Source organism: Capra hircus, chromosome 9 (genome assembly GCF_001704415.2).
Source record: "Capra hircus breed San Clemente chromosome 9, ASM170441v1, whole genome shotgun sequence".
NCBI classification, from domain to species: Eukaryota; Metazoa; Chordata; class Mammalia; order Artiodactyla; family Bovidae; genus Capra; species Capra hircus.
In genome coordinates, this window is record NC_030816.1 from 9,645,711 (window position 1) to 10,710,423 (window position 1,064,713).

General features: G+C 40.3%; 5 protein-coding genes, 1 non-coding gene and 1 pseudogene across 14 annotated transcripts; 3 read left to right on the forward strand and 4 right to left on the reverse strand.

Moving 5' to 3' along the window:
* TRNAA-UGC lies at positions 304,515-304,587 on the forward strand. The gene has a single exon. It is a non-coding gene; the product is annotated as a tRNA-Ala (tRNA).
* On the reverse strand, positions 432,318-592,047 carry UBE3D (ubiquitin protein ligase E3D). 3 transcript variants are annotated; one of them, XM_018052927.1, is made up of 11 exons: positions 591,866-591,979; positions 589,496-589,566; positions 578,865-579,061; positions 575,329-575,419; positions 563,604-563,835; positions 558,323-558,392; positions 550,026-550,095; positions 548,625-548,733; positions 543,843-544,006; positions 497,981-498,119; positions 432,318-432,880 (listed from the first exon to the last, which is right to left on the reverse strand). In XM_018052927.1, exons 3-11 carry the CDS (start codon positions 579,034-579,036, stop codon positions 432,860-432,862), a joined length of 1,068 nt encoding a protein of 355 aa, XP_017908416.1. In that variant the 5' UTR covers positions 579,037-579,061; positions 589,496-589,566; positions 591,866-591,979; the 3' UTR covers positions 432,318-432,859. The 3 variants fall into 3 exon arrangements, with proteins under 3 accessions (XP_017908416.1, XP_017908415.1, XP_017908417.1); XM_018052926.1 differs by lacking the exon at positions 589,496-589,566 and having other exon boundaries at positions 591,866-592,047; XM_018052928.1 differs by lacking the exon at positions 589,496-589,566 and having other exon boundaries at positions 591,904-592,015.
* Positions 596,788-711,189, forward strand: DOPEY1 (dopey family member 1). Of its 6 annotated transcripts, none has more exons than XM_018052920.1 (39): positions 596,788-596,898; positions 624,700-624,890; positions 627,989-628,170; positions 639,529-639,699; positions 643,244-643,433; positions 648,505-648,603; positions 653,688-653,787; positions 654,541-654,650; positions 655,579-655,687; positions 657,047-657,167; positions 659,601-659,720; positions 662,651-662,765; positions 663,135-663,164; positions 663,451-663,684; positions 668,772-669,393; positions 670,055-670,329; positions 671,371-671,523; positions 673,458-673,558; positions 675,277-675,536; positions 677,040-679,029; positions 680,148-680,259; positions 680,367-680,549; positions 682,416-682,541; positions 690,257-690,391; positions 692,050-692,105; positions 693,245-693,349; positions 697,118-697,184; positions 697,337-697,481; positions 697,865-697,944; positions 699,435-699,544; positions 700,019-700,168; positions 700,301-700,362; positions 701,807-701,959; positions 703,030-703,166; positions 704,249-704,304; positions 705,223-705,387; positions 707,933-708,062; positions 708,806-708,865; positions 710,578-711,189. In XM_018052920.1, the coding sequence occupies exons 2-39, from the start codon at positions 624,753-624,755 to the stop codon at positions 710,881-710,883; spliced, it is 7,458 nt and encodes a 2,485-aa protein (XP_017908409.1). In that variant the 5' UTR covers positions 596,788-596,898; positions 624,700-624,752; the 3' UTR covers positions 710,884-711,189. The 6 variants fall into 6 exon arrangements, with proteins under 6 accessions (XP_017908409.1, XP_017908412.1, XP_017908410.1 ...); XM_018052919.1 differs by lacking the exon at positions 596,788-596,898 and adding an exon at positions 613,034-613,178 and having other exon boundaries at positions 710,578-710,883; XM_018052923.1 differs by lacking the exon at positions 708,806-708,865 and having other exon boundaries at positions 705,223-705,269.
* LOC102176689 lies at positions 636,230-637,027 on the reverse strand (annotated as a pseudogene).
* On the reverse strand, positions 711,629-739,091 carry PGM3 (phosphoglucomutase 3). Its single transcript, XM_018052925.1, has 13 exons — positions 738,985-739,091; positions 737,292-737,497; positions 735,757-735,941; positions 734,328-734,395; positions 728,637-728,770; positions 727,095-727,290; positions 725,537-725,694; positions 724,116-724,199; positions 716,987-717,085; positions 715,300-715,413; positions 714,142-714,264; positions 713,140-713,313; positions 711,629-712,078 (listed from the first exon to the last, which is right to left on the reverse strand). Exons 2-13 carry the CDS (start codon positions 737,493-737,495, stop codon positions 711,989-711,991), a joined length of 1,629 nt encoding a protein of 542 aa, XP_017908414.1. The 5' UTR covers positions 737,496-737,497; positions 738,985-739,091; the 3' UTR covers positions 711,629-711,988.
* Positions 739,150-744,606, forward strand: RWDD2A (RWD domain containing 2A). 2 transcript variants are annotated; one of them, XM_018052930.1, is made up of 3 exons: positions 739,150-739,212; positions 740,266-740,483; positions 741,518-744,606. In XM_018052930.1, exons 2-3 carry the CDS (start codon positions 740,283-740,285, stop codon positions 742,193-742,195), a joined length of 879 nt encoding a protein of 292 aa, XP_017908419.1. In that variant the 5' UTR covers positions 739,150-739,212; positions 740,266-740,282; the 3' UTR covers positions 742,196-744,606. The 2 variants fall into 2 exon arrangements, with proteins under 2 accessions (XP_017908419.1, XP_017908418.1); XM_018052929.1 differs by having other exon boundaries at positions 739,170-739,258.
* ME1 (malic enzyme 1) lies at positions 754,798-959,637 on the reverse strand. The gene is made up of 14 exons (XM_018052931.1): positions 959,322-959,637; positions 930,761-930,894; positions 922,287-922,436; positions 869,466-869,541; positions 866,349-866,510; positions 846,856-846,959; positions 796,215-796,324; positions 786,182-786,279; positions 784,331-784,444; positions 772,595-772,700; positions 770,772-770,914; positions 767,311-767,484; positions 761,259-761,357; positions 754,798-756,433 (listed from the first exon to the last, which is right to left on the reverse strand). Exons 1-14 carry the CDS (start codon positions 959,397-959,399, stop codon positions 756,266-756,268), a joined length of 1,716 nt encoding a protein of 571 aa, XP_017908420.1. The 5' UTR covers positions 959,400-959,637; the 3' UTR covers positions 754,798-756,265.

Genomic DNA, 1,064,713 nt, shown 5'->3' on the forward strand with positions numbered 1-1,064,713 from the left:
GATGACCAGTATTTCATCTCTCCTTGGCCAACCTTTTCTCTAGCAGGATGTAATCAATACTCAAACAGGAAAAGGAATACATCAAGGCTGTATATTGTCACCCTGCTTATTTAACTTATATGCAGAGTACATCATGAGAAATGCTGGGCTGGAAGAAACATAGCTGGAATCAAGATTGCCGGGAGAAATATCAATAAACTTAGATATGCAGATGACACCACCCTTATGGCAGAAAGTGAAGAGGAACTAAAAAGCCTCTTGATGAAAGTGAAAGAGGAGAGTGAAAAAGTTGGCTTAAAGCTCAACATTCAGAAAACGAAGATCATGGCATCTGGTCCCATCACTTCATGGGGAATAGATGGGAAACAGTGGAAATAGTTTCAGACTTTATTTTTTTGGGCTCAAAATCACTGCAGATGGTGACTGCAGCCATGAAATTAAAAGACGCCTACTCCTTGGAAGGAAAGTTATGACCAACCTAGACAGCATATTAAAAAGCAGAGACATTACTTTGCCAACAAAGGTCCGTCTAGTCAAGGCTGTTGTTTTTCCAGTGGTCATGAATGGATGTGAGAGTTGGACTGTGAAGAAAGCTGAGCGCCGAAGAATTGATGCTTGTGAACTGTGGTGTTGGAGAAGACTCTTGAGGGTCCCTTGGACTGCAAGGAGATCCAACCAGTCCATTCTGAAGGAGATCAGCCCTGGGATTTCTTTGGAAGGAATGATGCTAAAGCTGAAACTCCAGTACTTTGGCCACCTCATGGGAAGAGTTCACTCATTGGAAAAAACTCTGATGCTGGGAGGGATTGGGGGCAGGAGGAGAAGGGCATGCATGACAGAGGATGAGATGCCTGGATGGCATCACTGACTCGATGGACATGAGTCTGAGTGAACTCCAGGAGTTGGTGATGGACAGGGAGGCCTGGCATGCTGCAATTCATGGGGTCGCAAAGAGTCGGATAGGACTTAGCGACTTAACTGAACTGAACTGTGGTCCATATAATCAGTTTGGTTAGTTTTCTGTGATTGTGGTTTTCATTTTGCCTGCCCTCTGATGGATAAGGATAGAGGCTTATGGAAGCTTCATGGTGGGAGAGACTGATTTGGGCAGGGGACTGGGTCTTGTTCTGATGGGTGGGGCCATGCTCAGTAAATCTCTAATCCAATTTTCTGTTATGGGTGGAGCTGTGTTCCCTCCCTTTTGTTTGGTCTGAGGCCAAACTGTCAACACATACTTCCACCAGAGACTCCTGGACACTCATAGGGAAGTCTGCGTCAGTCTCTTGTGGGGTCACTGCTCCTTTCTCTTGGGTCCTGGTGCACACAAGGTTTTGTTTGTGCCCTCCAAGAGTCTGTTTCTGCAGTCCTGTGGAAGTCCTGTAATCAAATCCTACTGGCTTCCCAGGTCAAATTCCCTGGGGGTTCTCAGTCCCTTTGCTGGATCCCCAGGTCGACTTCCCTGGTGGCTCAGATGGTAAAGCATCTGTCTACTATGCGGGAGGCCCAGGTTCGATCCCTGGGTTGGGAAGATCCCTTGGAGAAGGAAATGGCAATCCACTCTAGTACTATTGCCTGGAAAATCCCATGGACAGAGGAGCCTGGAAGGCTACAGTCCATGGGGCTGCAAAGAGTCGGACAGGACTGAGCGGCTTCACTTTCACATTCAGGTTGGGAAATCTGCTGTGGGTCCTAGAACTTTCAGTTCTAGAAAATTCAGTGTGCAAATTTCTTTGGTATACTTGTCTGCAGTTTGTGGGTTCTCTGCTCAGCAGCTCTATGGTGAGTAATTCTGCATGACCCAGGTCTACTGCAGCCAGAGCCCCTGTCTACGTGGCAGGCTATTGCTGACCCGTGCCTCTGCAGAAGACACTTAAACACTCAAAGGCAGGTCTGGCTCAGTCTCTGTTGGGGCTACAGAGCTCCAAAGAATAGCAAAGAGAGATAAGAAAGCCCTCCTCAGTGATCAATGCAAAGAAATAGAGGAAAACAATAGAATGGGAAAGACTAGAGACCTCTTCAAGAAAATTAGATACCAAGGGAATATTTCATGTAAAGATGGGCACAATAAAGGACAGTTATGGTATGGACCTAAGAGAAGCAGAAAATATTAAGAGGTGGCAAAAATATGCAGAAGAACTATACAAAAAAGATCTTAATGACCCAGATAACCATGATGGTGTGATCATTCACCTAGAGCCAGATATCCTGGAGCATGAAATCAAGTGGGCCTTAGAAAGCATCACTACAAACAAAGCTAGTGGAGGTGTAGGAATTCCAGCTGAGCTATTTTAAATCCTGAAAGATGATGCTGTTAATGCATTGCACTCAATATGCAAGCAAATTTGGAAAACTCAGCAGTGGCCACAGGACTGGAAAAGGTCAGTTTTCATTTCAATCCCCAATAAAGGTAATGCCAAAGAATATTCAAACTATCATACAATTGTACTCATTTCACAGGCTAGCAAAGTAAAACTCAAAATCCTTCAAGGATGGCTTCAACAGTACATGAACTGAGAACTTCCAGATGTTTAAGCTGGATTTAGAAAAGGCAGAGGAACCAGACATCAAATTTCCAACATCCATTGGATTATAGAAAAAGCAAGGGAATTCCAGAAAAAAATATCTACTTCTGTTTCATTGACTACGCTAAAGCCTTTGACTATATAGATCACAACGAACTGTGGAAAATTCTTAAAGAGATGGGAATACTGGACCAGTGTATCTGTCTCCTGAGAATACTGTATGCAGGTCAAGAAGCCACCATTAGAACCAGACATGGAACAATGGACTGGTTCAAAATTAGAAAAGGAGTACATCAAGGCTATGTATTGCCATTATGCTTATTCAACTTCTATGCAGAGTACATCATGAGAAATGCCAGGGTGGATTACTCATAAGCTGGAATCAAGATTGCTGGGAGGAATATCAACAACCTCAGATATGTAGATGATACCACTCTAATGGTAGAAAGTGAAGAGAAATTAAACAGCCTCTTGATGAGGGTGAAAGAGAAGAGTGAAAAAACTGGCTTAAAACTCAGCATTGAAACAACTTAGATCTTGGCATCTGGTCCCACTGCTTCATGGCAAATAGACTGGGAAAAAGTGGAAACTGTGACAGATTTTATTTTCTTGGTCTCAAAAATCACTGCGGACAGTAACTGCAGCCATGAAATTAAAAGATGCTTGCTCCTTGGATGACAAGCTATGAGAAACCTAGATACCATATTAAAAAGCAGAGACATCAGTTTGCCACAAAGGTCCATATAGTCAAAGCTATTGTTTTTCCAGGAGTCATGTAGAGATGTGAGAGTTGGACCATGAAGAAGGCTAAGCACTGAACAACTGATGCTTTTAAACTATGGTGCTGGAGAAGACTCTTGAGAGTCCCTTGGACTGCAAGGAGATCAAAGCACTCAACCCTAAAGGAAATCAGCCCTGACTATTCATTGAAGGAACTGATGCTGAAGCTCAAATACTTTGGCCACCTGATGCGAAGAGCTGATTCATTCGAAAAGACCCTGATACAGGGAAAGAGTGAAGGCAGGAGGAGAAGAAGGTGACAGAGGATGAGATTGTTGGATGGCATCACCGACTCAATGAGCATGAGTCTGCACGAACTCTGGGAGGTAGTGAGGGACAGGGATGCTTGGTGTGCTGGAGCTCACGGGGTCCCAAAGAGGCGGACACCACTTAGTGACTGAACAACAACAATAACAAAGAAATAACCATTGTTTGTGACTCTATGTATTGGCTTTAAAAAAAACTTTCTGGAATAAATGTTTTATGTTTTGAAATTATGTTTTTGGAACATAGGCATCAGTGTAACTCTGTTGAAGAGCTGGCAGACCGCCAATATGGAACATTAGTATTTATATTTGATTCACATAGCAGTTTCCAAAGAGCCCACAGTGCTTTAACATATGTTAGATTATTTATCCTCATCATTCCTAGCGAAGTAGATATTAAAGTTCTTCGTGTCTACTTTATTGAGACTAAGTCTTATGCTTCTTGTACTTCTCCAGAAAAGTATGTCTAGTTATTAAAATATCTTTTACACATTTTGATTAATCATCCTGAGAAAACAATTAATTTCTATGCCAAGATTATCCATGTAGTTTATGCTATAAAATGGCAGATATACCTACCACCTTCTCTCAAATATCTCTGACTAATAGCCTACCCCAGCAATATTGCTAAAGAACACATTTTTGACACCTGGGACAGTCTATCCCCTAAGTGCCTTACTTAATTTTGTTCAAGGTATTCATTAATTACCTGAAGAAATATTTATTAAGGTCTTTCATTATATAAGAATTAGTCTTTGTACTGCAAAATAAAGCATGAATCTGAAACTGAATTTAATCTAGCAGTGTTTATAGTCTCATGGGAGAGACATCTCCTTTATGTCTGCAGTACTGGTTGGAAATGGAAAAGAGACGAGAAGGAAAGATGAAACACCATGGAAGTTTAGATGATCAAGTCCTTATTACAGCTTCAGACTTTAATCAGAAGTCAAACTTGAAACTTCCTTCCTCCCTAATCCATCCAAGCACCTACATCTGAATCAGGAGAATTTGGGGGATACAAGTAATAGAAGATATGACTGAAAATGTTCTAACAGTAAGAGGATCCCCCAGTTCATATAACAAGAAGTCTTGGGGTAAGAAGGCTCCATAAATGTTAATTCAGTGGCCCAGCAGTATCACCGGCATCTCTCTATCTTATCACTGCATCTTTCTCAGCACAACTTTAGGCACACCCTTCTGATCCTAGATGACAGAAGCAGCTTTAGGCACTGTTTCTTTTCATACCAATGTCTGAAGGTAGAACAGAGATTCAATCTCTCTCTCGTGTTTCTTTTTAAAAACTAATAACTTCCCTGGTGGCTCAGACAGTAAAGCACCTGCGGGAGACCCGGGTTGGATCCCTGGGTCAGGAAGATCCTCTGGAGAAGGAAATGGCAACCCACTCCGGGAAAATCCCACAGATGGAGGAGCGTGGTAGGCTACAGTCCATGGGGTTGCAGAGTCGGGCATGACTGAGGGACTTCTCTTTCACTTTTCACTTTTAACTTTCATGTAAGCTCCCTCCCATTAGGCTTTCTCTCACATCTCACTGGTCAGAACTAGGCTGTAGACTCTTTCCACACCAATCACTGGCAGTGATTAAAGAATTACTATGATTAGCTTAAAGTGAAAATCTCTCAGTCGTGTCTGACTCTTTGTGACCTCATGAACTATACAGTCCATGAAATTCTCTAGGCCAGAATACTAGAGTGGGTAGCCTTTCCCTTCTCCAGGATCTTCCCAACTCAGGGGTTGAACTCAGATGTCCCACATTGCAGGCAGATTCTTTACCAGGTGAGTCAAAAGGAAAGACCAAGAATACTGGAGGGGGTAGCCTATCCATTCTTCAGGGGATCTTCCTGACCCAGGAATTGGACTGGGGTCTCCTGTATTGCAGGCGGATTCTTTACCAATTGAACTAATCTAGATTCCTTTTCCCTAAGAATATTGTTATGCAGCAAAAGGTGAATAACTAAACAATTTTAGGTCTCTCCTAGCCAGAAAGAATTGGGTGAGGGAAAGTTTGGGGTAGGTCACCAAAAAAATGTCTCTTACACTATCTGTAAGCTTGCTGTTTCTCCTAACTTCCCTATTTTGTTTCTTGGTGCCACCAACCTCCCTCTTACTTAAAGGATTCAAAACCCTAAACTGATTTTTTGATAAGACTCTTTTCTATTGTCCTTGTATCTTGAGAGTCCCTTGGAATGCAAGGAGTTCCAACCAGTCAATCCTAAAGGAAACCAACCTTGAGTATTCATTGGAAGGACTGATGCTGAAGCTGAAGCTCCAATACTTTGGCCACCTGATGTGAAGAGTCAACTCATTGGAAAAGCCTGGATGCTGGGAAAGACTGAAGGTATAAGGGGAAGGGGGCACCAAAGGATGAGATGGTTAGAGAACATCACTGACTCAAGAATTTGAGGAAACTCTGGGAGACAGTAGAGGACAGAGGACTTGGTGTTACAGGGTCTAAAAGAATCAGACATGATTCAGTGATTGAACAACAACAATATATCTTATTACCAAGCATCATAAAGATTAATGCCTATGTCTTAAAAATATTTGTGTGAAGGTCCAGTTCTGAATATCAAGTACCTGGAATGCTGTAAAAATCTCTCAACTAGGGAGAAGCAGATGAATACATCATTACCCAAACTAGAATGTTTTTGAGATTGAAATACTATGCTATTAATGATTCAGTTCAGTTCAGTCACTCAGTCGTGTCCAACTCTTTGCGACCCCATGAATCGCAGCACGCCAGGCCTCCCTGTCCATCACCATCTCCCGGAGTTCACTCAGACTCACGTCCATCGAGTCCGTGATGCCATCCAGCCATCTCATCCACTGACATCCTCTTCTTCTGCCCCCAATCCCTCCCAGCATCAGAGTCTTTTCCAATGAGTCAACTCTCCGCATGAGGTGGCCAAAGTACTGGAGCTTCAGCTTTAGCATCATTCCTTCCGAAGAAATCCCAGGGTTGATCTCCTTCAGAATGGACTGGTTGGATCTCCTTGCAGTCCAAGGGACTCTCAAGAGTCTTCTCCAACGCCACAGTTCAAAAGCATCAATCCTACGGCACTCAGCCTTCTTCACAGTCCAACTCTCAAATCCATACATGGCTACTGGAAAAACCATAGCCTTGACTAGATGGACCTTAGCCAGCAAAGCAATGTCTCTGCTTTTGAATATGCTATCTAGGTTGGTCATAACTTTTCTTCCAAGGAGTAAGCGTCTTTTAATTTCATGGCTGCAATCACCATCTGCAGTGATTTTGGAGCCCCAAAAAATAAAGTCTGACACTGTTTCTACTGTTTCCCCATCTATTTCCCATGAAGTGATGGGATCAGATGCCAAAAAAAATAGGTGTCAACTACAGTCAACCCAACACATATTCATCCAGTCCCAACTCAATGTTTTTGAGAACCATTTTTTTTTAACATTACCCATCTTGGATTAGCACATTGTTTCGTATGTGCCAGTTTCTCCAGTTCAAGCTTATCTTGCCACAATATTACTCTTTCTGGAGCCCAGCCACCAGCATGCCTGTGCAAAGACTTTCAATAGCTTCCCTGTACACATGGCATTAAACACAAACTGCCTACTGTAGGATTTACGGATTTCCCGTAACACAGTCTCAAATTAAACTTTACTGGCTTGTCTCTCATTATTTCCCAAACTATAAACAAACCGTCAGCTGTATACTACCCTTCGACCGAAACAAGGTACCTAGAGTTCGATTGCGCCCGTGCTCTCCCAGCCTCCGTTTGCTTGCTAATGTGGATTCTTCCATTTGTAATGCCTTTCCCTTCCATGCCAGCATGCTACTCATCACTTCACACAGTAGCAAATGTATCTCCTCTTTAATGAATCAGGCGTGAGTTTCTGTTCTTCTGTTTGGACATCTTTTATGGTTATGGTTATGGCGATCATGTCTTCTGAACCAGGTTCAGACTTGTGACCTGTCATGGATTCCGACAATGGGATGGACCCCAAACTGATTGTATTGGACCTTTTATTACAGTTGAATTTGTTGATTTTCTTACTATATCACAGGCTCTGCCGTGGGAGAAAATGGGTCTTACATTGGACTGGCACATTATTTTACATGTACCAGCTTCTTCATAAATATGTTTATAGAAATTTCCCTATAAATTAACTAGGACCACACAGCTATCTCATCTCTCTAACTGACTTGAAAAATCTATTATAACATGAAAATAATAACAGTTTTATCTGTTGGAGTGATGAGAACTGTGTAGATAGGAGACAGGAGACAGGAGCAGGCCAGACTTTTTCTGTATACATTTTTATCCTTTGCTATTTGAGTTAGTTACATGATTTCCCATTAAAACTTAATTTAAAAGCTTAAAATTCTAATTGGCAAATGTGCCTTCTTAATAAGGGGTTTACATTTAATTTTTCTTCTTAAATACATTTTCGTTAGTAGTCCAGTGTTCGTGGGAATTTTGCACATAGAATTGATCAGAGTTGGCATTATCATCAGCAGACATAGTGGAAAAGAGAAACTGATTATTAAATAGTCAGTTATAGATGATCAAGATAGAAGGATACACTAGGAAATATAAAATCAAAGACTTCAAATATGGAGATTTTCTTGCAAACATTCCTAAGGGAACTTAGGATGGAGCCACAATACCCACCACTGAATCATCAGACGGCCGCCAGCCCCAACAGTGCAGCTTGAGGAAACTCAGGATGAGAGAACAGGATACTGGCCCCTACAGTTGAGGTGCACATCAAAGGAACGATTTCAGTGAACCCAGACTCTTGCCTTGCATCTTCCCATTTATAGAAAAACACTACATTCCTTGGCTTGAGATATCTGGTTTTCTTTTATGAACGGTAAACTTCTGTTCCAACTGTCTGGCTTTGCTGTGAAAACTGGCGTTCCCTCCTTCCTCTTCGGAACAGTTTTCTCAGTTAACCGAGATGCTGTGTCCTGGGCTTCAGTCCTCAGATTTGTCCACCTGATAAAACACAACCCTCAGCTTTCAGGTTGTGCATTTTTGTTTCAGTTGACGGGGGCACCACTGGTGGTGTCAAAAGACACCAAGAGCTCCCATTTCATTTGCTCTCCTTCCACACTGTGCTCATGAGAGTTTATGAATCTTGTAGATCTCATTCATTCACTTTAACCACATTAAGGTTTCCCATTAATGAATAAACCACAATCTGTCCATAGCCCTACTGATGGACCACAAGCTTGTTTCTTCTGCCTCCTGTTGTAACAATGTTACAGTGAACCAGTCTATATACGTTGCCTTGGGCACACGTGAATCCGCCCCTGGGATGGAAGGCCAAGTGCGTGGGTCACAGTGAAAATAGAGTACAAGTGTCGATATTCACTATCACTTCTTTGCAGGTCTTTCAGGGACCTACAGAGATAAATATGTTCACTTATACTGGGTGGTCCTGGGAAGGTAGGAAGGCTCTTCTTTCCCACTGTATCTTGAGAGGTTATAGACTCGAATATGTCAAATGCACACCCCACAGCCTTCTACTGACCTTGCAAGAGTCAAGGTTGTTCCCATGCAGTCTGCCATCTGCCCACATCTGGCTTCACTGCCCCACCTTAACACTCCAGAGATGGCTTTCACACCTTTTTTGAAAAAGAAAAAAATATGATGGGAGTAGACCCCAGAGTTTTTGGTGCTCTAGCTGGTTAAAGGAAGCATAGTCAAGCAAGGGACAGATCAAATATATTGGAAGTGTGCCACTGTCCTCCTTTGTGACCATGGAAAAGTCGCTTTGCCTTTCTGTGGCTCCTTTTCCTCATTTATGAAATTAAAGCACTCTTATTCCTCTTCTTACCAATTAAAAAAATAAAATACCTAAACACATTAACTAAATACACTCAGTATTTTTAACCCTTATTTAGAACTGAGAGAATAGTCACTGTTTACATACTGACTTCAACCATCAAATGTTGCTTTTGCCAACACAAAAGTCTCAGGTAACTGTGATTTTGTATGAGAATAAACATATTGCTGTCACTAACTTGAGCAGTCTTGCAAAGACTTTCTGTTTTATTCATTTATGTTAATCTTCAAATCTTTCTTAGGAAATAGTTTCTGTCATATATATATATATATATATATATATATTCACATTCCTAGTAAGGATTAAAGTTGTGATAACTTTATATACCGGACAAAGAATTTTACGGACTAAGATTTCCTAACCTGCAAATGCTTATTTTAAACAAGCAAATCATTACACATTTTTGATTCTTAAAAAAATCACTGAGAGGGTTTCTTTAAATTTCATTAGATTTTTAAAGTCATTGTTGATCACGGCATACAATATTTCTAGCCACAGTTCTCAGAAGATTCAATATCCATGAATGTCTTAAAGGTAAAATTGGTCATTTAATGCTATTTTTCCAAGGTCCAAATAAAACTTTCAATAGGTTGAGACCAACTTCCTTTGTTTAGAAACTGAGTAACTGCCAGCCTCAAGGAGGTAACCCCTACATCATTTTGGTTGCCAACACTTCACACAAATTAGCTTATCAGATCATAGTTGAGATCAGGGTCCTTCCAGAAATGGGACTATGAAAAGAGGTCCATAACCCCAGAAATTATTTCACTACAGCAATTCAGATTGGAGTGTTGCCAGAAGGTATTCAGCAGGTGGAGGGCAGCATGTTGGAGGCTGAGCCCATGAGGAGGGGGATGGAGACTTTAAGGAAAAGAGATGATGTTAAAGATAAACTTCACCTGCTTTTGAATGCTGTCGCTTCTGAGAAAAGAAGACTGGAGCCTTACAGGGTATCTCACAGCCCAAGCTCTGCATAATCTAAGCAAGTTATAGACCTTCTTTAAAAACCACTGATAAAATCTGGGAGTATAACTCAGTCATGCTAACTATTCGCTTTCAAACCTGTGTGTGTGTTTGTATGTGTGTTAGTTGCTCAGTCACGTCTGACTCTTTGTGACCCCACAAACTGTAGCCCACCAGCCTCCTCTGTCCATGGAGTTCTCAAGGCAAGAATACTGGAGTGGGTAACCATTCCCTCCTCCAGGGGATCTTCCCGACCCAGGGACTGAAACCAGGTCTCCTGCATTGCAGACAGAGTCTCCACCATCTGAGCCAGCAGGAAAGCCTGTGAGTTCCTAGAAGAATAATCTGAACAAGAGGTTGAGAGATAATAAGGATCCTGAAGGAGAGACAATGGTAACTTATACTTTATCTTTTTAAATTGCAAATACCATTTCTGTTTGAACCATAACTTTTTATAAAATTGGAAAATAAATCATAACTTTGGGGGCTATGTTCACAGGGTCATATAACAGGTCTTTGTTTAATGTGACTTGGGAATTGAGAAGCTAAAATTTAACTCTTTGAGGGTGTGAAGGAAGATTTTCCCCCCGCCCTTCCATCTAATTCATGGAGATTCTGTGGTCTGGAGTTTTTTAAAAAGCAAATAAATTTAAGTCACATTCTGATCTATTAGAGCCTTACCTAGGAAGAGGTCTTGAATTCTACTCAGCATCTTTCTCTGCATTTATTAAACTCAGAGGTGCCCTAAAATATTAATAACATTTCTGTGTTGCAAGTCCAAGTCCAAGACAAGACTGCAAATTAGTGCCCTTTGTTCTTATACCCTGTTAACACCTAAATACTGCACAGACTTATTGATATACAGGACCGCGGGCTACTCTCACAGGACTGCAGCGCTGAGTCAGTTTTTCTACTGCTGAGTTGAATTCCAGTTTGCAACAGAGTACATCTTTGACTCTCAAGGATTTAACATTCTTAGCTTCAAGCATTACCAGTAACCCCGAAGGTCCCTGAAAATATAACAATTTACATTTCACTAAGATTAGAATAATTTTTAAATTGAAGGATAGCTGATTTACAGTGTTGTGTTAATCTCTGCTATGCAGCAAAAGTGATTCAGTTATACACACATATCCAATTTTCTTATTCTTTTCCATTATGATTTATCACAGAATACTGACTATAGTTCTCTGTGCTATACAGTAGGACCTTGCTGTTTATTCATTCTATGTATAAAAGCTTATACCTGCTAACCTCACCTTCCCAGCCCATCCCTCTCCAGCCCCCTCCCCTGTGACAACCACAAGTCTGTTTTCTATGTCTGTGAGTGTATTTCTATTTTGCAAATAGGTTCAATTTGTATCATACTTTAGATTCCACATGTAAGTGATATCACTAAGATTATAATGTGAAAGCACATGCTTGTGGCTGATACTGGGTGAGCTCAAAACTACCCAAAGACTGTGGTTTCCCACTCACTGTCACACTCTGAGAACACATCTACATTGACCGGAAACTATTTGGTGTCGGGTACATATGAGCTTAAACCAGGGAACACGACTGGGACTAGAGTGACCCGAAGTCATTCTCCCCTCTTTCAGGTCCTCTCCTTCCCGCTTTGCCACCTCTCTCGCTGCCTCTAAGCATAGCAGGAAGGCATCTAGTAAGGGAAATCTGACAAACCAGCTAGTGATTTTGCTTTACCTCCTAAGGGACATTCGCACTTGAGCAAGGACAAGTAAAAAGAGCAATGTTTACCTGAAGAAAACAATTCCTAGTGGATTAGAATTTCAAACCAGCTTCAACTAAGTTATGGGAATTATTTCACTGCAAATGGTAATACGGAAGGTGAAAAAGTTTCTCGTGGCCATGACGGCCTTACAAAGTGCTTGAAATTTTTCTATTAAATAAGTATTTCTTGCTAAAAATGCGTAGGTCTTTTAGGTCAGTGATTTCGATATGTTTGATGTGCAAACATGATTGTATATCACACTCTCCTACGGATTTCTTAAAAAATATGGAGATTCTGTGTTCCATTTTGGACCCAGAAATCTATTTTGTTCATGAGATTTTCCAAAGGTTTGTAAGAACCATCTTGTGGCTTTGTTGAATCTTCTCTGTTGTATGTTCGTCTCATATTTTATTTATTTCTGTTCTCATATTCACTTTTTCCTTCATTCTGCTTTCTTTGGCTTTATTTTGCTATTTCTTTTCTAATTTCTTGGGATGGTTGTTTGGTTAATTAATTTTCAGCCATTCCTTTTTTAAATAGTATTGGTTGTAAACTATACATTTCCCTCTAAGTTTGACCTTTGATATATTCTGCAAGTATTAAAATGTAGTGTTTTCAAGATTATCCAATTAAAAATATTTCCTAATGCCCAGATTTTTTGTCTGTTCAATTTATAAACATGTATTTCTTCATTATCAGACATGTAGAAACAATATTGCTTTCCTTTACACTTTTACTGGAAGCAATAGCATTGTGGTCTAAGAAAACATGCTATATGAACTCAGTCCTTTGAAATTCATTGAAATTTGCTCTCTAATGTCCACAGACTGTTTTTTATCTAATTTTGGTATACATTTTAAAAGTTCTTGGGACTTATCTGGTCACCCAGTGGTTGACTCCAAGCTCCCAATGCAGGGCAGGGACCAGTCCCTAGTCAGAGAACTAGCTCCCACTTGCTGCAACTGAGTTCATGCACTACGATTAAAGATCATGCACGCTACAACTAAGACCCCGTGCAGTCAAGTAAAAATTTAATTAATTAAAAAGTAATAATTCTTGGAATTCCCTGGTGGTCCAGTGGTTAAGAATCCGCCTACTGATGCAAGAGACAAGGATTCAATCCCTGGTCTGGGAGGATTCCACCTGGTGCAGAGCATCTAGGTTTGTGTGTCACAGCTGCTGAGCCCGTGCTCTCCAGCCCAAGAGCCATAAACACAGAACCGAGAGCCCGTTCTCCAAAAGAGAAGCCCTAGCTCACTGCACTTAGAGAAAGCTGTCACACAGCAACAAAGACCCAGCACAACCAAAAATATATAAATTAACCAATTAAAAAAAGAAATATAGACTTTAAAAGATCTCAACATATTAAAAGACAATTTTTGTCTACTAATTTTAACATCTGCCATTTCTAGTTTGTTCCTACTATTTGCTAGTTTCACTCACATTGCATTGCTTTACTTTCTTGTGTTCTTTGTTATTTTTTACTGTGAACTACACACTTTTTTTTTTCCCTGGAAAATCATCTGTGTAAAGTTTTTAAAGCCTACAATAAAATAGTTCTTTAGTGAGCTCTTTTTTTTTTTTTTTTGCTTTTGCCATGTGTCTTTATCAGCTCGGCACTGGTCTAAACTAAATCTGGGCTTGCACATTCTTGGGTTATTCAAGTGACATGATTTTGGGCTACAAATCTGCAGGAAAGTCAGCTTGTAGTTGTAAACCCTCAGGGATGTGTTCCCCTCCTGTCCTTCACCATTCCCTTTGCAGCCTCTTATGGTGGTGGTGATGGTGAGTCAGGTTGACTTCAAGTTACTGTTCCTCTTAAGTTACAGCTTTTTGGTGGTGGTGGTTTAGTTGCTAAGTCAAGTCTGACTACTGCGCCCCCATGGACTGCAGCTGCCAGGTTCCTCTATCCATGGGATTCTTCAGGCAAGAATATTGGAGTGGGTTGCCATTTTCTTCTCCAGGGGACCTCCCCAAGCCAGGAATCGAACCCAGGTCTCCTGCACTGCAGGCAGATTCTTTGCAGACAGAGCTACGAGGGAAGCCTCACAGCTTTTTGGGGTCCCAGTGCAATGAGGACCAATCTCCTATTAAATATCCCAACTTGGATGGATCCTAGGGATTTCTGCCCCCCTATAGAGCTGGCTTAATAAAAATAGAAGCTCATTTTTGCAAACCCTCTATGACTTTAAACAGCTTCCCTTCGTTTCCATTTCTAGGTTGTATCTTTACTACCTTGTCAGCTCCTAAGGGATCTTAAGAAAACTAAAAATAATATTAAAAATTTTGAATTTGCTTTTCAGTGTGAAAAATGATCTGAATAACCTAACCTGTCATATGACTCCAAACAAAAGTCATCATCTCCATTTGTTCAGCCTGGCCTTTCTACAGAGCAGAGGACATGGCTGTCAGCAGGTCCGCATCATGACAAGAACACAAAAAAGTGACCCTCTCCTGAGCTCAGTCTGAAGCACATCCTACGAATAGACTCTGATGGCCTCACCATAGCTGGGAGATAAGGCATCGGACCAGGGACAGAACCTACTGCCAGAAGGAAAGATGGGGAGCTGGGGAGAATGAAACAATAGCATCCACTGTGCAAACACATTCCCAGGTGGCCCTACTGGTAAAGAACCTGCCTGCCAGTGCAAGAGAATAAGAGACAAGGGTTAGATCCCTGGGTTGGGAAGATCCCCTGCAGGAAGGCATGGAAACCCATTCCAGTATTCTTACCTGGAGAATCCCATGGACAAGGAGCCTGGTGGGCTACAGTCCTTGGGGTCACAGAGAGTTGGACACGACTAAAGCAATTTAGCATGCACACATATGCAAATACTAATTCTTTTACGGTCACCACGGCTTTCACTCTGTTTTACCTGATGAAAACAATATCTCAGGGAGACTAAGCAACTTTTTCAAATTCATTTGAGTTGAGCTAGAGTTTGAGTTGGGCTGAGGCCAACTGCAACCCTGGGCATCTGACTCCTTACTCCCTGATCTTAACCACTGCACCCTCCCACCAGGCTCTCATCCTTTAACTGGCCACCATCCTGTTGGTCAGAAGTCTCATGTCCTGAGCCCCGTTCTATTAGAGACACAGCCTTAGCAGACATGCGGGGACAGAGTCCAGGGAGGGGAGGGCATCAGAGGAGCCTCACCACATTTTGCAAGCTTCCTCCTCCTTTCAGGATGGGCCTGCGGTCCTACTGCCTCTTGGGAAGGTAAGTAAATGTAATTTAAATAAAGCTAAGCTTTTTGTACTGCTCTGCATTCACCCTATGCCCAATCTTGATATACCATCACATCCCCCTCTCCAAAAAGGTACAAGCCCAACTCCAAAGAGCATTGAAAGAATTATAGGCATTCCTGAGGTTTCAAGGGGCAGAAACAACTTACAGGGGGCGTGCAGCACATACATCACAGCAGGGATGCTGAAAGGAGCCTTGCGATCTCTCTCTCTCTCCCCGCCCTCCTCCAAAGTTTGCATAGAAAGTCTCCAGCTTCTCAGGCAAGCTGCTCCAATCTTTTAGCTACCAGCTATATCAAGTTCAAATTCATCTTCCTGATGTCTCTATCTACATACCTTTAGTGTCCTCCCTGATCCTGAATCTCCCTTCCCAGACAGCTTAAGCCCATTGTCACATAGAACTTTATTCTCCACTTTTTCTTTTTTTAATTTTTTGACGTGGACCACTTTTCAAGACTTTTATTGAATCTGTTAAAATCTTGCTTTTTAAAAAAATGCTTTGGGGTTTTTTGGCCTCAAGGCACGTGGGATCTTAGCCACTCAATCAGGGATCGAACCTGCACCCCTGCATTGGAAGGTAAAGTCTTAATTGCTGGACCACCAGGAATGTCCCGACTTGTTTGTCTTTAAAAACCTTTTTCTTGGAACAGTTCAGTACACTGAGCCATTCAGTAAAGACTTAGCAGTCAAAGAAATTGACCAAGGATGGAAAGAGAGGGTGGAGAGAAGGGAAGCTTGCACATACTTTTAACTTTAAAGTTTCTTTTCTGCTTTCTTCCAAGTTGTCAGTGTACTTAATATAGGGTTCTCAGGAGCAGAAGATGAACCTAAACAATACTTAGCTTGAGGTGAGAGCAAAGCTTAAAAGAATCTACAGCAAATGATCTGTCTTATGAGAAAAGACATTTTCTCTTCAGACACTGAAAACACTTCTTATTTCAATGTGTTGGGTAGGATGGAATTATTCTTTGTCCTTCAGTGTCTTTGTTTGTTCCCAGAGATAATGTCCCTGTAAAACACTGTGGCTAATCTAATATTGCATGCTTTCTTAAACCCTGGATCCTTTACGACCAGCTGCCATGTAAGGTGATTCAGGATCTGTGTACAAATAATTTCAACAGAAGGTCTGCTGATGATACAATGACTTGCAGACACACGGAGTTTAAGTCAACTGCCTTCCAGCAATAAATCAAATGCTCTGATAACTGGCCTGGCAGTTTTTCATCTTGAATTTCCATTTTACTCACCAGAAATATCTTTTGGGGAAAGCTTTTAAGTGCTTTTGAAATGAAAGCAAACCAAATTGGTTCTTTTGCCCCAAAAACCCAGACTTTGCTTATTTTTTTAAAAGAAATTGGTTGGATTAATTTGAAAATTTGTCTTGATGTTTGTGTTTTTTGCTATTTTTATCACCTATGTTAATCCCTTAAGATAAACATAAAGCCACAAAATGAGGTTAACAAGCTACCACCACAAGAAAGCACAAAACAAGAGAGACTTGTACAGATAAAATCAGATTTCACCCCGTGCTCCAGCCTCTCAAGCACTCACACTCAATCTCTATGGCTATCCTTCTCCTTTCCTTATACCACTAACCATGGCTCACATTATTAGAACACACACACACACACACCCACACACCCACACCCACACACACCCCTATATCTCAAATAGCATGCCTTACTTTCCCTGGCAGTATTGGACTTCATTGGTCCAGTAAGACTAAATGCTATGACTCTGCACTCCTAATTCAGGGGACCCCAGTTTGATCCCTGGTCAGGGAATTAGATCCCACACACTGCATCTAAGAGTTTGCATGCCACAAAGAAAGACCCCATGTGCTGAAACTCACACACACACACAAAAATGATCCCACATACCCCAACAAAGATCAAAGATGCCAAGTGCCTCAACTAACAGCCAGTACAAATACATAAAAAAAATTTTTAATTTTATAAAAAATTGGCAATCTTCTTCTTCTTAATCACACATAAAATAGTTATGTGTTTTATAACTGACAGTGTCATATATTCAGTGAAACATGGTGCTGAACTGTACCTAATGACAAGATATTCATGCAGAGTTTAGGGGAATCTGTTAGTGTAGTTTAGTTAAAAATACAAAGATTAAGTGATCAAATGATAGAAATTGAGAACCTGGAATGGGGGAAAGGCATTTCCTAAACATTAATGAAATCAGAGTTATAATTCAAACAGTAATATTTATTGAGCACTTTCTATCTACGAGGCACTATTCTTGGTGTCGTGGACATAGCAGTGAACAAAGTAGCCTTTGTGGGCCTTACATCATAGAAAGGGAAACAGATACTATATTCTAAAAAATGTATAATGTGAGAGGATAATAAATGGTATGGGAAAACAACACAAAGCAGTCAGAAATAAGGTAGGGGAGGGAGTGGAGGGAGACCGCTATTTAATTAAATTTAAGTTAATTTAACTATAGTTGATTTGCAATATTGCATTCGTTTCAGATCAGCTTCAGATTTTTCTATTATAGGTTATTACAAAACATTGAATATAGTTCCCTGTGCTATACAGTAGGTTCTTGTTATTTATTTTATATATAGCAGTGTGTATCTGTTAATCCCATACTCCTAATTTACACCCCCTACACATTTCCCCTTTGGTAACCATGAATTTGTTGTCTCTGTTCATGGGTCTGTTTCTGTTTTGAAAGTATGTTGATTTGTATTTTTTTTTAGGCTCCACATATAACTGCTATCATATAATAATTGTTTCTGTCTTACTTCACTTAGTATGATCATCTCTAGGTCTGTCCATACTGCTGAAAATGGCATTATTTCATTCCTTCTTATGGCTGAGTAATATTCCACTGTCTACGTAGATCACATCTTCTTCCTCCACTCATCTTCTGATAACGGGAGAGCCCTATTTCAGGAATGGTCAGGGTGGTCTTCTTTCAAGAGGTGACACGCACTAAGAGAAGGAAGCAAGGATGTCAGTTATGTGCCTCCTGGGAATAGAACATTCTGGAAAAGGAGGACACATGCTGGGAATTTTGAGGACAGATGAGAGGCTAGTCTGCTGTAATCAGTAAGCATGCCTGGGAGTTCTAGGAGGTGAGGCCAGAGGTTTAATAGGGGTCCCATTACCTAGGACCTTAGAGGTCAGTATAAGGATTTGGCTTTTATCCTGAGTCATGTGACAGGCTGTTAAGAGTTTTAACCAAAGAGTGTTATGGCTCAGGTGTGGGTCTGTGAGCTGCTGTGTGTCGGGCAGGGGACTGGAGGAGAGGAGTTGGCCAGGACGAGCCCATAAAGCACAGTAAGTGGGTCACTGTGGTAATCCAGGTGAGAGGCGGTAGTCGCTGAGAACAGGGTTCCAGCAGTGGGGGGGCTAGCATTCTGGACACATTTCAATCGTGGATCTGCCAGGATTCCCTAACAAATCAGATATAAAATGTGGAAGAAAGCAATCAAGGAGGAAGGCAAGATTTTTGACCTAAGTGGCTAGTAGAATGGAGCTGCTGATCGACTAAGATGGGGAGGATTGTGGAGAAATTGTTTGGAGGAGAGAAAAACCAAGAGTTCATCTTGGACATATTGAACTAGGGCTACCTACTAACATGTAAGAGGAGATGGTGAGAAGTGAGGGAAAAGGAAAGACAGAAATGTAAATAAGGAGACTTCAACATACACATGGAATTTTAGGATGTATGAAGTCTCCTAGGCTCCAGAGTAAAGGTATGGTTGGGAGAGCTGGGAAGAAAGACAGAATGCTGGGGCAATCCCATGAGAAGAATCAGGGAGATGAGGATGAACCAGCTGAGCAAAGGAGGAAGAACAGTCAGGAGACAGGCTGGGAACCAAGACAAAAAAGCACCCAAGACTCCAAAGGAAGGGAGGGTTTCATACGAAGGCAGTAACAACTTTGTGAAATTCTGAAGAGGCGAGTAAGATATGGGCTGAGTAAGATATTGTACCTGGAAGCTAGACCATCATTAGTGACCTTTCCAGAAGATGATTCAGTGGAATATGAGGACAAAATTCTGGTTTGAAAGAGTTAAAGACAGACTGGGTGGAGAAATGAAAATGAAGATGGAAACCAGCAATTATAAACTACTCTTTAAAGGGATGCAGACATGGGAATGTCAGCTGGGAAAGGATATGGGAACCATGAGAGGTTTTGTGATGTGTGTGTGTGTGTGTGTGTGTATTTAAATAGGAGATACTGCATATTTATACTCAGTAAAGAAGGGTAATCAGTCTCCGTTCTTAGGTTCTTTTCCCTACTCTCTAAATGAATTACTTAATGCAACTGGGGAAGAAGGATACAATTGATATCAAAACTTAACATCCTTTCTGAGTTAAAATCTGAAATGAATATTGTTTATACCTCTATTACTGACTTTCTTACATCTCCCAAAGGGATCTAAAGAAACCAATTTTTTCAAATATCCTGATCTGCTTTGTTTCTAAATAAGAAATGTATGTGGAGAAAATGGCATTTTTTTCTTCCACTTTTAATTAGAAATACAAAGTCAAAGAGTGTTTTGTGCAAGAAAGATTCACCTATTTCCATATTAAATCATATTAACAACAGAAGAATAAGTTCTTATTCTAAAACAGAAATAATCCCATCACTATGCTCCCCTTTTTCAGTGTCAGAGCTGACAGATAAGCTAGTCTCATTAGAAACAGGTAAGAGTCTCCAGACATCTGTTATATATAGTTAGACGGCTGACAGGAACCCTAAACCATGGACTCTATTTATTGCAGAAGAGCCAGAGCAGATTAATGAAGATTCTCATCCAGTGGTTCACGGCCCTGGCTGTACCTTTGACTGACCAATGCCCAAGACCCCCTCCTCCCCTTCCCAGGGATTCGGAGTCTTTTCAGTCTGAGTTGGCAAACCAGACCTGGGTATGTATTAAAACAGCCTCAAGTGATTAGAATGTGGGGTGGGAGTTAAGAACAGCTGCCTAGAATGGAAGCTTTTCACCTGGAGGAGAAAAACAAACAAACAAAAAAATCACAGCTGATGATGATGAAAAGGCTTGAAGTCTGATCTGATCTCAAAAACAGAACATGGGAAGTAACCACTCCACTCCACCTGGAGAGATCTCCTCCCACCACAGAGAGCACCTCCTGTCATTTTGCTTGAGTGGCAGCTCCAGGCGTTGCCCAGTCAACTTGGGACGGGGTGACTTGCCTCTGTAGGTAGGATGTCTCTTCCCCCTCGAGTGACTGGGGTGACTGTTGAAAGTCTCAGAGCAGCCAGACCACATAGGTTTTTCTTTGTTCTTTTTACTGCATTTGACAGCAGGGTACTAGGAAAAGCTTAGCAGTCACAAAGCTTATTTTAGGTGTTTGTTAAGAGGGAGAGCACATCTGAGAATAAGAAAACACAAAGAGAATAAGAATGAGAAACACGAAACTCAGCTGAAGTCAGATCTCCAGGGGCAAACTCGGCTTCAAATGCCCACATAACTTAGGGAACAGCAGAGTTTTTGCTTGTATTTCTGGATAATTATGTCTGTTTTCTGTTTTGCTGATGATAGGAACAGACTAGGTTTTTTCCTCTGGAAAGAACAGAATACCACAATGAAGATCCTGGACTAAAGGCAGCCTTTCATCCTTTTATTCTCCCCCAGAAATTTGACTTGTAGGACAAAATACCAAAGAAAAAACTCATCAAAACAAAAACAAAGACCAGAGTTTAAAAAACAAAAATGCACCCTCAACTTCACTACCATGACTTAACAGTTTTTTCTGCTACTTGATTTGTTTTTTATACTTGCAAATACATTAATAGAAGTGAAACTATAGAAGAGACGCGTTATGGTCTTTCATCTACCATCCGTGTGTTTCCAGCTGCATTTCAGATGCACAGAGTTGGATTGATACCATCAATCATCTTCGGCTGCCTTGGGGAACATCACCTTCATCAATTAATCCATGGTCCCTCCTTATGAAGTTTAGATTCTTGATTAGTTCCCTTCCTTTCAGATCCTGTGCTTTGCTCCACCACAGACACCCAGGCTTGTACATTTAAAGTGTTTCCTTCCAATATAGATTCTCTGCCTCTATTAATGTGCATATCTATCCCTGAATAAAATACACCATTTACTGGAAGTGTGTTTTAACATTTATATTAATGGTATCGAGCTATACATCACATTCAGCTTTTGAAAAAGTCACTCAACATTATGTCTTAGAGAATTCTGCACATTAATATACTTAGTTTTTATTTCTTTTGATTGCTGAATAGTACTCCATTGTTTACTTATATCCTATTGTAGTCTTTTTCAATAAAATGATCATAATTTTCATTTCAGTGACTATAGTATAGAGTCCAACATATTGATTCATCAATTTAAATTTAAGTATGTTCCTACTATTGCTTATTTAGGTCTTTTGAAGTGTTGTAATTAGTCTGTATGTGCTTCCCTGATAGCTCAGTGGTAAAGAATCTGCCTGCAATGCAGGAAATGTGGGTTTGATCCCTGGGTCAGGAAGATCCCATGGAGAAGGAAGTGGCAGCCCACTCCAGTATTCTTGCCTGGGAAATTCCATGACCAGAGGAGCCTGATGGGCTACAGTCCTTGGGGTCGCAAAGAGCTGGACATGACTTAGTGACTAAATAACAATGACAACAAATTAGTCTTGTATAAGAACATGGAATTAGACATAAATTTGTTTTCTAGGGCTGGCATAGCAAAGTACCACAAAGTGGGTAGCTTAAGCAACAACGATTAGCCTTCTTGCAGTTGTTGAGGCTAGAAGTCTAAGATCAAGGTGCTGGCAGGGTTGATTTCTCCTGCAGTTTCTCTTTGGCATGCAGACGGGCATCTTCCATCTCTGTCTTCACATGGTTCCCTCTGTGTCATGTCTGTGTCCAAATTTCCTCTTATAGGGACCTCACTCTTACTGGGTTAGGGACCACCCAAAAGTCTTAATTTTAACTTAATCACCTCTTTAAAGACTACCTCCAAATAGAGTTAATTCTGAGGTTCTGGAGGTTAGGATTTCAACATATGAATTTTGGGAAGACATAATTTATCTCAGAACTAACTACATAACCATGCATTTTATAACTAACTATATGTGGTGCTGGAGAAGACACTTGAGAGTCCCTTGGACTGCAAGGAGATCCAACCAGTCAATCCTAAAGGAAATCTGTCCTGAATATTCATTGGAAGGACTGATGTTGAAGCTGAAGCTCCAATAGTTTGGCCACCTGATGCAAAGAACTGACTCACTGGAAAAGACCCTGATGCTGGGCAAGATTGAAGGCCAGAGCAGAAGAGGGAGGGGTGACAGAGGATGAGATGGTTGGATGGCATCACTGACACAATGGACATGAGTTTGAGCAAGTTCTGGGAGATGGTGAAGGACAGGGAAGCCTGGTGTGCTGCAGTCCATGGGGTCACAAAGAGTCGGACATGACTAAGTGATTGAACAACAACCATAGACCATATATTCATGTCCCTAGGTGTGTATGTAATTAATATATGTATATGTACATAATGTTTTTCTAATTTTCTAGATAACATTTAATAAGAATACCTAGGCGTCGGATGACTGAATCAAAAGATATAAACACTTTATATATCTTGATATTTGTTGCTAAACTGCTCTCCAAATATATATGACTATGTATAATGCCAATTTCTCTAGGTATGTGCCAGTTTTACCAAGTGTTAAGCTTTGGGGGCAGAATTTAAATTAACTTTTCCTTTTTCAACAAGTATAAAATTAACATTTTTTTTTTCTTAGTTGTCTTTGTAGCAGTAACATCTGATCCCTGCCAGTGGGTACCCAATCAGGATTATACCTTAGACATCAAAAACACAACAATAGACACTTTACAAAGTGGAAATGCATCATCATAGCTGTATATATGTCCTTAGAAAGCATGAGGTAACTTTGATGGTTTCTGGTTCTATTAGTCTGGGGTCTCCAGAGACACTGAACCAATGATATACACCATTTAAAGCACACAACTCAGTGTTCAAAGGACTGTACTTTCCTAATTTATTGACATTTCCCCCCTAAATGAGCAAAACTATGGTAACTGAATGCACCGAAAAGTTTAGATTTACTTGCACATGCCTACTGAGGAAAAATTTCTATGTATATTTATACATAGGAAATCCAAAGAAAACTGCTACAATTTTGTTAGGGTGAAGCTGTTTCTAACTCTAAGCAGCATTTTGGTTTTAGGTATACAGAGAGAAGAAGAAATGTAGGTAACCTGAGAAACGACCTTTGTGAAAGTCGTGGACCCGTTACTTCAACTTGAAACCATCTTTCACTGTTATTCACACACTACTTACCAAGATGAGTTCACAATTCAGAGCAACTTAATTCCTTCCCTCCACCCCCTAGTTACAACTTTAGAAATCACCATGGAAATATAACCTTTAAGATCTAACAAACACATCTCAAAAGCACTTTTCCTCCTCCTTGTCTCTTTGAAAGTGTCAAGAAACATCGTACCAAACTCTACTGCCAGTACTGGAGGTCAGAGGAGGCGCTGAACAGCAACGCAGTGATTTAAGCTATTCTTTGGGAAAGTGATTACTTCTTTCCTTCCAGACTTTTTACCCTCCAGAGGACCAGTTCCATCAGGTGACTGCAAACTAACAGACATTTGGTGGAACTTGAACAATAGATTCTAAGCAGCTCTTCTTTAGGGAAAAACAAAACCCCGCAAATACCCAGTACCCCTCCATCTAAAATAATATAATGGGAAGACTCAGCCTATTGAATACTTATTATTCATACGCATCAGTTACGTTGTGTGTGTGTGTGTTAGTCACTCAGTCATGTTGGACTCTTTGTGATCCCATGGACTATAGCCTGCCAGGCTCCTCTGTCCCAGCCTCTCCAGGCAAGGATATTGGAGTGGGTAGCCAAGGCAGAGCCAACAGGGAAGCCCATAAATTAAGTTAGAAGTAGATAAATAGACCAATGAAACAGAATAGAGAGCCCATAGATGGGCTCTTGATAAATGATGTGCTGGAGTCAGCTTCCGCCAGCTCCAGAGATATGATTTTTCAATCACTGGAAGCCTGAAATTAACAGTCGGTTCCAGGAGGTCTGTTCTGTAGATTCCATCCAAAGCAAATGGTTGACTTCTCATCTAAAATCTTTACTTTTACCATCCACTAGCTTCTGAGAAGGCAGAAAGCTTACCTCATATTTACTCATATCATGTATCAATGAATGGATCAGAGAATGAATGAGCATATGAATTGCCTTTAAGCTTATAGGACTTAGAAATAATTTTTGCCTTCTAGGATTTTATTGGCTTGGTTTTAGGGTTCAAAATGTTTCACAACATAAATCTTCCACTTTAAGGCTTTGGCCTGAAGCAAACGTTTAAGAGTAGCTTGATTAAAAGGTATGAGATTAATACTGGATAACTGTGAGATGGAGTAAGTTTATTTTCTGCTTATACTCTGCTTAACTGCTGCAACCTACTGATTGTGATGCGGTTATGGGAGCACACCCTCAGATGCTTCGCTGGAGGTAAGAGGGCAGAGAGACAGGAGACGTCATGGCTTTTGTATTTCTACCCTATTGGTGGTGAGGGATCTACTTTTAGCACACACCCCACCTACAAAGACACTCTTTCAACCCAAAGGTGTTTCAAAACTTCTTCCAATTCCAAAGGACAGCAAAGACTACAGAACAAAGAGTGATGGAATAAACTCCGTCCAGAGAGAGGTCATACGTAAAGTGCAGCTTCCTGCAAACAGAAAGAAAAGTCCTTACTGGTAACAGGCATTTTTTTTTTTTTTTTAAGAGAGAGAAAGAAATCCTTAGCAATACAGTTGAGGTAGTTGGTACTTAGAAAAGAGCACATGTGCATAAGTAAAGAGGGAAGCTTAGTTCCTAAAGATGAAAATGTATATATCCCAGTGTGGATCTAACAAATGCCCTGAAGGAGGGCACAGCTGGAGAGACATGGAACCCAGGCTGCTCCCAGGCACAGATCATCCCTGGTCTCACCCGGTCTCTGTGAGAAGCAATGAGACATTTACAGCAAATGTCCCTGGCTTTCATTTGAGGTTCATTGTTAGATTAACAATTTAATGAAATATACGGTACTTTACATAACACGAGGGGGTTCAATTTCAATTAATCCTGTAAAAAGTCCAGAGTGAGCAAAATTCCGTGCCACAGATCAAAGGCTTTTACCTAGAGTCCCAGGGATAGATTTGCCAGGATCTCTGGATCAAGACTAAAGATCTTTGCAAAGTTTCACATCTACATGTGAATTAGGTAAGGTAAGCAGTCTATAGTATTTTTTAGACTTTCAAAGAGATCTTGACTATAAAAAAAGGTAAAGTATCAGTATTTTGGATAAAAAGCTGAACCGAGCAGGTCATACATTATTTGTCTAGTCAGGATTCTATTGCGCAGAGCAAGAAAACCGGGTAAACAGCCTTCATTCAAAAATATGCATTTACAGGCTTGTTGCCTTTTGAATTTCCTACACATTACACTATTTCCATGGGGAAGAAAATAAGACAGAATGAAGTATGAACATATTTTCCAAAATCATTAGACTCAAAAAATGTTGAAAAATTGTTCATCAGGTATGATTTTTTTCTTTACAATTTAATCCATTTCTTGTTCAAGAACAAAATCAGCTGTTCTGCACGTTCAGATTCCATCTGTAAATACTGACCTAAATACCAGCCAAAAGGAAGGCAACAGTAGGGACAAGGCACGTTAGTGACCTCCGGGTCTACTGCCTCTTTGCAGTTAGGTTCTGGGCACCAACCCTGTTGTGCATTTTCAAAGCTGCGCAAGGGTCACAACTGCCACACTCCTGAATGTGAAGTCCATGAGTGTGAATAGTGCAATGAGTTGCCCCTGCATGAGAAGTAAAAGGAAAGGTAAGAGGTCAAAAGAACAAGGGACAGTCCTCACTGAAGACAAGCGTGCTTCACACAAAGCTGTTGGAATCTTAGACTTAACACCATTTCCCTTGCACACTTGGGGAAAATACTAACACAGAGAAAAGTTCTGCAAAAAAGAGAGAATAGAGAGGACAGAGGATGTGAGACTGTGTGTGAAGGACAGTGACAAGAAGAAAAAAAGTATGAAAAAGCTTAAGCTTGCTCAGGGAAGCAGAGAACCCTTGTAGCAAACACAGTTCCCTCCTCCTGTGATAATACAAGGTAATATTTGGCCAATATCATGATTAGAAATTAATTTATGCATTATGTATTTAGGGTGATCTATTTTTAGTATATGCTCCTATGGCCTCTAAGTGAGGTGTTCTATGTGTGTGGTGAGGGTTAGACAAAGAGGCGCTGAAGGCTTTTGTCAGGTCAGATGCTGCCTAAAATGCCACTGGAGTGGGAGAAACAAAAGAGGTTTGCTGTTAGAAGCACACGGTCACTCATTCATCTCTGGAGCTGGGTGCTGCGGATACAGTGTGGAGTGTGTGGTAGAGGGTCCCGGCCCTTGGGCAGACGATGTTAACATTGAGTGAAGGGGCTGTTGGGGCACATGTTCTTTAAAATAACTAAGAGTAATGGGTTAATTCTCTGTGTCAAGTTGGCTGGGTTATGATGCCAAAATATTTGGCCAAACGCTGTTCCGGATGCTTTTGTGAGGGTGTTTCTAGTAAGATTTACATTTAAATGGATGGACTTTGAATGAAGCAGATCTTCTTACAAAATGGGTAAAGTTCTTCCAATCAGCTGAAGGCCTGAGTAGAAGAAAAGGCTGATGTTTCCTGAACAAGAAGGAATTCTGCAGCAGACGGTAGATTTGAACAGCAGCATAAGCTCTCCTCAGGGTCCCTAGGCCCTGCCAGCCCACCCTGCAGATTTCTGAGTTGCTACCATCCATAACTGCATAAGCCAATTCTTTAAAATCTCATAGATATATATATGAATGAATATCTGATATAGACACACACACATACTTTATTGGTTCTATTTCTCTGGAGAATTCCAACGAATACAGTAAAGTATAAAAAGCTAAACTAAAATATAGCAGGTATGAGGTTACACTTTTTATCTTATGCAAGAGACATTACGTAGTTTCAATCAAATCTTCTAACAGGAAAAACCAGATTATTCTTTGGTTGCCACTCTCAGGGTTCAACAGGGAGACTTCCAAAAAGCTGCTTTCTGCCAAGGGTGCTGAGATAGTAAGAGCAGATGATCCGCCTGCCAAGATGAAGTACTTTAGGAGGTTCGGGCATCTCTTAGGGGAACAGTTGTTTAGCACATGGCCTTGAAAACAAGGAGTTTTCCTGTCACAGATTGTTTTATTATTTGTTAAAAGATCAATATCTATTTCTTTAGAGACAGAATAAGATTTTCGAATCTGGAAGCCTAGTAACTCTGGAACCTGTAGAATCATGGGCTGACCTTTACATGGAGGCGCACCTGTGGTATAGCCCTTCAATTTAATGTGACTTGAAAAAGTATACACAGGCGCCCACACTCACATTTTTCCATTTGGCTATCAAAAGTGTGGTACAACCAAGGCAACGTACAGATTCAATGCAATCCTTATCAAAACACCAACAGCATTTTTCACAGAACTGGAACAAATAACTTTAAATTTTCTATGGATACACAAAAGACCCCAAGCAGACAAATCAATCTTGAGAAAGAGGAGCAAAGCTGGAGGAGTCACCCTCCTTGTTGTCAGGCTACACTACAAAGCTGCAGCCATCGAAACAATGTGTGGGTGCCCTCGTGTGCACATCATGTCCAGCTCTTTTTTTAAGCCAGGGACTGTAGCCTGCCAGGTTCCTCTGTCCATGGAATTTTCCAGGCAAGAATATTGCAGTGGGTTGCCATCTCCTACTCTAGGGGATCTTCTCGAGCCAGGGATCAAACTCACATCTCCTGGGTCCTGCATTGGTGGGCACATTCTTTACCACTGCACCAGCTGGGAAGCCCCCTCGAAACAGTATGGAACAGACGCACAGATCAAGGGAACATGATGGAGACCCCAGAAACAAACTCATGACTTGTGGTCAGTTAATCTACAACAAAGGAGGCAAGAATATACATTGGAGGGAAGGTAATCTCTTCAATAAATGGTGCCAGGAAAACAAGACAGTTACAACTGCTACATGTAAAAGAATAAAATGAAAAATCCTCTAACACCATATTCAAAAATAAACTCAGAATAGATTAAAGAGCTAAATGTGAGGCCAGCTACTATAAAACTCCTAGATAAAAATACAGGCAGAACACACAAATTGCAGCAATATTATTTTTGGACCTGTTTCCTAAAGCAAAGGAAATAAAAGCAAAGATAAACAAATGAAACCTAATTAAACTTAAAAGCTTTTGCACAGCAAAGGAAACATTAGTGAAATGAAAAGACAAACTTTTGAATGGGAGAAAATATTTGCAAATGGTATGATTGATAAGGGATTAATATCTAACATATATAAACAGTTCATAAAACTGAACATCAGAAAAACAAACAACCCAATTGAAAAAATGGGCAGAAGAACTGAATAGACATTTTTCCAAAGAGGAATACAGACGACCAACAGGCACATGAAAAGATGCTCAGTACTGCTAATCACCAGGGAAATGCAAATCAAAACCATAAGGAGATTACCACCTCACACCTGTCAGAATCTCTGTCATCCAAAAGAAGGAAAATAATAGATGCTGGCGGGGATGCAGAGAAAAGGGAATCCTTGCACACTACTGATGGGAATGTAAATTGGGGCAGCTACTGTGGGAAACAGTATGGAAGTTTCTCAAAAAAACTAAAAATTGAACTACCATGTGACAAAGCTTTTCCACTCTTGGGTATATATCTGCAAAAAAAATGAAAACACTAAAAGATACATGCATCCCAGTGTTCATAGCAGCATTACTTAACAATGCCAAGATACGGAAGCAATCTAATGGACATCAGCAGATGAATGAGCAAAAGAGGTGTGCCGTATATATGCATATATATATAAAATACACACACATATGCATATACACACATATGTATCCCTGTACAAGGATATATTGTACAACATGGAGAATTTACATGTAGCCAATATTTTATAATAATTATAAATGGAGTATAAGCTTTAAAAATTGTGAATTGCTATATTGTACAGCTGTAACAAATAGTACTGGGTAGCAACTATACTTTGATAAAAATAAATATGCTTAAAGTGCAGTAGACATACAATAACAACAAAAATTATACCAGTGAAGGGTTTCTTAGTTCCCAGTTTAGATGAAAACAATATTGTAAATTAAAATAATATTTTGATATATTCTTTGTTTTTGTTTTCTCTGATACCGCTGTAATTTAGGGTGAGTGGATGATTAGGGAGATTTTACTTTTTGTGAATTGCCATGGAATATTAACCAAGCTTTTGTCTAAGTCCCTAAATTATGGAGTTTACCTGGCAGCATTCTCAATCTGGGGCTTCCTCAGTAGCTGAGCAGTAAAGAATCTGGATGCAATGCAGGAGCCGCAAGAGATGTGAGAGTTCAGTCCCTGGGTCAGGAAGATCCCCTGGAGAAGGGCATGGCAGCCCACTCCAGTATTCTTGCCTGGAGAATCCCATGGACAGAGGAGCCTGGCAGGCTACAGTCCATGGGGTCACAAAGAGCTGGACACGACTGAAGCCACTTAGCACTCATGCACACCTTCTCAATTTATGCTGCTGATGGTGTTTACAATTTGAAGGGGGTCTAAACATTACAAAACAATGATGGCTCCTAATCTTCAGTTATCTTTTTTTTTAAAATCCTGTTGGCCTAGCTACAAGGAAAACCCTTGCTTATAAATCAGTCTTTCCATTTAAAATAAATCCCCCTCAGTACTGGATGTGAAGTGATGGACAGCAAGAGCTCTTGGCTGCTGCCAGCTAAGCCACGTTGCGTGATATTCCTACAGGTGCCATCCTGCTCCTCCACGACAGGACCCCTTAGGGCTCAGCTGCTCCTGGGTCTGGTTTCCTTCCGTCATTCCCTGCCTGTTCCTCACTCTGCTCTGTTTCAGGGAGGTGAGGGTGGGGTGCGATCTTTGCAGATTATATTTCAAAGACCTCTGGGTCACATGGTCTCTGTCTGGGTTTAGTCAGTGAGGGCACTGGTGGGCAGGGGTAAGAGGAACTGGGGGCCATTTCCCCTTCATCCTCTGTACCTCAAGTTGCCGAAGCACAAACTTCAGCATTGTAATCTTCCCATTTTTCATAAATCTTCTCTATTTTTTCCCACTTCTGCATTATGGTCGTGTTCTCTGAAACACTCAGTACCAGAGAAGAGCTAAGGTAATACATTCTTTATATTAAAAAGTAATAAATGAATAAAACAGAAAAAAGGAACCTGCAAAACATAACCCGCACAAAGAATATAATTTACTGACAAAATTTTTACATTTAATACCTTTTGTTTGCAAACCATAAAGTGTCCTTAAGAATCTTGGAGATGGCTGGAGGTAACAATCACAATTATTTCTGAATCTTCTTACCAAAGTGTATCTATTGGGAACTACCATAAAGCCAACAGAGTTTAATCTCTATTTGTGAAAAAAAAAAAAATCTTCCAATAATAAAAATCACCTTTTTCCTGTGAAAGACTAAGAAAAGATGTCACTTATGTTTAGTTTATAGCATTGCCATGAATTCCAGAGAAGACATTGACCATATTAAGCAAATCAATTATTCTCTGAAAGATCAAATGCTTCTCTATATCCCAAATGATGGAACCAGTCACAGACCATGCTCTTGTATCAACCACAAACTTCCCTCTTTTCCTTCCTAAAGATGTATAGGCCTCCCAAATTTCCTGTTTTCTCTTGGATTGTAAGCTTACTTAACAGGGTATTTATCACTGGGTCACTGTTTTTCTTTCCCTCCTTGGCTATTTCTGGTTCAATTTTTTAAGCTCTTTGGAACTCTAAAGTTCCCATAGGAAATAACTATTGATCTCTTGTTAAAGCGTGAAGGTGACTCTCAAGCACCTTTTCTGAGAACTTTTAAGAAACACTACATGGGAAAGTAAGGTCACAAGCCCCAGCTTAAATAGAAAAGCAAACAAGCAGTGGAGCACATCTCAACACAAATCATTAGGGATATCAACTTAGACCATGGAAAGAACAGTTCAACCGCCACGAGTTCTACTTTTAGCTTTTACATGTCCAAAGCATGGATATTTAGTCCCTGAGCCTATGAGTCAGTACTGAAGAGTTTGAGGTGTACTCTTCATTAGCATATTTTTCTATGATATCCTACTGATCTAGAAGGATTCCTATGCATTCTAAAATGCCCATGACCCTCCAGATCTGCTCTGCCTCAGATACACTAAGTTGAGGTGTTATTTTCTGTCAAAAGATGACCACACCACTCACCATTACCTGTTTTCCTTTATGCAGAGATGGTGTGATTCTCCCCTATGCTGTGAGGTCTAAGTCTGAAGCTTCTCCTTTTTTTTAAGATTTCCAATTCAGAACTTAGGAAAAGATAACCACTTTCTGGTATTTTTGATTATAAGCAATAAAAAAGGAAAGACCAGCCTTCATTACAGGTCTGATGAAAACTGCAGATGTTTACTCATAGGATTTCCCCAGGCACTAGAAAAGGAAAAAGAAATTCAATCTATCCAATGAACCTAAATGAGTATCAATGCCCATAAAATAAGGAATTTGGACTTTAGACCACCTAAGATGTTCTAAAGAATGTGAGCAAAAGGAGAAGAGGGCATCAGAGGATGGCATCACCGATGCAATGGACATGAACTTGGGCAAACTGTGGGAGATGGTGAGGGACAGGGAGGCCTGGCTCACTGCAGTCCATGGGGTCGCGAAGAGTTGGACATGAGTGGGTGACTGAACAACACCAAGGTGTTCTACCAGCTCTGAAATACTGTGACTGTGGCTGCGTGATTTCTTCATAGTGTCTGATCCTGTGATGAGGCAGTCCTTAATGATCCTCTGTTTGTCATCTCATTTGGAAAATACAATTACAAATCATATCTTCGCAGGAAATTTCATTATTCATCTTTTTTCTACTTTGTAACAAAAAGCCATTGATGCCACAGAGGTTCTCTGGGGACTTTATGAACATCCCTCAATGTCCTGTGGCTTTTGCCAGGGCGTAGAATTGTTGAACCAAAGAAGTGGTTCAGCCTTCTGCTTTTTTCAGTGAGGATGTAGGAAGATGTAGAATACTTTTGCTCTCACAGACACTACAAGAAAAGACCTGGACAAAATAAAACCATACTTTTCTATGAGGCTAGTGGAGAACGCTGGCAGCAAGACAATTGGATAAACTACCTTCCAGAAAGAGATGAACCCATCGTAGGTCAACAGAGAATGGCAGCGGCTTCTTTACTTGAATTCAGGGTTCAGGTGAGCTGCCAGAGATGGAAAGACCTTGCCCAGGGATAAGGGGAAGAGTCAGCCCTTCTTTGGATGACTGACTGGGGGACATAATTGAGGGTCTCAGTTCCAGGAATCTATTCACCCAGTCTTTCCCCCAATAGAGAAAGAAACAGTGGGCGAGGGGCTGGTGACCAAAGGGCAACCACATGGGTCCTGGGCATTTTCACTGTGATTGGACTACAAGGTCAAGGTGAATCTAATATGTCTGGAAATGAAGTAACCCCTCTCAAGATCATAAAGCCTCCAATGTCCTTTATTCACAATGTTTGGAACTCTCTGTGTCTCTCTCTCTGTTCCCTGCTTCCCTCCCTCTCTTTTTCTCAATATATGATAAAAATAAAAATTTAGATACAACTATCGATGAAAAATGTGGGGAAGCAGGAATGTGATAATCAAGAGAAAATTTAGATGACATAGAAACAGACCCAGAGATAGCTGCTGAAATTAGTAGACAGGAACTTTAAAACAATTATTATACATTATCAAGGAATTTATAAGAAAATGTATATTATGAGTAAAGAAATAGAATTTTCTATGAAAAATAGGAACAACATGAAATAGCCAAATGGAAACTTTAAAGCTTCAAACTGTGATATCAGAAGTTGACATTTATTAGATGGGCAAATAGCAGATTGGATACTGCAGAGAAAGGGATGAGTGCACTTTGAACAAGTCAATAAAAATGACTGAAGCTGAAATAAAAAGAAAAGAATGTTTTGAAATCAACAGAACATCTGAAACTGTGAGATGATATCAAATAGTCAAATATAACTGGAGACCCAGTAGGAGACAAAGTGGGTCAGGAAAAAATTTTGAAGTAGGTTTTTCCTAGTGACAAGGTGTCCGTTTCAAATGCTCTCTGCCCTCCACCTACCCCAGGGCAGGAACTGGTGTCGGTCTGTGGGCAGGGCTGTCAGTCTGAAGCATGGCTGGTCCTGAATTACAATAACTAAGTCAGAGTGAGCTTGCTCTAAGACTCAAGGTGTAGTAACCGCCAAATCCAAGGAAGACCACAAGCCAGTAAGTCCCACACAGTTATAACAACTGCATAGTTCTATTTTTAGTCCAAACATACTAAAACACAAATTTTGAATCTCCAGGGAAGTGGGGTTAAGGGGGAGGATGCAAGCTAAAACATAAACATTTCATTTACTTAGTTTATAAACAATTCGTTTCTTTGCTCTCCGTGCTGTAAAATACAAAACTGAAACTACAGAAGGGAAAGGAGCAGTGATACAGCAAGTAAATCTGGAAATGCTCCTTTTCGTAACTTATTCTGCCAAACCTTAATACGTAATGAGATGAAATCAACTAGATATGGAGAGGCTGTTAAGAAGCAGAAATTCATCAGTGAAGTGCATGGATGGATGTGGTTTCCTGGGGTTACACTTAGACATTACCACTAGGTCAGCCAAGAACATTAAAAACAGTGGTGAGAAGCTCCTATTGTTAGAAACTTCACATACAGTGGGGGGTGTTATATCTATGCTGGCAGGAGTGGAAGGGAAGCAGTTACTCTTGGGAAGCTACTGTAGCATCTCCTACTGGCCCTGTGTCAAACACTCAGATGAAAAAAAGGCTACAGGAAAGAGGAAAACAGCAAATGTGTTTCCTTCCTATATAACTAGAATGAAACTAAGTGGGAAAATTCATCCTCCATTCCATACTTCACACTTCTTAGCTTGTCAATCTTTAATGACCCCTGGGCATTCTGGCCTCCCTTTCCTACGTTTCTGACATTTTCTGATTATAACTTGTGTCACTCTATAAATGTTAGCTATTATTTTGAGATAAGTACTCTTGTTTGATGGAAGAATGACTGAAAGAAACCTGGTGATATTAACTGACCTGACCAGCAATTTTAGGTGATTTTTGGACATAACATTTTCTTGGGTAAAAGGGTATAAGAATCAGAAAAAAAAAAAAAGTAGCTTTGTAGATTATTGAGGATGGTGATGAGTCACAAAGCCTTGGAGACTATGTAATCCTCCTGGTGCACCACTTTAGAATGAAAATGGTAGAGGAAAAGTATGAGTGAGGGTGGAGAAAGGGGTTGGAGAGAGGGTGAGTGTGGAGGATAGGGACGCTGACTCTAGTTCCCCTCCTCAGTGAAAAAAACTGAGCTGTCTTTAGGGGAATGAATGGATGCAACTAAATGACTACAGTTCTGTGCAGAAAAGAGGACGGAGGAAATTAACAAGGAAAAAAAAAAAAACCCACTGGTTAAACTCTAGGAGTTCCTCCTGAGCAAGTTTCATGTAAGGTTATTTTCAGCTTGTTTGAATAATAGCTGCCTGATTCTCATTCTGAAAGGCTTCTAAGACTATGTTTCATCACTTTCCCTTCTGGACTCTAAGGCTCTCTAAAGAAACAGTCTTCACTTTTTGAAAAGCTGCATTGAAAGTGTTCCTTTTACTTTCAAGCTGAGATGAGAAGGAATGGAAAGGATTAGGATTCCTTCCCTTCTCCCACCCTGTCCCTTATCCTGGTATCAGCATCACCACCTTGAATTCTGCAGTGAGCAGCATATATCCACATCAGAGTCCTATCATTATCAGAGCTCCACTGTGAAACTTAAAATTCTGTCCTAATGAGAGAATGTAAGACGGGGAATTCGATATTTGGCCAGAGGGCAGTTCAGAAGGTCAATTGTCTCTTTTTGGTGTTGGAGACGACTCTTGAGAGACCCTTGGGCTACAAGGAGATTAAACCAGTCAATCCTAAGGGAAATCAATCCGGAATATTCATTGGAAGGATAGATGCTGGCGCTGAAACTCCAATACTTTGGCCACCTGATGGGAAGAGTAGACTCATTAGAAAAGACTCTGATGCTGCAAAAGATTGAAGGCAGGAGAAGGGGATGACAGGGGACAGATGGTTGGATGGCATCACTGACTCAACGGACACGAGTTTGAGCAAGCTCTGGGAAACGGTAAAGGACAGGCAAGCCTGGCGTGCTGCAGTCCATGGGGGCGCAAAGAGTTGGACACAACTGAGAGACTGAACAACTTGGAACATCAATAATCCTGAAAGGGTTAATTAACTTCCACAGGATCACACTTGACTTAAAATACTGCTTAACTCTCAAAATAAGATTGAATTAAGCTTTAAGGAGTCATTAACTCCATTTAGGCAGCAACTATTTTTTGTTTAAAACATGTAAACATGAGGCCCAACACTGTCATTACCCACCAAAGAAGTGTTAGGTACACGTTAAATTGCAAGAATTGGTAGAAAAATTGGGAAAGAACAACAAAAGTCTTTGAGGATTTGCTTCCTTTTTAGGCAAATTATTAATGGCTAAGGGAAAGTAAAATGATTTGAGAAGAGAAGCTTGCTGTGCCCTAACCGCTGCTGGAGTCAACTCATTCCAACATTTCACTTGATACCTCATTTGATACCCAGGCATGAAAACAAAGGGCTCCAACACTTCAGAAATAGACTTTTAAGTTGTCATCTAAGACACAGGTCCAGGCAAAAGTGATTGAGTGCATACATAACCTCGAGGAACAAATTTCCAGCTAGGTTTCATACAACCGATGTCAACATCCTCTTTGATGGCTCACAGACACTGACTCTAGATCTCCTCCTCAGTGAAAAGACTGGGCTATCCTTGGGAAGGAAGGAGTAACTGCTCCTGTCAGTTTAATAATCTGTCTCCTTCTCTAGACTGTGAGCACTTCCTGGGCAGGGACCAGGTGTTTTCCTTTTGTATCCACAGGACCCAGCGCAGAGTCTACCCTCTGGTAGGTAAGTGCTCAGTAAAAATTAGCCAAACAGATAATAATGGGGAGGCAACCACCATCCTGCCATGTTTGATGATGGTGCCCTGAGACTCCTTGGGCCCCAAACCTTTCGTTATCAATCTTTTCTTTGGATTAAAACATTAATGGCACTCTCCTGAGACACAAAAGCCGACTTGAACAAATGCAGAGTTTCCCCTGTTCTTGAATAGAATGACTCAACATTATAAAGACGTCAGCTCTCTTCAACATTAACTGATACATTTACAATCTCAATAAAATACCAGCCAGCTTTTTTATGGAGTTAGACAGGCTGATACTAAAGTTCATATGGAAAACAAACATGCAAGGATAAGCAGGAAAACACTGCAAAATGTGAGGGGGATCTAGCCCTACCTAAAACATACTATATTGTAAAGTTTCCGTGATTGAAACATTGTGGTGCATGATTAGACAAAGAGACCAAAGGAAAAGAATAAAAACAGACCCAAAGGCATAAGGAAATTTAGTACAAGAGTGGATCTGGAATCACTGGTGTAAAGATCAACATTTTAGGAAAATGGTAGTCCTTTAGCAAAAGAAAAAATTAGATCCATACCTCACTAGGGACACAGAATAAACTCCAAAAAGATCATGAATCTTAATATAATACATGAAACCACAGAAGTATTAGGGGGGAAATGGGTGAATTCTTCTATAATCTCCATGCTGAAAAAGGCTTTCAAACTATGATTCAAAATTTAGAGGTGATAAAACAAAATACAGGCATATGTTACTGCACTTCACAGATAGTTGTTTTTTTTTTTTTATTGTTTTACAAACTGAAGGGTCTGTGACAGCTCCACATGGTGCTGGTCTCTCAGTGCCATCTTTCCACCAGCATCTGCTCACTTCATGTCTCTGTGCCACATTTTGGTATCTTCAGTTCAGTTCAGTTCAGTTCAGTCGCTCAGTTGTGTCCGAGTCTTTGCAACCCAATGAATCGCAGCACGCCAGGCCTCCCTGTCTGTCACCAACTCCCGGAGTTCACTCAGACTCACGTCCATCGAGTCAGTGATGCCATCCAGCCATCTCATCCTGGGTTGTCCCCTTCTCCTCCTGCCCCCAATCCCTCCCAGCATCAGAGTCTTTTCCAATGAGTCAACTCTTTGCATGAGGTGGCCAAAGTACTGGAGTTTCAGCTTTAGCATCATTCCTTCCAAAGAAATCCCAGGGCTGATCTCCTTCAGAATGGACTGGTTGGATCTCCTTGCAGTCCAAGGGACTCTCGAGTCTTCTCCAACACCACAGTTCAAAAGCATCAATTCTTCGGTGCTCAGCTTTCTTCACAGTCCAACTCTCACCTCCATACATGACCACTGGAAAAACCATAGCCTTGACTAGACAGACCTTTGTTGGCGAAGTAATGTCCCTGCTTTTCAATATGCTATCTTACCATATTTCGAATTTTTCATTATTTGTTATGGTGATCTGAGATCGGCAGCCTTTGATGATATTATTGTGATTGCTTTCAGGTGCCAGGAACCATGCCACATGAGCTAATGAACCCAATCAACACTTTCTCTGTGTGTTCTGTGTTCTCAGGGCTCCACTGATCAGAGATTCCCATCTCTCACTCTCCTCAGGTTTCTCTGTTCTCTGAGACACAACAATATTGAAACTAGGCCAATTAATAACCCTAAAAGGACCTCTAAGTGTTCAAGTGAGGGGAAGAGTCTACTGACACATCAAGCTTAATTGCTTTTTTATTTAAAACACTGCCCCAACCTTCAGCAACCACCACCCCAATGACCAGTCAGCAGCCATCAATGCTGAGGCAAGACTTGCCACCAGCAAAATGATGGTGACTTGCTGAAGGCTTAGATGATGGTCAACTCTTTTTTAAGCAACAAAAGAGTTTCTACTAATAAAAATTGAAATAAAAAAATTGCATGGCAATCACCACTACTTAAAAGGCAACTAACAAACTAGGAGAACACATTTGCAATATATATCCCCAACAAAAAGCTAAAATATACAAGAACTCTTAGAAACTGAGGGACAAAGGACCAAAGCCCAAAGGAAAAATGGCAAAAAAAAAAGATATGAGTAGAAAATTCACAGAAATATATAGAAATGGCCCTTAAATATGTGGCCCTCAAACATATATAAAGATGCTTAAACTCACTCATAGCTAAAGAAATGCAAATTAAAGCAAATCTGAGTTACCATTTCTCATCTATCAGATTGGAGAAAAGTCTAAAAGTATGACGACACATGCTTTTGGTCAGGCTCTGAAGAAATTGGCATTCTCTAACATGGCTAAGAACGCAAACTGGAACAGATCTTCTGGATGGGGAATTTGGCAAAATGTAACAAAGCATAACACACTTACCCATATATATATTAAAAGTGGGTCTGAATAAACTACGGCATCTCCACACAGTGAAGTAGCAAGCAACCGTGTGAAGAATAAGGACAATCACTGTGAACTGACACAGACTGTCTTCTAGGATATATTGCTAAGTACAAGAAGCAAAGCCCAAAAGATAATCTACAGTGTGTTATCTTCCTTAAGAAATGGAGGGAAATAAGAAAGTACACATAAAGAAATACTGGAAGAACAAACCAGAAACATGAACGGGGGTGCTTATCCACAGTGTCTAAGTGGAAAGAATGGGGAAACTATAACCTTTTTGTGTATTTCTAATTTTTAGAACCTCGAGGTTTCATACAACTAAAAACAAAGTCAACCAGGACATCAGAGGAGCCCAGAACGGAGTTCAAAGAGGGGTAACAGCATTCCCAGTGAATAATAGAACCACAGTGAAGGAGTTGGGAAAGAAAATGACTAGCCTAAGGAACTCTGGAAAACAATAATTTATTATGTATATATAGTTAAAATAAAAAAGGACCCAAATACCATCCTCTATGAAATTTGGTTTTCACAGAGGTAGGTTAGTATACCTGAAACAAAGTTTATGCATGGTTAATGTAAATCTTGATTTCTCACAGAGACAGGAGTTAAAATAAGAATGAGGAAGCTGTCTAAGGTGTCAGATAAGAATCAAAAAAATTAGTTTAGACTTCCCTGGTGGCTCAGACAGTAAAGCGTCTATCTACAATGCGGGAGACCCGGGTTCAATCCCTGGGTTGGGAAGATCCCCTGGAGAAGGAAATGGCAATCCATTCCAGGACTATTGCCTGGAAAATCCCACGGACAGAGGAGCCTGGTAGGCTACAGCCCATGGGGTCGCAAAGAGTTGGACACGACTGAGCGACTTCATTTCACTTCACTTCACTTCATAGCTATATAGCTAAAGATATATAGGCAGGTCTAGAAGTAATGACATCTAGATCTTGGTTTCTAAACATCACCCAAATAAAAGAAGTCAGGGCTTTGGGGGAAAACTGATTTCAAAGCTAAGGTAGGGATATTATGAGCACCAAAAAGTAAGGAAGTACATTTTTTAAAAAAGTAGAGGCTATGTTAAAAGCACAGAGGCACCTTCCTGAGGGAGCTCGATTATTTACTGAAAAATAAATAGTAATAATAGTAATGGATTATAGTCTATGGAATAAATAAATTGTCTATTAGTCCATATTGATATAAGTAAATACTTTAATAAATAAATAAATGGGGGAAAAGGGGCCACTCTTCTTCACAGTAAAATTTTGATAATACGAAAGTATCAATGAAATGGGAATAGCTAACAATAATTGACAGATACTACAGAAATAACTGCTGTAGGCAAGAATCACTGCTGGATGCTAATTTTAGCAGGGAAAACTAAGACGTGCAGCAGGATATTTGCAGTCTCAAAGTATCTCCCTTGTATATACTTGGGCTTCCCAGGCAGCGCAGTGGTAAAGAATTTGCTGGACAATGCAGGAAACACAAAAGACTTTGATTCCGGGGTTGGGAATGTCCCCTGGAGAAGGGAATGGCAACATACTCCAGTATTCTTGCCTGGGAAATTCCATGAACAGAGGAGCCTGATGGGCTACATTCCATGGGGTCGCAAAGAGTCGGACACAACTGAGCTGTACACATGCATTATCTATGTATACTTATTAACTGCAAAGGGAATAATAACAAAGTTGGGGCTTCCCTGGTGGTTCAGGGGTAACTAGTCGACCTGCCAATGCAGGAGACAAGGGTTCAACCCCTGGGTCAGGAAGATTTCCTGCAGAAGGGAATGGCAACCCACTCCAGTATTCTTGCCAGGATTATCCCCTAGACAGAGGAGCCTGATGGGCTACAGTCTGTGGGGTCTCAAAAGAGTCAGACACGACTGGGTGACTAAACAACAACCGTCTGCAAACTTAAAATTGCTTTAACCATAATCTCAGGAATCCCTAAAATGCTGGATTCTGAAGAAGTACAAGACTGCAGAGGCTCAGTTTCTCTGCTTGTGTCAACCCTCACCTCCCAACCTCCCTTTCCTCTGTCACTTTCTAGAAACCATGAAACCCACCAAAGAAACATCAAGTGTCATTTCCTTAATTTGAAGATTACAGAGGAGAAATTCAAAGTTGAAAACCATTTAAGTTCAAGAAAGACACATAAATAAACAGCCAAATGTAGACATCAGAAAAAAGTGCCATGCTTGGAAGAGCTGGATATCTTGTTCAGCAAAAATCCCTTCTTCCCAAATTTTCCTTCACAACAAATAAGGCTCCTCGTTCCTAAACTGTGGGGTGCCCTGTCCTGCAGTTTTCAACCCACAGCTGTGTAGCAGGCCTCTCTCAACCATCCCACTGTGTTTTCTCCTAGAGATTGTCCAGACTTCCCAGAAGAAGAGCAGTGGTTCTAAGAACCTGGAGAGCTCAGTCATAAATGTCAATGAAAATACTAAAGTACTACCAAAAAGAACTCCGCAATTTTTAAAGAAAAATTATTTATTTCAACTGAAGGCTAATTACCTTACAATATTGTAGTGGTTTTTGCCATACACTGACATGAATCAGCCATGGGTGTACATATGTTCCCCATCCTGTAACCCCCTGCCCATCCCATCCCTCAGGGTCATCCCAGTGCACCAGCCCTGAGCACCCTGTCTCATGCATCAGACCTGGACCGGCGATCTGTTTCACATATGGGCGATCTGTTTCATGTATGATACTATACATGTTCCGATGCCATTCTCTCAAATCATCCCACCTCCGCCTTCTCCCAGAGTCCAAAAGACTGTTGTTTATATCTGTGTCTCTTTTGCTGTCTCGCATATAGGGTTATTGTTACCATCTTTCTAAATTCGATATATAGTATACTGTATTGGTGTTTTTCTTTCTGACTTACTTCAGTCATTTCTGTAGGGCAATATTTAAGATTTAGCATATGTCAGTCAAACTGCTTCCATATTTTTTAGACCATTCAGCTGAAAATCCTGAGAAATGAGAAAACATGGGATTTTGTCACCGACTCTGGATAACTGACTTATAGATGATATTCTGCCAAACATACCTGTAGGTGTGACATAAATCTGGACTTGGAAAAATATTTTTTTAATTTTAGAGCTTGTCTTTGCTGTGGTCTTAATTGTGGAGGAGGTAGGCAGAAACATTAGGTTGGTCCAATTGAGTTTGAATCAGGGCAGATAAACTCTTTCTGAAACAGAACTTATTAACTTTCCCACTTTTCAAAGGTGTTGATTTCTTCCTGAATTTTAAGTTTGAAGATTATACCATTAGAAAATTGCTATCCTTAATGCCCTACCTTAGTATAAAACAGATGTAAGGTAGTTTATGCACTTAAATATTGCACAATAAAATTTTTCTGAGGATAAAGAAATCAGAGCAAAGTTGATAGGAAGGAAAAAAAAAAACTCAGGAGAGTTAGTTCACAGAGATGTGTGTCTCAAGATTCTGCACAGGAGTAAGGGAACCACACAGTAAGTACCAGACTCCTCAGTGGGAGCCTCAGCTAGAAGTGGAGTATAGTTAGCGATGGAATTCATGATGTCCATAACCAGAGGACACAGAGAAAATACTTAACAAGTGGGATAGCTCAAGCCCCAGTTGACCTGATGTTCCCTTTAATAGAAATGCAGTGTGGCCATACGGTGATGCATGTTAGACTTATTATGGTGATCATTTAACAATATACATGAATACTGAATCATTTTACTATATACCTGAAACTGGTATTAGGTTGGCCATAAAGTTTGTTCAGGTTTTTCTGTAAGATATTATGAAAAATCTGAATGAACTTTTTCTCCAATCCAATAGAATGTGTGTGTGTGTGTGCGTGTGTGTGCACATGCACCTGCCCAGACACTCACACATATCTAACTCTTTGGGCCCCACAAACTGTAGCCTGCTAGGCTCCTCTGTCTGTGGGATTATTTTAGGCAAGAATTCTGGAGTGGGTTGTCATTTCCTCTTTCAGGGGATCTTCCTGACCCAGGGATCAAACCTGATCCTGGCTCAGGGATCAAATCCTCCTGCGTTGGCAGGTGGGTTCTTTACCACTGAACCACCTGGGAAGCCCACCCAATATAATGTTATATGCCACGTATAGTTCAATTGTAAAGGATCATAAAATACTTTTAAAATGTAGTGCAATATCTCAGTAAGTAGAATTCTGCCATTAAGAAATGCTGTTCTGTTGACTTTGTCACCTTAAGATTAAATTACCTGAGTCCACATTCAGAGAAAGGTTCCTGTGTAAATCAAACGCTCTGCTTAGAAGAAAAGCATAGTTCATTATTTATGTTTGTTTCTTATGGTTTAAAACAGAAGCTTGGTGGGAACTTCAAATTTAAATCTTTGACTTTTTTGGTGATGATTTTTAGTTGAAAGTAGGAGAAAATCTTCCGAACATGTCTTATTTTCTCTTTTATATCTCATACATGAATACTCGGATTTCTGGAGAGTTTATTTCTTGGCAAGATTTTCTTTAAACTGAATCCCAGGACTGAGAACATTTTGGCCTGGCAACACTAGAATGTTATAAAATTGGGAAAGATGAGTTCCATGAAAAACCTTCTGATTAAGAACTAAATAAGTGCATAGTCTGTTATTCCCAGGGATGGCTTCTACAACAGATCCTCAAAGAGAAATCAGCAGAGGAGAAAGGGCTGCATACAAGTGGAAATTTTGCAAAGTAACATGAGGAGACACATTTATCCCTCACATTATTTCATTCTTGGGAAAGGTTGAAAAAAGTACTGAGGATAGTGAGGATCAATTCTAATCTCCCCTTGACTTCTAGAATCCTGTTTTTTAAACTGAAGTATACCTATATGCAGGTCAGGAAGCAACAGTTAGAACTGGACATGGAACAACAGACTGATTCCAAATAGGAAAAGGAGTACGTCAAGGCTGTATATTGTCACCCTGCTTATTTAACTTATATGCAGAGTACATCATGAGAAATGCTGGGCTGGAAGAAGCACAAGCTGGAATCAAGATTGCCGGGAGAAAGATAGATCACCTCAGATATACAGATGACACCACCCTTATGGCAGAAAGTGAAGAGGAACTAAAAAGCCTCTTGATGAAAGTGAAAGAGGAGAGTGAAAAAGTTGGCTTAAAGCTCAACATTCAGAAAATGAAAATCATGGCATCTGGTCCCATCACTTCATGGGAAATAGATGGGGAAACAGTGGAAACAGTGTCAGACTTTATTTTTGGGGGCTCCAAAATCACTGCAGATGGTGACTGCAGCCATGAAATTAAAAGACGCTTACTCCTTGGAAGGAAAGTTATGACCAACCTAGATAGCATATTGAAAAGCGGAGACATTACTTTGCCAACAAAGTTCCGTCTAGTCAAGGCTATGTTTTTTCCAGTGGTCATGTATGGATGTGAGAGTTGGACTGTGAAGAAGTCTGAGCGTCAAAGAATTGATGCTTTTGAACTGTGGTGTTGGAGAAGACTCTTGAGAGTCCCTTGGACTGCAAGGAGATCCAACCAGCCCATTTTAAAGGAGATCAGCCCTGGGTGTTTTTGGAAAGTGAAAGTGAAGTCGCTCAGTCGTGTCCGACTTTGCAACCCCATGGAATGTAGCCTACCAGGCTCCTCCCTCCATGGGATTCTCCAGGCAAGAGTACTGGAGTGGGTTGCTATTTTCTTCTCCAGGGGATCTTCCTCACCCAGGTGAAGGAATGAAGCTAAAGCTAAAACTCCAGTACTTTGGCCACCTCATGTGAAGAGTTGACTCATTGGAAAAGACTCTGATGCTGGGAGGGATTGGGGTCAAGAGGAAAAGGGGACGACAGAGGACGAGATGGCTGGATGGCATCACTGACTCGGTGGACGTGAGTTTGAGTGAACTCCTGGAGTTGGTGATGGACAAGGAGGCCTGGCGTGCTGAGATTCATGGGGTTGCAAAGAGTCGGACACGACTGAGCGATTGAACTGAATTGATAGTTGATTTACAATGTTGTGTTAATTTCAAGTGTACAGCAAAGTGATATACTCTTTTTCAGATTTTCTTCCACTTTAGGTTTATTACAGGATATCAAATATAGTTTCCTGTGCTATACAGTAGGTCCTTGTTGTTTGTCTACTTTATGTATAGTAATGTATATTTGTTAATCCCAAACTCCTAATTTATCCCTCTCCACTCCCTTTGGTCACCATAAGTTAGTTTTCATTGAAACCCCTTTCAGGGGAAATTGATTACCATCATACTGAGAGGTTTGAGAAATTTGCTTTCCCTAAGTGCCTCTGTCCCCAACCATAAAAGGGGACTTTCCAGATTTTTCTAAATGAAAACTCAGGAGCACAACAATCATTTCCACATTCTACAGTCTGTACTTACCATTAACTCTCCCTTCATAAGTAACTATAAAGTGTAAGTGACGTTTGGACCTTGAGCAACTAATGCAAGTGCAATTAAGGAATCTTTGTTTAACTTGTATGTTAATTTTTATCCAGGTGGCACAGTGGTAAAGAATCTGCCTGCCAACGCAGGAGATGCGAGAGATGGGGATTCAATCCCTGGGTCAGAAGAATCCTCTGAAGGAGGAAATGGCAACCCACTCCAGTATTCTTGCCTGGAGAATCCCAGGGACAGAGGAGCCTGGCAGGCTGCAGTCCATGAGGTCACAGAGTTGGATACAACTAGCATGCAGGGGGATTTAATTGACAACCTTTTAAAGTTGTTAGCTTATGTCCTGGGGCCACTAATAAAGCTTGACCAAGAGGAAGGAACAAGGTTGGGAAAGGGTGTGAAACAGTCAGAGGAAGAGAAAAATTTAGAAGAGAGAATCAGAAAAAGAAGACAAAGAGAAAGAAAAAAGGTAGGCAAGCCATACATTCCCTGTGGTGTGAAGGTAATATATGATATTGAGAAGACTCCAGAACAAATTTTTCTATAAAGAGAAAAATAGGAGTGACAATGTCTGGGATAACAATAAATTTACTCTAGAAAGAGATTTTTTAACTTGACTCCCTAGGCTCTCAAAGGTCTCCTTGTATATGTCATGGGGAGCCAATGACTCCCTGAGAATTGTGTGTAAAAGTATGGTGTATGTGCACCTATGGTTGTGTGATGGTCGATGGTTATATCAGTATCTCAAAGAATTCTTCTACTAAAGGAAGTTAAAACCAGTGCACAAAAAAGGAATTTCCTTGAGATTTAACCTTGATCACAACCTGAAGTTTCTGGTTCACTTAACCATGGAAGGATTCATTATTCTCTTCCTGTGCAAGTTAATCCATGAATCTTAGATCTGGAAGAAAAATTGAAAAGTTATGTGGCCCATTTCTCTGCCTTCAGAAAGGATTAAAGTCTGTAATAAGGGGAAATAGATCCATTTTTCAAACTCTGTGGAGCAGATTTCCAACTTTTTTGTAGGAGCCAATGCTCCTATGTTCACATTTCTCACCGTAAGGAAGTTCTTCTTTCTGTCAAGCCTAACTCCCTCATGTTGTAAAATAATTTGTTCTCTTATGTTTAATAGGGGCTTCCCTGGTAGCTCAGTATTTTTGGATACTATTGTTAAATTCACCTTCAGCTTTCTCTCCCTCGGTACTTTTGATCTTTCCTCATGAGGCATTCTCAAATTCATTATTTATCTTCATGGCTTTTCCCTGAACCCATTCCAATTCTTCATGCTTGTCTATAAATTCAAAAGTGGATGCACTGAAAAGAGATTGAGAAAAACCTCAGTTGATTGGTAAACTTCCTTCTGATCTCTATAGCTGCTATGTAATAATAAGTTGCCATAAAATAATGATTATAGCATTATCCTCTGAGGGTGAAATTATACAATCAGTACAAAATGACTCAGATTCAGACAGTCTTTAGTGGGGGAAAATTCCAGAATCAACAGGACAGTCACTTTAAAGGAAAGATGGCATCACTCAGAAGAGAGGCTGTTTGGCCACAAAAGCTTGAAAAACAAGAATCACAGAGTCACGTCTTGGCAGTGCCCACCCGAACAGTGTCCAGGGAGGAGGGAGTGGGCCAGATCAGTCTGTTAACTAAGTCCTGCTGACTTCCTCCTGTTGAGAGGAGCTCCTGCAATAGCTCTGAGGCCTGTGTCACTACACACTGGAATCACTTACCAATGTGATGCCATGTCACTTGCCTACAGGGAGGACCTCAGCATGACCAGTGACCAGCAGAGACTGCTCACATTCTTAGAAGCTCTGATTCTGATATTAAATTTTATTTCCCTCATATTTGCCAAACTCTGAATCTGGTGTCAGATAATGATGTGCTTATATTTTTTCAGTTTCCTGAAAGAGCTGTATGTTGCAAATTCATTTTTATTAACCTTGCTTTATTCTACAATAAAATATAAGCACTCTTATCTGGAAGTTTAAATCTTGATGCTTTTGAACTGTGGTGTTGGAGAAGACTCTAAAGAGTCCATTGGACTGCAGGGAGATCAAACCTGTCAATCCTAAAGGAAATCAGTCCTGAATATTCGTTGGAAGCACTGCTGAAGCTGGAGCTCCACCTTTGGCCACCTGATGGGAAGAATTGACTCACTGGAAAAGACGCCAATGCTGGGAAAGATTGAAGGCAGGAAGAGAGGAAGACAATAGAGGATGAGATGGTTGGATGGCATCACTGACTTGATGGACATGAGTTTGAGCAAGTTCCAGGAGTTGGTGATGAACAGGGAAGCCTGGAATGCTACAGTCCATGGGATGGCAAAGAGTTGGACACGAATGAGCAACTGAACTGATACTGATACTTAAATCTTGAAGAGAAGATAAATATGGAGTCTGTCGGTTACTATGCCAATGTTTACTTGACTAAAGGAAACGTTTTTAGTTCAGCATTATCTCCCTAGCACTGGTGGCTCAGATGGTAAAGAGTCCGCCAGCAATGCGGGAGACCTGGGATCGATCCTTGGGTTGGGAAGATCCCATGGAGGAGGGCATGGTAGCCCACTCCAGTATTCTTGCCTGAAGAATTCCCCATGGACAAAGGAGCCTGATGGACTACAGTCCATGGGGTTACAAAGGGCTGGACACAACTCAGCAACTAAGCACAGCATATATTCCTGGCACTGGAAAGTATAGATGATTAATAAATATATTATTAGCTTCTAACAAAGTGTCCAACCAAAGAAAATCTTCACTGGTAGCCCTTAACTCACTGGGTCTAAAAACTGAAAAGGACCATACTACTAGAATACATCATATCCATCTGAACAAAGTCACTTTGGATGAAATACCATAAACCATATAGGAAACCTAAAAGGATTCACCAGAATGTTGTAAGCAGATGAATCATTAAGAAGTTCATGAGACATGGAGGAAGGTCCAAGATACAAGTCAGCACTATTCTCCTGCCCTGCTTATTAAAAGAGTCCGTTAACAAATAGGAAAGTGTTAGTTGCTTAGCTGTATCTGACTCTTTGTGACCCCTTGGACTGTAGTCTGGCAGACTCCTCTGTCCATGGGATTCTCCAGACAAGAATACTGGAGTGAGTAGCCATTCCCTTCTCCAGGAGATCTTCCCAATACAGGGATCAAACCCGGGTCTCCTGCATTGCAGAAGTATTCTTTACTGTTTGAGCCATAAGGAAAGCCTTTGATTAACATAATTGATAGCATTTCTCTTAACCCAGAGTCTCATGGATTCCATTTGCAATAATAATTTGAAGAAATTTGCCACATATGCATTCATAGCAATGCATATACATTCAATCAATGACATCTTTAGTATAGCCAATAGAGAAGAACGGTCTTCCTCTATATGACAGAATTATTTTCAGTAATAACTATGACATGAAACTAATAATGTCCATAAAAGAAAAGCAGACTATAAGTTTTTTCTTTATTGACCTTAATAGACATAATTCTACCAGAAATGAACAGATGAATAAATAAATAAATCGCAAAAACTAGAAAGGGAAAAATTAACGGCTTAACTTTCTCAACATGCTCAAGATACATTTTGGAAAAGAAAGGAAAAAAATACCAGTGTTGGTTTATCACAGTCAAGGGGCATTAACAGCAAAGGTTTTTTTTGAGCTTTAGCTCCTAAAAGCTTATTAAAACTATAAGCACAAAAACTCCAAGCGGTCACATAAAATGGCAGAATTAAACTGACTCAAGTTCTTTTTCATTGTATTTACAACTATGACTTAACATCTACAGTTTAAACACAGTAATATGTAAAGATACAAACTACAGCAGGAGGGAGCTGCAGTGACTCGGAATTATTTCAGACTAATGCTTGGAACAATTGCATGTGGCCAACTCACCTAGGTCAGGGGCAAATTCACATCTGTCATTCTGTATGCTGACTTCCAATGAATACAATGCTTACTGAAGAATACTGTTTTAAAAGGAGCTAATTCAAAGTGTGTGTGCACGTGTGTGTACACATTATGTATATATGTGCACATGTGTTCAGTCAGGTTGACTCTTTACAACCCTATGGACTGTAGCCCACCAGGTTTCTCTGTCCATGAAATTCTCCATCCAGGCAAGAATACTGGAGAGGGTTGCCATTTCCTTCTCCAGGGGATCTTCCCAACTCTATATATACATACTTCAAATAATATATATATAATATGTATATATATATATTAAATAATATTAAAGTACACATACTTTAATTATGATTACTTTAATATACTTTTATATGACTATATATTTAAATAATATATATGTATATCATGCATATATATGTATTATTTAAATAATATATCTGTAAATATTATTTAAGCATAATAGTAACTGCTGTACTTGTTTCAATCTTAAACTAACAAAAGATTTTATCAGGAAGGTGTGTTTTTCTACTGAGGGTGTTTAGACTTGCAGGCTCACAAGTGATAGTAAATATCAGACCAACTTTCAAAAGGATTTGTTATTGTTTTCATCCTACCTATACACAATGCACCCCTTATGCCTATATCTGGGGTAGACTGACCCACTGACCCAACTTTGATATGCTGCTTCTTCTAATTCGAGGAAGTTGAATTGCAGTCTTGATGGATTCATGTTCTTCCTGTAATCTTAAACATTCCCTCTACTTATTTTTTCCGCCCCCCCACAGATGTCTACTGCACAAACTTGCCTTACTCAGGACCTACACACATCCCTTTGTTAGCAGAGTTCTCAGAACGGAGCCTGAATCCTTGAGCTTGGATGGCCATCTCAGCAGGACATCACGTTTAGTGTCCTGTGTCCATTCCATCCACTCTCTCTCCCCCAAGGTAGTGTCAGCGGCTCACTCCCCAAAGGTATCTTACTTCTTTCATGATATTGTTGAACCTAAGATGCAAAGGCTCAAGCCTTCACTGTACCTGCTTGCTCTTGACGTTGTACACACTCCTTCCAAAAAATTAGATGGGGCTCAAGTGTACTCTTATTGCCTCTTCTACCCTAAGGACCTGTCATATTTCTATGATATTTTAGCATTGTTTCCTCTCCTTAAATTTGTCTATATACCTCTTATTGCATTTATGAGAAATCATTAAGTATGGTCCTTAGTCATGACATAAAGGCCCACCTTTCCTCCCTGCTGTTCTCAGGCCATATCTTTGCCTTTATGAAAATGTACTCCCCTGAGCCTAGGTTCTGATGTATTCTGGCTGGGAAAAAAAAGAAAAAAACCCTCAAAACTTTCTGTGTCTATCTGTTGCCTGAATCTCTTTCCAAGTAAAAGTACTTAGCAGCAAAAATAAAGTTATCTGGCTGTGGAATGTTAACCCTCTCCAAGTCCATGCAAGCTCACATTTACTGATTTACTGTAAATTGTTTGTACAATTTGTTTTATGTATACAATTTATCATATAAACATGTTAATTGAACTTCAAATGTGGAAGAAACGATTCTAGGTACTGGGGATACAGGATGAACACAGCAGGAAGTTGTTTCTGGCCTCAAGGAGCTTACGATCTGTAAGTGACTAGAGCTGACATCACATTACTTCTAGAACTACCCACCTCCTGAAGTGACTTCAAGGAGCACATCTGCAAAACCTCTCATAAAAACTGCTGTTGGCAAAGGCTTCCTGCTTTACAATACTCAGTTCAGTACATTTGGGTAGAATACACAGCTGCTGGAGGCAATATTCCATAATGAGTAAGATCTCAGACTGGGCCTTCCCAGGTGGCTCAGCGGTAAAGAATCCACTTGCAAATGAGGAGATGCAGGTTCGAGGAGGAAATGGCAAGCTGCTCCCATATTCTTGCCTGGGAAATCCCATGGACAGAGGAGCCTGGCAGGCTACAGTCCATGGGGTTGCAGGGTTGGACACGACTGAGCGTGTAAAACCCAAGGGCTCAGACTACAGATTCAAGAGGCCCTGGATCAAAGCCAGGCCTCCTTATGGGGCAGTGGTGAACACTGACAATCCACTTGACTTCCCTGTGCCTCATTTTCCTCAGTGGCAAAGGGGATAAAAATAGTCCTAAGTAACTCATGGAGTTATTGTGCAGACTAAAAGAGACGTGAAGGGCTGAGAGCAGCATTTGTGTGTTTGTCGCTCAGTCGTGTCCGACTCTTTGCGACCCCATGGACTGTAGCCTGCCAGGCTCCTCTGTCCGTGGAAATTCTCCAGGCAAGAATACTGGAGTGGGTTTCCATACTCTTCACCAGAGGATCTTCCCAACCCAGGGATCAAACCTTGGTCTCCTGCATTGCCAACAGATTCTTTATCACTTGAGCTATAGGGAAGTCCTGTGAACAGCATTTTGCACACAGTAAATAATAAGTAAAGGTTAGCCATTTTTGTTATCATTTACTTCTTTTGTTATTATTTTCTACTACAAATGTTTAAATGGAAGTCCCATTATATGATGATTAGAAACAAAAGACCTTTGAATCTTTAAAATTCAGAATCAATGTAATGATACTTCAAGGTTGAAGAACTTTGTTTAGAAATGTATCCTTCAGAATCTCATCAGGAAAACAAAAACTACACAATATATTACAAGTAGAAGGAACTGACTGCAAAGGTATGGGCAGGATTAGAGGAGGGAAAAGGAAGAAGAGGGCTATCTGGAGACCACGAAGCTCCTGGCGCCCACCAGCTTGCACCTGCTACCTTGATGCCACCACCTCTTGCATTCCTACAGACTAACAACAAAACATCAGAAAGAGAAATTAAGTATATAATCCCATTTACCATTGCAACAAAAAGAATAAAATACCTAGGAGTAAACCCAGCTAAAGAGGCAAAAGACCTGTACTCAGAAAACTATACGATACTGATGAAAGAAATCAAAGATGACACAAACAGATGGAGAGATATACCATGTTCTTGGACTGGAAGAATCAATACTGTAAAAATAACTGTACTACTCAAAACAATCTACAGATTCAGTGCAACTCATATCAAATTACCAATGGCATCTTCCACAGAATTGGAGCAAAAAATTGTACAGTTTGTATGGAAATACTGCTGATATTAAAACCACCACTGCCAACAACTGGCACTCCCAGCCATGATGTTGGTGCCAAAGGCAGAAGTCTCTCTCTTGCTCCCTTCTGATCTCCCACCAGTGCCTCCTATTGGCAGAACCTGTAGGGAAGCCATGTAGCAAGGGAGCCTGGGAAATGTAGTTTGCAGACAGCCAGCCCCAGCAGTACAGAGCAGGGCAGAGATGGGCAGGTATGGAACTGAGACCATAGGTAAAAAACACAGAAAACAAAACACACTCAACTCTATTATTAAATTAGAACTGGAGAGTCATCAGGATATTTAATTCAAATTGGAAGATAAAAATGGAAATGTTCCTTTTCCTGACCATCTTTGGTTGCTTTGATAGTTGATTTTGTTAAGAGTTAAGCTTCATGTTTATCCTGGCACAAACACTACCATGGAATCTACTAGAAGTTTCTGCAGACCATTTTTTTTAAAAGAGGGTTTAAAAAGTGTTTTAAAGTGAAAAGATTCTAATATTTGGAGTTGAATTTTAAAATGCCACTCTATCTGTCCTACTAATCAATGCCACACGATCTCTGTTTTGGCCTTGAGCCCTGAAGAAATGTGGGTATTCTCGTACTTATCTGGGTCACCAAAGAAGGTGTGGAAGCTTCTGAATAGCTTCCCCAGAAAACAAAAGCCATGCCAAGAAAATGATAATGGGTAATGATTATCACCCAAAAGATACAGAAAGCAGCCTTTGGAAAGCATGACCAGGTGGCGAGGCAGTGCAGTTAGGAAAGACAGAAAGTCATGGACTTTTCCTAGCCAGCTCTAAATAATTTTTTTGTACTCAAAAGGCACTAAGAAATAATGTAAGGAGAACATTTATTCAGATGTCTAACAGCTACAAGACACATCAATGTTGTTACCTGATATTAGATCTGAAGTGGCTACTTTTAGTTGGAATCTGAGTTCATGAAACTAAGAAACAGAGTTAATCCTTAACAGGAAAGCAGAAAGAGAGTCACAAATATAGAGGACAAACTTGCGGTCACCGAGTGGGGAAGGGAGGGGTGGGATGAATCGGGAGAGTGAGACTGATGTACAGGCGCTATTGATACTGTACATAAAATACATAACTAATGAGAACCTACTGCAATAGCACAGGCACCTACCTCAGCATTCTGTGGTGACCTAAATGAGAAGCAAATCCAAAAAGAGGGGCTGCAGTCCACGGGGTCGCTGACAGTTGGACACGACTCAGTGACTTCACTTTCACTTTTCACTTTCATGCATTGGAGAAGGAAATGGCAACCCACTCCAGTGTTCTTGCCTGGAGAATCCCAGGGACGGGGGAGCCTGGTGGGCTGCCGTCTATGGGGCTGCACAGAGTCAGACACGACTGGAGCGACTTAGCAGCAGCAGCAGCAGCATGGCTGATTCACTTTGCTGTACAGCAGAAACTAACACAACATTGTCAAGCAACTATACTCCAATAATGTTTTTTGAAAAAAGTTCAGAAATTCCCCAAATCTGATTAGTGATAGGCAGCCAAAGGGGGTCTATATTATCATGCTGAAGCTGTATCCTATATTCAAAATCAGCTTTGTCACAAAATTTTTGTAGTTTCGTTTGAGCACATATAACATGATTTCATTTTTACAACTACAGCTTGTCATTCAGTTGATAGAACAACATGGTTATTAATTGTGTACACTGAACCACCTCCAAGAACATTCCTAGTCTATAAATGTCTTGATTTAGTATGAATATCATTTGTTCTACAACACTATGTTCCACCAATATTTATATTTTTCTTATCACTGCAAAAAAAAAAAAAACCCACCAAACCTTTCAATGTTCAAAAAACAAACAAAAAAAAACCAAACCCTTAATAGGGCTAGTTATTTTCCCATGAGGAATACTATCCAATGGTTCAGGTGCCACTGGATATAACAGGATATAGACAAGGATACAGGAACATGAGCTAAAAAGGAGTTAGTAAGCACCTAAGCAGAAGCAGGTGGCCATTGCTGTGGTGGGGACACAAATTTATTTGAGGGACATTATGGTGCAGCCTTTATGAAATCTCCACTCTTACTTCCCTAAAAAAATAAAACCTGCTACCCCTCTTCTCAACCACCCAATACTTTAGAGTGGGCCACAGTATGTGAGGTTTACATATTAATTGAAGAAACCCAGGGGGTGGTTTATGTCAGGAATGCTGAAAGAGAAAAGTAATAGAACAGGGGTGGAAAGTTTTACTTACAAATTATACCTAAAGAGCAGATCATCGAATACATATTTATATATGTATTTATTTTATACCTCTTTAAACATTTTATTGTATATCCTTACATACTTTCCATATGCAAAATATACATTGACAGAAACTGTCATACAACACATCTTTTTATATTACAGTGTATTATGAATAACTTATGCAAACAAAGATTATTTTTAGTGAGTGTGCATTCCAAGTATTTCATATATTATTTTAAAGGCAACATGATGTTCCAGAAAGAACACAGGCTCTGGCATCACTCAGATGGGAACATAAATATGTCTTTTCATTTCTCTGAACCTTAGGGATAATATATGTAAAATCACTCAGCACAGAACAGACTTTCAGTAAAAGGTAGCATTCACCTTCAATTGTGTATACACACACATCAAGTGCACAACTGGTCATTATGACTCAACAGTTGACTTTGTGAATATAAACAATGCAGACTTATCAGTGGGGCATGAAGTTTCCCCTGCACACAGCACCAGGGACAGTATTTACATGTGTTTGTACAGCTGGCCTGCGGAGCTGCTGGCCTGTTGTTGGAGTGGAAGCCGGCTGAGCGCTGATCTTCCTCTGGGGAATCGTCAGCAGCACCAGACACAGCAGAGAGGTTGCAGGAGGAAATTCTGTCCTTGGGCTACTGGAATTTTATAATTCCTGATCAAACTGATGACTTGAAAGATCTGGTCCAAATTAACTACATTTCAGGAAAAAAATAAAGCTCAGAGCTAGCACCAGGGGATGGGAAGACCACGGCAAATGGAGCTAGAAAACCTCATCTGGCCTCAACTCGGCCACCGGCTCTCACTTCTTTCTTATGTGAAAAGCCCCTGAAACTGAGTCTCTAGGGCAGGCTTCTCAGAGGAGGTGAGACCTGAGCTGAGACTTGAGAGACAAGAGGGAGCCAGTGCAGAATGATCTGAGGAAAGAGCTGTCAGGAAGAGGAAAGAGAATTGCAAAGGTCCTGAGACAGGTGCAAGCTCTGAGTGTCCAGGGAACAACAGAAGGCCAGTGGAACTCAGGCATAGTGAACAACGCAGGGTGCAACCTGACCTCAGATCAAGAACCATGCAGGCGCCTTGGGTTTTATTCAGTAATCCATGATTTTATTCAATACTAGAGGGCTCGAAGTACAGGGAGGACATGCCAGAGTAAGAGTTTAAAAGATTGTTCTGGTTGCTGTTCAGGGAATAATGTAGGGAACAAGAGAGGAAGCAAGATGATAGTTACTGCAGAGATGCTGGAGGCTTAGGATCATGGGGCAGTGACAGCAGAGAAGGGGACAAATGCTGCTTGTATCCTGCATAGGGTTGATAGAGAGGATACATAAGAACTGGACGTAAGAGATGATGGACAGCTGCTCAAACACAGCCTCAGGGCAGGCAGGAAGTTGTGTTTAACCAAAGCTGGAATTTCCTCAGGTGAATATGTTGGAGGGAAAGCAGGAACATTTGTAAGGGTCATTTTTTTTTAAAGGTAGCCTAGACTCTTCAGAGAGAACTGAGGATACAGGTAGGTGGGTGCTGGACAGGGAAAAGGCAACAGTCAGTGAATTGAAGGTCTCTGTTACCAGTCCTTACAGTGAGAGTGTTAGAATAATGACCAGCTTTAGAACCCTTGGTAAATTAGTCACTAAGTTTTCAAAGCCTCAATTTCCTGATCTGGGAAAATAAGAGTAATAACGTCCACATTACAGAGCTATGATTGGAATTCAATCCATTCATGTGTATGAAGCATTCAGTACGGTACCTGGTACCTAATAGGTGCTCAGTATACATGCGTGCATGCTAAGTCACTTCAGTCATGTATGACTCTTTGCAACTCTATGGACTATAGCCTGGCAGGTTCCTCCCCCCATGGGATTCTTCAGGCAAGAATACTACAATGGGTTGCCATGCCCTCCTCCAGGGGATCTTCCCAACCCAGGGATCAAACCTGCATCTCTTATGTCTCCTGAATTGGCAGGTGGGTTCTTTACTGCTAGCGCCACCTGGTAAGCTCAGTATAGAAGTTGTCTAAAGTGAAGTCGCTCAGTCGTGTCCAACTATTTGTGACCCCATGGACTGTAGCCCGCCAGGCTCCTCTGTCCATGGGATTCTCCAGGCAAGAATACTGGAGTGGGTTGCCATTTCCTTCTCCAGGGGATCTTCCCAACCCAGGGATCAAACCTGGGTCTCCTGCATTGCAGGCAGATGCTTTATCCTCTGAACCACCAGGGAAGCCCCTCCTTCTTTCAAATTCTCTGGCCCTCAGTTCCCTGGATTAACTGCAATACCTACGGAAGTTACAAGGCAATTGTGCCTTTGAGTCAGCTCTCCACTGTTCTGGGGATTGGGTGAAGGTAAAGAATTTTAAACACACGGAACAATCATCACATTTTAGTCTTCAGAACATCTCTGACCCCAATGAGTTCCGCTGAGTAAAGTTTTAGTCAGTTGAAATATTACACTGCGAATCATTTTAACATTTTACTTTAAAGAAATAAGGCAACCCCTAGATTTAGATCCCCAAAGTGCCATAAACCAGTAGACCCTGCATGTCTGTATCTGTGACCTCACATTGCTCTCCTCTGACTGGTTTTCCCAGGGCAATGCCCCACATCTGACTTGGAACTCTGTTCTCTCAGGACTGGCCTCGAGCAGGTCAGTCATTTCCAGAGCCTGCATTAACCTTTCAGACACCACTGAGTGGATTAATGTTTTGATGTACTAAATGGTACTCCAGCGGTCCATTCAGATAGGATGCAGCCTTTAAGGAGAAATTGCACTAAAAACTTCGTTGTTGCTTAGGGAAAAAATAAAGAGCCCTACCATTTGCATTTGTCTATAAAAACATTTCTCTGAGGACTTCATGATGCATAGAATGCCATAATGATTCTGGTTTCAAGAGACAGGAGTAAAACTTGCATAATGGTCTGAAGAGGTATCTAAGGGATGTGCTGTACCATGCGCTCTAACAGGATGATTTGTAATGATGCTTTTCTAAACTGCCAAGATTTGGCCGTATTTTACCAACATAAATATGAAAAGATAGACATGTCCAGTAATCTAAAGATCACTCCAAGTAATTCCTCCAAGTAATTGATGATGTATTTTCAAAAGCTGACTCATTGGATCACTTCACATGTGCCGGGCATATTCTGAGTGCTTTATATGGTTTAATTATTTTCTCTTAACAACAATGTCATGGTCCTACTAGGTATCATTCCTGTGTTACAGATAAGCACACAGATCCATAGACAGGTTAAGTGACTGACTGCTACAGCTGGAATGTAGTATCCTGAGCTCTTAATCATGCACTGTAGGGCTTCCCAAGTGGTCCCCAGGGGTAAAGAATCCGCCTGCCAATGTAAGGGACACAGGCTCGATCCCTGGGCTGGGAAGATCCCACATGCCTCGGGGCAACTAAGCCCGTGCACCACAACTACTGAGCCCCCACTCGAGTCTGCGAGCCACAGCCACTGAGCCTGTGCCCCGCAATAAGAGAAAACATCGTGGTGATAAGCCCACACACCGCGACCAGAGTAGCCGCTACTCTCAGCAACTGGAGAATGTCTGCACGCAGCAATAAAGACCCGGCACCGCCAAAACTAAATGTTTAAAAACATGCACTGTAACCATGCTTTTCAAACATGTATGGTTATGCTTCACCATAGGAAGTAATTTTATTATCAATTTCTCTTTTTTGAAGTGGAGTTGAGATATTTGTTTCAGGTGCCCAACATAGCGATTCGATATTTATATACATTACAAAGTGATCACCACAGTAAGTCTAGTTACCATCCGTCGCTACACAAAGATATTGCACTATTATTGACTATGTTCCCTGTGCTGTGCATTACATCCCCCTGACTTGTCTGTTTCATAACTGAAAGTCTGCACTTCTTAATCTTCTTCACCTATTCAACTCAGTCCAGTGCCCCTCTCCCATCAGGCAACCACCAGTTCATTCTCGGTATCTACGACTGTTTGTTTTGTCTGGTCCTTTCTTTTGTTTTTTTTTTCAGATTCCACATACAAGTGTGATCATATGGTGTTTTTCTCTCTCTCTCTCTGACTTATCTCACTCAGTATGGTACTCTCAAGGTCCACCCATGTCTTTGCAAATGGCAAGATTTCATTCTTTTTTATGGCCTAGTTGTGTGTGTGTGTAAACACACACTACATGTTAAAGTAATTATTAATAGGTACTGATAGTAATCTATTGCCTTTTCATTATCGTTTCCTGAAAATCATTTTATGTCTTTCCAATCTATATGCCTTTTCTTATTCTGCTTCTCCTTGACTTTAAAACAATCATTCATTTATGCAGTTGGTTCTGGTTATCTTTGCCTGTGCTGGGCCTTCATTGCTGCACACGGGCTTTCTCTAGTCGTGGCAAGCAGGGACCACCCTTTGTTGTAGTGTGTAGGCTTCTCACTGCAGTGGCTTTCCTTGCTGTGGAGCACGGGCTCTAGGGCACTCGGGCTTCAGGGGTCGTGGCAGGCAGGCTCAGTAGTTGCTGAGCATGGGCTCTGGAGCCTGGGCAAAGCAGCTGTGGTTCAAGGGCTTAGTTGCCCCAAGGCATGTGGGATCTCCCTGGACCAGCAATCAAACCCACGTCCCCTGCCTTACAAAGTGGATTCTTTCCCACTGGACCACCAGGGAAGCCCTCTGGTTGATTTTAGGTTTTCTCTGTTTCTTTCTTCTTCTCTTTTTTCTTTTCCACTGTGGTTTGATGACTTTCTTTCATTGTTTATGTTTCTTCTCTTTATTTTTTGTGTATCTGTGTGTATGTGTATATATATATATATATATATATATATATATTTAAGTTGAGGTACTTAAGTTCAAGCATATCTTAAAATCATTATGTTTTTACTGTCCTCCCACATTTTACATTTTTGACATTATATTCTATATCTTTTTTGTATCACTTAACTATTTTAGATAGATGATTTTACTAATTTTGTCTTTTAGTCTTCATACTAACATTTTAGTTGGTTTATTCACTACCTTTACTATATGTTTGCCTTTACCAATGAGATTTTTTTCCCCTCATAATATTCTTGTTTCTGCTGCTGCTGCTGCTAAGTCGCTTCAGTCGTGTCCGACTCTGTGCGACCCCAAAGACGGCAGACCACCAGGCTCCCCCATCGCTGGGATTCTCCAGGCAAGAACACTGGAGTGGGCTGCCATTTCCTTCTCCAATGCAGGAAAGTGAAAAGTCAAAGTGAAGTCGCTCAGTCGTGTCCGACTCCTAGCGACCCCATGGACTGCAGCCTACCAGGCTCCTCCGTCCATGGGATTTTCCAGGCAAGAGTACTGGAGTGGGGTGCCATTGCTTTAGTTATGTTTTATTTTTCCCCTGTTTAAAGAAGTCCCTTTATCATTTCTTGTAAGGCCAGTTTAGTAGTGATGAACTCCTTTAGCTTTTGCTTGTCCTGGAAACTCTCTCTCACTCAGCTCTGAATGATAACTTTGCCAGGTAGAGTATACTTGGTAATAACGTTGTTTTTTTTTTTTTCTCTCTCTCTCTCTCTCAGCACTTTGAATATAGCCTGCCAGTCCCTTCTGACTTGTAAAATTTCTGCTGAAAAATCAGCTGATAGTATTCTGGAGGTTCCCTTGTATGTAACTGGGCTTCCCTGGTGGCTCAGATGGTAAAGAATCCTCCTGCAATGTGGAAGACCTGGGTTCAATCCCTGGGTCAGGAAGATCCCCTGGAGAGGGAACAGCAACCCACTGCAGTATTCTCGCCTGGAGAATTCCATGAACAGAGGAGCCTGGCAGGCTATACAGTCCATCCTGTTGCAAAGAGTCAGACATGACAAAGTAGCTTTCACTCTTCATGTAACTAGTTGCTTTTCTCTTGCTGCTTTTAAGATTCTTCATCTTTGGATCTAACGTTTTAGCTATAGGGTGTTTGGTGTGATTCCATTCTGGTTCCTCTTGTTTGGGACTCTCTGTGCTTCTTGGACTTGGATGTCTGTTTCTTTTGCTAGGTTAGGAAAGTTTTCCACCATTATTTCTTCAAATAGATTTTCTGTCCCTTTCTGTCTCTCTTCTGGGATGCTTGTAGTGCAAAATGCTAGTGTGCTTGATGTTGTCCTAGATAGGCCCTTAAGCTATCCTCATTTTTAAAACTTCTTTGTCTGCTGTCCTGATCAGGAGATTTCCACTACCCTGTCTTTCAGATTGCTCACCTGTTCTGCTGTATCCTCTAACCCACTATGGGCTCCTTTAGTGTATTTTTCATTTCTGTTAATGTATTATTCAGTGCTAGTTGGCTCTTCTTAATATTTTCTATCTTTCTGTTGCTATTCTCCCTGAGTTCATCTGTTCTTCCTCTTGAGTTCAGCGAGCATTTTTATACCTGGTATTTTGAACATTTTATCTAGGAAATTGCTTGTCTCCCTTTTGTTGAGATCTTTTTCAAGGGTGTTGTCTTGTCCTTTCATGTGGGAGGTATTTCAAATGGCCTCATGTAGATGGTGCCCCGGGCGTGAGTGGCCAGTGGTGCAGTCCCCTCTGGTCTCTGGAGACAGGTGCTCCAGGGGTGTCCCTTGTGTGGGCTGCACGTGCCCTCTTGTTGTGATTCTGTGGAGATTGCTACAGATGTGCTGGTTGGCAGAGCTGGTCCCCGACCCAGCTGAGAGGACTAGCTGTGGCTACTGATGGATATATTGGTGTGCAGGGCTAGTCGCCAGGAGTGGGAGTGGCTTTGGAGAGGCACCGGTGCCAGCTGGGGCCATCTGCTGGCTGGGGTAGGCAAGAGCTGCTTTGGAGGAGCAGGGCAGGTGAGTTGGGTGGGGCTGATCTCAGGGGGAATGCCTGGGTGGTGTGCACGGTGTTAGCCAGGTTGCTAGAAGGTGACAGAAAGGTGCTTGCCAGTGCTAGACCAGCTAGGTGAAAAGAATGAAAGAAAAATAGCGCCTGCCAGCACCTCCATTCCTGGGGAAAGCTCCATCAGACCCGGCCACTCTGGCACACACCCTGAAATTAGTCAGTGACTCTCCTCCTCGTATGACCTGGACACTGAGTCAAGTCACTGCCTCTGTGCTGGGACCCTGAGCAAGTGTGTTTGTGCATGAGCCTTTCAAGAGCAGAATTTTGGCTTCCCACAGCCTTCCCTCTTTTCCAGACAAACTCCATGCTGGGTCTCAAAGTCAGATGGGATGGGGGTTCATCTTCCTGTTTCAGGTTCTCTGGGAGCTTGGGAGCCCAACATGGGGCTCAGAGCCCTTGCTCCTTAAGGGACGCTTGTAGCTGTGATCCCTCCCACTTGTGGGTCACCGCACCAGGGGTGTGTCTTCCGACTAGACTACATCTCTGTCCTTCCTACTTGTCTTGCTACTGTCCTTTATTTCTGTAGTTGTGGAAAATCTGTTCTGCTTGTCTTCAGGTTGTTCTTAGAGATAGCTTTTCTGTAAGTATTGTGTGTGTCCATGGGAGGAGAGGAGCTAAGAGTCTTCCTATTCTGCCAGGCTGAACCTCAACAAGCACTAGGAAGTAACTTTACATTGTAAACCAGTAGAAAGAGTACCTACCCCAACAATGGGGATCACCTCTCAGTATTTTCCCTTTTTATTTTATTTCAGTCTGCTTTTAATAAATGCTGGTTGAGACTCAGTGAATTTATTTTATGACTCAGTAATAGGTTGTGCCCTCAGTTTTCCAAACACTCCACTAATTATGCTGCTTCATAAACGGAGGAGCCTGGGATTCATAAAGGATCTACACTGGAATAGAAAGAAGGCTGTCGTTGGCTTCTCCCTCATTTCCTGGGCATCCTTCAATCCCCACCCGTGCTCGCTTAAACAAACAGCAGGGAAAGGTCAAGGAGAAAAGGAAGAATTGATCTGCTGAAATGCCCTAATTTCTCTTCAGTTGTTTTCTTTCTTCCATTATACCAACCAAATTATGGTTGGACTATTTTAATAGAGAATAAAAAACATCATTCAAAAACCCAATTCCCCTGAACCTTAGAATAATGGCCTCTTTTTTTTCTTTAAACTAATGAAACATGCAAACTGTTGTCAGGGCCATTAATAGTCTCAATTTTTAATCTCTGAGATGATGGAACATTAAGGTTTCCATGGCAGCAGCTTCCAACCGTTGGGGGATCCCAGGCTTTCAGCTATGTGACAATTAGGGTAAAGCATTGCTGAGACTTCTCAGTGTCTCTGTGTCTTCATTATGCAGGATTCAGTATTTTTAAAAACACTGATTACCATGATGTATTAGATTAAGGAGCTTGGCATGTTGGTACCTATCCTGGGAAAAGACAGTTATTTCTTACAGCCTATCACCATGAACTGCCTGACGCACTTGGAGGGATGATCTAGATGTGATCATTATCTTTGGTGTTTGGCTTATAAATTAATAAATGTCTTGGTGAATTCAATTATACACAGTTTGTGTTCCAGGAATCTAATAATTTTGGATGAGGACGAAAATCTAAGAACAAGACCATCTCTAGTGTCCATATGTCAAAAGGCAGCAGTAAGCATGTGAAGCCTAGCTATTTGATGGAAGTTAACAAGATTTTTGGATTAAGTGTAGCCCAAGGAAGAGAGACAGACACCAAGAGAGCAGCAAAACCAAATCTGAATATTTGAGTTACAATCAGCTGCTTGCTTTTTATTTTTAAAATTATTTTAATTGGAGGCTAATTACTTTATAATATTGCACTGGTTTTTGCCACACATTGACATGAATCAGCTGTGGGTGTACGTGTGTCCCCCATCCTGAAGCACCCTCCCTATCCCATCCCTCTAGATTGCCCCAGTGCACCGGCTTTGAGTGCCCTGCATCGAACGTGGGCTGGTCATCTATTTCACATATGGTAATATACATGTTTCAATGCTATTCTCTCAAATCATCCCACCCTCACCTTCTCCCACAGAGTCCAAAAGTCTGTTCTTTACATCTGTGTCTCTTTTGCTGTCTTGCGTATAGGGTTGTCGCTATCATCTTTCTAAATTCCGTATATATATACTTTATTGGTATTTTTCTTTCTGACTTACTTCACTCTATAAATAGGCTCCAGTTTCATCCACCTCATTAGAACTAATTCAAATGCATTCTTTTTAATAACTGCGTAATGTTCCATTGTGTATACATACCACAGCTTTCTTTTCCATTCTTCTGCCAGTGGACATCTAGGTTGCTTCCATGTCCTGGCTATTATAAACAGTGCTGTGATGAACATTGGGGTACATGTGTCTCTTTCAATTCTGGTTTCCTCGGTGTGTATGCCCAGCAGTGGGATTGCTGGTCGTATGGCAGTTCTATTTCTAGTTTTTTAAGGAATCTCCACACTCTTCTCCATAGTGGCTGTACTAGTTTCCATTCCCACCAACAATATAAAAGGGTTCCCTTTTCTCTGCACCCTCTCCAGCATTTATTGTTTGTAGACTTTTTGATAGCAGTCATTCTAACTGGCATGAGATGGTACCTCATTGTGGTTTTGATTTGCATTTCTCTGATAAATGAGTGATGGTGAGCATCTTTTCGTGTTGTTAGCCATCTGTATGTCTTCTTTGGAGGAATATCTGTTTACTTCTTTGGCCCAGTTTTTGATTGGGTCGTTTATTTTTTGGGAATTGAGCTGCATGAGCTGCTTGTATATTTTTGAGAGTAATTCTTTGTCAGTTGCTTCATTTGCTATTATTTTCTCCCATTCTGAAGGCTGTCTTTTCACCTTGCTTATAGTTTCCTTTGTTGCACAAAAGCTTTTAAGTTTAATTAGGTCCCATTTGTTTATTTTTGCTTTTATTTCCATTACTCTGGGAGATGGGACATATTCTCATGCCACTGATCATATGATCACAGTAATAGAGCTAGTTCCACCTTCATTAATTTGAAGGGCACAGTTGAAGTTACTTTTATAAAAAAAAAAAAGGTGGGGGTGGGAAGAAGGAAGACAAATAGAAGGCAGGGGGCAGGTTGGATTACTCCTATCTTTCAAATATGAGAAAATGTACCAGGAACTCAAATGTTGCTTATATAAATTATAAAAGTCACACACAATACCCTATGAGGTAAGCTATCAATGGTTCCATTTTATTAATGAGGTGACAGAAGCTCAATGAGACTGTGACAAAATCAATGCTTTGTTAACCAAGCCTATTTCTGTTTTCTCTTGGTCATATACACTCAGAGATAGATTATACTTCTTACCTGCCTTGCAATTATAATTGAGACCACACAAGTAAGTTCTGGCCAGGGGAATTAAGGCAGAAATAATAGTTCTCTCCTCCTATTGTTTTTCTGGATGTTGGTGCTTAAAATGACCTTGTGAGCCACATGTTGAAGGTGGAGATGCAACCGTCATTCTGGTTCTCTAAACGGCTATGTGGACTAGATCTCCCTGAAGACCACATTGGAATGTGATGAGAACAATAATGTACTTTCAGTGCTTTAAGTCATTGAGATTTTCATGTTGGGATTCTTACTGAAAATCAACAGAGGTGTCAATTATCCTAATACAGAAATCAATACCTTGATGCAGGGTGCTACTGTAATACAAACCTAAAATATATGGATTATATATATGGAATACATATATATATATAATACATATATATATATAAAATGGAAACTAATATCAGATGTCAGAGGGATGGAAACTGATGTTATACTGTGGGAAAAACATTTGGGGAAATTTTGTAGTAACATGGAAGACAAACCACGTGCCCACTGAAGTGGCCTTGCTGGAGAAACTGGTTGAAAAAAAAGAATGGATTAGTGTATGCTGGTGACCTTGGCTGAGTTTGGCATGGCAGAAAAGAAAAAGATGTACATAGGAGAGAATTGGACAGTTTCTAGAAATTTGGTCAATGGTGAAAAAGTCAACTGCCTCTACAACAACCCATTTTAAGATTTGAGAATTTAAGAATAAAAGTGTCTTTGAACCAAAGAGACCACTAAAACTTCATCTCACAACAAAGTCACATTAAGAATATGACCTTCCCTCTTGAGATTAACAGCTTCAAAAATTCATCATTTAGGTGCAGGAGATGAGTTTGGGGAAGGATAAAGGGGAAGCCAAGAAATAATATAAATTTGGGGATCATACCAACTAAAGAATCTGTCATGAGCTTACTGGAATGTGGAATGACTGAAGGATAATGGATCAGGAGCTGATTAAGTTTCTAAGGGAATTTTATTACCAAAGAAACCATGAACATACACGCATAAAATCTCTGACTTTTTGTGACTTAAAATAATCCTTGGACATTTAATCATCCAAATGCAGGGAATGCTATAACTTCTAATAGAGGGTACCAAATGCCCCTTTCAGATGTGGATAAGGGAGAGAAAGAAAAAGGGAGAATCCCTTAGGAAATGGATCCAGAGGCCATGGACTTCCTCCCAAAGAGCAAAGTAAAGTTCAGTCACAGGATAACGAGGGACCTCTTCTATTGCCAGGACAGAAAGACTTCATAACGCCAGCCCCAGGGGATTCCATCACTGCTCTGCATCAGTAACTGCTAAGTCGTCTTCATCCCCTTTTCAGAATAAGTGTTTCTTGTGGCCACCCTCCCCCTGCCCCACCACTGTATGGTGTCTTTAGTGTCAAAAGTCACCCCAGACCACCACACCAGCCTGAGGTCCTAGACTTTAGGTGGATGCAGTGGCTGGATGGGACTCTGGACCGTGTACCCTTGGGGGAGTGTGTAAGTGTGACCCAAGTTTAGGAGGAAGAGTAAATAGATATTGGTGATCAAATGGGGCATTAAGGCAAAGACAACGCCATGTGTTCACTAAACGTATTTCCTTCTCTTCCTGGGCACGCAGTCCAGCCTCCCTCAATCAATCGGGTCATTCAGCTGAGTTCCAACTAAAGGAATATGGACAGAAATTGATGTATGTACCACATCCAGGCCTTGCCCATAAAATCTATAGCATGATTTGCTACTTTCTCTCTCCCCCACCATTGCTACTTGGATGTCAACAACTAGAATACACTTTATAGAGTTCCACACTAAAGATGGAAAATACTTTATCAACCTGGGTCCTTGAAGGAAAGAATGGAGAAGAGTATCCCCTACTCCGTTTTTCTCCAACACACAGTGGACCACGCAAGAATTTTTATGGCAGCCTTATTTATAATCCTGCCAAACTGGAAGCAACAAAGATGTTCTTTAATGAGTAAATAGGTAAATAAACTGTGCTATCCCAACACAGTGGAATACCATTCAGCAATAAAAAATTATGAGCTATCAAACCATGCAAAGGCATGGATGAATATCAAGTGTATATTGCTAAGTGAAGCCAGTCGGAAAAGGTCAGTCTCTACCATTCCATTTATGACCTTCTGAAACAGGCAGAACTACAGAGATGGTAAACAGATCACCGGCTTCCAGAGGTTCAAGAAGGGATAGGTTGGGAAAGGATTAAATAGGTGAAGCATAGGAGACTTTTTTAGGGCAATGAAACTATTCTGTATGATACTGTAAAGACACCTGTATTTGTGAAAACCCACAGAATCTTATTACAAAGAGTGAGCCTTATCATATGCAAATTAAAAGAAATAATTTAAGAGGTCAGAGGGTCACAGGATGGAATGCAGACTGTGAGTAAAAGAATCTAACTACGTGCTTCAGTGGGAAAGAATCCGCCTGCCAGTCCAGGAGACGCAGGAGATGTGGGTTTGATCTCAGAGTCAGGAAGATACTCTCGAGTAGAAAATGACAACCCACCCCAGAATTCTTGCCTGGAAAATTCCATGGACAGAGGAGCCTGGCAGGCTACAGTCCATGGGGTCGTAAAGAGTCAGACATGACTTGAACATGCATGCACACACACACGTTACAAATCTATGAAGTCACCGAAGGGGAAAAAGTCACTTACTTGTGTAATATTAAAAATAAGGGTAAAGGCAGAAGGAACTGTACCAGAGCACTGTTCTACAGTTGATAAAGCTGTTTTCCCCAGGAATACAGGCAAATAATTCCAAAATCAGTGTATAAGGAACTGAATAACTAAGCAAAAGGATAGCAGATGCTGGGAGCCAGGTATCTCACTGTTGGAGTGTGAGGTTATAGGTAAGCAAGAGGAGGAGTCTACAATGTACTAAAGTTGGAGACATCAGCTGAACTTATGTTTAACATATAAGGTCAAGATGCAGTTAGTGACATACAGAAATATTTATGGATATGTGAATACACATGAATTAGTATACACGCATATATTCCCTTGCTCTGTTAGCCAAGAATGCCTGGATCCAACAGTACTCCAGCAGCAATAGAAAAAATGGGTGCCCAGATCTCGGTTTCTAATAGTTTTCTCCAATGAAACAAACCAAGATGGAGAAATGGCTCATTCCAGGTCTGGGGTGGGAAATACGCAGGACAAGCCTGGAGTATCTTGTAGTGCTTATAGTCAGAAAATGTTAAAACAAAACAAAAACAACCACTACCACCAAAAAACCCTTAAAAAAGAAAGACCAAACCTGCAGTGATGGGATGATGTTAAGAAGACAGGTGTCAACAAAAAGAGCTCCCAATGGTCAAAGCTGAAACAATTTAAATAACAAAATAAAGCACTGAATTATATTACAAAGTATGAAATAAATGTTCATGAGTCCATATGATTATAAATAAGTGACTGAATTAATAACAAATGGGGGAGAAGAGACAAATCTCCCACGCAGAATTACAAATACTCCATGTAGACACTTCATCCTCAAAGAAGGTCAGCCTAGCTCCTGATCCCTTCTTTATAGGGACTTCCTTATGAAGAGAGCAATATGGAAAGGGAAAAATGAGTAACTATAGGGGAGAAACCTTACAAACACTACCTGAGCCTAGAGGTCAGCGTTAACATCAGCAGTATTGAGTTATGTTGATAGCATACATTTTTCATACAATGCGATGAAAATGGCAATTCACTTCCACGCCTTCCTCAAAGCTCGTAACACCAGCCTAATCATAAAGAAAACATCGGACAGATCCATTTGTAGGGCCATTCTATAAAATAGTTGACCAGTATTCCCCCAAACCATTAAGGTCATCAAAAACAAGGAAAGTCTGAAACACTAACACAGTTAAAAAAGGGCCTTAGTAGATCTGATCAGTAAATGTATTATGGTATCCTGCATGGGGGGTTCTGAGGTGGTGCTAGTGGTAAATAATCCTCCTGCCAGTGTAGGAGATGTGGGTTGGATGCCTGGGTCGAGAAGATGCCTGGAGGAGGAAACGGCAACCCACCCCAGTATTCTTGCCTGGTAAATCCCATGGACAGCGGAACCCAACAGTACACAGGGCTACAAAGTGTCCCACACGACTGAGCAAACAGCAGCACACGACACATCCTGCATGGGATCTTGGTACAGAAAAAGGGCAGTCATTAGATAAAAACTAAGGACAGAGGATGAGATGGCTGGATGGCATCACCGCTCGATGGACGTGAGCTTGAGTGAACTCCGGGAGTTGGTGATGGACAAGGAGGTCTGGCCTGCTGCAATTCATTGGGTCGCAAAGAGTTGGACACAACTGAGCGACTGAACTGAACTGAAGGACATCTGAATAAAATATTGACTTCAATGAAGAATAATGTATCAGGTTCATTAACTGCATTAAATGTACCATACTAATTTAAGATGTTAAAGTGAAAGTGAAGTCGCTCAGTCGTGTCCGACTCTTTGCGACTCCATGGACTGTAGCCTATCAGGCTTCTCCATCCACGGGATTGTCCAGGCAAGAGTGCTGGAGTGGATTGCCATTTCCTTCTCCAGAATAACAGGGGAAACTATTTTTGGATGTATAGGGATTATCATCTTTGCAACTTTTTGTAAATCTATATTCTAAAATTGTAAGTTTATTTTTTAATTTTGAAAAGTTAAAGAAGTGCAATATATTAAGATCTTTACTCTTGTTAATTTTTTTTAATTAAAAAAAATAGAAAAGTCTTTCTCAAGCTAGAATTGAAAGATTGGATCAGAGAGTTTATAAGTTTACTTCCAGGATTTTGTGATTCCATGACATGAATCTATCAAGAAATTTATCTCAAGCAAAAAACCCTAAGAATATTAGCAGGAGGGAGTGGGAGGGAGATTCAAGAGGGAGGGGATATATGTATACTTAAACCTGATTCATGTTGCTGTACAGCAGAAACTAACACAACATTGCAAAACAATTATTCTACAGTTAAAAATTCTTCTCAAAAATTTAACTTTACTCTAGTTACAAAACTATATATATATTTATGGAACAAAAGTAAAATAAAGTATAAACAAAACAAAACAAAAAAAGAATATTGGGATTAACAAAGGTCTAATTTATCAATAAGCAGCCCAGTAATCTTACTATTATTTCAATTCAGTGCCTATCTAGATAATAACTGGATAAGAAAAGAAATAAAAAAATCTCAGTTAATATTTTTTTTTCCTTGATAATACTCAATCTTCAGTGTTGGTCAACTCTTTCCTCACATAATCACCACAAGAGCAAAATATCTTTTCGAATGTAGAATGCTTACCGAGAATGAATGAGCACAGCATGGGAAGGGGTGGTTATTTTTAAGCGGGCCCATTATATTCCTCTTGAGAGCAGTGGTGTACATATTCAAGCACATTCATCAGACATGGGGCTGATGATGGAAGAATGTAACAGAGGCACTGCCGCGCCTCCCCATCAGGAAGCTTGATAATCAGCGGTGGGCTAGCCCTTTGGGAGCACCAAGTATGGAGAAGGGAAAGGAAAACAGCTTCCTATTTCTTCTCTGAAATGTGAGCGACCACTCTTGAAGGCTGTACTGTAGGTAATGAATGGAAAAGATCTGCAGGTGGTAATTATTACAAAGGTTCTCAGATGGTGGTTGTGAGGGGCTGGCTGATCTGCAGCAGGAAGCCACACTGGATGAAAGTCTGTTGAGTAGTTGTATCTGACGCAAAATATGTCATCTATTTAATCAAATGAACAGCCCTAGAGCTCAGCCGTGACTAACTTGCGAACAAGGGTCTACTGAGTAATGGGGGTGGGAGGGCTCAGTGAGTTAGTATTTGTAACCCTTCAGTTTCTGGCAGAAAAGGGAAGGTGCATTGTTTTCTTTTGGTTTTGATTTCTTTTTTTTAAAAAGAAATTGGTAGCAAATATAAACATCTTTTTCTTAAAACTTTTAAATTAAGAGATTTACGAAAAGCTAAAAAGATACTGAGATGAAATCAGAAGAACCTTGTTTGACTTATGCAATCACATTATTAAAATTCCAGGGACTTCCCTGGGAGTCCAGTGGTTAAGGATCTGCGCTTCCACTGCAGGGAGCATGGGTTTGATCCCTTGTTGGGGAGATCCCACATGAGTGGTGCAGTCAAAAAATAAATAAAAAATAAAAGTTCAAACAAGCACTGCAATTTTATAGAATATTCGTATGTTCCTACGTTATATTCTGCTCTTGGACATTATAAGAAGAAAGTAAAACAAGGCCCCACTGCTGTGCAGTAACTTAACCACAAGCTAACAGCCAAGCCAGCGCATGTTAAGAAGATGTGGAAAACTAAAGAACTCAGCTGTTCAGACACAGCAGGACAACAGGAGGTCAGAGATGGGCTAACTAGAAGGAAGGCCAGCAAAGAATAATTAAAAGTCTGATTTCTAAAATATGTTTATAGACATGAATTAGTATCGTTTGTGAATATTGTGAGTAAAGAGAATTATGTAGTAAAGAACACCGTTAGCAGTGAAGTACATGCAGCTCTGCCAAAATGACTCCCTTCTCTGGAAAGGCATACCAGTAAGTCCACAGTTAGAAAGAACATGATTTTAGAAGCAACCCATTTCAAACTTCCCAAATCCAAAAGACAGTCACAATGTCCCTTCATTGTCTTCTCTGGGTTCCTGTCTTCAGCACTACCCAGGGATGGGCACCCCAAAATCTATCTCCCCCTCAATCTTCCCAGAGAAACTCGGCTTTTCCCAGCTACTGCTCATGGTCATCGAAGCCGTGGGAAGGCATCCCTGGATCCATCCTGGGAGAGCAAGTGTAGGGTGTAGATTCTTCATTGTTTAGAGTGAGTATTGACAGACAAAGCAGACCTTGTTTTTGCCAATATCCATCACTTCTCAAGGCATGACCTGAGGCATTATTTTTCTAAAAAATCTCACCACTGATAATGAGGAGGGGGGAGAATAAAAGGAACATTACACTCTATTATGTAGGTTAGTGATGCTAAGGTACTTGAAAGTGGTGGATTCCTCAAATAGGTTTTTTATGTATCCTTTTTAAACTGTTACACTTAACACTACCTCCTTACTTAATAAAGAAAAGATTTGTTTTCCTACAGAATCAGATAAGTTATTTTCAGGTTCAACTCTATCTGAATTATCAAAACACTTCATCAAGGGAGTTCCAATTAGGATATCACAAAGACCATCTTTTCATAAGTCTCTTTTGAGTTATTGCCACCTTCTCACCTGCCTGCTCTCGGTAATATTTTTCTCTCTCCAGTAAACACGTCACATTTTAGTCTTAAGCTAGAAATGTTTTAACAAATGGCATTGTTTTGAGAGAATAATGAAATGATTTTTTAAAGATTCTCCCTCATGCAAATAATATACCCAATTACCACTTTCATCCTACTCTAATGAATCAAATGACAAACTCTCACAAAGCAAGAAAAAGTCTAAGTCCTAAATGAACACTTGGTTCTTCTTGGCAGCTCAGGGAAAGACCATGATTATGGCCTGGAAATGCTCAGGAACCAGATGCATTTTTTTTTTTAAGGGACTTTTCTAGGAGCAGTCCTCTCTTTAAACACAAATCATGCTGCTGTTGCTGCTGCTGCTGCGTGCCTGCGTGAGTGCGTGGCAGGGGGCAGAGGGGACGAGGGGGAGAGCTTTGCATCCTCTCTCTCAAAGACCTGATTCATTTCATTCCAGAGCCACTTTATTTCTGCTCAGCCCAGAGCAACAAGGTAAATGCACAATACCACCATAATGTGCTTTCTATAACAGAATTACTCCTTCGTTCACCACTTACTGGCATATTATTAAATTTTTCTATTAAAGATATATATTTGAATTTTACTCTTTTTTTTTTTTGCATTGTTGTTCTTGAGGTTATACAGAGAAATATTGAGGTTTTCTTTCACCTCCATAGGCAAAGATTTAAAATAACAAGTATGTTTAATTTTGTGAAATTTGATGAGGGTTAAAGGAAGTACAGGCAGGCAGACCTCAGACAGGTGGTGGGTTCAGTTCCAGACAACTGCAATAAAGCACGAATTTTTTGGTTCCCCAGTACATAGAAAAGTTACATTTACGCTGTTCTATAGTCTATTTAGTGTTCAATAGTATTATGTCTAAAAAGATGTACCTACCTTAATTTAAAAATATTTTATTGCCCCCCCCAAAAAATACTAACCATCATCTGAGCCTTCCGTGAGTTGTAGTAGTAACATCAAAGATCACTGATCACCATAATAAACATGATTATATATAGAAGAAGTTTGAGATATTGTGAGAATTACCGAAGCATGACACAGAGACAGGAAGTGAGCAAATGCTATTGGAGAAATGGCCCCAGTAGACTTGCTTGATGCAGGATTGCTATAAACCTTCAACTTGTAAAATAAAATAAAATAAAAATGCAGCATCTGCAAAGGTCTGCCCCTACCTCTTCAGGCAAATCTCATACCTAAAGGCATTTAAGTAAATTCATTATTCACATTCATTCAAAAAATATTTATGCCTGGCACTATTTTAGAGAAATAAAGCTGGGTAAGGTATAATGCTTGCCTCCACTCTCAAGAAACTTACCAGCTGGCAAAAAAAAGGCATGATATAATATAATTTGGTAGATGACATTAGTAGGTACAGACAAATCTCCCGTAATTGCAAAGTTTGACAGGCACACTGCATCCTGTGTGTCATGGCTGCTGGGCTAACTGGTTGCCAGGCTGTGCTGATGACAAGTTATTCAAGCTCTTAGTGTATGACTTCACATATAAGCTTAGCATATGGCAGCTCAATGGACTGGGTTAATGAATGGATGGAGGTTGATGTTCCTATTAGAGGTTGTTATTCATAAAAACAATGTCTGTTGAGCCTGGCAAAATAAAACTTATGCTTACACATACTCCTTAGCCTAAGAGGTAAATTGTTTTTAATGTTCTGAGAGTTCCTAATGAGGACAGTTCAGTTTAGAAGGAAAGAGTCATCACATTAGGTTAAAAAGTACATAGCATTCCTCGGCCTTGATGGTTATGATGCTCACAGATGTGCCTAATGAGTTTAGAGCAGCAAGAGACAGAAAGCTATTGGTCTTGCCAAGGACTAGCTACAGCCCTACAGTTCTCTGTAAGGGAAGGAGGGAAGAATAATCACTGCTTTTTAAATTTGTGCTTCTGAATCATCTGGTTTTTTATTTTTTTTAATGAATATACTTTTATGTACTGAATTGTGTGAAAGATTCATATGCTGAAGCCATAACCACCAATACCTCAGAATATGGCTGAATTTGGAGATAGGACCTCTAAAGAGGTGATTAAGTTAAAATAAGCCCCCACACTATTACCAAACTAGACAGCATAATAAAAAGCAGAGACATTACTTTGCCAACAAAGGTCTGTCTAGTCAAAGCTATGGTTTTTCCAGTAGTCGTGTATGGATGTGAGAGTTGGACCATAAAGAAGGCTGAGCACTGAAGAATTGATGCTTCGAAATTGTGGTGTTGGAGAAAACTCTTGAGAGTCCCTGGACTGAAAGGAGATCTAACCAGTCCATCCTAAAGGAAATCAGTCCTGAATATTCACTGGAAGGACCGATGCTAAAGCTGAAACTCCAATACTTTGGCCACTTGGTGGGAAAAGCTAACTCATTGGAAAAGACCCTGATGCTGGGAAAGATTGAAGGAGGAAAAGGGGATGACAGAGGATGAGATGGTTGGATGGCATCACTGACTCGATGGACATGAGTTTGAGCAAGCTCGGGGAGTTGGTGATGGACAGGGAAGCCTGGCGTGCTGCGGTCCTTGTGGTCGCAAAGAATCGGACATGACTGAGCGACTGAGTTGAACTGAAGGCCCCACATGGAGGGTCCTACTCAGTCAGACTGTGTGGTCTTATCAGAAAAAATTAGGACATACTGAGAGACATGAGGGGCTCAGGAGTATGGAGGGAGGACCCTGTGGAGAGTGAGCAAAAGTGCAGCCATCTACATGTCAAGGAGAGAGGCCTCAAAAGAAGCCAAACCTGCCAGCACCATCACCTTGGACTTCTAAACCCCATAATGACTAGAATAGACCATTTCTGTTGTTCAAGTCACATAGTCTGAAGTATTTTGCAGCCTGAGTCAACTAACACAAGTCCCCAGTCACCCCCACCCACCCTCCCAACCAATAGAAAATACTGATTTAATTGGGGCTGGGCAGGCACAAATCTGAATTTTTAAAAAGCACACATGTGAATCTGATGCCAGGACTCCTAGGATGACACCTTGAAAAACACAGCTACTAAGAACTATCCATGTTTTGCCAGCGGGGTCACCTTCCTGCTGAATATCTTCACCTGTCTTCTGCATGGGATTCAACCACTGCTGCCTCTGCTTTGGTTGGCAGAGGTCTGGGACCAAAGATGTCTGCTCATACTGGACTCCAGTCATCACACAAATGGAGAAGAGGGAGGGAACAGGACGCCTACCTAGGCCCCCGTCTATTAAAACAGGCATCCTCTGAAGCTGTGACTCTGGAATTCAAGTCTCATTTATGCATTCATGGATGTTTCAAAGTTATTTCTATGTGGCTGTGCTTCTGAGTCAGGAAAGGGGCAAGGCACAACCTTTAAAAGAATGATATAGCCCGAGGACATGACATAAACTGATTAGAAATGACTTGGTCCAAGATGGCAGACTAGTTGACTTCCACTGGGTCTTGAACCTCAATATATGCTCATTGAAACATATCAACAACCTAAATGGCACACCCACAGGCACCTTGACAGTTCCCAGGCCCATCATAAAGGTCACAAAGTGGCAGTGGCCGAATTCCTGGAAATCCCACCCTTCTCCCATAAGAGCTGGAATACTCCTCCCACTAAGCCCATGAAATTACTCACCCCTATAAAAACTGACAATGCCCAAACCCTGGTGCCTCTCTTGCCTTCTGAGATGGCCAACGCTCTGCGTATAGAATGTGTTTCCTCTCTGAATAAACCTTCCTTTACTTTACTGTGGCTCCCTCTTGAATCCTCTCCTGTGTGAAGCCAAGAACCCACACTTGGCAGCCATCCCAGGGACATAACCTGGGATGTGACCATCTTCTCACACCCCACTCTATTTCCAGCAATTTTTCTCTTGGGTCTCCTTTCAGTTCTAACTCAGGGTGGTAGTCAAGTTTATCAAGCACTCCTGGAAAAAAAAAATTACTTCCATTATCTGAGAAGTTCCCGTGGAAACAGTTCTTTTATATATCGGGGTTTTCAGCATCTGACACTAATGATGTAAACTTGTTCCAGGGCACCAGGCCACTCAGTAACAGAGTGAACCCTCCAGAAAAATTGCAAGGTTGGCAAAGTCTATCTCCAAGGTTTTATCTTCTTCTATGTTTCACATTATCTCAGTGAGGCCACTAATCCTTGCCTCAGACCTAGGCAGCTCCTCGACGTTCCATTTACTTCATTTGGAGGAAGTTCTCCTAACATTCATTTACTCATATCATTCATTCAACAAATCCTTATTGAGTTTCCTCTTTGTAGCTGTTAGACACTGAAATAAGTGGTGGGTATACTATGATAGTTTCTGCTTTTAAAGAGATTATAGTCATGGGCAGGGGCAGGGAGGAAAGTCATCAAATATCATTATATCCTCCTACCAAAGAGGATATAAGGACACACGGATAAAAAGGAGCCAGGGTGGAAACAGGGCCTGTGAGGCTGCAGCCCAGAGATCTGACCAAAGGAATTTTCTCAGAGGAAGGAAAAAAGCTCCTTTCCAGGCTCACGCAAAGGCAGATGTGACGAGATTCACTTGTGAGCTGCAGCAGAGTGTGTGGTAAACAGCTGTGGAAGGTGGATGCTGACGGGGAGGTCAGATCCAGACTGTGCAGGAGTCTGGGAATGGAGCTGGGGTTCGCGTAGTTCTCATGCCATTAAATCATCTGTTTAATGGGAAAAAAAGATCAGTGCGCTGAATGGACGCCGATGTAATAAATAACAGCCATAGCAGACTTGCCGGCCATGTACATGTCCAATTCTTACTGCAGGTGGTGGTAGAACCAGGCTTGTTGATATGGCTATTGTTTAGCACAAAAGCAGTATACGAAACTAGCCCCAGAGCATGATAGGTTTTTCTTTCTTTAGCTGTGAGACTCTAAATCCACAGTAGACTATTTTTTAAAATTATATCAGATGTCCCAAGGATGATACCACTTTATCTATCATCCAAATGAAACATTACTTTTCAACCGAATTTAGCAACTGGAAGATTTTTATGTAAAGTACTTAGGGATGCAATCTACCTGAAATAGCAATTGTGAAAGTGAATATGTTCTATGGAGGGCTTTTCTGAGCCAGCCTTTTATAGAAGGCACGTCTGGACATGTCCCGCTTATCTTCCCCTGGAAGAGGAAAATAATGTCTAATCCTGGAATCACAACAGTTTCAGGACTGACTACATCAACTCTTTTCTTCTGGAAAGCAGACCCGTACACTTCCACACAAACAGCAGCCAGTTAGCGGCCACAAATGCTAACTGGTAAATTAACTCAGAGTGGGTGAGACAGACTACTAAAATTTTGACTCTCCTGCTAAATTTAGTCAAGGAAGATCCATCTATGCCAATTTCAAATGGTTTCCAGGAGCTGCTTGATCACACAGTTCAGCCAGAGACTGAAGGCTAAAATAGAAAATGGAAATATAGTTATTTCCTACATCTAAATGTGCTTCTAATTAAAGTGCCGAAACACGCCCCTACTTTACAGAAGCAATAAATAGTTCTTTTCTGCTGTCCAAGGTTTAGGATATTTTGTGATGAATTCACTCTTGCTGGCTGGCTCTTTCTTTGACTCAGTCACAGAGATCCAGATGAGCTGGGGCTGCAGAACGAACAGGAAATGCAGAGCCACCAACATGTCAGTGGGAAATACCAGCCATACTTTTTTTTTCTTCCATGAATTTCAGTTCAATATTAAAATGTATCAGGTAAAAATCTGTTCAGTGTATTAAGTTATTTCCTTCTTATTTCTCCCTCTAGCACCGGTTCCGTTCCAAAGGCTGCTTTATCACTATAACTGGTAGTTTCTTTTCACAAATACATTTCTTGCATGCTTCAATTACTGCCAGCATAAATAATAATGTTAGAAATATGTGATTACACAGGTGTGACCTTGATTTGGAGATTCTGAAAATGATATTTGCATTATTCTATTTTAGATACAACTACTACATACAGTGTGTTTTCAGCTGTTCTGTATATCACCAGAATTAAACAGCCTATGGCTTTGGAATCAGGACCCTGAAATAAATGTGTACTTTTGCCCCTGAGTGTCTACGTAACCTTGACAGAGACATTTACTGTGTCTTGGCTCAGTTCCTCTATCTGTAAAACAAGGACCAAAATATTGACTTTACTAATAAGGCTATGGTTCAGATTAGTTATCCTAGCTTTGCAAAACTGCTTGCAAAAAAAGTCATCAGGCTGCAAAAATCACAGTAAGCAAAGGATATACTTATTCTGCACATGCTTACACATACTACCCTTTCACATTCAAATCATTCATTTCCTTCTCCCACATTTCAGAGCCTCTTGGGTGAGAAAATGAACTAATGGTAGATATCACCAGGCACTCCTTCTGAAATAAGCTCATGAAATGTGAAGCAATACATAATTTACTACCTAGTGCCACTGTATACGTGCACACTCAGTCATGTCTGACTCTCTGACCCCATGGACTGTAGCCTGCCAGGCTCCTCTATCCATGGGATTTCCCTAGCAAGAATACTAGAGGGAGTTTTCATTTCCTCCTCCAGGGGATCTTAGTCCAGGGATCAGACCCACATCTCTTGCACTGGCGGGCAGTTTCTTACCGCCACTGTGCCACCTGGGAAGCCCTTAATACCTAGTATAAAGTTTTAATTAGATTCTGATACTCATAGCCTTTTTTTTTTTTTAAAGAGTACACTGAATTTTTCACTAACAATTTTATTCTCATTTTTATATTATGTCAATACTGTCATCTTTGTCATCATCATAAATGTCTACTGAATGTCAATAAACTAGTTGCCAGGGGCTTCCCAGGTGGCGCTAGTGGTTCAGTTCAGTTCAGTTCAGTTCAGTTCAGTTGCTTAGTCGTGTCCGACTCTTTGCGATCCCATGAATCGCAGCACGCCAGGCCTCCCTGTCCGTCACCAACTCCTGGAGTGCACTCAGACTCACGTCCATTGAGTCCGTGATGCCATCCAGCCATCTCATCCTCTGTCGTCCCCTTCTTCTCCTGTCCCCAATCCCTCCCAGCATGAAAGTCTTTTCCAGTGAGTCAACTCTTCGCGTAAGGTGGCCAAAGTACTGGAGTTTCAGCTTTAGCATCATTCTTTCCAAAGAAATCTCCTTCAGAATGGACTGGTTGGATCTCCTTGCAGTCCAAGTGACTCTCAAGAGTCTTCTCCAACACCACAGTTCAAAAATATCAATTCTTTGGCGTTCAGCTTTCTTCACAGTCTGACTCTCACATCCATACATGACCATAGGAAAAACCATAGCCTTGACTAGACGGACCTTTGCTGGCAAAGTAATGTCTCTGCTTTTCAATATGCTATCTAGGTTGCTCATAACTTTTCTTCCAAGGATAACCATCTTTTAATTTCATGGCTGCAGTCACCATCTGCAGTGATTTTGGAGCCGAGAAAAATGAAGTCTGACACTGTTTCCCCATCTACTTCCCATGAAGTGATGGGACCAGATGCCATGATCTTCGTTTTCTGAATGTTGAGCTTTAAGCCAACTTTTTCACTCTCCTCTTTCACTTTCATCAAGAGGCTTTTAGTTCCTCTTCACTTTCTGCCATAAGGGTGGTGTCATCTGCATATCTGAGGCTATTGATATTTCTCCCGGCAATCTTGATTCTAGCTTGTGCTTCTTCCAGCCCAGCGTTTGTCATGATGTACTCTGCATAGAAGTTCAATAAGCAGGATGACAATATACAGCCTTGACGTATTCCTTTTCCTATTTGGAACCAGTCTGTTGTTTCATGTCCAGTTCTAACTGTTGCTGAAGAACCCAACTGTCAATGCAGGAGACGTAAGAGACTCAGGTCTGATCCCTGGGTTAGGAAGATCCTCTGGAGGTGGGCACAACAACCCACTCCAGTGTTCCTGCCTGGAGAATCGCATGGACAGAGGAGCCTGGCGGGCAATCCATAGGATCACACAGAGCTGGAGACAACTAAAGCAACTGAGCACACATGCCCACAAACTAGGTGCCAGACGCCGTGCTAAGCTTTTTCACGTGGACTGTCTCATTTAACTCTCACAATTCATCGAGTATTGTCACTGTTATTCCCATTTTACTGATAAGGCAGCTGAGGTTTATAGAGCTCAAATAATTTGAAGTCACATGACTTGGAAGTGCTGTAACTAGAGTTCCGACTTGGTTTGAAATGACCCCAGAAGCTCAGGTTTTAATCACCTTGCTATATCCCCATCCTGCTAATCTTCATGACTAAATTACTCAGCAGCCAAAAGTGGTGTTAAAATTTAATGCAATTACAGAAAGGAAGAGGATGTCAAGTAGCTGATACTGCAGATGTAGAAAATGTTCCCAAATTAAAGCAGCTTTTTAATTAAAAGATTCAAATAAACCTATACAGTAAAAAGAGGAAAATCAACCCTGGGAGAGAATCCAGCTGATTCTTCCAATTGAGTAGTAGCAGTACGAATATACTTTTATATAAAGTATGTCCAACATATTACTTTTTCAACATATTACTTTTCTCCCCTAAATTATTTAAAAATATAATTAAGGCTTTTAAATAAGATTTAAATCTGTAAAGGGTGTTTAAAAAGATATTACATTAAATTGAACATTAAAGTAGATGAATTCTAAGTTTCCTTCTATCTCAAAAGTTCAATAATTCTCTGAATGATCCATGAAAATATAAATGAATTAAACATAACTTCTCTATGTATATATGATATAATATTACTTTCACATTTCTCATGGAGCTCTTTGAAGTTTTTTCACTTCCCATTAGCCTCCTACAATCACTCAGAATTTCTTCCTCTCATTAGGTAACTTTCATTCATTGTCAGATGAACAGATAACTTGTCATCAACACCAGTTTTGATACAAAGAGGGCTCTGTAACTGAAATTGTCTGGAAAGCATTTATTTATTGACTATAAATCATTTTTTAAATTATATTGGCAGATTTCTAAATAGTTCTACTTAGAAGTTGTTTTCAGAATTAAAATTATTTTGAAAATAAAAATGACATGTATATTTAAAAATAAAATCTTAAAACATCTTTATATTGAATATTTCTGATTATTACAACTAATGTAAGCAGAATAATGAGTATATCTTTTCAAATACTACATTGTTAGTATTTTTCTTTAAAAATTCAATATCGCATAACTTCTTTGCCATGAAATTGCCTGGAATTCTTCAAGATGCACAAAATTTATTCACAGTTTATGTATTTGAAAATTTTCACATTTTCAATTGACTGTCAATTTTAACAGTTTTCACAATTGTCTAATTTTACGATTCCTTAAAGTTTCCCTTGAGTTAGATGCTGCAACATTTTAGTCTTCCTCAGTTTTATTCCGTTCTGGCAGAAGAGTATAAATTCATTGTTAGTAGACTATTCTCCATGGACCTCACACATTATTGCATGACTTCAGATTGACTGTTTTGTTCTAGACTGTCTTTTAAAGTATGCTTATAGAGCAAACAGTCTGGGAAGAGAGAAAGAATGCCTCCTCTAGAGCAAGGGACATGCTGGTGTACAGTCTCAGAAGATAAAGATAGTTTTTCCCTCTGGAGCAAAGTTCAGGCCTACTTACTGCCCCCTTATAAAAGAATCAGGTCCCTTGAGGTCAAGACTTCTCTCCTGTAACACAGCTCACTGCCTGTGAGGTATCAGCTGGTGCTCTGTGCATCAGATAAGGTAAATGGGACTCAAGAAGTCAATGCTAAAAATGCTGATTCTCTGGCTACGACTATCCCTGCATGTGCTAAACTGTCCTTTATCTCTAACCCAGGAGTCTCATGTCTTTTAACACCATCCATGAAACTCTGGAAGGCTAACATATGAGCTTGAAAATAAGGTCACAATTCTTCCCAGCTTCTGTGATGAGAACGGCATATTGACAGAGGCATGACTTTGTGCAAGAGAAAAAGGGAGGACCTTTTGGGACAATTAAAGGCCTTTGAAGGAAGTCCACAATATTGATAGTGAATCAGTTCAGTTCACTCAGTCATGTCCAACTCCCTGTGATCCCATGAACTGCAGCACATCAGGTGTCCCTGTCCATCACTAACACCCAGAGTTTACCCAAACTCATGTCCATTGAGTCAGTGATGCCATCTAACCATCTCATCCTCTGTTGTCCCATTCTCCTCCTGCCCTCAGTCTTTCCCAACATCAGGATTTTTTCAAATGAGTTAGCTCTTCGTGTTAGGTGGCCAAAGTATTGGAGTTTCAGCTTCAACATCAGTCCTTCCAATGAACACCCAGGACTGATCTCCTTTCAGATGGACTGGTTGGATCTCCTTGCAGTCCAAGGGACTCTCAAGAGTCTTCTCCAACACCACAGTTCAAAAGCATCAATGCTTCAGTGCTCAGCTTCCTTCACAGTCCAACTCTCACATCCATACATGACCACAGGAAAAATCATAGTCTTGACTAGAGAGACCTTTGTTGACAAAGTAATGTCTCTGCTTTTTAATATGCTGTCTAGGTTGGTCATAACTTTCCTTCCAAGGAGCAAGCGTCTTTCAATTTCATGGCTGCACTCACCATCTGCAGTGATTTTGGAGCCCAGAAAAATAAAGTCTGACACTGTTTCCCCATCTATTTCTCATGAAGTGATGGGACTAGATGCCATGATCTTTGTTTTCTGAATGTTGAGCTTTAAGCCAACTTTTTCACTCTCCTCTTTCACTTTCATCAAGAGGCTCTTTAGTTCTTCTTCACTTTCTGCCATAAGGGTGGTGTCATCTGCCTATCTGAGGTTTTTGATATTTCTCCTGGCAATCTTGATTCCAGCCTGTGCTTCCTCCAGCCCAGTGTTTCTCATGATGTACTCTGCATATAAGTTACATAAGCAGGATGACAATATACAGCCTTGATGTACCCCTTTTCCTATTTGGAACCAGTTTGTTGTTCCACGTCCAGTTCTAACTGTTGCTTCCTGACCTGCATACAGATTTCTCAAGAGACAGGTCAGGTGGTCTGGTATTCCCATCTCCTTCAGAATTTTCCACAGTTTATTGTGACCCACACAGTCAAAGGCTTTGACATAGTCAATAAAGCAGAAATAGATGTTTTTCTGAAACTCTCTTGCTTTTTCCATGATCCAGTGGATGTTGGCAATTTGATCCCTGGTTCCTCTGCCTTTTCTAAAACCAACTTGAATATCTGGAAGTTCACAGTTCATGTATTACTGAAGCCTGGCTTGGAGAATTTTGAGCATTACTTTACTAGCGTGTGAGATGAGTGCAATTGTGCGGTAGTTTGAACATTCTTTGGCATTGCCTTTCTTTGGGATTAGAATGAAAACTAACCTTTTTCAGTCCTGTGGCCACTGCTGAATTTTCCAAGTTTGCTGACATATTGAGTGTAACACTTTCAAAGCATCATCTTTTAGGATTTGAAATAGCTCAACTGGAATTCCATCACCTCCACTAGCTTTGTTTGTAGTGATAGTGAATATGTGACTGAGTTGATTGGTCAACTAGGCAATGAATGGGCCACTGGTTTACTGCCTGTAAATGAGACAGAAGTGAGGTGGTGGTTGTAGATGAATACTGGGAAATCAGTTCAAAGACAGTTGCCTGAAAGCTGCCAGCGGTTGCTAACTCTGTCCAGGGTGGGCTTTTTTTGCTTTTTTTTTTAAACCAGTTGGGATGTTGACCTTAAATCCTCTATATTGTGAATAAAAGTATTACAACTCATGATGGATATGAAAAAGTTTCCATCCCAATAGTTACAGAGATGAGCCTCTATATGGAGTGAAAGCAGGCAAATTTGCAACCAGTGGGGCAGAAACTGGACTGATTGTTAGTTCTCTGCCTGGGTCATCTGGAAGATGAGGGTGGTGGATACCCTACAATTGTTAAGGAAGAATGGCCACAGCAGGGACATCTTATTTCTGAGGCCCCCTTTTAACCTACTCAGCTATATTTAAATACATTCAGAGATGATAAGAGAAGGTTTCAGAGTTTTTGCAGTGAGCTTTGGCTGCAATGGGGAACCTTAAACCCTCTTGGAGAGATTTTCCTGGAAGAGACAAACTCAGCGGAAACCATAACTGAATCACTATTATTCAGGCTCTCATGGCCCAGGTGGGGTCTCTGATGCTGATGCTGATGAAGGTGAATCAATGGAGAATGAGAAACTAACCATGGGATTCTAGATATTTTCTTAGTGTTAGCCCCTCTTACCTGGAAAGCTCCCCTAGTCCTTATGTTAAAACTGGCAAAAACTTAAGAGGTGTAATCATATGATGGGAGAGCAATTGATCCAGGTTAAAGTGGAGTTCTTTCTAAACAAGTATTGTGTAAGTCAAGCACAAGTCACCAAAGGGTACAAAAACCCCACAGCACTAGCCAAAAATCAGTATGGCTGGTGGCTGCTAAATAAAAATGTCCTCAAGGCCAGTGTCACCTTGTCAGTCAATCTGGGGAGGGAAAGACTTTGTGACACCTGGGCAACCTTGGGCCAATTCATTGAACTACTATTTCTTCTACCTCTGAATATACAGTAAGAATTGAGGTGTTATATACATGTACTTGGTGGCTCAGTGGTCAACCTGCAATGCAGGAGCCCCAGGGGATGTGGGTTCAATCTCTGGGTTGGGAAGATCCCCTGGAGAAAGGCATGGCAACCCACTCCAGTATTGGGTTGCCTGGAGAATTCCATGGACAGAGGAGCCTGGCAGTCCATAGGGTTGCGAAGAGCTGGACACAACTGAAGAGACTTGGCAAGCACTCATGCATGGATGTACTTTCCTATCCATTAATGCCAGAAGGAAGTCTCCCAACTGGGAAGTGCTCTAAGAAAGAAGTGATAAAGGGATCTGTAAATAGGTCCTCAAATCATCTCCTCAGCCCTTCCTAGGTGGTTCAACAGATAACATATAGTATCCCAGAAGGAAAAAGGGAAACCACAGCCTTGAAGCCCTGATTTAGAGGTAGGAGGGGTAGCAAGAGATGCAATATCTCAATGTATTGCACTTTCTGGGCAGTAAAAGAGGCTAATGAGAGCTTGAGATGTACTGAATTCAATTGTTCCCAAAGCCCTTGTGTTGTGACTCTAACTGAAATCACTGTAGAAAACCCAACATGCAACAATGGACTGGATCAAAATTGGAAAAGGAGTACATCAAGGCTGGATATTGTTACCTGCTTATTTAACCTATATATAGAGTCCATCATGCGAAATGCTGGGCTGGATGACTCACAAGCTGGAATCAAGACTGCCTGGAGAAGTTATCAACAACCTCAGATATGCAGATGGTATCACTCTAATGGAAGAAAGCTAAGAGGAACTAAAGAAGCCTCTTGATAAGAGTGAAAGAGGGGAGTGAAAAAGCTGGCTTAAAACTCAACATTCAAAACTCTAAGATCATGGCACCCAGTTCCATTACCTCATGGCACATAGAAGGGGAAAAATGGAAACAGTGACAGACTTTATTTTCATGGGCTCCAAAATCATTGTGGGCAGTGACTCCAGTCACAAAATTAAAAGATGCTTTACACTTGGGAAACAAGCTATGACAAAGCTAGACAGCATATTAAAAAGCAGAGACATCACTTTGCCAACAAAGGTCCATCTAGTCAAAGCTATAGTCAAACCTATGGTTTTTGCAGTAGTCATGTGTGGATAAGGGGGTTGGACCATAAAAAACGTTGAGCACTGAAGAACTGATGCTTCACAACTGTGGTGCTGGAGAAGACTCTTGAGAGTCCCTTGGACTACAAGGAAATCAAACCAGTTAATCATAAAGGAAATCAACCCTGAATATTCACTGGAAGGACTGATGCTGAAGCTGAAGCTCCAATACTTGGACCACCTGATGTAAAGAGCTGACTCATTGGATAAGAGCCTAATGTTGGGAAAGATTGAATGCTGGAGGAGAAGGGGACAACAGAGGATGAGATGATTGGGTGGCATCACCAACTCAATGAATATAAATTTGAGCAAATTTTGGGAGATAGTAAAGCATGGCATGATGCGGTTCATGGGGTCACAGAATCAGACACAACTTAGCAACTGAACAACAACTGTACAAAAGCATGGCACTTGGTATGATGTCTTGGACACTGGCACCCTATGACCAAAACCGATTCACATTCATAGAGCAAAGGCTCTAACATGCAGTTGCACTATTCCCAAGGACTTAGATTTCCCTACCATTTGTCCCCAGTTGGTGAGTCAGGGTTATTAAGAATGCCTCTATGCTCTGACATTCAAAGCTTTTACTATGTAGGTGATAACTTTTGGTTAATAAATGAGAAGATGCAGTTTCAGTTATTCTAGCTGCAGTGTTATCACACTTCAGCCAACAGGGTGGCTGATAAACTGTGATGAAATTCAGAGTCTGCTTTCTTAATAAAGTTTCTCGGGACTATGTAGGTGGAATCACAAGGTTCATCCCTTCAGCAGTCAAGGATGGCCACATACCACCAAAATGAAGGGTGTGCTCAGTTGTGTCAGAATCTGTGTGACCCCATGGACTGTAGCCCACCAGGCTCCTCTGTCCCTGGAATTTTCCAGGCAAGAATACTGGAGCAGGTTGCCATGTCCTCCCCCAGGCTATCTTCCCAACTCAGGGATCAAACCCACATCTCATGTCTCCTGCATTGGCAGGCTGGTTCTTTACCACTAGTGCAACGTGGGAAGCAACCAAAAAGAAGATCAACTTCTAATTTGGTGTTGGAAACAGTATGCACCTCACTTGTGCGTTCTGCTTGGTATTTATATCAGCTAACTAACAGATTAGTATTCTGTGAGTGGGAGGTCCAAATCAACAAGGGGCATTGGAAGCAGTCCAGTAAGCTGTGGCAGGCTGTCAATGTTTGTGGTCCCACAGCACTAGTAACTCTTTTGAGCTACCAGTCTCTGGAATGGATGACTTTCTCAATTGAAGCCTCTGGTAAGGAGAGACAGTCACCACCCAAAGGTGCCCCCTGTAGTTCTAAGTATGATTGTCACATGGAAATGAAATATTCAAGAATGTATCTATCATGACCTGAGTGACACCTCAGTTTCACATGAAAGAAAATTACAGCTGTCTCTCTGGGAAAAACTTTATCCCCTCATTCTAACACCTGAAGAAAGTGCTGGCTCATTGGATTCTCAGTTCACAGAGGTTCACTTAAGTGAAGTGAAGTGAAATCGCTCAGTCATGTCCAACTCTTTGTGACCCCATGGACTGTAGCTTACCAAGCTCCTCTGTCCATGAGACTTTCCAGGCAATAGTACTGAAGTGGATTGCCATTTCCGTCTCCAGAGGATCTTCCCAACCCAGGGATCAAACCCGGGTCTCCCGCATTATAGACAGACGCTTTACTGTCTGAGCCACCAGGGAAGTCACTTAAGTGACTTAAGTGCCTGAGCCCAATTCACTAATGGCATGGATAGGCTGAAATCTAGTAGTGTCTGCCGGGCTGCATAGCTTCTCAACCTCAACAGCTGCTATGCAAACACAAAAGGGACACAGTTGCTCCACTAGCAGATAGAACGCAAGGCTATTCTCATAACTTGAGGCAACATCTCTTTTGATGAACTTTCTTCTATTTTTACTAATGCTTGGGCTATTGCCAATGGCCTGGCTATTTGGTCTACCACTTGGAGAAAAAAAAAAATGCTTGATCAAAGACAGCTCTGTATTTTCCACCCCTGTTGAATAGGGTCACTACCATTTATTGAATGATCCATCCTTTCTCCACTGAATTGAATCCCTACTCATAAAACATTAAATTTTGTTGTACCCTGAGATTTCAAAATATTTGTCTCTCCCTACATTTACATTGATTCTGTTCAGTTCAGTCACTCAGTCGTGTCTGACTCCCTGGAATCCCATGAACTGCAGCACACCAGGCCTCCCTGTCCATCACCAACTTCCCAGAGTTCACCCAAACGCATGTCCATTGAATTGATGATACCATCTAACCATCTCATTCTCTGTCATCCCCTTCTCCTCCTGCCCCCAATCCCTCCCAGCATCAGAGTCTTTTCCAATGAGTCAACTCTTCGCATGAGGTGGCCAAAGTACTGGAGTTTCAGCTTTAGCATCATGCCTTCCAAAGAAATCCCAGGGCTGATCTCCTTCAGAATGGACTGCTTGGAGCTCCTTGCAGTCCAAGGGACTCTCAAGAGTCTTCTCCAACACCACAGTTCAAAAGCATCAATTCTTCGGTGCTCAGCCTTCTTCACAGTTCAACTCTCACATCCATACATGACTACTGGAAAAACCATAGCCTTGACTAGACAGACCTTTGTTGACAAAGTAATGTCTCTGCTTTTTAATATGCTGTCTAGGTTGGTCATAACTTTTTTTCCAAGGAGCAAGCGTCTTTTAATTTCATGGCTGCAATCACCATCTGCAGTGATTTGGGAGCCCCCAAAAATAAAGTCTGACACTGTTTCCCCGTTTCCCCATCTATTTCCCATGGAGTGATGGGACCAGATGCCATGAACTTACATTGATTATTGTATGCTGAATGCCTGGTAAGGAAATTTCCCCACCATTTTTTGTTTCATATATTTTCCTGGCTATTTCTGAGGTATTTATTTTTTTGTCTGTACTTCAAGATGGTTTTATCTAATGCCTAGAAAATTTTGTTACTGGAATTTCATTACATATTAATTTCAGAGAATTGAGATGTTAAATATTTTTTCCATTTGTTCAAAACTTCTTTGTATGTCTTTTAATATGGTTATAGTGTATACATAGTTTTCTCTGTATATCATGGGGTTTCCTTATCCAACTTTTGCCAGATTTTAAGTGTCCTTCATGTATATGTGTCCTTCATGTTCATCTGTATGACTATTGCAAGTGAAATACTTCCCCCTGTTTCCATTTCTAGGTCTTTATTGCAAGAATGAGGAAAACATTTTTTTTTTTGGTCCAGCTACCTTATCAAATATCCTTATTAATATTAATAGTAACTTATGTTTTTTGATTTTTCAGTGTTGAACACAATCTACAAAATGTCTACTTATCTCTTCCAACACTGAGGTTTCTGTCATTTTCTTATTGTATTACAGTTGCTGCTACTTCAAAATGTATTGAATAGCAATAATGAAAACAAGAATCTTTATTTAGAGATTAACACAGTGTTAAGAGCATGGTCTCTAGAGCACAGCTGTCTAACTCTGAATCATAAGTTCACTACTTGCTGTTTTTGTGTTCCTGGGCAAGTTATTTAATCTCTCTATGCCTCAGTTCTCCCATCTTTAACATGGGGAATATAATAATATCTGTCACGTATGATTTTGAAAAATATTATATGTAAAGTACCTAAAACCATCCTCACAGAGAGTAAGCACTACAAAACTGCTAGCTATTTTCTTCTTGACTTAATTGAAAGTTTTAGTGTTTTGCTGTTTAGAGTGGGTTGTGCTATAGGAATATGGTAAAACTTAGTGGTACTTTTTTTTTTAATTTTTATTTTTACTTTATTTTACAATACGGTATTGGTTTTGCCATACATTGACATGAATCCACCACGGGTGCACATGAGTTCCCAAACATGAACCCCCCTCCCATCTCCCTCCCCACATCATCCCTCTGGGTCATCCCCGTGCACCAGCCCCAAGCATCCAGTATCCTGCATCGGACATAGACTGGCGATTTGTTTCTTACATGATAGTATACATGTTTCAATGCCATTCTCCCAAATCATCCCACCCTCGCCCTCTCCCTCTGAGTCCAAAATTCCGCTCTACACATCTGTGTCTCTTTTGCTGTCTCGCATACAGGGTCATCATTGCCATCTTTCTAAATTCCATATATATGTGTTAGTATACTGTATTGGTGTTTTTCTTTCTGGCTTACTTCACTCTGTATAATCGGCTCCAGTTTCATCCATCTCATTAAAACTGATTCAAATGTATTCTTTTTAACGGCTGAGTAATACTCCATTGTGTATATGTACCACAGCTTTCTTATCCATTCATCTGCTGATGGACATCTAGGATGTTTCCATGTCCTGGCTATTATAAACAGTGCTGCGATGAACATTGGGGTACATGTGTCTCTTTCTATTCTGGTTTCCTCAGTGTGTATGCCCAGCAGTGGGATTGCTGGGTCATAAGGCAGTTCTATTTCCAGTTTTTTAAGGAATCTCCACACTGTTCTCCATAGTGGCTGTACTAGTTTGCATTCCCACCAACAGTGTAAGAGGGTTCCCTTTTCTCCACACCCTCTCCAGCATTTATTGCTTGCAGACTTTTGGATCACAGCCATTCTGACTGGTATGAAGTGGTACCTCATTGCGGTCTTGATTTGCATTTCTCTAATAATGAGTGATGTTGAGCATCTTTTCGTGTGTTTGTTAGCCATCTGTATGTCTTCTTTGGAGAAATGTCTATTTAGTTCTTTGGCTCATTTTTTGATTGGGTCATTTATTTTTCTGGACTTAAGCTACATAAGTTGCTTATATATTTTTGAGATTAGTTGTTTGTCAGTTGCTTCATTTGCTATTATTTTCTCCCATTCAGAAGGCTGTCTTTTCACCTTGCTTATATTTTCCTTTGTTGTGCAGAAGCTTTTAATTTAGTAGTACATTTAAGTAGTTTCCTTTCTAGTTTGAGTTATTAGGAAAAACTGCTATATTTTATTAAATGCCTTTTAGCATCTATTTGCAGGAGACACGAGATGTGGGTTCAATCCCTGAGTCAGGACGATCCCTTGAAGGAGGAAATGGCAACCTACTCCAGTATTCTTGTCTGGAGGATTCCATGGACAGAGGGGCCTGGCAGGCTACAGTCATGGGGTCGCATAGAGCAGGACACGACTGAGCATGCACACATACAACATACAATCACATGCTTTTTTCTTCTTAGATTTCTTGATATCACAATAGATTATACTGATACTGAATCACATTCGAATTTCTGAGTGGCCTCTTAATAATAATGTATTATTCTTTTGATATATTCTATTTGCCAATATTTTATTTAATAAATGAGTTTTGGTGTATATCAGGTAATATATTGGTAATTGATAAAATTTTGTCATTAAGTTTGTGAGGTTTAGAAAATAAATTGAGAAGACGTCTACCTTCTTCTATAGCTTGAAATAGTTAAAATAACCTGGAATAAACTTTTCTTTAAAGGTTAGATAAAACTTGGCAGAGAACCCCTCTGGCCTTGGTGTCTGTCTGAATGGTACATCTTTATTCACCTTTTCAATCTTGTCTTTGGTAATTGGTCTCTTCAAGGATCTTACATCTTCTTCAGGTCAAATCTGGTATTTCATCTTTTGCTAGAAAATCATCCATCTGCTCTAGGTCTCCAAATTTGTCAAAATAGACGTGCAATCTTTATAATTCTTCTTAATCTCTTCCACATTTGTACTGTATCGCATTCTTAAACATTTGTATTTTGCTCTCTCACTTATAATCAGGCTTTTCTGGTTTATTGCTATTTTCTAAAAACCATCTTCTTGGGCTTACTTTTTTCTTTTTCTGCAGAGTTTTGTTTTTTACTAAAGTAAATCTAGTCTAGCTTTAACAATTTCTTGTATTTTCCTTTGGTTTACTTTGGTATTCCTTTTCTAATTTCTTAAGATCAATTCTTAGTTCCCCTATTTTCTGTTGTTTCTTCAATATTGAGGGCATGTAAACTATTGATTTTCTCCTGAGTGCAGCTTTTGCTGCGTTTCATAGTTTTGGGGATGAAGTATTCTTATTTTCTTGCTTCCTGGATAGCATGTAATTCCTTTTTCATTTTCTCACTGATCCAACATAATATTTCTAAAGGTATATCTTTAAGTTATCAGAATTTGTTTAATCTATCATTTATTTCAAATATGATAGATTTACAATCAGAATACATGATCCATAAAAAACTGACAAGACCATTTAAAAAGTTAACATTTTTTGTGGTCAAATTCATGATCAGTTTTTGTGAAAGTTCTAGAACATATAAAAATGATTTATTTCCTTCTTGAGGAATATACAAGCCTATTTACACCTATAACATAAAACGTGTTAATTATAGAATTCAATTCCTCTATGTCTTTACTATTTAAGCTTTCTTAACCAGAATTGTTAAATTCAGGAGAGGTATACTGGAGTTGCATACATTTATATGAATGAATGAATGTTAATTGCTGCATTCAGATACACACATGTGAAACAGCAAGGATTACTTGTGTAGTGATGATAGGATGCACTGTATAGTGAGTATCAGAAAGCCCAGTAAATGCTGACTTAGTGGAAACAGAGATCTTTCACTTATGTAAGAAAAGGTTGTAGGTAGCTAGGTCTAGGAAACTCAAGTGTATGGAAACTCAAGGATGCCATGAAAAAAAAAGCAGGGCCCTTCCTTTTCTGCTCTATCATCCTTAATAATGGCAGCTGCAGTTCTGGGGTGGCACCTGCGTTTCAGGCAACAGTCAGGAGAAAACAGAAGTGGTAGCCCCAAGGGATTTCAACATGTATGTCTCACTGGCCAGAACGAGTTCCATGGGCTCCTCTAGTTAAAATGGAGTCTGAAAAAAATTAGCTTTTTGTTTTAGAGCTTTCAAAATGGAAGAAGGTAAGTGAAAAGAAATTGGAATGGGTGTAGGAGTCAACTAACAGTATCTGCCACACACGAAAACTGTTAATGCATATATTCAGAACCCAAAGTTTTAGCATTTGCTGCCTCTTTCTTCAATGCTGTCCCAACAACATTCCTTCATCTCTTCTAGATATACCTCTCTTTATTTAAAAAACAACTTGCAAGAGATATAGACTATCTAGTCTAGGATTTTCTCCTCTGATGATCGGCAGGATTGGAAAGGGAAGAGCAATGGATAAGAGGTGGACGTCATTTTAGAAAAGGAAATAGAAATTTAATTTTCTATTGAAGGAATTCTCTAAAATCTGTGTTCTATATTAAGTATGGGCTCAATACTTAAACTAGAAATGAATATGATACTGCAAATTTGGCTATGCAGAAACGGGTTATGGTTCCCTTTCTCCAAAACAAGTTAACTCTAGGGAAAGCTTTAAATTTACGCCTTTTCTATTTAAATTCTTAATCCATGGAGAGTTGTTTCATGTATGATGTGTATAGAGATTAATTTTCATATCTTTTCCATGTAGATAACAAACTCTTTCAGCCATAACTATTGAATAATAACTCCTCTCCCAAGTGATTTTCCATGCCACCTCTATCAAATATCCAAATTGTATATATGCATGGATCTTCTGTTGAATTCTGTATTCTATTTCATCAATTTATCACTCCTGTGTGAAACACATCTCAATTATAGTAGCTCCAAAAGCCTGTATACCTGGGAGAGAAACTCCTTCGTGTTTTTATGTTTTAAGGAAGTATTTTGATTATGTTTGGACCTTTACTGAGTTATACAAAGAATCCTTTGGGGATTTTGACTATAGTCACATTAAAATATTGCTGGGATAAATATAAATAACCTCAGATATGCAGATGACACCACCCTTATGGCAGAAAGTGAAGAAGCACAAAAGAGCCTCTTGATGAAAGTGAAAGAGGAGAGTGAAAAAGTTGGCTTAAAGCTCAACATTCAGAAAATGAAGATCATGGCATCCGGTCCCATCACTTCATGGGAAATAGATGGGGAAACAGTGGAAACAGTGTCAGACTTTATTTTTTTGGGCTCCAAAATCACTGCAGATGGTGACTGCAGCCATGAAATTAAGAGACGCCTACTCCTTGGAAGAAAAGTTATGACCAACCTAGACAGCATATTCAAAAGCAGAGACATTACTTTGCCAACAAAGGCCCGTCTAGTCAAGGCTATGATTTTTCCAGTGGTCATGTATGGATGTGAGAGTTGGACCATAAAGAAAGCTGAGCACAGAAGAATTGATGCTTTTGAACTGTGGTGTTGGAGAAGACTCTTGAGAGTCTCCTGGACTGCAAGGAGATCCAACCAGTCCATCCTAAAGGAGATCAATCCTCAGAGTTCATTGGTAGGACTGATTTTGAAGCTGAAACTCCAATACTTTGGCCACCTGATGTGAAGAGCTGACTCATTTGAAAAGACCCTGATACTGGGAAAGATTGAGGGCAGGAGGAGAAGGGGACAACAGAGAATGAGATGGCTGGACGGCATCACCGACTCAATGGACAAGGGTTTGGGTGAACTCCGGGAGTTGGTGATGGACAGGGAGGCCTGGCGTGCTGCAGTTCATGGGGTCACAAAGAGTTGGACATGACTGAGCCACTGAACATTAAATCTATAGATCTTTGCAGGAAGAATTAAGGTCTTTATGACATCCTTCCATGATGAACATGGTATACTTCTCTGCTACTAATCTTTCAAAATATTCTTCAAAAATGTTATAGTTTCCCATATGTAAGTTTTGCATATCTAGTGGCAGATTTATTTCATAAGTATTATACTTCATATTTTCAATCATGTAAAATAGTATCTTTCATAGTTAATTGTTATTCTGTTTGGTTTTGGTTAATAGAATATAATAAAATTTGTATTGATCTCATCTTCAGCTGCCTTGTTCAACTCACCTATTATAATTTGTTTACTCAATTTAGGGGAATTCTAAGTAGATAATCATTATCGGAAAGTGATAGTGTTTTTCTTATCCTTATGACTTTCAATTCATTCCTTACAACTTTTAATTTATTCCTTCTCTTACAGAACTAGGTAGAAATCCTATACAATACTGAATAGAAGTGGCGATGTCTTATTGGAATAAAAAGTTTAAAATTTAAGAGGAACACTTAGATGAACATCTTCCTAGCCTTATGGTAGAGAGTGATTTCCTAAGCTATCACAAAACACTTAATAGGAAAGAAAAGATTAAAAAATTGGTATAATTTATAATTAAGAACTCCTATGAATCAATAATAAAAATATATAAATAAATGAACATCGTGCAAAATATCTGAATAAGCATTTTACAGAATAGAAAACATGCATCGCTAAAAAGCATATGAAGTGAAGCTCAATTAATCAGGAATTATAAAAAATGGCAGGATTTACATTCATTCAATGGGCAAAAACTAAAAACCAAGTATTTCAGAGATTGTAGAGCAATAGGCTCTCATACATTGCTGATAGGATATAACTCAGAATAATCACTTTGGAAAACTATTTACCATTATTTCATACAGTTGAATATTTGCATACTCAATACACCAGCAATTCCACTCCTAGGTATTTGCCCAAGAGAAGTTTAGCAAATGTGTACCAGAAAACAATCAGCAGCACTGTTAACGATAGCACAAATCTGGACACAACCCAGATGCCCATGATAGAAGTTTCAAAACACTGCAACATTAATTATTAGAGAAATATCAAATATCAGTGAAGATTCAAGAACCAAGCTACATGTGGCACACGTGCTGTGTGCTGTGCTTAGTTGCTCAGTGATGTCTGACTCTTTGCAACCTCATGGACTGCAGCCCACCAGGCTCCTCTGTCCCTGGGATTCTCCAGGCAAGAATACTGGAGAATGCCCTCCTCCAGGTGATCATCCCAACCCAGAGATCGAGCCCAGGTCTCCTGCATTGTAGGCAGATTCTTTACCGACTTCTTCATGAGGGAAGCATACGTAACACATAGATGAATCATCCAGGAATCTTACTGTGATAATGATGAGTGAAAGAAGCAACTCCCAGAAGACACACATATTATGATATTCTTTTTATAAAAAATCAAAAGGAAGCAAAACTAAACAAACAAAAAAAATTTTAGGGTAAGATAGGCATGTAATACGGAGAAGGCAATGGCACCCCACTCCAGTACTCTTGCCTGGAAAATCCCATGGACGGAGGAGCCTGGTAGGCTGCAGTCCATGCGGTCGCTAAGAGTCAGACACGACTGAGCAACTTCCCTTTCACTTTTCACTTTCATGCATTGGAGAAGGAAATGGCAACCCACTCCAGTGTTCCTGCCTGGAGAATCCCAGAGATGGTGAAGCCTGGTGGGCTGCTGTCTATGGGGTCGCACAGAGTCGGACACGACTGAAGCGACTTAGCAGCAGCAGCAGCAGCAGGCATGTAATAACAGGCAGGGTAAGGATAAACATAAAATTCAAAATAATGGCCACTCGAATAGCAGAGCAAAAAAGGGAATAAGCAAGATCACATAGATGTACATTAGATTCCAGTTCTTAAATTGGGCAGTGTGTTCATATAATTTCATATTTTTAATAAATATATATAGTAAAATAAATGAAAGCCTTGAATAAGCAATGATGGTAGTATATCATGAATCAAAGATTATGTAGTCCTATTTGTACCCTGAGGTAAAAATAAATGATAATAATTATAACAGAAACAACAAACAAACAAAAAATTAATTCCATTTATAAAGTCCATCAGGTCAAAATAATGGGAAATTTAAATTCAAGTATTTGGACAATTCCCCAGTGCTCTGCAAAGGTCCTGGAGTCTTATCAAGAACAAAAGCGATGGGAAGGCCCCTCCGCTCTCACAGCCACTACAGTTATTACTGAGATTCCCATTGCCCAAGCTGTCTCCATGTTGCTCTTTTATCTTTATGACATGCTTTGTAGTTTATAACCAATTGTTTATTTCACCCTGTAACACAATCCTTCCTAGAGGCAAGGTAGTACAAAGGTTTTACTACTTTCTCAGAATTGAGCAGGAGAAAAAAAATTTACAGAAAAAAATGAACAAATATCTCAAAAATTACTCCATACACCACTAAAAAGAGAAAGCATTCTCTACTATATTTACTCATCTGTGAGACATACTTTAGTAAGGCTACACTTTCTCTCATTTCAGATTTTCCAGGTCAGATGTACTGCATTCTTCTGAATAAATTTAGAAGATTCCCACTTGTTATACCGCTAAACATTTGCTTTGCCTCTAAGCCCAAACTCTTTGGTGACTGAACTTAGGGAAAATTTTAATTACAATTTTCTGTGTTATTTTGTTTACTTCCAGAACCAGAAGCTGTTGCAGTAAATGAGGAAATGAGTAAAGGCATAGAAAACAAATTAAGAAAACTGGCTTATCGAGTAGGGAAAGGGCCCTCTGGCAAGCTTTTTTCATTCCTTTTTGTTCCTATTTATCTAAACATAGAGTTTACTAGCATGATATTGCTAAATGAAGTGGCTGAGTCTAGTTCAAGTTTATTACTAATATTACCATTCATTAATAAGAAATTTATAAGTCCAATAAGTATTTCCTAATATTTGCATGATCCAAACTGTGACCTACATTACAGCTATTTAACAAAGGCTGATCTTGGGTCAACTTGCTAAAAATCAACACTGTGCTTGCTTTCCCTTATAATGGAACTTCATTGTCTTGCCCTGACATGTTTTTCCTACAGGGATTAATGAGCTCTTCTATTTTTGTCTTTTCCATGTTTAACTTGCAAAGAGCGGAAAAAAAAAAAAGTACACATAAGTCGATACATTTGAGTGTCGGGTAGAGAGGAGCTGCTGAGAAGAGGAAAAAGGGCTGGGCGCTGAGAATTAAATTCTCAGGTCAGCTGTGGAAAGATAAAGGTCTAAGGCACAAGAACAGAACTGTCCCGCTAAGGGAGGAAGAGGGAGAGAAAACAGGCAGACATCTGCGGTGTGTGTGTGTTTGTGTGTGTGCTCAGTCGCTCAGTCTTGTCCAGCTCTTTCCAACCCCATGGACTGTATGTAGCCCACCAGGATCCTCTGTCCAAGCGATTTTCCAGGCAAGAATACTGGAGTGGGTTGCCATTTCCTTCTCCAGTTCCGTTATATAGTGCTGCCCATTCCCTAATCCAAAGTCTTCTTTGACTTTAAAGTCTGCACTCTCTAAAGCTCACTCTTCTACCTCTTCTCCAGGGCCTTCAACTCTTTTCTAGGTATTAATTCCAACTTCTTCATCTACTAAATTTAGCTTTTCCCCGAATATGCTGTCTCCTCTGTAGCCCCAAATGGCTGCTTTTCGCACTTCTGTCCTGTGTGGTACTACAGGCTGGAGACAGAACGGATGTCTCTGTTCCCCATGGCTGCTTCTAGAAATACTTTTTCTTCCTTCCTTCCATAAACCCACAGATTAATGAATCACAGCCCATCAGACTGTACCCTGGGGTCCCGTCCTCCAGTGGTACAGCGGGCGATGCTGTGGTCACCATCAGCCTTTGGATCCCTCTCTCTCACTCGTCTTGCACACCACGATTACTTCTGTCATTATTCTTAATGATTTCAATATTCAGGTCAATATCCACTCAACACCTTGGCCTCTTATTCACTGACCTCCTTAATCTCCAACAATGTATTTTTTTCTCTCCACTGCAGCAACTGAATCCTAAGGTTTTAGAAACTTTCATTAACAATTACTCACTGCATCACTTCCAAAATCTTCACAGCCTACCCTCTCCCTACCAATTTATGTTTTTCCAGATCATGTATTTTAGAATCCCAACTCCAAAGATGTTTGGATTTCAAGTCCACTGGCACAATTTTAAAAATCCTTTTATTCCCCTTATGTTCTCATTTCTCTCATCTTGGATTCCATAAATCATCACTAATCACTCCATTACACATATTCTCAACTCTTCCCCTCATCTCTTTCTCTGGCATTCTTTCCCGGAAGAGGGGAAAAAAAATAATAATCAAGGCCTGGTAAACCCCAGTCCACAACAGCTCTGCATCTGCTCTCTAACAGACGGACTTGGCTGCAGCAAGATACACACTCATTACTAAAATATTTCTCAATTCATGATTCAGATCACATACACAGAAGGGATATTTCTCTGGTGGTAAAAATATTCTGTATCTTGGTCAAATTGATGGCTACGGAGACATACAAATGTATCAAAATTCACTGAACTCTAACACTAAAAATCCATGCATTTCACTGTATATAAACTATGCTTCCATTAAAAAATGACTTGATTAAAATTATGTGGAAGGAAATAACTTCTAAGCAAATCTATCCACACTAACTAGAAGTTTGGGGGTCAGTTATTATGCTGAGTTCTGTTGAGAAATTCTTCTTTCCTATTTTTTAATTACTCTAATAAAAGAAATCAGAAAACACTGATCTCTTCGAACATGTTCAAAGCCATTTTTAGGTCAAATGAGCTCATGATTGAAAATATGGGAAAAGATAATATTAACTTTTAATTCACCACAAATATTGAAGTGATATATATATACATATATATATACACATGTATGTAAAGCGATATAAATATCACTTCAAATATTGAAGTATTGAAGTGATATTTATATATGCATGTAAACCCCATGAACAGTATGAAAAGGCAAAATGATAGAATACTGAGAGAGGAACTCCCCAGGTCAGTAGGTGCCCAATATGCTACTGGAGATCAGTGGAGAAATAACTCCAGAAAGAATGAAGGGATGGAGCCAAAGCAAAAACAATACCCAGTTGTGGATGTGACTGGTGACAGAAACAAGATCTGATGCTATAAAGAGCAATATTGCATAGGAACCTGGAATGTTAGGTCCATGAATCAAGGTGAATTGGAAGTGGTCAAATGAGATGGCAAGAGTGAACATCTACATTCTATGAATCAGCAAACTAAAATGGACTGGAATGGGTGAATTTAACTCAGATGATCATTATATCCACTACAGTAGGCAGGAATCCCTCAAAAGAAATGGAGTAGCCATCATGGTCAACAAAAGAGTCCAAAATGCAGTATTTGGATGCAATCTCAAAAACAACAGAATGATCTCTGCTCATTTCCAAGGGAAACCATTCAATAGCACAGTAATCCAAGTCTATGACCCAACCAGTAGTGCTGAAGAAGCTGAAGTTGAATGGTTTTATGAAGATCTACAAGACCTTTTAGAACTAACACCCAAAAAAGGTGCCCTTTTCATTATAGGGGCTGGAACGCAAAAGTAGGAAGTCAAGAAACACCTGGAGTAACAGGCAAATTTGGCCTTGGAGTACGGAATGAAGCAGGGCAAAGGCTAATAGAGTTTTGTCAAGAGAATGCACTGGTCATAGCAAACACCCTCTTCCAACAACACAAGAGAAGACTCTACACATGGACATCACCAGATGGTTAACACTGAAATCAGATTGATTATATTCTTTGCAGCCAAAGATGGAGAAGCTCTATACCGTCAGCAAAAACAAGACCAGGAGCTGACTGTGGCTCAGATCATGAACACCTTATTGCCAATTTCACACTGAAATGGAAGAAAGTAGGGAAAACCACTAGACCATTCAGGTATGACCTAAATCAAATTTCTTATGATTATACAGTGGAAGTGAGAAATAGATTTAAGGGACTAGATCTGATAGATAGAGTGCCTGATGAACTATGGATGGAAGTTCGTGACACTGTACAGGAGACAGGGATCAACACCATCTCCATGGAAAAGAAATGCAAAAAAGCAAAATGGCTGTCTGGGGAGGCCTTACAAATAGCTGTGAAAAGAAGAGAAGTGAAAAGCAAAGGAGAAAAGGAAAGATATAAGCATCTGAATGCAGAGTTCCAAAGAATAGCAAGGAGAGATAAGAAAGCCTGCCTTAGCAATCAATGCAAAGAAATAGAGGAAACCAACAGAATGGGAAAGACTAGAGATCTCTTCAAGAAAATTAGAGATACCAAGGGAACATTTCATGCAAAGATGGGCTCGATAAAGGACAGAAATGGTCTGGACCTAACGGAAGCAGAAGATATTAAGAATAGGTGGCAAGAATACACAGAGGAACTGTACAAAAAAGATGTTCATGACTCAGATAAACCATGATGGTGTGATCACTCACCTAGAGCCAGACATCCTGGAATGTGAAGTCAAGTGGGCCTTAGAAAGCATCATTATGAATAAAGCTAGTGGAGGTGGTGGAATTCCAGTTGAGCTAATTCAAATCCTGGAAGATGATGCTGTGAAAGTGCTGCATTCAATATGCCAGCAAATTTGGAAAACTCAGCAGTGGCCACAGGACTGGAAAAGGTCAGTTTTCATCCCAATCCCAAAGAAAGGCAATGTCAAAGAATACTCAAACTACCACACAAATGCACTCATCTCACATGCTAGTAAAGTCATGCTCAAAATTCTCCAAGCCAGGCTTCAGCAATACATGAACCATGAAATTCCAGATGTTTAAGCTGGTTTTAGAAAAGGCAGAGGAACCAGAGATCAAATTGCCAACATCCACTGGATCATCAAGAAAGCAAGAGAGTTCCAGAAAAACATCTATTTCTGCTTTATTGACTATGCCAAAGCCTTTGACTGTGTGGATCACAATAAACTGTGGAAAATTCTGAAAGAGATGGGAATACCAGACCACCTGACCTGCCTCTTGAGAAACGTATATGCAGGTTAGGAAGCAACAGTTAGAACTGGACATGGAATAACCAACTGGCTCCAAATAGGAAAAGGAGTACATCAAGGCTCTATATTGTCACCCTGCTTATTTAATTTATATACAGAATACATCATGAGAAACCCTGGGCTAGAAGAAGCACAAGCTGGAATCAAGATTGCCGGGAGAAATATCAGTAACCTCAGATATGCAGATGACACCACCCTTATGGCAGAAAGTGAAGAGGAACTCAAAAGCCTCTTGATGAAAGTGAAAGAGGAGAGTGAGAAAGTTGACTTACAGCTCAACATTCAGAAAACGAAGATCATGGCATCTGGTCCCATCACTTCTTGGGAAATAGATGGGGAAGGAGTGTCAGATTTTATTTTGGGGGGGCTCCAAAATCACTGCAGATGGTGACTGCAGCCATGAAATTAAAAGATGTTTACTCCTTGGAAAGAAAGTTATGACCAACCTAGACAGCATATTAAAAAGCAGAGACATTACTTTCCCTACAAGGTCCGTCTAGTCAAGGCTATGGTTTTGCCAGTGGTCATGTATGGATGTGAGAGTTGGACTGTGAGGAAAGCTGAGCACTGAAGCATTGATGCTTTTGAACTGTGATGTTGGAGAAGACTCTTGAGAGTCCCTTGGACTGCAAGGAGATCCAAACAGTCCACTCTAAAGGAAATCAGTCCTGACTATTCATTGGAAGGACTGATGCTGAAGCTGAAACTCCAGTACTTTGGCCATCTGAAGGGAAGAGCTGAGTCATTGGTAAAGACCCTGATGCTGGGAAAGAATGAAGGTGGGAGAAGTGGACGACAGAGGATGAGATGGCAGGATGGCATCACTGACTCAATGGACATGAGTTTGAGTAAGCTCTGGGAGTTGGTGATGGACAGGGAAGCCCAGTCCATGGGGTCACAAAGAGTCAGACCCGACTGAGCAATTAAACTGAACTGATGCAGTCTTTGTATTCTTGGTTTGAGAAAATTGGAAAAAAAATATTCCATGTAAAAATTAACTCAATCAATTCCTCGAGTATATTCCTATGCTGACATCAAATAGAAACCATCTGATACCTGGACTTGGTGTCCTGGATGAGCTTTAGGTAATAATATGACTTTGTTAAGGGCTTCTTAAATCATAAAAGAACTACTGTACTGTTAAGTATATTTTACTACATTTCTTTTCAATGTAACTATTGCTCTCTTTATAGTACAAAAGGCAACTTTTTTAACTAAAAAAAAAGACTCCATTAACCAGAATATTCTGTTTTTCAGGAATTTTGGATAAAGAAAAAAGATAGCCTAATAGAATGTTAAAAATATAAACACTATTATTAATGGCAGCTTACTGAGGCTGCGAAATGAAAGCAGTATCTATCTTTACTAAGAGCTTCAGCTGGAAACTTTGTGCCTTGAGCTGTGATCCTAGCAGCTATCTCTTGCCGAGCAAGCTTTCTGCATGAGAGCCTGCCTCCAAGTGAGCCATCAGAGTGGTTCAGGAACTGGTGGTGATGAATCACCCACCATTGACCATCTTCTAAAAGATCCCCATTGGAACTATTTGTAGGACTCTAGCGACTTTGCCTTCTTTGTCTCTCAGCTGCCCTTCCCTTCAAGTGACTTTTCCCCAAATTCAGGTCCCTGCTCATATTTAATGGGCCACAGGTGAGTTCATGACTGTCTTTGAAATTAAGGGAAAATATCACTTGGTGATAGAATTCCATTATTTCTTCTGTGTATGCAGATAGCACTGCCCAGAACAGCTATGGGTTAATCAATCTGCCATGTATGTGACCAGTCTCCTTTTCATCCTGGAGCCTGTGGAAGCATCTGATACTTCACACGCCCAAAGCAAAGTATGTGTGCATAGGGTCAGCCACCTGGGAGACAGACTTGATGCCTCGCCCTTCATGGGAATCCTTTCTTCCTGATTCCGGGAAGAGTCTCTTGTGGATTTCCAAATGTCCTAATGTAGTGCGCCACCGTGTCTGCCCTCTTCTAAACCACCCCTCGAAATAATCTCTTTTCTTCCTGTCACGTCCTGATTTCAATCAAGGTCCTAGTGCCTGAGCATAATTAACTAAGTAAATCCTTGTAATGTAGAATGATTGTTAGGCTCAGACTTCACAGAACTTCTTATGAAAACTGAACCCTCGTTAGTAGGACCTTGTGCTAAGGTACATATCCCTTAGCACAAGCCACTTGTTCTATGCCTATTTTGGAGCCCATCTAATGAGTTGTCCCAGTTTTGACCCCATTCTGTTGACTCACCAAGAGTAAGGTTCAGTGACAAAAGCCCATTTAGAAACTTGCCAATACATATTACAAGGGATTCAGAGTTGGTGTCTGGGTGGAAAATGGGTGGTTTAAAGACATTTTAATTTGTTTGCATGATATTGTTGTTGAGTTCTAGATAAATAGGGACACACTGTCTGTCTGCATTGGTTCAGCCTTCTACCTTTTAAAATATCAAAAACTTCGTATTTATAAAGTCACTTCCCTTATTTATAAAGGTCCTTCAAGGACTTCCTATTTTCCCCAGACCCTGTCCCAGCCCCCTCCCCAAACTCCCTAGGGTCCAGCAATTCAAAGGTTAATGCCAAGGCTGTCACAGTAGGGAGATTCAGAGGCCTTGCTCCAGCCCTAGGATGGGTGTCTGTTCTAACTGGTCTGTGCCTACAGGGTACCAGTTTATCATAATGTCAGCTGATATGATCTTATATCCTTTTTTTCCCATGCTGCAAATATAGAATCAGGTCTGAGTTAGCTATATCAATGGCCAACTAATAATTTAAAATACAGGAAATCACATAAAATGCTTTTCCAGTTTACTTTGGAACACATCTTGTGATTTCCAGCAAGTTCAAAGTCTTAATTATACCTTTATACTCATAACAAAAGTAATAATACAAACTAAGTTATTATTTCCCAAATATTCAAGATAACCAGCATCCAAAGAAAGGGGAGAGGAAAAAAAAGTATTGGGCATTTTTCTAGGCCTGGCTTTCTTATGTCATTAAATTCTCATGAAATCCCTCCAAGTATCACTCTTCCCATTGTACAGATGGCAACTGAATGCTCAAAGTCATATCATGACACAGATCTCAGCACTAGAAAAGATGATCTACTTCATGTTCTCCAAAAAATAAAAATAAAATAAAAGTGAGAAATAATGCGTGTGTCCATTTTATTTTAGGAAACTTAGATTGAGAAAGGTTAAGTAGCTTGCTTAGGACTACACACTAATAGGGAACAGATATTAGGGGAGAACTGAGGTTTTCAAATTCCGCATCTTGGGAATATGATCTTTGCAGTATCAAAATTGTACTACTTGAAAAATATATTCTTCTCAGACTGTCTGCCCTACTTTAAGACACCTCTTGGCTGCAGCAGGGCTCCTGTGTTCTTCCTCCTACTCTCCATCACCTTGGCATCAGTCCCCACACCAGAGCTCATCAGAGCCTTATTGTATGTGTCCATTTCAGAGACTGCCCACCCCGCAGGATGGCGGATCCACACACACACACCCTTTCCTTCACTTCAGCAGGATTTTAATTAGCTGGGATGTTAGAAGATCTCAGAATCTTGCCTTTCATCTTAAAATAAGGTATCATCTTTTGTTGCGCACAGCCTCCCCAGGGCACAGTAGAGACTTTAGTATTTGCAGCTCTGAACGAGGAAGCCTGTTTTCACTAGTATGCAAACTCTCATTCTTCCCCTTTTCTGGGTAAACAAATTAACCTAATCATGAAAGGACATGCTAAGAAGAGAAGGTGGAGGTGGATAAAGAGTTGAGAAGGGATAGAGGCAAAGAGAAAGGCTCCAAACAGAAGAAAGAATGGATACTTCTTTCAGAAGCAAACTACTTCTGGCTGCATAATAAACCACCCACTGTTAGACTATTTAACTCTGTCCAGTCTCCAGGGCTCCCATCCAAATTAATTTCTCTCTCTCCTTCTATCGTCAGTCTTCCCCTCTCTAGCTACCCATCTCCATCCACCCTCTTTCAAAGACTGCTAGGTGCTGCAGCATCAATATCTTTCTTCTTGGCTGGCTTGGGTTCTTAGGACCAATCTCTCTTTCACAGAAGCAGCTCATCCAGGGACTCTGGGAGCGAGAACTAATTGGCAAGGGCCATCCTCATTACCACTGAGAAAGCCCCAAACAAATGAAAATGCCAAGCTTGTTTTAAAATAAAAAGCTGTTCCTGTAACTGTTTGTTCCACAATTACCACGTTATGCAGCTTTGGCAATGAATCTCCCTACTTCTATTTTTCTCTATAAAATCTGCTCTTTAGGAAGCAGTTACACATGTTATGATTTAGTAAATACAATTTGTCTGAGATGCAAACCAGTTATGTAGCTAGCATCCCCCAAAAAGAAGCATCTAGAATATTAACTCCAAAGGGGACATAATTGAGATTATCCCGCCAACCTTGGCTTTTTTAGGAGAGAAACTGAGGCACCAAAGGACTGAAGGACTCTCCCTGTTGCATGACACAGTTCAGTTGCTGAGTCATGTTCGACTCTTTGTGACCCTATGGTCTGCAGCAAGCCAGGCTTCCCTGTCCATCACCAATTCCTGGAGCTTGCTCAGACTTACATCCATCGAGTTGGTAATGCCATCCAACCATCTCATCCTCTGTCGTCCCCTCCTCCTCCTGCCTTCAATCTTTCCCAGCATCAGGGTCTTTTCCAATGAGTCAGTTCTTCACATCAAGTGGCCAAAGTTAGTTACTGGTGATACAAAGAGTAGAAATCTGATGTGCACTCTGGTTCAGTGATCTGATCTCTCTCATTGTAAAATCTGAAGATAGATAAAGTCAGAAAAAGTTTAATATTTAGAACAATGTGAAGCAGTCTTACATTTAAAATAAGCTCACAATTATAAATATGTGACCACTTTTCAAATTCTGCTTTTCTTTCCCTTTCACCACACAGGCTTTGTATTAAGAAATAAAAGCTATTTTTCATGTAAATTTAGCAAACATTGAAAAGGAAATGTGCTGCCTCAGAAATCACATACAAAGTGTTCTAGTCAAGTCTGCGTGTCCGGAGTTATCCATTTTTCTCTTATCTTGCCATTTTTTCTCTTCCATTACTATGGATAATTGTGTGTTGGCTAAATTAAAAAAAAAAAAAAAAACTTATGACAACTTTTAAAAGATGTTTTTACAGTTTCCCCAAAATATCCATTGGCACTTAACCATGGCCCTAAACATACGCTACTTAATTCTCTTCATTCCAGACTTGAACTTGGCTGTAACCAGATACTCTCTTACTTCTGCCCGGTTCACATTTCACCCCCTTAGATTTCACTGACTTTTTTGTGCCACATACTTCCTAAATGTGAGTGCTCCCCAAGGCTGCACTCTTAACCCCTCTGGACAACAGAAATTTCATTTTGTTTCTTAGCTTTGCCTCTTTGAAAATAAATCATCATCTTCATATATTCCTCTTCCCCAAATTCCGTTCTTCATAATTACCCATGATTCCTTCTCCTTTTTCACATATATGGTTAGTTAGTTATATAATCTGAACACTCTGCCTTCCATTTAATTTCAATTTAAGTCACCTTAAACATTTACTGCCCCATAGTTTGTATAAAAAAACTGTGCTAAGCTCTAAGTGGCATAAAAAATGAGCAAGTTATATTCTTTCCACAAGTAGTTCATTGTCAAGCAGGCATGTCCTCTCCAAAAAGGTAAACTGGAGTTGATGAAGTGTCTCTAGATATATTATGAGAATAAGTGAATGAGTGTATATAGGCCTTAGTGTATAACTCCTGATAGTACACAACGTTTAATATTATTGACAAGTCATTTCTTCGATCCTCTCCAGTCCTAAAACACTATAACAAAAATATAGAGAATACAAGGCTAAATGTGTTAAGAGCAATAGGAAACCTGGCAGACACCATTTTAAACTCGTGAGTAAACATCACTAGTGAGACTTCATTTACCTCTTGATATGATGCATTGAGAAGGGCACATCACTTTTGTGATATTCTTGCCATAAATATATAACCTCAATCAAATCAGGAGAAAACAACAGAAAAAAGCAAAAAACAATTCTATAAAATAACCACTCAAAGTCTTCAAAGGCATCAAGTCATGAAAAACAAAGACTGGCGAGCTATGCCTGGCTGCAGAAAATTAAAGAAGCATTCCAGATGAAGACCCGATAAAGGACATTGGTGGGACAATTGTTGGAATCTAAGTAAAGTCTGTAGATTAGTTAATGGTATTGGGTCAGTGCTAATATCAGTGCTCTGATATCGTTATCATTATGCTCTGGCTATTTAAGTTATGATGTGGGGAAGGTGGGTGAACAGCGAACAAAATTCTCTGCACTATTTTTGCAACTTTGGTGCGAGTCTGAAGTGATTTCAAAATGAAAGGCTTTTGCCTAAAAAAACAGGAGCAATAGAAAATACAGACGTAAGATAAAGGATAGAATTCTTCCTCAATTTATGGGTCAACAGGAGGGGAAGCAGATAGCAGAAGGATTCTGGAAGACAGAAACATCTGAGCTGAGATTTGAGACCACTGATTCAGGGGAATAATACTCTAGGCAATGAAGAGTAGAAAAAACCACCACCAAAAAAAAAAAACAAACCCAAAAAGCAAGGCATATATCGGATAGAAATAATCACGCTCCTTCAGAATTCAGTGAGAAGGAAATAGTGCAACAACTGCTGCCAAACTAGAACGTTCTTGTGTCTCTGTGGTCAGCTGAATAATGTGCCTCCTTGCAAAAATGGTCATATGTCAGTCCCCAGACCTGTGACTATGTTACGACACATGGCAGAAAAGACTTTGCACATGTGATCAGGTAAAGATCTTGAGATGAGAGGTGAACCTGGATTAGCCAGGTGGGCTCAGTATAATCACAAGGGGCCTTACAAGGAGGAGGCAAGAAGACTAAGGCAGGAGGAGGAGTTGGGACAAAGGAAGCAGAGGTTGGAGTGAGACGCTTTGAAGATGGAGGAAGAGGCCATGAGCCCGCGAGGGCAGATGGCCTCTTGAAACTGGAAAAGACAAGAAACAGAGTCTCCCCTGATTCTTCCAGAAGGAATGTAGCCCTCCAGCATCTTTATTTTAGATTCCTGACGTCTAGAACTGCACGAAAATAAATCTCTGCTGGTTTAGCCACTAAGCCTGTGCACATCTGTCAAAGTGGCAGTAGGAAACCAAGAGCGTCTCTATCGCCTTACTTTGGGCCATTCCAGTTTCCTCTCCATCTCAGCTCCCATTATGGTCCCCTACTTGTTTCCATGCTTCTGTCCTCCATTCTCCCCTTCCATAAAATGTCAGATTTATTTTTTTTTCAAGCCCTGGATTGATTATGTCATTCCTCAGAGGAAGCACTCAAGGATCCCTCTACCTTCTAAAAACACACCCATACTGACTATCCTGGCATTCATGAATTGGGCCCCAACATACATTTTCAACCTTGTATTTCTCTGCAACATGAAGTTTTCACACCAGCAAGCAGATTTAGTCACAGTCTCCAGAGCTCTCCTCCTATGCAGAATGCCAGGTTTGAAGGTCCAAGTGATATTTCCATTCTCCATAACCTAGCCCACATTGACTTCTCACCCATTGAACTTCTACAGTCTTTATTGACTGTATCTTGAGACCCTCATGCCATCAGTTCTTAGTGTCCAGACCTGATGCAAAAGGCCCCCAGCACCCATAAACGACCTCAATGCCTAAGAACTGAAACAAGGAAAAATCCCAGTGAATGGGATTGATTGCCATTTGAAGACATGATTTAGGATTTTATAAATATGTGCAAATCTGGGAGGCAGATTTAGCAAAGAGTCAAGTCAATGAAGGTGTATAAAAGAGAATTCTGGAAGCAAGACTCAAGCTGACAAAAAATAATGTTCCAGACAATGTGCTCTATATGTTGATGTGGGTCTGTGGTCATGTTTTCCAGGTTCAAATCCTGGATCTATTGCTTGGCAGTTTTATTGCCACTGCTGAGACCACTACTGGTTAAAATGACTGACTGTCCTTGCTCAGGATGTTATCATAAGCAAACCTTCTAATTAGAGAATTCGGTTTCACACATAGGTCTTCCTACCAAGACAAACTTTACTAGCATGAACAATGGTTCCCATTGTAAATTTCTAAATCAGAATTCAGGTTCATCATACATCAGTCTCCTGTGAATCTATTAATAGTTATTAAGTCAGTCATTTAGCCTAAGTCTGAAAAAAACGTAAATCAGGTGAAGGAGCTAAAGCAATTTGCTGTACTGCTCTGACCAACGATAATAACTTTGTTCGATTTGCATCCAAGTTGTTTAGGCTGGTTGTCTGTAAGGATCAAAGGCACCAGATTATTGCTCAACTTTTAACTGGAATTTGCACAGATAGCCTCCTGGTGCACCTGGCATTGTCCCTGGAAGTGCTGGGCAGCGGCTCCACGGAAAACAATAACAGCTGCAAAGCTTAAATCATTTTATGTTTTAGTAAGATGACAACAACACGATACGCAAGCAGCAGGCGGGAAATTCCTTCTGCACAGTGCTTATTGAAAAGGCAGAATAGCAAAGAACCGCGCAATACAGTTGTGCGCTTTAAACAGCGGAGACAGAAGCCTCAGAAGAACTTGGTGATTCCCAGTTTCACAGCATTGCCAAGAGTACGCTACCTTAGCACATACCTTGAATCCCCTAAATCTTGTGCCTAAATGGAATGGAAGAGAATTAAGAAGCACTTTAGTCTGTCGATGGTTCCCTTCCCATTAACAGTCATGTTAATTGATGTGCTTCCCATTAACAGTCATGTTAATTAATGTGCCTATGAATACATCTTGATGGAACCCCTCTATTCCTTTCACTGAAGTTCTCTCTTTGGTAAATGATGATAGAATCACAGAAAATCCCCAAACAAAACACACGTACCTAGTAAAAAAAAAAAACCAAACCTCAGGAAGAGGGAACCATGCCATGGTTATTTACATAATTCTCCTTACACTATAAGTAGTATGCCTCTGCAAATTAGTCTAACCAATCCTGAAATCAAACTCATAAAAACTGTCTTTAGATGGGAGGCTACTCAATTCAGAAACCTCTCAGATTTCTAGAAATTCAGAGACAGTGGAGGTTAACAAATGTGACAAGCTCTGTGTCTGACCTTTAAATGGTTTTGATGAAGAAAAGGGCACTTGACTTGAGTAGGAGAAAGAAGTGTTCACTTTCATCAAGATATTTGGCAAGCTCTGGGCAAGCTCCTGTCAGAGGGCCTCCACTCCTGGATTTAAAAGCAAAGGTTTCTGTTTAAATCCAAAAACCCCAGGCCACAGTGATACCTCTCCACAAATCAGCTAGATCCTTCCAAAAACCCCATCTAAAACTCTCTGAACAAACAGACTGTTATTTACTTGCTTAAAAATCACCAACAGATTCCCATGATCAGGATTCTAACATGGAATCCTAACACTTTCTTGGTGTGAGGTCTTTCTTCCTTTAACCTTTTGACTCTCCCCTCTTCTTTTTTAAAAAGCTTTCCTTAATAACATTTTTCCAATTATAAGGACTTTCCTGGTGGCTCAGATAGTGAATCTGCCTGCAATGTGGGAGACCTGGGATCAATCCCTGGGTTGGGAGAGAAGGGACTGGCTACCCAGTCCAGTATTCTTGCCTGGAGAATCCAATGGAAAGAGGAGCCTGGTGGGCTACAGGTCATGAAGTCACAGAGAGTGATTACCACTTTCACTTTCCAATTATAAAAGTAATATGTGGTTATTACGTGTGCATGCTCAATCACTCAGTTATGTCCGACTCTGCAACCACAAGGACTGTAGGCCACCAGGCTCCTCTATCTTTGGGATTTTGTTGGCAAGAATATAGGAATGGGTTGCCATTTCCCTCTCCAGAGGATCTTCCTGAGCCAGGGATCAAAACTCATGTCTCTTGCATTGACAGGCGGATTCTTTACCATTGAGTCACCAGGGAAGCATGTGGCTGCTGTAGACACTATGATATATAAAGAAGTATAAATATTAAAATAAAAATCAACAACCAAAAATAACCATTATTATTCATGTTTCATTTTATTTTCTCACAGTTGCTTTTTACTTTGTGATTACATATTCTTCCCAGGCCCTTCTCTTTCTCCTTTTGTTCTTTTCTATATTAGACCTTTATTCTAAGTATATTTTCATGAACATTTTCACCCCCACTACTTAGGAATTCATTAGAAGAGGATCATAATAGAACCATTTTAGGCTATAATTTATTAAAGCTGCAAGAGAATAATATATATTTTTTATGTTAGCCAACATTTCCTACTGTTTTCTTATCTTTCCTCTTCTCCCATTTATGCAAGAACATCTATTGCCTGGCAATATAGTTGTTAGATCAAAATCCGGGGCGGGGGGGGGAAAGCCAACTTCTTGACTTTTGAGTTTCAAACACCCCGATCTATGAGGACCTCATTACATAAGCTTATACCATAAAGTCTGAATCTAGAAAATTAGTAGGACAACCAACCTCTCTTGGTTTGCCCAAGACTATTCTGGTTTTAAAAATGAGTCTCATGTCCTAAGAATACCTTCCAGTCCCAGGCAAATCAGACAGCTGGTCACCCTAGCAAAAGCCAGTTTTATTGCCTCTTATTTAGCTACATATTTCATAGCACTGGAGTGAAAGAGTCTTGGGAGCAAGAGTCCCTGAAGCAGGACCCTGTGACTTCCCAACAGTCAAGCCCTAGAAGGGTTGATAGGATGGCAGGGGGGTTAGGGAATTTGAGAGGAGAACCTGTCTTCTCTTTGTTCATTCATCATGACCAGAAAGCAGCCCATGGGCCAAGACATAGAGGGCTGCAACATTCTGATTGTTTGTACTTTTTTCCCTTGAGAAATAGGAAATGAGAAAGTTAGGAAGTATGAAGAGAACTACAGAGAAAGTGACAGCTGAGGGAAACGGGAGAGGGCGCTGAGCAGGAACAGTAACCACAGCACAGCTAGTATCCCTGATGAAGGCAGGCAACCAGGCCAGTCAACACAACAATACAACAGCCTCCACCAGCGGCTAATGAGAAGGCCCTTGAAATGACTGGTCATGGGTACCCCGGAGCACAGTTGAAAAACCACTCATCTAGTTGCACCCATGCATTTTACAGATAATGAGACAGAGTCCCAGAGGAATGCAAACACACTCAAGATCATTCAGCAGTAGATTCGGAAATCAACATTCTAAATTCTTCATGGTCATTAATTATCTGAAATAATATAACCATTCTACAACCTATTTATGAGTATAAAGAGAAATATTTTCAAAGTGTCAGGAACTACGTAGGGTCTTAACTCTTTCAGTCAAGGTCAGTTCAGTTCAGTCACTCAGTCATGTCTGACTCTTTGCGACCCCATGGACTGCAGCATGCCAGGCCTCCCTGTCCATTACCAATTCCCGGAGTTTACTCAAACTCATGTCCATTGAGTCGGTGATGCCATCCAACCATCTCATCCTCCGTCATCCCCCTCTCCTCCTGCCTTCAAACTTTCCCAGCATTGGAGTCTTTTCAAATGAGTCAGTTAGCATCAGGTAGCCAAAGTACTGGAGTGTCAGCTTCAGCATCAGTCTTTCCAATGAATATTCAGGACTGATTTCCTTTAGGATGGACTGGTTGGATCTCCTTGCAGTCCAAGGGACTCTCAGGAGTCTTCTCCAACACCACAGTTCAAAAGCATCAACTCTTCGGCGCTCAGCTTTCTTTACGGTCCAACTCTCACATCCATACATGACCACTGGAAAAACCACAGCTTTGACTAGACAGACCTTTGTTGGCAAAGTGATGTCTTTGCTTTTTAATAAGCTGTCTAGGTTGGTCATAACTTTTCTTCCAAGGAGCAAGCATCTTTTAATTTCATGGCTGCAGCCACTATCTGCAGTGATTTTGGAGCCCCCAAAAATAAAGTCTGCCACTGTTTCTATTGTTTCCCCATCTATTTGCCATGAAGTGATGGGACCAGATGCCATGATCTTTGTTTCTGAATGTTGAGTTTTACGCCAATGTTTCACTCTCATCTTTCACTTTCATCAAGAGGCTCTTTAGTTTTTCTTTTCTTTCTGCCATAAGGGTGGTGTCATCGCATAGCTGAGGTTATTGACATTTCTCCCAGCAATCTTGATTCCAGCTTGTGCTCCATCCAGTCTGGCATTTTGCATGACGTACTCTGCATATAAGTTAAATAAGCAGGGTGACAATATACAGCCTTGCTATACTCCTTTCCCAATTATGAACCAGTCTGTTTTTCCATATCCAGTGCTAACTGTTGCTTCTTAACCTGCATACAGATTTCTCAGGAGGCAGATCAGGTGGTCTGGTATTCCCATCTCTTGAAGAATTTTCCACAGGTTTTTGTGATCCACACAGTCAAATGCTTTAGCATAATCAATAAAGCAAAACTAGATGTTTTTCTGGAACTCTCTTGCTTTTCCCAAGATGATCCAATGATCCAGTGGATGTTGGCAATTTGATCTCTGGTTCCTCTACCTTTTCTAAATTCAGCTTGAACATCTGGGAGTTCATTGTTCATGTACTGTTGAAGCCTGGCTTGGAGAATTTTGAGCATTACTTTGCAAGCGTGTGAGACATTCGTTGGCATTACCTTTCTTTGGAATTGGAATGAAAACTGACCTTTTCCACTACTGTGGCCACTGCTGATTTTTCCAAATTTACTAGTATATTGAGTGCAGCACTTTCACAGCATCATCTTTCAGGATTTGAAAGAGCTCAACTGGAATTTCATCACCTCTACTAGCTTTGTTCATAGTGATGCTTCCTAAGGCCCACTTGACTTCACATTCCAAGATGTCTGGCTCTAGGTGGGTGATCACACCCTTGTGTTTATCTGGGTCATGAAGATCTTTGTGTAGTTCTTCTATGTATTTTTGCCACCTCTTTTTAATATCTTTTGCTTCTGTTAGGTCCATACCGTTTCTGTCCTTGTTTGTGCCCATCTTTGCATGAAATGTTCCTTTGGTATCTCTAATTTGGTATCTCATGATGGATGCCTGCAAACAAAATGGGCTGCATTTAGAGGACAGAAGCGCTGAGCTTGGGGACTCACTGACTTTGTAGTAAGCAGAAAGAAATCTAGCCTTGCTTCTAGGGAAGACAGTACCCAATAGCTCAAGACTGCTTGCTGCAACCACAAGTCTGATATATGGGCTAGTAAAGAGTAGAAAGGGCCTTGCATTCTTGGTGTACCTGGCAAGAATGTGCAGGGACACTAGGAACTCATGACAGACTGGCCCTCCCAGTTCAGTTCAGTTCAGTCGCTCAGTCATGCCCAACTCTTTGCGACCCCATGAATCGCAGCATGCCAGGCCTCCCTGTTCACCACCATCTCCCGGAGTTCACTCAGACTCATGTCCATTGAGTCCGTGATGCCATCCAGCCATCTCATCCTCTGTCGTCCCCTTCTCCTCCTGCCCCCAATCCCTCCCAGCATCAGAGTCTTTTCCAATGAGTCAACTCTTCGCGTGAGGTGGCCAAAGTACTGGAGTTTCAGCTTCAGCATCATTCCCTCCAAAGAAATCCCAGGGTTGATCTCCTTCCCAGTAGCTATCCTTTAAACCAGAGGGAAGAACTTCTCTCGTGGTCCAGTGCCTAGGACACCACGCTCCCAATGCAGGGGGCCCAGGTCCCTGGTCAGGGAACTAGATTCCATGTGCCACAACTAAAGATTCTGTGTGCCTCAGTGAAGACTGAAGATTCTCTGTGCCACAACTAAGACTGGCACAGCCAAATAAATAGATATTAAAAAAAATAAACCAGATGGAGAAACAAACTGAATTAGTTATATGACATCATACTGCCCATCAGTTTTCCCAGTCCTTCAATGCCTGAGATGTGATTCCCCACATTATAGGAAATAAAATGTTTTCCAAACACTGCAGTAGTTTCTAAACACTTTATGCACTTCTGTAACCACTTATTCTATGTATCAATGTCAAAGTATGGTTGTTACATGAGTGATATTACACAGGCACCAAACAGAACAAAAGCAAGCTATGTACAAGTACCACGCCATCTCACCAGCTGCTAAAGTCTACTGAGAACCCACACTCATGCTTAACTTAGAGTACAGGAAGCTGAACACCAAGAATTTGCTGGAGTACATAAAAAATGGACAGCATATACTGAGGGATGAGGCAGACATGTGAATATCTGTTAGTGATCACAGTCCTGGTCTGTTTGATGTAATTCAATCGGAACTCAGCCCAGAAAATAGTTTTATGACTCTCCCCAAATCCAGCTATTATTCTCCCCATTTTCAAATGAATGTGAGGAAACCTGTTTGCATAGAAATGAGCTTGTTTGGGAGGCCAAGGTAAAGTATTGCTTTCAACTGAAAGGAATTTTCTAGGGAGCAGCTGTTTGAGAAAGGTCAAAGAATTCTTTCAATTAAAAGAAAAAGGAAAAATAATTTTAGAGGATGTTTTTATAGTCTTGAAGAAGTATTATGAGTGACTAAAGCTCTGGGGACAACACGGTGGCACTTAAGATGCTTCTTTTACATATTGTCAATGGAGTCTGTCTCTCCAGGAGGTAAGATATAATTGACAGTGTGAAAAATTTCCCAAAGAAATTATGTGATTTTCGCTCTCATTTGGGAGAGACACTAAGGCTCATGTATGGCTCACAGCCACTCAATCAGCTGCTTGCAATCCCAGAAAATCTCAAGGAGAAAGTTCTTGCTTACTTTTCTCTCATCCTGTAAAGGAAAATTATTTTATAATTTGTTTCTTGGGAGTTACGCTCAACAGCGTTTTCCTCGTGGCCTTAGAACATCCCAATGAGAAAGGCACAAATGACTTGGCCTGGTGAGTGGAGTAAACAAGGTACGAAAATGAAGTGCTGTGAGAATTCACCAAGTTGTGTGGGAGAATGATATCTGAACCCTGATCTGCCAAGCTATGTTAATTTCAATTATCTGGACAATCATCTCCTGTCTCTCCTTCATAGACCTGGAACCACTTAGTCAGTAGAGAGAGAGCCAAGAAGTAAAGTATGTCTCAAATCATCATTATACCCTTGCCACCAACCCATCATCAGTCCTAAAATTAAAAAAAAAAATCAGTGACATTGGGGTGCATGTATCCTTTTGAATTTTGAATGGATAAAGAAGATGTGGTGCATATATGCAATAAAATGTTACTCGGCCATTAGAAAGAATGAAATAATGCCACCTGAGGCAACATGTGTGGACCTGGAGATTATCATACTAAGTGAAGTAAGTCGGACAGGGAAACACAAACATCATATGATAATGCTTATATGCAGAATCTGAAGACAATATTGTTGTTTAGCCACTAAGCTGTGTCCAGCATTTTTGTGACACTATGGATGACGGTAGCCTGCCAGTCTCCTCTGTCAAAGAGATTTCCCAGGCAAGAATACTGGAGCGAGTTGCCATTTACTTCCCCAGGGGATCTTCCCAACTGAAGGACTGAATTTATGTCTCCTGCAGGTGAATTCATTATCAGTGAGCCAGCTGAGAAGCCCCTCAAAATGATACAAACAAACATATTTAAGAAACAGACTCACTGACTTAGAGAATAAACTTATGGTTACTAGGGGGAAGGGTACGGGGGATAGATTGGGAGTTTGAGATTGACATGTACACACTGCTATACTTAGGACAGATAATCAACAAAGACCTACTGCATAGCACAGGGACCTCTACAGAATACTTTCCCTTCTCCAGGGAATCTTCCCAACCCAGGGATTGAACATGGGTCTCCTGCACTGCAGGCAGATTCTTTTTTTTTTTTTAATTGAAGGATAATTGCTTTACAGAACTCTGTTGTTTTCTGTCAAACCTCAACATGAATCAGCCATAGGTATACATGAATTCCCCTTTCTCCTGAACCCATCTCCCATCTTCCTCCCCATCCCACCCCTCCAGGTTGACATAGAGCCCGTTTGAGTTTCCTGAGCCAAACAGCAAATTCCCCTCAGCCATTTATTCTACACATGGTAGTGCAAATTTCAGTGTTACTCTTTCCATACATCTCAACCTCTCTTCCCCTTTCTCCATGTCCAAAAGTTTATTTTCTATGTCTGTTTCTCCACTGCTGCCCTGTGAATAAATTCTTCAGTACCATTTTTCTAGATTCTGAATATATACATTAGAATATGATATTTATCTTTCTGACTCACTTCACTCTGTATAATAGTCTAGGATCATCCACCTCATTAGAATGGACTCAAAGGTGTTCCTTTTTGTGGCTGAGTAATATTCCATTGTGTATATGTACCAAAACTTCTTTATTGATTCATCTGTTGATGGACATCTAGGTTGCTTCCATGTTCTAACTATTGTAAATAGTGCTGTAATGAACAATGGGATACATGTGTCTTTTTCAATTTTGGTTTCATCAGTGTACATGCCTAGGAGTGGGATTGCTGGGTCATATGGTGGTTTTATTTTTGGTTTTTTAAGGAATCTCCATACCGTCTTCCATACTGACTGTATCAATTTACATTCCCACCAACAGTGCAAGAGCATTCCCTTTTATACTCACCCTCTTCAGTACTTATTGTCTGTAGACTTTTTGATGATGGCCATTCTGACCAGTGTGAGGTGATATCTCATTGTAGTCCTGATGTGCATTTCTCTAATAATGAGCAATGTTGAGCATCTTTTCATGTTTGTTAGCCAGCATATGTCTTTGGAGAAATGTCTGTTTAGGTCTTTTTCCCACTTTTTGATGGGGTTGTTTGTTTCTCTGGTATTGAGTTGTATGAGCTGCTTGTATATTTTGGAAACGAATCCTTTGTCAGTTGTTTCATTTACTATTGTTTTCTCCCATTCTGCAGGTTCTCTTTTCACCTTGCTTATCGTTTCCTTTGCTGTGCAAAAGTTTTTGAGTTTAATCAGGTCCGACTTGTTTAATTTTTTTTTAATTTCCATTACTCTAGGAGGTGGGTCATAGAGGATCTTGCTTTATGTAATCGAGTATTCTGCCTATGTTTTCCTTTAAGAGTTTTATCGTTTCTGGTCATACATTTAGGTCTTTAATCCATTATGAGTTTATCTTTGTGTATGGTGTTAGAAAGTGTTCTAATTTCATTCTTTTACACGTAGCTGTCCAGTTTTCCCAGAACCATTATTGAAGAGGCTGTCTTTGCCCCATTGTATATTCTTGCCTCCTTTGTCAAAAATAAGGTACCCATAGGTGCATGGGCTTATTTCTGGGTTTTCTATATTGTTCTATTGGTCTATATCTCTGTTTTTGTGCCAGTACCATACTATCTTGATGACTATAACTTTGTAGTATAATCTGAAGTCAGGAAGGTTGGTTCCTGCAGCTCCGTTCTTCTTTCTCAAGACTGCTTTGTCCATTAAGGGTCTTTTGTGTTTCCATATGAATTGTGAATTTTTTTGTTCTAGTTCTATGAAAAATGTCATTGGTAATTTGATAGGGTTAACATTGAATATGTGGATTGCATTTGGTAATATAGTCATTTTCACAATATTGATTCTTCCTACCCAGGAACATGGAATATCTCTCCATCTGTTTATGTTGTCTTTGATTTTTTTCATTAGTGTCTTTTAATTTTCTGTGTACAGTTCTCCTTAGGTAAGTTCATTCCTAGATATTTAATTCTTTTTGTTGCAATGGTTAATGGGATTGATTCCTCAATTTCTCTTTCTGGATTTTCATTGTTAGTATCTAGAAATGCAAGTGATTTCTGTGTATTGATTTTGTATCTTGCACCTCTGGTAAATTCACTGGTTAGCTCTAGATTTTCTGATACTATCTTTAGGGTTTTCTATGTACAGTATTATGTCATCTGCAAACAGTGAGAGCTTTACTTCTTTTCTGATCTGGATTCCTTTGATTTCTTTTCTTCTCTGATTGCCACAGTTAGGACTTCCAGAACTATGTTGAATAACAGTGGGGAAAGTGGACACACTTGTATTGTTCCTGATCTTAGGGGGAATGCTTTCACTTTTTCACCACAAGCAAATTTGGAAAACTCAGCAGTGGCCACAGGACTGGAAAAGGTCAGTTTTCATTCCAACCCCAAAGAAAGGCAATGCCAAAGAACGCTCAAACTACCGCACAATTGCACTCATCTCACACACTAGTAAAGTAATGCTCAAAATTCTGCAAGCCAGGCTTCAGCAATATGGGAACCGTGAACTTCCTGATTTTCAAGCTGGATTTAGAAAAGGCAGAGGAACCAGAGATCAAATTGCCAACATCTGCTGGATCATCAAAAAAGCAAGAGAGTTTCAGAAAAACATATATTTCTGCTTTATTGACTATGCCAAAGCCTTTGACTGTGTGGATCACAAGAAACTGTGGAAAATTCTGAAAGAGACGGGAATACCAGACCACCTGACCTGCCTCTTGAGAAATCTGTATGCAGGTCAGGAAGCAACAGTTAGAACTGGACATGGAACAACAGATTGGTTCCAAATAGGAAAAGGAGTACATCAAGGCTGTATATTATCACCCTGCTTATTTAACTTATATGCAGAGTACATCATGAGAAATGCTGGGCTGGAAGAAGCACAAGCTGGAATCAAGATTGCCAGGAGAAATATCAATAACTTCAGATATGCAGAGGACACGACCCTTATGGCAGAAAGTGAAGAGGAGCTAAAAAGCCTCTTGATGAAAGTGAAAGTGGGGAGTGAAAAAATTGGCTTAAAGCTCAACATTCAGAAAATGAAGATCATGGCATCTGGCCCCATCACTTCATGGGAAATAGATGGGGAAACAGTGGAAACAGTGTCAGACTTTATTTTGGGGGGCTCCAAAATCACTGCAGATGGTGACTGCAGCCATGAAATTAAAAGATGTTTACTCCTTGGAAGAAAAGTTATGACCAACCTAGATAGTATATTTAAAAGCAGAGACATTACTTTGCCAACAAAGGTCCGTCTAGTCAAGGTTATGGTTTTTCCACTGGTCATGTATGGATGTGAGAATTGGACAGTGAAGAAAGCTGAGTGCCGAAGAATTGATGCTTTTGAACTGTGGTGTTGGAGAAGACTCCTGAGAATCCCTTGGACTGCAAGGAGATCCAACCAGTTCATTCTAAAGAAGATCAGCCCTGGGTGTACTTTGGAGGGAATGATGCTGAAGCTGAAACTCCAGTACTTTGGCCACCTCATGCAAAGAGTTAACTCATTGGAAGACTCTGATGCTGGGAGGGATTGGGGGCAGGAGGAGAAGGGGACGACCGAGGATGAGATGGCTGGATGGCATCACTGACTCGATGGATGTGAGTCTGAGTGAACTCCGGGAGTTGGTGATGGACAGGGAGGCCTGGCATGCTGCGATTCATGGGGTTGCTAAGAGTCGGACACGACTGAGTGGCTGAACTGATTTAATCATAAGCGGGTGTTCAATTTTGTCAAAAGCTTTTTTTGCATCTATTGAGATGATCATATGGTTTTTATCTTTTGTTAATATGGTGTATCACATTGATTTGCATATATTGAAGAATCCCTGCATCCCTAGAATAAACCCAAATCGATCATTTTGTATGAGCTTTTTGATGTGTTGCTGAATTCTGTTTGCTAAAATTTTGTTGAGGATTTTTGCATCTATGTTCATCAGTGATATTGGCCTGTAGTTTTCTTTTTTGTGTTGTCTTTGGTTTTGGTATCAGGGTGATGGTGGCCTTGTAGAATGAGTTTGGAAGTGTTCCTTCCTCTGCAATTTTTCAAAAGAGTTTTAGAAGGATAGGCATTAGTTCCTTTCTAAATGTTTGATAGAATTCTGTGAAGCTGTCTGGTCATGAGCTTTTGTTTTTTGGGAGATTTTTGATCACAGCTTCAATTTCAGTGCTTGTAACTGGGTTGTTCATAATTTCTGTTTCTTCCTGGTTCAGTCTTGGAAGATTGAACTTTTCTAAGAATCTGTCCATTTCTTCCAGGTTATCTATTTTATTGCCATATAGTTGTTCATAATAGTCTCTTATAATCCTTTTTATTTCTGCATTGTCTGTTGTAACCTCTTCTTCATTTCTAATTTTGTTGATTTGATTCTTCTTTTTTTCTTGATGTGTCTGGCCAAAGGTTTGTCAATTTTATCTTCTCAAAGAACCAGCTTTTAGTTTTATTAATCTTTACTTTTCCTTTAATTCTTTATAATTTATTTCTGCTCATATCTTTAATATTTTCCTTTTAATAATGTTGGGGGTTTTTTTGTTCTTTTTCCAGTTGTTTTAGGTGTAAAGTTATGTTGTCTATTCATTGTGCTCCTCATTTCCTGAGGTAGGATTCTATTGCTACAAATGTCCCTCTTAGAATGCTTTTGCTGCATCCCATAGGTTTTGAGTTGTTGTGTTTTCATTATCATTTGTTTCTAGAAGTTTTTTTATTTCCCTTTTGATTTCTTCAGTAACCAGCTGGTTATTTAGAAATGTATTGTTTAATCTCTATGTGTTTGTGTTTCTTACAGGGTTTTTTTTTTCTTCTTGTAATTGATATCTAGTCTCATAGCACTGTGGTCAGAGAAGATGCTTGATATGATTTCAATATTCTTAAATTTACTGAGGTTTGACTTGTGACCCAAGATGTGGTCCATCCTGTAGAATGTTCCGTGTGCACTTGAGAAGATATTCTTCTGCATTTGGATGGACTGTCCTGAAGACATTGATGAGATCCATCTCATCTAGTACATCATTTAAGATGTGTTCCCTTATTAATTTTTTCTTTTGATGATCTGTCCATTGGTGTGAGTGGGGTGTTAAAGTCTCCTACTATTATTGTGTTACTGTCAATTTCTCCTTTTATGTCTGTTAGTGTTTCTAATGTATTGAGGTGCTCCTATGTCGGGTGCATAGATATTTACAATTGTTATGTCTTCCTTTGGATTGATCCCTTGATCATTATATCCTGTCCTTCCTTATCTCTTGTAATCTTCTTTACTTTAAGGTCTATTTTGTCTGATATGAGGATTGCTACTCCAGCTTTCTTTTGTTTTCCATTTTCATGGAATAATTTTTCCATCCTCTCACTTTCAATCTATACATGTCTTTAGGTCTGAAGTGGGTTTCTTGTAGACAGCATACATATGGGTCTTGTTTTTATATCCATTCAGCCAGTCTGTGTCCTTTAGTGAAAGTGAGTGAAGTTGCTCAGTCGTGTCCAACTCTTTGCGACCCCGTGGACTGTAGCCCACCAGGCTCCTCTGTCCATGGGATTTTGCAGGCAAGAGGACTGGAGTGGATTGCCATTTCCTTCTCCAGGGGATCTTCCCAACCCAGGGATCAAACCCGGGTCTCCTGCATTGTAGACAGACGCTTTACTGTCTGAGCCACCAGGGATAGTTGGAGCATTTAATCCATTTACATTTAAAGTAATTATTGATATATATGTTCCTATTGCCATTTCTTAATTGTTTGGGGTTGAATTTGTAGATCTTTTTTCTTCTCTTATATTTCTTGACTATATAAGTCCCTTTAATATTTGTTGTAAAGCTGACTTGGTGGTACTGAATTCACTTAACTTTTGCTTGTCTGAAAAGCTTTTTATTTCTCCATCATTTCTGAATGAGATCCTTCCTGTGTACAGTACTCTTGGTTGTAGATTTTTCTCTTTCAGTATTTCAAATATATCCTGCCATTCCCTTCTAGCCTGCAGAGTTTCTGCTGAAAGATCAGCTGTTAAACATATGGGGTTTCCCTTGTATGCTACTTGTTGCTTTTCCCTTGCTGCTTTTAATTTTCTTTCTTTGTGTTTAGTCTTTGTTAGTTTGATTAGTATGTGTCTTGGCATGTTTTTCCTTGGGTTTATCCTGTATGGGACTCTTTAAGCCTCTTGGATTTGACTATTTCCTTTTCCACGTTGGAGAAATTTTCAGCTATAATCTCTTAAAAATTTTTTATTATACCCTTTCTTTTTCTCTTCTGCTGCTGCTGCTGCTGCTAAGTGGCTTCGGTCATGTCCGACTCTGTGCAACCCCATAGACGGCAGCCCGCCTGGGTCCTCTGTCCCTGGGATTCTCCAGGAAGAATATTGGAGTGGGTTGCCATTTCCTTCTCCACTTCTTCTGGGACCCCTATAATTTGAATGTTGGTGCATTTGATATTGTTCCAGAGGTCTCTGAGACTATTCTCAGTTCTTTTCCAGAGGTCTCTGAGACTATTCTCAGTTCTTTTCATTCTTTTTACTTTATTCTGCTCTTCAGAAGTTATTCCCACCATTTTATCTTCCAGCTCACTGGTTCATTTTTCTGTTTCAGATATTGTGTTAATGATTCCTTACAGAGTATTTTTAATTTCAGCAATTATGTTCTTTGTCTCTCCATGTTTTTTAATTCTTCTCAGTTCAGTTCAGTTGCTCAGTTGTGTCCGACTGTTTGTGACTCCATGAATTGCAGCATGCCAGGCCTCCCTGTCCATCACCAACTCCCAGAGTTCACTCAGACTCATGTCAATCGAGTCAGTGATGCCATCCAGCCATCTCATCCTCGGTCGTCCCTTTCTCCTCCTGCCCCCAATCCCTCCCAGCATCAGAGTCTTTTCCAATGAGTCAACTCTTTGCATGAGGTGGCCAAAGTACTGGAGTTTCAGCTTCAGCCTCATTCCTTCCAAAGAACACCCAGGGCTAATCTTCTTTAGAATGAACTGGTTGGATCTCCTTGCAGTCCAAGGGACTCTCAAGAGTCTTCTCCAACACCATAGTTCAAAAGCATCAATTCTTCGGCGCTCAGCTTTCTTCACAGTCCAACTCTCACATCCATACATGACCACTGGAAAGATCATAGCCTTGACTAGACCGACCTTTGTTGGCAAAGTAATGTCTCTGCTTTTGAATATGCTATCTAGGTTGCTCATAACTTTCCTTCCAAGGAATAAGCATTTTTTAATTTCATGGCTGCAGTCACCATCTGCAGTTATTTTGGAGCCCCCCCAAAATAAAGTCTGACATTGTTTCCACTGTTTCCCCATCTATTTCCCATGAAGTGATGGGACCAGATGCCATGATCTTTGTTTTCTGAATGTTGAGCTTTAAGACAACTTTTTTACTCTCTTCTTTCACTTTCATCAAGAGGCTCTTTAGTTCCTCTTCACTTTCTGCCATAAGGGTGGTGTCATCTGCATATATGAGATTATTGATATTTCTCCTGGCAATCTTGATTCCAGCTTGTGCTTCTTCCAGCTCGACGTTTCTCATGATGTACTTTGCATATAACTTAAATAAACAGGGTGACAATATAGAGCCTTGACATACTCCTTTTCCTATTTGGAACCAATCTGTTGTTCCATGTCCAGTTCTAACTGTTGCTTCTTGACCTGCATATAGGTTTCTCAAGAGGCAGGTCAGGTGGTCTGGTATTCCCATCTCTTGAAGAATTTTCCACAGGTCTTTGTTAATTGATTCTTGCATTTTCTCCATTTTGTTTTCAAGGTTTTTGATCATCTTTACTATCATTATTCTGAATTCTTTTTCAGGTAGTTTACCTATTTCCTCTTCATTTATTTGAAGATCTGTGTTTCTTGTTTGTTCCTTTATTTGTGTAGTATTTCTCTGCCTTTTTTTTTTTTTTTTTTTACCTTATTGTGTTTGAGATCTCCTTTTCCCAGGTTTCAAGGCTGAATTCTTTCTTCCTTTTGGTTTCTGCCCTCCTAAAATTTGTCCACTGATTTGGGTGAGATTTGTGCTGGGTTTGTTGTTTGTTTGTTTTTCCTCTGATAGGCAAGGCTGAGTGAGGTGGTAATCCTGTCTGCTGATGATTGTGTTTGTATTTTTGTTTTGTTTGTTGTGAAAAGATGAGGGTCCCTGCATAGGGTGCTACTGGTGGTTGGGTGATCCTGGGTCTTATATTCAAGTGGTTTCCTTTGTGGGAGTTCTCACTATCTGATACACCCTAGGGTTAGTTCTCTGGTAGTCTAGGGTCTTGGAGTCAGTGCTCCCACTCTTAAGGCTCAGGGCTTGATCTCTGGTCAGGAACGAAGATTCCACAAGTGGTTTGTTATGGCATTGAAAGTGAAAAGTGAAGTCGCTCAGTCGTGTCCGACTCTTTGTGACCCCATGGACTGTAGCTTAACAGGCTCCTCTGTCCATGGGATTTTCCAGGCAATAGTACTGGAGTGGGGTGCCATTGCCTTCTCCAGGGGATCTTCCCAACCCAGGGATTGAACCCAGGTCTCCCGCATTGTAGACAAACGCTTTACCGTCTGAGCCACCAGGGAAGTCAAACAAATATGCAAATACGGGAACCAAAGATGAACCCCAGGCAAATGGCAGTTATAAAATCAAACAAATAATAATTAAAATAATGGAATATACATGTATACATATACACACATAAGCAAAGTCAAAATAGTCCAACTAAAATAGAGTAGATTGACCTGGCAAACAAAGGAAATCAAGAATTATATTTACCAGTCAAGAACAAAACTAACTAAAGCGCAAGCTGGAAAACAAAACTAAAGCAAGGTTCCAACTGAGGAATAAAGCAATGAAAGAAAAAAAACTAACATATATTGAGAGGAAAGGAAAGAAAGAAAAGCAGAACAGATATGCAAAGTTAGATGTAGATAAAGAAGATTTATATACATTAAATATTAACTGCAAGGGGAAAAGAATAATAGGAAAAGCAAATAAAAGAATAAATGTGGAAAAAATAATAATAGGTTTAAAAAATTAAAATCGTTTTTTTAAAAAAAGGAAAACTCCACAGAACTGCACAAGCCCAATGTTGAGGCAGAGGTTTATATAAAAACAATAAAAAAATGTGACTGAGGGGGAAAAAAAAAAACCTCAAAAGCTTAATTAGATTTCATAGTGCCAATAAAATTGACAACTACTACAGAGGTGGGGATGGGGAAGAAAAAAAGAAAAAGAAAAAAATCCAAAAGAATCTACAGAACAAGTCAAAACATATGAATAATAAATATTTTTCTTGAGTCACTGTCGTCAGAGTCCTTTCCCTCGCTGGGAGTCACAGTCCACCTCACCTCCCTAGGATGCCCTCCAACACTGATCTCTGGACCTGTTATGGGGGCAGCTCAGATTCTAATCTGGTCCTACTTCTGTGTGTTCTTGCCTCCAATGACCACAGCTATCAGAACTAGTGTGTTTTCTTTTGTGGGAGCTCTCAATGTCCTTTTTTATATTCCATAGACACAGAATCTACCTAGTTGATCATGTGGATTTAATCTGCAGCTTGTACTTGCAGGTGGGAAGGTTTGGGGTCTTCTTCCTTAGCCACATTGCCTCGGGGTTTCAATTATGGTTTTATTTCCACCTCTAAATGTGGGTCATTCACTGGGGTTTAGCTTCAAAAGTTGCCCTGGAGGACTTGGGTTTGCCTCTATGAGGGCCAGGTGTGAAGGTGGTGCAACTGCTTGGGTCTCAGGGGTTCTGGCAGCACCAGGTACTCAGGGGGTGTTGGCAGTTAGGTTAGCAGGAAATACAGTGCTCTAGAAGGGTATGGCAACCAGTAATGGCCAATATGCTCCAGTATTCTTGCCTGGAGAACTTCCCTGACAGAGAAGCCTGGCAGGCCACAGTCTACAGGGTCGCAAAGAGCTGTACACAACCGAAGTGACCCTGTGTAAATAGACGCAAGACTTTTTTTGCCTGTGGCAGTTCTGCCCCAGTGACAGTTGAGCATGAAGTTGGTGCAGCTGCTTGACTTGCAGGGACCCATGTGGTGCCAAGTGTGCAGGGACACAGACTGCCTCCACCGCAGGAGTTATGGCCCTCTCAGAGTCTTTTTCCGCACCTCTTGTAGCTGGCAATCAGAAGGCCTCTGCGACCAGTCTTTCTCTGTAGCTCCAACTTTTCAGGCACTTGGAGGGCTCCCTCGCCTGGAGTCCTTCTCTATTGTTTGGCAGGTCAGGCACATAGACGGGACCCCCTGGCTGGGGTCCTACTCTGTAGATTGGCGCATCAGGCACTTAAAGGGGCACCCTGAGTGGGGTCCTACTCTGTAGTTCAGTGCATCAGGCATTTGATGGGTCATTGTCTCCATTGTTCAGGTGTGGAGAGAGAGAGGATGTGGTGATGGCTCCACCCCCCACGCATGACTCAGCAGTATCGCCTTGCTTCCATGGCTGCCTGGCTTTCCTCCACAGGCATTTCCCACTACAATCTCCTCCCTCACATCCCCTCGATCCGTCTCTCTGCAGTCCACAGCAGCCCTCACCTTGGGATTACTCCAGAATCCCTAAACTCCAGTTCCCAGCTTCTGCACCTTCCAGGGGACCTGCGTCCCTGTCCAGGGTATGTAGAGCTGCAACAAGGACTGTCTGATTCTCATTCCGGTTAGGCTGCCACAGATCAGCTGTTTCACTCTCAGCCTTAAATGTTTCTCCTCTGACTCAGACAGTTGCCCCGATGTGGGGATCGGACCCCTGCTTCAGTGCCCCCACTGGTCAAGGGGAGGTCCCGCCCTACTAACACTCCTGTTTTCCCCCCTAGTTCCTTCGTCCTCGCAAGTTTTGCATGGTCCTATATATTCTTTTCCACTGGCCAGGTGCTCCTGTCTGCTCTCAGCTTGTGTTCTGCAAGCACTTCTGTGTCTGAAGGTGTATTCCTGATGTATCCATGGAGAGAAATGTACTCTACGTCCACCTACTCCCTTGCCATCTTTAAGTCTGCAGGCAGATTATTTATCATCTGAGCCATCAGGGAAGCCCAAATACATGTATATGTATAACTGAATCACTTTGCTGCACACCTGAAACTAACAGCATTTTAATCAGTTATACTGTAATATAAATAAAACAAAAAAGAAAAAAAAAATTTAAAAAGGGATAGGCACCATGTGAGGCATTTTCACACAATGTATCATTTTATTCCTATAATAGCCCTAGGGGATGGCATTTAATTTCTGTCCTACAGTTGAAAAACCAAAAGAACCTACCATACTTCATGAACTCGTCCGTATTGTTCAGTCAGAAAAGCTGAAAGGGAACTACTAATTTCAGAATGCATATTTGCACTTCTCAGTTTAGAACTGGTTTTTATATTAAATTACATATAGCACCAGAAGTGAGACTGTAATCGTATTAGTATGGATGAGTTCTAAAGATCTTAACTAGCCCTGGTCAATTGCAGAGGATGGTGATATTTCAGTGCCTGTGGCAGCCATAACAAATTATCACCAATTTGAGGAGCCTAAAACCACAGACACTAGTTCCAAAGCAGTTCTGGAGGCCAGAAGTCTGAAATCATGGTGCCAGAAGGGCTGCACTCTTCTGAAGGTCTGGGAGAGGACCCTTCCCTGCCTCTTCCAGGAAGTGCTAGTGGCTCCAGGTGTTCCTTGTCTTGTGGTTGCATCGCTCTCATCTCTGCTGCCATCTTCACACAGCCTTCTGCTCTTTGTCTGTGCCTTCTTTTCCATCTCTTATAAGGATATTTTTCACTGACCTAGGTAGTCCAAGATGATCTCATCACAAGATCCTTAATAAGGTCACCATCAGGTTCTATGGGCTAGGACATGGACATATCTTTTGGAGATCTATCATTCAACCCACTACACAGAGGGTTAGACAACATAATTTAAAAGTCTCCTGTTTTTGGATTAATAGTATTTACAAATAACTAACAAAAACAATCTAAAAATGCAATAAGTCATGTAAACAAAAACTCCCTGAGGACAAAGATTTGTGTTTCTTGTTTTGATTTTCACTGCCTTGTACATACTATGTGCTCAATAAACAAAGCTGAGTGAAGTTACTCACAGATCATATATCAATGTGTGGTGGGGTGGGGATCATTATAGAAAAGGAAGCATTTGAGCTAGCCTTCATTGATGAATTGTTTATCGCTTCTGAACAAAGCAATGAAGCAAGCAAGACAGGATTCTCAATTCTCAGTGCCCAGACTAAGAGACTAACTAGAAAGGACCAGGACAGGTGGAGAAATTGGCTTGGCTGTAAAGTTTGTCCCCAAGAGATGATGCCAGAAGTCAAGATTTTAAAGTCCAGAGAGGCATGGCGGAAATCAGCCTTGTTTTTACTCCTGTGGGTCAACTGTAGTATGATTCTTTCAAGTGAAAGTACCAAGATAAGTTAGGAGTGATACTGTATACAGGTTAATTTTTGCAGATTTAGACTGCAACCAGAGGTTGTGAGAGCCCTTTAGAGAAGAACCTCTCAAGAATTAGGAAGCATCAAGATCTCAGTCATGAGGACTGGCACCCAGGGCTAGGATACATTCATAACCTGGTAATAACTACAGTGCTATAAAGAAATGCATGTGGAGTCCCAATTTTGCATACTGGAGAAATACAGTACGATTTAAGAAAACTCTGTGCCTTAGTGGGCATGCATACCTACAAGTTACCACAATATACCACTCAGGTGGGGTTATATTATTTTACAGCCTGTCCTGCCCAGGATCTTAACTTAGGCTGTGAATGAGCTGAGCCCTCAGAAGATGGCCCTTCATGTCTCCTGGAAGTAGATGGCAGTCAGAGAGAACACAGAATAAAATGCACAGAACCAGGGAAAAACAAAACTTGTTTGAAAAGTGGTAGAAAAAAAAAAAAAGAAAAGTGGTAGATACCGCATGGCCAGTAGTTTGGAAAACGAAATCATAAAGTCCAGCAGGGGTCCAGTTGTGGACAGGGAAATGAGAACTAACATTTACTTATATATTTCAAGTCATTTAATTTCATTGCAACCTTTGAGACTTCCCTCAGAGGATAAGAAACTAAAGATTAGTTGGGTTAGGTAACTTGTTAGGGTTAATCAATGGAGCAGATGTGATTCCAGTTGACTTCAAAGAACAAACACTTTCCATGGAATGTGAGACTAGACCTGCATTTTCCCTTCATAAAGTGAAAAAGACCCCTAGATAATACAACGAACAGTACAATACTGGACTTGTATATGCTTTGATATATAAAAGTCAAATGATATACAAATATCAGTATGTTCTGATAACTGCAAAGATCCCAGTACAAGAAGATAAGTCCTGCACATGGATGATAAAAACAGGGAGTAATATACAAAGTTATATTGGCTGAAGTCAATACTGTACTTGTCCCAGAGGTCCAAGTGATATATTTAAGCACATAGACTTTAACTTAAAAAAAAAAAATTACTGTAATGGACTTAGGAGATAACATGGAAGAAAAGATGAGACACTTAAAAGGACTCAAGACATTTAAGCCTCATTCTTGTCTTGAAAAAATTGCAGTTTGATTTTATTCCCTCTTAGAGAGTTGGACTGTGAAGAAGGCTGAGTGCCGAAGAATTGATGTTTTTGAACTGTGGTGTTGGAGAAGACTCTTGAGAGTCCCTTGGACTGCAAGGAGATCCAACCAGTCCATTCTGAAGGAGATCAGCCCTGGGATTTCTTTGGAGGGAATGAGGCTAAAGCTGAAACTCCAGTACTTTGGCCACCTCAGGCGAAGAGTTGACTCATTGGAAAAGACTCTGATGCTGGGAGGGATTGGGGGCAGGAGGAGAAGGGGACAACTGAGGATGAGATGGCTGGATGGCATCACGGACTCGATGGACATGAGTCTGAGTGAACTCCGGGAGTTGGTGATGGACAGGGAGGCCTGGCATGCTGCGATTCATGAGGTCGCAAAGAGTCGGACACGACTGAGTGACTGAACTGAACAAACAGAGAAAGACTTTAAAATATCAGAGAATTCAACATTTTAAATTTCAAATTGCATGAGCATCATTTATTAATTCTCCTGCTTATCAAAATGGTTTTATGATCTATGAATGACATAGAGATGGTAGAATTTTCAAATAAAAGTTGCCGTATCAATTGAAAATACTCAAAGTACCTTCATCTATTGAAATAAAGCATAGCAGTGAGGTGTTCTATAGTACAGAAATGTGGATTTTCATTTAAAAATTGAAACCTGCTTTTATAGCTTTATTTTTCTAATGTCAGCTGTAGAGAGAGAAAGATGGCAGCTGGTAAGCAGCTTGCAGTTCAGTTGATTCATATATTTTAATCATTAACATACAGAATTATCACAGAGCCTGAAATATGAATATCAAACACCATTTTCCAGACTCCAAGGAGAAATCTCACTGAGTGAAGCACAAAAATGGACCTGATCTAGAAGAGCAAAGTCCAATAAGAAGCAAGAAGATGCTGGTTGGAAGGATGGGTACTGGAGTCAGACTTTCCTGAGTTTGAATTTCAGTTCTGATACTTATTAGTGTGTCTTCAATTTCCCTAAGTCTTATATTCCCTTATCTGTAAATTGAGGACAGTTACCCCTATCCCAGAGAGTTGCTTTAATAGATCAGGACTATTGGTGGTAGTAGATTTCACATTCCATTGCAGGGGGAGTGGGTTCAATCCGTGGTGGGGGAGCTAGGATCCCACATGCCTCATGGCCAAAAAACCAGAACATAAAAAACAAAAACAATATTACAACAAATTCAATAAGGACTTTAAAAATGGTCCATCTTAAAAAAGACCTTTAAAATAATAATAAGATATCATTATACACAAAATGCTTAGTAAAGTGCTGGGTCATTTTAAGAGACTAATAATAGGCACTGTTATGGTTACATGAGGTTTTTTCTCTCTCTTTCATTGTCTTTCTGTCTTTGGAGAGGCAGGGTATTTGCAGAAGTTGCCAATCACACTCTTACTGGATACCTGCAAGCAGGTTTTCTTTGTTCTAAAGCAATCAATACAACATCCTCTATCCCATGCATCAGTAACTTTCTCTTTTTTTCATTTGTTTTATAAACTAAAACTTCAAGTGACTCATTGTAGCTGGGAGTAAAAATTAGCAGGTACATAGGTTGCACCTGGGATGTATTGACCACAGGAAGAAGGAGCAAACAAGATGGCAAGTGCCGTAGGAATGGTAGATTCTGGAGGTTCTTCATGCATCAGATTTGACAGGAGCACAACCAGGGATGGATTCAAATTAACAGGAGTAATTTCTCTCCACATATCACAGAGTAATGCAGGAGAAGCAGGGACCGGTTCTTCACCAGCCCAGCAGATCCACAGTAGGCAAATGATAAGCAGATGTGCAGGTCACAGGCCCTCCTATAGCCAAGGAGATGCCTCCGAGTCACGGCTGAATGGTGAGGGGAGCCAAGGGAAGCCTCCACTGGTGTTTGAATGAAACTACCACGCCTGTTTGTAATCTCCTTACTCAAAGAATGCAGAGAAAGAATGAGCCGACGTCCATACAGGAATCTTCAAGATATATATATATAAGCACTGCCCAATCGAAAAATGAGCTGAAGATTTGGACATTTCACCAAAGAAGATATACAGACTGAAAATAAGTACTTGAAAAGATGCTCAACATCACATGTCATTAGGGAAATGAAAACGAAAACAAATGAAATACACTACAGAGCTCTGAGAATGGCTAAAATAAAAAAAAAAATGTAAACCAACAATACTAACAGCTGGTGAGGACTGGATCAAGGAGCATTCATTCATTGCTGGTGGGAATTCAAAAATGTTACAGGCACTTTGGAGTTTGACAGTTTCTTACAAAGCTAAATATCATCTTACCATACAGTATGGCAATCACACTTCTAGGTGTCCTAGGTAATCATATTCCCAACTGATTTGAGAACTTATGTCTACATGTAAACCTGTATGTGAATGATAGCAGCTTTATTCAAATTGCCAAAAACTGGACGCAATCATGATATCCTTCAATAGGTAAATGGATAAATTGTGGCACAATTATTCAGTGGAATATTATTCAGTGATACAAAAAATAAGCTATCAAGCCATTCAAAGGCATAGAACGTCTTAAGTGCGTATTGCTAAGTCAAAGAAGCCATTCTGAAGAGGCTATATACTAAATTATTGCATTTATATGACAATAATTATAGAAATTATAAACAGATTAGCAGTTGTCAAGAATTCAAGGGCTTGGGAAAGGGTTGAATAGATGAAGCACAGGGAATTTTTAATGTAGTAGAAGTAATCGATATAATATTGTAGAAGTAATCTATATAAAACTGTAATGGTGGATATGTGATATGTGACCTCATGCATTTTACAGTGCAAAGAGTGGACCTTAGAATACACAATTTAAAAAACCTTTTAGAAGGTTATGGGATCCCTGGATGAAACTTAGACTGTGACAAAAGAATCTAACTGCATTACAAATTTATGAAAAACCTCATTGAAGGGAGTAGGGGAAAATATGCTGGCTAAGTAACTTTGAAAATGAATGGTTTCTGTGAGACTAAAGGCGAAGGAACTAGCTGATAAAACTGCTTCCCATGACAGTTCTGGTGAACAATTCTGAAACCACTAGAATGTCAACCAAAATTGAACAATTAAGTAAATGCATTAAGCAAATTAAGTAAAAGCAGGTGGTGGGCCTCAGGTATTTCACTGTTGGAATAAGAGATTATAGATAAATAAGGGGAGAAGTCTAGAATGATTCAAGATGTAAGAGATTAAAATCAAAGTCATCAGTACAAACTCATGTCTAGATTAATATAGATATGCATGAATACATAGTTATACATATCTAGTTTTAGATACAGATATGAATGGGTTAGTACACACCCATGCATTTCATTGTTCTCTCAGTTGAGAGGGCCTAGAAGCAATAACACCTCAATAATGACAGCCTAGTGCTAAATCTTGTTTTCTCTCACCATTTTTGAGAAATGACTGATTACAGGACTGAGACAAGAAATAAACAAAATGAGTTTGCAGTATTTTGCGCTGCCAGAAAGTAAAGAACTGCTCATCCATTCCCCTACCCGCCACCCCCTCACACACACAATAATAGAGGAATGTCAAAAAGACACAGGAGCCAAGTGGAAGAACTCCCAATGGTGGAAAATTTGAGCAACAAAATAAGTAAAGTAGTACTGAATTATAACCCAAAGTATAAAATAGTTATGAGTCCTACTGATGGAAATAAGTGATGGACTGATTGGGTGAATGAATAATGAATGGAGGAGAACAAATTTCCCACACAGAAGAATTCCGTGTAATCTACAAAAATGCTCCTCCCTCCAAGAGGGGCAGTGCAACCCCCCACTCCTTAAGTGTGGGCTGTGCACAGTGATGTCCTTCTGAAGAGGGCATTTTGGAAAGGGGAAGGAGAAGAATTTCAGTGGAAAAATTTGACAGACGTTACCTCAGCCAAGTTATCAAGGTTAATATCAATAGGGACAAGCCATGATGATAGTATGTGTCCTTGACACATTATAATCAGAATGGCACTTCCTCTGTGAAACCCCTAAACCCAGTCTAATCATATGAAATGTATCAGACAAATCTCAACTGAGGGACATTCTACAAAATATCTGACCAGAACTCTTCAAATCTGCCAAAACCATCAAAAACCTTAAGAAAGTCTGAGAAGCTGGTACGGCCAACTAAAGAGTCTAAGGAGACACAAAGTTAACTATATGTGGTACCCTGGACAGGGTCCTGCCTTGAGCTAGACATTTAACCCCTTCTACATTTCTGATCTTTGGAGTCTGGCTTCAGGGAACCTTCCATATTCCACAAAACACCCAACCCTTATGCCTCAGGCTCTGTGGGCTGCAACTCTGGGGAACTCTACACTTTGCACTCTCTGCCTGGGATCTGGAGAAACAAAGTTCATCTGGTTGCATCATCCTGACTCCACTGCACGCACCAAACACTCTGGTCCAGAGTTTACTACACTCAGCCCCTTCTATTTGTCAAATCAGAGCTTGGAGTATTCCTAATTTCCAAGACAAGTTCGCTATTTCCTCTTCTATCTGCTTCTTTTTTTTTTAAGTTGGTTTTTACATAGAAGTGAGGCGAGATCTTTATTCTAACATCTTTAACCAGCAAGTCCAGTATTACTGTAATTTCAGAGAAGAGTAAGCATTAAAGAGAAGTTAACTGCAATGCTCAGCACTCTTTCCCCTCCTTTCCATGATCTTGTATTACTTTCACATTTTAAGGCCAAGTAAACTGCAATGGTATTTTGTGGCACCTTTTTGAACTTTAAGGCAGTCATAAAAATAACAGACATTATAGTATAACAGCAACTGCTGAAACATAAGAAAAAAATCAATCCCTGTTCCCTGTAATATTTTGTCAAACTTCTGTGAACAGCAAGAAACTTTAACAGACTGATATGTGATTTTGTCAAGATTTTACCTAGACTTTGAAGATTTTGTACCAATATTTCTCATATTTAAGTGTTTGTGTTGCTTCAAATAGTACTTTTCCATTTATTTGTTTATATCTACTATGTGCGAGGTATTAAGCTTCAGAAATCAGTGAAATCTGACTTTCAAATTTTTGTTGGAAAGAGCACACAAGCTTGATATCACCATCAAATTTCACCCCCAAATTGTTTTTATTTTACATTTATAGGAATTATCTACTAAAGATGCTTTGGAAAATAAAAACAGGAATCAAGGTAATTTTAAAAAAAAGGTATATAGGGTTAAGTTTCAAATATCTCAATCCTCTGTAAAAAAGATTCAGTTGGATTTTCCTATATTTTTCTACCTATCCCCAAATCTTCTATCGCCTTAAATAAGTAAGACAGTCCTGTGTTAGCCCCTCACAATATTTGGACAGCTAATACTGTCGCTAGAGCGCTGGGTACAGGAACCTCCGGAGGTGAAGGGAGAGCGTGTCCTGTGTAGACAGCGCGAGGCCTCACACTCTCCTTGGGGGAGGACAGAACACCCAGCAGAGCAGCTTTTACTAGTGCCCTTGTCTTGGTCTCTGTGTTCCTTCTCCTTCTATACTAGAATCTCATTTTAAATACTTTTCAACTTCAGAGGGAGTCTTATTTTAGCAGTATTTTTCTTTAAGATTTCCATTGATCTATACTAGGTCACAGTATGTACGGCCAAACAGTCAGGAAAATGCCAGGATCTGGAGGCAGATGATCTGAGTTCAAGCCCCAGAGCCATCCCTTCCCAACGGGTACCTGCAAGGGGAGCCTCTCACCTGTGTGCCTTGCTCTCCCCTTGCTTCAGGGGAACAGGAAGGTAATAGCATGGACCTCACAGAGTGAAAGGATCCACGTGAGTTAATATCAAGTCCTTGGCATCTGATAAACTTCCAATGAAAGTTAAGATATCGCAATTCTATTACAGGTGTTTCTCCTCAACTGTCTTATACTTTCAATATATAAGCATCCCAAATTTTACCATTTTATCTTCTTCTAAATAGTTTTAATGTTTCCTTATTTATTGTTTTGTGGTACTGTACTCCTTTATACTATCCTTTCAAAGTTTTAGGGGTTTTTTCTGAGTTGAGTTTTCTTAGTTTTCTTTTTTGTTCATTTAAAAACCTTCATCCATATCATTTATCTTATTTCTTTTCATGGTTGCATTTATTCCTGAGCCTTTAGCATTTTTTTCCTTTTATATTTTTGCCTCTCTCCTTTTTGAACTCTTTTAATTTCCAAGCTTCTGGGGGTCCTAACTTGTTTTTAACTATATTTTGTTTAGTCATTTATAGTGCAATTTTTAAACTATTCTTTTATCTTTTGTAAAATTTTTATTGGAGTATAGTTGCTTTACAATGTTGCATTAGTTTCTGCTGTACAACAAAGTGAATCAGCTACACGTATACATATAAACGCTCTTGTTTGGATTTCCCTCTCATTTAGGTCACCACAGAGCCCTGGAGCAGAATTCCCTGGTGCTATCCAGTAGGTTCTCATTGGTTATCTGTTTTATACGTGGTATCAAGAGTTTAGGGCCTTCCCTGGTGGCTCAGTGGTAAAGAATCTGCCTGCCAATGCAGGAGACATGGGTTTAGTCCCTAACCCAGGAAGATCCCACATTTCGAGGAGCAGCTAGGCCATGTGCCACAACTACTGAGTTTGTGCTCTAGAGCCTGGGAGCTGCAACTGTTGAGCCCACACGCCGCAGCTACTGAAACCCGTGTGCCCTAGAACCCGTGCTCAGCAGAAAGAAAGGCTACTGCGGTGAGGAGCCCACACCCTCACCTAGAGAGCAGCCCCTCCTCTCTGCAACTAGCGAAAAGCCCGTGCAGCAACAAAGACCCAGCAAAGCCAAAATAAATAAAATTACAAAAAATAACCTTGGGGGAGAAAAGAGTGTACGTATGTTAACCCCAATCTCCCAATTCATCCCACCCCCACTTTCCTCCTTGATATCCATACATACATTCTCTACTTCTGTGTCCCTATTTCTGCTTTGTATTAAGATCATCTATACCAATTTTTTTCAGACTCCGTATATATGCATTAGTATGTGATATTTGATATTTGTTTTTTTTTTCTTTCTGACTTCCTTCATTCTATATAACAGTTTCTAGATCAACCCTTTATTTTATTTTATTCTTTCTATTCTTAACCCTTTAGTCTCAATTTCTGCCCTTCTCAACCTTCTGCCTCTGTGAGCCCATCAGTCCCTAATGCTTTCAGTATATGATGTGGGTTCTATAACTTCAATTGTTAGTTTCACACAGGCCCAGGAACATAGGGTAGGGAGGGTCATGGAGCAGACACCCATTAGTGGGAATGATTGGTACTTATTTCCTTTCAGCCATCCCCCAGCTGTCCCTGGGGCTCTCATTAATTGGAGCTCAAGTTCCCTTCAATGCTGTTAAAAAAAAAAAAGTGTACAGTGGGTACTTTGGGAGACCCACAGGCTTAAAATCCTCCCTAGGACCATAATAAATTTTATAGAAATGGTCCATTTAGATTGATGGATACAGATAATTCTATTTCCTCTAATTTAAAAATTACTTTTATTATTATAAAGGGAATAGATACTCAAGAGATTTTTGGAAGATTCAGAGTATATTAAAAAACAATGACAACAAATTATCCACAATCCCACTGACCAAAGATTCTCACCTTTATACATCAATGCATTTCCTTCCTCAAGACTTTCCTGGGGGGTATATGTGTATGTACACATATTTATATTTTTCCTTTATAATTATAGATATATTTGGTAGCTCAGCTGTTAAAAAATCTGCCCTCAATGCAGGAGACCCTGGTTCGATTTCTGGGACAGGAAGATCCCTGGAGAAGGGATAGGCTACTCACAGCAGTATTCTTGGGCTTCCCTGGTGGCTCAGACAGTAAAGAATCTGCCTGCAATGTGGGAGACCTGGGTTCGATCCCTAGGTTGGGAAGATCCCCTGGAGGAGGGCATGGCAACCCACTCCAGGATTCTGGCCTGGAGAATCCCCATGGACAGAGGGGCCTGGCAGGCTATAGTCCACGAGGTCACAAAGAGTTGGATGTGACTAAGCACACATATGTGTAATAATGTAGTCTTCATTTTTCCACAATCAAGATATGATTATTTTCCAAAAAATCATTTTAATGGCTCCTACATGTCACCAAATAGACACTATATTTAAGCATGCCTCCAAGTTCGTGTTTCTTCATACATGACAAGTCTCTTTATGAGAAGCTAAGTACCCTTAGCCCATAATCTGTCACATGTACAATACAGGGGAAGTAGCCTACATGCCTTTTTCAGAGCCAGATCACATACCGTTTGACTCTAGAAAATTAGAAACTAGATTCTCTTGGATCTCTGGACTTGGGATCATAAACTTGAGTGGTCACAAGGAACCAGCAGGTGCCATAAATACATCTCCTGGTCTGGGCATAGTGGCAACAACTGGGAGTTAAAAGCACTGTGGCCTAAAATCTAGCTCTGGTCTTCTTGTTTTTTTTTCAAGAGAAGCTAGAAATCCAAAATTTTAAACATATATTATCTGATTGTGTAGAAGTGACAGCTGATGGAAAGTTTACACCGGTGTAGGTCAATGCTGTACAAGCAAAACCAAACTGAGAGCTCAGCTGAGTCTCTGAGCCACAAGCCTGAGGCCTCTGCACAAGCTGGGTTCTCACATCTGTGTGTACATGTGCTCAGTTCTGTCTCTCTTTGCAACCCCATAGACTGTAGCCCACTAGGCTTCTCCTGTCCATGGAGTTTTCCACAGGCAAGAAAATTGGAGTGGGTTGCCATTTCCTTAACCAGGGGATCTTCCTGACTCAGGGATCACACCTGAGTCTCCTGAGTCTCCTGCACTGGTACGTGGGTTCTTTACCACTAGCGCTACCTGGGAAGGTCCTACTCCAGGGGGATCTTCCCAAGCCAGGGATCGAACTCACATCTCTAATGTCTCTCCTGCATTGCAGGCAGATTCTTTACCCTCTGAGCCACCAGGGAAGCCTTGGATTCTTTGGAAGGAGCCAAATTAAGGATTGGAAAGTTGGATAGTTTTTAAATCACAAAATCTGACTGAGATTCAGTGCACACTGATAATTTTAGTCTCATCCAAACATCTATTTCAATAAGACATGTACAAAGGATGGTTTCCACCCTTACTGAACAGAGCCAGGAACACATCTATGCATACACACACACACACACACACACACACACACACACACACACACACACATATATACATACATATATATATCCATGTGGTGAGCCCAAGAGCATTTATGAGTATGTGACCCACATTTGCCTTGGAAAAAAAAGTTTATATTAAGGGCATTGGGGGTAGGAGGAGAGGGTCTCCTTTCTTTTGTTCTAATATCAGTGCAAACTGCTACTTCTGACACAGGTGATAAGTAAGGAAATGGTGGCTTTCAGAGAGGTCTGAGTTTGCCTAAAGATATGACTGCATAGCTCCTTAGAAGAACAGTTGGAGGGGAAGAGTTTCAGAGGAATCACGGGATACAGGAGAGATGCTATGAACATTCCCATATACTTTCTCCAGCCCTGGTCAGCACAGCTTTGGGACTATGTCAAAATTCTACTAATTCCAACTGGCAAGAGGGCCTCGCTATGATTCAGGGCCTAGATAAGACAGAGTCATGGAGAAGTAAAAATGGTTTACACAGTGGTTTCTTCAAGGAAGCTGAAGCATGTAAAACTCAGACTTGGTAGGGGTAGGAGTCAACATTTATTCATGCAACAAGTTTTAATCAAGTGCTTATAAAATGTCAGACCCTTCACTAAGCATAAGAATTCAGCTGAGCGTTACAGATGTGCCTGTGTGCTCAGGCGCTCAGCCCTGTCTCACTCTGATCCCATGGACTGTAGCCTCCAAGGCTCTTCTGTCCATGGGATTACCCTGGCAAGAATACTGGAGTACGTTGCAACATTTCCTCCTCCAGAGTATCTTCCTGACCCAGGGATCAAACCCAAGTCTCCTGAGTCTTTACCACTGAACCACCTGGAATATTATAGATGCAATTGCTCATAATCGGGAGATGGAGGAAGCAGAGAAGCAAGCAGGCAATTATAACTGAGTGTAATAATGCTACAATAGGGACAGCACAAAGTGTGATCAAAATACGTGGAAAAACACCTAACCCAAACTGGATCGTCTCGGAAGGATCACCTGAAGGACATGTAGAGTTAGTTTGGATCGTGTGCATTTGAGTGGAGGGAGTAGAAAACTGCTCCATACAAAGGGAAATGCACATGAAAATACTCAGACATCAAAGAGAGCGTGATGCCCGAAAAAAAAGCTGCAGAAATGGCCGGCTGAAGAACTGAGTTCCAGGGGTCAAGCAATGAGACGTGAGATATCTAAGGAAATCCAATATGGTTGGGCACATGGCGAGGGATCTTGGTAATAGTTAAGGATTTAAGTGAGTGTTCAAACACAGCTATTCTCTGACTAGTGGAAGTGCCGGGAGAGGGGCTCTACCTCCAGAAGAGGGAAAGGACTAGAACTTGGCAGAATACCAAGAGCCACCCAGGTGGGCTTGAGCTGGGGATGGTGAGGAGGCATTGAGGCAAAAGTTCTGTTGTGTGAATTGATCAGAACAGCTATTGAGGGCTCGCTACAAGTACAGGATTCAACAGGGCCAGGATATGACAGGGACAAGAGTGATTCGACTAACTCCCACCCCACTAGTCCAAGGGACTGCATAATTAGGATTAGTTCATGGCTGAGCTTTCAGGGAGGATAGGGCCTGATTGGAAAACATTAATTAGTGGCGCTCCTGTGGGGAAGAAACAAGAATTAACAAGTGAGTTGCTAATCTATAAATGTCCTCCCCTCTGAGGCCTTAGTTGAACTTGCTTTTAAAATATTTTTAATAAATTTAGAGTCTCAGATTCTAGAAGAGGACCTCTTTGAAATTAGTTACACTTTAACAAGGCCCATATACACTGTGTAAGTGATACTTCAGAAATTCTATTATGGAAAAATATTAGTTCAGCTAAGGCATTATGGGAAATAAAATCTCCTTGCGGCAAGAGACCTTAAATAAACAGACAAAAAGGCACACACGAAACCAACAAATAATTTCAGGCCTCACTTCTTCGTGATGAAACAGGAGGTTTTTCAGCACTTCCATTACACATTCATTAATTAGAAGTACATCAGTAGCTGAGAATTGAAGTGAGCTTATACAAGACAGATGGTGTAAGCCCAATAGCATGAACTCCTGCTACAGAAATAAAAATGTATCTTTGTAAACACATTAAGCATTAATCCCAAACTGCACAAACCAGCAATACAATGTGGAACTTTTTTATGTAAGCCAAGTAAGACAGTGAAATCAGGATTCACCTCTTCTCTAAACAAAAATGAAAAAGTGAATCGTGTGCCAGAGGCTGTTCTTTTTTGTATACATATGCTCAGAGAGTATTTTTAGAAGCTATCTGTGAACAAATATGTGATGTCATCATACTCTCACCCTTAATGAAGATTTAAATGGAAATATTTAATAGCATCTGTAAAACATCATTATCTCATTGCATTCCTTCAGTGATACCATTAGGTAAGTATTATTTAAAGCTTAGGGAAGATACGTAAATTGTCCAAGATGATGGAGCGACAACCCATGTCCAGATCTTATAACTAAATACAATATTATTTTCAGACTACATACTGATATATTCTTTTCTAATTATTTATTTTTGGCTGTGCACAGGCTCTCTCTGGTCGCAGGGAGCAGGGGCTGCTGTCTGCTTGTGGTGCATGGGCTTCTCATCGTCATGGCTCCCCTTATAGTGGAGCACAGACTCTAGGCACCCGGGCTTCAGCAGTTGCAGCTCGTGGGCTTTAGAGTGTGAGCTCAGTAATTCTGACGCACAGAGTTAGCTGCCCTGAGCCATGTGGCGTCTCCCTGGACCAGGAAATGAACCCATGTCCCCTGCATTGGCAAGCGGATTCTTAACCACCAGACCCCAGGGAAGTCCTGATGTATTCTCTTTTCTAGAGTGAGTAGGAATTTTGATTCCAAAGAACTGTTTCCTTTCTTTTTTTCTTTCTAAAAATTTTCACCTTTGGTCTTTATTTTTTCAAATTCAAACATTAGACCACAAGATCTCTTCCTCCAGCTATACACTAATGTGCTCATTTGACTCTGGAGCAAACATGCAATACAAGTCAACCGTGCTATAGGCACTGGGTAGGGACCAATAAACAGGACACCTGCCCCTTTTGTTAATGTTAGAAGAATGTATTAAGGGAATTCGCCAGTGGTCCAGTGGTTAGGACTAGTTCTTCCACTGCAAGGGGCACGAGCTTCACTCCGGTCAGGGAATTAAGACCCTGCATGCTGCGCGGCGTGGGCAACAAGAAAAGAGAATGGACTGAAATGAATATGCACTGTCACATGATATGCCTCCAAAAACTTGCCATGCAGTGATGAGGATGAATTAATTCAAGTAACACAACCAGTTATCCCTGCCCAACAGGTAGGATCTGGGAACATCAAAGTGAGTCAGCACAGCAGGTCAGAACTTGTCTTGGTCACATGTGTCAACAGGATGGCAGAATATTATGCAGAACTGTGAAACGGATAAGCAGAATATTTGACTGAGTCACGCTGCCACATTAAAAGGATGTGGAGAAGCAAACTAGGCATTTTTTAGCAAAACAGATGAGCAGAAATAAGGCAAAAGCTGATAGAACTGCAAGGAGAAATAACTGAACTATTACCACTATTGTAGTCGGAGGTGTCAACACCCTTCTATCAGTAACGGACAAGTCCAGCAGGCAGGAAATGAGTAAGGACATAGTTGAAATCAATAGCATCTAACTGACTAGATATAATTGACAACTGTAGAATACACCATCCAACACCAGCAGGATATATACTCTTCTCAAGCTCGCATGGGACACTCACTAAGATGGACCACATTCTGAGCCATAAGACACATCTTAACAAATTAAAAGAACAAAAATCAAACAGTGTATGTATGCTCTTAGACAGCAATGGAATTAAACTAGAAATCAATAACAAAAAGACAACTGAAAAATCCCTGAATACTTAGAGATCATACAACACATTTTAAAATCTCAAAATAAATTCAAGAAAAATGTTTAAAGTAAATAAAAATGCTGCTGCTGTTTAGTTGCTTTAGTCACATATTACTCTTTGAGACCCCATGGTCTATAGCCCTCCAGGCTCCTCTGTACAAAGAATTTTCGAGGCAAGAAAACTGGAGTGGGCTGCCATTCCTTCTCCAGGGATACTTATACATAAATGTAACAAAATTTGCATAAGATCAATATCAGGAAAACTACAAAATTCTGAAGAAAGAAGAAATAAATAAATGGAAAAATATTCCATGTTCATGAACAGAAAGACTCAATATTGTGAAGATGTCAATTTCTCCCAACTTTATCTACGGATTCAATATAATCCTAATCAAAATCCCAGAGAGTTATTTTGTGGATGTTAACAAACTGATTCTAAAGTTTATAAGCAGCAAAAGAGTTAGAATAGCCAACAAAATATTGAAGATGAACAGAATCAGAGGACTGCCATTACCTAAAATCAAAACTGACTGTAAACCTATAGTAATCATGATAGTACAGTATTGGTAAATAGAAAAATCAGTGGAACAGAGTAGAGAGCCCAGGGGGAAAAAAAACCCTACAAAACACACTCAATTGATCTTTGACAAAGGAGCAAAAGCAATTCAATGGAGAAAGAAGTCTTTTCAACAAATGATGCTGGACCAACTGGACTTCCATGTGCAAAAAGAAAAATTAATCTATACACACAAACTTTACACCCTTAAGAAAAATTAATTCAAAATGTACTGTAGACCTAAATGCAAAATGTAAAACTATAAAACTTCTAGCAGATAACAGAGGAGAAAATCCTTATGACCTTCAGTTTGGTAACTTTTTAGATATAATACCAAAGGCATGGGCTTCCCTAGTGGCTCAGCAGTCAAGAATCCACCTGCAATGCAGAAGATGCAGGGGGTCCCAGGTTCAATCACTGGGTTGAGAAGATCCCCTAGATTCGAGCATGACAGCCCACTCCAGTATTCTTGCCTGGAGAATCCCACGGACAGAGGAGCCTGGCAGGCGATGGTCCATAGGGTCACATAGGGTCACAAAGAGCTGGACCTGACTGGAGCAACTGAGCATGCACGCACCAAAGGCATGATCCACGAAAGAAAGTAAAACTTAGCTGGACTTCTATAAAACTGTTCTCTGAAAGGAAACAAGGGACAGACTGGGAGAATACCATGGCAAAGACATTTCTAATAAAGGACTGTTATTCAGTGTGTACAAAAAACTTTAAAAATTCAACAATAAGAAAATTAGCAACCTTATTTTTTAAATAGGCAAAAGATATGAACATATACCTTACCAACAGATAGCAAATATAAGCACATGAAAAGATGCTCAAAATCATGCATCATTAGGTAATTTCAAATTAAAGCAACAATGAGATACATCTATTAGAATGGCTAAAATTCAGAACACATACCAAACGCTGACAAGAAAATGGAGCAACGAGTACTCTCTCATTCACTGCTGATGGGAATGCAAAACGGAAGAGCCACTTTGGAGAACAATTTGAAGTTTCTTACAAAACTAAACATACTCTTCCAATATGATCCAAAAATTGCACTCCTTGGTATTTACTCAAATGAGTTGAAAACATACCTACACACAAAAACCTGCACATGGATGTTTATAGCAACTTTACACTAACTGCCAAAATGTGGAGCAACCAAGACATCCTTTAGTAGGTAAATGGGTCAACGGTGGTACCCCCATACAATGGTATATAGTTCAGCTGTAAAAAAAAAAAAAAGGCATAAAATGAGGTATCAAGTCATGATGAAACTTGGAGGAACCCTAAATGCATAATACTAAGATTCCCCTGGAGAAGGAAATGGCAACACATTCTTGCCTGGGAAATTCCATGAACAGAGCAGCTTGGCAGGCTATATCTCCATGGGGTCGCCAAAGAGTCTGACAGGGACTAAACAACAAGTGAAAGAAGTCAATCTGAGAGGGCGGCATACCTGTAGGACTCTTTAACTATATGAGATTCTAGAAGAGGCAAAAACCGTGCGGACAGTAAAAAGATCAGTAGTTGCCAGCGATAATCAGGGAAGTGAAAATAAATACATTGAGCACAAAGGACCTCTAGGGCAGTACCTATCCTGTTTAATACTATAGTGGTATATCCAGGTCTCTATACATTTGTTGAGACCTACAGAATATACAATACCAAGAATAAACCCTAATGTTCAATGTTCAATGGACTTCAGGTGATTAGGATATTTCAATGTTGGTTCATGGATTGTAGCTATGGTACCACTTTGGTGGAGGATGGTTAGGGAGGCTAAATGTATGTGAAGGGAAAATTCTGTGAACCCTCTACTTAATTTTACTGTGACTCTAAAACTCTCTTAAAAATAAAAGCTATTAAATGAGAGAGAGAAAGATGAATAAAGTGAAAGGTCCTGGAGGATTCCCTGACACGCAACACACAGTTACAGCTTTAGTATACAGTTCATCTCCTACCTGCAGAGGCAGAGAGTTGGGGAAGAGATGTCAAGGAACACTGACCAGACCCTAAGTGAAATGATACGAAAAGACACTATCAGAAAGAGCAGTAGATTTGGAGCCAGGAGGCTTAGTCTAGCACTACTTATCTGTGACCTTGCTGAGTCACTGAGTTTTGGTTTTCCTTGTCCCTTATAAGGATCATTATGAGGATCAAGTGGGTTAGCAGGCGTGAGGAAAGTCCTCAAAAATACAAATTGTCATTCTTACGGAAGACTGAAACCATAAACAGATACAGTGGAAACCTGGGTGAAACAACCCAAATGTGCCAGGAAAAGAGGCTGAAATGCTCAGATTGCAGGATAGGATATTGGGAGCAGGTCAATAACAAGTAGCTCTGATGAGTGATTGCTTATGGAGAAGTTGGAAACAGAAGAAGTCAATAGTGACCTGAGGATTTCTTACTGGCAATACAAGAATAATAACAACAACACGGGGTATCCCTCAGACACAGGACAAGTTAGGAGGGGAAAAGAGTTTTTCATGGAAGGCAGTTAAGTCTTCAAACAGGAACATCCACTGAGTAATGAAAATTGTGCAACAGAGACTCAGAAGAGAGACTGAGGCCAGAGGCACAGAGGCGGGAGCCACCTGCTTCCAGCTGATGGGTGAAGACACAATCCTCGGGGAAAACTGGAGGCAGGAGACAGAGAGGACAGCAGAGGGCTGGGAACGAACGCCCTGATGGCCAACTCTGCCTAAAGGGCTCCATCTCCAAGAGAGCTCGTGGGCTATAAAATGAAGTCACTGGATATCCATGCCTCCAAGCGCTGCCCTTGGAATCCTCCTCCAATTCAAACCTGAGCTAATTAATCAAAGGAGACAGAAACTTCCAAAGATTTATTCTTTTCTCCACGCTATTCTCCAAAGTCTTCACTGAATTGTTTAATAAGCCTGTTTGGGACTTTTACTAGCTGTCACCTCCATATGCATCTGCCAAGGAAAGTCTTCCAGTGTGTGGTAGCTAACAAGCCTGACGCTGTAGTGGGTATTGAAATAGGGCTCATGGACGTGACAGTTGGTGATAATTGCTCTGGAACTCTTATAGGCTAACATCCCAAGGCTTTTAAAATTTTTCTTAGCTATTTTTCTTTTGAAGTCCTGGACCACTGGCCTCATTAGCTCCAAGGCTCTCACCACCGTGTGGGCACCATGCCTTTTCCTCCACTGTCACAGCTAACGATAGCTTTGTCTCCTCTGTGATCCAATTGTGTCTTAGGCTTCCTGTCACGGCTACATGCACAATCACAGTCCTTTACATTTCGAGGACAAGGAAGATTCCAAAATCTGGCCATTCAGAGAGAAGTCTGGATTTTCTTTCATCACTGATCCTTGTTCCTTACAACTTCAATGATTCATAGTCTTTCTTTGAGCTACCATGGCTGTGGGGTTTGGTTTGGTCTTTTGGACCCTTGGCCAGAGCAAACAAACTAAGCAATGCCTCTCATGCATGTGCTTCTCCCCATGTGGCCAGGCTCGCGTCTCAGCGTCAGCCGCCCTGTGCCTTCTGAGAGGAGATGGCCACGGGACCGGGATGCTCAGAGAGATTGGAATCAAGCACCCCTGAAACCCAAGAAGGCCATCAACATGGGGCCTTAGTTCAGTGTAGGTCCAAGTGTATCAAGTTGGGAAACATGCTCCCATCCCTGGAAATAAACACCAGTTCTCCAGCAACACCCCTAATTGTGCATGTTGTATGCTCAGTTGGTCAGTCATGTTCGACTCTTCAAGACCTGTTGGACTGTAGCTCACCAGGCTTTTATCCATGGGATTTTTCAGGCAAGAACAATGGAATGGGTTGCCATTTCTTGCTCCAGAGGATATTTCCGACTCAGGGACTGAACCCACATCTCCTGCATTGCAGGTGGATTCTTTACCTGCTGAGCCATTCATTGTGGAATCCACTTCCTGTCAACTCAAAAGAGATCCTAAAAGGGGCCAAAAAGCATCATGTAAAATATGACCTTTAAGTGACTCAGAGATCTTTTTCACTTTTCAAGCATCAGCTCACTATCCTAGCACATTTAATAATTTCCTGCATAAACAGCTGTAGGAGGCATTTCACAAAGTTAATCAAACACACGTGGTACCTAACCTCTAGGCCTTTATAATTTAAAGATGATGATGCCAGTGAAGTTGAAGGAACTAATTCAGGACATAAAGAGAACTGAATGAATTTACAACCACACAACTGGGGCTTCCCACTTGGCACAGTGGCAAAGAATCTGTCGCAATGCAGGAGCTGGAGGAGACTCAGGTTTGAACCCTGGGTGGGGAAGACACCCTAGAGAAGGGAATGGCTACCCATTCCAGTAGTCTTGCCTGGAAAATTCCATGGATAGAGGAGCCTTGTGAACTCCAGTCCATGGGGTCACCAAGAGTCAGCCACAACTGAGAATGCACAACCACACACATGCTAGATGAACTACAAAAGTCCATATGACATCCCTTACATGCAGAATCTAAAAAGAAATTACACAGATAGAATTATTTATGAAACAGAGACTCACAGACTTAGAGCACAAATTTATGGTTGCGGAGAGAAGGATGGGGGGAGGGATAGTTAGGGAGTTAGGGATGGGCATGTACACACTGCTTTATTTAAAATGGATAACCAACAAGGACTTACTGTATAACACAGGGAACCCTTCTCAATGCTATATGGCAGCCTGGATGGGAGAGAAGTTTGGGGAGAATGGATACATGTATATGTATGGCTGAGTCACTTCACTGTTCACCTGAAACTATCACAGTATTGTTAATCACCTATACCCCAATAGAAAATAAAAAGTGTAATTTAAAAAAGTTCCTTAAGACTATCATTTTTCTTTTAAATCCTGTATATTCACTAGCTAAGCCAACAAAAGTGGTTAACAGACAATGCATTCCTGTCCGGCTCTGTAACGCAAGCTCCCCAGAAGGCAGGCCCCCCCCTTCCTTAACTCAAGCCTGGGTCTTTGCTGACTCAGTGCTGGTCTGTTCTGATGTTTTCAACCAGGGATCCTTCCTGTCTTCTCCAGACCCTCTTCCCACAATCATCTGCCCACAGAGGACAAGGCCCAGCTTTTCCCACCTTATTCCCAATCACGCTGTTTCAGACAGGTAATTAATGACTGGGCATAGTCAGTAAAATTAATGAAACGGCTGGATTCACTTATTCACAAGCCCCCAAGGATCCAAGAACCGTATTTTGACAGGGCAAGTTTGAATAACTTGGCCAAGGAAGTTAAGAAATGCATTAGACCCAGGGTCTGACCAAGAGTTTAAGAGCCCAGGGTAAAACTTTTCTTACAGCTGTGTAGGAAAGCAGAGTTCCGTTTTCTGTAACAGTCATCAGCTCTGTTGTGAAGATGTCAGTCCCATCAAAGTGGCAAACAGGGTAGTGTCTGAAGCCACTACGAGCAAGCAGCGGGGTCAGGCAAAGGGATCCACATGGGACCAAAGCATCAGGAGGCCCCTGTCATCACCGGTTCACAGTTAGCCCTGACTGGCAGGAATGCACACACAGTAAAGTCTGTGGCTAGTCTGGGACCTTCAGCAGGGTTCAGCCCTAGTCCTGCCCTTGGAGCCATACCAACCCCTCAGGCGCTGCAACTGAGCAAAATGCAAGTCCCTGCTCTTTCTGGGACCTCTGTGCAGAACCCACCATCTCTCTTCTACCCTGCTTTTTTGCAGCTTCTCAAAGACCCAGTCCTCTCTAAGCTGTAGACCTCCCACACACCTTGCGAATCAGTGGGTTTTGGCTTTCCAAAAATCCAAAAGTTGTGTGTCTTGCAGGAAACTTTGGCTTTTGGTCCAGAAGTAGAAACCATCCTGAAGATAAGAAGGCAAAATAGTTCTGGCTACTTGCTTAAAATGGAGAGGGAAAAATACAGAAGGAAGAATTATCTTGCCAAAGAGGTGACCGTGGGTGTCACAGATACAAAGAGCAAGGGTCTACCTTTGCGGAAGGCCTAGAGATGGGGCAGAGAAATGATTTTAAGATGAGGCTTCAGGTATATAAATTTACATGTGCTCTTCAAGAATATATAATTTGCAAGTTAGGGAAAACCTGCACAAATTATTTTTAACTGACATAAAATTTCACTGAAGATGGTCCAGGAATGCAGCTAAAACCATATTTCTTACTATGTGGTAGATTTCCTAGTGATGACAATAACCATGACAATTACAATGAAAACACAGGATGGCATGAACGCCTAAAATTTTTCTGACATTCAAGTACATATATTTTTTAAGTTTGCCTGGAGGGATTTGGAGATCAAGTTAGTCCTCCTTAATTTCCCCTCACCTTACTCCTCATGCCTAATTGGAACGTGCATGGAGACTGACATTAGTTTGCCTGATTGAGTGAAATCAGACACGTTGAACTTTCAGGTCCAGTAATTAATACCTTGTCAGATAGGAAGACAGTGGTGCACTCAAGGGGAAAAGCCCAGGAGTAATTACACAGTGGCCAGGTTAGGGCTCAGTAAGTGACACTGACTTATTGGCCCTGAGCTTCTGACATTACCTGTCAAGATTGATTTATAACAGAAATGACTCATCTCCCCTTCTCATTCTCAGATCAAGTGTGTGTCCTCCACTCAGGGAAGTCTAACTTTCTTTGGCAGATGGATGGAGTCAAAAGTCTAATTAACATGATGATAAATCACATGGAAGCCATTGCCTATTACCTGATTCTCAGATAAGCCATTCCACATCTTAAACTGTCATTTGCCTAGTCCCCATGCCTTTATAGAGGATTAGTACAAAGACTGCCCTGAACTAAATTAGAATATTTCTGGAAGGTGGGGGGGGAAACAGTGTTACCTGTAAACAGAACACTGGAAAAAATGGAGGAAGAAAGGAAGCATATATTGAGCATCTTTAAGATACAACAAAGCTCTTTCTTTTATCAGCTATGTGTGTTTTTCACAAGTCTGCATAAGTTAGGCCACCAAATATAATCTGCCTTTGACAGAATTACCCAGAATGAGAGTATCCAAGGCCTAGCCAAAAGGGGGTGATTAGCCAAACATCTGGGAGTCTGTGGGGACCCCCTGCCACAGGTAAGCAAGAAACTGAAATCCAGTAAATGCTGCAAAGAAGGAAAAAAACAAGGTTTATATGGCTAATCTATGCATCCTTGTTTTACTATGTCCTAGCTGGCAGACCTAAGATCAAATCTTAACCTCTCTAAGCCTCCATTTCCTCACCTCAAAAACAGAATTAAATGGAATAATGTGAAGATCAAAAAGACAAAAACCCAATTAAAAATGGGCAAAGGTTTTGAATACACATTTCTACAAAGAAGATATGCAATCGGCCAACAAGCACATAGAAAGATGCTCAACAACATTAAACACTGAGGAAATGCAAATCAAAAATCACAGCGAGATATTACTTGATACACACTAAGATGACTATAACATAAAAGTCAGACAGCTACAGTGTTTCTAAGAACGTGTAGAAATGGGAAGCTCCATCCAATGCTAGTGAGAATGTAAAATGATCCAAACACCGTGGAAAAGTCTGCAGTTCCTCAAAGGGGTAAAAATAGTTACCACATAACCCAGCAATCCCACTCCTTGATATACAACAAAAAGAAATGAAAATATGTGTGTGTGTGTGTATATGTGCTCAGTCACTCAGTCATGTCTGACTCTTTGGGACCCCATGAAAATATATGCCCACTCAAAAATAAGTACCTAAATATTCATACTTGTTAAGAAGTAGAAATAACCCAGATGTCCATCAATTAATGAATCAGTTCAGTTGCTCAGTCGTGTCCGACTCTTTGCGACCCCATGAATCGCAGCACACCAGGCCTCCCTGTCCATCACCAACTCCCAGAGTTTACCCAAACTCATGTCCATTGAGTCGGTGATGCCATCCAGCCATCTCATCCTCTGTCGTCCCCTTCTCCCCCTGCCCTCAATCTTTCCCAGCATCAGGGTCTTTTCAAATGAGTCAGCTCTTCACATCAGCTGGCCAAAGTATTGGAGTTTCAGCTTCAACATCATTCCTTCCAATGAACACCCAGGGCTGATCTCCTTCAGAATGGACTGGTTGGATCTCCTTGCAGTCCAAGGGACTCAAGAGTCTTCTCCAACACCACACTTCAAAAGCATCAATTCTTCAGCACTCAGCTTTCTTTATAGACCAACTCTCACATCCATACATGACCACTGGAAAAACCATAGCCTTGACTAGACGGACCTTTTTTGGCAAAGTAATGTCTCTGCTTTTTAATATGCTATCAAGGTTGGTCATAGTTTTCCTTTCAAGGAGTAAGTGTCTTTTAATTTCATGGCTGCAATCACCAGCTGCAGTGATTTTGGAGCCCCCCAAAATAAAGTCTGACACTGTTTCTATTGTTTCCCCATCTATTTGCCATGAAGTGATGGGACTGGATGCCATGATCTTCGTTTTCTGAATGTTGAGCTTTAAGCCAACTTTTTCACTCTCCTCTTTCACTTTCATCAAGAGGCTCTTTAGTTCTTCTTTGCTTTCTGGTATAAGGGTGGTGTGATCTGTATACCTGAGGTTATTGATATTTCTCCCGTCAATCTTGATTCCAGCTTGTGCTTCTTCTAGCCCAGCATTAATTAATTAATTAATAGATAAGACAAAAAATGTAGTCTATTCTTATAGTAAGATAGTATTAAGCAAAAATTTTTTTAAATCAATAAATAAATGGCATAATGTGTGTAAAATTTCAACTACAGTGCTAGATAGATAATGGTTGCTTAGAAGCCAAGAAGTCACCCAACTACGAAGTTAAGTGGTTTAAAAACTAAAAGACATTTTTCATTCTATTTTCTAGGGCCAAAGAGATTTATACCTTATATAACATTAAGACTACTTTCATTTTTCAAAAATTTAATTATACATCCTCAACCTTTATAAATTTCATGAAATCAGTGGTTACAAAATACATTGCGTTAAATAATACTTTATTTCCTGGTATTTTAAACAGGATTCGTGACTTTTTACTGTGCTTTCTGCATGGTGTTTCATTTTTATTATTTTTTTAAGAGGTAAAGAAGTCAGAACTTTATATAACAAAGTTGAGCTTATAAAAAACAGCTTAGTCTTCACAGGATGAGACTTAATCCAATTTTCTCCAGGTAGCATCCCATCAGTAAATCACTTCCCAGAACAAAATGCAGAAACAATGGAATAGAGCGCTATCACTGACTTGAATTTCTGAAATACTCTCTTGAGTCAGTCAAGATCTCAGAAGCATCCCTCAGTGAAAACAGTAATTTCCCTGATCATGGAGCTACTGAGTTTCAGAATATTTGTACAGTCTAAAGGATGAAAAGTAACTATCAAAACCAAAGAACCTAAACCCGGGTTAGGGTACCGATGATAACTGCCCGACAGTGGAGGCAATAAATCTCTCAATTCTTTTATCTGGTCTCAAAAGCCTAAAATGGAGGTAGGGGAAGGTTTGGGTCTGCTAGGATTACCTTTCTATTTGCATGAAAACCTAAATCTCTACCCTGTTCATAGCTTCTCAGGGGTTTTCACATCTCCAACAGGCAGGACATTTAGGGTGGGGTAATGAGGGGATGAAGAACAGGAAGAATACAGGAGGGTTACTCTGAGGTCCTAGGCTCCTTAGAAGCAGAGAATTTGGAATGACTCTTCAAAAGAGGATGTGTTTAGAGTTGTGTTAGCCCACTGTTTCTGAATAGAATCTAAAACACCAGGGATTTAGTGTTGGTGCAGGATTTTCCAGGTAAGCTAGAAGGGAATAACCCAGGTAGACCATTGGGCTTACACTCGGCCAGGTGACTGTCACCATAGCCACTGTCCTCGGGGCTGTCACCATGTGACCAGAAAGTACAGTTTCCAGGTGCTCAGCGTGTACACCAGGAGGCCATGCCCTCCAAATCTCCCAGCTGCAGCGTGATGAGGACCCCGGCCTCCAAGGCCAGGAGGGCAATTACATTTGGCAATGGTCCCCAAGGTAAGAACTGGAGAGGGACTGGCAGTCCATTCATGGAGAATCCCATGGACAGAGGAGCCTGGCGGGCTATAGTCTGTGGGGTTGCAAAGAGTCGGATACGACTGAGTGACTAACACATCTAAGGTAAGAACAGAGGCAAACATCTGCCTGAAGTACAGAATTCAGTTTCCCCTGTCCTACAAGTGAAGAGAAAGGTTTTAGGGGTGACTTAATTTTAGTGTCTCACTTCTCTTTCACAAACGTCCTTCTTTGCTCATGCTGCGGGATCCCCAAAATACACATTTACAGTCAGCAGCTCTGGAGTCTCCCCTTGGTTCTCTCTCTACACTTTTTCCTATACATTTTAAAAAGTCATTTAACTAATAAGCTGTGGCTCAGTTTCCACATCTGCCATCAGGGTACATCATTTCATTGACATTTATGAGAAAAAGATGTCTAATCTAGAAATGTTATTAAAATTAGTTTTCAAATTCTACTTTGCATCTGTAATCAACCAGTTAATCTAAAATGATCTCATTAATTTAAAAAATCAACATAATATTATGCTATTCTATAATTTAAAGCACTTTAAAATACACGTATGATATGAATACTTCACACATATGACATGACTATCATGCGTATATGATACATGGACATGTGTACACATGTACCCAGTGTAAACTCAGCCTAGGTTTCAAAAAAAGAATGCAAAGATCAGGGTGATCTGCTGGTGTTTTACTCAGAAAGTCTGCTGCTGAAAGCTGCAACTTAAGCCACCCATATCTCAGTTAATAACCAACACTACTAATTAGCTTAGTCAATATCAGCAATTGGTTTTCAATGATAAAAACAGTGGCCTCATGGGTTTCCCTGGTGGTCCAGTGGTTAAGATTCTGTCCTGTGATGCAGCAAACACCAGTTTGATCACTGATCCAGGAAGATCCCACATGTGGCCCGTGTGCCACAACAGCTGAGCCCAAGCTCTAGAGCTGGAGCGCTGCAGCTGCTGAACCCATGAGCTGCAACTACCAACGCATTCGCGTCCAGAGCCCGTGCTCCACAACAAAAGCAGCCACCTCAGTGAGAAAGCTGCACACCGCAATGGAGAGTAGCCCCCGCTTGCCACAACCAGAGAAAGCCCTGCAGCAGCAAAGACCCACCACAGCCAAAAAAGAAATAAATCTTAAGAAAACAAAAAGAAAAGACAGTGGCCTCATGAATAGCATGATAACATTTTAGAAAGGACTCTTATTGACTAAATTAAATGTGATTAAATTAAAGGTAGTCTAGGTACGGACTGGTTTAAGATATTTTAGAGATACTCAACTCCTTTGCATGAATAGGGTATAAAATCCAGTGAGGCCTAAGTGTTCATCTTCAAGGACAGCACCCAACTAAATGTTGAATAGTTTTGTGTTGGTTGGCCATTGGTTTAGGATGAAGTTTAGTTGCCTGATAATATTGTTGTATATGCTATATTGTGCTGGCTTTCTAATTAACATTTAATAAATGTTAGCATTTAATAAATGTCTTTATTATGGCTGAATTTGATCCAAAATCAGTTCTTCTGGGCATATACCCACAAGCTGAACTGCTGAATCATATAGTAACTCTAGTTTTAATTTTTTAAGGAGCCACCTTACTGCTTTCCATAGTTTGCTGTGTCTCTTGCCTCAGGCCCTTCCTCTGCAGCCCCTAATCACCATCCTCTTTCTACCTCACTCTCTCTCCCTGCATAACAGCAGAAGTCTCCAAACCCATCTTCTGTTCCCATTGAGATTAGGACTGCCAGCATTGTGTGCGTCTGTGTGCTCTAAGTTACTTTATTCACATCCAACTCTTTGCAACCCTATGCCCTGTAGCCCTCCAGGCCCTCTGTCCACGGGATTCTCCAAGCAAGAATGCTGGAGTGGGTTGCCATGCCCTCCTCCAGGAGATCTTCCCGACCCAGGGGTCGACCCCGCGGTTCTTCGGTCTCCTGCATTCGCAAGCACGTTCTTTCCCACTAGCACTACCTGGGAAGCCCCACTGCCAGCTTTATTTTCTTTTGCAGTTCCAGTGCCATTTCTCTGCTGGAAACAGCAACAAACTTCAGTGGCCCTATTAATTACCTGCCAAATGAAGCACTAACTCTGATCAGATCCTCAAGGGTAGTCAAAATACATGTTCCATCCATGCTCCTAGGAGGTCGTGTTCAAGTATGACCTTTCTTCTTTCACTGCCTATGTGCTCTGCCTTCCTGGCCATATTTGCTCCACCTGCTGAAACATCCTCACCCCCTAGGAATGATTTTACTTGGCACTTGAACTAAACAGTTAAAACTTCTACCAAATCTAAATTTATCAGACTAGGATTCATCTTTGTATAAGAAACTTTCTCTACACTCATCATTTCATATGCAGCGTCTTTTCCACCACACTGAAAACCTTAAGGTCAGGGAAGGGGTCGGTTTTATTTGTTGCAAAACCCCCAGTGTTTTACACTGTGGGGCATTTGATAAACAGAGAAGAATAGATTGTTGTTTCCTAAGTATGAATTCTCTTTTGAAATTTCAAAGCTTTTAGAATTGAATCAGGTTTATAAATGAGCCCTCTGGAAAATAAAAAATAAAAAAAATAAATGAGCCCTCTGGAGATCCTCTGAGGGCTCTTTATTTAGGGCCTAAATTACCAAGTTTTGACTGACTATATTGATCAGACCAAAGAGACAATAGCTAAATATCTGCTTCCCTTGAGCAATACAGACTCAGTCATCACTGGATTTCATATTGGGCTTTCTGCAATTAGTTCTTTTTCCCTTAATGATGATCATTGTCTTCCAAATGCTCTGTGCTCAGAAGTAAATTATGATTACCTAATATTCCAAGAGTCTCATGGAAATAGATTTGAGGAATATTATTCAGTAGGCAGAGTATTATTATCTCGGTGAGAAGTTTATAACTTATCTTCTTTTTAATTGGTTTGTTATATTATTCTTTTCCTGCTCTATTGGACAGAGTACAATAAAAAGAACCATGACTTTTGCCAGGGAAAGACAACATAAAAATAAGTTAAAGTAGGAGACAACACGACATGCATGGTGCAATTTTAAACTAAAATGATAATACATAATAAAACTCAAAATGAGTTGCAGCTGGGGTTTAAAAACTTCATTATATCATTGAAGAGAAAATTGAGTAATAAACAATCCTCCCCCCGCCAACAAATCAATGCACATATGCAAATAAAATTAACCCACACTATAAAAGGCTAAAAAGAAATCCATAAAATGTGCAGTAAGCTGCCATTTTCCCAGAATGATTGGAGGAGAAATTCAGAGGAGGGCAACTCCTGTTGAGCTTGGGGAGGGAGGGCTAGGAGAGAAGGATGATGTGAGCAAGCTAGGGAGACGAAGGCAGAGGCAAAGACAGGAAGTGAGACCAAAATGAGCAACTGGGAGAAACCTGCAAACCTGCAAGAGACTGGATGGAAGATGAGAACAAAGGTAGTTCAGAGAACACAGTGAGGAGAGAGGTTCGGGCTACAGCGTCAGAGCACGTAGCTCTTTGGTCTGGGAATTCTGGGTTTCTCTGATGGCACCTCACACATCATAACAGGCCAGAAGAAGCACCCTAAAGGAGCCAAACCAGGCTGTACAGACCTATTACTTCATATTTGACTGTAAACTCCTTGAAGCCAGAATATGTCCATGACTGATGTTCATATACACCACAAACGTGCAAGCATCTGCACACTATAAGGCACTTGTTGCATGTTTAAGACATGAATATGTGAAGCACTACAATACTCCCGAGGTCAATGGAGTCACTGAATTATTAATTCAGATTACTCTGTGATCTATAACTTAGGTCTTATATATTCCAACTTGCTTGGGATAGTGCCCGCTAACACCTGCTGTCCCCACAGAGTACTTCCTTTCATTCTCAAAAATGTCCAGGTTTGGAAGGTAAATTTGATGGTTCTAGTTATGACATAGTCTGAAAGTTGATTTCCAGAATTCCCTGCCAACTTGTCTACTGGCATTATCTCTTTCTGATCAACACAAAAAATGGACCATGAAAGTTAACATTGCAAGCACTGTGACTCTGGACTACAGGTAAATGAACTTAGTTACTGTTATTCTGACATTAGCACTGTTTTCAGAGAAATAATTTTCTAAACTTAATGAATAGGTATAGCTACCTAGTGATTTCTATAATTAATTTTCTCCAGTTTGAATACGTAATGGACATGTTACTACCATCACCTTCTGGGATATAAGTAAAGTAAATCATTAAGTATGGAGCCACAGGGACTTCCCTTGCGGCTCAGCTGGTAAAGAATCCATCCGCAATGTGGGAGACCTGGTTCGATCCCTGGGTTGGGAAGATCCCCTGCAGAAGGGACAGGCTACCCGCTCCAGTACTCTGGCCTGGAGAATTCCATGGACTGTACAGTCCATGGGGTCACAAAGAGTCAGACACGACTGAGTGACTTTCAGTTTCACGGAGCCACCAACATATTCCCTTTGTTTCTGTGTGTACACATATGTATATTCTTGGAAGGAGAAACACATTTTGATGATCCTGGAAACTTAAGAGACTTCGTATCATGGTTGTTTTATTCGGCAATGATGGTATGAATAGCAATCATGTGTGTATATATAACAACTTAATCACTCACTGTACTGTACACTTGAAAGTAACATGACATTGTAAATCAGCTGAACTTCAATAAAAAATAAAAAAAAGATAAATAAGGGGTAATTTTTATGGTTTTAAAAACTTTGTAAAATTGCCTTTAAAAGCATCTTATTCTGCCATGTAATTTGTAAGAATTAGGAAAAAATTATCTCTCTGGATGGATCAAGTGGGAAAAAGGACCTGCTTCCCCCAGTGGCATGGGGGTGCTGCATTACAGGCTAGATTTCACCAGTAGCTCACTCCTACAAAGAGAGCGGTGGCCCTGACTATAATGCTAATTTTCCCCATTTTGCAAAACAGATACAGTCACATAAAGGCTGCCTGTGAAGTAAATCTCCATATTGTACATCCAACTTCTTTTCACCAAAACATTTTAAAGGTGTCCATGTGAGAGAGAGAAAAAAAAGAGCCAGCATCAGAGGAAAAAAAAAAAGCCAGCATCGTAAGGTGTGTATGTATGCAGAAATGGGTGTGGGGATTCCACTTTACAATGCAGAAAAGTCATAGAAATCTTCAAGTTTAAAGAAATGTAACAAACATTCGATAAGATCTTAAATCTACAATTCAAATGAGCAAAAACCTATGAATTAAAAATAGCGAGCATGCTTTGATTTTCAGGATTTCCTGCCAAAGACCGAAAGAGAATAGCCCAAACTGAGCTTAAAAGTCTCTGGTTTTTAATTAAACCTCTAAAATACTAGAAAGTGCAAACATGCTGTTCTCTTCTATGAATCTCAGATCTAGCTTCTCAGCAGTTGCTGAAGGAAGGCGCTTAAAACCACCACCATCATCGTCATGATAAATGCTAGTTGATTGTAAGACTAAAGAGAAAACAAATCCATGTGAGACTGTGATTTAGAATGCAGCAGAAAGGAGTGAAGGAAAGAGACACAGCACATTGCCTATGGGCCACACAACAGTCCCAGATGTAACTGAGCTGAACGATTACCAAAAATCCATGGCTGAGGAGACCGTAAAACTCTAAGATCAAGTCTTTGTAAAGTATAGCAAATTGCTTGCCTGATTTACAACCTACGTAGGAGTCCATTTCTGTGCATCCAATGCCTGGGTAAGGAGACATCCTGGTAGCTTTCCATTTTCCCTCACGCTGTAATTGCAACATAAAAATAAAACTGCCAGACGGGCTTCAGCATAGATGTTGTAGCTGGGATGGTGCTGTGTCAACGGTATTTTTATATGTTCTGAATGAATCTGTCTGCTCTTTATTTTCACTGTCACAATGTCCTCCAAATCTAAATAAATGTCTAAAAATGGTGTTTTATCAGAAGACTCGCAGTTTCCTAGAATAAGAGAAAACCATTCCAGATCTTGATGCACCATTTTTACTGACTGGAAAACCAAATAATATCGCTGCACGTTTTTTTTTGAGCAACTGATTCCAGAGAACACAGCCCTTTAAGAGACGTTACTGGATGGATTAGAAAGAAATCACAACACTAATTGTTCTTATTATAGGGTTTTCTTTTGGTATCAGACTTCTCTATGTATATTCAACCTGAGAATTATTTACTCAACAGTATTTTTAATGGATATGTGAAAGTCGCTCAGGTGTGTCTGACTCTTTGCAACCCCATGGACTATACAGTTCATGGAACTCGTTCATGGAACTCAGAATACTGGAATAGGTAGCCTTTCCCTTCTCCAGGGGATCTTCCCAACCCAAGGATTGAAACCAGGTCTCCCGCACTGCAGCCCTTTAATGGATTTAAGGAAAAATAAATAGGCAGATTGTTTATACTAGTAAGCCCCAATCATTGCTCATTAGTTAGTTAGTTAGTTCAGTCGCTCAGTCGTGTCCGACTCTTGGCGACCTCATGAATCGCAGCACGCCAGGCCTCCCTGTCCATCACCAACTCCCGGAGTTCAAGATTCTTTTAACTTAGGTAGAGGGGGGTTGTTCATTTTAAAAATTGAAGCATAGTTGTTACAAAGTTGTGTTAATTTCAGCTGTACAGCAAAGTGATCCAGTTACCCAAGGCTCTTTTAACATGTTAATATAGCTTACAGTTGATATTTACACTTTGTAGATGCCATTTTCTTTGGTGTCTCTTCAATGTGGTACTTTGAGACCTTACAACACATTGAAATGTCACTTTCGTTCCCCAACTCCACCTCTCCCATTCTTTGAACAGCCACTAAAACTAAAACCTATAGATTCATGTGTCTTTTCCCCCAAACCATTTCAGTTCAATTAAAGCTTCAAGTCAAAACTAAGCTCCCAGTTCTTCAGGCCACACAATGGCTCAGCACCCAATTCCAGTGCTGGCTCTGTTCCTTGCGATGTTCCAGACACACTCTCAGTGGCTTGGACCTGTTCCCATAGTGGCTGAAAAGCGCATGTCCTCAGAAACACTGGTACCAACAACTAGAGGCAATCAAGAGTGCCTTTCAGAAAATGAGAAAGAGAAGTTGTAACACAAAAAATAAAATACTAAAATAAATGTCACTGGGAAACCTATCATCTCTGCGAGAAGGCTTGGGCACAGAGTGGGGCCAACAAGTAGAAAGGGAACAGGAGTCAGGCAAACACTGTTCTGTGCTCAGAACCTGTGAGTGAAGCCTGCTACTGCTCACACAGACTGGGTCTAGAGCAGCACAGCCACATGTCAGCTAGCAGACCCACTGAAGGGAGACACCTGCCTAACAAAGGAGACTGCTAACACAAAAATCAAACAAAAATAACTATTTATGAAACATAATGTTGGCTTCCATCTTTGGGCTCAGGCTGTACACCTTGTCAGGATGAACGTGCAAAACCAAAATGTCACTCGCTGAGCTCAGAATTGATGTTTGAAGCTGAATTCTCATTAACAAAATAATAATAAAGTGGATGTGTTCAGTTGCTCATTACACCAAAAACTCTTTAAGGAGGGTAACTAGGTGCTCATGATTACAACCGGGTATGCTGGTCGAATGAATGAAGGCATGAAACACCTTTTCCAAAACCTAGGGTGATTGACACATGACGGCCAAAAGGGAAAACTGGCAATAAAATGCCACCATTCACAGAGTGCATACTCTGAAATAATGCTGTACTAAATGTTCAACGGGCTTCTCAGGTGGCAAAGGGGTAAAGAATCCACCTGATAATGCAGGAGATACAGGTTCAATCCCTGGGTCAGGAAGATTCCCTGGAGCGGAAATGGTAACCCATTCCAATATTCTTGCCTGGGAAATGCCATGGACAGAGGAGCCTGGTGGGCTACAGTCCCTGGTGTCACCAAGAGTCGGACATGACTGAGCACTCACACACGCAAAGGTTCAACACAAGAGTTCATGGAATCCCCACGACAACTCTGTGTGGTAGCACCGTGGCCAGCCCTGTTTTTTCAGGTAAGATCATTAAGGCTCAAAGAAGTTAATTACCTGCCCATTTTATATCATCAGTAAGGGCAGAGCCATGACGACTGAGGTCTGTCAGGTGGCAGAGCCTGAGCCACACGCCTCACAAAAGCTTCAAAACGTAGAAACGAACCTCCTCCCTCAGAAAGAAATCGTACGAGGATGCTTAGAAAACTCTGGATGTTTGCATGTCATCATTAAATTGTTATTTAATTGGAGGCAAATCCCTGAGTATAAGTACAGATACACAGATACATGTAGGTTTACTTGTAATCACAGCTGTCAGTTTCAACAGTGAATGGGTGGGAAGCAAAGCTGAGGAGGACAGAGGTCTTGCTAGAGGGTGGTCCTGGTCAAGAAGTGATGGCAAATGACACAGACTCCTTAGTGTTGACCCAATCCTCCTTTTCCCCCACAACGCAGTGAAGTATGACATAGCACAGAAACACCAAGCTGGGGGCCAATTCAATTGGGTCCAAATCTGTGCAATTTAAGGCCAGTTTTTTTAGCTCTCCCAATCTTAACTTCTTCATGTTTGAAACAATGAAAATAATCATAGTACTTTCCTCAAAGAGTTGTAAATGAAAGAATCCTATAAATAAAGTTCCTTGCACAGTCCTAGTACATAGGCACTCAAAAGAAGGAGTACTGATAGCAAGAAAGGCTATGAATACAATCACCGAGTAAAAGCAAGAAGATATGTTTTCCTATACCTACTCCCTCAAAAGCAAATGCTCACATCATAAAAGCTCAATCCGAGGAATGGTTCTTGACGTGCTGAAATCTTGCATTAGGGCTCTCGGAGACTCTACTACAACCACCAGAAGCAGAAGGGCAAGGAAACAGTGAAAGGTTCCTGCAATAATAATGTCATTGATGCTGATGGAGAGTTAAGGCACTTATTAGGTGTTCCTTTGGAAGATGTTAGGAAAGATTATTAAGAATAACAACAGCAATGAAGGATGACCAGAGTCACTATCTTCTCTGAGCAACAGCTCCAGGCACTTCCTGAGCCTATTAGAAAGGCTGAGACAGCCAGGTCAACAGAGGGTCAATTTGTATCCAGAAGCCAATAAGTAGATAATAAAATAAATATATGGTTTATGTTTGCTATCATGTTCTGGGGTTTCTCAGTAAATGTGGTTTATTAGTACAAGGATAAACAATCTTTAAGGAAACCGAGGTTTATTGACAAACTGTGTACAACTTACAAAAGGATCCCAGGAGAAAATGTTCATCTCCTCTCCTGATCCATGGGTTTGTGTGATGGTTTTGTTTGTTTGCTTTTTAACTAGGAATGCTCTTTTAGTGAATAACGTGTCACTTGTTATCTCAAAGTCACATGCTTTACAAGCAATCTGTTCTCTTTCTTTTGTTAGTCTCTTAATCTCATCTCTTATTGTGGTGACTCTGGCATTGAACTGTATCAGAAACTGTTCTTTGTCCGAGCATCATGGGTTCAGCTCAGTTCGGTTCAATGGCTCAGTCGTGTCTGACTCTTTGCGGCCCCATGGACCACAGCACGCCAGGCCTCCCTGTCTATCACCAACTCCCAGAGGTTACTCACTCATGTCCACTGAGTCAGTGATGCCATCTAACCATCTCATCCTGGTCCCCTTCTCCTCCTGCCCTCAATCTTTCCCAGCATCAGGGTCTTTTCAAATGAGTCAGCTCTTCGCATCAAGTGGCCAAAGTATTGGAGTTTCAGCTTCAGCATCAGTCCTTCCAATGAATATTCAGGACTGATTTCCTTTAGGATGGACTAGTTGGATCTCCTTACTGTCCAAGGGACTCTCAAGAGTCTTCTCCAACACCACAGACTTAAATTGAAGAAAGTAGGGAAAACCACTAGACCATTCAGGTATGACTTAAATCAGATCCCCTATCATTATACAGTGGAAGTGACAAATAGATTCAAGGGATTAGATCTGATAAACAGAGTGCCTGAAGAATTATGAATGGAGGAGGTTCGTGACACTGTACAGGAGGCAGAGATCAAGACCATCCCCAAGAAAAAGAAATACAAAAAGGCAAAATGGTTGTCTGAGGAGGTCTGACAAATAGCTATGAAAAGAAGAGAAGCGAAAAGCAAAGGGGAAAAGGAAAGATACACCCATCTGAATGCAGAGTTCCAAAGAACAGCAAGGAGAGATAAGAAAGCCTTCCTCAGTGATCAATGCAAAGAAATTGAGGAAAACAATAAAATGGGAAAAACTAGAGATCTCCAAGAAAATTAGAGATACCAAGGGAACATTTCATTCAAAAATGGCACAATAAAGGACAGAATTGGTATGGACTTAACAGAAGAAGAAGATATTAAGAAGAGGTGGCAAGAATATACCAAAGAACTATGCAAAAAAGATCTTCACAACCCAGATAATCACGATGGTGTGATCACTCACCTAGAGCCAGACATCCTGGAATGCGAAGTCAAGTGGGCCTTAGGAAGCCTCACTACGAACAAAGCCAGTGGAGGTGATGGAATTCCAGTTGAGCTATTTCAAATCCTAAAAGAACATCACAGGAGGTGAGCTTAACTCCACTTCAAAATGATTGCTCTGGACAGCCCAAGACATGAAACACAACTAGAAGCATATCTGATGTCACTAACCTTTGAGAAATGCAAGAACTTTATAGATGCAGTGTTAGAAAGCACTTGCACTGAAGTTAAAGCTGTACAAACAGGGAGACAAAATCTTTTGTAAGGAGAAGAGAAATACCTAACATTTACTATGTGCCAGGTGTCATTCTGTTTAATCCAACTAGGTTTGTAATGAAATTCTGATAGAATTCGTATTTTCTAGCATATAAGTGAATAGGTAGAATTCGCTTTTGACATGTTACATAAAAGGGCTTACCCGTTGGCTCAAGAGGTAAAGAAACTGCCTGCAAAGCAAAAGACGCAGGTTTGATCCCTGGGTCAGGAAGATCCCCTGGAGCGGGAAATAACAACCCACACCAGTATTCTTGCTTGGAAAATCCCACTGATAGAGGAGGGCTACAGTCCATGGGGTCATGAAGAGTCAGACACAACTGAGCACATATACACACACACAACCTTAGAGACAGGGTACCTCATACTATTCATTAGGCATAATTGAAGTAGAAATTCTACAATGAGAATGCAATGAGAAACACTGTGTAAACTGACTTTTTGAAGTATATCTTTCCCCCAGTTCACATATTTGATTCCCATTCATTTTCATGAACATAACTTGCTTATTTAGCAGCTGAACGATTTCACCAGCATCTGTGTAAAACTGGCTGCTTAAGGAAAAAGTGCCCACAATGAAAAAAGTGAGGCAGCTGCTAACGACTGCCTGGATAATAAAGTCCAAAGGCATTACAGTTAACTAAATATAAGGTTGTTTTTTTTTTTTTAAGAAATTACCTAGGAAAATAATGTTGAGGTCAAGCCATATGTATCATTGACTGCTTTCCCCCTCAAAATCCAGTGCTCCCACCCATACAAAGTGTCGAGCTAAAGGTAAAGAATGTGTCTTATTCCCCAGCGCTGTTCACAGCATGAATCAACCACACAAAATGTACTTGGCAGGTACTTGCCCAATTGAAATGAATTTTCCTTTGCTTCCTAAATACTGTCCAGACTTTCACACATCTGGGCCTCAGCTCACATGGATCTCTCTGCCTGGAACATCTCCTCACACAATCAGCCCAATTCTTTAATTCCTAAAATCCCAGCCAGTTCTTAAAGACCCTATGAAATGCTAGGAAGTTCCTGTGAATGCTCAGAGATCGATCGGTTTAGTCTCTGAATTCCATCATAGTCTTAAAACCTATTGAAGACCTCAAAGGGGTTTTGTATAAATGAATTATATCTATCGATATTAACCATACTAGAAATTAGAACTGAAATAACTTCTAAAAATTTTGCTAATTCATTAAACATAATAAACTTATTACATATTGGCATAATACACTTCTGAAAAATAAAATTGTTTTCCCCTCAGATTATGAATAAACTAGCTTTGTTTTACATTTTGCAAATCTCTTTAATGTCTGGTTTAATAGGAGATGGACGGCTGGATTCTTACATCTGCTTACAATAATACATTATCTTGATGGAAACATTTGAAGGAAAAAAAAAGCTTCACGTGACATGTAGTTGGGAAAGGGAGCAGAACTTTGGCAGCCTTTTTGGATATTATGGATATCATTTTTTGATACCACACCAAAACTCTACAAGTCATCTTTCTTAAATGTTAGTTGAGATGTGGAATCTGAAGTTACATTAACAAACTTCATATTCTTACATTATTGTTCTATTTTGCACTTTGAATGAATCTTCTTACTCATGGAAGATTTTTTTTAACATTATGTATTGGTTATTTGGAAAATACTGATTCATTGAGTTATACAGATCTTCCAAATGTTGTATTTCATTACATGGTATTTTTAAAAATCACATTAATATCCCTTTCAATTTCATCATGAAAGCTTTAAAATATTGATAAGCTGTCAAGCTCATCGTAGAAAATAAACTTTTCCAAAATTCCAATTTTCACTTGAAAGCTTAAGTTTTGTCATTGGCAACAAATACTGTCAGTTGTTTTCTTTGAATCGATAAGCTTGCTTAATTCATTTTGAAAAAGTGGCTGCCAAATACCCATGTCTGAATAATCAGTGTAGCTGTCAATCATTCCTTCTAGTAAAACTGCTGTGCCACAGGAAAAGCAACTGACTTAGCTTACAACAAAAACAATTGCTTTTCCTCAAGATGACCACTGCAGTTCAGTATTCCATAGAAACTCCCATTTCATCATATAGGATATGAAAAGCACCTGGATTCAAGAATGAAGACTTCATACAATTAACCATTTTTACTGCCTATTCAAGGATGGTCTTAAAACTAGCATTTTGTTTCACTGTGTGTGGCAGTCCAGTTAAGGAATACAGTGACCTCTGGCATGGTCGGGAGCTCTGTCTTGAGTTCTACTAAGGCGCCAGTGGTTTTATCCACTATTGCTTTTGTTCCATCAACTGGTCAAAATGGAAATACGGTGAAAGAGGCAAAGAACACTTGATATTATTTTGAAAGAGTTTTAACCACACAAATCTCCTGAAAGAGTCTTGGGGAACCCCGGGAGCCTGTGGCCACATTTTAAAAAACACTGTGATAGAGCAAAACGGACTTCAATAACTGGCTTTATGCAAGTCACTTAACCTCACCTGTAAATTGAGGATAATAAATCCCGGCACACTGAGTTATCGTGAGAATGATATACTGTACTATATGTAAAGCACCCTATGGTGCCTGTCACACAGTCATCACTGTATTAAGTCTATTCTCCTTTCAGGTCCCTGGTACATACTTTGTCCTCCCTAATACTTACTATGACTACATTTAGATAATGGCTTAACAAAATGCCATCTTTTATTTACCTATTAGATTGTGAACTCCTTACTGGTCCCTACTCACATTTTCTACCCTATATAGTGGGTAATTGGCCCTGTTGAGAATCTGATGTACTGGTAAGGCCTCTCTATCCCCAACCCCCACCCCCCGCAAATGTACATAGACACACATGCACAATACTGCATACAACTGCAAACTTGAAGACCCTTTGAAGTGGGTCTATGGTTCCCCTAAAGAATAGTTTTCTAAAGCTGATCCTTGAAACGTCTGCTTCAAAATCAACCTATAACATTATTAAAATAATGATCTTAGGCCCCTCCCAGAGCTACAAAATCTGCATCTCTGGTAGTCAAGCTAAGAATTTGCATTTTAATCTTAAGATGTTTCCTATAGCCTTTCTGGTTGGCTCTCTAAGGGAATCCATGAGGTTTGGAACAGGAAACCCTACTCCACAGTGTCTACTACATACTCAGTAAATACAAATTAATCTAAGTATACTCTGGATGTCAATGAAATGGCTAGACGATCACAAAAATTTAGAAAAATGTACTTAATCCTCACTGATCAACACAATTACTTGGGAATTGTTTTGTTTTAAAAGAAAAAAACAAACTTTTGCTCAGGCATGGAGTGGGGTCAGAGCATTTATAGTTGTTTAAAGAGTTTCCTCCCGTGATTCTGACCATCATACCAGGTGTATGAATCACTTTAACCCTCAGAATGAGAGAAAATAATTGCAAACAAAGCAACTGACAAAGGATTAATCACCAAAATATACAAGCAGCTCATGCAGCTCAATATCAGAAAAACAAATAACCCAACCAAAAATGAGTGGAAACCTAAACAGACATTTCTCCAAAGAAGACATACAGATGGTCAACAAGCACATGAAAAGAAGCTCAACATCACTCATTATTAAAGAAACGCAAATCAAAACTGCAATGAGGTACCACCTTGTATCAGTCAGGATGGCCACCATCAAAAAAAATCTACAAATAGTAAATGATGGAGAGAAAGTAGAGAAAAGGAACCCTCTTGCAGTGTTGGCAGACTGTAAATTGATACAGCCACTAAGGAGAACAGTAGGAAATTTCCTTAAAAAAAAAAAAAAAAAAAAAACTAGAAATAAAACTATTACTATGGCCCAGCAAGGGGCTTCCCTGGTGGCTCAGACAATAAAGAATCTGCCTGCAATGTGGGAGACCTGGGTTCCATCTCTGGGTCGGGAAGATCCCCTGGAGGAGGAAATGGCAACCCACTTCAGTATTCTTGCCTGGAAAACCCCATAAACAGAGAAACCTGTGAAGTATAGTCCACGGGCCACAAACAGTTGGACATGACTGAGCAACTAACACATGCGCACACACACACACACACCCATACCAACAATCCCACAAATGGGCATAGATGCTGAGAGAACCATAACTGAAACAAACATATTACCTCAATATTCACTGCAGCACTATTTACAATAGCCAGGACGTGGAAGCAACCTAGATGTCAATCAACAGATGAATGGACAAAGATGCTGTGGTACATATATACAATGGAACATTACTCAGCCATAAAAAGGAATTAATTTGAGTCAATTGAACTGAGGTGCAGGAACCTAGAGCCTACTGTACAGAATGAAGTTCAGTAAGAGAAAAACAAATATTGTATATTAACACATACATACGGGATCTAGAAAAACTGTAGTGATGAACCTGTTTGCACAGCAAGAATAGAAACATACGTGTAGAGAACGGATTTGTGGACACAGTGGGGTAAGAAGAGGTTGGAACAAATTGAGAAAGCAGCACTGAAATATATCCATGACCAGGGTAAAATCGACAGCCAGGGAGAAGTTGCTATATCACACAGGGAGTCCAGCCCAGGGCTCTGTGACGACCTAGAGGAAACGGATAGGGGTCGGTGGGAGGAAGGTTCAGGAGGGACAGGATATATGTATACTTATGGCTGACTCACGCTGTTGTATGGCAGAAACCTACACAACACTGTAAAGCAATTATCCTCCAATTAAAAGTAACTTTTAAAAATATATTTTTAAAAACAATCGCTTCATCCTCCTCTGAATATACAAAGTTTGCTTTGCTAGAAAACACAAGAGATATCTACAGGTTTATTTGATCTAGGAGTTAAATGTTTAATAAATCCAAGTCTCAATTTCCTTGTCAAAATTCTTTCTTTGCATTTGTAAATCATAAGGTCACTCTAGAGTAGTAGTACTCAAACTTTTTTGCACATTGCAACAACCTGGTGAGCTTGTAAGTCTCCAGACCAGACCCCAATCCATTAAACCACAATCTCTAGGGATGGATGCTGGCATCAGTATTTATTTAAAACTCCTTGAATTAGCCTGTGCAGCCAAGTTTGAAAACTATTGCTCTAGAATTTACAATCAGAGCCAGAAGGAATCAAAACGTGTTTCTCTCACCTCCTCCCACCAACCCTGGCCATAAGTCCTTCTTTCTGTTATTTTGGATATAAAACAGAAAAAAAGGGAGTTCAAGATTAGGAAAAGTGAGGGGAGGTAAAGCTAGGCAAAAGATGAACCACTACTAATATTTACTACTTCGTGAATGCATGTACACAGATTTTTTTTCTGATGTAAGATTATATTGCAATGCCTCTTTATGTGCAAATACATTAAGCATGGTTCTTTAAAGCAAGGGCTACCCACCTATCACAATGTCCAAAGTCCAAAACACTGTCAATACCAAATGGTAATGAGGATGTAGAGTAACAGAACCTTCTCTTATTTCTGGTGGGAATGCAAAATGGTCACTTTTGAAGACAGTCTCTTACAAAACAAGTATGCTGCTGCTGCTGCTGCTGCTGCTGCTAAGTCGCTTCAGTCGTGTCCGACTCTGCGACCCCATGGACTGTAGCCCACCAGGCTCCCCCGTCCCTGGGATTCTCCAGGCAAGAACACTGGAGTGGGTTGCCATTTCCTTCTCCAATGCATGAAAGTGAAAAGTGAAAGTGAAGTTGCTCAGTCGTGCCCGACTCTTCTCAATCCCATGGACTGCAGCCTACCAGGCTCCTCCGTCCATGGGATATTCCAGGCAAGAGTACTGGAGTGGGGTGCCATTGCCTTTTCTGACAAAACAAGTATAGTCTCACACAAATCTGTAGAGCATGATTCCAACTATATGACATTCTGGAAAAGAAAAAAACTATGGGTAAAATAAAAATAACACACCACCAAGAACAGATCCTAATGTACATCATCAACTTTGGAGGGAAATAATGTTTAAATGTAGATTCATTAATTGTAACAAATGTACCATGGTGGTGTGGATTGTCTATAGAAGAGAAAGTTATACATGTGTGGGGACAGAAAGTATATGGGAACTCTGTTTCTTTGTGCTTTCTGTTCAGTTTTTCTGTGAATCTGGAATCATTCTTAAAAAAGAAATCAATTTTTTTAAAAGAGTAAGAGCATTATTTTATTTAAACATAGTTCAATTATCAAAATCAAGGTCTTGGGATTCTCCTGATGGTCCAATGGTGAAGAATCTGCCCTCCATTGCAGGGGGACGTGGGTTCGATCCCTGATTGAAGAACTAAGATCCACATGCTGCAGGGCAACTAAGCCCATACACTGCAACTACTAAAGTCTATGTACCACAACCTAAGAGCCCACCCCCTGCAACAACAACAAAAAAAATTCTGCAAGCCACAACTAAGACCTCACGCAACCAAAAACAAATATTTTTTAAATTTTTTTTAAAAAACAAGATCTTATTCACACAAATCTATTATTAATCTACAGAATTTAGTCAAATTTCACTAATTATTCTACTAATGTCCTTGATAGCAAAAGAAAAAATGTTTTTTTCCCATTCAGGATCATACATTACATTAAGCTGTCATGTATCTTTATCTGCTTATAGTTGTTCAGTCTTTCTTTGCCCTCCATGACCTTGGCATTCAAGAAGTATACTGGCCCTGAATGTAGTTTGCCTGGTGTTTCCTCGTGATTAGATTTAAGTTATGCATTTTTTTGAGAAATGTTATGTTCTTCTCAGCACATGGTGATGAGAAGCACATGACATAAATATGTCTCATTATTAGTGATGTTCACTTTGGTCACCTAGTTGAAGGGGCTCCTGTCAGTGTAAATAGATTTTTCTCTTTGTAATTAATAAATATCTTCTAGGGACTACTTTGAGACAACATAAATATCCTGTTTCTCATCAAATTTACACTCACTAGTTTGGGGTTTCTTTCTTGATTCTTGCCTGAAAATATTATTACTGTGGTAGTTGACAAATGATGATGTGTCTACTTTTTAATGCCTTTTAAGTTTTCTCTTTTCTTTCAGCAACATCAAATATTTCTGTTATTCTGGGAGTGATACAATATTAACAAAGCAGTGGCATTGCTTAATTGCATTCTCAGAGCTGATCAGATTCTAATCAGTCTAATTGGGTTGGTGTCATTCAGTACATTCTGGGCCTTCTCTAATAAAGCTGCCATCAAACAGATATCTGGGAAATTCCTGGTTGGAACGGCTCTTCTGAGTTCACTAAAGATTTTCAACTGCTGTTTGACAGAATTAAGAACTTTGTGAACTTCCTGAATTTTCCTGAGTTTCAAAGTCCTTATCTTGGAAAAATAGTGAATTCCTGAGGTCCTTGAAGTGGTAATTGGCCCCCAGAAAGTCTTTAGTCACAGCTGTCATTTCTGAGGTTCAATTTATTATACCTTTGCAGACACTACCTTTAAAACAAAACAAAAAACTGAAAGTTGGTGGCAACCCTGCATAGAGTGAATTAATTTATTGGTGCCATTTTTCCAACAGCAATTGCTCAATTCCTGTCTCTGTGTCAACTTTGGCAATTCCTACAATATTTCAAACTTTTTCGTCATTATTACATTTGTTGTGATGTGTGATCTTGTGTGATCTTTGATATTACTATTGTAGTTATTTTGGGGCATCACAAACTATACACATGTAAGACGGTGAACTCACTCAATAAACATGTGCGTTCTGACTGTGCCACTGTTCCCTTGTTTCCCTTCCTCTCCTTGGGCCTCCCTATTCCCCGAGACACAATACTGAAATCAGGCCAATTAATAATCCTATAATGACCACTAAGTTCTCAAGTGAAGGGAAGATCACATGTCTCGCCCTTTAAATCAAAAGCGAGAAATGATTAAGCTTAATGAGGAAGGCGAAATGAAAGCTGAGATACGCAGAAAGTTAACTCTCCTGCACCAAAAAGTTAGCCAAATAGTGAGCTTCTTGGAGGAAATGAGACATGCTGCTCCAGTGAACACATGAGTGATAAGAAAGTAAAAGAGCCTTATTGCTATAATGGAGGAAACTTTAGTGAATTGAATAGAGAATCAAACCAGCCACAGCAGTCCCTTAAGCCAAAGCCTATTCTGGGCTTCCAACACAAGATGGTGGAGCAGAAGGATGTGCGCGAATCTCCTCCTGTGAGAGCACCAAAATCGCAACTCGCTATTCAAGAACCATTGACAAGAGGACACTGAAACCTATCAAAAAAAATTACCCTCACAGCCAAAGAAGACGCTGCAATGAGATGGCAGGAAGGGGCACAATCATGATCAAATCAAATCCCATACCTGCCAGGTAGGCAACCCACAGACTGCAGAACAATCATACCAAAGGAGTTCTCCCACTATTGTGATGGTTCTGAACCTCATGTCAGGCTTCCCAGCCTGGGGATCTGACAAATGGATGGGGAATCCCCAGGGAATCTGACCTTGAAGGCCAGCAAGATTTGATTATAGGACTTCCACAGGACTGGGAGAAACAGAGATCCTACTGTTGGAGGGCACAAACAAAATCTTGCGTGCACCAAGACCCAGGGGAAAGGAGCAGTGATCCTACAGGAGCCTGAACCAGACCTAACTGCTAGTGTTGGAGGGTTTCCTGTGGAGGTAAGGGTTGGAAGGGGCTCGCCACAGGGATGCAGCCACTGGGAGCAGCAATCCTGGAAGGTACCCCTTGGTGTAAGCCCTTTTGGAGGTCACCATTTACCCTACAACAGAGCCCACAGACCCCAGGGCTGGGTCATCTCAGGCCAAACAACTAACAGGGAGGGAGCACAACCCCACCCATCAGCAAGTAATTGGATTAAACCTTTACTGATCAAGGCCCTGCCCACCAGAACAAGAATCAGTTTTTCCCCCTAGGCCCTCCCTTCAGGAACCTTACACAAGACCCTTAGCCTCATCTACCAGAGGGCAGACAGAAGCAGCAAGAAGAACCACAATCCCACAGTGGCTAGGACAAAAACCACATTATAGAAATTTAATCAGGATGAAAAAGCAGAGGGTTTATTTTCCAGATGAAGGGACAACATAAAACCCCAGAAAAAAACGACTAAGTGAAGTGGAGATAGGCCACCTTCCAGAAAAAGAATTCAGAACAATGATAGTGAAGAGCCAGGATCTCAAAAAAAGAATGGAGAAGATGCAAGAAATGCTTCTCAAAGACCTAGATGAACTAAAGAACAGAGATGAAACAATACACTAGAGGCAATCCATAGCAGAATAACTGATAGAAGAATGGATGTGACCTACAGGAAAGAGTGGTGTAAATCACTGCTTCAGAACAGAATATAGAAAAAGTAGAATAAAAAAATTGAGGACAGCTTAAGAGACTTTGGGACAACATCAAATGCACTTACATTCAAATTGTAGGGGTCCCAGAAGGAAAAGAGAGAAAGGACCAGAGAAAATGTTTGAAGACATAATTGCTGAAAACTTCCCTAACATGGTAAAAAAACAAACAAACAAAAAAATAGTCAACCAAGTCCAGGAAGCATGGAGAATCCCAGGTAGGAAAACTCAAGGAGGAACACAGCAGGATACATAGTAATCAAACTGACAAGAATTAAAGACAAAGGTGAAATATTAAAAGCAACAAGAAAATGACAAATAACATGCAAGGGAACTCTCATAAGGTTATCAGCTAATTTCTCAACAGAAACTCTATAAGCCAGATCTTTACACATTTAAAGTGATGAAAGGGAAGAACCTCCAACTGAGAATACTATGTTCAGCAAGAGTTTCATTTAGATTTAATGGAGAAAGCAAAAGCTTTCTAGACAAGCAAAAGTTAAGAGAACTCAGTACTACCAACCCAGCTTTACAACAAATGCTAAAGAAACTTCTCTAGGCAGGAAACACAAAAGAAGGAAAAGACCTACGCAAAATTAACCCAAAACGATTTTTAAAATGGCAATAGGATAATACATATTGATAACTACCTTAAATATAAATGGATTAAATGCACCAGTGAAAAGACATAGACTGGCTGGGTGGATGAAAACATATGTGTATGCACTTCCACTTATCACATCACTCTACTTAATCCCCCAAATTGCATACAATTATTTTATATTGTTTGGTTAATCATGTTTCCATTATGGCTTGCAACTGTAATTATCTTTTTTGTCTAGGTATTGACTGTGAAAACTGAAAAACATCTTCTACTACTGTCATTATATAACTACTATTTGCTTATTACCATTGTATCATGATTGGTCAACAGAAAATAACAGAATTCTACTTCACCAAAGCTACCATTTAATTGAAAAACCTGTAATCATTTTGTAAAATCCAAATGCATATCAGAATTATTTTGGAATTCTTTGAAAAAAAAAAAAAACAAATGCCCAGGTATTGCTTTTTTTCTCCAAAGTTTCAGTTGTGTTTCTGATGAACAGCCATGATTAAAAACAAGAGAAACAACTGGACTATGTGGTGATCTTTTACTTTTATCTACTTTGTTTCACTTTTTCTATTTCATAATCAGTGCTCCCCTCCATATGTCTTCCATTTTCTCCATCTTTTTTATTTTTATTTTCATTTTTTTAATGTTCTTTCTCAAGTCTTTGGACTTCCCTGGTGGCTCAGTGGTAAAGAATCCATCTGCAATGTTGGAAATGAGGACTCAGTCCTTTGGTTGGGAATATCTCCTGGAGAAGGAAATGGCAACCCCCTCCAACATTCTTGCCTTGAAAATCCTATGGACAGAGGAGCCTGGTGGGCTATAGTCCATGGGGTCACGGAGAGTGGGACACGACTTAGCAACTAAACCCCTACCATCACTACCACTGAAGCCTCTATCAAGCGTAGTAGAAAACCCTTTGTATAAAAACATACATATATAGTGCGTATATCATATTTTAGAATACTTATGAATTTTTGCCTAGCTAAACAACTTATGATTTTTAAGTATGATTCCACTTGTTTGACTTAGTAGGAACAGAATGCTAGATTTCTAATTAAAAAAATAGATACGCAACAAGCCACAAAGTTTTATTGTATAATACAGGGAATTATAGTCAATATCTTATAATTACCTAAATCTAAAATAATATGAAAAATACTCTATGTGTGTGGTGGTGGTGGTTTAGTTGCTAAGTCGTGTCCAACTCTTGTGAACCCATGGACTGTAGCCTGCCAGGCTCCTCTGTCCATGGGATTCTCCAGGCAAGGATATTGGAGTGGGTTGCCATTTCTTTCTCCAGGGGATCTTCCTGACCCAGGAATCAAACCCAGGTCTTCTGCACTGATGGAAGATTCTTTAAGTATAACTAAATCACCTTGCTGTGCACCTGAAATATTGTTTAAGTCAACAATACATTTATATATATATACACACACACAGGGGAAAAAAGCCTAATCTAGAGCAAGGTACTAACTTTCTTCAGTTCTATAAAGGCAGAGAGAGGTGACAAAGCTGTCAGAGAAATATTTAAACCTAGCAGAGGTTTTCATGAGTTTAAAGAGATGCCTAACATAAGGTTTCATAATGTAAAAGTGCCAGGTGAAACAGCAAGTACTGACACAAAAACTTCAGCAAGTTATTCACAAAATCTAGCTAAAATAGTTGACAAAGATGGCTACTCTAAACAGATTTTTCAGTGTAGACAAGATAGCCTTACATTGGAAGAAAATGTCATCTCAGATTTTCACAGCTAGAGAGGAGAAGTCAATGCTTGGCTTCAAACCTTCAAAACACAGTCTGACTCTATTTTTAGGGGTTAATGCAGCTAACTTTAGGTTGAACCCGATGCTCATTTACCATTCAAAAAAATCCCAGGGTCCTTAAGAATTGTGCTAAATCTACTTCACCTGTGCTTCATAAATGGAACAAAATCTGGATGACAACACATATGTTTACAACATGGTTTACTGAATATTTCAAACCCACTGTTGATACCTACTGTTCAGAAAAAAAGATTCCTTTCAAAATGACTATTTGTTGCCAATGTACCTGGCCAAACAAGAGCTCTGATGGTGATGTACAGTGAGATTCATGTTGTTTTCATGCCTGCTAAAACAATATCCATTCCATAATCCATCGACCAAAGAGTCATTTTAACTTTCAAGTATTATTTAAGAAATGCATTTGCTAAGGTGACAGCTGCCATAAACAGTGATTTCTCTGATGTATTTGGGCAAAGCAAAGTCACCATTTTAGGTGTCATGAGAAGATGAGATGGAGAAGACAACGGCACCCCACTCCAGTACTCTTGCCTGGAAAATCCCATGGACGGAGGAGCCTGGTGGGCTGCAGTCCATGGGGTCACAAAGAGTCAGACACGACTGAGCAACTTCACTTTGACTTTTCACTTTCATGCATTGGAGAAGGAAATGGCAAGCCACTCCAGTATTTTTGCCTAGAGAATCCCAGGGACAGGGGAGCCTGGTGGGCTGCCGTCTATGGGGTCGCACAGAGTCGGACACGACTGAAGCGACTTAGCAGCAGCAGCAGCAAGAAGATGAGAAGAGGCCAAAATATCAATATTAACAGGAGTTTGGAAGAAATTAATTCTGACCCTCATTAATGACTTTGAGGGGTTCAAGACTGCAGCGGAGGAAGTAATTGCAGCTGTGGTAGAAAGAGCAAGAGAACGAGAAGTAGAGGCTGAAGATGTGACTGAGTTGTCACAGTCTCATGATAAAACTTCAATGGACGAAGAATTGCTTCTTATGGATGAGTAAAGAAAGTAGCTTCATGAGCTGGAATCTCCTCCTGGTGAGATGTGGTGATTGCTGAAATGACAATAAAAGATTCAGAATATGATACAGACTTGGTTAGAGCAGCAGCAGGGTTTGAGAGGACTGATTCCAATTCTGAAAGAAACTATTGTGCATAAAATACTCTCTAAAGCACTGCATGCGACAGAGAAACATTTCATAATAGGAAGAGTCTGTCGGAGTGACAAACTTCATTGTTGTCTTATTTTAAGAAATTGCCACAGCCACTCCAACCATCAGCAGCCACCACCCTGATGATCGTCCAGCAGTGATCAACACTGAGGAAAGGCCCTACACCAGCAATAAGATTACAGTTCATTTGAAAGCTCAGATAGTAGTTAGCATTTTTCTTAAGCAGTGTTTTCAAATTAAGATATGTACATTGTTTTTTTTAAAGAGATAATGCTATTGATCACTTAAAAAAATATAGCATAGCATCAACATAACTCTTCTATGTACCAGGAAACCAGAATATTTGTGTGATTCACTTTATTGCCATATTCATTTAACTGCAGTGGTCTGGAACGGAAGCTGCCCTATTTCCAAGACTGACTCTTGTTTTTTAGTTCCAGGATTTCCATTTGCTTCTCTTTAATCATATCTATTTTCCTGCTAATATTTACTACATTTTAATTCAATTCATTGAATTCAGTGAATGTTCATTGGAAGGACAGATGCTCAAGCTGAAACTCCAATACTTTGGCTACCTGATGCAAAGAACCGACTCACTGGAAAAGACCCTGATGCTGGGAAAGATTGAAGGTGGGAGGAGAAGGGGACGACAGAGGATGAGATGGTTGGATGGCATCACCAACTCAATGGATATGAGTTTGAGTAAACTCTGGGAGTTGGTGATGGACAGGGAAGCCTGGCGTGCTGCAGTCCATGGGGTCGCAAAGAGTCAGACACGACTGAGAGACTGAACTGAACTGAATTCATTGAATGAGCATATTCATTATATACTTTAACATTGGTTTAACTGGCTTGTTTAAAATCCTTTTCTCAGAACAGGGATCAATTTTTCTTGTTTCTTCATATGTAAAGTACTTCTGGATTATATCTTGAACACTGCTAGTGATATACTATACAGATTTTGGACTCTGTTACGTTCCTTTGAAGAGTACCGATTTTGTTGTTAGTTGAAGTCAAACTGAAAACTGTTTCTTCTATGGCAAGCAGCAGCTCAGATCTCAATTCAATTCCTTTAACCATAATTGAACTATTTGGAATCCACCCCATATATACATGGTCTTAGACCAGCCAGGAACTTGGGCAGAGTTTATGCACAGAATTTTGGGTTCCTCTTCTCTGGCTCTCTTCTACCTAAAATTTCTTATTCACTTTCCTCTGGCTATAGTTTCTCTGAACTTTGCCCTCTACATGTTTTAACAAGTAAGATTATATGAGATACTTTTTTTTGTTGTTTATAGGTTCTCCCACAAAGCTGGCTGGAAACTGTTCTCAGGCAAAATGCAAGATATCACATGAAGTTATATTTTTTCTCCCAGAGTCATCTCCTCTCTCACTGAATTCAGCAGTTGAGATATTGAATTCCTTATCAAAAAACTGTTGCATTTAATTTTGTCTCCTTTCCATTCATTTATTCATCCCTTCATTTGATTAACACTTTGTATAAGGCACTATTTTGAGTGTTGTCATGGAATCAAAAAAGAAGCATAGCCCTCACGTTTGAAAAGTTTGAAATCTAATTGGAAAGGTGAGACATAAACTCATTAAAGCTACATTGCCTGTAAGATTGCACGTGATGTAGTATCAAATGAATGTTATAAATGAGAACTCTTTTACTCAAAATGTTGTATATGGATTAGCAGCACTAGTAACCCCTGGGAGCTTTTCAGAAATTCAGAATCTTAGGCTCCACATGCAAATCAAAATTTGTGTGTTTACAAGATTCCCACATGAATCCTAAAAGCATTTGAGTTTGAGAAGCACTATTCTGGAAATTCAGAGGAAGAGACACTTTGCAGGAAGTTTTGGGAAGGTTTTATACAGACTATGAGATTTCAGGCTCTGGATGATTTGAGAAGCCAGAAAACAGAATTTTAGGTGGTCTCATCACTTCATGGCAAATAGATCGGGAAACAGTGGCTGACTTTTTTTGGAGGCCTCCAAAATCACTGCAGATGGTGATTGCAGCCATGAAATTAAAAGACGCTTACTCCTTGGAAGGAAAGTTATCACCAACCTAGACAGCATATTAAAAAGCAGAGACATTACTTTGCCAACAAAGGTCTATCTAGTCAAGTCTATGGTTTTTCCAGTATTCATGTATGGATGTGAGAGTTGGACTATAAAGAAAGCTGAGCGCCGACGTGGTGTTGGGGAAAACTCTTGAGAGTCCCTTGGACTGAAAGGAGATCCAACCAGTCCATCCTAAAGGAAATCATTCCTGGGTGTTCATTGGAAGGACTGATGTTGAAGCTGAAACTCCAATACTTTGGCCACTGATGTGAAGAGCTGACTCACTTGAGAAGACCCTATTGCTGGGAAAGATTAAGGGCAGGAGGACAAGGGGACAACAGAGGATGAGTTGGTTGGATGGCATCACCAACTCAATGGACATGAGTTTGGGTAGACTTCGGCAGTTGGTGATGGACAGGGAGGGCTGGCATGCTGCGGTTCATGGGGTCACAAAGAGTCAGACATGACTGAGCAACTGAACTGAACTGAACAGGAACGCAATGGGAATTACAGATGCTTCTGGAAAAAAAAAAAGTTGAAGCTTGTATTAACTAGACTACTTTCTTTTGCAAATTAGAGGAAATCTGGCCCAAAGAAACTTATAAAATAGGGGCATCTATCATCTCACATTACTAGAAGTCTGAACATAGGTCAGTTCTAGGATGGGTAATTCAGTAGTTCAACAACAGTTTCCAAAATTGACAATCTGAATAGGCTTTAATGTATCACATAAATTGAATCAGTAATTAAACACAGTACTTTCACAATAGGAAGCACTAGATCCGTATGGGTTCAATAGTGAATTCTACTGAACATTGAAGAAAGATATTATACCAACACTTGGAGTCTATTTCAGAAGATAGAAATAGGGGCTTCCCTGGTAATCCAGTGGGTAAGACTGTGCACTTCTGAAGCAGGGGGCATGGAAGCCAGGGAATGGAGATCCCACATACTGTGCAGTGAGGCAAAAAATAAAAATGGAGGGTAGAAACAGGGGGAATACTTCCTCAGACATTCTATGAGGTCAGCATTACTCAAAGATATTACAAGAAAATAAGAAACCACAGTAGCAAACCGAATTCAACAATGTATGAAAAGAATTTTATACTATGACCAAGTAGGATTTATCCCAACTATGTGAGGCTGATTCAATGCTTGAAAATCAATTAATGTAATCTGTTCAATGCTTGAAAATCAATTAATGTGATCTATCATATCAACCAGCTAAACAAGAAAAAAAATTACATGATTATATCAATAGAATCAAAAAGCATGACAGAATCCAACACACATTCATCATAAAACCTCTTAGTAAACTATGACTAGAGGGTAACATCTTCATCTTGATGAAGAATACCTACAAGAAAACCTATGACCAACATCATGTTTAACAGTAAGAAACTCAAAGCATTCTCACTAAAATCAGGTACAAGGCAAGAAGTAGCCCTCTCACAACTCCTTCCAACATCATACTGGAAGTCCTAGCTATGTGATAAGACGAGAAAAGCAAATACAAGGTATACACACTAGAAAGAAATTATAGCATCTGTGCAGGTGACATGATTTAGAAAATCTGAAAGACTCAGTAACAACAAACTCTAGAATTATTAATTAGCAAGGTCACAGGATGTGAGCTTACTATACAAAAGTCAATTGCTTTCCTATATACCATAAAGAAGGCTGAGCACCAAAGAACTAATGCTATTGAACTGTGGTGTTGGAGAAGACTCTTGAGTCCCATGGACTGCAAGGAGATCAAATCAGTCAATCCTAAAGGAAATCAATCCTGAATATTCATTGGTGGGACTGATGCTGAGGCTGAAGCTCTAATCCTTTGGCCACCTGATGCAAAGTGCTGACTCACTGGAAAAGACCCTGATGCTGAGGAAGACTGAAGGCAGGAGGAGAAAGGGATGACAGGATGGGATGGTTGGATGGCATCACTGACTCAATGGACATGAGTCTGAGCAAGCTCCGGGAGAAGGCGAAGGACAGGGAAGCCTGGTGGACACAACTGAGCAACTGAACAACCACAATATACCAAAAATGAACAAATGGAATTTGAAATTAAAAACATAATGCCATTTATATTGCCAACTCTCAAAATGAAATATTTCACTATAAATGTAACAAAATGTGTATAAAATCTATTAAAAATACTATATAACTCCAATGAATACCTAAGTAAATGGAATGATATCCCATGTTCATGAATAGGAATACAATATTATTAAAATGTCATTTCCTACCAATTCAGACTTAGATCCATGTAACCCCAATCAAAATCCCAACAAGGTATTTTGTAGATACTGACCAACTGATTCTAACGTTCGCATGGAAAAGCAAAAGATCTAGAAAAGCTAACACAATAGTGAAGGAGAACGAAGTAGCAGGACCAACTACCCAACTCTAACACTTACTGTAAAGCTACAGTAATCGAGACTTTATGGTACTGGGAACAGAACAGATAAGGCAGATCAATGGGGACAGCAGAGAGAACTGAGAAACAGATTCGTTCTCAACTGATCTTTGACAAAGGAGTAAAGGCAAGACAAGGGAGCAAAGACAGTCTTTTTCAACAAATGGTGCTGGAACAACTAAACATCCACATGTAAAAAAAAAAATGAATCTAGATAGAAACTTTGAAAAGTGAAGTGAAAGTTGCTCAGTCTTGTCAGACTCTTTGTGACCCCATGGACAATACAGTCCATGGAATTCTCTAGGCCAGAATACTGGAGTGGGTAGCCTTTCCCATCTCCCAACTAGAGATCAAACCAAGGTCTCCCACATTGCAGGTGGTTCTTTACCAGCTGAGCCACGAGAGAAGCCCAAGAATACTGGAGTAGGTAGCCTATCCCTTCTCCAGCGGATCTTCCTGACCCAGGAATTAAACTGGGGTCTCCTGCATTGCAGGCAGATTCTTTATCAACTGAGCTATGAGGGAAGCTCAGACAGACACTTTACACCTCCCACAAAATTAACACAAAATGGATCACAGATCTAAATGTAAAATGTAAAACTATAAAACTTAGAAGATAACATAGGAGAAAATCTAGATGACCTTAAATATGGAAATGAATTTTTGATATAATGCCAAAAGCACAATCCATGAAAGAGAGAATCTATAAGTTGGACTTCAAGACAATGGAAAGACTGGGAGAAAATATTTGTAAAAGGCCAATCTGATATGCAGACAACACCATCCTTATGGCAGAAAGTGAAGAGGAACTAAAAAGCCTCTTGATGAAAGTGAAAGAAGAGAGTGAAAAAGTTGGTTTAAAGCTCAACATTCAGAAAACCAAGATCATGGCTTCTGGTCCCATCACTTCATGGGAAATAGATGGGGAAACAGTGTCACACTTTATTTTTTTGGGCTGCAAAATCACTGCAGATGGTGATTGCAGCCACAAAATTAAAAGACACTTACTCCTTGGAAGGAAAGTTATGACCAACCTAGATAGCATATTCAAAAGCAGAGACATTACTTTGCTGAATAAGGTCCGTCTAGTCAAGGCTATGGTTTTTCCAGTGGTCATGTATGGATGTGAGCGTTGGACTGTGAGGAAGGGTGATCGCCGAAGGATCGATGCTTTTGAACTGTGGTGTTGGAGAAGACTCTTGAGAGTCCCTTGGACTGCAAGGAGATCCAACCAGTCCATTCTAAAGGAGATCAGTTTTAGGTATTCATTGGAAGGACTGATGCTAAAGCTGAAACTCCAATATTTTGGCCACCTCATGCGAAGAGTTGACTCATTGGAAAAGACCCTGATGCTGGGAGGGATTGGGGGCAGGAGGGGAAGGGGATGACAGAGAATGAGATGGTTAGATGGCATCACCAACTCAATGGACATGGGTTTGCGTAGACTCCGGGAGTTGGTGATGGCATGCTGCGCTTCATGGGGTCACAAAGAGTTGGACACAACTGAGCGACTGAACTGAACTGAATCTGATAACAGCCTCTTATCTAAAACACACAAAGAGCCCTTAACATGCAACAATAAAAACAAAACAAACAGATTTTTAAAAATAGACCAAAACCCTTAACATACACTTTGCCAAAGATATACACATGGCAAATACACATATTTTAAAATGCTCCCTTATACACTATTAAATGGTGATAATTTTTTAAGGCTTATAATCTCCTCTCAGATTTGGATATTAGTAAAAAGGTTCTAGAATACATCTCTTGACCTTTAAATGTAAGTTCTTATTCTAGTTCAACTTGTGTATCAGAAAACAATGTATGTGAAACATCACGTATATATGATAAATTAGCATTCATGAGGAAGACAATGTGTGTGATTGCATGTTAAAAACTCAAGCTAGCGTCATTGAATATACAGGTATTCAGTAGACTTGAATGACTACAAAAAGAATGCTCCCTATCATGTATCAGGAATTTGCAAATTAAGTACAATAGCACTGTGACATCACTACATGTCTATTAGCGAGGGGGAAAACAAATTCCTTCTCAGAAGCCCTTGGTAGGTTTTCCTTCATTGGTCAGAGCTTTGTCCCATGCACACATTTAAGCCAATTACCTCGGAAAGCGAATGACACCATTATAATTGGCTTAGAGCAATCTAGAGTTACCTCCTTGTTTGGGAAGAGCCCAGCCATTCTTGAAGGAAATGCTCCTAGGAGGAGGGTGAGCAGAAATCAGGGTTCTATTTTCAAAGAAAGGAAAGGCTGTCGATCAGTAAAGTGTCTGCCACCTTCCAACTTTCCGTCCTGTTGAGCCCTCCTCTGTAATCAGCTTTATTTGAAGAAAAGAGTACTTTAAGAATATACTACAGCCAATAATCATGAATAAACATATAGAAAAATTAAGAACATGATTCATGGTACTGCTCATCTGATCCATAAGAAACCCCACATCTTAAAAAACTTTCTTGATTTTACTTTCAAATATGCCATCATTATAAAAACCCTAAAGTATGCCAAATTAATAAGTTTAAAATCCAGGTCCTTTTTCACTGGTTTGCAATTTCTTTTCTGATGCAGAGAATAACACTTAGGATTTATTGAGTGACATCTGGTTAATTAAACGTCTATTTCCTCCTCCCTGTTAAAGGGATCATAACACAGAAAGACAACATTGGGGGAATAATTAAAGTGCAACCAAAGAGTAGGGCTAACCTTGTAACTCACTGTAATTAAAAATAAAAGGAGAGCAATATGCTGAGAGAATTGCCTGCTTTTATCCAGACACCTGTCTGTACATTTGAAACCTTATTCTGGAAGTCTCCATGTTGCTTTTCTCCTTTTTTGAGAAAGTGCAACTAAAAATTGCACTTTGCACAGACAGCTCTTTGGCAAACCTTTGAACATTTAGCTTTCAGGAAAACTCACCCCTTAAAAGACCAGAAGGTAGCTTCTACCTACCTCTACACAGGCACAGTGACCCCACGCGTCACGAGTGAAGGAGAAATACTGGGGGTCAACCTGGAAAGGGCAATGACCCCACGCCTAAAACCCTTCAAACAGCTCTGAGCAAGGTTGCAGGTGACGGCATAAAAGTGACCTCTTGCGAGAATAAACTAACAGGAAAAACTAACAGGAAAGGCTAAGGTAAATCTCCTCCATACGTTAATTACCACATACATTGTGTGTTTTCTTTTTTTTTGGCTGTGCTGGGTCTTTGTTGCGGCACAAGGCTTTCTCTAGATGCAGCACATGGAGGCTTCTCTAGCTCAGGCACGTGGGCTCTAGAATTCATGGGCTCAGTAGCTAAGGCACACAGGCTTAGTTGCCTGGAAGCAGGTGAGATCTTACTTCTGCAAACAGGGATTGAACCCAAATCCCCTGCATTGGAAGGCGGATCCTCAGCCACTGAAGCGCTGACTTAGAGAAGTCCTTGTTCTCTATTTCCAAGGGAAGAAATTACCCTTCTTATATTTCCAAAAAGCCTATAGTCCAAATGTTGGAGGAAATATATCCTAAATATACATCCCCAAAACTTTGTCTTAGAGAAAAGGGAAATGTAATTTTAAAGGGATTAGCAATCTCACGCCTTCAACCCCAATCAGAGGCTGTCAGAGCTCTGCTGCAAAATGGAGTGTAGGTCCACAGCTCAACACGGTATATTTGAGTCTTGATTCTGCCATTTTCTAAACATGTGGTACTAACCATATCACTTACCCTCTCGCAGAATCTTTTCCCTCATCACGACAATGACAATTATGCTAATTGGGCATAACTATTTCTTGTTGATATTAAATGAGAAAACAAGACAAATGCTTGCCACCTAGTAATGACATTTATTATTATTTCCTTCCATTTAGTCAAGACTGTGACATAGTGTTAGGGGCTCAAATGTGTCTCCCCCAAATTCATATGTTGAATTTCCAACCCCAAATACCCCAGAATGTAATCATTTTTGGAGATAAGACCTTCAAAGAAGGAATTATGGTTAAATAAGGACTTCCCTGGTGGCTCAGACGGTAAAGTGTCTGCCTACAAGGTGAGAGACCTGGGTTCGATCCCTGGGTCGGGAAGATCCTCTGGAGAAGGAAATGGCAACCCACTCCAGTACTCTTGCCTGGACAATCCCGTGGACGGAGGAGCCTGGTAATCTACAATCCACGGGGTCACAAAGAGTCGGACATGACTGAGGAACTCAATGTTTCACTTTCAGGGTCATGTAGTATGACCAATCCCAGATGGCTGGTGCTTTATAAGAAGAAAGCAGGAATGGAAATACACAGAGAAAAACCATCTGAAGACATAGTAAGAAGATGGCCATCTGTAAGGGTCTAGGATGTAGCAACCCTGATAACACCTTGATCTTGGGCTTCTAGCCTGCAAAACAGAAAAATCAACTTCTGCTATTTAAGCCACCCATTCCATGGTATTTTTATTATGGCAGCAATAGCAAGCCAATATACAGACTAAGAAAAAAAACTCAATCCCACCTCCCATTACCAAAAAAAAAAAAAAAAAACCCAAATTTTTTCTTTAATACATCCTAAGTAATGGAAAAAAACAAACAAACCCTGAGAGTTATAGACATCTGTGTCATTGTTTTGTTTTGTAAGTAAACTGAGTTTAGCAATGGCCTGGAAATAAGGAAGCAGGCTCTAGTCTGATTCCTTCAACAAGTGCCCAGGGTTTGTAGACCGGCACTTAACTTCTCTGGACCAGAGTTTCCTAAAAAAACACTGGATGAGATAATCCAGACCATAGACTGAGTGTATATGTCATTCACTGACAACACGGTGATTTATAGACATCTTTGGAAGAAAAGAAAGTTCAACTCATTAAGACAGCCTCAACTCAAAGACTGTTGTTTCTGCCCGTGACTGTGTTTAAACTTCACTTCTCCAAATATTATCTCTTCTTCAAAGTTCATGTCATACTACGCCCATGAAGGCTTCCTCAGTCCTGCCAGCTCAGGGCTCTGCCTTCTGCCTGTGAGCTCCCATGGTGCACTGCTCTCGTTTCTCTAGCGTCATCAAGCTCAGCTTAGAATCGCTGTTTCTTCTCTCTGTGCCTTGCCTCCCCCTCACTCATTCCCCAAAGAAGAGTGATATGCCACTCTCGACTGGTTTCTATTATGTACTTATTGCTCCTTGAATGCAAGAAGTAGGTTTACTTCTGATATGGCTCACAGCACCCAGCACAGCACCCTTCACACGGTGTATACATAATCAATAATGGCTGAGTGGAGCTGGATTAAAATAAAAGCTTATTTTAATGAAAATGCTTCCTATGAGGAGGATTCATTGTTTTATTAATAAGCTGCTGTGTCATTAAAATATGTTAATTGATCATATATACCTTAAGGCTAAAACTATAACAGAATAACATATATTGGGACAAGAAGATGCAAAGTCTATATGACATTATATATTAATGAAATATTTAAAAGAATCATTTTTTTTTCAGCATTTTCAAGAACAATTTTGCTTAACTCTTACATTTCTCCTGTTTGGTGACTCCAGTTGAAACATTTGTGCAAATATTTTTGTAAAAGGTAAATCATTATTAAACATCATAGTTTGGAAGTACTTAGTATTAATGTAATACAGAACATCATTTTCTTGACCTGGAATCATAAAACCAAGATTTCACTACTGAGGATAAAGGGATAAATCTATTTTTGTACTTAGCCAACCTGACATTTATGGCACATCAAAAAACAATATTTTATAACTTTTTTAAAAACAAAAATTAACCACACCTTGTAAAAGATTCAGATTTTAATATCTGAAAAGGGCACATTTGGTATTTTTATTTTTGTAATGTTACTATGCTTCCCAAGGTGATGACTACAAGATTAGTAATAGTCACATAATCACTCAGCCTGAGAATTGCACTAGCTTTATCTGGTCAGTCAGTGCTTGGCTATCCATACCTCTGTAGCCAGTGAACCTGCTTATTCCCAAAATCCTCCATCTTAAGGAACAGGATAAGTTTCAATAGTGTGTCAAATGTTTCAAGAATATACCACAAACAAAATAATCTTTCTAAAAAGTCTTTCTAAATTTCCCTACATGATCCCCTAGGTTCCTCCCTTTAATCCATTTCATCTATCGTATCTGATTTTACTTACTCCATCCCAAGCAGTTTCCTTATCAAAGCCTCTCCATAGGCATGTCTGGGTTTCCAAGTACCCCTTCATTATAAACACCATGAAGTGACAAAAACCTGGCAGTAAAATCATCCCCAGCAGAAATTAATATTGCCTACCTAAGCAGAGGGACTGATTCATTGGAAAATACCCTGATGCTGGGGAAGATTAAAGGCAGGAGGAGAAGGGGACAACAGAGGATGAGATGGTTGGATGGCATCACCGACTCAATGGACATGAGTCTCCGACTCCAGGAGATGGTGAAGGACAGGGAAGCCTGGCATGCTGCAGTCCAGGGGGTTGCAAAGAGTCGGACATGACTGAGCGACTGAACTGAAGCAGAGGGACACAGAATACACTGGAGCTATCTCTAAGACCCCTTTTGAAAGTATGTTGTCACTTGTAATTTCCTAACACATTTAACCAATCTGGGAATAGCTTGACTTGGATGAAATGGTTGTTAATTTCAACAAAAATCAGTGAGTCACTTTTTTTATAAGAGTTTTGTGGAGTTATCTCATACTGTCATAGTCTCACCTCATACTCCATACTGTATTGATACATTTATTTTGAATTTCAGAGGTCTTCTTTGGTCTTTTCTTGTGTTTGTTAATATTAGTCCTCATTCTCTCTGCAATAAAAGTAGTTTCACATTTTGCCTCTAGCAGTTACAGCACCCAGAGCAAAGTTCACACTGGAAAACATGATCAATTCTTCCAAGAGCACTGTAGGCCTTCCCAGAAGTCTTGTCATTATTTTAGCTACTTCCATCTAACGATATGGGAAATTTTTATAATATGTTGCATTAGCATTTTTCAAAAAAAAATCCCAAGCTCATTTTACTCCAGAAAGACATTAAGCTGTTTCTGCATTCAAACAACTCTTAATGCAAAAGTTCAGTATACCCCAAACTTAACTCATTTTACAGTTTAATTCCCTAAATGTCACTCACCTGTTTTTGTTACTCCCAAAAGGTAAAATTTCTTTTGTGCAACTTTAGAAAATATTCTTTTATAAAAAAAAAATCTTTTTTTGGCAACCAAGTAATAGGTATAGCTAAAGCTTCCCAAGGAGTTTCTACTGTATACGAAAATGAGATTTGTACATCTGCAGTCTGAGTTTGGATTCTGGCTTAACTACATTATTATAACTCGAGACTTCTGTATTACTGTTGTTGTTATTCAACTTTTTCTGGGACATTCAGATATACAATTAAAATATATGTGATGGAAGAATCAAATCCATAAGCAGTTGTTGGAGAATGATGATCTAAAAAAGGAAAATAGGTATAGTCTTTTCAGGAAGACAAGGTGGGTTGGGGCAAGTTCCTGTCTTTTAAAATTACAGTTGATCCACACCAGGTCAGGGGCACTAACCCTATACGAAAATGAGATTTGTACATCTGCAGTCTGAGTTTGGATTCTGGCTTAACTACATTATTATAACTCGAGACTTCTGTATTACTGTTGTTGTTATTCAACTTTTTCTGGGACATTCAGATATACAATTAAAATATATGTGATGGAAGAATCAAATCCATAAGCAGTTGTTGGAGAATGATGATCTAAAAAAGGAAAATAGGTATAGTCTTTTCAGGAAGACAAGGTGGGTTGGGGCAAGTTCCTGTCTTTTAAAATTACAGTTGATCCACACCAGGTCAGGGGCACTAACCCTCTGAGAAGTCAAAAAATCCACGAATAACACACAGTCAGTGCTCCATATTGCTGGTTCGACATTCTTGGATTCAGTCAACCGTCGACTGTATAGTACTGTAGTATTTACTACTGAAAAAAATCTGAGTACTGGACTCATGAAGTTCAAATCCCTATTGTTCAAGGCTCAACTGTAGGGTATTTTAAAAGATGTTAGATATTAGGGGATTCTAGAATCCATTTCACTAATGATGATAAGTACAATCGGCTAGATAGTTTAGACAATCAAACCAAACTAGGGGTATGGCTACTGTACACATACTAATGTACACATCACTGGATATGGGAAAAGCTGGAAGTTCAAGGACAAATGGATGGGCAATTCCCAAGTTCACAGTGAAGTTCAAGGAAAGTTCAAAAGTAATCAGCAATGCCAACTACAAAAACATGCATCTGATAGAAATGAGCTGTGGTGGAAAATTTAAGAGACAGTGGTCATCTCAGGTGGGGATTAAACCTAAATACATTATGAAGACCAACAGCCTAAATTAAGCTAAATTCCATTGGGACCGCCCTAGCTCAGGCCCTCTCTATCAGTTCCTCTGCAAAATGCTTTTCAGTTTTTACTGTGTTCTGATGACACTCCACTCCATTGCGCTTCTCCGAGGATATTTTCAGGGATGTGCCAACAGCAGGGGGGCAGGAATGGCCCATTGAGGCACAGGCACTAAGGTGAGCAAATCTACTGAAAGTAAAACAATAAAACTAACTAAAATTGAGTCTACTTTTTAATATCCCTATGAGTCAGTGGGTCAAAGCAATGTCAGTGACAAACTACTTCTCTCACCACAAAAACAAAACAAAACAAAAATACCTTTTCTCACTCTAAGTTCTATACAATTGCTGTGATTACTGCTGAGTTTCAGTGTTATCTACATGAGCTTCAAATTAGCACATTTATATTGTTTATCCTTTAATAAACATTTGTTACATGGAAGTTAATTCAGACAATCCCCAGTTATACAGTCAATACACTAAATGTGTTTATCACATAAGTAAATTTGTAATGATTCAATACTGTTCAAGCTCACTTCAGGAGCAGTTTATGTCCTCAGCTCCTCCGGTACTACACCTTCTCACATTTAAATACAAGCCGTTATTTCTTTGCATAATATTGAAACCATGAACAAGCCATCATGGTCTTGTCTTTTGAACTAAAATGCTTGTTCCAGAGTTAATGATTGGGAAATGTGAAGATGTAGAAACAAAGAAAAGCTATTGGGCTGGGGGACTCGTAACAGTTTAGACTATAATTCTGCCACCTAGCAGAATCACTTCCTAACTAGGAAGTTACCCGAAAGAAAAAGGTCTGACACACATTCCTAAGTTGTTTTCTACAGGAAGCAGACCCCCTCTAGATGAAAACTGATGGCCACAAGAACACAGACCTTAGACTAGCTGAAACCAGAAGGCTGATGATGCCTGAAACTTCACCTTGGTGCCAACCAATCCGAGAACTGTCCACAAGCTGATCACACCCTGCTCTTCGAACACCATGAAACCCCTCACTCCCTCCCTCCAGAGTGCGTCACACAGTTTTGAAGGCATCAGCCCACTATGGCCCCCTTTGCCTGGCAAAGAAGTAAAACCTACTCTATTCTACTTCACCCAAAACTCTCTCTGTTTCTATTCGGCACCGGTGAACAGAGGCCAAGTTTTGGCAGCAATATTGTGGGACTGAAAAACAACCACACAAACCGAAACCATGCAAAACAATCTTCATAATCAGTGAGGGAAAGTATGATTCTTCTGTGACTTTAAACTTTATGACTGGAATGTTTAAAAGATCTTATTATGGGCTATGAATGAAGAATAGTAAAATCGATACTTAGTAAGCTGCAATTAGTCAAGGCTATGGTTTTTCCAGTGGTCATGTATGGATGTGAGAGTTGGACTGTGAAGAAAGCTGAGTGCCAAATAATTGATGCTTTTGAACTGTGGTGTTGGAGAAGACTCTTGAGAGTCCCTTGGACTGCGAGGAGATCCAACCAGTCCTTTCTAAAGGAGATTGGTCCTGGCTGTTCTTTGGAAGGAATGATGCTGAAGCTGAAACTCCAATACTTTGGCCACCTCATGCGAAGAGTTGACTCATTGGAAAAGACCCTGATGCTGGGAGGGATTGGGGGCAGGAGGAGAAGGGAACAACAGAGGATGAGATGGCTGGATGGCATCACCGATGGACGTGAGTTTGAGTGAACTCAGGGAGATGGTGATGGACAGAGAGGCCTGGTGTGCTGCAGTTCATGGGGTCACAAGGAGTCGGACACGACTGAGTGACTGAACTGAACTGAACTGAAGCTGCAATTTAAAATAGTGGAAACAGCATGAATTAAAAGGTGCTTTATTTCTTTGTTTAAAAGTATCAAAATGGTATAGATGAACTTATTTGTAAAGCAGAAATATAATCATGGATGTAGAGAACAAATTTATGATTACCAAGAAGGGAAAGGGAGCGGGATTGATTGGGAGATTGGGATTAACACATATACACTACTGTGTATGAAATAGATAACTAATAAGAACCTACTCTGTAGCACAGGGGACACTACTCTGTGGTGACCTAAATAGGAAAGAAATCCAAAGGAGAGGGGACATATGTATACCTATAGCCAATTCACTTTGCTGCATAGTAGAAATTAATATAACATTGGAAAGCAAGTATATGCCAATAAAAATTTTTTTAAGTATCAAAAGTACTTTAAACGGCACTGGGATTCTTGTCCTAGCACTGATGATCTGAAATGAGCATTTCTGTCTATGCCTTGACAAACTGTTATACTCCTTCCTAAGTTTGGATGAGCTTCCAACATTTTTTCCTTTGCTTTTTTCAGTGTCATGAAATATCTCCAAGAGTTCCTTTAATGTGGAGTTTTTAACTGGTGCCACTTCCTCTGGGGAATCTTTATATTTTTCATCACAGCCACTTGCCTCATTAATGTCAGGAAATTCACCTTCACTGAGTTTCTCTGGCTGCGTATCTAGAGTCTTAAATGATGCAGCGTCAACATTTGCATTGTCAGCTGTTTCTTCTATGATCTCTGTTCAGGTTAGATCTGGATTTCACATCCAGCGTTATTTTCATTTCTTCGCAGCGCTTTCATCTTTGCCAGCCAATTTCCCCTTTGATTATCCGTTTTTGTAACTGTCATGTGGATTATCACTGGACAACAAGGACACAACACAACCACACATTTCACTGTCTGTGCATGGGCTGACATTCACAGTGATGAATTACCAAAGACCTTTAAAAAAGCATCACAACTGGTCACTGACCGTGATCTGTACTTATTATTTATACTGTGACTTGTGGACTGAAGAGACCACAGTGTAGGTCTGTACTTCATGCAATTCATCATAGTTAATATACTAAACTAGTAACTGAAGTTTGAACCCCATCATTGAAGGGCTGGTGTATTTAACTAAGTTATGGTAACTGATATTTGTCTCCATGGGGACTGTACAAAGCAAGAACTGCCTACAGGAGATTCTCAAAGATATTATAGTGATTATAAAGAGAAACAGAACCTGTTACTTGAATTTTGTTATTCTGTGTTTTATAACTATGACTGCTTCTAGCTCCTGAACTAGCCATGTGTGTTTGGAACATACTGTTCCAATTTCAAGGACTGCATGCTTAGGTCCACTTGGAAAACCCTCATTCCTGTTTAAGAGTTAACTCAAAGCTCAACTGTTTTAGGTATTTTTCACAGAACTAGAATAATTTAAAAATCTGTATGGAAACAGAAAAGACCCCCAATATCCATATCCAAAACAATCTTGGGGAAGAAGAACACAGCTGGAGGAATCATGCACCCTGACTTCAGACTATACAACAAAGCCACAATCATCAAAACAGCATGGTACTGGCACAAAAACAGACACACAGATCAAGAGAAAAGAATAGAGAGTCCAGACATAAAACCAAAAACTTACGGTTAACTAATCTATGACAAAGGAGACAAGAATATACAATGGGGAAAAGATAGGCTTTTCAATAAGTGATACTGCATAAGCTAGACAGGTACATGTAAAAAAATGAAATTAGAACATTCTCTAACACCATACACAAAAATAAAATGGATTAAGAACTTAAATCTAAGACTGGATATTACTAAACTCTTAAGAGGAAAGCACACACAGGGCACTCCTTGACATAAATTGTAGTAATGTGCGTGTGCGTGTGCGTGTGTGTATTGATCCGTCTATGGTAAAGGGAAGCAAAAGCAAAAATGAACACATAGGACTTAAATAAAAGCTTTTGCACAGCAAAGGAAACCACTGACGAAAAGACAACCTAGTAAATGGGGGGTAATACTTGAAAATAATATGACCAATAAGGGATTAGTATCCAAAGTATATAAACAGTTCATACATCACAATATAAAAGAAAACTGATTTTAAAATGGTCAGAAGACACATACAGATGGCAACAGGCACATGAGAAGATGTTCAATATCACAAATCAGAGAGATGCAAATCAAAATTATAATGAAGTATCACCTCACACCTGTCAGAATGGCTATCATCAAAAAGATAACAAACAAAAAATGTTGGCAAGGATGGAGAGAAAAGGGGACCAGTATACACTGTTGGTGGAAATGTAAATTGGTACAGCCACTATGGAAAACATTTTGGAGGTTCCTCAAAAAACTAAAAATAGAGCTACCATATGATCCAGCAATTCCACTCCTGGGTATATATCCAAATAAAAACACTAATTCAAAAAGGTTTTACATGTACCCCAATGTTCGCAGCAGCATTATTTACAATAGCCAAGAAATGCAAACAACGTAAGTGCCCAACAAACAAACGGATAAAGAAGGTGTGGTATACACACAATGGTATTCTACTCAATCATAAAAAAGGATGAAATTCTGTCATTTGCAACAACACAGATGGACCCGGAGGGTGCTATGCTTAGTGAAATAATTCATGCAGAAAAAGACAAACACTCTATGCTATCATTTAAATGTGGCATCTAGGGCGTCCCTGGTGCTCAGTGGGAAAGAATCCACCTGCCAGTGCAGGAGACGTGGGTTCAATCTGTGGTCCAGAAGATTCCACGTGCCACAGAGCAACTAAATCCATGCACCGGAACTAGTGAGCCTGTGCTCTGGAGACCAAGAGCTGCAACTACTGGCGCCCACCCATCTCAGAGCTCGTGCTCTGCAACAAGAGAAGCCACTGCAATGAAAAGTCCATGCATCAAAAGTGGAGAGGAGCCCCCACTTGCCACAACTAGAGAAAAGCCCTCACCGCAACGAAGACCCAGCACAGTCAAAGATAAATAAATAAAATTATAGAATAAACAAATGTAGAATCAAAAAAAAAAAACCAAAACAGGCCTATAACAAAATGCAACCACTCACAGATGCAGAGAACAAACCGGTGGTTACCAGTAGGGAGAAGGAATGGGGGGAAGGGCAAAATAGCAGGAGGAGATTAAAAAGTTCAAACCACCGAGTTTAAACAAGCAAGCTACAAGGATATATTATACAGCACAGGTAATAGAGCTAAGCTTTTATAACACTTTTAAAACGGATATAATCCATAAAACTTTTGAATCATAAAAAAGGACACATAGTTTATGTTCAAGATAAAGAAGGGCAAATAGTTCAGGTAACTAATTAGGGTGGGAAAGCCAAGGGTAAATACCAATACAGAATGACACAAACAACAGAAACTCAAATCCCACAACTTTGGATGAAAGCAAAACCAAGGACTTAATTTACGTCACTTCCTCTCTAACAGGGAACTCGAGGCTGACATCATCACAGCTTTAAGTTCAGGGGGAGAAAGCATCACAGGAACCAGGAAAGGAAGGAACAGATTCATGGTCAGGTTTGGGTCATGTGGCTACCCTTGCCCCAGCAGTCAGGAGCACTGCCCTCCAAGACTCATAGGCTGAGGGAAGGAAGGTAGAGGAAATCAGTCGTTGTTACCAGCAGAAGGAAAGACAGATGGCTGGCAGACACAAAGAATAAATGCCACCTCAAACAGGTCCCAGAACTGAGGACTGGACATTTAGAAAGCAAGAATCAGGTGAGAGAAGCAGATGTGTGGGTCTGGACCCCAGGAAGGTTCTGAAAGCCAGCCTCATCCGCCTGGCATTGCTTCACCACCACACCGCTTGCAAGGGGAGCTTGGCAGCGCCAGGCACCCATCATCTCAGTCTGTCTTTCCTTAGATGATTAGATTTATCACCCAGCAGTAAGATGACAGGTTAAATTAATGATTCTCGAGCATTTCCATCGAAATATCCCCAGTATCCATGCCAAGTGAGCATTCTGGAATCTGGGCTGGGAGGTTCATAGTATATTTCAGAGCAGTCTGCTGCAAAATTAAAACTTTGTTTGAAGTTCCATGCTTTTTCTTAAAGAAATACAATATTGTAAAGTAATTAGCCTCCAAAAAAAATTAAAAAAAAAATAAAATAAAGGAAGAAAAAAAAAAGAAATGTTTGTTAACTTTGAATGTTATTCCATAGACTATCCATGTAATTTTTAAATGTTTTCAATGACTGACCTCTGAAAATTTCCTCAAAAAAACAAACCAAATCAATACTCGTAAATGACATACATACCATTTCATTCACTTTTGCACATGGCTACTTACCCTCCACTGTGTATGATCCTGTTCAATAAGCATTCGATTAAGTAGGTCTCACAATCCCTTCCCAACTCTGTTATTATCAGGTAACTGTTTCTGGCACTGGTCCTTATCTATTAAAACTCCATTAACAATAAATTTTAATGATAATTACCATCTATTGAGAAGCTACTCCATTCAGAGTAGTTTTATGTATTTTCTCATTCGCTCCTCTCAGTAATGCTGAAAAGCAAATATTAGTATCCCCAAACACATGATGGTAGTGAAAGTCACAGGTCACTACACAGTCATATACCAGGACAGCGACCCAGAGGTCTCTGGCTCTAAAACGTCTTTTCCACCATGTTTCCCTTCCTCTCCTCCTATAGTGCTTCTTTATGCTTCAGGAAGGTTAACCTCAGTCATGAAACAATCCACAAATGCAGGCAGAAAACAAGATAACTAATATCACTGTCCTACACCCGTGAAGCGGAGTCCTAGGTTCTCTTATCAACTCCATCTGCAGCTAATGGCAGGGGGAGCTTTGGAAAAGTCACCTTACCTGAACCTGTACATCTATAAAATGAGAGTGGGACTTGATTGCTATTGCAGTCCTTTCCAACTCCAACATGCTATCATTTCCGCAACAGATCCTCAAGACTCACTCATATGATTTAGTGTCATATGGCTATTGAAAACATCATGCCTTTCAAAGGGACAAGAAAGGTCCAGTTATAAACACACTCTCAAAGGCAGAATCAGGTGACTGCAAACCCCAAACTCAGCTTCTGAGAATGTAATAATAATGATAATTATTATTAATCAACTGTATTATTATTAATCAACTGTAGTGGATTGCCATTTCCTTCTCCAGGGGATCTTCCAGATCCAGGGGTCAAACTCATGTCTCCTGAATTGGCAGGCAGCTTCTTCACTACTGAGCCACTTGGAAAGCCCTGATGATGACTGCTACTGATTTACTGCTAAGTATGTGCAAGTAACTGTTCTGATGTAACTTATGATCTCATTCAACCTTCAGAACAACCCTATAAAGTAAGTCCCATTATTATTCCCATTTTACAGGTGAAGAAATTGAGGCCCAGCAAGTTTAAGTAACTGTCCAATTTCAAATATATAATTTATGACAAGTCTACAAGTAAACTCAGCTATTCAGACTCTGTGATCTGACTCCAGGTTATCTTGAAAGACTGTATCCTTCGACCAGGCTGCTCTGGTCATGAAATATTCACTTGAAAAGCTTCTTGGAAAAGAAAGTAAGATCTCATCACTAATGCTGTACCACCGATAGAACTGAAAATTCAGAGGGCTTTATCCTGCCAGCAGATGTGAACCAGAGTTACGACAGGGTTGTTAACAGCCATCTGGCTTTGCTAGCCTTATCAGAATCGGTGGAGATGGCAGTGGTCAGGTCTATGAGGAAGACTGTTTTAGTAGGAAGGAGTTGGTTGGGACCAGGTGGCAAATACCTTGCACAGGAGTCCCTGCGTGGCAGCCATTTAAAAGCTGAAGGTAAGACAAATCATTCTTATCAATCAGCACCAGTTTGACATGGACAGTCACTGGCATTCAAGTTTAAGCAGAAAACATTAAGCTTACTTAATGTTCACTCTCTCGTATCTCCCCAAATTAGCTTAGCAGACAGATTTTGTGTGTTTTTTGTTTTTGTGGGACAGTGTCCCTCCTTTGGGACTAGTGCTCCATGAACATATTTGGAAAATTCAGCTCAATGGAAGACAGCAAGTTTTGGCCAATGGTTCAAAAAGAACTAGGGCAATACAGAGCTCCTAATGCTATTTATGTGAGGACACTGCTGTCCCAGGCAATTGGAGCACAAAAGAGGAGGTGCCTTCATACTACATCACTCATACTAGGGGAGAACAGAAACCCCTTCACCAAGATGTAAAAATAATCACTACCTTTAATTCCCTGTAAGACACTCTGATAAGTACTTTTTATTTTTTAAATTTGAGCATCTATATCATTTATAGGTGTTTGAAAGATAATTTTTGGAAGGAGAACACTTGCTGGTAAGCCATACAGCGTCAAGAAGACTCTTTTTTTAAGTAGAATTAATTAAAATTTGGAGGAAAGGAAACAGAAACTGCTATCAGGTCATGTCCTTAACATGTCCTGCTTAAAGGAATTGTTTCAAACATTCAGCCCAAGAAAGGAACCTGCTATTTTAAATTATTTTTTCTTTAGTAATTCCAGATTTCAATTCAAACATGTAACTCCCTTTCACAACTGAGTTCTTGAAGAACCTCTGTCAAGAAGGAAATCTTGGTTAGATAAGTGAACCTTGGATATTTATAGTCCTTAGAGGAAACAGGTTACAAATAAAAAGAGGGAAAATGAAAGACGGTTCCTTTAAGAAATGAACAAAGAAGAAAGACAGGTTCCCAACGACAAGCAGCAAACTGAAGGAAATAGCTAGCTTCAGAATGTTAATACCATTACTGCAAATTAGTTTTAATATGAGTAATTAATCAACTTTTGTCACTTTTTGTGATATATTCTGTGTGAGGTCCGTCCTTCGCTGTACTCCTTCAAGTTTAAAAGCCTCAGGCTTTTAGAACTCGACTTATGACATTGGCAAGGCCCTTTTTATAGACTAATGAACATGCCAAGAATATCAAGCCAACAAAATGGTACCATTTTTTCAGTTTTAAAGAACTTTTCCGTGCCCACTTTAGGCCCCTTTTACTCTCCGGCCCTTTCTCCTCAGATCCTACTCAGCTCACTGGAGGGACCAGCTTGTCTTTTTTTAAATTGATACATGGTTGATTTACAAGGCTGTGTTAATTTCAATTGTATAGCAAAGTGAATCAGTTACATATATACATATGTCCACTCTCTAGATTCTTTTCCCATTACAGAGTACTGAGTTGACTTCCCTGCGCTTCAGTTCAGTTGCTCAGTCGTGTCCAACTCTTTGTGACCCCATGAATCACAGCATGCCAGGCCTCCCTGTCCATCACCAACTCCTGGAGTTCACTCAGACTCACGTCCATCGAGTCAGTGATGCCATCCAGCCATCTCATCCTGTCACCCCCTTCTCCTCCTGCCCCCAATCCCTCCCAGCATCAGAGTCTTTTCCAATGAGTCAACTCTTCACATGAGGTGGCCAGAGTATTGGAGTTTCAGCTTCACCATCAGTCCCTCCAATGAACACCCAGGACTGATCTCCTTTAGGATGGACTGGTTGGATCTCCTTGCAGTTCAAGGGACTCTCAAGAGTCTTCTCCAACACCACAGTTCAAAAGCATCAATTCTTTGGCACTCAGCTTTCTTCACGGTCCAACTCTCACATCCATACATGACCACTGGAAAAACCATAGCCTTGACTAGACGGACCTTTGTTGGCAAAGTAATGTCTCTGCTTTTTAATATGCTATCTAGGTTGGTCATAACTTTCCTTCCAAGGAATAGGAGTCTTTTAATTTCATGGCTGCAATCACTATCTGCAGCGATTTTGGAGCCCCCCAAAATAAAGTCTGACACTGTTTCCCCACTGTTTCCCCATCTATTTCTCATGAAGTGATGGGACCAGATGCCATGATCTTCGTTTTCTGAATGTTGAGCTTTAAGCCGACTTTTTCACTCTCCGCTTTCACTTTCATCAAGAGGCTTTTTAGTTCCTCTTCACTTTCTGCCATAAGGGTGGTGTCATCTGCATATCTGAGATTATTGATCTTTTCCCCAGCAGTCTTGATTCCAGCTTGTGCTTCTTCCAGTCCAGCGTTTCTCATGATGTACTCTACATAGAAGTTAAATAAGCAGGGTGACAATATACAGCCTTGACGTACTCCTTTTCCTATGTGGAAGTAGTCTCATATGATTTAGTGTCATATGGCTATTGAAAACATCATGCCTTTTAAAGGGACAAGAAAGGTCCAGTTATAAACACACTCTCAAAGGCAGTATCAGGTGACTGCAAACCCCAAACTCAGCTTCTGAGAATGTAATAATAATGATAATTATTAATCAACCGTAGTATTATTAATCAACTGTAGTGGATTGCCATTTCCTTCTCCAGGGGATCTTCCAGATCCAGGGGTCAAACTCATGTCTCCTGAATTGGCAGGCAGCTTCTTCACTACTGAGCCACTTGGAAAGCCCTGATGATGACTGCTACTGATTTACTGCTAACCAGGGGGAAGGTTTCTTAAATTTGATTAACCAGTATTTCCTTTATATATGTAACTGTGCTCATTATGGAAATTAAGAAAAAGAGGAAGGAGTAAAAATATCATCACTCATGGTATACCAGAATTAACATTAAGTTGTTTCTCCAGGTCCTTTTTCTCCTATAACTTGTGTTTCACTATCATGCTTCCATGGAGAATAAGCATCATCAAATAAACTGTGTGTTAGTTGCTCTGTGGTGTCTGACTCTTTGTGACCCCATGGACTGTAGCCCACCACGCTCCCCTGTCCCTGGGATTCTCTAGGCAAGAATACTGGAGTGGGTAGCCATTCCCTTCTCCAATGGATCTTCCCGACCAATGGATTGAACCTGGGTCTCCTGCATGCAAGCAGATTCTTTATCTTCTGAGACACCAGGGAAGCCCACTGAGGCCAGGGAAGCATTGTTGAGACCATAAGTGAATTCTGAACAAATGTATTTACTGTGCCAGGCTCCCCTGTCCTGTGACACCTCACACATAGTGGGAGCCACTGGGTCACCCCACTAGTGTGGAGACAGGACTTGGGGCCCCAGGTGGGGCACAGCTTTGATTTTTCTCACCATCAAGCAGAGCAGACAGAAAAGATGAGGTATACTTATCAGAAAAGCTGAAGCGAGACTATTAGCCCTCTCTTCTCTGCTCTCCAACTCCATTGCTGCTTCTTCGCCCACACTCAGTCTTGCTCCCCTTTCCCAGGGTTCTCCCATCGGCAGTGAATGTCCTCCACCCCCGTGAAGGACACTCAGGGCCACAGGCTGCTTCAAAGCCAACCATCAATTAGCCTAACCTCTGCCCTTGTGGTTGGTGCAGGCGGGTCTCCACGGCCACTTGAGTCATTTGGGAAGCTCTGTACAAATGAATCCTAGAATGCTTCCTTCCTTCACAGTAATCTCAGAGATTTATCTGTCACCAAGAGGAAAACATAAACCTTTCTGCTACTGCTTTCTACTCCCAGTGTAGCTGCCTTTACCACACTTCTCAGAAAGTGAACTCTGAGTGAAAACTAAAATTTCAGTCTTAACGTAGACTTTAACATCGAATGATTTTAAATTCAAGAGACTAAGTTAAAATTGAACTGTGCAAACACGAACAAGCAGAATGTGAAAGGAGAAACTAAACAGTGAATAAGTATGGGAACATGGGTCCCACCTCATTAATCTCAAGAACGCCAAACAAAGCATAAATGCTTTATCTATCTAGAAGATATTTTTTTTATTGTGTATTTCACACCAGCCCTGGCTAGGATGGGGAAGACCTGCTGGGCGTGTGTGTGTGTGTGTGTGTGTCTGTGTGTGTGTGTGTCTGTGTGTGTGTGTGTGTCTGTGTGTGTGTGTCTGTGTGTGTGTGTCTGTGTGTGTCTGTGTGTGCCTGTGTGTGTGTCTGTGTGTGCCTGTGTGTGTCTGTGTGTGTGTGTGTGTCTGTGTGTGTCTGTGTGTGTCTGTGTGTGTGTGTCTGTGTGTCTGTGTGTGTGTCTGTGTCTGTGTGTGCCTGTGTGCCTGTGTGTGTCTGTGTGTGTGTGTCTGTGTATGTGTGTGCCTGTGTCTGTGTGTGTGTGTGTCTGTCTGTGTGTGTGTGTGTCTGTGTGTGTGTCTGTGTGTGTGTGTCTGTGTGTGTGTGTGTCTGTGTGTGTGTGTTACTGGTAGGAGGAGTTTGATAAAATCAATTTCCAAAATACAAATTTGGGAACTTGTCTTCAGAGTAGAAACTACACACACACCATCAGTTTCAGGATAGCACACAATGGTGGGCCAAGAAGATGTGACATCAACTGTCCCTTCAAATAGAGCCACGGGCGGTCTGATGCTGGCCTATAACTGTTTTGTTGCTGTTTAGTCACTAACTGTCCCCTGGAGAAGGAAATGGAAACCCATCCCAGTATTCTTGCCTGGAGAATCACATGGACAGAGGAGCCTGACAGGCTACAGTCCACGGGGTCGCAAGAGTCGGACATGTCTGAAGTCACGTAGCACGTTTACACAAATAAAAACATGCATATTTGATCCCCCAAAAAGTGGAAACTACACACAATCTGACCCACTGATTTCACTTGTGAACCTAAGGATAGTATGTATGAAGATTTATACCCTCACAGTTGATAACAAAAACTGGAAACATATTCAGCAACAAAGCAGTTATAAGATACTACGGTCACTCAGCAGAATGTTCTATAGCCATTAACAGGATGTGAAGGAAGGTTTGCCAAGAGGGAAGAAAGCTAGTTCCAAAGTAATACACACAATGTAAAGCTATTTTTGTGAAAAAATACTTTCGTGGAAACACAAACATCTAGAAAAGGGTCTGAAGAGTCACCAGCGTTTATCTCAGAGTGAGGTGGGATGGAATCAAGGCAGCAGGGCCACATGGAATGACAGGTGAGCGGCTGGGACACGCGTGGTGCACATTGTAATTCCCCTACTGCGAGAATTGTGGCCACTTGCTTACAAACTCCTTATCTGCAAAATAGGGGTCATGCTACTTATTAAGGCTTGGGAAAGGATTAAATGAGATGGTGCTAGCAAAGTACAAAGTATAATACCTGATACAAATAGATACTGATAGAATTATAAAATTTTTATGTATAATTTTCAATTTTCTCTGATGAATATGTATTCCTTCTCTAATCAAACAGGCACTGCAGCAAACTGTAAACAAATACAGAATTCTAATTAATGATATCCATGCTTAATTACTCAGGAGGGTAGCGTACTGATATCAATGTATTCTAAAATGCATCAAAAATGAGGTGGATTGATGGTGGGTATACAGATATTTATTGTGAAATTCTTTCAACTTTGTTATGTTTGAAAGTTTTTATAATAAAAATGTGAAGAAAAGGATGCTTCATCTTAAATGTACTATCCTCTTATTTACATAAGTAAAATACTCGTTTTAACAAAGCATATAATAAAGATATATACAAATAATAAGTATCTCCCCAACATACTCCTCACCAATTCCATCCTCCTCTCAGATACTTTTGGTATCCTTCCACATCTTTATGCTCATAAATTTAAAGGAAGCTTTTTATAGGATCACACTGCTCACATTACTTGGCAATCTGTGCTCTGTACACTTAAAAAAGTAACTTTTAGGGGATTTAATAGACAGCATAAGGAGTATGATCAGCAGTGCTGTAATAACTTTGTATGCGGACAGATGGTTACTAGACTTATCATTGTGATCATTTCATAACGTCTGAAAATGTCAATCGCTATGTAGCACACCTGAAACTAATATATGTCAACATATTTCAGATGAAAAGCAACTTCTGCTTAAAAAATGAGGTCCACCTCTTACTAATGGACTTGTAAGTCACAAATTTTTTTATAGATAAGATAGCAGTGAGAATATGGCTTCCTCACCTATTGGATTTTTATTATTGCTTAAGATTTAAGAAGACTTTATAGCAAGATACTTGGTTTTAAAATTGCATGCTTTTATGTTAAAATACAACACAACTGGGTATCTGAGTCCCACCATCCAGGGAGGACTCTCTACCTACCTTCTTGCTCAGATTGCGAGCCCACTCACCTTGTCCCATATGTGGTGGGGGCATCACCACTGTTATAGCCGAGGCCATTTCCTGGAGCCATTCACTTCTCCAGTCCAAGTTAGGAAAACTTAGCTGAGATTCACATGCCTCTGAATATGCATAAGCATACTTCCTATTCACATTGGCACACACAATGTGAAGAAAAACAAATAAGAGTAATAAACCTGCATCAATGTAATTTGAATAATGAATTGTTACATTCACCCCACAGAAGCAGAATGAACCCTACTCAGAATTTTCTTGTGATGTCAAGACTGATGATTACATATAAGACCAAGAGGATTGTAAGGAAACATGGTAAAGGGACTGCAACTTTCCCAAATTTAATTATTTTACATTGTCCTTAAGTTGATAATCTGTGGAGGATGAAACTGGACAAAATTAAAGGACCTTTTGTCCAAAATAATAGCTGCAGAGCCTTTGTTATTTAATCAGATGCTCAATCTAGATGTGAGATGAACAGACATTAGAAACATGTACATTAGAAATGCATAAAGAAAAAAAGAAAGCAAAAGATAGCCTTATTCTTTAAGGCATGAATACTTCACCAAAATCACCAAAAATACAGATGAATCTGCCTGAAAATACTGTAAGAGAATCAGCTTTCGATGATTCATGAAAAGAATCTATTGAGGTTTTGATTGGAATTGCAACTGGAGAAGACACGGTATCTGCAATAATGAATCTCCTTATTCATGAATGCAGTTAATCTCTTCATTCAGGTCTTCATTTAATGCCTCATTTATAGTTTTCATTATATATTAAAGATATACTAGTTTATACTTCTCCAAATAGACTTTGTATATCTTTTATTAGATTAATTCCTGAGCACTTGATATTTTCTTACATTTGCCAGATATTTTCTAGGTATTTGTTGCTGGTGTAAAGAAATACAGTTGGCTTTTATACAATAATCTTATACCCATCCATCTTGTTCAACTCTCTTATTATTCCTAATAAATTGTTTTTACACTCTTTTTGGTTTTCTACACAAAATGAACAGACTTCCCTGGGGGCTCAGGTCGCCCAGTGGTAAAGAACCCACCTGCCATTGAAGAAGATTCTGGAGACGGGGTTTCAATCGCTGGGTGAGAAAGATCCCCTGGAAAAGGAAATGGCAACCCACTCCAGTATTCTTACCTGGGAAATCCCATGGACAGAGCAGCCTGGCGAACTACAGTCCATGGGGTCACAAGAGTTGGACACAACTTAGTGACTAAACCACCCTCACCACAAAAAAATGATCCCATCTGCTAATAAGACATTTTTATGAAAAACAAAAATTTAGCCACAAAAAGGAGCATAAATGAGTTTCATAAGATATCCCTGAAAAAAAAAATTCAAACACTTGTTGCTAATCTAGGCATTAAATAATTTTATCCCTCATGTCTCTTTTGAATTTTGAACCATTTCACGTATAATATTTTGTTTCAAAAACAATACAAAATTTAAGGTAGTTTAAATGTGACTAAAGAGCTAGGCAAGTCATAGGCCCTCTGGGCCTCAGTTTCCCACGTGCCAAGTGCCTTTAACTGGATTAAATCCAAAGTTGCTGATCCAAGGCCCTTGAGTTAAATCTAACTTGCAGACACGTTATGTTAGGCCCTCAGTGTGGGTTTTTGGGTTTATCTAGATGCCAACATTAAAGAAACAGGTTTCAGTTACAAGTTTAGGCTTCTAACTTTCTCATAAAATCTGGCCACCACAGAACTGAACGTGGGCACCCTCCCCACAGACCAGGCGGGGCCCCCGCAGTCTGCTAGCGCCTCATCCAGTGGGCTTTGGTCGTTCCGTGTCACGTGTTCTTGCAGCCATCTGACTTTTCACCTCCTTGAGGACAGGTACTTGGCCCCTCCCTGACATGGCATTATCATTATATATGGTCTGAGAAACCATCTACACAAAATGTGTGTCTGTATGTTTCAGATAGCTGATAAGCCAGATACCATCTAAGGGAACAGCGGCCAACTGGTAAATGTTTTTTTTTTAAGAGGAAAATTATTAATGACTCTATTAATAAAGTGTATAGTGAGCTGGAAAACTTATCTTACAATTCAGATTTGTTTTTTAAAAAATGGGCCTATTATTTTATCTATAATTGATCTTGCTCTTGAGAATCATCCATTATTAAGCTGCAGGGAGGGAACAAGTTGTTTGGTCACATTCAGTAATCTTGATCCAGCAGTTTAATACGTGTCCACAAGGAACTCAGATTTGGCTTATGTAAGTCAGTAAAATAAAGAGTCTTTCAGCACCCTTTCCTTCTCTGCCACCTTCTCCAGAATGGTGTCTGGGCATGTGGGCAAAGGAGTATAGACAGCTCGGTAACCATGTGGCCTTGCTCAGGGAGCAAGACCTGGCCCCCTGTCCATGTATTTGACTATGAGCTGTTTGTAGAGGCTGCTAAGGTGAGGTTGGTCTGGTCTTGCCTCCCCTGACCTTCTGTTCTCTGTGGCTCATGTTAAGAATTGGCAGTGTTTGGGACTGGCATTCTCACAATCTGTTCCTTCTCAGTTGGGCCAAAGCTCTCAGATTTTTCCGTCGGAAAAAGTCCCACCTCAGCTCTCACAACCTTATCACCCTCAAGTCTGGCCATGATTCCCATCAGTCACCCATCCAAGGGTCACTCCACAGCCAGGAATGATTCAATCCCCCTTGAAAGGCAGTCTTCCTCTTGATGACTCTCCAGCCAGATTCTTGCTACTTTGAGATTCCTCCACACACAGGGGAACTGGGGACTCAGTGAACCTAAACGCAAAGGTCTCCCTGGGCTGGGACGGCCAGTCTTGCTTTGACATGGGTGCTTAGCATGTTACTGGATGGGTAGTTGTTTCTAAACCTTTGCAGTAAGAGAGATAGGAAAAATAAAATTTTAAAGATAAAATAGATCATGATTCTATACTGGTCTCTTCAATTTAATTCTGGTCTATACATTGTACTTAATCTCACCAGTCTGATAACTGCATTCTTTTTTTCCCAGACTGAAAAATTCATTTCTGAATAACACCACACTATATACACAATATACACACATAAGACTCGGGATAAAAATACCAAAGTTACCACCAACAATATGCTTATTGAAAATGGTTTTGAAATTTCAGCTCTGTCCTTAGGATATATCCTAATAGGATGTGATCAAACTACAGAGTTTTACAGTTACATGAATTAGTTCTTTTATGCCACCAACTGCATAAACAGGTTCATTTGCTTCCAATTTTTGATAATGCTTTTGTAATATTTTTAAAATTATGTAGAATATCCACATGGTTCCAAATCCAAATATAAACCAAGTTTACAAACTAAATTTCAATCAAATAAGTCTAGTTTCTTCCCCCGTCATCTCCACTCTGCTTCTTCCCACCCCTTGCTGCCTTTAGCTTTTTGCCTTCCAATTTTTAATACAGTATATTTGTAGTTCCCCAAAAGTTCTTTTTATTTTTTATTTTTTATTTTTTTTTAAATTTTAAAATCTTTAATTCTTACATGCATTCCCAAACATGAACCCCCCTCCCACCTCCCTCCCCATAACGTCTCTCTGGGTCATCCCCATGTACCAGCTCCAAGCATGCTGTATCCTGCATCAGACATAGACTGGCGATTCAATTCTTACATGATAGTATACATGTTAGAATGTCATTCTCCCAAATCATCTCACCCTCTCCCTCTCCCTCTGAGTCCAAGGGGGCATGCCATTTTATGTACTTTAGACTGAACATTTTAAACACATTTGTACATAGAATTTTCAGTCCAAAAGTCACTCTACAGATTACACAGTCAAGCCCCGAATACTGAAGAAGAGGAAACTAGAGGTGTGGAAATTTCAAACCATTTGCCAATGACATTCAGCTGACTGCTAGAGCTGGGACTCAAATTTCCACCTCTTGGCTCTCTACCCCGTGTACTTTACTCTCAGTAAATAGCTATAATCAGTGGCTTCTTCATAAGTTGAAATAATAATTTGAAGCAAAACTTAGAGAAGCATGAACATCTAGATACAACCCTTCAATTCATTTTATTCTCTCGGTTTTTATTTGGCTCAACTCAAATTCCACATTTAATAAATATGAGCAGATCAATCCACCCTCAGAGTTGGCACCTTCCAAACATGTGACTGACAAGTTCTTTGTGCTTTAGCAACTGCATTAGTTAGCAAAGTCCCTGCACACTTTCTTCTGCTTCTTTCTTTTTGATCAAAAAACTGTTGATAATCCTGATTCTTCCCTACCTAGTCCTAATCACTCCATTCTTGCTATCCTGGGGAGGAATTGGCAGTTCTGTTCTGCATTACCTGGTAGCCTCTGTGAGAGGGGATCAGTCAGATGGAGAAGCCCTGTGATTGCTGTCATACTCCTAGAAAATCTGGTCTCGGTCTTTGCTAGTTTAGAGTACAGGGTGGTAAACACTGCCACCTCTTTTTATATTGTTTATGAACTATGAATGATTTTAACGTTTTAAAACACTTGTAAAAATAGAAGTACTGGGTTGGCCAAAAAGTTTGTTTGAGCCTTTCCAAGATGTTACCAAAACACCCAAAAGAACTTTTTGGCCAACCCAATATTTGTTGTTGTTCAGTGACTAAGTCATTCTGGCTCTTTGCACCTTCATGGACTGCAGCACACCAGGCTTCCTTATCCTTCACTGTCTCCTGGAATTTGCTCAAACTCATGCCCACTGAGTCGGTGATGCCAATATTTGTTGGAACCCCACCATGCTCATTCACTTACAGATTGTCTAGGCTCTTTTGCCCTCTGACAGTAGAATTAAGTAGTGGCAGTGAAGACCTATGACCTGCAAAGCCTAAAATATTTACAAATGCTTTGCCAATCCTTGCTTTAGAAGATTCTTCCTTTGTCCCTTCTATTACTTCATAAATTACACACCATCAATTCTCCTGGCTGAGTCACTCTCAGAAATGACTTTTAAAAGCTAAGTTTAATAATGGCCATATCCCTTGTTCTTACCCATTAAAACGTCATCCATCTTCCTATCAGTGTACTTATATTAATTTAACAAACATCAGTTGAGCACTTAATTTGTGTTCATTGTGTACCTAAGGATCCCAGGTTTCCTTATTCTGCCCAGGAAGTGTATTCCTCATAATCCCTTTGTTACCACCTGTCAGAAGACCACAATTTCGGGTCTGGGTCCCACCTGCTGTTCTTCCAAATAGACGGGGCCTGAGTGGACCACCCACAGCTATACTCCCCACTACACGTGTTTATAGATTTCATGACTAATAACTGCAAACTCATCAATGCTTTCTGAAAACTGAAAGAAAATGTTCTTTTCTCTTGTTATACCCAAATCAAACCACCCAAACTGAAACTGCCTAGTTACCTTCTGGTATTCTTCAAGTATGATAGCTTTTAGTCCCTTTAATTATAACCCATTTCCTCAAAGACACGTCCAAGTATCACATTGCCTGTGTCAAATGTGTTGCCTGGATTAGTCAGCCTTCTCTCTAATGAAGATCTTAGTCCGTGGGTCTTTATTGTCTTTTCCCATAATCTGCTTTCCCTCTGTCCACCAGGTATGTTTTAATAACTTTAATCTAAAAGGCAAGGGACTAGACTGCTTTATCCTATGTGTATGTAGAGATCAGTGTCAGATACCCCTTCATCCTACCCATCTATATAAATGTAAATCTTCAGGCACTCTCTAAGACAAAACATTCGTCCCTACACTTTCCAAAAACAGGCAAAGTTTTGCCCAAGAAGATGACTTGTTGTAGGAGCAGAGTAAAAGGCCAGTATGTCCCAAAGTTATATGTTAATTTTTATCCTGAAAGCAAAACTTTTTACAGTATCTAAAAGGGTAGGACTTCCCTGGTGGCTCAGATGGTAAAAGCATCTGCCTACAATGCGGGAGACCTGGGTTCAATCCCTGGGTTGGGAAGATCCCCTGGATGAAGGAAATGGCAACCCATTCCAGTATTCTTGCCTGGAAAATTCCATGGACAGAGGAGCCTGGCAGGCTACAGTCCATGGGGTCGCAAAGAGTCAGACACGACTGAGCGACTTCACTTCATTTTTTTTTAAAGAAGAATCTTAAGTCTATTTTCTCTGGACACAGTACTTTATAGCTAGGTTTCCACTGATGTTTGAACTTGGGTCTCCCGCATTGCAGGCGGATCCTTCACAGACAGAGCCACCAGGGAAGCTCACTGATATTTAATGTGTAGATAATTATCAGAAGACTTTTTTAATAGAAAAGCCACAAGATATACAAAGTAGAAGACAGGTTTTTATGCTTCAGTAAAATATAAGTATTTACTACAATTCAACTGAGTCTGACAGCAACTTTCAGCACCTTCTCAGTGAGAACCTAGCATAGATCCTTAACTATGCAAAGGTTGTCAACTTTAACATATAAAGATTTGCCTGGGGAATTTGTTTAAAAATACAGATTTATTGAAAATCAAAACCACAATGAGGCATCACCTTACACTAGTCAGAATGGCCATATCATAAAAAAGTCAGTAAATAACAAATGCTGAAGAGGATATGAAGAAAAAGGAGCCTTTTACACTGCTGGAGAGAATGTAAATTGGTGCAGCCACTATGGAGAAGAATATGAGGATTCCTCAAAAAACTAAAAATTGAGTTACTGTATAATCCAACAATCCCATTCCTGGGCATATATTCAGAGAAAACATAGGTTGAAAAAGATACATGCACCCCAGTCTTCATGGTGGCACTATTTATAATAGCCAAGACACTGAAGCAACCTAAGTGTCCATCAACAGAGAATGGATAAAGAAGACATACACACATACAATGGAATATTACTCAGTATACACACACACACACACACAAACACAAACACACACACACACTCTCACACAATGGAATATTACTTGGCCATTAAAAGGAATGAAATAATGTCATTCGCTGCAACATGGATGGCACTAGAGAATATCATACTAAGTGAAATCAGGGAGAGAAAGACAAATATTATATGACATCACTTATATGTGGAATGTAAAAAATAATACAAATGGATCCATGTGCAAAACAGAAGCAGAGTCACAAACAGAAAACAAACTTATGGTTACAGCAGGGGCAAGGGGCGGGGGTAAATTAGGAGTATGAGGTTAACAGATACAGGCTACTATACATGAAATAGATAAGTAATAAGAATTCACTGTATAGCACAGGAAACTATATTCAGTATCTTGTACTAACCTATAATGGAAAATAATCTGAAAGATATATAACAGAGTCACTTTGTTGTACACTTGAAACTAATGCAATATTGTAAATCAACTGAACTTAAATTCAAAAAAATACAGATTTCTTGTTCTGACAGAGATTCCAATTCATTAGCTTCAAAGGGGGCCCAGTAATCAGTTTTAGTAATAGCTCTGACCTCCCATCCCCGAAGGCACACAAACACATGCATAAACAAATGCACACATGCCATCTACGCTGGCACCAGCACTACCACCTGAACACACCAGGATATTCTGACACTGATTAAGACTGATCTGGTCTTTCAGATACATTGAAACAAAGGGATTGCTTCTTTAGTTTCACTGAGCCCGTCTTAAACTGTGCCTCCAACATTCATTAACAAGAGAAAAGATGAGCTCATCCTAAAATGTCTCTTTCATGAAAATCAGGCTTCAGCCGGGCCACAGTATCATAAGGAGAAGCAGCCTGATCTTTAAGCACCAGTATCAGAGAACAATTTTCTTCCTCTCTACATTAAGTATTCTGAAAACTGGAACTCCTCAGATTTTTCTTACAAACGTAGAGCAACCACTTTGCGTCTTGCTTCCAATGTCGTGGAGTATCAATACCAATCTCTACTCCCTTCAAAATCTCTGTTCTCCTTTAAAAATGTGCAAGCAAACATACAGCTAGACTTTGCCCCTCCATGATTCAGGATCCATGGGGAAATTCAGATGGTCCAAGGCAGCACTCTCCAACAGAACTTTCTATGATGACGTTCTGTATCTGCGCTAATATGATAGCCATTAGCCACATGTAGCGACTGAGTTCTTAAACGTTACTAGTGTAAATGAAGACAATTTTTAATTTTACTTCATCAATTTAAATTTAAAGGTCACATATGGCTAAGTGGCTACTTTACCAAACAGTTTGTATCTAAGGTCATTCAGTCAACATAAATAAAGTTATAATACAGGTTATAATGATTGATTTACAGGTTGTAATTATATTCATTCCCTCTTGGAAGCTCCTAGGGTCAAATCTGGTTTTTACTCATTTTTTTAAAAAATTATTTATTTTTAATTGAAGGATAACTGCTTTACAATATTGTGTTGGTTTTTAACTTTCTTAGAGCAACCACCACTTTCAAGATTCCATCAAGTAAAAACTCAAAAGCCACCTTGTCAAATCAGTCAAATCACCAAAGCACATGAATGGTTTATAAAATCAAACGGAGCAAAACAGAAAGCACCATGCACTCAACTGCCCTTCTAATCTCCCTTCTCAGGAAACCTCTTTTACCTCCAGCAGTCTTCTATCACTTACCTCCTATTTCTAAGTAATGGTGCTTATTGTTGTTGTTCGGTCACCCAGTCATGTCTGACTCTTCGTGACCCCATGGACTGCAGCACGCCAGGTCTCTCCATCCCTCACCATCTCCCAAAGTTTGCCCAAGTTCGTGTCCATTGCATCAGTGATGCCATCCAGCCATCTCATCCTCTGACACCCTTAGTTCAAAACACTGACTTCCTATAGTGATTGGCAGGGTTTCTAGCTGTCTTTAAATGCCCATCTTGCTTCCTCACTTTCCTAATAGTTATATCACAATTTTGAAATTCCTATTTCATGTTCTCATTATTATAACATAATAATCAAGAAGTGCATAAATATAACCCACCGCTAAGCCATGACATACACCATGATTGCATTTCCTCTCTGGTGCTCTCTGTTTACCCCTGGAAGTTACTGCCGCCTCCTCTTTCTCTTCTTCATTTTCTTGCTTTTATTTGAAACTAGGCTAAAAGTTCATATATCCTCCAACAACTCTAAATGTGTCTTGTGAATCTTTCAAACAGTCAAACCTGGCAGATGAACCAGGAAGCACACCCAGGGACTCTTTATTCCACACACCCACACACCCACCCCCCCATTTCAATCTAGTCAGTTCATTCTCTGGGCCGGCTTTATAGCTAGAGCCCTGGGAATTTGCTTTGCTTCTCTCCTGGATCACATTTCAGGATGTTTTCTCAATCTTTTTCTTCATTGACTGGATCATGCCCTTCAGCAGCTGGTCAGGAGAAAAGTTACATAGGTAGTGAATTGTTGGTGTGTGGCTTTGTATGTCTGTGCTGTGCTTAGCCACTCAGTCTGACTCTTTGTGACCCCATGGATGGTAGCCCACCAGGCTCCTCTGTCCACAGGGATTCTCCAGGCAAGAATACTGGATTGGGTAGCCTATCCCTTCGCCAGGGGATCTTCCCAACCCAAGGGTCGAACCCAGGTCTCCTGCATTGCGGGCGGATTCTTTACTGTCTGAGCCACCAGGTAAGCCCAAGAATACTGGAGTGGGTAATCTATCCCTTCTCCAGGGGATCTTCCCGACCCAGGGACTGAACCTGGGTCTCCTGCATTGCAGGTGAATTCTTTACCATCTGAACCATCAGGGAAGCCCTTGTGTGTCTGAAATAACTTTATTCTATCCTCATACTGGCATGGTAACATAATTGGGTCAAGAACTGGCACAGCAGCTTGGATGGGAGGGGAGTCTGGGGGAGAATGAATACATGTACGTGTATCGCTGTCCACCTGAAACAATCACAACACTGTTAATTAGCTGTACTTCAATATAAAATGAAAAGTTAAAAATAAAAGGTATTGGCAAAGAAAATGAATATGCTAGTATGGAGGAAATCATTTCTCCCAGAATTTTGAAGATTTCCTTCTAGATTGCAGTATTGTTGAGAGAGCTGGTACCACTCTGATTCAGAATCCTTTATACATGTCTATTTTTTCCTCTCTGGAAGCTTTAAAAATTATTCCTTGGAAGCTGCTATATAACTCAGGGAGTTCAACCTGGTACTCTGTGACAACCTGGCTGGGGGTGGGCAGGGGGGAAGTGGGGTGCAGGAGAGAGGTTCAAGAGGTAGGGGAACATAGGTATACTTATGGCTGATTCACGTTGTTGTAGGGTAGAAATCAACACAACATTGTAAAGCAATTATCCTTCAATTAAAAATAAATTTTTAAAAGTTATCTCTGTTCCTGTTATCCTGAAACTTCAAAATGATGTGCTCAGTAAGAGGATATTTTTTACTCATTCTGCATGGTACATGATGTACCCTTTTAATCTGAAGACCCACATCCAAGGAGAATTTCTCATATATTTACTTTGAAAATGTCCTATCACTTTGTTTCCTTTTTATAAAACTCTTATTATTAGAATACTGGACCTTCTATACTACGCCTCTGTCTTAGCTTTTTTCCCTTATTGTCCACTTTTCATTTTTTTCCACAAGCTTGGCTTTTTAATTGTGGTAAAAGTCACATAATATAGTATATACATAAAGTAGATAACTAATGAAAACCTACTGTCCATTTATTAATTATTTTTTCCTGGGTACTTTCCTTATCTTCCAAATTATGATGAGCATTTTTAATTTCAAGTATCATTTTAAATTTCAAACTGCTCTTTGCCCAGATAGTACTTGTTTTATAGCTCTGCATTTTTATTTCATTAACAATACTAACTGGAGTTAAATCGTAGGCTTTTCTCATCCTCAATTCCTTGCATTACCTCTGTTAGCTCTAAATTTTTTTCTTTTTTTGATGGGGAGGGATTTTTCATATTTGAGGCTTTCCTATTAATAAATGCCTGATCACTTGTGCGTATTTGAGAACAAGGCATTACAATGCTGATTGAAGCCCTGCTATATGGGCGAGCCTTGACAGCTAGTGAACCTCATTGTTAGGGCAATCAAGAGGGGATCCACCTCTTTCATTGAGACGCCCACAAAATCTTTACTTCTGACTTCCTAGGAGAGGAATCTTTCAGTCGTCTCTTTGGGATAGGAATCTGGTGGCTGGTACTCTCAGGTTAGGCCATCAAAAGGCAATAGCAGCCTCCCTATTAGATGTGCAGTTACTTATATTTCCACTGTCTTTCATCCAAAACAAAATCACAGCCCTCCTCTGTGCTTGGTACCTACAACTCCTAAAATCATAACTGAAATTTCTCCAAGAAATGGATCTCTCAAACTCCTACTAGGATATAGGAGGGGTAGTCATATAACTTCTCAGAGTGAAGGTAGGGGTTGGAGTCCAGCTGCTCCTTAAATAAGCAGACCTCCTGTATACAGCCTTCTGATTCTCCCCAACCTGGCACTTCCAATGTCCAAGAATTCCTGGAATTTGGCAGGGTGGATCAACTAGCTTCTCAATGGTAACCTCACCCAACTCCACACCCACCCCTCCCTCAGATCCGACCTCCTTTAATTTGCTGAAGGGAAAGTGGGTGTGTGAATGTTCAACCATCTACATATATTCCAGTTTGGAGTTTCAGGTATTTCCTGACTGGATCAAAGGTAAAGGTAAACCCCTGTAACTTTGCTGTTGCCATTATTGTTCTTGTTTGGTAGTGACTTTTGAGAGAAGAATTATTCAGAGATGTTTTTACTTTTAGTTTCCATCTTATAACTAAGAGCATGAGTAGTCTTGTCAATATAGGAAAGATTCTTGTTTATTGTTTAAAGAGAAGATAGAAAGTTGTTCTCTAATTAGAAAAATCCTGCCATATTTATATTTCTTCATATTCTCAGCATGAGTTCTCATCTAAATGATTGCCTTCATTACATGCCTAATACATAAAAAGTAAAAAAAAAAAAAAAAAGCTATGGCAAGAAATCAAGAAAGTTCCTTTTGTCTCCGCCAGTTCTTTTAACAATTTGGACTTTAAATAATATCTCCATTAGGTAAGAGAGAGGCACCAAGACAACACATGTGTGTGCATGCTAAGTCGCTTCATTCGTGACTCTGTGCCACCCTATGTGTTGCAGGAGGAAGCCAACCCTGACTCCATGTTGGAAATGGTTTCTCTGACATGCTTTTTCATTGCTTTTGTTATTATAATCAAACCTAATGGCTTGCCTGGAGGACCCTGCTCCTCTGTTGTTTTTCAGTTGCTCAGGCGTGTCCGACTCTTTGAGACCCCGTGGACCTCAGAACACCAGGCTTCCCTGTCCTTCACCATCTCCCAGAGCTTGCTCAAACTCATGTCCATCGAGCTGGTGATGCCATCCAACCATCTAGTCCTCTGTTGTCCCTTTCTCCTCCTGCCTTCAATCTTTCCCAGCAACAGGGTCCTTCCTAACGAGTCAGCTCTTCTCATAAGGTGGCCGAAGTATTGGAGCTTCAGCATCAGTCCTTCCAATGAATATTCAGGATTGATTTCCTTTAGGATTGACTGGTTTGATCTCCTGACCCTCTGCTTGATTATAAACTAAAGTGCCTTTGTTCAGCTCCGGGAGAGATAGCTTGTCCCTGCCTCCCTGTGAATAAAAGAGAGCAATACACCCCTTCCAAAGGCTGGCCGTTCCCTCAGAGATGTTTTACAAGACTGAAGACCCTTTCACTTGACTTCCCCACTGCTTCTCCCTCTCTATTCTGCCTTTTGACTTTAGCTCCTCATTGCTTCTTTCTCTCTGATCTATAAAAGAACCTGGCATCCAGACCCTAATAAGATGGTTATTTTGAGGCGCTAGCCTGCCATCTTCTCAGTCAGCTGCTTTCTGAATAAAGTCTCTTTCCTTGCCTCAATACCTCGTCTCTCAGATTCATTGTCCTGTCATGCAGCGAGCTGAGCGAGCTTAGACTCAGTAACATATGGACTGTAGCCCACCAGGTTCCTCTGTCCATGGGATTCTCCAGGCAAGACTACTGGAGTCGGTGGGCATGCCCTCCTCCAGGGGATCTTCCTGACCCAAGGAGCAAACCCACATTGCTGACGTCTCCTACATTGGCAGGCATGTTCTTTGCAACCAGTGTCACCTGGGAAGCTGAGATAACACGTACATCCAAAGTTTTTAAGGAGATTATGCCAAGAGAAGCTAATACCTGCATATAACAATGGGGGCTTTGAACCCAAAGTTTTGTTTTTGAAACACCAAGGAGAAAAAGGAAAATAATGAGGAAATAAAAACAGGATTTAGCAAGAGAGATAGGAACCAAACTTTGCCCAATTGTCTATTTCACAGTATTTTCGATGCTATAGTCAAGGAACAGAAGCACAGCCATCTTCCCCTGATAAGAAAAAGCCTATCGGACACAAAAGACTCTCCCTCGTACCTTGCCGCCACCATGCTTCAAACTGCACTCTGGATCACATCTCTCCTCATTTGGCTGCCATTCACCAGGACCCCCTCCCACTTCCTTCATCTGAAAAATCTCCCACTTTGTGAGTCCTGTTGAGAGGCTGAGCTCTCTCCTACTATCCGGACTCAGCCCATCAGTGCCTCACTCTCCTGAGCTAAGGGCACTGGCATTGGACCGAATCAGGTGCACCTGCTGCAGCTGCGATGTGCTGGGGCCAGGATCATGGAGAGAGGGGACGTCGTTCCTGCAGCGGTGGTTGCGGCGGCAAGATCAGGCTCCCTGGCCGCAGAGGCGGTGAGTGGAGCTCTGGGCCAGCAGGGTCCACTCAGGAATCACAGTGCGGCCCCTCACACTCTGCAGCTGTGCTGTCAGGACGCCATGGCCTTGGGGCCCAAGCCAGACTTGCAGCCGTTCTCTCTACGACCCACGATCCATCTGATAAATGTCCTTTCTGCTCAAGTCAGCTGGAACTGAGACTGACATATGCAGGTTTCATATTTTGATGGTTGAAATAACTGAAAACTGAAGGTACAAATCTTGATCTACGAAATGACAACAAATCCTACAGGCAGGTGGGTAGTGCCATCTATATTAACACTATAGACAGGTAGATGTCTCTTTTGGTATCATGAGTTTATCAGTTTGACTCCTTTAAGCCTGTGTTTTCAGAGCTCTACTCCAAGAAAAATAAACAAAATTGCTAATATTCTTCTAATCTTGCAGATTTCAGGGACCAGACTTAAGGTTCTTGTTGGGATACATGAGAATCAAACTTAGCAAGCTAGCTAGCCTTCCTCATCATCATAACCACCTAGACCTAGTCCTCAGACACCAGTGTACTTAAGGACTTCCTCTGGGTCTGTACACCTGCCTTCAAAATGCACACTCAGGCCAGAGGGAGAGGGAGAGTGCACATATACTCATGGAGGTGGTTAATAGCTGTGGGAATCATATCTGAGCTCTTTTTTAATCAAGCAAAGCTAATGACAGCCAGTGCCTTTTTAAAGCAGTGTCCAGGTGGTGGTTTCAGGTATCATTACTATAAATAAAGGAAGCATAAGTTTCAAAAAATCAGAGGTTAAATTCCTGAGAGCGTTTTATTTTCTACTCGGGATTTTAAATAAGCAACCCAGAAAAGGAGAGAGGCAAAGGAGACATTTTTCTCAAAAATAAACAAATAGCTATTTTACAGAAATTTAAATAAAATACTGAGAATTAACTCAATGCAGCAAACACTTCCGGAGGGAGGAGGGCAATGACACTGATGATACCCCATTAGGAGCTGAAGAAATCTAGAGATGAATAGGGCTTTGGCCCCTCTTTACCTCAGACTGAGCATCTGGGTGAGAGTCAGTGGGTAAATCGAAGGGAGATGTGAAAATAAGAAGATACGGAAGTATGATAAAGGCAGCATGTTATCAATTAATGGAGGGGTAGCAGGAAAGATACTTTGTTTTCAATCGTCTCTCTCTCATTCCCACTCAAGCGTGCCACCCTGGGGCTCTTCACACAGTGAGGCTGAGGTGAGCATGGCCGCAGGGGATAGGGGAATCTGTCTAGAATAAAGGCACAGCCCCGCCATGATTTTTTTTCCCCCAAGGGTTCACAGTCGATGCGAAAATGTCCAGCTTTCAATTACAACAACCAGACACGAAAGAGAAAGCATTTTCCCAGAAATCTCAAAGATGGGCTTTGAAATAACTGTCGGCCCAGCACAGAGGACTAGACTGTAGAGTTTGAACTGCCAACAGAGGAGGGAGGTGGTCGGAAAGGGCAGGGATTCAAGGAAAGCCCAGCCTGAGGCTCGAGAAGGAAATTTAGAGAAGGAAGAGAGTCAAGATGTTTCTGTCCCAGGCACCCGAGGGCTGAAAGCCTGGGGTGGGGAGGGAGGATTCGGGAACAGGTAGGTTGAGAATTCCAGAATGCAGGAGACCCGAGCCCCGCTTCCTTCAGGAACCCTTGGAGGAGACCTCCTCACCGCGCGAGCTGGGCTGTCCTGGGAAGCAGGGAAGAGTTGGGAACAACTTGAGTTTAAACTGAAAGAGGCTGAGAGAAACCCCCTCAAGCACAAAGTGGAAGCAATTCAAAAAGACCTTTGCAGTCCTTTCAGAGGAGCATGAAGGCCTCTGAGAAGAAACAACACTCTCCTCTCCTGGGCATGTGAGGAGAGCCCTGAACCTGAGGATGCTGTGTGGTGTGGGAACGGGACCCCCAGCAGAGGCTGCCAGGCCAGGAGACTGTGGGGTCACCAAGGAGCCCTGGTGAGGGCAGGGCTGAGAGAGAAGATGGCGGAAAGAGAGCAACGCCAGCCACAGGCAACGCCAGCCACAGGCACCTCCAGAGCAGACACAGTGAGACTTCACGGAACGCCAACCAGGCACACCTACCTGCCTGCCCGCACCGTGAGCTCCCCGAATCCTTCAGCCACGTGGCCGCCCAAGCTCCTTCCTGGCTGCAGGGAGAGAGAAGGGAGAAGCTTATGCATCTACACCAACCCTGAGACGGGTCATGCACCCTGACTGAATTTCAGTCCCGATTTAATTAGTGACTGGGGATACCTGAAGTGGTGAAATCAAGTGTTTTCTATAGGTGATTGGTGGCTAATGAGTTCGTCAGATTGATTTCTGGGAAACCACTGCTATTTCTACATAGAGGCTGTGTGTACTCAGGTACGAAGGTACATACCAAATGCAGTGGGGAAATTGAAGGAGGAAGATATTGTCTTAAGGTGGGGGTCAGAGCAGGCGTAGACCAGTATTTTTGACAGGGCTTTTTAAAAACTGTGCCTCGGTGAATTTATGGACTTCTGACAAGCAGAAGTGAGGTGGTGCCACTGCCGATGGCAGAAAGAGGTGGATCAAAGCCTAGGAAATGGGAGGAGGTGGGAAATGTTCAGGGGGAAAAAAATGATGGTCCAATTTGGCAGGAACCTAATTTCCCTTTGAAAATTCCACACACGCTCTGCCAGAGCCCTGTGCTTTGCGCCTCAGTGACGGGAAGCATTTTATAAACATCTCCGGTAGGAAATATACTCTCAGCTGAGTGATGTCTGGAAACATACGCCCATTCCTTAGAAGCCCTGTTGCCACTGTCTGCTTCCTGTCCCTTCTTACAAATGTAGTAAACAGACTTGCCACCAAATGACGCCTCTAGTGGGAAATCCTTAGGGTTACCAGCCCTAACCCACAGAGAAGGGGTCTTCCATCCATTTTTCATCCTCTCATCAGATGCTAGGAAAGCTTTCTTTCACCTTTCTGTCTTACAGCCTTGGATGGAGGCATGGCTGCTCTAAGGAAGGTGATGGTTCACGGGTTGTGAGGTGGGTCAAGGCGTTTTTATCCTGACAAATCTCCAAAGGTGATCCAGCCTTCCTTTTTATACTCTCCTTGCCTCGCACTCCTTTACAGAAATTTAGAACATCCTCTGGTACCTATTTGGTATTAATAACCACTTGGTGAATGAATGAATGAGTTGACAGGCACACCCACCTATTTTTCGAACTGTAGTGTGTAATGAGGTCAGCAAGAGGACTTGTTGAAATACAGATTGTAAGGACTTTCCTGGAGGTCAAGTGGCTAAGACTCCCTGGTCCCAAAGCAGGGGTCCAGGGTTTGATCCCTAGTCAGGGAACTAGCTCCCACATGCTGCAACTAAGAGTTGGCATGCCTCAACAGAGATGGAAGATCCTACCATCCATGTACCAACTAAGACCTGACACAGCCAAATAAGTAAGTAAATAAAACCAGATTGTTGGGTCCACCTCAAGAGTTTGATTCAGGGAGCCTGGAATAGGGGCTGAGAACAACCCACTTCCCCCTGCTCCCCACCCCTGCCGGGTGATACTTCTGCAGTTGGTGGGAAAAGCGGGTATGCTTTGAGAACTGCTGGTCTAGAGCAACATAGAAATCCCCAGAATACTTCTACCACAACCCAGCACTTATTGGTACCTTTAAATGTTTTGATTGCCATCTTCCTGGAAGCTTCAGAAAAAGTTGTGTCCCTCTGTTTTCTTACATAAGTTATCAGAGCAACTTAACTGCATAAATTATATGCAGTTGGAAACAGTTTCTGGAAGATATGGAATTTTGCTTAAGAATTCCAGGAATTAGAGACTTCTGAATAAAATGTGAATTATCTTTTTCCACCCAAGGGTTGATGTTTTAATGATGCAATAAAATAAAAAAGCCATAGGGCTTCTATCATTTTAGCTTGGATTAGCCTTCTTTAATTTCACAACAAAGCAAAAATCAAGCCGCCTCTTCTGGAGTGATTGGCAACTGTATAAAGAAGAATGTTTCTGTCTGTTACCTGGAGGAGAATCCATTTTGAGAATCTGAAACTACTCTATTATCTTTTTATCCCGACAGATAAAAACAAAGCAAAACTGTTTTCACATTATGTCAGGTCCCACAAGGGGCCTGGTTTTTGACTAGTTTTTGACAAGGGGCCTGGTTTTTGACCAGGCCCTGTAGCATGTCTAGAATTGCTCAAGTAAGAAAATCTTCTGTTTTTTTTTTTTTTTTTAAAGGAGGTGTTCTTTTTTTAAAACTTCTAAACACTAAAGTTTAATATTCACATTTAGGCCATTGGTTTCCTTGGGAAGATTATTCTTGAACTTTCCTAATCCATATTTCCAATTCTATTAGTTATTTATAGAGTCAAAGACACCCAAATTCTGAATTACTGTAAATAAAAAGGATATATTTTATAATTGTGCATATCGTGTTTGCCATGTGGATTCTCACTGCTCAGAAATTTAAATGATCAAACACCCTTGTTCCTGCAAGCTTCCTGAGAGCTATTAATTCCAATTACACCTATCTAAATATATATTACAGAATTCAGATAAACAATATTTGATCTACAAAGTCATGCCTTTTTCTCTCTTGGAGCCAGACTGCAGATGAAATTTCCAGTAATATGTCTGACAGCTCTAAACAACACAGCTCCTCAAATTTATCTGCAAGTCTGATTTTGATATAGTCCTACAGTCAACAAAAATGAGGCTTATAAGGGCAGAAAGTATCATTTATCTGCAGAAGTGTTCACTGATCTGGCCTTTTTATTAAAAGTCTTTTATTTAGGTTAACGTGATTTCTTCCAGACTGAGACCTCAGCTTCAGATTTCTTTTCCTTGCTGTATTTTATAAGACACGCAAAACTGAATACTCTTGTATGTAATAATTATTATTTGTAATTGCACGTTGCATTTTGCATGCTGATTGCTCCCTGCTGCTCCAGTGTTCCATGAGTATGTGTAATTTTACCTGATACTTTAATTATACATTAGGGAATTTTCCGTTTATTTGCCAATGGGTTACTTTATCAAAATACAGGCAGGCATAGATATCAGAGGCCTTCATAGCAACAGCAAAAACAAAGCTTGATTAAATTACTTTTAGGAAACAAAAACTCACCCTGTTTTCACGTAATTTGGTAGAAATTCACCAGGCAGAGGTGGGCAGAGGTCAGGAGAGGGGACAGACACAGAGTTCACCCTCATCAGCACAGATGAGGGGGAAGATAAGGAAGATGCTGGCAAATGAGTAACAGGAACAAGAAGGGCACAATATAGTTGTCGGTTTGGGAAGCAAGGGTGTAGGGTGAGTGTGATGGCCAGGGAGGCAAGCTACCGCGCAGGTACCAGGTGAGCATGCGAGGGCGCTTGGCAGACAGCGGGGGAGGGGAGGAAGAGGCTGCGAAATTGGTATATCAAGCAGAAAGCAAGACAATCAAGGTTAGATTCAGGGACTGGCAGCCAAGGCTACAAATGTAAAACTGACGGAGATGCAAGAAACTGAAGATGGATACAGAACAATCGTTTTGACTCTCCTAATGAGCCCTAATTAACAGCTCTGGCTGAAAACCTCCCACGACAGAACACAACCACCTCAAGAGCAGCTTGAAGAAACTGTCAGGATGCAGAGCAGCTGGTGGCTGAGTGCAGGCTTGAGCCTCCTTTAGCCAGTCGTCTTTTATTGCATGGGTAAATGATCAAAGGTGTGCATCTGAATCACAAACAAGCAAACAAGAATGTGAAAAAAGGGAAAAAGTGCCAACTGTATTTATGTTACTAGCAGCAGCCTTCCTTAGGGAGGGGTCCAATGAGCATTTCAGGAGATCCCATTACTAAGTGTTTAGAACCATCTCTGCATAAAATTTTGAATTCCTCAGGCAAACAACCAGGCTAGATGTAGAAAAGCCCACCAGCTGCCCTGTAAGTCAATTTTACCTGGTCTTCAGAAATGAATGAATGTTGAATCCAGGCCTTAAGTTAGTGACCCTCACCTGGGTGGCATATTAGACTAATAGAGGAAAATGCTGGTTTAAATTCTGGATTCTGATTTAAATTCTGATAAATACTGAACATGAGCATCAGTGTTTCTTAGAAACCCCCCTGGTGAATATAAGGGTTGGGAGCCACTGCTACGTGGAAGAGACCTCAGTGAGAAAAAGACAACCCTAAGTGCCACAACATTAAAGTATGTTCTAGAAGGTGGCCGGGATTGCCCAGGACCTCATGCAACTTTTGCTTTTATTTCTTTGTATAAAACAATGCATATGTTAACTTTAGCCAATATCAAGAACATGGCTCCCCTCCTGAGGTCACTATGACTCTTTAAATATCTCAGGAAAAAGAAATATGGGAACTTGTTGCTTAGTCATACTTTGTGAATATATTTGATCAGTTTCCTTGCTTTTTAGGCTACAATTGATGTATGCTATTGTACTTCTGTTCATTATGAATTGTATAGCTTAATTTATCCCATCAGTTTCTGAGAATGTATCCAATGATTTGATGTAAAGAAAGGGGAGAAAGGTCTATATTTCTAATAGAGATTTGTAGCAGTGGGATGTGTTAACCAAGACAATTCATGTTAAGAAATAAAGAAATCATTTCATACCTAGAAAGAAATAGACATTACATCAGAAGAATGTTTGATAAAAAGTAACATTGGGAGATAGAGATAACACAAACTTTTCCAGACTCAAGAAAGTCATTTTGAACCAAAACTAGAGCAACCAAATGATGTAGTGATCCCACTCCTGGGTATATATCCAGGAAAAATGAAAACTCCTATTTGAAAAGGTACATGTACCCCCGTGTTCATAGCAGCACTATTTACAACAGCCAAGACATGCAAACAAGCTGCTCATCAGCAGGTGATTGGTTTAAAAGATGTGCCTTAAATACAATGGACTATTATTCAGCCATAAAAAGGAGTGAAATATTACAATCTTCAGCAACATGGATGGGCTTGAGAACATTATACTAAGTAAAGTTGGGAAGAGAAAGAAAAATACATGTCATCATTTATACATGGAATCTAAAAACTAATACAAATGGATCTATATATAAAATATGAACAGACTCAGACACAGGAAACAAACCTATGATTACAAAAGAAGAGAGGAAGGCAGGGTAGGGATAAGTTAGGATATGGAATTTACAGATACAAACTACTACACATGAAACAGACAAGCAATAAGGATTTACTGTATATCATGTACACCCGTGGTGGATTCATGTCACTGTATGGCAAAACCAATACAGTATTGTGAAGTAAAATTTTTAAAAAAAGGATTTACTGTATAGCACAGGGAACTATATTCAATATCTTATAATAACCTAGAATGGAAAATAATCTGAAAAAAATATATATATGGAAAACTGAGTCACTTTGTTATTTACCTGAAAATAACATTGTAAATCAACTGTTTTAATTTTTTTTAAGTCTTTTTGACATAGCAACAAAAAATTAGAAAATGTTGGTTAATGATAAAACACAAGTTTATAAATATGGCTAGAAACTAACTTTCAGATCATATATGCTTATTAATTGGTTGATAAACACTAGCCATGACCTACAAATTTAAACAGAAATATTAATAAGAGTCCTGTCAAGTTACACCATATGCATATGAGGAGAGTAGTAGCATAATGTTATAGGAAAATTAATCATTTTGATTTCTGAGTTAAATTGTCTCTGGTTCCCAAGGCTACATACCAAAGGGTAACAGTATTCAAATTCTAAAGTATAAAACCTTCCATCTAGTAAAAATATTCTTCATGGAAACACAATTGATACTGTACTCTGAGCACGGAGCTCCACGTTCAGCTTATTCTTGGCCCCGTCAAGCCCTCATTTACGGGCCTTAAACCAGATTTTCCTTCCATTTCTCCCCTCTTGTAAGACTGAATTCTCTCCTATGAGGTTCTTTATTTTTATAAATTCCACCACATCCCTCTAGAATCATAAGAAGGAAATAATGTCCATTTAATCTGGGACACCCTGCTACCCAAGACACTAAAACAATTTTATTAATTATTATTTGGCAACAAGACAGGGATGCTACTTAAAAAGAAAAGTGCTGAATAGCAGGCAGTAGAAATCTTATTTCAAGCATCTCAGTAAGAAAATCCACACTGCAATTTTAATGAAATCGGTGTAAAATGACTTGTGCAGAAAACAAGGGAGGATGAAAAGGAAGGGAACAACCACGTGTCAGACGGTGTGCGAGCCAGTTATGTACACCAGCCAATTTAATCCACACCATAAGAGTGGTTACTATCTCCTTTGCACAGATGAGGAAACTGATGCTTAGAGAAATTAAGCAATTTGCCCAAGTTCCTACATTTGGTAAGTGGCAGAGCTGGAATTTGAATCCAGGAATATCTCGCCTCCAAAGTCTATGCCCTTCTTTCCCTCAAACAAGGTGCCTCCTGGGAATCATATTTTGAAATCTACTTTTGAGCTTAAAATCTAGCGACAATATGGGCAACATAACCAACATTTTATAAAGCTATAAATGAAGTATAACCTTTAAAATCTATTTTAAAGAATCAGTCTATTGTATACTGGTAACTTATGTAATACTGTACATAAAGTGGAAGTCGCTCAGTCGTGTCCAACTCTTTGCGACCCTATGGACTATACAGTCCATGGAATTCTCCAGGCCAGAATACTGGAGTGGGTAGCCTTTCCCTTCTCCAGGGCATCATCCCAACGCAGGGATCGAAACTATACTTTAATAAAGACTTTTTAATTTAAAAAACCTGCTGTGCTTAGTTGCTTGGTCATGTTTGCAACCCCATGGACTATAACCCACCAGGCTCCCCTGTCCATGGTGATTCTCCAGGCAAGAATACTGGAGTGGGTTGCCCTGCCCTCCTCCAGGAGATTTTCCCAAGACAGGGATCAAACCTGGGTCTCCTGCATTGCAGGTGGATTCTTTACTGTCTGAGGCACCTAGTGAAATTGAAATATGAGCAATATGTTTTATCTACAATTAAGAAAAATGATAAAATTATTAAAGAAACACTTCACAACAATTATCCTGCCTCCTGGCATTCATATGCTAAACATATTTCATCTAATATTAAAGTAAATAAATGAGAGAGAAAATCCGGTGGGGATCCAACCTGGATATCTGTTGAAATTATCAAATATTTGTTACCAACTGCAGTAGTCACAATAAAGAGATTTTAATTTTGTCCACATAAAAAAATGAAATAATGCCATTTGCAGTGACGTGGATGAACCTAGACATTGTCATGTGAGTGAAATAAGTCAGATGAAAGACAAATAGTTTATGATATCATCTATATGTGGAATGTAAAGAAATGATACAAATGAACCTATTTGCAAAATTGAAACTGAACCACAGAAGTAGAAAAGAAACTTGAGGCTACCAGGGGGGAAAGGGATAAGGAAGGATAAATTGGTAGATTGAGACTGACATATACACACTGCTATAACTAATAAAACCTACTGTCTATCACAGGGAGCTCTGCTCAGCACTCTGTAAAATCTATATGGCTCTCTCAGCATGCTCAGTTGCGTACAGCTCTTGGGACTCCAGGGACTGTAGCCCACCAGCCTCCTCTGTCTGCAGGACAGACAGAAAATCCACGGGATTTTTCAGGCAAGAAAAGTAGACTGGGTTGCCGTGTCCTCCTCCAGGGGACCTTCCCACCCCAGGGATCAAACCTATGCCTCCTGCATCTCCTGTGGATTCTTGACCACTGAGCCAGTCTAGATGGGAATAGAATCTAAAAAAGAGTGGATATATATGGATGTTTGACTCATTTTTCTGTAAAGCAGAAATTAATACAACACTGTAAATCAACTGTACTCCAATTTAAAAAATTAATAAAAATTTTTTTTTGCCCGCCAAATCAGCCTGGTCTATGTATTACTATAATATATCATCAATCGTATTACTTCAACATGAGTGCACTTTCAGAAGACTACTTATAGGATAGCCCTAGATAAGAAACCAAGGCAATTCTCCAACAGCATTTCTCGGATGGAACAAGTCTGACCAGTAATGATGAGAAAAAGCCCCAGTGACATTATGTCACTAAAAGTCTAAGAAATGTAGAGGGCCTCCCAGGATAATCTGAGGACATAATCTGCATGAGACAGAAAGGCCCCCTGGAGAATATCTGGAGTTCATACAGAAATATCAATCTTTGCTCAAAAAGCAAGAGTCAGGAGTCTGATGCTGGGAGGGATTGGGGGCAGGAAGAGAAGGGGATGACAGAGGATGAGATGGCTGGATGGCATCACCGACTTGATGGACATGAGTTTGGGTGAACTCCGGGTGTTGGTGATGGACAGGGAGGCCTGGCGTGCTGCGGTTCACGGGCTTGCAAAGAGTCGGACATGATTGAGTGACTGAATTGAACTGAACTGATTAGATACCCTAGCTAAGATGTTGAAGAAATTATTTACATGGTTCCAAAGTTAGAAGGAGATGTTTGGACTGGAGACATAAATTTAGAAATCACACATAATTTTTAAATCCTTGGATGAAGGCCAACCTGGGCAGAAAAAAAAAAAAAAAGAGGACTAGGCTTGCATGGTTACAATCTTTGTGGATTGGAAAGAGGAGGAGGATCTAGGGGGAAAAAAAGAACAAAATAAATGGCGAGGCAGAGAAAAGCCAAAAGAAGATGTTTCCCTAACCACGTGAAGAAAATGCTTTAAGAAAGGTGTATGAACATATGTCAAATGCTACCACAAGTTTAACTAAGATGACTCTTTCATTTTTAATAATGTTTTTTAAAATATACTTATTTATTTATTTGGCTGCTCTGAGTCTTAGTTGTGGCACACAGGATCTTCAGTCCTCACTGTGGCATGTGGGATCTTCAGTTGTGCCATGCTAACTCTTAGTTGCAGCAGGCAGGATCTAGTTCCCTGACCAGGGATCAAACCCGGCCCCCTGCATTGGGAGCATGGAGTCTTAGCCACTGGCCCACCAGGGAAGTGTCTGAGATAACTCATATTCTCTCCTCAAGCTTGTTCCTTCCCAAGTATTTGTTGGCTCAGTAAATGGCATCAGTGAAAGTGAACATCGCTCAGCTGCGTCCGATTCTTTGTGACCCCATGAACTACACAGTCCATGGAATTCTCCAGGCTAAAATACTGGAGTGGGTAGCCTTTCCCTTCTGCAGGGGATCTTCCCAACCCAGGGATCGAACCCAGGTCCCCCGCATTGCAAGTGGGCTCTTCACCAGCTGAGACACAAGGGAAGCCCAAGAATGCTGGAGTCAACGTTTAGTCAAACAGTCAGACTAAAACACTTATTTTATTGGAATTATTCTTGATGTTTCTCTTTCTCTCACCCTCCCCATCCAATCCACAGCAAATATTATTGACTTTAATTTCACATTGCATGCCAAATTTGATCACCTCTATTTCTGCAATTCTAGTTCACGCCACAACTGTCTCTCCCCTGGCCCCTATAATTAGGAATCCCTACAATGATGAGTTCTTTGCACATCCAATTACACAAAAGTGTTTTCAAATGAGACAGGTATATTTTGTCTCAGTATTCAAGGCCAAGAGCATCTGAAGATAAAGGAGCAAAACCAAAGACCTAACATATCAAAGTCACTCAAAAAATATTTGAAAAATAATAAGCATTATAAATTAAAGAAGGAATTCTCAGGGAAAGATTAGAATATCATACTCTCTATAAAAACCTTGAAACACTTCTCAAAATTACTCAGCCATAAAAAGGAAAGAAATTGTGCCATCTGCAGAGATGTGAATGACCTAGAGACTGGCATACAGAGGGAACTAAGTCACACAGAGAAAGACACATATGATAATTACTTATATGTTGAATCCAGAAAAATGGTACAGATGAACCTGTTTGCAAAGCAGCAAGAGAGACACAGACATAGAGAACAAAGGTATGGACACCAAGATGGGGGAGGGTGATGGGATGAATTAAGAAACTGGGATTGACACATATGAACTACTGTGTATAAAAATATGAAGTGGTGCTAATGGTAAGGAGTTCGCCTGCCAATGCAGGAGACACAAGAGACCCAGGTTTGATCCCTGGTTGAGGAAGATGCCCTGGAGTAAGAAATGGCAACCCATGCCAGTATTCTTTCCTGGAAATTCCATGGACAGAGGAGCCTGGCAGGCTACTTTCCATGGGGTCTCAAAAAATAGGACACAACTGAGCAACTAAACACACACATGTATGAAATAGATAACTTGATGACCTAAATGGGAAGGAAATCCAAAAAAGAGGAGATCTATGTATACGTAAGGCTGATTCACTTTGCTGTACAGCAGAAAGTAACACCATATTATAAAGCAATTATAGTCCAATGATTTTTTTTTAATCATTCAAATAAGGTATAAACTGAAGGGCTTTTAGGGCAGATTAGTGGTGAAAGGCAGAGAACAACTATCCCCAAGACAGACCAGGCTGTACATCAAAGAAGGGCAAGAAAAACAACAGTCAGCCCATATGAGACAAGGCAAGGCCACAGGTGGTCAGAGAAATTAAGGAAGCATCCAATTTTTATTCTGATCTGGTTTCAGCCTCCTAAGATATAAACACTTCCCTGGCAGAGCATAACATATGGAATTTGGAAGATAAAACCTTAATTTTTTTTCCTTAAAAAAATTTTTTTTTCAATGTAAAAATCACTTGACATTGAAATGTCAGGGTTTTTATTTACATGGATATGAATTTGAATAAGTACGTTAGTGCTCTATTGCTCTGTAACAGATTACCACAGATTTAGTTGCTTAAAACAGCTTATCTTTATTACCTTACAGTGCTGTAGGTTATTCATCCAGGACAGGTCTCATCAGCTGAAACCCAGGGGTCAGCAGGCTGTTTTCCTTCCTGGAGGCTCTAGGGCAGAATCGGTTTTGTTGACTCTTCTGGCTTCTAGAGGCTGCCGGCAGTCTTTGGCTCACGGCCCCTTCTTCCATTTTCAAAGCCAGCAACAGCCCATCCTTCTGACCCTTTTCCTGTGATCACATCTCTGGAAAGGGTCTCTGATTTTAAGGACTCACGTGATTGGACTGGGCTCACCTCCCCATTTCTAGGTGCTTATGCATAATCATACCTTCAAAAGTGTCTTTTGCCATGTAAGGTCACATTGTCATAGGTTCCTGGAATCAGGAATGGACCTCCTTGGGGAGCCATTATTCCACCTCCCATGGTAAAGAAAACCAGATCTTCATCAGAATGAGCTAAGTGCACAGCTGTCTTCAAGTCATCCAGACGTCATCAGAGGCCCATGCCTTCTCCCCAAAGTGATGAGGAATTTTCCTCTCCCCTTGTAATTCATAAGTCCCAATGACCTTCAGGCTGTGTTCTTTAATTTACTATAGGACCTGGTGCCTTCTTCCACTGAATAAAAATCCACTCAGTGTATCACCTGATATATTTGTTGCTCCTTGGACTCAATTAAAATACTGTACTTAAGAACTTGTATTCTGTGCTTTTGTTTATCTATATATACAACTGCTACATCAGACACTCTCCCAGAAGCAAGCGCTGTATATTTGACTTTCTTCAGATGATTTCCACACAACACCATGGAGACAGAGGATTTTATTGATGCTTTTTTTTTTAATTTAACAAGCACATGGTAAAACAAGGATATACTTTATAGACAGAAAACAACAGAGAAGTGGGTTTCTTTTTCTTTGGTTAAGCACTCATCAAATTAGGTGAAGTTGAAGAAAAGAACTTTTCAAAGCAAGTCACTAAAAAGGTCCTTTAAAAATCATTTTTGGCATGTCTAAAATACAATTTTCCACACACATGCTTTGTCAGAAATCCACTCACTTGCTATTTAAAATGATGTACTCCATTGATGAACACCTTTAGTTATTTAGGGTTTCCCCGGTGGCCCAGTGGTAAAGAACCCACCTGCCAATGCAGGATGTGCAAAGCTCGATCCCTCGGTTGGGAAGATCCTCTGGAGTATAAAACGGCAACTTGCTCCAATATTCTTGCCTGGAAATTTTTATGGACAGAGGAGCCTGGCAGCTGCAGTCCATGGGGTCACAAAGAGTCTGACACGACTGAGCACGCACACACACACACACACACACACACACACACACACTTCTCTACTCAACAGAGGCAGATCATAGGATATTGGAGCTGGAAGGAAACTTTGAAGTCAAGCTTCACCATTTTACAGATGAGGCTGAGGCTCCATAAGGTGAAGAGGATGAAAGTATGAGAATCGCATTGGTTTTATGGGTTGGGCTGCCTGTAAACATGATTCAGAATCCGGACTGAGAAGGAAAATATACTCCCAGGCTTCCAACTGACAACACTCTTTTTTTTTCTCTTAGTTGTTTTATCCTTGGAGTAGAGCTGAATTGGAATTCTGGTATACGGGTTGCATTCATTTCTGGTATATAACAAAATGGCTCGGCTATACCTACGTGTATCCTTTTTCATATGCTTTTCCATTGTGGTTTATTACAGGATACCAAATATTTCCCTGGACTATATAGTAGGACCTGTTGTTTATCCATTTGCACCTGCTAATCCCAAACTTCCAGTCCATCTCTCCCAGCCCCTCAGTCCCCCTTGGCAACCACAAGTTCTATGCTCTTGCGTTTGAGTCTGCTTCTGTTTCTTGGATGAGTTCATTTGTGCCAACTGACAACACTCTTTGTCCACAGCTTAACCATGAGAATGGAGGCTGGCCACAAGCCAGTGAAGCAAAAGGCAGAGGAGCAAGGGGGTATCACTCACACTGGTGGGGTGAGCACACTGACAATAAAGGGGGGCCCATACAAGGTCCTGAGGCAAATATAGTTCATCACTGTTTCCCTCGAAGAGTCTGAGCTTTAGTTAAACCTTTTCAACCATGGCTTGCTGGATTTTTAATAACTAGGCAAGTTGATAATCTTTCTTCTGAGCATTTTATCTCTGGTGCTAAAACAGATCAGCCTACTACGTCATTGTGCATTTTCACCTGAATATGGAAACACGCAGGAGCAAAGAGCAAACCTCCCACAGCTGCATTACCCACCTCTAGTTCTCCCTCCACCCTTTTCTCACACATGTGGCAGCTGCGAAGATGCCAGGCAGTGTTCTCAGTCATGATTTGCTCACCCCATGCATGCTGAGGCTCTGAAACCTCTGTTCTTACCCATTCTCCTGCCTCAGATCTATATCTGAAGATAATAGGAAAATAAGAAAATACAAGGGCTCATTAGACAAACACAACATCCTATCACATGTAGTGATGAAAGTTTAATTCAGATTTGTGCATGTTTGCTAAGTCACTTGGGTCATGTTCAACTTTGTGTGATGCTACAGACTGTAGCTCTCCCGGCTCTTCTATCTATGGGATTCTCCAGTCAAGAATATTGGAGTGCATTGCAATGCCCTCCTCCAGGGCACCTTCCCGACCAGAGAGTGAACCCACGTCTCTTACAGCTCCTCCATCAGCAGGCGGTTTCTTTACCACTAGCGCCACCTTTATTCCAGGCAAAAGTTTCACACAGAATTTGCTCCTTTGTTTTCACCTTCCCACTAACCCCAATCATAGGCAAAAGCAGCAGAATGGATTTTCCCCTCAGTTTTACTGAGATATAATCGAGAAATAAAATTGTAAGATATCTAAAGTACATAAGGTGATACTTATGTATCACTTATGTATCACCTTATACCCAATACACACACACACACACACACACACACACACACACACACACTCTGTGAAAGGATTCCTTCCATCCAGGTAATTAACACACCCATCACCTCCCACATTCACCCTTTTTCTTTCTTGATAAGAACATAGAAGTATTAGTCTCTTAGTAAATGTCAATCATACAATACAGTGTTATCAATTACAGTCACATTTTATATATTAGGTCCTCAGCCCTTAGATATCTCATAACTTTAAGAGTTTATACCCTTTTACCCACCTCTCCCTATTCCCCCCAACAGCCATCCAGTGGCAACTACTTTTCTACTCTGTATGCATGGGTTTGATTTCTTTTAAGATTCTACATATACGTAATACCATGCATGATTTGTCTCTGTCTGGCTTATTTCATTCAGCATAATGTGCTCCAGGTTCATTCATTTTGTTGAAAATGACAGGATCTCCTTTTTTTTTTTTTTTTTTTTTTGAAGCCTGAATAATATTCTTCTCTGTGTGTTTGCATGTGTGTATCACATCTTTGGATCCATTCATCTACTGACAGATAATTAGGTTATTTCCACATCTTAGCTATTGTGAATAAAGCTGCAATCAACATGGGACTACAGATATCTTATAGAGAAAATAATATGGGGTTGGGGGGATATATACACATAAGGGATGGCTGGATCTGTTTTTATTTCTTGAGGAACATTTGTACCATTTTCCATAGTGGAAAACATTTCCCACCAACATTATACAAGGCTTCCCTTTTCTCCATATCCTTGCCAAAATTGTTATCGCTTATCTTTTTTTAAAGAACTTCTTTTTAAAAAATCAAATTTTATTTATTTTTAGGCTGTGCAGTACCTGGGGACTTAGTTCTCTGACCAGGAATTGAACCTGTGTCCCCTACATTGGAAGCACGGATTCCCAACCACTGAACCACCAGGGGAGTCTCTCTTGTTTTTGTTTTTTTTTATAATAACTATCCTAACAGTTGTGGGGTGATATCTCATTGTAGATTTGATTTGCATTTCCCTCTTGATTAGTAATGATGAGCACCTTTTATGTATCTATTGACTATATGCATGTCTTCTTTGAAAAAATTTCTGTTCAGGTCCTTTGCTCATTTTAAATTGTGTGTGTGCATGTTTGTGTGTGTGTGTATGTGGGTTTTTTGTTTTTTGTTTGTGGGTTTCAGGCTGGGGTTGGTTTTCTTCATTTGTTTTTTGGATTTTTAAGTTTTTATTGTTGCTGTTGAATTGTATGAGTTCCTTGGTGTATATTTTAGATATTAACCCCTTACTGGATACATACTTTGCAGATTATTTTCTTCTATTCCATGGGTTTCATTTTGTTGATGGTTTCCTTTACAGAGTGAAAGCTTTATAGTTTGATGTAGGCTCAATTGCTTATTTTTATTTTTGTTGCCTCTGCTTTGGGGATCAAATGCAAAAAAAAAAATCATTGCCAAAACCAATGTTGAGGAGCTTACTCATGTTTTCTTCTAGGTGATCCGTGGTTTCCAATTTCACATTCAAGATTTCAGCCCATCTGGAGTTGATTTGTGTGCACGGTAGTGGTCCAGTTTCATTCCTTTGCATCTGGCTGTTTTCCTAATGTCATTTATTGAAGAGACGGTTGATTCCCCACTGTATATTTGGGCTCCTTCATTGTAAATGCACTGGCCATATACGTGTGGGCTTATTTCTGGGCTCCCTATTCTGTCCCATTGATCTACGTGCTTGTTTTTATTGCAACATTATACTCTTGTGATAACTAGAGCTCTGTAATACAGTTTGAAATCAGGAAATGCCATGCCTCTAGCTTTGTTTTTCTTTCTCAAGGTGACCTTGGCTATTGTAAGGGTTTTTTTTAAATCTATTTTTAATTGGAGGATAATTACTTTACAATGTTGTTAGTTCCTGGTTGTTTTTCTCTTGCTAGAGTTCTCACTATGTCTTTAATTCTTGGTATTTTAATTATAATGTGTCTCACTATGGGTCTCTTTTGATATATCCTATTTGATACTGTCTGGGCTTCCTGGGTCTGGACTGGATGTCCATTTCTTTCCCTGTACTAGGAAAGTTTTCAGCCACTATTTCTTTGAATAAGCCTTCTGCCTATATTTCTCTTCCCCTTTTGGGACCCCTGTAATGCACAGTGGTCCATTGGATGCTGTCCTATAAGTCTCATAAGCTGTCTTCACTGTTCATCATTATTTTTCCTTTTTGTTCCTCTAACTGGATGAATTCCATGTCCCTTTGATTTCTCTGATCCTTTCTTCTGTTTCATCTCTTCTGCTGTTGAGCTCCCCTATTGAATTTTTTCAGTTATTACATTCTTCAGTTCTGCGTTTTGTCTGGTACTTTATATGCTCTATATCTCTGTTGAAACTCTCAATTTGTTTATGAATTGCTTCCCTGACTTAAGTGAGCATCCTTATGGCCATTATTTTGAACTCCCATCAGTTAAATCACTTATCTCCATTTCATTAAGATCTGTTTCTGTTCTTTTGTTTGGGACATACCCATTTCTTCATTTTCCTTGATGATCCATCTTCTGTGCATTAGATAAAATGGCCACCTCTCCCAGCCTCGACAGAGTGATTTCACATACGAAATGCCCTTTATCCTCCAGCCCCACCCTAGCTCTTGGTGGTCTCTCACTTGTCTGTGTCTCCTCTTTTGTTGTTAGTGGGTTCCAGCCGTTGAGGGTACGCCAAAACCCAACAACATCTTAAAGGTGAGGGTCACATTCAGTGTCTAGACACAGGTTGACTGGATGCGTATCCTCAGGAAGCAGCTGAGAAAGTGTGCAGTTAAGCCCGTTCCAGGGAGAAGCTGGGAGATGGGCTTTTTTACCTCTTCTCTCTGTGTTAGGCTTCTGTACATAGTCATGAAGGAGGGATGCTCTTGCACTTATTTGTAACTGCTTCTTTGATTGCTACAGTCCTGTGGGACCATGAATGCAAGCCCAATTGCGGTCAGAACCTGCAATCCAGGGACTCATCCCTTAGGCAACAGAGCAAAAGCTGGGGATACAGGCATGCGTACAAGCTCTTTCCAGCGAGAAACTGAAGACACACAAAGCAGTCTACAGTGAGATAGTAGAGAAGAAACCATCACTTTCCCTGGTCTCCAAGGAAGGTCGCTGGCAGCCCTTAGACAGGGGCTAAATTAGAAGTCTGATCCTCAGACAGCAGTTTCAAAGTACGTGGATGGACCCCTTTCAGGGAAACACTGGGAGATGGTTGGTCTTGCCTGCTCCCTCAGTGTGGGGAGTCCTGGGAAACAGACAGCAAGTGCTTGTGCCCTATAAACAGCTGGTCCTGCAGACACAAGGACTCTTTGGCTTTCAGGGCTCAATGCTATGGGGGCCTGAATCTCAGATGGGAGTCTTAAAGGTTGGGATGCTAAGCGTGGGTTCCAAACGTCAATTATCAGGGAGAAGCTGGGAGCCGGGAGCAACCCCCACATTGTATGGTGCTGTGCCAAGGGTGTGGTTTATGGCAAGAGCGTGTTCCAGCTTTTCCTACTCATCTTGATGTGGGTATTTTCTCATTTTCCCATTGTGTAGGAGTCACTAGTTAGTTTCCGGATTTCTTTCAGATGTAATTGCTCTGTGTGTGGCCGTAAATGTCTGGCTGTCAGTGTGTCCGTGGGAGGAGAGGTGTTCAAGAGTCTCCTACATCAACATCTGGGTCAAACCTCTCTCTCCTCCAGAAAGTTTTTTTTTTTTTTAGTTCCCTAAGAATCTCTTTATTTCCTGGATCCTTCTTGCAATCAAAGACTTTAGAAAGTTTGAAAGAGCTGACAGTCGAGTTGGGAGAAAGGGCAAAAGAAATCCATACACAGGGCATACTCATATTACAGACTGGCTTATGAGAAGTGAGCTTTGCTAATAAATGCTTCCTGCTGCTCCTGCTGTATCTTAGGCTCTGTGACAGGTGCTGAAATACAGAGGCGAAGACACAGATCTGGTCCACAGAGCTTTGAGTCTAGTGATAATTGAATAAAACTAAATCTTCTCATGGAAAGTAATGGTCTGGATTAAAGACTGAAACAAACTTTATCACCCGGTTTGGACTGGAGGTCAAGACAAACATTACCATCTGAGGTTAACCACAGTTTACACATGTGCATATATCTGTAGGATTAAAAGGTTTTCTTGGGGCTTTCCTGGTGGTCCAGGGGCTAAGACTCTGAGCCTCCAATGCAGGGGGACTGGGTTTGATCCCTGGTCAGGGAACTAGATCCCACACGCTGTAACTAAAGATCCTGCCGGCTATAACTAAGATTCCACATGACGAAATGAAAGTAGACGATTCCGAATGCAGCACCTAAGACCCAGTGCAACCAAGTTTAAAAAAGTAAGTTTCCTTTTCCACTTTTTTTGCCCCTATTATAGATGGGCTAAAAATGTCTTTATACTCTGAATAATTTCCTGAACCTAAGGCAATACCAGAAATATAGTTAATATTCAATGAATCTTTGATGCATGAAAATAACCACAAAAAATGTTCTAAGATTTATTTTTTGTATTTCATCCAGGAAGGTCCAGAATCCTTTAAAACAATAAAGCTGACATACGATCGACAAAGCCAAAATGAAGGTATGTCAAAGAACTCATGCTGGAAAGGGCAGGTAGATGCTCTGGTCACTCTAGCTTTGATTAAATAGAGAGAATCAAGTGGTAGACAAGCCAAGGGAAGAAACAGAAGGTCTGTGGCCCCATCCCCAGTGTCTGGCTGCTTACTGAGGCCACTCTGTGTCACTTCCTACCTGCCAAGGTTCTGGACCTCTCTCTTCTAAGCCCTTGGCATCATCCTGATCCCCTGGAAGTTATTTATCACTCACTGAGTTCGTCTAGTCTACCTCAGGCCCAAACATCCTTCTCAGACTTCTCCTTACTGGCATGAACTTCCTTCCACTGGGAAAGGAGGCTGAAATCATAAAAAGGAATAGGGAAGAGAAAAGAAGCCCTCACAAAATAGAACAAAGGAATAGTTTTAAAGGTAGAAGTAACACAATGTGCTCTCATACAAGGGATGTGTTGTGGGAGACAGACTTCCACGCAGGGTGCAAGCAGTCAAGGACAAGAACTTTGGAGATTCGCTCTGATAAGCAACTCTGCAGTTTGCCAAGTGGGCTAATTTGGATTTATTAATCTGAGACTTAGCATTCATAGATGAATAATACCACTTACCCTCATGACAGTCTGTGGCCACTAAATAAGTTAATACATTTAATATCTGGCACACACATTTGCAGGGCTTGCCTGGTGACTCAGTGGTAAAAAATCCACCTGCCAATGCAGAAAACACAGGTTTGATCCCTGGGTCGCGAAATTCCCTGGAGGAGGAAATGGCAACCCACTCCAGTGGGCTGAAAGTTCCATGGACAGAGGAGACTGGTGGGCTACAGTCCATGGGGTCTCAAAAGAGTCAGATATGACTTAGTGACTAAACAACAACAACATACATTAGCAGAGATGTGAATGGACCTAGAGAGCATCATATCGGGTGGAATAAGTCAAACACTGAAAAACAAATACCATATATTAATGCATATATGTGGGATCTAGAAAAATGGTACAGAGGAACCTATGTGCAAAGCAGAAATAGGGACACAGATGTAGAGAACAAGCATACAGACACAGTGGTGGAGGGGGAGGGGGAGTGGGATGTATTGGGAGATTGGGATTGGCATATATACACGATTGATACTATGCATAACATATATAACCGATGAGAAGCTACTATATAGCACAGGGAACTCTACTCAGTGCTCTGTAGTGACCTAAATGGGGAAATGCAAAGAGGAGGTGATATGTGTAGACATATGGCTGATTCACTTTGATGTATAGCAGAAACTAACACAACGTCTTAAAGCAACTATACTCCAACTTAAAAAAAAAAATCTGGCACTCAGCATGTTCTCAAAGTTGGCTAATATCATGATAATAATGTTCCTTGGTCCTTGACCCTTTCATAAGTGTACAGACAAATGTAAAAGATCCTAAAGCTTGCATTTATAATCACAAAGTTACTGCCATTTTTCTTCCCAAGGGACAAAAAAAAAAAAATGTATTAGAATATAGGAAAGGAGCCTGCTTTACCCTCTGTATTCACAATGACACATATTTCTTCCTGGAGGGAGTGAGTTTGACAGACTGTGATGTACAGTTGTTAGCAGAAAGGCAAAACAACCTTGCAGTAAATCAGTTTTCAATTTGCATTTCTGGAAAATTGGGAACATGCTTTAAAATTTTCTGCAATTATTTGCTCATGAGGATGTGATTCCAGGGACCCCCTTCCCTCAGTGACAGCAACTCCCTCAGACAGAACGAGTAGGCCTGGTCTTCATGTTGTACGTGGGGCTCTGGAGCCGCGGCTTCCAGGCTCTAGCTGGGGAAGGGGGAGTGGGAGGGGGAATGCCTCCAGTGGAGCCATTCCGGTCACATTAAAAAAAATCCTACCTGTGGCTCCTTCCAGCAGCAACCTGCTTCTGCCCTCACACCATCTCCCCTTCTCAGTTCAAGCTCCTGGGCAATGACGATGAAACTAAAATGGGACTGGGAAAGAATTTGATGTCATGGATGGGGCATCATCAAACATGGTTAGGTTTTAAACTTTTCGAAAGTTGATCCCAAAGTCAGCAACAAGACCAGAGGATGAGTTCCTAGGAAAGGTGACTCACTGGGCAGAGCAGAGAAGTCTTGAATGGGAGCCGAGAAGCCTTGGATGGTTAGAGTGCCAGGGAGAGGATTCACGAATTAAAAAAAAGAGAGAAGACAAATCCTGCTCAGAAAAGCCAGGCCACAAGAAAGCACCAAGAACCAAGAAAGACTGAGAGACAGGGACTTCCCTGGTGTCCAGTGGCTGGGACTGCAGGCTCGAAGGCAAGAGGCCCAGGTGTGATCCTTGGTCAGGGAACTAGATCCCACATGCCACAACAAAGACCCAGTACAGCCAAATAAATAAATAAATGAGTGAATAAACAGTAGGGGGAAAAAAAAAGATTGAGTAACAGATGGAGTATCTAAGATTCTAGCATAGACAGTGTGCCCAGAAAGTCAACTTCAGGAAAATGCGACTGGGGGACATAAATGAGACCTCTGGGGCCCAGTTGCCAGACAGTTTTAACCTGGAACCAAATAGAGAAGGGAGCTTGCTTATTCAGTAAGCATAATCACTGGAGAGAGCAGTACATCAGGCCCTGTAGACTGGATTATTGGTTGGCTACCCTGTATCCATTCCTTCCTTCATCCGTCCTAACAAAATCTCAGTTTCTTTCTCTGGATTTTTTCTTCCCCTACAAAGTCTTGAGAAGGCTGACCCCATCTCCAGGTCCTAGGGTGAGTCTTAGCTGTCTAAAAGTAATCCCATCCTCCTTTCCAGAGGTTGGAAAATTGTCCTTTGACCCGTTGAGACTATGGACAGGCTTCTTGGAGCTTCTGCTAAAGCTCTGCCCAATCTTCTAGAAGACATTCTGGACATTCCTCAAAGACTGTTCTGTGTGATGAAAGGTCCAGAACGGCTGCCAGCCTGGGAATGAAGTCAGTCCACTCAGGGGTGAAGAGCTGAAGAAATACATAGGGAGCAAGGGCCGTGGAATGAGGTCCCTCAGAAGTCATTTTGCGTAAGATTTCCAGTTTCACAAGTCCATCAAATCCTTATGGCTGAAGCCAGTTTGATTTCTCTGCTTATGTTATGGGTGATGGAACACCTTAGAAAAAAAGAAAGAGGGACATCCCTGGTGGTCCAGTGGTTAAGACTCTGTACTTACAATGCAGGGTGTACAGGTTCAGTCCCTGACTGGGGAACTAAGATCCCACATGCCTCAGGCCATGGCCAAAAAAAAAAAAGAAGAAGAAGGAGGAGGAAGAATTAGATATAAGTATTAGAAAAACTATTGTAGGTTTGGGAGAATGGCATTGAAACATGTATATTAGGATATGTGAAATGAATCGCCAGTCCAGGTTCAATGCATGATATAGGATGCTCGGGGCTGGTACACTGGGATGAGCCAGAAAGATCGTATGGGGAGGGAGGTGGGAGGGGGGTTCAGGATGGGGAACACATATACACCCATGGTGGATTCATGTCAATGTATGGCAAAACCAATACAATATTGTAAAGTCAAAACAAAACAAAACAAAACAAAGTTCCTCTAAAAAAATTAAAAGCCTCTTTTCAAAAAAAGAAAAACTATTGTAATTTGCAATACATCAGTATTCCATCCCAGGTCCAGCTGACTTTGGAAGCCTGTCTGCCCACTCTTATCTCACACAGCCTTTCCATTGATGAACAGAGACGAGCACACTCTTCATTGCCTGCCTCGGTAGGGTGTGCCTTGGACCTCCACACCAGCTAGAAAAACAGCTTTTGCTTGAGAGACAAAGGGCTCCACATAAGAGCAAGGGAAAGAGCAGTAATCCTGGAACTCAATCTTGAAAGAAAAAGCCAAGATCCTGTGGAGGCAGGAGAGGCAGAAACTGCTGGCTTCCCTTCTGTTCTCTGGCTTCCCTGGGTCATGTTTCACCACGGTACAAATCCAAGCAGGAAGGGTAAAGAAACTGCTTGTAACTCCTGTTCTCGAGGCCTTAACAGAAACAAGTCGATGGAGAAAATAAAATGCTACCGGTGGAGTCAAACTGGTAGAGAAACTGACTGAGTACACTTTGGTATAAGAGCAAGGAAAGTTACACCCTTAACTTCATCTGTTTCTATTTTCCTACCCTTTAAGGTAAGTGAAATAAGGCATACACTTACCCCCTGTAAGTCATGGAAATTCAGTATGAACATGCCTTTTTAGGCACTATGTACTTTTACCTTGGAAAATGGCTTATTAACTTCCTAGATAACTTGATTAACACAGAACACTTTGACAATCCAACAGAACACTCTAAGATGGAGTTAATGGCTTCACTGATAGCTCAGTTGGTAAAGAATCCACCAGCCAAATACAGCAGATGTGAGTTCAATCCCTGGTTGGGAAGATTCCTTAGAGAAGGAAATGGCAACCCACTCCAATACTCTTGCCTGGAAAATTCCATGGACAGAGAGGAGCCTGGCAGGCTACTGTCCATGGGGTCGCAAAAGAGTTGGACATGACTTAGTGACTCAACAACACCATGATGGAGTTAGCATAAAAAATACAGTTACCTGATACAGTAATAGGTGGAAGAGGTGAGATCATCTATTCTAGAATAGATTCTCTCCCTGTCCAGCTCAGAAGGGGACCTCCTACCCCCAGAGCAATGGGAGACAGATTCTGATTCTTCCAGGTCCTGATGGGGAGGTGGAGACAAGGGAGGGCACTCTGCCCCTCCCATGAGGGAGCTCCCATCACTTCCCAGTAACAAAAGGTCTGCATGCCACCACGTGGCCCAGGATTCTCCATCGAAGTCTGTAACAACAGGGAAGGGAAGTCACAGGAGAAATAGTATCAGACACCACAATTCCCTCATCTGGAAATACCCAAACCTGGTTATTCTCATCCATCTTTTTCCCCCCTGGTCTTAGTTTCCCAAAAAGGGAATGACTGAACCCATGGGCTCAGCAGTGAAAGCCTATAGTCCTAACTATTGGGTCACCAGGGAACTCTCCCTCCTTGATCCTCCTAATTTGCATTTGTGCTCAACAGTTATCTGATCTCACTGTAAACTTGTGATAACAAACCTAACATGGGTGTGATGCTGCCCGGCAATCGTGGTATATATTCCCTATGCAATTCACTTTCTCACTCTTCCAGTTACTCCCTTTTCTCTCCTTAGGCCTCAAACATTTCCTTCCCTCTTCATTCTCAACTAATGGCTTTGCATCTTACTTCAGTGGAAAAACAGATGTAAACAGAAGAGAATCCCATATCTTCCTAAGATCAAATTTACCAACTTTTCATATATACCAGGTGGGTCTTAGGAAGCACTACTACAAACAAAGCTAGTGGAGGTGATGGAATTCCAGCTGAGTTATTTCAAATCCTAAAAGATGATGCTGTGAAAGTGCTGCACTCAATATGCCAGCAAATTTGGAAAACTTGGCAGTGACCACAGGACTGGAAATGGTCAGTTTTCATTCCAATCCCAAAGAAAGGCAATGCAAAGAATGTACAGATTACTGTACAATTGCACTCATTTCAAATGCCAGCAAGATTATGCTCAAAATCCTTCAAGGTGGGCTTCAGCAGTATGTAAACTGAGAACATCCAGATGTTCAAGCTAGATTTAGGAAAGGCAGAGGAACCAGGGATCAAATTACCAACATACACTGGATCATAGAAAAAGCAAGGGAATTCCAAAAAACACCTACTTCTGTTTCACTGACTATGCTAAAGCCTTTGACTGTGTGGATCACAACAAACTGTAATATTCTTAATGAGATGGGAATATCAGACCACATTACCTGCCTCCTGAGAAACCTGTATGCAGGACAAGAAGCAAGAGAACTAGACATGGAATAACAGACTGGTTCAAAATTGGGAAAGGAGTATGTCAAAGCTGTATTGTCACCCTCTTTATGTAACTTATATGCAGAATGCATCATGCAAAATGCTGGGCTGGATAAGCTGGAATCCAGATTGCTGAGGGAAATATCAACAACTTGAGATATGCACATAATACCACTTTAACGGCAGAAAGTGGAGAGGATCTAAAAAGCCTCTTGGTGAAGGTGAAAGAAGAGAGTGAAAAAACTGGCTTAAAACTCAACATTCAAAAAACAAAGATCATGGCACCTGGTCCTATCACTTCATGGCAAACAGATGGGGAAAATGTGGAGACAGCGTCAGATTTCATTTTCTTGTACACTTTCAAAATCAATGCAGATGGTGACTGTAGCTACAAAATTAAAAGATGCTTACTCCTTGGAAGAATAGCTATGACAAACCTAGACAGTGTATTAAAAAGCAGAGACATCACTTTGTTGACAAAAGTCCATATAGTCAAAGCTATGGTTTTTCCAGTAGTCACGTATGGATGTGAGAGTTGGACAATAAAGAAGGCTGAGTGCCGAAGAATTGATGCTTTCGAACTGTGGTGTTGGAGAAGACTCTTTAGAGTCCCTTGGACTGCAAGGAGATCACACCAGTCAATCCTAAAGGAAATCAACCCTGAATATTTATTGGAAGGCCTGATGCTGAAGCTCCAACACTTGGGCCACGTGATCGGAAGAGCTGACTCATTGGAAAAGACCCTGATACCTGGAAAGATTGAGGGCAAGGGGAGAAGGGGACAACAGATGATGAGATGGTCGGATGGCATCACCGACTCAATGGACATGAGTTGAGCAAACTCGGAGATAGTGAAGGACAGGGAAGCCTGCTGCGCTGCAGTTCATGGGGTCACAAAGAGCCGGACACGACTTAGTGCCTGAACAACAACATGTTCTGCATGTGTGCTAAATTGCTTCAGTCGTGTCTGACTCTGTGCAACCCTGTGGACTGGAGCCTGCCAGCCTCCTACGCCCATGGGATTCTCTAGGCAAGAATACTGGGGTGGGTTGCAATTTCCTCCTCCAGAGGATCTTCCTGATCTGTGTCTCTTACGTCTCCTGCATTGCAGGCAGATTCTTTACCGCTCTATCGGGGAAGCTTCATATAACAACCATGCTTGTCGCCAGCTGGAATGACTGCTATCAAAGTCTACAAACAATTAATGCTGGAGAGGGTGCAGAGAAAAGGAAACCCTCTTACACTGTTGGTGGGAAAGCAAACTAGTACAGCCACTATGGAGAACAGTGTGGAGATTCCTTAAAAAACTGGAAATAGAACTGCCTTACGACCCAGCAATCTGACTGCTGGGCATACACACTGAGGAAACCAGAATTGAAAGACACGTGTACCCCAGTGTTCATCACAGCACTATTTATAATAGCCAGGACACAGAAGCAACCTAGATGTCCACCGGCAGACGAATGGATAAGAAAGCTGCGGTACATATACACAATGGAATATTACTCAACCATTAAAAAGAATGCATTTGAGTCAGTTCTAATGAGGTGGATGAAACTGGAGCCTATTATACAGTGAAATAAGTCAGAAAGAAAAATACCAATACAGTATATTAATGCATATATATAGAATTTAGAAAGATGGCAATGATACTATATGTGAGACAGAAAAGAGACACAGATGTATAGAACAGACTTTTGGACTCTGTGGGAGAAGGAAAGAGTGAGATGATTTGAGAGAAAGTATTGAAACATGTATATTATCATATGTGAAATAGATCACCACTCCAAGTTCAATGCATGAAACCGGGCACTCAAAGCCGGTGCACTGGGACACCCCTGAGGGATGGGATGGGGAGGGAGGTGGGGAGGGTTCAGGATGGGGACACATGTACACCCGTGGCAGATTCATGTCAATGTATGGCAAAAACCACTACAATACTGTAAAGTAGTTAACTTCTAATTAAAATAAATTAATTAATTTTAAATAAAAACCAGGCTTACACTTATCTAGCCAAACCCTCCCCTTGTACACAGAATCTCAGCCCCTCTCATCTGCTCTTAATTATGCAAGAACCTCAAGGGGTTGGTGAGACTCCTGAAAATACATGCAAAATGTCTTTTATATAAGCTTTTTGGGGGGCCTGAGGAAACAGCCATAAGTTTCATAAAAATCTCAACTGAAACCTTTAGGTCCACCATTCTAAAAGCTAGTAACTGCCAACATTTGGAAAAGGCAATGACATCCCACTCCAGTACTCTTGCCTGGAAAATCCCAGGGATGGGGGAGACTGGGGGGCTGCCGTCTATGGGGTCACACAGAGTCGGACACGACTGAAGTGACTTAGCAGCAGCAGCAGCAGCCAACATTTACTGAGCCTTTGGTATGTGCCTAGTATTAGCATGAATGGGTTAAATTAATGTTGCAATCTTTAAATTAATCTCAATGCAATCTTCTGATTAAAATATTACTGAGATACCTATATCACAGGTGAGCAAACTGATGCTCAGAGAGTTTAGATAAACTGTTCAAAGCTGTACAGTTCCAGTTGTAGGGCTGGAATTCTAGGCCAGACAGGAGCTAAAGCCCATCACACTAGGAGAACTGGCCACCAAGGGATAAAGGATTTAGGGTTATTTATTCCCATCCCTCATCTTATCTTCAGAAAACATACAAATACAAACGTACAAACAAGATGCTATTTTACCATCAAAATTATTCTAATAAAACACAAGGCTAGAGAGAGGTAAATGGCTTTACCTCTTAAGTAATTTAAATGATATATTGCTTTCTACATTGTTCATCATTTTTAATGAACTATTATGAGATATTATGCAAATTAAGAGTTACCAGCCTTCTGTAAATAACAAATATCTCAAATATTTAATCAGTGATTTATAATTGCTCAAATGATCAAAGAAGGTAATTCTGTATATTTAGACAATAAAAAAAATTGTTCAGTTTACATTCTTAAATGACAAAATGTAAGTCACAACAATACATCCTTACTTGTTACATCTTGGCCAGTATTTATCCTCACTTTATGTCTGCAGGTCAAGGGACAGGTGCTCAGGACATTCAACTGCCCTGCCTTGAAGCTTGTCTTTCCTGGTTCTCAATAAAGAATACCAGATAATCTTCTGAAAATAAGACTGCCAAGATGTAGCCATCTTTCCATTGCTTCACACTGCCTAGTCTTCATTTCTTGTTTTGTAGAAGTCAAGAGCAACAAATCCAACTATTTGGAACAGATAGAAACATTTTCTTGAGTTTCTACAATCTGTCACAATACACAGACAAAGTCTTTGAGAACTCTTGTCTTGCCTTGTAGTAGGTTCATTCCAAGTTATAACATAAAATGATGAGAGAGAGATTTACCACAGGAAACCAATCAACTGAGAAACCTTGACTCTTAACCTGCGCCTCTTGGCAGACAGGTTTCTGTATCCAGGAAATATCTCATCAAGGATCCCTAGGTGCCCTTCAGTCTCTAGGCGCCACTTACACCAATACATTTGGAACCTGCCAAATCTACCCCCAAATGCTGCAGATCTCCCAGTAAGTTCCTTTACAGCCCATGCTCCACCTATGGTGAGCTTTGCCCTTCTGCAAAACCATTCTGCTGATGCTGGATTTGTTGCTTTCTCTGCCTGGTACACCTTTCCCTTCCTCTTCCTCCTCCTTGATTTGGCCAATTCTTCTTCCTTCAAGTATCACCTTAGAGATGCTTTCCTTGAGCATCCCTGCCCCAACTCTGGGAGGGTTCCCCTAGCGGTTCCTCTGTTTCCTCTTGTGGTTCCCCTAGTCCCCTGTTTTCTCTTATCTTAGCAACAAACTGTTGTTATGGCCTATTGTCTGTCCCCTTGCTGGACTCTACCATCCCTGGAACAGAGAACTGTTTCTGCTTTGTGAAAATATTCATCTTTTATTGTAACCCAGTGCCTGGATTAGAACAGTTGTCAAATAAAAATTACTTGTTGAAGGAATGAATGACTGTCCTCGTTTATCACTATCCTCTGTTTAGGGCTACATGCCTGTAGATGCATGCAGGAAAGTGGTATATAGAAGCGAGTAGGACAACGACACAGATAAATAGAGAGAGAACAAAAGCCTTACCCACCCTCCAGATTCATCAGACAAAAACTGCCCTCCAAGGTAATTCCCTGGGAGTCCAGTGGTTAGAACTTGGTGCTTTCACTGAGAGAGCTGGGGCTTGATCTCTGCTCAGGAAAGATCCCAAAGGTGCACTGTGCAGCCAAAAGCACAAAACCAAAACACTGTCCTCCAAAAGTATTCACTTCCCTCACTAGTCTTTACAATAGCCCTCTTCACTTCTCATCAGTTTATTTTTTTTGCTATATCTCTTCTACTGCCAACTCCTGATCATTCTTACAACTTGCCTTTCTCTCTATGTCTACTAATGACCACTTTCATCAGATTCAAATTGTCTTTTTACTTGGATGTTAAAACAGCACAGAAATAATTTTGCAAATAAATGTGGTATACAATACATAACACACACTAATTTGTGCCTTACAATACTATGATAAGGTATGTTTTCCAGTGTGTAGCCAGAGGACATATCCCTTCATACCTGGCTCTGATGTCCAGTGGGGCTTACATTCATGGGTTCAACAGGATGGTAGTGAACAAAAGACTAGTTCTGAACGGGTTATCATCCCAGGGCTCAGCACAGAGAAAGCAGACAGAAACACCCATCTCCCTGTCTTCCCCTGAAAGAGATATATTTGCATACTTTAAAAGCTGCAATCTGAGGTTCCGTCTTCCGATCAGCCTAAAGCCACTTGTTGACTGAGATTCTCCCAATCAGGGCACTGACAGGTCTTGGAGCACCCTTAACTACTGGGAGCTGTTAAAAGTGAAAGAGCCTGCTTGGCGATCACAAAGGTCTGAGAGAGAACCAAGAGCTCAGACAGGGTTGAATAGTAAGATTCATTTCCTACATAATACCACTACTTCAAAACTGGGAGAAGTGGTTGTTTTACCTAATGCTAGAAACCAGCACAGAGAATCAAGAAAAATGAAGAAACAAAGGAATATATTCCAAACGAGAGAATAAGACAAACTTAAAAAGAAAGAAAAAGCTAATGAAGATTTAGCTGATAGAACTTAAGATAATGATCACAAACATTGCTGAGATCAGGAAAGTAGTGCATGAATAAAATAAGAACTTCAAAAAAGGGATAGAAAGTATTTAAAAGTACCAAACAGACACATAGAATTAATTACAATAACTGAACTTAAAACTTTAGAAGGGAGAGTCAATAGTAGACAAGCTGAAATGAGAAAAGGATCAGTAAACTTTAAGAGAGGGCAATGGAATTCATCCAATTAATGGAGCAAAAAGAAGAAAGATAAAGCATGAAGACAGCTTAAAGGACTTATAGGACAATACCAAGGAAACCAATAATTGCACTACAGTGATCCAAAGAGGAGCAAAAGAAAGGGGCAGAAAATTTGCTGAAACAATTAATGGCTGAAAACTTCCCTAATCTTGGGAGAGATCTGAAAAAAAAAAAAAAAAGAAAACAACAATAACAACAACAACTTTACACCTCAAGCAACCAGAAAAAGAAAAACAAACTAAGCCTAAAGTTAGCAGAAGGAAGGAAATAACAAAAGTCAGAGCAGAAATCAATAAAATATAGAGATTGAAAAACAGTATAGAAGATCAATGAAACTAAGAGCTTCTTTTTAAAAGATAAAATAGACAAACCTTTATCTGGACTTACCAAGACAAAAGAAAGAAGATGCAAATAAATCAAAAGAGAAATAAGAAAAGAAACATTATAACCAGTACCACAGAAATACAAAGGATCATAAGAAACTACTATGAGCAATTACACACCAAAAAATTAGGCACCCTAGAAAGAATGGATAAATTTCTAGAAATATGCAAACTACCGAGAATGAACCATGAAGAAATAGAAAATCTGAACAGACTGACTACTATTAAGGAGATTCAATCAGTCATCAGAAACCTGCAGACAAAAGCCTAGTACAGGTGGCTTCAAAGGTGAATTCTATCAAACATTCAAAGAATTAATACTTATTCATCTTAGACTATTCCCCAAAATTGCGAAGGAAGGAAGACTTCAGAAGTCATTCTACAAGGCCAGCATTACCCTGATGCCAAATCCAAAGATCACAAAGAAGAGAAAATTACAGGCCAATATCCCTGATGAACACAGATGTAAAAATCCTTAACAAATATGAGCAAACTGAATTCAATGATACATTAAAGGGATTGAGATATTAGCAAACTGAATTCAATGATGCATTAAAGGGATTGAGAAATGGCATATTTCCTGCCATATCCATAAGCAAGGATGTCACAGCCATCACTGATTCTGGCCATCCAAATGTAAATACCCCAAAGGGCACCCAGTAAAGAGAATAATACCTGCTAACCACAGCCATCAGGCTGCAGCCACTCCCTACAGAGTGCGGAGGGGATATGAAAAATGCAGGACACTGGGCCCATATGGCTGAGATACATATGCAAGGAATGATTTCAGTGAGCCCAGACTCTTGTACCTTCCCATATATAAAAAGTACTAAATCCCTTAACTTGCAATATCTGGTTTTCCTTAATTAACCATAATCTTTTGAGGTTCAGACTATCTGCCCTTTGTTATAAACCTCTAGATACCCTGATTCCTTCCCCTGCCTCCTCAGAGCAGTTCTCTCAGGGTTACTCGAGATGCTGTCTCCTGGGCCTAAAGTCCTAAAAATTCCCACCAAATAAAATAAAACTCTCAACTTGTAGGTTGTGACTTTTTTAAGCCAACAGTTTCATATACCACAGTGAAGTATGATTTATCTAAGGGATGAAAGGATGGATCAATATTCTCAGATAAATCAATGTGATATACAACATTAACAAACTGAAGAATAAAACTATATAATCATCTCAATAGATACAGAAAAAGCATTTGACAAAATTCAACATCCATGTATGCTTAAAAACTTCTCAATAAAGTAAATACAGAGGAAACGTACTTCAACCTAATAAAGGCTACATATGACAAGTCCATAGCTAACGTTATACTCAATACTGAAAAGCTAAAAGCTTTTCTTCTGTAAGGTCAGAAATAAGATAAGATGCCCACTCTCATCACTTTTATCCAACACAGGATTGGAAGTCCCAGCCAAATAAATTTGTCAAGAAAAAGAAATAAAACACATTAGAATCAGAAAGGAAAAAAGTAAAACTGTTTCCATTTGCAGATGGCATGATATTATGTATGGAAAACTCAAAATACTCCATCAGAAAACTGTGAAAGTAAGCAAATTTGGTAAAGTTGCCAGATATAATATCAATAGACAAAAAACAGTTGTGTGTCACTAACAAGGATCTATTGTCTAGCTCATGGCAGTCTGCTCAATGTTATGTGGCAGCCTGGATGGGAGGAGAGTTTGGGGGAGAACGGATCCATGTATCATGTACATGTATGGCTGAATCCCTTCACTGTTCACATGAAACTATTACAACATTCTTTGTCAATTGGCTATACCCAATGCAAAATTATAAGTTTTAAAAAATCAGCTGTGTATCAATACACTAATAATGAACTCTCAGAGATTAAGAAAACAATCCCATTTACAACTGCATCAAAAAGAACAGAGTATCTACAAATAAATTCAATCAAGGAGGTAAAAGATCACACACTGAAAAGCATAAGACACTGATTAAAAGAACTGAAGAAGAACCAAATAAATTGTAAGATATTCCATGCTCATGGCTTGGAATAATTCGTATTATATCTAAATATCCATATTATTAAAGAAATTTATAGATTCAATGCAATTTCTATCAAAATTCCAATGGTATTTTTCCAGAATTAAAACAATCCTACAATTCATATAAAATCACAAAAGACCTCAAATGGCCAAAGTAATCTTGAGAAAGAATGACAAAGCTGCAAAAATCACATTTCCTGATTTTAAAATATATTACAAAGCTATAGTAATCAATACAGTATGATACTGGCATAAAAACAGACAAATAGATTAATGGAATAGAACAGAAAGCCAGAAATCAGCCCATACACACATGGTAAATTAATTTATAATGAAAGTCTCAAGAATGTACTGGGAAAAGGGCTATCTCTTCAACAAATTGTTATGGAAGAACTGGAGAGCCACATGCTACTAGACCACTATGCCTAAAAATTAACTCAAAATGGATTAAACTTATACGTAAGACCTGAAATCATAAAACTCTTGCAAGGAAACAGGCTTTAAGTTCCTTGACATCTGTCCTGGCAATGATTTTTTTGGATTTGACTCTAAAAGCAAAGACAGCAAAAGCAAAAATAAACATATAAGAACACATCAAACAAAAAAGTCACACAGTAAAGGAAATCATCAATAAAATGAAAAGGTAACCTTCCAAGTGGGAGAAAATATTTCCAAATTATGTATCAGATAAGAGGTTGATATTCAAAATGTACAAAGAACTCATATAATTCAATAGCAAAGACAAATAATCCACTTTTTAAAGTGGGAAGATGATCTAAATAGACATTTCTCAAAAGAAAGCATACACATGGCCAACAAGTACATGAAAAGATGCTCAGTATCACTAATCATTAGTGAAATGCAAATCAAGACCACAAAGAGAAATCACCTCACATCTGTTAGAATGCCCATCATCAAAAAGTCAGATGCTGGAGGGGGTGTGGAGAAAAGGAAACCCTTTTGCCTTATTGCTGGGAATGTAAATTAATACAACCACTATGGAGAACAGTATAGAATTTTCTTAAAAAACTAAAAACAGAACTACCATGTGACCCAATAATCCCATTACTGGGCATATAGCCAGAGAAAATTATAATTCAAAAGACACATGCACTCCAGTGTTCATTGCAGCAATATTTACAACAGCCAGGATATGGAAACAACCTAAATGTCCGTCAACAAAGAAATGGATAAAGAAGTTGTGGTACATGTGGAATATTAAGCACATGGTGGAATATTACTCAGCCATGGAAAGGAATGAAACTGGGTCATTTGTAGAGACGTGGGTGGACCTATAGAGTGTCATACAGGGTGAAGTTAGAAAAACAAATATGGTATATTAATGCACATGTGTGGAATCTAGAAAAATGGTATAAACTTTATTTGCAAAGAAGGAATAGAGATATAGATGTAGAGAAAAAAATGTACGGACACTAAAAGGGAAAAAGGGGCGGTGGTGGGAGGAATTGGGAGACTGGGATTGACATATAGACACTGCTGCTGCCGCCGCTGCTGCTGCTAAGTCATGCCGGTCGTGTCCGACTCTGTGCGACCACACAGACGGCAGCCCACCAGGCTCCCCTGACCCTGAGATTCTCCAGGCAAGAACACTGGAGTGGGTTGCCATTTCCTTCTCCAATGCATGAAAGCGAAAAGCGAAAGTGAAGTCGCTCAGTTGTGTTTGACTCTTAGCGACCCCATGGACTGCAGCATACCAGGCTCCTCCATCCATGGGAGTTTCCAGGCGAGAGTACTGGAGTGGGTCGCCAGTGCCTTCTCCACATATATACACTACTACATATAAAATAGATAACTAATGAGAACCTACCATATAGCACAGGGAACTCCATTCATGCTCTGTGGTGACCTACCTGGAAACGAAATCCAAAAAAAGAAGGGATGTGTATATATGGAAAGCTGATTCACTTTGCTGTAAGAAATTAACACAACATTGTAAAGCAACTATACTCCAATCAAAGTTATTTTAATAAAAGAAAAACTAACTTAAAAAGGTATATTTACCCTCACCTTCACTGCAGCATTATTCACAATAGGGCTATGTGTTCATCCATGGATAAATAGATAAAGTGTGTTCAGTTCAGTTCAGTCACTCAGTCGTGTCCGACTCTTTTCAACCCCATGAATTGCGGCACGCCAGGCCTCCCTGTCCATCACCAACTCCCGGAGTTCACCCAAACTCATGTTCATCGAGTCGGTGATGCCATCCAGCCATCTCATCCTCTGTTGTCCCCTTCTCCTCCTGCCCCCAATCCCTCCCAGCATCAGAGTTTTTTTTCCAATGAGTCAACTCTGTGCATGAGGTGGCCAGAGTATTGGAGTTTCAGCTTTAGCATCAGTCCTTCCAATGAACATCCAGAACTGATCTCCTTTAGAATGGACTGGTTGGATATCCTTGCAGTCCAAAGGGACTCTCAAGAGTCTTCTCCAACACCACAGTTCAAAAGCATCAATTCTTCGGTGCTCAACTTTCTTCACAGTCCAACTCTCACATCCATACATGACCACTGGAGAAACCATCACCTTGACTAGACGGACCTTTGTTGGCAAAGTAATATCTCTGCTTTTTAATATGCTATCTAGGTTGGTCATAACTTTCCTTCCAAGGAGTAAGTGTCTTTTAATCTCATGGCTGCACTCACCATCTGCAGTGATTTTGGAGCCCCCCAAAAATAAAGTCAGATACTGTTTCCACTGTTTCCCCATCTATTTGCCATGAAGTGATGGGACTGGATGCCATGATCTTCGTTTTCTGAATGTTGAGCTTTAAGCCAACTTTTTCACTCTCCTCTTTCACTTTCATCAAGAGGCTTTTTAGTTCCTCTTCACTTTCTGCCGTAAGGGTGGTGTCATCTGCATATATGAGGTTATTGATATTTCTCCTGGAAATTTTGATAAAGTGTGTTATGTATACACAAAATGGAATATTATTCAGCCATAAATGAGGAAATCTTGCTATTTTTGACAACATGGATGGACCCTGTGAGGGCAATATGTTAAGTAAGTCAGAAAAAGCAAATACCATATACCTCAAGCATATGTGAAACTTTAAGAAATAAAAAATAGAACTCATAGATACAGAGAACAGATTTGTGGTTGAGGGGGTAAAGGGGTGCAAAATGGGTGAAGAAGGGTCTTAAGAAGGCACCGACTTCCAGTCAGAAAACATGTAACTCCCGGAGATTTAACGACCAGCCTGGTGATTACAGTTAATAGTGCTGTATCACATATTTGAAAGCTGCTGAAAGTTTTCAACACAAGAAACAAAAAAATTTGTAACCATGTGTGGTAATGCAGGTTAACTGGGTTTATTGTGGTGATCTTTCGCAATATTACATATACCAAATCATTACTTTGTACACCTGAAAGAATACAATGTTATGTCAATTAAAAAATAATAAAAATGTCTCAATATGAACAAATATAACTAATTTCTATTTTACCTCCTCTGCATTTTGAACACAATCTTGAAATAACTGGGCAACGGGCAGATTTAAAGCTTCAGGTTTTTTCTCTCAGGTCCTTTCTACAGCCTTGCTGGGGCTGGCGACTCCTGCATAAGTTCTGGAAAAACTATGGAGGAGGCGGCGGCAGCAGCTTCCAGCCTCACAGATCCTGCCCAGCTGGGCTGATTTCAGGCTAATCTGACTCTCCGCCCCTGCCTCGCCCCAACAAGCCTGAGATTTGCTGGAATTTTCCAACCAAAGCCCACTGAACCAGGTCATCCGGCCCCTCATCGGGCCCTAGAGTGTGCCGTCTGTGCTAACTTGCAGGCTCCATGGCCAAACAACTGCGGGGAAATTCCAAAGTCAAAACCAAACCAAAAACCAGCAGGAGGCAAAGCCAAATCTCCAGATTTTCCAACCACAGATCCTGGGCAGTGGCATCCTTTTGGCCACTGGCCAAGCACACTAAAATAAGTTAAAAAAAATTTTTTTAAAACAACAATCAGTTAAGTTCAGTTCAGTCACTCAGTCGTGTCCGACTCTTTGAGACCCCATGAATTGCAGCATGCCAGGCCTCCCAGTCCATCACCAACTCCTGGAGTTCACTCAGATTCACGTCCATCGAGTCAGTGACGCCATCCAGCCATCTCATCCTCTGTCGTCCCCTTCTCCTCCTGCCCCCAATCCCTCCCAGCATCAGAGTCTTTTCCAATGAGTCAACTCTTCGCATGAGGTGGCCAAAGTACTGGAGTTTCAGCTTTAGCATCATTCCTTCCAAAGAACACCCAGGACTGATCTCCTTTAAAATGGACTGGTTGGATCTCCTTGCAGTCCAAAGGGACTCTCAAGAGTCTTCTCCCAACACCACAGTTCTAAAGCATCAATTCTTTGGCGCTCAGCTTTCTCCACAGTCCAACTCTCACATCCATACATGACCACTGGAAAAACCATCGCCTTGACTAGACGGACCTTTGTTGGCAAAGTAATATCTCTGCTTTTTAATATGCTATCTAGGTTGGTCATAACTTTTCTTCCAAGGAGTAAGCGTCTTTTAATTTCATGGCTGCAATAATACATATTTATTAAGTCCCTACAATGTCTAGGAACTGGTTTATGAACTGTGCTACGAACTTGAAACATGGCAGTGAACAAACGAGAGTCTTCACCTCCTGGATTTTACATTCTAGCAGTGAGACAGCAGGCAGGGAAATCAACAAAGTAGTTGTAATATAATTTCCTTTAAGAGAACTAAAGAGGGCAATGGTATAGAGCAAGATGAGGGTCAGGAAAGACCTCTTTGAGAAGGTGTTGTGGAGCAGAGATCTGAATGGGGTGAGGTTATGATTGTAGCCAGCTGAGGGAACAGCAGCAGCTGCAAATGCTTTGAGTCCTAGATATCCTTGGCAGGCTTGAGGAGCAACAAGGAGATCAAAGTGGGGGTGCAGCGGGGAGGGTGGCAGACAATGGGGTTGGAGAGGTAGCCAGAGAGGACTTGCAACCCCTCACCTCTGAAACACCTGGGGAGCTTTAAAATCTCACAGAGGGACTTCCTCAGTGGTCTAAATGGCTAACACTGCAGGCTTCCAATGCAGAGTAGTTTGATCCCTGGTCCAGGAACTAGATCCCTCATGCCGAAATTAAAAAAAAAAAAAAGAGAGAGATACCACATACTGCAACGAAGATTGAAGATCCTGAGTGCCACAACTAAGACTTGGCACAGCCACATAAATGAATAAGAAAAAAAAAAAAAAAAACCCTCACAGATTCTAGGTCCTGACCCCAGAGATCTGAGCTTGTTGATTTGTGGTGGTACCCAATCAACAGTGATTTGTCAATACTCCCCAGGTGATTCTAATGTGCAGACTTGCTTTAGAACTGCTGATGTGGGGCCTCATACCAAGTGTGATGGGAAGGTGTATTAGATTTGAACAAGGGAGGGGAATAATCTGATTTACATTTTTAAATAATCATTCTGGCTGCTGGGTGGCACAAGAAAGCAAGTAAGGGAACAAGAGCAGAAAGAGGGAATATTAATTAGGAGGCAATTTAACAGTCCTGGCGAAAAAGATTTTGATGATGAGGGTGGTGGAGGTGAACATGTTGAGAAGTGGTCAAATCTGTGATATGAATGTAACACTGACCAGATTTGCTGGTGAATTGCATGTGGGATACGAAACACTTTAAACAATGGCTCAGAAAAGTTCTGGGCCTGAGGAATCAAACGTTAGTGAAGCAGAGTCCATCAGTGAGGGGATGGAAAGAAAGGAGTAAGTTTGGGGGAGAAATCAGGAGTCTGTGTAAAAATAATTCTAAAAACAGTGTTATCAACACTTTTCTGCATCATTGCCTTCTTTTTTACTTAGCTTTCTGTGGCCCCATCGTGACTCCCACCCTGTCTGAACTACAGATTGTCTCATCTCTTTTGTGAATCCAAAGCTCACAATGTTTCCCTACAAACTTTCCTGCACTGATGGTGGGAATGCCAATTGGTGCAGCCAGTGTGGAGCAACACGGAAGTTCCTTAAAAAAACAAAAACAGAGCTACCATATGATCCAGCAGGCTTCCCAGGTGGCTCTGGTGGTGAAAACCTGCCTGCCAATGCAGGAGACGTAAGAGATGGAGGTTCAGTCCCTGGGCTGGAAAGAGCCCCTGGAGGAGGGCACGGCAACCCACTCCAGTACTTTTGCCTGGAGAATTCCATGGACAGAGAAGCCTGGCAGGATAAGGTCTGTAGGGTCCCAAAGAGTGGGACACTACTGAAGTGGCTTAGCATGCACAAATGAACCAGCAATCGCACTCTTGGACATATATCTGGACAAAACTCTAATTGAAAAGACACATGTACCTCAGTGATCATAACTGCACGATTTACAGTAGCCAAGACATGAAAGCAACCTAAGTGCCCACCAACAGATGAGTTGATAAGGAAGATGTGGTGTATATACAATGGAATATGACTTAGCTACACAAGAGAGTGCAATAAAGCCATCTGCAGCAACATAGACAGTCCCAGAAATGATCATACTAAGTGAAGTCAGAAAGAGAAAGACAAACACCATATGACATCACTTATATGTGGAATCTATAATGTGACACAAACTTGTTTATGAAACAGAAACAGATTCACAGACGTATAGAACAAACTTATGGTTACAAAGGGGAAAAGGGGTGGGGAGGGATAAATTAGGAGTCTGGGGTTTGCAGATACAAACTACTATATAGAAAATAGATAAAGAACAAGGTCCTACTATATGGCACAGGGAACTATATTCAATATCCTGTAATAAACCATAATGGAAAATATACGAAAAAGAATATGTATAGTGATGTATAACTGAATCACTTGCTCTACACAAGAAATAACACAATATTGGAGGAAAACCAACTATACCTCAGTTAATAATAAAAAGTTTCCCTACAGTAATATATCATTATAAAATAATGTACCTATACAGATATTCTAAAGATCTGAGAAAAGGCACATCTGGCTACGGCTACAACTACTAGAAAAGAAATTACAAGCATATCCACAAGGTCAGTTTCTCTCTCCTGGGTGCAAGCTGGCATTTAAAATTTGGTTTAGTCAAGTTTCTGAGAAGGAGTGGGCCCTGAAGCTTTTAAGGGTCAGGCTAACTGAATTTGAAGAGGTATCCAATCTTCTCTATTAACATTCTTGCATATAAAATGATTGCATGACTTAGATTTTGCAAAAATTTGATGCATTTCTTTACATATATATTATAAACAAGGCTCATTAGATGTTCCTTTCATTTAAAAAAAAATGTTAAATATCCCCATTTTTTAAAGAGAAGATTTGAACTTCTGACCCCACTTCTCATTTTAACATGAGGCTTTCAGATTTCTAAAAAGCAATATTGAATGTTTAAATTTTTCTGGTGGCTGATTTCCATTCTGGAATTAATTTGGCCTATCTATTTGAAAATCTTCTTCTCTCTGCAAAACATTTTAGAATAACTTTCCTTTCCTTAACTTCAAAATGGCACTAGATTACAACAACTTTAAAGAGAAAATGGTTTATACCTTTATCAAATTTTTATAAAATGGTTTAAAATTGAAAAATAAAAGAAAGACTTTAAAGAAAATTTTGCAAAATAATAACACATAAAGACAATGAAGATTTAAATCATTTTAAAGATATATAACAGGACAACTAGCCTGTAAATATAATTTTTCATGTTCCAAAGATGGTACAAATCAAACCTTCGCAGGCTTCCCAGGTGGTGGTAGTGGTAAAGAATCCCCCTGCTAATGCAGGAGACCCAAGAGATGCAGATTCAATCCCTGGACTAAGAAGATCCCTTGGAGGAGGAAATGGCAACTCATTTCACTATTCTTGCCTGGAAAATTCCATGGGACAGAGGAGCCTGGCAGGCTACAGTCCATGGGGTTGCAAAGAGTCGGACATGACTGAGCAACTGAGCACATACTTGAGCACAAACCTTCTTAGTTAAACAATAAAAAATAGAGGTATCGTGAGCAATAATTGGACTAAATTATTTCAGAATAAAGCTAGAGCCCACCATTCTGAATTTTTAACTTACTGGAAAAGTGTAGGGGGGGGAAATAAATGAAGTGTCATAACAATGCTAGTGATAAAAGTTTGCTTTTATATACCAAAATATTGATGAAATATTTCACTGGAAGGACTGATGCTGAAGCTGAAGCTCCAATACTTTGGCCACCTGATGTGAAGAGTCGATTCATTGGAAAAGACCTTGATGCTGGGAAAGACTGAGGGCAGGAGAAAGGGGTGACAGAGGATGAGACGGTTGGATGGCATCACTGACTCAATGAACATAAGCAAACTCTAGGAGATGGTGAAGTACAGGGGAGCCTGGTGTGTTGCAGTTCATGGGGTCACAGAGTTGGACAAGACTTAGTGACTGAATAACAGCAATAACATTGATGAAAGAAAGAAGTTCATATATTTAAAAAGTATTGTATGTATGTAATGGGGAAAAAAGAAAACAAGGTCTGCCTTAGAAAAACGGATTCAGATATGAGGAAGCTGGGGCTACAAATAAATCTTCAAGAAAGGAGAAAGTCAAAGAGGAACATATAAGCTCTTCTTGACTCAGGAAAGAAAAAGATCAGAAATGTATTTTTCCTTTGGTGTGAGTGAGTTTCTGAACAGTGTTTTCCTTGCCAGAAAAATTGAAAGCACAGGAAAAAGCATTTCAAAGTGACAAAAAATTTCCCAGGAATGTTACAGAGTAGACTGATCATATATATATATATATATATATATATATATATATATATATATCAATTTTCTTGAAGACAAGAATTCATCTTGTGCTAATAAATTTACTGCTTTATTTTTCTGCTAAATTCCTTTCCCTTTGATTGTTTCAATGCTTTTGAAGCATTGCTCAATTACATAAGTTGCAAAAGCAATTGTTAATGTGAAAAATTAATGATGTTTATAAAATTATGTTGCTATACACTTGAGACAAGCTCAATTTTTTATAAAAATGTAACAGCTTACTAAACTTTTCTTATAAATACATTTATTCAAAACACATAAAGGTCTAATTTATCTTAATGGTGTTAAGGCAATATTAACTTGATTGTTTACATAATACTAATTTGAACAGAAGAGTTTTTTTTCTGTTACATTTTAATTAAAAAATTATTTTCCCAGTTTTATTGACATTTAATTGACATGTACATTGTATTAGTGCTCCTCTGTCCATGGAATTCTTCAGGCAAGAATACTGGAGTGGGTAGCCATTCCCTTCTTCAGGGGATCTTCCCGACCCAGGGATTGAACCCAGGCCCCTGCATTGCAGGCAGATTCTTTATCATCTGAGCTGCCAGGGAAGCCCAGTTTAAGGTATATCACGTAACAATTTGATGTATGTATATATTGTGAAATGATTAGCACAATAAGTTTAGTTGGCCATCACCTCAAAGTTACAAAAAATTTTTTTTGTGATGAGAATTTTTAAGATTTACTCACTCAGCAGCTTTCAAATTTACCATACAGTATTGTAAACTATAGTCACCATGCTGTGTGTTACATCCTCTGTGATCTCTGTTATAAGGGCACTAATCCCATTGGTGAGGGTCTTACCCTCATGACCTAATCAATGCTTCAAATCCCCACCTCCTAATAGCATTACACACTTGGGATCAGGTTTTCAACATATGAGTTTTGGGGGAACACAAACATTCAGATCATAGCAATGCTAGAATTTACAGAAGTCTGAGACTCAGAATAGAGGAGTCTAGGGAAGAAGTCAGAATAACTTTGTGGTTTTTGAGAAACTGATTCTGGCCAGTTGAATTAGGGTAAAATAGTTTTTCTGGAAAACTGAAGAGATTTATTTTGAAATTTTCCTAATGTAATTCACCTGTATGTATATGACTAGCAACCAGAAACAAAGGTCTGATGTCTAGCAGAGTTCTAGGAATTGGATTTTTATCAGAGAAATCTTAACCAAAGAGAAAAATATTTTTAAATAGTGGGTACAGTAAAGACTGCCCAGAAAAATACGGACAAAAAGGCTAAGGATACAGCGCTTGAAGACCACATAAGAAGGGGAGATTAGATGAACAAACTATAAAAATGTACTGGAGTCATCAAAGAAGTAGTCCGCCCAAAGAAAATTATGATCTGAAACCCTGGAACCCAAAGAAAGAATCCAAAGAAGGAATGATTTCAACCTAGAGGGGAAGAATGGTGTGATGTTTAATTTTATGTAAACTCCACTAGGCTAAATAACGCCTAGATAACTGGTAAAACATTATTTCTGGATTTGTCTGTGAGGGTATTTCCAGCAATGAGTAGTATTTGAAATGGTAGGCTGAGGAAAGGAGACAGCTCTCCAAGGCAGGAGGACATCATTCAACCCACTGAGGGTCTGACCGGAACAAAGAGCTCTTTGCTTAAATTCCATATCCTCCTGCCCTCAGACCTAGGGAGGGAGTCCTGGTTTTCAGGCCTTCTGATGTGCTGAATCACACCACAGAGTTCCTAGTTCCCCAGAGGGCTGTCTGCAGACCTGGGCCTTCTCAACCTCTGTAATTGCAGAACCCAATTCCTATAATAAATGTTATATAACATATATATATATATATATATATATATATATATGTTGTTGTTATTGTTGTTTCTTACTCGCTAAGTCATGTCTGACTCTTTGAAACCCCATGGACTACAGCTCACCAAGGCTCCTCTGTCTATGGGATTTCCGGAACAAGAATACTGGAGTGGGTTGCCATTTCCTTCTCCAGGGGATCTTCCTGATCCAGAAATCAAAGACACCCTGGGTCTCTTTCATTGGCAGGTGAATTCTTTACCACTGAGCCACCAGGGAAGCATGTATACACACACACATACATATATATATGCACATGATATATAATCATTATATAAATATAAACATACATATAATATTAATGAGTTGGCCAAAAAGTTCACTCAGGTTTATTCAATCTTATGGAAAAACTCCAACTTTTTGGCCAACCCTATAAATACACATTTATTAATATACATGCATTAGTTTTGTTTCTCTAGAGAACTCTGACCAATGCAAGAAGCCTTCTGAGAGGGACAAAATGGTGGCTTGCTGGAGAAGTCTGTGAATCTCTCCAAATCATCACACAAAACAGAGGAACAGAAAAAAAGGGCTGGCAGAGGACAAAGACGGAGAGAGAGAGAGAACATGTATGAAAAAGAATCCTGCAGAGCCCAACAGGGGTGGGGGCAGGTCTCCCCCCCACCCCACCCCTCCAACCAGCAAACCCTCCACCCACCCCAGCAGCCTGGCCCTGCAGGGTAAAGTGTTTTTAGGGAAGCTTCCTGAACTGAGGAACTGGAGCTCCCACTAGGGAATCACACCCAGAGGAAGACTCACACTCCAAGTGGGACTCCACACAACATGCAGGGACTCCTCGGGCTCTCGTTGGGAGCATGCGCAGCAGGGAGAGGAGGGCGGGGCAGGGAGAGGGAGGCGGGGCAGGGAGAGGGAGGCGGGGCAGGGAGAGGGAGGCGGGGCAGGGAGAGGGAGGCGGGGCAGGGAGAGGGAGGCGGGGCAGGGAGAGGGAGGCGGGGCAGGGAGAGGGAGGCGGGGCGGGAGGCGGGGCAGGAAGCGGGTGTTTCAGGCAATCGCCAGCAAGGCTCTCACAGCCCTCAAGTAAAGCTTCCAGATGGACAAAGCGACAGCCTGAGAGAACCCGCTGGGAACACAGCCCAAGCGCAGATTCAGGACGGAGACACCTGCAGGCGGCTCCAGAGAGGCCACAGGTTTTAGTGCTAAGCAACAGCCCTGAGGCTAGGAGAGCTTTCTTGGCCCTCTCCCATCTCTTCCAAAGGAACTCCTAAAGCTACAGGAACACTCAGCCCATCTTTGCCTTGGGTAACGCAGAGGATGGGGTCGGAGTCCCATGTAACTATAAGAGAAAAGAAAGAATGGCCTAAGTCATATACTGGGGCAATTAATACATCCTAGGGAAAATACATGGTCCTAAAGCAACTGATGACTGTCATCTAACCTTTCAAGATGAAATAAAGTAAGAAAATGGGAGAAGCTTTGAAGGGAAAGCAGAACACTTATAATGGTGTACTGAAAACACAGAAGGAGATGAACACAGAGTTGGCAGTGCACCTAGGCTACCGAACAAAAGGGAAAGGGCAGGGAAGTGGCAGAGAGGGACACTGAAGGCAAATGTCACAGGCATCACTGTTTACAAGCCGGTTCTCACTTCAAGAACAAACTCAGCCAAGTTCCCTAGCTCATGAGAACCAGGTGACTCCATCTTGGTTCTGCCTTTTCCTGTCCCCACCTACAATGTACACAGACCCTCTGCATCATCCCTTAGGTGTTCCTTTTTAAAAAATATTTGCTTATTTATTTTATTTAATTAATTCATTAATTTGGCTGCACCAGTCTTAGTTGCGCCATGTGGGATCTACTCCCCTAACCAGGGATCCAACTCAGGACCCTTGCTTTGGGAGCGTGGCGCCCTAGCCACCAGACCACCATCAAAGTTCCAGCTGTTCCTTCCTGCTTCATATACTCTAACATTCTCTGCGCACATGATTGATATTACTGCTTTCACTAGCAAAGCTCACCAGCTCCATGCTCTACAAAGAGTGAAAAGTCTTAACCTTGACACCCTTGTTGTTTCCTCAATATCCTCCACCCACCCCACCCCAAGCAATAATTCAGACTCCGGCTACAGAAGTGACACTTGGCGATTGACAATCTCTCTTGGCGAATGCTCATAGGATAAACAGAATAAATGTGACCTGGATAGTGTCAATGGGAAGATGCTATGGGCTGTAAAACTCTCATGTATGTTGCATTGACCTTAAGGAAGTGATCATTGGAATAACTGAAGTCCAAATATCACCTGTATCACAAACAGCCGTATTGAACCACTTGTCCTTTCATGGCAATGACAATCAGAGAGAATGGCATTATAAAGGTATGCCAGTGACTCCAGAGGAAGCATTCTCCTCCCACTGTCCCCCAAAGTCTCCCCTTTTTTTCTGACCATAGTACAGTCTCCCAGCAGCCTGAACTTCACAAGGCAGAAGACTCCATCGCCAAAATGAGGTACCATGTTAAAAAGGCTAAGAGAAGTCACCAGGATGAATGGCTCTTGTTAAGAAGGAAACATTTCTGGTTTTGTCAAGTCGATGGTAGAAATCTTAATTGTCTATCCATCCCTCTCTGCCCTGTCCTTATTTTAAATGTTTCACTCTGAATTTTCCCCCGAGTTAGGGATATTAAAACCACCTTGACACCTAGAAAGCTATGATGATTTAGTTAGCACATAAATCTGAATTTAATATCTAAACCAAGAGTGTCGAAAGCCTGACAGATTTTATTCTAAAGATGACAGCACGTCCTCCCAAACAGCTCCCTGCCATCGCGTAGATGAAAGCCTGACCTCTGAGGATTAAAGTTGGCAATGATGAGCTTCCAACTCTGTTCATAAAAGTCTAAGTAAAGTTCCGGTAACATGATCCAACACTGATGAAATGAAGTGACATTTCTGATCACATCACAAGCTAGGTAGGACCATTCAAGGTATCCTGTATGCAGTACAGGATGTACAGGTGGCAGATGTAATGTATAAGCAAGGAGAAACCCAATTCAGTGGAGTTTAAAAAAAAAAAAACAACCTAAATCCAAACCAGACGAAGGCTCAGTTAGTGGAGGTGGGAGCCAAGTGCAATCAGGATGGTCTAAAATAGTTCATTTCTACATAAACAAATGTTGATGTGTGAGCATGTCAGTGCTATTTCTATAGTAATATCCTAATAGCTTGGTCACCTCCTGGGGAAATTATTTCTCCCTCTGCTCCAGCTGGTGGTATGTGAAACCAATCTCTTCCAAAATAAAGCACTGAGGACAGCACAAAATGTAAGCACAGAGAGAAGAAATGTGTCCCATGCCTACTTCCTGATCCTAAGGAAGAAAGGGAAAAAATGAGCTTGTTTTCTGCAGCAACTTTTGTCACTGATCTGAACAAAAGATTGGGGAAAAGTCTCCATTCTTCCTTTTTCTGTTGTTGGTGAATTTCAGAAAAGGACAAATATTGCCAACAAGAACAGAGAACAGAGAGCCGTAATAGATGAATGATGAACAATGCCTTGTTTTTCCGCTCTTGGTCTCCTTTTTGGGTCAGAGCTTGAGATGTTTTTGCTTATTCAGAAGCTATGCTTTGTAAATTGCAGTAATTATTTTTAAGAAGAATAGCTTCTTAACCTAATATAAACTAATACAAACATTATTAATAACTATGATATCTCCCATTGTTGCTTAAATTAACTGAAGTTCATTTTGGGTCCTTCAGTTTCATGCAATCAAAATTCTGCAGGTGAAAAACCAGGGGAATGCCACTCTACCCAAAGACTGTTTATTTTGTGTTTCAATTTAATTAAAGCCAATTCCTGTTTTCAGCTGCCCTGAGACACCTAGACTTTTTGGAATAATCTTACTGTCTGGTACCTCAGGGGAGCCCAGAGAGAGTGCAGGGCTGCGGATTGAGGTGGGACACTGGTTTCTTTTCAATCAGAATTTGGAAATGCTTCCCACTTTTCCAATGATCTGATGGATGAGAAGATGTCTAATGGATCTTGTCTAGGCTCTAAGGTTATAGCAGCTGAGACATGAGTCTTTGATATAAATGATTCAGTCAATATGAGGTATAAATCTAAGCTCTGCATCAGATGGAGTGACTACAAACCGCAAGCATCAAAAAAATGCAGAAAGAATTCCTTGCTAATTACCTGGAAAATGAAAGCGTAGTCTTTATCAAGGGCAGGAAAGAATTGGTTCTGCCTGGGAGAGACAGAGGAGGAGGAAATGAAGGGACCTCTTCAGCCAACACACTGCACTTTTATTTTTGTCCTAAACAGAATACACATGAATATATTACCAGTGTGGAAGCAAGCCAGCAATGCCATTATTCACAGGAGTGTAGAAAGTGTGTGAAAATGTTGAGTCACTCAGGAAACTCAGGTTAGTATGATTACAAATACCTCTTCCCTCCCCCAACATCAGAGCATGAGCATCTTTGCAGGAATTATCAAGCCACAGAAATACAGTCCTGACATCAAGGACAGCCTATAAGAATGGACTCGAAACAAGATTCATAGGAAAGAATCCGTGGCAATACAGTTTAGCCTGTTACCAAGTAGAAAGCTGGACGAGCACCTTCTTGCACTTAAGCCTTGAGACAAGAAATTCAAACTGAACAGATTTTATAAAATCCCTAAATGAAAGCTTTTATCCCTTTCCTTGGGAAAAGCAAAGAAATAAGCCATTGACTTTTTTTTTTCATTCCTAACTCAGCCAGCCTCTAAAATGCAGTGCAATGCAGGATTTTTAACCCACCATCCTTTGCACAAATACAGATTTCCATAAAATCAATTAATCTTCGGAGCTGAAGGGGTCTTGGAGGTCAACACCCCCCACTCCCTGCAACACTCCCACAGCCAGGGGTTTATTCAGCCTGTGTTCAAAAACCTCCACATGGGGAGCTTACCACTGTTTCAGGCAGCCCCTTCCACTGATGAAGAGTGATAGTTATTAGAATGTTCTAATATTGGGCTGAAACCTGCCTCCTGGTAATTTCCACCCACTGGTCCTCGTTTTGTCCTCTGAAGCATTTCAGAGTCTAACTCCCTCATTATCACCATGACAACTCTTCAAATATTTGAAGGCAATGAGAACCTGGGTGAAGACCCAGGCTGTACATCCTTGGTTATCACACCTCTTCATTTAGAGATAAACCCTTCACTCCCCCAAGACACCAAGCTTTACTATATCTTACTTGGTGAGTGTCTGTGTTAAAATACACTGACCAGAATGTGATACAGTATCATATTTGTGCCCCAGTGCAAAGCTTTCTGCCCTCTTCCATGAACATACACTTTTCAACATGAGAATAAATATTTTGCTCAATCACTCTTCCTAGTAATGCCTAGGGATACCTAGTAATACCAGAAGCATAGGTGGTTGGACTCAACACGGATGTCCCCAGAACAGAAGTTTTTCACAGCAGACATTACATTATAAGATTTATCTCAGTTTAGTTCTATACAGGGTTTCAAGCACTCATGATACAGAAAGCTTTATGCTAGGGGATATGGAAAATATAAGACATTTACAAAAAATAGGGGAAAAAATCAGAAAAAAAAAGGCACAAATAAGTTATGAAACAATACAGAAAGAGAAAAGTACCCTAAAATGTATGTAGAAGATTATTAGAGATAAAGGAGGAGGAGGGAATTCCCTGGTGGCCCAGTGGTTAGGACTCAATGCTTTCACTGCTGCGGTCCGGGCTCCATCCTTGGTTGGGGAAATAAGGTCCAACAAGTCATGCTGCTCGGCCCAAAAACAGAAGAAAAATCCATGTCCAAGGAGGTAGGATTTGACAGGCTCTTGAAGGATAGGAGGGGTGTGTCAAGTGACATAGTGGGAAAGAATCTGCCTGCCAATGCAGGAGATTCAAGAGAGGCAGGTTCAATTCCTGGGTCAGGATGATCCCTGAAGGAGGAGATGGCAACCCAATCCAGCATTCTTGTCTGTAAAATCCCATGGACAGAGCAGCCTGATGGGCTACAGTCCATGGGGACACAGAGAGTCAGACACAACTGAGCTACTGAGGAAGGCATGGCACAAGGGACAGCTGAGAGTTAGATAAACAGAGAAACGTGTCAGGAGAGTGAGGGATTCCAGACAGAACCGACACTTGAGGCTGTGTGAGGCAAAAAGGGAAGAAATGGTATGTAAAGCTTCAGAATCTATTTGAAGAAGTTGGATGTATCTGAACAAACTGATTATCCTAATTATATTAACTTGACCAATCACCTAGTCATGGCTGAGGACTTTTTTGACTCAGGGTGGGACTCTGTAAGACATTCATTTCCATACTTTTAACACAGTCAAGTAAAATTTGGCCACACAAAAACAATTAGAATGGCTATCAAGAAAAAGATGAGAGATAACAGATGCAGGTGAGGGTGTGGAGAAAGGGAGCCCTTCTGCAGTATTGGTGGAAATGCAAATTGTGCAGCCCTTATAGAAAACAGAATACAGGCTCCTCAAAAAACAAAAAGTAGAGGCACCATCCAATCCAAACATCCTGCCTCTGGGAATATAGCCAAAGGGAACAGAAAGAATACATTAAAAAAGAAAATGAACCCTCATGTTCATAGGAGCCTCATTTACAATAGCCAGGACATGGAAGCAACTTAAATGTCCACCCATATTCACTTCCCTGTTGGTCAGTGGTAAAGAATATGCCTACTAATGCAGGAGATGTGGGTTCAATCCCTGGGTCAGGAAGATCCCCTGGAGAAGGAAATGGAAGCCCCCTCCAGTATTCTTACTTAGGAAATCCCATGGACAGAGGAGCCTGGTGGGCTACAGTCCATGGGGTGGCAGAGTCAGACACAACTTAGCTTTTGAGCACGCATGTACATATATATACATATGTGTGTATATATACATAATGTATACATATGTGTGTGTGTGTGTGTATATATATACATATATGTACACAAAAAAGAGGAAATTCTGCCATTTGCAACCACAGAGAATCTGGAATAACAGGCAAGTTTGGCACTGGAGTGAAAAATGACGTACAGCAAAGGCTGACAGAGTTTTGCCAAGAGAATGCACTGGTTATAACAAACACCCTCTTCCAACAACGCAAGAGACAACTCTGCACGTGGCCATCACCAGATGGTCAATACCGAAATCAGACTGATTATATTCCGAAGCCGAAGATGGAGAAGTTCTACATAGTAAGGCAAAACAAGACTGGGAGTTGACTGTGGCTTAGATTGTGAACTCCTTACTGAAAACCTCATACTTAAATTGAAGAACATAGGGGAAACAACTAGACCATTGATTTAGATATGACCTAAATCAGATCCCTTATGATTATACAGTGGAAGTGACAAATAGATTTAAGGGATTAGATCTGATAGAGTGCCCGAAGAACTATGGACAGAGGCTCGTAACACTGTACATGAGGCAGTGATCAAAACCATCCCCAAGAAAAAGAATTGCAAAAAGGCAAAATGGTCATCTGAGGAAGCCTCACAAATAGCTATGAAAAGAAAAGATGTGAAAGGTAAAGGAGAAAAGGAAAGATATATCCATCAGAATACAGAGTTCCAAAGGATAGCAAGGACAGATAAGAAAGTGAAAGTGAAGTCACTCAGTCGTGTCCGACTCTTTGCAACCCCATGGACTATAGCCTATCAGGCTCATCCATCCATGGGCTTTTCCAGGTAAGAGTGCTGGAGTGGACTGCCATTTCCTTCTCCAGGGGATCTTCCTGACCCAGGGATCAAACCCCAGTCTCCCGCATTGCCGGCAGACACTTAACCCTCCCAAGTGATTAATGCAAAGAAACAGAGGGAAACAATAGAAAGGGAAAGATGAGAGATCTCATCAAGAAAATTAGAGATACCAGGGAACATTTCATGCAAATATGGACACAATAAAGGACAGAAATGGCATGGACCTTAGAGAAGAAGAGATACTAGAAAAGCAGAAGAGATTAAGAAGAGGTGGCAAGAATACACAGAAGAACTAACTATACAAAAAAGATCTTATTGATCCAGATAATCACGATGTGTGATCACTCACCTAGAGCCAGACATCCTGGAGTGTGAAGTCAAGTGGGCCTTGGGAAGCATCACTATGAACAAGCTAGTGGAGGTGATGGAATTCCAGCTGAGCTGTTTCAAATCCTGAAAGATGATGCTGTGAAAGCATTGCACTCAATATGCCAGCAAATTTGGAAAACTCAGCAGTGGTCACAGGACTGGAAACAGTCAGTTTTCATTCCAATCCCAAAGAAAGGCAAGGCCAAAGAAGGTTCAAACTTCCACACAATTGCACTCACCTCACATGCTAGCAAAGTAACGCTCAAAATTCTCCAAGCAAGGCTTCAACAGAATGTGAACTAAGAAGTTCCAGATGTTCAAGCTGGATTTAGAAAAGGCAGAGAAACCACAGGTCAAATTGCCAACATCCACTGAATCATAGAAAAAGCAAGAGAATTCCACAAAAACATCTACTTCTGCTTCATTGATTATGCCAACTCCTTTGGCTGTGTTGATCACAACAAACTGTAGAAAATTCTTCAAGAGATGCGATTCCAGACCATCTTACCTCCCTCTTGAGAAATCTGTATGCAGGTCAAGAAGCAACAATTAGAACTGGATTAGAACATGGAACAACAGATTGGTTCCAAATAGGAAAAGGAGTACGTCAAGGCTGTATATTGTCACCGTGCTTATTTAACTTATATGCAGAGTACATCATGTGAACTGCCGGGATGGAAGAGGCACAAGCTGGAATTAAGATTGCAGACAAAATTATCAATAACCTCAGATATGCAGATGACACTACCCTTATGGCAGAAACGAAGAAGAATTAGAGTCTCTTGATGAAAGTGAAAGAGGGGAGTGAAAAACCTGGCTTAAAACTCAACATTCAAAAAAACAAAAATCATGGCATCTAGTCCCATCACTTCATAGCAAATAGATGGGAAAACAATGGAAACAGTGACAGACTTTTCTTGGGCTCCAAAATCACTGCAGATGATGACTGCAGCCATGAAATTAAAAGATGCTTGCTCCTTGGAAGAAAAACTATGACCAACCTAGATAGCATATTAAAAAGCAGAGCCATTACTTTGCCAACAAAGGTCCATATAGTCAAAGCTATGGTTTTTCCAGTAGTCATGTATGGATGTGAGAGCTGGACCATAAAGAAAGCTGAGTGCTGAAGAACAGATACTTTTGAACTGTGGTATTGGAGAAGACTCTTGAGAGTCCCTTGGACTGAAAGGAGATCAAATCAGTCAGTCATAAAGGAAATCAGTCCTGAATATTCATTGGAAGGACTGAAGGTGAAACTGAAGCTCCAGTCCTTTGGCCACCTGATGCAAAGAGCTGACTCACTAGAAAAGACCCTGATGCTGGGAAGACTGAAGGCAGGAGGAGAAGGGGATGACAGAGGATGAGATGGTGGGATGGCATCACCAATTTGATGGACACGAGTTTGAGCAAGCTCTGGGAGTTGGTGATGGAAAGGAAAGCCTGGTGCGCTGCAGTCCATGGAGTCACAAAGAGTTGGACATGACTGAGTGACTGGACTGAACTGGATGGACCTTGAGGGCATCATGGTAAATGAAATTTTAGACAGGGAAAGGCAAATACTACGTGATATCTCTTATATGTAGAATCTAAAGACAAAACTCATAGAAAAAGAGATCAGATTTGTGATCACAAGCAGCAGATGAGGGGTGCAGGAATTGGAAGAATGTATCAAATGATACTGAGCATCCTCTCACTCAAACACCTGAAAACCCCTCTGACCAACAGGATTTGGAAGGTTGAGTAACCAAAATAGGACTTCCCTGGTGGCTCAGCAGTAAAGAATCCGCCTGCAATGCAGGAGCTGCAGGAGATGCGGGTTGGATCCCTGGGTTGGGAAGATCCCCTGGAGGAGGGCATGGCAACCCACTCTAGTATTCTTGCCGGGAGAATCCCATGGACAGAGGAGCCTGGCGGGCCACAGTCCATAGCGTTGCAAAGAGTCAGACATGACTGAAGGGACTTTAAACAGCACAGTAACCAAAATAAGGGAACACAGTTAGGAAACAGTGAAGCTAAGAGCTGAATTTCCGATGAGTTGAAAAGTTGCTGGCTCCATCACTAGACCACAGAGTTCTGTGACCAGCAGGGGCTGTTTGTGTGTGTGTGTGTGTGTGTGTGTGTGTGTGTGTGTGTGTTCTGCACTATTGTCATGTGAAGAGACTGTGTGTGTACAGGGCTCTGTACACATGTGATGCTGTGTGTGTGTTCTTAACCTAAGTATGGTGAGACTGTGGGCCAAGGCCGCTGCTCACCAGTCAGGCCCCCTCCCCTGAGCTCTTCCCCCACCCGAGAACATCCCAGGTTTGCAGAGCCAGCAAGAAATCCTGGAGCAGCCTTTAAAGCCTTTGACTGTGTAGATCACAATAAACTGTGGACAATTCTGAAAGAGATGGGAATACCAGACCACCTGACCTGCCTCTTGAGAAACCTATATGCAGGTCAGGAAGCAACAGTTAGAACTGGACATGGAACAACAGACTGGTTCCAAATAGGAAAAGGAGTACATCAAGGCTGTATACTGTCACCCTGCTTATTTAACTTCTATGCAGAGTACATCATGAGAAATGCTGGGCTGGAAGAAGCACAAGCTGGAATCAAGATTGCCGGGAGAAATATCAATAGCCTCAGATATGCAGATGACACCACCCTTATGGCAGAAAGTGAAGAGGAACTAAAGAGCCTCTTGATGAAAGTGAAAGAGGAGAGTGAAAAAGTTGGCTTAAAGCTCAACATTCAGAAAACGAAGATCATGGCATTTGGTCCCATCACTTCATGGGAAATAGATGGGGAAACAGTACCAGACTTTATGTTTTTGGGCTCCAGAATCACTGCAGATGGTGACTGAAGCCATGCAGTTAAAAGATGCTTACTCCTTGGAAGAAAAGTTATGACCAACCTAGATAGCATATTCAAAAGCAGAGGCATTACTTTGCCATCAAAGGTCCGTCTAGTCAAGGCTATGGTTTTTCCTGTGGTGATGTATGGATGTGAGAGTTGGACTGTGAAGAAAGCTGAGTGCTGAAGAATTGATGCCTTTGAACCGTGGTGTTGGAGAAGACGCTTGAGAGTCCCTTGGACAGCAAGGAGATCCAGCCAGTCTAAAGGAGATCAGTCCTGGGATTTCTTTGGAGGGAATGAGGCTAAAGCTGAAACTCCAGTACTTTGGCCACCTCATGCGAAGAGTTGACTCATTGGAAAAGACTCTGATGCTGGGAGGGATTGGGGGCAGGAGGAGAAGGGGATGACAGAGGATGAGATGGCTGGATGGCATCACCAACTCGATGGACGTGAGTTTGAGTGAACTCCGGAAGTTGGTGATGGACAGGGAGGCCTGGCGTGCTGCAATTCACAGGGTCGCAAAGAGTTGGACACGACTGAGAGACTGAACTGAAGTGAACTGATCAAATGATACAAACTTCTAGCTAAAAGATAAATACTAGGGATGCAATGTACAACAAGGTGACTGAAGCTAACACTGCTGTGTGATGTATATGAAAGTTGTTAAGAGAGTAAATCCTAAGAGTTCCCATCACAAGGGAAAATATTTTTTTTCTTTTTTGTCTTCCTTTTTCTTCTTATAGCTTTAGGAGGTGATAGATGTTAACTAAACTTACTGTAGTAATCACTTCACCATACATGTAAGTCAAACCATTATGCTGTATCCCTTAAATGTATACAATGATATATATATCATTATAGCTCAAAAAACTAGAACAAGAACAACTAGAGGTATAGTAAATATGAATATTATGCAAACACAATAACAGTTAACATACTTTAATTCATACTACTCATATGCAGGCACTATACCAAGTGCTTTACATGAATGAACTCATTTAATACTTACAATGTCCATATGAAGCAGGAACTGCTATTTTCTTCTTTTCATAGAAGAAAACTGAGGCACAGAGAAGTTAAGGAACTTTCCCAAGGTCACACATCTAGTGAGTGGGAGAGTTCAGATGAGAACTTAAAATCTGGCTCCAGAGTGAATTTGCCACAGCAGGCTGCTTCTCACATTAAACGTGCAGTTACTTATTCTAACAACCTGTTTATAACCTTACTTACTCAGGCTTTTTAAAAACTGTTTTTAGCCTACTGGATGAGTTCAACTTCTGGGGTTTATATCTATCTGTTCATCTTCCGGAACTCTTATGCTATTCTGGATACTGATTAAGGGGCTCATTTAACACACTGAATCCCAAGATCTCTGAATCACCATGGAGAACAAGCCGTTCCTCTATGGCTAACAAGAGGAAAACTTGCTGGTGGTAAAAATAAACCTATAGATCACGCACAGTTCCCCTCATCCCTTCTCTAGAGGAGCGTCCGTAATTAAGGGAGGCTAATCTCTGGAAGCTGCCACTCCCGCCCCACTCCCAGGATGGCTCAGAGCTGAACGACTCTAGACAGACAAAAATGTAACCTGCTGAGAAAATCTCCAGGAAAGAAAATTCCACAGCCAGCCCCAAGGTAACAAATCCCATGGCTTGACCCCTTGGAGTCATGCCTATTCATCAAATGAGAACGTTTATTTACAGACTTGCAATGAAATGGCTTTGTCCTGATTTCTTCCGGGGCCCTCAGGTCCCTGCATACCTGCTTTGTTCCCCAGCAGCTGGCGCCGGCTTATTCCACAATCCTTTAATTGGGTTGTGAACCTGTTTTGTGGTCCCTGACTCCTCTGCCACCGAGGAAACTTGCTGAAGTTAGCAGACTCAGCTGAGGAGACTTAAAGGAAGCTAAAGTGAAGTGAACTGAAAGTTGTTCAGTCGTGTCTGACTCTTTGCGACCCCATGGACTGTACAGTCCATGGAATTCTCCAGGCCAGAATACTGGAGTGGGTTGCCATGCCCTCCTCCAGGGATCGAACCAAGGTCCCCTGCAATGCAGGCGAATTCTTTACCAGCTGAGCCACCAGGGAAGCCCCACAGGAAGCTGGTCCTGCTGAAAAGTGATGTTCTCTCTGACCGAAAACCTGGGCAGACATACAGACAGATCCACGGTTGCATCAACCCAGGAGGTTTGCCCTCACTTTAAATCCTCCACCTTCCTCATTATGTCAGCTGAACTGTCTGCTCGGACTGATTCATATTTTGGGGGGCTCACTTGACTTTTCAGGTCCTCTAAAACTTACAGGAAGGAGCTACACTGGGTAAGAGAGCCCCAAAATCTGAGTGGCAAGAGGCTTCCAGACTCTTGAGGTGAACACTCTTGCGCACATCCGCAGGTCACAGAGCTGGGCCCTCCACCTCCTCCTACCAGCAAGGTCGGGGCAGAGGACACAATCATTCCCTCCTTTCATCTCATACTAATGAGACAGGAGGGAAGGGGGTGGGGCATAAGCTTTAAGAAACCTGATATAGCCATTGAGGACATGACACAAACTGGTGGGCACCTACTAGGTCCAAGATGGCGGAAGATTCAATTTCCTGTAGACCTTGAGCCTCACTATACACTCACTATAATATTTTAGGATATGTTAAATGACACACTCACAGATGCCACGACAGTTCTGCGGATGAGCATAAAAGGCCAAAAAAGTGGGTGGTGGGCCAGTTCCTAGAGAACTTCGTCCCTTCCCCAAATACTGGGAACGATCCTCCTACTCAGCCTATGAGATTACCTAGCTCATAAAGACTAACCACCTCATATTTTGGGACCACTCTTGCCTTTTGGGATGGACTGAATCCTGTCTGTGGAGTGTGTATCTCTCTCAATAAATCTACTACCTGCCTATCACTTTGCCTCTGCTCAATCCCTTCTGTGCTGAGACATAAAGAACCTGATCTTCTGTAAGTCCTGAGACCGGGTGTGTAATTTTAATTAAAAGAGAGTAGGTTTGAGTCCTAGCCTGCAGGCTCAAATTCCAATCTGAGTTTGGGCTGGATTCAATCCCATCTGAGGTGTAACTTGTTGCGGGCCCCAATCTGAGGTATGACTTGGTGCAGGTCTCAGTCTGAGGTGTGCGGTTTCAGCTGTCAATTTCACTTCCATCCGCAGGTCCTCCTGGTATTGCTGGATCTGGGAGACGACTATTCCAACATGAATGACTCCGCTCAGAACAGGAGAGTCTCAAATCACCAGCCTCTCCCAACTCCAATGAACCCCTGGCTGGTGGTCAATTCACAAGGTAGAAGGGTTCTTTCACTCCTCTATGCTCAATTCATTTATTTGACAGACATTTATCAAGCATCTACCAGTTGCCTCAGACACTGCACCAAGTGCTTGGGGGCACAAGGATGAGTAAGGCCTGACCCATACCTGCAGGTGAGATAGACCAATTATAAACCGAATTACTGAGTCAGAGTGTCATAAGCCCTACATTTTCAGTAATGTACTCACAGGCCATGGGGAGGCACAGCAAGAAGTAAATAACTGCCTGGAGAAGTTGCAGGATGTGACATTTCAGCTGAGCCTTGAGAATGGAGGGGAGCATGCGTGAAAGACCAGGGGAATCAAATACCAAAGAAATACTTTGAACAAGACACGAAGATATAAAACTGGATATCATACGAGAAAAGAGAGAGTGAACTTACTATGATGAGAGAGTGGACCTACTAGGGCTGATGGGGGAGGGGAGACCAGAGAGAATAACTTGAAAGATAGGTTGTGGCTGCTCTGAGGGCTTTACCAAGGAATTTGGTTCATTCAGCGGGCTTTGGGAAACAACAGAGCCAGGAGTTTGTCTCTGCATTTTGGAAAAATCCCTCTGATACAGACCTAAGTACTGGCAGTAGAGTAAATAGAAGCTCATTCTAACAATCCAGAGGTCCTTCTCTTGTCATCTGTATCTACGCATGGGGAGGAGGGCTTCCTTGATGGCTCAGATGGTAAAGAATCTGCCTGCAATGTGGGAGACAAGGGTTCAATCCCTGGGTCAGGAAGATCCCCCAGAGAAGGGAATGGGTACACACTCCAGTATTCTTGCTTGGAGAATTCCATGAACTGAGAAGGCTGGTGGGTTACAATCCATGGGGTCACAAAGAGTTGGATGCGACTGAGCGACTCACACACACACACACGCACACACACACACACACACAGGGAAGAGGTTGTGGGGAGGACACGACAGCTGCTGTCAGAGACTGGAAGGTGTGTCCTGAGGAGAAGGGCTCGGGCCCCTTCTCTAAAGCCACTGAGTGGGATGAAGCTCCATGTGCGAGTGAGATTTCACCTTGATGGTTTGGCAGTGAGGGTGCAAGGTGAGTACAAGTGGTGCCAGGCTGCGGAATTAGAGGGGATGGTTGTTCTAGTTCATGTTTCTCTTAAATCCACTTAGAATCACATACAAGTACCTACAAAAGGATTCCTCTAAGGACTGCCCTATACAAACCCACTGCTGTGTGTGAAAAATACACTGTGTTTTTAACTTTTTTGGCTAAGTGACAACATGGAGATTGGTGGCTAATATAAAAACTGCTGAATATTACTCAATGTACACTGCACGCAAGAAGGAGCCAGCAAAGCAAATATTTACTAAACCCCTTTTGAATGCCAGCGCCAAGGCCACAGCACAGTTCAGCTTTGATTTTGAAGGCTCTTGTTCTAGCCTGCCAGAGTTGCTACCTTTATTGATCATGGGGCTCCATGCCAGACTTCATACTAGCTGGCTTGCTAAATAAATCTTAATCTGCACAAACACCACATGAAGAAAGTATTTCTCTTCCTATTTTGTAGATATTGAAATAGAAGCCCAGAGGGTAAATAACTTACCCAAATCCCAGTGCTGGAGGGTGGCAGGGGTGGGATGGAATCTGAAACCCGGTTATCTCCCCCTTCCCACATCTTTCCACGATGGCACCACCTTGGGGAGGTCAGGTGAGCTCTGAGTGGTGCTCTGACCCAGAACATGGAAGTTGATGTTGCAGCTGTGGAAGACAACAGATACATGGGGTGGCTCTGAGCAGCAATATTTTTTAATCTGCTTTTTCTGTGTGAAGCTGCTTTCATTTCAGGATTTTTCCAACTATCTTTCAGGATAGAAAGAGGAATGGGTTATAGAACCTAAGAGGCCAAAGAGACTCACCTTCTGGCTCTGCCTGTAGAGCCTTTGTTTTTTCCTTAAGCCTTTATTGAATTTGTTACAATCTTGCTTCTGTTTTATGTTTTGGTTTTGTTTTTATTTTTGGCCCCTTGGCCTGTGGGGTCTTAGCTCTACAACCAAGGACTGAACGTGCACCCCTTGCTTTGGAAGGTGAAATCATAACCACTGGACTCCCAGGGAAGTCCCTAGACCATCTTTCCTGGGGAGTATAACCCAGATCAGCATCCACCCAAAGTATGTTTAGGGAAATAAGGCTCCTAGAAAGTATTTTTTTTTTCAAAATGTAAAAAGCTTGCTGGTGTGCATGCTAAGTCACTTCAGTCATGTCTGACTCTTTGTGACCCCATGGACTGTAGCCCGCCAGGCTCCTTTGTCCTTGGGATTCTCTAGGCAAGAATACTAGAATGGGTTGCCATTCCCTTCTCCAGGGGATCTCCAGACCCAGGGATGGAACCCTCGTCTCCTGCATTGCAGCTGTATTCTTTAATTGCAGCTGTATTCTTTACCACTAGCGCCACCCGGGAAGCCCAAAAAGCTTGTGTAATGCAACAGTGCAAAAACTCACTTGACCACAGAGCATTTTTTCCTTGCAATACCTGGCACCCCGCAGAACTGACAGTTCCCAGAACACAGCGTGATGTGGGTTAAAAAGCAATATCCTCCAAGACAAGCCCAGTACAGAAGTGTGCCTCTTGGGTGATGATTCCACCAGAGCCTCCTGCTGTGGATGTGAAGAGCTAGAAAGTCGCCATGTTCTGATGTCTTATCTGGGGAATCATGAACAGCTTTGAGCCTCAGTTTCTCATCTGTGAAATGGAAGCAACATAAGGTTGTCTCACGGATGAATGAGATAATTGATTATTGGGTTTATAACTGCCTGACACATAATAAGACTCAAAGAATGCTAGCTATTACCTTTATTTTTATTTTTTTTATGGAGAATTTTATTTTATTTTATTTTTAAATCTTTAATTCTTACATGCGTTCCCAAACATGAACCCCCCTCCCACCTCCCTCCCCATAACATCTCTCTGGGTCATCCCCATGCACCAGCTCCAAGCATGCTGTATCCTGCATCAGACATAGACTGGCGATTCAATTCTTACATGATAGTATACATGGTAGAATGTCATTCTCCCAAATCATCCCACCCTCTCCCTCTCCCTCTCCCTCTGAGTCCAAAAGTCAATGATACACATCTGTGTCTCTTTCCCTGTCTTGCATACAGGGTCATCATTGCCATCTTCCTAAATTCCATATATATGTGTTAGTATACTGTATTGGTGTTTTTCTTTCTGGCTTACTTCACTCTGTATAATCGGCTCCAGTTTCATCCATCTCATCAGAACTGATTCAAATGAATTCTTTTTAACGGCTGAGTAATACTCCATTGTGTATATGTACCACAGCTTTCTTATCCATTCATCTGCTGATGGACATCTAGGTTGTTTCCATGTCCTAGCTATTATAAACAGTGCTGCAATGAACATTGGGGTACATGTGTCTCTTTCAATTCTGGTTTCCTCGGTGTGTATGCCCAGCAGTGGGATTGCTGGGTCATAAGGTGGTTCTATTTGCAATTTTTTAAGGAATCTCCACACTGTTCTCCATAGTGGCTGTACTAGTTTGCATTCCCACCAACAGTGTAGGAGGGTTCCCTTTTCTCCACACCCTCTCCAGCATTTATTGCTTGCAGATTTTTGGATGGCAGCCATTCTGACTGGTGTGAAGTGGTACCTCATTGTGGTTTTGATTTGCATTTCTCTAATAATGAGTGATGTTGAGCATCTTTTCATGTGTTTGTTAGCCATCCGTATGTCTTCTTTGGAGAAATGTCTATTTAGTTCTTTGGCCCATTTTTTGATTGGGTCGTTTATTTTTCTGGAATTGAGCTGCAGAAGTTGTTTGTATATTTTTGAGATTAGTTGTTTGAATAGGCAAAGCAATCTTGAGAAAGAAGAATGGAACTGGAGGAATCAACTTGCCTGACTTCAGGCTCTACTACAAAGCCACAGTCATCAAGACAGTATGGTACTGGCACAAAGACAGACATATAGATCAATGGAACAAAATAGAAAGCCCAGAGATAAATCCACACACATATGGACACCTTATCTTTGACAAAGGAGGCAAGAACATACAATGGAGTAAAGACAATCTCTTTAACAAGTGGTGCTGGGAAAACTGGTCAACCACTTGTAAAAGAATGAAACTAGATCACTTTCTAACACCCCACACAAAAATAAACTCAAAATGGATTAAAGATCTAAATGTAAGACCAGAAACTATAAAACTCCTAGAGGAGAACATAGGCAAAACACTCTCAGACATAAATCACAGCAGGATCCTCTATGATCCACCTCCCAGAATTCTGGAAATAAAAGCAAAAATAAACAAATGGGATCTAATTAAAATTAAAAGCTTCTGCACAACAAAGGAAAATATAAGCAAGGTGAAAAGACAGCCTTCTGAATGGGAGAAAATAATAGCAAATGAAGCAACTGACAAACAACTAATCTCAAAAATATACAAACAACTTCTGCAGCTCAATTCCAGAAAAATAGCTATTACCTTTAAAAAATCGTATTAAATGCTGAAGGTAGAATTACATGAGACTTGTGAAAACATTTACCCAATAACACTATGTAAATATCAGTGATTAGTTACTGTTTTTATAGGACGCTTCCTGGTCTCTGTAAAGTGCCACAGTTTCGGGTATAGTTTTCTTGGAGCACTAAAGTACCCAGTTGTTGGAGACTGATCACTCAGCTTGTTAAGGCTTCGTTATTCATGCAGCCCTGACCTGCAATGGAAAGAGACAAAAGCCCTCCTCTTCCCCCGCTATAAATGGAAATTATTTTTCAAGAGGTCACTTCCTTTTGGAGCACTTGGGCGTATCCAGAAAAGAACTTTTCTGAATACAGTCCTGCTAATTATTATCTTAGCACTTGAGAAAATATACACAAAGACATTATAAAATGTAATCATATTGAGATATCAGAAAACTTCCAAGAATATTGATTATTTATTTATAATCAATAAAGTATAAGAAAACTAAGAATATTAATGCAGATCATAAGAAAGTTTTAATATAGTAGTCCTCAAGGATCTTTAGAATATTTTGCTCAGGTGATCAGTTTCTAGCTATACATTAGAACTTCAAATATCCATGGGAAAAGGCCCTGGGAAATTATCCACTGTGTGAAGATTCCACTCTGGGTCAGGCTTGGCCTTCTGGAAGCAGCAGTGAACACTCTCTTCTTATACACAGGCACTGATGAACAACTTTCCCATGTGAGCAGGACCTTTGTGAATGTTTCCTTTCCCGTGGGTCCTGTTTCCTGTCTGGACTCTCAGAGGAAGCAGGTGACACCCTCAGCTTAAAGGTGGCAGGTTGGGGCCCAGCAGGGTGGGATCCAGGCACCTAGAGTTTAGCATCCTTTCCAAAGGGGTTACTGCCTCCCGAGGTGCACACAGTGTGCTGAGAAACTGTCCTAAGACACTGTGGGCACTTGATATAAGTGCAGCAGCCAGCATCCAGACAGTCCATAGCCTAGCCCTCCGGCAGGTTCATTTGCAGAACATGAACTCAGAAAAGGGATCCCTGCTCACATCTGCCTGCTCCTTGATCTCTTCTCTCATCTCCTGTCCTGTCCACCCCTGTTCCACCTTCCTTACCCTCCTTCCCCCAAAGAAAATACCTTACCCATGAAACCTTTCCAGTTCCTAAGGCAGTTCCACAGCTGCCCTGACACATGAGGAGAGAGGAGTCTGTGTTGGAATCTCACTCAGGACTCCCTGGCATGTGCCGTTGGACGAAGCTGACTAAGGTCTCTGAGACCCATGAAAGTCGGCTAAGAGTACTACCTTGTAGAACTGTTGGGAAGATTAAATGTTCTAACATATTAGAGACTTTTCCACTGGGACTGGCATGGAGAAAGTACTCATTTAGCTGCTGTATTAAGTCCCTCTAAGTTAGGGACTAATTGTACCATTTTATATAAGAGGAAACTACGGCATAAAGGGAAGATGGAGTTGCCTGAGGCCATTCAGTTAATAAGAAACAGAACCTTAAATCCAAAGCACTTTTTACCAACTCAAGATACATATTTCTTAGTAACACAGATAATGATTCCATGATATCGGCTTTATTTTTCGGGATCTGGTAGCTAAGAACTGACATGATTCCCACCATCCCATGCTGCCCAGGAAACTATGGTCCACTTTGAACAATTCATAGTTTTATACAATATGTACATATGTAACATATATGTATGTATGTATATTAAACTATAATCTTTTTGTCTAAGAAAATTGTAGGTGGGTTAGGGATAAAAAATCTGCAGTGACATTCAGGGACATTCAAGAACAAAGCACAGACAATTCAATAAAGGTAGAGGAGAGAGAAAATAAATTCAGCCTCCATGTGATTCTAACTTTGCTGCACCATTGCTGAGTCAGGCTTTTCATTTCTTCAAAGAAATGCTTGCAGTACCTCTTATATTTCACAAGCCAGCTTGTGCTCAGTGTTTCATAAATTCAAAATAAGAATACAAAATAAGAATACTTTTTTTAAAAGATGCAAGAACACACAATAGTACTGAATAGTGCTGAGAAAGCACCATCATTTGCTAAAATATATTTGATGTATAACTTTTCTGAATACAGTCTGGCTAGTTTTTTTCTTAGCACTTGAGAAAATACACAGAAACAAAGACATTATCAAATATAATCATACTGAGAAATCAGAAAACGTTCAAGAAGCTAAGCAAAACACTCATAATATTTTATTACAACTTGCTTACAAACTAGATAGACAACTGCTTTCAGGTTAAAATCAGCCCTTTTAAAATGCATTAATTGATACTGGACCCGTTTGTAAACTCCTAAAATGAAGAAGTTGGGGGAGAGTTACAAGTAGTTTCTTGGATACCCTAGAATATTCCCTTGAATTCTCAAACCTGGGTATCCTTATATTCTGACTTCCCAGAAATGCCCAGGTCTTAATGCCTTGTTGCTGTAAGGAAAGGAAGGGCTTGGAAATCCAAAGGCATCCTTGTGGAATCACTGTATAAGTGACTCACTCAAAGTACATAGGATTTTATTTCCTATAATCAATATATTTTACTGTCTAGCATTAAGTATACCTTCTTTAAAAAAAATAAGACTTTATTTTTAGGTTCACAGCAAAATTGAGCAGAAAATGCAGAGATTTTCTTATATACCTTCTGCTTTCACATATGAATAGCCTCCCCACTGATCAACATCCCCCCTGAGAGTGGTAGATTATTTACAATGGATAAACCTACACTGACAAGTCACAATCACCCAAAGTCAATAGTTTGCACTATAGTTCACTCTAGGACTTGTACGTTCTATGGGTTTGGACAAACATATGTATGTATGTGTATATGTATATGTATATGTATATGTATATGTATATGTATCCACCCTCACAGCATCATACAGAATATTTCCATTGCCTTTTGAAGTTCTCTGTGCTCTGCCTATTGATCCTTATCCTGCCTACCCCCCACCTCCAACCCCTGGCAACAACTGATTTTTCAGTGTCTTCACGGTTTTGCCTTTCTCAGAACATCGTGTAGTTGGAACAATGCGGTACATAGCCATTTCAGATTGGCCTCTTTCACTCCAGAATTCTGGCCTGGAGAATTCCAAGGACTGTATAGTCTATGGGGTCGCAAAGAGTAGGACACGACTGAGCCGCTCAGTCATGTCCGACTCTTTGTGATCCCATGGACTATACAGTTCGTGGAATTCTCCAGGCCAGAATTCTGGAGTGGGTAGCCGTTCCCTTCTCCAGGGGATCTTCCCAACCCAGGGATCGAACCCAGGTCTCCTGCATTGCGGGCAGATTCTTTACCAGCTGAGCCACCAGGGAAGCCCGCTTCTTTCACTTAGTAATATACATTTAAGTTTCCTCCATGTATTTTCATGAATTAATAGCTCATTTCTTTTTAGCATCAAATAATATTCCATTGTTTGGATTTCAAGGTATCACCGTTTATCCATTCACCTACTGAAGGATAATAATATAATTCTAATCACAAACAGTGCAAATAATATGGAAATAGGATGGAATATATAAACTCTCAGAGTTTTAGAGGCTAAGAGCTAAATCATATTAAACTAGAAAACTACAAAGAGATAGGTTTAAATCTTGGCTCTGTTACTTATGAGCTATGTGTTTTTGCACAAAACATTTATCTTCCATGAGCCTTTGTTTCTTCAATTATAAGGATAATAATACATACCTCTAAAGTGCCATGAGGAAAGGGTAAAATGCAATGCATAAAGACTCACAGCGAGATATACAACAAGATGCATGTAAATGTAACTGATGGTTGAATCTGAATCTGAATAGAATCTGAATCTGAATTGATTCTGAAGCCAGATGTGTCCAGTTCTTGAAGGCAACGACATGTGGCTTCCAATTTCCTCACAGCCCTCATGCCACCCCCTATCCCTGGAGTCACATTCGGAGAATGAGGGTTTTCTTTTCTTTTTTTTTTTTAATTTTTATTTTTACTTTATTTTACTTTACAATACTGTATTGGTTTTGCCATACATTGACATGAATCCACCACGGGTGTGGTTTTCAATTCATCTGACTGATCTTCCCTTTAGAAGATCTCAAAATTTTCAGACATAACTTCATTCTCAGAAAGCAAAGAACCACACATTTTCTTTGAAAGGACCAGTTTCCAAACATAAAGGGGTTTAGTTATTTTGTACTAAGGAAGACAAGCTTTATTAAACTGAAATCTTATGTTGAAGCATAGTCTCTCAGTAAAATTTGGGTGTAACATGATGATGAAGGCTTGTGAGTTTGGGACGAGATAGGGTCTGGCCTCCAGCCAGTTTGTCTTCTCTCCAATGACCAACCTGCTCCATATTCCCCTAAATCCCCTCAGATAACTCCCAGAAATCCCTAGGTTTGTTTTAAAACTTGTGTTCTTAAAGAGACACACAAGCCTTTCCATTCTATGGTAGGAGAGCTGCCAGGAATATTTTGCCACAGCACTCATGACTGTGACCTTGTTCTTTCATCAGCCAGATGAAAACACATTAAAATCCTGGGAAATTCAGGACATTAAAAACCAATACGATCCCCGTCTATTGAGAAGTCACAACCAAACAGAGATCTGCCCCCTTATTTTATTTCAAGTTCTTGTGATCTTTAATACTGTCTTGGGTCAGTTAATTTAAAAAGGCTCAAGGTGGGATTTATTTTAATCTGACTTGGTAGCCCATCCTTAGTATTGGTTTGGTGGTGAGTGACATAAATGGAGATCACATAGGGTATTTCTGATGTGGGCATAAGAGAGAAAAAGTGGATGGGAATGTAAGTTGGTACTCTCACTATGGAAAACAGTGTGATGTTCCTAAAAACAAACAAACAAACAAACAAAAAACCAAACTGAAAACAGAGTTGTCATATGATGCAGTAATCCCACTCCTGGGGGGGTGGGGAAACTATAAAAGATAGAGGAATCTTATCTTCGAAAAGATACAGGCATCCACTATGTTCATAGCAGTGCTATTCAGAAGAGCCACAACATCAGTTCATGCTCAGTTGTGTCTGATTCTGCGACCCCATGAACCGCAGCACGCCAGGCCTCCCTGTCCATCACCAACCCCCAGAGTTCACTCAAACTCATGTCCATTGCGTCGGTGATGCCATCCAGCCATCTCATCCTCTGTCGTCCCCTTCTCCTCCCGCCCTCAATCTTTCCCAGCATCAGAGTCTTTTCAAATGAGTCAGTTCTTCGCATCAGGTGGCCAAAGTATCAGAGCTTTAGCTTCAACATCAGCCCTTCCAATGAATATTAAGGACTGATTTCCTTTAGGACTGACTGGCTTGATCTCCTTGCAGTCCAGAGGACTCTCAAGAGTCTTCTCCAACATCACAGTTCAAAAGCATCAATTCTTTAGCACTCAGCTTTCTTTATAGTCCAACTCTCACATCCATGCATGACTACTGGAAGCACCCTAAATGGCCACTGGCAGATGAATGGATAAAGAAGGAGTGAAATAATGCCATTTGCAGCAACATGGATGGAACCAGAGACTATCATACTGAGTGAAGTAAATAACACAGAGAAAGACAAATATACGGTATCACTTATATGTGGAATCAAAACTATGACAGAAACAAACTTATCTATGAAACAGAAACAGACTCTCAGACATAGAGAACAGAGTTGTGGTTTTCACAACTCTGGGGGAGGGGTGAATTGGGAGTTTAAGGTTAGCAGATACAAATTATTACATATAGAATGGATTTAAAAAATAAGGTCCTATTGTATAGCACAGGGAACCATATTCAACACCCTATGATAAAATATAATGAAAAAGAATATTAAAAAATACTGTATTTATGTATAGCTGAGTCATTTTGCTGTATAGCAGAAATTAACACAAGATTGTAAATTGACTATACTTCAATTTTAAAAAAAAAGAGAGAGCAAAACTGCCAGATTCAAAATTTTGTAGGTTTAAATTCATCTAATGGCTAGCACCTAGCTGCAGACCTCTTCCAGAAGACTGATTCAATTCTTTTCGATCTATTTGGAGCCAAGCAGGCACAGTGACATGAGTGTATTACAGACGAGGCCTTGCCCTGGGGTTAAGTTTACTTCAATCTCCCAAACGGAAGGAATAAAGAAAGTACTATGCTTTAATTTGGGGGCTATTTATACACCTTCATAATTACAGATGTGAAATCAATGTCTTTTGTAAAAAAAAAAGTTCAAGCTGAAACTACAGTTTTAAGAATCTGGAGAATAGCTTTCCAGGAGCTATTTGTATTTCTCTTCAGATTGACTATCTTTACTTACAGAAATGTGCTCCACACTGATTAATCTAAGATTATGACATTTCAGGAAAGAGAAATACCCTTGGTTGGAAGCAGACAGAATATATCTGCACAAATCCTCTGTAGCCCCCCAAATTTTCCCCAGCTTGACACATAATAGCCAAACCCTTTTAACTATTGAGTAAAAGTGACTACACAGCATTTGTCAATATAAGCTCTTCTTTTAAATAATACATATTACTATTTTCAGTCATAAGTTCATTTCCATGCAAACCCTATTTATAAAAGGCAAGTGTTAATAACACACAGGCTGCAGTATTTAATACACAGAATGCTATCCATTAATAGAGCTTGCTTCACTCTCTCCTAAAATGGGCCTTTTCAAATCAGTGAGTGGCTCTAATCTAATAAATGAGATCAGTCTGAATTTTTTACACTCTACTCTCTCTTTTTGCTCTTTTCCATCTTATCTTGAACTAAAGAGATTTATTTAATCCTAGACTTTGTATTTGCTCTTGGAGAGACACAAGAAAAATTTCCTGAAAGAATCATGTTTTCCTAGTTATGAACTGGAGAGAAACAGGATGTGCAGTGTTGTGAGACACCGAGCAGGCTAACTTGGAAACAGAACCTGCTGCTCAACCTTATGGCAGAAGCTTAGGATGTGCCAATATTCTGGTCTGAACGAGTGGCTGAGTTTCATAAATATCCACACTGTTGTGTGATTAACCACAGAAAAAAGAAACTGTGAGTCACAGAAATGTGAGCAAATTAAAACAAACAAATAAACGAAAACCCCCCCAAAAATAACAAAGCTGTGATTCAGTGCCATAGGCAGGGATAAAATGCTGTGCTGTTGCCGGCCACAAATAACACTCCAGCATTTGCTGAAAAGTGTAGGAATTCACAGGATAGCACTTGGATTCAAGAAGAAAGACTTGCATCAGACTACCTTTCCTTCTCTTGTGTCTTATTGAAAAGGAAGAAAAGTTGCTTGTTTTTTAAATGGACCTATAACAGTGTTAGCAAGAAAGGAATCAAACAGAAGAACAGAGAGGCTGAAGGAAACAGCAGGAAAGAAAGCAAATATGGCCAAATGAACAAAGAAGACAAAGTAGGGAAAACAACATGTAAAACCAGTGCTCAGTAAAAACTTCAAGATAGGTCAACTAATGAGCCGAGGAGAAACTCTGTGGGGTTCCTGGGGACAAATCCTTCCTGTGTCTGCCCAATCCCCCAGTCACCCACCCATCCCCACCCACTGCCTGCACACCTTGTAGGAAATGGACTTCATTCAGTCTCCTTGGCTGACACTGTCTGCTTCATATTCACTTAGTCCTCCTAAATGAACAATGCAAAAAAATACAGGAAAACAATAAAAGGGGAAAGACTAAAGATCTCTTCAAGAGAATTAGAGATACCAAGGGACATTTCATGCAAAGATGGGCGCAATAAAGAACAGAAATGGTATGGACCTTACAGAAACAGAAAATATTAAGAAGAAGTGGCAAGAATACACAGAAGAACTATACAAAAAAGATCTTCGTGACCCAGATGACCTAGAGCCAGACATCCTGGAGAACAAAGTCAAATGGGCCTTAGGAAGCATCATTAGGGACAAAGCTAGTGGAGGTGACAGAATCCCAGCTGAGCTACTTCAAATCCTAAAAGATTGTCAACTACAAATTGGCTCTTGAGAAGAACATTGCCAGTGAATGAACAACAAAGGTATTTGCCATCTGTCTCCATGGTGTTTGAACCCCATGTTGTTGACCTTCAACAACCTCTGAGGGAATTCAGGGTGGAGTGAGGCACTCTCTTCACCAGGGAATCTGGTGGGACAGGTCTTTAGATAGTTGAATGTTTTCAGGAACAGATTTTATGATCTCAATCCTTGCATCTCCTCATATCTAGACAGCACTAAATCCATTCAGAAGATATTAAGAAAAGGTGGCAAGAATACACAGTAGAGCTATACAAAAAAAAAGTCTCAATGACCTAGATAAAGACTATGTTGTGGTCACTCACCTAGAGCCAGACATTCTGAGTATGAAGTCAAGTGGGCCTTAGGAAGCATCACTATGAATAAAGGTAAAAGAGGTGATGAGATTCCAGTTGAGCTATTTCAAATCCTGAAAGATGATGCTGTGAAAGTGCTGCACTCAATACACCAGCAAATTTGGAAAACTCAGCAGTGGTCACAAGACTGGAAACAGTCAGTTTTCATTCCAGTCCCAAAGAAAGGCAATGCCAAAGAAGGTTCAATCTACCACACAATTGCACTCATCTCACACGCTAGCAAAGTAGTGCTCAAAATTTTCCAAGCGAGGCCTCAACAGTATGTGAACTAAGAACTTCCAGATGTTCAAGCTGGATTTAGAAAAGGCAGAGGAACCAGACATCAAATTGCCAACATCCGTTGGATCATAGAAAAAGCAAAGGAGTTTCAGAAAAACATCTATTTCTGCTTCATGGACTATGCCAAAGCCTTTGACTGTGTGGATCACAGCAAAATGTGGAAAATTCCTGAAGAAGTGGAAATACCAGACCACTTTACCTGCCTCTTGAGAAATCTGTATGCAGGTCAAGAAGCAATAGTTAGAACCAGACATGGAATGATGGACTGATTCCAAATTGGAAAAGAAATATGTCAAGGCTGTATATTGTCACTATGCTTATTTAACTTATATGCAGAGTACATCATGAGAAATGCCAGGCTGGAAGAGGCACAAGCTGGAATCAAGATTGCTGAGAGAAATATCAATGACCTCATATATGCAGATGACACCACCCTTATGGCAGAAAGTGAAGATGAACTAAGGAGCCTCTTGATGAAAGTGAAAGAGAAGAGTGAAAAAGTTGGCTTAAAACTCAACATTCAAAAAAATGAAGATCATGGCATCCGGTCCCATCACATCACGGCAAATAGATGGGGAAACATAGGAAATAGTGACAGACTTTATTTTCTTGGACTCCAAAATCACTGCATATGGTGACTGCAGCCATGAAATTAAAAGATGCTTACTCCTTGGAAGAAAAACTATGACCAACCTAGACAGCATATTAAAAAGCAGAGACATTACTTTGCCAACAAAGGTTGATATAGTCAAAGCAATGGTTTTTCCTGCGGTCGTGTATGGATGTGAGAGTTGGAATGTAAAGGAAGCTGAGCGCCGAAGAATTGATGCTTTTGAACTGTGGTGTTGGAGAAGACTCTTGAGAGTCCTTTGGACTGCAAGAAGTTCAAACCTTTCAATCCTAAAGGAAATCAGACCTGAATATTTATTGAAAGGATTGATGCTGAAGCTGAAGCTCCAATCCTTTGGCTATCTGATGTGAAGAACTGACTCACTGTCAAAGACCCTGGTGCCAAGAAGACTAAAGTCAGGAGGAGAAGGGGATGACAGAGCATGAGATGGTTGGATGGCACCACCAACTCAATGGACACAAATTTGCGAAAGGTCCGGGTGTTGGTTATGGACAGGGAAGCCTCGTGTGCTGCAGTCCAAGAGGAGATCACAAAGAGTCAGACACAACTGAGTGACTGAACTGAACTGAACTGAATTCAGTCTCTTCATGGTGACATCAGATCCTCATGACTAGCAAAAAACCTTTTGTAAACTGAGTGCTTAATGGTACTGAATTCCCCCTTTACTAAAACCTTATATATTGACCTTCTCCTGCTACCACTTTGGAGCAGTCTCTCAAAGCCATCTGAGGTGCTACCTCCCAAGCTGCAGTCCTCACTTGGCCCCAAATAAAATTTAACTTGCAACTCTCAAGCTGTACATCTTTTTAGTCAACATGATGATGCTATTAATTTGCATGACTCGCAAAGAGTCGGACACGACTGAGTGACTGAACTGAACTCAGTATACCAGCAAATTTGGAAAACTCAGCAGCGGCCACAGGACTGGAAAAAGTCAGTTTTCATTCCAATCCCAAATAAAGGGAAAGCCAAAGAGTTTTTAAACTACTTCACAATTGCACTCATTTCACATGTTAGCAAGGTCATGCTCAAAATCCTCCAAGCTAGTCTTCAATGGTACGTGAACCAAGAACTTCCCGATGTACAAGCTGGATTTAGAAAAGGCAGAGGAACCAGAGATCAAATTGCCAACATTTTCTAGATCATAGAAAAAGCAAGAGAATTCCATAAAAACATCTACTTCTGCTTCATTGACTGTGCTAAAGCCTTTGACTGTGTGCCTCACAACATATTGTGGAAAATTCTTAAAGAGATGGAAATACCAGACCACCTTACCTGCCTGCTGAGAAACCTGTATGCAGGTCGAGAAGCAACAGTTAGAACCAGACATGGAACAATGGACTGGTTCCAAATTGGGAAAGGAGTGCGTCAATGCTGTATATTGCCACCCTGCTTATTTAACTTCTATGCGGAGTGCATCATGCAAAATGCCAGGCTGGATGGATCGCAAGCTGGAATCAGGATTGCCAGGAGAAATATCAGTAACTTCAGATATGCAGATGACACCACTCTTATGGCAGAAAAGGAAGAGTATCTAAAGAGGCTCTTGATGAAGGTGAAAGAGGAGAGTGAAAAAACTGACTTAAAACTCAACATTCAAAAAATGAAGATCATGGCTCCAGTCCCATCACTTCATGGCACATAGATGGGGAAACAATGGAAACAGTGGCAGCCTTTATTTTCTTGGGCTCCCAAATCACTGCAGATGGTGGTGACTGCTGCTGCTGCTGCTAAGTCACTTAAGTCGTGTCCGACTCTGTGCAACCCCATAGACGGCAGCCCACCAGGCTCCCCCATCCCTTGGATTCTCCAGGCAAGAACACTGGAGTGGGTTGCCATTTCCTTCTCCAATGCATGAAAGTGAAAAGTGAAAGTGAAGTCACTCAGTTGTGCCTGACCCTCAGTGACCCCATGGACTGCAGCCTACCAGGCTCCTCCATCCACACAACCATGAAATTGAAAGACACTTGCTCCTTGGGAGAAAAGTTATGACAAACCTAGACAGTGCATTAAGAAGCAGAGGCATCATTTTGCCAACAAAGTTTCCATGGAGTCAAAGCTATGGTTTGTCCAGTAGTCATGTATGGATATGAAAGTTGGACCATAAAGAAAACTGAGTGCTGAAGAACTGATGCTTTTGAATTGTGGTGTTGGAGAAGACTCTTGAGAGTCCCTTGGATGGCAGGGAGATCAAACAAGTCAATCCTAAAGGAAATCAACCCAGATTTCATTGGAAGGACTGAGGCTAAAGCTGAAACTCCAATACTTTGGCCACCTGATAAAAAGAGCCAACTCACTGGAAAAGACCATGATGCTGGGAAAGACTGAAGGCAGGAGGAGTAAGGTATGACAGAGGATGAGGTGATTGGATGGCATCACTGTTTCAATGGACATGAGTTGGAGCAAGCTCCAGGAGATGGTGAAGGACAGGGAGGCTGGCATGTTGCAGTCCATAGGGTCACAAAGAGTTGGACATGACTGAGAGACTGAACTGAACAGAAGCGTTGACCTTCCAAAGGGCAAATTCAAATAGCTACTAATCAGGGAAGAGATCAGTTGAGTTGCTCAGTCATGTCCAACTCTTGGACATATATATATATAAAACTTCTTCCCCCAAACCATGGCTCACTCTCAGGCCCTGCAAAGAATCATCCTTCTGGAAACATAAGGAGAAGAAGCAGATATCCACTCATCCAGAAAAAGGCCTACATCCTCTAAATATAAGCCCATCTGCCCCTCCTCCAGTCACTAGAGAATATGCCTCATCAGACAGCACACGTTACCCTCTCCCAAGAGCAGGTTTTGCGGAAAGGGAGGTTGACAGGAAAGCCAGAAATCAAAGAAGAATGGAAACCCAGGAATCACCAAAATTTTGATGCAGAGCATCACCAAGCATACCAAATGGAAGCACTTACATCCTGAGGAAATACAGCAAACAGAATAAACCTTTAAGATGAGTGCAAATAATATTCTTAAAGACATAAAAGGGAGTATGCCATCCATAAAGTAAATCCCGTCTAAATCTTTGAGGCTAAAACAGGTTACTGACTTAGCATACCTGAGACTAAAACAGTCTCTTGATTGAGAGGAACAAGATTTCAGCTGAGGGATGCGTTGCTCTATGAAAACCAGAGGAATGAGTGAAAGTCGAGGTGCATGCAGAATCTTGAGACTACTTGCCCCGTTCCCAACCGGATCTCAGAAAGTTTTCAGTAATGTTTTAATCTGCAGACAAAAAAACTAGGAGATCCTCTGGGAAATGAGAACAGCCCCAAAGAACAGACTTAGGAATTGAACTGTCTGATCAATATCACTAAAATGCCCCATTCTTAAAAGAACATAGAACTAGGGATCAATATATATCTGAGGAAAGCCTAATAGGAAAGAGCAAAGCCACATCCAGAATGAATAAAGTTGGGAGAAACAGTCTGTTTTAAAGAAAACTTAAAAAAAATAATACTGTCATGAATACTCTTGCAGAAATAGCAAAATGTTACATCCATAAAATAAGACTGAAATATGTATTGAAGTGTGAAGCCACTCAGTCGTGTCCAACTCTTTGTGACCCCATGGACTGTAGCCCACCAGGCTCCTCTGTCAATGGAATTTTTTAGGTAAGAGTACTGAAGTGGGTTGCCATTTCCTTCTCTAGGGGATCTTCCCAACCCAGGGATTGAACCTGGGTCGCCTGCATTGCGGGCAGATGCTTTACCATCTGAGCCACCATGGAAGCTCCTAAAATAAGACTAGGATGCTTTAATAAGGAGTTCCAGAGCAAAAAGGCATATATTGAAAATTGCATATATGATGGATAAACGTCAAAACACTGGGAACAAAGATGATTCTAAAAACTTTCAGAGGGTAGAAACAGTTGTGTACAAAGTAATAATAATAGTAATCAAAATTGCATCAGCTTTCTCAAAGACAAAAGTGGAAACTTAAAGAGAATAAGGAAACACTTTCAAAATCTGCAAGAAATGGATTCCAACACAGGATTAATTTCAAATCTAGCTAATAATCAATTAAGTATGAGGATAGAATGAAGATGTTTTCAGAAATGTAACATGCCAAAATGTGTATTCAATGCATGATGTACTGTTTCTCAGGAAGCTACTGGAGGAGGTATTCCTCCAGAATGAATATGTGAAACAAGTCAGTGAGATCCTGGAACAGGAAACTGAACCTAAGTGAGGTGAGGAAATTCCCAAAGTGATGGTGAGAGGAGAACTAGCTAGGCAACCCTGGGAAGACATAGGTCCAAATTAGAGAAGTTCAGAAATTTCCAGTAAAGAATTCTCCAAAGAGACAAGATTGATAGTATACCACATGCACATAAATCTATGTATAAAGGACATTTAAATAATTTGCCAAAAGGTTGAGCTTAAATTAAGGATAAAGGTATTTTAAAAACTAAAATGAAAAAGAAATGAATAAGTCCAGTGAGAGCAAAAAGATGTGCAATATTTTAAAATAAAGTTAACTTGGGCATAATCATAAAAATATAAAATTGATCAAAACAAAACTGTGCTCAAGTTCATCAGGAAGACAGGAGGAATGGAAGACTGCATGCAGAATTAATGAAAGGATGATGAATCCTCAATTTCCATGATAGAAGATTAATAGATAATTCCCCAAACAAAAAACAAGAAGTGGCAGTAAAACAAGTTACTTAATAAGATTTGTAGAGCTACTTGACTCTTAATCAACAGCAAAAATTTGGAGGAAATCATGAACTACTTGAATAAAAAAATAATTTTTTAAAGACTCACACCTACCTACAAAGAAATGAGAAATAAACTGGCAACACTGGTTGCAACATCTCCAAAGATGTTGCAAGTACCAAGTTGCAACATCTCCAAAGGTCAAGAAAAAATAATTTTCAACCTAGAATTTTATACCTAGATGAGTTATCAAGTTTTATGAGAATATAAAGTTTTCAACTGTATACACATTCAGAAAGTTTACACTCAGGTATCTCACAAGAAAACTTCAGGACCTCCTTGGTGGCAAAGTGGGTAAGACTCTACCTGCCAATAGAGACGACATGGGTTGGATCCCTGGTTTGGGAGGATTCCATCTGTCAAAGCCCGTGTGCCACAACTACCACAGTCCACGTGCTTCAAGACTGTGCTCCAAGACAAGAGAAGCCACTGCAGTGAGAAGCTTGCTGCACTGCAGAGAAGAGTAGCCTCCACTCAACACAGCTAGAGAAAGCCCTCATACAGCAGCAAAGACCCGCGCAGCCAAAAGTAAATAAATAAGAAAACTTTAGCCAAACGAGAAAGGGATACAAGAAAGAATACGGCATGAGATCCAAGAAATCATGCAACTGAGTATTTCCTAAAAGATGAAAAGAAAACTGAAGATGCAAATCCATTTTTCTTTGGCAATTTGGGTATTCTTTTCCCAGTAGTTAAGAGTTCAGAGACACAGCTTTTGTTTTTCTAGAGCAAAAAGAGAACTTGGCAATAAAGCATATTTTAATATTGTAAATGTTACTTTTATTTGAGTTTAAAATTTTAGGTCAATCTAAAGATAAATCAGGGAATGCTGATTTCTAGCTATCGATCATATTGTAAATGTATACTTTCATCATAAAAAATAAGGATAAAACTTTTTGAAAGCATAAAATTGAGGAGATTGTGGTTGAGGTATATATATACTAACATCCTCATATTCCACAGTTGAGAATTAAAAGGTGCCATCCAAATTGTGAATTATGAGCTATGAACCATAATATCTTATTTAAATTATAAAAGATGAACCAAAAGATATAAACAAGAGTATAAAATATAAAAAATAATAAATATAAAATAAATAGATAAAATAATAAATATAAAACAAAAGTAGTCAAAAGTAGCACTAGTATTCTCTTTGAGAAAGAGAATTAGTGGTAGGGAGAGATGGCAAGTATTGATATTATTTTTCATTTTATATTTTTTTCTTTATGCTTTGAATATTTTTACTGTTGCTGCCATCTCTGGGGTTGCACAATGTTGGACACGACTGAAGCGACTTAGCAGTAGCAGTAGCAGCATGGTCTGAATGTTTGCATCCCCTCCAAAATTCATGTGTTGAAATCCTAACTCTCAAAGGTAGGGGTTTATTTATTATTATTAGGAAGTGAAGTCTTCAGAAGGTGAATATGTCATGAGGGTGGAGCCCTCACAAATGGGATTAGTGCTCTTACAAAAGAGATCCCACAGAGCGCCCTAGTCCTTCAGCCACATGAGGACACAGTGAGAAGCCTGCAACCCAAAAAGGGCCCTCAACAGACCGTAATCTCACCCTGGCCTTGGCCTTCCAGCCTCCAGAACTGAGAAATTAATTTGTTTTTTATAAACTACACTGGTTGTTACAGCAGTCTGAATGGACCATGACATGCCTAAATAAAATTTTAACTTTTATAAAGTGAAGTGAAGTCACTCAGTAGTGTCCAACTCTTTGCGACCCCATGGACTGTAGCCCACCAGGATCCTCTGTCTATGGGATTCTCCAGACAAGAATACTGGAGTAGGTTGCCATTTCCTTCTCCAGGGGATCTTCCCAACCCAGGGATCGACCCTGGTCTCCGGCACTGCAGGCAGACACTTTAACCTCTGAGCCACCAGGGAAGCCCTAGCTTAAAATGAGAAGAGATGAAGATGGGTGCTCACCACAGAGAATTGCAAGTATCTTCTCCAATAGGCAGTAATGTGTCTGTGCAATGGGATCCTGGAGGTTGTCGGAAGGACCGAGGGGAGTTCAAGGCAATCATAAAAGGATGTCCATAATGTGATGACAGTGACAATGTTTTTCATTCATTTACTCAATCAATATTAGTCAAGGGACTCTGATGGACCTAGAATTGTGCTAAGTACCTTGTGAATATACATAGGAGAGTAACAGTTCTTATGCAACTGAGTGTCTGGTAGGGAAGATAAACTTAGAAATAAATGTACAGGGGCTTCTCTGATGGTCCAGTGATTAAGAATCCACCTTTCAGTGCACGGGACATGGGTTCAATACCTGACTGAGGAAGTAAGATCCCACATGCGGTGGGGCAACTAAGCCCATTCGCCACAACTAGAGAAAGCCCACGTAGCACAGTGAAGAGCCTGTGCAGTCAAAATAAAATAATTTTAAAATTAAATAATGAAAGAAATGTATAGTTACATTAGGAGTTCTGTACAAAGACTGAGTGTCTTAAGTAAAAGGCCTCTCAGTTGCAGAGAGTAAATATGTAATATGATCATATGATCATATTTTTTGTGTTAAAATATCATATAAATACAAAAGTATACATTTAGATGTGAGTTTATGCATAAGAAGCCTGGAAAGATGTACACCAAGAGGTCAGACTAGGGAGCAGTAGGTGGAGGAGGGAAAATAGTTTCATTATGCACTTCCTTATTTTATAATTTAAACATCAAAAATAACACAAATTCATAGTTAAAATAAGCAGAACTCCATCAAGAAAAGTGGACAATTGAGTAATATGCTATTCATTGCTTCTGAAAGAAAAAAAATTAAAACATCCTTCCCATGGATAAGAAGTTGCTAGCATTATTGTATCAAAAAGAAGAATGCTATTATTTAGCCAGCAGTGCTTTCTGGAGCATTCATTTAGAGTCCTTTAAGAATAGTGAATTTCTTGGGCATTGACAGTTCTGTAGCATAAGCCTCATGCTTCAATTAAGATAAGGATTTTTGTGGGCCAACTCAGTATTTGGCACGTCTTTAAGTCTTTAAACTCCAATCATTCAATTTACTTAGATGCAACAAACTTTTGACAAGAGTCTGTGTGACTAGACTTTGCTAGGACCCAAGGGTCACAAAGATGTGTTAGACAGGAAAACAGCTCAAAGGAAATTCACAGAGGCAGCTCAGTGTTTGTACAGGGATAGCACCACCCTCTTGAGAGCCCTGAGTTGCTCTCACATTAGCCTGTAGTTCTCATCTTCTCATTTCCATATCAAATTCTTTGATTAATTTTCAATGTAACCAGTTGTGTGGCTCCTCTGGTTAATGAAGGTTTGAAATGTGGCCTTGGAGACAAAAAGCGTAGTTGTTTACTATGCTTTTTTCTCGCCAGTGATATTGACAACTGAAATTAGAATTGCACCATGTCCAGGACCTGGAGGTAACCAGGAATAATGACTCTATCTCTATCTTCATTTTGCCCTGATGTGAGGGCAGCAGCGAACAGATTTCTACCAGGTGACTCTGAGCAGGTTAATTTCTCCTATATAGCTCCCTGCCTCTGGAGACCAAAAATATCCAGTAACTCAGTGTTTGTACAGTAAGTCCCTTACATACAGATGAGTTCCATTCTGAGAGCACATCTGTAAGTCCAATTGTTTGTTGTTGTTCAGTTACTAAGTTGTGTCTGACTCTTTGTGACCCCATGGACTGCAGCATGCCAGGCTTCCTTGTCCTTCACTACACCCCAGAGTTTACTCAGATTCGTGTCCACTGAGTCAGTGATGCTATCTAACCATCGCATCCTCTGCTGCCCTCTTCTGTTTTTGCCTTCGGAAGTCCAACAAGGTTACCCTCAGTTCAGTTCAGTTCAGTTCATTTGCTCAGTCGTGTCTGACTCTTTGCGACCCCATGAACCACAGCACGCCAGGCCTCCCTGTCCATCACCAACTCCTGGAGTTCACCCAAATTCATGCCCATCGAGTTGGTGATGCCATCCAACCATCTCATCCTCTGTCGTCCCCTTCTCCTCCTGCCCTCAATCTTTCCCAGCATCAGGGTCTTTTCAAATGAGTCAGCTCTTCACGTCAGGTGGCCAAAGTATTGGAGTTTCAGCATCAGCATCAGTTCATTCTTCAATGAACACCGACTGATCTCCTTTAGGATGGACTGGTTGGATCTCCTTGCAAGTCCAAGGGACTCTTAAGAGTCTTCTCCAACACCACAGTTCAAAAGCAGTATACCTAATTAACACAACTGGCTGTATAGTACTGTATTGTGATAGGTTTATAATACTTTTCATACACATAATACATACATAAAAACACACACAAAAAAAATAAAGAAAACATTTTTAATCTTATAGTATAGTACCTTGAAAAGTGCAGTAGTAAGTACAAGAGCTGGGATCCAGGGGCTGACATGCATGTTCACATCTTTGAAAGCTCACAGCTTGAAGGTTCATAGGCAGAGGACTTACTCTACCTTTTCACAGTCCTCATTGTACCACTTATTAATTTCTGTGTTTACCTGTCTCTCTTCCCCTTCTGGAATGTGAGTTCCATGAGGGCAGGGGATCTGTCTTACTGTTTTTGGCCTTCCCAGAACAGTACAAAATTTATGGAAATAAACATTTGACTAAGAAGTATTTAATGAATCTAAAAAACAAGTTACTTCGTGGACAGTTTTGATATGAAATATTTCTTGTTTCCATATACATTCGTGCTCATTTCCCCAAATTACTGAATCTTTGACTCAGTATTTTAAGAGCATCTATGACAATCTAGCCCTGATTGTAGTTGCAACATGTACTGATTCCTCTTTATGTTCCAGACCAGACACTTCCTCAGTGTGTGTGTGTGTTTATTTATATATTGTTATTTTAGCTTCATGACAGTCCATTAGTCAGATACCACTTTATCAGCACTGTACACAAGAAAAAGGCCTATAAGTAATATGTCCCATGTGAAGACATAGCTAATAAAGGGTAAACTCAGTATTTCAAACCACACTCTTCTATTTTAGAACCCATATTTAGATACTGCATTGTTCAGAAGATGGATTTCCCTGGACTGTAAGAGAAAAATAGTAAATAAATGTATTAATCTTACAAAGTGGTAGAGACAAACAACTCATTTAGAAAGGCGTGGCTATAATTAAAATGCTAGTCTTTGGGTGTGGCAGAACTTTATTTTATATACATATTATATGTATATAACATAGATATAATAAATTTATATCCATATAATATGCTTATTTAACTTATGTGCAGAGTACATCATGAGAAATGCTAGACTGGAAGAAACACAAGCTGGAATCAAGATTGCTGGGAGAAATATCAATAGCCTCAGATATGCAGATGACACCACCCTTATGGCAGAAAGTGAAGAGGAACTAAAAAGCCTCTTGATGAAAGTAAAAGAGGAGAGTGAAAAAGTTGGCTTAAAGCTCAACATTCAGAAAACAAAGATCATGGCATCCGGTCCCATCACTCCATGGGAAATAGATGGGGAAACAGTGGAAACAATGTCAGACTTTATTTTTTTGGGCTCCAAAATCACTGCAGATGGTGATTGCAGCCATGAAATTAAAAGATGCTTACTCCTTGGAAAAAAAATTATGAGCAACCTAGATAGCATATTCAAAAGCAGAGACATTACTTTGTCAACAAAGGTCCATCTAGTCAAGGCTATGGTTTTTCCAGTAGCCATGTATGGATGTGAGAGTTGGACTGTGAAGAAGGCTGAGTGCCAAAGAATTGATGCTTTTGAACTGTGGTGTTGGAGAAGACTCTTGAGAGTCCCTTGGGCTGCAAGGAGATCCAACCAGTCCATTCTGAAGGAGATCAACCCTGGGATTTCTTTGGAAGGAATGATGCTAAAGCTGAAGCTCCAGTACTTTGGCCACCTCATGCAAAGAGTTGACTCATTGGAAAAGACTTTGATGCTGGGAGGGATTGGGGGCAGGAGGAGAAGGGGATGACAGAGGATGAGATGGCTGGATAGCATCACTGACTCGATGGAAGCGAGTCTGAGTGAACTCCGGGAGTTGGTGATGGACAGGGAGGCCTGGCGTGCTGTGATTCATGGGGTCGCAAAGAGTTGGACACGACTGAGCGACTGAACTGAACTGAATATGTTATATTTATCTATATAAATAAATAGAATTTATTCTATTCTACCCAAGTAGAATAAGAAGTAACATGGAAAAGAGAGACACAGATGTATAGAACAGTCTTTTGGACTCTATGGGAGAAGGCGAGGGTGGGATGATTTGAGAGAATAGCACTGAAACATGTATATTACCACACGTGAAACAGATCACCAGTCCAGGTTCAACGCATGAGACAGAGTGCTCAGGGCTGGTACACTGGGATGATTGTGAGGGATGGAATAGGGAGGAAGGTGGGAGGGGGGTTCAGGATGGGGAACACATCTACACCCATGGCTGATTCATGTCAATGTATGGCAAAACCACTACAATATTGTAAAGTAATTAGCCTCCAATTAAAATAAATAAAATTTTTTTAAAAAGAATTAACATGGAAATCCCTTGCTTCAATAAGAATACTGAACTTGAAAAATTATTCCGTTATATTTTTCAAGCAGCATTTAGTCACTTATCACTTATTTACATCATGGGAATAATTACAACTCATTTTGTAGCTTGTACAAATATGCATAAATGAACTATTTATAATATTTAGACCCATGATTATACTATGTAATTATAACATAATTTTTTTACAAGTGTTGATAAAATTAATCTTTGGGTTTGCTTTTTTTTTTTAAATAATGCCTTTCAAAAAATCCCAAAGTTTAATTATCACTATTTTCCTTTCTTTCTAATATTTTTTAGTGAACTCCTTCCCTTTGCCATGGAATTGTTTTTAAAGCTTCAGAAAGGCCTGTTTTTACATCTTGTTTCTGCCACTCTACTTGTGTGACAATGGACATGTTACAAAGCTTTAGCTATCTGCATGTAAAGCAGGAAAAAGGAGCCCAAACTCGCCAGGTTCTTTGAGACGACAAAGTCTATGAAACTCCTCACATGGGGTCTGGAACCTAGAAACAGTTATGAAGATGAAGATAATAACGATACCAACAACCTCTACTGAATGATTATCTTTGTCAGGCACTTCTCTGAGCACTTCATATGAATAAACTAAATTACTCCATAAAAAGTAGTGGGCAGTTGTCCCTGTAACAGTAGTATTCAGTTTGAGGACTGTAATCCATGCCACCATTTCCCTGTGGGAAATACAGAGATGGGAGGTTTTCAAGATTGTTGCAGGGTCTTCCCTCATTGTCCAGTGGCTAAGACTCACAGTGCAGGGGGGTCAGGTTGATCCCTGGTCAGGGAATTAGATCCCATATGCCACAACTAAGATTCCATGCCTGCTAAGTCACTTCAGTCGTGTCTGACTCTGTGCAACCCTATGGACTGTAGCCCACCAGGCTCCTCTGTCCATGGGATTCTCCAGGAAAGAAAACTGGAGTGGGTTGTGTAGACGTGGATCTAAACCCATGTCTCTTAGATCTCCTGCAATGGCAGGTCAGTTCTTTACCATAGCACCACCCGGGAAGCTAAAAATCCTGAACGTGGCAACTAAAGATCTTACATGCCGCAACAAAGACCAAAGATCCTGAGAGCCACAACCAAGGCCTGGCACAGTTAGATAAGTAAATAAAATCTGAAAAAGTCATTACAGTTCCTTGGTATTTACCCAAATGAATTGAAAACTTAGGTTGACATAAAATCTATGCATGAGTGTTTTTTTTTTAATATATAATTTTTTTTTAATCGTTGATGAAAGAGCAAAGCAAAACAGAGATGAAGGTAGAAAGGGCTGGGGACTCTGAAGAGGGGAGTTGGCAGGGACAAAGAAAGATAGCCAGAAGAATCCATTACCAGGAAATCTGTGGTAATGCGCTTGGCAATGGGATTTGTCCTTACCCAAGACATCAGAAAAACTGATGCCACCTAAGTGAACCCCCAGCTGTCACTCCTAACTTCTCCTACTCTCTGTTTCTTTTTTTTTTTTTTTTTAGTTAGTTATTTTTTTATTTTTAAAATCTTTAATTCTTACATGCGTTCCCAAACATGAACCCCCCTCCCACCTCCCTCCCCATAACATCTCTGTGGGTCATCCCCATGCACCAGCCCCAAGCATGCTGTATCCTGCGTCAGACATAGACTGGTGATTCAATTCTTACATGATAGTATACATGTTAGAATGCCATTCTCCCAAATCATCCCACCCTCTCCCTCTGAGTCCAAAAGTCCGTTATACACATCTGTGTCTTTTTTCCTGTCTTGCATGAGTGTTTAAAGTAGCTCTTTCAAAACTGCCAGAGCTTGGGAGCAACCAAGTTGTTCTTCAATGGGCAAATAGATAAACAAACTGAGGTATACATATTGCTAAGTGAAAGAAGCCACTCTACAAAGGGTACAAAATGTATGATTCCAACTCCATGACATTCTGAAAGGCAAAACTATGGATACAGAAAAGGGATCAGTGATTGCTAAAGGTTCTGGAGGAGAGAGGGAGGGAAGGATGAATAGATAGAACACTGGAATTTTTAAGACAGTAAAACTACAGTTGACCCTTGACCAACATGAGCTTGAATTGCACAAGTCCATTTCTATGTAGATTTTTTTCCCCATAATAAATACTACAGTACTGCAGGATCAGAGGTTGGTTGAATCTTTGAGATGTGGAACTGCAAATACAGAGGAACTGCATATACAGAGAGCTAACTTGTAGATTTTCAACTGCACAAGGGATCATGCCCCTAATCCCAGGGTTGTTCAAGGGTCGACTGTGTTCTGTATGATACCGTCTGTAATGGTGGCTGCGGGGGCTTTATACATTTGTCAAAACCTCCTGGGGACTTCAAGATTGCCAGGAGAAATATCAATAACCTCAGATATGCAGATGACACCACCCTATGGCAGGAAGTGAAGAGGAACTAAAGAGCCTCTTGATGAAAGTGAAAGTGGAGAGTAAAAAAGTTGGCTTAAAGCTCAACATTCAGAAAACGAAGATCATGGCATTCTGGTCCCATCACTTCATGGCAAATAGATGGGGAAAAAGTGGACACAGTGGCTGACTTCATTTTTGGGGGCTCCAAAATCACTGCAGATGGTGATTGCAGCCATGAAATTAAAAGACGTTCACTCCTTGGAAGAAAAGTTATGACCAACCTAGATAGCATATTGAAAAGCAGACACATCACTTTATCAACAAAGGTCCATCTAGTCAAGGCTGCGGTTTTCCAACAGTCATATGGATGTGAGAGTTGGACTGTGAAGAAAGCTGAGTGCTGAAGAATTGATGCTTTTGAACTGTGGTGTTGGGAGAAGACTCTTGAGAGTCCCTTGGACTGCAAGGAGATCTAACCAGTCCATCCTAAAGGAGATCAGTCCTGGGTGTTCTTTGTAAGGAATGATGCTAAAGCTGAAACTCCAGTACTTTGGCCACCTCATGTGAAGAGTTGACTCATTGGAAAAGACTTTGATGCTGGGAGGGATTGGGGGCAGGCGGAAAAGGGGATGACAGAGGATGAGATGGTTGGATGGCATCACCGACTCAATGGACGTAAGTTTCGGTAAACTCCAGGAGCTGGTGATGGACAGGGAGGCCTGGAGTGCTGCAGTTCATGGGGTTGCAGAGAGTCAGACATGACTGAGCAAGTGAACTGAACCGGGGACTTCCCTGGTGGTCCAGTGGCTAAGACTCTGTGCTTGCAATGCAGGGGGCCCAGGTTCTATTCCTGGTCAGGGAACTAGATCCCATTTGCTGCAACTAAGAGTTCACATGCCACAACTAAATATCCTGCATGCCACAGTTAAGACCCACCACAGCCAAAGAAATAAATATTTAAAAAAAAAAAAAGCCCTACTGAATGTACAAAGAGAGACTCTGTACGTAAACCGTGGATTTTAGTCAATAATAATTTATCAATATTAACACTGAATCCTCAATTGTAACAAATGTACCACACTAAAGCAAGATGTCATTGGGAGAAACTATTAATTTGGACAGTGTGGAGAGCAGTATATGGGAATTCTGTACTTCCTGCTCAATTTTCCTGTAAATCTAAAACTACTCTAAAAACAAAGCCTGTTAATTTGTGTAAACACAGTAGTGAGTGCGGTGTCACTCAGTCATGCCTGACTCATTGCAACCCCAGGGACTGTAGGCTGCCATGTTCCTCTGTCCATGGGATTATCTCAAAAGGAATACTGGAGTGGGTTGCTATTTCTTCCTCCAGGAGATCTTCCCAATTCAGGGACTGAACCTGAGTCTCCTGCAGCTTCTGCATTATCAAGTGGATTCTTTACCACTGAGCCAAACATAGCAGAATCTACACCTTAAAAACATATTATAATGTTCTTTCAGAAAATTATTATAATTTTTTTCTGTAAAGAAAGTCCTCATAGAAAACTAAAAAACTGTCTTACTCAAGTTTAGATGTAGTTGGGTTCATTACAATGATATTATTTTCATCCCCATAGAAAAGAAATGCAAAAAAGCAAAATGGCTCTCTAGGGAGGCCTTACAAATAGCTGTGAAAAGAAGAGAGGTGAAAAGCAAAGGAGAAAAGGAAAGATATAGGCATCTAAATGCAGAGTTCCAAAGAATAGCAAGAAGAGATAAGAAAGCCTTCTTCAGCGATCAATGCAAAGAAATAGAGGAAAACAACAGATTGGGAAAGACTAGAGATCTCTTCAAGAAAATTAGAGACACCAAGAGAATATTTCATGAAAAGATGGGCTCGATAAAGGACAGAAATGGTATGGACCTAACAGAAGCAGAAGATATTAAGAATAGGTGGCAAGAATACACAGAAGAACTGTACAAAAAAGATCTTCACGACCCAGATAGTCATGATGATGTGATCACTAATCTAGAACCAGACAACTTGGAATGTGAAGTCAAGCGGGCCTTAGAAAGCATCACTACGAATAAAGCTAGTGGAGGTGATGGAATTCCAATTGAGCTGTTTCAAATCCTGAAAGACGATGCTGTGAAAGTGCTGCACTCAATATGCCAGCAAATTTGGAAAACTTAGCAGTGGCCACAGGACTGGAAAAGATCAGTTTTCATTCTAATTGCAAAGAAAGGCAATGCCAAAGAATGTTCAAACTACCGCACAATTCCACTCATCTCACATGCTACTAAAGTAATGCTCAAAATTCTCCAAGCCAGGCTTCAGCAATACTTGAACCATGAACTCCCTGATGTTCAAGCTGGTTTTAGAAAAGGCAGAGGAACCAGAGATCAAATTGCCAACATCAGCTGGATGCTCAAGAAAGCAAGAGAGTTCCAGAAAAACATTATTTCTGCTTTATTGACTATGGCAGAGCCTTTGACTGTGTGGATCATAAGAAACTGTGGAAAATTCTGAAAGAGATGGGAATAACAGACCACCTGACCTGCCTCTTGAGAAATCTGTATGCAGGTCAGGAAGCAACAGTTAGAACTGGACATGGAACAACAGACTGGTTCCAAATAGGAAAAGGAGTACGTCAAGGCTGTATATTGTCACCCTGCTTATTTAACTTATATGCAAAGTACATCATGAGAAATGCTGGACTGGAAGAAGCACAAGCTGGAATCAAGATTGCTGGGAGAAATATCAATAACCTCAGATATGCAGATGACACCACCCTTATGGCAGAAAGTAAAGAGGAACTCAAAAGCCTCTTGATGAAAGTGAAAGAGGAGAGCGAAAAAGTTGGCCTAAAGCTCAACATTCAGAAAACGAAGATCATGGCATCCAGTCCCATCACTTCATGGGAAATAGATGGGGAAAAAGTGGAAACAGTGTCAGACTTTATTTTGGGGGGCTCCAAAATCACTGCAGATGGTGACTGCAGCCATGAAATTAAAAGACGCTTACTCCTTGGAAGGAAAGTTATGACCAACCTAGATAACATATTCAAAAGCAGAGACATTACTTTGCTGACTAAGGTCCGTCTAGTCAAGGCTATGGTTTTTCCAGTAGCCATGTGTGGATGTGAGAGTTGGACTGTGAAGAAGGCTGAGCACTGAAGAATTGATGGTTTTGAACTGTGGTGTTGGAGAAGATCTTGAGAGTCCCTTGGGCTGCAAGGAGATCCAACCAGTCCACTCTGAAGGAGATCAACCCTGGGATTTCTTTGGAAGGAATGATGCTAAAGCTGAAACTCCAGTACTTTGGCTACCTCATGAGAAGAGTTGACTCACTGGAAAAGACTCTGATGCTGGGAGGGAGGGGGCAGGAGGAGAAGGGGACTACTGAGGATGAGATGGCTGGATGGTATCACTGACTCGATGGACGTGAGTCTGAGTGAACTCCAGGGGTTGGTGATGGACAGGGAGGCCTGGCATAATGCGATTCATGGTGTCGCAAAGAGTCGGACACGACTGAGCGACTGAACTGAGCTGAACTGCTTCATTTTCACATATACACAAGGAAAGAAAAGGGAAAAAAGAAAAGAGAAAGAAGAGGGACTTGCCTGGCAGTCCAGTCGTTAAGGCTCTGCTTTCCAGTGCAGGGGGAGTGGGTTCAATCCCTGGTTGAGAACTAGGGTCCCACATGCTACAGGGTGTGGTCAAAAACTTGGAAAAAAAAAATAAAAAACTAATTAAAAGACAAGGGAACCAAACTTGAATGCTCACCTCTCCCTGGCTGAGCAATCTCAAATGGAGTAATCTCACATCAGTGATTCCTAAAATGTGGTCCTCCCAACAGCTGTAGCAGCTTCCCCTGGGACTTGTTAGAAATGCGGATTCTGCTGACTCAGGGGACAGGCCCAGCAATCTGTGTTTTCCCTCCAGGTAAAAGTGAGTGTGGTGTTTCCTGAGGTTCCATAGCTATTGCTCCAAGTCTGTGCATCTCTACTTTATCCTTTTTGTTGTTGTTGTTCAGTTGCTAAGTCGTGTCCAACTCTTTGCAACCCCATGGACTGCAGCATGCCAGGCTCCTCTGTCCTTCACTATCTCTCTGAGTTTGCTCAAGCTTATGCCCAGTGAGTCAGTGATGCCATCCAAACATCTCATTCTCGGTCACCCTCTTCGTCTCCCCTCAATCTTTCCCAGTCAGAGTCTTTCCCAAGGAGTCAGCTCTTCGTATCAGGTGACCAAAGTATTGGAGCTTCAGCTTCAGCATCAGTCCTTCCAATGGATATTCAGGGTTGATTTCCTTTAGGATTGCCTGGTTTGATCTCCTTGCTGTCCAAGGGACTCTCAAGAGTCTTCTCTAGCACCACAATTCAAAGGCATCAATTCTTTGGCACTCAGCTTTCTTTATAGTCCGACTTTTACATCTGTACATGACTACTGGAAAAATCACAGCTTTGACTGTATGGACCTTTGTCGGCAAAGTGATGTCTCTGCTTTTTAATATGCTGTCTAGGTTTGTCATAGCTTTTCTCCAAGGAGTCAGCGTCCTTTCAGTAGACACGTAAACTTGCAAGTGAAAATCTCCCATGTTTGACAATGGGGCTTCAGCCTAAGACTAGGACTAGGGTGAGGCAGGCGAGTTACCAAAACCTGCAATAATCAAGATAGATAATACTTTGATGCCATGTTTTGAAAATCATAATTAACACAAAAAGTCTACAATAAACAAGATAACAAAATTTTATCAAAGACAGGATCAGTGTGATTGATTTTCTCTTTCCCCTCAGGCTGCAATGTGGCTGCACAAGGCGCGGCTTCAGCCAGGGGTGGGTAGAACTGAGGGTGAGGGTGGGGGGGCAGGGCGGGGAGGGGGGCTCAGGGCGCCCATCACTGAGGCAGGCTCGTCTCTTCCTCCTGACTGAGGCACACAGTCATCAGCGTCACACCTCCCGCCTTCAGTCGCTGCCTCTTCACTGCCTGTTTTGACCTCCCTTCCCCAGCCCCATTTAAAAAGGATGCTAATTGAGTGGGAAATGACAGCTTTTCCAAAAGAAATGAAATAATTATTGCTCTCTAGAAACTTACCATTTCTGTGGAAAGAGTTTACACACAGAAAGAAATAGCAGAGAACCCAGAAGATACTAGCTCTACATTCAAGCAACAACAGTGCTGAAGTTAACTTCTGGGGAATCACTAGCAAGAAGGGTAAAGTGATTCTAGGCGACGTTCATTTGATAACTTCATAGAAGTACTTTGTGAACTGCACGTGCATCACTACCAGACTGTTAGCTGTGGCCGTTCTCTTCTCTTCCTGAAACTGGTCAGCTTCAAGCCACAGTTGAGAGAAGTGAGGTCTACAGACTTGGCAGAGGGGATTAGAGAAGAGGCAAAATCTCCCACAGCCAGAAGAAGTGAGGAAATGAGAGAGTGTGGGAAATGAAGAACAGGCTTGCTTAGCTCCTGTAGGAGTAAAGAAAACAGGCCGGAGACTTCCCTGGTGGTCCAGTGGCTAAGACTCCACTCTCCCAATGCAGGGGGCCTGGGTTTGATCCCTGGTCAGGGAGCTAGGTCCCACATGCCACAGCCAAGAGGTCGCATGTCAAAACTAAAGATTCCAGATGCTGCAAAGATCCCACATGCCGCAACTAAAACCCAGTGCAAGCCAAATAAATAATTTAAATAAAAAAGAAAACAGGCCGAAAAGGTAAAGCAGATGTCAGAGAGAAAGCATATGTGGGGCAAAGTGCATGGTGAAGGAGGCAGAGCTTAAGACGAAGGATCACTCAGCCCAGCCTTACCTGGATTCTGGAAGCTGAGACATTGCAGGTCCTGACTCAAGGGAGAAGTGGCAAATCATTCAAAGGAGCAAATGACATTAAAACTGAATTAAACGATCACTGTTTCAAGTGAAGGGAGACATTAGCACAATTCATACTTGTTTTCCAAAGTGGTGAGGATGAGGGACTTCCAGAGCAATTTTTTTTTTTTTTTTTTTTTAAGAATTGAAAGCAAAATTAATAGAAGCCATGTTTGGAAGCCCTGACCAATCCCTGGACACCTGAATCGTTCTGAACAGAGACCTTCAAGAGTATCTTCGCTGTGGGAATCTACTGTCCCAGGGACTGTGTCATGGCTGAATTTTGCAAACTATTTTCTTTTTGGATAAATACATTTGCTGCTCAGTAATTGTTGCTGAAGATCCACAGCTAAGACCCACAGCACCTGCAGGAGCCAGAGTAGGACAAGGCTTGGCAGGTTATAGGAACAAGGGTTCTGGCTCAAGCTGAGAAAGAGATAAGAAGGAATGAGACTGAGTGAGGTAAAGCTCATTCTTAACCCTAAATATTCATCGGAAGGACTGATGCTGAAGGTGAAGCTCCAATACTTTGGCCCCCTTATGCAAAGAACTGGCTCATTGGAAAAGACCCTGATGCTGGGAAAGATTGAGGGCAGGAGGAGAAGAGGGCAGCAGAGGATGAGATGGTTGGATGGCATCACTGACTCAATAGACATGAGTTTGAGCAAACTCCAAGAGACAGTGAAGGACAGGGAAGCCTGGCGTGCTGCAGTCCATGGGGTCACAGAAAGTCAGACACAACTGAGCAACTGAACAACAATAACAACAACCTGTTACTAAGAAGTATCAGTAAATTGCCAGCAGACACTACAATCAAGTAAAAATTGAACAGGAGTGTCATTGTGTTTTGAACTGAGAAGGAAAAGCACTCCTCAGAGTTATCAGTATAGCTTATGAGAACCAGAATTATTTAAGATCAATTTCCCAGGAACAGTCCATTAGAGATATCATGGACAGGTGATTGCATTGGGACAGACCTGACTGGGCTCTGATTGGGAAGAGTATGATTATTTCTTGGGATGGGGACCTATCACTTCTGTTTAGCAAATTGTCTAACCAAAGACATGACTCAGATTAAAGGTAAGAAAGAGTGGGATGGCCCCTACAAAGTGTGGACTTTGTGGAATGGGAAAGTGGAGTGGATGAGTTCCAATAAGCTGGTGCTCACTGTCCTAGCCCATCACTGCTAGTGACATGGGGGCTGTCCTGTGCAACAGCCTTCACCCAGGAGGTCAATACCAGCTCACTGGGTCCAAGAGAAGAATCCACTGAAGCCCAGCTCTGCATCTGAGGGGATGATGATGCTGCAACCTTGCCAAGGGAGAAAAAAACATAGGTTCTGAGGGGTATAGAGAATTCTATCAGCCCAGAGCGCATGCCTATTTCAGGAATGAAATGAAGGAAAGAAATTCAAGGTTCAAATCCTGTAAATTGTATCAATATGTAAGGTCATGGTTTTCCTAAAGTTAAAAAGAAAACATTAACCCCCTCTCATTGACTAATGGTCTCCTTTGAAAATGCTAACTTGTCTTTGAAAAATTGGGGGTAAATAATTTTCATAACTACTCGAAAATAAAGACAAGGCCAAAACATTAAGATCTTTGCATTAGAGAGTGAAGAGCTTTTAAGATTCTTGAGCTATCCAGTGACATGCTAAAACCCATCTTCAACAAGACAGATCTGAGCAGCACTGTGTACGATGCATTGGAAGAGAAGACTGAGGGCATTCCCCAGTGGTCCAGTGGCTAAGACTTCACGCTTCCAGTGCAGGGGGCTCAGGTTCCACCCCTGGCCAGGTTTCTAGATTCCACATGCCATAACTAAAGATACCACATGACTATCGAAGGTCCTGCCTCAACTAAGACCCGGCACAGCCAAGAAATAAAATAAACCCTGAAAAAACAGAAGAAGAATAAAAGATTGAAAATGGAAAGCTTGGTATTTCAGGCTGTTGAAATAATGTAAAATCTAAGATAATAATTACTAGCGCTTAATGGTAATAGTGGCTCAGTCACGTCCGACTCTTTGGCCAATCCTTTGGCCACCTGATGCAAAGAACTGAGTCACTGGGAAAGACCCTGATGCTGGGAAAGTTTGAAGGCAGGAGGAGACGGGGATGACAGAGGATGAGATGGTTGGATGGCATCACCGACTTGATAGACATGAGCTGAGCAAACTCCAGGAGTTGGTGATGGACAGGGGAGTCTGGTATGCTGCAGTCCATGGGGTCACAAAGAGTCAGATATGACTAAGTGACTGAACTGAACTGAATGGTAATAATATAAAAGGACAAATCTCTAGAAATGTACAGATCTGCCTGTAGGCAGAAAATCACGAGAGATGGCTCTATGTTCTCTGTAGAGGGGGCAAGAAAAATACTGTAGCTCTTAAAATTTATTTATTTTAATTGAAGGCTAATTACTTTACAATATTGTAGTGGTTTTGCCATACATTGACATGACTCCACCACAGGTGTACTGTAGCTCTTGACAGCAGTGGGGAAATTAGGCTGGAGTGACTGGTAGGACTTGGGGGATGGGGAGGGCAGATAATGAACCACTTCAATGTTAGATTTTGGGATAAGTGGAACACTCATATTTTATGAGCAACTAGAGCTAGGGGAATGGAGAGAGGGTGAGAGGTCTAATAAGATTTAGAAAAGAAAATACCAAGGTTGCAACTATGTGTTTAGTGGAAGAGCAAAGAATCAGAGGCACAGTAATTATAATCACAACATTGGTAAATACAATTTCTACTACCTATTAGAGGGTTACTATGTTCTGGCCATTGTACCAGACTTTAACCTGTTTTATCTCTAGACACCAGGAAATAGATGGGAAATCGAGGTGCCAAGAGATTAAAAGACTTACCTAAGGTCACACAGGAAGAACTAGGACTGATTTCTTTTGACCCCCAGTCCAGTCTCTTCACACAGCCTGTTCATTTTCATGTATTAGGGTTCAGTCCCCTTGTCATAAAACACTTGAGACAGAGATATGAAAATACAGACATCATGGGAATACCACCGGAACAGCTTTAAATAGAAGAGCACAAAGGAAGTCACGGTGTAAACACTGGCTGGGCCCAACAGACTCACAGGTCTGGTGTAGAAGATGGGCAAGAAATTTGTCATGTGTTCCTGGGATGAAGCAAAGTCAGTAGAGGAAGCATCTTCTCCCTTGCCCTCAGTGTGACACAGCACAAAGATAGAAGTTTGAAACAGAATTTGGTTTGAACTAAGTATGAACATTATTCTGAGCATTAAAAAAGAAAGAAAGAAAATCTTGGCCTGGAATGGTGAGACGGGATCTTATCAGGGCGTAATGTTTGTTCCGGGCCTTGAGAGGTGAGTACAAAATTCCTGAGAGGCTCAAGGACACATAAGAAAGATGGAGTATTTTAATTGGGGCCGAAATGGAGGCTGGAGCAATGGACTAGACTAGAACTGGGCCAGGACTGGAACTAGAACAGGGAAACAACCTACAATCTAGTGGATGTGTTTAAAGGGGCCTGAGGGATGGGTACCCTTTGGAAGACCTGATATTGAACACGGTCCCATCAACTGGGGGTGGGAGGGGGATGGGGGATCAATAGCCGAGCCCAGGCAGCAGGGACCATCTGAAATCTGAGGGTCACTGGAGCCATGATTCCAGGGCTCTCTTTCTGGCCTGGGAGAGACTTTGACAAAGGCTTATCCGTGAGCTCAACACAAAAAACAGTCCCTCTTAGTGCTACAGCGTGTAAGAAACTGAGCGTAAGCCAATACCTAGAATACAGGCTGAGAACATCAGATACCAGGCCTGGGGCAAGACCTCACCCAGCCAGAATAAACTAGTTCTGATTATCTATTTCTGCAAATTACTACTACAATGATTTACAGGAGGTAAGTTTTCAATATATATTTTCTGAACAACTGCATGAAAGTGTTTTTCTGCTATATTAAACTTGTTTTGTTTCTATTTCCTGCAGGACTACAGGCTACATTATCATCACCATCAATCATCACCATAATCATCCTACTGGCTACCAATTATGGTGGGTTTATCATCTGCCAGATGCAAGGCTGAGAGCTTGGGATCTCTAATCTTCAGACAATCCTACAAAACAAACATTATTAGCCCCATTGTACAAATGGAGAAAGTTGACTTTAGAAAGATTATTGTGCTCCCTTAGTCACTCAGTCATGTCCCACTCTTCATGACCCTTTGGGTTGTAGCCTACCAGGCTCCTCTGTCCATGGGATTCTCCAGGCAAGAGTACTGGAGTGGGCTGCCATTTTCCTCCTCCAGCGGATCTTTCTGACACAGGGATTGAACCCAGGGCTCCTGCGTCTACTGCACTGCACGTAGATTCTTTACCCATTGAGCCACTGGGGAATCGGTCTTGCCCAAATCTGCATATTGCTAATAGTAAGTGGAAGTACAGTGGGATTTCAGAGCTGTGTGCTATCCAGTGTAAAGAGCATACCTCAATAGTAAATAAATCATTTTAATAAACAATTTGGTGAATTAAAAGGAAGCAAAAGTCACTCTGCTCAGTGGGTATTATAAGAATGAAACAGCTAAGTGAATTTTTCAAAGGTTTTATTAAATTATATATACACAGAAAAGTACACAATTTGGTTAATTTTCACCAGCAGACGACATTGATTTTTCACATTTTGTATGTATTAATTAAGAGTTCCATGACTATAGCACAATAGTGCCATTTTCTTTCTCTATTACAGTCTCTTACAAATAAGAGGGAAGATGTCAGTTTCTAATCTGTAGACTTTTTCATGATCTGATTATAAGATTTACCAACATGGCACCATAACTCAAGTATCTTGTAAATTTTTCTGCCCTTCACATGTTTAACAATTCTAATTACTCAAAATGTGCAATCAACTCCATCATCAAGAATGTCTACACTGAACTTCTACATTAAGACATTTTATTCCATTATATTCAAGTTATCTTCTCCAAAGAAATGTCTCAATTTGCCCCCCTGTCTCCTGAGGAAACTAGGCTCCCCTTAACTCCACCCTGAGTGCTTCAGAAGTTAAAGATCTGGTGGAACCCGAGTCACCCCGTTTCTTCTCATCACACGAAACTGCAAAATATAGCAAGGGAGTTATGTGTGACTGGCAAAGAACCTTGTAACATTCCATTTGTAAGGTGTTCCTGTTTGTCAGGGTGGATGAATTATGATTCTCTGTCCCGGATAGCTAAGCCTGCCCCCTCGCATGGAGGTGCCAGCTGCTGCCTGCTCACTAGCAAGAGCTCTGTCACTTCTACTTTGCATCCTAATTAAGAAGACATAGAGAGACACATGGAAGAGCAGGTACCAGAAGGACTGTGCTATCTGTCATCCTGTCCTCCAGATGTTCTAAGGATGCCTTTGAATGTGGATGGAGGAGACACACAGAAAGAATGCCGGCGCCATGAAACCGTTCTGCCTCTACTTTCTGAAGAGAGACAATTAACAACCGAACAGCTGCTGATGGGAACTTTTAGCTGGAGAACTTGTTATGAAAGGCATTTACCTGTCCTCGGAGGAATTCATACTGATAAATACCTTAGTTATGCTCCTTATTTGTTCTCAAATGCACAATTTATCCTTCCTAAATCAGTTTCCTTCCAATACTAAGAGAGCTCATTAAGATAAGAAAGATATATCACCAATTAAAAATTTTTTTTTCTATAAGCTCATGAAAGCCTACAACAGGAATCATTGCCCGGAAATGTTTTTAAAACTTCCCAAATATTTGACTGGTACCTGCTGGTATTGTATTATAGGGGAATTGCAAACAGTTTTGAACACTAGTAGATTCCTCGGTAGCTCATCTGGTGAAGAATCCGCCTGCAAAACAGGGGGCCCCGGGTCGATTCCTGGGTCGGGAAGATCCCCTGGAAAAGGGAAAGGCTACCCACTCCAGTATTCTTGGGCTTCCCTGGTGACTCAGCTGGTAAAGAATTCGCCTGCAATGCAGGATACCTGGGTTTGATCCCTGGATCGGGAAGATCACCTAGAGAAGGGAATGACTACCCACCCAGTATTCTGGCCTGGAGAAACTATACAGCCCATCGGGTCGTGAAAAGTCGGACATGACTGAGGATTTTCACTTTAAACACTAGTGCCAAAGAAAATAAACTTCCTACTTGGGTATACTGCTAATCCACTATTTATGATTTCATTTCTTTATGTATTTTTGACCGTGCTGGGTCTTTATTGCTGCCCAGGCTTTTCTGTAGTTGTGTCGAGCTGGGGCTACTGTCTAGCTGTGGGTGTGAGCTTCCCATTGCAGTGCCTTCTCTCGCTGCAGGGTACTAGCTCTAGAATGTGCAGGCTCCTGCAGCTGCAGCATGTGGACCCAGCAGCTGCTGCAGCTCCCGGGCTCTAGAGCACAGGATCAGTAGTTGTGGCACTCGAGCTTAGTTGCATTGCCAGGTGGATTCTTTACCACTGAGCCACCAGGGAAGCCCTCATTTTTAAAAAATACTCCGCTTGCATATAAATCAATGAAGCTGAACACACCCTCACATCATACACAAAAATAAACTCAAAATCACTTAAAGACTTAAATATAAGACGTGACACGGTAAAACTCCTAGAAGAAGGCTTCCCTGCTGGGCTGGTGGTTAAGAACTCACCTGCCAGTGTAGGGGACATGGGTTTGATCTCTGGTCCAGGAAGATTAAACATGTCACAGAGCAACTAAGTCTGCAAGCCACAACTATTTAAACTCGCATGCCTAGAGTCTGTGCTGTGCAGTAAGAGAAATCCCTGCAATGAGAAGTCTGAGTATTACAATGAAGGGTATCCCCCATTCACCACAGCTGGAGAAAGCTGGTGCGTAGCAAAGAAGACCCAGCACAGCCAAAAATAAATAAATCCTAAAAAAACAAGACTCCTAGAAGAGAACATAGGCAAACGATTCTCTGACACAACCCTTACCAATGTTTTCTTAGGTCAGTCTCCCAAGGCAATAGAAATAAAAGCAAAAGTAAACAAACAGGACTTAAACTTACAAAATTTTGCACAGCGAAAGAAACCATAAACAAAACAAAATGACAGCCTACAGATTGGGAGAAACTGCTTGCAAATATTTGCTACTGACAAGGGCTTAATTTACAAAATAAACAAAGAGCTCGTACAATTTGTAACAAAAAACAAACAACCAATCAAAAAGGGAATTAGACTTAAATAGACATTTCTCCAAAGAAGATATGTGTGCATGCATGCTCAGTCAATTAGTTGACCCCATGGACTGTAGCCCACCAGGCTCCTCTGTCCATCCATGGGATTCCCAGGTGGCACAGTGGCAAAGAATCTGCCTGCCAATGCAGGAGACGAAAGAGACTCAGGTTTGATCCCTGGGTCAGGAAGATCCCTTGGAGTAGGAAATGGCAACCCACTCCAGTGTTCTTGCCTGGAAAATTCCCTGGACAAGGGAGTCTGTCTGGCTACAGTTCATGGGGTTGCAAAGAGTTGGACATGACTGAGCGACTGAAAACACAATGAACTGTAGCCCACCAGGCTCCTCTGTCCATGGGATTTTCCAGGCAAGAAAACTGGAGTGGGTTGTCATTTCCTCCTCTAGGGGATCTTCCTGACCCAGGGACTGAACCTACTTCTCCTGCATTGGCAGGTGGATTCTTTACCACTGAACCACCTGGGAAGCACAAATAAGACAATCAAATGGTCAATAGACACAGGCAAACATGTTCATCATTGCTACAATAGCCAAGCCAAACCATGGAAACAACCTAAATATCCATCGACAGATGAATGGATAAAGAAGATATATTTTATGTATAATACACACATACACACACACACATATATGTATATATAATGTAATACTACTCAACCATAAAACATAATGAAATGATGTCATTTGCAGTGACATAGATGGGCCTAGAGGTTCATACTAAGTGATGTAAGTCGGAAAGAGAAAGTCAAAATACTACATGATATCACCTATATGTGGAAGCTAAAATAGGACACAAATGAGCTTATCTACAAAACAGAAATAGACTTACAGACTTGTGGTTGCCAAGGCAGTAGGGGTGGTCAGGGAAGGATGAATTGAGAGTCTGGGCTTAGCAGATGCAAACTATTTGATACAGAATAAATAAACAACAAGGTCCTACTGTGTAGAACAGGGAATTATTTCAATATTTTGTAATATTATTATAAATATTATATATACAATATATTTATAATACATTATATATTAATATATATTATATATTTATAATATTATAAATATTACAAATATTATTAAAACCATAATCAAAAAGAATAGAAGCAAAAAATATATTGGGCTTAGAGTACTGTGACATACATCCACACCCTTCTCCAGGGGCACTTACTACAAGTTCTTGCTTTGCATACATATGACTTCAGGAATTTGAAAAGGAAGAAAGAAAAGGATATAGTCGGTAAGCCTTAAGCTATCATTTTGGCAGCAGGACTTGTCTTTGGGCTTCCCAGGTGGCGGTAGTGATAAAGAATCTGTCTGCCAATGCAGTGGGCGCAAGTTTGCTCCCTGGGTCAGGAGGATCCCCTGGTGAAGGAAATGGCAACCCACTCCAGTATTCTTGCCTGTAAAATTCCTTGGACAGTGGAGCCTGGTAGGCCACAGTCCACGGGGTCACAAAGAGCTGGATACGACTGAGCACATGCTTGTCTTTGAGGGGGGCCACACACAATGGCCCCCCACTCCAGTACTCTTGCCTGGAAAATCTCATGGACGGAGGAGCCTGGTAGGCTACAGTCCATGGGGTCTCTGAGAGTTGGACATGACTCAGTGACTTCCGTTTCTCATTTCACTTTCATGCATTGGAGAGGGAAATGGCACCCCACTCCAGTACTCTTGCCTGGAAAATCCCATGGATGGAGGAGCCTGGTGGGCTGCCGCCTATGGGGTCACACAGAGTCGGACACGACTTAAGTGACTTAGCAGCAGCAGTAGCAGCACACTTTATTATAACTATGAGGTATGAGTGTTCTATTTGCACTAAAGTGTAAGATAAAATTAAAAGGTATGTTTTTCATAAGGAAAGTTATCTTCAGCAAATTTTAATCAGTGTTGATGTCATCCCCTGAAGGGAGAGAAAGACTAATTAATAAAATGGTCTTTTAAATAGAAACTCTGTCAATTCTGTCCAGTTTCATTATTTTAATGATCCTTTTCTCCACCCCCAAAGAAAAACGAACAATTTTTACTAATTTTCATAAATACTGTACCATGCAATCAGGAAATAATTAATTTAGAGCTCTTCATCAGTAACGGGCATGAAGTTTCTTAATGAACAGCCTCCCTTTAATTCAATAATGAGACAACTATTACTGAAGTATTTATTGATATAAAATTGCATCAGGGAAAGAAAAAAAGCAACTTTTGAAAAACTTATTCTAATCTCCATTAAGGTACAACTGATTGCTTGTCCTTATCACCAAAGTAATGAATTTCTGAAGAGTACTAGAACGTTAAAAAATATTCCTAAATATCATTTTTGTTAAAAATAAGAGTCAAGTTTCTATGCATCTTATATTAAATGCACTATGGAGTGATACAAGTAATAAAAAAGAAAATTACCTCAGGAAAATTACCATCTAACTCAGATTTTCTCAACAGCAGCACTACTGACATTCGGGACTGGATAATTCCTTGTTATGAATGCATGTCCTATGCATTGTGGAATATTCAACAGCATCCCTGGCCTTTACCAGACAATAGCACTACCCCTCTTCCCACTTTAAGTGACCAAAAACATTTTGGGCATTACTATATGTAACCTGGAAAGTAAAATTACTTCTGGTTGAGAACTGACTAACCGAAGGATCTAAAGCTCAAAAAACTTCAAGCTCATAGTTTGCATAAGTGGGACACAATGACAGATCAAATAATACCTCAGTACTAAGTGAGGCATCTAAATAGCTAGGTAATTGACTGATCTCATGATCATGAGCTTTGACTATAAAGTCAGATGGCTTAGGTTTAAATCCTGGTTCTGCCTTTTTGTATTGTAGGTGGGTTGCCTGTCACCTCTAAGCTTCAATCTCCTCCTCTGCAAAACAGGGAAAACAGCAGAATTTACACATAGGGTTGTTTTGAGGATGAGACAAAATAAAGCAGAGAAGGATCTCAAATGATTCATTTCACCTATTATCATCATAAATGGCATTCAAATACTTTTTCAATTGGATAGACTGCTGCTGCTGCTGCTGCTAAGTCACTTCAGCTGTGTCGAACTCTGTGCTACCCCATAGACGGCAGCCCACCAGGCTCCCCCGTCCCTAGGATTCTCCAGGCAAGAACACTGGAGTAGATTGCCATAGATAGACTAGACCTATGAATCCGACTCTTTGCGACCCCGTGGACTGTAGCCCACCTGGCTCCTCCACCCATGGGCTTCTCCAGGCAAGAATACTGGAGTGGGTTGCCATTATTTATCCATTATTTGAACAGACATTAACAAGTGCAAAATAACTGAATGAGAATTTCAGTGCTAATGGAAAATGTAAGCATTTATTATACATTTGTATAATGCAACTTACATTTTAAATATGTTTTATAACAAATATGACATGTCTAATCTCATGAGCTTTTCCTTTAGAGTAAAGAGTACACGCTGACCCAGGAATAATACAGAATGATCAAAATTGAGACATCCTACAAAAGTTCTTAAAGTTCAAAAACAAGCCAAAAATCTGGGGGGGAAGCCAGGCCAAAAACAAAACAGGAGTATATGATGAGATGAAAAAATAAGGCTGATCCCAGATTTCTCCATAGGATCCACTGCCCCAAACAAGTAGATCAATACCTAATACTTTCAAAGAAAGAATTTTGAGCTCAGGAATTTATATTCAGTTAAGCTATTCTTCAAGTTTTATAAAAGTTTCAGTTCAGTTCAGTTCAGTCACTGAGTTGTGTCCCACTTTTGCAACCCCATGAATCGCAGCACACCAGGCTTTCCTGTCCATCACCAACTCCCGGAGTTCACCCAGACCCATGTCCATCGAGTCGGTGATGCCATCCAACCATCTCATCCTCTGTTGTTCCCTTCTGCTCCCGCCTTCAATCTTTCCTAGCATCAGGGTCTTTTCAAATGAGTCAGCTCTTCATTAACATCAGGTGGCCAAAGTATTAGAGTTTCAGCTTCAATATCAGTCCTTCCAATGAACACCCATCTCCTTTAGGATGGACTGGTTGGAAGTCCTTGCAATCCAAGAGACTCTCAAGAATTTTCTCCAACACCACATTTCAAAAGCATCAATTCTTCAGTGCTCAGCCTTCTTCACAGTCCAACTCTCACATTCATACATGACTACTGGAAAAGCCATAGCCTTGACTAGACAGACCTTTGTTGACAAAGTAATGTCTCTGCTTTTTAATATGCTGTCTAGGTTGGTCCTCATTTTCCTTCAAAGGAGTAAGCGTTTTTTTAATTTCATGGCTGCAATCGCCATTTGCAGTGATTTTGGAGCCCCCAAAAATAAAGTCAGCCACTGTTTCCATTGTTTCCCAACTATTTCCCATGAAGTGATGGGACCAGATGCCATGATCTTCGTTTTCTGAATGTTGAGCTTTAAGCCAACTTTTTCACTCTCCTCTTTCACTTTCATCAAGAGGTTCTTTAGTTCTTTTGCACTTTCTGCCATAAGGGTGGTGTCATCTGCATATCTGAAGTGATTGATATTTCTCCCAGCAATCTTGATTCCAGCTTGTGCTTCTTCCAGCCCAGCGTTTCTCATGATGTACTCTGCATAGAAGTTAAATAAGCAGGGTGACAATATACAGCCTTGGGTACTCCTTTTCCTATTTGGAACCAGTCTTTTGTTCCATGTCCAGTTCTAACTGTTGCTTCCTGACCTGCATATAGGTTTCTCAAGAGGCAGGTCTTGTGGTCTGGTATTTCCATCTCTTTCAGAATTTCCCACAGTTTATTGTGATCCACACAGTCAAAGGCTTTGACATAGTCAATAAAGCAGAACTAAAAAGCCTCTTGATGAAAGTGAAAGTGGAGAGTGAAAAAGTTGGCTTAAAGCTCAACATTCAGAAAATGAAGATCATGGCATCCGGTCCCACCACTTCATGGGAAATAGATGGGGAAACAGTGTCAGACTTTTATTTAGACTTTTATTTTGGGGGGCTCCAAAATCACTGCAGATGGTGACTGCAGCCATGAAATTAAAAGACACTTACTCCTTGGAAGAAAAGTTATGACCAACCTAGACAGCATATTGAAAAGCAGAGACATTACTTTGCCAACAAAGGTCTGTCTAGTCAAGGGCTATGGTTTTTCCTGTGGTCATGTATGGATGCGAGAGTTGGACTGTGAAGAAGGCTGAGCACCAAAGAATTGATGCTTTTGAACTGTGGTGTTGGAGAAGACTCTCAAGAGTCCCTTGGACTGCAAGGAGATCCAACCAGTCCATTCTGAAGGAGATCAGCCCTGGGATTTCTTTGGAAGGAATGATGCTAAAGCTGAAACTCCAGTATTTTGGCCACCTCATGCGAAGAGTTGACTCATTGGAAAAGACTCTGATGCTGGGAGGGATTGGGGGCAGGAGAAGGGGACGACCGAGGATGAGATGGCTGGATGGTATCACTGACTTGATGGATGTGAGTCTGAGTGAACTCCGGGAGATGGTGATGGACAGGGAGGCCTGGCGTGCTGCGATTCATGGGGTCACAAAGAGTCGGACACGACTGAGCAACTGAACTGAACTGAGATGTTTTTCTGGAATTCTCTCGGTTTTTCGATGATCCAGCAGATGTTGGCAATTTGATCTCTGGTTCCTCTGTCTTTTCTAAAACCAGCTTGAACATCTGGAAGTTCACAGTTCATGTATTCCTGAAGCTTGGCTTGGAGAATTTTGAGCATTTCTTTACATGTTAACAACATATTGCTACTGCTAAGTCACTTCAGTCATGTCCGACTCTGTGTGACCCCATGGATGGCAGCCCACCAGGCTCCCCTGTCCCTGGGATTCTCCAGGCAAGAACACTGGAGTGGGTTGCCATATCCTTCTCCAGTGCATGAAAGTGACAAGTGAAAGTGAAGTCACTCAGTCATGCCCGACTCTTGGAGATCCCATGGACTGCAGCCTACTAGGCTCCTCCATCCACAGGATTTTCCAGACGAGAGTATTGGAGTGGGGTGCCATTGCCTTCTCTGAACAACATATTAGACTCCCCCAAATCAACTTGCAGATCCAAAAAGTAGGAATCATGATGCCATTAAAATGAAAATTCTATCCTGAGATAGTAAAACTCTGTCTTAAACAATGCTTGAGTAAAATTTGAACTAAACAGCAAAATTTCCAAATGTCTAGAAAATAATAATTATGGTAATGTAACATATAAAGACAAATGAGATACATTCAGCACATTGTTAAAAATAAATTCATAGCCTTAAATGCCTATTTGAATAATAAGGAATAAAGACTAATGACATAAGCATCTAACTTTAAAATGGAGTATTACTCAGCCGTTAAAAAGAATACATTTGAATCAGTTCTAATGAGATGGATGAAACTGGAGCCGATTATACAGAGTGAAGTAAGCCAGAAAGAAAAACACCAATACAGTATACTAACACATATATATGGAATTTAGAAAGATGGCAATGATGACCCTGTATGCAAGACAGCAAAAAGACACAGATGTGTATAGTGGACTTTTGGACTCAGAGGGAGAGGGAGAGGGTGGGATGATTTGGGAGAATGGCATTGAAACATGTATACTATCATGTAAGAATCGAATCACCAGTCTATGTCCAATGCAGGATACAGCATGCTTGGGGCTGGTGCACGGGGATGACCCAGAGAGATGTTATGGGGAGGGAGGTGGGAGAGGGTTTCATGTTTGGGAATGCATGTACACCCGTGGTGGATTCATGTCAATGTATGGCAAAACCAATACAGTATTGTAAAGTAAAATAAAGTAAAAATAAAAATTAAAAAAAAATGTTATACACAGATCAGGAAAATTAACAAAAGGAAAGCATATAAAGGGAATTAATAAAGACAATATAATAGCAATTAGTAATTTAGAAACAGATGCATGATAGAGTTTATAAATAAATTCAGAAACTTTTTATCAAGGAAAGAGGAAGAGTGAATAATTAACTAAACATATCAAGAAAACCACAGAAGAAAAACTGCATATACAAAAAAGATGATAAACTGTAGATGGAAACATAAGAAATTAAATAATCACAAGAGACTAATTTGCATAGCATTTGGCAAATTCTATGAAAATAAATTTTAAAACTTTTATGAGATAGATAACTTTCTAGGAAAGGCCATTTACATAAACAGACCACAAAAGACAGAAAAAAAGTAAAGGGTCAAAGAGCTTCAAACAACAACAAAAGCACGAAGTCCAGTTTATTCACAAGATTAATTCCAACAAATCCCAATGAATTTAAACTGCTCAAATTACAGATATTGACAGACATTGAAATTATTGCTGTGAAGTAAGCTTAACATTGAAACTACACTGATGAAAGAGCATAAATAATGAACTCCAGAGACAAATCTCATTTATAAATATTAGTACAAAAATCCTAAATAAAATATTTGCAAACAAAACCTGGCAGCATGTTACCAGAATAATATAACATAACCGTATGAGATCGATTATGAAATTGTATGAAAAGAATTTAATAATCATTCTTGAAAGAACAACATTCAGTAAAATAAGAAAAGACAGATAGCCTTCTTAATGTGGCTCCAAAGCCAACTACATGCTTAATAGTGAAATATTAGAGGCATTTTCACAAAAGGCATGAAGAAGTAATGCCTGCCACCATTTGTGTTATTTAACATTTTACCACTGCTACTGGCCAAGATAATTTGCCAAGAAGAGTTAGAGGCATAAAATATCAGAAAACAGGAAGTGATCTTTTTTTTTTTGCATATTATATGATATGACTATATATTTGGAACAGCCAAGCTAATTAACTGCAAACAGTAAGAGAATTCAGTAAAGGAGCAGGGTTGAAAAAGTTAATACAGTAGTAATCACTAACTTATATATGTTAAAATAACAGAAGATATAATAGAAAAAAATGACTTTATGTGTCATATCACCAATGAATAAAATTAACAAGAAATGGACAAGACATTATGAAGAAAAGTTTAAAAGCCTACTGAATAATACAAAAGGAGGCATGAACAAATGAAACTGTTAGGATGACTCAATATTATAAGAAGGTCAACACTACCTAACAATTAAATATTTAATTATATCTCAGTAAGAATACCAGCTGATATCCTAAATAAGCAAGTGGATTCTGAAATTTGCATTAAAAAAAGACAGAGAAGATGCAAAAAACTCTGAAAATGAAAGGAGTAAGTAGGAATGATAATCACTAGATTTTTATAAAATTATAAAATCTCACTAATTAAAACAGTACTCTGATATATGAACAGACAGAACAATTAGCTGAGATATAAACCTAAATTCATTAGGTGATTTAGGATGTTAAGAAGGTGACATTCTAATAAATGAGAAAGGGAAGTAGTGCTGGGGAAAACGGGTAGCCATATGGGAAAAATATCCACACCTTAAAGCAAGGTCATTTCTAAATGGATTAAGATGTTAAAAGTAAAAAATTAAACATAAAAATACCTTGTAAAATGCCATGGGGGAAGTATTTTCATATAAAATAAAATATTCTAAGTTTGATACAAAATCCAGAAGTCATAAAAGAAAAGACTGATAAATTTTGGGGGGAAGGGGGCACTTGGTGAAGCATGTGGGATCTTAGCTTCCCAACCAGGAACTGAACTCATGCCCCCTGTGTTAGAAGCACAAAGTCCTAACCACTGGACCACCAGAAAATTCCCAAGACTGATAAACTGATAATTTAAAATATGCAAAACACAAGTTTCCACATGGTGAAGCCAAAACACAAAGAAAAAAAAATAGTAAAAACAAAACACACACATATTCCAAATGGCTAAGATTGCTAAAATAAAGGACCTTCTACAACAGTAAGTAAAAGACCAACAGATAAATTTTAAAAAGCTCTGAGGAGTTCGCAGAAGAGAAAAAAAAATTTGGCTCCTGAACATATGAAAAGACACTAAATCTCACTCTTAATATAAAAAAAATGTTAAATAAAACAACACTGAGATTCTTTTTTAACCTATATTGGCATAGATCAGAGAGATAATAACACACTGGGTTGGCTATGGTAAGGGAACAGGAGTTCTCATGCATTTCTGCTGGGAGGCCAAATTCACACAACAATCTTTATAATTACAAATGTCCTTACCCTTTAACTCAGCAATTCCACTTCTAGAAATGTATCCTACAGATAATATCCTACAGATAATATATACTCACATATCTATGGACTTGTTCAAGGAAATCCTAGTCACATAAACATAGCAAACATTTGGAAATAAGCAAAATGGACACCAACATGGAAATGGTTAAATAAATTTTGATACATCCATATGGTAGAATCAGAAAGAATAATAATGGGCTGAAATAAATGTGCTGAAGTGGGATGAATTCCAAGATATAATGGCAAGAAAGAAAAAGAAGGAAGGAAAAAGTGGTGTAGAACAGGGCATATAAATTTCATTGGGAAATGGATGTACATGTGGGTTTATAACATGTACATAAAAACTATATGTGGGGAGGGAGGTGGGAGGGGGGTTCATGTTTGGGAACGCATGTAAGAATTAAAGATTTAAAAAAAAAAACATACAAAAAAAAAAAACTATATGGAAGGATACAAAAGAAATTTTTTAGTCTCTCAGCAGGAGGACAGTGGCAGAAGAGAGGCTTGCCTTTCACTCTACACCCAAAAGACGTCTTTTGAACTTTCAAAAAAATTTTTTTTTTTTTTAATCTATAGGTTGGATTTGGCCTGTGGTTTTTGACTTTGAAATCTCTTCAAAAAAAATGATTAAGCCAGAGGTGAAATTTTTTAAATCACAACATTACTAACTTGTCTAAATTTACATGTCTAAATGCATATATTTGCATTATGTAATCAACTTCACCCAATATGACTATTATTGTAATATAAGCACTGGAAGTCCTCATGTCCCAAATTCCAAGTCCATTATAAAAATAAACTATTTCACCATTACAGAGATGGGATTTTATTGCAGACTAACTCATACAGGGTTTTGTTTGACAATCCTTCTACCTCTGACACAATAACTGAATAGTGTAGGCTGATTCATCCAAACTGAAAAAAGAAAAACCTGTCCATTTAGAAACTCAAGGAAGAGGGAGGTGTGGTCAAGACGGCATAGTAGAAAGACCTTGATCTCACCTCCTCCCATAGGCACATCAAAATAACAACCATGTACTGATCTGCTATCTATGATAACAACCTGAAGACTAGCAGAAAAGATACAGAAAAGGAAACACAAGAGAGGTAGGAGGAGCAGATGTGGTGTAGTCAAGACACACAACCTTATGTGTAAAACCCGAAACCACAAAATTCCTAGAAGAAAACAGAGGCAGTTTTCTCCCTGACACTCGTCTTGAAATAAACAAATGGGACTATATCAAACTAAAATGTTTTTGCACTACAAAGGAAACTATCAACAAAATGAAAAGGCAGCCTACTAAATGGGAGAAGATATTTGCAAATGATATATAGGATAAGGGTTAGTATCCGAAATATATAAAAAATTCATGCCACATAACATCAAAACCAAACAAACAATCTGATCAAAAAAATAGGCAGAACACCTGAATAGACACTTTTTCCAGAGAAGACATACAAATGACCAGCAAGCACATGAAAGATGCTCAATATTGCTAATCATCAGGGAAATGCAAATCAAAACCACAAGGAGATATCACCTCATATTTGTCAACATGGCTATCATCAGAAAGAACACAAATAACAAATGCTGGCGAAGATGTGGAGAAAAGGGAACCCTCATGCACTGTTGGTGGGAATGCAAATTGGTGCAGTATGAAGGCTCCTTGTGAAAACAGAGCTGCCATAGGAACCAGCAGTTCTACTTCTGGGTACTTAAAGAAAACAAAAATACTAATTTTAAAAGATATATACACCCCCATGTTCATTCCAGCACTGTTTATAATAGCCAAGATATGGAAGCAACCTAAGTGTCCATTGATAGATAAATGTATGAAGAAGATGTGATGCATATCATATATATACATACAAGAATATTACTTAGTCATAAAAAACATAATGAAATCTAGCTATTGGTGACAATATGGATTGGGCTTCCCTGGTAGCTCAGCTGGTAAAGAATCCACCTGCAAGGCAGGAGACCCGGTTCAATTCCTGGGTCAAGAAGATCCACTGGAGCAGGGATAGGCCACCGTCTCCAATATTCTTGGGCTTCCCTGGTGGCCCAGCTGGTGAAGAATCCACTTACAATGCGGGAGACCTGGGTTCAATCCCTGGATTGGAAAAATCCCCTGGAGAAGGGAACAGCTACCTACTCCAGCATTTTGGCCTGGAGAATTCCATGGACTGTATGGTCCACGGGGTCGCAAAGAGTCAGACATGACTGAGTGACTTTCACATCAGATATTATTCTAAGTGAACTAAGTCAGAGACAGATAGAAAGGCAAATACCATGTGATTTCACTTGTGTGTGGACTCTACAAAATAAACCAAATGAAAAAACAAGACAGAAACAAATTCGGAGAACAAACTGGCGTTTGCCAAGGGAGTGGTTGCAGGAACGGGAGAGTGAGTGGACTAGGCTAGAGATGTTAAAGGCTACACAGTCCTAGTTATAAATCAAGCCACAAGCATATAATACACAGCATAGGGAGCATAGTCGATAACATTGCAATAACTTTGTATCGTGACAGATGGTAACTAGACTTATCGTGGTGATCACTGTGTAGTGGATAAAAATATCAAATCACTATACTGAACACCTAAACTTAATATAATATTTAAATCAATTATACTCCGATTTTTAAAAAGTAAGAAAAATTCAACGAAGAGAAAAAAAGAAAGAGAATAGGGGCTCACTTTCCTTTGTTTCTGAAGAGGAATGTATGTTACATTTGCTCATATTTTGGAGAAGAGTTTAAAAGCATAAAGGTTGATAAATAGTAAGCAATCATATAAAAAGAGAGAAAACGAATCACATCTGACAGCATAATCCCAGAGGAAAATTCTTCTTTTTTATCAGAAGGGTTAAGAAAAATATCACCCGGTGTTGACTCCCAAATTGCTTGATAGATTCAAATCTGTTTTTTCAGTCCCTGAATGATCCGAATTTCTCAGATTTGAATGGTTTTTGACCTTCTTGTAATGTATATATTGCCAACTCACACAATTTCTTATATATGTTTCACTCTCAATTAAATCTGTAATGGGTTTTGGCCAAACTCTTATTTCAACATTTTTTTAGTGTCACATTTATGGAACCTAGTGCAAATGGTATCGACACAGTCACCTCATTTTAAAGTTTATCTTCCCAAAAGGCTATTTCAACTTCTCACCATATAAGCTGAAATTACACAGAGTCTCTATTGGACTGTTTGTCTCTATACTCTGGCCATTATTTCACATAAAAGGTTTTCGGTGAAACAAGAAGCATGTTCTCTTGAACCTTGCCCTTTAATTAGTGTAAGCTCCTTGGGGACTGATAGCCTGACTTCATAGCAGGTAACAGAATGGATCTAGGCAACAATTCTAAAATGAAACATTCCTTCCAAATGTTTCAGGCCATCCTAAGCTGTGAAACGCCTGCCAACCCCCTGAGAAGATCGATAGAGCAACCACCGGGCACATAAAACAGAACCGCCCACTGGAAAGTTCAGTTAATGAAAAGCCACAATGGGCAATAGGTGTGTAATATAAGCACATTCTTACAGAAGAATGGATTCCCTTTATCTGTGCTTGGACTCCGGAGGATGCTCCAGTAAACAATTAGACCAGCAAAAATTAATACCCATCAACTTTAAACTGATTAAATAGCTTCACATACTTTAGATTACTATGGAGTTCTTGCCTTCAGGAATCAAAGGAGTACTGATATTAAACACAAGCATTCTAGGGTCATCTTGAGTCACAAGCCTTTTTCTTTTTCTTTTTTAAAGAAATTCAATTCAAATCAGCAAACATTAGGTTACCTTTGGTAGAAAAAAACCTAATTTGTCTTTTACCGACCAGCACACTTATTCATGTCTCTTGGCTTGCTTCATTAAATTTAATGCACATGTATCATACATTTTTTAAGAGGAAAGACATGCTTAAGTGTTACAGGCCCTTCCTAATAAATCTATCACTACACTGGGGTAGGCTGCATCTAGTTTGCAATTCTATACGGGGATAGAATCTCTCTTTCAACAGCAAGTTATTTATCTTCCTAACAATCTATCAAAATAAATATCTCCTAAGGTGGAGCATTATTAAATATTTTCCACAGCTGAAATTCCCCAACCCCCTTAGGCAGAAGCAATAGCTCTTTGCTCAGACATATATCATGTTGCTTCTCACCTTTTTAATGGGTGCTGTTGTTGACAGATCTTTTATTATTACCAGATTCGGACCCCCCTGAAGGCAGCGAACAGGTCTTCTTCATCTCTGAATAAGACCTGTTCAATAACCATTATGCTGGAGACGTCCAGGCAGAGAGGAGCAGAGGGTTGATGCACTTCAGACTATTTCTCCTGAGTTCCTATCCATCCCGTAGCCCGGGTTCTCCTTTCTCCTCCAATTCCATTGCTAGCTGACTCCTAGATTCACAGTATAACTCTGAATGTGGCAGCTGCTATGCAGAATGGAAATTTAGATCCATGACAGTTCAACGCAGGCACAGGCAGCCTGGAGCACTGAAGCTACCCAGTAGCATCTGAGGTCCCTGCTGGTGACAATCTCTCATGCTGGCCCTGCACAGACCTTCTTTATTTCTTTCACGCACGACTTCTCCTCTGAACGACTTCCTCTGGTTCTACTCTGTGACTGTCTTCCCTTCCCCCACTCTAGTATCTCCATTCCCCTACTTGCGCTCAGAGCAGCCCATGGGCTGAAAGTATTGCTGAGAAGGGCTGGGAAATGATGAGCAGAGTGCCGTCACTCTTCTTTCACTTGCTCGGGACAAAGACCATTAATTGTTTTTTAAGACTCTTATTTATAACCCCCAAGTCCTACAACAGGGCTAGAGACATGTGTGTATGGGAGCTGAAATTTGTTTGTAATCTTTAGGGTATTTTTATCCTCCTGGAATTAAAAAGTATTAATTTATTTAAGCCTTAGTATTGAATTGTTGAAAGGAAAAAAAAAGCTTACTTTTTTCCCCCTTAACCTTTCCCCACTCCCCACTTCCATCCTAACTGACTGGGAGCGACTTTCCTGGTGAACTGTGTTTAAAGTGATCAAGAGACAACATCCTGGCCCAATAAGAAAAAGTGCTTTAATTCATTAGCAATATCTTGCTAAGAAATCAAGAATAGAAAATGGCAACTTACATGCTAGATATTCGCTACATTTGCCCTACTCTCTCATCTGGTAAATTACTCTTCCAATATCCTCAGTGTAATCATCAGGGCTTGCAAAGTTTACTTAATTTATTCCAATAATGAACTGAACTTGAGTTTGAGTTAGTTAATTACAATCGAGTATAAGCTGGCAGTATGCTAGACATGAGACATATAAAGATAACTAACCACAGTCCCTGATGTCAAGCAACAAATAGTCTAGCATCTAACAACCACAGTATTCCATTTGCTCTTCAGGAAAGCCAACCAGTAGGCAACATTATCTATCCATAGTCTCACAGTTTAAGGGAATGGCTTGCATGGAACCATACTTTCATGTAAACCATGAAATCTTAACCCTGGGCTTCCAAAACCCTAAGCCAGTCACAAATCTTTCAAAAAGGGCTCCCCAGATTTTTTTTTTTACATTTGAAAGGGCCTAGGAGATGTAAATTCAAATAGTTAAATATTGAGTGTGCTTTCCTCCAAACCAACCAAAATAAATTCAAGACTTGTTTCTTTTCAGCTGTTATTCTCTACTCCAAGGTGAGAAGGGACATTCCCCCTCATTTACCTTCCCACCCTACCCCCTTCATTAAAACCAAATGGATCCACAGGACAAGATATTTCCTCAAGGTGCAATCCATAGACCACCTGCCTCAAAATCGATGAAGGGAAAGTTAAAATGCAGAATTCATGGGCCCCACCCAGGAATTAATAAGGGTCCATGACTTTGCATTTTAACAATTCACCAGATGATTCATAAAGGAATTAAAGTATAAGGATTCTCCTTTCATTCTCTGGTAATTGATTCATGGGAAAGACCTTTCCCCATCTAGTTCTTAAAGGTGTCTAAAATATATCAGCAAAACTAGTCACATCTGTGCAGCTGCACCAGCTTGCTGTCAGTCTGGTGGACCCAGAGTAATCCTGTTCCTTGGAAACACCAGGCACACAGAGGCCGGATGGATGGGTGTCTGTTGTGTGGTGATTCGAGGCCTATTTACAGATGGAGCATAGACCTTAACCCTCAGAGGGCCTCTGGCAGCCAGGTCCTGGACTTCACAGGACGGGCAGAAGCTGCTGTAGCCCCTTTCCAGCACCAGACCACCTGCCTTGCTGATTGCTGACGGATGTTTCTGGCTCTGGCAGGGCGGTTTCCCAAGTGCCAGGGAGGGGTTTCTGCCTGTGTCTCTGTCTGGTGCTGCTCAAAGCTGAGCACCCTTCCTTGCTCCTGCCCTGCTGGATCGATAGCAGACACAAAATACAGGCAAGCTGAAAGTCAAACATGGCCACTGAGGGAAAGCCTACTGTCTGCTGATTTTCCATGGTTCCTTTTTAAGAAAGAAGAACTCAGAGATAAATAGAGAAAAATCATTCTCTTGCTATTTTCAAATATCCACCCTTTAACTTTGTTTAACCTCAGTAATTGCCTGAGTTGAGACTACTTTTAAACCTAGGTTCAAGGTTAATGCTAAGTTCTCTATTTGATTTGATTCACTCTAGATTTCCTTTTCTACTACCTCAAAACAGCAGTCATTTTCATTCAGGCACCCTTATTTCACATCACACCTTTGACACTCATATGAAAAGCCCCCATGCTAACACTGGTATAGAATGAAAAGACCTGGATTTGTGTATTTCCAAAGTATTTGTAAGCCTCTCATGCTTCTAGCAAATATACTTTACCAGGCATATTCAGAACATGATTTTGTACAGTGATCCTACTTTGTCCAGAACTGTAAAGAAAGATCTATAGCTAATGAAAGAATAAAAACATCAGAGCTGAAAATGACTAGAATTTAATAGACAATCCTCATTTTGCAATGAAAGAAACTGGATTCTGTAGGGTGAACTCAAAGCTTCCTTCCAGCACTGAAACTGCGATTTGCCAAGTATGGCAGAGGCCAACTTGAAGAGATGGCACTCTTCACCCTCAGGGTTCCCACAGAGGCCCGTAGCATCCTGCAGAGAACATCTGTGTCTCTACCTGCCTGGCTCTTTTCTCTGGCCACAGGAGCACACGGAGCTTATGCATGGGTAAGAGGCAGGTTTGGGGAGTTAATGCTTCTGGACAAGCTCTCAGTCAAAGACACAGGAAATTAGATTAAACAGCTCTTCACCCTCTGATGACACAACCCTAAGGTATGCTTTACACCTTTTCCTAGAAACAAGTCATCCTCTAATACACCCTGTGTTGGCTTCCTTTACCCACTTCACTCCCTGCCATGCTTACCCTCCCTTCCACTCAAATTGTTGCCTCAGGGTGTCATTTCTGGCAGAGGCCACCCAATGCCCAAGGTGCCATAGCTATATTGGAAAGGGAAAACCAAGCTAGTTTGTTTTTTTTCTTTTTTAAAAGACAAATATATTGGGGGGCACAGAGGAAATCAATAGTTCCATCTCAAATAGTGTGAGAGATCTTCATACAATTTTTAATAAGTGCCAAGTTTTCAAGCATTTCTTAATACTAGGGTGTTATTCAACCAGGAAAGTGTGGAAAAAAATGGAACCCTCCAACATTGTTGGTGGGGATACAAGTTGGTACAGCCACTGTGGAAAACAGTATGGTGGTTACTCAAAAAACTAAAACTAGAGCTACCATCTGACACAGAAATCCCACTCCTAGGCATATATCTCGAAGGGCAAAAAGAAACATGGACCCCTATGTTCACAGCAGCACTATTTCACAATAGTCAAGACACTGAATAACCTAAATGTCCATTGATGGATGAATGGATAAAGAAGATGTGGTGCCTATATAAAACAGAATATTCAGTCAGTTCAGTTCAATTGCTCAGTCATGTCTGACTCTTTGCAACCCCATGGACTGCAGCATGCTAGTCCTCCCTGTCCATCACCAACTCTCAGAGTTCACTCAAACTCATGTCCATTGAGTCGGTGATGCCATCCAACCATCTCATCCTCTGTCATCCCCTTCTCCTCCTGCCTTCAATCTTTCTCAGCATCAGGGGCTTTTCAAATAAGTCAGTTTTTCATATCAGGTGGCCAAAGTATTAGAGTTTCAGCTTCAACATCAGTGTTTCCAATGAATATTCAGGACTGATTACCTTTAGGATGGACTGGTTGGATCTCCTTGCAGTCCAAGGGACTCTCAAGAGTCTTTTCTGACACCACAGATCAAAAGCATCAATTCTTCAGTGCTCAGCCTTCTTCACAGTCCAACTCTCACATCCATACATGACCACAGGAAAAACCATAGCCTTGACTAGATGGAGTATGTTGGCAAGGTAATGTCTCTGCTTTTTAATATGCTGTCTAGATTGGTCATAGCTTTTCTTCCAAGGAGCAAGTGTCTTTCAATTTCATGGCTGCAGTTACCATCTGCAGCGATTTCGGAGCCAAAAAAAAAATCTGTCACTGTTTCCACTGATTCCCGATCTATTTGCCATGAAGTGATGGCACCAGATGCCATGGTCTTAGTTTTCTGAATGTTGAGTTTTAAGCCAACTTTTTCATTCTCCTCTTTCCCTTTCATCAAGAGGCTCTTTAGTTCTTCTTCGCTTTCTGCCATAAGGATACTGTCATCTGCATATCTGAGGTTATTGATATTTCTCCCAGCAATCTTGATTCCAGCTTGTGCTTCTTCCAGCCCAGCGTTTCTCATGATGTACTCTGCATAGAAGTTAAATAGGCAAGGTGACACTATATAGACTTGATGTACTCCTTTCCCAATTTGGAACCAGTCTCTTGTTCCATGTCCAGTTCTAACTGTTGGTTCTTGATCTGCATACAGATCCTTCTCAAGAGGAAGGTCAGGTGGTCTGGTATTCCCATCTCTTGAAGAATTTTCCACAGTTTGTTGTGATCCATACAGTCAAAGGTTTTGGCATAGTCAATAAAGCAGAAATAGATGTTTTTCTGGAATTCTTTTGCTTTTTTGATGACCCGGCAGGTGTTGGCAATTAGATCTCTAGTTCCTCTACCTTTTCTAAATCCAGCTTGAACATCTGGAAGTTCATGGATTATGTACTGTTGAAGCCTGGCTTGGAGAATTTGGAACATTACTTTGTTAGCCTGTGAGATGGGTGCAATTGTGTGGTAGTTTGAACATTCTTTAGCATTGCCCTTCTTTGGGATTGAAATGAAAACTGATCTTTTCCAGCCCTGTGGCCACTGCTGAGTTTTCCAAATTTGCTGGCATATCGAGTGCAGTACTTATAAAGCATCATCTTTTAGGATTTGAAACAGCTCAACTGGAATTACATCAGTTCCACTAGCTTTGTTCATAGTGATGTTTCCTAAGGCCAACTTGACTTCGTGCTCCAGGATGTCTGGCTCTAGGTAAGTGAGAACACCATCATGGTTATCTGGGTCATGAAGATCTTTTTTGTATGGTTCTTCTGTGTATTCTTGCCACCTCTTCTTAATATCTTCTGCTTCTTAATATCATTTGCTTCTGTTGCCATGTGAGGGTAAAGCATAACAATTCTGTAGGTGTCTTCAGAATTAATACTTGGTCTGAATAAGCCCAGTGTCTCTATTTGGTTCACTATGTTTCAGCTTTGCTTTAAGCAAGACACTTTTGCAATGATATTTTATTCAATTTGTGATGGAGTAATCCTACAAATACTTGATTGAAAACTTGAGTTTTTATCTTTTGTTTTTACTAACCTGGTATTTGATAACACTTCAGTCTCTGTAACGATATACAATTTTTATCAAATAGGTTTTCTGGGCAAGCTGTGGGTTTTCAAAACAAAGGCCTGTCCCTCTTCCATTGTTATATTGATGGATATTTAAGATACAGAAAAAGGATTTCCAATTTGAGCCTCCGCTCCATGGAGTCTGAGGTCACTGAAAAGATTAATTTAGGATGAAAAATGTAGTAATATGGTATACTGGTACAATTTTCTTCCCAAGGAAAGATATTAAATATCTTTAAAAAATTGTCATTGCTGTAGCAACACTGCCAGAAGAAAAACATTTATATCCATGTTTTTCAGAACAAACCAAGACACTAAGGATTGCAAGTGAGCAAGTGAATTGCTGAGACCACTCTGAGCCAAAAGTGCAAGTAAAAATAGGCTGCAGGACACTAATTCCAGATCATGTTATCTAGATTAAAAATATGACTATTTACTCTCACTACCAAATAGAAGTGGATTTATCCCCAACTCAGTGAAGCTTAAACTTCAGTGCCCTAGATATGCACGTGTCACTTCTAGAGTCCTGGGTGACCCCCATCATAGGATCTCACCCGGTGATACAATTTTGTAAAATCTTCCAAAGTACAAGGACCTTCCCAAATTTTATAAGCTTCAGATTCTACAAATTTGGAATCCTTTCTTCTGCTGGGTCTATATGAACATTAGCTGTACTTGCCAGCTGAAAATTTACCCTACATCTCATAAACCCACCAAGAAGTTTTCTTTTCCCAGAGACTTTTTAAAATTTTTATTTATTTTTAATTGAAAGATAATTGCTTTAAAATATTATGCTGGTTTCTGCCATATATCAACATGAATCAACCATAGGTATACATATGTCCCCTCCCTCTTGAACCTCCTTCCTGCCTCCCACCCCATCCCGTCCCTTTAGGTTTCCGCAGAGCCCCGCTCTGAGCTCCCTGATGGAGCAAACCCCCACTGGCTGGCTGCTTTATGTGTGGTCGTGTATGTTTCCATCTTACTCTCTCCATTTGTCCCGTCCTCTCTCTCTCCCAGCCTCCTTGTCCACGAGTCTCTTCTCTACGATGTCTTCACCAAAGACAGATTTTATTACAGCATTAGCTCAAGCCTCACAGCACCTCCCCAAATAATGACTTCACTAATCCACGGATCTCAAGAAAATATTTTACAATTACTCTGAACCTTTGTGAGAAACTTAGGAAGCTTTAGTGCATTAGTGAGAAGCTAGTATCTGTGAGTTCCTACTGAGATCTGAGGTTTAAATCAATTAGCGGTAACCTGGACTCTGCGATGGGCTTACATACAGAATGCTAATGTTTTCAATTAAAAATACACTCTCCTATAAAGAACATCTACCCAGCATTCTCTTTTGGCCCATGTGATTCTTATTGTATACTGCACTCTAAAAGTAATTATGGGACTCATGGAGACAATGAACTCCAAAAGAAAAAATTTCTTTATAAGAAGACATAACTCTTTGAATCCCATTTTTTTGTGTGTGAACTTTAAGTTGTTTATTCTTTCTATCTTTGCTTTTTTATGAGACCCTGTAGCTTTTTCTTCATTCTCCACTCCCAAGTCCCAGCCAAAGACTGTATAAAAAGAGATGAGTCCTAATTTAATAACAGGACCCTAGTGTTACCATGCTTCCAGGCTGAAGGGTAGACCTGGAGAGGAGTTGGCAACTCAACCTTCTCTCCAACTCTTGATACTGTAGTAATGTTGCCAAGTCTCCTGCATGGGTTTCATTATCAATAATAATAGCTAATATTTATTGAGTTCAGATTATAAACCAGGCACTACCCTAAGAACTTGACATATATTACCACATGTGAGCCACTCAATAAATCTAGAGGGTTGTTGTTGTGGTCGTTGTTGTTCAATTGCCAAGTCATGTCCAACTCTTTGAACCCCAACCCTATGTGATCTTCAACTCTTTGCAGCATGTCAGGCTTCCCTGTCCCTCACCATCTCCTGGAGTTCGCCCAAGATCATGGCCATTGAGTTGGTGATGCCATCCAACCACCTCATCCTCTGTCATCCTCTTCTCCTTCTGCCTTCAGTCTTTCCTAGCATCAGGGTCTTTTCCAATGAATCAGCTATTTGAATCAGATAGCCAAGGTATCAGCTATTTGAATCAGATAGCCAAGGTATCAGAGCTTTAGCTTCAGCATCAGTCCTTCAGAGGATTTAGAGTTGATTTCCTTTAAGATTGATTGGTTTAATCTACTTATTTTCCAGGGGACTCTCAAGAGTCTTCTCCAGCACCACAGTTCAAAAGCATCAATTCTTCAGGGCTCAGCCTTCTCTAGGGTCCAACTTTCACATCTGTACATGACTACTGGAAAAACCATAGGTTTGACTAGATAGACCTTTGTTGGCAAAGTGATGTCTCTGCTTTTTAACATGCTGTCTAGGTTGGTCATAGCTTTTCTTCCAAGGAGCAAGTGTCTTTCAATTTCATGGCTGCAGTCACCATCTGCAGTGATTTTGGAGCCCAAGAAAATGAAGTCTGTTACTGTTTCCATTTTTTCCCCATCTATTTGCCATGAAGTGATGAGACCAGATGCCATGATCTTTGTTTTTGAATGTTTAATTTTAAGTCAACTTTTTCACTCTCCTCTTTCACCTTCATCAAGAGGCTTTTTAGATCCTCTTCACTTTTTGCCATTGGGGTGGTGTCATCTGTATATCTGAGTTTATCAATATTTCTCCTGGCAATCATGATTCCAGCTTGTGCTTCATCCAGCCTGGCATTTTGCATGATGTACTCTGCATATAAGTTAAATAAGCACTGTGACAATATATAGCCTTGACGAACTCCTTTGCAAATTTTGAACCAGTCCTTCAGTCTTCCCTCAAGTAGTTTCTTGGCTGCTCCTCCCTTGATTAGCAACTGTTGGAATCCACCCTTTCAAACTCAGGGAAGGTCACAGAGGCTGGAGTCTTACCTATAAGAAATGGAGGGTCAGAAAAGCCACTGTGCCAGAGAGTCCCAAGGGTCCCCACTCAGTTTCAACATCTGTTATTTGCAGCCAAAGAGTTCTAGTGAAAGTGAAAGTCACTCAGTCATGTCTGACTCTTTGCAGCCCCATGGACTATAGAGTCCATGGAATTCTCCAGGTCAGAATACTGGAGTGGGTAGCCATTCCCTTCTCAAGGGGATCTTCCCAACCCAGGGACCAAACCCAGGTCTCCCGCATTGCAGGCAGATTCACCACACAACTAAATCTTTATACACCAAAGCCCAAGCTTTTAACTATGAAAAGTTTTCATTTTTCTTCATGTTAATGGAGGCACAATACAAAAAGTACAAATTGTGACACTAATAACATAAAGGCTGTATGTGTAGGGTGGAATAAAAATGTAGAGTTTTTGTATGCGATTGAGGGTACATTTCTATCAGCTTAAAACAAACTGTTAAAATTATAAGATGTCTTATATAATTCTCATGGTAGCCACACAGAAAATACCTACAGAAAATACATAAAGATAGAAAAAAAGTAATAAAAGAATATCAGTACAAAACATCAATGAAACACAAAGGAAGATAATAAGAGAGGAAAAGAGAAACAAAAGAACTGCTAGACAGAAAATGGCAAAAGAAGTCCTTCTCTATCAATATTTACTTTAAACTAAATGAAATAATTTCCCCAGTCAAAAGACATAGAGTAGCTGAATGGATACAATACAATGCTCAACTATATGCTTTCTACAACAGACTCACTTTAGAGTTAAGGACACACATAGGCTAAAAATAAAGAAATGGAAAGAGACATTCCATTACAAATACTAAACAAAAACATGAGTGGTTATCTACTTCAGACAAAATACATTTTAAGTTAAAAATAATCCAAAGAAGAAGAAGGGTATAATATAATGGTAAAAGGGTTAATTTATCAGGAAAATTTACAGTTATATATATACCCACCATCAGAGCATCTAAATATATAAAGTGAACATTGACAGGACTGAAGGGGAAATGTGATGTAATAATTGCAGGAGACTTCATAACCCCAGGTACAAGTGTTTACAAAGAAACAGCAGTTTTGAACAATACTATAGACCAAATGAAGCTAACAGACACAGACAGAACATTCCACCCAACAGCAGCAGAATATATATTCCTCTCAAGCACATATAAAACAGTATTGAGGCTAGATTACATATCAGGACACTTAACAAATTTAAGAACACTGAAATCATACCAAATATATTTTCTGATCACAGTGATATTAAATTATAAATCAATAACAGGAGGATCACAGGGGAATTCACAAATATGTTGAAATTAAAAAACACACTCCTGACAAAGCAATGGATCAAAGGAGAAGTCAAAATGGAAATCAGACAGTGTGTTGAGACAAGTGGAAACAAACAGACAACATTCCAAGATGTATGGGATGCATCAAAAGCAGTCCTAAGAGGGAGGTTTTTAAAAATAAACATCTACATTAAAAAAGAAGAAATATCTCAAATAGACAATCTAATGTTACAACACAAGAAACTAGAAAAAGAAGAATAAACTAAGACCAAAGTTGGCAAAAGGAAAAAAATAAGAGAGATTAAAGCAGAAATAAACACAGACTAGAAAAACAATAGAGGAAAAAATTAACATAGACTGGAAAAATAATAGGAAAAAAATCAGCAAAACTAACAGCTAGTTTAAAAAACAAAGTTGATAACCCCTTAGCTAGACTAAAAAGAAAAGAAGACATAAATAAAATCAAACATGAATAAGCAGACATTATAACTTATGCCAGAGATACACAAAGAATCATTAAAAAAAAAAAACTAGTATGAATAATTCTATGCCAACAAACTGAAGAACCTAAATGAACTGGATAAATTCTTAGAAACAAACAACCTACCAAAACTGAATTATGAAGAAATAGAAAATCTGAATAGACCAATTACTAGTTAGGAGATTGCATCAATAACAAAACCCTCCCAGAAAAGAAAACCTCAGAACCAAATAGTTTCATGGCTGAATTCTACCAAACATTTAAAGAAGAATTAACACCAGTCCTTCTCAAGCTCTTCCAAAAAGCTGAAGAAGAGGGAACACTCCCAAACTCATTTTATGAGGCCAGCATTATCCAGATACCAAAGTTAGGAAAAGACACTACAAGAAAATAAAATTAGAGGCTAATATCCCTAATAAATATACATGCAATATTCTAAATACCAGTAAACCAAATTTAGCAATTATCCTTCAATTAAAAAATAACTTTTTAAAAATCAGTTGTTTTTCACTAATAACAGACTATCTGAAAAGGAAATTAAGAAAACAATTCCATTCACAATCACATAATAAAATATTTAGAAATAAACTGAACCAAAGATGTGAAAGACTTATACACTGAAAGCTATAAAACATGGATGAAATAAATTGAAAAAGACACAAATCAGTGGAAAAAATATCTGTCTTCATGGGTTGGAAGAATTAATATTATTAAAATGTCCATTCTACCCAAGCAATCTACAGATTCAATGCTATTCCCATCAAGAAGTCAAAAGCACTTTTTAACAAAAATTTTTAATAATTCTAAAATTCATTCAGTTAAGTTCAGTTCAGTCACTCAGTCGTGTCCAACTCTTTGCGACCCCATGAACTGCAGCATGCCAGGCCTCCCTGTCCATCACCAATGCCTGGAGTTCACTCAAACTCACGTCCATCAAGTCAGTGATGCCATCCAACCATCTCATCCTCTGTCGTCCCCTTCTCCTCCTGCCCCCAATCCCTCCCAGCATCACAGTCTTTTCCAATGAGTCAACTCTTCCCATGAGGCAGCCAAAGTACTGGAGTTTCAGCTTTAGCATCATTCCTTCCAAAGAAATCCCAGGGCTGATCTCCTTCAGAATGGACTGGTTGGATCTCCTTGCAGTTGAAGGGACTCTCAAGAGTCTTCTCCAAAACCACAGTTCAAAAGCATTAATTCTTAGGTGCTCAGCTTTCTTCATAGTCCAACTCTCACATCCATACATGACTACTGGAAAAACCATAGCCTTGAATAGACGGACCTTAGTCGGCAAAGTAATGTCTCTGCTTTTGAATATGCTATCTAGGTTGGTCATAACTTTTCTTCCAAGGAGTAAGTGTCTTTTAATTTCATGGCTGCAATCACCATCTGCAGTGATTTTGGAGCCCCCCAAAATAATGTCTGACACTGTTTCCACTGTTTCCCCATCTATTTCCCACTCATTAGGAACCACAAATGTCTCAGAGTAGCTAAAGAGATCTTAAGAAAGAAGAACAAAGCTGGAATCTCGTATAGGCATCACACTTCCTGATTTTAAATGACAAAGCTACAGTACTTAAATAGTATAGCATAAAAACAGACATACAGACCAATGGAGCAGAATACAAAGCCTACAAATAAATTCAGACGTAAAAAGCGAACTGATTTGATAAGAGCCAAAAATACACAAGGAAGGAAAGACTAGTCCCTTCAACAAATGGTGTTGGGAAAATTGAATATCTGAATGCAAAAGAATGAAATTTGATCTTTATCTTACACCAAACAAACAAGTCAACTCAAAGTTATAGGACTTAAATATAAGACCTGAAACTATAAAACTCCTAAAAGAAAACAGAGAGATAAACATTGTGACATTGGTCTTGGCAATGATTTCTTGGGCTTGATGCAGATAACAAAAACATAAAAGTGAAACTATATCAAACTAAAAAGCTTCTGCATGAAAAAAGAAACTAAGTGAGAAGTCAACCTAAAGAATGGGAGAAAATATTTACAAACCACATATCTGATACTGGGTTAATATCTAAAATATACAAGAAACTCCTGCAAGTCAACAGCAAAAAAGAAAAAGAAAGAAAACTCAATTAAAAAATGGGTAGAGGACCCGAACAGACATTTCTTCAAAGAAGACACACAAATGTCCAACCAGTAAATGAAAAGGTGTTCAACATCACTAATCATCAGACAATGAAAATGAAAATCACAATGAAATATCACCTCATACCAATTAAGATGGCTATTATAAAAAAGATAAGCAATAACAACATCCTACAGGTAAGAATGTGGAAATTGAAAATCCTTGTGCACTACTGGTGGGAATGTAGAATAGTGCAGCTGCTATGGAAAATAGTATGAAGTTCCTCAAAACATTAAAACTAGACCTACCATGTGATAGAGCAATCTCTCTTCTGGGTATATATCCAAGAGAATTGAAATCAAGATCTCAAAGAGATATCTGCCGTCCCATGTTCACTGTACCGTTATTCATAATAGCCAAGATATGGAAACAATCCAAATGTCCAAATTAACAGGTGAACAGATCTTTTTAAATGTGTTTACAGACAACGAAATATTCCTTAGGCTTTAAAAAGAAGGAAATCCAGCCATATGTAATAACATAGATGAACATAGAGGACATTGTTAAAGCTAAATACAAAATGGAAGCCAGGATGGAAAATTCCCTGAGCAGACAAAACCATTTAAGCCACATAAGTCAAACTTAATTTGGCTTATGTGCAAAACAAGTGAAACTTAACTTGGGCTACTTCTTGAAAATGCTCCTAAAAATCATAAAACAAATTTAAGTCACTTCCTAAAAAGTGAAAAGATAGTCAATCTTAACCAATCCCCTGTTACCTGGAAATCCCCATTGTAATAACTAATCATTGTAAGGTTAAACAACTTTCTCATTTTCACTTTATAAACCATCCTGTAATGTCATGCCCCTGAACTTTGAAAGTTTCCAGTTTGTGCACTGTTCTCATATACACAATGAACTCTTACTAAATACTTTTTATGGATTTAGTGGCTTTAGCTTTTCCATTTCTATATTTTTGACAGTATTATACTAAGTGAAACAAGTTAATCACAGAAGGACAATTACTGCATGATTCCACTTAACTGAGGTATCGAAAACAGTCAAAATAATAGAAGCAGATAGGTTGGTTTCCAGGGGCTGGAGTAGGGGGAAATGGGGAGCCGTCCAGTGGCATGAAGTTTCAGTTATGCAACATAAATTCCTGTGACACAGTACACAGAGTCAACAATATTGTTGTGCACTCAGAATTCATTACGAGGATTGATCGCCTGTTCATACCACACACATACAAGACACACGAAAACTTTGGAAGTAATGGATATGTCTATTACTTTGATTGTACTGATAGTTTTATGGGTGTATCAGTTCAGTTCAGTTCATTCACTCAGTCGTGTCCAGCTCTTCGTAACTCCATGAACTGCAGCACACCAGGTTTCCCTGTCCATCACCAACTCCTGGAACTTGCTCAAACTCATGTCCATCAAGTCAGTGATGCCATCCAACCATCTCATCCTCTGTCATCCCCTTCTCCTCCTGCCTTCAATCTTTCCCAGCATCAGGACCTTTTCCAATGAGTCAGTTCTTCGCATGAGGCGGCCAAAGTATTGGAGTTTCAGTTTCAACATCGGTCCTTCCAATGAATATTCAGGACTGATTTCCTGTAGGATTGACTGATTTGATCTCCTTGAAGTCTAAGGGACTCTCAAGAGTCTTCTCCAACACCACAGTTCAAAAGCATCAATTCTTCAGTGCTCAGCTTTCTTTATGGTCTAACTCTCACATCCATACATGACTACTGGAAAAACCATAGCTTTGACTAGATGGACCTTTGTTGGCAAAGCAATGTCTCTGCTTTTTAATATGCTGTCTAGATTGGTCATAGTTTTTCTTCCAAGGAGCAAGTGTCTTTTAATTCCATGGCTGCAGTCACCATCTGAAGTGATTTTGGAGCCCAAGAAAATAACGCCTGTCACTTTTTCCACTGTTTCTGCATCTATTTGCCATGAAGTGATGGGACTGGATGCCATGATCTTAGTTTTCTGAATGTTGAGTTTTAAGCCAACTTTTTCACTCTCCTCTTCCACTTTCATCAAGAGGCTCTTTAGTTCTTCATTTTCTGCCATAAGGATGGTGTCATCTGCATATCTGAAGTTATTGATATTTCTCCCGGCAATCTTGATTCCAGCTTGTGCTTCATCCAGCCTGGCATTTCACATGATGTACTCTGCATGTAAGTTAAATAAGAAGGGTGACAATATATAGTCGTGACATACTCCCCTTTCCCAATTTGGTACCAGTCTGACTTTTCATGTCTGATTCTAACTGTTGGTTCTTTACCTGCATACAGATTTCTCAAGAGGCAGGTAAGGTGGTCTGGTATTACCATCTCTTTAAGAATCTTCCACAATGTAGTTGTATACCTATATCCAAACTCATCAAATTAAGTACATGCAATGTTTTAAAATACCAATTTACTTCAATAAAGGTATTTTTTAAAAGTTTCCATTGAAAGAATTATGTTTTGCCACTGACTTCTCTAATAAATCCAAATGTGCGTCTCCAATGGAGGAAAGAAGGCCTATTCTTGAATGGAGTGTCCTACTCTAAGAGATTTTGACCTAATTGCTTCTGCTCCTCCTCAACCAACCCCTGGTGGTCGTTTAGTTGCTAAGTCATGTCTGACTCTTGAGACCCCATGGACTGTAACCCATCAGACTCCTCTGTCCATGGGATTTCCTAAGCAAGAATCCTGGAGTGGGTTGATTCCTCCACAGCGTAGCCCAAACATCAGGATTTAAAAAAATTCCCTAGATGATTTCAAAGTGCAGTCATGGTTGAGATCATCTGATGAACATTAGTGATTCTCCGACATGAATAAACATACACATCACCTGGACATCTTGTTTAAAATGCAGATTCTGATTCAGGATGTCTAAGATGAGGCCCCAAAATCTGTATTTATAAAAAGTTTTAGGAGATGTGAAGGCTGCTGGTCTGTGACTCACTGTGGGAGAAGTAAAGCTCCCATAGGTATCAGTATGTAACCAAAAAGGCAATTTGAATACTAGAAAAGTGACTCCTGTAGAAAATATAAACAGAGCTTCTTCAGCCTCGGCTAGTGTGCGGTGACTTTGTAAGGAATTCCATGAGTGGGATACAATTCTTTTGTTCTGTTTCCCTAAACTTCCCAAGCAACCACAACATCATTGATCTGTTATAGTATCTAAGCCTATCATTGTTGGAATGGGAAGAGAACAGCTCCCTTTTATGAGTAGAGACATCCTGGGGTGGAAAGATGATGCATTCATCTTTTCTTTGTATTGCATCTGCCTGTGACAAGCTGTAAACAACAGGGGAACTCATTTGGCACATTTTCCCTGCAGTCATTTGTCAAGTGTCATAATTCTATGAAAAAAAAAAAAAAGCCTTTGGGAAAGTATACCGATTGTATTCCTCACTATTGAATTTCTATTTATGCTGCAATTTTTTTAAAGTCTCAACTTTTATCTGTATAGTAACATTATTTTAATATTAATATTATTAAGCTTTTTGGAGAATTCTTACTTGATACACAAATAGTATATTTGTGTAGTTTTAGTAAAATAGAACAAGTTTAATATTTCAGTATTTTCATTCTCCATAAAGTTTGTTCCTACAAATAACCAGAAAAAGATATATTTCTCACATTTATGATACTATCCAAGACTTTTATGGCTATTTTTTAATATCATAGAAATACAAATTTGGTTTAAATTTTCACAGAACATGCATAAAGGAAAGGACTTAAATGTGGACTTCTTTTAGTCCAGTAGTTCCCAAATGCTTTTGTCCCAGGATCCCTTTCCATCTCTAAAAATTATTGAGGACACAAATTGCTTTTGTTTATGTTATTTCCATTGATATTTACTCTTTTAGAAACTAAAACTGATAAATTTTCTATCCTTAGTAATTCATTTAAAATTAGTATACCCTATACATGTCACATAAATAATATATTTTTAAGACTAAATACATTTTCTAAAATAAAAAATATTTAACAGAGTATCAATTTTTTTTAACATTTTATAAAATCTCTTTTGAGTTTGTATTCCTGGATGTTTATATCCACTTTAGCATTCAATTAACTGTGTTATGTTGCATTTGTTAAAGTCATACAAATAAAATCTAGCATCTTAAGATCTAGGATCTGGAAGGAGAAAATATTTTAGCATTAAGATAATTGAGGATCTCTTTGACACCACACCAAAATTCAACAGGTGGTCACTTCTGAAAGGTTAACTGCAATATTGAATCAGAAAACTTGACCATAAACTTGCGTCCTGTGTTACATTAAAATCTATTGGTCTAGCTTACTCTTTGAATGGATCTTTTACCCACATGTGATTCTGCAACATTTAGAGCATATTGATTCACTGAGTTATGGCAGTCTTCTAAATGTTCACAGGTTTCATTATGTAACATCAAAAACACATCAGTTAATATCACCACGAATCTCATCAGAAGTGTTTATGTATTGGAAAGGTATTAAGGTGGCAGATAAGTTTCCCAAAATTCAAATTTTCATTTGATAAGTCAGAAAGAGTAAGTCAAATACCATATAACATCACTTATATGTGTTATCTAAAATATGGCACAAATGAACATATCTACAAAACAGAAACAGACTCACAAACATAGAGAAAAGACTTGTATTTGTCGAGGGAGAAGAGGATGGGGGAGGGAAGGATTGAGTTTGGGATTAGCAGTTGCAAACTCTTATACATAGGATGGATAAACAAGGTCCTACTGTATAGAACAAGAAACTATATTCAATATCCTGTGCTAAACCATAATGGAAAAGACTATGAAAAAGATCTGAATCGCTTTGCTGTACAGCAGAAATTAACACAACATTGTCAGTCAACCATATTTCAGTAAAATTAAAAAAATTATCATTGACAACAAATGATGTCAATTGTTTTCCTTGAAGTGATAAGACCAATTAATTCATTTTTCTTTAAATGTCAGCTAAATATTCATGTATCAATGCCAATTATCTGTAGTCATTTTCTCAAATGAAAAAGAAACATTTCCTGGTGTTTGAGGAACGACAGAGCTAGTGCAGCTACAACTCCAACAAATCCGCAAGAGGTTTTCTTCAAAACAGACATTCTGCTTCACATGTACTGCTCGCCTGATCATACTAAGCCACCAGCAGTTTTCTCCACCATCGATCTTGCACCATGATTATGTCACCACAAGACACGTTCATTTATTTCGTGAAACTACTACTATCTTCTGCAACAGTGTTCCATGGAACACATTTGGAAAAAGCTGTATTAAATACCCCTGTTAATCCTTCCCTACTTCTAGATCTATGAAAAAATTTATGGTTGGAGAAATCTCTTTGAACTGACATAGGGGGTGGGGACATTCTTACTAATTTTCATTAGACTTCAATGTTCTTTCTTACATTCTACAAACCAAGTTTTAACTTAGGTCTCTAGTACCTAACACAGTGCCTGCAACAAGAGTAGGTGTTGAAAATGTTTGTTTCTTTATACTTCATCATGTTAAAAGAGGTTTTGAGGCATATTACCAAAACAGTAAACAAGTTGTTACGAGGTTTTTTAAAAATCTGATCAAATAAAAAAGTACAGCATGAACAATTATATGAAATAAATTGAAAATTTGACTCAGAAATTTTGCATTGCCCAAAAAAACCCCATTAAATCTCACATGTTAGAAATCTCAAACATTAGAAAGTCACATTAAAAGCATTAGAGGAGGTGGGGTTCAGGATGGAGGACACATGTACAACCAGGGCTGATTCATGTCAATGTATGGCAAAAAGCACTATAATATTGTAAAGTAATTAGCCTCCAACTAAAATAAATAAATTAAAAAAAAAAAAAGAATTAGGTAGAAGAGAAGCCAGAGTCATAGAAAGTGGCCCCCCATACATATCCAAAGGTAGGTTGACACAGTTTAATAAATATTAACATAGATTCCTGTTTCAATTTATGGGTATTAAAATTTTATTTCCCTACAATTTTATTATTTCACTTATAGTCTTAATAAAGGAGAAGGCAATGGCAACCCACTCCAGTACTCTTGCCTGGAAAATCCCATGGATGGAGGAGCCTGGTAGCTGCAGTCCATGGGGCTGCGAAGAGTCAGACACGACTGAGCAACTTCACTTTCACTTTTCACTTTCATGCATTGGAGAAGGAAATGGCAACCCACTCCAGTGTTCTTGCCTGGAGAATCCCAGGGACGGCGGAGCCTGGCGGGCTGTCGTCTATGGGGTCACACAGAGTCGGACCTGACTGAAGTGACAGCAGCAGCAGCAGTCTTAATAAAATCTACTTTCCAAAGTAAAATCTACTTAGAATTGCTATGAGAATTCAAGTTGTCCAAGAAGTGTCCGAGAGAATTATCTGTCTCAATCATTGAATAAGTTAAAATCCTTCAAATTTTTGACTATGAAAACTCATGAAAATTTAGTTATCTCAACAAATAGTGCTGAAAGAGTTCCATGTCAACATGGAAGAAAAAATGAATCTCAAACCTTACCATGTACAAATAATTAATGCGAAATGATTCATATGCCTAAAAGCTAAAGCTAGAACCATGCCATCTGGTACATGTGGCCTCCAAGGTCACATGGCAAAGAAGAGAGACCTGGAGAGTCATGTGATATATGTTGAGGGGTCAAGTCTAGAAATGGTTTATGTCTATGTCATCTCTGCTCTTATCTTATTGGTCAGAACTTTGTCATGTGGTCCAAACAGTAGCAAGAAATTCTGGGAAATGTAGATGAGAACATGGATGTTTTGTGAGCATACACAATCTCTGTCAGAGCATCTTCTGTCTCTAGCCTCAGCAGGGAGAACAATGCCAGTCAAGATTCGAAGCTCAATATATGCTGACTACTGGTTCAATAAATTGAATTGAATTGAATATTAATTGACTGAAACCTAGGTTTTAGCTTTCCTTTAAACAAAGCACCCTTACAACTAATCCTTGTTAACCATGCACATCATTCAACACACACACACACACACACACACACACACACACATCATGGCCTTCTCTGAGCTAGCTTTTCTGTCCTTGCCAGGTTCAACTTTACATTGTTACACTTGGGACTTCATAGAATGAAGTGATAGGAACACACCGAGATGGAAAAGAAAATTACACTGACGAAAAAAACCAACACTGTTTCATGTTCACTCTCCTTCGCCGCGAATTCAGACATTTGAAGGAGAGTGTCTAGTTCAACAAGCAGCTTCCTTTTTGAGACGGTGAGGCCTTTGGGATGCTTCACTTCCTGTATTACCTTCAAGGCCTTTATTATATCTGAGGACTGGTGATGGCCAAGTGACAGGAGAGCTGACAGTTCTATTAGCTGTAGAAGCAGGACAGGTCAATCAAGACCTTTCACATTCCCAGGTAATGAGCTGAGTTTCTGAAGGCAACCCAGATTCCAGCAGGATGAGCCAAAGAGTCTTGTTACAAGATGAAATGGGCTCGCGAAGCCTGCTTTTACACTCGAGGATTCTTGGTCACCACTTGAAATGGAGCGTGTTAGTCCTATTTCAAATTTGCCCTGCCAGCCTTTGGGAGTACCTCTTGCAGAGGACAGAAATACAAACTGAGAGGGAGAGAGCAATTTTCCAGGTTCCAAGGTGTCAAGAGAGCACGCTTCATCCTCAACCACTTATAGTCTTTCAGGAAGGAAAAGATCCTGTGAGGAGTACTTAAGATTTGCTAAGTCACTTCAGTCATGTCCGACTCTGTGAGACCCCATACACGGCAGCCCACCAGGCTCCCCCATCCCTGGGATTCTCCAGGCAAGAACACTGGAGTGAGTTGCCATTTCTTTCTCCAATGCATGAAAGCAAAAGGTGAAAGTGAAGTAGCTCAGTCATGTCCGACTTAGTGACCCCATGGACTGCAGCCTACCAGGCTCCTCCATCCGTGGGATTTTCCAGGCAAGAGTACTGGAGTGGGGTGCCATTGCCTTCTCCGAGTACTTAAGGTAAAGGAAGTCTTATTTTCATAACATATATCTTATTTTTATTTTCCAACTGAAGCACAGGTCTCACAACGCTAAAGAATTATTTTGTTCAACAAGCTCATCTCTTGGCAAGAAAATGAGAAAACTTTATGAAAAATAATGGAAGCCATTCCAATGTGCAATAAAAAAGTATTATTCAATGTCTCAATTTGATTTGTGTGGTGGGGTAATTCTAGTTAAAAATTAGTTAGATTGGCATTTTATTAGAAATCTAATTTTGAGAGAAATATGATTTTCACAGCATATCACAGAAAGAAGACTCATTAGAACATGTATGTAGCTGCTGCTTTGAATCTCTGCCCAGTACACAGCTTATTTATCTTCAAGTTCTCATAACAATATCCAAAGGAACAAAAAGCTGGCTTCTTAGTTCTTGACCTTGAAGAGATGCCTTTCAAAACGAAGCTGAGATGACTTTGTCAACTGTCACTGAGTTCCCTTTTCAGGTATAAAAATATAGAGTGCTTTAAACAAACAAAATCAGCATTCAGATCCTTACACACCCCAAGAAATGATTGGCTGGAAGAGACTTGTATTTGTAAAATGCCAGTGTGGCTTAAAAGCTACTTCGCTGGGAGGAGTGGTTATTTCAGGAATAAATGTCTTACCTTTTGAGACATTGCTGTGGACATCTGGAAATTAGAGCTGTCCAGAGATTCTATCAGCAACTGCGCTACAGGTCAGTGCTTATCAAGCTGTTATTGTCCTTTAAAAACATGAAAATAGTATTGCTCTAGAATCAATTCTGCACTCAATAAATATTTATCGGGGCCTATAATGTTCAATGAAAATAATGCTACATAATTCTGAATAATTACTGAGTATGTAGAAAAGTGAAAGTATGAGCCGCAGAATCACGGTTCCTGTTTCAGTACATGGGTAGTGAGAGCAGGTCTAAGACAGAAAATATGTCAAATTGCATTGGAAGGCTTGTTCAGAGACTGTTGATGTAATGAAAAGTGTTCTTATGAATTTTTTAATTAGTAAGACTTGGGTTTCTCCATCATCTCATCATTTTCTGTGAGATAATGGGAAAGCTACTTAAGGCCCAGTGAGCCTCAGTTTCCTCACCTGTAAAAGAGACATAATATTATTTACTTTATAGACCTGCCATAAGAATTAAATGAGAGATATATGAAAAAGCCAATTATGCTTCCCAGGTGGCACTAGTGGTAAAGAACCCGCATGCCAACGCAGGAGAAATAAAGACACAGTTTTGATCCCTGGACTGGGAAGATCCCCTGGAGGAGGGCATGACAACCCACTCCAGTGTTTTTGCCTGGAGAATCCCATGAACAGAGGAGCTTGGCAGGCTTATTGTCAGTTCATAGGGTCTCAAAGAGGCTGACATGACTGAAGCAACTTAGCATGCACGCTCAAAAAATAGGAGTCATAATTGAGCTATAGTTATTATTCAGCCTTCTGTGAACAGGTGACTATATTAAATGTTATTTATCAGAAAGAATATGACTTCTGAATGTCTGTATTCCCCCCCCCTCAATACATATGTTAAAATCCAATCATCAGTGTGATGGTAATATTTGAAGGTTGGGCCTTAAAGAGGTAATGAGGTCATGAGAGTAAAGCCCTCACGAGCAGGGTTAGCGCCCTTATAAATAAGTGAGACTCTAGAGAATTCCCTTGCCCCTTCTTTTATCTGAGGACACAGCAAGAAGATGGCCATTTATGAAACTGCAAGTGAGTCCTCACCAGACACCAAATCTACCAATGCTTTGATCTTAGACTTCCCAGCTTCTAGAACTGTGAGAAATAAGTTTCTGTTGTTTAGGAGCCAGTCTGTGGGATTCTGTTACAACAGCCCAAAGGGATGAAGATGAAAAACCTTCCTTTGTAAAAATTTTAGAAGAATCTAAATGCATGATAATAAGTTTGCATAACTGCTAACATCAAATATATGCTAGTTTGTAAATGCTTGTTAATCTAAAGAACTGATTTATATTTCAAAAGAAATGAGGATGAAAAATAAGAGGAAATGAATCCTGACTTGCTATTTGATTATACTTTCCAATGTGTATTTGGATTTTTACATTTCCATTGACCTTTAAATTAAATGGTTTATGCATAACAGAGTATATTCTAAACATTCTTTTAGACAAGTCCCTAGACAATTTAAAAGAACCAGGCTAAGGCTGGATATGAACTACAGTGTATACGCTGAAATTTATCAAGCACCATATGACAGAAATATGATTCCTGAGTCACAGAAGCCAAAAACTGCAAAAGTGAAATTATTCTAAAATCTGCCCATTTTTAAGTAGTGTCTATGACATCATTCATCATAGTATGAGAGACCTGTTCACAAACACCAGAAGCTGAAGATTGCATTTATAGATAATATACCTGCTAGGTTTTTGCTCGGAGAAGGCAATGGCACCCCACTCCAGTACTCTTGCCTGGAAAATCCCATGGGCAGAGGAGCCTGGTAGGCTGCAGTCCATGGGGTCGCTAAGAGTCGGACATGACTGAGCAACGACTTCACTTTCACTTTTCACTTTCATGCACTGGAAAAGGAAATGGCAACCCGCTCCAGTGTTTTTGCCTGGAGAATCCCAGAGATGGGGGTGGGGGGTGGTGGGGGTGTGGAGCCTGGTGGGCTGCTGTCTATGGGGTCGCACAGAGTTGGACACGACTGAAGCGACTTAGCAGTAGTAACAGCAGCAGGTTTTTGCTAACAAGCCCATTGTCCAAAAGTAGTTTATTTTCTTTTGCATGGAAGAAACATACATTTTTAGAGTTCTCAAAAAATTCCATTTCTAGAAGGCCATGGTCACAGCTTCCGAAAGAAGGACTTTTTCTTTTTAGACACCTGTCATCATCTTAATGGAATAAAAAAGGTTTCAGTTCAGTTCAGTTCAGTCACTCAGTTGTGTCCGACACTTTGCGACCCCATGAATCGCAGCACGCCAGGCCTCCCTGTCCATCGCTATCTCCCAGAGTTCACTCAAACTCACGCCCATCAAGTCAGTGATGCCATCCAGCCATCTCATCCTCTGTTGTCCCCTTCTCCTCCTGCCTCCAATCCCTCCCAGCATCAGAGTCTTTTCCAATTAGTCAACTCTTCGCATGAGGTGGCCAAAGTACTGGAGTTTCAGCTTTAGCATCATTCCTTCCAAAGAAATACCAGGGCTGATCTGCTTCAGAGTGGACTGGTTGGATCTCCTTGCAGTCCAAGGGACTCTCAAGAGTCTTCTCCAACACCACAGTTCAAAAGCATCAATTCTTTGGCGCTCAGCCTTCTTCACAGCCCAACTCTCACATCCATACATGACCACAGGAAAAACCATAGCCTTGACTAGACGGACCTTAGACGGCAAAGTAATGTCTCTGCTTTTGAATATGCTATCTAGGTTGGTCATAACTTTTCCTCCAAGAAGGAAGCGTCTTTTAATTTCATGGCTGCAATCACCATCTTCAGTGATTTTGGAGCCCCCCAAAATAAAGTCTGACACTGTTTCCCCTGTTTCCCCATCTATTTCCCATGAAGTGATGGGACCGGATGCCATGATGTTCATTTTCTGAATGTTGAGCTTCAAGCCAACTTTTTCACTCTCCACTTTCACTTTCATCAAGACGTACCTCAATTATCGCCCACAATATTTGCTTTCCTTCTTAACTAAAGTATTTGTTGATTACAACAAACCTAAATCATCAGGGAAAACTAAATTGTATTCAATATGGATTTTAATACATCTTACATTTGATATGTTCTTTTTCAAATTACTTAGGACATTTCTTGGAGTAAGCATCATTTATTTGCGAGTTTAAGAAACAAGAATACTTCATTTTCTGGAAAATCATGATCTACTTAATGTTAACATATAATTTTTATGGCCACAGAGTTTATTCTGAAAGAAGAATTTTAAAAGACACGTATTGTAAAGAAATGAATATGTCTCTTTACCAATATGAAGTTTTGGATTTCATCTTCCACACTGTTCGACAGAGTTAAATGTCAGTAATCAGTAACAAAGCTTAAATGTTCCATGCCATCTCTGACAAGGGTGTAAATTTAAAGGCTGTCAAGCTATTTACTTTTAAAAATGAATGGAGACTTCCTGGCAGTCACATTTTTCCACCACTGATGACTCTGACTGTATCCAGAGAGGATGTGAACTGAAAAAGCTGAGCCAGGCAAGGAAGGAGAAGGACAAAAGGAAGTGAGAAGCATAATGAAGGAAAGAGAAAAAGAACAGTTTTGAAACCAAGAATAGAAATAATCACATCATTTTTCCAACTGCCTCAAAGAGAATTCAAGAAAATCAGAATTATTTTCTCAGTAAGAAGTAAAAAATAAACAAAAGGAAGCACCCTTTCAGGTCAAGTGTTTTTAACTTAGATGCGATTGTCCTTGTGTAGGAAGAGGCCCCCTAAGGCCAATGATTTAAAATCACATTCTGAATAGATGACATTTCATACTTTAGTTTTAGGAGTGGCCATATATTGGCTCTGCTATGAAATTCAAGCTGTGGATTCTGAAAGGAACAATGTGACCTCTCTAATGGACTGATTTGAAGAATGAAAGTGGGATTTGGGAAACTAATTGGATTTCTTATCTAATTTTCTGTTGGAAATAAATGAGATTCATTTCTTTCCCAGAAGTGCATTCCAGAACTAGGACTCATCTATGCTAATTTATATATAGATATCTGGTTGTGTTCTTTCCCTTACACACATTACTACATCTGTATATTCCCTTATATGTGTGTGTGCTCAGTTGCTCAAGAATGTCCAACTCTTTTGTGACCCCAAGGACTGCAGGCTCCTCTATGCATGGGATTTCCCAGGCAAGAATACTGGAGTGTGTTGCCATTTCCTCCTCCAGGGGAATCTTCCCAATACAGGGATCAAAGCCGGGTCGCCTGTGTTGCAGGTGGATTCTTTACCACTGAGCCACCTGGGAAGCCCAGGATAGAGGACATGTGTGCGTGCAGGTGTGTGCTAAGTCACTTCAGTCGTGTCTGATTCTTTGCGATGCTATAGACCCTACCAGACTCCTGGTCCATGGGATCCTCCAGGCAAGAACCTGGAATGGGCTGCCATGCCCTCCACAGGATTGAACCTGTGTCTCTTATGTCTCCTGCATCAGCAGATGGGTTCTTTACCACTATTGCCACCTGGGAAGCCTGGATAGAGGACATTTCAGACATTAAGCTGATGAGAACAGATACTATACTTGATCTTAGCCAAAATGCCAAGACACAGAAAAGATTAGTGGTAACCTCTTCAGATCACACGTTTCTGTAGAAGTCAAGAATGAAGAGGCAATAATAATACCATTAATAATATCCTATTGTTACAATAGAATACTATTCAAACAGATGGATTTAGGCATACTGTTGTTAAAACACATCTAAATACAATTATTCACTGAAAGGAACCAGGGTTCTTGTTCCAGGGCTGAAACAGGCAAAATGTTCAGATAAGCCTAGAACAACTTATGCCAGAAAATGCTCGGAGAATAAATCAGATATTTTTAGAGGACAGAGAAATTATCCTGAAGGGGTTCCCACTGGCCAAACTGGAGACAATTAGATCATCAAAATAAATAATAGTGCTACTAGATTTGAACTCACTGAACTAGGAAAACCTGAGACAATACAGTTATAAACAAATAAACTGAACATCTGATGAGGAACTGGCATTTACATAGTTTCAGGGCACATCCCCACACAAACGAAAGAAAAAAAAATAAGCTTCTTGGGAAGCCTTGCAGACATCACCTTAATCAAGGGAAAGCGAACATCATCAATGATGGGACAAATTAGGATTGGTACCACCTCTCAGAATGCAATGAGAAGAAGCCAGCATCACTTCTGCTATGCTCCTGCTAAGATTTAATCTGAATCAAACCATGAAGATATATGAGACAAAACAAACTTATGGATATTCTACAAAAATACTGACCTATAACTTCAAAAGTATCAAGGCCATGGGAGTCAAGGAAAAACCAAGAAAGCCATCTGGACGGAATGAGACTAAAGAGACCTGATTACTAAATGCAGCCCATGATTCTGAGCTGGGTTCTTTTGTTATAAAGGACATTATTAGGGCATTTGGCAAATGGAGTCTGAAGATTAGATAGTACTTTATTCATGTTAATTTCCAGACTCTGATGGTTGTTATGAGCTGAATTATGTCCCTTCTCAAATTCAAACCTTCTCAGATTCAATGTTGAAGCTCTAACTCCCAGTACCTATGAGAGTGACTATATTTGGAAATAGGACCTTTAAAGAGGTGATTAAGTGAAAATGAGGTTGTTGGGATGGGACTTGCTTGGTGTTCCAATTTGACTGGTGTGCTTATTAAGAAGATGAGATTAGGACCTTCGGAGAGACACCAGCAATGTGCGTGCACAGAGGAAAGGTCATGTGAAGACATTCAGAGATGAAGGCCACCTGCCAGCCAAAAAAATGAGACTTAGAGGAAACAAAACCTGCCAACACCTTGATCTTGGACTTTTAGCCTCCAGAACTGACAGCAAAATAAGCTGCTGCTGTTTAAGCCACCCAGTCTGGGATATTTTGTCATGGCAACCCTAGCAAACTAATAACCATGGTTGTATTGTGCTTATGTAGGGAAATGTCCTTGTTTGTGAAAAATTAACTCAAGTAACAGGATGCTTACTCTCAAATGGGTCAAAAACAATTCTTTGAAATTGACCTTTAGATGTTCTATAAGTTTGTGACTGTTTCAAAACAAATAAAAATAAATCTATATATTAAAATACTTGTTTATATATTTTATATATAAATATAAACTTCAGTTCAGTTCAGTTCAGTCACTCAGTTGTGTCCAACTCTTTGCGACCCCATGAATCACAGCATGCCAGGCCTCCCTGTCCATCACCAACTCCCGGAGTTCACTCAAACTCACGTCCATTAAAAGTTTATATATTAACTTTTAGAGAAGGGGGCAGCACAGGATGAGCTGGTTAGATAGCATCTGACTCAATGAACATGAATCTGAGGAAACTCCAGGAGAACTGTGGAGGACAGAGGAGCCTGGCGAGCTGTAGTCCACAGGGCCATGAAGAGCTGGGCACCAATTTAGCGACTGAACAGCAACAAAACTTAAAAAGTCCCCAAAGAAATGCTTTCAGAAGAGGAACAGAAAGGTTTTTTGACACACATAAAGTGCTGCTTTTCTGTTCCAGATGACTGTGAATGATAGACATAAAGAAAATGGGTTTAAACGGAAAAGCTGAATATATGAGTGGAAATGTATAAAATCTTCTTGGAATGAAAGAGGCTCTGTACATCTCTATAAATGGAAAATTCCGTAAATTTTATTATTCTCCTTAACTGATTCAGACACTTGACTTCATCTTCTCCTAGCTGTGGTTTCAAACTCACTCTTGTGAGAGTTCTCAATTATGGAAACAGGTAAAAATAGAGTCACTCTGGATAAAATAATGGTTCTTGATGAAATAAAGTCATCTTCACTCAGCCTACCTCTTCCTCCCCCTGCCCCACACTGAGCTCAGAAATTCTAGGATGTCCACAAAGTTTCTGAGGCCTGTTCTTATGAAGGGCTCCTTTGGCTCTTTAGAAACAGCTGTGTAGATTTTAGGTCTTTACCAATACACACACCCAGGATTTTATGAGATAGATATGGGTCAGGGAGTATCCATGGCCAAAGGTTGGTACCATGATGACAAGAAGGTGGCACTGACACCTGGATGTTGCTGGCCCTTGAAAGCCAGCCTTCAGTCCCTCCCAGGCTACACAGTTGTCCTCGTGGCCCAGAAAACCTCTAAAGCAAAGATGATGTTGTACCATTTGTCTGGACCCAACCAGAATACTTCTAAGCTTATCTTGGGGAGCAAGGGCATTCTGGAGCATGACAGGAATGGTGCATGTAGAAGCAAAGACCTGAACTGCCCAACTCAAGAGGCTCTAGACTGGAGTTGCACCCAGATGGCTTCCATGATAGCAATGATCCTTGAGTCTTTCATGCTCTATAACCCATGTCCTTCTAAAACAACCCCAGGGGCTCCATGGTGGACTGCGTTCTTATTCAAAAGTATTCACTGCTCCTATCTGGGGGAGGACGATACTTTTCTATCTCATTGATGGCAGGCTTGATCTTGTGATTTGTTCTTGGCTGTTAAAATATTCAAAGTGATAAATGTCACTTCTGGCCAGAAGCTTTAAGAGCCAACACATGAGTTACTGTCTCCTTTCCCTCCATAATAAAACTGGCAATACTCCAGACTGACCCTACCGCACCAACATGATCACAAAGATGATGGGGAGAGAATTGTAGGTTACCCATGATGTTAATGTGGTGTGGATGAAAAATAAATCTTTCTGGTGTAGGTCATTGGATTTTGGAGTTGTTTGTTGACACAGCAAACCTGGCTCTTATTAACTAACACAATATCCAACTACCTAGTATCATTTCATAAAAGCAAAGAGTTTGCTGCTTTAAAAAGTCTTTTGAAAATATTTAGATTGAATAGCATATATTTAATCTGGCATTTTAAAAGAGATCCTGATTTTAAAAAAACAGAAATGTTGCTAGATTGCTTTGGTCAATGAAGTAATCATTTGTTAGACAGCTAAAAGTAACAGGTTTGGAGACCCCTAGTTTGGGGTCACAAACATCAAGTCAAAAAGTACACATGCAAACAGGGCTTGCTCTCAACCTTCCAGTCAAAAAACACGTGCTAATTTTTTGCTAATAAATTTATTTATTTTAATTGGAGGTTAATTACGTTAAAATATTGTATTGGTTTTGCCATACATCAACATGAATCCACCACAGGTAAACACGTGTTCCCCCCTCCCTCCTCTCTCCCTGTACCATCCCTCTGGGTCATCCCAGTGCACCAGCCCCAAGCATCCTGTATCATGACCTGGACTGGCGATTCATTTCATATATGATATTATACATGTTTCAATGCCATTCTCCCAAATCATCCCACCCTCACCCTCTCCCACAGAGTCCAAAAGACTGTTCTATACGTCTGTGTCTCTTTTGCTATCTCACATACAGGGTTATCATTATCATCTTTCTAAATTCCATATATATGCATTAGTATACTGTATTGGTGTTTTTTTTTCTGGCTTACTTTACTCTGTATAATAGGCTCCAGTTTCATCCACCTCATAAGAACTGATTCAAATGTATTCTTTTTAATGGCTGAGTAATACTCCATTGTGTATATGTACCACAGCTTTCTTATCCATTCATCTGCTGATGGACATCTAGGTTGCTTCCATGTCCTGGCTATTATAAACAGTGCTGCGATGAACATTGGAGTACACGTGTCTCTTTCAATTCTGGTTTCCTCGGTGTGTATGCCCAGCAGTGGGATTGCTGGGTCTTAAGGCAGTTCTATTTCCAGTGTTTTAAGGAATCTCCACATCGTTCTCCATAGTGGCTGTACTAGTTTGCATTCCCACCAACAATGTAAGAGGGTTCCCTTTTCTCCACACCCTCTCCAGCATTTATTGCTTGTAGACTTTTGGATCACAGCCATTCTGACTGGCACGAAATGGTACCTCATTGTGGTTTTGATTTGCATTTCTCTGATAATAAGTGATGTTGAGCATCTTTTCATGTGTTTGTTAGACATCTGTATGTCTTCTTTGGAGAAATGACTTAACAAATCACAGGAGAAATAAAAAAAGAAATCAAAATATGCATAGAAATGAATAAAAATGAAAACGCAATAACCCAAAATCTGTGGGACACTGTAAAAGCAGTGCTAAGGGGAAAGTTCATAGCAATACAAGCATACCTCAAGAAACAAGAAAAAAGTCAAATAAATAGCCTAACTCTACACCTAAAGCAACTAGAAAAGGAAGAAATGAAGAACCCCAGGGTTAGGAGAAGGAAAGAAATCTTAAAAATTAGGGCAGAAATAAATGCAAAAGAAACAAAAGAGACCATAGCAAAAATCAACAAAGCCAAAAGCTGGTTCTTTGAAAGGATAAATAAAATTGACAAACCATTATGAAAATGGAGAGATCACAACAGACAATACAGAAATACAAAGGATCATAAGAGACTACTATCAGCAGTTGTATGCCAATAAAATGGACAATGTGGAAGAAATGGACAAATTCTTAGAAAAGCACAACTTCCCAAAATTGAACCAGGAAGAAATAGAAAATCTTAACAGACCCATCACAAGCACAGAAATTGAAACTGTAATCAGAAATCTTCCAGCAAACAAAAGCCCAGGTCCAAACGGCTTCACAGCTGAAGTCTACCAAAAATTTAGAGAAGAGCTAACATCTATCCTACTCAAACTCTTCCAGAAAATTGCAGAAGAAGGTAAACTTCCAAACTCATTCTATGAGGCCACCATCACCCTAATACCAAAACCTGACAAAGATGCCACAAGGAAAGAAAACTACAGGCCAATATCACTGATGAACATAGATGCAAAAATCCTTAACAAAATTCTAGCAATCAGAATCCAACAACACATTAAAAAGATCATACACCATGACCAAGTGGGCTTTATCCCAGGGATTCAAGGATTCTTCAATATCCGCAAATCAATGTAATTCACCACATTAACAAATTGAAAAATAAAAGCCATATGATTATCTCAATAGACGCAGAGAAAGCCTTTGACAAAATTCAACATCCATTTATGATAAAAAACCCTCCAGAAAGCAGGAATAGAAGGAATATACCTCAACATAATAAAAGCTATATATGACAAACCCACAGAAAACATTATCATCAATGGTGAAAAATTGAAAGCATTTCCCCTAAAGTCAGGAACAAGACAAGGGTGCCCAATTTCACTACTACTACTCAACATAGTTTTGGAAGTTTTGGCCATAGCCATCAGAGCAGAAAAAGAAATAAAAGGAATCCAAATTGGAAAAGAAGCAGTAAAACTCACTGTTTGCAGATGACATGATCCTCTACATAGAAAACCCTAAAGACTCCACCAGAAAATTACTAGAGATAATCAATGAATATAGTAAAGTTGCAGGGTATAAAGTCAACACACAGAAATCCCTTGCATTCCTATACACGAATAATGAGAAAATAGAAAGAGAAATTAAGGAAACAATTCCATTCACCATTGCAATGAAAAGAATAAAATACTTAGGAATTTATCTACCTAAAGAAACTAAAGACCTATATATAGGAAACTATAAAACACTGATGAAAGAAATCAAAGAGGACACTAATAGATGGAGAAATATACCATGTTAATGGATCAGAAGAATCAATGTAATGAAAATGAGTATACTACCCAAAGCAATCTATAGATTCAATGCAATCCCTATCAAGCTACCAATGGTATTTTTCACAAAGCTAGAACAAATAATTTCACAATTTGTATGGAAATACAAAAAAACCTCGAATAACCAAAGCAATCTTGAGAAAGAAGAATGGAACTGGAGGAATCAACCTGCCTGACTTCAGGCTCCACTACAAAGCCACAGTCATCAAGACAGTATGGTACTGGCACAAAGACAGAAATATAGATCAATGGAACAAAATAGAAAGCCCAGAGATAAATCCACGCATCTATGGACACCTTATCTTTGACAAAGGAGGCAAGAATATACAATGGATTAAAGACAATCTCTTTAACAAATGGTGCTGGGAAAACTGGTCAACCACTTGTAAAAGAATGAAACTTTCTAACATCATACACAAAAATAAATTCAAAATGGATTAAAGATCTAAACATAAGACCAGAAACTATAAAACTCCTAGAGGACATAGGCAAAACACTCTCCAACATACATCACAGCAGGATCCTCTATGACCCACCTCCCAGAATATTGGAAATAAAAGAAAAATAAACAAATGGGACCTAATTAAACTTAAAAGCTTCTGCACAACAAAGGAAACTATTAGCAAAGTGAAAAGACAACCTTCAGAATGGGAGAAAATAATAGCAAATGAAGCAACTGACAAACAACTAATCTCAAAAATATACAAGCAATTCCTACAGCTTAATTCCAGAAAAATAAACAACCCACTCAAAAAAATGGGCCATTTTTTGCCCTTCTTTATATCACGCATTACATTATCCACATCTTCAGAAACAACTGTCCCCAATCACAAATACCTGGAGGTCATAAGATTCTATTTTCCTTAGAGAGACCCACAAGCCCGCCATCTCCCTATCCTAGTGAACTTTAAAGCACCAGAATGTTCACATTTCTAGCCACTGTCTGAGAAGGTAAATCATACAGTTACAAGCCACGGGGACATTGGTTCTTGGTTGCTTGCTCCTATATTTAACTAGAATAAAGATCTGATTCAGACAATTATCCTCCTGGGAAATGACTGTTCTACTATACCAAATTATAATAAAATACGTTTCGAAAACTTAACAGTGAGACCTAGGCAATGTCGTTTTTCAATTCGGTTAGTGATTTTTTTCATAAACAAAACTCATTAAAGTAGGAAAAATATGTGACCATGAATATATAATAAAGCAGTTGGAGTTCTTCCATGGAGAAGAATTTGTTTTTCTTACAGTGGACTAGATGTTAATTCCCAAGGGAATCATTTGGAAATTTAAAATAGGAGGTGACAGATTGTCCCCACCGGCTCAGAGAGGTAATTTGGCTAATATAATTGTGTTAATGAAGTTGGAATTTCACCCAGAAATAATAGCTCAGCTCTGCCAGGGATTGATAGGATTTTTTTTTTTTAATTCAAAAGGTCAGGCTAAGGTGTGTTTTTTTTTTCCCCTATAAAACAGTATTTCTCAAACTGTACTCCTTGAAACAGTATTGTCCCATAAACTATTAATAAGAATTCTGTGAGAAAGGAATGTTAATGAACACTCCATGAGAAATATTCAAATATATTCTGAATATCATATCATCTTCTGTTCCATCTGATATTAGCATACTAAGACTCAGAAGGAAAGGAACCTACTTAACATCGTTTAACCAAGTGATTTACAAAATTATAGGGGGCACACTATAGCATCCCTGGGAACTAATAATTCTCTGGGTGTACTGAAAGATTAAATCTGTGTAAATACTACAGGATGGTCAGCAGGGCAGAGCCAATCCTCAAAACTGTCTCAGGTCCCCAGGGAATTCAGACTATGTGACCAAAGATATCCTAGTTGGTAGAGACACAGTTTGGAGCAAGCAATATTCCACATGATATCAGGCATGAAATGGTTATATAGAAATGCTTCTAAATTATTCCTGAGGCACTGCAAGTAGGAAGCTATTGGTGTCACATGGGAAGTTTCATTGGACTACACAAAAGATGAATTCATTTTCAGCTTCCATTGCAATTTGCAAGTTGTTCTTCCAACCAAAGGAGACTCACACCCTTTGCTATTACACCTAACTTCCAGCCTCAGTTCTGTAGTGTACAGAATGATGATCTGAGAGGAAGAGCATAGCTGGAGAGCACAAGGATCAGAGATACCAACATCTACCACACATATCACAAAGCCATTCCTCTGGTTACTAGACAATCATATGATCTGTGATTAGCAATCAGAGAACCAATAACCTCAACTGATTGCAATCTTCATCTCTGCTGGTTTCTGTGTTTCAGAACTGTCACCCTTTCTGTCCTAAGTATGCCACGTGGCCTTCTGCTATGCTAAGTACAGATTTTTAAAGCTCTCTCATCTGGTGTCCTGAGAGTTCCATAGACTCTTTTGAACTGAGAACACAAATGCTTCCTCCAAGGAGCCCTCTTACTGGCTGCAGAGGGACAGATTCAAGTGTGTGTAACATCCTCTGTATTATGCCTGCAATCACGAAATCACGACTTCATCATAGCCTAAGCATCTTCAGTGCTGCTTCATGAAACCTGAATTCCATTGTCTTCCATTCCCATTACCCATAAGATATATCTAAATTTCTGAACTTCTCTGGAAGTCACAGTTCAAGAGTGAGAAAAAAAAAAAAAAAGAAAGAAAGTGAAAGTGTTAGTGACTCAGTCCTGTCTGACTCTTTGTGACCCCATAGGCTGTAGCCTGCCAGGCTGTCCATGGAATTCTCCAGGCAAGAATACTGGAGTGGGTAGCCATTCCCTTCTCTGGGGGATCTTCTCTACCCAGGGATCGAAGCTGGGTCTCCTGCATTACCATCTGAGCCACCAGGGAAGACCTAAACCGTTCAAAAGAGGCTACTATTATTGTTGTCTCCAGAGTCTTTGGTCCCTATATATATTACTGGGTACAATCACTTGAGGGAATTACACATTTCACTCATAGCGTTCAGACAAGTCTCAGTTCCAGACCATTTACGACTCTTTATATGTATACGATTTTCATTTCTGTGTACAGGTTCCGTTATTCTTAACAAAAGTGTTATACTGAGATGCTTGGATAGGCTGACTACTTCCTTGACCAACAGCATCAAGAATCTGAGTCACTTTGTAGAATATTATTTGGGCATACTGGACATCATACCACACAACCACAAGTTCACTGTTTTTGTTTTTTGTTTTTTTCCACCCTGGGGCATTCCCACTCACACAAATGTACTTTTATCTTTCAGATCAAAAGACAGTATCAGTGAAGCCAATTGGCACCTGTAAGCTTTAGCATAGCCACATTTCAATTTCTCCTTTCTCCTGTTAGCACAGGGTGTCCACCTTAACAATTCACCTTTTTCTAAACAACACTAATTTTTTACTACCCTCGTGGAACCTGAAGATTTTCTCTCCTGGCCACTTGAACCTGAACTTTTCTTCCTAGATCTCAAGTTTTCATTCACATGTGAAGCTACTGTCTTTGTTTAAAGGCTTCTTTCTCTTATCCAAGGCAATGGCCAGACTCTCTCAAGGTTTCTATTACTGAAAAGACCACCAGCTTTTGAGCTGAAAATTCTAACTGGAAAAAATAATGTATTTACAACACTTAGACAAAATTCTTGACAAATAATTTAAATATAATTGATTGACTTAAAAAATGCAAATAATTACTAAATGACATCTTAATACTTTGGCAATAATATGTTGCTCCTAAAATTTTTTTATAAAATATTATTGTGCTCAATATAACAGGAATTCCTTAATGATTTTACTTATATTGTAGTCACACATGTAATAATTATTTATTATTTTAAACATATAACTTCATAAATATTTTAAATAATTATTTTATCTATTATTACACATATCCAAACTGTATTTACTGCTATACTCTCTTTTAAGACAAACAGCTCCACAAAACACAAATCTTTGATGTAACTTTTTCTCACATAGCAACCTTATTAGCAACAACTATACATTTAGATTCAACTTCTTTCAAGTCCAAAACTATTTCCACATCATGGGACAAATCTGTTTGGAAGTTATTACTTCTCAAACACTGGAGTAGCATTTAGTGAACCCAAACAATGTTTCAGGCACTGGGAAATGGCTTAATAACTGCCATTCCTATAGGACGAAGAGGACTTCTATAGTTTAAAAAGCTTCTATGGGTTAAAAAAAATAACTTCCCACTTCCAGTTTTGGGAAAAGGATGACATACCCTTCCCTTGGGCACTGATACCCCTTTTCCTGTGGAAGTGAGTTGGCCAACTCTGCTTTTCTTCAGGCCCCAAAGTCCTCCTCTAGCCTAAATTGCCAGCCACGTTGGAGAAGCGGAGAGAAAGCACAGAGAAATACTGGGACGTGACTGGAGAACACAGAAGATGAGTTGCCTCTTGGGCTTCCCTGGTGGTCTGCTGGTAAAGAATCCACATGCCAATTTAAGGACATAAGTTTAATCCCTGATCTGGGAAGATCCCACATGCCATGGGCAAGTAAGCCTGTGCACCACAACACCTGTGCTAGAGCCCGTGAAACACAACTACTGAAGCCCACACACCTAGAGTCCATGCTTTCTAGAGAGAGCCAGTGCAGCAACCAAGACTGGTGGTGGCCAAAAATTCAGTAAATAAATAAATCTTTTTTTATTTTTAATATAAATTTATTTATTTTAATTGGAGGTTAATTGCTTTAAAATATTGTATTGGTTTTGCCATACATCAACATGAATCTGCCACAGGTGTACACGTGTTCCCCATCCTGAACCCCCCTCCCTCCTCCCTCCCCATACCATCCCTCTGGTTTGTCTCAGTGCACCAGCCCCAAGGATCCTGTATCATGCATCAAACCTGGACTGGTGATTCTTTTCATATATGATATTATACATGTTTCAATGCCATTCTCCCAAATCATCCCACCCTCACCCTCTCCCACAGAGTCCAAAAGACTGTTCTATACATCTGTGTCTCTTTTGCTGTCTCGCATACAGGGTTATCGTTATCATCTTTCTAAATTCCATATATATGCATTAGTATACTGTATTGGTGTTTTTCTTTCTGGCTTACTTCACTCTGTATAATAGGCTCCAGTTTCATCCACTTCATAAGAACTGATTCAAATGTATTCTTTTTAATGGCTGAGTAATACTCCATTGTGTATATGTACCACAGCTTTCTTATCCATTCATCTTTGGCCCACTTTTTGATTGGGTCATTTATTTTTCTGGAATTGAGCTGCAGGAGTTGCTTGTATATTTTTGAGATTAGTTGTCAGTTGCTTCATTTGCTATTATTTTCTCCCAATCTGAAGGCTGTCTTTTTACCTTGCTTATAGTTTCCTTTGTTGTGCAGAAGCTTTTAAGTTTAATTAGGTCCCATTTGTTTATTTTTGCTTTTATTTCCAATATTCTGGGAGGTAGGTCATAGAGGATCCTGCTGTGATGTATGTCGGAGAGTGTTTTGCCTATGTTCTCCTCTAGGAGTTTTATAGTTTCTGGTCTTACGTTTAGATCTTTAATCCATTTTGAGTTTATTTTTGTGTATGGTGTTAGAAAGAGTTTTTGTTTTGTTTTTGCACCAAGGCCAAGGAAAACAACCATTAGGGGAGGGGAACAGCAGGTAATGATATTAGGAGAGGGTAGTCAGGGTAATTTTGAAGTTATTAAGCATTATCTTAGTCCATTCAGGCTGCAATAACAAAAGCATCATAGACGGGATGGTTTAAACAACAACTTCTATTTCTCACTGGAGAAATGGCTGCCAAGTCCGAAGTCAAGCAATCTGCATATCTGGTGTTCAGTAAGAGCCCATTTTTTGGTTCACTCACAGTCATCTTCTCACTGTGTCCTCACACGATGGAAGAAGTGAGGGAATTCTGTGGAGTCTCTTTAAGAAGGGCACTAATCTCATCCAGGAGAGTTCTACTCTCACAACCTTAGCACCTCCCAAAGGCTCCCCTCCTTATATCATCACATTGAAGGATAAGATTTCTTTTTTTTTTTTTAAGAGGGATAAGATTATAAATTCTATTTTAAATATGGTAATTTTCTTTTTAAACATTTTATTAAACTATTTACTTTATATTGGAATATAGTCGATTAACAATGTTGAGATAGATAGTTCCTGGTGGACAGCAAAGAAACTCAGCTATATGTATATATGTGTCCATTTTCTCCCCAATTCACCTCCCATCCAGGCTGCCACTTAACATTGGGCAGAGTTCTCTGTAGGTTTTTCTTGGTTATCTTTTTTTTTTTTTAATCAATTTTAAATATAGCAGTGGGTACACATCAATCCCAAATTCCCTAACTAGGGGGATAGTATTTCAACATGTGAAATTGAGGGGAACATAGACATTCATTCCACAACAAACATATTTAAATAAATATAGTTTCATTGTTTTCAGGTATACACTATCAGGAAGTAGGGAAGGAATTATAGTTTCTTGAAGGAATTATTTTGAATAAAATCTGAATGACTTGCAATGAATCAATTATTTGAGGATAAATGGGTATTTCTGAAGGTCTTGAAATGTGCACAAAATGTTTTGTTCTCCTTCAAATATCACCAACTGCCTACAGTTTTGTTTATGCCATTTATTTTAGCAGTACAGCTTGGTTTACAGCTTCTCCCAACAATGACTTCCACTTGACCTGACATGAGCTCTGCCACAATGAGGTGTCAATGAAGAGCTTCACCTTGAGCCTCCCACTGCACTGACACCAAGAGTTCTGTTAAAACCTTGAGGCCTGTTGTTTTCCTGGGACCTGGCCCCAAACAGAAGCAAATCTTACCATGTTCTCCACTCATGTCTCAATATTTCTCTGTGCTTCCTCTCCCCTGCCCCAATTTTTCACTAAAACAAGCTCCCCTCCATCCGTTAACTATTCACAAAAAGCATCTGCTATCCCTTTGGCCTGTCTTAAAACCTATCCCCACTAAGATTGCTGTTCCCAAAGATTTTCAGCCTTCAGGAGATCATTCTAGCTCACTTTCTACCTTACTTTATACCCAAGGGTCTTGAAGTAGGGTTAGCATTTTTCTTAAATCATGCATTCCACTTCCAGATCATTATTTTATCCTACTTAATAATAAGCCCTGCTTAGTTTAGAACCTTGCCATTTGGCTGTATCACTGTGGCCCTTTCTCATCTCTGTCAGCTCTGATCTCCATTCACTCCACTCTATTCTGCAGAGTGTATGGCTCAAATTACTCCTCAGCTCTCCATGTACAGCCAGCAGCCAGTGTGTCTCCACGTGGATCACCCTCCTGGGCCCTAGACTCCTGGTTCCTCAGCGTTCCACTGATCATAGCCTTTGTCCTTCCATTTACTCCTTCCCACATCACATTGAGGACATCACCATCTCTCAGAACTGCTTCTCTTTTGAATTCAAACTCTATATTTTCACTAACCTCCTGTCCCTCTTCCTTTAATGCCACTATAGCAGTTCAGAAACCTCAGCAAGATTTTTGTTTTCCCTAACATCACCCTCTTCCAATGCATTAGTTTTTAATGTGTTCACTCTCCTCCTTGTCTTGGGTCCCAGTACCCATGGTCTGTCATTACTCCTTTACTCTCTTTTATATTATCCTTTGCTATAATTATTACTATCAGAAATCGTATTAGTTATCTTTTGTTTTGACTCTTCCACTAGCCTCCTGAAGTGCAGGGACTCCAGTTCACTGAAGCATCTCCAAAGCCTAATGGTGTGAACTACTAATGAACCTCACACATAGCATAGATGCATTAAATAATTACAGAGAGAAGAAAAATAATATAGATTTTTCTAAAAGTTCCTTATTTAGTCTAACAAATTTAAACCTGAAACAGCTTTTAAGAAACGTGTATATTAAAATGATTCTATAAACCTAAGAATATCTTCACCAAAGAACTGATGTCTTCGAACTGTGGTGCTGGAGAAAACTCCTGAAGGTCCGTTGGGCAGCAAAGAGATCAAACCAGTCAATCTTAAGGGTGATCAACCCTAAATATTCACTGGAAGGATTGATGCTTAAGCTGAAGCTCCAGTATTTTTGTCATCTGATGTGAACAGCTGACTCATTGGAAAAGCCCCTGATGCTGGGAAGGATTGAGGGCAGAAGGAGAAGAGGGCATCAGAGGATGAGATAGCCAGTGCAATGAACATGAACTTGGGAAAATTCTGGGAGATGGTGAGGGACAGGGATGCCTGGTGTGCTGCAGTCCAAGGAGTCGCAAAAAGATGGACACAACTGGGTGACTGAACAACAGCAAACTTATTTAACATTAGAAGGTTGATTTAAGCCTTACTGGTACTTCTATATAAGAATACTGGGAGGTCAATACTAAATGCGTTAGAAGAACACCTAACAACATGAAAAATTTCACATATATTGATAAGTATAAAGATCAATTATAGTACTGTATAGACTACAAACTCATGTGATAAAATAAATAGGAATAAAAAAAGACTAAAGAGAAAAACCTATGTGGCCCCGGATTTGGTTATGACTTTTTAGATACAATGACAAAAATCATCATTCATAAAAAAAATAGTTTGACTTTACTAAAATTTCAAAACTCTGCTCTGTCAAATACACTGTCAAGAAAATCAAAATAAAAGCCACAGAGAGGAAGAAAACATCTATAAAATATTTTCACATATATGATAAAGGACTTACACCCAAAATATACAAAGATCTCTTAAAACTCAACAATAAGAAAACAAACAACCCAATAAAAAATGAGCAAAAAGTCTGAACAGACACCTTATCAAAGAAAGTATACAAATGGCAAATAAGCACATGTAAAGACGCTCAACAGCTGTAGAAATTAAAACAAAAATGAGATATCCCTCCACAGATGTTATAATGGCTAAAATCCAAAAAACTAACCATCACAATTGCTGTTCAAGATGTGGAACAGCAAGAACTCTCGTTAATTCCTGGTGAGAATGCAAAATGGTATAGCAATTTGGGAGAGTTAGGCAGTTTCTTTCAAGCCTAACAATTGCATTCCTAATATGTCCAGTTGCTCAGTCATGTCCAACTCTGTGACCCCATGCCGTAGCCTGCCAGGCTCCTCTGCCCATGGAATTTTCCAAGCAAGAACACTGGAGTGGGTTTCCATTTCCTGCTCCAGGGGATCTTCCCGACCTAGGGATCAAACCCACAACTCTTGCATCTCCTGCATTGTCAGGCGGATTCTTTACCACTGGTGCCACCTGGGCCTTGGTGCACATTCAAAAAATCCAAAAACTTATATCCACACAAAAACCTTTATGTAAAGATTTACATCAGCTTTGAAGGGAAAATCAAAAGCAATCAACTTGTCCTTCAGTAGATAAATGGATAAACAACAATATTTATTCAGTGACAAAAATGTGAAATACTATTCAGTGATAAAAAGAAATGAGCTATCAAGCCATAAAACATATATGAATGTATTTTAAATGCACTTTTCTTGTTGTTCCACATGGCTTCCAGGATCTTGGTTCCCCAATCAGGGATAGAACATATGCCCTCAGCAATGAAAGCATGGAGTCTCAACCATGGGCCACCAGGGAATTCCCTGCACTTTGTTAAGGGAAAAAAGTCAGTCTGAACAGGCTACATACTATATGATTTCAATTATAACATTCTGAAAAAGGCAAAACAAAAGACCAGTTATTGGCAGAGATTTGAGAGGGGTGGTTAGAGCAGTAAAACTATTCTATATGAAATTGTAATGGTGGATATATAATGTGTGTGTGTGTGTGTGTGTGTGCACTCAGTTGCTCAGTCGTGTCTAACTCTTTGCGACCCCATGGACGGTAGCCCACCAGGCTCCTCTGTCCATGGGATTTTATAGGCGAGAATACTGGAGTGGGTTGCCATTCCTCCCAACCTAGGGGTCTTCCCTATTCAGGAATCACACCTGAGTTTCTTGGGTCTACTGCATGGGCAAGTGGATTCTTTCCCACCTCCCAGTGCAGTTTAGGAAGCCCCTACCCTTGTCAAAACTCATCGAACTTTACAGCACAAAGAATAAAACTCAACTGATGCAATTAAAAAAAAATCACTTAGGAGACCGATTCTAGCATGGAATGCAGAATGTGATAAAAGAATCCAGTTGTATTATAAACGTTTGAAACAACTTCACTGAAAGAAGTAGGGGAAGAGGTGTTGGCTAAGTAACTTTGGAAATGAGTGAAACAATAAGAGTAAAAGCAAGAGAAACTGCATAGAAATACTGTGGTATAGTTAGTAAAACTAGTTCCCATATGCTGCTGCTGCTGCTGCTAAGTCGCTTCAGTCATGTCCGACTCTGTGCGACCCCATAGACGGCAGCCCACCAGGCTCTTCCACCCATGGGATTTCCCAGGCAAGAGTACTGGAGTGGGGAGCCATCGCCTTCCCCCTCCCATATGAGTACCAGTTAACAATTCTAATTGTGCTATACATGTTCTAAAATTGAGCCATTATGCACTTGCTCCGTCAGCTGAAAGGGCCTGAACGCAGTGACAGCCCAGTAATGATAAGCACAACTAACACCCAGATCTTGCTTCTTAACACTGTTTCTCTAATAAAAGGACCAGGGCTCCTTGGAGAGATGACTGACTAGGACCCAGGCCGTGAAAGTGGAGTGAAAGTGAAAGCTGCTCAGTCATGTCTCACTCTTTGCGACCCCATGGACTACACAGTCCATGGAATTCTCTAGGCCAGAATACTGGAGTGAGTAGTCTTTCTCTTCTACAGGGGATCTTCCCAACCCAGGGATCGAACCCTGAAGGTGAGCCTACACCATCTTACAGGACCAGAAAGTAAGGAAGTACTCAAACAAATAAACAAACAAACACACTTAAAATTAGGGAGGGTATGTCAAAAGTCAAGGACACAAGAGCCAACTGAAAGAGCTCCCCAAAGCTGAAGCTGGAGAAAATTAACCAAGAAAATAAAGCCGTATTGAATTATAACCCAAAGTATATAAAAGTATATTCATATATATTCAAAGTATATTTATATATATATTCAAAGTATATTCATAAGTTCACATTAATAAATAAATAAAGATAGATAAGAGGAAAAAAATCTCCCATGCAGAAGAATCCCAAATAATCCATACTGACACTCAACCCTCAAGGAAATGGAGTACAGCTTCCCACTCCATTAGTTTGGGTTACACTTAGTGACTTCCTCCCAAAGAGGACAGGATGGGGATGGGGAGAGAACAGTCACTTTACAGCAGAGAAACCTGACAACCACTACTTTATCCAGGTGATCAAGGTCAACTTCAACAGTGAAAAGTCATGTGTATAGTTTGTATCCTTGATTTGATGGAATCAGAATGGTCTTCCTTTCAACAACTCATGATTCCAATCTAATCATGAGAAAACGTCATAGGAGTTCCAGCTAAGGGACATTCTACAAAATACCTGCTCAGTACTCCTGATCTGAACTGTAAAGGTCATCAAAAACAAGCCAAGTGTGAGAAACTGTGGTAGCCAAGAAAGACCTAAGGAGAAATGATGATTAATGTAATGTGGTATCCTAGATGAGATCCTGAAATAGAGACAGGATCCTGGGTAAAAACTATGGAAATCTGAACAAAGTACATAGCTTAGTTGACTATAATATATTAATACTATTCTATTAATTTTAACAAATACTAATATGAGATGTTAATAATAGAGAAACTGGGTATGTGGAAACCTCTATACTGTACTCTCCTGACAGCTTGTCTGTAAACCTAATACTTTTTTTTTTTAAGTGTATATTTACAGAGGAAGAAAAGAAATGGAAAGATAAGCCCCTAAACTTTATCAGTGATTGTGCTTTAATGCGGAGAAGGCAATGACACCCCACTCCAGTACTCCTGCCTGGAAAATCCCATGGATGGAGGCGCCTGGTAGGCTGCAGTCCATGGGGTCGCTAGGAGTTGGACACGACTGAGCGACTTCACTTTCACTTTTCACTTTCATGCATTGGAGAAGGAAATGGCAACCCACTCCAGTACTCTTGCCTGGAGAATCCCAGGGACGGGGGAGCCTGGTTGGCTTCCATCTATGGGATCACACAGAGTTGGACACGACTGAAGCGACTTAGCAGCAGCAGCAGTGCTTTAATGATGGGATGACAAATGGCTTTTCTTTTGGCTATCTGTATTTTAAAATAATACTATTGGATTTTGACATTTAGCTCTTGAAGGCTTGATATTAGCCTAATAGGTTTAACATTTGGTCTCCTTGCTTCTTCAGTAGGGTATTGACCATTGTTAAGCAAGTGACAGCTGTTACTCCCTCCAGGGAGGGAGTCTTACTGCATTGAGGCTTCCATTACCAGAAGCAGTGGTCCCAGGATGTCAAGCCACTGCATGGTTTGCAGGTATTAAGGTTGCTAAGAAAGACGAGACCCTCATGAGCACTGGACAGAACAACACTTCACTCACACAGGAAAGAGACAGAACAAGATCATCCTCAACAGTGAGCGCTGGTCCCCCATGGCCAGCGCATGTTGTCTCACAGCAGACATGGGTCTGCAGGCACCCCTCTTGTGATGCAGGCAAAGGATCCTCTTCCCTTCCTGCCAGGAAGAAACATAGCAGTGGGGTTGTCATGGTGTCATCTGCACATGCTTGAAGCAGAACGAAGAATCACACATCAAACCCAGAACGGGAAAAGCTTCACAAACGAGGCAGGACGGCTGAGCACAGGCTATGAGGGCTCCATATCTCCAGGTAAGGAGGCACACTCTTATGCACCCCTGCCTGGGTCAGCAGGTTGTGTATGACTGCCTTTCCCCATTTATAGAAATACACCCCAGAGAGTGTAGCTTCCTTTTGAAAAATGAAATAAAGGAAACATAATTATCTCATAGTGAGTGATAGGGGTAAGCTATTTTAAATACCAAGGGAATACTGTGAGCCCTCATTTGTAGAGAAACAATTACTTCTGCAAATTAAATTTTAGGAATTGTGCCAGAAAGATAGCTGCAAAACTAATAATGCCTAGAAGTAAAATCTCAAGCTCTCCAGACAGACAATCCTCTACATATGTTACAGAAACCAGAGGGAGACCAACAGAGCAGAATTTCTCTCACAGGGGACAGCAGGGTCTCAGAGAGGATATGAGTAGATGAGGATCCTATCCCAGGCTGGTAAAGGAATCCCTCTAAACTTGCCCTTCACATCTGCCTCAAGTGCCAAACTCCAGTGGCAGCAAGTTCATTTTGCCATCAAGGTGGCTTGCTTCATCTCCAGGTAGATTTCAAAACCAAATTACATAAATTAAAGACTAGAATTCTCTATGATGATTTGTTTGTTGCCTGTAGGCGATAGGTTAGTGAAGAATAATCGTGAATTGAAGGATGAATGTTACTTATAAAATGGCTGCTGTCTGTTAAACTCTAGAAAGGCTGTATAGAAGTGGAGAAGTTCAGAGCATACATTCAGATTCTACCTCGAGCAATTATTTAACTTGCCAGTGCTTCCGTGTCTTCATCTGTAAAATAGAGATATTTGTAGTCCCTACCTCTAGTTGCTGCAAGGTTTCAATTGAATTAATATGCGTCAAGTGCTTAAAATAGTACCTGGCGCGTAGCAAGTTTTAAATAAATGTTGGCTGTCGATTTAAGGAAGGGCACTCAGTGGCTTTTTGAAAAAAGTATTTATTTATTTATTTGGCTGTGTGGATCTTAGTTGCAGCCTGTGGGGTCTGTCACATGTGGCGTGCAAACTCTGAGTTGTGGCATGTGAAATCTCGTTCCCTGATCAGCAATTGAACTGGGGCCGCCTACATTGGGAGCACAGAGTCTTATCCACTGGACCGCCAGGGAAGCCCCTCAGCAACTTTTGACCATCTTTCTTTTACTCTTTCACATTCCACTGCTCTCTCCAAACTCAACACCAGTTTGCCCCTGTCTCTTGTTCCTCGCTTCTTCATGGTCGAACCATTTTCTGAGTTACTCAGTAACAAAGCTTTTTCTTTCCTTTCTTTCTTTTGTCGTTGGAATTGCTACATCCTGTAAGTCTCCCTTTAGTTACGGTTCTTGCATTTTTCTCCCTATTGCCATCACTAACCCTGAAATCAACAGTCTGTTGTTGTAATTTAGTTGCTCAGTTGTGTCTGACTCTTTGTGAGCCCATCGACTGCAGCATGCTAGGCCTTCCTGTCCCTCACCATCTCCCAGAATTTGCTCAAATTCATGTCCACTGATGCTATCTACCCATCTCATCCTCTGATGTCCTTTTCTCCTTTTGCCTTCAATCCTTTCCAGCTTCAGGGTCTTTTCCAGTAAGTCAGCTCTTTGCATCAGGTGGCCAAAGTACTGGAGCTTCAGCATCAGCATCAGTCCTTCCAATGAATATTCAGGGTTGATATACTTTGGAATTGACTGGTTGATCTCCTTGCACTAACACTGAAATCAATAATCTTTTAACCTGTTATTCTACTTCCCTCATCAACCCCAATCAGCCACACCTTGATACCAGGTTAAATTTTTTTTTAATCTTCATAACAACTTGTTGAGATAAAATTCACATTCCATAAAGCTCACACTTTTAATCAAAGTATACTACCATACTGGAGAAGGAAATAGCAACCCACTCTGGTATTCTTGCCTGGAAAATTCCATGGACACGGGAGCCTGGTGGGCTACAGTCCATGGGGTCACACAGAGTCAGACACGATTGAGCATGCATGCTCAGGATACTACCTTGGGCTTCCCTTGTAGCTCAGTGGTAAAGAATCCACCTGCCAATACAGGAGATGGGTTCAATCCCTGGTCCAGGAGGATCTCAAATGCCTCAGAGCAGCTAAGCCCATGCGCCACAACTTTTGAGCCTGTGCTCCAGAGCCTGGGAGCCACAATACTGAAGCCCAAGTCACCACAAGAGAAGCAGTCACAAGAAGAAGCCTGAGCAAGTGGAGAGTAGCCCCCACTCGCCACGGCTAGAGAGAAAGCTCATGCAGCACAGCCAAAAAGAAATCAATAAAATGAAAATGAAAAAGTAGACTACCTCAGTGATTTTTAGTATATTCAGACCTATCACCATCATCTAATTACAACTATCATCTAATTACAAAAAAAGTATACTACCTCAGTGATTTTTAGTATATTCAGACCTATGCAACTATCGCCATCACCTAATTACAAAGTGTTTTCATCATCCCCCCAAAATCTCTTACCCATCCGCAGTCACCTGTATCTCCGCACCATAGCCACAGACAACCCCTAACCTACGTTCTGTCTCTACACACTTGCCTACTCTCACATCCTCATCAACACTTATCATTATCCATCTTTTTAATTAAAGTCATTTTAGTGGGCATGAAGTTTTATTTCACGGTTTTGACTAATATTTTCCTAATGCCTAATTTCACATGCTTTATTAACCACTTGTATATATTGTTTGTATGTAGTTTCCAGAGAGTGGCTTCCCTGGTGGCTTGCTGGTAAAGAATCCACCTGTCAGTGCAGGAGGTGCAGGTTCAATCCCTGGGTCAGGAAGATCCCCTGGAGAGTGAAATGGCAATACACTCCAGTATTCTTATCTGGAAAATCCCACGGACAGAGGAGCCTGGATGGGCTACAGTCCACAGGGTCACAAAAGAGTCAGACACAACTTAGCGACTAAAACAACAAAAACAAGTCTTTAGAGAAATGTCTATTCAAATTTTTTCATTGGGTTATTTGACTTTTTATTGTCGAGTTGTAGGAGTTTATTATATATTCTGAATATAAGTCTCTTATCGGATATATATTTCACAAATATTTTCTCCCATTCTCTGGGTTGTGTTTTCAAGTTCTTCATGTCCTTTGAAATACAGTTTTTTTAATTTCATTTTTTTACATGTCATTCTAATGTATCTGATTTTCTCTTTTGTTGCTTACAATTTTTGTTTCATATCTAAGAAACCACATGACTACCTAAGTCATGAAGACTTACTTCTATGTTATCTTCTTAGAATTTCATACCTCTCATATTTGGGTCTATGACCTATTTTGAGTTCATTTTTGTATAAGAAGTAATACCCTAGCTTCATTCTTTTGCATGTGGATATCTAGATGTCCACACCATTTATTGAAAATACTATTCTTTCCCAATTTTGAATTGCCTTCGTACCTTTATTGAAAACCTATTGACAATTAAGGTAAAGATTTGTCTCTGGACTTTCAACTATATTCCATATTCCATTACATGTCTATCTTTATGCCAGTATCACAGAGCTGTGTGGCAAGTTTTGAAATGAGGAAGTATGAATTCTCCATTTTTCTTCTTTTTCAAGATTATTTTGTCTATTCTGGGTCCTTCGCACTTCCATGAAGTTTAGGATCAGCTTGTCAATTTCTTTCTTCCTTTCTTTTTTTCTGGCTGAACCATGTCAAATATTAGGTCCAGGGATTAAACCCAGGCTCTCAACAGTGAGAGGGCAAAGTCCCAATCACTGGACTATCAGAGAATCCTCAACTTGTCAATTTATGTAAAAAAAAAAAAAAAAAAAAAGCTGGCTGGGATTTTGACAGAGATTGCTTTGAATCTGTAGGTCAGTTTTAAGAGTATTGCCATTTTAACATTGCATATTCAAATTCATGAACATGGAATATCTTTTAATTTGTTAAGTTTCTTAAATTTCCTCCAACAATGTTTTATAATTTTCAGAGTACAAGTTTTACACTCTTTGTGTTAAATTTATTCCTAGGTAATTTATTCTTTTTGATGCTATTGTAAACAGAATTGTTTTAACTCCATGTTTGAATTGTTTCTTGCTAGAGTATAAAAATACAACTAAATTTTGTATATTGAACTTGTATCCTGAAACCTTCCTGAACTCATTTATAATTTCTAACAGTTTTAGGATTCCTTAGAAAAAAGTCTACATACAAAAAAATCATATTATCTTCAAATAAAGATAGCTTTACTTCTTTCTTTTCAAGGATTATCTTTTACTTCTTTTTCTTGTCTTCTCTAGACCCCAGTACAATGTTCAATAGAAGTGGTAAGCACAGACATGCCTATTTTGTTTCTGATTTTAGGGAGAAAGCCTCCAGACTTTCACCATTTAGTATGAGGTTTGGTGTGTGTTTTTTTTAATAGGTGGGCTGTCACAAATCGATGTATTCTACACTCGGAAAGAGTATGAAACTGGGGAGGAAGTAAGAAGGGAGGCTATGGTAGGCAGAACTTTTCTGCTTTAATCTCCAGAACCTATTGATATGATGATGTTTCATTTCTGTGATTATGTTATGTCCTTTGGCATTGCTGTTGTCAGTAGCTCAGTCATGCCTGGCTCTTTGTGACTCCATGGACTGCAGCACGTCAGTCCCCTGTCCTTCACCATCTCCTGGAGCACGTCAGTCCCCTGTCCATCACCATCTCCTGGAGCACATCAGTCCCCTGTCCTTCACCATCTCCTGGAGCTTGCTCAAACTCATGCCCATTGAGTCAGTGATGCTATCCGACCATCCCATCCTCTGTCATCCCCTTCTCCTCCTGCCCTCAGTCTTTCCCAGCATCAGGGTCTTTTATAACGAGTTGGCTCTTCACATCATGTGGCCAAAGTATTGGAGCTTCAGCTTCAGCATCAGTCCTTCCAAAGAATATTCAGGATTGATTTCCTGTATGATTGACTGGATTGATCTTGCAGTTCAAGGGACTCTCAAGAGTCTTCTCCAACACCACAGTTCAAAAGCATCAATTCTTCAGTGCTCAGCCTTCTTTATGGTCCAACTCTTTGGCATAGTTAATCTTAAGAAAGGAAGATAATCAAGGCAGGCCCGAACTAATCACGAGCCCTTAAAACCATGTCTCCAACCAAAAGCACAAGAGAAGTCAGAGAAATTTAGAGAATGAGAAGAACTCAGTGTGCCATTGCTGAATTAAAAATGAAATGGCCTCATGAAAAGGAAAGCAAATAGCCTTTGGGAGCAGAGACCCATCTCTTACTAACAACCAGCATGGAAACAGGGAACTTCTGACTCACAGCCTCAAGGAGCTAGATTCTGCCAACAATATGAATGAGTCTGGAAGCAGATTATTTCTCACAGACTCCAGATAAAAATTCAGGCCAGCCTAGCTATCATCCTGATTTCAGCCTTGTGAGATCTTTACATAGAATGTAGTTGAACCCACCCAGACTTCTGATCTACAGAACTGTGCACTCAACAGTGAGTGTTGTTTTAAGCTTTTAGATTTGTAGTAACTTGTTATGCAGCAATAGGAAACTAATACAAGGACTGATAAAATTCATTCACAGAAGCAGAGGAAGTCAGTGCATTCTTCAAGAGTGGGGTGTAGTAAGGAATGTATTATGCTTGGAATACATTGGTGTGTACTTAGTTGCTCAGTTGTGTCCGACTCTTTGCGACACCATTGACTGTAGCATGCCAGGCTTCTCTGTCCTTGGAACTCTCCAGGCAAGAACACTGGAGTGGGTTGCCATTTCCTCCTCCAGGGGATCTTCCCAACTCAGGGATCAAACCCGCGAATCCTATGTCTCCTGCATTGCAGTTGGATTCTATACCCTCTGAGCCATTGCAGAATACACTAGAGACACTTGGAAAAGCAAGCACTGCTGGGCAGGAGATTTCTCAGCTACGTAAAATCCCTCCTTCACTTGGAGTGTCTTGGACTTGCAACCGTCACTGGTGTTCCTATAGTCTGGCACCTCAAAAGCATGACCAGTTAATTTTATTCCTCACAGATTATTTACAAACATTCAACAAGGGAAGGAAATGGAAGTAGAAATTTTGTTTTTTCGGCTCCTTTGGATCTTAAGTTCCTCAACCAGGGATTGACCTGGGATCGGTTGCGGTGGAAGCATGGAGTCCTAACCCCTGGACCACCAGGGAAGTCCCAGGATTTGTATTTTAAAAAACACAAAACAGGAATACAATAACTGCTGAATCTTGTGTCTTTCCAGCAACTCTTGAATACATAAATTCATTGAAACTGAGCAGTACTGTCCCAATAAAGGGTGCATTTGCCATAAAATTTTACTTGTGTGTTTAACTATATTGGTCAAAATATGGAATACATGTCTTATTTTGATCAACTGTGCACTAATAAGTGTAATGGAAATGAGATTTTAAATTTTAGTAAAATAAAGTGGTATAGGAAATAAAAATTGTTGTTGTTGTTCAGTGACTAAGTCACATGACTCTGTGACCCCTCCCCCTCATTGACTGTAGCACTCCAGGCTCCTCTGTCCTCCACTATCTTCCAGAGTTTGTTCAAATTCACGTCCATTGAATTGGTGATGCTATCTAACCACCTTATCCTCTGCCACCCCCTTATCTTTTTGCCTTCAATCTTTCTCAGGATCAGGGTCTTTTCCAATCAGTTCTTTGCATCAGGTAGCCAAAGTATTGGGGCTTCAGCTTCAAACATCAGTCCTTCCAATGAATATTCAGGGTTGATTTTCTTTAGGATTGACTGGTTTGATCTCCTTGCAGCTCAAAGGACTCTCAAGACTCTTCTCCACCACCACAGTTTGAAAGTATCAATTCTTTGGTGCTTATTCACTCCAACTCTCAAATCCACACACAGCTTTGACTATAGGGACCTTTGTCAGAAAAGTGATGTCTCTGTTTTCTAATATGCTAAGTTTGTCATAGCTTTCCCTTCCAAGAAGCAAGTGTCTTTTAATTTCATGGCTGCAGTCACTATCTGCAGGGATTTTGGAGCCCAATAAAATAAAATCTGTCACTGCTTCCACATATTCCCCTTCTACTTGCCATTAAGTGATAGGCCATATGCCATGATCTTAGTTTTTTAATGTTAAATTTCAAGCTGTCTTTTTCACTCTTCTCTTTCACCCTCATCAGAGGCTCTGTAGGGCCTCTTCACTTTTTGGCATTAGAGTGGTATCATCTGCATTATCTGAGGTTGTTGATATTTCTCCTGACAATCTTGATTCCAGCTTGTGATTCATTCTACCCTGCATCCTACATGATGTACTCTGCATAGAAGTTAAACAAGCAGGGCGACAATATACAGCCTTCATGTACACCATTCCCAATTTTGAACCAGTCTGCTGTTCCATGTCCGGTTCTAACTGTTGCTTCTTGTCCTGCATGCAGGTTTCTCAGGAAACAGGTACAGTGATCTGGTATTCCCATCTGTTTAAGAATTTTCTATGGTTTGTTGTGACCCACACAAAGGTTTACCATAGTCAATGAAGCAGACATAGATGTTTTGCTGGAATTCCTTTACTTTCTCCATTATCCAACAAATGTTGGCAATTTGATCTCTAGTTCCTCTGCCTTTTCTAAACCTAGTTTGTACATCTGGAAGTTATTAGTTCACATACTGTTGAAGCCTAGCTTGAAGGATTTTGAGTAGCACCTTGCCAGTATGTGAAATAAACACAATTGTACAGTAGTTTGAACATTCTTTGGCATTGCCTTTCTTTGGGATTGGAACGAAAACTGACCTTTTCCAGAACTGTGGCTACTGCTGAGTTTTCCAAATTTGCTGACATATTGAGTGTAGCACTTTTAATTATGGAAAGAGTTTCAATAGAACAGTTAAAACCCTCACACCAGGAAATACCATTGTCCCTCAGTATCTGAGGGTGACTTGTTCTAGGTTTCTCTGTGGATACTAATATCCACAGTTGCTCAAGTCCCTTGAAGTACAACGAATATAGCCAGCTCTCCATATCTGCGGGTTTCACATCCATGGACTAAAACCACTTTTGATCCATGGTTGGTTGAATCTGAGGATGCAGAAAATGGCAGATACAGAGGGTCAGCTATATATTACTATAAATTTTGAAGGAAGAGAGAAATGTACAGATATAGAGAATAGACTTGTGCTTGCTGAGGGGGCGTGGTAGGGAAGAGAAGGAATGGGAGTTTGGGATTAGCAGAGGCAAAGTATTATATAGGGTATGGATAAACAACAAGGTCCTGCTCTATAGCACAGGGAACTATACTCAATATCTTACGACAAACCATTATGGAAAAGAATATAAAAAAGAATATATATACATATATATATACATATATATGCACATATAACTGAATCACTTGACAGAACAAATTAATACAACATTGTAAATCAACTATTCTTCAGTAAAATTATATATATATATCTCAGGAAGAGGAAATGCAAACCTAGCCTAAAATGAAAACTAGAACAATATAAAATTTCTGGCTGTTAATAAAAATCTTATTCTTATATCTTTTAAACAGGTGGTGATGTCTCTCAAATGCTATCTTACTTTGATTCCATACTAGATGCATTTAAAATCAATGTAAACAATTTTATTTTAAAGTCAAACTGGAAGTTATGCACTCTTCAGGTGATTGTACTTTCTTTTGAAAATGTATACCATTTATTTCTATTCTTTTATAGATTTTCCTTGGAACATTATAGTGAATACCTAGCAGCGTGCAGTCCATAGTTAACATATTGACCTTACCCACATGATACAAAGATTTTAAAATACTTTAACTACTCCACCCAATTTGCATAATATTAGTTGTCAAGTACTTTAATTCTGTTTTCTTTAATTCTAACAAATTAGATACAATTTTATACAGATCATGTTTGTTTAGACTTATTTACAAGTTTATCAGTGTCTTTGCTCACTACTCCTTGCATCCCTTCTAGAATAATCTTTCTTCTTCCTTCAATGCTTCCCTCAAAAGTTCCTAAGTATAGATCTGTTGATAAATTCTCTTCATTTTTGGTTATCTGACAATGTCTTTATTTTGCCTTTATTCTTAAAAGCTAGTTTTGATGGATACAAGAAAGGTATCTCCCCACCCCCCCGCCCCCAGAACTTTGAAGATATCATTCCACATTTTTCTACTTCTACTGTTGCTATTGAAGTCACTATAGACATCAAATGTCTAACTGTCTTTTCTCTCTAGGATTTATTTTTGGGTTTTGGTGGTCTAGTTTGATCACAATCTTTCTAGGTGTAAATTTCCTCTGATTAAACTTCTTGGTGTAAGTAAATTCATGTCATCCATCAATTCACTATCTATCAGAACATTGCTTCTCCATTCTGTTTATAGTCTCTCTCTGAGATTCAAATTATGCATTTGTTCACACAGTTTCTCAAACCTTTGGGTGCATATGAACCACCTGGGGAGTTTATTAACTAATGCACATTCGAATTCAAGAATTCATTAGGGATGCTGAGTGTGAATTCCTGACAGTCTTCTAAGTGGTGGTGGTTGTTGTTGTTCAATCATTGAGTTGTGTTCTACTCTTTGCCAACTCATGAACAGCAGCACGCCAGTCTTCCCTATCCTTCACTGTCTCCCTGAGTTAGCTCAACTTCATGTCCATTAAGTCAGTGATGCCATCCAGCCATCTCATACTCTGTCATCCCCTTATCTTGCCCTCAATCTTTCCCAGCTTCAGGGTCTTTTCCAATGAGTTGGCTCTTTGCATCAGGTGGCCAAAGTATTGGAGTTTTAGCTTCAGCATCAGTCCTTCCAATGAATATTCAGGACTGATTTCCTTTAGGATCGACTGGTTGGATCTCCTTTCTGTCCAAGGGACTCTTGAAAGTCTTCTCCAACACCACAGTTCAAGAGCATCAATTCTTCAGCGCTCAGCCTTCTTTATGGTCGAACTCTCACATCCATACATGACTACTGGAAAAATCATAGTTTTGACTCTATGGACCTTTGTCAGCAAAGTAATGTCTCTGCTTTTTAATAAACTGTCTAGGTTTGTCATAACTGTTCTTCCAAGGAGCAAGCATTTTTTCAATGTCATGGCTGCAGTCACCATCTGCAGTGATTTTGGAGCTCAAGAAAATGAAATCTGACGCTGTCTCCACATTTTCCCCATTTGTTTGCCATGAAGTGATGGGACCAGATGCCATGATCTTAGTTTTCTGAATGTTGAATTTTAAGTCAACTTTTTCACTCTCCTCTTTCACCTTCATCAAGAGGCTCTTTATTGCCTCTTCACTTTCTGCCATTAAAGTGGTATCATCTGCATATCTCAAGCTGTAGATTCATCCAGCCTGGCAATTTGCATGATATACTCTGCATATAAGTTAAATAAGCAGGGTGGCAATATACAGCCTTGACATACTCCCTTCCCAATTTTGAATCAGCCTCTTGTTCCATGCCCAATTCTAACTGTTGCTTCTTGTCCTGCATATAGGTTTCTTAGGAGGCAGGTCAGGTGGTCTGGTATTCCCAACTCATTAAGAATATTACAGTTTGTTGTGATCCACACAGACAAAGGCTTTAGTGTAGTCAACGAAGTAGAAGTAGATGTTTTTCTGGAATTCCCTTGTTTTTTCTATCATCCAGTGTATGTTTGCAATTTGATCTCTGCTTTCTCTGTGTTTCCTAAATCCAGCTTGTACATCTGAAAGTTTTCAGTTCATGTACAGCTGAAGTCTGAAGAAGTGAAATGAAGTGAAGTCGCTCAGTCATGTCCGACTCTTTGCAACCCTGTGGACTGTAGCCTACCAGGCTCCTCCTTCCATGGGATTTTCCAGGTAAGAGTACTGGAGTGGGTTGCCATTTCCTTCTTCAGGGGAAATTCCCAACCCAGGAATCGAACCCAGGTCTCCCACATTGCAGGCAGATGCTTTACCAGCCTAGCTTGAAGGAATTGGAGCATAATCTTGCTCTCATGTGAAATGAGTGCAATTGTACAGTAATTTGAACATTCCTTGTCATTGCTTTTCTTTGGGATTGGAATGAAAACTGACCTTTTCCAGTCCTGTGGCCACTACTGAGTTTTCCAAGTGGAGCTCTTGCTGTTGTTCCATATATTATACTTCAAGTAACATGATGTTACACCTTCTCTTTCTGACCTCCGCATCTCTTAACATTTCTTTCAGATTTTACACCTCTTTACTTCTCTGTGTTGCATTCTAGCTAATTCCCTCAGGTTTGCCTCCCAAGTAACTATTTCTCTTACCTTACATTAAATCTGTTCCTTAACCCATCTGTTCATTTTTCAACAATTACACTTTTCATTTCTAAAAATTGCATTTCATAATCTTGTATATGTGCCCAGACATTTTATTTTTTGATTCAGAGAACAAAAGAATGATATATGTGTGAATGTATTTTATTGGAGTTCAGTTGCTTTACAATGTTGTTAGTTTGCTGTAGAGCAAAGTGAATCAGCTATATGTACATACAATATCACCTCTATGTCGCCACAGAGTATTGAGCAGAGTTCCCTGTGCAATACACTAATTCTTGTTAGTTATCTATTCTATCTAGAAGTGAATATATGCCAATTCCAATCTCCCAATTCATCCCCACCTCCTTGCCCAGACATTTCAAACAGTGCCTTGGAGCTTGCACATTTAGGTTATTCCATCTTCTATTTTTTTTAATTTTATAGAATATTATTTTATGCTCCACATCTTAACAGAAGTCTATTTTATTGTTCCCATGTCAAAAGTCTGCAGGGTCTAATATATCATAGATTATCTAGGCTGTCTCACTCATGGAGCTTGTTCCTTTGCATTTCGGCAAATCTTTGATTGTAGGGTTATATTTGATTGATCTTTTTGAGTGGAAGGGTTCCCCTGCTGATTCAGTGGTAAAGAATCTGCCTGTTGAGGAAGGGGATGCGGGTTCAGTCCGTGGTCAGGAAGATTCCCTGGAAAAGGAAATGGCAACCCACTCCAGTATTCTTGACTGGGAAATCCCATGGACAGAGGAGGCTGGTGGGCTTCCGTCCATGATGTCACAAAAGACTAAGCAACAACAATGAAGGTATTTTACCAAGGATTTGCTTTCCTTCAGCCTTGATCCAGAATAGGCTACCAACCTGTGACCACTTGGGCCACCTTCAAGCCTCCCAGGCTTAATCTAGACACTTAGGTTTAGGGAATTCCCATCCCCAGCTTACTCTAGGCCAATGCACAGTTTTTTGGAAGTGGTGATAGTTCAGTTCCTGATGTTGGAGGAATCCCTACTTTCATACTACTTTCAAGTGTGTTTGCTGTTTGCTGACTCCCCACAATTTTTCCTTTTTTAGCAGTTTTGTTTTGTTTTGTTTTTTTTACCCTATATCTTTTGAGATTTCCTTGAACTCTTTCAAGTCCCCAAATATCTCATGAAGTATTTAGGCTTTTTCCCCAATGAGAAAATCCCCTCCATAATATACACAGACATAAATATTCAATGCATTATACTTCCAGAACTTTTTTCACCCAAGACTCTCTCACAGTTGGGTATGTGTAACCCAGAGCCCATTACAATGGTTATTTCCCCAGGTCCTGAACATAATGTCTGAATACATTTCAGAAGTTGGAAAAATAATCACAGTAGATTTCCAATTCATACAGTAAGAGCTAGAGAAAAATAAGTCCACCTGGAGCCTGTGTATCTCTCTTTTTGTACAGAATAGTAAGTCAAAAGCAATACTACACCCCTAGGAGCATAGAGATTATTGCTACCATCGAAAGCTAGAAAATGCAGAGTGGTAATTTTAACATGCCCAGTGTAATTCTCTAGTTTAGCTATGCAAAATACATTGATTCTAGAAAGTAAGAGTGAATTTTCATAACATGAGTTAGTTGAAGATACCAACAGATGCTGCTGTTCCAGATATAATCTTTTTAATGGACTAAATTAATATAGCCAATGGTACCTGGTAACCAGCTACTGATCCAGTAATTTTTTTTAAATCTCCATAAGCAGAAAAAAAATTACCAGAAACCCTTAGAATCCCCTGGAATAGACAGTCGTATGTCTTTGTTATCTGCCCTAGGATATATCACCTCCCCAGCTCTGTGCCACAATTTAGTACTCAAGGATCTTGACTTTTTCCCGTTCTGCAACATCTCACTGGTCCACCATATTGATGATAACAATAATACAACCTGAAGAGCATGAAATAGCAAGTTGCCTGGAGGCCCAAGTTAGACATAGGTTCCATAGATGGGAGGTAGGTGTCACAAAATTAGAAGGATCTGATAGTTCAGTGAAGTTTTTGGCAGGTAGGCAATCTGGTACAAGACAGGATATCCTCTTATATATCCCCCAAATAAGTTGCAGTTTCATGTACATATAATTTTTGGTGGGATTTTTACATTTTGGAAGCTATATATACACTATATTTACAAGGTAACAAGTTTATATGATGACCTGAAACTCTACTTAATTTGAATAAGGCCTAGAGCAAGAGAAAAGCTTTTGTCTTGTCTCAGCTATACTGTAAAAGCTCTGTCCTTTGGTCCCTGTGACTCATCCAATTCAATGGTATGGCAGTTTAAATGCCCTATGCAGATTAAGATAATGTATTAAGCTTGTGGCAAAATCCCAGCAGAAGAGTCACAGTGAAGGCTCCCAAGAATTTTGAAGAAAGCCATGTCCTCTTAAGGGTGCAACTACTTTTTTGGAAAATGACTCTTCGCCTGTCACTGAGTCCTGCTTAACATAGCACATCTGCTGATCAGCAACCTCAGTTTGTTACTGAGCCCAAATTCGTACTGCTCACTGAACAGGGCAATAAATCAAGATATGAGCTGTTGTGGCAAGGAATAGCAACTTTAATCAGAAGCCCAGCAGACTGAAAAGATGGTGGACTCATGTCCCAAAGAAACGTCTAGCCTGAGTTAGAATTTAGGCTTCTTTTATACTTAAAGGGGGAGGGTTAAAGTCAAACATTTCCTGGTTCCGGTCAGACTCAAGCAAGGATGTGCTCATTTCTTCCTTCCTACAGTCACTGGGCCTACAGATGGGCCTGGTCAGGATGTTTTCCGTGAGCTAAACAAAGGTACTTTAGCTTAACGTTCATTACCTGGGAAGCAGGAGATCTAGAAATGGGCCATTAAATATAATTCAAGCTTATAGGCAACATCCCTTTAGCAATTAACTTGTAATAGAATACAAAGGTTCTTTCCTAAGTTGACTGTCATAAACTTGGAGTTTTCAGATAGATCTAGCTCTAAAAGTGTAAGCAATGTGCTACACAATCAAGGAGAAGCTGGTGTATTTAGAGACCAGACTTAGGATGATCCTCAAGGAAGAAACTGAAAAAGAACACTGCCCACTTTTCTAGCAGGGCTACACCTCCCAAGCTGGTGTCTCTCCTTCAGCTCACTTCATGGGTTCATACTGCTTCACGGGAAGTTTCCTACGACTAGGTGATATGGAAGAGAGATTTGTGGCAGAGGTCCACCCCCTGGATATTAGAGCCCACTCTGGGGTGGCCCTGAAGAGAAAGGAAGTAAGGGAAAGAAATATTTCCAGTCGGCAGAGTTTCAAGTACAATTTTTTGTCCATGTTGCCTAAAAGGTCCTGATTGGTTTGACTGGGTGGGTTGTCAAGTTCTTAGAAGAGACAGGATCAGAGGATTGATGACAAAAAGAGTATCTGTATCTCATACTGATGCTGATTATAATGCCTTTACTGCATAGAAGAGGTCTGGTAATTAGGTGGAGCCTAACTACCCTGTGGTATGTTAGCCTTTTATCCAGTTTGCCATCCTTGTTCACTGAGGTTCTGCACAGTCATCCATCTTGGCAGGGACAGAGGCAATACACAGACTCATCAAGAAGGACCTGTTCTCACTACGGTTTTCTGGCTATTGTCCCACCAAATCTGCTAAAAACAGCCCACACCTTTCAATATGGTAGAATACTTAATTGAACCATGAAGTTATCTTGTGGAAGACTGATTATACTGAATCCTGCTACATCCTCTGGAACAAACACTTGTTCTGAACTTGGATATGACTTCGATATTGGAGAGTCTTTTTCAAGTAACACCAACCATGGACTCACTGGATGGCTTTTCCGTTCTCATGGAATGCCACACAACATTGCTTCTGGCCAAGAAAGTCCTTTTATTATAAATAGAAATAAATCAATGCATTAAAAAATTCACTAATCATATCTGTTTCCCCATCACCCAGATGTAGCTGGAATTGATTATTAAATACTCAATTATCATGTCAACTGGTACATAACAGTTTTCAAGCTTGAAATGCTGTCCTATAGGGTATGGTAAATGCTCTGAAGAGGACTGGCTAGATGACATGAGTCCCAGCATCCAGGTATGAATGAGATTGGCATCCCTTACAATTATATCCAAAGACTTACTCACAAAATATTTACTCCCAGTTTCCATTATTTTTTACTCTGTTGACTCAGAGTTTTCAATATCCAAAGGAGAAATTATTTTATCAAAGGGTTTAACAATAATCCCACATAATAGAGGTGGCAACTATCATATGTTCACTTAATCTTATTAGAGACACTAGATAAAACAGTGAAAAAAAAAAAAGATGTTTGATCCTGCTACAAAATGGGGGCATGAAGGAGTGTGGCTAGAACTCAGCTGATCCTAAGGTACCTCTATTAAGTCAAGAATAAAGATTAATGGAAGAGTCTTACAAGACAGATTGGACATCAAGAACTCAGATTCCTCAGGAATGAAGGCTTCAGTAAGAAACCCAACAATCAGAGGTACTTCCCGAAGGCAACATCAACCATGGCTCATGGCCCTTGCATATTTTCTTCTTGCTGTGTTTATGCACACGTTTATATACCTACAGAAATGTCCTTCTCTCTTTTCATTTTCCCTCAGGATAATTTTACTCTTTTGTACTTGTACTATAATGTAGCATTTGAGTGGTAACCTGACTGAGATCCTAATTAAGCTTTAGTTTCCTTCCTTTGAGAGTTTCTGATCATTCTAAGGATGATTACACAACATTAAGCAATTTTTGGAAGTGTAAGTATGGGATTAGATTTTTATTTCTGTGCACAAAGCACATAACACAATATAAAAGGCAAGTATATACCTGAATAAATGTTTATTGAGTGAATATATAGAAAGGAAGGATTAATGAAAAGGTGGATAGATGAATGGATGGCTAAATGGATGGGTAGTTATGATATGTAGTGATATGTATGTGATATGTAGTTACAGCGAAGAAGAAACGTATGTAATCATTTTTTTTTAAGGAGAATTCTACTCTCTATTTCTTCCACTTGGAACTTGTATTAGACATATATGTTACAGTGTCTCAGTCTATTCTTTATGTTTATTGCTAGTTCGTATCATCTATAATTCCTTTATATTTATTTTTTATGGAAATACAGTTGAATTAAAATGTTGTGTTAATTACTTCTATACAGCAAAGTAACTCATGGTGTGTGTATGTATATATGTGTGTATATGTGTATGTGTGTGTGTGTGTGTGTTAGTCGCTCAGTCATGTCTGACTCTTTGCGACCCCATAGACTGTAGCCCTCCAGGCTCCTCTGTCCATGGAATTCTCCAGGCAAGAATACTGGAGTGGGTTGCCATTCCCTTCTCCAGGAGATCTTCCCAAGCCAGGGACTGAACTCAGGTTAATAAACATATATTCTTCTTCATATTCCTTTCTATTATGGGTTATCACAGGACATTGAACACAGTTCCCTGTGCTCTACAGAAGGACCTTGCTGTTCATTCATTCTCTATATATACCGAGTCACATCTGCTAATTCCAAATGCCCACGCCTACCCTCTCTCACCCCACTCCCCTCTTTGCAGCCACCAATCTATTCTCTATGTCAATGATTTTGTTTCTGTTTTATAGATAGACAGGTTCATTTGTGTCCTATTTTAGATTCCACACATAAGGGCACATTATCCATAATTTAAATTGAGTTACATTATAAGTAGTTTCCTTCAGATATATTTTTTCAGTTCATTAATTCACTTTTCAGCTGTATCTAATATTTGGTTTAATATATTCACTGTATTTTTATTTAAATGGTTACAGGTAAATTTCTAGAGGTTCTGTCTCTTTGATACTATCCATATCTTGTTCTTCTATGCTTTTTCTTTTAGTCATTTTAATTTACCTTTTAAAAGTCTAATAGATGAATGTAACATCTGAATTTCTTCAGGTTATAATCCTGATGTTTGCTTACTATCTTTGCCAATTCTAGTTCAGGGTGAATTATTTCCTTAACTGTTTTATACTTTTCAATCATGAGCTCATCTTTAGAGTGTCCATTTTTATGGGAAACCTCTGTGACCTGGGTTGAGTGTTGGCTTTTCCCAGGTGTTCATGAGTTCCTGGGTTTCGCTGACCTGTTTGTTGGTTTTCAACTTGTGGGCTCATAAATCATGCAATGCAGTATACATTTGAACCATCAATCTATGAGATAACAAGGCAATGACTATAAAATTATTCATAAGAGACTGACCTGCAGCAAACATGCTTAGTTTTAGAAGACTCCTTGTGAGAGTGAGCAGATTCATTTTTTAGTCACTCTTTTATGGAGGGTGTTGCCTTTAAGAGTCACACCATAAAGGTCTCAGTACCAGTTGCTACATCATATAGGGCCCAAAACTTGTCATTGGTCCCCCCATGGTGCTATCATCTAAATTCCCAGGTTATCATGACTTCTGGAAACCACCCCTCCTTCACACACACACACACCAATCGGAGTGTCAGAGAGGGCTTTTTAATTTAATTCACTTGCTCCCTAGGGATTATGTCTTGTGAACTCATCTATGCATTTATAGGAGAGGTTAAAAAAAAATTGTCCATTCTGTATTTTGTCATGGTAGGATTTGTAGGTTATTTCATATAAAATAACGTCTAAAAAGAAAGTCTCAGGTAGTAAGAAACTGAAAGGTCTGTGAGATGATTCATTTTAGAGAAGGATTTGATTTGCTGAGAAAAAGAGAAAGGGATATGCATGGAAGTAAAGAGGAAAAAGTACCCACGGAGGAGAGCAGCACTTATAAGAAAAATCTACAACAGGAAAAGCCATTGTATCCCATGACCAGAAGGAAAATCATTGACCCAGGCAGGAAAGGTTGTTAGACAGAGGGGCACAAAAAAGATGGCGTGTGGAGGATTGTGCTTTCTGGGAGGTGACTGGAATTTCATATCAAAGATCTATCAGGTCACAGCTAAAAGAGGCAGACAGTACATGCCCACAGTTCCAGTTCCGTGGGGAAAGAGAAGAGCCTGACAGCGTTTAAATGAAAGCTCATTTGACCAAAGGAGAGCTAACAGAGCCAGGAGGTGACTGCGGAAGTCCAAAAGGAGACTGAACCCTCTGATACAATTTGACATTGAACAAGTGTTGACATATTAGCATCCGCACGCGCTTCTGACGAGATAGGGGTCCCTCGGACTGTGGACAGTCCTGGAAGTGGGTAACTGACAGCTTGCAGTCACTCACCACTTCCTGCCTCCTCATCCCCATTTTATGATTACGAATCAGTTTCCTTTGACGTGCCCCATTTTTCACTGCAGCGTCTTCGTCTCAGTGCCTGAATCAGTTATAACTTCATCAGAGCATTTGAGTGCATCATTTACAAAATTGCTTCTGTGCCGAAAGTGAGCAAGTACAAAGCGGTGCAATTCTGCAGAACAAAAGAGAAGAAAGAAGTGCTACCCGGAGACGCCCGCACAGATGGCCTTCATTTTTCTAAGAAAACACCCCAGTGAGGTGTTTTGCCAATAAATATCTTTATGTGTTGCGGTAAGATGAAGTTACATTGAGTTGCTAATGCATGCAGATTTTCTCCATAGGTGGAGAAGAGAAGAGAGTAAAGGCCTGTGATAGGACCCATGCACAGTAATGCATTGGATTATGAAGATTATCACCTTGCAAGCTTCTTTCTCAAGTCCTCCAGCTCATAATAGAGTCAGTTATTCCTGTTCCAAATGAGAACTCGGTTCTCTTGACAGGCAGCTCTATTTTATGCTCTTCCCTATCTGTGTCCTCAGGCTTTCCTAACACATTCACTGCAAGGCCTAGAGGAGAAGACTGGCAAATCTGCTGCTTTCTGGAAGCTGCACGCACCATCCATTCAGTTTGGGCAACCTCTCTGGCCAAAATGTATTTATTCTATCATCCTAGGTATTAATGTAATATTAATCACTACCGTATGATCAGTGCAATGGCTTCACTCACAGTGATGACCTGTGAGTAATCCATAACCCCTGAATAAAGAACCTGGTAAGTATTATTGATGGAAGCAACATTATGTCCTTGAAGTCAACAGATTTCTCCAGGTATCAATCACGGGAAAAAAGGGGCTGGCATTGGCAATGTAACCTCTGCTATGCCTCAAAGGTCAGATCCCTGGGACCTGATCAGCTTCTCTGAGTTCTAATCCTCACTGCCATTAAGCCACTCATCCAGATCAGGTCATTTACCCTCTTTCTAACTGTTTTTCAATCAGCAGAGTGAGAGTGGGTGACTATTTGCAACTGGGCTAACAGAGTTCAATAAATGTCATTGAGCCCATGACTATAAATTTCCTTGAAATATGCTACAAATGTCCCAGATGTTATTGTCCTAGCTGCTAATTACTTCAAATTGCAAATATTTGGTTCAAAAGTTGAATTGAGGCCATTTTTATATTCCAGGACCATTTCATATAACAAATTATCCTAGCTTAATACAAAATAAACACCTGTCACACTTGGGTATCCACCAAGCCCCATCCCCCTTACAAACATGAGCCACACAATTTACTTAGCAAAAAAAAAAAAAAGAAAAAATCCTCCAGCTGCCCTTATGGAAAGTTACTGCCCAGATGAGTGTTAACTCCCGAGAATCTTAGAGTGGGTAGGCAGCTAACCCTTTCCTGAATCTGTTTTGTATGCAATCCAGTGAACAGGAAATGGCTAATGATTATTGAAAGCCAATAGCCCTGCAGTGACTGGAAGCAGCAAGGTGCCCATCTCTGCCCAGGGGGTCAAGTGATTCACAGAGGAGGCTGCTGCGGTAGTCCTGTACTTGCTGTGCTTTTTTCTCCTTTTTTTCCTTTGCTGGCAGTTCTAGCAGATGGATTCATCAAAGACCCAGAGCCCATGTGCCCCTGAAAGGAGAGTCCTATTAGACTCAGTGTATGAATAAATCTCTCCTTCACTGATGCCCGTGTTTTTGTCAGCAAATAAAACTGTTGACGGAGTAGGAAGGTTGTTAAGTTAACCCTTCTCTGGCTTTTCTCAGTGACGATGCTTGCATAAGCTATGACTTATTCTACCTTCAGACTGCTTTCTCCTTTTCTTCTTCCTCTAGTCACCTTCTGATCCAGTGTCAACATTTTCACAGAAGGGAAAAGGGCGTGGGTGCTCAGTTGTGACTGACTCTTTGCGACCTCCTGGACTGAAGCCCTCCAGGTTCCTGTGTCCATGGGATTCTCCAGCCATGAATACTGGAGTGGGTTGCTAATTTCCTCCTCCAGGGGATATTCCCCACCCAGTGATCTCCTGTGTCTCCTGCGTTGGCAGGCAGATTCTTTACCACTGGGCCACCTGGGAAGCCCTTTTACAGAAGGGTCCATAGTATATGTTTCATGAGTGGCCTTGCTCAGCAGCTCTCCCCTAGTCACTTACATTTTTCCCCAGCAACTAGCTCATCCCAGGGGTACTGCTTGGTGGGGGTGGGAGGTGCAGCAGGTATTGCTGACATTCATACATCTGATCTGGCATCACAATTTGCCTGGTTACGAAGAAAAATACCTCTCTCCTTTTGAATAGTCTATGCCTCTTCTTGATCTGCAGCTTATAAAGAAACTGTGAGCCTCACTCTTAGGATGTACCTTGAACTTTCTCTTAACTTCTTTTTCTGCTGCACTGGCTGAATCTCATGTATCCTGTCCTCTGTATTTTTAGCTATTTATCTTTGAAGCACAATTTCAATAAAAATCTGGAAAACTGATTTACTAAAACCAATATCCATCAGTCCCAACATAATCTCTCATCATTAAGAAAATACCATGACAGAGAGTCTTGCCCTGCCATCTTTGCCATCTCACTGTTATTCTGCATGCCATTTAGGAGGCCACCAAGGGCAGGGGCTCTGCCGCTGAGTCAGCTCCACCCCAGCCCTTACCAGCCTGTACAACCTTGGAGGTCTACTTACAGTGCCCATCCAATTCCTGGCCAGACTGTCCCACCAGAACTGTTGGGCAGATGGTTTCTCCTACCCAAGAGGTGCCGCCTGGCTATATCCCGCACTCTTCCACCCCTTCTCAGGAGCAGGCAGGAATTTTTCTGTCCCTGCCAGGTCACACAGCGATCCAAGGTTTTACAAAGGAGCTCAACTTCAGGCCTTTCTTTCTGTCTGCAGGGACTTCTGTTGAATGCACCTCTGTGGGTAAGGTCACTAAGTCTTGATCCATTAGGAATTAGAAATTGTCCTTATCTTACAATGTCTGGCTTTTAAGGGTGTTCAGTTCAGTTCAGTCACTCAGTCGTGTCCAACTCTTTGTGACCCCATGAATTGCAGCACGCCAGGCCCCCCGTCCATCACCATCTCCTGGAGTTCACCCAAACTCATGTCCATTGAGTCAGTGATGCCATCCAGCCATCTCATTCTCTGTCTTCCCCTCTCCTGCTCCCAATCCCTCCCAGCATCAGAGTCTTTTCCAGTGAGTCAGCTCTTTGCATGAGGTGGCCAAAGTACTGGAGTTTCCGCTTTAGCATCAGTCCTTTAAATGAACACCCAGGACTGATCTTCAGAATGGTCTGGTTGGATCTCCTTGCAGTCCAAGGGACTCTCAAGAGTTTTATCCAACACCACAGTTCAAAAGCATCAATTCTTTGGTGCTCAGCTTTGTTCATACTCCAACTCTCACATTCATACATGACCACTGGAAAAACCATAGCCTTGACTAGATGGACCTTTGTTGGCAAAGTAATGTCTCTGTTTTTCAATATGCTATCTAGGTTGGTCATAACTTTCCTTCGAAGGAGTAAGGGTCTTTTAATTTCATGGCTGCAATCACCATCTGCAGTGATTTTGGAGCCAAAAAACATAAAGTCTGACACTGTTTCCACTGTTTCCCCATCTATTTCCCATGAAGTGATAGGACCAGATGCCATGATCTTTGTTTTCTGAATGTTGAGCTTTAAGCCAACTTTTTCACTCTCCTCTTTCACTTTCATCAAGAGGCTTTTTAGCTCCTCTTCACTTTCTGCCATAAGGGTCGTGTCATTTGCATATCTGAGGTTATTGATCTTTCTCCCAGCAATCTTGATTCCAGCTTGCGCTTCTTCCAGCCCAGCATTTCTCATGATGTACTCTGCATATAAGCTAAATAAGCAGGGTGACAGTATATAGCCTTGACATACTTCTTTTCCTATTTGGAACCAGTCTGCTGTTTCATGTCCAGTTCTAACTGTTGCTTCCTGACCTGCATACAGGTTTCTCAAGAGGCAGGTCAGGTGGTCTGGTATTCCCATATCTTTCAGAATTTTCCACAGTTTATCGTGATTCATACAGTCAAAGGCTTTGGCATAGTCAATAAAGCAGAAATAGATGTTTTTCTGGAACTCTTTTCTTTTTTCCATGATCCAGCGGATGTTGGCAATTTGATCTCTGGTTCCTCTACCTTTTCTAAAACTAGCTTCAAAGTATCTTCTTGCAAAACACTACTTCAGATGTCAGGAGCTAATTTAAATTTTTCTTGTTTTTCTTTTTAACTTGTTCTCCCCCATCTAGCTTCACCCTCCCACTATCCTACCCCTCCACCATCACCTCGACACACCTCTGTCCTCTTTTGTCTGCCTGCTAGTATAATCTCCAACCTCCCCAACACAAAGTATGCTCTCCGGAATAGTAGGGGGTCAGGGTTGGGGGAGGGAAGACAAAGAGAACTTATACATACATGCATAGTTTTTATATTCCCCTCACAAGCACCCACCCTATCTGCAACTCAGTTAAGCTGCCTGACAGCAGCAGCTCACTGCTCTGTTCTTCTCAGGTCCACCTAATGGCGTGAGTCATACACTCTGTGCTTCTTTCCCTTGAAATCATTCCGGGCACCATCTTCATTTTCCCTCTTTCTCCTATTAAATCTCTGCCCTCTTTTCTCTGCCCCTTACACAGTGGAGACAGACTCTTTATTGTTGCCGGAACTTCTCTTTCTTCTCCTTTCTTGGACTCTAACCAAACTTCTAACTTCTATTTTAATTTTTACTATTTTGACTTAAATTTCATCACCTCCATCCACCCCACCCACCATCTTCAGAAGTGCTTCTATAGCTGGGAATATACATTTTAATTTTCAAAGACTTCAGATTGTTCTTCCCTCAACTGCTTATGGAACACAGCAGGGATATTTAAGGCTGTGATCCAGGAAGTCTCAGAACCTATGTATGGACATACATTTTTATCTAAAGGCCCGCAAAAGAAAAATTCCTTAGCAAGAAAAAACCCCAGCCATCAAAATGGGGGACCCAGCACTGTCCTTAGTACCCAGCTAAGAAACATTCAGGTGAGAAAGAGGTACAACAGGGTCTGATAACAGCAAGAGGCAATTTTTCACGTTACAGTTTTCCAACAAGGCAGGCATTTTGCATAGCACAGTGAAAGAAAAATCTCTATAAAGACTGCACTTAAAGTGAACAGTTACCATTTGCGTATACATTGACCAGAGGCAATTTGCAATTAATAAGAACTCTGAAAGAAAGAAAAACCAAACCTCAACACTGTTCTTTGAGTGTTTATCCAATGTGTTGGGCAAAATGCAAAATATTTTACATGCATTGTTTAATTGATTTTCACACCAATCATATGAAATTGAATTCTTATTTTGACAATCTCACAGAAGACGAAACTAACGATCAGAGAAGTTAAGTGAATTGCCAAAAATCACACAGTATACATGTGACAGAATCCAGATAATTTTAACACAAAGCTACATTCTTGGTTTAGATTCACGTGAGACAAGTAGATGACATAAGGTGATTTGGGTAACAAAAGGAGAGGAGTAATTCAAGACAGAGATCCTTCCTGGACACCTAGATAAGGATGAACATCCAATATTTAAGGAAAAAAGAACATGATATTGACATTGACATCAGAACCCCACTCAATAGTAAATATATACAGCTAATGTATACACTTGAGCTCTAAAAATGTATAATAAGGTTAATAACAGAGCAGGGAAATCATGAGCTCACTTCCTCCATAAGCACACCAAAGTTACAACTATCTACAGACCAGCTATTAATGAGAACAACCAGAAGACGAGCAGAAAAGTTTGGCAAAACAAACAGAAAGTAAAGTTAAAAAAAGAAGTCTAGCAGAAAAGATTTTTCACAATGAAAGATAAAAGAAGGAATTGAAGCAAAATGGGGAAAAGGACAGAGACATGGGGAGTCAAGACCACGGCAGAGATGAATATAAATGGGAAGGTGATCACCAGGCAGAGGCTTTTGAGCCCCAAACCAGGGTCCCCACTCTGGAGGTCCTGACTGGGAAGATGAGCACCCAGAATATCCAACATTGACAATGAAGCAGGTCAAAGTCTAACAGAGTTTTGCTAAGAGAACGCACTGGTCATAGCAAACACCCTCTTCCAACAACACAAGAGAAGACTCTACACATGGACATCACCAGATGGTCAACACCAAAATCAGACTGATTATATTCTTTGCAGCGAAAGATAGAGAAGCTCTATACAATCAGCAAAAACAAGACCGGGAGCTGACTGTGACCCAGATCATGAACTCCTTATTGCCAAATTCAGACTTAAATTGAAGAAAGTAGGGGAAACCACTAGACCATTCAGGTAAGACCTAAACCAAATCCCTTACAATTATACAGTGGAAATGACAAATAAATTCAAGGCCTTAGATTGGATAGAGTGTCTGAAAAACTATGGAGAGAGGATCGTGACATTGTACAGGGAGGCAGTGATCAAGACCATCCCCAAGAAAAGAAACGCAAAAAGGCAAAATGATTGTTTGACAAGACCTTACAAATAGCTGAGAAAAGAAGAGAAGCTAAAGGCAAAGGAAAAAATGAAAGATATACCCATTTGAATGCAGAGTTCCAAAGAATAGTAAAGAGAGATAAGAAAGACTTCTTCAGTGATCAATGCAAAGAAATAGAGGAAAAGAATAGAATGGCAAAGACTAGAGATCTCTTCAAGAAAATTAGAGATACCAAGGGAACATTTCATGCAAAGATGGGCTCAATAAAGGACAGAAATGGCAGGGACTTAACAGAAGTAGAAGATATTAAGAAAAGGTGGCAAGAATACACAGAAGAACTGTACAAAAAAGATCTTAATGAGCCAGATACCCATGATGGTGTGCTCATTTACCTAGAGCCAGATATCCTGGAATGTGAAGTCAGGAGGGCCTTAGAAAGCATCACTATGAACAAAGCTAGTGGAGGTGATGGAATTCCAGTTGAGCGACTTCAAATCCTAAAAGATTATGCTGTGAAAGTGTTGCACTCAATACGCCAGCAAATCTGGAAAACTCAGCAGTGGCCACAGGACTGGAAAAGGTCAGTTTTTATTCCAATTCCAAAGATAGGCAATGCCAAAGAATGTTCAAACTACCACATAGTTGCATTCACCTCACACACTAGTAAAGTAATGCTCAAAATTCTCCAAGCCAGGCTTCAGCAGTACGTGAACCGTGAACTCCCAGATGTTCGAGCTAGATTTAGAAAAGGCAGAGGAAGCAGAGATCAAACTGCCAACATCCAATGGATCATTGAAAAAGCAAGAGAGTTCCAGAAAAACACCTACTTTTGCTTCATTGACTATGCCAAAGCCTTTGACTAGGTGGATCACAACAAACTGTGGAAAATTCTGAAAGAGATAGGAATACCAGATCAACTGACCTGCCTCCTGAGAAATCTATATGCAGGTCAAGAAGCAAAAGTTAGAACTGGACATGGAACAACAGACTGGTTCCAAATCGGGAAAGGAGTACGTCAAGGCTGTATATTGTCACCCTGCTTATTTAACTTATATGATGCAGAGTACATCATGCAAAATGCCAGGCTGGATGAAGCAGAAGCTGGAATCAAGATTGCCAAGAGAAATATAACCTCAGATTTGCAGATGACACCACCCTTATGGCATGAAATGAAGAAGAACAAAACAGCCTCTTGATGAAAGTGAAAGAGGGGAGTGAAAAAGTTGACTTAAAGCTCAACATTTAGAAAACTAAGATCATGGCATCTGGTCCCATCACTTCTTGGGAAATAGATAGGGAAACAATGGAAACAGTGAGAGACTTCATTTTGTGGGGCTCCAAAATCACTGCAGATGGTAAGCACAGCCATGAAATTAAAAGATGCTTCCTCCTTGGAAGAAAAGCTATGATCAACCTAGACAGCATATTAAAAAGCAGAGATATTACTCTACCAAAAAATGTCTGTCTAGTCAAAGCTATGGCTTTTCCAGTAGTCACGTATGGATGTGAGAGTTGGAATATAAAGAAAGCTGAGCACCAAAGAATTGATGCTTTTGAACTGTGGTGTTGGAGAAGACTCTTGAGAGTCCCTTGGACTGCGAGGAGATCCAACCAGTTCATCCTAAAGGAGATCAGTCCTGAATATTCACCTGAAGGACTGATGCTGAAACTGAAACTCCTATAATCTGGCCACCTGATGTGAAGAACCGACTCATTGGGAAAGACTCTGATGCTGGAAAAGATTGAAGGCAGGAGGAGAAGGGGACGACAGAGGATGAGATGGTTGGATGGCACCATCAACTCAACGGACATGGATTTAGGTGGACTCCAGGACATGATGATGGACAGGGAAGCTGGTGTGCTGCAGTCCATGGGGTCACAAAGAGTTGGACACGACTGAACTGAAGGCTTGCCTATGGGAGAGCAGGAGGGCTGTAGTAGACAGAGACTCCACTCTTAAAAGCACAGGTAAAATCTCACATGGCTCAAGTTCCAAAAAGAGTCAGCAATTTGAAAGAAGCCTGATCAGTCCCAGTTGCTGCTCTTAGAAAGCCTTCCAGAGTGGTGAACTCTTCCTGGGGTTTAGACACTAGCGGCAGCCACTTGGAGGATCTCATTTTGCCAGGACACAGACACTGGCAAGCCCCATTTTGGATACGAAAACAAACAAACATAGTTTAAGAGACCTCTGGGACAAACAAATGAAAACCAAAAAGACCCAAAAGATTTACAAGATAATATCAAAACCATTAAATATGGGAGAGGGAATGCAGGGTTGTTTGAATGAATTCAAGCTTAAAAGATCATCAACTTGAAACAACCACATACATATATGTAAGCTGTTATACTGAGAACCTCTTGGTAACCACAACCAAAAATCCATGCTAGATACAAACCAAAAAAAGAGAGAGAGAGAGAGAAACGGGTCCAAACATAACACTAGAAATAGTCATCTTAAGGGAAGAGAGCAACAGAAGAAGACAGGAAGAAAACAGAACTGTAAAAACAGTCCCCCAAAAATGAACAAAATGGCAGTTAGTACAGCAGTTCAGTTCAGTCGCTCAGTCGTGTCCGACTTTTTGCGACTCCAGAATTGCAGCTCCCTGTCCATTACTAACTCCCGGAGTTCACCCAAACTCACGTCCATCGAGTCAGTGATGCCATCCAGCCATCTCATCCTCTGTCGTCCCCTTCTCCTCCTGCCCCGGATCCCTCCCAGCATCAGGGTCTTTTCCAATGAGTCAACTCTTCACATGAGGTGGCCAAAGTGCTGGAGTTTCAGCTTTAGCATCATTCCTTCCAAAGAAAACCCAGGGTTGATCTTCAGAATGGACTTATTGGATCTCCTTGCAGTCCAAGGGACTCTCAAGAGTCTTCTCCAACACCACAGTTCAAAAGCATCAATTCTTTGGCACTCAGCTTTCTTCACAGTCCAACTCTCACATCCATACATGACCACTGGAAAAACCATAGCCTTGACTAGACGCACCTTAGTCGGCAAAGTAATGTCTCTGCTTTTCAATATGCTATCTAGGTTGGTCATAACTTTTCTTCCAAGGAGTAAGCATCTTTTCATTTCATGGCTGCAGTCATCATCTGCAGTGATTTTGGAGCCCCCCAGAATAAAGTCTGACGCTGTTTCCACTGTTTCCCCATCTATTTCCCAAGAAGTGATGGGACCGGATGCCATGATCTTCGTTTTCTGAATGTTGAGCTTTAAGCCAACTTTTTCACTGTCCACTTTCACTTTCATCAAGAGGCCTTTTATTTAGCTCCTCTTCACTTTCTGCGATAAGGGTGGTGTCATCTGCATATCTGAGGTTATTGATCTTTCTTTTTTTTTTTTTTTCCACTGAACACTTTTAGTTTTCTTTCTTTAAGAAAGGGAAAAGGAATTACATTGAGAGTCCCAAGAGTTTTCATAAGATGCATAAAAAGAAATTACTGGCCTCTTCATATACACAATTTTGCAAAATGAGGGCACAAAAAACACTTGGAAAGCCAGTGTCTAACTAACCCACTTCAGGAACTCTGGCTGGTGACATTTCCTGACAATATTTTATCCTGAATTTCACACCTTCCTAGCATGCTGCTGCTGCTAAGTCACTTCTATTGTGTCCGACTCTGCGACCCCATAGACGGCCTCCCACCAGGCTCCTCTGTCCCTGGGATTCTTCAGGCAAGAACACTGTAGTCGGTTGCCATTTCCTTCTCCAATGCATGAAAGTGAAAAGTCAAAGTTAAGTCGCTCAGTCGTGTCCGACTCTTAGCGACCTCATGGACTGCAGCCTACCAGGCTCCTCCGTCCATGGAATTTTCCAGGCAAGAGTACTAGAGTGGGGTGCCATTGCTTTCTCTGTGTTGATCTTTCTCTTGGCAATCTTGATTCCAGCTTGTGCTTCTTCCAGCCCAGCATTGCTCATGATGTACTCTGCATAGAAGTTAAATAAGCGGGGTGACAATATACAGCCTTGATGTACTCCTTTTCCTATTTGGAACCAGTCTGTTGTTCCATGTCCAGTTCTAACTGTTGCTTCCTGACCTGCATATAGGTTTCTCAAGAGGACGGTCAGGTGGTCTGGTACTCCCATCTCTTGAAGAATTTTCCACAGTTTATTGTGATCCACACAGTCAAAGGCTTTGGCATAGTCAATAAAGCAGAAATAGATGTTTTTCTGGAAATATCTTGCTTTTTTGATGATCCAGTGGATGTTGGCAATTTGATCTCTGGTTCCTCTGCCTTTTCTAAAACAAGCTTGAACATCTGGGAGTTCACGGTTCATGTATTGGGGAAGCCTGGCTTGGAGAAATTTGAGCATTACTTTACTAGCATGTGAGATGAGTGCAATTGTGCGGTAGATTGAGCATTCTTTGGCTCTGCCTTTCTTTGGGATTGAAATGAAAACTGACCTTTTCCAGTCCTGTGGCCACTGCTGAGTTTTCCAAATTTGCTGGAATATTGAGTGCAACACTTTCACAGCATCATCTTTCAGGATTTAAAATAATAGCTCAACTGGAATTCCATCACCTCCGCTAGCTTTGTTTGTAGTGATGCTTTCTAAGGCTCACTTGACTTCACATTCCAGAATGTCTGGCTCTAGGTCAGTGATCACACCATCGTGATTATCTTGGTCATAAAGATCTTTTTTGTACAGTTCTTCTGTGTATTCTTGCCACCTCTTCTTAATATCTTCTGCTTCTGTTAGGTCCAAACCATTTCTGTCCTTTATCGAGCCCATCTTTGCATGAAATGTTTCCTTGGTATCTCTGATTTTCTTGAAGAGATCTCTAGTCTTTCCCACTCTGTTGTTTTCCTCTCTTTCTTTGCATCGATCACTGAGGAAGGCTTTCTTATCTCTCCTTGCTATTCTTTGGAACTCTGCATTCAGATGCTTATATCTTTCCTTTTCTCCTTTGCTTTTTGCTTCTCTTCTCTTCACAGCTATTTGTAAGACCTCCCCAGACAGCCATTTTGCTTTTCTGCATTTCTTTTCCATGGGGATGATCTTGATCCCTGTCACCTGTACAATGTCACGAACCTCCATCCATGGTTCATCAGGCACCCTATCTATCAGATCTAGTTCCTTAAATCTATTTCTCACTTCCATTGTACAATCATAAGGGATTTAATTTAGGTCATACTTGAATGGTCTAGTGGTTTTCCCTACTTTCTTCAATTTAAGTCTGAATTTGGCAATAAGGAGTTCATGATCTGAGCCACAGTCAGCTCCTGGTCTTGTTTTTGTTGACTGTATAGAGCTTCTCCATCTTTGGCTGCAAAGAATACAATCAATCTGACTTCAGTGTTGACCATCTGGTGATGTCCATGTGTAGAGTCTTCTCTTGTGTTGTTGGAAGAAGGTGTTTGCTATGACTAGTGTGTTTTCTTGGCAAAACTCTATTAGTCTTTGCCCTGCTTCATTCTGTATTCCAAGGCCAAATTTGCCTGTTACTCCAGGTGTTTACCAGTAAGTTTGTACATACTTATCAGTAATTATTTTCAATGTAAATAGATTAATGCTTCAATAAAAAGGCACAGAGAGGCTGAATGGATACAAAAACAAAATCACAAGAGACACAATTCAAATCTATAAAATCACTCACAGAAAGTGAGGGGATGGGAAAAGATATTCAATGTAAATAGAAATGAAAAGAAAGCTGGAATAGCAACACTTTTATCAGACAAAGAAAATTTTGAAAAAAAGACTGTCATAAGTGACAAAGAAGGATATTTTATAATGATTAAGGGAGAAATACAGTAAGAATATATAAAAATTGTGAATATGTATATACCACAAATAGGAGCACGTAAATACATGAAACAAACTTTAACAAACATAAAGGGAGAAATTGACAATAACACATAAGAGTAGGGAACTTTGACACCTCATTTACATCAATGCATAGATCATTCAGATTGAAAATCAATAGGAAAAACTGGCCTTAAATAACACATTAGGCCAGATTGAGTTAATTGATAAAGGATGCCTATCCAAAAGCAGCAGAATAAACATTATTTTCAAGTGCACATGGAACATTCTCCGGGACAGATCACATGTTAGGCCACAAAATGTCTCTTAACACATTTAAGAAGACTGAAATTATATCACACAATTTTTCAAACCACCAAAGTATGTAACTAGAAATCAACTCTAGAAAATCAACTAGAAAAGAAAAAAAAAAAAAACAATAAATACATGGAGGCTAAAGATACGATACTAAACAACCAATGGATCAATAAAGTAATCAAAGAAAATTTTTAAAAACATATCTGAAGGCAAATGAAAATGATCTATGATCTAAAAATCTATAGGACACAGAAAAAGTAATTCTAAGAGGGAAGTTTATATACAAGCCTACCTTAGGATAATAAAAATCTCAAATAAACAACCTAACCTTATATCTAAGGGAACTAGAAAAAGAAGAACCAGCAAAACCCAAAATTAGTAGATGGAGAGAACAGAACATATACAAATAAAATACAGGTTAAAAAATAGAAAAGATTAGTAAACTAAGATCCAGTTCATGAAAAAGTAAATAAAATTGATATACCTTTAGCCAGACTCATCAAAAAGAGAGCTCAAATAAATAAAACAGAAATGAAAAAGGAGAAGCTTGAACCAACACCACAGAAATATAAAGAATCCTAAGAAATTTCTGTAAACAGTTACATACCAATAAATTGACAACCTAGAATACATAATGAATTCCTGGAAATATTCCTTCCCAAGAATGAATCCAGAAGAAACAGAAAATATGAGCAGACCTATAACCAGTAATGATATTGCATCAACAATTTTTAAAATTCCCCCAAAACAAAAGTCCAGGACTAGACAGCTTCACAGGTGAATCTGACCAAATATTTAAAGAACAGTTAACACCTATCTTTCTCAAACTATTCAAAAAATTGAAGAGGAAGGAATGCTTCCAAGCTCTTTCTACAAGGTCAACATCACTCTGATACTAAAACCAGACAAAGATATCACACACTCACACACACACAAAATCACAGGCCAATATCACTGATGGACATAAATGAAAAAATTCTCAACAAAATATTAGTAAACCGTACAATACATTAGCAAATTAGCAAATTCAACAATACATTAAAGGGATCATACACCATGATCAACTGGGATTTATCAGAGGGATGCAAGGATGGTTCAATATATTCAAATCAATAAATATTATATACCACATTAACAAATTAAAGAATAAAAATTATATATTCTTCTCAACAGATGCAGGAAATGCTTCCAACAAAATCCAATGTCCATTTATAATTAAAAACTCTCAAGCAGTATAAAGGGGAAATACATTGACATAATAAGAGCCATATATGACAAACCTATGGGCTTTCCTGGTGGCTCAGTGGTACAGAATCCATCTGCAATGCAGGAGCCTCAGGAGACCTGGGTTTGATCCCTGGGTCAGGAAGATCCCCTGGAGGAGTGCATGGCAACCCACTCTAATATTCTTGCCTGGAGAATTCCAAGGACAGAGGAGCCTGGCAGTCCATAGGACCACAAAGAGTCAGACATGACTGAAGCGACTTAGCACACACACACACGCGCGCACGCCCAGTGGCATGTGCGATCTTTCCAGACCAGGGATTGAACTGGTATTCCCTGCATTGCAAGGCAGAGTCTTAACCAGTGGACCACCAGGGAAGCCCAGTCCTTATCTTTAATCATCTAAAATTATACACTAACACTTTCTCTTGTTTAAACAAGAGAGTTTTTTATTCTCTGTGTATTCTTTGCAAAGTGTTTTAGGTCTCAGAAATTATTTCAGCTATCCTAAATCACAATCAGAAAGAGCAACCATTTCACATTACATTTTAAAGTCAAAGTTCTTTTTAGTTTGTGATTCGAGGAATCCTTTTGATCTACTTCCTTTTTTGTAAAGATTTATACTCCAAGTGTTAGTATGCTCACCTAAATAAATATCTTTCAGTTCTTTTTTCTTTCAGTCTGATTAGAAAATGTGATGGCACGCTAAAAGTGTAAACTCCTTGAGTTTAAAACAACTTATTAATGGTGTGTGGCAAAGTATTGGGTGCATGCACGAAAAGGTGTTCCTTTTAGTAAATATTTACTTACAGAATTTTGACTACCTCTGGGCTTAATAACAGCAAAAATAATAGAAATAATAATGAACATTTCCAGAGGGAAAGTAATAATTCACTCTGTGTTTGGCATTGTGCTAGGTTTTAAATCACTTCTCTCATGTGAATCTCATAGCAACACAATATTTCTCCTTAACCAATGGGGAGATTAAACTTTGTGCATTCCCAAGATCACACATCCAGTAAATGAGAGAGCCAGATTCTGTCTCAAGGGGTTATCTGTTTCCAAAGCCTACCATGCAAATTCTAATACTATCACCTCACTACCTTTTGAACTTTCCTTAAAAGCAACTGAATAACTTTTTGGCGAGAGGTGTGCTCTGCGACAAGCAGGATCTTAGTTTTCTGATCATGGACTGAACCCACACCCCCCGCAGCAGAAGCGTGAAGTCTGAACCATTGGACCACCAGGGAAATCCCCAAAGCTGCTGAGTACCCTTTTAACCTCACCGTTTCCTTTCACATTTCCTTGCAAGATACAAATATTTACGGATTTCCGTCCCCAACTCCCCTCCCATTTAGATCTACACCCCTGCAAAACAAATGTCAGATCTTATTACCTCCGCATGCCCATTATTTATGGTTCTTCCCAGGGGTGTGCTGGTAAATATTTAACAATCAACTTTGGGAGTAGAGGTTAGGAGATGAGCCCTGATTTGTGGTGTTTGTCTGATTTCCAAGGCATAAATCCTGCTACCATGGGTAATTTCAAGCCACCGAGATGAGGCCACTGAACACACAGCTGGAAAGAGATGTGTTTGGCTCACTTTCTGTGTCTGGTGCAGGATGCTTAGCATACTCCCATACTGACTAGTGCAAGCGGAAAAATAAACTAAAACAATCCTCCTTCTTGAATCAACTTTGGAGGAATAACTAGGAAACATATCTGCTTTAAACACTCACATACTGTTTGATGAGTTAAACTTATTTTTTTGTTCATTCAGATCAGTGGGTTATCACAATGTGGTCCCCAGGCCAACAACTTCAGCATCATCACCTGGGAACTTGTTACAAATGCAAATTCTGGGCCCCACCCCAGACTTACTGAATCAGAAAGATGGTGGTCGTTGTGGGAGTGAGGTCAGCAACCATTGTCTTCATCAGTGTTTTGATGAGACTCTAGGTGATTCTGTTTCTAATTTCAAAATTTCTCTTCCATTTCAGCACTGTGAAGGTAGAGAAATCAAGGTAGACAAAGCTAATCTTATGAGAGGACGCCAGTGTCAATTTTAATGGGAAAAAAAAAGCAGGAAATGGTCATGGGTCTAGTAAGTAGGTAATGCACACTGTAGAGAAGAAAGGTCTCTTTTGTTTACCTCTTACCTGATTATTGCTCACATGTTTGAGTCACAAGAAGTGACTGTGAAACCTGTCTGCAGACAGTCTCTCTAAAACAGAGAAGCAGCTCACTGACTTTTTGAGATTCATCCCAGAAGCAATGGGATAGATCCAGCTGGAAAGCCTCACTCTTGGGTGTTCAGCTGAGGGAGCTCTGCTCTTTACCTAAGTGAGTTAAAACAAGCTTCCTACCTAAATTCAAGCTGGGTGTCTTCGGCTTCCCTGGTGGCTCAGACGGTAAAGAATCTGGCCGAAATGTGAGAGACCCGGGTCTAATCCCTTGGTTGGGAAGATCCCCTGGAGAAGGGAATGGCAACCCTCCCTAGTATTCTTGCCTGGAGAATCCCACGGACAGAGGAGTCTGGTGGGCAACGCCCGCATGGGGTTGCAGAGTCAGACACAACTGAGTGAGTGGCTAGCACTAACACTGCCTGGGTTTACTCGGGGGTAATTTTTTTCTGCTTTTCTCAGCAGTTGACCTGTTTCAGATTCTTCTAAAGGGCTTGTTAAAATACATATTGCTGACTGCTGTCCCCATACCTGCCCAGTTCCAGATTCACTAGGCCCACCCATTTGCACTTGTGATGCTGAAGCTGTTGCACGGAGAACCACACTCCGCACTCTCAGAATATTGGCTGTGCCTACATGCTCTAAGTTCTCTCCCCCTCTGGATCCTGTTCTTGGATTGTTAAGGAGCTGTTGGATTTTATCCTCAGGCTGGCCTGATGGAGTAGTTGGTGAGGGGATGTGTGCAGTGGAACTGGCAATAGCAAAGCTTTCATTTCTATAAAGCCATCACTGCAAAACAGAAACACAGTTTAATCAGAGCCATAATTGGTACATTGCACCAGGATTTTCATTTACTCCGCTACATCTCATTTTACTCTGAAGAGACATTTATTGCAGATAGTTTTTAAAGGAAAATTTTTATAATTAGAGAAGGCTTTATACGTGTAATCAATTTTGGCTGATGGGAAGGCTTTTCTAGAAATCAAAATGCACACTGGCATAAAAATACAAATACTGCAGAAACAAACATTATGCAATCGACAAGGTATTCATCAATATTCAAATATACTATTTCCAGCATCTCATTCAGGAATGAGTTGATACTTTCTCTGTAAAGACTCACTGTTCCTATTCCTGAAATGACCCAAAGACAAGAGTCATCAGTACAGCCTATATTCCAAAGCACATGAATAACCAAATAGCAATCATTAAGTTTGCAGGTGGCATCAAGTTAAGTGAGAATTACTCCAAAGGAGAAAAAAAAAAAAAAAAAACAGCACGACCTTGGTAATTTGGAGTAAAGGAGAGAAAATATAACAACACTATCCTAGCAAGGTACTACACTGAAAGAGAAACTACAGATTGCGAAATAAAAGAAAGGTCATAAGCAAGTTTGCCATTTCTTCATTCATTTATTTTCAGTAATTAATTATTGAACACCTACTATCTGCCAGGTTCTGGGATAGAGCGCTAGGTAAAACAGACACTGTTTCTCACTCACGGAGCTCAGAGAGAGACGAGAGAGGGAGAGAGCCCTTAAACAAGTAAGCAAACAAATAAAACCCGAATTTCTAATTTTTATATGTGCTTTGAAGGAAAAAGCAGAGGAATATGAAAAAGAACACCTTGGCTTGAGAGAAGAGGGATTATTTAGGTAGAATGGTCAGGGAAGCTTCTCTGAGGAGGTGACATTTATGAGCTGGAACATAAATGATGAGAAGCAGTTAGCTGCGGGGAGGAGGCTATTCCAGACGAGGACGGTTCCAGCCCAAGGGAACATCCTGCGGTTACTGCCTGGGCAGTAAAGGTCTAGGAACTGAGACAAGATCAGTGTGGTCTGAACACAGCAAAGAAGAGAGAGGTAGCAAGAGATGAGGAGTGGGGAAGCATCCAGGTAAATATGCATCAGCAACACAGTATCATTTTAAAGCGGGGGAATCAGGGACTTTCCTGGCAGTCCAGCGCTGAGACTCCACCTTCCAATCCAGAGGCTGTGGATCCCATCCCTGGTTGGGAAAGGAAGGTACGTACCACAAGCCATGGGGCATGGCCAAAATTTTTTTTAAAAAGCAGGGGGTCAGCAAACTTTCCCCACAAGAATTTTGTGGACCATAAGGTCTTTGTCCCAAGATCTCAGCTCTACAGATGTAGCAAGAAAGCAGTCACAGACTATACTCAAATGATGCATGTGGCTGTGTTCCAATAAAACTTTATTTATACAAACAGACACTGGATGGACTTAGCCGGTGGTCCAAATTCTTTCAGTCGCCAACCCCTGAAAGACTAAACGCAGGAATGAGACTGGACTAGAAAACATAAGCAGGAGCAGGAAATTCATCATCTGAATGACTCAGGAAACTCATATTCTAAATGAGTCAGCACTAGTCAGACTATCACTTGCTACCACAGTTTCCTTGGGCTCCACACTGAAGTGCAGTATCACACATGCATAAAGGTTCTAAACTAGTGATGGTTATAGCTTTGGATAACTCTGACCAAGTGAAGAGTTCAAATGAGTTGACTTATTCAACACAACAGAGAAAAGGTAATAAAATAGTTTTCATGTATCTGAAGTGTCCCTTTTGCTGAGGATGTGTCCAGCTGTTTTCCCGGCTCACTGAGTGGAGAGACATGGAAACAAAGAGACAGGGAAAGTGAGATGTGAGGAGGAGATGGAACTCGATGAATAGAATGGCCCGACGACATAAAAAATTGTAAACATGGCCCCCGCTGGCTTTCCTCCCTGTTTTTGTGGCACACATGTCTATTCAGGACCATATTTTCAGGGAATATTTTCGTCCGTGTGTCTTAGGTATACCACTATTTAAAGGAATGCCATCACAGGGAACTATACTCAGTAGCTTGTAACAACACAGAAAAGAATCGAAAAGAGATGTATATGCATATGTATAAGCGAATCACTGTGCTGTATGCCTGAAACTAGGGCGACATTGTAAATCAACCATACTCCAGTAAAAAAGGATGCCATATGTATACTTGTCAAGTGAATAGTTGGCCCATAACTTATCCTCTTTTAGACACTGCATCTTCCTTTTTCAAAAAGAAGCCTGCACGTGTTGATCGATCATTCTATGCCGAATGTGCTAAGTACTTACATGGATTTTCTCATTCACCTCGCATGATACTTCTATAAATCAACATTATTCTTTTCCTCGTTTTACTAAAACTTGAGTCCTTGCTATCACTGTCCTCATTTCACAGAAAACCTAGACTTGAAGGTGGTAAATAACTTTCTCAGTGCCCAAGAACTAGTAAATGGTAGACTCCAGTTGTTTTACTTTTAAAGTGAGGCCGTTTGAGGAATAGCTGTATTTACAGTTCCTTTGTAAATAGCACTGAGTGATATAAATCATAAAATTTCCACCTTTTTTTGTTTGCAGCATCAAAGGTTAAGAGAATGTACTTTTGACCAACTTAGCTCACCCACAACTCTGTAAACATTTCCAGAAGATCAATGATTTTTATTTATTGTCTATGTGTATGTATTGTGTGCTACTGCTATTGCTAAGTCACTTCAGTCGTGTCCGACTCTGTGTGACCCCATAGATGGCAGCCCACCAGGCTCCCCCGTCTCTGGGATTCTCCAGGCAAGAACACTGGAGTGGGTTGCCATTTCCTTTTCCAATGCATGAAAGTGAGAAGTGAAAGGGAAGTCACTCAGTCATATCCCACTCTTAGCGACCCCATGGACTGCAGCCTACCAGGCTCCTTCGTTCATAGGATTTTCCAGGCAAGAGTACTGGAGTGGGGTGCCATTGCCTTCTCTGTATTGTGTGAAAAGCCTCAAATCTTGGAATAGTCTTAAGATGTAGGTTCATTTTTCTAAGCTCTCCTAATATCTTTGGTAGTAATTAGGGTTTTATTTTCTTTAAACAGGAAACAGAGTTGCTTAGTCCTTTCTCTCATACTTCCAATATCTGAAATATTTGTGGGTTTGTTTTTTAATTCGGTGGGTTCTTCCTCTTGTGTCTGACCTCCTTATCTGCTTAGATATCTTTTCGTCTAAGATGCTCCTTTCCTTCAGAAAATTGTGAGAATTCTTTGAGGCCTAGGATGAAGGTGCAGTGCTCTGAAGAGCAATGGAACTTCCTCCTGCTAAGTGGTTGGAAGGACCACCAGTTTTAAGGTCAAAATAAACAAAATCCACAGCCTGCATCTTATTAGACTGCAAATCTGGGAGTTTGGGCTGCAAATCTGTGTTCAGATCAATTTGTCATTATGTCTTGTGTCTCCCTCTTTCCATCACTGCTTGATGTCAATATAAATATCCTTGTGTTCACTTGGAGGAGGATATGAATTGAATAATTGTGGTTCACCCTTTTCCTTTGAGGTCCCAGCCTGATGAGTGAAAGGTCTGCTATTATATTTCCCATAGTGGGCTTGGTCTTGTTCCCCACACCTCTTAGGTCAGCTGGATCAGCCCACTGGGACTAGCAATTTTCCTTAAAGCAGGTGTGGCTTCAGGAACTTTTCTGCCTCTCTGCACCCCGCCTTCACTTAATTTTGTCCAGATATTTCTGTTACCTTGTTAGGTCTTTGATGGTCTTAAAAAGAGGGCTCTTATATTTTATAGTACTTTTTTCTCTAGTATTTTCCTATAGTTGTATAGGAAATAATTAACCTTACTCAAAGGAGGGTCTGACTTTTGGTCTTGGCTCCTGGGAGGTAATCTCTAAACTCTTGGAATGTTCTGCCTGATACAAGTGTGTCTTGGTTATCTAAGGGCCTTGGGTCACACCAACAGTCCATGGTGGGGGATGCAAGTCCCCAGGTATCAACCAACAGACTGTCTGCCATGTTTAAGTAACCAAGCTCTTATAGAAATTCTGGACACCAAGGCTCGGGTGAGCTTCCTTGCTTGGCAATACTCCATGTGCATATTGTTATACATTGGTCTGGGAGCAGTTAGCCCTATATGTGACTCAACTGGTAGAGCTTCAAGCTTCACACAAGCTTCCTCCCTGGACTCTGACCCTATGTCTCTGCTCATGGTGGATTCTAATCTGAGTATTTTTGCTATAATAAACCCAAACCAAAACTATAATAGCTTCCATTGAGTACTGTGAATCCTTCTAGCAAATGATCAAACCTGTGCATATCTTGGAAGCCCCAGATTTCCAACTGGTGTTAGAAGTAAGGGCAGTCTTGGGGAAATCCCTACCTCTGCAGTTGTTTTCAGCGGAAAGTTGTTGCATTCAATAGAAACGTAGTCATATTACCTAGCCAGCCATATGACTGGAAATGAAAAAGTCTGAAATAATGAGAAATGCATTTACCTGCCTTTAGTCCATATTTTCATATAAAACTATTGACTTGAGTTAAATAACATGACTGAATTAACTTTAATCAAAACATTGGAACAGGCTTTGATGAATCAGACAGTCAAATGCTGACTCCATGATTTTTGAATGAAAGAAATGTCATTATATGTGAGAATGTATAAATATGAATAAATGTAACATATGTATATATAGGTATATATTTATAAATATACCTGATTATCAAACGAGTACTAGCTTAGGACTCAAGAGATGTGAGTAATACCTGTGTAATTGATTTGACTACTTTCTAGAAAGACAACTTTGGTGATTCTTTCATTTCCTTGAAACTACTTCCTCACAAATCCAGTGACATAGGTCAGGGGTTCTCAGTGGGGATGACGTTGCCTATGAGAGGCCATTTTGGAAATGGAGTGGGTGATTTTTCGTTGTCATAACTTTTGAGAGTATTGACATTTAGGTAGAGTCTGGGATTTTAAATGTCCCACAAGCCGTGGCACAGAACTGCTCAGAAAAGAACTGTTCCATATCCTATATGCAATTTCTGGATGTTTTACCAGACATTCATTTAGGTGAAACACCTGTTTATAATTAACTGAGCCTAGACACAAACTCTATTTTATACATGAAAACAACATATGTTTTGCATGATTTTAATACATGTGGAATTTTCCAGATATACAACTGCTATGTGATTGAGAGAAGACTGCACACTGTCTTGCCTGGCACTTTCCCAGCAATGTTGCTTATGTGTTTGAGTCCCTGAGACACCTCACCCACCACCTGCAGAGTTGGAATGCCATGGTGTAAGCACAGATGGCTTCACCAGGCCCTCAGAGTGGTCCTAAACTGAGTATTGGCCTGTTGAAGTGGAGGTTGTTATTATGACAAATTACTTCTTTCATTTCTTCATTGCATTGAAGTTAGTACATTATGGTTATTTAAAATTATATATATATATGTAGGTTATCATATCTACAGATTTCATTTCTTTGTGGTGTCCTGGTCTGCCTGTCAAATATTCCCCAGGCCACTTGTATACACACACACACACACACACACACACAAATGGGGAATGACTGGGATCCCCCTCTTTTTTTAAAAGATATTCCACATTAAGAATATGCCAAGGTAAAGAATTCTCTAAACTCTTCTTTCCTCATTCCACAAATTAGCTTGGTTTGGACTCTATGTGATGAAACACTTTGGAAGTGTTTCTATATGGCTTCATAATCATTTGTTCCTTTAAGGCGTGGTCTATAACCAAGGATCATCGTCTGGTTCAGAGAAGAAGAAAGGAACCCATCAAGTCCATTCTCCGAGGTAGCCTCTGCTTAGGACCAAGTGAGCAGGTCTTCATTTCAGCGTAATTCACTTCAGTGAGCTTACTTCTAAGCGGTAGAATCACATGGATGAGTGATGATCAGTTGATGAGGGTCCTTCATCAAAAAGGACTTGTCATCTAGATGGGGAGAATGTTTTAAACTTAAAAGACTGTGACATTGTGCAGGGAATGGAAGAATCTGAAGGGTGAGGTACAAGCAAAATGCTGTGGAGAGCTTCTGTGGAGAGAACTCATTTGACCTGGGAGAAGAGGAAAGGTTTTGAGAAGTGGGAGAGGGTGTTTCAGGCACTGAATCAGCAGGGACAAAATGGAAGCTAGAAAGTGTAAGGCTGACCATGGAAAAGTCTGGCCCATGGTCTCAGAAATTTCACATCAGTGAAGCGAAGGGGACAAGGTGAGGCTGGAAGGGTAGCTTGGTACCCGATCATGGAGGACCTTGAAAGTCAGGCTGAGAAGTCCTAACAGGATTGTGAGGCAATTCTGCAGCAAGCCATGAAGTTTTGCTGTTCAATCACCAAGCTGTATCCAATTCTTTGTGACCCCATGAACTGTAGCACACCAGGCTTTCCCGTCCTTCACTATCTCCCAGAGTTTGCTCAAATTCATATGCATTGAGTCAGTAATTTGAGGAGAGTGACACAATCAGAGCCCTGGTTTCTGAAAACATTCTAGCTGACCTCTGCTGGATGCACAGGTACAGAGAAAGACACTTCTGCTCATAGGTGGTTATACCAGCCCAGATGAGACTTCCGGGTGAGGCACCCAGGTGAGGCTGGGATACGGAGCGGCAGCTGGGCTGGATGAAGAGGGCAAAGAGAGACAGAGGAGGAGGATGGTGAGGAAGGGCTCTGCCTGAATGCCTGAGTAAGGTGACAACGCTATAGCCTGGATGCCAATCACCAGGGGAGGGCTGCCCAGGAAGACAGAGGCAATAATGAGCTTGGTTTTCAGACCAACTGGATTTGAAAGACAGGTACCGTATGCACATGGGGATGTCCAGCAAGCAACTAGAAGAAAGGGCTGGAGTGCTCAAAATTTTCCAGATTATCCGTCATATCTCTGCTGCCCTCTCCTCCTCCAAGAACCTCTCCTCTGTCAGGACTGAAAGGTTACCATGGTTACTGAACGTAGCACCATGGATAAGAACTCATGCTCTGGATATGACTGAGTTAGAGTCCAATACTCATTCTCCTCTCTCTGGTTGTATGACATTGGGTGGGTCAGTGGATTTCTCCAAGTCTTAGCTTCCTCATCAACAAAATGGTGCTAAAAAAAGGTATCTTCAATGTAATCCTTCAACAAATAAATGAGTGACTACCTGGCATATTGTAAATGCCTAAAAATGTTACCTGTTATTGAGCCAGATGGCTTACCATTCCACAAACACACCTCAACTCTCCTACTTCTGGTTATCGGTCCCTGCTGCTGTTCTCTGCTTAGAATATTCTTCTACCTGACCCTAATCCATCCACCAACAGATGTCACTCTACCTGTTCACTTTGCTTCCTACTCAAGATTTTGAAATCTTATTTCTCCATGACTATAAGAGCTGGAGTTGGAATTTGGAATAAACTCGACTGGAAGCTTGCACACTCACTGTGACGATTAAAGAATCTTGGCTGGCTCACAAGAGGCAATGCAGACTTTGTTCTCTTACAGAAAACACTCTGACTCTGTGAGGCTTTCCTAATATGTGTTACTAGAAGGATTATGTAGCAAGCATCTCACCAAACACAGGCTTTATTGAGCATAAAAAGGACAAAAATGAAATCTTGGGAAGCCCAAACAAGTTTGGTGTTGTCTAACATTTGCTATGCTTTAATCTTTGTGGAGAGTTGAGTGCTTTTTCTTTGGCACTTCTGTTGTGGATTCCTCTTTGGCAGCATTTTCCCAGGTAGAAAGTGCTACCAGCCAGTTCTTTCCTGCTCCCTTCCGCCCACACTTTGTTTTGGCAAATATAACTTGCCTGGGAGCTTCAGAAATGCTGCTCTGCACAGCCCTCATGCCAAATTGGAAGAGACACTATTCTCTGTAAAATTAAGATAAGCATTCAGAAGAGCCAATCTGCTTCCAAATATGATTTTAACAAATTTTTTAAGTCAACTGAAACAGTAGCTCAATGTCATTCTTTGGGTTTCTACTTATTACAGTATCTTTCTTTTGTTTTCGAACAGTTCCTGTAGCGATATAATGAAAATAACCTTTATTTTTTTTCCAGCTGCAAAGAGAGAACCATAAATTATTCCTTACCCTAGTTTCCTTTCAATACACACAAAAGCCAGTGCTTGCTCTGCCGCAATAAATCAAAGCTTCAAAAAGGGCAAGGCAGCTAATCAGACAACGCAGCTTCCACTAACTAGACAATGAAATCCTGTGTCTGTCATCTTTGGAATTAATAAGAGATAAAGTGCCACTTTACACAAAGTTTCCAAACCAGGTCAGGAAAGAGTCGGGACATAGAATGGATTTGCAAACCTGGTCATTATAGTCATCTAGGAGCATATGATTCAATCAAGATTGGATTTTCATCTGCATTTCACAGCCATGGGTTAATGTCTTCAAATGCATCTATGACAGAACCAAAGATTTAATCACTGTACTTCTGAAAATTATATTTTCAAAAGAGGAATATTTTTGAGCTGGTAAGGAAAATGTTTCTAAGAGAAATTAATATTGAAAACAGCCCTGAAGGATGTAAGAGCTTTCAACAGGGATGCACATTTTGTAAAAATGGACTGACTCAGATTACAGGATTGTGTCCAATTGATTCAGCTTTTCCAGTTTTCCATCTTCATGTCCTCAAGAGCATAATTAATGATGACAACACTTAATAAATGCCCTCTCTGTACAAGATACCATGCTGAGCACAGGCTTGAGGAGATGAATGAAACATTCGGCCTGCCCTCAAGGGGCTTGTAGCCTTCAAAAGGTTCGAACTCCAGTTTAACTTTATTACACAAAATAAAACAGAAAAATCATTATAAATTGATTTTGACATTCAGTTGGAAGCTCTACATGAGATTTTTTGCTTCACAGCAATTTTCTCTGAAAACAAAATCAAATGACCTAAGATTCAAAGAAGATGGCTCTTCTTTTTAAATTTTCATACTCTTTTAATTTAAAAAAGTACATTAATAAACCTGTGTAACATCAGATATGATGAAGGTGTGCAATATGTTACTCTGATACATTTTTATCTACTATTGCCAATGAAGTAATATCACCTTACACAATTAGTACAATAGTGTTATCTCTAGTCATTATACTGTGCTCTCCATGGCTTATTTACTACTTGTTTATAAGTTTGCACCCTTAAACAACAACAATCCTATTACCCCAGTGCCCAGTCCCTAGTGACCACCATTGATCACTCTGTGTTTTACAGGTTTGACATTTTTACATTTCACATATAAGTGATATCACACAGTACTTCTTTCTTGAAGACAGCTTTTCTAGGATAGAATATAACTGCAAAAATCAGCTGAATTCAATCAATTTTCACCATAGCCATAGCCATATCCACAAATTTAGTAATTCTGTATAACTGTTTGAAACTTAAACTAGAAAGAAAAAAATTGGTTAATGCCTATAACAATTCAGTGAGGGTAGAATACTCAAAAATATGTAACTGTATTGGAGTCCCAGCTTCAAACAGTGCCAAGAAACTTCCTGGAAGAAATTCATTTCAAAAACAAAATTCTGCACATGGGCTTGGTTCAAAAGCGGCATTTTAGTGTGTGGTACTCAAAATTTAAGTCTAGCCAATGGCATGGGGACTTCAGATGTTTAAAACTGCTAATCAGTTTTCACTAAGTACAAACTATAGACACTGGGGTGCAGGGAAACACTGCTTTGGGATTTATGTCACAAACTGTAACACAAAATAGATTCAACTTTGTCCTCTTTCTTTAGGAGAACGGCTTATCCAAGTTTCCAAGACAACTGCACCCTTTTGTTGCAATGGGGGACATCCAGGAGAAAGAGACACTATACTCACACTCAACAGCCCCACCATGGATACCTTGGCAATGGAGATTATCCAAACGATGCTGGATAAAACAAAATGAAAATGGAGATGCCACAGGGAAGGTTACAGACTGTAGGTGATACATATGAACGCCCCTTAGATAGAATTCTCCAGGGAGCTGCAGAATTTTCACTAGCAGATGAGGATAAGAACCAGAGAATTATGGTTCACTCGTACTCATCTAAGCCCATTTGTCTACTTCCCTATGCTGAAGCTGACTAGAGTAGGCTATACAGATATGAAGGTGTGTGTGTTTGTCACTCAGTCATATCCAACTCTTTGCAACCCCATGGACTGTAGCCCGCCAGGCTCCTCCATCCATAGAACTCTCCAGGCAAGGAAACTGGAGTGGATAGCCATTCTCTTCTCCAGAGGATCTTCCTGACCCAGGAACTAAACCCAGGTCTCGTGCATTGCAGGCAGATTCTTTGTCATCTGAGCCACCAGGGTTACATCACTCAAATATTAGGTCTTACTTCATTTCAAGAATATGTTGAATTATTTCTAAGAAGAAAAGGGCTCACTTATCTGAAATTTAGTAACATATTCAACAACTTCTTTCCCATCTTAACTTCTGGTTAAGTATTTTACACTGCTGGCGCCCTATAGCTTGATGCTGAACATAAGGGAGGGAGAAAAATACCCAAGAGAATTAAGAATATAACAGAATGGCTTGCTCACCACGAAGACTTCACCTTGTTCTCCTGAGAACCAGTGACACTGAACAGCAAAAAAGAACTCCTGGTACTTCTGGAAATTATATAAAAGGCACATTGGACTGGTTAGAAACTTCTGGGTTGGCTTCCTTTCCTCTCAAAGATTATTGCAAAAGTTTTTCTGCTTGCAAGAGAATATTGAAAAAGAACTCATTGTAAAAGGCCTATGTGAAAGTGCTGAGAATAGGTTATCCTGCACCGTGGTAGATCAGAGCTGACTGCACATGGAAAAGGATGTATCCTACTGTATTTTAATGGCCTTCAAAAATGATTAAGAGTAGAAGAGGAAAAAGCGCTGACAGAACTGCTATGGTCAAGATGTCCTTTGACAGTTTTTTGGGAATTGGAAAGCCACTTCTTGTTTTGTAACAATAGATCATCCTTTGCTTCTCAATCTACTGGGTGCTTTGCTACCAGATTAATTTTCCTAATGTATCACCTTCATCATATCATTCTCCTGCTTAAAATTTCAGAAAAAAAATTTCATAGGCAATGGGAAGGAGGAGTGGCAAAGAATAGCTAACTCATGGAATAATAATTACAGCTAAAATGTATGGTTCACAAGGCAATGTTCTTAACACTACGAACGTGTTAACCCATGTAATACTCAAAAATTCCTGACATAGATACTAAGTTTTGTACCTCATCTTAAAGATGAGGTTGCAGGGACTTCCTGGCAGTCCAGTGGTTAAGACTCCAAGCTCCCAATGCAGGTGGCACGGGTGCCATCTCTGGTAGGGGATCTAGGATTTCCCATATGGCACAGGAAAAAAAAAAAAAAAGAATATGAGGCTAAAGATGGCCAAAAAATCACATGAAGAGATGTTCAACATAGCTAATTTTTAGAGAAATGCAAATCAAAACTACAGTATCACCTTATACCAGTCAGAATGGCCATCATCAAAACGGCTACAAACAATAAATGCTGGAAAGGATGTGGAGAAATGGGAACCCTCCTACACTGTTGGCGGGAATGCAAGTGGGTGAAGCCACTACAGAAAGCATTGTGGAGATTCCTTAAAAAACTAAAAATAGAACTACCAAATGACCCAGCAATCCCATTCCTGGGCATATATTTGGAGAAAACCAAAATTAAAAAGAAATACACACACCAGTGTTCACTGCAGCACTATTTACAATAGCCAGGACACGGAAGCAATCTGAATGTCCATCAACAGGGGGATGGATAAGGAGGATGCGATACACATATAAAACAGAAGAGTACTCAGCCTTAAAAAGAACACAACAATGTCATCTGCAGCAACATGGAGGTTCCTAGAGAGTGCCAAACTAAGTGAAGAAAGACAGAGAAAGAAAAATGTCATATGGTATTGGTTACATGCTGAACCTTCAAAGGCTACAAATGAACGTAACCTACCAAACAGAAAGAGAGTTACAGATGAAGAAAACAAACTTATGGTTACCGAGCAGAACAAGGGGAGGGATAAACTGGAACTGGGGTTGATGCATACATACTGCTATATATAAAATAGATAATCAAGGACCGTATAGTACAAGTAACTCTACTCAATACTCCATAATGGCTTATATGGGAAAAGAATCTAAAAAAGAGTGGATATATGTATATGTATAACTGATTCACTTTCTTGTACACCTGAAACTAACACAACATTGTAAATCACCTATATTCCAAATTTCAAACAAAACAAAAAATAAAGATGAAGTTAGTAACTTTCTCACGATTTCACAGGGGACATTCCAACCAGGCAGTCAGACTCTAGTGCCCTTTCACTGTTAAACACTGCCGCTGAACCCCAGGGCTCAAAAGGCCTTCAGAGGCACAAAAGACAGATGTGTCCCTTAATCGTGCTGTGCTCAGTCCTGAAAAGTCAGGGGGAAGATTCTCTGGTTTCGTGATGGCCTTCAGTGGTTTCTACTAATACAAACTAACAAGAACTCTTTTTCTGTCTTATCATTCACTCCCCATCTCAACTCCTCCAGTCTAGCCAAATGTTCTTACCACCCTGAAATGCTCTTCTTCTTGGGTGTCTTCATCTTCCTGTCCTTACAACTCTTAATGATCACTTAAAGCCCCCATCAAAGCCTGCCTCATCCAACAAGCTCATCTCCCTCAGCCATGTGCATCAGGAGGGGGCTCTCTGGACTCCTACAGCCACTGTGGTCTATACCAGTGGTTTGGTATCATCACTTACCATTTTGGGGGCTCTCTTCTCAGGTGCTTTTTCTCACCTCCCATTCTAAATGTTAATCCTTTCAAAAGAAGGTCTCAGGACAGTATGCACTCAAAGAGACTCTGTTGATTGTGAAAGAAATACAACCATCAAATGTGCCCCAGGCAGCAGACGTTATGGAGAAGAAATCCTTGGTTTGACAGAACAAAGCAAAGGAACACATAAATACAAGTGTTTTCTAAAATTGCCTTGAACAATTATCACAGGGTTGAAAAGATACACAGGGAAAGTGTTTTATTGATCAAGTCTCTTTTTTTCCTCTAGTGATTTCTAACACATATATTTTCAATTTGCTTGTGATTTCTTTACAAAAATTTAGAAATATGTTTCAACTTATTTTTGTTAAAATAAAACAGCATACTCTGCTATGCTAGATGAGAAAGAACCTTGGCCAGTTTTTCTTTTTTCTTGACATTGCTTCTCAGATTTAATTGAATTAAAATGTGGAAATTTAATTCAATCCCTTTGTTACTTTAGGTACATTATTTCAAGAAATCTTTCTTAACATTTGCACTAAACTTTGTAATCATATGAACAAGTGAGAGGATTTATAGTGCCCTTTGTCAAGTTTATAATTCAGAATATTTGTAGAGGTCGGGGAGGAGCTGCAAATGAGTAACTCTTTTCCAAAAGTTGAAGTAGATGGTATACTTTCTGAGTCCAATATGTACTACTGTGTATGTGCACATGCTAAGTCGCTTCAGGCATGTCTGACTCTTTGTGACCCTATGGACTGTAGCCTACCAAGCTCCTCTTGTCTAAGGGATTTTCTAGGCAAGAATACTGGAATGGGTTGCCATGCCCTCCTCCAGGGGATCTTCCCAACCCAGGGATCGACCCTGCGTCTCCTGTGGCTCCTGTATTGTAGGCAAATCTTTACTGCTGAGCCACCAGGGAAGCCCAGTATGGGCTTTATGGAAATCTTTACCTCTGAGCTACTGGGGAAGCCCAATATGGGCTTTATTATGGAACATAAAACTAATGGTGACTGATTTTGTACTCTCACCATCCTATGAAGAGAAAGCTTCATGCAAAGAGGCCACGCCAGTTTCCAACCCTAAGTCTTGATTCTGGAAGGGAGTATATGTAACAGTAACCAAGGCAGGTGCTTCTGGCTCATTTTCCTGGAAACAGTACTCCTCAGGGAGAAATGAGAGGGGGGTGGTGGTGGGAAGTGTAAAGGGAAATACAGGTCAGAGGTCTGTGTCCTGTTTCCAAACACTGGTTTCCTAAGACTCAGTGGACAAATAGAGATTCCATTATTATATCAGCACTTACAGAATGCTTTGTTTCTATAATTCCTTTCCCAGCTTAAGTCTGCAGAAAGCCTGCCATGGCCTCCTGAAGCCTGGGAGGGTTCTGGGCAAAGGGTAACAAGTCGTGCTGTTTTTGAAAAACCTTTAGAAAAGGTTCAGCCAGAAACTGCAGTAGGTCGTTTACGGCTGCAACGGTTTTCAATTAGATTACTCATTTATGGTATTCCCGATTTGGGTCTTTGTAGTAGAAGTATTAAAATCTGCATCCAATATACTGATAGAGTGTATATAAACAAATTTTGGCCATAAAGATTCTTATCTTTTTTTTTTTTTTTTTGGCCTACAAAACAAGTAATAAAATAGCAGGAAAAAGTTTTAATCTATGAAATGTTAAGAGATCAAATAAAAATATTAAAGAAAGGCTGTGGAAGGTCACAGATAAGTTACCTTACCTCACAAGGCAGAATGGGGACACAAATCCTGCACTCCAATTGTACCTTGTAGTCCAAGGACCCTAGAACAAATGCAAAGTCTTGAAAATGGGTTTCTTAATTTATCCATAACAGGATTGAGAACAAATTCGTTTTGTCTGTTTATCAATAAAAATGGACTCATTTTTTAAATAAAGAAAATAGTATAGTTTGGATGCTTTTAAACATGTTTTGATCAAGTGTTTCTCTTGTTATTCTTCTTAAAACTAGAGAAATTATCTCTTAAAATAACTTATTGCCATCTAAGTCCCCGCAACTTTTTCTCCCAGATTAAGGAATGGTGAGCTCCAGTCAACAGATAAAAGCTTGAAGTATCTCAAGAGGCAAACAAAGAGAAATTTTTACATAAAGTCACACTGAATGTTGTTGAGAATTAAGATTATATTTAAGAATGCATATAATGGTTTAGGAAAAAGCAAGAGAGTTTCAGAAAAACATCTATTTCTGCTTTATTGACTATGCCAAAGCCTCTAACTGTGTGGATCACAATAAACTGTGGAAAATTCTGAAAGAGATGGGAATACCAGACCACCTGACCTGCCTCTTGAGAAACCTATATGCAGGTCAGGAAGCAACAGTTGGAACTGGACATGGAACAATAGACTGGTTCCAAATAGGGAAAGGAGTACGTCAAGGCTATATATTGTCACCCTGCTTATTTAACTTCCATGCAGAGTACATCATGAGAAATGCTGGGCTGGAAGAAGCACAAGCTGGAATCAAGATTGCCAGGAGAAATATCAATAACTTCAGACATGCAGATGACACCACTCTTATGGCAGAAAGTGAAGAGGAACTCAAAAGTCTCTTGATGAAAGTGAAAGAGGAGAGCGAAAAAGTTGGCTTAAAGCTCAACATTCAGAAAACTAAGATCATGGCATCTGGTCCCATCACTTCATGGGAAATAGATGGGGAAACAGTGGAAACAGTATCAGACTTTATTTTTGGGGGCTCCAAAATCACTGCAGATGATGATTGCAGCCATGAAATTAAAAGACCCTTACTCCTTGGAAGGAAAGTTATGACCAACCTAGACAGCATATTGAAAAGCAGAAACATTACTTTGGCAACAAAGGTCCGTCTAGTCAAGGCTATGCTTTTTCCAGTGGTCATGTGTGGATGTGAGAGTTGGACTGTGAAGAAAGCTGAGCACCAAAGAATTGATGCTTTTGAACTGTGGTGTTGGAGAAGACTCTTGAGAGTCCCTTGGACTGCAAGGAGATCCAATCAGTCCATCCTAAAGGAAATCAGTCCTGGGTGTTCACTGGAAGGACTGATGCTGAAGCTGAAACTCCAATACTTTGGCCACCTCATGTGAAGAGTTGACTCATTGGAAAAGACCCTGATGCTGAGAGGGATCTGGGGCAGGAGGAGAAGGGGACGGCAGAGGATGAGATGGCTGGATGGCATCACCGACTCGATGGACATGAGTCTGAGTGAACTCCGGGAGTTGGTAATGGACAGGGAGGCCTGGTGTGCTGCGATTCATGGGGTCGTAAAATCGGACACTACTGAGCGACTGAAATGAACTGAACTGAACTGAACTGAACTGAACTGAACTGAACTGATAATGGTTTAGATAAGCAATGTACCCCTGCCTCTAATTTGTAAGATAAATGTTAAAGCTTTTCTAACTGCAGAATAAGATGTACCACTCATCCTCACATCCTGAATTCCAACAAAACACGAACCCAATTAATCTTTGTTATACACTAAGAACAAAAACAAATGTTCCAGGGTCAGCAACTAGCCTGGCTTTATCTATCAGGCAAAACCATTTAACCTTGTCAGCACTTTTTACTACAAGGGCTTACTGATGGGTTTAATTACCAAAGTGGTTACTACAAACTCAATTACATCTGGGTTCTAGTCAGCTCTTCTGTAATCAATGGAATCAAACAAGCTTTGCTAATATCCAGGTGTATCCTTGTTTAGCCAAGGCACTTTTGGCAACAGATATATGGTTGTGGTTTCTACTCCATTTGCTGGCATTTAACAATGTATCTCCACAGTCAGTCCTAATAGAGTTGAAACATTTTGTACATTTTAGGCTCAACTTGCACCTCCCTTCACTCTCCCTTTATCCAGTTTTTTCTTATTGTACTTATTATTTTTAAAAATTGTACTGCTGTACAATATAACATGTGCATATGTGCTAAGTCGCTTCAGTCCTCTCTGACTCTGTGATCCTATGCACTGTGGCCCACCAGGTTCCTCTATCCATGGGATTTCCCAGGCAAGAATACAGGAATGGGTTGCCATTTCCTTCTCCAGCGGATCTTCCTGACCCAAGGATCAAACCTGAGTCTCTTACATCTCCTGCATTGACAGGTGGGTTCTTTACCACTAGCACCACCTGGGAAGTGCCATAACATAACTTAACACAGTATTTTATAATAACATATAGTACTTTTTTTTCAGAGAAGGCAATGGCAACTCACTCCAGTAACTCTTGCTTGGAAAATCCCATGGACGGAGGAGCCTGGTAGGCTGCAGTCCATGGGGTCACTGGGAGTCAGACACAAGTGAGCGACTTCCCTTTCACTTTTCACTTTCATGCATTGGAGACAGTATTCTTGCCTGGAGAATCCCAGGGATGGGGGAGCCTGGTGGGCTGCCGTCTATGGGGTCACACAGAGTCAGACACGACTGAAGTGACTTAGCAGCAGCAGCAGCAGTACTTTTCTTTTGGTCAGCTCCCCCATGAGAACTCTATGAGAGCAGGGACTTTGTTTTATTGATTCTGTTGTATCCATAACTGTGTTCTGTATGTATCAATAGAAGGCATTGCATAAATGCATGTTAAATGAACAAAGTTCAGAAGCTGGTTTGCAAAATGAGTGGCCAATAGAAATGTTCAACAGGGTATATGAACTGTAATCACACTAGGTGAGAATAGGTTCACAAAGCCACTTATTTAAGTTAACAGATAACCACTTTGTTAAAGAAAAACACAGACCATAAGGGTTGTTTGCTGAAGTTTTACTCAGGGTCTTATTGAGGACTATAGTCCAGAAGACAGCCACTCAGTTACTTCCGAGGAAACTGCTTCAGAGAGGTAGGGGAAAGTCCTGTTTATATGTGACTTATGGTGAGGGAATACATGTAGTCAAGCACGCATCTTAGTAAAAGATTACTGCTAATTGCAAAGAACAGGCATCTTGGGTTCATGATTTACTGCTTCCCTATGGTTTTTCCTGCGGTCATGTGTGCATGTGAGAGTTGGACTGTGGTCATGCACGGATGTGAGAGTTGGACTGTGAAGAAGGCTGAGTGCCAAAGAATTGATGCGTTTGAACTGTGGTGTTGGAGAAGACTCTTGAGAGTCCCTTGGACTGCAAGGAGATCCAACCAGTCCATCCTAAAGGAGATCAGTCCTGGGTGTTCTTTGGAAGGACTGATGCTAAAGCTGAAACTCCAGTACTTTGGCCACCTCATGCACAAAGAGTTGACTCACTGGAAAAGACTCTGATGCTGGGAGGGATTGGGGGCAGGAGGAGAAGGGGACGACAGAGGATGAGATGGCTGGATGGCACCACCAAGTCGATGGACACGAGTCTGAGTGAACTCTGGAAGTTGGTGATGGACAGGGAGGCCTGGCGTGCTGCGATTCATGGGGTCGCAAAGAGTTGGACATGACGGAGCGACTGAACTGAACTGAACTGAACTATGTATGGAAAGATGAAAGCATCTGGTTTGTTAAAGTTCTTCCTGGGACTTCCCAGGTGGCCCAGTGGCTAAAACTCCATGCTTCCAATGCAGGGGACACAGGTTTGATTCCTGGTTGGGGAACTAAGTCCCCACACGTTGCACAGCCAGGAAAAAAACAAAAATTCCTTCCTGAGATATACATCTAAGTTTCTAAGGGGCCTGCTCATCCAAAGCTCAGAGTACCTCATTTTGGTTTTCACCCTGAATTCCTCTCAGGGTGTGACTGCAGTGTGTTACCACTTAACCTTAGTAGGTGAGCGATGCTTTTTGATCTTCATTCACAACTTAGGTTTAAGTTTTTAGAGGTATAAAAGATGGGCTGGGAATTGATATTGCACTATGCTTCTGGTCCTTGGTAGCCTCTAATTAGTCTCACAAAATTCTCTGTACCATTATCTAGGAATACTACAGTATAAGGTCTGGAATTGTATTCACAAGACACAGGAGGCTAATGTGGAATGAATCCTTAAGGGCCAACATTAAGGCTGTACAGCGTGTTTCAAATCTCTTAGTCTTCTTAATGTGGTTTACCAAATGTAGATCTCTGATGCTGGATATTTCTCTTTCTCTCTCTCTCTCTCACACCGACCTCCAATTTTCCCTGTATAAAAGAAAGACAGAAAAGGTCCCACTTCCCTTCTTTCCCCACCCTCCTTGGCCCCCCAAAGCAGACTCTCCCAGGTTTAGACATGTCATTCTCGGACCTACCCAGTGACTAGACGAGAATAGCTCACTCTGGACACTGGCACAGTTGTGCAGACCTTTCCCTCCGTTGGGAGAACCAATGGAGACTGACTGAGCTTCACTTGAGAGCTTCATCATCTCAAGATTGCAGGTGACATGACAGATGCAACTTCACCCATGTAAGTATAGTGTGTGGACAGAAATCGTCCCTGTGTGTGTGTGTGGCCCCTCCTCTTGCTCCTGCCTCTCAAAGCCACTCCAAAACAGGAGGGAAGGGAGCAGATCACAACCTTTAGAAGAATGACATGGCTACAGAACTTGGCAAAAACTGGTTAGAACCAACTGGGTCCAAGATGGCAGAAGATTTGACTTCTAGTAGACCTGGAGCCTCATTAAAATGCTCATTATAATATATTAGCATATGCTAAACAACACAGTTACCAGCACCATGACAGTTTTGAGGCTGACCATGGTTATTGTTGTTTAGTCCCTAATTGTGTCCAACTCTTTTGAGAGCTCAAGGACTGTAGCCCGCCAGGCTCCTCTGATTATGGAATTTCCCCAAGGCAAGAATACTGGAGAGGGTTGCCATTTCCCTCTCCCGGGGAACTTCCTGACACAGGGATTGAACCCACATATGTTGCATTGCAGGCAGATTCTTTACCACTGAAGAAAAGGATCAGCCACCAGGGAAGCTTGAGGCTGACCGTACAAGGCCCCAAATGGGTGGTGGCTCCATTTCTGCCATTTCCGGAAATCTCTGCCCCTTCCCCAAAATAATTGGAAAAATCTCCCCATTCACTAGACTATGAAATTATTCAGCCTACAGAAACGAGCCATGCCTTATTTCAAGGCTCTCCTTCTCGCCTTCAGAGAGAAGGCTTACACTCTTTCTATGGGGTATGTTTCTCAAAGTTATCTTTGAAATCATGATCACCTTCACCATCTAAACTGTAAACAAGTATCAGTATGGAAACAGTTCCTTTCATTTCCAGAGGAAGAAAAACTATCTCAAGGGAATTCTGCTCCAGGCATATCTAATTTATTCCATTGCGTCATCAAATTTATTCCAATCTCCAACAATTAGGTACTCAACTCTTAAGAAATAGTCACACAAAGGTATTCAGCAGCAGCGTTTATCTGCATAAACAATAGTATACTAAAACCAGGTCCTGTGCCAGAAAAAGACTCAGGTTTTGTAATGACTGTGTCACTGATGATGCACCGCTATAGGGAACCACCAAATCTCATTTTCATGACACAGCCTCAAGAGCAGTGGCTCTAAACTGAGGTCAACTTCAGCCTCTAAATTTAATCCCTGGGTCGGGAATATCTCCTGGAGAAGGAAATGGCAACCCACTCCAGTATTCTTGCCTGGAAAATCCCACGGACGGAGGAGCCTGGTATACAGTCCATGGGGTCGCAAAGAGTCAAGACATGACTGAGCGACTTCACTTCCACATTTTTTTTCAGCCACTAAGGCAATGTCTGCAGACATTTTTTGTTGTCACAGCTAGGGTAGGGGGCAACTAGCATGTGGAGGCCAGGAATGCTGCTAAACATTCTCCAGTCCACTGAAGGGCACCAGAATATGTTACCCCAAATATCCCACTATGGCATCAGGATTATTCTGAGCTAAAGACAACTGAGAACCGGCAGAGGCAAGAAAAGCTTTTTAATCTCTAACTGAGTAAAAATATAAATTTCCCCATATGTAAAGGAAATTTACATTCAGAAAAGGAAATTTCCATTTGTAAAGGTGTCTCTGAACCAGGAAAAGAGCCACAGCTGGACAACTCTTATTGTCATTATCTGCACAAGACAAGCTTTGTTTATGATATATTTCCTCCCCTCACCTTCCTAGAACTTAATGCCCCCTGCCCAGAAGTCTTTAACTCCCTTCTCTTTGTCTAAGATGGTATATAAATCTCAATCATCTGGTCACTTCCTAAAGCCTCATTTCTTTGTGAAACTTCTGTTCAGATGTATGTAATTAAATTGGTTTTATTTCTGTCATTAATCTGTCTTTTCTCAGCTTGATTTGCAAGCCCTAACCACTGAACTTAGAAGTGTATGGAAAAAAAGTTTCTCCTCCCTACAGAAGAGGACAGTCTTCCACAACAAAAACTTATTCAGCTTCAAATGTAAATAGTACCAAGGTTGAGAAACTCTGTTCTGCACTGACAGGCAGAAATCTAAAGCACTGAAAGTCACTGAGGTGTGTGGCAGCTGAGTAGTGTAAGTGAAGTCAAACCAATTTTCCTTTATGACCGTGAGTCTTGGAAAAAATACTGAGAACTACAGTGCTTCAAACTGTGCTTAATAAAATGACTCTGCAGGATCAGAAACGGGGTTTTTATTCCTATGTCCACCAGCTGCACCATTAAGAGTGCTACACCACTGCTCTGCTAGTAGGACCCCTGTTTTGGTTAAACTACAAGGAAGAAGAAGCTATGAAAGGTTCACTAAATTACCGTGCCAGTGACCCCTGTGTTAAGGGTGTTAGGAAATTAGGAGACAGGGAAATTTTTGAGTAAAAAGGTATTAGATAGTCCACAGGGTAGAATTAGTGCCAGTATGAATCAGAGGAGGGCTCTGTGGGGCCTTCCTGGATACAACTTCTTTCCTTGTCTCCAGTTTCTTGCTCATAGGGTATAGGCTTCATTCAGCCTCCTTGACCTTCCCTGAACTCCAAAGGGCAGATTCAATTTCTCATCAGAGAAGGGAAGGAATGCAGAAACTAAGGAGGACCCATCAAGATACAGTGCAGCGATTAGAGCAGGAGCCTAGTTCCTTCTGAAGGGACATACATAACAACGTGCTTGAGTTCTTCTGCAGGAACAAAGGGCTTCCCAGGGGGCACGAGTGGTCAAGAACCCGTCTGCCAATGCAGGAGACAAAAGAGACGTGGGTTCGATCCCTGGGTCAGGAAGATCTCCTGGAGAAGGGCACTGCCAACCCATACCAGTATTCTTGCCTAAAGAATCCCAAGGACAGAGGAGCCCGGCAGGCTACAGTTCATAGGGTCACACATAGTTGGACATGACTGAGTGGCTAAGCACGCACACATGCAGAAACTAAAGGCCCCATCCTGGTGGGGGATGGGAACCCCAGAGCGAGCACAAGATTCTTGGAGCACAGCCTTGTTACCTCACCAACAGCCAGTCAGAAGAAAGTCTGCATGTGTGGGAAGATAAAGAAGACTCTGACCTCCTCCCCAAATGATTCTTTTAGAAACTTCAATGGTCGAGTGGCATCTTTGGAGTTGGTTTTTGGACGTGAGTCTGCCACCTCCTCAGGTTGCCAGCCTCATGAATAAAGGAGGCTTTCCGTTCCAATCAACACTTGTCTCTGGAGTGCTGACTTTCAAGCAGCGAGCAGCCTAAGGTGAGTTTGGTAGCAAACAGGCTTGGTGAGAGAAGCAGGTAGAGCTGTAGATCCAGAGACTGTCCTCCTAAATAAGGAGTGGGCAGGAAGAATCTGCCTACCTCCAGCCCCGAGGTGGCTCCTTCTGTGAGATGACAAGCACGTCTCAAACCTTCTCCCTAAGATGAGGGGTGGTCCTGCGCCCTGTAGGACCCCCTCCAGCTCTGTCATTCTGAGCGGTTCCCTTACCACATGCTCCAGCACACAAGGACTCAGACAACTCTGTAACAGGAGGCCAGTGAGGTATATTTCTTCATCTGCAGCGTCCTTGGTAATGGTAAAGGAATTAAAGAAGAAAAGGAACACAAGCAGTTTTGCATAAATGGGAAACCCTTTAATTTGACAATCAGCATTCAACAGACATTTATTTACTGAGCATCTCCTCTGAATAAGGTATACAGCAGTTCCATATTTTCTTAAAAAAATTTTTTAAAAACAAATCTCAGAAGTTCTCTGGAAGTTTATGTTCTAAGATTTACAGCAGCTAACGTTCAATTCCACCAGCGAAGCCCCTCGCTGCCTCCACACAGGACAGATGGGTCTCCGCCAGCTCTCTCTCTCCAGGTGGTGCTGACACAGCACATATCTGAATGTTCCTCTCGGTGGGAAACAGAGATGAAAATTCTATACTTATCTCCCAACCTGCTACTATGACTTTCTGCACAGCCTCGGTGTTTCAGAGATTTAAAGTTAACTCTTCTCTTAGAGAACAGATGCAAGCAAGGAAACTCAGAACTGCAACGCCCTGTTCTTTCTGTAGCCGGGTTCTTGTCTCTGTAACTGCTGCCCACTGGGCTGACTGCTGGCTGCTGGTGCATCCCGTGCTGTGGAGAGGAATGTGTCGACTCCCTTGGCTACATCTTCAAAAAGGCCACCTGGAAAAGGAAGAAAAACCCACAGTGCTTTCCTTATATAATGTGATAAAATGGCTGAGTGCACATCAAACCTGGATCAGGTAAGTCTGGTCAGTAAGGATGCTCGCTGGTCTACAAAGAAAAATGACTCCTGGTTGGGCCAGATACTGCTATTTTACAGAGGGAGCCAATTAGTTCTTTCATAAATAAACCATACAGCAATTAAAATAATTCACATGCACTTTAAAGGGAAAAAAAAATTAAGTTTAAATTGACACTAACATTGTACTGCCATGAAGTAATCCAGTTCTTATTCCCATTGGTTCAAACAGCTGCTTTGGATCTTCTGTGAACAGACTTCCAAATCCTGAAGACTCCTGGGCAATTCCAGGTTCTTGTCATGATTGTTAATTACACTAATCTCTCTTCCAGTCATGCCAATGCTTTTAACCACATTCAACTATATACATGGGCTTGTCAGTGCAAGTTATCTTAAAATTCAGTTGTTTCAAAAAATTTAATTCATATAGATAAAAAATTATTTCAGACTATTTAATAAGGCCCAGATCAAATGCATCAAATTTCTCAATAGTTTTGGATAATTATGAAACAAATATAATAAAGTCAACCATAAATGCTCTGAAAGTTCTAGTTCAGGGGTGATAATAAATTGCGGACAGCGACAGCATCTGGAAGAGAGCAGCACGCAGTCGGAGATAAAGATGTGGAAGTTTGTCCTGGGCCATTTTTGGGGGGAAGGAGTGAGCAACAGAAGCGAAAATATTCCACTCTTGGACAGCTGGTACTTAAGTCCCCAAACGCAGTCAAAGGAGGTGTGTATTTAATGAGCCCTGTTAAGGGGAAAGGAAAAGCAAAGAGTAGTGCAAGGGCAGAAGGCATCTGCTTTTCGTCAAGTGATTCAGAAGGATGTTACTCTTCATACGATGCTGGTGAGAAAAGCCCCTGCTGTGTTTCCGTATCAACTTCCAGCTGAGTTTTTCTATCAAGTTCTGCAGTGAGAACAAAGTTGAAGGAGCAGGCAAAGAAGAAAGGTTAAGATTCCTAAATAAAATATAAGCATGGGGTGGGGAGGAGATAGATAGCAAAGTAGAAGGACATGAGCTCACCTCTTCTTACAGAAAATGTAAACTTGGACAACTGGCCCAAACGTCAAGGGCTTAAAGTCAAGAGTCTGTGATAATAGTTATGAAGACACTTGTGTTTCTCTCCCTGGCCTCTCAGCTGGTGACAGATATTAGAAGCCCATGAATGTTCAGATGAGAAGGGGCTGCTGAAGAGAGACCAGATGGGCCCTTTAGGGGATGATCACAGAATCCCAGGAAGGAGTTTCAGGGGTTACTGAGTCTGACTTCTGGTTCACTGTGGTCAGTATCTCTGTTGGGAGACTCTACTTCCTCAACAACAGTTCACAGGGACCTTCCCAAGAAGCCAATGCCACTGCTGATACTCAGAGACAGAAAGACGGTGGCTGAAAACCAGTTATCCCTTTTTGAATTCTGAGAGCCGCAATGTCATGGAGTATTCCAACCAGGAACTACTTAGAATAACTGATGGTGACAAATGTTGTCATAAAAATGGTTTTAAGAACTTTCGCCCTAGAACCACACAGATCAGTGGTCCTCTACTTGGGACAACTTTGCCCACCAGGGTACATGTGGTAGTGTCTGAGGATTTCTTTTTTTTGTCACGGCATGCAGAATCTTAGTTCTGAGACTGGAGATAGAAGCCGTGCACCCTGCAGTGGAAGCCCGGAGTCCCAGCTGCTGGACCACCAGGAAAGTCCCTGGAGATATTTTTGGCTGGCACAATTTGGGGGATGCTAAAGGCATCTAGTGGGTAGAGAGGGAGGGATATTCTGATAATGCACAGGACAGCTCCCCATAAGAAAGAATAATCAGCCTAAAAGCATTAACAGTGCCAGTGCTGAAAAATGCTGCAGTTTAGAGTTAAATCTCTCCATGACCTTCAACAAGAGGTTTAGTTAGTTGTCTCTGTGACCTTCAACAAGCTCATTAAACTCTGTAACAGGACCTACCAGAAACTTGTAAAACACTTCCCTATTTTGATTCTTTTCATCCTCAGCAGTCTTATGATTTAGGTAAAGCAGGCATCTGAAACTTTGTTTTACAAATGAAGAAACCTAAGCTCAGAAAACCTAAGTGACTTGCTCAGGATACAAAGCTAGTAAGTAGCAGTGATGGGTTTAGGAAGAAATTTTTATTTCTAATCCATGCTTTCCCCTCTGTAGTTTACAGATAGATGATCAAGATAAAACTGCACAAGTTGGGGGACTTTCAATCTTCATATTGTCTCATATATCAAAGAGTTACTTTCTTTTGCATGCTTGTAAACATGGATGCAAGATGGAGAAAGCTACATAAGCGTCTGCGCTCATTAAAACAAACAATGCAAAATGCAGCCCCTCAGTCAAAAAAGAAAAAAAAAATTTAATTTGACCTACTATGTCTTTTTTTTTCTTGTTTGTTTTTATAGTGCTGCTTGCCAAGGACACTATGTGTTTCTCAGGACTTAATAACAAGAAACTGCAATCATCCTTGGGAACAGGTACTGTACAATGTAGTTTAGCTTCTTTTTATTTAAAACATTTTGAGATAACATATTTCAAATGCAGATTTTGTTTTCCCTAGCTTTTATTCGTGACAGGAAAAATTGCTTTCCCTACCTGCCATTTATTTTAAGAGAGGATAATTTTATTTTGTTCCATTACACTGAGAAAAATCTCCGTATTTCATCTTTTTAGTTTTATTCCCCAAAGTAAAAAGTTTTAAAGCTTTGCAGAGTCTCTGAGTACAGCTACAGCTTCAGGCTCCATTGTTGCATTTCTGGAGTATCTAGTTACAAAAGCATAAATAATTATTAGAAATGAGGGAGATAGGGCTCTTTGGAGTTCGCTGTAAGGTTTCACCCTCTTTGTTCTCTCCTCCTGAAAGTGGACGCTTGGGAATGAAAAAGGGGAGGGAGAGTGAAACTGTCTAAAAATACTGTCTCTGCTTTGAGTCACCATCTAAAAACAATCTTAAGCCACCATAAGCAGGGCCAGGCTGCAGTAATAGTTGACCAAATGTTCAGTTTATAATGCTTCTGTACAATTGCGTAAATATGCTAAACACTTTTGAATGCTCTTTTTGTCTTAGTTAACAAAATTATACTATGAATTCTATTCCTCAGCATAGAGTTGGAATTTCAATCAATAGAAAGACACGCTGTCAAGGCAGCCTGCACAAGATAAAATTAACATTTTAAAAAATGCTACATAAATGCTTTGAGGTGCACAAAACAAGACAGATAAAACCGTAAAATACTGAAAAATGTGTTTCATAGTAAAACTGAGCTTTAGAAAAGACTCTTCAGAGTAAGTTGCACAGCTACGCACAAATGTTCCTTTTAAAGGGTACTGTAGACTTAATAAGTAAATATAAAAAACTATGCCTTAAACATATTTTTTGTTTAGGTATGGTTCATGTTCAAAGTTATGTTCTGAAATAAATGTTATGACATGGAAACAAATTTTATTTTAATATTATAAAATGCAGTTTCTAGGCTCAAGCTTCATTTACAAAATAAAATATACAATATAAATGTAAATATAAAAATAATGAAAGAAAATTACTTTTTCAATCACATTGAGTCTTAAATGACAACAGGGTACAAAATGCTTCCTAACTTGCTAATTTAGCATCAATCAGGCCTGTGTTGATGACAATGTGGACTCCACTCTTTGCGCTGAATAAATAATATGAGATTTTCCTCTACTGGGCTGGCAAGCTGGCTTCATTCACTCAATTCATTAAATGATTAAATACCATCTATAAGTCTGTGACTGTCCAGTCAGAGAACACACTGAGAAGGTACTCCCTCGTGGCACTAATATGTGAGTGGGGGAGACGGTCAAGTAATGAGATGATTCTAATAGGTTGGGATAAGTCTAGGATGGACGCCTAACACCTGATCACAGAAAAAAGACCATTCTTGGGTTATGAAAGGAAGTAAGATTTCTCAAGAAGTAGCCTGAATGAGGTAGTTATTACTCTAATTAGGAAAACTTGTGTGGTAATAAAGCCTGGCATGGCACAGAGTGGGATATACCTTTTTTCCCATTAAAAGAAGCTGGCTTTGCTAAATGAACAAACAGGACGGATGGAATAAAGGACCAAAGATGTGAGAAGCAATACAATAAGGAAGAAGATCCTATCCCTCTAAAATGACAGTAAGTATGTGTACACTGAACGTGGACAGAAATACTAGACCAAGGAAACATCAGTGAAGCCTTCCAACTCAAATTCTGTAAGAGCCTTTAGAAAGTAGGAAAAAAGCAAGTAAAATCACTGTCTTTAATGTCACTTAAACCTTTACCTTGTATTTTAAATACAATTGTATTTTATTTAGGCCATGGTACACTAGGGAAACAATAGAATGAGAAAGACTAAAGATCTCTTCAAGAAAATTAGAGATATCAAGGGCAACTTTCATGTAAGAAGGGGCACAATAAAGGACAGAAATGGTAAGGACCTAACAGAAGCAGAAAAGAGTAAGCAGAGTGGCAAGAATACACAGAAGAACTGTACAAAAAAGCTCTTAATGACCAGGATAACCACAATGGTGTGATCACTCACCTAGAGCCAGACATCCTGGAGTGTGAAGTCAAGTAGGCCTTAGGAAGCATCACTATGAACTAAGCTAGTGGAGGTGATGGAATTTCAGCAGAGCTATTTCAAATCCTAAAAGATGATGTTGTTAAAGTGCTGCACTCAATATGCTAGTAAATTTGGAAAACTCAGCAGCGGCCATAGGACTAGAAAAGGTCAATTTTCATTTGAATCCCAAAGAGGGGCAATGCCAAAGAATGCTCAAACCACTACACAGTTGCACTCATCTCACACGCTAGCATGGTAATGCTCAAAATCCTTCAAGCTAGGCTTCACTGGTACATGAATGAAGAACTCTCAGATGTACCAGCTGCATTTAGAAAAGGTAGAAGAACCAGAGATCACGTTGCCAACATCTGCTGGATCACAGAAAAAGCAAGAGAATTCCAGAAAAACATATGCTTTTCACTGACTACACTAAAGCCTTTGACTGTGTGGATCACAACAAACTGGAAAATTCTTAAAGAGATGAGAATCCGAGACCACCTTACCTGCCTCCTGAGAAACCTGCATGCGGGTCAATTAGAATAGTTAGAACTGGACAAGGAATAGCTGACTGGTTCCAAATTGGGAAAGGAGTACGACAAGGTTGCGTGTCATCACCCTGTTTATTTAACTTATATGCAGAGTACATCATGTGAAACGCACAGGCTGAAATTAGGATTGCCTGGAGAAATATAAATAACCTCAGATATGCAGATGATACCATTCTTGTGGCAGAAAATGAAGAAGAACTAAATAGCCTCTTGATGAGGGTGAAAGAGGAAAGTGAAAAGGCTGGCTTAGAACTCAACATTCAAAAAAAGAAGATCATGGCACCTGGTCCCATCACTTCATGGCAAATAGAAGGGGAAAAAGTTGAAGTAGTGACAGATTTTAACTTTCTTGGGCTTCAAATCACTGTGGACGGTGACTGCAGCCATAAAATTAAAAGATGCTTGCTCCTTGAAAGGAAAGCTATGACAAACTTAGACAGCATATTAAAAAGCAAAGACATCGCTTTGCTGACAAGGTCTGTATAGTCAAAGATATGATTTTTCCAGTAGTCATGTATGGATGTGACAGCTGAATCAGAAGGAAGGCTGAGCGCCGAAGAATTGATGCTTTTGAACTGCAGTGCAGGAGAAGACTCTTGAGAGTCCCTTGAAATGCAGGGAGATCAAACTGTCAGTCCTAAACCTTGAATATTCTTTGGAAGGACTGATGCTAAAGCTGAAGTTCCAATACTTTGTCTACCTGATGCGAAGAGCCAACTCACTGGAAAAGACCTTGATGCTGGCAAAGACTGAGGACAGGAGGAAAACAGGGTGACAAAGGATCATACCAACTCAACAAACATGAATTTGAGCAAACTCCAGGAGATTGTGAAGGACAGGGAAGCCTTGCGTGCTGCAGTCACACAATTCACAAAAATTGGACATGACTTGGCAACTGAACAACAATAACAACACAGTTGGAAAATTTACAGAGATCAATCGAAAGCTTGTGTTTTTCACCTACCAGAATCAGTAAAGCAAAGCACAGCTATGTTTTCTAGTTAAGGGCAGTGTGTGAAGTACCAGAAGACGGAGATGTGAGTGAGATAAAGAGAGGCCCTTTCCTTTCCCGATGAGGCTGGACACACGGACAAATGCAGCAATTCCCGGGTCTTGAGCCTGTTTGTCAACAAAGCAAGAAACTTCTAGATGTACCCTTCCCATCACCTCTTTCACAGCCAGGGGGTTGTGGAGGCATTGCTGGTGTTGGATGGTGCTACTGCAACGGCACTGCGGTGAACAAGCCATCCGGATGCAACTGCTGAAGCTCCCAGTTATATAAGGCAAACCCAGCAGCCTCACCCATGATAGCAAACACATGGTGCAGACGTGTAGACGGCAACAGTCTTGAGGTCGTACATAAAAATATATTTTCTCAAGCACAAAACACATTCATTTAAAGGAAAAAATTCTATGATAGATACCAATATGGGTGGGTGTTAAAGTGTAAAATGGTAAATAGTGCTACCACAATAAACACACTATCACTCATAAATCAAAAAGCCCTTTGAATTTCTCATTCTTAAGGGATACGCACAGGAGGGAACTGTGCATATACGCAGAAAGAACAGTGGTGTGCTGCAGCTCTGGAGAGACTCGTGTTTTGAAATCACCACTGCACTGCCCTTTTGACACCATGCCTCCAATCAAACAAGTTTATTCAGAAACGGAGTTACTAGGGTTCAGAAATGGAACATTTTTCTATAGTATTAATTCCTTAAAATTTTTAGCAGCAAAACCATTTTAATAAATATTATTTCAAGGAAGTCATGCTCATTCTAATCTTGAGAAGTGTGGGTGTTGAAGAAAACGATGTTTTGGGGACATCAGTATAGTTAGAAATTCCAGGAGGGGACACGAACCCACATGGGGAACAAAAACAGCTTTCCACAGCAGGTAACTGGTTTCTGGCATCTATATAAATTTATGTCAGTGATAATTTAACATTCCTATTTTAGGAGTAAATAATTTTTCTAACAGAGATACTAGCTAGTCCCTCCTAGTCCCAAAGGAAGAACTAGCTTCATCTAAAACACTTCAACCCATTGTCAAGGACGAAGGAGGGACCAGCTTGGGAGGCTATAGCTGTTGATCCTACTAGTTAGCTGTGGAAAAGCTCTATGGAAACATCACCCAGGCAATAATGAGATGCTGTAACAAGTGATCCTGGGGCAGGACTACTTAGGTGCATGTGTACAGAATTCTGTTGAGTAAGAAGAACAGCACAAAGTGATTGCCCACACTTTTTAGGGAAAGGGCTAAGGAAGGTCATAGCTACGTCTCTAAAGCCTCCTAGATAATTTATCTCATACCTGAAGAGTCTTAATTTGTGCTGGTTGGTATTTAACCTAATTATTAAAACTTAGAGAAATCAGGAGTTGTTCTGCTCATGGGAATTCTTTATTCTAATAAATGATCAACAAATATGAGTTAAAAACAAAATTAGAAAACACAGAAATGCATAGAAAGAAGAAAATAAAATTTTTACAACTTTATGATTTAGAGATAACTATTATTGACATTTTAGATATATCTTTTAAGATTTATTTTCTGTGTATAACTGGACATTTCTGCATATGCTGTTTTGTAATGTGTAGCTTCTTTATAACCTAATGATATATTATAGCAGCTTCTCATGACAGTGAATATTTTTCTATGACATGTTAAATGGCTGCATTATACTCCACTATATATCCAGCCACTTAAAAATAAGGTCAAACAAATAACTCATTCTGGAAAGCAAACCTAAGGGGTCCTTTGGAGGGGGATGGCTGAGGGGATAGTACTAACTGTTGAGCCAGAAGGCACTTTAGCATAATCTGGCCTGGGTTCTCATTGGTATCTCCTGGAACTTGTATATCAGGCAGATTCTCCTGTTCCATTCTAGAACTGCTCAACCAGAGCCTCCAGGGGCAGGCTAGCAACTGGGGTCCTGCAGGTCCTCCAGGTGGTTCCACTGGGAATTCCATCCAGCTTATCCAGCTGAGCAAACTTAAGGGATGTGTTTACAGTGACACAGCTTATTAGAGGAGGGACTCAAACACAGGTCTTCTAACTCCTAGTCCAGGGCCTTCATTTCTGGCCAGTGCAAAGTGAAGATGCTGATCTACGGTATCCAAAAATCCTTTAAAAAACATTTTTTCCCCTTATAGAAGACAGAAAGATTGTCACACAAGGGAGAAACAAATTATGTCCAGGCCAATATTCTGTTATGGGTATAGGAGATTGAGCCCAACAGCTATGAAATGAGGGTTGAGTCTGTTTTGCTAGCTGCCTAGAAACTGAAAAGTCCAAGTTTAAGTCACTTAGCTGTGTCCGACTCTACCATACCATGGACTGTAGCCCACCAGGCTCCTCTGTCCACGGGATTCTCCAGGCAAGAATACTGGAGTGGCTTGCCATTTTCTTCTCCAGGGCATCTTCCTGATGCAACGACCAAATCCATGTTTCTCCCATGGCTGGCATATTCTTTACCACCTGAGCAACACTAAAGGGGTCAAATATTTCAAACTGACCTACTGTGTAAAGCTCATCTATGAAGATTAAGTGATTTTTTTGGGGGGAGGGGTTGGAGGGAGGAGCTTCTGATATGCCCTGATTTAAAGTTCTCTTTTCTACATCTACTTACTCAACATAGCTATCTTTAGCAAAATTATTTGGTTAGTTCAGGTAATGAAAACTGTCACAAATAGGACTTCAGAATAATTTGGCAAAGAAAAAGAAAAAGCCTCCCATACTTTGCTTGGAGTATGTCTACAAAACAGTATAGGCATTCTAGAAAACAGTTTGGCAGCGTCTTTAAAAAACTAAACATGTAATCACTGTATGACCCAGCAGTTCCAGTCTCAGACATTTATCCCAGAGAAATGAAAACTTCATGTTTACATAAACACTTGTATGTTAATGTTCATGGCAGTATTATTTTAATAGCCAAAACCTGGAATCAGCCCAGACACATGGTTAATGATGGTATATCCACCATGAATACTTACTTGGCGGCACTGACAAGCAGCAAGCTATTGATACATGCAACAACTTGGAAGATTCACAAGGGAGTTAAGCCAAGCTCAAAGGGTTGAGCTTTCCATACTGTATAGTTTCATTTATGTAACATCTTTGAAATGACAAAATTTCCCAACTAGAGGACAAGGCAGTGGTTTCCAGGGATTGGGGATGGTAGGGAGCGGAGGAAGGCTGTGATTATGAAAGAGCAAGGATTTGGTGCCGATGGAACTGCTCAGCATCTTGGCTTCAGTGGATACACAAACATACCAAGGGATATAATTACACAGAACCTCACACATTTGCACACACAGACGTACAGGAGTACAAATACAGCCAGGGAGATCTGACTAAGATGGGAGGACTGTACCATGTCAATGCCCAGTACCACAGTTCTGTAAAATGTTACCACTGGGGAAAACTGGGCACAGTGTACAAGCCATCTTTCACACTCTTTCTTACAGCTTTCAGTGACTCTGCAATTATTTCACTAAAAATGTCAGCTGAAATAATGCCACAGTACTTTTCAAATGACCTTGTCTGGCTTATTCTAATTCAGTTACCTAGAGTGTTGCTCTGAGATGCATTATTCAAAGTCTTGTTCACATTGATGTTATGGTTAATATATCACTGTGATCCCATTTTCCTTGGTGGAATGACCTGAGTAAGTTAGTGAGTTAATTTTGGAATGAGTCCTGAAGCAGATGGCCACAGTGAGACACAACACCATTATATTTAACACGGGTTGGGCTGACGGTCTGGCATTAAATGCTTAGGTTACACACAATAAAACCTTAAATCTTAGGTTGTATATGAAGTACTTACTGTAAAGAGTTCACTAAGCACACTTCTTTGCTTTTGTATTGCCCTGGAGTAAATAATGAAACAAGATTCTGGCATTTTTTTAAAGCCCAAATTGCTATAGCAAATTTTCTGGACACATAAGAGGCAGTTGCCAAATATTTTTTCGGGGTGAATACATTAAACTAAAACTCTAATTTTAATCTTAAAAGTAATAGTATCTTACATAAGATTTGGGGAAACAGGAAAGAAGAAAAAAATATGCTATAATACCCTAACATCACTTGGGTCTATTCCCACATGGTTCTAAGATGAATTGTTCTCATATTGACTGCGCTGTGCATGCACGCTCAGTTGCTAGTTGTGTGTGACTCCACAATCCCATGGACTGTAGCCCACCAGGCTCCTCTGTCCAAGAGACTTTACAGGCAAGAATACTGGATTGCATTGCCATTTCCTCCTCCAGGGAACCTTCCCCACCCAAGGATCGAGCCTGTGTCTCCTACACTGGCAGGCGGGTTTACCACTGAGTGACCTGGGAAGTCCCTCACGTTGATTATCAGTGTGCATATCTTTTACATCATAAACCCTTTTAATTTTTAGGTGCGGCTCAGTGAATCTTTCTTTTAATAGCTGCAGAAGTCCATCATAACTTAATCTTTTACAAACTTAAGTTTTTCCCAGGTTTGTCAAGATCAAAAGTAATGATGAGATAATCACTATCATGTTTATAAGTTTTTTTCAACATTTTAGAATATTTCCTCAGAAGAGAGTTTCAGAAATGGTATTATTAGATTGAAAGGTATGAATATTAATATAATTTGATGCATATTTTTTTCAATGAGCTGTACCAACTGGTAATGCCACCAACATCTGAACTTTTTTTTTAATTAGTGCTAATTTAGTAAAAGGAAAGGACACCTCAATGCTTTTTGAATTTTATTTAACTGCTATGAGTTTAAACATTTCCCCAGATGTTTAATAACTGTTTTTCTTGTAAATTGATTAATTATGAATTCATGTCCTTTTTTTTTTTTAACCTGCCAACAGGGGGCTTAATTTTTTTGTTTGTATAAGCCCTTTGGGGCTTCCCTGGTGGCTCAGACGGTGAAGAACCTGCCCACAATGCGGGAGACCGAGGTTCAATCCCTGGGTCGGGAAGATCCCCTGGAGAAGGGAATGGCAGACCACTGCAGTACTCTTGCCTGGAGAATTCCACGGACAGAGAAGCCTGGCAGGCTACAGCCCATGGGCTCGCAGAGTCGGATATGACTGAGCAAGTAACACACAAGCACAAGCCCGTTAGTAAATGTTAATATGTTTTTAATGCAGTGAAGAAATTAAGTGCCAGGTATCATCTCACTAAATCTTTATAAATTCCACCAAATTAAATTTCTAATTTAATTGTCTCCAGATTATAAATGAGAAATCCTTGGTTCCTACTGGAGAAGATGAGTAAATTCTGCTCACTGCTACAAGCTAGTCAAAAGGCTGGGCCTTTGTTTTTGAGCCTAGTATTCATTTCATCATCCAAGCTCCCTGCCATCTAATTACGGTGAGAGATAATTGCTATAGTAGCTTTAGTTGAAGAAAGAATCCATCATAGTCCAACTTTTTAAGCCACACTTAGTAGCACTTGAAATGATGCAGTCACTCTTATGTTTTAAGAGTGAAAGTAGATTATTTCTTTTAGGTTAGACATAAGGAGGAGAAAGAAAAAGATAGAAGGGCAAATTAAAACCTTACTTGTAAAGAGAAAATAACTCTTCGATTAGAAGAGAAACCTTCTGGCAAGTGAAGTGAGCCAACAGGGTAAATTGAGAAATCGGTCTGAAATCTCAGAAGGAATTTTTTGTCTGAAAGTTTAGCAAACAGGATAAGTTACGCTGGCACAGTTTAATCAGTTCAGTCGAAAAGATTATAACTTGGAATAATCAAATAATAGTTAGGGCCAAGTAAGAAAGGGATCAAATTATAATCAGATGGTTATCTTCTTTAGCCACTTACTACCTAGACATTACTTTGAAAATATGATATTGAAGATACACAAATCTTTAGAATGGAAAGCATGCTACTATATTCATTTTAAAATAAACACCGTTTATTTCCAAAGTCTATTATTTGGAGTTGCTGGAAATAAACGAGGCTCATAAAATGTAATTTATTTATTTTAAAGGAGGTGCATGAGGATTTTACAACTACACAAAGAAACAAAAGTAAGTGCTTGCGGAAAGGAGCACATCGAAGAAGACACTGTTTTGAGGGTTTTTTTTTTTTTTTTTTCCTTTGCTTTAAGCTACACAGAGAGCAAAAAGGGGTTGTTGGTGCAGTGTCTCCAAGTTAAGAACAGCTCAGGGTATGAGATTAGAAAAGAGCACATACTCATCAAGGGTTTCCAGGGTTCAAAGTGGTCAAGTTTTACACCTGCCATCTAAGCTCCATGAGAAGACAGAAGAAATCAGGTAAAGAGGAAAGTGCAGACAGGTGAAGCCTTATTACAACCATACATAAATGTTTTATGTATTTTAAACATTGCTACCAATGCATCTTCTCCGCTATTCATGAATAAATTCATGCTTCTTTAATTACTTTTAAAGGAAGAAGCACAAATGGCTGATTGTGTCTATGAAATTTCCAAGGCTTACATAAGGCTTTCTCTCACTTATACTACCCTAGGACAATACTATCTACCAGTGGCAGGGAATGAAACTGCAGATGCTAGCATCTGAAGAAAAAACTGCAAGCCTACAGGGTTTGCAAATAGAAGAATGTAAATGGCTTAGTTGAAAATGACCAGCTGCTAGAAAAATAACTTTGAGCCCAGAGGCCACTGATAGGGATTATGTCAGGAAGGTGTGTAACTCCAACTCCATGGGGTTCAAACCAGCACATCCTTGGTTGGAGACGTGATTCATTCCATAGAAATTCAGTTCTGAATCCAGTATTATTGATTAAGCCATGAGTCTTTAATATATGAAACTATCTGGCTGAAGCTACCAATAAATAAGCTTTTCCCCAATATATCCAACTTACAACATTAACTATAAAGAAGCATGACTGATAATTCATCAAAGCACTCTGTAAAGCAGTGGGAATGACTGGATGGACATAAATACGACCTATAACCACTCAATCATTAGTGTATTAGAATGTGGATTGGTCCTTTCTGGCTTCTGGGTTATTGAATACCTGGGAGATGACCAATGTCTCCAACTATATTTTGTTAGGAAATATCAGAAACCTTTAAAATCAGCAAACTGCCTTAAAATGCTGGCTTCCAGAGTTCACTATGAGTTCATGGTGCCAGGTTTCCAAAGAAATGCATCTTCTATGAGATGGCGTCACAGAATGAATGAGCAACTTGCATGCTTCAATCAAGTCACAGCTGGCAAAATTTACACCTGGGAATGCTCCCTGACTTAGGAGAAAGAGCATTTAAGTGTCTTCCAGAGGCAACACAGTCAGGTTACTGAGCCTCGGTGCCTGATTGCTGCATCTGTAGTCTGGGGCTTCCCTCTTCCTCTGGCTGGACAAGGACTGGCTGAGACACTGTGTGTCTGTGACCGGCCCCAGGAAGACCCTCTCTTCCTCCTCCCCACTGATGAGGAGAGAAGCTTATTTAGCCAAAAGCCTCCCTCCACCTACCTATGTAGGGTCTGAACCTCATGAACTACAAGATTAACATCAAATACCTATTGGTCATTCACAACAAAGTGTGAAAGAGTTATTTCAGGATTAGGGAAGTTCTGAGATAAGACACAGAAATGTACATTCTGACCTGAGGAGAGTAAGGACTGGAAAGCCATGAGAAAGAAATGCACTATATTTTGGTGGGAAGGAGAGAGAAATCTGAAACTTATATATTGTTCAGGTGTCTTTAACGCAACTAACTTGCTAAAAGGCCGTTGAGCATAAATAGCTATTCCAATGAGTCTGCTGTGTTCTCAGAACCATTCCACTTGGTATATTTAAAGATGAGGCCTATAAACATTTTTGGAAAATGTTCTCTATTTTCCAATGGTTTAGGGGTAAAAAAATGTTCTTTGAGAAAAAAGTATATATATATATATGTGTGTGTGTGTGTGTGTGTGTGTATATATGTATGTATATAATATATATATTTTAAAATTCCCCCAAATTTCTTTGAGGTCATCTTTCTAAGGTATGAGAAACAAATGGGAAAGGTAAGTAGGCCCAGTTAGGGGTCTTTCACTAAGGGTTTTGAGACAAAGAAAGCTGTATGAGATAAGCGTGCATGGTCTCATTCCTTTTCTCAAGAACGCTCGGTTCGGAACATTAGTATGATTCCAACTGAACAAATGTGGAGAGAAAAATGTTGAAGACAGGTCAGATCAGTGGATTATTATCTTTTCATTCTGACAAACTTATGAACAAACCTGTCAACATAGGGCTCCTTGTTGTAATGTACAAAACTATTAAATCATGATGCTGTACACCTGAAACTTGTATTTTAAGTCAATTTAACTTCAATAATAATAAGAAAAAAGACAGGGCTCCTCACAAAAGTCCTAGCATCCCCCATGGTCACCTCTCACTGTTCAGACTTCGGCCAGTGACCAATCTGCAGGGCACTTAGCTGTTTTTTGTTTGTTTTCAATTTATGAAAGATTTCAAATATCAACATATTCTCTAGTAAAGAGAATAGTATTATGATAAATCTCCAGATGTTATCCAGAAACTAATAATTACCAATTCATGGTCATTTCATTTCATCCAAAGCTCTGCCACAGAACTCTGCCAAAGCAAATCGCAGATATATATTTTGTATATAATTCAGTATGTGTCTCTAAAAGAGGAGGATTGGTATAAAAATAAAACCACAATGCCATGATCACATCCAGAGCATTAATAATAATTCCTTAACAGAGTCAAATATCCACTCGGGGACCAAGTTTTCCCAACTAGCTCATAAATTTTTTTAACAGCTGCTGTTTGTTCAAACCAGAATCCAAACATGTCTAAGTAGTGTTACAATGGTTTCATATGTTTTTTAAGTTTCTTTTAAATCATTAGTTCCTCTTCTCTCCTTTTTTCTCCCTTTGATTTTTATGTTTTGAAGAAATCAGATCTTTTATCCTCTCGGTTTTCCACACACTAGAATGTGGAGAGTATGTTTTGTGGTTTTAGTGCGATTATAAACTCAAGGATGTAAAATTCATCCAATACTATTTAACTCTATTACAGTCATTATTTGCATTAATGCTCACATCGTCCCATCTCTGTCAGCGAGGACCTCTTCAACTTGGAGCTTATGTCCTGAGGACGTGACCCCAGTCATTTACATTGTTTTTTTCGTTTGTTGGGCTGGTTGGTTGGTTTGCTTTCTGGTAGGACAGGTCTCAGACTCCTCTTATCCCAGACATTCTCCCACAGAAAGTGGGTCCTTCAGTGAGGACTGGAATTTGGAGATAAGAACTAGAGATCGTCTTACTGCTTCCAAAGTGCTTTGGACATGTTACCTTATGTGTACACATACACACCTGCTATCCAACTCTGGGTATTGCCATATTCCATTTTCAAAGTGCACTCAGATCTTATTCAGAAGCCAGGTCCTCAACCACTCAGAGATGAACCTTTCTGTTTGGTTACATAAGGCAAACAGGTTAGAAAAATACGTCCATGGGGTCACGAACAGTTGGACACAACTGAGTGACTTCACTTTCACCTTTCACTTTCATGTATTGGAGAAAGAAATGGCAACCCACTCCAGTGTTCTTGCTTGGAGAATCCCAGGGATGGGGGAGCCAGGTGGGCTGCCGTCTATGGGGTCGCACAGAGTCAGACACGACTGAAGCAACTTAGCAGCAGCAGCAACAGAGAGAGAAACTCCAACCAAAGAAGTCTCACAAGTCCCTTCCTTTCCCATTGGAACTAAAACGAAAAAGTTAAGCTCTGTTACCAGAACTTAAATGGAAAAAGGAATCTTTCTAGATAACTTACTTTAAAAAAAAAAACTAGGTAAAGACTTTCCTACAAAAGTAAAAGAAAAATGCTTCCTGAAAAAGGCTCACCAAGAAACCCTCTTGGGCATGGAATGATAGAGGTGACTCACTGCCTTGCGTGGGGACAGGTCCCTGCATTAACTTGTTTGTCACAGCTGTGGAAGGATGAGGTTGAGACAGTTGTTGCAAAGGTGGGTACTGGAAGTCTATCAAAGAAAATAAAAGCAGTTTTGTTACTTGTTTGGCTAATTAGGAGGAGTATTTCTGACATCACTAAAGGAAAATACCCTATAACCTCACAGTATCTTTGGAGAAAAGAAAACAAAAAATGGAAGGGCATGTTTCATGGTAATTTAAAGCAATCTTATTCAGATGTAAAACCTTTCCCAGCCACTGAGGAGCAGCAGCAGGTTCCTGTAAAACCTGAATGTATTATCAGGAGTGGAGTCTGGGTGTAACGGGGACTCCTCCAAATCAAACCATAAAAAGTCTTACTTCACAAAAGCACCTAAGTAACCAAAAAAGAAATGAAAAGGTGCTCAGTATTACTGGTCATCATCAGTTCAGTTCAGTTCAGTCACTCAGTCGTGTCCGACTATGCAACCCCATGAATCACAGCACCTCCCTGTCCATCACCTGTCCATCACCAACTCCCAGAGTTCACTTAAACTCACATCCATCAAGTCCATGATGCCATCCAGCCATCTCATCCTCTGTCGTCCCCTTTTCCTCCTGCCCCCAACCCCTCCCAGCATCAGAGTCTTTTCCAATGAGTCAACTCTTCACATGAGGTGGCCAAAGTACTGGAGTTTCAGCTTCAGCATCATTCCTTCCAAAGAACACCCAGGGCTGATCTCCTTTAGATCACTGGTCATCAGGGAGATGCAAATAAAAATCCTAACGAAATACCCACCAGAAGAGCTAAAACAAAACCAACTGAATCATAAATAAAACATAAAGACAACTTCAGAATGGGAGAAAATATCTGCAAATGAAGTAACTGACGAGGGATTAATCTCCAAGATATACAAATAGCTCACACAGTTCAAAATTAAAAGAACAACCCAATCAAAAATATGGGCAAGGGATTTAATTAGACATTTTTCCAAAGAAGACATACAGATAGCCAAAAAGCATGGGAAAAGATGCTCAACATCACTACTTATTAGAGAAATGTAAAGCACAACTACAATGACCTCACACTGGTCAGAATGGTCATTATAAAAAAAATCTACAAGTATGCTGGAGAGGGTGGGAAATGTTGGCGGAAATGTAAATTGGTGCAGCTACTATGGAGAACAGTTTGGAGGTGCCTTAGAAAACTAAAAACAGAACTACTGTGTGTTTGCATGCGAACTTGCTTCAGTTGCGTCTGACTCTGTGCGACCCTATGGACGGTAGCCCAGCAGGTTCCCCTCTCCACGGGCTTCCCCAGGTAAGAATACTGGAGTGGGTTGTCATACCCTTCTCCAGGGGATCTTCCTGACCCAGGGATCGAACCCACATCTCTTACATCTCCTGCATTGGCAGGTGGGTTCTTTACCACTAATGCTACCTGGAACTACATGACCCAGCAATTCCACTCCTGGGCTTATACCCAGAGAAAACCACCATTTGAAAAGATACATGCCCCCGCCCCCCGACCACTGCAGCACTATTTACAATAACCAGGACATGGAAGCAATCTAAAAAATGTCCATCAGTAGAAGAACAGATAAAGAAGATGTGTTACATACACACACAATGGAATACTCCTCAGCCATAAAAAAGAACAAATGCCATCTGCAGCAACGTGAATGGGTCTAGAGACTGTCATGCTGAGTGAAGTGAGTTAGATGAATATCACAGGATGTTTTTATGTGGAATATTTTAAAGAAGGGTACCAATGAACTTATCTACAAAACAGAAGTAGAGTCACAGACGTAGAAAACAAACTCATGGTTACCGGGGAAAAGGGAAGAGGGATAAATTAGGAGACTGAGATTGACATATATACACTACTATATATAAAACATATAATTAATAAAGACCTACTGTATAGCACAGGGAACGCTACTCAATATTCTGTAATAGCCTATGTGGAAAAGAATCTAAAAAAAAAAAGAATATGGATGATATATGTATATGTGTAACTGATTAACTCTGCTGTACACCTGAAAATAACACAACATTGTGAATCAACTATACTCCACTTTTAAAAAAAAGCAAGCAACAACAATAAAAAGCAATTGGCAACACCAACAGGCAACACATGATGATCGTGTGGGTAACAATAGGGAACAGCGATGCTCATACACAGTTGCTGGGAGTGTAAAATGGTACAACCACTTTGCAGCAGTGTCTGGCAATTTATTAAAAGTCAAAGATACACTTACCCTACAACCCAGCAATTCCATTCCTAGATATTTACTGAGAAAAATGAAAACACGTCCACAGAGAGACTTTTCCAGACTAGCCATAGCAACTTTATCAAAACAGCCCCTAACTACAAACAACCCAAGTGTCCATCAAGAACAGAATGTATTAACAAAACGTGGTTTATTCATACAATGGACCACTATTCTAAAATAAGAAATGAGTGAACCACTGATAAACACAATAATGTGAATAACTGCAAACACATTATGTTAACTGAAAGAGACAAGACCCCAGACCCCCAAAAAAAGAGTGTACAGTGTATGATTTAATTTAAAAAGTCCAAATATAGGCAAAATGAATCTGTGATGATAGAAATGAGAGACAGAGGTTTCAGGGGAGGGGGGATTAATGAAAAGGCCTGAAGGGAACTTTTTGGAGGAATGGATATGATTTCTATCTTCCTTTTGGATGGTAGTTAAATGGGTGTTTGTACATCAGTGGTTCTCATCCAGGGATAGTTTTGGTGCCCAGGGAACATGGAGTAATGCCAGGAGACACTTTCTATTGTCACCCCCCAGAAGGGGATGGTATTGGCATCTAGTGACAAGAGGTCATGGATTAATAGGACAGCTCCCTATTCCAAAACGTCAACAGTGCCGAGGCTGAGAAACCTAGTGTATACACAGCTGTCAAAACTCAAACATAACAGCTATTATAAAATTTGAACATCTTACTGAATGTTCATTATTACCAAAAGAAACAAACAAAAAGAACTCAATTATCTCTCTCCTTACCCCAAAGTAGAGCTAAAGGGCAAGATTAGGGGGAAAATGTTCATATTTCAATTCTATGTGTTAAACTGTTCAATAAACACATTTCATATCCAAATCATGCTCAGTTAATGTTGACTAACATTTTAAAATCTTGGGGGGAAGTTCCAGTTGTACATGTAAGGTGCTTGGAAGTCACTACTCCATCCTAACAAGTAAAAAGGTGAACAGAATGAAAAATTGGCAACTTTTCTTCTATCCATAAGCAAGAAGGGGAAAAAGGGCAAACTGAGGCTGGAAAGACAGGACAATGCAGGGAGTCATGGCTTACTGGAGGAGAGGCTCACTAGAGGGGACCAGAGCCGGGGTAGGAAACCTGTGCCACAATTGAGGAATGGTTGGAGGCTGAATGTGGAAAAGTCTCAGAGTTAAGGACTGGAAAGATCCAGTCATGATGATTCCCACAGGTTTATCAGATTTACCTCCTGAGGCTCCACCCATGTTCTCACAGTAAAAATGGGAGAAAAATCCCCTTGAACCTCCAGAGAAGACAGGGGAATTGTAACCATTCAGAAATACACCAGAGCACTCTATTCTTAACAAGGTCTGCACTCAGGGAAGCTAAAGGCAAAGGAAAAAAGGAAAGATATACCCATCTGAATGCAGAGCTCCAAAGAATAGCAAGCCTTCCTCAGTGATCAATGCAAAGAAATAGAGGAAAATAACAGAATAGGAAAGACTAGAGATCTCTTCAAGAAAATTAGAGATACCAAGGGAACATTTCATGCAACGATGGGCACAATAAAGGACAGAAGCAGTATGAACCTAACAGAAGCAGAAAATATTAAGAAGAGGTAGCAAGAATACACAGAAGAACTACAGGAAAAGATCTTCATGATCCAGATGACCATGATGGTGTGATCACTCACCTAGAGCCAAACATCCTGGAGTCCAAAGTCACCTGGGCCTTAGGAAGCATCACTATGAACAAAGCTAGTGGACGTGATCGAATTCCAGCTGAACTACTTCAAGTACTAAAAGATGATGCTGTGAAAGTGCTGCACTCAATATGCCAGCAAATTTGGAAAACTCAGCAGTGGCCACAGGACTGGAAAAGGTCAGTTTTCATTCCAATCCCAAAGAAAGCCAATGCCAAAGAATGTTCAAACTATCACACAACTGCACTCATCTCACACGCTAGCAAGGTAATGCTCAAAATTCTCCAAGCCAGGCTTCAACAGTACTTGAACTGAGAACTTCCAGATGTTCGAGCTGGATTTAGAAAAGGTAGAGGAACTAGAGATCAAACTGTCAACATCCACTGGATCATCGAAAAAGCAAGAGAGTTCCAGAAAAACATCTACTTCTGCTTTACTGACTACGCCAAAGCCTTTGACTGTGTGGATCACAACAAACTGTGGAAAATTCTGAAAAGAGATGGGAATACCGACCACCTTACTTGCCTACTAAGAAACCTGTATGCAGGTCAAGAAGCAACAGTTAGAACTGGATGTGAAACAACAGACTGGTTCCAAATTGGGAAAGGAGTACGTCAAGGCTGTATATTGTCACCCTGCTTATTTAACTTACATGCAGAGTACATCATGCACAATGCCAGGCTGGATGAATCAAGATTGCCGGGAGAAAAATCAATAACCTCAGATATGCAGATGACACCACCCTTGTGCCAGAAAGCAAAGAGGAACTGAAGAGCCTCTTGATGAAAGTGAAAGGGGAGAGTGAAAAAGCTAGCTTAAAACCCAACATCCGAAAAACTAAAATCACGGCATACAGTCCCATCACTTCCTGGCAAATAGATGTGGAAACAATGGAAACAGTGAGAGACTATTTTTGGGGGCTCCAAAATCACTGCAGATGACGACTGCAGCCATGAAATTAAAAGACGCTTGCTGCTTGGAAGAAAAGGTATGATCCACCTAGACAGCATATTAAAAAGCAGAGACACTACTTTGCCGACAAAGGTCTGTCCAGTCAAGGCTACGGTTTTTCCAGTGGTCATGTATGGATGCGAGCGTTGGACTGTGAAGAAAGCTGAGTGCCGAAGAATTGAGGCTTTTGAACTGTGGTGTTGGAGAAGATTCTTGAGAGTCCCTTGGACTTCAAGGAGATCAAACCAGTCAATCCTAAAGGAAATCAGTCCTGAACATTCACTGGAAGGATGATCCTGAAGCTGAAGTTCCAATACTTCGCTCACCTGTGGCGAAGAACTGACTCGTTGGAAAAGACCCTGATGCTGGGAAATTTGAAGGCAGGAGAAGGGGACGACAGAGGATCAGATGGTTGGATGTTATCACTGACTCAATGGACATGAGTTTGAGTAAATTCCAGGATTTTGTGATGGACAGGGAGGCCTGGCGTGCTGCAGTCCATGAGGTTGCAAAGCGTTGGACACGACTAAGCGACTGATCACTGCAGATGGTGACTGCAGCCATGAAATTAAAAGACGCTTACTCCTTGGAAGGAAAGTTATGACGAACCTAGATAGCATACTGAAAAGCAGAGACATTACTTTGCCAACAAAGGTCCATCTAGTCAAGGCTATGGTTTTTCCAGTGGTCATGTATGGATGTGAGAGTTGGACTGTGAAGAAAGCTGAGCACCGAAGAATTGATGCTTTTGAACTGTGGTGTTGGAGAAGACTCTTGAGAGTCCCTTGGACTGCAAGGAGATCCAACCAGTCCATTCTGAAGGAGATCAGTCCTGAGTGTTCATTGGAAGGAATGATGCTAAAGCTGAAACTCCAGTACTTTGGCCACTTCATGCGAAGAGTTGACTCATTGGAAAAGACTCTGATGCTGGGAGGGACTAGGGGCAGGAGGAGAAGGGGACGACAGAGGATGAGATGCTGGATGGCATCACCAACTCGACGGATGTGAGTTTGAGTGAACTCCGGGAGTTGGTGATGGACAGGGAGGCCTGGCGCGCGGTGATTCATGGGGTCACAAAGAGTCGGACACGACTGAGTGACTGAACTGAACTGAAGCAACTGAAATGAACTGAGCACTCAGGAAACACTAGTTAACTAGAATCTAGTGAATGTAAAAGTGTTTGTCACTCAGTCGTGTCTGATTCTTTCCAACCCCATGGACTATAGCCCACCAGGCTCTTCTGTCCATGGAATTATCCAGGAAGAATACTGGAGAGGGTTACCATTCCCTTCTCCAGGGCATCTTCCCAACCCAGGGATTGAACCTGAGTCTCCCACATTGCAGGCAGATTCTTTACCATCTGAGCCATCAGGGAAGCCTGTAACTAGAATCTAACCTGCTGGGTATTATTTGAGCAGAACTGACCTGAGGAAAGGGAAATGACCAACTCCAGCCCCATCCAGCTGTTGTGTCTCACTGAATGAAGGGAGAGACAAATTAAAACTTGTCATAAAAATGTCCAAAAAAATTGTACTGGCGAAAGATGGATGGGGTATCAGAAGTTATCTTTACTATTCTTCCTTCAAACATACCCTTCCATCTCCCACTTCTTCTACTGGTATAATTTAAGCCATGGGATACTCTACTTAAAATTTCTTGAACGAATTATATTTTGGCCTCGGGGAAATGTCGAAGCCGTCAGTGCACAGATAGACTGGGTGAAGAAGCTGTGGAGGCAGGGAGCCTGCCTGGCCCAGGAGTCCAAGCATCTGCTCACCCACCCCGGACACCATGCTTTTTCCAGCCTGTCACTCTGAGCTCAAAAATGTCTCATGCGAGGCAGCCAAGGGGTGGGGTGGGCATGCAGCTGGGTGAGGACTTCCCTATGTCTCATAGGTCACAATAACAAGCTGGCAGCTGATTTCCATGGTTCCCTCTGCATCTCAGAATTTCTGGTACAAAGTAAAAAGCTGTTAAGTGGAAAGAAAAATGGATCTGGAAATGCAATGGCGTGAACTAGTTTATGGTACAGGGGCTGTTAACTCTGATGTTTGCAGAAAGCAAGTTCATGACTCAGGTTACTAAAGCTGAATTTCATAAACATTTTTTCCCTTGGGGGAATCTGAACTGTATACTATTAACCTTCCTGCCAGTAAGTTTCATTCCCTAATGCTTATAGTGGCACCCAGAATACATTTTATGCTAAGCCTGGAGGCAGCCCTGAGTCAGCTTTTCCCATTACCTGTACACCTAAGCCATCCGAGAGACAGATTATTCAGAAATGCCTCTGGAGGAGATGCTGCTGAGCTTCTTCAATATTCTGGCCTTCTCCCCAACCAAGAACTTCTCCCTGAGGTTTGAACTAGCCGACTTTTAGCACAAGCATGCATGTCTGTTTTCTCTCCTTTTGTGCAGGAATAAGTAGCTGCTTCAACTTTTGGGAGGGACAAATGAGAACTCTCCAAGTTAGAAAAACTGCCTTCAAAAACCCGCATCCCTCACAGGCTCTCAGAAGCCTGAAGTTCCATGCTTGTCTCTAACCTTAGTGTTGATTCTCTGGGAATCAAGCTCTCTGAACAATGAAGACCATTAGCTAAATTCTTTTGGAAATCTGACAGTCTCACACTGCACCCTGGTTCCTGTGGGCACATCTGCGGCCCAGTAGGGGAGTGAAATTGGATGCAGTCCTTTCCCCACTTCCCAACTTTACTGTTTAAATGGCACAGAGTTTTAGATGTGGTAGGTGGTAGGCACGAAAAGCACTGTTATGCTTTGGCCACCATCTTCAACATTGTTCATCATCCATTCAACACTTGAACTGCTGATTCCAGGGAGCTATACTTCATAGGGTGGGATTCAAGAAAGACAAAGCACCAGTGATTTTTATTTCCCAAACTTTGCAAAAACAGCCCCATGGAATGTTCAACAGCCCTTGCTTCAACATGCCTCTTCCTGCTGACACTTGGTGTTTTCATTTTCTCAGTAAAAAAAAGCATTCTTATCCACCCCCACAAAAAGCAAACTTGCTTGTGGGATGGTAATGTCTTATCTAAATTTCTGTCTATCCCTTCATGGGGTCTTGCACACAGGAGCCTTTCCATAAATATTTGTTAGCTGGAATGAAAAAAATGATTAAATTAACGAGTAAAACTAGAACCCAGGCTTAGTTGTTTTCTATGTAGCTATCAAAAAAAGAAAATGTTTAACAGCATGGAGGTAAAAACAGACTGGGAATTTTGATATTTTCAACTCCAGTACTGCTAATACTTCCATCCTACTGGGCAAAGCACCCAGGCAGAAAAGGAACTTGGTTTAGACTATACTGCTTACAGCTTTGCCCAGCACTGCTTCACAGGCCTCAAAATGGAGACTGAGGGGCAGAGACCCTCACTGCCCTTCACAGCCCTGTGAGGAAGTAACTATGAAAAAGTGGGGTCCTCGGGATTCCATGGTTATCTTGATTTTTTACAAAGGTTACCAGCTGGGGTAATGTAAGGGTCCAAGAATAAGAATCGGGTGATAACCATTTTCATGACGAAAACGCACACTTAAAGACACGCACAATCATCAAGTGACCTAACATGCAGAAATTTAGGTGGGTGGTGACAATGACAATGTGAAGATCATCCAAATGTTATTCTGAACACCGAGGCATCATCTGGGGTCTTAACAATGACCACGAGCACAGGGAACTGTCCTCAATACTCCATTATAACCTACGTGGGCAAAGAATCTGAAGAACAGATGTATGTGTATGTATAACTGACTCACCTTGCTGTACAGCAGAAACTAACATAATATTGTAAGTCAACTATACTCCAATAAACACACACACACACACACACACACACAAAACACAGCGACCACAGCTCCGCAGGTTTTCCAGGCTTTGCTTTCCATGCACATTTTGTGTCATCCTGGTCTAACTCAAAAGATCTAATCCCACAAGATCACCTATAATTAGAGAGTGATGATGCATTCTTAGAAGACAAATATAGACACCAGAGGTGATGCATCAGCAGTCTGAAAATAATTAATGCTTATCCTCACAAGGCCACCTACACCAAGGCACTTGGGAACAGTTCAACCATCATCGTGTCACAGAAGGCTGGCAAAATCATTTTTCTTACCTGCAGAAGTAGGTCACAGCAAGAACATTTGGCAAAGAAAAACCAGAGTGGACATGAATGGGTTTTGTGACACAGTCTTTTCATTTCTCAGCTCAATGCAAGACAATCGCTGGGTCACTGTACTTGCTAATCATCTCCCTCCTTGGTAACAGGACCAGAATGAGGCTTGGAAATGCAGTATTAGGGGACAGAGCAAAAAGCCCCACTGCCAGAATACTGCAGCTACCCTGAATTATCAGGGCTCAAGCACTTCAGGCAGCCACTGGGTTTTGATTTTATTTCCAGTGATATGAAAATAAAAACGACCATCGTAAACAAGTACACTGATCAGGAATCTGAGCTAGGCAGTACAGAGGCAAAGAGGCTAAAGGTTACTGCATTTCTCACAGCAGCCTTTTAAACTCAGCATACGGCCCCCATGTGGGACATTTTATTTCTGGTGAGACTAGTATTTAAACTCAACCAGTCAGACTCTGCAACATGAGTGACGTCCGTCTTCCCTAGCACCACTGCCTTCTAAACAATGACTGCTTTTCCCAATGAGGATGAAGAAGACAGGGACAAGAGGTGGACAGGAGCGAGAAGTGGAACTGTTGACACTTCACACTCATTGTGTGATCTCATTGTGTGATCAGAGGGGCTGAAATCCACCTGCCCAAGAGCTTTATCCTGTTATTCCTCAGAAAGGTTCAACCCACATCCTATACCTGTAGCTTTCTCTGGCTAATGCTATGTCTCCTGACCATCAGGCACTTGTGTTCAGACCAACTGATGCTGGACTGTCTTTCTAGGGAACAGACAAATTGTCTCCAGGACACCAGGCTTCTCTCCTAATTTGTGCCCTTTCAGACCTACTTTTATTTTTTTAATTAAAGTATAGATGATGTACAATAGAATGTAAGCTGTAGGTATACAATAGAGTGACAATTTTTAAAGGTTATACCCCATATACAGGTAATATAAAATAGCTATATTCCTTGGGTTGTATAACATATCCTTGTAGCTAATTTTATATGGAATAGTTTGAACCTCTTAATCCCCTTGGAGAAGAAAATGGCAACCCACTCCAGTGTTCTTGCCTAGAGAATCCCATGAACAGGGGAGCCTGGCAGGCTACAATCCATGGGGTCGCAAAGAGACGGACGTGACTGAGCATGCATGCTTAATCCCCGACCTCTAAATGCCCCTCCCCTCTTCCCTCTCCCCACTGGTAACCACTAGTTTGTTCCCTGTATCTGTGAGTCCATTTGTTTTTGTTATATTCACTAGTTTTTCGCCTACTTTTAAAGGGATGTGCTCTGAAGTTCTGGTAAGGGCTAGAACCCGTCCCCTGGCTCCAATTCAGAGATACTCATTTAGTGCAGTCCGTCCTCCCTTTCCCCCCACCCCCAACGCACTAAAAAGCTTTCCACTGTCCTTTTTTTCTCCCTTACTTTTCTTTCAGCTCAGAGCAATCCTATTTGATTTTTCACAGAACACGATTTTCTGTGTCCGCTTTATCATTTTTACCCCTCTCAGTGTCATTAATGACCTTCGAGCTTAGTCAGTTATTTCATGCTTTTTCCTTCCACATTCATCCTTATTCCCACCCCCACCCCCCCATTTCAGCACTGAAGGACAGTTGTACAATGAGTAAGTTGTAAAGTTGTGTCCCAGTTCCCCTAGGGACAATCTTCTTCCTTGAGCTATTAAGTTGGAAAATGGCTTTTTAAAAAAACATCAAGGTTTTGTCACAGAGCAGGTGCAATCATTACAATGTGAAATTAGTCCTTTTTCCAGCGACAGTGGTACAATTCTTTACTTGTAACTGCACAAAGGGATTTAGGAAATGGAATATAAAAAAACCTATCAAGAGCTTTAGAGAGTTATGTGCAAAGTTATGTGATATTTTGTTCCTGCAATACAGACAATAAAGCCATATTGGTGTGGAATGCCAAAGTTTTGCCTTCTGGTTTTGCTATTGCAAAATCAGCTCATTTAAACTTTGGAGAATGACCTCCTTTTCCTCCATGCATGCATCCACTTAGTCTCTACTCCCTACATTCACTGGGTTCCTCCAATATGTCAGGCAGGGTGATGAATTAAAAGAAAACCAAAAGAAAAAAAAAGAAAAAGCAACCCTTTTTATCCTGAAAAACACATCAATAATTATCCTCTATTCTAGGCGAAGCTCTCACTTCAAAAATTATCTCACAAATTGTATTTACTTGCAGAAAATGAGGCGGTGCAGTAATAATAAACCTGCCTGCAGGCAGATTCACTAAGGCAGATGTGGTTTTACAGCACTCTGTAAAATCCGCGACTGTTTGCTAGTTATTAACTGGCAGCCCAGTGGGCTTGGACTACACTGGGGGAAAAAACAACAGCCCAGGCTGGGATTCTTGCTCTGTGGCATGCTGCTCATTTGGCTTTCACTTGGCCTCTCTGAGCCTCAGTTTCCTCCTGTAAAAAGAAGGACTAGCATTTCCCAGAGAGTGGTTCTTTGGACTGAATGAGATCCAATTGACAGGCTTTCTTTTACCGTGCCTGATGCCAAGTCAATGCGCCATAAATTATAATTTTAGCAGCATCATTATCATGACTGGAGTTTACAGCCTGGGAGATAGGACGGATCCAAATCAGACATTCTTTTTTTTTTTTTCTCAGAGAATGGCAGGACTAATTTCAAGGAGGTAGAGGAGACCTGGGTTGAAAATTGTAGTGCATCCCTTGGTCCTAGCCTTCCCTCCTCTTCTATGAGTTGTGTGCCTACTTCCTTCGCTTATGTACCCCGATTGTTCATTACCTCCATGAATGACCCTCTACATCAGCACCCTGTCAGTGATCCTTCCCTGTCACAGTGATATTTCTTTGTATCGAGCCCAAACTTATTTAGAGATAGCTTAACTCGGGGAAATAGCTGACCACTTCAAATGAGTCAAACAAAAGGAAGAAAATAAAAATCAATTTTCTTCTTGTTTGTGGATGGAGATGATGGAAGAGGAAAAGGAGGACACAGAGATAAGTGGACTAAAAAAAAGAGACTTAATAATCCAAACGTAACAAAAGGAGCTGACGCTTGGCTGCAGAGGGGACTGTTGATTTCATTGTTCATCTCAATCTGGCTTGTTGAATCGCAGAATACTGGAGAGTATTGTAGAGCTGGGAAAGAGCTCAAAAATCATTCAGACTAATCCCATCTTTTTAGAGAAACTGAGGCCCAGAGAAGTCTTAAACGCAACCCGGCTCATGGCTGCAGACCTACAACCAGGCTTTACGTTCCTTACAGTTTCATTCCAAAAACAATTTCAAACGATTTGGCTGTAGTGTGTTTAGATGGTTGAGGTTATCATATTTGTCTCCATTTGTTTTCAGCCATGGTCTTCATGTACCATGAGAAAGATGCCATCTGAATAAATGGGTCTGGACTGGTAGGCTTTACTTTATGTGTTCCATGGTGGTGGTGGAGTGGTCTATGCCCTGACATTGCAGACAGAATTCTAAGTGGATAGACATTTTTTTAGGGATAGGCTCCCAAACTTTAACATACTCCGAAAGGTGCCAGTGAGCAAAACGAAGTGAAGCGAGTAGAACTGGGCCAGAGATAGGCGCATGAGCCCAGGGTTTCCACGCTCTGCAGGTAGGGCTGCAGGTAGGAAACACCAGGGCAGACGAGGAGGGTGCGGGAGAAGCTGGCCGGCAGAGTGGACTTTGCCTTCTAACTTGGCTTCAAGCAGTGGGCTTTACTTTCTACCTGCTTTTGAAGTCTGTGGTTTGCTTACTTTGCTGAAGGAAAGGCTTCTGCTGCTGAGAGTAGTGAGGCCAAAACTACCATTAGAATATACCCTGTAAAATCTCAACAAAGGTGTGAAACTGTTCATTAAAAAGAATAATAATAGTGTATAGCATTCTGCCAAGAGCCCTCTTGTGCCTCACTGTCTCTGTTGCCATTCTATTATTTTCATGTTTAACAATCAAAATGACAGATACATCGTGCCTTCTCAACATCTTCATGTTTGCCTGCTGGTGGCAAGAAAATAAGGAGCAGCCTTGGAGGTGGCCATGGAAAAAACAGCCCGAGCCCATTCTTTCTCATTCTGAGAGGAAATGGAAATTACCTTTTCTGTTTGCCTGGCATCTCATAGGCTCATCTTCGTCCCAAAGGTCTAGGTGCTGCTTACTGATGTATCAGAAACCCCCACGGGTTGCCCACATTTTTTTCTTTTTTAAAAAATCACCCCCAAAATACTCTCCCCTCCATTTTTCTCAGGCAATAAAGAGTCGAGGGCATATATTTACAAATAAGACATTTAAAGTTTTTATAATGTTTGATAACTTGAGATGGAGAAAAAAATGAGAACTAGCAAAAAGCAATAAAGCTTAGAAAGCAATATATTTGGTCATTTTCACCCCAAATTAGAACTTTGTGCCCCTAAGATACAAGCCTAAATAATGTGGTTTCTGTTGCATTAACCTAAAGCTATAATATGACAAAAGTAGATTATAAGAGATCACACACAAAAAGCTAAAACCTTAGCAGCAGCTAGCAGGAATATTTTTGGCAAGCAATCACTCTTACAGATTCAGTTATAAACATCAGGATCACGGTCTGGGCCTGCGTGGGTTTGTACGAAATTAAAGTACAATCAGATGATTTCAAAAACAAGTACCTGGTGAGATACAGTCCATGGGGCTGCAGAGTCAGACACAACTGAGTGCGTGCACATGCTCACACACATACACGCACACACAAGTGCAAATGTATCATTTCAAAAATAAGTACTGTACTGAAAAATGACCACCCCAAAAGATGTTTTTATATTTGAAGCTTGCTATCTCTATTCTCTGCTTTTACCTTCTGACTTCACATGGTAATGAAGGCTGACAGAGCCCAGGGCTGAAGAGGCACTCAGCTATCAGCTGGCTCACTCTCTCTCTCTCTCCAGTTCTCCACAAGTCTAACCATTTCTACTTGTCCATATGGTCTGTCCCCTGGAATTAGAATTTTTAAAGCTATTCTCTCCTTGAATAGTTGGGCCGACATGCAGCAATGTTCTGGACACTGTGAATTAAATAAGCATAAGGTGATGTTCCTGTTTTCAAGGAATTTATGATCTCATTGGAAACTCTGGAACTACACTTAGGCAGTTACAGTCATAGCAGGCAATGGCAGCCTGAGCAGGAAGTGATAAAACACAGGAATTAATTTTAGTCTTTTTTGGGATCCTTTATAGAACCTAATATCAGGTTTATAACATAGCTTGTTGAACTAGAGTAGTATATAGACAGCAGAGATGAGAGACCAGGTCTCCAAGAGTAATAGAAGTTGATGATCAAAATCAGAAATAGAGGGAATAGTCACAAGGATAAAAGAAAAGAACCACTTACTTAGCATTTATCTTTCTCTAAGCACCTGTCATATACTCATTGACTTTATAATTACAATTCTCATAAAGTTACTAATACTATTAATATACAGATGAACAAACAGAAGCTCAGAGAGGGGTCTCACAGTCAACATGGAGAAGGGTTTAGCTTTCATACCACACCTGTCTGATTTCTGAGTCCATGCTTAAAAAAGGATCGATTCCTGAACTTATCATTTCTGAGACTCTGTGTGTTAAATATCCAGTATTTGGTGTCTTATTTAATTATGAAATATAGCAAAGTTCATAAAGTATTCAGACATTTCTGTAGAAGGTTTACTAATATCTAAGTACATAGTAATTTTCTACTCCTCACATTAATATACCTTAAAGAACATTATTAGAGAATCCTTCAGATGACAGCAGAGAAGACCATGGGTATACATTTCGTTTCCATAAACTCATACAGAATGCTGGCACATTCAGAATCTATTAATAACTGGTAAACTACTTAGTATTTTACTTAGCTCCCATGTATGGAACACTGACTTGAATGGGAGCTATATAAGTATTGGGGTGGATAAACTGATGTTGGAGAGTAAAAGAAGCTATAAATCTGATAAAGATTTAATGGTACCGTTTTAACCCGTGGCGGATTCATGTCGATGTATGGCAAAACCAATACAGTACTGTAAAGTAAAATTAATAGAAAAAAAAGAAAATGACTGTAAACACATATCATCTGCACACACTGCAAGTTATAACCTTTGAACAGGAAAAACAAATGCAATGGGATCTAGCCCCAGCATATGGAAAGGGCACTTACACAGGCACCATCTGTGGCTTGGAGAAAGTTAGCTGAAGGGATGCGCACATCTGGTTGCGACAATCAATTAGGGGGAGTTACAGGTAACACCTGTGCATGCTCAGCTGTCCCACCTCCATGCCCGCTTCAGACATGGAAGTGGCTTCTACCCACTGATCCTGAAAACTAACACTGATGACTGTAGAGAAGTGATACAGGGGGTGCTTAGAGACCAAGAGAAAAGCTAAGATTCTGCCTCAAAAACCCTGCTTTCTCCTCCTCTTCTAAAGGATGTGGAACAAAATGACAGTACAAAATGAGAATTGTTTTTGATAATGCTTTTTCCTAGCATTGAAAGAAATACATTCTTATAAGAAAATGAATGTCCACTTTGTCCTGAGAGATCACAGAGGCTCTAACGGGAAGAAAGAAAAAGGAAAAGAGGAGAAAGTGAGGAGGCGGGACCAGCGCACAGACAGCAGTGAATGCCAGGAAGAAAACTAAGGTAATGACTGAGTTTCTGCCACAGTTTTATATCTCTCTGCAAGTCATCTTTTTGTTTCTGAAGGGACAAGACAAATTTACCCTTCTATCAGGGAAATAAAGGGTAAGCCAAAATCTTTTTTCTACTGAAGCTTACTGTCACACAAGCCCTTCACAAATCTGAGCTTTTTCTGCTGTTTACATGCATGACGTAACTATTATGAGGTTTTTAAGTCACTTTACAAATGAGAAAACGACGGTATCAGGCATTAAGAAACACACCTGAGTTTACTTGGTGAAAAAGTTCAAAAGAAGACCAAAGCATTTTCCATAACAGATTCCGAGTTTAGCTTAGATAAAGTACCACAGAAGCATAAGGTTTGGTATTGTTATTCAGTTGCTAAGTCATGCCCTACTCTCTGCAACTCCACGGACTGCAGCACGCCAGGCTCCTTTGTCCTCCATTATCTCCTGGACTATGGTATAATGAGATATAAACCAGTGCACTGTCTTTATTTGCTACTACGGCTTCATTCACAAAAGAACTTATAAGATGGCTTTTGCTGTCCTGGCCTTACCTCATGCATAGAAGGTGCAGAAAAGACCTTAATGAGCATAACTCCTGGCCTTCCTTACTCTTGAGGCGAGAGCTTGCAAGGCTAGGGAAGTTGGCAGCCTCACAAGGGAAAAAACAGAATTCCTGAGATGAAAGTCAGGGGAGGGGTCGGTTAAGTTCCAAAGTGGTGGCAACTCCTGCTCTTTTTATAGTTTCTGGCCATAAAAGTAACCAGATCTGGGAGGGCAGATGACTACAAGGTCAAGGTCATCAGTGGAGGTCCCAGAGGCAGCAGCATGGATCTCAATGACTAGCCTGGCACAGAGGAAATCAAAACCCTAGGGAAACCATTCTTCTGAATTTGGGCAGATTGTCTTCCCAGAAATCTTTTTCTTCATTTTCCTGGACTGATAAAGAGTGGTTACTTTAGGAGAAACAATTGACTGACTAGGAAAGAGAAAACTTGCTTGAGAAAAACACAGACATGGCAGTTTCAACATCTACCCCCAAACTGCCAAACAGGAAACAATGTCACACACACACAAGAAGGTTCAATATAAACATTCACTACCTGAGAAGACAGTACTTCAAACAACACCATATGAAATTACTAAGAAAAGTCTCAGTTTCCAAGTCTGATTCCTAACATTAAGGCTCAACTGGGGGGAAAAAAAAGTATATAAATTAAAAGAACACATGTTCATAAAGAGAACTACTATATATTAACACTATAACCAAATACCACACAGTTGGCTAAAGGTGTGGGAGAAAATTGTTTTGGGATGAATTATGGACCAAAAAGGATCCACGGCTAGCAATTAATCTCTAAAATCCTTGACCAAAGTTTCCCTTCCCATCCAGGCTAATAAATGCGCTTTGGGATTTGATATTCAGAAAATCCTTGGGAAGTATTCTAGGAGTAATTTTTCTCTGAGGAGGCAAAGTAGTAAAGAAAGGAAGTTAAATTGCCTTCACTACTCCTTTGATATGCTTATCTTTTTAATAGGGTAACAGCATGCTGATCTGCAATAACACAATTTAAATGGAAATTTAAGATATATTACACATTTTGATGCCTTTAAAAATAGCAATGCACCAAGTCTAAAAAGATTTCATCAGGCATAATTTAACCTTTTCATGAGGATCCAAGGTCAAGACTATAAATTTCTTATTAGTTATGTTTGTTGTTGTTTAGTAGCTCAGTAGTGTCCAACTCATTTGTGACCCCATGGTCCGTAGCCCGCCAAGCTCCTCTGTCCATGGGATTTTCTGGGCAAGAATACTGGAGTGGGTTGCCATTCCCTCCTCCAGGGGACCTTCCTAACCCAGGGATCAAACTTGGGTTTCTGAATCTTCTGCATTGCAGGCAGATTCTTTACCACGGAGCCACTGGGGAAGCCCATTAGTCCTGTTCAGTTCAGTCGCTCAGTTGTGTCCGACTCTTTGCGACCCCACGGACTGCAGCACGCCAAGCTTCCCTGTCCATCACCAGTTCCCGAAGCTTGCTCAAGCTCATGTGCATTGAGTCAGTGATGCCATCACCATCTCATCTTCAGTCGTCCCCTTCTCCTCCTGCCTTCAATTAGTTCTGTGGTCCCAGGCAATTCATAAGAAACTTGCTAAGCTTAGGTGTCATCTTTACCACATGAATGACAGTACTTCTCTCACAGAGTGAAAGTGAAAGTGAGGTCACTCAGTCGTGTCTGACTCTTTGCGACCCCGTGGAGTAGTGATGGTAATAGCTGGTTAAATAAAATCAATCCTGTATAACACTTGGCATAGAGCTGAGCAGCTCAGCAGGAACAAGGAATAGAATCAGACCTACAGAGTGGAAGGGATTTTAATTATGAACAAATAGATAATAAGTATGTATAAAGAAATAAAACAAGTATCAAACGTATGCCCAGGGAACATGAGACTTTCAAAACTTATAGGTAGATCTGAAGAAGACCCTAATGGTATTTCTGAAAGTGAAAAATATAAAAATTGACATCAGAAATATAATGGAGAAGGCAAAACACAAGATGGGACATCGTTGAAGTGATTAAGAAGAAATAACAGTTGTACTAGCTAGCAAGGTCATGCTCAAAATCCTCCAAGCTAAGCTTCAACGGTACATGAACCGAGAACTGCCAGGTATATAAGCTGGACTTAGAAAAGGCAGAGGAACCAGAAATCAAGCTGCCAACATGCAGTGGATCATAGAAAAGGCAAGAGAATTAAAAAAAAAAAATTTACTTCTGCTTCACTGACTATGTTAAAGACACTGACTATGTGGATCACAACAAACTGTGGAAAATTCTTAGAGATAGGAATACCAGACCAGCTTACCTGCCTCCTGAGAAACCTGTATGCAAGTCAAGAAAACAGAACTGAACATGGAACAATAGAATGGTTCAAATCTGGGAAAGGAGTACATCAAGGTTGTATACTGTCACCCTGTTTCTTTAACTTGGGCTTCCCTGGTGGCTCAGATGGTAAAGAATCTGTCTGCAGCACAGGAGATCAGGGTTCGACCCCTGGGGTGGGACAATGCCATGGATCCCTTGGCTACCCACTCCAGTATTCTGGCCTAGAGAATTCCAAGGACTGTACAGTCCATGGGGTTGCAAAGAGTCAGACATGACTGAGTGACTTTCAGTTCACACTTATTTAACTTATATGCAGAGTACATTATGTGAAATGCAGGGCTGGATGAAGCACAAGACTGGTGGGAGAAATACCAATAACCTCAGATATGCAGATGACACCACCCTTATGGAAGAAAGTGAAGAGGAACTGAAGAGCCTCTTGATGAAGGTGAAAGAGGAGAGTGAAAAAGCTGGCTTAAAACTCAGCATTTAAAAAACTAAGATCAAGGCATCCAGTCCCATCATTTCATGGCATACAGATGAGGAAACAATGGAAACAGTGACAAACTTTATTTTTCTTGGGCTCCAAAATCACTCCAGATGGTGACTGCAGCCATGAAATTCAAAGACACTTGCTCCTTGGAAGAAGAGCTATGACAAACCTAGACAACGTATTAAAAAGCAGAAACATCACTTTGCTGACAAAGGTCCATATAGTCAAAGCTATGGTTTTTCCATTAGTCATGTACGGATGTGAGAGCTGGACCATAAAGAAGGCTGAGCACCAAAGAAATGCTGCTTTCGATTTGTGGTGTTGGAGATGATTCTTTAGAGTCCCTTGGACTGCAAGGAGATCCAACTAGTCAATCCTAAAGGAAATCAATCCTGAATATTCATTGGAAGGCATATGCTGAAGCTGAAACTCCAATACTATGGCCACCTAATATAAACAGCTGATTCATTAGATAAGACCCTGATGCTGGGAAAGATTTAAGGCGGGAGGAGAAGGGGACGACAGAGGATGAGATGGTTGTATGGCATCACCGACTTGATGGACATGAGTTTGAGCAAGCTCTGGGAGATGGTGAAGGACAGGGAAGCCTGCTGTGCTGCAGTCCATGGGGTTGCAAAGAGTAAGACACAACTGAGCGACCAAACACCACAATGGTTGTACTGTACCACACTGTGCCTAGTTGCTTAGTCATGTCGGATTCTTTGTAACCCCTTAAACTAAGCTTTGTAATACTCTTTGTAGGTTAATTATACCTCCCCTGCATACCTGGTAATTCAAAATAGGTAAAGCAATGAAAAGAGGGTAATTTCTTTCTTAAGTAGAAACATGCATATGCAAAACAGCATATAAAGAAAAGCCAGAGGGGTAAAAAACTACTTAAAGTCTTAAAGCAGCCATTGTTAAGCACATTTCTTTCTTTATTCAAAAACATTTACTGAGTTTCTATTATAAAGTGAGACATTGTACCTGACAAGATGCACAGTAATAAAAGCAAAAAAGGTACAGCCTTTTTCTTTCAAGAGCTTACAACTACTAACTGATAAAACAACATACTTTGGTGGAAAAGTAAATTGATATTAACTTTCTGGAGAGTAATTTGGCAAAATGTAGCAAAATAAAAAACACTAAAAATATTCATAACCCTTGACTTCAAAAATGATTAGATATTCAGCTAAGGCTTACAGATAATCTAAGAAACATTCCTATAGTGCAATTTTAACTTTTTTTCCAAAAAGCTGAATTTGTTTCTGAAAACTGCTGAGTAACTTTAGTTTGTTCAGTCTCTAGTAGCACAAATTCTAAACACTGTATTTTGCTTCTCAATTCTATTATATAACCTGAAAAGTGACTAGGCAATTTGTAAACAATTAATTACTGGTTATGGAGTATGTTTAAAAAAAATCCTTGCCCAAGGACTTCCTCAACGGTCCAGTGGTTAAGACTCTACCTTCTAATACAGACAGCCTGGGTTTGATCCCTGGATGGGAACTAAGGTCCCACATACTGCTGGGTATGGCCAAAATTAAAACAAGGGAAAAAAAAAAATACACACACACACACACACACACACACACACACACACACATATAACCAACAAGGACCAACTGTGGAAAAAAAAAAATTCCTTGTCCACCCCAGTATTCTTGCTTGGAGAATGCCATGGACAGAGGAGCCTGGTGGGCTACAGCACGTAGGGTCGCAAAGAGCTGAACACAGCTGAAGCAACTTAGCACAATGCAAGCTCGAGGCAGTGACAATAGTAAAAGTATAGCGCCACCTCCCTTCTTAGCCCTCAAGAAGACAACGTGGACATCCTGATAAGGTTACCACTGGGTTAAAGGACACCGCCTTCCCAAGAATACGAGTGGTGCTTTACTTACATTGAGACTGGCCCTACAGTGAGTTTATAAGAGGACCAGAGATTTATTATATCCTTTGGCCATGCTTTAAAAAGACCCAATTCCTTAGTCTTCAGTCCAAGACTTCAGTGTGATCTGGACCTGAACTTTATTTTTAGAACTTCAGAGATTCTTTCCAATTATTTCTGTAAATATGGTAAGCTGGAGTCCCCATCAAACAGCAGGCCAAGTTCTGCCCAGAAGCAAACAGGACTGTTTTCTGCCAGGCCTCCTGATCCCTGCTTCCATTTATCTGGGCAAATAAGAGTCTTCTCTTTCTGCTTCAGCTTTTCACATTTATAAAGATCAAGACACGCCCCTTCCACTGCTGGGCATTGCCATGACCCTCCTCTGTAGATGAGTTATCTTTGTCACGAAGCTGCCTGCACTCTGCTGGGAAAGCAACGCTGATATTTTCTTTGCCTACATTCTGATTTTCCTGGTCATTTGTTCCATTTGCCTTTTTGCCTACGATAACAGGATGGTAGGGAAGCCAGGACACAGGCCATAAAAGGTTTGTTTTGCCTGCTTTTGGAGGTGGTTCAGAATGATCAAATTTCTCCTGATGTTTCAGAAATCGGTTTATCACAATTATCTCTTGTCTGTGTAAACTGTGGAGCATCTTTTGTTCCCTTGGCACAGACTCCTCAGACAAGGCCCTTTGTCAAGGCTATGGTGGGGAGACCATAACCCCAAAGATGCTTTATGCCCAGGCCTAGAGAGGGACTCTGTTTATCCGTGGTGGATTCATGTTGATGTATGGCAAAACCAATATAATATTGTAAAGTAATCAGCCTCCAATTAAAAAAAATAAATCTATATTAAAAAAAAGATATTCAAGTGAATGGTATCACACACACATAAAAAAAAAAACAACTGGAAACAGACTCAGGCTTGATGCAAATACTCATACAAATGAACATTATGCAGTCACTAAATATTATGTTTGAAAGTCACAGTAATGGCCAGAGAAACTGTTCACAAAAATATAACATTAAAGGAAAAGAAGAAAAATCAATAGTAATCATGACGGAATATCAAATAGATATTGCAAATCATGTTTTAAAGTGACGGAAATCAACAGCTAAAGTGAAAAGCCACAGACAGACTCTAGAGTGAGATCTGAGTTTGAATCTCACCTCTATCATTTACAAGCTTTGTGAACCTGGGTGACTTTTAAAATCTTTCTGTAATTCTGTTTCCTCATGTGACAAAAGTACACAATGACAGTATTATATTAGGGACTCTAGAAAAGATTCAATGAGTTAATATGTATAAAGTGCTTACAGGAGTGACTACCATATTGTAAACACTCAATAAATATTAGCTATTATTATTAAGTGATACAAGAAACTTAATGCCACAAAAGAAGAAAGCAGGATTTAACATTATGAACAATATACTAGTTTTATAAAACCAACTACCTTCTCTCTTGAGCTCCCGCCACACACCATGAGCTCTGCCCTCCATGCACGTAGAGAAAACTTCAGAAGGAAATACACTTAAATGCTAATACTGAAGGATACGATTCTGGAAGTTTTATTTTTCCTTTTTAGGTATTTTTGTTTTTAAATATCCAACATTACTATATATTTCTTTTAAAATTAGAGAGAAATGCTTTTTTTTTTTTTAAAGGATTCTTGTTTCTTTCAGTTGAACCATGGCACTCTGCCTCAGAGCTTACGTTCCCATTTTTTTTTTTTTTTTCCTTCAAAGAGATCCAATTTAGGGACATGATTTGCAGGTTATTGGTAAGATAAAAGAATGATGACTAAAGAAAAACATATCAGAAATATCAGAACAATGTCTAAAGGAGACTGTATCAGATAGGAAAAATTGGCAGGTTCCCACATCATGGAGGAGAAAAGTAATTTCCATTTTTCCATGTAGAGAAATGGGTCAGCTAGTGATGACACTCACGATAAAAGTCAGCACAAGGTTGGGGATAAGGAAATGAGTTTCTCCCCCCAGATTTAATTTGCTTAGGTTTTGTGTTTATGGCCTACCAAGTCAAGATTTGCTATGCACATCTGGACAGAAATTTGAATGATAAGGTTAAGTGACACAGATATGTCCGAAAACAAAGCCTCCTTTAAAAAATAAAATATATGATTTGAAGAAAGAATAATAAATCGAACTCACCTTTCTTTTAATCTGGATATATTTTCTTTATGAATCAATCTACTTTAACAAACATGTCCCTGGAGTGCTATCATATTTTCTGCCTGCCAAGCACCTTTTGAACATCCTTGCAGTGTTTATGGAAGTTCTTTCTCTATTGGTCCTTCTTCCCTAGTTCAGAAGACAGAGCGCTTTCCCAGCCTTTTATGAAGCTTAAAGAAGGGAATCTCAGCTTGCTTTCGTTCTCCAGTAGCCACGTCATGTCTGACTCTGTGAACCCATGGACTGCAGCACGCCAGGCTTTCCTGTCCTTCACTACCTTCCTGAGTTTGCTCAAACTCATGTCCCTTCAGTCAGGGATGTTATCTAACCATCTCATCCTCTGTTGCCCCCTTCTCCTCTTGCTGTCAATCTTTCCCAGCATCAGTCTTTTCAAGTGAGTCGGCTCTTCCCATCAGGTGGCCAAAGTATTTACCCAATCTCTTTCTCAGACTTTTCATTTAATTTCACTGTGACTTCTAAACATGAATGTAGAAATGGAGCAGAATCCATGTAAAAAGTGCAACATTTGGCCAGACGCTAAAATGGATCCTGGGAGCCACGCACAGGAATGACTTCTTTTTTAAGCCAATAGCTATCAACCACGAAAACTAAAACAAGTCTACAAATCTCTCAGGGAGGTCTGAAAACATTATTAATGGTGTTACATGTATCATAAAAAGCAGAGAAACAAGAAATAATATGAATTTTTAAAAATACAGCTCAATGATATACTGATTTCTGTAATCAGCTCTATAATGCAAATTACCACTTCATCATAGTAAATATGCAAATATATTGGGAAGCTTAAAAAGATCTTTTAACACCTGTTTTAGGGACACCAACCACCTTATATAACTACCTCTGCACATTTAGGAAACAAGATTAATCTACCAAGTCTGCTTAAATTTTAAAACATGAACACATTCAGTGATAATTTTATTTTGCAGAGCAGAAAGAAGCACAAGGGAGCTTCTAAATGTTGGCTCTCATTATACTTCCAATTATTTCAATTATTTTAGATTATGCATAAGGCAATTTCCTCTCAGACAAATGCTGGATAAAGATATCCAAGGGAATCCAAATAGCAGCAGTCTTTGTACATATGGTAAATTATGTTCTTGGGGTGGGGGAAGCTGTATGTTAGGTGATGTATTATGAATTTGATTTTCTTGTGGAAATACTATTATAACAAAGGCTTGAGTAACTAAATCTATTCCAACTTTAAATATATGACTACAAACATCTTATTTAATCAACTCTTCTGCATTATTTCAAACATGATTCCAAAAAACCAACATGGCAACCAAAATAATAAAGCTATGTCGAGTATGATTCTTGCTTGGGTTTGCGACAAAAATCAGAGCTCAAAGAAATAAATCTCTCTTTGGGTAAAGGTAAGATATCCATTTAGCCCACAAGCCCATGAACCCTTTCTTAACGACTTTCTTAGTTCTTAGGCATGGCTGTTTAATAATCATGTTTGTCCTGCATAACCCTGGGCCTTGATCCCATCCAATGGAATAAATTCTGACCAACTAGAATTGTCTGCTGCATCACGGAATTAAGACTTTTCGGTGGAAAGGATCACCTTTATGCTTTTTGAGAAAATGCCGTTTTTTGCTAAACTTCTTTTATAATTAAAGGACTATAAAAGGGCTTTATGTAACTATAAAAAAAAGATTTCTGATTTTCTTAAGATTCCAGTTCCTTAACACCACCATCTACACTATGAGCCCTATTGTTAATGAACAGATATCTTTAAGATGAAGATAACCAACATTTACTTCTTTAGCATTTTCTCTCCATCCTCCAATCCCTCAAGCTGTGAATTGATACCATCAACAAACTTCAAATCTTTGAAATAAATAGTGCCCACACTAAAAACAATTAATTATTGCATATACATTAAAACTTTCCATCTTAACCTCAAGTCTTATATATTATCTTACATATTATAGTAATAAAGTAACCTACTATCACTGTGATTTTTTTATTTTTCATAAATGTATAGTGGATTTACAATGTGATGTTAATTTCTGGTTCACAGCAAGTGATTCAGGTGGAAAACTCTGAAAGAGATGGGAATACCAGACCACCTGACCTGCCTCTTGAGAAATCTGTATGCAGGTCAGGAAGCAACAGTTAGAACTGGACATGGAACAACAGACTGGTTACAAATAGGAAAAGGAGTACGTCAAGGCTGTATATTGTCACCCTGCTTATTTAACTTCTATGCAGAGTACATCATGAGAAACGCTGGACTGGAAGAAACACAAGCTGGAATCAAGACTGCCAGGAGAAATATCAATAACCTCAGATATACAGATGACACCACCCTTATGGCAGAAAGTGAAGAGGAACTCAAAAGCCTCTTGATGAAAGTGAAAGTGGAGAGTGAGTAAGTTGGCTTAAAGCTCAACATTCAGAAAATGAAGATCATGGCATCTGGTCCTATCACTTCATGGGAAATAGATGGGGAAACAGTGGAAACAGTGTCAGACTTTATTTTGGAGGGCTCCAGAATCACTGCAGATGGTGACTGTAGCCATGAAATTAAAAGATGCTTACTCCTTGGAAGAAAAGTTATGATCAACCTAGATAGCATATTCAAAAGCAGAGACATTACTTTGCTGACTAAGGTCCGTCTAGTCAAGGCTATGGTTTTTCCTGTGGTCATGTATGGATGTGAGAGTTGGACTGTGAAGAAGGCTGAGCGCCAAAGAATTGATGCTTTTGAATTGTGGTGTTGGAGAAGACTCTTGAGAGTCCCTTGGACTGCAAGAAGATCCGACCAGTCTATTCTAAAGGAGATCAGTCCTAGGTGTTCATTGGAAGGACTGATGTTAAAGCTGAAACTCCAGTACTTTGGCCACCTCATGCGAAGAGTTGACTCATTGGAAAAGACCCTGATGCTGGGAGGGACTGGGGGCAGGAGGAGAAGGGGACGACAAAGGATGGATGGCTGGATGGCATCACCAACTCGACGGACATGAGTTTGAGTGAGATCCGGGAGTTGGTGACGGACAGGGAGGCCTGGTGTGCTGTGATTCATGGGGTTGCAAAGAGTCGGACATGACTGAGCGACTGAACTGAACTGAACTGAATAAGTAGAGATGTCAATCATCTTTTCATGTGCTTATTGGCTATCTGTATGTCTTCTTTGGGGAAATGTCTATTTAGATCTTCTGCTCATATTCTTGATTGGGTTTTGTTGTTGTTGTTGTCATGAGTTGTATGAGCTGCTCATTTTTTTGGGAAACTAAGCCCATGTCAATATGTGAGGACTTCCTGAATTGCATCCCTGAAACTTCTTGGCCTGAACCCTCAGATGGGAGTCTGGCTGCCCTCTAACACCTCTCTTCCTGAGGTGGTACCAAGACATTCCCTTTCTTAGGGCTCAAAAGATAAGCCCTGGTCTAGCCTCCCACTTTGCATAGAATATCTTTATTTTCATTTTTTGGTATGACACCCATTATTTTAAAACTTTTTATCTTCAAATAATTTTAGAGTTAGAGAAAAGATGCTAATATTAGGGGAAGCTAGTTAGGGGCATATTGGACCACTCTACAGCATTCAACTTGGGACATATCATCAAGGAAAGTTGAGACTGAAAGAACTATATGCCAACAGACCCAGTTAAAATAATTACTTTCCTATCGCTTTTCCACATATTCAGTAGTTACTTTTCCACAAATGCTTTTCTCTGTTCAATCTACTATTAAAGCATGTGAGTTTGCAATTTCTTTATTCTTCATTACTTATGAGGGCTCATATGCCATGGAAAATGTATATAAATTTGTATACATTTCCCCTCAATCTGTCTTTGTTGTTGTTGTTCAGTCGCTCAGTCCTGTCTGACTCTTTGCAACCCCATGGACTGCAACACGCCAGGCTTCCCTGTCCTTCACCATCTCCCAGACCTTGCTCAAACTCATGCCCATCGAGTCAGTGATGCCATCTAGTCATCTCGTCCTCTGTCATCCCCTTCTCCTTCTGCCTTCTATCTTTCCCAGCATCAGGGTCATTTCTAATGAGTCAGCTCTTCACATCAAGTGGCCAAAGTATTGGAGCTTCAGCTTCAGCATCAGTCCTTTCAATGAATATTCAGGACTGATTTCCTTTAGGATCGACTGGTTTGGTCTCCTTGCAGTCCAGGGGACTCTCAAGAGTCTTCTCCAACACCACAGTTTAAAAGCATCAATTCTTCAGCACTCAGCCTTCTTTATGGTCCAACTCTCACATCCAGATATGACTACCATAGCTTTGACTAGATGGACTTTTGTTGGCAAAGTCATGTCTCTGCTTTTTAATATGCTGTCTAGGTTTGTCATAGTTTTTCTTTCAAGGAGCAAGTGTCTTTTAATTTCATGGCTGCAGTTACCATCCACATTTAATTCTCAAAGACAGCCAAAAAAACCTAAGATGGTAGGGATAAAAATCTACCTCCTTCAGGTACTTTTTAACTTCCTTCTTTACGTCATTTTTCCTTTCTTTGGTTATTTTCCTATCTTTCTTCAAACCTCTTATTAAATTTTCATTAGAGTACTTTCACTTGGGCACTTTTAAGTTAATTTTTCATTTCTGAAGTAATGTTATCTTTTTCTTTCATTTCTTTCCTGAGGTCAATGGACTCCTTCTTTATTTATCCAGGGTTTTGTCCATTTTGCATTTCTGATTTAGAGTGGCTTTTCATATCCTCAAATGCTTGTTTGAGAATTCTTAATTCTGTGTGGAGTGTGAACACTTTTGTTTTGCTTTATGAGGATAATTTTCCTGAGACGATACTTAGGATTTTTTCACTGTCTGATTTTATAAAATTCCTTCTACTGAATTTCCTTTTGTTCATTTTTATGATACTGGAAAGTTTTATAAAGTTCCCATCTTAAAAGATGCCCTTTCCTGTCAGTCCAGGAAAGGCCCAGAGCTTTAGTGGGGTTTTCTGTCAGTGTTTCAGTGGTAGGAAAGGGGTGTGATTCTCTTGTTTTTACAAAACCCTAAATTTCCTTTTTCTCCTTCATACTTTAATACTCTCCTTCTACTCTAATTTCGGAAAAGTACTTATTTTGTTTTTGCTTTTTCTCCTCCAGAAGCTATACTTTTAGAACACTGGTCCATTAAGTGATGTCTCTTTTAAATCATGCCTGCCCCTTTATAATGTGTCTGCCTCTAAATGCTGCACCTGTATTGCATCTGGCCTTTTAAATCCCTCCGCTAAATTCCATGCTCTGATCTGCTTGTACATTTCTTGCACATTTTTCTAGTATTTTAAAACTTAGGCTGCATTTAATCTTTATAGTGGCCATTCTAACACAGTTCATAGGTACCTTTGCTTGTCCTTCCCATCTCCTCTGCAGTATTTTTAAGTCTGCGTTGGTTCACCAAAAGCTTTGTGGCAGAGTGGAGATGGGGCAGAAGTATAAGAAACTAAGTGCTGGAACCTGTTTATTTATTTATTTATTTTTCCCTATTTACTCGCAGTCACTTTGCAGGTCTGGCGTTCTCTGTCTCCAGAATAATGCTAATGCTAAAACTGTGGTTCTGTGTAGAATTTTCATGGTTGGAAGTTGTTTCCTATTGTTTTCACTTTGGGAGACTGATTACTATGTGGCTGTCACTGTTTTCTACGATATGGAAATGTGCAGGGAGCATTTTTAGACCCGGGATGATCACAGAATGGAGAAAGAGAGGGAGACAAGATTAAAAAGAAAGGCCCGTTAAAGGAGAAGAGCGGGGCTCTAGCTTACTGTTGCCAAGACTACGGCAACAGGAGAGAAGGAAACCTTTAAGTTTTGTATCCAGGGTCAAACTCAGGCTGGCGCTTCGCTGGGAGGTTCTCAATACCTGACAGTGCACAATCTTGAGGTTTTTTTTTGTTTGTTTGTTTTTTCTTGGTGGGGGGACGGAAAGACACAAACAAAATAATTTACAAAACTGATTAAAAGCATCATCTTCACAGTGAGACTCTCCAAGCCTTCTACATGAAGAGATGAAACTAATCATCAACTGAAAGATGAAATTTAGAAACTCTTAAATACCAGGGCAAGATTAGTTGACACAAATTTTTAAAGCACCTAAATAGGACTGCAAATTGTGTTTCGGATACTATCACTGGGTTAAAAAAGAAATAATAAAGTTGAGAAAAAACGGAAAATCCAGTGAATGGTTGAGCTAGTTCTACTGTATTTAAACACAATTTCCTTTCCATTTCACCCAGGTCTAAAAGTAAAAACAAAGCCACAAACCATTTGCCTCTAGAAACCACTGTGTAATTTGTGACCTGAACTGCTGACAACATTTAGTAGACAACTAAAAAAGTGGGGATATTTAATTCTATTATGACCTAAGGTACTTCATTTCCTCACCATGCTGCTCACCCACAAAAAGGAAAATTGGACTCCAGAAATAGAGTAGTGGTAAAATGTGATACCAATTATATTAATTATAAAATGGCCACACCTCGCCTTTATCATTTACAAAGAGCTTTCACACAGGAAGGGTAACTGTTATTCTCCTACCACGGATGTAAAACACCAAGGCTGTATCACAGAGAGCCAAAGATGACATTGAAAGTCCTTGTCTTGAATTCTTCAAATATGTGGCAGTGATGGATAAAATATAAGAGAAAGTTCCAAATCATAGCTACACTCAACAAGCTATGCATCTTCTTGGACCAGAAGCACAAAGTGGGGAGTCAGCGCCAAAGCGAGGGGCCTTATGAGGCAGAAGTCAAGGTCAGGCTCCAGGGTGGAGTGATGTTCACGAAAGGAGACCCAGGAAAGCTGCTGCTGTCACCTGCCAGTGGTTACGGTTCACAGGGACTCTGCCTCTGCAGCAACGGCGAGAGGCCAGGCTGCCTACTGGGTCAGCGGGTGGATGTGCACCCAGGATCAGCAGAGAGCTCTACCATTCTGGACTCGATGCTGGATGAGATGGGCCAAAGTAGTGGGTTACAGTCCATGGGGTCACAAAAGAGTTGGATACAACTCAGCAACTAAACAACAAGGATATAAGGTACAGCATGGTTACTATAGCTAACAACGCTGTATTATATATTTGAGACCTGCTTAGACAGTGGACCTTAAAAGTCATTGTCTCAAGAAAACAAAAATTTGTTAACCATGTATGGTGATGGATGTTAGCTAGACTTACTGTGGTGATCATTTTGCAGCATATATAAATATTGAATCACTATATTGTATACCTGAAACATAATGTCATATTCAGTTATACCTCAGTTCTAAAAACCTTGACAGCCTGGAAATGAAAAAAATATCGACTGAACTGAAACTCTAGTTGGGAAGACACCAGAATGAGTAAACTGGACAATCTCGTAGCAAGGAATTTATCCTGAATGCACACACAAGAAATAACATTTAAGAGATAGCAGCATAGACTGGAAGACTCTAACACAGGTCTAATAAGACGTCAATAGAAGGAGATAGGCTGGGGGAGACCATAGAGATTTTATATAATGGCTAGTGATTTTCCAGAACTAAAGACAGGAGTCCTCACTTGGAGCAGTCTCAGAATACTGAGTAGAATACTTTCTTAAAAATGCACACCAAGACACCACTGTAAAGTTACAGTACATCAAGCATAAAGATAGAACCTTACAGACCAGCAGGAGAAAACTGATGGACCCCATCTGCAGAGCAACAGACAATAATGTTACAAAGGCTGTCTTATCAACAGAAAGAGATGGCAGAAGGCAAGGAGTGATAGACCTTCAAACTGAAAAGGTATACAGAATTCTGTACCATCATTCAAGAACAGAATGAAAACATTTCAGAGAGAAGGTCTGTGAAAGGAATACCGAAGGATATGGAATGTCAGGGAAAGAAAAAACAAAAAGTATGTCACTAAGGTGTATATATGCAATGAATATTAAAATAATTAAAATTGATGACTAACTTGTTTTTAAGTGAAACAGTGGATAATAACAATGGGGCGGATGTGGGGTAAGAGGAAGAAATGCGCTTAACAGGTAGTTAGGATATGATAAGGTGCTTGCCTGTTGGAAAAAGGTAAAGATACTGAAGAGCTTTGTTTTTACTCTACAACACTTCATATGTTTAAAAATTCTAAGAGCAACCACTACAAGATGAAAGCTGCAAGTTATTGCTTCCAGGCCAGCAAAGGAAATTTTTTAGAAACGGATGAGAAAACTTTTAAGACAACAAAGAATAAGAAACAAAACAAAGAAGAAACGATCAAGCGTAACAAATAAAACACGCCCTCCACACTTCCTCCACGAAGACGGTGGATGTGCATCCAACTGTATTATTAATCACAGTAACACAAGTTGGTTTAACTACTCTAAAATAAAATACCGAGAACCATGTCTTCTGTTTGCAGTACTCTGATTTCTGCTAAAATTATCAGTATATTTAGGGGACTTTGAAGTGTTGAAAAGCAGCTGATGGTTCAGATGGACAATCTCTGAAATGTTTATGACAACCAGTTTGAAAATGGTTGTCAAATTGAAGGTAAATGAAAAGGAGACAATAAGACCAATAGGGGCAGCGTCAGAAATATTGGGACTGTAGACAAATGTAGTTGCTTATAAAGAACTTCATTCAGCTCTAAAGAGACAAGAAAAGGCAGCAGCATTTAAACACTACTTGGCTAATTCTTTAATTTACTTTGTGTTCTCTTATTACAGCTTCTGACAACACACCAGCCATCTTCTGGTATGTTACATGTCAATCAAACTGCCTTAAATTATCGCAGACTAACTGCTGATGCTCACTGCGTGAAGCCCAGGCTGATGCTACAGAAAGTCTCTCTGCTGTCCCAGCGTCATTACTGCTCTGGGACTGTCATTCTCAACTTGTCACTAGAAGGAAGCAATGCGCTGATCTCTAGAGGGATGCCAGTCTCGGGCTGGATGTAGCCTCTGTTCTTTAGAGCAACTTCATCCACAAGCTCTCACACTTCTGTGAATCCTTCAACTCCTGACACTTAGCATCAGTGGATTTTTGAGCTGATGGGATGAGAAACCTGGAGTCTCAGAGGGAAGTGACCGGTTGCAGGTACAGCATGCAAGAACAGAACTTAGACCCATCTTCCACCTCTGTATCAGAAATTAGCCTCATTACATCAAGAGCGAGAACCAGAAGAATCCTAAAGTCACTTCATTGTTTTTCCTCACAATTCCTCCGGCCTGGTCCCCTGCACCTCCTGTTGTTCTAAATTTTCTCTCTACTGAGCAACCAGTGGTTACTAGGTAGGTTCTCAACGGAGGCTCAGAAGACTTTCCCTTCAGATTCATGGTTTCCTTAAAGGCTGGTATCCCTCCCAGACTACTGTTTTCTCCTAAAGCCTGAAAAGCTCCTTCAAACAACACAGTGGCTTCCTCCACAGAAGAAACAAGTGTATTCATTTAACTCTTGATATCACTCTGCTTCTAAAAGCTGACACACACTTTTAGCCCTCTCTTCAAGGAAGTAAGACCAGGAAGTCATCTGATTAAACACAGCCATGCTTGGTGGCAAAGAACCAAGACCCTTTGTTTATAGCTCTGGGCAAGGGGAGAAGCTCACATTTCAGAAAACTTTCTTGGAGTAACCATACTTACAAGTAAAATAATGCAAAGGCGAAACCGCTGGAAAATTCCTAAGCCACAAACATTTCAGCGTGGACCAGGATCCAGAGTCAGAAACAGAAGCTGAAACCAAAAGGAGGAGTAGCCTGAAGGAGGGTAAAGAGGAGAGAGGTAGAGAGATCAAAGGCTGTGCAGAGAACACCGCAGGCTTCTCTCTCTTTCTCTTCTCTGACGCTCAGTCTACCGGATGGTGTTTTGCATTTGCCCACCTTCAGATGAAGGGGTAAGCCGGGGTGTCTCAGGCAGGAAGACTGGGGGCCAGACAGCACTCTAGCCCCGTTGTTTACCTTTCATTGCGGCTGGTAGGAAGGTCCTGTGACAAGAGATCCCATTCTCTTGGAGAGGAGGGGAAAAAAAAAAAACCTACATTATGTGGCTTTCTCTGTGCTTTCCTTCAGTTAAACATTTCCAATATGTTCAAAAGAAATAAGAACCTAGTCCCTTTAAGGAACAACATATGTATATATATAACACATACACATATATATAACATATATATATATAAAACAATAAGTTATATTGTTCTGTCTGGGTGGATACATTAGGAACAGCAGGGAACAGACAAAATGACTCTATGTGTATCTACTTTCAATCGAGCTTAGTCTTTTAACCCAACACCCTCACAGTACAAAGAACCAAAACCCAGAAATCAGGGTACCCGGCTAGATCAGGGTCACAAAACCCAGGTGGTGGCAGATCTCAGACTAGACCCTGAGTGTCCAACATCAGGGTCCTAGGAAGTCAGCCTTGCCATGAGCAGGAGAGGCTACCAGGGTTGCATGGCCCGGACGGAGGGAAGATTCCAGGTTTACAAACGGCAGAGAAGGACTCACAGAGATAACTGACGACCTGGATTCTACCAAGCATTTCAGTGCGGAAGGGAACTATCAAAGCAGAAGAAAAAGACAGAATAAGAAAAAAAACTACAAATTGTATGACAACGATTCAGTTTACTTCATTCATTAGGGGCTTGTGCAGATTAACAAGAAACAGTGAAGGAAAGCGTAAAATAAGCTATTTGAGCTAGGTGTTCATCAAAAAGAAAGGTTTTCTTCCTGTACATTTCTCACTTCGGTGGGAATATAGTCCACTATACTCAAGTGTTTCTCACCTTGGTTCTTGAAAGCCTTTTTCAGAGATATTTTGGATGTTTGTTACAATGCAGATGCTGGGATCTCCTTCAAGTTACTGAACCAGAACCTCTGAGGCTCTCACTAAGAAATCTGAATTGTGAACAAGCTTCCTATGGACGCTGACATTTTAGAACCAGTTCACTTCAGTACAGTTCAGTCACCCAGTCATGTCTGACTCTTTGCGACCCCATGGACTGCAGCACACCAGGCTTCCTTGTCCATCACCAACTCGTGGAGTCTACTCAAACACATGGCCATTGATTCGGTGATGCCATCCAACCATCTCATCCTCTGTCATTCCCTTCTCCTCCCACTTTCAATCTTTCCCAGTATCAAGGCCTTTTCAAATGAGTCAGTTCTTCACATCAGGTGGCCAAAGTATTAGAGATTTAGCATCAGTCCTTCCAATGAATATTCAGGGTTGATTTCCTTTAGTATGGACTGGTTGGATCTCCTTGATGTCTAAGGGACTCTCAAGAGTCTTCTCCAAGACCACAGGTCAAAAGCATCAGTTCTTTGGCACTCAGCTTTCTTTATAGTCAGACTCTCACATCCATACATGACTACTGGAAAAACCATGACTTTGACTAGACAGACCTTTGTTGGCAAAGTAATGTCTCTGCTTTTTAATATGCTGTCTAGGTTGATCATAGCTTTTCTTCCAAGGAGCTAGTGCCTTTTAATTTCATGGCTGCAGTCACCATCCAGTGATTTTGGAGCCCCCCAAAATAGTCTGTCACTGTTTCCATTGTTTTCCCATCTATTTGCCATGAAGTGATGGGACCAGATGCCACGATGTTAGTTTTCTGAACGTTGAGTTTTAAGCCAGCTTTTTCACACTCCTCTTTCACTTTCATCAAGAGCCTCTTTACTACTTCTTCACTTTCTGCCATAAGGGTGGTGTCATTGCATATCTGAGGTTATTGATCTTTCTCCTGGCAATCTTGATTCCAGCTTGTGCTTCATCCAGTCCAGCATTTCTCATGATGTACTCTGCTTATAAGTTAAATAAACAGGGTGACAATATGCAGCCTTGACGTACCCCTTTCCTGATTTGGAACCAGTCTGTTTTTCCATGTCCAGTTCTAATTGTTGCTTCTTGACCTGCATACAGATTTCTCAGGAGTCAGGTCAGGTGGTCTGGTATTCCCATCTCTTGAAGAATTTTCCACAGTTTACTGTGATCCACACAATGAAAGGCTTTGGCATAGTCAATAAAGCAGAAGTAGATATTTCTCTGGAACTCTCCTGCTTTTTCAATGATCCAATGGATGTTGGCAATTTGATCTCTGGTTCCTTTACCTTTTCTATATCCAGCTTGAACATCTGGAAGTTCACAGTTCAAGTACTGTTGATGCCTGGCTTGGAGAATATTGAGTATTACTTTTCTAGCATGTGAGATGAGTGCAATTGTGTGGTAGTCTGAGCATTCTTTGGCACTGGCTTTCTTTGGGACTGGAATGAAAACTGACCTTTGCCAGTCCTGTGGCCACTGCAGAGTTTTCCACATTTGCTGGCATATTGAGTGCAGCAGTTTCACAGCATCACCTTTTAGGATTTGAAGTAGCTCAACTGGAATTCTATCACCTCCACTAGCTTTGTTCATAGTGATGCTTCCTAAGGCCCACTTGACTTTGCATTCCAGAATGTCTGACTCTAGGTGAGTGATCACACCATCATGAACATCTTTTCTGTATAGTTCTTCTGTGTATTCTTGCCACCTCTTCTTAATGTCTTCTGCTTCTGTTAGGTCCATACCATTTTTGTCCTTTTTTGGCCAATCTTTGCATGAAATGTTCTCTTGATATCTTTAATTATCTTGAAGAGATCTTTAGTCTTTCCCATTTTATTGTTTTCCTCTACTTCTTTGCATTGATCTCTGAGGAAGGCTCTCTTATCTCTCCTTGCTATTTTTTGGAACTCTGCACTCAAATGGCTATATCTTTCCTTTTCTCCTTTGCATTTAGCTTCTTTTCTCAGCTATTTGTAAGGCCTCCTCAGACAACCATTTTGCCTTTTTGTATTTCTTTTTCTTGGGGATTGTCTTGATCATCGCCTCCTGTACAATGTCATGAACCTTCATCCATAGTTCATCAGGCACTCTATCAGATGTAGTCTCTTAAATCTGTTTCTCACTTCCACTATATAATCGTAAGGGTTTGATTTAGGTCATACCTGAATGGTCTGGTGGTTTTCCCTACTTTCTTCAATTTAAGTCTGAATTTGACAATAAGGAGTTCATGATCTGAGCCACAGTCAGTTCCCAGTCTTGTTTTTGCTGACTGTATAGAGCTTCTCCATCTTTGGCTGCAAAGAATATAATCAATCTGATTTCGGTCTTGACCATCTGGTGATGTTCATACGCAGAGTCTTGTCTTGTTGGAAAAGGGTTTTTGCTATGACCCGTGTGTTCTCTTGGCAAAACTGTTAGCCTTTGCCTTGCTTCATTCTGTATTCCAAGGCCAAATCTGCCTGTTACTCCAGGTATTTCTTGACTTTCTACTTTTGCATTCCAGTCCCCTATAATGAAAAGGACATCTTTTGGGGGTGTTAGTTCTAGAAGGTCATGTAGGTCTTCATAGAGGCATTCGACTTCAGCTTCTTTAGCTGGAACCAGCTTCTTTAGAACAAAAACCATTCATAATCCCTTCATTGGAGAATTAGTTGAATTCCATCTGCCCTCCAGGCCTCCCCAGGCCCACTTCAGAGAGACTCAGCCCAAAACAGTGAGTGCCCTCCAATCACAGAGATTCCCAGGCCCTTCCAGGTCTTATCCCCCAGCCAGGCCCTGAAGGACTGAACTGATTTAATTTGAAGATTTCTATATTTTTATGCTAAAATTGCAAACAAGTATTGCTTTGCTAATGAAAAACATACCAAATATTTCTATCATCAGGATGTAGTTTTCCCATCAAAGTCAAGGGATGGGGGAAAGTTATTAAAAACAAGCAAACAAGAGACAGAGTGACTGACTTTCTGGGCTACACTTCTCTCAATAAGGCCCAAGTCAGGGTACCTGGCCCCACCAGGCTCCCCTACCAAGTGGCAGTTAATTGGAGTAAAGGCCATGAGGTGAGACTATGGGAGGACCAAACACTGTCCCACTTTGCCTACAAGTCCAGATCTTTGGAAGGGAGGGAGCAGCGTGTGTGGTAGGAAAGACTGGTGCAGGCAGCAGCTGCCTGAAAGACTCACTGTAGCAGCTGGAAGACCCGTGGGCTGGCCGAACCCCTGGGAAGCCTCCAGGCTGCTGCTGGGCCCCTCCATTTTCTCTAGAATGTGGCCAAACAGCCAGTATGAGAGGAGACAGAGGAGGCAGCATTTAAATTAGAGAACTGTATCAGTCTAAGGATTCCTGCTTATTTCCCCAAACCACAGCATGCCCTGAGGGGCAGAAAGGAAGGCTAAGGCAACATCCTTTCCACATCCAAATTGCTGAGGCACTTCTCAGAAGACTGTTTTAAGGAGACAGATTGAAAATAGCCAGAGCAGTAATCACTACCTTTGAGCCTGGATTCCCTAAATATAACGAATGACACTCAACTTGGGATTATCTCTGCCCACTGAGGAGAAAAATGTCAGCAGGAAAGAAAGATGGTCACACCTCGGGACCTGAGGATGTCAAGCTGTACCCTCTCGAATTTCTAGGAGATGCACGTGGACCCCCAGAGGAACTTTCATCCAACAAGTGGCTGCTATCTTGATGAGGGTCTGCCTGCCTCCTGCCTCCATCTGCAGCAACGTTTGGATATCTGGGGTGGCTTCCAGCCTCCCTCCCTTCCATTCCTACCTAATGACAGGACCCTTGTTTATAAAGCCCCTGAGAGTCCTTGACAGTCTCCAAGAAGGCTGTCTTCATGCCAGTGACGACAGAGGAAAAGGCAGGATACTGCCAGTAACAGAGTCCAAGCATCTCCAGTGAGGGCAACTTTATGCTAAAATATATGTTCTCTGTGTATATAAAGATATATATATATAGAGAGAGACATGAACAAAAATTACCTTATCAGTACTGGTGATGCCCGGTGATTTTAATTCCGTTTACATTTTTTGGCATTTCCCAATTTCTTTTTTAATCATCAAGGTGATTATCTTTTTATAATCATTTAATAAAACATTACCTTAAAAGATACTAATAGCTATAATTTACCTAGATGTGAACATGGCATATGACAGACAAGGCCATTTATGCTGTGCGGTGTCTAAAGCAGACAAGAAGAAAGCGGTATAGAGTCAGAAACTTCTCTTTCTCTTCTTGGTAGCCCCTTTGTTGCGACTCATCTGTAAAGTTCTCAAGCCTCTGCCTACCCATTTGTTGGAGTCCTTGGAGACTGCATATGTCTAAAAAAAAGTTCCTAAGTTTAAACCACAACTTCAAACGTCCATACTAAACCAAATTTTTATGTGTTATTTTGTTTTCATCCTCTGATATAGATACTAAAACAGGTACTGAAAAAGTAGCTGGATGGTAATGTAAAATTATTAATTTCTGAACAGTTGAGAAGCTGAATAAAGTCGACCCTTGAACAATGTGGGGGTTAGTTTGTGTATAACTTACAGCTGGCCCTCTGAATCCACAGCTCCTCTCCCATCAGCGCATTTGACCAGCCTCAGACTGCATAGTCCTGTGGTATTTACCACTGAAATATACTGTGTATAAGAGAAATTGTGTGGATCAATCCCACATTTTTCAAGGGTCAACTGTATATGGTTTTTATATTATGGAAAGGGTGACATTTAAGTATCATTGGGTTTCTTAAAGTTAAAACCAAGCTACATGCAAGTAATATAATGAACTGAGAATTTCCTGCTCTGGAATAGTATAGGAGACCCTTGGTTAAGGTGCTTCATAACCTTCACCTTTCCCCGCTGAAGAGTGTATGATTTCAAACCCATCAAGAGCTGAGGAAACACCCTTGACCAAGCCTATCAGGTGGGAACACACACACTCTATTAAAAGCTAGTTTGTTTCTTCTCTTCTACATAATTTCATCGCCTTATGCAACCACATAGTATATACATAAAATTATAGTTTGATGAATTTCAACATATTTGCCAGGATCTACACAGCTCAGAATACTCCCATAGCTGAAGGCTGTGGTTCTCTAAAGGATGATATTAATAAAAGATACTGTTGCTGCCATATGGTAAAAATAAGATGTATGAGACCCAAGACCATTAAACGGGACCATTTGCTACTTTCTCTGATGTAACTGCCATGGGATAGAATACATAATAGCTTCAGAACCAGAAGACCTAGGTGTGAAACACAGCCCTGCATTTACATGCTGTCATGATCCTGCCTATCCTGCTTACCTTCTGCCTCCTTGATATGGGAGTTGTTGTGAGGATTTTAAAAAGGATAATGTCTGTGAAAATACTTGAAATCAATGGCAACCCACTCCAGTACTCTTGCCTAGAAAATTCCATGGATGGAGAGCCTGGTGGGCTACAGTCCATGGGTTCACAAAGAGTCAGACATGACTGAGTGACTTCATGATTGTAGAATATAGCAATTTATCTGAGGAAGAAAAAGAAGCCTCAATTCTGGAGAGCTAAACCCTTGAAAACCTCATTCACACAGATTAGATGGTCTGGAGCAGTGGGTGGAGCTGGAGTTAGAGGTCAGGTGCTAGAGTGAAGAGAAGGGGTTTCTTCAACTTGGCCCTCAAGGCCATGGAACATTCCTACCATCTCAGTTGGGTATTAGCTTTCAACAGACTTCCCTTGGGAATTCTCAGTGAGAGTCAACCCATCAGTTAGGAGAGAGGCAGTTTAGCCAGATGTGTGTGCTCAGTCTCTCAGTCATGTCTGACTCTTTGTGACCCCACGGACTGTAGCCTGCCAGGCTCCTCTCTCCATGGGACTTTCCAGGCAAGAATACTGGAGTGGGTTGCCATTTCCTCCTCCAAGGGATCTTCCCGACCCAAGGATTGAACCCACATCTCCTGCATTGGCAGGCAGGTTCTTTTATCACCAAATTACTTGGGAAGCTTCAGCCAGATGGCTCCCTCTATTACTGGGAGTCTTTGCCACATTACTGTCAATACCCAGCAGTGCTGAATAGAGTGGGCAGCAGGTGCAGACCCAGAAAGCAATGCTCAGCCAGGGGCCTGCTGGGGCTCTGGACTGGTCCTGTGTGCCCCGTCAGGTGCTGAAGGAACATCTTATTTCTGTCTTTCTGAGCAAGGTGGCCCTGATCAGGAGGAGAGCCACCTAGTCACTAAAGGGAGAGACATTGGCCTTATTACAACCCATTGCTAAATCTGCAGCACTGCTTCTTTCAGAGATAAACAAGGCTATGAAGCACATGTGAGTGCTGTGTGGGTCATGGTCATCCAAATCTTTCAAGATCGGGCAGGACACTGTTTCCTCATTTGTGTTTTCAGAACATTAATCCTATGAAATGCTCTGGACAGTCTTCCTGGTATCACATTTCAAAAATATTTACTACATTCTTCAGCTAGAAGGGTCATATTGCCCCTTATACACATGAAAAGGTCCTGAAAAATCTTGAAGTTTAAAAAAAAAATCTAACTTTATTTGACCAAACTTCTTTTAACATGCAACATTATCTGGCAGTCAAGAATGGGAGGTATGGGGGTCTACAGCCAGGCTTTGAACCATATGTTCTTCCATTAGCTGTATGAGCGTGGGCAAGTTAATCTCTCTGGCTCAGTTTCCGTGCCTGTGAAATGGGAATAATAATATATCTTCCTCATGGTATTTTTCATGAAAATGAAATGAGCTAAAAAGTACAGATCGCTGAGAACAGGGTCTAGAATACAGAAAGCACTGAATAAATATTAGCTATTATAATTTGCATGCTTATTATTTGATGATTAACTATCCATTTTCTATGACACTAACTTATAGCCTAAGCAACTTGTGTCCCATGGGACAGGGAAACAGACTAGGTAAAATCACTTGTAGCACAAAAAGTCTGGCAGAGGAATCAGAGTTTCAGTCTCCAATGTCAACTTCCCCTTCTTGTTTTTTATTTCTAAAAATAAGGTCATTGGACTAGTCGATCCTTCCAGCTACAGTAGTCCAAGATTCTAAAACAGAGACACAGAACCATTAAACCCAACGGCCCCTACCCAGTCCTGGATCCAACCTGGGTGCTCTATGATTCTACCTTCCAGAGACCTTGTTCAGATTTTAAGTTGCCATGGCAAGACTTCAGGTTAACGAACCAGTTGCAGCTCTGCAAGATGAACGTGGAAACTGCATTTTGTCACCTCCCCCCAGAGCTCTGAAACGCTCCGCAGGGAATCAAACTGACAGCAGTTACAGTGGCAGCAGCAGCTGCCACCTACCTGCTCCACAGTCGCTTCAGCCCCCTCAGCCTCGGTTTCTGCACCGAAGTATTGCTCCGATTTTCCCCCTCTTGTGGTCTCCAGGGCCCAGAAGGCGCCTGGACCTGTCCACTGGTCATCTACTCTGCTTATCTCAGATATTGCACGCTCCTCCTAAGGGCTGAACTTTTCTTCGCATCTTCCTCATTTGTACAGAGCTCCAGGCTGTAATTTCAGATACCCATCTGTGCTCAGTCTTGTTGACCTATCTCAAATTTGGACCTTACCTCTGGAGTTCACCCTGTCCCAGCAAGGGAAAAGCTGCTGCTTCTGCCCCAAGGGTGTCCTGTCCACACCTCTGCTTTCTCCTAGTTCAGTCTTTTGGAATTTTCTAGAATATCAGATGGCTACACCGCTTTGAATTTTACTTGTGAATCCATCCACCCACCTCTAGCAAGCCAACCAAAATTTATTGACTGTTTCCTACATGCAAGCAAACTTCTAAGTTCTGTTGATGGAATAATGAGCCAAAACATTCTCCCTGTTCCCATTCGACACGTATTTTAGTAGAGGAGAAAAGACAAGCAAACAAACTGAAAAAGCACACCAAACAGTGAAAAGGGCCATGAAGAAAATAAAACAAAGTGAGGTTATACAATGAAAGTGACGAGGAGATGGGAATTCAGTGGGCGGATGGGGTGGGGTTAGGTTGGGTCCCTTGTGGGAGGGGACAGATGAGCTCAGTTCAGTTCAGTCACTCAGTTGTGTCCGACTCTTTGCGAACCCATGGACTGCAGCATGTCAGGTTTCCCTGCTCATCACCAACTCCCAGAGTTCACTCAAACCCATGTCCATTGAGTCAGTGATGCCATCCAACCATCTCATCGTCCATCATCCCATTCTCCTCCCGCCTTCAACCTTTCCCAGCATCAGGGTCTTTTCCAGTGAGTCAGTTCTTCATATTAGCTGGCCAAGGGATTGGAGTTTCAGCTTCAGCATCAGTCCTTCCAATGAATATTAGGACCGATTTCCTTTAGGATGGACTGGTTGGATCTCCTTGCAGTCCAAGGGACTCTCAAGAGTCTTCTCCAACACCACACTTCAAAAGCATCAATTCTTTGGTGCTCAGCTTTCCTTATGGTCCAACTCTCACATCCATACATGACCACTGGAATAGCATAGCAGTGACTAGATGGACCTTTGTCAACAAAGTAATGTCTCTGCTTTTGAATATGCTGTCTAAGTGGATCATAGCTTTTCTTCCAAGGAGCCAGCATCTTTTAATTTCATGGGTGCAGTCACCATCTGCAGTGATTTTGGAGCCCCCCAAAATAAAGTCAGCCACTGTTTCCATTGTTTCCTCATCTATTTGCCTCATCTATTTGAAGTGATGGGACCGGATGTCACGTTCTTTGTTTTCTGAATGTTGAGTTTTAAGTCAACTTTTTCACTCTCCTCTTTACCTTTCATCAAGAGGCTCTTTAGTTCTTCACATTCTGCCATAAGAGTGTTGTCACCTGCAAATCTGAGGCTATTGATATTTTCCCCAGCAATCTCAATTCCAGCTTGTGCTTCATCCAGCCCGGCATTTTGCATGATGTACTCTGCATACAAGTTAAATAAGTAGGGTGACAAAATTCAGCCTTGACTTCTTTCTTTCCCGATTTTAAACCAGTCTGTTGTTCCATGTCCAGTTCTACCTGTTGCTTCTTCACCTGCATATAGATTTCTCAGGAGGCAGGTGAGGTGGTCTGATATTCCCATCTCTTGAAAAATTTCCGACAGTTTCTTGTGATCCACAGTCAAAGGCTTTAGCATAGTCAGTAGAGCAGAAGTAGATGTTTTTCTGGAACTCTCTTGCTTTTTCCATGATCCAGCAGATGTTGGCAATTTAATCTCTGGTTACTCTGCCTTTTCTTTGAACTTCTGGAAGTTCACGGTTCATGTACTGTTGAAGTCTGGCTTGGAGAACTCTGAGCATTACTTTGCTAGCATGTGAGATGAGTGCAATTGTATGGTAGTTTGAGCATTCTTTAGCATTGCTTTTCTTTGGGATTAGAATGAAAACTGACCTTTTCCAATCCTGTGGCCACTGCTGAGTTTCCCAAATTTGCTGGCATATTGAGTGCAGCACTTTCACAGCATCATCTTTTAGGACTTGAAATAGCTCAACTGGAATTCCATAACCTCCACCAGCTTTGTTCGTAGTGATATTTCCTAAGACTCACTGGACTTCTCATTCCAGGATGTGTGGCTCTAGGTCAATGATCACACCATCGTGATTATCTTGGTCATGAAGATCTATTTTGTATGGTTCTTCTGTGTATTCTTGCCACCTCTATCTTAATATCCTCTGCTTCTATTAGGTCCATAGCATTTCTCTCCTTTATTGTGCCCATCTTTGCACGAAGTGTTCCCTTGGTATCTCTAACTTTCTTGAAGAGATCCCTAGTCTTTCCCATTCTATTGTTTTCCTCTATTTCTTTGCATTGATCTCTGAGGAAGGCTTTCTTATCTCTCCTTGCTATTCTTTGGAACTCTGCATTCAAATGGGTATATCTTTCCTTTTCTCCTTTGTCTTTAGTTTCTCTTCTTTTCTCAGGTATTTGTAAGGCCTTCTCAGACAACCATTTTGCCTTTTTGCATTTCTTTTTTCTTTGGAATGGCCTTGATCACTGCCTCCTGTACAATGTCACGAACCTCTGTCCACAGTTCTTCAAGCACTCTATCAGATGTAATCTCTAGAATCTATTTGTCACTTCTACTGTATAATCGTAAGGGATTTGATTTAGGTCACACCTGAATGATCTGGTGGTTTTCCTTACTTTCTTCAATTTAACTCAATATTTGACTTAAATTGACTCGTTCTTTCAATTTATTGACTTTCTTCAATTTAAGTCAATATTTGACTTAATATTGACTTTCTTCAATTTAAGTCAATATTTGACTTAAATTGACTTGTTGCCAATATTTGGCAACAAGGAGTTCATGATCTGAGCCACACATGATCTGAGTCTGCTCCTGGTCTTGTTTTTGCTGACTATGTAGAGTTTCTTCATCTTTGGCTGCAAAGAATATAATCAATCTGATTTTGGTGTTGACCATCTGGTGATGTCTATGTGTAGAGTCTTCTCTTGTGCTGCTGGAAGAGGGTGTTTGCTGTGACCAGCGCATTCTCTTGGCAAAACTGTTAACCTTTGCCCTGCTTTGTTTTGTAATCCAAGGCCAAAGTTGCCTGTTACTCCAGATAGCTCTTGACTTCCTACTTTTGCATTCCAGTCCCCTATAATGAAAAGGACATCTTTTTTGGGTGTTAGTTCTAGAAGGTTCATAGGTCTTCATAGAACTGTTCAACTTCAGCTTCTTCAACATTACTGGTCGGGGCATAGACTTGGATTATTGTGATATTGAATGGTTTGCTTTGGAAATGAACAGAGATCATTCTGTCGTTTTTGAGACTGCATTCAACTACTGCATTTCGGACTCTTTTGTTGACCATGATGGCTACTCCATTTCTTCTAAGGGATTGTTGCTCACAGTCATAGATATAATGGTCACCTGAGTTAAATTCTCCCACTCCAATCCATTTTAGTTCACTGATTCCTTAAATGTCTATGTTCACTCTTGCCATCTCCTGTTTGACCACTTCCAATTTACCTTGATTCATGGACCTAATATTCTAGGTTCCTAAGCAATATTGCTCTTTACAGCATCGGACTTTACTTCCATCACCAGTCACATCCACAACTGGTTGTTGTTTCTGCTTTGGCTCCGTCTCTTTTTCTGGAGGTATTTCTCCACTGATTTCCAGTAGCATATTGGGTACCTACTGACCTAGGGAGGTCATCTTTCAGTGTTCTATCTTTTTGCCTTTTCTTACTGTTCATGGGGTTCTCAAGGCAAGAATACTGAAGTGGTTTGCCATTCCCTTCTCCAGTGGACCACATTTTGTGAGAACTCTCCACCATGACCCGTCTGTCTTGGGTGGCCATACACAGCATGGCTCATAGTTTCACTGAGTTAGACAAGGCTGTGGTCCATGTGATCAGTTTGGATAGTTTTCTGTGATTGTGGTTTTCATTCTGTCTGCCCTCTGACAAAGAAGGAAAAGAGGCTTATGGAAGCTTCCTGATGGGAGAGACTGACAGATGAAGTGAGATCTGAAAACCAAGGGGACCCAGCGTTGCAAAGGTCTAGTCCAGACTGTTCTCCTGCAAGCACAGAGAATAGCCAGTGCACAGACCCAGAGGCCAGGACCAGATCAGGAAAGGGAGTAGGAAATAAGGCCAGTGTGGCTAGAACAGAGCAAGAGGGAGTGAGTAGATGAGACCCAGGACAGATGTTGCCAGCCCATGGAGGTCTGGATTAAGGTCTGAATTTTGTTCTCATTGTGATAGGAATCAACTGTAAGCAAGGACTGACATGGTAAATCTATCCTTCTTCTTGGGGCATGTGTTCCCAAACAACTATAATATGTGCTTAGCAATACATCAGTGATTCTCAACCAAATCCTACATTCTGTTTGCTCACCATAATACCAGGGATATTAAGGTACTGGACCAGGGCTGAAGTGAAAATTATAACAAAACTACCCAATGATATCCCTGTAAGGCTGGGAATTACACTATAATTTAAGAACTTAAAAGTTAGAATTTCAGATACATTATTAGCTCTAATTAATAAGTCAGTCCTTCTGGGATTTGCTAGTGATAAGAGCTCAGGCAGCAATGCAGTCTGAATGAATAACATTTTTACAGAAAAAGCAGGATTGCTCACAGTAACTTACTCGGCCTGGAAAGTTAGAGAACTGAAAATGTAACGATGGTATCTTTAACAAGGGTCATCCTACTACTTTATAACTCTTGCCAACACAGGTCTCTAAGAAAAGTGTACTGAAGTGAGTTTCCAATTGAAAAGATAAACTCTCAATGCAGGCAACATTAGCAGCCCCGTTCCCTGTCATTGTAATAAATGATGAGGTAGGTGTTTCAAAGATGAAAAAGCAGAGCATCCCTTTCTAATCTTGACAGACATCCTACCCTGTTCACTGATCCTGTATCTTGGAGTGAAGACCTGCGTGGGGAAGTTGATTCCTGCAGTGTTCCTGGTGTGTCTTTCCAGGGGTAGCAGCAGGGACACCATCTCTTTAGCAGACACTGTTCATGAACCTGTGCCCAGCTTCTCTGTACCACTGAAACTGGGAAAGCGTGTGTGCCCCTGACAATCGTATTCGGCAAATGGCCTGAAATCAGTCACTAACGAGGGGGACAGTCAGTAATTAACATCCTGACGGCGAGAGCTCCCGTGATGAAAGGTGCCAGGAGCGAACGCTGATGGTACTTAGGGTGGGCTAGGCTTTTGTGCCTGTGTGTGTATGTGTGCTCAAGGTGAGATCCTCAAAGGGAGCTGGGTTTCCTCCATCTCCTGCAGAAGATATACAATTGGGCCTCCTCTCAAATCCCCCATGCCTGGCTTAGATTACTCTTTTACCTTTATTCTCTTTCAGACTTGTGTGGAGTATACTTTGTAATAAAACGATTCTCAATTTATATCACCCATGGATGACTGTTCTATCTCCCCAATAGGCTGTAAAATCCTTCAAGTCCGAGTCATCTCTTTTGCTCCCCACTCACCTGTCATATAAAAACAACCAACAGTGTAGGAGGGAGTGAAATAAAACATAATTGTCTTCCAGCCTCGCTCCCCAAAGATAACCACTATTAAGCTCCCTGCATCTCCCATAAAAGTTTGTGGGCAAACTTCTGTGTTATTCAGTGTTCAATCCAAGGAGCAAAACTTAGAAGAAATACGGATTGATACATACAATTTCAAATCAGTCCTGGTTCAGGGCAGTATATGTGCACGTGTGCTAAGTTGCTTCAGTCATGTCCGACTCTGTGACCCCATGGACTGTAGCCCACCAGGCTCCTCTGTCCATGGGATTCTCTATGCGAGAATATTGGTGTGGGTTGTCATTTTCTTCTCCAGGGGATCTTCCCAACCCAGGGATCGGACCCACATCTCTTAAGTCTCCTGCATTGGCAGGCGGATTCTTTACCACTAGCACCACCTGGGAAGCCCCGCAGGGAAGTATACTAATAAATAATTATAAATTAGTACAAATTAATTATAAATTAGTATATCAGTACATAAAAGGGGTGTAAATAAATTATACATAAATGAGTACATAATTAGGTCTTCCCTGGTGGCTCAGTCGGTAAAGAATTTGCCTGCAATGTGGGAAACCCCAGTTTGATCCCTGGGTCGGGAAGATCCCCTAGAGAAGGGAACAGGAACCCACTCCAGTATTCTTGCCTGGAGATTCCCACGGACAGATGAGCCTGGCTAGAGTCCATGGCTACAGTCCATGGGGTCACAAAGAGTCGAACACGACCGAGTGACTAACACTTCAAGGGGTGTAGTGGACATTCCAAGGTAGATGAGACCACTCCGTTATCACAGCACAAGCCTGGCAAGTCCAGCTCTGTCTCTAACATGCTGGCTGTTCTCTGGCCAACTGACTCCATCTCTCTATATCTCAGTTTCCTCTCCTACAAAATCGGAATCTGTTCTCTATGTTCCTTGAATCCAAAAACTTGGAATTAACGGTTGGGTAACGATAAATACAAACAGGTATCCCACAGCCAAAGTCTGAAATGTGTTATCAGGAAGACAATCACAAAGACAATCAATGTAACAGAATTCCAGGAGAATACAGTTGTAAATTATTATGGAACAGTTATTATTAACTAAATTCCTGAGCTGTAATTCACAGGAACATCCACATCTTGTTTTAACACAGAGATGCACCAAGTAATATCCTCTGATTCGGAAGTTACCTTAGGCCATCAGCGACTCTTCACAAGTAGAAACAACCACCCAGATTCACTCATTTCTCAGCAATGCATGTGGCCTGCTCACCAGCATTAGAGGGCTTGGGAATATTTTTCCATTGCTGAGAGTTAGAGATAAGCTCGATAACATTTGGTAGCTATAGGGTCACACCTGAAGGGACTAGTCAACATCTGAATTCTCATATGCCACCTTGGTGACAACTAGCTGCCTACCAGGGAGGGGTTCTTCCTCGTGGTCAGTCTACATGTGATGTTCTGTTTGACCACATCCAATACCAGGAGCACAGATAAATCTCAGAGGAGGGAAGGACTGGGGACAGAGGGAAAGAGAGTGGGTAGAACACGATCACTGCTAATCCTCCATTCAGCAACATGACTGCAAGCTAAAAGCAGACAACACTAATGATGGCTGAAAATCCTTGTTCTAGGGCTTCCCTGGGGGTGCAGAGGTTAAAGCGTCTGCCTGCAGTGTGGGAGACCTGGGTTCGATCCCTGGGTCGGGAAGATCCCCTGGAGAAGGAAATGGCAACCCTCTACAGTATTCTTGCCTGGAGAATCCCACGGACAGAGGAGCTTGGTGGGCTACAGTCCACGGGTCGCAAAGAGTCGGACATGACTGAGCGACTTCACTTTCATTTTCAGTTTCAGGGCAAAGCTAGGAAAAGGGAAGTAGCATTCCCAAGTGTCTTTGCTGAATGTTCTTGCCTTTTCTCTTGGAGGCAGGAAAGATGGAGATAAAGAGAACCAATCCTGGGGTTTGGGAGATATGGGTTAGGTCACTACTTGACAATCACCTTATCAGTTTTGAGGCTCCATTTGTCCATTTACTTAAAATGAGTCAGAGAAGGAAATACTTGCATTATGTTTAAAATCATGTGAAAATGTAGCTTTCCATGGGCTGCTCCTATGAAAGTCAGGATCCTTAAAACACAATGACAAGTCAAACTGAGAAATGACACCCTCAAGGAAGCACTCCTTACCTGGAAAGAATTCATACAGCGGAGGGAAGGAGGCAGTGTGGCATTACTCTTCGACAGTATCAACAGCAGCTCCAGGCAGGTTGTAGAGGGCAGGGTGAGGGAGTGTACGCTGATGTCATTCTCCCACAAGCTGGAGAGCCTGAAACACACAGATTTGTGCAACTTCATCATTCCATTTGGCCAGAAGTATTTCAAAAATCTGATATAAGGAGAAAACTTTCTGCTGTGGGAGAGAAAGAGCAATGTATAAGAAACAGAAATAAAACGGTTATACTAAAAATTCAGAGAAGATGTACAAGGCATTCTTATAGTGCTTCTGATATAAAACAAATGAATAAGGCAATTATTTTTCAGGTCAGCATCTCATACTCAAAGGTGAAGAGTCATAGGAAATGCAGTCTCATTTGTGAGGGATCTATGCAGGGGGTGCTAATAGATAACACACTGAATGCTTCCTTTGTTCTATGGCCTGTCTCACATGCAGTATCTTGTTCAACCCCCAGATGCTAAGACGTAGAACAATTGTTATCCCATCTTCCAGATGCAGAAATTTTTCCTGACCTGGATATGCCTTATGAAATATCTAGCTCTGCTTTTTTCAAACACTTAAAACATGACAGAATCCTTTTATTAAAAAAGCTTGTAAAAGCCCTGTTCGTAATGCAAACAAGAACAAAGCTGCTCTGCTGGAAGGGGAAAGGTCGGCAGGAGGCCTCACTTCATCTGCCACAGAGGCCCACGGAGCAGCTTTGCTACTCCCTGTGGAACCTACTCGAAATTCCTCCCACAGTGACATGAGGGAACTGAGGGCTAGAAAAGCAAAGAGACTTGTCTGAAATGAGGCAGATATTTAGAAAATGCTAAGGCTGGCTCTGGATCCTGGTTTCCTAACTTCAGAATCAGAAGGTGTTCTCTATGGTCCTTGAATCTGGGACCCCCATCTAGTGCTTAAGCAAAGGGAAAATCAGGAAAGCATTAGGAGAAACACAGCAACAACGGTGTGAGTCTCGCTCTTATCAACTCTTCTATTTACTCAAGTATTTCCTGCCTGAGCCCCTAACCAAAGTGTCTCTTACCACTGTCTTAATTTTTAAAGAGAAACATATATGTATATTAAATAAATATATTTCTCTTTACACACACACACACACACACACACACACACACACACACACACACTCTTTATGTATTGCCTTTCTCTAAACCTCTCTCTGTAATGGTACCTTTAACGAAATCAATGGTGAATTCTGGAAGTTGAAAGAGCATCCGTGGCTGAGGGCATACAGGGTTTAATGCTTTATGTGACAAGTCACAGCAGATGGTTTAGCTACATGGTCCACAGGTTATTAGGCTGATGCGTTGTTGATGTGTGGTGGGGAGTTAACTCTTCTCTGAAGCATCTGTCTACTAGCAGGACTGGAATATGACACTGTCCACTTTCCTAAAAAAATGGCTTAGTTTCAGCAAGCCGAGTGCCTTTTCTGTGTTTTAAAAATTACTATTTTATATTTAATGGCCTTGTTTCTTTCCACTTTTACTAATCATATAACATTCCCAATATTTCACGGGATATAAAAATCTTGCTGTCTCAGGTAAAAGCCCGATGTCATACTAGTGCAGTGGCTTGCAGCCAACCTCTCCTCCACCCTCCTTAGGCCCCACAGACCACACTGTTCCTTTTCATTCCCTGAACTGATTTATACTACACACCCCATGTCTTGCTCATACAGTCTTCTGAACCTGGAAGGTTGCTATCTTTCCTGGTGAACTTCTGTCCATCCTGCAAGATCCACTTAGGTATCACTTCCTTGGGGGGACGTCCTCCTTTTTCCCTCATGAGAATTAACTACTTGCTTCACTCCATACTTGTACCTATTACAACACTTCACCACCACCTTCCTTGCGTTCTTATCTGGGATGTGTCTACATCTTGGATTGATCCTAAATCAGACACGGAAACCACGGCCTGTGGATTTCTCTAATTCTGCAGCTAGTGTGGAAATAAAGATTAGTGTTGTTTTTCCTCAGACACACCCAGGTATTGACTTTTTGCTGGCTAAAAGCAATAGCAATTTTTCATTTTTATTGTATCTTCAATAAACAACTTAAGTTTTCAGAATCTATACCCCCTGGCCCATCACCCACAATAGGTCGTTACTAAAGCTATTTTTATCCTGAAATTTTTTTAAGTTTCTTGAAAGGGTCTTTGCTTTTTCTAAATTGGATCTCTTGCCTCAACAAGTAACTGCCTTGGAGCGGAAATGTCCCTTGGGGACTAATCTGCAACACTTAACCCGGCTCATCCTGTAAGGGTGTCCCAAGATGAAGGGAACACCACCACATGGACCGGGGCTGCTGTAGCTCAGAGTTAAGGCTTCTGCCAATCAGAGAACATCTTCACGCCACTTTCACTTTTCATCATTTTCCACTCCTCTTTTGCCAGTAATTATATTTGCAGGAGTAAAGGGAAATGGTGAATTACACAAATAAATTGTTTTAGAACAGAACAGAGTTAGCTTATGGTGAGAGCATGCTCTCTATATTTATGCTTAATTTGGACAGGTTTTAAGCCTTAGATTGCTTCTGAGTGCTGTCTCACCTGTGCCTACCCATTCAGAGGGCCAGGCACTCTCTTGTTGGCTGTCTCTAACCTATGCTGCTGCTGCTAAGTCGCTCAGTCGTGTCTGACTCTGTGCGACCCCACAGACGGCAGCCCACTAGGCTCCTCTGTCTCTGGGATTCTCCAGGCAAAAATACTGGAGTGGGTTGCCATTTCCTTCTCCAATGCATGAAAGTGAAAAGCGAAAGTGAAGTCGCTCAGTCGTGCCCGACCCTTAGCAACCCCATGGACTACAGCCTACCAGGCTCCTCCGTCCATGGGATTTTCCAGGCAAGAGTACTGGAGTGGGGTGCCATTGCCTTCTCCGGTCTCTAACCTATAGCAGCCCTGAAAGGCAGACCAATTAAAGTTGAGGAAACCAAAGGTCAGAGAGTTTACGTGATGGTCCAACGTCACACAGCTAGTGGGTGATGGGACCAGGATTCACTCATGCAGGCCTGAGTTCAGAGCCTGCTCTCTCCCCGCTTGTTACACTGAGGACACCATAAGCATTGTATCCTCTCTAAGAAAATCAGGAGTAGGATCAACGCCTGTTTCTTTTGTATGTGAACTCTTTAGTTGTAAAATATACAGTTAAAAGCAACATCATTTTTCTGTAGGAAGCTAGTTTATCATTCTTAAGCTGCTGCTTTATTATACATATATTCTAAAACATAAGAAAAGTGGTAAGATGGGCACAGGGAAAATAGCTGTACCCCATGGTAAGTGAAAAGAGTTCTACGGTGAGAAAAAAGAAATTAAGAGGTAACACAATAAATATAAGTGGTTATTTCCATGAGAGGAATATAATAATCTGTGTTTTACATTTTCTTCTTTCTTATTTTCCAAGTGTTATTTTTTATAATCAGAAACAAGTTATGTTATGATGTTGATGTGATCTGTGGTACAGGAAAAAGATATGTATTAATGCTGTTAAGGTGTCAACATACTGACAGATGGCTATGCTGTGATCTATCAAAGAGGACACTCAAACAGAAAACAAAATACATTAGTACTACCTCGTTACCCACCAGCACGTGACCTTGGACAAGCCAAGTTTCCTCATGAGATCTTAGAGTTTACACATAATCTATCCAATGTATCCAGTCATCAAAATTTACACAAAAGGACACATTCAATTTCAGAAATGATATTCATAGTGGAAAAAGACAGTAAGTTATACATGTTGTTAGGTTGATGCAAAACACAGAACCAAAGATCAAATTGCCAACATTTGTTGGAACACAGAAAAAGCAAAAGAATTCCAGAAAAACGTCTACTTCTGTTTCATTGACTATGCTAAAGCCTTTGATTGTATGGATCATAACAAACTGTGGAAACTTCTTCATGAGATGGGAGTACCAGATTACCTTCCTTCTTTCTGAGAAATCTGTATGCAGGACAAGAAGCAACAGTTAGAACTGGACATGGAACAACAGACTGGTTCCAAATTGGTAAAGGAGAACGTCAAGGCTATACGCTGTCACCCTGCTTATTTAAATTATATGCAGAGTACAACATGCAAAATGCTGTACTGGATGAAGCACAAGCTGGAATCAAGACTGACGGAAGAAATATCAACAACCTCAGATATGCAGATAACATCACCCTTATGGCAGAAAGCAAAGAGGAACTAAAGAGCCTCTTGAAGAAAGTGAAAGAGGAGCATGAAAAAGCTGGCTTAAAACTCAACATTCAAGAAATGAAGATCATGCATCCAGTCCCATCACTTCATGGCAAATAGATGGGGAAACAATGGAAACAGTGAGAGACTTTATTTTTGGGGGCTCCAAAATCACTGCAGATGGTGATTGCAGCCATGAAATTAAAAGAGGCTGGCTCCTTGGAAGAAAAGCTATGACAAACATAGACAGCATATTGAAAAGCAGAGACATTACTTTGCTGACAAAGGTCCATCTAGTCAAAGCTATGGTTTTTCTAGCAGTCATGTATGGATGTAATGGTAACCCACTCCAGTGTTCTTGCCTGGAGAGTCCCATGGATGGGGGAGCCTGGTGGGCTACAGTCCATGAGGCTGCAAAGAGTTGGACACGACTGAGCCACTAAACAACAACAATCATGTATGGATGTGAGAGTTGGACCATAAAGATGGCTGAGCATGAAAGGACTGATGCTGTTGAACTGTGGTGCTGGAGAAGACTTTTGCGAGTCCCTTGGACTACAAGGAGATCAAACCAGTCAAGTCTAAAGGAAATCAATTCTGAATATTCATAGGAGGGACTGATGCTCAACCTAAAGCTCCAATACTTTGGCCACCTGATGGGAAGAGCTGACTCATTAGAAAAAAGAGGCTGATGCTGGGAAAGACTGAAGGCAGGAGGACAAGGGGACAACAGAGGATGAGATGGTTAGATGGCATCACTGACTCAACAGACACAAGTTTGAGTAAGCTCTGGGAGATGCTGAAGGACAGGGAAGCCTGGCGTGTTGCAGTCTGGACATGAAGACCTGGACATGGCTAAACGACTGAATACCAACAGAAAGTCAGTGTGGTTTTGTATTGTTGAATTTTGCCATTTGATATTGGAATACATTCTTAAATAAATGTGGCTATGTTATACATCATTTTAATGAATATTTCTTGCTTTATGCTTTTTTGCTAATGGCATTGTTTGCCATTGTTTATTTTATATTTATTTTAGACTATAGAAATGGTGTTAGACAAAAAGCAGATATGAGTGATTTTTTTAAAATCCAGTTCAAAATGGGTCATAAAGCAGCAGAGACAACTCGCAACATCAACAATACATTTGGCCCATGAACTGCTAATGAACATGCAGTGCAGCAGTGGTTCAAGAAGTTTTGCAAAGGAAATGGGAGCCTTGAAGATAAGAAGTACAGTGACCAGTCATTGGGAGTTGACAACGACCACTTGAGAGCTATCACTGAAGCTGATCCTCTTACAAATACACGAGAAGTTGCCGAAAAACTCGACGTTGATCATTCTATGGTTGTTTAGCATTTGAAACAAATTGGACAGGTGGAAAAGCTTGATAAGTAGGTGCCTCATGAGCTGACTGCAAATCAAAAAAAAAGTTTTTAAGTATCGTCTTCTCTTATCCTATGCAATAATAACAAACCATTTCTCAATCAGATCGTGAGATGTGGAGAAAAGTGGATTTTATACAACAACCAGCGATGACCAGCTCAGTGACTGGACCAAGAAGAAGCTCCAAATCACTTTCCAAAGCCAAACTTGCACCGAGAAAAGGTCACGGCCACTGGTGGTCTGCTGCCTGTCTGATCCACTACAGCTTTCTGAATCCTGCCAAAACCATTACATCTGAAAAGTATGGTCCACAGATCGATGAGATGCGTCAAAAACTGCAATGTCTGCAGCTGTCATTGATCAAGAATGGGACCAATTCTTCTGCATGACGATACTTGACCTCAGGTTGCACAATCAACACTTCAAAGGTTAAATGAATTGGGCTATGAAGTTTTGCCTCATCTGCCATATTCACCTGACTTCTTGCGAACTGACTACTACTTCCTTCAGGCAACTCAACAACTTTTTGCAGAGAAAATGCTTCCACAACCAGGAGGCAAAAGAAACGCTTTCCTAGAGTTTGCTGAATCCTGAAGCATGAATTTTTATGCTATAAAAATAAACTTATTTCTCAATGGCAAAAATGTGTTGACTGTAATGGTTCCTATTTTGATTAATAAAGATGTGTTTGAGGCAAGTTACAATGATTTGAAATTCACAGTCAGAAACCTCAAATACTTTTGTACCAACCTCATAGTTATTCATGTTTCTACACAATTACAAATATTTGTGTGGTATGTAAATCCAAAATTTACCTTTTGAGTCTAATCTTAAATTATTCTGTGATTCAACAATTTTTATCCCTACTGAAGCTCAGAAAGGTGAAGAATGTTGTCCTGATCACACAGTCAGTGATGGAAAAGAAACTCAAGCATGTTTCTCTGTCTAAATCTCATTCTTCTTTTATATCTTAAACAAGTCAAAAGCAACTAGGTTTTTAAAAAAATTCTACACACACACACAAATCCAAAGGCATATAACAGGATAAATTTTAGATATCTTAGAACATGTCATTTTTTAATAATTTCAACGGTCTTATTTTTTAAATCAGACAATCCAGCTGGAACTAATATGGCTCAAATTCCTAATATTCATCCTGTCCTTCTCCTCCTACCTCCACTCTGCATTATACACTTTATTGGCCCAGGACTTATTTTTTTAATGTTAAAATTTACATATTTTCTTTATAATTTTAATTGTATAAAGTATTCCTTTAATCACATGAAACATTACATCCATGGATAAAGAGAGAAAGTACTACATGAAAAATGAAAATAGTTGTTTTGGAAAGTTAGAACTACAGGTAACTTTTCTCCAAAACTTGAGTTAATGTTTTCATTTTTTTTTTTTTTTAATTTAGGAAGAAAAGAGAGCAAGAAGGAAAGAGGAAGAAAATTCAGTTTGTCTTAAACCAACTATCAAACTCATTATGTGTTATTTAGAGTATGCATTGATTAAGCCAAAGGTGATACTTGAGCTCAAATAGCAATACAAATTCTCTTAATGATAGCAACATTTAAGAAACAGGATTATAATAATCCAGAATTATTTCTGGTATTTCCTACAAAGATATCATAGACCTCAATCACGTTAGACCTATAAAATCAACAAGATACTTCTTGTGATTTTTAAAGTACTGGGAGAGAACGAGTTTTCCTAGGAGACCAGAGCTGTCAACCAGGTGACCTTAGTCTAAGAGATCAAATGCAAGCAGAGGACACACCATCCTTATTTCCAAACTTTTGCCTTGCCAAAATTCCCTAGAGAAGCAACGGTGGCCTATCTATTTTTAAAGAGGCAATGAGAAGGGAGAAAAAAGTCACCTCTAATAAAAATGGTGAAATTGAGACTGAATCAGACACCAATCAATATTAAGGAAAGAACCTGAGAAAATAGAAAGGTGATATATAGTCTTCTAGGAAACATAGGTCATTTAATGTAACAAAGGCAAAAACGACAAAATAGAGATGATATAGTGGAAACAGTGTCAGACTTTATTTTGGGGGCTCCAAAATCACTGCAGATAGTGATTGCAGCCATGAAATTAAAAGACCCTTATTCCTTGGAAGGAAAGTTATGACGAACCTAGATGGCATATTGAAAAGCAGAGTTATTACTTTGCCAACAAAGGTCTGTCTAGTCAAAGGTATGGGTTTTCTAGTGGTCATGTATGGATGTGAGAGTTGGACTGTGAAGAAAGCTGAGCACCAAAGAATTGATGCTTTTGAACTGTGCTGTTGGAGAAGACTCTTGTGAGTCTCTTGGACTGCAAGGAGATCCAACCAGTCCATCCTAAAGGAGATCAGTCCTAGGTGTTCATTGGAAGGAATGATGCTGAAGCTGAAACTCCAATACTTTGGCTACCTCCTGCAAAGAGTTGACTCATTAGAAAAGACCCTGATGCTGGGAGGGATTGGGGGCAGGAGGAGAAGGGGACGACAGAGGATGAGATGGCTGGATGGCATCACCGACTCGATGGACATGAGTTTGAGTGAGATCCAGGAGTTGGTGATGGACAGGGAGGCCTGGCGTGCTGTGATTCATGGGGTGGCAAAGAGTCAGACACAACTGAGCGGCTGAACTGAACTGAACACCTCTACCAAAAATTACAATTATCTCAAGAGCCCAACATACTGTATGGTATAAAAGAGCTCAACTTGAAAATATTTAAACTCATTTTTCTCATATTTTAGTAGTTGATTTGGACACTTCAGTCCTAAAAAAGATTTTAAAACAGACAATTAATGAAGTTGAAATATAATATTGTTTATATCTGTAGATTCTTAAAGTTCAATTTCAAAGCTATAACAGTGATAGTCTCATTAATTTAAGCACTCAAGATATTAAATCAGGCAAATGATCAAAACTTGGTGCTAGAATCATCAAAAAAATGCTACCATTTAAAACATGATTTGAACAAAAAATAAAAAATTTAAAAATTCTTATATATTATCAAGAACACAAAATTCTGAAACAATGAAATATGCTGGCATATTTATGATAAGTCATATTAAACTCCACCATATTTAAATATTTTAAAAGTACTAATTTCTAAAAATAGAAACTGAAAAATGCACATACCAACAACTGCTTACAAATTTTAAAATAAGTTTCATTAAGTAATGAACAGTATTTCTTTGAAATTACAGTGTTTTCTTCAAAAATCACAGGAAAAAAATGAGCTTTTAAAAGTCACAAATGTCAACACAATTCTTCAATTTTCTTTTAATTAAAGGGCTCCAGAGAGAAGAGGTTTTGGTACACAATTCCTAAAAGCTATGGCTTTCAAACTTTGCTCCTAAGACCTACAACCTTGTCAAGAGAGAGATACAGACTTCTTACATGTGGAGAAATGGTCCTGCTTAAACAAGATACCAACAAAGCAATCTCAAAATTAAGTGTATTAATTCATGTCAAGAGATTTTGCTTTTTTATAAATGCCTGGAATACTGCAAGATACCAGTTGTTGAGAACACAGAACTGGCTTTATCCTTATCACTGAAGAAGAGAACTGACTCTATAAACATGCCTGCCAGAAATGTCATAATTAAAAGTAATATCATTAAAGATGTCTTAATTTGAAGAAGTTCATCTAAAGAGGCCAGCTCTTCCTTCTGTTTTTATTTTTTTTAAACTTTCTGTTGTAGAAAATGTCAAGTATACAAAAGGATATCTGGAAGAAAACAAATTAAAAAATCTTATGCCATACTCAAAATTAAAGTCAAGATATACTAACGGCATAGGAGTAAAAAACAAATCAATAAAAAAGAATCTTTCCAGAAAAATCTAAAGAAATTAAACCAAACTCATAAACCATAGGGATTTATATTTTTTAAAGTGGTATTGTTAATGAACAAAAAAAATCTTTAAAAGTTAACAGGCAGAAGGCTTAAACGGTTGTGATAGAACCCTATTATATATTTATAAAAGGAGAACAAAAAATGCAAACTCATTTTTTTAAATGCTTCCAAGTAGTGATTTCTAAACCATTTAAAGTCACAGGTCTACATAATATGATTAAAACTACGGACTCTCTTTCTACAACAGTGTTCACTTATACAAAGAGAACATTGCATAGAATTTTGAATGTTTCTCAGACCACCTAATTCCCCAAGACCAATGACCTCCTTTCATAATCACGAAATCATACAACACATGATGACCTTTTTTTTTTTTTTTTTCCTGGCTTCTTTCACTTAGCATGTTTTTAAGATTCATGGACCTGAGACTAAGAATCACCATTTTTTTAGGTTAAAGTCTGATTTCTAATTTACCATTTTTGATAAAATACTTTAAAAGTTTCACTTGAAGTAATTACATATCATAATATTTGTGTTAGCATATCTTAATGAGTATAACCATTTAGAAAAAAATTTTAATAGCAATACAAATATATGGTGAATATAAAAATATTGCCATCCTCTGAACAAATTTATATTATAATGAGAAATTATTTGTGAATGTTAAAATGAGGGAAGATTGCATTTTTAAGCCTAGAAAGTAGAAAGATAGCAATACAATGTTTCTTACCAGTCAAACCAAAAAAGCTTATATTTAATTCATTTTAAAATAACAAAAATATTTCATTTATAACTAAAGTATTTTTTATTATAGTTTTTAATTTAATTTTTATTTTCTATTGGGGTATAGTTTATTTATAATGTATTAGTTTCAGGTGTACAGCAAAGTGGTTCAATTATACATATACATATATTCATTGTTTTTCAAATTCTCTTCCTACTTAGATTATTATAGAATATTGAGTAGAGTGCCCTGGGCTACACAGTAGGTCCTTGTTGATTATCTGTTTCAAACTGTAGTTTGTTAATGTTAAATTCAAACTCATATTTATCCCCCCTACCCCACACCTTTCCCCTTTGGTGACCATAAGTTGTTTTCAAAGTCTGTGAATCTGTTTTTATTTTGTAAATAAATTCATTTCTATCATCTTTTTAGATTCCATATACATGTGATATTATACGATGTGTCTTTCTCTGACTTCGCTTAGTATAATCTCTAAGTCCATCCATTTTGCTGCAAATAGCATATTTCCTTATTTTTTATGTCTGAGTAATATTCCATTGTATTAATACATATGTATCACACCTTCTCTATCCAATTTCCTGTCAATGGCCATGTAGATTGCTTCCATGTCAGTGTTGCAATGAACACTGGGGTGCATGTATCCTTTCAAATTAAGGTCTTCTCTGGATATATGCCCAGAAGTAGGATGGCTGGGTCATAAAGTAGTTCTATTTCTAGTTTTTTAAGGAACCTCCATGCTGTTCTCCATAACCGCTGTACCGATTTTCATTCCCATCAGCAGAGTAGTAGGGCTCCCTCTTCTCCACACCGTTCTCAGCATTTATTGCTTGCAGACTTTTTGATGATGGTCATTTGACTGGTGTGAGGTGATACTTCCTTGTAGTTTTGATTTACCTTTCTCTAATAATGAGCACTGGGAAAGACCCTGATGCTGGGAAAGACTAAAGGCAGGAGGAGAAGGGGACGACAGAGGATGAGATGGGTGGATGGCATCACTGACTCAATGGACATGAGTTTGAGCAAACTCCGGGAGTTTGTGATGGACAGGGAAGCCTGGCGTGCTGCAGTCCATGGGGTTGCAAAGTTGGACATGACTGAGTGACTGAACTGAAGTGACTGATGAGCAGTGCTGAACATCTTTTCATGTGCTTTTTGACCATCTGTATGTCTTCTCTGGAGAAGTGGCTATTTAGATCTTCAGCCCATTGTTTGATTGGGTTGTTTTTTGGATATTGAGCTGCATGAGCTCTTGTACATTTTGAAGGTATTATAATCCCTTGTCAATTGCTTTGTTTGCAAACATTTTCTCTCATTTTGTGGGTCATCTTTTCATTTTGTTTATGGCTTCCTTTATTGTGCAAAAGCTTTTAGGTTTAATTAGGTCCCATTTGTTTATTGTTGGGTTTTTTGGTTAAGTTATTGATAGAAACATTCAAAACCTATAAACTTGCTTTAGTTAGTGAAAGAAACATTTATTTCAGTGGAAGTATACTTCTGATACCTAAGTTCATCTCCTATTAACATCCCAGGCATCATCTTCAATTCTGCTTTCTAATATTTATAACACCGAGTTTTAGAAACTAGCAAAAATAAGTCACTACTTCAAAATATGAAACCCTCCAAAATCAGGACCTGACATGGTTTACACTGACATGGAAAGATAGTCACAATATTTTCACAAGTTAAAACACACACACGTACACACACACACAGTAAAATAAAGAAAAATTCATATAGTTGAAATTAATTTCTGTAAAATAAAATCTTTTAACCATATCTTTTTGTGTATATATACATAAAGAGATGTATACAAGGAAGAGTGCCAAAAATGTTATTAGTTTCCTATGCAGACTGAAATTATAATTCTGCTTGCTTTTTTAAACTGTATTTTCCTGTATTGTTTTAAATGTTTACAATGAAAATGACTATTTTGATGATCCTATAAAAAGTTAAAGCTATTTTCACTTTGAAAATATATGAAACTTATCTTTGAATGTTTACAATAGGTATTAGCATTATATGAAGTAAGATTAGTTTTTAATGCAAAAAATCAATCAAATCATCTTATAAGTACTTTAAATCTTTAAAAATTTACTGAAACTAACTTAATCAGTGGTCTTTTCCACGAAAAAAAAGGACTTGAGATGGTAAATTTCGAATCCAAGATGTTCGTCATTGTCAGCGTCACTCAAGTTATTCTAGATATAAAAAATTGTGATGTTTACAAACTGACATATTTGGTGGTTGCTGTTAATAGCACTTTGTTTAGATAACAACAACAACAACAAAAAACAAGTGATACTACTTGAGGTGACCTGAATAGATATATTATTAGGAGACAATAAACAGATGTTAATAAAACTAGGGAGACTTCTTTTAAGTGCCACAGGAAAAAAGGCTGCATGCAAGGAACATAAGGCAAAATTATTTCAGGTAATTCCCATGAAGTCAGAATAAGGTAAAAGTCTGTATTATTTGCTTTTGTACTTTGCCAAAATAAACAAGGGAGTGTAGTTTCTTTGGAAAGTCGGTGTTTAACCCACCATCCATTCGTCTTTTAGTTACTTCCAATAAAATTATATTAACAGCCAATCTGCCTGGTGCTATGATCCCATTAGGCCATGTAACCAAAGTAGAGCCAGCCTAAGTCTAATCACACCAAACAGCTGTTTTAACAGTTGGATTTCTCCAAAATTAAAATAGTCTATTCCTGACAGTGCCTAGCAACTCAACTGTTACAACAGCTGCTCAAATTGAAGAGTTAAAACCAAGTGTACATACAGTCTTCTTCCCATTTGCAACTGCTTTGAGATTCTTCCAGAATAGAAGTTTCTAAACTGAAGTTGATTTTGACATTTCCCCAACCTGTTTAAAGTTTTATGCTTGCACTGTATCTACCTTTGGCCTTCAGCCACCATTCCTGCCATCGGCATCTCTCTCAGTGTTTGCCCTCTGTCCCCTCTGTGCTCTGCATCATAATTGCCAGCTGGTAGTTTGGTGCTTTCCTCATTAGAAATATTATCTGTGTGCTTCACACCCTTATTCTTCTCTGCACTGTCTCAGAATCAGAGGTGGAAACTCAGAAGTTCCCAGATTCCACTAAGTGAAATACTACTTCCAATGACTTACATTGGTATTCTTAAGGTTAATTGTTGAGGTAAGACCCTTAAGAAACAATCCACAAATGCTCACTGGCAAGAAGTTCTCATTTTTTTATCTCATATGTCTTTAAAACTCCGCATTTGTCGCCATGATTTCACTTAGACGTGTCTGTTTGTCCAATTCTTTATTCTCACCCTGTAACACTGAAACCTATTCACCAACAATCATTATCAACAATTAGTTTTATCTGTCGATCCATCTCTCAACTTCACCTTTTTATCCACACATTCATCCATTTATCCACTCACCTTCTCCTCTTAAAATTTCTGCCAGCTGGGCTGAACACACCCAAGCTAAACTGACTGTGCTAAGTTCTTAAAGGCTGCAGAAGATCTTGTCCCTGATTTTGTTAATATTTGCTCTCTACCCTCACAAGGTCCTTACTCCCCATAATTGTACCGCATCACAGATAATTTAAAATCTTAACTCTCAGGGTCTAAAAATAGATTCACTGCAGGACCCAGACTCATCAAACCAGAACATACCTACAAAGAAGCTGAACATGTTTTTAAGACTGCAAAATTTTTCCTGCGGCAGCTTCAGCTCTTCTGCTGGGTTATGTACAGAGCGATTTGGGCACATTAATCTTACAGTCTCCTTTTCATGGCCCTCTTCTCAGCAGAAGAGGGAAGTCAAAGACTTCAACATGTACAGAAGCCATAAGTGAAAAAGTGCCCACAGACCTTGTATCAGGTGATACTGTCCTGGGGCAACTCAACTCCAACGAGGCACCAGAGTGCTCTGGGAAACAGGACTCTCGGGCTGAAAGTCCTTTCAGTAAGTCATGCACACCCTAAATTACCAGCATAATAGAGTTAAATTTTTGTTTTAATTAAAGGAGGCCTTGAAACGCTGGCTCTGATGTCATTACCCCCTTCCTATCATATCAGTGCTGAAGACACTGGCCCCAGAGTTTCTGTACTTTATTTTTGAATCAGTCTGCAGAACAGGATTCATTCTCCCAACTCACAGTATTGTTAGGAGCAGTTTTGCTTTCCAGGGCTAAACATAGAAAAGTTTTCATTTTTCATAAGAGCTTAGATAAATAACCCTAAATCCCAAAGGGCCTCGTTAAAGCAGCCTCATAAAAGTTTTACACTTGCATATGAGTTTGAGGGGGGAAAAAACCTGTCTACCTAGCGGTTTGAGCTCCTGCTGACTTCTCTAGCCTTGGGGAAGTTATTGTTGAAATTCATATGTCTTGCTATTTCAGATGATTTAAAGCAGTCTATTACGATAAATCACCATGAAATACACCAAATGAAAGACACTGTTCAAACAAAAATCTCAATTTTAAATACATAAAATACACACAATGCACTCATCCATGTATTTAAATAGCATTAGGGTTCTGGTACGGTACTCATCTAACCACATATTTTATCCTCAGAGCCTATGATGCAAAAACACATTTTGTATGAGGTGATCTATTTTCCCTTTTTCTTTAGGAGGTCATCTCAACACATTCTGACTCTACCCTGGAGAATTAAAATCTAGGCAAGAAAGTTCCTATCAAACTGGAAAATAAATCAGTTGGAATAACAAGAACATAAGCAGTGGGCAATGTTAACATTTTATCACCTCCCTTCCAAGACCTAGAATGATCAAGACTGACATGGGATATATTTAAAAGGTGAGAGAATGATTGGAAACAGAACAGAATCTCATATGTTCAAACAATGAAACACCAGAAATGGCTGTTTAGTAATGCCCTGGCACCTAGCTCAGCTCATCATCCTGCAACATGGTAAATGCTTAAGAAATATTTGCTAAACCAATTTTTAAAAATCATTTTTTGCCATTTTTATTCCATCATAGGACTATCCTCACTAGTACTGACACTTCTCAGACCTTGGAATCAGTGATCAAGAATTTCAGCCTAACTCTAAATGTTTGTAAGATTTCAACAACAGAACCTCAAAATTAGAAACCTGAGAAGAATTAAACCCCCCTGCAATATTCCTAACATGTGACTGTAGGGTCTGGGCTTGAATATCTCCCCAATTCTTTAAATTGAGTGAAATCTATGCTTAACAACCAGAGCCCTTTAGTAAATATCTAACTCTTTCTCCTGATTTTTCTCTAAGCTAAACATTCCCCATTTCCTTGTATCATACAGATGAGTCTCATTACCATTCTAGTTTTTCAACTTGGTGACCATTTATTAATACATCGCCACCATGATCTTCATTTTCAGAGCGGAATGAAAGTCTGCATAATATATCTTATGTTATCAAAATATTTCATGTATATCAGTTCATTCAATCTTCATAATAACGTTCCAAAACTAGTTTCATTACATGCGCTTTACAGACAAGCAGGCTGAAGTTCAAGAGTTTAAATGACATGCACATGACCTCACAAAACAACCAAGACTCATCTCCAGTTCCTCCAGTCCCTGAGTGTTTCCATTACTCTTTTGATCCTCAGTCTTCTCAGCTATAAAATAGGGGTAATAATATTTGGCCTTTAAACATCAAAGGTTTCTTGTAAATGTCAAATAAGGTAATATATGAAAAAAAGCATAAAAGGTAGGCTTTTATCACTGAAATCATTCATATGTAGATAGACTCTGCTCTTTCAAGTACTTAATTTATGAGTGAGAAAAGTTCAAGTCACAAATGATATAAACGTTACTGCTTTTGTTTTCAGAATTTGAAGCATATGGCAACTAAATGATCCAGGAGTATTACGAGACTCAGTCCTGTAAAGATGTAGGAAAGTCACTCATCTTTTGGAGTTCTGAATTCAAAAAGAAAGCATTTTCCTGACCATTAAATATCAAAACAAAAAACAACCCAATCAAAAAATGAGCAGAAGACCCAAGATATTTCTCCAAAAGACATACAGATGAAAAGATCCTCAAGATTGCTAATTATTAGAGAAATGCAAATAAAAAAAACAAAGAGATATGACTTCACACCTGTCAGAAAGGCTATTATCAAAAACTCTACAAATAACAAATGTTGGAGAGGATGCAGAGAAAAGGGAATCTTCCTGTACTATTGGTGGGAATGCAACTTGGTCCAGACATGATGGAAAACAGTGTAGTTGGTTTCCCAAAGAAACTAAAAATAGAACTATCATAAGATCCAGCAATTCTACTCCTGGGTATATATCTGGAAAAAAACCAAAAATATTAATTTGAAAAGATACAGGTACCCCAATGTTCACAACAGCACTATTTACAATAACAAGGACATGGAAGCAACTCAAGAGCTCCTCAACAGCTAAATGGATAAAGATGTTGTATGCATGCATGCGTGCTAAGTCACTTCAGTCATGCCCACCTCTTTGCAATCCTATGGATCATAGCCTGCCAGACTCCTCTGTCCACGGGATTCTCCAGGCAAGAATACTGGAGTGAGCTGCCATGCCCTAATCCAGGGGATTTTCCTGATCTAGGAATCGAACCCACATCTCTTATGCCTCCTGCACTGCAGGTGGATTCTTTACCACTGAGCTGCTGGGGAAGCTCCAGGATATGGTATATGTGTATGTATATGTGTGTTTGTGTGTATATCTATGTGCACAGTAGAGTATTACTCAGCCATAATAAAAGAAGGAAATTCTGCCATTTGCAGCAACATGGATGGACCTAGGGAATATTATGCTTAGTGAAATAAGTCAGAGAAAGACAAATACTGTATGACACCACTTACATGTGCAATCTAAAAAATAATACAAGTGAGCGTATATGCAAAACAGAAGCAGACTCACAGATACAGAAAACAAACTTGTGCCTACCGAAGGGCAGAAGGTAGAAGAAGGAGCAAGTTAGGGGCAGGGATTAACAGATATGACTACTATGCATACAACCGATGAGCAACAAGGATATATTGTACAGCACAGGGAATTATAGCCATTATCTTATAATAACTTGGAATACAATCTACAAAAATACTGGATCAGTGTGCTATATACTTGAAAGCAATATATATTATAAATCAACATACTTCAAACATGAGAAGAAAAAGAGTTCTCCCAGAAAAATTGTTATTTTTGCCTGTACTGACCCCTAATATCTTGTCAGTTTGTAGACTACACTATACTATAGATTAATAGATTTTTGTGGACTTGACTGGAAATCTATTTGATATTTATAATATTAATTCTATGAGAAATATCCTTCTAGTTCTAAGGAATTGCCTCAGAAAGAAATTTTTGGTATATACCCATTTATAGGTGAGAAGAGTCTGTCTTCACTTTTTTTTTTTTTTTTGGCTAAAGCCCATTAAAGATTTTCTAAGCCATGTTAGAATTATTTTAAAATATTATTATATTCTAATTTTATAAGAGGAATAAAGTAGTAGGGTATATTCTAGATCTAGTTGCAGATTTAGAGTCTATCTAACTATAACAAATATGGCAAATGATAAGGTTTATTAAAAACTGAAAGAAAGTGAAAGTTAGTCGCACAGTCGTGTCCGACTCTTTGTGATCCCATGGACTGTAGCCCGCCAAGCTCCTCTGTCCATCAGATTTTCCAGGCAAGAATACTGGAGCAGGTTGGCATTTCCTCCTCCAGGGGATCTTCCTGATCCAGGGATTGAACCTGTATCTCTCCCATCTCCTTAACTGCACCTGCACCCATACTCTTTACTGCTGAGCCACCAGAGAAGCCCTCATTAAATATAAGATGTGAGAAAACAAATACTCTTTCACTGACCTAACCAGCCACAAAGACAGAACCTGTAAACAGTTGGCTTGAATACAGATCCATGAGTCTGGTAACTGCTCTCCTCTGCTGAGGACATTAGACAGTGTTCACATGAGGCTGATGTGAGCACATGTAACAGTATAGCAGGTATGAAGCTGGAGGTAGAGCATCTGGGCAGTAACAGCAGAAATAAGGAGACAAGACTGTACAAGACACTCACATGGACTATGCACCACTTCCTTTTGAGACTTATCCCAAACTGGATTACTGTTAAAGCTTGAGAAGTGTCGTAGACGTCAAAAAATAAACATTTTGCACAGTGAAACCAAAAGTACAAAGCAAAACCAGCTGTTTCCAAAAGGTTAACTTCAAGGAAATAGAATCTAACTTTAAGTTCCAGAATGAAATCCAGTAACCTGAATATCACTTTTATAAGGAAGAATCAATCAATAACTTAGTGATGAGTTCACAATACTATACAAAACAGAACTAAAATGGAAATTGACTAGAATCTAGCCCTCAAGACTCTTATTTCAAAAGAACGCATCATACATAGGTCAGGTTTATGAAAATTCTTTGAGGGGAAAAAAAAAAGATGTCAAGTTATTGACACACATACAGAGGAAACAAGAGTTCCTTTATGGGTAACAAGTTACAGCAAGCTTTCCTATTTATACCCCTCAGGGCGAAAGAGCCATTGTGAGCAGCCAAGGCCTCTGGGGTACTCACCTCTGATCCAGCATCATTAACCCCAGCCCTCTGTTCTACAAAACTCTTTTCCCCAAGAGGCTGTCTGGACAGCCACTTCTTCCTTACATCAGGATGGTAATTACTCCTCTGGGGCCTGGAGAATAACTGTTGATAGATTATTTATCTGTAACAGTCTGCTACATGGCAAGGAGTGTACTCTCACCAATTGGAAACATGCATCTTAGTTACTTTTATGCCAGGAATGGCAGTCTCATCGCAGCATTAAACAGTAAAGGTCAACAAACGTTATCGAAAAGGGTCAGATCATAAACATATTAGGCTTGTGGGATATGTCACAACTTATATGGCAAAAGAAGCCACGGACAATGTTTATACAGATGCACATGGCTGTGTATCAATAAAATTTTATTTACAAAAGCAAGAGAGTTGGGGGGATCTTGAACTTCTCCTGCTAGCTGGAGGCTACCCAGCCTGATCTAAAAACCAAGCACATTTTGAAAGAGAACCATCCCACGTGGCTGTGTAAGTTCTTTTCATTTTTTTAAAGCCTGATTCAGTCCAGTTTTCGTCAGCAAATACGAATCAATTACTTACATGTAAGAGATGTTTCCCACAAGGAAATCTTTCTATCTTTCTCTGGGTCCCACTGCTCTATTTCCTCTGAATAAAAACAGACTTGGAGCCTTTCAGAGATTAAAGTCTCCTCTTAGAAACGGATGAAAGCTTTGAATACTTGCCAAGAGAAATACCCATGCATAATACACACACGTTTTATTTTTTTTCCAATTTCATGGGATTCATAGACCCTGAAATTTGCTGGAGGTGAGGGCAGGATGTCCTGGGACTCCAGGTTTCTGTCTTATCCCTGCAGTTAGTCATCTGTTGCTGCATGAAAACCACTCCAAAACTTGGCAGCTAAAACGAATATCTGATGGTTTCTGTGGGACAGCAGTCTGGGAAGGGCTGAGCTGAGTGGCTCCGATTCAGGATCTCTCACGAGCTGGTAGCCAAGATGCCAGCAGGGGAGACAGTCATCTGATGGCCGGCAGCTGGATTCCCCCAGAGCCAGTCATTTGAGACCCGGCGCAAGGAGGAATCCTCTGTGCCTTTTATAACCTCTCAGAATCCACTCTTGGGTACACCCACTTTTTTTTTTTTTTAATGGAATTTGGTCTCCCTGCAACTCAGTTTCTTTATTTCTTTTTATTTCATTTATTTACTTATTTACTCTGGCTAAGCTGGGTCTTCATTGGGGAGTGCAGGCTTTCTAGTAGCAGGGGCTACTCTTTTCTCACGGCAGGCAGGTTTCTCACTGAGGTGTCTTCTCTTGTGAGGCCTAGGCTCCAGCCATTAGGGCACTGCGGCGTGTGGGCTCAGCGGTCGTGGTGCAGGGGCTTAGCTGCTCTGAGCGTGCGAGATCTTCCCGGACCAGGGATCAAACCTGAGTCCTCTGCACTGGCAGGCAGATTCTCAACCACTGGACCACCAGGGAGGTCCCCGGGCACATCCACTTTGTTCTCATTAGAAATGAGTCCCTAGCACCAGCTTACATCCAAGAGACGAGAAAATTAAGCTCCATCTCTTAAAAGGAGGGATAAAGAACTGGTAGACATATTTTTAAATACTCACACACCATCAAGTAATCCAAATGATACCAAGAAGGTAGTGTTTTATATTTAACTTGCCAGCAATAACTCATTTTTCCTAGTACCATGGTTATTAAATGAATACATGGCACTGGGTTATTAATATATTGAGTTAGGTAAGGATTAGGTAGTTTTTTCATAACAATCTTGTGAATTGGATAACAAGCCATTTTTACAAGTATCTAAACAGACCCTTTAGTTACTTAGCTTTCACAATGAGTTAAAGTATATAGTGAAGAACAGATGATGATTCTAAACTATGCCCTCAGTGCTTACAGGTAAATCTGCCTTCCCCCAAATTTTTGCTGAGGATGATCTTATGTAAGAAAGTAAAAAGGATAAATTCTACTCATAAAAAGAGTTATCATTTTAAAGATTAAAAATAAAGAGTATACAAGCAGAGCAATCCATAATCAATTAACATTTACCTGCTAAACCGGCTGAACAAAAACTATCTTCCCCTGAGTATTTCCTGAATTCCCAACTTTTGGAATTTTCTCTTAAGGTTTTTTTTTTTTTTTTCAAACTAAAGTTGTGATTAGCCATAAATCTGCCAAGCGCACAGCCTCAGGAAACAGAGCTACCAGGCACAATCACTATGGTTCCAGAGAATTAAATATACAAGTCACAGTAGCATTAATTAGTGTCACCTGCAAAAGTTTTAAGTGCATCAATTAAAAAAAAGTCAAGATGCTAAAAAAAAAGTAAATTAAAAAATTTTATTAAATTTTCTTTTGTTGCCATAGATTTCAGTGCAAACACACACAGAGAGTCTATATAAATATGCTAAGATGTCAAATAAGCCCTCTGACATTTATAGGTCGTGTCCCCAAGGTAAAGAAATGGGATCTGTAGTTTGTCTCTGTAAAAACACCTGCATTCTTCAGGGAAGAGAAGATAAAGTGGGAGAAACTAGGTTTTCCATGGAAGTGAGAGCTGGAAGTGGGATGACAGTTTTGGGCCAGCTGGTTATCTGTCCATTCTGTGGGCCATGGGCACTAGAGTGAATAACACTAGCTGTGTGTGTATACTTGCACAACAAACCCAGTGGTTTTAATTCTACACAGGCTAGTTTACCTGTAGCTATAATCCTGGGAACCCAGCACACTGGGCAGAGTCCAATTCAAGAGGCTAGTGGGCACAGAGGTACCATTGGACCTATTTTGTCTTGTAAACCATTCTTGAGATTACTTCTATTTGAGTCCTTTACGAAGAACTAACTTAGTCTTCTGGGTCTCTTCCATGCAGTCAAGAGATAAGTAGTGATACTCTTCAAAATACACAAAGCTAGATACAGGTTAGTTCCACTCCTAGACTGCATATTCTATAGAAGCAACAGTTTTGTAGTTTTTATTTGCTACTGTGTACCTATCACCTGACGTACCATCTATTAGATGAATTCATGAATAAACAAATAAATAAACCTTCCATCTTTCCTGTGTGTTCTTGCAAGTGTGTGTTAGCAAAGTACAACTCATTATTTAAGTGGTTTAAAATATACTCATTTTAAAAGTGTAAACAGATTTTTATGAATTGTCTCCCTTTGGTAAACAGGCATTGCTGGAAATTATAGACCTGTGACTGCCCTCCCATCTCTTCCCCTGTAACCAAGCTATCCTTGGCACACACTGACACCAACTGGCTGACAAGAAAATGGCATCAGTGTGCATATATACATTCTTCAGTTTTAATCTCTTACTTCCTTAAACTCCTTATTTTCAAACTTTGGTTCAGTTTATATCAGGAAATCTTGCTTTCTATATTTACTTTGCTCCATTGATACACAGGATCTTCTTACACAGTGTCTCAAAAATATATTATTTGGACCCAGTGTTCCCATGGAACATATAAGATTCATAAATAGTAAGTACTCTGAGTTACTCTTTGTAACTCATATTTACCTTTAGAATATTAAGGTGCTGAGCAGGATAGCAGTTAAAACTATCTTTATATACAGTTTCACTTAGTCACTGATTAACAAATTTGTTTAATAGGTAACAATTACTGCACAGTAACACTCTCATTTAGTGTTATTATTGGACTTTGGCATCATTTTCTCTCCCCAAAATACCTATTAATATCTTTTGAAATATATTTTGAGAAATACATCCTGTAATTTCCCAATTTTGCTCAGGCTCTTTCCTCTTCAACCTCTTGTTCCCATTATCCTTCTATTTCTTCATTTTCAGATCAGATGCTACCTTCTCCATGAAATTTTCCTTAATTAGAAGCAATCAAAAAGGCCCTTGTTTGCCTATCATAGGACACAGCATGTGTATCTTCTATGAAATTTGTTACTTTCCGAGATTAAACACTGAGACTCTAGAAGTTAAAATTGTCTTACTTATATGTTTATTTTCTATGCCTCTAAGCAGAAAGTTTTACACACAGGAAACCTAAATGAATGCCTATTGAAATGAATCTGAGACTACACACTGCCTTCATAAGCAAGGGAAAAAAACTAAGTGTTCAGTTTATTAAAAAAAGGACACACAATAAAGAGTTTGAGATCGCACTCATTAAAGTGTGTGTGTGTGTCCAAAAGTCGTGGTATTGCAGAATGTTAAAGTGTACCCACCCCAAAAGATGAGGAAACAAAGGGCTATGGAGGAGACTGCCACTTGTCCTGTCACTGCAGCTAGTCACTGGAAAATCTGGGACTAGATTTCATGTCTGACTCCAATCCCATATTTTTCGCATTGTAAAATGTCAAATGCCCTCCTCCTACAGCTCCTGAGTACCCCAAATGTTTCAGGTCATCTCAATATCAAACATGCTACAAGCATCCCCAACTATAGGTGGGGGAATCACTCCTGTGAAGTAGGCTTCCTACTTCAGAATGCTGAAGTCTCATACCAGATAAGATTAAACTGAAAAATGCCCAGAAAAACAGAATTCCAGAAACTCTGGAGGCAACAGAATTCATTCCTTAATTTGTATGCAGAAGCTTCTAAAAGACAAAATGATTCCAAAAGTAGCTTCATTAAAAGAATTTTTAAGTGGAAAAAAACTTAACAGAAAGCTTTAGCCATCTAAACAAGTAACATTAACTTAGTCTGTCTCCTAGCACCACAATTTTGAATCAGCTAATCTTTTGAGTTTTGTATTACTGCACTTGACACACGGCTAAAAATTTTAAGTAAAATCTACAATATCTACAAACCTAAAAAGAAGAAAGAAACACATGTCTACAACTGCATCAGGAAGCCCCAGGCCCGACTTTTAAAATTAGAACAGGAAATCAGTCCTGAATATTCACTGAAAGGACTGATGCTGAGGCTGAAACTCCAATACTTTAGCCACCTGACTCAAAGAACTGACTCACTGGAAAAGACCCTGATGCTGGGAAAGATTGAAGGCAGGAGGAGAAGGGAATGACAGAGGATGAGATAGTTGGATGGCATCACTGACTCGATGGACATAAGTTTGAGCTGGTGGGAGTTGGTGATGGACAGGGAGGCCTGGCATGCTGCAGTCCATGGGGTCGCAAAGAGTCGGACATGACTGAGTGACTAAACTGAACTGATCACTACTTTACTCTGTTCTACTCTGTTCATACTACTCTTTAAGAACACATTGGCAGGGTTATATGTAAGTTTAACTAATTACCTGAATACATCCATAAGCATCTAAAGAATTATTTAGGTAAGAGTTTTGATAAAAACAAAGCATTTCTAAACTATCTCCTACCCTAAAGTTCTGCTTTTGTTGCAGCTGTTTTTAAACACAGACTGAATGGTTTCATCAAAGAGGTAAAAAGTAGCTGGTAGACCAAGGTGGATCTACAGGTGTTACAGTGCCTAATAAGTCAGTTACTTTGATGAGAAAAGAGTGAGGTGAATATACAAGTAGCTATTGGAATTAGGTTCAAGGGCCAGGGTAAGGAAATATAGCTGCTGCTGCTGCTGCTAAGTCGCTTCAGTCGTGTCTGACTCTGTCCGACCCCATAGACAGCAGCCCACCAGGCTCCCCCGTCCCTAGGATTCTCCAGGCAAGAACACTGGAGTGGGTTGCCATTTCCTTCTCCAATGCAGGAAAGTGAAAAGTGAGAGTGAAGTCGCTCAGTCATGTCCGACTCTTAGTGACCCCATGGACTGCAGCCTACCAGGCTCCTCCGTCCATGGGATTTTCCAGGCAAGAGTACTGGAGTGGGGTGCCATTGTGAGGGCTCACTGTGGAGAATACTGGAAAAACAAAGTATCCGCTGAGAAGTCCTGCCTGTGAGTCAAAATATGGAAAGGAACAGGAAGGAGGTCAGCCCCCAAGTCACCAAGACAGTCTGAAGCCACTAGTGAGTAAACAGTAATGCAGAAAAAAACTTGGATGGGCTCAGGGGCAGCCAATTAAAGCTGCTATTTGGAACCAGGAGGGAAAAAAAGAGTATGTATTGAAATCAGGTTTAAAGACAGTAGCCAGGTTTAGGCTTTATTAGGTAGATAAAAAGAGTGGATTAGTTACTCTTACTTATGGGCTTAAACAAGGCTTGAGGGTATAAATCTAAAGAATCCAAAAGCAGTGCTAAGTAAATAAATCCATTTCCACCACTTCTTTTTTTTTTTTTTTAGATGCTGGTCTGTTAATACTGATACAAGAAGGATACATGGCAGGCACAGTCAAAGGTTTTGAAGACAGCCCTGTTTTTGAATCTTAAGTCTAATACATCTTGGTTGTGCCTCACTGGGCAAGTAACCTTGGTTTCTATAAATAATGATACCCACAGTACTTCAGGACTTCCCAGGTGGCGCTAGAAGTAAAGAACCTGCCTGCTAATGCAGGAGACATAAGAGACATGGGTTCAATCCCTGGGCTGGGAAGAAAGATCTCCTGGAGGAGGAAATGGCAACCCACTCCAGTATTCCTGCCTGGAGAATTCCATGGAGGGAGGAGCCTGGCGGGCTCCAGTCCACAGACTGATAAAGAGTTGGTCACAACTGAAGCGACTTAGCATGAACGCATAGCACTTCTATACAGAGATGATATGAAGATTCAATGATACAATGTATTGAAAAACTTAGGACCAGAGGCTGGTGCACTGGAACGATCCAGAGGGATGGTTCGGGGAGGGAGGAGGGAGGGGAGTTCAGGATGGGGAACACGTGTATACCTGTGGCGGATTCATGTTGATGTATGGCAAAACCAATACAATATTGTAAAGTAATTAACCTCCAATTAAAATAAATAAATTTATATTTAAAAAATAAAATTTCAATCAGTGAGAGTATTATTAGATCATTAAAACTATATTTATCCTTAAACACTTTAAATAGGAAGGGATTTATATTGTTTGCAAAAAATAAGAGTACCTAATGCACAGAAACCACAAAAATATTAACCCCAAGGAAAAGTCGGAATGTAATGTACAGTATCTATATTAATCTTACTTGAACTTAGAGGCATTCTATTCGGAAAACCTAACTATACCCAAAACACTTTTCAGAGTTAACTGGAACAAGATAGCCTATAAAATGTCAGCTGTGCCTCCCAATCTTCCCCTTTTGGCCTTATTGATTTAGAAACAAACTCTGTGATAAAATAAGTAAGGTTAAGCCACTTCACCAGTCAAGGAATTATGACTGTACGCTACTAAAATGAGAAAAAAGGATGGAAAAAAAAAAAAAAAAGAATCTAAGGAAATAAAACTTTTTAAAAAATCCCCAAATTCACAGGACCTAGAACAAGTTTCTATTTATTTTTTATATAATTTCCTAAGATGTAAAAATAGTTTATGAGCCATGGATAATAAGAGAAACAATATTTACAGGTTTGTAAATGAAGACCTTACCCATGCAATGATACTTACAAGATATCAATTTCCTTATAAATTTCTTTCTTATAGGAATATTACAAAAATAATATGTATATTGGTTGCAATGGAAAGCTTAGAGTCCTATGGGTAATTACATATCTTAACAAACATACTTGGCTTCCCAAGTGGCTCACTGGTAAAGAATTTGCCTGCCAATGCAGGATATACAGGTTCCATCCCTGGGTTGGGAAGATCCCCTGAAGAAGGAAATGGCAACCCACTCCACTATTCTTGCCTGGAGAATCCCATAGACAGAGGAGCCTGGAGGACTACAGTCCATGGGGTCGCAAGAGAGTCAGACCCGACTGAGTGACTGAGCCCACATACAACTTAGTGACTACACAACAAAAAACACACTGAGCTTTATACGATCTGCACAGATGAATAAATATTGGAGAAGTTGTAGATTCCATTATAACTGGACATAACAGAACATGTAACAGGCAAGGAGAAGCCAGGGCTGAGGTGGTTAGAGTTGGCTGTGGAAGTGAAGTCGCTCAGTCGTGTCTGACTCTTTGCGACCCCATACGCAGTAGACTACCAGGCTTCTCCGTCCATGGGATTTTCCAGGCAACAGTACTGGAGTGGGCTGCCATTTCCTTCTCCAGGGGATCTTCCCCACCCAGGGATTAAACCCAGGTCTCTTGCATTGCAGACAGACGCTTTACCATCTGAGCCATTTAGTTTGAGAGAAGAGTTTGCTGTAGCAGACCTCATACACTAATCCAAAGAGATGAAGGCTGGGTACATGCAAGAGAACAAGGGAGTGGTGTGATTGGCATGGCCGGCTCTGGCTGCAGCATATAGACTGATAGAGAGAGTTTAAACAGGTTGAAGAAACATTTGTAAACGTCACATGAAGAGTGACGGTCTTGAATTAGGTTGATAGTAATTATAAAGAGAAAAGAAAGGACAGATATGAAGGAGGTTTTGAAGGTAGACTGGATGTGACTTCATAACTGGCTGGGTGTCCGGGGAGCAGGACACAATCAAAGGCCACCTTTAGGATTTGAGCCTGGCTGACTAGGACAGTCATGGGGCCACTGACAGAGGTACAAACAAGAGGGAGCATATATTCCCCAGGAACGCTAGTGCTAATGAGTTAACCTTGATCTCGTATCTCTTCAATCTGAGATATGAGATCAGAGGGATTTCTGGCAGAGACAACCTAGACAAGAGAAGATGTAAGCACTGAACTTAAATGAAAGGGAGGACTGAGAATGTAGACATGAAAGGTTTTACTCAGCTGAAATTAGCTTCTACCATGAGAGGAGATGAGCTCCGCAAAGGGGAAGATGGAGTTAGGGAGATCGCTGTCAGTAAAGTATAAGACAAAGCAGATGTGGCAGGAGAAGATGAGCAGAGGTCAAAGGAGTATAGGGAAGAGGTCAAAGAGGTCAGAATGAAACAAGAGGATGCCAAGGCAACCATTTCCAATAAGAAATGGTGAACACTGTTCAGTGCTAAGGATTGAGAAAAAGCAAATGATTTTTGCTCAGCAGGTGACCACTTGAGATCTTTAGATCAGCAGTTTCAGTAGACAATTTGAGTAAAAGCATGATTGGCTATGTTACACAAAAGAAGATCCCCTTAAAGGTAATACTAAAAGACTTCCAATTATAATTTAATTTAGATATGATCAAAATGTAAACTTCTGTTTCACAAGGCATCATAAATCAAGTTTAAAATTAAGTTACAGGGTGGAAAAATATTTTCAACAGATAAATAATTAATATCCACAATCTATAAGAACTCCTAATACCAAAGACACACACAAAACCACCCAGACTCATAGACATCAGCTTAGGCAGGCAAAGGAAGATGAATAGGCTATTGATGGAAAAAACTCAGATGGCTAAACATACTGTTTAAACATAAACATGTTCAACCACAGAATCAGGGAAACATTCACTTAAAAAAGATACAATTCTATCAGATTGGCCAAAACTAATAAACCTGATATTATAAAGTATTGGAACAGGTATGAGAAGTAAAAGTGACAAAAAGAACAGTCCCTGGGAGAACAATTGAGCACTATCTATTAAAATGTAAAATACCAGCAGTAAGGATCAATTCCATTTTCCAATAAAAAGAACCAGGGCTTCTTTTACAGCTAATCCAAGGGTTGCAGCAGGAAAAATATGAGGTGAGTCTGCAGCACTTTGCAGTATCATAAAGTAAGAAAGTGATCAAAAATTAAAAAGCATGCTGCTGCTGCTGCTAAGTCGCTTCAGCTGTACCCGACTCTGTGTGACCCCATAGATGGCAGCCCACCAGGCTCTCCCCGTCCCTGGGATTCTCCAGGCAAGAATACTGGAGTGGGTTGCCATTTCCTTCTCCAATGCATGAAAGTGAAAAGTCAAAGTGAAGTCACTCAGTTGTGTCCAACTCCTAGCAACCCCATGGACTGCAGCCCACCAGGCTCCTCTGTCCATGGGATTCTCCAGGCAAGAGTACTGGAGTGGAAAAAGTATGAGGACATGTCAAAGTACACAGGAGCCAGCTGAAAAGGACTCCCAGTGGCCAAAGCTGGAACAATCTCAGCAACAAAATAAATAAACAGCAAATAAATAAATACCGTACTATATAACACAGGGAATGGAACCAATTTTATAATAACTTTAAATGGAGTATAATATGTAAAAATACTGAATCAATATTGTACACCTGAAACTAACAATATTATAAATCAACTTTAATTCAATTAAAAACAAATAATTCACAAGGAAAAAGAAGTATTCATGTTGTTGTACAGACTGGGAAGTCATTCATTTTTAATTGCTCAGTAGTATTCCACTGTGTGGCACTACAATATGTTTGTTCACTTATCTATTGATATTTGAGTTATTCCCAGTTTGGGGCTATTAAAAATAAAACTGCTATGAATATTAAAATACAAATAAAGAAACAACATAATGTTGGTTTATAACCTAAGGTATGAAATAAAATTACATGAGTCCACCAGATAAAAATAACTGAATAAATAAACAGAAGAAAAAACCCCAAATCTCCCTTAAGTGAAAATTTCAAATAATATATGTAGATAGTACACCCTTCCTGGGGATGAAGCTTATCATCCCCCCTCCTCTTTCAGTGCGGGCTGGATTTAGTGACTCAGTCCCAAAGAAAAGAACATAGAAAAGGAAAAACAGTCAATTCACAGTGAGGAAGACTGGGCAGCCTTACCTTAGCCAGGTAACCAAGGTGAACACTGTCAGTGATGCCTGTGGATTCCATGTACCTCCTGATATGATGTGATACAACTGTATTCTTTTCAAAACCTATAACCTCAATCTAAGCAAGAGAAAAAAAATCAGACAACCCAAACTAAGAGACATTCTAGAAAATGCTTAACCAGTACTTCTTTAAACAGTCATGGTCATGAAAGACAGGGAAAGTCTGCAGAGCTGCTACAGACCAGAGGAGGCAAAGGAAATGCAACAAATCAATGCAATGTGATAGCATGGACTGGATCCTGGAATAGAAAGAAGATGTTAGTGGAAGACCTGGTGAAATCCAAATAAAGCCTAAAGTTTAGTTAACAGCAATGTACCAATGTTGGTTTCCTAGTTTTGACAGAGGTGCCATGGAAACGTAAGATAACATCAGGGGAAACTGAAAATGGGCGAAAGCTATGCACACAAGAACCATCTGTACTATCTTTGCAACTTTCATATAAATCTAAGGCTACTCCAATAAAAAGTTTATTTTTAAAAATGTAAAATAAATATATTCCAGAAGCAGCAACTGCAGTTGTTTCTATTCACTTAAAAGAAGTCCTTACAGAAGTACATAAGGATGCATGAACACAGTCTTCACTACAGAACTGTTAGTATCAGGGAAAGATTTTAAATAATTGTAATAAATGCTTAAGAAATCATAAAATATCTGCAAGATGGAATATCAGACTGCAGTCTAAAAAAATGATATGTATCTACATGCACTGAGAATATACACTGTCGAGAGAAAAAATAAATTGCAGAAGGATATTATATGATAAGAAAAAAGAGACAAAATATTTCCACATGCATTTCTAGGGCATACATGCATACATGTCTATGTTTAGATAAAGCCTGGCAAGATACACAGCAACCTGGTCACAGTGGTGACTCACTGTGGGGTCAGGGGGCTGGAACTGGAGATGGTGGTGGGGAGATGTGAGCTTTATTCTACGATGTTGAAATTTATTTCACAAGGATGATGGCTTCCTCATTCACCTGCTGCTGCTGCTGCTAAGTGGCTTCAGTCGTGCCTGACTCTGTGCAACCCCACAGACGGCAGCCCACCAGGCTCCCCAGTTCCTGGGATTCTCCAGGCAAAAACACTAGAGTGGATTGCCATTTCCTTCTCCAGTGCATGAAAGTGAAAAGTGAAAGTGAAGTTCCTCAGTCGTGTCCAACTCTTAGCGACCCCAAGGACTGCAGCCCACCAGGCTCCTCCGTCCATGGGAGTTTCCAGGCAAGAGTACTGGAATGGGGTGCCATTGCCTTCTCCATCATTTACCTGGGGAATCAGTAATGATCTATAAGGTGCGAAGACAGGACAGAAAATGGCTAGAGGGTTCTGGCAGTTAACCTGGTGCAGTGGTGGGAAGGCATCCCATGACCAGCAGTACTGCCCGAGGCCCGTGGCCTGAAACCCTGCCTGGGTCCTGAGACAAGCACTCACTGTCAGGTGGATGTCACAGAAGCAGCAGGCCTTAACAACAGGGAGGCCGACAATGGAATGTGTAATTTTTCTTGGTTTTCAACATAGGTGCAAGCATCCAGAGGGCTCCTGCAGCCATCTGGATTTTAAAAAAAAAAAAAAAAAAAAAAAGGCCCCAAGTGATCCTGAAACTGACATTTACCCTCTACTCCAGATGATTTTAGAATCCAAGGTTCATTTTTCACCACAGATGCCTAGAATAAGAGCAGAACCAACCAGGACCACTGCTGTCACTTTACATGACAAATGTCAAACTAAAACTTTGGCAGATGCGAAAGACTATACCTCTTCCCTTATTCTCCTCCTAAGGCCAACACATTTCCTCACAAAGTAGGATTGCAAAAATCCTATGGAAAATCTTGAGGACAATTTAACTCAGAGTACACACTTAAATAGTGTGAGAGCTCTATTTAAAAGTATACAGTTTTCCTTAATATATTTTAAGAGTTCTTTTCCCATCAATAATCTGGTGGTCTTTAACATAAAAATTTAGAAGCTTTAAATATATAATTAAAAGTAAATTTCTTCTTTACAACAACTAAGTCTCTGTAAATGATTGGAAGCTACAGCCACCTTCCAACACTTGATCTTTGTTAAAACAGGTCATGTAGATTCTGTGGTCCATCATATTAATATTTTGCTAATAACACAATACTCTTAGCATAGACTTTAATGCTGATGAACCTAACTCTGTGTTTGGAATTTACTCTCGAGTAGATAAGTTGAAGAAAGTCACACCGAGGGGAAGATTCATATCACCAGGAATTCATGGTCCCAAGATTCAAATGGGCAATGAACAATGCCTACCAAACCCTCATCTGCTCCAAAGGACCATTTTTAATCTTCTCCGTTCTCTTCCGTTGGAGAAGGAAATGGCAACCCACTCCAGCATTCTTGTCTGGGAAATCCTATGGACAGAAGAGCCTGGTGGGCAACAGTCCAAAGGGTCACAAAGAGTCGGATATGACTTAGTGACTAAGCGACAACATTCTCCTCCTACCTCCACTGTCTGTGACCCCACCTCTTTCCCTCATGCCCATTCCGCATGACTCCTATGTTACAAATAAAACAGAGGCCATCAGAAGAAGAGTCTCTCTCATTTTTCCAAACCCCAATATGCAAATCTGTTCTACCCGCCACAGTTTTCATCTTCCTTCCTATCACAGAAAGAGAACCATTCCTGCCTCTAAGGCTGGTGGCTACATCTGAGCCTGGGGCACCATCCCCATCTTGTCAGAATTTTAGCATAGCAGGCATAACGTCTTTCTCTTATCTAGTCAATTTCTTCTTCTCAACAGGATCCTATCTGTTGGCTTTTAAACAGGCTCAAGAGGGCCTGACCTCACTCTGCCTGCTTTCAGTCAGCTTCCTGTCCCCTTCTTATTCCTCCTTCCCTTCAAAGCCCACTCCTTGAAATGGTTGCTCACACATGTAGTGTTTGTTTCATCACCTCACACTCACTGCTCACACATTCCAACCCAGCTCCCAGATGTTTATCTACGATTCAACATCTTACCTGGTATCTGAACAGCATCTGACCACTCTTAGCTTCTTAAAGTCCCTTCCACCCTAAGCGTCTATGAAACAACACTTTCCAGCTTTTCTCCTTCTCTGGCCACTCCTCTGTCTCCTTTCCAGGCTCATTCTCCTTTATCTGGCCCAGAAACGCAGTAGTCTTTCATAGCTCAGTCCTTCTATTTTCTCTTCCTAAACATTCTCATCCACGCCCTTGGCTTCAATTATAACCAATATGCAGATGACTCACCCATTTACAAATCCAGCTCAAACCTTTCATCTGAACTCCAGGTCTATATATTAACTATATATTAACTATTTCCTCTATGGTGACTCAGTTCAGTTCAGTTCAGTTCAGTCACTCAGTCGCGTCTGACTCTTTGTGACCCCATGAATTGCAGCACGCCAGGCTTCCCTGTCCATCACCAACTCCCGGAGTTCACTCAAACTCATGTCCATCGAGTCAGTGATGCCATCCAGCCATCTCATCCTCTGTTGTCCCCTTCTCCTCCTGCCCCCAATCCCTCCCAGCATCAGAGTCTTTTTCAATTAGTCAACTCTTCACATGAGATGGCCAAAGTACTGGAGTTTCAGCTTTAGCATCATTCCTTCCAAAGAACACCCATGACTGATCTCCTTTAGAATGGACTGGTTGGATCTCCTTGCAGTCCAAGGGACTCTCAAGAGTTTTCTCCAATACCAAGTGTACCTCAAACATGTGTAAAACTCAACATGTGTAAAACTGAACGTCACAATCTTCTCCCAGTGTTACCTATCTCAGTAAATTTCATCTCCCACATTCAATCAATCACCAGGTGCTGCAGCATTACTATCTCAACTCTATCTTACCTACTATCACCCACTATCATCATTTCTTTTGAGTTTCTGCCATAGCTTTCTATCTGATCTATCATATCCAACTGTTCTCTAGATGGTTGTCAGAAAACTCTTGGAAGGGTAACTTAAAACCACTTTCTCTGTGGAAAATTCTTATTGATATTAGGATTAACACAAAGATAAAACTCTATACAATGCCCTTCAGGATCCTGGGTTGATCTGGCTCCTCCCTACCTGTCCCTGTTTCTCACTCTCTTCAGCAGAGCCACCTCTGCCTTCTTCCTATCCCCTGGACTCACTGGGCTCTTTCCCATCACAGGTCCTTTTTCATGGACTTTTCCCCACTGCCCAGAGACTCTTCACAAAGACAGCAGTTAAGCGTCAATTCTTCATGGAATTCTTCATGGAATCTGAACCTGGATGGTCTCCCTATAGTTTGCTCTTAGAGCACCATTTATCTTTTTCATAGCACTGATCAGGTTGCACCTTTGCATTTTCCACTAGACTCTAATACGTCTACCATGCAAGGCATCAGATCTCTTTTAGCTCAATATTGCCCTCTCAGTACATAACACAGTAGTATTTCTTGAATAAATGACCATTTTCAATACCTCGCGTTGGAAACTTTTAATGTCCAAATCCAAATGGATTCTTGAAATTCAGTCTTTCCTGTCTAGTTTCTCTTTGTACCTAAAATTACCTAAAAGAGCCACAGAGGATAAACGCCCAACTCTAGCTTTTCCCCATTTCACCCAGTCTATGTAAATCTGATAAGATGCTGTGGCAACATCTCAGGGGCAATCAAGATGGTAACAGGAAACGGGACCAAGTGAAAAGAGAGACTGCAAGAGGAAAGGAGAGCTTCAAACCATTCCATCTGAGCAGGTCTAGCTTGGAGGAAAGAAAAGGTAGGAATGAGGGTCAGATGATCTAAAATATTAGAACGGCTGTGGTGTTCAAAAATTAGCAGATTAATTTTTGGTAGTTCTAGATGAGAGTTTCTGGGAAGTAGGTTTCAGTCCCCGAAAAGGAAGGCCATTCTAACGATTAAAATGGGGTCTCTTTTCTAAGGCACGATCTAGTGAAGCAGGGTCTGGAGAAATGCATAGCCCGAAGAACAGCTGTTCTCAAACATTTCTGTATCAGCTGTGGAATCTTTTCTTCAAGTGAGAACTTCTGAGGAGACTCTAACAGGCTAAGCAAGGAAATGGGAGCATCTCTGGGGGTAGATGACCACCCCTCCACCCCGGCCCCTCTGTGAGCAAAGGACCCCCAGCAGCAGTAGCCACTGAGCTCCTGAGGACTCACCACAGTTGCCAGCCAGCCCTTTTCAGCTTTTACTGGGATGGGGTGGAATGGAGGAAAACATTTCCTAACTTCTCCCCATTTTTCTTTAATACAGCTACTGAATACTGTTTCCTGTTTCTCAACATATATGCAGTTTTGTTTTTGTTTTTTTTTAAGAATTTGAGGCATGGGATACATTTGTAGCCATATCTTTACTGCAAGTTCCTCGATGGCAGAAATCACTGTGTTCTTACCGTGGAGCACAGAGTAGGAGGTAATGAAAGAGAGGAAAAAGAAAAACTCAAAACTCATCAGATGTGAAAGTTTAAGATAACTATCTCGGATTTGATCCTGCCCCCAAAAATACCTAACACATGATTAGAAAATACAGAAAAGCTAAGAAACAATTTCATATACACATTCCCCTTCCTTCCTTTATCCAGTCCCGGTCACCCCCCGCCCCCTGCTTAGCTCCACAGGTCAGAACAATACCTGGCTCATGTTCTTATACCAGAAGAAGGAAACCAGATTTTCCCCTAAGAAAGAAATCCCAAGAGATGAACTACTTTTCACAGGAAACCTGCTTGGTTAGAATCTCCAGGGAAAAAAAAGTTCATTTTTATTATAAATTATTATCTTATTTCCTGTATTCCTGTATCTTCTTTAATGATTATAAATGAATTCATGGATAGTACACGAATTCCAAATAAAACAAGCCTGAATTTAGGCCACCTTACAAAACACTGTCCACTCAGAAGAGGAATTTTTCTAATTATAGATCAAAAAAGTGGGTGTTTAATTTGCTTCATAGTGAAGAGTGGTCTCTAGATGGGTGAGTCTTGGTGATAATATGGTAAGATAAAATGTGTGAAAAGTCCTTTCCAGAGAAGCATTTGTATTTCCTGGAGGTACCTGATTATATTTCTATATTTTTGGATTAACTTTCTTTCAATTGATTTCCTGTCCTAAGAAGGTAAGGCAAGGGACATCTGAAAAAGTTATATCTGTAACTTTAAATTTTGACCTATAAGATCAGATATGAACACATTATAAATCAGAAGTTTTTGCTACCACAGTTATATATTAACATGCATAAATATTCACTGAGTATAGTAGGGAAAGCAGTGTATTTTGACGAGTAATCAAAATGCTGAATTATTCTAAACTACCAAGGGACAAAACAGTTCTTGAGAAAGAGTACACATTTAGAGTGACATTTTCGCATCTCCTAAAATGTTATGGTGATGGACTATAGAATGTAATGACAAAGCACTGAATTTGGAATAACGTGGCTCTAATTGTGGCTTTCTCACTGCCTAACAAACTAATTGTACTCCTTTCTCTTACTGCTCCTCAATTTCCTTACTTATAAAAGGTAAGACTTGACACTCATTTCTGAAGTGTAAGTTCCACCTACTCTGCAGAGTCTGTCCCTAACTGGGGTGCAGTGACATGACCACAGGACTCCTATGTGGGGAAGCAGAAGATGCCCACTTGAGATGGTGTGATAAAGTGCTCTTAAGGGGCTGGTGACACATATCAACTCATTCATTCACTTGCTCATTTATTTATTCACTCCAGCACTGTATTCACATACTATCCAAATAAGTTCATGTGTAGCGTTTCAGCAAGCTATGCAATTAATAAGTAACAAACTTGGATGTTCTGTTGAACATAAAATGAGCAAAAACTAATATCTGTTTTTATCAGTATAAATGACAAATTCAGTTAAATCACTAAATCACTTAATTTTAACTCCAAAGTATTTCAGGCAATGATAGTCTCTACCACATTAGATACAGAGCTTCAAAGTTAAGGAGAATTTGGCAATGATTTGTCAGATACGACACCAAAACCAAGGATGAAGAAAGCAAAATTAGATAAATGAAACTATATCAAAGTTAAAATTTTTGCGCATCAGAAGATACAATCAGTAGAGTAAAAAGGCAACCTACAGAATAAAAAAAATATTTTCAGGTCATATGTCTGAAGAGGGGTTAATATCAAAATATATGAAGAACTCTACAATTCAACACCCAAATATTAAAAAAACAAAAGATCAAAAAATGGGCAAAGAACTTGAACATTTCTCCAAAAAAGATATACAAATGGCCAACAAGTATATAAAAAGAAGGTCAATCATCAGAGACATGAAAATCAAAACCACAATAAGATAATACCTCATATCCACTAGAAAGCCTACTATTTAAAAAAAAAAGATAATAAGATTGACAATACTGATGAGGATATGGAGACATCAAAACCCTTGTACACTGCTGGTGGGAGCATAAAACGCTGCAACCACCATGGAAAATACCACGGAGGTTCCTCAAAGAATTAGAACTACTATATGATCCAACAATCTCATTTCTGGGTAAAACTGAAAGCAGGGTCTCAGTTATTTACACACCCAAGTTCATAGCAGAACTATTCATAATATCCAAGAGGTGGAAGCAACCCAAATGTCGAATGAATGGATAAACAAAAAGTGGTCTATGCATACAAGGGAATAGTATTGAGCCTTACAAAGAAAAGCAATCTTGTTATATGCTACAACATGGATGAAGCTTGAGGAACGCTAAGTGAATTAAGCCAGTTACAAAAAGATAAATACTATTATGATTCCACTTACATGAAGCATCTGAAGTAGCCAATGTGATCAACTGAACAGTGGCTTCCCCAAAACTGGTATGCTGAACATGAACAGTTAGAACTCTAACCCTCAATGTGACCGTGTCTGGAGATAGGGCCTTTAAGGAAGTACTTAAATTAAAGGAGGTCAAAAGAATGAGGCCTCATCAGAGAAGGAAGTGACGCAAGATCCATCCCTCCCTCTCCCTCTCTCCATCTTTCTCTCTACATATGAGGACACAGGCAAGATGATGACCATTCACTTGGAAACCAGGAAGAGAAACTGATCCTAATGGCACTTTGATCTTGGACGTCTAGCCTCCAGAATTATAAGGAAAGCCATTTCTGTTGTTTAAACTGCACAGTCTGTGGCATTTTGTCATGCCAGCCCTAGGACACTAATGCAGTCAAACGCATAAAAACAGAAAATTGAATGGTGATTACTACAGGCTAGGGGAAGCAGAAAAATATTATAGTTTCAGATTTGTAAGATAATAAAGTCCTGGAGATGGGTTTTACAATGATGCGAATATACAGCTAACCCCTGAACAATGAGAGTTTGAACTGTGTGGGTCCACCCACATGCAGATTTTTTCAATAGTTAAGTACTACAGTACTATGCAATCCGTGGTTGGTTGAATTCATGACTGCAGATACAGAGGAACCTCAAACACAGATACCTGATGATAAATTACAAGTGGATTTTTGACTGCACAGTTTGTGCTCCTAAACCCCTATGTTGTTCAAAGGGCAACTGCACTTAACATTTCTAAACTGTACACTTAAAAGGGATTAAGATGGTAAATTTTATGTTATGTGATTTTTACCTCAAGAAAGAAAAATTAAGCATAATTTCAAATTTCCTTCTGAAATAAAGGAGAAAACGAGAATAAAAACACACTTCACGAATAGAAACAACTAGTAATACTATTTTATGTATATGAAATGTATATGGGTGTGATTTATATGTGTCTTTATTTCATTAGGAAAACCTATAACGATAACTATCTTAAGGTAAAAACAACACTTCTAATTTAGAACCAATATTTACCAATTTAGCCAACAGAGAGAAATCTTAGCCTGTAAAATTTAATCTCTAAACTCTACTAACATTAGGGTTGAATATAACACATCAACATTTCAACCCTCAATATCTTTTGCAAGAAAATGCTATTAACAGGAGAAAACAGAACAGTTCTCAGTTCAAAATTTCCAGATGCCTAAGTCAGATATTGTATCTTTTGAAAAGGTGGAAAGAACCACTACCAAGAGTAGGACTCATATAACTTATATAAAAGAGAATCCAATTTAGCTTTAAAAACAGTCTTTATTTTCTCTTAATGATTACATTCCCCTAAGATCTATTCTCTTACAAATATGAGAACAAAGAACCTGATACCTATGAAATCCTTCCTTACTGTTTAACAAAAATATATCTATTCTTCATGTCTGCCCCAAAGAAACAGAAAGCAGTATAACAATAGTTACACTATTTTACCATTTAGCCTATTTATTCTAACAAAGCTAACCTGAGGAAAAATAAAATAAACATGTGGGATTACAGAGATTTTGGACTCATGATGTTACTGAAATGCAAGTCTGTGTGCCCTTTGCACAGTGAGGCCAAACACCACCAAAACGTCAGAGTTTAGAGCAAACGGAAAGGTTTACTGAGGGCCATGCAACGAGATGGGTGGCTTCTACCTTAAAATATCTAAACTCCCCAAAAGCTTTCAGCAAAGCCCTTTTCGAGGAAAGGTGAGGGAGGGGTGTGGTTAGTTGTTGCAAACTTCTTGTCAAGTCCTTTGTTCTTGTGGTCAGATCACAGTCAGGTAACAATGTTCCTGTAAATCTATACCAAGGGAATAACTCACCCTTGGAGGTCCAGGCCTGGCTAAGGGGAAGGAGATCTCAGTGGCGGGCGGCTCCCTCAGGGCCAGGGCCCTAGACCTCGCCCATTGTCATGGCTGAGGGAGCCAGGCCAACTGGCCTGGCCCAACCCAACTGGCCCTCAGGTTGCCCAAATTGGGGAGGGGAAAAGGAGAAAGACTGTGTTCCATGCAGACGGCCGCTGCCGCTATGCTGCAGAGACAGGGACGGGGGAGAGGTTCACTGCTGGGCCAAGGCCCCTGGGCGGCCTTGGCGAGGGCTCTGGAGTCCTGCAAGACACAGCTCCCAGCCTGTTTCCTGGGCACGCCAGCTCACCGACTGCCCAGAGGCCGAGTAAGCAAGAGGGCCCTGTGGAGAAAGCCAGGATCCACCTCTTACCTCACTTTCCACCTGAGGAACACCATTCCGCCAGCCATTGGCTGAAAGCCCCACTAAGGGTCAAGCAGTGACAGTCGGTCGCTTGGGGGAGGGGCCAACTGTAGCACCAACCAATGGCTGAGCAGGACCACTAATGGTCCCCGTGGTAACTGTTACCTAGTAACGTGCTCCAGGGTAATGGCCCACAGTAACAGCAACAATCATATGCTAAGGGCTGCTTTTGTCGCCTGACTCTATTATAACGCCACAGTAAAATTTCTTGTATTCACTGGACTAAACACCATTTCAAGAAAAGTTCTGGCTCTGACACCCAGAGTGGAAAGGTAGACACAGCCTGGTTTCAGGAAATCATCAAGAACAAGCTTTCTCAATTTGGCACAACTGGCATTTTGGGACCAAATAATTCTTTAAGGGCTCCAGAACATTTAAGAGCAACCCCACTGCCACATACTTCTAGATGCCATTAGTCCTTCCAGTTGTGACAACCAAAAATATCCCCAGACATTACCAAATGTCCCTTGAGGGACAAAATTACCCCCAATCTAGAGAACAGGGGTAGCAGGTGAAATAATGAATTAACAAAATTAAACTGCAGAAGTGAACTTCAGAGTCCAAAGCTAAAAAGTTAGTATTGCAGACCTAAACTTTGACATGCAAACTAAGGAGTGTGAGTTGTAAGATAACTCTGGCTGAGAGTGGGCAGGGGGAAAGAGATTAAAAAAAAAAAAATAGACTTCAAAATGTTAAGAGACATGTGTGTCTATTGCTAGAAAGAACATTCTAAAAATATTACATGCTACTTTTTTATATGTACTCAAGGAAATAAAACCATAGTTATATTTGCTATTTTCCTCTTTTAGACTGCCATCTGGCAATCCACACTTCCACTAGAAAAAAATTCTAGCCAATTTGACTAAAATAGTTAATATACCACCCCAAGTGCCAAAAATATGCCAGGGAGTCTACAATTTACTCAGTCATGCCCCAAAAGAGATACTAATGTCCTTAAAAGATAAAAGTAAATAATTCACAGGATGCTTACAACCTATGAAATTTCCTCCCCACCTTTGGCATTGAGGCAAACTAGCCAGAGGAAAAGCACAACAAACGTACTTCTACAGAATAGGCAAACTAAAGTAATAAGCTCATTTACTGGATATCAACTTATCCCCAAGATTGAAGATTTAAGTCCACTAATAAATACACAGAATACAATGGACTACAGTCACTATATTTCCAGTTAGAATACATGAAATGATGAGACAGGTGTGCTGAGTCCTTGTTAACCATCCTGAAGAAAGACAGCACAAAAAGCCTTCATCATGATGAAGTCAAGGTGTACCACCATAACATAAATCTGAACTGCTTCCTTCTTCGTAATAGTCAAAAGTTGTCCAAAAATAGGCATATCTGGACTAGGATCTCCTTTGAGTTCTCATTCCCTACTCCAAAAAGGCAGGCTAAGGTAACAAAAACCGACAGTCATCAATAGCTAAAGAGTGATTATGAAACACGAGGGCGAACAGAAAACCACGTGTGATTCACTTCACACGGGCTGCATTAGATGTAAACATAGACTGCATGTTTGGAGCACTTTTGTGAGCACTCATCTAGATGGGGTGAAGAGTGAGACAATCAAGGTCCTGGCTCTCCTGGAGTTTACATTCTAGTGCAGGAATTTCAGTAAAATTATCAAACATTTGGGAAAAGCAACATCCTGAAAGGTAGTACCAAACACAATCGAAAGTCGCTCAGTTGTGTCCTACTCTTTGCGACCCCATGGACTATACGTATACAGTCCATGGAATTCTCCAGGCCAGAATACTGGAGTGAGTAGCCTCTTCTTTCTCCAGGGGATTGTCACAACCCAGGGATCAAACTCAGGTCTCCCACATTGCAGGTGGATTCTTTACCAGCTGAGCCACAGGGAAACCCAAGAATACTGCAGTGGGTAGCCTATCCCTTCTCCAGTGGATCTTTTCGACCCAGGAATCAAACCCAGGAATCAAATCTGCATTGCAGGCAGATTCTTTACCAACTGAGCTATCAGGGAAGCCCCTACCAAACACAAGGTCAAAAAGAGAAAAGTTAATAATATTCAAGGAAAAAGAGTTAATAAAAAAACAGAAGACTTTAATTATTATTCGCACAGAGACTAAGGGAACACTGCATCTGTAAGGCAAGAATAGTTTATGACATTAGAGAAAATTCTGAATAAACACTTACACTTAGACCTTTGAATGAAATCTTAAAACCAAAGATAAAGAGAAAAATCCTAAGATTTTCCAAGAGACAAAAAGAGGTATAAGCCATTTTCAGACATTCAAGGATTGACAATATTCCAAGATTAAAAGAACTATTAGACTTATCAAATCAAACAACTGGAACAAAGAAGCATGACTTTGAAAACACTGCAAAAATACACATACAATATAATACTATTTATAAGTATTTTTAAAACCATCAAACAATCCTGCATGTTTCATGTCTGACTCTTAGTGACCCCATGGACTGCAGCCTACCAAGCTCCTCTGTCCATGGGATTTTCCAGGCAAGAGTACTAGAGTGGGGTGCCATTGCCTTCTCCTTTATGGTAACACACTTATACAATAAAAATATTAAGCCATTTATAGTCATTATGTAGGAGTACAAGTAAGAAGTAAGCAAATGGGGTAGAGCTTTGGCTTGAAACTTCCCTAAGAAGAAACAACCATGGTACTTCCCTGGCGGTCCAGTGCTTAAGAGTCTGCCTTGCCCTGGGGACATGGGTTCCATCCCTGGTTGAGGAACTAAGATCCCACATGGCATGGAGCAATTAAGCACCACGATGAAGACCTGATGCAGCCAAATTAATTAATTAATTAATTAAATATTTTTAAAAAAAGAAGCAGAAACCTTCATCATCAGAATCCAGAATCAGTCTTCTCCTAAAAGATGGCGGAGGAACAGGACGGGAAGACCACTTTCTTCCTCACAAATTCCTCAAAAGAACATTTTAACGCCGAGCAAACTCCACAAAACAACTTCTGTAGGCTGGCAGAGGACATCAGGCAACCAGAAAAGCAGACCATTGTATTCAAAAACAGAGAGAAGAAACCCAGCTCCACCCACCAGAACTCCAACACAAGCCTCCCTAACCAGGAAACCTTGACAAGCCACTGATAGAACCCCACCCACAGTGAGGAAGCTCCATAATAAAGAGAACTCCACAAATTCCCAGAATATAAAAAGGCCACCCCAAATGCAGCAATATAACCAAGATGAAGAGACAGAGGAATACTCAGCAGGTAAAGGAACAGGAGAGTTGCCCACCAAACCAAACAAAAGAGGAAGAAGTAGGGAATCTACCTGAGAAGGAATTCCGAATATTGATAGTGAAAATGATCCAAAATCTTGAAATCAAAATGGAATCACAGATAAATAGCCTAGAGACAAGGATTGAGAAGATGCAAGAAAGGTTTAACAAGGACCTAGAAGAAATAAAACAGAATCCAGAATCATAAATGATCTCAACAAAGGAGAGAAAGTGTCTTAGGAGGGAGAGACTGAACGGGAAGCCTTGTTAAGAAAGAGAGTGGGGGAGGGGAGAACTGGGAGCTTGTAATTAGCAGGTAACAAAGTCCTACTGTACAGCACAGAGGACTATATTCAATACACTGTGATAAACCTAATGGATAAGAATATACAAAAAAAATTTTTTTTACAAGTAGTTTCTTATTTTGGTAAAGAGAGTGGATACTAAATAGATATAGGTATTGATAGCCAATGTTAAAAATAAGTTTAAGGATATGTAATAAAAATTCAATGTTAACCACTAAAAAACATTTTTAAATAAACATTTTTTACTTTCAAATCATCAAAGGAAAGCAATGACACAGAGAAGGCCACCAATGCAAAAGCAGACTAAGTTCAACTACATCAGTGATCACAATAAACAAGAATTAATTAAGTTCACTATTAAAATAAACAGATTGCCACACTGCAGTTTTGAAATATCCAGCTACATGCTGCTTACCAGGTATATGTTAACAAGATATAGACCTAAGATAACATGGGACAGCTGAAAAGAAATGAAAAACAAGATAACAAATCAATAATTTTTTAAAAAAGAAAGTAAATATAGCGATAACAACATCAGGCAAATCAGAATTAAAGAAAAAGAGTATGAAGTGAAAGGAAAGAAAAACCTTACTGATAAAACATGCAATCAGTCAAGTTGTTACGGCACAAACCTTTTACGTACAGAATTACATAGCTTCAAAACATGTAACACAGAAAAAGGCATCAAAGCCAGAAGAAAATGACTTTTCGATAACCATAGTGAGATTTAACATGCCCTTCTCAAAAGAGCCACGTTTCAAATAAATAAAAAGGGTGAATTAAAAAGTTGTAATACACTTGACTATATAAACCTAAACACAGAAAGGTACACACACACACGGGCGCCCACACATGCGTGCAGCTCCCCTGCTAGCTCAGTGGTAAAGAATTCGCTTGCAATGCAGGAAACTCTGGTTCCATCCCTGGGGCAGGAAGATCCTCCGGAAAACGAAATGACAACCCACTCCAGTATTCCTGCCTGGGAAATCCTATGGACAGAGGAGCCCACTACAATCCATGGGGTCGCAATAGAGTCGGACACAACTGAAGTACTAAATAACAACAAAAATACACACACACACATTCCTCACCAAAGTCCCCAAGGCATCAAATACATAAGCCATATTCTCTGATCATGCCTCAATAAAACACAAGGATAGTCAACTGTCTGTTTCATTTAGACTGGCATCAGATGGGCAAAAATAAAATCTATGTGGCAGCTTGGGTGTGGGTATAGAGAAAAGGATATTTATAGAAACTTTATGTGGAAGGACAAGCTTGCAATGTCTTTTTGCAAAATAATTTGATATTACCATCAAAATTTTAAAAGTCATACTCTTTGACTTGGTAATTCTACTTTTAGAAATACCTCACAAAAACTATACATAATCACAAAACAAACGTACAACACACACAGTGCAATACTACTTAAAGCAGCAAAAATGTAATATTATCAACAGAAATATGGTTAAATACTTACAGTACATTCATTTCATAAAGTGCCAAGCATTGACATGGAAAGAATCTCCAAGACACAGTGTTGTTGTAAGTGTGAAAAAATACACATGTATCATTCAAGATGCAAAAAAGAAAAAACAAGGTGGAAAAATACAGAACATACTTTTTTCTTCTAAAGAGGGACATGATGGAGAACCTTCATATTTTACTTTATGTAAGCCTCTACTGTTTGAATATTTTATGACTTGTACTGCTTGTATAATTCAAAGAAAAGACAAGCAATAATTTTTAAGAATTTCTTACTTCCCAGAAGACTGGGATCTTTCTGTTCTTGGTACAAATTTGATCAAACCCATCAGCGAGTACAGGACAAGTATAAGCTTCCAATCTGTTCAAATAAGAACATTTGCTGTTCCCTCTGCCAGGAATGCTCTTCCTCAGAGACGGTTCACTCCCCTCACTGCCTTCACGTTTTCCACTTAAATGTCATTTTATCTGAGGAAGACTTTTTAGTATAAAATGCCAACCTCCTACACCCACACCTCCTCTCCCCATCTATCTTAACTTGCTTTATAGTTCACTAGAGTAACTTAATGCCTGTGTCTCAGTGTCCTTGTCTTTAACACGGGCTGATACATGTACTCACTGGCAAAGACCCTGATGCTGGGGAAGATGAAGGCAGAAGGAGAAGGGGACAGCAGAGGATGAGAGGGTTGGATGGCATCACCGACTTGATGCACCTGAGTTTGAGCAAGCTCCAGGAGTTAGTGATGGACAAGGAAGCCTGGCGTGCTGCAGTCTACTGGGCCACAAAGAGTCGGACACGACTGAGCGACTGGACTGAACTGATACGTGCACCTACCCCACAGGATTACTGTTAGGCTTCGAATGAGCTAGGAGCCCTCAGATGAGCACCTCACTTACAGTAAGAGCTGTATCAGTCTTTGATGTTTTGTCTGTTTTGTTTACGGTCTGCCTTCCCCCTGTGAGAACAACAACCCTAGGAAACAGGCACTGCGTTTTGCTCACGACTGTGTCCCGAATGCCGGAAAGCGTTTATCAGGAAATATTCATAGCTGTCGAAGCCTGATTGAGTACTGCAGCCATATGCACAGACAGCTGAGATTACCAAAAAAAGGGGGGCCAATTATTTTCAGTAAAAGTAAGCTTTCTGCACATTAGCATAAATAACCTATAATGATTCAATCTATTTTGAAAGCACAATATGTAGCAATATGATTGCTAGCAGCATCCAGTAGGGAAGTGGCACAGTCCCATTGAATTCCTTAATTTCTTAATACGAACATGGCAGCAGAAAGGAAAACACAATATGGAGGGAGCATGCAAAAGCATCACTTACTCTGCGTTCCGGCTTTTGATGCATGGCTGGTAGAGGACCTTGACTGCATTCCAGGCGGAACTGGCATCGGCCTTCAATACATCTTCCAACACAGGGAATTTCTGGATACTTGTGGACTGTCCCAAAGATTCAATCACCAAACTGTCTGAGTTTAAAAGCCATAGCTAAAGAAACGAAGAGAAAAGTCTTAAGCATAAGCATATTAAAAAAAAAAAAAAGAAAGGATTATCCCCACCCCATCCATATCTCGTAAGTGAGTAAGTGAAGTCGCTTAGTCGTGTCCGACTCTTTGCGACCCCATGGACTGTAGCCTACCAGGCTCCTTTGTCCATGGGATTTTCCAGGCAAGAATACTGGAGTGGGTTGCCATTTCCTTCTCCAGAGGACGTTCCTGACCCAGGGATCGAACCTGGGTCTCTCACATCGTAGGCAGACGCTTTACTGTCTGAGCCACCAGGGAAATCCTATCCATATCTCATATCACCACTCAAAAGAGAAAACAAAAACAAAAACTATTTTAAAAGAAGGTAAAGCTGTAAAACACCAAAAATAATTGAAAAATCATGTATGCAACTTTGAAGTAGGGTAAGTCTTTCAAAGTACAATGTTTATAGAGTTGCTGATAACATAGTTTCTAAAGACAATTGATTAGGAGAAAATATGTAACACAAAGTTCTTATCCACAATTTACAGAGCTCCTAGCAATCAGAAGGCAATGGCACCCCACTCCAGTACTCTTGCCTGGAAAATCCCATGGACGGAAGAGCCTGGTAGGCTGCAGTCCCTGGGGTCGCTGAGAGTCGGACACGACTGAGCAACTTCACTTTCACTTTTCACTTTCTGGCATTGGAGAAGGACATGGCAACCCACTCCAGTGTTCTTGCCTGGAGAATCCCAGGGACAGGGGAGCCTGGTGGGTTGCTGTCTATGGGGTCGCACAGAGTCAGACACGACTGAAGCAACTTAGCAGCAGCAGCAGCAGCAATCAGTAAGTGGGAAAAACAGACCAAGAGAGATATAGGTGAGGAATAAGAAAAGAATCAAAAGTAAGAAATAAGCGATAAATATATTAAAATGTCACTCTTACTAGTAATAAGGAAATACAAAATTTTTGTGCCACTCCTTTGCACTTATCAGATTGGCAAATACAAAAAGACTGACAGCACTGAGCTCAGAAGAAGGGTTTGGAGCAGGTCTTCCCACACACTGCTTGTAGGAGAATGCTTCTGGATTTGGATTCAGTTGACTAGTTGAGGATTTACTCTCAGGAAAAAGGGTGGGAGGGAAAGAGAAGGCAGGGGAAGGAGTTGGCCAGTGATGTGGACTCAACCTAATCTCACAGGGAGCCCCTGGAACCTGAATCCCATCTACAGAATCAGTCCCATTTTGAGACAGGAGATGGCAGGTTTTGTAGCCCAGGTTCAAGTCATAGGCAGTAGGCTGAGCAGGACAGGGGTGGCACTGAGAGAGGACAAGAAACTCCCCAGGCCAGGCTACATCTGTCCAGACAGGACATGTCTCTGAATGAGGGCGGCTGTGAGCCATGAGCAGGCAACTCTCATCCCTGGGAAATGGGGGACCAGCCAAGGAGAGGGGACCTGGGTGGGGTACCAAGAGTGTCTATAGAGGGTAAGTTCAGTTCAGTCACTCAGTCGTGTCCGACTCTTCGTGACTCCATGAATCGCAGCACTCCAGGCCTCCCTATCCATCACCAACTCCCAGAGTTCACTCAGACTCATGTCCATCGAGTCAGTGATGCCATCCAGCCATCTCATCCTCTGTCATCCCCTTCTCCTCCTGCCCCCAATCCCTCCCAGCATCAGTCTTTTCCAATGAGTCAACTCTTCACATGAGGTGGCCAAAGTACTAGAGTTTCAGCTTCAGCATCATTCCCTCCAAAGAAATCCCAGGGTTGATCTCCTTCAGAATGGACTGGTTGGATCTCCTTGAAGTCCAAGGGACTCTCAAGAGTCTTCGCCACCACCACAGTTCAAAAGCATCAATTCTTTGGCGCTCGGCTTTCTTCACAGTCCAACTCTCACATCCATACATGACCACTGGAAAAACCATAGCCTTGACTAGACGGACCTTTGTTGCCAAAGTAATGTCTCTGCTTTTCAATATGCTATCTAGGTTCGTCATAACTTTCCTTCCAAGGAGTAAGCGTCTTTTAATTTCATGGCTGCAGTCATCATCTGCAGTGATTTTGGAGACCCCCAAAATAAAGTCTGACACTGTTTCCACTGTTTCCCCATCTATTTCCCATGAAGTGATGGGACCGGATGCCATGATCTTCGTTTTCTGAATGTTGAGCTTTAAGCCAACTTTCTCACTCTCCACTTTCACTTTCATCAAGAGGCTCTTTAGTTCTTCACTTTCTGCCATAAGGGTGGTGTCCTCTGCATATCTGAGGTGATTGATATTTCTCCTGGCAATCTTGATTCCAGCTTGTGCTTCTTCCAGCCCAGCGTTTCTCATGATGTACTCTGCATACAAGTTAAATAAGCAGGGTGACAATATACAGCCTTGACGTACTCCTTTTCCTATTTGGAACCAATCTGTTGTTCCATGTCCAGTTCTAACTGTTGCTTCCTGACCTGCATATAGGTTTCTCAAGAAGCAGGTAAAGGAGGTTTGTAAAAGATAAATTAGTCCAACTTTTTGGAGGCAATAATTATCAGAGTTTAAAATACACAAGTTCCAAGAGTGATGAGAAAAATCTGTTTCTAATGGACTAAACTACACATGCAAAGATGATTTTCCCTGAAGCACTGTCTTTACCAGCCATACAGTGGAATTCTAATCATTAATAAGAGTCCATATTTACACTAACAAGAAATAGAACTCATGATACATGGTTGAGTGAAGTACACACATTAAAGAATGATGCTAATCACACCATTGTGTTATTTTTACAAATACTTGTGGGTGTATTACATATAATCATAAACAGGGGGAAATGGACTGTTAATGATTACCTCTGGATGGTATGACACAGCAGGGCAGAAGAGGGGACAAAATGGAAGGAAGGAGCGCTTCTTTTATGTTCTTCGTGTTGTCAGAATGTATTTCAAGAATGTATTACTTTTATAAGAATGAAAAAAATTTTAACTTAAATATACACTAGTAGTAAGTTAAAAAAAAATTTGACTCCTGATTTTCAACTTGAAAAGATGAAAAGAAAATTGAGGGAATTCCCTGGCGGTCCAGTGCTTAGGACTCTGTGTTTCCACTGCAGGGGCACGATCCCTGGTTGGGGGACTAAGATCCTGCAAAACTCGAGGTGGGGCCAAAGGAAAAAAAAAATGGTGAAAAAAAAAAAAAAGAAAATTAAAGCTGATTTCAGACTATGACTAAGAGGTATACTTAGTGTCACTCTTACTTAGAAAATATTTTAACTTTGAATAAAAATTATCTGGAATTAGAGAAGCGTGAAGTCCCTGTGATGGACCGTCAGTCACAAAGCAGTATCAAGTAACAAGTTCAATTCCCTCGCTCCTTTTAGCTACCATGCTCCCGTATTAGCGTGTGAGGTCCTTGAAGGCATTTTTGTTTTATCCTGAGCGCCTAGGACAATGTCTTTCAAATAAGAAGTACTCAGTATATGTTTACTGGTTGAATAAAACTGATGTGGAGGCAGACAAGAGACTTGGGCCCTCCGACTTGGATTTTTACATAATGTCCTAACCTCTTTTCTGCAGTTTAGTATTAGACGCCTGTGGTTTATGTAGGGGATGATTCTGCTATCTGTGGAGCTTCTTCTCCAAAATTTGCCACTGCTTCTCAAACATCAGTGTTGCACTCAGGATCGTGAAGAGACCTCTGCACGTCCATCCTCACTGCGGCACTGTTTACAACAGCCAAGACGCAGAAGCAGTGTAAATGCCCACCAACGGTGTATGGATTGAGAAAATGTGGTATGCACACCAACGGAATATTAGCCTTTAACAAGAAGGAAATCTTGTAATATGTGGCAATACAGATGAAGCTTGAGGACATCATGATAAATAAAATAAGACACAGCAGGATAATACTGCATGATTCCATTTACATAAAGAATTTAAAATAGTCTAACTCATAGAGGTAGAGAGTAGAATGCTGGTTGCCAGATGCTGGAGGGAGGGAGAAACAGGGAGTGGCTAATCAAAGGGTATAAGGTTTTAGTTGGGAAACATGACTAAGTTCCAGAGACTTGCTGTACAACGTTGTGCCTATATTCAACATATCAAATAATATTTTTATAATATAAAAATCTGTAAAGAGGGTAGATTATGTTAGGTGTTCTTACCACACACACACACGAAATGATAAAACAAAAGCAGGATCAATAGAACATATTTTAAACAGAACAGCATCAAATAAAGAAGTAAGAAGTGAAAATGAGAATGGTATTTCGCTGACAAAGCCATTAAAAACTGAAAGCAGAAAATCTTTATTTTGTGGCATGAGCTTCTCCAGAACAGGAATTAGGTTTTATTTCTCTGTGAATTCCCAGTACTAGCACATTACTGTTGTTTAGTCGCTAAGTCATGTCCAACTCTTTTTGCGACCCCATGACCACAGCCCACCAGGCTCCTCTGTCCATGGGATTTCTACACAGTGGCAGGTAAATCATTTGTTATTCAATTAAAGGCGCTTGATTTGTGAATTAAGCTGACATTAAAATTTTAATTTTTGATCACTTATTTTCTAGACCTGAGAATTAAGAATAACAAAATCCAAAGAATTTCTGAGACCCTGAACTGCTAGGCTACAAAAAACTGGGCTAAGATCACTTCTTACCAGAATGTATACTTTGTCATCGTGACCTTGAATAGTGAATCTAAAAGTGCTTCTAGCAGAGGAGAGTTCCACCATACACTGGGCGATAATGCTCTGTACAAACTGAGACCTGTTTGAAGAGAAACCAGTTTTCACAATGAGGCTCTCATAATAACTAACAATAAGACCCCCAAATACCCACAGGGTACCCAAGAGGCAGAGGTGGCTGCATACCAGATTTTTCTGTATGCTGCCCATTCCCTCACAACCTGTGCTAATTTTAATCTATTTTTAATGTATTTGGTGTTTGTGCCAGTCTTGGTGAGATCTTAGCTCCCCAAACAGGGATCGAACCCATGTTCCCTGCAGTAGAAGCCTGGAGTCCTAATCACTGAACCACCAGCGAAGTTCCTGAGCCAGTCTTTCTATAACCTATTCTTCAATCATTAATACATTTTCCACCCCAACCTATCTACGTAAAAAGTATTACTTGCTCAGTCGTGTCTGACTCTTTGTGACCCCATGGACTGTAGCCTGCCAGGCTACTCTGTCCATGGGATTCTCTAGGCACGAATACTGGAGTGGGTAGCCATTCCCTTCTCCAGGGGATCTTCCTGACCCAGGGATTGAACCCAGGTCTCCTGCATTGCAGGCAGATTCCTTACCATCTGAGTCGCCAGGGAAGCCTAACCTAAGTATTTCCTCCATGAAATTAAAAAAATACACTGTTAGATTAGTCAATATTCCATTTGAGCTGTGGTAAATTAAACAGTGACTAACTAAGTTATAAAAAGAAGATGAGACATTTCCTTCCAAACATTAGACAGTATTATCTCCAATGTTTTCTATTTGCTTCCCCTCAGAGTGTCAGATCTGAGATGCATAATCAAAGTATTTATAAGAAGATGCAGTTCAAGGTTATAGTCAGAGGGCCATAATTTTTAGACATCAATAAATGAAAGACACACTACAGTTAACTTTTGTTTGCAAAACTAAAAAGATTCAAAGAAAAGAAATACTAATGAATTCAGTGGCTAGGCAATATTGTTTTTAAAAACACAGAAGTCATTTGAAAACTAACTCACGTTGCAAATAAGTTAAATTAAAACCAGAAATAATTACTCAAAAACCAATGGATGATTATAAGACCTTGGATATCTAGCACATAGAAAAAAGCACAAAAAAATTTCAGAACTAGATTTATAAGAGCACAGTTGCTTAAATCATTTTGTAAGCAAACCATAAATAAATCTTCAAATCTTTCCTATCTGCGGTTTCATTCTCCTACCGAAAAGCCCTTCCAAAGGCTTTCAATTTTCCTTTCCAAGCAAACAGGCGTATAAATAAAAATGAATTCCTAAATAATCAATCATTCCCATCTTTCTTTACATGTGAAATTACAGAACAATTTGCTATTTGTACCTTGGTATGATGGGAAAATTTCTTTCAGATGGCAGAATAATTATCTCCGTCATATAAAACTTAGTGGTTTCTAGAAACAAAAAAGAAGAACATCAAAAAGTTCCACAACTAGTATTTCTATTGTGGGCATGTTGGTCTCAAATTATGATATTTCAAACTAAATATCTGATATACTGGTACAATGAGCATTCAGTAAAACTTTTCTAAAAGCAACTTAGCTTCGGAAGACAAAGACTGATGAAACTATAAAACGACAGCGCTGAGACTTCAGATAGCTCAGTGCTGTTTCAGAAGAGCACACCCTGGATGAGTCTGGTGCAGCAAGAGTGTTCACAAATATGCATGGTTATGAAAACTAGGCACATCACAACCACAGCCCACTCATCTGAAACTCAGTCTCTTGATTTCCTCATTTCTGTAGAGTAGCCACTGAAAAAGCCTCTTTAATCATAGTATTCTAAAGCCCAAGCACAGAAGCTGTGAACCTCACGTTATTACTTACCCAGAGTCTCAATGAGTGTATTAATATCCAATTTTCACCAAATCTGGTTATCAGATTACTTCGTTTACAGAAAAATTTAAATGTTTAACAGAAATGAACATAAACATAACCATTTTTTATTTTTTTTAAAAATCCATGAAAAATGTTCACTCACTAGTAATGAAATGGAAATTAAAATGAAATACTTAGTATCAATAAAAAATATTTTTGAAAGATAAATTGTAGCAGCAATGATGATATGGAGAAACGGTTACACTTATTCTCCTTCTGCTGTCAGGATTGCAAATAACAGATTTTTGGAAAGCCACTTGGTGAAGGCATTAAAAATATATATACATTTTGGCTGAGAATTGGTTGAGAAAATCAAAGTGAAAAAAATATATACATACATTTTGACACCATAATTAAATGTCTTATCTCAAAGAAATACTCATAGATATCTGTAAACGTTTATCTATTAAGGTGCTTGCTGCTGCTGCTGCTAAGTCACTTCAGTCGTGTCCGACTCTGTGCGACCCCATAGATGGCAGCACACCAGGCTCCCCCGTCCCTGGGATTCTCCAGGCAAGAATGCTGGAGTAGGTTGCCATGTCCTTCTCCAATGCATGAAAGTGAAAAGTGAAAGTGAAGTCGCTCAGTCGTGTCCGACTCTTCGCAACCCCATGGACTGCAGCCTACCAGGCTCCTCCATCCATGGGATTTTCCAGGCAAGAGTACTGGAGTGGGGTGCCATTGCCTTCTCTGATTAAGGTGCTTACAATAATATTAATAGAAAATACTGCAAAATTAAATTTCTAAAAATTGAGGATGGTTGAATTAAATAGACATCTATATATTTCAGTAAGAGAATTTTACAGTCATTAAAAGTGGTGTGCCAACAAATTTTTAATTGTTTTAATAAGATGAAAAATTGTTCCTTGTAGATCTTCTGTAAACGTTTACAACTGCTCAATGCAACACACAGAAAAAGGCAAAAGAAAAAGTATTATGGTTTTGAATCATTATGATGACTTTATGTATTTCCCCTTGAAGTTCAATTTTTCACTTTACTATTTAAAATCATGCTATTAGATGCAGAATTGAACTTTTTAACATTCTAAAGTGATCTTTTTTTGTCCCAGTTGTTGTTGAAACTATAGTTTAATTCCACAATTTTAATCCCACAAGGTAGTACTAATTTACACAATTAACATTCACTTGGTGTCACCAACATATCGACCACTTTCTTTACCAATCCTTCAAGAACTTAGACCCTCTTTCTGGAATCATTTCTTTTACTTAATATACTGGTAACATTTCTTTTCATAAGAAACCAAATCACTACAATTGAATTATCCTAGTTTTTGCTTGACAGAGAATATATTTATCTTTGTCTGGACTCTTTCGTATCAGGACATGTTCTCCTGATATGAAATCCCAGGTTAACAGTTTTTAACCTTTGTGCACACTATCATTCGCCTGTCTTCAGATCTCTATTTCTGCTGCTCCTTTGAAGGTAATGTCTTTTTCCCTGGTTACTTTAAAACTTTTCATTTTCCTTTTTTTTTTTTTAATTTTCCCTCAGTATCACTGTGATGTATCTAACTATATACTTCTATGTATTTCTCTCACGTGGGCCTCATACACTTAGAATTCACTGGATTTCAGACTACAAATTGTAGTTCTTCGTCACTTTTGCAAAATCTTCAGCAATTCTCTCTGCAAATACTATGCTCTAGTCTATGTCTTCCTTCTAGAAGCACGATCAAACATGCATTAGATCTCCTCTGCGTTTTATGTCTCTTACCCTTTTTTTCCTGTATTTTTTACCTTCTTGTCTCTCTATGCTGAATTACAGATTATTCTTCTCATCCATCTTCTGTTCGTTAATTCTTCCTCCATGCTGTGCCTATTCTGCTGTTAAGCTACCCACTGAGTTTTAAATTTCAATTATATTTTTAAGAAATTCTGTTGCAGATGTTCTCCAAATATGCTTACTGTTTTAGTTGCCTTTACCCTTTGATGATTTCAAACCTGTCTTTTGTGCTGTTAAATACAGGAAGCATGGTCGTTTTACAGTTTATATCTGATAATTCCAGTAACAGGTGTCTGTTTCTATTGCGGGCTGTTTTTGTTAGTTCTCACTGATACAAGTCTAGTTTACTTATGTGCCTATTTATGTTTGGTTGTATGGTAAACACTGTACTTGACAAATTCTTTGTGGGAATAATATAAGTTTCACAATGAGGTATTTTCCTCCAGAGATGACTTGCAATTGATTTTCCCAGGCCCATGGCATTATGTCTAGTTCAAAGCAGACTAACCACGTTCAAGGTCTGAAATTCCTAAAGTTTCAAAGGATTGATATTGGTGGGCAATTTCGCAGGCTTGTATTCACTTGTGATTTGCCTTCACTGTGCCATACAGTCATTCAGGGTCTCCTATTTTTGTGCAGCCCCCTGTTAGACTCTCACTTTGTGTAGTCTTCGACATCAAAAGCTCTAATTTTAGGGCACTGGCAAATGCAAGGAAAAGATGGGTTTTAATTTTATGCTGACCTCTGTTGAGTGTGCTTTTGTGGTAAGTAACCTACATCTTTTCCATTTATCTTGCTCTTCATTCCTTCCTGTGGATTCCAATTAGCATCCGCTTATCTTTCACTTCAGCCTGAAGAACCTTCCTTACTTGTCTTCTAGTAATGCATTATTTCCACCTATTCATAAAAAATGTCCTTGTTTTGCCTTCAGTTTTGAGGTAGTGTTTTACTGGATATAGAATTACTAATTGAGAGGTGTTACTATTTTCTCCCCCAATATTTTGAATATCTCACAGGGTCCTTTGGCTGTCTTCTAGTGTCTTTTTGGCTATCATTACTTCTTTAAGAAGCTGGCCTTAATTCTTAATGAAATCCCTACAATGTGATGTTTCATTTTCTCTTGTTCCTTTCAAAATTCTCTCTTCATCTCTTGCTTTCATCAGTTTGACGACAATACGCCTGGGTGAAATGTTCTTCGTGTTTACCCTACTTGAGATTCACTGCAGTTGTTGGATCCAAAAGTTAAAATATTTCACCAGATTTGACAACAGTTCACCCATTCTTTCCCTGATGTTTTTTCTCCCCACCTTCTAAAGTTCCAATTGCACATTTACTCAGACACTTAACATCGTTCCACAAATCTGATATTCTCTTCATTTTGAGACTTTATTCCTGTCTGTTCTTTGGATTGATTAATTTCTATTCACCTATCTTCCCTGGTAGCTCAGATAGTAAAGAGTCTGCCTGCAGTGCAGGAGACCTGGGTTCGATCCCTGGGTTGGGAAGATCCGCTGGAAAAGGGAATGGCACCCCACTCCAGTATTCTTACCTGGAGAATTCCATGTACAGAGGAGCCTGGCGGGCTACAGTTTATGGGTTCACAAAGAGTTGGACACAACTGAGCGACTAACACTTTCATTATCTTCAACAATTTTTGTTTGTTTGTTTCTATCATCTCAAATATGAGGTTTTAGTTAATCCAGTGAATTTTTCTTTAGTTACTATACTTTTCAGCTCTGTAATTGCCAACTGGGTGTTTCTCTGAAGTTTCTAATTTGTTGAGATTTGCTATTAATTTGTCTTTTTAATTCTTCACCGTATTTATAATTAATTACTTCGACATCTTTGTCTGCTAATTTAATATTTGTGCTTCCTCAGCATCCGCTGAGTCCTGCTTTTTCCTAGAGTATGAACCACTCCTGTCTCTTTCTTTGCATGGCTAATAATTTCTAGAAGGAAGTAAGATATTATTGTAATACACTGTAGTAATTCTGGATTTTCTTTTATTCTTTGAAGGGTTGTTGGTTTATAGGTCAATTAATAAGCTTGGACTAAAAAACACACGAAATATGCCTTCCCACAGTATGCAGTCACTGTATCTATGCGCAGTCGTCTTTTGCTTAGCCTGACTCCCTAGAGAGTATTTGCTATCTCTGCATAGTTTGGCTATCAGCAAATCTAGGGCAAGGTTCTTCTCAAATACTTCAAACCACTAAGGCTTCCACCTTCTGCTACCCAAATTGTATATGGACTGAGGAATGAACCAAAGGCACAACAAATTTTCAGGTCTCTCCAAGCTTTCAGTTCCTAATGGACTCCCTGTCATCTATTGCATGTATGTAGAGTTTAGCAATCAGTCAGAGCTATGCTAAGAAGTTATTAGCTCAGCCCTTCCAGGACACTCTTGCTTTCAAAATATCCCCTCTTAAATTTCTACTTTCTCCTTTGCCTACCCTGAACCAAGTCTTTAACCACCTATAAATAATAAAGCTGTGGGTTTTTTTTCCTACCCAAGTTCGGGGGCTGGGGGAATATGGCAATGACCTCAAGCAAAAAAGCCACAAATTTGCCATTTTAGCCCAAAGCAGTAGCAGTTTTTGGTAACTGAACATCTCTCAAATCGTTGCTTCATTTCGGTTATTTTCTACTAGCTGTTCTTCTGAACTTGTACAGTTCTGTACTTGATTCCTTCAGAGGAGAACTATGCATTCTCTTTATGCCCCCATTTTTGAAACTGTGTGTGCTCAGTCTCTCAGTCATGTCCAACTCTTTGGGACCCCATGGACTGTAGTCTGCCAGGCTCCTCCATCAATGGAATTTTCCAGGCAAGAACACTGGAGCAGGTTGCCATTTCTTACTCCAGGGGATCTTCCTGACCCAGGGATCAAACTCGAGTCTCTTGTGTCTCCTGCATTGGCAGGCAGGTTCTTTACCACTGTGCCACCTGGGAAACCCCACTGGGGATCCACTAATTTACTGTTAGAGTAGATGTGGATAACTCTCTCTTACATTACCCCCCCCGAAACACACACACACACACACACACACACACACGCTCACCTACAATGTACTAATATACTTAGGTATCACATCATAAAGATTTTTGGTTAAATTGATATTCAGTGTTCACATGATTGTAACCATAATCGTACCATGGGATTGCTCCTTTTTTGTTCCATCTTCTGTTTCCCACAGTGCATAACTGCTTGCTTTTTCACGTGTTTAGTTTTCCAAACACTTAGCTAATTTTGCCCATATGACAAAATGGCTTATCTTCAGATTATTTGTTACATATGGTCAAACATTTCAATGACTATCTGTTTCAGTGTATAACTAAAAAAGTCTTTCTATTACAATCTTCTCTGTGCTTGCTTCAATCCAGACTGTTCTTCTCTGGGCCTGCTGTATACCCCTCCCCGTGGGATTCCTTATCTCATTCTCCTGTGTTGTATAACCTGCCTCCCAAATCCCACATTTTTTCTTTTGAGGTTCAGTACCGTCTTTTGCTGATGCATAACACTATGGTAGATTCCCTAAGGAAAATATAACTTTAAGGTCCATGTTTTGAGACCCTGTAGCTCCAAAAATGTATTTATAATCTTCACACTTGACTATCTGTTGAATTTTGGGTTGAAAATCTTTTTCCTTCTAAATTATGAGGGCATTTTTCATCATCTTCTAGCTTTCAATGTCGCTGTTAAAAAGTTCAGTGCCATTCTAATTCCTAATCCTTTGTACATTACCTGCTTTTTGCTCTCTAGAACTTCGTCCTTGGTGTTCGGAGATTACTCTGTGATGTGACTTTGAGCAGCTTCCTCATCATCTTCCATTAATTGTTTAAGACAGTTAGTGAACCCTTTCAGTTTTCAGCTGGGGCCCATAAGTCCTCGTTCTAGGAAATATCTTTTTAGTGTGTTTTTAGTATTTTTGTTCTTTGATGGATTTCCCACACCCTGTTGTCTCTATTCTCTTTCTAGAATTTTCAGCTAGATGCTGGAGGTCCTAAAAGGCTCATTTCATTCACTCATTCAACAAATATTTACTGGGTACCCACTAGATGTCAAATATCGTTCTAAGGGCTAAACTCGTGATAAATGAGATAGACAATATTCCTATCCTTAGGAAACTTACATGATCTTTTTTTTTTTTTAATTTCCATTTCAATTTTCAATCTCTGTCTTTTGATCCTGATTTCTAAAATAATTCCTTAATTTTATCTTCTTTTGGTTAGTTTTTTTTTTAAAGCTATTACATCTTTAGTGTGACACTCTTTGAATTGTAGAGGCAGTATTATTTCATTTCTCCAAGGACATTTATTATGGTTTCTTAAGAGATTTTTTTCTGTTTCATACATAATTTGTTTATTTTCAATGCCCCTGCCCTGTGCACTTGATTATTTATTTGCTTTGGACTCTCTTTAACATCTATTGATTCTCAGCAATCTGTTCATATTTAAATGTAAAGTAATAAAATGCTAAGAGAAAGCTCTTGAGTATAGTTATAAGGCTTGTTGACAGTAGAATGGCTGAATATAAGCTCATTTTTTTGGTTGTTGCTGAATGACCCCTAAGAATCAGTGTCTACAGATCTTTTCTCTGGTTAGTCCACTTCCATTATTCCAAGAAGGGCTGCTCCAATCTCCTACCTTGAATGTACAAGCAAGTTGCAAGGAGAGAAAGAGTCTCAGGAATCTTACGGCTCCTATACAAACTTTGCATTAAAACTTCCTGCTTTCAGCCCCCTGTCCTTGATAACTGCTACCTCTCAATTCTGTCCATTTCTGGGATTCCACAGCTGAGTTCTGGCTCCCTTGTGATAAGATGATCAATCTTCTGCAGAAATCGCGGCTGCAGCCTCCTCCACACAGCCAAGTGTGTTCCCACCCCTCTCTCAGCTTTACAGCTTCCAAAGCAGTCTGCCTACACCTCCGGTTCACTTCACTGTTATCTCCTCTCCACTTCTCGTTTGTCTCCGTGGATGTCTTTTTTTTTTTTTTTTAATTCCTTAACTGACTTTTTAACTGGGCTTCAGGGAGGAGAGAAAGGCATGAAAAAAGTCAGTTCACCTTATTTAGCTGGAAGCCTTAAGATTTTCTAAACTGTTGCTAAGGGACTTGCTTTCATTCTCCAAAAATGACATTGAGGGTGGCATGCTATACTGCTACTCATGGTTCCTTTTCTGTTCACTCTGAGCAAGTAACTACTTATGAGAGTCTGATGATCTTAAAAAACAAACAAAAAATGCCACCATCTGCTTTCCCTCGAGGATGGCAGTTTCACTTAAATCACATCTTCTAATTAATTATATTAAACACAATTATTCTTCACCCATGAAGCTAACATGTGCTGGAGCTCTCTAGACATTTTTAAACCACTTCTATAGAGAGTGATGAATTTTAATTATCAGGATTTTCATTATTAAACTTCATAGTGGCATAACACAGATTTTACACAAAATATAATTAACACTACTGGGAAAAAGAACAAGGAACAGAGTATACAACTCAGAATGTGTTTTCTTCCATTTCAACAACTTCTGTGTACTGCGCCTCCCCCCACCTCGCCCCCCGCCCCCGATTCCCAAGCCACAAAACACAGCCCTAAGGCAGACAACAACGAAGAACAGCATCTCCTCCACCATTCCTGGTAACCAATTCCTCTGACTGAGGAGCTGTATTTAAAAAAAGGCTTCCATCTTCTTTAAGAAACAAACTTTATACTAGTTTATATCTACAAAGAAGATATACAATGCTGAAACGACCCAAATTCTGAATGCTTGAGACTTGATACGATGTACTTATAAAGGTCAAAATACACAAACTTCTTGCATATTGGATGATATAGTAGTTGATTTCTATTTTTAAAAGCATCAATTCTCAATTCTATAACATGCATTAGTCATCTCTCTTTTATATATGTCCCATAAAATCTCCTGTTGTTTTTTTTAACATATAACAAGAAGGCAGTCATTTGGGCTTTTTTTGTATTACGAAATTCTTACCTGATGACACAGTCTCTCCCAACATTACCTTGCAACGCTTACAAATTACTTTGGTATTTGCCTTTGGTGTCTGTAGAATAGAAAAATGTCATTTAAATGTCATTCAGCTTTTCTTAAAAGGAATATATAATTTTAACATGATCTCTAGAGTATACACTGAACTTTACATTTTATTTTGCCATCTACTAAATACTGGGAATACACTTGGCTTGTATGCATAAACCATATGCACAGAGATCTTTCTTTTTCAAGTCTAAAGACAAAACAAGGAACAGAACGATTATTCCAAACCAAGTCACTTCCTTATAATCTACATGTGCCAAGTAATTTGAACAAGCAGCATCTTAAAAATTCTAAAAAGCACCTCCCAACATTCTTGATTAGAATGTGCATGGGTGCGTGCTAAGTCACTTCAGTTGCGTCCGACTCTTTGTGACCCTGTGAACTATAGCCTGCCAGGCTCCTCTGTCCAAGGGAATCTCCAGGCAAGAAAACTGGAGTGGGTTGCTGTGCCCTCCTCCAGGGGATTTAGAATAAAACAGGCAGGCAACAAAGGTAGAAAGGTAGGTGGCTTGCCCCAACTCATATGTTTAGAAAACAGAAGAATGAGAACTTGAACTCATATTATTCTGACTCCCAGTCCAGGGCAACTTATGTAAAAGTAAATTATAATTCATAATCACCATCAGAAATTAAAAATACTTAACCCACTCATATAATTCTATTTTTCCATTTAATATATGTACTATACCTGAAAAGACAGAGACAGTGTTCTAGAAAAATTCCTGGAACATTGTTATACTTAAAAAATCCAACTTTATCAATAGGGATACAGATTAAAACAGCTAGCAGTTGTTCTAGAATAATTCTTTTCTAATTATTAAGAGAACAAAAGACTAAACTTTTAAACACAGAGAACAGATCTCTGGTTATTAGAGGTTGCAGGGATGGGCAAAAATGGGTGAAGGTGGTTAAAAGGTGTTGTTGCTCAGTTGCTGACTCATGTCCGAGTCTTTGCGACCCCATGGATGGCAGCACACCAGGCTCCTTTGTCCTCCATTCGACAGATTTTACCAATTCTGTTAGAAGCCTCATCTGGTGTCAGTTTTTTTGAATCAAAATTCACACATTTGATTGTATGAGGTACTGTTTTTTTTATAGTTTGTTTAAAACTTATTTATCTATTTATCTTGGCTGTGCTGAATCTTCGCTGCTACGCATGGGCTTTCTCTGCTTGTGGTGTGTGAGCTTCTCATTGTGGTGGCTTCTCTTGGTAGAGCACAGGCTCTAGGTGGACAGGCTTCGTCGCCTCACAGCATCTGAAATCTGCCTGGACCAGGGACTGAACCCGTGTCCCCTGCATTGCCTGGTGAATTCTTAACCACTGGACCGCCAGGGAATTCTGGCTGTTGTTCAGCTGCTAAGTCGTGTCCGACTCTGCAACCCCCCAAACTGCAACCTGCCAGGCTTCCCTGTCCTTCACTATCTCCCTGAGTTTGCTCAAGTTCGTGTTCATTGAGTCAGTTTTGCTACCTAACCATCTTATCCTCTGCTGCCCTCTTCTCCTTTTGCCTTCATTGTTCCCCAGCATTAGGGCCTTTTCTAATCAGTTGGCTCTTCACATCAGGTGGCCAAAATATTGGACCTTCAGCTTCAGCAACAGTCCCTCGAATAAACATTCAGGGTTGATTCTCTATAGAATTGACTAGTTGGATCTCTGTGCTGTCCAACAGACTCTCAAGAGTCTTCTCCAGCACCACAGTTCAAAAATATCTTCTTTGGTGCTCAGCCTTCTTAATGATCTAACTCTCACATCTGTACATGACTACTGGAAAAACCAAGCTTTGACTATACGGACCTTTGTCAGCAAAGTGATGTCTCTGCTTTTTAATGCACTGTATAGGTTTGTCATAGCTTTCCTTTCAAGGAGCAAGTGTTTTTTAATTTCACAGTTGCAGTCACTGTCCTCAGTGATCTTGGAGCCCAAGAAAATAAAATCTGTCACTGTTTCCACTTCTTCCCCTTTTATTTGCCACAAAGTGATGGGACCGTATGTCCACCAGATGCTAAAGGCCTGCTATTGTGTCACTGGGTAATAATCGTTTATTTTGTCTGGTGTGAAAATGACACTCTGGTCATGCAAATAAGAAGCCTATATAGGAGTGGATCGACATAATGTTTAGAATTTGCTTTAAAGCACTTGAGCAAAAAACTGAAAATAAAAGGGGTAGACGAAGCATACTGTATGACTCAAGATGACTGACGAAGTTCATAACTCTATTTTTTTACATTTGCAAATGTTTACAAAGTTCAACCCATTTTAAGAAAGAAGAAATCCTCATGAACTTAACAAAACAAACAACAACAACAACAAAAAAGGTAAAATTGCTAGCCATACTTACTGACAAAAATAGCAATGTTCGATTTCATTTGTTCTTTAAAACACAGGATGAAGTCATATGTGTGGCTACTTTCTAAGTCTAGAACAATATTATGAATCTTATCGAAAGTTGAGATGCCCCCTTTATCAATCTGCTTATCAGATGCACAATTTTCGTTTCATTGGCAGGCATAAAAAATATCACAAGAGATAATAGATCTAAGAATAGGGAAATCATCAGTAGACGTCTTTTGAAAAGAAAACGTATACTGCCACATTCACAGAGGCACAAAAAACATGATGTGCACACACAGGGGTATTGAGGAAAGGAATAGAGTTGAGCGTTACATTTGTTTATGCTCTTTTTTTGGTCGCTTATGAATACTATAATTCAAGAGATATGCTTTGGAGTAATTCATTGTCGAGGATGCCTTAAACAGAATTAAAATATACATTCCTCACGCTGCGGTGAGTTATCTCTTGAAATTTTTTTCCACAGTTAAAGTACATTTTTTTAAAATAAAGGTTCATTTGTTCCCAGTCCCAGTAGCATTTATTTTAAAAATAAAAGTTCCTATTCCACGTGGGCTCCTCATAAAATACGTTTTTATAATCTCCTACAAGTAGAGATAAAAAAAAAATTACTTCTACCAAAATACTCAGAAAACACGCAGAATGCCATCATTCATGTCTGATAAGCTCAACTAGTCTTAATCTTTGAAATTAACATATTATAATGCTTTCATTTTTTTGAAAGAGAAACTCTGCTTTGCACTGCATTTTTCTTGACCTATGCTTCATGGAAATAATCAAGCGAGTTGTGCAGAGAAGCAGCCTAAGTGTAGGAACTCTACAGAGCAAACATCAAAGACAGACATTGTTGTGGACTAATTAAATCAATATATCTGCACGGTGGCACTGCTGCTACGCGAGGTGGATTAGCCTTCTGTCCTCGTTTTTATGTTCCTTTGTGTGGCTTCCATTCTAAGGACCCCTGATATTGTCTCACCAAAAAAATGTTTCCCAAGAGACACCATTAGGATGCTGCGTCACCATGCGACATTTCAAAACCCTGCTAGATGGCTAGACTGGGTGATGTGGGAAATAGGCTTTCAACAGCACAGAGAAGCCTGTTCCCACAGGAGCCATGAGAACACGGTGGAAGTGGTCCCTCCAAATTTATGTTACTATTTTGGTCACAGGCATATTCTTTCAACTGCTGCAATATGCAATTAAAGTGGAACTTCCATCGAGGCTGACTTGAAAACAGTCTTGTCAACAGTAGCTTGTCATGACAGTAACTTGCCATCCTCTCCTTGTTACTTAAAAAACGTAATATCTGACTATGACACGACACACAGGATGGCTGTTCACCATTAAGAGAAATTCTTGCAAGTGGCATCATAACGGATAAAGACGCAAATGTGAGGAACTTGTTTTCATATGGAATACAGCATTCATCTGAAAAGGGAAACTCATGGTTTTGTTTATTTAATCTTTCCCCAATTCTCTTCTACTCACATCTTCCAAGTATTTTTTAAAATGTATAGCTTAATCATAAAAGTGAAAGTCAAATATGTAAAAGCGTAAAGCATTAGCATATTTAGATTAAAATATAATTTTACTGCAACCATATTAAATATAACAGGTTTACATGAAGTGCTTACCATTTATCTTTGAAAACTATAGCTGGCTAAAGCACTATAATTAAGGAGGTATTCGAATATATGGATGTATTAGTATACATACACTTCATCTAATATATATTGTATAATAGACACACATACATACACTGAAAAGGAGTGGAGATCAAAGGAAATACGAATGGTTATGACTTTATAAAAGCTTAAGATACTTACAGAGAGTTGGGGTGAGAGAGGAGAGAGAGAGCCAAGTATAATTTTAAATGGAACCTAAAGTTAAAGGGAGTTGTGTTTATGGTAAAAGTTGAAACACTTACATAATTTAAACTGATAACCTCGACATTTGTCAAACTTCCTTAATCTCCCTCGAATTAGGAAACAGTTCTATAAACTAGCTGACAAATTAAGATCTTCTGGACTACTGCATATATCCTAGAGTGGTCCAGTTCTTGTGACAAAACTTACAGGAGCTCTAAATGAAATTTAACACACAAAGCCTTGGTTCCCACCAATAATCAGATGTTAAAAGGAAGGTTCTCTGGCAATGATTTTCTTAACGTTTTAAATCACATCTGTATTGACCTGCCATCCAGGGAACGATTTCTCACAAGGACCGAGTCAATGCCATTGATTTTCTTTTAAAATAAGGTAAACCACTTGCTCTCTGCAGTGAGAGGAAATAGCCTTCTCCCTCCAGCAACTTTGAGAGCAAGAGCGCCTGATCTTGCTTGTCAGGCACCAACATGGAGCCTGTGGCCTGAGCTTACTTTCCACGCTTGGGCCCCTCCACCTCCTCTGTTGCTTGATGGCATTCGCTCCTACGACACCCGCAGAAGTCTAGACTACGGAAAGACACAGGGAAAGACCTGGACCTCACGGGACAGTAGGTATCCTACAGCCAAAGAACAATTTCCATTTAAATCAGACTCTGAGGATAAAATGCACGTGGATTATGGAATACTGTCCTAAAAGCAAGGAAATAGGGCACTTTGGTTTGTAAAACACTAACATTCCCAAATCTATGCACAAAGAAGCCTCTTTCCCTTCTTCCTCCAGCCCCTGTGACTATTTTGGTTTAAGGCCTGTACAAGCCCTGTCTATATCAAAAGAGCAGGGCTTGATGACAGAAGCAGTTGAAAAATCAAAGATTTTGGCCTTTAGGATTGCCTGTTTCACATGCCCTGAATGAAGAAAAGACCGGAGAAACCAGCTTCTAAACCCTCCTCTAAATAAGCATTTATTTTAAAAGGTATCTTACCAATTTTAGATGGTTCTCAGAAGAAGGATGGTGTGTCTCCATTGGGGCTCCTTCAGGTCTTGGCTGCCACAAATCACTCTTTAAATTCACCAGGTAAAAGCAGTCTCCGGTGAAACAGTCATTCTCTTGTGGATGAAGTGGCTTATTAGCAAAGGGGTTAGGATGACAACACCACTCATCAACCAGAGCACCCCAGTTATCGCCTGGCAGGGGGAGCACTCTCAGGAGCATCCTAATGGAAAGAGGAAAAATGATGGTTTATAGAACAAAACAGAACTGTGATCTCAAAATTAAATCAGCATAAACGATGAAAGAAACTCATTAACCATATTGCTTGCAGTGTTATTTTTCCCCTGATGACAACAGTAATATACACTCAATATAGACAATTGTGAAAATACAGACAGGTATAAAGCAAATAAAATCCATCTTTTCCTTACCACTCAAGGACAGGTAACTGCTTTTTCTACATGATTGTTTATCTCCTTGCCAGCCTTTCAAGAGAGACAGCTGTACATATATGCACACCGTCTGAGATCAAAGGAAATACACAAACTGTACCTTGCTTGCATTGCTTTTTTTTTTTTTTTAAACTATATCAGGCTACTTAATGACTCTATTCTATTCCACAGGTATGCCAAAACTTTTTAGGTCATTCCCTCACTGTTAAGATATTTGGGTTTTGAGCATTGCATTATTAACAACCTTATAAAGAACAGTCTTTTTAGAAAATCTGTATACACATCTGATTACTTCCTTGGGAAAGAAATCTTTTAAGCGGGAGAGTGTAAGCAAAATGATACACATATTTTTAAATCCAATTTCTCTACGGACAAACTGCTCTCCAGAAAGGCTATCGTGCTGCTGCTGCTGCTGCTAAGTCGCTTCAGTCGTGTCCAACTCTGTGCAACCCCATAGACAGAAGCCCACCAGGTTCTCTGGTCTCTGGGATCCTCCAGGCAAGAACACTGGACTGGGTTGCCATTTCCTTCTCCAATGCATGAAAGTGAAAAGTGAAAGGGAAGTCCCTCAGTCATGTCTGACTCTTAGTGACCGCATGGACTACAGCCTACCAGGCTCCTCCATCCATGGGATTTTCCAGGCGAAAGTACTGGAATGGGGTGCCATTGCCTTCTCCGAGAAAGGCTATACCAATTTACAATTCTTCCACTTACCTTTTCCAGAATTGAATATTATCATTTTTCTATGTAATGGGTGAAAATAAAAATATTTTTGAAACTGCTATAATTGGCAATTCTTTAATTACTGGTGAGATTGAACCAGCTTTTTTATATTTATTCACCACTGTGTCTTTTCTGTAAATTATGATCAATGGCTGTTTTCCGGTGAGGTATTACTATGTTCTTAATAATCTGTACAAGTATATTCTGCATTAAGAATATAAGTCCTTGGCCTAAAATCTGTGACAAATATTGTTTCAGGGTTGTTGACTTTTATTTCGTCACCATGCCTTAAATTTCAAATCACCCAACGCTTTCTTCTGTGAGTTCTCTCATTACTATTTTTTAATAAACTTTCTATTTTAGCATAAGTTACAAAAAAGTTACAAAGATAGTACACATAGTTCTCATATATACCTCACCCAGCTTTCCCTAATGTTAACAGCTTACTTAACTAGGGAGGACTTCCCTGGTGGCTCAGACAGTAAAAGCGTCTGCCTATAATGCCGGGGACCCAGGTTCAATCCCTGGGTCAGGAAGATCCCCTGGAGAAGGAAATGGCAACCCACTCCAGTACTCTTGCCTGGAAAATCCCATGGACAGAGGAGCCTGGTAGGCTTCAGTCCACAGGGTCGCAAAGAGACGGACACGACTGAGCGACTTCACTTCACTAACTAGGGAAGATTTGCCAAAACTACTATTTTTATCTGGATTTCCCCAGTTTTTCTACTAATGTCCCCTTTTTCTGTTTCAGAATCCGATTCATTTTTATTTATTTAAACAAATTTTTTTTTTTAAATTTTGACAGTGCCACACAGCATGTGAGATCTTAGTTCCCCGACCAGGGATCAAACCTGTGCTCTCTGCACTGGGAGGCAAAGTTTTAACCACTGGACTGCCAGGGAAGTCTCTAACCCACTGTATTGAAACATCATGTTGCTCTCATCTCCTCTTCCTTGATTTTCAGGACCTTGACATGTCTGAAGAGCAATGCCTGCTAAGTCACTTCAGTCATGTCCAACTCTGTGCAACCTTATGGACTATAGCCTGCTGGGCTCCTCTGTCCATGGGATTCTCCAGGCAAAAATACTGGAGTGGGTTGCCGTGCCCTCCTCCAGGGGATCTTCCCAATCCAGATGGAACCTGTGTCTCTTACCTCTATCTGTACTGGCAGGTGGGCTCTTCACCACTAGCACCAGTACCCATTGGGTATTTTACAGAATACCCCTCATTTGAGTTTGTTTGATATTTTCTCGAGATTAGACTGGGGCTACAGGTTTGGGGGAAGTCTACCCCTGAGGTAAAGCACTCTTATCACACCACACGAGAGGGGACCCTCTATCAATACGACTTATCCCTGGGGATGTCAACCTCCATCACTGGGTTAAGGTGGCATCTGCCAGGCTCCTCCGCTAGGAAAGCTCCTATTTCTGCCTTGGCACACTCTGTTGTTTGGAAGTGAGTCATGAAGTCTAGGCCCCTTCTCACGGGGAGAGAAACAAAGCTCCACTCTGGCATTATTTTTACTCTTAGAACATCCTTACAATTAAGAAGCCCCTTATATTTGCTGCTATTTTTGTTTTATTTTTTTCTTGTACAAATATAGACATATGAGACTTCTGCCTGGTTTACCTGTATTCTAATCTAAACTGGGAAGAGTCGAAGGGGGGAAGAAATGCGGCGAGATAATGAGGACATTTCAAAATGACTTATCCTGAAAAAAAGAGAGAAAACAAACATGCTCCCGGTCTTCCTAATGCTTTCGGATACTGTGAAAGCTTAAAGCACCCTCAATACTTGCTCACTTCTGCTCCAATCAGCTGGACCATTCACCCGCTAAGGATCAACTGTATTTGATCACAGACCTGTTTATGCCACTTATATATGTTATTTTACTTACATAATTTAATCAAACACGTACACCAAGGGAATATGAGTTGCTACTCCTCTAAAAACGACACATTTCAGAGTAAAGGAAAGTCAGTTATTAAAAAACAACATCACTGGTGAAATGCGGGAAACACAACTATAAAAAACTGAGGCGAGGGAAGAAGAGTAAAAGCCTAGAATTCTGCAATCAGACTGCTTCAGTGTATAACTTCTCATCCAACTTTAAAGAACTTAAACTGGAAACTCTGGATAATGAATTTAGGATAGCATAAGTGAAAAAAGCTAAAAGAGTCCACAGCAGCAGACTCACATTCAACATAATGATATTAGTTTCATAATTAAAGACTAGTTAAGTTAAAGTACATTTGCATGTGTTAAATGAAAATATTTAAAATGCATCATTTTTAAATGATTCCCTTGTATGAATTCTCTTTCGTTGATTTTCCCAATCAATTCTGAGTCTCATAAAAGGGCAATCATACCGTGGAGGAGGGCAGACATTTAACTTATAATTCCAGAGGACAGAAGTAGGAACAAGAAAGGCTGATTTTAGTTTAAGAGAAGCAAGAACATTCCCTTTCAAATTAAGCAATACTTCAGCACTAGCATCATTCAAATGGCTGAGTCTGTTAAGGAGATTAAGAAGCAATTCTTTCAACATATACTTTCTAAAAGCCTACTAGGAGTCAGGTATTCTGCTGACACAAAATATCAGCAGCAATACATATAGTCCCATTGTCAAGGTATTCACATTCTAGTAGCAAATGTATATCCAGAAAGGAATAACAGAACCAGAATATAATAAGTGCTCATAACAGAGTCGTAGTTCTAAATTCTCAGGAGTTGAGGGGAGAAAGGTAGGGGATGGCTCAGATCCCTTTTTTTACCTCTTTCTTCAATCGTACATTCCCACCTGCACATAAAATGCGTATATTACTTTAGGGGATCTGTGCATTCGCAAAACCAATCAATGAACTCAGGGAAATATGTACCAAGTGTTAGGGGATCGAGTATACACAGGCTTCAGAGAAGTAAAATGTGAGCTGACCTTTGAATAGGAGTTCTCTAGACAATGAAAGGAACTAAGCAGGCACATAACAGGCACAGGATACAATATGAAGAGAGGTACCATATATGCTCAACTTGCCACTGTAGTCCCAGCACCGGGCACAGTGGTTGACTCACTGCGTAAGCTCTCACTTGTCAAAGGAATGAACTAGGAGTTGGTGCAAACATATTTATAGCACATGTTGATAACTATAACATGGGAGGCAGTCTGCAGCATACTCAAACGAAAGCGTTACCAAACCTTTTCCTTGCTTGAGAATGTGACCTTTGGTTTAATCACCTAGACCTGTCACCCTGGAAACCAGGTAGATGGTAGGCATTGATTATATTGCTAGTCAAGACCAACTGCAATAAAAACGATCATTGCTTGGCATATCGCATCTGGACCAGGAGCAAGTCTGAATGATCTGTAAATATCCAATGAGGATGTCATGCTTTGGACTTCTCTGAATGCAGGCCTTTGTAGGGAACCCTAGAAACTATGCCAAAGAACTGTCATAAGGTGCGACTTCCCTGGCGGTTCAGTGGCTAAGACTCTGCATTCCCAGTGCAAGGAGTCCCTGTTCAATTCCTGGTCAGGGAACTAGACCCTGCATGCCACAACTAAGACCCAGTGCAGTCAAATAAAAATAAATAAATTTTAAACATTAAAAACAATGGAAAAGAATCGTTGTAAGATCCCTTTGAATCCTAAGATCCATGCTTAGGGTATGAGGCTTCTTCTCAGGATAGCTCCTGCACCTGCTGATATAAATCTTATACTTCATACCTGGAATTGTGTCATATGGGGAGACAGGGTCCCCAGAGGGTACGTGACTTGCCATTTGCTTGAACTGCTGCAGACAACTGCCCGGTCTGCAGGCAAGAAACACGGTCCATGGTAGTGTTGTGAGTCCACAAGGTCAGCTAAACTTAAGAAAACCTCAGGTAGGCACTGCTCACACTTTACTGCATGTGATGCCCACTACAACTTCGTGAGATAAGCATTTCCATTTCCTTGTTATAAAGAAGGAAAGGGAGGCTCAGAAACATTAACTAATTTGTACAAGTTCACAGAGTCAAAGATGACAAATGAAGGCCAGATCTTACCCCAAGTCTTCCAGGCACCAATCTCTAGGACACAGGAGCCTGGCGGGCTACAGTCCCTGGGGTCGCAAAGAGCTGGACAGGACTGAGTGACTAACACTTTCACTTTTTTCCAGGCACCAAACTCTTTCCCTTGGAATATACTCCCTCTCCTGGTCACACATTTCAGTAAAGGGGACAGGGAAGGTGGGATGGCACAGACCACATGGGGTGTGACACAACAGTCTAAGGGGTGGGGACCTGCTTCTCCAGACAGTTGGGGAGCATCATAGAATTTAAGGTGGGGAAGTGACAGGTCAGATTTGAATTTTAACAAAGATGAGGAGGAAGACAAACAAAGGTGCCCGCTGAGAATAACAGGGGGTCCTAGACAGGCTCCTAGCTCTGGACAAGCTCGCTAAGATTCTCTGTCCCCAGACATTCTGCACACAGTGCCCATAAACAAGATTCTCAGTACAGTGTTCAAGGCAGCGATGTCAAAACCTCATAAGTCATCAGAAATGAAACTGCACTGAGATTTACAGAGATCTGGGGGACTTCACGCACATTCACCCAAAACATGGTATTTCTAACTTAACTTGACCCGGAATCACAGGGAATAAATGCTCTACATAATCCCATAGCTACCTATGTAAGACATCGAGCAAGAAAACACCTAATTCGCAAGTCATGGCAAAGATAAAAGTGTTTTTACAGCAGAAGGAAATTTTCTGATGTTTGGAAAAATCATAAATCCTTTAAGAACAAAAGATATATTTAAATCACAGCTCTCCTGAAAGTATATCTACCAAAACCCCTGAAACTTTGATAGGATTTACTTCCCAAGAGAACTTTCTGGAGAAAATAGATATCGTATTTTTTTTCAAGGTAGTTTTTAGGTAAAAACCTACTGAAGCTCAGAAAAAGAGTGAAATAATTTCTTAAACTTTCTCTCAGTTTAAGATTCTAGGATGAACAGCAACACATAATTATAATTAATTAAAATGTGCTAGTTATATTGAAATATATACATTACCATATATAAAACAGAGAGCTGGTGGGAAGTTACTGTATAACACAGGAAGCTCAACCCAGCGCTCTGTGATGACCTAGAGGGGTGGGATGGGGGGAGTGAGTGGTGGGAGGAAGGTTCAAGAGGGAGGGGACATATGTATACTTATGGCTCATTCACAATGTTGTATGATAGAAACCAATGTAACATTATAAAGCAATTTTCCTCCAATTAAAAATAAAAATAAATGTGCTAGTTATTTTTAATGCATCTTAAGCATAAGCTTTTGGGGAAAAGAACTTAAAATGCACAATTTTAATAAATGTTATTGACTGATGGTACTTATTTAAAACTTAAAGAAGAAAATGAAATGCCTTAGCTTTAAAAGTGACCATTAATCACTGACAATAACAACGGTAATAATACAGAGCTATCACACTGGATTAGAACCAAGTGGATGATAAAAATTTTAAGGAAGCCATCAAGTATCTAAAGCTCGAAACATAGCTGCTGGAAGTTAGATAAATTTGGCTGGCATTATTTAACTGATGGCCTACAAATACTATGAAACTAGCTTTGCATTTTATTATCATTATGTACATACTTAATGTATTCTCAGTCCTGAATATTCATTGGAAGGACTGATGCTGAAGCTGAAACTCCAATACTTCGGCCATCTGATGTGAAGAACTGCCTCTGGAAAAGACTCTGATGCTGGGAAAGATTAAGGCAGGAGGAGAAGAGAAGGATAGAGGATGAGATGGTTGGATGGCATCACCGACTCGATGGACATGAGTTGAGTAAGCTCCAGGAGTTGGTGATGGACAGGGAAGCCTGGCGTGCTGCAGTCCATGGGGTCACAGAGTCGGACGTGACTGAATGACTGAACTGAACTGAACTGAACCAATAATTCAGTGTGTGCCTGTACTTTCTTTTCACTTCTTTGTTCTCCTTCATTGAAATGTGACTATTCATAGGAGTAGTTATTTTCAGACCGCAATAATAGCTTGTCTGTCAAGGTGACCAATCAACTAGGTGCATATTCTGACATCTCTTATGTTGCAGTAAGTCTATTCTGCTTGTTACCTGCTGGAGTTTCAATGCCCTCAGAGCTGCTGGGCTGACATCCAGCTCTGGTGGTGCAGACAGAACAGGGAGGCCTTTCCAGAGACCTCAGGAGACCTCAAAAATGACTGAAAAGCAGGCTTAGGTTTCAAAGTCTGCTTAGCCAACCAACAGAACTCAAGTCTGACATGCATTTATTTCTAAAAGACATACCTAATTCCAAACACAATGATCATTTAGCTGGTTCTGAGACTAATCACAATGAAGTAAATTTTATTATTGCTCTTGCCTGGTATTAGGGACTTTCACTCTCAACAAGAGTGTAATCAAAAATTGTGCATGTTGGATCATTTTTACAAAACAACTCTGCTGAACTGATAAGAATGCAAATCGGAGCATTTCACTGTAAAGAAACAAGACATTCTTTGTTTGTAAATAACCAAAACAAACAGCTAGGAATGCGTGACTCTGAATGAAGAAAAAAAGATGGCTGTAATTAGCAGATTTTGTGCACCCCGCTGCTAATAAGTATTAAAAGCTATAATGAGTCTTAATAGGTTAAACAGTCTTCTTCATCTATAATTTGCTTGATGAGAATCTTTTACATTAAAAAAAAGAACAAGCATTAGTTTTGTACTAGCCAAATAGTCATAATTCACAGAAACCAAAGTGCAATTTTTTGAGGTTCACTAACCACAGAATTTTCATGCTGGCAGGACTCTTCCCTGTCTATCTAACTGAACCTCCCAATGTTTCAGATGAGGAAACTGAGAATCAAAGTGACTTGTTCCCAGACAGAAAGATTAGCCAGCAAGCAGATCTTTAACTCGGCTCCACTGCTCCCAACACGAGAGCTCCTGTCAAGATAAACCACCATATTCCAAGATGCTTTTCTGAAAAGGATGCCAACAATGAGTTGACTGCTTTGAAATACCTTTGGCTTCACTTTCTACTTAACAAGCACAGCTGTCTTTACCACCTGCATAAAACAGATAACTGAGGGAGAAATGAGAAGACCACGGGGCTTAATGCAATTGGTCGGCATGATGTTCTTGTGCAGACACAGGAGGAAGTGTGGTTTTCCATCAAAGAGCCGGCTGCCTACGACTGAGATGGAAGCAAAGCTTTCAGTTGCCTGCTGAGGATCTCTCCACATTGCTCAAGAGGCCTCCACGTGTCAGACCCACAGTTGTGACACATGAAGGCGTCCAGGGAAGCCTTGCTGTTAAGCAAGGGCAAGTCACATCCACTGTGGGTCTTCTCAGAAAGGAAAGGGGAAAGAGGGGGTCATTTCCCTGGCATGCCTAAAAAATCTGGAGTCCTGAATCAAAAAGGTTTGAAACACTATACTAGGTTAATTTGCTGGTTTTGATAAGGCCAATTATGGAAAAGGGGGTAGAATGAGTCTGTAAAGACGATTCAAAAGAGCTTGTCAAGTATTCACTAAAATTCATTTTACGGCCTTAAACGCTCTTCACAAGTTAGGAAAATAGGCCATCTTACAACTACATGAGCTGAGGCGAGGCGATGTGGACAAGGCTCCCCAGCCTCTGAGAGTAGAGCTGGAGTTCAAGGCCAGGTCCCGTTCTCCCCTCTGCTCCTCAGCCCACAGCTTCCAAAGGTCAGGACTGGGGCAGTGAGTATGGTTCACAGCGTCAGCCTCTCAGCCCTTGCACCCAGTTCCACGGTCTCAAGGTCATGAACGGGACTGACAGAAGACAAGATGCGGTATCAGCCGACAACGAGCAAGCTTAGTTCTTTAAGACGGGCACACCAGGAAACGCCAATCCTCCGGTGAACTTTTCTGAAGTTGCTCAGTCGTGTCCGACTCTTTGAGACCCCACAGACTACAGCCTACCAGGCTCCTCTGTCCGTGGGATTCTCCAGGCAAGAATACTGGAGTGGGTTGGCATTTCCTTCTCCAGGGGATCTTCCCGACCCAGGGATCGAGGTCTCCTGCATTGCAGGCAGATGCTTTACCCTCTAAGCCACCAGGGAAGCTCCCCTGTAACTCCCAGATCTCTCATTGTAGAGGCATGCGTGTGTCAGAAACTGAATGATAGTTAAACCGAAGCCTGAGAAAGACTGAGAGGAGGAAAACTTTCCTGGTTAAATACCAGGGCAACCTGGAATCCTCTGAATCTTCCAGGGTCAAGCGGGCCTGTCCCCAGCAGCACACTCCGCAGCCACCTCAGCTTTGGAAAATCTGAGTGAGGACATCTCCCTCCTCTGCAGATTCAGAGCAAGCCCCTGGCTTCCCCACGATCAACACTCGGACTGTGCTCTGCTCAGGACCCCGTACTTATAGGAGCATGACCTTCTGCGATCTTATCTACCAAGGAATCAGAGAGCAAGTGAGAGAGACTGATGCAAGGCCAGGAAAAGCACCCTAACATTTATCTCATTCAAACCGGTAAGAATTTACAGAGAATGCACTGAGCCGGCTGCCGCCGGTGATGACGATGAAGACGGTGGTGAGGGTAAGAATCACAGCAGTAGCTGTCACATCCTGAAAGCTTCCCAGTTAAACTCACTCGATCCTCCCCAAAACCCTAAGGAGGTAGCTCTTATTGTTATCTAGGTTTTTGTAATAATAATACCAAAAAAAAAAAAAAATGAATGCACAGAGTGGTCAAGTAATTTCCCCAGGGTCACAGCTAGTAAACAGTGGGCGCAAACCCAGTTGGTCTGGCTTCCACATCTCTGCTACACCACACTGTACTCTCAACAGGAGTGGGGAGGGATGTGAGTAAGACTGTCCCTGCACCCAAAGCCTACAGTTTAATTGGGAAGACAACAGACAAACCTCCAGGGGTATACAAACCAGCCTAGGGTTCAGGGGAGGCTCCCGGCAGGACACGCTGAGTCTGCTGAGTTCAGTTCAGTTCAGTCGCTCAGTGGTGTCTGACTCTTTGCGACCCTATGGACTGCAGCATGTCAGGCCTCCCTGTCCATCACCAACTCCCGGAGTTCACTCAAACTCATGTCCATTGAGTCGGTGATGCCATCCAACCATCTCATCCTCTGTCGTCCCCTTCTCCTCCACCTTCAATCTTTCCCAGCTTCAGAGTCTTTTCAAAAGAGTCAGTTCTTCACATCAGGTGGCCCAAAGTATTGGAGTTTCAGCTTCAGCATCAGTCCTTCCAATGAATATTCAGTCTAATGAATATGCTGACTCTAGAGAGAAGCTAACCAGAGGGAGATGGGAATGTTCCCAGAGAGGAGGTACGTTTCACTAAGGACTGCGGTGGGACTGCAAGCCCATCACCACAGCTGTGCACAGAACGTGTGGAAATAACGGTGTGTGGTTTTGGGGTTGAGGGAGGAAGGGGGTGCAGGAAGGAGACTGAAACAGGAGGGGGTGGCGGTGAACACAGTTCAGCTCCTCCAGTACCCAGCGTGGCATGCTGAGGGCTGGCAGAATCTATCCTGGAAGAGATGGGAGGCTTGGGGAGGCCCTGAATGGGCCTTTGAGAAGTGCTCTTTGGTGAGAGGACCGTGGCCTCGACTAAGAGGTGGAAGAAGTGGAGGGGTATGGAGAACAAAGGAATATCAGTACCCAGTGACTGGCCACCTCCCGGGATCCAGGGGGAGAGAGGACTGGGTCTTCCCTCCACCAAGACCCCGAAAGCCGGAGCGGGTCTCAGGTATGGACAAGTGTCCACTTCCATCTAAGTTTCTAAGGAAACACTAACAAAGAGCTCTGAACTTTTCCTTCATATTACTGTTAACAGTAATAAGCGTTGCTCCATCTTTCTAGGCTATGAGTGACTAGAAAATTCAGGGAGAATGGTTCACGCCCAGGCAAGAAGAAGGCCAACAGGAGGAGGAGAAGAAGGAAAAATAATTAAAAGAGACAACGTGGGAATCCAAAGAGTACAGCAAAGGGCCCTCCCCATCACAATGGGGAAATCACTGCACACCGCGAGAACAGTCTACAAGATTAACCTAAGCAGCAAGAAAAGGTTAATTTGTGCTCTACACGCAGTTTTAATAAGCAGGGAAATAGGAAACATTTTAGAAAGGCACTAATAGAAATAGCTCAAGTAAAAAAAAAAAAACCAGGCTGAAAAAGCTTCTGTTATTTAGAAAAGGCACTTCATGTGGGAAAGCTCATTCACCAGGATGATGCCTACAACATGTGATAGCTGTCGTGTCTGATTTCAGAGGAGAGGGGCTAGTTTACACCGGCTCCTGCGCCCAAGACAAGCCTCCCTCCCTCAAAGCCAGCAGCCTGCTGTCCCCTTTGTCAGCTGCAGGAGACCTAGCTGCCCCGTGACTGCTGGAGTCTGTGGGCTGCTCGGGTTCAAAAAAGTGACATTGAGCTGGCTCTCATCTGAAGGCTGCAGACTGCCCTCTTGGCAGTTCCTTCAAAAATTCTGATGGAAAAAGAGAACAGCCACTACCAGGTGCAGAATGAGTCAGTGCTAAACGTGCTCCTTACCTGTCCCTTATGACGACTTCACCACAGGACTGGCAATAAAACGTGCAACATTCTTGGGCTTGTGAGCTTTGATTAAACACTGAAATCAGTTCTAGAGGAAATCAAGGAAACAGCACATCTTAAGAGGTTTGGGGTAAATATATTGACACACTTAAAGAGTTTAATAGCTGCAATAAATTATCACCAATAAACACTGTTTATGATCTACCCAGAAGTACACACTTAATTAGTATTATCTGATGACTCAACACCAAGCAAATATTGGGAATGTTTTTTAAAAAACACCAGATTCTGCTACATGTTTCACAGCTAGGTACTGCCCTAAAAATTATGTATGTAACATACCACCGAGTTATCTCCCTCATTCTAGAAATACCAACACTAAAGATGAGAGAGAGGGAACTATTTCTTCCACATCGAGCTACCTACACACAGCTTCTCCTTCCTCAGCTTTCTTCTGCTAGACTTAGGGACAGTTTTTCATCACTGAGACTGCTGGTAAACAGAGTTCTTAAATTTAATTCGATTTAAACAAAGCTGATGTCCGGTCTGGATCATATCAGTCTGTACAAACAATATCAATCTTGAAATTGGTCTTTATTGGGCAGGTCTCTGGGAATGAAATTGCTCCTAAGAACAGTTCCATCTTACAAGAGCAAAACTCAATTTCTGATTAAAGCTGTGGGAAAACAAATATTTCCCATAGTATACGAAAGAGCAATGTAAGACAGAATGTTCCCTTAGTTTCTGTTATTTCATTCACAAAGAAAGGAAACTTTCATTTCCAAAAAACCCCAAAGAACAAAAAACCCAATCCACAAAAATATCTATTAAAAAAGTCTGAGGCGTCCCTGGTAGTCCAATGGTTAAGAATCCCCCTACCATCGCAGGGGACACGGGTTCAATCCCTAGTCTGGGAAGATTCCACATGCCACGGGGCAACTGCGCTCATGTGCCTAGATCCCGTGCTGTGCAACACCGCAGTGCGAAACCCACACACCACAACTAGAGAGGAGACCCAGCTCACTGCAACTAGAGACAGTCTGCATGCAGCAACGAAGACTCCGCGCAGCCAAGAATAAATAAAATAAAAAATAAATTTAGAAAAATTAGATACAAAAAAGTCTGAAGAAATGAGGTTATATCCATTAGAATCAAGCCATTTGAACTTTGTTATGTTACTTTGTATCTTACGATCTTTTTAAAAACATCCATGCTAGAAAGTTTAAGCCTTGAGAGTTAAAAATTCTTCTGTTTAATTTCTAAGACTGCCCTGTAGCACTAAGGTGAAGCCAACAGTATTCTTTAACTCTGAGCAGAAAACAAGACACCCCTGATTTTCTTTTCAGGACGGATAAACAAATTTTCAACGACACACTGCCCTCTGCTGCTCACCCAGCAGGATGCAGGCTCAGGTTCAAGTCAGAACCTTTTGATAGAGGCATCCTGGGAAGTCCTGCTGCCTGGGGATGAAGCCAATGCTGATGCTACATCAAGTTTTACTGCAGCCAGTTCTGGGTCAAGGGTCACACCTGACCTATGTGCTCAGAACAGTGTAACAATAGCTCTACTGTAGTCCTTAAAAGAGTATTCTTATAGTTGAAAAGTTTACTTTGCAAAAATTTTGAAACATAAGATTGAATGCTAAAACTGTTTGCTTCCTACCACAGATTTTGATTTACGTTTACAATAGTATGCGCCTATCTGATATTTATCCCTTCAGCAAAGGTTTATTCACCACTATTATGTGGAAAGCACTAAAGCAATTAACCACTGAGGAATCTATTTTGCATACCCCTTCATGCACTGCAGAACAGGACTCTGAATGTTTTTCCTTTTCAGATGGTTAAGCAAAACATGTGTTAAAAATGTAAAGAAACTGGAGATCCAAACAATTTGCACACCCACACACAGCAGTCAATTTATTGTGTCTGACAGTTAAAACCAAACATTAATGTTTGCTTATTTAAATTTAAAAAAAAATAGTTGAAGTTTTGCTATTTGTCTAATAACTGTTACAGAATATGCGTAGGCAACAAACTAATTCTGTCTCTGGAAGGTTTCCATGCCTCCTCGGTATGGGACCTAAAATCATCGTCCCAGAAAACCAGCAGCAGATTTGAAAACACTCCACTGAGGTTTTCACGCCTGCCTTCCCCCAGTTTCCAGATGTGACCCCCGATTCCTGCACTGGTTACTGTTCATCATCGCTAAAGAAAGGCAAGGACGTCACAGGAGTCAGACTCCCAAGGCCTCTCAGACTCCCAAGGCCTCTTTCCTGAAACCACCCTCCCCCTCGCCCATCATCAGGTACTCTCAGAGCATCTGTTAGTCTATGTCCCATCTCAAAGGCCCATCCCTCCCTCCACGGTTATTCCAACAGTCATTCTTACGTTTATCCTATGCCACTTCAGCTCCAGGACATTTCTGTCCTATAACCAACCCTGCTCAACTCAGACTGATTTTTCACTCATCCAGTACTTGAGCAAAAATCACTCTCTAGCAAAAAAGAAGTGAAACTCCCTCGACTTCTCTTTCCTTTCAAACGCCAGGACAGAGGCTCTAGAAATGCTTGACATCTCCCCAAGAGCTCTTGGTTACAATCTTGCTGACTCCACCTCAGGGCTCCTTGCAGCTCAGATAAAAGGCTTCATATCCACACGGCAACAGAGAAATCCCAAATGCAGCTGTTAAGAACTTTAATCCTTCTCAGAGAATGAGCATCACAGCTATTTATTACAGCCTCTGTTTCCCCCTTTAACAGCATTTTCAATCCTCCGAAGCACAACACTCACATGGCAAGAGAGGAAATGTACCAATAAGGTCATTAAATTATTTTCAGAAACGAGTCTATGGTCTTACTGAATCCATACGCCATACGGAAGTCTAACAGGCATAACAGCAATCAAAGTCAAATGACACACCAAACTTCATTTCTGAATCTTTCTACTGGGCTGGCCAAAAATTTCACTTGGGTTTTAACATCTGGAAAAATCCAAAAGAACTCTTTGGCCAACCCAATGTCCTACTCTCTCTAGTTAGAAATGTCCCTACATGAATGGGATCCTTTCCATCATTGCGTTCTCTGGTCTGAATGCCTTTGTATAAGGCTTTAAAATCAACCAGGTCTGGCACACTCGCCCTCTGATTTCATCTTCCCATCAATTCTGTGAGCCAGGTTATTTTACAGTTAAAGAAACAAAGCAGGGAGGACATGGAAAAACCTCTGTAAGTTCTGCTTCCTTGTGCTGTGAACCTGAAATTGCTCTTTAAAAAATGCAGTTTCTTAGGAAAAAGAAAAGAAAAAACAAAAGACTCTTAAAAAAGCCTGAAAGAAACAAAGTGACCTGTTCAACTGCATGCACTTAATAATGAGCACTGTTGGCAAAAAAAACCCAGATCTTTTGGACCCTCAGCTCTTTCCTGCAGGTGATGAGCCTGATCCCTTGGGAAAAGTTCAACTTAAAAAAAAAAAAATCACCTTTGATTTATAATGAAAAAGCAAATGCAGAGACAGAAAGGCCAGCGCTACTCACCTGGGCAGCACTCGGCCCGCGCGTGCAGCCGCAGGTGCAGCCCGTCCCCGGGCACGTGCTGCAGCCCGCGGCAGGAGGACGGCGCGAGCCTGACCCCTGCCGGCAGCCGGAGCTCCGTGCAGCCGCCGGGGCTCTGCATCCGGAGCGAGGACGGCGTTACCGACACAGCCATGGGCAGACCTCCTTCCTTGGAATCCCTGGGAATTAGAAGTAAGAGGCGAGAGATGATTTCACATGGATGAAAACCAGATGATGAAAGAAACTAAAATGGCCAAGGAGCCCTCTGTTCTTCAATCAGGACCCTGAGTCTAGTCACTGTCCCAGGATAAAAAACAGCAGTGAAGCTGTCATAAAAGAAACGATCTGTTAAATGAGGTCAGAGTACTTTCTTCTGTCAATGTAACATTAAAGTTCACAGACATATTTTTCATTCTTTTCGCTTCTTTTTTTTTTTTTTAATGTTAACCATGCATTTAAAGCCTGCACTTTTTTCCCCTTGCTAATGATCCTGAGTGCCAATCTCTCCTGTAGCCCTGGGCTTCCTCCCGGAACTGAAGCCAGGACACCGCCTCCTCGCCGCCCCCAGCCATTCTGTTGCACAGCAGGCCACTTCCTTTCCTGACACCCCCTCTTCTGTCTCACCACTCTCTCTGTCTTCAGCTTCTGTGAGCCAGCACAACGGAATGCTGGTGGGTCAGACATCACTCCCTAGTTCATCAAAGTACTTCTGGCCAGAAAACGCAACAAGGCTGCCTAAGACAGTGGCTTATTCACCTTTGCTTCCCTTGACCCTACAGTGGTTTGGACATTTATTGACTCACTCAACACCCCTTTTTTTGGTTCTACAATGTGCTAAGTACTGGGAATAGGACAACGACTAACAGGGCATTTTCTCTGAACGCTGCCCCCACCCCAAGTAGGGGACAGGCAAGAAAAACAGGAATGATCAAGACAGCATTAAAAAGATGTTGCACTTATTCATGACACAGGGGACTATGGAAGCAGCGGAGAGGGGCTGGGACTATCCCAGGCCTAAGCACTAAATAAATGTTATGTGAATAATGAACGGATGAGTCAGTGGCTTATTGTTTCTGAGACCAGCATTTCAATGATGTTTTATGTTATTTATAGTAAATTAGGGTAAAGCGTTGGTATTTGATATACAGGATTTTGATAAGGAGGCCTGCTGCTGCTGCTAAGTCGCTTCAGTAGTGTCCGACTCTGTGAGACCCCATAGACGGCAGCCCATCAGGCTCCCCCGTCCCTGGGATTCTCCAGGCAAGAACACTGGAGTGGGTTGCCATTTCCTTCTCCAGTGCATGAAAGTGAAAAGTGAAAGTGAAGTCGCTCAGTCGTGTCTGACTCTTAGCGACCCCAGACTCTTAGAACCCTACCAGGCTCCTCTGTCCATGGGATTTTCCAGGCAAGAGTACTGGAGTGGGGTGCCATTGCCTTCTCCGATAAGGAGGACAGGAGTACGTAAAACAAAAGGCACAGGAGAAAAAAACTCTGTCAATTTTAAGAATTAAAAAAAGAAGAGAACAATCTAGTGATGTATGAATACCAGGCAAGAAACTACAAATCCAATCCACTACAAACACAGATCGCTTGGTGCAGTAACAGAGTAAAACACAGCTGCTGTCTACCAGGCACCAAAAGTATACAAGGGGATGAAGACATCTAGAAATGATCCCCCTGTGAAGCTGGAACATGCTTAGCATTGCACCAGAGGAGCAAAGTACAGCAGCAGGCCATCTGCTCAGTGTCACTGATGTGCAGAAGGTGGGCCACCCGCCTGAACGTCATCCAAGTAGAGGGGTCACACCCTGTGTCCAGGTGTGAATCTTGGCCAGGCTTCTTATTTTGCCTTAGGAAAGTGTAAGATTATTTTATGGCTAGTTCCTTTTTGAAGCATGTGGACCTGCTCTTAAATGGCAATACAGAATCAAGAACCAGAGTCTTGGGAATTCCCTGGCAGTCCAGTGGTTAGGACTCTGAGCTTTTGCTGCCAAGGGCAAGGGTCTGTTCCCTAGTCAGATCCCACACAGTGCTCAGCGAGGTCAAGAATTTTAAAAATAAAACAGAAATTATTTAAGAAACAAAAAACAACAGCAAAAAAAAAACCTGAGTCTTTTCCAGGGAAGACAATATCAAACTTAGTCAAAAGTCTAGTCTTCAGAAATGATGTTGAAGAAATAATCCTCTAAAGCAGATGTCAGAAAACTTTCTATATTAAAGGCCAGATGGTGAATATTCAGGTTTTATAGATCATATATGGTCTCCAAGGCACAGTCTATTTTTTTTTTTCTTAACAACCCTTTTAAAAAATATAAAATCCATTCTTAGCTCACAGGCTGTTCCAAAACAGGCCACGATTCGATCTGGCTCATGGGCTATGTTTGCCAACCATGGCTCTACAGGCACAATTTGTCCAGCTGGTTACTTCAGTGACTTTCAAGCTGAACCGTGCAGTTGGCACTTGGAAGTGTCTCAAAGGAAACCACCAGGTTCCCAGGTCTCCGGCACCCCCATCCCTGGCTTACCACTCTTTCCCCCCCTTCCCCTTCCTGAAAAACTCAGTTACACAGGGCAGAGAAAGGTAGGCACCTTCCCAAGGGCGGGAGCACCACCGCGGCCTGGGGTAGACGTAAGAAACCCCGCAGTGGGAGGAGAGCGGCGGCCAGGGGGGCCGCCCAGCGAGGATGCCCCGTCTCACCATGGAGTTTCTGGGCCCGTCTTGGTCCGCTCAGGTGGCCATAACAACACACCACAGAATGGACGGCTTAAACAACATTGATTTCTTACAATTCCAGAGTCTGGGAAGTTCAAGATCAAGAAGCTGACAGGCTCCGCTCTTGGAGAGGGCCTCCGTTTTGGCCTTCTGTCTCCTCATCTGGCAGGGATAGGAAGCTCTGGTGTGTCTTCCTCTAAGGATGGGAACCCCCTCATAGTGGCTCCACCCTCATGACCTCATTGAAAGCTAATTATCTCCCACAGGCCCCATCTCCTAATACCCTGGCACTGGGATTTAGGGCTTCAGCATATGAATTCTCAGGGAAGCGAAACATTCAGTCCATAACAGAGCCAAGCAGATGAGGTGGGTGTCAACAAAGAGTGGAGGGGAGGGAAGTAGGAAAGAATGCCAGTGGAAAACGCACTGTGCCGAGTGAAACTCACCAAGCATACTAACACATGGCATGAGGATAGTGGAAGCCAGGATTCGCATGGTGGAGAACAGTTACAAAGAGGGCAAGGGAGAAAACCACAATGGATCCTGTGGTAGTAGACTAGAATCTGAAATACTTGGGTGAAATCATGATTTCCAGCCCATATATTGCTAAGTCACTTCAGTCGTGTCCGACTCTGTGCGACCTCATAGACGGCAGCCCACCAGGCTCCCTCGTCCTTTGGATTCTCCAGGCAAGAACACCGGAGTGGGTTGCCATTCCCTTCTCCGATGCACGGAAGTGAAAAGTGAAAGTGAAGTCGCTCAGTTGTGTCCGACTCTTCAGGACTCCATGGACTGTAGCCCACCAAGCTCCACCATCCATGGGATTTTCCAGGCAAGAGTACTGGAGTGGGATGCCATTTAGGTTAGCACAAAAGTACCTGCACTTTCGCAGTGCTGAAATTTGCTATTTGCTATTGGATTATATTCTAAATAAATGTGATTATGTTTATATCATTTTAATGTACATTCCCAATGTTTTGTCAACGATTTATTACTTGCTATTTATTTTATATTTATTTTATACTATGGAAATGATGCTACAGAAAAAGCAAATTCCAGCGATTTTCTTATTTGAATTCAAAATGGGTTGTAAAGCAGTGGAAACAAGTTGCAACACCAACAACACATTTGGCCCAGGAACGGCTCATGATCATGCAGTGTACTAGTGGTTCAAGAAGTTTTGCAAAGGAGACGAGCCTTGAAGATGAGCAGCGCAGTGGCTGGGCATCAGAAGTTTACACCAACTGAGAGCGTCATCCAAACTGATCCTCTTACAACCTCAGGAGAAGATGCTGAACAACTCGACATCAACCATTCTACAGTCGTTCAGCATTTGAAGCAAAGTGGAAAGCTGAAAAAGCTCGGTGAGTGACTGTCTCACGAGCTGACTGAACATCAGAGAAATCATTGTTTTGAAGTGCCGTCTTCTCTTATTCTACGCAGCAATGAACCATCTCTTCATCGGACTGTTGACATGCAACAAAAAATGGATTTTATGTGACAACTGGTGACGACCAGCTCAATGGCTGGACAGAGAAGAAGCTACAAAGCACTTCCCGAAGCCAAACTTGCACTAAAAAAAAGGTAGTGGTCATCACTGTTTGGTGGTCTGCTGCCCATTTGATCCACTACAGCTTTCTGAATCCTGGTGAAACCTTTACATCTGAGAACTATGCTTAGCAAACTGATGTGATGCCTGCAAAAGGGAGCAGTCAGCAGAAAGGGCACCATTCTTCTCCACAACAGGCCTGACTACCCATCACACAATCAATGCTTCAAAAGTTGAACAGACTGGTCTTCGAAGGTTTGCCTCATCTGCCATATTCCCGCAAACTCTTGCCAACAAGCTTTTTGCAGGGAAAATGCTTCCACAACGAGCAGGAGGCAGAAAATGCTTTCCAAGAGTTTGTCCAATCCCTAAGCACAGACTGTTATGCTATAGATATAAACAAACTTATTTCTCATTGGCAAAAATGTATTGATTGTAATGGTTCCTAGGGCTTTCCTGGTATCTCAGCTGGAAAGATTTCACCTGCAATGCAGGAGACCCTGGTTTGATTCCTGGGTTGGGAAAATCCACTGGAGAAGGGATAGGCTACCCACCCCAGTATTCTTAGGACTTCCCTGGTGGCTCTGGTGGTAAAGAGTCCACCTGCAATGCAGGAGACCTGGCTTTGATCCCTTGGTTGAGAAGATCCCCTGGAGAAGGGAAAGGCTACCCACTCCAGTATTCTGGCCTGGAGAATTCCATGGACTGCATAGTACGTGGGGTCACAGAGTCAGACACTACTGAGCAACTTGATATAAAATTCATAATCCAAAACCATAATTACATTTGCATCAAAGTAATAAATAAAGTTAATAAATATAGGTGTGTTATATTTGAATTCAGTTCAGTCGCACAGCCGTGTCCAACTCTTCGCGACCCCATGAATTGCAGCACGCCAGGCCTCTCTGTCCATCACCAACTCCCGGAGTTCACTCAGACTCACGTCCATCAAGTCAGTGATGCCATCCAGCCATCTCATCCTCTGTCGTCCCCTTCTCCTCCTGCCCCCAATCCCTCCCAGCATCAGAGTCTTTTCCAATGAGTCAACTCTTTGCATGAGGTGGCCAAAGTGCTGGAGTTTCAGCTTTAGCATCAGTCCTTCCAAAGAAATCCCAGGGCGGATCTCCTTCAGAATGGAATGGTTGGATCTCCTTGCAGTCCAAGGGACTCTCAAGAGTCTTCTCCAACACCACAGTTCAAAAGCATCAATTCTTCGGCGCTCAGCTTTCTTCACAGTCCAACTCTCACATCCATACATGACCATTGGAAAAACCATAGCCTTGACTAGACGGACCTTTGTTGGCAAAGTAATGTCTCTGCTTTTCAATATGCTATCTAGGTTCGTCCTAATTTTTCTTCCAAGGAGAAAAGGCATCTTTTAATTTCATGGCTACAGTCACCATCTACAGTGATTTTGGAGCCCCCAAAAATAAAGTCTGACAGTATTTCCACTGTTTCCCCATTTATTTCCCATGAAGTAATGGGACCAGATGCCATGATCTTCGTTTTCTGAATGTTGAGCTTTAAGCCAACTTTCTCACTCTCCTCTTTCACTTTCATCAAGAGGCTTTTTAGTTCCTCTTCACTTTCTGCCATAAGGGTGGTGTCATCTGCATATCTGAGGTTATTGATATTTCTCCCTGCAATCTTGATTCCAGCTTGTGCTTCTTCCATCCCAGCGTTTCTCATGATGTACTCTGCATAGAAGTTAAATAAGCGGGGTGACAATATACAGCCTTGATGTACTCCTTTTCCTATTTGGAACCAGTCTGTTGTTCCATGTCCAGTTCTAACTGTTGCTTCCTGACCCGCATATAGGTTTCTCAAGAGGCAGGTCAGGTGGTCTGGTATTTCCATCTCTTTCAGAATTTTCCAGTTTATTCTGATCCACACAGTCAAAGGCTTTGGCATAGTCAATAAAGCAGAAATAGATGTTTTTCTGGAACTCTTTTGCTTTTTCCATGATCCAGCAGATGTTGGCAATTTGATCTCTGGTTCCTCTGCCTTTTCAAAAACCAGTTTGAACATCTGGAAGTTCATGGTTCACGTATTGCTGAAGCCTGGCTTGGAGAATTTTGAGCATTACTTTACTAGCATGTGAGATGAGTGCAATTGTGCGGTAGTTTGAGTATTCTTTGGCATTGCCTTTCTTTGGGATTGGAATGAAAACTGACCTTTTTGCGCCCTGTGGCCACTGCTGAGTTTTCCACATTTGTTGGCATATTGAGTGCAGCACTTTCACAGCATCATCTTTCAGGATTTGAAAGAGCTCCACTGGAATTCCATCACCTCTACTAGCTTTGTTCATAGTGATGCTTTCTAATGCCCATTTGACTTCACATTCCAGGATGTCTGGCTCTAGGTCAGTGATCACACCTTCGTGATTATCTGGGTCATGAACATCTTTTTTGTACAGTTCTTCGGTGTATTCTTGCCACCTCTTCTTAATATCTTCTGCTTCTGTTAGGTCCAAACCATTTCTGTCCTTTATAGAGCCCATCTTTGCATGAAATGTTCCCTTGGTGTCTCTAATGTTCTTGAAGAAATCTCTAGTCTTTCCCATTCTGTTGTTTTCCTCTATTTCTTTGCATTGATCGCTGAGGAAGGCTTTCTTATCTCTTCTTGCTATTCTTTGGAACTCTGCGTTCAGATGCTTATATCTTTCCTTTTCTCCTTTGCTTTTCGCTTCCCTTCTTTTCACAGCTATTTGGACAGCCATTTTGCTTTTTTGCATTTCTTTTCCATGGGGATGGTCTTGATCCCTGTCTCCTGTACAATGTCACTAACCTCCGTCCATAGTTCATCAGGCACTGTATCTATCAGATCTAGTTCTTTAAATCTATTTCTCACTTCCACTGCATAATCATAAAGGATTTGAGTTAGGTCATCCCTGAATGGCCTAGTGGTTTTCCCTACTTTCTTCAATTTAAGTCTGAATTTGATAATAAGGAGTTCATGATCTGAGCCACAGTCAGCTCCTTATTTTTGTTGACTGTATAGAGCTTCTCCATCTTTGGCTACAAAGAATATAATCAATCTGATTTCAGTGTTGACCATCTGGTGATGTCCATGTGTAAAGTCTTCTCTTGTGTTGTTGGAAGAGGGTGTTTGCTATGACCAGTGCATTTTCTTGGCAAAACTCTATTAGTCTTTGCCCTGCTTCATTCCGTATTCCAAGGCCAAATTTGCCTGTTACTCCAGGTGTTTCTTGACTTCCTATTTTTGCATTCTAGTCCCCTATAATGAAAAGGACATCTTTTTTGGGTGTTAGTTCTAGAAGGTCTTGGAGGTCTTCATAGAACCGTTCAAATTCAGCTTCTTCAGCGTTACTGGTTGGGGCATAGACTTGGATTACTGTGATATTGAATGGTTTGCCTTGGAAACGAATAGTTTTGAGATTGCATCCAAGTACTGCATTTCGGACTCTTTTGTTGACCATGATGGCTACTCCATTTCTTCTAAGGGATTCCTGCCCGCAGTAGTAGATATAATGGTCATCCGAGTTAAATTGACCCATTCCAGTCCATTTTAGTTCGCTGATTCCTAGAATGTCGACGTTCACTCTTGCCATCTCCTGTTTGACCACTTCCAATTTGTCTTGATTCATGGACCTGATATATTTACAAATACACCTATACATGAATACATAAGCATAATACAATGCCATACACAGACTAGCTCTGTCTAGTAGAGGGTCTGGGAGAAGTGACACTCCAATAATAATGAGCACACGCTATACACAGATCTTGGTTTCTAAAGGTCATTTTCTACTTAAAAACACATGAAAAAAAAAAATGAAACAAAACAGAGTTTCTTGGAAAAAATAACTACATCCAGGGTTGGGATGAGAAAAGAATGAGATGAGCCTGAGTCTGGAATATCTTACTGTGCAACTAAGTAAAGAGGAAATCAAAGAATATAAAAAAAAATGCAAGCAAAGAAACAGACATCATCTTGAAGGGACTTCCCTGGCCACATCTGGTTGTAATCTGAGAAAAAAAAAAGTAACCCACTGAATGAAACACAACTATGGGTACATAGTGATGTGGGTATAAATAAATGAGTGACTGTACCTCAACTAAAAATAGTAATAAATAAGTCAGGGAATAAAATAAAAGTATGAGGAGGACTAGAGCATTTCCATACTCTCAAAGAAGCTCTCCAATTAACACTTATTGATAATGAAAAGAAAAAGGGTAATTTATGGTGAAGAAGGCTGGCAGATACCATCTTATTTAAGTTTTCAAAGTTAACATGAACTTTAATTGAACAAATCAAAATCATACGCCCCGTAACAGGATGCAACAAGAACATAGCATTGATTTTGTGAGATTCCTGCAAAAGATGTATAACCTGAATCTCTCATGTGAAGAGTTGACTCACTGGAAAAGACTTTGATGCTGGGAGGGATTGGGGGCAGGAGGAGAAGGGGACGACAGGAGATGAGATGGCTCGATGGCATCACTGACTCGATGGACGTGAATCTGAGTGAACTCCGGGAGTTGGTGATGGACAGGGACGCCTGGCGTGTTGCGATTCATGGGGTTGCAAAGAATTGGACACGACTGAGCGACTGAACTGAAATGAACTGAACTGAACTGAATCTTGAGGAAACATAAGACAAAACCAAATGGAGGGATATTCTACAAAATAATTGGGCGGGAATCTTCAAAGTTATATCATTAAAGTCAAGGAAAACCGAGGACCTCTTCTAGACTGAAAGAGGTGAAGAAAACATGAGGATGCAGGGCGTCATTCTGAACTGGATTCCTTTGCTATTACAGATATTAAGTAGACAACTGGAAACACCTAAATAAGGTCAGACTATAAGACTGCAGTAACACATTTCCCAGTTTTGAGAGTTGCATGCTGGTTGTGTAGGAGAATGTTCTCGTTTGTAGGAAAATTCAGAGTAAAAAAAATATTCAAGAGTGACAGCAACTTACCCTCAAGTTCACGACTGATTCAAAACAAAGTCCTTGAGACCCTAATTGCCCACACTTTTTACCTGTGAGGCTTCTGTCACTATTCTCTTGTATTTTTTCAGAAACTGCTTGAAACTATCTAATGACTTCACCTCTCACTGAGTCCAAGTTAGGGTCCTTTCAATGGTCTCTAAGACCCAGTGATATACTAGAGCCAGTTGTTAAAATTCCAGGTATTATGCAAACCAACTGACCTCACTTTGGTGGTTTGACATCATCTACAGTGAAAGTATTTACACCTCAGGAATCAATAAACACTGCAGATCAGAAAGGATTTTTGTTCGGTTGGTTGGTTTTCCTGGAGGAAGGTCACTGGTTTTCCTGGAGTAGGTCACTTCCTGGTGGTCATTTCCATTTCCTGGAGAGCACATCCCTGTAATAGCCTTTCCTGCGTGCTCCACCGGCCCACCCACATCTCTCTGAACCATGCACCCCTTTCTCTTTCTGTTCTCTCGGAGGATGACAGTCTTTCACTGGGTATCACACATTTCCAAACATCACCCCTTTCAGTTTATTGCTCCAATGTTAGTTTTTCGTTTGGAATAAAGGGTTGGAAGTTTTTTTCCCTATCCCTTTTTCTGTTTTACTTTTCCTAAAGCCTTGTGTGTTTATATTTGTGTGTTTTCGGCCCAGCTCTTGCCGCCATTAGACCGTAAGCTCATTGAGAGCAAATACTTTCATCTTTGCTGTTTTTTCATCTAGCTGTATACCTAGCACCTAGAATCTTAGTTTGGGCCCTAGAACAGGAACTCTGTAAACATCTGTGGATTTAATGAATGAATGGCCAAGGTCTATCCCAGGAATGACAAGATGGTTTAACATAAATAGATTTTCCTAATGCAATTCACAAATGTAAAGAATAAAGGGAAAAAACAGGACCATCACAATACGTGCAGAAATCATTACAGAAAATACAGTATCTATTCATGATAAAAAACCTTTAGTAAACCAGGAACAGAAAGGGACTATGCAATGTACCAAACAGACTTTTTCCAAAAAGTCAAAATTATCACACTTAATGATGAGATGCTAGGTATTACTTTTAGGCTTAGGAAAATAATACAAATCATATCATTTACACTAACTGTAAATAGACTAAAAATTCCAATTAAAATAAAGAGATTGTCAGAATGGATTTTTTTTTAAACTCCACTTAGTACAAGCTTTTAAAATTTTGCACATAAAGACACAGGTTGAGAGTAAAAGGGTAAAAAAGACATAACATGAAAACAGTGTAGTCAGCTGATTTCTGACAAATATACTGAGTTATTTCAATGAAAGAAATGACAGCCATTTAATTAACAGTGATGGAACAAATGGAGATATTCTTGAAAAAAAAAAAAACAAAAAAAACTTTGACACCTACCTGATGCCAAATGCAAAAGGTAATTTGACATGATCACAGACCTAAATGTAAACGGTGAAACAATGCAATTCCTAGAAAACAGACATAGGAAAAAGTCTCACGACTTGGAGGTAGGCAAAGATTTCTTAAGACACAAAAAACACCAATTGTTAAAGAAAAAATGGTGCAGTACACTGGACTTCACTATCCTTAAGACTTTCTGTTCATCAAAAGGCACTATTAAGAAAATTAAAAGGTAAGCTACAGATAGGGAGAGAATATTCTCATACTCACAGGCACAAACAAAAAAGATTTTATCTCCAGACTATACGAAGAACTCTTTAAAATTCAACAATAAGACAACCTGATAGTAGAAGACACTTGAGAAAGGAACATACATGAATGACCACAAGGCAAATGAAGAGGTGCCCAACATTATTATTCAAGGAAATACAAATTGAAATGACAACAAGATACTACTTTAATCCACTAGAAGAGCTAAAATCCAAAACTGACAACACTAAATGCAGACAAGAAAGTCAATTGGTTGGAATTCTTCTTTTTTTCCTGGCTAGAGTATGACCTGGTATAAACAGCTTTGGAGAACACTTCCTTCAGCAGTTTCCCATTAAGTCAAGTCATCTAGATGGCACCAGTTACAAAGAATCTGCCTCCCAATGCAGCAGACACAAGAGGTATGGATTTGGGTCAGGAAGATCTCCTGGAGTAGGAAGTGGCAACCCGCTCCAGTATTTCTGCCTGGAAAGCTCCACGGGCAGAGGAGGCTGGTGGGCTACAGTCAATGGGGCTGCAAAGAGTCAGACACGGCTGAGCACATACCCTATGACCCAGCACAAATACAACAATGTACAAGTTTTATTCATAATAAGCTGGCTTGAGAATCACACAAGATATCCAGCAAAAGAAGAATGACTAATGAATTGTCATATATTCATACAGTGGAAAACCACTTGGCAGGGGAAAAAAAAAAATGAACGGACTATTGATCCATGTGATAACATATTAACAGATGAAACATGAATCTCAGAAACACAGTAGGAGAAAGCAGAAACAAACAAGTACATACTACATGAATCCATTTATGCATGAGCCAAGAAATGGCAAACTGATCTTTGCTGAATGAAATTAGAATAGTAGTTACTTTTGGGGTTGGGGCAATCGTCTGCTGATAAATCTCAACAGCCAGAGAACACTAGGGACGATGCAGGAGTCCAGCAACATTAGGTTTCTTAACTAGCTTAAAGAAGGAAGAGTTATCCCTTTGATGAGGGGAAGTAAGGATGTTGTCTTGTTTCCTTTTGCCTAAGGTTCTGGGCTCAGAATAACTTTACAAGGTGAATTTGAATTGGACATGAAGCACTTATTTGAACTCATGATTTGAGAAAGGGAAAGGCAGGACACAGCAGAAAAAGAGAAAGAAAGAATCCCTATTTTACAACTGAAAAAAATCAAATTAAAGGATTCTACTCTGGTGAAGTAAAGCTAGGATTGAAACCAGTTCTCATGCCAAATCCAAAACCACCACACCGGGTACCTGGCTGGTTTCAGGGAAAGAGAAGGGTAAACACCAGAGTGAAGTCTACCTTCAGAGTGGTTCTGTGTAATCAGCTTCTCAGGATTTTAACACCTAACTCCCTTTACTTGAAACAGTGGTCACAAGGGAACAGCCGAGGTACCATAAAAAGGAGAACACTTTTCCTGAAAGTTTTTTGTCTGTGTATTGAACAGCAAGTTAAACCTTTGCAGATTTCTCCTAGGAACTACAGATATGAAAGAAACCAAGAGCTCCAATAAGAAGCCTGCAACCTTTGCTAGCTGTTCACTGAACATACATTTATTGAACGGGTGCGTGCGTTTCTCTGCATACAGAACAGCTTGTGCAGAAACCAAAACAACAACAACAAAAAGTATATTTACAAAACAGGAAATTCTCATATTAGAACAGATAACCAGGATCCCAAAGGGGCAACGTATTTTTTGCACTGTTTTGTTGGAAGCACGGGGCACTGTCAAAAGCGTTGCACATTAGGGATCCTCAAACTTTAATGTGCATCTGAATCCTGGGAATCGTGAAGTTCCTATTCAGCAGGTCTGCTATGGGGTTGAGACCACGCATTTCTAGAAAGCCCTCCTCGGGTGATGCCGAGATTGCTAGCCGGGAAGACAGTGAGGCGGGGTGGGGAACCGGGGGCGCGCGGTGTGCATGTGTGGAGAGGCTACTCCACTTTGAGGAACCCAGAGGCTCGCTCTAAGCAACTGGAAAAAAGAAAATTCAAAACCCTATCCTTCCGAGGGAGGCGGAGCCGGCCGGGGCGGCGGAAAAGCGAGCTCGGCTGCGCCTGGGAGGCCAGACTCCACCGCCCGCCTTACCCCAGGATCAGCAGCGCGCTCTGCAGCCGTCTCCGCACCTCCAGGAACACGCGCGCCTCCGCTGCAACCGTCGCCATGCGGGCGCTCAGCCGGGAGCTCCGGAGACCCGGCCACCGGGGCCGGAAAGCGGCTGCACATGCGGCTCGAGCAGGAACCGCGGCCGCGGCGGCGGCGGGCCTCAAGGAGCCGGAGCTCGGGTGCCCGCCCGCCCACAGCGCCACCTGCCGGGCGGAGAGCGCGCCGCCGCGAGGATTCCATCAGCGAGCGTGAGCGCTTTCAAAGCCGGCCTTAGGGTCAGAGCTCAGAGAAAGGTGGGCAAGGGGAAGCCAAACTGTTCTCCCACTCCGCTTCTAAAGGGCGCGACCTGATGCACCAGGCTCCCTGGAAATAACCTTCAAAGTCGGACCCCAGAACACTGCTTTGGGTAGCTTGGGGAGAGATTAGACTGGACGAGAGGGGTCTGTATAGGCAAGCATTTATCCGCAGCAGAGTCTAGAGCCCAATTCCCCACCCCAAGCGCACTTTATCTTGATTTTGGTTTTGTTTTAATGAACTAAAGTCTCTCTGGTTTTGTTTTTCTAAGTCCTGGTCTGTGTTTGATAGTTCTCCTCTGTCTTGAGGGAACAAATGTCCAGGACTGACTTAGCTGCAGCTTTTCAATTTAGACCAAAAGGCTCCAGAATGGAAAGGGTTGCGAAACTGTGAGAAGTTCTCTGTTGTCTATGCACAAGAGAGAGTGTGGTTAAATCCAGTGTCATGAAGCTCAGGATTAAGCATTCCCATAACCTGTGTTCTTTTGTTTCTGCTGTTTTATTTTCTTGATTGAAGTATAATTGCTTTATGATGTTGTGTTCGTTTCTGCTGAACAACAACCTGAATCAGCTATATGTGTATGTGTGTGTGTGTGTGTGTGTGTGTGTGTATATATATATATATATATCACCTCCCTCTTGAGTCTCCCTCCAATCCTACCCCTCTAGGTCATAACAGAGAACTGAGCCAAGCTCCCACTAGCTATACAGTTATACAGCTGCTTCCCACTAGTTATATGTTGTATCATCAAAAACAAGATAGCATATGTGTGTGTGTGTGTATGTTAGTCGCTCAGTTGTGTCCAACTCTTTGCAACCCCACGAAATATATATGCATGTGTGCATGTGCGCTCAGTGGCTTCAGGCATGTCCCACTCTATGCAACCCCATGGACTGTAGCCCTCCAGGCTCCTCTGTCCATGGGATTCTCCAAGCAAAAATACTGGAGTGGGTTGCCATGCCCTCCTCCAAAGGATCTTCCTGAACCAGGTATCAAACCCGTGGCGTCTCCTGCATCTTCTGTATTGCAGGAGGATTCTTTATTACTAAGCCATCCAGGAAGCCGCATACACACACACACACACACACACACATATAGAGAGAGAGAGTCACATTTACATAATATATACTGTGCTGTGCTTAGTCGCTCAGTCATGTCCGACTCTTTGTGACCCCATCGACTGTAGCCCACCAGGCTCTACTGTCCATGGGGATTCTCCAGGCAAGAACACTAGAGTAGGTTGCCATGCCCTCCTCCAGGGGATCTTCCCAACCCAGGGATTGAACCCAGGTCTCCTGCATTGCAGGCAGATTCTTTACCATCTGAGCCACCAGGGAAACCCAAGAATACTGGAGTTAGGTAGCCTATCCCTTCTCCAGGGGATCTTCCCAACCCAGGAATCAAACCAGGGTCTCCTGCATTGCAGGCAGATTCTTTACCAGCTGAGCTACCAGGGAAGCCCTTACATAATATATATATACATATATATATGTATATATCCACAAGTTTGTTCCTTATGTCTGCCTCTCTATCCTGCCCTACAAATAGGTTAATCAGAACTATTTTTCTGGATTTCATATGTATGTGTTAATACACAGTATTTTTCTCTTTCTGACTCCATGCTATTTGACAGACTTTAGGTTCATCCAGATCACTACAAATGACCCACTTTCATTCCTGTTTATGGTTGAACAATATTCCGTCATATATGTGTACTGCTGCTGCTGCTAAGTCGCTTCAGTCGTGTCCGACTCTGTGCGACCCCATAGATGGCAGCCCACCAGGCTCCTCCATCCATGGGATTTTCCAGGCAAGAGTACTGGAGTGGGGTGCCATGTACATCTCCTTTATCCATTCATCTGTAGATGGACATTTAGATTGCTTCTATGTTCTGGCTTTTGTAAATAGCGATGCAGTGAACATTAGGATACATGGTTTTCTCAGGATATATGCCCAGTAGCGGGATTGCTAGGTCATTTGGTGGTTTTTAGTTTTTTAAGGAACTTTCATACTGTTCTCCGTGGTGATTGTATCAATGTGTATTCGCTCCAAGAGTGCAAGAGTTCTCTTTTCTCTGCACTCTCTCCATAAGCACTCCTGTAACTTTTGAAAAGAGGAAGATGAGAATGACTCTATATGTACATTCCTACTCTTGACTTTTGCAAAAGTAAAAACTGACTCAGAGAAATCTGTAATCTCATTGTTACTGTTACTGGCCAGGGTTCTTGGCTTCCTTACTGAATAGGAATTGACCTGAGGCCAGACAAGAAATCCAGGCAAGGCTGTACTGGGCCCCCTGTTGCAGGAAGAGGGAGTGGTCTCCCACTTTTTGGTCTCTTTGTATCTTTTGTCCAGAATTTGCCCTAACTGCCCATGCACACAGCTACTTTTAGTCCCATATAGTTTGTATTTTGTTGCTGGAGGAGAGGTGTGCCCAGGTGCAAACACTGCATTACTGCAGCAAAGGATCCCAGGTCCCAGGCCTGTCTCACTACTGGAAGATGATTTTGGAACGTTTGACCCAGTAAACGATCTAGTATAATGGAAGTACTTGCTGTTGCTAAGTGGCTTCAGTCGTGTCCAACTCTGTGCGACCCCATAGACAGAAGCCCACCAGGCTCCCCGGTCCCTGGGATTCTCCAGGCAAGAACACTGGAGTGGGTTGCCATTTCCTTCTCTAAACGTAAGTATTCATCATGGGAAAATATTAAAATGTAAGGCCAAGGTAGAATTATAATAATTATTTTAAAACAAGAGGCTTAAACAAAAAAACAAACAATAATTACTTGTATGTAGAAAATTGTATTGATGTTTATTGATTTTCCATTTTATCATTTTGAAGTCATAATTATTACACACTGAACATGTTAATTTGAGTATTTTGTAAGCAAATAATAAAGTCATATTCTGATACTAGTTTATGACATTTTTTCCTAAAATCCATATTTGAAGATATTAAAGTTTATTGTTTTGCCTCACAAATTCCTGTATCCATCAGAATAATTCAAAATCATGGATGAAGGTAACAGCGCAGTTAGAAGAAGTTTACTGCTATTTCATCTCAGTGATGACAAAATATGATGGTCTTGATGGAAGAAAATTTCACATATTAAGAAACATGCTGGCTTATACATGATTTAACTGGAACTTTAGGCTAACCAAAACCGCCTATTTGTGGCCTATTAAATATGCACTGGGGATATCCCTGGCTATCCAGTCATTAAGACTGCTTCCACTTCCGTGAGCACAGGTTCAATCCCTGGGCAGGGAACTAAGATCCCAAGTGCTAACTGGTATAGCCAAAAAAAAAAAAAAAAGCATCATACATCTACTTCAACCATTAAAGTAAAAAATGCATTAAAAAATTGAGGATTTGTGGTTCAGACATTCCAAAGGGATCCAGGTGGCCACCATGAACATGGTTTCAGACATGTGCTTGTATTACTGAGAAATTTTCTGAACTGTATCACATCCAAGGACACCTAAGCCTTGCTGCTAGCAGCTGCCAGTTGCAAATTTATAATCTCAAGCTCTCCTCTTGTAACTATGTAACCATTTCAGACTTCAGTCAACCCTCACATAACAAGCACCCTTTTTGCCAGCTCCAATCCTAATTATTGACAAATATCTTATGATTTGGGGGCCTTCTGCCTTTATAAACCACCCCCATTTTGCAGTCCAGTGGAATATAATTCAAGTGATTCTTGAATCTGTCTCTCCGAGGTTATGGTCATCAATGTGGCTTAAACAAAACTCTTTTCTCTTCCTTATGTATATATATATGCTATACTAATTTATTATTTTTCTCCACTATTTTGGCTCCTCCTATCTTCCACCTTTAATGTTCAAGGCTATTAAGTGCTCAAGTAGTAACATATATTGAAATATGTAACATTCTTTCTTTTTCTTTTCTTTTCTGGTGTGTGTGTGTGTGTGTGTGTGTGTGTGTGTGTGCACTGGGCCTCTTGCAGGATCTTAGTTGCTAGACCAGGGCTTGAACTTGGATCACTGCAGTAAAAGTACAGAATCCTAGGCACTGTACCACCTGGGAACTCCCTATGTGACATTCTTAATGTAGCATTCTCTTCACAATTGATGTTTGATTATTTTTAAGAATTGTTATATTTGATATATAGTCACACATTTGCAAAAGAAACCATGTTGACCCTACACTTTAGGCACCAGGGTGCAGCTCTCCTTGTAACTACGTGATTCTCGAGTTCTGCAATCAGAAGAGCTCCTAATGTGATAGCAACTATTTGCTTTCTAACTTCCCAAGTCTTTTAACCTCTCTAGGTTTGGAGGTCCTCACATGAAATATTGAGGAATCAGTTAAACAATTTAAATAAACACTTAAATCATTACTTGAAGAATATTTAAAAGCTATTTCCAACTCCTAGCATCCCTTCCATCTCTCCATCCATCCTGATGAGGCTGGCACCGGCGAATGGAAAACACCGGCTACAGGTCTACTCCGTTCATTGGTGGCGATGGACCGCTTCCGCGACAGTCCGCTTGAGGGCGCTGCGGCGACAGCGAGCGCCGGGAGGCGAGGAACGGACCGGGGGCGGGGATGGAGGGCCGCGGACGTCGACGCCGGCGTGGGCGCGGGCGCGGTGCACACTGGGAGCTGTCACTAGGCCGTCTGGCTCCCGACCTCCGTGTCGCTGCCGCGGTTGCCAGGAGAGCGGCGCCGGCAGGAGCGGCCGAGCCCCCGGCAGGTAACAGCGTCCCCGCCCCGCCTCCCCCAGCGCGGCTGCGAGGCCGGGCCTCCGGCCCGGAGCGGCCTCCTCCGCCCGGCTCGTCCCTGAGCCGCTGGGACGCCCGGTGGGTCCGCCTGCGGTAGCGTCGGGGGTGTTGCCGCCCGAGCCCCGCCTGGAAGCCGCGAAACCCGCCGGCCGGCCGCCCCGCGGTTTCCAGGAAGGCGGGACTGGCGGGCCGGGGCCGGGCGGCGGCGGCGGCGGCGGCGCGAGGGCGGGCAGGGGCCCCGGGGGCCGGAGGCGGGGCCGGGGCGTCGGGTGGCCGGGCCGAGCCTCCTGCGCAGGGGGCGCGCGGTACGCGGGGTTGGGGCGGCGGTCGCACCTGTGTGAGCAGATCGCGCGGACTCACTTCTTTGTTGGAATCGAGGCAACATCATACTGTCTCTTGCATCTAGGGGGGGTTCATGATTGAAGAGACGAGAATGCCCGCCCTGGTTAATAGTCCATGTAGGGGGTGGGGGCTGGAAAGGAGTGTAGAAGTTTATTAGAGGAAGTCACATTAGTCATAAGGAAGTTGTTAATAGGCATCACCTTTGATTCCCAAGCCTTTTAAAGTTGCACCATAACAATAGTCACTTGTTAGTTTTCCTTCATTCTCGCCTACCCAGGGGAGGGAAGGGGAGTAGCGCACAACTACTCTTTTACAGCCAAGTACATTGTGTTTTGGTTATTCCTACACTTTCAGAGTTCTGTGGGGTTGAGAAAGAAAGATGGGAAAAATCTGATTTGGAGACTGTAAAGCAGTCAAAACATTTTTTAAAATAAATACAAAAAAGATAGGAAACTGAAGTTTTTGCCTGACAAGTAAGCCCTGAACTGTAGAAAGACAAAGATCCCTCAGTTTTGATGTTGTTGGCTGTCTTGATGTAGACATTATGTCTTGTGTTTTGCTGTTGATTACATGTCAGTTTTATGTGCTGACTGTTCACCTGATAAACAACGGCGATTTCCTTGAGCTGACAGGAGTTATAACTAGAGTAAATTAAAACCAGTTGTAATACAAATGCTTTCTTTTAAAATGATTACTTTCAGCTGCTCAGAGCTAAATCATTCCCCAGAATTTAGTAGACAATAGCAGATCTCCGGGTGACCCTGATTATTAGGAGCCAGAGACTAGATTGTAAGAAGTAAAAATATCTAACTTAATACACAAACCTGGAAATGTAATGCTGCTGCTGCTGCTGCTAAGTCGCCTCTGTCCTGTCCAATTCTGTGCGACCCAGAGACGGCAGCCCACCAGGCTTCCCCCATCCCAGGGATTCTCCAGGCAAGAACACTGGAGTGGGTTGCCATTTCCTTCTCCAATGCATGAAGGTGAAAAGTGAAAGAGAAGTCGCTCAGTCGTATCCGACTCTTAGCGACCCCATGGACTGCAGCCTACCAGGCTCCTCCGTCTATGGGATTTTCCAGGCAAGAGTACTGGAGTGGGTTGGAAATGTAATAGTGTAACCAAAATGTAAATATAAAGTGAAAGTGAAGTCGCTCAGTCATGTCCGACTCTTTGCGACCCCATGGACTGTAGCCTATCAGGCTCCTCAGTCCATGGAATTTTCCAGGCAAGAGTTCTGGAGTGGGTTGCTGTTTCCTTCTCCATGGATCTTCCCAACGGAGGGATCGAACCCGGTTCGATCTCCTGCATTGCGGGCAGACAATTAAATGTTTGAGTATATGCAGTCGAAGAAGTCCTGTTTGGTAGGTAAACTACGGGAAAGAACTCTGTGGCCTGGGAAGGAGAGATTTCATTCAAGACCTTTGTTCTGCTGACCGGGTGTTATCTCTCTAGGCCTCAGTTTTGTCATCTAAGAGAATTTCATAGAATCAGAGTTTTCCAAACTGTTTTCCCTTACAGCCTCCAAACAGAGTTCTGTAGCAAATAAAATGGGAGCGTGCATGTCCTGTACTTAGCTGCTCAGTCGTGTCTGAATCTTTGCAACCCCTTGGACTGTGGCCCGCCAGGCTCGTCTGTCCTTAGGGATTCTACAGGCAAGAATACTGGAGTGGATTGCCATGCCCTCCTCCAGAGGATCTTCCCACCTCACGGATCAAACCTGTTTCTTCTGCACCGTAGGCAGATTCTTTACCTTATGAGCCACCAGGCAAACTCAGTATGGAAGGACATTGGTTTAAATCAGGCTTAACTTTTCATTTGCTTTTAACCACAAGACTTCTTAGAACCAACCACAAGACTCCTAGCTCTACTGTGCTAATACACACAGAAACTTCCAGAGGGGAAGCTTCCAGGGAAAGGTTATCGAAGCATTTCTCAAACTTAGGTGGCCAGAGGGTGGCTTTTATCATGGCCAACATGTTTACATCTCCTGGAGTATAATTACGTAGAATACCCATTTGAAAATTACCGTAGTTGAGCAGAGTCCCCTTTCATCTCTAAAATTTCCTACATTATATGCTTCTGTGGCCTTCAGCTTAAGCTTGCGAGAGCATGCAGGTCAAATCCCAACTCACTAGACCAAAAGGCTTCTGTTTACCTTAGTACTGTAACAAGGATTCACATAGGTTACTGTGAGCTTTAATGCATTAATTTACGACAGAAGGGCATCTTCTTTTTTCTGGCCTCTTGATGCTTCTCTATAACGATAATTACCTCATTTTGGAATTTGATTTTATGGTTAAGTTATTGATCTTATTAAAAGTGGCATTATAAAGTTTTGATAAGTAAAGCCTTGTTGATAATGGCATTGTTTTTACTATGATTACCCTTTCTAGTACGTATTCTTAAAAACTATGAAATGTGACAAAAACCACGTGAAATGTACTTAATAACTAAATAATTTTAAGAGCTAGATCTCTGGAAAAAGTTAAAGGTTACAATGTAAACTCTAAGATGGTTATTTCTAAATTGCTTAGGAACAAGATGTAAGTGTTGAATACAATCTGCAGTTCTTTTGTTAAATTCTGTCCGGTGTCAGCAGCACGCAACTAGTATGGCTGCTTCTGTCTATTCCTTGTTAGTTTGTTAGGGGTGAGTACTGCTAATGTGTTAATGTGCTCTTTTGTTTGAGCGGATGAGGCACGGTGCATTTAATAGGCAGGCCATAATTTTTGTAAGTTCTCTTTCTGAGAAGAAACTCTTAAGTAGAAGTAGTAGTTGTTGTTCACTCGCTCAGTCAAGTCTGTCTCTTTGTGACCCCAAGGACTGCATTGTAGCACAACAGGCTTCCCTGTCCTTCAGTATGTTCCAGAATTTGCTCAAACTCATGTCCATTGAGTCAGTGATGCCATCCAACCATCTCATCCTCTGTTGCCACCTTCTTTTCCTGCCTTCAGTCTTTCCCAGCATCAGGATCTTTTCCAGTGAATCAGCTCTTTGCATCAGGTGGCCAAAGTACTGGAGCTTCAGCTTCAGCATTAGTCCTTCCGATGAATCTTCAGGATTGATTTCCTTTATGATTGACTGGTTTGATCTCCGTGCAGTCCAAGAGACTCAAGAGTCTTCTCTGGCACCACAGTTCGCAAGCATCAGTTCTTCAGCATTCAGCCTTCTCTGGTCCAACTCTCACATCTGTACATGACTACTGGAAAAACCATAGCTTTGACTAGACGGACCTTTGTTGGCAAAGTGATATCTCTGCTTTTTAATGCATTATCTAGATTTGTCATAGATATTCTTTCAAGGAGCAAGCATCTTTTAATTTCGTGGCTGCAGTCATTGTCCACAGTGATTTTAGAGACCAAGAAAATAAAGTCTGTCACTGTTTCCACTTTTTCCCCATCTGTTTGCCATGAAGTGATGGGATAAACTTAGTTTCAGATGCCATAAACTTAGTTTTTTGAATGTTGAGTTTTAAGCCAGCTTTTGTACTTTTCGTCTTTTACCTTCATCAAGAGGCTTTTTATTTTTAGTTCCTCTTCGCTTTCTGCCATTAGGGTGGTGTCATCCGCTTATCTGAGGTTATTGATATTTCTCCCCACAGTCTTGATCCAGCTTGTGATTCATCCAGCCCGGCATTTCTCATGATGTGCTCTGCATGTAAATTAAATAAGCAGGGTGACAAAATACAGCCTTGATGTGCTCCTTTCCCTATTTGGAACCAGTCTGTTGTTCCATATCCGGTTCTGACTGTTGCTTCTTGACCTGCATACAGATTTCTCAGCAGGTTGGTAAGGCGGTCTGGTATTGCCAGCTCTTTTAAGAATTTTCCATAGTTTTTTGTGATCCACACAGTCAAAAGCTTTAGTAGTCAATGAAGCAGATGTTTTTGGGGGAATTCTCTTGCTTTTTCTGTGGTCCAGCAGATGTTGGCAATTTCTGCCTTTTCTAAATCCAGCCTTTACATCTGCAAGTTCTCGGTTTACGTACTGTGGAAGTATGGACTGCTATTTTTGTGTACAGCTTTTATTGAAAATGTATTGTATGCAAGTGAGTACTTTTGATCCCCTTTGCCAAATTGGGATTTCCCTTCTTGTATTGTGTTCACCTCCCCTTCCCCAAGATATCCAAGCCTGAAGCCTCAATGACTGTTCATTGCATAGGTCAAAGATACAGCATCTCACTTACCAAGGAAAAATTTACGTGTAATAATGTGCACTCCTTTTATGTGTACATTACATACACACTCATGTAACCACCACCACAATCAAGATTTGGAACATTCACCCACCACTGAGGCCTGTATTGTTATGTCTTTGTTCTCTTTGAATGTCTCCCTGTTGCTACATGTGTAAATCATAACTATTAAGTTCTAGCTCAAGTGCCACTTTGTGAATCTTTTTTGCCTTCTTTCTGACTTTCAGATTTACATTTCTTTGAACATTTTTTTCTATCCTTCATGATGGCAAAACCAATGGCATGCTTATAGTAAGCACTTATATTTGTTGATCAAATGGATAAGTGTGGTATTTCTCAAACTTGATTAAATCATTCTTATATCATCTTCAAACTTTTGACCCAGGTCTGCATACATCCTGTATTTGTTGTGTTGTTCAGTGGTTACGTCTGTCTGACTCTTTGTGACCCCATGGATGGCAGCACGCCAGGCTTCTTTGTCCTCCACTATCTCCTGGAGTTTGCTCAAATTCACGTGATAGCTACTAACCGTCTCATCCTCTGCCACCCTCTTCTCCTTTTGCCTTCAGGCTTTCCCAGCATCCAGGTCTTTTCCAATGAGTCAGTTGTTTGCATCAAAAGGCCTGAGTATTGGAGCTTTAGCATCATCCCTTCCAGTGAATACTTTCTGTATACTTATTTCATATTTATCAGTGGAATTAACATAATTTTTAAAGGAAACTTGAAGTAACCACCATAAATAAAAAACAGGTATCTGAGACATCCTGAAGTAGTCAGAGGAGCTGAAAAAGAAGGAAGGGAGAATGACTTCCTCACCTGATTCAGTGTCACTTAACCCTGTCCTTGGGCACCATAAAATCTTCTCCCTTCTGATTGGTGGGCAAAATTGGGGAGATACTGGATTAAGGGCCTGAGAATCCCTTAGAATTTTATTGGTGAAAGAATTGGAAAATAAAGCCTCAATTGCAAGTTAAAAGGTGCACTTAGTTTTGTCTTTGTATTGTGTTTTTAAAGTTAATCGTGATCATACTTGAATTAGATGTCAGTTTTCTTAAAAAATGTCTATGTTAGTAATGTTAATTTTATAAATAAAATACCTTTTTGTTAATATGGTACATTAGCTTTAAGCTAAACCTTTGAATAGAGAGATAAATCTCAATTTAAAACCAGTTAAAGCCCTTTATGGTGCCTCCCTAGTAACTCAGTGGTAAAGAATCTGCCTGCTAATACAGGAAACATGGGTTCTATCCCTGGTTGAGGAGATCCCCTGGAGAAGAAAATGGCAACCAACTCTAGTATTCGTGCCTGGGAAATCCCACAAACAGAGGAGCCTGGTAGGCCACAGTCCATGGGATCGCAGAAGAGCTGGACACTACTTAGCAACTAAACACCACCACCATGAAAGCGTTTTATATGATGCACTGATGATTGTTGATTGAGGAGTGATGAAATGTTAATAATGTGTTTGTCTGGCAAAACTCCTGTAAGAATAGATGAGAGAATAAACTTATACTAGGCTGTGGTCTCCTCTGCTGCTTTCTCTCGTCAGTTTCCTTGTTTGAGCTGTAGCTTTATATTTCCATCCTGCAGAAGACATTTCCAGCCTCTCTTCTTCTGAGGTAATGAGAAAGTCTCCTCTTGTATGGAGTTTTACATGAAGAGGCAAGGAAAGGAATTCCCTGCTCTTGTTCTGTAGAGGACACTGTGCATCTCAACAGGTGAGGTTATGTGGCGGCATAGATGTGTGTGACACACTCAGTGTTTAAATTGCCAGAGTTTTGTGTTCATGAACAACAAATTCAGGAGAATAGACTTATTTAGTTTGGTACTACTGTTTTCCGAAAACTGCTTTACCTGACTGGTGATACTAGGCTTATCAGAACAATAACTTGGTGCTCAGTCAGAGGTCAGATCACTGTTAATTGAAAGTTCTGAAGTACAACGTCAATTTGAAAATAAGACAAGAGCACTTTGGATGAATATTTTTATTTCATAAAAGAGCCTTCACCCAAGCAGGAAGTTTCTTTTCTGTGTCTGTACTATAAAATTAAGCAGCATAATAGAAGCAGTGTAGATAAACTGTTATCATTTAAAAGTGACAGTTGACTATAGTCTGAAAAACTACAAAAGCACACCAGGTTGGTCCTTTGCATTATATACATAAACTCCATTGTACGCTTATATTTCCAGGTGGTTTTGTTTGTGCTGTTATATTATGAAAGGTACTGTGAAATATCAGCCACAGCTCTCAAGATATGTGTTACTGCCATTATATTTTCCAGGTGGCTGGAGTTTTGGTTATTCTGGTTTTATTTATTCATTTTTTGGCTGCATTGCATAGCATGCAGCATCTTAGTTCCCCAAACAGCAATCAAACCGTGCCCCTTGCAGTGGACCCTTACAGAGTCCTAATCACTGGACCGCCAGGGAATTCCCTGGAATTTTGTGTTTTTATACCACAAATGCCACCCCAGTCTGCAGTTAGACTTTTTGCTTATATTCAGCATGATGCTGAGTTATCACTTGACCCAGTGGCTTTTCATACATGCTTATCATGTCTTACAATGTGTCTCAATTTTTTTGTATTTATTTCTATTTTTTATTGAAGTAGTGTTGATGTACAATATTATATAAGTTACAGGTGCATGATATAGTGAATCACAGTTTTTAAAAGTTATATTCCATTTATAGTTATTTAAAAATATTTAATATATTCTACATATTGTACAATAAATCCTTGTTGATTATGCCATAGCTACTAGTTTGTACCTCTTAAATTTCCTGCCTCTGCCTGTATTGCCACTCCCCTCCCCCTCTCCCGACTGGTAACCATTAGTTCTCTGTTATCTGTGAGTTGACTTCTTTTTTGCTACAGTCATTAGTTCGTTGTGTTTTATAGATTCCTCATGTAAGTGCTACATAGTACTGTCTTTCTATGACTTGTTTCACTTAGCCCAGCACCCTCCAAATCCATCCATGTTGCTGCAGAAGGTAAAATTTCATTCTCTTTTGTGGCTGAGTAATACTCCATTGTGTATATATCCCACATCTTCTTTAACCAGGGCTTTCCTAGAGACTCAGGTGGTAGAAAGTCTGTCTATAATGCAGGAGACATGGGTTCGATTCCTAGATGGGAAAGATCCCCTGAAGAAGGTAATGGCTACTCACTTCAATATTCTTGCCGGGAGAATTCCATGGACAGAAGAACCTTTCAGGTTACAGTCCGTGGGGTCACAAACAGTCAGACATGACTGAGCAAATAACACTCTTCTTTCTTCTTTAACCATTCACCTGTTGATGAACACTTAGGTTGCTTCCATATCTTGGCAGTTGTAAATGCTGCTATGAACATTGGGGTACATGTATCTTTTTGAATCAGTGGTTTTGTTTCTTGAAGATACATACAGGAGTGGAATTGCTGGGTCATATGGAGCGACTGAACTGAACTGAACTGATGGTAGTTCTATTTTTAGTTTCTTGAGAACCCTCCATTCTGTTGTCCATAGTGGCCGCACAAATTTACATTCCCACCAACAGTGAGTAAGGGTTCCCTTTTCTCCATATCCTCACCAGTGTTTATTATTTGTGTTCTTTTTGATGAAAGTGATTTTTACAGGAGTGAAGGGATAATCTCATTGTGGTTTTGATCTTCATTTCCCTGATGATTAACAGCGTTGAGCATCTTTTCATGTGCCTGTCGACCATCTGCATTTCCTCTTTGGAAAAATGTCTGTTCAGTTCTTCTGCCCATTTTTTACCTGTGTGGTTTTTTCTTGATGTCATACGAGCTGTTGATATGTGTTGGATGTTAACTCCTTATCAGGTGTATCGTTTACAAATAATTTCTCCCCGTCTATAGTTTGTCTTCATTTTGTGGATGGTTTCCTTTGCTGTGCAAAAGCTTTTCAGTTTCATTAGGTCCCATTTGTTTATTTCTGCTTTCGCTTCTTTTGCTTTAGGAGACAGATGCAAAAAAATATTTCTACAGTTTATGTCAAAGAATGTGCTGCCTAGGTTCTCCTCTAGGAGTTTTATGGTTTCCAGTCTTACATTTAGGTCTTTAACCCATTTTGAGTTTATTTTTATATATAGTGTTAAGAGAATGTTCTAATTTTTTTTCTTTTCCATATAGCTGTCCAGTTTCCCAAACACCACTTCTTGAAAATATTGTCTTTTCTCCATTGTATATTATTGCTTCTTTTGTTATAGAGTAATTGACTATAAATGCATAGGTTTATTTCTGGGCTTTCAGTTCCATTCCGTTGATCTAGGTGTCTATTTTATACCAGTAACATACTGTTTTGATGACTGTATCTTTGTAATATAGTATAAAGTCAGGGAGCATGATTCCTCTAGCTCAGTTCTTTCCCAAGAGTGTTTTGGCTCTTCAGGGTCTTCTGTGTTTCCATACAAACTTTAAAATTATTTGCTTTAGTTCTGTAAAAAATGCCATTGGTATTGTGATAGGGATTGCATTGACTCTGTAGATTGCCTTGGATAGTAAGGTCATTTAATGATGTTAACAGTGTGTCTCCTGACAGATTTTTTTGAATCTTAAAAAACTTTTAAAGTTTCCTGACAGATTTTTTCTCCTGAGGAAAAAAATGAAATATAGTACTTTCTTTAAAGGTAAAATGTCTGTCCTTTTGGAATAAAAATAAATATTTAAGTAACTTCCGTATTGTAAACCACAGTTCCATAAGTGTTACCACCAGATTTAGTCAAGAGTTCACCTGAATGAGGGGTCCTAGCAACATTTTTTTTAACGGCAACTAGCATTTTACTGGGAATCTGTTTTCAAAGAACTGTTCTCCAAGCCTAGCTGATTCTATAATTTGAGGCTGCCTATTTTATGTGACCTAATAACTACTTTTTAAAATGTCCTAAGTTAACAGAGGTTGTGATTTTAAAAAGAAATTTTTTAATTTGAGAATAAACTTTAGTTTTCTGTTGCTACATAACATTATCTCAAAATGTAGTGATTTAAAAGAACAATATAAATCTCAGGAGGGATAAGGGAATGACTTGTGTCTGAGGTCCTGGTTTGAGAACCAGTCATTTAAAGGTTTGCAGTCATCTAAAGCTTTAATTGGCCTTCCAAAGTGGTTCAGCCACACACTGGGAAGTTCTTTTTGCTTGTTGAAGGGAAGCCTCAGTTCTTCCCCACGGTGGCCTCCCCACAGGGCTGCTTGAATGTCCTCTTGGCTTAAAGGTCAGCCTGCCCCAGAATAAGTGATCCAAGAGACATCAAGGTAGAAGCCTGAGTGTCTTTCATGGCCTGATTTTTCACTTCTGCAGTGTTCTATTTATTGTTCATGCTGGCCAGCGGTGGGAGGAGACTGCACAAGAGCTTGAAGATCGTTGCGGCCATGTTGGAAGCTGGCCACCACGTCTTGTAAAGCTAGTGTGCGAACATGTTGCTGAGTGATAAGTGGTACATGCTTACTCTTAGATGGCTGTGCTTTTAGAACAAACGCTCAAAATTAACTTAAAATGCTACTTGAAGATAACTGAACAGAGCAAGTACTTTATCAACAAAATTCGTAGTCTCCGTGGTTCTTTGGTAATGATGGGATGACCCTAGATTCACGTGTAACACTGAAGATACAGAGTCTGTTCATTTTGATTTTCTTATTTCTTATGAGATTAAGGGGGGTAAAAATGCCACATACCACATAGCTGCTCTTTGATGTTCCTCCGGGATTTTATTCATTCATGTACCTTTTTAAAAATTAAGCTTATTTAATGCCACAAATAGGGAATAAATCATATGATTTTAAAAGCATTTAAAAAGTATACAGTGAAAAGTCTTCCTCTCCCTGGCCCCCATCCACCCAAGTTCCTGTGTGACCTCCAGGAAATAATCAGCTTTACTATTTTCTTATATGTTCTTTCAAAGCTATGTCAAATGTATGCAGATTATTTGAATATGTATTTCCCATTGGGGGGGGTGTGTGTGTGTGTGTGTAAATTGAAGCATGCTATATAAACAGGGTTTCCTGGTGGCTCAAACAGTAAAGTTTCCGCCTGTCATGTGTTTTTCTGTTCTGACCAAGTCTTGGCAGTTTTTGAGAGACGACAGAACAAATAGGACTGGAGTGCATTTCCTGTTAAGTATATTTGTAGCAGGGCACTTCCCAGGTGGCTCAAGTGGTTTAGAACCCAGCTGCCAATTCAGGAGAAATAAAACACCCAGGTTTGATCCCTAGGTTGGGACCCACTCCAGTATTCTTGCCTGGAGAATCCCATGGACAGAGGAGCCTAGCGGGCTATCATCCACGGGGTCGCAAAGAGTCAGGCGTGACTGAGCAACCAAGCGCATTCTGTAAACACTATCTATTCTGCACTTTGATTTCTTTTAGTTGATATATTTTGGGAACATTTTCTAAATCAATTAGACTTATTCTTTTTACCACTTGAGTATATTCTACTATCATTCAGTTTTTAATATTTATTCGTTATTTACTATAGGTCAAGCATTGCTTGGAGCTGGCAATGGAAAAGCTAAAATGATAGGTAAAGACCGTATTAAAGGGATTAACATCCCTGGGAGTCACAGTTTAATTACAGTGAAACAACATAAGTTCTGTAATGGAGGAGATACAGTGTGTAGTTGGAGTCCACAGGAAGGAATGGTGTATTTGAATGTTGGAGAGGTGTAATGGTCAGGGAAGACTTTCCAAAGAAGGTAAAATCTGAGGCCTGAAGAGTGAGTAGGTACTAACCAGGTTAAGTTGTGATTCAGTGTTTCAGGCAGAAGGAGTTTTTTAAAAAGACGTTGTAACATATTACAAAGCTAGAGTAATCAAAACAGTGTGATACTGGCATAAAGACAGACTGGAAACCAGTGGAATAGAATAGAAACCCTCGAAATAAACCTTGGTCAGATGATCTTTAGAGAAAAATTGTTTAATTGGTATAGAGTTGCAGTTATGCAAGATGAAAAATTTTGAATTGCACAGTTCAAATATTCTTAACAACACTAAACTGTACCCTTAAAAATCATTAAAATGATAAATTTTATGCATTTTTACCACAGTTGAAAAAATGACATTAAGCTTTTTGAAATGTAGCACAGGTGCATTTTTAAATACTGTACTGTCATGTAAGCCATGTTTCCAGATATCAACAAATGATGCTGATTAAAGAATGAGCCAGGTCAGAAGGGTTAGATCAGAAGGCATCGTGTAGTCATAGCATTTTGAATATAGTTTGATAGAAAAATTTTAGGTGATGAAAAGGTGCACATGACCTATCCAGAGAAGAAATATCGTATTGTAAAACCACCAAGGTGGGAGGGAGCAAGTCTTGAACAGTTGACTAGTGTTAAGGAAAAAATATTCAATGATACTTGTTGAAATGGCAAGGCCAGCTTTATTCAGGCTCATCATCATAGATATGGGGGCAACTGCAGTGAGATTTGGGGCTTCCCAGTGGCACTAGTGGTAAGAACCTGCCTGCCAGTGCTGGAGGCATCACAGACACGGGTCCTGTCCCTGGGTCGCGCAGATCCCCTGGAGGAGGAAATGGCAACCTGCTCCAGTGTTCTTGCCTGGGAAATCCCGTGGACAGCGGAGCCTGGCGGGCTACAGTCCATACCCTCACAAAGAATCGGACACGGCTGTTGATTTAGCACATAGGCAGTGGGATTTTACAGTGAAGGAGAGAAATTGGCTTCAACTCTCAGCATGGGACTTTATCGCTGAGGAGTAGCTGGAGGTCATAGAATGGAAAACCTCTCTTAAGAGAAAACATGAAGGGTAAGAGGGGATTACTTTCACTATGTTGAATTTTTTTAGGATATCACGCCAATACAAGAACCCTGTCAAGCACTGCTATTATTATTATTCTCTGAACATCTTTTTTTTTTTTTTTTTTAACTTTAAACTGAAGTGAAACAGCAGCGGCATATTCCCAGTCACACAAGCTAACAGGCTTCTTGCTGCAGACTGACCAGGATGACCAGCAGTTGGTGTTGAGGATCTTGATCAATATTTAGGGTGACCGGTTATTGAGGGTGAGGGAGATTCTGGTTGAGCTGACACAGCAGTCAAAAAGTACATTCTCCAAGAACAGGCGCAGATGGGCCTAGGAGAAGCTTCCGAACCCTGACCAAAGTTTGGTCAAGCAAAGAATCCTTGTCACTAGGTTTTGCTTATCTAGCATAGAAGTATGAATTATCAGATTGAAAGAATGGGTCTAGTTTATGAAAAGACTGTAGTCGTATGAGTAAGAGCTTGCATTAGCTTTCTAACTGATTGAAAGCCACAATTGTAGCAGTGATAAGAGTACTTCCTGCATGCCGAGAGAGTACTGGACCGAAGTGCTTTTCATGGCTTATAAACTTACTTTTCTAAGCCTCCAGGAGGGAGTAGTATGCTGAAACTGTGTCTTCCTGTATATTAATTGGCTCTTAGAAAGCTGAAGGTAGTGAAAAATAGTTATTGTAATAGTCCAAGTGAAAACTATTCAGGAGCCATGCATGGTTAAAAGGCCATTCTGAAAGATCCTGTCTACCACAGCTGAAGGAAAAAAAGAAAGCTGAATTTGTTGATAGGTTTGAATATAAGGATAGGGAATAAAGCCAAAGCTTGAGCTTGTGTGATTAGGAAGATGCTGCTGCTGTTTTACTTAAGTAGTAAAGTAAAAAAAAAAAAAAAAAAGGGAAAGACATTCAGAGAATAATACTAGCAGTGCTTGACAGGGTTCTTGTATTGGAGTGATATCCTAAAAACATTCAACATAGTGAAACTGAAAGTAAGGAGAGTCTAGTAATAATAATAATGGTTGATAATTTTATCAGTGCTTTGGAGGACACTTAGTTTTTGTAAGTGAAATGAAAGTGAAAGTTGCCCAGTCGTGTTCGACTGTTTGCGACCCCATAGACTGCAGTCCAGAATACTGGAGCGGGTAGCCGTTCCCTTCTCCAGGGTATCTTCCCAACCCAGGGATCAAACCCAGCTCTTCCACTTCGCAGGCGCATTCTTTACCAGCTGAGCCACAAGGGAAATTTTTGTGAAGAGACTCTTAATAAAGATCAAGCCATATCTTATCTTGGCTCTGATTCTATTTAGTGCTTCAGGATTTACCAAGGTATTTAGAGTTAATTCTCTTGTAGAGTAGTAATACCTCAGCAAGGTTTTGTGCTTTCATATATGTCAGCAATACTGTTGTTCTGCTTTTACCTCAACATTAAAACACAAAAGGGAATAAATATTGGAAGAGGTGTAGAGACAAGGCAAATCTGCTGAAGGTAGTACCTCATTTTTCTCTGTGAAGTGTCTTGATATCCTTCAGAGTAGTGTTAGTCTCTTTCCTTTACTGATTGAGGAATTTAATACCTGCAAGGCTACTTACTATCTAGCACCATTCCTTCATAGCTTTGAGCAAACAGATGTGCACAGACACGCTCATGCTTGTGTGTAACGCAAGAGCCTTTTCGTAAGTCCCTCTATGTAAAATGATTGGTTGGCACCTTTGTGCCTGTGTAGTACTTTGATCCTATCCTTTATATGCATAGGCATATGTTAAATTTGCATCTTAATGAGTGTATGTTTTACTCTTCATGATTATACTTTTGAAATAGTTTCAATAAAATTCACAAAGGAAAATAAACCTTACTGCATAGGATTTTTTCCGGTTGGGAAAAAAAATGACATCTTTTTGTATAAGCTATAATATTTGTTTACCGATACTCATGTAAGTTTAAATACATTACAGAAAAATTTGTTTAGTATGTAGTTTACTGATTTTATGTTAATTTGTATGGAAACCAATCTAGTTTAAAGTTGAATTGTGAAGTTAATTGCTGGCATATTGTTCACCAACTTTTAATGCTGAGAACATTCTTATTAAATTACTAACTTAAAAAATTTTTATTTGAAATAATCGATTAACTTAGTATGATGGATTTAATTGAACTGTAAAGATTATTGAGGTGTCCACCTTGTTTCACATCTTTCTTTTAAATCATTGTGAATAGCTTCTCATTTTTATCATTATTGTTCTCATATATAAAAAAACAAGCAGTGTTTTCTTGTGTGCATGCTAAGTCGCTTCAGTCTTGTCTGCGTCTTTGTGACCCTGTGGACTATAGCCTGCCAGCCTCCTCTATCCATGAGATTCTCCAGATAAGAGTACTAGAGTGGATTGCCATGCCCACAAGGGGATCTTCCCAACACAGGGATGAAACCTGCCTCTCTTATGTCTTCTGCCTTGGCAAGTGTATTATTCTGACATTTACCCTCAGGCTGACTTACCCTTGCCACCTAAAAAATTACCCTTTCTTCCTCTCTGTCATCCCCATCAATAGAGAAATCCAGCAGATTTTAATATTAGCAAATGCTAAACTTTAAAAGGGTATATTTTTAAAAAAGCAAACGATAAGTCCCCAGAGCAAAATTTGGTTGTTTGAGATTCTGAGTTTTCAATTATCAACACAACCATTTCTTTTCTATAGATATGTTTAGTACAAATATGATATGACTAAACTAGAATGGGATAGATAATTGAATTGTCAGTGATGCCCACAGGTTTCAAGGAAATGTGAGAAATTTCTCTGAAATACTTTTTTTCCAGCATTTTGAACTAGCGTTTTATTCCCTTACTTAACAGCCCGTAAGCTGTTAATTCCTTAACAGCCCTTAAAGGACTTACATCTCCCTTTCACAAAAGAGAACCAAAATAAATGTGTTTACTGGGTCTTGTAAAGCATCCTTTCGGTGCTTAAATTAATAGAGTTTATAAAATAGAACATACCTCTGATTCAGCAGAATCCATCAGCCCTGAATATCATTAACTTGGGGACAGCCACAGCTATACTGGTTTTGGACACAAAACTCAAACCTGTAGCACCTCTAAGATTTAATCCCAATTGAGAGTGTATTTTTACTTCTTTGAAATTGTTTTCTCAGGCAAGTAGATTGTACATACCATGTGTAGTTGTTGTATACACTGTATATATAGTACATATAGGTACATACATATACTATGTACTGTATTATAGTTCCTCTTCCATTGTAGTCATTTAATGAATTAAAATCACTGTTTTATAGGTAACAACCAAGACAAAACCCTTTTATATCAGAATTTGTAGTCATTTAGCCTTGTAGTTTAATTTAACCCCAATACTGTCAAGATCAAGCAATGAGCTGGGTTGGAGTATTCAGAGTTGAGCTTTAGTCCCAGTGCTTAAGTCAAGGTCTAGAAGGACCAACAGAGGTACTATTATTATATTACATTATTATAGTTTTTCTTTTTTTAAAGAAATAAGTGGAATAGGAAAAGAAAATATTTCTAAAATTGGGGGGAGTTAAAGAGTCAAGAAAGGCTAGATAGCCTGAACAGGCTTTTTAAAAAGAGAGGTTGGATATGCCAGGCAGAAGAATTAAGAGCTGTGATTACAAAGTAGTTCAGAGGGGAGGGGAATGGGAAGGGGGACATATGTATACCTATTGCCAGTTCTGTTGATGTATGGCAGAAACCATACAGAAATTGGCAGAAATCACAATATTGTAAAGTAATTGTCATAAAATGGTTTTAAAAATTTTTTTCAGAAAGATAGTGATAGTGATTAAGGACCAGGTCCAAGATTCAGCCTGCCGGAGTTCTTCCTGATTGCCCCTTTGACTCTCTGTGGACTCAGACAGCAGTGTTCATTTGTGCATGGTTCCATGAGCATGCATGCTTCAAGGCCTGGTTGTGAAGATTGCATGAGGTAATTCATGGAAAAGAGCTTAGTGAAGTGCCTGCCACAGATTAGCAGTAATTAACTGCTAAGTCGGTGTCAGTTGCTATAATTATGTTCATCTTGAATACTCTGTGGGCCGTCTTTATTTCCAGATGTGCTTTGGGGGCAGGATGGGTATCTGTAACTCAAGGATATATGCTTAGTGGTCACTGTTATAGCTCTGTACAGTGTGATGCTCGCGATAGAATCCCAGCTGCTCACGAATGGATCATTTTAAGTTGTAATATGTGCTCACAGTTTTCTATTTTCTAAGTTACTTTTCTTCACGCTGCTTATGTGTCACAAAACTCACAGGATTTAAAGCTACAAGGAACGTTAATATACCACTTTTATAGAATTCAAAGATGTTTTCAACAGATGTATACAAAAGTAAAAAGCAAAATTAAATCAAATTTGCCTGTTTTCACTTTGATGGGATGCTGGGATTTTTTATATCTTAAAGTTTTAATTTTTATAGTTTTTACTGAAAGACAGAAAGCAAAAGTAAAAATATAACTAAACATACACAGAAAGTATGCGTGCATGCTAAGTTGCTTCAGTCGTGTCCGACTCTTTGTGACCCTGTGGGTTGTAGCCCGCAGGCTCCTCAGTCCGTGGGATTCTTCAGGCAAGAATGCTGAAGTGGGTTGCCATGCCCTCCTCCAGAGGATCTTCCCAACCCAGGAATTGAACCCAAGTCTCTTATGTCTCCTGCGTTGGCAGGTGTTTTCTTTACCACTAGTTGGACGGGGAATCCTGGTGTGCTGCAGTCCATGGGGCCACAAACAGTCAACATGCCTGAACTGAACTGAGCACCATTTGGGAAGCCCTGCATAAAGTATAGTAAGGCTCTTTGCAAACTTTTCTTCAATCAGAGATTGGTACCTAATTAATTTTTAAAGATTAGACCTGTAGGAGTATCATACTTGGTGGATTTCCTTTCACAAGGGCTAGAATGGCATCTTCCACATCACGTAGTTATGCCTAATAAAAATGCTTAAACTGAGCTAATTTTTAAATTATAATTGGATGTAGCATGTTTTTTTTTAATAAGTATTCATAGGGGAGTCTTTTAAGCCTTTTAAAGCATGTAATAGTCGTTATGAATATAGTCTGTTTGAAGGGAGTGCGTGTTGGTTACACTGGTTAAATAAATAGAACTGTAATTCTGCTCTTTTCTACAAAGCTTTTCTCAGAGAAACAAAGCAAAATGGTTTGTGAACTGTGTTCACACTGACTGATTAATATATTTATTCAAAGCATTTGAGGGCCTACTACATCAGCCACTTTAATGAGACTGCTGATACAGCAGCGAACGAGGCCAGAAGGGTTCCTGGCCTCGTGACATTTGCATTCCAGTGAGGGAAGGTAGATGGAAACTAGCAAGCAGGACAATTTCAGATGGTAATCAGGGCCAGCAGAGTAACCATGTGATATTCTAGAGTGATTGTGGGCCCCGTGTGGGCCATGGAGAAAGGCTTCTCTGAGGGTTTGATATTACTTGGAGATAGGAAAGAATTTGCCACACACAGAGTTGACCTAAGAATTGCCAGGTGTGCAGAATAGCAAATGCAAGATCCTCTGCAGTGCAAAACTTGTTGCTGTGTTTGAGTTTAAATGTTCTTACAGTGATGCAGTTTTAAAAGATCTCTGACTTCTCTGTGGATGTTGGATTATAGAGCTCAAGAATAGAAGTAGGATTCAGTGGTGTGCTGGAGTTGACATCAACTGGTTAGAAGAATAGGAGAGGAAATCATAGAAGAGGCGGTTATATATTTAGGCTATACCATTTAAACGCTGTTTGAAACTATAGAGCTAGACGAGAGAACTCAGGAGAGAGAGAAGAGAGGAGAGCTCTTGACTGAGCCTTGAGGTATTTCAGCACTTAATAATAGAAAAATAAAATTTCAGTACAGCAAAGGAGCCAGCATAAGACTGAAAAAGACTCAGCTCCAACTTCTAGAGAAGTCAGAGCGTACCTTGAGGGCTAAGAACAAGGTACTGAATACTGCTGAAAAGCTGATGAAGGTGAAGGCCTAGAGAAGTGACCTTTATATGATTGGTCACGAAACATGATCTTTATATGAGGGGTCATGCATCGTCAGGCATTTTTAAAGTAGACCAAGGAGCGAATAGGAGATAAGGAAATGAAGTAGTGAGCACAGAGAAATTTTTCAACAAGTTTTGTAATAAAAGAGAAGAGAGATGGGTTGGTAGCCAGAGAGCCTGTGAGGGGTCACGGGGAGGCTAAGGATTTTACTTTTTCACCCTGAGAGATTCCAGGGCTTGTCCGCAGCTGACGGAGAATGATCTTGGAGAGAAGGAGACACTGGTACTGAGTGAGGAGAGTAGGCCAATAAAGCAATTAGGGACAAGTGTAGAGAAGGTAGACGAGGTGGAATCCAGAACACAGCAAAAGGAAGAGGGTCCCTTGTTCCCAGGATAGGAGGGAAAGTGGAGAGTGTGGGTTTAATTGGAGACAGGTTTGGAGATTTGTTGGAGGGAATATGAAAGTGTTCCTTTTTCTTCTGTTTTCTTACTTTGAAGCTCAGTCTTTAGCAATGATTGAGAACAGTGGCATTAGAGCTTTAAGAAGAGAAGGTATGAAATAGTTGTGTCAAGCAGGTAAGGTTATGAGAGAAATGTAATGGATTAGAAGAGCATTTGAGGTTGGTGTTTCTCAATTTAAGTGCAGTCGATCAGCTTGGTTGTGTAAGTTTTCTCCAGCAATGTTCTGTTGCTTGGGTTCAGGCATAATTGAACTCAACCAGGATTGGGATTTTGACAGGTAAGTGTTAACAGGGGGAATAAGAGAGACACTTCACTCTGTGGCCCTGAGTTAGGTTTGGGTATAAGAAGGAAAACAGTCTCCATGAGAGTGAAGAGTAGTGTTTTTGAGTTAGAACTCTAAAGCCAGATTGCCTACATGTAAATCCCTTGCTCTGGCAGTTAACTGAATCCTGTGTATTTCTATGCCTCAGTTTATCTCTTAATTGGACAGTAATAATAGTAAGAAGCACCTATACTTCAAAAGATCAGATATGGTTAAATGAATGAAAATATGAAAAGCATTTGAACAGTGCCTGCCATTTAGTGAAGCACAGGGGTGGTGGCCGAGAGGAGCTACCCCATGTTCAAGGTAAGGAGCAACGGCTGCGCTTTGCTGGAGCTGCTGTGAAGAGATACCCCACGTCCAAGGTAAGAGAAACCCAAGTAAGACAGTAGGCACTGAGAGAGGGCATCAGAGGGCAGACAGACAGAAACCACAATCACAGACAACAGGCCAATCTGATCACGTGGACCATGGCCTTGTCTAACTCAGTGAAACTAAGCTATGCTGTGTGGGGCCACCCAAGACGGACAGGTCACGGTGGAGAGGTCTGACAGAATGTGGTCCACTGGAGAAGGGAATGGCAAGCCACTTCAGTATTCTTGCCTTGAGAACCCCATGAACAGTAAGAAAAGGCAAAAAGATAGGACACGGAAAGATGAACTCCGCAGGTCGGTAGGTGCCCAATATGCTACTGGAGATCAATGGAGAAATAATCCAGAAAGAATGAAGGGATGGAGCCAAAGCAAAACAACACCCAGTTGTGGATGTGACTGGTGATAGAAGCAAGGTTCTATGCTGTAAAGAGCAATATTTCATAGGAACCTGGAATGTTAGGGCAAGTTGGAAGTGGTCAAACAGGAGATGGCAAGAGTGAACATTGACATTCTAGGAATCAGTGAACTAAGAGGGACTGGAATGGGTGAATTTAACTCAGATGACCATTATATCTACTACTGTGGGCAGGAATCCCTTAGAAGAAATGGAGCAGCCATCGTAGTCAACAAAAGAATCCAAAATGCAGTACTTGGATGCAATCTCAAAAATGACAGAATGATCTCTGTTTGTTTCCAAAGCAAACCATTCAGTATCATGGTAATCCAAGTTTATGCCCCAACCAGTAACGCTGAAGAAAGCTGAAGTTGAACAGTTCTATGAAGACCTCCAAGACCTTCTAGAACTAACACCCAAAAAAGATGTCCTTTTCATTATAGGGGACTGGAATGCAAAAATAGGAAGTCAAGAAACACCTGGAGTAACAGGCAAATTTGGCCTTGGAATACGGAATGAAGCAGGGCAAAGACTAATAGAGTTTTGTCAAGAAGATGCACTGGTCATAGCAAACACCCTCTTCCAACAACACAAGAGAAGACTCTACACATGGACATCACCAGATGGTCAACACCAAAATCAGATTGATTATATTCTTTGCAGCCAAAGATGGAGAAGCTCTATACAGTCAGTGAAAACAAGACCAGGAGCTGACTGTGGCTCAGATCATGAACTCCTTATTGCCAAATTTAGACTCAAATTGAACAAAGTGGAGGAAAACACTAGACCATTCAGGTATAACCTAAATCTCTTATGACTATACAGTGGAAGTGAGAAATAGATTTAAGGGACTAGATCTCATAGATAGAGGGCCTTATGAACTTCTGGATGGAGGTTCGTGACATTGTATAGGAGATAGGAATCAAGACAATCCCCCAAGAAAAAGAAATGCAAAAAAGCAAAATGGCTCTCTGAGGAGGCCTTACAAATAGCTGTGAAAAGAAGGAAAGCGAAAAGCAAAGGAGAAAAGGAAGGATATACCCATTTGAATGCAGAGTTCCAAAGAATAGCAAGGAGAGATAAGAAAGCATTCCTCAGTGATCAGTGCAAAGAAATAGAGGAAAACAATAGAATGGGAGAGACTAGAGATCTCTTCGAGAAAATTAGAGATACCAAGCAAACATTTCATACAAAGATGGGCTCAGTAAAGAACAGAAATGGTATGGACCTAACAGAAGCAGAAGATATTAAGAAGAGATGGCAAGAATACACAGAAGAACTGTACAAAAAAGAGCTTCACGACTCAGATAATCATGATGGTGTGATCACTCACCTAGAGCCAGACATCCTGGAATGTGAAGTCAAGTGGACCTTAGAAAGGATCACTACGAACAAAGCTAGTGGAGGTGATGGAATTCCAGTTGAGCTCTTTCAAATCCTGAAAGATGATGCTGTGAAAGTGCTGCACTCAATATGCCAATAAATGTGGGAAACTCAGCAGTGGCCACAGGACTGGAAAAGGTCAGTTTTCATTCCAATCCCAAAGAAAGGCAATGCCAAAGAATACTCAAACTACCACACAATTGCACTCATCTCACATGCTAGTAAAGTAATGCTCAAAATTCTCCAAGCCAGGCTTCAGCAATACATGAACCGTGAACTCCCAGATGTTCAAGTTGGACTTAGAAAAGGCAGAGGAACCAGAGATCAAATTGGCAACCTCCGCTGGATCATCAAAAAAGCAAGAGAGTTCCAGAAAAACATCTATTTCTGCTTCATTGACTATGCCAATGCCTTTGAATGTGTGGATCACAATCTGAAAGAGATGGAAATACCAGACCACCTGACCTGCCTCTTGAGAAACCTGTATACAGGCCAGGAAGCAACAGTTAGAACTGGACATGGAACAACAGACTGGTTCCAAATAGGAAAAGGAGTACCAAGGCTGTATATTGTCACCCTGCTTTTTTAACTTATATGCAGAGTACATCATGAGAAACGCTTGGCTGGAGGAAGCACAAGCTGGAATCAAGTTTGCTGGGAGAAATATCAATAACCTCAGATATGCAGATGATACCACCCTTATGCCAGAAAGTGAAGAAGAACTAAAGAGCCTCTTGATGAAAGTGAAAGAGGAGAGTGAAAAAGTTGGCTTAAAGCTCAACATTCAGAAAACGAAGATCATGGCGTCTGGTCCCATCACTTCATGGCAAATAGATGGGGAAACAGTGGCTGACTTTATTTTTTTGGACTCCAAAATCACTGCAGATGGTGTTTGCAGCCATGAAATTAAGAGACGCTTACTCCCTCGAAGGAAAGTTATGACCAGCCTAGACAGCATATTGAAAAGCAGAGATATTACTTCGTCAACAAAGGTCCGTCTAGTCGAGGCTGTGGTTTTTCCAGTGGTCATGTATGAATGTGAGAGTTGGACTATAAAGAAAGCTGAGCGCAGAAGAATTGATGCTTTTGAACTGTGGTGTTGGAGAAGACTCTTGAGAGTCCCTTGGACTGCAAGGAGATCCAACCAGTCCATCCTAAAGAAGTTCAGTCCTGGGTATTCATTGGAAGGACTGATGCTGAAACTGAAACTCCAATACTTTGGCCACTTGATGCGAAGAGCTGACTCATTTGAAAAGACCCTGATGCTTGGAAAAATTGAGGGCAGGAGGAGAAGGGGACAACAGAGGATGAGATAGTTGGATGGCATCACCGACTCAATGGACGGGGTTTGGGTGGACTCCGGGAGTAGGTGATGGACAAGGAGGCCTGGCGTGCTGCGGTTCACGGGGTGGCAAAGAGTCGGACACGAATGAGCGACTGAGTTGCTTAGAAGGTATTTTCCTTAGAATATAATTAAGACCAGAATGTGGCAGGACCTGCAGAGATTGTTGATCATGTGTTTAGAGTTTCAGCATATATGCTGTTTGAAGGTTTGAGATCAGGTCCGACTGGGAGAAGTATAGGGCATCAGGTCTCTAGTGGGTAATCTTAACCTATTTATGAAATACCTAGTAGGTCTGTTTTTCTCTCCATATTGTTAGCCCTCCAGGGGCATTTACCAATTTTCTGGAGTAACTGGCTTTATTGATTAAATAAATGATTTGCCAAAGATCATTTACTGAAAGTGTCAACATTGAAATTTGGAACTTTTGATCAAAATGAAATAGACTTGTCAATAATTGCCACAGTCATCTGTTAGATGGTAACAGTTACTGAATGATAATTTTTTGTTCCCTCAAAAAAGTTTGGAAAGATTATCTTCATAACATTTTTAGGTGTTTTTTCTTTCATAATAGACAGTTATGTTGTTGATATTATATATTACATGATGCTTTAAATGATATGTTCATATACATCCTTGGAATGTGATAACACACTTAAACAGTCCCCAGGTTCAGTTCAGTTACTCAGTCATGTCCAGCTCTTTGCGCCCCCATGAACTGCAGCATGCCAGGCCTCCCTGTCCATCACCAACTCCCAGAGCTTACCCAAACCTACATATATACACGTAAATATAGCTATATATCTTATTGAGATACAATTCACATATTATGCAATTCACCTATTTAGAATATATGATTCAGTGGTTTTCAGTTCATTCATAGAGCTGTGTAACCATCCTTATAAACAGTTTTTTTTTTATTGAAACGTAGTTGATTTACAAAGTATTAATTTATGCCGTATACAAAGTGATTCAGTTATACACATCTATAAATCTCTTTTTTATATTGTTTTCTGATATGATTGATCATAGGATACTGAATATAGTTCCCTTTTCTCCACATTATTTCCGCCATTTGCTATTTGTGGAGTTTTTAATAATGGCCGTGCTGACCAGTGTGAGATGGTATCGTTGTGGTTTTGATTTGCGTTTCTCTAAGAAGTAGTGATGTTGAGCATCTTTTCATGTACCTGTTGGCCTTTTGTATTTCTTCTTTGGAGACCTGTTGTTTGGAGACATATTTAGGTCTTCTGCCTGTTTTTTGATTTGTTGTTTGCTTTTTGTTGTTGTTGTTTGAGCTGTTTGTATATTTTGGAAATTAAGCCCTTCTCTGTTGCATCATTAGCAGATATTTTCTCCCATTCTGTAGGTTTTTTCTTTCTTTCTTCTTTTATTTTATACAACAAATGCTAAAGGAGCTTCTCTTGGCATGAAACACAAGATAAAGAAAAGACCTAAAAAAAATAAACACAAAACAATTAAGAAAATGGCAATAGGATCATACATATTGATAGTTACCTCAAATGTAAATGGATTAAATGCACCAACCAAAAGACGTGGACTGACTGGGTAGCTGGAAACATGCGCATGTATGTATGCATTCCGCTTACCCGTCACTCTACCTAACCCCCTAAATTGTATGCAGTTATTTGATATTGTTAGGTTAATCATGTTTCTGTCATAGCTTGAAATTGTAATTGTCTTTTATTTTTTGTCTGGCTGTTGATCGTGAAGATTGATAAACAACTTTTACTATTGTGGTTACGTAACTATTATTCACTTAATACCATTATAGCATGATTGGTTAACAGAAAATAGAATTCTCTACCACTGCAACTATCATTTAATAGAAAAATAAAATACGTGGTGTTTGGTGAGCGATATTTTTTCCCTTAGTGTAATGTTTTCAGAGTTCGTCCCTGTTGTCGTATGTATCGGCACTTCATTCCTTTTTATAGTCTAGTAATAGTCCATTGTTTTTTATGTATTCATCCATCAGTTGGTGGACATTTGATTTGTTTCTCCTTCTTGGCTATTATCAATAATGCTTCTTAACATTAATGTACAAGTTTCTGTGTGAACATGTTTTCATTTCTCTTGTGTATATGTACCATACCTAGGAGTAGCATTGTTGGGTTGTATGGTAGTTCTATGTTTAACCTTTTGAGAACTGCCGGACTACGTTCCAAAGCGGCTGCACCAATTTACATTCCCACCAGCAGTGTACCAGGGTACCAGTTTCTCCATACCTTTGTCAATACTTACTGTCCTTTTTATTTTAGCAATCCCAGTCTGGGTGAAATATGGTTCTGATTTGCATTTTCCTGATGGTTAATGATGTTGAGTATCACTTCAATAATGGTAGTTATTGACCATTCATGTATCTTCATTGGAGAAACGACTCTTCAGATTCTTTACCCATTTTAAATTATTTGTCCTTTTATTATTGACTTGTAAGAGTCCATGGGGTCGTGAAGAGTCAGACATGACTGAGCGACTTCCCTTTCACTTTTCACTTTCATTCATTGGAGAAGGAAATGGCAACCCACTTCAGTGTTTTTGCCTGGAGAATCCCAGGGACGGCGGAGCCTGGTGGGCTGCCGTCTATGGGGTCGCACAGAGTCGGACACGACTGAAGCGACTTAGCAGCAGCAGTAGCAGCAAGAGTCCTTTATTTATACGATTCAAGTGTCTCATCAGAAATATGGGAGATATATTTTCTTCCATTCTGTCAGTTGTCTTTTTACTTTGTTGATGACATCTTTTGAAGCGCAGAGTTCTTTCTTCTTTTTTTAAGATGTATTGATTTATTTTATCTACAGCTGCTCTGGGTCTTTGTTGCTGTGCGAGGGCTTTCTCTAGCTGCAGGAGTGGGAGCCGCTCTTTGTTGTAGCTCATGGGCTTCTCATCGCAGTGGCTTCTCTTGTTGCAGAGCATTGGCTCTAGGCCCGCAGGCCTCAGTAGTTGTGGCACACAGGCTAAGTTGTCCCGCACGCAGCATTTGGGATCTTCCCAGATGAGGGATTGAACCCGTGTCCACTGCGCTGGCAGGCAGATTTTTAACCACTGGACCACTAGGGAAGCCCAAGCACAAAGATTTTTCATTTTGATGAAGTCCAGTTCATTTGTTTCCCCTTTCTTGTGGTTGTATTGCTTATTCTGCTTTTAGTGTTAATCCTGAGAAATCCTAAGAAGGCCTAGAATAAATCATGAGGATTTATTCTTGTATTTTCTTCTATGAGTTTTATAGTTCTAGCTGTTAAATTTAGATGATTCATTTTGAATTGGTTTTTATGTAGGTGTGGGAAAGATTTTTTGATGTTGACTGTTTTTAAAGTCTTTATTGAATTTGTTACAATACTGCTTGTTTTATGTTTTGGTTTTTTGGCCCTGAGGCATGTGGGATCTCAGCTCCTCAGCCAGCGATAGAACCCACACCCTGGGCATTGGAAGGCAAACTCTTAACCACTGGACCACCTGGGAAGTCCCCACATTGACTTTTTAAATTAATTTATTTATTGGCTGTGTTGGGTCCCCATTGCGTTGCGCAGGCCTCTCATTGTGGTGGATTCTCATGCTGTAAAGTACAGGCTCTAGGTGCAGGCTCCATACTTGCAGCTGACAGGCTCTAGAGTGCAGGCTCAGAAGTTGTGACGCGTGGGCTTAATTGCCCTTCGTCATGTGGAATCCTCCCCGACCAGGGATCAAACTGTTGTCCCCTGAGTTGCAAGGTAGATTCTTTACCACTGGACCACCAGGGAAGTCCTCCCACATTGATTTTAAAATTGAGCCTCAATTAAATCCTTGTTAGTGCTCTGTGTTATCTATTCTACTGCTGTGTAGCTATTACTCCCTAACTCAGTGGCCTAAAGCAGCAGAATTTCTGTAGACCATGAATTCGAGAGGCTTAAGCTATGTAGTTCTGGCACACAGTCTCTTGTGAAATCAGTCAAGATGTCATTTGGTACTACAGTCAAATCAAGGCTTGCCTGGGGATGAAGGGTCTTCTTCAGAGATGGCTCACTCACAAGGCTGTTGGCAGAAAGCCTCGGTTCCTTACCGCAGGAACGCCTCCATAAGGCTCCTTGAAGTGTCCTTGTGCCGTTGCAGCTGGCTTTCCCCGGAGCCTGTGCCCTAACAGAGAGAGAGCAGGGACGAAGCTGAAGTGCTTTTATGACCTAGTCTTGGCCATTACACATTGTCACTTCTGCCTTATTATTTTCATTAGAACTGAGTCCCAGAATCCAGCCCAAGGGACTGGAGAATTAGGCGCTGATTTTTTAAAGTAATATTGAAGGATTTGTGGACATATTTTAAACTACCACATATAATTGTCAGTCTTATTAGAAGTTTCTGTTTGTTTGTGTGCTGGGTCTCTGTTGCTTTGCAGGCTTTTCTCTAGTTGCGGCAAGCAGGGCTAGCGCAGGCTTCTCGTTATGATGGCTTCTCTTTTTGTGGAGCCTGGGCTTTAGGACATGTGGGCTTCAGTAGCTGGGGCACCATGGGCTCAGTAGTTGTGGTTCCCAGGCTCTAGAGCACAGTTTCAATAATTAAGGTGCACGGGCTTAATTGCTCTGAGGCATGTGGGATCTTCCTGGATAAGGAATCGAACCAGTGTCTCCTGCATTAGCAGGCAGATTCTTTACCACTGGGCCATCAGGGAAGCCCAGTTTTATTAGAAGTTTTATTAGTTCCCAAAAGTTAATGTTCTTTCATACTATATGCCCATACTTTTATTGCTTAATAAAATAAGATGATTTCCAAGTCATTCATTTCTTTTTTTTTTTCCTATTGTTGTTGTTTTTAAAGTCCCTGATGTTTCTAATCTAACCAGTCTTATAACATTTTAGGATCAAAACAAAGAAGAGGTATATGTGTATCAAAAGTGTTATATTGGCAAATATGACAGGGAAATAACATGATTTCTAATTTGAACTAAGTGCAGGAATATTTCCTACTTTTTCGTAAGCCCCAAGTGCTCACAGCCACTTCTCCCTAGGAAGGGACACATGAGTGGTTATCTCTGAAGCTGTCTTTGAATACTTCCATGACCCTGAATGGTAGCTGCCTAGTGTTGATCACTTCTAACTCAAAATACATTTTAACGTTAGCCACTAGATCTGAACCCATTTTAATACTTTGCTTTGTAACTTTGGTTCCTTCTGCAAACTTTGTTTTTGTAGGTAATGATTTTACATGACTTTGGAATTGGTCTCTAGGAGGACGCTGTGGGAGGATGAACACAGAAGAGCTGGAGTTACTGAGTGACTCCAAATACAGGAACTATGTAGCTGCAGTTGACAAAGCACTGAAGAATTTTGAATACTCCAGTGAGTGGGCGGATTTGATATCAGCACTTGGAAAACTTAATAAGGTATGTCTCATTTCATAAGAAGGGATATAAATCAGAAATCTGCATCTGTATTTTCTGGATGTCTCTAAACCTTGAAGTAAAGAATTTAAAAACATAACCTCAGAATTAGTTTTTTAAATTCTCCAATCTAGAACATTTCCCTCTTTATTTTTTTAATAAAATGCTGTGTTGCTTCCTGCCATACAACAATGAGAATCAGTTATAATTATATATGACTCCTCCTTCCTGAGCCGTCCTCCCCACTCCCTAGCCCACCCCTCTAGGTCATCACAGAGTGCCAGGCTGAATTACTTTTGATTCTGCTATTTTACTTCATTAATTGCATGCCTTTGTAGTTAGGCTTTTTTTTTTTTTTTTGAGGCCCAAACCACAAGAGTACTTGAAAAATATAGTTAATCTATTATTATGTGTAAATGCAAGATTAGGAAGCAAATGTGCTAACCATGAAGGTTAACAAGTTTTTATAATTGAGTATCAGGTATGGTTCTGGAGTTCCCGGCAGCAAAATGAAGAGCTGCACTGAAAAGCACTAACTGCTGTGTCCTTTCCAAATGGAATATAGCATTAAAGAAATATTTTATATCCAGGCAGTTCTTAGTTATACCCAGTGCTTTTTACAAAAGTGACAAGCAATTGCTTATGCCTTGGAGCTAGGCCTTGAATGATCCTTTTTGACATGTCTGGTTTTTATCCATTGTTAATATAGTGGCATCACTGTTCAACTCGCAGCTTTGGATTTTGACCCCCTTTTTTTTCAAACTTACATCAAAATTTTCTCACTTCGTACCCATAGTTTTGATATTGGGGGCTTCTTTAGGTTTGTTTTTTATAGCGTGTATTGAATACGAATGCTTATAAATATTAAGTGGACCAGGGGAACAGATAGGAAAAGTGAGCTCTTCTCATAACTATTTTAACATCATCAGTTTATCATACAATTTGTCCTGAAATGCATATCAAGGACAATAGTTTTCAACTTTAATACTTACTATAGATAATTACCCTGATAATTTAAAAAGAAAAACTTCCATTTTCAATGTGCCATGGACTTAGCTTAAAATGAGATGCACAAACTTCTGTTTGACATGTTGACTTCTAACATTTATCATTTGAGGTTTGATAAATTCTCAGAATTTTTACAATATCCCCAAGAAATTGCATCTAAAAGTATGAGTTTGTTTAAAGGTAGTTAGGTTTTTACTTATCTTGAAGGATCTCTTTTCTGAAGACTTAGTGGGAACTCAGGCTTGTAAAAAGCTTTTTACACTTTTGTAAAAGGCACTGACTATAACTCAGAACTGCCTGGATATAAAATGTATGTTTGGGGCTTCCCAGGTGGCCCCAGTGGTAAAGAACCCACCTGCCAGTGCAGGAGATGTACGAGATGGGGGTTCCACCTCTGGGTTGGGAGATCCCCTGGAGGAGGAAGTGGCAACTCACTCCAGTATTCTTGCCTGCAGAATCCCATGGACAGAGGAACATGGCAGGCTACAGTCCATGGGGTTGAAAAGAGTCGGTCACAACGGAGCAACTGACACTGCTACTAGTAGGAACTGTGTGTAAAAGCAGTTCATTAAACTGGAAATTAATTTGCCTAATTAAGTACATAATTAATTTTTTATAGTTATCAATATCATGAAAACAGATTCCACTGTATCCAGATACTGCACCATAGGATATGCAATGCATCAGTGAAACTTAACTAAAGTCGTGGTGATACAAGGCAAGGGTTATATATGTACGAATCTGTTGCAGATAGTCTAAATATGTTTTAGTTTAAAATTTTATCATTTATTAATATACTAAATTTTCACCTTATTTATACAAGTTTTCAAACTCAGATGATTTTAGAAACTAGTGCCATATTTTGCTTTATTAAAAATTTTTACTTGATATTAGTAGAATTTCTTTATTGAAGCATTTTGTGTTATAGATCATTAACTTTCCTTCTACAGAGGAACTTCTGGTAATAATGATTTATACTTTTCTTTCAAATATGTGTAAATATTGATTCTTTGCTCCTACATCTAAAATTCAAATTAATGTTTTAGAAATGGAAGGCAGCTAGTTTAAAAAATATTTTTTGTAGTTGAATTCCTACTGATGTTGTGGCCTTGATTTGCTTTGCATTTGTAAGTCTAGTTTTATTTATATTGGTTACATCCAATTTAAGACTGGATTGAAGACCATTGAAAATGTTATATCTAAGTGGACCTCAGACCTTTCAATTTTTTACTTTGTTTTTTTATGAACTGGAAGGATCTAGTGCTTTGCTTTTGTACTGCCTTTGGCAGAATAATCATTTTATATATTTTAACCTCAGTTCTTTATTTTCTAAAATAAAGGACTTCGTGTTTCATCTCAGTTCCAGTTCTCGTTGTACCATATTCATTCTGAATGTTTATTTTCTACTACTAGCATTTTGCCATAATACCCTGAAGAACTTCATTTATAAGTCTTCTATTATTTAAATAAATTAATCTCCTTTGGGTGGTATTTATGAGTTTGTATCTTCCATAAATTCTACCTTGACCATCTTTTCTAAAGAAATGTTGTGTTTGAATAAATACAGCAATATGTATTTGGTCCAATTGGGAAAGTAGTAAAAGTGAATGGACAAGTATAAACTCATGTGTGTTCTTGCTGTAATATGATATACTACAGCGGTGGTTGTTCCTCTTCCAACTACATGTTTTTGTTGAGGTTCAGTTTTCTAAATATATTTCAAACAGTGTATCAAAAAAAAAGGTTGAAGGCTGTTAAAAGATTTTCAAAAATCTAAAATAGTACCTTTCTTCTGAGCAAATTTATTTTGGAAAATACTATTATTTTTCATAAAAATGTTATTTCTGTTTACATGTAACAAGTTGATTTTTTTTAAACAAATTAGTAAATATTTTTAAATCATCAGTTTTAATTTTCAAGCTAGTTTTATTGATGTAACTGACAAAAACAAAAGGTTTTTTTTTTTTTACATCCTCTATAATTTTTTCTCCTTTGAAGTCCTATATCAAGGATTTTTGATAATACTATGCCAGAAAATGGAAGTAAAATGAAATGCAATATTCCTTCTCAACTGAATTGATGTTTTCTTCAAGGTTTTACAAAATAATGCAAAATACCAAGTAGTGCCCAAAAAGTTGACCATAGGCAAGCGCCTGGCTCAATGTCTACATCCAGCATTACCGGGTGGAGTTCATCGGAAGGCACTTGAAACATATGAAATTATCTTCAAAATCATTGGACCTAAGCGACTTGCCAAAGATCTGTTTTTATATAGGTGAGATAATTTTACTATGTATTTGCATGTAAATAAAGTATTTTTAAACTTTTATGTTTTTTGCAGTAAAAGCTAAACAATTGAAAACTCCTTAATGATGAAAGTTTTTAATATCAGTCGTAATTGTTTTGATTAAAAAGTACATTAGAAAAATTTACTTAAGTTTAAAAGCATTGTGTTTTATATATTTATTTATGGCTCACTGTGCAGCTTGTGAGATCTTAGTTCCCTGACAGGATCAAACCTGGATCCCCTGGAATGGAAGCACAGAGTCTTAACCACTGGAACACCGGGGAATTCCCAGTGCTCTGCAGTTTTACTGTGATGTATTCCTGCCTGGAGAATCTCATGGACAGAGGAGCCTGGCAGGCTGCAGTCCATGGGGTTGCAAAGAGTCAGACATGGCTGAGTGACTAACACAACATTTAAAGATAAATGGGCTTCCCTGGTGACTCATATGGTAAAGAATCTGCCAACAATGCAGGAGACCCAGGTTAGATCCCTGGGTTGGGAAGTCCCCTGGAGGAGGGCATGGCAACCCCCTCCGGTATTCTTGCCTGGAGAATCCTATGGACTGAGGAGCCTGGTGGTCTGCAGCCCATAGGGTCACAAAGAGTCGCACACAAGTGAGCAACCATCACTTTCACTTTCATCTTTTTATTTATCCTGGTTGGGATTCATTGGGATTTTAAAATATGTGAATCAGTGTTATGTATGTTCAGTTCCTAAGTTGTATTCAATTCTATAACCCCATGGACTGTAACACACCAGTCTCTTCTATTCTCTATCTTCTGGAGTTTGCTCAGATTCATGTACATTGAGTCAGTGATGCTATCTAACTATCTCATCCTCTGCCAGCCCCTTCTTCTTTGCCTTCGATCTTTCCCAGCCAGCATCAGGGTCTTTTCCAGTGAGTTTACTCTTCCCATCAGATGGCCAAAGTATTGGAACTTCAGCTTCAACATCCAGTGAATTAAATATTCATTCAAACCTGAAGGTTGAATTGACTGGTTTGAACTCCTTGAAGTCCAAGGGACTCTCAAGAGTCTTCTTCAGTACCACAATTCAAAAGCATCAATGCCTTAGCGCTCAGCCTTCTTTATGTTTCAGCTCTCAAATATCTATACATGACTACTGGAAAAACCATAACTTTGACTGTATAGAACTTTGTCAGCAAAGTGATGTCTCTGCTTTTTAATATGATGTGGTGGTTTGTCATAGCTTTCATTTCAAAGAGTGTGTGCTGTGCTTAGTCGCTCAGTCGTGTCTCTTTGCGACCCCATGGACTGTAGCCCATCAGGCTCCTTTGTCCATGGGGATTCTCCAGGCAAGAATACGGGAGTGGGTTGCCATGCCCTCCTCCAGAGGATCTTCCCAACCCAGGGATCGAACCCATGTCTCCCACATTGCAGGTGGATTCTTTATTGTCTGAGCCAGCAGGGAACAAGTGTCTATTAATTTCATGGCTGCAATCACTGCACACAGTGATTCTGGAACCCAGGAAAATAACTGTCACTGCTTCTACATTTTCTCCTTCTATTTCCCATGAAGTGATGGGACTGGTTGCCGTAATCGTAGTTTTGTTAATGTTGTTTCAAGCCAGTATTTTTATTCTCTTCTTTCACTCTCATCAAGAGGCTCTTTAGTTACTCTTCACTTTCTGCCATTAGAATGATATCATCTGCATTGTCTGAGGTTGTTGATTTCTCCCAGCAATCTTGATTTTAGCTTGTGACTCATCGAGCCTGGAATTTCTCATGATGTACTCTGCATATAAGTTAAATCAGCAGGGTGACATAAACAGCCTTATCGTACTCCTTTCCCAATTTGAAACCGTTCAGCTATTCCATGTCTGGTTCTAACTGGTGCTTCTTGACCTACAGGTTTCTCAGGAGACAGGTAAGGTGGTCTGGTATTCCCACCTCTAAGAATTTTCCACAGATTATTGTGATATAGTCAAAGGCTTTAGTGTAGTCAGTGAAGCAGAAGTAGATGTTTTTCTAGAACTCCCTTGCTTTTTCTATGATCCACCGAATGTTGGCAATTTGATCTCTGGTTCCTCTGCCTTTTCCAAACCTCGCTTGTACATCTGGAAGTTCTCAGGTTGTGTACTCCTGAGGCTGAGCTTGAAGGATTTTGAGCTTTACCTAGCTAGCAGGTGAAATGAGTGCAGTTGTCTGGTAGTTTGAACTTTCTTTGGCATTTCCCTTCTTTGAAATTGGTATGAAAACTGACTGTTTCCAGTCCTAAGGCCACTGCTGAATTTTCCAAATTTACTAACATTTTGAGTGCAGCACTTTAGCAACAACATCATCTTTTAGGATTTTAAATAGCTCATCTGGAATTATGTCACCTCCACTAGTTCTGTTTGTAGTGATGCTTCCTAAGGCCTATTTGACTTTACACTCCAGGATATCCAGCTCCAGGTGATGAACCACACCATTGTGGTCATTCATGTCATTAAGACTTTTTTTGTATAGGTGTTCGGTGTATTCTTGCCACCTCTTCTTACTCTCTTCTACTTCTGTTAGGTTCTTATCATTTCTGTCCTTTATCATGTCCATCTTTGCATGAAATATTATCTTGGTATCTCTAATTTTCTTGAAGAGATCTCTAGTCTTTCCCATTCTGTTTAATAGTTTTCTTGTATTTCTTTGCATTGTTTACTTAAGGCGGCTTTCTTATCTCTCCTTGCTATTCTCTGAAACTCTACCTTTAGTTTATCTGTCCCTTTGTCCCTTGCCTTTCACTTCTCTTCTCTTCTCAGCTATTTATGAAGCCTCCTCAGACAACCGCTTTGCCTTCTTGCCTTTCTTTTTCTTGGTCATGGTTTTGGTGACTGCCTCCTGTATGATGTTATGAGCCTGTGTTGATCATTCTTCAGGCACTCTGTCTATCAGATCTGATTCCTTGCATCTGTTTGTCACCTCCACTGTGTAATCATAAGGGATTTGATTTAGGTCATACCTGAATAGCCTAGTGGTTTTCCTTCCTTCCTTTCATTTAAGCCTGAATTTTCCAATAAGGAGCTCATGATCTGAGCCACAGGCAGCTCCAGGTCTTGTTTTTGCTGACTGTAGAGAGCTTCTCCATCTTTGGCTGCAAAGAACATAATCAGTCTGATTTTGATACTGACCATCTGGTGGTGTCCATGTATAAAGTTGTCTCTTGGATTGTTGGAAAAGGGTGTTTGCTATGACCGGCGTGCTCCCTTGACAAAACTCCGTTAGCCTCTGCCCTGCTTCATTTTGTACTCTCAGGCCAAACTGGCCTGTTATTATGGATCTCTCTTCCTACTTTTGCATTCCAATCCCCTGTGATGAAAAGGACATCTTTTTTTGGTGTTAGTTCCAGAAGGTCTTGTAGGTTTTCATGGAATCTGTCAACTTCAGCTTCTCCGGCATCAGTGGTTGGGACATAGACTTGAATGACTGTGATACAGAATGGTTTGCCTTGGAAACAGACCAAGATCGTCCTTTTGTTTTTGAGATTGCACCCAAGTACTGCATTTCAAACTCTTTTGTTGATTATGAGTGCTAATCCATTTCTTCTAAGGGGTTCTTGCCCACAGTGGAAGATGCAATGGTCGTCTGAATTAAATCCGCCCGTTCCAGTCCATGTTAGTTCACTGATTCCTGATGTCTGTGTCCACTCTTGCCATCTCCTGCCTGACCTCGTCCAGTTTACCTTGATTTGTGAACCTAACATTCCGGTTTCCTCTGCACCATTTTTCTTTACAGTGTCAGACTTTACTTTCACTACCAGACACATCCACAACTGAGCGTCATTTCTGCTTTAGCCCAGTCGCTTTATTCTTTCTGGAGCTATCGGTTATTACCTTCCACTCTTCCGCAGTAGCATGTTGGACAGTTTCCAGCCTGAGGGGGGGCTCATCTTCCGGTGTCCTGTGTTTTTGCCTTTTTATATGACTCATGGGGTTCTCGTGACAAGAATACTGGAATGGGTTGCCATTCCCTCCCCCAGTGGACCACGTTTTGTAGGAACTCTTCATTATGATCCATCTGTCTCTGGGGGCCCTGCACAGCATGGCTCATAGCTTCTTTGAGTTGCACAGGTGTCTTCACCACGACAAGACTGTGATCCGTGAATGGGTTTGAGTCAATACCTTTCATCAATTCGGTAGTCTTTTTAAATTGCCTTTACTCCATATATTCTCTCTTCCTGTTTTTGGAGCTATGATTTAAAATGTGCTAGAACTTTTCATTCTGGCTTCCCCGTATCTTATCCTCTCTTTCCTTTTAGTTTGATGCAGTCCCACTTGTTTATTTTTGCTTTTGCTGCCTTTGCTTCAGGTTTCCTGTCCCAGAATATCATTGCCGAGACCAATGTCAAAGAACTTTTATGTATATATTCTCCTCTGTTTTATAATTTCAGGCCTTGTATTTAAGGATTTAATCCATTTTGAGTTGACTTTTGTGAATGGCATGAGATAGGGATCTTATTTCATTCTTTTACACGTGCATATTTAGTTTTCCTGTCTCATTCTTGACACCAGTGATGCAGATAGCCTTTTGTACATTTTGGTCAGCCTTGTCATAAGTTTATCATATTTTTTAGTCTTTTTAAAAACAAACTTTTGATTTCATTGATCTATTTTACTGTGTATGTTTCTTCTCTTTAAATTCCTCATGGATGTTTTGAAAGTCAGTAATAGGTATTTTTTAATACTGATAATTACTACTCTATTGAAGAGCACTTTAAAAAAAAACTGAGAATTGCTCAGTCAGTGTTACATGTAATAACTGACAGATTCCTTCCTTAAGGCAAAACTTTTCTATGTAACTCATGCCTGCTCCTTTTTAAACAGAAAGTTTGTCTTAAAAAACAACTATTTCACAAAGTTGCAGTGTATCTAATTTTATTAGCAGTATGTTACATAAGAATAATAAATTAATTCTAAAATACTGTGTCTAAATATGGCAGACATTCTTACATATGCATACCTTGTGGAGTAAAATTGTTCTGTATTTTTTAGAGTATAGCTAATTTAAAAACTAGAATTTGTATTATGTTGGATTTTTAAGTTTTTAGTAGTTTAATCTCAAGGTTTATGCTTTAGCATAATTAAATACAAGTAGTTTTTAAAGTTCTGTAACCTATTACATGATAAAACATATTGTGTCTTCAAGTTTATTTTCTTAATGTGATACAGTACACTAAGCTGTCACTAAGAACACTAGATGTGCAGTTTGAGCCCCATAAAATATTAAGTGGGTATGTAAAGTAAACTTTTGCTAATACAAATTCTAGAGAGGGATTTTAGAGCTGACAGCATTCAAGTGGCAGAGAATGACTGAGATCAACCAGTACCTTGTGAATAATAGTAGGGAAAAGGAACAAGACCATTCTGTGAATATTTGTCCTATCCAACTCTTTGTTACCCATGGACTGTAGTCTGCCAGGCTTCTCTCTGTCCATGGGAGTCTCCAGGCAAGAATACTGGAATGGGTTGCCATTTACTTCTCCAGGGGATCTTCCCAACCCAGGATCGAACCTTCATCTCCTGCGTCGGCAGGCAATTCTTTACCACTGAACCACCTGGAAATATTCATGGGAAGCCTCGTACATATTTAGGAGTTACATTATTTAAAGGGCAGGCGGATGAAAGTAGTCAGTGGAAAGGAACAAGAGTCAGAGATAGAAAATATACCAGGAGACAGAGCTCATCTGGAAGTCAAAAGGGGAATGAGTTTCAAGAGAAAGTTGTGGTGAATAGTGTCAAATACTACAGATAAATGAAACAGTCAGGATTGAAAGTAGACCAACAGATCTGGCCTTTAGTAGAGAATGGTGATGATATTGAGAACAGTTTTAATAGAGCGGGTAGACGTATCAGAAGGTGAGTAGATGAAAGTGGTTTTTTGTTTGTTTTTTCTCCAAAAGTTGAAGTAGGAAGGCAACTTCAAGCCAGGAGGTAATTAAGATAAAGGTTTTAGAACTTTGTTGTCATTTGCTCTCTTTTTAGAATCATTGGGAAAGATTTAAGCACAGTTGTCAGTGGAGGAAGAAAGAAATTATATGAAAGAGAAAGTATGGTGGATAAACCAGGGCCCTGAGAAAGCTAGACATTGGACCCTGAGGCGAGGCTACTACCGTAGTTTTAAGTTACACTGTACCTAAAGTTGAAGGCAGAAATGTGGGAGGTTGAGGAGTTCCCACTAGATGCCCTCTCTTTTCAGTATAAAGTCGGAGCAAGACAGATTGTTAATTCATTTATTAAGCACTTTGTAAAGGCAGGACTTGGTTTTAAGGTCTTAGGATACCGAAATAAAGAGAGTCATGGTCTCTTGCCTTTTTTTTTTTTAAGCCAGAATTCAATTTTATTTCTCATTGATAGAAACCATGCAAAAGATTTATATTTTCTCATGTTACAGCACAATGTTTCAATGGAATATTTCTTGCTGTAAATTAGATTTCGCTGATTTGTATCAGTGAAGCAACAGTTCATATTCTTGTAAAGTAAAATGATTTAGTGATTGTTTAAAAACTGTAAATCCAGGTATAAATATATGGCTTAATTATTAACATCATCTATAGTCCATACCAAATCATTTCTGTCATCAAGTAGCACTCATTTGTGAAGATGCAGTCCTAACAGTGTTCTAATCAGTTGGAATTCAGCAGAATAATTAACAACAGTTCAGAAATATCAAGCATACATTTTTTGCTGTATATTAAACTGTGTGGGAACTACACTATTTATATTGAGTTCTGACTAAACAGATTTACCCAGAAATTTGTTTTCAAGTAATTTTAACCAATAATATGAAAAATCTATTTAAAATCAAATAATTGCTACTTTTATATTTACACAAAAGCTAACTTTAAAAGATCATCTGACTACGTGAAAATTTCAAATTAGTCCATTGCCAAATAACAGTAAAGCAAAATTTTTGAATTGTTCATTTCCTGCTGTAGTTGGTTTCAAACCTATGCGCAAAGTAAGTAAATACTATGCTATGAAGAGAATCACCTTAGAGCAAATCATCTTAGAAATTACAGTTTTAAGATCAACCTTAAATATCCCAGAACATACTAGAATATGACCTAATAATTCTTTCAGTTAATTACAAGAAAATACAGAATTATTCTTGTTACCTGACTGAAGATTCTAGTAATTCTGCAGGTCTAAACTGTGGCTAAAGGTCCACTTTAAGAAGTAGTGTAGAAACTCTGAAAGGATGTCCAGTTTCTTTCTGTCAGTAGAAATATATTTTCAGTGTCATCAATGTGTGATGTGTGATCCAGAATATTAAATTACAGCACATATTGACAGCAGGTGTCTGTGGCAAACAGGAAATATTTGGTCTGTTGTGAAAAATAAAAAAGAAGGACACATTTCTTTTCTACAGAGAAAAAAAGAGTATTAAACAAAGTATATTTAGCAAAGAAACAGCTGTTCCCCAAAATAAAAGGGCCATTAATTGAAGAGAGCAATATTGCTCTTTATTGACACTTAGAAGCATTATCCCTTTTATTACGAATAATGTAATAACACCTCATTCTTACTATGCATTATAATCATTAGGTATATATGAACACATATATAAAAATACAGATACTGTAAGGTGACGTGTCAGTTTGGAGTGTAAGCCTGTAGTCTTAAGTCATCACACACATAAGCTATGTTTTAAGTGCTCATTTGTATCTGAACAAGTTTTCGTTAAGCATGCTAATAATTTTCAAGTGATGTAATAAAAAATCTGGTTGCAGTATTTTATTATTTTGCTGAATTACATTTGGGAGAAAGAAGCTGGCTGCTTCTCTCTCTATTTAATACTAGTGTATTCAATACTAGTGTATACTGCTAGTTTAACACTGATGTGTCCTGGATTATATCATAAAAATACGTATATAGAAGCTTCAAAGATCATGCGTTTCCCATGAGGAGACTTTATTTAGCCTGTGTCATTGGTGTGTATTTGCAGAACATGTTAACACTGCAGACATTAGAGGTTTCAAGGTTGGACACAGGCAGGAGTGTGTATTCTAATAGACGCTGCTGGTGTGCATGTCTACACAAGGCCTCTTAGCGGCATCAGTCAGCGGGAGGTAGGAGTTGACCGACGAACTGCATGATATCCATCATCTCCTGTTGACATGAACTGTGCCTCACGCCTCCATAGGTTTTGAAGGTTACATTGGCTGGATTTACCAGTGGTTTTAGCTTTTCCGCGGTAAGAGCACCAGACATTAGGGGTACTAAAAGGTCCAGATCTCCATGGCACTGAAGAATAGAAATGTCTCTCCTCAAACCATTGATCGGGCCCTGTGGAAAGGAAGCCCAGAGCAGTGACGCTAGCCAGCTTCTGCTGCGTGGTCAGAGCCAGGTACCATGGTAAAGCACCTCCCTGAGAAAACCCTCCCCAAATAACTCTGTTAGAAGGACTGCTGTTCGTCATCTCTTGCGGAATGCTATTCTTCATCTCTTGTTCTGTCAAAGGTTTTACATTTTCTGCTGCTGCTTAGTTCCAGTTTCATCCTCCAGTGAATCTGGTGAAAGCCCAGTAATGTCAAACCAAGAAGGCGTGACCATATTCATATGTAACGTTACAGGCATAACTAGCGCATGCGGGCAGATGTATTTGATGTGGACACTTCTGATCCCAGTGAAGGCTTCTGCCCATCCGTGCCCTGTGTCTCCCAGGCCACAAAGGAAGATCACCGCAGCAGTGGCCTTCTGGGCAGCGGACATAATGGCAGGCAGCAGGGCCGATATATTATTGCCTGATATACACCAGTTCCACTGATCACACATCTGAAGCGAAAGGCAGAGCAGGCATCCAGCCAGGCCAAAAGGCCTCTTGCTTTCTGATATTACAGAGTTACCTATCAGAATTAATCTTTCTCCCCCAGTTTTACTGATAAACAATTGACATACATCACTGTATAATTTTAAGGTATACAGCAAGTTGGTTTGATTTACATATATTGTGAAATGATTACAATAGGTTCAGCGAACATCATCATCCCATTTAGATACAACAGAAAGAAGGAAGAAAAGAATAATGGGGAAGACTGTTCTTCGTAGAGTGCTCTTAGGGTTTACTCTTGGAACTTTGCTGTGTGTCATGCAGCAATGTTAACTATAGTCATCATGTTTTACATTACATCCATAGTACTCAATTACCTTATAACTGGAAGTTGGTACTTTTTAACCACCTTCCTCTAACACCCCCGCCCTGTCCCTAACCATTATCTCTCATAACCACAAATTTGAGGTCTCTTTTTCTATGAGTGTGGGTTTTATATTTGTCTTTTTTTTTGTTAGTTAAGATTCTACCTGTAAGTGAGATCATATAGTATTAGTCTTTTTCTGTCTGACTTACCTCAGTATAATACCTGAAAGGTCCATCCATGAGGTTGTAAATGGTAGGAGTTCCTCATTTTATGACTGAATAATATTTCATTATATATATATATATATGCTAAGTCACTTCAGTCGTGTCCAACTCCGTGTGACCCCATAGACGGCAGCCCACCAGGCTCCCCTGTCCCTGGGATTCTCCAGGCAAGAACACTGGAATGGGTTGCCATTTCCTTCTCCAATGCATGAAAGTGAAAAGTGGAAATGAAGTCGCTCAGTTGTGTCCTACCCTCAGCAACTCCATGGACTGCAGCCTTCCAGGCTCCTCTGTCCATGGGATTTTCCAGGCAAGAGTACTGGAGTGGGGTGCCATTGCCTTCTCCTATATATATGTGTGTGTGTGTTTGTGTGTATATATATCTCACAGCTTCTTTATCTGTTCATCCATTAGTGGACACTGAAGTTTCTGTGTCTTGGCTATTATCAATAATGCTGCTGTGAAAATGGAGTTAGTGTTTTTGTTTCCTTTGAATGTAGTCCCAGAAGTGGAATTTTTACTTTTTTGAGGAACTGCCATACTGTTTTCCACAGCGGCTATACTGGTTTGGAATCCCTCCAGCAGTGCACAAGGGTTCCCGTGTCTCTGCATCCTCACCAGCATTTGTTACCTCTTCTCTTTTTGATGATGGTCCTTCCCAACAGGCATGAGATGCGATCTCATGGTGTTTTACTTTGCATTTCCCTGATGACTGGTGATGTTAAGCATACTTTCATGTACTTGTTGACCACGTATCTTCTTTGGAGAAATGTCTATTCAGGTCCTTTGACCATTTTGTACTTAGGTTATTATTATTATTTGCTATTGAGTTGTACAAGTGCTTTACATGTTTTGGATATTAACCCTTTATCAGATATATGGTTTGCAAATATTTTTTCACATTCTATTGGTTGTCTTTTCACTTTGTTGATGGTTCCTTTTGCTTCAAGGACTAGCATTACTTATTTTTAGCACAGCAATAGATTTACTTATTGTTAGTAAGACAAAGTTACTTATTAGAAATAAGTAAGTATTGGGTGCTATGTGAACATTTAATAAGGAGCCTAACCTAGTCTAATTAGGAGATAGTCTTCTCAGGGAAACAGCTTAGGCCAATTCCTGAAAGTCTAGGAGTCATGCAGACAATGAGGAGAAAGTGAGGGAGCAGGGATTGTACCTTTCAGCACAGCACGTGTGAAGGCCTGTGTGCTGAAGAGAGTGGAAAGTTCTGAAGTGAACTTGAGAGGAATTGTTCAATGTAGCTGGAGCAGAGAGTGCAGGAGTGATACTGGTTAGCATGCATGGGCTGTACAGAGGTATGTAGTAGCAAGATGTTAAAGCCACAGTAAGCAGTTAGACAATAACCAGCAGGAAACCAGTGAAGGGTTTTATTGAGAACAGCTGCTTCAGAGCAATACTGAAGCAGTACTGGATAATTCAATGATTAAAATATGATGTTTGGTAAGATATGTTTGAGATATCTTGGTGGTCTTTTCTAAGGAACTATCTGGTGGAAGTGGAGAGAATTTATTATATTTACAACAAATATCTAGGAGAATGGCTTGTAGAGAAAACTTGATGACTGATTCTAGTTTAAAGTTTTTTATTTTTTTAAGGATCAAGGATCACTCTGAGATATACAGTATTTGGTCAAACAGATGGGTTCTGTTGCCATATTTTGAAATGGAAATTACAGGGGAAGGATCAGATTTGGGGGAAGGGAAAGAGAGGGAATTTTGTTTACGAATTGTGGAATTTGAAGGCCTTATGAAACAGCTAGGTGACCTTTGGGTTTATGAGTACAAAGCTCAGATGAGAGACCTAGGTTTGTTTAATGGATATAGAAGTCATCACTATACAGGATAGATATGATTTTAAGCTAAGCAGTATAACTTTTTCATTTTTAAAAGATTTATACATACGTCTTGGTATATATGAATTAATATTTTGTAGTTATTTTGTCTCTCACTTTTGTTTTGATTTTTTGAAACAGTTCTGGACTCTTTCCTCTCCTTGCAAATGCTGCCATGTCAGTGAAACCAACATTGTTGAGTTTGTATGAGATATATTATCTGCCTTTGGGTAAAACACTGAAGCCTGGTCTACAAGGATTGCTAACTGGTATTCTTCCTGGCTTAGAAGAAGGATCAGAGTACTATGAGAGGTAAGATACTACTGTTATTGCTGCAGTTAAGTAATCAAAGTCATGAATTTGTCAGCAAACATCCTTAAATCATTAATATTAACATCACAAAAACTGATTATTCTAAACAGTTTAGTACCTGACCTGAACATTTTTATAGCAAAAAAAAATTTTTTTTGTAATGTATCTAATCTGCATATCACACTGAAAATATAGCTGGATAATAAGAATATAGACTTGGATAGCTGGACTGGGTTCAAATCCTAGTTCAGCAGATACTGTGTGAGCTTAGGAAAACTTTTTCAACATTTCTGAACTTTATTCAGTTTCCTCATCTATTAAAAAAACATACCATTCATTGTGTTACTGTAATATTGAAATTTCTTAGTGCAGTGCCTCAGCACTTGTAAGTCACTTAAAAAATTGTGACTCATAATTTCAAATAATAATACAATAGATAGGACATTTAGATTAATAAAAAGAATGGATGATTGGGCAATGTGCCATCCAGTTTTAAATTGTTAAAAATAGCCTTAACACCAGGTACAGTACTCTTTCAGTAGCTATTGACACGGTACTCTTGCTATTTTAACTCTTCAAAGAAAATGAGTTGGTCTGTTTGGAGCTTATTATTATTTCTTTGGAAGTTAATAGTGGTATACAATGCTTGATAGCATTAAGTATCTTTAATATCTCTGTTACTGATATTCTTACCAAAAAGGAAATTATGAACTAAGATGTCAGAAATAGAAAATGTCAAACTTTCTTTATGAGTAGTGTTAATGATTTATATTTATATAATTTATTTAAACAAGTTACTCTATTTTTTGTATGTTCATCTGCTGCCATAATGATGTAGGAATCTAACCCTGAAAATATTGGATCACTCTTATAAAGTTACTTTGAGAAAAAATTAATTGCCTTTTCAGGACAAGTTTAGAAACATGATATGAGCTTATTTTACTTAGTTTATGAATCAGTCTTGTTTTAAATTGTTCTATTCTCTTAAGGGAAGCATAGAATTAATATGATTTTGTAACTCTGCTGCTGCTGCTAAGTCACTTCAGTCGTGTCCGACTCTGTGTGACCCTATAGACCGCAGCCCACAAGGCTCCCCTGTCCCTGGGATTCTCCAGGCAAGAACACTAGAGTGGGCTGCCATTTCCTTCTCCAATGTATGAAAGTGAAAAGTGAAAGGGAAATTGCTCAGTCGTGTCTGACTCTTGGCGACCCCATGGATTGCAGCCTACCAGGTTCCTCTGTCCATGGGATTGTCCAGGCAAGAGTACTGGAGTGGGGTGCCATCGCCTTCTGCTAGTTACAATTAAAAATTTAACGTGGGGACTTTCTTGGTGTTCCAGTGGCTAAGACACTGTGCTCCCAATGCAGGAAGCCTGGGTTCGATTCCTGGTCCAGGAACTAGATCCCACCTACTGCAATGAAAACATCCCTCATGCAATCAAATAAATAGTAATAAAATTTTAAAACAATGTAATGTGGAAATTGAATAATGATCTTTATGACTATGATATCTGTATGATTTATCTTGTTATGTGTCTTAGTCCTTTTAGCTTGAAAGCCCTTTGGCTTTTGTAGAAAAAATACCACAGACTGAGTGGAAATTTATTTTTAGAAATTCAAAAATATCCAGAAATGCAAGAATTCAGGAATAAATTCAGAAATTTATTTCTCACTGTTCTTGATTCTGGCCGTCAGAATCAAAGCGGTAGCATGATCATGTTCTGGTGAGGGCCTTCTGCCTGATTCACAGCCAGTGCCTTTTACCTGTATCCTGACCTTCTGGAAGGGGCTCTGGAGCTCTGTTGGAATTTCTTGCGTGAGAACACTAATCTCATTCATGAGGGTGCCCAGAGCCTCCATCTTCTAATACAGTCACTTTGGGGCATCAAGGTTTTAACATATAAATATTGAAGGGACGAAAACAGTCAGATCATAGCATTATGTTTTGCCAGTTATTCAACACAAAAAGATGTGAAAACATGTTCTTTTAATGCATAAGTAGGTTGAGACCAGAAGAGGTTACAGTGTTAGTATTAAATCACATAGCAAGTAAACAGTAGAACTTCATCACATTCTCTTGATTCTGAATCTGTTATACAACAGTGTATTAAATTTTTGCGTATTACTTTGTTTATCTTGAATAATGCATCTTAATATTTTGTCATAGCATAATTCATTCAAGTTGTTTTAAATTCAGTCAGTTCAGTTCAGTTGCTCATTCATGTCTGACTCTACAACCCTATTGACTGTAGCACACCAGGCTTCCCTGTCCATCACCAACTCCCAGAGCTTATTCAAAGTCATGTCTATTGAGTCAGTGATACCATCCAACCATCTCATCCTCTGTCATCCCCTCCTCCCCATGATTTTCCCAGCATCAGGGTCTTTTCAAAAGAGTCAGTTCTCCATATCAGGTGGCCAAAGTATTGGAGCTTCAGCTTCAACATCAATCCTTCCAATGAATATTCAGGACTGATTTCCTTTAGAATTGTCTGATTTGATCTCCTTGCAGTCCAGGGGACTCTCAAGAGTCATCTCCAATACCACAGTTCAAAAGTATCCATTCTTTGGTGCTCAGCTTTCTTTATGGTCCAACTCTCACATCCACATGACTACTGGAAAAACCATAGCTTTGACTAGATGGACGTTTGTCGGCAGAGGAATGTCTTGTCTTTTAATATGTTGACTAGGTTGGTCATAGCTTTTCTTCCAAGGAGCAAGAGTCTTTTAATTTCATGGCTGCAGTCACCATCTGCAGTGATTTTGGAGCCCAAGAAAATAAAGTCTGTCAGTGTTTCCATTGTTTCCCCATCTGTTCGTCATGAAGTGATGGGACTGGGTGCCATGATCTTCATTTTTTGAATGTTGAGTTTTCAGCTAGCTCTTTCACTCTCCTCTTTTCACCTTTATCAAGAGGCTCTTTAGTTCCTCTTCATTTTCTGCCATAAGGGTGGTGTCCTGTGCATATGTGAAGTATTGATATTTCTCCCAGCAATCTTGATTTCAGCTTGTGCTTCATCCTGCCTGGCATTTCGCATGATGTAAATTATGTAATATGATTTATACGAAAAGGAAATATCCTTTAAAATTTTGTAGAAAGTCAACAGAGTATATGTTCTTCTATGAAAAAAGTGAAAATGAAGTCGCTCAGTTCTGTCGGACTCTTTGCGACCCCATGGACTGTAGCCTACGAGGTTCCTTACTATTAACTAAAGTGTATGTGGGTTTAACAGTTACTTGAGGTAGATGGGACTTGTGGAGGTGTTTTTGTTGTTATCTTTTTTACAGATGAGGAAACTGAACTCAAGAAAGACTAAGTGATTTCACTAAATTACACAGCTAGTCAATGGTGGAACCAGAACTTTTACCCAGCCCTCTGACTCTGACCTGTATGGTTCTTCCCATCCACCCCACTTGTGTCCAGGGCTGAACATACGACTACAGCAAGGATGCTTTCATACATTCTGGGAGAGTAAAATGGTTCATGCTTAACAATGTGAAGCTAAATGTTTGCCTTTTTAAAGCACTTTATTTTGTACCTCAGAACAAACACTTTACTGGAAAAGGTTGCTGCTGCCGTGGACCAGTCAGCCTTCTACAGCGCCCTCTGGGGCAGCCTTCTCACCAGTCCTGCTGTGCGTTTGCCTGGAATCACCTATGTTCTTGCCCACTTGAACCGGAAGCTTTCCATGGAAGATCAGCTTTATATAATTGGCAGTGATATTGAGCTAATGGTAGGTCTACACATGTTTGCTCATTTAACGAATATTTTTTTATAGCCAGATGCTGAGAATCATGCCGCAAATGATGTTCTTGTTTTCATGAGGCTTATATTTTTCATCAAGGAAACTTAAAGACCAAAATAGTCACCTTATTGATTTGGAAAATTTCAAGTTTTTTCTTTTTCATAGAAAAGGGGTTGTCATTTATATGTTATCTTCATTATCTATCATTCAAGCAAATAAATGGTCTTTATTACCATGTTGCTAACTGACCAGATCATTGTTTACCATAGCCACATTCATTTTATTATTCTACAGTGAATCTTCTCTTGGATCATAGCTTTCTTCATAGGAAAGACAGATTTTAGACCAAGTAATAGCCAGATTCTGTATCGGATTTGTGCAAAAGTAGGTATTACTAAAGCAGACAGTGAAAGATAGTTGGAAAAATTCACATCAATTGCTTGCTTATACTTTTTAATTTAAAAAGTTAAGAACAGAAGGAAACCATTTATACCTATAGAATGTGTACTCTTAAAATGAACAATGAATGGAAAACCAAGAAAACTCTAGAGGGTCCTTCTGAAAAGTTTCAAAAGAAACTTTGTGATTACTCATCCTTTCCTTTCTCCCATGTGATTATGAACTGATAGATTTTTATACATATTTTGGTTATATTAAAGTATAATTAGCATACATTGAAATTAACACATCTTATGTGTACAGTTGTATGAATTTGACAAATACATACAGACAAGCAACCAATACTATAAAATCAAGATACAAAACATTTTCATCACCCCCAAAAGTTCTTCTGTGTCCATTTGTAGTCTCTCCCATTCCCCTACACCCCCAGGCCCTTGCAAACACTGCTCTGTTTTCTATTCCTCTAGATTGTGCTTTTCACAGAATGTTACATAAGTAGAATCATGCAGTGTTAGCCGTTGTCTGGTGTCTTTCATTTTGTATAACACATTTGGGAGTCATCCATGTTTAGCGTATGTCAGTATGTATCACTGGCTCTTATACTGCCGTCTAGTATTTTATGAATACACCACAGTTTGTTCATTCAGTGATTAACAAACATTTGCATTGTTTCCAATTTGGGGCCGTTAAGAATAAAACTGTATGCAGGCCAGGAAGCAACAGTTAGAACTGGACATGGAACAACAGACTGGTTCCAAATAGGAAAAGGAGTATGTCAAGGCTGTATATTGTCACCCTGCTTATTTAACTTACATGCAGAGTACATCATGAGAAATGTTGGGCTGGAAGAAGCACAAGCTGGAATCAAGATTGCCGGGAGAAATATCAATAACCTCAGATATGGAGATGACACCACCCTTATGGCAGAAAGTGAAGAGGAACTAAAAAAACCTTTTGATGAAAGTAAAAGAGGAGAGTGGAAAAGTTGGCTTAAAGCTCAACATTCAGAAAATGAAGATCATGGCATCTGGTCCCATCACTCCATGGGAAATAGATGGAGAAACAGTGGAAACAGTGTCAGACTTTATTTTTGGGGGCTCCAAAATCACTGCAGATGGTGATTGCAGCCATGAACTTAAAAGACACTTACTCCTTGGAAGAAAAGTTATGACCAACCTAGATAACATATTGAAAAGCAGAGACATTACTTTGCCGTCTAAGGTCCGTCTAGTCAAGGCTATTGTTTTTCCATTGGTCATGTATGGATGTGAGAGTTGGACTGTCAAGAAGGCTGAGCGCTGAAGAATTGATGCTTTTGAACTGTGGTGTTGGAGAAGACTCTTGAGAGTCCCTTGGACTGCAAGGAGATCCAACCAGTCCATTCTGAAGGAGATCAGCCCTGGGATTTCTTTGGAAGGAATGATGCTAAAGCTGAAACTCCAGTACTTTGGCCACCTCATGCGAAGAGTTGACTCATTGGAAAAGACTCTGATGCTGGGAGGAATTGGGGGCAGGAGAAGAAGGGGACGACGGAGGATGAGATGGCTGGATGGCATCACTGACTCGATGGATGCGAGTCTGAGTGAACTCTGGGAGTTGGTGATGGACAGGGAGGCCTGGCATGCTGCAATTCATGGGGTCGCAAAGAGTCAGACACGACTGAGCGACTGAACTGAACTGAAGAATAAAACTAATAAAATAAACATTTTCATACAGTTATTTGTAGAGATGTATGTTCTCCTTTTTTCCCCCACTCAGAACTATTTTTTTAAACTTTAAAAGTCAAGACACAGCTGAGTGTCTGAGCACATGATAGTTGATTTCCAGTGTTGTGTTCGTTTCAAATGTGCAGCAAAGTGATTCAGTTATACATATACATGTATCTGTTCTTTTTCAAATTCTTTCCCCATTTAGGTTATTACAGAATGTTGAGTTCCCTGTGCTATATAATAGGTCCTTGTTGGTTATCTATTTTAAATATAATAGTGTGTATATGTTAATCCAACCTCCTGATTTATCCCTCCCCACTTTGGTAACCATAAGATTGTTTTCTGCGTCTGTGAGTCTGTTTCTGTTTTGTAAATACGTTCATTTGTGTCACGTTTATTGTGCTCCATTCTGTCACGTGTGCATTTTTCATGTTAAACTGCAAGTACTTAAACTCTTCCGCGTTCCCTCTAAATTAATTTTCCAAAGTTGGAGTCTAGTCTTTTCCCCCTTAGGCTATGCATTGATTGAGGCTTTCTTTTCACCATACTTTGTAATGTCTGCTGCTGCTGCTAAGTCGCTTCGGTCGTGCCCGACTCCGTGTGACCCCATAGATGGCAGCCCACCAGGCTCCTCCATCCCTAGTATACTGTATTTCTACTTCCCACATCTTTGGTCTGCACAGTTACCTTGCCCTTCCTCCCACCACCTAAGAAGATAAGATGATCAGATTAACAGGTGAAGTCTACAAGGTGTCTGTGTGTTTTGTGTAGCTTCAGAGTTAGATCGAAATTGCCAGGCACAGATTTAGTCTTGTCATTTTGTTTACACATTGGGGAAAAAGAATTCAGTTTATTAAACATTTCATGTAACTGCACCCACGTTTTGCCAAGCTGAGAACTTGGGCCTTTTCTGTGTAGTGACTTTTTAATTCTAGTTTTCATAACCTGGAGATCAGACTGTTGCTTTCGCTTGATATACATAGTGTCTCATGACTGGAGTTTGCTTTGTTTTATAGTATCTGTACTCCTTGTATTTTTCAAGAGCTATTTTGTAAACAGACGATGTATCTCTCCATTGAAAACACAATAAAAAAAACAGCAAAAAAATAAAAATAAAAAATAAAAGATTCCGCATATAAGTGATGTCATATGATACTGGTCTTCGACTTGCTTCGCTTAGTGTGATAATCCTTGGGTCAGTGCATGTTGCTGCAGGTGTCATCATTTCATTCTTTCTTTCTGGCTGAGTAGTGTTTCCTTATATATATATGTACCACATCTTTAAACAGACATTTTTCTTGAGAAAATACCTAGGAATGGAATTCTTGGTTCATATGGTAAAAATGTTTAACTTTTTAAAATAACATTGAGGTATAATTCACATGCTGTGAAATTTATCCTTTTGCATTGTATAATTAAATGGTTTTCAGTATATTTACAAAGTTGTAAATACCACCTATCACCATTATCTAATTTGAGAACATTTTCATCACCCCAGAAAGAAACCCCATCTATACCCATTAATCTAATTATCACCATTATCTAATTGGAGAACATTTTCATCACCCCAGAAAGAAACCCGATCTATACCCATTAATCACATGACATTTTCTCTTCACTCCTGTCTCTAGCAGCCACTGATCTATTTCTGTTTCTATAGATTTGCTTAGTTTGCACATTTTAGATATTAAATTCTTATCATACATATGATTTCAAAATATTTTCTCCCATTCTGTGAATTGTCTTTTCACTTTCTTGATAGTGTGCTTTAAAGCACAGAAATTTTAATTTTGATCGTATCCAATTTACCCATTGTCTTTTTTTGTCATTTGTTGCGGGTAGATATATCTAAGAAATTGTGTCCAAGATCAGATTTGCTTCTTTATTTTCTTCTAATATAATTTTTTATAAGACACTACCAGACTGTCTTCCAATGTATTATTACATTTCCTTTTAATAACTTAACGGAAGTGTTAAAGAAACCATTGTTTAAATTTTCTTTCAAAAACAAGTGTCATAACTGGAAAATAATTTGCAGTGCTTCACAGAGGACTAACCTCCTTATTATTCAAAAAGCTACATAAATTAATAAGTAAATGTTAACAATCAAGTAGAACAATGAATTTGAACAGAATCTTAACCTAAGGAAATAAAAATAATTCAAAGATATTAAAAAAATTCTCAACATTATTTATAATAAGAGAAGCAAGAGTTTAAACTGTATCAAGATACCCTTTTTCAAGTATTAGATTCGCAAAAACAAAAAATGTGCAGGTAAACACAAGAGAGCAAATTGTCATACATTTCTGGTGAGAATATAATATGCAAAACCTTAAGAGAAAACATTACTTTATTTAAATTGTAACAGCATATATTCCAAGATATGGCAATTCTGCTTTGAAAGATTTGTCCTACAGGTATGCTTGTACATTATATGTCTATTGCAACATAATTTACAATAGTAAATGATATAAATAGTATAAATGTCCATCATTAGGAGCCTAGTTAAATTAGGATTAATCTATGAAAGGAAATAGTTCTCTAGCTATAAAAACTGCAACTCTGTAGTGTTAAGGAAAGCACTTCAGAATGTGCTGTTAAATGAAAAAGGCAGAGTTTGTGATATATACAGGCATGTTTTTTATTTCCTTATAATATGCAGAAAATATTCACTGGTAGTCTTGATTGCTTGACAAAGAAAACTGGGTAATTGAAAATAGAGATGGGAGAGAACTTTTGGCTGTGTACTCTTTAGTTATTCTTAATTTTGAACTATTATAGTATGTTTACCTATCCAAAGCAATGTCAGTATGTATAATTAGTGGTTTAAAAAAAAAATTTGAAAACTTATTTTTATTTTTTAGGGAAAATTGAAACATTGTCACATTTTCATGGTAACTATTTCCCAGGGTAATACACAATAAATACTAAAGGCTCTCTTATTTTAGGTAGAAGCAGTAAGTACTTCGGTGCAGGATTCAAGTGTACTCGTCCAGAGAAGCACACTGGACCTCATACTCTTCTGTTTTCCATTCCACATGAGTCAGGTAAAACATTAATGCCAGTTTCAATATAAGGCATTCTTTGGAAATTCAGATTCCTGATCTGTTGTTATTTTTTAAATTATATTTAAGTTGGATTCTCTTGTTTTATCAACCAGCAAGTACATAGAAAACATATTTCCTTTTTAAGGAATGGACTTTCTGAAATTTGGGGGGAAACAAGATTTATTGATTTGGGTAAAAATATGGAAAGTGAAATAGATTATTTCATACCTTAAAAAAAAGGTTCTAACTATCAAAAGCAAGAGGTACTATATTCATTGCTAGCTGTGAGTGAGCCACAGCTCACTCTTGAGACCTTCTGCCCAGCTGTTATTTTTTGTTTTAATGTAATTTTTTCTTGGTTTGGTGATTGTGAGGATGTGTGTCAGACCATTAGCAGAGTTGGCTATAATTTGAAAGCTAAATATCTAGTTGCTCTGACATTCTCTAGTACAGGTGAACCTTGAACAAGTGTTTGAACTTCACGAGTCCAATTATACACAAATTCTGTCTAGTAGTAAGTACTGTAGTACTACGGGATCCATGGTTGTTTGAATCCAGGAATGTGAAGCTGCATATATGGTGGTCCAACTAAAATTATCCTTGAATTTTTTCTGATTAGCTGTCAGTTCCCCTTAACCTCCTTGTTGTTCATGGGTCACCTGTACTTTCATGATAGATGAGAACAACTCACTTAAATCATAAATGAAGCTAGAACTTAATTGAATCAGTATCCTGATTTTTAAGGAAGTCATCTAAATTATTTTGAGTTGTAAACTCGGATGAATGAGTTTGAACACCAATGTGTAAGTATTCAGAATGGTGGTGCTACGTGCCTAACAAATGTAATAAGAAAAGAAGAAGTTATACCTTGGAAAAGTAAGTTTATTTCGCAAACATCATTAGCAGAAAAGACCATTATTTGGGGTTTTGTAAGAGCTGTGGTTAATAGATAACTAGTGCATTTTCATTATGGTTGGCCATGCTCAAATTTTTCCTTATTACTTTATTCAGTTTGAAATTGAGTTGTTAATAATTGAAGAGTTTTACACTTTATTGCCTATACCGCTCCTAGTAGTAGGAACAGTATGTTACAGGGGTAAGACATAAACTACCCCTAGTTTCTATTTTAAGACTTAACCATCCTTAAACCAGGGGCCTTTGTTCTGCCTCTGACTTTTCACTGAAAACACCTGCTGGGACATATCAGTATAATCTAAACTTATAGTGTAGAGATGGGCAAGCCGCTCACAAGGTAAAAACGATTTTCTACTTTTTAAAATGCTTATAAAAGAAAACAAGGAAGAATATGACAAAGAAACATGTGGCTCAAGAGCCTAAAATGTTTATTATCTGGCCCTTTGTTGAAAAAGGTCACTAACCTTTACTCTTAAGCATTCCCATTGCTTTCTTCCCTTTCAAACTTTAGCCGTCTTAGTCCTTCCATATACTGATAGAGGGTTGAGCAAGACCTGAAGAATTAAGTCACGGTAGAGTTCACTTGAGAAGAACGTGTAATCTCAGTGGACTAATATTTCTCAACCTTTTTCCAACATGAGCTTCCTTCAGAACTTGCTTACTCTACCACTTCTGTGTCCCGGCCAGCCAAGAAGATTTTCTTCTGGCTTCCTTCTGTATAATTGGTATTATGAAAACAATAACTATGTTGAATATGTTTCTTAAAAAGTACATACTCTACTCAGACCCAATTCTCTCTCCCCCATTACCATACCATGTTATTAGGTTACCCAAGAAAAAGGATCAAAGGATCATAACAAAGTAATCTTTCTTCCCCACTTCCCTCCTTTCCATGTCTTGCCTATAATAAACTCATAACCAGTATCAGTTGTATTTGTAGTTGAAGAGAGCCTTCATTACCTTACCCCAAAAAGAGTGCTGTTAGGGGTGTTAGCACTTGTCAAGTTTGTTAGACTGTTTTTGCTCTTTTTTTTACGGAAAGTTCCCCTGTGGCTCTAGCAGTAAAGAACCTGCTTGCTGGTGCAGGAGATGTGAGAGAGGCGGATTCAATCCCTGGGTCAGGAAGATCCCCTGGAGGAGGGCAGGCTACCCACTCCAGCGTTCTTGTCTGGAGAATTCCATGAACAGAGAAGCCATGGTGGGCTAAGGTCCATAGGTTGCGAAGAGTCAGACACAGTGAAGTGACTTAGCATGACCCTAATCTCTAGAAGTTACACCTTTAATTGAGATTGTAGCAGAATTTTTTTTTTCCATGTTAGAAATATGTGGTGATGTCAGTGGTCATCAAGTAGTGACTTCTTTGTTTCTCAAGGATGTTTTTCCTCTGAAAATAAGATTGGAAGACATTCAGGATCTTGTGACAATATCTATAATGTATATATCTGAGATTAAATAGATTAGCAGTTCTTTGGTTTCATGGCCCCATTACAGTCTTTAAAAATGTTGAGAATCCTAAAAATTCTTTTGCTTATATAGGTTAGATCTATATATGTTTATCATATTAGAAATTTAAGCTGATAAATATAAAATATTAAAATATTAAATATTGAAATTTAAATTCACTTAAAAATAATAACAAGATTATCACATTATAACAAATAGTATTAAAGTATCTTCTAACACATTAAAAAATTATTACGTTAGCACTGCTTATGTTTTTGTAAATCTCTTTAGTGTCTGGTCTAACAGAAAGCAGGATGCTGGTATCTACTTTGACATTCACTCTGTTGTGTGTTTTGTTTTTTTTTTAATTAAAGTATCTGAATTAAGTTAGAGCTCATACAGATACTAGTTGGAAAAGGAGAGTACTTCAATAGTCTTTTTTGTTAAAATAGTATATTCTTCTTTAGTGCTTTCCAAAACTTGACAAGCTGTAGTTTTTTAAAAAAAACTAGTTGTAATATGAAGTCAAAAACCGTATCAGTGAACTTTTCATAGTCTGTTTGATTAAAATCCACTGGTCTTAACTTTGAATGGATCTTGTACCATATATGCATTTGTAACATCACAGTTGGCTGTTTGGAAAGTGTTGTCTTATTCAACTTTTTGTGTCTCCCAAGTGCTCACACTTGGGCTTCCCTGGTAGCTCAGTTGGTAAAAAAATCTGCCTGCAGTGCAGGAGACCCAGGTTTGATCCCTGGATTGGGAAGATCTCCTGGAAAAGGAAATGGCAACCCATTCCAGTATTCATGCTTGGAAAATCCTATTGACCGAGGAGCCTGGCGGACTACAGTCCATAAGAGTTGGACATGACTTAGTGACTAAACCACCAAATGCTAACACAGCAATAAATGATCACATTTACTAGCGTGACCACTGATCTCATCAGTAAATTTGTTAGGTATTGGAAGCTTTCAAATCAGTTCACTTCAGTATAATTTCAATCCAAATACAGATTTTCCAAAATCTAATTTTCTCTTGGAAGCTCAGATTTTATTATTTGTAACAATGAATATTGTTTTCCTTGAAGTGATAGGCTCACTTTGTTTGTTTTTGAGAAAGTCTCTGCCAAGTGTCCAAGCCTGAATAATCATAGATCGTGTCAGTCATTCCTTCAGGTGAAAGTGGAACCACAAAAGCTGGTAGTTCACCTCACAGTTCACACAGTCCCAGAAGAGTTTTTCCCTGAGACATCCATCATGCTTCAGTCTACAGGAGTGCTTTATATATACTCCTGCCGTTGCACGGAATATTGCGGAATACAACATGTACTTGAGTCAAATATTTAATGCAATAAATGTCTGCTGTTTAATCAGCAGCATTCTTAAGTGAAACTGACTTCTTTTTAAATTTTTACTGAAAATACGTGACAGTGAAACAATGCAATGACTGAAAGTACAGTGGCTGCCACTGCTGGCACTGTTTCTCTTTGTGCTAAGATGTGAGCAGTTTCACCCACTATCGCATGAACAGAGCAAATGTTAACACGTACAAAAGGCAAATACCGACTTGGTATTGTGTTATAAATATTTTCTTTACCTTGTGAGCCTCCTGAAAGGGTCTTAGAGATCTCCAGGAGTCTGGGGACCACCATTTGAGAAGTGCTTAGATTAATAGAAGATATCTGTGTTCAGATGAGTAACAGTATTCTGGCAGCTCTTGATCTGTGTTCTTTAACACATCAGTTATTTCTCTAAGATTCCTTTAAAATAAGTAAGCTGGGTCAATCCCTTTCTACTAATATCTGTCAAAAAGCATGGTGTAGTAAAAAGTTGCCAAGTCTGATTAAGCAGAGGTGCATCCTCAAGCAGCTGGGACACTAACCAGGCGTTTAAGTGCTTTGGCCCTGTGAGGGGCTCTGGTCCTTAATTCTAAAGTGGTTGTGAGACTAGTAGATTTCTCCCTTACCTTGTAATGCTCGCATTCCAAAATTCTAAAGCGACTACCTGGTGATATTCTTAAAATTGACAGCAATTTAGTTAGCTGCTTTCTTTTTCTCTTTTAACTTTAACCCTTTTAGCTAAAACCAGATCTCCTTTAGTAAATCATATTTTATAACATCCAATTAAGGCTATTAGGAAAGAGGAAAAAAAAATGAACTATTTCTCTTTAAAAGACCTGGAGTAAGATGAAAAAAATTGATTTGTTAAAGCTGGGTGATGGGTTCAAAAAGAACTCATTATATTGTTTTCTGTATTTTTCTATGTTTGAAATACTACAGGTCAAAAATTTTAAAAAGAACAAGAAATGCAAAACTTAGAATTGATGACAACAGTGAACTTCTAAAGAGTGTGTAGTCAGTGTTGATACCACTGAAGACAGTCTTCTCTTGTGTCTATCCCTTCGTCCTCCATTTCCTCGGTTTTTTGTCTGATTTTGCTACTGTTGGATAGGATAAAGAACTTTAAAATGGAGGTCAAAATAATTCAGTTATAGTTTTAGCTATGCAACTAAATAACTGTTACCCACCTTTTCTTATTGTTTCCTAATCTGTAAAATATAAGTAATAATTCCTCTGTTTGGAAGATCACATGAGATAATGTACGAAAGTACCTCATAAGCCCTAAAGTTCTGAACATATTGTGAAGTTTTATTTTTTTTTTAAGAGGAAAAAAATGTGATATGTTTTTATATGTGATTAAGTACAACCACATTCCCAACTGTTGCAGGCCACTCGACCAGATATGATCCGGATCTTGTCAGCGGCGCTGCACGTAGTCCTGAGGAGGGATATGTCCCTGAACCGAAGACTTTATGCCTGGCTTCTCGGTAGGTGTTTGATGCGCGTGGTCTTATCTGGGAAAAGGATGAAGGGAAATTTTCCATACATAAGTATTATCAAGTTTATGTATGTCCTGAATGAAGAGACTAAAATTTACTTAAATAGACAACAGTAAACAAACAAACAAACCAAAAAAAACAGTATCAGTGTATGATATGAAGAAATCTCAAAAGCTTCTTAGTTGAAAAAGCTATTTCAATCTATGGATCATGTTCCCTTTGCCAAGATTTTTTTCCCTCCGTATAAATTGAAGCTGTTATACTATTAAGTATGTAGACAAAGAAGAATAAATTCATAATCAGAATTGTGACATAATATCCAAAACTTGAATCAGGACTTACACTATTGTCCCACAAGGTACCTTGTCCCACTCAGGCAGTAAGTTACCGTGCACACTTTGTTTTTCCGTACTTTTTGTGAATGTTTGGCCTGTCTTTACGACTCTACTGCCCAGAGTGAGAAGACACAATACAACGTATTTTGAATTTTCTGAATCTTCAGTTATTTCATTGTTCGAAAAAAACAAGATAATTCTGAAAGTACACTATGATACTCACTTATGTATTGAATTGGTTTCCCTTTATTAAACTATCTAAAATGATCTCTCTTGCTGACATTGATTGGGCTGCTAATTGGTAAGTGTTTAGTGCTGTTTCTGATATATTTGTTGTTTTGGTATTTAGTGAACAACAGTTTTAAGAATTCAGTTTTAACTTATTTTACACTTTGTTTCCATGGAGGTTTTGATAACAACGGTGCTATCATAGGACCCAGAAGCACAAGACACAGTAATCCTGAGGAACATGCCACCTACTATTTTACTACCTTTTCAAAAGACTTGTTGGTTCAGGTAATGGAGCTTTCTTTTTTTGTTATTCTGTGACCACTGTAGTTACTCAGTAAGTAATCTGTATGTCAAAGTCCCGCCTTCAGTGAATTAATGTACAGTTGAAGGGGTGGAGATGAGACTCACAGACCTCCTAAGAATGGCGGTAGCAAGCCAATGACTGCAGTAAAATGAATAAGTTATGGTAAGCTCGACTCACTCCTGTGTGAGTCCTGAGATCTTTTTTTCATTTACTTGGTTTTCCTGACTTCATTATAACATAATTGCAGCCTCTCACCTGTCTGCCCCTGTAAAAGTTGGAACTCTTCCAAAGATAAGTGAGCGCCTATGTTACTTACTCTGAAATTCCAGGGAAATTCGGGTTGAAACAGGAATCTCCATGTGGAACAACTACTATTATGATGGAAATGTTACAATGATCCATAGGTTTATTTCACATTGTTTTTTACTTCAATTATGTTTATTCAAGATATCTCCAAATAAACTGAGGAAATACATGGTATCTGAAATATTTTGAAATGAGTGAGGTTATAAGAATACAGTTTTGAGTTATTGAAGGGAAAATAATGGTGTAATAGCGATATTACCATGATAACAGGCAGAATTTAGGGCATGTTGACTGTCAAGAGAAATGATTTTATCTTTTAGGAAATCAAATTCATAAATTTATTTTTTCTAAATTTTCTTTAATTTTTCCACCTTCTTTCTAGAGACAATGTAAAGCACTTTCTTTCAAGACAAATGAATATAATTATTTTCCCCCCAGCCAAGGGAAAAAGCCAGCTTTGGCAAAAGAGCTTCAGAAAAACAATAGGAGATGTAAATCTCTGTTTATATATGGTTGTATGTAAAAAAAATTTTTTTGTTGTTTAAGAAAAAAGCCTTTAAATCTGTTTACTTAAATGACTAATATACTTTTTCTTTTTTGAAGGCAATGGTGGGAATCTTACAAGTGAATTTATTTGGAGAAGAGAGCACTTTAATGCAGGATTTAAAACCCTTTCGTATTTTAATCAGTTTACTGGACAAACCTGAGCTAGGTAATATATGCTATCCTAAGGCATAAGATCACATGTGGTTGTTTTGTATTGCTGCATAATAAAAATAAGACTAAGTAACACTTAGAAACATTTTCATATTTTGAGATGACCTATAATAGGTTCTCAATGATTCCTTGCTAAAATTCACTCTGGAAGAGAGGTCCCCAGCCTCCAGAATCTAATGGCTGATGGTCTGAGGTGGAGCTGATGTAATCATAATAGAAATAAAGTACACAGTAAACTTAATGCACTCGAGTCATCCCCAAACCATCCCTCCCCCCCCAACCATCTGTGGAAAAATTGTCTTCCACAAAACTAGTCCCTGGTGCCAAAAAGATGGGGGACCACTGCTCTAGAACATTAAGATACAGATATACATTCAACTGATGGGTTATCATATGTCTACCCTATACTACGCAGATAGCAGGGTCACTTTAAAGATGCTGTCTAAGCTCCTCAATCCTGGCTAAGTTACTGAAATCAAAACATTGATGATCTGTCATGATCGTCTTATAATTCCCAGAATTCAAGGACTTAAGCAAAAATATTTTAGTCATATCCCTCAACTTTCTTCCCCACATCCTGTTTTTTTGTGTTTTCCCTTTCTTCATTGTGTATTTCTTATGTATTTGATCTATTGGAAAGACAGTTATGGAAGCTGGTACAGAAATTAAGAAAAGCCTAGGCAAAATAAAATGAAATAATAATAAGATGTAATTTTATTAAATTATATATAGGTATTTTAGAAAATATGCATAAGTTTTCCTACCAACTCTTAAAATAAAAATGAAAAAATTTAAGTATAAAGATAACTTGAGTTGTACCAATGGCTTTGAGAGTTTATCTTAACTATTATGTAATAATAGATGAAGTTCAGAAATTTTTTAAGATTGATGTCTCTTACAGTACTAAAGGTTAGCCATGTGAATTTTTGTATTGTTTTAATTAACAATAGTAATATAAGTTATATTAATTGAATACCCATTATATTCTGGGAAGTATGCTACCTATCTTACAAAAGTTTTCCTAACCCTTAATACTGATCGTCCTATAAGTTTATTCTTATTATCCTCATTCTACATGAAGAAATTAAAATTCAAGGGAGTTTAAATTGTCCAAGCCGAAAGAGCTTTTAACTGGCAAGACCAATTTTCCTGATTCTGTAATTTCTCAATAAACATTTGTTCAGTTATTTACTATTTTGTGTTAGCTTCTCAGGATGTGAAGTTTAGTTTCACTTCTGGAAAAAACATTATTTTTTCAAAATACTTGTTTTAAAGCATACTTTAATTGTGTCAATTTATAGATAATCATGATTTATAATGTTAATTATTATCTTTAATATGTGTATTAATTTAGGACCTGTAATCCTAGAAGATGTCCTAATTGAAGTGTTTAGAACGTTATATTCTCAGTGCAAAGCAGAATTGGATCTTCAAATGGAACCACCCTTCAGCAAAGATCATGCTCAGTTAAGCAGGTATATTACCAAAAAATTAAGCATGACACAAAGGTCCTCATTTACTAATACTTAAAATGAGACATTGCTGTATGAAATTTGTGTTATGAACGAGTAAATTTAAGGTCTTACTATATTTTAGAAATATGAACTTTCATAATTAACTGCACTGACCTTTCAAACAGATACGACTGCTGTGTAGCCACCACCTTCCAGGGTTGGCTCTCAAGCTCACCAGTTTAGAAAATTAAATTTTAGCCGTTAATGTGAAGATATAGGTTCCAGAGAATTCATTCACACCTATCAAACTCACAAGAGATTAGCTGCCACATATCAGTTAATAACGAAAGCTATAGCTTGTTTGGTAACCAGGACTAGTAGTTTGCGTGGAGGAGTGCCTCTTGGTGCCTTGGCATACTCAGGAGACCAAAGAATAGATCAGAGAAAGACTTGGACAGTCATTTCAGATGAATCAAAGGGCAATAGGTGTTCTTTACTGACTTTTTTCAACTGATTAATTATTTCCTCTTTCAGATTGTCTATCTGTGTGTGCGGGGGGGTTAAGTCACTTGAGTTGTGTCTGACTCTTTGCAACTCTGTGGACTCTAGCCCACCAGGCTCCTCTGTCCACGGGATTCTGCAGGCAACGATACTGGAGTGGGTTGCCATGCCCTCCTCCAGGGGATCTTGCTGACCCAGGGCTTGAACCCTCGTCTCTTACATAAGTCTCCTGCTTTGGCCAGCAGGTTCTTTACCAGTAGCGCCACCTGGGGTGGGGTGGGGGGTGGGGGTGGGGTGGTGTGTGTGTGTGTGTGTGTGTGTGTGTGTGTGTGTGTGAAATGGCTGGGACAAGTCAGATAATGTTAACATATCCTATTCGCTAAGTCAACGGTAGATACATATTGACACTCTCATTTTTTCATTTCTTTTCTACTTTAAGGAGCATACTTTTTTTCCCCAGTATCACCTATCATTATGACAAAGGATTCAAGAGAGCAATTTCTTTTACATACTTTGCATGTGATTCGATTTATTTGGCCACACTGTGTGGCTTTTGGGATCTTAGTTCCCTGACCAGGAATGGGACCCAGGTCCTCAGCACTGAAAGTGCAGAGTCCTAAGCACTGAACTGCCAGAAAATTCCCATTTTGCATTTTAGTAGTGTCACCTTGGTGAGACTTTGTAGATGACCTGGGCTTTCCTAAAACATACTTTTATATATTAAAGCCGTTTAAGACAGTTTTTGCTTTCTAGTAAGTAAAATCCTCTCCAGTTTTTGTTTGAGAAGTAATTATCGACTAACCTGGTACTCTCTGTGTGTGTGTATATCAGTCACTCAGTTGTATCCCGATTCTTTGCGACCCCGTGGACTGTAGCCCACCAGGCTCCTCTGTCCATGGAATTCTCCAAACAAGAAGACTAGCGTGAGTAGCTATTCCTTTCTCCAGGGGATCTTCCTGACCCAGGGATTGAACCCAGGTCTCCTACATTGCAGGCAGACGTCTGCTTTACTGTCTGAGCCACCAGGGAAGCCCACCTCGTACTCTGTTTCATTTTGTACACTGCCTGATAGTTTATTTTGTCCTCTAAAATATTTAGGGCTTCCCAGGTGGCTCACCTGCCAGTATAGGCAACAATAGGGGACATGGATTCGATCTCTGGGTTGGGAAGATCCCCTGGAGTAGGAAATGGTAACCTACTCCAGTATTCTTACCTGGAAAATTCCATGGACAGAGGAGCTGGTGGGCTATAGTCTGTGGAGTAGAAAAGAGACACAACTGCGCTCCTGAGCACATAGAGTATTTAATTAGCTTTGTGCTATAACATGCTTGTTTTAATCGACAGTACCTCTCTCTATATAAAAATAATTGTTTTATTGTTAAGGTTGAAAGGAAATGGTAGATAGGTGAGTGTTTAATAGGCTACAGGGTTCCCACTTGAAATTTCCTGGTGGAATTTTAGTAAGAATGACTGTTAACAGTATTAGTTCTTTTTGTTACTGAAACTCACAAAATGAACTTAACCTTTCTCAAACAAATCCTGAATAGTGCAGGAAAGCAGACAAAATTCTTTCAGAATCAAGGCTGTCAAAATCACATCACAGTTCAGTTTACATGGTCTAAGGAAAGCAAAGGAATTTAATGCCAAATTCACAATCAGGCTCTCAGAATAATTCAGAAAGAACTTCCTGTTCTGCTGGAAGCACAGCTTTTTCTTTTATGCAAAGCTGATTTCTGAGCTTAATCATACATTTAAGTTATGACAACTCAAATTTGGAAAAATAACTGTGCGTAAAGTGATAAAGTGGCAGAAGATAAAAATTACTTGTTGCAGCATTGTCATTTTCAAGTTTTCTAGGAACATGTACTCCCCTAATAACTTTGCGGTCACATTTAAATTTGAAAATGTAAATGTTAACATTAATCAGTTTTTGTGTTTTTTTTGTTTTTTTAGTAAATTAAGGGAAAATAAGAAAACTGCAGAACTGATTAAAACTGCCAACCTTCTCTTTAATTCCTTTGAGCCTTATTATATGTGGGATTATGTTGCACGTTGGTTTGAAGAATGTTGTAGGTATGTTAAATTGTTTTATTCATTTTAATCTAATAGTCTTTGTTTTTTGAGTTCTTGAGTTTAATGAAAAGAATAGTCTTTTATACAGTCTAGTACTACTACTAAGAATTATTATTTATTTAATGGCCATAATCTGTCCTACTGTGTTATTCTAGAATATAGAATTATTGATCATATAATCTTAGCTTTGAAAAGGAGCTTAGAGATGAGTTATTGAGTCAGTAGCATAGATGAAAAAGATTTTCCCTTTCCAATCTATAGTAATCTAGGTTTTCATTATTGTAGAGGAAATAGCAAATTTATGGCTGGTCAGCACATTCTCCCAAAACGCTTCTCATTTTGAGTAACAAAAAATTCCTTGGTCGCTTTTGTGTTTTTAAAAACATAGAAGCAGCCTATATTGTTATCCACCCCTTAGGACTTAGAGCTTAAAAAATGCTCTGAAAACCCAGTAATACTAGTGACTCTGAGTAGAATTTTTATCAAGAAATTTTTACCGAATCCTCTCAGAACCAGATTAATTAAACTTCAGGACTCAAGGGCTTTTAATCAACAAGTACGCGTTTATGATCTTAGATTTAGAAGTCTTTTAAAACTATAAAGCATTAATCCATTTAATGATTTAGAAAGTTGCATGCTTACTCATTGAACTGCTACCTCTAGACATAGAGAGAGTCCCTGTCTTCAAAGAGCTCATAGCAAGAGCCAGTAAGACGTGCACATGCTTATTCGTAGTATTAAAGGCTTACAGGTACCTTAAGAGAGAGATTATGATGTGGTAGGAATGTAGAAAGGCAATGCCAAAGAATTCTCAAACTACCGCACACTTGCACTCATCTCACATGCTAGCAAGGTGATCATCAAAACTCTCCAAGCCAGGCTTCAACAGTATGTGAACCGTGAACTTCCACATGTTCAAGCTGGAGTTAGAAAAGGCAGAGGAACCAGAGATCAAATTGCCAACATCCGTTGGATCATCAAAAAAGCAAGAGAGTTCCAGAAAAACATCTACTACTGCTTTATTGACTGCCAAAGCCTTTGACTGTGTGGATCACAACAAACTGGAAAATTCTTAAAGAGTTGGGAATACCAGACCACCTAACCTGCCTCCTGAGAAATCTGTATGCAGATCAAGAAGCAACAGTTAGAACTGGACAAGGAACAACAGACTGGTTCCAAATCAGGAAAAGAGTATGTCAAGACTGTATATTGTCACCCTGCTTATTTAACTTATATGCAGAGTACATCATGTGAAATGCTGGACTGGATGAAACACAAGCTGGAATCAGGATTGGCGGGAGAAATATCAATAACCTCAGATATGCAGAGGACACCACCCTTATTGCAGAAAGTGAAGAACTAAAGAGCCTCTTGATGAAAGTGAAAGAGGAGAATGAAAAAGTTGGCTTAAAACTCAGCATTCAGAAAACTAAGATCATGGCATCTGGTCCCATCACTTCATGGCAAATAGATGGTGAAACAATGGAAACAGTGAGAGACTTTATTTTTGGGGTCTCCAAAATCGCTGCAGATGATGACTGCAGCCACGAAATTAAAAGATGCTTACTCCTTGGAAGGAAAGTTATGACCAACCTAGACAGCATATTCAAAAGCAGAGACATTACTTTGCCAACAAAGGTCCGTCTAGTCAAGGCTATGGTTTTTCCAGTGGTCATGTATGGACGTGAGACTTGGACTGTAAAGAAAGCTGAGTGTAGAAGAATTGATGCTTTTGAATTGTGGTGTTGGAGAAGACTCTTGAGAGTCCCTGGGATAGCAAGGAGACCCAACCAGTCCTATTTATTCATTGGGAGAACTGATGTTGAAGCTGAAACTCCAATACTTTGGCCACCTGATGCAAAGGACTAACTCATTTGAAAAGACCCTGATGCTGGAAAGATTGAGGGCAGGAGGAGAAGGGGACGACAGAGGATGAGATGGTTGGATGGCATCACCAACTCGATGGACATGAGTTTGGGTAGACTCTGGGAGTTGGTGATAGACAGGGAGGCCTGGCGTGCTGTGGTTCATGGGGTCACAAAGAGTCAGACATGACTGAGCGACGGAATTCAACTGAACTTTCTGCATTCATATTCACATGCACACACACACACTGGTGCTTGCATGCATGCATACATACACCCTTCTTTATTTGACCTAGAGTACTCCCTGAAGAACATTAACTGCACCTTAATTAACCTGGACTGTTCCCTGACTACTGCTGAGCCTTCACTCGTGCTGTCTTGTAAAATACTCTTCTCCCTCACCCATCTGGAAAGGTTCAGTAAAGAGGTTCAAATAAAGATTCAAATGTGCATCAGAATCTGCTTCTCATACACTGACATTATTTGTCTCTACGCTTATATTTCTTCCTGGCTGGGGACTGGATCATCTTCTTCGTGTCTTCAGGGTGTAGGGCAGTGTATGATCATTTAGCATTAATACAATTTAATGTGCATGTTTGTTGGAGGAATGATCTCTACTGCTTGGATCAGAAGAGTCTTCCTGGAAGAGGTAACTTTTGATCTCAAACCTTGAAGAATGGCTGTGTTCTGGATGTGAAAGGATGAGGTTAGGGGAGAAGGGCAAGTTGGTATGAACAAACACTGGAAATCAAGCAGCAAATAATGCATTTTAACTAAGAGAGGAAATGTATAGTGGGGGAAATGGGAAATGAGTCCCAAATAGAACCATCCAGAGTACTTGGAAGTTCAGGATGGGGGTTCCAGGGAGAGGTTCAGCCTAGGAATCTTGCTTTGGGAATGTTCCATGAGGTAGTGTCCTAGGGGAAAGGGAACATACTTCACCACAAGAACTGAATTATGTGCATCCCAGTGTTGATGTGACTCACATTAAAAAGGCAACAGTGTTGTCACATGTATTCAGATCACTTGATAGTATACTTGATAAAGTAAATTTTGTCCTTTTAGGAGGACACTGCATGCCAGACTTCAGACTGGGCCTGGAGATAGTAGTGAGTCATCTGAATTACAGCTGACCAGTTTCTGCTTACTGGTGGATTTTTTGTTGGATATAGTTTCTTTGGTAAGATCACCTTGGTAAAAAAATATTGGGGAAATGTAATAGCACAGCTCAGATATTTCATGTTGAAGATAGACCTCATCTTCAAATAAGTATCATTTTTTAAATTAAATTAATTTTCCTTTTGGCCTAGCTTTTTAAATAAAATTTTTCAATGGTTTTGTCTTCTGACCTACATAATCTATAATATATATATAATTCTTATATAAGAAATGGAATTTATTTTGTAATTGCATGTTATTGAAATCTTATATGTTTAGTATATAGTAGTCTATTGCTGCCTTTGTATTCATTAATGATGCTATTAAATGAATACTGTTGGAAATCTTTTCCCCTTTTCTCTCCTCAATTCTTTGCTTTCTCCTTTTGAAGCCTACTAGAAGTATGAGGGTGCTATGTCAGGTATGACATTCAGCCTGTTTTGTTTTTAACTGATTGTTTACTTTTTTATGTTATAATTTCAATATTATAAGAAGTAAAACTGGGGTTCTTCTATAATACATGCTTTGAAGTACTTAAATTGAGATTTTTGGAATAGAAATTTTATGTCATTAGTAATAAATGACCAGTGTTAATTAAGAGCATGATACATATAAAATTATTTCCTTTTTCTGTATATAGATTAAAAACAACATAACTGTGGGGTTGTACACTGTGTAAACTTTTGTCATTTCACATTTATTTTCAGGAGACTTACATTGAAATCCAGACAGAACACTTACCCCAGTTGCTGCTCCGAATGATATCCGCCCTGACAAGCCATCTCCAGACATTGCACTTGACCGAACTCACAGATTCACTCAGGCTCTGCTCAAAGATTCTTAGCAAGGTTCAACCTCCTCTGTTATCTGCCAGCACTGGAGGTGTGTTGCAGTTTCCAAGTGGGCAGAACAACTCAGTCAAGGAGTGGGAAGACAAAAAGGTAATGTTTCATAATTATTTTTCATTCTAAACCAAATATATTTCTTCAAGGCAGAACGGTTTCTAACTAAAATCACTGCATGTAATCATTTAAATATTAGTGAGTCTTTCCTTGTTCCCAGTGTTCTGGCAGTAGACTGTTTTGTAGGCTTTTTTGGCTCCAGTGCAATATAACTATCTGTATTCACACTTTGCAAGAGAAATATATATAATTCATATATTATAAATTATAATATATAACTTATGTTATATATTATATATAATTTATATACAAGCAACATATATAATTAAAAATTTTCTGGTAACTACATTAAAAAATAGAAAAAGGTAAAAATAATCTTGATTATATTTATCCCATTAGAGCAAATATATTGTCAGTCCAACATGCAATCAATATAAAATTGATGTGACATAAAAATATTAGACATTTTACATTTTTTGATACCGCCCTCAAAATTCTACTCTGTATTTTTTACTTATAGCACATTCAAATACCAAATTTTTTTTAGAAGTACTTTCTCTGTACTTAAGTTCATAAAATTTACATTTGAAAAATTAAATTCACATACCCAGGTTGTTCTAACCATACTTTAAAGTTTTCTTGGAACTAAATTAAGTATTATTTCTAAAATTTTAATTAAAATTAATTGAATTAAAAATTTTAATTTCCCTGTCAGATCAGCACATTTCAACATCTCAGTAGGCCACATGTGTCTAATAACTATCCTATTAAACAGCAAGCTTATAAGCCAAAGTTTATTGGTCCTTTTCATATGCACACTAAATTTTTGACATGTTCTTCTTGAAATCCAGAATCATTTTGCTCTCCTCAGTCTTCCAGATTCTTGATGCTCACTTTATGATGTTGAATAGAATTGTAACGTAGTTGACCCTTGAACAACACTGGTTTGAACTGAGTGGGTCCACTTATATGCAGATTTTTTTTTCCACTAAATATATTGGAAAACTTTTTGAAAATTTGTGATAGTTTGAAAAAACTCCCAGATAAATCATGTACCCTAAAAATATCACAAAAATTAAGAAAAAGGTATGTTATGAATGCATAAGATATACATAGATATACATATACAAAATGTGTTTTAACTAACTATTTATGTTATTGGTAAGACTTCCAGTCAACTGTAAGCTTTTAGTAGTTAAATTTTGGGGGTATCAAAAGTTACATGTGGGTTTTTGACTTTGTACGACCTTGGTTCCTCTAACCCCTACACTGCTCAGGATCAACTGTAATTTTAATGTTTGGCACTAGTAGCATATTTAAACAAGTATGCAAAAATCAAGAATTTAAAAGCTTTCAAGTTTATAACATTACAGTTCTTTTTTAGTGAATGTATTGAAAACAGTAATGGAATCATGTAATTTCATTGAATATAGGTGCAGAGGCACTATGTTAAAACAAAAATTTAAAAATTTGTTAACCTGGCAAAATATTATCAGGATGATCTCATACAGCCTTTTCCATCAAGTCTTAACCCTAAAACTTTTTTCTTGTACCTCCTAAATATATTGCTTTTCACATATGCCATGAGCATTACCACCAAACAATTTAAATATATCCCAGGATTATCCTACATAAACTAAAACTAGTCTGTCTTATTTCCCTTTCCTACGTGCTTATTATTTATATGGTGTACATATCAATTCCATTGTTGGACAGTACATTTTGTGTGCTGTTTTTCCTTTATGCCTCTAATATCTTCTTAGGAATAAAACTAAAATAAATGTTAACTGTTAACTGGTTTTTTTTTTTTTTTTTTGAATGAGATTTCTGAAAGTTGGAGAGGGACTGTAGTGTTCTCTGAATAGCATATTCACATATTATGTACAAAACATCTGGAGGCACTTTATTGGTGGTTAGAGGTAAGGTAAATAAGAACATCCATTCATGTTAAATGGAGAATAATTCAATAATATATTTTTGCAATATAGTGGTTGATTAACCTTGGATAGGCTTCCTGCCCACCCCACCTTTTGATCTTCTTGCCTGTTTCCAGAGTATCTGTGTTGTTTTTCTCTTTGGGGGGGGGTGGTTTACTGAAACTTGATGGTATTATCTTCACTGAGATGTCTAAAGTTGATCATATTTGAAAGCTGAGAGTATTTTCTGTATCTCTTTTTTTTGACACTGTAACTGATGGAATGATTCTTTTAAAAATTATAAATCTAATTTTGTCTTCATGCACTTAGTACTTTTTTGGAAAATCAGTGCCCTGGATCTCTATACCCAAATGTCCAAACATGTCATTCCATTCTATTTTCAGAAAGTTACTTTATTGTGAAGCTATCTGAACCATAGTTATGTAATACAGACCATACAACCAAGTATTATAAATGTATACAAGTATAACTGAATTTATAGTATGAATTCTATTAACATAATGTTGCCCGTTCTATAATCTTCATATGAAAAAGATTAATACAGAAGTAATAATAAGCTAATGACAGTTTTACCATTTAAACAAGATTTGTTTTTTCTTTAATGTATTAATACAAGATTTTTCAAAGAAGGAAAATGGACAGGTTCAGTTCAAATGGCCACCTTTAATCATTGGCATTATAATGTCACAGTTCTTATGCTGTTACAGAGACAGTGATCTGCTGCCATGAAGGGAGTGTGAACTTGGAATCGTCTAATCTGAGCTCTTCTGCTAAATATTAATCTTATTTTCTGTGATATTGGGCAAGTTTTGTATTGAACTTCCCTGAGCCACAGTTTTTTTTTTTGTTTGTTTGTTTGTTTTTTACCTTTGAAGTAGTGAAAATAACCTCCCTCCATTCGGCACCCACTCTGTGTACCCAGCAGTGGACTAGCCACACCTTGGTGAATTCTGCCCTTCCCAACACTTTCCTTCTACTTGGGAGACACACATTAAACAAGTAATTACACATTTAATTATAGCTGTGATAAATGTATGAAGGAAAGTATAGAGTGGTCGGAATGTGGGAAATGGGGTGATCTGACCTAGATCAGGGGCCAGGGAAGGCTTTCTCGAGGAAGGGTTGTCTGAGTGCAGCTCTAGAGGGGCCAGCGCAGGTGAGGTGGGACGCAGAGAGCACTAGACAGCAGGGAGCATCTGCACAGGCTCTCGGGCCGCAAGAACGTCGCGCAGACGGTGAGGGAGACGCCGCTGTCGGCGCAGGTGGGGGCCGGGCCTTACAGAGCCTCGTCACTGTACTAAGCCTTTTATTCTTTATCTTAGCAGCAATGGAAAGACGCTGAAGGAAAAAGGCAAGTGACATAGTCAGATTCGTGTGTCAGAAATGTTACTCTGACTGCACTGTGGGGTATGGATCTGAGAAACAGAAATGGTTGTGGGGAGACGTGCAGTAGTGCAGGTGAGAGGTGGTGATAACATGTGCTAACACCATGGGGGAGTGAAGACAGAAATGGATGGATCAGCCATGTGTGGAGGAGGAAAAGCCCATAAGCTGTAGGAATGGATTGGTAGGGTAACGACTGATTGCTAACATTTATTGAGTGTTTAATAAGTGGCAAGTACTGTATACACAGTAACTGAGGAAGGAAATGGCAACCCACTCTAGTACTCTTGCCTGGAGAATCCCACGGATGGAGGAGCCTGGTGGGCTACAGACCAAGGGGTCGCAAAGGGTCGGACACGACTTAGCGACGTCACTTCACTGTATACACAGGGCCTTCCCTGGTGGCTCAGATGGTAAAGAACCTGCCTGCAATGTGGGAGACCTGGCTTCAATCCCTGGGTCGATAAAATCCCCTGGAGACGGGAATGGCTACCCACTCCAGCATCCTTGCCTGGAGAATTCCATGAACAGAGGAGCCCGGCAGGCTACTATACATAGAATCGCAGAGTTGGACATAACTGAGCGACTAACCCTTTCACTTTTTTCCCCTACTGTATACACTGTCTTAACTTAATCCTCATAGTAATTCTTAAATGTATAAAATATTTCCATCTCTGTTACATAGATTAGGTAACCTGGGTTTGGAGAGGATTAGTAATTTGCCAAATGGGAAAATGTCAGAGCCTTAGCAAACTAGTGGCCAGCACCCTTGACCACTGTACTGGAATGGATGTAGGGAAAGTGGGGAGGAGTGGTGGATAAGGTAGCAAGAAGCGCCCTTGGCTGTCTGCCTTCCTGGTTGGATGAACAGTTGTGTCACTCACTGAGGCAAAGAACTCTGGGTGAGGCCCAGCTTTGTGGCAGCATTTAGAGTGTATATCTTCAGGGGTCTTCCGTTAGATCACATTTTAGTCATCTTATTCAGTGCTCTGGCACAGTTGCCCAAGGAGTTCATGATGTGTACAGCTTTTGTTTACTCACTAAACCAGAAAATAGGCCTGATGGTTATACTCATCCCATCTTTACAGAGAAGGAGCAGTCGGTCTGTTCTAGCTCTATTCTACTTCAGTAGTGGGTTTGTTTTTTGTTTGTGTTGTGATTAGTTATCTCTTCTAGATTATAAATAATTCCTTTCATTGCTAGTACCTAATGTGGCAAATAGTATGGGTTCAATAACTGTTACTTGAAAGAGTGTAAGATTAATGGGAAACATTAAAACAGAACTTTTACATACTTCAGACGGGTTTCACTTTCATATGGTCCTGAATAGTAGACCTCGTAGATTTTATTTCTAGTTCTTAAAATGTAATTTTTTCAACCTTGCATGTCTCATTTCCATGCATTATTTAGATGTTAGGAAAGTGATTTCATGAAGTAGATTGAATAAATTGTTAGGAGTTTGAAACAAGGATATAGATCTTAGAGAGTTTCACAAATACATATTTTGCCCTCAAGACCCTAAGCTTAAGTTATGCATATAACAAATAATAAATATTTCTTGAAAGACTTTGTATTAATATATTAATTAGAACTCTCTCAGTATTTCCTGTTATCATAGGTACATGAATCAATTGTAGAAACTGTTTTAAGAGTTAACCAGATGTATAGATTAAATTGTGAAATGTGAGTTAAGTTGTCAATAAGTCTAATCCATAGCTGACTTCTTTCAAAATGTGACTATTTAATTTTAATTTCTAGTATATACATGTAGCTACTCAGCCTCCTGCTCTTTTTACTGACTACCAGGTCTCATCAGTTTCTCTTGAAAATCCTACCGAAGTGTTCGAAGATGGAGAAAATCCACCCAGTAGTCGCTCGTCAGAGAGTGGGTTCACTGAGTTCATACAGTATCAAGCGGACCGAACTGACGACATTGACAGAGAGCTGAGTGAGGGGCAGGGGGCAGCTGCCATCCCGATTGGGAGCACATCCTCTGAAACAGAAACTGCCTCCACGGTGGGGTCTGAAGAAACGATCATCCAGCCCCCTTCCATGATCGCTCAGGGGGCGGCACCCCGAAGTGGGAAGACCGCCCAGAAAACCGCAATGCAGTGCTGCTTGGAGTATGTCCAGCAGTTTCTCACCAGACTCATCAACCTCTACATCATCCGGAGCAGCGCCTTCTCTCAGGCTTTGACTCCAGAGCATCAAGGGGATCTCAGTGGCGAGCAGGGGGAGATTTCGAACTGGGACAGGGATTCCCAGGGGGACGTAAAAGAGAGAAATATAAGTAAACAAAAAACCTCAAAAGAATACCTCTCTGCCTTCCTCGCTGCCTGTCAGCTCTTCCTGGAGTGCTCCAGCTTCCCAGTTTACATTGCTGAGGGGAACCATACCTCAGACTTACGTTCTGAGAAGTCAGACACTGGTAAGGTTGTCTCTGTTTTATTTATTTAAAAATATCTTCTATAGCATGCTTCCCACCCACTCACCCTTTAGTTTAAGGAATGCTCAGATATTAAAACTGGGATTTAATTTCTTTTTTTAGCCAGTTAATTTTTAACAGTGTTGCTTTAATTTGTAAGTTTTTTGAAACAAAATACTGTCATTTTGAGGAGATTGATATATTGGAGAATTTTGTGATCTTGATATCTCACAGTTTGTTGGTGAGCAAGCAGACGCTGAGGAGGAAATTAACTCCTTTCTCCGGAGAAAATTAGTATAACATTCAGATCTGCTGATTTCCTTTATTATGACTAGCATCATATAAGTTTACATTCCTTTAAATTTATGTATAACACACAGGTCAGTGAGCTATGTAATATTTGTTGATTAATAAACTTTTTTAGGACAGAAAATGGATTGTTGACTTGGCATAAGAAAAATACATATTAAAAACTTATGAAATTCCTGTTGCTGCTTTATTTTCTTGAAGATCTAGTGTATGTGAGAAACTATGGTTTTGTTCACAGAGCAAGGCCTAAGTTCTTAGATATAAGTGCTTTGTTTTTAGAAATTAACTTGGAAGACAGATTATACATGAAAGGTTCACTCTGATGGACTGTGTTGGCTTGCGGCTTCCCTTTCAGACTGGGAGCACGTGCAGCCTCCACTGTGGCTCCAGACGCTGATGAGCGCTTGCAGCCAAGCCAGTGATTTCAGTGTGCAGAGTGTTGCCATTTCACTAGTGATGGACCTGGTAGGACTGACGCAGTCTGTGGCCGTGGTCACTGGGGAAAACATCAACAGTGTGGAGCCTGCCCAGCCCTTAAGTCCAAACCAGGGACGAGTAGCTGTGGTGATTAGACCTCCTCTCACGCCAGGCAATCTGAGATACATAGCTGAGAAGACGGAATTTTTCAAGGTAAGTTCTGAGAACTACAAGCATGACTAAGATGACACTCGACCTGATTTGCTTAGCAGAGATTTCAGAGATGATAGTCAGCTTAACTGAACACCTGTTAACATCATACTGTAAGGAAGAGATACCATATACCGTATTTGATCAGTACTGCTTGGCCAATCCTGTCCTCAGTTTTGTGAGGAGGCAAAAAGAAGGAGAGGAGTATTGGGGTAAAAAGAAAAGTTCGTTTATACTGAAAAATACGTTTCCAGATGAAGTGGTTGTAACACTTTTGCTTTTCATAGAGTGCAACCTCAGGTCTCCAAAATACCAGAAAAAGTTTTCCAACCCTGAATTGTCTGATGATCATCTGTGATACATGCATATCCTTTGATTTGTTTCACAGCAGCATATATGATATCCTTGGCATAGAAAGAACATCAAGTATATTTTGCTTAAGCAGGTAGATTCTTTATATATAAAAAATTTTAATCTTCAAGTCATTGCGTCCCTCAGATAGTCCATCCAGCTAGGTTAAAGTTGGGTTCTATCCTGTGGTGGTGGTGAACCCTGATGACTGTAATAGATCACCATGTGCTGTGTTAACACATGTGGCACTGAAATACACACAGCCTGTTCTATGTTTTAAGAAGTTTGGATTTTTGAACTATGAATTATATTTCACTTTGCGACATACAACCATAAACATTAAACTTCCTTCAGTGTGGGGTTTACATCCTCTTATAAATAGTGTTTTCTAGCATCACTTTACTAAACGTCACTAACATAGTGAAATGGGGTCTTATCTGGGCCCTGTAAAAAGTGCTAACATATCTGGTGTTTAAAGTAAATTTAGTTAAAGGAGTGTCTGTTGTAAGCGATCCTAGAAACCTGGATGACAAGAAGCAAGCAGATGGAAAATCTCATTTCAGTAACATAATGAGTGCTAAGACCTTCTAGGTCTGGCAGTCAGAGGCTTGTTTGTACCTAATAGGAAATGTTTAAAAGTTCTCATTTACAATTGTATAACACTGTGACTTTTACGTCTTTTTTTTTTAATAGCATGTAGCTTTAACATTGTGGAACCAGCTGGGAGATGCAACACCTCAGCACCACCAGAAGAGTGTGGAACTGTTCTATCAGTTACATAACTTGGTTCCTTCATCCAGCATCTGTGAGGATGTGATAAGCCAGCAGTTAACCCATAAAGATAAGGTAAATTCTTCTCTGCTGGTCCTGTGCCCACCCTACCCCCTGCCCCTGTTATACTGAAAGGCAAATTAAGGAAACCCTAGGAAAATTATGGCATCTAGTGTCTGAATAAGATAACTTCATTCAGAATGCTTATCATATCTTTAAAATAACTGTGCTCTATTCTTCTTTGAGGAAAGTTCTTTCTAAAAAGTGACAGTAATCTGAAAAATCAAGCAACCCAAATCAAATGCTGGGTTTATTTTGTGATTCAGGAGTGCGGACTGATGATTCAAGTTGTTGCTGGTCTGAGTTCTTGGGTCGTTTAAAGATGTATTCAGTGGTCTCAGTTATGAAACTGGTGGATTCATTTACTAATGTGTGTGAAATGACATTTGTAAGTTACAGAATGCTAATATGTGAGGTTATGGGCTTCCCTGGTGGCTCAGATGGTAGAGAATCTGCCTGCAATGCAGGAGACCTGGGTTCAATCCCTCAGTCAGGAAGATCCCCTGGAGAAGAGAATGGCTATCCACTCCAGTATTCTTGCCTGGACAATTCCATGGACAGAGAATAAATAAGGATTTTGTATTCTGTGCATATGAAGTGTGATTCATAAGTGTCAGTTAAAGATGGCTGAGTTATGAGCAGGCCTGAAAAGCAGCTGTAACGATCAGTCTGACTGACCTGGTCAGGGTAACCCAACGAAGTTTGAGGTCTTCCTGTGTCTGCTGTCTTATATTAATAGAAAATTTCATTGAACAGCATTTAGAAGTGGATTGCCCTCATTTTAAAAAATTCTAAATGCTAGTGAGTTTGAATAGGTTATATTCCAAAGGCTTTGTGTTGAGTAAATGAAGCATTTGGCAGCAGGGAAGTGGCAAATGGAGTGAAAGAGAAGAATTAAAAGTTTATTCCAAGAGAAATGTTAATGTTCTAGTTCTCCTTCAGTACATTCTTTCAGAATTGTTCAGAAATTTTTAAATAAAGCCTTGTGTTTTAATGTAATAGTTTGTTGTAGTTTAAGTATACATCTAGGACAAATTATATCCCTGTTTACTTATATCACATTTCTAAGTTCTGAATAAGGATATTGTATATCCATGAAAAAAATTAAAGTATCAGTTATTACTTACTTTTTTTTATGTGTTTGTATTGGTTGATGTACACATGCAAGCTTCATTGGAAAAGCATGTATTAAGCCAACAGGAAAAGCAAGCATTGCTCTAACCTGTCACAGTTTAGACAGTTGCAGTCTGATTTGGGGGATCTTTTACTTGATGGGTTCTACAAATGCTGGAGAAAGACTATACAATTTCTTATACTATTATAATTTCTACTAATGTATTATTATCTAATATCAAATATTGATCATTCTAAATAATTTATTCTTACATTATTTTATCCATTGTTATCACATAATCTTTTCTAGATAATCCCAAAAGTGATGTAATAGTTTTTGTGTAGAAATAGTTTTTTTAAGTCCTTAAATTTTTAATCTAATAAACCAGCTTTATAAGTGATGATAAGTTCATTTGGAATTAATATATAATTTCTGGGAGCAAAAGCAAATTATGTAGTGCCATAAAATTAGTTTTGACTACTGTGTACTTATATTAAAATGAAGGGGAAAGTGTTTCCTGTAGTCAAGATATAGTAACATGCATATTACTAGTTCTTTCCATCCCCTCTTATAAAATAATCTAGTAAACTAATCACCTAAACTAAGTAATAACTTTTATGGCAGCATGGTCCTTTAGGTTTAATATTTCTGTATATATTTAAGTATTTTGTGCATTTCTGTTTCCATACAAAAAAATACAGCTTATTTCAGCATGTACTAGAATACTGTGAACACTGAACATAATACTATCTTAAATAGCAACTTTTTTTTTGTTTACTAAAAATCACTCAGTATATTCATAGACAATAATATCATCTCCCATATTTGTCCTCAGAAAATAAGGATGGAAGCACATGCAAAGTTTGCAGTTCTTTGGCATCTAACAAGGGACCTCCATATAAATAAGTCCTCATCTTTTGCACGGTCTTTCGACAGGTTGGTTATGTTTTATATTCAGGTGTTTTTGAGGGGACATGAAGTAGAAAAGAGTAACTTTTATTGCTTTGCCAGGCAAAAGGGGCCACAGTGGGCTAATGCCCTGAAGATTGTGTGACCCTTATATTCAGGTTTTATAATAAAATATCTTAATGTTTCCTTTCTTGAATGCCCTGGCTAATTTGGCAGGAGTAGGAGAGAGCAATTTGCAGATTTTATAAAGAGAATTTATAATTTTTTTTAATCTAAGCTGTATTAAAAGGCATGGCATTTTCATTTATCTAACTGATTTTCCCTTTGTATTTCTGGAGTACCCAGTGCCCCTTCCTTTTATCGGGTGACCTCATCAAGTTCCTCCTATGTGCCAGGCACCATTCTAAGTGTCAGGGACATAGCAACAGATGCAGCCTTCTTGAGTCTACATTCAGTGAAATTTCATATATATAGTAGAAGGTATAAGTGTTTCTCTAGCAATTATTCCCAGTCTTGCCTGAACCAGACTTAGAATCTACAGTTAAAATACTGGCACTTCTGTGGATCATTTCTGTGGATTCAAAAAATCTACAGTTAGCTGCCTGAGAGTGGTTTTGCTGTTTGTCTGGACTACATAGATGCCTCAGACACCAGAAATAAGATTTGCAGTGACTTCCAAGGAGATGCCATTTATAGGTAGATTTACATACATCACGGGCTCACCAGCAAGTCTCATCAAGGCAGCCCCAAATCTAACTGTGCTTGAAGCTCCACTCAGCATCAGATGCGTGTTCTGCTGGATGTTATCTCAGCTGGTATAAAGCAGCATCACCATTCTCTAATGGTCTGCTACTGAACCCCTCTAGTAAACTGGGCCCTGGGACTGGGTACTTCACAAGTACCAGCTCTAATTCAGTAACCACCTGTTCTCATCATGACAGTGAAGTTAAGTGATTTGCCCAAGATCATCATACATGAGATAAAGCAGATGGCCCAGATTCATCTTTGGTTTTCTGATCCCAAACCATACCTCCACACCTTTCACAGAAGGTCTTTCCTTGAATTAAGCACATGGCTTCAACTAATGAAGAGAATGAGTACAAAGGAGCACAGAGCAACATGGAAATAGTGTTGACTTGCAGAGGGCTCCGTATTTAGTGATACAAACAGTAATATGGTACTAAAACAGACTAATTCTCAAGGTTTTCTCTTCTGTTTTTTAGTATTTATCTTATAGAAATAATGTATGCTTGTGAAATTTCAAAAAATAGAAGTGTTTGAGAAAAGAGAGAGGACTATTTTCTCCTTTCTCATTTTATCTTTTTGGTTTCCGTGGTGGCTCAGATGGTAAAAGCGTCTGCCTGCAGTGCGGGGGAGACCCAGGTTCGATCCCTGGGTTGGGAAGATCCCCTGGAGAAGGAAATGGCAACCCACTCCAGTACTCTTGCCTGGAAAGTCCCATGGACAGAGGACCCTGGTAGGCTACAGTTCATGGGATCACAAAGAGTCAGACATGACTGAGTAACTTCAGTTTCTTTTTCTTTATTTCATTGTATCTACTGAGACTGGGGATTAAGGTTATTAAAATGCTGTAGTCAAAAGTTATTCTGAAATATAATTACTTTAAAATAGTTAATTCAGCTTAAGAAATACAACTTAGAGTAATGTTAATTTTTTAAAAATTAGAGTATTAAAACTAAAGTAAGTATTCTGTTCTTTGTTTTAATCACTGGTGTTTATTGTAGGTCACTGTTCATCATGCTAGATAGCCTTAACAGTCTCGATGGTTCCACCAGCTCTGTGGGACAAGCCTGGCTGAACCAAGTTCTACAAAGACATGATATCGCGAGAGTTTTGGAACCACTGCTATTGCTCCTACTGCATCCCAAAACTCAGAGGGTTTCAGTGCAGAGAGTGCAAGCAGAACGTTACTGGAATAAGGCTCCCTGTTTTCCTGGAGAAGAGAGTGACAAGCATTTCATGCAGAACTTTTCCTGCAATAATGGTGAATATCACATGGAAGTAGACCACCTTTATTTAGAATTAAATTAATAAATAAAGAGAGGGGCGAACACACAGCAGATTGTCAAGAGAACCAACCGTGAGAATCTCTCCGTGGACTGCTTTTCTTCCCCTCTGCGTGCAGTAGCGCTGCTTGCATGCGTCAGTTCGCACCTCATCACTGACCGTCTTAGAGGACTTGGATCTCTGTTATCAGCTGACTCTCTCAGGGGAGGCATTAGCATAGCTCCGGTCAGAAGCATTCTTTAGCATTAGCAAATAACCTGTAGACTTTACAGTCCTGGTCCTGCAGGGTTCTGTAGATACTCCACTGGGAATCGATAGTAAGCTTTCAGTGCACATTTCTATTTCAGGTGTCATTTCCCTCATCTGTGAAATGAGGGTGACTGCCCAGCTCCCAGAACTTCATGGCGAGCATTAGGTGTGGTCATGTTAGTGACATGCTTAGTGCAGTGACTGGCATGTAAGTGTTTGATAAATGTCCACTGTTATGATTAATATTTGATAAATATTTGCTATTACTGTTAATAGAATACTATTACTAATAATAGAAATTAATAGACAAAAGAATCAATTTCATTTATCTCTCCTATAAAATAATCCTGTAAGGTCAGTAATGAAAAGGTCATGTTGCCGATGAGGCTGTGGCTTTCTCAGAGTCTCACAGCTGGTAGGTGGTGAAGTTAGCACGGAACTGGGCTCCTGCTTCATGTTGAGCGTGTTTCTACAGAGCCTTGGTTCCTTTCTTTTCCGCAGCTTCCCCTGACCTCTTAAGAACATGCTCTGCTCTGCTTATCCACCAGCACTTCTTTGCATTAACACTTTGCCCGCAGTAGTTCCTGCCTGTCTGCTGAACTCTCACCTCTCTGAGATCTTTCTCAGACCTCATCTGTGGTGTCATGAAGCTTTCCCTGAATTAAAAGCTTCTGATTTTGCACTTCTTGCATGGAACTAAGCCTTCTACCCTCTCTGAAGAAATGCTCCCCTAAAAGCACAGAAATGGGTATTTGTGATCCCCTACTCGTTTTAAAACTTCTCAGAGTAAAGAGTGATGTTTTGTTCTTTTCTCACGCTCTTCTCCTCATTTAGGGCCTTACTCAACCTAGATAATTTATAAATGCTTGTTGAATTTTGTTAAAATCAAGGAGATTATGTATTTATATATTAACTATATACTGAACTATTTTAAAAGAATGTCGTATTTGGGGATAAGGGCAACGTTTTATGTTTTCTCTCTGTTAAATGTGCAGTTTTGTTTAATTCAGTTGAGTAATAGCCCTTCTAATGTTGAGTTGTCTTTATTAAATTCTAATTAATAGTCATCTACATAATTTTCTAATTTAAAAGGTCTAACATATTAATAAACATTTTAATAGAAAAATATAAGTAAGTAATGAAAGTAATGATTCAAAAATCTTGTTCAGTTTACATTTCAATTATTTTAATGTATTTTGTATTGTTTTTCTTTATTCTCTTTCTTTGCCAGTAAGCCAAGTACAACTCATGGCATCGAAAGGAAATGGTGAAAAGACACTTACCATGGACGAAATGGAGAACTTCAGCCTTACAGTTAACCCACTAAGTGACAGACTGTCCCTCCTCAGTACCAGCAGTGAGACAATCCCTATGGTTGTGTCTGATTTCGATCTGCCAGACCAACAGATCGAAATACTTCAGAGGTCTGACTCGGGGTGTTCTCAGTCCTCTGCTGGGGACAACTTGAGTTACGAAGCCGATCCTGAGAGCGTGACTGCGCAAGACGACTCCCAGGCGCCAAGCGCAGGCTCCCCAGATGATGATGTTCAGCAGGTGGTCTTTGACCTGATCTGTAAAGTTGTCAGTGGCCTCGAAGCGGAATCTGCATCAGTGCCATCTCAGTCAGAAATGGAAGGGCTGCCCCTGAAGGACAGTGATGTGGATCCAGGCGAGGAGGTGACTAGCAATGAAGATCAGCCTGCTCAGCAGAGCCAGAGTGCTTTGCTGAATAACGACGGTTCGCAGTTTCTGTCTGTGTCTGCAGAGGGAAGCTGTGAGTGTATGCCAAATGGAATTTCCAGAAACAGCTCCTCACCTTGTATTTCAGGAACCGCACAGACTTTCCACGACTCTTCTGTTGCTTCTACAGAAACCAGATGTCGACAGAGAAGTCACAGTAGCATTCAGTTCAGCTTCAAAGAAAAATTATCAGAAAAAGTCTCCGAGCAAGAAACAATTGTTAAGGAGTCAGGTAAACAACCAGGAGCAAAACCGAAAGTAAAACTTGCCAGAAAAAAGGATGATGACAAGAAGAAAACTTCAAACGAAAAACCCAAGCAGACCAGTGTTTTCTTCAGTGACGGTCTGGATTTAGAGAACTGGTACAGCTGTGGCGAGGGAGAAATTTCTGAAATCGAGAGTGACATGGGTTCTCCAGGATCACGAAAATCTCCCAATTTCAACATCCATCCTCTCTACCAACATGTGCTTCTGTATCTCCAGTTGTACGATTCATCCAGGACTCTGTATGCTTTTTCTGCCATCAAGGCCATCTTAAAAACTAACCCCATTGCTTTTGTAAATGCCATTTCAACCACTAGTGTAAATAACGCGTATACGCCTCAGTTGTCTCTGCTTCAGAATCTTTTGGCCAGACACCGGATTTCCGTTATGGGAAAAGATTTTTACAGTCACATTCCAGTGGACTCAAATCATAACTTCCGGAGTTCTATGTACATAGAAATCCTTATTTCTCTCTGTCTGTATTATATGCGTAGCCACTACCCGACTCATGTCAAGGTTTCAGCACAAGATTTAATAGGCAATCGAAACATGCAGATGATGAGCATCGAAATTTTGACCCTCCTCTTCACCGAGCTGGCAAAAGTCATAGAAAGCTCAGCAAAAGGTTTCCCTAGCTTTATCTCTGATATGTTATCTAAGTGCAAAGTTCAGAAAGTGATTCTTCACTGTTTGCTGTCATCTATCTTTAGTGCACAGAAATGGCACAGTGAAAAGATGGCAGGTAAGAACATGATTGCTGTGGAAGAAGGCTTCTCAGAGGACAGCCTGATCAATTTCTCCGAAGATGAATTTGACAATGGCAGCACACTCCAGTCACAACTTCTCAAAGTGCTGCAGAGGCTCATTGTTCTCGAACACAGGGTAATGACTATCCCTGAAGAGAATGAAACAGGTTTTGACTTTGTGGTCTCTGATCTGGAGCACATCAGTCCCCATCAGCCCATGACTTCTCTTCAGTATTTGCATGCCCAGCCAATCACTTCTCAAGGCATGTTCCTCTGTGCGGTGATACGAGCTTTACATCAACACTGTGCCTGTAAGATGCACCCGCAGTGGATTGGTTTAATCACATCTACTCTGCCTTACATGGGAAAAGTTCTCCAGAGAGTGGTTGTCTCTGTGACACTACAGCTTTGTAGAAATTTAGATAATTTAATTCAACAGTACAAATATGAAACAGGATTATCTGATAGTAGGTAAGAATTGATTTTTAATTTTGTCATTATTGGCATTTTTTACATGTATGACCACTTCATCAGCTAGAAAGTCGGTTGCAATTTGGGTAAATAAATTAGAGGTTATTGTTAGGTTACACATAGTATGTTATTTTCATAAAGAAGAAAATTGAGGAAGAGTATCCATAAAAGAATCAAGAATGGAAAACAGAAGGGATAGATAAACAGGACTTTTTTCCTCCGTAGAGCTGAAATTTTGATACTCTTCTTGACTGAGCTGGCAAAAGTAGCAGAAAGCTTTGCAAAGGGTTTCCTTGGTTTATCTGATACATTGATCTAAGTGCAAGTTGCTGCTGCTGCTAAGTCGCTTCAGTTGTGTCTGACTGTGCAACCCCATAGACGGCAGCCCACAAGGCTCCCCCATCCCTGGGATTCTCCAGGCAAGAACACTGGAGTGGGTTGCCATTTCCTTCTCCAGTGCATGAAAGTGAAAAGTGAAAGTGAAGTTGCTCAGTCGTGTCCGACTCTTTGCGACCCTATGGACTGCAGCCTTCCAGGCTCCTCCATCCATGGGATTTTCCAGGCAAGAGTACTGGAGTGGGATGCCATTGCCTTCTCCGAAGTGCAAGTTAATGTCACACTAAAATTAAGTTAAAATTATGAATGCTTTTCCCATCTGATTTTATTTCTTGTTTTGAATTTTCATTGTCTGGTGTCGAATTTTATCTGTATCCCCAGGCCATATTCAAAATTAATCTGTCAAAATTTATCCGAGTGTTTAATAGACTAGTGTCTGGTTTATCTCCTGTGTGAGCTCAGGTACTGGATATAAGAAAACTGGCTGTATTCTTTAATACTGATAGGCCTGCCATTACGTGGTTGCCAGAGATTTGCTGGCTGTATTTATTTATTTTGTTTAGAATTTGTTATCCCCAAAGAACTTCAGTACATTTAATGTGTCACAGTTACTTTATTAGATGAGGATATAAAAGCTCCTAATTTATTTATTTAGTCATTTATTTATATAATATTTATTGAGCCCTTACTGTGTGCTTAGCACATGCTGGACATTTATTATTGATGAAACACGAACTTCTTGTTCACAGAACTTGTGTTCACATGGATACATTTTCTTTCAGGCCTCTGTGGATGGCATCAATAATCCCACCAGATATGATTCTTACCCTTTTGGAAGGGATCACAGCCATTATCCACTACTGTTTGTTGGATCCTACTACACAATATCACCAAGTGAGACTGCACAAATATTTGACTGGTTTTTAAAGACTGTGAGGCCTAATAGGTCCCCATTTGTAAACCTCAGTAAATGATGTTTCTCTTTCCCCTGACTTTGATAGCTTTTGGTCAGTGTAGATCACAAACACCTGTTAGAAGCCCGCAGTGGAATCCTCTCGATCCTTCACATGATCATGTCCTCAGTGACACTGCTTTGGAGTGTGCTGCATCAGGCTGATTCTTCGGAAAAAATGACCATTGCCGCGTCTGCCTCCGTTACCACTATTAACCTTGGAGCCACAAAGGTAAGATAAGTCACACTTCACCCTTGGAGCTCAAGAGTCTATTTGACAACTCTCCTAGAGATTATGTTCCAAATTTGTGAATAATTTGAGTATATGATACTCTGTGTGGATTGTGTAATTGGTTATCAAGTAATTTTAACTATTTTCTTGAAACGACATTAAAAAAAAATCATACTTTTTAAGCATATGTAATACATTTTTTTTTTAGTAAATTTAAAGCGCTCTAGTATTCTCACCACAATCTAATGTTTCAACACAGCCATCACCACAAAAAGATTCTTCATGCCCATCTGCAGGCACTTGGTTCCCATCCCTAACTACCATCAACCCTTAATCTGGTTTCTCTGTATATCGATTTGCTTTTTCAGGCCATTTCCTGTAAAAAAGAAATAATACATTATTTGATCTTTTCTGTCTGACTTCTTTCATGTGACATAATATTTTTGAGATTCAGTCATACATGTTATAACTTTATCCCTTTTTTAGAACATTTCAAGCTGACATTTTAATATGCAAATCTCTCCTGGAAAATAGTTTAGCAATATGTACAGAGAACTTTAAGTTACATAGTTTTTGACCTAGTAATCTTTAGTAATCAATTCTAAAGTAATCAAAATTATGTAAATATGTATAATATTTATTACAGCCTTATTTATAATAGATACTATGGGCTTCCCTCTAGCCCAGTCAGGAAAGAATCTGCATGCAATGCAGGAGACCCAGGTTCAATCCCTGGGTAGGGAAGATCTCCTGGGGAAGGAAATGGCAACCCACTCCAGTATTCTTGCCTGGGGAATCCCAGGGACAGAGAAGCCTGGCAGGCTACACTCCATGGGGTCACAAGAGTCAGACACGACTTAGCGACTGAGCCACCACCACCATAGCCTTATTTAATGGCAAGAAAAAAGAGATCCTGACCAATAAGGGAATGGTTAAGTAATTTATTGACTCAGTGTTACATTATGTTGCCACTAATAATCATGGTTTTGAAGAATTCTTAGTCGATGTAAAGTGCTTAAAAGTTTAGTAAAACAGGAATTTTACATAATTGAACAAATATTGTATCTCTAATCATGTTAAAAAATAATCTGCAGAAGAAGGAATAAAATTCATGAGCTAATAGTGATTATCTCAGGATGATGAAGTTAATGGTTGATTCAAAACTTATTTTTCTTCTTATACTTTCAGATATTTCCCAAAGTTTCTTCTTTATATTTAGCGGGAAATTATGTGAATGTTTAAAAGCATTTTGCTATGGCCGGTCATCAAATTGATATCCCTCAATTACCTAATCTTACTCCAGATCTGACTTCCTAGACTTGGGAGGCATGGGAGCACACCTGGCACTGTGGAGGAAGGCTAGAAATCAATAGAAAATCTAAATAAAATGATGTTTTATTTTAATACTTGGATTAAACTGTTACAGGTTATTTGTTTTCCTTTTGAATTAAAATGACCATGGTTGCATCTCTTAACATTATTAAACTTTCCTCCACCATTATTTACCACAGATACCATTATCTACCACTCCAGTATTCTTGGGCTTCCCTGGTAGCTCAGCTGGTAAAGAATCCACCTGCAATGTGGGAGACCTGGGTTCGATCCCTGGGTTGGGAAGATCCCCTGGAGAAGGGAATGGCTAACCACTCCAGTATTCTGGCCTGGAGAATTGAATGGGCTGTATAGTCCATGGGGTCGCAAAGAGTCGGACACGACTAAGTGACTTTCACTTCACTTCACTATCATGGTTTAGGTGGTAAAACAAACAAGTTCTGTATATTCTTCCAAGAAAAACTAAAAGTACAGTCCAGTTATTAATGCTTTCATAATTTTTAATGTACTTATGATTTGCTCAAATTTTTTTAGAACTTGAGGCAGCAGATCCTAGAATTATTGGGGCCCATTTCAATGAATCATGGTGTTCACTTTATGGCTGCCATTGCCTTTGTGTGGAATGAGAGAAGACAGAACAAAGCTCCCACCAGGACCAAGGTATGTGTTTATTTTTTCCCTTGGTAAGCATATGGTGAATACATGCTGAGTTTCAGTTTTCCATTAGTTGCAATGGGATTAGGGGCTGGGATGGGGTGGGTTGCAGAAAAGTAAGTTTGTCTTCCAGTTTAGATAATAATATATTGCCTAAATTTCTTAAATATAAAAGATACTTTATGTGAAAAAAGAAATGCCTATTATATTAAAACTGTAGCTGTATAGAAATGGTAATCAGATACAATGTGTTTTTTAAATGATAGTCATTTAAAGAGCATAGCAAGAGTATGGAGAGAAATTTTCTTGATTAGCTTTTCGTTACAATGTGACTGCTTAAATGTAATTCATATATTGTCTTTAGATTATATATGTGGAAATTTTGTTGCTTTGTGAGTTTGAAAGCTCAAAAAACTATTCTGTATTGGATATAAATACTGACTCACTAGACTACTAAGGCTGTTAAATAATTTATTCCTATAAGATATGTGATTCGTCTAGCTGAAGGTTTCTAATCTTATTTTTGTGCTGATTTCACATTACATGTATGCTGACACATTTCAAGTAATAAAAAATAAACATTCCGTTTATATGACATTTTGCATGTAAGGATTCAGTAGTAGATATTACATTGGACAGAATTGAGAACTTGGATTATTTAAAGTTAGTTAAGCATATGTGGTTTAACATGGCATATTGAACACATGCATTTTTATCTTCCCTCTTACCAAAAATGAGAGTGAAAAAATTTTAAATAACAAAAACTTGGGAGGGGTGACCACATAAGTGTGGTCATAAATGTCATATGACCACATAAGTGTGGTCATAAATGTCATATGACCACAAGTGTCAAAAAGTTTTGCACGACAAAAAATACATGTCTGAGTTATAACTGACTTAGATATCAATATGAGTTTTCTCTGCTCTACTGATTTGCTGCAAGCAAAGGATCAATCACTGATGTAAATCTATAGACAGTCTGGAAGTAGAAGTATCAGGTACTTCCAAAGGCAAAGAGTTAGGATGGGGCTGAAATCTGGAGGACTAATTGAAAGTTTATAGTTCCCTTTTCCCAACCCAAGCAGCCACCCACTTCTCTTGCCCTACCCCAACAGGATACTGGAGTCAAGTTTACTTTGTGAAGAGTTTATGAAAAGAGACTCTTGATCCAAGGGCACAAGGTTCACAGTTCACTTCATTCGCTCAGTCAGTCTGACTCTGTGACCCCGTGGACTGCAGCATGCCAGGCTCCCATCACCAACTCCCAGAGCTTACTCAAATTCATATCCATCGAGTCGGTGATGCCATCCAACCATTTCATCCTCTTTTGTCCCCTTCTCCTCCCACCTTCAACCTTTCTCAGCATCAGGGGCTTTTGTAGTGAGTCAGTTCTTCACATTAGGTGGCCAAAGTATTGGAGTTTCAGATTCAATATCAGTCCTTCCAATGAATATTCAGAACTGATTTCCTTTAGGATGGACTGGTTGGATCTCCTTGCAGTCCAAGGGACTCTCAACAGTCTTCTCCAACACCACAGTTCAAAAGCATCAATTCTAATTGGCACTCAGCTTTCTTCACAGTCCAACTCTCACATCCATACATGACTACTGTAAAAACCATACCTTTGACTAGATGGACCTTTGTTGGCAAAGTAATGTCTCTACTTTTTTATATTCTGTCTCAGTTGGTCATAGATTTTCTTCCAAGGAGCAAGCGTCTTTTAATTTTTTGGCTGCAGTCACCATCTGCAGTGATTTTGGAGCCCAGAAAAATAAAGTCTGACACTGTTTCCATTGTTTCCCCATCTATGTGCCATGAAGTGATGGGATGAGATGTCATGATCTTAGTTTTCTGAATGTTGAGTTTTAAGCCACCTTTTTCACTCTCGTCTTTCACTTTCATCAAGAGGCTCTTCAGTTCTTCTTCACTTTCTGCCATAAGGGTGGTGTCTTCTGAGTATCTAAGGTTATTGATATTTCTCCCGGCAATCTTGATCCCAGCTTGTGCTTGATCCAGCCCAGCATTTTGCATAATGTACTCTGCAAAAAGTTAAATGAGCCAGGTGACAATATGCAGCCTTGACATACTCCTTTCCCAATTTGGAACCAGTCTGTTGTTCCATGTCCAGTTCTAACTTGCTGCTTGACCTACATACAGATTTCTCAGGAGGCAGGTCAGGTGGTCTGGTATTCCCATCTCTTAAAGAATTTTCCACAATTTGTTGTGATCCACAAAGTCAAAGGCTTTGGCATAGTCAATAAAGCAGAAGTAGGTATTTTTCTGGAACTCTCTTGCTTTTTGACAATCCAGCAGACGTTGGCAATTGGATCTCTGGTTCCTCTGCCTTTTCTAAATCCAGCTTGAACATCTGGAAATTCATGGTTCACAGACTGCTGAAGCCTGGGTTGGAGAATTTTGAGCATTATTTTGCTAGCCTGTGAGATGAGTGCAATTGTGCGGTAGTTTGAGCATTCTTTGGCATTGCCTTTCTTTGGGATTGGAATGAAAACTGACCTTTTCCAGTCCTGTGGCCACTGCTGAGTTTTCCAAATGTGCTGGCATATTCAGTGCAGCACTTTCACAGCATCATCTTTTAAGATTTGAAATAGCTCAACTGGAATTCCATCACCTCCACTAGCTTTGTTCGTAGTGATATTTCCTAAGGCCCACTTGACTTCACATTCCAGAATGTCTGGCTCTAGGTGAGTGATCACACCAGCATGGTTATCTGAGTCGTGAAGATCTTTTTTGTACAGTTCTTTTGTGTATTCTTGCCACCTCTTCTTAATGTCTTTTGCTTTTGTTAGGTCCATACCATTTCTGTCCTTTATTTAGCCCATCTTTGCATGAAATGTTCCCTTAGGATCTCTGATTTTCTTGATAGGATCTCTAGTCTTTCCCATTCTATTGCTTTCCTCTATTTCTTTGCACTGATCGCTGAGGAAGGCTTTCCTATCTCTCCTTGCTATTCTTTGGAACTCTGCGTTCAGATGGGTGCATCTTTCCTTTCACTTCCCTTCTTTTCTCAGCTCTTTGTAAGGCCTCCTCAGACAGCCCTTATGCCTTTTTGCATTTTGTTTTCTTGGGGATGGTCCTGGTCCCTGCCTCCTGTACAGTGCCACGAACCTCCGTGCATAGTTCTTCAGGCACTCTGTCTATCAGATCTAATCCCTTGAGTCTATTTCTCACTTCCACTGTATAATCATAAGGTCATACCTAAATGATCTGGTGGTTTTCCCTACTTTCTTCAATTTAAGTCTGAATTTGGCAATAAGGAGTTCTTCTGAGCCACAGTCAGCTCCTGGTCTTGTTTTTGCTGATTGTATAGAGCTGCTCCATCTTTGCCTGCAAAGAATAAAATCAATTTGATTTCAGTGTTGACCATCTGGTGATGTCCATGTGTAGAGTCTTCTCTTGTGTTGTTGGAAGAGGGTGTTTGCTGTGACCAGTGCATTCTCTTGACAAACCTCTGTTAGCCTTTGCCCTACTTCATTCTGTACTCCAAGGCCAAATTTGCCTGTTACTCCAGGTGTTTCTTGACTTCTTACTTTTGCATTCCAGTCTCCTATGATGAAAAGGACATCATTTTGGTGTGTTAGTTCCAGAAGGTCTTGTAGATCCTCACACAACTGTTCAACTTCAGCTTCTTCAGCATTAGTGCTCGGGGCATAGACTTAGATTACTGTGATATTGAATGGTTTGCCTTGGAAATGAAAAGAGATCATTCTGTCATTTTTGAGATTGCATCCAAGTACAAGGTTCATACAGGTAGGAATTAGACATCATGCTGCCTATAGCAGTCAGGAAAAGTCTACATTCTGAAAAATGGAATCAACCTCACCCCAGCAAGATGGCAGGAAGCCATTATGTTCCTCAGGTAGGAGTTTTTAGGATTCCTCTCTAGGAAAATGGCCTGACCAGGAAAAAAGACCTAAGCTACTTAAATTTTTGTGTCTCCTAACAACAACAAAAAGGACTCCAAAACTAGGCTGCTGGCACTACACAGGAAGGGCCACCTATCCAGTAGTCTCGCACCTGAATGCTTGGCTTCCCGTCACCTTTTAATTTCTTTTTGAAAGGCAGTAGTAATATAGTTGTTAAGACCTCATACTTTGAAACCAGGTCCCTGGGGTTCACATATTGACTTCTCCACTCACTAGCTATATAATGTCCTCAGGGCAGCAATACTGCTTAATGGGGTTTTGAGAATCCGAACCAGGGATTCAAGGGAGGGTGGATGGAAAGAGGAAAGGGAGGGGGGAAGGGTATGCATATATATATGGCACTTACCAATACGTGGCACTTAATAAGGACTCTGTAAATATATTTGTGTATAGTTTTTATTGTTGCTGTGCTGTGCTTAGTCATGTCCAACTTTGCGACCCCATGGACTATAGCTTGCCAGACTCCTCTGTCCTTGAAGTTTGCAGTCAGGAATACTGGAGTGGTGGCCTATCCCTTCTCCAGGGGATCTTCCTGACCCAGAAATTAAACCAGGGTCTCCTGCATTGCAAGCAAATTCTTTACCAGCTGAGCTACCTGGGAAATAGAGAGCCAAGGAATACCAGTCACATGAAGAAAGCCTCTGAAAATAGGATAAAGACCAAAACAAGTAGATAGAGAAAGTCAAAAGTAATAGTGCAGGTAACAGAAGAAAATGTAAATTTCAACAGGTAAAATTATGTTACATCCATGAAATAAGAGATTATTTGGGGCTCCAAAATCACTGCAGATAGTGACTGCAGCCATGAAATTAAAAGACGCTTACTCCTTGGAAGAAAACTTATGACCAACCTACATAGCATATTCAAAAGCAGAGACATTACTTTGCCAACAAAGGTCTGTCTAGTCAAGGCTATGGTTTATCCTGTGGTCATGTACGGATGTGAGAGTTGGACTGTGAAGAAAGCTGAGTGCCAAAGAATTGATGCTTGTGAACAGTGGTGTTGGAGAAGACTCTTGAGAGTCCCTTGGACTGCAAGGAGATCCAACCAGTCCATTCTGAAGGAGATCAGCCCTGGGATTTATTTGGAAGGAATGATGCTAAAGCTGAAACTCCAGTATTTTGGCCACCTCATGCGAAGGGTTGACTCATTGGAAAAGACTCTGATGCTGGGAGGGATTGGGGGCAGGAGGAGAAGGGGACGACAGAGGATGAGATGGCTGGATGGCATCACGGACTCGATGGACATCAGTCTGAGTGAACTCCGGGAGTTGGTGATGGACAGGGAGGCCTGGCGTGCTGCGATTCATGGGGTCACAAAGAGTTGGACACGACTGAGCGACTGCACTGAACTGATTGAAAAAATTTTAAATTGTCTTAAATGTCAAAATTTTTTAGCAGAAGCAAAACAAAATCAGTATAAGAGAAGTGAAAGTAGATAAATATCAGATATAGAATGTAAATTTAGAGTTGTGGAAAATACGGGAAAGGAGACTTTTAAATTAGGGAAACGATACTGGAGGTGCAGTATCTTTTTGAAGAAAGAAGAAATAGAAAAAATGAGGGGAGAAAAGTATCTAAGAAATAGTACAAGGAAATTCCCCAGAAGTAAAGGAAATGAGTTTTTATAGGCACTGTGAAGAGATCTGTCTACATAAAGATCAGCAAGTAATGTCAGATCACCAGAGATGAAAAGGAGGTCTGATAACCTTCTAAAGAGAAAATACTGGTCATATTCGATGAATGATGATATGACTTATCATTAGAAACACTAGAACTTATGATTGGAAAGTTAAGTTTCAATCTATAGTACTTTACCCAGCCAAAGTGTCACTCAGGTGAGTTTTGACTTTGAAGTATCTCAAAAAAAATTGCAGTTGATTTACCCTTTCTCGAATACTGTAAGATGTATCTCCAGCAGAGGAGGGATAAAACAAGAAAGAAGGCAGCATGGGATCCAAGAAATAAAAGTTCCAACACAGGAAAAAAGAAAGGCTGATGGTCACAGGAGAAGTATCAAGATGATACTATATAGCAAGCCTGCTGCTGCTGCTGCTAAGTGGCTTCAGTCGTGTCCAACTTTGTGCGACCCCATAGACGGCAGCCCATCAGGCTCCCCCGTCCCTGGGATTTTCCAAGCAAGAACACTGGAATGGGTTGCCATTTCCTTCTCCAGTGTATGAAAGTGAAAAGTGAAAGTGAAGTCGCTCAGTTGTCCGACCCTCAGCGACCTCATGGACTGCAGCCTTCCAGGCTCCTCCATCCAGGGGATTTTCCAGGCAAGAGTACTGGAGTGGGGTGCCATTGCCTTCTCCGATATAGCAAGCCTAGAGAGTACCAAACCAGGGTAGAACAGAAAGACATCTATCAGAGATATCTCAAGAGAAAGCAGGAAGGGGAAAAGGTAGGTTAGTTATCTGATCTGATGTTTTTGAGCATGTAATTAGAGGAGACTTAACAGTTGTTGGATTCTTTGGGGATAAACTTATGATAGAGAAGGCCAAGCAAACAAAAACAGTGTAGACACAGAAATGCACTTGTGTATATGCACACACTTCTATTAAACATGTTGTGACAGTTAAGGAAGATTATTTTTATAAAGATAGAAAAATCCAACTGAAGTCATACTGCATAAGAAAAACTATGTTTTCTTATATATACTATCATATTTTTAAACACATTTACATATAAAACATTGTGAATAGGGCCTTGTAATACTTTCCATTGATACATATGCATTTATTTCATACATCTTCTGGTTGATATGTAATTATTCATATATCTTTTAATTTTTAATCATGATTTTAGTGAAAATTGGGGAAACAAAATATGCATAAATAATTCTTCATATCATAAACCACTCTGAAATGAATGAAAGTTCGCAGACATAGTTATCATATTCAGTGTTTCTTTATGAAGATCCTTAAAAACTGTTAAAGTAAAAACGATTATATTGGGACTTCCATGTGGTCCAGTGGCTAAGACTTTGTACTCTCAATGCAGGGGGCCTAGGTTTGATCCCTGGTTGGGAAGCTAGGTCCCACATACTGCATCCAAGAGTTTGCATGCCACCAACTAAAGATCCTGCATGCCGTAACGAAGACCTGGCATGGCCAAATAAATAAAAATAAATATTTTAATAAAACAATTATATTTCTTTGAAGCAGATTATGTTATTAATGTAGACTTGTTAAGATTTTTCAGTTGGAATGAATAAATGAAGATTATTTTTAAAAATTGGCACACAAAAGCAGTTTAGGAAAAACAAAAGGTCGTATAAGAGAAGACATGTATACTGATAACATACAACATAACTATAAGTAATCATGAATACTGGGTGTAGATTTAAATGAAATTATGATGTAACTATAGTGGAAGGATAGGGAGAAGAGTGTAATAGAACCAGAACTTTGTCTTCTGAAGTAGGATGTCAGCAGATAATGTGTAAAATTGAAGAAAATATTCTGAAATAGGAAAAATAACAACCACTATTATTACTCAGAAATGATAGGAAAGAGCCAAGAGTTGAGCCTGGTCATTTTGGGGCATAAGTGCAAGCACACTATTTTTTCTTAAAAGATACCTTGTCCTGTTTGTCTTTTTGAAACAATGTACCTGTGTTATATTGATAAAAAATGAAATTTACCCAAAGTCATCAAGGGACATGAAAGGGCCTTTATATTAAAAGAGGCCATAAAATATTCTCTTAATTCTGTGATTTCTCTTAAAAGATTTACCTGTACCCGAACATAAGTGAATACAGTGATGTGTTCTCCAGGTTATTCCTGCAGCCAGTGAAGAGCAGCTCTTACTGGTAGAGCTGGTTCGGTCTATCAGTGTCATGAGAGCAGAGACTGTCATACAGACTGTGAAAGATGTCTTAAAGCAGCCCCCAGCCATAGCCAAGGACAAGGTAAGAGGCGCTGTCCTTTGATTTGCTTGCAGTTGTGTTTCAGAGATGACCCTGGTAGGGAAGCTAGTTTTTGTACAATGCATCCTTTTAAATAGATTGCCGAGATGAGTGCATGTGTTCTCACTCTGCCCTAATAAAAACAGTTACCAGTATCTACACGTGTGACCCGCTGGCATGATCCTCCCTGCGGCCACGGAAGAGCAGTTCACTGCTCGTAGCGCTCCATGTGTACGTCTAAGGCAGTGAGTTAGTGTGGGACCGGATTCTTAGGTGAGATTTTTCTGGTCATGTAGAGGAAAAGCACAGAAGCCAGAGCCCAGGGTCTGTTTACTTCGGTCGTTGGCTTTTTCACAGCTTCTTGCTGCTCTCTCTTTGGAATGAGGGTCTCAAGTCTGTAAGCGCCTCACATTTTGCTATAACTTTCTGGTTGGTGTCATTTCTTGACCATGTACACAGTCTGTGCTACCGAGAAGTCAATGGCAAAGTCTTTGCACTCCCAATGCGTTGTCTCTAGTTAGGCAGACCTAAAAGTCTGCAAGTTAGTAAAGTTATGAACTTGTCTACTTTTCCGCTCCTTATTTCAGCAACACTAAGAGGTTCAATTTTCTTAAAAAAATATTTAGCAACTGCTAACATAAGACTTTAAGCCAAGCCAAAATAGGCCTGATTATTTCCTTAAAAGAATTACTGCACATATCTGAAAATATTGCATTATTTTTTTCTATTGCCTAAAGAGTATGTACAAAAATAGCCAGTGTCCTTACTAACTTTTTAGCAATTTCCTTACTGTTCTGTAATCACCACTGAGGCATTTGTGATGGGATTTTAAATTTGCTTGTGAAAGCTCACTTTAGTGTGATTATTTTGAGCACCTACTCGTGCCAGAGACACTGTGCTAAGTGTGAAGAATATAAAATCAAGTAAGAGCAAGTCCTGTGCTCCTCGACTGCTGCCCAGCCTGTTCTCAGTATGCTGAGTTCTGCATTCATCAGATACTTGATTTTTCCTCATGTGGTGCAAGGGGAAATTTTCAAGGGAATAGTTAGTGTCAAAACATAACAAATCAAATTGGGTAAATGAAAGTGGACATCAGTGTTATTTTCTTGTCTATTATTGATTTTTAAGGGCAGGTGCCTTCTTTTTATTATATGTTACATTCAGCACTAACTTTAAAGAATAGATTTTAGGCTGTTGGGAGTTAGTTCAAATTTGGAACCAACTATACCTACCTGCCTGTCCTAATTTAACAGAAACTTGTGGTAAAATAGATTTAAATCACATTTTATTAAAAAAAAAAAAGTCAACCTAATTCTGATAGCCCAGCCAAGCATAGGCTGATTAAAATTAAAATAGTGTTGATGCTTATAGAGTCAATGGATCATTTAAAAATAATGACTGGGGTGTGCTTTGGATAAGGGGGTGGGTGGGAACTGAGAATCTTTCGATTCTTTCTGTCCATTTTCAGCTTTTTAAGTAGCTGTTGTGTTTTGCCTGCTACATGGAAGGGAGCTGTGTGATTCGGATGACAACCTAGTGTTTGATTTTGTTTGCTTTTAATTTTTTTAATTTAAACCTGGTAAAATACAGAGTAGTTGTAACTATGGAAAAGAAAAAGCAGCATTTTTCTTCACTATAAAAGCGGTTTCTTTTGTTTATAGAAACATCTTTCTTTGGAAGTCTGCATGCTTCAGTTTTTCTATGCTTATATTCAAAGGTAAGATAACTGCTATGGATCTCTCCTCACTTTATTTAGCAGTGTATAAAAGTTAGGAAACAAGGAAGAAGGCACCTGAATTCTTTCAAGAAGTTTTTTTTTTTTTTCCTTCTAAAACTAAACTAATAATGGAAACAGAAAAACAATGTTTGTGGAAATATTAATAAAGGCAGTTGGCCTCTTAATGACCCAGTCATGTGGATCCTACAGATATAAAGACCTAAGTATATTAAAGTACACTGGACATTAAAACACTGAATTGTAAGAAAATCATTTAACTATAAATAAACTACATCCTGTTCTTAAAACTATGCCTGTTTCCACTGATCCATTATTTTGATATAGGTGAGAACACAAGGTCATCAATCTGTTTTTTTTTTTTTCTGATGGAATGATATGACAATATCTTCTTGTTATGGCATTCCAGTTTTGCATTTAGCTGACATCTGAACAGAGTTTCGTTGATTTGAGTTTTGATAAACTTCTTATTCAAGAACCTTAATTTTAATCCTCTCTTATAAGAATGTTTTCCATTTTAATCATCAAACTTCGCATCAGTTTGTGATTGATGACTAACATTTATTAAGTTAGGTTAAACTGGTTGTGATTTAGAATAGGGACTGCCTAAAATCTAAGTTTAGGTAGAAGAGTTCGGGTTAAGGTCAAGAAGAAACAAAGAGAATCTTAATTTCTCTAGAGGTGAGAGGCTGATATTCAGGATAGATTGACAGCCCTCCCTTAGATGAGATGGAGGCTCATAGGTGAAGGAGAAAGAGCTAACAGAAAGAGACGTGGAGAGAATGGGGAAGGCAGTAGGGAACTATGATGTCAGTAATCAAACAAATCTATTGAGCTGCATTTTGAGAGTCAGTGTGGTTAAGAACTGGTATTTCTGTGGCAAAATTTCTACTGTAATAAGCTACACTGGATATTTTAAGTATGTATGCTTGGTTTTCTTTTTACGTATAGTAGTAGAAAATATAAAGCTTTCAGAAATATTCTATCACAGTATCATAGTCTATCAAATTCAGGAAATTTTCAGAGAAAGTAGGAAAATATGGTAAAGACTGGGGAAATATAGGGAAAATTAAAGTTGATATTGGCTTTCTCTGTGTATAGAAACTGTGTTCATCTTGCAGAATTCCAGTGCCCAATTTAGTGGATAGCTGGGCATCACTGTTGATACTCCTGAAAGATTCCATACAACTGAGCCTTCCAGCCCCAGGGCAGTTTCTTATACTTGGGTAAGCAGTTTCCCTTAAAAAATGATTTCAAATAAAAGGATAGTGTTCATTGTCTCTGATTGCTGAATAACATGTTTTGGGTGATGGTGTGATCTCTACCTTCTTGAGGGGAGTGGGATTATGGAGGCAACATTGTGTGTTTATACATATGCAAAATGTAAACATGCTAATGTAAGACTGTTGCAGCAGTAGTCACTTAGTGATGAGAAAGTGTGGGATTGAAAGGGGCGGAGGTGAGCAGGATGACGGAAGGGGAACTTAATAGTCATTTGTGTTCAAAACCCTGAACATAAAAAGTCATTCTCTGTCATGTTGATTCCTGATCTCTGTTAATAATGTGCGCGATTATTTGGTAAATTCTAGTTACCCTTGACTGCAAGCGCCATGATGTCCGGACCTTTTACTCTTCATTATTCTTGGTTCATATATGTCCCCAGGAAATATTTGCTCAGTGAGTGGAGATGGTAGGGGAACACCTTTGTGGACCAGGGAGGGGTTACTGGGCAAGGCGCCTTGTCTGCTTTGGCTGTGGTGTAGGCATAGCAGTGGAATGGTGGGTGAATGAGAGGGAGATGGGAGCTGGAATGGGAAAGGAATTTGCATTTTTTAAAGAAATTTGGTCTTGGTCAGGGGATGGGAGTGATGGCAGGTTTTGAGGAGGGATATGACCAGCAAGTTAGTAGTAGAAGATCATAGGGGAAAGAAGATAAAATCGTTCCTAATGGGAGGTAGCAAGTTTGTGTGCTGTGGATTATGGGACTGAAATAACAGGACAAGAAAAGAAGGAAAGGGGGCCAACACAGGAGATAGAAAAGAAAAACGTCAGAAAGGTAGAAGAAAAACAGGTATTTTCAGTGTTCTAGAAGCAAAGAGAAGTTAAGGCATGGCTAACCCCTTTAGAGAGATTAGGGAAGATGATGTATAAAAAGAGGGTGTATTTATTGATGATCCGAAGAGGATTGGTAATTTAGGGGAAAAGATTGGATGAGATAATAAGCACAGATGCTAAGGGCAAGGGTCAGAGTGAAAAAAGTTAGTGTGAAGTAGTCTTTGAGTTTGTTTGATCATGAAAAGAAGGAGAACTGACAAGGTAGCAGCAGGAAATGTGATTTGAAAGTCATCATTAATGCTAAGGAAACCTGACGATGCTGAGTAGGGAACAGCAGACTCTGCCTGAATTCAAATCCCAGCTCCTTTGCTTCTTTGCGCTAAGGCCCTGCACAGGTTATATACCCTTTCCATCTGTAAAATGGAGATGATAATAGGGCCTACCTCATAAAGTTGTTACGAGGATCATTTAGTGTTTGTTAAATTCCTAGAATAGTGCCTGGCTGATAATAACTATTATTTAAGGGGAGTGTTCCATAGGAGATTGTAGGGGCGGGGGCCTCCTTGGGAGCACCAGATTCCAGAGACAGCTGGGAGGGGATGGAGACCAGGGAATGGCAGGGGTAAGAGTGAGAAAGAAGGCCGCATTTCCTCTAAAACTTTGCGACTCAGGTTGATCCTTCAACCAGCAGCAGTAAGTCACCTGGGAGCTTGTCGGAAATGTAGACTCTCGAGCTCCAACCGAGACCACCCAAATCAGAATCTGCAGTTTAACAAGGGTCTCAAGTGATTACATTACATCCTGAAATTTGAAAAGGACTGTTTGAGACAGAAGAGGGAAATTTGAGAAAGGGAATAACCTTGTCTCCAACCTGTTTGCATTACTTCAGACATTCAATGTGTTATTCCACTGAATGGGATGTAAACTCAACCACATGCAAAGAACTTCAACCTTAGTCAACCTCTTTAGTTCTGCTGGTGCTTTTTAAAAGTGTAGTAGGGTGGTGCTATATACAGACTTAGCTTCTCTGTTGTCCTGAAGGAAGCCAGTGATTCCACTTTGGCAACCAGTGGTCTAGAAAACTTTTAAGTAGAGGGAGGGTTAGGGTTAGAGGGTTCTTTGGTAAAATGGACTCGAGATTTTGGGAAATGTAGGAATGTAGTCTTACACCAGGAAGCAGAGAGGAGGTGGAAGAACAAGGATGAGAGCTGGAGGACAGCTGGTCAACCTGTAGAAGCTGAGTAACACTGCAAACCCTAGCAGTGATCCCTAGACCCTTGTGCTGTTTTCTAAACCAGAAATCTGAAGGGGTTTTATGACATTGAAGGTGTAGTGGAAAGAGCAGTGGACTCAGCGTCTGCAATTCCTGGACCAAAGATAAAGATAACTGGCGTGTATGATAATTCTTATTGATGAGAGATAACTGTAAACCCTGGAAATCAGAACAATGTTCCCATAAAGATTTCTGATTCTTCTCTTTTGGTATCTAGTTTTAACTCTCATGTAGAGACCCAGGGTACATCAATAAACTTTTCCAAGGCTATTTTCCCATCTTTCAAGAGGAATAGTACCTGCCTTTGGCCACCTCATGTGAAGTCAACTCATTGCAAAAGACTCTGATGCTGGGAGGGATTGGGGGCAGGAGGAAAAGGGGACGACAGAGGATGAGATGGCTGAATGGCATCACCAACTCGATGGACGTGAGTTTGAGTGAACTCCCTGTGATGGACAGGGAGGCCTGGCGTGCTGCGATTCATGGGGTTGCAAAGAGTTGGGCACGACTGAGTGGCTGAACTGAACTGAACTACCTACCTCTAAATTGTTCTAAGGCTCAAAGAAGGAGTATATAGACAGCTCTTTGAATCATCACGAAATATCCTGCTAATCTCATTAAAAATTAAAACCAACTGTTAGACTTTCACCTTCTCCTCTGCAAGATTTTTTGTTTCATCACCTGTATTTTCTTCCTTTCTCATTTCTCAGATAATGAAGTGTTCTACCTCCTTCTCAATGTGTGTGTCTTCTGAGTATTTAAATTAAAAGTTGGGCATTTTCACTCATACGTGAAAACTCCTCTTTTAAATTGGGTGGTTTATTTTTTCCCCCAACCATTCCACTGATCCTCTAAAAATTCCTAATTATAGATATTTATATGATTGTTCTTCAGTCTCACTTTATGTGTTAGTTTGGAAATAATTATGCATATAGTTAATAAAATCAAGTTAAATATTGAGTAGAATTTTAGCAAACAGTGGAAACGGATTTCTTACATTCAAGAATTCTTTTTAATCTATTATGCACATAAAGAAACCATTTTTATATTACAATTTAAGATTGATGGGGTTTACGTTTTAAAATTTTTTGTTAGTATATAAATCACAGAAAACATACGAATTATAAGTTATTACAAAGTGAAGATGCCAACTGTACAGTCACAAACCTAAATTAAATGAGCCAGCATAGGTCCCCTCAAGTCCCCCCCTAATTGCTGCCCTTCCCTCCCCCCAAGATAGTCTCTATTCTGACATGCAGTGCCGCCGGTAAATGCTGCCTTGGCTTTGAACAACAACTGGTTTATGGCTGCTACTTTCATACAGCATATGTTTAATAAAAATTATCCAGGTAATTTCATGTAGCTACAATTCCTTCATTTTCATTGCTGTTTACTGTTTCATACTATGAATACACCACTGTTTATCTCTTCTATTGCTGGACCTTTAGAGTTTATAAATAATGCTGTTATGAACACTGTTGTACAGGTGTTTACATGCATAGGTTTATGCATTTTACCTGAGTCATAGAATGTCCACATGTACCCATATTCATTACACATATAAAGTTAAAATTGAGACCATAAAACCACTTGCTGTGAAAAATTATATTACATCATTTTCTTCACAATAATATTTCCTGTTTGTTTTTTTCTTTGACCCTTTCAGAGTTCTGAATGAGTTTATCATGAAAAACCCTAGTTTGGAGAATAAAAAAGACCAAAGAGACCTCCAGGTACATCATTCTGAATTGAGTGCTGGTGCCAAAACTCAGTTTCTCAATGCTCACAAATCTAAGCTGGGAAGGTCAGATAAGATCATCTGTGAAGTTTCGTGTGTGCGCCTGTGTACACACGGAGATATAATGGGTTATCCTTGTTTCTTCAGGATGTGACTCATAAAATAGTGGATGCAATTGGTGCAATTGCTGGTTCTTCTTTGGAACAGACAACATGGCTGCGGCGAAATCTTGAAGTTAAGCCTTCTCCCAAAATAATGGTCGATGGAACCAATTTGGAATCTGATGTTGAAGGTATTGATCCCCCCTACACTAAAGTTTGTATTTGAAGCATCTGTCCCTTGGTGGCTCAGCTGTAAAGAGTCTGCCTGCAATGCAGGAGACACAGGTTCAATCCCTGGGTCGGGAAGATCCCCTGGAGGAGGAAATGGCGACCCACTCCAGTATTCTTGCCTGGAGAATCCCATGGACAGAGAAGCCTGGCTGGCTGCAGTTCATGGGGTCACAAGAGACAAACACAACTTGGCAACTGAAGCACCACCACCACTCATTGAGAAATTATTGCAGTCAGCGCTATAATCGCTATAAAATCCCCCCTTTTCTCGTGTTTACCATGTAGTTCTTTTCAGTGGGGAAAAAACCTAACTGTACCTTTACCTGTCTTTTTTCTTATTTAGATATGTTATCACCTGCAATGGAAACCTCAAACATAACTCCTTCTGTATATAGTGTCCATGCATTGACATTACTTTCTGAGGTAAATATTGTCAGATTTTTTCACATGAACTTCCAAGTAAACAGTAAGTAGTTCTTACAAAGGAGATTTTAATTTGAAATACTATTTTGTAGTTCAAGAAATCAGTATATAAAATAAAGTTTAGAATTTGTGTTCAGATTAGTCGTTTGTTAAATATTAATGACAGCACTTTAGACCTTGCCCCCCCCCACCATGCACTATTTTTTTTTTTTTTTTCACAAGTGTACTGTTTGAAAATGAACAGTGCTTTTGTATCACAGTTTGGTAGGGAAGGGTGGAAGTGGTATAACGATGCTGGTCACTATTAAGTATTTACAGTTTACCAAACATTTTTATGGGCTTCCCTGATAGCTCAGTTGGTAAAGAATCCACCTGCAGTGCAGGAGACCCTGGTTCAATTCCTGGGTCTGAAAGATTCGCTGGAGAAGGGATACACTACCCACTCCAGTATTCTTGGGCTTCCCTCGTGGCTGAGCTTGTAAAGAACCCGCCCGCAATGTGGGAGACCTGGGTTCAATGCCTGGGTTGGGAAGATCCCGTGGAGAAGGGAAAGGCTACCCACTCCAGAATTCTGGCCTGGAGAATTCCATGGACTGTGTAGTCCACGGTGTCACAAAGAGTCAGACATGACTTAAGCAACTTTAGACATTGCCACCCCCATGCACTATTTTTAACAAGTGTACTGTTTAAAATTGAACAGTGCTTTTGTATCACAGTTTGGTAGGGAGGGGTAGAAGTGATATAAAGATGCTGGTCACTATGAAGTATTTACAGTTTACCAAATATTTTTATATACATGCTCTGACTTCCCTGGTGGCTCAGAGGTTAAAGCGTCTGCCTGCAATGTGGGGGACCTGGATTCGATCCCTGGGTCGGGAAGATTCCCCTGGAGAAGGAGATGGCAACTCACTCCAGTATTCTTGCCTGGAGAATCCCATGGACGGAGGAGCCTGGTGGGCTCCAGTCCACCGGGTGGCAAACAGTCGGACCCGACTGAGCGACTTCACTTTCACTTTCTTTCATACAGACCTGCAGTTCCTTTTTGTTTCCCCTTTACAGATGAGGATACTGAACCTTACAAAGATTAGGACAGTATGACTAAAGGCAGATAGCTAATTGACAGAGTTGCATCCCAATTCACGAGGCTGGATTTTTCCTAAACCCCCTGGTAACCCAGTCAGGGAGAGAGGTACTGAGTTTCTAGTCTTAAATTTGGTGTTTACTCCCTGTCACACTGGAAAGTTCTTAGCCTCTCTTTTTCTCTTCTTCCTGGTAATATTTGCCCATATGTATATTCTTCAGTTACAATGGAAAGGGATGCAAACAGTGGCAGAAGCCATTCATGTAGAAACGGATTTAAGGAATTTGCTTTTAGAGTTTTCTAATGTTAAGGTATTCTAGATGTTCTTACAGACTGAAAACCACCTCTAGATGCTGTCAGTTTCAGCTCGCAGATTACACATTCCATTTCGTTTATTTTTTTTTTTTAGGTTTTGGCTCATCTTTTGGATATGGTTTTCTACAGTGATGAAAAAGAACGAGTCATTCCTTTACTTGTAAATATTATGCATTATGTTGTGCCCTACCTCCGAAATCATAGGTACTACTATTATTTAACTAGATGCGTTAGTTAACTCGTATTCTGTTAAAAATAAGTTGTGTTCCTTTATTCAGTTCCCTGGGGGCTCAGATGGTAAAGCGTCTGCCTACAATGCAAGAGACCCGGGTTCAGTCCCTGGGTCGGCAAGATCTCCTGCAGAAGGAAATGGCAACCCACTCCAGTATTCTTGCCTGGAAAATTCCATGGACAGAGAAGCCTGGTAGTCTACAGTCCATGGGGTTGCAAAGAGTCGGACACGACTGAGCGACTTCAGTTCACTTCCTTTATTCCAAAAATGAAATTATCACAAAATGACTTTATTTTTACTTTAAATTATAGTGATAAAAAATGTTTCTCTTACACAAGTGCTTTCTATTTCCCATCATTGCTATAGGTAAATGTGAACACTTATGAGTAACTTAATATGATGAATAAAGTTATAACAGAGGTTAATGTGGTTTTCCTTCCTCCCAGCGCACATAATGCCCCCAGTTATCGAGCCTGTGTCCAGCTGCTGAGCAGTCTTAGTGGGTATCAGTACACACGGAGAGCTTGGAAAAAAGAAGCCTTTGACCTCTTTATGGATCCCAGTTTCTTTCAGATGGATGCCTCTTGTGTTAACCAGTAAGTCCTCCTGCTTCTATTCAACATGCTAATGCATCTCACAGAATCTGTTGAAATCAACTGCTATCTGCAAAGTAGAACACTTTTTAATACTAACAACAAGATGCGTATCATGATCCTGGTTTCTTTCAGTTGGAGAGCGATCATGGACAATCTGATGACACATGATAAGACGACGTTTAGAGATTTAATGAGTGAGTACTGAGGATGACGACCCAAGCGTCTCTCCTGTACATGAGCCATTCTTACTTGCTTTGCTCTTGTCCAGAAACTACTGAATTAGCTCTTTGTCAGGTAATAGTGATGCTTAGTGCCCTACAGGAATATAATGTTGAAACTTGAGGAAGACAGCATAGTGGATAAATCATCAGTAAACTATTCGGCCTTGTCACATTTGTCTCTAACTTGTTCCCCCAGCACATAGCATGGAACCCGGCACTTAGTAATCACCAAAGGAAGGACTGACCAGGAAGGCGGAGAAAAGCAGGCAACAGGGACAGACCTATCAAACAAGTCACTCTAAGCCCTGGGGCTCTGGGGGGTTCCCCGGCCATCCATCCTGGGGGCAGGACTCCAGGCTTCCACTGCCGGGGGTGTGGATTCCATCCTTGGTTGGGGAAGTGAGACCCCAAAAAGAAGATACTGCGGCTGTGTTTATCTCCTTTGAATGAAGAAAGAGTAGAGTCACTTTTCACCCCACTAATTATCTATTTTTTTTTGTTTATAAATTGGAGTTTCTCGTAGTATTTCATCTGGAAAAAAAAAGTTTTCTTGATTTTCTTAAAGTTTGAAAATTATCCAACTAATGATCTTAAATAGCAGCGAAGTTGGATGAATCCTTTGAATTTTATGTCCCTTCTTAACCAAGCTGCAGTTTCCCCTCTAGAAAAAGGACAGTGTATTCTCTAATCTCCACAGGTTTGTTTTAAGGTTGAGATTCATCTTTTTAACAATTACTTATTAAAAGACAAAAATGTGCCAGGCATTATGCTCACCTTAATCCAATAAGTAAAATTATTTCAGAGAGCAAGTAAGAAGTTGTGAAGGAAATAGGGCGTTACAGTAGATTTTAAATAACAGCTCAGGAACTCATACTTGAGGTGAAACTAAAAAAAAAAAAGACAGCTATGAGCATGCCTAGGGACAAAGTATTCTAGGAAATAAAGGACAAAAATTATAAAGTCCTCAGGATAGGAACAAGCTTACTGAGTTCACGAAAGAGCAAAGAAGACAGAGTGGCTGCAAAGAGGGAATGGGGGTGAGTACAAGACAGGAGGGAGAGCTCGGTAGACTTGGCTGGGCCAGGCCAGAAGTTTTCAAAATAATGAGAAGGATTTAGGCAGATGGCATAAAATAATAAAGGGCTTCATAAAGGGGCATTGTTAGTGATCTGAAGCCTACGTCAGCCCTCAGTTTCCTTCTCTCTCCACATCGCATTGGTCTCTGCCGTGTGTGTGCTGGTTCTGTGTGCCAGCGCATCTGCCTCGGAGAAGAGCTCCCCAGTCCTCCACCCGGAGCGCCTCTCTCTCGGGTGTCATAGGGTTTCTAGACATTCTTAAAAACGAAAAGTGCAAGCATCTTTTTTCAAATCGCTAAATGACTGTGACAGCCTCTTACTTGCTTTTTTATCCCCCTCAGCTCGTGTAGCTGTGGCCCAGAGCAGTTCGCTTAATCTCTTTGCAAACCGTGATGTGGAACTAGAGCAGAGAGCCATGCTTCTGAAAAGATTAGCATTTGCTATTTTTAGCAGTGAAATTGACCAGTATCAGAAATATCTTCCCGATATACAAGGTAAACAGTGGAAAACTATTTTCTCTATTTTCCAAACTGTTGAGTTTTTGTTGTTCCTTAAAAAATACTTTCCATAAGTTATAAGTTGGGGTGAAATATTTAACAAATGTTGGTGGATAGAGAATGTTGTAGAATTAGAAATTTATTCTATTGAAACAACAAAAATTAATTATCACTCGAATGTAAAAGAAATCAAACACTGCGTTTATAGGACTTGCGTAAATATGGTCTCTATTTTATTATTTGGGTCAAATTTCCTGGGAAGTCATGTTTGAGAATGAGGTGGAAGGCTGTTTTGCTGCAGCCAGGCATATTAGTGGCTTTTTTTTTTTTTTTTTTTTTGTGGATGAGAGGTTATACATCTTTAAAGGAGGAGACTGAAATAGACGCATAACCAGGAAATTTTAGCTAGAAGTTAGAATTTGGGGGCAGAGCAGCGGGTTATGTAAGGTTTCCGATCTCTTCCATCACATGGGTTTGGTGGTCCTGTGCCCTGGAGGGTATCGGCGCAGTCATCACCCTGAGCCGCCGCCAGTGGCCCTGTAGCGGGAGTGAACTTGCCCAGGCAGAACTGTTTGCTGCACACGAGTCAGTGTGCAGGCAGCCCCCAGCCTCGGCAGGCGGTGTGGGGACTGGGTTGAGAATGAGAGTTGTCATCTCTTTACAGAGATTATGCCTCGCTCTCTGAAGATAAAGGACTCCTTCTTTTCTGACTCTTTATACCTAATGTCCAGGGTACATCGTACACACTATTTGCCCTGTGATGTTTTGAACATTGACTCTATTGGTGCTTCTCAAAGTGTGGTCCGTGGACCAATATCAATCTGTTATTCCATCCATGATAAGTACAGAAATACAGAGCAAGCATTTTAAGCCTTTACAGCAATTTTTCTAGTAAAAATCAAATTAATGAAAGTATCTACACCAGATTACAAATTTTTTAAAAAGTTGATTCTTCATCTTAGTTTTGGAAATAATAGATTATATCAAAATGTTTATATGGAAATGATACTAAACATTTAGATATTGAAAATATACTGGGTTTTCTTTGTTTGTTTGTTTGTTTTCAGAGAGATTGGTTGAGAGTCTTCGTCTGCCCCAGGTGCCAACTCTTCACTCTCAAGTGTTCCTGTTTTTCAGAGTGTTACTTTTGAGAATGTCTCCACAACATCTTACCTCGCTCTGGCCTACCATGATCACAGAACTTGTGAGTTAATTTTAACTCAGGTAGTAAATCTGAATTATAAAACAATGGGACAAGTATCGGCACGCTTACTGGATAAAAACTGATTTGGGAAGTGAACTGAACTCTAGTTAAGCCGAGATTATTACAGCTGAAACTAGTAAAGCAAGTCAGATTATGTCTCCATGGTTTAAACTGAAATGTGCAGTATTCAGGGTCATCAGCTCCTTGTGAATCATCACTTCACCTGATCTGCTTTACATGACAAGGTTTAACTGTGCCGTGGCTGCCGGGCCTGGCTCCACCTATAGTGGAACCTCCAGGGTGATTAGAGGTGGGTTAGCTGGATTTCAGGCTTCCCTGGTGGCTCAGAGGGCAAAGCGTCTGCCTCCAATGCGGGAGAACTGGGTTCGATCCCTGGGTCAGGAAGATGCCCTGGAGAAGGAAATGGCGACCCACTCCAGTACTCTTGCCTGGAAAATTTCATGGATGGAGGAGTCTGGTGGGCTACAGTCCATGGGGCTGCAAAGAGTCGGACACGGACAGGACTGAGCAACTTCACTTTTTTTTTTTTTTAAGCTGAATTTAGTGGCCTGAAGGCATGTATCACTCTGAAATGCAGCTCTTACCCAGATAAATTGCTTCAGAGACACTCTGATAAGATTTTGTAAAGTCCCAAACAATAAAACCTTCTTAAGTCCCAGATACCAGCCCATTCTCCTCTCAGACCAAACCATCACCCTCATCTGAATGCCTTGGGAGGGTGGGGGAGGGGGAAGAGATGAGTAAGGAAAGAGAAAACCATCTCTTAACTCTGAAAACCCAGCCCTATACTTTCCTCACAAACAAATGGCTGTAACATGTGTCTTTTTAGGTAACTATAACTTTGTTCCATAATCACCAAATAAGTGCATGCTTTCATCCCACCTCTGCCAGATGAGTAGCATGGCTCTGTGCTAAACATCCAGTTTTATTTTTAGAAACTATAATTTAATGATCCTAACATTGTATCCTAAAATTTGTGTTTGGATTGATGAAAATATAGCCTAAAGATAGCTTGAAGGAAGGATCAGATAAACATTTGACACTTATTCCGTGGTCTTCAGGTACAGGTGTTTTTACTGATGGAGCAGGAACTCACTGCTGATGAAGATATTTCACGGTAATATGTGGTTCATTTCAGTGTTGTCAGTGCTTAGTGTCCTGAATCATCCAGAGTTACAACTAGGATGGAATAGACACTGTTTCATCTGAATAGTTCATGTATTTAGTCTCTTGTTATCCAATTTATTGCTTTGGGCTATAGTACAGTTTCATGTATACCTTAGGTTTTTTAGACTGAATTAAACTATCTAAATTTGCAGCTGTGGGCCTCTAGACATAAATACAGTTTCAGGCAATACTGTTTCTACAATTCTGTCACTACAGTAATGTAGCAGCATTGCTGTGTGAACAAGGTTGGTTTTAGTAGGTCATCTCTATTCCCTGAAACATGCAGCAAAACCTATTATGGCAGGTAACCTGTAACTAAGGTATTCAAATGTCTATATCTTCCAGAAGGATCTCAGTTTAATGTGCTAGAATTTTATTTTTTGTAGTGAAGCAGTTTATTAATATACGGCTAAACATAATTTATTTTTATTTAGGAATTTTTGTACAAACCAGTTTATAAATTGAAAAGTTGACACTACGTGTCTTGAATTTGTCTGCTCCCCTTCAGTGCTAGGTTTCTAAGTGTCCCCTGTGCTAATGACCGTGTGGGTTCTGAGAGGAACTTCCCCTCTCACTGTCTTTACAGAAGGGCACTCAGTAGCAGGGAGGCCTGTTAGTTTCACAGCTTATATTTTTATCCTTCTTGAGTATAGTTATTCTCTGCTGTTTTTATAGTCTTAATATTTAAAAGAACAGAAATGAATTTTTGATTTGAGAACAGTATAATTTAGTCATGACCTTGCTTAGCAATTACTGGTACATTTATCAGACTGATTATGAAAAATATTAGCTGGCATTTTGAGATTTTCCAGGAATTACTTGTCAGTAAGAGGGTACAACTGCTGACAGCACTGTCCCCTGCCTACAGGACTTCAGGCCCCTCTGTGGCTGGTCTGGAGACAACCTACACAGGAGGTAATGGCTTTTCTACTTCATACAACAGCCAGCGGTGGTTAAACCTCTATCTCTCTGCTTGCAAATTTTTGGATTTGGCTCTGGCATTGCCCTCCGAAAATCTTCCTCAATTTCAGATGTAAGTAAATTAAAGATACTAAATAGACATTTTGGAAATGCATTTGCTTTGGTCAGTGACATCTAAGATAGAACTTTTTGTGTAAGTAAAAGTATTTCTGATTTTTATTAAAATGTAATACTTTTTGGCAGGAGGACGGTGGGGCAACACTGTTATTGGTTGGAGATGGTTGTCATGGATCTATTAAGACCAAGAGACCATTCAGTCAACAGGTTGAGTAGCCAGCAGATGTGAGGCCATGGGATACGACTCACCAGCTTCAGGCCCAGTGTAGGAGGTGGTGGTGGTGGTAGCGTAGCAGCCAAGTCATGTCCAGCTCTTTTATGACCCCATGAACTGTAGCGGGCCAGGCTTCTCTGTCCATGGGATTTTCTAGATGCGAATACTGGAGTGGGGTGCCATTTCCTACTCCAGGGGACCTTCCGAACCCAGGGACTGAACCCATGCTTCCTGCATCGGCAGGCAGCTTCCTTACACCTTTACTTTCAGATGATAGTGAAGTGAGCTAGAGGTGGCAGAGGGGAAGAGGGAGAAATTAATATAACCAGATTCTCATGAATGCCTTGTTCATAAGTGCTCAAGATACTTAATTATGGTTTTTCATATTTGAGCTTCCCTGGTGGCTCAGCCAGTAAAGAAACTGCCTATAATGCAGGAGACCCAGGTTCAATCCCTGGGTTGGGAAGATCCCCTGGAAAAGGGAATGGCTACCCACTCCAGTATCCTTGCCTGGAGAATTCCATGGACAGAGGAGCCTGCTGGGCTACAGTCCATGGGGTTGCAAAGAGTCAGACACAACTAAGCAGCTATCACTTTCACTTTTTTTCATATTTGTTAAAGTAATATGCAAGCACTATAAGATTGTTTCATTAATATGTGGCTAATTGGAGAATTTATACACATCATTAATTATGCATTTATAAATTGTGTTGTATTATTCTATCCAATATATTCAAGAACATGGGCTATTAATAGGGTGCAATGGAATATTAATAGGATAAAGAGTAAGATACCAGAACCTTTTTTCTCTAAAAACTGCTGTTGCACAAGCTTACTTTTCATTAAATGTAATGGTAAGAACTAGGAATTTTTTTTACATCAATTCACATTCCTTTTTTTTTCCCCCCATTTGAAACCATATATATCCACTTCTTAATGAATTTCAGTGGTTGGGTGTCTGTTAAAATGATATTACTCCTGAAGAAATTTAGAAAAGGATACTAAGAATTGTAGGAAACTGTCCAAAATTAACCAGGAAGCTTATGTTCACAGAGGTACTACAACTATAGTCTTCACACACCTTTCCTTTTTAGCTTCCATGGTGAGAACCATAATGAGCTTACCCTCTTGTCAAGATATAGAAAAGGGATCAAAAATGTATCAACTACAGGGTTTTTTTTTTAACTATGTCTTTTTTTTTTTTTTAAGAAAATCTATAAGGTGGTAAAAGATAACATGGAGAATTTAATAATTTTTGAAAGAGTAGTATCTTTTTATTCATGATTTTTTCAAATGTTTAAAAAGATGCTTAGGCTTACTAGTAAGAGAAATTCAAATTAAAGTTATTAGTAACTATCAGAATGGTAAAGATCTAAAAGTGTATCTCCTTTTACCCTTAAGTAGAAACATTCTTACTAGTGTTGGAAGTATACATTGATATTTTCTCGTTTTTCTCCAAAGAGGTTTATATTTACCAATATTCAGAATACATATTTTCCTCAGGCCAATAATTCTGCTATAGCCTATGATTTATCCAACCACTGTCCTCCCAGACATGCACAAAATTCAGCAATTCATAAGGGTATCCATTATGGCAGTATTTGTAATAGCAAAAAATTGGACAGTCTAGGAAACGGGTTAAGTCAGTACCTTCCAACACTGGAGGACTATGTAGCTTATAAAAAGGATGGCATTTTATATGATCTTTCTCCAAGATATGTAATTAAAATAAACAGCAGTCATTTTTATGTACTGAAAGAGGTGGGAGTTGCTTGTGTGAATCCATGCTTTTTTATGCATAGACTCCAGATGGAGATAAACCGGCAGTACTGGTGGAACCTGTGGGGAGGGGAGAGAGACTACCTTTCTTTGGTGCACCCTTTTATACTGTTTGAATTTTTTTCATAGATACTAATTTTACTTATTAAAGATGAAATTTTAAACACAAAAATAGAATGGAAGTGTACTCAGAAGCCCTATTTACATCCTTCTTAAATCCTTTCAGTCCTTTGCCCACCTTACTCTGTAGGTAGGAAACATCTATGCTCATGAAAAAAATGGTGTTGAGTACTTTCCAGTTTTCATGTGTTCATTACAAATGTTCATTTACTCACTTCAACTCTGTGGGGTAGTTGACAGGGTCTTTACTTACTGACGAAGGCTCAGGTTAACAAACAAGCTCAAGGGGACAGGGCTGCAGGCGGCTCAGCTGAACATGAATCCATGTACGTGGTGGAGTCATGATGTGTCTACTGTATTTAAGTGGCCCTGTCTTAGAGGGACCGTGTGTATCCTACTGATACTGATACCATTCTTCTATACATAGGTACCGATGGGCCTTCATTCCAGAAGTCTCAGATGATTCTGGTTTGGAAGTCAGAAGGCAGGGCATACATCAACGAGAATTTAAACCTTACGTAGTACGACTAGCAAAACTTCTTCGGAAAAGGGCAAAGGTATTACATTCTTTTCAATGTATTTTTGTTAAGTATAAGCAGTTAACATTTGTAAGATACAGCATACCTTATGTACAACTTCCACTATACATCAGGCTAATACATTGCAGATCTTTATTCAAGAAAATAGTGAGTTTCTTTCATCAGTAGGCCTTTGTTACAAATCTTTTGTCTTTTGCCTTCAGAAAATTTCAAAACTAAATTGTATACTATGGGGACAGTCTGGGTTGTTGTTTTGAGTACTAGATTGTAAGGCGTGCTTTGAGTGCTCAGAAATTTTCCAGTCTTCTGGAGTCCCCTATTCAGGAAGCAGCTCTTAAACCACATTCCACAGACTACAGAGGTGGAATGGGGGACAGTGATTTCAAAGGTGGTTATATTCAAAGGACATACAGAACTTGATTTAAAATCAAGTCGTTTCTTTGGGAGACTAATAAGTAACAGAACGGAGATGAAGGTGAAAGTTGAATCCAGAGTGTAGGAGCACACTTGGGTACCTTCATTTTGATATTGCAGGGTCTGAAAAAATAATCCTGACAAGAAATCCAGAAGCTATGCGGTTATAGGTACATTGTCATCCCTCTGTCTCATAGTAATGAGTTTTTATAGAACTCCTCCCACAAAATAAAAATGTTTTATTGGAAAGCATTTTCTCATCCAAAACGCCTTAAAACAAGGTCTTCATGGCCAAGTCCACTTTTCAATGGAGCAAAGGCTATGAGTTCTAATCTTTCCTTCCACAGGACAAGGAGGAGGACTTTAAGACAGTGATTTTGGAGGGATTGGAGATGGCCAGTCATCAGGTGAGGGTGGCTTTTTGATGCTTGTGATATGGCAGCAAAAGTTGCCACATCTGGACCAAATCTTGAGACACAAACCCAGGTCTGGATTTCAGCAGTCCAGGAGAGGTGAAACAGGAAGGAAGTCTTTCCAGTGCAGACTGTCGAAGTGAAAGGAGAAGTCGTTCACGTGGAAACATGTTTGACTTTTTAAATTTTATTTATTACTGAGGCAGTGATTTAGTTCTGATTAAGAAGAACAGAAACACTAAAACAAGTGCACTCTTCTTGGTCAAGAGCTTTTTAGTAAAAAAGTCCTATTAAAAGTACCTCTTGGCAGGAATATAATCAAAAGGTTATACCATAGTTCCTTACATTTGGAAATCAGCTGTGTAGACGGTTCAAGCATATTACTTGTTTCCCTTCAGACTCAGTTCATCTCTGCAGACTCTTAAATGGCTATTGAATCACACTTGGATTTAGGGCAGTTTAAAGTGGTGTAGTTGCCAGTCCCAGGACTGTCATTAAAGCCAGCATTACTAGGTGAGAGGAAAGGAAAGTGATTTTGTACTAAGAAATAAACTGATAGCTGCTTTTTTTTTTTTAATTTGGCCATAGATAAAGAACAAAATGATCTTTTCTTATTTGTTCCTAGACTTCTGAGAAAGGAAAATAGATTCAAACAGGATTTTCTTTTAAAATAGCAAACTCTGTTAAGCACACAAGAAAATAAGCTGGATTTTGCATCTGCTTCTCCACTAGGAAACTAGTGATATTAAAATACTAAGTAAACAATGAAAGTTTCTCAGCAACATCTTAGAAGGCAAACCCCATTTGTTAACAAATATGAGAAACTATAATCGTGCTTCCTAAGTCCCACTTGATATTTTTTTCTACTTGTTGTTTTCATTGTCTTTACTCAGTATGTTTTCCCATGTATGATTCTGCCCCAGTTCAGACATCTTCAGATCTCTCAGAACATTCTCTAGATAGACTAATGTCTACAACTGTATTTGTATAATTTAGTTGGCTTCTCAAATTAACTGCTTATGTAAATTACTGCTTGTACTTGGTGAACAGTCTTCACATACATTCTCATCTGACTTTTCTGCTGCCCCATTTTATAGGTTGCATCTTGCCCACAGTAAGGACATGGCAGAGCAGGATACCAGCCCTGGAGTAACTGCCTCCAGGGCCAGCTTTCCTTCCCCATGTGGTTTACAAGCTAGAAGCACATAGCAGGTCTCTCCTTGGAGTGCCTTTCCTTTCTCTGTGTGGTAGTAATTATTCATCAGACTCTGCTACTGTCTTGTGGCAGGCTTAAGCCTTCTGGCCACAATGTAATTGACTGATGTACTAACAGTGACATGTATGAGACCTTCCATCCCTTCTTCTGTGGTCATTTTATGACCTAGTCCTCGGATACTTTAGTGGGAGTCCAGAAATCTGGGAGCTTTTTGAGTATATGCAAAGCACAAGATGAACTTTAGTATTTGTCTATATGCAAAACCAATTCCGCTAATAACTAAGCTTACTTGTGCATTCTAGATGGAAAAATCTTACTACACTGTACAGTTAATAATTGGCACCAGAAGGCCTCAGTCAGAAGCAGGTGTTTTAGCAAGTCTGGAATAGAGACTTAATGTCATCATTTGTATTCATTTCTTAACTCTGTTTAAGTTTTCTCACAGACTAAGGCCTTCTGTTGCTAACAGTTGCCTCTCTGTTTTCTGCAGAAAAATCCGGAGGAGGACAACTCAGGGAGAGCGCTGGGCTGGGAGCCGGGGCACTTGCTGCTCACCATCTGCACTGTGCGCAGCCTCGAGCAGCTCCTGCCGTTCTTCAATGTGCTTAGCCAAGTCTTCAATAGCAAAGTCACCAGCCGATGCGCAGGACACTCAGGGAGCCCCGTCCTCTACTCCACCACCTTCCCCAACAAGGACATGAAGCTGGAAAACCACAAACCATTTTCCAGCAAAGCTAGGCAAAAAATAGAAGAGATGGTAGAAAAAGATTTTCTGGAAGGGGTGGTAAAAACTTGACCACCACAAGTGGTTCCATTTCGTTTAAATGTAATTATTTAAAACAAACATTTGCTTCGAGTTGTATAGTTTTTTTTTGTTTTTTGGTATGTAACAAAACATGTTTCAGGTTGTATTTAATTTAAATATTTGTAAATAAGAACAAATGTCTGACTGTGGCCTGAATCAAGTTTAAATAACTGTGGGCTCATATTGATTATGGTGCCTAAGAGAGATCTATATAGTCCACTCTAGTCCATTGTTTTATTGTCCTGAGTTGTCTTAAATCTGCCAAATACACACTGCACATTTTTTCTATTCGTTTCAGGCTTTGTTTAATTTAGATGGGTTGGAGACTCTTTTGCTTTGTCTTATTAACCACATTCTAGTATAAAAATGGTGTCACTTCTCTGTCAGAGGCTTGGTAATGTCTTACAGCCAGTTTCTCGCACTTACCTTCACTAAGAGGAGTAGAGAAAACTGAGGCCTGGCCCATGCATCCTTGTAAGTACTTGTAGCACAGGCATCTCCACCTCAGTACAGAGCAGAGGTCCACAGCCTCACAGTCACCCCTCTGAGTTCCCGCTGATGTTAACTCAAGAGGTAAGTATATAAGAACTGCTTTGAAGACTCTGCTATGAGAAAAACTGGTTGTATTTGTATTAAGTCTTCTCCACCCTGCCCAGTTGTATCAGCAGTGGTGACTACCAGGACTGCAAAATGACATCATGGGGAGGTAACATCGATGGAAAAGACATCACAGGAGTTGGTAATAAATAAGCTTTAATTTTCTAGCAGCCTTCATGAAATTTTCCTTGCATATATTATAAAGTTAATGACTGAATCATATACTTGAGCTCCAGTACTTTATATTAGTGTGATTAATATTACAGGTGAATTTAGTTTTTTTTAAAAAAAATGAAACTTAACAAATATAAGGCTTACCTATTTCTAAGAATGATTCTGGTAGTGTTTAAGAAAAACAATCAGATCTAGAAACAATCCAGTAAGGTACACTGTAAACATTATTATAAATGTGTCTGAACCTGTCACAACAGTGGCAGTAGTATTATTCTGTAAGAACTTTTTTAAAAACTCTGGTTTCTAAAGAATATAAAAATTGTCCTCAGAAACCTCGTTGAGGTCTTTCTCCAATTCCTCCAGCCAGCTGAAACACTGCCAAGCTCACTTCATATGCAAGGCTGTCTGTGTTTTCCTGCAAGTTACATAAAAGGATATTAGATGAAAAAGACACAGCATCTACCAGGTTACCTGCAACTCCCAGGGAGGAAGCTTTCCAATTTTGTTTCACTTACAAATAATTCAAATGAGAACTTTTTTTCATCTTTCAGTAACAAATTACAATAGATAAGTGGAAAACAAATCACATTCTTCTAAATCAGGTAAGTTCCTAACTAACTTTATTTTATAATCTGATTTGATTATCATGTTAAAACTCTGAATAAATTCAGTAATAAGAAAAGACATAACAATACGTCTCCGGTCAGTAATAGTGTGAAGAGTTATTGACTCTTTAGGCAGTAAGTTGTTAATGGCAAGAAGGCCACAGTTGACCAAAAGCGGAAGTAACTGTTGAGGCCCCAGTTATCCTTTCCTCATGCACCAGGGATATTTGTTTACTGCATTCTGTAATGGCCTGAATTTCTGCAAAAACGCTACAGCTACTATATAAATTGAAGAGATCTCTTACTGAGGCTCTGGCCATCCCCCTGTAACTTTCCCTCAGCTGAAAAAACACTTTTAAGTCTCTGATCCTATCAAGAAAAGGGACGCACACAGCAAGGCTGTCATTTAAAGGAAAATTTTTGAAAACCAAATTGAAAGCCTAGACACAAAGAGAAATTTCAGGCAGCACGGGTGCAGTACCAGTGAGTTTAGAAATGAACTTCAAAGTAAGTCATTTTCATGGATTTCAGCAACAGGATGTTTTTAAATGAAGGAAAAATGTACATTCCACTTTAGGATGCATAAGCTTAATTACTATGTGTCAAACTACGTATGTATTGGTATACTAAGTAGTATTCTTAGAGCAGTTAGAAATATGACCCTTTTAGGAAATATAGAATACATTACAAGAAGAATATCTGGGGGAGTTTTAGTCAACTATGTAACTACTACTGAAGAAAAAAGGCTCCATAAATCTCGGACATTAGAGATTCCAATAGCATTAAAATAGTTTTCTCTCCTGCTACCACCCTCCTCCACCGCCTTTAGATTCTCACTGCACATTCCTTCAGTAGAACTGTCTCAGCTTACCTGCGAGTCTGCTTCTGCATAGACTCGGACTATGTCTTCTGTACCAGAGGGCCGGACAAAAGCGCGGGAAAGCCTGTACTTCTTCACCAGGGCATTGATGGCCTCCTGGAGTCCTGGAGGTCTAACTACTTGTCTTTCAGCGTCTGTGGTGCTAATGCCTTGCCGGTCTGCAACCTAGGCACAAGCATTTCGTGTTTTTTCCTATATCATACTCCCTTTCAGAAGCTTGGCCCAGTCAGCATAATTCCCACCAAAAGATTATGGCTATTTAATGTCAGCAGGAACAGACCTACATTCCAGCTGATTGTACCACAAAGTACAGTGCTGAGGTAGATTACCACAGACTGTCTTACAGTCACTACTAAAATAATGGCCAGTACTGTATGGCTTAGTCATTGATCAAATAATCTTAGGTATTTTTTTAAAAAGGGAATCATAAAAATCTTAAAAAAAAAAAAACTTGAACAATCAGCAGTCATTTCTGTGAACTGTGGATTTAATCTCTCTCTCAAAAATGTCTGTTGGTAAATGTGTAATCTGGTATATACCCATACAGAAAACAATCAGCAATTTATCTAAAATGCCTTAAAAATTGTGTCCCTTTTAGCCCAGCTTCTAGTTCTCAGCATCCAGCCTCTGGAAGTACTGCGTGAACCAAGACTAATGCAGAGGAAGGAAACATCTGCACTTGAACCAACAAGCTAGCCAGGGCTTGCTTCAATATAATAGTGGGGATGTGGAGGACACTAGTTGAAGCTAGTGTAAAGGGGGTTCATTATTTTGTTCTCTCTTCACATCTTTAAAATTAAAAAAAAAAATAATATCTTTTAAAGTGATACATATTTATAATAAAGTTGGAAACCAAATACTTCTAAGTAACAGTAGAATGGTTAGGAGGGAATTCTGTAGTTTTTAAAGATGTGAGAAAATTCAATCTTTTCTATGCAATACATATGTGTAAAATGAACTTGGTTTTTAGAAAGGGAGTGAACTGGCTCACACCTTAACTTTGAGCTGTCTGTTTGGAAGGTCTGTATAGAGAGCGTCCCACTGCTGCACGGTCAGGCCCTTCAGAGCCAAGATGGCCTCAATCACCAGCATGTCGGAAATAGCATCACCAATTGTCTGCAAAATGCGAGAACATGAGCACGGCGTTGATAAGAATGTCTTCTGTCTGAGAAAACCATGTCCTGGCTGCCTCCTCCCCCCATGCTGCATGACTGACTGGGGTGGGTAAATGCACTACACTGAGGGACAGACCTCTATGGAAGGCAACAAGAAAAGGACTATAAAGAATACTAAGACCACCTGCCTTTAATCTCCTTGCTCATATGTAAGGTGAGGTTAGGCTGGATAACTCTTGAGGTTCCAGCATTAACACTCTGTGAATGAACATTTTATTTATTGCTAGATCCCTTCTGAGATATTACGCCATGATGGTGGAAGGCCTCATGCATGGTAAAGTGGAGCTTTTGGTGGTAAAACACACCTAAAGCTGGATACTCTGCCATACTCTGCCACTGAGTAACTCTTTAAGGCTGTTTCTTCGTTTATAAAACAGGAGTTATGATGCCGACTCTTCCTGTTATGCAAGGATTACACACTGAGGTCTATGAACTGCCCATATGTGCAAGACTCTTAAATATAAGTTCTGTCGCTTTCCACTGACCTATGCTTTGCTCGTCCATTTCCACAATCTCCACTCAGTCCCAATCATCTGACCCACAGATGTGCTTCATCAGACTATTTTTTCTGAATTCCCTTGACAAGGTTGGTTTCAAAACATATATATATTTAGCCTCACAGATATACCTCATAGCTGAATCTGTTGACCTCAGCTGTAAACTAATCATTACTTGAAAATCTGAAGCACATAAGTGTTCTGCCACTGCATTTCAGTTTAAATCTACACAGCTGCAAGGAAGCTGCCACAACTTTTCCACTTCGACGTTTGATGCAGCACATGACCCTGTCTACCTTCTGACTGTCTAAGTAACCAAGAGTCCTGGAGGAGGGCATGGCAAGCCACTCCAGTCCTCTTGCCTGGAGAATCCCTGTGGATAGGAGCCTGATGGCTACAGTCCATGGGGTCGCAAAGAGTCGGACACGACCGAGCAGCCAAGCATAACCAGGAGTCCACCATCCCCCTGCAGTTCTCACCTGGTTAAACAAGTCAATTATACTTTCAAGCATCTTGGCAGCTTTCCTTTTCTCATCTTCTGATTCTTTTGCTAGTTGTTTTATCTTTGTTTCAGCAGCTTTACTGAACAGTACCTACAATAAAAGCATACCAAAAAAAAAATCACCAAACACAAACCATGCCCCAGTCAGTAAGTACGATCATCCCAACTAAACTACTTTTGAAACTCTCAGTGAGTCTGGAGAAACCAAGGGAATAAAAATGGCAGCTGTAGAATATATGAAATTAATGTAAGATCAAATCAGAACTCAGAAGGTATTATAGGATTATAAAATTGGGTTACCAAAATGTAAAGATTACCAAGAAAATAATCACCCTGGCAAAGGTGAATGCATATGGTGGGTGTATGATGTTGCTGTCAGCCAGCTAAACCAGTTCTGGGCAACCAGCTTCCTTAAGCCTGATCTGTATCCATTCTACTTAGAAGAATATAATTCATTGCCATTAATACAGTTTTCTTGACTTAATTTTTAAGGACATAAGCTAAAGAAAAGTAGAAAAGAGGTTTGTCATACATATTACACTATGGCAAACGGTGCCGTGGATACTCAATGCATGATATGCGTCGTGCTCCTGAGGACTCCTGCCGTTTTGAACTGCTTGCCCACATGGTTTAGTGCCTTCAGAGGCCCAGCACTGAAGAGGAGCAGCACAGTACATGCGGCCGCTTGATGAAATACAAAGCTTGTTGGTAACCAAGATGCACTGGTCACTTCTTTTGTGGAACCATGGCCACTCCCATTCATTTACTCTTCGCTAGGAGATCTGAGCAGATGCAACAAACACCCCTATTGGGAAGATCCCCTGGGGAAGGAAATGTCAACCCACTCCAGTGTTCTTGCCTGGAAAACTCCACGACTGAGGAGACTGGTAGGCTACAGTCCATGCGGTCGCAAAGAGTCGGACACGACTGAGCAACTTCACTTTCAGGCTTGTGAAAACTAAAATATTTACTAGTTCAAAAGCATTTACCAACCCTGCATAAGATCACTGAAGTTATATTTCAATGACATTTTCTAGTAACTTACTATTTTTCCTCTTATAGTCATGGCCTATTCAAGCTAATTTTGAAATAATGAGAATTATCTGACCTAGATAACATTTTCTGTTAACCATCTCAAATCCATTTATGATATAAGGCTAGATATTAAAAAACATTTAATAAAGAAAACTTTTGAACCTTATGAATATACTACAGACTTATGTTAAAATGCTATCAGGATATGCAAATTATATCTCAAACTTTCATTCTCCCTCTGCTAAGAGTCATAAAAAATTTTAGATGCCTATTGCAAATTATTTTACACTCATTTCTAGTTGCTTGTAAGTTAGTCCTCAACCTTCTCACACTTTTGAAGAAAAATTTTAAATGATGTATAAATTGCCTAGTTGCAGGGGAATTAAGACCTACATATTTTCAAAGAAACTATATATATTATAGGAACAAATTAGTATTATCTCTTCACATTCCAAGAAAGATCATTACAATGTGAGAGCCACGGTTTCACAGAACATAAGAAAATATCAGCTATATCATTTCTATCACCATCCCAATCATTTCATTAAAGTGGAATATTACCGAATTCCATCTTTTAAAAAAAAAAAAAAGTGCGAGCTAAAGGCAGGTCATTATTTATGAGAACTTACTGTGCCATGCCCATTTGCTTCAAAATAAACACCAATGTCAAACTCTTGAGCTTTGTGGTGCAAATGTTTAACACCAGTTTTGGTACAGTAGACAGGTACCTGAAACACATATTTATAAAACAGCAGCAGTTAATCAGCAAATATTCACTGTGTACTTAACCAACCTTGATGGTGTGGTCACTCACCTTGAGCCAGACATCCTGGAGTATGAAGTCAAGTGGGCCTTAGGAAATACAGGAACAAAGCTAGTGGTGGTTATGGAATTCCAGCTGAGCTATTTAAAATCCTAAAAGATGATACTGTTAAGGTGCTGCACTCAATATACCAGCAAATTTGGAAAATTCTGTGTAGATGACAATAAACTGCAGAAAATTCTTAAAAAGATGGGAATACCAAACCATGTTACCTGCCTCCTGAGAAACCTGCACGCAGGTCAAGAAACAAGTGAATCAGATAAAGAACAACAGACTGGTTCAAAATTAGGAAAGGAGTACATCAAGGCTGTATATTGTCCCCCTGCTTATATAACTTATATGCAGAGTATGTCGGCGAAAGAATCACAAGCTGGAATCAAGACTGCCAGAAGTATCAACAAACTCAGATACGCAGATGATACCATTCTAATGGCAGAAACCAAAGACAAACTAAAGAGCCTCTTGATGAGGATGAAAGAGGAGGGTGAAAAAGCTGGCTTACAACTCAACATTCACAAATAGATCATGGGAGAGAACAAGATGGCGGAGGAGCAGGTGGATGTGGAGTACATCTCTCTCCACGGATACATCAGGGAAACACCTTCAGACACAGAAGTGCATGCAGAACACCAGCTGAGAGCAGATAGGAGGACCTGACCAGCAGAAAAGAATATATAGAACCACGCAAAACTCAGTAGGATGAAGGAAGTAGGGGAAAAACAGGAGTCTTAGTAAGACTGGACCTGCCCTCGGTGGATGGGGCAACTGAAGCAGGGGTCTGATCCTCACAGTGGGGCAACTGAGTCAGACAAAAAACATTTAAGTGAAACAGCTGATCTGTCACAGCCTAAATGGAATGAGAATCAGACAGTCCTTGCCAAAGCCATCCTTAGCCAAGACAGGGACCCAGGTCCCCTGGAAGGCGCAATGGCTGGCAGCTGGAGTTTAGGGACTGTGGAGCAATCTCAGGGCAAGTGCTGCTGTGGACTGCAGAGAGATGGATTGAGGGGATGTCAGGGAGGAGACTGTGGCGGGAAATGCCTGTGGAGGAAAGCCAGGCAGCCATGGAAGCGAGGCGATACTGCTGAGTCATGCGTGGGGCGTGGAGCCATCACCGAGGTGCCTCTCTCCCCACACACCAGCATCAGCAGCTGAACAATCAAGGCTGGCCCATCAAATGCCTAATGCACTGAACTACAGAGTAGGACCCCAGCCACGGGGGCCGCCCTCTATGTGCCTGACTTGCCCAACAATAGAGAAGGACCCAAGGCAAGAGAGCCCTCTAAGCGCCTGAATGGGCGAAGCTACAGAGAAAGACTGGCCAATGAGGCCTTCTGATCACCAGCTACAAGAGGCTCGAAAAAAGACTCTGAGCGGGCCATAACTCCCACAGCGGAGGCAGTCCACGTCCCTGCACATTTTGCACCACCAGGGGCCCTGCCAGCCAAGCAGCTGCACCACCTTCACACCCAACTCACACTGGGACAGAGCTGCCACAGGCAAAACAAATCTGTGTCTATGGGCGCAGGGTCACTTCAGTCGTGTCCAACCCTCTGCGACCCTGTAGACTGTGGTGTGCCATGCTTCTCTGTCAGGGAGGGGGGTTCTCCAGGCAATACTGGAGCGTAGTGGGCAATACTGGTTGCCATACCCTTCTAGAGCACTGTATTTCCTGCTGCCCTAGCTGCCAACTCCCCTGAGTACCTGGTGCTGCCAGAACCCTGTGTCCCAAGCAGCTGAATGAACCGCCTCCACACCTGGCCCTCATGGGGCAAACCCAAGTCCTCCAGGGCAGCCTCAGGAGCAAACCCCAGTGGATGACCCAAACATGCAGAGGTGGAAATAAAACCACAATTGAAACCCAGGGGCAGCGTGGCTAAGGAAGAAGACCTAAAACCTTCCCACCAGCTGCACAAGCTGCTGATTAAATCCAAACGATCAACTAGGCAGACTCTGGGTCCATGGAATATATAAAAGGACATTGAGAGCTCCCACATAAGAAAAAGCACTGGTTCTGATGGCTGCAGACATTGGAGGCAAGAACACAGAGGAGCAGGACCAGATTAGAGTCTGAGCTGCCCCCACAGCAGGTCCAGAGATCAGCACAGTGTTGGAGGGCATCCTAGGGAGGCGAGGAGGGCTGTGACTCCCAGCAAAAGAAAGGATTCTGACAGCAGTGACTCAAGAAAAACATTTACTATTCTTTATGCTTTGACTTGTTCTGTAGATTCTTTTGGATTTGTCTTTCCTTCCCCCCTCCTCATTGTCCATTTTATTGGCACGATGAAATCTAATTAAGCTTTTGAGCTCTTTTTTTCCTCAGTCACATTTTTTTGTTGTTATAAACCTCTGCCTATACGCTGAGGAAACCAAAATTGAAAAGGACACATGCATCCCACTGTCCACTGCAGCACTGTTTACAATAGTTAGAGCATGGAAGCAACCTAGATGCCCATCAACGGATGAATGGACAAAGAAGTCGTGGTACATGCACACAACGGAATATTAGCCATAGAAAGGAGCACCTTTGAGTCGCTTCTAATGAGGTGGATGAACCTAGAACCTATTGTACAGAGTGAAGTAAGTCAGAAAGAGAAAGATAAATATTGTATTCTAATGCATACATACGGAATCTAGAAAAATGGTCCTGAAGACTTTACTTACAGGGCAGCAATGAAGAAACATAGAGAACAGACTTATGCACAAAGGGAGAGGGGAGGAGAGGGTGAGACATATGGAAAGAGTAACATGGAAACGTACATTACCATATGTAAAGTAGATAGCCAAGGGGAATTTGCAGTGTGGCTCAGGAAACTCAAACAGGGGCTCTGTATCAACCTAGTAGGGTGGGATGGCGAGGGAGATGGGAGGGAGGTTCAAAAGGGAGAGGATATATGTATACCTATGGCTGATTCAGGGTGAGGTTTGACAGAAAACAGCAAGATTCTGTAAAGCAATTATCCTTAAATAAAAAGTTTGAAAAAAAAATCATGGCATGCAATTCCATCACTTCATGACAAACAGATGGGGGAAAAATGGAAACACTGACAGATTTTCTTTCCTTGGGCTCCAAAATCACTGTGGACGGTGACTGCAGTCATGAAATTTTCTCTCCTTGGAAGAAAAGCTATGAAAAACCTAGACAGCATCTTCAAAAGCAGAGACATCACTTTGCTGAGAAAAAGTCTGTGTACAAAGCTACGGTTCTTCCAGTAGTTACATACAGATGTGAGAGCTGGACCATAAAGAAGGCTGAACACCAAAGAACTGATGCTTTCGAACTGTGCTGCTAGAGAAGACTCTTGAGAGTCCCGCGGACAGCAAGGAGATCAGACCAGTCAATCTTACAGGAAATCAACTCTGAATATTCACTGAAGGGACTGATGCTGAAACTGAAGGTCCAATACTTTGGCCACTTGATGAGAAGAGCCGATTCACTGGAAAAGACCCTGATGCTGGGAAAGATTGAGGGCAGAAGGAGAAGGGGGCGACAGAGGATGAAATAGTTGGATGGTATCACTACGTCAATGGACATGAGTTTAAGCAAACTCTGGGAGATGGTGAAGGACAGGGAAGCTTGGTGAGCTACAGTCCATGGGGTCACAAAGAGTCGGACCTGGCTTAGCAACTGAACCACCACCACCTACCATCCTAGGGAACAAAACTCCTGGAACTTAGTCCAGTGAGATTAAGCAATTAAAATACAAAGCCTAAGTGTCCCTGTGGGGGAGTGACTGCACAGCAGCACACAGCTGAGAGTAAAGCGGGGTGAGAGAGCTGAGGGGCCCCTTATAATGAAAGATTCAAGCTGGGGGAGTGACCTGATCTGATCGTTTCAGAAAGCTGTTTAGCTACAGTGTGGAGAATGGCTTAAAACCAGGGTCTTCCAGCTTTTACTCTAAAGAGCTAACTAATATTTCAGGCTTTGTAGGTCACATGGTCTCCATCACAACTGCTTGATTCTGTCTCTGTAGTGAGAAAGCAGTCACAAGACCATATGAAAACGAGAGCGTGGCTGTATTCCCATGAAACTAGAAACAGCTGACAGGTTCAATGTGGCCCAGAGGCCACTGTTTGCTAAGCTCTGGCTTAGGTTAGGTGGTTTCTATGGCTAATCCTAGTAAGAAATCAGTGACTGGAGTACTAACAGTGGGCAGCAAGTCTCGGATGGATCTGCCAGAGAATGGTTAAGGAAAGACAGCAGCGAAACTGCATAAGAGAGCAAGCTCAGACGGGCCTGGCATTTGATTGGGTTTAGGAGACTTGGGAATGGCTAGGGCTGAAAATATTTAATCTACAAGAGAATGTGTTGAGAAGAAGAGTCACCAATGTTCAGTTTCCTCAACAGGGCATCTTACTATAAAAGCCATTTTTGAGACAAATTAAGAAAATACAGAATAACCCAAACACCAAGAATCTCTATGAAAGGCAGGCAAGTGCGCCCCAGATGGAGTACCTTGAGTGGGTTTACTGTAACCAAATATTTAAGGCATATATTTACTGTAACCATATATTTAAGTCAGGGCACCAGGTAGTCACCTCCAGACATGTTTTATGTGGCCTAACCACTATTTCTTTTAAATGCTGAATCAGCTGCCAAGACTTCAAAGGTAGGAAATTCACACCAAAATTCAGATTTTCAGTTTCTCCTGAAGACTCTGACCAAAGGTGACAGCAGCTGGCCTGGCCACACCCTCCAAGTCTGTGCCCACCTGCTGGACTCATTCACTTCTCCTATCCAGATCCAAAAGGAACCTGACTCTGCCATTCCTGCTTTAAAAAGATCGCCAGTCCAGGTTCGATGCAGGATATAGGATGCTTGGGGCTGGTGCACTGGGATGACCCAGAGGGATGGTACAGAGAGGTAGGTGGGAGTGGGGTTCAGGATGGGGAACACAGGTATACCCGTGGTGGATTCATGTTGATGCATGGCAAAACCAATACAATATTGTAAAAGCAATTAGCCTTCAATTAAAATAAATAAATTTAAAAAAATAAAAAGAATGGGATGGCCACCAAAACTAGTGAAATGTAGCAATCTGACAAGGTATAACACTGACGTTGGAAAATATCACACTAGCCAGGGAGAGAAAGAATTACTTTCTGCAGACCCAATTTGGGTCCTGCAGCCTCTGATTCTTAAAGCAGATGAGATGTACAAGGCAGAGTCACCTGGTGGATGCTGGGGAAATGATTAGAAACAAAATCTCCTACCAACCCACAAAACATCTCCACAGAAGACTAAGAGAAGTTCTGTTACCAAATAACCAATAAACCAGACTGTGATGCACATCACAGGCAATCCTCTGAAGACAGCGGCCCCCAACCTTTTTGGTACCAGGGGCCAGTTTTTTGGAAGACAGTTTTCCCACAGACCTGGGGGTGGGAAATGGTTTCGGGATGACTCAAGTGCATCACATTGATTGTGCACTTTCTACTACTGTCATCACAGCAGCTCCATCTCAGATCCCGGCGCTAGATCCTGAGGGCTGGGGGCCCCTGGAAAGAGACCGCAAAGACAAATAGCAATCCCACCCTTTTACACACCTCAAGATAACTCTTGACCAAGATCTCTCCTCAACCACATGAGAGTCAGGCTCTTTTGAGCCTGAACAGGTCCTGTCCTCGGCCATGTCTCCAAGGACCCAGTTTTACAAAGAATCTTTCGCTCAATCACTTTAGCTGGAATCCCCTACCCTCCATATCAGCCCAAAATCCCCACCCCGTACCATCTGACCACCCAGGCCTGCCGTCAACAGAAGTCCTGTTACATTGGTTTAGCCAGAACCCTCCCTGAGGTTCCTCCTAGCAATTTTACATTCACCAACCCGCTCCCTGCCCCCATATCCTATTCCTTGGCTATAAAATCTCCACTTTTCCTTGTTGTATCAGGAGTTGAGCCCAGTCTCTCCCCCTACAAAACCCCGTGGCAGTCTATCTACCGAACAGGTCTGCTGCTCAGGAAGACTCTGCAGTACCTTTTGTCATGCGTGTGTGTGCATATTAGTCACTCAGCTGTGTCCAACTCTGATATCCCATAGACTGCAGCCCACTAGGTTCCTCTGTCCATGGAATTTTCTGGGCAAGAATACCAGAATGGGTTGCCATTTCCTTCTCCAGGGGATCTTCCTGTCCCAGGAAATCGAACCTGGGTTTGCTGCATTGCAGGCAGATTCTTTAACATCTGAGCCACGAGGATCTGTCGGAAAGCTGTGGCCACTGGGCTTGGCTAACTGTCCTTCTCCAAAGGAATGATACAATTTCTCACATCTCTCTGTCAAGCAGATGGGTGCCCGGCTCTAAGTGGTAAGGTGGTCAAACTTTCGGGAGGCTAAGTGTTGGGATGCTACCTTCCTTGATGTTTATGTTTTAAAGAGGTACTCTACGCCCTTATAGAAAAACCTTAACTGTAAAACTGGCCTATTTTGCCTTTCAAAAGATTGACATCACAAAAGGACAGAGAAAACATAAGCTTGCTATAAGAAACACTCCAGGAAAAGGGAGGAAGGAAAGTCTCTTTCCTTTTCTGCATTAGGGACAATTTAATTTTTTCTTTGTTTGATTTCTAGTTACCTTTAAGTGCAGTTTCCCTGGTGGTTCAGACAGTAAAGAATCTGCCTGCAATGTAGGAGACCTGGGTTCAATCCCTGGGTTGGGAAGATCCCCTGCAGAAGGGAACGGCAACTCACTCCAGTGTTCTTGCCTGGAGAATCCTATGGACAGAGGAGCCTGGCGGGCTACTTGCCCATGAAGTTGCAGAGTCAGACACGACTGAGCGACTGACACTTTCACTTTCTACCCTTAGGTAGACAACAGCTCAGGTCCATGCATTTCAATCTATTCATTTTTATGAGGGCATTATTTTCCTCACAGAAATACCCCACAATAAAAGGTAATGATGAAGAAGGTACCAACAAATGGAAAGTGTTCAATACCTTCATAACTTCTTCCAGGTACCGTGTTGAGCTTCCATTGGCATATGCAGTTTGTACAACACCGAGACTCAAACCATCTCCAATCTGGACAAAAACAAGGACAATTACCTGCCATCAAAGGCAAAGACCCTACGAAAGCAAACCTATAAACAGAGTTCTTAAGGATGACAAAATTATCGGCCAGTCCGGCCATCACTCAAGTTTTATGCAATAAACAACTCACAGAAAATTCACATGTATACCAGGAAAAAACCTAAGTACTTTTTTGAGTATTATTGAAAGCAATTCTACAAGGAACTCCTTTCACTCCCCAGATTTCCTTTATATTACCCCACAGATTACATCAGGATTCATTCTTAGTGCTGTATATTCTGCAGGTTTGGACAAATGTATAAGAACACGTCTCCATGTTTATAGTATGTACTTTCAGCCCTGAGAAGTCCTCTGTGCTCCATCTGTTTATCCTTCAGCATTCACTTCTCCCCACCACCTTGAAACTACTGATCTTTTAAATGTCACCACAGTTTTTGTGTTTTGGGTGTTTTTTTTGCACAGTATCCTATAGTTGGACTCACAGTGATATACACAGCCCTTTCAGTTTGACTTATTTCACTTAGAAATATGCATTCACATTTCCTCCATGTCTTTTCATGGCTTGATAGCTTTTTTTTTTTTTTACCGTTGAATAATACTCCTTTGTCTGGATGAACCAAAGTTTATTCACCCTATGATGGACCTCTCAGTTGCTAAAGAATCCTTTTTAGAGAAACCTGTCATTTCTTGATCTCTTCAGTTTTTAATAAAAATACACACTGAATTCTTAAAGTATACCTTTTCCATATTATGATAATTATCATTACATTTTATACTTAAAGCTAATCTGAGATTTCTGAAAGAGCATAACATAATAAACCTCACATCACTAAAGGTTATCATAATCATAGTAAATATATCCCTCAGAGGAGACTTTCTATATAAACTCAAGGCTCTGGGGAATGATGTTCATGGAACTCTCATTAAAGTGTCAGTTACCAACTTCCCTGGTGGTCTAGTGGTTAAGACCATGATTCCACTGCAGAGGGTATGGGTTCAATCGCTGGTTGGGGAACTAAGATACCACATGCCCCACAATTAGGCCAAAAAAGAAAAAAGGCAGCTATGAAGAAACCAGAACTTTGTAAAGCTCCAAATCATGAAGCTCTCTGCCAGTATAAAACAGAAAAGACTACTCCCTTTGGGTTCCAAAACCAGAGCCCTAACGTTGAAATGACCGGAATGACCGTATTTTTTTGTATTTTCTGGCCACAGATGTGAGGAACTCCCCACAAATCATGCCTCTGAGACGTTCAAGCAACTGCCTGATACCGAACAATTTCCCCAGTGAGTCTTGTGTGAAAGGGTGGTCAGCCCCAGCACCATACCTCCAACAGGAGCTCTTTGAGGAAACTGCTAATGAGGGTGGCTATCTTGTCTCCGTCTATGAGATGAAACTGACCGTCTGCATCATGGTAGTAGTAAACGATCCTGTCTGCATCTCCATCGAAGGAACAGCATCTTTCATTGGCCCTCATTTCAATTCCTAGCACCGAGAATAAATCAAAACACATTTCGGTCTAAGAAAGGGGGATAAAATTTAATGTAGAAAGTTTTAGGTTTTTCTCTCACACTAGTTACAGAGGGAAATTTTTTTTTCCCATTAAGTATTGATTAGAAGTGACCCTCTGTGTTTATACAGAAGCATGCCCACTATGACATTTCAAAAGGTGTTTGAAATTATCTTTCCAGGACTTCAGCAATGTTAAACATGTGCTAGGTAAAGAGTGAGCCTGTCCTTAAGATTTAAAAAAATCTAATTTCAGCTGAACAAAGTTTCTCCCAATTTGTGAACTGGAGCCCAGTTAAAAGGAAAAACTGTCTTTGTATCTGCAGATAAAGAACCATTTCTATTCTTACGTGACCAAGCAGAGGGTATAATCAAATATAAGTAACTGGAGTATTTTGTCAATGAGGAAAATCCTGATCATTCCTCCTGTCTGAAGCTCTACATAAACATATATTGTTTTTGAACATAAACAGAGATAACTGTTCAAAATCAAGGGAAGAGAATTCATTTAAATGGAAATAAAACATAAAGAAAAACACCCTTCCAAATAAAACCAGTATCTTAACCTTTGAATAGTTAACAGGTTTACTAGTATTTTTACACAGTAAGTTCTTTCACAGTTAAGCGAAAAAAGAGCACTCAAAATCTATCTAAGCTGAAACCCTATATGATACTAAAATAAAATTCCCTTCTACAAGCCAGTGGTTTGGCAACACAGATTGCAACATAGTGCTTTGAAAGCTATAGGTATTAAATTGAATTCAATTTCCCTTGTACTACATACTACATCCTTAAATAATCAGCAGCAGATACAGTATGTACTTAAATCCTGAAAAAAGTGGTTTTTCATTTGTTTATATCAGTAACAAGAAACACTATTTCAGAGCAAAAAAATTACAACCAGTGAGATTAATGTCTTGTGTAATTTGCATAGCTTACTGAAACCTGAGCAACCGTCACATCAAATTTTAGATAACATTACTGTTCCTTTACCACAAGAGATGGACAGCAGCAAATGGACAAATCCACCCAAGACCTACAGAATCAGACCCCCTGGGGTAGAGCCCAGGAAATCTACATGCTCACCAGCCTTCCAGGTGATTCTTATGTCTGCTAAAGCTTAAGAATCACTGCTCCAAAATCCCACGTCCTGATTCTGCTTTTTCCACTGGCTTTCCTGCCCCCTGTGAAGAGTCACAAGACTCTCAGGGCCGAGAGCAGCCGTGTTCTGAGTGTCATTGCGTGGCAACGGCAAGCGGACAGGGCCCAGATGTCTAACAGCAGCGGGGCCAGGACAGCTGCACGACTCTCTCTTTGCCACCTCTGTTTGAGTGACTGGTTTCAGACAGAGTGCTAAAAACACATTTTTCGCATACCCTGCGGAGGTTTCTGATGACTTTTCACAAAGTCGGCCCCACATAAATGGTTGAGTTTCCCTTTGGTCCCATCGTTGAACAGCTGAACGGACAGCCCCTGGGAAAAGTAGTGTCTCATCTCTGCCAGCTTCAGGGCGCCTATGCCGTTCGCACAGTCAACCCTGAGTGTTCTGCGGTCATCTCCGCTGCAGAAGGCCTGAAAAGGCAAAGAAACCGAAGGGCAACTTCAGGATACCAAAGTGAGGCATAAAGCACAGGTATGTGCACGTAAACAGCCGCCATTATTTCAGTTCACTTGTCTATTTTAAGCCAGGAAACAAAAGGGTACACATGTTCATATGAAAACTGTCAAACACCAAAGTAAGATTTCTAGAACACCATTTTTTGGTCACAGATATTGGAAAAGTTTTACAGACCAAATACATTACAGAAATGAAGCTTGATTATAATTTAGCAAGGTCCCTTATTAGTCTGTATTCCATAGCAATCATTCAAATGTGGGCATGAGTATGCAGATGAATGAGTAGCAATAATATCCGTCATTCTCTTCACAGTGTATTACACCACCGGACAAGTGGTTTTCCTGGCAGTCTCCTCTCCTACCCTCCCTCACCCCAAAATGTAAGTTCTATGAGAGCAAGGACTTGGTTTTGGTCAAACAATTCCTAACAACAACATATGCTCAATATTGGCTGATCAAGTGAATTATACCCCTCAAATCTCTGTTCAGGCTTAGGAAGCTAATACACCTTGAAGACAGATTTTCTTAACAGTAGATGCTTCCAGTATGACGCCAACAGCACCTACAATAACTCTAAGAGCAAATTCGTCTGCGTGAACACTTATGGAAACTGCAAGTTCATCACGCCTCTCCCGCAGTGACCTCAAAATGAGACAGGCTGGCACTTGAGACCCTTTGCTGCAGTGCTCGCACCTGGACAAAGTCTCCGCCAGCAACAAAATACAAAGAGAAGAGGGACTGAAAATAACTGCATGCAAGCAGTTGGGGCAAATTATGGGCAACAAGATATGAAAAACCACCCAAAGAAACCCAATTGCTGTGAGAGCTGGGAGCAAAAGCAGGGTACCGTGCATGCCCCCTGGACGCAACACCAGCTAAGGGGTGGACAAATCACGTAAGCCCTCCTCTAGCCAAAAGCCTGGACACGCCTCTTCCCTCCAATATAAGGAACCACCTTGGCCTCCCCTCAGCAAGCAAGCGAACCTGTGGGTTTTGCTCCCTTCTCCTGCAGCAGGGGCCCCAACAAAGCCCTGCCTGAATTTGTCTGGCCTCTTACCTATTTTTACTGATTAAGGAGGCCAAGAACCCTGGTCGGTAACAAGAACATACTATGTGCCTTGCCAAGTAAATGCCAACACAGAGTTAGCTGGCTGCAAGGGCCAGACCTTGCAGAGCCCTGGAAAGAAAAAGGAGACAGGCCAAATTTTTGGAAAAAAAAGTGACAAATATTTAAATAAACTGTTCAGTGATGTTCTTTTAAGCAACTGCTCAAACTCGAACCACATTGGAGAGATTCTGACCTGTTTGGTAAGTTCCACAAAGGCTGAGGACAGTTTCTGGTAGTAACCCTCTACGGTTGCCTTTCCATACTGGCCTTTGCTGTTTCGACAGAAGACCATGTAGTGCAGCTGGGGCGTCGTCAGCAAGCCATAATCTGTCACAGAGACACAGTCACTTCACACAGTTCTTAACAAAGTTGAAGACTCATGCTGTGTCAATTTCAGGGTCATAAATCATCTTTTAAAAAAGACATCTCAGAAAATACAAGAAACGCTGTTTTAAACCACCCAGAAATATGCATAAACATCCACTGAAGTCATTAAAACTACAGGTCATGCTGTGATACTGTGATTTATACCAAGAATCATTCATTTGATCGGTCTCCATTTCTGGCAGAGCCTCCACAGAAAGGCATCTTTTGTTATGCTAATGAGGTAACTTTCAGAAGGCCCTTAGAAACCTTAGGGGTGGCTGGTTGCCTGGGAACCAACCACAGGATTAGAGAGCTGAAATTTATAGACCTGCCTGCCCCCCTCCAACGTCCTCCCAAACTCCAGGGAAGGGAGAAAGGAGGGACAGGAGACTGAGTTCAACCAAAGTTCTGAATTCACCTTAGAACAAAGTTCAACTTAGTTCACCAAAGATCTAAGCAGCCATGCCTATGTAAGGAGGCCTCCATAAAAGCCCTAAAGGATGGGGTTCCAGGACGGGGAGCCAGCGGGGACTGGGGGGCCCAGGGCGCACTGATGCCCCACGCCCCTCCCCACATGAATCTCCACCATCTGGCCGTTCCTGGGCTACACTCCGTATAATAAACTGGTGTGCTAGGAAGTCAAATGCTTCCCCGGCCCAAGGAGAGGGTGGTCAGGAGCCCAGGTGAAGGCATCGAGGGGCAAGGTTTGAGGCACTGAGCCCTGCACACCTGGGATGTGGCTGCCAGGTGGATGGAGTCAGAATGAACTGTTTGGTGGTGGAAGAGGCACACACTGGACACATACTCAGTTGTAAAAGAAATACAAACTACTAATGACAGCTAAACCAGTCATCTGGTATAGATCGGCGGCAACGTACAAAAGTAATAACTGGGCTCTATTTTCATAACATTATAAACCATGTAATTCAGATGAACCCTCCTTTTAAAAACAACCAAAACTGAAAGATAAAAGACTTTTATCCCTTTTCAAAAAGAACTGCAGTACCAATTAGGCCAGAGTTAAGTAAGAGAGAATTCCAGGATGCAAGATAAACAAAGCCAGTTTTGCTCTGAGGGCACTCCTCTAAACTAGGAGTTGAGCAATGGTTCTCTGTGTAGAAGGTCCATGCTGATCTAAGACGTGCAACTCAGCAGAAGTGCCTGAAGCCCCAAAGGCCTATTCTTCAAACCAGAATTCACATCACACACCCCAAGGTTCACTGCAGCACTATTTACAATATTTACAACAGCCCAGACACGAAGCAAACTAGATGTCCACTGACACAGGATCGCCTAAAGAAGACGCAGTACATGTTACACTGGGTTATTACTCAGCCAGAGAGAAGGCTGAATGGTGCCATTTACAGCAACATGGATGGACCTAGAGATGATCAGACCAGGAGAAGTAAGCAAAGACAAGCATCATACGACCTCACTCACATGTGGAATCTAATTTTAAACAAAGGATACAAATGAACTTATTTACAAAACAGAAACAGACTCTCAGACTTCAAAAACAATCTTATTGTGCCCAAGGGGAAACATGGAGGGGAGGGATAAATTAAGAGGTTGGGATTAACATATACACACTACTATATACAAAATAGATAATCAACAAGGACCTCCTGTACAGCACAGGGAACTCTATTCAATATTCTATAATAACCTACATGGGAAAAGAATCTGCAAAAGAATGGACACATGTATAACTGAATCACTTTCTGTGCATCTGAAACTGAATGTTGTAAATCAATTATACTCCTATATAAAGTGGATGTGAGGGTTGGACTATAAGGAAAGCTGAGCACCGAAGAATTGATGCTTTTCAACTGTGGTGTTGGAAAAAGACTCTTGAGAGTCCCTTGGACTTCAAGGAGTTCAAACCAGTCAATTCAACCTTCAGGTTTGAATGAATATTTAATTCACTGGAAGGACTGATGCTGAAGCTGAAACTCCAATACTTTGTCCACCTGATGTGCAGAACCAACCCATCTGAAAAGACCCTGATGCTGGGAAAGATTGAGGGCAGGAGGAGAAGGGGACGACAGAGGGCGAGATGGTTGGATGGCATCACCGACTCAATGGACATGAGTTTGAGTCAGCTCCAGGAGTTGCTCAACAGGGAAGCCTGCCATGCTGCAGTCCACAGGGTCGTAAAGAGTTGGATACGACTGAACTGAAATAAAATAAAAATTAAATTTTTTAAAAGAAGGACTATTCAGTGCAGAGCTTCCCAGGTGGCTCAGTGGTAAAGAATCTACCTGCAATGCATGAGAGGAAGGTTCGATCCCTGGGTCGGGAAGATCCGCTGGAGGAGGAAATGGCAGCCCACTCCAGTACTCTTGCCTGGAGACCCAAAGGACAGAGGAGCCTGGCGGCCTACAGTCTGTGGGGCTGCAAAAGAGTTGGACACAACTTGGCGACTAAACAACAACGCTCCAGGGCAAGACTGAGTCAGGAGTAAGCCCCCGGGGCCTCCCCCCAGAAAGCTGACCTGGCGCCAAGCAGAGCAGAGGGGAAAGTCCATGCCCGACGAGCTGGCACCACAAGCGCAGGCCCCCAGGGACTCCCAGCGCAGAGGCACACGGCCACAGGGGCCCAGAAGAACGCTGTCATCGAGGAGCCTTATCACCCACCAGCCGGGCAGTACCCCAAGCAGATGCAAACACTAAACCCCGCCAGGGCAGTACATCTTCATCGTGAACCTCAAAAATGTCCCACAGATAATTCTCCCAGAAAACAAATAGCTAAACACACAAGAAAGGGACTATGAGTACGAAGCAAGAGAAACAGCGAAAGTGGACCAGGATCCAATAAACACACTGTGACAAAATTTGTCAGTGGTCTTCAAAGCCAAGCACAAGAGTCTGGACGGAAGGCAAACGGTCCCTTTAGGTTCTTGAGCACTGCAGCTGTGTAACAGATATTTGGCTCTGGTATAAGGATTAGATGGGAGAAGGTGGAAGAGCTTTAAAAAAAAATAAAGTGGGTAGAAGCTCAGACCAGCTCAGTGGCAGTGCATAAGGAGAGACAAACAACAGTCCAGAGACACACACTGAAGGCTGAGACAAGCGGATTTTGTGACCAGTATCAAAATCACAAAATAAACATTTACGAAATGACAGTGACTCAATAAAAACATCACCATCCATTCAACAGATCAACCCAGAAACCTAGCAGCCATTCTTCACACCTCTAACCTCACCATGAATCACAAAAATCCTTTAATGTCATTACTAATTTCACCGTTTCCCGTTTTTCTCACTAGCAAGTCTTGCATGAATCTACTACCTAGTCTCCTAGCTGGTTTCTCTTCCTTTCCGAGACCAACTCCCTCCTCTCTCCAAACCACAGCCAGAGGGACTGGCTTAAAGTGAAAATGTGATGCCATTCGCTGGCATAAACTCCTTCAGTGGACTCCCGCCATACTGAAAGTAAAACCCCAATTCTGCCTGTGACTTGTAAGGCTTAGAATGACCCGGCCCCTGCTCACCTCCCTAACCCTATTTTCTAGTAGCTTCTCCCAGTCTCCCTGAGCTGAAGCCACATCAACCACCTTTGTTTCCTGAAATACACTAAGTGGAAGACAGCAATGAGCAAAAGATGTTAGTTTGTTTTTAAATCACTCTCAAATTTTTCTAGGTTCAAACACTAGAACAGTGATGGTTCTAGAGTTAGAAGGACAGAGCTGGAAAGGTCAACCATTCTGCGGATGGCAGAAAGAACACGATTTGGGGCAGGGTGAACCTGGGGGAGTGGGCAGCCACCTATGGGGAAACATGACTCAAACCAGTGCTTTCAAAACCACCTGCTGGACATCCCTGGTGGTCTGTGGTTGGCAGCCCACCTGCCAATGCAGGGGATGGTCAAGGAGGATTCCACATGCCATGGGGCAACTGAGCCCAAGAGCCGCGACCACTGAAGCCTGAGTGCCTTGAGCCTATGCCTGGCAACAAAAGAAGGTGCCACAATGAGAAGCCTGCTCATCGCAACCAGAGCGCAGCCCCCACTTGCTGCAACTAGAGAAAGCCCGCATGCAGCAACGAAGACCCAGTGCAGCCGAAAATTTAAAAAAAAATTTTTAATTATTGAAAAAAAAAAAAAAAAAAAAAACCCTGCCAACAGGTCAGGGAATCTACTTAGTGAGACCCAGTCAGCATTTCTCCATTTTTTAATGAAACAGATGAACGCAAGTCACGGAGGATGGTAAGCGCTGTTCTCTGAAAATTCTGTTTCAGTTATTCACACAAGCACACTAGACACATGTCATGATCCAAGACAGGCTTCTTCCTACAGGCTGAGCTATGCTATGAAACACACTCCTGGAGGGTTCTACATAGCAGGTAGTCAAAACTGTCCGATGAACTAATAAGTGAATGAATAAAAGAGTATTTGCAGCTGGAGCTATGGCAACAAGGATGCTCATTCAGAAATGAGGCAGAATGAAAGCAGGAAGTGAGGAAAGCCCATATTAGGAGACAGAAAAGGATCCTGCAGACAGGACAGTATGGAACAGTGGCTGAAGAAGTAGGGGAAAAAGAGGGAGAGATCACTCTGTGGATAGCTGCCAAGAGATCAACTGAAATAAGAAATTTCAAATATCAGTTCTGAGAGTTATTCTTAGATCACAAATCCCTTTGAGTATCTGACAAAAGCTACAACTCCACTCTCTAGACAAGCGCTTGTGCAGGTAACATGGTGCACTGTACCCAGAGGTCCATAGGGTCTGGCAGCTTAAACAGTCCCTGGGGAGGCCCAGGCCCCAGGTGAATTCCTGCTTTCTAGCAGATGAGTGTTGGCACAGACATTTCCCTGAAGGGGCAAGGACAGGTATTCACCGCCAGCAGGCTTCTTATAATCAGAAGAGCAAATAGAGAGCAAACTAGGCAAGTCTGGAAGAGGCCAGGTTATTAAATGGGAACTGAGGGACACACGGAGGTTGAGAGGATCAAGAGAAGATGCTTTTAAATGAGAGAAATCTGACACTAGGAAAATTCACCTCCAAGCACAGTGGAGTCACTGCATTCACAAGATGCACAACCAGTGTGAGAAGAGGATTCCAGCCTGTTTCGCTGCACTTAACTCTTCACTTGGTACAACGGGAAAGATCATCTATCAAAACTTAAAAATCATGATCACAAGTCAGTCAAAGGTATTTTCCATCATTACCTGTCACACTGCCTCCACATGTGATCAGCTATTAGAGATTACCTGCCTGATAGAAAGAACTCCCCAGAATGAGTATATCAAGTAACTTCAAGAGTTTTTATACCAATATGTTCAGGCTTAATAAAGGAAGTTAAGATCAGCACTGCCTATAGATAATCTCCTACAGCTGAAATATAACATGCATGTCCAGAAAATTTTTTTTAATTTTTTAACTTAAAATGCTAGTAGTATTTAAGTATTTAAAATGCTACAAGTTCACTTATTTTCAAACTTTTCTAAATTAAATTATGCATTCACTTTGAGATTTTTTTTTTTTAAGACTAATTTACAAGTCAGAACAACTACATACCATGGAATTGACCTCCTAAAACTGTCACACCGTCTATTACAGACTGTGACAGTTTCTCACTGCTGGGCCTAGGAAAGAAAAGGAAGAAAATATTACATCTTATCCAAGACCAACTGAGCTTCAAGTTCTGAAAGCAAATGCAGACATTCTATGTTACAAATTTCAGAATAATAAGTCCACTGTATTCAAACTAAATGAAACCTGCATAGCCCAAAAACTCTGAAAAATACGGGTAAAGTGTAAGCATTTTCCAGTGGCTTTTCTCAATATATTTCTTGGAAAGAGTTTTGCCTTTTAAATGAATTTAGGAAATAGATATAAACTTTAACACTAATATAACTGTAACACCAATTACTCCTACACTCAAACACTTTTTCAAGTTTGATGGTAACAACACATTTACTGCTTGAAAACAGTAATGGTAAATACACACAGAGCACGTGTGGGCCAAGGCTAGGTGTTAAACCACCTAGGGCAGAGAATCCAGTTTTCATTTTAAAAAGTCAGAATAAATTATTTTTCTATCTGAAAATAAAGATCAATATACATACCTGCTTTATAAAACAAGATTTTCTGTATCATTTAAACTAGTTAACAGGTGAGAGGAAAATACATGTGGATGGATTTACTGTGAGATGATATCTGCTTCAGAATATAAACCACTTGGCTATTCATTACCTACAAATCCACAATCAGTGGTAACACATTAAGGGTAACACACTTCATGGGTAAGCGTAAAATGGTAAGGCATTTAGCGACTGAGTAGAAATCTACTTTAGAACAAATCTCTGGCTAGAACCAGATCTTATGCTAAAGAGAATGCTTCTGTTTCAAAGTACACTTTTAACCTAACATTTTACAGTGACACTTCTCTGTGAAAGAAGCCAAGAGCTGCTAAATGTGACAAACATGTATGTAGATGGTTAATGCTTTCCAACTAGCTCTAGCAGAGGAAAATGTGCGAGCCAGCAACACAGGTCATAGTCTCCAAACACAGGTAAGCAATAATCACATGTTCTTACTCTGCAGCGGAAAGGTGCAAACCTACAGAAACAAAGGGATGGGAGACATTTGGGAAGTGCCTGTCTTGCGCCAGGAAACAGGTGTGTCGTCTACACTATCTTATGTAATCTTCAGGAAGGCCTGCGTGATGTAGGCTCACCATCAACACTGCAGGCGAGCAAAGGTGCGCTCCAAAAGGTTACGCGACTTGCTCAACTCATACAGTAAGCTTGAGAGTTGGGGCTCGGACACCAAGCCCAAGCTAGAGCAGTGACTTAACTCCTACGTCCTACTGAAAAGACCAGGAGGAACCTCTCAGGGTGGTTCCATTCCACCTGACTCTTTCCATTTGTCTCGAGTGCTAAAACTGATACAACCACTTATGCGGCATTCAAAAATCAGCTTTCACCCTGGCTCTGATGGGCACCTGGTATCTCTACCAATCACCACGAAGGCATCTTGGTGCAGATCCACGGCTGCCTTCTCGCTGATGTCCACCAACACTCTGGGCAAATGTTCTTCCTCAGCGTTTGCCAAGCAGGTAGCATGCTCCTCCCAGGATGCTGCCAACATTTCACCCAAAGGATCCACCAATTTCACACCATTGTCTTCCTAAAAAAAAAATAAAAATAAAAAGTAATGTGCACAGTCATGAGGAAGCAAACCCAAGCTGTTTCTCCCCAAACAAAAGGCAGTGACGGCCAGGCAGTTTCCCCGGTGACCACGACTGAAGGCCAGGTGCTGGACCAGGTACTGTACACGCATCACCTCAGTAAATCCTCACTGCACGTGTCATCAATCTAACTAATCCTCCTACGGTTACTCCAATCTCTGAGAAAACCGAGATTCAGAGCAAGTAATCTGCTTGTGTTCATACAGCTAGGAAGCGTCAGTGCTGATATTAAAACATCAAGTCTATCTGACTCTTACACCCAACAGCTGCTGAGCCCCCCCTAGCCTTTTAAAAGGCTGTCACCCGTGCATCCACCATCAATTAACTGATGAGGCACAACCGCAGCAGAACCAGGGTCCCTGGAGACCCTCCTCCCTGCAGCTGCACTCAAAAGAACACACTGGAAGGGAAGAGCTCAAAATTGTCTTAAGACGTGCTTGTGGAATTAACAATAAATATGGGGTTCTGCCTACACATCATTAAGCAAGTGTGGTGATTTAGACATTTAACACTTAACACATTTATAACAATCCACATTTAGAAGCTGAATAAGCAACATCCTCTTGTTTTTCGGTGGGGGCGGGTGTGAGAGGAAGAGGTTACAATCCCTCACTAACCTGCTGATTTAGCTACAAAGGCAAAAGTCTTGTGTTCTAGCAACTGAACAGAAGCATATTATTTAAACAATGTTTTAGTGAGTTATAGGCCAGTACAGAATAAGATAATTAAGTTGTGTCAGAGGAATACTTTAAAAAACTTGATTGTCATAAACCCTAGACTCATCAGGCCTGATCAATATCCTGTCCAATGTTCACCTCTGGATCCCTCAAGTCACATGTCCAGCTGTTCACTCAGAACAAGAGACTATTCCCTAGCTATAGAAAAGCTGTCTGAAAATTTTCAAAGTGTGCTAAGTCTTTTCAAAAATTTGTCCTCTCCCCTCCCCCAGCTTGCCTCCAATCTCTTCAATCTCTGCCACATTAACAGAGGCAACACTTTTTATTACTGATGCTGTCTCAATACAACTAAGTTATAAGGACATTGTATTATTTCTCAATATGGACACACTCCAAAAAATGACTGTCTCATTTCACTCTCTCCACAACTGTTAAAGAGTTGTGAGTGAAATGACCACTTGTTAAGAAAAGTGCTTGTTCAAAACCAAAGGCATAGAACAAGGAAAAAGCAAAGTACTAGAATTAGAACTTGAACTGGGGTCAAAGTGCTCAGAAACTAAAGTTTGGTCTTGGAAACAAAAGCCTGTCTTACTGGAGCACTAAATGCATTACCTCAGGATTGTGCGACGCTGTTACCATGACTCCTATGGCAGATTTTGTCTGCTTTGACCTCAGGACAGCTAATAATCCCATTCGAAACATGACATGATCAAGATGTTCTGCTTTCGTTCGAAATCCAGCAGTCCCATATTGAAGAATGAGCCCGTCAGGCTTGGCATGTAACACTGACTGCTTTGTAACGGCATCTAAATCCATGTCTGCAAAATAAAGGAATATTTTTCAGGTATAATAAGAAATCTTCCATGGACCATTTGCTTCAAAACCTGTCATCCCAAACTAATACATCTGCCTCATTCTGACCTTCCCCAAAGAAGCCTACGTTTGAGAGGGAAGAACAGTAGAATACATCCATGGGTTAGCATTACCTGTTTTGTCCACTGCAGGACAGAAATCAGGTTGTCCCCAACAATTCCTGGACACAAGGCAAACTTTTAAACAGTCCACTCCCAACTAAACTGAAGATTCCACAGCACAACAAAAGATGCTGAATAATCACAGCACTCTTGGGAAGAACAAATGGAGGCACCACACTCCTGATTTCAAAGTACACTACAAGCTACACTAATCAAAACAGCATGGCCTTGGTATAAAAAAGATCAGTGGGACAGAACAAGAGCACCTAGAAATAAATCCACACATGTGACCACTTACGAGTCACAAAATCCTACATGATCAGGAATCATCTCATTTTATAAACGGGAAAACTGAATTCTGGGTCTAGCTTACTGCTGATGGACTGAGGCCTGAAGTCACATTCTCAAGTGGACCTAAGCTGCACATGCAAACCATCTGGGAAATCTGTGAAGTTCTGCTATTCCTCCCAGGCTACAGAGACTGATTCCCAAAGGAAAAGCAAAGGGGAAAAACCTCCTCTCCAAGACTACCCAGATCTCCACATACACCATGGGGTGGATTGTTGTATTTTCATGAGGATCCTGACGCCCTTCTAAATTAAGCTCTCAAACAAGCAACATCTTCCTTTTACCTTTAAAGTCAAAGGTCAGCCTGTAGCCCACTAGACTTCCTTGTTTTCTTTATTGTCCTTCATTACTTCAATGAACAACAGTTAAATGTTTTTGTTCAGCTGGAAAAAACTGGCATTTAGGAAGCTAATTTAGTTTGACCTAGAGTGGACAAATCTATTTTTCAAGCATGAAGACATTTCATTAAAAACTGACCAGTTGGCAATATACCATAATTATTCATAAGGGCGTAAACCTGTTTCGTCCAAAAGTCTTTTTTAAAATAAAAAAGTCAAGATAAAATGCTTCCATCATTTCAAGCGTTTTATGTCCTAAAACTACTTTTGATGAGTATGCAAAGGTTTTTATTGAAAGTATCGTCAAGTCCAAACTGCGACCACTCAAAAAAGCCTAGAACGATCCCCTTTCCTCTATTCAGCCTTGAGCACCTGGTTAGTTCCCCTAACTCCTCGCCCCCGAATCTGCCCACGTTTCCTGGCACCCAGCCTTGAGGCCCGCACTGAGGTGATGGACGAGACCCCTTCCCCTAGCTCGACCCTCGGGCCCGAGCCTCCAGCCCGCTCCCCAGCCCGGGGACGAGTAGGCGTGTCCCTCGCGGCCCGCAGCTCAGTCCGCCAGATGCCCACTAGCCTCTCGGGTGGCCGAACGCCCGCCCACCGCAACGTCCCATTCTCGCCGCCAAGCCTCGGGGCCCCGCTCACCTCCGCCAAGACACTCCCCTCACCCCCACCGCACGGACCACCTTCCTCGCGGCAGCGCCGGGAACCGACTGCGGCGCTGAGAATCCGAAGACGTGGCTCTGCGTGGCTTCCGGCTCGTTGCCCCGCCCCTCAGCCAATCAGCACGGGGGGCGGCCTGCGGGCCCCGCCCCGCCTCCGTGCCCGTCACGAGCGGCTCGCGCCTGCGGAGCTGCGGATCCGCGTTGCGAGGTTGACAGAGGGTTTGGGGCTGTTTCCCTTTGAATGACCCGGAAGGGTGAGGCCCCCGCGGTGGCCCGGGGGTTGGGGCTGAGGGTCGCGGGCCCTCAGAGCGCTGCGACCGGCAAAAAAAAACGCAGCCCCTGACTCCAAATTCGGGTCTCAGAGGGTGGCAGGCCCACGTTCCTGGGAAGCCGGGGTTCCGAGTGGTCCTGAGTGGGGAGGGGGTGCCAGCCCCGAAACGGGGCCTCTAACAAGGTGATCCCAGCCCCAGTGAGCGCCACTCGGCTCCCCGCATCCCCCTTCTCTATTCGCGAGGTTCATCTCCCAAACGTTTTCTTCTGGGAAGCTTTCTCGAGCCGCTCCTCCCCTCCCCGCCAGCTCGCATAAAACGCCATTTTATTTACCGGGAAGACCCCTCTCATTAAGCCAGAACCCTTGAGGGCAGAAGCCAGGTGGATCCAAATCATCGGGACTCATTTGCCGTCCTGGTCCGGGGTGAGGCGAAAAGCCCACTGGGTAGAGCTGCGTGGCACAGAGGCCGCGGGGGCTGCAGCTGGCGTGGAGCGCGGCGGGGCCCAGAAGACCCCCGGAGCCCGGGGATCCTAATCCTTGCCTCGACGATACTGCGGGCCTCTCTGGTCGCTACGGACACCGCCGCCCAAGCCCCGCACCTGGGTGGGATTTGGAAGCTGGGCCCCTCGCCGTTCCCAGAATTCAAGCTTGCAGTGTCCGCAGGTGGTGCTTGCCAGCCATCTGCAACGGGATAACTCCGAACACTTGTTGAAAATCCAGATTACCTGGACCCAGATCGGAACCGGGGGGGTGGGAGGGGGAGAAAATCTGAATTTTAACGACGCCTCTTGGGATATGCGTATGCTAGATTTGGGGGTCAGGAAATAAAGCGGAAGAGTGTAAGTATCCTGCTTTGTGCACATAGCTCTCGGTGCGTAATACCGCTCCTGCAGAGCGGCTACCACGGAAAGGGAACTGCGGGAAATTTCCCTGGATACCGCCGACGTTGACAACCCCAGTGTCCCTGGGCCTTTCCGGTTTTCCTGGCAGGTTGATTTCGAGTCAGCATGTCGGCTTCAATGAAGGAATGCCTTCAGCTTCAGCTGCTGGAGATGGAAATGCTGTTTTCTATGTTTCCTAACCAAGGAGAAGTAAAACTTGAAGATGTCAATGCCCTGACGAACATAAAGAGATACTTGGACGGCATAAGGGAGGCGCTGCCACCAAAAATCGAATTTGTGATCACCCTGCAGATCGAGGAGCCCAAGGTAGGTGCCTTGAGTTGTTTTCCTTGTTACCAGGTTCCCAGGTTTTATTGAAAACACTTGGAGCCTGAGCTTCCTCTCCAAGAAGCAGATAGAGAATATTCCAGATGCATATTTCCTTTACTTGTTTGAAAGGAAAATATGGGATGTTAGTTGTCTCAATAAAGATCTTGACTTTTACACACATATGCTCACCTTTTAAAGCAATAGGCCCAATGTTTTTATTAAACACACCTTGCAGTCTTATGGTGCCATTTTTCTGTCACTGGTCCAGTTGAACGAGTCCTGCTACTGTAGTATGGACTGTCTTGTACATACGTTATGACTTCCCCAGATCTCAATGTTGTCTTTTTGGCAGCACTGTTTTTAAGGAGTGAATGACTTTCTTTGGTGGCACCATGACCCTGAAAGCAAATACAGGTAGAAAATCTAAATTCTGAAAATGAATTGACCTTCATTTTCTGATCTGTTTATCTCCAGCAGTGTTAGCATCACCCATGTAACAAGTGGTCCAGGCATTTGAGAACCCCTGTTATTTACTTACTCAGCCTTGGGTCACCATTCCTTCAGGCGAGACTCCCTGGCTCCCCAGACCTCAGGTAGCCCCCTTGGTGACACATTTCAGTGGATCCCTCTGCTGTTCCATGGCCATGCTTCTCGCCTTTGCAATGAAATACTTGCTGCGTGTAATGATTTGTTTAATGTCTGCCCCCTTCACTAGGCTCTAGACTTCATGAAGGACAGAACTAAGGTCTAGCTTCTTGTGAAGAATATCTTGAAACAATTTTTTCAGCATAGGGTACCTGACGCGTGCTCGGTGTTTGATGAATATTGGAAGGAATGAATGCATCATGGGAAGGAGTTTGTGTCTGTGTGTAAAATTGTGTTTGTGAAGTTGTGCAGTGTCTGGCACACAGCTGACATGTAACAGAAGCAGTAACTATTGTTGATACCTTGATCAGAATCATGCAGTGGCCATTGATAAACTAGCTTATGTGATTTCACGGTACTTAAATATATTTGCTTTTCATTTTAAGGTGAAAATTGACTTGCAAGTAACCATGCCTCACAGCTACCCCTATGTAGCGCTGCAGATGTTTGCACGGTCACCAGAACTTGACAGACAGCAGCAGCTGCTTCTCAACAAAGGCCTCACTTCGTACATCGGGACTTTTGATCCAGGGGAGCTCTGTGTGTGTGCGGCCATCCAGTGGTTACAAGACAACAGTGCCTCCTACTTCCTGAACAGAAAGCTCGTGGACGAACCATCGACACAAGCAAAGCCAGTCAAGAACACCTTCCTCCGCATGTGGATCTACAGTCACCATATCTATCAGCAGGACCTCCGCAAAAAGATCCTGGAGGTCGGGAAGAGGCTGGACGTGACAGGATTTTGCATGACAGGAAAGCCAGGGATAATCTGTGTGGAGGGCTTCAAAGAGCACTGTGAGGAATTCTGGCACACAATCAGGTACCCCAACTGGAAACACATTTCCTGTAAGCACGCGGAGAGTATCGAAACAGAAGGAGATGGGCAAGACCTGCGCCTTTTCCGTTCTTTTGAAGAATTACTCCTTGAGGCCCACGGTGACTACGGCTTGAGGAATGACTATCACATGAATCTGGGCCAGTTCTTGGAATTCCTCAAAAAACACAAAAGTGAGCATGTTTTCCAGATATTATTTGGTATTGAAAGCAAAAGTTCCGACTCCTAGGAAGCTATGAAGAGGCCTCTATGAAGAGGCCTACATAACTAAGCTCACTAAGGTATATTTCTATTAATAAGAGCAAAATAAAAGGACTAGCTGATTAGCATCGTCGGTGGGGAAACCTAGCTCCAGTATTTTTCCCTGGTATTGAAACAAACACATAAGCCTTCTAACTTTATAACAGTGTGATGGCGATGTTACCTCTATGTTCTTGTGTTAATTGAAAACTATTTCATGGTACACTAATAAAAACCAGTCAGTCTAACCAGTGAAGCTAATTTGATTAAAAAAGAGTTTTCAAAGCCCAGCTGAATGGCAGTGGTCAAACTGCAGCTATGAACTCATAAATACTAACATTTCTCCTTTTCCTGTTGCTAGCAGGCAGGGGACGCCACACATTTTTCTCAGTCAAGTTGAAAATAGGAACTAAGAACACGTGTTTACACGTTTCTTACTTAAACTCTTCTATGTGGGGTTTTTCCTTTTAGTAAAACCACATGCTAACGGTGGCGACACTGCGCCCTGTGTTGTTTACGTCGATTGATTCATAATACTAAGGATCATGCACCAGTGTTCTTGCTGGGTTCGTCTCCACAGAACCAAATACGTTTCTTGCCCACACAGTGTCCCACAGATTGTGCACTTGGGTCTTCCCTGCGCCAGTTTGCATCATTCTGTGGGGCAAGGGCATTGGGAAGGACCAGCGTGGATGGCCCTGCACCATCACCTTCCTAGAGGACAAAAGTGATGTCACCACCATCTCTTCTGAAAATTTCAAGCTCCACAGTCTTCACCAGCCTTCGTTAAAATGAGTTTATTTTAATGATAATAGCCCCTGTTTAAGCAGCTCTTACCAAACCTTTTTATTACATTCATCTACCCCTGGCCAGGAATTTCTGGGAGTCTCACCTGTGGTGAAGGACATTCCCAAGCTCTCTCTACTCAGCTTTCTCTGGTTGCCTGGCCTTGGTCTCTTCTTTACTACTGCCCTTTCCCAGGGAGCATTCCATTCTCCTGCTGGGTCACAGGCACTCCGCTGATACCCTGGTCCCCTAAGGATGTATCCACTATAAGGATACCCCTCAGTCCCTAGAGTTGGGGCTGAGATTCAGTGACATGGACGAATGCCTCACTCCCCATCTTGGGATGCTGTTAGATGCCAAAATTGCTGCATGTGCTGGCGGCGTGTATAGAATCTGATGACACAGTCCATTCCAGTGTCTGGTCTTCCTCTGTGTCTAGGAGGTAGACACGTGTCCTCGGGCAGAGCCAGGGCGTGACAGAGAGCAGACCCTGCACTAAGCTGACTCTCCTGACCATGAGGCCTGGGGATGGGGTCCACGCTGTCCTGCCTGAGCTCTACTCAGCTCATCAGAGAAAGTTTCCTTTCAGGGCGCAACTCAGACGCTCACACCAAGACTCTTGTCGTGGGCCTGCCTTGCCTGCTCATCCAGCTTGCCCATTCGTGTTTTAATCGTGGCTTTGCACATGGCCGGGACTCATTTTCCCTGTGTACGAAGGGAAGAAGTAGGACTAACATTGCCAAAGACTCGTTCCTCAGTCTTTACCAGGACTGAGAACAACACACACAGAAGTCAGCTTCCCATGTCGTCTCCCCAGAGCCATCAAGAAGCATAATCAGCGTTGACAGGGTTCAGGCCCTAAACAGATGTTAACTGCTAACCTTTTCCCCTTTCAACTGAGACAGCAATAGGTGCCATTCATCTAATACGTGTCTAAGCCACTCAGTGTTTTCTATGATTAAATGAGCTAAAGTAGTCACAGAAAGGTAAGTTTAAAGAATATGAAACAAAAATCTTACATAACTCAAATGAAGGGAATAAATTCTGGTTTTTGAACACTTTACTGCTCCTGGAGCTATTTCTGATGATAGTTTTTCAGGACCTACTTTGACATGTCAAATAGAAGCATGTGGCAATGTTTTGTTGTTGTTGTTTTTTTCCCCCATCAGAAGCACTAATATTGTTCAGTCACCGAGTCATGTCCAACTCTTCACAACCCCATGGACTGCAGCATGCCAGGATCCCTGTCCCTTACCGTCCCTCAGAGTTTGCCCAAGTTCATGTCCATGAGGAAGCTCCCCTTCTCTGGGAGGAGTGGCTGGAATCCAGCTGGCAGTCTCCTGGAGAGATGGTTTTGAACTCTTGCTGCTAGAATCCCTAATGCCACCCTCCTTCCTGGCCTATGGAATGCTCAGTTGACCAAAACTTCCTATGACCTATTAACACCTAACATCTGCCCCTTTTTCTTCCAGGAGTCAGAATCAGCCTCTGTTGCTTGTAATTCAGGAATCCTGATACTGTATACATATACGTTTAAAATGTTCATTTGGAAAGAATGCTTATTATACATGCTTGTGTCTTAAAGCTTACTAAATTAAATCAGTTTTTCTTCAAGTATGTTCTCTGCTTTTCATTCCTTGCTGGTCTGTTTTGTTAGGCTAAGGACAGAGGATACTCGCATAACAGAAGAATGGGTCTGATGAGCTGACACAACACAAGGACTTCAAAAACACTGCTATATTAAAGCAGAAATATGTTGCCTGTGAACTTGAGTTTCTGTATGACTGCTTACAAGCTATCCTTCTGAGAACTTGAGAAGGCTTCGCAGGAGCCTATCTGAGGCCTTCATATAACACTCTTGAGCAGGACAATTTTCTTTCTTTTACTTCAAGTGGCCCAGTACTAAGTTGAAAGAATAGGTATTTTCTGAAGGGAGTGTGGTTTGCTCAAAAATCCTGATTTTATATAAAATCCTAATTTGCTCAAAATTCTTAGCCCATTGGATCTCCCTCATAGGGTCCACATGGTAAAACCACGTTTCACTGCAACTTGATTCAGCTGGAGAGGCCTTTTTTTTTCTGAACCCAGTTAAATCTAGAAGCATTTGGATCAACCCATAAATGGGCTGCAGCACTGCACATAAAATTCAAAGAATGCCACCAAACACTGAGGGTCCTTAGTTGTAGGTGAAATAGAGCACAAGATTTTCTCTTCACTATGGCCGGAATATTCCAACATACACCAGGAAACCGGACCACCACAAAGCTGGCTGAGGTGGCAGGCTCTTGTGCTTTCAAGGGATTTATCTTCCACTGTCCACCCAGACGTATTGTAGCAGGTATCCAGAGAAGCTCATGACACCTGTGCTCCAGGTCTTATGAGCATATATCATCGTGTTAGTCCAGCATGATGCCCTGTGTGATAGTGAGATGATCAAGGTCTAGTATCAAAAATTATATAATGGCACAGAGAAAGTTAATGGAAAGTTAAGACAATCTTTAATGTTATCATAAACTGCTGCTACAGGTGTCCTCTCCTTACTGGAATAAAGACAAAACAAAAAATGTGCTGGCCAAATTAATACCTACCTACTGATTTGCTCCAAGATAGAGAACCAGTTTGACAATAGCTACAGTTAGAATTACAATCTGATGAATGAACATAATGCTGTCATTCTTAAAGCCCTGTCTCTTGCACATGCCAAACATCATTTCAATCTGGACATGATAAGAATCACACCCATGTTTCTTTTAAAGCTTTTGATGGTAGGATTTATCTTGGTGAATTATTCGGTACTCCAGCCAGAATAACTCTTATTCTATGCATCATGGAAAGATTGAAGGCAGGAGGAGAAGGGGAGGACAGAGGATGAGATGGCTGGATGGCATCACTGACTCAATGGACATGAGTTTGAGTGAACTCCGGGAGTTGGTGATGGACAGGAAGGCCTGGCGTGCTGCAGGCCATGGGACCATGAAGAGTCAGACACAACTGAGCAACGGAACTGAACTGATGCATCATGGATCCAGTGTGGGGTTATTGCCTTAGATGATGAAATCAATTCTAACTCTTCGCTGTGAAAATAACTAGATAATGGGTTCATTCATATAGCATATGCTTTATCCCATAGACCAACCATCCTGGTTTCAGAGCTGTTGCCAGATGATTTCCAAAAATGCCTAGTGGTTAGGGCTTCCCTGGTGGCTCAGTGCTAAAGAATCCACCTACAGTGTCGGAGATGGAGGAGACACGGGTTTGATCCCTGGTTTGGGAAGATCTCCTGGAGAAGGAAATGGCAACCCACTCCAGTATTCTTGCCGCAAAAATCCCATAGACCGGGAAGCCTGGTGGGCTACAGTTCATGGGGTCACAAAGAGCTGGACATGACTGAAGTGACTAATCACATCTGTCTTTCTGCAATGCATTGTTATCCTAGTAAATGGAGCCTCAAAGGTAGATTTTGGAAACATATTTATGAGATTACAGAGTTCTTCACCGTAGAGGTGTTTCATTCATGTCTGTGCATGTAACTTTAGTGAGGGCCTTGACACTGTCTTAGTGGCTCTGATCCAGCTTTTCTGCTGCTGTTGTTATACATATCGCTTATGTGGGCTGCCCCCATTTTTTGGCCAAAGCCAATTTAAAATTCAACTGGGCTTCACAGGTGACACTCGTGGTAAAGAACCTGCCTGCCAGTGCCAGGAGATGTGGGTTCAATCCCTGGGTTGGGAAGGTCCCCTGGAGGAGGGCATGGCAACCCACTCCAGTATTCTTGCCTGGAGAATCCATGGACAGAGGAGGCTGGAGGGCTAAGTCCATAGGGTCACCAAAGAGTCGGGCACGACTGAGGCAACTTAGCACCCAACTTGATGTTCAGCTGATATGCATTACTGTAGACGTATCACTTGTATACACCAGCACCCATTTTTCTAGATCAAGACCTGTGCTGTCCTAGCTGTTCAATTTCTTCAGCATCATTTCTGGCTCTGGGAGCCTGCGATTTACTGGCGACCACCAGAGATTTCTGTAGGCCAAACTATTCTTATTACTATTCTTATTACAGTGTCCTGATTAGTACACTTTGTCTCCACTTGTTATTTGCTGCGAAGTGCTGCTTTAGGCATCTAGTAGCCTCAAGATTCTGATGTCTCTATTGAAATAAAGAGCTCATTTTAACTACAGCAATTCCCAGCTTATAGAGAAGAGTCATTAAAATGCTTTTCATCTCCTCAATAAAATATTAGCAAATTAGATTCATCAAAGCATTAAAAGGATCATATACAATGATCAAGCAGGATTTATTCCAAGGATGCAAGGATGGTTCAACATCAGAATGTCAATCAATGTGATACAGTCATATTACCAAATGAAGGATATAAAATCAAACGATCATTTCAAATAGAGGCAGGAAAGGCATTTTACAAAACTCAATATCTATTAAAAACTCTCAACAAAGTGGGTATCAAGGAAACATATCTCAATATAATAAAGGCGTATATGACAAGCCCACAGCTAACATCATTTATACTCAATGGGGAAAATCTGAAAGCTTTTCCTTTAAGATCAGTAACAAGACAAGGATGCCCACTCTTGTCATTTTTCTTCAACAAAGTATTGGAAGTCCTCAGTTCAGTTCAGTCACTCAGTCATGTCCGACTCTTTGCGATCCCATGAATCGCAGCACACCAGGCCTCCCTGTTCATCACCATCTCCTGGAGTTCACTCAGACTCAAGTACAACGAGTCCGTGATGCCATCCAGCCATCTCATCCTCTGTCATCCCCTTCTCCTCCTGCCCCTAATCCCTCCCAGCATCGGAGTCTTTTCCAATGAGTCAGCTCTTCTCATGAGGTGGTCAAAGTACTGGAGTTTCAGCTTTAGCATCATTCCTTCCAAAGAAATCCCAGGGCTGATCTCCTTCAGAATGGACTGGTTGGATCTCCTTGCAGTCCAAGGGACTCTCAAGAGTCTTCTCCAACACCACAGTCAAAAGCATCCATTCTTCAGTGCTCAGCCTTCTTCACAGTCCAACTCTCACATCCATACATGACCACAGGAAAAACCATAGCCTTGATGAGACAGACTTTTGTTGGCAAAGTAATGTCTCTGCTTTTGAATATGCTATGTAGGTTGGTCATAACTTTTCTTCCAAGGAGTAAGCGTCTTTTAATTTCATGGCTGCAATCACCATCTGCAGTGATTTTGGAGCCCAAAAAAATAAAGTCTGACACTGTTTCTACTGTTTCCCCATCTATTTCCCATGAAGTGATGGGACCAGATGCCATGATCTTCGTTTTCCAAATGTTGAGCTTTAAGCCAACTTTTTCACCCTCCTCTTTCACTTTCATCAAGAGGCTTATTAGCTCCTCTTCACTTTCTGCCATAAGGGTGGTGTCATCTGCATATCTGAGGTTATTGATATTTCTCCCAGCAATTTTGATTCCAGCTTGTGTTTCTTCCAGTCCAGCATTTCTCATGATGTACTCTGCATAGAAGTTAAATAAGCAAGGTGACAATATACAGCCTTGATGTACTCCTTTTCCTATTTGGAACCAGTCTGTTGTTCCATGTCCAGTTCTAACTGTTGCTTCCTGACCTGCATACAGATTTCTCAAGAGGCAGGTCAGGTGGTCTGGTATTCCCATCTCTTGAAGAATTTTCCACAGTTTATTGTGATCCACACAGTCAAAGGCTTTGGCATAGTCAATAAAGCAGAAATAGATGTTTTTCTGGAACTCTCTTGCTTTTTCAATGATCCAGCGGATATTGGCAATTTGATCTCTGGTTCCTCTGCCTTTTCTAAAACCAGCTTCAACATCAGGGAGTTCACGGTTCACATACTGCTGAAGCCTGGCTTAGAGAATTTTGAGCATTACTTTACTAGCATGGAGATAAGTGCAATTGTGCAGTAGTTTGAGCATTCTTTGGCATTGTCTTTCTTTGGAATTAGAATGAAAACTGACCTTTTCCAGTCCTGTGGCCACTGCTGAGTTTTCCAAATTGGCTGGCATATTGAGTGCAGCACTTTCACAGCATCATCTTTCAGGATTTGAAACAGCTCAACTGGAATTCCATCACCTCCACTAGCTTTGTTCGTAGTGATGCTTTCTAAGGCCCACTTGACTTCACTTTCCAGTTAGGCAAGAAAAAGAAATAAAAGACATCCAAATTGGAAAGTAAAAAGTAAAACTGTCTCTATATGCAGATGCTGCTGCTAAGTCACTTCAGTCGTGTCCAACTCCGTGTGACCCCATAGACAGCAGCCCACCAGGCTCCCCTGTCCCTGGGATTCTCCAGGCAAGAACACTGGAGTGGCTTGCCATTTCCTTCTCCAATGCATGAAAGTGAAAAGTGAAAAGGGAAGTCGCTCAGTCGTGTCTGACTCTTCGTGACCCCATGGACTGCAGCCCACCAGGCTCTTCCGTCCAGGGGATTTTCCAGGCAAGAGTACTGGAGTGGGGTGCCATCACCTTTTCTGATATGCAAATGACATGATATTAAATATAGAAAACCCTAGAGACCCTACAAAATAATTTTAGAATAAAGAAATAAAGTTTCAGGGTACAAAATCAGTACACAAATTCTGTTGTATTTCTATACACTAATAATGAATTTTCAGAAGAATCAAGAAAACAATCCCACATATAATTGTACCAAAAAGAATAAAATACCTAGCAATAAATTTAACCAATGAAGTAAAAGACCTGTACACTGAAAACTATAAGACACTGATGAAAGAAACTGAAGATGACATAAATAAGTGTAAAGATATTATATGTTCATTAGGAAAAAAATTATTAAAATGTCCATATTACTTAAAGCAATCTACAGAATCAATTCCTATCAAAATTACAATGACATTTTTCAGAGATATAGAGCAAAGAATCCTCAAACTTGTACAGCATGATAAAAGACTGAATAACCAAAGCACTCCTGAGAGAACAAAACTGGAGACATCACACTCCCTGATTTCAAAGTATACTACAAAGCTACAGTGATCAAAACAGTATGGGGAATTCCCTGGGGGTCCAGGAGCTAAGAATCCACACTGCAATGCAGCGGATGCAGGTTTGATCCTTGATCAGGAAACTAAGATCCCACATACCTCAGAGCAACTAAGTCTGTGCACCACACCTACTGATCCCGTGTGCCACAATTAGACAGCCTACATGCCACAACCACTGAAGCCCACGTGCTCTGAGCCTGAGAACCACAACTAGAGAACCCGCATACCACAGCTACCAAAGCTCACAAGCTACAAGCAGAGAGTCCATGTGCGGCAACAAGATATCCTGCACGATACAATGAAGATCCTGTGTGCTGCAACTAAGATCTGACACAAACGACTAGATAGATGAAGAGATAAACAGTGTGGTACTGGCGTAAAAACAGGCACATAGACCAATGGAACAGAATAAGAGAGCCCAGAAATCCACATGTATATGATCATTTATGACAAAGAAGCTAAGAATATACAATGGCAAAAGGACAGTCTACCCAACAGATGCTATTAGGAAAACTGGACAGTCAGATGCAAAAGAAAAATTACTAGACCACTATCTTATGCTATACACAAAAATTAATTCAAAATGGATTAAAGACTTGAATGAAGGACCTAAAGTCCATAAACTAGAAGAAAACAGGTGATAAGCTCTTTAACATCAGTTCTGGCAATGACATTTGTGTTTGGCACCAAAAGCATAGTCAACAAAAATAAAAATAACAAGTGGGACTATATCAAACTAAAAAGCTCTTAACAGCAAAGAAAGCCATCAACAAAATGTAAAGGCAACCTACTGAGAGAAAATATTTGCAAATTACATATCTGATAAGGGGCTAATATTCAAAATATATAAAGAACTCAACTCATTAGCCAAAAATAAAATAAAATATGATTTCAAAATGGGCAGAGTATTTGAATACAGTTTTCCAAAGAAGATATACAGATGGCTAACACGTACATGAAAAGATGCTCAGCATCACTAATCATCAGGGAAACGCAAATGAAAACCACAATGAGATAACACGTTAGAACAGCTATCATCAAAAAGACAAGAAATAAAAAATGTTGGTGAGAATGTGCAGAAAAGGGAACCTTTGTGCACTGCTAGGGGGAATGTAAACTGGTACAATCACTATGGAAAAAGTGCACGGGTTCCTAAAGTCATTAAAAGTAGAACCAGCAAAAGATCCAGCAATCCCATTTCTCAGTATTTAAGAAAAATAAAAACTGGTGTGCTGTCCTGCTGTAGTAATATGCACTGCAACCAAGACATGTTAAGTATCCAACGGATAACACACACACACACCCAAAAAAAGAACAGAATATCACCATTTGCAACAACAGGATGGACCTCAGGGGCATTATACTAAGTGATATAAGTCAGTTAGAGAAAGATAAATATCCTGTGATCTCACTTATATATGGAATCCACAAAAAACACAAGCTCACAAAGAACAGGTTGGTCATTGCCAGAGACAGGGGATGGAGGAGTGGGCAAAATGGGTGAAGGGGGTCAAAAAGTATGAGTGATCAGTTATGAAATAAGTCATGGGAATTTAATAACATTGTTGGTAAAGAACCCACCTGCCAATGCAGAAGATTTAAGAGATGTGGGTTTGACCCCCCGGAGGAGGGTACGGAAACCCACTCCAATATTCTTGTCTGGAAAATCCCATGGACCTAGGAGCCTGGTGGGCTACAGTCCATGAGGTAGCAGAGTTGGACATGACTGAAGCAACTTAGCACAGCACATAGTGACTATAGTCAATAATGTATTGCGTATTTGAAAGATGCTAATAGAATCTTAAAGTTCTTATCACAAGGAAAAACGTTTGTAACTAGCTATGGTGATTTATTGTGGTGACCATCTTGCAATATATACAAATATTGTATTACCTTGTAAACCTGAAACTAATATGTTATATATTAATTATACCTCGATTTTTAAAAATGCTTTCATTGATGCTACTAATCCCTTCATCAGTCTATATCTCAAGACTTTAGTGAAAGGAGGGTCACCAATAGGCCTTCTTGGGAGACTCAGGGGATCATTAGGATTGAAATGGTCAGATTGCCCACTGCAAATCTACTCCTATAATCCCATCTTTGTAAATCTTTGAATCCCTGTATATTATTTCAAGGAATGTTCATGTTCTCAGTTTCATTTACTGTGCATCACTGTCAAGTCTACGTTTAAGTCAACTAACTAAACCAACAAGCAGAGTCATTTTCAGCTGCTCAAGGCAGCACATTAAACGCAGGATCTGCAGTAGGCACAGCCCCCATTTATCAAGTCTCTGTGCGAATGTGCTCGGTCACTCAGTCGTGTCCGACTCTTTATGACCCTATGGACTGTAGCCAGCCAGGCTCCTCTGTCCATGGGATTCTCCAGGCAAGAGTATTGGGGGTTGCCATTTCCTCCTCCATGGGATCTTCCTGACCTAGGGATCGAACCCACGTCTCCTGTGGCTCCTGCATTGGTAGGCTGGTTCTTTACCACTGAGCCACCTGGGAAGCCCTCCCTAAAGTCTGCCCAATCCCAAATGACACTGTTCCATCCTCAGAACATTTTCAGAGTTCCATATATTTCCCTGAGATTTTGCCAATGTAAATGAGCAATGTCTAGACTCTTTTGGTACGAGTCTTCTCCTCCTGGGTTTGCCTTTTAAATTGTATCCACCACAGCTCCTCTCCATGCTGGTCTCTAAATGATGCCTATGGGATCATGAGACGTCACCTGGGAGGAGGAAGAGGAGATGGAGTGAGGTTGTTACAGGCTCTTCACACAAGGCATTTACAACCTCTGTAGGCAGGAAGAGCTCCCATGTTGATGAGCAAGGAAGGACTTGCCAACTGTCCTGGTTTGCCTGGGAGTGAGGGATCTCCTGGGACACAGGATGGTCAGAACTCAAACCTGGTTTAGGGTATTACAAGTCCTCCAAATCCCCCTACCCAGAGATCCCCAGTCCAAATCAACATCCTCCCGTGTCCCGGTCAATACTCTTTAGTTACACGTAAGAGTCCTGGTGAGGCTGTGAATGCAACTCCTGTTAAAATTCGGCAACCAGCAGGATGACCTATGGTTTTGGGTTTCTGTTATTTCAGTCTTATAGCGAGTAGCAGGGGCTCTGTATCAACCTAGAGGGGTGGGATGGGCAAGGAGATGGGACGGAGTTTCAAAAGGGAGGGGGTATATGTATACCTATGGCTGATTCATATTGAGGTTTGACAGAAAACAGCAAAATTCTGTAAAGCAATTATCATTCAATAAAAATAAGTTAATTAAAAAAAGAGGCATTTTTTTCTAAAGTTTATACAGTGACTAGAACTGAGAATTTAAGCCCCTGAGCCTAAATTATCTGTTTATGAGTCCATCTCTGTAAAAGCAATCAACCTATTCCACAGTCTTAGATTTCTTCACTTTATCCTGTTAAATGGCAGCACCCACTTATCAGCCAAAACCTTGCTATCCTTAGATAACGCAGCCCATCCATTTTTCACTTCATGTTTGTGCTTGGCCGGCGGGAGGTGGGTGGGAGTGGGGGAAGGGTACCAGATACATTGCTACATCAATTTTTATTAACTTACATTTTTTACCATTTGTATTTAGGTCTTCCATCCATCTGAAGTCTTCCTTTTTACATAGGGTGAGGCAGGGTTCCAGTTTCCACTCTCTCCGTGTAGTAGGTCGGCTGTCCCAATCCGGTTGCCGAACACCCTTCTCTATGTACTGATTTTTGCGCTGCTTTTGTAACTAGTGTATTCAGGGCGTCTGACTGTGAGGTGTTCCATTACACTGTTCCATATGTTTCTCATGACTCTGATGTATATACCTGGATGTTGGAGGCTTGGTGTGAACAAGAGAATGCAAAAACGGGGACTTCCCTGGTGGTCCAGTGGCTAAGACCGCGCTTCCAAAGCGGGCGGTCCAGGTTCCATCCCTGGCCAGGGAGCTAGATCCCACATGCTGCAACTGAAAACACCCCACCCACAACGAAAAGCCCTTGCATCCCTCAATGAAGATCGAAGATTCTGAGTCCTGCAATCAACTCGGCACAATAAATAAATAATAGAAATAAAAATGAAATGTAAAAAAAAAGTGTAATAATATCTCAATTCTTTTCATAATATTCTGGATATATTGGTTTCAATAAAATACATGAACATGAATTCTACCTGTTTCTTCTTTTTATTGGAGAAGGAAATGGCAACCCACTCTGGTACTCTTGCCTGGAAAATCTCATGAATGGAGAAGCCTGGTAGGCTACAGTCCACGGGGTTGCAAAGAGTCGGACACGACTGAGCGACTTCACTTCACTTCTTTTTATAGGACCACAGAAATGACTCATGTGTCCCACTTTCTTTTTTCCTATTAGACAGTACTGTTCTGACTGTACTCTGGCAAACGGAAAACAGATGATAGAGAAAGGTAAACATGGGTTCAGAGTTCCCCTCCTTCGCTTATGAGCTCTGCGGACATGGCACATTGAAGTATCTACTTCATATGGGAATGGTGAGGACTTCATTAACTAAGATAAGGGATACAGACTACACGGCACCTGCTCATCCAATGCTTGCTTCATTATCTTTCTCTGAGGATAAGGAAGTAGCTCACTCATAACACTATACAGCGAACATGTATTAAATGACTACACACGTATTAAATGAAGTTCAAAGTGAAATTAGCTTAGAATACTTTTAAAATTCAAAATTCTCTATCATGTGACTGCCAAGACCCAGCACTGTCATTTGTGAGCGTAACAATATTTTGAGAAAAAGACAATTACTTTCTCACTTTATTCTTTTGCTTTTTCCAGTGCTTTAATAAATCATTTGCATAGGTAAATACATTTAGTTAGAGCTACAAGACAACATGAAAACTAGACAAGAAACGATGAAAACTAGAAAAGGCATTCCAGATCTTTTCAAAACAACTATACTGAGGAAATTCTTGACTAACCATTACCTTCAGAAATACCCCTACCCCTTCTACTATAACAACTTGTGTAACTTTCAATGAAATCGTTTACTACTACAGTTTATCCTGAACATTTTCTTATACTCCTTGAGAGTCTTACTTCAAAAACAAAAAGTCTCCATATAATTCTGTAAATAAATAGTAAATGCTACTGTACCTGAGCTTAAGAATTTTAACTTGTCTCCATTGGTTTATTAATTTCTACCGTAAAACCTGAAATTAACGTTCATTTCTGGACTGTAACTACTGATAGTCGTTAGAATACTTTAATATCTGACGTAAAGAAGATTTCTGATATTGGGGAAGAGATGACAAAATTTTCTTCAAACTCAGAGGAAAGTGAGTTCGCTGTAACACGACGAGCTCTTAATTGCCTGAGCTACTCTAGGGGACACTTGGGCAGGTTACTCAGTTGGGAACCCCGCTTGCCTTGACTCTGGAGATGTGTGTCTGGAGACGCTGACCCCACAGGCAGCCCTTTCTCAAGATGCTCCCCACTCTCTCTGCTCTGCCCACTTCTCAGGCTGTGCTCAGTCGAAGGCACCAACCTCAGGACAGGGCCATGGTTTGCAAGGGCCCAGCGGCAATGTGCAGGGCTGAAGGCCAGGGCATTTGGGTGGGGAGAAAGACAGGTGCTTTTACAAAGGGATTTCTGATGGAGGACCAAGGTGTTAAGGAAATGGAATAATGTCGAAAGAATATTAAAGTCTAAGGCTGCACAAGGCATTGTAAACAGCAATGATCTTTTCTTAGAAACGTTAGAATTCTGTTGCATCAAAAGAGCACATATAATCCAGGATTGGAATAAAAATACCTGAGGAGTTATTTTTCTCTAGGCAACAAAGTAAGTGTTGTTTCTGTATTTAGTGAAAGTTCATCCATGCCTAAATTGATTTTAATCTTTTAAGTCGATTTTTAATAAAGTGAGCAACAAAAGAATTATGGATTTTAATACTGATCATATCAATTTATTACTAATTTTGGACTTCTCCTTAGTCCCCTATATGAAACTGATGGGTTTCTCAGTGGTAGTTACAATAGCTTTTAAAGAGAACTTGGGCAAAATAATTAAGATGGAAACCATAAATAACCGGAAAGTAAATGAAGCAAATTGTTCAATGAGATAATCACACTAAAGTATATTAATATTCTTCTGTAAATTTTTAGGTTGTTAAAGTAAATTTATCTTAATCTAGCATATTATGAACCATTATAAAAGATTTCAATCTTTTGAAAATTATCAAAGACTTCAAGACCTCATTAATGGAGTTAGAAATGTCAGCTATTATGCTACTAGTCAAGTTTGGTCTGTATTTTCTGGGCCTCTTTCGGCCAAGGATAACAATCAGGAAGAATCTGGTCATAGTCAGCACTATACATCTGAGAGCGGACAAATGCTTCCTTGTTTGGGGGTTCAGGATAAACTGTGGCTGTCTTTTCTTGGTATGCATCTTTCACAATCTAGAAATAAAAAGAGAATATTAATTATTTTAATGAATAAAGGTGATGATGAGCACATCAGAAATTTTTCATCTGATTTCATTAACAGATGAATGGATACAGACACGGTAAATACACACCATGGAATACTACCCAGCTATTAAAAAAAAGGACGGAATAATGCCATTTGCCGCAACATGGATGCAACTAGAGATTATCATACTACGTGAAATAAGTCAGAAAAAGACAAATACCACATGACACCAATGATATGTAGAATCTAAAGCATGACATAAATGAACCTATCTATGAAGGAGAAACAGACTCATGGGCACAAAGGACAGACTTGTGGTTGCCAAGCGGAGGACAGAAAGAGGGGACTGAGGTTAGCAGATGTCAGGTATTATCAGTATACATAGGACAGATAAACAGCAAGGTCCTACTGCACAGCACAGGGAATTATATTGAATATGATAACCAAAACAGAAAAGAACGTACAAAAGAAAGTGTGTGTGTGTGTGTGTGTGTGTGTGTGTGTGTGTGTAAAACTGCACTGCTTTGCTGTACAGCAGAAATTAATGCAACAGTGTAGACCAACTATACCTCCATAAAAAAAGAAATTTTATTATCTATTTCAAAAGATTAAAATAATTTACATCTTGCCTGTCTCCAAACACTTCAGTGCATTATAATAAGAACCCACGATCACAAAGATACAAAGTGAAATGCAGTCATGTAACAAGAGGCGACTATGATGCCAGCAACAAAGGCAAGCGTGGCTGCCAGAGATTCACTCATGGGTGATGCCACCAGAATTTCTCAGATGAGTCAGTCTTAAAAGGCTTGAAATGGCCTGACTGATCGATAACTTGAACTCAATACCTTGAACAGCCCACTGAGTTTGAACTCAGATATCCTGCACTTTGAGCAATCTCGATTCTGAGCACAGCCTCCTACAGAATCTCTCTTTTCATCCCACAGGTAAGGCGACTCTCACCGCAATCTGTGGGGCTCCGGGGGCAGTCTCCATGCCCCCGGCCCCACTGGTGTCACAGAACCTCGTCTCCGCGTCTCTCTGTCACAGTCCTATTCTAGTCCCTGGCCAGGGTGACCCTCGGCGCTGTCTTTCTCCTTTCATACTTGTCACTTGACATGTCACACTTTTCCTAACCTTACTTGGGCCCCCATGGTTACACATGATGCTTTTATTCTTTAAAACTCAAAAACAAACACACAAAAAACTTCCTCTCAAGTCAATTTCAAACCCTCCCTTCCCATCAAGTATCAATTTGATTCTCTTCACTTTGCTGAGAAAATTCCAACTAATCGGAGAAAACTATCTCAATTTCTCTTTTCATCATCTCAAACTATCTCCTCCATGTCTTGACATTCTCTCCTTCCCTGTGTTGAGAAAAACAGATTCCACTGTCAAAATTAATCACTCCACATGTGCTCTTTAATTCACTCCAGTTTTTTAAGAATGCAATCCTTAAAGAGCTGTTTGTATGACAAATTTATTTGAATAAGTGTGATTTTGAATAATATTAGAATGATTAACTATCTCTTCTCAATGTAAAATTATGCATTTCTGAAAAATTAAAGTTATAAAGACTCTGTGGGAGAGGGTGGGATGATTTGGGAGAATGGCATTGAAACATGTATAATATCATATAAGAAATGAACAGCCAGTTTAGGTTCGATAGAGGATACAGGGTGCTTGGGGCTGGTGCACTGGGATGACCCAGAGAGATGGTACAGGGAGGGGGGTGAGAGGGGGGTTCAGGATTGGGAACACGTGTACACCCGTGGTGGATTCATGTTGATGTATGGCAAAACCAATACAGTATTGTAAAGTAAAATAAAGTAAAATTTAAAAAAATTAATAAAGTTAAAAAAAAGACTGTGCTATATTATGGATAAATGCTTACAAAAAATAGGGATCAAAGTATATGAATACATGCTTATATCTTATTATAATGAGGTTAGAAAAGAAAGCAACCCAATGAAAAAAGACTGCAAACACACCAAAATAAATGATGACAATACTTGCATTAGAAAAGTAGAATATCAGGTATTTTCCACTTTCCAGAGTGCCTATGAGATGGTATTACTATGTTTTAACAGACATTCTTGAGTTACAACTCACTGACGACAAAATTCACCCATTTCAAGCATACAATCCAGTCACCTCTGTAAACGCAGAGTGTTGGGCAACTGTCACGACACCCAGCTTCAGAACATTTCCATCACCCCAAAAAGCTCCCCTGTGCCCGTTCTGCAACGGCCGTGTTACTTTTATAATTAAATGTTCTGCTTCATTCCTGACACAGACTCTGTGCAAATCCCTTCCTCTCTCTGCTCCCAGGACACACTGTATTCACAACGCTCTCCATCAGTGAAGTGTTCGCTCTCTCCTTCTTGTCAATGCCAGACTCTCTGGAGAGTGGCTTATATATTCTTGCTTTCCTAATTCTCCCCGACTTCTCAACTTCTTGTGGGACTGTGATTGTGTTTGTAGAAGTTTCTGAAAGCTTCCTAAGCACGAAATAAATGTCTTCCTCTGTTCTTATCACTGGGATTTGGTTCCGTCACTCATAACTTCCACCCCCATCCTGAAACAGTGTCTTCTCCAATTTCTGACAAGCAGCTCAGTTCTGAGCCTCTTCTTTTTAACTGGTTTCTTTCTTCTCTCTCTGGTTAGAATAATGAACTATGTTCTAGCCTCAGTTTTCTTTTGTTTCCACTTGCTCTCTTGGTGACCTCAACTACCTGGAGAGCTTCCCCTGCCACCACATATAAATGATCCCCCGTCTTTACATCCAGCCTCTCTTTAAGTTTCAGTCGTCACCATCTTCTTGTTAGAATCGTACATCTGAACGTACCAAGGATGCGGCGACCTTCAGTCTACTATACCACCTTCCTCTCTGAAGCTGATTCTTTGTCCTGGTTTCCCAACTCCTGTTTATGCACTCAGCTTTTTTCTGTCTCTTTACAGGTGTGACATCTGAGTGCTGCCCTTCATCGGCTTACTTCCTCCTCCGATCATACGCTACTCCGTCTCACTGCAATCTTAAAAGGGAGCTTAAAATGACAACGTGATGTTTGGTGTGTTAATAATTCAAACTACTGAGAGTTTAAAACTAATAGATACAAATTAGGAGAAATTAGGAGCATGTTAATTTGGGCTTCCTTGATGGCTCAGACAGGAAAGAATCTGCCTGCAACGCGGGAGACCCAGGCTCGATCCCTGGGTTGGGAAATCCCCTGGAGGAGGGAACGGCCACCCACTCCAGTCTTCTTGCCTGGAGGAATGTCTGAGTCTTCTGGACTCTACTGCTGTCCTCCATCATCTTACTTTCTCCTCTGATCATATGGTACTCCTTTTTACTGAAATCTTCAAAAGGAACCTAACATGACAATGTGATGTTCCATGTATTCATAATCCAAACTATTAGAGGCTTAAAACTAGTAGAGACAAATTGGGACAAACTACGAGCATACTCTTCCATGAATAGATAAGCAAGCAGAATTATTTAAAGGTTGGTTTTTTTTTTTTGAAGGATTACTTGGTTTTTGAAGCACCTACTTTCAATCAACAAGATAAATAATGACGTATGAATCCTAAGTGGGATTGTTTTGATAAATTTGCTAATAAATTTTTACTTTCAGCCAGGAGCAATTCTGCCTCCAAGCAGACGTTTGGCAATGTCTGGAGACATCTTCAGTTGTCACACCTGTTGTAGAGGCTACTGGCGTCTGGTGAATAAGGACCAGGGATGCTGCTAAACCATCTACAGTCCCCAAGATAGCCCCCACAACAAAGAGTTACCCAGCACAGAAAGGGCCTTGTGCACAGGGCTAAGGTTGAGAAATTCTAGTTTCAACATAGGACTACTATTGTGGGCTGAAGTATGCTCCCCCAAAGTGTTGATGCCTTAACCTCCAGTACCTCAGACTGGGACTGCATTTGGAGACAAGGCCTTTAGAGAGATAATTAAGTTAAAATGAGACTGTTTGGGTGAGCCCTAACCTAAGCTGACTGGTGTTCTTATAAAAATGGAAAATATGGACACACAGAGAGACCCCAAGGATGGGCACACACAGAAGGCCAGCCACAAGAGGACCCAGTGAGAAGGTGGTCATCAACAAACCAAGGAGAGGCCTCCAGAGAAACTGGACCTGCCAACCCCTTTCATCTTAGATTTCCGGCTTCCAGAACTGTGAGAAAGTAAATTTCTGTTATGTAAGTCACTCAGCTGGTGGCAGTTTATTATGGCAGCCCTAGCAGATGAATACAACCACCCTACAAAAAAGTCCATTTCTCTCTCATCTTAGTTACAGAAAATTAAGGTTCTTCTTGACTAGCTCCTTGAAGAGTTCATCTGCCACCTCAACAGCTTTGAGTTCTCCGTTCTCACTGTTTTGCTTCCTGCCCAATTTAATCAACTGTGATTTTTAAGATGTCACATATCACAGAGACTTGGGTGGTTAGAGGCCTAAACGTCACTCTATCATACTTGCAATATTGTGGTGACTATCATAGTGTTATATGAAAAATACCAAACAAAAAAGGGTGAAGTTGGGGAAGCTTAGCTGAAATGAAAGCCTGATGAATTACTTCAATTCTAGGAGAGAAAAAGAAGGGTAGGGGAATTAAAGATTCAACCCATGCCGAAGGATCCAAAACACTTCCTATGCTCCGTCAGGGCACCATGCCTCATTTCTCTGACTTCTGACACAGATATCTCAAGGCAGTGCATTTTCACTCCCGGTTTACTGTCTAAATGTGCGCACTTAGCCACAGAAGGAAGGAAAAACAATGAGACTTGAACCACAGTGGTTTTACCTTTTCTGCAATTTTCAGAGAAACATCTCTAATGGTGTCCAAAGGAGGGTAAAGCCGGCCCTCCTCCAAGTGTTCATCTGATACTTGCTGAGCTATGACCTTAAAAAAAAAAAAAAAAAACACTTCATATCATTCAATGGGGTAGTTGTGAGGCAAATGGTGAATACCGTTATGGATAAAAGCAGATCACATGAACGCCACCGGCACTTGCATCTCTCCCTTTCCCAATGGAAAATGGAGCTCAGAGAGGCTTAGAGACTGGTGTGTGTATGTGAGTGTGTGCGGAGACTGGTGGGAGAAGATAATCAGTGAAAAAGATGGTGACGAGCACCTGGGTTTCCTCCTAACTCAGTTCCTCTTCTACTGCACCACGAAATGCTGGCAGCTTTCTGACCCAACGCACTAGAGCACCGGGGTAGAGGGGCAAGGAATTCAGAGAAGCTGAGAGAAGTGAGAGGAAAGGGCCTGAAAGCGGAGGGGAGAGGCTGGCCATGCCTCACTCTCAGCTCACGTATTCTTGCACGGGAGGCAGAGCAGGAGACAGAAAGCTATTTCGGAGTCACGCTGCAAGTAGGATATTCATTTCACACAGATTTTGGATCACGTGAACCATCTAACCAGTTTCAGCATGGGCTGTCCCCACACACTCCCTATTTCTAAAGGAAACACTGTAGACATAAAAATGTGCTACAAGGATAGATATTTTACGTTATATGTTCTTATCACACAGACACACACACATACACGTAATAAAGAGGGTGGGAAAAGCTTCTGGAGATAATATATTTGTTTATGGTATGGATTGTGGTGATGGCTTCAAAGGTGTATACTTATCTCTAAACTCAAGGTGAAAGATTTGTGGCTTTTTGTCAATCATACCTCAATAAAATAGCTTACAAATGAGACAAATTGACATCATGAGCTTTTTGATGTGATGCATGAAGAAGGATATGATTATTGGGCCAACTAAACCAAATCCTATAACCACATAACTTGAAATAAATCATGAGGAACACTGCAAAAAACAACTGGCCTGTGCTCTTCAAAACACCACTGCCAGAAAAGACACAGAGAGGCTGAGATGTTCCTGCATATGGAAAGAGCACTCTGCAAGTTATAAAGGTCTTTTATAAATAACTGACAAAATTTGAATTTGGATTATACCTTAGATAGCATTATATGAATATTAAAATTAGCTGGGTTTTCAGTTATCCAGTGACTTACATGAATCAAAGTCTCCTCCAGGTGCTGTGGTCAGGGAGATCCCCTCTACAGTCATCTGGGCAGACATTAGAGAGGGTGGGGAAGGTGATTTAGGAGGAAGGGTGTCACGGCAGGAGATACCAGATGTGAACCGGAGACAGGAGACTCTTTCAGGCTGCTGCGCAGACTACTTGGGAGTCTGCATCGCTGACCCTGAACACTCTAAGCCCAAGAGACTGTCCAGAGGACCAAGAAAGCAAAAAATATCTTTGTGATATAAAAACGTGCAGCAATAGTATTTGAGGTTGGTGCCAATCCGTGGGATTTCTAGTTCCATAAGAGAGCCAACTAGCATTTGACAATAATCCTAACAGTTACTAGATTTGTGGTGGCCAAACAAAACATTCACTGAGATCTCTTCCATGCTACTTTTGTTAACTACAAAACAGAGACAAGAGCATTCTTCTTTTGGGGCATTTTAGAGGCTACAGAAAATTCTTAAAGAGATGGGAATACCAGACCACCTGACCTGCCTCCTGAGAAACCTGTATGCAGGTCAAGAAGCAACAGTTAGAACCAGACATGGAACAACAGGTTCAAAACTGGGAAAGGAGTATGTCAAGGCTATATATTGTCACCCTGCTTATTTAACTTATATGCAGAATGCATCATGAGAAATGCCAGGCTGGATGAATCACAAGCTGGAATCAAGACTGCAGGAGAAATATCAACAACCTCACATAGAGTGATACCACTCTAATGGCCGAAAGCGAAGAAGAGCTAAAGAGCATCTCGGTAAGAGTCAAAGAGGACAGTGAAAAAGCTGGCTTAAAATTCAACATTCAGAAAGACAAGATCATGGCATCTGCTCCCATCACTTCATGGCGAAAAAATGGAAACAGTGACAGACGTTATTTTCCTGGCTCCAAAATCACTGCAGGCAGTGACTACAGCCATGAAATTAAAAGACACTTGCTCCTTGGAAGAAAATCTATGACAAACCTAGACAGCGTATTCAAAAGCAGAGACATTACTTTACAGACAGAGAGCCATTTAGTCAGAGCTATAGTTTTCCCAGTAGTCATTTACGGATGTGAAGGCTGGACCACAAGAAAGGCTGAGCACCAAAGAACTGATGCTTTTGAATCATGGTGCTGGAGAAGACTCTTGAGAATCCCTTGGACAGCAAGGAAATCAAAACAGTCAATCCTAAAGGAAATCAACCCTGAATATTCATTGGAAGGACTAATGCTGAAGCTGAAGCTCCAATTCTTTGGCTACCTGATAAGAAGAACCAACTCACTGGAAAAGACCCTGATGCTGGCAAAGATTGAGGGCGGGAGGAGGAGGAGACGGCAGAGGATGAAATAGTTGGATGGCATCACCAATTCAATGGACATGAGTTTGATTAAGCTTCGGGAGACAGTGAAGGACAGGGAAGCCTGGCATCCAAGGGGTCGCAAAGAGTCAGACAAGACTTAGCCACTGAACAACAAGAGGTGTGTCTGTGGTATTGTATTCTCACTGATAAATACTATTGACTAGTTTTGTTTAATTGAATAAGTATTTAGCAAGTTTCTGCCGGGTGTCTTAGCATGGTGTTAGGTGCTACCAGTCTTCTGAAAGATGCGTATGGGAGACTTTCTGTTTTTACAGAATATCACATATGATTTAGTTACAAGGCAAGACTTGACTGTTTGATATGTGAAGCACTTGGAAGCATAATACAACGAGGAATCAAATGAAATATCAAAGAGCTTGCTAAAAACAGTCATGGCTAAGGAGAAAGATAAAAATAATTTAGAGCAGTCTCAGAAAGAGCCAAGGATGGGGCAGGACTTGACCTGAAGACAGGCTTAGACCAGTGGAGAAGGAATCATTTCAGGGCAAGACATAGAGCAGTCCCATGGCTGATCCTAGGCGTGGTATATTTCAAGGCTTTAGGATTAGGGAGGATAAAAAGAAGGGCAGTCTTCCAAGCTTCGGAGCCTGCTTACAAAGTGGGTGTCACAAACAGAAATGCGGATATTGAGGGTGAGGAGAGACGAAAGACGGTTTTTCACATCTGTATTTAAAGAAACAGCAGGGCATTTTGGTGGAAATACCCATTGGGTCACAGGAGATGTGGTAAAAGATAAGAACAAAGATACACATATTTGGCCCCTTTCAGAGTGACGACAATGGAAATGAGAGAAAGAGTGAGACCTCTGAAAGCAGAAATTAAAAGAGAAAAATGAGAACAAAAGAAAATGAAATTTGGGAAGAAGCTTAGTCAATCGGTAACCACTGGATAGCACAGGGTGCTCTGTGGTGACCTGAAAGGGAAGGAAACCCAGAAGAGAGAGGATCCGTGTGTGCACGTGGCTGACTCACTTTGCTGTACGGCAGAAACTGAAACAGCACTGTAAAGCAACTGTACTCTATTTAAAAAGGGACTTGAAGGGGACACAAAGGAAGCACTGATGTGGCCTAAAAAACAGAAATATTATGTGATGCCTAAGAAGAGAGTGATGAAAAGGCCAAAAGATTCAGCCCGAGAGATTACTGGCTAGAAATCTGTCACTAGAGGGTGCTGGAGTTATTTAGGAAAGAAATCACTGGCAGCCATAAAGATCATCTTGCTTCTTCTGATGTGGCTGCTAGAAAAGACAATGACTACATTTTCCTTAATGTAAGAAGAACTTTGAAAGCTCTCAGTAAGTAGACATCTACTTACGTTTAACACGACGTTTTGAGTCAGAGAAGCTCTGAAACCCTAGCCATCGTGCAGTGAGGAAAAAGAAACTGGCAGGAGGGCTGACAGACATCTGTTCTCACGGAATGACAAGTGCGAAACCCTGGGATTAGGCTCCTTGAGACCACGCCAATAACATACACATCTTTCACAGTGGAGAGAAAAGCCTGTATGTGTGATGAAATCATGAGAACGTTAATCAGTTTCGATGTGGTTCGGTTCAGTTAGCATGTTGTGCAGTGGGTTAATTTTAAGAGAAGAAACTCGCTTAAATTTCTCCCCATGAATTGCATCCTCCTCAAAAGTATCAACCAGATGAACACTCTGATTATCACAAGCTCATGATTTCACAAATGAAGGTCCAACCACTGTGTCATCCTCACAAAGCTTGGGAGAGAAGGGAAACTGATGGGAGGCAAGGGGAACTGATGGGAGCCTGAGGTTCCCATTATCTCTTGTGCCACGAGTAATAAATTCCTCTATCTCTGACCTAGGAGTTCTGTGTCCTTTGCTGTCATCTGTGAATCTGTGGCAGGCTGACTTGCTAGCCTGCAAGTAAGGTTGAATTTTTGGCTTCCCTGGTAGCTCAGTGGTAAAGATTCATCCTGCTAATGCAGGAGACGCAGGTTTGATCCCTGGGTCAGGAAGATCCCTTCGAGAAGGAAACGGCAACACACTCCAATATTTTTGCCTGGGAAACCCCATGCACAGAGGAGCCTGCCAGGCTACAGTCCATGGCGTTGCAAAAGAGTCAGACATGATGTAGCGACTAAATAACAAAGGCGAAATTTTGGATCCTTCAGAGCGTCAAACGGTAGTGTAACACAGTGTCCTCATTGGGTCTGCTGTGTGGCATTCTGTGAATCTTTCCTGAAGGCCCACAGAAGAGCCTGCTTCTGTCCTTTTAATGACTTTACAAACACCAAACTCTCTGTTTTAATTTCTTTTTAGCTGAAATACTAGAGTGGTTGCTGTATTCTGCACTGGACCGTGAATGATGAACATTTCTTCACTATACCAAATCAGACTTTCATTTCAAATCATCAAAATGTCATCATTTAGGAAGGTACTCCATAGAAATCTTCTCCATAGAGGATTCTCCAAATCTTATTTCATGATTTGGAAACAAAAATTTTAATTGTCTCACTATTGTCACAGAACTTGATCAAAATTTGCAGATTTTTTTTTTTTAAGTTCCTTCTCTTGAACTCTGTTAATGGGAATGCAAACTGGTACAGCCACTGTGGAAAATAGTTTGGAGGTTTCTAAAACTAAAATTAGAACTACCGTATGACCCAGAAATTCCACTTCAGAGTGTATGTGTGTATATATATATCCAGACAAAACTATAATTTGAAAAAAATGCACGTGTCCCTATGTTCAGAGCAGCATTATTTACAACTGCCGTGATATTGATGCAACGTAAGTGTCCATCAGGACGAATGGCTAAAGACGACGTGGTATATACATATAATGGAAAACGACTCAGCCACAAAAAAGGTGAAAATTTGCCATCTGCAGCAACAGAGACAGACTTGAAGGACATAATGCTACGTGAAATAAGTCAGGCAAAGAAAGATAAATGTCGTATGATGTCACTTATACGTGGAACCTAAAAAATGCAACAAAATAGCGAGCATGACAAAGCGGCAGCAGACTCACGGATGCAGACGGCAGACTAGTGGGTACCGGCGGGGAAAGGGAAGGAGAAGTGGCAAAACAGGCGGAGGATTAAGAGGCACAAACTACTGTGTATGAAACAAGCTACGGGAATACAGCCAATATTTTATAATAGGCACAGATGGAGTATAACCGTTGAAAATTGTGGATCATTACGTTGTACACCTGTAATTTATATATTGTACATCAATTTAAAAAAGGCCCCTTTTAAGGGATCAGAACACAGTCTTTCTGCTGGCTACAGAAGAACAATGCTTACTCGTGACTCACTGTGAACTTACAACCCACCCCTTACTCCCCCGGGGGAAAGATTTGATCCTTGGACTTTACACCTCCTAGGGAGTGAGCTGAGACACTAAATAAAACAGCAGATGGCCTACAAGGAGCTGATTTGAGATTTCACAGCCTTGACAGACAGGCAGTATTTTACAATACCTCAGCAGTGGTGAGAAAAATCTTATCCGTGATATGCCTCAGTCCACACGCCACGACACCAAGAGCAACCCCAGGGAACACGTAGGAATTATTGCCTTGGCCAGGATAAAGAGTCTTTCCACTCGGAAGGGTAACGGGATCAAAAGGACTGCCGCTGGCAAAAATGGCGCGACCCTGCAAAACAGACACACAACTGTGAAAAGAGGCAGGGTGTCTTCAAACAGATGGATCCTAAGAGAATAGTGCAAGTCTTTAGTATTTAGAAAGAGGTCTAATTTTTCACTGACTCCCTAGTAAGTGTGAAAGAGCAACCTCTCATGATGTTGGTGGTAAGTTCTGAAGTGGGTGCTTATTTCTTTTCTCTATCTTCCTCTCTGCTCCAAGGAGAAGCGTACAAGTACAGGAGACCCCAAGACCACCCCCTGTTGTTGGCGGTGGTCCAACACACAGGGCCATCAACCATCTCTAGCCTAGAGGCTTCCACTTATAGGCTTTTGAAGACAAAAGTGATGGGTTGGGGTTTGAGTCTTAGAAAGGGTGACCTTATAGGTTAAGAGTTTAGGGGTCAACAAGCTTCCTTGTAATCATTGGGACAAATTTTATATATTGTAAAGAATTATCTGGAAGGTCCCACAGGAAAAAAAATTCACTAGCACAAGCAGGATTAGCAAATAAGAATAAATTATCAATAATTGTAAAAAACTGTCTCTATATTTTTTTCCCCTAGTCTTAATATTGGGTTGGCCAAAAAGTTCATATGGAAAAACTCAAACAAACTTTTTGACCAACCCAGTATTTTCTCATGTTTTTGAGGAACCTCGTATTTACAAGTTTTAAGACAGCATGAACTCAGGGCCTGTCAGGGGCTAGATTCCAGACTGCCAGTCAGAGCGAGAGGGCATCTGTGTGTTCTGGGAGGCGATACAGATGAAACTACTCAGTCCTCGAAAACAGGGATAGGAAACCCTTAACAAATAAGCATCACAGTCTAAGAAATGCCCTTGAAAAGCATAAACAGCACTAAATCCCCAACGTGAACGTGAAGTCACTCAGTTGTGTCCAACTCTTTGCAACCCGATGGACTGTAGCCCACCAGGCTCCTCCATCCATGGGATTTTCCAGGCAAGAGTACTGGAGTGGGGTGCCATTTCCTTCTCCAAATCCCCAAAGTACAGTTTAAATGGGAATAGACTGAATTATAAATTTCATCCCTCTTACACCTAGAGTCTAAATCCATTATGATATTATATTAACTTGCTCAGATGGTAAAGCATCTGCCTACAATGCAGGAGATCTGGGTTCAATTCCTGGGTCAGGAAGATCTCCTGGAGAAGGAAATGGCAGCCCACTCCAGTATTCTTGCCTGGAAAATCCCATGGATGGAGGAGCCTGGTGGACTACAGTGCATAGGGTCGCAAAGAGTCAGACATGACTGAGCGACATCACTTCACTTCACTTCACCTTTTCTGTAAAGGTAAAGTATAATACAAATCAACCTTATTTGGGGTATAAAAAGAGGAAAATAGATGAAGGAAAAAAAAGAAATTCTCATCCAGATGTTTATCAGACACTTGTTGTACGTTTCATAAAAGTAGGTTTTGTTTTCGGACAAGTCTGATACTGTCAGCTCTGACTAGGAGATAAAATGTTCTATTATAAGCAAATCTCTAATGTAACTGAATTATATTTACATACGTAACTGATACATATCCTTGAAAATTATATTTGAGAAAGAGACCTGCAACGTTATATACACACTTGCTTATTGCTCTCCTGTCCTTCACTCTTTCTCCTGCTTATCACTCTACAATCACTGCATTTTATGGACATTGTGTGTGTACTCAGTCATGTCCAATTCCTTGTGATGCTATGGACTGTAGCCCACCAGGCTCCTCTGTCCATGGGATTCTCCAGGCAAGAACACTGGAGTGGGTTCCCATTTCCTTCTCCAGGGGGTTTTCCCGACTCAGGGATCGAACCCACCTTTCCTGCATTGCACGTGGATTCTTTACCACTGAGCCACCTGGGAAGCCCATGGTATTAAATAAGTAATGGCTAAATATTCTCATCGATATAGACGCTAAATATGGAGAAGGAAACCTCTCCATACCATTTTGGTATAATTATCATTTTTCAGCATTCAAGAATCTTTTTGTATTTTATATTTTGAACCTTTCCTAATAACTTTTCACCTGTGCCTGCAGCAGTAGAGACACCCAGCAACAGGTAGCCTATTTCTCGTTCTGTAATCCTCTGGCTGAACCAGTGTTTTCAGCTTCAAAATGACTTTTAATTTTATGTATAGCAACAAAGAGCATTAGGCAAAATCATGAGTTTAGGTCATTTATACCAGACACATTCAAACTTAAAAACACAACTATATAAATTTGGCTAAATTTGTTTACATCTAAAGTTGAATCTATCAACTTTTGAGGCCTATTGAAATATGCCAAAACAAAATAAATACTTAAGCACTTATTTATTACATGCATATTAAGTGTAATGCACCATTCTAAGATTTTGTTAGGGTTTTTTTTTTTTTTCCTTTAAGGATTTGAGGACTGAGTTATGTGAGGCAAATTCCCTAATCTAGAGATGGGATAAAAATTTAAATTATTTAGGGCACTGATGCCATCCCAAAGAAGAGAAATAAACAATGGAGTAGCTCCTCTGCAAAATTTCATTAATTCTAGTAATAAGCATTTAAGGATACAATATTAAAGAAGTAAGGCCATCCAGGTTTATTTATGCATCAAGTTTAATTTATGCAGAGTGCTATAGCTCTGTCTTGTTTATCTTTTCTAGTTCATTTTATATTTATTTACAAATAAAAAGTGTTAGATATGTGTGACTCAACCTCTATTTTGTCGCAATGACATTTTCAAGTCTTTGAAGGGGAAAAGGAGCTCTTGGCAATATACTGGTCAAGTACGTATTAATAAACACAGAGTATGAAAGTCACATGTTTTGGAAATAGTTATGTATTGAAGTTTTAAGGATGCCTATACTAACCTGGCTGGATGTCAAAATAACTGCCCAAATGCTCTACCCACAGCATTAAAATCCAAACCCAGGAGCAGGCAGCAAAGTAAAAATAAGGCTGTGGTATTATACTGTATGCTTCAGTGTTTAGGAATAGCTAGTTAAAAGTCATTTTAATAAGCATCTAGGATCAAGCATTTTCCTCTTTAACTTTTATGTTTAGATCTTAGATACTTCCAAAGCACTTAAGGAAAAGCATCAATAAAACATTACAAAGTTTATTCTGTTTTATTGAAGAACAGGATTTATATGACACTCTAAAAAAGGATACGGTTCTTATCCTTCCCAACCTGTTCACTTCTCCTTCACTCTTGCTTGTAAAATGTTTAAAGGTTGACTGGCAGGCACCTTAGATACCCTGGGCTTCCCTATAAACAATCTGACTATTAAAACGTCAGTTGCGTGTGTTTTTCCTTTACCTTCGTCAGTTTATAGCACTGCTCTGCAGTACATTCTGCTTTGCTAGTTGGATTACTCAAGGCAAAAATAATAGGCCGTTCATTGAAGGCTGCCATGTCTTTGATAATTTGTTCTGAGAACGCACCACCAATCGCAGCAACTCCTAACACAGAAACAAGAATCCAGTTAACAGAACCATCATCGGTTATTTAATCCAATGCCCACCTCCCGCCGCCCCACCAAAAATGAGACACGTCAGGTCATTTTGTAATATACCCTAAGCAATATAGAATATTTGTATGAAAATGACAAAAAGAGATGTCCGTTAATGCCAATAGTCTTTAAGGTTATAGTATCTATGAAAAAAAAAACAGTTTTAATATTCTGCTCATGAATAGATTTAATGACCAATCACTAGGAATTCTGATAATAGGCATTTTTATTGGAAAAGAGATGTATCTAATATATATTATCTCTCTGTACTAGAAGTTTATTTCAGTGTCTGAGGCTACCAAGTAATCATGTTTTCTAATCCAGTGCTAACACTTAAGTCAATCACCCCCTTCAATGACAGAACTGAAGTATGACTCTTTGAAAGAATTTGAACAGACAAATACAGCAATTAGTATCATGAAGATTTTAAACAGTAGGATTCCTGATAGAACACATTTTATAAAAAAAACAACAATGAAGGTTTACTACAGTTGCTGTCATGGAGTAAATACTTGTTTTTATTAAGGTTCTCATCCTTATTCTCAATATCGTCATCTGTTGTTGCACGGGAGCTTCTAGAAATGGAATGTACGACCAAGTAAGGGCTGGCATTATATACACACAAAATGAAGCATATAAAGCTTCAAAACTTTGAGATTTTTTTTCCAAGCACAACAAATTCGTCCACACTAAACATCTTTCTGTGCACATGCAGTATGGAAACTACCATGTCGTCTGCTATGGGGAAGATATAAAGACGTGAAATTACAGTCTCTGTTTTCAGTCTTTCTTAACCTTGGCCCCATGAGCATTCTGGGCTGGACAATTCCTCGTTGGGGGCAGGGGTGCTTTCCTGGGCGTCGGAGGAAGTAGAACAGCGACCCTTTGTCTCCACCCAATGATGTCGGCAGCCCTGACCTTCTCCCTCCAGCTGCGACAACAAAAATGTCTCCAGACATTCCCAAAAGTTCCTTAACAGGGCAAAATCGCCCCCATTCGAGCGCCACTGTCTGTTTGGAATAACTGGCCTGGCAAAGTGCTGGATGTGCCAGGTATTTATTGACAGGTTGACAGAGTTAGCAGAGGGAACCACCCCCCTCAGCTGGCATCATCGGTAACATTAACAAGGTGGCACTGAATTTACAAATCTAGGCGTCTAGGGGGCACTGCTGCTTCAGGGAACAGGTACCTTTGTTTGTGGAATTCCAAAGACCAGAATTTCAAAAAGCTAAAGAATGTCTCAAAAATTATCAGCAAGAGGACTTCCCTGGTGGTACAGTGGACAGGAATCCCGCCTGCCAGTGCAGAGGTCACGGGTTCGATCCCTGGTCTGGGAGGAGCCCACACGCCATGCGGCAACTAAGCCCGTGGACCACCGCTACTGGTGGACCACGTGGCCTACAGCCTTCGCTCCACAACAAGTAAAGCTACCTCGGTGAGAATCCCACGCACGGCAACAGGAGTAGCAACCACTACCAGAGACAGCCCTCAGGCAGCAACAAAGACCCAGTGCAGCCAAAAATAAGAGCAATCAATAAGTGATTTTAAAAAAATTAAGTGTAAGGAAACAAATCAGGCCCACGTGGGGTGGGGACAGGGTTTACAGGAGAGGGAAGAAGCCCAAGCTCACCAATGAGGGCAGTTGGTTTTATATCTTGAACGATGGCTTCGAGGTTCTTCATTTCTTTATGTTCATGGGCAAATTCCTCTTTCTCTTGTGTTAAGGCAGCACGTCCCTAAGTAGAGCAAATAAGAAGAAATGATAAATCTGCTAAGTGCATGACAGTCAAGGAAGTTTCAGAGTATTACACATATTAGCAGAATTTACACTTAATAGGTTTACGTAGTATGTCTTCCAGCTGTTCTTAAAGTCTCCTCTCTGATTATCAGAATTATTTCATTGACTCTTGTCACAAAGATTTATATTTCAGACAATGCTCCAGGCAATGAGGGTGTAACAGTGAACAAAATAAAGTCTTTCCCTATTTAACTATTATTTAATATTTAATTTTGCAAGAAATGAGCGTTAACAAATGGCAATGCAAAATATCATTTAAATAAAGATACTGTTTATTAGAAGATATGATTTGTGTTGACGAAGCTGTGTCTTAGAGTGCAGAATGGCCTTTAGTGGTTGCATAAATCATTTACCGTCCACTCACTAAGAATGGAACTTGATGCCATATTTATGTAATACTGTGATGTTCTGAATAAGCATTAGCTTCATGTGCTTTTTATTTTGTAATGTTTTGATCATAGTTGTACCATGTATTATCTGCTGCTGCTGCTAAGTCACTTCAGTCGTATCTGACTCTGTGTGACCCCATAGACAGCAGCCCACCAGGCTCCCCCGTCCCTGGGATTCTCCAGGCAAGAACACTGGAGTGGGGTGCCATTTCCTTCTCCAATGCATGAAAGTGAAGTCGCTCAGTCGTGTCTGACTCTGTGTGACCCCATAGACGGCAGCCCACCAGGCTCCCCCGTCCCTGGGATTCTCCAGGCAAGAACACTGGAGTGGGTTGCCATTTCCTTCACCAATGCATGAAAGTGAAAAGTGAAAGGGAAGTCTCTCAGTCGTGTTTGACTCTTCGTGACCCCATGGACTGCAGCCCACCAGGCTCCTCCGTCCATGGGATTTTCCAGGCAAGAGTACTGGAGTGGGGTGCCATCGCCTTCTCCACCATGTATTATCTAAGAAACATCTAATTATAATATCCCAGCTATAAAAAGGAACTTAGGGTGGGGGTAGGGAATGTTATCTAAAAATCTGCTTCTTTCATTTTCCCCCTGCTCTTTCAGTATTGTATCTTTCCACATGATTAGTAGAGCTGAAGATGAAATCCTCATCTACACTTCTATGACCAGCGATAATATCTGCTCAATTAGAATTCTCTTCATTTATCTATCATTCATTTTCCTTACTTCAATGAAAGAGTTAGTCACTCATCATGTCAAACTCTTTGTGACTCCATGGACTGTAGCCTACCAGGCTCCTCTGTCCCTGAAATTCTCCAGGCAAGAATACTGGAGTGGGTAGCCGTTCCCTTCTCCTGGGGATCTTCCCAACCCAGGGACTGAACCCTGGTCTCCTGCACTGTAGGCAGATTCTCTAGTCTGAGCCACCAGGGAAGCTTTGATTAAAGAATGAGTGATGAAATAGTTTTTTATTCACAGGAAGAAATAGTTAAATTAGGTGTGCTACTTATTAAAATTTGACTTTTAAATTGTAAAAACAACAGGTGGCGCTAGTGGTAAAGAACCCATCTGCCAATGCAGGAGACCTAAGAAACACGGGTTCAATCCCTGGGGTGGGAATATCCCTCGGCAGAGGGCATGGCAATCCACTCGAGTGTTCTTGCCTGGAGAATCCCATGCACACTGGAGCCTGGCAGGCTACAGCCCACAGGGCTGCACAGAGCCTGACACTACTGAAGTGACCTGGCACACACACACTTACTAACCTTGACTTTTAAATTATAATAGTACTCTGCCTGTAAATTTTGAAGATTTTGACTACATAATAAATCAGTACCTAACTTTATATGGTTGGAGAAGGCAATGGCAACCCACTCCAGTACTCTTGCCTGGAAAATCCCATGGATGGAGGAGCCTGGAAGGCTGCAGTCCTTGGGGCTGTGAAGAGTCGGACATGACTGAGTGACTTCACTTTCACTTTTCACTTTCATGCACTGGAGAAGGAAATGGCAACCCACTCCAGTGTTCTTGCCTGGAGAATGCCAGGGACAGGGGAGCCTGGTGGGCTGCGGTCTATGGGGTCGCACAGAGTCAGCCATGACTGAACTGACTTAGCAGCAGCAGCAGCAAATTTATATGGTTCTTTATAGCTTATAAGTTATCTTCACATATTTCATTTGACCCCCTCAACAATTTGAAAAGTAGGGCAAATTTAATTAGGTTTTTGCATGAAGAAACAGGGGCTCTAAGACAGTATGCAGCTTGCCTGAAGCAGGTGCTAAAACTCAGTCTTTCCAACAATACAACACTGTCCAGTTCTAGAGAAAACACTTTACAATGATATATGTCAGACTGTATGCAAATTGTTACTCCTGGTTCAATATTCTTGCTTTAAAAGGCTATTATCAACCTACACAGGAAAAGAATCTGAGAAAGAATAGTTATGTGTATATGTATAAGTGAATCACTTTGCTGTACACCAGAAACTAACACAACATCGTATTATGTTAGTATAGCTAGTTAGTATAAATCAAGCTTAAGTCTGGTGCTTACTTCTTCAAAGGTTTAGAGATTTGCTTTTCAGGATACCTATTGCCAGAACCTCTGTTAGGTTCTCTAACAGAGAAAAAAAAATCTCAGGATAACTATTCACCTACTCCAAAACAACCGTAGTCATCTCAACCTGGTGTTATGTAATCTTGAGGGCTGCTGATAATAAATGTATCTCTTAGAGAAGACTGAATGAACCGAACCTCAGGGCTTTGCCTCTTGGCCTTCTGGTTTCCACCTGACCAGGTTTAAGTATCAAGCAAATATATTCCAACAAAGGAATAACCAATGCGGAATATGGTCAGAGGAATTACCATCCATCCTAGGTCTTTCCTTCCATGTTATATTAGTGCATTCTACTATCACCTTTTCTTCTTTAATAACAGTAAAATATGGTAATTAATCTTTTCATGTGATTTACTTTGGAATAGAAAGCAGAACCCCGACCAAAAGGATTGTGAGGAAAAGACATGTATAAGATGTTCAGGATTATTAACAGAATAGGAAGTACTAAAAATTGTTTTTAGAGGCGAATGTGTTCCTGATTTGTTTATTCTAAAAAATGCTTGCGCTCACAAAACAGTAAGATTCCACACAATCCATGGTAAAACACCATGGCCCGCAGAGAGAAACATAAGAATGAGGAGCCACAGAGAGGGCTTACTGAAGCTGAGTCAGGAAACAACCCACTCTTGACCATTTAGCTGCTGACAAACAACATGCCAATGAGAACATATCCAAACTGCTTCTGGTATACAGCTTTAGATAAATTTGCATATGATCACATAAAAATGAACACCTATTCATTTTCATAAAGAAAGCTGAGTGCCGAAGAATTGATACTTTTGAACGTGGTGTTGGAGAAGACTTTTGAGAGTCTCTTGGACTGCAGGGAAATCAAACCAATCAATCTTAAGGAAATCAATCCTGAGCATTCATTGGAAGGACTGATGCTGAAGCTCCAATACTTTGGCCACCTGATGCGAAGAGCTGACTCATTGGAAAAGCTCCTGAAGCTGGGCAAGATTGAAGGCAGGAGGAAAAGGGGATGACACAGGATGAGATGGTTGGATGGCATCATGGACTCAATGGACATGAGTTTGAGCAGACTCTGGGAAATGGTGAAGGACAGGGAGGCCTGGTGTGCTGCAGTCCATGGAGATGAAAAGAGCCAGACATGACCAAGCGACTGGACAGCAGCTTATTTTCATTATATTGCCAAGCCAAGAGGCGGCCTTCTACATGAGGAAGTGAAAGCAGCATGAGAGTAAGAGTCTCAGAAATGATATGGGCAGCTGCAATAACTGCATTCAACCTCGTATAATATGAATGGTACCACTGCTACAAGAAAGCTATAAATAAAAGAAGAGGGTCTAGTCTGTTTATATTGAATGTGGACCTACAAATCCATAATATGAAATGAATTTAAAAGATGTTGTGAGTGAGAGACATAATCCCCATTTTTTAGTTCAGTAATTGAAAATATTTTCCTCTGCATACTGTCCCAGATTATCCCAAACAGCAAATTAAAAATGCTTTAAATGTATTTTACAACATTGTTCTCACAGCTATTAACTGTGGTCAAAATAAACTGATATAAATTGTGATCAATTTTTGGCTTAGGGACATGAATAAATATACTAGTAGCAGAGTCCACTCTAACAGCCAAGAGCAAATACATTTATGTTACTTCCAAAAGCTTTAATAATATTAAAAAAAAATAAAGAAAACCTCCCCAGAAAATGCCATCTACAAATGCTGGAGATAGAACATGGGACTCGGGCTCCCTCCTTAGGCCCTTCCATTCACTCATGACCTTGGGCAAGACCTTTGGTACTTTCACGGATGCTGGTTTCTCCATCTAGAAAATGGTTTGGTTTGGTGATGATGACAGTGTAATGAAAACGAACCTGATCTGGGCTTTACAAAGCCAACTGAGTGCCAGACACACCTGAGGAAAATTAGATTCCTGAGGCCTGCTGCCAGATATTTTAACTCAAGTCCAGGATGAGGCCCTGGCATCTGTGTGTTGTTTTTTTTTTTTTTTTCCTCAAACTTCTCAGATGATTTGAGTGATTAGCCAGTTTTGAGCATCACTGCACTAAAGGGTTTATCAGATGTTTACCAGAAGCATTTTTTTAAAAGATAATACGTGATCTGTTTTCAAAAAAGTAGAAAATGATGAGTTCTAAAGAAAGAACGCTATAAAACAATTTTACATTATTTTCTAGCACAGATTTCTAGTACTGCTCTCTTGGATATTTCATGAGATACCATGAAAAGTATTTAATACGGCTTAAATCCCCTAAGTTTCCTGGAATGAGAAACAAATCATGACGAAGACTGATAAACATTATAGGAAAAGATGTATGCTTATGCTCTTATCATGAACATCTTACTTTATTAATCATCGCAACAGCACTGGCAGCTCCGGGCCACTAAAGCCAGAACTTGGCCAGAAGACATCTGTCTAGCAAGAAACATAAATTACCTACAGCCTCACCCCAAAGACGTAATTCTTAGTGGGGACTTAGGAATGCAGAGGGAACACTGAAAGAAGGCCAGGAATCATGCATACCAGCATCACCAAAGGGCTCGACTTGCCAAGAACAGAAAAATCAAAAGACAAAAATACAGGTCTCCCAAGTATTTTCTATACAATTTTCAAAGCTGATGTGCTGATCTGGTTTATATTAAAAAATTGTTGGAATGGGACCTTCTCTGGATCTGTAATATTCAGGCAAATTTCTTTACCTTTGGACTTCTGTTTTTCTGTACCAATGGCTCACTTTTCTCTTTTCAAACTGCAATTTGGAATACACCTTCTTTATGCCAAATACTTCAGCTGGAGGTAGATATAGATTTTTTTTCTGTTCAGTCTCCCTTTTCAGGAACCCTTGCTAAAATGCTTTTTGCCTGCACTTGCCACTTTTTCTCTCAAGTACCCTGGGTGTTCACTGGAAGGACTGATGCTGAAGCTGAAACTCCAATACTTTGGCCTCCTCATGCAAAGAGTTGACTCATTGGAAAAGACTCTGGTGCTGGGACGGATTGGGGGCAGGAGGAGAAGGGGACGACAGAGGATGAGAGGGCTGGATGGCATCACCGACTTGACGGACATGAGTTTGGGTGAACTCCGGGAGATGGTGATGGACAGGGAGGCCTGGTGTGCTGTGATTCATGGTCGCAAAGAGTTGGACACGACTGACTGACTGACCTGAACCTCAAATTCTATGGTGTTTCTTTTCTTTTTAGGAGTCTCTACTTATACCAAATGTACTATGAATATCTAGGAATTTCCTTCAAATATTAGTATCTCTTTGGTCTCTGCCCACCCGCCTTGTTTTGTGCTGATTCTTAGTATAGAAGATACAACCAGACTGAACAACTATCTTTTTCAAAAGCACCTATGTGCTGGTGGGGCCTGGAGGAGGAAGGCAGCAAACACTGTCCAGATTTTGAGTTAGCATTTCATTTCCCAGGAGGTATAAAAAGTTAATTGTACGCTGCCACTGATAAATATGTATTCCTTCCCATGCCAGGTACTAGAACTCTTGAATCCATGCCTGCTTAGACAACCTGCCCCATTTTACTGGCCTGACACTGTTGTCACTAGTTTTCCAGAGCTGAATCTGGCCCCTCTGTACCTGAAGACAGAACCTTCCTAGCACACTATCAGTGATATCCCAGTTGCAGTGCAAGTGCGTGCATTTGCTAGAGAGCTCAGAGCTGGGTTTCATCATTGCAGAACAGATTAAAAGAAGATGAATGACGTGACAAAAGCATTCCATGTGAGAGCATAAAACAGGGGTGCAGAGTGACCATAAGGGAAGATACTAAGTGGGTAACTCCATCAATACTTAATGGAGTAATTTAAAAATATTTAATTGTGCACTGTTGAAAATCAATAGTTGTTAAAAATCCATAATTTTCTGACTGTCTGCAAGACTCATGCATATAATCTTCTCCCTCTGCTCTGTTTAATACATACATATGCATTGGTCATACTCTAGAAGACATGGAGAAGAGGGAGGGAGAAAAAGCAAGCCAGATCCTTTCCACCAAGCTTCAACGTTTCTTAGGAGTTAGATTTTTTTAAACCACAATGTATAAAATATATGAACCATCATTCAAGGTGGTAAAAGTATCATGGGCTAAAATTCCGAGAAGATCACAAGGAAAAGGAAAACTTTTCTAAACAGCATGGAGTTTCAAGTTCTAGACCTAAAAATTAAACTCTCAGGGAGGAAATAAGTATATTGTCAAAACTACACTCGTAGCATATAAAATACTTTTATTCACTACCTCTTCCTTATAGGAACCAAACATTGAACTAAAAGAAATAACTATAAAGAAAAAACTGTTTTAAAAATTGAAAATAGAGTTATGTAAACTAGAGCAAAAGAAAATAAAAACAAGATAGTATAGTCCTATTCTTAGTTAGATGAAGCTTATCCTTCATGGTATCTACTAACACTCCACTGTTTATTTTTGAGATTTCTGCCTTAGCTCTACTTTGGCTCATTAGTGAAAGTCAAATGTATTTATTTAAGGGAGAAATTAAGTCTGGATTGGTTTGTTTTGAGATTTCTTGTCCTCCCTAAAAAGGTTTTGTGATTTCTTGTCCTCCCTAAAAAATGGTCCAAATTATCACTGTCAAATACAAATCCTAGCCATGCTGGCAATGCTCCTCTTTTATCCTTTCTTTACTGTATTTATTCTCCATCTAATTTTATTTTGGAATGATTTAAAGAAAATATTGGTTTGTTAATATTAAAATATACTAATATTAGCTGGCTAAATAGATATGTCCACTGTTTCTTGCTATAAGATACTAAAACTATCTGAAATATTATCAGTGACCAAATAATTCATTTCAATCAACCTTACTGATATTGATGAATTATTTAAAATGCTGATATTATTGAACATATATGGATGAAATAAAAGACAGAAAATACCATAGATGTCATGCTGAAAATGAAAGCAGAAAACATGTTAGAATAATATTATCTAGTCTGATGATGATAAACTCCATAAATGCACTAACTTCACAGTGATACTTTTTAGTTCTTGGTTTTATGTCTTTAAAAACTGAAGGAGTTTGACTTATACAAATTTTTATTTAACACATTAATTTTTATATATTATAAACAACTGCATTGTAAGTTAATGAAATTAATGAAATGATTATAATTGGCTCTCAAGAGAGGTTATAAAAATGCTAAGGATAAAGGATAACAAGCACAGAAAGATCATATAAAATTGAGAGCTAGATTATACTAATTTAGTAATTATTCTAAGATTTACTAGTTTTGCCACAAAAATCAACATAGTAATTTTGACTGTTTAAGAACATGAAAGAAAAAACAATGGTGAATTGAAGCCTCATATGCTTCTCATATTAAATAGTGCAAAACTATTAAACATGTAACAGTCTTTTTAAACATAACTTTATTTACCTTGGCAAGGAGAATATATGCAGTTCTTTACTTTGGCAAGTAAAACACATGAAATAAGAGTGACGAATTAGGTCTAGGCAACAATTTCACAGTTATTCCAAATACTAGTCATGCTATAATCCGTTATTCTAAGTATTGTAATCCATGCCATTTGGAGTCTCAGTTCAGTAAGTCTACGTTAAAATTACTTGAGATGCTAGAATGTATGTATTTTTAGGAAGATTTCTCATTAAAATGTCATTAGAAATCACAATCATTGGCTTTCACCTTTTGGATTCTTGAATGTATTGCACCCTGAAGTACAGCACCGTGTGTATAGCTTTCCCCACGGCTCCCACTATATATACGTGGATTATCCCCAAATCTCCATCTCTGGGAGTCCAAATCCTTTTTCTGAACATCCGTCTTATCTCTTCAACTGCCAAGGGGACATCTCTATCTGAGGTCTCCACAGACACCTTTACCTTGCTATGTCCAAGGCCGATCTCATTATCTTTCCCTTTAACGGGCCTGTTCTTTCCTCCTTTTTAAGCAAACAAACAAGCAAACAGCAGTGGCCACATCACTTACACAGACACCCAAGGCGTCCTGCTAGACTCCTTCCTCTGCTCTAACCCTCCCTCCGTATTTAACTGGTTACGAAATATGCCAATCCTATTTCCTGCATACCTACCGAATCAAACATCTTTCACTCACTGCTTTATTTCAGGCCCCAACTACCTTTGATCTGTATTAATGCAACGGTTTTGTACCTAACTTCCTTTCCTCAGCCTCATCTCGTTTCAGTCCATCCTCTGCGATGCCATCAGTGACAAGAGCCTGAAAACTGCTCAAGTGCAGGATTTAGAAGAGCCTTCATCACCTGTCACTCTATTCCTTTCAGTCTTAACCCTAAGTTTTTTTCTCAAAATAATTTCTTTTGCAAACGCTCTTATTCTGTCCAGAAGGCACTCGGTCATTAGTTCATTTATTAATAATATACTTGTTGCCAATACTCGACACTAGCAGGGCTCTGAAGATAGCAGAGAGGTGGAAGACATGATTCGTAACTTCAACCAGGATCTCAGAGTGAGTTTGCCACTCAACTTCCCTTGTTTCAGCTTTGCAGGTAAGAAGCTGAAGGTGTCCATGGAGACTCTAGATCAACTCCTAACTCTTCTTTTCAAACGTAGCTGGAGAGACACCTTGCTTTGGAGCCATCCTCAGCCTCCCCGTGATTCTCTTTGGTGTGGCGGGAGCACCATCTCCTGTCCACCCCTGGCACCAAGCACATATTTCTATAACACTGTCACGTGGAGTTGTAACTCTTGGCTTGTTCGAGTTTTTCCCATGAGGCTGGGAGCCTCCTGAGATTAAGGGCCTTACCGTGTCCCCACAATTAGCCAAAGCCCAAGCCCAAAGATGACTTCACTCAGCAAACGTTCTTATTTCGTGACAGGATATGTCATATGGCCACAGTGTACAGTTTGTTACAATTATGTTGATTTTCTTAAAGCAATAGCAATTTTTAAGCCAAGAAATGTAAAGCTATTTCCTGTATACTATAAACAATTACACTGTCATTTATTGTTAATAAAATGACTATCATTTGGTCCTCAGGAGATGTTGTAAAGGTATTTTCAGTCTTATTTCACAGCTTTATAGATACTGATTTGCTACAAAAAGTTATGAACCATATTTTTGTTTCATTTAAAACAAAATTTCTCTTAAGTCTTTTTAAAAATGAACATTTTTCTAGCTTTAAAGAAAAATAAGTACTCAGGAGAATTTGGAATATGTAGAAAAGCGCTAAAATCAGTTTTAAAGTAATATGTATTTGATCCATTTCTTTCTATGATTTTTATATGCAACTCAAATTTTGAAGCAAAATATCATGTAATATGTCATGTAATGACATTTTCCTATTTTCACCTAATATTAAATAATGAATCCTTTAATGCTATTTATAGTTCTTTTAAAATAACTTTGGTGGTGGTGGTTTAGTTACTAAGTCGTGTCCAACTCTTACAACCCCATGGACTGTCCACCAGGCTCCTCTGTCCATGGATTTTCCAGGCAAGAATACTGGAGTGGGTTGCCGTTTCCTTCTCCAGGGGATCTTCCGGACCTAGGAACTGAACCCGAGTCTCCTGAATTGCAGGAAGATTCTTTACCAACTAAGCCATGAAAATAACTTTAAGCCTATATATTACACCTATGTGGCTACTACCAATTCATGTTACAGTATCCTTTATTTAGGTAAGTGTAACCTATCACTGTGGACTTCCATGATGGCTCAGAAGGTAAAGAATCTGCCTGCAATGCAGAAGACCTGGGTTTAATCCCTGAGTGAGGAAGGTCCCCTGGAGATGGGAATGGCAACCCACTCCAGTATTCTCTCCTGGAGAATCCCATGGACAGAGGAGCCTGGCAGCTACAGTCCTTGGGGTTGCAACGAGTTGGACACGACTGAGCAACTGAACAACAATCTATCACTATCTTAATTAATGATGTTTAATGAAACATCTCATAATTATAAACAATGCTAAGACAACACCCTCATGCACACACTGACACATCTGTATCTCTATGGTCAAGATTCACAGAATGGAAACCGTTGGATCAGAAGCATACATTTTTAAAGATTCTGGATACACATAAAACAGCTTTCCAGAAAGTTTGCACATATTCACATGATTCTATATTCAGTGCCTGGAGACACTGCTTATCACTGTCTTTCTTTTTTTTTTAATTCACCTTCATGTGGAAGGGGGATTTACAAGCATTTCCTCTAGCAGTTTAAGGGTGAGTGAGTGATGAGCACAGATGACAGGTGCAGTGTAACACCCTGTAACTGTGTCATCAGTTGCTGTAACTGTTACCTACACAACTGTGTTCTTACGTGGGTTCTCACAATAACCCTATGAAGCGGTGCCAGTGTCTCTGTTAAGGCTGGGAGACAACCTCAAGGACAATAACACTGAACCACACGCGTGCTCAGTCATGCTCGACGCTTCGCGATCCCCAGGCAAGCACATGGAGCAGGTTGCCATTTCCTACTCCAGGGGATCTTCCTGACCCAGAGACTGCACCCATGTTTCCTGCATGGGCACTGAGCTACCTTGCAATCCAGCGCATTTATTAAAGCCCTTCTCAGGAATTACCATCCAAACTCTCCAAGACTCTGGCTGAGAGAAAGCGGCAGGTAAAACAGTAGTTATTTCATTTTTTTCCCTCCCTTTTTCTCCCCAGTTAGTGTGTAATCTGACAGACAGCCCTTAGTGAAAGGAGCTGGACCTAAGTGTTCCACCTGTATCAGCCTCCAACTGCCTCACTTGGAAATGAAGCTAATTCACGTGGACAGACCATGGAGCTGTCCGAAGTCTCCTCACATCACAGATGGACACAAAAGCTGAGCCACAGTTGTCTCCTTTATTCAGCAGAATATCCACATTACTGTGTAACATGGTCATTTGTGTGTGATTGTTGCTGTTCAGTCACTCAGCCATGTCCGACTCTCTGCAACCCCATGGACTACAGCAAGCCAGGCTGCCCTAACCACTCTTTTAACGCAGTGTTGGGGATGGGGTAGGTGGAAACAGTAGTCGTCTTAGAGATGGGAATCCAGAATGGCGTACTGATTAAAATACTGTACCTGGTTAACAATGACAAACTCTTACCTTAACTATTAACCCTTTCGAGTCAACCAGCCATATCTTCTGTATGGCTTGCTCCTTTGGTAAACCTTCTTTCTCCATGGCCATGACAATCAGGTGTGCAATCCCTAAGGCAGCCTGAAAAACAAAAACGCGTCAAGTGGTTCTACATAATCCCTTATCAAGAGTTACATTTTACCTCATTTTGTCACTGTGAATAGGCAAGTACAAAATGGTACTGTCTACCAATCCAAAGAGCTATATTCGTTCAAAGCTCCTTTAAACTCCAATTTAAAGAAGTTTACTATAGTTAAGTACTGCATGTAACAACTCACAGAAATAAAAAAGAACCCAGATCTTAATGAGCAAAGTATTTTTGTCACATTTCAGTTCAGTTCAGTTGCTCAGTAGTGTCCATCTCTTTGTGACCCCATGGGCTGCAGCACGCCAGGCCTCCCTGTCCTTCACCAACTCCTGGAGTTGACTGTGCTAAATGACAATTATTTACTCTTATTACAACAGAATCACTATTATGTGGCTTGATATTTAGCCACATATATACCAGTGATATCCTTGGTTTTCCGTATCTTTAATTCTGTTCATAAAATTAAGATTCCTCTGATTAGAAAATACTGAATTTAAAATAATGAATGAACTGTTCACCCTGGCTTATTGGACTGTATTGCTTATTGTTCTGCTAATTGAATTCGAAGAATGAAGCTGGGTGATTTGGATGGGAACTTCACCAATTAGGCAATAAAACAGAACACAAGATGTGTGTTCTCAAGCATTTATTTACTCTCTTAATGTGGACAAAGAAAGTACTGTGAGACTTCTTATAAGATTAAAGGAATCAACTCCTTTTGGTATATGATAAATTTGGTGAGGATCTGTAAAATTTCCAAAACCTTTTCAGGGACAAAGAAGGGCCAGTTTTGGATCATCCAACCATGAATACCTACCTCTTTCCTGCTGAGTATCAAGAACTAGCCTATGGCATTCAACAAAAACCCTTCGGAAATTTAAAGAAGTTTACTAAAATTAAGTACAGCATGTAACAATTCACGAAAATTAAAAAAAAAAAACAACCTCAAACCTTAATGAGCTGTAATTTAACCTTGGCTTTCATTTTGATGTGAAAAAATAAATTTGAGATTTACACTCTGAATACGTTCACGTTTATAACTTGGCATGCAAATTTTAGCTTCACATATTTTGCTTTAAGAACAAGTAAAATCAAACCCAACATAGTATACATAGTTTCTACCAATGGAATATATTTATTCATAGTCATATTAAATTATAAAATCTAAGGCTTTTTAAATGGATACAGCATTATTTTGTATTGCTGCCATCTCCTTCCAACAATTTAAAATGTTTTAGTTCTTTCACATGTGAATTGTTATACTGCATGATGAATCTCTGATTGAAAATATTTCTTCTAAAAAATCCTGTATATAGTTATATATGTGCATACTGAATTGTGAGTCAAATTAGGAAAATTTTGGTATGTGACACTGGAGGATACTAAAAGCTAGCACTGGCTGTAATAGCTTAAAGGTTTCTACACATAATTAATCATACACTGGAAACACTTTTTGTTCATGCATGGCACCTTAAATATGCCTAACAAAACCCCATGGAAACATCTGACAATTTTACAAACTGATAGCTGCAAAAAATACCTCTATGCCTCTAAAGTCTCCTGTGAAAAATTAATAAGCCTCAAAACTTAAAGAATCTTTCAATAAACCCTGTAATTTCAATAAACTAAAAATTTCATGAACTACTTCAGACTTTTAAATTCATGAGTTACTAGAATGAATGCTATATTCACTAGTTTAGGAGAACATAAGCACTCCATAAGGCAGGTACCTCTCCAGCTCCTTGGAATAGAAATGTTTGATCAGACAGCTTGTTCTTGGTTATTCGAAGGGCTGCAAGGATGCCGGCAACTGCAACAGATGCTGTTCCTGCAACAAGTAAGAGACAGCCTGAGTGATCCTCACATGGGCACTGCAGTGCCCTGAATCCCAAGCCTCAAATCGATATTCACTTCTTGAAATCATCACACAACAGGTTAATTGACTCAGAAAGGGAAACTGCAGTTGTCTGAACCCATGCTTGCATCTGATGTGAAATCCTCAAGCTACTGACATCAGTCTTTTAAGACAGAAACTTACTACAGTTGAAAACTTTCCAAAAAAGGTTCTATGACTGAATTTGGTGATGTGATCACTAAGAACCTGGGGTCTGAAACGCTGGAGAGGATGTTGAAAAAAGGGAAGCCCCCCTACACTGTTGGTAGGAAAGTTAAGTTGGCATTGCCACTGTAGAAAACAGAAAACTAAAAACAGAATTACCATATGATCCAGCGAGCCCACTCCTGGGCATATATCCAGACAAAACTATAATTCAAAAAGGTACATGCACCTCTATGCTTCTAGCATCACTACTGACAACAGCCAAAACATGGAAGCAACCTAAATGTTCATCAACAAATGAATGGATACAGAAGATACGCTGTGTGTGTGTGTGCACACGTGCACACACATGCGCACCCGTGCATGTATAACAGAATGCTACTCGGACACTAAAAAGAACAAGACAACGCCATCTGCAGCAACATGGATGTGACCAGAGATCATCATACTAAGTGAAGTAAGTCAGAAAGAGAAAGACAAACACCACATGGCATCTCTCACATGCGGAATCTAAAACATGACTCAAATGAACCTATCAATGAAACAGCAACGGACGCACAGACACAGAGAGCAGCCTGGTGGCTGCCAAAGGGCAAACAGTCAGGGGAGGGGTGGAGCGGGAGGTTAGGGTTAGCAGATGCCATCTTTCTATACAGAAGGGGAAAACAAGGTCCCACTGCAGAGCACAGAGAACTAAATTCAGTATCCTATGATAAGCTATAATGGAAAAGAACACTTAAAAAGAGAATATGTATACATCAATATACATAGAACTGAATCACCTTGCTGTACAGCAGCAGGTAACACAATACTGTGAATCAACTATACTTCAACTTAAAAATAAATACATTAATTAATTAAAAAGAGCATGGGGTTTGGATTCTCCGGTAGATTTCCAGCTCAACCTGTTTACTAGGTGGATGAATTTAGAAAAATCACTGTGTCCATTAGTTTCCTTAGCTATAAAATCATTCAATGTATGAGATAAAAAGAACTAGATGCCATTAGAAAATTTGTATGTTTTGATTTTCAACTGGAAAAACTAACACTTAGTAGCAATGAAAATCTGAGGTCAGCGCAGTCTTTGATCAGCCTCCTATTTATGATAAATCATTGGTGAATCTCAAAGATACTAGACAAAATTAACACAAAGTTTATTTAGGATAAAAACTGACCTTTCCTCATCATGCCTCATGGTAGTAGAAACTTCACCAGCTCTAATTTTATTACTTTGCCATTTAAACTTTCACAGATCACAGAGTGTTTCTTTTGCTTTGAACGTAATTACGTGGCGCAGTTTCTTTATGGTTCACATCTGAAATAAAACTGCAGTTTCCTGCAGTACTTCCCAGCTGTGTCTACAATTTTCTCCTCTAAAGTAACACCCTACCTATGATTCCTAGATCACTCAGAAGGGTAGTGAAGCCCAGTGAAACTTTAAACTCCCTCACTGGGTTAAAAACACCAACAACGAGGATCAGATTGGAGTAGGTTTGATGAATGACACAATGAGGCAGTGTCATGCATGCCAGCTCCCAAAGAGGCACTCAGCATTTCACCATCAGTAGATGCACTCTTTTCAATCTTTTGGTTGTTTCTTTCCTACAGAATTTGGTAGTTACAAATAAGATCACTATAAGTGATAATTACTGAAGACCTGTGTGTCTTTTGCATGTTTTTTATTTAGGAACACAAAAATTAAAGGCTAGCAATTCTGTGCTACCATGCAACAAATTATGAATTGTGAAAGTCACACATTACATAAAAGCCACTCTTCAATATATTATTTAGAAAGAAAGCCTGAGTAAAAGGAATACTGATCTATGTGGGACAGACACCACGGCAGGATTAAGAATGATCTTTGTCTCACACATCAAGGCAGATTTGGGGCTTCCCTGGTGGGCCAGTGGCCCCAGCGGTCAGGGCTCTGTGCTTCCACTGCAGGGGTGCGCGTCCTATCCCTGATGGGCAACTAGGATCCCGGATGCCACGTGGCACAAATTGTCTTTTTATTTTATAAAAGATTCACTAGAGCTGTTAAACAGGTGAAAAGAGAATTTTAACGAAAGAGGTGTAACTCTCCAGTCACTAGATGAATACTTACTCACAAACAGCATTTCATGCTGTCTCTACATTGGCCAGAAGTTTGAATTTGAGGGATTCTAAGCTCCCTTCCATCTCTGATTATAAAACTTAAGGGGGGTTCTACAAATTCTGCCACCACCACAAGTGTCAACCAACTGAACACTCAAAAGTTGATGTAACATCAGCAATCAATGTATTTGTATTCTTGCTTTGATTTTTTAAATAGAACTGGGCATTTGAGGATAGATAGAATAAAATATTCCAAAAGATACTAGCTAGAATGTGTGACTTATTTTTATATGGTCATGCTACATCATTCTGTAGTAAAGATCAAAGTGTTTTAAGCTCAACTACATTACCCCAAATAAGGCAAAATAAGTCTCTATCTGTACTGGATATCAGAGCCTTATATTTACAAGTATATCTATAATATTTCCTGAGGACATAATGAAACATCTAAGCTTCTCTTTACAAAATTAACAAAACTAGAAAGATATTTTTAGTACTACCAAAAGATGAACTTGAACATGATTCTTATACATAACCTGGTCCTATCTCCTAGTGCTATTTTGACTTAAACTTCATTGCAATCAAGGGAGTAAATGTGGTAAGCTGTTATTACATAAAAATGTGAGTCTCCACAATAAATTGTTCAAAATAATTTTTGCTTTGAGCTTGAAAAATAAACTTTTAGTAAATCAGACAGGTTAAAGTTTATCTTTTGTACTATCGCTTTTAAAGAGTACGTAATATTAACATTGTTAGCAAGATACTAAAGACAGTCAACCTTAAAAGTATAAAAACTTCTATTCATATTGGTATTCAACTTTAACGTGAAAAGAAGTCACCAGTTATGCTGTCCTTCTGCTGTGGTTATTAAACATCAGTCTTACCTTTTATGAAAAGAAGAATTACTTCTATTCATGCAATTTGTTTGTTAATTTGATTAGAATCACTATATAAAACTAGTAGAGAAGACTTTGTTGTTGTTTTCATTTAGTCGCTAAGTTATAGCTGACTCTTCTTGTGACCGCATAGACTGTAGCCTGCCAGGTTCCTCTGTCCATAGGATTTCCCAGGCAAGGTTACTGGAGTGGGTTGCCACTTCCTTCTCCAGGGGGTCTTCCCAACCCAGGGATCAAACCTACGTCTCCTGCGTTGGCAAGTGGATTCTTTACCATTGAGCCACCAGGGAAGTCCAGAGAAGGATTAGGTGTAATCAAATCATTATAATGCTCATATGCTTTACTAAATACATAGATCAGGTGAAGTATGAGAACTACAAGGTGGAGGAGGAACAGTAAATTACTCTAAGCAGGGATGTTTAGTGGGCTTCCCTGGCTCAGGCGTAAAGCATCTGCCTGCAATGCTGGAGACCTAGGTTCGATCTCTGGCTGGGAAAGAGCCCCTGGAGAAGGAAATGACAACCCACTCCAGTACTCTTGCCTGGGAAATCCCATGGACAGAGGATCCTGGTAGGCTACAGCCCATGGGGTCGCAGAGAGTCGGATACGACTTTACAGGCAGGGACATCAGGTTTAGTGCACCTACCGCCTGAGCACAGAAGCGAAGGATGAATGAGAGAGGTACAGGACCCTGGGCAGGAGGATATGCTATGCAGGAAAGCAAGTGCAGAGACAGGGAGGCAGGGCTAGTAGCACAAAATCAGGGGCTGAACACATACTTTAACTTCCCTTCCCATCAACAAGCTCTACGAAAATAACAGAAAGAACAAAGACAGTTTCAGCAGCCAGAAGCCCAAAGGGCAGATGGTAACTGAATTAGTAGAGAAAGGTGAATTCTTGGCCAGTCATGAGGGCTGCTAAGAAGCAGACGGACACAGCAAAACTCTCAAAAGGCCTGGGTGTAGGAGGCACCAAGTACTTCCGGAAGTGGGGAGAAAAAGAAAGACTACACACAGGAAGCTGCCCCCAAATTTGTTAAGAAGTAGCTTGAACCCAGATCTATTTTCCTCTCCTAATGGCTCCCCCAACATACTGGAAGTTTAGAAAGCAACTAGAAGTTTAATCTCTAGAGTGCCCAGACTGTAAGAAATCAGTCATTACTGCAAGCTACCAGGGAAAAGAGCACAGGGGCACCATATGGAAAAGAAGATTCAATGGATGTTTCCTCTTCTCCTACTTAAAGAATACTGGCAGAAAGTTGATACTGGCACAGATAACAAATAATATTGGGTTACCAAAACCAAATATCTTACAGAAAAATCCAAGCGAACTTTTTGGCTAACCTTAATAATAAATAAGTCACCTATAATCCCATTGTCTAGGTATGATAACTTTCAACATTCTGATGTACAGTCTCACAAATTTTTTCTATATCTGATATATGGAAATTCAAGGAAATTTTAATTTATAAAAAATATTTTGTGCCATGCTTATTATTTTAATATACTTTTTATCACAAAATATTTTGTATCTTACATCCATAATATATTTTAAAATATTCTTTTGCATAGTTAAAATATTGCATAGTATGAACGTATGACGATTACTTAACCAAATCTATATTTTTTGATATTTAAAAGGTTTATGATTTTCACCACAAATACAACCGTGCAACAAATATCTTTACCTGAATAGACATTTTTCCAAAGCAGACATACAAATGGCCAATAGGTACATGAAATAAGTGTTCAACATCACTAACCATCAGGGAAATGCCAGTCAAAACCAAAATAAGCTATCACATCATACCTGATTGAACGGCTGTTATCAAATAGACAAGGGACCTGCCTGTAGTTTGCTACAGCATGTGTTTCCCAAATTGCAATTCCTCTTCTATTCCTGAATAAACTTAATTTCCAGTATTTAAAAAAAGAAAAAAAAAATAACAAGTGTTGGCAGGGATGTGGGGAAAAGAGAATGCTGGTGTACTGTTGATGGGAATGAAAACTGTTGCAGTCCATTATGGAAAACAGTATGGAGGTTCCTCAAAAAATTAAGACTAGAACTATTACCATATGACCCAGTAATTCCACTCCTGGGCATTTAGCTACAGGAAATGAAATCACCTTCTTGAAAAAATATATGCCCTCCTATGTTTGTGCTAAGCCACTTCAGTCGTGTCTGACTCTTTGTGACGCTATGGACTGTAGCCTACCAGGCTCCTCTGTCCATGGGATGCTCCGGGCAAAAAATACTGGAGTGGGTTGCCATGCCCTCCTCCAGGGGATCTTCCCAACCCAGGGACTGAGCCCAGGTCTCTTATGTTTCCTGCATTGGTAGGCGAGTTCTTTACCCCTAGTGCCACCTGGGTGGCTCATCTATGTTCATGACAGCATTATTTACAATTGCCAAAACATGGAAACAACCCAAGTGTCCACTGACAAATGAACTGATAAAGAAAATTTGAAGTAGATACATATATGAATATGTATGTGAATACATATATGAATATTATTGAACCACTAAAAAGAAGAAAGAAACTCTTTTCATTTGCGTCAATAAGGATGGACCTTGAGGGCATTATACTAAATGAAATAAGTCAAACAGAGAAAGACTAACACTGTATGATCTCATTTACGTGTGGAATCTAAAACAAAAACCAAACTCACAGATATGAGAAGAGATTGGTGGGGGTTGTGCAAAAAAGTGTGACGGAAGTCAAAAAGGCACAAACTTCCAGTTATAAGACAAATAAGTTCTGGGGATGTAACACCTCATAATGACCAAGTTAATAACATTCTACTGTACATCGAAAGTTGGCACAAGAGCAGATCTTAAAAGTCCTGATCACAATAAAGAAAGACTTTGTAACTATATGTGATAGATGTTAACTTATTGCAGTAATCATTTACCAATAAATACACATGTCACACCATTATGTTGTTTATCTAAAACTAATACAATGTTATATGTCAACCATATCTCAATTTTTAAAATAAACAAATATAGAAACTAAAAATCTTTGTACATTTGTTTCATACACCTTCATTTACTGAGGATAAATTTCTAAAAATAGAAATCCTGGATCAAAGATCTGCCTATGACTAAGGTTTTTGACACATATCGACTCCTCAAGAGTTGCACCAATTTATATTCTCACCATCGATGTACAAGAGTGTTCATTTTTTAAAGCATCATTAACAGTTGGGATTACAAGAAAAATCTTTGCCACTATGACAGAGAAAATGAGTATCTCATTTGCCGTCTAATATGCTTTTTAAAACCTAGTGTGGTTAAACATTAAAACATGTTTTCAGGCCAGTGGTACTCCTTCTTTGCAGAATGTTCTACCATATCTATCTTTGATCTTTACACTGTATTTGGTACAAGATTACCTTATTTTAAAAAAAATCCTAACTACTTTATCCTAACTAGTTTATCACCAGTCATCACTAGTAATCAAACTAGTTTATCATCGCAAAAATTTCTACGCAAAATATTTAGAAATGTCAAGTCAGAACACTGCCATTCCAGAGAGGGTATTATGGGAAGAAAATAAAAATCTCTTTTTTGTAGATGATTTTAAATGACCAGAGGATGAAACTTCATTCTTTTGATCTGAACTTGCTGAAATCTGATGGTTTCCAGATTATATTATTAAATATCCATTCCTTAATAGATTTAATTTGCACATTTTTTTCTAGTTGGTGATAATTTACAACTAGAATGCATGAAGGTCTAAATAACAGTGGAACCAAAATCTTTATCATTTAACATTAGCTTAGATCATTAATATACTAGAATTTAAGTATTTTTAAAATATCAAATACTTTTCATAAAAAGCTAATACATTTCAATAACACATCTGTTAAGAAAAAAGTCCCCCCAAGGGTACAGTTAAAAGCATTTATTTACATGGCAAGGCTGTAATAGTTACATAACTATTTGCATTGGCACTAGAATGCAATTTCTACGCCCACAGTGAGGAAAGTATTACATTTGTGGGCAAAATGGTAAAAACATGAGGTTAAAAAGGTAAAATAGAAACATACGGGGAAGATGCGTCACTAAGGACACTATTTCGGTATGAAGAAGAAAGCACACAATGGTTTGGTCGTGGCTAGTCAGAACCTCAATAACTTGCCAAAAGTCTTCTCTAGTCAGAGATTAGCCCCATTTTCTCAAACCTAACTTTCTGTTGGCTAAGGCCGCAGGACACGAAAACACCTATACAGAGAGAATGCAGACTATGTGTGTGCAGATTATATTTGAAGACTGATTAGCTGGGGTGAAAAACTAGTCATTTAACGCCTCCGCAGGGGCGACCTGCTGCGGGGAATATTCTGCAGTGAATTCTCAAGGCAACTCCACATGTAGCGCTCTTGGCCTTGGCTCGGCATCTGTCTCTTATTTCCTGTGCTCCTGACTTTAACTCTGAGGCAGCCCAAGGCTTGACTCCCAAATTCTTGACGACAGTTGACAGAAATGCTGAACCTAATTCTTAATTGCTCATTTTGTTTGATGACTTGGATTTCACGTTCTTTTCCTTAACCCGAACTCTGATACCTATTAATTCTGCAAAATGATTCAAATTATGCAATCCTGGTTTTTAACTTCTACACAGACATTTCTGTGAGACCCCAAAATCAAAAGATAGAGAATATTAAAGAAAGGACAGGATAGGTTTGTTTAACAGTTTAACTGGTGACTACTTTAGAGGCAACAATGAAACGAACAGGTAAGTGACTTAGAGACACTGGTTCACAAAGCCTTTGTCTATAGCATCAAAGGCATTCTATCACTATACACTGCATTTTCAAATTAGAGCTGTAGCACATTAGAATTAGACTGCCATCATTTCCTCTCTGAAATCCTCCACACATTCACTTCTCATAAATAAAACACTCAAAAAATGAATACAAAAAGAAGAAAACTGAAATAACATAAGCATCTGTCACAATAATGACGATAAATTATGTAATCGGCATCACGAAGGATGTTAGGCAAAGAGAAATTAGACCAATTACATTAGTGTGGTTCAAAATGTAAAGAGACATTATATTTACATAGCTATGTTATACTAAAGAACTTAAAGTGTAGCAAATTTTAAAAATTGTATTTATACAGTATATTTCAGTTGATAGAGTATTTTCACAAATAACTGTTTTGTCCACAATAAAAACTCTATGAGAGAAATATTATCCTCCTTTTACATTTAAACTTTTCTTGGATCCCATCATTTTCAATGACATTCATCTTTGGCTGTCTCCCTCCCATCGTAAGTTGTATCTCGGTTCTTACCATCACTCAGAACTAATTCTTCTTGGAAGACCTACATTAGAATAACTCATTCAACAAGGTCTGTAACCTTCTACCTTTTCAGTTCTTTATTCAATTATCCCCATTATACCTAGTCTTTAACTTTATTAAAGATAGGGAATCTAGACCCTTGTATCTACCCACCCTTGTATCTTCACTTCCTTCACTACCCAACTTAATGCTAAAATCAGGAGGATGAGTGATAGGCTATATATTTGGCAGAGAGAGGTGAAGGAGAGAGAGACATCAGGAATTCATGGAGACAGAGAACACACAGAGAAGGTCAATTTTGGTGTGGAAATAAGAGTTTGATGGTGGGAGGCTGAGTATGAGATAACTTTGAGTTATCCCTAGAGGAAGTTTAAAATACCCAATGGGTATATGGACCTAGAATTCAAAGAAGTCTGGGCTAGAGATATAAATCTGCTAATGAAATGGGTGACCCTGGAGTATAAACCCAACATATAACACAGAACAAAGAGAAAAGGGCCTGGCACTGAATGCTGAAGTGTTCTGTCATTTAATAGCTAGTCAGTAAAGGATGCAACTGGGCGGGGGGAGGCAAAAATTCAAAAAGGTAGGAAGAAAGTCAGCCGGAGTCTGCGACATGGAAGTTTACAGAAGAGAATATTTCAAGGAAGAGAGTGGGGTCCACAATGTTAAAAGCTGCTGAGAATCCAAGTAAGGTCAACAGGGAAAAATGTTCATTGTGATTAGTGCAACGGAAGTCTATGTGTGACCTTTTCAGTTGTCAGAACTCATCGGGTCTTTCTCCTTCGACTCTGCCTGTGCTTTTATTCTACCTGCCCTTCACGAAACAGGAAGAGTAAGGTTCTCACTGGGAGGTTTTGGATTTGGGGAAGCCGTCTGGGGGAGGTGGAGCTAGAGAAGGGAGCAAAACAAAGCTTTAGAGGAAAATAAAACAACTCAGACAAAAGCAGGTATCAGCCAAGTATCTACAATCAATCAAAGACAAACAGCAAAATCTGGCACACACTGTATACAAAGGCAGCTTCTTTTGTGGCGACGCTTAGAAACCACGGCTGATCGAGATGAAGGCTGAAGAGCGAAGCGTACACGCTCTTCATTCTACACAAGGAATAATATACTTTCATGCATTTCATTCTTTGTTCAGCCATAAGCACTGGGGATTTTATCAGATTCTAGGGCACTCTTTCTCCAGCTCATGCACAATACAGTACATTCTAAAGTCAGAGAAATTTTTTCAAATATGTAGAATTCAATGAGAAACGATGTGTGAAATCATCAATAAAAATTTCTGGCATTGCATAGGCATCTAGTGCACATTTTTTATTGAATTTGAATCCTTAGAAAATTATGAACTAATATCAAGGCACATTGTTTTTGATCCATATGCAGTGAAAATCTGATTACCTTGGATATCATCATTGAATGTGCAATACTGGTTTTGATACTTTCTCAGGAGCCGAAATGCATTTATATTGGCAAAATCTTCAAACTGAATAAGGCAGTTCATGCCATACCTGTGGGACAAAACATTCACATTAGAAAAAGTTAATGAAATAACATTTAAAAATAAACCTTTGAAACTAGCCTATCAGTTCAGTTCAGCTCGCCAGCCTATAGAAAAGGCAAAACATTATTTTCTTTTAAAGGTCCCATCCTGCTACTTAGTAAAAATGTGAAATACAGTGTAAGTTCAGTAAATATTTACTACATGCTTACTACAGAAAAAGCATTTCACTGACACTGTGACAAGCTACAAAGATGACAAAAATATGGTAGTTGCAGTTAAGAAATTTAAAAGTTAGCAGAAACTAAGATATTCTGAAATACATGGAAGTACATGAAAAGTAACATAAAAGTGGTATAACAGATGCTGAGAAGACAGGCAACATTCTTTATTGGGCTTACAAACCAGGTAACAAATTGAGTTTTAATCACCTCATTATTTCAAAAGAGATGTAGGGTTCCACAAGCCGAGTCAATAGCAGAAGGAAAGTAACTGGGGTGAAATTTAGGAAACAAAAAAATCTTTAAAGAAATAGCAAGAAGCCTTATTTAGTTGCAATGTCATATTTGGTACATGCAACGGTATAGTGAAAGACACAGTTAGAATTTTATGTTGGAAACCATAAAAATTCTAGCCTAGGATTCTGGTGTTTGTTTTATAGTTACAGTTAAAAACCTTTGAGTTTTGAAGTATAGAGGTTTTTATTTCTGAAATTAACCTGTTGGAACCTTTATTTTTATGACCATCCATAACCTAGCCATCCAAGGCAAGAGAAATTAACACCATTGATACTGCATGTATCTGAGAAAAGCCAGGGAAAGCCTTATAGGCAGGACCCTCCTTGCTAGGTGATTTAGAGACACTTGGTCTCCAGCCTCGGCTAGACTCTCACTGCCATTCCATTTGTGTGAGTCCCTTTATTTGTCCTTGGTCAGCTTCCACTTCCACTGTACCCAAAGACTATTCCTAATCTTCGCCAGTCCTTTAAGATCTTGACCTCTTTACTTTCTCCTACTTCCTGGAATAATGAGGGCATCATACATTATCTCCATCGACTACTCTCCCGCCACTGTACCCCACATCTCTCTTTAGCACTACCCTTCAGGCATCAGTCGACAAGGTGTACCTCTTCCGCTCAAGGTAACTCACCACCAGTGCCCACATTTTCATCCCTTCTTTCTTAATTAGTCCCCTTTCTCCTATCTATTACAATGCATCCTTCTGGACCTCCGATAGGCAGGTGATACCAGTGTGATGGCAAAAACTGAAGAGAAACCAAAGAACCTCTTGATGAAGGTGAAGGAAAAGAGTCAAAAAGCTGGCCTAAAACTCAATATTGAAAAAACTAGGATCATGGCATCCAGTCCCATTATTTCATGACAAATAGAAGGGGAAAGGTGGCAGCAGTGTCAGACTTCCTCCTCTTGGGTTCTAATATCACTACGGATGGTGACTGCAGCCACGGAATTAGAAGATGATTGCTTCTTGGCAGGAAAGCTGTGACAAACCTAGCCAGTGTGTTAAAAAGCAAAGACATCGCTATGCCACCAAAGTCCATATAGCCAAGGCTTTGGTTTTTCCAATAGTCATGTACAGTTGTGAGAGCTGAACCATAAAGAAGGCAGAGTGTTGCAGAAATGAGGCTTTCGAACTGTGGTGCTGGAGAAGGCTCTTGAGAGTCCCTTGGACTGTAAGGAGATCAAATCAGTCAACCCTAAAGGAATATTCATTGGAGGGACTGATGCTGAAGCTCCAATACTTTGGCCACCTGATAGAATAGCTGACTTCCTGGAAAAGATCCTGATGCTGGGAAAGACTGACGGCAAAAGGAGAAGGGGGCGACAGAGGATGAGATGGTTGGATGGCATCACCAGTTCAATGGACATGAGCTTGTGCAAACTTCAGGAGATAGTAAGGGTCAGGGAAGCCTGGCATGTTGCAGTCCATGGGGTCACAAACAGTCGGACACAACTTGGCAACTGAACAACAACAACAACAACAACAACAACAACATTCTTCTGGACAAGTTCCTTCCTCTTTATCGACAGCTGATTTTGACCTTCTCATTAGAGGCAGAAATGAGAAGTCTTGACCCCAAGTTTTTCCTATCCTTTCCTTTTAATGTACATGAAATAATAGTTCATAGTTTTACACTGTTCTGGAGAACATCCTCTGTCATCTACCTTCTGCCCTCACAACTCCACTAAAATTGTGTGCTCTAAAATTAGAGTCCTTCTGAAACAAAAATCCAAGGACCACTGTTTTCAAACCTTAATTGACTAGAGCTCTTTGCTGCACTTCCACTAATTCTGTTTCTTTTTTCTTGAAACTCTGTTCCCTGGGCTTCTGTGATACCATGCCTTTCTCTCCCCCAAACCACTGATCATTTCTTCTTTCTCCCTTAGGGAATTCTTAGCGTGCAAACACTGCTGTTTCCCATGACTCTGTCCTTGGTCTACAGCATGGTGTGCGGGTGTGTGTGTGTGTGTCCTGACAGATACGATCCTACTTGTAGTTTTAATCACTACATACAGTGACTCCCAAATGCATGTTTCTAGTCTAATCCTGTGAACTTGAAACTTATAAATCTCATGATCAGCTTGATAATTTCACTTGAAGAAACCTCAACTTGAAAAATTCAAAATTAAGGTCATTATATTCCCAAAGAATCTATTAAGTACTCAGCAAATATTTGTTGGATGAATGTAACTTACAAATACCTTTTCATTTAAGCTCAAGGTACAGTCTTATAGGTAAGGAAAGCCTTGATTCCTGGTAAGCTGAGGAGGGGAGATTTGCATTCAGCTCTGCCTGACAATATGGAAGAGTCTGATGTTTAAAGTAAGCTTTAAGCTTATGACTGATTCTCTTCTGTTACACTGTAGGTCATTACATATACCTTTAAGTATGTATCTTTGAATAATGCCAAGTTCTAAAACTAAGGAGACATACAACAGAAAAGTTTTATAAAATTTAATCAGAAAAATAAACTAGTGCAAAAGACTGAATAGTGGCTATGTTTCATCGCAGTTCAGTTCAGTTCAGTTCAGTCGCTCAGTCGTGTCTGACTCTTTGCGACCCCAAGAATCACAGCACGCCAGGCCTCCCTGTCCATCACCAACTCCCAGAGTTCACTCAGACTCACGTCCATTGAGTCAGTGATGCCATCCAGCCTTCTCATCCTCTGTTGTCCCCTTCTCCTCCTGCCCCCAATCCCTCCCAGCATCAGAGTCTTTTGCAATGAGTCAACTCTTCTCATGAGGTGGCCAAAGTATTGGAGCTTCAGTTTTAGCATCATTCCTTCCAAAGAAATCCCAGGGTTGATCTCCTTCAGAATGGACTGGTTGGATCTCCTTGCAGTCCAAGGGACTCTCAAGAGTCTTCTCCAACACCACAGTTCAAAGCACCAATTCTTTGGCGCTCAGCCTTCTTCACAGTCCAACTCTCACATCCATACATGACCACTGGCAAAACCATAGCCTTGACTAGACGGACCTTAGTCGGCAAAGTAATGTCTCTGCTTTTGAATATACTATCTAGGTTGGTGATAACTTTCCTTCCAAGGAGTAAGCGTCTTTTAATTTCATGGCTACTATCACCATCTGCAGTGATTTTAGAGCCCCCAAAAATAAAGTCTGACACTGTTTCCACTGTTTCCCCATCTATTTCCCATGAAGTTATGGGACTAGATGCCATGATCTTCGTTTTCTGAATGTTGCACTTTAAGCCAACTTTTTCATTCTCCTCTTTCCCTTTCATCAAGAGGCTTTTGAGTTCCTCTTCACTTTCTGCAATAAGGGTGGTGTCATCTGCATATCTGAGGTTATTGATATTTCTCCTGGCAATCTTGATTCCAGCTTGTGTTTCTTCTAGTCCAGTGTTTCTCATGATGTAACCTGCATATAAGTTAAATAAGCAGGGTGACAATATACAGCCTTGACGCACTCCTTTTCCTATTTGGAACCAGTCTGTTGTTCCATGTCCAGTTCTAACTGCTGCTTCCTGACCTGCATACAGATTTCTCAAGAGGCAGGTCAGGTGGTCTGGTATTCCCATCTCTTTCAGATCGTGATCCACACAGCCAAAGGCTTTTGGCATAGTCAATAAAGCAGAAACAGATGTTTTTCTGGAACTCTCTTGCTCTTTCCATGATCCAGCAGATGTTGGCAATTTGATCTCTGGTTCCTCTGCCTTTTCTAAAACCAGCTTGAACATCTGGAAGTTCACGGTTCACATATTGCTGAAGCCTGGCTTGGAGAATTTTGAGCATTACTTTACTAGCATGTGAGATGAGTTCATTTGTGCGGTACTTTGAGCATTCTTTGGCATTGCCTTTCTTTGGGATTGGAATGAAAACTAACCTTTTCCAGTCCTGTGGCCACTGCTGAGTTTTCCAAATTTGCTGGCATATTGAGTGCAGCACTTTCACAGCATCATCTTTAGGTCTGGTTTTTCAGTGTTTGTTATGGTCCTACCTCTTCATGGTGAAGTCTGTCTCCTCAAGACTTAAACAAACACCTTCTTATAAATCATCTATTCTGTATTTCTAACCCAGATCACTTACTGAAACTCAATCATCTTCATGGAACATTGTCAAAGCCAAGTAGTCTCCTGACTCCCAACCGCAACAATTTTTTTTTTATGAAAAGATGTATTTCCCTGTCTTAGAGACCCAAAGATTAAAGCTACTGTCTTACTATCTTTTTATTTTTAACACACTGTATTCATTTAATTACTATTTCCTATCATTTCTGGGGCTTCCCAGGTGGCGCTAGTGGTAAAGAACCCACCTGCCAATGCAGGAGACATGAGAGATGCTGGTTCTATCCCCTGGAGGGAGGGCATGGCAATCCACTCCAGTATTCTTGCCTGAAGAATCCCAGGGCAGAGGAGACTGGTGGGCTATAGTCCATAGAGTTGTACAGAGTCAGACACGACTGAAGCAACTTAGCACACATCATTTTTACTATTTAAATGTTACTGTAGCCAAAGAAATTAGTCTTGCTCCTGCTAGGGCTGCAAAGTCTACTGGTCTCTCTGCTTCTCTCAAGCATGTGATACAGAGCTGCCAAATTTTTATAAATAGCAACTTCCTCCAGCTACTTCTGTGCTCAAAATTCAGAGCGCACTTTGATGATGACACCCAAATTCCTTAAACTCAAGGGCCTATCATCAAATGTTATCTTTTAAATTGCTTCATCTCTCCCTGTATTCCAGGGTAAGTCCTGTCCCCACCACACCACTTTCCTCCACTCTCAAACATGCCATGTCCTCCTTCCCACATCTTTACTTTTTTCCTTTAAGTTTTATTGGAGCAGGGTTGCTTCACAACGTTGTCTTAGTTTCTGTTGTGTAGCAAAGTGAATCAGCTGTATGTATATATATTAACACATGCCCTCTTTTTTGGATTTCCTTCCCATTTACGTCACCACAGAGCACTGAATTCCCCCTGTGCCTTTATTAAGGCACTGCTATTGCAAATCACCATTACTCTCGAATTGGCAAATATTTTCTATATCAATTACATTGGGTCTAAAACTGCTAGTGTGTAGACGTCTCATTAACTAGATTAAAAGTTCTTAAGAGAGTTAAAACTCTATCCAATAGTACTACTTCAGTAGAGAAAAGATCAAGTGAATATGAAATGTAAGCAAAAATTTACTTCATACAATAGGAATAACTGATTGCTCAATAATCTGCACTGCTGAATACTAGGAATAGCAGTTGTTCTGAATGTTGCATCAGAGTAGTGCTCAGCCATGCGATTGTGCTTAGTCGAGTCTGACTCCTTGTGGCCTCAAGGACTGTAGCCCACCAGACTCCTCTGGACATGGACTTTTCCAGGCAAGGATACTGCATCAGAGTAGGTTTTCCCTCTATTTGCCCAAATTCCAGAAGTTTTAGAGTTTAGCATTTTTCATACTAGTTCAAAAAAAGCATAATCTTTCTATTATTTAAACAGACATGACTCATTTTAGAATTGCTCTACTATTTAACAAGAAACTAAATCAAATTCATGTTACTTTTTTTTAAAAGAATTGGCACTTAAGTAGGCTATAGAAGTTTTCAGTATCAATAGTTTCTGTTAAAAGAAGTAAAAAGGTTAGTCTAGTCAATCCAAGATTTTTCAAAGAACTCACTTAGTCTTATAAGATGTAAACACATTTTTTTCTTTTGGATAAATTCCCAAATACAAACAGGAATTTAAATCACATTAAATTATGTAAGTCACAATTACTCTTATAATTTTTCTTCATATTTATTTGCCCCTCTTTTGAAACTACTTATTTTCTACAGTTACCTAGGAAAATAAATTCCTACAAAACTATTTTTTCCATCAGCATTTTAAAATTCTGTTCCTTATTCTTTTGTCTTTCTATCAAAGTCATTTTTGAAATATTAGTTATTTGATCAGAAGACTTTCTACAGTAGTCCTTTAGGTCATTAAAAGAAGTAATATTTCAGCCCAACTAAGCAGTATTAGAAAATTCCCATATGAGCAAAAAAGACTAATAGGATATGAATTAACAAGAAGTTAATGGTCTAAAAGTTCTACAGCCAGACTCTTATTAATAAAATTTCCAACACTCTCCACTCTGCCCCTAGTCCTGTCTTCCCAGCGTTCCCCCAGCTCCTTCTCCAGTACAAATCTGTTCCCCATTTGGTCCTTTCTTTCCTTCAAGTTCATCCTTCCTACTTTGACCTCTGTCTGCTGAACAAAGTGACTTCAGCTTTGCACTGACTGCCCCCCTAGTGAAACCAAGGAGCATCCCATGGGATTCCCAGAACAGAAGTCTTCCTGTCTCCTGTTTCTCGATTGTGAAGAATAGCCTTCAACCTCCATGAACGTCCCTGAGTTCCTAAGGGCACATAAGAAACAGCTGCTAATCAGGGAAGGGAGGGGATGCAGAGACACGAGAGGAAAAGCCAATAAACAGTGATGCAGCCTTGAGGCAGGGTCCCTCATTTTTCACTTCTTGTTAGTGTGAGGCCTGTGACTCCGAGACAGTCTCAGGGCTTCCCTGGTGGCTTACTCGTAAAGGACCCACCTGCCAGTGCGGGAGACACAGGCTCGATCTCTGATCTGGGAGGATCCCACGTGCCACGGAGCAGCCAAACCCATGCACCACGATGATTGAGCATGTCATCTAGATCCCGGGAGCTGCAGCTACTGAAGGCCACGTGCGCTGGAGCCTGTGCCCCACCGCAACGAGAGAAGCCGCCACAACCAGAAGCCTGTGCACTGCAAGCAGAGAGTCGCCCCCACTTGCCACAGCTGGAGAAAAGCCGCGAAGCAAAGGAGACCCAGCACAATCAAAAACAAATAAAATTATATAAAAAAAGAAGTCTCAAAGTACCAAATTCTGATACCATAATGCTATATAATGCCATTCTAGGAAACTGTTTAGCTATCCTGATTAAAAATTACTAAAATGTTAAGAATGGGTAAAAGCATCTCCATGGTTACAAATCATTACCCTTTTATTTAAAAAAAAAAAAAAAAACAAACAAAACCTTAGCAGAGAAGCAAACTTTGTGGCAGCAACTGATCACCCCAAACATAAATATCAGTCAAGCATCGTCCGGTGCTCGTCATAGCTCCTTCCCATGGTTCCTTTTCTGGTTCCTACGCAGCCCTTCTTCACAAAGTCAAGGCCGCATGTTTTCAGACAGTGTGCTCCTATGCTTCGCTCCTGCTGTGTCATGTACTGTGGTCCAGCAGCATCAGATGCTCTATTATTATGTTCCAAAGCCCCAGAGCCTTGTGGTTACAGGATGTGAGGAGGAATCAGAGCCTTCTCAGTTCTATTCCCGGACCTACTACTTACTTGGGCCCATGGTTTGGGGCTGTTTCCAACTTCTCTGTGGTTAAAATGAAATCCCCACAATATGATTTGCCTTCAGTGTTTAGGACACAATGTGGTCAGGCTATAAATTTATAATGTTTTCTAAGTGAAATTTGGGAATAGGCATAGGTAGTAAAGGAGTACACAAGAGACCTTATCATTTACAAAAGGGTATTTTAGAATCGTTCCTTGGAGAATACCGCCTATCAGTTTTCATTTCATGAATTTTCTCTACCTGGTAGTTAACTCTGATTTGAGCCTAAAGATTTAGAGAGAGGCATCCTGAATTCATTTTGTAATACAAGTGTCTTGCATCATATAATGAAAGAAAGCCATGGAAGGGATATTTTGTTCCAGATTGAACCAGCCTTTTCTCTAGGAAATTATAAGCAGTGGAACACAAGGGTGTTAGCCAACTGGATTTTACATGACTATGAAAAGAACCTACTATTTCATGATCAAAATATCACATAAAACAGTGGGTATATAGTTTTAGAAGTTAACAGAAATACCACCCATAAAATTAATATGTAAAAACTGGAGAGCACTTTCTCTTGTGGCATTGTTAAATTAGACAAAACCCTTCTTACAGTTGACAGTACTTACTAAGTGCCAGACATAGTTCTCCAAACTTCATGGGAATTATCTCATTTAACTCTCTCGGCAACTCAATGGGGAAGGCAGTTATTATCCATTTTACATATGAAGAAACTGAGCTCAGAGGGATTTAGGGCCATGGTTGAGTTCATGCTGCTAATAACCAGTAGAGTAGGGGCTGAACCACAGGGCCAATGGTTTTAACTACTTTATATACCGGCTTCTACAGAGCACCAGTGTCAACATCAAGGAAGTGCTTTCTTTAGAAAGAAAGGGACTGTACTGAAAAAATAAGGGAGTTACAATTTTATCATAAAATTTTAACGTAATGCATTTGTATGCATTCAGTATACTAGGTTATTTTTGTATTAAAAAGTGTATGGGCAGATGTTGGTGAAAACATTAGTCTTTCTCTGATTACAAACTATCAAGAAGTCACTGTTTAACTAGGTTGACCAAGCATATTTTGACTTAATAAACTTTTTCAGGATTTATTATTGGATACAAAGACCTGGCTCATTCAAAAAGACCTTGATACTGGGAAAGATTGCGAGCAGGTGGAGAAGCGGGCCACAGAGGATAAGATGGTTGGATGGCATCACCAACTCAAAGGACATGAGTTTGAGGAGATAGGGAAGGACCGGGGAGCCTGGCGTGCTGAAGTTCATAGGGAAGCAAAGAGTCAGACACAACTTGGCGACTGAACAACAATGAACAATTATGTATGTCGAATTATGCAGCATTTAATTAAGACCCAGAGCATTTTAGCTCTGATGGGTACCTTAAAGACAAATGACTCTTTTTCAATAATGGAACTGAGCAACTGGAGCAGCAAACAGGATACATGGATCTTGTCCTTAAAATGCTTACAGTTTCATTGGGAAGACAAAAGATACAAGCGATTTAAAGAGGGCTCAAATTAAAAGCAACATCAGTGGTACACAAAGAGATCACTACGGTATTTAGGGAAGACAACATGAATTAAGTTGAGGTTTAAACTAAGCCCTTAGGTAGGATTCCAATGAGAAAGACTGAGGTGGGAAATAAAACCACAGCGGTCTCAGAGTTTGTGCTTAAGGACAATAGTTTGAGGAACTTAAGATCAATAATGGCCACTGAATTTCAGATTATCTATAGTCTTTAAATCTTCAATTATATATATTTGAAGTTGACTGAAATTCTCTTTGCTAAGAATCATTCAAGTTTAGTTTTTCCTTGTCAGTAAGAATTCAGAAAATGTGTTTACTCCTTTGTTAACCTACTGTAATATGGCTCCAGTTCCTACTTTGTTTCCATATTATTTCCTAACATTTAGATAATATCTTTCATTTTTCTTATTATTCCTTCTGTTATATTTCCTGACACTTAATTATTCTTTTTGACACTGTAAATTGTAAACATTTCTTTCCTCCTATAATCATTTCCTTAAGTTCACCCATGCATGGGGATTCAGTAATCATCTTCAGACGAATAACTTCTAAATTGATAATTCCTGTCACTAATCCTTTAAAGAAACTCCATGTTGCCAAAATGATAGTAATAAAGGCATGGAAAAATGTTATATTGTGAACCTTTTCATAATGAGGAATAAATGCATATATGATAATATTTTAATATATTGTCAACAATTCTTACTGTTATTTATAGTACCAGAAGTATATATAGCATCAAAAAATTAACAACTTTATAACATTAAGGACAAACAATGTATCATCAACAAAATAGAATTATTTTCTTTGGTTGTCATCTACTTCTCAGAAAAACCACAGGATTTGTTAAAATTTAAGTTCCTTAAATATCAACAAATTCTGAAACTGCACTTACAACTAAAATTTATATTTATTATATTTTATTCAAAAAAATTTCAGAATTACATCTTGCCTCCAAAATCAATGAAATCTTTTCTCTAACAATTCTAATATAAAAATATGAAGCTTCGAGAAACTCTAAACTTTTTTCCTTATAAAATGGATCCAAATTTTCCCTTATTTCCACCAATATTAAAATATTATAATCAGCTTCTGTTTTGCCTTCTACCTTACAGTGGTCAAGCTCTGTTATACCTTCTTCTGATACACTTTCGTAGTAATTGTTATGCTTTCTAGTCTAAGTGCCTCCATTCGAGCCCAGGTTCTTTGGACCACACCACTACCATAGTACTGCAATCTACTGGTCAGTCTCCCTGCTTTTGTATACTGCCCGACTGAAACCAGTTTACACAGTAAGAAAATTAAAAAATATGTTTATCCTATTTTAAAGCAGGGCCTCTGTAATGTGATCTCATTTAAGCTTATATCCTCTTATTCTCAAAAAGAAACCCTATCCTTCCTTTCTTCCTTTGTTCATTCATTTACCAAATAATACACTGAGCACCTACTAATGCTTGTGCTTAGTCATGTCCAACTCTTCATGACCCCATGGACTGTAGCCCTCCAGGCTCCTCTGTCCATGGGATTCTCCAGCAGGAATACTGGAGTGGGCTGTCATGCCCTCCCTCAGGGGAGCACCTACTAGGGATGAGGATTTGTTTCAGGTGCGGTTGACACATTTCTGATCTCACAGAGTTTGTAGTCTTATGGTAGATACAGTAAGAAGGAAAATATAATGCATCTGGTAAGCACTGTAACAGAGGAGATTCAGGATTCCAAAACAGAGTAGGGTCACCTACCAAGAATTAAGAGGATTAGCAAAGGCTTTTTGGGCTTCCCTAGTGGCTCAGAGGGTAAAGCGTCTGTCTGCAATGCAGGACACCTGGGTTTGATCCCAAGGTTGGGAAGATCCCCCGGAGAAGGAAATGGCAGCCCACTCCAGTATTCTTGCCTGGAAAATCCCATGGACCACAGAGCCTGGTAGGTTACCATCCATGGGGTCGCAAAGAGTTGGACACGACTGAGCGACTTCTCTTCACTTTAAAGGCTTTCTAGAAGAAGCTAAAGTCTGAAGGATGAGTAGCAGTTTATCAAGTTAAGAGGAAGAAGAATTTATGAGGAACAGGGAACATGCTCAAAGGCCCAGGGTAAAATAAATAAGTGGCATATTTCAAGAACTGAAATAAATTATGATTAAATCACAAGGCTTGATGGAAAAAAGATAAGAATTAAGGCTATAGAGGTAAGTAGAGCAAGATTATGCAGGTCGTCTAACCGGTATTAAGGGGTTCGCACAGCTGATCCTATAAATAGCACATTAAACAGGAGTGTGACATGATCAATTTGCATTTTAGACTACCTAGACTAGATCATACAGACATCCTGTACGATCAGGACGAAGAACGGCATAGAGAGAAGCAGGACCAGATGTAGGAAGCTTTCTTAAGAGGCTGCCACTAAATACCAAGCCTGCATCTGGAATGAGAGTGGGGATGGGGAAAAGCAGGTGGATTTGAGAAACATTCAGGAGACAGAAGGGACTATGTTAAGTGAAGAGGAGTAGATGATGAGTAGTAGATGAGCTTTCTTTTTTCTTTAAAAAAGAAATCAAGGATGAATTCCAAGTTTCTAATTTGGGCCACATGGCAGAGGATGGAGTATATTAAAAAAAAAAAAAAAACCAAAACAAGAAATCTCAGGAGAAGCAGCAGGGTTAGTAGGGAAGATAATGAGTTCTGCTTTGGACACACTGCTTTAGAGCAACCTCAGAGATATGCAAGCAGAGGAAGCTGTGAAAAATTAAGGTGTGTGACTTCCGTATGCCAGAGTTTGAGCAGATGCCCGTGAAGATAAGGCCCGTGATGCAGCGAGTGGCAGTCTAAAGCAGTGTGGGATAAAGGCCATCAGAAATGAGATCCTAAGGACAAGAAAGCCTCCCAAACACACTATCCAGGTGGAATGAAAGGCAGTGGAAAGAAAGGCTTTGAAAATGATTAAGAATTAGAGGTTAGTTAAGAAATTGGGAGAAGATAGAGAGAAGATAAACCTAATGACAGAAACAGCCCTCGGGGGAGGGCTTACATAAGGATGAAGGAAGGATAGTCTAAAAGGCACAGACGGGAGAAGGTGCTGATCTCACCTCCCAACCCTGAAACACTGTGCGGACCAACAAGCATGACTATTTGAAAGCACTGCAGGGATTTCCCTGACGGTTGACTGGCTAAGACTCCACATTCCCAACATAGGGGGCCTGAGTTTGATCCACCTTCAGAGAACTAGATCCCACATGCCACAACTAAGAGCTGGCACAGATAAATTAAATATATATAAATATATATGTAATATATTTATATGTTAGAGGAATTTATTTTATATATATATTTCAAAGAAAGAAAGCAGTTCAAGAAAAGTGGAGGTCTTAAATAAAAGTCATAATTCAGGAAAGCAGGAAGGCAAAAGAACCATCCAGTGAGTAAGTCAGGGAGCCTTATTAAGGAATAGATTTCCAAAGGCAGAGTGGAAAGTTTTGAGAGGGAAGGGAATATTGGGAGTTTGGTTTAGGGGAAAGGAAACACAAAACTTGAAATATGAAAAAGCATGAAGTATGTGAAAGGGTACATGGGAACAGAAAAATGACATGTTATTTTTACATTAAAATGGGAGACTAATGTGAAGCAGAAAGAGAAGAGGAACTAAAGAGCCTCTTGATGAGGGTGAAAGAGGAGAGTGAAAAGACTGGCTTAAAATTCACCACTCAGAATGCTAAGATCATGGTATCTGGTCCCATCACTTCATGGCAAATAGAAAAGGAAAAAATGGAAACAATGACAGATTTGATCTTGGGATCCAAAATCACTGCAGACGGTGACTGCAGCCATGAAATTAAAAGATGCTTGCTCCTTGGAAGGAAAGCTATGACAAACCTAGACAATGAATTAAAGCAGAGACATTGCTTTGCCCACAAAGCTCCATACAGTCAAAGCTATGGTTTTTCCAGCAGTCAGGTATGGATGTGAGAGCTGGACTATAAAGAAAGCTGAGCACCGAAGAATTGATGCTTTTGAACTGTGGTGTTGGAGAAGACTCTTGAGAGTCCCTTGGACTGCAAGGAGACTCAATTAGTCAATCCTAAAGGAGATCAGTCTTGAATATTCATTGGAAAGACTGATGCTGAAGCTGATGTGCCAATACTTTGACCCCCTGATGCCAAGAGCTGACTCATTGGAAAAGACCTTGATGCTGGGAAGGATTGAAGGCAAAAGGAGACTGAAGCGGCAGAGGATGAGATGATTAGATAGCATCACTGACTCAGTGGACATGAATTTGAGCAAACTCGGGAAGATAGTGAAGGACAGGGAGACCTGGCATGCTGCAGTTCATGGGGTCACAAAGAGTTAGACATGACTTGGCGACTGAACAACAATGCTCAGAGGCCACATGATGGAGTGCAAAAGTGGAGTGCGAGGAGGTGGGTTTACGGCTGGGTGAAAGTTGCATCCTGGTGTCTATATGAGTTGAGCAGTGCCGGTACAGGCTCAAATCCTCAGGGCAGCTCTGACTCTAATGGACAGATCTCTGCTTCAACGTGTCACTGCATTTTAGTCCTCCCTTTCTAGTATGCATGAATTCCCATGCCCAGAATGCCTTCATATAAAATCTGCAGAAATTTGGAAAACGCTTCTGTAAACTCCGTCTACAAACTTACCACAGAGATTTAAAAGTCTCTATGCATGTTCCAGTAAATACCTTATCCCCAACCTCAATTATATCATTTACTTTTGCAGTTTGAACCAATATATCTGTCTGTGCTTCCTTCCCAATTTAGTCTAGATCAAACTGTTTATTTCTAAAAGCCAAGAACTTCCACAAAACACTAGGAATCAAGCTCTGAGCAGCAAAGAGAATTGTATGTGATTTTGCTGAAGACTATCAGGGCCATAAAATTTTCAAGCTAGAAAGGTCCTTGGAGACCATTTAACAACAAGGAATGCCCAGGAAGGTTATTAAATAAAACCCAGGATAACAGGAGCAGGCACCAGTGAGTACTGCTAACTAAGAGAAAAGCCAGAAGACCCAAGTACAGCAGCCACTTATGATACCAGACTTTTTTGACATAGGAAAATATCTTATTTTAGACTATAAGAACACAGAATATTTATATTTTCACAGATACTTGTAAGAATTTATATATTCAAGTAAATATGAACACTAGCCTCAGAGTGTCCACTTTCATACTGTTTATCCAATGATGCTGCAAACTGTTCAACTATGTTCAAAGTGACTTTAAAATCAGTTCTATTACTCTTATCATTTGGATAAGGAAATGGCAACCCACTCCACTATCCTTGCCTGGAGAATCCCACGGTCAGAGAAGTCTGGCAAGCTACAGTCCACGGGGTCACAAGAGTTGCACACGACTGAGTGATTACACCACCACCACTCATCACTCTATATTTTAGGTAATTTTATTCCTTCTTTGTTAACTAACAATAAAAAGAATCTGAAGAAATAGTTGTGAACAAGAACTAGGTCTAAATACTGACTTGGATCAATATTCTCACTCTGACTGTTCTTCAGAATCACTATCAGCCTCAAAGGATTTTTCTTTAAATCCCACCACTGTGATATTTAAAAGAATTACTAAAAGTTCTAAAGATAATTTTCAGAGAAGCATTCTAAAAGTCCTACAAATATTGGCAGTAATCATTGTACAGATTTCTAGGGTATTACCTGAAAAGAGATAACACTCATTTAGCATTTAACTTTGTTTTAAAAAGAATGAATCACACTATTTTATAGGGAAACCTCAAAATCAATTTTAAAATGAAAAAGGGCTTTGCATATACCACTACTTACACACTTGGAAAGATGATATCCATTCTTACGCCACTGTATAAGAGGAATCTATGCACATTATTCTATAAAAATCTGAGAACTGTACGTTTGAAACTAGCTGAAGGCACAAATCCAACGTAATGACAAACCTGGCCTCTCTGGCAGTCGTCTGGACTAATGTCCAAGTTTGAACACTAACCATTTTCCATAACTAGAACCCATCTACCAGTAATGTGCCCTGAAGTTATATCTATTTATATTTCCATATTAATAGTATTTCTTATGGGAGTATTATTGTCTAATACTAATAAAAATGCCAAAAATATCATATTCCCCGCTTTCTTAATAAGCCCTTTTCTTCCCACATACTAGGGACTTCACGAACTAAGTTATCACGTGTCCCAGTGATCCTGAAGGTCTTAAGCCCAAACTGGTTCAGACTGTGTCTACTGGCTCCTGTGTGGGTACATTTACCTGCATGTCAGTGACTTTCCCCCCGCCCTTAAAATAGCTCAATAATTAGTTTAAGTGATCTAAAATCTAACATACTACAATTTAGAATCCTACTGCAGAGTCCTTACTTAATTCTGAACAATCCTTGGGGACAAAATCTGACACAGTTCTAAGCATTGTTTTGACTGCCTTTTGCATTAAATCATTTTTTAAACGACTCTGACGCTTTTTTTTAAATTAACAATGTGCTAGGTTGCTCAGTAGTGTCAGACTCCTTGCGACTTCATGGACTGTAGCCCGCCAGGCTCCTCTGTCCATGGGAGTCTCCAGGCAAGAATGCTGGAGTGGGTTGCCGTTCCCTTCTCCATGGGGTCTTCCCGACCCAGGGATCAAACCCACATCTCTTATGAGTGCTGTACTGGCAGGCAGGTTCTTTACTGTCCGAGTCACCAGGGAAACTCTTCTGAATTAACAAGTACGCATGTCTTTCAGTCTAAGTCTTCAAGAATACAACTCTTTCTCTGCCAAACTGACATATTTCCAAAACCTGATTTTGGACAAGGGTGTGTGGAAGTATGACAACTTGTCATATGTAAACTAATAATTTTATTCTGGCATCACTGAGAAAAACAAGCCAAGACAAAGTATTTCTATGCCTAAAACAGTACTTCCTGAAAAATAACACTTGAAAGGAAGCTAATAATCCAATGGGCTTAGAATCTAACTACCTATTCTGCCTCTTTACTTACAAATTGAGTCTTTGGGGCCAAATTCTGTGTTTCCACTACCTTTCCGAGAACTCATTTTACAATCCTAAATTAATAAAAAGAATTGAAAAAATATACTCAACAGAAGTCATTAACAAAACATACCACTATGCAAAGTATTCAGGTTTTGAAAACTCTGACTCTGTTACAAACCTCATTAGAGAAAGGCAAGGAAATAAAAATCTGATAATTTTGCTCTCCATGCAGTCCAAATGGAGAACAGAGGTAGCCTCTCTGATGAGAGATTTCTGAATAAAACTATTATTACTGGTGAAGTAGATACACCTGGCAAGATGTCTAAATTTTGCATTGTCCAGGAGTATTTTGATACACCCATTTTTCATAGATGTGCAAGAAACATAAGTAATTTCTGAAAAAAGGTAGTTAGAATTCATATGTGTAAGAATAACAGAATCCCATTCTTACTTCTGAGCAACAGTAGAAAGTCTCGAGAGGGCTTCCCAGGTCTCAGTGGTAAAGAATCCACCTGCCGATGCAGGAGACGCAGGTTTGATGCCTAAGTTGGGAAGGTCCCCTGGAGGAGGAAACGGCAACCCACTCCAGTATTCTTGCCTGGAGAATCCCATGGACAGAGGAGCCTGGCAAGCTACCATCCATCCGTTGGGTCCTAAAGAGCCAGACATGACTGAGCAACTGAGCATGCACATGAAAATCAAGAGAAATACTGACTCAATTTCTCACATCTTTGTTTTATATATTTATGTATATACACAAATATTGTATATTATGTGATCCACTTCACCACTGATAATTCACTGGAGACTATCTGAAGAATAGGGCACAGATACAAGATATCTGATAACCTTTTATAATAAACTAATAAGTTCAACATTCTCCTCATTCAGTCTTAGCTGATCAACTCAAACGATGATTCCTCTTTTTTGTTTTTCAGACTCCATTAGGTTTTCTACTACACAATGAAACTTCCAAAAGGAGATTTTTCTTTAGACAGGAGAAAAATACAGAAAGTGACTGAAAAACCTAAATAATGAAATAATAACAAAATCCACAAAGTCACCTCAATAAATGATATGAAACTGGAACAGTTCTTTTGTCAGGTTAAGATTTTTCTGTGTCTTGCTGCCTTTAAAATCAACTCTAATAACACAGAATAATAAACAACCGTTTTAGGTGTCCAATTTGATTAGTTTTGACAAACGTATAGCTTAGTTGATAAAGAATCCACCTGCAATGATAGGCTACCCACTCCAGCATTCTTGGGCTTCCCTTGTGGCTTAGCTGGTAAAGAACCTGCCGCAATGCAGGAGACCTGGGTTCAGTCCCTGGGTTGGGAAGATCCCCTGGAGAAGCGAAAGGCTACCCACTTCAGTATTCTGGCCTAGAGAATTCCAGGGACTATACAGTCCATAGGGTTGCAAAGAGTCGGACGTGATTGAGCAACTTTCACTCACTTCATTTCACTTCATACGAACCATCTCTACAAGTAAGATACAGAATATTCGACAACATCCCCCAAAGCACTCATGTAGCCCATTCTAATCAACCCTCAGCCCAACAATGGTCTCACACAACCACTGATCTACTTTCCATTGCTAAAGATTAGTTTTGTCTTTTTCAGATTTCATATAAATGGAAGAATAGTCAAGAAATCTTTTGTATTTAGCTTCTATTGTTCAGCTTGGTTTTTGCAGATTCATCCATGTTACTGCATAAATTGACAGTTTCTTTTTATTGCTTAATACTTTCCCATTATATGGCTATACACAAAAAATACACAATATCACAACTTGGATAGGCTTCCCTGGTGCTCAGAGGTTAAAGCGTCTGCCTGCAATGCAGGAGACCTGGGTTCGATCCCTGGTCGGGAAGATGCCCTGGAGAAGGCAATGACACCCCACTCCAGTATTCTTGCCTGGAGAATCCCATGGACGGAGGAGCCTGGTGGGTTACAGTCCATGGGGTCGCAAAGAGTCGGACACCACTGAGCGACTTCACTTTCATGACATCTAGACATCTGGTTGATCACAGTTTGGGGATCTTACAAATAAAGCTGCCATGAAAATTTTAAAGGTTTTATTTTCTCTTTCGAAAATATAGGGTTGGCCAAAAAGTTCACTTGGGTTTTCCCATAAGATGTTATGGAAAAACACCAATTAACTTTTTGGCCAAACCAATACCAGGGAATGGAATTCCTTGGCAGTACTGTTGTTTAGTCACTAAGTCGTGATTTTGTGACTCCACAAACTGCAGCATGCCAGCCTTCCCTGTCCTTCACTATCTCCCTGAGTTTGCTCAAATTCATGCCCATTGAGTTGGTGATGCCACTCACCCATCTCATTCTCTGCCACCCCACTCTCCTCTTGCCCTTAATCTTTCCCAGAAACAGAAGCAGGCTCTTCACCATGAGTGGCCAAAGTAGTAGAGCTTTGGCTTCAGCAGCAGTCTTTCCAATGAATATTCAAGGTTGATTTTCTTTCAGTTCAGTTCAGCCACTCAGTCATGTCCGACTTTTTGCAACCCCATGGACTGCAGCACGCCAGGCTTCCCTGTCCATCACCAACTCCCAGAGCTCACTCAAACTCATGCCCACTGAGTCAGTGATGCCATCCAACCATCTCATCCTCTGTTGTCCCCTTCTCCTCCCACCTTCAATCATTCCCAGCATCAGGGTCTTTTCCAGTGAGTCAGTTCTTTGCATCAGGTGGCCAAAGTATTGGAGTTTCAGATCCAGCATCAGTCCTTCCAGTGAATATTCAGGTCTGATTTCCTGTAGGATTGACTGGTTGGATCTCCTTGCTACCCAAGGGACTCTCAAGAGTCTTCTCCAACACCACAGTTCAAAAGCATCAATTCTTCAGCACTCAGATTTCTTTATAGTCCAACTCACATCCATACATGACTACTGGCAAAACCATAGCTTTGACTAGACAGACGTTTGTTGCCAAAGTAATGTCTTTGCTTTTTCATATGCTGTCTAGGTTGGTCATAACTTTTCTTCCAAGGAGTAAGCATCTTTTAATTTCATGGCTGCAGTCACCATCTGCAGTGATTTTGGACCCTAAAAAAAAAATAGAGTTTGTCACTGTTTCCATTGTTTTCTCATCTATTTGCCATGAAGTGATGGGACCAGATGTCATGATCTTCATTTTCTGAATGTTGAGTTTTAAGACAACATTTTACTCTCCTCTTTCACTTTCATCAAGAGGCTCTTAAGTTCTTCTTCACTTTCTGCCATAAAGGTGGTGGTCCTCTGCATATCTGAGGTTACTGATATTTCTCCTGGCAATCTTGATTTCAGCTTGTGTTTCATCCAGCCTGGCATTTCGCATGATATATGCTGCATATAAGTTAAATAAGCAGGGCAACAATATACAGCCTTGAAGTACTCCTTTCTCTATTTGGAACCAGTCTGTTGTTCCATGTCCAGTTCTAACTTTTTCTTCCTGACCTGCATACAGATTTTTCAAGAGGCAGGTCAGGTGGTCTAGTATTTCCATCTCTTAAAGAATTTTCCACAGTTTGTTGTATTCCACACAGTGATTTCCTTTAGGATTGACTAGTTTGATCTCCTTACTGTCCAAGAGACTCTCAAGAGTCTTGTCCAGCACCATTATTTGAAAGTATCAGTTTATTCAGCACTCAGCCTTCTTTATGGTCCAATTCTCACATCCGTACATGACAGAAAAACCTTGGTAGTATGGTAGATATATAAAAAATGTAAATGCTAAACAGTTTTACAGGGTGGTTCTGCCACTTTAGACTCCCACCAGCAATGGATAAGAGTGCCAGTTGTTGGAAATGCCCGCCCACACTTGCTGGCATCAGTCTTTTAAACTCTAGACATCTAATGGGTATGTCATGGCTTCTCATTAGATTTTAATTTGCATTTCCCTGATAACTTATGAGCTTACAAGTGCTTAATTTTCATTGTGAAGTCTTGCTCCAAATTGTCAGCCTCTTTTAAAAAATCAAGTTCTTTATCTTGAGCTGTATGAGTTGTTGTTGTTGTCTTTTAAATATATTCTGGATGCTAGACATTCATCAGATGTATATATTACAAATCTTTTCCCTAGTTTGTGGCTCGCCTTGTCATTTCCCAAACAGTATCTTTCAAACAGCTTTGCTTTTATTAAAAATTTTAAGGTCAATGTAAAAACTTTTTATGACTTGTGCTTTCTCTAAGAAATTTTGTCAAACCCAAAGGTACAAAGATTTTCTCCTGTATTTTAACTGTTTTATAGTTTTAGCCTCATGTTTAAATCTATAACCCACTCTGAGTTCATTTTTGTGGGGTAAGAGATAAGGGTTGAGACTCTTGCTTTTCTTTATGAATATCTAATTGCTTTCAAGTATTTCTTGAAAGTACTATCCTAATCTCCCTGCATTACACTGACATGTCATCAAGAATCAATTAACCATCTCCACATGGGTCTCCATGGACTTTTTTTATCCTTTGATTTATTCTGTTCTATTGCCTTATAATATCAGGCTATCTTGGTGTACTATACAGTCATAGTAAGTCTTAGAATGAAGGAATATAAATTCTACAGCTTTATTTTTTTAAATTCTTTTAGCTGGTCTAAGTCCTTTATATTTCCATAGACATTTTGAATGATTTTATTAACTTCTGTGAGGTTAACATCTTTTTTAAAAATAGATTTATGTTTTTATGCCATAAAACTTTTTACCAAAGGCTTTCAGTGAAATGGCACTGATCTTCCTTGAATGGAGGATTTTATCTGGATCTGTAGATAGAACACCTTGCATGTGAAAGTAAATTTTAGATGCACACCTACTGTTTCACTACTAAATATCCACAAATCTATTAACAAAATATTTTAACCATAGAGAAAAGCATTAGAGAAAATTCACTAACATCTACATGCTCCCCTAAACAATGTTGTGAAAAATTAACACTATGCCACACTTATTACATTTCAGACCACAAAAAAAGTCACACATGACTTGAAACTCCCTATGCCCCTCCTTGATCCTACTTACCTCAGGCCACCACTCACCTAAACTTGATGTTTATCATCCTCATGCAAGTTATACTTTTATGGGCTTCCCTGGTGGCACAGAGGTTAAAGTGTCTGCCTGCAATGCAGGAGACCTGGGTTCGATCCCTGGGTCGGGAAGATCCCCTGGAGAAGGAAATGGCAACCCACTCCACTATTCTTGCCTGGAGAACCCCATGGATGGAGGAGCCTGGTGGGCTACAGTCCACAGGGTCACAAAGAGTAGGACACAACTTAAAAGCAAACATGGCATTGCTTTTAAGCTTGGTATTCAAGAATAACTGTATGTGAATAATAACTGATGGATATTGAACAGTATCTGATTCTTCTAGAGAGACAGTAGGGTGCTATTATTAAGAACTCAGGCTGAGTTAAAAAGTCTCCTTTGGGAATTTGTTCCTCAGTTCTCTGATATTCATGTGGACACATGAAGTAATATTTCATAATACTTCTATGCACTACGTGATACTGCAAGTTCTCTGTGTGTGTGTTAGTTGCTCAGTCGGGTCTGACTCTGCTACCTCATAAACTGTAGCCCGCCAGCCTCCTCTGTCCATGGAATTCTCCAGGCAAGAATACTAGAGTGGGTTGCCATTCCCTTCTCCAGATCAAACCCTGGTCTCCTGCACTGCAGGAGATTCTTTACCATCTGAGCTATCAAGGAAGTCCAAGTACACACACACATACACACACACGCGCGTGCACCCACATGCACACACACACACAGCACAAATGATCAATTCTCTCGTTGATGGACATTTAAACTGCTTCTAATTTTTCACTACTGCAAATAATGCTGCTGTGAAAATTTCTGTACATGTCTCCTTACCAAGGAGCTTCTCTGGGGTGCAAGAGCTGCGCAGTAGATCACGATAATCTTAACCATATTGCCAAAGTGGTTTATGAATTTATACTCCTGTAAGCAGCAGAGGTCCGTCTAGTCAAGGCTATGGTTTCTCCAGTAGTCATGTATGGATGTGAGAGTTGGACTGTGAAGAAGGCTGAGCGACCAAGGACTGATGCTTTTGAACTGTGGTGTTGGAGAAGACTCTTCAGAGTCCCTTGGACCTTTGGAGATCCAACCAGTCCATTCTGAAGGAGATCAGCCCTGGGATTTCTTTGGAAGGAATGATGCTAAAGCTGATACTCTAGTACTTTGGGCACCTCATGAGAAGAGTTGACTCATTGGAAAAGACTTTGATCCTGGGAGAGATTGGGGGCAGGAGGAGAAGGGGACGACAGAGGATGAGAAGGCTGGATGGCATCACTGACTCGATGGACATGAATCTGAGTGAACTCCAGGAGTTGGTGATGGACAGGGAGGCCTGGCTTGCTGCAATTCATGGGGTCGCAAAGAGTCAGACACTACTGAGCGACTGAACTGAACTGAAGCAGCGGACATATTCATCCATGGCCTGCCAACCATTTGGCATTGTCAGATTCAATCACTGCTGCCCATCTGATGGATGTGAAACAGTATTTGTATCTATAAGATGGCAGGATGATGTTAGGCAGCCACAGAAATGTGCTGCTTGGACAACCCCTGCAGAAAAAAACTTGCCTAGGAGTACAGCTAGGTAACTGCCTCTGGCCACGATGCTGGAAGATGGGTTGCAGCATTCCATCCAAGGCCATGCTCTTCCCAGGGAGCCCCCTGTCAGTGTCTGAGCACAGGAGTGGTACTGGGGGCTGGCCATTCCCACTCAATGTGGAACTCATCTAACGCGCACACTCTGCTCTACAGCTCCCGATGAGCTGGCTGAGACTTTGGCAGATATATATTACAGTCCGTGGTGCTCTCTGCCCAGTTCTGTTTCCAGATGTGCGCTGGGCTGAAGGCTTTTCCTGCCCAATTCTTCTCCCTCCCAGTTTTACAGGCATTAACCCCAGGATACTCCTCATACCTCAACTCCATCTCAGGGACTGCTTCATGAACAACTCAAGTTGGTATCTTGATGGAGTAGATTAGAGCCCAAGCCTCTACTGAATTAAACTGCTTGAGGTAATATCCCAGTTCTACGTCTTATTATCTCTTGACACTGGGCATTATTTAATTTCCCTACACTTCAGTTTCCCCATGGCTAAAATGGGAATAATAGTACCCACTTCATAGGTGTGACTGAACTAATATAAGCCACTGGAACAACTGATAACACGTAATTAGCATTCACTAAAGTATTCATTTTTATTCACCCATTGTGATTTTCTTATCTATCACAAGAGCAGCGATTCGGCCTGGGAACATAAGAAGCCATGTTGAATAAACAGTGATCTGGGAGCATTTACTGGTCCTTTCCTTAGATACACGGATATATTGACATAAGTCACTCCAGCACACAGGGGAAGGTATAGCAGGCACACCACACGTGGGTGTGTGAGCTGCTCAGTCGTGTCCAACTCTGTGCAACCCTAAGGACTGTAGCCCACCAGGCTCCTCTGCCCGTGGGATTTCCCAGACAAGAATACTGGAGTGGACTGCCCTTTTCTTCTTCAGGGGAGGTGCCCAACCCAGGGGTCCTGCCTTACAGGTAGATTCTTTACTGTCTGACCTACCAGGGAAGCCCCAGGGTAAAGGTAGGGTCATCTCAAATAAAATATTCAGTGATGATAAATACCTCCAGTCTAATTCTCTTTGTCAATGACTAATCTACACTCTAAAACTTGTTCCTCTACCATTTGTGTTTTGATTTTTTTTTTTGCTTATAATAAAATACACAAACAAGTAACATTAAAGAAAACAGACTATAAAACTTGAGAAACATTCTTGGGAGGCTTTCAGTAAAATGTCTTCTCTCTCATAAAGACTATCAGATATTTGGATTTCATAGTCCAGAAAGCTTGAGACTGTTGTATTAGTTTAGTAGACGGGAAATATTAAGGATAAGTCAAACAATATAAATTATTTCCAAAATAATACAGAAGTCAAAGCATAGCTGATATTCCTTTTTAAAATTAGCTTTCCCCCCTAAAATTATTTTTCCAGATATACACACCAGTTCCCCCTTTTTTCATCGATACTTTTCTGAAATTCACAATAATTAAAGGCCAGAATGAAACCTATCTATGATGAAAGATCAAAAAAGAAGTGTAATAACTAAGGTATTCTTCCTGCATTGTTGTCCTTGGAGACCAGGTAAATGAGAATTTGGAGGAACATTAAGTCTTTAAGAATGACCCAGTCAAATACTGATTGTAATGAGATTCTAATCCCTATCTTTGGTTTTAAAACTAGGAGTTTGGCCAAATGTAAACTTTTGGAATGAGTAGATGCTTGGAAAAGTAAAAGTCTCCATTACTTTTTGAAATATGTTTTTCTGTCTCATTCCAAAACTCTGCATTTCTCCATAGCAAGAAAAATAACCTCTATATTGTTCCAAAACCCTGGATAAAATATATACCTAGAAGTCCAGACCTACAGACCTCTGTAATGCATCACGCAAAAAGATCATATGTCTCAACTTTCTCCATCCAATGAAACAAAAAAAACAAGATAACGCATCAGAAAATAGTGCCGGGCTTCCCTGATGGCTCAGTGGTAAAGAATCCGCCTGTCTATGCAGGAGACATGGGTTTGCTCCCTGGTCTGGGAAGATCCCACATGCCGTGGAGTAACTAAGCTCACGTAGCACCCTATTGAGCCCGGGCTCTAGAGCCCAGGAAACTGCAACTACTGAGCCCATGCGCTGCAGCTACTGAAATCTGCAGGCCCTAGAGACCGTGCTCTCCAGCAAGAGAAGCCACTGCAATGAGGCACCCGCACACCACGCCTAGAGAGCAGCCCCTGCGTGCTGAGACTAGAGAAAAGCCTGGGCAGCAATGAAGACCCAGCACAGCCAAAAATCAATCAATCATTATGATAATAATATTCAAAAACTATTTAAAAACAGTGCCGGAGCAAGTGGTAGAAAAAGATACGTACTATCTGGTCAGTAAAATGAGTGATTTACCATACTTTAATTGATCTGCATAATAAATTCTATTGAGTTTTCCAAGGCATGCTGCTGCTGCTGCTTAGTGGCTTCAGTCTTGTTTGAATCTGTGCAACCCTATGGACTGCCGCCTGCCAGGCTCCACTGTGCATGGGATTCTCTAGGCAAGAGTACTAGAGTGGGTTCCCATGCCCTCCTCCAGGGGGTCTTCCCAACCCAGGGACTGCTCCCAGGTCTCCTGCATTGCCAGCAGATTCTTTACCACCGAGCCACCAGGGAAGCCTGTTCTAAGCCATATATACCATTAAAATATACTCTTAACCAAGCTATCTCCACTTTTACATACTATAACTTATCTTCTAAACCATAATTCTTCACTTCTTTTTGTACTTGTTAGCTAAATTCCAGCACAGACCATATTCCAGATTTATAGCTAAATGATCAAAATCCCTCTTCTCCCTAAAATCCCCTCACATTTTAAAAAAGCTTGATCTTTACGCACGACAAATCTCACTTAACTATTACACTTTCCTCTGCCAAAGTAATCACTACTGACAATTGTATAGACATAGTTTTATAAAGGTACCAATTTCTCTCTTCCTAAGGCTGACTCTAGCAAATCATAAGAGAATTGCTATACAGCAGTTCAGTGGAAAAAGGAGAATATATACAAGAAAAATACTTCATATTCATATCTCTAGGATCCTGTTACTCTATCTGATGAGTTGGTTTAATGAGGTCCATGTTTTTAAATGTCGTGCTTACTGCCTATATTCTGCTTATGAAGTTGAATTTTTTACTTGAAGTTACAACCTCCTGTGGCTACAACTGAGTCACACGGAGGCTGCAACTGGTTTTCTGAAAGTTGGATGCTTAAATCATAAACATATGTGGAGTAAAGAAGCCCTTGCTCTTTTTGCTCATATGAGCTGGATTAGTCACTTTGTTTTCCCATAAACTGATAACAATAACATTTTGTGGACTCTGTGGTATCCGGTGAAAAGAGTAAGGTTTATATTTTTCAAATCCCAAATTAAAAGGAAAGAAATTTTTCAGGAAAAGAGAATACAGATTCAGAGTGGTGCTGTTTTTAAGCAAAAAAAAATTCTATAAAAGCAACCAATAGCCCCTCAAAATGAAGGCAAAAGATACAAAACCCCAATAATTGTCTCTAAAATGAGTTTCAAATGATTTTGTTTAAGAAGATATAAAATAAGAAAGTTTTAATGTTTCTAATGAGCTAATCTTTTGACAAACCACAGTTAAATATAAACAATGACTAAATATATACAAATTTTTTTTCCTAGCTCAGATTCACAAGAACCTTGCTTTAAAGATTGCTCTTCAAGTTTTCCACCATTATCAATTTTTAACAAAATGCTTTAGAAGCCATTAAAAAAAAAGCCATCTAAAGTCAAAACTCATGTTTTCAACAAAAATCCCCAAAGTTGTGTTATTCTACAATCAAAATCCTCATTCTATGATTGCAAAACAGTTTTCCTTCTATGAGGAGGCATTTTTTATCCTCAAAAAAGGTAGAGGTTAAAAAAAAAAAAGAGCTTCATATTGCCTTCTACTCAATTATCCTAAAATATTCAGATGATTGATTTTACAGTGCCAAATCAGGTAAAGTCACTACGGTTTTTGGAAGATTTTATGTCTGCTGACAAGAATCCATTTCATGTTCTCTGTTATGGAATGAAAGTGATATGATCCTGTCTCTTCTGCTTCAGTTACGTCTTCTTCTGCCAAGGCTTTCTAACTGGACTCCCATGTGTGCCCCAGTGACCTTATTCAGTTAAGTGCCTCTTAACCCCTTCACGTCAAGTATCTTATTTTTACAATGAAAAAAAAGGGGAAATTTTCAAGACAAAAAAGTTAACCCTTACCTTACTTGATTCACTTGTGTTTGGCCCTATTAACTCCTCTTTGCTGAAACTTTCATCCCGAGCCTCACTGCTACATTCCCAGCATCTGTCTCCTTTCCTCAGCTGTGCTAATAATTCTCCAGTACTGGTTTCCCAATCCTCTACTAACACCGAAACATGGAGAAGGAAAACATAAAGTTAGTTTACGCCTACTACCTGACTTTTTAAAAAAATTTTTGGATGTAGACCACTTTCACAGCCTTTATTAAATATGTTACAATACTGCTTCTTTTTATCTTTTGGTTTTTGGCCCCAAGTCATGTGGGAGCTTAGCGCCCTGACCAGGGATTGAATCCACAGCCCCCACATTGGAAGGTGAAGTCTTAACCACTGGACCACTTGGGAAGTTCCACTATCTGACATTTTCAATTTCCATTTTGATTTCTCTTGTGACACTGTTAAGTGTTCATGTCCACAGTTAAACTAAAAGACAGAAGGACGGAAAGTATGTTTTTACAAATCTATTAACTGCAAAAAGTTCTACTATTTAATAGACATCTATTAACAAACTACCACAGAAAGAGACTAATTCTAAAAATGACTAATTTATATGTTAACAATTCTTTAGCTCTACAACAAACAGTTAAGAAAGTAAAGATTTTTAGAATGAATTCTAGTGCATCAAGTCTTAAGACACAGAATTATCTGTTTTTAAATGAACTGAATCCCACCTCAAAAAAATACTTGAGAAGATGAATTCCTTTAGAGGAAAATATAGCAATAAACATTCTCTCTAATATAACTTTTAATAGATTTTGTGAACTAAATAATTACAATAAGTCTGCCTATTTACATTGTCTTTTGTAAAAAGAATATTTATATTCTTAAATTCACTCACTGTAAGAGCCAAGATGTGTAATACCTACCACTTAACTGCTACAATTTTTCCAATAATGGGAGAAATCCAGTGTCTTTTGGAATCTGAGTATAAATCTTCCAACAGGCCCAACTCTCACACTTTAATCAGATCAACTAATAATTCTTTAGCAGAAAACACATCTGAAAACCAATGGTCACGTGCCCACCACAGTATGTTAGCTCTGGGTCATGGAAGATCAAAGGCTTGGCTGGTCTATGGCAGAACAGTTAGAAAACTATGAAATTTAAGGTAATACTAGGGGAAAGGATTCACATAGGACATGAAAAGGCAAGATCATTGTCTGGACTAACAAACTAAAATTGAAAACAAACATAAGATTTAGAATTTTAACTCAGTGTGCTTAAAAGCATCCTCTTCTTCCTGAACCTCCTGCCATCTGCATCCCAGACTTCTGAATCTAGGGGTCAAGATTTCCAGTCTGACATGCAAACAGCCTGAAAGTTGGTGCTTCAGTCATTACAAGAAAACAATGCTGACCAAACTCAAAATTAATAATTCCTTTCTTAGACCAATATTGCTGCTCTGAAAACTGGAAAGATGACCCAGCAAACATAGAGAATCCCAGCTTACCAGCAACAGAAGACCAGGAGCAACCCTCTGACTGGAGTCCAGGTATCATATTCAGTTTTCAGCAAAAAAATTACAAGGCATGATAAAAGTAAAAGTGTAAAGCAAGGTTCAGAATAAGATTCAGATATGGTAGAGATTTGGAATAATCAGACTAGAAACCTAAAATAACCACAGTTAATATGCTAAGGAGTCTAATAACATGCAAGAACATCTAGGTAATGGAAGCAGAAAGATGGAAACTCTAAGAAAGAGTCAAAAAGAAATGCTCAGAATCAAAATCATAGTAATAAAAATGAAGACTGCATTTGATAGGCTCATCAGTAAACAAGATACAGAGGAGGAAAGAATTCATGAGCATGGAAAAGTGTTAATAGAAACTTCCAAAACTGAAATGTAAACAGAGAAAAAGAATAGTCAAGAAGTGCGGGACAATTAAAAAAGGTATAACATGCACATAATGGATATACCAGAAGGAGAAAAAAGAATGGAAGAGAGGAAATATTTAAATTAAAAACAGCTAAAAATTTTACAAAATTAATGACAGATACCAAACCACAGATCAAGGAAATTCACTGAACCCCAAATAGGATAAATACCCCTCAAAAAAACCCCTCAAACAAAAAGCTATACTTAAGTATGTAATATTCAAACTGAAGAAAATCAATAACAAAGAGAAAACTTTGAAAGAGGTTTTGAAGTATTGTAAAGTATTTAATACGTGGGTCAGGGGGAAGGGAATACCTTACCTACAGACAAAGAAAGCTAAGGATAACATCAGATTTCTCTCCAGAAACTGTGTAAGAATAAAGCAGGATGAAATACTCAAAGTGTTGAAAGAAAAAAAATATCAATCTAGAAACCTGTATCCAGAAAAATTATCCTTCAGAAGAGAAGGAGAAATAAAGACTTTCTCAGACAAAACTTGAAGGAATTTATCACCAGTAGACCTGCCTTCCAAGAAATGTTAAAGGAAGTGCTTCAGAGAGAAGGAAAATGATGTAGGTCAGGAACTCAGATCTCCATAATGAAAGAAAGAGCGTCAGAGAAGAAATAAGTGGAAGAAAAAGAAAATCTTGTTTCTTTGTCTTAATTGATTTGGTAACGGCTTTTTCAAAATAATGGGAGGAATGTATTAGATAATTATAGCTTATGAGTAAGTGAAATGAAAGACAGTAATGCAATAAGGGATGGCTAGAGAACTGGGAATACTCTCTTATAAGCTACCTACACTACCCATGATGTGATCCAGGTTCTTGAAAGGGGTCTGGTGTTAGTTTCAAATGGGTAAGACAAATTCTGGGGGAACCACCAGATTTTTTTAAAAGAAGGATAACTTATACACTAGCAGAGGAGAGAAAAATGAATGTTACGTCAGTACTAGTTTCTTGGTATCCTAATTAACTGTTCGGTCTTCCTTTACGGGCAGTATGTTGGATGTGTCTATTAGAGCTCTACGTAGTTCGAGTTCTGGTTCTCCAAACTAGTCTATCTTTTAGATACTTGTGTTTTGGCAAGATGATGAGTAAGTTCAACAGACAGACAGAAAAGGCTGCCCACAACAGTGAAAGAACTGATCCAATAATCACACTGGCTAAAGACCTGAAAATGTGACAGAAATTTAACTCTTGCCTCACCATGAGCATATAAGCAGGTATTAGTTGATACAATAACTCTGGGTAGGTGAGTCTAATAATGTTAGTCATCAAAATATATATCCAGTACCTAGAACAACACCTGGTATATAGCAAATACACATTACTTACTGAATGAATACCTGAACTGATGCTGAAAGGAGGAATATTTAATACTTGCTGATATAATATTTTTTAACATTATTTGTCAACTTGCTTTAACAAACATCTCACAAATAAAATGAAATCTCCTGTACTGGTTAGCATTTCTGAACTCTAACTTTGCATTAGTATTTAAGAGTATGCCTGGGAAAGATTTTACATCTGGCACATTAAAAGGTGTTGAGGCCAGGTGTCTAAGTCTTTAAATGCAAAACACTCACTTGTGAAAAAATACTCTGAAACCTTTCCAGATACATATGCAGATTTAGGCAGCCTTATTCCATGATTAAAGCCAATTTCATGGAAATTTAATATAACATTTCAAAATATCAAGGGATGATGGTGAATCAAAAGGAACATAGTAAGCAAATCTGCCTCTGATTTTAATTTCATATGGTTTGGCACTTGGAAAAAAAGAACAGTGAATACTAAACTACCCTTCCTACAAAAGCCAGAAGAGACAAGTGAGACAGGTCCTCTCTGACAACTCATCTTCCCCACATTACTTATTAGGCACACTATTAGTACTCAACTCATTTCTACTACAGGGCTTACTGAAAATGTCTGTTGATTTATTTCTCTATTTAAACTAGGCTGAATTCTTTAATAGAAGTTAGCAAAATGAATACCTGGAACATATAGATGCTTGGTGTGTTTACTGAATGAACACATAATTCAAGGTACCATAAATATTTTATTCGACTAAGTTTATAGCAATCATTAATATGATGAAGTATAGTTGCAGAAGACTGAGCTAATTTCTCTCACTGTATCAAAGTGAAAGTCGCTCAGTCGTGTCTGATTCTTTGCAACCCCATGGACTATGCAGTAGTCTATGGAATTCTCCTGGCCAGGATACTGGAGTGGGTAGCCTTTCCCTTATCCAGAGGATCTTCCCAACCCAGGGATCAAACCCAGGTCTACCCACATTGCAGGTGGATTCTTTACCAGCTGAGCCATGAGAGAAGCCCCTCTCCCTGTAGACCAGTCTACAATGTTTGATTTTTGTTTCTGTTCTTTCACCCTCACTTATCATTTATTCAGTTTTCAATATTTCAGTATTGCTTTCCTAAAAGAAAGTTTAACTTATACAACTATAAAAAATATTTGTTTGACACTGAACCTACACTGAAGTTCACATAAAGTCCCATTTGGCCTTGGCATGCTTCTGCCTACATGCAGTATCACATTGCTAAAACCAACCAAATTTAAATGGCTATCTTTCCACATGAAAGATGTCTGGGAAAATTCTCTACCTTTCTAGGCTGGCATTCCACCATGTAAAATTCCAGACATCAATGATTTACCAGCTCGCTGAATAATAACACACAGCTATAAATCAACATTTCATGGCAACCAATGCATAGTAGGGGTATGAAGTGATTCTAAAGAAAAATAAAATACGATTTCCATTCCTTTTCAGTTTTCACAAAAATAATGCAAGAATTTCTAAATAAGGTGACACGTAGGTGTGCTCAATTGCTCAGCTGTGTCTGACTCTCTGCGACCCCATGGACTGTAGCCCACCAGGCTCCTGTGTCCATGGAATTTTCTAGGCAAGAGTACTGGAGTGGGTTCTCAGTTCCTACTCCAGGGAATCTTCCAGACCCAGGGATCGAATCCAAGTCTCTTGAGTCTTTTGCACTAGCAGGTGGATTCTTTACCACTGCACCATGTGGGAAGCCCCATATATGTTGACCTAAATTAATATTAAAGTTAGAAACAAAAGGCAAAAGAATGTGATGACTTCCAGTGTTTTAGCTGGATTAAATCTTATAAGGCAGAATATAATTTCAGAAGAAATCAACTATGTGTTTACAATTTAATATGCATAATTATAGGATATAGTTGCTTATTTTGTCTTTTATTAACATTAGAATATTAAGAATGAAAAATAGGAATAGGAGTACAATGTATTATAAAACTGACTAACACAACAACCTGAACCACCAAAGTAAAATATGTATTTAACTGTTACTGAAAACATCTTATATGTTAGAGACTGTTCAGAACCCAAGTGGATAAATTTCCTCCATTTTGTTCCTTCACCTGTAACAGAAAGCATGAAAGATTTCATTCTTTTAAAGTGAAAGTGTTAGTCGCTCAATTGTGTCCAACCCCACGGAATATATAGTCCACCAGGCTCCTCTGTCCATGGGATTCTCCAGGCAAGAATACTGGAGTGGATGGCCATGCCCTTCTCCAGGGAATCTTCCCAACCCAGGGATCAAACCTGAGTCTCCCGCACTGCAGGCAGATTTTTTTTTTTTTTACCCTTGAGCCACCAGGGAATCCCTTCATTCTGTTAACTACCAGCTAAATCTTAATCTGAACTATTAAGAAACCACAGAGAGGTTGAATGCATTCAATAAACATTTACTGAGTGTTTCCTAGGAGTTAGGCTCTGGCAATAAAACAGTGAACCACATAGACAAAAGTCCTTACCCGTTTATGGGAGACAGATAATAAATAAATTACATAACATGTTATAAGGTGACAAGCAGCTCTATAATAAAATAAAGCAGAGGAAGGAGACAGAGAAAGCCAGCCAGTGTGAGGGGGTGCAATTTATAACAGAATAACGCAGAGCACACTTCATTAAGAAGATGACAAGTGAGTAAAGACTAAAAGGAGGGGATGGAGAGGAAGAGGAAAGCCTACAGGAGCAAAGAACTGAGGTAGGAGTGTACGTGAACTACATGAAACAGTAAGATTTGGAATTCCCATGGAAGGAAAATTCTATTGAATTCACACGAATTTCCTATCTATTTATCATTCAGATACCACAAAATATCATCAAACTGTTTTGTTTAAGAAAGTTATAATGTTTAGGGTAAGAGGAAAATGCATAGTTTCCAACAAAATCACCTAATCTTCCATAACTGCTGAAATTTTCAAAGTTGTTAGGGCACTGCTTATCTTTGTGGCTGTATGTTTAAAATTCAGTCTAGAGCTTAGAGTTACTGTGATCCCTATTATTTTCATCATTATACCAAAAGTTGCATTTATAAGACATCTGAACTCAGAATGGACAATAGAGGCTATGTTATCTGCACTTGTCATATTTGGATAATATTCCTTCAAATCAGAGAGGAATGTAGCACGTTGATTAAGAGCATGGGCTCTGGAGCGAGATCATCTGGATCTAAATCTCTGGCCTGTTACTTTTCAGTTGGATAGCTATAGAAACTTACTTAATTTCTCTGTGCCTCCATTTTCTCTGGAGAAGGAAATGGCAACCCACTCCAGTGTTCTTGCCTGGAGAACCCCAGGGATGGGGGAGCCTGGTGGGCTGCCGTCCATGGAGCATGTCCATCACACAGAGTCGGACACGACTGAAGTGACTTAGCAGTAGCAGTAGCAGCTCCATTTTCTTATTTGAAAAATGGGGTCAAATAATTATAAGGATGATACAGGCTTGTTTTGAGGATGAAAAGAAAGTAAAAGCACTGAGAACAAAGGCTGATGCGTATCCTAAAATTATATTAGCTGTCATTGTAGTTGTTACTGTTATTATTAATGATGGAAGACACCTGGTCATTTTATTTAATGTGTCATATCCAAAATAAGAAGGAATTACAATTTCTTTTTTTTTTTTTCTTTTTGCCACACTGTGTGCTATGTAGGATCTTAGTTCCCTGACCAGGGATCACACCCATGCATTGGGAGTATGGAGTCTTAACCACTGGACCATCAGGGACATCCCAATGCTTCCTTAATTTTTAATCTGTTTTCTCTCTCAGTGGTAAAAGCCATTCCTGAACTTTCGAAGATTCAAATCCATGATACTATTTGAATGTATAAAGTATTCATTCTTGTATTTAAATAGATAATTTTAAATATCAAGAAAACAAACAATGCACTCAACTGAAGTCACCTTCTGATAGTTTCTAAGTTAGAAGAAAATATGCCTTTCAACACTTAATATTTTGAGTATATTTTGAGTGTTCAGTAGTATGTAAAAGGTATAGTTAAAAGCAAATACTTTTGTATTTTATACCATTTAGGAAAAAATACAAACAAGTAATAAACAGAAGGGAATTACTCCATGGAAATTCACAAAGTATTAAATATACAGAAAGATGCTTATTTTTACTAAAATTTTCCTTTTAGCCTCAAGGTGTTCTGTTTATAAAAGTAGCTCTTGTGAAATATATCAGATCACTTTGAGTTACAATGCCAGTGTCCTGTCAGTAAAAGGAGTATAAAATGAATTAACATCAAACTGCATTGAAAAGTGAAAGTTACTATATTCAATTACAAAATTATTGAGCTTTACTATTCCTAACACTTTACATGGGCTGAATATTTCATGTAATCATAACAATAAGAAAGATTTTAGTCTCTAACACTAAATGATATTTTGCAAATCTTTAAAACGCTTTTCACTTAAGTTTTTTATCTACAAAAACTTTACTAACAATTTCTCCTTTTTATTGTGGCAAAAAAAAGACACCTAACATTAAACGTACTATCTTAGCCATTTTTAAGTGTCCAGTTCAATAATTTAAGTATATTTCCAGTGCTGGGCAACAGATCTCTGGAAACTTTTTAATCTTGCAAAGCTCAGACCCTTAAACTCTAATTCCTCCTCTCCTTCCCCACCCTTTGGCAACCACGTTTCCACTTTCTGGTCCTATGACGTTGACTACTCCAGACACTTCGTACGAAGAAATTCAAGCACTAACAACTTCTTATGGGCAAAATTTTATTTAGGTATGTTTTACTGAAAGTGAAGATTTAGTACCTAGCACTCTGACCTGAGCAAGAAACGTCTCCTAAAATAAACAGAACAGAAATGAATTTCACCTAGAAAATCAACCATATATATATATATATGTATGTGAGCGGGGGCTAAGACAAGAGAGAGGAAGGGACGATCGTACTGGGTCTGCTGTCGAGTCACTCCTTTCACTGCACTTGCCCTCATTCTAGGTATTTCCAAAGACCATCTCTAGGGAATTCCCTGGAGGTCCAGTGGTTGGGACTCAGGGCCCAGGTTCAATCCCTGGTGGGGGAATTATGATCCTGCAAGAGTACGGACAAAGAAATAAAGACCTGTTGCAGAAAATCTGGAGTCAGTGTGAAATCTTTCAAAGAAATTTAAAAAATAAATGAATAAACAAGGCCATAGCTACCATAGGGGCTACCCTGGTGGCCCAGTTGGTAAAGAAGATGCCTGCAATGAGGGAGACCCAGGTTTGATCCCTGGGTTGGGAAGATCCCCTGGAGAAGAAAAGGGCAATCCACTCCAGGATTCTTTCCTGGAGGATTCTATGGGCAGAGAAGCTACAGTCCATGGGGTCGCAAAGAGTTGGACACAATTGAGCAACTAACACTTTCACTTCACTTTCATAGCTACCATACAAATCCTCTGGTGTCAGTTTTTATCACAAATACCATTAAAATGAATTAAACACTTTAATTATTCTGTTGCATTAACTTATAGCATTTCTTTACTTACTCCCTTTGAGCACACGTGATTTTCAACAGTTGAAACTCTACTGGGCAGAGACTATAGATGTGGAGTAATCCATTAGCATAATCCAGAGTTTAGTTAAACTAAAAAGGGTTCAAATTACTAGTTGTTTATACCCTTAACTATTTGTAACCAGAAAACAACATCAGTGCTTTTAGGTTGCTACCAGGTGCTTAGTTTCTCAGTCAGTCCGACCCTTTGTGACAGCCTGCCAGGTTCCTCTGTCCACGGGATATTTCAGGTAAGAATACCGGAGTGAGTTGCCATTTCTTTCTCCAGGCGATCTTCCTGACTCAGGAATCAAACCCTGTGTGTGTCTCCTATGTTTCCTGCATTGCAGGTGGATTCTTTACCTGTTGAGCCATCTGGGAAGCCTGAGTATAGTTAGTAAATCCAGAGTTTAGTTAGTAAAGCTAAAAAAGGTTAGAATTATTAGTTGTTTATATCCTTAACTGTTTGAAACCAGAAAACAACATTAGTGCTTTTAGGTAAAGAAACTCATAATAAATATGGGACATACATAAGGTTAAACTACTACTCTGCTATCAAAGTGTTATATGCAATATGTCAGCAAATCTGGAAGTCCAGCAGTGGCATGTAAGAATTAAACATTTTAAAAATTAAAAAATAAAAAAAAAATTAAAAAAAAAAAGAAATTAAAAAAAAAAAAAGGCACACAGAGAGACCAAAGAACTGGTCTATGTGATTACCATAAATAGTATGCAAGCCTAAATCTCATTTTTAATCTTTTCACAGCTGATTCAACAACTTTAAGTATCTTTTATCATTTTTTAATTGTGGAAATAATTTTTATCATGAACTTGCTTTGAAGCTGACTATACAATTAATATGTAGCACAGGGAAAGTAATGCAAGGCAAATAAAAAATCTTCTGTGAAATTTTTTTTCTTTTGAATTGTTCCCTTTGCCAATTGTCTTTTGAGCTGCTGCTAAAATAAACTTTGGGCAGCAAGGAAAAGTTAAAGTTTATGCAGAACAAAGTAGTTTAAAACACTGAGTGAGTTTACTCCTCTGGGTCAAGTATAATTAGATGATGTGACCAACATTTTCAGCTGACTCATAATGATCACAGATATTCTTGAATCACCATGTTTTATGAAACAGATCCAGCCCTGAATGTTGAAACAAAATACAGTGTCTTCAGTACTTTAATAAAATCCTAAAACTGGAACACTTTTGAGAATGTCTAATTATACTCCACCTTCTCACTGAAGACAGAAATCTACATACCTACGTGCATCTGGCCACGCACTTTTTAAAGCCCAGCTTTTAGTTATCACATGGTCCTGACACACGGGCTCTGAGCCAGCTTTCCAAACTTCCTGAGCTGAAAGTCAGACCCCAAACTACAGTGAGCTCACTGAAACAAGAAACATCACTCTGAAGAAATGAACTTCGAACCTATCCTGGGCGACCCCACTCCAACCTAGCCTCAAAATGACTGAGCCTTTTTTTATATTAGAATTTCTATAATCCCAATCTCACCATACTGGCTAATAATACATTTAACAGCTGCTTATTCTTCTTCCTATTTGCAAATGTGGCAGTCTTTACACGTACACTGTAGGATGTGGAATTCTTCTGACTAAAGATGTGAAAAAAAAAAAATGGGTCACCATCTGTGGACACCACAAAGAAAAACAGTCTAAAGAATTAACCACTACATCATGGTTAAATCAAAATTGTGGCATGCTGTGTTAATTCTGGCTTGCTTTATAATTTGTGAAATAAAAATAACAGTCAAGTGATGGAAAACTGAATTAGCCAGAATGTAATCTTCTTGGTAATATGAATAATTATTTTATTCTTATGTCTTGATTATAACAAATTTTACACAAATTTTGTTAAAGCTTTAAATAATAGAACTTGGAAATCTATCAGCTCAAAAAGATCTACTACCAGCCTGCATTAAATGTATAGTCATTATTTTACATAACACACCAACTTCAGTACTTATTTTTAGTCCCTCAAGAAATAGTCTATTTATGAGACCTGAGAAAATCAGGTATTCACCACTCACAACATCTTTATGGTTCTCTTTCCAATGAAAATGATGCAAGTAACTCATCAAAAGGAAGGCATGTTTAAAATTTAATTTCCTAGTAACAGTGAAAGATTTGTACCAATTCACTCATATTCTCTTATGTGGTCTCCCTTTGAGTATAGTTCAATTCAGTTTAACAAGTGTTTAATATATATCTCTTCTGTATCAGGCGTTAACATAAGAACTTGCTCATAAGATGAACAAACTAGATCACTGTCCTTGGGGAACATACGTTCCAGTGGGTGAGACACACAGTAAGCAAAAAGTGTAATAAATAAATAAACTATATACACTGATGTAATCTAGGCAAATAATATAAAGTTATACCATAAGGGACTTCCCCTAGGTGGTCCAGGGGATAAGACTTCGCGTTCTGATGCAGGGGGCGCGACTGTGATCTCTAGTCAGGGAGCTATGATCCCACATGCCTTGTGGCCAAAAACCAAAGCATAAAACAGAAGCAGTAATGCAACAAAATCAATGAAGACATAAAGACTTTAAAAAAAGTTATAGGGAAAAAGTCACGCCAAACAACAGTATCAGGAGAGCCAGGGGTGGCGAGAAGGTTGGGCTGATTTCAGTTATTATCTGGATGGGGGAATAAGGATAAGGCTCAGGAGAAGGTAAGATTTCAATAAAGACTGAAAAACCAAGTTGAAAGAAAGAAAGAAAGAAAGTGAAGTCGCTCAGTCGTGTCCGACTCTTTGTGATCCCATGGACTGTAGTCTACTAGGCTTCTCTGTCCATGGGATTTCCCAGGCAAGAGTACTGGAGTAGATTGCCATTTCCTTCTCCAGGGGATCTTCCTGGCCCAGGGATCGAACCCAGGTCTCCTGCATTGCAGGCAGATGCTTTACCCTCTGAGCCACCAGGGAAGCCCCAAAAAACCAAGTTAACCAAGTAGATTTCAGGGAGGGAACAGGGGAGGTGGGGAGGGGGGGGATATTTTAGAAAGAAGGACGAGGAAGCGCAAAGGTTCTGAAGTGGGAACATGCCCTGAGAGTCCAATGCCAGGGCAGGCAGGGCAGGCAGAGTGGCCTCTGCACAGGAGATCAGGACGGGCCAGCACAGGGGCTCTGACTTTTGCTAACTGAGACACACTGACCATCAGCATAATGTTAAGTCAAGACAGCATTAACTGCAAATTAGATTCCAAACTTAGAGAACAAGAGTCCCTTTTAATTTTGACCTTACCCCAACCACTTTTCTGACTTTGCTTAATTCCCCTTTTCCTTTCAACATCTTTAATTTCCAATAGTAAAATTCTATCTATCTCATTCAAGTACGGAGGGTAACACTATTTCCCCATCAAACCCAGCCATATAGATTAAGATTAGTCTTTGAAAGTAAAAACTAAACTGCTTTCATATGTGCATACCTGCACTGTTTATAAAGACATGTAAACTAAGGAGGGCAGGAAAAGAAGATTACAAGCAAAGGGAGGCAGGAAAAGATGATGATAACCTTATTGTGATCCACAAGGCACTGTTACTTGTAGTGGTTTTTTGGTTTTTGTTTTTTAGGTTAATCGATGAATATGACTAAGGGAATCTATAGTGATTATTCTTTTTTAGTTTCAGCAACTAGCAGATATATCCAAATTTTTATAACTTAATACATATGGTAATATAGATGGACAACAACAAGAAAGAAAAGTATTAAGAAACTGGGCTGCCCTTCCACAGTGCCTCAGTCCACCTGCCAATGCAGCAGACACAGGTTCGATCCCTGGGCTGGGAGGATTCTACATGCTGCAGAGCAACTGAGCCCATGGGTCACAACTTCTGATCCTGTGCTCTAGAGCCCAGGAGTCACAACTACTGAGCCCATGTGTTTCAACTACCAAAGCCCACGTGCCCGTCACTTCACAGGAAACAGATGGCGAAACAGTGGAAACAGTGTCAGACTTTATTTTTGGGGGCTCCAAAATCACTGCAGATGGTGATTGCAGGCATGAAATGAAAAGATGGTTACTCTTGCAAGAAGTTATGACCAAACTAGACAGCATATTAAAAAGCAGAGACATTACTTTGCCGACTAAGGTCCATCTAGTCAAGGCTATGGTTTTTCCTGTGGTCATGTATGGATCTCAGGGTTGGATTGTGAAGAAAGCTGAGCGCCGAAAAATTGATGCTTTCGAACTGTGGTGTTGGAGAAGACTCTTGAGACTCCCTTGGACTGCAAGGAGATGCAACCAGTCCATCCTAAAGGAGACCAGTCCTGAGTGTTCATTGGAAGGACTGATGCTGAAGCTGAAACTCCAGTACCTTGGCCACCTCATGCGAAGAGTTGACTCATTGGAAAAGCCTCTGATGCTGGGAGGGATTGGGGGCAGGAGGAGAAGGGGACGACCGAGGATGAGATGGCTGGATGGCATCACGGACTCGATGGACGTGAGTTTGAGTGAACTCCAGGAGTTGGTGATTGTCAGGGAGGCCTGAGGTGCTGCGATTCATGGGGTCACAAAGAGTCAGACACGGCTGAGCGACTGAACTGAACTGAACTGATGTGCCCCAGAGCCCGCACTACACGAGAGAGGCTACCACAGTGAGAAGCCGCTCACCGTAACTAGAGAGAAGCCCACACAGCAATGAAGATCCAGCACAGCCAAAAATAATAAGTGAATAAAAGGAGTTAGGACTCGGTTAGCTAAATCAAAGTCAGAAGAAAGAGAGGAGTTAGGGTTCAGATAGCTAAATGAAAGTCAGAAGAAAGAGGAGCATGGTATGCAAACTGTCAAACCACAATGATTATCTTTAATAAATATAATGATACAGCTTTCATAAACTCAGATAAAAGATCAACGGATTCCTCTATATAGATCTCAACGCTGGTTGATTCAAAGAGAAAAAGACAGGCAATAATGAATACAAGGGGAATTTATTAAAACACTTTTCTTCTTTAGAGAAAATGTAAACTCTAAAACATAAATGTCTGTCTGTAATTAAAATTCAGACCTTTAGTTTACTACCAGCAGAGCCACTTCATTCATAAAACTGAATGATTCTCTAGTTTACGTTAGAAAATCACCTTTCCTTCAGATACGTGTCACAGTAGTTTTGATGGCTTCAACATTTAAGTAATGCTTTCAACAGGGTTATTTTATTCTCACTAGCGGCACAGTAGGGCTTCCCCGACAGCTCAGTTGGTAAAGAATCGGCCTGCCACGCAGGAGACCCCGGTTCGATTCCTGGGTTGGGAAGATTCATTGGAGAAGGGATAGGCTACCCACACCCCAGTATTCTTGGGCTTCCCCTGTGGCTCAGCTGGTAAAGAACCTGCCTGCAGTGAGGGAGACCTGGGTTAGGAAGAACCCCTAAAGAAGGGAAAGGCCACCCACTCCAGTATTCTGGCCTGGAGAGTAGGACATGACTGAACGACCTTCACTTTCACATGGTACAGTATAATGTGGGACAGTGAGAAAAAAAGGATCCCTTGATAACAAAGTTTTTTTCTGACAGAACTCATATTCAAATAAGGAAAACAGGACACAATAAAGTAACATGTAATAGTGACACAGAATAAAACCAGTGTAAAAAATTTGCATCCATGTTAAAGGAAATGCTAGAATTAATGTTTAGAATAAAATACAATTAGAAAAGAAAAGCATCTGCAAGAAAAGAGTTGTAAACTATGTTCAGAAAGAGATAATAAATTTGATTTGTTCCTCCAAGTCAAACTGGCTCCCCCAAGAATGGAGTGGAATATGGGCAAAGATGCAAAGCTAGCATTAAAAGACTAAAGTATCGGACTGGCCAAAAAGTTTTTTCGGGTTTTTGTGTGATCTTATGGAAAAATCCAAACAAATTCTTTGGCCAACCCAATACACATCCATCTTAAATCTTTAAGGGAATAAAACTGTATATATATATATATATATATATTTACACATATGTATACATAAAGCACACCTATAGATCGCTAATACTTACATGACCTATCTTTTTCATGTACTTGAAGAAAAAGTGGAAAGTTATAAATAGAAATACCTGGCATTTCAAGAAAAATATGGCTATAGTTAAAAGTGTGAATCTGATTTTTCTTTGGATGGAAAAATGGAAAAAAACATCTGACTCATAAATTTGATTTGAGCCATGTTCCTTAGTTACATGGTTGCTGATTTTTCTCATATTGACAGACATTCTTTCCACTTGATTTTTTTTTCGAATGGTTTACCTCACCTTTGGACCACAAGGAAGTATAGCAGGTGGTGTCCCATACAGTCATATGTTTTTATTAAATTTCTTATGAAAACCTAAGGAACTTATGCTGATCAAAGCGACAGGTGGAATCCAAAGGGCCTCAAAGATTTATAGATAAAACCATCTAAGCTATAAATATACCCATTCAGCTAAAAAAAGGATCAGGAATAAAAGGCAACGATTGGAACAGGTGGAAGAAGGCAGCACAGAAAGTCAGCCATGAGATTAACTGCAGCAGAAATAGGAGAAAGATAAGAAGGAAGTAACGAGGCCCCTTCCATAAGGCGCAACCAAAGATTCAGTGTAGCATGGTGAAGAAAGTGTTGAACTGCAGCCCTGAGTAATGATGAAGAGCACATTAACTTGGATATCGGATGACGTCTTTAGAAAGTATTATAAAAATCATAAAAATATATTTAGTAAATCTGGCCACGATAATCAGGGGCTATATGTCTTATTCCTTTGAAATCTAGTATGTGACCTCTAAGAACTCTGACCAAATTAATAACCTCTCTGAATAGTCTGCTGTGTCTCAGGCAAACTGTCAAGACGCTGGTTCAGTGTCAGATCAGTAGAGAAAGCATCCTTTTATGAAAACACCATTATCACACCCTGTAGAAGTGGCAGATGGTATGGCTTCAGATTGAGATTACTTCCCTTAAGTGTTAAATGACAGAGCATGATAAGATCTGTGATGGCACCCAAAGTTGAGGTCTAAATATAATAATCATCTCTGCTGCCATTCCTAGTGCTTCCAAGTGATTTTTTATTTTAATCATTTAAAAAGAAAAAGGAAAAAAGATTAAGTCACAGATGAATAGCTTCTATTACTTTCATTAAAAACTTTAATACTAGCTTTTCAAAGCTCTCTTGAGTACTGTTTTTTTTTTTGTTTTCTCATTTAGTTAATAACTATGAATGAAATTCCAAAGGATTTTAGACAATAGAGCTGAAGCTGTTACTACTGTTCTTATTAACTTTCAGATGCAATTGATTTTGGAAAACAAAAGCTACTTTAAGAAGTACAACCACAAAATAAAAACAAATATTTAACAAGTAACCTACAAGTAATATTTTTAGTAGGTACTTGGCAGTATGTAAGGATTATAAGAGGTTTAATATTTCCTGAAATTAAATCACATGAAAATATTTATGTGACTTATCAGAGTTCTTCCATGCATATCTATCATTTTAAGCTACATAAACAAAATACATCAAATTCAATCATTCACTTGACAAATATTTACTGAGTATTTATCACATGCTAGATAATATCTTAAAGACCAGAGATACGGCAGTGAAAGAAAAAGAAAACTCCTGCTCCCATGAAACTTACAATGTAGGGATGTAGGCAGAACATAAATAACTAAATATAAATACATCAGATACTGATAAATGCAGGGAAGAAAAAAAATGAATTAGAGGTAAAATTATAAAGAAGTGGGTCATGGAAGGCCTCACTGAGAAAGAAATAGTTGAGGAAATTATATTTTATTTTATATTATTATTTCTCTCTTTTTCTCCCCTAGGCTACAGGATCTTAGTACCCAATCAGGGATGGAACCTGGGTCCTAGCAGTGAAAGCGCACCCAAGTTCTTACCACTGTACTGCCAAGAAAATCCTTTGAGCGGCAGGGGGCGGCACAGGATTTTAAATATCTCTTTAAAGGAGGCAAGAGAGCTAGCCATGTGGAAAACTGGGTAAGGTGAGGGTGGGGAGGATTTCAAGAAGGAAAAATGGCAAGCCTTGAGGCATCAGCATGCCTGCCTTTACTCAGAAAAATAGCAGACAAGCAGTCAGTTGGTCTGGGGTCTTTTTCTGCTATTGCCAAGGACTAACTTTTATTCTCTGCAGGGCTTCCCACTTGGCTTGGAAGGTAAAGCATCTGTTTTCAATGCAGGAGACCCGGGTTTGATCCTCTGGAGAAGGGAATGGCAACCCACTCCAGTATTCTTGCCTAGGAAATCCCATGGACAGAGGCGGGCTACAACCCATGGAGTCACAGAGAATCAGACATGACTGACTGCCTAGTGCTTTCACACTTTGACTTTTCATTCTAATTCTGCATGAAATGATAAGCCCTTGAGGATTGTGAGCAGAGAAATTACCTCATTTACAATCATTTTAGCCTCGGTGCTGAGGACAGACTAAGGGGGCACAAGGGAGGAAGCAGTCAAACTAGTTAGGAGACAATGACAATAATAAGGGAGAAGATACGGGAAGTAATAACAGAGGCAATGAGACGTGCCTAGATTCTGGATATACTCTGAAGTTAAAGCTAACGAGTTTTGTAGGTAGTGTGGTATGGACTGATAATGCCAATGAGTTTCACCTTAGGAACAGGACAAATGGGGCTGTCATTTACTGAGACAGGAAATCCTACAGCAGGAGCAGGGGTCAGGGAGGTGGGAGGTCAGGAGTCCAATTCTGGACTTCTCCAAATGCTCTGCCTATTACAGGTCTATGTCAAGGAGGAGGCTGACTACCATTCTGGAGTTCCAAGAGATACAGACTCAAAACACAGATCTGGGAGTCACAGATAGAAGAAGAACCAGAGGAGGTCATCAAGGGAGTGAAGATAATAAGCAGTACCTAGGAAAGCACCAAGCCCTGGAGTACCATAAGGTACAGAGGTCAAGGGGAGGGGAAGAAAGAAGCCAAGAGAGGTGCGAAGGGGCAACCAGTGAGGTAGGAAGTAAGCAAGGAGGGTGTGCTACTCAGGAAACCGAGGGAAGAAACCATGGGATAAAGATGCTCACTGAACATGTGTGGGTGCAGAAACTATTTTCTACTCAGGATTATTTTCTTAATCGATACTCTCAAATATGTAATTATAGGACCAACTGATAAAATCACTGAAAAGGCAAGTACTAGGGAAATGGACCTGTGGTATTACTCCACAGGAGATGCTACTTAGTATCTGTTCTAATCAATCAATATTTTCTAGATTCAGTTTTCCACTGTTTATGAATTTACCTAACTATAATCAAAGAGCTCATATCAACTTGCAACAAAAGTATCATGCCTAAAAAAGTGTCATGACTGACAACTGACTTCACAGAATGTATCTAATAACGTACCTGACATATAAATTAAGACATTTCCTATTATTCCCAGTACAATTTCCTGTTTCTATCATTGCAATTACCATAAATTGCATTCTTTCATTTCCTTATTTGCTTGTCTATTATCTGACTCCTCTAGTAAAGAAGCTATGTGAAAAGCACAGATTATTTTTGTCTGATTCAGTCCCATATTTCCAGCACCAAACACAGTGCCTGGCTTTCCATAAATGAACAAATGGGTCAAAACAGTGAGAAAGAAGAAATGGTTTAACATGACATTTTTACTGGAGAGATCGAGCTTCTTTTAGTGCATGGTTTCCTGAAGCAACTCAACGTTTGCTCCAATGGTCGACGTTTCCAAAGCAAGAATACTATGCAGAGGCTAGCATTTGTCTGTCATGTGACTTAGAATATATGGTCCCTCCTAAGACTCTAGCACGTGCCTTTATTTCAAACCTCAGTACTTTCTCCTGCGCAGTTTTTATCTTTATCTAAGCATTACTATGACACGGCTCTCAGATTCCCCGTTGTTGTCCCAAGGACTGTCTCAATTACAGGGAGCCCTAAACCATAGGTCATGCTCCTTCTCAGGGGGACCCACACCCAACGACTAAATGATGCAGGAACAGGAAGGCTTGGCCGTCCCAGGCAATGGAGGACAACTCTGAAAAGCCGCTGTGGTTCCAGAGTTCTCCATGGGGCCAGAGGAAGGTGTCTTGTGCTCCATCCCAGCTCAATTCTGTCCCTGTGCCCATTTCTTCTCCCTCTGCACCCCTTCCATGGGAGCTGACCTCTAGGGCACTTCTTACAAACCTCTTGAAGACCAATGTTTGCTTCCAAATATGTCCCAGATAACCTCATCTGTGACCGATGGTACCAGGAGTGGTCCGAGAAAGCAGGTGATAGGATGGGGCTGCGGAGCTGAATCCCTAGTTGTCTGGCTGGCAATGAGGACCCTAACCCCAGGGGAACACAGAGAAGCCCGGGCACAAGGTGGCCATCCAACAGTTAAAGCTCTCGCCAGGGACAGGTTGGGCTGATGTATCAGCAGAAGGGAACAGTGTGGCTGGAATGATATTTGAGAAACAGAAGAGAAATAATAACTTTAAGGACAATGGGCAAAGAAAATAAAAAGCCAAGGGCAATACATGTATAACTGATTTACTTTGCTATATACCAGAAACTAATACAACACTGTAAATCAACTACACTCCAATAAATTTTTTAAAAAGAAAAAGAATGCATTTTTGGAAATTTGAAAGAAATAAAAAAGCTAAAAGCAAGTAACCACCAACCTGAAAGCCAGAGGAACTCTCTGGTAGATTCGAAAATGTTATCAGGTCTTTAGGGCAGAAAAAGCTAATGACCGGGAGCTGGGATTAAGTGTCAAAGCAGTCAAATACTCCCAAACCTGCAGGCACGGGAGATGTGGTAAATCAACATCCTGACTGGAAAAGACCAGGTTCCTGCCACGTGGCACAAGATGTCTTACTCGATACCTCCCCCAAATCTTGAACTCTCGAATTCCCTAGAACTTTCTGAACCAATATAAGTAGCCCTGCCCCATCTTTCTTGGGGAGGATGTAGGTAGAGGCTTCTCCCCAATAAGACAACCTGTCTCTCCCTAACCCCCCCATCTGTCCACCCCCACCTCTTCTCCAGACGCTCAGGCCTATGTAACTAGGGTTATATCACAATATAACCCACATAGGGTGATGAGGTCTGAAAAAGAAAGACACTATTTGAGGAAGGAACTGAAAGATCTAGCAAGTTCACATTAGCAAGGAGAGCACATGTAAGATTAAATGCTGAAGGTGGCTGATCAAAGGGGCTGGAATTTAAGATTAGACAAGGAAGAGATTATCCATGTGAGGGCAGGTTTCCCTTGTAGCTCAGTCAGTCGGTAAAGCATCTGCCTGCGATGCAGGAGACCCATGTTTGATCCCTGGGTGGGGAAGATCCCCCGGAGAAGGAAATGGCAACCCTCTCCAGTACTCTTGCCTGGAGAACTCCATGGACAGAGGAGCCCAGCAGGCTACAGTCCATCAAGTCACAAGAGTCAGACACAACTTAGGTACTAAACCAGCACTACCACCACCATCCATGTGAGGGCACCGTCCTGAGAGGCAAGACTTAAAACCAGCAAGAATCTCAGGAAATGTGCAAACTGGCTACTACGATGGCACCTAAAAACAAGGATAAAGTAATAGCTCATGCTAAATGTGAAATGCCAGAAACGCTATGGCAGGGGTCAGAAGAAGGGTGCACGGGTCCAGAGAGTATATTCTGGGGTGCACATGCTCCATAGGGCCAGCACCCTATCAGATGGAGATACTCCACAGGAAGGCCCAGAAAACACACCACTAACCTAAGTTGCAAGGAAGGTACTAGTGAGATGACATCTCCTTTACTAGGTTCTGAGTGGTGGCTCTCTTCTGAAGACCAGAAGTGACAGAGGGAAGGAATGTAAGAGAAATCAGGCTCATCAACAGCAACGGGGATAACAGGACCAGGTGAAGATCAGAAGCCACCAGAAGCCAGGTGGGCACAATTATCCTGAGTGTGGCAAGGCTGGTGTGTGGGGTGTGCTTGACCCACAGAGAGTTACTGACATAATTAATAAAATATGGCATGCCAACAAGGTGACTATTCAACATGTACATTCAAAATAAATCAAAGATGAATGGTCACAAAAGTGGAGGGTAGTTGCCCCAATAATGTCTCAATCACTGACTCAGTTTCCAAATCTAGCTAACTTGTGGACCCAGAACTCACTGATTGAAGAAGAAGTCTAGTCTCCAGAGGGAAGGACCATGTGACATTATAACAAGAATACAAGGTAGTAATTCCCCCAACTTCCTCCAAAGAGACCTACAGCCCTTTAATCCAGCAACTGTGCACTGGGGAGACAGACTACTCACACATTCTGGGCGCACAGAGCAGACAGAGATACTAGGAGACCTGAAGCATCAATACACTGTCAGTCCCTGTTGGAAGGACCTGGAGCCCAGTCATAGATGGAGCTCTGGCCAAGGTCTAGCTCGTAATGGGCCCTGGGACCACAGACCCACATGGTGGTGATTTCCTCAGCCCCCACATACAGAACCAGGACAGAAACCTACTTGGTGACTGCTGCAACACCCGTAGCAAGTCCTTGGCCCATGAGCTAAGAGATATAATTGTGGAGAAAGCCAAAAGGAAGAAATTACAACTGCCCAACTCAATCCTGACAAGAGGTAAATTAGAAAACCAACGTAATATTGGTTGGGGAGTGGGGAATGGAAATTAGTTTTCCCTGGGGATCTGAAGAGACAGCATGAAAGTGTGGTCCCAAGGGCCGTGGGCAGGTCGACACTATAGTTTAACTTCCCCTTCATCCACTTCTTTTCCTGTTCTTTCCCTTACAAAAGGGTAGATCCCAATTGCACTCCTTAATAACTCCATCTAGAATCTGATTCCTAACAGGCATCTGCCACCATGAACGTAAGCTACATTTCCTTTTCAAATAATTTGGGGTTTATCTTCAGGATTATGTCCCAATTTAATTTGGTAGCAGCAGTAGGTTTCGTTTCGAGAAAACTCTTCCCAAAGTAGAGTTACGCTAGAAAGTACCTTTGAAAAGTCTGTGGGGTTTTTCTCTGGGAAGAGCCCAGAAGGGTAATTCCTGATTTATAGGTGGTCTCTGCATTTTAAATTATTGTTGACTCGGGTCAGTCCCCATTTCTTATTATAGATCTTAAGTAACTTCTCAATTCAACATTAAAAACACACACACATAGTTTTTCTGATTCTAGATTGACAAAGCTCATTCAAAATTAGCTTTTCATCCAGAAAGCTTTTCACTGGTTATGGAATTATTTCTCTTTTTGTTTCTGTGGAATTATTTCTCTTTTATTTCAACAGGATAAGTATATAGGCCATACACTTCTCTTTTTATTTCAACAACATTTAAGTATATAGGCCATATATGCTATATTCACGACTCAGCAGTTTCTCGGTAAGTATACTGAAATCACCCATATAAAGACAAATTTTATTTACACGAACAGACAAATAAAAACAAATACGCTGAGAATTTCTTTTTCTTTTATGTCACCTTGCAGTATTCTCTATACAATCTCTTGATTAATATTGCTACCTACAAAGTTACACATAATTGCAAAATCTTTTATAAATTTTAAAGGGTAAGAAATTTTAAATATGAAAAACTTCTAGTAATTAACTGTACCATGAATTCTTGAATTTTAGAGTTGCTCAACTATGTCTATGAGTAAGTATAATTTAATTAAATAAGTTAAATAATAATAAGAAATAAATCAAACATGGGTTTTAAAAAGGCAGTCCATTGTACTTTGCACTAAAACCTTGGGTAACAAGACATTGAAACTATTCTAAATATTTTGCAAGCTGATGAGAGCACTTTCTGCTACTGAATTCAACTTCTTCAAATTAAACCTTATAATAAAAAGAAACCAGAAGTATGTCTATAGTTACAGTTGATGCCAGTGATGAGTTCATTTCTATGAAAAACCAAAGCAACATATATGTTTTTAAATAGTACATGGTTTCTGTGACTATACAGAGACAAATGGGACCACTGTTAGTGTGACAAAATTCTCTCAGAATATGTTACTAAATTATGGCAGACGTCTCTACTTTGAAGGAGGAAAAACCAGAAAATTTTATAGCAGCCTTTGGTCCACAATTAAATGAAGTATTCAGTGAAATATTGTATTGCATCTTAATCAAATACAGTAGACTTAATCAGAGATTCGTGGATGTTGCTTCGTTCTGGACCCTGTGGATCGTACTAATTCATGCTCACTTCTCTGCCTCTCTCTCCTACCACAAAAGAGTTAGATTCACCCAGGAAGATGATACAAGACCAGATTTTATCAGTAGCCAGAAACAAAACGCAGACTGCCAACAATCATGAAAAGGCTTACTCAGGTAATTCAGTCACTGGCCCCTGCCTCAGTCACCATAATTATGAATCCCAAACCAAAGCAGCTGAAGTTTCTTGTAAGAAAAAACTAACTTCAGGGACAGAAACACAGATAACTTTTGTGGGGACAGACACATGACATTATCATTTGGTCAGCAATATTTATGAGGATATACATACATATATTTCAATCAAATAACTTATAATGATTAAACATATTATACTAAACTTGAACATTTTTATAGTTTATTATGTTAGATTATCTTTAAGTTTTTGAAATCCAACTTAAATATAGACAAAATAAAGATTATACATACTTGAAAGAAACTGCCTCCATGAATTCATCCAAAAAATTATCATATTCAGGACCTCTCACTCTTCTCTGCCGTAGTCCAATGTACAATGGATCTTTAAGTAACTCCTATTTTTAAAAAAATTACCATAAATATAGAAACAATTAAAGGCAAATCATTACTTTTTCTGAGTGAGCCTCAGTTTTCTCGTATGTATAAGAGTAGAAATTTAAATAAAATCTAGCTATACTGATTCAGAATTAACCTACAGAGTTATTATTTAGTATTCTATATATCTACAGTGTTAATAAGAACATGAAATATAATTACTAAACATTAAAAGCAATCTTACATTTTCATTGTTATTCTTAGGTCTTATTCTTGAGGAAAGAAAAGGTATTACAATCTCTCAGCTGTGCTAAATTTAGATTTTACAGGTAAAGTTTACCACCCAGAAAAATAACAAAGTTTTGAAGTATCATATTAGCTTAGTAAATGGAAACACAGCAATTCCTTTCTTAGATCTATTTTTTGTTTTTGAAAGAAAAATCTTAAACATTTTGATTATATCTTTAATATGATTGTTGACTGATGTTATAAACCTTTTAGTCTTAAGATTTTTCTTAAACTTTTAAAACTTTACATAGTTTTTCTCCAAAACTAATATATATCAGACAACACTACTCTGTTTATGCTTTAGAATGGGTAATTTTATTAAATCAGTTATTAATTGAGGTATAATTTATATACAGTAATACACACACATTTATAACAAAAGCTCTCAGTAAACTAGGAATAGAAAGGAACTTCCTCAACCTGGGCTTGCCAGATAGCTCAGACGGTAAATATCTGCCTACAATGTGGGAGACCTGGGTTGGATCCCTGGGTCAGGAAGATCCCCTAGAAAAGGGAATGGCAACCCACTCCAGTATTCTTGCCTGGAGAATCCCACGGACAGAGGAACCTGGAGGGCTATAGTCCATGGGATTAAAAAGAGCTGGGCACGACTGAGCAACTAAAATTTTCTTTTCTTTCCCCAACCTAGTAAAGAGCATCTGTGCAAAACCCACAACTAACAACCCCTAAGATTGGAAACAAGACAAAGATATTTACTCTCATTATTTCTATCAAATGCTATATATACTAGAGAGCCTAGCCATTACAGTTATGCAAGAAAAAGAAAAAATAGGAATAAAGATCAGAAAGGAAGAAACAAACTTTTTATTTGTACACACATGATCATGTACATGGAAATACTAAAGAATCTATGCAAGAAATCCACTAGGAAAAAACATGTGAATTTAACATGAATGTAGAATATAAGGTCAATTTACATAAAGCAAATATATATCTATATACTAGCAATGAATAGTTGAAATTGAAATAAAATACATGATTCCACTAACAACAGCACTCCAGAACATGAAATTCATAGGGACATATTTAACAAAATATGTGTAAGGCCTATATACCAGAAACCACAAAATATTGCTAAAAAGAAATTACAAAGACAAACTTTTTTGGGAAAAAAATGGCAATCTGTGTGATAAAAAAAAGAAACAATGTACAAAACTATCACTTTCAGTAATCTAGAAAACAGAAAAATGGACGTATAAATCTGACTAAAAAGATTTTCAGGAATAATGTTGAATGTATAAATTGGCTGTATGCTAATGCTAAAATGGATAAGAACTATAGAAGGAAATGTCCCGTCTCTCAGAAAAATTTAAGCAGAATATAGAGGGCACAACACTTGTCTGTAAAAGATTTCTAAAGTAAAATAAGGCCAGCAGCCAAAGATCAAATTAACTGTGTGACTGTACCAAGTCTTTTGAGAGCCTCTGAATGATTTAAAGTGGAACCTAAGAGACCCAGGTTCCTAAAAGATTTTTGTCTAGTTTAGTGGGGCTGGTCCACAGCACTCTGCTATCTCAGCCAATATACAGAGAAGGTCCGTTTTGAAAAGAACTGTGAGTAGGGCCTTTATCTAGTGGAGGAGACTATAATCTAATACACAGAAAGCTAAAAAAAAAAAAAAAATGTAAGGGTACTGCACTGCGTAGGTTAATCGACACAGGGACACTTCGAAATGAAATACTTCACTGGGTCCTCAACTATCCACTGGCAAGAAGCTTGCTGAGAAAGTTAATCAGGATGCAAAACAGCTATTTCTTATGGAAAAGGAAGACTATCTAAGAGGATATAACCAAGAACCCAGACAGCAGAGCCAAAAGCCTAGGAGAACAATGAACTACAGAACCACATTCTGAGGAAATGAAACTGGGCCCGATTCAAAGAACATTCCCTGTCCCTCAAGTAGGTGGCCTGGCAACTCGTCCAGTGCAAATTCAGAATTGCTATGAACCACTTAGTGTTATATGATTCTTATCCCGGCCATTCTGGATGGGAGTGTTTATTGTGGGGGTTCTGTCCTTGCCATCCACTGTATGTCTGGTATGTGGGAACAGATAAGACCAGTCACACACCACGGGGCGAAACACATGAATATTCATTTGCATCTAGACCTGATTTAGATGATGGGATCCTGAACTTTGGGCCTGCTGTTGCTACTGGGATGACATTTTTGGAAACCTAGGATGGATACAAGCATATCTTACCTGCAGAGTGTGAACAATGTGTGAAGAATCAGAATCTATAGGAAGGATGAGAATCTATACATCCCAAGCATTCCAGCCTCCCTAGCCATCTCAGGGAATCATGATCATTAAAAAAATAGTAAATATTTTAAGTTACTATGTTTAGATAGGTTTGTTACAGATAAACAATATGATTTTGCAGGTATACTTACGTTATTAAGAAGGTTAAACCATGTGAATTACTTGAGTTGGAATTTGCTTAAAGCCAACAGGAATTATAGTCCAGGTCAGATCTGGTGTCTTAGAGTAATTACTAATAGCATTCTCTCTCACTGTGACACTGCCTTGGTTTGGCCAATACATTTTGTTGGTCATCCCACTTCTAATGTAGTGCACAACAATGAGTTAAGGTTTTCTGGCAAGCTGGAAGTTAACATATCAAATCATAAAAATGGATTTCACATGAAATGTAGAATCTGAAACTGAGTGCTGTTGTAAAGCCCAGCTGTTCCTTGAAGTCTAAAAACTTTAAACAATCTACTGGCAGTCTTCTGAACAGCTGATGCTGAAGTGCCAATGAGCGATTAACGGCTGCCAGAATTAAAATACTTTCTCCATGTCTGGGATATATTTGGACTTCTAAAATGTGAATCAGAAAAAGAACACAATTGAGAAAAGATGTCACACGTTTCCCCTTCTTTGTTCTCTCATTCTTTCCCATGCTAATAATTAAAGTATATCATAAAGAAGTCTGGCTTCAGTGAAGTGTCAATTATGAAGATCTATGAACAAGATAGCTTTTGAATTAAATCAGGAAGTTAAAAATTCTTCTAGCCATAATGTCTCTGTCAAAAATTACTATTCTTTTTTTAAAAAATTTATGATAATTAAGCCTTCAATAATGAGTACATTCTTGGAAGGTTGGCTGACAAAAAAATAACATCTACAAAAAGCAGTTTAACAAGATTATCCCATTTTAATAATGGCTCCACGGACCATGTAGCCTGGCACAGAGGTGACATTAATTTGTTGGATTAAAAGTTTCTCGCAGCCAAGAGTAAACACTTAATAGATGTTTGTTGGAAAATAAATGAAAGACTTGGTATTAAGCAGACACTTTAAAAAAAAAAAATAGACCTTCTTTAACAAGATGGGACACGTGCAATGCATTTGTTGTCACTGAAGACTTACAAAGACTTAGGAGCATGTGAAAAGGAAAAGCATTAGGGAGAGTAAAGAACAAAGCATATGGAGACACAAGAAGAGTTCCCAGAGGAGATAAGGAGCGCATATATTGGTAACGTTAACTATTTGACTTCTTAGCACTGCCACAATTCTGAAACCCTGGAAATTCTGATTTGAATAGTAATCACTGTTAACTTTCACCTTGTTCATATCTCTCACATTTCTACCTTTCTTATCTAAAATTTTTGAGAATTACAAAATATTTTCTTAAGATTTTAAGGCTTTAAAAAAATCATTACAAAAAAACAGTACTTCCTATGAGAAAATTTGAGAGCACCGAAATGTAAAATCAAAACCAAAGAAAACCAATAAGCTCTACCCATTCAGAACTACCCACCACTAGCACCTTGATGCATATTCTTCCAGGCTCCTCTCTCTACATCTCTGCATGTACAATATTATCTGTCCAAACTGGGGACAATATCATAGACTGTTTTATAACTCTTTTTCACATAAGAATATATTGTAAAAAAAAAAAAAAAAAGAATATATTGTAAAAAGTCTTCACATCACTCACTAGATGATTATTTTTAAAACCTGTGATCTGTATTGGAACTATACCTTTCTATACAGGATGAATAAATTTACAATCCCCCTACCCCACTGACATATAAATATGTTCCTTTGTGGCAGCCAAAGGAAGAATTTTATCTTTCCACATATATATGTGTGCATATATATGAAATATAAATGTAAAATATATAATATATAAATATATTTTTGTAATGTTAAAGTAGTATGCACTTATATTTCTTTTCTAATAAAGAAAGCTGAGTGCCAAAGAATTGATGCTTTTGAACTGTGGTGTTGGAGAAAACTCTTGAGAGTCCCTTGGACTGCAAGGAGATCAAACCAGTCAATCCTAAAGGAGATCAGTGCTGGGTGGAAGGACTGATATTGAAGCTGAAACTCCAATACTTTGGCCACCTCATGCGAAGAGCTGCCTCATTTGAAAAGACCCTGATGCTGGGAAAGATTGAGGGTAGGAGGAGAAGGGGATGACAGAGAATGAGATGGTTGGATGGCATCACCAATTCAATGGACATGGGTTTGGGTAGATTTCAGCAGTTGGTGATGGACAGGGAGGCCTGGTGTGCTGCAGTTCATGGGGTCACAAAGAGTCAGACACAACTGAGCAACTAAACTGAACTGAATATCATTAAACATTTTTCATAAGTTTATCGACCATTTTCACATCATTTTAAAATTACCTGTAACCATGTTTTCTTAGGCAATTTGTATACTGCATATTTAACATTTTCTTATTGAAAGTTTTCTTTGAATCTAAGAACATTTTAAATTTTTATTTGCCATAAATGTTATGAATATTTTCCTTTTCAGCATTTATTTTTAAATTATATTTATAACATATAGATAATCATACTCTATGCTGCGATTTACTCATTCTTTTCAAATAAAAGACCAAATCCTGCAAAGAAATTATATAAAATTTTTGTTGTTTTGCTGTTTCATGCCATCAATATGATTAAGCAATATAATTGCCAATGGTCATCAAGAGTCTAAAGCAATACTTAAAGTGTCAGCATGCATATGAGCTGGCATGAAATGTTAAAAAGCTGTGGAAATAAAAATGACTAAAATTTGACTGTGATTCAGTAAGTCTGAATCAGAGCCCAGGATTTTGCATTCTTAACACATCCCCTCATTAATTCTGAACTGAACATTCAAGAGACATACACTGAGAACCACTTAAATTATTAAGCTAAAATAAAAGTATTCTACTTCCCTAAAAGTTCCCATCTCAGGTAAATTTTTTTCTATTTTAGTTTATATAACAGGCATTTCTAAGATATATCCCACACTTCAAGGAATTCCTGAGACTTTGAGTGCATATAAAACCAAACTGCAATCCCCATTCTCTTTCCCAAGGCATCGGTGTTGTGCTTCAGAAAGCAGATGAATAAATCCTTGATATAATCCATTGTCGCACTAATTTAGAGAGGGTGAGCTAAGAGGAGACAGTGAAAAAGTAACCATGTGACAATACAAACCAAGTCAGGCAATGAGGATCATCTTCTCTTCTCTGACTTTACTATAATGATTAGGAGTCATTCAAATGCAGGATCACTTATCTGAAGTGGCAAGCATAATACGAAAGGACAAAGATAAAAAGTGAGGAGGCTTGAGAGAGAGATACTGACAATCTAGCTGGGACCACGTGGTAGACAGAGTAGTGAAATGCTCCTCCCCACAAACCTATAAACACACTACCTTATGTGGCATAAGACCTTGTAGATGTGATGAACGGTGAGTCCTTAAAAGTGAAAAACCCTTTTCTGGCTGTAGTCAGAGAAAGAAATGTGATGACAGAAGCAGAGTCAGAGTAACACTACATTGCCAGTTTTGAAAACAGATAAAGGGGGCCACAAACCAAGGAAAAGGCGCAGCCTCTCAAGTTGGAAAAGACAAGGGTGTGGAACTCAGCCCTGCAGACATCATTCATGATTTCAGCCTTTTGAGACGTGCCCTCGAGCATTATAAGGTCATATATTTGTGCTGTTTTCAGCCACTAAGTTTGTAATAATTTGTCATGATAGCAACAGAAACCTAATACCAGCCACATTCTAATGTCAACAATGACTTCTGTACATGAGCTGAAAAATACATGGCAGGTACATATAACAGAAAATCTATAAGGTTTTTATTTTGTTCAGTTTCTCTCCAACAAGCTGCTTCATGCCAAACATAAAGAGCTCTTTCCAGAACACAAGTAGGAACCTCCTCAGTGGAAGAGATTTCAACTTTGTGACTTGAAGTTCCATCACAAGATCTAGATAATTCTAGATCTTGATACACTGTACACATGATCTGAAGGCCAGACTGAATATAAAACCAGATCAGAAAAGCTGAGACCTGGAGCAATGGTTTAATAAACAGAGACTGACTACGTAGAGACGATAAGCTCCCATACATACTGAATAGGAGTATGAATTCTCCAGGGCCTCTTGAGAACTGATCATGTGTTACAGGCTCAACTGGGTTTGCAACCTCCCCCAAATTCATAGGTTCAAGTCCAAATCCAAGTATCTCAGAATATGACTGTATTTGCAGACAGGGTCTTTAAAAAGATAATTAAGTTAAATGATGTCACTAGGGTGGGCCCTACTCCAACATCACTGGTGTTCTTCTAAGGAAAAAAATTAAGACACAGATACACAGAGGAAATAACCATGTATAGATACTGAAGGAAGACAAGCCAAGAGAGAGACCTTAGAAGAAACTGACTGCTGATACCCTGATCACGGATTTCTAGCCTTTAGAACTGTGAGAAATAAATGTTATTGGTTAAGCCACCCAGTTTATGGTACTGTTATAGCAGCCCTAGCAGGCATACCCCACGTGGCACAAGCAGCAGTGTTTAAGACCTAACAATACATGGAAGAGCGTGCAGGGTCCACAAGGCACATTTACTCACATTTTTAGTAAAATATCAAGCTTTGATATTGGTCACTTACTTAAAAGACAAACGATAAACATAACTTCCATGAAAAGATTTGTCAACAACAGGGAAAAAAAATAAAGTATGGGTCCTCTTAAAAGATAAAAACAATTTACTTCAGGTAAAAGATAAACTTTTATACACACACACACATATGTGTGTGTGTGTATGTGTGTGTGTGTGTATATATATATGTTTTTTTTTTTTTTAAGTCACTCAGTCGTGTCTGACTCTTTGTGAACTCATGGACTTGTAGCTTGCCAGGAGCCTCTGTCCATGAGATTCTCTAGGCCACCATACTGGAGTGGAGAGTCTTCCCTTCTCCAGGGGATCTTTCCCAACCCAGGAATTGAACCCAGATCTCCTGCACTGCAGGCAGATTCTTTACCATCTGAGCCACCAGGGAAGCCGCTATGAAAAGATCTGGCAACAACAGGGAAAAAAAGAAAGTATGGGATCCTCATAAAGTGAAGTGAAAGTCACTCAGTCGTGTCTGACTTTGCGACCCCATGGACTATACAGTCCATGGAATTCTCCAAGCCAGAATACTGGAGTGGGTAGTCTTTCCTTTCTCCAGGAGATCTTCCCAACCCAGGGATTGAACCCAAGTCTCCTGTATTGCAGGCAGATTCTTCACCAGCTGAGCCACCAGGGAAGCCCATTCTCTTCAAGGCAAAAACAATTTACTTCAGGTAAAAGATAATCTTTATATAGCAACTGCTTTACAAGTAAATTAAAGAAAACATGGACTATGAAATAACAGATTAAAGAAAAGGTGAAAACACAATCATCCTACCTAAACAAATGCTTTGCATTATTAACTTAAAAAATAAGAGTATATTTTAGTCAAGCGCTTCTGTAAACTTCGAGCTGTAAGCTGCAGAGATTTAAGAAGTCAGAAAGTGAGGACTGTCTTACCAATCAGCTGTTAATTCCTTTTTCAGTTTCATTACTACTCAATATAGGTATTTATGATAAAAGAAGAAAACATTTGTAAAATAATTTATTAAAAAGGGATCTAATCCTCAAGAAATTTTCTAGATTCTGGAAAAAAAAAAACCTAAATGTTGTGATCAATTAATTTCGTATTTTTATTATGAAGTATAAAACTGAACAGAGAGCCACAAAACAGATGAGATTAAAAACTGCTATAACAGATATTTTGACTACAAGTGGGTTTCCCACATGTGAAAGTAGAACAAAGAATGGCAACATAAAAACTACATTTTCCACAAACCCATCAACTCAACCATATTTTAGTGAAGTAAATTTTTTGTCTTCTCAGTAAAGTAGTAGTGCAAGGATACAGAGAACAGAATGTCAATATGCGTCCAAGATAGGGGAATAAGAAGACCCTAAACTCACCCCCCAGACACACCAAAATGACCATTCTTTACAGAACAAGTATCTATAAGACAGACCTGAAGTTTTACAGAAAAGATTTTCTACAAAGAAAAAGACAGGAAGAAGCACACTGAGACAGATGAGGGGCAGAGACAAGACAGTGAGGACCCATACCCCTGTGTCAGCCACCAAAAATAGGAGGAATGTCACGTTCAGAGGTTCTTCCCAAGGAGCAAGGGGTCTGAACCCAGGAGTTCTGTACTGCAAAGATGAGTCCCCAGAATATCAGGCTTTGAAAACCAGTAGGTCTTCTGTCTGGGAGAGCTGGAAGGCAGTAGGAAACGAACTTGGCTCTTAAAAAGTATAAGCAAAGTTCTCACACACTCCAATTTCCTGTCCAGAGGCAGCAGTTTGAAAGCGGGGCTGGGTCCAACACACTTGTTAATCTTAGAGAGCCACCTAAATATGCAGGAAGCAATTGGAACTGCCCTCAGGAAAAGAAGTGCTGGCAACAGCCACTTGGGAGAGCTCATTCTATGTTAACACTGGCTCTGGCAAAGCTCCATTTTGGTCTCTTCCTGCTAGCTTATTAACACCAAGGTCAAAGCCCCATACTCCAGCAGGCCAGCATTAGCCACAAGTTTCCCAGCTGCACAGCCAGCAATGTAGAGACCCGGCCTCACCCACCAGTAGGCTGGCAGCAGGCCGGTGCCACCCTGTGTCATGCAGCCAAATGCACAGGAAGCCTACTCTCCTGTCCAGTAGGCCTAGAGCTACCTGTGAGGCACAGCCTCACAGTCAACCAGCGCAGGAACCAGCCCTGACTACCAGCATGCCCACAGGAGCTGACCCTGTCAAAACAGAAGGATGCACCCAGTCCACACAGGGCATACCCTTACAACATACAGTGCTGGTAACCAGAGAGAAGACTGCTGCTGGGTCCCCTAGGACATCACCTACATAACCAGATATAAACATGCCAACATCTGTTGGACCATAGAGAAAGCAAAGGAATTCCAGAAAAACACCTCCTTCTGCTTCACTGACTACAATAAAGCCTTTGACTGTGTGGGTCACTACAAACTGTGGAAAACTCTTAGAGACATTGGAATAACAGACTGCCTTATCTGCTTCCTAAGAAAACTGCACCAGAGTCAAGAGGCAACAGTTAGAACCAGACACGGAACAATAGACAGGTTCAAATTGAGAAGGGAGTACAATAAGATTGTATATTGTCACTTGCTTATTTAACATATATGCAGAGTGAAAGTGAAAAGTGAAGTGAAGTCGCTCAGTCGTGTCCGACTCTTAGCGACCCCATGGACTACAGCCTACCAGGCTCCTCCATCCATGGGATTTTCCAGGCAAGAGTACTGGAGTGGGGTTCCATTGCCTTCTCCTATATGCAGAGTACATCATGCAAAATGCTGGACTAGAAGAATCACAAGTTGGAATCAAGACGGCTGGGAGAAATACCAACAACCACAGACATGTGGATGATACCACTCTAATGGCAAAAAGTGAAGAGGAACTAAAGAGCCTCTTGATAAGGGTGAAAGAGGGGTGTGTAAAAGCTGACTTGAAACAACATGAAAAACCTAAGATCATGGCATCCTGTCCCATTACTTCATGGCAAATAGAAGGGATATAAGTGGGAGTAGTGACAGATTTTTCTTTTCTTAGGCTCCAAAATCACTGCAGACAGTGACTGCAGCCATGAAATTAAAAGATGCTTGTTCCTTGGAAGAAAAGCTATGACAAACCTAGACAGCATATTAAAAAGCAGAGACATCACTTTGGTAACAAACGTCGATATAGTCAAGCAATGATTTTTCCAGTAGTCGTGCACGGATGTGAGAGTTGAACCGTAAAGGAGACTGAGCGCCAAAAAATTGATGCTTTCGAATTGTGGCGCTAAAGAAGACTCTTAAGAGTCCCCTGGACTTGCAAGGAGATCAAACCTGACAATCCTAAAGGACTGTCCTGAATATTCATTGGAAGGACTGATGTTAAAGCTGAAGCTCTAACAACAACTGCGGCCACCTGATGTAAAGAGCCAACTCATTGGAAAAGATCCTGATGCTAGGAAAGATTGAAGGCAAAAGGAGAGAAGGGGATGGCAGTGGATGAGATGGTTTGATAGCATCACTGACTCAAGTACATGAATTTGAGCAAACTCTAGGAGAAAGTGAAGGACAGGGAAGCCTGGCAGGCTGCAGTCCATGGGGTCGCAAAGAGCTGGATATGACTTAGCAACTGAACAACAACATGGGGTACTTAAATACATAAAACAAGTATTAACATCATAAAGGGAGAAAGCAACAGTAATAACAGTAAGGCATTTTAACATCCCACTTATACCAGCAGACAGGTCATCTACACAGAAAAGCAATAAGGAAACATCACCCTTAAACAACACATTAGACCAGATGTACTTAATAGATTTATGAAACATTCCATCCAAAACCAGCATAATGCACATTTCTTTTCAAGTGCACATGGAACATTCTTAGGACAGATCACATGTTAGACCACAAAACAAGCCACAGTAAATTTAAGAAAACTGAAATCATATCACGTAGATTTTCTAACCACAATGCTATGAGACCAGATCAACTACAAGAAAAAACGCAAAAAAAGCAAACACGTGGAGGCTAAAATACATGCTACTAAACAACTAATGGATCACTGAAGAAATCAGAAAAGCATCAAAAAGTGCCTGGAGATAAATGAAAATAAAAACAAAATGATCCAAAACCTATGGGATGCAGCAAAAGCAGTTCTCAGACGGACGTTTATACTGACGCAAGCTTCCCTCAGGAACTAAGACAACTCTCAAACAACCTAGCCTTATAACCAAAGGAGCCAGAAAAAGGACAAAACATCCAAAAGTTAGTAGAAGGAAAGAAATCATTTAGGTCAGAGCAGAAATAAATAAAACAGAAACTTTAAAAAAAGATCCATGAAATTAAGAGCTGGGTCTCTGAACAGGTAAACAAAATTGATAAGCTTTTAGCCAGACTCATCAAGAAAAAAAAATCCAGAAGGCCCAAGTCAATAAGGTCAGAAACAAAAAAGAAGTTACAACAGACACCACCGAAATATAAAAGACCATAACAGACTGCAATAAACAAATAAAATGGACAACTGAGAAGAAATGAATAAATTTCTAGAAAGGTACCCTATCCCAAGACTGAATTCAGAAGAAACAGAAAATGTGAACAGACCAAATACCAGTAATGAAACTAAATGAGTAATTTTAAAAACTCCCAACAAACAAAAGTCTAGGACCAGACGGCTTCAAAAGTAAATCCTACCAAACATTCAGAAAAGGTTTATACCATTTCTCTACAAACTATACCAAAAAACTGCAGAGGAAGGAACACTTCCAAACTCCTACAAGGCCAGCTTCAGTTTGACACCAAAATCAGACAAAGATATCACAAACAGGCCAATATCACTGATGAACACAGACACGAAACTCCTCAACAAAATACTAGCAATCTGAATCCAACAATACATTCGAAGGATCATACACCATAATCAAGTGGGATTTATCTCAGGAATGCAAAGATTCAATTTCTGCAAATCAATCAGTGTGATACACCACATTACCAAACTGCAGAATAAAAACCATATAATAATCTCAATAGACACAGAAAAAGCTTTTGACAGAATTGAATACTCATTTATGATAAAAATTCTCCAGAAAGTGGCCATACAGGGAGTTTACCTCAATATAATAAAGGCCATATGTGACACACTCATAGCCAACATCATTCTCAATGGTGAAAAGCAGAAAACATTCCCTCTAAGACCAGAAGCAAGACAAGGATATCCACTCTCACCACTTTTATTCAACATAGTTTTGCAAGTCCTAACCATGGCAATTATACAAGAAATAAAAGGAATTCAAATTGGAAAGAAAACAGAACTGTCACTGTTTGTAGATTAAATGATAATATGCATAGCAATGAGATTTCCTAGGTGGCACTAGGGGTAAAAAACCTGACTGCCAATGCCGGAGATGTAAGAGGCACAAGTTTGACCCCTGGGTTGGGAAGATCCCCTGGAGAAAGGAATGGCAACCCATTCCAGTATTCTTACCTGAAGAAAACCATGGACAGAGGAGCCTGGCAGGCTACAGTTCATGGGGTCACAAAGAGTTGGGCACACTGAGCAACTTAGCACATACATAGCAAATTTAAAACGTGCTATCAGAAAACTCCTAGAGCTCACCAAAGAATTCAGTAAAGTTGCAGGACACAAAATTAACACACAGAAATTTCTTAGATTCTTATATACTAACAATTAAAGATCAGAAAAAGAAATTAAAGAAACAATCCCATTTAGCATCACATCAAAAATAATAAAACACCTAGGAATAAACCTATCTAAGGAGGTAAAAGAGAGAAAGCTGTAAGACACTGATGAAAGAAATTGAAGATGACATAAACTGATGGAAATATATAATGTGTTCATGGATTAGAAAAATTAATGTTGTTAAAATGACAACATTCTGTGCCTATTCTACCCAAAGCACTGAACAGATTCAGTGCAATCCCTATCAAAATACCATGGACATTTTTCACAGACCTAGAACAAATTTAAAATTTTCTATGCAAACACAAAAGAACTCCAACAGCCAACACAATCTTGAGAAAGAACAGAGCTAGAGGAATCTGGATCTCTGACTTCAGTTCAGTTCAGTTTAGTCGCTCAGTCATGTCCGACTCTTTGAGACCCCATGAATTGCAGCACACCAGGCCTCCCTGTCCATCACCAACTCCCGGAGTTCACTCAGACTCACGTCCATCGAGTCCGTGATGCCATCCGGCAATCTCATCCTCTGCCGTCCCCTTCTCCTCCTGCCCCCAATCCCTCCCAGCATCAGAGTCTTTTCCAATGACTCAACTCTTCACATGAGGTGGCCAAAGTACTGGAGTTTCAGCTTTAGCATCATTCCTTCCAAAGAAATCCCAGGGCTGATCTCCTTCAGAATGGACTGGTTGGATCTCCTTGCAGTCCAAGGGACTCTCAAGAGTCTTCTCCAACATCACAGTTCAAAAGTATCAATTCTTCGGTGCTCAGCTTTCTTCACAGTCCAACTCTCACATCCACACATGACCACTGGAAAAACCATAGCCTTGACTAGACAGACCTTTGTTTTCAGACTATATTAAAAACTATAATAATCGAAACAGCATGATACTGGCACAAAAACAGATGCATAAATCAACTGAATAGAACAAAGAGCTCAGAAATAAACCCCACACACTTATGGTCAATTAATCTATGACAAAGGAGGCAAGAATATGAAATGGAAAGAATCTATTCAATAAGTGGTGCTGTATAAACTGAACAGCTACATGTAAAAGAATAACATTAGAACATTCTCTACCATCACACACAAAAATAAAATCAAAATGGATTCAAGACCTAAATGTAAGACCAGAAACTATAACACTCCCAGAAGAAAACATAGCTGGAACACTCTGACATAAACCATAACAATGCTTTTGAGTCTGTCTCCAAAAGCAAAAGAAACAAAAGCAAAGATAAACAAATCAGATCTAATTAAACTCGGCTTTTGCTCAGGAAAGAAAAGCGTCAACAAAGCAAAAAGATGACCTGCTGAATGGGAGAAAACATCTGCAAATGATATCAATAAGGGGTTAATATTCAAAATATAGAGGCAGCTTATATTAAAAAACAAATAACCTGATTATAGAATTGACAGAACTGAATAGACATTTTTCCAAAGAAGACATACAGATAGCCAATGACACATGAAAAGATATTTAACTTCACTAATCATCAGATAAATGCAAATTAAAGCCACAATGCGATATCATGTCACACCTCTCAGAATGGCTATCATCAAAAAGACCACAAATTACAAACGCTGGCAGGATGTGCAGAAAAGGGAACCCTCGTACACCACTGGTGGGAAAGTAAATTGGTGTAGCCCCTATGGAAAACAGAATGAAGGTTTCTCAAAATACTAAAAACAGAACTACCATATGGCCACACAATTACACTCTGGTTATATACCCAAAGAAAACAAAAACACTTAGCTGAAAAGATGCATGCACCTCAAAGTTCCTAGCATTATTTAGGACTGTCAAGGTTTGGAAGTTACATAAGTATCCACAAGAGATGAATGGATAAACAAAATGTGGTGTGCGCCCACACACACACACAATGGAATACTACTCAGCCATAAAAAAGAATGAACTTTTGTTTTTTATAACAACATGGATGGACTTGCAGAGTATTATGCTAAAGTGAAAGTGAAATAAGTTTGACAGAGAAAGACAAATACTGTAAGATATCATTTATATGTGGAATCTCAAAATAAACTAGTGAACATAACGTAAAAGAAACAGACACAGGTACAGAGAACAAACTAGTGATTATCAGTACAGGAGAGAGATGGTGCAAAGGACAATAGAGGAATAGGAGATTAAGAGGTCAAAACTACTATGTATGAAACAAATAAGTTACAGGATATATTGTATATCACAGGGAATATAGCCAATATTTTATATAATAATAACTATAAATGGAACATAACCTTTAAAGATTTTGAAATTGTGAATTAGTATACACTTGAAAATTACATCAGTTCAGTTCAGTTCAGTCGCTCAGTCGTGTCCAACTCTTTGCGACCCCATGAATCGCAGCATACCAGGCCTCCCTGTCCATCACCAACTCCCGGAGTTCACTCAAGACTCATGTCCATCAAGTCAGTGATGCCATCCTGCCATGTCTTCCTCTGTCATTCCCTTCTCCTTCTGCCCCCAATCCCTCCCAGCATCAGAGTCTTTTCCAATGAGTCAACTCTTCACATGAGGTGGCCAAAGTACTGGAGTTTCAGCTTTAGCATCATTCCTTCCAAAGAAATCCCAGGGTTGATCTCCTTCAGAATGGACTGGTTGGATCTCCTTGCAGTCCAAGGGACTCTCAAGAGTCTTCACCAACACCACAATTCAAAAGAATTAATTTTTTGGCGCTCAGCCTTCTTGACAGTCCAACTCTCACATCCATACATGACCACTGGCAAAACCATAGCCTTGACTAGATGGACCTTATTTGGCAAAGTAATGTCTCTGCTTTTGAATATGCTCTCTAGGTTGGTCACAACTTTTCTTCCAAGGAATAAGCATCTTTTAATTTCATGGCTGCAATCACCATCTGCAGTGATTCTGGAGCCCAAAAAAATAAAGTCTGACACTATTTCCACCGTTTTCCCATCTATTTCCCATGAAGTAATGGGACCGGATGCCATGATTTTAGTTTTCTGAATGTTGAGCTTTAAGCCAACTTTTTCACTCTCCTTTCACTTTCATCAAGAGGCTTTTTAGTTCTTGTTCACTTTCTGCAATAAGGGTGGTGTCATCTGCATATCTGAGGTTATTGATATTTCTCCCGGCAATCTTGATTCCAGCTGGTGCTTCTTCAGTCTCAACCATACATCAATTAAAACAAAAATCAAAACCCTAAGGTACTTGGCAAAAGCATTTCTAAGAAGAAAGTTGATAGCAATATATGTCTACCACAAAAACAAGAAAAATCTAAAACCATTTAACCTTACACTGCAAGAACTACAAAAAGAAGAAAAAACAAAACCCAAAGAAGGAAAAAATCATAAAGATCAGAGCAAAAATAAATGTAATAGAGACTAAAAAAAACAGACAACATCAATGAAACTAAGAGCTGGTCCTTTGTAAAGATAAACAAAATTAATAAACCTATAGTTAGATTTATCAAGGAAAAAATAGAAAGGGCCCAAATACATAAAAATCAGAAATAAAAGATTTAAAGTTAAAAAAGAAACACCACCTAAACACAAAGGATCATAAAAGATTACTATGAACAACCATATGACAATAAAATGGACAACCTATTAGAAATGAATAAATTCTTAGAAATTTACATCTCCCAAAAACTGAATCAGGAAAAAATACAAAATATGAACTACTTCTTACAAGAAATCAAACTGAATCAGTGATAATAATAATAATAATAATAATAATAAATCTCAACAAATGAAAGTACAGAACCATGAGGCTTCACAGGAAAACTCCATAAGACATTTAAAAAAGAGTTAACACCTATCCATCTCAAACTATTCCAAAAACTAGAAGAGAAAGGAATCCTTCCAAGCTTATTCTAAAGGCCACTATCACCTTGATATAAATAAAAAGAGAAGGATGTTCCACACAAAAAAGAAAATTAATAGCTAATGTCACTGATGAACATAGAAATAAAAATCCTAAACTAACTATTAGCAAAACAAATTCAACAATACATCAAAAGAATCAAACACCATAATCAAGTGGGATTCATCCCAAGAATGCAAGTATGGTTCAATATCAGCAAATTAATGTGATGTAACACATCAATGTAAAATACCACACTAACCAATTAAACAATAGAAAAATCATATAATCATCTTGACAATGCCAAAAAGCCTTTTAACACAATTCTACATTCATTAATGATAAAAACTGTCAACACAGTGGGTACAGAGAGAACACACCTTAACATGATAAAGATCTCATTTGATGATGACATTCTAGGCCTAGGTTTGATATTTACGTTCAACTTTTAAAAAGTCTATCTTAACTGACCATTATTTTTCACCTCTATTTCAGAAAATTCTACCTTTAATTTCTAGTATCTATCACCCATGTGTGCATGCTCAGTCATTTCAGTCGTGTCTGACTCTTTGTGACCCTACGGACCATAGCCCGCTAGACACCTCTGTCCATGGGATTCTCCAGGCAAGAATACTGGAGTAGGTTGCCATGCCCCCGTTCAGGGGCTCTTTCTGACCCTGCGATTGATCCCATGTCTCTTATGTCTCCTGCTCTGGCAGGTGGGTTCTTTACCATTAACGCCACCTGGCAAGCTCATCTATCACCCACAACTAACCCAAGTATTACCAACTACAGATGAGCAAAATTATTTACTACTTACTATGTAACTTTTTGGGGGAGGGGGGCGCGGCAAGAATACTGGAGTAGGTTGCCATTCCCTTCTCCAGGAGATCTTTCCGACACAGGGATTGAACCCGGGTCTCCCTCATTGTAGGCAGATGCTTTACCATCTGAGCAAGTTAACATAATATCATAATGGATTCAGACTCTAGGTGTAAGAGGGATGAAATTCCACAACTGTGAAAAGAGGCAGGGTGTCTTCAAACAGATGGATCCTAAGAGAATAGTGCAAGTCTTTAGTATTTAGAAAGAGGTCTAATTTTTCACTGACTCCCTAGTAAGTGTGAATGAGCAACCTCTCATGATGTTGGTGGTAAGTTCTGAAGTGGGTGCTTATTTCTTTTCTCTATCTTCCTCTCTGCTCCAAGGAGAAGCGTACAAAGTAGAGGAGACCCCAAGACCACCCCCTGTTGTTGGCGGTGGTCCAACACACAGGGCCATCAGCCATCTCTAGCCTAGAGGCTTCCACTTATAGACTTCTGAAGACAAAGTGATGGGTTGGGGTTTGAGTCTTAGAAAGGCTGACCTTGTAGGTTAAGAGTTTAGGGGTCAACACGCTTCCATGTAATCATTGGGAGAAATTTTATATATTATTAAGAATTATCTGGAAGGTCCCATGGGAAAAAAATTCACTAGCACAAGCGGGATTAGCAAATAAGAATAAATTATCAATAACTGTAAAAAAAACTGTCTTTATATTTTTTTCCCCTAGTCTTAATATTGGGTTGGCCAAAAAGTTCATATGGAAAAACTCAAACAAACTTTTTGACCAACCCAATATTTTCTCATGTTTTTGAGGAACCTCGTATTTACAAGTTTTAAGACAGGATGAACTCAGGGCCTGTCAGGGGCTAGATTCCAGACTGCCAGTCAGAGCGAGAGGGCATCTGTGTGTTCTGGGAGGCGATACAGATGAAACTACTCAGTCCTCGAAAACAGGGATAGGAAACCCTTAACAAATAAGCATCACAGTCTAAGAAATGCCCTTGAAAAGCATAAACAGCACTAAATCCCCAACGTGAACGTGAAGTCACTCAGTTGTGTCCAACTCTTTGCAACCCGATGGATTGTAGCTCACTAGGCTCCTCCATCCATGGGATTTTCCAGGCAGAGTACTGGAGTGGGTTGCCATTTCCTTCTCCAAATCCCCAAAGTACAGTTTAAATGGAAATAGACTGAATTATAAATTTCATCCCTCTTACACCTAGAGTCTAAATCCATTATGATATTAACTTGCTCAGATGGTAAAGCACCTGCCTACAAATACGGGAGACCTGGGTTCAATCTCTGGGTTGGGAAGATTCCCTAGAGAAGGAAATGGCAACCCACTCCAGTACTCTTGCCTGGAAAATCCCATAGACAGAGGAGCCTGGTAAGCTACAATCCATGGGGTCGGAAAGAGTCGGACACGAGAGCGACTTCACTTTAATATATAATTTTAAGATTCTATCAATGCAGTAAAGAGAAATGCTAAACTCCAAATAATCTACTGCAGACTTTTAGAACAAGATATCAGACTGACTACTCTTAATAAATTTCTGCCTAGTATAAAAATAGTAAATTTTAAAAAGTAACTATGATACCCTAAAGTAAATCATACACTCTACAGGATAATGGGGTGAGTGCTTACTAAAGGATAATAAAACTCTAAAGAAGACGATTAAAGACTATTCATATTATAAGAAAAGAAGAAAAGGAAAAGAGAATGAATAATTTTTCTTGTAAGAGTTGAGGGATAGGTTTGAGGAGAAAGAAAGAATCAGAGAGAAAAAAAATGAATTTCATGAGGTTCCTTAAATAATCTCAAAATGCAGGAATGGTACTACTTCTTAAGGTGTATACTTGTTACAGACTTGAAGTGTTTACCTCATTTTCCGTTCCCACATCCAGCATGACAGGCAAACATTGTTGAGGGTTCATCCCTCCACAAGCTGTATACAGAGCCAGTTTACCCACAGGGATGCCCATCCCATTACAGCCAAGGTCTCCCAAGCCAAGAATACGTTCTCCATCAGTCACCACAATAGCCTTGAATAAAAAGAAAAATATATTAATAGATGTTTGCAAATCCTGGGGCATAGTTCCTACTCTCTATTTCTGAAGTTAAATATTTATGCAATGAAATACTAAGCTGTCAGAAAACATAAATGATGGACATGATTTTATATGGTCAAAAATGATGGAAATGATTCTGTATAATGATTAAGTGTAGAAGAGTGGGGAGAATAAATTGGAAACATGTATTTTAAATGTAGTTTTAAAATATATACATATGATTAATTTGATTGTTTAAAAATAAAAAGACAAGGTATACCCATAAAGATTCAAACAACTCAAAGAACTCAGTCTTCAATGAGGAGGAGTACACGGGCAGAGTACAGATAAATAAAAAGTGCAAACTGGGAAATAAAGTGAACTTACGACAGCCTGGAAACTAATCACATCCATTTTGAGTACCATTAGAGGAGAGCCCATGATTAAATAGCACATAATTGCTGAGGAGTCCCCAGTGCTCTGATCTTTAGTTTATGTATCCTAATTTCACAACAATGCTGATTCATCCTCTTCAACTCTTATTACACTGGATACTGTTCTACCAAGCACGGTCTACTGCTACTCTTAACTGTAGACAGTAGAGTATTACTAGGCAATTTTATTTCTTTTTTTACTTTATTTCTAATCTAAGTTTATTTTAGTTTATTTCTAATTTTAGTTTATTTTTATATCTAAAAAGCATGCATTTTAATCATGTGGAGATTTTAATTCTAAGTGATTTGTTGTCTTTATTGAAATTAATGGATCTATCATCTTTATTCTATATTTCATGGCCATTATATGAATTTAAGCAAAACCAATTTTGTGAGACAAAAATTATTAGATTTTCTACAAACTACTACACCTGTCATATCCATTGAGCCTAGAATAAAATGCCAGTTATTTGACTTTAGATAAACTGATGAATTAGCTTCTCTTTCTTATATATAAAAATGGGAATTAAAAAAGGTGCTTTTCAGAGTAGATGCATGAAATTAGGAACCAACTGTGTTTTGCTCACCAACATACACCAACACCTAGCACAGCACTTGGCACATAGAAAACTATCCACAAGCATGAGTCAACTGAATAAATCTATGATTCAATACTGGAGAAGGGAATGGCAAACCTCTTCAGTATTCTTACTTGAGAACCCCATGAACAGTATGAAAGGCAAAAACGTGGGACACTGAGAGATGAACTCTCCAGGTCGGTAGGTGCCCACTATGCTACTGGAGGTGAGTGGAGAAATAACTCCAGAAAGAATGGAGGGATGGAGCCAAAGCAAAAACAGCCCCCAGTTGTGGAAGGGACTGGTGATGGAAGGCCATAAAATTAAGACGCTTACTCCTTGGAAGGAAAGTTATGACCAACCTAGACAGCATATTAAAAAGCAGAGACATTACTTTGCTGACTAAGGTCCGTCTAGTCAAGGCTGTGGTTTTTCCTGTGGTCATGTATGGATATGAGAGTTGGACTGTAAAGGAGGCTGAGCACCGAAGAATTGATGCTTTTGAACTGTGGTGTTGGAGAAGACTCTTGAGAGTCCCTTGGACTGCAAGGAGATCCAACCAGTCCATCCTAAAGGAGATCAGTCCTGGGTGTTCACTGGAAGAACTGATGTTGAAGCTGAAACTCCAATACTTTGGCCACCTGATGTGAAGAACTGACTCATTGGAAAAGACCCTGATGCTGGGAAAGATTGAAGGTGGGAGGAGAAGGGGACAACAGAGGATGAGATGGTTGGGTGGCATCACCAACACAATGGACACGGGTTTGAGTGAACTCCGGGAGCTGGTGATGGACAGGGAGGCCTGGTGTGCTGCAGTCCATGGGGTTGCAAGGAGTCAGACACGACTGAGAGACTGAACTGAACTGATGATTCAATACAATGAAATCATGATATACAAGAACTTACCACAGTACCAGATATATTACAAATTCTCAAAAAAACTAGTATTAATACTATTATTATCATAAGGACTAATGTACAGAATCAGAGTATTTTAGAAGTAAGGGGGGATTTGGAGTATATTCAGCCTATCCCTCTTCTATCCCTCTGAAGATCAGAGAACTGAAATAATTTGCCTCAGGTGATTTATCTGGTTAATGTCAAAGAACCAAGACCTGAGTGTTTGCTTTTTCTACCACACAATAATGCAGAATATATACAAAAATTTTTGTGACCTTTTCTTTTAGTTTTCTATTCACCTATATTAAAGAACAGCTCTTAAAGAACTGCCTTAGAAGTAAATACATTGAAGAAGAGGGTGAAAATTATTTCTGCCTATTCCATAAAGCTGATCTTTGTCAAATCTTCCACATCTCATTACAAAGGGTCAATATGTTAGGCTCTTTTGGAGGAGGCAACTTGAGACACTGGCATTCAGTTCCCACCACCACCACATACGACTGTGTAATCCACCTGGGCCTTCCTTTCCTCATGGAATTACCATGATACTAATTACATGAGTTAATCTAGGTAAAGTGTCTCACTCAGAAAGCTACCAAATGTCAAATACATTATTCTATTTTCATTAGCTTCCTCTCTCCCAGAGAAGTCCCATGAGATACCTGAGGTTACCATGATAAAGGAAATGAATTAACAGATGTGTTTTTGCCCACATTGATTCTTCTAAGTAGATGATCAATTACAGAAGAAACAGGAGCTTGCTTAAAGAAATTCAGATACTACTTCAACATTTTTTCAACACTTATCATCATTTACAATAAATAAAGAAATACTCAAAAACTTGACAGAAATAAAGGGGAAACTTATACTCTAAAGGGTATCAGGACAAAATTAATCCACTATGCAAAAATCAATCAGATATAATTGAAAAGCTAGAGAATGCTACCACTACCTAGTATTGTGAAAAGGGTCAGTATGTTATGGGACAGAAAAAGAGCAAATGTGCCACAATGGAAAAAAAGTGGTAACTAACTTACCTTGATGACATCTTCTGGCCATGCATTAAGAACAGAAGAAATATGTCCTCGATCATGGATACTAATAAAGAGACCCCTGACAGGAAAGAAAAAAAGAGTAATTTTAATTTACTTCAGACTTGTCAAACTCTCAGGAACATTTAAAAAATTTTTTTAATCCATTTACTATATCTCCATTTTTACCTATAATTTTTATCAAAGCCATTAAATATATTTCCATCTTTATCAATAATGTTTACCAAAATTATTTCCTTAAACAAATAAGGGACAGGAATCTTATAAGTAAGGTTATTATTTGCAATATTATTAGTTATCATATTAAATAATATATTGACATCTACAATAAAGGCAGGTTAATCCTTATAACACATATTCTTCAGTATTTTTAACATTCCCAATTTTTATACATAGTTTAAATAGCATTATCATTTCTCCCATAGATTAATTTACAGTCTTCATTAAATAAGATAATATATGTAAAAGCACTTTGAAAAACAGCATGAAGCATATGTACACAGGCATTTTCACTGTATAGTCCATTATTACATATTCACAATGTGAAGACAGGACCACCTACAGGAGTGGGCTGAAGTGACAAACACATGCTGAGCAGTCCTTTAATGTGAAAATTACCTGTGAAACCGTGATACTGAGTCCCCCCCAAACCGAGTTTATGATTAATCCCTCTATCCAAAACTTTATTCTTTCTTGTCCCCTCAATCCTCAATCAATTCAAGTCAGATGCTAAAATTACTGTTGTTAACATTGTTAAGGCACTAAAAATTGCTGCTGTTGATATCATCGTTGATGTATTAAAGATAACATCGTTGCTATTATAGATAAACATTATTAACACACAACTTTGGATTGTTTCTCTAAGGCAAGATGAGCTAACAGACCCCCAAGCCACGGACCACCTGGCCAGAGAATCCAAACCAGAAGCCTCCCGACACTCGAAACCGTGATTAAGGAATGTAGTTAAATGTAAGATGATGATGACTGACCCCAGCCTCTGTTCTTCCCCTTTAAAAACACCCAACTCAAAGACCAAGCCTATCCCCCACGCCTTTGTTTGGCTTCCTGCAATAAACTCTTTGCTGCAAACTCCTGCTACCAGAGCTCAGCTTCACTTGATTCTTTGCTTTGTGGTCTCAGTTGTTTGTAACTGTTCTTCTCTCTCAGTTTTAACTCTCAGTCTTTAACAGTGCTCTCCTATGGCCTCCCAATTCCTATGGAAGCTTAACAAGGAACTTTAAAAATTAAAGGAAAAAATGTGCAGATGTCTTAATATTCCTGCAAAAACATAAATGAGTGAACAGTCTCTGGCACATACCAGTCAAACAGGCCTGCAAGAGTTAAACAATCTTGGTTATTCTTTAGCTGTTACTACTAACAAACACTTGCAGCTAGACCTGTCCTTCACAAAGCTATTAATAATTACTCTGACTCCATACAGATTACACTCTGCACCTGGCATTCTTCTCCCCTTTCACTCTGTTGTACCATTCTGATAGCATTTCAGAAAGAAGGTCATGGGCTGATAACTTCAGGGACACCAGACAGAGTTGCTAAGCTGCACGATCTCAGCTGTGGCCATTTTAAAACTTCGCAAAAGGAAAAACAAAATACAAGATCTTCGTTGCTTTGAGCCTTATCACCTACCCACAGACTACAAGCCCCGGGATACAACCTCTCTCTATTCCCAGTACTTGAGGAGCTAGCCTGCTGTGCATTCCACTTTGCCAAGAAAAGATAAAGCCATTTTTCTATTCCCTCCAAACTGTTTCGGCATTTTCATTCGGCACCGGTGGACAGGGGGGGGGGGGGGGGTGGTCAAGATTTTGGCAACATCAACTTCATTCATAAGTCTTGCTGTAGCATCGTTAAATCCGACTTAAATGCAGAGAAGCACACACATAGGGCCACCATCCTGCCACTCTGTCTCCTTCAGAGCAGAACCCTACAAAGACGCGTATGCTCTCAATGCCTCCGTATCCTTACCTCCCAGTCTCTCTCCACTGTTCGTCAGGCTTTTCCTCCTCACTTCTCCACAAAACCAGCTCTTCCCAAAGTCACTGCTGACAGACATCTGCTCTCAACTCTCACCCTCTTCAACGTCCCAACTGTGACTGACCGGGCTTTCAGTGTCGCGTCCAAGTGAAGATGTTCAGCTGTCTGTCTTCCACCGAGACCACTCCCTGGGCCTTCACACTGTAAATCTAACTAGGAGCCGAAGCCCTCTCATCACTCAGGCCTCCACTCAAACTTGAGTTCCTCAGACAGGACTGCTCCGACGACAGCAGTCCAAGCACCCCCACTCGGATATCTTTACCACCGTCATAGTACGTCTCTGTTTCTCAAGCTCCCTTACCTGTTTCCTTATATGTTGGCCATCTGTCTCCTCCCCGCCACTGCCCACGGCCCCCTACCCTCCAGGACACATAGACACACAAAGCAGCAAGTTCCTTAAGTACAGAGACTCTGTTTTGCTCATATTTGTAAGCCCGATGTCTGTAAGTGTGTTGGCACACAGTACGTGTCCAACAGTATGCGCTAACTTCAAAGTGCTGAAAAAAATGAACCTTCCAAAAAAAAAAAGTTTTTAAGTTCAGAAAACGTGAAGCAAACTCAGACTTATACTGACTTAAGTAATCCAAAATTATATTATGATAGTGAGTACCACAGGCAGATGACTGATGACTGTCTGATTCAACAAAAATATTAATTTACCAAGTTGGCACTAAATTACATCCTTTCCTGCTTATTTTTTGCTGTTTCATATGAAGTTATTTTCCTTCTCCAGAATGATTATATGCTCATTACAAATTATATATTTCTTTTGGAACCCTGTCATATCCAAATATGCAATCAACAAGGTCTCAATAAATAACTGTCACATTTATAGGAAATATATTAGGACTTTTTAAAGAAGGCAATGCTGTTGAATTATCTAAGATGTTCTTGGCAATGTACATTAAATAATGTTTCTTGGGAACTTGTTAGATAGCCAAGGTTTTCCAAGTAACACTGGTCCCAGAAACAGCATCTTTGTTTTAAACGAGAAGGACAATGAATATATTAAAATTTGCATCAGTTAAATGTCCACGTTTATTGTACAAACATATGAGCGCAACTTCAGTGAAAGAGCCATCTGGACACTTGTAATCTCTTGCACTTAGCAGATTCATTTACACAAAAGTGCTTACTTTTGGAGAAAGCTCAAAAAATGAAGAATCTGTAACATTCCACCAAAGTCTAGCATTTTGATAGAATAATTTGTAAAACTTCCTGGAATGTCTCCTTGATGAGAAATTTAACAAGATATCCAAAAGTGTGTCAGCAAAGACTCATGCTTCCTGGTATAAAAACTGGACATGAAACATTAATCTCAACATACATAAATATATGCATTCATAAAATGAAAAGTTCAGACAAGAAAATTATCTATCAATGATATTTTTAAATGAATGGGATTACAATAAACATATTTTTTTGGTCCAAGTTCTTAGGTTCTTAATTCATTAATTTGTTTAAAATACTTAATCTTGATTCAAACCATATTAACCATGCCAATTAAAATATTCATACTATTGTGTCTATTTCATGTTAGAACTGAGACCATTTTAAAATGTGGATCATTTTCTCAGATATGCAACTCAAGCTTTTCTCATAACCTCTGAAATTATATATATTCCATTCTAAAACAGATCTGTTAGATAAGATTCTTACTTCATGTTGTCTCACATAACATCTCTAATGAAATTAATTTCATATCAAAATAGAGTTCATTTCCTAACATGCAACTTTCTGTGGTAACCAGACTTATACATTTTCCTATGGAAATGAATTCGTGACTGCTCCTGACCCAGAGGAGGAAGCAATCATTCTACGGTTTTCAATAATAAGGCTCTCCTATAGAAACTGAAGAAATTTAGACTGGAATTTTCACAAAGTGAATTTGCATTAGAGAGCCCCAGTAGCTACCTGAAAGTTGAGTTACTCCAGCAGGTCTGGGCTAATGAGAAAAAAAATGTGCCCACAAAAGCTGTGCTGTGCTGTGCTTAGTCATGCCCGACTTTTCGCAACCGTATGAACTGAAGCCAGTCAGGCTCCTCTGTCCATGGGGATTCTCCAAGCAAGAATACTGGAGGGGGTTGCCACGCCCTTCTCCAGGGGATCTTCCCAACCCAGGGATTGAGCCCAGGTCTCCCACATTGCAGGCAGATTCTTTATCATCTGAGTCACCAGGGAAGCCCCATTATACTGGAGTGGGCAGCCTATCCCTTCTCCAGGGGATCTTCCTGACCCAGGAATTGAACCAGGGTCTCCTGCATTGCAAGCAGATTCTTTACCAGCTAATTCAGGTAAAATGAAGTTTCCTATCCAGAGAGACCTAGGATAAAGATGCAGAGTTAAGAATCACATGCCTGGAGGTGAAAGGAATAAAAGAGAAAAAAAGAGAAGGTCAAGGAGGAAATATTACAAATTATATTTCTCCTAGAAGATTAGGATGACTAAGAAGAGTCCTTGAGAAAAAAATCTAAGACAATCAGTGTTTCTGAAGCCATAGGAAGTCAAGGGAGGACAATGTTAAGAAAGCTTGGAACAAGAAAATATAGGCACCTGAAAAGATGCTCATCATCATTAATTATTAGAGAAATGCAAATTAAAACTACAATGAGGTACCAACTCACACAGGTCAGAATGGCCATCATTATAAAGTCTACAAATAACAAATGTGGGAGAGGGCGTGAAGAAAAGGGAACCCTCCTATACTGTTGATGGGAATATAAATTGGTGCAGTCACTATGGAAACCAGTATAGAGGTTCCTCAGAAAGCTAAATATAAAAATATCGCAAGGTCCAGCAATTCAACTCCTGGGCATATATCAAAACAAAACTATAATTTGAAAAGATACAACAGCAACAGCCACAATAGCCAAGATATGGAAACAACCTAAATGTACACACACACACACACACACACACAGAGACTTCCGAGGTAGTGCAGTGGTAAAAATCCATCTGCCAATGCAGGAGACACGAAAGACAGTGGTTCAGTCCCTGGATTGGGAAGATTCCCTGGAGGAGGAAATGGCAATCCACTCCCATATTCTTGCCTGGAAAATCCCATCGACAGAGGAGCCTGGTGGGCTATAGTCCAAGGGGTTGCAAAAAGTCACACAACTGAGCGCACACACACACAATGAAATAGTACCATTGTAAAGTAAAATAAAGTAAAAATAAAAATTAAAAAAAAAAAAGAATGAAATAATGCCATTTGCACCATCCAATGGATAGACCTAGAGATTATCATACTAAACAAAAGTAAGTCGGAGAGAGAAAGACAAGTACTCTACGACATCACTTACACGTGGAACCTAAAATATGGCACAAATGAACACACCTACAAACCAGAAACAGAGTCACAGACACAGAGAACAGACTTGCGGCTGTCAGGAGGGACAGGTTGGGGGAGGGAAAGATTGGGAGTCTGGGACTAGCGGATGCAAACTATTACACACAGAATGGATAAACAAGAAGGTGCTGTATAGCACAGGAAACTATAGTCGGTGTTCTGTGATAAATCATACTGGAGGAGAATACAAAAAAGAATGTCTACATAACTGAATCACTTTGTTGTAAAGCAGAAATTAACACAATACTATAAACCAAATATACTTCAATTAAAGTTTTTTTAAAAGGCATTGATTGGTATTATTCTCTCCTTCAGAAAATGCTTAAAAGAAGTCTTCTAAATATATGACAAAATAGTTTTTTCCTGAAGTATCTGCAAGCTAAGTAGCCAACACTCATCATTACCAAATAATTGAGCGCATTACAAACAAAAATATTCTGCTGCTGCTGCTGCTGCTGCTGCTAAGTCGCTTCAGTCGTGTCCAGCTCTGTGCGACCCCATAGACGGCAGCCCCCCAAGCTCCTCCTTCCCTGGGATTCTCCAGGCAAGAGCACTGGAGTAGGTTGCCAGTTCCTTCTCCAATGCATGCATGCATGCATGCAAAGTCGCTTCAGTCGCGTCCTACTCTGTGCGACCCCATGGAGAGCAGCCCACCAGGCTCCTCTGTCCACAGGATTCTCTAGGCAAGAATACTGGAGTGGGTTGCCATTTCCTTCTCCAAAATATTCCGCTACATAATTATAATTACAATCAGAAAATTAATATTGACACAACGCTATCATGAAATCTTCAGACATCATTCACATTTCACTATACCTCCTTCATAACAAAAGAGTCCACTGTATTTTAGTTGTCATGTTCCTTGGTCCTCTTCAGTCTGAAACATTTCCTCAGTCTTTCTTTGACTTCCCATAACCTTAATGCTTTTGAAGTTACGAGTGTTTTTGTAAACTGTTCTACGATGTAGGTTTGACTGGTGTTTCCTCATGATCCCATTCAGACTATCCATCTTGTTCAAGAATATTCCAGAAGTGATTCTAGCTGCTTCTTGCATCCTTTCAGGTGGCGCCGTTCCTGCTTTGTCCCATTATTGACCATGTTCCCTTTGATCATTTGATTAATGTGATCTTTTTTCTCTTTGTAATTAGCTTCTTAATTTCTTATCTTTCACTTTTGTCATTGTTTTTCATGTATTTATAGTAAAACAAGTTGATTTGTCTATCAGATTTCATACATTTAAGTATACAGAGTCTTCCCTCATTGATCATGTTCCTGTATTTTAACTTTTTTCTTTTTGGTTTGGTCCAGTTCTTTTCTTTTCAGTTTATTATTTTTTTACATTTTGTTTGTTTATTTTTGGCTGTACTGGGTCTTTGTTGCTGTGTGGGCATTTCGCCAGCTGCGGCAAATGGAGGCTAATCTCTACTTGCAGTGTGCGGGCTTTTCACTATGACAGCTTCTCTCGTTGCAGAATCTGGGCTCCTGGGCACACGGGCTTCAGTCGTCGCAGCACATGAGTTCGCGGTTGTGGTTCTTGGGCTCTAGAGCACACGGTCAGTATTTGTGACGCTGGACAAGCTGCTCCACAGCATGTGGAATCCTCCCGGACCAGGGATCGAGCCTGGGTCTCCTGAACTGGCAGACAGACTCTTTACTACTGAGCCACCAGGGAAGCCTGGTCTGGTTCTTTGAATCTATCTGAAATGTCAGTAGAGCCTGTGATATGAGGATCTAATAATCCATGTCGTACTTTTCCAAATATCGCCTCTTCTGGTATAACTACCCTTTGACTTCATTAATATCTTTTGTCTTTTGGTCCCTACTTTTATTTTTTTCCTCTAAACTAGCAGTCTACGCTGATTGAAAGTCCTTCTTTACTCAGCTAGATTTTATCTGTTCTGTCAACCATTCTTAACTCCCTAGCCTTTTTGCTCTGTCTGTCACACCCTCGCAGAAAACCACCGAATCTAAATCAATCCATCTGCCTCCTCTTTCCCTCAAGCCCTGCCGCAGAGTGCTGTTTGAGACAGGAGCTCAACCAAGTGTGTTAGATCCACTAAAACCTCACAGCCTCCCCATCATCGGCCAGGTCCTCACAATGCAGCATGACACCCGCGAGGACCTCCTATTGACTTCTCTGAGACTGACCACAAGAGCTACTTCGTTGTCCCCCATCCCCTATCCCCACCGTTCTACACTCTCATCAGACTCAGACATTTTTCACTCAGAAGACAAAATAGACACTTTCAGCTGTAAGCTCTCCACCTAGAACCCTCCTCCCATTATTCACTATTCATCAGTGAATAAGGCCCCGGTATCTCTGTCTTCAAGCCCAGTTTGCTCTCACGCTGTCACTCTCGGACCACTTCCTGGTCTCCTTCACCATCTCCTATTTCTGCTTATTTAGCCCTTAAATGCTGGCACTCTTCAGGCTAGAAACAGTTTTCTTTCTCACTCTCACGCCCGGTGAAGGTCGTGGTACCCTGCTTTGTTCCCATCCTTGGACTCGTTTTCAAGGTTCAATTTGCTTCAGCTTCTGCAAAATATCTGATCTGTTAGCTTTATCTCCCATTTTTGGTCCCATCCTTTCCTCTTGGCATTTGCTCAACTACTTCAGCTTGAGGACGATCTCATTTTCAACTCTGGATCATCTTTAAAGGATTCATTTAGGCCTCCCTCCAATGCCCCCAGCTCCTCTTCCCCACTAGGCCAGCTCCTAATTGCTTATCACAGACCATGCAAGTGTTACCTCCTCTTGGAAATATTTCCTGACCAACATTCAGGCTGAGCTGGAATGTCTCTAATCCCACAGGCCCTTGCTGCTTTTCTGTAACATAATACTTACATATTGTCATATAATTTTTCACTTTCCTATATGTTTGTCCTATTAGATTATAAACTCTTAAAGTCAGGAATTCTGCATTGCTCATAAAAAAGAAGAAGAAGAAGAAGAAGAAAACAAGGAGCTACAGCATGTAAGTAAGGAGAAAAGGGCAGGTTAGTTTAGACATTTGACACTAGCCAACCCAATGTTGGGGGAAACATCACAGCAAAATATCTGGGCCAGAGAACACACAGGTGCTATGTGGTCGACATATATAATTTTGAGGGTCTTCTGAAAATGACAAGGCCAAGGAACAGACAAAAGGAACCACAAATTATGGGGAAAGTCCCTGGAAAAGTACAGTGCCAGAGCCAATGCCCAGTTCTAGGACTTGGAGTACTTGCTCCTAACAGATCTGCCGTTTGACTTCTTAGCGTTAACCTGGGGGCAAAAGGTTTTAATGATGGCAGAAGACTTAAGAAATAATGAGAGAACCAACTGACAGCTTCAGAGCTACTACGTCCGAGGAAGAGTCACAGATTATTATAAGATCACATCAGGCAAATAAGGTGGTTTAATCACCTTGGGCTTCATTCTGGTTTAACTTAGAAATAAAACTAGGATGAGACAGAGTCTATAGGTCAGGAAGGACCCAGTGGAAAGTCAGGGGCCTTCTGACTGAACACCAATTTATGATTAAAGTAAAAACGTTTTTAATTGAGGTTAGAAGAGAAAGGTAGATTTCCAACTTCCTCTGGTCATCCACCTCCAAAAGTAAGAATTTTGAGGTGTTTGTTTTATATATAATATCCTATCACTGCTAACGTGCATGACATTTCTCATTGCGTAACTATTTGATTTTGCTCTGCAATGGTAATCTTGTGAATTCATTTTGCTTACTGCAGACAATATTTGAAGCTCTACTGTTAGTCTCAGTCCTCCGGAGGAGTGAAAATTAGTGTGGTAGACAGATTTCTAAAACGGTCCCAGGATTTCCCACCTCCCTGATGTTCACATCCTGAATCAGCTCTGGGACTGCGCATGGACTGTACTCTAGGTAAATGACACTGGAAAGTTCGGCTGGCCTGCAGATAGGAAGGTTATCTGGGTGGGTCCATACTCTTAAGATTTATTTAGAGAATGTCTCCAGCTGCTCAAAGAAGGGGAAGTCAGAGGCTCAAGGAGTGAGAAGGACTCCAAGCACTACTGTGAATTTAGAGGACACCAAGTGGCAAGGAATAACACTTATGTCCAGCAGCTGAGAGCAGTCTCCATCTGACAGCCAGCACAGAAACGGGGACCTCAGTTTTACAATCTCAAGGAACTGAATTCTGCCAACAAGTCACCTTGGGAGCAGATTTTTCTGTAGGTCCCTGGAGGAGTACTCAGTCTGGCCAATCCCACGATTTAGGCTTTCTGATACCCTAAACATAGACCCAACCACACCATGCCAGAAATCTGACCTTCAGGACTGTGAGCTAATAAATGGATGTTGTCTTAATCAGCTAAGTTTATAGTAATTTGTGACACAGCAATACAACCCTGAAACAAACAATATGTATACTGAAAAGTAAAATTCAGATGCTCACTCCGTATCTATCATTGATTCATATTTACTTTATGAAAGACATGACACAGTGCTTGGTGCCAGGGAAAATACAAGAGGACTATCCACGTACAGCTGAACAGCTCTCGTCACTCTGTGAGCCAATCATCAATGCACAGCATTATTTAGCAGAGGTGGCTAGAGTTTCCAGAGAGCAAAAGTGACTACTAAGATAGGTAATATTCTTCCAAAAGGCAGCCCTTGATAGCTATTATAACTCGATTTTTAGAATTCCAAAACGAAGCACTGGCAGTATTCTCTGAAAAAACGCAGATACACTGTACTAATACTCTAAGATACTATGTGAGAAAACAGGAATATCTGGGCAGAAAAATGGACCATATATTTGAGGAATAAAGAATTCCTTTCTTTGCAGCTTAGTTTAGAAATAACAACAACTACCTCATTATATCTGGAGAAGAAAACGGCAACCCACTCCAGTACTCTTGCCTGGAAAATTCCATGGACGGAAGAGCCTGGTAGGCTACAGTACATGGGGTCATAAAGAGTTGGACACGACTGAATGACTTCACTTCACCTCATTATAGCTTACTTTTCATCTCATCTAATGCTGTATGATGGATATTTTAAGAAATTTTATTTCAGGTCAATAACTGCCTTAAGGAAGGGGTGAGGGTAATGGGAGTAGGTTGGAGGCCAAAGGGGACTTCAATATTATCCTTAATTTTTTAAAAAAATCAAACGATGGGTACAGGTAATTAGTCTTTGCAATTTTCCAACATTTTGACTTTTTTCAAGAAATGATTTTATTTCACATCTTTAAGAGAAAAGTTAAGTAAAAAAATAAATACATTTCTCTTTGAGCAGAAGAATGATTTTTTTCAAGCTTGGACAGCTACTTAGTAGTAGAAGCAGGACAAAGATCCTGATTTTGTGACACTTAGAGCAGTCCCCTTCCACTTTACTGTGAGATGTAAACTCCTTCTAAACACTAATATAAAGGGCTAACCTGTATTATATACTATTTGCATCTACAGCCAGCTGACCAGCAAGAGAGGAGACGAAGTAGAGCCCAGGTGACCAGGTCATGTGCAATCAGGGTTTCTTATTCACAGGAAAGAGGTCTGGGGCCAATCTAAACAAAAATAGCTCAACATATGTCACGATGAAAGAGAAAAGCCACGGGCTAATGATGAAGGCAGGGAAGGTGAGGACTGAGGAAGTAAATCAACTGCCTAACAAGAAGGTCTGAGACTTTATGAGAGGGAGAAGTAGAATGGAAAGGACAGTACAAAGAAAAGAATTCTCAGTCCTGAATATTCACTGGAAGGACTGATGCTGAAGCTGAAGCTCCAACACTTTGGCCAGCTAATGCGAAGAACTGACTCATTGGAAAAGGCCCTGATGCTGGGAAAGATTGAAGGCAGGAGGAAAAGGGGATGACAGAGGATGAGATGGTTGGATGGCATCACTGACTCAATGGACATGGGTTTGAGTAAGCTCCAGGAGTTGCTGATGGACAGGAAAGCCTGGTGTGCTGCAGTCCATGGGGTCACAAAGAGTCAGACACAACTGAGCAAATGGACTGAACTGAACTGGGAACTAATGTTCCTTTTCATGACATTCCTCTTGGCTTGACTCTCTCTTTGCCAGGAAACAAATCTTCAAAGTAGTAGAACTATAGCATAAAAACCATGTTTTAATAATTTTTTCAAGCATATTAATAAGTTTGGTTCTTTCTTTCCATGTCCTCGGCATTAATAATATTTAATTATTAGTTGTATTACTTTTCTAGCCTCTATACATTTTCTAGTTTTCTTGTAGTCAGTCCTCTGATTTCAAAGGAGTTACTTAAATATTATACTGTAATGAATGAAAATACAATAAAGTTACATATGTTGATCTCACAGTTTAGGACACCAGTTTATGTAAGTGAAGTACATAACCATTTAATGAGTAAACCATATCATACCTTTTTGGCTCCATATTCTAGAATGGTATTGGACAGGAAGAGAAGATTTAGTCAGAGCTACAAAACTCTAGGTCAGGCAATTAACTTTTCTAGTTTCAGTAACTCACAAAGAAGAAAGAAGATTTGATCTAGAATGACAGTAAGCTGTGTCTCATTATTCTCTGTGCTTAGGATATTGTTTTTCCAATCCTGAGATTTCAACAGAATTTTCCAACTATAGGAAGTGTGAATGAAGAAACTCTCCTTTCAGAGACCTTATATATAAATATATATATAAATATATATATGCACACACACACACACACACATACTTTATAGGGCCTTCCCAGGTGGTTCAGTGGTTAAGACTTCACCTTCCAAAGCAGAGAGTGTGGGTTTGATACCTGGTAAGGGAGCTAAATTCCTACATGCCTTGTAGCCAAAATAACAAAACAGAAGCATAAAACAGAAACAATACTGTAACAAATTCAATAAAGACTTTTAAAATGGTCCCCATAATAATAATAAAAAAAAGATACGCTTCATAGAATTTTCTCCTGTCAATTTTGTCCCCAGTTTTCCTGGAACTTTCAGGCACATAGTTAAGAATCAGGTCATGCGGGTCATCACATAAAGAAAAATGAGGGATGACAAGTGGGCAGTCACAGAGCTATCAGAGTGTTGGGAGACCACAGAGAATGTGTCACTGGAACTTTCACTTCTATGCCTGACACCAAATCATGTCAAACACAGGCAAATTCGTAGGCTCTCTGAGTATCTACTGAAATCAACTGAGAGATGTTTGCGTCGTGCTTTAAAAAATATCCTTTATTTAGAGAATTTTGGCTGGTAAGATTTTCTTTTTTTTAAAGCAAGTCCTTAGTTTTTCCAACAAGTCAATGACCTCATTTTCCCCTTTTATAAATGCAAAGTCTGCCATCATATAAACATAATATTTTTGTTCCTAAACTGGAAATAACATCTTCCATTTTGAATGACTGATAGAAAAATGACCCTTCTATTTCCTAAGGTGAAAAATTTTGATTATTATTAATGTTACAAGGATGTATTTTTACCACAGTTGATCATTTTTAAGAATGTTTCATCAAGTGTAACAATGGACTACTTTTCCTTTTGTTCAATGCATCAGTACAGACCGATAATATCGTGATCATTACAAATTCATCATAAATAAAAATATTTTTAAGAATATGACAGGTTCTTCTACACTGGCCATGCCAGCTAATCTGAACTAGCAGCTCTCTTCATATGACTGGTGCCATTCCCATAAAGGATGCTGATTTAGTCATTTCATAAAATGTAAGTTATCTATTCTCTATTATTATGGAAATACACAAACTTTGTTTGGCCTTATATATAACCATCTATCACTTATAGGAACTAGAAAAACATATCCTATGCTGAATGCTCAGTCAATGAAAAAGAAAGTTCTATTCTTAACTCCCTGGGAAAGGACATTTTCATTTATTGCAAAATGTCAAATAAGGAAACAGCAAGAATATCTACTATCTCTAGAAATGAAAGCCATAGAAAATAATTTTTTACAATAATTTGACAGGAAGGAGTGTGCTCTTTCTCAGATCAAAACCTGGCAGTCATTATATCAAAATTCCTATATATTTTCAGTCAATTAATAAGATTTAAAGTGATCATAGATTTTTTAAAGAATCTTAAAAGGACAGCAAAGATGACTCAATGTTTTAAAAGGAAACCTCTAAAGGAAAAGTTTTGAAAGGATGTAGTGGAGAAGACATAAAGAGAAAAAGATAACAGTTTTTAAATATCTTTTAAAATATTTAAGTTTTTAAATAGGATACTTACAAAGATTATAAGAGTATTTATTTTTAAAATTTCAATCAAGAATAAAAACTTAGATAAAAGACAAGTGATTAAGGTTTGCATCTGTAAAAGCTATTAAATATTACTGAGTCAGCCAAAAAGTTTGTTCAAGTTGGCTGACCCAACAAAATGGTTAGGTTTAAGAAAATCATAGAATATGTGTTTAAGGTTTTCTGTGATATTAAAAATTAAGGAAACAAAGCTGCTGACAAATCCAGGTCTTTCTCTGTCTGTACTATCATTATTCCAAGACACTAGATGGTGAAAAGAAAAGGTACAAGAAAGTTGACAATTTAACTTTGAACAGAAAAAGGCAATCTTACCCACCTTGTGTTCATTTCCTTACATGATATTTGCTTCTTCTAAACTCCCCTTTACTAAGAAAGCAGGAGCAAAGACATCAAACATTATCTCACAGGATAATCTAAAATTATTTAAATATGACATAAAATGAGGAAAATTTAAAAATACCCTGAGATAAGAAGCAGAAGGCTAAAATGAGAATAGATAAACTTGGAGAAACGGTTATAGAATGGTAGATTCCTATACACAAAAAACAACTGCATTAGTACCAATTGCTTGCCAAGTATCCATCTGATTTATCTGTCTGAATTAGCAAATTCTTTAAATAGAATAATTGCTTAGTCTCACATCTAAGCTGATATCTCAGGTTTCCTTCCAAAATTACAAATAACAGCAATGAAGGGAAGTAGGGGGAAGCACTTTTGTTCTCACTGTTATGGGAAAATGCATATATCCTATCAAACATTTTATTGGCAATGGAAGGACAAAAATCCCTCGGTTACTTAATGTCTATGGAATGAGAGTTACATTGAAGGCCAATATAAACTGACTATGCAATGGCATTCAAGAGCGGAAATAATAGAGACACTTAATGATGGAAGTGCCCTAGAGACACTTAATGATGGAAGTGCCCAAGAATAACGCCACTCCTTTCCCTGCAAGAAGTCAAAGGCACTAAGGACAAGAAACAGTGATGAAAACAAGGATACAGAAGAATTCAATTACTTTCCCACATATAACACTTTCCTCAGACCATTAAGATTTGTCCTAATATTTACATGAAATTTACCCACTCGGGCTCATGATTCCATGTCCAAAATCTTAAAGGAATCTCGACATGAATGTAGCAACTTTCATTAATCATGCTGTTGTTGCTATAAACCAACTAAAGTTTATCCTAATTCCTTCATTCTCATTTCTCTGATAAACAGCATTTTGGATAGCAAGAGCTTCTTAGATGAAGCTCTGCTTTCAGGTTCCTTTCAAATGGCTAATAAAGTAAATCCCGCAGCCTCCACTCTGGGCCTTTATCCAGAAGTCTTTCCTTTGGAAGTCTGTATTCTTGCAGAGGAGTTTGCATAAACCTGAAACTAGTGATCAAACTATTCACCCAGTTAGTCCCACTTCCTTTTCTCATACTAAAGAAAACAGATTCATACGCATGTGAGCAAATCATAAGAACAGAACTTTATTAAGCTAAAAGAAATTGCCATGTACAGGTATTGTCCCTAGGTAGTCTTCCCTCCTCCCTTTTCAGAGAAAGGAAACTCATCAATAGAAAGATATAAGCCACATAGGCAGACCTGGTGTACTGCCAAATAAAGTTCAAGCAAACATCTTTGATGTGAGGTCACTTTGATACCACACAAGACCCTGTGGGGCTCCTGGGTATAAAGCCTTTCTGTGTCCCCTCACTTCTTTTATTACAGGAAATATGCTTCATTCAGCCTCTGACCTTCCCTGAGTTCCAACAGGCAGATGCAAGCAATTGCTAATTAGGGAAGGGAGTAGATGTGAGACAAGGGAGGAACAGTCAAGAAACAACAGCACAGCCTCAGGGCAGGGTCCTGGTTCCTCATCAAGGGATGCACACACCATCTTTGAGCTGATTTGCACATACTAAAACCCCCACTAGATGGGAGAAGTTAACAGTTAACAACAGTGTGCTGCCCATAAGCACAAAGACCCCAGACTGGTTGGAACCAGAAGATTGATGATGCTTACTCCCACTTATCTCACCAACAACTAATCAGAAGATTGTCCATGAGCTGGTCACACCCTCTCTAAACTATCACCATAAAACTCCTCACTAACCCCTCCAGTTTGGGAAACACAGTTTTGAGGGCTTTAGACCACTGTGGCCCCCCACAAAGTAATAGAGCAGTTCTTTCCTACTTCACTCAAAAACTCTTGTCTCTGAGATTTAACCTGGTGTCAGGGTATAGAGGCCAGACTTGGCTTCAACTTTTCCAAAGAATTTTCCAGGGAGGTTGCCACTGTTGGAGGTAAGAAACTGATCCTCCAATCCTACTTTATAAACCAAATAATGGCCATTTGCCCTCACATTTAGACCATCCCCCTCTAAAAATTCAAATTCATTCTATTACTGGAAATGTCACATTACCTTTAAGTCAAGTATAAGTGAGAAATGGACTGGAATGGGCGAATTTAACTCAGATGACCATTATATCTACTACTGTGGGCAAGAATGTCTTAGGAGAAATGAAGTAGCCCTCATAGTCAACAAAAGAGTCCAAAACGCAGTTCTTGGGTGCAATCTCAAAAACGACAGAAAGATCTCTGTTCAACACCAAGAAAAACCATTCAATGTCACAGCAATCCAATCTATGCCCCAACCAATAATGCTGAAAAGCTGAAGTTCAACAGTTCTATGAAGAACTACAAGGCTTTCTAGAACACACACCCAAAAAAGATGTCTTTTTCATTATAGCGGACTGGAATGCAAAAGTACAAAGTCAAGAGATACGTAGAGTAACAGGCAAATTTGGCCTTGGAGTACAAAATGAAGCAGGGCAAAGGCTAACAGAGTTTTGAAAGAAAACACACTGGTCATAGTAAACACCCTCTTTCAACAACATAAGAGAAGACTCTACACATGGACATCACCAGATGGTCAACTCAGAAATCAGACTGATTACATTCTTTGCAGCCAAAGGTGGAGTAGCTCTATACAGTCAGAAAAACAAGACCAGGAGCTCACTATGGCTCAGATCATGAACTCCTTATTGCAAAATTCAGACTTAAACTGAAGAAAGTAGGGAAAACCACTAGGTCATTCAGGTATGACCTAAATAAAATCCTTTACAATTATACAGTTGAAGTGAGAAATAGATTCAAGGGATTAGATCTGATAGACAGAGTGCCTGAAGAACTATGGATGGAATTCGTGACATCGTACAGGAGGCAGTGATCAAGACCATCCCCAAGAAAAAAGAAATGCAAAAAGGCAAAATGGTTGTCTGAGGAGGCCTTACAAATAGCTATGAAAAGAAGAGAAGCAAAAGGCAAAGGAGAAAAGTAAAGATATATCCATATGAACGCAAAGTTCCAAAGAATAGCACGGAGAGATAAGAAAGCCTTCCTCAGTGATCAGTGCAAAGAAATAGAGGAAAACAACAGAATGGGAAAGACTAGAGATCTCTTCAAGGAAATCAGAAACACCAAGGGAACATTTCATGCAAAGATGGGCACAATAAAGGACAGAAATGATATGGACTTAACAGAAGCAGAAAATTTCAAGAAGATGTGGCAAGTATACACAGAAGAACTGTACAAAAAAGATCTTCATGACCCAGATAACCACGATGGTGTGATCACTCACCCAGAGTCAGACATCCTGGAATGCAAAGTCAAGTGGGCCTTAGGAAGCATCACTGAGAATAAAGCTAGCAGAAGTGATACAATTCCAGTTGAGCTGTTTCAAATTCCAAAAGATGATGCTGTGAAAGTGCTGCACTCAATATGCCAGCAAATTTGAAAAACTCAGCAGTGGCCACAGGACTAGAAAAGCTCAGTTTTCATTCCAATCACAAAAAAAGGCAATGCCAAAGAATGCTTAAACTACCGCACAACTGCACTCATCTCACACGCTAGCAAAATAATACTCAAAATTCTCCAAGCCAGGCTTCAAAAGTACGTGACCGTGAACTTCTAGATAATCAAGCTGGATTTAGAAAAGGGAAACGAACCAGAGATCAAATTACCAACATCTGTTGGATCATCAAAAAAGCAAGAGAGTTCCAGAAAAACATCTAGTTCTGCTTTACTGACTACATCAAAGCCGCTGACTGTGTGGATCACAAGAAACTGTGGAAAATTCTTCAAGAGACTGGAATACCAGACCACCTAACCTGCCTCCTGAGAAATCTGTATGCAGATCAAAAAACAACAGTTAGAACTGGACATGAAACAACAGACTGGTTCCAAGTTGGGGAAGGAGTACGTCAACGCTGTGTATTGTCACCCTGGTTATTTAACTTATATGCAGAGTACATCATGCAAAATGCCAGGCTGGATGAAGCACAAGCTGGAATCAAGACTGCTGGGAGAAATATCAATAACCTCAGATATGCAGATGACACCACCCTTATGGCAGAAAGTGAAGAGGAACTAAAAAGCCTCTTGATGAAAGTGAAAGAGGAGCATGAAAAAGTTGGCTTAAAACTCCACATTCACAATCAAAGATCATGGCAACCAGTCCCATCACTTCATGGCAAACAGATGGGGAAACAGTGTCAGACTTTATTTTGGGGGGCTCCAAAATCACTGCAGATGGTGATGGCAGCCATGAAATTAAAAGACGCTTATTCCTTGGAAGAAAAGCTATGACCAACCTAGACAGCATATTAAAAAGCAGAGACATTACTTTGCCAACAAAGGCCTGTCTAGTCAAAGCTATGGTTTTTTCCAATAGTCATGTATGGATGTGAGAGCTGGAGTATAAAGAAAGCTGAGCACCAAAGAATTGATGCTTTTGAACTGTGGTTTTGAAAAAGACTCTTGAGAGTCCCTTGGACGGCAAGGAGATCCAAACAGTCAATCCTAAAGGAAATCAAGTCCTGAATATTCACTGGAAGGACTGATATTAAAGCTGAAACTCCAATACTTTGGCCACCTGGTGCGAAGAACTGACTCACTGGAAAAGACCCTGATGCTGGGAAAGACTGAAGGCAGGAGAAGGGGATGACAGAGGATGAGATGGTTGGATGGCATCCCTAACTTGATGCACATGAGTTTGAGTAAGCTCCGGGAGTTGGTGATGGACAGGGAAGCCAGGCATACTGCAGTCCATGGGTTGCGAAGAGTCAGATACAACTGAGTGACTGAACTGAACTGAAAGTGAGAAATATACTTTCAAACAGCATAAGCTATAACATTATCATATTGAGACAGTCAATTCCTAGCCAGGTTGGTAAGAAGTCCGGGGGTCCCCAAGGAGAGAGAGGTCTCGAATTCTCAAGGAGGAGGAAAGGATAAACATTTTTTTTCCTCCACGTTCCTTAGGATTATATAACAATGATGTATCCTGCTTGAGGACAGCTTCTAGAAAAAACCTTCTGGCTAATCCTGTAATCTTAAAAGGTAAATGATGGGAGTGAGTCTAGTAAGGTCTTTACAACCTCCAGACATTCTTTTGATTCATTGTAATAACTAATTAAAAGGTATATAACTCCATTGCTAACACTAGTGAGGGGGTATTCTTTCTGCCCCCTTCTGATGTCTATGTCAGAAGCTTTCTCTATCCCTTTTATACTTTAATAAAACTTTATTACATAAAAGCTCTGAGCGAGCAAGCCTCGTCTCTGACCCCAGACTGAATTCTCCTCTGGAGGCTAAGAATCCTGGCATCTTTCGTGGTTCAGCAACAACCCTTCAATATCAATAAGATTTTGGGGAAATTAAGGGGTAAAATTAAATGTAGGGTTCTCAAGCTACTTCTTTTGAGGAGTTGTGCCTAACTCCAGTTCTGTCTAGTTAGGCGCCCAACTATGATTTTTCCCAAACTATTAAGTACTTATTGATATAATGTATAAAACCTACAGATTAAAATTTTAAATATGATTCTGTTCAAAATAAAGGTCTGATGTTTAATTAGACATTACAATTTTATTAAGTTTATAAAATATTATTCCTATAACAGTTAACCACATTATTTCATTTTACATAACATTTCATATTTTTCTGCAGCTTTGTCTATAAGGTAAAATTATTACCCACGACCAATTTGTTTTTAGCAATATGTATTTTTATCTATCATTAAATATGCAGAAAGTTTGAACACTATGTCTAGCAAAATTAATGACTTTTATTATTTATCTGTATTATCGAATTGTTTCTAAAAGTCCAATACCAGAATTTAATATAGGCACTACATTTCTTGCAACTATTCAAACTTATGATGAAAGTTTTTATATACCAAGTTAAGAAGAGCAAGAGGTGCATAGTTTTTCAAAATTCTCTTCAAGAGTTAACAAGCAAAATGGCATGGTGATCACAGATCTACAGTAACAAACATAATCTTGAGCTTTCACTGATGGTGACAGATGTGCTATCTTAGTTTTCCCACAGGTGCTGAAGTTCAGTGGTATATTTAACATTTATTCCTGATTGTGACTGGCCACAGAATGGAGCAAAATTCTCAAAACAGTTGAATGACATACAAAGATACATGGACTTCCATAAGGGATTGGCAATGATTGTAGAGTCCAAGGAATACACTTTTCACTATATTTCAGATGAAACATGAATTTTGAAACTTATTTTTTACTATTTCTAGGCTGTTCTTACTAAATTAAGGATTTATGCTCCCCATACATTGTGAATAGCCACAGAATTCTCTCAGTGGTGGAGTTACATATTGGCATATTTGTAATATGACAGGAAGTAATAGAAAAAAAATTTCTATCAAGAATGTCACTTCAGAAAAGGGGACAAAACATCATTAGTAACTGATGAAATTATCACAGTTACTCTCAGTCTTTTATTGTAGACCTGAGAATATGGCTATTGGAGATATTTAAACTTATCCTAATGTCTGGGCTTCTGAGGTGGTGCAGTGGTAAAGAATCCACCTGTCAATGCAAGAGACTTAGGAGATTCAGGTTCGATCTCTGGGTTGGGAAGATCCCCTGGAGGAGGGCATGGCAACCCACTCCAGTATTCTTGCCTGGAGAATCCCATGGATAGAAGAGCCTGGTGGGTTACAGTCCACAGAGTCACAAAGAGTCAAGCACAACTGAGGTGACGGAGTACACACACATCCTAATGTTTGGCAGTATACTGGCAATCAAAAGAATATAATCTTTTAAGCTCCCGAATATTTAATTAACAAATTAATTGAAAAGGAAAAAGCAACAGTTGATGAAGAATCACTTGAAAGAAAACGTATGACATCTTAAGGATCTGAGCCATCAGGTTCCCCCGAGATCTTGCTAATTAACATCACATGTTCACATATGATGATCACTGCAGATGGTGACTGCTCCCATGAAATGAAAATACACTTGCTCCTTGGAAGAAAAGTTATGACAAACCTAGACAGCATATTAAAAAGCAGAGATGTTACTTTGCCGACAAAGGTCCGTATAGTCAAAGCTATGATTTTTCCAGTAGTCACGTATGGATGTGAGAGTTGGACCATAAAGAAGGCTGAGTGCTAAAGAATTCATGCTTTTGAAGTGTGATGTTGGAGAAGATTCTTGAGAGTCCCTTGGGCTGCAAGGAGATCAAACCAGTCAATCCTAAAGGAAATCAACCCTGAATATTCATTGGAAGGACTGATGCTGAAGCTGAAGCTTCAATACTTTTGGCCACCTGATGTGAAGACCTGACTCACTAGAAAAGACCTTAATGCTGGGAAAGACTGAAGGCAGGAGAAGGGGACAACAGAGGACAAGATGGTTAGATGGCCTCACTGACTCAATGGACATGAGTTTGAGCAAGCTCCGGGAGATGGCAAAGGAAGACAGGGAAGCCTGGCATGCTGCAGTCCATGGGGTCTCAAAGAGTCAGACACAACTGAGCAACTGAATAACAACATGTTCACAAGTGGGAAAACAAAGGGATTGGTGCACAGAAAATATCCGAACAAAACAAAGACAGAAGTGATGGTTTTAGCTTCTGTTTGGGGGGCTTTTTTCCTTTAAAACTAAAGTAAAATTAGAATTGATAAACTGATAAGTGTTTTCATTACATTAATAAAGGTTTAGGACAGTAACCAATACAAGTTTTACATTCATGGATGAAATCATTCAAATCATAGGAAAATGACAGCAAACACAGGAATCTAGAAGACTGGCAGACGTTACTCTGTTTTTCCTGGGGTGCAGGAAGCAACCTACCCTGGAGAAGGTTGAGGGTGAAAAATTCTAATAAGATGCTATACTTTTTAAGAGGACATGAGCTTTCCAGTTAGCCTGGAAAGAACTGCAGGGTTAATGACTATCTAAACTCAGGGTTTGCAAGACATACTCATCAGAGAAAACACAGTTTTTATGGAGAAGGGGAGACAGGAAAAAGAAGATGATCTAAAGAGAACCACTGCAACTGAGTGCTAAATACAGTCAAAGTCCAAGAGTGAACATGGAATTAGTCTTTAAATCTAATATAAGGAAGCATATCAGTGTAACTAGGAAATAAATAAAAGGTACTTCTTCAAATCTGAGATAAATCTGTCAAATGAGTCATATAAAGGACAGTTTCCAACAGAAGTTTTAATACAAGATATAGAAGAATCATCTCTATTTGGCATTTCTTTCTCATATGGACCCTAATAAAAATAGTATATAATGTTAAATTATGAATGCCTACAAACCAGGTTGAATTAATCAAAACTAAATTTCAAGGAGCATACTTTGCGTATTGTTAAAGTATCAAACTGGGAGGTATATTCTCTACTCAATAATTACTCATCTATTAATTGTGGGGGTGTATGAGTGGAGGGAACGTTTTATACAAAGACAAGGTAGCAGTTAGCAGACACTTGCATGATAGAAAACCTTCATATGTGGAAGTTTTCTTATGCTGACTCAGCTAGCTTAATACATAAATGAGCCTTCGTGCAACTTATTCATCTGTTTTTCCAACCACAAGGAATTCTTACCATTATACGCATTTGCGGTTTTCTCCGGGTAAAGAATGACGATTGCCCTCTGAGATTGTTTTGCATTTTTTATTGGAGTTGGGGCATGCATCTCTTTCTAAGTAAAAGCAAGAAGAAGGCAGTTCCATACCTATATATTAAACCCTTTGGGATTACTCATGGTAGTGTTATAAACTTTAATATACACAGTGCTGCAGTTACTTCCTTATTTATATTACTAATAAAGTGTATTTCATTAGTACAACTTTTCACATTATTGATGAACTCTGCGCTCTACCCTGTTACATGAGAAATAATGAAGGGTATAAAGGAAAAAACCACATTACCATCTCCAAGACTTTAAGTCACATGTTAGGAATGTCTTATAACTACAAGATAATAAATTAAAAGCTAAATTTGGTATAAAAATAAACTTTGCAAAAAGGAATATGCAATGTCAGTATCTCATTTGTCTTACTGGAAAAATTAATGAGCTCATCCTCTCATGTGAAAGAAAGAGAACTCCCTGCTACCACTGGATACTTTTTCTGGGTGAATGCTTCCTTGAGAAACTTAACAGAGTTTAAGTTATTACTTATACTTAACACTTTCCATCTGTTTTCAGAGATATTTGTACCAAATATACTGGTCATGAAGCAGAATAATATATAAACTTCCACTGTGTTCGATGAATACTTATATAAACACATGTTTTCAGTAACTTTTTGCAGGTCTTGATTTGCTAGAAGTATCTTCATTAGTTATATTTATAATACATAATTTATATTTGCACATAGTATTTTGAGAAATCTTCTAATCCTGAAAATATAGTCTGACTTGATGATTCACGTGAAACTCATTTTTTTTCCTTCCTTATATTTTACTAAGTACATGTTAAAACATCTTAACTAATTATGTGGTAGTTGTGACTACCATCCTTAAACTAAACTGCAATACTTAGAAAAAGAAATTTCTACTTCATAAGAAATTCATATTTGAGAAACATAACTGCATCTGAACTTGAGAGAAACTAATTATTAGTTTCTGCTGTACATCTGTCAAAAGGTTTAGGAAAGATCATCTTGGGACTTTCCTGGCAGTCTAGTGGTTAAGACTCCACAGTTTCACTGCAGGGAGACAAGGTTCACTCTCTAGTTGGGGAACTAAGACCCTGCATGTTGTGCAGCGCGGCCAATAAATAAATAAAAGACCTTACTTAAATATAATAACAATGTTCATCTTACAGAAGAGGAAATTAAAGGTCAGGAATTTATGTTACAGACCCAAGAAGCCACACAGTTAATAAGCAGCAATAAAGAGATTCATACCAAGCCTCTTCAGGTGCAAAGCACATGATAGGTTGGCAATATTTATTCAGGCCCTATTGCCCATTTATCCACTCAACAAAGACTGCAAGTTCTACTAGGTTCTGGGGTAAGAGGTGAAGGATACAGAGTCGCTACCCTAGAGGAAAAAAGACAGAAAAGAAAGTCAGTTGGCATATGTCAGTGTGATACAGCCTGTGAAAGCACCGAGGGGCTGTGGGAACACTCAGGTTGGGGTGGCGAGGAGGACGTGAAGAGGAGAGAAGGGGTAATCACAAGGACAGAGAGGGGGCCAGTGCCACCGGAGTACAAAAGTCGCTGAAGGCCATGCCAAGCAGTCTGGACTTTACGATGGGGAAGATGAGTCATTGGATGATTTCAGTCACAAAAGTGACATAATTAGGCATCCCCTTTGCAAACCTCACTCTCTTTTGAAATGGGAAGGGCCTAATTTAAAAGAGTGGCAGTGGGATTGAATGTCAGTGGGAGAAGAAAAATACAACAGATAATTAAGAGGGAAAATCGACAAGGTACACAATGGGAAAGAAAAGGGGGTTAAAATCCTGAAAATCTCCGAGGTGTCTGGTTGAGGTGCCTAAGTGGATGGTGCTGCACTTTCCAAAGTTAAGAAACCTGGGGGTGGGACTTCCCTGGAGGTCCAGTGGTTAAGGCTCCAGGCTGTCAATATGGGGGAGCAGGGTTCAATTCCTGGTCAAGGCACAACCAAGACCCGGCTCAGCCAGAGAAATTAAAAAACAAACAGAAATGACGCCTGGAGGACTGGAATTGTATGCTGGGGAGTAACAGAAGAGACAGAAAATAGGACCTAGATGAAAATAGTGGGGTGCACTGACATTTTAGTGGATGGGGAGGACCGCTGAACTTAGCTGTGTGGACTAAGAAGGAAGTACACTGAAGAGCAGAAATGGATTCAGTTTAGTTCATGGAAATAAAATGTTAAGCCAATGGATTCCTAGGGGAAATGGAGAGGAATATATGAGATAAGGAGGATCAGGCAGAGTGTTTACATTCTCGCAACCACAAGGGTGAGATGAGCCAAGAACACAGCTGGAGTTCAACTCTGCGGAGCAGGAGATCCAGCTGAGACTGAGCCATGCAGGCAGTTATGCAGCTCCAATCCCGCATTAATAATATTTTAATTTAAAAAATACGTGCACAGAAAGGAAATGAATAGGATGTAGCGGCAGTGTAAAACATGGCCTAGTTGGCTCCTCCTTTAGGGGGAAGAAAGGGTTGGTTCCGGATGGATTTGTACAACGAACATAGGATAAGACCATAGCAGAACTGACAGGTTATAGATAAAATCTGTACTAAATCTGCAAGCTTGAGAAATTCTTATGTACAGCAGATCTTATCTCTGCTAATGCTTTTAGGGTCAGTGTGAACACACTAGGGTGTCATATATCTGAGTCACCTCACCCAGAGCCATCAATCACTGCATGCCCAAGAGACTGTGGAGTTACTCCCATGGGAATGGGTTACTGCGACTGGCAACTGAGCTAGCTTACAAAATAGCCTTGCTTGGTTTCCTCACTCCATAGCCTAAGGGGATCAAGTCCACTCAAAGTGGTCTGGATTGATGGGGGGGGGCCAACATCGAAACACTCATCCTACTGGTCCTCCCATTTCCATTTAGCCCCTCAGTTCCAATCTTCAACCACAGTAACAGGCAGAATAATCTTTTAAACCTTTAATGGAGGCTGTTAATTCTCTGCTTCAAAAACCTCAGGGGCTCCACAAGTGGGTTAAAAATAACAATGAAACATTATCGTGTGACTCCTGACTATCTCGAACCTTGTCTCAGGCTACCCTTCTCACTTCCACACCTTTTGAGCACGTTATTTCCTCGCCTAAAAAAAATTTTTTTTCCTGGTTTTCATAAGCTAACTCTTCATCCCTCAGGTGTCAGCTTAAATGTCATCTCCTCAGAGGCAGCTCCCTGGCTATGACCATGAAAAGAAATCCCCTCGTTATTCTTCATCACTGTCCTCTGTTCATTTCCCTTCATAACCCAAGCTGTACTCACATCTTTCTTTGTTCACCTGAATATTATAAGCATATAATACTCATTTTATTGTGTTTCACATGCTTAAAAAAACAAAAAAACTGAAGGTTTGTGGTAACTTTTTGTTGAGCAAGTCTATCAGGACCATTTTTTCAACAATATCTGCTCACGTCACGTCTCTGGGTCATACACTGGTGATTCTCCTAGTATCTCAAACCTTTCCATTTTTGTTTCTGGGCTCTGTAGTCGCTGATCTTTGATGTTACTCTTGCAAAAAGACTGCAACCGACTGAAGGCTCAGATGATGGTTAGAATTTTTAGCAATAAAGTATTTTTAAATTAAGGCATGTACATTGGTTTTTTAGACATAATATTACACAACTTAACAGACTACAGTCCAGTGTAACCATAGCTTTCATGTGCACTGTGGAACCAAAAATATTTGTGTGACTCAAGCTTATTGCAATATTCGCTTCACTGTGGTAAACTGTAAAACTGTAATATCTCCAAGGTATGCCTTCACTTGTAAATTCCACAAAGGCAGGAAATGTGTCTTTTATTTACCCATATCCAGTTAGTAAAGTGCCTGGCATGCAGTGGACACAATATATTTCTGTTGAAGAAAGGAAGGCGAGAAGAAATCATGAACACAGAGAATCAGCAAAAAGGTTTTGAAGAAGTGGCAGAGTTGGAAAGAAAACAAAGCAAGGCCCTTCCAGAAGCACTGAGTGATCAACAATGTTGTTTGACAATGTCTAAAACTAGGTTTAAATGATAAATTATTTATCATTAGATCAATCAGTGTTAGAAATTTCTTAAGGTGAAACCATATTTGAACAATATTCCCAAGGACTATCTATTAGAATTAAGTCTTCTAAAAAGAAATACATGAAATTTTTTACATTTTCCTCCATATCTGGGGGAAAAATCTTAGCAACACAATATATAAATTTAGCTTTTGAAAATCAGAACACATATTAGTCAATGAGGAAAAGCCCAAGAAGCTACATGTTAAGAGTATAGCTTGTTTGAACAACTCAAATTCAAGATAGAATATACAATCAATGTAAAAAGAAGACTCAATATTAGTCTAGGATGTGACAGTGGATATTATGTATCAACTTGGCTAGGCATGGTACCCAGATAATTGAGTCAAAGATTAGTCTAGATGTTTCTGGAAAGCTAATTTTTAGATGAGGTTAACATTTAAATCAGCAGACTCTGAATAAAGCAGTTTACCTTCCATAATGTGGACAGGCCTCATCCAATCATCTGAAGACCTTACAAAAGACTTATATGACCTTCCCCAAGGGGAAGGGAATTCTGCTGGTAAAGGATTCTTTGGAGTCACCTGCAGCATCCACTCTTCCCTGGTTCTCCAGCCTGGAGGCCTAACCTGAAGATTTTGGACTTGCCAGCTTCCACAACTACATGAACCAATCCCTTAAAATAAATCTCTCCAAACACACAACAACATATACATATACATAAAGATCAAATTTTCAGCATCCGTTGGATCATCAAAAAAGCAAGAGAGTTCCAGAAAAACATCTACTCTGACGACTCCAAAGCCTTTGACTGTGTGGATCACAACAAACTATGGAAAATTCTTTAAGAGATGGGAATGCCAGACCACCTGACCTGCCTCCTGAGAAATCTGTATGCAGGCCAAGAAGCAACAGTTAGAACCAGACATGGATCAACAGACTGGTTCCAAATGGGGAAAGGAGAACATCAGGCTGTATATTGTCACCCTGCTTATTTAACTTATATGCAGAGTACATCATGAGAAATGCCGGGCTGGATGAAGCACAAGCTGGAATCAAGACTGCCGGGAGAAATACCAATAACCTCACGTATGCAGATGACACCAATCTTACAGCAGAAAGTGAAGAAGAACAAAAAACCTCTTGATGAAAGGGAAAGAGAAGAGTGAAAAAGTTGGCTTAAAGCTCAACATTCAGAAAACTAAGATCATGGTATCTGGTCCCATCATTTCTTGGCAAAGATGGGGAAACAATGGAAACAGTGAGAAACTTTATTTTGGGGGGGCTCCAAAATCACAGCAGATGGTGACTGCAGCTATGAAATTAAGATGCTTACTGCTTGGAAGAAAAGTTATGACGAACCTAGATAGCATATTGAAAAGCAGACACATTACTTTGCCAACAAATGTCTATCTAGTCAAAAGTTACAGTTTTTCCAGTAGTCATGTATGGATGTGAGAGCTGTATCGTGAAGAAAGCTGAGCACCAAAGAACTGAGCACCAAAGCTTTTGAACTGTGGTATTGAATAAGACTCTTGAGAGTCCCTTGGACTGCAAGGAGATCCAACCAGTCAATCCTAAAGGAAATCAGTCCTGAATATTCACTGGAAGGACTGATACTGAAACTCCAAAAGTTGGGCCACCTGCTGGGAAGAACTGTCTCACTGGAAAAGACCCTGATGCTGGGAAAGACTGAAGGCAGGAGGAGAAGGGGAAGACAGATGAGATAGTTGGATCGCATCACCGACTTGATGGATGTGAGTTTGAGCAGGCTCCGGGAATTGGTGATGGACAGGGAAGTCTGGTGTGCTGCAGTCCATCAGGTCACAGAGTCAGACACGACTGAGCAACTGAACTGAACTGAAACATACATATTACTGATTCTCTTTCTCTGCAGAACTCTATTACAGAGAACAACAAGGTAGTAAAATGAGTTCAAGCCCCAACTCTGGTACTTACAACTTGGTACTGAACTTCTTGGAATGACTGTTTTAAATTACTTATAAAATAAATAGTTTTTTTTAAACCAACAGCTACCAAATGTTAATGACTCCATCTCCACATATTCCACAAACTTCACTCACCAACTATTTCCAAATATTGTGAACTGTAAATGCTCATAAAATCAATTTGAGATAAGCTCCTCTTTATTCATTTTAAAACTGATATGAGCATTCCAATTAATTAAGCTAAAATTAATAGATGCTGTTCTGATAGTTAAAATCCAAAGTACTTTCCATGGTAGAAAACACTGGAAAGAATCCTATGGTAACACTGAATTAATCAAACAGATGGCATTTATTTGGCACACAGTTAGTGAAAATTAACTTCTTCCATTAGGGAAATAACATACTTACACATTTTCAGCTTTTAAAATATATTACCTCATTTCATAGTGAAAATGTCTCATTTCACAAAGCAGCAGCGATTTTGTAAAATGCATAAAATATGGCACGCTCCAAATTATTATAAATGTCATTCATTCAGTCACCAATCAATGTAAGACTAGAATTTATATTGATAAATGAACATTTTCTTTGCTTAGAAAGAAATGAAATTCAGTAACTTTCATGATTTATTTTAAGTATTATGTAATGTGGAATTCTATCAAATATTATATAAATTTTACTACAATGAATATAAAATATCATAAAATATATAGTAAGGTACTGAAATTGACAACTTCAGTTATGACTGTACTTCAAAGAGTTGAAATTTAGACTTCAAAATTACCTAGGTATAAAATATCCAATATTTTTTAAAGGTATATAAAAGAATTCTTAGACAATACTAAATACAGATTATTTTGTCATGAAAATAGACCTTCAAATTTTCAGAAGCATACCTGAGAAGCATGTCGGAAATTTTGGAAAGAATAAAAGCAAACATCTAGGCTGGCTGTTTCTACTCAATTACTGAATGGAGGTTGGTGGGAAGGGGTTGAGGGGAGGTGCAAAACATTACCTCCTGGAAAATTCTTCCTAATAATTCCTCTACTAGTTAAAATTAGTTAACTAAGTTAAAAACTAAGTTAAATTAAGTAACTAAGTTAAATAAAATATACATTTAAAAAGCAACAGTTTCAAAGCATATACAGAAAAACCAATAGTCTGAAAAAAACTACAAAAAAATTAAAAATCAGATGAGAATATAATTACTTCAGATGAGAAAATATCAACATTAAACATTTATCCATTCAAATTGGAGAAATTTTGAAAATGAACCAGCCTATAACCAGGATACAGCTGTGTAAACTGACATGTGCTTATGTGTATTTTGAGAGAAAAGAATAGGAATTTTGATGAGCTGTGTCATCAAATCACTTTAAACCTGTTTAAAATCCTTCTTATTTGAAAATCTACTAATTTTAATATGCCCTAAAATTGTGATTTAAAGTTACTACCAAAACCTTTCTGAATTAGAAAGCAGGGCTATTTGAAATGACGAGTGAATTAGCTGTGACAGTCCCAGTCCTACATTTTGAGGCTATTCCATGCAAGTGTATTCTTTTTCTCACATGAAAATCTTCCAAAGAACTGAAGACCTAACTATGTCCTGTTCAAGTCTTGTCTTTAAGGCTCCACATTTCTATTCCCCCCAACTCTTTCTCATTATCTAGTCTTCAATAACTCACTGCTTTGGTCACTCTTCTCTGTATATATCTGTTTGCCTAAGTCCTTTCAAAAATATGAAATCCAGAACTAAACACAATATTCCAGATGTGCTCTGAGAAGGATAACTTATTGCCTCTCTTTTTAGAAAATTCTTTATTTTTAATAATAAAGACTGGCACATGTAATCCTTCTTAAAAACACCCAACACCACCCAAATTGATACACTTTCACAAATACTACTTGAGATAAAACTTGGTAATTTTTCTTAATTTTCCATATGCTATGTGTAAACTTAAATCAAAACACCTGGGTGTACCACACAGATTGTAGCAAAGTTATTTTTGGATCCTAAACTTAAATTTCCATTCAAGTTTTCCACACATAAAGTCTCCAGGTGAATATGGAGATTCAATGAACTGTTACATTACAGTTTTTAAGGGTCTTTTATAGTAAAAGATAACTTTCACTGCTTTGCAAAAGAGTTGTATGTCTATGCATACATTTAGATAATACTTATATACTGATGTGAAAAAATAGTGTCTGAATCATGCCTACGTTTTTTCCATTCTCCAGATTAAGGAATTACTTAAGAAAGAAGATAGTTTGGTATTTTAAGCTACTTGTGGGCACACATTGAATTTCTAGTACTTAAGATACAGGCTATTCTACCGCACTCCTATTAACACAAATCACATATATTCATACACTTTCATAAACATGACAGTCTGCTCAGAAAAAATAGTCAATTTGAATTAATTAGTACATCCTCTAAATCTCAGTAAATGAAAATCAACTTTTTGCAAATAATTATCTCTAAAAAATCCACTGAGGTAACAGTAATCAAGAGAGTAATTAAGAGACTTGAACTAGTCCAAACAGTCCAATCATTTGTTTCATCCTTTTGGAAAAAAAAATTTCACCATGTAGTGCTGTAGAAACAAAAGATGCAAATATTCAGTCTATGTCATGGGAAAAGAAATAAATGAATCAAAGAATATTTTGGAATAAGTATAAATCTAAAGCAAAGGTATATTACCATAGGAGGTATGGGTAAGGGTAAAGAAGTTTATTAATATCTAACATTTAAATGCTCACTTTTCTAGAAGCATTAAAAATTAGTTGTTCTCTTAAACACCAACCATTTCAATTTCTACAGACTCTAAAACAATAAAACTATAGAAACAGAAGCTTCCAATATAATAAAAAGTAAAAATTACAAACTGAACCAGAGCTATAAGCCAAAAATATTCCCTGAATCTCAAAACTTTTAAGTATTTCCAAAGATGCTAAAGTGGCTTAACAGAAAGAAGCTATTCTCAGTTGAGAATAGTTCTGAACCACCTGGGCCACTCTATATCCAGGACTACTTAAGAGATTTAGGACCTCCTCTGATCCCGTCCCATAAACTCCTTAGCTCTGGAAGTAAGATGACCTAGGAGATCAAGAGATGTCTGTCAACCTCTGGGCACTGGATCACTTGGCAGTTTACATCACAATGGACCACAGACAATCAGATCACAAAAAATAAAACTACTCAAAGCACCACAGCCTTAGGGGTGAAACATATAACTCATAAGCTATTAAAATTGGCTGTGAAATCATATTTTCCATAAGCAAGTTAAATTCTCCTTATTTATAATTCATTACTGAGTTAATTAAAACACTAATAGCTTAATAAACTGCTATCACAAAACTGTGCAGTACATAATAAAAAAAAAAGATCTGTTAGGAAAACTAGGTAGATTTAAAATGAGAAAATTTATAGAACAGAATACAATATGAAAGTGCCCATTCTATTAACTATACACTTGACAGCTATTCTAATTATTAAATCTGTAGCATATAAGAATATGCTTGGGTTAAAGGAGTATTGGCTTTGGGAAGGTTTCTTTTTACATTTATTCCTTTTAAGCATTTTTTTTACTGCTGTTTCACAAAACAAATATCAATTCACCAATACCCTCACCCAAAAATATTACAAAATTTGCTGACCTCTTGGCATACCTGCAGAAACTTTGTTTCCATTGTGATAACCATGATCGAATCATAGTCATGCTTATGACCATTTCTGTACTACTAGGTAGACATCCTCATATGAAATTACACATAAGGTAATAAAGAAGGTTTAGTTCAATTTAAATAACAAATAATATACTTCAAGTCCTTTTTGTAATTCCAAAGGAAGTATGTGGTTTAGTTGCTAAGTTGTGTCTGACAATTGCGACCCCATGGACCGTAGCCTGCCAGGCTCCTCTGTCCGTGGGATTCTCCAGGCAAGAATACTGGAGTGGGTTGCTATTTCCTTCTCCAAAAGGAAATATATTTACAAATAAACAATAAATACAGAAAAACTATCTTAGTATTTTGTTTTGGTTTGTCTTAGTATTCCTTCTATGTACTTCTCTAATAATTTTCTGGGGAAAAAAGAAAGCAAAAAACCCATATCTTATTGATTCTCTTTGACAATTGGTCTTTTTAATCATCTTCATCATTGTCAAAATCAAAATAAGCACCATTTATGTAGTATATCTAATGCGTGAGTTAAAATATTAGGATCCTCATGTATTAAGTTCCAGGTCTACATTTAATTGCCTTGCAAACAGTATGGAGGTTCCTTAAAACAAAAACAGAAAATAGAGTTGCCGTATGATCCAGCAGTCCCACCCCTGGGCACGTATGCAGACAAAACTGTAATTCAAAAGGTATAGACATCCCTATGTTCACAGAAGCATGACTGACAATAGTCAAGACACGGCAGCAACCTGTGTCCATTGACAGATGAATGGATAAAAATGGTGTGGTAAATATATACAATGGAATACTGCTGCTGCTGCTGCTGCTAAGTCGCTTCAGTCGTGCCCAACTCTGTGCGATCCCACAGACAGCAACCACCAGACTCCGCCATCCCTCGGATTCTCCAGGCAAGAATACTGGAGTGGGTTGCCATTTCCTTCTCCAATGCATGAAAGTGAAAAGTGAAAGTGAAGTCGCTCAATCGTGTCTAAGGACTCCTAGCGACCCCATGGACTGCAGCCCGCCAGGCTCCTCTGCCCACGGGATATTCCAGGCAAGAGTATTGGAGTGGGGTGCCAGTGCCTTCTCCTACTCGACCGTAAAAAACAATGAAATAATGTCATTTGCAGCAATACGGGTGCACTTAAGAGATTATCATACTAAGTGAAGTTAACTCAGAAATGGAGAGATAAACATCATGTCACTTATATGTGGAATCTAAAAAATTATATAAACGAAGTTACTTATGAAACAGACTCATGGACATAGAAAACAAATTTATGGTTACCAAAGGGGACAAGGAGTAAATTAAGAGTTTGGGATTAGCAGATACAAACTACTATATATAAAATAAACAACAAGGCCCTACTTACAGCACAGGGAACTATAATCAATAACCTTGTAAGAAATCATAATGGAAAAGAATGTGAAATATATATAATATATGAAGTGAAGTGAAGTCGCTCAGTCATGTCCAACTCTTTGCGACCTCGTGGACTGTAGCCCACCAGGCTCCTCCATCCATGGGATTCTCCAGGCAAGAATACTGGAGTGGGTTGCCATTTCCTTCTCCAAATATAATATATATATATATATATATATATATACACACACACTTATATACTTCAGTAAAAAATAAATATGTCCAGGAAAAAAAAAAAACACTCAACATGTCCCCAAAAGAACTTTCTATTTCCCTTACAAACATATCTGGTTATTTCAAAACTCAGTGAATGATACCATCATCCATTTAGTCATCAAGAAATCCAGGAGTTACAGTAATAGCAGTTGTAATAAACACCACATGGGAAAAACTACTTTGTGTTAAGATTATGCTAAATATATTATCCAGATTAAACCTAATTCCCCTCATTCAAAAAACCTGCAAAACATATATTAGTCTGAGAAATCTTACAATAAAGGGTCCTGTTTAATTTTAGTTAATTCCAGTTTCCTCTGATTAATTTGAGCACTGAATGCTTTTTCACCTCATTTTTGGCCAACCAATTAATGATACTAGTTGGATCAGACTATGGAAATGTTTTTTTAAAAAACCTGTCACCAACAAACTGTTCTATTAGCTCATTTTTTTTTTTTTTTGCCAAAATCATATTCAGTGATGCTCAGCACAAAAATGAGTAGTTGAAAGGCATACAGTAGGTGCTTAAAGTTGTATGGTGGTTTAGTTGCTAAGTCTTGTCTGACTCTTGCAACTTCATGTAGCCCTCTCAGGCTCCTCTGTCCATGGGATCTTCCAGGCAAGAATACTGGAGTGAGTTACCATTTCCTTCTCCAGGGGATCTTCCTGATCCAGGAATTAAACCCAGGTTTCCTGCATTGCAAGTGGATTCTTTACTGATTGAGCTATGAAGGAAACCCCTTTAAGGTTGTATGGTCTCTATTTAATCAAAATATTATTCCTCACAGCCTGATTCCTTGGAATGAAGCTAATTTATTTCAGATCTATTATTTATGAGAATTTGCCTATTAGAACAGTATGCTTAAAACAGTAGGAGAAATAATCAATACTTTGTTTTTCTTTGTGAGTGGATGAATAGAGTAACATTAAGTTACTATTTTATGAGGTAAAAAACAACATATTCAAGAAAAACCAGACACTAAGTTTAAATTTATAAGTAATAATTTATAATTACTTTTTAAAAAATACTATAAGTAATAATTTATAAAATATTATCACTTCTCTCTAGATGCTTACAATCTAGTTGAAACTAAATGAAGAGGCAAATAGATGGGGAAACAGTGGCTGACTTTATTTTTGAGGGCTCCAAAATCACTGCAGATGGTGACTGCAGCCATGAAATTAAAAGACACTTACTCCTTGGAAGGAAAGTTATGACCAACCTAGACAGCAGCATATTCAAAAGCAGAGACATTACTTTGTCAACAAAGGTCCATCTAGTCAAGGCTATGGTTTTCCCTGTGGTCATGTATGGATGTGAGAGTTGGACTATAAAGAATGCTGAGCACCGAAGAATTGATGCTTGTGAACTGTGGTGTTGGAGAAGACTCTTGAGAGTCCCTTGGACTGCAAGGAGATCCAACCAGTCCATCCTAAAGGAGATCAGTCCTGGGTGTTCACTGGAAGGACTGATGCTAAAGCTGAAGCTCCAATACTTTGGCCACCTGATGCGAAGGGCTGACTCATTTGAAAAGACCCTGACGACGGGAAAGATTGAGGGCAGGAGGAGAAGGGGACGACAGAGGATGAGATGGTTGGACGGCATCACCGACTCAATGGACATGGGTTTGGGCGGACTCTGGAAGTTGGTGATGGACAGAGAGGCCTGATGTGCTGCGGTTCATGGGGTCGCAGAGTCAGACACAACTGAGTGACTGAACTGAAGAGTAAAATGACAACAAAAGAAACCAAAAGGGAAAAAAAACTGAGCTTGTGGATGGAAGACTATCGACTGCCAGAAACGGGGTGTGAGGAATGAGAAGTGGATGAAGCTCAAGAGCTTCCAGCTTCCAGTTACAAAATAAGTAAGGCCTGGACATGTAATACACACAGAGCAACTAGAGTTAACAATACTGCTTTACATATCTGAATGCTGCTAAGAGTGTACCTTAATAGTTCTCATCACAAAAAAACAGTTTTTTTGTAACTATGTATGGTGATGGATGTTAACTAGACTTACTGTGTTGATAATTTCACAATATATACAAATACTGAATCATTACATTATATACCTGGGACTAATAGTATATGTCAATTTTACCTTAATTGAAAAACTGAAATGAATAAAATTAAAAAAGAAAGAGACCAAGTACCTTGATACAACGTTCAAAATATCAAAAACTAGGAACATGATTAACTGCCAAAGGCATGGGTAAAGTGATATGCAGCTAATAAGAACTCATAGGAAAGGGAGATGATTCTTGGAAAATGCAGGTAAAATATAGCAGGTAGAAATATTTCCAAAGAAATTACACAAAACTACTTTAGCTGTACTTTACATATATCTGCATTATCAATTTACACAAAACTTTTCTTTAAAAAAAGTTTCACAGAATACAAGTAGGTTAAGTAATACAGTGGGATCAGCATTCTGCAAAAATATAAAAAAGAATTGTCTTTAGCTTCCAAAAATGACACCTCTATCTACAAATTAGCCACAATTAAGTATACTGACATAAACAGACTGCATTACCAAATACCGAAAATTCTGAAAGAACTGAATATTATGGGAACAAGGTACTATAAACAAAGTTAACAACAGCCTTAAAAAATCATTATCCACAACACCTTGAAAAATCCACACAATATATCCATGCCAAAGAGAAAAGAAATTCCATACAGTACCAATAAATGAATATTCCAGTATCATACCTCAAGGAAAAATGTTAGAAGTAGAGTTATTCATATAAGAATTTATTTTTGGATGCCCAGCCAGATTTTAATGCCATATTCAAAATGAAAAAATAAAAATCTAGGTACAAGAAAGTATCGTGTCATTAAGATTTATTAAAAAGTGTAAGATCAAAAGATATACCTGTTTGCAACTGTATTAAGCTCAGTACTTGTACTATTAATGCTTAACTTTCACTAATTATGTTCCTAACTGCTACCATCAAACTCACAAACTAAATATAATGAGGGGTATATCTTTCTATTTAGTTTCTAAATGTCTTGGAATGCCTACTGTTGCAATAGGAAATGCTAAAAAGACATTTGTCAATTTTGACTTTAAAAAAATAGGCCACATTGTGAAGCAACTATACTCCAATAAAAATTGATTAAAAAATAATACAGACGTTAAATGACACCTGAAAGATCCATCACTATTCAAACACAATCACAATTTCCTTCCTAATATAATATCTAAATATATGCCATGTAACACATTTCCAACCAGGTTGCTTTTCTCATAATCATAAAAGAAGACAGGAGAATTATTCTATTACAGAATTGGTGGGGTGTGGGATCAAGACGGCAGAGTAGGATGGCCCTAAACTCACCTCCTCCATGAGCACACCAAAATCACAACTGCTTAAAGAGCAACTCTCTATGTGCATGCGTGCATGCTAAAGCTGCCTCAGACCTGTTCGCCTCTGTGCAACCCCATGGACTGTAGCTCTCCAGGACTCTCTATCCACGGGGTTCTCCAGGCAAGACCACTGGAGTGGGTTGCCATGCCATTCTCTGGGGGATATTCCCGACCCAAGGACCAAACTCGTGCCTTTTACGTCTCCTGCACTGGCAGTCAGGCTCTTTAACACTAGCGTCACCAAGACAACCTGAAGACTAGGGATTCCAATCCCAAAGAACGGCAGCGCCAAAGAAAGTTCAAACTACCTTAAAACTGCACTCATTTCACATGCTAGCAAGGTAATGCTCAACATCTTTCAAGACAGGCTTCAACAGTGTATGAACTGAGAACTACCAGATGTACAAGTTGGATTTAGAAAAGCCAGAGGAACCAGAGATCAAATTGCCAACATCTGCTGGATCACAGAAAAAGTGAGGGAATTCCAGAAAAACATCTACTTCTGCTTCAATAACTACACTAAAGCCTTTGACTGTGTCGATCACAAAAAAACAAGACAAAATTAAGAAAGAGATGGGACTATCAGACCACCGCACCTGCCTCCTGAGAAACCTATGCTTAGTCGCAGTCGTGCCCTACTCTTTGCAACCACATGGGCTGTAGCCCACCAGGCTCTTCTGTCCATGGGGATTCTCCAGGCAAGAATACTAGAGTGGGTTGCCATGCCTTACTCCAGGGGATCTTGCCAACCCAGGGATCGAACCTAGGTTTCCTGCATTGCAGGCAAACCCACATGCAGGTCAAGAAGCAACAGTTAGAACTGGACAGGAAATAACAGACTGGTTCCAAATTGGGAAAGGAGTACATCAAAGCTATATACTGTCACCCAGCTTATTTAACTTACACACAGAGTACATCATGCCCAATGCCAGGCTGAATGACTCACAAGCTGGAATCAAGATTGCTAGGAGAAATATCAACAGCTTCAGATATGCAGATGATACCACCCTTATGGCAGAAAGTGAAGAGGAACTAAAGAGCCTCTTGATGAAAGTGAAAGAGGAGAGTGAAAAAGCTGGCTTAAAACTCAACATTCAAAAAACTAAGATCATCTGGTCCCATCACTTCATGGCAAATAGATGGGAAAAACAAAAACTGTGACAGACTTTATTTCCTTTGGTTCCAAAATCACTATGGACATTGACAACAGCCATGAAATCAAAAAACACTTGCGAGGCTTCCCGTTCTAGATAGTGGAATAGAAGGACTTGCGCTCATCTCCTCCTGCAAGAACACCAACATTGCAACTATGCTGAGCAACCATCGATAAGAGGATGCTGCTGCTGCTGCTGCTGCTGCTGCTGCTAAGTCGCTTCAGTCGTGTCCAACTCTGTGTGACCCCATAGACGACAGCCTACCAGGCTCCCCCGTCCCTGGGATTTGCTGGAACCTATCAAAAAGAGATACCCCACGTCCAAAGACAAAGAAGCCACAGTGAGACAGTAGGAGCAGCGCAACGTGATAAAATTAAATCCCATACCTGCAGGGTGGGTGATTCACAGACTGGAGAACAATAATACCAAAGAAGTTCTCATAGTGGTGTGAAGGTTCTGAACCCCACGTCAGGCTTCCCAGCCTGGGTACCCAACAAAGACAATGGGAATCCTTCAAGGCCAGTAGGATTTAATTATAGGACTTCTAGAGGTCTGGGGGAAACAGACTCCAGTCTTGGAGGGCACAAACAGAATTTTGTGCACATCAAGACCCAGAGGAGAGGAGCAGTAACCCCAGAGGAGACAACCAAAACTACCTGCTAGTGTTAGAGGGCCTCCTGTGGAGGTGTGGGTCGGCAGGGGCTCACCACAGAGATGGGGGCACTGTTAAGTCCCCTTTGGTGTAAACTCTCTGACAGTAATCCTGCTATAGAGCCAACAGACCACAGGGCTGGGTCACTTCAGGCAAAACGACCAGGGAAGGAGTGGAAGCCCACTCATCGGCAGATAACTGGATTAAAGCTTTACTGGGTAGGCCCTGCCCACCAGAGCAAGACCTAGTTTCTCCCATCGCCAGTCCCTCTCAAGAAGCTTACACAAGCCTCTTAGCCTCAGCCATCAGAGGGCAGACTGAAGAAGCAAGAAGCACAGCCTCACAGTGGGTAAAACAAAAACATATTACAGGAAGTTAATCAAGATGAAAAAACAGAAAGTTATGTCGCAGATGAAGGGACAGGATAAAACCCCAGAAAAACAACTAAATTAAGTGGAGATAGACACGTTTCCAGAAAAAGAATTCAGAATAATGAGAGAGAAGATGATCCAGGATCTTGGGAAAAGAACTGAGACGAAGACTGAGAAGACGCAAGAAATGTTCACCAAAGAACTGAAGAAACAGAGATGGATAATGCATTAGAAGGAATCAGTAGCAGAATAACCGAGCAAAAGAACGCACAAATGACCTGGAGGACAGGATGGCAGAAATCACTGCTGCAGAACAGAACACAGAGAAAAGAAAGAAAAGAAAGAAAAACAGCCTAAGAGATCTCTGGGACAACACTGAATGCACCAACATTTGCAGAAGGAAAAGAGAGAAAAGACTGAGAAAACACTTTTAAGAGATAATAGCTGAAAACCTCCTGAACATGGGAAAGGAAATAGTCAACCAAGTCCAGGGAGCACAGAGAGTCCCAGGAAGGAGAAACCCAGGGAGGAACACTCCAAGCCACATGGTAATCAGACTGACAAAAATTAAAGACAGAGATAAAATATTAAAAGCAACAAGGGGAAAACAAGTATCATACAAGGGTACTCCCACCCTGCTATCAGTCTATTTCTCAAGAGAAACTCCACAAGCCAGAAAGAAACGGCATGATATATTTAAAGTGATGAAAGGGAATAATCTACTACCAAGAATACTCCACCCAGCAAGACTCTCTTTCATATTTGATGGGAGAAATCAAAAGCTTTCAGACAAGCAAAAGTTAAAGAGAATTAAGCACCACCTAACCAGCCTTACAACAAATGCTAAAGGAACTTCTTTATGCAGGAAACACAAGACAAGGAAAAGACCTATAGAAAATAAACCCCAAACAATTAAGAAAATGGTAATAGGATCATACATATCAATAATTACCTTAAATGTAAATGGGTTAAATGCACCAACCAAAAGACAGAGACTGCCCAGGTGGATGAAAACATGTCCACGTATGCAATTCCACTTACCACGTCACTCTGCTTGACCCCCTCAAATTCTATATAATTATTTCATATTGTTAAGTTAATCCATGTTCCCATTATGGTTTGCAATTATAATTATCTTTTATTTTCTGTCTGGCTATTGATTGTGAAAACTGATAAACACCTTTTACTATTGTGATTATTTAACTATTACTCACTTAATACCACTGTATTATGATTGGTCAACAGAAAAATAATAGAACTCTAAATCACCAAAACTAAGGTCTAATAGAAAAACCTGTTACCACTTTTTAAAATCCAGATGCATATCAGAATTATCTTGAAAATTTTTTGAAAAATACAAATGCTCAGGTATGGCTTTTTTTCTCCAGAGTTCCAGATATGTTTGTAATGAGCAGTCATGTTTAAAAACAACTGAACTATATGCTGATTTTTTTTACTTTTTACCTAATTTGTTTCACTTTTTCTATTTAATATTCAGTGCTTCCATTTCATTTAGTCTGTGTTCTCCAATTTCTCCATCTCCTCTTTTTTTTTAATGTTCTTTCCCAAGCCTTTATCAAGTGTAGTAGAAAAGCTTTTGTGTGTGTGTATATATATATAATACATATATTTTATGAAAATGAATTTTTGCCTAACTAAAAAACATTATGACATTTTGATTCCACTTGTTTGACGCAGTATGAGTAGAATGCAAGATTTCCAATAAAAAAATAGATATGCAACAAGCAACAAAGGTTTACTGTATAGAATAGGGAACTACAGTCAATATCTTATAATAACCTATGCTGGAAAATGATTTCAAAAATAATATATGTGTATTTGTATAACTGAATCACTTTGCTGTGCACCTGTAACACTGTAAATCAACTATACTTCAATAAAAAATATATATTTTACAAATAAAAAAATAAAAGATACTTGCTCCATGGAAGAAAAGCTATGACAAACTTACACAGCATATTAAAAGCCAGAGACATTATTTTGCCAACAAAGGTCCGTATAGTCAAAGCTATGGCTTTTACAGTAGTCATGTACAGATGTGAGAGCTGGACTATAAAGAAGGCTAAGCACCGAAGAACTGATGCTTTCGAATTGTGGTGCTAGAGAAGACTCTTAAGAGTCCCTTGGATGGCAAAGAGATCAAACCAGTCAATCCTAAAGGAAATCAACCATGAATATTCACTGGAAGGACTGATGCTGAAGCTGAAGCTCCAATACTCTGGCTACCTGATATGAAAAGCCAACTAATTGGACAAGACCCTAATGCTGGGAAAGATTGAGGACAGGAGGAGAAGGAGGTGACAGAGGATGCGATGGTTGCACGGCATCACCAACTCAATGGACATGAGTTTGAATAAACTATGGGAGTTGGTGATGGACAGGGAGGCCTCACGTCCTGCAGTCCATGGGGTCGCAAAGAGTCGGACATGACTTAGCAACTGAACAATAACAACAAAAGACTAGCAGAAAAGATTTTTCTCAACTAAAGATATATAACATTTTGTAACACATCATGTGAAATGCTGGGCTAGATGAAGCACAAGCTGGAATCAAGATTGCCAGGAGAAATATCAATAACCTCCAGTATGCAGATGACACCACCCTTATGGCAGAAATCGAAGAGGAACGAAAGAGCCTCTTGATGAAAGTTAAAGAAGATAGTGAAAAAGTTGGCTTAAAACTCAACATTCAAAAAACTAAGATCATGGCATCTGATCCCATCACTTCATGGCAAATAGATGGGGAAACAATGGAAACAGTGAGAAACTTTATCTTGGGGGGTTCCAAAACCACTGCAGATGGTGACTGCAGTCATGAAATTAAAAGATGCTTACTCCTTGGAAGAAAAGCTATGATCAAGCTAGACAGCATATTAATAAGCAAAGATGTTACTTTGCCAATAAAAGTCCATCTAGTCAAAGCTATGGTTTTATCCAGTAGTCACATATGGATGTGAGAGTCGGACCATAAAGCTGAGCACCAAAGAATCGATGCTTTTGAACTGTGGTGTTGGAGAAGACTCTTGAGAGTCCCTGGACTGCAAGGATATGCAACCAGTCCATCCTAAAGGAGATCATCCCTGAATCTTCATTGGAAGGACTGATGCGGAAGCTGAAACTCCAATACTTTGGCCACCTGATGTGAAGAACTGACTCATTGGAAAAGACCCTGCACCTAGGAAAGACTGAAGGCGGGAGGAGAAGGGGACAACAGAGGATGAGATGGTTGGATGGCATCACTGACTTGATGGATATAAATTTGAGTAAGCTCTGGGAGTTGGTGATGGACAGGGAAGCCAGGCATACTGCAGTCCGTGGGTTGCGAAGAGTCGGACACGACTGAGTGACTGAACTAAACTGAAATATATAGAGAGAGGAGCCACAATGAAATGGATACGTAGACGAAGTAAACACACAGCTTACTCAGGACCCACAAGACCCTTCTGGCGACCCACACACAGGAAGAATATCACCACCACAGTGGTCCTCCCTGAGAAACAAAGGGTCTGAGACCCATTCTGGGCTCCCCAGCCTGGGGATTCTGTACCAGAAAATGAGTCCCTAGAACATCTGGCTTTGAAAACCAGTGGAGCCTACATTTGGGAGAGCAGGAGAGACACAGGAGCCAGAGACCCCCCCCTTAAAGGGAGAGAAGAAAATCTCACAAGCTGAGTCCTGGCACAATGATAGTAATTTGAGAGGTGCCAGTGTAAGACCCACCTGTTGATCTTGGAAAGCATTCCAGAGAGACAGGAGGCAGCTGGGACTCCCCCTGGGGTTGGGTCTCTCATTGCACCATGCTGATACAGACATTGGCAAGCACCATCTTTGAATCCTCCCTCCAGCCCATTAACTCTGGGACCTGCTCCACCCACCCTGGGCTGTACCCACAGTAACCACACAGGGCTGGGCAGGGGGAAGTCAGCTCCACCCCAACTAATGGCACGTGCAGCCCACACAGGAAGCACTCCCAGTGCACACGTCTCTAATGAGCAGAGAGGAGTGCACTGTGAGGACTCATGGGATGTCTCCTACATAAGACCGCTTTTCCAAGACTAGGAGACATAACAGACTTAAGTGCTACACAGATACAAAAAGAGAATTAGATAAAATGAGAAGACAGAGGACTATGCCCCAACTGAAAGAACAAAGACAAAAATCTCAGAAAATGAACTAAATGAAACAGAGGTAAGTTATACACTTAAAAAAAGAATTCAAGGTAATGATCATAAAGATAATCACCAAAGTTGGGAGAAGAATGGATGAAAACAGGGAAAATTTCAACAAAGAGTTAAAAGATGTTAACAATGAACCAATCAGAGCTGAAGAATAACTGAAAGAAAAACACACTAGCAGGACTGAATTAGATGGTACAAATTAGATTTAGCAGTTGATTAGATGGTACAGAAGAACCAACCAGTGACCTAGGAGGCAAACAAAGCAAAACTCACCCAAGATATAGCAAATATATGTCCAATAAGGGATTAACATCTAAAATAAATTAAGATTATTAACATCACTAATCATCAGGGAAACGCAAATCAAAACCACCAATGAGATACCACCTAACACCTGTCAGAATGGCTATCAACAAAAAGATAACAAATTAACAAGTGCTGGTGAGAATGTGGAGAAAAGGGAACATTGGTAAGACTGCACATTGCTGCAGCCACTATAGAAAATATTATGGAGGCTCCTCAAAAAAAATTAAAAACTGAACTACCACATGATCCAGCTATTTCACTTTGGGGTATATACTCAAAGACAATGTACATTGCAGAAGTATTTACAGCAGCCAAGATATAGAAACAAACTAAGTGTCTAGTGATAGACGAAAAGATAAAAAAGACATGATATATACATATATATATTCACTATATATATGGTCACATATGGACTTCCCCTGTGGCTCAGATGGGAAAGAATCTGCCTGCATTGCGGAAGACCCAGGTTTCGATCCCTGGGTTGGAAGATCCCCTGGAGAAGGGAATGGCAACCCACTCCAGTATTCTTGCCTGGGAAATCCCATGGACAGAGGATCCTGGTGGGCTACAGTCCATGAGGTCGCAAAGAGTCAAACATGACTGAGTGACTGACACCACACTATGGTCATATATATATACATATACATACATACATACACACACACACACACACACACAATGGAATATTAGTCATAAAAAGGATTATCTTGCTATCTGGAACAACTGGGAGGATCCAGGGTATCACGTTAAGTGAAATCAGTCAAGAGAAAGACAAATACCACAAATACCATATGATGTCACTAATACGTTGAATCTAAAAAACAAAATAAACAGAAAGAAAACAGACTCATACATACAAAGAACAAACAGGTGGTTATCACAGGTGGGCAGGGTGAGAAATTGGGCAAAAAAGGTGAAGATTAAGAGCTGCAAACTTTCAGTTAAGTCACAGGGATATAATATACAGCATAAGGAATATGGTCAATAATACTCTAATAACTTTGTATAGGGACAGATAGTTACTAGACAACTTACTGTGGTGATCATGTTGTAATGTATTTAAACGTCAAATCAATTTTTCCGTTATTTACCTGAAATATTTCAAATATTATCTCAATAAAAATATCTTCAAAAATCATCAAAAATTTAACAAAATATACACATTAAAGGTCAACATGACAGAAAACTGCCATAAAATGATCATTTACAAATAATTGTGGCAAGTTTACTATCTCTCTATCAGTTAAGCGTTCCTTTAAATTTCAAATACTGATTTTGCAATACAGACTCGGATCTGAAGTACCAGCTGGAAGGCCTCTGGGTCCGGCCACCTTATGAGCCAGTGAAACTAGAAAGCACAAAGGGGAAAATAAAGGAGAACAAGATCACAGAGGAGTAGGTGGATGTGGAGTACATCTCTCTCCACAGATACATCAGGAATACACCTTCAAACACAGAAGTGCATGCAGAACACCAGCTGAGAGCGGACAGGAGTACCTGACCAGCAGAAAAGAACAGAACCACACAAAACTCGAGATCAAGCCCTGAGCCTTTGGAGTGGGCGCACTGACTCCAAGACCCTAGACTACCAGGGAACTAACCCTAGGGAGTACCGAATAGTGAGGACTAACTAACAAGGGAAACCACTTGAATACAAGACCCGGCATCACCCAATCACCAGTAGCACCCTGTGCAGGGCACCTCATCTAAATGACAAATAAAACAAAAATACAAACCCAATCACTAGCAGACACGATTACCACCTTACTCAGTCTTGCCCATTAGAGGAAAAACAAGCAAACAAATAAAAACTCAGCATAAATCTCACCCTATACAAAGCTTACACAAACCACTGGACCAAGCTTAGGAAGGGAGAAGCCAAAAGGAAGGAAGAATTCAGCCTTGAAGACTGGGAAAAGGAGACCTCAGACACAGTAAGTTAAAAAAATAATAATGAAAAGGCAGAGAAATACTACACAAATGAAGAACAAACTAGAAACACAGAAGTCCAAATACGTGAAGAGGAGATAGGCAAACTACCTGAAAAATAATTCAGAATAATGATAATAAAGATGATCAAAAACCTTGAACACAGAATGGAGAAAATGTTAAGAATCAATAAACAAAGACCTAGAAGAATAAACATCAGAGACAAACAACACAGTTACTGAAATTAAAAATACTCGAGAAGGAATCAACAGCAGAATAACTAAAGCAGAAGGACGAAACAGTGAGCTGGAAGATAAAACGGTGGAAATAACTTCCGAAGAGCAGAATAAAGTAAAAAGAATGAAAAGAACTGAGGATAGTGTCAGAGACCTCTGGGACAATACCAAACACACCAACATTCAAATAATAGGGGTCCCAGAAGAAGAAGAGAGAAAGAAAGGGTATGAGAAAATTTTTGAAGAGAGCATAGTTGAAAAGTTCCCCAACATGGAAAAGGAAACAGTCAATAAAGTCCAAGAGGTGCAAAGAGTTCCATACAGGATAAACATGCCAAGACACATACTAATCAAACTAATAAAGACTAAACACAAAGAAAGAATATTAAATGCAACAAGGGAGAAGCAACAAGTAACATACAAGGGAAACCCCATACATGTAAACCCTGATCTCCCAGCACGAACTCTGCAGGCCAGAAGGGGATGGCAGGATATATTTAATGTACTGAAAGGGAAAAATTTACCACCAAGATGACTATACCCAGGAAGGATCTCATTCAAAATTGATGGAGAAATAAAAAGCTTTTCAGACAAGCAAAAGTTAAGAAAATTCAGTACCACCAAATCAGCTTTACAATAATGTTAAAGGGACTTATATACTCAAGAAATACAAGAGAAGAAAAAAGATCTACAAAATCAACCCCAAACAATTAAGAAAATGGCAATCAGAACACACATTACTTTAAATGTAAATGCATTAAATGCTCCAACAAAAAGACACAGACTGGCTGAATGGATACAAAAACAAGACCCACATATATGACGTCTACAAGAAACCAACTTCAGACCTCAAGACACATACAGACTGCAAATTAGAGGATGGAAAAATATATTCCATGCAAATAGGAAGCAAAAGAAAGCTGGAGTAACAATACTCATATCAGACAAAATAGACCTTAAAATAAAGAAGATTACAAGAGATAAGGAAGGATACTACATAATAATCAAGGGATCAATCCAAGAGGAAGACATAACAATTGCAAATATCGATGCACCCAACATAGGAGCACCTCAATACATAAGACAAACATTAACAGACATAAAAGGAGAAATTGACAGAAACACAATAATAGTAGGAGACTTTAACACCCCACTCACACCAATGGACACATCGCCAAAACAGAAAATTAATACAGAAACACAAGTCTTAAATGATATATTAGATGAGATGCATCTCATTGATATCTTCAGAATATTCCCCCCAAATGCAGAAGAATACACCTTCTTCTCAAGTGTACATGGAACATTCTCCAGGATAGACCACATCTTGGGTCACAAATCAAATCTCAGTAAATGTAAGAAAGCTGAAATCGTATCAAGCACCTTCTCCGACCACAATGCTATGAGACTAGGTATCAGTTACAAGAAAAAAACTGTAGGAAACACAAATACATGGAGATTAAACAATATGTTTCTCAATAACCGACATGTTACTGAAGAAATCAAAAGGGAAATCAAAAAATTTCTAGAAACAAATGACAACGAAAACACGACAACTCAAAACCCATGGGATGCAGCAAAAGCAGTCCTAAGAGGGAAGTTTACAGCAATACAATCCTACCCAAGAAACAAGAAAAACATCGAACAGACAACCTAACTTTACACCTAAACCAAATGGAAAAAGAAGAACCAAAAACCCCAAAAATTAGTAGAAGGAAAGAAATCATAAAGATCTGACCAGAAATAAATGAAAAAAGAAATGAAAGAAACAGTAATAAAGATTAATAAAACTAAAAGTTGGTTCTTTGAGAAGATAAACAAAATCGACAAACCTTTAGCCAGACTTATTAAGAAAAAAAGAGAGAAGAATCAAAACAAAATTAGAAATGAAAAAGGAGAGGTTACAATGGACAATGCAGAAGGACTATAAGAGACTATTATAAACAACCATATGGAGAACCTGGAAGAAGAAACAGACAGTCTTAGAAAAGTCTAATCTTCTAAGACGAAACCAGGAAGAAACAAATTATGAACAACCCAATTATAAGCATTGAAACTAAAGCTCTGACCAAAATCTGCCAAAAAACAAAAGCCCAGGACCAGATGGCTTCACAAAATTCTATCAAACATTCAGAGAAGAGTTAATGCCTATCCTTCTAAAACTCTTTCAAAAAATGGCAGAGGAAGGAACACTTCCAAACTCATTCTACGAGGCCACCATCACTCTGTTACCAAAACGAGACAAAGATAACACAAAAAAAGAAAACTACAGGCCAATATCACTGATGAACATAGATGCAAAAATCCTCAACAAAACTTTAGCAAACAGAATTCAGCAACACATCAAAAAGCTCATACACCATGATCAAGTTGGGTTTATTCCAGGGATGCAAGGATGCTTCAATATATGCAAATTAATCAATGTGATACACCATATTAACAAACTGAAATTAAAAACCATATGATCATCTCAACAGATGCGGAAAAAGCCATTGACAAAATTCAGCACCCATGTATGATACATAGTAAAGACATATATGATAGAAAAGAAAGTGAAGTTGCTCAGTCATGTCCAACTCTTTGGGACCCTGTGGACTATAGCCTAACAGGCTCCTCTGTCCATGGGATTTTGAAGGCAAGAGTACTGGAGTGGGTTGCCATTTTCTTCTCCAGGGGATCTTCCCAACCCAGGGATCAAACTCGGGTCTCCTGCATTGCAAGAGGACACTTCACCGTTTAAGCCACCAGGGGAAGTCATACATGATAAGCGTACAGCAAACATTATTCTAAATGGTGAAAAATGGAAAGCATTCCCCCTAAGATCAGGAACAAGAAAAAGTGTGTCCACTTTCCCCACTCTTAATCAACATAGTTCTGGAAGTCCTAGCAACAGCAATCAGAGAAGAAAAAGAAAAGGAATCTAGATCAGAAAAGCAGCAGCAAAGCTCTCACTGTTTGCAGATGACATGATACTGTACATAGAAAACCCTAAAGACAGTATCAGAAAATTACTAGAGCTAATCAGTGAATTTAGCAAAGTTGTAGGATACAAAATCAATACACAGAAATCATTTGCATTTCTATATACTAACAATGAAAACTCAAAAGAAGAAATTAAGGAATCAATCCCATTCACCACTGCAACAAAAAGAATTCAATATCTAGGAATAAACTTACCTAAGGAGACAAAAGAATTGTACACACAAAATTATAAGACATTAATGAAAGAAATCAAAGATGACATAAACAGATGGAGAGATATTCCATGTTCCTGGGTAGGAAGAATCAATATTGTGAAAATGACTATACTACCAAACACAACCTATAGATTCAACCCCATCCCTATCAAATTACCAATGGCATTTTTCACAGAACTAGAACAAAGAATTTCACAATTCATATGGAAACACAAACAACCCCAAATAGCCAAAGCAATCCTGAGAAAGAAGAATGGAGCTGGAGGAATCAACCTTCCTGACTTCAGATTATACTACAAAGCTATAGTCATCAAGACAGTATGGTATTGGCGCAAAAACAGAAACATAGACCAATGGAACAGCATAGAAAGCCCAGAAATAAACCCATTCACCTCTGGGTAACTTATAGTTGACAAAGGAGGCAAGAAGATACATTGGGGCAGAGACAGCCTCTTGAATAAATGGTGCTGGGAAAACTGTACAGCAACATGTAAAAGAATGAAATTAGAACACTTCCTAACACCATATACAAAGATAAACTCAAAATGGATCAAAGACCCAAATGTAAGACCAGAAACTATAAAACTCTTAGAGGAAAACATAGGCAGAACACTCAATGACATAAATCAAAGCAAGATCCTCCGTGACCCACCTCCTAGAGTAATGGAAATAAAAACAAAAGTAAACAAGTGGGGCCTGATTAAACTTAAAAGCTTTTACACAGCAAAGGAAGCTACAAGTAAGGTCGAAAGACAAACCTCAGAATGGGAGAAAATAATAGCAGATGAAACAACTGACAAAGGATTAATTTCCAAAATATATAGGCAGCTCACACAACTCAATACCAGAAAAACAAACAACCCAATACAAAAGAGGGAAAAATACCTAAACAGACATTTCTCCCAAGAAGACATACAGAATGGCTAACAAACATATGAAAAGATGCTCAACATCTCTCATTATTAGAGAAATGCAAATCAAAACTACAACGAGATATCACCTCACACCAATCAGAATGGTGATCATCAAAAAGTCTACAAACAATAAATGCTGGAGAGGGTGTGGAGAAAAGGGAACACTCTTGCACTGTTGGTGGGAATGTAAATTGATACAACCACTATGGAAGATGGTATGGAGATTCCTTAAAAAACTAGGAATAAAACCACCATATGACTCAGCAATCCCACTCCTTAGGCACCTACCCTGAGGAAACCAAAACTGAAAAAGACACATGTATCCCATCGTTCGTTGCAGCAAGATTTACAATAGCTAAAACATGGAAGCAACCTAGATACAGATGAATGGATAAAGAAGCTGTGGTATATATACACAAGGGAATATTACTCAGCCATAAAAAGAAATGCATCTGAGTAAGTTCTGATGAGGTGGATGAACCTAGAACCTATTATACAGAGTGAAGTAAATAGAAAGAGAAAGGTGAACATTGTATTCTAACGCATATATACGGAATCTAGGAAAATGGTCCTGAAGAATTTACTGCAGGGCAGCAGTGGAGAAGCAGACATAGAGAACAGACTTGTGGCCATGGGGAGAGGGGAGGAGAGGGTGAGACGCATGGAGGGAGTAACACGGAAACTTACATCACCATATGCAAGATAGACAGCCAATGGGAATTTGCTGTATGGCTCAGGAAACACAAACAGGGGCTCTGTATCAACCTATAGGGGTGGGGTGGGGAGGAAGATGGCAGGGAGGTTTAAAAGGGAGGGGATATATGTATACCTATGGCTGATTCAGGTTGAGGCTTGACAGAAAACAACAAAATTCTGTAAAGTAATTATTGTTCAATTAAAAAATAATTTGAAATACTGCATAAAATTTGATAGAATACCATGAATATGTCACCTAAAATCAACACGTGTGAGCATTTTGATACAAATGCTGTGCTAGGTCTTGCCCTATCTCTTCCTCTCCCTCTCCCCTCCTACTTATTTATATATCTACTTACCTACCTATAACCTGATAGGTAAAGAACAGTTTATATAGCATGACCCCTTCTATAAGGAAAACAGTATTGTATCAAGTTTTTTGTTATCATGACATTAGGTATTCTTAAACTACTTCTTCTTTTGTATATTTGTATTTTCTCATTTTTCAATAATGAACATGTATTGCTTATTTAATTAAAAAAGAAAATATGTACTCAAAAAAGAATTATTCATCATAATACAGTTACCAGCTAAATCCTAACTCTTGTTTTTCTATGAAAAAAAAATTTCTCTGTTTACATAGCCATTACATAAATGCAACACAGATATGTGCTATTAAGGAAATTTAACAGATCATCTACAATTGATTATTCTCTTTATATAAGGGATAATGTGGCTAATTATTTTCTTTATACAAAAGGCAACTGGCACAAATGTGCAAAATATTACCACTACATAAATACACCTTTGCGAAATCTACTAACTTTCAGATCTTACCTCTGAAACATTCATTTCAATGACAGAACTTACAGTAGGCTTTTATATTTGTGATATAAACTTATAAACATTTCTTTTCATTTTAAATTCAGAACTATAAGCAGCACATAAATATTCAACTTGAGCTTTTGTTGTTGCTGCTGTTAAAAGCGTTAATATTTATTTCAATTGTTCCTTGCTGCAAAAGTATTTAAAGTAACATGATAAAGTAAAGCCATGGTTTTAAAAATCTACATTTTATATTTTACACATCTTTAAAGATGGTTACAATTTCACTTAAAGGAAATCAACAAAAGAGCCTGTTTAATGCCAACTCTGAACTTAGGAAATAATATACTCCTTGGGCTTCCATAGTGGGTCAGTGGTAAAGAACCCGCCTGCCAATTCAGGAGACTTGGGTTCAATCCCTGGGTCAGGAAGATCTGCTGGAGAAGGAAATGGCAACCCACAAATCCTACGGACAGAGGAGCCTGATGAGCTACAGTCCACTGTGGCATAGAAGTCGCACACAATTTAGCGACTAAACAACAATACTCCTTATTTTCAGGAAAATCTGAAATCTTTAAGTTACAAAATGTACACATAATAGAGGCAATTACTATCTCAAAGACAAACTTAGCTATGATCAACTACCTTTTTTACCCAAAAAATGTTCATTTAGTATCTGTAAAAGGAAACATAAATTGGTTTATAAAAAATAACTTCCCCATGATCTTAAATCTAGGAATAAAACACTATATTTTAAAATGTCATATATACATTTATAATGTTCTTTAGCCCACCACATTCCTTTTTCCATGGGGATTCTCAAGGCAAGAATGCTGTAATGGGTTGCCATGCTCTCCTCCATGGGATCTTCTCAACTCAGGGATCTAACCCAGGTCTCCTGCATTGCAGGCAGATTCTTTACCGTCTGAGCCACCAGGGGCCCAAATGAAGTTTTAGATTTTTCTGAACTTCTATTTCATTACATAATTTTTTAAATTATAGCAAAAACTTGACAAAAAATAAATGAAGACACAAACTGTATTTAAAATAAAACTCTACATACCTTGGCTTCCGAAATGCTAAACTATATTGCTGGCAAGCTAGACCCACAGTGGGAGTATACACGATAGGCATGAATTTCTCAATGTCAGACATCAGCACTTTATAGAAGAGTTTTTCGTTTCTATCTTGAAGATCCATTAAGAGAAGATACCTATGGAAATTGGACATAATTAGATCTACATTCCAACACAGTCATAAAATAACTGTTTATAAAACTAAATGTTTGCAACAACATATACACTGCTTCAAAACTGGAAAGGAGTACATCAAAGCTGTCAATTGTCATCCTACTTATTTAACTTACATGCAGAGTACATCAGGTAAAATGCTGGGCTAGATTAATTACAAGCTAGAATCAAAATTGCCAGGAGAAATAACAACCTCAGATATGCAGATAATGCCACTCTAATTGCAGAAAATGAGACACTAAAGAGCCTCTTGATGAGGGTGAAAGAAGAGAGTGAAAAAGCTGGCTTAAAACTCAACATTCAAAAAATGAAGATCATGGCATCTGGTCCCATCACTTCATGGAAAACAGAAGGGGAAAAAGTAGAAGCAATGACAGATTTTATTTTCTTAGGCTCCAAAATCACTGTGGGCAGTGACTGTGGCCATGAAATTAAAAGATGTTTGCCCTTTGGAAGGAAAGCTATGGAAACCTGGACAAAGTATTAAAAAGCAAAGACATCACTTTGCCAACAAAGGTCCACATAGGCAAAGCTATGGTTTTTCCAGTAGTCATGTACAGATGTGAGAGCTGGACCATTAAGAAGGCTGAGTGCTGAAGAACTGATGCTTTCAAATTGTGGTGCTGGGGAACACACTAGAGTCTCCTGGACTGCAAGGAGATCAAATCAGTCAATGCTAAAGGAAATCAACCCTGAATATTCATTGGAAGGACTGATGCTGAAGAGCCAATACTTCGAGTACCTCATGCAAAGAGCCAACTCATTGGAAAAGACCTTGATGCTGGGAAAAACTGAAGGCAAAAGGAGAAGGGGGTGGCAGAGGATGAGATGGTTAGACAGAATCACTGACTCAATGGATATGAATTTGAGCAAGCTCTGGGAGATGGTGAAGGACAGGGAAGCCTGGCATGCTGCAGTCCATGGGGTAGCAAAGAACTGGACATGATGCAGCTACTGAACACACACAGTATTTTTTAGGTAAAAAAGACTTTAGAAATATTCCTGGGACTTCTCTGGTGGTCTAGTAGTTAAGAACCCACCTTCCAATGCATAGGAATGGGTTTGATCCCTGGTCAGGGAACTAAGATCCCACACACCATGGGCCAACTAAGCTCGCACGCTGCAACTAGAGAGCCCTCATGCTTTAGAGCCCATGCTTCACTAGAGAAGCCTGTATACCATAAGTAGAGAAAGCCCGTGCACAACAATGAAGAGCCCTAGCCCCACAGCAAAGACCCAGTGTAGCCAAAATAATAATAAAATGAAAACTGGATCAGGCTGCAGTTTAAAAAAAATAAAGAAATATTCCTAATCATCTCAAAAAATAAAGAACAATAAACCTGAGCTGGTGTCATTCAAATAATAAAATCAGTGCTGAAACAGCACAGTTTTATTTAATATTTAAATGACTTTATCCCTATTTTAAAATGAAAGACAAATGAAAAATACCAGTATAGATAAAGTTTAAACAGTAACTTAACTAACTAAAAAGACTTCATTGTTTAATTTACAGTACTGAAGAGCCAAGAAAAATGACAAGCAGAAAATAACTACAGAATGTTAACAATGACCCTAAAAATTACTAAGGTAAGAAAGTTTAAGGGACTTTTCTAATTATTTAGATCAAGAAGTCTTTTTTCTAGAGGCATTTCTGAACCAGAATTATCTTTTAAAATATCAACCTTATCATATTACTTGTAATCTTCAGTGGCTTATACAATAAAACTCCAACTGTTTGGTACAACTTGGAAAAATCTTGCAAAACTGTCCTTAATAGTCCTACCAGCCATTTTGGATTGATTCTCATTCTCTGGAATAGTTGAAAATGCATAGAATTTGGAGTCAGAGACACAGGATTCTAATGCTTGGCAAAAAGATGTTATTTCAACTACCAACACTAACAACTACGAAGCAAATGATGACTTTTAAAAGATGATGCTAACACTGATCCAGCCATGTGGAAATCATCACCGCTAAGTCAACACTTCTTACGACACTTGACACAAGTGGTTTTCCCTGCAGCTCCATACACTCTCTTTTCCTGAATTCCAGGTCACCAGATTCCCTCGATTTTCCCTTTTCACTGATCATTCCCTTTTTTCTTTCTTTGCTGTCTTCTCCTGGGCTCTAGAGGCTCTCTAACACTCATCTCTATTACATTAAGAGGTTATGCTGGCTTTGCTTCAGTGCTAAGTTGCTTCAGTCATGTCCAGCTCTCTGTGACCCCAGGGACTGTGGCCCTCCAGGATCCTCTGTCCCTGGGATTCTCCAGGCAAGAATACTGGAGTGGGTTGCCATGCCCTCCTCCTGGGGATCTTCCCGACCCAGGGATTGAACCTGCTGCATCTTTCATGTCTCCTGCATGGGCAGACATATTCTTCACCACTAGCGCCACCTGGCTTTGCTTCAGTTCAGTTCAGTTCAGTCGCTCAGTCGTGTCAGACTCTTTGCGATCCCATGAACTGCAGCACGCCAGGCTTCCCTGTCCATCACCAACTCCCGGATTTACTCAAACTCATGCCCGTTGAGTCAGTGATGCCATCCAACAATCTCATCCTCTGTCATCCCCTTCTCTCGCCTTCAATCTCCATCAGAGTCTTTTCAAATGAGTCAGCTCTTCACATCAGGTGGCCAAAGTATTGGAGTTTCAGCTTCAACATCAGTTCTTCTAATGAATATTCAGGACTGATTTCCTTCAGGATGGACTGGTTGGATTTCCTTGCAGTCCAAGGGACTCTCAAGAGTCCAACACCACAGTTCAAAAGCATCAATTCTTTGGCACTCGGCTTTCTTTATAGTCCAACTCTCACAATCATACATGACTACTGGAAAAACCATAGCCTTGACTAGACGGACTTTTGTTGGCAAAGTACTGTCTCTGCTTCTTAATATGTTGTCTAGTTTGGTCATAACTTTTCTTCCAAGGAGTAAGCATCTTTTAATTTCATGGCTGCAGTCACCATCTGCAGTGATTTTGCTTCAAGATCTATCCAAATCTACACACCTTCATTGCTACCATCCAGGATCTAAATCACCATCATCTTTTGCCTAAGTCTCCTAAATACTCTCATATTCTATTCTCAACATTGCAAAGTCTTCTAGAAATATAGCTCAGATCATGCTGACTTTCTGTTCAAAACCTTGAATGAGCCCCTCTTTCACTCAGAGAAACAGCAAAAGTCTTACAACTATGGCCTCCATAATCCATCTTTAACAATCTGTCCTCCATGACCTCACTAACTTCCTCTCCTGACCTACTGTTCTCCCGCTCACTCACCCTGCTCCAGACACACGTCTCCCTGTTGGTCCCTGAATGTGCCAGCTGAAAGAACACTGCTCCTCAGTTTCCTCATGGCTAACAGTCTCACTGCCTTTCATTACTCACTCATAACCCACCTTCGCACTGAAGTCCATCCTGACCATGGAACTAAACAGTGCAAAGTGACCCTACCCACCCCCTCCCATTCTCAGTCCTCTTACCACACTCCAGCTTCTCTTTTTTTCATGAGAATTTGCCACTTTCTGGCATATTAAATAATTTATTCATTATTTTACCACTTAGTACTTTTCAAAAATAATCTACCTAAGCTTCATGAGGGCAGAGATCACTGTCTCTAATCCCAGTATTGAAAAGAGCACCTGACACTAAGTTGATGCTCAGTGAGTATTTGAGGGACATTCTACGATAAAAATACGAAAGTCACTAGCTCTGAGGAGGCAAGTGATACAATGGCCCAGGAAAAGAATGCAAAGTAAAAATGGAAGAGAATCAAGGAAGGACTTTAGAAACGCATGGAAGGGACAGTGACGCTTAAGAAGCAAATACACATGGTTGAATAACCCAGTCAGCCTTTCCTCAGCTGACCCATTACCACGTGTGTGTGTGTGTGTGTGTGTGTCTGTGTGTGTCTGTGTGTGTGTGGAAGGGTACTCTTCAGTCATGTCTGACTGCGACCACATGGACTACAGCCCAACCAACTCCTCTGTCAGTAGAATTCTCCAGGCCAAGAATACTGGACTGGGTTGCCATTTCCTCCTCCAGGAGATCTTCCTCACCCCAGGGACCAAACCACGTCTTCTGCTTGGCAGACCGATTCTTTACCACTGTGCCACCTGGGAAGCCCATTACCACCTACAGGTTCATAAAAGAAGTGGTCATGGTAGGGATGAAGGGTACCCATGAGCTCAGCAACATGAACTTCCATCCACCAAGGCCAACCTGGCCCCAGACACTGCTGAGGGCCCAAACTGCCAGCAGCAGAGACTGACACTGAGCCCCTGATATGCCACCATCCCACATGGTCATCAGCAAACTCCCTAGTGGCAAGTTGATTACACTGGACAGGTTCTATCATGGAAGGAACGGCATTGGTTCTTATTGGAATAGACCCTCACTCGGTATGAAGACTTGCCTTCCCTGCACACAATGTTCCTGTCAACACTACCCTCCAGGGACTTACAAGATGCCTCATTCAACATCATGGTACTCCACCCAGCATGGCTTCTGACCAAGGAACTCACGTTAGGGCAAATGAAGTGAGGCAATGGGCCCTGCTAATCGAACCCACTGTTCTTACATGTTCCCCAACATCCTAAAGCAGCTGGCTTGACAGAATGCAGGAATGGCCTTCTGAAGATTCAGTTACAGTATCAGCTAGGGGGCTGCTGCTGCTGATGCTGCTAAGTAGCGTCAGTCATGTCCGACTCTGCAACCCCATAGACGGCAGTCCACCAGGCTCCCCCGTCCCTGGGATTCTCCAGGCAAGAACACTGGAGTGGGTTGCCATTTCCTCCTTCAATGCATGAAAGTAAAAAGTGAAAGTGAGGTCGATCAGTCGTGTCTGACTCTTAGCTACATCATGGACTACAGCCTACCAGGCTCCTCCATCCATGGATTCTTCAGGCAAGAGTCCTGGAGTGGGGTGCCATTGCCTTCTCCAAGGTAGGGGGCAACAGACTGCAAAGCTGGGCAAGGTTCTCCGGGAGGCTATACCTGCTCTGAATCAGGGCCCAATATATGGTTCTATTTCTCTCACAGCCAGCTTTCACAGGTCCCAGAATCAAGAGGGGTAGAAACAGAAGTGGCACCATCACTGTCATTCCCAAGTATGCGGGCGTGCTTAGTCACTTCAGTCGTGTCTGACTCTTTGCAACCTACGGACCGGAGGGGGCTGTCATTCCCTCCTCCAGGAGATCTTCCTGACCCAGGGATCAAACCTACATCGCCAGCTTGGCAAGGCAGATTCTTTACTACTGAGCCACCTAGGAAGCCCCCAAATAATCCACTATCAATTTCTGCTTCCTGTCCCTGAGATCTTATGCTCCGCTGGCCCCAAAGTGTTCATTCCAAAGGGAAGAATGTCTTATTGGGAGACAATGATTCCAGTGAACTGGAAGTTAAGATTGCCACTGGCCACTCTGGGTACCACAGGCCTCTGAATTAACAGGCAAAGAAGGGAGTTACCTTGCTGGTGGGGGTGACCGATCCCGACTCCAAGGGGAAACTGGACTACCACTCCATAATGCAGGTAAGGAAAAGGATGTCTGGAATACAAGAGATCCCTTAGGGGGTCCCCGCAATTAAAGTCAATGGAAAACTAAAACACCCAATTCCGACAGGACTACTAATGGCCCAGACCCTTCAGAATTAAAAATTTGGCCTCCTCTACCAGGGGAAGACTCAAGACTGGCTGAAGTACTTGCTGAAAGCAAGGGAAATGTGAAATGGGTAGGGGAAGAAGACAGTTATAAATATCAGCTATGATAACATGACCAGCTATAGAAATGAGGAGGGCAATTATTATGAGTATTTCTTCCTTACCGAGTTATGAATATGTTTGTGTGTGTATGTGTATATCTTTGCATATGTATCTGTGCATATATAAATATGTATAATACATATGCAAAGATACATAAACAAATATAATTTTCCCTCTTTTATCCCTTTATCATGTTACATAAGATGTACTGACTGTATATCATAGTATTTGAATAGTTTGCCAACAAAGGTCCATCTAGTCAAGGCTATGGTTTTTCCAGTAGTCATGTATAGATGTGAGAGTTGGACTATAAAGAAAGCTGAGCACCGAAAAATTGATGCTTTTGAACTATGGTGTTGGAGAAGACTCTTGAGAGTCCCTTGGACTACAAGGAAATTCAACCAGTCCATCCTAAAGGAGATCAGTCCTGGGTGTTCATTGGAAGGACTGATGTTGAAGCTGAAACTCCAGTACTTTGGCCACCTGATGCAGAGAGCTGGCTCATTTGAAAGTACCCTGATGCTGGGAAAGATTGAGGGCAGGAAGAGAAGGGGACGACAGAGGATGAGATGGTTGGATGGCATCCCCGACACAATGGACATGGGTTTGGGTGAACTCCGGGAGTTGATAATGGACAGGGAGGCCTGGCGTGCTGTGGTTCATGGGGGTGCAAAGAGGCAGACACGACTGAGTGACTGAACTGAACTGAACACTTTGAACAATGTGGCGGTTAAGGGTGCCAACCCTAACACAATCAAAATTCCAGGTATACCTTACAGGTGGCCCTTTACATGTGCAGTTCCCATTCAAGGATTCAATCAACTATGGATTGTGTAAGCACTGTAGCATGCATTTATTGAGAAAAATCCACATACAGGTGGACCCATATAATTCAAATCTATGTGACTCAAGGGTCAAATGTATTGTCAAGTTTACATCATAGTATTAAAGTTGAAAGATATCAAGGAGAAAAGTAAACATTACCCTAGGGCTTCACATCCTCTTTTAGGTTAAATGTTAGCATGTTTTCAGTTTTTCCTGGGCTAGTTCTATCATGTTAGGCTCAAGTAGGACCTTTTCATTGTCTTTATGCAGAGATTAAGTTTAGTTTGAGGAGACAGGCATGGCTTCCAAGTTGAAAAGGAGAGGTTAATTTTATGTGTCAACATGGCTCGGACACAGTATCCAGATATTTGGTCCACTATTTTGGACTTTTCTGTGAAAGTAGTTTTTGGATAAGACTCACATCTAAATTGGTGTACTTTGAATAAAGCCAGAGTACATGCCATAATGTTGGTGAGCCTCATCCAATCATTTAAAAACCTTAATGGAACAAAGACTGGCCTTCCCTCTAACTCCTCAGCAAAAAAATAGTTCAAGCCTTCGAACTTGAATCAGATTCTTCCCTGGGGCTCCAGCTGGCCAGTCTACCTGCAGATTTAGGACTGACCAAGCCTCCGTAATCACTTGAGCTCATTCTTTACAATTAAAATCAATCAATCAATCAATCAATAACCCCCCCCCTTTATGTACATAATTACACACACACACATCCTGTTGGTTCTATACCTCTGGAGAACCCTATTATGAAGACTTACTAGATACTGGGTTAGCTCTCTCTTCTAACCTTCACAATAACATTTTCAAATAACTATTATTCTCTTCAACCCAGAGATGAAAAAACTGAGGTTTAGGTGGGTTTAACACCTTAAGGGGCTTCCCTAGTAGCTCAAGTGGTAAAGAATCCACGTGCAATGCAGGAGCCACAGGAGATGCAGGTTCTATCCCTGGGTTGGGAAGATCCCCTGGAGGAGAAATGGCAACCCATGCCACTATTCTTGCCCGGAGAATCCTGTGGAGAGGAGCCTGGTGATCTCCAGTCCACGGTGTTGCAGAGTCGGACACAGCTGAAACCACTTAGCCTGCACGCCTGCAACATTTTAATACAAAAAGAGTCCAAAGAAAACAGTGAGACACAAGCAGTGGTCGTGGCAGTGGGTGTAAGGGTTTACTCAGGGACCCTCAACGCTAGTGAGGTACAGCTGGAATTTCAGCTCCAGCTGGCTAATTCCAAAGGTAGGGAACAATGTTACCTTTACCCTTGTATAAACATGGAAACTGGACTGCAAACAAAGTAAGTGACCTAAACTCCGAACAGTGTTGGAGCCCTCTTGGAAGCCTAATCAGTGCACTTTCACCTACAATGTACTTGAGGTCTGACTCAAAGCCACTCTCGCCTAGTCTGGAATGGCATCTTCCCGTAACCGACCTCGACAGCAACAACTCTGTCACAGGAGGAAAAAGTCATTTCTCTGCGGATACAGTTTAGAAAAGAAAATTTTATCTTCTTCAGATGTTCCTACACAGGGTAAATTTTTTACAAACATCATTGTATTTACAGGCAAATCTTTCTCAAAGCTGACAACTCTTTCTAAAGCACTAACTATTTAAACTCGCTCATCTAATAAGATATAAACTAGACAGCTGCCTCAGAGAAATATGAAAAATCACCTTCAGGAACATGTTACCTGTCAAAATCAGAGTTTAGACGCTCGAAATTCTTAAGTACTCGAAGGACCTGGACATCCTGACTGATGAAGGAGGGTGGCAACAGGCCATGAATGTTCAGTTGCTGCCTCTCTTCCAGGGTAAAAGCCAAGTCCTATAGAGAAAAGGAAAATGCAATAATTCGAGGGGGAAAAGGACAAAACGCATATCTATACAACAGTGAAATCAGTAAGTATATGGAATTGAAAATCAGATCTGGCATCCACTCAAGCATAGCCATGTGACTGTGAGAAAATCATGGGGTCTCTCCACACCTCACTTTCCTCCCCTTTCAATATTAGGATAGCATTTTCAGATTCGTGTCGCTTAGATGTTGTTAGGATAAAATCAGGTGATGGGTAGTAGGGGAGTATCTGAAGACACTTAAGTGAAAGAAGATATAATTGTCAGTATTGGAATCATTAAATAGAAAAATGAATAGCAGTTATTATAAGAGATTTTAAAATGAGGAACATGAGGAGGTTGCCTATGACCTGCTGTGTTTCTATTGGGCTGGCAAAAAACGTTTGGGTTTTCCTGTCACATTGCATACAAAAAGCTGAACCAACTTTTTGGCCAAACCAATACATACAAAATAGATTGGAAACACTGTATCTATGATTTCAAGGCAGCCTCTCCAACACTCCTCTCCCAAACTATCTCCTGCTTCTTTTATATACTTCTAGCAATGGCACCCTACTCTAGTACCCTTGCCTGGAAAATCCCATGGACAGAGGAGCCTGGTAGGCTGCAGTCCCTGGGGTCGCTGAGAGTCGGGCACGACTGAACAACTTCACTTTCATTTTTATGCATTGGAGAAGGAAATGGCAACCCACTCCAGTGTTCTTGCCTGGAGAATTCCAGGAACGGGAGAGCCTGGTGGGCTGCTGTCTATGGGGTCGCACAGAGTCGGACACGACTGAAGTGACTTAGCAGTTATACAAAATTTCTCCCTTCTGCCTGGACACACCATACTCCTTTACCCTTCCAGAATACCATGGACAAGAAAGTCTTCCCTGCTTCTCTCTTTCCAAGCCATACCTCGAATGCCACCTCCTCTCTAAAACCTTTCCAGTCTCACCCAGTAAGCCCACTGGAGCCTTACCTACATTATCAGTTTACATGAACACTGACTGTACAAAACAAGAGTATTACAAACTATGAGGCTCAAAAACAAGCAAACCAAATAGAACTGATGAATGGATACAAAACCGCAGACTGGACCTAAGAGACAGGCGGGGATATAATATGAGGCAAGTAAAGCAGAGAAACCCCAGTAGTCATGAACCTGGACGGACTGGGATGAGGCGTCTCCCTGGGAAGGTCTCTTGCTCCAGATACTGAAGCCCAAGAGGCTTGTTCGATTAGACTGTGCCCACTCTGGGTCTGGCCCTACCATGACCACGCCTGGCTTTGCTCCACGTGCTATCCACATAGCTGGTGCCCATTTCCAAGATGTTTTGCTCCACTAGCAGCCATTCCCTTCTGTGCAAAAGCCCCTAGTGTTACATGGCTGGCAGTGGGCCCTTTAGAGTCTAATGCATGTGGACAGTAGCAGGATGGTCCCTGCTGAGAGGACACCCCTGCTATCCAGTCTAGTGCGCCCGCTCCTGGCTGCCTGGAGCACAGCAGCCCAGCCAGCCTCTCTGTCCTCTGCCTGGATCCCAGTACGCACCAGGGGACCCCATGGCGTTGCTGGAACCTTTCCGTGCCATTTTCTATTTGTGCTTTGTGTTTTCACAAGAATGCAAACTCCATGAGGTCAGGGAATTTTCTCTCTTTTTTCCCACTACTTTATCCCTAGTGCTCAGAATACTAACCGACCTAATGAGACCTCAATGATGTGCTACATCAACCCCTGGGTCAGGAAGATCCCCTGGAGGAGAGCATGGCAACCCACTCCAGTATTCTTGCTTGGAGAATCCCATGGACAAAGGAGCCTGGCGGGCCACAGTCCACAGGGTCGCGAAGAGTCGGACACGAGTGAAGTGACTGAGCACGCATGCACAATGTGCTACATAAACAAAACAGAAAGTGCTAAAAACTTGACAGACTTATATTAAAAATTTTAAAGTATCAGAACTGCTGCTCAGGACACTGATTAGCCTATTAAGCCTGGTGAAATCATATTTTAAATTTAAAGTAACCAGAAAGGGATGTTTTTGTGAAAAAGGAATTTACAGAATGGAAGGCATAGTTCACCTGCTAAAGATACAACTTTTAATAAAGATACAAAGCAAAATGTCAGGCAATAACTCCTAGAGTTGAAGCAAAATTACATACAGTAATGTATCTGTAAAAAATCCTCAACAGACTTTTCTTTAGTTTGAAATACAACTTGTAAGTGAAAAATGGGGAAAAAAAAATGCTGGGCTGAAGTTAAAGTCTCAAAAACATATGAATGTATCTGAAGAAGCAGCAAACTTCTGAATGTCATGCCCTTGAAAATCTGCCTTCAAAAATAGTAATCAAAATACTAATATTCTGAGAATAAGGCTCATTATTAGAAATACTGACATAGGCTTGTTCTTTTGCTTTACAAGGCACTAACTTATGTATTGGTGAAATTAGCCAGTCTGTTTACATGAATTTTCCAATGTCTAGTCTGAAACAATTCCTCAGTCTAACAAGTTTGGCATACCATATGCCAAGTAAACAAAAATGCCATCTGGGTATCTCCTGATATTCTTTGACGTTCAATAACTACAAATTTCCTTACACTGTTAGCCAAATTTTCCAAGATACACTAAAGTGCCAGTTCAACTCTTAAGAAAACAAAAACAAACGCTAGGACTTAGGAGTCTGGAACACTGGGCTGAGTTCAAGTCCTATGACTGGGCTCACATCGTATTGCTGTGCACCGTGCTTAGTCGCTTGGTCATGTCGGACTCTTGGCGACCCCATGCACTGTAGCCCACCAGGCTCCTCCGTCCATGGGGATTCTCCAGGCAAGAATACTGGAGTGGGTTGCCGTGCCCTTCGACCAGGGGATCTTCCCAACCCAGGGATCAAACTCAAGTCTTCCACATGGCAGATGGATTCTTTACCGTCTGAGCCACCAGGGAAGCCCATGAATACTGGAGTGGATAGTCTATCCCATTTTGAGGGCAATCTTTCCCACCCAGGAATCGAGTCTCCTGCATTGCAGGGGGATTCTTTACCAGCTGAGCTACCACTACCCTTTATGAATTTTTTAAAAATCAATGAATATTGGTACGTCCCTGATGGTCCAGTGGTTAAGAATCTGCCTTCCAATGCAGGGATGCGAGTTCAATCCCTGGTCAACGAACTAAGATTCCACATGCTGTGGGGCAACTAAGCCCACATACAGCAACTGCTGGGCCCGCGCCACAACTAGAGAGTTCGTGCTCTGCAATGAAAGATGCTGTATGATGCAATGAAGATTCCACATGCCACAACTAACACTCGGCATAGCCAAAAAAATTTAAACAGAAAAACAATGAATATGTAAACTTAAATCTTAAAACTCCTGCAAAATTTTAAATGTATATGGCAGTTTTAAGAACGACACATCGGTGTGATTCCTACCAACCAGGAGCTTCCCAAAAAGTATTCAGAAAAACAGTAAGTTGAATACTGAACAATGTAATAATCCCTGCTCTCTATTTTACTGTTTCTAGCTATAACAGAGACATATTAATAGAGATATATTTTGGAGAAATTTATACACAGATCAGCTCAGTCCAGTTCAGTCACTCAGTCATGTCCAACTCTTTGTGACCTCATGCCTCCCTGTCCATCACCAACTCCTGGAGTTCACTCAAAATCACGTCCATCGAGTCAGTGATGCCAGCCAGCCATCTCATCCTCTGTCGTCCCCTTCTCCTCCCGCCCCCAATCCCTCCCAGCATCAGAGTCTTTTCCAATGAGTCAACTCTTCGCATGAGGTGGCCGAAGTACAGCTTTAGCATCATTCCTTCCAAAGAATACCCAGGGTTGATCTCCTTTAGAATGGACTGGTTGGATCTCCTTGCAGTCCAAGGGACTCTCAAGAGTCTTCTCCAACACCACAGTTCAAAAGCATCAATTTTTCAGCGCTCAGCTTTCTTCACAGTCCAACTCTCACATCCATACGTGACTATTGATCAGTTATGTCTAAAACCTGACAGTCACATGCTACCTGTAATATATTCTTATTAAAAAGATGAAATAACATATCTGCTTCAAAGAATTTTTACCTTAGGGTTCTCCTGCAGGGCCAAGAAAGGATAGTGTGTCCAAGGTACAGATGCAGGTTCTAACTTTCAAATGACTTCTATTGAGTCTTTTTCATGTAGTTCAAAAGCTGAGCTATACATATATTAGGTTTCCAGACCATTTATAATTCTAATTCCCTAAAAGCATTCTCATACACTCAAGGTGCAAGCCTGGTTTTCTTCTTTTCTATTACTTGCCTTACTTAAAAAACCTTTTCGACTAAATCCCTAGACATCAGAATGGTATGTGGTTTCACTTCTGAGGGCAGCAAACAGCACAACTATTCTTCTGGACACTAATAATTAATTTATGTATATCTTCTTGAGAAAACTGAGACTACCAAGCAGAAATGAAAACAAAATTCCTGGCATAACAGAAGACATATTGGAAACCATGTTTGCACAGAGCAAACATAACTGAGAAAGAAACTTTGTCCTGAGTAATGTATTAGAAACTATTACCACAAGAACAGAACAAATAAGATCTACATTCCATGATAACAATCTTTATTGTTTCCAGTGAACTTCAGTAGTTTGCCTTTTTTCTAGATAATGACTAAAAATAATCAAGCTAGATGGCAAAAAGGCAAACACTATCTAAATCAGAAGTTTCTTGAAGACAATCTATACACATGTGGGAATTCATTATGACAACAGAATTCACTGACTTTAATGTTTGCAGCCATAATCATATTATGGCTGGATGAAGAGTACATCATGAGAAACGCTGCGCTGGAAGAAGCACAAGCTGGAATCAAGATTGCTGGGAGAAATATCAATAACCTCAGATCTGCAGATGACACCACCCTTATGGCAGAAAGTGAAGAGGAACTCAAAAGCCTCTTGATGAAAGTGAAAGAGGAGAGTGAAAAAGTTGGCTTAAAGCTCAACATTCAGAAATCGAAGATCATGGCATCTGACCCATCACTTCATGGGAAACAGATGGAGAAAAAGTGGAAACAGTGTCAGACTTTATTTTTCTGGGCTCCAAAATCACTGCAGATGGTGATTGCAGCCATGAAATTAAAAGACGCTTACTCCTTGGAAGAAAAGTTATGACCAATCTAGATAGCATATTGAAAAGCAGACACATTACTTTGCCAACAAAGGTCCATCTAGTCAAGGCTATGGTTTTTCCAGTGGTCATGTATGGATGTGAGAGTTGGACTGTGCAGAAAGCTGAAGAATTGATGCTTTTGATGATTTTGAACTGTGGTGCTGGAGAAGACTCTTGAGAGTCCCTTGGACTGCAAGGAGATCCAACCAGTCCATCCTAAAGGAGATCAGTCCTGGGTGTTCTTTGGAAGGAAATGATGATAAAGCTGAAACTCCAATATTTTGGCCACCTCATGCAAAGAGTTAACTCATTGGAAAAGACCCTGATGCTTGGAAAGATTGCGGGCAGGAGGAGAAGGGGATGAGACAGAGGATGAGATGGTTGGATGGCATCACCGACTCAATGGACATGAGTTTGGGTGAACTCTGGGAGTTGGTGAGGGACAGGGAGGCCTGGCGTACTGTGATTCATGGGGTCGCAAAGAGTCGGACACGACTGAGCGACTGAACTGAACTGAGGAAAGTCAAAGAGGAGAGTGAAAAAGTTGGCTTAAAACTCAATATTCAGAAAACTAAGACCATGGCATCTGGTCCCATCACTTCATGGCAAATAGATGGGGAAAAAGTGACAGACTTTATTTTGGGGGGCTCCAAAATCACTGCAGATGGTGACTACAGCCATGAAATTAAAACACGCTTGCTCCTTGGAAGAAAAGTTATGATCAACCTAGACAGCATATTAAAAAGCAGAGACATTATTTTGCCAACAAAGGTCAAAGCTATGGTTTTTCCAGCAGTATGTATGGATGTGAGCATTGGACTATAAAGAAAGCTGAGCATCGAAGAATTGATGCTTTTGAACTGTGGTGTTGGAGAAGACTCTTGAGAGTCCCTTGGACTGCAAGGAGATCCAACCAGTCAATCCTAAAGGAAATCAGTTCTGAATATTCACTGGAAGGACTGATGTTGAAGCTGAAACTCCAATACTTTGGCCATCTGATGGGAAGAATCAACTCACTGGAAAAGACCCTGATGCTGGGAAAGACTGAAGGCTGGAGGATAAGGGGACGACAGATGACAAGATGTTTGGATGGCATCACTGACTCAATGGACATGTGTCTGAGTAAACTCTAGGAGTTGGTGATGGACAGGGAGGCCTGGCGTGCTGCAGTCCATGGGGTTGCAAAGAGTCAGACACAACTGAGCGAGTGAACTGAACTGAGTATAGAGTAATTCAGACTTCCCTGGTGGCTCAGAAGGTAAGAATCTGCCTGCAGTGCAGGAGACCAGGGTTGAATCCCTGAGTCGGGAAGATCCCTCACAGAAGGGAATGGCAACCCACTCCAATATTCTTGCCTGGAGAATCCCATGGACAGTGGAACCTGATAGGCTATAGTCCATGGGGGTCACAAAGAGTCAGCTACGACTGAGCGACTAACACTTTCACTTTCAAACTTATATAAGTAATGATTATAAAAAATATACCTAAAATATACTTGACCCTAGATACTCTAAAACTTATAAGAAAATATCATAATCATACAACCCCCCAAACTTATTTCATCTAGGCATTACAGGATATAAGCAAATAAACCATACTGTAGTTTAAGTGATGTTTGCTTTATTTAAAAAAGGAAAGAACACCTCTATTAAGACAGCAAATGGATTTTTAAAACATAGACGAGAGGCTTAATTAGTTTTATTACTTAAAAGTCAGAACTTTATATATTCCTTATAAAGGCTGAGACGTTGTTAACCATCAATGTCAACACTAACATTAATAAAGTTTCAAAATCCTTTCATCAGGATGGAGTGCTGTTGTTCTCAAAGAAGTTTTCAGGTAAATTTCACATTTTTCACAGTGGCAAAAAATTTCTGTTATGTAAGCAGACTGGTAATTCTTAGTAAACTATTGAAACTACCAACATACACAAAGGATAAAACTAAGCCTAAGATCCTTGTTCAAAATGTATATGGATAATCCAAACCAAATGCGTAATACCTATTGCCAGAAGAGTCTCTAGTGATCACATGGACATTTGCACTTCATTGAAAGGACTGCTGCTGAAGCTCCAATACTTTGACCACCTGATGCCAAGAGCCGATTCACTGGAAAAGACCCTGAAGCTGGGAAAGACTGAAGGCAGGAGGAGAAGGGGGCGACAGAGGATGAGATGGTTAGATGGCATCACTGACTCAATGGACATGAGTTTTAGCAAACTCAGGGGGACAGTGAACGACAGGGAAGCCTGGCGTGCTGCAGCTCATGGGTTCACAAAGAGTCAGGTATGACTTAGTGACTGAACAACAACAAAAAATGTGTGTGTGTGTGTGTGCGTGTGTGTGTCAGACAAACCCTCTAAGTATGCCTATGATAATATGAAAAGTGATTGCTCAGATAGTGAACCAAAAGATCAGGATTACAAAATAACTGTCTATGGTGACTTAATTTGATTTCTTAACTCTTTGAGGAAGCAGAACAATCTACAGAGTGGTGACCTATAGGGTAAATGGGAAGGAAATCCAAAAAAGAGGGAATATATGTGTACATATAGCTGATTCACTTAGCTGTACAGCAGAAATGAACACAACACTGTAAAGCAACTATACTCCAATTTTTAAAAGAAGGAATCTACAGAGTATGAAAATTAGACAGCAATTCAACACATTTAGCTACCAGTTAAATTACATAGGCATGCAAAATGTCCCTTGCCTATAGCTAAATGGTGAAGCCCCTTCAAGAAAGCTTTCCTCCTTCTCTCTGGGTTAGAGAGATGTCCTCCAGTGTTCTCTCACATCATCATGAACTTCTATCATGAACTTCCTATTCTTCATTATTTCTGTTTAACAGCCATTTTACCCAGAGATCTAGGTGCTTCTGAAAGACAGGCACTATGCTACTCATATTTGTACGACAGCACAAAGTCAGGATGGAGTAGTACCTCAATCGATTTTAGATAAACGGATAATAAATACATGGATCTGAAACAACGTGTCAGTTTCACATAGCTCAGTTCTATGTAGTTCTATTTTGAACAACCAATGCACCCCATTCAAACTAAACAAACATTTAATACATACAGTGATACAGAGAGCCGATGGTTTGAAATCTCTCAAGTAACAACTGCACTTTCCACACATACATTATTGAATTAAATTAATCCACTTGTGACAGCTTTTTAAATTGACTTTGACCAGGCATTCAAGATCAACTTGGTTGGACAAAACGACATTTCCACCTACCATCCTTAAGGGCCAGAGCTTGTGGGGATTTTAAGTACTTTCATCTAAACAAGGGCTTCTCAACCTCAGCACTAGTGACATTTCAGACTAGATAAGTCTTTGTTGTAGGCAGCTGTCTAGTATGTTCTGTGTATATTACAGGTTCCATTGATTGATACACTTTAAACTTATACGCATAATTCACCAGCAAATATGAATTCATGGCAACATAAATCTATTTGCACTGAGACCCAAATCTGATGCATTAGTGGGCTTCCCAGGTGGCGCAGTGGTAAAGAATCTGTCTGCCAATGCAGGAGATGCAGGTTCAATCCCTGGGTGGGGAAAATCTCCTGAAGAACCCACGTTAGTATTCTTGCCTGGGAAATCCCATGGACAGAGGAGCCTGGTGGGGTACAGTCCATGGGGTTGCAAGGAGCTGGACACAACTGAGCGCACACACACCAATTCACAGGTCGATATTATTTAACACTGCGGTTTTGAGTAGGTACTTAAAAGTGTCTGCGGTTAAATGGAGACTCAACTTTTGCCTCTACTGAACAGGAGGAATCAAACATATATGGAATACACAGTCTGTGTGTATGTTATGTGTGTCTCACTCTGTTGTTGAGAGAATAAAGTAAGACCAGATATTTTTACATCTTATATAAATTATAAAGTATTATAAAAATGCTTGTGTTACTAACTTTTAAAACAAAATCATGAATACACAGTTCAGTTCAGTCACTCAGTCGTGTGCGACTCTTTGTGACCCCATGAATCACAGCACATCACCAACTCCCAGAGTTCACCCAAACCCATGTCCATCGAATCGATGATGCCATCCAACCATCTCATCCTCTGTCGTCCCCTTCTCCTCCTGCCCCCAATCCCTCCCAGCATCAGGGTCTTTTCAAATGAGTCAGCTCTTTGCATCAGGTGGCCAAAGTACTGGAGTTTCAGCTTCAACATCAGTCCTTCCAATGAACACCCAGGACTGATTTCCTTTAGGATGGACTGGTTGGATTTCCTTGCAGTCCAAGGGACTCTCAAGAGTCTTCTCCAGCACCACAGTTCAAAAGCATCAATTCTTCAGCGCTCAGCTTTCTTTATAGTCCAAGTCTCACATTTACACATGACCACCAGAAAAACCATAGCCTTGACTAGATGGACCTTTGTTGGCAAAGTAATGTCTCTGCTTTTTAATATGCTGTCTAGGTTGGTCATAACTTTCTTTCCAAGGAATACACAAGAGCTAAGTAAATATTGATTTTTATTCTTCATGGTCTTGGTACTGTCAGAAAGCTCCTGAATTTAACAGTCAGTTTTTTAGACACCCTGTCTAGAGTCAGACACGACTGAAGTGACTTAGCAGCAGCAGCAGCAGTCTGTACTTTTTGTCAAGATCCAGTTTAGTTCCCTACCAAAGGCTGTGAGCCTAAAGTCCATATACCCAATAATCACGGACCCCCAAGAAATGAGGAGGTGTAAGTCAGGAGTCTTTAGGCACGGACATCTTTCCTCACTAATTCTATGAAACTAAGTATTTCCTTCCATTATAAAAGAAGGAAGAAAACAAAGGAAATATTAGTAGCTCCTGTGACTCTGTCATAAATAGAAATAACAAATATTTTCACATCACATTAAATCTGTGGCATATATCTTGAAATACCATTTATCATTATTATGAAATTACAACAGTTTTAGGACCAAAATATGGTTGTTTTAGAACATGGACCGACATGTAGTCTAGTCATGTTGATGACCTTCAACAATCTTTTTAAAACATTTTGTAACAACATTTATGCGGCTGCATCAGGTAGTAGCTGCAGCATTCAGGCTCCTACTTGGCAGCACGTGGACGCTCTAGTTGCAGTGCACAGGCTCAGTGATTGCAGCGGGTCAGCTTGTTGATCCTCAGCATATGGGATCCTAGTTTCCTGACCAGGAATCAAATCAACATCCCCTGTATTGCAAGGCAGATTCTTAACCACTGGACCACAAGGAAAGTCCCTAAATTTTACTTTAAATTGTCTATATTTAAATATATTGTCTTGCTATTTAAGTCTTTAAGAAAGAGGAATATATCTTACAATATCCCACATTTGTTTTTCTATTATAATTGGTTTCTTATGTAACAGTATTATTTTAAAAATTATTTATTTAAGCCTTTGATTTAAGGAGTCACACAGACTTCACCAAAATTCCAAAGGGCACTTTGGCAAAAAGTATGTTAAGAACTGTTGCAAAGAATTATGCCTCCGTTCCTAAGGGCTTCCCTGGTGGCTCAGAGGATAAAGCGTCTGCCTGCAATGTGGGAGACCTGGGTTCGATCCCTGGGTCAGGAAGATCCCCTGGAGAAGGAAATGGCAACCCACTCCAGTACTCTTGCCTGGAGAATCCCATGGAGGGAGGAGCCTGGTGGGCTATAGTCCTTGGGGTCACAGAGTTGGACATGACTGAGTGACTTCACTTTCACCTTTCACTTTCTCCAATGCCTACAGCACCTACTGGTTTTCCTCTTCCTCACTGCCTGTTCCTTCTCAGACTCCCCCTGCTGGCTTCTCCCTTTCTGAACTCTAAATGTTGGTGTGCTCTGGGCTCAATCTCTGGCTTCTCTAGATTCCCTTGAAGCGGTGCAGTCTAATTACATAGCTCTAATTGCCATCCTCATCCTCATCCTAAGGATATATATACTTCATATGATATTCCCAGAAACACCACAAGATGGCTTTCATACTTCAGATCCACAGTGGAGATTTTCAGAAATATTTTGTCTCCTCTTAGAGTTACTTTATGGAAGATTATCAAGCCCACTGTATTGATCCAGGTTCTCTAAAGAAACTGAGCCAGTAGGGTATATGTGTATACATCATGATAGGAAGCAATTTACCATAAGGAACTGGCTCATGCAATTATGGAAGCTGACAAGTCCCCTGGTCTGAAGTTGGTGGCTGGAGACTCAGAGAGCCAACAGTATAGGTTGAGTCCAAGTCCAAACGCTGGAGAAACCAAGAGTGCTGATAGTATAGTTCTAGGGCAAAGGCCACTGGTTGTAAGACCCAGGAAGAGCCAAGGATTCAGCTCAAGTCCAAAAGTAGGGGAAAAAAAGCCTGATGTCCCAGCTTGTAGAGTAGTCACTCAGTCGTGTCCAACCCTTTGCAGCCCCATGGACTGCAGCCTACCAGGCTCCTCTGTCCATGGGATTTCCCAGGCAAGAGTACTGGAGTGGGTTGCCATTTCCTTCTCCAGGGGCTCTTCCTGACCCAGAGATCAAACCTGGGTCTCCAGCATTGCAAGCAGACGCTTTACCATCTGAGCCACCAGGGAAGCCCAGCTTACTGGCAGTCTAAGAAGAGGAGCTCCCTACTTAGGAAGGGTTTAAGTCATGTTTACTCCGTCTACCAGTTCAAACGTTAATCTCATCCAGAGACACCCTCCCAGACACACCCGTAACAATATTTGACTCAGCCTAGTCATCCAGTGGCACAGTCAAGTTGAAAGAAAATTAATCATCATACTCACCAAATATTTTTCCACAAATTTATGTTGAGTGGATACTTACAGTGATTGCAGGCACTAAACCAATGGAAAAGTGACTGTTCATATTAACACATGCAATGCAGTTCAAAGCTTCATGAAGTTTAGAAAGAAAAGGGAAAGAAAAGGGAAAACTTAACAGCCAACTTCATTGAGAGGGTTAAAAAGGAAGAGCGCACTGAGCAGTGAGGTTCAAATGAAATCTAAGGGGCAGGTAGAAGAGGAGGAGGTGACCAGGCGAAACTATGGGGGTGGCACTGCCAGAAACGGAGGCACAAACCCTGAGGCAGAGAAGCGTGGCTTCTTGGAGAAAGCAGAGGGAAGGAAACAGCAGCTGTGAGAAGAATGGTAACAGAGGCAAGTGCTCATTGACCAGGTAAGGTTTTAAACCTTAAACCTAGGATGCTTTTTTCCATCCTGATGAGTTATACCCTTTCATGAAAATGCTTAAGGCCGTCAGGAGCACTTGCCCCACAGGATCTGTGACTCCCACTCTGAGGAATCCCTGTATTCAAGCTAGCTCAGCGAAGAAAGAGAAAACAAAGCGTCAGAACCAGTTTCAGGGCACCAGACAGCTGACAGAGGGGTCATCAGCCTGGGACCACGACTCTCAGTCTGTTTTTTCATGTCTCCATCTGATTCACACACATATTCCCAACTACACCCTTTCTCTTTATAACACCATCTCGTCTTCATCACGCCAAGGGATTCATGCCCCACATCAATGTATTTTAATGTATAAAATTAATTTCATACAACATTTACAGTTACGCTGTGTACAATATTTCGAAAACATAATGGAAACCCTGGTCAACAGACACAGCAGTTGCCTCCAGAAACGGAAACCAACTCGCTTGGGGCACAGAACTGGGAAGGAAACAAACTTTTCACATTTCTGTATTTTTATTTTTCTACAGTGAATCTGCAAGGATCTTGAAGCATATTAAGAACCATTTATCTCATTTTCTAAGAATATGATGATCACCTCTCTTATTTACATTGGTTCCATCTCTATCCTTTTGTTTCTGGCAGCTCTGGCTACGGTACAGCCGGCTAGCTGCCTACTGATAACATCTGTTCTTCCCTTCCTCCCCCGCAAGAAAATCCTAATATTATGTAGGGTGGTCATGCATCAGAAAAAGACCACCCCGGAGAGCGATGTGGTCATGTGACAAAGTCCTGAACAGTGATATGGAAGCAGAAGTGTTGTGTGGGTTGTGGGAGGGCTCCTCTGAGGGAGCTGACTCCACCAGAAAGTGACCATTCTTGTGCTCCTGTCCTGCAGCCAGCTGGGAAAGAGTATATGATGTCTATAAACCACAGTCATTAGAACCACGAAGTGCTCCTGAAGTCAGCAGGGCTGCACCATTCATGATGACTCTGTGGACCCACCAAAGATTCTCAGACCAACTCTAACTTCCTTCAGGTACGAAAGAGAAATAAGCTAGATCTTAACTGAGTTACTGCTGTTTTGCTGGTTTTGTTTGTTATATGTGTGTATGGTGTTAGTCACTAAGTTATGTTGGACTCTTTTGTGACCCAATAACTGTAGCCCACCAGGCTCCTCTGTCCATGGGATTCTCCAGACAAGAATACTGGAGTAGGTTACGATTCCCTTCTCCAGGGGATCTTCCCAACCCAGGGATGGAACCTGGGTATCGTGCATTGCAGGCAGATAGTTTACATCTGAGATACCAGGGAAGCCTGTTATATGTAGCAAAAAAGTCTAATTCTAAATGATACATGGGTCATCCTTATACCCATTAAAGCAAAGAGATTCTCTGCCACATACCTAACAGTATGAACATCCTCCAAAGTGGTGTGTGATCTGTGGAGAGCTTAAGGCCACATATGAAAGGTAGAACAGAGCTATCCGAATGACTTCAAGAATTACCTTTTATTTATCTCTTTAATAAACTATTTTTTATAGAATCAGTTCAGTTCAGTCGCTCAGTCGTGTCTGACTCTTTGCGACCCCATGAACCTACTTACCTATATTCTAGATCCTTTGAGCAACTATGTTGAAAGCTAAAGCTATAATAAAATCAGCATAACACACTTCCACCAAGGAACTTTGAATCTTGTAATTTCTGCAGTATTTTTGCCATCACAACATAAATAACAGAAGTGCAGTACTATACAGACGTTAAAAAGATCAACCATCTTTTGAAATCCTTAGAATACAGAAAACTTTCCATAGGACTCTACATAGAAATGGATGATTTTCCACAGAGTAACCTTTACTACTAATATTTATCTGCTTGTAACAAATATGTTTTCAGGAAAACGGGCAAAAATGTGAATACATGTTTGAGAGCTCATCTCTTGATTTTCTCCCCCTGAAACCTAAACATCAAGTTAGACTTAGTTTCACACATTCACATCTTTAAAAAAACAATCTGACGGTTCTGGTCCTGTGAGAGATGGTGTAAGCACACTTTTCCTTGTCTCCCCCACTGAACCCAACTATCGACCTTGCACAGAATGCATTGAGCAACCATGTGAAGATTCTGAAAAATAAATGGTAGCAGAAGACCAGGGTAAAAGACCAGAATCCAAGGTATCACCAAACCATCACTGAGGTTCCCTAGAGTTCTGCCCTTCAGTATGACCTGGCTTTTTTTTATTTTTTAATCCCCCTCTCTAATCAACTGGCCTTCTCTCAAAAAGCAGCAGAAAAGCTGGACATACAACTGAGTGCAGACAAAAAGAGTACTCAGAGAAGATATCTCTTTCTAGTCAAAAAATCAGAAATCGGTACTCTTTTAAAGATCAAAGAGCAGGTAAATTCACTATTATTTTCCATTCTCTCCAGTCCCAACCCCCAAACAATTCTGCAGTGGATGTCAGAAGGATGATCACTGCAGATAACTAAATCTCTGAGGGATGAAAATCCTTCTTTTCCACCAAAGGAGTGATGGTCCCAAGATCATGGGTCAAATGTCTGGTTTGCATTTTTCTCTCTTGGCCCCCTATGCAAATGCATTTGGAGGAAGTACACAGCAGCAGGGAAACTAAAGGCCCAGTTTTCTGGCAAGGGGGCTGGAAAGTGTGGATCCCAAGAAAAGAAGAAATATCAGAAAGATCACAGGGGAAAGAGAACTTAAAAAAGCAATCTCATAAAGTTGCTTATGAACTCTGGGACTCACCTCTGGGCCATTCATGTATAGATTTGATTTTAAACAGCATAACAAAGGATTTGAAAACCATGGAGTAAACCACTGTGTGGATCCCACACCGGACACTGGGTGGTACACATGATGAACAGATTCAAATGACACTACAAAGTAGGCTTTGAAAATATAATTGATCCTGTACCACAATCCACAGAAGGTGGGTCGTTTTCAAACTGGTGGCACTAAGTGGTAAAGAACCTGCCTGCCAATGCAGGAGATGTACAAGACATGAGTTTGATCCCTGGGTCAGGAAGATTCCCTGGATGAGGGCATGGCAACACACTCCAATATTCTCGCCTGGAGGATTCCATGGACAGAGGAGCCTGGCAGGCTACAGTCCATGTGGTCCCAAAGGGTCAGACACGACCAAGCGACTAACCCTTTCACTTTCAACCAGGTTGAGTGACTCTAAAACACTAAAAAGAACATTATTCATCTGAGGATTTAACCAAAACCTAGAATCTTCTAATACTCAAATATCCAAAATAGATGGAAAAATTACTCAGCATACAAAGAAACAAAAAATGTTAACTCTCAAAGGAAACAATAATCAACAAACACCAATCCCACGATGACACATATAATGGAGTTATTAAATGAAGACTTAGAATCAGTTATTGTACTATGCTGCAATCTATAAGGGCAAAACTTTGAAAGAAAAGTAAAGATAAAGAGTCGTGGCCAAGAAATAAAAGCTGTAAAGAACCAAATGGAAATTTTAGAGCTGAAAAATACAATAACTCAAATAAAATATTTAACAGGTGGGCTCAAGAATAGAACAGAGATGTAAGAGCAAACAGTCAGTTAAAAGATAGATAATTTTAGGAATTAACCATCTGAAAAGAAAAAAAAAAAAAAGACTGAAAAACAGTTAAGAGCCTCAGGAACCTGTGGAACAATACCAAAAGGCCTAACATTTATTTCAATAGAATTCAAAAGAGGAAAATGAAAAAAAAAAAATCTGGACAAATAATGGCTAAAAATTTACCAATTTTGGTACAAGAAATAAACTGATAAATTCAATAAGCTCAGCAAATGCCAAGAAGAGACAGAAAGCCAAATCCAAAAAAAATTTTAAGATGCTGAAAACTAAAAACAAAGAAAACATCATTAAAGGACTCTGAGAAAAACAACACATTACATACACAGAATATTTCAAATGACTGCAGATTTCTCATCAAATGGAAAAGATGCCAAAACGAAGAGAAACAGCATTTTTAAAGGGTTTAAGGAAAACAACTGTCAACCCAGAATTCTATAACTGGTGAAAATATCTTTCACAAATGAAAACGAAATAAAGGCATCTCAGATGAAGGAAAAAACAGACAACTGGTCTCCAGCAAAATGCTCTTAAAGAAATGCTAAAGGCAATTCTTTAGCTGGAAGGGAAATGATACCTAAGAAAAATCTGAAACATCGGAATGAAAGAAGAGTAAGAGAAATGGTAAATATTTGGGTAACTACAATAGATTCTCCTTTCCCTCTTAAATTCTTTAAAATGAGTATGACAGTTAAAATAAAAAATTATAAACACTAAATTATTACATCAAAAAATACTTCCCAGACAATAGCTAAAAAACAAAGAATTCTATCTTTTAAAAAATGGGCCAAAGATCTGAATAGACATTTTTCTACAGAAGACATATAGATGGCCAACAGGTACATTAAAAAGTCCTCAATATCACCAATCATCAGGGAAATGCAAATCCAAACCACAATGAGATATCATCTCACACCTGTTAAAATCACCATTAGCAAAAAGACAAGAAATAACATGTGTTGACAAGGACGTGGGAAAAGAGAACCCTCATGTATGGTTGGTACAAGTGAAACTGGAGCAGCCACTATGGAAAACAGTATGGAAGTTCTTCCCCAAATTAAAAATACAGCTACCATATGCAGAAATTCCACGTCTTGGTGTGTATCTGTAGAACACAAAACACTAACTCAAAACAATATGTGCACCCCATGTTCACTGAGGCATTATTTACAATAGTCAAGATAGGGACACAAACTAAGTGTCCATCCATCCATTGAGGGATGAATTAAGTGTCCATCAATGGACGAATCGATAAAGAAGGTATGGTGTAAATACATACAATGGGATATTATTCAGCCATAAAAAAAGAAATTTTGCCATTTGCAAAAAGCTGGATTGACCCTGAGAGCGTTATGCTAAAGTGAAGTCAGACAGAGAAAGACAAATACTGTTTGATCTCACTGATATGTGGAATTGTTTTGTAATAACAAAAATGAACTCACAGATATAGAAAATAGATTGGTGGTTGCCAGAGGTGGGGAGTAAGAAATGGACAAAATGGGTGATGGTGATGAAAAGGTACAAACTTCCAGTTATAAAATAAGTCCAGGGGGTGAAATGTACAGCAAGGTGACTACAGTTAATAAAATCCTATTGCAAGTTAGGTGGCTTAGAGAGTACGCTTGAAAACATCTTATCACAGGAAAAAATTTTTTTGCGAACTTGTACAGTGATGGATGTTAACTAGACTTATTGTGGTAATCATTTCACAATATATACAATATTGAATCACTACATTGTATATCTGAAACTAGTATAATATCGTGGCAATTATTGTTGTTCAGTCGCTCAGTCGTGTCCGACTCTTTGCAACTCCATGAATCGCAGCACGCCAGGCCTCCCTGTCCATCACCAGTTCCCAGAGTTCACCCAAACTCATGTGCATCGAGTCAGTGATGCCATTCAGCCATCTCATCCTCTGTTGTCCCCTTCTCCTCCTGCCCCCAATCCCACCCAGGACAGGGTCTTTTCCAATGAGTCAACTCTTTGCATGAGGTGGCCAAAGTTTAGAGTTTCAGCTTTAGCATCAGTCCTTCCAATGAACACCCAGGACCGAGCTCCTTTAGAATGGACTGGTTGGACCTCCTTGCAGTCCAAGGGACTCTCAAGAGTCTTCTCCAACACCACAGTTCAAGAGCATCAATACTTCGGCGCTCAGCTTTCTTCACAGTCCAACTCACATCCATACATGACCACAGGAAAAACCATAGCCTTGATGAGACAGACTTTTGTTGGCAAAGTAATGTCTCTGCTTTTTAAAATGCTATCTAGGTTGGTCATAACTTTCCTTCCAAGGAGTAAGCGTCTTTTAATTTCATGGCTGCAATCACCATCTGCAGTGATTTTAGAACCCCCCAAAATAAAGTCTGACACTGTTTCCACTGTTTCCCTATCTATTTCCCATGAAGTGATGGGACCGGATGCCATGATCTTCGTTTTCTGAATGTTGAGCTTTAAGCCAACTTTTTCACCCTCCTCTTTCACTTTCATCAAGAGGCTTTTTAGTTCCTTTTCACTTTCTGCCATAAGGGTGGTGTCATCTGCATATCTGAGGTTATTGATATTTCTCCCAGCAATCTTGATTCCAGCTTGTGCTTCTTCCAGCCCAGCGTTTCTCATGATGTACTCTGCATAGAAGTTAAATAAGCAAGGTGACAATATACAGCCTTGACGTACTCCTTTTCCTATTTGGAACCAGTCTGTTGTTCCATGTCCAGGTCTAACTGTTGCTTCCTGACCTGCATATAGGTTTCTCAAGAGGTAGGTCAGGTGGTCTGGTATTTCCATCTCTTTCAGAATTTTCCACAGTTTCTTGTGATCCACACAGTCAAAGGCTTTGGCATAGTCAATAAAGCAGAAATAGATGTTTTTCTGGAACTCTCTTGCTTTTTCCATAATCCAGCGGATGTTGGCAATTTGATCTCTGATTCCTTTGCCTTTTCTAAAACCAGGTTGAACATCTGGAAGTTCACAGTTCATGTATTGCTGAAGGCTGGCTTAGAGAATTTTAAGCATTACTTTACTCACATGTGAGATGAGTGCACCTGTGCGGTAGTTTGAGCATTCTTTGGCATTGCCTTTCTTTGGGATTGGAAGGAAAACTGACCTTTTCCAGTCCTCTGGCCACTGCTGAGTTTTCCACATTTGTTGGCATATTGAGTGCAGCACTTTCACAGCATCATCTTTCAGGATTTGAAATAGCTCCACTGGAATTCCATCACCTCCACTAGCTTTGTTCGTCGTGATGCTTTCTAAGGCCCACTTGACTTCACATTCCAGGATGTCTGGCTCTAGATGAGTGATCACACCATCGTGATTATCCAGGTCGTGAAGATCTTTTTTGTATAGTTCTTCTGTGTATTCTTGCCACCTCTTCAATATCTTCTGCTTCTGTTAGGTCCAGACCATTTCTGTCCTTTATTGAGCCCATCTCTGCATGAAATGTTCCCTTGGTATCTCTAATTTTCTTGAAGAGATCTCTAGTCTTTCCCATTCTGTTGTTTTCCTCTATTTCTTTGCACTGATCGCTGAGGAAGGCTTTCTTATCTCTTCTTGCTATTCTTTGGAACTCTGCATTCAGATGCTTATATCTTTCCTCTTCTCCTTTGCTTTTTGCTTCTCTTTTCACAGCTATAATAAGGCCTCCTCAGACAGCCGTTTTGCTTTTTTGCATTTCTTTTCCATGGGGATGGTCTTGATCCCTGTCTCTTGTACAATGTTACGAATCTCCATCCATATCTCATCAGGCACTCTGTCTATCAGATCTAGGCCCTTAATTCTATTTCTCACTTCCACTGTATAATCATAAGGGATTTGATTTAGATCGTACCTGAATGGTCGAGTGGTTTTCCCTACTTCTTAAATTTCAGTCTGAATTTGGCAATAAGGAGTTCATGATCTGAGCTATAGTCAGCTCCCAGTCTTATTTCTGCTGACTGTATAGAGCTTCTCCATCTTTGGCTGCAAAGAATATAATCAATCTGATTTCCGTGTTGACCATCTGGTGACGTCCATGTGTACAGTCTTCTCTTTTGTTGGAAGAGGGTGTTTGCTATGACCAGTGCATTTTCTTGGCAAAACTCTATGAGCCTTTGCCCTGCTTCATTCGTATTCCAAAGCCAAATTTGCCTGTTACCCCAGGTGTTTCTTGACTTCCTACTTTCGCATTCCAGTCCCCTATAATGAAAAGGACATCTTTTTTGGGTGTTGCTTCCAAAAGATCTTGTAGGTCTTCATAGAACTCTTCAACTTCAGCTTCTTCAGCATTACTGGTTGGGGCATAGATTTGTATTACCATGATATTGAATGGTTTGCCTTGGAAATGAACAGAGATCATTCTGTTATTTTTGAGATTGCATCCAAGTAGAGCATTTCAGACTCTTTTGTTGACCATGATGGCTACATCGTTTCTTCTAAGGGATTCCTGCCCACAGTAGTAGATATAATGGTCATCTGAGTTAAATTCACCCATTCCAGTCCATCTTAGTTTGCTGATTCCTAGAATGTCGACGTTCACTCTTGCCATCTCGTTTGACCGCCTTCATTTTGCCTTGATTCATGTACCTAACTTTCCAGGTTCCTATGCAATATTGCTCTTTACAGCATCGGACCTTGCTTCTATCACCAGTCACTTCTACAGCTGGGTATTGTTTTTGCTTTGGCTCCATCCCTTCATTGTTTCTGGAGTTCTTTCTCCAGTGATCTCCAGTAGCATACTGGGCACCTACCGATCTGGGGAGTTCCTCTTTCAGTGTCCTATCATTTTGCCTTTTCATATTGTTCATAGGGTTCTCAAGGTAAGAATAATGAAGTGGTTTGCCATTCCCTTCTCAGTGGGCCACATTCTGTCAGACCTCTCCACCAGGACCTGCCCGTCTGGGTTGCCCCGGAGGCATGGCTTAGTGTCATTGAGAAGTGCGCCAGCTGCGACGGACCACAAAGGGTGGCTAAAACAACAGAAATTCATTTTCTCACAATTCTAGAGGCTTGAAGTCCAAGACCAAGACTTCAGTTGGTAGGGCTGCTTGCATTCCAAGGCTTCTCTCCCTGACTTGCAGATGCCTATCCTCTCCCACTGAGTCCCAGTCTCCGCTTTTAAGGACACCAGTTGTATTGGATTAGGGTCCATCCTAAAGACCTGATTTTACCTTAATTCCCTCTTTAACAACTTTATCTCCAAATATGCTTAAATTCAGAAAAATGAGAGGTTAAAGCTTCAACATGTAATTTTACGAAGGACACAATTCAGCCCATAACAATATACTTATACATTATATTATGTATATACATATATAGTGAGTTACAATCAAAGAAGTTTGAAAGTATTTTAGAGGGCTCTGAATAGATGTTTTAAATGTATTCTAATATATTACAAGCTTTAGGGGCCCAACTCTAATATTATAATGGAGCCCTAGGCCTCCTTCAGTTTCCAGGTCTTAATGAGACAGTCTAGAATTTAACTACTACTGGGCTACTCATAATGTAATCATGATATAACTCACAGAATCATGTTCCTATGAACATATAAGTATTTTTGCTAATGTACTTAAGCATTACCTGAATAGTAAAAATATAATAGTTGTTAGGTCTAGAGTTTGTTTATTTACATTGAACCTCTGATAATTATATTTCCATGTTTTTAGAGAACATTATCAATTACTATTTTGACTTCCCAAACTACCTGGTTAAACTACAGAAGCTTAAAGGCACAGTGTCTCCCCATCTTTAATTTCAAAGGCTGCAAGCATCTGAAACCAGTTTAGTTGATAGCTAACTTAGATATATCTTCAGGGCCTTTGCTTTAAATTCTCTAAATTCTTTAAACTGTTTTAAATTTTCTAAATTCATTTACGGCAACAATAATCCTTTATTTCAAAATGTACTATACCACATACACTAAGTTAGATGGGTAAAAGTTAATATATAAGCCATAAAATATTTAAAATAGCACTTTAAGTATGTAAGAACCACACTGTATATTTAGGCCCCATGTCTAAAACAATTTCTTAACAATTTAGGGTACCAACAGTCCCAAATTAGTCCTGCTGAATTGCAGCATGTCTGTGGATCAATTCTGGGTCCATACACTGTCAACGTGTTTGTTGAGTTGGCTTAGTAACATAAAATAAATAATGATGTAATAAATAGACCAAATCGGGTCACCTGGAGTCTGTAACACTATTTGATCATGTCAGTTTTGAAAACTACTGGAAAATAGTCCAAATACTTGTCTTGTCCGAGTCCTGATTACTTCCAAAGTCAACTATATTAAAGGCTGGTTTCACTGGAATCTTTAAATCTTTTATCTTCGCATTTCACTGCACTCACCCCAAAAAGTTTAACTCCCCAGGGCATACCTCTACCTTTCTCTCATACACTTCCAAGCCCTTACACACCTGGAGCAGAGTCCTGAGAAGGAAAAAGCTTTCCTTGTTCCTTTTCTCCACAGAGACATTCTTTAACCTCCACCTGGCATTCTGTGAAAATCTATGAAAGATTTCAAAGATCATATGATGTCAGTCGAGTGCACTTACATGAATCTGAGACCAAAATGTAAATCTGTTTCACCCAAAGCTAAATACAGGGTTTTATTTTTTACTATAAAATTCATTAATTTAATAAGTCACACAATCATGCTCAATTTGCTAAATCAAAAATTCAAGAGTGAAGGGAGTAAAAAGTACAGTAAAAAAATAAGTACTTCATAATCTTTCTAGCTATGAGTTCTAACTCTACATATAAAAATGTATCAATAATCAGTTGTAATAAAAACCTGTTTTATAATATATAATTCAAAGAAAACAAATATATACTCTTTAATATCTGAGCAAAGAGGTAAAACAGAAATATAATGGAAATGTAAGTACATTTAAAGCAAGAATCTTATTCATTGAATATCCCCTGTACCCAGAATATTACCTAGCATATAGTGGATTCTGAACAAATATGTTAAAATGTAAAAGAAATTAATGATATCTTCACTCTATATTATAAAGAAAATAAGTGAAGCCAGTTAAGAAAATCTCATTCAAATGAAAAGAATTGGTGGCTTCACTTCTACACACAAAGTTTTAGAGGCTTCATTCTATTATTTCATATATCCACACTTGTCCAAAAGTTTGAAGGACATCAGAACACAAAGTGAAAAATCTCAAAGCTATTCCTCTCTTCAACATTTTCTGTACTCCACATCAATCAGTCATGTCCAGCTCTTTGCAACCCCATGGACTATAGTCTAACAGGCTCCTCTGTCCACGGGATTTTCCAGACAAAAATTCTGGAGTGGGTTGCCACTCGCTTCTCCAGAGGATCTTCCTTACCTAGGGATCGAATCCAGATCCCCTGCACTGCAGGCAGATTCTTTACGGTCTCAACCACCAGCGAAGCCCATACTCCACATCACCAGTTCTCAAATCGAATTCATCCTTCTATTCATTAGAACACAACATTTTTTTGTTTTGTGCTATCCTGTGTTACCAAGGCAACAGACAAATATGGAGGCATATGGCTGTATATCTTATGATTGCCTTCACATCAATAAGATTTCACATTAAATAATATATCAGTTTCTCATACTGTTGAGGCAACTCCAGAGAACTGTGTGCTCAGTTGCTATCATGTCTGACTCTTCGGGACCCTATGGACTGCAGCCTGCCAGGGTTCTCTGTCCATCCAGGTAAGAATACTTGAGTGGGTTGCCATTTCTTCCACCAGAGGATTGGCCTGACACAGGGATCAAACTCATGTCTCCTGCATCTCTTGCATTAGTAGATGGATTGTTCACTACTGAGCCTCCTGGGAAACCTATACTAGGTGAAAATTTTCTGAATGATTAATTCCAGTACAGTTTACATTGAAGAAAAAGAGGAGGTTTAAGGTACCTTTCCTTCATAGTCATCAGCCTTGTTTCTCTCTTTTTTCCCTACAACACATTCAACCAGGTCTTGGCAGATCAAGACAAACATCTGCAAAAGCACATGTCCAGAAGCTCATTTCTCACATGCAAAAGTTAACAGGCTTACCAAAACTGACATAGATAAATCTTCAGTGCAGTTCAGTCACTCAGTCATGCCCAACTCTTTGCGACCCCGTGAATCGCAGCACACCAGGCCTCCCTGTCCATCACCAACTCCCAGAGTTCACGTCCATTGAGTCAGTGATGCCATCGAGCCATCTCATCTTCTGTTGTCCCCTTCTCCTCCTGCCCCCAATCCCTCCCAGCATCAGTCTTTTCCAATGAGTCAACTCTTCGCATGAGGTGGCCAAAGTGCTGGAGTTTCACCTTAGCATCAGTCCTTCCAAAGAACACCCAAGGCTGATCTCCTTTAGAATGGACTGGTTGGATCTCCTTGCAGTCCAAGGGACTCTCAAGAGTCTTTTCCAACACCACAGTTCAAAAGCATCAATTCTTTGGCGCTCAGCTTTCTTCACAGTCCAACTCTCACATCCATACATGACCACTGGAAAACACATAGCCTTGACTAGACGAGCCTGTTGGGAAAGTAATGTCTCTGCTTTTCAATATGCTATCTAGGTTGTTCATAACTTTCCTTCCAAGGAGTAAGCGTCTTTTAATTTCATGGCTGCAGTCACCATCTGCAGTGATTTTGTTTAGACTGGATCTAATTGCCAAAAATGTTGAAGAGCAGTACCTTTGAGAGATTTACTTATAGGTCACATTTATCATTTCATCTTAAAGATATAGAAGCCATGTAGACACAACTTAACTGTAACAGACCTATCAACTAGTGTTTTCTACCACTGCACGAAGAAATACAACTAAATAATAAGTTGGGAAATAAAAAAATAAGTGTGATTAGTTTTGTATGTAGAATTTTAACTCTGAAGAGTGATTTATGAAACATTATTTTAATATTATTGAAAATTCCTGAGAAAAAATTTGAAATACAACTAATCTAAATCAGAGGATATCCTTGAAAATTATAAACATTAAATGTCAAATCAGAGGACATATAACTCAGACAAAGATAAGCACCTCAAAAGCAATCTGGGCTATGAACAGAAAGATACTGAATCTCCTATGTGCGAGGCAGAACTGCTTCTCCACGTCCTACAAGGCAATCCTACATGCAGTGATGCATACGTGAATATACGAACAGGGAGAACCAGACAGGAATTATTACCAGTGAAGAAAAATTCTACTTCTCTAAGGTATTTTTAACTTCTTTCTTTCTTTATTGGCCGTGTTGCACAGCTTATGTGTTCTTAGTTCCCTGACCAGCAACTGAACCTGAGTTCTCAGCAGTGAAATGGTAGAATCCTAACCACTGGACTGCCAGGGAATTCCCTTAAATTCTTTATTTTTTAATTCTGATCACATCTACTGTTAAACTCAATTTGTACCAAGATTAAGCAGCACTCAAAGGTTATCCAGCAAATAAATAAAATTTCATGGCATGCCTAGGCTTAAACCAAATTCCATCGTTTCTGACTATATGCCATTACACAATACAATATAATGGTATATGAAGTCAACAGAGCTTTAGCTTTCAATGTGAGTTTACTTTCAAGAAATTACACTAAAAAGGGTAAATGTCTTAGAATAATGATCAAACTACGACTTTAAGACCTACTTGCTTGAGAAGTTGAGTTCTGTTTGAAAGACAAAAAAAATTCTTAAACATGGTTCATTTATTCATTAAATATTTAATGTACATTGGGCAAAATTCTGTGCTAAGGATTATAATCCCTGCCCTATGACAATCCAACTCAAATAAAAAATACACTGTAGTAAATACTAAATGACATGCTACAATAGACTATATAAAAAACAAAGGTATTAAGTATGATAATAAGACTAAGACAATTAGGAGATTCTTCCCTGAAGAGATCATAACTAAATCAACTAAACATTTTAATTTTTATTGTAGGAATTACACACAGACAAAAGGTATTAAGTAAGAGATTCAGCAAATATATTTTAAGCGGAAAGCTAAACTGAGGAACTAATGAGATAAATTTGGAGAAGACAATCAACGGAATTGACAGACTGATTTTACGCTCAACATAATAGGAAATAGATTAGAGGGGGCATCCCAGGTGGCACAGTAGTAAAAAAAAAAAAAAAATTCTGCCTGCCAATACAGGAGACAGAAGAGAGGTGGGTTCAACCCCTGGGTCGGGAAGATCCCCTAGAGGAGGAAATGGCAACCCATTCCAGTAATCTTGCCTGGAAAATTCCATGGACAGAGGAGCCTGGCGGGCTACAGCCAAGGTACTCAGAGTTGGACACAACTGAGAACACACACACACACACAGGAAATAACACCATAGGGCGAATGCTTGGATAACAAGCAGAATATGAAGAACATGCTAACTGATGAAGACATTTCTTTTACATCTACATGCAAGACAGACTATAATACTGAAAACAAAGCCAGAAAAACTGTCTCAGTTTCCCAAAGGTGATGAAGGTCTGTGTGAGAGGCCGAAGGCTTAGTGTAGCCAGCTGACAGGCTAGGTAGGGTGTTACAGGAGGAACATCTCCCAGTGCTTCTTTGTAGCCAAAGTTACCACAAAAGCCAACAAAAATTCCTGGGTTAGGGGAAAACTTAAAGGCACAGAGGTCTTCAGAGTAAGGTCCTTCAAGAAGATCCCCCAGCTATAGTTTCAATGGTTCATATGAAGATACTCTGTTATCTTCACGATACTACTTCCACGAGGACCACACAGTCTTAGGACTGTTCAAGGGTAAAACGTATTGCATTAATCACGCCAAAGTCAGCCACCTGAATTTTAAGTCCAAATTGATACTATGCAATAAAATTAAATTACAAATTCAAAAAAGGTGTTCCTAACACATTAATGCCACCCGCACCTTAATGCCTTTGGTGGAAGATCTCTGTGATACTACTACTCTTAAGTAGAAATTAATCCTTACTCATGAGCACTGAAAATATGTCAAGATAGTAAATTTTTGATGTAAACATAGTATTAGCATAATGACTCTTGCTCTGGGATTGCCTATTCCATCAACCCACTTGAAACAGGCACCCTCCTCCGACTTGAGGAAATTCAAACCACAAACAGGTTATACCACTCATGTGATTCTTGTTAAAAGGCTACCTAGTACTCCGTCATGAGTTATAGCAGACAGGTACACAAGCAGTAAATTGTTTTGTCACATCAAATTTTCCCTATTTTCCAACCTAAAATAGGCCCCAACCTTTAGAATAAAAAGGAAGAAAAAAATCAAGCTAGCAATTAAAATCATTGAGGAAAAAATAAGTGGGAAATATTTAAAACTTCATAATGCTTTATGACCAGAAATGCTACATAATTATAGATACGTAAAACTGCCTGTCATCATAAACATCAAAAAGAACTCACAGGAGCTAGAACTTATTAAATCAAGGAAACCACACGTCTTCCTGCCATTAATAACAATGCACAAATTACCAGGCAACACAGCGGGGGAGAGGGGTGCTGAGTCCAGTTTTTGATTGAAAAAAGTGTCTAGTAAAGAGAATCCCAAAATGAACCAACAGGCTTCCGTGCTGACTGATGGCATTTTCCACATACCAAATTCAAAGGAAACGTCAAAAAGCACACCTTTACACAAAAGGAACCATCCGCAGACAAACCTGACTATAAAAAGGGTGATTGCGAAATAGCCAATAAGCAAATTTATACATCCCAAGATGTTTTCTCATTTGTGAGAGATCTTGGGCGTTTCATTACCTGTGAAGAAAAAGGAAACGGATCTGAAAAGGGGTCTGTTGCACTGAATCGCCCTTTTAATGAAAAGGAGGCGAGGTCTTAGAAAATTCATTTCCAGAAGGCCCGATTCGAAAAAAAATCTGGCTCTCCCCACAGCCCCAAGTCTGGGGCAGGATGGTGCACCAGGCCACGCAGCGCCCGAGGCTGAAGCCACCCACAGGCACGCTCCAGAAACCAAGAGGCCTTGACTTTCAGGTTGCTCACGTGACCTGCCACTCAGAGCACGTCTGCATCCAGGCTGGACCAGTAGGGCCACCGCGCTCCCACAGCAGCCTCCGGGGATCGGCACCCCAGAACGGACCTTGTTACGTGGGTTGGCACACCGAGGCCCCAGAGGGCAGCCCACCTGCTACCCTCACAGACAACAACCGTTCACTCCCTTCGCTGCCACTCCTTTCTCTGCCCTGGCTCTGGCTTTTGGAGAAGCCGAGAAGTATTTAAAAACAAGTTGCACATCTCCTGCGTTCCCCAAACGAGATGCCGAGGTGCCGGGCCAAACCCCCGGCCTCCCATCACGTTCCGGGGTACCCGCACCCCTGCCCCCGGCGGCCCCTCCGTTAGGCCGGCGCCGAGGCTCGGGGTGGGGTGGGGTGCAGTGGGGGGTCGCCCCGGTGTCCCCCCGCCGCCCGCCGGTCTGCCTGCCCCGGGGGGCGTCCCGGGGGCCGCGGGCGGAGGGGCGAGGGGCGTCCGCGGAGCCGCCCGGGGAGGGTCGGGGTGCTGCTGCCCGTGAGCCGGCCGGAGTCGGGGACCGCGGAGGGGCGGGCGGGCTCACCTTGTTGAGGTGGGGGTTCCGGGTGACGGCGTAGCCGCGCTGCGGGGTGTGGCGCCGGCGAGGGGTCCGGGGCTCCATGGCGGGGGGCGAGCGTGCGCGGCGAGCGGGAGCGGGCCGGGCGGCGGATGCTGCCAGGACGCCGGCGCGGAGTGCGGCGGCAGCGGCGGCGGCGCGGAGAAAGGGCCGGCGGCCGGGGGCGGGCGTGGGTGGCGAGAGGGGGTGGACGCGGCGGGAGGAGCCGGCGAGGAGCCGGCGGCCCCAGCCGGGCAGCGTGCGAGAAGCGCTGAGTCATGGTAGGCGATCAGGCGAGAGGCGAGCGAGGAGGAGGAAAGCGAGGCCCTGGTGGCGCCGCTCCCTTCCACAAGCCCAGGGTCCCCCCGCTCGCCATCGGTTTACAGTCGCAACCGTCCCGGCCCATCCCTGCATGTGGGACGTGCTTCCTATGGAGCACCCAAAGGGCGGGGGCAAGGTCAGGCTCCCCCGCCCGGCCCGGGGGTACCATCACCCCAGGCCGAGGTGCCCCCCGCAGCCGCAGCCGCGGGGAGGTTGAGAAAGGATGGGAAACCCAGAGCCTTGGGCGGAGGACGGCTGCCCAGGCACAGAGGGAGACCCGGGGGGCTCTTTGCAGAATTCCTCAGCTGATCGACGACAATCAGACTTCATCTTTAATTCATCTAATTCATCTAAGCGTCTCCTATCAGACGCTTCCAAACACTTTATTCACAATTCTGGATGCCTGCCAGGGCCGGAGGAAGCTTCCAACCTTGACCCAGAAAGCCTCGGCCCCGGGTAGAACTGGGAGAAAGGCCAGAGAGGAGAGTGCCATCCCTGGGAATTTTATTTTAATGCTTTCATTAAAAGACAAGGTGCAAATGTTAGATCCCAATGAACAGTCACTTTTTTCCTGTGTACGTTGTTCCTAAAAGTTCTGGAGACCAGGATGTTTAAGAACCTGCCTCTCTGAATGATGATAAATAATAAAGCCCTCAATCTTGAAGGGCTTCAGTTTCTTCTTTGGTAAACCAAGAAAATCAGAGTAAAAGATCTCCCAGCGCTGGAATTCTGTTATTGATATTTATGCTTTAAGTTTCAAGGAATGCTGAAGTAGTCATATCACAGGCAAAAGGGGTGTCCAACACGGCACACACTAAAAGCTTTCTGGGCCCCCGTTTCCTTTCCAGTTAATAGGATGGCTGATTTCTGCCCTGTTCCTACCTAATGACTGTATAAAAAGGTGTGTTTGGGATTCAGTATTTGATTTTATATCCCACTTCAGTATTCTTGCCTGGAGAATCCCATGGACAGAGGAGCCTGGCAGGCTATGGTCCATAGGGTTGCAAAGAGTCACACAGAACTGAAGTGACTTAGCACAACACAGCAACACATTTGATTTTATATGTCCATATACTAGACATTCAACCAAAGAGTTTTATTTCTAATTATGCTGCTTTTCCTTACCAGAAAGATTTGTTGTTTTTTGCCACACGTATATCCAGCAGTTTCTTAGTCCTGGTCTTTAAATTATCTAGAATCAGTTGCTTTTTAATAGGGAATATTTGTGTCACAGAATTCTTTCTTTGCATTTTGGTAACACTTTTCACTGTGAGTTCTATAATACATAAATAATTAACCAGCAACATCTGAGAAGAAGGTATACTTTACAAAACTCACTCTCTTGAATTAACTCAGGCATATTACAATTAAAAGTATTTCATGGAAGACAAAAACAGTTCAATGACAGGCTTGGAAACAAAACACAAGATGCTGAAAAAGAGACAAAAATGTGAGTACAACAGAACCTTATTATAACACAGCTCTTAGTACATAAACTTACACACATTATCTGTCTAGTCCTAGTTCTGTGATATATTTATAGGTAGAAAAGCTGATGTAAATACAGAGTAGTCCCAAAGAGTGTGTGGGCTTATCCCCCAAGCCATTATTACAGAGGGATTACACAATCCTACCAGTGCAGGTAAAGTTCACATCTCTCTTCCATTACATTTATTTCTCTCTTGAAAAGAGCTCCAACCCTCCAACCCTCTAGGGATGAGGCCTAGCTGGGGAAGCCATTTTGTATATCCATGTGCAGTACCAAAACCGCTGGAAAGAACCTATTTTTCCACCTAAATGTCAACTAGGAAGGACACCAACTTTTTCAATCCTTTTTAAAGGTTTTAAAGTTAGGTTTTATTGCAAAAAACATGTAAAAAAAAAAAAAAAAAACCCAAACAACAGAAAAGAAACTTCTGTTAGAATTTTCCTTGTGAGAAACTACAGTCACTCTACACACAGTTGATCAAAGAATGGGTGTGATTCACAAACAAGGGACTAGAGTCTGTAGTTTCTGATGCTCTGTGAGAATACTATATCAAAATCAGATTTTTTGGTGCCCAAGTTTGATGCACAATGAACTGTAATCATATTTAAGTATGATTACAGCATTTCTACCTAACGTGGTTGCGGTTTCACATAGAGAAAATTCAGGAAATACCTAACAGTACATGTAACATTTCAAATGTAACTTTCATGAGAATAAAAGATAATCTAACAGAGAAAAAGATGTAGCTCTATGATGGTTTGTGATATTAAGTAAATGATTTTGTATTTCTTCACACAAAAGCACATTACTGTTATGTAAAATAAGTTCTGTTTTGTTTTTTTTTTTTAGTTGAATATCTTAACATGCCTGACTCTTGGTTTGTTTCTGTATGAAGCAAAAAACTTTGACCTTTTAGGGTTCTAATTTTGAGAATTCCAGTGTTCAATATATTAAGAAAAAGTCTACTAGAGTGGCTGACCCTACCAGTTCAGAATCAAAAGTAGGCAGCTGGGGGACTTCCCTGGTGGCTGAGTGGCTTAGACTCCTAATACAAGGAAGCCCAGGTTCAAGTCCTGCTCAGAGAACTAGATGCCACATGTCCCAACTAAGAGTTCACATGCCAAAACAAAGATTGAAGACACCATGTGCTGCAACTGAGACACGGCGCACCCAAGTAAATAAATATTTTTTTAAAAAACAGACAGCTAACTCAAACATGGCCAGCCCCGGTGTAATTGGCAACCACGGCGAGAGTTGACTTTTTACCTACATACTGCAGTGAGAACAGGACTTGAATAAGTGCTAACATGGAGGTGGCAACAGTTGACCTCTACCCATCCTAGGTGGTCAGCTGGGACTCTTAAGAAGATGACATGTTAACAAAAGAAAAAGAGTTTATTAACTAACACACACAGCACACATTCTCCAGGAGAAAACTGAAATGATGAGTAGCTAAAGCAAATATCCTAGAACTGCAGCCAACAAAGAACAATAAATCGGTAGAGAAATGACATGACAAGGAGAGCTGTTTTAGGCTTCCAAGGGCAGCAAACTGTAGGAAGATAAATACATGAGAAGAAACTAATAGAATAAGATTTGTTTGCAGATTCCCCTGGTCCTCATATTTTGGGGTGACAACCTGGCTTTACCTGACTCTAAGTAATCCCTGATGAACCAAGCTAGTAGTTATTGGTATTTGAGTGTTATAGTAATAGGTGAAATGGGTACGTGAGTCATTTCACTAGGAGGTTTTAAAGAGATGTACACTTATTTTGGTGGTGGTTTAGTCATTAAGTCATTTTCGACTCTTGTGACCCCATGGACTATAGCCCTCCAGGCTCCTCTGTCCATGGGATTTCCCAGGCAAGAATACTGGAGTGGGTTGCCATTCCCTTCTCCAGAAGATCTTGCTGACCCAAGGATCAAACCCCTGTCTCCTGCTTTGCAGGCGGATTCTTTACCAACTGAGCCACCAGGGAATCCTTGTACCCTTAATCTATTGGAAAACAAAAGTCTATGCAAAAGCCCCATCCTCTAAGGCAGTGGTCCCCAACCTTTTTGGCACCAGGGACCAGCTTCATGGAAGACAATTTTTCCACAGACTGGGATGGGGGGATGGCTTCGGGATGATTCAAGCACATTACATATATTGTACACTTTATTTCTGTTATTACATCAGCTCAGGCATTAGATCCTGGAGATTGGGAAACCCTGCTCAGGGGGACCCTACAGAATGTCTAGAGCTCCATAGAACACAACTTTTTTTGAAGAAAGTAATATCCCTTTTTATTAACCCTTAAAAAGCATTATCTCTACTGTTAGGAATAATGTAATACCACTTCATTCTTATTATATATTACAATCATTAAATATATATGAAAACGTATACAAAAATACAGATAACTACATGCTGACTTCATAATTTTGGGGTAAGTCCATAGACTGAGTCAGAACATGCATAAATCATTTATAGCTTAACTGTTCATTTATACCTGAAAAAGTTTTCATTAAGCATGCTAATAATTTTCAAATGATGTAATAAAAATGTGCTTGCAGTATTTGGCTGAATTACATTTGGGAAAAATAAGCTAGCTGTTTCATCTATTTCAATACTAGTATGCTCTGGATCATATTATGCATGTACAGAAACCTAGAAGATCATAAATCTCCCAAAAGAAGACATTATTTAGTCTTTGTCACTGGTATGTATGTATCTGTGAAACATTTTAACACTGCAAACATCAGAAGTTTCAAGATGGGGCACTGGAAAAGGTATATACTCTACTACAGTGATGCTGAATACTTCTTCACAATGCCTCTTCGTGATGTCAGTCAACTGGAAGAGGGAGTTTATCAAAGAGTTGCTTGATATCCATCATTTCTTGGTGACATAAACTGGGTTTTTCAGGTTACATTGGCTGGGTTTACCAATGTTTTTAACTTTTCTACAGTAAGAGAACTGACCATTAGAGTAACTTAAAGGTAGTAATCTCCATGACCCTGAAGACAAACGTCTCTATTAGCACCACTGTTAAGACCCTTGTTGGAAGTCAGCAACTGAACTCAGTGTTACCTGCCAGTTTCTGCTGAATGGTCACAGTGGTGGACAAAGATAAAGCTCCTCCCTGAAAAAGGCCCACCCAAAATAATAATCTTAAAAGGAATAAAGGAATACTCTTCTTCACCTCTTGCTCTATCAAAGCTTTTACATTTTCTGCTGCCTGTTTAATTCCAGGTTTATCCTGCTGTGAATCAAGCCCAATAATATCAAACCAAGAAGGCACAGCCATGTTCACATTTAATGGAACAGATTAACAGACACATGCAAGTAGGTATATTTGATATGTGAACTTCTGATACCCGCAAAGGCTTCTTGCCCCTCCCACACCCTGTATCTCCCCACCCATGCAGGAAAATCACAGCAGTGGGCTTTCCAGGGTGAGCAGGGTGAAGAACTAAGCAGACACACCTAAGGCTGAAAAGAAAGCATGATCAGGCCTCCTACAGCCCCAGTTTAAAAATCAAGGATCGAGGCCAGTGGTTTTCAATCTTTTTACCATATTAGAATCCCCTGGGGAGATTTAAAAACACTCTGGACTGGACCCAGAGTTGTTGATTTCATTGGTCTGGGTGGTAACTTTATCACCAGGATTCCGTGCCCCAAGGTCCCCAGATGATCCTAATTTGCAGCCAAATTAGAATTCCAGACCCCTGGTTTAGAAGAATGTTTATCACACTTTTGTTTGCATCCAGAATCAGTTGCAAGGCTTCTTAAAGCAGGGCCCCACCTCCAGAGTCTCTGATTCATAAAGTGGGAGGTAGAGCTCCAAAATTTGCATTTCTAACAAGATCCCAGGTGATGATATTGATGGTAGCCAGGGGACCACATTTTAAGAACCAGTGGTCTAGAACAGCGCTATCCAAAAGAAATGTAATGTGAGCCGTATACATAGTTTAAAGATTTCCAAGTAGCCAAGTTTTTAAAAAGTAAAAAAAAAAGTTGAATTTTATTTTCATCATATATTTTATTTAACCTAATACTATATCCAAAATATGAGTATGTCAATTTGTTATCAATGTAAAATTAATGACATGTTTTACATTTTTCTTTTGTACTGTCTTTGAAATCTAATGTGTATTTTATTTTATACATAAAGCACATCTCAATTTTGACACCCGATTTTCATCAGAAGTACTTGTTCTCTACTTAGATTTTATAAAATTTACAGCTGAAATGGTAGATGCATATACCCAAGTTGCTGCAAACATATTTGAACTTTTGAGTTTTATATCTAAATTAAAATCTTCTTTTCCATACCTGAAAAATCTAAGACTGCTTGGTCTACTGAAGGTTAACCATTACCATTTCCTACCTGGGACTGTCCAGGATTGGGACTTCATCTTTCAGGGCCGGGGGTATAGTTTCAGTCCCTGGTCAGGGAGCGAAGATCCCACTTTGCCTTGCAGCCAAAAAAATCAAAGCATCAAACAGAAGCAATACTGTAACAAATTCAATGAAGACTTAAAAAATGGTTCACATAAAAAACAAAACAAAAAAAATTACGTATCTGTATAGGCAGTTTCCAAATTGGTAATGAATTATGTTCCTAAAGTTCATGTGTAAGTCAATGATTTAGAAATCATATTGCATTTTTTGTAGCCATAATACAACAAATGCTTCCATGCTAGTTTTAAAAGCCTGTGTATTCATACTTAGATGATCAGTCACGTCCAGCTCTTTGCTACCCTTTGGGTTGTAGCCTGCCACCTCCTCTGTCCAGGCAAGAATACTGGAGTAGATTGCCATTTCCTTCTCCCCTTAAAAGCCTATTAACACATAACGTTGGAAATATCATACAAAGAATAAAAGAGTCTTCCTAAAGATTTTTAAAAATAAAATATTTCTGAATAAAATGTCTGACAAGTTCCAAATTAATATTCCATGAGTAGAGTTATCTTTCTATATACCCTGGGGAAATAGAATAATAATATAAACATTTGTTTCTCAGTAAATATGAACTATGTCATTTGCTTTAAAAGGCAGAATCAACTCTAGCCACATCTAGTTTGAAATAATAATTGTTTTTATCTCACTGCATACATAAAGGGCATTCATACAACGCGGGCCTTGAAAAACCCCACAGGAATATTCCCAAATGCAAAATATAGTTCAGATTTTCTATCCTAAAGTTAAAAATAAAGACTAGTTCTAAATTTAAATGCTCTTGCTCAAAATCCTCTCCACCTCACTCCTAGTAGAAGCCAAAGTCATTAGCTGACCTACAAGGCCCTGTAGAAACTGTTCCAGTCCCTTTATCTCTGCGGCTTTATTACATTTATCTACGCCCTCCTCTTTCCTGTTCTAACTGACTGTGACTGTCTTACTTTTCCCCAGACAGAATACACACCTCCCTGCCTCGTGGCCTTTGCTCCTGCTGGTCCTTCTCTGAAGCACTCGTCCCCTGCATATCTACATGGTTTCCTCAGTCCCTTCAAGTCTTTGCCCAACTGTCATTTGTCAACTGAGGCCTTCACTAACCATGCCATGGAATACCGCAATCACTATTCTTCCTTTACACATCTTCCTTACTCTCTATAGGTCTTCCTTACTTAATGTTTCTCCATAGAACTTTTTATATTTAAATATAATAAGCAATTCACTTACTAGTTTATCATCTCACTACTGTGAATGCTCACATGTCAACTCCATAACAATGGTGATTTTATATCTTTTGGTCTTCTCTGTGAAACCCATCACTTCTTTGTTCCAGAACTCCACATAAAGAACTTTTCTAACTTATTTCATGATCTATTTATTCATACACACTTTTCTTTCATGAGTATTTATTTGACTATCTTCTTTAAGTCTTTGGCATAAAGGGCATAGATCCGTTCCTCTTTGGCAAAAGATTTATCTAGCAATAATTAATGAGCCACCAGAATTGGACATAGAAAATTCAACATTTCAAATAATCCTTGGTTTTCAAACTGTTCTTGAAAAATTTGCTGACAATATTCCTATAGAATGGCATAAATTTGATTGAGACTGTTCTCTGATGAATAATCATTTGGATTATACCATTGTATAATGTTTTAGGGCCTTGTAAAATTATATCTACTGTCAATAAAATTTCTGTGCATTAATAGCATGTATTGTATTGTTTGGCTCAGTTGGTAAAGAGTCTGCCTGTATAGCAAGAAACGTGGGTTCAATTCCTGGGTTGGGAAAATCCCCTGGAAAAGGAAATGGCAACCCACTCCAATATTCTTGCCTGGAGAATTCCATGGACAGATGAGCCTGGAGGGCTACAGTCCATGGGGTCACAAAGAGTCAGACATAACTGAGTGACTAACACACACACAGGTGACTCAAGTGGTAAAGAATCCACCTGCCAATGCTGGAGATGCAAGAGACATGGGCTTAATCCCTGGGGTGGAAAGATCCTCCTGGAGGAGGAAATGGCAATCCACTCCAGTCTTCTTGCCTGGGAAGTTCCATGGACAGAGAAGCCTGGTGGGCTACAGTCCATGGAGTCACAAAGAGTTGGACAAGACTGAGAACACACACATACTTACTGTATTATTTAAAACATAAAGTTACATATATTATGAAAAAGACCCAGCTCAATATTTTTGCTCTTCATTTTCATTGAATTAATATCTTACTACTTCCTTACATTTGCTTTACTCAACCTAGATAAAAACTACCTCCCATCACTATCAAGAATAAATCTATATCATTGCTTCCAGTGAAAAGGGGGTAGGTTAGAGTAGTTGACGGCTATCCAGACACTTCTCTTTGTCTCTCTCTGTTCAAGTACTCTCAGGCTCTCTCCACAGGGTCTCTCATTCTGGGTTAATGTGGGTCCTCACGGCATGGCAGCCTCAGGGCAGTCAAACTGCTTATTTGGAGACTGAAGACTTCCAGCACAAGTATTCCAGGGTAGAAAAAAATGCTCTTCCTTTTGATTATTTACCCTTGTCCCTTCTCCATACTCTCTTGATGTAGTCACAAAAACCCATCTCAATGGGAAGAGCACCAAAGCCACACTGGAAGAAGAGCATGTATGATCAGAGATTTGCTGCAACCATTTGGAAAATACAACCTGCCACGTAGGAGTGCGAAGAAATCTGTTAGACTGCTTGTTACCACCACTTTTTTTTAGGATACTAGATCATCTCAAATACGCAGTGTGTGGTACACTTGATACATACAAGTTATTGACACTGATTGAAAATGTGCATAAGGAAATAAGTTGAGAAAAATTTATTCTGGAAAAGTAGACTAGAGGTTAAGCCATAGTTCAGTTTAGATATAGACCCCAACCCTTACTATATCTTCAGTATATCAGATGTTGGAGTCACCGATGATTATCGTGAATACAAGATTTCAAAGTGCTTTCTAAAATTGTTTTCAGTGTGATTTCAGTTCAGTTCAGTCGCTCAGTCGTGTCCGACTCTTTGCGACCCCATGAATCGCAGCACGCCAGGCCTCCCTGTCCATCACCAACTCCCAGAGTTCACTCCGACTCGCGTCCATCGAGTCAGTGATGCCATCCAGCCTTGGTATATTTTCTTTTAATATTTTGAAAAATGACAGTTTTTAGAAAATATACATATTAGTGCCAGAATATTAAATTAGCTATAATACACTATTCTGCTGCTGCTGCTGCTGCTGCTGAGTCACGTCAGTCGTGTCTGACTCTGTGCGACCCCATAGATGGCGGCCCACCAGGCTCCTGTCCCTGAGATTCTCCAGGCAAGAGTCCTGGAGTGGGGTGCCATTTCCTTCTCCAGTGCGTGGAAGTGAAGTCGCGCAGTTGTGTCCAACTTTTTAAGACCCCATGGACTGTAGGCTACCAGGCTCCTCCGTCCATGGGATTTTCCAGGCAAGAGTACTGGAGTGGGGTGCCATTGCCTTCTCCATACACTATTCTACAATACTTTAATTATTTTAAGTAGTTAGTCGGTTACTAAATGAGGCTCATTTCATAGACTGTTAACAAGCAGCAGTGAAAGGATTATATATTAGAAACCAAAGATATTGGCGTCTATTAGGGACCATGTATTGGTTTAACTGTAGTAAGAATATCATATTAAAAGTAATACTGGGGATGTCCTTGGTGGCCCAGTGGTTGGGACTTCACCTTCAAATGCAGGGTGCCAGGTTCAAACCCTGGTTGGAGAGCTAAGATCCCACATGACTCAGGGTTAAAAAACCAAAACATGAAGCAGAAGCAGTATTGTAACAAATTCAACAAAGACTTAAAACCCGACTTTAAAGAGTTGAAATTCAGCCTACTAAGGCCATGATCTACCTTTAAAACACAAAAAGTAATACTGAATACTAAGTGGATAGAGGTGGGTGTTTTTTGTTTTTTGTTTTTTGTTTTTTTGACTTGGAAAACTCTGCTCCCAAATTGTTGATGATTGGTTTTAGTTTATAGTTCTGTAATGTATGAAGTTTATATAAAGAGTACATATTACTTTTACATTCAGAAAAAAACAAAACTTTAAACTTTGGAACATACCCAGTGGGTATCTATAATTAAAACAATATACTGTACAATTTTAGGAATCTTAATTTTCTTCTTTGTTCCACAGGTAATCTGAGACAACAGTTTGGCATTATACCACATTACAGTATGGATACCTGAAATCTCTGCTTGCCAGGAGGCACTAAAGCCAGCCGCATAATGCGACTCTGAGACAGGGAGGATAAATTTCATAATATCCTCCTCTGCCAAACACCTGTGTGGATCACCCTACTTGTCTAACTTTGAAAAAGCTAGACTAAAAACAAGCCAAAAAAAATAAGGATTCAAATTTAAAGTTAAAAAGCTGTGTAGAAAGGCAACCATTTTTCATAATACTATATATTGAATTTACCAGTTAACCCTGAATCACCTAAATAACAGATTATCACAGAATTCAGTGAACAAATAATTGATTTTCAAATATAACATGATGTTCTATAAATGACAATATTATGTGACTTTCCCTTCTCAGTTGCAGAGTTGGACATGACTGAAAGTGACTTAGCATGCATACACACACATCTGCTTCATATTTTGAAAACCTTGATGCTACAGTTAGAGAAAATACATATCAAATATGATTTATTTTCAAGTAAAGTTTTTCAAGCACAAAAAAGGGTTCAAAAAACTACTTCAATTTCTCCTTTTAATGAACAGCTAGTAATTGCTTTAAAATTGCCATTCATCCCTGACGGTGTGTTAAATTATTTACCTTTGTATCTCAAACAAATGTTAGAAAATAATGAAAAAAAAAATCACACAAATAAAAGCTACTCTTATTTTGTTGCTTTATCCAACTTGAAGTTTAAAAGACTAGTTTGTGTTTTTGGAGATCAACTCAAAATACATTGAGCTTGTTAATTTGGAGCCCATGGGCTGTATCTAGTGGTTAGCATCTAGTGATCTGGCAGAAATAAAACTAAGCCAGCATTAGGCACCAACTACCAATCTCTAATGACACCAGAAACCTGGCATTTCAAGTCTAGTCCTAAGCTGAAGCTCTAATACCATGGCAGAGCTCCAGACCTCTTGGGTTATGGGAGAGGCAGAAAATGTGCATGAAAGGTTGTACTCAGGAGCGTTATACAAGAGACTCATTCATGACAGATGAAGAGGCTTGGGAGAAAGCACGTAGGCCAGGGTGGAAATGTGGAGTTCTAAAATAAACCTCACTGTAGTGGAAATAGCAAGACCAAGTCACTTTCCTAAAGACATGGTCTAGTTTCTGTAGGGACACTGGGGATCTTTGGGCAGGAGGAAAAAATGTTGCATAGATTCAGTAGGAGAGTTATGAAGTCATTCTGGGGTTTTAAAAATAATCAGGCTTAAAGGGGAAAGGTGCAAGTGGGGGGATATATTAGGAGGTTAGGGATTTATTCTATGTTCATCCCAACCTCCTAATATATACACACTACTATATATAAAATAATTAACAAGCACCTACTATATGCTATGTGCTATATGCAAAGGAAACTATACCCAATATTCTGTAATAACCTATATAGGAAACGAATCTGAAAAAGACTAGATATGGTAATATATATAACTGGATCACTTTGCTGTACACCTGAAACTAACACAACATTGTAAATCAACTATGCTAAGTCACTTCAGTCGTGTCCGAACCTGTGCGACCCCAATGACAACAGCCCACCAGGCTCCCCTGTCCCTGGGATTCTCCAGGCAGGAACACTGGAGTGGGTTGCCATTTCCTTCTCCAATCCATGAAGGTGAAAAGTGAAAGTGAAGTCACTAAGTCGTGTCCGACTCTTAGCGACCCCATGGACTGCAGCCTACCAGGCTCCTCCACCCTTGGGATTTTCCAGGCAAGAGTACTGGAGTGGGTTGCCATTGCCTTCTCCAAAATCAATTATACTCCAATATAAAATAAAAATTTTAAATTAAAAAAGAGAAAAGAAGCAGACTTTGGGTACTTGTCCACGTATTCCTTGACTCATGCAAGATTTCCAAATTCAAGTAGAATTTATATTGAAAGAGGAGCTTTAGATGTAATACTGTATTTCCAGCCCTGTACATATTCAGATTTGGAGATAGCTATTATTTGCTGAGGACTTCCCAAGTGGCTCAGTGGTAAAGAATCCACCAGCCAATGCAGGGGACAAGGGTTCTATTCCTGGTGCGGGAGGGTTCCACAGGCCAAGGCTGCAACTAAGCCCGGCTGCCACAACTATTGAGCCCAGGCTGCAGAGCCTGTGTTTTGTAACAAGAGAAGCCACCACAGTGAGAAACCTTCACACCACAACAAAGACCAGGGCAGCCAAAAATAAATAAATAATAAAAACTTTTTTTAAAAAAATGAGTATGCCAATATGTCTTCAAGCTTTTGGAATTAAGTTAGAAACAACTCTTCATTCGTCAGGGAATCAATGCTTAAAAGTTGTATAGGTCACATCCCAGAGCTGATTCATATTTGTCTTTCCTGTCTGCAGGGAAACCAATACATAATCAGTATCAGGATCAGTTCAGTCACTCAGTTGTGTCCGACTCTTTGTGACCCCATGAACTACAGCATGCCAGGTCTCCCTGTCCATCACCAATACATAATAGAAAATGCAAATATTAAATCACCTGGACTTTGTTATATATAGTTTTGCTTGCAATTTTCCTGATAATATCTGTTGGAGAGATACTAAATCTATTTCATGAGAATAAAATAGGTTCTTTTAATCACAGTATTGTCCTTCAGTCTGTATATATTCTTTAGGCTTCATCTGTACATAGGAAAAGTAAAAGGGTATAAGAACAAAGTCATAAACTTGAAGCCTTATATAGTTTCTGAACAATTAAAGAACAGCAGAGAAGCATAGTGTCTTAATTTTCTTTTACTTCTTATACCTAAAGATTCCACTTTTCATAAGCCCTTCTCCCAGCTCCTACATCTCAAGGAAGATATGGACTTACAATTTTTTTTAAATTACTTGCTTTAAAATATTTATCAGGGTGGTAGTCCAGTGGTTAGGAGTCTGCCTGCCAATGCAGGAGACATGGTTTGATCCTTGGTCCAGGAGGATCCCATGTGCATGGAGCTACTGGCCCATGTGCCATAGCTACTGAGTCTGTGCTCTAGAGCCTGTGCTCTGCAACAAGAGAGGCCACTACACTGAGAAGCCCATGTACCACAGCCGAAGAGTGGGCCCTTCACTCACAGAAACTAGAGGAGGCCCAGATGCAGCTGTGAAGACCCGGCTCAGCCAAAAACAAAGATAAAAAAATAAATCTTTTTTTTTTTCAAGTACACATCAAAAAAAAATTTTTTTAATTGTTATCAGACAGAGAAGAAACAGCTATTTTTTTCCTTCAGTAATACATTTTTACTTGAATTTAAGTTCCTTTCATTTCCCAGTTTCACTCCTGATAATCTTTGTCTGTGATAGTCTTACAGGAATAAGAGTACCAAATAAACCCAGACTAAAATTGAAATCGTCCTAGAGAGATTCCTTTTAGAAACTTAAAAAATAATGTTTAGGTGGCACTAGTGATAAAGAATCTGTCTGCTAATGCAGAAGATGCAAGGGACGTGGGTTCTATCCCTGGGTCAAGAAGATCCCCTGGAGAAGGAAATGGCAACCCGCTCCAGTGTTCTTGCCTATAAAATCCCATTGGAGAGATGCTTGGTGGGCTACAGTTCATGGGGTTGCAAAGAGTCAGATGTGACTGAGCACACACACACCCACGCCAAATATTTCAAAATCATCAGTAATTAGAAATTTATTTATAACCATAATAGGTGTTTCTTTTCGAGTATCTCCTTATTTCTATGTAGTCATTTAATGAAAATATCAAGTCTATTAATTTTACAGTATGGAGGGTCCTCAAAAACTAAAAATAGAATTGCCAGGGCTGTGGTGTTAGAGGTTGTTGAATGGTGGTGGGTGTACCTATGAGGCACAGTTTGCCAGCAGTCTGAACCAGCAAGGGCATTAGGAAATTTCCCTGCGTTTGTCCTCCCTCCACCTGACTTTGCCTTCTGAACTGGATCCTAGCAGAGACCTGAGATCTTGAAGCATCCTGGCCAAAGGATACCTGAAACGAGCTTTGGGGAGGGACTGCCAGCATAGAGATCAAACCCTGAGCCTTTGGAGTGGAAGCACAGACTCTAAGACCCTACACTACCAGAGAACTAACCCTCAGTTCAGTTCAGTTCAGTTCATTCACTCAGTCGTGTCCGACTCTTTAGCAATACACGAACCGTGAACTTCCAGACGTTCAAGCTGGTTTTCGAAAAGGCAGAGGAACCAGAGACCAAATTGGCAACATCCGCTGGATCATCAAAAAAGCAAGAGTTCCAGAAAAACATTGATTTCTGCTTTATTGACTATCCCAAAGCCTTTGACTGTGTGGATCTCAAGAAACTGTGGAAAATTCGGAAAGAGATGGGAATACCAGACCACCTGACCTGCCTCTTGAGAAAACTATATGCAGGTCAGGAAGCAACAGTTAGAACTGGACATGGAACAACAGACTGGATCCAAATAGGAAAAGTAGTAAATCAAGGCTGTATTTTGTCACCCTGCTTATTTAAATTCTATGCAGAGTACATCATGAGAAATGCTGGGCTGGAAGAAGCACAAGCTGGAATCAAGATTGCAGGGAGAAATATCAATAACCTCAGATATGCAGATGACACCACCCTTATGGCAGAAAGTGAAAAGGAACTAAAAAGCCTCTTGATGAAAGTGAAAGAGGAGGGTGAAAAAGTTGGCTTAAAGCTCAACATTCGGAAAACGAAGATCATGGCATCTGGAACTAACCCTAGAGGGTATCAAATAGTAAGAACTCACACAAAAGAAACCACTGGAATACAAGACCCAGCATCACCTAACCACCATAGCACCCTGCGCAGCACACCTCATCCAAACAACAAACAAAACAAAAATACTAAACCAATCATCAGCAGACAGAATTACCACCTCACTCAGCCTTGCCCATCAGAGGATAAACAAACAAAAGTGTGAAGTGATGTTGCTCAGTTGTTCCCGACTCTTTTCAACCCCATGGATAGTAGCCTGCACCAAGCTCCTCCGTCCATCGGATTTTCAAGGCAAGAGTACTGGAGTGGGTTCCATTTCCTTCTCCAGGGAATCTTCCCAACCCAGGGATCAAACCCAGGTCTCTCACATTGTAGACAGATGCTTTACTGTTCGAGTCACAAAAGTTAGCATAAATCTCACCCTATACAAAGTCACAAAAACCACTGGACCAACCTTAGGAGGACAGAAACCAAAAAGAAGAAAGGCTTCAACCTTGAAGCCTGGGAAAAGGAGACCTCAATCACAATAAGTTAAAAAAATAATAATGAAAAAGCAGAGAAATACTACACAAACGAAGAAACAAGCAAGAAACACAGAAGTCCAAATAAATGAAGAGGAAATAGGCAAACTACCTGAAAATAATTCAGAATAATGACAATAAAGATGATGATCAAAAACCTTGAAAACGAAATCAGGAAAATGCAAAATTATTTAACAAAGACCTAGAAGAACTAAAGAATAATCATGCAGAAACAAACAACAGAATTACTGAAATTAAAAATACTCTGGAAGGAATCAACAGCAGAATGTCTGAAGCAGAAGAATGGATCAGTGAGCTGGAAGATAAAATGGTGGAAATAACTTCTGAAGAGCAGAATAAAGTAACAAGAATGAAAAGAACTGAGGATAGTCTCACAGACATCTGGGACAAAATCAAATGCACCAACATTTGAATTATAGGGGTCCCAGAAGAAGAGAAAAAGAAAGGGTATGAGAAAAATTTTGAAGAGATTATACTGGAAAATTTCCCCATCATGGAAAAGGAAATAGTCAATCAAGTCCAAAAGGCACAAAGAGTCCCATACAGGATAAACCCAAGGAGAAACATGCCAAGACACATACTAATTAAACTAATAAAGGCTAAACACAAAGAAAGAATATTACAAGCAGCAAGTGAGAAGCAACAAGTAACATACAAAGAAAGCCCATACACTTAACAGCTCATCTTTCACCAGAAACTGCAGGCCAGAAGGGAATGGAAGGATATATTTAAAGTTCTGAAAGGGAAAAATCTACAACCAAGGGTACTGTACCCAGCAAGGATCTCATTCAAAATTGATGGAGAAATAAAAAGCTTTTCAGACAAGCAAAAGTTAAGAGAATTCAATACCACAGAACCACCTTTATAACAAATGTGAAATGGACTTACACAGTCAAGGAATACAAGAGAATAAAAAAGATCTACCCCAAACAATTAAGAAAATGGCAATAGGAACATATACATAAATAATTCCTTTAAATGTAAATGGACTAAATGCTCCAGCCAAAAGACACAGGGTGGCTGAATGGATACAAAAACAAAACCCATATATATGCTGTCTACAAGAAACCCACTTCAGACCTCAAGACACATATAGACTGAAAGTGAGAAGATGGAAATATATATTCCATGCAAATGGGAAGCAAAAGAAAGCTGGAGTAGCAATACTCATACCAGACAAAACAGACCTTAAAATAAAGAAGATTTCAAGAGATAAAGAAGGACATTACATAATGATCAAGGGATCTATCCAAGAGGAAGACATAACAATTGTAAATATCGATGCACCCAACATAGAAGCAACTCAATACATAAGACAAACACTAACAGACATAAAAGGAGAAATTGACAGTAACACAATAATAGGAGACTTTAACACCCCTCTCACGCCAATGGACAGACCATCAAAACAGAAAATTAATAAGGAAACTAAGTCTTAATGATACATTAGATGAGATGGATCTCACTGATATCTTCAGGACATTCCATCCAAATGCAGAATACACTTTCTTCTCAAGTGCACATGGAACATTCTCCAGGATAGGCCACATCTTGGGTCACAAATCAAACCTCAGTAAATTTAAGAAAACTGAAATCAAATCAAGCATCTTCTCTGATCACAATGTGATGAGACTAGATATCAATTACAAGAAAAAAGTTGTAAGAAACAGAAACACATGGAAATTAAACAACATGTTTCTAAATATCCAACAAGTTACTGAAGAAAACCAAAGGAAAATAAAAAAAATTCTGGAAACAAATGACAGTGAATACATTTGACAAATGACAAAAAAAAAAAAAAAAAGATGAAAAAAAAAAAAACAAAACATGACAACTTAAAACCTATGGGATGCAGCAAAAGTAGTCCTAAGAAGGAAGGAAGTTTATAGCAATACAATCCTACCTCAAGAAATAAGAAAGACATCAAATAGACAGCCTAACTTTACACCTAAAACAACTGGAAAAAGAAAAACAAACAAACAAACAAAACAAAATTAGTAGAAGGAAAGAAATTATAAAGATCTGAGTGAAAATAAATAAAAAAGAAATGAAAGAAACAATAGTAAAGATTAATAAAACTAAAAGCTGGTTCTTTGAGAGGATAAACAAAATGGAAATACCTTTAGCCAGACTTCTTAAGAAAAAAAGAGAAGAATAAAATCAACAAAATTAGAAATGAAAAAGGAGAGGTTACAACAGACAATGCAGAAATACAGAGGATTATAAAAGAATATTATGAATAACTATATGGCAATAAAATGGATAGTCTGGAAGAAATACACAGATTCTTAGAAAAGTTCAATCTTCCAAGACTGAACCAGGAAGAAACAGAAATTATGAACAACCCAATTAAAAGCCCTGAAATTGAAGCTGTGATCAAAAATCTCACAAAAAACAAAAGCCCAGGACCAGATGTCTTCACAGGAGAATTCTATCAAACATTCAGAGAAGAGCTAACGCCTATCCTTCTAAAACTCTTTCAAAAAATGGCAGAGGAAGGAACACTTCCAAACTGATTCTATGAGGCCACCGTCACCCTGATACCAAAATGAGACAAAGACAACACACAAAAAAGAAAACTACAGGCCAATATCACTGGTGAACATAGATGCAAAAATCCTCAACAAAATTTTAGCAAACAGAATTCAGCAACACATCAAAAAGCTCATACACCATGATCAACTTGGGTTTCTCCCAGGGATGAAAGGATTCTTCAATATATGCAAATCAATCAATGTGATACACCATATTGACAAATTGAAAGTTAAAAACCATATGATCATCTCAATAGATGAAGAAAAAGTTTTTGACAAAATTCAGCACCCATGTATGAATAAACTCTTCAAAAAATGGGCATAGAAGGAACCTACATCAACATAGTTAAGGCCATATATGATAAGCCTACAGCAAACATTATTCTCAATGGTGAAAAACTGAAAACATTCCCCCTAAGATCAGGAACAAGACAAGGGTGTCCACTTTCACCACTACTATTCAACATAGTTTTGGAAGTTTTGGCCACAGCAATCAGAGCAGAAAAAGAAATAAAAGGAACCCACATTGGAAAAGAAGTAAAACTCTCACTGTTTGCATATGACATGATCCTCTACATAGAAAACCCTAAAGACTCCACCAGAAAGTTATTAGAGCTAATCACTGAATATAGTAAAGTTGCAGGATATAAAATCAACATACAGAAATCCCTTGCATTCCTGTACACTAATAATGAGAAAATAGAAAGAGAAATTAAGGAAACAATTCCATTCACCATTGCAATGAAAAGAATAAAATACTTAGGAATTTATCTACCTAAAGAAACTAAAAACCTATATATAGAAAACTATAAACACTGGTGAAAGAAATCAAAGAGGACACTAATAGAGAAATATACCATGTTCATGGATTGGAAGAATCAATATAGTGAAAATGAGTATACTACCCAAAGCAATCTATAGATTCAATGCAATCCCTATCAAGCTGCCAATGGTATTTTTCACAGGGCTAGAACAAATAATTTCACAATTTGTATGGAAATACAAAAAACCTCGAACAGCCAACGCAATCTTGAGAAAGAAGAACAGAACTGGCGGAATCAACCTGCCTAACTTCAGGCTCTACTACAAAGCAAGTCATCAAGACAGTATGGTACTGGTACAAAGACAGAAATATAGATCAATGGAACAGAATAGAAAGCCCAGAGATAAATCCACGCACCTATGGACACCTTATCTTTGACAAAGGAGGCAAGAATATACAATGGAGTAAAGACAATCTCTTAACGAGTGGTGCTGGGAAAACTGGTCAACCACTTGTAAAAGAATGAAACTAGATCACTTTCTAACACCATACACAAAAATAAACTCAAAATGGATTAAAGATCTAAATGTAAGACCAGAAACTACAAAACTCCTAGAGGAGAACATAGGCAAAACACTCTCCGACATAATCACAGCAGGATCCTCTATGACCCACCTCCCAGAATATTGGAAATAAAAGTAAAAATAAACAAATGGGACCTAATTAATCTTAAAAGCTTCTGCACAACGAAGGAAACTATAAGGAAGGTGAAAAGACAGCCTTCAGAATGGGAGAAAATAATAACAAATGAAGCAACTGACAAACAACCAATCTCAAAAATATACAAGCAACTCCTGCAGCTCAATTCCAGAAAAATAAACGACCTAATCAAACAATGGGCCAAAGAACTAAATAGACATTTCTCCAAAGAAGACACACAGATGGCTAACAAACATATGAAAAGATGCTCAACATCACTCATTATCAGAGAAATGCAAATCAAAACCACAATGAGGTACCATTTCACACCAGTCAGAATGGCTGTGATCCAAAAGTCTACAAGCAGTAAATGCTGGAGAGGGTGTGGAGAAAAGGGAACCTTCTTACACTGTTAGTGGGAATGCAAACTAGTACAGCCACTACGGAGAACAGTGTGGAGATTCCTTGAAAAACTGCAAATAGAACTGCTTTATGACCCAGCAATCCCACTGCTGGGCATACACACCGAGGAAACCAGAATTGAAAGAGACACGTGTACCCCAATGTTCATTGCAGCACTGTTTATGACAGCCAGGACATGGAAGCAACCTAGATGTCCATCAGCAGATGAATGGATAAGAAAGCTGTGGTACATACACACAATGGAGTGATATTCAGCCATTGAAAAGAATACATTTGAATCAGCTCTAATGAGGTGGATGAAACTGGAGCCTAATATACAGAGTTAGGTAAGCCAAAAGGGAAAACACCAATATAGTATACTAACGCGTACATATGGAATTTAGAAAGATGGTAATGATAACCCTGTATGCGAGACAGCAAAAGAAACACAGATGTATAGAACAGTCTTTTGGACTCTGTGGTTGAGGGAGAAGGTGGGATGATTTGGGAGAATGACATTGAAACATATATAATATCATATATGAAACGAATCACCAATCCAGTTTTGATGCATGATACTGGATGCTTGGGGCTGGTCCACTGGGATGACCCAGAGGGATGGTATGGGGAGGGAGGAGGGAGGAGGGTTCAGGATGGGGAACACGTGTATACCTGTGGCAAATTCATGTTGATGTATGGTAAAACCAATACAATATTGTAAAGTAATTAACCTCCAATTAAAATAAATAAATTTATATTTTAAAAAAAGAAATCAAAGATGACATAAACAGAGAGATATTCCACGTTCCTGAGTAGGAAGAATCAATATTGTGAAAATGACTATACTACCAAACACAATCTACAGATTCAACCCAATCCCTATCATTTTCCAATGGAATTTTTCACAGAACTAGAATAAAAAATTTTACAGTTCATATGGAAACACAAAAGACCCCGAATAACTAAAGCAGTCTTGAGAAAGAAGAATGGAGCTGGAGGAATCAACCTTCCTGACTTCAGAATATACTACAAAGCTATAGTCATCAAGACAGTGTGGTACTGGCACAAAAACAGAAACATAGACCAATGGAACAACATAGAAAGCCCAGAAATAAACCCATTCACCTATGGGTACCTTATATTTGACAAAGGAGGCAAGAAGATACATTGGGGCAAAGACAGCCTCTTCAATAAATGGTGCTTGGAAAACTGGACAGCTACATGTAAAAGAATGAAATTAGAACACTTCCTAACACCATACACAAAGATAAACTCAAAATGGATCAAAGACCTAAATGTAAGACCAGAAACTATAAAACTCTTAGAGGAAAACATAGGCAGAACCCTCGATGACATAAATAAAAGCAAGATCCTCTATGACCCACCTCCTAGAGTAACAGAAATAACAACAAAAGTAAGCAAGTGGGACCTGATTAAACTTAAAAGCTTTTGCACAGTGAAGGAAACTATAAGCAAAGTGAAAAGACAACCCTCAGAATGGGAGAAAATAATAGGAAATGAAACAATTGACAAAGGATTAATTTCCAAAATATACAAGCAGCTCACACAATTCAATACCAGAAAAAACAAACAACCCAATACAAAAGTGGGAAAAAGACCTAAATAGACATTTCTCCAAAGAAGATGTACAGATGGCTAACAAACACAAGAAAAGATGCTCAGCATCGCTCAATGTTCAGTCCAGTTGCTCAGTCGTGTCCGACTCTTTGTGACCCCATGAATCGCAGCATGCCAGGCCTCCCTGTCCATCACCACCTCCTGTCCATTGAGTCAGTGATAAGTTGGCTTAAAGGTCAACATTCAGAAAACGAAGAGCATGGCATCTGGTCCCATCACTTCATGGGAAATAGATGGGGAAACAGGGGAAACAGTGTCAGACTTTATTTTTGGGGGGCTCCAAAATCACTGCAGATGGTGATACAGCCGTGAAATTAAAAGACGCTCTCAATGTTAGAGGAATGCAAACCAAAGCTACAATGAGATATCACCTCACACCGGTCAGAATGGTGATTGTCAAAATGTCTACAAACAATAAGTGCTGGAGAAGGGTGTGAAGAAAAGGGAATGGTCTTGCACTGTTGGTGGGAATGTAAATGGATACAGCCACTGTGGAAGATGGTATGGAGATTCCTTAAAAACCCAGGAATAAAACCACCATATGACCCAGCAATTCCACTCCTAGCCATATACCCTGAGGAAACCAAAATTTAAAGAGACACACATAATCCATTGTCCATTGCAGCACTATTTAAAATAACTAGAACATGGAAGCAACCTAGATAACCATCAACAGATGAATGGATAAAGAAGTTGTGGTCCATATACACAGGGGAATTACTCAGCCATAAAAAGGAATGCATTTGAGTCAGTTCTGATGAGGTGGATGAACCCAGAACCTATTTTACAGATTGAAGTAAGTCAGAAAGAGAAAGATAAATATTGTATTCTAATGCACATATACAGAATCTAGAAAAATGGTACTGAAAAATTATTTACAGGGCAGCAGTGGAGAAGCAGACATAGAGAATAGACTTATGGACATGGCGAGAGGGGAGAAGAGGGTGAGATGTATGGAAAAAGTGACATGGAAACTTACATTACTATATGAAAATAGATGGCCAATGGGAATTTGCTGTATGGCTCAGGAAACTCAAACAGGGGCTCTGTATCAACCTAGAGGGGTGGGATGGGGAGGAAGGTTCAACAGGGAGGGGATATATGCATACCTATGGCTGATTCCAGTTGAGGATTGACAGGAAACAACAAGATTCTGTAAAGCAATTATCTTTCAATAAAAAAATAAATTGAAAAAAAAAAAGAATTGCTATATGATCCAGCAATGCCACTGTAAGGTATATATCAGAGAAAACCGAAATTTGAAAAGATACATGCATCCCTATGTTCACAACAATACAATTTACAATAGCAAGACATGGAAACAACCTAAATGTCCATCAACAGAAGAATAGATAAAGAAAATGTGGTGCATATAAATGATGGACTGTTACTTAGCCATCTAAGAAGGATGAAAATAATGCCATTTGCAGCAACATGAATAGAACTAGGGATTATCATACTAAGCGAAACAAGTCAGAGAAAGACAGATATAATTTGATATCACTTATGCATGGAATGTAAAACATGACACAAATGAACTTATCTATGAAACAGAAACAGAGTTACAGACGTAGAGAACAGATGTGGTTGTGCATGGGGGAGAAATGAATTGGAAGTTTGGGATTTGCAGATGCACACTCTTATATATAGGATGGATAAATGGCAAGATCCTACGATGTAGCATGAGGAACTATATGTAATATCTTGTAATAAGCCACAATGGAAAAGAATATGAAAAAGGATATATAAATCTGAACCACTTTTCTGTATACCAGAAACTAATACAATACTGTAAATCAACTATACTTCAATAAAATAAGTTTAAAAATCTTTCAAAAAATAAAATCTATTAGTTTTAATAAGACATTGTAAACATTTCTACTTATCAACTTATTAAAATGAAACAAGTTAAATGCTACAAATGAAAAGTTAGAGGGGGATAAAATGTTGTTGAAGAAATGTGAAATTAGATAATTTTTAAAAAATGAGTCAACTAAGGTTTTAGAAAGGATAGTTTTGCAGGTAATACTGTGAAGAAGGCTGAGTGCCAAAGAATTGATGCTTTTGAACTGTGGTGTTGGAGAAGACTCTTGAAGGTCCCTTGGAGTGCAAGGAGATCCAACCAGTCCATTCTGAAGGAGATCAACCCTGGGATTTCTTTGGAAGGAATGATGCTAAAGCTGAAGCTTCAGTTCTTTGGCCACTTCATGCGAAGAGTTGACTCATTGGAAAATACTCTGATGCTGGGAGAGATTGGGGGCAGGAGGAGAAGGGGACGACAGAGGATGAGATGGCTGGATGGCATCATGGACTCGATGGATGTGAGTCTGAGTGAACTCCGGGAGATGGTGATGGACAGGGAGGCCTGGCGTGCTGCGATTCATGGGGTTGCAAAGAGTCAGACACGACTGAGCGTCTGAACTGAACTGAACTGATGCCACTCTTATTATGAAATACTATTGATCTATTGGCATTTACCCTAAAGGTCATTTTAACATTTTAATTACAACACTAGTGTCTTCCTGGCAGTAGATAAGATAGTTCTTGAGTATTTGCTATTACTTTGCCAACAAAGGTCCGTTTAGTCAAGGCTATGGTTTTTCCAGTGGTCATGTATGGATGCGAGAGTTGGACTGTGAAGAAAGCTGAGTGCCGAAGCATTGATGCTTTTGAACTGTGGTGTTGGAGAAGACTCTTGAGAGTCCCTTGGACTGCAAGGAGATCCAACCAGTCCATTCTGAAGGAGATCAGCCCTGGGTATTCTTTGGAAGGTATGATGCTAAAGCTGAAACTCCAGTACTTTGGCCACTAATGCGAAGAGTTGACTCATTGGAAAGGACTCTGATGCTGGGAGGGATTGGGGGCAGGAGGAGAAGGGGACAACAGAGGATGAGATGGCTGGATGGCATCACCAACTCGATGGGATGTGAGTTTGAGTGAACTCTGGGAGGTGGTGATGGGCAGGGAGGCCTGGCATGCTGCGATTCATGGGGTTGCAAAGAGTCGGACATGACTGAACGACTGAACTGAGCTGAACTGAATGTGTAAGAAGTTACTGCAAAATTCAATGATCTAAAATAACATTTTTACCTCACAGTCTTTGTGGGAGAGGAATCTGGAGGCAGTTTAGCTTGATACCCTAGTTCAGGGTCTCTCTCAAGACTGCTTCAAGGTGACAGCTTTTGTCTCAAAACTCCACCAGGGAGGATCAGACTCCAAGCTCACTGATGTGGACGTTGGCAGGATTCAGTTTCTAGTTGGCCTTACTGGCTACGTGGGGCTCCCCATGGGCACAGCAACCATGGCAACTTGCTCTTTCAGAACAAGCAAGAAGAACCAGAGAGAGAGAATAGAGCACGGGCTTCCAAATTTCAGCAGTGACATCCATAACTTTTTCCCTGTTCTTTAGAAGCAAGTCTCTAGGTTTGATCTACAATCAAGGAGAGGAGATTGTACAGAATGTGTGAATACCAGGAGGTAGCAGTCTTTGAGAGCCATGTTGGAGACTGCCTACCACACCTGACATGGGAAATTCTTTATAATTCCAGAGATTTTCCAGATCTCAATGCTTTTGGATAACCATTTCCAAGGGTTACTGGTTTTAATTTTAATAAAATGTGATCTATTTTGTATTTTTAAAAATTTTAATGAGGGAAGGGAGAAGTTTCTTATACATATTTTAAAACAATTGCCTGGTATTCACTTACTAATGATGCATCAGAATATTTGATATATCAAAAACTCTTTTTGACTAACCAAAATTAAAAGGAGTCAAAAGGAGAAAAAAAATGAAATGAATAATATATTTTTCCAAAATATGTTTCAGTATTGAGCCAGATAATGTCATGGAATATAGCTTGTTTGACACATATGTCATTTATAACTCCCATATTGTAAATAAATTAAGAAAAAAGGGCAGTGTTAAGTAGACATTAAAATCATTTTCAAAAAATAAGACCACAAAACTAGTCTAGACAATTCTTTTTAAAAACTTCCCCTTCTCACTAGGTCAAGAGCTCTCAACCAAATATTTCTGTATATTTATAGATGTCAAAACTTGATGCGTATATGCATTTCCTGTAGAATGAGTTAATAGTATTCATGAACTTCCCAAAAGAACAAGAGCCATTGTCCGAGGCAACAGCAATTTAGGCACTGAATTCTCACATAGAGTCTCATGAATTTGCTTCATATAAACAACAACAACAAAAAGTAATTAAAATTTATTGAATTTTCTTTTAAACTATCTGTTTCATCAGTGTAACTAATGTTGAGTTCTGTGTTCACTCAACAAATATTTATTCAGTATCACTAAATCCCAGCCAGTTCTAGGCAATGGAAATATTAATACAAGTCCCGTCTTCACATTCTTGAGAGTGTGGGTGGAAGAAAGTAAACAGTAATGTGTACAATAGTGCATTGCAGAGAAAATAAGCAGGTTATTCCTGAACTGTTTCAAGCTTTAATGGGAATATACAGTTCACCATACACCAGCCCTACTGATCTTTCATAAAACTTTTGACATCAGCAAAATACCCTCAGTTCAGTCCAGCGAATATTTATGTAGCACTTGCTATGGGCCAAGTATTGGGCTAGATGCTGGAGATGCAGAGATGAGCCTGTGGCTCTGAGTTTATTTTCTAGGCTTAGAGGGATCACTTCTAGGAATCCCTCTAGGCTGGATTAGTGGTCCCCCTCTGTAATCATACAGAGGGATAACTGGGCATAACTTTATTGTGTTTACCTTCAAGTCGAATCTGTTTAAGTGTCTCTCTTGCTTGCTTGATCATGACCTCTTCGAGAGCAAGACGTACATTTCATTAATCTTTGAATTCCCAGCATTTGGGGCATAGTAGTTCAAGAAATGTTTGTTGACCTGCACTTGGAGAGACAGTCTAACCATAGAGGGATTGCACATGCCCTGAGACTTTCTCTAACCTCTATTTTAAGTAGTAAGATGCAGAGTATATTTTTTCCTTTCACAGGTTTCAGTCAAAATCAAAGAATGTCATTAATATGAGATCTGTTATGACATAAGAAATGTCTTTATCAAGACCATATGCATTCTTTCTAGGGTAACTGGTTAGAAACACAGTGCTGTGTTTTATCAACCAAAGAATGTTTTGTCAACCAAAGAATGTTCTTCATTTCAGTCCTCTCCCCCTTTCCTGATCTGAGCCAAGGGCATAGCTCCATGCATCATGTCCCATCAGCTCTTGCCCCAAGATCAGCAAGTGACCTGGGACATGGGGAAAAGAGGACTATGTCATTAAGGTGATGATCCCTGATCATGTCTACTTCACTGGCAAGTTTTCAGGAAAAGGGCAATATTAAATTTTATACACAAAAAAAATCAGATTCAAGTGTCATGTCTTTAGAGAAATAAAAGGCTAGATAAAAATTCAAATCAAACTGAAACTTCACAAGGTCAATGTATTCTATGTGCACACTGTATGAAACAATAATATCATGTAACAATTTCTCTCTGAATAAGGACAAATTCTCCGCCCACACCCAGCAAAAGAAATTTTTATCCTAAATTTTTCTCAAAGGCAAATGCTTTCCCACACTCAGAAAAGCATTGTTGGTCCTCTGAGCATTCGTTTTATGCCAAGTTTCAAAGTTTTAATTCTAAATTCTTTTGTTTAGTTTTTGAAGTATACACTGTAGCACATTATGGTATAAATATTTAAAGTATACACCAGTATACTTAACTAGTTTAAGTATACATTAACCAGTTTTAGCCTCATACAGTTTGTCATTAGCTGTTTTTTTTTGATCACTTAAATGCCAGAAATGGGCTTCCCTGGTGGCTCATTCAGTAAAGAATCTGCCTGCAATGCAAGAGACCCGGGTTCAATCCCTGGGTCAGGAAGATCCTTTGGAGAAGGAAGTGGCAACCCACTCCAATATTCTTGCCTGGGAAAGTCCATGGACAGAGGAGACGGGCAGGCTACAGTCCATGGGGTCTCAAGAGTTGGACACGATTTAGCGACTAAATCACCACCAGCACATGCCAGAAATAGTCAAAGATGAGGCTCAGAGAAGGTAAATAACTTTTCCCCACCTCAGGTTGCTAGAATGGGAGTTGTAAACTAGTCTGTCAGTTTCCAAAATCAGTGGGCTTTACACTATACCATAAACAGAACAAGGGTTTTTATGATGAATTTCCCATCATGGGTGGGTTTCAAGCCAAGACTAGATGACCATCTATCAGGGTGCCAAGTTATACTAAATCATGGATTTTTTTTTTTTTAATTTGGGTGGAATGTTGGACTAGATCCAACTGTAAGTCTGTGATTCCATGATGGAAGGAGCCCATTCATGATGGGAACCAATTCTGCAATAGGCTTTCTTCATTTTGCAAATCACAAAGAAGAAAGGAAACCTCTTCTGAAAGTGTTACTTGGAACCCAAGAAGGGGAATTTACACAACTACCAAGACATTATCCTTTAATCCTAGCTGGGTGGTGTGGAAAGTGAACACAGAAATATATTTGTGTTTCAAATGGTAGTCCCTGTAGTCCACAAGTGAAAAAAAAAGTCCAAAACTTTGTAAGATAGAAAGTTTTCAATGAAGTAAGAAAATTATATTGTGATCTCAGGGTGAATGTCTAAGCAAAGCTTACATAAAACTCAAAAGAAGTCGAACAATGGAAAAAGGAAACAGACTTTGGCAATGTCCCAGGAGTCATTCTTGGAAAGAATTAGTCTACCCATTACAGTATTAGCATTAATAGGATTAACTAATACTGTTACCTTATACCTTGAATATAATCGGAATCATGCTTTGTTTTTTTTTTTTTTTTTTTTACGTCAAGTACTGAAGTTTTTAAAGGGTCAATGATGAAAATTTCATTAATCAGGGACTTTCCTGGTGGTACAGTGCGTAAGACTTCACACTTTCATTGCAAGGGCATGGGTTCAGTCACTGGTCAGGAAATTAAGATCCCACTTGCCGTGTGGCCAAAGAAATGAAGAAATTTTCCATAAATCAGAAATGTTTACTCCAGGTGTTTGAAAGAAGTTACATTTGGATTTGTAGACAAAAGACATTCTGCAAAGAGATTAGTTATTAGTTTTATAGAGATAAAAAAATAAATCATGGCTTCTAGAAAGATTACAAGGGACTAACTTTGTAAATGATTTTTTCAGAAATCTTAAGCACTTCCCTACTTCCCATTTTTTTGCTAATCTTTTTTGGTTTAGCTTTTTATTGCTTGTAAATAAGGATATTTCTAGTTATTTATTGAAAAAATAGTTTTAAGTTAATATTCTTAAAAGTCTATAGTGAGTTCAGCAGCTATTCATGTGAAATGAATGTGCTTCTTAATTGATATAAAAATTGAGTGAAGCAAATTATATTGTATTTGTATAATATTAGCCTGTTTAGTGGAGAAGGAAATGGCAACCCACTCTAGTATTCTTGCCTAGAGAGTCCTGTGGACTCTCCTGGAGGAGAGGCTCCTGGAGGAGCCTGGTGGGCTGCCGTCTATGGGGTTGCACAGAGTCGGACATGGCTAAAGTGACTTAGCATGCATGCATGCGTTAGAGAAGGAAGTGGCAACCCACTCCAGTGTTCTTGCCTGGAGAATCCCAGGGACAGAAGAGCCTGGTGGGCTGCCGTCTATGGGGTTACACAGAGTTGGACACGACTGAAGCAGCTTAGCAGCAGCAGCAAGAAAATTTTGCTTAAAAGGACACCTTTTTAGCTAATGAGAAATGGGTCATACCTACTTGGCATAAGATTCAGAATAAAAAGGCATTATATGACACCTCCATATTCAAACCAGTTATGAAATAGACTGCTACAATTCATTTATTCATAAGTGTCAGTGTGATGGGATCTAAGAGCAGGGGTTCCGCTATTCTACTTTTCATTGAATACAACACTCCAAACTCTTGCATCAGAAGAGGAAGTGTAGGTTATTCAAAATAATTACTTTTCATATAAATACCCTAGTGAACTTATCTCTTGGGGCCACTGATCATTGTACAGTTCCCAAGAGAAAGCTGAGATGGAACTATGGAAAACAAGTGAAAATTTACATCATAGTAGTTAACAATGGAGAAAAAGCCAGGTTCAACATAGGCAAGAAAATAGTATGTGGGAGAAACAGCTGTGTGACCACAACTTAATACTATGCATTTCTAATGGCAAGGGCTAGAGCATCTTCACTTCAGACTAAGGCTAACTGCAGAACACCAAGATTTGCCAAAATCATTCTCTTTCCCCCTTTATACATGTTCCTCCTTTCCTCCTCTGTGTATCCCGCATTCTAAATGATATAACTAACTCTCCATAAGGAGGTAAGTTCTTTTACAAATATATAAAATCATGTTCTTACCCTAGAGGAACCTTCAGAGGATGGATGTTCTGATACAGTCTTTTTACAGCTTTTGTTTCTTTGAGTTCTTCTAAGAAAAGAGTACATCAATAACATCATGCAATAAGAGATAATTAGTATTAAATGTCTTGAGAGTAACTCAAATGCTTGCAATTTCTAATTTGAAAATTTGGCATTTTTATTGGAGGCAATACAAGGAAGGTGATTGTTTCCAAGATTAACTAACTTCCTGTAGATCACAAAACAGCAAGAGCTGTTTTGTGTGCCTTGTAACAATGAGGAACAATAGCACATCTGCTCCAGTAACACACAACCAAGGTTCTGTTGTTATGTTCCAAATGGTGCGAAGACCCTGCCATGATTCATTACTTACCCCCTGAAGGAGATTGAAAAGGAAACTCACATTGTTGGATACCTATTTTGCACTAAGCGTTTTGCTAGGTACTTTCACACACAGTATCTGGCTCAGTTTTAGCAACATCCTGCAAAGTGAGTGTAAGTACACCTAAACCCCACTGATAATTCTCCCTTGAAGAATGATACAGTTATGGATGTTACATTGATAGTCTTTTTTTTCTGCCGATAAAATGATGATGAGATAGATCTGGAGGCTACATTTTCCAATATGGCAGCCACTAGCCATGTCTGATTATTTAAATTTAAATCTATTAAAATTAAAACTTCAGTTCACAGTCACACTGGTCACATTTCAAGTGCTCAATAGCCACACAGGGCTAGTGTCTACTGAGTTGGGCAATGCAGACAATACTCCCTATTGTAGACTGTTTTATTGGAAAGTGCTAATTGTAGATTTGCAACAATTAGAAGAGATGAAAATTTCATTGGATAAAACAAAAGTGGATTTGATAGAAACATTAATAATTAGACTGAGGAAAAATCATTTCAATATCAAATGAGTGCCTATGGTGGCCTTAACTTCCCTTCAGCCTGACTGAACTTTAAGCAGGCTTCTTCCTCTAACCTTTTTCTTAGATCATTGCTTTTAGTTCATAGTTTAATCAAGTCATGTCCAACTCTTGTGACCCCATTGGCTGTAGTCCGCCAGGCTCCTCTGTCCATGGAATTCTTCAGGCAAGAATACTGGAGAGGGTAGCCATTTCCTCCTATAGGGGAGCTTCCTGACCCAGGGATTGAACTCAGGTCTCTTGCATTGCAGGCAGTCTCCCGCATTGCAAGCAGATTCTTTACTGACTAAGCCACCAGGGAAGCCAAGAAAACTCATGAATTATTTCTCTGCCCCTTTGAGATGCCCTTTAAAAGCCTCTTGCAAGTTTTACAACCCAAGAATATCTTTCTCCATGACCTGGGAGCTATCTCTTTAAAATCCTCAAAGCAGGTGCAATAGGACAACCCAGAGGGATGGGATGGGGAAGGAGGTGGAAGCGGGGTTCGGGACGGATGGAGGGGGACACACTTACACCCATGGCTGATTCATGTCAGTGTATGGAAAAAACCACCACAATATTGTAAAGTAATTAGTCTCCAATTAAAATAAACAAAACTTAAAAAAAATGTAATCCTCAAAGGAGACGGCACCTCTATCTCCCAGTTCCCTGGGAGGGAAGAGCCTAACTTCAGTGGGCATCTTCCTCCAAGTGGCAAAACTACCTTATGTCATAAAAGTAGGAGTTTATTTTTTTCATTTGGTTGAAGCCACAGATGACCTATGACTTCCTCAAACATTCTCCAGCTTCTCCAACCCTTAAAAAACCTACCTACTCTCCAGGAAAGTTGAGTTCAGAGTCAGTTCTGACATTCAGTTAGTTCTCCCCTAACGCAATAGCCTTGAATAAAATCTTTCTTGCCTATTTAACTGGTACAATTTTTGCTTTGAAGAAAGTTTTCAGAAAGTGAAAATAGTCATTCAAACTACTGTCTCAGTTTATACCAAAAATACTTTTGAGGTTTTCTTTCCCCTAAGGCCAACCACCTGTTAAATGGTCTACATAGGTAATCAGACAGTTATGTGTGCAAAGTGAAAAGTTTGGTTGCAAAGGTAAATACAATTCCAGGATTGAAGGATTCAAAATTGCAATTATGTATAGCTAGGCAATGGCACCCCACTCCAGTACTCTTGCCTGGAAAATCCCATGGATGGAGGAGCCTGGTAGGCTGCAGTCCATGGGGTTGCTGAGGGTCGGACACGACGGAGCGACTTCACTTTCACTTTTCACTGTCATGCATTGGAGAAGGAAATGGCAACCCACTCCAGTGTTCTTGCCTGGAGAATCCCAGGGACGGGGGAGCCTGGTGGGCTGCCGTCTATGGGGTTGCACAGAGTCAAACACGACTAAAGCAACTTAGCAGCAGCAGCAGCAGCAGGCCTGATACCACTTCAGTGGTACACAGACCTGTTACCCAGTCAAACTGATCGATCATATAAACCTGATGGGAAAGGAAGCCAAGCTTTTTGATCCACAAACACTTTCTTCTGGAACATGTTCTTCCTCAAGCTGATCATCAAAGTACACCCCACCTAGGCTTGGAAAGGTGGAGTTGGGTTCACTGGTGGGTCATTCCAGTGATCTGTTTCCATTAGGATTTGCAGGCTCCGTCAAGGCCACTTCTAGCCCAAATCTAGACTCCCAGTCCTTCCTCCATTTTATATTCTCTGCAAATTTCAGGGAATTAATCATCATGTCTGTGGGCTGCTTCTCAGCATTTTGCCAAAGCTGAATCACTATTAATACAAAAATACTTGCCTCTCAGAGGAGTAAATCCAATAGTTTGTAAACCCAAAATCTTTGAAGGGATTTTTTTCCTTCCTTTGAGACACCTCAGGGCATTTCCTGCCATTTACCACCTGAGCACCAAAGGGGGTCAGCGAATGTTGACTCCACCCAGCTCTCATTCCTGGTTCACTACTACTTTTTTGGGAAAAAAAAAAAAAAAATTGAAAAAAGACAACTGGGCTTCAGCGGTAGTAAAGAATCTGCCTGCCAATGCAGGAGACATGGGTTTGATTCCTGACGCGGGCAGATCCCACATGTCGCGGAGCTGCGGAGCCTGTGCACTGCAACTATTGAGCCTGCGCTCTAGAACCCAGGAGCCACAGCTACTGAAACCCGCATGCCCTAGAGCCTGTGCTCTGCGATAAGAGAAGCGGCTGCAATGAGAAGCCCGTGTACCAGACCAGACAGTAGCCCCTGCTGGCCGCAACTAGAGGAAACCCTGCGCAGCAACAAAGACCCATTCCAGCCAAAAATAAATACAGAAATGTGTGTGTGTGTGTATATATATATTTTTGTTTGTTTGTTTGTTTGTTTTGTTTTTTTTAAGAAAAGAGATGGCTTTGGGGGGTGGAGGTGGGAGTGGAGGTGGGCATAGAGGAATCACATTTTCATTAGAACTAAGGATACCTGGTGGATGTCCCAGGTGATGAGTGGTAAAGAATCCACCTTCCAATGCAGGAGACGCAAGAGACATGGGTTCGATCCCTGGACTGGGAAGACACTTGCAGCAGGAAATGGCAGCCCACTCCAATATTCTTTCCTGGACAATCCCACGGACAGAGGAAGCTGGTGGGCTAGAGTCCGTGGTGTTGCAAAGAGTCAGACACGACTGAGCACGCACACGTGCGCACACGCATACACACACACATACACACATACCTGATTTTATATATATATATATATTTATACTTTTCTGATGCTTTATAATTTTCAGAAACTTTTCATGTTAATTCTTTCAATCCTCTCAACAATGCTATGGGGTGGGTTTTCATATTCTACAAAAACAAAACAAAGCAAATCAGGAAGTTTAGAGACACCAAGTGGCAGAGCTTACAGAAGAGATGTCGGCTGCCTCTACTGCCCCTACTTCTCACTGCCTTCTCTGTAACACAGGGTAGTTTGTGCCTGGGTTCCTACCACTGACTGAAACCACTCCCTCCAAGGTCTTTCACAGCCTCTTTGTGGGAACCTTTTAGCCTTTATCTTCCAAGAGTATTCTCTGACTTGACTTTGTGGGCCACATCCTCCTTGGTTTCTGGGACTCTACACTTTTTTGTTTCTTTCTTGCTTAACAAGTTGCTCTTTTAAGGATGTAACCTCTACCTCAGAGCTTCCCAACAGGCAGGAGGCAGAGAGATATTGATTACTTTACCCAGAGTGTGCCTGGAAGTACAGAACCTCCTGGCTGATGGCTCTCATTACAAGCACATTTATTTTGTGATTTGATGCCAAGCCATGGGTTGCCAGTCTGTGACTTACAGACCTCATGGACTGTAGCCCTCCAGGCTCCTCTGTCCATGGGATTTTCCAAGCAAGAATACTGGAGTGGGTTGCCATTTCTTTAAGGGCCATCTAAGAAGAGTGGGTCGTAAAGTATGTTTCTCTCCTCGGCAGCATATGGAACTCACTTCCAAGGCCAAGTTGCACATCAATTTTATCAGCTCGAAGAGGTGAGTGCATAGCTCCAGAGACGGCTGGTGGTGGTGAGGAAGCCAGGAAGGAATTCCTTCCTATGGGAGCAGGATTCAGAGGGCCAAATTCACTCTCCAAGTGTATTGTGCCAACTTCACTTTTCGTAGTCTCCAAGGTAGCTGCAGGATGACCATCCTAATAAGACAGACTTGCTATCAAGAGAAAAATTCGATTGGAAATCCTACTCCAGAGAAAAGTCATCATTCAAAAAGATACATGCACCCCAATGTTCATTATAGCACTTACTTGTGATAGCCAAGACATGGGAGAAACCTAAATATCCACCAAGAGATGAATGAAGATGTGCTATGTATTTACAATGGCATATTACTCAGCCATGAAATAGAATGAAATAGTGCCATTTTCAGCAACATGGATAGACCTTGAGTTTTTCAGACTAAGTGAAGGAAGTCAGACAGAGAAAGACAAATATCAAAGACAAATTCTCAAAGACAAATATATGGGGAATCTAAAAAAACGATACAAATGAACTTATTTACAAAACAGAAACAAACTCACAGACATAGAAAACAAATTTATGGTTAGCAAAGAGGAAGGCTGGCAGAAGGGATAAATTAGGAATTTGGGACTAATACATATATGTACTATTGCATATAAAATAAACAAGTACCTATAGCACAGGGTGCTATCCTTAATACTTTATAACAACCTAAAAGAGAAGAGAATCTGAAAGAAATAGATATATGTATATGTAAAAATGAATCGCTTTGCCCTACATCTAAAACTAAAACATTGTAAATCAACATTATATTTATATTTCAAAAAATAAAGTTCAATTGGATTCCAAAATCCATTTTCACCTCTGTAATTTACTGTTATATCTGTCATCAAATTTTTAAAAAAGGAAGGGTTGATAGATTCTTTTCATAAACATTTGAGTGGTTATAAAAATTTTGTTATTACCTATCTAAGTGAAAGGAAAGGCTCCTTCCATCTTACCAATTCAATGAACATGAACTTGGGCAAACTCCAGGAGATGGTGAGGGACAGAGAGGCCTGGCGTGCTGCAGTCCATGGGGTCATAAAGAGTCAGATATGACTTGGCGACTGACCAACAACAACATGTAAGTGCAACATTCCTTATTGTTTATAACAATGAAGAATGTGAGAATCACATTCCCTGAGCAAAAACACCTTTTCTGTTTTAAAACTAAATGGCAAGTGGATATTCCGAACCTGGATCCTACCACGTACCGGCTAAGAAACCGGAAGTCCAGCAACACCTCCATCTACCTTTTCACCAATTTTGATTCTCAAGCCAAAGTGTCGCAAACCACAGGGCCCACAGTGTCCAGCTCCAGCAGAACTGTGCGGCACAGAAGGAGCATGGACTCCAAGAGCAGCACGGCCCTGGCCTGGAGCAGCAGTAAAAACGCCTCCAAGGCCTATTCCAGCTCAGAAATTCCCTGAGATGCCAAGTTGGCAGAGAAAAGCTTTGCAACAGATATTAACCCAAGCGTCCAAAACCTGTCAGTGGTTGGGCTCCGCATCCTCCTGCTGACAGGTTTAACCTGTCATTAAAACTGGTTTTAACCTGCCCGTGATGCCCTGGCTCTGATCCAGCTGAGGTCGCCAAGGTGGCAGATTCTGAGAGCCACCTGTGCCCTCCCTCACTCCTCATCTCCTCCTCCTCTTTCCCTTCAAGCAAACTTTGTGCCCCCATGAAGGAAAAGCCTCCTTCCATCTCTCTGCCCTTCTTCTTTTTTGAATTAATTATTTCACTGCACCAGGTCTTACTAGCGGTATATGGGATCTAGCTTCCCAACCAGGGATCAAATACCGGCCCCCTGCATTGGGAGTGTGGAGTCCCTGGACCACCAGGGAAGTCCCTCTTCCACCTCTCTGGCCCCACTGGCAAGGCCGCCAACTGGATCCTACTGGATATTTGTGATGGAGATGCTGAAGATGTGCCAAACGCTGCCGCCATCTGCTCTGTTCCTTCGTTGCTCCTCACTCCCTGAAGTTTCCAGCAAAGGTGTGGGCTGCTGCAGCCCCTCCTGGCCTTGGAGAAGTTCCCTACCTCTCCCTAGAGGCTGTCTCCAGTGGATGATGGCTCGCCAGTGGCGTCTCTTGGGCTCTAGCTCCTGGAGAAGGTTGTGAGTTTATATTTTTAACATAGTGCTCATCAAGAGATACATATCATCTTTTCCCCAAAATGTGGGGAAAATTGTCTCATTATCTGGGCCCTGCTATGCTGTGTATCTAAACCATGCTGTATATTCTGCTGCCCGTGGCTTCATTCAAAGGGATTTGCAAGAGGAAAAAGGAAATGGAAGAGATCGTATATAATTAGAAAGAAATCCATTTCAAACAAAATTTGATATTAAAAAGTCAGCGTAAATATTCTATAAATTCAATATTTAGCATTCCTACTACTTTTATTTTATCATAGTTGTGCTATAAAAAGAAGTTTTTATGGATTGAATTGTGTTTTCCCCATAAAAACATATGTTGAAGTCATAACCATCAGTTCCTCAGAATATAACATCATTTGGAAAAAGAGCCATTGCAGGTATAATTAGTCAAGATGAGGTCTTACTGGAGCAGGCTGAAGCCCTAATTGAATATGACTGGTGTCCTTACAAAACGAAGCTTCCCCTGTGGTTCAGTACGTAAAGAATCCATCTGCAATGCTGGAGATACAGGAGAAGCGGGTTCAATCGCTGGTTTGGGGAAATACCCTGGATGAGGAAATGGCAACCCACTCCAGTATTCCTGTCTGAAAAACCCCATGGACAGAGCCTGGCCGGCTATAGTCCATGTGGTTCCAAAGAGGAAGACACGACTCAGCACAGAGCACAAGGTACATGGTACCTTAAAAAACAATGGGCGTATGAACACAGAGAGATACACAGGAAGAATATCATCAGATATCCAAGCTATGCAGTTTCAAGACAAAAAAAAAAAAGCAACAACCCAAGAGCCAAAGATTGTTGGCAAACCACCAGAGACAAGGAAAGATTTCCTTCATAGATTCCAAAAGTACCATGGCTCTGCTGACACTGTTGATTTTGGATTTATAGCCTCCAGAATTGTGAGACAATAAATTTCTGTTCTTTGAAGCCACAGTTTGTGGTACTTTGTTATAGAAGCTCTAGGAAAACCAATACATAAGTAATGAAAAATTTTACCATGTCCATATAGACACCCCTAAAGCTCTCACAGCTTACCTGTAGCATGCAATGTTCCATACAAATTCTATTTTCTGTGTGTTCCTATATGTTTAAAGTTGGGAAACACACACTCCTCCACCTTTTCTGAAAGGATTCACATTTCCTAGGAGTATCATCTTTGGCCCTCCTCTCAGCCAATTCAGTCTTTTTAAAAAAATGTGCCATGCCCTGCAGCATCTGGGCTCTTAGATTTCAAATCAGGGATCAAAACTGTGCTTCCTGCATTGGAAGGAAGAATCTTAACCACTGGGCAATGAGGGAAGTCCCTCAGTCAACTCATTCTTGCTGAGTAGTCTTACCTAGTCGATTTATATCTGAAAACGTATTGCTTCGACTCTGTGTGTCCAAGCACAGATCTCTTTCCTGAGGCCTAGACCGCATATCCACTATTTTGCAGAACTCAAGAGTCTCTACAATTACTCAAAACTTCAAGACCCAAGTGACATAACGCAAGGCATTCAGAGTGACTTGAGTTTAGACTTTTAAGAGAAAGTTGGAGACAGGTGCCTGGGCATTGCTTTAGGGTGTAGCTCAATCATTTTCCCTTTTTTAGATGGAGATTCATCACTAGTTTCTCCCCTAAGTCCAGCTCCCATCCCAGTGAAGAATGTGTTAATAACCATTCCTGAGGAACAGCATCACCTTCAGGAGCCTGAAATGCTGCTGAGATGAAGTACACAATCTATAAGAATTCATCCACACTAATACAGAGTCTGATATGCCACACAGAATAAAGGGCCAGTTCATGATGTTAAAAAGAAATTATTCACCAGACTCTGGTTAAAAGCGAGACAGGTTTTACTTAAGCTACTGCAGTAGGGGAAAGAGACTTCACTGTAGAACTGAACTAAACTTGGCAAAACAAAAGGCAGGAGGCTTTTTAAATGCTGGATGTCTGTGTCCCTATTCTCGCCCTGAAAAATGATCATCTGTACCATTTTTCTAGATTCCACATATATGCACTAATATATGATATTTGTTTTTCTCTTTCTGACTCACTTCACTCTATATGACGACCTCCACATACATCCATGTCTCTACAGATGACCCAATTTTGTTCCTTTTCATGGCTGAGTAATATTGTACTGTATATATGTACCATATTTTCTTTATTCATTCACATGTTGATAGACATTTATGTTGCTCCCATGTCCTGGCTATTGTAATAGTGCTGCAATGAATATCGGGGTACCTGTGTCTTTTTGAATTTCGCTTTTCTCTGTGTATAGCCCCACTAGTCAAATTGCTGAGTCATACGGTAGTTCTATTTTTAGTTTTTTAAGGAACTTCCATACTGTTCTCCATAGTGGTTGTATCTCCATATGGTTGTATAAATTTATCCATAGTGGATATATGTATACATATAGCCGATTTGCTTTATCATATAGCAGAAATTAACATTAGTCCAATAGTCATGTATGGATGTGAGAGTTGGACTATAAAGAAAGCTGAGCGCCAAAGAACTGATGTTTTTAAATTGTGTTTGTTCAAGTCTTTTAGTGAAGTATGGATTAAAAAATAAATTTTTTAAATTTAGTTTTAAATTGATGTATATTTGCTTTTCAATGTTATGTTCAGTTCAGTTGTGAACTGAAGTATGTGAGAGTTGGACCATAAATGGAAGTATGTGAGAGTTGAACTATAAATGGAATTATGTGAGAGTCAGACTATAAATCTCACATGAAGTATGTGAGAGTTGGACTATAAAGAAAGCTGAGCACCGAAGAATTGATGCTTTTGAATTGTGTTTGTTCAAGTCTTTTAGTGAAGTATGGATAAAACCATTTGTGCTAAAAAGTACAGTTCTTAGGGGCAAAGTCTGAGGCCTAGTCAAGAAAAGTCCATAAAGAATAAAGTGAAATTGTTTAATTTTTCATATTTAATTTTCCAGACTTATGCTTTTTCTGAAAAGCAAGAGTCAGACTCAATGAACTTGAGATGTCTATTATCACTAAATTTTGAGAGACAGAAATTTAATCTGTAGTGGTGGACTATGATGCTTCTAGGAGTTTATTCAGAAAGCAAATGATGAAACTTCTACTATCTGTGTCTTTGGGTTGCATCTTTTATTGTAAGGAAGCAAATAGACTCTGCCCTCACCTAGGTATTTTACCTTGAGAAACATTTTGTGCTCTAAGGAAATGCCAAAGCATTCAACAAAACATTGTTTGCCCACCATGTTCTAGGTACTATTCTAGTCTCTGAGGATACAGCAGTGAACAACCCAAATAGATCTCTGCCTTTAAGGGGCTCACATTCTTTTCAGGATACAGAATGGTTGGGGCTGGTGCACTGGGATGACCCAGAAAGATGGTATGGGGAGGGAGGGGGAAGGGGGGTTCAGGGTTGGGAACACGTGTACACCCGTGGCGGATTCATGTTGATGTTTGGCAAAACCAATACAGCATTGTAAAGTAAAATAAAGTAAAATAAAAACAAATTAATTTTTATTGGAGTCTATTTGCTTTACAATGTTGTATTAGTTTCTACTGTACAGCAAAGTCAATCTGTCATACATACACATATACCCCCTCTTTTTGGGATTTCCTTCCCATTCAGGTCACTACAGAGCACTGAGTAGAGTTTGCTGTGTTATACAGTAGGTTCTCATTAGTTAACTATTTTATACATTGTACCAATAGTATGCATATGTCAGTCCCAATCTCCCAACTCATCTCACCTCTCACTCCCTCGGTGTCCTTACATTTGTTCTCTATGTCTGTGTCTTTTTCTGCTTTGCAAATAAGGTTATCTATACATGTTTCCAGATTCCACATATGCATGTTAACATACGATATTTGTTTTTCTCTCTCTGTCGTACTTCACTCTGTATGACAGTCTCTAGGTCCACCCATGTCTCCAAAAATATGAAACACTTCATGAATTTACATATCACTTTGCTCAGAGGCCACACTAATCTTCTCTGTATTGTTCAAAATTTAGTATAGGTGCTGCCAAAGTGAGGACTAGGGAGCTCACATTTTCATGGTGGGAGATAGACAATATGTGAGTAAAGAAGTAAGTTAGAACATTTTATAAAAAGTTACTGTCATTTAGGACTTTCGGGTGGGCCAATGGTTGAGAATCTGCCTACCAATGCAGGGTACATGGGCTCAACCCCTGGTCTGGGAAGACTCCACATGCCACAGAGCAGCTAAGTCCAAAGGCTGCAACAGCTGAGGCTGCACGCTGCAATGACTGAAGCCCGTGCACCTAAAGCCTGTGCCCAAGAGAAGCCACCGCAGTGAGAAGCCTGGGCTCCTAAACTAAAGAGAGCCGGTGCACAACAACGGAAACACAGTGCATCTGCAAATACATGCATTAAATAAATAACACAAAAATACTTTAAAAAATTGTTTAGTCACTAAATCACGTCTGACTCTTTTGTGACCCGATGGGCTGTAGCCCATCAGGCTCCTCTAACCATGGGATTCTCCAGGCAAGACTACTGGAGTAGGTTCCCATTGCCTTTTCCAGGGGGTCTTCCTGACCCAGGGATCGAACCTGAGTCTCCTGCATTGCAGGTGGATTCTTTACCACTGAGCTACCAGGGAAACCCAATTACTGTAATTTAACCCAAACAGCTAGTAAAGTAATGGTTAAAGTTCTTCAAGCCAGTCTTCAGCAATACGTGAACCGTGAAATTCCAGGTGTTCAATCTGGTTTTAGAAAAGGCAGAGGAACCAGAGATCAAATTGCCAACATCTGCTGGATCATTGAAAAAGCAAGAGAGTTCCAGAAAAACATCGATTTCTGCTTTATTGACTATACCAAAGCCTTTGACTGTGTGGATCACAAGAAACTGTGGAAAATTCTGAAAGAGATGGGCATACCAGACCACCTGATCTGCCTCTTGAGAAACCTGTATGCAGGTCAGGAAGCAACAGTTAGACCTGGACATGGAACAACAGACTGGTTCCAAATAGGAAAAGGAGTACCTCAAGGCTGTATATTGTCACCCTGCTAATTTAACTTCTATACAAAGTACATCAGAAGAAACGCTGGACTGGAAGAAGCACAAGCTGGAATCAAGATTTCCGGGAGAAAGATCAATAACCTCAGATATGCAGATGACACCACCTTTATGGCAGAAAGTGAAGAGGAACTAAAGAGCCTCTTGATGAAAGTGAAAGAGGAGAGTGAAAAAGTTGGCTGAAAGCTCAACATTCAGAAAACTAAGATCATGGCGTCTGGTCCCATCACTTCATGGCAAATAGATGGGGAAACAGTGGAAACAGTGGCTGACTTTATTTTTCTGGGCTCCAAAATCACTGCAGATGTTGACTGCAGTCATGAAATTAAAAGATGCTTACTCCTTGGAAGGAAAGTTGTGACCGACCTAGACAGCATATTGAAAAGCAGAGACATTACTTTGCCAACAAAGATCCGTCTAGTCAAGGCTATCGTTTTTCCAGTAGTCATGTATGGATGTGAGAGTTGGACTATAAAGAAAGCTGAGCGCTGAAGAATTGATGTGTTTGAACTGTGGTGCTGGAGAAGACTCTTGAGAGTCCCTTGGACTGCAAGGAGATCCAACCAGTCCATCCTAAAGGAGTCCTGGGTGTTCTTTGGAAGGACTGATGTTGAAGCTGAAACTCCAATACTTTGGCTACCTGATGCAAAGAGCTGACTTGTTTGAAAAGACCCTGATGCTTAGAGGGATTGGGGGCAGGAGGAGAAGGGGACGACAGAGGATAAGATGGCTAGATGGCATCACCGACTCATGGGTGATGGGTTTGGGTGGACTCCGGGAGTTGGTGATAGACAGGGAGGCCTGGCGTGCTGTGATTCATGGTGTCGCAAAGAGTCAGACATGACTGGGCGACTGAACTGAACTGAACTGAACCCAAACAGGGTGATGTGATAAACGTGAATCCCCAGGAGGGATCTGCTTTATGTTTGGAGCTCAGAGAACCTCTCGAAGGAGACACTTGAGCTGGAGTCTGAATGATCCTGTGGTTGTACAGAGATCAGGGGAAAGAGCATTCTGGACAGAGGGCACATGTGCATATGCCTTGATGTGGAAATAGTTTTTGTGAGTTTACAGAACAGAAAGGAGACACTAAAACATAGTGAATGAGCAGAGATATGGTTGAAGGAGAGCCAGGTCACATGGGACCTTAGAGGCACTGCTGAGGAGTAAGTGCATTGAAAACTCAGGAAGGATAGGTCTATCTGTCCATCATCTATCTATCTATCTGTGGTCATTTTGATTGCCTGTGTAAAAGAATGGTGGGGGATAAGAGTGGAAATAGGAAAGCAGATTTGAAGGTATTAGACAATCTGGAGAAAATGTGATGGAAGTTTGTACTAGCATGGTAGCTGCAGAGACGATAAGGTTGACGAGATGAACTGATGGAGATGAAAATGAACAGAATCAGGATATATTTGAAAGGGGAAGTGACTTGTGAAAGGATTAGATAAAGGGAAAGGAAGCCACACTGCCTGATGGCTTAAGGAACATTTCCAGGGGAAAAATGAGCTAAGTTTAAAAGGAAATGTCAATCAGGCCCTGCATATATGAATCTAGAAGTCAGGAAAGGGTTCAGTTCAGGGTGTCCATTGGAGAGCCATCAACACATAGATGATATTTATGCAATTATCTTTAGGAGTCAAGGAACACAGAACACAAAATGGTGATATTTTAGACAAATGGGTGGGTGAGACAAATATAGCTATCTGTTATTTATTACATTTAACGGTAGTTGTTATTATGTATTATATTATATGCATTTTATAGGCTATATTTTGGGCTTCCCATGTGGTGCTGGTGGTAAAGAAGCTGACTGTCAATGCAAGAGATGTAAGGGACACTGGTTCAATCACTGGGTTGGCAAGACCCTCTGGAGAAGGGAATGGCAATTCATTCCAATATTCTTGCCTGGAGAATCCCACAGACAGAGGAGCCCGAAGGGCTACAGTCCATAGGGTTATAAAGAGTTGGACACGACTGAAGTGACTTAGCATGCATGCACACATACTATATTTTAAAATGGCCCCTTGCACACACTTATAAATGTGATGGGAGAAGGTTCAGAGACCTTGACATTATGTTTTCTGTTTTAAGGTGTTGTAATCTTCAATAGTATTTGTCAGTGTCTCAAATCAATTAGTGTTCCATGTGTGAATAATGGAAACAGAATACTTAGTGGTGTAAGTCATCTCCAGGTGCATCTCTGCCTTCTTATGCAACAAGTATAATAAATGCAATAACTCTTAGCTGTTACTCACTTCTGGGTACAGGAGGGTGGAGCAGAATTTCTCCTCTGGTTCATCAGAGGGTATGGCCATTTATGATTACTGTGCATTGGAAGCAAGTCTCTCGTGGCACACCCCCAAACAGAGTCAGGCTGGGCCTGTCAGAACCAGTAGGGTGTTCAGCCATGGTTTGCTTATGCCCAATCTCCATGGCTCATATACTCTGAAAAATTCTCCTTTTTATGAGATTGAATTATTACCCTGCAGCAGATCAAGCAATTCTAAAATTCAGCCGACACTGTTCAGACTGTGGAGCTGTTTGCTTGTAAAGGTGTTTTTTTGGTTGGCTTTGTGCTCAGCCACAGTATAACCATGCCCACTTGCCGCAGTTTTAGCATTAGTGCAATTTCATAAAGATTACTAGGCACTCAAAATCTAATAAGCATTTTATGGACTTAGAAGGGGAAATTATGCTTCTCATTCTTGTGTGGTTGGATTAAATGATCATTTCCTTCCAAATTTAGTGTTTTATTAATTTGAAGTGAATGCTACAGATTATTGCCCAATAGAAACTGTCTTAGCCAAAAGGACTTCTATTCTTGTCTAAATGTCTCTGGTGATCAAGAAAGTTCGATTCTTTGACACAGTCTATTCTAACGGAGCATAATGGTTTGATGCTGATTTATTCCTAGTACATACAGCAGTGGTGGTACATAAAACCAAAAATATTAACTTACAAGCTTTGGATGAGGCAGCTATAGTTTCAGATCTCAGCTGTGCTTCTTTAAAGCTGTGATATCGGAGATATTAACCTTGCAAACTGACACAATAGAACCACTTATCTGTTATAGGTCAGTTATACTTCAAAAACAAACTAATTGAAAAAGAGATCAGATTTAGTCAAAAGGTACAAACTTCCAGTTTTAAGCACTAGCAGTATGATGTATAACATGACAAAGATAATTTAATACTGCTGCACTGAAAGTTAAGAGGGTAAATTCTAAGAGCTCTCATCCCAAGGAAAAATTTTTTTCTATTTCTTTTCTGCTGAATCTAAATGAGATGATGGGTGTTCACTAAACCTATTATAATCATTTCATGACATATATCAGTCCAATCATTATGCTGTAAACTTTAAATCTATACAATGATATATGCCAATTATATCTCAATAAAACTGGAGGGAAAAAACATTAAAAAAGTAAAACAGATTTTGCTATGTTTCTTTTTAGAAGAAGGGGTGTTTCTGCTTTGTTTTACAAATTTATTTATGTCTTTTTTTTTTTTTTTTTTGCCAAGTTGTTCCTCGACCAAGGAATAAAACCCATACCCCCTACAGTGGAAGCATGGAGTCTTAACCATTGGACCACCAGAGAAATCCCTTTTGCCATGTTTCTATAGCTTAAATGGACTTCCCTAGTGGCTCAGACAGAATCAGTGCCTGCAATGTGGGAGACTGGGGTTTGATCCCTGGGTCTGGAAGATCTCCTGGAGAACAAAATGGCTACCCACTCCAGTATTCTTGCCTGGATAATTCCACTGGCAGAGGAGTCTGGCAGGCAAGGGGTTGAAAAGAGACATGACAAAGTGATTAACAGTTTCACTACTTTCACTACAGGTTAAAATAAATATGAAGATACTTTTTTTTAAAAAACACCAAATTAGCACAGGATGAATGACCATATAAAATCAGCATTTTGCAACCTTTAATATAATAATTTATTCAGAGATTATCATCAGCATAAGCTAAAAAAAATTAATCACCAGATGTCATATGGAAATTTAACTAGATGCTGGACTTCTATAAAATGTTATCAAATCACCTTTGGGGTAGTAGGGGACATTTTAATATGGGCTGTATGTTAGTGATGTTAGTAATGACGTTTGGTTTTGTTTTGATAATATTTTGATAGTGTTGTTATGCTATAAATCTGTTTATCTCACAGGGCTAAGTAGGGATAAAATGTGAGTGCCTAGAACAACATTTGGCAATACTGAGCATCCAATCCATGGTAGTCAGGGAAAACTTTATTGCTATTTATGGTGGGTTCCTTCTTCATACCTCTCACCCCAAGAATCTCATCCACTGGGGCCACTAGAAGAACAGTCTGAAGCTTCCATCCCCTCAAATGGGTGACTTCAAACAAAACAAGACTTCAAAATGTCAAGTTCTTCGAGAAGGATCTGGATGAATAAGTAAGCCAAATCCTTTCTATCCTGCCTCCTGCTATTCCCTGAATCCATAAAGATTCTGTGAACTGAGGGGAGAGAGAGGCAAAGAAATAGAAAGAGTATAAGACTTAAAGTGTCCCTGGACCATACTTACCTGAAACCACCCCTGCCCATCCCCCTCAGGACCGCCGTCTGTGGCTGGAGAATGGCCTGATTCTGAATCCCTAACTAATGCCTGTGCCCTGGTGCACGCTTGGTGTATCTGTAGCAAGAAAAATGCTCCCTATTTGAGGAGTTGTGAACTGATCTGATTTTCCTTGAAATGAGATTTTTCCTGCACTTGGAGACTTGAGATAAAATCTGTCAGAAAAAACAAAATTACATTTTGTGTACCTTAGCATGTGACCTAAAAATTCCTTCTAGCAATAGGCATGTTAACCTTTATAATAGCCAAAATATTTCTCTGGTCTGATTTCTATCCAGCAGCCATATTTCTACCATTGGTGTCATAGAAACAGAATTTATCTTTTAACCAATCACTCTTCAAGTACTTTAACATGAACATTTGTCTCTCAGATTTTCTCTAAGTTAGTATCGCTAGGCTTATTAATCATTTAGCACATAAAATGATTCTAGACCCTTCCCCTGCAGTTACTGTTATCTGTACATCAGTTCAGTTCAGCTCAATTGCTCAGTCTTGTCCAACTCTTTGCGACCCCATGAACCGCAGCATGCCAGGCCTCCCTATCCGTCACCAACTCCCAGAGTTCACCCAAACCCATATCCATCAAGTCGGTGATGCCATCCAACCATCTCATCCTCTGCCTTCCCCTGCTCCTCCTGCCCTCAATCTTTCCCAGCATCAAGGCCTTTTCAAATGAGTCAGCTCTTCACATCAGGTGGCCAAAGTATTGGAGTTTCAGCTTCAATATCAGCCCTTCCACCCAGGACTGACCTCCTTTAGGATGGACTGGTTGGATCTCCTTGCAGTCCAAGGGACTCTCAAGAGTCTTCTCCAACACCACAGTTCAAAAGCATCAGTTCTTCGGCACTCAGCTTTCTTTATAGTCCAACTCTCACATCCATACATGACCATTGGAAAAATCATAGCCTTGACTAGATGACAGACCTTTGTTGGCAAAGTAACATCTCTGCTTTTTAATATGCTGTCTAGGTTGGTCATAACTTTCCTTCCAAGGAGTCAGTTCAGTTCAGTTCATTTCAGTTCAGTTGCTCAGTCGTGTCCGACTCTTTGTGACCCCATGAACCACAGCATGCCAGGCCTCCCTGTCCATTACGAACTCCTGGAACTCACCCAAACTCATGTGCATCAAGTTGGTGATGCCATCCAGCCATCTCATCCTCTATCGTCCCCTTGTCCTCCTGCCCCCAATCCCTCCCAGCATCAGGGTCTTTTCCAATGACTCAACTCTTTGCATGAGGTGGCCAAAGTATTGGAGTTTCAGCTTCAACATCAGTCCTTCCAATGAACACCCAGGACTGATCTCCTTTAGGATGGACTGGTTGGATCTCCTTGCAGTCCAAGGGACTCTCAAGAGTCTTCTCCAACACCACAGTTCAAAAGCATTGAAAGCATCAATTCTTCAGCTTTCTTCACAGTCCAGCTCTCACATCCATACATGACCACTGGCAAAACCATAGCCTTGACTAGACAGAACTTTGTTGGCAAAGTAATGTCTCTGCTTTTGAATATGCTATCTAGGTTGGCCATAACTTTCCTTCCAAGGAGTAAGTGTCTTTTAATTTCATGGCTGCAATCACCATCTGCAGTGATTTTGGAGCCAAAAAAAAAAAAGTCTGACACTGTTTCCACTGCTTCCCCATCTATTTGCCATGAAGTGATGGGACCAGATGCCATGATCTTCGTTTTCTGAATGTTGAGCTTTCAGCCAACTTTTTCACTCTCCTCTTTCACTTTCATCAAGAGGCTCTTTTGAGTTCCTCTTCACTTTCTGCCATAAGGATGGTGTCATCTGCATATCTGAGGTTGTTGATATTTCTCCCGGCAATCTTGATTCCAGCTTGTGCTTCCTGCAGCCCAGCGTTTCTCATGATGTACTCAGGTATATTTGTCTCCCTTAAAAACCAATGCTCAAAACTGGGTTTTACATTTAATATAAAAATTTTATCCTGTGGGGGGGGGGGAGGATGAATTGGGAGACTGGGATTTACATGTATATATACTATTGATACTATGAATAAAATAGATAAACTCTATCTATTTATAAATATATAGTTTATATGTATAAACTGATGAGAACCTACTGTATAGCTCAGGGAACTCCACTCAGTGCTCCGTGGTTACCTAACTGGGAATGAAATACAAAAAATAGGGGATATATGAATACATATAGATGATTCACTTTGCTGTACAGTAGAAACTAAAAATTGTATAGCAACTATACTGCAATACAAATTAATTTAAAAATTTATCCTGCTAAATGGGACTAATGTTTCCTGACACTAAGGTCATAAAGAACTTTTAAAACAATAGGAATACTGTTTTAAGTAAAACCATAAAAACATAACCACAAATTGAGTGTAGTAGGAACTCACGTCTTAAATGATTTTCTCTTCCCTTCAGTCTGAGCTTTGTCATCTCTTTTAGACTCTTCACAAATGCTAACATTTATTGTGTTTATTATAAAATAATTTTAGCAGTCAGAAAAACTGCTTCTTATATCTATTTATAAAAATTGGTTATTTTAACAGTTAAAAATATGTAATTCAAGTGAATGACATACTATTTTATTTACATTTTTGGAGAAGATTACAGAGTGTCTATAAAATCTTATGAGCAAATAGCAGAGACATCGGCAAAATCCAAATGGAAAATCAGTCTGTTCAAAATGTTAAAAAAAAAAATTGAAGGGTTTGTCTTCCCCATGGCCCTGCTGCTTTACACAAGCAGTGACTCTGGGTTTCTGGTGGCTGTCAAAGCTGATTGCATGTTAGGTAACATAATGTTAGTGTTAGACTTATGACTTGGTGCATTAACAACTACCACCAGTGTAACCATCTTTCCAGACTTTTCAATTTGCTTGAATGGCTTGCAAGCTGACATCTTCATGCTGTCCTCGTTACTAATTTAAGTACAGCTGGCAAAGCGCATTAGCCTCCTGCACCAGCAGTGCCCAGAAAGAACCCTATAGATGTGTAGCAGTAGCTGGAGGGGGTGGGGGTGGGGGGCGGGGGGCCTGATCCCCTAGGGACATTTCTTTTCACTGCCCTGTGGTGTATGGTCTGATTTTAAGCACCGGTGCAGAGCGGCCTCATGAGCAAAGGCTGGGGAAGAGATCAAGATTTGCAGGGTTTGCTCCTGCCTTTGCAGCAGATTTCTTAACAGCTATTGGGTATCAGCAAAATTCAGTAGTTTAAATCATCCCCATTTAGTAATGAAACATTTTTATTGGGGCTTGAAAGTTTCCACTTGCTCGTGTTCAGTTCATGCATTTATCCAACTCCTCATCCACTTTATTTCTTTTTAAAATGTTTTAAAAACTATTTCTGTTTATTTGTTGGGTCTTCAGTTGCAGCCTGCAGCATTACTGCTGCAGCACCTGGGCTCTTTCGTTGTGTTGCGTGGCCTCCTTGATGGGGCAAACAGGCTTCTCTGTAGTTGTGGAATGGGCCCAGGAGTTGTAACACAGGTTTAGTTGGCCCATGTCATGTGGGATCTTCCCCAACCAGGGGCTGACCCTGCCCCCCCGCATTGGAAAATGGATTATTAACCACTGGACCAGCGAAGTCGCTCCCCACCCATTTTCGATGACTTTCCTCCTCTATTACGTCCATGGCTATTTTTGTTTATTTTGTTCTATCTACTTTCGATTTCAGAAAAATATATAGAAAATAACATTACCACCTTAAACATTTTTAGAGCTTCCCCAGTAGCTCAGCAGTAAAGAATCCGCCTGCAATGCAAGAGTCACAGGAGACGCAGGTTCAATCCTTGGGTCTGGAAGATCCCCTGGAGGAGAGCATGGCAACCCACTCCAGTATCCTTGCCTGGAGAATTCCAAGGATAGAGGAGCCTGGCGGGCTACAGTCCATAGGATCGCAAAGGGTCAGACACGACTGAAGCGACTGAGCCCACAGCTACACACACAAGCATTTTTCGTGTGCTGCTCAGTAGCATTAAGTACATTCATATTATTGTGCAACTAACCTCCAAAGTCTGTCAACTTGCAGAAGTAAAACCCCTCACCCATTAATCAACAATTCTCCATTCATCCACCTGCCCTCACATCCAACCCCACTCCTGGCATCCCCCATTCTACCTTCTGTCTCTACGAAATTGACTGTGTCATTTAAGTAGAATCATAAGTGTTTGTCCTTTTGTGACTGCCTTACTTAGCATAATGTCCTCAAGATTCATCCATGTTGTAGTATGTGTCAGCGTTTCTTTCCTCTTTTTGGTTAAATAATACTCATTTGCATGCATATACAACATTTTGTTTATCCATTCACCCCTTGATGGACACTTGGGTTATGTCTCCCTTTTAGTTATTGTAAATAATGCTGCTATGAATGTGTGTACAAAAATCTCTTCAAGACCCTGCTTTCAGTTCTTTGTGGTACATACTCAAAAGTGGAATGGTTGGATCATAAGAAAATTTTATTTTTAATTTTTTAAAGACCACTCTACTGCTTTCCACAGTAGCTGTATGACTTTACACTCCTACCAGCAATTCACAAGGATTCCAATGTGTCCACGTCCTTGCCAACACTTGTTATTTTCTCGTTTTTCTCATAGTTGCTGTTATGGACTGAACTATTCCCCCTCAAATTTAGTATGTTGAAGTCCCAGGCAGTATCTAAAGGTAATCATATTTTGAGATAGGGCCTTTAAGAGGTAATTAAATGAAAATGAGGCCATTAAGGTGAGCCTCAAACCCATCTGACTTAGTGTCCTCATAAGGAAAGGGGATTTGGTCATCCAGAGAGAAACCAAGAATGAGCACACACAGGGGAAAGGCCAGGTGAGGATACAGTGAAAAGGCTGCCATCTGTAAGCCACAGAGAGAGGCCCTGGAAGAAACCAAAGCTGCCAACACCTCGGGACTTCCAGCCTCCAGAAACGTGGGAAAACAAAGCTCTACTATTAAAGTGCCCCAGCCTGTGGTATTTTCTTATGGCAGCCGTAACAAACTAATACAGTAGCCACCCTAATGGGTATGAGGCAGCCTCTCATTCTGGTTTTGATTTGCGTTTCCCTAAAAATTGTGGTGAGCATCTTTCTATGTGCTTTTCTTGTTTGTGGCTTCTTTTGAGAGTCTCTCTCTTCAAGTCCTCTGCCCATTTTTAAGCTGAGTAGTTGGCTTCTTTGTTGTTGAGCTCTAGGAGTTCTTTGCACATTCTCAATGTCAACTCCTTATCAGATATAAGATTTATAAATATTTTCTTCCATTCCATGTTGAGGGTCCTTTGGTGCATATAAATTTTTAATTTTGATGTCATCCAATTTACCTACTTTTACTTTTTTTTTTTTTTGCCTGTTTTTGGTGTTATGTCCAAGAAATAATTGCCAAACTCACTGTCATGATGTTTTCCCCCTTTATTGTCTTGAAAGACTTTTACAGTTTTAGCTCTTAAGCTTAGGTCTTTGAGGAGGTTTGACTTAAGTTTTGTGTGTGTTATAAGTAGTTCTTTTGCGTGTACATATCCAGTTTTCCAGAGAAGGGCACGGCAACCCACGCTAGTATTCTTGTCTGGAGGATCCCATGGACAGAGGAGCCTGGCAGGATATGGTCCATAGCTTTACAAAGAGTCAGACAACAACTGAAGTGACTTAGCACACCCACATCCAGTTTTCCAAAGCTGTTTTTATAGCCATTCTTTCCAAATTCACAGTGAGAGATCAACCCTTGGGAAATGCTCTAAACTGAGTCTGTAATTCTCTAAGAACAAAGTTTCCAGACTCCCACTGGGGTCCTTGTTATGACAATTCATGGCTATAGAATTCAGGTTGGAAATATGACTTTCAGAAAGTACACCTGCCATATAAAGACAAGAGCCAGTGCTTGGCTTGCCAAAGACACTTCGGGGGTGGGGGGCGGGTGTTGCTGTCTCCATCTCCCAGGATTCCTGGAGCTGCTTCCAGTATCCTCTGTTGCCTCTAGGATCACTGCCTCTCAGGCAACCCTTAACATTTCACTCAACCTCACCTTCTGCCCTAGAATTCCTTCAGGAACTCACTGGGCACTCATAGCTGCACAAAGCGAAAGCTCAGGGAGTCAGCCCCCATAGGCCCACCCTTGGAGTGAGAGGTGATTGGTAAGCCTTCTTCCTTTTGTCCTCTAGTTCAGGGGTCCCCAACCTCCTGACCATGGACTGGTTCCTCCTGTCAGATCATGGTGGCATTAGATTACAATAATCATGATGGTGTGATCACTCACCTAAAGCCAGACATCCTGGATTGTGAAGTCAAGTGGGCCTTAGAAAGCATCACTATGAACAAAGCTAGTGGAGGTGATGGAATTCCAGTGGAGCTATTTCAAATCCTGAAAGATGATGCTTTGAAAGTGCTACACTCAATATGCCAGCAAATTTAGAAAACTCAGCAGTGGCCACAGGACTGGAAAAGGTCAGTTTTCATTCCAGTCCCAAAGAAAGGCAATGCCAAAAAATGCTCAAACTACTGCACAATTGTACTCATCTCACACGCTAGCAAAGTATGCTCAAAATTCTCCAAGCCAGGCTTCAGCAATATGTGAACCGTGAACTTCCTGATGTTTAAGGTGATTTTAGAAAAGGCAGAGGAACCAGAGATCAAATTGCCAACATCCGCTGGATCATTGAAAAAGCAAGAGTTCCAGAAAAACATCGATTTCTGCTTTATTGACTCTCCCAAAGCCTTTGACTGTGTGGATCTCAAGAAACTGTGGAAAATTCGGAAAGAGATGGGAATACTAGACCACCTGACCTGCCTCTTGAGAAACCTATATGCAGGTCAGGAAGCAACAGTTAGAACTGGACATGGAACAACAGACTGGTTCCAAATAGGAAAAGGAGTACATCAAGGCTGTATATTGTCACCCTGCTTATTTAACTTCTATGCAGAGTACATCATGAGAAACGCTGGGCTGGAAGAAGCACAAGCTGGAATCAAGATAGCTGGGAGAAATATCAATAACTTCAGATATGCAGATGATACCACCCTTATGGCAGAAAGTGAAGAGGAACTAAAGAGCCTCTTGATGAAAGTGAAAGAGGAGAGTGAAAAAGTTGGCTTAAAGCTCTACATTCAGAAAACGAAAAAGATCATGGCATCCGGTCCCATCACTTCATGGCAAATAGATGGGGAAACAGTGGAAACAGTTTATTTTTTTTTTGGCTCCAAAATCACTGCAGATGGTGATTGCAGCCATGAAATTAAAAGATGCTTACTCCTTGGAAGGAAAGTTATGACCAACCTAGATAGCATATTCAAAAGCAGAGACATTACTTTGCCAAAGAGGTCTGTCTAGTCAAGGCTGTGGTTTTTCCAGTGGTCATGTATGGATGTGAGAGTTGGACTGTGAAGAAAGCTGAGTGCCAAAGAATTGATGCTTTTGAACTGTGGTGTTGGAGAAGACTCTTGAGAGTCCCTTGGACGGCAAGGAGATCCAACCAGTCCATTCTAAAGGAGATCAGTCCTAGGTGTTCATTGGAAGGACTGATGCTAAAGCTGAAACTCCAATACTTTGGCCACCTCATGTGAAGAGTTGAGTCATTGAAAAAGACCCTGATGCTGGGAGGGATTGGGGGCAGGAGGAGAAGGGAACAACAGAGAATGAGATGGCTGGATGGTATCACCGACTCGATGGACATAAGTTTGAGTGAACTCCGGGAGTTCGTAATGGACAGGGAGGTCTGGCGTGCTGCGATTCATGGGGTTGCAAAGAGTCAGACATGACAGAGTGACTGAACTGAACTGAACTGAAAGTGCATAATAAATGCAACGCACTTGAATCATCCCCAAACCAACCCTTCACCCTCATCTGTGGAATAACTGTCTTCCACAAAACTAATCCTTGGTACCAAAAAGGCTGGGACTGCTTGCTCTAGTCAGTTCTCAGGTCATTTCATAGGATCCAGGAAGAATCCAGCAGCATCACCTGTCAAGGGACCAACTCGACAATTATCCTTATTTTTCTTCCCCTCCCTCTCGGTTTCACTTCCTCTGTCTGCCATGCTGCTTCAAGGAATCTCTGTTCTCAAATAGTCTGCCATCATGCAAACATTCGTCTCAGCCTCTGGTTTCAGGGGAACCCAGGTTAAGACAGACATTATAGAGTTTCATAGAACATTGAAAAGAGAAAGAGTGAAGTCGTTCAGTCATGTCCGACTCTTTGCTACCCCATGGACAGTAGCCTGTTAGGCTCCTCTGTCCATGGGATTTTCCAGGCAAGAATACTAGAGTGGGTTGCCATTTCCTTCTCCAGGAGATCTTCCCGACCCAGGGATCAATCCTGGGTCTCCCGTACTGCAGGCAGACTCTATTGCCTGAGCCATCAGGGGATCCCCATAAAATGTCTACCCACCCACATGGATGGCCATCTGGCTTGTTTCTTTGGCTGAAAAGGAACAGAAGGAACCAGAAAAGGTCATGGAGGATATAGAGATGATATTTTGTGAGTAGTGATTGAACTCCTTTGTATCTCAATTGTTGTACCACCAGTGGAGATGAACCCAACTCAAAATCTTCCAAGCAACTGCTTCCAAATGCCAGCAATGGCGCGAGGGAAACCATCAACAGTGCCTGTGGGGACTCACTTCTCATTAGGCCATTTGTTCTACATTGCAAGATTCTCAGTGTTGCACTTCAACCAGGAAGCTGGTCCCTATGGACTTCTTGCAAAAGCAGAGTGGGTGGCAGTTCCCTGGTGAGTTAAACAGATGTACTGAGTGACACAGAGTTTCACTTGATGGTAGGACTAGAAGGGATGAGAACATGGGTCCCTGGAGAGGATCTCTGAGCAGGAAGCAGGAAACCTAGTGTCTATTCAGCTCTGTCATTGAGACAAATGACAGCTATTGGCTCTCCCAGAACCTACCTGCCTCCACCAGCTCACCTTCAGGAAGCAGGTACCTTGGTTTTGGTCTCAGTTGGGTTTCCTGGAGCTGCAGCTGGACAGGTGAAGAAATGAGACTCCAAGAGGGGACCTTTCATAAAGTCAGGCTCTGGAAACAAATAAAATAATTACCTTAAGCCTGCTGTGCACAGAGACAAAGGCAGAGACTGCCATCAGATCATCTAGGAGAAGGCTCAGACTAAGGCAGAGTTCCCAGGACAAAGCTAGAGCCGATCTCCTGAGAAGTTTGTACAGAGGGCAAGTACCATTTGCAGAATTCCACAGCCACAGCTCTGGGTGGGTAAGGACCTGGTAAGGACATCTAGAGACTTCACACATCCTGTCATTTAGATCCCCGGACTCTTTTGTTCCTCAAAGTGGAGTCTGCAAACTAACAGTCTCGACATCACCTATAAGCTGGTTAGACTACCCTAGTCAGAGTCTGCGTTTTAAATAAGATCCCTCATTGATTTCCGCACACATTAAAGTTTCAGAGGGGGTGTCAATGAGTCAGTTGTGTTAGCATGGGTTTCCTGGTTGTCTCTGACCCATGTGGCTCAAAGGTTTTCAACAGGGAGGGTACCACTCCCTTGGGGAGCGCCCACTGGGAAGCTGGTGGGGGAATAGTGGTTGTCATAATGACTGGCACCTCCTGGCATTCAGTGAGCAGGTGCCAGGGATGCCAAACATCCTACAATGTGTGGGATGGTCCCTCAGAGCAAAAGTATTGTCCCACCCAAACGCTAATGATATTCCTGACGAGAAACATGTTGGCTATTACTTAATCCGTAAAATGAGCGTTTAGACTAGATGAATTCCAATGTTCCTCCCAGCTCTTTGAGTCTTTTATTCTACCACTGTTTTTTACACCAATTTAGAAAGTTCCCAGCACAGCTTTTCCCTCCTAATTATGGCTGTTCTAAACCCAAGTCATTTTCATTTAGACAATCCCATGGAACCGGTCACAGAGAGTAACCTTAATGAACATAATTCATAGCACTCCTTGTTACATATAACATGTCCATTCTGGTTAGAGTTCAAAGAGTCATTTTAGTCAATTGAGTGAGTTTGTCATTGTGATGCTGGTAATACAAAAGAGTCTGGAAACACTGCAGTCAGCAAAGTCATACTAGATAGCAGTGGGGGCGGTGAGATTTGTAGCTGAAGTACCTCTCTCCCCCTTGTCACAACCTCTGCCCTGTTTGGATTAAGCAGGAAGGGGAGCACTGGAGGAGATGCAGGTGCCAACAGCTGTTTAACGTAGTCTCCAAACATAGAGCAGCAGGCAGCAGACAAGTGGAGGGTCACAAGCAGGGTCTGGCAGACCTGACTGCGCTGAGAACTTTCTGAATACGTGTGCCTGGTGGAGGAGATGAAGTCGGATAGGATCTGGTAGAAGCAGAGGAAAATCTATGTAAATAAGTGGGCTTATTTACTCAAAATAAGCAAGTAAATAAGTGGGCTCCTTTTGGGTGTGGTGTTCTGATATTTGAAAATGAAAACATGAATTAATTGCTATTTCTCCCACTGCAGTGCAGTCAGGACAAAGGACAGAATCTAATGAAAAATGTGGGGAATCCCTTGGTGGTCCAGTGGTTAAGTCTCTACATTTTCAACCCAGTGGGTGCAGGTTGGTCCCTGGTCAAGGAACCAGCTCCCACTTGAGAGCGAAAAACGTTAGTCACTCAGTCGTGTCTGACTCTTTGTGACCCCATGGACTATAGCTGGCCAGGGTCCTCTGTCCATGGGATTTTCCAAGTAAGATTACTGGAGTGGGTGGCCATTTCCTTCTCTGGGGGATATTCCTCACCCAGGAATCGAACCCAGGTCTTCGGCATCACAGGCAGATTCTTGACCATCTGAGCCATCGGGGAAGCCCCACCCATACTATAATCAATACACATTGCAGGTGACTAGGTTAAGAAATGAAGGTCTGTTCAGTCCTCGAGGAGATGACCTTTCCTAGGATTGTGTCCCAAGAGTCTGTGTATTAGTGTTTGCCAATGCCCTCACATTGTCCTCTGACTTCAGAAATTAATGGCATGGATGAAAGCACAGCCTTTTGATAATTGGTGCTTGCACAAAGCTCCTCTGTGCATATGCGTGGCTGGCTGCTGAGTTAAGCAAACAAGAGAAACAATGTTGAAGACTGGAGTTTTATCTGCGGCTTAGACTTTGTGTCAGTCAATAGGGTACTGATTATGACCCCAATGTAGCCCTGGTCAGCAATAGAATGCTTTTTTTGACGTGATTGGGAAAAGCAGATAGTCAATAAAGGCAGTTAAAAATATTTTTTCAAAAGCATGCATTAACATTTTACAGTGAAATGTGTAAGTGCACAGGATGTGAACATGCTTAATAATGTCCATGCTTTGAATCTGCTGACTTGTGAGATGCACAATCAGATCTTTCCATAAAAAATATGTGTAACACATTTGCTATGATGTCCAGTTTCAGTTTCTTTAAAGTGGAAGGAGAAATAAAGACATTTATGAAGCAATCTTGGTGCAGATTCTAGATTTTTGCTTACTGTTTGCTAATCTCTTTCAGGGGGCTTTTCTGGGGCTCAGTGGTGAAAAATCAACCTGCAAAGCAGAAGACAGGAAACCTGGGATCAATCCCTGGGTGGGGAAGACCCTCTGAAGAAGGGCATGGCAACCTACTTCAGAATTCTTGCCTGGAGAATGCCATGGACAGAGGAGCTTGGAGGGCTACAGTCCATGGTGTTCAAAGAGTTGAACACAGCTGACTGAACATGCATGCATGTGATATTTTATGGTGATCTTGTGAACTATTATTACACTTATGAAAAGGATCTTTCCAAGAATTGCCAATTTAATTTTCATAGAAACAATGACTCTTTTTCTTTTTGTTCATATCTATTAGTTTGCATCGCTGTGCATGCTAAGTCGCTTCAGTCGTGTCCAGCTCTTTGCAACCTTGTGGACTGTAGCCCGCCAGGCTTCTCTGTCCAAGGGATTCTCTAGGCAAGAATACTGGAGTGAGTTGCCATGCCCTTCTCCAGGAGATCTTCCCAACCCAGGGATCGAACCTGTGTCACCCGTGTCTCCTGCAGTGCAGGCAGATTCTTTACCACTGAGCCACCAGTTTGTATGACATTAAATTATACAACTACAAGTTCAGTGGGGCATGAACAGGTTTGGAATCAACACAACTGACCATTCAAAATGTGGGAATATGATTTTGGGGCATACTAGTGAGTGGCCTTCTAGTCACAGGCATTTGTCCGGCTGTTTAAGTATATATGCTTTTTAAAAGGGAATGAAGATGACTAAACCTGGAAAATAAGTTAAATGAAGGTATTTATTAATAAATAGCTACCTGTTAAGGACTGAATCTTTGTATCTCTCTCAAATTCCTATGTTGAAGCCCCAACCTCCAACTCGGCTGTATTTAGAATAAAGAAGTAATTAGAAGTTAAGTCTTAAGGGTAGGGAACTGATTTGACAGGATTAGTGTCCTTTTGGGAGAAGGCAATGGCACCCCACTCCAGTACTCTTGCCTGGAAAATCCCATGAACAGAGGAGCCTGGTAGGCTGCAGTCCATGGCGTTGCTAGGAGTCGGACACGACTGAGCAACTTTACTTTCACTTTTCACTTTCATGCATTGGAGAAGGAAATGGCAGCCCACTCCAGTGTTCTTGCCTGGAGAATCCCAGGGACGGGGGAGGCTGGTGGGCTGCCGTCTCTGGGGTCGCACAGAGTCGGACGCGACTGAAGCGACAGCAGCAGCAGTGTCCTTTTGAGAAGAGACAACAGAGAGAGCATGCACTCTCCACCACAAAAAGGTTGTGCTCCCTGTTTGGTGGTCTGCAGCAGGTCTGATCCGCTATAGCTTTCTGAATCCCGGTGAAGCCATTACATCTGAGAAGTATGCTCAGCAAATTGATGAGAGACACACAAAAATCACAATGGCTACAGCCAGCACTGGTCAACAGAAAGGGCCCAGCTCTTCTCTATGACAATGCTTGGCCACATGCTGTGCAACCAGTGCTTCAAAAGTTGAGCGAGTTGGGCCATGAAGTTTTGCCTCATCTGCCATATTCTCCCAACCTCTCACCAATCAACTAACACTACTTCAAGTAACTTGACAACTTTTTGATGCTTCCACAACCCGCAGGAATCAGAAAATCCTTTCCATGAGGGTGTCAAATCCCAAAGCATGGAGTTTTACATTACAGAAATAAACAAACTTATTTCTCGTTGGCAAAAATATGTTGATTATAACGGTTCCTATTTTGATCAATAAAGATGTGTTTGAGCCTAATTATAATGATTTAAAATTCATGGTCTGAAACTGCAATTACTTTTGTACCAAGCTAATAATATTATGTCTTTGGTCCTCAGAAACATTCTATAGCAAATTTGAATTGGGTCAATACAAATTTATTACAATTTCTGGAAAACTGACAAAGTGCAGAGCCTAAGTTAATGGATCCTGATAAACAGCATATCTGACTTTATTTCAAGCAAATATTAAAATGTATTTACAGGCTTAATCTTAATAATAAATTATTGAATATAGCTACTTAAACCAGCACCTGGACTTACCACTAAAAATAATCATAGACAGCACCTTACAGCTTAGCTTTTATTCTTATAGTGTCTATATATAATTATATATTTATACTATGCTGCTGCTGCTAAGTCGCCTCAGTCGTGTCCGACTCTGTGCGACCCCAGAGACGGCAGGCCACCAGGCTCCCCCATCCCTGGGATTCTCCAGGCAAGAACATTGGAGTGGGTTGCCATTTCCTTCTCCAATGCATGAAAGTGAAAAGTGAAAGTGAAGTCACTCAGTTGTGTCCGACTCTTAGCGACCCCATGGACTGCAGCCTACCAGGCTCCTCCATCCATGGGATTTTCCAGGCAGGAGTACTGGAGTGGGGTGCCATTGCTTTCTCCAGATACACACTACTACATATAAAATAGATAAACAGCAAGGTCCTACTATATAGTATAGGGAGTTATATTCAATATCCTATAGTAAACCATAATGAAAAGGAAACAGTATATGTATAACAGACTCACTTTGCTGCATACCAGAAACTAACACAATGTTGTAAATCAACTATAGTTCAACAAATATTTTTTAATTAAAAAATATCATGCATCTTGTATCTTAAAGCTATTAATTTTGTACTTAAAGCTTAAAGGACACTGTAGTTGATGACAGAGTAGGTTAGCACAGGACGAGAACAGCTAGACTGATGAACAGCCTGTAGACAGATCCACATATACGGAAGCTTCTTATCTACCAGAAGAGCCATTGACTCCCGGGGACTGAATGCTGGAGGAGCTGGTTGTCCATACTAAAAATTTATATTTAAATCTTTAATTCATTCCACGAAACAGATTTCAAGTGAATAAAAGATGTAAATGTGAACAGAAAAACTTTAAAAAATTTTAAAGGAAATATAGGAAAATATCTTTATGATCTTGGATTAGGAAAGGATGGTTTCAGGCAAGATTTTAAAACTATATATCATAAAGGATAAGATTCATAAACTCAGATAATTAAGATTTAAAACTTCCGTATATCAAAAGATGCCATAAATGAGACAAAGATAAACCTCAAACTGAAGGAATTTATTATAAGGCATATACTTGATAAAGGATTGGTGTTTAAAACATGTAAACAGTCCTACAAATCAATTTTTGTCAAAGATAAATGTTTTAATAGAAGATCAAAAGGAAGGACAGAGGGTTCATTTTGTGGAATAAGAAACTTGAATGTAAAATAAATACAGGAAATTCAAGCTTATTGGTGATTGGTAAATAAATGTAAATTTAAAAAAATGAGATTCTGTCTTCTACCTACCACAGTCTGAAACTGGAGAAAACATAGGACAGAAGGTCGATACCTGGGGAATTATTAAGTAGTGGCCATACATATCCTAGATGTTTAATGCTAAAGACTGGCAAGCATATTTGAAATTCTGCATTCTTAATATTTAAGGAAAGATAAAAAGTCTATAGAAATCTCTTTGACCTTGGCAGACTAAAGCTCAGAAAGGAATAGGTAGTATAGGCAGGTGGTGCTGAAGAAAGGAGCCATGGGCAGGTCGATGGAAAACTGTTTTGTTATTTGAACCAGCTTTCCAGTTAATGCCAATGTAAATGGTGTGTGTGTGTGTGTGTGTGTGTGTGTGTGTGTGTGTGTGTGTGTGTGTGTGTGTGTGTGTGTGCATGTGCACACACCAAGTCACTTCAATCATGTACAACTCTTCGGGGCCCTATGGACTGCAGCCTGCCAGGGTTCTCTGTCCATGGGATTCTCCAGGCAAGAATACTGGAGTGGGTTGCCATGTGCTCCTTCAGGGGATCTTCCAGACCCAGGGATCAAACCTGCATCTCTTATATCTCCTGCTTTGACAGTGGGTTCTTTACCTCTGGCACCACCTGGGAAGCCTGTAAATTATAGTAAGTATAAATTTCATATAAATACGAAGTTAAATCTATACTTAACTACATTTTTAATTAATTAATTTGGCTACACTGGGTCTTAGTTGCAGCATGTGGGATTGAGTACCTGAACCAGGGATCAAACCTGGACCCCCTCTGCATTGGGAGTGCAGAGGTTTAACCACTAGACCACCAAGAAGTCCCATAACTAAATATTAATGTAAACAAGGCATTTTAAAAAACCAAAATACTTATAATGTTAAAAAGGGTGGAGACAATTTAAAATTGGAGGAACTGAACTATATTTTATTTCCTAGACCAGGTTTCCTTCTTCTATATGTCTACACAGCAGCTGGTCCTATTTTTAACACATAGTGAGGGGAATAATAAAAGTTTAATCATTCACTTGGTAATAATGGTAGCTTGGCATTTAACATTCTCCTCAGTACAGTCCATCTTATTCTTCCTAAATTATCTATTACTGCTTCCTCTTGCACTTTGTATGCCAACAAAACAGAATTGTTTCTTTTCCTCTAAATCCACTACTGTACCTTTGGCCACGTGTCTGCCCCTAAAAGCACCATCCACTTCATCAGTGGCTCATCCTTTCTGCTCATCCTTTAGGGCCCAGCTCCAATGTCCTCTCTCTCACCAGGCTTTCTTCGATCAATCCCAGCCTCTGCTGTGTGGATTTAAGGTGCATGTCTCTTTCTCCTTTATCCTGTAGTTATCTACGCTCATATTATAGCTCCCTCTACTAGACTGTGTCTCCCTTAAACAGTAACCCAGACTTTTCCATGTCAGATTGCCCATGGTGCCTGGCAGAAAACCCAGGACCACAAGTATTTAAAAACTGTGAATTAATGTATTGGATAACAATGTGTGTTTTTTTTTTTGTCTGTATCACAGTACCAAAATCAAGGTAAAATAAATTAATATAATACTGCTAATAGAAAAAAAACTTGGCCACATCAAAGGGACCTTAGTTATAATTATACCTCCCAGAATTATTTCTCAAAATTCCCCAGAGTTCAATTTCACTCCTTCACCAAGAAAACCCTTGGTTAAACATAATCTCTACACATGCACAGACTTGCATCATACCTGCATGCTGTAAGCCTGGATCATATCAATCACCAAGGGAAGTAAGTTCTCCGGCAGTCTGCTCCAGACCTCACTTAAAACCTCCCTTCCCCTGAAGCTTTCCAAACAAAGTTTAAGCACATTACCGGAGGGAGAGGAAGGTATTTCCTTAAGAAATCAGTCAGAAAAAAAAAGTTGACGTGAAACCAAAACAGCATATATTTCTCCTATGCTAGAAGTGGCTGATATGTTATCTTACTATGTTTTATGAATTTTGCTGTAAGATTTTATGGAAATACATGCTGAATTAAATTAGGACATCATTCATATCTGCCCCTTGAGAGATTTTATGAATGCACAACTTTTTTCTTCAAATACTTGAGTTAAATTCTGGCTTACACGTTAAAGCAGTTTGACAGAACCATTTATTCTGAAAGACCAGTCTGCTGTCCTTTAATGAATTACTTGATTGTATTCAGAAATTAATAAAGTGATGTCATTAAATTATGAAATGTGCTCTTAAACTTCATCACCTAGTTATTTAGGAATTAAAGGCAGCACTCACTTGGCACACTATACATGCAGACACATGTGCAAGCATACATGTTTGTATGCACATGTACACATATGCATATATGCAATACATTCACATATACACCACACATAGCCCCCCACGCATCTACTCCTACACAGTTATACCACCCACATATACCTTGTAATAGGAGGCCAAATTATTTCACATCAGTTCAGTTAAGGGGCTCAGTCGTGTCCGACTCTTTGCGACCGCATGAATTGCAGCACGCCAGGCCTCCCTGTCCATCACCAACTCCCGGAGTTCATTCAGACTTGCGTCCATTGAGTCAGTGATGCCATCCAGCCATCTCATCCTCTGTTGTCCCCTTCTCCTCCTGCCCCCAATCCCTCCCAGCATCAGAGTCTTTTCCAATAAGTCAACTCTTCTCATGAGGTGTCCAAAGTACTGGAGTTTCAGCTTCAGCATCATTCTTTCCAAAGAAACCCCAGGGCTGATCCCCTTCAGAATGGACTGGTTGGATCTCCTTGCAGTCCAAGGGACTCTCAAGAGTCTTCTCCAACACCACAGTTCAAAAGCATCAATTCTTCGGTGCTCAGCCTTCTTCACAGTCAACTCTCACATCCATACATGACCACGGGAAAAACCATAGCCTTGACCAGATGGACCTTAGTCAGCAAAGTAATGTCTCTGCTTTTGAATATGCGATCTAGGTTGGTCATAACTTTCCTTCCAAAGAGTAAGCGTCTTTTAATTTCATGGCTGCAATCACCATCTGCAATGATTTTGGAGCCCCCCAAAATAAAGTCTGACACTGTTTCCATTGTTTCCCCATCTATTTCCCATGAAGTGATGGGACCAGATGCCATGATCTTCGATTTCTGAATGTTGAGCTTTAAGCCAACTTTTTCACTCTCCTCTTTTACTTTCATCAAGAGGCTCTTTAGTTCCTTTTCACTTTCTGCCATAAGGGTGGTGTTATCTGCATATCTGAGGTTATTGATCTTTCTCCTGGCAATCTTGATTCCAGCTTGTGTTTCTTCCAGTCCAGCATTTCTCATAATGTACTCTGCATATAACTTAAATAAGCAGGGTGACAATATACAGCCTTGACATACTCCTTTTCCTATTTGGAACCAGTCTGTTGTTCCATGTCCAGTTCTAACTGTTGCTTCCTGACCTGCATATAGGTTTCTCAAGAGGCAGGTCAGATGGTCTGGTATTCCCATCTCTCTCAGAATCTTCCACAGTTTCTTGCGATCCACACAGTCAAAGGCTTTGGTATAGTCATTAAAGCAGAAATAGATGTTTTTCTGGAACTCTCTTGCTTTTTCGATGATCCAGCGGATGTTGCCAATTTGATCTCTGGTTCCTCTGCCTTTTCTAAAACCAGCTTGAACATCAGGAAGTTCATGGTTCATGTATTGCTGAAGCCTGGCTTGGAGAATTTTGAGCGTTACTTTGCTAGCATGTGAGATGAGTGAAATTGTGCGGTAGTTTGAGCATTCTTTGGCATTGCCTTTCTTTGGGACTGGAATGAAAACTGACCTTTTCCAGTCCTGTGGCCAATGCTGAATTTTCCAAATTAGCTGGCATATTGAGTGTAGCACTTTCAAAGCATCATCTTTCAGGAGTTGAAATAGCTCCACTAGAATTCCATCACCTCCACTAGTTTTGTTCATAGTGATGCTTTCTAAGGCCCACTTGACTTCACATTCCAGGATGTCTGGCTCTAGATGAGTGATCACACCATCGTGATTATCTGGGTCGTGAAGATCTTTTTTGTACAGCTCTTCTGTGTATTCTTGCCATCTCTTCTTAATATCTTCTGCTTCTGTTAGGTCCATACCATTTCTGTCCTTTATTGAGCCCATCTTTGCATGAAATGTTACCTTGGTATCACTAATTTTCTTGAAGAGATCTCTAGTCTTTCTCATTCTGTTGTTTTCCTCTATTTCTTTGCATTGACCGCTGAAGAAGGCTTTCTTATCTCTTCTTGTTATTCTTTGGAACTCTGCATTCAGATGCTTATATCTTTCCTTCTCCCCTTTGCTTTTCGCTTCTCTTCTTTTCACAGCTATTTGTAAGGCCTCCTCAGACAGCCACTTTGCTTTTTTGCATTTCTTTTCCATGGGGATGGTCTTGGTCCCTGTCTCCTGTACAATGTCATGAACCTCAGGCCATACATAGTTCATCAGGCACTCTATCAGATCTAGGCCCTTAAATCTATTTCTCACTTCCACTGTATAATCATAAGGGATTTGATTTAGGTCATATCTGAATGATCTAGCAGTTTTCCCTGCTTTCTTCAATTTAAGTCTGAATTTGGTAATAAGGAGTTCATGATCTGAGCCACAGTCAGCTCCTGGTCTTGTTTTTGTTGACTGTATAGAGCTTCTCCATCTTTTGCTGCAGAGAATATAATCAGTCTGATTTCGGTGTTGACCATCTGGTGATGTCCATGTGTAGAGTCTTCTCTTGTGTTGTTGGAAGAGGATGTTTGCTATGACCAGTGCATTTTCTTGGCAAAACTCTATTAGTCTTTGCCCTGCTTCATTCCACATTCCAAGGCCAAATTTGCCCATTACTCCAGGTGTTTCTTGACTTCCTACTTTTGCATTCCAGTCCCCTGTAATGAAAAGGACATCTTTTTTGGGTGTTAGTTCTAAAAGGTCTTATAGGTCTTCATAGAACCGTTCAAGTTCAGCTTCTTTAGTGTTACTGGTTGGGGCATAGGCTTGGATTACCATGATATTGAATGGTTTGCCTTGGAAACGAACAGAGATCATTCTGTTGTTTTTGAGATTACATCCAAGTACTGCATTTCGGACTCTTTTGTTGACCATGATGGCTACTCCATTTCTTCTGAGGGATTCCTGGCCACAGTAAAAAATAATAACTACAATGCAAAAGTACAAAAGTAAGAACTGTGACTATGTGAATTTTGATATACAAGGTTTTTGAGGTAGCAATTTATTCCCTACATCATCAAAACATCGCAAGTTAGTATAAAAGCACAGATAAAATAGGAGGAAAATATTTGATTAATAAAAGAAATCCAGTAAAAGAACAAGTAGAAAACAAATACTAAGATGATGGACTTAAAATCATGTCAGTAATCACATTAAATGTAAAAGGACTAAGCATCCCAGCTAAAAGAAATCAGTATCTTAAAACAGAGCCTCAAAATATGTATAGCAAAACTTAGCAGAATTGTAATGATAAAATGACAAAGTTCATGTTAAAATTGTCTGCAGTCTCTGCTGGTCTGATTCTCCTGGATTCTTGCTCACGTGTCTTCTTTCCTCATGCACTCATTTTCCTCAGAAACGTATCTCAAGGAATTATTTGAGGTCTTTTTTTTAAAAGTACTTCAATGCATATACAATAAAAAGATTCAGAAGAGCAACTTCTTGAGCCACAAAGCCATGGACCCAGAGGAGTGACCCAGGGACAGAATTAAACAAATGGTTTATGACAGAGGTCACTATTACACTCTAATTACAAACTGATCATTGTGCCACAGGACTCCCAGGAGAGGCAACCACCCTGAGACCTCTAGGGCCAGTTTCTTCTCTCTGCCTGCATATGTCACACTTTTAAGGCTCAGATAGAGTCTCTGAGAGAAGAACAAATGAGCAGAGGCCAAGGAATGACAATCAAGGAGGGTAGCGACATGTTTAAAAGCAGTCTTGAAAGAAGATGACCAGAATTGCTATAAATAATGCTTTGTTGTGGAGAAAATATATGGGAGTAAAAGTGAAAAAAAGACACTTACTGAAGCAGGGCAATGGGACCATTGGCACTTATTATACTTTATTTTTTGGAAATGTACATGTTTGGAGAATTTTGAAATTTTCTGAAATAAAATTACAAAGGCATCAACAGATGGCTTTAACAACACATGATATAAAGAAAACTGGAAGATATATTGGCGAAAATGATATGGAAGGTAGCAAAGGGAAGATAAAAGGAAGTTGAGAGCTCAGAGCAGGACCAAGGATAAAAACAGAGGAAAAAGAATTGGAGAGGAAGAGGGTGGTAAAAGGTGAGTGGTCCTGAGAATTGATTTAGAAGGGATAATGTGTGCTTTAAGTTTTGTAGACACTCAATATGAACACATTCATAACCTTTCCTTGATGTCTCTGATGAAAGGGGAATATGTTATTTGGGGCATATATGGTTCCTGGGGGCTTCCCTGGTGGCTCAGATGGTAAAGAATTTGCCTGCAATGCAGAAGACCTGGGTTTGCTCCCTGGGTTGGGAAGATCCTCTGGAGGAGGGCATGACAACTCACTCCAGTGTTCTTCCCTGGAGAATCCCCATGAACAGAGGAGCCTGGTGGGCTCCAGTCCATGGGGGTCGACTAAGCACAGAACAGCACAGCACATGGTTCCTGGCAACCACCATCACCTCCAACAAGTCCTCGTTGGCAGGCAGGCTTGCACCATTGTAGTGAAGCACAACTACTTTCTAAGGGGATGTGGATGGCTCTGACCTCTTTCCTTATTTTCAACCTCTTCACATGGAGACTCAGGGCAGAAGTGAAAATAACTAAACATGCAGTGCTTTCAGATATTCAAGGTGAATGTTATTTTTCTTTAAAAGTCGATCAAGGACTTTCCTGGTGGTCCATTTGTTAGGAATCTACCTGCCGATACAGTGGACACAGGTTCAATGCCTGGTCCGGGAACTAAGATTCTATAGAAGGGCAACTACCTGCACCATAACTAGTGACCCCAGACTCCAGAGTCTGTGAGCCCCTACATGCTCCTCAAGAGAAGCCCCTGCAAGGAGGGAAGCATGTGCACCGCAGCTAGAGAGCAGCCTTCGATCACCGCAGCCGAGAAAGCCTCCACATGGCAAAGAAGACTAAAGCCAGCCAAAAAATAAATAGATAAATCTATTCTTTTAAAAAGTGGACCAGAGTTATCACCATTAGGTCACAAATATGCTACATTTTTAATTGACTTGGGGTAAGTCTTCTATAAACAAACAAACAAAAAAATCCTTAACTTTAAAATGCCAACAGCAATCCAGAAAAACTTTTTAAGAACATGATAAACAACTGGAAAGCATGGGTATTATATTACAGTACACATATCTGTGAAGAAAAAATGGGTAGTTATATTTGATACTAATTTTAATATTAAGAATATTAATTTTTAATGTCTTAATAAATTTTATTTTTTAGGGTAGCTTTATGTTTAGAGAAAAACTGCAGAGAAAGTAACTCTTGCATAAAGTCTCACCTGTGATTAACATATTGCATTCAGTTCAGTTCAGTCACTCAGTAGTGTCCGACTCTTTGTGACCCCATGAATTGCAGCACGCCAGGCCTCCCTGTCCATCACCAACTCCAGGAGTTCACTCAGACTCACGTCCATCGAGTCAGTGATGCCAGCCAGCCATCTCATCCTCTGTCATCTCCTTCTCCTCCTGCCCCCAATCCCTCCCAGCAGCAGGGTCTTTTCCAATGAGTCAGCCTTCGCATGAGGTGGCCAAAGTACTGGAGTTTCAGCTTCAGCATCATTTCTTCCAAAGAAATCCCAGGGCTGATCCCCTTCAGAATGGACTGGTTGGATCTCCTTGCAGTCCAAAGGACTCTCAAGAGTCTTCTCCAACACCACAGTTCAAAAGCATCAATTCTTCAGCGCTCAGCCTTCTTCACAGTCCAACTCTCACATCCATACATGACCACAGGAAAAACCATAGCCTTGACGAGACGGACCTTAGTCGGCAAAGTAATGTCTCTGCTTTTGAATATACTATCTAGGTTGGTCATGACTTTCCTTCCAAGAAGTGGCGTCTTTTAATTTCATGGCTGCAGTCACCATCTGCAGTGATTTTGGAGCCCCACAAAATAAAGTCGGACACTGTTTCCCCATCTATTTCCCATGAAGTGATGGGACCAGATGCCATGACCTTCGTTTTCTGTATGTTGACCCTTTAAGCCAACTTTTTCACTCTTCACTTTCACTTTCATCAAGAGGCCTTTTAGTTCCTCTTCACTTTCTGCCATAAGGGTGGTGTTATCTGCATATCTGAGGTTATTGATCTTTCTCCTGGCAATCTTGATTCCAGCTTGTGTTTCTTCCAGTCCAGCATTTCTCATGATGTACTCTGCATATAAGTTAAATAAGCAGGGTGACAATATACAGTCTTGACATACTCTTTTTCCTATTTGGAACCAGTCTGTTGTTCCATGTCCAGTTCTAACTGTTGCTTCCTGACCTGCATACAGGTTTCTCAAAAGGCAGGTCAGGTGGTCTGGTGTTCCCATCTCTCTCAGAATCTTCCACAGTTTATTTGTGATCCACACAGTCAAAGGCTTTGGTATAGTCAATAAAGCAAAAATAGATGTTTTTCTGGAACTCACTTGCTTTTTCGATGATCCAGCAAATGTTGCCAATTTGATCTCTGGTTCCTCTGCCTTTTCCAAAACCAGGTTGAACATCAGGAAGTTCACGGTTCACGTATTGCTGAAGCTTGGCTTGGAGAATTTTGAGCATTACTTTACTAGCATGTGAGATGAGTGCAGTTGTGCGGGAGTTTGAGCATTCTTTGGCATAGCCTTTCTTTGGGATTGGAATGAAAACTGACCTTTTCATTCAACTGTGGCCACTGCTGAGTTTGCATTAGTGTGAAGTATTTGTTAACATTGGTGAACCAACATTATACATTATTAATAACCCAAGTCCATAGTTTACATTGGGGCTCATTCTCTGTGTTGTCAGTTGCATGGGTTTTGACAAATGCATAAGGTCGTGAATCCATTATTATGGTATTGTATAGAATAGTTTATGGTCCCCAAAATGCCCCGGATTCCACTTATTCAAATTTCCCTCCCTTTGCCCGAACCTCTGGCAATCACTGATGTGCTTAGCATCTCTATTGTTGTTCAGTCGCTAAGTCATGTCCAACTCTTTGTGACCCCGTTGACTGCACCATGCCAGGCTTCCCTGTCCTTCACTATCTCCCAAAGTTTTCTCAGACTCACATGCATTGAGTCAATGATGCCATCCAACCATGTCATCCTTTGTTCCCTCTTCTCCTCCTGCCCTCAATCTTTCCCAGCATCAGGGTCTTTTCCAGTGAGTCAGCTCTTCATCAGGTGGCCAAAGTATTGGAGCTTCAGCTTTAGGATCAGTCCTTCCAATGAATATTCAGGGTTGATTTCCTTTAGGATTACTGGTTTGATCTCCTTGCTGTCAAGGACTCTCAAGAGTCTTCTTCAGCATCACAGTTTGAAAGCATCGATTCTTCAGTGCTCAGCCTTCTCTATGGTCCAACTCTCACATCCATACGAGGCTATTGGACTGTATTGTCTCTATAGTTTCTCCTTTGTCAGATAGCTGATATTTAGAATTACCATGCATTTCTCTGTTCAGGGCACCGTAAGAAGATAACACAGTCTGGGTGGCTTAAACAGCAACTGTTTTTTTTCTCACAGTTCTGGGGGCCAGAAGGGCAATATCAAGGTGCCAACAGTGTTGGTGTTTGGTGAGATCTTTCTTCCTGGGTTGTCGATGGTCGCCATATTGCTGTGTCCTCATGTGGCCTCTTGTCTGGGCATGTGTGGAGAAAGAGACAGCAAATGAGAGAGTCCTGGTGTCTTTTCCTCTCTTTTAAGGACACCAGTGATATCCAATTAGGGCCCATACTTACGACTTTGTTTAACCTTAATTACTCCTGCAAATGTCTTATCACCAAATACAGTCAGCTTGGGGGTAAGAGCTTTAACATTTGAATTTGGGGGAACATAATTCAGTTCATAAAGTACCACATGTAGTCTTTTAAAACTGGTTTCCTTCATAAAGCAATATGCACTTAAGATTTTTCCATGTCTTTTCATGGCTTAATAGTTCATTTCTTTTTATTGTTGAATCATATTCCATTGTTTGAATGTGTAACAGTTTGTGTATTCTTCTGATGGACTTCTTGATGGCTTCTAATTTTTGGCAATTGTGAATAAGGCTGCTACAAACATTCACATAAAGATTTCTGTGTGGACATATGTTTCCAACTCATTTAGGTAAATACCTAGGAGTGCTATTACTGGACTTTATGCCTATGTTTATCTTTGTAAAAACTGTTGACGTGTCTTCCAAAGTAACTATACCAATTTTGCATTCTCACAGCAATGACTGAGAGTTCTGTTGTTCCACATCCTCACCAGTTTTTGGTGTTGTCAGTGTTTTGGTTTTACCCATTCTAATAAAGTGTTTCACTTTCATTTCATGAGTAACCAAAAAAAAAAAAAACCACACCATGATGGAGCAAAATATCCTAATGTTGTAATATTAATATTTAATATTGTAATTGTATTTTAATACAATTTAATATTGTTAACATCTAATGATATATGATATTGAGCATCTTCTCATATGCTTATTTGCCATCTGTGTGTAATTTTTGGTAGGACGTCTATTCAAACTGTTGGCCCATGTTTTGGTTTCTTATTATTGAGTTTTAAGAGTTCTTTGTATATTTTGGATACAAGCCCTTTATTAGATGTGCCTTGCAAATATTTTCTTCCAGTTGTGGTTTGTCATTTCATTCTCTTAACAGTGTCCTTCACAGAGGAAATGTTTTAAATTTCAATGAAATCCATCTTGTGGATTTTTTTCTTTCATTGATCATGCTTTGATTATCTAAAACTTATCACCAAACCTGTAGCCATCTATATTTTCTCCTACTTATCTTCTAGAAGTTGCATAGCTTTGCATTTTTACATTTGTAATCTATTTTGAATTAATTTTGTGAAAAGTGTAAGGTCTGTGGCTAGATGATGACGACGATGATTTACATGTGTATAGCCAGTAGTTCCAGCATCACTTGTTGAAAAGACGATCCTTTCTCCACTGAATTACCTTTGTTCCTTTGTCAAAGATCAGTTGACTATATTTGTATGGGTCTACCTCTGAACTCTTTATTCAGTTCTGTTGACCTGTTTATTATTTCATCAACACCTCACTGTCTTCATCACTGTAGTTTCATAGGAAGTCTTGAAGTCAGGTAGCGTCAGTCCGCTGACTTTGTTCCTCTTCAGTGTTGTACTGGCTCTTATGGGTATTTTGCCTTTCCATGAAACTTTTGAATCAGTTTGCTGATATTTATACAAAATTTTCCAGGATTTTGTCCGAGGATGTGTAGGATCCATAAATTGAGAAAAACTTACCTCTTGATGATATTGAGGCTTCCTACCCATGAACATGGACTCCATTTAGATATTCTTTTATTTCTATCTAAATAAAGTATCCATTTATTTAGATTTCATTTATTTCTTTCACCAGGATTTGTAGTTTCTCTCAATAGATCTTATGCACATTTTGTTAGATTTATACCTAAGTAACTCTTAGAATTTTTTTGATGCTAATGTAAGTAGTGTTATTTTTTAACTTCAAATTTCAATTGTTCCTTTGCTGGCATATAGGAAAGTAATTGACTTTTCATTTGCTGGCATATAGGAAAGTAACAATATTGATCTTGTATCCTGAAACTTTGCTGTAATTCCTTATTAGTGTCAGCAGTTTTTGGTTGATTTTTTTGGTATTTTCTACATAGACATTTATGCCATCTGGGAACAAAGACTGTGTCATTTCTTCCATTCTGTATACTTTTTCTTTTCTTTTTCCACTGCATTGGCTAGGATTTCCTGTATGATGCTGAATAGCAAAAGAGACATCCTTGCTCTTAGTTTTAGAGGGAAGCCTTTAGTTTCTCATCATTAAGTATAATCCTAGCTATAAGTTTTTTAAATAGATGTTCTTCATTAAGTTAAGGAAGTTATTCTGCATTTCCAGTTTGCTGAGAGTTTTGATCATGATGAATGTTGAATTTGTCAATTTTTTTCAATATCTATTGATATGATTATATGACTTTCTTCTTTAACCTGTTGATGTGATGTATTACATTAATGGATTTTTGAATGTTCAACTAGCCTCTCATATCTGGAACAAATCCCATTTGGTCATAGTAAAGTATACTGTTCTCTGCAACTTACTTTGAAATGTATTTAAAACAAATGGATAGAATGATTTGTTTGAAAGATTTCATAATATATTGTTGGAAAAAATTATAAATTTATATAAATGGGCAAGGACTATAAAAATAAAACAAATATAAAAGTGGAAGTGATTTGATTTATGGTGTTTTTGCTATTGTAATTTTTTTTTCTCTTTTCAATTTAGAGTGCTCTGAGTGTTGCTAAATTCTTATTTTAAAAACTCGATGGTAAGTTCCCACTGAATTTTTAAAAAACTCTTTCTTATTCCCTAAAAATATGTCCCTGTTTTAAAACTCACTTTCTTGTTTTCAGCCTAAAGGTCAAAATTCCAAACAACGTAATTTTTTCAGTAACAGCAGTAACACTCCTTCTCTGACCATGTTTCTTTTTTCTCCTTATTGACTTAAAAAAAAATCTAATTAAACACATAATTAACTCAAACTTTTCCTAATGTTCTAATTTTGTAAGGGCATTCTAGGCGCCATGGACAGACAGGAAGGAGTTAAACTTGTAGTGATAAAATGGAAAAGTGTCCACCAGCCACTCATCAGATGTGGGGATTGATTTTTCTGATCCTGTTCTGCATTTGGGTCGCTCTTTTATTGAAACTCTGAAAAACATTTTTCGAGAGAAAAGAGGACTAAATTGCCCAACAAGAATGTTTTTAATAAACAGAGTTCAAATTCAAACATCTAAGTCCAGAAATATCAAAGGAAATGTTTATTGTTGCATTTTTCTCAGTTGTTTTTCAGCCTTACTTAGAGAAAAGACTTGACATTTCAAATGAGTAAGCTCAAGTATCTACAACATTCAAGTTATTGTGCTAGACAAATTTTGGAAACGCCATAATGAGTTAGATAAAGTCCTTGTTTCACAAAGCAAAAAGCCCCAGCATTTCAAACATCTCCTTATGCTGACTACAAGAGCAGTCAGCAGGAGAGAGCATAGGAGTGCTGACTTTATAGAGAAGGAGCCATGTTAGCTTAGATGCAAGGCAGTTTCAAGTCTTTTTTTTTTTTTTTTAAAAAGGAAAAGGAGTGTGTTAGAGTTCTCCAGAGAAATAGAGCAAATAGGGTGTATACAGAGGGAGAAAGATATACTTTGAGGAATTGGCTTCTGTTGTTATGGAGGCTTGGCAAATCCAAAAGGGTAGGCTGGCAGGCTGAAGGGTAGGCTGGCAGGCTGAAGACCCAGATAAGAGCTGCAGTTCAGACTTCCCTGGTGGTACAGTGAATAAGAATCTGCCTGCCAATGCAGGGGACACAAGTTCGATCCCTGGTCCAGGAAGATTCCACATGCTGTGGAGCAACTAATTCCATGTGCCAGAACTACTGAGACCGCGTACCACAACTTCTGAAGCCCATGCAACTAGCGCCTGTGTCCTGTAACAAGAGACGCCATTGCTATGAGAAGCTTGCGCACTGCAGCTCAGAGCAGCGCCGCTCCCAGCGACCAGAGAAAGCCCGCGCACAGCACGGAAGAGCCGGCACAACACAAAAAATAAATGAATAATGAGTACAAACAAAATTTAAAAAGCTCCCTTCACAAGAAAAAAAAAAAGATAAAACAAAACAAAAAAACAGTTGCAGTTTGAGTCCTAACCATTTCTTCTTCCAAAGAGGCCAACTTTTGACCGGTTGGACAAGGCCCACCCTTTTTATGGAGTATAATCTGTTCTACTCAAAGTCTACTGATTTCTAATCACATCCAAAAAATACCTTCACAGCACTCACTAGAATAATATTTGACCGAAGAAGTGGGTACCGGGTATGGCCTACTCAAGTTGACACATAAAATTAACCATTACAAAGAGAGAAGCATGTTCTCAGTCCTAGGGAAGAACTGAAGACTTGTCATAGGGACAATTTGTAGCGATCATTCATGAAGCAAGTTTGGAGAGAAGGGAGGAGGCGAGATCTAGGTACAGGCAGAGGGGTTGGCCTTAGAAAGAAGGATGGGAAAGGACAGGTTAGGTGTTGGAAAACTTTGAAATGAAGAGAAAAAAAGCTGGAAAAAACTCTGGTTGGACAACTTTTATCTCAGGAAAAAATGAGATATTTGTTGGGAGAAAGGGCTGGGGGTTGACTTTTCAGCTAAAAAAGCACATCCTAGGGATGATAATGAGGTTTGAAGATGTAGAAAGTATTAGGAATAGCATTCAGAATAATTTTTATTGAAGCTGTTTCTTGAAACATAAAAATTTTAAAACCTACTAATTTTTATGTTTTAAGAAATCTTTTCCTTTCCTTTTCTTCCCAGCTCCCCCCACCTCCCAGCATGATCTCTAAAAGAGGAGGAACTATGGAATTAGACCAACTGGAATTTGAATCCCAGGAACCCACTCATTAACTCACTATGTAACCTTGGAAAAAATAATGTAAACTCTCATAGTCTCTGTTGTAAAGATTAAATAAAATGAAAAAGTGTCTGCAACAGTGGAGGATACTTAATGGGGGTGATTTTGCCCTTCAAAGGACATTTGACAATGCCTAGAGACATTTGAGTTGCCACAACTGGTGGAGGAAGGACGGATGTGTGCCCTTGGCATGTGGTGGGTAGACGCCAAGGACGCTGTTGAGCGGTATTCAAGGTACAGGACAGTCTCAAACAGCAAAGAATCATCCGGTCCAAAGTTTCCGTGGTGCCAAGGTTGAGGAAGGAACTGTGTTCGGAACAATGCCTGAGGTATGATAAACAGTAAATGTTGGTTTCTGTTTTTTCTATTAATCATGGGAAACCAAATGGAATAAAGTTTTTACCCAGAAGTGGCCACATCTGAAGGCTTATTTTCTAAAATATTTAAAGTACTCTGTTTGAAGATTAAAGTATAATTTAGAGACAAAAAGAGAGGAAACTGTATTCAGAATTCTTACACAAATAAAAAAAACAAAACACAAAACAGGCCAAGAAGTACTCAAAGTCTAACTCCTCATTATAAAAGAACCCCTGTGGTTCTTTATGAAAAGCTCTGGGCTGCTACTGCTGCTGCTAAGTAGCTTCAGTCGTGTCGACTCTGTGCGACCCCATAGACGGCAGCCCACCAGGCTCCCCCGTCCCTGGAATTCTCCAGGCAAGAACGCTCGAGTGGGTTCTTTATGAAACCACACAGGAGTGTGGTTCTTTATGAAAAGCTCTGGGCTAGGACAGTCCTAGTCTAAGGTATTATGTACTATCAACCAAATTTTGAGGAAAGTTTTCTTTTTTTTTTTTTTAGTTTTTAATTTTTTTAATTTTAAAATCTTTAATTCTTACATGCGTTCCCAAACATGAACCCCCCCTCCCACCTCCCTCCCCATAACATCTCTGTGGGTCATCCCCATGCACCAGCCCCAATTAATTGTGATTCATATTTGTAAACTTATTTATATATTTTCCCTTTATCGATGATTTATTTTAGAACTAAATAGACAAGATGCCAATTTTTTTTTCCAGACTTAAATGAAATTTCTTAACTAAAAGTAAAACAGAAACACCTTAAGCAACTTCAACGGGGACACAGTACAGCTTTACCTGAAATATCTCAGTACTTCTGGTTTCTGCAGCAGTGGAGACAGTAAAAAATTATGCAAATATAAAGTGATTTTAGTTCCTGTAAATCAATTTGACTCTATTTGTATCAAAAGTCCAAATAATTTCTATTCTATTTTGATTGGATTGGGAAGGAGGATGACTCTGTAAGTATATTAATTATTACCTAGCACTTAGTAACGCTATCACTCCTAAATCCCACCTTTGCTTCATCTTTTTCTTTACATTGTAAGCAAAAGGTGCAAAAATAAAACTTGCCAAACTAGAAAACACTTGTCCCCTGGGAAAGCTTCTACCTGTTAAACATGATGAAGAGACTTGAAAATGACTTTGAATTTGATGCTAAGCATTGAACTAAGAAGTCTGATCAGCTAAAAATAGGATGAGAAAGAAACTGTGATGCTCAGTCACCGGCCAGTGGGCAGAATCCCTTCCTTGGCCTCCAGTGACTGATTAAAGTCTAGAGAAAAGAGGAGGGAGCGTTATCGCTGGAGCTGAACAGATAACTTTCAGTGGAGGTTGAGCAGGGACAGGAGGTCATGGCTGGAATCATCCGTCATGCTCACTCTGGTGAGCAGGGTAGGGGTAAAATGTTTTCTAAAAGTATTAAAAAATAGTAGCTTTCATCTGAGGAAAGCCTCCCAGGCACTTTATGGATATTCTTTTATTTGATCATAACAACAACCTTTCAGGGTTAAGATGGTCTTTCCCTTTTCTCAAATAAGAAAAATCACACTGAAAGAGAGAGAGAAAGTAAATTGGGCTGAGTTCACCCAGATGGTAAACAACCATGGCAGGATTTAAATGGCAAATGAGAGGAATGTTAAGATAACTGAAAAATATACTGTGATTTGCGCCTGTCTACAATGAAAAGATGTCTATTGTGGGTTTTCACAAAAGTTAAAACACTTCATTTTTTCAGCAGTTTTAGGTTCACATTTTGTGGGGGGTTTAAACCAATGTTATAATCTATAACTCTAAATAGTTAAAATTGGTTGGGATCCCTCAAGTTCCATACAACTATTTCATGCATCTTTTCTACAGTCACACACACATATGCAATTTGACACAAATAAAATATACATGCTTTAAAAATTCAAAGACCACATTTTCTAACTATGGTGGTGTTTTTCTTGTTTATCAATTTCCTTCATCCTCCACTGACTCCCACATTTTATCAATATTTCTCATCCTTCTTCTTTTGTTCACATACTCATAATCATATATACACACATACACGCACACAGACACATGCCCATACTCGCATATGTGTATATGAATGAGTGCATACCGATCTGCATATCCATACACATGGAGATTTGGGGGTTGCTGTGTTTTTGTTAATGGAATCATCTATGTTCCGCAGTGCATTTCACCTGTGTACACTCAGAGGGCTCCCCAGGTGGCACTAGTGGTAAAGAACTCGCCTACCAACGCAGAAGACGTAAGAGACGTGGGTTCGATCCCTGGGTAGGGGAGATCCCCTGGAGAAAGGCATATTCTTGCTTGGAAAGTCCAGTGGACAGAGGAACCTGGCGTAGTCCATAGGGTTGCAGAGTCGGATACAATGGAAATGACTTGGCACACACACACACACGCACACTCAGAGGAAATCCTTCCACGGCACACAGTTTGGACCTGAAGTATTTCTGACAATAGCAGTACAATGTCCCAGAGTGTGGACAAACCATGCTATATTCAACCATTTTCCACTGATGGGCACCCACTTGGTTTCTGTTTTTCTGCTCCTAAACAAAAATTGTTGTAATAATACACATAGCCTTGATATATTTTGAGCCCTGAATTTCTCCCTTTGCTCCCTTTCCTTCATTTTCCCTCTGCGTTCAGCCACCGACTCCCTCAATTTTACTCCCAGACTATCTCTGGAATCTATCCTTTGTCTCCCCACCTCCAGGACAACTGCCCAGTTGGAATGCTTATAATGTTTAAACTTTGCAGTCTCTAAGCTGATATTTCTAGTTTTGATCTTTCATCCTTCTTTTCTCTCTATCTCTCTGTCATAGTAACAAATCCTTCAGCTTCTAAGATTATCTTTCTAACACTCAAACTGATCTTATCTTTTCTGGTACCTCCCTACTGTGTCAATAGTACAGCTGGCAAAGAGAAGCAAGTAACACATGGAGATAAGCAATGGAAACCAGTATTCAGATGGGATACAGGGCAGATAAAAGGAGGGGAGGCAACTGTCAAATTTGAGAAGGGCTGGGCCACCCCACCTCATTTGTTAGCTCCTCCTTGGCTTCAACAGACTCTTGCCACGAGGGAATGTGAATTGGACTTGCATGATCTTCTCATTTTTCACAGAAAAACCCTAGAAATCAGGATTTTCATGGTAGTCTTCCAGCGGACTGCAAAATCAAAACTACAATCTGAGGCATGGATCCCAAGACCAGAGGTGACCGGTCTGTGTATTATTTCCATCTCTCAGTGCTCCTCCTTCATGCCCTTCACCCTACCCTCTAGTGATCACTCCCTGTTTGTTCACTCTCTACCAGGTTACTTCAAAGTTATGACGGCTGTTTGATTTCACTGATGCATGGTCTCTGGATGCAGTCAGGGTCAGGGAACAAAGAGAACAGTTGGGAGGGGTGTGGGAGGGAAACTCAAGAAGGAGGGGGGTATATGTACACATATAGCTGATTCACTTTGTTGTACAGCAGAAACTAACACAACATTGTAAAGCAATTATACCCCAATTAAAAAAAAACACATTTACATCAGGGAAAAAAAAAAAAAAAAGAACAGAAGGGAAAGCATAACAGAGAGAAGCTGACATTAGAAGTCCCTGGGTCTCTTACCCGGGAGTCACAAAAATCAGCTTACAGTTATATCTGGCAGTGAGGTAGTGACCTCTGCCACAAGTCACCCACTATATTCTGGGGGGGGTGGGGCACTTCTCTGACTCTGTGGAGTTGGAATCTATGTACTGAGCACCTATCATGGACCAGGTCACAGCTAAGAATATTCACATACATTTTCACATTTATGCTTCATAACCCCTCTTTCAGACAAGTTTTGTCATGTCAAATTTCAGATAGGAAACAGGGGCAAAGAGAGGGTGAATGATTGACAAAATCACATAGCTAATAAATGATAGTGTTCAGTTTCCATTTCCATTGAGAGTATTGTTGTTATAAGCTCAGTGCCATGTTCAGAGAAAAGCATTTATTCTTTCTGATTGGATACATGATGGAAAGCACACTTTTCCCAGGATCATTTTGACTGTGTTAAAGATCTTTATTAAAGGCTTGCTCATGTCTTGTAGTTATTTATCACTAATTCCAGAACCCCCTTACCATCCCCCCCTCAAATAAAAAGTAGTAATAAGAGACACAAAGTTGTAATAATAAAAAAAAGTTATCACGAACTTCCAAGCTTGGAATACATGTGGTTCTGCTCCATTAGCCTCCATACATTTCTATAAATTCAGCTTTACAAGGGTCTCTATCCTCTAGCAATGACGTATGAAATCCTGTCTTTGGGAGTTTTCTAGTTGGGAATCAGTGTTTTCATCCCAGCTGCATTCCTTGGAGTCCAGGTCCTTTTCAGGTTTTTATTTGTACTTATTTGTGATGGTTCTAAGTCAAGTCTTGGTGATTTCTGTGGGAAATCTGGTTTCTTTTGAAAATCCTCTCTGTTCTAATTCAAAGATGGCAGTGGGAGAGGATCTCTTAGTTCTGGTCCCTTTTTGGAGGCCTTCTCATCTTCACAATTAACACTGACTGTCTAAATTCCAATTCCTGGGACTCCCTGGTGGTGCAGAGGTTAGGGATCCACCTTTCAGTGTAGGGGGTGTAGGTTTAATCCCGGGTTGGGGAACCAAGATCCAAAATGCCATGTAGTGACTCGGCGGGTTTACCACAACTACTGAGCCTGTGCACCTCAACCAGAGAGTCTGCAACCACAGCTAAGACCCGAGCAGCCAATCAATATTAAGAAGAATAATAAATAAATTTCAGGTACTTCTTGGTGCTGAAGAGGGAAAAGCTTTGATTCCCTTGGGTCTTTCACAGTCCACTCTGGAAAGCAGGCATGGAAAAAATTCCCTGCAAAAGTATGACAAGTATCCAGGTCCAGTGTGGGCACCCAGGAGGAAGGGATCAACACCACTTAGAGAAAAAGTGATGTGAAAGTGTTAGTCTTTCAGTCATGTTCAACTCTTTGCCACCCCATGGACTGTAGCCTACCAGGCTCCCCTGTCCATGGAATTCTCCAGGCAAGAATACTGGAGTGGGTTGGCATTCCCTTCTCCAGGGGATCTTCCCCACCAGGGATTGAACCTGGGTCTCCTGCATTGCAGGCCGATTCTTTATTGCCTGAGCCACTAAGAAAACTCCACTTATCAGAGAGACCAGGTCCAGTTGGAAGAGGGCTACACCAGCTGTCAGATTTCTTTTAGAAGCGCATCATTGCTTCTCTTTGGGTCACAGAGAAAGACTGAGAAAGTCAATGGTTCTGTAGGTCTGTGGAGAGCCAGAAACTGTTCCTCAAGTTAGCTGATTATAAGTGGCTTCCGTCTGGCTAAATCTTAATCTGAGGGTAAATGTCACCTTATCGTTTAATTTTTCTTATCATCACATTTGCTTCATTTTCTCCATCTGTGTTAGTCAAGAGGCTCTGGGGTTTTAAACACGAAGATCTATATGCATACTACCTAATAAGTAAAAGGTTTTGATCAAACCTTGGGTTTCAAAGTTAACAAGGAAGATTCCAGTCACAGCCAAGTCATGCCCCTTCCACAGGTTGAGTCATCACTTAGATTTAACCATAGACCATGGAATATCTCCTCTTCCTGTCTTTCCTTGGCTAAAACTTTCCAAGTACATTTCCATGACAAGGAAGATTTAGCCTCGGAAAGGGAGCTCTTCTATTTTGGTCTGAGTCCCTTGGGAAATAACATTTAGGAGACAAAAAAAAGCTAAGTGATACAGTCTTAATCATGGCCAGGCCTGACAGCAGCCATTACTTCTCCCGAGGTCACAATATCTCTAATGACCTGAAATGTGTTAAGAGACGTGTTCAAGCCTTTTGGTCCATTTCCAGAGGGTATACAAATGAGCCCATTAGGGGCCCCACACAGGGTGGGTAATTATGAATTCTACTCCTCCATTAATGGAGGGCTTGGGGTGTGTTGAAAGTAATTGGATAAAATCTTTGGTTCTGATAGTCACAATACTAGAAAAATAAGCCTAGGAGTGTTGGGGAAAGAAGCCTAGAAACTTCATTATTCATGTTTTATTGTAGGGACAACATTCCCTACAATGTAATTATTAAAATGGTAGGAATCAGATTTGCAGCAACATGGATGGACCTAGAGAGTGTCATACTGAGTGAAGTAAGTCAGACAGAAAGGAGAAATATCATGTGACATCCCTTATAAGTGGAATCTAAAAAGAAATGATGCAAATGAACTTATAAAACAGAAAGAGACTCACAGACTTATAAATGAACTTTTGGTTGTCTGGGGGGAAGGGATAGTTAGGGAGTTTGGGATAGTCATGTACGCACTGCCTTATTTCAAATGGATAGCCCACAAGGGCCTAGTGTATAGCACATGGAACTCTACCCAGTGTTACATGGCAGCCTGGATGGGAGTGGAGTTTGGGGGAGAATGGATACATGTATACATGTGGCTGAGTCCCTCTGCTGTTCACCTGGAATTATCACAATATTGTTAATCAGCTATACCCCAATACAAAATAAAAAGTTCAAAAGGAAAAAAAAAATGATAGGAGTCAGTCATATTGTACAAAGTGTTAATTCTCACAGAGAAAAATGGTTGAGGAGCATTGGAAAATTGAAGGATTGTAACAGGACCAGCATGGGGAACTTGAGGGGCTGGCAAAGGGCCTTTCTGTGAGCATTGGTATGGGTGTCTAAACTGTTCATCCAAGGCTACAGAAAACCTGAGGGACCAGGTGAGCTCAGGAGAAGAAATTCTGATCAAGAGAAGCCAGAATCCTGAAAGCAGAGAAGCAGTGTTTATTAAGCGTGAAGGCCAGATGAGGCAAAGCTAAAAATTAATTAATGAGTTGGTTATTTTTTAAAAGTTCCAAGTTGATGCTAAGACAACTTTGAACAGATCCAGATATAGAGTGCAAGGGGACTTGGGGTACACTAAGGAGTGACGTCACCAAGATGGTGGTGCAGGAGATTCCAGCCTGTGCATCCACACGAAGATCAGCAATTAGACAGAAATTCATGAACAAAACAGACCCGGAAGGTCTCTAGAGTCCACTTAAGAAAGTGGAACAGCAAAACGGTGGAACAAAAACACCTGAGAATAACCACCCAAAAAGTGAAGGGAGACAGCTTCATTTGTTTTGCGTCACTGCATCCCTCCCCCACCCACCACCCCCAAGCTGGCACTGCTCAGCACAGGGAAGGAGCAGCCCAACTAGAAAGAGTTACCTTCATAGGGAAAGGAAGAATGATGTGAGCTACCATCTTCCTCAGCTTTTCAGAGCACTGGATGAAGGTCCTGCCTTGGTTCTACACTGCCCAGGGATCACAGAGCTGAGACAAAAAGAGATGGCCAGGATCAAGGGAGAAAAGCAGGGATTACCAATAGTAGCCATCTAGTGGGTGTGATCATGGTTCTCAGTAATCTGCTCTGCAGGTAAACCCAACAGCTTTCACCATTGATGAAATTAATGGCCAAAACAACCATCACGGCTGTGCATATTTCACTGGCTTTCATCCCATAGGTATTCATGTTCACTGACACCAACTACCTGAGTCTTTCCCAGCTCCTCACCCCCAAACTGTACAAGAACCCAGGAACCACACCAACAGCCAGTGCAGGCCTCTGTGGCTGCCTGAGCACAGAACACCAGCCTTGACCCCAGAGACCTAGACCCACCGAGACCAATCACTACCACTGTGTGTACTAAGGGTTAGCCTCTCTAGCTGTGTGTTTGCCTACAATCTCTCATCAGACTTCACTGTCATGTGCCTGCTTGGGGGGAAGACTGTGAGCCATGGAAAAGCATGTCAATGGTCAGAGTCCCTGTAGCTGCTTGTGGGCCCAGATGTGATTCCCTCTTTCTGTCACTTGCTTGCACTGTGCAGCTAGTGCACCTGCATGCCCCTGGCCCAATCTCCATCACCAGCCTCCACTGCCATGTGCCCATGGCAAGAGCCAGCAGCCATGGTAGTGCATGCCAATAACCAGGGCCTCCGCAGCTACCCGTGCACCAGTAGTTGGCCCCAAACCTTGCTGTCTGCCTTGGCATGACATGTGTATTTGCAACCAACCCCTGCCACTATACAGCTGCCTACAGCTGGCCCCCTCAGCCAAGTGTGTGTGTATCACTGACGCTGGCCACTATTGGTATTTGCCCTGGTCCTGAACTGCTGGAGAATGGAACAGCACTTGCAGCCTCTTAAGGGCCCTTGCAGTGCTCACCAAGTCAGTTCTGTGGACCCCAATGGTCTAAGTCAAAGAGCTACCAAGCCCCACCTGGGCCTGGTTTCCCCTTCATATCTTTGTACTTGGTTCTCAGCATATTTCTTAGCAGAGACTTCATGAAGTAGGAGAGAATAGGATGATATTCCAAGTGCTAAATGAAATAAATTGCCAACTAAGAATACTCAGTAAAGTTGTCCTTCAGAAGTGAAGGCAAGATAAAGACTTTGTAAACAAGAAAAAGCTGAGAGAGTTCATTAACACTAGACCTGCTTTACAAGAAATGCAGAAATTACAGGCTGTTAGCTAGAAACATGACTACATAGAAACATAAAATCACACTGATAAAGGCAAGTGTATAACCAGATCCAGAATACTCTAATAATGCAATATGCTCTATCACAAAGGTTGGAAGACAAAAGTACTAAAAATAATTTACAGCCACGTTAATTTATTAATGGATACATAGTATAAAATGTATATTGTGACATCAAAAACAGAAAATATAGTTGAGGGAATAATCAAAAATGGGAGAAAAATTGGAAAATTTTCAAATATGTAGAAATTAAATAACACACTTCTCAATAACAAATAAGTCAAAGATGAAATCAGAACGGAAATCAAAACATATGTTGAGGCAAATGAAAATCGGAACGCAACGTAACAAAACCTGTGGGACGCAGCAAAAGCAGTGCCAAGAGATCAGTTTAGAGCAATAAATTTCTACATTAAGAACCAAGAAACCTCTCAAGCCAATTTAACTTTATCCTTCAAGGAACTATAAAAATAAGAGCAAACTAAACCCAAAGTCAGTAGAAGGAAGAAAATAACAAAGATCAGAGTAAAAATAAGTGAAATAGAGAATAGGGGGAGAAAAAAGAACATTTTAATGAAACAGTTATTTTTTGAAAAGGTGAACAAAACTGACAAATCTTTAGCTAGACTTATGAAGCAAAAAAATGAGAGAAGACACAAGTAGGATCAGAAAAGAAAAAAGAAGACATTACAACTGATACTATAGAAATGCAAAGGGAGAGAACTGCGAGTAGTTATATGCCAACAAATTGGACAATCCACAAGACATGGATAAGTTCCTAGAAATATGCAACCTTATTGTAGTAAACATGTTGTTATACATTTTACAAATCATCATGTTGTACATCTTAAGTTTACACAATGCTACATGGCAGTTATATCTCAGTGAAGCTGGGGAAAAAATATGGTTTGGGGCAAAAGGCTCAGGAGGGGGCCCCTGAAAATGTGAGAACAATGAATTTAGCTTTATATGATATCAATGAGGGGTGCTGATAGAATTAAAGTCATGAAGAAGTAAAAGCTGAATGGACCAATAACAAATAAGGAGATTGAATCAGGAATCAAACCCCTCCCAACACTGAAAAGCTTAGGACCAGATGGCTTCACAAGTGAATTTTGCCAAACATGTTAAGGCATTGGCGGGTGAATTCTTTACCAATGCACCACCTGGGAAGCTCAGCATATAAAGAATTAATGTCAAATGTTCTCAAACTCTTAAAAAAAAAAAAACTAAAGAGGAGAGAACACTCTTAAACTCATTTTTACAAATATAGCATTACCTTGAAACCAAAGATAAAGATATAAGAAAACTAAAGGGCAATATACTTAATGAATATAGATACAAAAATTCTCAATAAAATACTTGTGATCTGAGTTCAAGAGCACGTCAAAAGGATCATACATCATGATCAAGTGAGATGTATCTCTGGAAGGCAAGGATGGTTCAACATATGCAAGTCAAGAAATATGATGCTCTACATTAATAGAAAGACAATAATTATAGGATCATTTCAATAGATGTGGAAAAAGCATTTAACAAAGTTAAACCTCCTTGCATGATTAAAAAGACTCTCAAGAAATTGGGTATAGACGGAACATATTCAACATGATGAAGGCCATATATGACAAGCTCACAGCAAGCATCATGCTTAATGGTGAAAGGTTGAAAACTTCCCCTCTAAGATCAGAAAAAAATGAGAGTGACTATTCTTCTTCATAATAGTACTGAAGTCTTAGCTAGAGTAAGGGCTAGGCACCAGGGGGGTAAAAAAGACATCAGGAAGAAGAAGTGAAATTGTCTTTGTTTGCTGATAACATTGTCTTGTATAGAGTGGTACAGAGCAAACGCCAGACTCCAAAAATACTCCTAGACCTAAAAAGCAAATTCAGTCAAGTTTCAGGATACAAAATCAATCTATATAAATCTGTTGTTTCTAAACACACACAATGAACTATCTGAAAACAAATTTTAAAAATTCCTATTTACAGTAACATCAAAAATAATAGAATACTGATAAAATATTTAGGAATAAATTTAACCAATCTAATTAAATATCTATATACAAAAAACACATGCATATACCAGTGGAACAAAATTGAGTGCCCAGAAATAAACCCAAACATGTATAGTCAACCAATATTTGAAAAGAGAGCCAAGAATGATCAATGGAAAGTAAAAACTGCTCAGTGGTGCCTGACTTTTTGTGACCCCAGGGACTGTAGCCCACCAGGCTCCTCTATCCATCGGATTCTCCAGGCAAGAATATTGGAGTGGGTTGAATTTCCTTATCCAGGGGATCATCCCAACCAGGGAGCAAACCCTGGTCTTCTGCACTGTAGGCAGATTCTTTATCATCTGAGCCACCAAGGAAGCGGGGGGTGGGGGGGTGGGGGTGGGGGATGGGTAGAGGGTAGAAATGGGGAGAAGTTGATCAAAGGGTTTAGTTCACTTGCTCAGTCGTGTCCGAATCTTTGCAACCCCATGAACCACAGCATGCCAGTCCTCCCTGTCTATCACCAACTCACGAAGTTCACTCAGACTCACGTCCATCAAGTCAGTGATGCCATCCAGCCAACTCATCCTCTGTCGTCCCCTTCTCTTCCTGCCCCCAATCCCTCCCAGCATCAGGGTCTTTTCAAGTGATGCACCTCTTCACATGAGGTGGCCAGAGTACTGGAGTTTCAGCTTCAGCATCATTCCTTCCAAAGAACTCCCAGGACTGATCTCCTTTAGAATGGGCTGGTTGGATCTCCTTGCAGTTCAAGGGACTCTCAAGAGTCTTCTCCAACACCACAGTTCAAAAGCATCAATTCTTTGGTGCTCAGCTTTCTTCACAGTCCAACTCTCACATCCATACATGACCACTGGAAAAAACATAGCCTTGACTAGACAAATATTTGTTGGCAAAGTAATGTCTCTGCTTTTGAATAAGCTACCTAGGTTGGTCAAAACTTTCCTTCCAAGGAATAAGCGTCTTTAATTTCATGGCTGCAATCACCATCTGCAGTGATTTTGGAGCCCCCCCCCCAAAAAAAAAGTCTGACATTGTTTTCACTGTTTCCCCGTCTATTTCCCATGAAGTGATGGGACCAGATGCCATGATCTTCGATTTCTGAACGTTGAGCTTTCAGCCAACTTTTTCACCCACCTTTTTCACTTTCATCAACTTTCTTTTTAGTTCCTCTTCAGTTTCTGCCATAAGGGTGGTGTCATCTGCATATCTGAGGTTATTGATATTTCTCCCGGCAATCATAATTCCAACTTGTGTTTCTTCCAGCCCAGTGTTTCTCATGATGTACTCTGCATAGAAGTTAAATAAGCAGGGTGACAATATACAGCCTTGAGGTACTCCTTTTCCTATTTGGAACCAGTCTGTTGTTCCATGTCCAGTTCTAACTGTTGCTTCCTGACCTGCATACAGATTTCTCAAGGGGCAGGTCAGGTGGTCTGGTATTCCCATCTCTTTCAGAATTTTCCACAGTTTATTGTGATCCACACAGTCAAAGGCTTTGGCATAGTCAATAAAGAAATCGATATTTTTTCTGGAACTCTCTTGCTTTTTTGACAATCCAGCAGATGCTGGCAATTTGATCTCTGGTTCCTCTGCCTTTTCTAAAACCAGCTTGAACATCTGAAAGTTCACGGTCCACGTATTGCTGAAGCCTGGCTTGGAGAATTTTGAGCGTTACTTTATTAGCATGTGAGATGAGTGCAATTGTGAAGTAGTTTGAGCATTCTTTGGTATCGCCTTTCTTTGGGATTGGAATGAAAACTGAACTTTTCCAGTCCTGTGGCCACTGCTGAGTTTTCCAAACTAGCTGGCATATTGAGTGTAGCACTTTCACAGCATCATCTTTCAGGATTTGAAATAGCTCCACTGGAATTCCATCACCTCAATTAGCTTTGTTCCTAGTGATGCTTTCTAAGGCCCACTTGACTTCACATTCCAGGATGTCTGGCTCTAGGTGAGTGATCAGATCATCATGATTATCCGGGTCGTGAAGATCTTTTTTGTACAGTTCTGTGTATTCTCACCAACTCTTCTTAATATCTTCTGCTTCTGTTTTTAGGTCCATATCATTTCTGTCCTTTATTGAGCCCATCTTTGCATGAAATGTTCCCTTGGTATCACTAATTTTCTTGAAGAGATCTCTAGTCTTTCCCATTCTGTTGTTTTCCTCTATTTCTTTGCATTGATCACTGAGGAAGGCTTTCTTATCTCTCCTTGCTATTCTTTGGAACTCTGCATCCAGATGCTTATCTTTCCTTTTCTCCTTTGCTTTTTGCTTCTCTTCTTTTCACAGCTATTTTTAAGGTCTCCTCAGAGAGCCATTTTCCTTTTTTCATTTCTTTTTCTTGGGGATGGTCTTGCTCCCTGTCTCGTACAATGTCACAAATCTTCGTCCATAGTTTCCAGGCACTCTATCAGACCTAGCCCCTTAAATCTATTTCTCACTTCTACTGTATAATCATAAGGGATTTGATTTAGGTCATACCTGAATGGTTGAGTGGTTTTCCCTACTTTCTTCAATTTAAGTCTAAATTTGGCAATAAGGAGCTCATGATCTGAGTCACAGTGAGCTTCTGGTCTTGTTTTTCCTAACTGTAGAGATCTTCACCATCTTTGGCTGCAAAGAATATAATCAATCTGATTTCAGTGTGGACCATCTGGTGATGTCCATGTGTAGAGACTTCTCTTATGTTGTGGGACGAGGATGTTTGCTATGAGCAGTGCGTTCTCCTGGCACAACTGTATTAGCATTTGCCCTATTTTATTTCGTACTCCGAGGACAAATCTGCCTGTTACTCCAGGTGTTTCTTGACTTCCTAATTTTGCATTACAAGCCCCTATAATGAAATAAACATCTTTTTTGGGTGTTAGTTCCAAAGGAATTGTAGGTCTTCATAGAACCGTTCAAGTTCAGCTTCTTTAGCGTGACTGGTTGGGGCATAGGCTTGGATTACCATGATATCGAATGGTTTGCTTGGAAATGAACGGAGATCATACTGTCATTTTGAGATGGCATCCAAGTACAGCATTTCAGAGTCTTTTGTTGACCATGATGGCTACTCCATTTCTTCTAAGGGATTCCTGAACACAGTAGCACATATAATGGTCATCTGAGTTCAATTCACCGATTCCAGCCAATCTTAGTTTGCTGATTCCTAGAATGTCGATGATCAATCTTGCCATCTCCTGTCTGACCACTTAAAATTTGCCGTGATTCATGGACCTGACACTCCAGGTTCCTAGGCAATATTGCTCTTTACAGCATTGGACCTTGCTTGTTTCACCAGTCACATCCACAACTCTTTTGTTTCACCAGACAATCCACAATTGTTTTGGCTATGACTCCATCACTTCAGTCTTTCTGGAGGTATTTCTCCACTGACCTCCAGTAGCATACTGGGCACTTACCGACCTGGGAGTTCCTCTCTCACTATCCGATCATTTTGCCTTTTCATACTGTTCATGGGGTCCTCAAGGCAAGACTACTGAAGTGGTTTGCCATTCCCTTCTCCAGCGGACCATATTCTGTCAGACCTGTCCATCACGACCCGTCCGCCTTGGGTGGCCCCTCACGGCATGGCCTAGTGTCACTGAGATAGACAAGGCTGTGGTCCATGTGATCAGATTGGCTCGTTGTCTGTGATTACGGTCTCAGGGTGTCTGCCGCTGATGCCGTCTCACATCACCTACCGTCTTACTTGGGTTTCTCTTCCCTTGGTCGTGGGCTATCTATTCACGGCTGCTCCAGCAAAGCGCAGCCACTGCTCCTGACCTTGGACGAGGGCTATCTATCGCATCAGGGCCACCCCTCCTGACCTTGAATGTGGAGTAGCTACTCTCGGCCCTCTTGCACCCGCACACAACCTGTCGTGCTGTGGAAAATACAAATCTGACTGTGCCAACCACAAGTAAAACGAAGTCGCTGCGTCGTGTCCGACTCTCTGCGACTCCATGGACTGGAGCCCACCGGGCTCCTCCATCCATGGAATTTTCTAGGCAAGAGGACTGGAGTGGGTTGCCATTTCCTTCTCCAGGGATCGTCCTGTCCCGGGGATCAATCCATGGCCCCACAATGCGGGCAGACGCTTTACCATCTGAGCCACCAGGGAATCAAGCTTTCACAAATCAAAAAGAGACTAGACTGAACATAAGAGACGACTTGCAAGTGATGGATCTCGCAAGTGATTCATAGGTAACATAGACTCAGAACAAACCGCACTCAGGCCTCCAAGAAAAGCCACACCACCCTTGTCCCATTCCCCAACACCAACTCCCACCTAAACCCTTCATCTCACTCGAACCTATCCCTAAAACCTAACCCTAAGCTCACAATATACATGTGCATTCAGAGGCTTCCATCCATCCACAGGAGAGACAGAGAGAAAGAGGAAAAGGAAGACAGAGACTGAATTTCGAAAGGAAAAGAAAGACATGTCTAGAGAGAGACACTGAACAAAAGAGAGGAAATGAGTCGATTTTACAGACCTTTTCATCAATCTATGTGGACGTTAGAAGCAATGACAGTGCCCATCCACCCCAGAAGGGGGAAGATGACCCAAGGTGATGAGAGTCAAAGAGAAGAATGCAGGGAGCCATGATAGGCTCAGCCCCCCCACAGAAGCCGAGGTGGGGCACTTGAAGCAGAATCTCCATGGAAAAAGAGGACCAGAAAGTTGGGTCCTCTTTTCAATGAGAGAAAGTGACCTTCGAGTCTTCCTTTCAGTCCTCCATTGGGGGTGGGGGGTGGTTGTGGGGTGGCCGCTGGTGGTGGGGGTGGGCAGGGTCCCCAAACAGGCAGGAAGGGGAGTGCCTTTTGGGAGGTCCCAGAGCCCATCCGGGCCTGTTTCTGCCCCATTCTGTGCTAGGTCAGCGCTGGATTGAATCCTGCCTTTGGGAAGTCCCAGTGCACAGGCTCCATGTGATACCAAGCCCAGGTTGAAAGGCATGTAGGTGTGGTAGGCTGACAGACCTAGGCAGGAGATGGGACATTGACCCCTACTCTGCAGATGGAGAGGATGGGGAAACCCTGAGGGGCATATGGCTTGTCCAGGGCCACATCCCAGTGAGAAGAAGGAGCCTGTCTGAAAGAGCTGTGTCCTCATAGCTGAGGGCCTGGCTGCACCCAGGCCTGCCAGAGTGCGGGGTGGGCGGTGTGGGTGTCACTGAGCCTGCACATGGCCTAAGGGGCTGGGTGAACACACTGAAACCCAGAGGTTCGCTTGCGGAGCTTTGTGGAAGGGACCTCGGCGACGAACCCAGGAAATGACGTCACTTCCTGGCAACAGAACCCAACAGAACCCGGACCCCGGGGCTCCAGGCTGCACAGCGGAGAGGAGCCCGCAGCCAGTTGGCGGGCTCTCAGGATGTTTTGTTGTTTGCCCCTTCCCAGAGGCCGTCGCCCCGGGAGAGCTCAGCAGCAGAACGTGTGGCATCGCGCTCGACAGTGGCTCCGGAAGCCCCCGAGAGGCCTGTGGCCCTTTTCGCGAAGGAACGGAAAGGTAACACGGGAGCCCCAGGCCGGGCCGTGTCCCCTCTCCCGTCCCACCCGGGGAACCCTGAGTCCTTTCCCTGTCTGTGTGGATGAGGGCTTCTCGGGGTATGTCTGCCTCGAGCAAGCCGCGGCCGATGAGGGTCAGAAGTCTGTGGGCTGGGTGGCTGGGTGTGTCCACACCCCAGGGGAGAGCAGGCTGGGCGGGATGGGGAGAGTCCAGGCAGCACCGGCTGCCCAGGAAGACCCCCACGTGCTCGGGGGGTGGGGGGGGACCTGGGGCTTGGGAGGGAGGGGGTCTCCTTGGTCCAGGGTGGGTACCCGAGCAGACGCATGTTTCTGCCGGCAGCAGAAGTTCAAGTGGGCAGAGGCAGCCGCCATACTGGTCAGGCCCAGCTCAGTCAACTCCAAGCAGGGCTGGCTGACGGTCAGTGTCATTTCAGAGCGGGCCAGTGGATGTGGCCGATGAGGGGGGCACCCCGTTGACCTCCCCGAGGGAGGGGTCGGACCACCACCACCCCCCTGTCCGTGAGGCCCAGTGCAGGCTCCAGGTGAGCGTGTCCATGGAGGCATCAGCCCAAGTGGGAATGGAGAGGAAGCGGGGAAGGCCTGCCCCACAGAAACCAGCCAGGACACACGGCAGGGCCCAGTCTCAGGCTGCCACGGAGCTCAGCACACCTGGCTCTGACCCAGAGCCCCGAGAACCCCTGCCTCTGAGGCAGCAGGAGGACCTGGAGCCCAGCACGGCAGAGCACAGAGGTGAGGAGGCTGGGGGTGTGCCTGTGAGTGTGTGAGGAGGGGCTGCTGAGCTACACTGGGAGGAGTCCCCCAGAGCTGGGTCTGGGCCTGGAACAAAGGCTGGCCTCACACCACCCATCTTTCACACTGCAGTCAGAGCGCATCCTATGCTGGGGATTCTTTGGGATTCTCTGGGAAGCTTTCTGTCCCCGTATACACACATCCAAATGCTGGCGATGGGTAACCTTCTCTTCTCTCACAGCTCTAGCACTGGCCTCTAATGACAACCAGACTCCACTTGCAAGTCCTGTCCCGACAGCAGTGGAGTCTCCCGGCGCAGAGAGAGATCGACTGAGGGGAGATCGAGGCCTGCGACTTCCCTTCCCCAAGACACCGCCGGGCCAGCTGGGTACTGGCCAGCACCCTGGGCATATGGGACCTCTGTGCCTGCAGGACCCCCAGCCCCAGGCACCGACGTCCCAGCCCCTCAGCGAGAACATGCACCTGCACCTGCACCTGCACCTGCACCTGTACCTGCTCGGGCTTCGGCAGGAGAACCCGAGTCAGGGGATGCGTCACCACCTCTGCGGGGAGAGCCTGCCCTGGCTCGTGCCCAAGACCCAGATGCCCACCATGCCTGACCCACCCCTGCAGGGAGAACCGGCCCCCGCTCTGGACAGAGCCCCAGAGCCCTTTCTGAAAAGCCCTCGTCCAGGGGAGCGGTTGGCTCTGCAGCCCCCATCCCTGCCTGCTTCCCGTGGAAGCCATCCACTCGCTCCCCACCCGGGGCAGATTGAGTGCCCTTCCCCTGAGCTGATTTGCATCTGGTTTCTGTGCAGCTTTTTTCTGATGTTTTATTTTTTGTATGGCTTTATGTATTTTTTTTGGTTAAGTTCTTGTTAATAAATGTTACTTTAATTGACGACTTTGGGAATATTCAGGCCTGCACAATGCTGTGTAACCATCACCACTGTCTACATTCGCACCCTCTCATTCTGTCCCCCCACTTCCCAGCAGAGTCTGGATCCATGTCGAGCACTTCCCATTCCTCCCTCCCCCACCTGACAACATTTGGTCTTCTTCTTTCTCCATTTCTTCCCATTCTTTGGGTGTCTGCAATCAGTGCGAACCACTGAAATGATACAAAAATGGAATTTGTTTTTTTGTTTTTTTTTCTGACAGAAAGGGAAAGTTATGGTCGCTTAGTCTTGTTAGACTCTTTGCAGCCCCATGGTTTTTACAGTCCATCGAATTATCTAGGGCAGGGTACTGGAGGGGGTCACTTTTCCATTCTCCATGGCCTTTTTCTGACTCTCCACATATTGGAAGACTCAACTTGAGAATTCTTGTTTTTATTTCATTTGAAGTAGGCTTCGGGTAACGGAAAGGACAGTGTCGGTACTTTCAAGGTGTCATCTGCAAAACGAAGCCCTTTTGGCAAATGTGGTCAGAACCTGCAGGTAGGCATTGCTGTTGTAAATGTGACCTCTCAGCCAGAAGGGAGATGTGGAGCTCTTGCTGTTCCACGAACACAGTCACGGAAGAAGCCAAAAGAGAGAGCTGGAAAATGAACACCACCAACGACCAAAAAGCGTTCCTCCCTGGACAAAGCTAGAGAAAAGCCAACATCCTGTTGCCCCAAAACCCTCTTGGCAAGGAATGTTCAGTAAGGAAGAGAAGACACATGTGAGGGTGGACAGGCCATGCCCACGGCCAGTGGAGTTGAGAGTCGGGCTGACCTCTCAGATGAAGACACACGGCAGTGTAAACCCTTTGCAGACAGCAGCGATGGTCATCACCGTGTTAAGTGTTTCGTCTGGTGTCAACCTGCCCCGGGTACCACACGAGGGAGCAGACCTGGCTGTCTTCCTCTGCCCCACATCACTCCCTCAGGAAGGCAGCTCAGGTGCTGTCAGGAGTGTGCCTGCCTGTCGGGCTCAGCCATGAGCTGCGACCACCTCCAGGGCAGACTCCACCTTCTCTTCTCTATGCACCGAAAACCTGCACACAGTGCCAAAGCATCACTTCTTCGGCACTCAGCTTTCTTCACAGCCCAGCTCGCACATCCATACATGACAACTGGAAAAACCATAGCCTTGACTAGAGGGACCTTGGCTCGCAAAGTAATTACTGTCTCTGCTTTTGAATCTGCTCTCTAGGTTGGTCATAACTTTCCTTCCAAGGAGTAAGCGGCTTTTAATTTCATGGCTGCAGTCCCCATCTGCAGTGATTTTGGAGCCCCCGAAAATAAAGTCTGACACTGTTTTCACAATCCACCCCCCGCCCCCACCCCCCGTCTGTTTGCCATGGCGTCATGGGACCAGATGCCATGATCTTCGTTTTCTGAATGTTGAGCTTTAAGCCAACGTTTTCACTCTCCTCTTTCACTCTCATCAAGTGGCTCTTTGGAGTTCCTCTTCACTTTCTGCCATAAGGGTGTTGTCATCTGCATATCTGAGCTTACTGATATTTCTCCTGGCAATCTTGATTCCAGCTTGTGCTTCTCCCAGCCCAGCCTTTCTCATGATGTACTCTGCACATAAGTTCAATAAGCAGGGGACAGTCTACCGCCTTGACGTACTCCTTTCCCTATTTGGAACCATTCTGCTCTTCCTTGTCCAATTCCAACCGTTGCTCCCTGACCTGCATGTAGGTTTCTCACGAGGCAGGGCAGGGGGTCTGCTATCCCGATCTCTTGAAAATTTTCCAACAGTTTAGTGTGATCCATCCCCTAGAATGAAAAGGACATCTTTTGGGGGGTGTTAGTTCTCAAAGGTCTTGAAAGTCTTCGTAGAACCGCTCAACGTCAACTTCTTTGGCGTCACTGGTTGGGGCATAGGCTTGGATTACCATGATATCGAATGGTTTGCCTTGCAAACGAACAGAGATCATTCTGTCGTTTTGAGATGGCATCCAAGTACAGCGTTTCAGAGTCTTGTGTTGACCATGGTGGCTACTCCATTTCTTCTAAAGGAATCCTGCCCACAGTAGCACATATAATGGTCATCTGAGTTCAGTTCACCCATTCCAGTCCCTTTGAGTTCCCTGATTCCTAGAATGTCGATGTCCACTCTTGCCATCTCCTGTCTGACCACTTCCAATTTGCCGTGATTCATGGACCTAACACTCCAGGTTCCTAGGCAATATTGCTCTTTACGGCATCGGACCTTGCTTGTTTCACCAGTCACATCCACAACTGGGTATTGTTTCTGCTCTGGCTCCATGCCTTCAGTCTTTCTGGAGGTATTTCTCCACTGACCTCCAGTAGCATACTGGGCACTTAGCGACCTGGGAGTTCCTCTCTCACTATCCGATCATTTTGCCTTTTCATACTGTTCATGGGGTCCTCAAGGCAAGACTACTGAAGCGGTTTGCCATTCCCTTCTCCAGCGGACCATATTCTGTCAGACCTGTCCATCACGACCCGTCCGCCTTGGGTGGCCCCTCACGGCATGGCCTAGTGTCACTGAGATAGACAAGGCTGTGGTCCATGTGATCAGATTGGCTCGTCGTCTGTGATTACGGTCTCAGTGTGTCTGCCGCTGACGCCGTCTCACATCACCTACCGTCTTACTTGGGTTTCTCTTCCCTTGGTCGTGGGCTATCTACTCACGGCTGCTCCAGCAAAGCGCAGCCACTGCTCCTGACCTTGGACGAGGGCTATCTATCGCATCAGGGCCACCCCTCCTGACCTTGAATGTGGAGTAGCTACTCTCGGCCCTCTTGCACCCGCACACAACCTGTAGTGCTGTGGAAAATACAAATCTGACTGTGCCAACCACAAGTAAAACGAAGTCGCTGCGTCGTGTCCGACTCTCTGCGACTCCATGGACTGGAGCCCACCGGGCTCCTCCATCCATGGAATTTTCTAGGCAAGAGGACTGGAGTGGGTTGCCATTTCCTTCTCCAGGGATCGTCCTGTCCCGGGGATCAATCCATGGCCCCACAATGCGGGCAGACGCTTTACCATCTGAGCCACCAGGGAATCAAGCTTTCACAAATCAAAAAGAGACTAGACTGAACATAAGAGACGACTTGCAAGTGATGGATCTCGCAAGCGATTCATAGGTAAAATAGACTCAGAACAAACCGCACTCAGGCCTCCAAGAAAAGCCACACCACCCTTGTCCCATTCCCCAACACCAACTCCCACCTAAACCCTTCATCTCACTCGAACCTATCCCTAAAACCTAACCCTAAGCTCACAATATACATGTGCATTCAGAGGCTTCCATCCATCCACAGGAGAGACAGAGAGAAAGAGGAAAAGGAAAACAGAGACTGAATCTCGAAAGGAAAAGAAAGACATGTCCAGAGAGAGACACTGAACAAAAGAGAGGAAATGAGTCGATTTTACAGACCTTTTCATCAATCTATGTGGACGTTAGAAGCAATGACAGTGCCCATCCACCCCAGAAGGGGGAAGATGACCCAAGGTGATGAGAGTCAAAGAGAAGAATGCAGGGAGCCATGATAGGCTCAGCCCCCCACAGAAGCCGAGGCGGGGCACTTGAAGCAGAATCTCCATGGAAAAAGAGGACCAGAAAGTTGGGTCCTCTTTTCAATGAGAGCAGGTGACCTTCGAGTCTTCCTTTCAGTCCTCCATTGGGGGTGGGGGGTGGCTGTGGGGTGGCCGCTGGTGGTGGGGGTGGGCAGGGTCCCCAAACAGGCAGGAAGGGGAGTGCCTTTTGGGAGGTCCCAGAGCCCATCCAGGCCTGTTTCTGCCCCATTCTGTGCTAGGTCAGCGCTGGATTGAATCCTGCCTTTGGGAAGTCCCAGTGCACAAGCTCCATGTGATACCAAGCCCAGGTTGAAAGGCATGTAGGTGCGGTAGGCTGACAGACCTAGGCAGGAGATGGGACATTGACCCCTACTCTGCAGATGGAGAGGATGGGGAAACCCTGAGGGGCATATGGCTTGTCCAGGGCCACATCCCAGTGAGAAGAAGGAGCCTGTCTGAAAGAGCTGTGTCCTCATAGCTGAGGGCCTGGCTGCACCCAGGCCTGCCAGAGTGCGGGGTGGGCGGTGTGGGTGTCACTGAGCCTGCACATGGCCTAAGGGGCTGGGTGAACACACTGAAACCCAGAGGTTCGCTTGCGGAGCTTTGTGGAAGGGACCTCGGTGAGGAACCCAGGAAATGACGTCACTTCCTGGCAACAGAACCCAACAGAACCCGGACCCCGGGGCTCCAGGCTTCACAGCGGAGAGGAGCCCGCAGCCAGTTGGCGGGCTCTCAAGATGTTTTGTTGTTTGCCCCTTCCCAGAGGCCGTCGCCCCGGGAGAGCTCAGCAGCAGAACGTGTGGCATCGCGCTCGACAGTGGCTCCGGAAGCCCCCGAGAGGCCTGTGGCCCTTTTCGCGAAGGAACGGAAAGGTAACACGGGAGCCCCTGGCCAGGCCACGTCCCCTCTCCCGTCCCACCCGGGGAACCCCGAGTCCTTTCCCTGTCTGTGTGGATGAGGGCTTCTCGGGGTATGTCTGCCTCAAGCAAGCCGCGGCCGATGTGGGTCAGAAGCCTGTGGGCTGGGTGGCTGGCTGTGTCCACACCCCAGGGGAGAGCAGGCTGGGCGGGATGGGGAGAGTCCAGGCAGCACCGGCTGCCCAGGAAGACCCCCACGTGATCGGGGGTTGGGGGGGAGGCGACGCGGGGCTTGGGAGGGAGGGGTCTCCTTGGTCCAGGGTGGGTACCCGAGCAGACGCATGTTTCTGCCGGCAGCAGAAGTTCAAGCGGGCAGAGGCAGCCGCCATACTGGTCAGGCCCAGCTCAGTCAACTCCAAGCAGGGCTGGCTGACGGTCAGTGTCATTTCAGAGCGGGCCAGTGGATGTGGCCGATGAGGGGGACACCCCGTTGACCTCCCCGAGGGAGGGGTCGGACCACCACCACCCCCCTGCCCGTGAGGCCCAGTGCAGGCTCCAGGTGAGCGTGTCCATGGAGGCATCAGCCCAAGTGGGAATGGAGAGGAAGCGGGGAAGGCCTGCCCCACAGAAACCAGCCAGGACACACGGCAGGGCCCAGTCTCAGGCTGCCACGGAGCTCAGCACACCCGGCTCTGACCCAGAGCCCCGAGAACCCCTGCCTCTGAGGCAGCAGGAGGACCTGGAGCCCAGCACGGCAGAGCACAGAGGTGAGGAGGCTGGGGCTGTGCCTGTGAGTGTGTGAGGAGGGGCTGCTGAGCTACACTGGGAGGAGTCCCCCAGAGCTGGGTCTGGGCCTGGAACAAAGGCTGGCCTCACACCACCCATCTTTCACACTGCAGTCAGGGTGCATCCTATGCTGGGGATTCCTTGGGATTCTCTGGAAAGCTTTCTGTCCCCGTATACACACATCCAAATGCTGGCGATGGGTAACCTTCTCTTTTCTCACAGCTCTAGCACTGGCCTCTAATGACAACCAGACTCCACTTGCAAGTCCTGTCCCGACAGCAGTGGAGTCTCCCGGCGCAGAGAGAGATCGACTGAGGGGAGATCGAGGCCTGCGACTTCCCTTCCCCAAGACACCGGGCCAGCTGGGTACTGGCCAGCACCCTGGGCATATGGGGCCTCTGTGCCTGCAGGACCCCCAGCCCCAGGCACCGACGTCCCGCCCCCTCAGCCAGAACATGCACCTGCACCTGCACCTGCACCTGTACCTGCTCGGGCTTCGGCAGGAGAACCCGAGTCAGGGGATGCGTCACCACCTCTGCGGGGAGAGCCTGCCCTGGCTCGTGCCCAAGACCCAGATGCCCACCATGCCTGACCCACCCCTGCAGGGAGAACCGGCCCCCGCTCTGGACAGAGCCCCAGAGCCCTTTCTGAAAAGCCCTCGTCCAGGGGAGCGGTTGGCTCTGCAGCCCCCATCCCTGCCTGCTTCCCGTGGAAGCCATCCACTCGCTCCCCACCCGGGGCAGATTGAGTGCCCTTCCCCTGAGCTAATTTGCATCTGGTTTCTGTGCAGCTTTTTTCTGATGTTTTATTTTTTGTATGGCTTTATGTATTTTTTTTGGTTAAGTTCTTGTTAATAAATGTTACTTTAACTGACGACTTTGGGAATATTAAGGCCTGCACAATGCTGTGTAACCATCACCACTGTCTACATTCGCACCCTCTCATTCTGTCCCCCCACTTCCCAGCATAGCCTGGATCCATGTCGAGCACTCCCCATTCCTCCCTCCCCCACCTGACAACATTTAGTCTTCTTCTTTCTCCATTTCTTCCCATTCTTTGGGTGTCTGCAATCAGTGAACCACTGAAATGATACAAAATGGAATTTGTTTTTTTGTTTTTTTCCTGACAGAAAGGGAAAGTTATGGTCGCTTAGTCTTGTTAGACTCTTTGCAGCCCCATGGTTTTTACAGTCCATCGAATTATCTAGGGCAGGGTACTGGAGGGGGTCACTTTTCCATTCTCCAGGGCCTTTTTCTGACTCTCCACATATTGGAAGACTCAACTTGAGAATTCTTGTTTTTATTTCATTTGAAGTAGGCTTCGGGTAACGGAAAGGACAGTGTCGGTACTTTCAAGGTGTCATCTGCAAAACGAAGCCCTTTTGGCAAATGTGGTCAGAACCTGCAGGTAGGCATTGCTGTTGTAAATGTGACCTCTCAGCCAGAAGGGAGATGTGGAGCTCTTGCTGTTCCACGAACACAGTCACGGAAGAAGCCAAAAGAGAGAGCTGGAAAACGAACACCACCAACGACCAAAAAGCGTTCCTCCCTGGACAAAGCTAGAGAAAAGCCAACATCCTGTTGCCCCAAAACCCTCTTGGCAAGGAATGTTCAGTAAGGAAGAGAAGACACATGTGAGGGTGGACAGGCCATGCCACGGCCAGTGGAGTTGAGAGTCGGGCTGACCTCTCAGATGAAGACACACGGCAGTGTAAACCCTTTGCAGACAGCAGCGATGGTCATCACCGTGTTAAGTGTTTCGTCTGGTGTCAACATGCCCGGGTACCACACGACGGAGCAGACCTGGCTCTCTTCCTCTGCCGCACATCACTCCCTCAGGAAGGCAGCTCAGGAGCTTTCAGGAGTGTGCCTGCCTGGCTGGCTCAGCCATGAGCTGCGACCACCTCCAGGGCAGACTCCACCTTCTCTTGTCTATGCACCGAAAACCTGCACACGGTGCCAAAGCATCAGTTCTTCGGCACTCAGCTGTCTTCACAGCCCAGCTCGCACATCCATACATGACAACTGGAAAAACCATAGCCTTGACTAGACGGACCTTGGTTCGCAAAGTAATTAATGTCTCTGCTTTTGCATATGCTCTCTAGGTTGGTCCTAACTTTCCTTCCAAGGAGTAAGCGTCTTTTAATTTCATGGCTGCAGTCACCATCTGCAGTGATTTTGGAGCCCCCCAAAATAAAGTCTGACACTGTTTTCACAATCCCCCCGTCTATTTGCCAGGACGTCATGGGACCAGATGCCATGATCTTCGTTTTCTGAATGTTGAGCTTTAAGCCAACATTTTCAATCTCCTCTTTGACACTGATCAAGAAGCTCGTTTAGTTCCTCTTCACTTTCTGCCATAAGGGTGTTGTCATCTGCATATCTGAGTTTACTGATATTTCTCCTGGCTATCTTGAATCCAGCCTGTGCTTTTTCCAGCCCAGCGTTTCTCATGATGTACTCTGTAGATAAGTTAAATAAGCAGGGGTACAATATATAGCCTTGATGTACTCCTTTCCCTATTTGAAACCCGTTTCTTATTCCATATCCATTTCTAACTGTTGTTGCCTGACCTGCATGTAGGTTTCTCAAGAGGCAGGTCATGTGATCTCATCTAACCATCTCTTGAAAATTTTCCTACAGTTAAATGTGATCCACACAATCAAAGGCTTTGGTATAGTCAATAAAGCAGAAATAGATGGAACTCTCTTGCTTTTTCGATGATCCAGCGGATGTTGGCAGTTTGGTCTCGGTTCCTCTGCGTTTTCTAAAACCAGCTTGAACATCTAGAAGTTAACAGTTCACATATTGCTGAAGCCTGGCTTGGAGATTGTTGAGCATTACTTTACTAGTATGTGAGATGAGTGAAGTTGTGTGGTATCTTGAGGATTCTTTGGCATTGTCTGTCTTTGGGATTGGAATAAAACTGACCTTTTTCAGCCCTGGGCCTCTGCTGAGTTTTCCAAATGTTCTGGCATATTGAGTGCAGCACTTTCACAGCATCATCTTTCAGGATTTGAAATAGCTCAACTGGATTTCCATCACCTCCACTATTATGTAGAGTTAATTCCCTTCTATTCCTAGTTTGTTGAGTGATTTATTATGAAAAGTGTTGAATTTTGTCAAACTTCTTTTCACCTATTGAGGTGATCATGTGATTTTTATCCTTCACACTGTTAATGTGGTTCCTCACAGTGACTGATTTTTGTATATTGAACCATCCTTGCATCTTAAGGAAAAAGAGTCTCAGTTGATAGTGGTTTATGATCCTTTTAATGTGCTATTGAGTTTTGTTTGCTAGTATTTTACTGAGGATTTTTATACCTGTTATCGTCATGGATATTGGTCTGTAATTTTATTTTCTTGAAGTGTCTTTGGTTTGGTATCAGAGTAATGCTGTCCTTATTAAAATTAGTTTGAAAGCATTCTCTCCTCAATTATTTGGAAGAATTTGAGAATAACTGACATTAATTTGTCTCTAATTGTTTTGTAAATTTCCCTAATGAAGATCTGGTCCTGGACTTTTATTGTTGGGAGACATTTTATTGCTAATTCAATTTCCTTTCAGGGTATGTCTGTTCAGATTTTCTATTTCCTCATGAATTGGTCTTGATAGGTTCCATGTTTCTAGAAATTAATCCATTTCTTCTAACTTATGCAGTTTGTTGGCATATAATTGTTCAGAGTAGTATCTAATATTAAACTATTTCATCAATTATAATGTCTTTTCCCTCATTTATGGTGTTATTTTTTCAGTGTTCTCTCTCTTTTTCTTAATTAATCTAATGATTTGTCAATTTCATTGATCTTTACAAACAACTAGTTCAGTTTGATTATTTCTCCTATTGTTTTTCTAATCTCTATTTCATTTACTTATTCTTGAATCTTTATTGTTTCCTTCTTCTAACTCTGTGTGTGTGCTCAGTCATGTCTGACTCTTTGTAACCCCATGGACAATGGCCCGTCAGGCTCCTCTCTCCATGGAATTTTCCAGGCAAGGATATTGGAATAGGTTGCCATTTCCTCCTCCTGGGAATCTTCCTGATCCAGGGATTGAATGTGTCTCTTTTGGATTTCCTGCATTGGCAGGCAGAATTTTTACCACGAGAAAAAATTAGACAACCGGGGAATTAGACAACTAAGTTTGGAGTTTGTTTATTCTTCTTTTTCTTGTTCCTTCAGGTATCTTTGGGTCATTCTCTTTTTTTTTAGTACAGGTATTTCCCACCACAAACTTCCCTCTTAGTACTGCTTTTGCTGCATCTCATAAGTTGTATTATGTTATATTTTTTGGTTGTCTTAAGATATTTTTTAGCTTCTCTTTTGATTGCTTCCTTAACTCACTAATTGTCAGGAGTGTGCTATTTAATTTCCACATATTTGTGAATTTTCCAGTTTTTCTTCTATTGATTTCCAGTTACATTCTCTTGTGGTTGGAAAAAATACCTGGAATGATTTCAGACTTTTTAAATTTGTAAAGACTTGTTTTGTGACCTGACAAGTGATCTATCTTTGGGTAATGTTTTTTGGAGAAGAATAAGTATTCTGCTGTTATTGGATGGGGTGTTTTGTATATGTCCTTTGGCTCAATTGATTCGTACCATTGTTCAAGTTTTTCCCTTTCCATATAGATCTCCAGCTGGTTACTCTATTCCTCACTGAAAATGGGATATTGAAATCTCCTACTATTATTTTGTTGCTGACTGTTTCTCCCTTCAGTTCTGTCATTGTTTGCTTCCTATGCTTGAACACTCTGATGTTGGATGTATGTATATTTGTAATTGCTGTCTCCTTGGTGAACTGGTCCTTTTATAACTATGTAATGTCCTTTGTTTCCTGTGACAGTATCTGACTTGAAATCTTTTTTTTTTTTTTAATCTCTTTGTGGTTATTACCATTTTTTCCAAGCATGGTTTTACTGAGCTCATTTAGCATCTTTATGATGATTATCTTAAATTATCAGTTAATTTATAATGTTCAATTCTTTAAGGTCAGTACCTGGAAATTTCTTTTGTTCCTTAGTTGGGCCATGTTTTTCTGTTTCTTCATGTGATTGGATACTTTGTGTTGCAATCTGCACATTCAAAACAGCATCTACTTCTTCCTGTCTTTTTGGACTAGCTTCATGCAGAGAAGGCCTTCACCCACTAGCCTGAATAGAGATCCTTGGGACCTCTTAAACCTTTCCTGCAGATGTGTCTTCCCTGGGCTTGTGAATATAAATGTCCAATTAGAGATGTTTTGAAGGCTCTTTCTTCAAGAGTTCACAATCTCTTTTTCCCTCTATTGTCTCTTTGTGGTACTGCAGGTTTTCTGGAGCTGCCATAAACCACCCAGCTCTTTTCTGTTCTCAAAGAACCACACCCTCCTCCCCCCAGGCATCTAGAATATCTCAGGTCCCATCAGCACTCCAAGTCAAATGAGGTGGAAATTCATTCTGCTGGCATACCCCTACACCCAAAAGAAGCCAGACACTGAACACACGATTCAACTCTTTGCTCTCCAGGGAGATGCCAGGAACAGGGGTGGGGTGGGGGGGGGGTCATTGTTTGCTTCCTATGCTTGAGTACTCTGATGTTGCTCTATTCTGAGACGGGGGAGTGGAAATTCTAGTTCAAACATTTATCTTTGTTCTTATCACCACCACCCCCTCTCCCACAGTCTGATGTCCTTTCGTACAGTGTTTATATTCAAGCAAGAAAGAAACCAATTACTGTTAGCTCCGCCACCCCCCCACCCCCCCACCCCCAGCCACCAAAAGTCAAAAATGTTATTGATATTCTATCTTTGTTCCCCCAACCCCAGAGATACTGGGAATTGGGAATTTCCTTTGAATCATGCTGCTGTGTGCTGCATTGTGCTGGTGGGAAGGATTCTGGTAGTGAGTGCTATGAATTTTCCTACCAGCTTTGAAGTAGCTGACTTCAGGCTTGTCTGGGGATGAAGTAGCCTCTTAATTGGTGTCTGGATTTCTCACAAAGGGAATTGGTCTGTGTATCATTCTTGAATTGATATCTCAATGAGGAGAGGAGGTTTTGAGGCTTCCTATTCTGCCATCTTGCTGATGTTTCCATTCAAGCATGATTAATTCTATAAATAATAGGAAAAGTCCTCTAAAATGTAAAGCAGTTGTTAGAGCATACAGGTATATTATTAAGAGTGTTTTTGATAGAGCCACTCCCAGCCTTCCTTTCCTACCTTCCTGTTCTCTAGCTCACATTGTAATTGAACTTGAGATTTGGATTGCAAAAGAAAGTTCTCTTTGAAGGGAGCCTTACAAAGATATTTTACAGGAGGTTCTATAGATATTTTTAGAGTATCTGAAATAATTCGCCTGTAAAGTAAGTTTAAAATTCTACATCTTTTCTTTCCTTCATCACTCAGCGTTAAAGTTGGAAAACCATATTTCATATTAATAGTCTTACAGAAAGAGTGTCAGAACTTCCTGTCACAAGTAGTCCAAATCACCTCAATTCCCCTGGCCCCTTTTTCCAGAAATCTTTTGCATGGAGAAATGAGTCCCAACTGCAAGATTTTTTTGCTCTTC

Bases quoted from the DNA above. Each gene is read 5' to 3' on its own strand.
- UBE3D (XM_018052926.1), bottom strand. From the start codon at position 591,942: ATGGCGACGGTTGCAGCGGAGGCGCGCGTGTTCCTGGAGGTGCGGAGA. The intron at 579,062-591,865 runs GTAAGGCGGGCG...TCTAATTCCCAG, and splicing joins AGCGCGCTGCTGATCCTGGG to GGATTCCAAGGAAGGAGGTC. The intron at 498,120-543,842 runs GTAAGTGATGCT...TGTGTGTTTCAG, and splicing joins ATCAAAAGCCGGAACGCAGA to GCTCTCCAGCTTGTGGGAGA.
- DOPEY1 (XM_018052920.1), top strand. From the start codon at position 624,753: ATGAACACAGAAGAGCTGGAGTTACTGAGTGACTCCAAATACAGGAAC. The intron at 693,350-697,117 runs GTAAGCAGTTTC...TGACCCTTTCAG, and splicing joins GGGCAGTTTCTTATACTTGG to AGTTCTGAATGAGTTTATCA. The intron at 705,388-707,932 runs GTAAGTAAATTA...TTCTATACATAG, and splicing joins AATCTTCCTCAATTTCAGAT to GTACCGATGGGCCTTCATTC.
- PGM3 (XM_018052925.1), bottom strand. From the start codon at position 737,495: ATGGATTTAGATGCCGTTACAAAGCAGTCAGTGTTACATGCCAAGCCT. The intron at 715,414-716,986 runs GTAAGTTCTCAT...CTTTTATTGTAG, and splicing joins AAGCAAATGGGCATGGCACA to GTACTGTTCAGTAAAGCTGC. The intron at 713,314-714,141 runs GTGTGAGCCAGT...GCTTGTGCCTAG, and splicing joins ACAGACAGCTCAAAGTTAAG to GTTGCAGACCGGCAAGGCAT.
- RWDD2A (XM_018052930.1), top strand. From the start codon at position 740,283: ATGTCGGCTTCAATGAAGGAATGCCTTCAGCTTCAGCTGCTGGAGATG. The intron at 740,484-741,517 runs GTAGGTGCCTTG...TTTCATTTTAAG, and splicing joins TGCAGATCGAGGAGCCCAAG to GTGAAAATTGACTTGCAAGT.
- ME1 (XM_018052931.1), bottom strand. From the start codon at position 959,399: ATGGAGCCCCGGACCCCTCGCCGGCGCCACACCCCGCAGCGCGGCTAC. The intron at 922,437-930,760 runs GTAACATGTTCC...CAATTTCCATAG, and splicing joins CTAAACTCTGATTTTGACAG to GTATCTTCTCTTAATGGATC. The intron at 772,701-784,330 runs GTAAGAGTTTGT...TGCTCTACTTAG, and splicing joins CGAAAGGGTTAATAGTTAAG to GGACGTGCTGCCTTAACACA.